This window comes from Pleurodeles waltl, chromosome 3_1 (assembly GCF_031143425.1).
Source record: "Pleurodeles waltl isolate 20211129_DDA chromosome 3_1, aPleWal1.hap1.20221129, whole genome shotgun sequence".
NCBI classification, from domain to species: domain Eukaryota; kingdom Metazoa; phylum Chordata; class Amphibia; order Caudata; family Salamandridae; genus Pleurodeles; species Pleurodeles waltl.
In genome coordinates this window covers 1675808344-1676954293 of record NC_090440.1, presented here as the reverse complement: position 1 = coordinate 1676954293, position 1145950 = coordinate 1675808344, and the positions used below count along the sequence as shown (strand labels likewise).

The following is a 1145950-nucleotide window of genomic DNA, read 5'->3' as shown; positions in this document are numbered from 1 at the left end:
GACAGGATCTGTACGGAATTACCACGGGGCAATTTCTGCCAGAGATGCAGTAGTGATAACATACAGTTGGATAAGGGATATCAACAGATATACACAAAAGGGGCAGGTGGGGAATACAACCAGACAACAACAGCCATTCACCTTCCTGACATAGATGCCAGCGTACAGAGGGGTCAGTAATTCGTCCGGGCTTCTTTGGTTCTATCACTCACTCGTCTTGGGCCGCTAAGAAATTATTCAGTGGGGTCCAAATATCTTTGGGTCTAGACCCTTCAGGCATCAGGCTCCAGAAGACTATAAGCTGATCATGACAAAAAGCAGCATCTCTTAGCCATTCAGAGCGGCGCGGCGCTCTCGTCCCGCCCCAGCACATGGCCACTCTACGCTTTGCTAACAGCAATAGTAGGCCCACTAAGCGTCTGTGTGTTGCCCTGATGTCCTCCACGCACCCAAGCAGCGCGATTCTATGAGTGGCAGGAATTTCTAGTTCGACCATTTCAGAGATTGCATTGAAAACTGCCACCCAGAAGGCGTGAACATCCGCACATTCCCACGCCAAATGTAAAAAAACTAGCCTCCGGCGCCCGGCAGCGTGCATCTTCGCGCAACCCCAAGGAGTGCATCCGCACTGGGGTATAGTATAGTCTGTGCAAAAATTTAAAATGCAGCATTCTAAACCTGTAATTTGGCGTCAACGCTCTCATATGCGCACAGCAGGTACGCCACAGAGCCTCCGAGATGGGTTCTCAGGATCCGCCTCCCACGCTAGTCTAGACGGCTCCCGGAGATTATTCCTCTGTTCCTGCATACAGTTATATAATTTGGTGACCAGCCTATTAGGCGACCGCGCGCAGCAGAGAGACTCCAGAGCGCGGAACTCCACCGGGGCCTCATCCGAACTCCACAAGCGGTTCCGCAAAAAAGAACGAACTCGGATCACATACATACGCTGAAGCGCCGTGCACTCGCGACCAGCCAGTATCTCAGATACATCAAGCAAGTGATCATCCATCATCCAATCTCTCAACTCAGTTAGGCCAGCGTCTCGGAGAAACCCACGTACTCCACCGTCACGATACAACTGCTCGTCAGCTATCGCCATTACCGGTAAGGAAGGAGCTAACAGGACCGAAACCCCGGACCGCCGCATCAACATACCCCACACCCGCATCGTACATGCCACCGTGTCAATCCCCCGCACCCGGGACGGTACACGTCCTCCGAATGCTCTCGCCAGGTCGTCCGGCCACACAGAGTCGCTCTCAGGCGCCAGGTGCGGCAGATAACAGATAGGATTCAGCCAGTAATACGCATAGTGCGCCTGAGCACATAGATAATACAGCTCCATATCCGGCGCAGCGAGCCCACCTAGTTCGAATGGCAATGTCAGCCTCTCCCATGAAATACACGCGCGTCGGCCCGCCCATACCAGGCAGATCAGTGCTGAGCGCAGACGCCTCAGGTAACTTCTCGGAAGAGGGAGATTCACAAATATGTACAAAAATTTTGGTAGAACTACCATCTTTGCAATAGCAATACGTCCTATCAATGACAGCGGGAGGGTTCGCCAGGACTCTACCTTCCCCTCCAGCCACGTCAGAGCAGTGCCATAGTTAGCCAGCCACAGCTCCTCCACATCACAACTCAGCTGTATACCCAAATACCGCACCGGTCCATCCGCCCACACCAGAGGGTATCGAGAGTCATACCGCTGCACCCTGGGGGTCAAAGGCAGCACCACTGATTTAGACCAATTAATATTAATACCTGAAAAGGTACCAAAACGCATGATCTCATCAAGTAGTGCATCCAGATTCTGGTCGGGATTCTGTACATATAATGCAATATCATCTGCATACAGAGATATCAATATTGGTCGCTGCCGGAATTGCAATCCTCTGTCGTTATAATTCTGTCGGAGCCGGGCCGCTAGGGGCTCCATTGCCGCAGCAAAAAGGAGAGGGGATAGCGGGCAACCCTGGCGTGTGCCGCGCGCAACAGGGAACGGGGCAGATACATTCCCATTAAGGCGCAATCTAGCAGTGGGCAATGTATACAGCAATCTAATCCAGCGGAGGAAGCGCGCACTAATTCCCACCCGACCCAACAGAGCGAACATATAGTCCCATGTCAAGGAATCAAATGCTTTAGCTGCATCCAGGAAAACAGCTGCCGCATTGTCATCTTCTACCAGTGTTCCCGCTACCGCGAAAAAGGTGCGCAAATTGTGGCCCGTAGACCTTCCCGGGACAAAACCCGACTGATCCGGGAGCACCAAACTGGGGAGAAGAGGCTGTAGCCTCGCTGCAATCATCTTCGCTAGGATTTTGTTGTCAATATTTATCATGGAAAGCGGACGGTACGAGTCGCATCGGGTCGGATCCTTTCCAGGCTTCAGGATTGTCACTATCAGTGCCTCCCGGAGCGAGGTCGGGAGCGACCCAGTCTCCAGGGCTTCTGCATAGACCTCCAATAGTCGAGGGGCTAATATATCCACATAGTCTTTATAAAACGCAGAGGTTAGGCCATCCAGTCCAGGTGACTTCTCTCCAGGTAAGCCGCGTATGGCCGCAGTCACCTCCTCCACTGTGAATGGTTCATCTAAGTATTTCCTATGCACCTCATCAAACCATATTAACGCAATATCCTCAAAGGGCATCTGTGCATCAGTCACACCAGCTCCCATCGGAGCTGCATAGAGCCCAGCGTAAAACTCAGTGAACACCTGCATAATTCCTCCCGATCCCGACACACTCTCACCCCCTCCATCCATGACCTCAGAGACATAGTCATTGGCCCAAGGTTTACGAAGTAAAGCTGCCAATGTACGTCCAGCCCTTTCACCCTCCCCATACTGACGAGCGCGAGCCTCCCTCCTGAGGAAGCTAATTTCCCTAAGAGAAACCTCCTCATACAGCGATATCTCTTGGCGGATCTCCGCAAGGACTTCATTAGACCAGTTAGATTCCAGTCGTCTTTCCAGCTCAGCAAGCCGTGACTCAATTTCAGCCATCTCTCGTCTCAGTGTTTTAACTATACCGTGTTGTTTCGAGATACAAACCCCTCTGATAACAACTTTAAATGCCTCCCAAAGGGTTCCTGGGGACTCCACCGATCCCTGATTCTCTGCAAAGTACATTTTAATCGCCTCCCCCAGTTCCTCACGGAAGGCCGCATCGCAAAGCGCCCCCCTAGGCAGCCGCCACATAATAGATCTACCTAGTTCAGTCGGTATCTCCAATTCCAGACACACCGGCGAGTGATCTGACAGCGTACGAGGAAGATGTTCAACCGCTCTAGTCCAGGCCAGCATGTCCCTGGAACCCAGCCAGCGGTCAATACGAGACCAGCTACCATGCACATAATTCAGACATGTACCCTCTCTCGCCACTCCATGCCGCTGCCGCCACAAGTCAACTAGCGCACCATCACGCATCACGGCCTCCAAGGCCCTAGCCGCCGCAACATGTTGCATCCTGGCCTTACTCTCCCTGTCCAGCTTGGCATCAAGTACGACATTAAAATCTCCCCCCCCAAAGCACCGCACCCGGCCCCAACGACTCCACCAGGCGCCACAGCTCCATGAAGAAACCTGGATCATCAACATTCGGCCCATACACAGCGACTAGGCGGCACGGCTTGTCCAGTAACACACCACTCATCAGTACATATCTGCCATTGGGATCTACTAGAACTTTTTTCGTTCGCCACTGCAGACCCTTGCGAATAAGGACTGCGACTCCACTGGAGTAACCCGAGTATGTTGAGCAATGCATCTCACCTACCCACCCAGATTTTAGTCTGTGTGTTGTGGACTTCACTAAGTGTGTCTCCTGAAGCATACATACATCAATTGCATGTCTCTTAACATATGCAGCCACAAGTCAAGCTTTCCTACTATCATTAAGCCCTCGTACATTCCAAGTCAAACATCTGATCCCAGATACTTCCTCACCTCTCGGCCCCATCCACAGTCAGCCAGTCTTGCACGCAAAGGCCAATCCCCACCTGCCATAAAGTTCGCAAGGAAACAAATAGAACATTCATACATAAATGAAGGGACAATACCCCACTAACATGTGAGAAACCCCCCCACCCACTCAGGCCCCCCATTCGGACCCAACTAATTACCCACCCATCTTGGCCCCAAAACCCTCCTCGAAAACAAGAACAGTGAATAATAGGACTCATCCCAGGGGCTATGACCGGCCTAGTATCTTTCCACCCAGATGGCATCGGGAGAGAGGGCCCATGGGCCAATCACCAGTCACTTAGCAGCCGGGACCAGGCAAGGAGCAGCCGGCGCGCCCCAGCAGTTCCAACAATGGGGGTCAGGTCGATCGGAGCATATTAGTCATTGTCACTTAGGGCAGCGCCGTCACTGCCGCGGCCACGGCGCTCTGCGGTCTCCCGCTCCCTCGGCAGCTGTCGAGCAAACTTGGTCGCTTGTTTCAAGTCCGTGAAATAGTGCATCTTACTCTCATGTCGCACCCTCAGCTTGGCAGGATATAACAGGGCAAAGCTCACACCCGCCTGAGATAGCAGTCGCTTAACCGGCAGAAAGGCACGTCTCTGGGACTGCACACCAAGTGTATAGTCTGGGAAGAAATTTATTTCGGAGTTCTTATAAAGTAACGGACGTCTCTCCCTTGCCAGACGGAGTACAGCGTCACGATCACGGTAGTTTAATAGACGTGCAATAATTGGACGTGGGGGAGTCCCCGGAGGGGGTCGGGGTCCCAAAGATCTGTGAGCTCTTTCAACCACCAGCATCCGAGAGAGCTCACCGGCGAACAACTCAGACAACATCTGTTCAATAAAGTCTTCCATTCGCCCCATATCGGTCGCCTCCGGCAGTCCCACAATTCAAATGTTATTGCGGCGTGATCTTGATTCCAAGTCCTCGTTCTTGTTACGTATGACCTCAAGGATTCGGTCCATACGTGCGATCTGTTCCCTGTCACCCCGGCGTGCATCCTCTATCTCAGATGTACGTGACTCCAAGGCCTCAAGCCTGGTGTCGTGATCGTCTACGCGCGCCCTAATGCGGTCAAGCCGTTCGGTGACATGATCCAGTTTGGTGTCAATGCCCGCCAGGCTGGCCTTAAGTTCCAAAAACATGGACTTCACCGATACCTCAGGGCTATCCTCTCCGTTCGGCTCCTCACAGGGCTGGGAGCTAGCAGCAGCGTTCTTTTTTTTCCCCCCTTCGAAGGTAAGTTTGGCCTGACGTTGATCAGCCTCACCCATAGTTACACCCTGCTTCAACACCTCCGACCGGGTCCAGGTAAGTAGAGCCAAGCAAAGGGAGGCCCAGACCCCAGCAACCTCTCCAGTTAACGCAGAGCTCACCGCGGGCTCCTGCTTCAGCAGCTGGGCTCGTCAAGTAACGGGATCTCAGAACATCGGCTTATCCTCACAGGCCCAATCAGCCCGCACTGCTCATCCGGGTAGTCGCCACTCGTACACCCTCCTTGGGCCACCGCAGTCACAGCCTTCACCGCCCTGCCTCACTTCGTATCCCTGAGTTAGAGGCCCGAGGGGCCCGCCCGAATGATCAGTCCGTTTTCCCAGATACCAAGTAAATGAAGCTACGAACCTCGAGGGCCCCCTCAAGGCTTTGCCTCGACGGCTTGTCTCCTTACGGGCCTCCTCCTCGCCCGTTTAAGCCGCTGGGCCCAGAGATAGCTTCAGGGCCCGTCAGAGCCTCTTCCGCGTTAGCGCCACCAGAGCCAAGCTTATTGCAGGGCCGCGACGCGACCACGTCGCCGAATGGCCCCCAGACGCAGTCTCGCGCCCGATCACATACCTCCGGGAGCAGTCGCGGGCCTCAAGTCCACCCGCACGCTATGCACCTTGCGTAGCTCCACGCACGGACACACTCCTCAGAAGCCGCCGCGGGCCTCCACGCTCGTCCGCTCGCACCACGTTCTATCCGTGCGAGCACAGCCGTCAGCAGGCCCGCCCGCGTTCCTTCACCGCTGCTCCGACCGCTCCGCTGCTCCTGAACCGCCGAAGGCAGCCCAGGGGCTTCTCAGAGCAGAGCGCGCCAGGCTCACGCCCGCCAGCACCGTCGGATATGATAATAGTCGGATAAACGGCCCCGGGCCAGGCAGAGCCTCACAAAGTGACGGCCATCTTGCCCGGCGGTCAGGCCACACCCCCTACCCCCGCCAAATTTGCGTCCTTTTTTTCCAACATCCTAGGGATTCCAGAGGTACCCAGACTTTGTGGGTTCCCCAGAAGGAGGCCAAGAAAATAGCCAAAATACAGTGAAAATTTCGTTTTTTTAAAAACAAAATGGGAAAAAGGGGCTGCAGAAGAAGGCTTGTGTTTTTTTCCCTGAAAATGGCATCAACAAAGGGTTTGCGGTGCTAAAATCACCAGCTTCCCAGCTTTCAGGAACAGGCAAGCTTGAATCAGAAAACCCAATTTTTCAACACAATTTTGGCATTTTACTGGGACATACCCCATTTTTACGATTTTTTGTGCTTTCAGCCTCCTTCCAGTCAGTGACAGAAATGGGCATGAAACCAATGCTGGATCCCAGAAACCGCAACATTTCTGAAAAGTAGACAAAATTCTGAATTCAGCAAGGGGTAATTTGTGTAGATCGTACAAGGGTTTCCTACAGAAAATAACAACTGAAAAGAAAATATATTGAAATTGAGGTGAAAGAAACATCAATTTTTCTCTACGTTTTACTCTGTAACTTTTTCCTGCAATGTCAGATTTTCGAAAGCAATATACCGTTACGTCTGCTGGACTCCTCTGGTTGCGGGGATATATAGGGCTTGTAGGTTCATCAAGAACCCTAGGTACCTAGAACCAATAAATGAGCTGCACCCTGCAGTGCGTTTTCATTCTATACCGGGTATACAGCAATTCATTTGCTGAAATATAAAGAGTGAAAAATAGCTATCAAGAAAACCTTTGTATTTACAAAAAGGGCACAAGATAAGGTGTTGAGGAGCAGTGGTTATTTGCACATCTCTAAATTCCGGGGTGACCATACTAGCATGTGAATTACAGGGCATTTCTCAAATAGATGTCTTTTTTACACACTCTCTTATATTTGGAAGGAAAAAATGTAGAGAAAGACAAAGGGCAATAACACTTGTTTTGCTAATCTATGTTCCCCCAAGTCTCCCGATAAAAATGATACCTCACTTGTGTGGGTAGGCCTAGCGCCCGTGACAGGAAAAGCCCCAAAACGCAACGTGGACACATCACATTTTTTGAAAGAAAACAGAGGTGTTTTTTGCAAAGTGCCTACCTATAGATTTTGGCCTCTTGCTCAGCCGGCACCTAGAGAAACCTACCAAACCTGTGCATTTTTGAAAACTAGAGACCTAGGGGAATCCAAGATGGAGTGACTTGTGGGGCTCTGACCAGGTTCTGTTACCCAGAATCCTTTGCAAACCTCAAAATGTGGCTAAAAAAACACGTTTTCCTCACATTTTGGTAACAGATAGTTCTGGAATCTGAGAGGAGCCACAAATTTCCTTCCACCCAGCGTTCCCTCAAGTCTCCCGATAAAAATGATACCTCACTTGTGTGGGTAGGCCTAGCGCCCGTGACAGGAAACGCCCTAAAACACAACGTGGACACAACACATTTTTTTAAAGAAGACAGAGGTTTTTTTTGCAAAGTGCCTACCTGTAGATTTTGGCCTCTAGCTCAGCCGGCACCTAGGGAAACCTACCAAACCTGTGCATTTTTGAAAACTAGTGACCTAGGGGAATCTAAGATGGGGTGACTTGTGGGGCTCTGATCAGGTTCTGTTACCCAGAATCCTTTGCAAACCTCAACATTTGGCTAAAAAAAACACGTTTTCCTCACATTTCGGTGACAGAAAGTTCTGGAATCTGAGAGGAGCCACAAATTTCCTTCCACCCAGCGTTCCCCCAAGTCTCCCAATAAAAATGATACCTCACTTGTGTGGGTAGGCCTAGCGCCCGTGACAGGAAATGCCCCAAAACACAACGTGGACACATCACATTTTTTCATAGAAAACAGTGCCTACCTGTGGATTTTGCCCTCTAGCTCAGCCGGCACCTGGGGAAACCTAGCAAACCAGCGCATTTCTGATAACTAGAAACCCAGGGGAATCCAAAGTGGGGTGACTTGTGGGGCTCTGACCAGGTTCTGTTACCCAGAATCCTTTGCAAACCTCAAAATTTGCCTAAAAAAACACGTTTTCCTCACATTTCGGTGACAGAAAGTTCTGGAATCTGAGAGGAGCCACAAATTTCCTTCCACCCAGCATTCCCCCAAGTCTCCCGATAAAAATGATACCTCACTTGTGTGGGTAGGCCTAGCGCCCGCGTCAGGAAATGGCCCAAAACACAACGTGGACACATCACTTTTTTTCATAGAAAACAGTGCCTACCTGTGGATTTTGGCCTCTAGCTCAGCCGGCCCTAGGGGGGGCAGAAATGGCCTAAAATAAATTTGCCCCCCCACACCCCTCCGGGGAGCGACCCTTGCCTACAAGGTCGCTCCCCTTGCGTGACGGCACAAAAGAAAGATCCCTGGTGCCTAGTGGTTTCTGCCCCCCTTGGGAGCAGATTGACCTAAAATCGGCCGATCTGCCCCCAAAGCAGGCAGAAACAGCCTAAATACAATTTGCCCCTCCAGGGGAGTGACCCTTGCCTAAGGGGTCGCTCCCCATCTCTAAAAAAAAAAAAAAAAATTGCCCTGGCGCCTAGAGGTTTCTGCCCCCCCTGGGGGCAGATCGGCCTAATAACAATAGGCCTAAAATAAATTTGTCCCCCACCCCCCTCGGGGAGCGACCCTTGCCTACAAGGTCACTCCCCTTGCGTGATGGTGCAAAAAAAAAGATACCTGATGCCTAGTGGTTTCTGCCCCCATTGGGGGCAGATTGACCTAAAATCGGCCGATCTGCCCCCAAAGCGAGCAGAAATGGCCTAAATACAATTTGCTCCTCCAGGGGAGCAACCCTTGCCTAAGGGGACGCTCCCTATCTGTAAAACACAACAACAACAAAAATCCCTGGTGCCTAGTGGTTTCTGCGCCCCGTGGGGGCAGAACGGCCTCATAAAAATAGGCTGCTCTGCCCCCATGGGGGGGCAGAAATGGCCTAAAATAAATTTGCCCCCCAGGGGAGCGACCCTTGCCTAAGGGGTCGCTCCCCTTACGTGAAAAACAAAAACTAATTTTTTTTTTTATTTTTTATCCCTGGTGCCTAAAGGTTTCTGCCCCGGGGGGGGGGGGGGGGGGCAGAAAAGGCCTTAAAAAAAAATGCCCCCCCTGGGAGCGACCCTTGCCCAAGGGGTCGCTCCCTTTTGTCAGTTACATAATAAAAAAAGACATCCCTAGTGTCTAGTGGGCGTTTTGACAGCCGTATTGCTTTACAATCCGGCTGCCAAAACGCAGAGAGAGACTTCAAAGGGAAGGAAATACATTTCCTTCCCTTTGAAGCCTCTCTGCCTCCTCCCCGTGATCGGAAGAGAAATGCTTTGCATTTCTCTTCCGATCATCGCGCTGGAAGCTGAGCTTCCAGCGTGATGGGAGGAGGCCCTGTGACAAACAGCGCGCACTTGCGCGCTGACGTCACAGAGGGGGGGGGGGGGGTCAGGGTGGAAGGGGAAGGGCTTCCCCTTCCATCCCTGACTTGGGGGGGTGGGAGGGGAACCCCACAGAGGGAGCGCTAACGCTCCCTCTGGGCTGGGTGCCCAGGACGTAATGGTTACGTCCTGGGCACAGCAGCACTGTGCCGCAGGACGTAACCATTACGTCCTCGGCACAGAAGGGGTTAACATTTTGTTTTTTCAGTACATACAGATGCATATGTACAATATATATGTAGGTTAAAGCTTTGATGGAAAGTTTATGTAACATGTTTAATTTTTTTTAATGTAACGTCATTTCTTTTGTTCTATATGGGCACGCTCTATAGTCTCCAATTCAATATATTTTTCTTCTTGAACTCCTGTAATAGCTACCAAGTGGTTCCATATCATTAGCCAAACTTCTACAAGTTGTGAGCTTTTAGTCAATAAATATCATGCTTTGCCCTCGTATCTGTGGTTTCACGTTTAACATTGGCAGAATACTACATTTTGTACCAAACAATCCTTCGACTCCACTGACTTTCATTGGAATAATTCTAAAATTAAATACTTAAGCATTTGGTTTACTAACTCTATTGCATTTTCAGTTAAAATTAATGTTAAATAATATTTAAATAGAGTTGATACATCGCTATCCTCTTGAAATCCACGTTTATCTGTCCTGGTGGGATCGTGTTGACTCTATAAATATTACTCCCATTTTATTATATATTCTATCCATGATTCCAGTTCATATATCCGTTATATACTTTAAAAAATTTGATTCACTTCTTTCCAAATTTCTTTGGAATTTGAAAAAATCTAAAATTTTCCTCTCACAACTTAAGAAACCCAAGGCGGGCAGAGGTGCAAATTTTCCAGACATTTGAGCATATCATGAAGCTTTTTGTCTGAAACAAGCTGCCAAATAGTTATCCTCTAACTATTCCACCTTTACACCGTTATGGCTTGATACTGAACTTTTTACTTGCACCTTTCTCTACTAAGGAAATTCTAACATTCTCTTAAAAAAGCCTCATGATCTCTTCGCCATTATTTAATCATACTTGTTTTTTTGTAACAGCCTTATCACAAAATACAATTTTTATCTAGAGGTTCTTTTTTACATTCCCCCCCTTTGGTAGAACTGTTTTTTACTATAAATAACATACCCTCATATTGGAAAACTTGGAGACAAAAGGGAATTATTTGTGTCCAAGAGTTATTTGAAGGTCTAAAGCCTCGTTCTTTCCCTTAATTTCAAGCAACTTTTGACTGTCCTCTACCATTTTGGCATACATTTTCAATTGTTACGGAAACTGTCTTGGATATGCTTTATTCACTTCCACCAAAGTCCACAACTCACCCACTCCCCCCAAATTCCCTTTTAAAATTACCTTCACTTAATCCTAAAGCTTCTCTTATATACAAATATTTTCTAGCTACAGACCCTTCTCAACCAAAAACCAAGGTAGAAATGACTTGGGAATTAGATTTGGTATGTTATTGGACTATTCTTCTCTGGAACAAAATATGGTCTAGAATATTTAAAATTTCAAGAAAGGCCTCTACAACGCAATCTATGTTCTTTCGCTATCACAGATTATATCATACGTCTTCATCCATGGCCAAATTTTCAAATACGGCTAGTGTCTTATCCAGGTGATTGATTGACACCTGATCTGTTCGATATAAGTCAATAAGGACGCTGAATGAAGGACCACATGCCAATAATGAACACAACTTAGCTTTAATAGAATTTTAGTAAAATATATACATTTGGCACATCAACGAAGTGTAATGAAAACCACCAATAAAGAGCATCTATCTATATATAAACACACGATGAAGAGCATCTATTTATATATGAGCAAAGAGTTAATCGACAGAAATATATGCATTGGTTAACTGTATACGAAACGCATATCTCAATTACTGCAGCATGTTCACATTAAGACGTTCAGGGAAAAAGCAAAATATAAATGAGCAGAATACTTCAGATTATAAACATAGTGCTATTATGATAATCAATCAGAATAAAGCAGAGAAACAAAGGCCTTTCATCCATGGGTGGAACTTAACTTTATCCACAAATGCTGGGAAGCCCTCTACCGCCTGCTCAGACCTCTCTCCCCCTCGAGCGTCACGGTCTAAGAACGGCACAGCCAGGGAGGCAGCGATGTGGGCTGGGCGACGGCAGCTTGCACAACTCCATCTGTGAGCTTCAATCCCCTCACCCGCGCTTCAGTCCCTTAAATAATCTGAAGCTTGGATTCTATCCCTTTCTCGCATCTTCTAGCTATGTTATCAGCACATGTCCCTTGGCTGCTCTGCTGTTCACTAGCCATTGTTTTTTCAGTCCTTTTCCTGTACTCCCTTTCTCAGGGTTAGAACGACCTTTGCGTCTCTCTCCTACACTTCCTGCTTCTTACACATGCAGCTGCGGATAAAATTATCTATGGAATGTTGGAAAACAAGCTTGAAAACGACATTGTGGACTTTTCCACGTTGTTTCAGGTTTCTGCAGGCATCACGCTCATCTACGCTGTTCAAACTAATTAACCCTTCGCGTCACAATGTCTTCCGCACCTTCCCCTACACTGATCACTTCACCCCTTAGATGAGCGCGATGCATGCGAAACAAAATCATTTGTTTTGGCGTTTCGCTAGCTAGGTTGCTATGAATACCTGTCAGCATTATTCTAAGCGCTTTCATTTTAGTATAAAGCTGTTTAGTACATACATATAGTCTACATAGTATAGTCATTAACATAACACAATCAATAACCAAATTAAAGAATGCAACATTACATTTAGCGTTTTTGTAGCTCCTGGTGCCCAGCCCAAGAAAATATCATACCAGTGGTGCCCAGTTACTTGCTGGATGCGTAAAGCAGTGTGCATAAGCTGTTTGGTCATATGTATGGCCGTATCCTTGGTGTATTTAGCTGCCATATCAAATTTAGCAAATGTGACTTGTGCGTAGTGCCTGATTGCCTCTAGTCTGGGTAGCTTAACAACAAGCGGGATGTTCCATTCTAACTGTTCTCGCATTTGCGTCTGTAATGTGGTTGAAGTGAACTTAGTCGGTCAGTATAGGATGTGAGTACTTATGTCAATAATGCTGGTAATATTCCACATACACATTACTTGCTCTCCGGTGGTTTGTACAAATCCGTTAATGAGTAAGGGATGATTAGTAACATAACATATACTCTCTGTCCCTATCTGATATAAGTCTGTGCCATTAATAGGACAGGGTAACCATTCACATTCTCCTGGTATTGGGTGAAGGCATGGATATAGCACCCATCCAGTGTGGGTACATACCCACCCCTTAGACCAATCTGCACATCTAGTGGGATCTACAGTGTGGTTTGTCTGATCAATCCACTTTTTGTCAGTATGAGGTATCCACCACTCTTTACCTATCACTACGGGGAGCAATATAAAGGGGCACCATATTTCAGGAGGAAGATCACTTCTTGCTATATCAAAATGAGCATAACACATTTCTCCTTCACAATGAAACTGTATGGGCTTTACCCATATCTCCTCGGGCAAATGCAATTGTTGTCTCCAATATTCACCCTGGAACTGTCCCCATTCCACTTTAAAGTCTGCATATTGTTGATTAACAATACTTTGCCATAGTATGCATTGGATGCCCTTGGACACTGTTTTTGTGTTTTGAAAGCTTTTTCCAAATTGCTCATAAGTGAAGTTATGCTATTGCCAATCATGATACAACCCTCGTAGGATCTTCAATACTTCTTGTGAGTGTGTGGGCCCCCATTGAGAAATTACTTTTATGGCCTCTCCTGTACTATATCCTGTAGATGATAACTTATTCCTAATGGCTTCAATATAAAAAGAATTCAGGGCCCCTACCCCTATCCCGGTGGCCCCAACTTATTCCTAATGGCTTCAATATAAAAAGAATTCAGGGCCCCTACCCCTATCCCGGTGGCCCCGGCTATCAAGGATCCTAGATCTCTTTTAATGCATAGCTTTGGCAAGGACTATAACTGTGGTGTCCATGGTGCGCATAATGGATCATACTTTGAGACATTTCCTTTAGCAATATTTATCTGTAACACAATACGGTTAATTATGCTTGCATGCACTTGTTCTTCAGTAACTGGAATTTGTCGTTGCTGTGCCCATGCATAAGTGTCATTTTCTACTAGATGTCCGGATGTTGCATGGGCCCAGTTTGCTAAGGCAGCTTCAGCTTCCTCATTGATGACCACTGTTCGTGTTTTGGCCATCTGATCTGCAGTATTGTTGAATAGAGATGCAAGCGAGGTGTCTGATGGGCAGTGGGCATCCATATGTCCCACATAGATTTGACATCTTTGCCCTTTCTCCCACATCTCTTCCCATAGCTGCTCGCCTCCCCAGATGGGGGTGCCTTTAATTTTCCATCCATCTTTGCGCCAAGTCGGGGCCCAGCTTACTAGTCCTTGGCAAGTGGCCCAGCTGTCAATGTACACAAATGTTTTCTCTCCGATGGGGGCCTGTTCGATTACTGCTGCTACCCCTGCAGTTCTGCAAGCTGGCTTGATCCATTATCTCCTCCTCTCAGCAACAGCATTTCTGTAGCAGGCTGGCATGCGACTGTTTGCCATTGTCTTTTTTCTTGATGGTACCGGGCAGTGCCATCCGTGAACCATGCATTTTGTCGTTCCTCTTCAGTAAGTTGCTCAAAAGGTGGGACTGTTTTAAACGGTGAAGGTTCCATTTCAGTAGGTTCTGGCGAGGGGGACATTGCCTGCAAGTCCACTGCCCGTAGCATATCTTTTTGTAACTTCGACACTCCTGCTGGCCCCGGCTTTGCCCTCTGCTGCAGGTACCATTTCCACTTTACGATAGTAGACTCCTGCGCCCTGCCTACTTTAGTGCCAGCCCCTCCTTCTCTTATCCAGCCTAGTAAGGGGGCCCGTGTTCTTAAAGTAACCGGCCGGTCACCAGTTATTCGTTCCGTTTCCACTAATGCCCAATATGTCCCTGCTAGTTCTTTCTGTAACTGGGTGTAACTGCTCATGGATGGTGTTAATCTCTTTGACCAGAATCCTTGTGGCGCCCTCTTTTTTCCTTGCCTCTGCCATAGGCTCCACATCACTACATCATCCTGTACTATCATTTCCAGCTCAAACGGGTCTCCTTCTGTGACGGGACCTAATGCAAAATAGTTCTGCAATGCATCTGTTGCCTCCCTTAAAGGCCTCTTGCTGTTCAGGTCCCCATTGGAAAGCGGGCTTTTTCCGTGTAACTTGATTTAATGGTCTCAGTATTAATCCTAAGTGAGGGATATGTTGTCTCCAGAATCCCATCAAACCACTAAATCGTTGTGCTTCTGCCTTATTTGTAGGAATCTTTAGCTGCTGTACCGTATCAATCACTTTCTGTGGTATTCTTTTTACTGGCCGTGACCAAATAACACCCAGGAATTTCACCTCTTGTGCAGGGCCTTGGACCTTTTTCGGGTTAATAGCCCATCCCCTCTGTTGTAAGTACTCATTAACCTTTCCAGTGTGTCTGAGACCTGTTCTTTGGTTTCCCCAGTAATCATGATGTCATCAATGTAATGTGCAAGTTGGGTGTTCCCTGCCGAGAAGTTGGCTAAATCTCTGGCTATTAGTCCATGACACAAAGTGGGGCTATGTACGTATCCCTGTAGCAATTTTCTGAATGTGAATTGTCTGTTCTGCCAGCTTATTGCAAATTGGTCTTGACTTGCCTCATCAATGTCAATCGAGAAAAAGGCATTTTCTAAATCAATTACAGCATGCTATTCCCCCACATCTTTGCTCAACTGTTCCACTAACGTGATGATGTCTGGGACTGTGGCTGCCAAGGGTGGAGCCACTTTATTCAGTTGTCGATAATCAACAGTCATTAGATGTGTATCATCTGGTTTCTTTACGGGCCATATAGGAGAGTTAAATGGGCTCACGACCGGCCTGAGCACACCTGCATCTAGTAGCCCTTGAATGGTTTCTGAAATCTCTTTGTGACCTCCAGGTATGCGGTACTGCTTAATGCACACTGGCTCCTTTGGAGGAGGCACATGTAATGGGCTCCACTTCGCATGCCCAATCAGAACTGTCATAGATTTCTTTATATATACGCCCCTCACACCAAAAGTAAATGTTCCCCATTGTGTGTCAATAGTTTTGCCTAGTGACAAATCCATGCCAGTAATGTATTCTGGTACTTCAGCTATAAATACCTCTGCCGAGAACGGGAGTCCTTTACCAATTGACAATTTGAGTTTAACGGGTTTAGCCTCTGTCTCAGCACCCTTGTAACCATTAATGATCACACTTTTTCCTGGCAGCCTCTTAGGGTTCCGATTTATCAGAGTTACTTCCGCACATGTATCGAGCAGTGCCATAACATGTTGTGTTCCTTTTTGCCAATAAATAATGAGGTACATATGGCCGCCTGTCCCCGGGGCTTACCTCTTGCACTGCTCTGACTCCCGGGGTTTGGCCTGACCTTCATAATAAAGGGTCTGGGACTTTCCCTGCCATTTCTGGACAAATCGGGATATAGAGTTGAGACAGGCACCTTCCTATTTTTCCCTGACTCTGCTTTTTCTTTCTCAAACTCTTCCATTGGTGGTGCTGAGGGCTGCTTTTCATCGAACGCCTCCTTTTCTTTCTGTCTACGCTGTAATGCTTTCCATTTATTAAGCAGATAAGGGGTAGGCTTCCCGTCTATCTCCTCTTTCTTCACCCCAGCATTCAATAAATCTATCCACATCTGTCGTCTGGTCACTTTTATTGTAGACTCTCCTCCCTTATATTTATTGTCCTGCCCCACAGCTCTTGCTGATTTTTGCCGGTCAAGCCCTTCCAATTGTGCCATTAATAATACCACATCCCCCACTGGTCTTCCCTGAGCGGGTCCTAGAAGAGCCAACAGGGCACCTTTCATATGCAGAGGGGCATTCCTGATCAGTCGTGCTCTGATCCCTGCTGTCACAGGTTCAACATCAGGCCCTAAAAACTGTTGGTAATACACTCCGTTCTGCATCCCCATTTCTCGTAGTTGTTCATTTGCCTCTGAAACTGTATGCCAAGGGCCCAAACTCTCTTACACATCTATAGCAGTTGGATACAATTGCTTCATTCCTTCCATCAACCAACCCATCAAAGAGAAAGCTTGTTGCCCCTGTGCACTCATAACCGTTGCCCTAACATCGCATGTGTAGTTACTGATCCCATTTTCAAAAGTTCAGTTGGTGATAAAAATCTACCATCTGCTCCAGTGTCCCACAATCTCACCAACCATTTAAACAAAGGCTCTGCAGGCATTTGCCTAAACATAGTTATCTCCAACAACTCACTCTGTATAATCTCTTACTAAACGAGAATTCTGTATTTGCCCACCATTCACTCCCTTTGATTTGTTTTGCAGGAGTGGGCGAACCGCCACTACACTTCCCGTTCTACCTTCAACTTCACCTACACTTTCCTTTCCACTTTCAACTTCACCTAGTTCTGCTACACGTACTTCCATCTCATCCTCCCAATTCCAATCATCATCATTATCCGAGACAGTTTTCTTTGCGTACCAATGCCCTCACTTGCACAGCTGAGGGTATTTTAGGCTTCTGCCTACTCTTCTGTTTTGCTACTCGTACTGCTAATGCAGTGCACCTTGCCTCCATTTGATCACCCCGAGTCACTGCACTTTCTATAGTCTCTTTCATGAGTAACTGCCTTTCCTGCAAGGCTGCAACCTTATCCCGAAGCTTCCTTATTTCTGCATCCTGGGTTAATGTTTTCCTGTACACCGTACGGAACGCAGACAGGAAAAGCCATCCCACTTGCCTGCTGCTTTCAGCTCCACCTTCGCCCCTCTTAGTTTCACACTCTCACCCGCATCTTCCACTAAGAGAGGAGTCACTTTCTCATCTAGTGCTTCCCATAAAACCGGCGCTGCCCACCGGTTCAGGAGTCCTGCCACACCAGAGAACGGGTCAGTTGCTAACCACCCCAGAATGGACCTGGCTTCTGCCCCATGCTGCCTTCCACTCCCTGCCCCACTCTTCCTATGTCCCCAAAGAGGCATTATTGACTTCTACCCCACTTCTGGTACCAAATGGTCTTATTCAGGTGATTGATTGACACCTGATCTGTTCGATATAAATCAATAAGGACGCTGAATGAAGGACCACACGCCAATAATAAACACAACTTAGCTTTAATAGAATTTTAGTAAAATATATGCATTTGGCACATCAACGAAGTGGAATGAAAACCAGCAATAAAGAGCATCTATCTATATATAAACACACGATGAAGAGCATCCATTAATATACGAGCAAAGAGTTCATCGACAGAAATATATGCATTGGTTAACTGTATACGAAATGCATATCTCAATTACTGCAGCATGTTCACATTAAGACGTTCAGGGAAAAAGCAAAATATAAATGAGCAGAATACTTCAGATTATAAACCTAGTGCAAGTATGATAATCAGTCAGAATAAAGCAGAGAAACAAAGGCCTTTCATCCCTGGGTGGAACGTAACTTTATCCACAAATGCTGGGAAGCCCTCTACCGCCTGCTCGGACCTCTCTCCCCCTCGAGCGTCACTGTCTAAGAACAGCACAGCCAGGGAGGCAGCGATGTGGGCTGGGCGATGGCAGCTTGCACAACTCCATCTGCGAGCGTCAATCCCCTCACCCGCGCTTCAGTGCAACCTGAAGCTTGGATTCTATCCCTTTCTCACATCTTCTAGCTATGTTATCAGCACATGTCCCTTGTCTGCTCTGCTGTTCACTAGCCATTGTTTTTTCTGTCCTTTTCCTGTACTCCCTTTCTCAGAGTTAGAACGGCCTTCGCGTCTCTCTCCTACACTTCCTGCTTCTTATACGTGCAGCTGCGGATAATTTTATCTATGGAATGTTGGAAAACAAGCTTGAAAACATCGTGGACTCTTCCACGTTGTTTCAGGTTTCTGCAGGCATCACGCTCATCTACACTGTTCAAACTAATTAACCCTTCGCATCACAATGTCTTCTGCACCTTCCCCTACACTGATCAGCCAGTATAGCTTGTTTGTCATGTAGATACCCTCATAGAGATTTACTTCATCTTCTTTTTTATTATGTCCCCCCCTACCGTTGCTTTTTGGAAGAAAATTTGGTCCCAACTTACAATAATTTTTAACATACATTGTCCTGTCGTTATCCCTCCTTTCTTTTTTAGGTTGTATAACAGGTATTATTACATTACACTCACATGAAAAAGGGTAATTTTATGACAAGACCGGAGGCTCTATTATGCGTTCTTTTCTAACTTTATTTTAAATAGCAGCAGTCAAGAAACTACAGCTCCCAAAAGGATTAGCAACAGGCTAGCCAATGGGAGTAAAACAGGAACTAAGGCTGGACCAATCAGCAGAAGCCATAAACCATAGAGAGTACCCTTGACTGCAAACAGCCCTCTTTTCTTGCTGCTCGCAGTCAAGATAAGTACACTCTTTTGGTCTTCCGTATACTTAAATGTTTATTTAAACGTTTTACTATGCAGTAATGCCTCCTTAGCGTTTTATATTGTCTTCATATTCAGCTGCCTACTTCTTTGACGCTACGCGTCATATTAGTACCCCTTTCCCCCCCCAACCCACCTTCGTGCAGCTGTTCGTCTTTGTACGCGCGCTAACCGCCGCACGTTCTAATTATCCCTCTCTCGCCGCATTCTGTCAGCGCGCTCCAAAACTATCACGCGTCTGACAGACGGGGCTGCCCAAACCTTCGTGTGTGCCGCAGCTCGTCCCGAAGTGGTTTTTCGGGATTCTGTCTCCGCGTCGGATTCAAACAGGCTCAGTCTGTTCCTTCCCACGTGCCTCTTCGCAGATTTATCTCCCGCCTGGCTCTTCCTTTCGTCCCCGCCCTCGGGGAGGAGCTATATCGTGCACCAGAGAGCGTGTTGCTCTCATTAACCCCTAACAACCCAAGAACTTCTTAGCCCCAAAGTACACTTATTTGCACTTTTGTGTTTATTATTCCGGTGTTACTGCCCACACCAAATTTTATTATGGATTCTGGCAGTTCACCCTTAAGGCCTGACTCTGAGGAGGATGAGGAATCCTTCAAACAGGATTTAAGCAAATTTATACAGTCCTCAGTGAAAAATGCTCTAAAAGCATCAATGGATAAAATGTCTAAAAACATTGAGAACTCAGTAATGTCCATGGTGTCCAATTCTATGGCCCATTCTGCGGGGTAAAGCAGAAAACGGAAAATAACTTCTTTTAAATCAAGTAAAGGTGCACAGAGAGTGAGCTTGCCTCACACCAGACTGAGGACTTGATTCCTCCCAGGCCTCCTACTAAGGAGGGGAATTCCGCCCAAAAACCGGCATCACAACTGAAATGTAAATCAAAAACAAAACACATCCCTGCGCCTAAAAAGATTGTTATTTCAGAAATATTGGACACAGATGATGAGGACATGGACGATTTATCTCAGTCAGATATTCCTGATGATACGTTTTCCCCATCCTCCCCTCCCCCCCAAATGTATCAAATTTTCTTCAGGTGGCCCCTCTACCAGCGTGGTTGATTCAGAGGGTGTTCCCATGTTTGATCCGTCCCTCATTCACCATCCTAATTCAACTGAGTGGTTCCCGTTGGACCACGTGGGTGAATATATTTCTTCCCGCTTACGTATACCTTTAGACAAACAGACACGTTCCAAACTAAAATCAGAATGTCCTAGACCATCGTTGGATTCCAACATTACAGTAACTCCAGCTATTGACGAGTCACTCATCACGTTCTTTACTAAATTCGGTAAAGATCCCCGTAAAGGGGTAGACAAAGCCTGGACCAAGTGCCAGGATAAACTCCTGGACATGGTTGGCCCCCTAGCAAGAATATTTGATTTAGCCGAATCAGCCAGATTAGAGGACTCCCCAATCGATCCCTTAGATCTTTCTCTTTGGACCCAAAGAGCCTTTTGCCTTTTGGGCAATGCAAATTCAGCTATCATTCACGAGAGACACAAGGGTCTCCTCCTCAGGATGGACCCTAAGCTGGCTAACCTGGCTACTCGGGATCCCGGCATTCAGACCAATGGTAAACTCTTTGGTGACTCATTCATCAAAGATCTTAGCCATTTCGTCTCGACCTTTTCGTCTCTGGACAAAGCCCAACAATCATTGAAAAAGGTCTTTAACCAACGTGTTATTTCCCGGGTCGGTACAGGTAGGAGCCGCTTTACCAGCCGCTCATATAGGAATCAAGGCTCAAGAGGATATTCCAACTCCTTCAGTTCCTACCCCCAAGAATTCAAACATCACTTTTACCCGCAAAGATCAAGGGGTTTCCGCAATCGTGGTCAACGCTTCTCCAGATCGTCCAATAACCAAGGTAAGCCAACTTTCTGGCCCTCCCGTGGGAGGTCGCCTTCACTTCTTCCTTCAAAAATGGAAGTCAATTTCTGCAGACCCATGGGTTCTTTCCACTATTCAGGGTTACCGTATCTAACTCCTTTCTCCTCCTTACCAATCCTATCTTCCTCCTCTTCCAAGGTTCTCTCTCGAAATGTCATCTCTAATTACTTTAGAAATTCAATCACTATTAAAAAAAAGATGCCATCCAATATTGCACCCCAGATTCTTCCGGCTTCATCAGCTCTATCTTCCTCGTCCACAAAAAGAACAAAAAACTAAGACCAGTAATCAACCTAAAATCCTTCAACCAGTTTGTCGTCTATCGACACTTCAAGATGGAGACTATCATCCATCTCAGGGATATTTTACTCCAATGCGATTGGCTAGTCAGACTAGATCTGCAGGACGCATATCTGACCATTCCTATTCATCCTTCTCACAAGAAATATTTACAATTTCATTGGAATTCAAAAACGTATCATTTTTCCTCCCTTCCTTTCGGCCTATCGTCGGCACCGTGGTGCTTCACAAAACTATTGAAACCGGTCGTAACCTACCTTCGATCCCTGGGCATCAGACTTATTATCTACCTCGACGATAAACTAATTATGCACCAGAGCAAATCTTCCCTACTGGCTCATCTACAGACAACATCCACTCTCCTCGTAGAGCTCGGTTTCCTTATAAATCACGAAAAATCCGTGGTGGTTCCCTCTCAACAAATAGAATTTCTGGGCTTCCAGATAGATTCGGTTTCGGCCTCCCTGCTCCTTCCCCGTTCCAAGGTTTCTGCAATCAAAAAAGAGTTGGTTCTAACTCTTCAAAAAGATTCTATTTCCCTCAGAGCTCTAGCAAGAGTCATCGGTCTTCTCTCTTCTTCCATCCAGGGCATCTTCCCAGGTCCCCTTCATTACCGTGCCCTTCAGCGTCTCAAAATTCTTCATCTCCGTCGAGGTTTGGCCTTCTCCGACCTCGTGTCTCTAGATCAAGAATCCCAAATGGAAATTCAATGGTGGATATCCCATTTAGAGGCTTGGAACGGCAGATCCATCTTCCCCTCTGTGCCCGATCTTGTGTTAGAATCAGATGCAAGTCTCACGGGTTGGGGCGCCCGCTGTGGTTCGATATCGACTGGCGGTATATGGTCCGCAGATGAGTCCAGATTGCACATAAATTGTTTAGAGCTTCTTGCAGGCTCCTTTGCGATCAGAAGCTTTACGAAAAACAGAGCACGATGCTCCATTCTGCTCCGCATGGACAATATATCTGCGGTCCGTTACATCAACCACCTAGGAGGCACCAGGTCCAGGCCTCTTGCTCTTCTGGCCAAGAGCCTCTGGGAATTTTGTCTGTCCCACAATTTTTCCCTCCTAGCCGAGTATCTCCCAGGCTCCTTGAATTCCAATGCAGACTGGCATTCGCGCCATCTCTCGGACTCCAGCGATTGGAAATTACACCACTCAGTCTTTTGTCAAAGAGAAAGAAAATGGGGCCCTTTCCAGATAGATCTCTTTGCGTCCAGACTCAACACTCAACTTCCTCATTTCTTCAGTTGGCGCCCGGATCCTCTGGCCATAGCTACAGACGCCTTTCTCCAAGATTGATCCAGAACTCTCAATTATGCTTTCCCTCCCTTTATTCTAATCAACAGAGTATTAAATAAGGTCAGACGTCAAAAGGAGTCCCTTGTCCTGTTAGTCCCCTTCTGGCAATCACAGGTTTGGTTTCTACCCCTCCTCGAACTTACGGTGGACTTTCCAATCTTACTCCCGACGTTTCCGTCTCTCCTTCTAGACCCTTTCGGGTGTCCCCACAATCTGATTCTCAACAAATCATTAACCCTTTCAGCCTGGCACATTTCCGGTCTGCCCAACAGCCCTTCCCTATTTCGTCAGAAGCTTCAGAGTTCATCAATAACGCATGGGCACCTGGCACAAGGCAAGCCTACAAATCAGCTTGGACTCTTTGGTCAAGCTGGTGTGTGGGAAAATGTGCCAATCCCTTTTCAGCTGATTTAAATTTAATTATCAACTTTCTAGCTGCCCAGGCGGGTTTGGGTAAGTCATATCGGACAATAAACCTTTACAGATCCGCTATTTCTATGAACCACTTGAATATTGATGGCAATCCTATCGGGACCCATCCCTTAATCTGTCGTCTCTTAAAAGGCATGAAACTCTCGAGACCCCGTACTGCCAAATATTCCCATGTCTGGGACGTTTCCCTAGTTCTGAATATACTCCTTTCTTGGCCGGACAATTCAAGTCTTTCTTTTAAAATGCTTTCTGCCAAGCTTACTATGTTGCTATGCTTAATTTCTATCAAAAGGGTTTCAGATGTTAAGTCTTTAGACGTGTCTGCTCGTCAGTTCTTACCCTCAGGTGTTTTACCCACAGTTCCAAACGCACCAAAACTAATTTACATTCGGTTTTCTATCCTTTCTTCCCCGATAAACCAAAACTATGTGTGGGTCTTTGTTTAAAAGAATATGAAAAAAGAACTGGTAACCTGAGAACGTCCTCTTCCAATCAATTGTTGATTTCCTTTCGCGAACCCCACAATCCGGTGACTTCTGCAACTCTGGCTCGCTGGGTTAAATGGATTATGTCCCTAGCGGGGATTGACATCTCCGTTTTTGGAGCCCATTCTTCCAGAGGGGCCATGGCCTCTAAGGCTTTCGCCCTGGGTTCTAGTTTAGAGGACATTCTCAGGTCAGCAGATTGGTCTAATGACAATGTTTTCAAAACCTTCTATTGTAAACCTGTTAGAACTGCTTCTTCATTAGTTATTGACAAGCTTTAAACTCGCATAATAGAGCCTTGTCATAAAATGTAGATTTTCCTAGTAATTTATGACGGAAAGTCTTAATTTTATTAAAGACACGGAGGCGAATATTATCCCACCACAGTACTTCTATTAATATGTACTTTCTTTCTCCCTCCCAGCGACTCCTGCATTGCCTCCAGCTTCCGGATAACGCTGCTGGCTCCATCCTCTCCGTCTTCGAGAAGAAACCTTTGGATGTCTCATCACAACCTTCTCAAGATCATCTCTCTACTTCATCGTACTCTCGGGTTATTGCTGTGGTTCAAGAATGTTGTTCCGTTTCCTTGGCTTTGGCAATTGTCGGACTTATTTACCCATTGTTTTACGATTCTATCTGACTTGTTCGTTCAAGAAAAGAGGGGTGTTTGCAGTCAAGGGTACTCTCTATGGTTTATGGCTTCTGCTGATTGGTCCAGCCTTAGTTCCTGTTTTACTCCCATTGACTAGCCTGTTGCTAATCCTTTTGGGAGCTGTAGTTTCTTGACTGCTGCTATTTAAAATAAAGTAAGAAAAGAACGCATAATATTCGCCTCCGTGTCTTTAATAAAATTAAGACTTTCCGTCATAAATTACTAGGAAAATCTACATTTTACCTCATGTTTGCCTTAACTTTTCAACAAGTTACAATAATTGGAAATCTTCCACTAGCCTATCATTTGCAGCATGGTGGAATAATGTTTGTCACTATCATCGGTTAGATACTACCTTTGTTTCTTCATGTAGACAACATGTTAAGAGAGATTTATATTGGTCTACACGAACACATTTTCTAAATAATACTGCTAAGCAATGTGTTCAACCTATATGTTCTGAAAATTTTAAGCCTCCGTAATTTGTAATTTCTCTGTTCTTTTTTTCAAATACATGGTACTTGTTTTCCCATTATATTTATTATTGTATCCTTCTACCTGCTCGCCAAATGTAGATTTATATTTCTTCCCTCTTTTGTTTTTCTCCCTTTATACTCCCCCTACTGAAATTATAAAATTGTAAACAGCTTTATTTTACAATTAACAGATCAGTATTTTTATTGTTCATGTTTGTTTATATTAAGTATTTTTCCATCATATTTATTCTTAAATAAAGCTGATTACATTTAAAAAAACAAACAAAAAAAAACACATTGGCAGAATGGGCTCAATAATATCTGCATGCAAAATCCTGCCTACTAAAAAGCCAAGACTGGGTTACCTATGCCACAAATTAAAAGGGGCCACTTAAGACCTACCAAAAGTTGCTTTCCTGCCAATCAAATAACAAATTAGTTTTTTTTTTAAAACAACATTGCCTGTTTATCTGTTTTCAAAATGACTACAGAAACAGCTTTCACAAAAATATTTTTTATTGATTTTACAAACATAAAACAAAAACTTTCTTCAGATCTACCTGAACATGGTTCCATTGAGTTTAGGTACATTAAATTACCACACTGTGAACGTAAATTCCTAATCAGGACTACTGGAATTTTACTTGCAAAAAGTGCACCTACAATGCAGAAATTACCTGAAGTATAGCAGATTTTCCACTTCCACAAACTTGGTGTAGGAGCAGGTTTATGGTAGCTTCTGGATGAGTCTGCCTGCAAAAGCAGAGAACACTCACAAAGTTGTAGGTTTGTGGATATTAACATACACCTTGCAGTTTCCCTCAATGGTAGCACAAATATTTGGACTCATGTTAAAGGCGAGAGTTCTAACATTTCAATAAGGAGCACACCCTCTTATTTAACAAGCAAAGGCAAAGCCAAGAGGTCTGGGATTAATGTGCTCAAGAATTTTATATATATATGATCGGATAGGAACAAATCATACAATAAATTACATTCAATGAAACTATCAATCAATCATTGTATCACATTTAATTTCTCAAATTAATTGTATCAATTTATTAATCAACAATAAGGTCTGGCCAAAAATTACACAAAAATATATACAGACATACAAATACTTTAATGAACATATATCAACACCCTAGTGAACATATATAAACATCTATGAACATGTATAAAGTGCTTCACAACTCTCCCTTATTTAAAAGAATGTGTTTCTGTACTGGTCGTCACATTAATCCACATTCCAGAGATGGTTGCCTAATTAATCACATCTCTAATGTTTTTTATTTTCTAATATTGCTTTAACAGAGATGTTGTCCAAACTCCTCAAAGGTTTACTCAATTTTACTGTCAACCTCTCATAAAAACAAGTCAACGCGTTTCGGGCCCTTCTCTTATAGGCCTCCTCAGGACTACTGGAGAGGTAAGTACCTGATGGATATAAACAGTATGAATTACTTTCACTCTATGTCGAACCTTCGGCTCCCTTCACCTTGAGCAAATGGGAAAGATAAAAAAAAAAAAAAAATACTATATACAAGCTCACCCCATTCCGTGATATCTATCACCTTCCACCGTCAAGCCATGCAAATTATCCCATGCACTAATTACAATTAAAATGCAAATTTAAAATTATAATTACAAATTTAAAGGCCCATTCACTATCGAGTGTGAACTGAAGGTGTAACAAATGTAATTAAGATACTCCGTGTTACCAGCACTACCTTATCTAGCTTCTGACAAAGCACAAGTCATTACCTTATCCAACGCATCTATTCGTGTCTTAAGATGTCACAATTCTCCTGTCTTCAATGAGAAAATAAATGAGGCAGGTTATTTATAGCGGCCTAACTTTTTTTTTGTTCTTCTTATCATTTAAAGGCCCCTATGTTTATTCATTAATTACTTGCTTCCTTAGTCTGAATAGGATCCGTAAAACTTTCCTCCGAACATTAGTGAACGCCGCTGTGTTACCGCAGGCGTTCGTCTTGTGTTGTTTATTCAATTACAGTGGCCATTTTTGACCGAAGGTTATGAGCTATCTTTATCGGCGGCCATCTTGAAACGTGTCTCAACCGCATAAGTCTATCGGTCGACTCTTCCCGGCCTTGATAACAAAAATTCTTATATTAATGCTAACATGCCGCCAATACATTTCTCGCTTCATTTCTTCTCTATACCCCATTTATTGTCTCAGAATGTTTGATTTCTATACAACCCAGATATTCTCTGATTACTCGATTTCAATAAGGGTCCTAAGAACAGTTGCCTCTTGTATGTTCCGAGCCAAATGGCCCTCTAAGAGTACAACTAACATCACTGTCAAATATTGGTCAACATTTTGTCTACTTTTACTGACTATCCGCTTTATCCTATTATATATTTTTTTATCTTTACAAAGCGCTTCAGTATTACCAGTTTGTTCTTATTAAATTGAAAGCTTGTATACCCTCACATTGACAGCTATGATTGTCCGCATAAATAATCATTGTATTTAAGACACATGTATCTTTAATTACCTTTCTACTAACTGTAACAGGTTTCATGTCCTTTCAACCCTAGAAGATTTAGATTGGCTTAGTAGGGTAGAGACAGAGACATGATTGCCCGCATAAATAATCATTTTTATTTAAGCCACATGTATCTTTAATGACCTTTCTACTAACTGTAACAGGTTCCATGTCCTTTCAACCCTAGAAGATTCAGATTGACTTAGTAGGGTAGAGACAGAGACACCTAACGAGAGGGTACCTGTAATAAACACAGAATGGGGGCAGATAAGGCAGGAAGAGCCATCTAGGATATCAACTTCTATAGCTTTTAGCAGTAAAGCCCCTCTAGTTATGAACAACTTACAGGAACAGACTTAACAGAACCCGGATATAGTTTTACTTTTTTGGAACGTGGCAGGTTTAAGTAATAAGCTTAACAATGAGGAATGGATGAACTTTATTGAAAATATTCCTTTTTTATGTCTCCAGGAAACGTGGCTTTTAAATCCTATTCATATAAATGGATATAAAACATACCATACACCAGCAGTACCCTCAGGACATGGTCGGTCAAAAGGGAGCGTATGCACATATATTTCAAATAAACTTCCCTTAACAAATTTAAACATGCAAATCTCCAATGTATACTATTCAAGTGATTGTGAGCGACTTGGATCAGAAGACCCAATTAGTGGTCATCAATTTTTATAACAATGTACCTACGGCCAAAGCCTCTATCATCTTAATATAATTGGGAGAGGAAATAGAGAAAGTCTGCACAAAATCCAGGAGAGAAAGTCTTATTTTGTGGGGCGGTGATTTTAATGTTCATCTCTGCAAGGAACCCTCTGAGAAGATATGCAGATTGTATGAGGAACATATTGGCTCGAGGGCTCATTTTACACATAATCTTGAAGGTGACACTATGAATATACTGGCACATAATTTTAATCTGTCTTTTATAAATTAACTTTATTTTGATGACCTGCAGTTTAACATCTACTAAGCAGCACCAGCAGGATAACAACGCTCTGGTAAATGATATAGTATTAGCCTCGCGCAATGGGTATTCACTTCGATGGTCTCAAATAGAGCCACAGGGCCTTTTGAAGCAGTTAATTTATGAACATATGCAAGACTTTGCGGTCTGCCTTACTGACGATGTAGACCCATTAAAATGTATCAGTGCCTTTTCCTCAATAGTGCGGGGTGTGAAAGAAGTCCTCTCTAACAAAAGGGGAAAGTCGGGGCAGAGGGACAAAATGGGCTGGTTTGACTCTGATTGTACTAAAGCACATAAGAGATTAAAAAAGGCGCTAAGCACTCCAACAAGATGTCAGACTGAGATACGTATGCAGAGGCAGGAATATAAGATGGCCATTAAGAAAAGAAAAAACAGCCTGAAAGAAACAACTTGGGAATCTTTCCACAGAGCTAGCCTTACGAAAGATAACATCCTTTTCTGGAAAATAATACATGTTGACCCAGGTCTTGAGGGCTTGTTGCACACTAGCACCTTTACCATCATGGTTAGAGTCCATCATTGTTCCCATATATAAAAAGGGAGACCGCCTTAATCCTGCCTGCTATAGACCCATTTCACTACTCAACTCATTAGCCAAAATTAGCCAAAATAGCTGGGAGAATTATTTTAAATAGGCTACAAGACTGGGCTGAGAAAAATAACATTTGATCTGAATTACAGTACGGATTGTGCACAGGAATAGGTACCATCGAACAGGGACTAAATTTAAGCATTATAATTGGGAAATACACAAAGATCAGGGAAGGCAATCTGTATTTGGCCTTCATAGATCTGTCCTCGGCGTTTGACTGTGTAGTCCATGATAAATTATGGGAAATCCTAAGCGATTTAGGGGTAGAACCGACAATAATTCTATTCATATGAGAACTGTATTCAGGAAGTAGGGCGAGGGTGAGATACGGGCTAGGAGGGGAATGTACTAGATCCTTTGGTACATATAGAGGCGTACGTCAAGGTTGCGTTTTAGCACCTTTTTTATTTTCAATATATAATTAAACAAGTTGGAACTAGAATTAATAATTAAATGTAAAGATCTCCCCCAAATGGGTCACTGCCCGATTCCGGCCTTACTTTATGCAGATGATGCCGTTCTCATGGGAAGGACCCCGTTTGCCCTCCAAAAACTTCTAACAACCTGTGTAACATATATGGCAAACTTGGGCCTTATTGTCAACCGCTCTAAAACTTTTATAATGAAATGTGGTAGAAAATCAATCAAGACATGTGATATTATCATGCAAGGTGGAAAGATTGACATCAGTACAACATTTTCTTATTTGGGAATAACGTTCGATAAAAATGGCTTTTGGCTCAGTGTGTAAAAGTCAAGAAATTACAGACCATAAAGATAACGACGGCCTGAAGATCTTGTCCAAGCAGTTAGAGACAATCACTCCACAGAGCATGTTAAAAGAGCTAAATGTATCCCAACTGCCACTTATGGTGCGGGTGTATGGGGATATATTAATTGTAACTTGATTCAAACTGTGGAAAATTATTTTTGGAGATATTTATTAATGGTACCAAATGGCACTTCATCATTTTTTAGTCATGCAGAATTTGGCTCCCCCCTACTTAGTGTACCTAATAAAGATACAGCCCATACTGCTATGGCAGAAAATTTGGACCTCAGAATATACTGGCCTAAATAGGGCAGTCTTACGAGACTGCATGGTATCAGCATTTTCTTTAAGAGTGCCATGGCTGAGGTACATCAGGAACTTTTTTGAAAACATGGGCCATAAAGAATATTATGTAAACCCAGAATTACTGGAGACACTAAGTAGGAAAGATTTGAGGTACCTGTCTTTGAAGCATTTAGAAGACCTGAGGTGGACACTAGAGACAAAAAAACAGTGTTATGTCCAATCAATTAATTTTGTCCACGGATGGTATGAAGCCTTATTTGATGCATGTAGTAAAACCTAGACATTGTTTTTTTCTTACTAGGCTAAGGCCAGACACGTTTCATCGTCTGGTAACCTTCCCGACAATGAATGATTGGAGCACAATACTAGGGGCTTGTCCTTATGATTCAGTGTCACCACAAAGTAAAATACATGTGTTCTTTTTTTTTGTAAATGTTATAAAAAACAGAGAAAGCATTTCTTAATCCCCTTCCTAAGATCTACGAATATGCGACAATGTCGTCCTGCGTATTTTTACCTTCAGATGTTGCCCTCTATTGAATTATGTGGAATTTTAGCAAATTTTTTAAAGTTCTAGAGTCATTGTAAAAAAGTCCTTAGAGAGGCTAGTAACATGATATTTGGGAAGATAAATTTGTTGTGATTCAATAACACGTCTGTGACGTATAATTTGTAGCAGGGCACATCCAAAAAAGATAAGTAATTCCCTCTGGTGTAGAAAAGGGGGGTGCTTTCGTTTAAAGTGATATCTATGTGAAATACTATGTATTTATATACAAGTATGTTTTAGATGGAGTTTTAGATGGACCTTTTGTTTTAACTATGGTGAAAATTGTATTTTAAAACATCTACTGACTAAATGAGGTTTTAACTAGGGATTACAATTATGTTCTTGTATTTATAAATGATTATATGAAGATTTTATACTGATTGTTATGGAAAATGTATACCTTTGGCTTTTATGGTCCTTTGAGACCGAATAAAGAACTTATGACATGACCTTTCTACTAGAAACATCCTAGTATATATATATATTTTTTAATATACAGCGAGGACTCCAGTGTGGTGAACTTGACCAACCTTCAATAAATCATTAATATACTAATCCACTCGATCTCCCCAGACAAAGCTTTTATCTCACATGAGGGTTCACATTTCATCCAGATCGTTCAAACCTTGTCTTGCCGTCCCATACTTCTCCATGAGTCTTGCTTCCATTCTGGTCAGGTTCGCAGAGATTGATGGTCCTTTAATTTTAGGCTGTACCACATGCACTACTGTCCACCAGATATCATCTGGTTTATGGTTCAGTTCAAGGTAATGTTCAACTAATGGTGCATTTCTAATTTCGCATTTGATTCTCGATCTGTGTTGCAGGATTCTCGTTTTTACTGGCTGTGATGTTTGTCCTATATATGTCAATCCACATTGGCACTAAATACAGTAAACCACATTCTTAGTATTACAATTAGAAAAATGTTTTGGACATGCACTAAGCCATTCACCTGCACCTCTTGAGTTTCACTAGTAAATTGACATGCTTTATAATTCTTACATTTGTAATGTCCCTGTAATGGGGGCAATTGAAGCATCGTTCTCAGATCTTTCTTTCTTTCTTTCTACAGGGAACGATACTTTGACCCAATGTTCACGTAGATTTTGTGCCTTTTTGAATGAAAATAAAAAGTTCACTCAACTTTCAATCGACTCAATATTCTCCAGTTTCTATCAATAATTGATCTTAATTTATTTGCTTTAGGACTGAAGGTAATAATGCATGTCAAAGGATTATCTGTTTTCTTATTTTAGGAGTCAGTAGAGAATCTCTTGGGGTGAACCATGCTCTTTTAGAGGCTGCCTTCACTAAGTTTTTTCGGGTAACCTCTGTTGATTAATTTATTTATTAACCCTCCCGCATTCTCAAAATAATCATCTTTGTTACTACAATTTCTTCTAATCCGTAAAAATTGACCATATGGTAGATTTTCTTTTAATGTTCTTGGATGACCGCTCGAGAAATGTAATAAAGTGTTGCGGTCCGTCGGTTTTTTGTATAGACTGACTTGTAGATGACCACCTTTGGATAAAATCCATAAGTCTAAAAAACGTATTTTTTTAGCATCCTAGTTCATTGTGAACTTAAAATCCACTGTATGTTGGTTAGGCCATTCATGGAAGTCTATTAAGGCTTCCTTCTTTCCTTCCCAAATCATTAATATATCATCTATGAATCTGTACCACTCACTAATGTTCTTTATAAAAGGATTTAAATTGTCATAAATCCACTTCTTCTCAAACCAGTCCATTACCAGATTAGCTATCTCTGGAGCGAAGCTACAACCCATAGCTACTCCTTTGACTTGTAAGTACATTATGTATTTGTACCTGAAGAAATTCTTTTTCAGGCAGAGCGCGGCTAAATTCGTAAGGAATTCTGTAGGGGTATCAGTTGGGGATAGTCATGTTTCTAATGTCTGTCTAATCACCTCAATGGCCTCATCTTGGGGAATATTTGTATAGGGAGCTTCAATATCAAAGGCCACCAAAATCTGATTATCTTCATCATATGGTAGATCCTCGATTTTGTTAATAATATCCGGCGAATCTCGAACCTATGGCCTTGTTTGGGCTACAAATGGTTTTAGGAAAATATCAACATACTTTGCCACAGGCTCCAAGATTGAGCCACATGCTGAAACGATGGGTCTCCCTGGTGGATTCTCCCAACTCTTATGAATGTTAGGCAGAATATAAAAATTAGGTATTCTACCATCACTTTGGTTAAAAAAATCTAACTCTTTTTTACATATCCAATTATTCTCCATGGCTTGCCTATTGATTAATTCTGTTCTATGCTGTACATCTCGGGTAAGATCTTCACTAATCACCTGGTAGTGCTCTGTATTATTTAACTGCCTCATTACTTCCTGATCATATTGTTCTTTATTCAAGCTCACTATTCCACCTCCTTTATCAGCTGGCTTTAAAATCATATCCTGATTGTTAGCCAAACTCTGAATAGCCTCCTTCTTTGCCTTTGTGCAATTCTGTTTAAAATAAATCTTTTTGGTATTAAGATTGTCTATTTCTTTCAAGACATCTTCAAAAACTATTAATTCTTTAGGCATAGCATTTTTTTCTGGACAAAAAGAGGATCTCGGTCTCAGACCCGTAGGATTCTCTAGCTCCTCTTTTTCGGAATCTGCGAAAAATACTTTTAATCTCAATTTACATAGGAATCTCAATACTTCTATCTTACTTTCCACCGGATCCTGATTTTTTAATGGTACAAATGATAGTCCTTTACTCATAACTTGGATCTCAGGTGTTGTAAGAGAGTATGTGGAGAGATTATATATAGGGATAGGATCTTTGTTGGAATTTAACGCCTGTATGTCCGCCTCATTGTCCGGAAGATCCCTTGCTCTTGGTATTGACCTCTCTGTAAAGTCCCTCCCCATCCTCGCTGGTTGCCTCTGCTGAAAAAAGGTTGCCCCCCTGGTATATTGTGGATTGGGGAGGGGTTGCTCTTGATTCTCTTGCTCGGAGTCTGAGGAAGTATCTGAAAATGTAATGAATCTCCTCCGTGATCTTGTCTGGAATTGAAGATTCAAAGTGCTTGGGTTGTTGTACTTATAGAAATCCTCTTTCAAATATGGGTAAGTACTTGTTGTATTAAAGTTTCTAATATCTTTCGCCACTTTAGTAATTTTTTGATTCACTGTGTGATTTTTAAATTCAATAATAGTTTTCTTCACACTCTCTAAAAGTTGTTTTGCATCCTGTATCGTCTTGTCACTAGCAATTTCCTGTTCCAGTTTTTCAATTTCTTTCAATTCAGCTTCACTGATTCTTAATGCCGTTTCTATCGAAAGCGCTAGCCAGTCTCTAGAACACTTAGCCCCTACTTCACTGAATTGGGACAAATACGTTTTATCAAAAATAAAAATCACTGGTATATTCTTTACTTGCAGTCCGACTGGTATTGTATTGTTTTTTAAGTGTTCTAATAATACCTGTGCATGTAATTGAGTTCAAACGTTCTTCTTTTTCAATTGTTTACGTTTTTCAATTTTGTCAATTTTTGATGGTTCAATCGAGATTTGGTCACCACTTAATAAAGAAGGATGTTCAAGTAGTTTAGTGAACTGAGCTTCTGAGTAACTGACCATATAAGGTTCCAGCATATTAAAAAATTCTTGATTTTATTGGCCCAAGAACCTCAATGTTGATTAATCACTAATCTATTGGTCTGTTAGAGACCCTAGGCTATTTCTTTTCTATTTCTACTGAACACACCCTCACCTCACCAGGCGCTATAACATACTACATAAACACAAGGGATCTACCCAAATGACCCTACTATACCTGGGTATAACGCAAAATTATTATTATATATATATATATATATATATATATATATATATATATATATATATATATATATATACACACACGTGGTCAGAGATAGTAGGAACAAATCATACAATAAATTACATTCAATGAAGAAACAATCAATCATTGGTATCACATTTAATTTCTCAAATTAATTGTATCAATTTTTTCATCAACAATAAGGTCTGGCCAAAAATTACACAAAAATATATACAGACATACAAATACTTTCATGAACATATATCAATACCCAGGTGAACATATATAAACATCTATGAACATGTATAAGGTGCTTCACAACTCTCTCATTCAAAATAATGTGGTTCTGTACTGGTTGTCACATTAATCCGCATGCCAGAGATGGTTGCCTAATTAATCACATCTCTAATGTTTTTTATTTTCTAACATTGCTTTAATAGAGATGTTGTCCAAACTCCTCAAAGGATTACTCAATTTTATTGGCAACCTCTCATAAAAACAAGTCGACGTGTTTCGGCCCCTTCTCTTATAGGCCTCTTCAGGACTACTGGAGAGGTAAGTACCTAATGGATATATATGGTATGAATTACTTTCACTCTATATTGAACCTTCGGCTCCCTTCACCGTGAGCAAATGGGAAAGATTTTAAAAAAGACTATATACAAGCTCTCCCCATTCCGTGATATCTATCACCTTCCACCGTCAAGCCATGCAAATTATTCCATGCACTAATTACAATTAAAATGCAGATTTAAAATTATAATTACAAATTTAAAGGCCCATTCACTATTGAGTGTGAACTGAAGGTGTAAAAATGTAACCGTGTAACCAGCACTACCTTATCTACTGTCTCACAAAGCACAAGTCACTACCTTATCCAAAGCATCTATTCGTGACTTAAGATGTCACAATTCTCTTGTCTTCAGTGAGAAAATAAATGAAGCAGGTTATTTATAGCGACCTAAAATTGTTTTTTTTGTTCTTATCATTTAAAGGCCCCCATGCTTATTCATTACTTACTTGCTTCCTTAGGCTCAATAGGATCCGTATAACTTTCCTCCGAACATTAGCGAACGCCGCCGTGTTGAATGCAAGGTTAGCACATTACAGCAAGATACACAAGAGTGAGCCAGTCTGAGCTGACAGACAGGGATATAGGTGCATAGTAAGTCCTAGGGCACAAGAATATATCCAGGCAGTCAAAAGCATTAGCTGAGAGATAAATATTCCACTGGGATGTGCCAATATGTGGCTGACAAAGTCTCAAGTAGTTGGGTGAAGAAGGCCAACAGTTGAAAGGATTGAATCCAAAGCCCACTCTACCTATTTTGTCAGCAAGAGGTCTGTGTGACAGCTCTGATGTCAAAACCCAGATCTAAAAAGGGTTTGCAGTGAAGGGGATTCTCTACAAAAGTTATTTTCCTGTGGAGAAACACAAAATAAAGTAAAATGTGCTAGTGTACATTTGCTTCACATTATATCTATATCTATATATCTATATATATATATATCTATATCTATATCTATATATATATATATCTAAAGAAAGAAAGAGGCAGTCTGGCATGCGACCCAAAGAATGAAGCAGGAATTAAAGTGTAGGCAGTTGTTACCGACGTGTAACTTGCGTCATCATGCATCTGTCGCTAATGCAATAGGGGAGGAAACTTTCTGAAAGAGGATTTCTTGGAGCATGTGAGCCTTCTTTGTTGAACAGGAGACAGCGATGGACAGTGCTTGTAGTCTGGCACTGGGAATAAAGAACGCTCACAAGGCCATGCTTGCTGCTTTCAAGCAATGTATCACTTAAACAGGATGTATTATCAATTTGGGAAAGTATCTAAAGACTCAGGAGCGGAGTCTGAGATGACTGGAAGGCCTGTTGAAGCACTAATGCTGGTTTACTTTCACCACCCACTTATCCAAGAACAGACAAATGAAGATGACCTCTTGTTTCACAGTTACCACTACCATACACACTGAGAACACTTGGTAGGCAGATTTATCCAGAGAGTTGTATTGATGATGTAAGTTCCCTGTTTGAAACCTTAGAAATATCCTGTGATCCTGAAATACTGAAATGTGAAAATATGAAACTTTGAATGAGGACACAGAAAGGAATAACGTAGAGCCAATCTCCTTAACAACTCTCTTAACTCACTGCTTGATGTAATTCAGGTCTTGAATTGGTCAATTCTAGGATGGGACTTCAAGAAGTAGAGGGAATAAGTGCTCCTGTACTTAGTTTTTGCTTGGACACCTGCCATGTTTTCCTGAAGGAGGGACAAGGGTCTTGATACCCTCAACAGTATGTTGGGTGGACAAAAAATTAATCTGTACCCATGCTTGACAATATCAAGCACCCAGTTAACTTTTGTTGTTCTCTGCAATAAAGGTAAATATTTTGAAAACTCGCAAACCCCTTGGGTGCTTTGTAGTGGTAGCTGTATGGAGAAGTCACTGCTTGGAGGAAGGAGAAACACCCATGGTAAGCTGTTTAGGACCTGCTGCTTGGCCTCTCGAATTGAATCTCACTAGGCACCAGACTAGACCCAGAAACTCTAGTATTAGCTTCTGTGTGCCGAAATAAGGCACCTTCGACCTCTAGTGCAACTCTTTCCTGCCTTGAAACTTAACAACACAGAGCTGCATAAAGAAACCACCCCTGCACCTGAATTTAGTTAATTCATTAGACCATTTGACCTCCAAGAACATGGACTGTAGCTAACAGAATTGATTTTCACTGGCAATTTAAGACAGCAAACTCAGGTCTGTTTCAGGATATCTTTTCCTTTCTTCACACCAGCCCCTTTGAATCCACCAATGGTACTCCTTATTCATAACAGAGTACAAACTAACAGCATGCTGTGGATGCAATCAATGTAGCTCCACCTCTTCTTTAAATGAATATGGTGGGGAAAAGAAAGTAGGAAATGTGATGGACTGCCCATGTGGAAAGGTTTAATTACATCTAGGAGAAAAGATGCAAGCATCCGAAGCACCAGTTTGTCAGAAAAATGTAGTACCCGAAGGCTGAGATGACAAGGCCTGCAGCTGGCTTACACACAGACGTGATGGAAATGAGAAACACAGTATTCAGAGTAAAGGGTTTTAGAGTACAACCGTGAAGAGACTAGAAAGGTCCTACATCAATACATCTTGTATCAAATAGAGACCCTATAACACAATAATGAAGGGGGCACAGGGAAACATGTGAAAGCTCTTTCAGGAAACATATTTCTATAGGTAGTGTGAATAAGGAACTAGTTACTTACCACTGGTAATGCTCCTTCTGGTGAACACTTATTTAACCACAGATTTCTATGCTTTTTAATAATCCAGAGGCATCAGACTGGACCGGGACATTTTCCAGCAGTACCCGTGTGTGCTGATAGTTGGCGCTGTGCAGCTCGAAGGCTAACAGCATTGTGGTCAGTGAGTAATGTGCAGAGCAGCATTTAAGTGCCACCAGTGTGCGCTGTCATTTGCTTTTAGGCTATCCATGCCTCCAGATGCAGAGCCATTCAGCAGGTTGGTCCTGACCAGCGTGAAGATCTTTAGACTGTGGACCCTTTTATATGGAAAAGAGTCAATTTGACTGAATGGGGAGGTAGGAGGGTCAGTTAGGAATCTGCAATTAGACAGAATTTCCACCAGAGAGTTACTGAAGTAACTTGTTCTCTTGATTGATACTTTTAACTGCAGAATTGTCACCATTTGCAAAGATGCCAAAGCAGTGCCTCTTACGTGGTGATCCTGTGAACTGGCTCAAACCAGAAACTCCTGCAGGATAGAGCAGGCAAAGTGTTCCTCTTGCCTGACCTGACTATCCAGACAATAGTGTTTTCTGAATGGGTCTAGTGACACTCATTTAGCGGCCTGGCAAATATCCAAAAGAGGCACTCTGCACACGGATGCAGTGGTAGCAGCCTTGGCTCTGGTGGAATGAGTCTCCAAGGCTTCTGGGGTCTGCTTTGTGTTGCAGATGTTGAACAATCCAGTGAGAAATGGTCCTTTTGTGCACTGCTACACCCTTCTTCGCTTCAGTGAATCCAACAAAGAATGTAACATCCACACAATGTTCCCTTGCATGATCAATGTAGAAACTGAGAGCTCTTTCAGGATTCAGCCAATTAAGTCTCTGCACCTCCTTAGTGAGATGAGTGGAGTGCAGAATGCCAGGAGGATGATGGTTTTCCTGATGCGAATAGGATTTATCACTTTCAGGAGAAAGGAGGCTTGGGTCCTTAACATAATCTTGTACAGAAAGAATGTTGTGTACAGTGGATTGACAGAGGGTTTGTAGCTCACCCTCATGCCTCATCAATGTTTTGGCACAAGGAAAACTTTGTCAAGAGTGAGAAGCCACAATGAACAGCTGTGCAGCGATTTTCTAGCGAGTACACATTATGAAAGAACAGACTAGGCTCATGTCCCACATAAAAGGTATATTCAGAAACATATGCTGCAAACATTTTAAAAAAATGCCTCAAAACAAGTGATTTAAATGAAGAGGGCTGATTCGGCAGCCACGAAAAAACCTGAAAGATCAGCTAAGTAATCTTTAACTTTACCTAAAGCAGTCTTTGCTAAGCTAAGGAAAACACAAAAAGGAACACTTTGGATAGTTTGACTTAAAGTGGTTCAATCTGCCGAGCACAACACCAAACTACAAACTTTGTCCCAGTTGCAAGATTATACTGATTTCGTGGTGGGGCTCTTGGCTGCCAGAATGACATCAATGAATTCAGGAGGGAGGTGAAATGCAGTCAGCTGTCATCGCTCAGTCTCCGAGTATGAAGACTGCCCAGGCCTTGTGAAGGACCCAGTCCCGCTCACTGACTACAAGCCCTGAAGTTGTGTTCCAAACCTAAACACCAAAGACAAACCTGATGTGGAGTTGCCACAGACATCAGTTTGCAACAGTCCCTGCATGGTTTAAACTCTGTAGTGTTTAGGAGTGACATTTCCCTTGCACACTGGTTTCAGTTATCTAATAATTTATATGATAAGCCTCTTCAGAGATAAGGGGTAGCTCTAGATCCACATCTTGTGGTGTGAAAAGAGAAGAATTGAGTTCAGCGCGCATGGGTAGCGCTTATATGTGGTTCCGCATATCACTTCTGTAGCAGAAATACATTGGTGCAGAGTGGCTCACATAGGTTCTGCTTGAAAATTTTCAGGATCCAGTCGGATGCCTGGGGAATGTTCAAAATGTGAGGAATCTGAGATTAGAAGTATCCATCAAAAGAGGATTGATCAGAAAAAGGGAAAGAGGTCAGAAAGTGCTGATGAACAATCCTTAACAGTACCCACTGGCTAAGTCTTGTTGGGCCAAAGAAAACGCACACAAAAGTAATATGTACAATCTAGCTTATAGAGGGCCAATCTGCTTCTTTTCGCACCATGGGACAATCATGGACTAGCGGCCTGAATAAAACAATTAGCTGGAAGGATGGCAAGTAGCAAAAATTACATAAGTCACCTCAGATGGTAGATCAGAGCCACTCAAGTGGTTTCTGTAGGCCTATACGGATTAAGGTATAGGTTGTCAAGGGTCTTGCTGCTGGGACAGAAGGTCCTTCTGAAGAGTAAGCGTAAGTAGTGGTCAGATGGTAGGGGCATGAGTGTGGAGTATTACAGCCTCTTAGCTCAGTTCTTCCTGACTTTTTTTACGACCAGCACCAGAAATGGAAATGCATACAAGAGGCCGGAGCCCCACAGCGCCAAATAGTGACTCCTAAAGACCCCCTGGAAGGAAGAAAAAAATGAGGTAGCTAATTGGACTACAGAGTGTATGCTCCACTAGGCAAAGACGCTCCCTGACCTCTCTGGCTGCAGATGTCACACATGAACGGGAAGATGATGTTTAACAAGTTAGTCTGCCTTAAGGTTAAGTAATTCCACTAGTCAAATGACTGTGATATGCCAGCCATCGCCAAAGTCTCCAAGCTTCCAGACAGAGGGCATGAGACCTCACTCTGTCCTGCTTGTTGAAATATCACATGGCTGTCGTACTGTCCATCAACATTTGGAAAGATCTGCTCCTGATGCAAGGCTGAAAGGCCTTTAGCCAGCTGGATAGCTCAAAGCCCAGACGTTTTGTGTGGTGCAGCCACTTCATCTGAGACAAGAGTCCTCTGGTCTCCACCTTGTCTGGATGATCTCCTCAGCTCAAATGTGATGCATCTGTCACTATGATGATCTCTGGAGAAGGCAAAGAAAACAACTGGTCACACATTAATTTAGAATCCATCATCCACCACCAAAGGTCTTGAGCCACCTCGTCGGTGAAGATTCTGTCTGAAAGGCATCCCGCAGTGCTGGAGATGCAGATTTCATGAGGGGCCCACATTTACCAATGGGCTCTTGGTACCTCAGGTTGCAGTATGCTAAGAGCGAAAGCAGCCTTATAACCTTCAAGACCGAACCAGAAGTTCTCACCAAAGACATCAGGATGACAGTCTGAATGCTCTGGGCTCACTGCGTCGGTGGAGAGTTCTTCAGGGCAAGTTCTTCCAGAAGGGCCTCTAAAAGGTATTCTGTGCACTGGATGAAAATGAGATTTCAGTGAAGTTGATGGAGAACCCTGGGGTTGATAACAATGAGACCACTGCCTGTAAGTGTGCCAAAACTAACAGCACTGAACTAGACAGTCATCAAGGTACAGGAGGGTTATTCATTGACCTGTGAAGATGTGCCATATGACCTTCATAAAGAACCAAGGATACGATGCAAGTCTGAATGGAAAAAGGATAAAATGTAAGTGGTCCACCACCACCGGCAGAAACCAGAGATACTTCCAGCGGGACTAGAGAACCGGTACATGAAAAAACACATCTGGCACCTTCACAGATGCCATTTTGTGTTCGGTGTCCAAAGCCTGCAGTCCATAAGGAAATATTTTGACCTTCTCCTTCCTAAGGAAGTTTAAGAGCTTAAGGTTTAGAACACCTCTAAGTCCCTTGCCCTTCTTAGGGACTATAAAGTACTAGTAGCAGTTCAATCCCTCTTTTGAAAACTCAGCATCACTTCTTTTGACAGACTCAAGGCATGATCCCCTGATGTCTGGGAGTAAACTGGGAGAATGTGGTGAGGTACATCCAGAAATACTAACCAACTTGGATAATTTGAAGGATCCACAGGTTCAACAAGATACAGCACCGTTAAGGTAGGCAACATTGGATTCTGTTATGCACTGATCTCAACATAAAATTGGAAAACAAAGTAAAGATGTTTGGCAATGGTGCCTGGCAAAGAGAAGGACGAAGTGCAATGCAGATGGGATCTTGTCCCTTTGAACCCAACCTACCCCCTGCCACCACAAAGTCTGTCGGTTGCTGGACATCCTGAGAGAGTTGTCGCTGATGATATGCAAGACCCCTTCAGTATAAATTCCTACATCGTCATCGGATCTGGTGGGCAGGGGAAAAAAACCCAGCATTTTCTGTTTTGCTATTAACTTTTGCCACGTTTGACGATTCTTCACAAAACTTTCCAAATGAGGTGCTCCTTTTTGACTAGTTTGTGCATAGGAAGTTTCAGGGTAATCTGTCAAGCAGGGGCCAAGTAAAATTGAGGGTCCCAAAATGCAAAATCCCCATGCATTTTCACTGACTTCTTTAGGCAGCACTACTGCAAAAACTGGTGCACGGAATCACATTCAATTTGTCAGGAAGCTAGATCTGGGTTCACAGATCGTGGTTTTTGTGATGTGATGCGAACCCATTCAGTAGTTTTGGAGATAGTAAACAAAAGAAATAGAGCATTCTGATTGGTATTGAGACCTGTTTTTTTCCCCTTGGGATCCCATGGTAGGCACGCTTCCATAGGAGAGAGTGCTCTGATTGGCTGCCAGCAACATGAGAAAAATGTTGCTGCCAACCATGGGATTGCGAAAAAAATAAAGGCACCAGATATATATATATATATATATATACATACATATATATATATATATATATATAACCTAAAGGTTAGTCGACACTAGGTAGTTATAGTTAGGACCTAGTTTCTATAGAAAAAGTGTTTTTTGAATTGCCTATATCTTTGGTGCCGGTTGATGAATCTTCACGAAATGTTCCAAAACAATTCAACGCTCACTTCAGCTGCTGTCTGGAAAGTTTCGGGGTGATCCGTCAAGCGGGGGTGAGAAAATGGTGGATGGTGGGGGGAGGGCATTGGGGAGAATGTGTTTTCTACATTTAATTCCAAAAGGGGTTTTGAACACAACTACAGCCCAAACGGTTGGACGGACTTAAACCAAATGTGGCAAAAAGGTAGCTCTTGGTCCAGAAAGAACCCTTTTGTTATTTGGTGTAAATAGGTTCAGTAGTTTTTAAGATATTAAAGAAATATCTAATTTATATATGGAGACGCAAAGGCTCTGCAAACCCTCCTGATCTCGTACTGAGATTTGATTGGCTCCCAGCACTTCAGCCAGGAAGTGTTGACAGCCATCTTGGGACTCTGCTTCAGCAGAGTCTCTAAAAAAAAAGTTTAAAAAAAAGGAGGCAGGGTAGGGACAGCCTGAACCCCTTAGGTCTGGTGCTGGGGTCATACCAGGGCAAAAAAGCATTTTTGAAAAAAACATTTCGCTGAAAACTACGTCAGAATCATGGATCTAGCAAAAAAAACTAACAAAAAACAAAAAAACATAGGCTTCCGTTGAATAGAGCCCTGGGGACCACCACCTCCACACGACTTTGTTTCAAATCACGGAGGATGAGCGTACTGTCCACCTCCCCGGCCTTTATGGCTCTGGGTACCACCACCTCCTTGGGTAGGCCCACACTCAGAGAAGGAGGGGGGACCCCACGGCCACCCTCCTGGAGCCAATTATGGCCCTGGGGACCGTCACCTCTCAGGGCTGGATACTGCTCTATCCCAGGGTGCCCACCCTGGAGACAGCTGTTTGCTCTGACTTGGCGGGAGCTTTTGACATCTCCCGTCACGTCAGGGCAAAACAAACTCCGCTCTCAGAAAGCGAGAGCCCCACCCCCTATTAAATGAATGCTGGGAAATGGGGGATGGGGTCCCCTGGGCCAAGATTGTCCCGGGGAGGGCAGCCGTGCGGCCTTCCCACCCTGTTGAATGAAGGCTGGGCCCAGAGGGATGGGGCCCCTGTGCGAGATGGGCCTGGGGAGGCTGGTTCTCCCTTCTCTATTAGCTTTGTTTACTTACTGGGTGAATATATATCGGAAAAACAATCCGAAATTCTTTGTGGAGGTGAATGCATTGCTGATCCTTTGGAGTACAATCTGCATGTGACTGTGACAAGTGGGTTCTTTCTTGTCCTCTCCTAGTGAGGACACAGCCCATGGTTCTCCCTTTAAATTGCTTTGAGTATGTGTCAAAATGAGATATAGTGTGCACAGAGTCCAGGGGTCCCCCAGAGGCTTAACAGAGGCTCAAGTAGATAATACTAATGCTCCCTTTTGTGGTAGTGTGGTCGAGCAGTTAGGCCTATCGGAGGGTAGTGCAAAGCATTTGTTGTTCACACACAGACAACAGAAGAAGCGCACACTCAATGACTTAACTCCAGACCAATAGTTTTTATATATCAAAAATATATTTTCTTAGTTTATTTTTAGAACCACGAGATTCAAGTTGCAGGTACGTACTTCAATAGATTCGTATTTCACACATGTATCAACAGTACTTTGTTTGAGATCGATAGGTCATACAGTTTTTCTAATATTGGCAATAATCGGTTTTAAAAATGGACAAAGTGCAATTTCAGAAACAGTTAGAGTGGGAAGAAATGTTAGTTCGATTTGCAGGTAAGTACAACATCTACAGTTTCAGTCTCAGGGTTTTAGGAAGTCCACCGGTTGGGGTTCAAGTTAACCCCAAACACCCACCACCAGCAACACAGGGCCGGCCGGGTGCAGAGGTAAAAGATGAGCAAACTTAACGTGGGCTCTTATGGAGACAGGGGTTACTTGGAATCTGGCCTGCCTGCAGGTAAGTACCCGCAGCTCGTAGGGCAGTCCAGGGGTACTGAAGGGGCACTGGAGGGCCCACAATTAGGCACCAAACACACACCCTCAGTGGCACAGTGGCGGCCGGGTGCAGGGTTCAAACAGGACGTCGGCCTTCCAATGTTGGTCTATGAAGGGTCTCTGGGGATCGAGGCTGTAGGCAAGGTCCAAGGGGGTGTCTCGGGCACACCACTGGCTGGACAGAGAGGAGGGCTGCCTGCTGAATGTGGCTGCACCGGGTGTCGGTTTCTCCAAGGCCTGGGGGCTGCAGGTGCAGTGTGGGTCGTTTGGCGTTGGATGTCTTCGTCCAGAGCTTTTGTGTTCAGGGGTCCACCGGATCCCTGTGCAGTCTTCGTCGTGGAGGGGTGGAGAGGTCAACCCAGGGTGGGCACTTGCTCGCAATCGCCTGGGGATCCTCTCTAGCTGGGTGGACCATCTGGACACGGGCCGTGGGCGTCACGTGCAGAGTGGTCAAGACTCGCGCATTCAGAGTGAGGCTGGAGTCCTTGGTTGTTGGTTTTTCTTTGACAGGGTCAATGTCCTCAGGAGTTCTTGGTCCTTTTCGGTGCAGGGTAGTCCTCTGGAGCTGGGTAGAGGTCACTGGTCCTGCTGGATGCATCGCTGTTCTTTAGCAGGTTCTTTGAAGCAGGATACAGGCCGGTAGGGCTGGGTCCAAAGAAGTTGTCATCTTCCTTCTCTGCTGGGGGGTTTCAGATAAGCAGTCCTTCTTCTTTTCAGGTCACCAGGAATCTGGCAAGCTGGCTTCAGGGAAGCCCTTAAATACGAGATTTGGGGTGTTACCAGAGTCAGGGGGCAGTGGCCAATGGTTACTGTCCCTGAAGGAGGCTACACCCTCCTTGTGTCCACTCCCTTTTGAGAGGGGGGCACATTCCTATCTCTATTGGTCCCTGTCCTCCAAACCAAGATGGAGGATTCCGCAGGGAGGGGGGGGGGGGGGGGTCACTTCAGCTCAGGACACCTTAAGGTGGTCCCAGCTAAAGTGGTCACTCCTCCTTGTTTTTCTTAATTTTCCCACCGAACTTGCCACCAAAAGTGAGGCTTTGTTTTGGGGGCTGGCATCTCCACTAGCTGGAGTGCCCTAGGGCACTGTAAGAGAAGGCCTGAGACATTGAGGCTCACCACCAGGTGTTACAGTTCCTGCAGGGGGGTGGTGTGAAGCACCTCCACCCAGAGCAGGCTTTGTTTCTGGCCTCAGAGAGCACAAAGACCCCCATCCCATGGTGTCAGAAACTAGTCTGCTAGTGGCAGGCTGGCACAGACCAGTCAGTCCTACACTATAGGAGTGGGTAAAATACAGGGTGCATCTATAAGATGCCCTGGGTGTGCTTTTTAGAATAAATCCAACACTGGCATCTGTGTGGGTTTATTATTCTGAGAAGTTTGATACCAAAATTCCCAGTGTTCAGTGAAGCCATTATGGAACTGTGGAGTTCATTTTGGCAAACTCCCAGACCATATACTTAATATGGCCACACTGTACTTACAATGTCTAAGAATGGACTTAGACACTGTAGGGGCCTAGTGCTCATGCAGCTATGCCCTCACCTGTGGTATAGTGCACCCTGTCTTAGGGCTGTAAGGCCTGCTAGAGGGGTGTCTTACCTATGCCACAGGCAGTGTTTTGTGGGCATGGCACCCTGAGGGGGATGCCATGTAAACTTTGCCTTTTTCTCCCTACCAACACACACAATCTGCAATGGCAGTGGGCGTGTGTTTGGTGAGGGGTCCACTGGTACCTTTTACAAGGGCCCTATCTGTGTGCCAGAGGCGTGCCAATTGTGGAAACAAAGTTACATTTTTAGGAAAACAACACTGGTGCTGGGGCCTGGCTAGCAGGATCCCAGCACTCACTCAAGTCACCATCAATATGAGGCAAAAAGTGGTGGGGTATCTGCAAAAAGTGCCAGTTTCCTACAGTATGCAAATGTGCAAATCACCTGGAAGCTCAGTCCGCTTGGCCCTGCATCGGCCTCCTTGGTAGTATGCAAAGGTCTTCCCACATTTTGCCAGGATAATGGACACCCCCCCAGTGTGTTTGCCGCCGATTTGGGTGGTGCGTTCTTTATGATGAGGAATAGGAGGACATCTTCACAAAACAAAGATGCACTTACCTTATATAGATAAAAGGAAGGACTCTGGTTTGGTGGAGATTTACGCCTGTCTCTATAGAAGGATTCATGTTATCATAGCAATCTAGAAAAAGACGTACCAGGAACAATCATGTTGCTAAAACACACACAAGGTCACCAGTGGCATTTCCTTGTGCTACATTACACAGCTGTAACGTAGAATATATACCGGACATTTACCCTTTTACCCAAAGAGGCATAAAGAAATCCACTAGGGTAGATATTTTGTGCATAGGTGGACTTGTTGTATAAAAGGGCAGGTGAGGTTCCTTTGTGGCCGAGTCACTCACACAGCAACTGACAGACACACACACACATGTGCGCTTAGACACTCATGCACTTACTCACAAACACACTCAGACACTTACACACCCACTCACAGACCCACATACTCACAGACCCACTTAGACACTTATGCATCAACTCACAGATTCACTCAGACATTCAGGCACCCACTCACAGACCCACTCAGACAGTCATGCATTCACTCACAGACTTACTCAGTCATGCATCCACTCACACATCCACTCAGAGATTTATGAACCCACTCATAGGCCTACTCAGAGACAATACACCCAATGAGGTCATCATAAACACACTCACAGACCCACTCAGATACTTATGCATGCGGGGGTGCGTGGTTATAGGGGGTTAAGCTGCAGTTCCTGGCCACAGGTCAGGCCCTGTGGCCAACCCCCTCTGCACAGGGCCAAAGGCCGTGCATGACACGGTATTGGGTGGCTATAGGTGGATGGCTGCAGGCCAGGCCCGCTGGCCAAATCCTGCCACGTACAGCCGAGGGCCGTGCATAGCACTGGGTTGGGTAGTATAACCACCCAACTCCATGCTGCTCACGGCCTTTTGGTTGTGCGAAATGGTGGTTGGCCGCAAGGCCTGGCCTGTGGCTAGGCCCTGCTGCCAACCTCTATAACCACCCAACTGTGCGCACAGCCTTCGGCCGTGTGCAGCCTGGGTTGGCTGTATGAGTGAGTCTGCAGATGAGTGCATAAGGGTGTAACTGGGTCTGCGAATGGGTGCGTCAGGGTGTGAGTGGATCTGTGAATGGGTGTATGAGTGTGTGACTGGGTCTGCAAATGGGTGCGTGAGAGTATGACTGGTTCTGTGATTGGGTGCGTGAAAGTGAGGCTGGGTCTACGAATGGGTGCGTGAGGGTGTGAATGGGTGTGTGAGTGGGTCTGTGAATGGATGCATCAGGGTGAGCCTAGGTCTGCGAATGGGTGCATCAGGGTGTGAGTAGATCTATAAATGGGTGCATGAGGGTGTGACTGTCTGCAAATGGGTGCTTGAGGTTGTTACTGGGTCTCTGAATGGGTTTGTCAGGGTCTGAATGTATTTGTGAATAGGTGCGTAAAGGTCTGAGTGGATATGTGCATGGGTGCATGAGGGTATGACTAGGTCTGCAAATGGTGCGTCAGGGTGTGAGTGGGTCTGCAAATGGGTGCGTGAGGGTGTTACTGGGTCTCTCAGTGGTTCTTTGAATGGGGTCTGGACTTTGAGTGCCCTGTAACTGAATGAATTAGTGTATGAATGAGTGTACATTTTTTTGTTATTGTTGCCGATATTCGCAAATTTTTTGCGACAATACACAGGGAGCAGTGCGGAGCGTTGCAACCTAGTCGCAAATATCGCTTAGAGTGGGGAAAAAATATTCTAAGGTCACAATTTGACCTACAAACACTTCTATATCATTGCCCTGGGGTCCGAGTAACCACACCTGTCCCCTTATGCCACTTTTGCAGTCAGTCTTCAGCCTGGGGACCGTGTCGTGTTATCTAAAATGGCAGCCCCAATTTACAACTCAGCTTGCAGCCATCCAATCACAGCATTCCTGTTGTCTCGTGCATTCGCGAATAGGTTGCGATTGCCACAAAAACGTTGCGATGGATCCGCGGCCCTAGATATACAAATTTGGTTTCCCTTTAATATCTTCAAAATTACTGGACAGATTTACACCAAATAAGTGAACGGGTAATCTGCATACTAAAAGCTAGCTTTCTGCCAAATTTGATGTAATCCCATCCAGCGGATCGGGCTGTACTCGTGTTCAAAGGGAATTAACCTGGGAAACACTTTTTTTTAACCTCCCTTTTTTTTTTTTTTCCTCGGCCCCCACCCCACTTGATGGATCATCCCAAAAGTTTCCATGCGCAACAAGAATCACCGGGGCACTTTTTTTTGGGAAAGTTTTGTGAAGATTCGTCAAACGGTGCCAAAGATATAGGAAATTCAAAAAAACGCTTTTTCTACAGAAACATGGCCCTAACTATAAAGTGGTGACTGCCACTAGGTAAAATAAATATATATATATATATATATATATATATATATATATATATATATATATATACATATACATATATATATATATATATATATATATCGCAAGTAGAGCCTCCAGCCCATTTTGGGCCCCAAGGACCAAATCCCCGGGGCAGAGTTTATAAAGTAGGGACACATAAAACATGGGCTCCCTGACCCTCTAAAGTTCTCACTTGACCCCCACCCCCTCCAGGCCAAGTAAAAAATAAAAATAAAGGGAGAGGGGTGGTCGGTACACCTCCCTGAGTTTACTTAGGCCCCTGGGACCCCATCTCCCAATTCCAAAATGTTAATAAAAAAAAGGGAAGTGGGGCTTTGTACCCCCCTCCCCGAGCTTTAAAAAGTTCCTGGGGACCATATCCTCCATGGCTGACTCTGTCTCGGGGACCCAACCCCTGGGACACAGTAGTTTCCCTGCCTGCATAAGCACAGGCAGGGAAACATGCGCTTGCTCCTGCCTGGCGGAAGCATTTTTAAATCTCCTGCAAACAGGAGCAAACACTAAGTTGGTCATTATGACTTATGAGTTTAACCTTTGGTTTTTCAGTGAAATTCTAAGGTTTCTGTAACATAAGCCAAGATCTTATTTTTTTAGTTTAATGCAAGAGTGATTATGTTCCCATAACCAACTATAATGTCACTTTAACCTTTGGTTTTTCAATGAAGACTTTGGCCATGAGCAGCAGGGGGGTCGGCTGTTAAATAAATAAAAAGTGTCCCACATTTGCAAATCAGGGTAGTTTTAAACTTGTAAAGGTGAGCTGTACAAGTGTTTTGCAAGGTTTGAGAAACCGCATGCATTTGTGCCTGCTGCACAAATGCTGTCCACTGAACCAAGAAACGGCCACATAAACGCTCACAAACTATCCCATAGAATGATCTGTGAGACCACCCCTTCGGACACTGAGAGATTGCCTTATATGCCAATCAGACACTGGTTTGCAAAAGCAGGTTTTACAGTACAACAATCACAGCTCAGAATATAAAACATTTCCATACTACTCATACAAATTGATCCTGACTGCAAATTTTTCAATACAGATGTGGAGAGAGCAGATCTGATTCTGCACAAGACCCATATGCCATTTTGAAGATCACAGAAAACAAGACAGGAAATTTCAGACTGCTGCATTTTCCAGTACTTTTGTTTAAAGCATCTGTATTTTCTGGAGTGATCTGAAAATGTGATCTGTTAACAGAAATCCCAGAAATCCCAAGTGTTTACCAATAGCGAAATATGAGGAAAAACCATATGCTCACAACCTTCTAAGACTGATTAAGACCTACTTTGAAAAATTAAATTAAATGACACATTGGAAAGAATACTAAATAAGTATCCTTCCTAAAACACTTGAGCAGTTCACCCATATTTTTCATTTTCAAGACTACATAATGGATTAGGCAATCGGTAAACTTTGACTTTTCACATCCGGAGAAAACCACAATCTTTTATCCTAACTAATTTATTGGCCAAGATCAAAGAACAGCAGAAAATTTAAAATGGGCATTGTTAGACCCATTAGTTTTAGGGTGGTCTTGCCCCAACTTTTTGCCTTAGCCCCTCCCGTTTTGCTGATTTTGCATTTGTTATCCTTAGGACTCTGTGCTCTCTACCACTGCTAACCAGTGCTAATGTCTTTTTGCTTACTCCCTAAAACATGGCAATACTGGTTTACAACTGATTGGCATATATAGCTTACTGATAAGTCCCTAGTAAAGTGGTATACCATATACCCAGGGCTAGTAAACTCAATGCTACTAGTGGGCCTGTTACACCCACTCAAATTGCCCCTTAAAATGAGTCTAAGGCCTGCCATTGCAGCCTGTATGCAGTTTTAAACTGCCAATTCACGTTGGCAAATTAATCCCTTTGCCAAGCCTAAAATTAACTTTTTTTTTTACATATAAGTCACCCCCTAAGGTAGGCCCTAGACAGCCCATAGGGCAGGATGCATTGTAATTAAAAAGTCAGACTTGTACTTTTAAGTTTTACATTTCTGCCTGAGAGAGCACATGCTCAGTAACTACTTTACAGAGCTACACCATCACCTGGTTGAGGGTAAGCTCACAGACCCCTGGGAGGCTGCTAAGGAGACAGACCTCTAGGTCAACACCAAAGTCTCCAAAAAGGCATCTGGGGGATTCCCGAAAGGGATCCTCACCAGAAGGTGAGGGGAGAGAAAAATAAAGGAGTTCCCTCAAGTCTTTTAAAACAGTTCAGTGGAAAGCTTCTGGGGTAAGAAGACAGGTAAGTCTGTCCTCAAAATGTCAAGAGTGCTACATGTTTGGGCATGTGAAAGGGGATGTCAAGTGTCCCAAGAGGGCACAACTCCCCCACTGGTGGCCGGCCCGAGGGTTTGCTAGTGTAGCACTCGGGGAGGAGACTGTCCCAGTTAGTGTGAGGGAGAGGACAGAGGTTACCCCAGTGCTGTTGTATAGCTATTTTAGGCATGGTTTAGACATGTTGTTTTAAGCTAACTAGACCTGCCGCTGTGCACTTTGACACGGTTACATTTTAACCAGCATTGCTTTATTTTTCTAGCAATACTCACATTTGAGGTGCTGTTTTATTTTCTTTAACTCACTGTACTTTCGCCTAGGACAGCATCACATACTTAGTAGGACATTTATTTCACTTTGTGCTTTTTCCAAGGCTACAGTCAGATAGGGTTGCCGACAAACGTGGAATGCTGTGTCTCCAACATTCTCAGAAAACACACACTTATACGTTGGGACTATTTCTTAGAATGTCAGCTGTTTTATTATAAAAACACTCCTTTGTCCTAGACACGTTAGAGGGAGATTCCAACCAAATGACCACGAGTGTATGCTGATTGTTTCTTGGCAGCTAATTGCTTAGACAGCCGGACCCCTGATCCACATGGGACGGTGTCTCTCTAGACTACAGGCTTCTTCCTCCAGGTATGAGGGATGATATACCCCCAGGGGGGAAACCTGAAGGGCAGTTTAGGCTTATTACGCAGTGCTCGAACATAGTGTAGGTAGGAGAAATATGTACATTACTCCTAGTGACAGTATGGTAGGACTATTCTCGTGTTTTACTCTGTTAGTCACCTGTTTGTTTTTATTGTGATTTATCATCCTAGTTATTGCAATACATGCCTTTTCTTCCAAGATGCAGTCATTTCAATAAACTTTTATTGAACTATATCCTGCCTCTCTTGTATTTGCCTGTATGAGACCCTTTGGTAACAGAGAAAGGGATGGGATCTGATCGACCACGATTCCCCTGAGGAGTCTTCTTGTCATGCGCCCGGTTGCCATAATCATCTCTGCTAGAGATGAGGCTCTGCTAGTTAGCCAGAGAACCCAAATTAGGCATACAGGCGTCATAGGACCCACCATCCATGTGATCCTATCTCCCAAATTCAGTAGCCTCATTACCATAATGAGAACCTACTTGATAGTGTCTCTGGGTGACAAGGAGATGGTGCTCAAAGCCCACATGCCTTCCAAAATGTACAAGTATAGGCAGTGGGTCACCATCAATGGATAGAGGTTGGATGCTCTGAGGGACAAAGAAGCCAGCATGACTACTGTAAGCTGTCATCTGTTGCCCTCACAGCAAGTGAAACCCAATACATTCCAGCAGGTTGGGGTAGTCACTATCCAGTGTCTCTGGTTCCCTTTGAGTGTGTGTACGGAGGGGTGGGGGATCTCGTGTTCTCTTATGGCAGCTTTGAGCCTCCACATGCCTATAGATTGTTTGTTAAGCAATGATCAGGATCCTACTGTCTGGAAGGCAGTGGAGCTCAAGTCACACCTAGAGATGTTAGGGCTGCCAGAAAGGGTCTCTGCATGACCACCAGACCCAAGGCTACCCAAGAGGGGGGGGGGGTCAAATGATGCCTGAAGCCTGCAAAAATGGCCCAGTCAGGTGCCAGTGAAGGGCACGGGGCATGGGAGGCCAGTCCCCAAAATTCCCATGGCCCAGGTTGATTGGGTGCCAGAGGCCATCCTGGAGGTTACCAGGGAGGACATTGCTGTCCTGGGGCACCGGCATGAGCTTGCTGGATGGCAGGTTGAGGGTGGGCACACCAGGGAGGAATTCTGCGGAGCACAGAAAGAGTGCCCAACTCTGGAGGTGACAAGTTGAGGACCAGGTTACACCTCCAGAGATGACCACATATATTGGGAGAATGATCTTCTATATAGTGAGTCTAAGGTTCCTGAGCATGAGACAATCGGAATATTGGTAGTCCCTCAGTGCAACAGAACGTTCCTACTGGGGATAGCTCACGATCTACCCCAGGAAGGACATCTAGGGTAGAACAAGACTTTGCCAGGCTTGTTATCTACATGTATTGGCCTCGGATGAAGAGAGGTACAGATGCATTCCGTAGTTCAAATTCCACCTCTCAGGCCAGTGGGAAAACAGGGAAAAGGCTTCCTTACCTGTCATTGGCACCCCGTTTGAAAGGGTGGGCACTGACAGTGTTCAGCCTTTGGATTCCAAAATAGCATTATCAACATGTTTATCCTGGCTTTGGTAGACCACCAGATACAACAGACACCCAGAGGCGAAACCTCGGAGATCTGCAACTTCTCCTGCAGTGCAGTGGCTAGGACCCTCATAGGGATTTTTGACCGAGAGGGGGTTCCCCAAGAAAGGGGTGTCTTAAGGGATCATAAACTTCAGTTTTGCTGACATGAAGTCTATGTGGGATGAATGTGGGGTAACCTACAAGTTTTACAAACCCTATGACCCTCAAATTAATGAGCTTGTTGAAAGGTTTAATGAGACCCTCAAGGGTATGATTATGGGCCTGCCTGAGCACATGAGATGGAAGCAGGACTTCCTCTTTCATTGCCTGCTCTTTTCCTACAGGGAGGAACCACAGAAAGATTAGAGTTTAGCCCCTTTGAGCCTCTCTATGGTCACACTGTTAGGGAACGTCTCAGTCTGGTGAAGGAGGGAGTAAGTTCCCAAGAAACCGCCCCAGGATACAGCTATATGCTAGCCCCCAGAAACCAGACACAGAAGTTCTGGGAGAAGGTTTCAGAGAACCTAGAAGCTAAACAGGAGATCCCAAAACTCTGATATTATCAGAAGGCCACTGTGGTAGTTTAATCCTGGCCAGAAAGTGTGGGTGATAGAGCCTGTGGAGTCAGGGTCCTTCAAAATCATGGCTATATGAGGTGAAGAAGAAGAGGAAGGGGGAGGTCACCTACTTGGTGGACCTCATGACCCCCAGAAACCCCATAACTGTTCTCCATGTCAATCACCTCAAACCACATTATGAGAGGTCATCATGCTCCAGGTGACAGATGAGGAGACAGAAGAGGAGACAGAAGAGGAGACAGAAGAGGAGAGTGAGCAACTTCCTGTCCTCCTATCCCCCAAGAAGAATGATGGGTCAGCAGATTGTATCAACATCTCTCCTACTCGGATTCCAGAACAGCAGAGAGACTGTCCAAAGTTGTTAGGGCAGTTTGGCTCTGTTTTTCCTCACCTGTGGGCTCACACACTGGTGTAAACATGACACAAACACGGGAGAGAGTATGCCTGCGAAGAATAAAATGCACAGGTTGTCAGATAAGGTGAGGGGAAGCATTAAGGAGGAAGTCTCCAAAATACTGACTTTAGGGGTAATTGAGCCCTCCAATAGTCTGTGTTCCAGCCCAGTAGTGCTGGTACCCAAAGCCACTCCACCAGGTGCCTCCCCAGAACTCCGGTTCCGTGTGGACCTCAAGGAACTAAATTTAGTCACAAAGATTGATCCTCTTCCCTGATGAGCTCATAGACAGACTGGGCACTGAGAAGTCTCTTAGTACTTTTGACCTTACATCAAGGTACTGGCACACTGCCTTGACTGAGGGAGCAAAAGAGAGATTAGAATTCTCAACCCCAAAGGGCCACTTCCAATTCAGGGTGATGCCCTTTGGCTTAAAGAATGCTCCTGCCTTCTTCCAGAGGTTGGTAAACAGGGTCCTGGCTGGGAAGGAGGCATTCTGTACTGTCTACCTGGATGACATAGCTGTCTACAGCTTGAGCTGGGAAGAGCAACTGTACCACCTTCAAAAGGTACTTCATGCTCTGCAACAAGCAGACCAGAGTATTAAGGCCAGCAAGTGCCAGACATGGCAGAGAACTGTGGTTTATGTGGGACACCTAGTGGGTGGGGGAAAAGGTGAAGCCCCTCTAGGCCAAGATTGAGACCATCCTGACATGGGAACCCCCACAACTCAGATGCGAGGGCCTTCCCGGGCTTCAATGGATATTAAAGAAGGTTTGCTAAGAGCCGTGGCACCATTGTTGACCTCTTAACTGAGCTGATTTCTAAGAAGCAGTTTAAGAAGGCGATTTGGACAGAGGCCCACCAGAAAGCCTCCGACACCTCCAACAGGGCCATGTGTACAGCTCATGTTTGGAAGTTCCCTAACTTCTCCAAAGAGTTCATCGCACAGACTGATACTTCAGACCATTACATAAAGCCTGTGTTATCATAGTTGAAAGAGGATGGTCTAGACCAACCAGTAGCCTTCATCAGTAAGAGACTACTTCCCAGGGAACAGAGGTGGAGTGCTAATAGAGAAAGGCCTTTGCTGTGGTCTTGACACTGAAGAAGCTGAGACCATGCCTGATTGGGTCTCACAAGTTCAGACCACAGATCCTTCAGATGGCTCATTCAAATGAGGGGTGAGAATCGCAAACTGTTGTGGTGGTACATCTCTCTACAGGGAATGGACTTCACAGTGGAACACTGCCCTAGGTCAGGCCATTCGAATGCTGATGTTCTGTCGAGGTTCTTTCACCTTAGTGTCCCTTCCTATTTTGCTAATTTCATTTTTGTTGGTCTTAGGACAATGTGCACTCTACCACTTCTAACCAGTGCTAAAGTGATTGTGCTCACTCTCTAAAACATGGTTATATAGGCTTACACCTGATTGGCATATTTAGCTTTCTTACCTCCAACCAGTCAAGGCCCTTTCGGACCCAGCCCTATGCCTCGATGCACTCCTCATGCACACTCTCCTTCCTCTCTTTTCTCTCATTTATGCTTTGTTGCCTATTTCTGACTTTTCTGCTCAATCTGTGCTGTTCTACCACTTCGGCTTTCTTGCCCATTTCTGATCATTCTGTGCCATTCACCCACTTCTACTTATTTTCCCATTTCTGACCTTTATGAATGATCTGAGCTGTTCTGCCACTTCTGCTTTCTTCCCCATTTCTGACTTTTCTGCTAGTTTTGTGCCGTTCTACTTTCTTACACCTTGGTAACTTTCCACTCTCTTTCTGCTTGGTCTGTGGCCTCTTTCTTTTGATCTCTCTGAAATCCCCTTTAGCCTCCCTCAGCTTCTGCCCCGTGCCTCCTGCCCCCTGCCTTATTTCTGCTACCGCTGTACTCCAGCACCCCTCCTACCCCCTTACCTGCTCTCTTTCTGCTCTCACACATCTTGCCTACCACCAAGAACACCTTCCACCTCCCAGGACCTACTTAATGGAGGCCGTAGCTTGACCGTGCAGCAGGTGCGACAAAGGCAAGCCCGTCTGCACCCGTCCACACCCAGCACCAAGAAGCCCGGCCCAGTGACACCTCCTACATGTACAACTCTGCCGCATTCAGTGCCCTAAATGCTGGACGCCACCACAACTATTGCTACTGAGCTGCGCCACGCATCACAGTAGACTCTTTCACCTTCACCCTCTGCCGCTCCACCTGCACTAGCACACACTCACCAACACTCTCCACCACCAAACCACACTGCACTCAATGCACCACACCCCGCAGATACTGCCCTCCCAACAGACGCGCATTCTCCTCAATTTGCACTCGCTGTGCAAACATGCCACCGAGGTATGGAACATCATCACTAACTTCATGCCTAATATCTGGTTATTCACAAAAATTTGGCTCAACCCCTCCTCTGCCCCCAACGTCACTACGCCATCCTGGAAGGATTCAAGAGGTCCCATTGAGAATACACCAACAGACCAGGCGGGGGACTACTGATCATCTACAAAGAAAGCATCCGCTACACCACCACAGCGGACGACGACACCCCAGCCATGGAACACCTGGACTTCCAACTGCAACTGAACGAAAGAGCCATCATCAAAGGAACCCTTGTCTACTGCCTACCAGCACCAATGACCAGCTTCAACAACTTCTTCACTGATTCCATAGCACCCCCCTTCACTGGCCATAGACACCTCAGCCTTCCTACTCTTCAGCAACCTCAGCTTCCACCTGGACGACCCCCACACTGACCGGAACTTGACCAATATCCTCAAAGGCCTGGAAGGCATCGGCCTCAACCAACTAGTCTGGACCCTACTCACGCCACAGGACACAGGCTCAACCCTATTTACATTCCCAGCAACAAGATCAAGTTCAGCCACACCACACAAATCAGTTGGTCCAACCACCACAGCTTCCACTTTAACGTCTCCTCACCAGAGTCACCCCCACTCACAATGCCCAGTTCCCCACGCCACAGCTGGAACAAGGACACAGAAACTGAATGGAACAGCGACCTGGCCTACAACCAGCCAATTTCATCCTGAAACATGGACCTTAACGTAAGAAACTTCAACACCTGGATCTCAGACTGCGCCAACACCCTAGTACCACTCAAGACCCCCAGTTGAGTGAAGCACCACCCAACAAGCCAGCCGGTACACAGAAGACCTGAGAATCACAAAGCACCACTGCAAACAGCTCAAAAGGATATGGCACACCAGCAACAATGGCACAGACAGAACCTCCTACAAAACGGCAGTCAACACATTTCATAAACAACTACATGAGACGAAGAGAAGAGCACTAGCGGCACAGACCAGCTCTATCAGCAGCAAAAAAAACTTTCACTATCATGCGAGGATTTGGGTGTACTAAATGATGTGGTTAGGTATCCTTATTGTACAATACACTCACAAATACAGTCTTGGTTCCAGTTAGGTACATTTACTTAACCTTAAGATCATCCCTGGGTAGCGGTGGCTGCGAGCAGCAAGGCTTAGCAAACGAACAATGTATAAAGCAATTAACAGCAACAAACAACAAAATGAGAAGGTCACACAACACGAAAGAAACAAGACACCAATGTATAAAAATAGAGCTTATTTTGATGAGTTTTTAGAGACCTTAATCATCGAAATCCACCGGAGGGTTCTGGCGATGCAAATATTAGAAGCAGTAAATAACTTTAAAATCAACCACAAACAAGCATTGCCCAACAAAAAGTTTGGAAACTTTTGGAAATGGTTAGTTCAACAACTCCAGCCTAAGTTGGGCAACCAAGTCAGGCAGGACAATATTCTAGGGAGCCAGAAAGGATACTTTGGACATTCACCTGGCTACCAGAGTGTTTAAAAAAACAAAATCCAAACTTTACAGGATGACTGCTGTTAGAAATAGGGTCTCTAGCTGGCAGTAGGTTTGCACCCAGTCCAAGTAGGGACCCTCACTCTAGTCAGGATAAGGGAGATTCCTGCTCAGATAACCCCTGCTCACCCCCTTGGTAGCTTGGCACGAGCAGACAGAAGCAATGTGTAAAGCATTTGCACATAACACACAGTGACAAAGTGAAAACACTACAAAAGGACACCGCACCAGTTTTAGAAAAATAGGCTATATGTATCTATATAAAACAAGACCAAATACGATACAAATCCAACATACAGTAATAAAAATATGAATTCTGCAAGATTTACTCAAAAATACAATTAATTGAAGTCAATAGCTCCACCTGGGGCTATCACGGTGTCGTGATCAACAAAAACAACAGTTCAGGCTGGCTGCGGTGTCGAGGGCCAGCTACGGTGTCGGGAAGACCCGCAAACAGTACCTTGGATTTGTAGGGCGTCGTGATCCTCGCGGTGAGCAGCGTCGCTGACGTCGTGGTGTTGGTTCCAGAGTCGGGGCAGGAGTCGTCAGGCCGTTGAAGTCGCACGCATTGCAGATCGAACGCCAGGCTGATGAAGTCAGGAGAGCTGGCGTGGATGGTGTCGGGGCTGCGGTGCGAAGCGATACAATGCGACGTACAGTGCCCACAGGTCACGGTGCAGGCAGCGGCTCGGTGACGGCGTCCAGTGGCATCGGTGAGACCAGGGCTGTGGTGTGAAGCAGGGCAGTGCAACGTGCAGTGTCCACAGGTCACGGTGCAGGCAGCGGCGTTGTTGTTGTTGAAGCGCTGTCGTCGGTAGGCCCAAGCCAGCAGGACGGGAGGGTGCTTCGTGCCCCTCACGAGTGGTGTCCACAGGCCATGGTGCAGGCAGGTATGCCCCGTGACGACAATGGAGTCGATGGGGCTGGCGTCGGTGGACCGGGGCTGCAGTGTGGGACGGGACGGTGCTTCATGCTCCTCACGAGCAGTGTCCACAGGCCACTGTGCAGGCAGCAGCGCCGGTGTCGGCAGGAGCGGCGGCGTGAGCGGGCGATGCCGGAGTGCGGGGCCCACAGGTCGCGGTGCGAGCAGCGGCTCGGTGAAGCAATCTAATGACGGCGTCGGTGAGACCAGGGTCGCGGTGCGAAGCGGGGCAATGCGGTTCCATGCGGTGGCGGCAGGTCACGGTGCAGGCCAGTGGTGTCGTTGGCGGCAGCGCAGTGGTTTCTCCTCTTGAACAGCACAAAACACAGTTCCCAGTGCTGTAGGTCGAGGAAACTTAAGTCTTTGGTGTCCCTGAGACTTCCAACAGGAGGCAAGCTCTAATCCAAGCCCTTGGAGAACTTTCTCAAGCAGGACACACAACAAAATTCACCCTTTGCACTCTTTTAAGGCAGAGGCAGCAATTGCAGGCCAGTCCAGCAAAGCAACACAACAAAGGGACAGTACTTCTCTTCCAGCTCTTCAGCTCTTTTCCTTGGCAGAGGTTCCTCTTGATTCCAGAAAGATTCTAACAGTCTGGGGTTTTGGGTCTTCTTCTTATACCCTGTTCTGTCCCAGACAGACAATCCACAAAAAGGCAGAGTCACAGAATGGTTACTTTTGGCATTTTCAAACAGACAGTTTAAAAACCAACGTCAATAAAAGATGTATTGTTAAATTATGAGTTCAGAGACCCCAAACTCCACATTTTTATCTGCTCTCAAAGGGAATCTATGCTATAAGGATATTTAAAGGCAGTCCCCATGTTAACCTATGAGAAGGATAGGCCTTGCACAGTGAAAACCGAATGTGGGAGTATTTCACTGTTAGGACATATAAAACCCACTGGTATATATCCTACCATAAACATATACTGAACCCTGCCCCTGGGGCTATCTAGGGCCTACCTTAGGCGTGCCTAACATGTAGTAAAAGGGAAGGTTTAGGTCTGGCAAGTGGGTACACTTGCCAAGTCGAATTGGCAGGTTAAAACTGCACACACAGACACTTCAGTGGCAGGTCTGAGCCATGTTTACCGGGCTACTAATGTGGGAGGCACAACCAGTGCTGCAGGTCCACTAGTAGCATTTTTACATTAATAGGCCTTGGGCACCTCTAGTGCACTTTACCAAGGACTTAGCAGTAAATCAAATATGCCAATCATGGATAAATCAATCAAGGGTACAATTAACACAGAGAGCATTTGCACTTTAGCACTGTTTAGCAGTGGTAAAATGTGCAGAGAATTAACAAGCAAAAACAGACTTGAAAAAAATAGGAGGAAGAAGGCAAAATGTTTAGGGATAACCCTGCAAAAAGGGACATTTCCAACAACTACTATAGACAACAATGGAGTTGTCCTGATGCTGAGGGATGCAGGCTTAAAGATGCTCAAGGATGCTCCTGCAGCGGTGCGGACCACAGGATATTGTCCAGTCTAGTCCTTGGTCCACAGGGGAGTAGGGAAGACTGTCCACAGATCTCAGGGTCTCACAAAGTGCTCTTTGTAGGGTTCAAAGGGCTGCTGATGCGGACCTTGTGCTTTTGCAATACAACGGTCATGGTGCAAATCTTCGGTGGAGGCTGGTGTCCTTCTTTGATGACAAATCCGGTCACAGCTAACACTCGCGGGTCCAGCAGACACAGCTGCACCTTTTAGCTTTCCCTCAATTGTCATTTGGGGTGCTCTGCGTCTGGAAGCGGCAAAACGTATGCAGTTTCCAGCTTTATGGTCCCCAGTGCCGTACTTGGAAGGGGGGGGAGGTGAGGTGGGGGAAAGCCAACTGACTTTTGGAGTCTGCTTTGGACTGAGAACCAACTTCTTCCCAAGCCAGGCATGCAGAACAGGTTCCAAACTCTGCTAACTAAAAGTGCATTAGCTGCAGTTGCTCCGGCATCCCAGCCTCTTTGTGTGCTTCCAACAGGTGCAAAGTGGTCTTCTTGTCCTTCTTCAAGTCCAGTGAGTTCTGAAGTCTCGGGTGCCAGGGGTACCCATTATACCCCATCAAAGTGCCCCAAGGGAACAACTCGGTCACTAGCCAGCAGGCTAGTTGGTCCCCTCCTTTCTGATGAACCAGTTCCGGCATCTGGTATCCCAGGGTGCAACATTCTTGCCACAAACAATATGGTGGAATTCTTCCTTGACTGTAAGGATCTTGGTAGCCCACCCTCAGTGGTATGGCTACCATGGGGCTTCACGCCCCTGGAAAACTAGTTTGTGAACTTGTTTTCCCTCCTCTGTCCCTGGCTTTACTCTGTCTTCAGGTAACAAAAGTCATCCTGCCGGAGAGTGTTATCAGAGCGGCCCTTCAAAGGCAGCTTCCACCTTTGAAACTCACCTTGTGGGCTACATTCCGGGCAGCCATCAAGTGGGAGGCAGTCACACCTTTCAGTGTGGCAACAGTCTTTGTTCTTGGCCTGGGAGTCATTTACGCCTTCCCCAGGTGGGCACAAAGCTGTCTGTGTGCCAGTGCCTTAGTGAGGCCAATGGACTAGCTGAGGCTCAGAGTGGCAACTTCGTAAAATCTTACATAACCCACTTTTGAAGCCCCAGTCAAAAGTTAGCCAGGTTGGGATGTCACCCGGTAATTCTGCATTAGCCAATGGGGCTACTAACTTTACCCACAGCAAAACGACAATTTGTAAGTGTCGTTGCTAAGACATATCGTAAAACATATGTCTTACTTAAAAAAAATACAGCTCCCTGACATAGGACTCCACAGTCCTTCCTTAAGGAAGACTTACATATATAATGTTAAGAGATAGGATGGCTTTGCCATAGATTTAAATGGCAAAGTCACAAAGGCAGTGAAAACACTTTCCTTAAAGTCTGCAGTGGCCGGCTGGGGCTCATTTTGTACCTTGCGACACAAAGGGTGGCACAAACAGTGCTGCAGCCCTGAGTGCACACTCTGTCTTACATGTCCTGGGTACCATATACTAGGGACTTATAAGTAAGTCAGGTCTTGACAATTGGGTGTATCCAGTTCGACATGCAATTAGTATGGGGTTAAAAACACTGCCACTGGGGTCAGGTTAGCAGGCCTCAGTGCACTCTGAGACGAAAACGAGCAGCTAATAGTTCAAATTGGGGCAAAATGGTGGAGGGAAAACTGCAAAAAAGACCATTTCCTTACATCGTCAAGGTGTTCACCAACCTCCTGCTGCATAGAAATCCTTCACCCGTCACAAGACCTATGCGAACGACTAGCCAATTTCTTTCATCTCAAGATCGATAAAATCTACAGAAACTTTGCCCCTCCCCCCATCCTAAACTGTCACACTTCACCAACCAACCAGACATCAGAGAACCCACACGGACAACCTGACTGATGGCCTGGATCATGTCTCAAACTAGGACACCGCCACCACCATGCAATAATAAGGGCTCCCACAGTCCCCTGTCCCACCACATCTTCAACACAGGAAGATCCACAATCAGCTTAGACATCACCACTAGCATTAACGCCTCCACCGAAACAGCAACCTACTCAAACAAGTGAAAACTCTCAGAATTGAATGCCCTTATTAAAAAAAAAAACTTCAGCTAATCCCCACAAACGGAGGCACTTGAGACCCATCCCTCTACTCCCCTTTCCTGTGAAAGTGATGGAGAAAGCGATTAACCTGCAGCTCTCCAAACACCTGGAACAGCACCAACTACAGGATCACTCCCAATTTGGATTCTGCAGCAACCACAGCACAGAAAGAGCCCTTGTGACAGCTACTAATGACATCTGGATTCTTCTCCACACAGGAGAGACAGCTGCTCTCATCCTACTAGTCCTCTCTGCAGCATTCAACACCTCATTGCACCACACCCTAAATCCCAACTACATAATATCAGTATCCAGGGCCCAGCCCTCAACACTAACAGTTCCATCCTTACAGGAAGAACCCAAATGGTATACCTGCCGCTTGTCAACTCCAATCACAAACACATCATCTGCAGTGTCCCTAAAGGCTCATGCCTTAACACATATATGACACCACTAGCCAACATCGTTAGGAACCACTGACTTATTTCCTATGAAGACACCTAAGTTATCCTCTCCTTCTTGGAAGACACCTACTTCACCAGAACCAAACTCCTGAACTGCCTAACATGCGTCGCCACCTGGATGAAGGAAAATTGTCTAAAAATGAACACTGACAAAACTGAGGTTTTAATCTTTGACAACAAATCCTCCCATGGAACGACTCTTGGTGGGCTTTGGAATCTGAACCCAAATCCCACTGACCACGCCAGAAACAGAGGCATTATCCTCGCCAGTAAGCTCACCATGAAAACCCAGATCAACACCTTCACCTCCTCCCGTTTCTACGTCCTTCACATGCTACGCAAGATACTGAAGTCGATACCCCTGGACTCCAAACACATTGGGCGTCATTATGATCCCTGCGGTGTGTAAACGTGGTGGTAGTACCACCAACAGGCTGGCGATACATACCGCCACATTATGAGAATGGCGGGTTAGCTGCAGCCAACCTGCCACTTCTCCACTTATACCGCCATGGCGGTATCAGCCTCCGGGCCGGAGATATCAATCTGCAGCCCAGCGGCCGGCACAGTACCGCCAGCTGCTTTATGAGCCTGCCTACCACCATGGTTTTCGTGAGCCCTACAGGGAATTCCTTCCCTGTCACCGGTAGGCAGCTCCCTCACCCCCCCTCCATCCAAAGCCCCACCTCCACCCCCCGTACACACTAACCCCCCACCCCTCATACACACACACACACACACACCCGCAGACATGTACCACGCATACACCCAATCACTCACTCTGGCATACACAGATTCATAAACACATTGGCATACATGCATACTTCCAGACATGCTCGCACACATTCTTACACACAATCACATCGACATGCACTCACTTCACCATTCTTACACGCCTTCACTCACGCATACAGCCACACACACAACACAACACACACAGAGCATTCACACAATCACTCACACATTCATGCATACACTCAGACACACACAAACAACACCCCCCACCCTGCCTCCCTGTGGGAAGCCCGACTTACCTTTGTCGAGGAGGTTTCCGGCAGGGAACGGGAAGGGGTGCTGCTACCGCCAGCAGAACACCGCTAGGCCGTATCACAGGTCATGATACGTCTGGCGGCGTTCTATTGGCGTGGCAGTGCTGGTAGTAGCAGCACCACCTTACCACCGTCCGGCACCCTAGACACTGCCGGATTTCCGCCCTTCTTGTGGTGGAAGGCCGGCAGTGCTGATAAGATGGCGGATGGATGGTAACTGAAGTGGCGGTATTTTGGTGACTGTCACCGCGGCGGTAGCTGGTTTTTACCGCCAAAGTCAATATGACCACCATTGTCACTCAAGCCCTTATCACCAGGCAAAAAAACTATGGCAACACACTTTACGTCTGGACCTCCACTCACCTTCTCCAAATCATCCAGAACGCGACAGCCAGACTAGTCTGACCTCCTGCACCGAACACACAACACCCTTCACCTAAGAAGTCTCCACTGACTCCCTGTCCAGAAAAGATGGAAAATCAAGATCCTCAAACCTGCTTTCAAAGCACTGCACAAATACAGCCCAGCATAAATCAATCACGAACTCCACTGCCACCAACCCGCCAGGAACCTACGTTCCACCTCTCTCTCCAAGGCAGACATCCCCCACTATACGCTGTTGAAGAACTGGAGGCCGCTCCTCCTACCTGGCAAATACACCCCCACTCTACCCCCCGACCAACATCCAGACCACTACCAACTTATCAGAATTCTAAAAGCAGCTGAAGACCTGGCTCTTTAAATAAAGCCCCGGCTCCCTGCCAGCGCCTGGATACACTCACATGTGATTAGCAACAATTTTCTAGTTGACTGATTGATTCATTATAGGTCCCTAGTGAAGTGGTATACCATACACCCAGGGGTGCTAAGCTAAATAATACTAATAGGCTTGCAGCACTCATTGTCCAACCTACTTATTTAGCGCTTTCAAACAATCTCAGGCCTGCTATGCAGCTTGTATAAAGTTTTAAATTACCAATTCAATTTGACCACAAATTCCCTTCCCAAACCTAAAGCCCCCGTTATTTCTTTACATGTACGTCACCCCTAAGTTAGGGCACAAGACAGCTTATAGGGAATGTTGCATTATAATTAAAAAGGTTGGACACATACTTTAAGTTTTACATGTACAGGTAGTGGTAAACTAACTAGTGTGAGGCCTACCTCTCTCATTGGGGTACCTTATTACATTTAATAAGTGAAAATGTTTGGGAGCAGGTAGAATGGTCATTTTTAGGGTCTAGGGAATTCTCATTTAAAATCCTCTTTAATGGTAGTCTGATTTTAAGTCACAATTCTGAAAATGCCAGTCTTAGGAAAGTTGGCATTCCCTTACCATTCAGTGCCTGCAGCCTGTTTCCTGGTTCACATGACTAGATGTAGCTGGCAAATGTGCATTCCTCAAAGACAGCCATATGGTAGAGTGGCTGGGTGTTGGCAGGATGGGTCATCCAAAGAAGCCCTACTTGTGCTTCAAAGACACCCACTCAGCTCACACACAAAGAACTTCACACTAGCCTATTTTGACCGCAGACAGACAGGGGCTAGGGCAGGGAGGTAGATAATTCCAGACACTTCAGTGGGGGGAAAACTCCAGCAGTTTCTTCTACTTCAAAGCTGGTATCAGGTAAAAAAACAGGATCCTCAGACCCACTTTTCAGTTTACTTCTGGACCTGCTGAAGAACTCTCAGAGAACTGTCCTGCTGCCTGTGGCCTGCTGTGTACTCCAGAACTGCCCTGCTGCCTGGAGCCTGCCCTGTGCCCCCAGAGGACCACCCTGCTGCCTGAGCCTGTCCTGTGCCCCTAGAAGACTGCCCTGCTTCTTGAGTCCTGCTTGACTCAAGACTGTCAGAGTGCCCCCAAGGCCTAGATGAATGGCCTCCTGATCGGGGGACTTATTGACAGAAAAGGCTCCAACCCTTTTGGAACTGCCACATGGCCAAACCTGAGTGAGTCCTGACCATCCAAATGGTGCCCCTCGAACCCAGGACCCTTGGAAGTGGTGTTGAAGGTGCCCAGAAAGCCAAAATTCAAAACATGGGAATTAGAAACATTTATAACAAAAAGTGCACTGAGAACCCAGGAAATTAGGACGTACCTGCTCACTGATCCACCCGAGGTAAATTGCTTGTTGGCCTGATGTATGTTCTTCTCTGCAGCATCAAATCCTCTTCAGCTGCACCGCACAGAAGGGAGATCGATCCTCGCAGGGCCCTCATCCGATACAACCTTCAGCTTCGTCCTGCTTGGATTTTTGTTCTCCATAAAAGAGACTAGGGGCCTTATTTAGAGTTTGGCAGGGGGGGGGGGGATTACTCTGTCACATATGTGACAGATATCCTGCCCACAGTATTACAATCCCTTTATAGCCCATGGGAATTGTAATACTGCAGACGGGATATCTGTCACGTTTGTGACGGAGTAACCCGTCCGCCAAACTCTAAATCAGATCTCAAATCCGAATATAGAAATCTTCAATGCGACCTCACACAGCAGCTCCCCAATGACGACACCCTCCTCGGACACTGCCACCTGCCTTGCTCTGTTGAACTTTACCTTCTCAGACATTTTTCTTTAACCCCTTGGGTGCCCCGGACGAGGTGGTCTCGTCCTCGGTAACGAACGAGACCACCTCGTCTGGCTATAAGCCCCCGGGGGGATCGCTAGCGCTCCCCCCGATGGCAGAGCACCCCCCACCCCTGGGCAGAGATGGAAGGGGAATTGCTTCCCCTTCCACACCCGCCCCCCGTGGCTTCTGACGACGACAGCACGCTTTCACGTGCTGACCTCAGAGGCCTTCCCCCCGGCGCTGGAAGCTCACCTTCCAGCGCCCAATTGAAGGAGAAATGCAAAAGCATTTCTCCTCTGATCACGTGGAGGGGGCAGAGAGGCATGAAAGGAGAGGAAAGACCTTTCCTCTCCTTTTATGTCTCTCTGAGCATTTTTGCTGCAATGCTACTAGACACCAGGGAATTTTTTTATTTTTACATTTACTGATAAGGGGAGCGGCCCCTTGGGCAAGGGCTGCTCCCCAGGGGGCAATTTATTTCTAGGCTATTTCTGCCCCCTCTGGGGGCAGAAATCAACTAGACACCAGGGATTTTTTTTTTGTACTTGCGCATGAGGGGAGTGGCCCTTTAAATTTATTAGGCCGATCTGCCCCCAGGGGGGGTAGAAAACCACTAGACACCAGGGATAATTTTTTTAAGTTTTTTAATTTTGTTATGTTTGGGGAGTGACCCCTTGGGCAAGGGTCGCTCCCGGCAGGGACAAATTATTATTAGGCCATTTCTGCCCCCCCTTGGGCAAGGGCCACTCCCCAGGGGGGCAAATGACTTTTAGGCCATTTCGCCACCCTCCCCCCGGGGGCAGATCGGCCTAAAATTATTAGGCCGATCTGCCCCCGGGGGGGCAGAAAACCACTAGACACCAGGGATAATTGTTTTTTTGTTTATTTTTATATGTTTGGGGAGCGACCGGGGGGAAGGGGGCAAATTATTATTAGGCCATTTCTGTCCCCCCCGGGGGAAGATCGGCCTATTTTTGTTATGCCAATCAGCCCCAAAAGGGGGCAGAAACCTCTAGACACCAAGGATTGGTGTGTGTGTGTATTTTGTTTTGTGGGGGCAGCCCCTTGGGCAAGGGTCGCTCCCCATAAGGGCACATTACTGTTGGCCATAAATGCCCCCCTTGGGGGCAGATTGGCCTATTTTTGGAAGGCCCATCAGCCCCCAAGGGGGGGCAGAAAGCCCACCAGAGACCAGGGAAGATTTTTTTTTCAAAATAAGAGGTTGGGGGTATGGCCATACCCCTACCCCAAATAAATGGGGCCAAAGTTGTTCTGCCCACCAGTGGGCAGATTGGGCAATTACCCCCGACCCACACCCCGGGGGGACAGAAAGTCTACTAGATGCCAGGGAATAAAAACAATAAAAGAAAATAGTGGGGTGGTAGCTACCAACCACTATGGGCCTGGTTATGCCCCCACCCGAACTGAAGGGGCTAACAGTCATTCGGCTCTCCACCGCACACTAAAACATCTTATCGCATGGCAAGCAAGAGGACATTTGATTATTTTTGGTTTTTGTTTTACATTTGGGCCATGAGAGCTTGGTAACTCTCAAAATCGTCCCACTTGGAATGGTGAGGGCTGCACTTTTTTATTTATTTGGGAAGCTGCCATGTAGAAAAATCCACAAGACCTAGACACATCTGAAAACTAAACATCTAGTTGATTCCAGGGTGGTATGCTTCACATGCACCCCGCACCATTTCCTTACCCACAATGGCCTGCAAACCTGCAACTTTGCTAGAAAGCACACATTTTTCCCACATTTTTGTGATGGAACCTTCCGGAATCTGCAGGAATCCACAAAATTCCTACCACCCAGCATTGTCTCATCAATACCGATAAACTTTCTGCTGCACTTGTCAGCCTAAACATTTTCTTTTTTTAAATTGCCCTTTTGGACCCACTTTGGTTCCCCCTCAATTTCGACGTGTTTTTGGCTCTTCCCTGTCACAAACACTCGGCCCACCCACACAAGTGAGGTACCATTTTTATCGGGAGACTTGGGGGAGCACTGGGTGGAAGGAAATTTGTGGCTCCTCTCAGATTCCAGAACTTTCTGTCACCGAAATGTGAGGAAAAAGTGTTTTTTTAGCCAGATTTTAAGGATTGCAAAGGATTCTGGGTAACAGAACCTGGTGAGAGCCCCACAAGTCACCCCATCTTGGATTCCCCTAGGTCTCTAGTTTTCACAAATGCACAGGTTTGGTAGGTTTCACTAGGTGGCGACTGAGCTAGAGGCCAAAATCCACAGGTAGGCACTTTGCAAAAAACACCTCTGTTTTCTTTGAGAAAATATGATGTGTCCACTTTGTGTTTTGGGGCATTTCCTGTCACGGCACTAGGCATACCCACACAAGTGAGGTACCATTTTTATCGGGAGACTTGGGGAAACGCTGGGTGGAAGGAAATTTGTGGCTCCTCTCAGATTCCAGAACTTTGACACCAAAATGTGAGGAAAAAGTGGTTTTTTTAGCCACATTGAGTTTTGCAAAGGATTCTGGGTAACAGAACCTGGTGAGAGCCCCACAGGTCACCCTGTCTTGGATTCCCCTAGGTCTCTAGTTTTCAAAAATGCACAGGTTTGGTAGGTTTCCCTAGGTGGCGGCTGAGCTAGAGGCCAAAATCCACAGGTAGGCACTTTGAAAAAAACACCTCTGTTTTCTTTGAGAAAATGTGATGTGTCCACATTGTGTTTTGGGGCATTTCCTGTCGCGGGCACTAGGCCTACCCCCACAAGTGAGGTACCATTTTTATCGGGAGACTTGGGGGAACATAGCATAGCAAAACAAGTGTTATTGCCCCTTGTCTTTCCCTACATTTTTTCCTTCCAAATATAAGACAGTGTGTAAAAAAGACGTCTATTTGAGAAATGCCCTGTAATTCACATGCTAGTATGGGCACCCCAGAATTCAGAGATGTGCAAATAACCGCTGCTCCTCAACACCTTATCTTGTGCCCATTTTGGAAATACAAAGGTTTTCTTTATACCTATTTTAGACTTTTTATATTTCAGCAAATGAATTGCTGTATACCCGGTATAGAATGAAAATCCACTGCAAGGTCCAGCTCATTTATTAGCTCTGGGTACCTAGGGTTCTTGATGAACCTACAAGCCCTATATATCTCCGCAACCAGAAGAGTCCAGCAGACATAACGGTATATTGCTTTAAAAAATCTGACATTGCAGGAAAAAGTTAGAGTAAAACGTAGAGAAAAATTGCTGTTTTTTTCATCTCAATTTCAATATTCTTTTATTTCAGTTGTTATTTTCTGTAGGAAACCCTTGTAGGATCTACACAAATTACCCATTGCTGAATTCAGAATTTTGTCTACTTTTCAGAAATGTTGCAGTTTCTGGGATCCAGCATTGGTTTCACACCCATTTCTGTCACTGACTGGAAGGAGACTGAAAGCACAACAAATCGTAAAAATGGGGTAGGTCCCAGTAAAATGCCAACATTGTGTTGAAAAATTGGGTTTTCTGATTCAAGTCTGCCTGTTCCTTAAAGCGGGGAAGCTGGTGATTTTATCACTGCAAACCCTTTCTTGATGCCTATTTCAGGGAAAAAAACACAAGCCTTCTTCTGCAGCCCTTTTTTCCAATTTAAAAAAAACAAAACGAAATTTTCACTGTATTTTGGCTAATTTCTTGGTCTCCTTCAGGGGAACCCACAAAGTCTGGGTACCTCTAGAATCCCTAGGATGTTGGAAAAAAAGGACGCAAATTTGGCGTGGGTAGCGTATGTGGACAAAAAGTTATGAGGGCCTAACCGAGCCCTGCCCCAAATAGCCAAAAAAATGCCTGGCACCTGAGGGGGAAAAGGCCGAAGGGGTTAAAATTTCACCCAAGTCCAAAAGGTAAGCACAGAATGGGCCCAAATCCACTTTGTGACTCTGACCTGTGCTCCATCGCAGTCGGCCATAACTTTTGACTTTGCCCCAGGCTTGCTTGACTACAGGTTATCGGCTGGATCTTTAATCTTTTAGGAGCCATTTCTCACTAAAAACTTTAAAAATTCATAACTCCAGTTATACTGATTGGAGTTTTATGGTTTTGGTGTCAAATAATTTATAAAATTTTAATCTATTCTTTAAATTGGTGTATGATTTTTCTTGTGCTCTGGTTTCACTTTATTATTGTTTACATGCCGCATAAATACTGACGCATTTACATATTGCCTGTAAGTGAAGCCTGCCTGCTTTTGTGCCACGCTTCCCAGAACGTTAAGCACTGGTTAATTTAGTGACTTTTTGTGGTTCACCCTTGCAAGGTTTCTGGCCGTTTCTTTAGGAGAGTATCAACCTCCTCAACCACTAGCCTAATTTCTCACAAGTTGGTTACCCCAAAACGAACAAGATACTAACTTCAGATTCCCCACCTTTAGAATACCTCTGGGTGCCAGACTGGATCCAGAAGAAGTAACAACCTTGATCCTTCATGCCGTAATGATGGCCCAAAAGTGACAAAGCATTTAGCACCACCCCTGCAAGCTAACGTTGGTTTATTTCTTGAGTCTGTCCACACCCCCAGATGCAGAGCCCAACAGCAATCAGCAATATCACTGTGAGGTAAGGAGTCCTATCCTGGATCCTTCCTTAGATTGAAGAGGGGATCATATGACAGAACAGGAGGAAGGTGGGTGGTTAGGAATCTGCAGCTAGAGTATCCACCAGAAAGAACACTGCCAAGGGCAAATAACTTTTTCTACTGAATGTAAAATATTTTGATAGTGCACCACTAGTTACAACTTTTTCTTCTGATACTTCTAACCACAGATTCTGCTTCCTTAAAATAGACACCAAAGCACTACGTCCCAAGGTAGTGGGTCTGTAGAATGGCTCAGATCAAAAAATCCTAGGGAAGCAAGTGAGCAAAATGCCCTTCCATAGGATCTAGCTTTCGATCAGAAGTGCCTCATGAACGTGTGTTTACTGATGCCCCTTTCAGAGCCTGGCAGACGTCAAATATAGGCACTCCATGTGCTAAAGCAGTTGTAGGAGTGTCACGTAGGCTCTCATTATTCTAATGAGACTACTGGATTTCGAGGGGCAGAATCGCCTGTGGTGTGGGAGACTGAGTCTAGCCCACTACAGGTGACACCTGTCACTCCAATCCAGGTTCTGCTCCGGCTAACTAGCAGTGCCTCATCTCTACCCAAGGGCTGGGATGATTGGGCAGCCAAGCGCATGACATAACTGGTTTCTCAGGGAAGCAGTGGTCACTCAGGTCTCATCCGTTTCTCTCAGTTACATTAGTCTCACATACACAATGACTAACAGAGGCAGTATATATTTCAATAATGCTTTAATAAAGCGACTGCATCTTAGATAGCAAAGCGTGGACTGCAATAATTAGGACGATACAGCATGACAAGATTAAAATTGTGACAAGGAGAGTAAAACATAAAAATAATGCTATCATATTGTCACTAGAGTCAACAGACTAATTCCTACCTAAGCTATGATAGAGCACAGCGTGTTAAGCTCTAATTCTGCCCTTCAGGTTCCCCTGGGAAGACATCATCCCCCATACCAGAGCATAGGCCTGAAGTCTGCAAAACAGCTGTAGCGAAGCATTCGGCAATCAGCATGCAGTTGTGGTTCTCTGGCTGGAATCTCCTTCTAACGTGTAAGGGACAGGGAAGTGTATTTAGAATAAAACAGCTGGTGTCCCTACGTAAGGATGTATATTTTCTATGAATGTCAGAGACTAAACTTGTACCACGTTCACCGGCAACCTATCTTGCTGTAGCCTTGAAAGAAGCACAGAGTGAGCAAGAAAGTCTTGTTTGAGAACAGAGTGTTGGCCTAGGCAAAAACAGTCAGATAGAGGGAAAATAAAACAAGACCGTAAAAGTGGCTACTGTAACAATAATAAAGCAAAGCCGAATAAAATACATCTAGGTTAAAGTGCACAGCGGCAGGCCTAGTATGTTACAACGTGCATGGAGCTATAACTAAAATGGATACACAACAGGAGCATATAAAAACTATGTAGAAGGACGCTTGTCTCTTAGGTTGACATCCACAACTTCAAAAGGAAGACCTAGTGTTGTTAACTGCCACTGTTCACTCTCCACACATGGAGGTGTATATTGTGCAGGATCAGGTGCAGGACCCTACTCTGCTGCTGCAATTCGAGGTCCTTCCAATGACGAAGACAATTGGATTACACATGTTAATACACAGAAGTTCTGATTACCAGACTCAAAGGCTCTATCCAAAGCCATTAGGAAGATTTGAACTTCGTTGTTTCCGCTCTTCTTCAGAACTCAGGGCAGGAGAAGTATTTGCAAAAAGGTATGCAGGAGTCCTGTGCCCCACTCTATGTGGAATGCATCTCCGAGAGAGACCCTTCTTAGAAATGTCAATGTGCAAAAGTTTTGACATTGCACATTCTCCTCAGTTACAAAAAGACTTAGCCAAGGGTCGCCACTTTCCTGGAAGATGTCCAGCTCCACACCTCTGAGTGTAGGTGCCAATGGTGATTCCCCCACACACCACTGGAGCTCTCCTGCCCAAATGTTTGAAATCCTACTAGGTGGTCCACAACCAGGGGAATACCCTGTTGCTCAAGCCAGGTCCAGATGGGCAGTGCCACCTGGGGCAGAACCACACCCCGCCCTGCTTTTTTTGGTAGACAGGGGTGTTGTCTGTGAGAAACTGAACCAGTCACCCTTTGACAGATAGCAGGTAGACCTTCAGCACAAGGCGAATGGCCCACAGCTCACCAGATTGATGCGAGGCAGGTGTTTTCCGTTCCCCACCTGTTCCAAATGAATCCACATCTCAGCAGTGACACATCTGTAACCCTCGACAGCCCTGTTTGGGGCAGAGAGATGGGCCTGTCGTCAGTCTAATTGCGGTTGAGTCACTCCTGCACGTCTTTTGCAGTCTCCTCTGAAACCTGGATGGAATGAGATAGGTTCCCCTGGAGCTCAGCGCACTGAAACTTCAGGTTCCATTGTAGAGCCTGCATATGCCAACTGGCATAAACAACTAGCAAGATAGAGGATGCTAAGAGACCCAGAAGTCTCAGAGCCACTCTCACTGAGACAGAGAACCCATCCTGCAACACCAGGATTATAGCGCAAATGTCCTGGGACTGTTGTAGTTGAAGGAAGGCCTGGAACTGCATCATATCCAGGACTGTTCCAATGCAGGGGAACCACTGGAGAGTCAGGTGTGACATTGACACATTGATTGTGAACCCAATGATGTCAAGAGGTTTGCTTTTGTCTGGAGGTGGTCTACGAATTACCATGGCAAACCCACTTTCAAAAGGCAGTCGAAAAGCTATTGAGAATGTGGGATACCCAACCTCCAAAGGTGTTCCGCAACCACCACCATCACTTTCGAGAACACCTGAGAGGCATTAGTCCGGTTGAAGAGAACCACAGCAAATCAAAGACACTCTTGGTCCATCCTGGATCGCAAGTAGTGCCTGTGGGACTGCATGACATATACATGAAAAAAGCGCCCTCCAGGTCCAAGGCCACCACTCTACCACCTGGACCCAGGATAGACAAAACCTGGGCCAGTATGAGCATCTTTAATTCGTCCTTCCGCAAGCAGACATTCAGAGGTTAAGGATCTAAAATGGGATGAAGGCCTCTGTACTCCTTCTGCATGAGGAAATAATCTGAGTAGCAGTCATTCCTTATTTAATGTTCTGAAAACCATCACTATGGCATCTTTGGCCAAAAGAGCCATCACCTCTTGAAGCAAGATGGACAAGTACTCCTCTAAGCGGTATTCAGATATGAGCAGGCGGTACAGTGGGTCTAAAATGAATGAACATATGCTTGTCGGAGGATTTGGAGAACTCATCTGTCAGATGTTATATTCTGCCATCCCTGGAGAAAGTATTTGATCCTGCCTCACAAAGGGTCGTTGTGTACCAAAAAGAGCAAACTATAGCAGCTTATAGGAAGATGCCGGAGGGTCTTGGGACTGGGAAATTCGCTGCCCCTAATGTTCTGCAAGTTGCTTGCTCCCAGGCGCTAACTGCAAAAGTACTGGAGTGCCTTTTGTGGGGCGATTGGCCTTGGCATGGGGAAGGAGTTGGTGCTCACCCTACTGGTGGACGCTTGAAACACCACACTCTCTGGCATAAGGCGCTGTGATTGAAAATCAGGGTCACCTGGTGCTGGCCTATGACAACAGGCAAGTTGGCCGTTTACCGGGAGACAGAAACATGGCTTAGACCAAGTATTCAAAAGGGTGTCACCTTCATCAAGGCCTCAATAAATGAGACCTGTTAGAACATTTGTCTTGATCTTCATAATGAGCAACTGCAAGTCCAGATCCTCAGCTACACATCTCACCACCACAGCAAATGAGGCACTCTCTTCTGCCACTATATGGAAAGAACGCCACCTAGTGATTGGCAAAGTGTCTAACCTGCAGACGTATTGTAATTCCAGGTATAAATTGTCATAATATTGAAGGAAATACTGCCCCCTCATCAAGATTATCATCCCTGAAGGCAGGTTGGCTCAGGTCAAAGTCTGAATGAAAGGCTTGGCATGGTTCTATCTGAACCTGAATGGACTGGGGCAGGGTTCGTCGGTAATTGTCACCTCCCAAGTTGGATGAATCCAGCTTGGCCTTTCTTTTCTTGGATTCAGATTCTGACATAATGGAAGACTTAGACCTCAAGATTGACATGTTGTGGTAAAATACTTCAGAGCCGGAGAGGATCTGCGCCTTCATCTTTACACTGGAGAGGGACTTCAGAGATTTCTTACTGTATTCAGTGACGTAGAGCTTGCATTCCTGGATTGCCTTCGAGATCATGAGGGTGTACTCCAAACAGGACTTCGATTTGTGAGCAAAACCTAAACATCAGAGGCAGACCTCGCAAGAATCTGTTACAGACATCTGTTTGCAAAGGTCCCTACAAGGCTAAACACTGTCGTTTCAGGATGGGACATAGCCCTTGCACAGTGGAAAAAGGAATTTGGAGTAATAAACTTTTTAAAAGGCAAAGACATGGGAGCAGGCTCCGGATCCATGTACGAATGTACATAAGGAAAGGTACTGACGTCAGCATGTAGGGGTGGTACTTCTACAGAGCTTAATTTGTCAGTTCTGGTGGAGAATGAAGTCAGCGCAGACCCACAAAAAGTTACCTACCGCTATGCAGGAATAATATTAGTAAAGACTTACAGTCTGGTGCTTGGGAATAGAGTAAAGGTGACGAATGTGCAGTAAGAAGTATCCATCAGAAAGAAAAAATACAGACAGGGCAGTCACAATGGGGAGCCAAAGAAGTGGGTATTCTCGTGTAAATCCAGGCTTGATACACTGTAGAGACGGGGCATACGGATCCACTTCCACTCGGATCATTGCCAAAAAATATTTGACAGAAAAGTCTTAGGACAATGTATTCATAAAGGCAGAAGTAACGCAACATGTTTAATATTGGTACGGTGGGAGGAATCAGTTGCTTAAAGATTCAGGAAAGGCATTATTTAGAGGTGTATTGTACCCGAGTCTGAAATAGCATTGTGAAACTGGGCCTTAAACCTGGCCATACTATTTCAGACTAAAGTAAAACTATGGCCATCAAACGAAAGTGAATGTACGTTTAAATGTGAAAGGATTGAGAAAAAATGTATCAGAAGCTATTACGCTGGGTTCACACACAGGTCATATCCCAAGCCCCAGAATAAACCAGCAAGTATTGTTTTCTAGAAATAGAAAACTGTAGGTGTTTTTCTCCCCTCCACGCCGAGTCGTGATCACATGGTCAGGAATGTTAGGAGTGGACAGACTTGTTAGATAAACTCTCGCCTGCTTGTGATATGATACAGCCCCCAACTTGACCCTTGAAATAAGTAAACATACAGCTATAGGTATTTCATACTTTAATTGTTTTACTCTATTTATTTACACAATGTGAATAAGAACTGTAACGGGTACAGCTCAGCAATTAACATACACATTAGACCTAATCATATTTCATCACATATTCCTCACAAATTAGTCTATTTCCTACCTAAGTTATCTATAAGATTAGTTGCATTAGTACAATTGTACAGGCCAAGTCATGTAAAGTGTAAAGCACTCCTCTGGCCTACCGGTATCCTTTCCATCCTGCGTGAAGTCTAAAGTCTGTATTTTAGTATCCATCTAGCAACTGTCATTTTGTCTTGCCTTGCCTCAAACATCGGTCACTGATGCACCTTTCTTATGCATGGTGCTCTGTCAAACAAGGGGTCAGCTTGCACTCGGCTCCTGCTCTGTTGCACCGGACAGTAAACAATAAACAACTTACCCTTGTGGTAAGGCCTTTCTGGTACAGACTATATATCTAGCCACAGATTCCTTACCTTAGAATTATTCCCAGACGTCAGACTGGATCCGGAAATATTTTCATGAGCAGTACCACTGTGCTCCAGGAGGTGGCGTTGTCTGGCTCCAAGTGGCGTTGCCCACGTCGTGATGTCCACGGCGCCAATAAAGGTGTCACCCAGGCGTGCTGGCATCAGTTTCATTTTGAGACATTCCTTGCCAGGAGTATGGAGCCACGAACAATACTAACCACTTGTGTGGAAAACTACAGCCCTGAAAGGTTAGTAGACCTGTCTCTAGAAATCTGTTTGCAGAGTGGGGAGGATCAGTACATTGGGAGGGAATCGCAGGCTAAATATAGTCTCTACCAGATAAAGTGTTACCAAAGTTAAGTAACTTGTTCATCTGGTAGAGACATCTAGGCACAGATTCCTTATCTTAGAATAGATACCCAAGCAATACCTTCCCCAGAGGTGGGTCTGCAGACCAATTTCAGAAGAGGAAGTTCTGCAGGACCGAACGAGCGAAGTGCCCATCTCAATGGACCGGACTGTCCAGGCAGAAGTGTTTTGTAAACATATGCAAGGAGGCCCATGTTGCTGCCCGACAGATGTCCAGGACTGGAACTTTGCGTGCTAATGCAGTGCTCAGTTTTAGCTATGGTAGAATGAGCTTACAATCCATCAGGGGGTTGCTTCCTGGCCAATGTGTAGCAGATCTTGATACAGAGCACATTCCATCTGGAGATGGTCCTCTGCATATCCCACAAAGAGTTGATTGTCCACCTGGAACTCGTGTGCAGTCAAGGTAGAATGACAAGGGTCCAATTGCTGAAGTCGTTCCTCTTTATTGGAGGGATGTGCCAAAGCCGAAATAGTAGGCAGGATGATGGATTGTCCTTCATGAAATGGAGTGAGCACTTTCGTGAGAAAGAAGACTTGTGTAAAGCACCAGTTTGTCAGGATCGACAGTGAGGTAAGGGGGCTTGGAGGATTAAGCCTGAAGCTCACTGACCCTCTGGGTAGATATTATCGCCACAAGGAAAGCTGTCTTGATGGTAAGTAGCCTGGGAGGGCAATTATGAAGCAGCTCAAGGAGAATGCACACTAGAAATGTCAAGAAAAGATTCAGCTCCCACTGAGGCATGATAAAGAGTGAAGAAGGGATCATAGGTTTAAGACCTTTCAAGAACCTTTATACAACAGGGGAGTTGAAGAGGGATAGCTGATCACACAACTGCAAACAAATAAAAAAAATAAAAATAAAAAAAAGAGAGATAGCAGAGAGATTGCCCTTGAGAGTGCCCAGAGCAGAACCCTGCTGGGCAAGAGAAAGAAGAAAAAGAAGAACTTCAGAAAGGGGATCAATTTGCTTTTCTGAACAACATGCCATAAATTTTTGCCAACAGCAGACGTACACTGTTTTGGTGGAGGAGTGCCTGGCTGCCAAGTTAACTTCACAGACTTTAGGACGAAGGTCAAAAGCTGTCAACTGCCACTGCTCAATCTCCACACCAAAAGGTGAAGAGTAGACAGGTTCAGATGGAGGACCCTCCCCTGCTGCCGCAACAGAAGATCCTCCTGAAGGAGCAGCCTGATTGGAGAGTCGATGGCCATGCTCAATAGCTCGGGATACCAAACTCTCCATGCTTAGCCCAAGGTCACAAGGGTAACTTGGGCCTGGTTGTTCCTGATCTTGCAAACTCTGGGCAGGAGTGGTATGGGTGGAAAGGCATACAGGAGGCCCGAGCTCCACTCAAGACAGTGTCTCCAAGCGAGAGCTGCCTTCAACCAAACTGCTCTGCCCAATGTGTCAGTCATGTCCAGCCCACATCTGATATTGAACTTCACTATGTCTCTTGTGGCGGCAAAAGCCTTGGAGAGGACAGCTTGGAAGAGGATGGCTTGGGCTTCCTCCTGGGCCAATGGCAGCACCTGTGCAACCGTGTCCCACAGTGCGTGGGAATAGCAGCCCAAAAGCCATGCGGTGGTCACAGACCGCAGTGGCAGGCTGGTGGAAGAAAACATTTGTTCTCTAAGGCGTCCAACTTTTTGGATTCCCTACCTGGGGATGCGGTAGGAAATGCACTAGGATTTACGTGGGACGTAGAGGCCTGGAGTACCACATCTTTGGGGTAGGGTGTTGAGTGAGGAATTTTGGGCCCCCTGAAGTGGGGCAGCGGTGGCGGGCAATCATCCTATTCACAGCAGCCCCTGTGCTGGGCTTGGACCAGGTGCCAGGCGGCACGTCTGTGAGGGCCTTGAACAAAAGTAGTGGTTCTGAGGGGGACACTCCCAGTTGTAGCACACCTGTCAAGACATTAGTCTTGGAGGGCAACTGAAGGTGGAGCACCTCAGCCACCCTCTGCACCACCATAGCGAAAGCCACACCCTCCTCCTAGCCATGGTAGGGGAAGAAAGCATTACAGTAGCTAGAGAAGTGTCAAGTCCACTGGCCCAACCCAGACCCTCCACCAGTCCATGTTGGGCTGGTATTCTTCAGGATGCAATGACCCTTCCCAATCCTCTCCGAGTCCTAGCCCATAAGAAAAGGGTTCAGACTACCGTCTGGAAAGCATGTCTCCAGTTGGCTTCGTAGGCAGTGTCGGTCAATGCCCTTCCGGTTCAGTGTCAGGGATGAGGATTGTTTCGGCACTGCAGGTAGGCGCCAGGAGTGTAGACCTTGTGACTGGCGCTGGTTGACATGGCATGACTGCTGTCAGTCCAGATCCTATATTGGAAGCTAGGGGCTTGACTCGAGCCGAGGCTGCAACTGTCTTTACAGAACCAGGAGGGGGCCCTTCCGAACCTATGGGCCCCGATGGTGTACCGGAGGTAAGGGCCCCCCAGATATGAGGCGCATGGCCTCACGGAACTGCTCAAGTTGGGCGGGGGTTGCTCCAGCTCTTAGAAACTCAGAAAGGCGCAGAGACGGCCAAGGCGCTGGCTCTATCATGGAGCAAGGCCTTGTTGAACAACATTCCCTCGTGCCATCGCCTGATAGACAAGGTGAAGAGAAAGATTTTTTTCAACAACTTATATTTTTTGTAGTGGTGGGACTTTCCTGAGTGACCCAACAACTTAGAGTGCGAGAAGACCTAGGGCTCCATCACCGCTCCCGGGATCTTCCTCTCAACTGGGATCTCGATCATCTTGGCATCACACATCGAGCCGCCAAGAGTTCGAAGGAGCGATTCTTCAAGGCCTTCGGGTTCATGGTGTGGCAATCGACACAGACCTACAGTTTGTGGTTGCGCTTGAGGCACCAGAGGCATACAAAGTGCGGGTCTCTCACAGACATCGAGCAGTGACAGGCGCCACAGGACTTGAAGCTAGCCTTTCAATATGACATCCTTGCCACTCCAGGATAAAAAACCTCAAAAAGAGTTTGCTAAGAAGTTTTAAAAAAAGTTAAATCGATAAATGACTAGTGGTAGTTTTTCTTCAGATTTGCGCTAACTGATACGGAAAGAAAATAACTGATATCAGCGCACCTGGGTGGTGCCTATGTAGGCACAGTGAACATCGCTTCTGGTGTGGACAGCGCCAAGAAGAGGCAAACACCACCACCTACCAGCTCACAGGGGTACTGCTCACGAAAATATTTCCGGTTCCAGTCTTACGCTTGGGGATAATTCTAAGGCAAGTAATCTGGAGCTAGATACTCTTGTTAAGCTCCTCTCCTTCCTTAAGTGTGTAGTCACATTTATGCTGTATTATTTATTAAAAGGTGAGACTGACTTTTTCTAGCAGGATTGAGGAGGGGGGGGTAATCTTCCCCTAGAATATTTTTTTTAATGAATTGGGTCAAATACTACAATTCAAACCACAATTTTCACACGTTACTGGAGCAGCAAGACAATGCAGTCTGATGCTCTTCACGATTCAACCCATATTTTTTCAGAATGCACAGTGGGTTCCCATTGTAAGTAAATAATTACTTCCACCATGCCAGGGCCAGCATTATGTAATGGGTACCTACTTATGCCAAGAATTTTACAGAATATGTCAGTGCCAGAATATTGTCAATTATGCCATCTATATATCATGAATGTTCTAGATGTCAAAAATTACCTCTACAAAGCCAGGGTTAGCATTTGGTCATGACTATTTTCTCTACTGTCAATGCAAAAGTTGTTCTCCCTTATGCCACCAATTACCTCGAATATAGCAGAGCCAATATGTTGTCAAAGGTACTCTATATGCCAAAAATTAACTCAAACATAGCAGCTCCGGCATTTTGTTGTGGGTATCCAATATGCTATGATTTCTTTACAACATGACAACTGCAGCATTTTGCCATGGGTACTCCATTTACCAAGAATTACCACCAATAATGAAGCACCAGCATTTTGCTGATGTCCCATGCACCAAAAAAAATCTCTAATGTAACAGCACCAGACTTTTGCCATGGATACCCCATAAGAATTATCTTGCACATACGAGGGCCAGCAGCACACTTGCTAGCGTGAAACACACACACACTCATGTACTCCCTCACACTTATTCAATCTCACTCACTTGCACTCTTAATCTCAATCAGTCTCATTCTTAGCCTCATTTATAGTCACACACTGTTTGACTCACTCATTCTCAGTCACCTTCTTTTAACTCACACTTGCTTTCACACACACTTTTACTACCCTGCATATATATATATATATATATATATATATATAAATATATATATATATGGAAAATGTCACTTACCCAGTGTACATCTGTTCGTGGCATGAGACGCTGCAGATTCACATGCTGTGCATTATCCTGCCATCTAGTGTTGGGCTCGGAGTGTTACAAGTTGTTTTTCCTTGAAGAAGTCTTTTCGAGTCACGAGACCGAGGGACTCCTCCTTTTCGGCTCCATTGCGCATGGGCGTCGACTCCATCTTAGATTGTTTTCCCCGCAGAGGGTGAGGTAGGAGTTGTGTATATAGTAAAGGTGCCCATGCAATGGAGTAAGTATGTATGTACATAATGTGTATAAGAATAGTATATATTTACAAATTTACAAGTTTCATTCAACTTATAACTGCTACAGGCTCCCGGGGAGGCGGGAGGGCGCATGTGAATCTGCAGCGGCTCATGCCACGAACAGATGTACACTGGGTAAGTGACATTTTCCGTTTGATGGCATGTGTAGCTGCAGATACACATGCTGTGCATAGACTAGTAAGCAGTAATCTTCCCAAAAGCAGTGGCTTAGCCTGTAGGAGTTGAAGTTGTTTGAAATAATGTTCGTAATACAGCCTGTCCTACTGTGGCTTGTTGTGCTGTTAACATATCTACACAGTAATGTTTTGTGAATGTATGAGGCGTAGACAATGTGGCTGCCTTACAAATTTCTGTCATAGGTATATTCCCTAAAAAAGCCATTGTGGCGCCTTTTTTCCTAGTGGAATGCGCCTTTGGTGTAATAGGTAGATCCCTTTTTGCTTTAATATAGCAGGTTTGAATACATTTCACTATCCATCTAGCAATGCCTTGCTTGGATATAGGATTCCCTGTATGAGGTTTTTGGAAGGCTACAAATAATTGTTTTGTTTTGCGAAACTGTTTTGTTCTGCCAATGTAATACATTAGTGCTCTTTTGATGTCTAACGTATGTAAGGCTCTTTCTTCTACTGAGTCTGGTTGTGGAAAAAAGACTGGGAGTTCCACTGTTTGGTTTAGGTGGAATGGTGATATAACTTTTGGTAAGAATTTTGGGTTTGTACGGAGAACCACTTTATGTTTATGTATTTGTATAAAGGGTTCTTGTATAGTAAATGCTTGTATTTCGCTTACTCTTCTAAGAGAAGTGATAGCTATCAGGAAGGCGATCTTCCAAGTTAAGTATTGTATTTCACAAGAGTGCATGGGTTCAAATGGTGGTCCCATGAGTCGTGTTAATACAATATTGAGGTTCCACGAAGGGACTGGTGGTGTTCTCGGGGGTATGATTCTTTTTAATCCTTCCATAAATGCTTTGATGACTGGGATTCAAAAGAACGATGTTGAATGTTTAATCTGCAGATAGGCAGATATTGCTGTGAGATGTATTTTAATAGAAGAGAATGCTAGGTTAGATTTTTGTAAGTGTAATAAGTAACTTACAATGTTTTTTGCGGAAGCATGTAGTCGTTGAATTTTATTATTGTGGCAGTAGTAAACAAATCTTTTCCATTTGTTTGCATAACAATGTCTTGTAGTAGGTTTCCTAGCTTGTTTAATGACCTCCATACATTCTTGTGTAAGGTCTAAGTGTCCAAATTCTAAGACTTCAGGAGCCAGATTGCTAGATTGAGCGATGCTGGATTCGGGTGTCTGATCTGTTGTTTGTGTTGAGTTAACAGATCTGGCCTGTTTGGTAATTTGACGTGAGGTACTACTGATAGGTCCAGCAGTGTTGTGTACCACGGTTGGCGAGCCCAAGTTGGTGCTATGAGTATTAGTTGGAGTCTGTTTTGACTCAGTTTGTTTACCAGATAAGGAATGAGTGGGAGCGGGGGGAAAAGCGTAAGCAAATATCCCTGACCAACTCATCCATAATGCATTGCCCTTGGACAGAGGGTGTGGGTACCTGGACGCAAAGTTTTGGCATTTTGCGGTTTCTTTTGTTGCGAATAGGTCGATTTTTGGTTTTCCCCAATGTAGAAAGTAATCTTGTAGGATCTGGGGATGAATTTCCCATTCGTGTCTGTTTGATCTCGACTGAGAATGTCGGCTAACTGGTTTTGAATCCCTGGGATGTATTGTGCTATTAGGCGAATGTGATTGTGAATCACCCAATGCCAAATCTTTTGTGCTAAGAGACACAGTTGTGACGAGTGAGTCCCTCCATGCTTGTTTAGGTAATACATTGTCGTCATGTTGTCTGTTTTGACAAGAATGTGTTTGTGGGCTATCAGTGGTTGAAATGCTTTCAATGCTAGAAACACTGCCAACAGTTCTAAATGATTTATATGCAGTTGCCTTTGTTGAACGTCCCATTGTCCCTGTATACTGTGCTGGTTGAGGTGTGCTCCCCACCCCATCATGGAAGCATCTGTTGTGATCACGTATTGAGGCACTGGGTCTTGGAATGGCCGCCCTTGGTTTAAATTTATAGGGTTCCACCATTGAAGCGAGAAGTGTGTCTGGCGGTCTATCAACACTAGATCTTGGAGTTGACCCTGTGCTTGTGTCCATTGTGTTGCTAGGCACTTTTGTAAGGGCCGCATGTGTAGTCTTGCGTTTGGGACAATGGCTATGCATGAAGACATCATGCCTAGAAGTTTCATTACAAACCTCACTTGGTAGTGTTGGTTTGGGTGCATGTTTAATATTATATTTTGGAAGGCTTGTACTCTTTTGTGGACTTGGAGTGGCAATCGCCTTTTGTGTGTTGCTCCCAAGTATTGTTGTATTTGGGACGGTTGTAGATGTGATTTTTGGTAATTTATAGAGAACCCTAGTTTGTGTAAAGTTTCTATAACGTATTGTGTGTGAAGCAGACACTGTTGTTGAGTGCTGGTTTTTATTAACCAGTCGTCTAAGTAGGGGAATACGTGCATGTGCTGTCTCCTTATATGAGCGGCTACTACTGCAAGGCATTTTGTGAATACCCTTGGGGCTGTTGTTATCCCGAATGGTAACACCTTGAATTGGTAATGCACTCCCTGTATTACAAACCTTAAGTATTTCCTGTGAGAAGGATGTATGGGTATATGGAAATATGCATCCTTTAGATCTAACGTTGACATGTAGTCCTGTTTTTTGAGTAAGGGAATCACGTCTTGAAGTGTTACCATGTGGAAGTGATCTGATTTGATGTAGAGATTCAGAGTTCTGAGGTCTAATATGGGTCTCAACGTTTTGTCTTTCTTTGGAATTAGGAAGTACAGGGAGTAGACACCTGTACCTTTTTGATGTTTGGGCACTAGTTCTATTGCTTGTTTTTGTAACAATGCTTGAACTTCTAGCTGTAACAGGTCTAAGTGTTGTTTGGACATATTGTGTGCTCTTGGCGGCACATCTGGTGGGAAATTTATGAATTCTATGCAATAACCATGTTGGATAATGGCTAGGACCCATGCGTCCGTAGTTATGTATGCCCAGTTGTGGTAGTATGCGGTAAGTCTCCCCCCCCACTGGTGTTGAGTGGGGGGGGGGTTTGTGATATTGAAGTCACTGTTTGGCTTGAGGGGTTTTAGGGCTTTGGAATTTCCCCCTTGCTTTTGGGAATTGTCCACCCCTGTATAATCCTCGAAAAACACCTCTTTGGTACTGGCCCTGATATGTGGGTCTGGCTTGTGAGGAGGAAGGCTCTGTGGTTGGGAACGAAACCCCCCTCTAAATTGTGGCCTTCTAAAAGTGCCTCTGTTTTGTGGGGAGTAGAGCGCACCCATGGCTTTGACCCTGCCCGTGTCCTTTTAGAGCTTTTCGATTGCCGTATCCACCTCTGGCCCAAACAATTGTACTTGGTTGAACAGCATATTTAGCACAGCTTGCTGGATTTCCGGTTTAAAACCTGAGCTCCGTAACCATGCGTGCCTGCGAATGGTTACCGCAGTGTTCACTGTCCGTGCTGCTGTGTCTGCCGAGTCCATTGCAGACCTTATTTGGTTGTTGGAAATCGCTTGTCCTTCCTCAACCTGTTGGGCAAGCTTTTGGTGTTCCTTGGGCAAGTGCTGTATTATATGTTGCATCTCGTCCCAGTGTGCCCTGTCGTAGCGAGCCAGTAGAGCCTGCGAATTGGCAATCCGCCATTGATTGGCTGCCTGTGCTGCCACCCGCTTGCCTGCAGCATCGAATTTCCGACTTTCCTTGTCGGGTGGTGGTGTGTCTCCTGACGATTGGGAGTTTGCCCTTTTTCTGGCTGCTCCCACGACCACCGAATCTGGTGTCAGTTGCTGTGTTATAAACACAGGGTCCGTTGGGGGAGGTTTATATTTCTTCTCCACCCTAGGCGTGATGGCTCTGCCTTTCACTGGGTCCTGGAACACCTGTTTGGCGTGCTTTAGCATGCCTGGGAGCATTGGCAAACTTTGGTAAGAGCTGTGAGTGGATGCCGAGGTATTAAATAAGAAGTCGTCTTCTATCGGCTCCGCATGCATTGCTACATTATGGAAAGTAGCTGCCCTTGATAACACCTGCTTATATGCAGTGCTGTCCTCTGATGGTGACGGCCTTGCCGGGTAGCAATCGGGACTGTTGTCTGAGACCGGTGCATCATATAAGTCCCATGCATCCGGGTCATCTTGTGTCATCCCCGTGTGTGTTGGCGACTGCATTGGGGGTGTTGCTACCGGGGGACAGATGTGGTGAGTGCAGTGGTGAAGGCTGTAGCGAGAACCTTGGTGGTGTTTTGTCTCTTGTCACTTTTGCTTTTGGCTGCATTTCCGCCTCCTGGAATGCTAGCTTTCTCTTTATTTTTATTGGTGGAAGAGTTTGAATTTTACCAGTCTCTTTCTGGATGTGCAGCCTCCTTTGAGTATGGTCTGGCTCTCCCATACCTAATTCCTGCAAAAAATCTGTGCCCTTGCATTTGGCTGGAAAGTCCGTGCTCTTCTGTGTAGGAGCCTGTTTTCGGCTCCGAGGCTGCATGTTTCGACACCAAAGGTTTCGGTACGCACTTTTTCGGCTCCGAGGAAACCTTTGGGGGTGTCGAACTCTCGGCGCCAAGTTGTTTCAGAGCCGGTATCTCGACCGGAGTCGGATGTCTTCGGCTCTTGGGGGGCCTTTTTTCTGTGCCGATGTTTGGTCACCGTGTTTTCGGGTTAAGCCATGGCCTGTTGGCGGTGGCATCCCCTTGGCCTTTATAATTTTGGAGTGAGTCTTGGCCGGGGCAGATTTACTCACAGTTTTTGGCTGCGCCTTCGGCTGCTCAGTTCCAGAGTCGTCCCAGTCCGATTCGTGAATGGAGAATTTCTCCTCTTCCTCGACGTCGATCTGTTCGGCCGGTGTCGACGCCATCTGAAGTCTTCTGGCTCTTCAATCGCGTAGTGTCTTCTTCGATCGAAATGCCCGGCAGGCCTCGCAAGTATCCTCCCTGTGCTCTGGTGATAGACACAGATTACAGCCCAAGTGTTGGTCTGTATAAGGATACTTTGCGTGGCAATTCGGGCAGAAGCGGAAGGGGGTCCGGTCCATGAGTTTCGACGTTGGATGCGGTCTGGCCGACCAGGCCCCGCTGAAGAGTGGAAGCTCCTAAGGACCGCCAGAGCGCTTCTTCTTTCGGTGTCGATGTACTAACACTAGACCAGTACCGAGCGCGAACAATACCGTCGAATTTTCCGATAAATAGCTAACTTTCCCGATTCGAAATACGGAGCGAAGAGGAACACGTCCAAACCCGATGGCGGAAAGAAAACAATCTAAGATGGAGTCGACGCCCATGCGCAATGGAGCCGAAAGGGAGGAGTCCCTCGGTCTCGTGACTCGAAAAGACTTCTTCGAAGAAAAACAACTTGTAACACTCCGAGCCCAACACTAGATGGCAGGATAATGCACAGCATGTGTATCTGCAGCTACACACGCCATAGAACATATAAATATATATATATATATATATATATATATATATATATATATATATACACAAACAATATTAATTCTTACTGTAACTCTCACTCTGCCTGATTCGCTTATTTTCACTCACTGTCACCAACTCAGTTTCTCTCTCTTACACACATATACACACACACACACACACACACACACACACACACACAGTCACACAACATTTAACAACATTTTTCACTTACCTGACTTTAGATTCCTTAACTGGCCCACTTCAGCTGCTCCGGTGGTGGTGCCTGATCTCCTCCTCAAACTGTTAAATACAAATTACAAGCTAAAATCTGCGTAGTAAATAAACTATTCTGTGTGCAGCCTTGATTTTAGGATTTTGCGTTTTTTTTTACCTCCCTGTTTACCATCTCATCACAGGGCATGGTGGTGTAAGTCAGACATACTCCACCCCACCCTTTTATGGGATGAGGAGATGAGATGATAGGGTGATTTCCTGACAACCCCTGGCAGTGTTAAGCCGAAAGAGCCTTGGGTTATGTATATTTGTGACACTGCATCAAATCACTAATGGAGGGGCACTGAGACAGGTCAAATCTCTGTGGCAAGGCTAGGATTTCACCAGCGCTGGAAACATCTTTGATGGCTCGTGCTGGTGTCTCCCATGAGTGTGCCAGCCATGAGACCAATGCACTACTGACCTGGTACTGCTACTTCACTCATGTAGCTAGGACTAGCAGTTGTCTTATTTCCCAATAGTAAATAGAAGGCTAACATTCAATATCGACATAATAAAATATGGGCAAAATCAATGAAGGCAGAGCTTTGATGCTCAAAAAAGCGAGCCACCACTTAAACCTACAAAGGCAGGGTCGTAAGCACAATGTCCCCCAATATCACATCATGGAAAATAACAGTTCTTGAGAACATATAGGCCCTCGTTATGAGATTGGCGGTAAAAACCACCTACTGCCACGGCGACAGCTGCCAAAACACCGTCACCGTGGCTACCAGCCAACCACAATATTATGACCGAAGCCGGAATTCCGCCAGAAGGATGGTGGAATTCCAGTGACGGCCATGGCGGAGGACGGCAGTAAGGTGGCGCTGCTGCCAACAGCAGCGCCATGCCAATAGACCACCGTAGAGTGTATCATGACCCATGATACGGCCTGACGGTGTTCTGTTGGTGGACGCTGCTGCTGGCAGCAGCGCCCCGTTCCGTCTCCTGCCGGCAGACCCCCTGAAATCAGGTAAGTTGGGTGCTCCGACAGGAGAGGGGGTGTGTGTGTGTATGTTTGTGTTTGCATAAATGTGGGTGTGCGTTGCGTGTGGTATGTGTGCATGTGTAGATGTGTGTGTATGTATGTATGTTGTGTGAATGTGTGGGTGCTTGTATGACTAAGTGTGTGTGGATGTGTGTATGAATGGATGTACGCATGCATGGATGAATGTGGGTATAAGTGTGTGTATGCGTGTGTATGACGGTGCATGCAAGTGCGTGTATGTTTGGGGGAGTGAAGGGTCAGGAGGGGGAGGGGAAGACCCCTATCCGTGACAGGGAAGGAATTTCCTGTCACTGATAGTGCCTACCGCCATGGTTTTCGTGGCGGTACAGAAGCCACAAATTCCATGGCAGTAGGTGGGGTCATAAACCTGTGGGTGGGGACAGTGATAGCCGCCTGGCTGGAGACTGAAGTCTCCAGCCCGGCGGCTGTTACCACCCTGGCGGACGGAGTGGTACATTTGCGGCTTGGCGTGAGCCAAACTGCCAATGTCATATTTTGGGGAAAGGTACCGCCAGCCTGTTGGCAGTACTTTTCTCCAAAATACCATCGTCCACCAGGGTCATAATGAGGGCCATAGTTCTCAAACATATTCAGTGAGTTTCCCCGAGTTTGGTAAATATGGAAAAAACAAGGAATGGTCAGTATACCCCTGTGGAATTCAACACCAGACAAGAACGTTGTTTTGGAACTGAAATTGAGTCTCCTCATGCAGAGGAATGGCGAATAGCACTTGGCATAAGTCAATGACTTAACTCCATTCTGAATCTGCAGGAAGCTGAAAGAATACTACAGCAGAATTTGGTACCACTGGACAGCAAGGAATAACTATCTGATTTATTCTTCTCAAATTTTGCACTGTTCTCCACTTACCACTCAGTGTTTTAATGCCCATTATCAGAGAGTTGCAAAGACTACCAAGCAAATCTAAGAGAATGCCTTTTTCTATCATGCCTTATTCTATCATTTTTCCGATAACAGGCTTCTTTTAGTCTTCTGATTTCTTTTGAAGTCTGTAATGCCTAATTCTAGGAAAAACTCCATTAGGTTCATAATTCATTCCAACAGGTTTAGCTCTTTTAATCAATTCTATATCTTTACCTGTGAAATCTCATATCTCTTCTTTGACTATATATCCTAAATGCAGAGTCAGTCACCTTTTGTAAGAACTGGTGACAACTGAGCTCTTGAATCCTTCGATTTGATTTTTTTCATTGTGAGTTTCTACTACAACTGCATCCAATGTGCAATAGATCATGCAGTTCATTTTAGAAAGCAAGCCTCTACCTAGTAGATTAACAGGACTTGACTTACTAAACCTAAACTGATGATTTTTGCCCTTTGAGCCTATTTTAATTAGAGTATCTGTTGAAACCTGATAAACAATGTGTTTACTGCTAATGCCTACAACTTAGACTTCTCTTCCAGAGAAGGGTAGCTTGGAACTTCCACAGAACGAACCATTGAACAGGTAGCACCAATGTCAATTAAAAATGACACCGGGTGGCCATTCACCTCACCATCTACATATGGGCCACTCTGATCGACTTCTAGGACTGCACCAAGTATGAAACCTTCCTCCCCTCTCAGGCACTGAATTAGTCTCTGCTGAAAACTCAGGAAAAGCATTATTCAGAATCAAATGATTTTGCTAGCACCCCTGCATCTTATTTCTAATGTTTTGCATTTTCTCTTACATCCCGAAGGCCTTCATACATCTGTTATCAAATTACCGGATCCTCAATGTCAATATGAGTTAGCCTTATTAAAAGGTTTGCTGTCAGGGAAAACTTTGGAATCCCCTGATGACAATAGCCAACAACTCCCAGGACATCCTCACCCACTGGAGCTACAGAGGCATATTCATACAGAACTGCCCCCAATTTAGCCCATTCTCTACAGGAGCTAGCAGTGCTACGGTAACTGTGTTTGACTTGCGTTTCGCTGCACCTGGGGAACAAAACGACTCTGGATTTGATCTGCATTCTGCCTACACTTGCACTTCCAGTGCCAAATTATACAGCAGAAATGACAAGCAGTGCTCTTCTTCAGCAAATTAGTATCTGCAGTCACTCCAAAATTAGTCATAACTCCTCTTCCACAATCTTGCATCTGCACCATCTAATTTCTCATTCTCAAACCATGTTTGGGGTGCATTCCATTCATTTTGGAATTATCAGGCGGGATAAAATCCAAATTAGAACTCTGAATCTGCTTTGTCAGTGCAATCACCATCTTCTCCTTAATCTTTATCTGCTTTACACACACACACACAACCAATCACTACAGAGTTTGGCATATTGCAGGACGCAAACCTGAACACCTTCCTTCTCAGGTTCTTCAACTCCATTGTGTTTTCTGTAAATATGCATAACCCTCTCATAGTAGGCTTGCACCAGCCCCCGTCAGCTCTTGTGTAACTCGCAGGAGAGTCACTTCCTTTTCTGAAGCCTTCTTTTTCAACTGTTGTTTCACTGCTCAATATTTGTCATCAACTATTTCAGCTGAACCTTTAGTTAGTGGAACTCTACCTTATCTGGAAAGAAAGGAGGATTTAGTGGAACTACTTACAGTGCCTGGATTTCACTCACTCGTGTGGCTGATGTTATGACACTTAGAAACGCTGTCTTGATGGAAGACAGGTCAAGAGGAAAACTGCTTTGGTTCAAAGGGCATGCACATTAGGTAAGTAAATACCCAATTAAGGTCAAACTGCAACATGACAAATGGTGTTGGCGGGAACACGTGGATGAGCCCCTCAGAAAATGCATGACCACTGGTGACTTGAAAAGGGACAACTGAGCAGGGTAAACATAAGAAGGCCAAAAGGTAACCGTTAACTGTTGCCACAGTGAGGCTTTGCTGAGTTAACCCCTTCGCTGCCAGGCCTTTTCCCCCCTCCTGTGCCGAGCCTTTTTTTGGCTATTTGGGGCAGTTCGCGCTTAGGCCCTCATAACTTTTTGTTCACATAAGCTACCCACGCCAAATTTGCGTCCTTTTTTTCCAACAATCCTAGGGATTCTAGAGGTACCCAGACTTTGTGGGTTCCCCAGAAGGAGGCCAAGAAATTAGCCAAAATACAGTGAAAATTTCGTTTAAAAAAAAAGAAGAAAAAAATTGGGAAAAAGGGGCTGCAGAAGAAGGCTTGTGGTTTTTTCCCTGAAAATGGCATCAACAAAGGGTTTGCAGTGCTAAAATCACCAGCTTCCCAGCTTTCAGGAACAGGCAGACTTGAATCAGAAAACCCAATTTTTCAACACAATTTTGGCATTTTACTGGGACATACCCCATTTTTACGATTTTTTGTGCTTTCAGCCTCCTTCCAGTCAGTGACAGAAATGGGCATGAAACCAATGCTGGATCCCAGAAACCGCAACATTTCTGAAAAGTAGACAAAATTCTGAATTCAGCAAGGGGTAATTTGTGTAGATCCTACAAGGGTTTCCTACAGAAAATAACAACTAAAAAAAAAAAAAGGAAATTGAGGTGAAAAAATCTGCAATTATTTCTCTACGTTTTACTCTGTAACTTTTTCCTGCAATGTCAGATTTTTGAAAGCAATATACTGTTACGTCTGCTGGACTCTTCTGGTTGCGGGGATATATAGGGCTTGTAGGTTCATCAAGAACTCTAGGCACCCAGAGCCAATAAATGACCTGCACCCTGCAGTGGGTTTTCATTCTATACCGGGTATACAGCAATTAATTTGCTGAAATATAAAGAGTAAAAAATAGCTATCAAGAAAACCTTTGTATTTCCAAAATGGGCACAAGATAAGGTGTTGAGGAGCAGTGGTTATTTGCACATCTCTGAATTCCGGGGTGCCCATACTAGCATGTGAATTACAGGGATTTTGGCCTCTAGCTCAGCCGGCACCTAGGGAAACCTACCAAACCTGTGCATTTTTGAAAACTAGAGACCTAGGGGAATCCAAGATGGGGTGACTTGTGGGGCTCTGACCAGGTTCTGTTACCCAGAATCCTTTGCAAACCTCAAAATTTGGCTAAAAAAACATTTTCCTCACATTTCGGTGACAGAAAGTTCTGGAATCTGAGAGGAGCCACAAATTTCCTTCCACCCAGCGTTCCTTCAAGTCTCCCGATAAAAATGTACCTCACTTGTGCGGGTAGGCCTAGCGCCCACGAAAGGAAATGGCCCAAAACACAACTTGGACACATCCCATTTTTTTCACAGAAAACAGTGCCTACCTGTGGATTTTGGCCTCTAGCTCAGCCGGCACCTGGGGAAACCTAGCAAACCAGCACATTTCTGAAAACTAGACACCTTGGGGAATCCAAGATGGGGTGAATTGTGGGGCTCTGACCAGGTTCTGTTACCCAGAATCCTTTGCAAACCTCAAAATTTGGCCAAAAAAACACTTTTTCCTCTCATTTCGGTGACAGAAAGTTCTGGAATCTGAGAGGAGCCACAAATGTCCTTCAACCAGCGTTCCCCCAAGTCTCCCGATAAAAATGGTACCTCACTTGTGTGGGTGGGCCTAGCGCCCACGAAAAGAAAGGGCCCAAAGCACAACGTGGACACATCACATTTTTTCACAGAAAACAGAGGTGTTTTTTGCAAAGTGCCTACCTGTGGATTTTGGCCTCTAGCTCAGCCGGCCTCAGGGGGGGCAGAAATTACCCTTGCCTACGGGGTCGCTCCCCTTGCGTGACGGCGCAAAAAAAAAAGATCCCTGGTGCCTAGTGGTTTCTAAAATCGGCCGATCTGCCCCCAAAGCGGGCAGAAATGGCCTATATACAATTTGCCTCCAGGGGAGCGACCCTTGCCTAAGGGGTCGCTCCCCATCTCTAAAAAAAAAAAAAAAAAAAAAAAGAAAAAATGGCCCTGGCGCCTAGAGGTTTCTGCCCACCCTTGGGGGCAGATCGGCCTAATAACAATAGGCCGATCTGCCCACAGGGGGGGCAGAAATGGCCTAAAATAAATTCCCCCCCACCCCCAGGGAGCGACCCTTGCCTAAAAGGTCGCTCCCCTTGCGTGACGGCGCAAAAAAAAAGATCCCTGGTGCCTAGTGGTTTCTGCCCCCCTTGGGGGCAGATTGACCTAAAATCGGCCGATCTGCCCCCAAAGTGGGCAGAAATGGCCTAAATACAATTTGCCCCTCCAGGGGAGCGACCCTTGCCTTAGGGGACGCTCCCCATCTGTAAAACAACAACAACAACAAAAAATCCCCGGTGCCTAGTGGTTTCTCCTAATTATAATAGGCTGATCTGTCCCCATGGGGGGCAGAAATGGCCTAAAATAAATTTGCCCCCCAGGGGAACGACCCTTGCCTAAGGGATCGCTCCCCTTACGTGAAAAACGAACAACAACAAAAACTCCCTGGTGTCTAGTGGTTTCTTCCCCCCTTGGGGGCAGATTGGCCTCATAAAAATAGGCCAATCTGCCCCCAAGGGGGCAGAAATGGCCTAAATATAATTGGCCCCTAGGGGAGCGACCCTTGCCTAAGGGGTCACTCCCCACCTCAAACAACAAAAAATAAAAAAATAAATAAAAAAAATATATATATATATCCCTGGTGCCTAGAGGTTTCTGCCCCCCCTGGGGGCAGATCGGCCTAAAAATAGGCCGATCTGCCCCCAGGGGGGGGGGCAGAAAAGGCCTTCAAAAACAATGCCCCCCCTGGGAGCGACCCTTGCCCAAGGGTTCGCTCCCTTTTGCCAGTTTCATTTTGCAAAAAGACATCCCTGGTGTCTAGTGGACGTTTTGACAGCCGGATTGCTTTACAATCCGGCTGCCAAAACGCAGAGAGAGACTTCAAAGGGAAGGAAATAAATTTCCTTCCCTTTGAAGCCTCTCTGCCTCCTCCACGTGATCGGAAGAGAAATGCTTCGCATTTCTCTTCAATCATCGCGCTGGAAGCTGAGCTTCCAGCGCGAAGGAGGAGGCATTGTGACAATCAGCGCGCGCTGACATCACAGGGGGGGTGGCGGAGGGAGGGGTGGCGGGGGGGGGGGGGGGGTCGGTAGTGGATGCCCTGACTTGGGGGGGTGGAGGGGAAACCCACAGAGGGAGTGCTAGCGCTCCCTCTGGGCTGGGTGCCAAGGACGTAATGGTTACGTCCTGGGCACAGCAGCACTGTGCCGCAAGACGGAACCATTACGTCCTCGGCACAGAACCGGTTACAGACAGGCAAAATAATAGAGCATCTTATAACTGTGCTTTCAAGGGCTGGATGTGTCAGGAGATAAACCAGACAAGACGCTTCAAGTACTCACAGTAAACCGATTTGGTAAATGGACGCCTGGCTGCAAAGATGACACCAACCACTCGACCCAGTAGCCAGGCCAGAAGGGCAGAAGTTCTGGATACCATACTCTCCTTGCCCAGACCAGAGTCACTAAGAAGAATTAGACCTGGTCTTTCCTGATCATTTTCAGCATTCTTGACAGAAGAGGAAGGGGTGAAAAAAGTGTGGAGTAGTCATGACCCCCAGTGTTGGCTGACGGAGTACCCAAGGAAGGACTCTCTTGGAAATGTCAACATGCAAAAGTCTGGATGTTGTGCATTACCCGAGGTGGCAAACAGATCGAACCAGGGATCTCCCCATTGGTGGAAGCTGGCCTGTGCCATCTTCAAGTGTTACTTCCATTCGTCTTCTGCTAGCCAATGGCAGCTGAGTTAAGTTGCCCTGGTGTTTAAAGATCCTGCAAGGTGCTGGGCAACAAGGGGAATGACATAAGCATTCAGCTACTTCAAGAGCCATTAGGCCTCCAGACACAGAACACACAATACCCTTGTTTGTTGCAATAACACATGGCAGTCATATTGTGGGTGAGAATCTGTACCTGTTCCTCCTTGATAGCTGGGAGCCATGCTTTTAGTGACAAGCAAATCACTTGCAACACCAAAAAGTTGATGTGGGCCTCCACTGGAGTCCTGTGTCCGCTGTTCTTCCCCTCTCCTGGATGACGTTACCAGTCCATCAACGATGAATCCGTTAATACAGTTAGCTCTGGGTGGGGTGGAGGAGTGGGCTGCTGCTGATCCAATTACATTTGAGCAGCTACTATCTTTTTCAGTCTCCTTCGACACCTGGATGGGACTCTTACAAGTCCCCTTACTGCAGAGCCCAATGAGATTTCAGATCTCACTGGACAGCCCTTATGTGCCATCTGCGAAGTCCACAAGGAGGATGCAAGAGGCTAAGCGGCCTAGAAGCCTCAGAGCTGCCCTCACTGAGATCCAGATCAAGAGTTAAACTATTGGGATCAGATCACGAATGTCCTGGACTCGTTGAGGAGGTTGAATGGCTCAGAAAAGAACCACATCCAGGATTTCTCCAATGAAGAGAAGTTGTTGTGAAGGAGTCAGGTGTGACTTTGGTGCATGGATGGCCCAACCATGTCAACAGATCGGTTTGTCACGGTATGGGAAGTTTGTATTCCCAACCTCTGCAGATGGGCTGTGACCACCATCATTCCCTTTATGGACACCAGAGTGTACTGGTAAGATCAAAGGGAAGCACTGAGAATTAAAAATGCTCCTGGCCTGCTTGAAAACTCAGGTAATGCATGTAAGACTGCAGGACAGGGATGTGAAAGTAACAAGCCCTGCAAGTCCAGGACTACCATCCTGTGTCCTGGATTCAGGGCAGACAGGATCTGGGTGAGTCTCTGCCCCCATCCTTTTTCGTAACCAGAAAATAAAATGAGTAGCAACTAGTTCCGTTTTCCGATACTGGTACCCTCTCTATTGCTTCCAGGTGTGGCATCTATGCACCACATGGGTACCAAATGACCTACCCAGACAATAGGTAGTGTCCTAACCAGATTAAAATGAGTATTTTGCAGCATCCTGCCCTTCCAAAATGAACCCCTGCAGGGTTGGATGCACTTCCTCTAGGACAGCTGGTAAGCTGCAAGATGTCTATTACTCTGTTATATAACGCATGCAAATACCTGCCCAGGAGGTATCTTGTGTTCACAAAGACATGTTGTTTTCACAAAGTGTAGGGTGACGCTAGTGGAGAAAAACATTAGTTTGCAAATGTTTCCATCCTTTTTGATTCCCTGTCGGGTGGAGTGGTATGAAAAAAATTATAGTTTAGCGAATGGTAGACATCTATAATAGCAAGCCTTTGAAGTAGGGTGATACAGAAGAAAGTCCGTGTCAAGGAGCCTTGCTGCTTGCCTATCGATGGGGAAGGAAATGTCCTGGATTTGCTCATGTGCCCGCGAGAACATCAGTAAGGTTTACTTGAAGAGAAGAGGTTCCTGATTTAATTACACAGGGTTCAATACATCTGATAATATATTAGTTCTGACCTCTTAGGGCAGAGTGAGGTCAAGGACTTCTGCTGCTCTTCAAATAACTGTTGCGAAGGAGGCAGGCTCCTCCACAGTCATAGTTAGATCAGGGGAAGAGAGGCCAATGTCCGGTGGGGTATCCAGAACCAGTGGCATCCAAGAGATCAAAGAGGTTGTCATCATCATATTGTTCACTCTCATCTTCATTGTCGACAGTGTTGTATCTTGGGGCACAGTCAGGCTCCGAATCGGTATAAGGTGTAGGCCTGGTTAATTGAGTATGGAACTCTGCGTCCCATAAAACTATGGGCTGAGTTTCTGGCATTGGTATCAGTATAGACACAACAGTTGGTGGCGTTTATAAAGCATTAATTTACCAACATATACATTAGGTAGGTGGAAATACTTTTAGTGACACGCATCTATCACATTTCACAGCTCGTGGGTCCTGAACCCATTAATCACAATACCCCTTCCCCCACCTACAGCAGATGCAACAGTACAATATAAAGGGGGCATCATTTTAAATAAGGCAGGCCTACTGGCTTTGTCAAGGGGCCACCAGATCTGTATCGTTATAGCAGACCAACTGGCTTTGTCAGGGTGCCACACAGAATCAGTGGGGACAATAAAGATATGATTGCCTTTGAATAAGTATAAGCATTGCAGTGTTTAACAAAATTAGCAATTAAGCATTTATATTCAAAGCAACCACAAGTATGTATGTCAGAGTCTTTCCATAACACTCAATCTACAGGATGAGCCATCAGGGGTCCAGCGTAATCCAGAGACCAGGAGCAAAAGTCCAAGCTCTGGGGTGCTTGTGCCAATGAGAACCTTTCCTCGGGGATATGAAATCCATACACCCGAAGACAAAGGGAACGTTTGGGGGGCGAGTGGGGGAGGAGGAGTTGGCGGCTGCACCCCCTGCACACCACACAAAACAACACACTGATGAAAACGTTGGTGCTACCCCTGCCCACAGAATCCAAAAACAAATGCAAATAAGGCCCTCACGTGGCAATATGGGATGCTCCTAAACCAGTTTTGATGCATATATGAGGAGATGCTGGTCTAGGTTTCTTCAGCAGCTGCCACCGAATGCTTCTTTTTAGGTATCCTCTTTCATTTCTTTTTTTGGAAGGGTTGGTTGCGGTCCTGCTGCCAGTGGGAGTAACGGTCTTTCCCTCACCCGCACTCCGGGGCTGAGCACAGCCTACTCCCACGCGGGTACGGCCTGCTGTCGGCCCTCCTCAGCATCAGGGTCTCAGCCAATCCTACACACAACCTGCTGCTACTCTTTAGTTGTCCCAAGGGTTGAGGTCCCCTGGACATTCCTGCGTATGGCCACAAGGGATTGGTTTCTAGAATACAGGGATCAGTATGTTTGTGAGCCTCTCATCGAAGGCGGAGGAGTGATATCAAGCTGGACATTATCCATTACTGCTCAGCACCAAAGCTACTCTTCGTATATAGTAAAACAATAATCAACATCAATAGACAGAACTGTAAATATTCATTAGTCATCAGACTAAAAGTCATACCATCATTTTAAGAATCAAAGTGTGACCCTCCCACAACCAGTTTCAGAACCCTCTCAGAGCACAAACTACTTTTTATTGCCCCTTATACTGCCTTATCAGTACGTCGGGGATAGTGATTTTCTAATCACCTTTGGCTTGTCTAGCGTGCAATGGCAATTTGCTGGGTCAGGGTCAAACCCTTCAGTCTAAAGAACTTACCTGCCAATGCTTTTAGTGTTCGCTAACATTGGGGAGACCATGAGTTGGTCTTCTTGGCCCACCGTCTTGAGGGAGTAACCCTCGTCATTTCCGATGTCCACGTTCTGGTTGGAGGCTCTATTTACAATCTTCTGTGGTGCAATAGCGCCACAAAGTGGTGGTAGGAAGCATCGATCTATCCGCTAAAATTAAATCCTGTGACTTGTGGGACACACACGTCTCTGTTTTGCAGCAAGTGGGGATGTTCAAGGACATTTTGTGCATTAGTTTTGCAACAATGACTGGAATGCATATGCATGGAGCAAATGCAATCACTACATGTCATTATGGCTGCTCTAGGTTGAGTGTGAACACTTTTGTGAGTGATAGAGGAAAACAGCTATTCACTGAAAACAACTTGGAAAGTCCATTATCTGCATTTTCCTCTCCTGCTTCCTTCCTCTTCAGAACCTGCCTTAGGGAAATACATACGGTCCCCTTTCAATGCAGGCTTCAGGTCACACAGCCATTAGACTTCAAGGCGCTACCTTGTGTGAGAACAATGGTAGCCTTTTGGACACAATAACTGAGGAGGGATATTAAACACAACTTGATTCCTTGGGATTTCGAAATAAAAAGATGCACTACCTCAAATGGCGGTGTGCTGCTGCTCAGCTCCCAAGGGATAGAAACACAGGCTGCAGGTCCTCTCTAAGTTACTGAAATGCAGCACTGACCCTTCTGTGCTATTTTAAACACAGTGCTTAGTGCTGCCCATTTCCTTGACTTTAGGCTAAAAAGCGTGTTCTTTGGTGGCTGTGGTTCACACCCCATACGGGCATGACAGACAACTGCCTGCTTTCATTCCCTAGTTAGTGAACCAAGTGTGGAGCTGCTGACTCAGAGTTGTTAAGAAGCCCACAAAGCAAGATATCTACATTGCAAGGAACTCACAAACACTAACCCTAAATAGAAAAGAAGCATATTTACCAGCCTCTTTATTAGGAACCCTGAATTCATAGATACTATTTATATAGCAATGTTGTTTGTGGTTTTCCACATACCACAGCTTTTGCTTTTATTTTTGTTTCTGAAGGGTACTGTTTGCGATCAGTAGGACTGCCAAATGATAAAGTGTCCCTCTCAATTTTATTGAGAAAAAAACATTCATAGCCATAAAGGAAATTTTAAATAATGGAACACGTCACATTTGCAGGAAGGTGAACATGAATATGTAGTAGGAAGACAGAAGGAAACAGCCTACATTAATGAACATTTCAGTGTAACACGATAATGCTTAAATGAATGTATAAATAACTTACCATCTGTAATGATCTTTCTGGTGGATGGTGTATTTACCTGCAGACTCTTCAATATCCTAGACACCAGGCTGGATCAGAAAACATCTGCCATAGCACACCTGCGCTGGAAGGCAGAGTTAGCTTCATTATATCTGGAACTGAAGTTGTGGTAACATCACAGGAGTCATATAGTGCCAACCCATCATTTACCCATCCATTTTTAGCCACGATCTTTAGAAGTGGATGTGAGGAAAGACGTCTAAAACACATGGCTGGGCAGAGCAAAAATCTAAATTTGGTACCATATTAATCGGGCCTAGGCCATCTTTCAGAATGGGGAAGTGTGTGGTGGGGGGGGGGGGGAGGAATCAGTGAGAAACCTGCACATACACTGAGTATTCGACCAAAAGATTGTTACCAAAGGCAATTAATTTTTTCTTATTCGGGGTATTTCTACCTCATTTCTTACCTCTTGAATAGGTTCAAAAGGCAGTACCCCTCCCTGGTGGAAGTTCTGAATGAACAGTAAGATGAGGAAATCCCGGAGGACCTAGTGTGTGAAACTGCAACCCTGCCATAACTCAATAAAACAGTAGTGCCTAGCAAAGGTGTGAAGGAGGCCCGTGTCACTGCCCCGTAAATCTCAGCCAAAGGGACTCGCCCGGATTAAGATTACAGTGGGAGACTTCACACTGGTGGAACAGGCCCAAATTCCTTCAGGTGATTCCTTCTTTTCAAATGCAGAGCATCTTGGTGTACATTAAAATCTCACAAGACAAAGATCACTTCTGGATCGCCTGCCCTTCTTGTTGCCTGGGTACCCTACGAAGAGCCAGTCGACAGACTAGTTCGGTTTTCAATGTTTGTTATAATAAAACAACAGCTAACCCACATGTCTTCAAATTCTGAGGTGCACCCCCACGGGGTGTCCGTGGTTGTTTTTCCCAAAAAGAACGTGAACGCCTCCACAAGTAATTTTAAGTGAAGATGGCCTGGAAGTGCAAACTTGCTCATTTAGTGTTTACAGACTGTCTTCATTTTCAAGCAGCCTTTCAAGTGCATAAAAAACTATGGGAACTGTTAACCTGGGTTCCGTGGGGTGGGGGTCAGTGAGTATGATGGCAAGATGAAAGGGGTGGCTAAAAGGACAAGTTATTTATCTTTGGCAACGACTTATCTGGTAAAGACTATCTAGCACCAGAGTTTTTATCCCTAGGTGCTAGACTGGATCTTGAAATGTTTTGTGAGCAGTACCCCAGCGCACATGTAGGTGATGTTGTTCAGCTCCTCGTGGCATTGTCAGCATCATCCGGGTCAGAAGTGATGTGCGCTGAGCCTATACTGGCACCACCCCATCACACTGACAGTTCTTTCCTTTTGAGCCAGTTAGAGCAGATCAGAAGAGCTACCCCCAGTCACTTTTTGATCTTTTGTCAAAGATGTTGTTTGAGACATTGTCTCCTAGGTGGCATGGATGTTCGCAAGGAAGGCACCCATTTGGCTTGTTTTAAGCCATATGGGTGCCTCTCACCTGTCAGTGATGGACCCATACCTCATCTACTTCTGGTGCCTCAAGCTTAACCACAATGCCGAGACCTGCATCAACTGCCGTGCCATGAACCCCAAGGCCTGCGACGTGCAGCGCCTCAACGATCTCCATCCTGGTTGAAAGGAAGGTCCCGGGGTCAAAGAGGTCTTTGATTTTGCCCTTTTCATCTAAGTCATCAAACAGGTAGCATCGGCATTTGAGGCTGGGCTCCTCAGCTGAGCCATCTCTATGCTTCCTCAAGTTTCCGGGAGCTGGAGTGACCACTGCCCAACTTAAGAGTTTTATGAGGCCATGTACCTCATATTTGCGGCCTTTTCCTGCTGGAGTGCCTTTGGGCCAGTGGGTTCGGGAGGCCCCTACTAGTCTTGCGCAAGTGGGTTCCCCCACCCCCCAGCGCCAGTTGGGTCCCTTGAAACCATGGATGGATCTAGACCAGCGCTGGTCAAGCCACCTCAAAGTTCCCCGGCCCGCTGCTGACGGCACTGGCACCCACCAGTGGCACCACCCCCATTCTCATCCCTCACTCTGACACAGAGCCCGAAGGGCATCACCTGATGCTGACTGGCACCAACGGCAGCCATGTCATCCAGGCTGGAGTCTATGCCCTATTCATATGTGCTAGGACTTGGGGGTGAATGGGAGGGACCACTGGACCCTGAGGAATACCAGCCCCTAGATCTCACGGAGGACACCTGGTGTGAGGATTTGGCGGATGCAACTGGACTAGAAACTTCCTCAGATACTGGCTTGGTCTTTCCTACTGTGGATAAGAAGAAGGAAGCCTCATTTGCAATAGTGGTGAGGAGGGTGGCCAAGGTCCTGGACCTTCAGCTGCCCCCGCCTCTGTGGCTGTCAAGAAAAACATATTGACGGAGGTGCTTCAGCTGGGAGTCACCCCTCCCAATCGCTTCTCCTATTTAATGAAGCCCTGATCAGGGGGCTCTTGTGAATAACCCAACTGCCCACCACCATCTCCCACTCCAGGGAACCCCAACTTTTTACCCAACAACCCTCCCCGGAGAGCTTGGGGGTGCACACCTCCATTTGCATAGTAAATCCTGGCACATTTCCTACCGCTCCATCGTACAGTGAATCCAAGAGCACCACGTGCCTTTTGGGATGAAAATCCACTTCACTCTGGCACTTGGTTGCGCAGGTGCTGCCTATAGTCTCTGAGGAGCCCTAGCCATCCTCTCCGCAGCTATGTCTGCCATACGGTGTGGGCTGAATACGACTGACTCATTAGGTAGAGTGGCTTCATCGCTGTGGCCCTTAGGCACCATACCTGGTTGAGAACCACTGGCTTTCTGGGGGATGTCCAGACCTCACTCATGGACATGCTTTTTGATGGCTGCCATCTCTTCAGGGACAGGGTGGACTTGGAGCTAGACCGCTTTAAGGACAGCAAAGCTCGGCCAGTTTATTGAGCCTTTCCATGGCCTCTTGCAAACCCCAGTCGGCCTTTCGCTCCTTCCATGGACAAGGCTTCCAGCCATGTCTCTACCCCACCCAGCCACCACGGCATACAAGCTTCCCAGCCCCTGCGTGGCTGAGGACATGGTACCCACAAACCTTGTGGGTGAGGTAGTCAAAGGTTGTGCCAGTACATCACCTCCCTCGGCACCCACAGCCTCCAAGCCTCCTTAGTTTGCCCTTTGGCCATCATCGGCACCCAGTGGGAGGCAGGATACACCATCACCTGCATCACTGGAGATCATTAACATCAGACCGCTAGGTTCTCCGGATTGTCCAAAGGGGCTACTCCCTCCCCTTTGTGACTAATCTTCCATCAATGCCACTCACTTGCGATAGGCTGACAGAGAATCACGTCTCAGCACTCCGCCAAAAAGTGTGCTCTCTTGGCCAAGGGAGTCATAGAGAAGCATCCGAAGTAGGTTATGGTTATTCCCACTACTTGCTGGTGTATAGGAAGGATGGAGGCCTCTGTCCCATCCTAGACCTGCACCCTTTCAATTTTTTCCTGAAAAAGGAGAAATTCATAACGCTCACACTTGCTCAAGTTCTGTCTGCCCTGGACCCAGGAGACTGGATGGCAGTGTTGGACTTGTAGGATGTATTCTTCCACATCTCCGTCCTGCCTGCCCACAGATGTTACCTGTGTTTCATGGAAGGGCACAAGCACTTTCAGTTCACCGTGCTCCCCACTGGACTTATCAGTGCCCCTTGGGTAGTCATCAAGATGAAGGCACGGATTCCAGCTCACCTGCAGAGATCAGAGGTGCAAGTCTTCCCTCATCATGACGATTGACTTTTATAAGGCGTGCTTGCCCAAGACTTCAGTTTCCTACTTTCAGACTACAGCGGACTTCCTGCACTTGTTGTGGGTCACAATAAATGTGCCAAAATCACACCTGACCCCTTCCCAAACACTTCCTTTTATCAGAGCTGTTCTGGACACAGTACAGTTTCAGGCTTATCTTCTGGAATGACAAATCTAAGATATTCAAGCTATCATAGCAATGTTTCAGCCTCTATCCTGGATTCGGATGAGACTGAGTAGGGTTGCTGGAACTCATGGCCTCCTGCATCCTGTAACGCAAATGCTAGTAAATTCAGGCTCTGCAGTGGTGAAGTGAGGACACTTTTAGGACCTGAGATGGTCACTTCTATTTCAGCTTAGTTTCACAACTTAGTGACATATTTTATCAGCTGCTTCATTCTAGGAAAGCAAGGATCACGCTGTACATTTAATTAGCCTTTGCACCACATATAATCTCTACTACGTGTCCAAGACTGTTACATGCAGTACATGATGTGCTAACTGAAGTTCCTGTGGAAGCCACATCAGGGGAATCTCTCAGGCCTGGTCCAGATCTCGAAGGGCAGTGCAAAACATCTGAAGTGGTGGTGGTTAACAAACATCAAGTTGGTCAGCAGTAGACCACGCTTCCTTCCCCAACCACACTGACAGTACTGTAAGATGTGTCACTCCTGGTCTGGGGCGGTCATCTGGGAGAGGTGGAAATCAGAGGCTCTGGTATCCGACGGAATCAGGGCTCCACATCAATCTACTGCTGCTCAGGGCAACTCGGCTGGTACTGAAAGCCTTTCAACTCCTCATAAAGGGAAGGCTAGTGCAGGTGTTCTGGTCATGGCTGGAACATCAGGGTATTGCCTACGTGCTTCAACACCCTGGTGGGATTCCTGAACGTTAGGGCAGACAAACTGAACCAAAGATGTCTAGAGGATCTCGAATGGTGCCTCCCTCTGGAGGTGGTGAAAGGTATCTTTCAGCAGTGAGGGAGAGCCTTGGTTAGATCTATTCACCACCACCACGAACGTGCAATGGCAGCACTTCTGCGCACTAGTGTTTCCAAGGCCGCTCTGACTCGAAGATGCTTTTTGTCTCAAGTGGAGCTTTGGCCTCCTGTACGCCTTTCCACCCATACTACTCCTGCCCAGTGTTTTCAAGACGATCAGGAACAACCAGGCCTAAGGCATCCTTTTGGCTCCAGAGTGTGCTCAGAGAGTCTGGTCTCTTGAGCAGTTGAGCATGGCCATCGGACCTCGATCAGGCCGCCCCTTCTGGAAGATCCTCTGTTGCAGCAGGGGGTGGGTTAGCCACCCCAACCGGTCACCCTCCACTTTCATGCGTGGAGAGTGAGCAGCAACAGTGGACATATCCGTCCCAGGTCTGTAATTTTATCTTGGCAGCCCAGCGTCGCTCCACCAAGATGGTATATACTGGCCGTTGGAGCAATTTTGTGGCATGGTGTACAGCCAAACAAGTTGATCCTTTGTCTGCCCTGCTTTCCCAAGTTTGTTTGTTCATCCTTACCCGGACCCAGCAGGGCTCTCCGTTGGGCATGTTAAAGGGTTACTTGTCTGTCATTTCTGCTTTCCTGCAATATCAGCCTTCTCCCTTCAAGTCTCTTATTGTAAATAGGTTCCTTAAAGAGTTGCAACACTTATTGTCTCTATCTTCCTTTGTTGCACTTCAATGTGACCTTAATTTGGTTCTTAGTTTTCTAATGTGTGCTCCTTTTGAGCCACTTCATACCAGACCTCTTAGGCTTCTTACCATCAAGATGGCCTTTCTGGTGGCAATTACATCTGCCCAGAGGGTCAGTGACCTGCAGGCATGGTCATCTCAGCCTCCATACGTTTCTTTCTTCCCAGACAAACTGGTCCTCCGGACTTGAGCATCCTTCTTGATGAAGGTAGTTACTCCATTTCACTAAGGCCAGTCTATCACTTTGGCTACTTTTTACGCTCCTTAAAGGTGGAGGAGATACTCCATCGTTTGGCCCCAATAAGGGAGTTGTTGTTGTACCTTGGCCACAAAAAAACATTCCAGGTGGAAGATGAGCTCTTCACTGTATATTCTGGAGCCAAAAACAGGGAAGACTGTGCTAAAGCGAACCATCTTCCGATGGACCATGTTCTCCAATATGATCTGCTCTGCACTGGCCAAGAAGCCATCATGGGGTTTGCATGCTCATTCCATCTGAGCAAAGGCTGTGACCTCTGCATTAGCACGCAGAGTTCCAGTCCTGGATATCTGGCAGGCAGCAACGTGGGCCTCACAGTACAAGTTCACCAACCACTACTGCCTAGACAGTCTGGTTCTTTGGACAAGCACTATGCCCGTTCGGTCCTGCAGAACTTCCTAATCCAACTTAAGTTTGTAGATCCACCCCCGGAGAGGTATTGCCTGGGTATCTATTCTAAGGTAAGGAATCTGCGGCTAGAAGTCTATCAGATGAACAAGTTAAAAAAGAAAAAGGGAGCACACTGCCTTGCATTCAAGCGGAAAATAGCCCCAAGGCATCATGGTAAATGCAGTCATTTAAATATAAATAGCGAGAATTTTTCAAACAATGATTCACCCTAAGTAGGTGCAGCAAGTGATGTATCGCTGTAGAAAGTCTTTCACCTAAGATAGGTGCAGCGAGTGCCGTATCTCTGGACACGTGTTTCTGGCTTTCGGCCGTCATCAGCAGAGAGCGTATGTAACTGAAGGGGTCGCTTGAAATGCTGCCAAACGTCTTCACAGGTTTTTGTACAAGTTACTTACCTTCCCACATTTGGTGCTGAATACAGCTATAGGAAAAGTAACCCTGCAATTATCTCAATAAGCATCAGTTCCTGCCCCACTCCTGCTCCCCAATGCTTGCTATAGAGGGAAGGGAGCCCCAACATCAGAACAGTTCGACCAGGGTAAGTTCAAAGAAAAAAAGTTTGAAGGCCTCCGAGCTAACTGCACACTATGGTGTCTCACCCCTCCTCTGCTTTGGTTAGGTGGCATGGCAGGTAAAAGCTGGGAAGAGTGGAAGACTGCCCTAGATGGAAAGGAGTAATCACCTCAGTTGAGGAAAGCTGTTTTTGTTCTGAGGACACGCTTGACGTGGAAGAAGCATGTGGGAAGATGCTAAGTGCCTGCAATACACTGACAACTCGCCAAAGTAATGCAACCAGAAACAAAAAAAAGTATTTAAAAGTTCATAAGCACAACTGACAATTGTGAAGGGGCTCAAAGAAAGCACATGAAAAATACCAAATTCAGATGGTACTCTGGCACGAAAAAAAGGAGTCCAAGGAAACATTTTCCAGTCCCTTCTGGAATCTCAGTACCACAGGTGAGAAAGAGGGATGGCTAATCAAGGAGGCACAGAAACTCCATCAAGGCCGCCATAAAGCCCTTGATGATGCCCACTGCACGGCCAGTGAGAGTGTAAATAGGAGGATATCAGTCTGGGGAGTATTTAAGTGGACAACATAATGCTCAGCACAGCAAGTGACAAATTTGTTTTGCTTCCCAGAAGAGCTAAACTTTGTCAAGAGACGAGAAGCAGATAGGATCATGTCCACCACCTCCGATGGTGGCTAGAACAAATTCAGGTGTAGGCTCTTGAGGTTAAGGTGGAGAACATGCTTCTCTGACTAAGAATGGAGCTCCGTTCTGAACTGCAGATAAAGATGGTAACACAGACCCAGGTGCAGGACATGTGTGTATCAACCTATTCCCAGCCTGCATGGGGTAATGACGAGAACTTGGGCCAGGTCTTGGCGGATCTTCCTCAGAACTCAAGGAATTAAGGATGTGGGAGAAAATCTGTAGCATGATTCTACTTCAACTGAAACTCATCCCTTAAGGCTCCCTGCAATGGGTACTAGAGGGCACAGAATGCTGACCAACAGGAATTATCATGAGTAGCAAAGAGTTTTATCTGAGGATAACACCACCAGACAAAAATGTCCTGAATTTTCTCTCGATGGGCACACCATTTGTGTTGGGCAAGATGACAAGGCTGTTGGGCGTAGTGTTGTGGGAGAAGGCAAAACATTTGACAACTACCAAATTTCCATGCTGGAGCAGCCAGGTCCTGCAACCTACTCACCCCAGCAATTGATATATCACATGGTAATTGTGTGAGCCATCAAGATCTGGACAGACTGGCCCTGAAGGGAAGGAGGGGGGGGGGGGGAGGCCTTGAGCACCACTGACCTGCTCTCCGCTCAAGCAGGTTGATGCGAAGTACCAGTTACTCTGGAGACCAGAGGCCTATGGTCTCCAGTTCACACAGATGTGCACTCTACCCAAAGGTGGTTACCACAAAGCCAGGGCTGTACGAGGGCAGAAGGACATCCATCGAATCACATTCTCCACTGTGATCCACTAAAGCCCACTGCAGTGTCCACCAGATTGCCCTCCTGCAAGGCCCCAGTGCCCGAGGAGGCCCCACTGGAGAACCCTCATGTGTTAGGACCATGAGGATGAAGGAAGCCAGCAGCACCCTCTTCCCCTCCCCCCCCCTTCCCTCCTCTCCCCTCCCCTCCATTCCATTCCATTCCATTCCATTCCCCTCTGCTCCCCCAGCAGATGCACCACTGCCAGGACTAGAACCCGAGGTTCAGTCCAAAACATCAGAATTGTATCTTGAAAATCCAGGATCCTCTGCTAAGGTAGGAAGGCTCAGAGTGAAGTCATATCCATTAATGGTCCTATGAACAGGAGGCTCTGAGAGGTCCCTATGTGGAGACTTGGGATTTTCTAACAACTTGCCCAAGTCGAACAGCATCAATGTGATGCTGCTGCTTGCAAGGGGTGCAACACCAACTGCAGGGACTCCGCTTTGAACAGACAGTTTTTTAGATAAGGGAACACAGGGTTCCCAGATATTTTGAGATAGGCCACAACCACTGCTACTAAGGATACTTACAGTTACATTTGGGCTGATGAAGCAACATTAAAACAACTGATTTGAAAAAAATCACATCAAGCTACTGTTATCCAAACACCTTGCAGAAGTGGAGCATGCTGGTTCTTTTTGGATTTTCGTTGTATATATTCTATTACTGAATTTGACATTATTATGCAACTCAGTTATCATGGCAAGGTTTTTAAGATGTCTACTTTAGGAGTGTGTTCAATCATAGTTGCAAGTTGACAGCCACCCTTAAATCGACAGACCACTTTTCTTTACTCTACTTCCATGTTCTCAAAAAGTGTATATTTTGAGATGCTGCTTTACATGAACAAGAGTTTATCAATATCTATAAAGCAGATTTAACAGAATCCACAAATTAATTTAAGTATTCTTTCTTTAACAGGCCTTTCCTTTCTTCATTTGCATGGGAAACATATGAACACAATCTTATCTCCACAGGACTTGCTGCCAAGATCAAAGCTCCAGCTATCATCTCTACTTTGTTTTTCACACTGGAGCCATACCTCCTTCTTGAGAGAGCAATAAAAGGGGCTGCTCTCTTAATTGTCAACTCACAATGGCATCATTAGTATGATCTGTATCCATAGCGACAAATTATCAGTTAGACGCGAAAGTACTAGCAGAATGCAAATCTGTTTACAGTTGTTACTCTACATGTGCCCATTTATGATGACCTGTGGTTTAGAAATTCCTATTTTGATTTTTACGGGCCTTAATACAATCTATTATCTTTACTGGCAACTATCATTCAGCTCTTAATGGATCTTAATCAGACATCCTCAAATAAAGTTTACATGCCGTTAGAAAGCAATTAGGAATTTTTTGTCAACAATGAATTTGGTTGGTGTGAGATTCCCATCTCCTGGCAGTTCTCCAACTACTCCAATTTCTGCTGAGTGTAGTACTAGACAGATCTATTTCTGGCATCTTAAGCACTTTTGGTGGGCTCCAATTCAACTATCTTGCATATCATTCATTGGGCCATCTCTGAGTTAGTATAAACTATGGAAAGGAGAGGGACATTTGATCTGGCACTCCTATTAGATAGTCCATTTTGTGCTTTAAATGAACTAAACAGGGGAGACTGCATGTCAGAACAGTTAACTGTTACAGAAGTATTATATACAGGTTGAAGAGTGCTAATTGCAAGGTACATTGATGTGATTAAGGAGATGAGAGAACAGGAAAATGTTCAAATGTTTGCATACTTTTAGGAGCATTTTTGTTGCCATGATTTTGGCTAAACTACTTATGGCTAGAGCCTAGTAGAATACTGACACCTCTCAAATATAAATATATAAAATGTCACTTACCCAGTGTACATCTGTTTGTGGCATCTTCCGCTGCAGATTCACATGCTGTGCATAGGTCCTGCCATCTAGTGTTGGGCTCGGAGTGTTACAAGTTGTTTTTCTTCGAAGAAGTGTTTTCGAGTCACGGGATCGAGTGACTCCTCCTCTTCGGCTCCATTCCGCATGGGCATAGACTCCATCTTAGATTGTTTTCCCGCAGAGGGTAAGGTAGAAGTGATAAGAGTATAAAGAAAAGAGATGTCCATGCAAATGGAAGTGAAATATATATATATATATATATATATATATATATATATATGTACAAATGTTTGTTGTAACTTAAACAGCTACAGGCTCCCGGGGAGGCGGATGTGAATCTGCAGCGGAACATGCCACAAACAGATGTACACTGGGTAAGTGACATTTTCCGTTCAATGGCATGTGTAGCTGCAGATACACATGCTGTGCATAGACTACAGAGCAGTTTTCCTCCCATAAGCGGTGGTCCGCCTGTAGGAGTTGAAGTTGTTTGAAAAAGTGTTCTTAGTACAACCTGTCCTACTGTGGCTTGTTGTGCTGCTAACACATCTACACAGTAATGCTTGGTAAATGTATGGGTTGTTGACCAAGTGGCTGCTTTACAAATCTGTCATTGGTATATTTCCTAAAAAGGCCATTGTTGCACCTTTTTTTCTTGTGGAATGTGCTTTTGGTGTTACTAACAGCTGTCTTTTGGCTTTTAAGTAACACGTTTGGATGCATTTTACTATCCATCTAGCTAGTCCTTGTTTTGAGATTGGATTTCCAGTATGTGGTTTTTTGGAACGCCACAAATAACTGTTTAGTTTTCCTAAATGATTTTGTTCTGTCAATGTAATACATTAAAGCTCTTTTAATGTTTAATGTATGCAGTGCTCTTTCTGCTACTGAGTCTGGCTGTGGGAAGAAGACTGGAAGTTCCACTGTTTGTTTGATATGAAACGATGAGATGACTTTAGGTAGGAATTTTGGGTTTGTGCGAAGTACTACTTTATGTTTGTGTACTTGTATAAAGGGTTGTTCAATAGTGAATGCTTGTATTTCACTAACTCTTCGTAACGAAGTGACTGCAACGAGAAATGCTACTTTCCACGTTAGATATTGAATCTGACACGAATGCATGGGTTCAAATGGTGGACCAATGAGCCGTGGGAGTACAATATTGAGATTCCATGAAGGCACTGGAGGTGTTCTTGGTGGTATGATACGTTTTAGCCCTTCCATGAAGGCTCTGATAACAGGGACTCTAAATAGAGATGTGTGGTGTATATTTTGTAAATACGCTGAAATAGCTGTGAGATGTATTTTAATGGATGAAAAAGCTACATTTGCTTTTTGTAGATGAAGTAAATAACCTACAAAGTCTTGTATTGATGCGGAAAGAGGTGTACTTTGTTTGGATTGACAGTAGAAAACAAATCTTTTCCATTTGTTTGCATAACACTGCCTGGTGGTAGGTCTTCTTGCTTGTTTAATCACTTCCATACATTCTGGTGGAAGATGTAGATATCCAAACTCTAAGATTTCAGGAGCCAGATTGAGCATTGCTGGATTGGGGTGTCTGATCTGTTTGTTTTGTGTCAACAGGTCTGGCCCGTTTGGAAGTTTGATGTGTGGTACTAGTGGCAGGTCTAGCAATGTGGTGTAACATGGTTGATGTGCCCACATTGGTGCTATAAGTATGAGTTTGTTTTGACGCAGTTTATTGACCAAAAATGGAATGAGTGGGAAAGGGGGAAAAGCGTAAGGAAATATCCCTGACCATTTGATCCATAGAGCATTGCCCTTGGACTGAGGGTGTGGGTACCTCGACGCAAAGTTTTGGCATTTTGCGATGTGGTTGGTGGCGAACAGATCTATGTTTGGTGTCCCCCACGGACGTATTTGTGAAGTACCTGGGGGTGAATTTCCCACTCGTGAGTTTGTTGGTGATCTCGACCGAGGTTGTCTGCTAACTGATTGTGAATCCCTGGAATGTATTGAGCTACCAGGTGAATGTTGTTGTGAATAGCCCAATGCCAAATTCTCTGTGCTTGAAGGCAAAGTTGTGATTAGTGGGTTCCTCCCTGTTTAAGTAGTACATTGTTATATTGTCTGTTCTGACAAGAATGTGTTTGTGAGCAAGAAGAGGTTGAAAGGCTCTTAGTGCTAGGGAGACTGCTAGCAGTTCTAAGTGATTTATGTGAAGCTGCTTCTGTTTGTTGTCCCATTGTCCCTGAATATTGTGATTGTTGAGGTGTGGCCCCCATCAAATCATTGATGCATCTGTTGTGAGAATGGCGTGAGGCACAGGGTCTTGAAATGGTCGCCTTTTGTTTAAATTTGTGGGATTCCACCACTGAAGCTAAATGTGTGTTTGGCGGTCTATCAACACTAGATCTTGGAGATGACCCTGTGCCTGCGACCATTGTTTTGCGAGGCACTGTTGTAAGGGTCACATGTGTAATCTTGCGTTTGTGACAATGGTGATGCACGATGCCATCATACCTAGCAGTTTCATGACAAAACTGACAGTGGACTGCTGATTTGGCTGATTTTTTGGCAATATGGCGTGGAACGATTGCACTCTTTGTGTGCTTGGACTTGCAAGCGCCTTTTGAGTGTTCAGTGTAGCTCCTAAGTACTGCTGAATTTGCAATGGTTGCAGGTGTGATTTTTGGTAATTTATTGAGAACCCTAGTGTGTGTAGGGTATCTATTACATTACGTGTATGATGTTGACACTGTGAGTGTTGGCTTTTATTAGCCAATCGTCGAGATATGGGAATACATGCATATGTTGTCTCCTTATGTATGCCGCTACTACGGCAAGGCATTTTGTAAAGACTCTGGGGGCTGTTGTTATCCCGAAAGGTAATACCTTGAATTGGTAATGTTTCACTTGTATAACAAACCTGAGGTATTTTCTGTGAGCTGGATGGATGGGTATGTGAAAATACGCATCTTTTAGATCCAGTATTGAAATAAACTCTCCCTGTTGTAGCAATGGGACTACATCTTGTAGTGTCACCATGTGAAAGTGTTCTGATCGGATGTAGAGATTGAGAGTCCTGAGATCTAATATTGGCCTTATTGTTTTGTCTTTCTTGGGAATAAGGAATTACAGGGAGTAAACCCCTATTCCTTTTTGATGATGTGGCACTAGTTCTATGGCTTGTTTGAGTGATAGTGCCTGCACTTCTGTTTGTAACATTGCAAGATGTTGCGATAAAAGTTTGTGTGCTTTTGGGGGAATGTCCGGAGGAAATTGTGTGAACTCTATGCAGTAACCATGTTGGATAATGGATAGTAACCATGTTTCTGTTGTGATGTGTAACCATTGGTTGTGGAACATTTTCAGTGTTCCTCCCACAGGGGAAGTGTGTCGAGGGAAGGTGATGACAAAGTCACTGTTTGTTGTTAGTGGCTTGTTTTGAGGATTGGAATTTTCCCCTAGACTTGGGAAATTGTCCTCTGTAGGATCCCCGAAATCCCCATCTGGGCCTGAAGCCTCCACTATATTGAGGCTTCCGAAATGTGCCTCTGTATTGGGATGAGTAAAGCGGTTCCATTGCTTTAGCAGTGTTGGCATCTTTTTTCATTTTATCTATGGCTGTGTCCACCTGTGAGCCAAATAATTGCTGTTGATTAAAAGGCATGTTGAGGACAGCCTGTTGGATTTCAGGTTTAAAACCTGATGACATGAGCCATGCATGTCGCCTAATGGCGACAGCTGTATTTATAGTTCTTGCGGCTGTATAGTTATAGTTACTGTATAGTTTCTTGCGGCTGTATCAGCTGAGTCTAGCGCCAATCTTATTTGGTTGTTTGTAATCGCCTGTCCCTCCTCTACTACCCGCTGAGCTCTCTTTTTGGTGTTCCTTGGGGAGATGCTGAATAATGTCCTTCATCTCATCCCAATGAGCCCTATCTTATCTAGCGAGGAGGGCCAGCGAATTAGCTATGCGCCACTGATTGGCTGCTTGCGACGCCACCCTTTTCCCTGCAGGATCACATTTTTTGCTTTCCTGATCTGGATGGGGTGCATCTCCAGAGGACTGCGAGTTAGCTCTTTTCCTCGCTGCACGGACCACTACTGAATCGGGGGGCAGCTGTTGTATGATATACACCGGGTCTGAGGGTGGTGGTTTGTATTTTTTTTCTACCCTTGGGGCTATAGCCCTTCCTTTAACCGGCTCCTGGAATATCTGCTGGGCATGTTTGAGCATACCGGGGAGCATGGGTAGGCTTTGGTGTAGGAAGTTGGCTCTGTATGTGCTATTTCAAAGTAAGGAATAGCATGCACAGAGTCCAAGGGTTCCCCTTAGAGGTAAAATAGTGGTAAAAAGAGATAATACTAATGCTCTATTTTGTGGTAGTGTGGTCGAGCAGTAGGCTTATCCAAGGAGTAGTGTTAAGCATTTGTTGTACATACACAGACAATAAATGAGGTACACACACTCAGAGACAAATCCAAAGCACCTTCACAGTGTCAGTACTGGGCCTACAATGTCCCTGGGCCCATTTGTAACCTCCAGGCAGCTGTTTTACACATTATGAGTGTTTCAGCTCCAAGGGGGCAAAGTCACTCCTTCTACCCAGGGCTACGGAGCTCCAAGTAGGGGAAGATTCCAGGTTTCCCCCCTGGATGGAAGTGGAAAAAAAAGAACACTTTACGTGGTTCAAAACGGTACACAAGCACCCTCACAGTGTCAGTACTGGGCCTGCAATGTCCCTGGACCCATTTGTTACCTCCAGGCAGGGGTCTTTCAGCTCAGCAGTCCTTCTTCTTGTAGTTGCAGGAATCTAATTTCTAGGTTCAGGGAGAGCCCTTAAATACTAAATTTAAGGGCGTGTTTAGGTCTGGGGGGTTAGTAGCCAATGGCTACTAGCCCGGAGGGTGAGTACACCCTCTTTGTGCCTCCTCCCAAGGGGAGGGGGTCACATCCCTAATCCTATTGGGGGAATCCTCCATCTGCAAGATGGAGGATTTCTAAAAGTTAGAGTCACTTCAGCTCAGGACACCTTAGGGGCTGTCCTGACTGACCAGTGACTCCTCCTTGTTGCTTTCTTTGTTTCCTCCAGCCTTGCCGCCAAAAGTGGGGGCCGTGGCCAGAGGGGGCGGGCAACTCCACTAAGCTGGAGTGTCCTGCGGTGCTGTGACAAAGGGGTGAGCCTTTGAGGCTCACCGCCAAGTGTTACAGCTCCTGCCTGGGGGAGGTGTTAGCATCTCCACCCAGTGCAGGCTTTGTTACTGGCCTCAGAGTGACAAAGGCACTCTCCCCATGGGGCCAGCAACATGTCTCTAGTGTGGCAGGCTGCTGGAACCAGTCAGCCTACACAGATAGTCGGTTAAGTTTCAGGGGGCACCTCTAAGGTGCCCTCTGTGGTGTATTTTACAATTAAATGTACACTGGCATCAGTGTGCATTTATTGTGCTGAGAAGTTTGATACCAAACTTCCCAGTTTTCAGTGTAGCCATTATGGTGCTGTGGAGTTCGTGTAAAACAGACTCCCAGACCATATACACTTATGGCTACCCTGCACTTACAATGTCTAAGGTTTTGCTTAGACACTGTAGGGGCACAGTGCTCATGCACTGGTACCCTCACCTATGGTATAGTGCACCCTGCCTTAGGGCTGTAAGGCCTGCTAGAGGGGTGTCTTACCTATACTGCATAGGCAGTGAGAGGCTGGCATGGCACCCTGAGGGGAGTGCCATGTCGACTTACTCATTTTGTTCTCACTAGCACACACAAGCTGGTAAGCAGTGTGTCTGTGCTGAGTGAGGGGTCTCCAGGGTGGCATAATACATGCTGCAGCCCTTATAGACTTCCCTGGCATCAGGGCCCTTGGTACCAGAGGTACCAGTTACAAGGGACTTATCTGGATGCCAGGGTGTGCCAATTGTGGAATCAAAAGTACAGGTTAGGGAAAGAACACTGGTGCTGGGGCCTGGTTAGCAGGCCTCAGCACACTTTCAATTCAAAACATAGCATCAGCAAAGGCAAAAAGTCAGGGGGTAACCATGCCAAGGAGGCATTTCCTTACACAACCCCCCCCCCCCCCCCCCAAACAAAAGAGGATGAGACTAACCTTTCCCAAGAGAGTCTTCATTTTCTAAGTGGAAGAACCTGGAAAGGCCATCTGCATTGGCATGGGCAGTCCCAGTTCTGTGTTCCACTATAAAGTCCATTCCCTGTAGGGAGATGGACCACCTCAACAGTTTTGGATTTTCACCTTTCATTTGCATCAGCCATCTGAGAGGTCTGTGGTCAGTCTGAACTAGGAAGTGAGTACCAAAGAGGTATGGTCTCAACTTCTTCAGAGACCAAACCACAGCAAAGGCCTCCCTCTCAATGGCACTCCAACGCTGCTCCCTGTGGAGTAACCTCCTGCTAATGAAAGCAACAGGCTGGTCAAGGCCATCATCATTTGTTTGGGACAAAACTGCCCCTATCCCATGTTCAGAGGCATCTGTTTGCACAATGAATTGCTTGGAGTAATCTGGAGCTTTTAGAACTGGTGCTGTGCACATAGCTTGCTTCAGGGTGTCAAAGGCCTGTTGGCATTCTACAGTCCAGTTTACCTTCTTGGGCATTTTCTTGGAGGTGAGTTCTGTGAGGGCTGTCACAATGGATCCATATCCCTTCACAAACCTCCTATAGTACCCAGTCAAGCCAAGGAATGCCCTGACTTGAGTCTGGGTTTTTGGAGCTACCCAGTCCAGAATAGTCTGGATCTTAGGCTGGAGTGGCTGAACTTGGCCTCCACCTACAAGGTGTCCCAAGTAAACCACAGTTCCCTGCCCTATCTGGCATTTGGATGCCTTGATAGAGAGGCCTGCAGATTGCAGGGCCTTCAAAACCTTCTTCAGGTGGACCAGGTGATCCTGCCAGGTGGAGCTGAAGACAGCAATATCATCAAGATAAGCTGCACTAAAGGATTCCAACCCAGCAAGGACTTGATTCACCAACATTTGGAAGGTGGCAGGGGCATTCTTTAAACCAAAGGGCATAACAGTGAACTGATAATGCCCATCAGGTGTGGAGAATGCTGTCTTTTCTTTTGCTCCAGGGGCCATTTTGATTTGCCAGTACCCTGCTGTTAAGTCAAAGGTACTTAAGAATTTGGCAGCCCCTAATTTGTCTATTAGCTCATCAGCTCTAGGAATGGGATGAGCATCTGTCTTGGTGACAGAGTTGAGACCTCTGTAGTCCACACAAAACCTCATCTCTCTCTTTCCTTCTTTGGTGTGAGGTTTGGGGACTAAGACCACTGGGCTAGCCCAGGGGCTGTCAGAGTACTCAATTACTCCCAATTCCAGCATCTTGTGGACTTCCACCTTGATGCTTTCCTTAACTTGGTCAGACTGTCTAAATATTTTGTTTTTGACAGGCATGCTGTCTCCTGTGTCCACATCATGGGTACACAGGTGTGTCTGACCAGGGGTTAGGGAAAATAGTTCAGCAAACTGCTACAGGACCTTCCTACAGTCAGACTGCTGTTGGCTAGAGAGGGTGTCCGAGTAGATCACTCCATCTACTGAGCCATCTTTAGGGTCTGATGAGAGGAGATCAGGGAGAGGTTCACTCTCAGCTTCCTGGTCCTCATCTGTCACCATCAACAGATTTACATCAGCCCTGTCATGGAAGAGCTTAAGGCGGTTCACATGGATCACCCTCTTGGGGCTCCTGCTTGTGCCCAGGTCCACCAGGTAGGTGACCTGACTCTTCCTCTCTAGAACTGGGTAAGGGCCACTCCATTTGTCCTGAAGTGCCCTGGGGGCCACAGGCTCCAGAACCCAGACTTCCTGCCCTGGTTGGAATTCAACCAGTGCAGCCTTTTGGTCATACCACAACTTCTGGAGTTGTTGGCTGGCCTCAAGGTTTTTACTTGCCTTTTCCATGTACTCTGCCATCCTTGAGCGAAGGCCAAGTACATAGTCCACTATGTCTTGTTTAGGCTCATGAAGAGGTCTCTCCCAGCCTTCTTTAACAAGAGCAAGTGGTCCCCTTACAGGGTGGCCAAACAGAAGTTCAAAGGGTGAGAATCCTACTCCCTTCTGAGGCACCTCTCTGTAAGCGAAAAGCAGACATGGCAAGAGGACATCCCATCTCCTTTTGAGTTTCTCTGGGAGCCCCATGATCATGCCCTTTAATGTCTTGTTGAATCTCTCAACAAGGCCATTAGTTTGTGGATGATATGGTGTAGTGAATTTATAAGTCACCCCACATGTGTTTTAGGTATGCGGACATGAAGTTGGTACCTCTGTCAGACACCACCTCCTTAGGGAAAGCCCACTCTGGTAAAGATACCAATGAGGGCCTTGGCTACTGCAGGGGCAGTAGTTGACCTAAGGGGAATAGCTTCAGGATACCTAGTAGCATGATCCACTACTACTAGGATGTACATATTTCCTGAGGCTGTGGGAGGTTCTAGTGGACCAACTATGTCCACACCCACTCTTTCAAATGGGACCCCCACCACTGGAAGTGGAATGAGGGGGGCCTTTGGATGCCCACCTGTCTTACCACTGGCTTGACAGGTGGGGCAGGAGTGGCAAAACTCCTTAACCTTCTGGGACATATTGGGCCAGTAGAAGTGGTTGACTAACCTCTCCCACGTCTTGGTTTGTCCCAAAAGCCCAGCAAGGGGAATATCATGGGCTAAGGTCAGAATAAACTCTCTGAAACCCTGAGGCACTACCACTCTCCTAGTGGCACCAGGTTTGGGATCTCTTGCCTCAGTGTACAGGAGTCCATCTTCCCAATAGACCCTATGTGTTCCATTTTTCTTGCCTTTGGACTCTTCAGCAGCTTGCTGCCTAAGGCCTTCAAGAGAGGGACAGGTTTCTTGTCCCTTACACAGCTCCTCCCTTGAGGGTCCCCCTGGGCCCAAGAGCTCAACCTGATAAGGTTCCAGCTCCATAGGCTCAGTTCCCTCAGGGGGCAGAACTTCTTCCTGAGAAGAGAGGTTCTCTTTTTGGTGTTGTGTTGCAGCGGGTTTCCCAGCTGACTTTCCTTTTCTCTTGGTAGGCTGGGCCATTTTTCCAGACTCCAGCTCTACTTTTTCACCCTGTGCCTTGCACTGTGCCCTAGTCTTGACACACACCAGTTCAGGGATACCCAGCATGGCTGCATGGGTTTTCAGTTCTACCTCAGCCCATGCTGAGGACTCCAGGTCGTTTCCAAGCAAACAGTCTACTGGGATATTTGAGGAGACCACCACCTGTTTCAGGCCATTGACCCCTCCCCACTCTAAAGTTACCATTGCCATGGGATGTACTTTAGTCTGATTGTCAGCATTGGTGACTGGATAGGTTTGTCCAGTCAGGTATTGGCCAGGGGAAACCAGTTTCTCTGTCACCATGGTGACACTGGCACCTGTATCCCTCAGGCCCTCTACACTTGTCCCATTAATTAAGAGCTGCTGCCTGTATTTTTGCATGTTAGGGGGCCAGGCAGCCAGTGTGGCTAAATCCACCCCACCCTCAGAGACTAATGTAGCTTCAGTGTGACACCTGATTTGCTCTGGGCACACTGTTGATCCCACTTGGAGACTGGCCATTCCAGTTTTAGCTGGATGGGAGTTAGAAGTGGTATCTTTCTTGGGACAGGCCGTGTCTCCAGTTTGGTGTCCAGACTGACTACAGTTACGACACCAGGCCTTTTTGGGATCAAAGTTTTTACCCTTGTACCCAGAATTGTTTTGTGAAGAGGCTCTGGGCCCACCCTCCTGTGCAGGTTTTTGGGGGCCTGTAGAAGACTCTACTATTTTTGTTTTTGGCTGTCTCACCACCTTTCCCCTGGGGAGGTTTTGTGACCCCTTTCTTTTGGTCACCCCCTGTGGAAGTTTTGGACACCCTAGTCTTGACCCAATGGTCCGCCTTCTTTCCCAATTCTTGGGGAGAAATTGGTCCTAGGTCCACCAGATGCTGATGCAGTTTATCATTGAAACAATTACTTAATAGGTGTTCTTTCACAAATAAATTGTACAGCCCATCATAATTATTTACACCATTGCCTTGAATCCAACCATCTAGTGTTTTTACTGAGTAGTCTACAAAGTCAACCCAGGTCTGGCTCGAGGATTTTTGAGCCCCCCTGAATCTAATCCTATACTCCTCAGTGGAGAATCCAAAGCCCTCAATCAGGGTACCCTTCATGAGGTCATAAGATTCTGCATCTTTTTTAGAGAGTGTGAGGAGTCTATCCCTACACTTTCCTGTGAACATTTCCCAAAGAAGAGCACCCCAGTGAGATTTGTTCACTTTTCTGGTTCCACAAGCCCTCTCAAAAGCTGTGAACCATTTGGTGATGTCATCACCATCTTCATATTTTGTTACAATCCCTTTGGGGATTTTCAACATGTCAGGAGAATCTCTGACCCTATTTATGTTGCTGCCACCATTGATGGGTCCTAGGCCCATCTCTTGTCTTTCCCTTTCTATGGCTAGGATCTGTTTTTCCAAAGCCAATCTTTTGGCCATCCTGGCTAACTGGATGTCCTCTTCACTGGAGTTATCCTCAGTGATTTCAGAGAGGCTGGACCCTCCTGTGAGGGAGCCAGCATCTCCGACTATTATTTTTGGAGTCAGGGCTTGAGAGGCCCTGTTCTCCCTGGATAGGACTGGTGGAGGGGATTCTTCCTCCAGTTCACTATCATCCTCCTCCTCTGTGTTATCCACAGAGGGGTTGGCTCTATCATACTCTGCCAACAGCTCCTGGAGCTGTACTTTGGTAGGTCTGGAGCCCATTGTTATTTTTCTTATGTTACAGAGTGACCTTAGCTCTTTCATCTGGAGATGAAGGTAAGGTGTGGTGTCGAGTTCCACCACATTCATATCTGTACTAGACATTATTCTTCTAAAAGTTGGAATGCTTTTAAGAATCTAAAACTAGTTCTAGAATCTAATTCAAACTTTTACAAACTTTTAAACTCTACAAGAAATGCTAACAGGGACTAACACAAGGCCCTAGCAGGACTTTAAAGAATTTAGAAAACTTTTTCAAATTGCAAAAATCAATTTCTAATGACAATTTTGGAATTTGTCGTGTGATCAGGTATTGGCTGAGTAGTCCAGCAAATGCAAAGTCTTGTACCCCACCGCTGATCCACCAATGTAGGAAGTTGGCTCTGTATGTGCTATTTCAAAGTAAGGAATAGCATGCACAGAGTCCAAGGGTTCCCCTTAGAGGTAAAATAGTGGTAAAAAGAGATAATACTAATGCTCTATTTTGTGGTAGTGTGGTCGAGCAGTAGGCTTATCCAAGGAGTAGTGTTAAGCATTTGTTGTACATACACATAGACAATAAATGAGGAACACACACTGAGACAAATCCAGCCAATAGGTTTTGTTATAGAAAAATATCTTTTCTTAGTTTATTTTAAGAACCACAGGTTCAAATTTTACATGTAATATCTCATTTGAAAGGTATTTCAGGTAAGTACTATAGGAACTTTGAATCATTACTTTAGCATGTATACTTTTCACATAAAACACAATAAGCTGTTTTAAAAGTGGACACTTAGTGCAATTTTCACAGTTCCTGGGGGAGGTAAGTTATGGTTAGTTTTAACAGGTAAATAAGTCACTTACAGGTTTCAGTTTTTGGTCCAAGGTAGCCCACCGTTGGGGGTTCAGAGCAACCCCAAATTTATCACACCAGCAGCTCAGGGCCGGTCAGGTGCAAAGGTCAAAGAGGTGCCCAAAACACATAGGCTATAATGGAGAGAGGGGGGTGCCCCGGTTCCAGTCTGCCAGCAGGTAAGTACCCGCGTCTTCGGAGGGCAGACCAGGGGGGTTTTGTAGGGCACCGGGGGGGGGGACACAAAGTAGCACAGAAAGTACACCCTCAGCAGCGCGGGGGCGGCCAGGTGCAGTGTGCAAACACGCGTCGGGTTTCCTTCAGTTTTCAATGGGAGACCAAGGGGTCTCTTCAGCGATGCAGGCAGGCAAGGGGGGGCTCCTCGGGGTAGCCACCACCTGGGCAAGGGAGAGGGCCTCCTGGGGGTCACTCCTGCACAGAAGTTCCGTTCCTTTAGGGGCTGGGGGCTGCGGGTGGAGGGTCTTTTCCAGCCGTCGGGAAATGGAGTTCAGACAGTCGCGGTCAGGGGGAGCCTGGGGATTCCCTCTGCAGGCGTCGCTGTGGGGGCTCAGGGGGGACAACTTTGGTTACTCACAGTCGTAGAGTCGCCGGAGGGTCCTCCCTGAGTTGGTTGTTCTCCATCAGTCGAGTCTGGGTCGCCGGGTGCAGTGTTGCAAGTCTCACGCTTCTTGCGGGGAGTTGCAGGGGTCTTTAAATCTGCTCCTTGTAACAAAGTTGCAGTTCTTTTGGAGCAGTGCCGCTGTCCTCTGGAGTTTCTTGTCTTTTTCGAAGTAGGGTAGTCCTCGGAGGATTCAGAGGTCGCTGGTCTCTTGGAAAGCGTCGCTGGAGCAGGGTTCTTTGGAAGGCAGGAGACAGGCCGGTAAGTCTGGGGCCAAGGCAGTTGGTGTCTTCTGGTCTTCCTCTGCAGGGGTCTTTCAGCTCAGCCGTCCTTCTTCTTGTAGTTGCAGGAATCTAATTTCTAGGTTCAGGGAGAGCCCTTAAATACTAAATTTAAGGGCGTGTTTAGGTCTGGGGGGTTAGTAGCCAATGGCTACTAGCCCCGAGGGTGAGTACACCCTCTTTGTGCCTCCTCCCAAGGGGAGGGGGTCACATCCCTAATCCTATTGGGGGAATCCTCCATCTGCAAGATGGAGGATTTCTAAAAGTTAGAGTCACTTCAGCTCAGGACACCTTAGGGGCTGTCCTGACTGGCCAGTGACTCCTCCTTGTTGCTTTCTTTGTTTCCTCCAGCCTTGCCGCCAAAAGTGGGGGCCGTGGCCGGAGGGGGCGGGCAACTCCACTAAGCTGGAGTGTCCTGCGGTGCTGTGACAAAGGGGTGAGCCTTTGAGGCTCACCGCCAGGTGTTACAGCTCCTGCCTGGGGGAGGTGTTAGCATCTCCACCCAGTGCAGGCTTTGTTACTGGCCTCAGAGTGACAAAGGCACTCTCCCCATGGGGCTAGCAACATGTCTCTAGTGTGGCAGGCTGCTGGAACCAGTCAGCCTACACAGATAGTCGGTTAAGTTTCAGGGGGCACCTCTAAGGTGCCCTCTGTGGTGTATTTTACAATAAAATGTACACTGGCATCAGTGTGCATTTATTGTGCTGAGAAGTTTGATACCAAACTTCCCAGTTTTCAGTGTAGCCATTATGGTGCTGTGGAGTTCGTGTAAAACAGACTCCCAGATCATATACTCTTATGGCTACCCTGCACTTACAATGTCTAAGGTTTTGTTTAGACACTGTAGGGGCACAGTGCTCATGCACTGGTACCCTCACCTATGGTATAGTGCACCCTGCCTTAGGGCTGTAAGGCCTGCTAGAGGGGTGTCTTACCTATACTGCATAGGCAGGGAGAGGCTGGCATGGCACCCTGAGGGGAGTGCCATGTCGACTTACTCATTTTGTTTTCACTAGCACACACAAGCTGGTAAGCAGTGTGTCTGTGCTGAGTGAGGGGTCTCCAGGGTGGCATAATACATGCTGCAGCCCTTAGAGACCTTCCCTGGCATCAGGGCCCTTGGTACCAGAGGTACCAGTTACAAGGGACTTATCTGGATGCCAGGGTGTGCCAATTGTGGAATCAAAAGTACAGGTTAGGGAAAGAACACTGGTGCTGGGGCCTGGTTAGCAGGCCTCAGCACACTTTCAATTCAAAACATAGCATCAGCAAAGGCAAAAAGTCAGGGGGTAAACATGCCAAGGAGGCATTTCCTTACATTTGGTATGTGGTGTGGGTTGAGGACAATGTATTGAATAAAAAGTCATCCTCTAGAGGTTCTGTGTGCATGCTTACGTTGTGGAAAGCTGCTGCCCTAGCTAGAACCTGTGTATACGAGGTGCTATCCTCAGGTGGAGAGGGCTTAGATGGGTAGCACTCTGGGTTGTCTGATACTGGGTCATCGTATAGATCCCATGGATCTGTGCCCTGATGTGACTACATACTGTGTGTTGGAGACTGTGCAGTGGGTGTAGCAGGTGGGGAGACAGTTCGTTGAGGAGACTGCTGAGGAGAATGAGTCCATGAGGCTTCGATGATACTTGCGGTCGGGCCGACTAGGCCCAAGTTTGCCACGGGTGCCCCTAAGGGCAGCCGAAGAAGTGTGTCCGCTGGTATCGAGGTGTCGATAATAGATTGGGCTGGTGTGAAGAGGAACACGTCCGAACCCAATGGCGGAAAGAAAACAATCTAAGATGGAGTCGATGCCCATGCGCAATGGAGCCGAAAAGGAGGAGTCACTCGGTCCCGTGACTCGAAAAGACTTCTTCGAAGAAAAATAACTTGTAAAACTCCGAGCTCAACTCTAAATGGCAGGACCTGTGCATAGCATGTGTATCTGCAGCTACACATGCCACCGAACATATATATAATATATATATATATATATATATATACACACACACACACACACACACACACACACACACACACACACACACACACCTAAACGTATTACACAGAAATCACTATTATACAGAAAATGTGGTATTAAACAGTAGACGCGGATGGTGGGGAAAGAGAAATAGCTCACCTTCATCTGAGTAAATGCCTAAGGACTGCTTGGCCAACCGCTGCATCCTGGGACGTTTCCGCATTCAAATAATAATGCTTTGTAAAAGCATGTGTCATTCTCCACGTTTCCGCACGGCAGATGTCAGGTAGGCACATGCCCGAGAACAGTGCACAAGACGTGGAAACTGCTCTAGTTGAATGTGCACTCTCACACGCCCAAAGGTCGACCAGCCTTTTGGTGGCAAAAGGCTATCGTGTTTGAGATCCATTTGGAAACGGTCTGCTTAGTTACAGGATGCCCTCTTCTGGGTGCACTGAAGGCTACGAAGAGTTGGTTTGATTTCCTGATTGACTTCGTTCTTTGTAAGTAGAACTTGAGACATCTTTTCAAGTCGAGAGAATGGAGCGATCTATCCAGCCCAGTTTGAGGTTGTGAAAAGAAAGACTTCAGCACCACTGGCTCATTACAGGGAGTGCAGAATTATTAGGCAAATGAGTATTTTGACCACATCATCCTCTTTATGCATGTTGTCTTACTCCAAGCTGTATAGGCTTGAAAGCCTACTACCAATTAAGCATATTAGGTGATGTGCATCTTTGTAATGAGAAGGGGTGTGGTCTAATGACATCAACACCCTATATCAGGTGTGCATAATTATTAGGCAATTTAACAAAAAACAAATATATACCCATTTCAATTATTTATTATTACCAGTGAAACCAATATAACATCTCAACATTCACAAATATACATTTTTGACATTCAAAAACAAAACAAAAACAAATCAGTGACCAATATAGCCACCTTTCTTTGCAAGGACACTCAAAAGCCTGCCATCCATGGATTCTGTCAGTGTTTTGATCTGTTCACCATCAACAGTGCGTGCAGCAGCAACCACAGCCTCCCAGACACTGTTCAGAGAGGTGTACTGTTTTCCCTCCTTGTAAATCTCACATTTGATGATGGACCACAGGTTCTCAATGGGGTTCAGATCAGGTGAACAAGGAGGCCATGTCATTAGATTTCCTTCTTTTATACCCTTTCTTGCCAGCCACGCTGTGGAGTACTTGGACGCGTGTGATGGAGCATTGTCCTGCATGAAAATCATGTTTTTCTTGAAGGATGCAGACTTCTTCCTGTACCACTGCTTGAAGAAGGTGTCTTCCAGGAACTGGCAGTAGGACTGGGAGTTGAGCTTGACTCCATCCTCAACCCGAAAAGGCCCCACAAGCTCATCTTTGATACCAGCCCAAACCAGTACTCCACCTCCACCTTGCTGGCGTATGAGTCAGACTGGAGCTCTCTGCCCTTTACCAATCCAGCCACGGGCCCATCCATCTGGCCCATCAAGACTCACTCTCATTTCATCAGTCCATAAAACCTTAGAAAAATCAGTCTTGAGATATTTCTTGGCCCAGTCTTGACGTTTCAGCTTGTGTGTCTTGTTCAGTGGTGGTCGTCTTTCAGCCTTTCTTACCTTGGCCATGTCTCTGAGTATTGCACACCTTGTGCTTTTGGGCACTCCAGTGATGTTGCAGCTCTGAAATATGGCCAAACTGGTGGCAAGTGGCATTGTGGCAGCTGCACGCTTGACTTTTCTCAGTTCATGGGCAGTTATTTTGCGCCTTGGTTTTTCCACACGCTTCTTGCGACCCTGTTGACTATTTTGAATGAAACGCTTGATTGTTCGATGATCACGCTTCAGAAGCTTTGCAATTTTAAGAGTGCTGCATCCCTCTGCAAGATATCTCACTATTTTTGACTTTTCTGAGCCTGTCAAGTCCTTCTTTTGACCCATTTTGCCAAAGGAAAGGAAGTTGCCTAATAATTATGCACACCTGATATAGGGTGTTGATGTCATTAGACCACACCCCTTCTCATTACAGAGATGCACATCACCTAATATGCTTAATTGGTAGTAGGCTTTCGAGCCTATACAGCTTGGAGTAAGACAACATGCATAAAGAGGATGATGTGGTCAAAATACTCATTTGCCTAATAATTCTGCACTCCCTGTAATTTGAAAGTCTGATGGAACCCTAGGGATAAACTTAGGGTTGGTACGGAGGGTAGCTCTATCCTCAGTAAATTGTAGAAAAAGCTCTTGGATGGTAAACGTTTGTATTTTGCTGACTCTGCGAGCAGATGTTAGAGCTAAGAGGAGCGCTACTTTCCATGTGAGGCATTTGAGGTCTGCTTTATGGATTGGTTTAAATGGTTCCTGTATTCCTTGTATTCAGTTGCCAAGCTAGAGGCAAGGCTTTAACTGGAGAAACCTGCGGAGTGGCAGGAGGAAGTTCCAGGAGCATCAGGGTACTTGGGGTCGTAACCACTGGCTTGGGAACTACTGCAGGCTGTGGACGGAAGCGTTCCTTATAATCTGCTAGCATGGCTTGCAGGTCAGAAACCAGACCAGAGGGTAAGCACACCATTCCCTGCTGCTGTTGATGAGGTATTGGATCATAGTAGTACTGATCATATTATGAATCATTGTCAGACGAGGATCCTGAGGCTACCGCCGCCGCCATTGAAATAGTGACTATAGTAGATGTCACTGATGATAGTCATCGATGAGAACACCGTCAACGAAGCCACAGATGGTGCAGATCCTGGCTTCTTGAATTTATGTTTGATTTTCAGAGGCAGGCGTAGATTTTTTTGAGGGAATCTGACCATTTTTGGATGCCAGTTTGCTTTTTCTCTGCAGGGCTGCGGATCTTTTGAAGAGCCCTCAGATGATTTTTTTTTTTTTTTTAAACCTTTTTAGGTGGTTCCTGAATATCTGAGCCCTCATTTTTCCTAATGACAGGTGTTTTTTTTAAACAGAGAGCGGGGAAGAAGCACTGTCCTCGTCAAAGGCTGAACGGCCAGTCTTACCTTTCTGAAGCCACCAAAGACGACGACCCTCTTTGTCCTATAAAGTCTTGGTAGAAAACTTTCTACATATTTTGCAGTCCTTGGTCGTATGACTTGGGTATAAGCAGTAAATGCAATTTTCATGTGGATCACCCACAGACAATATTTTCTTCAGACAGGAGGCACAAGATCTAAAAAGGCCTTTTCTCGGTGTCTTTGACATGGCAGCCAGTTTGAAGCACCAAAGAAGAAAAGAGACTTCAAATTGCAGGAAATAAGCTTCCGAGAGAAAACTTTTTGAGCAGAGCTCAAAAGGAGACTCCTCAGCACGACGTGCAGTGGAAAATCTGAGGGAAGGCAGTTACTCACAGGAGGTTCTCGGGGTGGGGCAATGTGATAGGTCCAAACTCAAAACTCAACCAATTTTACTAAATGACTGTGATAGGTTGCTAAACTAAGGCCTAAGGCACGTAATGTGGGTTGTATTTAGGCTTATCTTATACATTCCACTGGGGACTCCAATCTCAACAACGGGGAAGTATTAAGTTATGTGAATCTATAAAAGTTCCAATACTGGAGTAAGCAAGGAAATCGAACACCAACGTTTATAAGAGTTGTTCAAGAACAAACAATAGGCTGAGGTGTGCACCTTCTATTACAATAGGTTTAAATATGCTGGTTTCTGTTTTGATGAGTTCAATGTTGTATGTTTTAACCAAATTATTGTATTCAGACATGAGAATAGTGAAATGTGAAGAAAAAAAAATAATCACGACTAGTTAACATTTGCAATAATAACTGAAGAATGAATTTATTTTTCTTTCAAAGGAAACTTCAGCATTTGCAGAAGCATAAATATGCGGTATTAATAGACGTCGGCCAGAAAAGAAAAAAAAAGAAAGAAAAAAAATCACAATATTTGCAGAGCAATGGCACAGACTACAGCAGAATTAGTTTTCCAGTGTCACACAATAATTCAGTACTACATTCCCCAATAATAAGGTCCCAAGCCCTTCAGTATGCTTGAAAATGATCACAGTTTTCGATTCTCAAAACAGTTATGACATGTCAACTTCAGTTCACCTAAGTATAGGAATAAGTCACATTAGGCATTTGAATAGAACTATGTACATTTGCAGTCCGAGGTTCGTGAGGAAAAAAAAACCAGCTCTGAAGTGTTTCAGGTACATTTGTAAGTAGGTTTTTTTTTATTTGCATTCTGGGACCTGACATTCTGATTTTTTAAAGCTAAGAAGCATGATTAGAAATTCTCAGGATGCAAAGAAGCCTGAATGGATAACACCACAAGTGTGCACCTGTGACTTTAAAGATCTTCCAAACAAATCACGTGGAAGAGGATTACTAATCTTCCTGGAAATGTATGAAGGGACGTTATGTACTTATAACTTATGCTCCTATTTATGCAAAGTGTAGTATTAAATAGGTATTGAAATTTACTGTTGCAATACAAGAGCAAATTGAATGTTTGCGCAGTTGTCAATAAAAAGAAGTGCAATAACGATGGCATAAGTTAACAAGAGGGCACAATAATGTTTGCATTCACCTGGTGAAGGGACGCAGCTGAATAGAAGAGCAAACCAGTGTTCAAAAGTATTAAGATATGTACCTTTACTAACAACTTGAACGGATACTATTTCTCTCAATACATTCATCATCTCCGGTGCATCAGACTAGATGTAGTTGATTTTTGTAAGCAGGGCACCAATCGACGTTAGGTAACTTAACATCTTCTAAAGGCACCTTCCTTTAGCACATTCTCCTTGCCTGCAATAACAGGGTTGAAGGAGGCCACTGGCAAATATGAAGCTAGCTAGGAAACAATCCTTTGCCTATGAGGGGGACTCACATTGTAGATATAAACCCTGTAACCATAACTATATATATTTATTTTAAACTTAACTCTTCCTCCTTTTTCCACGGAGAACAAGAAGGTCAATTTCCCACAGGAAGCTTTCGTCTTCCTAATTACCTGTTGAGGCAGTCACGTTGAACAGGAGCTCCTACTGAGTCAACCATTTTCCAAATGAATGTGCAAAGTCAAGGTTTGAAAAGAGATCGCAACCAGTAATAAGTCAGGGACGAGAAAAGTCAAGGAGAGGTGTGGGGCTGTTAGGATGACAGCGAAGTAGTTAAGCAAGTTATAGGACATTATTTCTTTACTTTAGAGCAGATCAACCCACATGCAGTCATTAAAACTCAATAGAAGCAACGCAAGGAGGGCAAACAACTACACCCTTAAAATGAGGGGGAGAGGGGCAATCAACTTGTTTTCTTCTGATTATACACATCTTTTTATGATTTCTAAAAGTATTCTGTGGTATTTCCTACAGCATCGATCCATAGTTGTGTGAAAAGTTTATTTTGAATACAATGAGAACGCACCAATATTGCACTAAAAGTACTGAATATCTATGTCTGAATCATTCATAGCTATGCATGTCTAAAAATGTTGTGTACATGGTGCATTTGAACTTCGATTGAAGCTTAATTACAAGATGGCTTCCGTTCAGCTTCTTTGAGCTGCAGCACAGCAACTCAGAAAAAGGTTCCAAACATCAAGTCACTGCAAGCAGCATTTCCCTGGTCTTGAGTGACTCGTTAAATCATCTCGAATAGCAAACTCGTCACCAGATGCACATGTCCAAATATAGTTTTTACTAAAAGGCAGACTTTTCCTACCATAATTAGAAAAGCTTTCATGTAAAACAGCTTGCTCTCCATTACATTAGAAGTACTGATAGTGGTGAATATTTATAGCAAATTACATGAATAATTTACCCTCATGAAAATGGAGCACTTCGAGTGCATTTTATTAGGAGGCTTCTGTTGCAGACACTGAGGTGCAGCATAATTCCAAGGTCGCCAGTCTGCAGTTGAGGTCTTCCGGTAGATAAATTATGCTTTAAAATATGTGAAGACTTCTTTATGGAGAGGGAGTGCCTTTGCTGTCTTTCTAACTTCCTGGAAACGTTCATAGCTAAGTATCTACTGCTACAGTGAAGTGTCCGAAAACAAGCACACATAGAATTTACATTTGACCTAAAATGCATTTTCCTAAGTGTAATAATGCAGAACACCTCATAACAGGATAATCAATTAGGGTGCATGGGGAAATATGCATTCAAGGAACTGGTGCTCACAACTTTGTGGTACAGTGTTTACCGCTCTCCTTCAAATTGTACTGTTACATCATCTAACAGTTCAATAAATTTCATAGTCAAAACATGGTAAAACAAAAAGGATGTTTATTTTCTCAAAACACCAATACAATTAAAACCATAATCATAAATTGGTACAACAGGAAAAGACTGTTTGCCTATTTTGCATTGGTTATGTACTTTGTTGTCTTTTTTTTTGTTTTGTTTTTTTAATACATAAAAACGACCATCCGTTTGGTTGTCTTTATTATTTTTGTAGGAGAGAAGATTTCCACAAATGCCTTTTACTATCAACATTAAGGGGGAAAAGCTGTCACTGTCCACAGAGACTGTGTCCCGTCGACTGTGTCCTGTCACGTTTTCAGTCAGTCAGCTGAGGGTCATGTCATTATTTAGTCTGTTCTGCAGAAAGAACACAACACAAGTATGAAAATCATCTGAATGTCAAAACTCTAGACATTTGATTTATAATATGCAAGTAGATACAACAGTTGCATTTGAACTGGAATTTTTACCTGACGTAGCCCACTGTTTAACACTGAAAACGGCAGCTTTCCGGGAACGAGTGTGTGCATTTTAGGTGACTAAAAAAATGTTAACTACCACTGTATGCTGTATGACAGAACATCAAATAAATGAGAAATAATCTCTTACAGTCCACTTCTAGAAGAGTTTTTGATGTTAATTTACATCGCGTCTCAAGAATCCATAAATGTTCTGCCCCAAAATGCCCACAATGGTGATACATATATGGCACCACAGCCTAGCTGAACAATGTGCTCAGAAGGCGCATTGTAGCTTACACTGACGTTTGATCTAACAGCCCGGGTTCTGGACTGTATTCAAACGTGGATTTAAATACACAGTCAGCGCCTTAATGCCTTCAGATCTCAGGCTAAAGCAAACGTTGGATCTACTGGAATTCTGAGGGAGTTGTCTTAGGAAGTAATCAATGTTTCTCCTCTATTTCCCAACTGTTCGCTCTGGCCTAACATCCAGTTAAGCTTGAAAGTACCTCATTCATCCACCTACACAGAGTACAGAGGCCCTCAGAGGTTAACGTTTTCCTCCTCACCTGTCTTTTTTCAGCTTAAAATCAATGCTGCAGCTTCCCATCAAGCTAGTCCAGCCATCTCCACACAGCACCGTCAAATTCGTCAGTGATTGAGGTTAATTACATAGTTAGGATGTTTTTCATCTTCTGTTCAATCATACTTTGGAACGGCAGTCAAATGTAAATGCAGGACCCATAGTGTTCATAAAGCCTCCAATCTACTTTCTACGTATTTTCTCCTTTAAATGATTCTCACACTTCTTATATTTTAAATGATCAGCAATGCTTGCCTCAAGTTGAATTTCTAGCACAGATGATATATGTAAATTAGATCATGCACATATTCACCTCTATTTTGATTTTGGTAATCGTATCACTAAACCTTTTTGTTTGAGATTAAATGCAAAGATGCTTCAACATCAATAACATAGAAAAATAACATAGCAAACCATAGGTATCCCTTTGTAGAAAATAAAAACGAATTCCAATCAAGTACCTTACAATGGAATGTAAGGAAGGCCTTTGTAAAAATAAAAAAAATAAAAATAAATAAAAAAAAGTGCTTAAACAAGCAGGAAGGCCTGGGAAATAAATAAATGAAACTGGGGATAGAAAGTCTGAAAATCATTTTAGATACGAGTCTACTTTTCCAGAAACGATTTGTAAAAATCTGTCTGGGTGGACTCTCAAACACGGTTGTTTCTTAGTGAATTACTTCAATAAGAAGTTAAGCTAAAGTGGCAATGGGTACAAAGGACAAGGTTATTACAAAAATGTTATGCGAATTTTACAAAAAGCTCGCCTCACCGAGATTGACAGATAACCTCACTGACAATCTTGTGCACCTTCACCTACATGACAGACTGTCATACTAAGTCCAGCTGCAGAAATTGCAGAATCTTGCTATTAGTTATCTTTAATACCAGATGACACATTATACGGATTTACACAATTGAGCCCTCGATGCTGCACCAATTTCATATTTTTCCAATGTGGGGAGACCTAAAAGTCCGTGGTGGTGAGGCTAGTGTAGTGTTTTTTCATAGTCAAATGCGCAGAGCTCTGAGCAAATTATAGACTGATATTGCAATTAAATCTTGATTCTGGTATATCTGTCACATTACAAGTATAGTGATACTCAAATTGAATTATCCTACTTAATTAATTGGGTTGTTTAAAATTAAATGAAAACAGCGATTGTGCACAGTCGCTAGTCAATCAATTACTTGCACAAGTCAAACAACAGTAATGTACCTCAACTAAATGAGACTGCAAAGTGGCTAGAATTGCAACAATATTTATTTGTGTGAATGCGGTCAGGGAGAGAGTACTATAGCTTTGCTCAGTTCTTAAATGTAACTTTTGCTTCTACCGCTTCTGGCCTGAAAACCAGGGAGCACTACCACCATCATCGTCTGACTCTTCCAGATTCTCATATTTTTCTTCTGCAGCATGGCCCATACTGGTGGGTGACCACTAGAATGTAAGACATTTAAGAAATCAGAGTGGCTCGTCTACTAACCAGAAAAGAACAAGGCTGTGAGAGCGGAGACTGTTTTTCCAGTAGCACACCTTGCTCTCCCTGAAATTCACGTTTAGTACCCACGTGTCTACCAGCACTGTTATCTAACCTGCATACAGCCACGAATGACCAAAGTCAATGACGTGGCTAGTTAAGCAACAACAATTGTGGGCGGCGGGCTACCTTATTTTCAGCTCCAACGCAGAATTACTTCGATATTCTAGACGGCGTTGACTGACTGCCCAGGGTAGGGAATTAGGACCCTATTGGCTCCAGGGATGGTGGGGCAGTGGGGTCTGATTCCGTCTCATTGGGTTTGTGGGCTGGTGCTAGTAGTATTCCAATAGCTATGATGGGCAATTCCAGTCGGCAAGGTACAACCAATAGCTCCATCTTCAAGGCTGGTCACGCAGATAAAGGATGATGGACTAGTGCTTCAATACCAGCACTGGAGCTAACACCCAGGGATTTTTTGCCAGGGCGAAGTCCCTCAAGACGAAGTTAGGGCAAAGGGCGAACTTGATGCTCCCACATTACTGAATCTAGCTGTGGTGAGGTATTTGAGGAAGCATCAAAGTCTCAAGTTTTTGTCATGGACTGTAGCCGATATGAAGGAGAAACTGAAATATAGTTTCAAGGATATACCACCTATTCCAAAGTCGCTCAGAGCAGTGTCTGGGGAAGGGGAAGACCCCCTGGGGGCCTATCATCTTGGGTGGCTTCACATCAGTGCTGTTTGGTTAGGCAAGCAGAGACAACAAGTGATTACTTTTTATGGCTTTCTCTCCTATTTCCTGATGCCAGTGAATTGTATTTGGTCAATATATACTCTAGACCTGTTAGTACAGGTCGCGAGTCTTTGGTGATAGGCTATCTTGCTGACTTCCTCTCTACCCTGTTTGGGAGGGGGGGAGGGGGGGGAGGAAATATACAAAATACTTGGTGGGGACTTCTTTGAACCACTAAATGTTTTTTTTTTTTTTTTTTTTTAGGAAAATAGGTTATGGAGAATTCCCATGTAGATCATTGATCTGATCAAGAAACAGACACCACTGGCCCTCCAAAATAATGACCTTGTATTGAACCATTCCATTCGGGCATGCAAAAGGCGATCTAATTTGGATAGGTGTGGGTCTCATACATTGAATCGTCTAAGGCAGTATTCTACTATTGATTATATCTGCGTTGAAGTCAGGTTATTACCGTACGTCACCGACATGGAAGTCATAGTTAGGCACGATAGAGACCATAATGCACTGTCTCTTGAATTGGGGGCCTCCTGGATACGGGCCAATGGGGACGGGGGCCTTTCTGGACTGGAGCATAACAGGCGCAGTCAAATGGGAGGATTTTACTTGGTCCCCTGAATCTGTCCAGCAGTTTTATAGTTATAGGCCTGGCTCTAGAAAATATGGAGAAGTGTTTAGACTTAGCAGAGAAATCGAAACGTTGGTGTGGGATCATGGCCACACACTAAGAACTAGTGGAGGAATTGAAAAATCAATTCCAAAAAGCAGTTACTCGCCAGAGCCCAGGGAAAATTTCCACTGAGTGGTACACTAAAGAGTGCAGCGTGGCCAAAACTGAACTTTTAAAGGCCATTAAATCCAAGAATTCAGTGTGGGTTCAACCCTCCAAGAGTAATTACAAACAGTAACTTCTGCCAAGAAACAGTGGGAAACACATAAGTGGGAGGCCTTGAATGGGACTCTCAAACATAAGGATCTTAGGCTATTCTGGCACGTGGTTGCCTCAGTGTCTCCAGGGTCCTTGGGAGTAATAGAGAACATCTCGGCCGAACAGTGGTCCACTCATTCAAGTTCATTGTACGATTTACATACAGGGAACAAGGCTTTGGTGGGTCCTAGTTTTGTGAGTCTCCCAGCCCCCACGCAATGAAGTATACCCCAAGATCACTATGGATGAAGTGCCTAGTGCCATCAAACTGATAGCTCCTAGAAAGGCCCCAGGACTTGACAGAATCCCAAGAAACTTACACTGAGTGCTAGAAATTTGGATCCCCTACCTCACAGTTTTTTTTCCAATGCTATTCTGGAGATAATGCACTCTCCTGCATCCTGGGCAGGTGCTGAAATAATCCCCATCTACAAGAAAGGTTCCCCCCCTTCTCCCAGCAAATTACAGACCTATTAGTTTGATCCACACAATGCAAGAATTGTTTGCACGTGTGATTTTAGGGAGATTACAGTGAGGGATGGATGGATGACCGTAGTGTCCTTAGTCCCCTAAAGGCGGGCTTTAGGCTGTCTACTTCTACTGCAGACAAAGTTTTTCGCCTTGAGCCCTTATATAGGAAGATAGTAGTTCTGGAGGGCTCTAGCCTTTATTTAATATTAGTTAGCTTGCGGGCAGCCTTTGATTTGGTCCCCAGAGAATTTTTGTGGCAAGTTCTGGCAGACTTGGGGTTCCTGGATATCTTTCTATCCTCATCCAGAAACTACATGAGGAGAACTTTGTACAAGGTAGATTTGGCAAGTTAGGGAAACTCACAGACCCTTTCCCTGTAAAAAAGGGTGTGAGGCAGGGTTGCTTCTTTGCCCCCAAATTATTTTTATTGCACGTTAATGATCTTATTGATTCACTTAATAAAGTTACTAATGATGCGCTGAGACTAGCTTAAGATAAGATTACCGCATTAATGTTTGCGGGCCACACCCTCCTTTTGTCCTGGACAGTGATGGGCCTTCAAATGACTCCTGAATGTTTAACAATTTCTATAGACTTAGGGGATTGGAGATCAATGTGAGTAAAACCAAGTACACGGTCTTCAATCCTACTCCAATCACTCACCCAGGCCTGAAGCTGAATGGGGTTTCTTTGGAGAGGGTGAAGTCTTTTGAATACTAGGCGCATGGATTGGCCCCTACACCTGGACAGGCAAAAGCTTAGATTGCCACAGTTTACTGGCAGCTTGGCAAGGGCCTTTAAAGATTCCTTTTTCAAACTAGTAAGCCCAGTGGTGAAATATACATATTGCAAGCATTGGGGGTAGTTCTGTATGGGGCTGAACTTTAGGGACACAAAGCAGGGACCGGATTACAAAAGCTGGAGAATGGTTTTCTTAGGCAGCTATTAAGCCTACCATCAAGCACACCCTTTTTTACGTTGAGGTTTGATTTGGGAATAAGACCAATTACTGAAGATCTGGGGCTCAGACCTCTTCTATTCTGGGGGAGACCTTGTGTCACCCCGAAATCATAATTTTATAGGAGAGAACTGGAAGAAATTATGGGCCTTACGGGGGCAGGGAACCTGCCCTGGTTGTGTTATATTAGGGATATACCCTGGCCAAGTTGGGCAAATCCAGGTTGTGGGACGATCCCGCAGTGGGTTGTCAGTTATTGTCTAAGAGAGAACTAGCAGTCTCACACATGCGTTTTAGATTGTCTATGATCTCAGAGAACCGTTCTTCGGGTCCACTGAGCCAAAGATTCTTAGAGCTCCAGGATCACTATGGACATTAATCTTTTTTAGATGAGATTCACCCGCTGTTGGCAAGCAAAAAGTTTGTACAGTTCAGGCACAGTTCATTGCCCTTACATGTGTTTACCAGTAAGTGGAGGAATGGCAATTCTCAGGATTCGACCTGCCCTGTTTGTGGGACATGTGAGGAGTCCAAGGCTCATGTTTTATTCTTTTGTAAAACTTATGCCCACCTGGGTAAGAAGTGGTTGCTTCCGATTTGTAGGCTTCTGGGTATTAGACAATATATAGAGGCAATCAGAAATTTAAAAACTAATGCCTGGCAACCAAATGTTTTCTCAGCTGTGAGATTCTCATTCACTTCATGGTGTATTCGCAAAAGGTATTTGCAATCGGCCAACCCTGACCAGTGCCATGAGTCAAGAGCAGTGTTGCACTTCTTACCCAATGAAGCGCATTGTCGACTAATTGTATCTCAATTATGTTTTATATGTATGTGTACAGTATATTTTTTGACTGGCTGAATAGCAAAAACAGATAGTCCTCAGTGCTATGCCAAGTTTCTCAGAATTGGAATTTTCAAGCTTCTAAGTATACTAGCTCTGGAACAGAAGCAACACAAACTGAGCCAATGTTTAATTCATTTGATTAGGTAAAGATACATTATTTCAGAAACCATTTTAACTAAATTACATGGGTTTAGAATTGGGTTCTTCTCTCTTTTATTCAGTAAGTAAGGTAAGTGGTAACTTTAGCTGTACAGTATCATGTTTAGGCTAATGTTGAAGTACAGGTGTAATGCATGGTATCAGAGCAAATGTGCATTTTAATATTTTAGATAAGGAGGTTCAAGTGAAGGTGGCCTAGGTTGCGGCACACATAAAAAACACACTGCAGTGATTTTCTCTTAACTATGCTCCACTCTCGCATAACTATAATGAACATGAACATGCAGGACAAGCAATGTCAGCTGGCATATTTTAAGAATTGTTTATGAAGGATTTCCAATACAGTCGTATTGTGTGATGTTCCCTTCTGGAATAAAGAGGATGCTGCAGTCAGAAAGGGAGAGTGAGGAGAGGGAGAAGCAGTTTAATATCTATGCAGTCTGAATATTGCTCAAGTTGGAAAATGTTCAGCAAACCAATGAAATGAATCTGTAAAGGCAACTCATTTACTGAAAAAAATATCTATGTGCAACGGATGATCCCAGCCATGTCATTATATATTACCAGCAATCGGGGTTGCTTTGGTCTCTCTATCAGAAATTGTAAATGAGGCAACTTAAGTCCCCCAAAGCAATCTTCTGCCCTATATAAAGTTTCTGTTGGATAAAGGTTGACCTAGTTCTAATTTTCTACAGATTCAGCACAACTTTAGTATTCAACCTTGCTACTGTTTTCTTCTGACCTGCTTCCCAAGAAACCATGGAGCCTCGGACAAAAAGTTATCAGGTTTTATTTCATCGATGTGGTATATAGAAGCCCAGCGTTCAAATCTGCAATTCTCTTCACAGAATGCAGGACAAGAAAAGAGAAAGAAAGTGGATAGCTACCAGAAGAAGGCTACATCAACTACATGAACCTTGCGTACAGGTTCTATGTAGGTGGGGAAGCAATGTGAGATAGGTGGATCACCTGAAAACCTGAAAAAAAACATGGTTCTCCATAGCAGACTTAGGCATTTCACTGATCTGAGGTATAATGTGAATTCCCTGGTTGTGTACCCGTTTTCAGCGTTCTGTAATGTTTGGTCTGTAGCTGGAGGGTGAACATATGCTGGCTTTGCATCTTGTAGTAGTTGTGGAGAGATTACAGAGAAATGCCATGAAATCAGGATTTCCCAAGAGATTGCTTTGTTGAGGCCAAAATAATGTTTTAATTGCCAAGGAACTTCTGACCTTTTAAATGCTAAAGCTTTAGCAACCTTTTTTGCATTTTAATTGCAATGGCTTTTTCCGAAGGGCTGGACTGTCTTTTCAGGTTTAGTTATTCACACTTCTTAGACACAGACTATCCAGTGGGTTTCATGTGGTCTTTTCAAGTGGACCTTTTTTTTTTTTTTTTTTTTTTTTTTACACAATGTGCTTTGCCTCATATCAGCAATGAAATATATATTTTTTGTTTCAATTCTCAAGGCACCAAAGTAGTAGTGATATACATTTCTACCCGCATGGGTCTAACTAGTATTTTATTTGGAGTTTTTAGCCCCTGAAGGTTAGCTGCCTGGGACACTGTGGACTCAATGTCTTTCAGTAAATACAAATAACTCTAGGAACCACACTTTGCGAATTCACAACATGGACTCTGTATCGCTCCTCACTGGAATGTGACATCTGAGGAGCTGGTAGTAACACCTGGTCAGAGTCGAAGATTTCATTGTCAGTCCCAAAGCAGAGGTCCTAGAAAACCAGCAAACCAGAGTCCTGACCCGTAACATTATTCATCGAGCATACATGCATATATATATCCATCTATCCATCCATCCATCCATCATTACTGGCTTAGCCTGCCACTGGATGCTGTGTGGGCCCAGAGGGAGCTACAAACTTTATTGGCATTTACAGGACAGTAATACAGTAGCAGAGCCTACGAGGCGTTCTGTCCAGAACCAAACTCACGCAAGTACAATTCCAATACATTTTAGATTTAAAGCCATTTTATCCGATGTTAACAACCAACAATTAGGTCTGTAGCACACAAGAAAATGAAATTCACCAGTGTCAAAGCACTGCTTCTTCTGATGACACCACATCTTTGTTTTCTGAAGCCTTAAACCCTAGAAAAGGTCAATGTTTTGTGTTTTTACCCTGACTCTGCATGCTTCTAACCTCACGGGCAGGAATTAATCTTAAGATGGCAGATACTCAGTGAGCTTTGTGTGACTGTCTTTGTGAAGCATACAATCTTCCCATATTGATAATATTCAAAAACCTTCAGTCATAACGTAATGCTTTTCCAAACCTAACCACTAGATGGAAGCATAAGGCACAGCTAGTGAATTTAGAATGGATTCATGCTGCAAAACTGTTCTTGGCATGTCTAGGGCCAAGGACCAGGTTGGTTTAAAGTGGTGACCCAGTGCCCTCGCGGCAGCCCATAAAGTCATATAAGTACTTCTTTCCTCATATCAATAATCCAACAACTGAACAAGATGCGGCTGCAGGAGAGTGGCTCTCCTCTGGGACCATGAGCCAATGCTAGCTGGATCCCAGAGTCTCACAGGGCTGAAAAGAAGGAGAGCAAAATGGTGCAGCTGTCAGAGGAGTGCAGCAAGAGCTTTCAGTTACACCCCTCTCCCTTCAAGACGGGAGGCAGGTAATCTGTTTCTCCAAAGCTGCCTATTGTCTCAGAAAGGGGGAGAGATCAGTAAGAATTCACTAGCTTCACAGAGCTTTTTACTGACTGAGGGGTTGGCAGACGATATCAGCATTGGCAAATGTGAAAGAGAAAGAAGGAATGAAATAAAGAGTGGCAATGAAAGCTAGCCCTGTAGGTTAGGCTGAAAATCATAACTCTAAGGTCCTGAAAAAAGGATATAAGATATGACAGTGGGGGGCGGAAGAAGAGGTAGGGAAAACAGTGAAGCCCATACCCAAAATGGCCCACTTCCAACATTCTACATCAGGCCTAAGGGCACATGCTGATAGACTGGAAGAGATGGATAAGACAACAGACATCAGACTGCTGGGTTTCATGACTAATGACCATACACTGGAAATTAAGCACACATCACCGTGAAAATCCAGAATGACAGAAGGCTCACCACTGAAGCTGCTCAGGGCGTTCCATATACCTGCAGAAATTTAAAATTTAATATAGTGCATCAACGGGGTCTGTCCTACTGAAATTACAAGAGGGAAAGCATATTAAAAGAGGCTGCTGTGAAAAAAACAAAGTGCAATGTTCATATAATCTTGCCCGGATCTGCACTCAAATACTATACTTGAAAAAACATCACTCGTGGAGATGAGGTGTAGGCATTAGTCAGGCTGCAAAGCTTTAGGTCAAACATCTGGGCAAAATGTACATTTATTAAGTCTGAACTACCAAAGACTGCTGGGACATTCTACACTGCATATAGTTCTTTTGAGGTACTACCATTTCAGTTTGAAAGAGAACAGATGTCAATAAAGAGTGTGAGGCTAAATATGTTCAGTCATCGTTCCAGACGGGTACCACATTGAGTGATTCAGTCCTTACTCACTCATATTAGGAATCATCTCTACCACTTTCTGCTGAGCTAAGAAAGTGTGCTAATTTCATTTCAATTACATTTGGCACAGCTGGACGGCGACTATTGCCTGGCTTTTCTGTGCTTAGTGTACACATTGATGCATATTTTAAATAATGTCAAATGAGCCCTATGATGGCCACACAAAACCTTTCATAATATCTGAAATAAGGAAATGCCTCTTTTTGGATGAGCACCCCTAAAGTTGTGGACTGGTGCTGCTAGTTTTTCGACTCAGTGTGCACCGCCGCCTGCTAACCAGACCAGTGCTAGTGCTCTGACCCACAAAAGTGGGTGTTTGATTAATGTATGCCCAACAGGATTTAGTCATCTTACTCACAGGTCCCTGGTATGTTGCACCAGGGATACCTAGAGACTGTAGGTTAAAGTGTCCCTGATGGGCTGCAGCCCTTATAACGCCATGCTGAGTGAGACAATACAAAACATGTATCCAAGACTGCCACTGCAGACTGGTACTGCAGTGTTAAACTGGTGTAAGGAAATGCCTCCTTGGCATGGTTGCCCCCTGACTTTTTGCCTTTGCTGATGCTATGTTTACAATTGAAAGTGTGCTGAGGCCTGCTAACCAGGCCCCAGCACCAGTGTTCTTTCCCTAACCTGTACTTTTGTATCCACAATTGGCAGACCCTGGCATCCAGATAAGTCCCTTGTAACTGGTACTTCTAGTACCAAGGGCCCTGATGCCAAGGAAGGTCTCTAAGGGATGCAGCATGTCTTATGCCACCCTGGAGACCTCTCACTCAGCACAGACACACTGCTTGCCAGCTTGTGTGTGCTAGTGAGGACAAAACGAGTAAGTCGACATGGCACTCCCCTCAGGGTGCCATGCCAGCCTCTCACTGCCTATGCAGTATAGGTAAGACACCCCTCTAGCAGGCCTTACAGCCCTAAGGCAGGGTGCACTATACCATAGGTGAGGGTACCAGTGCATGAGCATGGTACCCCTACAGTGTCTAAACAAAACCTTAGACATTGTAAGTGCAGGGTAGCCATAAGAGTATATGGTCTGGGAGTCTGTCCAACACGAACTCCACAGCACCATAATGGCTACACTGAAAACTGGGAAGTTTGGTATCAAACTTCTCAGAACAATAAATGCACACTGATGCCAGTGTACATTTTATTGTAAAATACACCACAGAGGGCACCTTAGAGGTGCCCCCTGAAACTTAACCGACTGTCTGTGTAGGCTGACTAGTTCCAGCAGCCTGCCACACCAGAGACATGTTGCTGGCCCCATGGGGAGAGTGCCTTTGTCACTCTGAGGCCAGTAACAAAGCCTGCACTGGGTGGAGATGCTAACACCTCCCCCAGGCAGGAGCTGTGACACCTGGCGGTGAGCCTCAAAGGCTCACCCCTTTGTCACAGCCCAGCAGGGCACTCCAGCTTAGTGGAGTTGCCCGCCCCCTCCGGCCACGGCCCCCACTTTTGGCGGCAAGGCTGGAGGGAACAAAGAAAGCAACAAGGAGGAGTCACTGGCCAGTCAGGACAGCCCCTAAGGTGTCCTGAGCTGAGGTGACTCTGACTTTTAGAAATCCTCCATCTTGCAGATGGAGGATTCCCCCAATAGGGTTAGGATTGTGACCCCCTCCCCTTGGGAGGAGGCACAAAGAGGGTGTACCCACCCTCAGGGCTAGTAGCCATTGGCTACTAACCCCCCAGACCTAAACACGCCCTTAAATTTAGTATTTAAGGGCTACCCTGAACCCTAGAAAATTAGATTCCTGCAACTACAAGAAGAAGGACTGCCTAGCTGAAAAACCCCTGCAGAGGAAGACCAGAAGACGACAACTGCCTTGGCTCCAGAAACTCACCGGCCTGTCTCCTGCCTTCCAAAGATCCTGCCCCAGCGACGCCTTCCAAAGGGACCAGCGACCTCGACATCCTCTGAGGACTGCCCCTGCTTCGAAAAGACAAGAAACTCCCGAGGACAGCGGACCTGCTCCAAGAAAGGCTGCAACTTTGTTTCCAGCAGCTTTAAAGAACCCTGCAAGCTCCCCGCAAAAGGCGTGAGACTTGCAACACTGCACCCGGCGACCCCGACTCGGCTGGTGGCGATCCAACACCTCAGGAGGGACCCCAGGACTACTCTAAAACTGTGAGTACAAAAACCTGTCCCCCCTGAGCCCCCACAGCGCCGCCTGCAGAGGGAATCCCGAGGCTTCCCCTGACCGCGACTCTTTGAAACCAAAATCCCGACACCTGGGAGAGACCCTGCACCCGCAGCCCCCAGGACCTGAAGGACCGGACTTTCACTGGAGGAGTGACCCCCAGGAGTCCCTCTCCCTTGCCCAAGTGGAGGTTTCCCCGAGGAACCCCCCCCTTGCCTGCCTGCAGCGCTGAAGAGATCCCTAGATCTCCCATTGACTTCCATTACAAACCCGACGCTTGTTTCTACACTGCACCCGGCCGCCCCCGCGCTGCTGAGGGTGAAATTTCTGTGTGGGCTTGTGTCCCCCCCGGTGCCCTACAAAACCCCCCTGGTCTGCCCTCCGAAGACGCGGGTACTTACCTGCAAGCAGACCGGAACCGGGGCACCCCCTTCTCTCCATTCTAGCCTATGTGTTTTGGGCACCACTTTGAACTCTGCACCTGACCGGCCCTGAGCTGCTGGTGTGGTGACTTTGGGGTTGCTCTGAACCCCCAACGGTGGGCTACCTTGGACCAAGAACTGAACCCTGTAAGTGTCTTACTTACCTGGTAAAACTAACAAATACTTACCTCCCCTAGGAACTGTGAAAATTGCACTAAGTGTCCACTTTTAAAACAGCTATTTGTGAATAACTTGAAAAGTATACATGCAATTTTGATGATTTGAAGTTCCTAAAGTACTTACCTGCAATACCTTTCGAATGAGCTATTACATGTAGAATTTGAACCTGTGGTTCTTAAAATAAACTAAGAAAAGATATTTTTCTATACAAAAACCTATTGGCTGGATTTGTCTCTGAGTGTGTGTACCTCATTTATTGTCTATGTGTATGTACAACAAATGCTTAACACTACTCCTTGGATAAGCCTACTGCTCGACCACACTACCACAAAATAGAGCATTAGTATTATCTATTTTTACCACTATTTTACCTCTAAGGGGAACCCTTGGACTCTGTGCATGCTATTCCTTACTTTGAAATAGCACATACAGAGCCAACTTCCTACATTGGTGGATCAGCGGTGGGGTACAAGACTTTGCATTTGCTGGACTACTCAGCCAATACCTGATCACACGACAAATTCCAAAATTGTCATTAGAAATTGATTTTTGCAATTTGAAAAGTTTTCTAAATTCTTAAAAGACCTGCTAGGGCCTTGTGTTAGATCCTGTTTAGCATTTCTTTTAGAGTTTAAAAGTTTGGTAAAAGTTTGAATTAGATTCTAGAACCAGTTTTAGTTTCTTAAAAAGTATTCCAACTTTTAGAAGCATAATGTCTAGCACAGATGTGAATGTGGTGGAACTCGACACCACACCTTACCTCCATCTACAGATGAGAGAGCTAAGGTCACTCTGTAAACTAAAGAAAATAGCAATGGGCCCCAAACCTACCAAAGTACAGCTCCAGGAGCTTTTGGCAGAGTTTGAAAAGGCCAACCCCTCTGAGGATGGCAACTCAGAGGATGAAGATAGTGACTTGGAGGGAAATTCCCCCCCTCCAGTCCTACTTAGGGAGAGCAGGGCTTCTCAAGCCCTGACTCCACAAATAATAGTCAGAGATGCTGGTTCCCTCACAGGAGGGACCAACAACTCTGAAATCACTGAGGATAACTCCAGTGAAGAGGACATCCAGTTAGCCAGGATGGCCAAAAGATTGGCTTTGGAAAGACAGATCCTAGCCATAGAGAGGGAAAGACAAGAGATGGGCCTAGGACCCATCAATGGTGGCAGCAACATAAATAGGGTCAGAGATTCTCCTGACATGTTGAAAATCCCCAAAGGGATTGTAACTAAATATGAAGATGGTGATGACATCACCAAATGGTTCACAGCTTTTGAGAGGGCTTGTGTAACCAGAAAAGTGAACAGATCTCACTGGGGTGCTCTCCTTTGGGAAATGTTCACAGGAAAGTGTAGGGATAGACTCCTCACACTCTCTGGACAAGATGCAGAATCTTATGACCTCATGAAGGGTACCCTGATTGAGGGCTTTGGATTCTCCACTGAGGAGTACAGGATTAGGTTCAGGGGGGCTCAAAAATCCTCGAGCCAGACCTGGGTTGACTTTGTTGACTACTCAGTGAAAACACTAGATGGTTGGATTCAAGGCAGTGGTGTAAATAATTATGATGGGCTGTACAATTTATTTGTGAAAGAACACCTGTTAAGTAATTGTTTCAATGATAAACTGCATCAGCATCTGGTAGACCTAGGACCAATTTCTCCCCAAGAATTGGGAAAGAAGGCGGACCATTGGGTCAAGACAAGGGTGTCCAGGACTTCAACAGGGGGTGACCAAAAGAAAGGGGTCACAAAGACTCCCCAGCAGAAGGGTGATGAGACAACCAAAACTAAAAATAGTAAAGAGTCTTCTACAGGCCCCCAAAAACCTGCACAGGAGGGTGGGCCCAGAGCCTCTTCACAAAACAATGGGTACAAGGGTAAAAACTTTGATCCCAAAAAGGCCTGGTGTCATAGCTGTAAACAGCATGGACACCAAACTGGAGACAAGGCCTGTCCCAAGAAAAGTTCCACTCCAAACTCCAATCCAGGTAACACTGGAATGGCTAGTCTCCAAGTGGGATCAACAGTGTGCCCAGAGCAAATCAGGGTCCACACTGAAGCTACTCTAGTTTCTGAGGGTGGGGTGGATTTAGCCACACTAGCTGTCTGGCCGCCTAACATGCAAAAATACAGACAGCAACTCTTAATTAATGGGACTAGAATAGAGGGCCTGAGGGATACAGGTGCCAGTGTCACCATGGTGACAGAGAAACTGGTTTCCCCTGGCCAATACCTGACTGGAAAAACTTACACAGTCACCAACGCTGACAATCAGAGAAAAGTACATCCCATGGCAATGGTTACTTTAGAATGGGGAGGGGTCAATGGCCTGAAGCAGGTGGTGGTCTCCTCAAATATCCCAGTGGACTGTCTGCTTGGAAATGACCTGGAGTCCTCAGCATGGGCTGAGGTAGAGCTAAAAACCCATGCAGCAATGCTGGGTATCCCTGAACTGGTGTGTGTGAAAACAAGAGCACAATGCAAGGCACAGGGTGGAAAAGTAGAGCTGGAGTCTGGAAAAATGGCCCAGCCTACCAAGAGAACAGGAAAGTCAGTTGGGAAACCAACTGCAACACAGCAAAAGAAAGGGAACCTCTCTTCTCAGGAAGAAGTTCTGCCCTCTGAGGGAACTGAGCCTTTGGAGCTTGAACCTTATCAGGTTGAGCTCTTAGGCCCAGGGGGACCCTCAAGGGAGGAGCTGTGTAAGGGACAAGAAACCTGTCCCTCTCTTGAAGGCCTTAGGCAGCAAGCTGCTGAAGAGTCCAAAGGCAAGAAAAATGGAACACATAGGGTCTATTGGGAAGATGGGCTCCTGTACACTGAGGCCAGAGACCCCAAACCTGGTGCCACTAGGAGAGTGGTAGTGCCTCAGCTGTTCAGAGAGTTCATCCTAACATTGGCCCATGACATTCCCCTTGCTGGACATTTGGGACAAACCAAGACGTGGGAGAGGTTAGTCAACCACTTCTACTGGCCCAATATGTCCAACATGGTTAAGGAGTTTTGCCTCTCCTGCCCCACCTGTCAAGCCAGTGGTAAGACAGGTGGGCATCCAAAGGCCCCCCTCATTCCACTTCCTGTGGTGGGGGTGCCCTTTGAACGAGTGGGTGTGGACATAGTTGGTCCACTGGAACCTCCCACAGCCTCAGGAAATATGTATATCCTGGTAGTAGTGGATCATGCTACCAGGTATCCTGAAGCTATTCCCCTTAGGTCGACTACTGCCCCTGCAGTAGCCAAGGCCCTCATTGGTATCTTTACCAGAGTGGGTTTCCCTAAGGAGGTGGTGTCTGACAGAGGTACCAACTTCATGTCAGCATACCTAAAGCACATGTGGAATGAGTGTGGAGTGACTTATAAATTCACTACACCTTACCATCCACAAACTAATGGCTTAGTTGAGAGATTCAACAAGACATTAAAGGGCATGATCATGGGGCTCCCAGAAAAACTCAAAAGGAGATGGGATGTCCTCCTGCCATGTCTGCTTTTCGCTTACAGGGAGGTACCACAGAAGGGAGTGGGGTTCTCACCCTTTGAACTTCTGTTTGGTCATCCTGTAAGGGGACCACTTGCCCTTGTTAAGGAAGGCTGGGAGAGACCTCTCCATGAGCCTAAACAGGACATAGTGGACTATGTACTTGGCCTTCGCTCTAGAATGGCAGAGTACATGGAAAAGGCAACCAAAAACCTTGAGGCCAGCCAACAACTCCAGAAGTTTTGGTATGACCAAAAGGCTGCACTGGTTGAGTTCCAACCAGGGCAGAAAGTCTGGGTTCTGGAGCCTGTGGCTCCCAGGGCACTCCAGGACAAATGGAGTGGCCCTTACCCAGTGCTAGAGAGGAAGAGTCAGGTCACCTACCTGGTGGACCTGGGCACAAGCAGGAGCCCCAAGAGGGTGATCCATGTGAACCGCCTTAAGCTCTTCCATGACAGGGCTGATGTGAATCTGTTAATGGTAACAGATGAGGATCAGGAGGCAGAGAGTGAACCTCTCCCTGATCTTCTGTCATCAGACCCAAAAGATGGCACAGTAGATGGAGTGATCTACTCAGACACCCTCTCTGGCCAACAGCAGGCTGATTGTAGGAGAGTCCTACAACAGTTTCCTGAGCTTTTCTCCCTAACCCCTGGTCAGACACACCTGTGTACCCATGATGTGGACACAGGAGACAGCATGCCTGTCAAGAACAAAATCTTCAGACAGTCTGACCATGTTAAGGAAAGCATCAAGATGGAAGTCCACAAGATGCTGGAATTGGGAGTCATTGAGCGCTCTGACAGCCCCTGGGCTAGCCCAGTGGTCTTAGTCCCCAAACCTCACACCAAAGATGGAAAGAAAGAGATGAGGTTTTGTGTGGACTACAGAGGGCTCAATTCTGTCACCAAGACAGATGCCCATCCAATTCCAAGAGCTGATGAGCTCATTGATAAATTAGGTGCTGCCAAATTTCTAAGTACCTTTGACTTGACAGCAGGGTACTGGCAAATAAAAATGGCACCTGGAGCAAAAGAAAAGACAGCATTCTCCACACCTGATGGGCATTATCAGTTTACTGTTATGCCCTTTGGTTTAAAGAATGCCCCTGCCACCTTCCAAAGGTTGGTGAATCAAGTCCTTGCTGGCTTGGAGTCCTTTAGCACAGCTTATCTTGATGATATTGCTGTCTTTAGCTCCACCTGGCAGGATCACCTGGTCCACCTGAAGAAGGTTTTGAAGGCTCTGCAATCTGCAGGCCTCTCTATCAAGGCATCCAAATGCCAGATAGGGCAGGGAACTGTGGTTTACTTGGGCCACCTTGTAGGTGGAGGCCAAGTTCAGCCACTCCAACCCAAGATCCAGACCATTCTGGACTGGGTAGCTCCAAAAACCCAGACTCAAGTCAGGGCATTCCTTGGCTTGACTGGGTACTACAGGAGGTTTGTGAAGGGATATGGATCCATTGTGACAGCCCTCACTGAGCTCACCTCCAAGAAAATGCCCAAGAAAGTGAACTGGACTGTGGACTGCCAACAGGCCTTTGACACCCTGAAACAGGCAATGTGCTCAGCACCAGTTCTCAAAGCTCCAGATTATTCTAAGCAGTTCATTGTGCAGACTGATGCCTCTGAACATGGGATAGGGGCAGTTTTGTCCCAAACAAATGATGATGGCCTTGACCAGCCTGTTGCTTTCATTAGCAGGAGGTTACTCCCCAGGGAGCAGCGTTGGAGTGCCATTGAGAGGGAGGCCTTTGCTGTGGTTTGGTCCCTGAAGAAGCTGAGACCATACCTCTTTGGGACTCACTTCCTAGTTCAAACTGACCACAGACCTCTCAAATGGCTGATGCAAATGAAAGGTGAAAATCCTAAACTGTTGAGGTGGTCCATCTCCCTACAGGGAATGGACTTTATAGTGGAACACAGACCTGGGACTGCCCATGCCAATGCAGATGGCCTTTCCAGGTTCTTCCACTTAGAAAATGAAGACTCTCTTGGGAAAGGTTAGTCTCATCCTCTTTCGTTTGGGGGGGGGTTGTGTAAGGAAATGCCTCCTTGGCATGGTTGCCCCCTGACTTTTTGCCTTTGCTGATGCTATGTTTACAATTGAAAGTGTGCTGAGGCCTGCTAACCAGGCCCCAGCACCAGTGTTCTTTCCCTAACCTGTACTTTTGTATCCACAATTGGCAGACCCTGGCATCCAGATAAGTCCCTTGTAACTGGTACTTCTAGTACCAAGGGCCCTGATGCCAAGGAAGGTCTCTAAGGGATGCAGCATGTCTTATGCCACCCTGGAGACCTCTCACTCAGCACAGACACACTGCTTGCCAGCTTGTGTGTGCTAGTGAGGACAAAACGAGTAAGTCGACATGGCACTCCCCTCAGGGTGCCATGCCAGCCTCTCACTGCCTATGCAGTATAGGTAAGACACCCCTCTAGCAGGCCTTACAGCCCTAAGGCAGGGTGCACTATACCATAGGTGAGGGTACCAGTGCATGAGCATGGTACCCCTACAGTGTCTAAACAAAACCTTAGACATTGTAAGTGCAGGGTAGCCATAAGAGTATATGGTCTGGGAGTCTGTCCAACACGAACTCCACAGCACCATAATGGCTACACTGAAAACTGGGAAGTTTGGTATCAAACTTCTCAGAACAATAAATGCACACTGATGCCAGTGTACATTTTATTGTAAAATACACCACAGAGGGCACCTTAGAGGTGCCCCCTGAAACTTAACCGACTGTCTGTGTAGGCTGACTAGTTCCAGCAGCCTGCCACACCAGAGACATGTTGCTGGCCCCATGGGGAGAGTGCCTTTGTCACTCTGAGGCCAGTAACAAAGCCTGCACTGGGTGGAGATGCTAACACCTCCCCCAGGCAGGAGCTGTGACACCTGGCGGTGAGCCTCAAAGGCTCACCCCTTTGTCACAGCCCAGCAGGGCACTCCAGCTTAGTGGAGTTGCCCGCCCCCTCCGGCCACGGCCCCCACTTTTGGCGGCAAGGCTGGAGGGAACAAAGAAAGCAACAAGGAGGAGTCACTGGCCAGTCAGGACAGCCCCTAAGGTGTCCTGAGCTGAGGTGACTCTGACTTTTAGAAATCCTCCATCTTGCAGATGGAGGATTCCCCCAATAGGGTTAGGATTGTGACCCCCTCCCCTTGGGAGGAGGCACAAAGAGGGTGTACCCACCCTCAGGGCTAGTAGCCATTGGCTACTAACCCCCCAGACCTAAACACGCCCTTAAATTTAGTATTTAAGGGCTACCCTGAACCCTAGAAAATTAGATTCCTGCAACTACAAGAAGAAGGACTGCCTAGCTGAAAAACCCCTGCAGAGGAAGACCAGAAGACGACAACTGCCTTGGCTCCAGAAACTCACCGGCCTGTCTCCTGCCTTCCAAAGATCCTGCCCCAGCGACGCCTTCCAAAGGGACCAGCGACCTCGACATCCTCTGAGGACTGCCCCTGCTTCGAAAAGACAAGAAACTCCCGAGGACAGCGGACCTGCTCCAAGAAAGGCTGCAACTTTGTTTCCAGCAGCTTTAAAGAACCCTGCAAGCTCCCCGCAAAAGGCGTGAGACTTGCAACACTGCACCCGGCGACCCCGACTCGGCTGGTGGCGATCCAACACCTCAGGAGGGACCCCAGGACTACTCTAAAACTGTGAGTACAAAAACCTGTCCCCCCTGAGCCCCCACAGCGCCGCCTGCAGAGGGAATCCCGAGGCTTCCCCTGACCGCGACTCTTTGAAACCAAAATCCCGACACCTGGGAGAGACCCTGCACCCGCAGCCCCCAGGACCTGAAGGACCGGACTTTCACTGGAGGAGTGACCCCCAGGAGTCCCTCTCCCTTGCCCAAGTGGAGGTTTCCCCGAGGAACCCCCCCCTTGCCTGCCTGCAGCGCTGAAGAGATCCCTAGATCTCCCATTGACTTCCATTACAAACCCGACGCTTGTTTCTACACTGCACCCGGCCGCCCCCGCGCTGCTGAGGGTGAAATTTCTGTGTGGGCTTGTGTCCCCCCCGGTGCCCTACAAAACCCCCCTGGTCTGCCCTCCGAAGACGCGGGTACTTACCTGCAAGCAGACCGGAACCGGGGCACCCCCTTCTCTCCATTCTAGCCTATGTGTTTTGGGCACCACTTTGAACTCTGCACCTGACCGGCCCTGAGCTGCTGGTGTGGTGACTTTGGGGTTGCTCTGAACCCCCAACGGTGGGCTACCTTGGACCAAGAACTGAACCCTGTAAGTGTCTTACTTACCTGGTAAAACTAACAAATACTTACCTCCCCTAGGAACTGTGAAAATTGCACTAAGTGTCCACTTTTAAAACAGCTATTTGTGAATAACTTGAAAAGTATACATGCAATTTTGATGATTTGAAGTTCCTAAAGTACTTACCTGCAATACCTTTCGAATGAGCTATTACATGTAGAATTTGAACCTGTGGTTCTTAAAATAAACTAAGAAAAGATATTTTTCTATACAAAAACCTATTGGCTGGATTTGTCTCTGAGTGTGTGTACCTCATTTATTGTCTATGTGTATGTACAACAAATGCTTAACACTACTCCTTGGATAAGCCTACTGCTCGACCACACTACCACAAAATAGAGCATTAGTATTATCTATTTTTACCACTATTTTACCTCTAAGGGGAACCCTTGGACTCTGTGCATGCTATTCCTTACTTTGAAATAGCACATACAGAGCCAACTTCCTACAACTGGAAACAAGCCTTTGCCATTTAAACCAATGACAAAGTCCAGACTTCCCTTTTTACCATATACAACTCGCCCCTAAGGTAGGCCTATGGGTTCTAAGGCAGGGTAGTCCTAATTCCTGAATGGGATTACTGAAGTTGGTATTTCAAGGTATCAAAATCATTACATTAATCCCAAATTGATGTCCAAGATGCCAAAGTCAAACTGAATGTAGCTTTTTAGTAAAAGGCAACTTTAGAAAACTGCCAGCCACTCTGCTGCCCAAGTTTTGCAGTGGGCATTCACAGATGCTGGCCACAAGACATCCCTTAACCCTCCTTGGAATTAGTGTGAATGACTCCCAGGGAAGGAACAATGGAGGCCTGCAGTTGGAAGAGGTTACTTCTCCCTGGAAGGAAGCCACACAGAGTGTAAGCCCAACAGGCAAGCTTCAAAGGTGAAGCTGCCTATGAAAGGAAAAGGGTGGACACATGAGAGGGGCTGCTCTGTTGTCCTGGTAGACAGGTCAGGGACAGAGAAGAGCAAACAGCTGACAATCCGGTTTTCCCGTGGGAATGTAGCTACTAAGCTCCATACACAGAGAGAGCAGTGCTGATATCTTTATAAACTTGAACAACTTGATCCTGGAATAGGTAGGTCAGGAAGTCATCATCAAGTAGGAGGTGACCTGGTAGCCCATTGGCTAGTAGTTACTGCATCACCCAAGGGCAAGTTGTGGGCATAAAAGTGGCGCACTTGGCACCAAGACCTCAGCTCACATCTGGAATGGCTGAAGGATGACTGTGTTGCTGTTCCTTGGACGTGGGAGCAAGGCTGCGCTAAATATGGAATACACCTGCTACTCCTGAGTTAGCAGAGAGGTTGATGTTTGTGGAGCCCTGTTCATGGAGAAGTTGCGCTAGACAGAAGAGGTAAAACGCCAATAGTCAGTTGACTGACTTCTTGATACAGCTTCAGGGCCACAAAAGCTGAAGAAGCGAACTGGCAAAGTTGGTAGCCAGAAGTGCTTGTTCACCACTGACCACAGAAGCGCAACCCAGGAGACTAAACCCAAACACTCAAAAGTTGCACTCAAGTCTGATTGATCCGGGAGAGTCGCCAAAATGCAATTTTGTCACCGTAGATGGACAGTAGCTACAATTAAATGGGACCTCTGGTTTCACTGTGACTGGAGATAAGTAAACCACTGGCTTTTGGCTGGACTTTACCTGGGCTTCAAGTGACATGAACATAAGTGGCGAAAGTCGCCCCACCGTGTTTGTGGACCGAGGAGTTGCACTAGGAAGGCCCCCATTGACCGGATCATTATCGTCAGCATCTTCAGCATCATGTAACCTTTGCATCTGGACCACATTATTGATGTCTATGGTGGTTTACCAATAGAGCCTGAAACAGGGCTGGAGACTGCTTTGGCTGCAAGGTAACTGTTGTAAGCCTTGCTCGCCTCCTTGACTTGCTCTCTGACAAAGTTGGCTGCCCAAAGTGGGCCAGAGTAGACAACTTCATAAAAGGTTTTCAAAAGTTTTTTAAGTAACCGCCAATCACAGTAGTTGCCAATGCTTGCTTATATTTTGAGCGAAAAAGCAGTGATTTCAACTTTACTTAAAAATCTGTCTCTGGAACTCAGTGGATTTTGTTCATTCCCTAAAAAAATAAGGACTATTTTTTAGAAATTGGTGTCAGATTTCTTTTGTGTCGTGTTTCTTACTTATTCAGTGGTATTGGTACTTCTAAATGCTTTGCACTAGTTCCTTTCTTAAAAACCTGACTGCTCAAAGCCACAGATATCCAGGGATGAGCTAAGGTTTACAAACGTGCCTGACTGATCCCACAGCGAGGAGGCACAACCATACCAATCTCCCCGTTTGTATGAGAGTTATAATCCTTTCAACACAGGAGATATTCACCGAGCCAGTAGTGGTCTAAAATGGTACAAAGATAGATGTGTATCTCTACTATAAATAAACCATCATTTAACAGGAACATCGGCTCTACAGTGCCAAGTTCTAGTGGCTTTCTGGGATTTATGAAAACAGTTACTTACCTTTAACAAGAGATCACCAGCTTTGAAATTTTTGGTTGATTAACATGCTTGAATCATACAGGCAGTCGACCGGAGATTACCAGAGTAACACTACCATCACAGCTTTAAGTTAAACAGTCAAAGAGGCTATACACAAAGTTACTTAAGCAGACAACCCACCTCACCGAAGAACCGAACTTCAACCAATGAGGCGAGAGGACATGAAGACCAGACCCCCTTAGAGACCACCATTCCTAAGATTAGCACAAATGTGAATTACTGCAATGGCAGGTGAGACTCTTGTGGGAGGAGGGTGGGCCGCAGGTGACTATAGAAAAGATACCAAAGCTGGAGAATTATTGTTACAGGTAAGTAACTATATTCTTACACACTGGATCTTTCACTAATTCAAGTTCAATTTAGAACAATAAGCAATAAATTAACACAACATATAAAGACTAACAGTAGATGGTGGGAAAACAAAATTGGGCTCACCTAACTGAAAAAGACGACGGGAACCGCATGTCCCACTGTTGTGTCTCTATGTGTTGCTACTCCTCAACAGCTGTGCTGAATAAAGGTGACGCCCCAAAACTGGTCCCCGGATGCTTGTTTCTGGTCCAGGGAGGACCTGGCTTGGCAGTTCAGGCTGGACTGCTCCCATGTGGAACAGGGTCAAGACTGATTTGCATATGACTGGGTCCAAACTGGAATAGCGAGCAAAAAACGAATGGACTAAACCCAGATCTCTGACTGGCGGTGAATGTTTGATTTGTTTTTGCATTCTGTCTATCCTCTGTTCTTTTTGCATTTGTTGCCCTAAGTGGGATGGGTATGCCCAAACGTGGGCCCCCGTGCTCACTATGCCACAAGTTTCAAGCTTGCATGGCTGATGAGAGGTGATACCCTGAAACTGGTGCCAGGATGCTTGTTTCTGGTCCGGAAAGGACCTGGCCTGGCAGTTCAGGCTGGGCTGTTCCCATGGGGAGCAGGGTAAAAACTGATTTGCATATGGCTGGGTCCACATTGGAATGGCATGGTGGTCAATAAAACAAACTACAGGATTAAACCTAGATCTGTCACTGGGGGGTGAATGTTTGATTTGTTCTGCATTCTGGCCCTCATCTGTTCTTTTTTGCATAAATGTATATCAATTTGTCCACGCTACTCCCCACCTATGTCTATCAACAACACTCTGGTGATCAGAGCTGTAGGAGTAGACACTTCTTCTGGAGAGTGCTTTATCACAGCCGTAAACCGGTCTGCCTATTTTTGAATGACTGAACACTATTGCTGCTGCAACCCAGTGGGTTATAGCTAATTCTGTGATGGGGATGTCCTTTTGGAAGAATCCTTACTGCCAGTAATAACTGATCAGATCTTCAGTCAGATGTCCAGATGTAGGTCCCTTGCTCGCTGTGCCACTGGAACCAAGCTACACCCACCCAAAACAAGGTATAACCAGTCTTGGGTTGCTTGTGTTCCAAGTCAGAGAGGACTTGGCATTGTAGTACGGGCTGGCTATTGCTATTGGAGCAGGGTCAAAACGGATTTCCATATGGCTGGGTCCAAACAGAGAGGTCCTGGTGAGCAAAAGAACAATGGGTTTGAACGATACCTCGAGGTTAGAAATATTGCAAGAATTCCTCGCATCACCTTTTGTGTGTCTGAAGTAACGCCCTAATTAGTCAAGGGTATGCCTATACATGGGTCCCTTGCAAACTGTGCCACTGGAACAAGCTACACCTGACTGAAGAGCCTTAATCAATAACCTGCCGTGCGTTGCTTGTTTTCTGGTTCAGAGAGGAACTGGTGTGGCAGTTCGGGGTGGGATGATCCTATTGGAGCACCCTCAAGACGGATTTGCATACGGCTGGAGTCTAACTGGGTTGGCATGGTGGGCAAAAGAATAATGGGCTAGAATGCTATCCTGAGCGACAGCCAATAGTAGGACTTACTGCAAGCATTCCACCCATCACATCTACTTGTTTTATGCTTACCATTAGACTACAGTGGGAGTCCCAGTGGATGACAGTGATGGTACAAGCATGTGAATCTATAAAAGATCAAATGCTGGAGAATAAAATATTCTGGCATGCCCTGATGGTGGTATTTAGGGAAACAGGAAGAACGAAGCTGAAAGGCTTCAAGGTTCTAAGGTAACATCCTCCACTAAATACGGTGAAATAAAGCAATTGTCTTCTCATTTTTTAACCATTATCCTGAAGCTGTTAGAAAAACAATTATTTTTTCTAAAATCATGAAACACTTATGCTGCTTTTTGTATCAATGTGCATAATGATCATTTTTAAACAAACTGCCTAGCTGATGTTTCTGTAGACTGAAGGAAGAAGATCTTTGCATCACAACACCTCATCTGTTTTGCAAAGGTCATCACATCAAAGGGCTCTACCAAAAAACGGCTTGAATGGAAACTGCCACCTCCTGTTCGGGCTCCTCCTCTACGTGTTCCAGGGTTGTCTTCTGAGGATTAATGCACCATCTCCAACCGGCGCACTCTTCAGCCCCAACGGGTCTGCTTCGATCGGAATGATCGGCACGCATCGCAGGAGCCTCCTGGTGATCCTGTGATACACACCTGGTTATGGCCGGTGTGGGTGAACTTTGAGCGGCACCGATGGCAGAAACAGAATGGTGTCTGTTCAATCAGTTCAGCATTTTTCCATCGGTGCAGCATGGAGGTAGGCCCTAGGCCGGACGAGGCCCACCCTAAAGGGAGCACAGTTGGTACTGGACCCAACGAGCTACAAAGTACGAACGCAAGTTTGAAGACACAACTGAAATAACACTACCGTTGTATACGGGATAGAAGGTAAAAAAAAAAGTCTTGGACGGAGCAAGTCGAAGACAGAGTGAAAAAATACACACTCGAAGGTAGAGAGAAAACAATCTAACAAAGGACTCTATGCCCATGCGCAGTTTCACAGAGAAGGAGCCACTTTATCCAGTGACTTGAAATGATTCTCGAAGAAAAATAACTTGTAACATTCCAAACCAATGCCAGATGGCGGAAGTATGCAGAGCATGTGTGGCTACAGCCACACATGCCATCGAGCCATATGTTACAATGCTTTGACAGAGGTACACAACTCTGATAATAGTCATGAGACCTGAAATATGGATTCAACCCTTTGTGTACTTCTTTGTGCGTTCCCAGTTATCATGGGCCACAGATAACCAAAAAGAAGTACTCGGAATCCAGTGCCTTGGAATGTGTGCCTTAGTTCAACCTGTGTACAGATCTGAAAAGGTCAAAGCCCGGTGGCATCTAGAGAACAGAGTCATGTCTGTAATGTAAAAAGATGCCACTATGCATGCATCCATGTACATGGAAGGGCATTCTAAGGCCAAAAAGGGGAGGGTGCGGGGGAAGGTGGGGAGTAGGTCCTTGAGAAAAGGCCCTCGCCACCTGCAAAATACAGCCCAACAGGCCACCAGAGATACCTGTGAGGCTCTATGGGAGCACTGTAACCAATGTGGCTGATGCTAGGTGCCCAGTACTTCAATTGTGATGCCCACTATACCGTGGTGGTACAGGTTTAAACAGTAAAAAGATCCCCTAACGGTCCCTCTGGGCTACACGGCCTACTAGTGTGGCACAGGTTTGGGACACTAGAATGCAAACAATGTGATATTAAAGCACATCATCACTAGACTGGTAACGGCACGCCATGTAACTAAAATCACTAAAATGGTGCCAAGATGCAAAACAGTGTACTTTCATCTTTCTTCTGTTATATGGTGGAAACCCAACTGTCACATGTTCTATGTGGCTGGCTTTCTCCCCTTCATCTGTGCTGCAGGAGGTAATGGTCAGCTTTTTGGTTTTTGACAATGTAACTACCGTTGAACCCTATCCGTTACCAATAAAGCCCCAAACACGTGCTCCCCTTACTGACAGGAAACCAGCAGTCGTACTGTTGAGGATCTGGAGACAGTAACAGTAAATTGAAAGGCAGAGCCTGCTGTGTCTTAAAATCAGGCCCAGCAGCACCACATGTACTGAAGGCAAGAAAGCGTTGTAGAAGGATAAAGCAAGTTAGGGTGACATCCTCCAGAAAAAGTGTAAAAGAAAAACACTGGTTTGGCTGTTAAGATACCAGTAGTGGACTATATTTCACGTGTGTGGATAAAAGTAAATAAAGGTCATAAAAAATGAACACGTTTGGAATATGGATGGTCTAACACATGATGGAAGGTATGTGTGATCCACACAGACCACTCACTTCTTTCGTGTCAAATAGCATAATAGAAGGGGGGCCCCTCCCCCCTTTGCATGTTTACAAAAGAAATACAACAAAAAAAATACAATTCACATAACTGCTTTGAGTTAAAACTTGTCCAGATAGATCCTGTCCTGAAAAGAGATTCAAATTACACAACTTGTACAGAGATCAGTAACTCAGAAGAGTAGCATGAAGTCATGAAAATTGAAATATAAAATATTTTGAAGCATGCACCCAAAATGCCAAAATAGCAAATAGAATGTTGTGACATATGTTCATGTTTGAAAAGGCATCTTTCCCATTTTGCACAGACAACCAATAAAAGGGAGCCAAATTAAGCTACATATCTAACTGGATGGAAGGCATTCTTATTTTCAAAAAGATAGAAAATAGAATTCATGAACTAAGTTATTTGCGTAATTGTGCCAGAATCTTAAAATTATTAAACAATGAAAACCGAGAAAGAAAATAAATCACAGTGCAACATTTAAGAAGAACAGGGCTACATGTTGCAGTGAACAAAACTGACCCTTCATGTACGAGCAATGTATGCCTGGTTGTACATGAGGTCTGCTTTAATAATTTTCAATCATTTATCTTTTACTTTGGGTGAAAGAAAAGATTTTCACACGTCTATGTCTTTCCTAGTCAATAAGACACAGAATGATGCATACGGCTATCTTAACGATACAACAAAGGCGTATAAATACTACCCGCTCCTGCAGGAAACTTTGCCTAGTACTTACCCGTACTGAGAAATTTAGTATGTTCTTTGCCTTTTGTTAGACTCGTGGTTTGGAGAGTCCGCCAACATTACTTTGAGCTTAACACCGTTGACCATTTTACCATGTAAACTTGTAATAGCATCACTGGCGCTCATACGGTCAGAAAACTTTGCATAGCCCACATTTTTCCCTTGAACGATGTAAACCTCTATTAGGTGTCCAAATCGGCTGGAAAAAACACAATGAGAACATATTACATTTATACATCAAATAATGCAAAATATGTGCACATTAATTACTTAATCTACCAGATCTCGGTTTTAACCATGCTCCTGTAAGCAGTAGTGCAGAATGCTGCAACCACACACTCAATGTGCAAGAATTAGGAGTGGGTTCCTCGTCACACACCATCTACTGTAACCCACTGAACAGCTAATTACTGTTGGAAACTTCACTATAGAAGTTTTTAATAAAAAGATGTATAGCCTAATTGTGTTCGGTGTTGACTAATAAGTTAATTCAGTTAATAAATTCAAGTGTCTGTTATTATACATCCCCATTTTTAAAGCATGGTCAAGACTGATATGCATATGGCTGGGTCCAAACTGGGGTGGTACGGTGGGCACAAGACAATGGAATAAACCCACATCTCAGTGAATGTTTCATTGTTCATCAATACTCCTGAAGTAAGGAATCAGCAGCTAGAAGTTTCTATCAGATTTAGAATGCTCTGTTCAAAAGCACATGGCAAGCAGCCCCCAAAGACCAGGCTGCACTGTTAAGTTGTGTTATTGTTAGGTGAGCTACTGATGAAAGCACCTGCCCAGAAGTTTTCCACTGCTGGAACCATATGAATGGATACTTGACAGGCACACCCAAACACACAGAACAGGGTGAACTGTATTAATAAGTACATATCAACATTTAAATCTACAGTGCAAAATAAATTTTTAAAAAAATAGGAGTTTTTTAAAAAAACCATAATACAATAAAACTGACAGGAGAAAGACACTGTTTGCTGTCTCACAGACCGCATGTACAATTACTTTACAGAAGCAAACATCCCTCCTAATAGTGAGCAGGTCTTTTCAAATCGAGTTTTATTACTGAGCATAATTAAGCCTTGGCATTCTAGTTTTGGCTAAATAAGTTTGGTTAAATCAACTGTCCATTAAAAAAATGCCATGGCATAAACCATACATGCATATGCACAGTTTGTACACGTTAGCCAGGGTTTGTGAAAGTTCATAAGGAGGTTGCGCACAAGTCATGGACCACCCCCCTCAACAATGTAATAAATTGCAAAAAAAAATTCTTTTTTTTTTTAATTTTTTTTTTTTTAATGAAGCTGACAATGCAGTTACCTCTTTAGAACAGACCAAATAGATAATAAATCTTTTGCGTTTATAGTATTTGGAAGTCTGGCACCTTGGGAGCATCCTCTGCTCGAGAGGCGTGTGTATACGCTGAGATCAAGTGATTTTAAGAATCAACTGTAGGCAGCTTCAGCCGTCAGCCTTATAGTTTACAATATCCATAGAGTGGGTTTTGGGTCAGCTCTTTGCTCACGATTGCTCGTGGTTGGATGGTCTTGTTTATTTTAGTTGTCTCCTTTTGGTTTAATAGATTTCCTCCCTATTTTTGCGTTTGTCCCAGCCAGAAGCATTTCAGTCTTATAGTGTTCTTACTGAATAGTTTGTAGTCTTCCACTATGGACACTGCTTGCATTCACGGAAAGTTTTTCTTTTCCTTTAAAAACATTCAATGAAAGAACATGCTTATTCTTGCTCTCTCCACCTTTCCCTTTGCTACCATTGTCCCCCCTCGCTTTGTGTTGCTTTTCCTCCCCTCTCCCGAAAATAATCCGCTCCCCACCCAAGCTTTTCCCATGATCTCCTGGTCCGCCTTGTCTATCACCTCTTTGCCCCACCCTTTTTAAGCTTATTTTAAATTCTTTCCTTTTTTTCTTTGAAAGGAGAAAAAACAAAAAAAAAAAAAAAAAAAAAAAACAGTCCCTGTGCTTTTGGAGGGTTTGCCATCTTCAAATGTGCCATTACCCATAGGCAAGGGGGGGCATCAAAAGTGTGTTTGTTTTATCTGAACAAACCATTCAAAGCTGGCTGCCATGGATGTGCACACATCCACTGTAGCCATCTTTGAATCAATTTGTTCAAATAATACAAATACATCTAAAAAAAGACAACTGCAATGAATGTGCATGTATTCGTCTTTGAAAGCATTTACAATATTCTAACAAACATATTCAAAGATGACTGCCACGAAGGCACACCTGTAAATGGTAGCTATCTTACACAAAAAGGCATTTGCAAAGCCAACAGTTTTCACTGCCAAGATCTACTGGCTTGTGCAAAGAGCTTGTGATAAAAAGTGCCCCTCTTCAGACACCCAGTTGGTTTGCATTTTACCATGACAAATAATTTCTTCATGCAACCTAATCTTACCAGAACAAGTCCTCCAAAACATCCAATGGTAAAGGGTGAGGATTGAAAACTATGAAAAGTCTTTCCTTCACAGTAGAATCTGGGGAAGATTTCTTTTTGATGGATGGAAGTTGCACATCGGTCTGAAGCTGGGAGCTATGAGAAGAGCTGTACCCTCGATCATAAGCCTGTGTAGATAAATTAACATGTATTTTCCAGGAGTTAGCATCAGAGGCAAATCTGCATTTCAAACAATAACTTAAGAAAAAAGCTGCCAATACACAATCAATATAGTTGCTAAAAAATGCGACTAATTTAAATCCAGTGAACATGAATACATTCAGCTGAGAACTAATTCACCTGACCTACCAATGTAGACTTGGTATCTTCATGCAATTGTATTTCTTCTGTTTTGTTGCAGCCACATAATGGAATGGTTGCTCTATAGAGTGAAAAGAGCTGCAGGGAGTGTCACAAGGAAAGTCATAGAGATACATGTCTTGCATGTCAACCTCTGTCCCACAGAGTTCTGCCCTACAGCTCTGCAGCAATCCAAACCAAAAATCTTTAACCTTCTCCACCAACCCCACTGACAGTTTTATCTTTCCTTCTCCCTCCAACAAACCTAATTGCCTCTCCTACTCATCCATATTTTCCCCTGCCCCTTGTCAGACCAGTGCAGCCGAAATCACACTCAGTCCAATGTCATTAACTACTGCCTCAACTAAATACAAAACAGGGCGACTAACACATCAAATAAAATTGAATATGAATGAAACTGAATTCTTCATTATCAGTAAGGTCGTAGAGAAAAACAGCTATGTTATTATAGACAAATCTTTGGGAGGCAACGTTGTGTACTGAGACCATAAAATTGCAAATCTCTACTTCTCACATTAAAACCATGGTGTGCGGCACCCAACATCAACTGAGATATCAAAACATCACCTCCTAAAGGCAATCTAAAACAGGCATAAAGTCACTGGTAATCCCCTTATTTGAAACTGGGGGTACATTATCACTGGGCCTCCAGGTATTCAGTCAGCCCTTTTTTAAAGCAAACATCCCGCTACTGCCTGATTGATCCTGGGATCTAAGAAATTCAATCATATTATCCCCAATCTATTTGGTGCCAGAGGGTTGCCTCTCAAAGCCTGTAGCTGTTGTAGTTCAGCATGGATTACTTTGGAAGCCATGAAAATCAGCATGCTTACTTCACCTTGAGACTACGCTGCAAATCAGCTTCCACGTTGTTTTATGTCACTCACTCTCACTGTAGCACATTTCCAAGTGTCTCCAAGTATCTCCAAATGCCTCTGGTGCTAACTGCTGTCTGAAGTTGACTGCCCAGACCTCTGGGTTCAGACAGCTCCAGCGTCCTGGATCCTCCACACAACTGCCACTGCTTCACCCTCCAACAGAAAGTTCTGGAAGACTGAGAAAGACCTTGCACTGCTTACCAGGATTCCACCGGTTGTCAGCTGCTGGAAGTTAAAGCAGCTCCACAGGCTCTCTAAGCTCTTGATGCCTCAATAGTGAATAGGTAGACTACTGCAAGATCTGCATTTCTGACTGAAGGCAGCAAGAAGCTGTGTAACAGCTGAATGCAGACAGCAGTGACTGGCACCAGTCCATTTTTATGGTCTCCTGAACAATGTAGTATCTTAAAAGTAACTAAAATCTAACAACTCCACTTCCATTCCACTGGTTTTGTCAGGAAACTGACTTGATAAAGATACCCACGATGGAGATCTTCTGTCACAGGTAATGAAAATGTCATTCCCAACAACGGGACCTTCATTAATAGTCAAACACCAACTACACTACTACATATAGGGCTTGAGCAATATTTGCCCAGATTAATGGAAGAGTTTTGGCCAAACTGGATGAATGGTTTGACTGAGTGTTGTTGATGGGACAGAGGAGTGTTGTGGAGGTGGATGGTGGATTAATGCGTACTGGACAGACTAAGGGCTGTTCTGAGCTGGTTGGATAGTCCTTTTGTAGAACTTTCCAAAATATGTAATAAAATGTAACTTCTGATGCAAACAAATAACAGTAGGTTATCATAAAAGACATGCAGCATCAAGGGTAAATGTACATTTAAAGGTCCTACAGGGTAAAGATTCTGTTAAATGTTCAACTATTATACCTTTCAATTGGATGGATCTGCACCAGTCAGGCCTATGACATGATCAAAGCTCATTGTACAAATAATTGCGTGACTCGGAAGTTAACAAAGCAAGAGCAGCTGCAAAATTAATGTGAGAACTGTGTAGCTCACAAGCACACCGAAAAACATGTAAAAACTGCACCAACACTTTTAATGTTTAACTGCGATTAATAAATAGTAAGAAAACATTTAACGTTATCATTCAGCATGTTACATACATGAAAGCATATGCAGTCAGCATGTAACTACATATGGTGCACAATGGCAGACACCCAGGAAGCAATCTCCTACCAGTGGTCCCGAATGCAACCGCATGCTAAGATTATTACATGTTGTTCGGTCTGGCTTGATCCCATACTGCCAGATTACAATATGCTCACGTTCAGGTACACTCTTCATATCTGGAGTTACGAGGTGACATTTCACTAACAAATGGACTGACCTATACAGAATAAAGTTAACTAATATGGGGGATACTGTACAATATGTTGGATAAACATGCACACATTCCAGGTCTGTACAAGAAGAATCTGCCACCCTGAAAGGAGATCGCTCTTTTGCAGGAAAATAAATGTTTATTATTTAACCTATCTGCCGCATAGAAAGGACTCTGATAGACTGCTTAAGAAGCAAAACACAGTGGCATCTGGATTAGACTGTTGGTGTCAAATTGGACTGTTTACGCAATATCAATTTACACTATCAGCAAAATAAAAAATTGCATACCTTGGCACTTACCGGAGCTGATGGATACTGTTGACCCGAATTACTGTACACCATACCAGTCATCTGAGCAGTGACCACCTGCGCTGCCATTTTTCTTAGAGCACTGGAAGAAGGTTATAAAAACATTGCTGTTTTGCTGAGCCCGAGCAAGAATACTGGGTACAATACTTTGATACGCTCAGCGGCCGACTGTGTCTAGTGCTTTTTTAATTAGAATCCCACCATAAGGGTTTAACACTTCTAAAAGTGAACTTATCACAGTCACAGATCAAAGCATACTTATCCACTCAAAGTTACTTTTGCTACAGCCACTAGATCAAAAAGACAAAGCTAACACACTAAAATTAATAGCAACCTCAGAGAAAAGTGTATTTCATGACCATCAGTGAGCCATAACAAGTTCTATATAGAAATATAAAAACAAAAAATGCATAGAACAGCAACAATTCTAGGAGGAGTGGGGCCATCATAGACACAGTCACAGTCACAGCACCAAAAGAGGCAGAGCAAACAATGGAAGGCATTGCAGCAACCCACCAACTGGCCAAACACTTGGCAAGTATGAAGTTCCACTTCCAACGGTTTGTCTATTTGATTGATAAGACAGACAGATAGATAGATATATATAGATAGACGGAGACAAGGGGGAGCATACATAAACACTAACTGTGTAAAACGGTACAATATTGCATCTAAGGGTTCTGGGGAGATCGTAAACCACATAGCCTAATGCTTAGTGGTATGTAAATGTCACCAGAATCACAAGATGACAATACAAGACTAGATTACAAATGTTAACCCTTACAAATTGTCATATTACATACTTATTTTGGGATAGTCACCTTGAAAGTGACGACTCCTGGTGGCCCACCGCCCTAGGCCCCGCAACCCACCCCCGCAAACCACGCACGCAACCTCGGCATCATCCTGGACCCCTCCCTCTCCATGACACAACAAATCAATGCACTAATCTCCTCCTGCTTCCACGCACTCCGCACTCCTTCAAATGGATTCCCCCACAGACCAGGAAGACAGTCACCCATGCACTCATCAGCAGCAGACTTGACTACGGTAACGCCCTCTACACCGGCACCACACTCGAACTCAAACTCCAGAGAATCCAGAACACAGCCACACGCCTCGTCCTTGGCTCCCCCGCCACGAACGAATCTCACCACACCTCAAATCTCTTCACTGGCTCCCCACAGATAAGAGAATCACTTTCAAGATCCTCATCCACGCACACAAATCCCTCCACAACACCGGCCCGACTACCTCAACGAAAGAATGAACTTCCACACTCCCACCCGCAACCTCCGATCAGCCGGCCTCGCACTAGCAACAGTCCCCCGCATCCATCGAACCACCACATGAGGCAGGGCCTTCTCCTACCTCGCCCCCACAACCTGGAACTCCCTCCCCACCAACCTCTGTAAAACCAAGGACCTCCTACTCTTCAGAAAAAACCTCAAGACATGGCTGTTCGAACAGTAACTCCCCCTCACCCCCTCCCCCCACTAGCGCCTTGAGACCCTCACGGGTGAGTAGCGCGCTCTATACATTTTTTTGATTGATTGAAAGTGCTGTTTACTTCAACATGCAGCCAATGGACAATGACTGCAATTAGAATGTTTAGGTTTGGTTTCTTCTTCATTAACACAATGATGATAAATGAGGGGGCAATGGCAAGGGCCAATGAATTTATGTAACTGTGACAGGAGGGTTTACCTCATAAATACAGATTTAGTGCATTTGCCCCATAATTTACATATTTCAACAATAAATGTTGCGTAAATAAGTGAAAATACCACCAGATAATTTATTTTCTTGTTCTAAAATTTAGATAACCTTGCTTCATAATAATGTTCCTCCACTGAAGCAAGATAGTAATAGCGACACTGTTAAAGCACTGATTAAACCAATATTTCATGGGGAACCATAAAATATTTTACATGTCACAGTTATCTTCATTTGCAATACAACACCCAAAAATGTAAAACATATATTTGTATTAACCCAGTTGTAGTCACCACTGGGTAGTCCTAGTTAGGAGAGCGGTTCTATAGGAAATGCCTTGTTTGTTTCGCTAATAATTTTGGCACGGTTAGACAAATCTTCACTAAACCTTTTTAAAAGTGCTCTAAAGTTTAGGGATGATCTGTAAATAGGGGGCTGAGAAAAAGGGTGGGTCTCAAAATGCGAAATACCCAAGTATTTTCCATTGACCATTTAGTCAGTGCTACCACAAAAACTACTGAACAGAATTGAACCAAATTTGTCAGGAGGCTAGATCTTAGTCAAGTAAGCGCGCTTTTTGGGATTTGCTGTAAATCTGTCCAGTAGTTTTAGAAATATTAAAGATCAAAAATATTTGTATATCTAGTCGGTTTGGTTTGTGGGACTGTCACGAGAGTCCTTCAAACCCAATTAAAAAAAAATAGAGCATTCTGATAGGCCTGACGTAATCCCTTGTCCAGAGTGCAAAACAATAAAAACAAATATAAGGGGGCAGGGTGGGGATAGCCCCCCCTTTTTTTTTTGCTGCAATCTCACAAGGGTCCAGCGGGATCACAGCATTTAAAAAACAACAAACATACCCTCCAGCTTTCTTCTGTAAATAAATTATGCGACCCACCCAGGGTGGGCAAGGACCCAGGAGTCTTTTATAATTAAAATGTGGGGTGGGGAGGATCAGAGGCCATGCACAGCGGGAGAGGTTTAAAAAGAAAGAACTAGAAATTCATTGAAAAAGGAAAGGTTAAAGTGACATTATAGTTAGCAGGAAAATTTCAGTGACACCATAAGGTTTAAATCTAAACAAAAACAAAAAATCATCACCAGTTAAAGTTATCTCTAGCAACTATACATTGTCCCCTAAGGTAACAATAACTTGCACCCTCACCATGTACAGCTAATTATTCCTCATATTACATCACTAATGACATGTTCTATGACATAATTTATACCATCACTGCAACAGTTGAAATGACAAGGCTCTGCATAGCGGTGGTGCGAGTTATAGTTACCTTAGGGCTGGATGAGTTCCAGTACCTCAGGATGTATACTTTGGCCATGGCGAAAGAAACTGATATCCATCGTAGGTGGACTAATAAGATGTCAGCCATGTCTGCAAGGCTATTCCCCCAAACAGGTGATCAGAGGAAAAGAAAGCCGAAAAGGGGTGCTTATCCCTTATGAAACCAACAACAATAAACCTCTAAATCCTGAACCCCACGAGATGCACTATCATTCTACACCCTTCTATTAATTTAGCGTAAAAGAAAAAAAAAAGACCCATTTACATCTAGGGTCATAGGCTTTGTAACTCTTATTAGACCAAACAGGGATTGGTGCCGTTAAAGTAGGAGGCACCTCGCATAAGCATACTTTACATTGTGTAAAGAGTTACAAAGCAGGACGAACTGGTGGGGGTTTCTACATCTAACCCTATAGCATGTTATGGTATGTCTCTTGTAATGGAGCATTAGGCTCTCCACTTACTAGGTCTCATGACCACCAATTTAAAAATGTGTCTGAGGTAATCTTCATTCTTTGTTTACAGACCCTGGCCGCATGATTAAAACCAAAATTACATGCTCTGACCAATCAATCAATCAATCAATCAAGGCATTTATAGAGCACGTTACTCACCCGTGGGGAGTCTCAAGGCGCTGGAGGGAGGGGGGGGGGGGGGGAATTACTGCAGCTCAAAGAGCCAAGTCTTGAGGCGCCTCCTGAAGGCGAGGTGGTCCTGGGTAGTTCTAAGGTGAACAGGGAGGGAGTTCCAGGTCTTGCCCGCCAGGTAGGAGAAGGATTTGCCTCCAGCGGTGGTTCTGCGGATGCGAGGGATGGTGGCGAGAGAGAGGCTGGCGGAGCGGAGCTGGCGAGTGGGTGTGTAGAACGAGAGGCTGTTGAGGTATTCGGGGCCCTTATTGTGGAGGGCTTTGTGTGCGTGGGTGAGGAGCCTGAAGGTGATCCTCTTGTTGACGGGCAGCCATTGCAGGTGCTTCAGGTGGGCGGATATGTGGCTGTGGCGCGGTATGTCAAGGATGAGGCGTGCGGAGGCGTTCTGTATTCACTGGAGACTATTCTGTAGCTTGGTGGTGGTTCCTGCGTATAAGGTGTTTCCGTAATCCAGTCGGCCTGTGACGAGGGCGTGGGTAACAGTTTTCCTAGTATCGGTGGGGATCCAGTGGATGATCTTTCGGAGCATGTGGAGGGTGTAGAAGCCGGCGGACGAGACGGTGTTGACTTGCTTGGTCATTGTGAGGAGGGGGTCCAGGATGAATCCGAGGTTGCGAGCGTGGTCAGAGGGGGTAGATGCGGTGCCCAGAGCAATGGGCCACCATGAGTCGTTCCAGGCGAACGGGGAGTGCCCAAGGATGAGGACCTCCGTCTTGTCAGAGTTCAGCTTCACACGGCTGAGCTTCATCCATTCTGCGACGTCTTTCATTCCATCATGAAGGTTGGCTTTAGTGGTGGCTTGGTCTTTGGTGAGGGAGAGTATCAGCGGTGTGTCGTCGGCGTAGGAGATGATGTTGATGTTTGCGAGCGATGTTCGCAAGGGGGCTCATGTAGATATTGAAGAGTGTAGGGCTGAGCGAAGAGCCTTGTGGAACGCCGCAGATGATCTCGGAGGATTCTGAGCGGAAGGGCGGGAGGTAGACTCTTTGGGTTCGGTCAGAGAGGAACGAGATGATCCAGTCTAGGGCCTGGCCTTGGATTCCAGTGGAGCGGAGGCGGGTTATTAGGGTGCGATGGCATACGGTGTCGAATGCAGCCGAGAGGTCCAGGAGGATGAGGGTGGTAGTTTCTCAATTGTCCATCAGGGTTCTGATGTCGTTGGTGACTGCGATGAAGGCGGTTTGCGTGCTGTGGTTGGTGCGAAAACCAGATTGGGAGGGGTCGAGTAGGTTGTTGTCTTCGAGGAAGTTGGTCAGTTGCTTGTTGACGGCCTTCTCGATGACCTTGGCTGGGAAGGGGAGAAGAGAGATGGGGCGGAAGTTCTTCAGGTCGTTGGGGTCAGCCGTGGGTTTTTTCAGGAGAGCGTTGACTTCCGCGTGTTTCCAGCTTTCGGGGAAGGTGGCAGATGCGAACGAGTTGTTGATGATGCTTTGGAGATAGGGGGCGATGACGGCGTCAGCTTTGTTGAAGATGTGATGGGGGCATGGGTCCGATGGGGAGCAGGAGTGGATAGTGTTCATGGTGGTTCTGGTCTCTTCGGTGCTGACGGGGATCCAGGCGTTGAGGGTAGTGGCTGGAGCTGTAGGTTCAGTGGCGGGTGGTGGGGTTTGGGGTCCGAAGCTGTCGTGTAGGTCGGTGATCTTTCGATGGAAGAAAGTGGCGAGGGAGTTGCAGAGTTCTGGTGAGGGCGTGATGGTGTTGGAGCTGGCGCTGGGGTTGGAGAGCCCTTTGACAATGTTGAAGAGTTCCTTGCTGTTGTGGGTGTTGTTGTCAAGTCTCTCTTTGAAAGATGCCCTTTTGGAGGAACGAATTAGCTGGTGGTGTTCGCGGGTGGCGGCCTTGAGGGCTGACATGTTTTCTGCGGTGTGTTCTTTGCGCCAGGTTTTTTCAAGGGTACGGCAGGATTTTTTGGATTCTTTGAGGGCTTCAGTGAACCACGGGGGTTTCCTGATGTTGGTCTCTCTTGGGTGGCTCCTGAGAGAGGCGAGGTCGTCGGCACAGTTGGTGATCCACTGTGTGAGGCTGAGGGCTGCGTTGTTGGCGTCGGTGGTGATGGCTGGTTGGTTGTGGTTTAGAGTAGCGAGTAGCTTTTCTGTGGAAATTTTGTTCCAGGGTCTGCGGGGGGTTTGTTGTGTGCAGAGGTGGTGGGTCTCACGTTTGAAGGTGAAGTGGACGCATCTGTGGTCGGTCCAGAGTAGCTCAGAGGAGTAGCTGAAGGATATGTGGTTGCTGGCGGAGAAGATGGGGTCGAGCGCGTGGCCAGCGGGGTGGGTGGGGGTGTTCACCAGTTGCTTGAGTCCGATGTTGGCGAGGTTGTCGAGCAGGGTGGGGGTGTTGGTGTCGTTGTCGTTGTTCTTCTCCAGGTGGAAGTTTAGGTCCCCGAGGAGGATGTAGTCTGGTGAGGCTAGGGCGTGCGGGGTGATGAAGTCGGTGATGGATTTGCTGAAATGGGCGCAAGGGCCAGGGGGCCTGTAGACGAGAGTACCTCTGAGGGTGGTCCTGGGGTCAGTGTGGATCTGGAAGTGCATGTGTTCGGCGGCGAGGGGAGTGTCTTCGGTGGTGGTCGTGATGTTGATGTAGTTTTTGTAGATGATGGCTTTTCCTCCCCTGATTTGGTTGGCGCGGTCTTTCCGGGCGATCTTTAGCCGTCGGGGATGGCATTGGCGATGTCGGGAGCTGAGGAGGCGTTCATCCAGGTTTCTGTGATGAAGGCGACGTCAGGAGCCATAGTGTCCAGGAGGTCCCATAGCTCGATGGCGTGCCTGTGGATGGAGCGTGTGTTGAGAAGGATGCATTTGAGGTGGTGGTTGTTGCGCGGGCTGGTGGAGGGATTGCATGCTCGGTGGAAGGTACACTTGCAGGCTTGACAGGCGAAGGGTCCATGTGTGCGTTTGGGGCTGGCCTGCTAGCAGTTGGCGGCTTTCCCGGGGTTGAGTGCGTAGAGGGAGGCGGCGTCGTATCTGAGATGGGGGGTTTGGGAGCAGTGGGGGCCAGGGGTTCTGGCGCTGGGCGCAGACGGACTTGCATTTGGCGTGCCAGCGGCGCGGCCGCAGAGCGGCCGCCATAAGAATGTACGGGGGGAGGAGATGTCAGCTGGGGGGGGGGGGGGGGGGGGGGGGCAGCGGCGGGAGAGCGGGAGGCGGGAGAGCGGCAACTAGAGGGAAAAACGGCTTCAAGAAAAGAAATTAAGAAGGAAAGGCAAGAGGGGCGAAAAAGATTGAGAGGAGTCAAGAGAGAAAGGCAACAAGGTGAAGAGGAGTCAGGAGAGAAAGAAAAGCGATATGGAAGGAAGAATCACAAGGGTAAAGGCAACAAGGGGAAGAGGAGTCAGGAGAGAAAGAAAAGCGATATGGAAGGAGGAATCACGAGGGTAAAGGCAACAAGGTGAAGAGGAGTCAGGAGAGAAAGGCAACAGGATGAGAAAGGCAGCTAGATGGAGAGCAGCGACAGGAGAGAGAACGGCAGGCTGGAAGCAGGCGCAGAGAGGACCTACACACAGGTGGCAGGGGTCAGGGCAGGTGGAGCTGCAGCGGTGGGGGAGCGACCTACCCAAGGGTCGCTATCTCTGCCACGCAGCGGCCGCCATAAGAGGGAAGGGGGGGGGAGGCACGGGGGCAGCGGTGGGAAAGCGGCAACTAGAGGGAAAAACAGCTTCAAGAAAAGAAATGAAGAAGGAAAGGCAAGAGGGGCGAAAAAGATGGAGGAGTCAAGAGAGAAAGGCAACAAGGTGAAGACGAGTCAGGAGAGAAAGAAAAGCGATATGGAAGGAGGAATCACAAGGGTAAAGGCAACAAGGTGAAGAGGAGTCAGGAGAGAAAGGCAACAGGATGAGAAAGGCAGCTAGATGGAGAGCAGCGACGGGAGAGAGAACGGCAGGCTGGAAGCAGGCGCAGAGAGGACCTACACACAGGTGGCAGGGGTCAGGGCAGGTGGAGCTGCAGCGGTGGGGGAGCGACCTACCCAAGGGTCAAGGGTCTCAATGTGTTTAGGCTACACTTAACACACAAATTGATAGTGAAGCTTGTGGTGTGCGTTAGTTATGGGTTTATAGTGATTGTTCATGTCTGCAAAGCTAGTCTGCTAAAGATTACAGAGGGCATTTGTTAAAGCTAGGCAGCATAGCGGTACAGCTTACCACTACAGATCTAGATTTAGGCACAACAACAAGATGTAATATTTGCAGTAAAGTTGTGCACACCAACAGAGGAAGACCTCAGAAAGTTTCATTATATTTTTAAACTTTAGTAGGGGGTCAGTATCAGTTTTGAAGAATTTTGTAATTAATTCCCTGTGTCACAGTAATTTAGCATTTGTTAAGAGGTTTCTGTAGAAGATTTGTGTCCACTGACCTCGTCACAAGTGATAAAGATTTTCCTCTAGGGCAGTGGTTCCCAACCTTTTGACATCTGTGAACCCTCACTTTATTATTACTGGAACCCAGGGACCCACCCCCTCTGAGTCATTACTGAAAGCTGGGGACCTAATCTGTTAATATTATTTCATTTTCTACGCAGTCGCGGACCCCATAAGGAGGCATCGTGGACCCCCAGGGGTCCATGGACCACAGGTTGGGAACCACTGCTCTAGGGGGTTAAAGAGGAATTTAGCTATTGAGACCTTGTAGTCTAGACATCCATCTATGGACTTTCAGTACTTATTTATATACAAAAGTGCATAGTATTGCCTTTTTTGAGTAGTAGTAGTGCACCACAGAGGTTCGTTCTAGAAATCCACATTGCATGTTCCTCCCTTCCACAGGAGGCATATCACAACCTGAAGCTAACAATCCAAAACTAATACTTCTTAAAATATGTGTTAAGGCACCTGAACTTGCGTTTCCATTTGGCAAACTTTTTCCTGAACAGGACAAAAAAGGAGCCAAAATCTTTATTCTTCTGGGCCTAAGGGACAATTCTAGGTCCTCCTTCAGCAACATGGTCAGGATTTCCTGCAGTAATTCTGTGAGAAATTGATGCTTCTCTGGGGTTGGTGGCAATGAAGGGTAGGAGATTTATGGGCTGGGCAAATTCTGATGCATGGTCATATCACGCTATGTCTAATATTCTGTTTGTGGAGATGTTCTATGCCAGAAAAAAAGCAACACTTTACCACCCACCCTTGAGGTGGTGGATGAATCTTCCACCTTGGTTTGTAAGCTATCCATTCTTCAGGAAAGTTGGCAAGTTCAAGTTAATATTGGTTGTTTATTGGTTGTTCTTTCTGGTAAAATTATCCCTGCTGGGGTAATGATGTCATTAGGTCTGCTGCAGTGGTGGGTAAACCCCCCTTCTTAGATTAATTGTTCTGCCTCTGCATACTTGAATGGCAACTGCAGAAGGAGGCAGCAAAGCTCTAAGAGACCCAACTGCTATCAATGGTTATGCTTGTAGGGTTCTTCAAACTTTCCTAAATCAAGTGCGAATTCTGATCAATGAAAACCTTCCTGAGCTGCCTAACTTAGAAATTAGATCAGAGTACATAAAGGCCAAGCAGCTTCAAAGTTGCCCTTGGAGTACACACATCTGGAGTACAAATCAAATTAATGGGACAAGACCGGACCCTGTGAATGTTTTCCTGTGTTGTCCCCGTGGACCAGTACTGTCCCTATAGTCTTGTTTATGGATCATCTCTGTGAGGTATCCCCCCTGGGGCTTGTTTCTATGCCATACAAGGTGATGAAATTGTTCATTTTTAGAGCTAAAGCCTAATATACTTCCATTACCTAACTAATGAATGACTAAGTGCAACTGCAGCAAAGAGAATCATTGTTGCAGTACACAGTCCTTGGCAGTCAGACTACCATTTTCGTCTGAATAGGGTTCAGGGTACATGAATACCTCATTGCCCTCATGAACTTCCAAACAGGTGGGAGTTGAGCACATCTCTTTTCCAGTTTTACTGTCCTTCTATGTAAGTTGTGTGATGCTGAGGCTTCTTCAGAGCTACCAACACAAAAGCAACAGTGCTTCTCAGGAAAGAACGCTCTCTTATCTCCAGTGGCTTATTAATCAAATACATTTTGATGGGGTTTTCAGTTCCTCATCAGACAAATTTGGAGGAATCCCAAGGAAGCCGGATGGACAACTATTAACTCCAGCAATTTGCTTTGATACTTTTTTTCCCGCTTGTGAACTATGCCCAGGAGTTGACTGGTCACCCAAACAGTCTCCCCAAAATGCTAAAGATTCATCAATTAGGATTCTCGGACTCGGATAAGCTTTCTGGAATAAGACACAAGGCAAGATTCTCCAAAGAAACCAGGCTGGTATTTGAGAGCTATTTTGGTCCTTCAACTGCTCTTGTAATGACCACATGGGAAGCTTGGTGTTTAGGATATGAATATGCATTGAAGCTTAAAAAACAGAAGTTTCCCTGTTCACTGAACAAACATTTGGCTACTGATGTCAGTCTTCCAAAGGAAACACTTGCTAACTTCAGGTCCGAGACTGCTTGTATATAATAGATTACTTGAAGTAGCTTCAGAGTTGACTTTAATGTACTGATCTGAAGAACCAGGTCTCGACACTGAAGAATCAATACTCTGCCCAAGTCGAGCAGTATTGTGTTTGCAACATGGCTTGAGAAGCCAGTTTCCCATGTAGGGATCAGTAAATCACTCCGCGTTGCAATAAGGCGGCTAACACTAACATGAACTTTGAAAAGGCCTGGATGGCTGACTTGAAGAGGAGACACTATACTGGAAATTATCCTTTCCAATTGTCAATACCATATGGTGTAAGTTTCTTAAACAGTTTGGGATAGAAACTAGGAATCCTGTAGACCTACTGTATACTCTCAGTCCCCTTAACATAAATGGAGAAAGGTTGAAGTAGACATTCCTATGCACTTTGTGGGTGAAAGGTGCATTACTTTCTTTCTTCATTTCCCCGATACATCTCAAAGCCTGTCTCTTGGGAGTCCAGTTTATGTGCTTTGTGTCTCCATGAGGCACAGTACATTATATATTTGTGATGACAGTGATGTGCAATGTGATACCTGAAGAATCAATGCAAAAAGAACAAGTGATGGACGGGATGCTGAACAATATCAAACATTCACCCCCAATACAGAGATCTGGGCCTAAATCTATCGTTTTTTGCTACCCATGCCTTTACAGTTTGGACCCAGCCATATGCAAATCAGTCTTGACCCTGCTCCCCATGGGAACAGTCAGCCTGAACTGCCAAGCCAGGCCCTCCCTGGGCTGGAAACAAGCATCCTGGGACCGGTTTCAGGTTATCACCCAATATTCAGCCAGGCTAATTTGACTCCAATGGCATGGGGAGCAAGGGACCCACGCCTGGGAATACCTTTCCCACTTAGGGCGACAAATGCAAAAAGAACAAGTGATGGACGGAATGCTGAACAATGTCATACATTCACCCTCAGTACACAGATCTGGGCATTATTCCATTGTTGTTTTGCTACCCATGCCATTCCAGTTTGGACCCATTTGCTATGGCTGGGTCCAAACAGGGGTGGCGTGGTAAGCAAAAAAAAACAATGGATTAAACCCAAATCTTTGGTACTGAGGGTGAATGTCTGCATTGTTCAGCATTCCGTCCATTATCTGTTCTTTTTGCATTTGTTGCCGTAAGTGGGAAGGGTATGCCTAGACATGGGTCCCGTGCTCATGCACCACTGGATTCAAGCTAGCTTGGCAGATGAAGGGTGACCGTGAAACCGGTCCTAGGATTCTTGTTTCTGGTCCAGGGACGACCTGGCTTGGCAGTTCGGTCTGGACTGTTCCCAAGGGGAAGAGGGTCAAGACTGATTTACATATGGCTGGGTGTAAGGAAATGCCTCCTTGGCATGGTTGCCCCCTGACTTTTTGCCTTTGCTGATGCTATGTTTACAATTGAAAGTGTGCTGAGGCCTGCTAACCAGGCCCCAGCACCAGTGTTCTTTCCCTAACCTGTACTTTTGTATCCACAATTGGCAGAACCTGGCATCCAGATAAGTCCCTTGTAACTGGTACTTCTAGTACCATGGGCCCTGATGCCAAGGAAGGTCTCGAAGGACTGCAGCATGTCTTATGCCACCCTGGAGACCTCTCACTCAGCACAGACACCCTGCTTGCCAGCTTGTGTGTGCTAGTGAGAACAAAACGAGTAAGTCGACATGGCACTCCCCTCAGGGTGCCATGCCAGCCTCTCACTGCCTATGCAAGTATAGGTCAGTCACCCCTCTAGCAGGCCTTACAGCCCTAAGGCAGGGTGCACTATACCATAGGTGAGGGTACCAGTGCATGAGCATGGTACCCCTACAGTGTCTAAACAAAACCTTAGACATTGTAAGTGCAGGGTAGCCATAAGAGTATATGGTCTGGGAGTTTGTCAAACACGAACTCCACAGCACCATAATGGCTACACTGAAAACTGGGAAGTTTGGTATCAAACTTCTCAGCACAATAAATGCACACTGATGCCAGTGTACATTTTATTGCAAAATACACCCAAGAGGGCACCTTAGAGGTGCCCCCTGAAACTTAACCGACTGTCTGTGTAGGCTGACTAGTTCCAGCAGCCTGCCACACTAGAGACATGTTGCTGGCCCCATGGGGAGAGTGCCTTTGTCACTCTGAGGCCAGTAACAAAGCCTGCACTGGGTGGAGATGCTAACACCTCCCCCAGGCAGGAGCTGTAACACCTGGCGGTGAGCCTCAAAGGCTCACCCCTTTGTCACAGCACCGCAGGACACTCCAGCTAGTGGAGTTGCTCGCCCCCTCCGGCCCCGGCCCCCACTTTTGGCGGCAAGGCCGGAGGAAATAATGAGAACAACAAGGAGGAGTCACTGGCCAGTCAGGACAGCCCCTAAGGTGTCCTGAGCTGAGGTGACTAACTTTTAGAAATCCTCCATCTTGAAGATGGAGGATTCCCCCAATAGGGTTAGGATTGTGACCCCCTCCCCTTGGGAGGAGGCACAAAGAGGGTGTACCCACCCTCAGGGCTAGTAGCCATTGGCTACTAACCCCCCAGACCTAAACACGCCCTTAAATTTAGTATTTAAGGGCTACCCTGAACCCTAGAAAATTAGATTCCTGCAACAACAAGAAGAAGGACTGCCTAGCTGAAAACCCCTGCAGAGGAAGACCAGAAGACAACAACTGCCTTGGCTCCAGAAACTCACCGGCCTGTCTCCTGCCTTCCAAAGAACTCTGCTCCAGCGACGCCTTCCAAAGGGACCAGCGACCTCTGCATCCTCTGAGGACTGCCCTGCTTCGACGACGACAAGAAACTCCCGAGGACAGCGGACCTGCTCCAAAAAGACTGCAACTTTGTTTCAAGAAGCAGCTTTAAAGAACCCTGCAACTCCCCGCAAGAAGCGTGAGACTTGCAACACTGCACCCGGCGACCCCGACTCGGCTGGTGGAGAACCAACACCTCAGGGAGGACCCCCGGTCTACTCTACGACTGAGTACCAAAACCTGTCCCCCCTGAGCCCCCACAGCGCCGCCTGCAGAGGGAATCCCGAGGCTTCCCCTGACCGCGACTCTCTGAAACCTAAGTCCCGACGCCTGGAAAAGACCCGGACTTTCACTGCAGAAGTGACCCCCAGGAGTCCCTCTCCCTTGCCCAAGTGGAGGTTTCCCCGAGGAAGCCCCCCCTTGCCTGCCTGCAACGCTAAAGAGATCCCTTGATCTCTCATTGACTTACATTGCGAAATTGAGGAAGGGTGAAATTTCTGTGTGGGCTTGTGCCCCCCCCGGTGCCCTACAAAACCCCCCTGGTCTGCCCTCCGAAGACGCGGGTACTTACCTGCAAGCAGACCGGAACCGGGGCACCCCCTTCTCTCCATTGAAGCCTATGCGTTTTGGGCACCACTTTGAACTCTGCACCTGACCGGCCCTGAGCTGCTGGTGTGGTGACTTTGGGGTTGCTCTGAACCCCCAACGGTGGGCTACCTTGGACCAAGAACTGAACCCTGTAAGTGTCTTACTTACCTGGTAAAACTAACAAAAACTTACCTCCCCCAGGAACTGTGAAAATTGCACTAAGTGTCCACTTTTGAAATAGCTATTTGTGAATAACTTGAAAAGTATACATGCAATTGAAATGATTCAAAGTTCCTAATGTACTTACCTGCAATACCATTCAAACAAGATATTACATGTTAAATTTGAACCTGTGGTTCTTAAAATAAACTAAGAAAAGATATTTTTCTATAACAAAACCTATTGGCTGGATTTGTCTCAGTGTGTGTACCTCATTTATTGTCTATGTGTATGTACAACAAATGCTTAACACTACTCCTTGGATAAGCCTACTGCTCGACCACACTACCACAAAATAGAGCATTAGTATTATCTATTTTTACCACTATTTTACCTCTAAGGGGAACCCTTGGACTCTGTGCATGCTATTCCTTACTTTGAAATAGCACATACAGAGCCAACTTCCTACATTGGTGGATCAGCGGTGGGGTACAAGACTTTGCATTTGCTGGACTACTCAGCCAATACCTGATCACACGACAAATTCCAAAATTGTCATTAGAAATTGATTTTTGCAATTTGAGAAGTTTTCTAAATTCTTAAAAGACCTGCTAGGGCCTTGTGTTAGATCCTGTTTAGCATTTCTTTTAGAGTTTAAAAGTTTGTAAAAGTTTGAATTAGATTCTAGAACCAGTTTTAGATTCTTAAAAAGTATTCCAACTTTTAGAAGCAAAATGTCTAGCACAGATGTGAATGTGGTGGAACTCGACACCACACCTTACCTCCATCTACAGATGAGAGAGCTAAGGTCACTCTGTAAACTAAAGAAAATAGCAATGGGCTCCAAACCTACCAAAGTACAGCTCCAGGAGCTTTTGGCAGAGTTTGAAAAAGCCAACCCCTCTGAGGATGGCAACACAGAGGATGAAGATAGTGACTTGGAGGAAAATTCCCCCCTACCAGTCCTATTTAGGGAGAACAGGGTCTCTCAAACCCTGACTCCAAAAATAGTAGTCAGAAATGCTGGCTCCCTCACAGGAGGGTCCAGCCTCTCTGAAATCACTGAAGGTAACTCCAGTGAAGAGGACATCCAGTTAGCCAGGATGGCCAAAAGATTGGCTTTGGAAAAACAGATCCTAGCCATAGAAAGGGAAAGACAAGAGATGGGCCTAGGACCCATCAATGGTGGCAGCAACATAAATAGGGTCAGAGATTCTCCTGACATGTTGAAAATCCCTAAAGGGATTGTAACAAAATATGAAGATGGTGATGACATCACCAAATGGTTCACAGCTTTTGAGAGGGCTTGTGTAACCAGAAAAGTGAACAAATCTCACTGGGGTGCTCTCCTTTGGGAAATGTTCACAGGAAAGTGTAGGGATAGACTCCTCACACTCTCTGGAAAAGATGCAGAATCTTATGACCTCATGAAGGGTACCCTGATTGAGGGCTTTGGATTCTCCACTGAGGAGTATAGGATTAGATTCAGGGGGGCTCAAAAATCCTCGAGCCAGACCTGGGTTGATTATGTTGACTACTCAGTGAAAACACTGGATGGTTGGGTAACTGGAAATGAAGTGTATGACTATGTTGGGCTTTATAATTTGTTTATGAAAGAACACATTTTAAGTAACTGCTTCAATGAAAAGTTGCATCAGTATCTGGTAGACCTAGGTCCAATTTCTCCCCAAGAATTGGGAAAGAAGGCAGACCACTGGGTCAAGACTAGGGTAACCAAAACTTCCACTGGGGGTGACCAAAAGAAATGGGTTACAAAGCCTCCCCAGGAGAAAGTGGGTGACACTAGAAACAAAGAAAAAGAGTCCCCTGTAGGCCCCCAAAAACCAGACCAGGTGGGTGGGCCCAGAGACACAACCCAAAACAAAGGTGGGTACCAGGGTAAGAGCTGGGATGCCACTAAGGCATGGTGCCATAACTGTAAACAGACAGGGCACCACACCAAGGACACTTCTTGTCCCAAAAACAAACCCCCTAGCAAAATTCCAGGGGTGACCAGTGTAGCCATTGGGGATGACTCCTCAGATGAGGAGGTCTTCATAGCCTTCAACTGGAAAAAGGGCCCAACAGGTGAGTTGGAGATTCCAGAGGGAAGTAGACACTTCCACCACCTACTGGTGAATGGGATCCCAGCCACTGCCCTGAGAGACACTTGTGCCAGTCACACTATTGTGCATGACAGGCTGGTGTTCTCAAACCAGTACATCCCAGGTGAGATGGCCAGAGTAAGAGTTAGCCCAGACAGGGTCACTGATAGGCCTGTGGCTTTTGTGCCCATAGAAGTGGGTGGGACTTTTAGCTGGAGAAGGGTGGTAGTCAGTACAGACCTCCCCCTTGATTGTCTCCTTGGAAATGACTACCCAGAGGTTAGTCAGAGCCCAAGAGAGGAACTGGTCCAGTGCCAGTCCTCTCCCAAGGATTCTGGAGTGCCTGCCTCTGCAGTAAATGCAAGTAGGCCCCAGAAGAAAAAGAAAAGGAAACAGAGTAGGAAAGGTGGACAACCTTTAGCCAAGGTTCCAGCAAGCCAAGGAGATTCTGCTCCAGTAGGGGAGAACTCCAAAAGTGGCTCTGATAAAGTCCAACCTGACCCACAAGAAGTCCTGGCTAGTCAGGCAACTGTTAAGCCTGAGTGGGTGGCTCCTCAGCTAACAGAAGAAAGAGTGGAAGAAGGGTGTTTACTACAAGATGTGGTAACCCCCCACTCTAATACAGCAGACAGGCACCCTGAACCCAAAGAAGCCTGTAACTTAGCCCCTTCCCTTGTAGGTGAAGAGCTAAAGGTGTGGTTCTGGGCACTGACAGCTGTCAGTGGCCTCTGCTGGGTGTTAGCCTTTATGGCTGCACTATCCTTGGCATGGTGGTCTGACCCCATGCCAAATAGCAAGTTAGGCCCCCTGACCCTGTTGGTCATGGTGGGGTTACTCCAGCTCTGGGTAACCTCTTTGGGTAAGCTAGGGGTGACCCTGGCTAAGATAAGATTAGCAGAGGTGGATACCTCTAACCCCAAAATAGAGAGAATGGGTGAAGACATAAAAAGCACAGACAAGAGGCAGTTCAGACTAGGTCCTATCACTGTGGAAGTGGGTCAGTTCCCCAGAGGGAATGACCTGAACAGGAGGATGTAAGGCAGAGTAGGCCCTGCAACAAACCAGCCTATTTCCTCTACTCTTCCTCGCCTGACAGACTAGGAAGACTCTCCCAGCTTTGGCTGAGTCTCCTGGCCTGTGGGCTGGGGGGGGCTTGTGTAAAGAAATGGCTCCCTGTTGCAGTTACCCCCCACTTTTTGCCTGATACTGATGCTGACTTGACTGAGAAGTGTGCTGGGACCCTGCTAACCAGGCCCCAGCACCAGTGTTCTTTCACCTAAAATGTACCATTGTTTCCACAATTGGCACAACCCTGGCACCTAGGTAAGTCCCTTGTAACTGGTACCTCTGGTACCAAGGGCCCTGATGCCAGGGAAGATCTCTAAGGGCTGCAGCATGTCTTATGCCACCCTAGGGACCCCTCACTCAGCACAGACACACTGCTTGCCAGCTTGTGTGTGCTGATGGGAGAAAATGACTAAGTCGACATGGCACTCCCCTCAGGGTGCCATGCCAACCTCCCACTGCCTGTGGCATAGGTAAGTCACCCCTCTAGTAGGCCTTACAGCCCTAAGGCAGGGTGCACTATACCACAGGTGAGGGCATATGTGCATGAGCACTATGCCCCTACAGTGTCTAAGCAAAACCTTAGACATTGTAAGTACAGGGTAGCCATAAGAGTATATGGGCTGGGAGTCTGTCAAAAACGAACTCCACAGCTCCATAATGGCTACACTGAATACTGGGAAGTTTAGTATCAAACTTCTCAGAATAATAAACCCACACTGATGCCAGTGTTGGATTTATTAAAAAATGCACACAGAGGGCATCTTAGAGATACCCCCTGTATTTTACCCAATTGTTCAGTGCAGGACTGACTGGTCTGTGCCAGCCTGCTGCTGAGAGACGAGTGTCTGACCTCATGCAGTGAGAGCCTTTGTGCTCTCTGAGGACAGAAACAAAGCCTGCTCTGGGTGGAGGTGCTTCACACCTCCCCCCTGCAGGAACTGTAACACCTAGCAGTGAGCTTCAAAGGCTCAAGCTTCGTGTTACAATGCCCCAGGGCACTCCAGCTAGTGGAGATGCCCGCCTCCTGGACCCAGCCCCCACTTTTGGCGGCAAGTCCAGGAGAGATAATGAGAAAAACAAGGAGGAGTCACTGGCCAGTCAGGACAGCCCCTAAGGTGTCCTGAGCTGAGGTGACTCTGACTTTTAGAAATCCTCCATCTTGTAGAAGGAGGATTCCCCCAATAGGGATAGGAATGTGACCCCCTCCCCTTGGGAGGAGGCACAAAGAGGGTGTACCCACCCTCAGGGCTAGTAGCCATTGGCTACTAACCCCCCAGACCTAAACACACCCTTAAATTTAGTATTTAAGGGCTTCCCTGAACCTAAAGATTTAGATTCCTGCAACAACAAGAAGAAGGACTGCCTAGCTGAAAATCCCTGCAGAGGAAGACCAGAAGACAACTGCCTTGGCTCCAGAAACTCACCGGCCTGTCTCCTGCCTTCCAAAGAACTCTGCTCCAGCGACGCCTTCCAAAGGGACCAGCGACCTCTGACTCCTCGGAGGACTGCCCTGCTTCGACGACGACAAGAAACTCCTGAGGACAGCGGACCTGCTCCAAAAAGACTGCAACTTTGTTTCAAGAAGCAGCTTTAAAGAACCCTGCAACTCCCCGCAAGAAGCGTGAGACTTGCAACACTGCACCCGGCGACCCCGACTCGGCTGGTGGAGAACCAACACCTCAGGGAGGACCCCCGGACTACTCTACGACTGAGTACCAAAACCTGTCCCCCCTGAGCCCCCACAGCGGCGCCTGCAGAGGGAATCCCGAGGCTTCCCCTGACCGCGACTCTCTGAAACCTAAGTCCCGACACCTGGAAAAGACCCTGCACCCGCAGCCCCCAGGACCTGAAGGACCGGACTTTCACTGCAGAAGTGACCCCCAGGAGTCTCTCTCCCTTGCCCAAGTGGAGGTTTCCCCGAGGAAGCCCCCCCTTGCCTGCCTGCAGCTCTGAAGAGATCCCTTGATCTCTCATTGACTTCCATTGCGAACCCGACGCTTGTTCTAACACTGCACCCGGCCGCACCCGCGCCGCAGAGGGTGAAATTTCTGTGTCGGCTTGTGCCCCCCCCCGGTGCCCTACAAAACCCCCCTGGTCTGCCCTCCGAAGACGCGGGTACTTACCTGCAAGCAGACCGGAACCGGGGCACCCCCTTCTCTCCATTGAAGCCTATGCGTTTTGGGCACCACTTTGAACTCTGCACCTGACCGGCCCTGAGCTGCTGGTGTGGTGACTTTGGGGTTGCTCTGAACCCCCAACGGTGGGCTACCTTGGACCAAGAACTGAACCCTGTAAGTGTCTTACTTACCTGGTAAAACTAACAAAAACTTACCTCCCCCAGGAACTGTGAAAATTGCACTAAGTGTCCACTTTTGAAATAGCTATTTGTGAATAACTTGAAAAGTATACATGCAATTGAAATGATTCAAAGTTCCTAATGTACTTACCTGCAATACCTTTCAAACAAGATATTACATGTTAAATTTGAACCTGTGGTTCTTAAAATAAACTAAGAAAAGATATTTTTCTATAACAAAACCTATTGGCTGGATTTGTCTCTGAGTGTGTGTACCTCATTTATTGTCTATGTGTATGTACAACAAATGCTTAACACTACTCCTTGGATAAGCCTACTGCTCGACCACACTACCACAAAATAGAGCATTAGTATTATCTATTTTTACCACTATTTTACCTCTAAGGGGAACCCTTGGACTCTGTGCATGCTATTCCTTACTTTGAAATAGCACATACAGAGCCAACTTCCTACAGATGTCCTCTTGCCATGTCTGCTTTTTGCTTACAGAGAGGTGCCACAGAAGGGAGTAGGATTCTCACCCTTTGAACTTCTGTTTGGCCACCCTGTAAGGGGACCACTTGCTCTTGTTAAAGAAGGCTGGGAGAGACCTCTTCATGAGCCTAAACAAGACATAGTGGACTATGTACTTGGCCTTCGCTCTAGAATGGCAGAGTACATGGAAAAGGCAACCAAAAACCTTGAGGCCAGGCAACAGCTCCAGAAGTTTTGGTATGACCAAAAGGCTGCAATGGTTGAGTTCCAACCAGGGCAGAAAGTCTGGGTTCTGGAGCCTGTGGCTCCCAGGGCTCTCCAGGACAAATGGAGTGGCCCTTACCCAGTGCTAGAAAGGAAGAGTCAGGTCACCTACCTGGTGGACCTGGGCACAAGCAGGAGCCCCAAGAGGGTGATCCATGTGAACCGCCTTAAGCTCTTCCATGACAGGGCTGATGTAAATCTGTTGATGGTAACAGATGAGGATCAGGAGGCAGAGAGTGAACCTCTCCCTGATCTTCTGTCATCAGACCCAAAAGATGGCTCAGTAGATGGAGTGATCTACTCAGACACCCTCTCTGGCCAACAGCAAGCTGATTGTAGGAGAGTCCTACAACAGTTTCCTGAACTCTTCTCCCTAACCCCTGGTCAGACCCACCTGTGTACCCATGATGTGGACACAGGAGACAGCATGCCTGTCAAAAACAAAATTTTTAGACAGTCTGACCATGTTAAGGAAAGCATCAAGGTGGAAGTCCACAAGATGCTGGAATTGGGAGTAATTGAGCGCTCTGACAGCCCCTGGGCTAGCCCAGTGGTCTTAGTCCCCAAACCTCACACCAAAGATGGAAAGAAAGAGATGAGGTTTTGTGTGGACTACAGAGGGCTCAACTCTGTCACCAAGACAGACGCCCATCCAATTCCTAGAGCTGATGAGCTCATAGACAAATTAGGTGCTGCCAAATTCTTAAGTACCTTTGACTTGACAGCAGGGTACTGGCAAATAAAAATGGCACCTGGAGCAAAAGAGAAAACAGCATTCTCCACACCTGATGGGCATTATCAGTTTACTGTTATGCCCTTTGGTTTAAAGAATGCCCCTGCCACCTTCCAAAGGTTGGTGAATCAAGTCCTTGCTGGTTTGGAGTCCTTTAGCACAGCTTATCTTGATGATATTGCTGTCTTTAGCTCCACCTGGCAGGATCACCTGGTCCACCTGAAGAAGGTTTTGAAGGCTCTGCAATCTGCAGGCCTCTCTATCAAGGCATCCAAATGCCAGATAGGGCAGGGAACTGTGGTTTACTTGGGCCACCTTGTAGGTGGAGGCCAAGTTCAGCCACTCCAACCCAAGATCCAGACTATTCTGGACTGGGTAGCTCCAAAAACCCAGACTCAAGTCAGGGCATTCCTTGGCTTGACTGGGTACTACAGGAGGTTTGTGAAGGGATATGGATCCATTGTGACAGCCCTCACTGAACTCACCTCCAAGAAAATGCCCAAGAAAGTGAACTGGACTGTGGAATGCCAACAGGCCTTTGACACCCTGAAACAAGCAATGTGCTCAGCACCAGTTCTAAAAGCTCCAGATTATTCTAAGCAGTTCATCGTGCAGAAAGATGCCTCTGAAGATGGGATAGGGGCAGTTTTGTCCCAAACAAATGATGATGGCCTTGACCAGCCTGTTGCTTTCATTAGCAGGAGGTTACTCCCCAGGGAGCAGCGTTGGAGTGCCATTGAGAGGGAGGCCTTTGCTGTGGTTTGGTCCCTGAAGAAGCTGAGACCATACCTCTTTGGGACTCACTTCCTAGTTCAAACTGACCACAGACCTCTCAAATGGCTGATGCAAATGAAAGGTGAAAATCCTAAACTGTTGAGGTGGTCCATCTCCCTACAGGGAATGGACTTTATAGTGGAACACAGACCTGGGACTGCCCATGCCAATGCAGATGGCCTTTCCAGGTTCTTCCACTTAGAAAATGAAGACTCTCTTGGGAAAGGTTAGTCTCATTCTCTTTCGTTTGGGGGGGGGGTTGTGTAAGGAAATGCCTCCTTGGCATGGTTGCCCCCTGACTTTTTGCCTTTGCTGATGCTATGTTTACAATTGAAAGTGTGCTGAGGCCTGCTAACCAGGCCCCAGCACCAGTGTTCTTTCCCTAACCTGTACTTTTGTATCCACAATTGGCAGAACCTGGCATCCAGATAAGTCCCTTGTAACTGGTACTTCTAGTACCATGGGCCCTGATGCCAAGGAAGGTCTCGAAGGACTGCAGCATGTCTTATGCCACCCTGGAGACCTCTCACTCAGCACAGACACCCTGCTTGCCAGCTTGTGTGTGCTAGTGAGAACAAAACGAGTAAGTCGACATGGCACTCCCCTCAGGGTGCCATGCCAGCCTCTCACTGCCTATGCAAGTATAGGTCAGTCACCCCTCTAGCAGGCCTTACAGCCCTAAGGCAGGGTGCACTATACCATAGGTGAGGGTACCAGTGCATGAGCATGGTACCCCTACAGTGTCTAAACAAAACCTTAGACATTGTAAGTGCAGGGTAGCCATAAGAGTATATGGTCTGGGAGTTTGTCAAACACGAACTCCACAGCACCATAATGGCTACACTGAAAACTGGGAAGTTTAGTACCAAACTTCTCAGAATAATAAACCCACACTGATGCCAGTGTTGGATTTATTAAAAAATGCACACAGAGGGCATCTTCGAGCTGCCCCCTGTATTTTACCCAATTGTTCAGTGCAGGACTGACTGGTCTGTGCCAGCCTGCTGCTGAGAGACGAGTTTCTGACCTCATGCAGTGAGAGCCTTTGTGCTCTCTGAGGACAGAACAAAGCCTGCTCTGGGTGGAGGTGCTTCACACATCCCCCCTGCAGGAACTGTAACACCTAGCAGTGAGCTTTAAAGGCTCAAGCTTCGTGTTACAGTGCCCCAGGGCACTCCAGCTAGTGGAGATGCCCGCCCCCTGGACACAGCCCCCACTTTTGGCGGCAAGTCCAGGAGAGATAATGAGAAAAACAAGGAGGAGTCACTGGCCAGTCAGGACAGCCCCTAAGGTGTCCTGAGCTGAGGTGACTGACTTTTAGAAATCCTCCATCTTGCAGATGGAGGATTCCCCCAATAGGAATAGGGATGTGCCCCCCTCCCCTCAGGGAGGAGCCACAAAGAGGGTGTACCCACCCTCAGGGCTAGTAGCCATTGGCTACTAACCCACCAGACCTAAACACGCCCTTAAATTTAGTATTTAAGGGCTCCCCTGAAACTAAGAATTTAGATTCCTGAAACTACAAGAAGAAGAAGACTGCTGACCTGAAAAACCCCTGCAGAGGAAGAACAGAAGACACCAACTGCTTTGGCCCCAGACTTACCGGCCTGTCTCCTGCCTTCCAAAGAAACCTGCTCCAGCGACGCTTTCCAAGGGACCAGCGACCTCTGAATCCTCTGAGGACTGCCCTGCTTCAAGAAAGACAAGAAACTCCCGAGGACAGCGGCACTGCTCCAAAAGAACTGCAACTTTGTTTCAAGGAGCAGATTTAAAGACCCCTGCAACTCCCCGCAAGAAGCGTGAGACTTGCAACACTGCACCCGGCGACCCCGACTCGACTGGTGGAGAACCAACACCTCAGGGAGCACCCTCCGGCGACTCCGAGACTGTGAGTAACCAAAGTTGTCCCCCCTGAGCCCCCACAGCGACGCCTGCAGAGGGAATCCCGAGGCTCCCCCTGACCGCGACTGCCTGAACTCCATTTCCCGACGGCTGGAAAAGACCCTGCACCCGCAGCCCCCAGCACCTAAAGGAACGGAACTCCTGTGCAGGAGTGACTCCCAGGAGGCCCTCTCCCTTGTCCAGGTGGTGGCTACCCCGAGGAGCCCCCCCCTTGCCTGCCTGCAACGCTGAAGAGATCCCTTGATCTCTCATTGAAAACCATTGGAAACCCGACGCGTGTTTGCACACTGCACCCGGCCGCCCCCGCGCTGCTGAGGGTGTACTTTTTGTGCTGACTTGTGTCCCCCCCGGTGCCCTACAAAACCCCCCTGGTCTGCCCTCCGAAGACGCGGGTACTTACCTGCTGGCAGACCGGAACCGGGGCACCCCCTTCTCTCCATTGAAGCCTATGTGTTTTGGGCACCTCTTTGACCCCTGCACCTGACCGGCCCTGAGCTGCTGGTGTGGTAACTTTGGGGTTGCTCTGAACCCCCAACGGTGGGCTACCTTGGACCAAAAACTGAAACCTGTAAGTGACTTACTTACCTGTGAAACCTAACAATACTTTATCTCCCCCAGGAACTGTGAAAATTGCACTGCACTAAGTGTCCACTTTTAAAACAGCTTATTGTGTTTTATGTAAAAGGTATACATGCTAATGTAATGATTCAAAGTTCCTAAAGTACTTACCTGCAATACCTTTCAAATGAGATATTACATGTAGAATTTGAACCTGTGGTTCTTAAAATAAACTAAGAAAATATATTTTTCTATAACAAAACCTATTGGCTGGATTTGTCTCAGTGTGTGTTCCTCATTTATTGCCTGTGTGTATGTACAACAAATGCTTAACACTACTCCTTTGATAAGCCTACTGCTCGACCACACTACCACAAAATAAAGCATTAGTATTATCTCTTTTTGCCACTATCTTACCTCTAAGGGGAACCCTTGGACTCTGTGCATGCTATTCCTTACTTTGAAATAGCACATACAGAGCCAACTTCCTACATACTGCATAAGAAGGGAGTGCCCTGCAGGACCCCATGTTATGTGTAGTATTGTTTTCCTAGAAGCAATAAAATACATATGAACCATAAATTTGCATATTTAGCAGCAGGTGCCAATTTGTGTGTGAAATCTGCAACTGTGCAGAACAACGTGCTGCATCATGCAATTCCAGGGCCTGTGATTAAAGCATTCAATGTCACAGAAAACACTGAATAAATGTGGGGAAGTTTCCTGAATGAATTCCCTGGGAGATATTAACAAGTTACTTGGTACTTACTCTGTGCTATCACCCCCATCATCTACGAATGTAACACCAAGTCGATTTCCAGGGGGGTATTCAAAGCCATGCAGTTTGTATTTCGCATAAATGGCAGATGCTACATTCTGATACTGAATCACTGCATGTCCTGCAACAGAAAAGCAAATCTAAGTTAGATTTCTAGTTAAAAATCATGACAAATGGATTTAAGAAATAAATCCATCCAACTATCAAACACAGTTCAGTCCAAAATACAAATCTATGCAATGTATCGCACTGGTGCTTTTGCACATTTAGATTGGCAAGTCTGGCCCCCTATGATTAAGTTGTGGGAGCTAGGACTAGAGTAGATTTAGCTATTGTCAGAACATGAGGGGGTACATCTGTGAGCACAAGTTGAATGTATTAGGAAGTTAGAGAAATAATCTATAAGAACAAACTAAGCTGTGCCTTGAATGCAAAGCCTGCACAATCCTAGATAAGATCAGGTATACTCTCCTATATAAGATAGATAAGATGTCCTCTCATAGCAGCCAACTCGGTAATTGTCGTATGGGTTTATATTGTCAACAGAGAAGCCCCACAAGGTGAGAATACTGATTTTTTTTATTTTTTACTAAGACAGCCTGAAGAACCAGCCCTCCAAGCCTATGAAAAAGAACAGTAGGATAAATACTGTGTTGCATGGAAATATACTTGAATGAAAACATGATTAAGGAATGTCTAGCTGGTTCTCGAAGCAGAAAATTATTCAATGTGCAGCCATCAGTGTTGTCTATATATCTCTGCACGGCATAAATATTATTGGATCTTCACAATGACTTGCGGCCAGGGTGTAGTGACAGGGGTTTGTTTTATTTTGTGGTTGAAAGGAACTGGATTCTGGGCTCGATTTGAACTGCAATTGCCAAGCTTTTAGGACAGACATATGCTGGACGGATATTTAGATTCCCGACATATCTGACCTTTGACCTAAAAGTATCAGCTCTCACCTGTCCAAGGCGCACATTCATCTTCTTATTAAAACAGCCTAGCATTTCCTCAAAACATGGTTTAACAATTAAAAAGTAAAAAAAAATATATATATATATATATATATATATATATATATTTTATCTATACTCTGAATAGCTTAACTTTAATCATTTTCATTGAAGCCTTCCATATGTAACTGTCTGTTGTACTCGCTCAAAAGCTGGCTAGCACCCTCCAAAAATGATAAAACGTTGTATTCAACTGAACCCCGTGGTCCTGGAAGAATAGCTTCAGTGAATTCTACTGTAAAATTGAGATGTAGTGGTCAAAAGAACAGTAGGTGGCTTTTATATCTTCTCTGCTTTGTTGCAAGATAAACATCATTTTGGTGAAGCAATTGGACACCATTTACCAATCCCAAGATTATTCTACTAGGCAGGGAGTGCAGGAGAGGTGGACTTGGTTAATCAAGATATATTTCTCTATCCAAACTTAATTTGTGTTAAATAATTCAGTCATTATTATAACCTTCAACTTCACAGAATGAACGAGAAAGACAATCCAACTCTGCAGAGTCTGGTTATATTCTCTGGTTCTGTCCATATACTATTAGACCCACTTTAATCACTTAGGGCATTCTGCAAATAACCTAGAAGGATGAACTTCAAGGAGCTGTCGCACATCTTGTACCCCACTTTGGAAACCTGATGCACTGGTGCTTTACCACAGGTTTCCTAATACATCTGTGTCATGGATTGTTGAGTGGAGGGGCGTAGCACAGAGTGGAGTGTCGTGGCGTAGAGTGGAGTGGAGTATCATGGCACAAAGTAGAGTGGAGTGTTGAATGGAGGGGCATGTCGCAGAATGGAGCATCGTGGCGCAGAGTTGCGACAAGAGTCAAGGAGTGTTGAGTGGAGGGGCGTGGAGCATCATGGAGCAGAGTGGATTATCGTGGTGGGGAGTGTTGAGTGGAGGAGCGTAGAGTACAATAAAATGTTGTAAAGAGTCATGGAGTAAAGTCGTAGAGTGGGATAAAGTTGTGGAGTAGAGCAGTAGATAGGAGTGGCGCGGAGTGACATGGTGGTATAGAGTTTAGTAGAGTGTCAGAGTGTAGTGTAGTAGAGTGGCGTAATGTTTCACAGAGTGGAGAGGCGTGGCGTAAAGTGTCACGGAGGAGACTGGAATGCCGCAAAGTGGAGTAGCACAGAGTTGAGTGGTCTAGAGTGAAGTGGCATACCATGGAGTGGAGTAAAGTGTCACAGAGCCGAGTAGTGTAGCGTGGAGTAAAGTGGTATGGAGAGTTGTAGAGTAGCTTAAAGTGAAGAGGCATAGAGTGGCGTAGAGTAGAATGTCGTTGTAGTGAATCCTAGTTTGTTTTTAAATGGGATACAGCTTAGCCTGTGACTTGCAGACTTGTGCCCCCGTAACCCAGTGCCTTTTTCCCTACTTAGCTTGCTCTGTTTTAGCACATTTATTAAATTAATTCTGTTAAGATGGCTGCCTTGTTTTGATTTAGGCCCATGTTTTAATTTGCATCAGTGTCACCGCGCTAAGGCGTCAAGATCAGGCGACAAATACAAACTATAGGTGTTCACTTTCAGTACTTTCCCCTATTCATGCTTTCGAGGGAATTGTTTATATTAATTACCATCCCAAGCACGCCTTGTTATCTATTGTTTGGGAACAAACCTACGTCAGGGGTCCAAGTAGATCTGTATAAATACTCCTCACTTTATCAGACAGACAGAGGGATTCCGACCAAATGCCCTCGCTGCTATCGATGCTGCACGTCGCCTTGACGCTGACCCAGTCTTACGGAGTCTGAACTAGAGACCTTGTTCCAAGGTAACGAGAGTTGGGGGCTCTTCTCGTGGCCAGGCATTAGCAGATTGAGGTTTAACATACCTAGCTCTCTTCTAGGTTAGAGGTTAGGCCTACATGCTAGGTTATTAGGACATCTTTCACACTTCATGTTATTTCATGATACTACAAATGGTGGGGGTCTTTGTATTGGGAGAGCGTAGCTTATATAATCTATATTAACATGAAATGTTTATGAATTAATGTGTGATGATGCCGCATAGAAACTGTAGTAATAGCAATTTTGCTTAAACGTGCACTTGAATTGTGACCACGATGAGTGCCCACCAATATATACGCGCACTAATAATGATGACCAAAATGTTTATGTTACGTTTAAATGAGCTTATATTAACATTTGCGTTATTAAATCTGTATTGAAAACCTCATAGGCCTTAAGTTAGCATGAGCCGGAGTTTAGCTGCCTGGCTCTCATATTAAATGCATTTTTCTATTTTTCAGTGTGCTGACTCACTGGGGGCCATGACCCCGCTTGTTCTTTTCCTTCGAACTTGGACGATGAATGTAACCATGTAGATCCGTTTCTCACCCGCTCCCATCGTTTTTAAAACTAGAATGTTATAAATGAACTGAAACAGTATAGATTAATGTAATGTACAAGGTCATTCAAACTGAAGACGACAGTGGAATTGCTGACCAAAAGATGTGCAAAGAATTACAAGAGGATGAAGTCACCGGATGTGCCACCTCTGAAGACGTCAATTATGAAGACCAATCAAAAACTTGCAAATCAATATGGGGTGAAGATTAGGATTACTTAATGTACTTTCTGATAGGTTAAAGATAGTGGGGTGTATTAAATGTCCAATAGAATTTTAGGGGAATGTACTACTAAAAAAGGATAAAAACCCATGTCACAGAGAGGTCATGCGGGCGGGTTAGGGAATGCTATTGATTTTATCCAGAAACTCTGTCACTCTGCTTGGTGACTTGAGACTTTATTGAAACCATCCTTCCCCTTAGACTGCCCATTTTACACTTTTTCTCCTTTTGAGGGAAGTGCCACTTTTGCCCCCTTAGCTGAGTTCTTACTGATGGCGATTCGACTGATGTCCTGAAGACGAAGACTGAATCTGTGCGCTGACCCAATCCTTGGAGGGTAATTATGACAATGCATTTGTAATTTGTCTGTTTGCTTTTCCTTTCTAGGTACCAACTGCTTATTTTTGACAGAGACCTTAGCTAAATGTTTTCCAAATTGGTGTTCTAAATTGTTTTGCATGAAGCCCAACATGCTAATGCTAATCAGTGGTTAGGACAGGTGTTCACCTAAACGGACGCAAGTAGACAAACAACCGAGACTATGCTTGGTTAAATTGACGCAATGTTGACACTGCCAATCTTGATCTATGTTCACGCCGTGTTATGTTCTGATGTTTGTGATTCTCGCTTTAATGAAATCTTATCAAAGTTGCCACATCGTGACCATGCTATTATGTTTCTTGGTGTTGAGATTAACGGATATGCTTCTAGACTGTAATTAATAGGGAATAAAATTCATAACATTCTACTAAACTGGTGTGGTTATTCATGGCTGATAGGTCATGGTAGCGTTTTGAATTGATTAATGACGGACTAAAGTGAAATGCATTGTCGTGATAAATATTGATGACATTATTGATTGATATATTGATTAGCTATCTCGTGCTACGGTGTCTCTCAAATGAGTCAAAAGACTCATTGGCCTAAAACGAGTCCTGAAATAAATCATAAAGGGACGCGTTAACAGTTCTAATGACTCGTCTTTACCATTCTGTTTCTTGCACTGTTCATTATCCTAATCATTGCAGCCCATGCAACTTATCGTAGATTGCAGTTTTACTAAAATAAAACCTATTTGATACTTTACTGCATCTTCTTCACTTCCTGTGTGTGTGATTGAGACATGTTAACGTGAGAAAGGGGTAATCTCCGTTTAACTACGATGCTCCCTGAGATGTCAAACTCTTGAGTCCATGCGTAAACGCTGCCACAAATCACCTTGGACTGTTTTAGGTGAGGTAATGCTTGCAAACCGGAAGGGTTGGGACGACAGCTGCGTTTTGTTGTAGGATTGGCACAGTCGCCTACAAACATAAGTACTGTCCTCCTCAAACCAGCAGTCTTGCCTAGAGCAAGAGTCCAACTACGACATAGCAGAGTGGGTTAAGGTAATGATGAGTGGCAGGGTGTGGAGTATGCATAGTGTGGTAGTGCTCTGCTATTACAGACAACACATTTTCAATTGAAATCAATAAAATAGCACGTGCAGTTTTACTGATAAAACTATAGCGCACAAACGATAATATGTGGAAATGGAATCAGCTAATGTACTGACCTGTTTTGATTTTATTAACATTTTTGTTTCCACTACACTTCATAATTACAAGTGCTTCCTTTGTGCTTTCTTAATTCTGCTATATTCTCAAACATTTCCCAGTTCATATATAGAGGTTAAATGTTGGTGTGTTCTAGAAAAAAAAAAGCCTTTTGTCCCCAGTACAGGCAAGATTATAGATCCTCTCCCTTTGAAGTCAGAGAAAGAAAAGCAAACGCCAACCACCCTCCAAAGACGGAGGTCAAATGTCAGGCTCTGTCTTCAAACTTACAGCAAATGTGACAGGATAAGAACAAAATTTAAAGGCCTGTTTACAGAAAGTGAGAACTCGTGGAAGAATACAAGGAGCAATGGTTAACAACGTTTTGGACAGCCAAAAGAAAATAAAGCCAGGAAATAGAAAGCAAGCAAATGTGAGTTACAAAGCCAATAGTAAGCAATGGGCAGGGACTTCATTCCCAGGGAACTCTTTCAGGATGCCCACAATAATTGTTTTTTCAACCAGATAGCTGAGATGTCTGGTAGACTTTGACCTAAAAAGTAGCAGTGTTTTCATACAGCCTGGAATGCTATAGGCTCCAGCTATTAACAATTCCTCCATAAAAGCCATGCATACAATATATTTCCTGTGTGCACACAGACTATACTCAAATCATTTTTCATTAAATGAAAAGTCTTGTAAGCCTCCATGTAAGGTGAGGAAGGAAGGAGAAAATTGGAAGGCGAAGCTAAAAACAAACAAAAAAGGGAAGAGCTTTAAATTATCTATGTAGTAATTTGGGCAAACAGACATAACTGTCATTGTTCCAATGGGCAGCAAGATGAGGGGTTTGCACTTTCATGGATGGCTTCATTTTAAAAGTAAGTCCTGAAGTTTAAACAGGCCTTGCTTAACAGTCATGGCATCTTATTTATGCCTGGTAAATAAAAATACAGTAAACAGAAGTTGATTTGCCAAATGTTTTAGAACATGTTTTGCAACTGGGGCATTAAATGTAATTTTCTAGCAAATATAAAGTTCTTGTGATATACAATCTTGAAACAGAACAATTAAACCCCCTGACAAATCATTGCACAGGGTCTACATTTTGACATTCAAAAGATAAGCATGCACACATTACCATAGTTGGAATAAGGATCTCGCTGTACTTCACAGTACTCTAGCCCGGGGATTAAGTCAAACAAATTAAACAGCTGCTCCTGAATCAGTGAGACACGTGATGCAACAGTGAGGCGCTTCGAGACAGCATCCCGGGCTCTCTGCTCAACCTTTGGATATGTTGGAAAGTCCATTGGCTCTTCTCCATGAAGGAAAAAATATAAGCAATTACAAAGGCACACTTTAACTTTGATTGAGTTAAGTTTATCATTCAAGTCTATGAACATATACAACTTGCATGAGAAATTCATTTTACAACCAACTATAATACAGCCAGTTTGTCTTTTCTTTGTTTAGAGTAACTCTGCAGACAATATACACTAAAAATATAAAAATAAATTTGAAAGCAAATTAACGTTCCTACTGATGCATCAGTCCTGGGGTCTCCCTCTCTGGAAACCAGCCCACACACCACTGCAGTTGAGCAGCCAAATAAGAGGAATAGAAGTCTGGGGATTTCATCCCACCATCTGCCGTTGACCACTGTAACTTGACCACGGTAATTCGTTGCTACCCTATATTCCACATGAGATCAATGAGCATGGATTCATGGTCCCAGAAAATAGATTTCAGTATTATTAATGTAAGCACTGCAAAGAAGTATAGCAGACGGAGCAGCGCCACCATCTTGACCACAGCTATGTGGCCCGCCACCAATCGGGGTAGGGTCTTCCAAAATGACACTCTCGCACACAGCAGGTACTGCCATGCCTATATTACCCTCTAGAAGGTCAGGGATGGTTCGGTATATGTGGACACCGAGGTATTGTACCACTGTCTGGTTCCAAAGCATGTCTCCCAAACGCCACGGGAGGAGAATAGGCTAGTTTTCTGCCAAATCACCCAGAGGCCTCACCAAAGGCCGCAAGAAAGTCTGTGCGCAGGTCATACAAATATAACACCATGTCAGCCACGTACAGGGAAATAAAATGGGACACATCTCGAGCCCAGATACCATCATAAAATAGACGACTTCATGTTGCGCACACCAGTGGTTCCACTGCAATGGCAAAAAGTAGCAGGGAGAGTAGGCAACATGGCATTGCTCCGATATCGTACAACCAATGCGAATCCTGGTAACAGGGTCACTGTATAATAGTAAGGTCTAAGACACAAAGTGCGGTCCTAGAGCATGGAAGTGAGTAGGTAGTTACAGTCCAGTCTGTCAAGTGCCTTTTCAATGTCCACACACATGCATCCTGCCCATTCCAGTAATAGACGTTCCTCACCCATTAGTGCCAATAAACGGTGGACAATTAGAGCCATCCACTGGCCCAGAATATCCCGGACTGGTTATCGTGTATCAATTGGGGAATGTGTGTGTGGGGTGGGTGGGGGGGGGGGAATTCAGTGTGCTAATATGGTGCTGAGAATTTTGTGATCAACATTTAACATTGATAGGTATTGGTAAGCAGTCATATCTGAGGCAAGTTTACCCGGTTTGAGCAGGGGAACTATAAGTGCCTCATGCAGAGTAGGGTCAGAGCCTTGGCCCTCAGTGCACTTTGGTATAACATAACCAATCGTGGGGCAAGAAAATAAAGACAGGCAACATACAATTCCATGGGAAGACCATCGGTCCACGGGACCTTTCCATGAACCATAGGCCGAACCTCAGCACGGATCACCTCGTTATAACATCTTCCCCCCAAGGCATCAACGACATCACGAGTCATTTAATTGGGTGGCAAGGCATTCAGCCACTCACCAATAAGGGAGGCCACATGCGATTCTCAGGCTGCATACAGACGTGAATAGTAAGTTGCAAAGGATCGACTGATTTCCCCCTAGGTAAATTGTCAGGCCCTGTCCAGAGCAATCAATTCCAAAATCTGGGACCTCAACGGGGTGGGTTCGCACACCAAGCCAGCAGGGGGCCCGACTTGTCCACATCTGAATGCACCCTAACCATATAAGGTTAATGGTCGAAAAAGCGAAGATGAGCCACCTGTTCTGCCACCTTTTCCTTCACATCCAGCAATTCCTGCTGTAGATTCAGTCATTCTAAGCTTAAGCTTTCCAAGTCTTGGAGGGTGGGCTCCTGAGTGACAATATCTCGTAACAAAGTCCTTCGGACCCCTGCCAAATTCAAAACAGTATTGACCCTTAATCACCATTTTAGAAGCTTCCTACTCCACAAGCAGAGAGGAAGCTGAGCCTGTATTATCATCAAAATAATGATGGATACACTCCTGAATAGTATCACAGTACATGGGGTCTGCCCCCAATGAAGCGTCAGCCATAAGGGGTTATCAAAGAAACTGCAAGCTAAATATTCAAAAGAAGAGATGTCCACCAGGTCAGGAAAGCATAAAAAAGGTGACACATGCAGTGCATGCATGATTGAGTGGAAGGAGTAATCTTGGTGCAGGGGGTGGTGGTGACGCTAACCATCAATTAAACCCCAGTGCCCTTGCTACGATTCATACCTCAGAGCTAGGCGAACAGTAGGGGAGTCGCGGAGTAAAGGGTGGGAGCGGTCACGATAGACATCGGCCGCCCAATTAAAATCGCCTCAGATAGTAAGTGCCTGAGGTAGCAGAGGTGCCAGTATTTGGGAAAATGTATCCAAAATTAAGGATTAATCAGTTTTGGGGCGTAAACATTAACAAAGGTAATATCCCACCCATCGAACCGGCCTGTCAGAATATCTCCCCTCTGTATCAATCAGGTCGCTAGTAGGCTTAAACAGGATGGTCAGTTTCATCCATATAAAGGTTCCCCAAACCAAAACCCCCAGAAAGGGGGGGGGGGGGGAGGGGTGAGCCATGCCCAAAGAAGGGTGGAGAAGGACCAGACCGCCGTAGGACCCCAGTTAGTCCCAGCAAACGATAAAACAAACCAACACCTCTACCCCAGGACCCCCCCCAACCCAAGGAACTACTATAACTAGACACTGCAGATCAGAAATATACCCACAAACCAAGCAGGGGGGGGGAGAGTGTTATGAGCCATATGGAAAGGGGACGACCAGCTGACAGAGCAGGGGGTGGTGTTGGAGTGTGTGGGGTGCAGGAGTTCTATCCGTACCCAGTATAGGTCTCAGGAACCAAAGAGAGTGCTAAAGAGTATAAATCAACAGTTGCAGAGAATACAAACGGGGAGCAGACGCATAGCTGGCTCACTGAGTCCCTGATCAGTTAGTGCGTCGAGGGTCTGCACACAAACACCAAACAAGTGTCAAATATCCATAGAAGGGACCCTCCCCTCCACAGCAGGGGCCAAGGACAACAAAACAACAAAAAGCAAAGGGCAATGTCAGCAAAGGCCCATAAAAAGAGTCCAAGCCTTTAATGTAGAAGGAGGGGGCCTGCATACCTCACGCAGCTGGCCAGTTTTCGGAGCCCATGTGGAGAAAAGACCCAAGTTGTAGCACCGCAGCACAAGGGGCCTAATGCAGTCAAGGGCTCCTGCAGTTCACCTCCGGATTCAGAGCACCCTAGGCAATCAGGAGAGTTTGATGTACAGTACGTGTTGTGGGCAGGGTGCCGGCGGTCACAAGCGTCTTCAGTCTAGAGAGCAATGAAAAGTTAAAGACAGGGACACCAACCTGGATGGCGGTTCCCAACTTAAGTGTCTCACCGGCCATACCCAGCTCAGGCAGCCTTTGGCGCGGGTTAGAAAAACACCAGGGGGACCTCCTGGCTTTCCTTCTCACTGCAGCAGAGGCCACACACAGTGAGCTGCTCCTGTGCAGCTCGTGATGAGATGAAGCTGTTGTACGCTGGCTACCTCACGCAGGCAAATTCTCCACTGGTCCAAGGCAGTAACCTCTGCAGGCCTCCGCTATACTTCATAATGCGCCCCTAGTGACCTCTGGTCTCTGCGAGCTTCAGGGCTCTCCAGTCTTAGCTGCCATCTTGTGCAGGCGTGTACAGCACTGGCCAAGGAGATGGCAGCTGGAGCACAGGATAAGGCCCAAACCTGGGAGCTCACAATACCACGACTTATTCCATCAGCAGAAAGACCAAGCCCATCCTCCCTCACCCCCCCAAAAAACATACATTAATTCAACATGTGCTCCTGAGCCTCCTCTAAAATGTGCTTTAAAAGTGAATTTCTGCCAAAATGTTACATGGCTATGATGTGGTTTCCATTCTGAGCCCATCAAATTAATGTTCTTATATCTTAGCATGCTTTTAAACAGTCTTAAGTCTGATAATACAAGGACTGCACGCTTAGTGTATACAAAACCATCTAAAGATGTAACCTTTGGAGATATGGCTTGCATGATATATGGAGGACATATTCCAAAGTACGATTTGCAAAATACTTTAGCCATGTATAAGTATGACTTCAATATGCATTCGGTTTCTTGGCCATTTGCATACTAAAGGATATTTCCAAAATGGTTGAAATGTAATGGTAATGAGTGAGGCATGGTGTCAGAATCAGAATTTGAAGGCTAAAACTTTACCCTATTTCGGGCTTTCTAGGTTTCTTTGTGGCAGTAGCAAGCTAACCCGTAAATATACAACAGCCTGAAAGTTTATCATGGCAGTCTGTTCAGGAAAATACAGGCAGAAGATGCAAGTAGGCATGGAACAACTTCCACTGTTTTGACATTTTTATGTGATGCCATGAATCTATGTACTTGTGTCAAGGTATTCACGATAGCACTGTTCTTTTCTTTGGATAAGTATATTATGACCCTATGTGAAAACGATTCTTGGTGGACACCTCATGTTAGTCATTGAACTGAATACTAATAGACAAATAATATATATCCAATACTATTCTTCATTATTCATTGTAACCCCGGAAAATTCTTATTCCCTGCCACGAAAAGCAGGTGGTACGATTCCTGCAGACTTCTGCCCTATCCCTATATAGGAGTCGTTTGAAGATCAATATCTAGGGAACTTGCCTACTTTCAGGTCGAACATGGAGTGAAGCCATGAAGGTATTTCAATTTCAAGGGTGCCTCTAGGTTCAGGTCTGAAAAGTCACCAAACATTGATGACTTAGATAAAAGCATTTACATCTTGAAGCTTTGTTTAATTTGGTGGGCATTTATCTAAACATTGTAATTTTCATCTATAGTATCTGAAAGAAGTGCCAACTCTCTGGAGATATACAATCAATTATAATGTAAATGGTGAAATCAAAACATCTCACTGCAACCGTGGACGTGGCCCTCAACTTTCCCTATTTCTCCAAGACATTACCCATCCTTTCTGTACATACGTTTTCCTCCCTTCAACCTATCCTACAGTTTGCTGCCTTGCCAGAAAAAATATTCATTGACTCAGCAGGCCATTCTCCCCCTCCACTGGATTACCTGAAACATGTCTGTCTCGTAAACGCAAACTGTTGAATTCACTGCTCCTCGTTCCAAGGTCTGGAGGTAAAAACAAGAGCAAATTTGTAACAAAAAATAAACTGAACACGTTTAAAAGACTTCCAAGCCAGATAACAAATGCAACTACTCCCCCCCAAAAACAAAGGTTAACATTGTCAACATTTGCCAATTACATACATTTTAAAGAACTATTAATTACTTAAATTATTAATTAATGTACCTTACTGTGCTTCTATTTTCAGCTAAGAACAGCCTTGCATGTTAAGTACTTTGATAATTTATTTTCTATAGTCATTGATTAGTTTGTTCTTCTTGCATTGCCAGTGGTAAAACCCTGAAAGTTTAAGGAATGATCCAAGAGCACCAAGCCCCCTCTTAGGCCCTAGTCTGGAAGGCTCAAAAACATATGGACACTTGCCATAAGTCTAAATGTAGGACTAGAGACCATCAGGCCTAAATAAATAAAGTCACAACACTACAAACACAAGGCTGGCTAATATTGAGGACAGATTTTGCCTCAAGAAATGATCTAAACAGCTTGCAACTTTAAAGAAGAACAAATACTAGAAAACATGATACTCAAATCGTTCTTATAGAAAGAAAACCCCAGACATCTAAAATATCTCCAGATACCTTTACACACCATTAAATCCTAGACTCACTAAACAAGTGAAAACAACCAATAGGTGGTCTCTAAAAAGAATTAGGTTTTCTTCTTCAATGAAATCAGTTAACTAAAGGTGTAAACAAGGATGGCAAACTCCAGCTGCCCTGCGCCATACAATGGTGCTGAACTGTTCTACAAATGAGCCCAGAATTAGTCGTAACACTATGCATACCAAAATAGTTTCTGGATACTAAATAAAACAGCATAAAAAGGTAAAGAAATTATCACCAAAGAGAGTCTAATTCTTCACCCCAAAATCCTGTCCAAGTGATGGGTGATGGAGCAGTTTGTAGGTAAATTAGCATTATTAACTGCAGTTTAATGCTGCTCAAACAACAAAATGTGTTAAAAAAAAGTAACTGAAAATTCTACAACTGAGTTTTAGAAGATGTGGTCTATATCATCACAAGTAAGCCTGAATTACTTTCATCTCCTGAATTTTTGATTCCTTCCGAAAATAGGTAGGTTGACCATGGCATCTTCATAGACCATACAGCGGACTGAAATGAAATGACTAGGGTGGTTTAAAATAACAATTGTTACATACTGTTAAAAAGGCTTGAAGACAAGTTGGGGAGGAACCCCCAGTAAAGTTATCCAAAAGGATCCAATCTTTTCTTCAAAACCACTGATGAGAAAGGATCAGAGTAGCTGAATCACAAAGCCATAGGTTTCGAAGCAGTATATCATATACCTCCTCTGCATGAATATGCCAGACAGCAAGAAAATAGAATCACACAATGTACAATTCAAAATGTACACTGATGGCACTTAGATTAGAGCAGTGTTTCCCAAACTTTTTAGAACCACAATCCACTTTTTAGAAAGACAAAACTTTCACAACCCACCTAGTTTTAACGCACGAGGTGGGGATTTTTCATTCTAAATAAAGCATTGTGTGGACGTGAACTGTCATTTACAGACAGCACATTTTCCAGTGACATGGCCACTAAATTTCCACAGACATACAGTTTTACTGTTAAAACTATATTGCACACAAAGGAAAATATGTGAAAATCCGGTTCAGTGAATAGTTATCATTTGTGCAGTGTATTAATTTGTGTTGTTCATGCTTTTCTAATGCCTGAAAGTGTACATATTATTTTACAGGTATTTACATTTTGTTGTGCCTTTCCTTTTACACTCTGTGCCCTAATAGGATTGTCAAATAATTCACTTTACTTTCTCTGACTGCAAAATGAGGAGTTTGTAAAACACCAGTCCATGTTATAAAATAAGCAGTGATTTGTCAGAAGACCTAACCTGACATTTGAACTCTGTCCTTGAAACCCAGCAAATGTGACACAGATAGAAACAGAATATAAAGGCATCTTTATTTATTTCTTGGACTTTCACAACCCACCAAAAATCCGCTTGGCTGTGACCCACAGTTTGTGAAACACTGGATTAGATTATAACTGTAACATGTCAGGTTGTCAAGACAGGAACAATGCGCTTGGCTCTTGTAGAAATTCTGAATGTAGGTAAATTTCCAAACAGACATTTTAATCATGAGCAATAACAAGCATAGCCTGCTGTCTCTCAGTCTGCTAACAGAATGGACACTGTCCAGACACCCACTAACAGAATGAAAAAAATCTTGACATTTTTGACTGTTCAATTGTTGGTTAAAGGAAAGACTAAAATGTTCACAAACACCATCTTCCAACTTTCCACGTTTAGAAAGAATTTTCCTTTGGATGGGTAAGGGGTACAAATTAGAAGATCACTGGTAATGGCCCTTCTGGACTACTGTTAGTCTATGCTCAAATACTCACAAATTATACGCACCAACCACTCGCCTTACAAAAATAGCCTACCTAACTTCCTTCACTTTAGGAAACACTCAATACCATTTACTATTTTGGCAGGCACTCAAAAAGGGAGTACGAGTATCAACTCACAATAACCGTCACTCACCATCTAGGAGCTCCACTTAATGCTACAGACTGCAGAGTTCAAGAGATCTGAATTACCACTGAGCCAAACTGCTCCCCTCTGCTAACTGATCAGCCTCAACACGCCCCCCCCCAACCAATTATCTTAACACCTTTATCTACTACCTCCATGTCTTGTGCCTCAGCCTACATGTGGAGAAAACAGTTTAGTATCAGAGAACTTCTAGGTGCTTGACAGGTGAAACCTCAGTGCTACAGAAAACAAAAAAAATCTATCTTCAAGCTTTCACAATTGTTAAGAGGGAATAGGAGCGGATTCAAATTACTCATGTAAGGACAATCCACTTCTTTCAAAGAAATTATTAATTATCTCTAAATCTAATAATTAGGCGCACATGTCAAAGACAAAAACAATGCACTCTGAACAAAATTTGCTAACCAATGCTTGCTCTAATAAACTGGAAAACAAAAACAGAAAATAAATATCCTATATATTCCAACCACTTTACAACCCATAGCAATAGGGGCATTGATCATCTCCGAGCATTAATGTCATGAACATTTGAAAAGAGATATTTGAAAACCACAACAGATTCAAATGGTTGCAACTCAGCTGGATAGTAACGTGAGACCTTACAAAACATTGTAGACGCTATGATCAAACTATACTTGCTGGCAACTGGATATGAGTTCTTATGATCTTATGCCTGGCCAAACAAAAATCATTAAGAGAGTAAATAGCATATGCAAAAAAACATCTATCGGAGAACCCGAGACTAAATGTAATACAGAAGACACAGCAAATGCTCCCTTGTTCCAAAATACTGTAGATCATAATTCCAAGTTCAATAGCCTTAAAGCATTTTTCTTTTCAAAATAGCAAACCAAGACTAGAAATCGCTGTAAAGTTGATGACCCCCCTGCCTTTCATTTTAATTATCACAAAAAGAACAGAGGCTTCCAAAATTAAACTTTCAGAAACTCTTAGCAGAATTCCTCACTTTTAGTGGCTACAAATGTAATTTTAGGACCAGTTAGACAATGCCTCTATTCAAGCTAAGAGGCACTATTTCTGAAGTAATGTCCAATTATCACATGCATCTTGTCACTTACCATAAGGATAAAGGCTGGCTGTATGATCATGTAAAGAAGGATCAGGTCTTACGCTGCCATAATAATCATTCTCGGATGTTGTAGTTGTAGTCTTAGTCTTTGGTTCAGCCAAAATTGCCTTAAAACCTTTAATAAATAAAAAATAGACCATGAATACTTAAAAGTTGCAAGGCATACGTTATTCTTAAAGTATGACACTGACAAGGCTTAGAGAGGGAAAAACACATGCTTTCATCTTTAAAGCCATGGACACAATTACTCACACCTATTGCTGAAATGTTAGCAATCATCAAGCACAGAATTAGCCAGTTTAACATGACTGGTCTAGCTGGAGTAGTTTTGGTATTTCGCTCATTAACTTCAAACAATTTTCACATACAGATGATAAAACCCGACTTGACACAAAATGTTACCAATAGCACTCTGTAGTAGGTTTGAGATACAATTTTATCTGTTTGAGGCCACAAACTGTACCTTTGCAGCTAACACTTTGCTGTTAAATGAAAACAGCACCTTAACAGTTCGTTTTGCTAGAGAGCTGATCAGAAAGTAAAAAGTACAAAACAGAGTATCATATCCGAAAAAACAGTGACTCCCAATAAAATGGCTATTGTGCTGGGCAACTCCCCCAGACGGAAAAGCAAAGTCAAAAGGAAAGAAAAAATAATCTAAATGAACTCTACCCAAACTTGAGCTATGATTCTGAGGATACCACAGATAGAACACCACAGGGCATTATGGATACTGAATCAGGAAAGGTAAAGGAGGGATTAAGAAAGGAGGCTAAACACAGACATACGAAACATCTGACCATCAATTATCTTTTATTCCATTGGGACAGAGGTTTTGGAAATAATCATTTATTGTTTTAAGAGCAAAGAGGTCTCAGGTGGTCCTGTACCCACCCCATAAATAACACTTTTGCCAATATGGATTGCTCGTCTTTCAATTCGTTGTTATGACTATATGTGCACTCATAACAATTCCTAAGAGACAACAGAAGGCCATTAGTGGAAATTCTAATAACAAGGATATGGACAAGGCTTTACATCTGTCCTGTTCCAGAAACAAATATGCATTGCCAAGACACTTAGCCTTTTGGGAAAGTTCTAGTGGGGAGTCTCTGTCCCTCGCAACAATTTACATTATTTAGCTAGCTCCACTCAGTCTCCATTAACATAAATAAAGCTCAGATGGAGGATAATAGATGGAAAAATAGAATTTGCTGAGAAGGATAGCAATTAAGGTTATTTCCTGTATGTTAAAAACCCATTATATTAAGTGTAAATAAGGGAACGCTCTTTTAGATTTAGCATTTCATAGTAGGTCTTTCTTAATTATGATATTAAAATGTATTGTAAGATATTTATCTCAAAGTGTGACGAGATTTTGAGAGTTTCATTAGAAAGGGTTTGATGGATGTGCTCAGTTGGTTTTGCTGTTTTTCCAACTCATGTCATTTCTTTAATAGGGAGGACCTGCCTGCTCATCGAGAGACATGGCTGCATTGTCCCAACTGTTTGATTTTACTAACAGTAATTTTACAACTTTGGAGTCTCAAGTTTAATTTTACTACTAGTGATTTTACCACTGCAGAGAACTTTGACGTGAAAGACAGGCCTGTCCTATCGACTGTCCTCTCTCCGCACATAAAGACAGGCTTCTCCTATCTTTTTATGAGCAGTTCAAACCCCCCCCCCCCCCACCCCCAACTGCAGAGTCGCCAGAGTTGTTAAATTTCTATTAGGAAAATTAAACTTGTCAATACCAAAAATAGTAAACTTACACAAAAGTGTACACCTACCTTTGTGAAATCAGGTCAAGAGAGTAATACTTTTACCATAAACTTCGACTATTAACCCTACAAGTGCAAATCCATTTTCAAATTTGTTCTATAGTCAGTCTGCAAAATTATTTCCCTGAATTAACATAATTAATACAATTGATACATTTGTCTCAAGGAGGTGATTAAAGGATTGGCTTAAACTCTTGGGCAGATGAGACAAGCAGTGCTTTATTACAGTGATGCCTTTTCTACGTTTAAAATTCATATCTTTCTTTGGGTAATGAAAACAAACTATTACATTAGTAGGGAGACCAATTTTTCCAGTCGGTCTCCACCCAAGAATTCATAGATATATTACAGTTTTCGAAGAATGGAGCATTTACAACTGCATGGTTTTAGAATCCCTTCCCAGGGTCTCAAGGAACACAGGGGCTCTGGACCCTCTGTGCTGGTTGAGGCCTTTTACTCCTGATGTACCCCTTCTGAACTTGACTCTCAGTGGTAGCTAAGGACGAGCAGTCAAAGACTTCCGGGAGGGGGTGGGCGTGGAGCTTACTACAGGTAAGTGAATATAACTTGTAACTCAAAGTGCACACAGTAAGAAAAAAAAAGAAAAAAAATCAATGTCCAGTTCAATACTTTAATATACCCATGGGAAGAAGGGAGTTGAAACATCAAAAATTATTAAGTATGGAACAAAGAGAAAACCAGTAACATTTTGAAGATTCAATCAGTTTACTGCTTGCTGTTAATTTAACATTATACATCTAGTCCTCATGCATGGAGTCAATATCAGTCACACATTAAGTTACAAAGAACAATTTGAAATGTAAAAACTAAATCTGACGTTTCATCCAATTCTCTGCTGATACAAGTAAAGTTCCAACACTTGGTAGCAAGCCCAAAGGTCACCAGTCGCAAATCAATCCTGCATGCACCAACAACAAGTGTTTTGTGGTTGTTCTTCTACTTCCTTAGGCAAATCTAAGTTACATTTATTGTAGTGGTTTAATCTCAAGAAATCAAGTCATCATTTTCATGTTCATAACATCAAACGTATGCATCTTCCATATTCCAGTCATAAAAATGTGAATATCAGCTCTCTTCATACGAGGTCACTGCGGTGCAGCGGTGTAGGCCTGGTGCGCCCCACACAGTGCTGTTCACACAGTTTAGATCATGGCGGCCCTTTCCTGGCATATGGAGGTTGCTGTGCCATTCCTGCACAAGGTCAGTGCGAAGCAGTTCTCCTCACACCTCACTCAGGGAGCCCCCACTGGACCTCGCTCCCCCCAACACGCTCTTTTTACTCACAGAACAGCTAGTCTTGGCAAGAAGACAGGCACTGATGCTTCAGGCTCCAGGGCAGGTGCTCTTGGGTTTCCCTGGGTGATGCCCGCTCACCCAGCAGGGAGAATAGCAGGCCTTTGCCCTTAGTCCTGGTCACAGGCAGAAGTCTTGTAGAGCTTTCCCTTCTCACAGGCCATCTGGCTGCTTGGCAGATGACAAAGTTTGGGGTCTCGACCTCCCCTTCTAATAGTCTATTTCCAAATATCAAAATGAGATTTAGGGCCTCAGTGTTTTAGGTTTTATGCTGGGGTTCTGCTTCTTTTGAGGTGTCAACTTCTATTTTTCTTCTTTCCCCATAAAGAAAGGTCTGTCACAGCAGGCATGACTCCAAAGCTGATTGATTCACAACACAATTCATAAGAGTGACTAGAGCTCACACCTGGATGTCAGCCACTGTGATATGTGCACCAAAAGGTTAATTCCAGGCTCCCAGCCCTACTCCTTGTGATACCCTTATCAGCCCCATCACCTTTTCTGAGATTAATCCAGGCCCCTTCCTTGTGATCTATCACTGAATCAAACAGCAACTTTTTAAATTTTAAAGTTTAAAGGGTGGGTCCCTTCCTCCAGGATGTCCCACCCACTTCACAGGAATGATGCAGCATTACAAAAATCTGTCAGGGGGATTCCTCGACTCCTCCGGTCTTCACCATGCAGGCCTGAGCTTTCCAAAACAGTAAAGAGTCCTCCATGTAATGTACCAATGCAGCCACAATTTCCCAGTGTACATTCACAACACACTTACTGTCCAGCACTGTTCCCTCCCAGCACTGTACCATTACAAGTACACATACATGCAGTGCATCCATTCAGTCTGTGCAAACTTTTCAGCACTGAAGCTTTTCTATACTGTACCAAGGTGTGCTATTTGCAAGCCAACACACTGCCAACACACACCATGTGCACACTGCACAACACTTCACCCTTCATGTATTGTACATCACACAACCAACATACACCCAGCACAAGCTTTCATTGCACATCCACAACACAGCATGACATTTTTCATGTCATGTATTCCTCACATGCATACATACATACATACATACACTCGGCACATGCACTAATCCCACATGTACAAAAATACTTCCCTATCCCTCTACTGCACCCTTCCCAGGCATACATACATCGAGCGCTGAGTTATGCAGCATTCTAGATCTACCTGATATAGGCCAAAAGGTGAGTTAAGCACACAGCAGCAGAACTTTAAAAAAAGGTAAGTGAGCCTGCAGGTCCCACTTACTGACACAGGGTGAAAAAGGTCCTGTTAACTACTACCAATCACTACACGATATGCTGCCACCGCCCTGTCTGTGCTGCTTAATGCCTGCTGAAGGCAGCAGCCTTCCAACACTATGAGGGTAGCGCTTATGCCACCCCTACACGACCAATAAAATCAAACTCCATGAGACAAGTCTATATAATGGTGCACAAGTATGATCCATTTCATTGTTGTTAACTGGACAGTGAAAATGTGTGACCAAGCCCTACTCCATTCCTCCATGAATTCACTAACAACCTACAATTTACAAGTGCATAGGGTCACATATGGAAAGTGTCAACACTTTTTGCGGGAAAAACAGTACAACAGCAGATCTGATCCATCTCATCCATAACATTATTCTAAGAAGAAGCCGCAGTTGACGTTTATTATGCTATACATCAGTGCTGATTAGCAGAAGATGTGTTACCTTTTATTATACTTTAAGGTGCAAATACAAGGTAACATTTTTACATTTTGGAAGTTGGCTATCATTTTGAAAGGACTACTCAGAGGTCCATATAAATTCAATTCTTTCAGCGAGAGTCACTGATGCAATATTTATATAGGTGAAACACTTTACAAATAAATGCATTTTGTTTTACCAATTTTTATTAACATTTACCTACTTTTACAGCGGTACAATCTAAAAAATCTATGTGGGAGCCGGTAACTTTCATAGTTATTAATGCTAATGGAGAGAGAGACAGAGAAAGACAGAGAGAGAAAGACAGACAGAGAGAGAAAGACAGACAGAGAGAGAAAGACAGACAGAGAGAGAATGACAGACAGAGAGAGAATGACAGACAGAGAAAGACAGACAGAGAGAGACAGAGAGAGACAGAGAGAGACAGAGAGAGACAGAGAGAGAGACAGAGAGAGAGACACAGAGAGACAGACTCACGTCAACATCTCTTAGCATACTTTAATTCTATGCCTTGAACCACTTAGAGACAGGTTAGGTGCCAAACAATCTATATTACATTTTTGTCTGTTGCACTCTGAAGCATGCAGTAAGACCAGGACACATTAAAGCTTAAGATCTATCCCATATCACGACTATAACTAAACATTTTGCACCACCTCCTTAATTACATTAGAGACATCAAATCCTTTTCACCTGAATTGGAGGGTACCAGTATTGTTATGATCTACAAATTGCATGGTCTTGTGCAAAAATGACGATCTATTTGCTATAAATTTAGCTTAAGCATCAGGTGAAAAACTGGATGTTTCAAGAAATAAAAAAGCTACTTTACTGAAATGTATTTTCTTTTTTAGGTACAAAAATAAATTATAAAATAAGAAAATGATTTAATACGAAAGGGTAAATCTTTATTTTCATTTAGACATGTTTAGGCAGTCACTGATTCCTAAAGAAGATAAGCTATTTGTCTCAGGATACACGCATGGTCATGACCACTGAACCAGAAAGTGAAAATGGAGCAAGGGGTATGGCTTAGGTTTGCAAACAAGAATCTTAGCTAAATTACACTTTCAGAACACTTAAATCACACATCTTTAAAGTGCATCTCAAACTTGCGAACCAGTAACGGATACCAAAATACTGGTTTAAGTGATTGTGGTTTTCTCTACACACTTAAAGAGGTTATTGTTTTGCTATCTGACTACAGACATTTACCTATTATGACAACATACCATTTTAAACATATTATCAATAAATTAAAAGGCTCACTTCGATCGCAGTTCTCTATTGCTAAGGCAGCTTGAGATGGTTTCAAAAAACGCACATAGCCAAGGCCCTTGCTCTCTCCTGTATTCTTGTTCTTAATAATGCTGCAGTATTCTATGTCCCCGAACGCCTAGAAGAGGAAGAATTTGCATAATGGGTACATTTAAAAGTGATACAGAGCAATAAAGTTGATTAGTTCACATAGAATGCACACAGTTATCAGATAAGGAAACAGACACATTATCTAATATTTCTGCTTAAGGTTCTCCAGGTAAGGTGAATTAGTTCTTCAAAAACAAAGTGGACAAACAAAAAGTTTGAAAACAAAGCCAAATATTTAAAAACATTTTAGGACTTGCAAAGGGAAAAATGCAACCACACTGCAGTATTCTATAAAAATTTTTTTAAAGGTATTTGCATCCTCCATTTGATAAAGAACTTTAACAGTTATTCTTTTTCCTATATCTTTAAGACCATCTTTTTACTCCTTTACAAAGTTGGTCACATTGTGGAGCAATAAACATCCATACCTGTCAAAATAACCATACCTGCGAAAGAGAAAATATCTTGGCAGTACTGAATGAATCGCAGACTCTAAATAGGATTGCATCTGCCTTTGACAGTCCAATTATGGAAACCCGATAAGCAGTGTGAGAGGCTACCCTATCATTGAGCCAAAGGACTGCAATCATCCATCTACCACAACAGCCTGGTGATGATGCAGATGTGGGGCATTCTACCTAGGTTAACAGGAAAGCACAAGGTTAGCAAGAGCTCTCCGAGAACCAGCGTATGCTGTTATCTCTACCAGTTGGAGGGGCTTTCTGCTATAGTTATTTGTCGAAGGACGGACAAAGCTCTAGGATATAAGAAGGGTGTTAACATTAAGGCACAAAATGAGCTGCAGGGGTCAAAATAGAGTTTGCCCTCGGACTGTAAAAATTGTAATGCCCAGGCACTCTGAAGTACAGAATCATAAGCAGGTATTCCCCCACCTCTCTTTTCATGGGACACAGCGCATGGACCCACAAAACACGATATTCTGTTTTCTCTGTCAAAAGGCACCTACCGCAACAAGTGACAAATGGGGGGAAGACTGTAAGTGGCACAAAATAATCACACTTGGCACCAATAAAAAGGGCCTAGTATGTGCAATAAAAAAAAAGCAGATAAGTAAATTAGCAAGCATAGCAAGAGCAAGCTTTCCCAGAACACAAGGCAAAGTCATGCTTGGAAGGTCTCTCCCACTTACTGCACACAAGAGACCTACAGAATGAGATAGCCACCACTTGCAAAAATTGTGTAAATCCAGGTAAGGGGACTCCAGAGGGATCGCAGATCAATTGCCTATAACATTTAGCTGGCTTATTTTAGTCAAATGTCATGCCTAACAGATTGCAATGCTGCAATACTTTGGTGGCAAAATGTATCAATCAATTAGGTGTACAATATTCAAGCCCTCTGAAAATATGGAAAAAAGACTTTATTTACTATCAAGTGGAAATATGGCTTGAGGCAGAGAATCTGCTGGATGTCACAAATATGGTGGCAGTATGGTTTGTTTTTTGCCTAGATACAACAGTACCAAGACTCACTGACTTGTTAGCAGCCTACCTCAGTACCCAGAATTAAAGCTTCTTCAATCTGAGGCTTAGTTCAGGTGCTTATGACTGGGATGAGTTCATGCAGAATTGAGGCCCAGGGGTGAACTACTTCTTCCGGCCATAAGAACTTCTAGGGCCACAGTCTACGACCAGAAAAGAAAAGGAAATGGAAAAAAAAAAATAATAATAATAATAATTCCTTTGCAATCTTGATTACTTTGAACTGTTTGCAATACAGGTGAAGCACCTATTCCTCGATAAAACGTGGCCACCTTACCCGCATATGCAGGAGGCATTATGTCCCTGGTATCCTGGAGAATTCCTGGACACGCTGGGCCTTCCTGGGACTTTCACAAGAAGCTTAACTCTTCATTTATCAGTCAAGAAATGCTTGGCTGGGTGTCAACTTCCTTAGTCTACTAATGTAGTGTACATTTTATTGTTCTTACACATTAAACAGTGAAAAATTGTACAGGACGCATGTAGGTCGATATTTTTGAGGGACTATGAATCTGTCACGGCGGTGAGATAGTAAAGGACCCTCTGGTGTGGACACTGAGGGGGAAATCAGAGAGCTACTGACATCAACATCCAAGTTTTAATTGGTGGGATGCAAACATGACTACGGACTGGTTTAATGAATGTGAACACCACGAGAGCCTTGCCTTAAAGCCTTGTCAGATAAGCTTACTGTGTTACCCAGCCCAATTTACATATTGTGTTGTGTCCCACAAGAGTGGGCCTTCTCAAGAAGAACAATAATTATCCTAGACTATTACTATATTTTACTTTATCAGCTTAAGCTAGATTCATGTGGCTAGGTACTCACATTTGTATAACATTATATAAACCACAGCTATATTGTCCTCTCACATGAACCACCTTTCACAATCATCCACTATGCTTTAAAGTGGTCAGGAAAGTCATGTTGGTCAGACATTACACAATGCTATGATACATCGAAAGCTCTTTAAATCACAGCCAGACTAGAGGTAATCTTTAAAGTGACAGATTGGTTATTAGACACACTCCTTAAAATGTTCTTTCAAGCAACTGAGAACACGTCCTTGTTGGTGCTATGCAACTTTTCTACAGTCCAGGTACAAGTTGGATATGGTGTATCAGTGTTCCAATGCATTTACTTTTTGTGCTTGTGTTGCCCGGTAAGAGGTTTGAATCAGAGGATCCCCTTTACCTTTTATCCTTTCCAGGTTGATAAAATCTGAATCTTTGAAGATGGCAACAAGAAATATCCATTTTTTTTTCAATTGTGTCAAGAGGAATCTTCAGAGGTGAGCAAACAAGTACGCTGGTCATGTTATATCAAACATTCATAAGTTTCCGCTGTATATTCAAATACTAATCTTCCATACTAACGTGAAGAATATGGATGTTTTCACTACCCAACACATGTATAAAACCAACTGAAATCTCTCTAACATTCATGCTAAAATGTGGAAAAAAACAGATAAGATGAAGCAAACGTGTAAATGTTCATATATTGGATTTCTAAGTAGGTATGGTTTTACCTGGATAATTGTTTTAGGGTTAATACTTTGCCTGTAACTTAAAAAGCCACAGATCTGGCTTAATGTCTTCACGGGCAGACTGAGCAATTCACATACTACTGTCAAAGTGAGATTAAGTAAGGCACTACATAGCAAAAGGGGCCAACTTTTGCTGCAGCACTAAAAAGAAGTGCCAATGGAAGGCAATCTGTGAAGAAATTGTACAAAATCATTGATAGGGAACACCACTTTACTTCCCAGATCATTTGGGAAGTGTAGCTTATAAAAAGTGTGTTCTATACTGTTGATGCAGTTAAGTGCTGTGTTAGAGTTTGCAATGCAAGGAAAGCTGAAGCTGAAGCCGAGTCTTAGTCATGGGATCACTGGGCCGCGGACAGGAGCCAGCTGAAAGGAGTCGCGGGTGAGGCGCTGCTGAGTTGCTGCGAGGTGAGGCAAAAGCAAGCAAGGAGGGAGGGCTGTCACCTCCGGAGGGGGCAGCGGACAGAGGGCTTTCACCCCCCTTCTGGGGGCATTCTGCAGCACACCTTCAGCGCATCTCCAGCATGTGCTCAGTGTGTCTTGGGCACTCCCCTCCCCCTGCGGCTTGTCGGGACGCTCTCCATCTTCCACCGCCACCATCGCTGGAGATGGTATTATGCTACAGGACCGGGCCTGCCACACAGCAGCCAGGAGGTGTGCCTTGGTGATCCGAACTGCCCCTGTGTGGAGTGGGGTGGAGTGGAACCTTCAACAGGTTGGCAGTGAGCGCATCTGTCGTAGTGAACAGCTGCTGAGGGAGCGCACTGGGGCCTCAGGGAAGCAGGCCGGCTAAGTCTGGGTGCAGCTTGTGAGTCACCCCTGCGTGCCTCGCTCACTGTCTTGAGTACTCCGCTCACTCTACAAAAGTATTGTTGGTCAGTCGGCCAGGCTGCATGGTTGTGTAGTCTGCAGTATATAATCTGAAGCTTGTAGCCTGAAGCCCGAATCTTGAAGCTGAAGCTGTGCCTCTACTCCCTTAGCGCCATTACTGCAGAGGGAAGTAAGGGAAGCAGACTCCGTGTGCCCAGTGTAGCCCTCCCCCACCACCATTTGAAACATAGCAAGGACAAGGCTCTTGGCTACTGGGGGGTTGGTGGGGCAAGGTTGGAGCACAGCTTTCTACTCGCGGTGACCATCAACATTAATGCAGTGGGCCATTAGACTCACCAGGATATGGATTTGAAGATGCTTGAAATATCAGCGTAAAATTGATGTAACACTATCTAACTAGTGGCCGTTAACGAACATGAGGTCAGGCAGGGATAGACAGCAAACGGCACAAACTCTTGAACCGAAGGAAGGCGCAAAATAAATCTACGGTTACTGTAATGGAAGTCCATAGGGGCAAGTCTGACGTTGACCAAACTACGCAATTATTATCACCACTTCAAGCATTTGTTAGGAACTCAGGTTACACTGGCAAGTTCACTTTTCTAAAAGATCCATCTGCAGTTATATATTCAAGAACTGAAGGCATCGAGGGCCTTCTGACTCCTCTAAAACTGGTCTCTCCCACAGTTTAGTCGGCTCAATGCCCAGACTGATGACATTCAAGGGGTGTCCAGTAAAAGTCTGGAGCAAAATGTCCAACAGCAGGACAACACTGTCACGATGAAGGTCATGGTTCACACCTGGAATTCTCAGGATCCACGACTGTCCCAAAAACTAAATGATCAGACGACGTTGGCCAGGGCTTCACCACAGAATGCAACATCAATTTGTCAAGGTTGCTTCATATCCCGGTTTATCCTGTTTAAAACATGGGAAAACAGCATGCAATGGGGCACATATCGCCAATGGGAAGATGGAGGATTCTTGGCTTCACTCAATTTCCATAATGAACGATGAGGATCTCGTGCAGGCCCCAGAGGTGAAAACCTATATTATGATCAACATCACTGAAATGTGCACACCTTCACAAAAGCAGACTCCAACTCAACCGCCTTGGCAGTTGCAGGAAAATCAAGTTAGAGTTGAATTAACATAAAATGCAGCTCTTTCTTCAATAATAGAAATTTCAAGCTGTTCAAGTGGCATGCATCTGGATGCTGTTGATGTTGCAGATGGGAAGAGAAGTTACATTCCTAGGGCACATTTAAATATCCACAGTAGTGAACCACCCTTGAGTAGTCACGACAAGGCTAAGTCAGGTGACATCTCACGGTTTTACTTTTCTTCATTAAGCACTTTGCAAGCTTCCATTTTAGCACTGAATGTGCAATCAGATAAGCTGGATCTCCAGATCGATCTTATGAAGGTCATGGTGTTACACATCGCAGGCATTAACACCAAGTTGGACAAACTAACATACTGGTCGTCAACTGTTCAGCTTCCTACCCACCAGTTCCAAGATGCTTGCAAATGTGGTTCAATCATTGATAAATTGAGCATTTTACAGAAGCCTTGGAAGAGTTGAGAACTTGTGATAAGGAAACATCCCTGTCAACCGCAATGCGCAAACCGCACAGATCGCTTGCTGTAAAGTAAGAGCAAAGAATAATCTATCCGTAATCAACAGGGAACTCGCCAATTTTCACTGTATTCTGGCTCCCGAGTCACTGGCTGCAAACATTGTTGAGCAGCTGTAAGGAAATGCCTCCTTGGCATGGTTACCCCCTGACTTTTTGCCTTTGCTGATGCTATGTTTTGAATTGAAAGTGTGCTGAGGCCTGCTAACCAGGCCCCAGCACCAGTGTGCTTTCCCTAACCTGTACTTTTGATTCCACAATTGGCACACCCTGGGATCCAGATAAGTCCCTTGTAAGTGGTACCCCTGGTACCAAGGGCCCTGATGCCAAGGAAGGTCTCTAAGGGCTGCAGCATGTCTTATGCCACCCTGGAGACCCCTCACTCAGCACAGACACACTGCTTGCCAGCTTGTGTGTGCTGGTGAGAACAAAACGAGTAAGTCGACATGGCACTCCCCTCAGGGTGCCATGCCAGCCTCTCACTGCCTATGCAGGTATAGATAAGTCACCCCTCTAGTAGGCCTTACAGCCCTAAGGCAGGGTGCACTATACCATAGGTGAGGGCACCAGTGCATGAGCACTGTGCCCCTACAGTGTCTAAGCAATACCTTAGACATTGTAAGTGCAGGGTAGCCATAAGAATATATGGTCTGGGAGTCTGTTTTACACGAACTCCACAGCAACATAATGGCTACACTGAAAACTGGGAAGTATGGTATCAAACTTCTCAGCACAATAAATGCACACTGATGCCAGTGTACATTTTATTGTAAACTACACCCCAGAGGGCACCTTATTGGTGCCCCCTGAAACCTTAACCGACTATCTGTGTAGGCTGACTGGTTCCAGCAGCCTGCCACACTAGAGACATGTTGCTGGCCCCATGGGGAGAGTGCCTTTGTCACTCTGAGGCCAGTAACAAAGCCTGCACTGGGTGGAGATGCTAACACCTCCCCCAGACAGGAGCTGTAACACCTGGCGGTGAGCCTCAAAGGCTCACCCCTTTGTCACAGCACCGCAGGACACTCCAGCTAGTGGAGTTGCCCGCCCCCTCCGGCCACGGCCCCCACTTTTGGCGGCAAGGCCGGAGGAAACAAAGAAAACAACAAGGAGGAGTCACTGGCCAGTCAGGACAGCCCCTAAGGTGTCCTGAGCTGAGGTGACTAACTTTTAGAAATCCTCCATCTTGCAGATGGAGGATTCCCCCAATAGGATTAGGGATGTGACCCCCTCCCCTTGGGAGGAAGCACAAAGAGGGTGCACTCACCCTCAGGGCTAGTAGCCATTGGCTACTAACCCCCCAGACCTAAACACGCCCTTAAATTTAGTATTTAAGGGCTTCCCTGAACCTAGGAAAACAGATTCCTGAAACTACAAGAAGAAGAGGACTGCTGAGCTGAAAAACCCCTGCAGAGGAAGAACAGAAGACACCAACTGCTTTGGCTCCAGACTCACCGGCCTGTCTCCTGCCTTCCAAAGAACCCTGCTCCAGCGACGCTTTCCAAGGGACCAGCGACCTCTGAATCCTCTGAGGACTGCCCTGCTTCGAGAAAGACAAGAAACTCCTGAGGACAGCGGCACTGCTCCAAAAGAACTGCAACTTTGTTTCAAGTAGCAGATTTAAAGACCCCTGCAACTCCCCGCAAGAAGCGTGAGACTTGCAACACTGCACCCGGCGACCCCGACTCGACTGGTGGAGAACCAACTCCTCAGGGAGGACCCTCCGGCGACTCCAAGACTGTGAGTAACCAAAGTTGTCCCCCCTGAGCCCCCACAGCAACGCCTGCAGAGGGAATCCCGAGGCTCCCCCTGACCGCGACTGCCTGAAGTCCATTTCCCGACGGCTGGAAAAGACCCTGCACCCGCAGCCCCCAGCACCTAAAGGAACGGAACTCCTGTGCAGGAGTGACCCCCAGGAGGCCCTCTCCCTTGCCCAGGTGGTGGCTACCCAGAGGAGCCCCCCCCTTGCCTGCCTGCAACGCTGAAGAGATCCCTTGATCTCTCATAAGAAACCATTGAAAACCCGACGCGTGTTTGCACACTGCACCCGGCCGCCCCCACGCTGCTGAGGGTGTACTTTTTGTGCTGACTTGTGTCCCCCCTCCCGTGCCCTACAAAACCCCCCTGGTCTGCCCTCCGAAGACGTGGGTACTTACCTGCTGGCAGACTGGAAGCGGGGCACCCCCTTCTCTCCATTGAAGCCTATGTGTTTTGGGCACCTCTTTGACCTTTGCACCTGACCGGCCCTGAGCTGCTGGTGTGATAACTTTGGGGTTGCTCTAAACCCCCAACGGTGGGCTACCTTGGACCAAAAACTGAAACCTGTAAGTGACTTACTTACCTGTTAAAACTAACATTACTTTACCTCCCCCAGGAACTGTGAAAATTGCAGTGTCCACTTTTAAAACAGTTTATTGTGTTTTATGTAAAAAGTATACATGCTAATGAAATGATTCAAAGTTCCTAAAGTACTTACCTGCAATACCTTTCAAATGAGATATTACATGTAGAAATTGAACCTGTGGTTCTTAAAATAAACTAAGAAAAGATATTTTTCTATAACAAAACCTATTGGCTGGATTTGTCTCCGAGTGTGTGTTCCTCATTTATTGCCTGTGTGTCTGTACAACAAATGCTTAACACTACTCCTTTGATACGCCTACTGCTCGACCACACTACCACAAAATAGAGCATTAGTATTATCTCTTTTTGCCACTATCTTACCTCTAAGGGGAACCCTTGGACTCTGTGCATGCTATTCCTTACTTTGAAATAGCACATACAGAGCCAACTTCCTACAGCAGCCCATACTATCACCGGGGCAAGGAAAACCTAAAGTGCAAAGAAGCAAATCGGAAGTGACAGATTACCATAGCACTCCAGCGATCAGCATAGTAAATGAGCAGGCCCCGCAATCTGTAGCCCCATCTTTATCTCAGACGGCGGAATCTTGTGGGCACATGGCCCAAGCACTAATTAAAAGACAGAGGAAATGTGCCAGGAAGGCAAGGAAGAATCCCAGCCACTCAGAGAAGAATGGTGACCATTTTAGCAATTTCTACTCCATTTTTGCAGCCAAACCGAATCAACAGTATATCACATCACCAAAGCAACTTCAAAAGGCCGTGGACTCTGAAACTCTGTAGATAACACCAGCAAAAGAAACCGCACAGGTGATTGTCGATGATGGTGTCGTACAGGCGGCTTTGCCTCCTTTGGGCATTTAACCAAATCAGAAAGTTTGCTTGGCGGGCAAATCAAAATCACCAAGATCAGCAGAATTCAAACAAATAGTTGCGGTGCAGGCTAATCCCCCTTGTAAAGTGGATCAAGCTAGCCAGGAACTTTGTTTGTTCGGTCCCAACCCTGTTAAAATCTGTGGATAATTATACAACAAACATCTAAGCAGGGTTCCCAGGAAAGCACTTTTAGCAGCATCAATAGAACCTGCCATTTTAAACAAAGTGAAGCACAAACAAATAAGCCATGGCCACGGGGTCTGCTTGAAATCCTCCACTCAAGCTCTGCAAGACTAGAAAATCCTCAGTGGTCTCACATATAAGTCCATAATTCAACCGGACAAGGATGCCCAATCAGGGGCTAAATTAAATGAATGCCCTTTAAGGCAGAGTACTCCTGTAAGGTTAAGTGCCTGGTCCAGTTTTAAGTAAAGTGACGCTTCAATTTCTCCCACGCTGGGGCCCCTCCAACACGGAACAAACACTTACTACTTAGAGATCAGAGGAGATACCATTATTAATCCTTGATTCGAAACAGCAGTTTGAATCCTGGAGCATAGCCCTTTCCAAACCTGCTAAACAGCGATATCGGTTTCCTCTACTGGCCACCATGTAGTGGATAAAAAAAAAGGATTTACACACTCAACAGCACTTATTCACACAGGTCTCTCAAGCCCCAATAGCCACAGTCAAGTCGAGTCTCCGTCAAGGAAGCAAGTAAGGAACAAACTTATGTTGAAGCCTAACTTCAATCTGCTAACTCCTCTCGTGTATTCTGTGTTACAACAAGCTTGTGGCTCAGCGGCTACATGCTCACATTTGCACACCCAAGCCGTGAATAATTCCATTGAGGGACTGCAATGGACAGCAACTGCCTTAAATGCACTAAGGAAAAATGGACCTCATAATGATGATGCAAGAGATAAGGCACAGGCCACTGTTGTAAATATTGTTTTCTGGGATATCGGCTCACAAGACGTAATTATTGGTGGTTTCACGTTAGCAAATCAATGCAGATACAAACTGGTCATGCTGCAAGAAACGTGGTTGACTGACCCAATGCATTTAGTGGGCTATGTGCTTCAGCTATCAAGGCCGAGAAACCAAACAGACCAGGAAGACCGAGCGGTGGGCTAGCCACTTATGTCTCAATGGCATTACGTGTAACCTCAGAACAAATACCAATTTCTGCTGACGATTTGACGGTCATCAAGCTTAATTCCAATAACAATGATAAAGTACCTCTGGTTGTACTATTTAACGTTTACGCCCATCCTTTCAAATTAAAAAAGAATTTAATTTTCAAGAAATTACTTCACAAGATATCGGAAATCAGATTCATCCATCCAAGCTGAGATATCTTGGTGAGAGGCGATTTTAAAGACAATTCAATTTACACTCTGGATAATGATGAGCAACTGGCAGAAAAAAATAACCTACGGGCAGTTCAACCTCAGGCGAGTCATCTGCAAAACCAATCTGATCGTATTGGTGAGAAATTAGTTGAGTCACTGGAGCCCTTGGGCATGAGGGTCTTTAATAAGGGTCCTACTCTCACCTAGGTTCACCCATTATAGTTTGATCTCTGGATCAATAATTGATTACACCATCATGACCCCCACTGATATCGCATCTAAGGAAGTTAAAAAAAGTACGCTGCAAAGCGACCATTCCTACCAACATGCAAAAATGGTACTGCGTGCAAATAGGAATGCTCCAGCACCAGCTGTCTCTGGAAGCCTAGGATAAATCAACTTGAAGAGTCTAATCTGGACGCACCGCTTTTTGCCAAAGCTCACTGCTAAGGCAAAAACAGTATTGCAACTCACATCACCTGCATGTACAACTGTAGTAGAATCCTGGACTACTTTCTCAGCAAGAATAATGTAATTTGGTTCTACACCCTTGCCCATGCCGGCCCAGATGACTTGGCAACTGACTAGTTTGTCAGGCAAAATTCTAGTATTAAGAACGAAGAGAAGATCAGGAAACCAAATGTCAAAAACCGTACACGTGAGAGCATAAAAAGCTTGAGAAAGAAGTCTAAGGAACAGATATAGCTATTGCGGAATGAGAGGCATGATAACGTTCTGGGCAAGGCTGCTCTTTAATTCTAAACAATCTAACACCAGGGCTCTTGGGGCAACAGTTAATGGTATCAACCAGGAGGCAAGAGACATTAATTGCTCAAGTATCCCTGAAGAAAGCTGGGTGGTCTATCTGATGGAAATTTTGAGCAGGCAAGAATGCACCATGGGGCAAGCTCTTTGTAGAGCCGCTGGGGTAGAAAATCTTTGCTGCAACTTCATGCAAGAAATATGCAAGATTAGTTGCCCGCCCCCTCGCTATACAACAGCTGCTGTAATTCAAGTGATCAGGAAAGGGCAAACAGATGGAGCTCCTGGCCCCAGCGGCATTCCGCAGGCCATTTTTAAGTCAGATCCAGAATATTGGTCCAAGCCACTTACAGCCGGGTTAAATGTATATTAAACATACTAGCCATAATAACTATAGCTGATAAATCCAATGGCTCTAAGAAAATAATTGGACTTGTGTTTCATAGACTTTAGAAGTGCTTTCTATAGGGTGGATACAACCCTTTTATGGAGAAAGCTAAGATGGGGCCTGCATGAACATAACTCTACGAGCCATTGAATTGCTGTATGGAAAAAAAAAAAAAAAAAAGTTCAAATCAAGCTTGCAGATGGTTCGAGGTTGTATAGGAAAATCCCAACAACCATTGGCCTTAACCAAGAATGTGTTCTTGCTCTGAATTTGTTTATTCTTTTTATTGCATACTTGTCCCCTGGGTTAGATGAGATCAACTCACACCTGCTGAAACTGGGGTTTTGAACCATATCACACCTTTCATATGCAAATGACATTGTCCTTTTGAGCAACAAAATAGTGGGTCTACCGTGATCAGTCAACGCACTGGCCGAATTTGCTCCAGCTAATAAATTGGAAATTAACACAGTTTTTGATGTAACTATGTTCACCTGGCAAGCCTTTGGTCCTGCTGTTAACCTCAAGTTAGCTGATGCAACATTAGAAGAAGTTACCTACTATAAATATTTGGGTCTTTATGTAGACAATAACCTAAACTTCTTGGTGCACAAACAATATATGATAGGCACTGACCTTTGCCTTCTGTGCTAGCACCAAGAAGTTGAATGGCCCTTCATATAAACCATTGTTGTCTATTATGACAATAAATTCCTCCCAACAGTGGCTTATGGGACCACTGCATTATATGCAAAAGATGACCTATTCCTGGACCAGCACTAAAATTTACAAGCGTGTCTTTGGCCTTCCCCAGAGTGCATCACCAGCCCAGGTTAGAGTCGAATTTGGCCTTGTGCAGCAACGATTAGCAAGAAAGTATGTTTCCATCAAAACATGGGACGAAATCCGATCCAACCATTTGAGACAGTTAGTTAGCGCACGATGGCACTCCACGGATAATGAGGTAAACTCAGCATACAATCAATATCTAAAGTGCTCCCTCCAAGAAACGCATAAGTCATACTTATGGAATTCTAATCTATGATATCCTCTTCTGTTGTGCACTGAATTGACTAGCAAAAGTGGTTATGCACAATTCCAATAATTTGGAGCCAGCACTGCACTTGAGCATGACATATCCAGTATGCTTGAAACGTCAGCTGTTGGCTCTATGACTAGGGGCCTTGCCGTCACTGGCCGATCAACCTGTATGTATTCCGGTGTGAGATCACATAGACTGTGTGGTACTGGGAAGAAGGATATTATTCACTTGGTTTGTATTTGTCTGGCGCTAAAGAAAGCCTGCATTAAATCGCTGAAATCGGCTTTTATCAAGCGAGGGGTACGATCTTGACAGCCGGCCAGCCATAAGGAAAAGCCTTGACCCTGCTGACCCACTGATAAATTGTAAACTGCTATAATTCTTGGCAATACATGCTAAGCTTCGTCATGTTTACTCAGGCCTTTCCTAATGCATACACTGAACTCTTTCATGTTCTGTTATGCACTTTACTGACTGATACATTTGGTTGTTTTAATGGTTGTTACTAGGCATGCTTCATAATCCAGTGGCTCACACTTTCTGGTTTATTGTATTGTGTCCAGAGCGGAGCCTTTTTTTTTTTTTTTTCTCTGTAAGTCATTTGTTTAGGTTTTTTTGAGTGCCTGCCCCGCACATGGTTTATTGCAGACGTATAAGGGCCAATCAATTACCTTATTTTGGCTTTTGTTGTCTTATGATTTCTAGAATTTGAGCTATTATCAGATTTTGAAATCCATTTTGAGTTGCAGGTAATATACAGTTGGTAAAGCGCTTTTATGCATTTTCATATTTCCTTTGCTCTTTTACTATATCGCGCAGCGGCTATCGAAAATGCTTTTGTAGATACGCATAGGTGTTAATTAGTAACCGTACTTTTAATGGTTTGATTAAATGCAAAGTTTTCTGTGCTACAATGACTTGTGCTTTAGATGCGTTTTAAGAGGCAGCAGGCACCTTACAATGCAGTGGAAAATGATATTAGGTGCTTTAGGTACATTTATATATCTTTTGTTCTTGCTACATGTGTGTGTCAATATGCTACCGCTAGCATTTGAGGAGTCTTGTACTGAAATTTGTAAAAAGCCGTTGCACCCGTGTTTGGATCCAGTCGATTAAGAAGCAAAGAGCAAAGTTAGGAAGGGATCCGCTGCTTACACGCCAGAGGAAATTGATTCCAAGGACTGTTATGGCATGCAATTTATATCATACTTAAAACGATTGTGGAAATTAGTTTATTACTAGATGCAGCGTAAGATAACCTGCCGTACTTTTTAGACAGGATCACTATACATGTAATGGTTTTAATTAACTTCAAATGGTAAATAAGTTAATAAAGAAGATAAATTTCTGTTTAATTCAGGATTCTGTTACTTTAATCAAAATACTTGAATGCACATCACTGATTTTGTACAGGATAGCAGGTGATATCATTCACTTATTTCCTGTGGTGAACTAATACCCAAGCACACGCTACAGGTTGGGAAGACACTTCTTTTCAGAAATTTACACCTTAATTCAAGAAGTGCCAAGAGCTTCCCATTTAGATTTTTTTTTTTTTTTATTGTGTCACAATCCTTCGACTAGTCAATTTCCACAGTGCTCAATGATTTAATAAAATGAAGTAAATGAGGCTCAAGAGAGTTTTTTGTACTCCACCGCACATTTCTCATAAGAAATTGTATTTAAAAGCAACCTACAAAAAGTGGGAATAATACAACAAAAACCGCAAAGAGCAGTTTCACCTTGTGATAGCATGCATTACATAAAATCATCTAGTACCCTGAATCGATCCTTTACGTCTTCCTCCGAGTACGACTTTGGTATCATAACAAATATTCGTGTGAGGTGTTCATCTTCAACATCTCTGTGGCTGCCAGAAGATCGTGATTGGGCGATAAACACCTTAAAAACAAAAGAAAAAGAATTTGCTTTCACGGTTTGTAACCTGAATTATTCAAACAGGAGCATTCAAAAAGGTTATCACACACCACTGGGAGTGGGCTCTAGTGTGCAAAGCATCCAGGATCTCAAGACAATATCTACCTAGGGAGACTAAATTGAGCAGAATACTTTGTACCTTTATTATGCATCTGCAACCAAGCAGAAAAGCAGCAGTACAAAAACTAGATTAAGCTCTTCAATGAAGAGTTTAACAAAATCAATAAACAAGACAATCTGCTGTGTTCATGCTTCACACTCCATGCATGTCTGAAACAATGAAAAATGGTTACATTAAAATAGGATTGAAAAACAAATTAAAGTACACAGCACTATACACCTATGTTTGAGAAAGTGAACAACCTCCTAATTTTTCCACATGGCGAAGGATGGAGCAGGTGGGTTAACTTTGTCATGGCAACAATTGCAGACAAATAGGCATCAGGTTACACAAGGTCAAGTGTGTCTTAAATACCCGTTCATTTTGGTGGCTCTTGTATGTCACATAAGACAAACAGTTTTAGCTCTTCAGTACTCTTAACTTGCCACATTCCCTGCATTATGTTATTAAATTCATCCTAAGTGAAAATCTTGCCTTTACTAATTTTTTTAAAACAAATTTTATTGGATTTTTATTTCGACCGTTAATGATACACAGGAATGGTATAATGCTGGTATTCACACATCACGTGTTGATGATCCTAAATTTGCTGGATATTACATCATATTGATGGTCATCATACGTTTGTACAAAAATAGAAAGCAATCCAAAATTAACGTGCATCAACCCCTTCTCATCTTCTCTGGTTGTGATTAATCTCTATATACATATAAGTGAGGGAAGTGGTAGGGTTGGTATCTCTCTTGTCGGAATGCTGTGCTAAGGTAAGGAATAACACCATTCAACTCTTTAGCTCTCTCTTCCAACTTTGAGGATGGGGACCTGTTGGGCTTTTCCAGTTTTTTTCAATTCTCTTTTAGCTAGTATAAATGCGAGGTCCTGGAATCTGCTAGTTGCCCTATTCTTGGGAGTATGAGGAAACCAGTGTAGTAAACAATGGGCAGCTGTGCATGCAACGACACGCTCAATAATTTCCGCCACGTCTGTCACCACTGTGTCCCAGTAAGCCCTCATGCGGGGGCAGGACCACATCATATGCATAAAGTCTGCTGCCTCTACCCCACACTGGGGGCATTTCGCATCTAGCACATGGAGATGGTCTCGCAGTCTCTGTGGGGTAAGATAGGCTCTATGTAAGACGCAGATTGTATGAGCTGAAACCTAGCGTTTCTGGAGATCTTCGGCACCCTCTCCACTATTTGGCCCCAGTCTCCTTCCGATATCTGGGTCCCCAAGCATACCTCCCATTTACGCTGCAGATCTTCAATGGGGCTCTGTGCTCCTGTACGGATTGCTCTGTATAAACCTGTGACTGCTTTTTGTGTGCCGTCCGAGGTCAGTAGGTAGGCGCTCGAAGGAATAGGAGGGGGCTTTCGCATTACCCATCTTCCAATGTGCACTAATGGTGCGTATGAGCGCTCTGTGCATCAAAAAGTGGCCCTGCGGAAGGTCATGTTCCTGTTGGAAATCTTCGAATGGCAGGAGGCTACCTTCTCGATATAGGTCCCTCATCTGTATGGCCCCCTGCCTCCTCTCAGGCCGTCAGTCCCCTCCAATCCCCTGCTCGCGGTAGCCACTGAAGCCAGGCCATTGGTATCTCCAGTGTATAAGGCGTAGTTAAGCCTGTTCTTTGGAGACAGCGTCTCCAACACCAACGGAGGACGCCAATCTACGGAGCGAGACCCGGACCCAAGCCGGCATAGCTTAAGAATATTCCCGCCAGTACAGATAAGGGGTGGAGTCACAGAGGTACCGTTCTCCGCCCAGGCCCCGCGCTCCGTCACCCATCGGGTCAGCCATTGCAGCTGGGCCGCCAAATAGTAGGCCTCAAAGTCCGGAACCACCAGCCCCCTCCCCCAGGCTCGAGGTCGCTTCAAAGTGGTTACTGCCACTCTGCATCTCCCCCTTCCCATATAAACACCATGATTATAGAATCAAGTTCCCTGAACACCGCCACGGGAACCCAAACTGGCAAAACCGCAAAGTAATACAATAGCCGCGGCAGCGCCACCATCTTAATGAGCGCTCTCTGTCCAGCTACCGAGAGCGGAAGCGAGCTTCAGAAGCTTACGCTGGACCTCAGGGACCTGATGGCACCCCCTATACTGCCCTCTAATATATCTGACCTGGAGTGATACACTCTTACCCCCAAGTAAGGCACGCAGCGGGCTCCCATGTTACATTTCCCAGCTCGTCAGGTGGATCACAGTTCGCCGATAGTGGGAACAAGAATGACTTCTGCCAGTTTACCTTTAAGCCTGTCAATCGGCCGAATAGTGCCAATAGAGCTTGGGCTCCCTCTAGCTCTGGGCCAGTGTTTTGTAAGAATAGGAGCAGGTCGTCTGCATAGAGCGCTATCGCATGACGTCGGGTACCCTGCATCAGCCACTGATACCAAGTGGCAGCTTGAGCCTGGGCAGCTAAAGGCTCCATTGCCAAGGCGAACAATAACGGTGAAAGTGGACAGCACTGCCTGGTGCCCCTTTCCACTGAATATTGCTCTGATATGATGGTCTTAGTTCTAACCCTCACCTTTGGGTCCGTGTAGAACAGCTTCGTCCATTTGATAAAGCCCTCACCTAGACCTATGCGGGCGAGAACCGCATAGGAATAATCCTCATTCTAAACTGCTGAATGCCTTTTCAATATCTACCGCCGCAGCCATAAGTGGGGCAATGGAATCTTTAATATGGATAACTCGCCGTATATTCTGGGCGGTATTCCTAGTGGGAATGAAGCCCTCCTGGTCAGAATGTACTAATCGGGTCATATGTGGGAGTAATCTTGTCGCTTATATCCAGCTTAGGATCTTGTAGTCCGAGTTTAGCATGGATAGGGGTCTATAAACCCCGCTATTATCTGGCGCTTTACCTAGTTTAAGCAGTGCAATTATCAGGGCTTCTTTTGTGGAGTTTGGGAGGTGTTCCGTTTCGCGTGCCTCATTATACAATTGCGCTAACTTAGGGGTCAGTTCCTGTGCGAATGCGGCATAAAACTCAATTGGCCAACTGTTCCTGGGATTTTCCCCCAGCTAATCCTTCAATGGCTTCTCTAATTCCCGACGTCTCTATGTCGACCACAGGGCGTCTCTCTCCGCTTCACTGAGGTTTTGATGTGGCAGTGTTTCTAGAAAGGCCTGTATATCGTCTCCTTCCCCATGTGGTGCGCCGGTATAAAGGGTGGTATAGTATTCGAGGAAGTGATGATTGATTTCAGTCTGTTGGTAGAGCCTGGTTCCTGAGGGGGTATTACTCTCTATAATGGTGGACCCACGTTTAGCAGGGTTGGCTAGCCATGCCAGCAAAGCTCCCGCCTTATCTCGTTCCACGTGCACCCTCGCCATGTAATTTTTATAATCAAAGCAACGGAGCTTCTCTGTGTGTTCCGTGACCCTCCCCTGGCTTCCCACATCTTCCCCTGCAATTCAGGGCGTTCCGGAGTCAGTCTCTCTAATGATCGGAGGTCTTTCTCAGCTAAGTCTGTGTCACGTAGTAAGGTCTTCCTAATCCCCATTGACGCAGCAATACAGCGTCCTCGTATCACCACCTTGAATGCTTCCCATAATGTTTGAGGGGAGGTGTCCGTGGACTCATTATCCTCAAAGTAATGTGTGATATGCCCCCTTATTTGGTCGCGAAATGAAGGGTCTTAGAGGGAATCTTGTTTAAGGCGCCAGGTGGGTATGCATGAGGTAGCGTTTGTCCATGACAAGTACAGTAGTACGGGGTTGTGATCGGAAAGGGTTCTCCCCAAGTACTCTACTTCCCGTACCTGAGTGTGTACCTCTGGCATGCATAAGAAAGTGTCTAGTCGCACATGCAGATCATGCACAGCGGAAAAGTAAGAATAATCTCTGGTATGTGGATTGAGGGTTCTCCAGGAGTCTAACAACTGCCACTCAGACTGCCATTCTAGGAATTTTTTTGCTAGAGCATTCACTGATGAGTCCCTCAATGGTGGATGAGACCTATTGAGTCCAGGGTTGGTCACACAGTTAAAATCCCCCCTCCCAATCAGCTCCTCTTGTAGCAAGTGGGGAGCTAATGTGCTCGATATCTGATCTAGAAATGTACTTAGGTCTATATTAGGCGCGTATACATTTATCAGCGCTATGTCCCGCCCCCCTAGTCGTCCAGGGACTACCACAAATTGCCCATTAGGATCAATTAGTGTGTTGGTCATTTGAAACGGCACTCCCACCCTTATCCAAATTAGGGTACGACTTGCATATGCTGAGTAGGTTGTATAAAATACTTCACCCCTCCATCTCCTCTGCAGCGCCGCACCCTCCGCCGCCATCAGGTGGGTCACCTGTAGCATTAATATATGAGCGTCCCATCTACATAAATAGGAGTATACTTTGTAGCGTTTTACCTATTAACATATTATGCATGCCCCTTATGTTCCAAGAGACAACTTTGTATTCTTGTCGATCACCCATAAGGAATAATCAGCACTTTTGCATCTCTGCTCATCCACTCTTCGTGTGGTAGCCTCATGACATCAACAATTAGGGCCATAGTTCTCCTACAGGTGTGGCAATTGGCGGGTTTCCCAAAAACAAACAAAAACTTCTCCAACTCCCCTTTCCCAGGACAGGTGTCAAAACAGTTCCCCATCCAAACTATTACAAACCAAAGTCAGTACTTGATGGGTGGGTGAAGGTAATGCTCCAGCCGTGTGGAACTCATGGTTCCAGGGTGGTCCCCGTCAATGTTCTGCGAGCCTTACAACACATTTTCATGTCATATCGCGGAGGCATCGTTGCTCCGGGGCCCCATGTATTATCCTCAGTGCCTGGCCGTTATGTCATATTATATTATATTCTCTAAGGTTCCTGGTGTCACTACCGGTAGATCCATACCCTTTGCCGCCGAGCTCTCAGATTCTGCATCTGAGTCCGATCCTCACGTTACTTTCTGTGACTGTAGATCGTGGGCTGGCCTCCCCTCCGCTTAAAGATGCCACAGCCGCTGTGGCTCGTTGTCGTTCCTCCTGGGCCTCCTCAGAGGTAAGCGTCGCCCCCCCCCTCCCGCCCGGGTCCTCCAGACCGGTGTCGTCTGCTCCTGGATCTGGGTCCACGGGATGCTCCTGCGTCTGTGAGGCCCTCCCGCTCATCTAGCCAGGCCCTTGCCTCTTGTGGTGTACGAAAGAATCTTTCTCCTCGGCGGTCCGCCACTGTCAACGTGGAGGGGAACAACATAGCGTACAGGATATTTAATATTCGCAGCTGTTTCTTGACCTCCAAGCAAGTTGCTCTCTGTTTTTGTTCCTCACGGGAAAAGTCAGGGAATATTCGGACTAAATTGTTCTCCACTCTCAAATCCCCGGCTTTCCTGGCTTGTGCAAGGATGTGATCACGGTCCTTATAGTGCAGTAATCGGGCCACCACCGGTCTCGGAGGGGGCCCCCGGAAGGGGGAACCCGCGCAGGCACCCTATGCGCTCTCTCGAAAGCAAAGAAGCGCAACAAGCCCTCTGGTGCTACTGCCTCAAATATCCAACGCTCCAGGTACTCCGTTAAGTCTTGTTGTTCAACTTTTTCAGGAAGTGTCACAGTGCTCTTTCCTCGGGATCTGCACGCTGCCGAACAAAAGGCCCACCTCCCCGCGTCACCAACTCAGAAAGCTATTATAGTACAGAGTTATGATGAAGCCAGGCGGGGGGGAAGGGAATTAGGGTAGGGAACGGCAGGGAGAGAGATCTGAAAAGTAAAGGTTAGAACAAATATGCATATACTCATTCATAGCAGTATAACTCATCAATAGACTCTTGAAAACAAAGGCGTCTCCGTGAATATCAGATTGAGAACCTTTTGTGAAATGAGGGCGAAGCCCCTTCTTTGAATCATGGAACAAGAACGAACTACAACCACTGAACCAAGACATGGCAAGAGCTTTGGACTAAAGTCATACTCTGTATATCAATCCTGTAACTACTATGCATTCATAACAAACTTTGGATCATGGCCTAGAAATTCTCTAAGACTTAAATATGTATCTCACATATTATGCTTTCCAAAAAGAACAATGAAAACTATAATTTGCTTATCTCCAGAATGTTTTCACATTAACAACTATAGACCTGAAAGTTTTACTCATCGAACTTGAAGCGCTTTAATTATAATACCAGGAAGCGCTTTTACTTGTCTGAAGCGCAATACTCGTTATGCTAAGGGGGTGCTTTACTCATGTGGCCTGAATCACTTTGATTGTTGTGCCAAGGGCCTTTTACTCCTGTGGATTGAAGCGCTTTGATTGTTGTGCCAAGGGCCTTTTACTCCTGTGGATTGAAGCGCATTGATTGCCATGCCACGAGCGCTTTACACCTGTGGACTGAAGCGCTTGAATTGCCATGCCAAGAGCGCTTTACATGTATGGCCTGAAGCGCTTTGCTCGTCGTGCTAAGGGACGCTTTACTTCTGTGCTCTAAAGCGCCTTTGATCGCCGCGCCAAGGCCGCTTGACTCTGGAAACTGAAAACGCTTTGCTTGTTGTGCTAAGGGGCGCTTTTACTTTGGAAGTAACGACTTCCTCCAAAATTGGATTCATCAAGGCCTCACCGCTACGAGTACGAACTACTCATTTTTTAATTCACCATGGAAACATGGACACTCCGATTTGATGTCACTCTGCTCTTCTTCAGAGAAACCCACACGAGGTCTGACTGCATCGAAGTCTTCAAAATAGGGAGCAATGTGCTCGGGTGTGGCTGGGCTTTATAGGCCTGCCACACCCCAAGATGGCTGCTGCCTCTAAAAACACGGGAATTGTAGTCCCTTCACAGAATAACACTGATAAGTGCATCTTGTCTACCAATGTCCTGACCCTGCAGCTACGTGAGCTTTGTCACAGGGCAGACGACGCTGATGACCACTTTTAGAACAAGAGGGGGTGACAAGTGGTGCGCATGAAGCGTTGCAAATCCAAGCAGCGGAGTTTCGGGTGGGACCTGGACCGCGCATAGCCTTATTCCTGACAGGTAGGCCCACTACCCAGATATTGTTCCTCCTGGACCTGTTCTCAGCGTCTTCGGCGTGGTCTATTAGTGTCCCTACTTGTTTCTCAAGGGCAGTTTCCCGGTCCCCTGTTGCCACCACCTCAGGTTTGAGTTCCTCCATGGTTCTTTCAGTTGTCGCCACCCTTTCAGCTAGACATCGTTGGTCCTCCCAGCAGGAGGCCCAGGTTCACTGCGAGCGTGTCGATTTTGGACTCCAGGCTTTCCCTGGAGAACGTGATAGCCTGCATTATGTCTTTCAGCGAGGGCCCCCAGCCGGGTCCTCAGTAGTTGTGGATTGCGTTTAATTGGCATGGGGGGGGGGGTGCACAAGGAAGCTCTGTTGTGTGCTAGGATCGCCTGTCATGTCCTTTTTCCTACTAGTTTTGCCCATCATAAGGCGATGTTCTGGCGTTCCTCTCTCAGCCCGTGCAAAATTTTCCCACACCGAAGTTCGTGATCTCAGCTGTCCCTCGTCCACCTCCAGGTTGCACCAAAACTCGGTCCCATACTAGCAGTCTAGGGCCCTCTGGCGTGGCCGGATACACCACTGTCTCACCGCCTCTCGCACCCTCTCTTCCTTCAGGGGTGGGAGGGGCCTCTCCGTGGTCTCGGTTCGCTGCGCACCTCTGGTAGATGAAGCGCACTCAGTCTCCCATACTATGAGATGGGGTGGGGGGGGTCTCAACACCCCTCACGGCCGTCCTGGTTCTGTGTGGCCAGAGTATAATGATGCAGGTTCTCCCCGCTCACTCCCAGAGTCTCCGCTTAACGCTGTCAGGGGGAGGCGGTCTCACCAGTGTTCTCTCTGGGGGTCTGGCCACAGAACTGCTCACCCGGTGGTGGGGCTCGCGTTTTCTTAGGGGGATCCCTCTGTGACAAGCCCGCTTAGCGGTCTCTTTGGCCCATGCTCTGCCCATGCGTTGCCGGCACCGATGCACCTGCCATTATGAAGTCAGGCGGCCCGGTAAACTCCGTCGTCGTAAGCTGATATCAGGCCCCGAAATGATCTGTCCAGCCTCCTTCTTAGTGCAATTTCCTGGGTGATTAACAATATTTGGGAATACAGAGCTATGCCTTTCATGCATTTTGTCAAGGATGCAGTCCTCACTAATTTACAGTTGTAGGGTTATTTATGGTGGCAGGTATTTTTGCGATCGCTAGGGAAGGCTAATTTTGATGAACACAAGCTTGTGGCACAGTCTTGTATACAAAGCCATCTGGGAAGGTTGTGCCTTGCTTTAAGATATTGTGGACATGTTGCTGTCCACATATACGTCACAAACAGACACAGCCATCTGAAGAGACGTGCCATTTTTAAACTACATTGTGAATGTCCACAGCCCAAACATATCAGTCTTCGCAATGTGGTCATACAGAGTAGCCTTCTCTCTTACATTTGCTTTTACTGCAGTTACACTTCTGTCTTTTACCTTTCACCCATTTCTTCCTGGTGTCCTCTAATCCTCCCTCTCACTTCTTGATTTCCATTAAGACAAACTCATGCACCAATATTGATTTAGCTTTTCTCACTACACGGAGAGTAATCACTTCCAACAAGAATGTAGGTTTCACTTCTACTCGATTCTCTACTTGCATGGGAGCAGTTAGTACATAGATAATAAATTGCCTAAAAATGTGCCTTAATTCAAATGCCATGAAAAGGGGTATGTTATTGGGAGGCCCATCTGACCAGAGGACCTCGCAGGTCCATGGGCCTACTTTCCATACCTGGGATCATAAATAAGACATTCTTACATTTTAAAACCTAATTTATCATTTTCCCTTTAAATCACTATGTGCAATACAACAGCCTGTCTTTCTAAACATCATCAACAGGACATCTGTGGACAGTCTTGGAAAGTTATGGTTTTGACTTGTGGCTTTATTTGCGGTATTCTATGAGCAATCAAAAGGGATTACAGCTAATGCTCACATAACCTCTCCTATATCCTGAAAAAAAAAAATGTTGTAGGCCAAATGGGTGGTGGTTCAGAAGAGGACCCCAATTCTTCTTACCATCTCAACGTCTGCTACATTCTGTAAAATACCATCTCACAAATCTGTAAGGCAGGAGCAGAAGTGGGCTATTTTGGTCCTTGTTGTTTTCAAGTCGACACAACCTTGTGTGGCATGGAGAAAAGGCTGTCAGTGTGGCTCACATGCTATCTCTCAAATGTCCAACATTCTAGTCCAAGATCACCCAAGAGCACTTTTAAAACATCCTGTGGTTATAAGCTTATATAATGCCCTCCATGCTTCGAAAGAGGGCACTGCCTTTTGATAGCTTACCAATAAAAATCTTCAATTAGCAACGGTCAAACAAATTCTAAACAAGGTAATGGACTGCATTAGTTTTGATTTATGCCAATGTCTGATATCATCCCCAAAAGACGAAGAGAACCTGGCAATGTCTTCTTTGAACTGGGTAAGTTACAGCTAACATGCCAAGACCGGATAATCCTCCACCCAGATATGGGATGGATTCATGACATGTGTTACTAAGGTCTCACAGTACTTCTTGTGCTGTTTTCAGTACCTACATTGTGCCAAAAAAGACCAGTTAGGGGATTCAAGTAGCTACTTAAGGAGTGAATGGCCACCTATACTATAAATGTCTAATGAGATAGTAGTTTCACATTAAACAGAAATTCATTTGAAGCTCATTTATCAAAGATATATAATGGAGCAGGAAGTCCTGCTGTTGAATTAATCAAAAGACAAACATTAACACTGAGACAGTCTATAATTTGTCAGGCATAAACCCATAGTTAAAAATGCAGCCAGTACAAGTACTTTCATTCTTAAATACAACAAAAGGTTTTGTTGGTGACCAAACCAAGATAGTGAAAAAGTGCACCTCAAGTGAAACACACTATAATTTGAAAAAGGGAGTTTCTGTTATGTTAATGACAAACGGAGGTTCGGTACTTTTTATGTTAGATGTATTTATAGGGCCGCTATTCACCTGTGAATAGTTAAACAGGGTGGGTGGTGCGCGTGTGTGTTGGTAAGTACACAGGTTGAGAGTGAGTCTTGCTGCATAATTCTGGATGGCTTGGAACCTGTTCCAGAGCTTCTTGGTGATTCCATTGTACAGTGCATTGCCTTAGTTAATGTTTTACTTGTGTTTTCTGACAGACGTTAAAACAATTTTCGTTGCATTCTTAGGGTGTAGAAGCAAGGGGAGGTAACCGTGTTTACATGGGTTGTCATGTTGATTTGTGGTCCAAGATGATTCCTAGATTTCTTGTGTGGGTGGGTGTTGAGGTCTACAGGCTCCCTGCTGGAGTCCCATGACAAGGTTTTCCTTTCTTTCTGCCTGTGTTGAATTTCAGGCAGTTAGGCTTCGTCCAGGAAGGTAATTTGGATATGCAGGTGGAGAAACTGGTCTTCATTGTGAGGGACATGTCAGACAGGTAGAGTATTAGTTGGGTGACAGCGTAGGAAAGTATGTCAATGCTGTGAGATCTGATGAGGTGTGTTAGTGCAGTCATGGGGTTGGGCTGCCTTGGGGGACTCCACAGATTAAGTTCTTGTCTTTTGATGTGTAAGGTGGCAGACTCATGTTGTTTCGTTCCCAAAGGGAAAGATCAGATCCAGTTGGTTGCATGTCCTTTGATTCCCATTTTGTGTAGTCTTTTGACCAAGGTTAGGTGGGAGACACTGTCAAAGGCAGCTGAGCGGTCGTGCAGTATGAGGACCGCTGTTTCTCTCCAGTCCAAGATCATACTGAGGTCTGTGGCTGCGATGAGGGTGGCTCTGTGCTGTTGTTGGGCCACAAACCAAACTGAGTGGTGTCCAGGAGTTGGTGTGTGTTTCAGTACTTGATGGCTTTCTCCATGACCTTGGCTGGGATTGGTAGAAGGGAGGACAGGTGGTAACTTGATAGCTGAGAGGGGTCTGCCGAGGGTTGCTCTAGCAGTGCATCAATCATACCGTGCTTCCAGGCGTCAGATAATGTTAAGTTCCCAATAAATTTGAGAGGATACGGTGGAGAGTGTCAGAACCTGGCTGAGACTCTCTACCTCTTTAAAACGAGATGCTGAAATGAATAGAGGCAAAGACTGTGAAGCTTTAAGATCGGACTAGAAGCAACTTAAGTGGCAGGCCAGAGAGTACATGGAGATTCTGGTCTGAGAACAGAAACACTGTCCTCTGTCTTCTGGTGATGATTACAATAGTACAATCTGAGAAATCGTTCAATTAAAGAAGGGAATGTTAAATAAAAGTTAACATGAATTTGCTAGACAATAGTGATCATTCTGCATGGGTATCTACAGAATGAGAAACTGCGCAATTTTAAACTATTCAGTAACTAAGTTCAGGGGAATAAACTGCAAGACACATGTAAATCCTGCTTTAAAGACCAATGTTCAACAATTGAGCTATGTGGTCCATTCCTACACCATCTAATAAAGTAGGGACTATTTGAATGACCAAGTAAACCCACTAGATACGTAACTGCAGTACACATCGTACAGCAGATGGTAAACCAGACATGGATCATAATACATTAAAAAGCTCTAGCATAAAGCAGTCAGCACAGGTGATGCTGTGCATAATAGTTACATTTTTTAATTAACCGTTGTGCTTTGCCTTCTATGTTGGGAAGCACCGTTGAGTACGTTATTCTGTGCCTTTCTCTCACAATTACCATATGTGAGTTGCTTGATGTACTCTGCAGAGAAGCTTAAGATTGGATGAGTATGTAGTCTGACCATCTATATGCCAGACTGATGAGCACTGTAGGTGTCTAGAAATACCACCCAACAGCACCTGCATGAGAGCAGTTCAAACATGGATGGCAAAATATCCTCATTTGCAAATGTCTTCAACATCTATATGGCTCTGCCGTATTTGCCACATAATAAATCATCTGCTGCATAATCCTACGATTTTAATTGAAAACTGTTTGTAGCTCAAATAGATCAAAAGTTCCTAAAAATGTGACTTGTATTGCTGTGAAGGGGAGGGCCCTTTTCCAAAGCTTACTGGTCACTTTTCGCACTGCTGCATTTGTATGGTACACTGGTACTAATAAGGCAAAAGCTTTGCAGAGACTGTTAGTATGTGTAAATATGTCAAAATAATAAAGTATCAGCCACATTATGCTGCAGTCTTTTTTGCTGCATAAGTTAGTCAACACTGCAACATAATTTTATCCTCCATTGCTGAATAATGTAATGGCCCCAAAGCAGGCAGCACACATTAAAAGTGTTTGTGCGTGAAGCAGTGAGACTGTGAAGTCTGTGAACTTAGTTTTGTGTGCGTGCAAATCCTGCATTGCCGATCCCTGGTGTGTTGCACTACTACTGCTGGAACAAGGCAAATGGAGGCACCAATGCATGAAGTGGACTGGCCTGAAGGGTCCTGTAACCTTGGTGACAGTGACTGTTGCTCTAGGGTGCACTGCTTTGCTGGCCTGCCCACACGACTGGAGGTCAACTTTTGTATGGGTTGTGGTGAACAGGCCTTCAAGGTTAACCGACACTGACCACCACTAGGGCCCATCTGCTGTAGCTAAGAGATCAGGGTTTCTAAGGTCTAGCGGGTCTTTAGAAATAGGGGAATTTGCGCCCTCAGGAGATTGGTCTGGTGGACTGGCCATGAAGGCTGAATCTGGTTTCCCTTTTCCAAATTCGGCAGCTCTAGTCATAGTGCCACATCTTCTGACCTACTGAATACCTTTGTACCCCACTGAGAGAAACTCACACTGCCTTCAGCTACAACCCAATTGTGCGCAGTTATAATTACCTGGGCGTGAATCAATTCAGATTATGCACTAGACAAGAGTAATACAGTGAGATTTTAAGGATTTTGGGGGGCCCTTTTTAGAACAGGTCTGAATTTATGATCCAGTTTTAACTGTTTCATGCCCTCTTTGCTCAAGTCACTAACAATGCACAAGGACACTGGTCCAAATACGTGATGTGTTTTCATTCAATATTCAGGGAGAGTGCTATGTGCTTTCAATACTATAACAGCAGCAGCTCACTAATATTGCTACAAATAAACTCTAACACCCTCGCATGTCTTATATGTGAACTTTTTATGTATGTTGCATGAAACAAACATTTTTCGGCAAACTGTTTAATAGATTGCCACACATCACTCACAATAAAAAGAAATTAAGGGAAAACAATATTTAAAACAATCTGTTTAAGAATTATTCACGGTCATCAGGACAAGACTGCAGAACAGAGCTGGCTCTATCAGGATCCCCCAGAAAGGCTAGGGCTCTGGGCCATATCCTTTTTTTTCCATGCCTTAAAGTCTCGTGAGTAATATGCTGCAGAAATATAAGCAGGAACAACGTGGATTACCTTAACAATTTTACACTCATTCTTCAGAAATCAATGAGGAAGGGGTTATGCAGGACTCAAAAGTTAAAGGAGCTCTTCAGGAGAACCTGATTAGACTCATGCGAAACCTGCCAGGTCTCTTCCACGTTTCTGTCAGCCAGCTAACTGCTAAAAAAATCGTCATTATGTTGTGCACAAGATACCTTTTAAACTGTCCGGCTTGGCTAACTTTCTTACCCACAACAAACTTGAGATACGTCTTGAGAATAAAATGCAAAATTGTATTTTCTGAATACCTCAGACTGCCTATATCCTTTCAAAATGTAAGCACATTTAAAAACACGCATTTAAAAAGTGCAATGACCACCAATCTGAACATAGACAGCCACATTCACGTTACATTAACTAAAATAAACAAAACAGCTGATAAACATCACATTAAACGTTTTCCACAGTTAGCTCAGGTTTCTTCCATTTTCCCAACTTACTTGAGGTTTGTTTTATAGAGCACTGAGTTCAGCTCCTACCAGCCCAGGCTTCTCTTGCATGCCCCAGTGCTGAGAAAAGAGGAGAGCTGTGAAGGAGGAGCTGGGGACCTTTGGGCAGGTACAAGAATGGTTTCCAGGAGAGCCTCCTTTCCATTTATTTCCCAGGTCTAGCAGGGTGATGAGCGGGTGGGCACAGCCATGCGGAAATTCCACACTGAGCCACCCATCTTCTTTTCCTGGTGGCGTCCTCAGTCTGCGTGCGCCCGATATTAAAGGGCAGATTAGGTCAAGGGCGGGGACACCAATGCATCCTGATGTGACCACTGTATTGGTCACAATGGGGGCAGGCAGGTGGCGTCCTCACTAAATGAGGTGTAAGTGCCTACGGGGCCATCATAAATAGCAGTTTTCGGGTGCTTACCAAAGATTGACGGCCCCTACAGGGTTGCTGGGCAGGTCTCTACCCCCGCAGATACCGAGGGGGTGGGGGGAAAAGCCTTACTCTGAGGCCATACCCGAAGTGCACCGCACAGAGCTGGATTCTTATTTAATCCCTTTCAAGTGAGGACTACGTCTGCCGTCCTGTGACGCATTTTAAAAATAATAAAGTAGAGAAACCAAGTGCACTAAATTTAAAAAGTTGGGTCACGCCATGCCGACCCCGCCCACTTAGACCACTGGTGTGTCGATCTTTCACACTTATTCACCAATCACAACAGTGGCTGCACCCAATTAACACGGTAACCACAGTTCGGTGGTCATCACGCACGACGTGGAAAAACTTCTCACATGTGCACAATACTAAAACAACACCCTTCCATATAAATACTCTGTGTTCTTCCCATGTAAGTAAGAGCTTCAGCGCCCCACATCGGGGTAGTAAACGAACGCTATATAAATGTTATAAACACCCTCAAATAGCACTTAAAACAGTATTCTGGTCCTGTGGCAAGAGGGCCTTTTCTTACAAAGGGCACTTTACGACATGGGGACAGGGAGAATTGCGGGGTGGTTGTTTGCAGCCAGTTGTAACCCATGTCAATGCCCAATTTCCATCAACAATGCAGTGCAATCTACTCAGCGATTACCTGACCCCCCATCCCCCTCAACAATTTACATGCCGGGGAGACGTCTCTTTTTTTAAGGGAGGAGGGTGCAAATCTACACAAATATACCGGAAACTGAAATGGAGATACGGACCCGGGGGGGGGGGGCATACACTGTAGCAAAGTAGAAAAGCGGGTGGGACTGGGCATCTCAGAGCGAGGTACCTAACCAGGGCCGGTTCCTACCTTGATGGGCTTTGTATTGTCGGTGAGGCACTGACCGTGCATCTCCTCCATGGCCCGACAGGCCTGGGAAGACTTGGCGAACTTGACAAAGGCGATCCCCTTGGACTCTTTGGTGTGCTTGTCCTTCACCACCCATATATCCTGGATGTCACCGAACTCCGAAAAGCGGTGGCGGATCACATCCTCCGACGTCGACTTGCTGATTACAAGGAACACCCGGCTGTTGGGAGGATCGTCCAGACTGTCCGATGACAGTCGGAAACCGGAGCCGCCTTCGTCCATGGTTAAAGTCGTGCAGCGGCACTTACCTCTCCAGAAAAGTGCTTACTACAGCCCGGCTTCGACTGAGGGGGGGGAGCGGCGTCACGGTTGCTTCTCACAGGCCGGGCTATGTAGTCGATAAGCTCGCAAGCTACTCTGGCGCTTACTTGCTGAAATGGAAGACGGACTCTGAAACCAGTTTGCACTGAAGATGTAGAAAAAGGACGAGGTCCGTGATCGCTGGGCGAACCGCAAACGAGGCGGACATTTTGGAAGTTAGTGGTTTTGTGGCTTCGCAAAGTCTGCGAACAGCGAAATCATAGGTTTTACTCTAATCGAACCCTTAATATAATGCTGTATTTTTAAATTGTTTAGTAGGAAAATCTATTACTATGTGCTTTGTTTTCTCGTTTATTTTTGCAATCAAGTTATAACTGAAACTATTTGCAAACCCTATTTTACAGACTGTCCTATATTTTAAGTAAAGATAAACTTTCCCGATGTAGAAGGCATTTCGTAGTTCTGGTGGCAGAGCGTGTCAAGAAGGATCCACGCAGGTAAGTTCAACGTGAATTTATTCCAACAAAAGGAAATGACCCCGACTACTGAAAAGCGTCTCGTCGACCGTCCGCCTCACTACTTCCAAGACGCTATGCTCGAGCCCAGTGACAGCACAATGGAAGGAATGTCGACGTCACTGCGCACGAGCATCGCAACGCATCTTCCCCTTAACAGAGCGTGTCTAAAGGATACCAGAAATACATGTTACTGGTTATTAGGAAGCTGTCCCATTATTATTAAATCCATGCCTTTCTTTTCATCGGTACAAACGATGAACATTAAAGCCCCAGGCAGCGCTGGCGCACTAGCGACATCTGCAGGTAAATAAAGGAAACATGCTAATGATTTTTATGGGCAAGCGCAAGGCGCTCCATCCATTCTGTAATCTTTCTTTGGGCTTCAAACCAAGCCCATGTCACGTCAGTCACATTGGTTAGTGGACTTGCCTTTTAAAATCCGTTTGCTTTCATTTGTGAAAGGCATGCATACGTCATGCCTTTTCCGGTGTTTAGCCCCGGTAATCTACTAAAAATTTACGAGACTCGATGTTTTCAGCCTGGATTCCGGACTACTTTATATGTTTATTTTTCCACGCAGCGGGACCACGCTGCATATTACATAGTGCAATCGTGCTGCGTTTTTTTTTTCTTTACAATGCTAATAGCTCTAACTCAAGCAAATGCGAGACCCGTTGCATTGAAAATGCTTGTTAGGTCTTGTTGGCGATGCTGCGCTCTAACACGTATGTGGCAATGGGGTAACAAAAGAGGCGAAGTCCTCAGTAATATTTCCAGGAAGTTGGTTTATTGGATTAAATAAGTGTAAAACGCGGAGAGTCACGGCCAAGCGCCGGTCCAGGTGAGAGGTTCAGTATAACTGCCTCTCACCCGGTAAACAAAAGAATTACATTCCAAAAATAATTGGAACAAGACTGCATCAGAGAGAGAATCTCCTGATGCAACCTCATTCCATAGAGAACAACAAGCACACTACATCATCTCCCTCTTTTCACAAAATTAACTAAGCTCATAGTCCAACAACTTCTTTGGTAACTTAGAAACTCTCTTATTAGCAACAAAATCCTGTGAAGATAACACGAAGAGTTGTCAAGACACACATCACTACTGCTAAACTGCCTTTTGAATCAGTAGATGTATCTGGACTCATTTCGCCGGAAGAACCATCAGTAGTGGGAACCATACTTTGTGCAACATTCCCTTGCCTCTCTTCTTCGAACACTATGGAAACCTCTCTTGGCAAAACACACATATCATAATAAATATTTTTTTGTGCCTCAGAGATGTGTACCACCCTCTTTTTATTCCACCAGCCTTTACCTGTTAAAAGAACAGCACTGTTGGAGACGCGTTCAATCCTCAATGGAGGTGAGAACTGAGACAACCCTTTGGAGACCTTGTAGGGTTTTTTGATGAGAACCCATTGCCCCACATCAAACTTTTTCTCAGTGACACAGTTATGAGAATCAAAGTATTGTTTTTGTTGAGCCTGTTTAGACCGCACCTTTTCCTGAACATACGGTAGAACAAAGTCAGAGCTTTTGCGTTTGTATTCCACCCAATTAGGAAGCACTTTTGACGCACATCTCCTTCCCCTTAACAACTCAAAGGGAGAAACACTAGTTGTAGAATGAGGGGTGGTGTGATAGGCATTAAGTTTGTGCCTTAAGAAATTAAACACATCCGTGCCCGAAGAGAGAGCAGATTGAATGCCTTCCTTCAGAAAACGATTCACTCTCTCGACCAAACCATTTGCTGAAGGACTATACAAAGCTACTTGCAGGTGTTTTATGTCATACTGAGTGAGGAAATGATTCATTTAGCTGGAAACAAAATGTGTGCTGTTATCTGTCACAATTTCCTTAGGAATCCCTTCGATGGAAAAAACATTTTCAAGAAATAAATTGACAGATTTAGTATTTGCTGAACTCACAAAAGAGTAATAAACCCACTTGGAGAAGTAGTCAACAAGAACTATCAGGAACTTGTTACTCGGAGTAAGCATACTAAGAGGACCCATGAAGTCCAAAGCTAGTTTTTCCCATGGTCGATCAGGGAATGGAACAGGATGGAGGGGCTTTTCAACTGTCCTCCAATGTTTGTCAGAGACAATGCATTGGGGGCACAGATTGACAAAAGAAGCGACTTGGCTACTGATACCAGGCCACCAATAGTGGTCCTTTATTTTCCTGCAGGTGGCAGTGATTCCCAAATGGCCCTCTTGCGCCAAAGCAATACGTTTCTCTCTCAATCTAGTAGGAGGAACGAAACATCCACCTCTAGTGCAGATGCCATTTTCGCAAGATAGTTCAGAGGAGATTTGGGCAAAAGGTTTTTAAAACAACTGCAAGATTACGAATGGGTGGCCACCCATTTTTAGTGAATGCTAAAACTTTCAGTAAGATGTCATCCTGTGAAGTGGCTTCCAACCACTCTCTTTTAGATATGGCACCATGAGGCTCAGATACAGCATCAGTCGTAGCAACAACGCACTCATTATCCTCGCTGGCTTCACCAACAACCGGAAGGGACAACCGGGACAAACAATCAGCACTGAAGTTCTTCCCACCTTGAATGTAATGAATTGAAAAGTTGTACTCCTGCAGCTTGGAAAGTACAAGGCGAGCAGATGCTTTGCCCAACCCGTCTCCTTGAAGTAAATAGACAAGGGGTTTGTGATCAGTATACAGCTCAAAGGAATTACCCCATAAGTAGGTCTTGAACTTCTGGACAGCCCAGACGCAGGCTAGTGCCTCCCTTTCAATCGTGCTGTAGTTTCTTTCAGAGTCTGAAAGACTTCTTGAGGCAAAAGCAGTGGTGGTTTGTTTGCCATTCAACACTTGACCGAATACAGCTCCCAGACCTTTTAAACTGGCATCAACATTGATGAAGCACTTTTCGCCATGAAGAAAAGGACTCAAGGTGGGAGCCTTGAGTACTAAATTCTTGGCGTTGGTGAAGGCTTCATCCACATCAGTTGACCAAGTAAATTTGGCATCCTTTTTGAGTAAATCTCTCAATGGTTGAACAACGGAAGCATAATTGGGAACAAAACGAGCATAGTACTCACATAAGCCTAAAAATGATTTAAGAGCGTCTTTGTCAGTGGGTGCAGGGGCTTTAAGTATGACTTCCACATTGAAAAATTTTGGCTTGATGCCCTCCGGGGAAATAGAATGGCCTAGATAATCAATATGTTGTGTCAAAAATGTGCATTTCTCAGGTCTGATAGTAATCCCCCTATCATTCAAAATTTTGAGTACTTTCTCCAAAATAATAAAATGCTCATCTTTGGTTTCCGTGAAAATCAAGATGTCATCTTGAAATGCTTGCACATTACATAAATCCCTGATCAATATGTCCATTAGCCTCTGAAAAACACTAGCTGCCGATGCAAGCCCAAAAGGTAACCTCAAGTACTTATATGTTCCAAAAGGTGTAATAAATGTGGTGAGATCTTGCAATTCAGTACTTAAAGTTATCTGATGGTAGGCAGCATGTAGATCAATCACAAAAAAGTATTTGGATTTCCCTATATTGGTCAACATTTCATGTATGCAAGGCAAAGGATGACAATCCATGAGAATACTGTGGTTAAGGGATCTAAGGTCCACACATAAACGGAGCTCTCCAGATTTGTTTTTAGCTAGAACAATGGGAGGGACCCATTCAGATGATTCAGTAGGAGTTATAACACCTTCTCGTTCTAAATTTACCAGTAGCTTCTTTAAGTCTTCACGAACACTAATTGGTACTGGTCTTACCTTGTGAGAAATTGGCCTAGCATTGAGTTTCAATTTGATTTTGTGTTGGAAACCCAACACAGTTCCAATTTCAGACTTGAAAACACCTGGGAACTTGGAGACCATAGAGGATAAAACATCAGAGTGTGCCTCAATGAATAACACTGGTAAATCACCCAAAACAATTGGATCAACTTGACCAGGCTTTAGATGAACACCCAACCTAGCCAAATCCAACCAGCCCACAATGTTTCTACCCTTGACTGCAACATCGATTTTAGTCCAGATGCTTCTGCCAAGAACTTGTAAATGTGCGTAAAAATAACCCAATAATTCAATCTCTTTGTCACCAAACGCTTTAGGACTAATGTCTGGGTTTTCTAACTGAAATGTGGTTGGCCAATGAGAGTGAAAAGTGCTGTCAGCCAAAATGGTGATGGGAGCACCAGAGTCAGCCATGACTGACAGACTTTTGCCGTCAATAAGAGCTGCACACGTCGGCCCCTTAATGCTGCAAAGTGGTAGATCACTATCAACAGTAAGCAAAACATTAGCCAATCTGTCTGAACAATCATGAACTTGAGCAGTGAAATTATCCATGGCGCTTTGAGAAGCGCTAATATCAATGTTATGTATCCCAACATTTGCACTTGCAGGTAGAGGCCTGAAAGTGTCCAATCTTCCTGCACTTCAAGCATTTCTTGCCTTTCGCCTGACACGATGAAAAGTTCCCCAAGTGGTTACGTGAACCACATCTGTAGCAAACAGATTTCTTCCTCTCTTTGACACCTCTAATATTGGCAACTGTATGTTCATTTGAAATGTAGGAAATCTGCGAAGAACCACCTTGATTGCTAAGAGCTTGCGTGGAAATTATGGACCTCTCGATACTTTTAGCAATGTCCATAACCTCAGAAAGAGAAGGATTCCTGCAGGTAAGTAACCTTTCTTGCATCTTTTTTGAGAAATTGTTGAAAACAAATTGATCCCTGATGTATGTGTCAACATAGTTCTCAAACTCGCATGGTGCTGCTAAAATACGCAGAGCAGCAATATACTCCTCCACAGACTCATCACTGGACTGTTTACGCTTGAAAAAACTGTGTCTTTCTAACAAACCACTAGACTCCTCAGCAAATTGTTTTCTAAGTTTTTCAGTAGCTTCAGTATAGACATTCCAGACACAATCCCCACTGGGAGCGGGTACTTGAGGAAGATTGTCAAAAACATTTTGACCCGCCATGCCTAAATGATTGAATAACAAAGCAAACTTCCTGGGCGGATCATATAAAAGACCATCTATAGCTGCCAAATAATTTTCAAAATTGCGCACCCAACGTTTCCATGGTACTTCAGGTTTGCCAGGATTTGATAAAAATGGTGGTGGATTGATGACATTTTGTAACCCCGCCATGTAAAAATGTAGGTCACAGTATTCTTAGTTATTTATTATTCAAATTCCCCTTTATATGAGATCCAAAGACGAAATAGCGGTAGTTCGGGAGAAGTCAATGTCGTATTTGCATTGTAAGGAGGTCAAAACACCCCAAGCCTCCAAAATGGCCGCCCTAGCTTGAAGCGACGTAAGCGGTGCACCCGTTTTTTGAGGGAAGTAGGGCTTGTTGAGAAGAACGTCAGGACAGCGTGCTGCGCACGTGGAGAGAAGCGCGTGAGGAGGAAGTGGCACGAGAGGCAGCGCAAGCATGAACTTGAGGATGACAGCAGCAATGGTCGCAGAACAAAAATGGCAAACGGGCAGCAAACAAGAGCAACATTGTGGCAGTATGACGCACCTCTCCTGAGCGTTGTGGGAACACGAACAATGAGATGAAAAGGAGCAGAGCCAGTGACTCTTGGCGGTAAGAACAAAAGCTTTGACTTCTTTCGGAGCAACTGAGCAGAACAAAACGTTACCCCACTCCTGGTACCAAATGTGGCAATGGGGTAACAGAAGAGGCGAGGTCCTCGGTAATATTTCCAGGAAGTTGGTTTATTGGAATAAATAAGTGTAAAACGCGGAGACTCATGGCCAAGCGCCGGTCCAGGTGAGAGGTTCAGTATAACTGCCTCTCACCCGGTAACCAAAAGAACACATTCCAAAAAGAATTGGAACAAGACTGCATCAGAGAGAGAATCTCCTGATGCAACCTCATTCCATAGAGAACAACACGCACACTACAACGTAACAATTTATTTTTAAAATATACATGCCTTTGGCGCCACCCAGAGGAGTTTTACTTTCACACTTAGCAGCATTGATAATCGATCTAATTAGGAGTGACTCAGGTCGGATGCTATAATAATAACACCCACTGACCCAATGCTCTCCGACACAGAGGAGAATTTAACTGGTGCAAGAATTATTGCCAGTTCTGGGAATGACATATGGATTTTGGTGTTGATCTGCATGTCCCAGAAAATACTGCGCCTTACCCTCCTGTTAAATTCAGGAAGGTATGACCCAACAAAATGCATGGCTGCCAACTTTTAGATTGCTTATGAGTGACATTACTATGCTTTAAGAGCGCTTATGTGTGATATTCCAGGCTTTATGTGTGAAACGTAATTGCAATTAAAAACATGCAGAAAAAAACAATCCCTGTAAAGGTAAATATCAGAAATTACCCACACTTGGTGCTATATGAAGCCCTAGGAGTAAGTGCCACATATTGTTTAAAAGTATTTGCACTAAGGTAGTGCTACTCACTGGTGACATAAAGGTAGTGAATTTAAAGTTACCTCGTCTGCAGAGACCACCTACCATCAGCCTTGTAAAATAGTGCACACTGGCCCGAGGTTTAACCATAATAGCTGTGAAAGGATGGTCCCACTGCACAGGTTCGTAGGAATACGTTTTATTTTCTTCACACTAAGGATGCAGGGAACACGACTGACCAGGCAAGGGAGCTAATCTCAACTGCTGATCTCAACGTTACACATTTCAGTAATTGCATTCTAAGAACTCCCTATGACTCTGATGTCAGAATCAAACCCAACACATCTTTCCCCTTTATAATTTTAAATATATTTAAAAAAAACTAAAATCAAATCAAGTACAAATTGTGCTAAAATACACCGCTATTAATTTGAGATTATAAATAATTCTGAAACTTTGTGGGAGGCCTCCTCACACATGATGGCCTCAAAACATACTTATCACTAACACTAATAACAACACCACGACCATTCTCCATAAGCACATTGTTGCTCCAACATAACCACACGATCTTTGACTTTCACAACTTTTTTTGGTTGGGAAAATCTGGATCGACCTTTGACTCCAAAACCAGGAAGACCAACTCTGACCCGGTCTCCCGGTTTGATGGACTAAGTATGAACTCTTTCTGGTCTTACAGTGCTAGTATATTTCTTTTTTGATGGTTCGCGGCTCAACTTTACAGCATCTAAGTTCCTTCCTTTTACGGAACCCCCATCGATGGGCCAGCCAACTTAGTCACAGGTTTACAACCCTTAAGAAGTGTGAAAGGAGATGCTCCAGTGAGGGCATTGGGAGTGGTGTGAATTGCCCATAGTAATTCCTTTTTTTCCTTTCCCCATTCCAAACCATTGGCAATTGACAGCTGAATGCTATTTTTGATGACTCTATTATACGTCTCAATGAGGCCATTACTGTGAGGGTTGTATAAAGATGTTTTGGTTCCACAGGACTAGGTACAGTGACTTGGAATTTTTGACTAATGGCACATGCCATACATTCTCTCACAAATTACTCCACTTCCTTGTCTAAACCAAGCCACCAATATCTATCCCTGATTCTCCTTTTCATGGCTCTAATCCTTACATGACCTTCATCCTCCAGTTCCAGTACAATTGTAACAACCTCTCTGAGTTTGCCCATCTACCGCATTCACTTCAGAAAGGACATGCTTGTAAGCATCCACATGCATATAGGAGTTGTCCTTGAGCCAGTCCTTGCCTATGAGACTCCTGACATCCAGTAAGTCTTTATCCCCCTCCAATGCAGTTCTCCACTCATCCTCTGTAATGCACCCTTTAGCAATGTTAGATATCGCACAAACCATGCTAAAATCTTCAGCATCCATATCTTCAACTCCTTCAACCTCATTTAAGGGCAAATAGGATAAACAATCCACAAAAATATTTCTTGACCCCCATATATACTGCACTTGGTATTCAAACTCTGACAGTCTGAACTGCCATTTAGCATGTGTCGCATAGCTTTACCCGCACCCTTGGTAGTAAACAGGTTAACTAAGGGTTTGTGGTATACCCTAATAGTGAATTCTACACCCCATAGATATTGAATTCTACACCCCATAGATAGTTCCTGAAATGGCAGCCCCCCTCCAACAGGCTTGAGCTTCACATTCAATAACTGAATATGAACTCTCCACCACCCTCAAAGCAAGTGAAGTGAAGGCCACCAATTCATCCTTTTCCTCACATTTATGCAACAGCACTGCCCCAAATCCATATTGAATGGCATCAGTGACTATAATGATGGTTCACATGTGTCAAACAGTTTCAAAGGAATTGAACAAGCAACTTCCTTTTTGATCACTTCAAACTCATCCTCTGCTTCCTCAGTCCATATAAACTTCTCATTCTTCTTGTGTAATGTTCTCAGATTACTAGTTCTTTCTGCACACTAGGGATAACGTGAGGCTAGAATTCCAGCATGCCTTAAAATGAATAAACTTTATCCTTGTTTGTGAGAGCCAGAAATTCAGATTCTGCCCTCACTAATTTCTGTTTTGGTTCTACTCCTTTCTATGGCCCCCAAATAGGTCTCAAAACTCTCCTTCCATTATACCCCTTCAATTTGGGGAACCCCTGGAGTCAACATAAAATGAGGAGGAGGAATAATATTCTGCTGCAGATTGTCCAGACTGTCCCTTATAAGGGTATTAATAAAAGATGATTGTGAGTCTCTAAGTGTTGAAAGACTTGGTCATAGTAGGGTGTGCGAATCACCGTATGTTGCAGGATATGCACAAAAGAAATTATGGTGTGCGAATCACCGCAAATAGTATTTAGAGGCACTGTACATTTGATGTGAATACTTGTGCAGAATTGAAGAAATATCCAATGGTGTGTGAATCGCTGCGATCCGCTGTTCCCAACAATACACATGAATAAGCACACTTAAAAAATACAAATATCAGTAATAACGGTGTGCGAATCACCGCGACCTGCCGCCACACAAAATTACTGGCTATGAATGGTGTGCAAATTACCACGATCCGCCGAGCAGACACTTGCCTAAAAGATTCCAAGACACGCTGCTTAGCATAGAAGGTGCTAAGTAATGTCACAGAGGATTTATCACTTCCGTGAACATCTCCCAGGGACGCTGGCCAGCATAGAGGTCACTAGGGATGCACAGTGTCAAGTTGTTTGCAACTAGCATGCGCACATGTCATGCATATAGTGCGACAGCAGTGCAGCGATGACACGCACACAGGCTCACACATTCACTTGTGTCTCACCGGATGAGAAAATTTCCAAAATGCATGACAATCCCCCCAGGATCTCCAGCAGTGCTTGCAGGGGCAAGAACATCCCAGAGCACATAGCCCTTCGACCATATGCGTGTCTTGCCATGAAAGCCGGCCAACGACCGCCGTACTCCACACTCTGCAACTCCCAAAATGGCGCCTTGGTTAGTCATGGCATGGAACTCCCACTCATCGCCACTGAAAGGATGGTCCCACTGCCCAGTATGTAGGAATACGTTTTATTTTCTTCACACTGAAGATGCAGGGAACAAGACCAACCAGGCAATGGAGGGGCCCGCGGGGAGCAGGAGCACCGCTCTAGTCTTCCCGCTGGCTCTTTCGGGAAGGAAGTGACGGCGCGGGACCAGGATTGGGCAACAGGTAAGTGGGGGTGGGTCTACTGGGTGGGGATAAAAGGGGTGTGGGGTGGAGGGACCGGCCTCTTTCCGCGCAGCCCATCGCGCGGTTAGTTTGGCCGGTCCCAGGGGAATTTGTGTATACTGCAGGTAGCGTGCAGGCATTTAGGGCCGGGGGGTCGTTTAGCTTTTAGTAAGGGCCGGGTGCGCGCGTTACTCCCCGCGCGGGACTGTCTTTTTTCTGGGGGCGGCAGCGTTCTCTCTAGGGGAGCAGCCGGCCCTCAGGAACACGTGCGTGTTGCCAGGCCGCATCCGCGGCAACAGTTGTTGGCAGCAATCCAAACCGAAAGGCAGCACGCGGGGCCCCGCCTGCCGGACTCCAGCCCTAATTCGATAAAAAATTTACAACGGCGGTGCAGCTCAGACAACGGGCCACTGCGGGGGGAGTATAATCTAAAAAAAAAGATAAAATAATAATATAGGGGAAATTTATTAAAAATAAAAATATATATATAATAACCAACAATCAAAAAAAAAAAAAAGAAGAAATTCTTTTTTTTTCCCGGTAACGGGCCAAGGGGGGCTGAGAGTCAGCCACACCTAAGCGACGGCATGTTTGTGCGCACGCAGGCCGCAGGGTCCCTACAGAATCTCTTGTCAGGCCTTTCTTGGCCCACAGTAGGGGAGGCAGACAAGCAAGGTCAGCAGGAACTCCCGCCCCGGCGCCGTGGCAACCAGCCACGACGCGGAGGCGGTACAGGCCGCGCTCCGCATACTCGGCGAAGCTGGCTGGGCTGACCTCCTCAGACCTGGGGTTCTGGATCAGGCCTGGGTGGGGATGGTGCGGCCGACGCGCGTCGTAGCTGCCTGCACATCCCCGGAGAGGGCCATAAAGCCCAAAAAAGCAGCGGTGGGACGGGCGCGTGGCGCAACCGCCCCCTCTAGTCAGTTGGGAGACGGGGAGGGCCCCTTGAGCGAACCAGGGCCCTTAGAGGACGGGACAGCGCCAGATCAGCAGACAGGGGGCATTGAGTTACACCAGGAGCAGAATTTGGGGGAAGGGGCCACCGTGCAGGAAGTAGTGGTACAAGAGCTCCCGCTCCCATCATAGAGATGATGCCCATGGACCTGTCGCTACCCAGGGGCGGTGCCAACCCGGCTGGGGTCAACAATACAACAAAAAAGAAAGGCAAGGGACCCAGGCAAGCAGGTGGGCAGGGCAAAGGCAAGGCCAGCAAGGGGCAACCCAAGGAAGCCGGGGGGAGGAGGCCCTGAGTTTTTCACATGCTCAGGGCAGAGTGGCCCCAGGGCAGGCAGGCAGGCTAGACGCGGGCGAAGCATGGGACTTAGAGGCCAGGATCCAGGAGCAACGCCGCATAGTGGCAGAAACAGAGGACAGGTGGGCCCAATTGTGCATGGAGCGGGAGATGGCCGCGCCATACGGCCGGCAACTGAAGAGGCCAGCAGAAAGCACAGGGAACGTAGGAAACATACCACAAGAAGCCGGCAAAGGTAGCTGGGTATGGGTTCCGAGCGGTAGGGACCAGGAGGCTGGTGCTGCCTGTGGGTTAGGTAGCGCGATGGAAGTCAGTGGCGCACACGGCCACGTTGGGCGCGGAAGGTCAATGCCAACACAAGAGGTCGGCAAAAAGAAGGCGATGCCAACGGGGCGCAACACGGCCCCTGCACGTTGGTCTGAAGCGCTAGAGGGGCCTTCGGCGGCCTTCTCTACTCCGCAGGATCGGGGACAACACAGAGATGGTGGGCGCCATGAGGGTTACGATGATATCTCAGACAACTACACGATGATGAGTGGGAGTGTGGAAAGAAGGATGGATGTGTGCGAAGAAGAAGTTCTGGAACTTGACTATGAAGAGGAGCTGGATGGATGGGAAGAGGGGGAGATTAGGGAGACAGAGGAGCACAGCATGAGGGGGAGGGGAAGAGGACGCAGGCGCGGCGCAACCCCTCTTTCCGCTTCTATCTTTCAGGACCAGGATACCAGCGGTGGTCTACATGAAAGAAGGCAAGACCAAGCACGGGGCCGAGGGGCCAGGAAGGTTACGCGGCCTGTGGCAACACAAGGAAGAGGTAAAGGGCAATGGTGGTCGGTTTGGGGGGATGGCGCAAAAGGGGGTGACGCTCCGGTTGGTAGGTCCGTTGGGGTGGGTGACGGTTCTATACTTGACCCTTACCAACAAAAGACGCACAGGGCGGTGAGAAAGGTAAAGAGCTACAAGGCAGTGCTTCAACAGAGGGTGAGAGCGGGGACAAGTCAACTGGAGAGAAGTCAGGGACAGAGGAGAAGGAAGGGGGAGATCACAAGAAGAGGCTTCCCTATATGGGTTTGGCTATGCCATTGGGCTCACACGTAGCGGAGAAAACAAAGGCCAGAATATGGAGACACAAATATGTAGACGTTTTTAAACTCTTACATAGGGACATACAAGCCAAGGAAGGTTCTAAGGAAGAAGAGTGGGAGTTGGCCCGCAGGCCGAGGGTGCCAATTAATATGGATAATTGGACATCAGCGTTTTTGATTTTCGCAAGCATTTACTGCAAGAAATACCCAGACAGGGCTATAGCACTATTTAAATACATGGACATTATTAGAAAAGCGCAAATGCACTTTGAGGGTTTTGCCTGGTTGAGTAATGATGAGGAGTTCAGAGCCCGAGTGAGTATCAATCCAGACAAACCATGGGGTGATGTAGACCCAGAATTATGGATGCAATGGATGGTGTCGTCGCAATCCACGGCATCGACCCATACGGCCAGTGGTTTGCCGGTGGTTTATAAGCCGTTTCAGGCACGTCCCACCCCGGGAGGGGCGGGCGTGGGACAGAGAACAACACCTAACACAACGGGAGCTTGCTGGAACTTCAACAAGGGGTTCTGTTCCAGACATCCTTGCAAATTTAAACACGATTGCTCCAAATGCGGGGGCCGTCACCCGGTCACGCAATGTTTTTCGCTTTCCAGTCCAGCCGAGCAATGGAGAGCAACAAAAGGCAGAGGGACTCAGGGCACTCCTGCTCCAAAGGGGGCTTACTTCAGTTAGGTTAGACTTCATCCTGCATTGGCTGCACAGATACCCGGATAGGGCAACAGCGATTAAGTTAGCAGAAGGTTTTCAAGAGGGTTTCAGGGTCAGTTACCAAGGCCCACGGAGGAGGCGCTGGGCAGACAATTTGCAGTCTGCAAGGGATCTACCACAGGTGGTAAAGAAAAAGCTGGACAAGGAACTGTCATTGGGCAGAATTGCGGGGCCATTTTATGAGTGGCCGAGCCAGAATTTGATGATCTCCCCACTGGGAGTCGTGCCGAAGAAGGCCCCGGGAGAGTTCAGGTTGATCCATCACCTGTCATGGCCGGAGGGCACATCTGTTAACGATTTCATTGCGGCAGAAGACACCAGAGTAGTATATGCATCGGTGGATGATGCTATAAAATTGGTCAGGGTTTGTGGTTACGAGGCAGAAATTGCTAAATGCGATATACAATCAGCTTTCAGGCTATTGCCGATACACCCAGGAGATTTTGATTTGCTGGGGATGCAGTTTGAAGGGGCAATCTATGTGGACAGGGTCCTGCCCATGGGTTGCGCGATTTCATGTGCCCTGTTCGAAGCTTTTAGCACCTTCATGCAGTGGGTCTTTGTCAAGAGCAGCGGGCATTATGCGGTGACCCATTACTTGGATGATTTCCTGTTTGTAGGGAAAAGGGATTCCGGGGATTGCGGGAAGGCTTTGACAATTTTTCAGGACATGGCGCACCAGATGGGGGTGCCGGTGGCACCTGAGAAGACTGAAGGCCCCTCGTCGGTTCTCACCTTTCTGGGCATTGAGTTAGACTCCATTACCCTGACAGCCAGATTACCGGCACAAAAAGTAAAAGACATGCTGGATTTCTTGGGTAAAGTGAAAGAGGCACAGAAAATCGATTTGCGAACAGCTCAGAAGTTGTTGGGGTACCTTAATTTTGCTTGTAGGGCAGTCAGAGGGGGGAGGACTTTTTGCAGGAGATTGGGGTTGGCTATGTCAGGAGCGGTGATGCCACATCACAGAATAAGAGTTTCAACGGGCCTTAGAGAAGACGTTAGGGTGTGGGAAACATTCCTGAAACATTTCAATGGGGTATCCATGTTTTTCTGTGAAGAAGAGACAGTATGGCAGGTACAGATATTTTCAGATGCGGCAGGAGCAAATGGTTTTGGGATTTTTTGGGACGGCAGGTGGTGCGCAGAGGCGTGGCCAGCACTATGGTTTCAGCAAGGGAGGAGTATTGCCTTTTTGGAATTTTTTCCCCTTCTTGTAGCCATGGCAGTATGGGGTCAGGATTTAGCAAATAGGACAGTTTTATTCAGAATTGACAACATGGCAGTCGTGGAGCTGGTTAACAGACAGAAGGCTAGGGACCTGAGAGTTTTGCGCTTGTTTCGCCGTTTTATGTTGCAGTGTTTATCTTTGAATGGGATCTTTAAAGCTGTCCATATACCAGGAGTTTTCAATGAGATTGCGGATTCCCTGCCTCGTTCACAGTGGCAGCGTTTCCGCAACCTGGCGCCAGGAGCAGAACAGACCAAGGCAGCGGTCCCGGCAGACATTTGGGAGTGGGGGGCATGATGATCACGGGGCTGGTGGAGATGTCTTTAGCGGAATCCACTCGGCGAAGATACCGGCTGGCCTGGTTGGATTTTCAATCCTTTGAGCGGTTTGCAGGACATTTTTGGGAGCAGAGGGGAAAGCAGCTAGAGCATTGTGCTTTGCGCTTCGTGCTGTACATGATACTGAAAGGTTTATCAGCGGCAACTATCGGGGGGAAACTGGCAGGTGTATCATTTTACAGGAAATTGTTTTTTGACCACGAACCGGCTAGAAATGATTTGTTGGGGAGGATGTTAAAAGGTTGGGGTAGGATTAGAGCAGCAGAGGGTAGAACGGCCAGAGAACCCGTCGATTTTGAGTTGTTATTAGAATTGTTGCATGTACTGCCGGTGTGTTCCGCTTATGTATGGTGTGGGTGTTTTTTGGAGCATTTCGTATGTCGGAGTTGTTGGGTGTTGGGGCAGCAGTGGGGATACGCTACAGGGAGGTGTGCGTACATGGTGATCGATTGGGCATCTGGCTTAGACGATCTAAAACCGACCAGCTAGGCAGGGGAAAGTGGGTGTGGTTAGATAAAAGGGGCAACGTGTTGGCTTGCCCAGTGACGGAATGGAGGAATTTTCAATCCTCATGTATGTCGAGCAGGGACGCTGGGGTTTTTGTGCACAGGTCAGGGTCCAAGCTCACCAGTTTTCAGATTTTACGTGTGCTGAGGATGGCGCTGGGACGGACAGGCCGCCGGGCCATGGAATTTGGCACGCATTCGTTCAGAATTGGGGCAGCTACGGCCGCTGCGCATTTGGGCTGGGATTGGGCGAAGATCAGGGCGATAGGCCGCTGGAAATCAAGGTGTTGTGAACGATATGTGAGACCATAAGAGGCGAGGAATGACAGCTGAAGGGTTTGAAAGGGGGGTGGGGGGTTTACATAATAAAAACACATGTTACAGTTATTTTTCCATTGCAGGAGATGCGTTTGGTCCATCGCAGGGCAAGATGGTAACATGGCTGGTAGGCCATTCATTTATCCACTGGGCAGCGAAGTTCGCGGAGAAACAGATATATGGTCGGGCCCTGGGACTGTCCAGCAGGCGGCATGAGGTGTTATGGTGGGGAAAGAGCGGCATGCGGTGGGGTAACCTGCTTCCTTTCATCACATCTAATTTATTGAACTGGGGATGTCCGGACTTGTTAATCATCCACTTGGGGGAGAATGATCTGGTGAAATGATCAGGACTCACGCTACTGCAGCACATGCAGAGAGACTTGGAGATTATCAAACAAAAACTGCATGGTACATGCTTGGTGTGGACAGAATTTGTTCCCCGTAGAGTGTGGAGAGGGGTAGTCAAATATGGGGCCATGGAGCGGGCTCGCAGGAAGCTTAACAGAGCGATGAGGGTTTTTTGCTGGGCACAGGGGATAAAAATACTGAAACATGAGGTCATTACAGAACAGGATGTAGCATTATTCAGAGACGATGGTGTTCACCTGTCCACACTAGGGAATGCATACTATCTGACAGATCTGAGACTGTTGGTTGAGGAGTTGTGGGGAGAGAACTTGTGGATCAGGAATAAGGAATGAGCAGTCCTGGTTGCAGTAGTGTGGTTTTGGGGGGGGGGGGTGGAGCAGCAAAACGCCAAATGGGTTTGTGCTGGTTGGCAGTAGATGGGGGAGGGTGGTGAGTCAGATGCGGGCTTGGCCACCCTTCCAGGGAATAAACAAGCAGGTGAAGGCTCTGAGTGGGGGTACGCACGAACCAAATGGGGCATGAAAGGAAAAGGGGAGTGCGTAGGGGAATGGAAACGAAATAAGGGTTTGGAGGGGAAGGATGAGCGAGGAGATGTTAAAGGGAGGGCGGTATTAAAGTTGTGGTTTACGTTTAAAAGTTAAGGTTATGTTGCTTATGCAATCCTGTCCTAATAAATGACCTTTTACACTAAAACAGCTGTCACTGAATTATTTCCCGAGGGAGCTAATCCAACTGCGAATCTCAAAGTTACACATTCCAATAAATACATCCTGAGAATTCTCTATGATTCTGGTGCTAGAATAAAACCCAATAAGCTGTTAAACTGTCCTCGACCCCTGATCATCTGTCCTGGTTGCAGACAGTAGTAGCAGCTAAATGCTGAGTTTTAGAGTCTTTCTCAGCGCGCTGACAAATAGCTTTTTACACTTGAAGCACAAAATGAATAGCTTCTGCTGAGCACAGAACAACTCCCCAAATTTTGTGACAAAAAGCTCCAGAGCGGGAATGCGGGAATGACTAATGATTTATGTTAGTCTGCCCCGTGATGCAAACATATGTTGTCATTCCAGCTTCCAGAAGATGCTACAATTGTATTGCACGAGGGACTATTTCACATCTGAAAAGTATACTCCATCATCATCATGCTGTATATTGCTTTCAATTTGTTATCCACTACATGAACCAATCTTTTTTTGATAAATTTTCCCCAGCATTTGCAAAGGCAATAGTGCAGGTCATTATATGATAAACATAATTTGTATGTGCAACACATGTAAACAGCTTTTATGAATTCCTTGTTTACATTTATCGGCACATAAAACCAGTCCTATGAACATTCTAATACCTTTTGCTTTAATATTTTCAGTAAGACAAGGAGGCAACTTTTCTATGGCAGGGCCTGAGATGAGCCTGATGCCCTGAACTCCGTATTCACTTCAAATACCAGCCCATGTAACATAGAGTTTGGAGAGACTGCGTTACGATCTGTTCTTAGCCAGTATTCTGTGGATAGTTACTGTGAAGTCAGATTCAGAACTTGTGAGGCCATTCACTGAATTGCAAGTCAAGTTAACCTACATTAGTCTGGAATGTAGGGTATCTGACAGTCTGATCTGACTGTAAGCTTAACCTAAGTTTGTGGGTTATCATTAAGTTATTCTTACTTCTGCCTTATTTATGCAAGTGTGTCATCAGGGAAGTAAAAAAGGAAAGTTAATTTTGAGTGTGACGAGGGTTAATAGTCTGAAAGTGTGAAAGATTTATTTTTGGTTGTTAAGGTTACAGTGAGTGTATTGCTGACAATTGACCAACAACACTGCAGAGACCTGTTTGCTGAAATAAGTGTGAGGTAGAGTGAGATTAAACCTTCTGATTATGTCAGGAGTTGTGATTAATATTATAAAACATGTTCAAGATGTTCTGGATGGGGTGTTGTTGAAGGAACCTGAAGTGAAGTCAGAAGAACACGTGAGTTGAAAATAAATTAAAATTTAGTATTTTGACACAACATTTTATTTTACTTAAGATGTGATAGATAACAAGATGTACATGGCCAATAAAATACAGGATATCTTGGGTTGGTATCATTTAGTTAATCATGTGACTACAGAAAATGAAATATGTGTTGGTGAAGGTAGCCACATGTTGGTGAGGCAACTTTTCATCCAGGATGAAGAGAAGTATCTTTGATCTTGAAAGAACACAGCTTTGTGTTTGTTTATGGTAAGGAAGAAATGAATGACTTTCAGCATCATATAACATTTTTGGAAAATGTGCAACCTGTCAAGAGCAAGCTCAGAGGAGTGTCACTAACCACTAGGAAATAATTGATGTGCATTTTGGATAAGATGTGTGTGGAGTTGAGGCAAAATGAAGAGAGGTTATAGGCCGAGGAGAAAATAGATAAATTCTTTATTCTCAAAGGAGAAACTCCAGCTACCGCAGAGCTGGCAGAAGCACAACCCAGCAACTGTCTTCAAAGCTTCTCTTCAATAGCAAATATTTCATTTGGAACATACCACTATAGCATGAAGCGGGTACACATAAAGTAGAAACCATTACACTATTGAGAAGAAATAATAACACCACACAATCCCCTCCTACAGGACAACAAATAAGAGAAGAAATACAAAAAATAAACTGGAGTGAAAGAATTACAATTAAAACACAATATCAAAGAACATGACAACAATTCTATTAAAGTTCCATATTTGTCCATCATCCAATTCAGAAGCACCCTGAAAAACCTTGACGACTCTGTAGGGGTTGCTAAAATGGGACAAATTGTGCAAGCCCTAGGGCAAATTAACTTTCACGATAACTCCCACTTTAAGAGTCTATGATTTGACAGCTTTATTGAAATCATGCTGTTTTTTCATTTGTCTTGTAGTTGAAGCACCCTAGATATTTCCATTCTCTCCAACTCTTCCTTGTTGCACAAGCAAATACTTGGCAGAACTTCCAGCATTCAAAGGACCTACAAGGTCCAATGTCACAAACTTAATTAGTGATTTTATGACATAACATGGGTGTTGTCCGAAGTTTCTGAGTCTTGTCACTCAAGCTGCAAATACAACAATCACTCACAATCCTCTGAACTTGACGATCCATGCCAGGACCCCAATACATACATCTTAATCCCTCCTTAGTCTTGCAAATAACCTGATGGCCTTCATGAGCTATAAGTATCAGGTGACCTCTTACAGCTAGAGGGGTGACTTGCTTCACCCTCTAAATAAAAGGCAGTTGCTAACTAAAAGTTGATTCAATTTTTTTTCAGATCCCGACATCCTCTCCCCTCTAAGCATATCCTTCCTACCTCTGACAATGGTCTTATGTATACACTTTAATTAATATGTCATCCTTCTCCATTTCAGCTAAGCATTCTTCTTCAGAATCCACACAATCTCCCGTAATGACACACAGCTTAACTTCTCGTTGCACTGAGATTCAACTACCAACCTGGAGAGACAATCAACCGCTTTATTATCAACTCCAGGAATATACCTGAGCGCGAAATGATGGTCTTGTAGTGCCACCAGCCAATAACAAACTGAGAAGAAATGCAGTATAAACCTTTTTGACCTTTTGCAAGGCAGGCCATCCCAGAATTGCTGCAGTATTAGAGACTGTTAGGGAGGACTTGCTGCAAGGAGTACTCAAGAGGAAGGCAAGGAGGGTAATCCAGGGAAGGCCAGTAATCTAGGTGGTCAGTTAAAAATGTGAACCTAGCGCTCTCAAAAGCCCAAGAAATGTAGTAAACACAAGGCTCAAGAGAAGGCAAATCAATGGGGCACAATAAAACCAATAAAAAACCTAAGGTGTAAGCAGCTTAGCTGAAATCCATATAGGTGAAAAGGAACAGAGGCCAAAATATCAGTGAAAATGGTGTTTAAGTTTCTCCCAGCAGAGCCAGATCCTAAGAAGCCACTCTTTGCAAATTTGGAGTTGAGGCAAAATAAAAAGAGATCATAGGCCGAGGAGAAAATTGATAAATCCTTTATTCTTGAACAAGAAATTCCAGCCACCACAGAGAAGGCAGGAGCACAGCCTATCAACTGTCTTCATAGCTTCTCTTCAATAGTAAACACTCTGTTTGGAACCTACCACTATAATATGAAGCTGGTATACATAAAGGAGAAACCATTACAATAGTGGGAAGAAATAATAACAATACCACAATGTGCCACCAAGAAATAATCCAACCTATGGGTCTCCACTATGTTTGTTGCCAATTATAGTGCAAGAAAGAAGAATCAAGAAACTAGATTATGTACTGACTTGTGCAATCTGGACCTTGCTACCTGGAAGATGGATATCCTCTATCCAAGATAGATGAGATGATGAGGATGTTTGGGAATGCTAGGTGTTTTACTAAATTGTTCCTTAAATCAAGTCAACATCATGCAGTTGTGGCTGATTTATTATGTCACATCATTGCGTTAGGCCCTCTGGACAGTGTCTTCCAGTTCGAGAGGATGTTGTTCGAATTGGCACCCTTAGTTGCTGTGTTTCAGCATTTGATGCAAACTCTGTTCAAGGGTTTTGAGAGGATTTTAGCTTTTCAGAATGACCTCTGGTATTCCAAAAGCATTGGAAGGAGCACCATACAAGAGTGTGGAAAGTACTGGATATACTATAGGTTAAAGGCTTGATGCTGCACATGGATAAATGTGAATTCTATAAGAAGGAGCTGGAATATCCAGGACATTTTAGTACAGTATGATACATAAAACCCAGATCGTGTCTGAAGTCAATTAAATACAGGGAGTGCAGAATTATTAGGCAAGTTGTATTTTTGAGGATTAATTTTATTATTGAACAACAACCATGTTCTCAATGAACCCAAACTCCTTCTCAAGGTTCAGTTTTCTCAATCACAGTCTCTAGGAATTAGTCTGAGCATTGAGGTTTGTCTCTAAGACTGCCAAGCCTGCAAGGCGAAGAGTTTTTGAACATATATATATTTATTGGCAAGTCTAGAAATCATACAAAAGGATTCCTTACTGCAGTTGCTTGAAGTTCTGTTAAGCCAAAAGGAATTCTCTGCAGAAAGCCGATAGCCAGTTGTCGGAAGAAGGAAGAAATTCAGCTTCTCCAGAAGGGAAAAGTAGCTGGTGTGCACACCATAATAAGAAAAAAAAAACATTACTCAAAACTGGAAGAATGCTCTATGAAACGAAGCGCCTCAGGAACACCGCTCATTCTCCTCAAGATGACAGTTGAAGTGCACAGCTCCCAGAGAGAAACAGCTGGAGGGAAGCTTTAGCACGAGACTAAGGTAGAAACACTAGAGGGCTGACCTCACAAAGATTTGCAGCCATCATCCTGAGTGGCAGCTAAACCTGAAGAAGCTAGTTTTAAGAACAGCCTCCGCAAGAGCCACCGGGAGTGAGGACGCCGCTGCAACCAACGTGGATACAAAGAAAAGGGGAATCGTTTTTGCTGAGGGAAGAACACTGGCAATAGTTTTCCTGACAATACCCCCCACCAAAGTACTCCCTCCCACAGAAGGTTTGTGGGGAAAAGTGTCATGAAACTGCTTTATCAACCTTGGTGGGCATGCACATTTTGGAAGGCTTCCCAGGACCTTTCTTCTGGGCCAAAAGCTTTCCAATCAATGAGGTAATATAATGATCCTTTTTAAAACTTTGAGTCTAAAATTCTATTCACTTCATATTCTAAATGTGAATCTACTTGGATAGGATCTGGAGGGGTGGATGTCCTAACTTTGGGAAGGCTTCTTTTAAGTAGTGAGACATGGAATACTGAATGAACTTTAATCTGTGGAGGCAAGGTGAGTTTGACTGTTACTAGATTTACAATCTTCTTTATTTTAAAGGGTCCTACAAATCTAGGCTGGAATTGTTTGTTCCCTCTTAAATGTAAATGTCGAGTGGATAGCCAGACCTTCTCACCCTCACAATAACCAGGATTGTCTCTCCCTTTTTTGTCAGTATGCTTCTTGTAAGAGATCTTCGTCTTGGTCAAATGTTCTCTAGAGGATTGGTAGGTCTTTTGAATTTTCTTACTGAACTCATTCGCAAATGGGACCGAGCCTCCCGACCTTCCTAAGATAATGTTTGGGTGCTTACCAGAGTTCAAATAGAAAGGAGAATAACCTGTGGAGACATAAATAGCATTGTTGTACGCACATTCTGCTGTCCAAATGAAATCTGGCCAATCATTATATTGGTCCAGAAGATATAAGCGTAGGTACTGCGCTATCTCCTGGCTAGCTCTTTCTGTCTGTCCATCCGTTTCCGGATGATAACTAGTAGAATAACGTGAGCCTATTCCAAGTTGTTTCATAAAGGCCCTCCAGAATTGGGAAGGAAATTGGGGACCTCGATTTGAGATTGCAACCGCCGGAATGCCATGAGCTCTCACTATGTACTGTGAAAATAACTGTGCTAACTGAGAGGCTCTAGGAACCTTCTTCAGAGGGATGAAATTACTCATTTTAGAAAAGGTGTCCACAAAGACTAGGATTGTGTCAAAACCTTGACTTGAAGGTAAATCTACAATCAAATCCATAGTAATGGTGTGCCAGGGAAATGGTACAATGGGAAAAGGCTGAAGCTCACCTTAAGGAGCTAGTTGTGTTGTCTTTCCTCGAATGCATTTATTACAGCTTTGAACGTATTGTCTTATTTGATGGATCATGGCAGGCCACCAGAAATACCTCTTGATTATTTTGATAGTCTTCAAAATTCCTTTATGGCCAGCTAAAGGATCATTGTTAGAAATGGGGTCTTTGGTTGGCAATCAGGTTACCCCCTGTCCAAGCAAGGACCATCCCTCTAGTCAGGGTAGGTCACACACAGTCCAAATTATCCTGTGCCCACCCTCTGGTAGCTTGGCACTGGGCAGTCAGCTGAACTTAGAAGGCAATGTGTAAAGTATTTGTGCAATAAGTCATACAATACCACTATTTAGCACCACAAAAATACACCACACAGTGTTTAGAAAAATATGTAATATTTATCTGGATAAATGCAGGTCAAAACGATCAAAGATGCAATAAGTAAATGTAGAGATATCACTAAAAAGTGAGATAAAGTATCTTAAGTCTTTTTAAAGCAAACTAAGGCCCTCATTACAACCTTGGCGGGCGGCAACAAGTTTCTTAAAGAATATTTGGAAAAATATCTGGCAAACGGTTTTATTCATCCATCGCAATCCCTAGTCTCTTCCCCCCTTTTTTTCGTCCCAAAGAAGAAGAATGATGAGTTAAGAACTTCTGTCGATTATAGAGCATTAAATCAAGTTACAGTGAAGAATCAATATCCCCTGTCCTTGATTTTAGTACTGCTAGATCAGGTAAAAGACGCAAAAATCTACACCAAACTAGATCTTTGCGGAGCATACCATTTAATTTGAGTTGCTAAGGGAGATGAATGGAAAACGGCCTTCCGCACCCGGTTTCGTCTATACAAGTATCAAGGGATGCCTTATGGGCAATGTAACGTGCTGGCCACTTTCCAGCACTTTGTGAACGATGTTCTGAGAGAGTTTTTAGATCAATTTGTAGTAGTCTACATTGATGATATTTAAATCTTCTCCCAGAATTTTGATGTAGATCACGTGAGAGCAGTTCTGAACAAATTGTCGGATAATAACCTATATGTGAAGTTGGAAAAGTGCACCTTTCATGCAAAGGAAGTAGAATTCTTTGGATTCATCTTATCGGAAAATGGAGTGTCCATGGATCCTGCTAATATTCAATCAATCCTGTATTGGCCTTTTCCTAAAACGGTGAAGGCGGTGCAAAGTTTTATTGGCTTTGCCAATTTTTACTGCCGGTTTATAAAAGAGTTTTCTAAAAAGGTGGTCCCCATTACAAAACTTTTGAGAAAAAGAGTTACCCTTTCATTGGTCAACTGATGCTGATGAAACTTTTGAGTTCCTCAAAAGAACCTTTATGACAGCCCCAATCCTTCTCCATCCTAACCCTGAGGAGCCATTGTTTGTGGAAAGGAACGCCTCTGACCAAGCAATTGGTGGTGGATTGTCTCAGAGGCACAAGGAAACTGGTCAGCTTCACCCAGTGGCATTTCGATCCAGGAAATTAACTCCCCCTGAAAGAAAATATCCAATTGCTGACAAAGAGCTATTGGCAGTGAAGGATGCCTTTCAGGAATGCCAGCATTATTTATCAGGGGCTCGTCATGTAGTCACTGTGCTCACCGATCATAAAAATCTTCAGTTTTTAAAGACTGCTAACACATTAGCTCCAAGGCAATTGAGATGGCCCTTGTACTTTGCAGAGTTTAATTTTACCATTACCTATCGACCTGGTTCTGACAATGGTAAGGCAGATGGGTAATCAAGAATGAATAATATACCTGGAGCTGGAGAAGTTGAAAATATTCCAATTATTCCAGCAGACAAGTTAGTTTGTACCCTACAATTTTCTGAAATAAAAAGGAAGGTTCGAGAATCCATGTCTGACCAAGAAATTTCAGATTGGGCCAACAAAAAAGAAGGAAAAAAGGTTCTAGAAAATCTCCCTTTTGTTGAAAATGCTTTCTGTTTGCCGACCTGTGAGTCACAAGAACTAGCTCTATAAGGGTGTCATAATGATTGTTAGACCTGGCAGCCTTAGGGTGGTCACCCCTAACTTTTCGCCTGCCTCCCTCCACTTTTTGGCTACTGTTTTTGCTGGTTTTAAGACTCTGCGCACTTTACCACTGCTAACCAGTGCTAAAGTGCATTTGCTCTCTCCCTTTACACATGGTAACATTGGATCATACCCAATTGGACTATTTAATTCACTTATAAGTTCCTAATAAAGTGCACTATCTGTGCCCAGGCCTGTAGATTAAATGTTACTAGTGGGCCTGCAACACTGATTGTGCCACCCTCTTCAGTAGCCCATTAATCTTGTCTCAGGTCTGCCATTGCAAGGCCTGTGTGTGCAGTTAGTTTCACTGCCAATTCGACTTGGCATTTAAAAGTACTTGCCAAGCCTAAAACTCCCCTTTTTCTACATATAAGACACTCCTAAGGTAGGCGCTAGGTAACCCATAGGGCAGGGTGCTGGTAGTGCAAAACTCCTTAATTTGTTTATTACACTGCTGTGAGGCCTGCTCCCTTCATAGGTTAACATTGGGGCTGCCCTCATACATTGGTTGAGTGGTAACTGCTGATCTGAAAGGAGTAGGAAGGTCATATTTAGTATGGCCAGAATGGTGACATTAAATCTTGCTGACTGGTGAAGTTGGATTTAATATTTCTATTTTAGAAATGCCACTTTTAGAAAGTGACCTTTTCTCTGCACTTAAATCTTTCTGTGCCTTACAATCCACGTCTGGTTGGGTTTAGTTGACAGCTCCTTGCACATTCACTCAGACACACCCCAAACACAGGATACTCAGCCTCACTTGCATTCATCTGAATTTTGATGGGTCTTCCTGGGCTGGGAGGGTGGAGGGCCAGCTCTTACACAAGGGACTGCCACACCCCCTACTAGGACCCTGGCAGACAGGATTGAATTGAAAGGGGACCTGGTGCACTTCCAAGCCACTCTTTGAAGTCTCCCCCACTTCAAAGGCACATTTGGGTATAGAAACAGGGCCTCTGCCCCTTCCAACTCAGACACTTCCTGGAGAAGAAACTTGTAACCAGGACCTGCATCCTGCCAAGAAGAGCTGTCTGGCTGCCCAAAGGACTCACCTGACTGCTTTCTGTGAAGAACAGCTGACTTGCTGTTGCCCTGCTGCCTTGCTGCTCTCTGGCTGTGCTGAAGAAGTGCTCTCCAAGGGCTTGGATAGAGCTTGCCTCCTGTTCCCTGAAGTCTTAGGACCAAAAAGACTTCATTTCTACACGAAGGACTCCTTGTGTGGCGAAATTCAACGCACAGCCTGCCAGAAACGACGCACAGCCTGCTACGTGGTGAAAATTTCACTGCACGCTGAACCGGAACGACGCAGCCTGACTTTGCAATGAGAAGATCAGCACAGCGCCAGAGAAGCGACCGGGAATGCGATGCATGGCCCACTGGATTGACACACAGCCAACCCGGAAAGACGCAGCCCAACTTCCAGAGAAGAATCGACGCAGCGCCTGCTGTGCGGTAAAAAATTCAACGCAATGCCCACCGGATCAACGTAGCTCCTGTGACTTTGTCCTGCCAGTGCAGGAAATCCATGCATCGTCCCCGGGGCGTCTGAAAACCCTGCAACCCGAAGAGGATCCACGACCGAGCACCGGAAATCGACGCACAGCCGTCCTTGAGTGAAAACTAAACGAAGCATCACCATGTGTGACCTGAGAAATCGGCGCACACCCCCTTTGTTTCCATGCATCTCCTGCTCTGTGGTTCTTTGCAGAGATTTTTACACGTGAACCAGGTACTTTCTGCTTGAAAGAGACTTAGGGGGTCATTACAACCCCAGGGCTGTTTTGGAGGAAGCACCGCTAAAAAGCTGGCGGTGCTTCCAGGGGCATTACGACCACGGCAGAAGCTTTGCATTTCTCTTCCGATCACGTGGGGGAGGCCGAGAGAGGCTTCAAATGGAATGAAAGTTATTTACTTCTCTTTGAAGTCTCTCTTTGCGTTTTGGCAGCCGGATTGAAAGCAATCCGGCTGTCAAAACGCTCACTAGACATCAGGGATTTTCTTTTTTATTTTTGAAACTGGCATAAGGGAGCGACCCCTTGGGCAAGGGTCGCTCCCAGGGGAGGCATGTTTTGGAAGGCATTTTCTGCCCCCCCTGGGGGGGCAAAAACCTCTAGGGACCAGGGATAATTTTTTTTTTTTTCCTTTTTGTGTTGTTCTCTATTTTTGGAGGTGGGGAGCGACCCCTTAGGCAAGGGTCGTTTCCCTGGGGGGCAAATTTATTTTAGGCCATTTCCGCCCCCCCGGGGGGAAAATCAGCCTATTTTGATTAGGCCGATCTGCCCCCAAGGGGGGCAGAAACCACTAGGCACCGGAGATTTTTTTTTTGTTTTACAGGTGGGGAGTGACCCCTTGGACAAGGGTCGCTCCCCTGGAGGGGAAAATTGTATTTAAGCCGATTTGTGCTACGCCAATCTGCCCCCAAGGGGGGCAGAAACCACTAGGCACCTGGGATTTCTTTTTTTGCGCCAATGTCATGCAGGGGGAGTGACCCCGTAGGCAAGGGTCGCTCCCGGGGGGGGGAAATTTATTTTAGGCCATTTCTGCCCCCAGGGAGGGGGGGGCAGAAACCTCTAGGCACCAGGGCAATTTTTTTTTTGTTTGTTTGTTTTTTTAGAGATGGGGAGCGACCCATTAGGCAAGGGTCGCTCCCCTGAGGGGCAAATTGTATTTAGACCATTTCTGCCCCCCTTGGGGGCAGATCGGCTGATTTTAGGTCAATCTGCCCCCAAGGGGGCAGAATCCACTAGGCACCGGGGATTGTTTTTTTGGTGCTAATGTCACGCATGGGGAGCGACCCCGTAGGCAAGGGTCGCTCCCGGGGGAGGGTTGGGGGGGTGGGCGGGCAAATTTATTTTAGGCCATTTCTGCCCCCCTATTGTTATTAGGCCGATCTGCCCCAAGGGGGGGACAGAAACCTCTAGGTGCCAGGGCAATTTTTTTTGTGTGTTTTTTGTTTTTTTTTGTTTGTTTTTTAGAGATGGGGAGCGACCCATTAGGCAAGGGTCGCTCCCCTGAGGGTCAAATTGTATTTAGATCATTTCTGCCCCCCTTGGGGGCAGATCGGACGATTTTAGGTCAATCTGCCCCCAAGGGGGCAGAAACCACTAGGCACCGGGGATTTTTTTTTTTGCGCCAATGTCACACAAGGGGAGCGACCCCGTAGGAAAGGGTCGCTCCCGGAGGGGTTTGGGGGGGCAAATTTATTTTAGGCCATTTCTGCCCTCCCCCGGGGGCAGATCGGCCTATTATTATTTCAGCGAAAAATGTGATGTGTCCACGTTGTGTTTTAGGCCATTTCCGTTCGTGGGCGCTAGGCCTACCCACACAAGTGAGGTACCATTTTTATCGGGAGACTTTGGGGAACGCTGGGTGGAAGGAAATGGGTGGCTCCTCTCAGATTCCAGAACTTTCTGTCACCGAAATGAAAGGAAAAGGTGTTTTTTGGCCAAATTTTGAGGTTTGCAAAGGATTCTGGGTAACAGAACCTGGTCACAGCCCCACAAGTCACCCAATCTTGGTTTCACCTAGGTTTCTAGTTTTCATAAATGCACTGGTTTGCTAGGTTTCCCCAGGTGCCGGCTGAGCTAGAGTCCAAAATCCACAGGTAGGCACTGTTTTCTGTGAAAAAATGTGATGTGTCCACATTGTGTTTTGGGCCATTTCCTTTCGTGGGCGCTAGGCCTACCCACACAAGTGAGGTACCATTTTTATCAGGAGACTTGGGGGAACGCTGGGTGGGAGGAAATTTGTGGTTCCTCTCAGATTCCAGAACTTTCTGTCACCGAAATGAGTGGAAAACGTGTTTTTTTAGCCACATTTTGAGGTTTGCAAAGGATTCTGGGTAGCAGAACCTGGTCAGAGCCCCACAAGTCACCCCATCTTGGATTCCCCTAGGTCTCTAGTTTTACAAAATGCACAGGTTTGGTAGGTTTCCCTAGGTGCCTGCTGAGCTAGAGGCCAAAATCTACAGGTAGGCACTTTGCAAAAAACACCTCTGTTTACTGTAAAAAAATATGATGTGTCCACGTTGTGTTTTGGGGCATTTCCTGTCACGGGCGCTAGGCCTACCCACACATGTTAGGTATCATTTTTATCGGGAGACTTGGGGGAACATAGAATAGCAAAACAAGTGTTATTGCCCCTTGTCTTTCTCTACATTTTTTCCTTTCAAATATAAGAGAGTGTGTAAAAAAGATGTCTATTTGAGAAATGCCCTGTAATTCACATGCTAGTATGGTCACCCCGGAATTCAGAGATGTGCAAATAACCACTGCTCCTCAACACCTTATCTTGTGCCCATTTTGGAAATACAAAGGTTTTCTTGATAGTTATTTTTCACTCTTTATATTTCAGCAAATGAATTGCTGTATACAAGTTATAGAATGAAAACGCACTGCAGGGTGCAGCTCATTTATTGGCTCTGGGTACCTACGGTTCTTGATGAACCTACAAGCCCTATATATCCCCGCAACCAGAAGAGTCCAGCAGACGTCACGGTATATTGCTTTAAAAAATCTGACACTGCAGGAAAAAGTTACAGAGTAAAACGTAGAGAAAAATAGCTGTTTTTTTCACCTCAATTTCAATATTTTTCTTTTTCAGTTATTATGTTCTGTAGGAAACCCTGGTAGGATCTACACAAATTCCCCCTTGCTGAATTCAGAATTTTGTCTACTTTTCAGAAATGTTTAGGTTTCTGGGATCCAGCATTGGTTTCATACCCATTTCTGTCACTGACTGGAAGGAGGCTGAAAGCACACAAAATCGTAAAAATGGGGTATGTCCCAGTAAAATGCCAAATTTGTGTTGAAAAATTAGGTTTTCTGATTCAAGTCTGCCTGTTCCTGAAAGCCTGGAAGATGGTGATTTTAGCACCACAAACCCTTTGTTGATGCCATTTTCAGGGAAAAAAAACACAAGCCTTCTTCTGCAGCCACTTTTTCCCATTTTTTTTAAACAAAACGAAATTTTCACTGTATTTTGGCTAATTTCTTGGCCTCCTTCAGGGGAACCCACAAAGCCTGGGTACCTCTAGAATCCCTAGGATGTTGGTAAAAAAGGACGCAAAGTTGGCTTGGCTAGCTTATGTGGACAAAAAGTTATGAGGACCTAAGTGCCAACTGCCCCAAATAGCCAAAAAAAGGCCTGGCACAGGAGAGGGAAAAGGCCTGGCAGTGAAGGGGTTAAAGGAAGGACCTGCAGTCGGGTGATAAGAGCATTGATAAGCACATTCCTACCGTGCATTCAACTGTTCAGCCATTCACATTCACCCAATTCTATCGTTCTTCTAACCTGGATCTTTTGAGAGACTAGCCTCTCTCTAAGAGAACAATGTTAACTTAATATCTTCTTTTCTCCAGGAGTCAGAGGTATCCAAGGTTCTCTGGAGAACAGTTCAAAGGTTTACAAATATACAATTGACTAATGTCTTTTACAGGAAACGAAAGCTCCTTCTCAAGGTTCAGTTTTCTCAATCACAGTCTCTAAGAATTAGTCTGAGCATTAAGCTTTGTCTCTAAGACTGGCAAGTCTGCAAGGCAAAGATTTTTTTATATATGTGTACATATATATATTGGCAAGTCTGGAAATCATACAAAAGGATTCCTTATTGCAGTTGTTTTAAGTTCTGTTGAGCCAAAACAAATTCTCCTCAGAAAGCCGATAGCCAGTTGTTGGAAGAAGGAAGAAATACAGCTTCTCAAGAAGTGAAAAAGTAGCTGGTGTGCACACCGTAACAAGAAAAGGAATTCATTACTCAAAACTGGAAGAATTCTCTATGAAATTAAGCGCCTCAGGAACACTGCTCATTCTCCTCAGGATGACAGTTGAAGTGCACAGCTATCAGAGAGAAACAGCTGGAAGGAAGTTTCAGCACAAGACTAAGGTCAAAACACTATATCGCTGACCTCACAGAGAGTTGTGGCCACCATCTTGAGTGGCAGTTAAACTTGAAGAAGCTAGTTCTAAGAACAGACTCCGCAAGAGCCATCAGGAGTGAGGACGCTGCTGCAACCAATGTGGGTACAAGGGAAAGGGGAATCGTTTTTGCTGAGGGAAGAATTTAACAACACTGACAATAGTTTTCCTGACACCTCCAGCACATACATACATACACCCCCCCACTTCTGCCAGTGCATACATACATCCACAAACCCCTCCCCCTGCACCACATACACGCACTCACCCGCTCTCCCCGTCCACTAACACATGCACCTGCTCTTCCCGTTCACTCACACAAACACGCAACCCCCTCCCCGTACACTTATATACACATGGACACGCATACATGCACTCATCCACTCACCCCTTCCCCATCCACACTCGCACACCCCCACCCCAATCCACAAAAACTCACACCCCTCTCACACGATCCACAAACAATCACTCATGCACGCATACAACCACCCACAAACACCCCCCCACATTCATGCCATTCACACACGCACACACATACACTCCTCCCCTGTCGACGATCCACTTACCTTGTCCATCGAAGAAGTTGTCTGGAAGAGGATGGGTCGCCGCGTTTCCACCGCCAGGAAGCGCCCTGCTATCAGGACATTGCCACGCCATATTATGGGTCGTAATATGGCAAGCAGCGTTCTTTTGGTGTGGCGGTGCGGGCAGTGGAACCGCCTTTTCACCACCCACTGCCAGCACGACTGGTGTCGGAATTCCGCCCGACTTTGGGCATATTAGGGCGGTCTGAAGACCACCAAAACTGGTGCCCCTGGCTTCGGCGGTCTTACGAAAAGACGCCGAAGTCGTAATGAGGGTCATAGTGCTTCCGATAGTGAAAAACAAATTTAAGAGTTTTTCTTTATCTGGACATGTTAAACTTAAAAGTACATGTCCAACTTTTTAAATACACTGCACCTTTCCCTTCGGCCTAATCAGGGCCTACCTTAGGGGTGACTCATATGTAATAATAAGGAAGATTTGGACCTGGCAAGTGGATACCAGTAAATCAAATATGCCAGACATGGAGAGACCCAATGTATCACATTTTAGACACAGAACACCTGCACTTAACACTGGTCAGCAGTGAAAAGTGCACAGCGGCCTAAAGCCAGCAAAAACTAAACTCAACAAACAGTTAAAACAGGAGGTCAAACAGCAAAAAGTCAGGGGAAGCCAAGGGCAATGATGCCATGTCTAACAGCTGTGGTGTGTATAAACCTTCTCTTTTCCAATGTGAGGCACAACGAGCTCATCTTCAACTGTCAAATATGAGGGATAGCTGGAATATCTCTGGCTGTCAAATGGCAAGCACGGTTAGCTCATACACTGCTGCCCAATATTGAGCATGAGTAGCACACCTCACACTGCTCGACTTAAGGCATGGCGACCTGATCTTCGGCTGTCCAATTTCAGGCATGGTTGGCTCATTTGCTGCTGTCCAACGTAAGGCATGGCTAACTCATCCCGTAAACCATTGAACCCCCAAACCTGGGGACTGACAGAAAGACTTGGGCTGTTATTGTTTGCATCCTCCAAGACCGCAGTCTACAGTACCAAAAGGCAAATTAGACAAACCTATACAGGATGGACTAGGGCAGTGTTTCCCAAACTCTTTAGAACTGTAAACCAATTTTTGGAACAACAAAGTTTCATGATCCACCTACTTTTAATGGACATGAGGCGGGGTGATTTTTTTAATGTAACTAAAGCATCTTGTGGTATCACATTGTGATTCACAGACAGCACATTTTCCATTGAAATGGCCACTACATTTGAACAGACATAAAGTTTTATTGATAAAACCATATAGCAACCAAAAGATGATGAGTGGAAATTGGGGTTCTTTGAACATTCATCATTTGTGCATTACCAAGTAACATGTCATGATTTGGTTTGATACTATGAAAGCCTCTGTTTCCAGCCCCTTCAGAATTACAGAAAAATGTGCTTCGTTTTTTGCTTTCCTAATTGCTGAATGCATACAGTTCATCTACAGATATTTATATGTTGTTGTGTGTTGTACAAAAATATCATCCTAAAGCGTTTCTTTTCACACTCCCTATACTCCATCAAGATCGTCACTTAATTTTCTTTAAAATCTCTTCACAAATTGCAGTCAGATTAAGAATTCTAAACACTGGTCCACATGTTAAAAGAATAAGCAGCAATTTGTCAGAGGACTTTCCTGACTAACCAAAAATCAACTTGCGCCCCACAGTTAAGGAAACGCTAGACTAAGGCTTTCAATCAAGGAAATGATCGAAATATTGGATACTCTGATGTCCTATATGTCTCACTATGAACAGGAACACAGTATAACGCACAAGTGTAAGTTGAGGTTTCATACACCTCCCTGGGTGTCATGCTTCATCATCGGCCCACTCATTTCCATCTGTCCACTGTCGCACATAGCTAGATCATTTCCAGCTGACCAGTGCTAGGCATTGCTGGCTCATCTGTTGCTGTCCAATGTCAGGCATGACAAGCTCACCTCGTGCGGTCCAATGTCAGGAACGGCTAGCTCATGCAATGCTTTTTTTCACTTTGCATTCTAACAGTTATAGTCTTTTATTTTGTGGTGAACACATTACAACTTACTCAGTAGTAAAAAACAAACATGACTGAATCAGCTATTCATGCCTTATATGGGAAAACCTGAGAGTTCTGTTGAATGCTCTCTCACAGTATTCAAAGTAAATTTATTTAATGGTGCACACATTTGAATTCTGTCATTTCTGCACCAGTTGAGTGTAGGTGCTAGTGAAGTAAAAGTCATAGGGTGCTAGTATGATCATATTAGTGTATAATACAAATACCTTAGAATTTCTGAACACATGCTATTATCACATGTAACTAATAATGATTATGAATGCATTTGTGTACATTTAATTTGAAGTTGCAAACCTACTACCTTTGGTATGTCATGCAATATGATTGCTTGCATAGTGAGCTGTTGCAGCCCTTTGACCCAAACATCCTTGGCTGCAGCACACAGAGACACTCTACTGCTTCACGCAGATGAAAACAAATTAGAGGGAAAATTGTTCCAGTCCTTTATTTTTCCCACGATGTCACTCTAGTCTTTAACAGATTCCTTCCATCACTTTGTTTTCTTATGCTGGGAGGCTCAAGAGAGAAGCCATGATTAGCAAAGCTTGACTGATCTTACCCTTCTGAACAAGGCAGCTGGGTTTTCTGCTGTCAAAGTCTTGCTATGTTCCAGGGAAAACATCTAAGTTGTCCAGTACGATATGATTGTCACTAGTTCAGTGGGTGTGGTCACTCCATTGGGTAGACAGGCTCACTACTCCAAATCTCCAAGTGATTCTCTCATAGCAATGGGTCTCAGTGAACCTGCTGATATGGCTTAGGCACTTATAGTTTTGATTTTACCACTGCAAATCCTGTATAAGTCTGAGAATGGGCAATTGAAAGGAAACTGCTTAATCTGGGGGACCAGTATACACTGGTAAAACCTGGCTAAACCCCAGATAATAAACAATATCACACTTTGTTTCTTTACAACAACAGATGAAGCCTAGAACTGGGGCAAAAACAATGGGATCCAATAGGGAATAAAGAAAACATGAAGAGCAACAGAAGAAGAAAACACTGCTGGATGAACTGTGAACAGGATCACATACCTGGAAAACAAGATTCCCAAGAATCAGGAATGAATAGGTGGTAAGACAGAAAAGGAAGACGACTGTGACACTGGAGAAGTAGAATATTTCAGCTCATGCTGGAATGACCCCCCATTTTGGATGAAATAATTATTTCAGTGATCATGCAGAATGGCCCTAATGGCACAGGCCAGGGGTCTAGTCTAGTCTGAAATACCCAAGGGGGAGAAAGAGCACACTAATAATGGAGGTCAGAAGTGGAAAGTATCTGGGTGTGACTGACACACACTATACATGCTGAGATGCAGGTTGCAGATGATGATATATTCAGCATTTTCAAGAGATACCATGATCTGGATAGCACTGAGTATTCCCTACAACACTAAAAATACATATATAGACAAGAAAGGCAAGTACTCGATCTCAGAGGGAGGGGGTCCCACCTAATGGTGGCCAGAATATGTACACCAAACACCAATTAGGTCCAGTTCCTGGAATCTAACTCCGGGCATTAGGTGGTCTGGGCCCTACTGGCAGTTCTAAAAAGCAGGTGCTAAGGTGGGTTCCTATTGGGCTCTCCATTTTCACCCTCATTCTCAGGGTGAAAAAAATCTTAACCACCCTTCCTTTCCTTTGATGTAACTCCAAAGAAACTCATCATAGTTCTTTCACAGCCTCATCATTTCAGAAAATAAAGCATTTTCACTATTAAATACAACAAAGCAATTGTTGTTACTTATTTATCTTATACAACTAACAACCATTGTCAAAGCCAATAGCCCTGGCTCATTGTAGTTGTAATGTTATTTGTTGTATTTTACATCTGGGTGCAATGGTAGGAAGAAGCATAAAAATACCAGTTGGGCGGCAACTATGCTAAGCACAGATTTTTAGCTTATGTGTCTTCAAGCCATGCTGTTAATTACATAGGCCAAACCCCTATGAAAGATCCTCCAGTTTTTCCATCCCAGTTGAAACCCTGATCTAACTACTACATTATTGAGGAATTATGACAAACTGAGTATGTGGGGGCAAGACTACAATATACTTCTAGACCAGTGATAAACAAAGTACAGCCCGAGGCCGCTTGTGACCCCTCTGACCTTCACAGGAGGCCCCCTGCAAAAGAACAGCACTGATCTGCTGTTTACTTGTGATAGCACTAACAATCAGAGAAATGTTAAATAAGCGGGCAAGCATTTATTTACAGGATAGCCGAAGTAAAAGAAAAGAAGCAAAAAAGGTGAATTGCACCACTTAACATTAAGAAGCGTTCCTACCCTAACACAATGCCAAAAGTGAACTAAGGGGCAAGTGAGCTGCAGAATGGAAAACTGTGGGGGCATGAGTTTTTATGATTCATTGACAACCTTATAGTTTTTTTATTCAAACACAAGAAAATGTTTTTAAAAGTGTATATCTTGAACTCATGTATCTCAAAGCGCTCTTACATCTGATCATGAGGAAAAGGTAGGCAAAGTGTAATACAACAATTGAACAGGATCACACAATTTAGTCACGTATGTAGCTGGAACCAATTCCAGGTTTTCTGATTTCACATGGTGCAATCCAGTTCTATTCCAATTCAGTAATCAAGTTACTTCCTTTTTACATTTGACTCTCTCGAGATAGTTATAGCAAGCAGGGAAGTCTTACTTTAAGGTGAGGTATAGGTATGGCAATTCAGAAATAGCATACAACAGTATAGCCAAATGTATGACTCTTCTAGAGCCTAAGGGATAATTTAGAGGGCAGTATGGAATGAAACCCTCAAAATAACTCCATGACTCACTGACCACAGTATTTACATGCTTCCCTTCCCTCATGCCTGCTTTTACCTCCTTTACGCTCCCCTCTTCCAGCAAAGCCCAATTGCTGCCCAACGTCCGGAACACCACAGACCATACTTTGTGGCCCCTGGGGAAAATATTTGTGAGTACCCATGTTCTAGACTGTGATGTAGATCAATCTATTCCCCCTCAGCTAATGACTTATTGCAGAGGGAAAGCACACAATTTCAAAATGTAGGTACAATAGTGGCAACTGAAAGGCTTTCGTGGATGTTGTACCCCTAGGGACCAGGAGCACTCTTTTTATTCACTTATTTCTGGGAGGGACGGAAGTCTAAACAGTGGTTTACAGTGCAGAATATTTGGCCAATATAGAGTTGGATCATATGCATAACCCACTCATAGCAGTGCTAGATGGCTGGGACACTTCCACCAATGTCAACATGGCGAATACTGGTTGAGGCACTGCAGGATCTGCAGGATACACCTTTTAGAGCTACTATAGAAGAACAAATAGTCTATTATTTTTGGTAGAATGAGGTAATGACAACCAACATTGCTACTGAATGGGAAATATTTATGATGGTCGATGAGGGCATATGTCTCAGAACCACATATGGCATAAAGCTAAAACTTAACAGAGAAATTATTTCTTCAGAACAGAATATTTGAAGGCTGGAAGCAAGTGCGACCACATAGGCATGAGCTAGTAGAAGGTATTAGAAGCCATATCACCTTAACAAAGAGGATGAATGGCATTGACTACACATAAAATACATAGCCAGACTGCACATTGGAGAGACAGGGCAGGACAATTGCTGGCCTGGTGGCTAAAGGCAGAGGAAGTTGGAGCTCCATTATGTGTGATCAATGCTGAAGCGGGGAGACAATAAACCCACAGACTGAAATTAATGCCATACTTGGATGGTGCTACCAGTGACTGTATACACCCCCTCCAGTACTGACAGATCAAACCGCGGAATATCTGGAGACTATCCTCGTTACACGTTTCACAACAAAACAGGTTGCAACTACAGATGGACCAATTTCACTGAGAAAATCAAAATGCCATGGATCAATTAGCCATAGGTAAAACTCAGGGCCTAGCAGGCTGCCACCTGAATATTACACAAACCTCAAGATGAGCCCAGCCCCTAAACTACTAGGCATACATGCAGAGACTTATGGTTTTCCCCAAATAGACTAGAGAATCCACAATCGTAGTGCTACTAAAACCTGACAAAAGGCCCATTCCATGTACAGCCCTATAGGCTTTCAGCCCTATTGAATACGTAATATAAAGTTGTGGTGAAAATAATAGCGAACCGATTGGTGCCAATGACGAGAGGAGAGGTGCATGATGACTAAATAATTTTTGTACATGGTCATAATACCCTTATAAATGTTTGATTTTTCTTCTGTGATATTGACAAGGCGCCTTTAACGGACCGGCCTTCAGTGATGGCCTCCTTGGATTTGGAGAACACATTTGACACTCTGCCATGACCTCTATTGACTCTATTTGAGGTGTTAAATAAATTGAAAATGGGCAGAGGCATAAAAAAGTGGACCGAGCAACTGTATGTACAACTGCTGGCTGCCGCCCATGCTCCTGTTCTGAGAAACCCAAATGACAGTCTACCGGATTTTAATGACAATGTTGTCAGAGTTTGGCTGCATGGAAGGGCTACAGATCTACTGAGATACATATTCTTTGTATCTCGTATGGCCAAGGACATCTACAGAGTAGCCCCCAGATAACTGATGGCCCCCTGAATTGGGAAAATTAAACAAAGAAACCAGGTTTGAGGTCCGGGTCCGCTCCACAGCATGCCATTCTGGGCAAATCACTTAATCTCCCTGAAACTTAAAAAAAACAAACCGGACCTTGTGTAATGTCATAGGTGCTCATGTAAAGCACCTCAATGCCCTTGGGCTGGGTTTGTGCTATATAAAACTGCACCCAAAAATCCCTGGTGGTGCAGACTGCTGCTTTCCCTGCATCGTAGAGTTGCAATTGCAAAAATGATAGTACTCAGAGACCATTATACCATTTGGTGTTGCCCCCATTTTAGTATTCAGAATTAAATGGAATTTTCTCACAGAACAGAAACAATTTTTGTCAAAACTGATTTGGGGTAAAGTTAGAAGATGTGTATCCTTTGGAAAACCAATACATCCCCTTGACAAATGCAGACGTTTTAAGTCATGGGCACTTTCTTCTTTTTGACCTCTGTCTGTTCTATTTCTCTATCTAAACCTCTCTCCCTTCCTGCCTATGTTTACCTCTGACTCTCTCATGAGCCAGTGTCATCTTGAGGATTTTTGGGTTTCCTGGCAGGATATAGTCTATCTGTTTTTTTGACCAAGTTGAATTTCAGCATATAACGTAGTATTGATTGGCATCACACAGGCTTCAAGTTGCAGGAAATTGATGGTAACATTCAAATTTGCTCCGTACAAAGGCCCCAAAATAAGTATTGCCGGGGACCGCAAAAAAATTTAAGATGACACTGGATAAAGGAGGATCATGAGCAACCAACTTTAAAAATTATTATGTCCCCCAGGTATTATGATCAACAAGATGAATGGCCCTAGAGGAAGTGGAAATAAAAGATTTTTTAGGGAATAGAAGTGCACAAGAGGCACTAATGAGCAGTTTGAAGAAGATAAAGGTTGACCCAAGATTGCCACAAGTGTGGTCAAACGTGCTGGCGTCGGTACTTGAAACATAGCATTATTCATCAGAGTTTTCCCTTCGGTGCCTTTAAAAATTGGGTGAAGTATCGAAGGTAAATGATAACTGACCATGGTTGGAAGCTGGGATTGAAAAAGTGAGAGAGCTGTGTCCAATTAGAAATTACACCTATATGACTCAATAAGGGAGGCATATAAGAATGATGTAGGCCACTTTATAATTCAAAGCACTTTGGTAAGAGAGGCCAAACTCACAGGGGGGGGGGGGCACTATGAAACAGCCAAGTTAGTAGCACTGACTGTGTTGCTAATGTATCGAAGTGGTAGGCAAGCAGGTGCAATCTTGTATAATGCACTGGCATCTGCACTTTACACTGACATCATCACAGCATAGGTGGGGTGGAAAACAACGAAATAGAGAATGTAGTAGTTGGGGTGAAAGCACTGTTGTTTGTAGGTGACTAAGACACTCCTCCAACAAGTCACAACTTTCGGGTCAACCCTCCTGGCTCACAAGCAGTACCTCGCCAAATCTCAGAAAGCAAAGGTGATTTCTGGCAGCCACACGCATGGACTCTAGATTGAGACATCTAAGGGACGTCGTGGTGGAACGGAGGTTACCCTTTTCTCTTGTACGCAACAAGTCTCAGTCAAACACAGGCAATGAAGGAGATGCAGGAGAGTTTTCAGTATATTTATTGAAAAGACTGCAATCTATGATAAAAATGCATGTGCTGCAATGATTAGGATAATAAACAGTAAAAGAAGTATAATTGTGAAGACTAGAGTCCATCTTACAATAAGCATTAGATATGAAATTCCTAGCAAAGAGAACCTAATTTCTAACCTAATGAGAGCTAGGTATGATAAACCTAATCTGCCCATACCATGTCCATGAGAAGTGCCCCCCAACCCTTGTTACCTTGGAATAAGGTCTTTAGGTCAGACTTCGTGGTGAAACAAAGGCTGAGTTCTGCAGCAAGGTGATGTGCAGCCTAGATGGCATCTGGAAGGAATCTTTCTAATGACCTTGACCATGTGAGATGTGTATATACAGATCATGTGGGACCCCTGACGCAGGTATGCTCCCAAACAAATGATAAGGAGGCAGACTTGTGGCACAATTATATAAACAATCCCCAACAAGTGTACATCATGTTACTATCACACGTAAGTGGGAAAGGAACATGATGATAATACCTACGTACATCACTGATCATGGTGCCGATAATGACGCCCTCACACAGTGGCACCGATAATGCAAATCAAAACATCTTTATAACTATAAACAAAGGCAGCCATCTTAAAAGAAATAATAAAACAAAGAGCGAGCTAAGTAGGTTAAAAGTCACTAGGTGACGGGGGCACAGGCCTGAAACCAAAGGTTAAGATAAACTCCTAAGTCCCAATAAGAACTAAAATGGATTCACCACATGCTCCCCATTACCAAAAAAAGGAGGCTAACTTGCTAGTGAGGGTGCATGAGTCCAAGCTAAAATGCTCTGAGCTAAAAAGTCTAAAATCTAATTAAAAATTAAGCTAAAAACATACAAAGGGTTAAAATGTCAACAATGACAAGCACGGCAGGCCAAATGCAAGCCAAACTAATAAGGCACTTATTAGGCACTGGTGTTAAATGCAAAACTTTGAATAAGGCCAATGGTCAAATTGTTCAACAATAATCATGGTCCTGAAGAATGTCTCTGAAGTCATCAAATGGGAGTGCATCCAGGAAGGACTCCACAGCGTCTGAAGTCAGATCGATCATTGGATTGGCGGCGGATCCACAAAGGAGAAGTGTGCAGATGTCATAAACACAGGACACCTGCGTAGGCAGCACCATCCATAGTGCTAGATGTAATAGGAGCCAAATAGTTCATGAGCGGTGGCTCACAAGTGGTCTCGCGAATCAACCTGTCTCACGGGGCACGACCGTGAATGAACCCTCATCGGGACCATCAGCAGTTACTTGTCTGCAGGATGCACTGGCTGAACAGCAAGACATATCGAAAGTAGACACTTGAGGAGGCAGCAGGTTGCACCCACCACAGGACTGGTCTGAATGACTATGACCAATCATGCCCAAATTCTTCAAGCAACGGAGCACCAAAGAACTGTGCAATGCAATCACAACACAGTTGGGCTGGTGGTAGCTCCATCACTCCGCTTAGCTGAGAAAGCACAACCACTGCTTCTGAGGAATATCAGTAGCAGTATTCCGCCAATCAGTGCCAAAGTCACAGGAAATCCACCAAACACACTCAAAAAGAGTGAATGAATAGCTGAAGGAATGACTCTGAAGACAGTCTGGAAGGTGGAAACAAATCCAGACCCAACAGCCTTAAAGAGTGTACAATCCCTGCAGTGCTCGAGGCATTGAAAATTCTGCAGACCAGCTCTCCAAAGTGCTTGGGGAAGATGGTATTTAATAAGGATTATATCTCGGCTGATGACCTTGCTATCTGGAAAGCATACACCTCCTTGGCTGATGTCAATGCCACAGTAGTGCCTTTAGTCTGCTCAGCTTGTCAAAATTTACATTAATAGTATCAATGTGGGGCCACATTTCTACTACTCTTATCTCTTGTGTGGGGGGGGAATAGAAAACGTCCACAACAAGTTACAATTTGAGACACCAAAATTGCATAGGCAATTCCTAGTCTCATTCCAGAGCAGTTCTGATCGTACAGGACCACATAACTTCCATTCGAAAGTATATGAAATTCTGGATGAATTAAAGGGACAGGAGAACCCTTCAGAAAGCATGTAAAGTTTGCAACCCCCACATTGCAGCAACCGTGAAGTGACACCTGTTTGTAAATCATTGAATGACTAACAGTAGTCTCACATTCGCTTCCACTTAGAAAGACCTCTGTTTCGCCGTTCAGACATTTGAACTCGAAAGGCAACTCCCACTCTTCTTTTATATAGCCATCTCCTAGCCACTCATATCTGCCCAGAGCAAAATGTTTCAAATATTTTGTGAAACAAAAGGTGGAAATTGGCAGATTTATAACCCCATGTACTAACCATACGGTTGATGGGGTTTCTGCTATGGTAAAAATCAGCTTTTCTAACTTTTGTATGTTAAGGATGGTGTAACTTACTTCCTTTTTAGCCATTAACTGTTGCTCCCTGGACAAATTAAAAGCAGCAACCAAGTCACTACTGTTTATGTATTTCCAGGGGATGCAGCAATTTTTCAGAATCTGCACTGTCCAACCCAACTGCATGATGGAATGCTGCTGACTTTGCCCATGTTGTAAAAGGGACATGTCATTCTGAATGATTACCAATCGCAGAATGCACTATGTTATCAAGGGTGCATATTCTGTTGGACAGAATATTCATGTCATTATCGACAACAGCAAAATCCTTTTCCATATTTTCTTTATCTTTCTGCCTTAAATGTGCAGCCGCTTCCATTTGAGAAAGCGTCCATATTTCATTTTGTATGGCATACAGGAATCGTTTAGAGCGTGGTTTTCTTGGACCTAGAAAGAAATCTTGCAAGTCTACTTCCTCTGATAGGAGACTTAAATGTCCTTTACTGCTCCTAAGGTGTTATTGTGTAACCATTTTGGTACAGTTTACCCACACTGTGTGTAGTAACTATACAAGAGTGTTGACCCGAGACATGGCGAGGGTCCAGCCGGCTAATCTTGAAACCCCCTGAGGAATTACTAAAACATGCCTGACACCCATTTTTGTCCATTGGCCACAATAAGCACTCGCCGGGACTCAAAAGGGTGGCATTAAAGGTACCATTCTGAACCCAAGCATTTAGTTCTCCCCTGTGACATTTAGGAGTGATTGCCAGTTGGTGAATTTGGATGGTGTGGGGATACTGAGCACATTAATTTACTTTATTTTTGCTAACCCTAGACAGGATGTTTGTTGAACTGTGTCATTTAAAAATATAATTTGGACAAGAATAAGGCATGCTCTAAACAAAGCTTCCCTGCCCTGAATTTGCAAATCTTGTGTTCCCCATACACTTTTCACCTTGATAGTGCTCTTCCAGTATTCATAACCTACAACAGCAAGTTGGGAAACAAAGGAATCTGAATAGATTAATTTGATGTCGGTCAGGAAAATCTTCCACATTTTAGAAGGTGGTAATTTTAAATAATCCGACTCAGTTTTTGTAGTGTCATGCCCAGAAACGTATGCTAATTTATCTACATATGGTTTGGGGCTCCCCACAGGTGGAGTTGAACAAAGTTTCCACTGTTTGTAATTAAATACAGATCTATGTCTAGTTGCTCGGGGTAGAAAGTAATGTCCCCAATGACTAGTACAGAACATTTCCTCATAATTTGCTGTGTTCATATACACATCATCACTTTCAAATACAGTGTAATCCTGCAGCTCAGCAAGCGTAGAATCAACTGGTTTAACATCCCAGTCATGAGAAACAACCCCAGGTGTAATTACATCAGTCACTGAAATTTTGATTACATAACGAATTTGGATAACATCAGTAGGCCCATACATATCAAATGGAACTTTACCCCAAACAATACCATCCGGAATTGGTACTGCTGAAATGTTCACAAGGGACAAGTCTCTTTGGACCTTATGTAAGGAAAGGTATAGTGTTAAAACTTCACCCACTAGCTCCACAGAAGAGCGTTCAGGAAGATAATGACCAATTATCACGAGAAAGAAAACAGTGACAAACCCAATCCATAACAGAAAGGCAAGCAATGTCAATAATGTCCACAGATAATTCCATGAATAACCCAAATAGTTATTTTTAAGCCATATGTACAGCTTACATGTCTTTGAAACAGTTTCAGTTGCAGGTGCAGATTAAGTTGAAGAAAAGTCATCAAGGTCGATGAAATAACCAGAAGCAGTCTCTACGAACACAGGAGCCGGTGCATTACTGGTGGATGGATCCACTTCTCGTGGAGGCTCATAGTAGACAATGTCGTCAGTTTGTGTTGCATTGGAGTACAAAACAGCCACATCTTGGACAGTTCTTGTCGGTGAAGTGGTATTAGGCATCAGCAGAAGCTCATTCTCCCCCCTCCCCATACTCAAGGAGGTATTTGTAGCATTGTTGTACATGCTAGTATATTCAGAAGTGTTGTTGTTTCTTCTTTGAAGAGGTATGTCCTGTTGGGTAGTGAGAGGGGACCGGGAACTACCCAAGGGACCTCATGGTCTTCTGTGCAGGATTGGCCACATGATGCAATTTGATGTTGTCAATGGAGGCAAATCTGTTTCCCTTGGAACCTGGCAGAGGTGGTAGAGTGACAGTTCTGGTGCCTTGGATTCCCAGGACCGGAACCAGTGCTTTGTAAGATGGGCTGAATTCCTTCTTCACAGCAATCTTCTCACGAACCAGATCCCCAACTTTAGGAAACCAGCCTGTAGAAGTTGTTGGCAAATTCCTTATTCCTAAAGTGGCAGCACTGGCCGATGAATTTCCATCACAAAATGGTTGAAGCACCTGTAAGACAGTAAGACATTCATTTATGTCAAAAGCTGTTTCTGCTTCCACCATACCAGGGCCATCTAGATCTGGGACATACATAGGTATCTCAAAGAGGACCTCGTAAGGAGTGAGTCTCTCCAGGGACCATCTTGGCAGATTATTCAATGCTCTTTGGACTCCATGTAGGTGACGAAGCCAGCTGCGGCCTGAACCTAATACTCTACCTGATAAGGACTGCTTTAGAAAACGATTCCTTCTCTCCACAACAGGATTTCCCTCAGGATGATATGAGGAAGATTAATGGAGTTCAACACGCAGTGCCCTCATTGTGTCCCTGAATGCCCCAGAGGCAAAAGCAGAGCCCTGGTCCTAGTGGAATGCTACCGATAAAGACCAGCAAGTCTTTTATAACAGTTCGAGCATCAGCCAACCACTGTGGCCATACCTTTAGGAATCTAGAACAAGAATCAACAGCGACTAAGATGTATTTGTATGCACCATCAGGTTGAAAGGGGCCACAGAGGTCCAGGTACACACATTGTAGTGGCCTATTGCAATAGGGATGTCTGCAGTGGGCGTTTGATGTTGGATCCCTTTATTTGTTGGCAACTGTCACAGCAAAGGACATATTGCTTGGTCTGTTTGTATATACCCGGCCACCAGAAGCCTTTCTGTAAGAGTGAGATTGTGGCCGTGACACCAGCATGAGCAGATGCAACACCCTCGTGCACTGCTTTGATGTGATCTAATCTCTTGACTTGGTTGGGGATCACTCAATTTCCCATCCGAGGGATTTTCGCAAAAGGCAACATTCTGTGCACTGATATGGTAGGAATATTTTGTACTATATGCTTTTGGAAGAGGCTTGCCGTCAGCCGAAGCATTCACTGCAGGCTGAATTTCATTATCCAATCTCATGTGAGAACGAGTCACTGCAACAACAGAAACTGTAGCTATTGCGGATTTGGCCGCTTCATCAGCCAAAGTGTTTCCTATAACTTGTACTCTTATACATTGATTGCCCAGTGTATATACTATTTGAGCATCTGGTAGCTTATCCTTAAGATCAGCCACCCTCCCACACAGAGTTCTATGTTTTATAGTGTTCCCCTTTGAGTCTTTGAACCCGTCCAACTGCCAATGATTGAGAAAATCACTGTAGGACTGAACACAGTAGTACGAATCACACACAGTCAATGTGAACAGTTCTGGATCCGTATGTTTCAGTGGGAAAATAAGAGCTTTCAGCTCAGCCAACTGAGCGGTGCAGTTCCCCAGGGTCTGCATGCAGGTAGGTTGAGGGTGGAATACTCCATCCTTCATCACTCTGCTCACAGCTGCACAAGCCGCTGAATACTGATGTTTTCTACCTACAGCTGGTTGTGCTGAACAATCAGCGTAGATGACAGTTTGGTATCTGTCAAGAGGTAAGATGTTAGTAGGTGCGGGGTACTCCTGTTCGTATTGGAGAAATTCTTGTGTTTTAAGTTTTGGGTCAAAGATGTAGTCAACATCAGTGGCAGTCAGGGAGGTTCCCCATGAAAACCAACATGGATGTAATGCTGTATCATTCGGAACACTTACTTTTCTGACTACCTCTAAGTCAAGTACCGGGGTAAGACAATAATGTATATCCCTTGGGCAAATGGCCTCATCTTAAGGACAGCCATCAGTACAGCAGTCAGAATCTTTTGTGTGGGTGCAAAGTGTTGTTCTGCTTTGGAGTACAAATGTGATTTATATGCTATGGGCACTGTGTTGCCCTCATTAAAGGTGATATATGTGAACCTGATGGCACCAGCAATTATTCTGATGACCAAGTTTGTTATGTTGTCACATATGTGTAATTGTTTTGCTTCTATCATGTCTTGCTGCAATCCTCTAAGGATGTGCGTGCGTTCCACTGTCTGCTTCAGAAATCTAAGCAAGATAAATCATAAAGTGGTTTGATGAGTTGTGCATATTCTGGAGTGGGGGTTCTGTCAAAGTTAAAGAAACCAAGTAATGACTGCAATTTCTTGATCATGTTTGGTGGTTGGAGTTGAACACATTTTTCTAAAAAGTGCGGGGTCAGACTCTTGCCCTCGTATCCCAGGAACAATACACTGAGAAAGACTGTTTTAGTTTTCTGCAAACTGAATTTGAAGGCTGCAAACCCTAAAACAATCCTATCGACCCTGGCAAAATTAATGTTGAGGTTGTCATCTGGGAGCTAGATGTCATCCACATAGGACAATGCCTCTGGATCAATAACATACAATATTGATGTTACACGAGCTGAGAACAGCCCTGGGGCAAATGGTAGAAACTTTTTTGTGAACCAAATGAGAATGCAATCAGGTCCCAACTTTCATGTGCTAAGGTATGGGATAAAAAAACATTTGAAATATCCAAGGTTGTTTTGTATTTTTAACGCACTGTATTGTTAATTAGTGCAGTGCGGTATGCATTTTGTATTGCATATGTGCTTCTGTAATTGTTTAAGTGTCTGTAATCTAGGACTATTCTATATGAATGGTCTGGTTTTGAAACAAGGAAAAACGTGTTATTCATTGCAAAGACACAGGGCTCCATTACTCCCTGGTACTCGGGTTGAGTGAGAATCTGTTTCACTGGAGTTTTAGCCTCATGTTTAACAGGATATTGGAGCAGAGGCTGGGGTATGGACCTGGTAGGTATTACATGCTAGGGGGTATCCTTATCCCACCCTACGTGGTTGTGGTATAGCGTGGGTGCCTGCGCCAAAGCCCAGTCAACAGTGTAGGCTTCTTTTACCGCTTACAGATCAAGATCTGAGAAAGAAGGCAAACTTACATCTTCCCCATATGGGAGCTTACGGACATGTTCAGGTGGTCAGTCTCTTTCTGCCAAAAGGATATCACAATTAAGTTCTCCCCAAAATATTACACTTCTATGTCTCCCTCAATTTTGATATTTAAATCACAAACCCTGTCAAGTGGGAGAATGCGCCTGCCCGCAGTTTCGACTGCAAGAAAGTCATTAGTTGCCTTCACATCCAGATGATCGTTCAGACTCTGGCGACATATTGTGACTTCCGCGCTGTCCAGCAGGGTCACTCCTCACGTCTTGTTCCTCAGCAATATTCTCAAGTTTGCTGTCATGTTTTATTAAAATTGCTGCCACCTTTTTTTTTTTTTAATGATGGCTTTTTTGTGGGAATTTGACTTTTTTCTTGTCTGAAGAACGCTGTGAGTCTTTCTTCTGTTTCACGTGGTCAGTACGTTGCACTGACCGGGCCACTCTCTCACTCTGTGTATCCGGTGTGTTCTGAAAGGAACAAGAGGGACATGAATCAGTATGTCTGTTAGGAGACTTTAACATTTCTCTATTTCTGAGATTATATCTCCTTTAGGAGCTTTCCGGGTGTGGAAAATCTGTTCTCTGACTTCGTCTGTCTTTATTTTGGTTTTGTTTATCCCAAGGGTAGTACTCTAGATTTCAGGCTTCTTCGGCTTGACTCCCAAACTATCCTGTCCTATACTAGTATGGGTTTTGGAAATAATTTTCGGTAGTTGATGCTCCTATTCCAACTGTGGAGTTTCGCGGAGCCGCTGGCGTACAGCCAACATTATTGCTTCCCCTTTAATGTTACTGAGTATTATTGAGGAGACGGTGTCAAAGTTGCACATCAGTTTCATCCCCAAATCTAGGGCTGGAACAGCTACGTGCTCATTTTGAATGTGTTTTAACGCTCCTGGTAATTGGCAGGTCTCGGGGTACCATGCTTGGTAGTGTAAATGGCAGCGAAGACTGTGCCCCATGTGGTGCAGACGTCCACAGAAGGAACCATTCGGAATGGCAAGCACATTCTGAGAATTCTATGTTTATCTTGGGGTCCCGTAGTGGGAAATACTGCTTCCAGCTAGTTCGTTTTTTTGTGCTATCCAGAATGGAATGTTCTCACTTTCTGTGAACGCTTTGCCCATGATAGAATGTATTGTTTGTAGGTTAATCCCAGTAACGTAATTTGTGACCAGCTGGTGCAGCCCATGCTGGGGCGGTATTCGAGGTCCACCTAGTGAATTGTACGAATTATTCTATAAAGTTGTACTAGCTCATTATAAAGTGTTCGTATGTCAGCTATTGGCATTGCCTTTATGGCAGGATGTGGTGTGTGTGGCAAATATAGGCCATGTCGGCCCGTCATTACTTAAAGGACCTATTCTCACGGGTTGTATTACATGTGGTAGGGCACCATTGAACCAATTTTTATGTTCTTGATAGGAAAGCGGTATCTCTAGATACTGCTAAGCTTAGTACTGCTGCGGTACGTTTGCAATTTTATATGTGTGAAATTATGTGTTATGCCATCTTCCTCTGGAAAGTTTTGTTTCTGTTTGATAAGAATCATGAGCTTTGACTATAAATGTTACATCCTCAACCTCATTTGTTAAGCCATGGGCTTCGAAATGTTGTTTTAATGCATATCTGACATTTTCTGAAATGTCTATGGCATTAGCCATGTTGAATAATGTGTGCAGAGATGGAACACCAAATAGGGAGTAAGTCATTTTAAGAGTTCAAGCTTGAACAACCTGTTGACTACTTTGATGCTCCCTATGCATCTTAGAAGGATTATCCCTAAGACCACAGAAATCTCTGTATAATGGTACTTAGGGTACCTGCTGTGTGTGAGACAGAGATACTCAGGATATCCATAAATTAGTGCCAAAACACAATTGTTGGTGGCACCATGTTGTAGATGGACTCTCGCTTCTAGGCCAGACTGCTGGTTTACGGGAGACAGCACTTTAGTTTGTATGCGACTAAGCCATTCCTACAGCAAGTCACAACTGTCAGCTCAATCCTCCTGGTTCACAAGCAATACCTCACCAAAACTCAGAAAGAAAAGGTGATTTCTGGCAGCCTTACACATAGACTCTAAATTTAGGCATCTCAGGGAAGTCTTGGTGGAACGGAGGTTACCCTTTTTTCTCGTTAGCAACAAGTCTCAGTCACACACAGGCAATGAGGGAGATGCTGGAGAGTTCTAAATATATTTATTGAAAAGACTGCAATCGTCAATAAAATACATGTGCTCCAATGATTAGGATAATAAACAGAAAAAGAAGCATAATTGTGAAGATGAGAATTGTGAATATAAAAAACCCCACGATCTTACAATAAACATTAAATATAAAATTCCTATCAAAGAGAACCTAATCTCTAACCTAATGAGAGCTAGATATGATAAACCTAATCTGCCAGTACCATGTCCATGAGAAGCGCCCCCCAACCCTCGTTACCTTGGAATAAGGTCTTTAGGTCAGACTGCATGGTGAGACAAAGGCTGAGTTCTGCAGCAAGGGGACGTGCAGCATAGATGGCATATGGAAGGAATCCCTCTAATGACCTTGTCCATGTGAGATGTATTCATACAAATCATGCAGGACCCCTGACGCAGGTATGCTCCCAAACAAATGATAAGGAGGCAGACTTGTGGCAGCAATTATATAAACAATCCCCAACAAGTGTACATCATGTTACTATCACACGTAAGTGAGAAAGGAACATGATGATAATACCTACCTACATCACTGATCATGGTGCCGATAATGACGCCCTCACAGAGTGGCACTGATAATGCAAATCAAAACATCTTTATAACTATGAACAAAGGCACCCATCTTAAAAGAAATAATAAAACAAGCTAAGTAGGTTAAAAATCACTAGGTGACAGGGGCACAGGCCTGAAGCCAAAGGCTAAGCTAAACTCCTGAGCCCCAGTAAGAACTAAAATGGATTCACCACAAGAACTGTCTGAAAGAGAATGGTTGAACAATCTGGAATACATAAAGAAATTCACAGAGAATCCAAAATTTTAATTCATGCAGTTCTAGAACCTGCAGTAGCCATAACTATCTGCAGCGAAAATAGCTAGGATATACTGAGGGGCGTCTGATCAGTGTCTCCGGTGTCATAAACCGCAAGCAGATTTCCCTAAGGGGATGCACACATATAGTAAAATTCTAGATGGAGATACTAACTGTTCTCTCCAAAGGGATAACTGGCAGAATTTCGCAACCAAAAATAATGTGTGGATAGAACATAGTCTCAAAACTTTTGAAATATCAAGACAGTAAGTGCAAATATGTAAGTATAGGTTTACTATTCTTAATTCCACATCCATGGACCTTGAAGATATATATCTTGTCAAGATACATATACGTGAAGTAATATATGATAAAGCTTTTCTTACCTATAGATACTTACATTCATGACATTTTTTTCCTCAATATTCTTGACACAATTTGTTGTCCTATAATACTTCTGGTTCCGATATTCTGTCTAAACACCCTCTAAAAGTAATGGACAAACTGTTGGAGCAAAGCTTAGGGAAGATATAACACAAGGCCTGGGACACACTCAAACCCCCTAAAGGTATATATGATTAAGATGAGATATGGCAGCAAATTACAGGAACCTCATGCCAATTATATAGGAGACATTTGGAGATACCAGATTCAAGGTGCATGTAACACAAAATGGTATGGAAATGGTCCTCTACTGAATCACCAAGTGCACTTAGAATGTTGAAGATGGACCTGGAGTTTATTGGTTTCCACAACATGATAATATTGTTTATGACACAGAATGTGATTATACTAAAATATGCTTGCTTAACAAATTCTATTTGGAGCCTCATGTGACCAAGCAACGGCAAAAAAAGTGTCACAGATTTGTCACTGGAGGAAATGGAAATAAAGAGCAATGTTAAAAAGTAACTGAATGCAAACCCGAGTGCCTTGCTAATCTGGTGGTCACTTAAGGTGGCAGGCCAGGACAACGCTGGGCAGCACAGGAACAGCTGCCTAGCCACTAGTGTGCTGCATTAGCAGTGCCTTTTCATTTAAAGTGTGCAAGGGAAAGCACAGGGACATCTGGGGTAATTGTTTGATATCCCCCCCCCGGCAATGCAGGGGAGCTCCGCTCGCACAGGAAAAAACATGTCCAATGACATCCCCACGTGTAGTGCCTTTGGATGATAATAAAGCTCATGAGGTCGCTTTTCCATTTCTGAGTTTTCCTTTTTAAAGATACCGTTAAGTTGGATAGTTGAATTAAAACAAACCAAAACTTCAAATCTTAGTTTGCAGTGATTTAAAAAAAACAAAAAGGCCAGCGCCGTAGAAGGGTTCCAGCCATATATAATCTGGTAACTTTACCACAAGTGACCCTCATCAGGGCAGTTTGATAGGGCCCATGAAACAAAAAAGTAATGGACACAGTATGCAATTCCCTTGAATTATGTGCGAAGCTATTGACTGTTTGAAGCTACTACTAGTTCTAACATTTTATTAACAATAATAATACAAGTGTTTTATGTCGAACGTTATACAATCGTGCCCGTGTTTGTCCTTTCTAAGTACTGTAAACATGAAGTAATACTATTACCCCTTGTAATTATAGTCAATTTTAGTGACCTCGGAAGAAGAAAATGCTGAGTTAGAGCTAATAATATGAAAGTCACAACAGATGTCAGCAGCAAATGTTTAGCTCAAACTATTCAGTTGAAGCTTCCAGTGTAATTTAAGTATGTGTTTTTAATTGTCAGGATTTGATCTAATACTTAATGATAGTTGCAGGAGGATATGGAGCCTGCTGAATCCTGTCCAGCTATGTTCTAAATGAGAAAATAAATGAAGTATTTCCTTTAATATGGCTATCAGATACTAATACATTATTTGCTAAATATTTTAGCATAGTATTAGTACTGGCTAATACCCTGTTCCTCCATGAAATTCCACAGCTCATTTTTTAAAAAGTTCGCTGTCGTTACAAGCATCAGATATATTGACAGGTGTTCGCCTACCTCCATCTTCATTAAGAGAACCGCATTTCCAATCTTGGGCTATTGTAGTCATTGGTTTCTTCAGTTGAGCCAATTTAAGTGAGTACCTGCTAACCATGATTTCTAACAAACAAGTCCAGGACTGAAAAGGTGGCCGGCCATACAGAGTTAGATGGGCACTCTTTTAAAAGTTTATTTTAATTTTTGACAAGCCACAAATACCAATGCCTTTCTCAGCTCAATAACATCCCATCACAGAAATTCCTGGTTATGCACGCAGTTCGTTTTCGCGCTCTTTAACCACTGAGAATACATACAAATGTATAAAACACGAAACACAGTCATTGTAATTTCCTGTGTGAAGGGCTGACAACGCTTAAATTGTTCTTAAATGAAGAACATTGTCATTATTCATGATTGGCCACCAGGTGTCAGTCTTGCTCCACCTTAAAAGGGACAGCGCAGCATCGCATCAAAAAACGTAACTGAAAATCTTGCCTTCAGACATAACTCTTGCATTGAAATGAGGGTGACCAGACGTCCCGGATTTCCCCGGACAGTCCCGGTTTTTAGGGGACTGTCCAGGTGTCCCGACGCTTCTCTTAATTTTAAACTAATGTCCCGGTTTTTGGGACAAAGGTCAAATTATTACATAAATGTCCCGGTTTTTGGGACAAAGGTCAGATTATCTAGGGAAGCATAAATTAAAGGTATGCTCTCCTTTAACAGACGCCTATAAAGTATGCAATAATTAAGTAATTTATCTGTTACTGTCAGGCAACACAGTCCCCTGTCTGCTCCCAGCGGAGAGACAGAGTAGGGGGCAGAGAGAGGTGGGTGGGGGGCGGGTTGGGGTTACAGGGTGGGAGGTCAAGCCATAGCTAATTTTTTATGTATAGTCTTGTAAATGTGTGCGTGTAAATATATATATATATATATGTATATATATATATATATATATAAACGCACACATGTATAGGCACACATTCACAAAGCTACGCAAAAAAAACGAGACAGGCCAGATATAAAAGTGAGTGTAAAGTCGTTAGTCCTTCTTTTATGTCTGACCTGTACCGGTTTTTGCTCCTCACAATCTGGTCACCCTAATTGAAATGCAACATTTGTTTACGTAGCACTTACTGCCCCTATGTTGAGCACTGGACCGCGTTCTTACATAGGCAGCATGCTGCGTTGTGTAGTTTCTGTGGTTGGAAGGGTGTTGTATTTTCTTTCGAACCTATGTAAAATATGTTTCCATGTTGTGGTTATGGGCGCAGCGCTTAGCAGAGTGGTGGATGAAAAAGTATATATTTTAAAGTTTATGGTTCTGAGCTGGCTTGATTGGGAGGAGAAATGGAGGGGAGCCTGCTGAGATGGGACTTTGTTACTATCATCCCATTTCTGATTGTCATTGAGAGATGCCAAGAGGCGGTCATAGCATGAGGCCTATTTGGCACAGGAAATAGTGGCCTTTATTAGAGGCAACTGACTGGCCAGCACTGTATGGATGAAAGCGTTGAGACCAATCTGAGAAATGAAGTCCAATACCCCAAAGTCGCGGATGATGCTCCGAAATTAATGGAACAGAATCATTGGGTTCTCAAAACTGGTTCTGGGTAAAGGCGTTGGAGGGGGAATGCCCACTGCTGTACGTTAATTTTTGGGGGGTGAAGGGTGGAAAAAGACAATCCAACTCATTGAGAAGACTCCTAGGAGTGTCTAAAGGTATGGCTGACTTATCCCTGTTGGGGTGGAAAAGTAAACAGATGGACTGACTTGGGAGTTGGTGGGGGAGATTGGTGAAAAGTACAGCTCAAATAAAAAAAAAATCCACTGGCTGAAGTGTGGATTTAAAAGCAGTTTTATTTGTTGCCATAATACACTGACAATCATTTCTATAACTGTTAAAGGGCCTAGTTTGTGCATAAATTAACTCTACCAGGGCACATCTATGAAAGGAAAAAGCAGATTTGTAAGATATTATAGAGGTGAATGTGTTGTTACTTACTGGTAATCTTCATTTCCCCGATTAAGGTGCTCCTCGTCCCTTTCCTTACACAGTGAGGATCTCACAAGTCAAAGTCCAAGAGAAAGCATGTCACCAAAGAGACATGTTGGACACAATGTTTAATCAAAAAAGAAACATGAAGAGGCAGCTGCTTTCATAACACCAACAGCCAAGTTATCCACAGAAGCATGTAACACATCAAGACAATAAGGCCTGATAAAAGTCAGATGTGACTGCCAGGTAGCCACGCTACAAATCTCCGGGATAGACACACCCACCGCCTCAGCCCGGGAGGCAGACACAGACTGAGTGGAGGGCACCTGGATATGAGGTAGAGCAGCCAGGCTCTACAGACTTGTAAGACTGACAAACCGCCAGTTGCACCCAGCTACTGATGGTGGACGTAGAAACCTCCTTCCCCTTAGCCATACTCCCACATTACACAAACAGAGCAGGGGAAAGATGAAATCCCTAGGTCCGCTGCATGTAAATCTGAGGGGCTCTTAGAACATCCAACACAGAAGTAACCGGAGCATCCTCCGCCCGCGGGAAATCAGGAAAAACAATCTCCTGCTGCAAATGGAATTTAGAGGAGACCTTAGGAAGAAAGGCCAGATCAGGCTGCAAAACCACTTTGCCAGGCAGAAACTGTAAATAGGGAAAGGAGATAAGCAAGGCCCCCAATTCACCCAACTGGCAAGCCAAAGTAATTGCCAACATGAGTGCCAACTTAGCAGATAATCATGGCAAATTGGCCTCCAACAAAGGCTCAAAAGGGGACAATTGAAGACCCTGGAGGACATTCAGCAGAACCCAATAGGGAACAATCACCGGAGTGACGGGACGGAAAAGCCAAAAACTCCACAACAGCCGAACCACCAAAGGAGCAACACCCTCCAGTGTTACTCCCAGACGCCTTTAGGCTCGGATAGCTGCCCATTGAGCAGCCAAAGCAGAAGGTAAAGGTCCTTCAAAAACTTATCCCTGAGAAACTCAAGAATCTTTGTCGGCTCCCCAGCAACAGGATCTACCCCATGAGATGCACACCATCTGACAAAGGAGACCCAATTCTAATTATAAGATTTAAGGGTGGAAGCCCTGTAGGAATGTTGACTATCCAGTGCCACCAAGGAGGAACAAGCCAAAGACTTTCAGCTGACAGAGATGGGGCAAGGACAGGTTGGGAAATTGAAGGGGAGATGGGATCACCGGAAAGGCAGACAAACCTGTCTCCAGTGAACTTCAGCAGCAGGGGAAAGGCGACAATCAGGAGACACCGTCTCCACCTAAATCTTTAGCAGCTCCCTGAGGAGGAGGGGAAGAGGAGGGAAGACATACAGAAGCCCCAAGGGCCAAAGACTCAAAAGGGCATCCATAGCCGACACCTGGGGACACATCACGACGGAGCAGAACCGGAGACAGAGGGCATTGTGATGAGGAAGGAAAGAGGTCGAACCATCGCTCCTAGAAGTGGAGACAAATGTCCCTAACAGGAGTACTGACAGATGGTACAAAACTGAGGATGGCAGGTTACGGCTTAGGTTGTCCGCATGAAAATTCAATTGACCCTGAATTTAAACAGCCCGCAAAGCCCTGAGGTGAGACTCTGCCCATTAACAACTCAGGGAAGCCAGATGATTCAGAGAGGCCACCGTGTCTCCCATTAGCGATTATAATCACAGCTGGCCACCTGGTTGTCAGTGCAAACCTACAGGACTTCCTCATGCAGCTGAACCTGAAAGAACATTGTCTGCTAAATGCCTGTCAACTCCTGCCAATTAGAGCAGCAGGTGCTGTCCTCCTGAGAACACTGACCCTTGGCCTCCAGAGACCACAACGTGGCCATCCAACCCCAGAGGCTGACATTGGTTGTGAGCAACAGAACAAGAAGGTGCTGGAAGCTGATCCCCTTCTCCAGATTGGGGGTGTGGAGCCAAAAACCCAGGTCCCAGACCAGAGCAGGAGAGGGAGGAACCAGAGAATTGTAATCTGCATGGGAAGGATCCCAGTGGGACAACAGATGAGTCACCAGAGGCTTGAGGTGCAGAGGAGCCCAGGGCCCCACCGCCATGGTAGCAGCCATCAACCCCTGGACACTCAACCAATTCCAAGCGGGCTGACTGCTGAGTAAAGAGAGACAACAGGAGGTGCTGTAGTGTAGCAATGCGGGCAGGAGGGAGGAATATCACCCCTACCTGAGTGTCGAAAAGACTGCCAATAAACTGCAGCTGCTGAAAGGGTCCAGATGAGACTGCCAGGTTCAGTCTGAAGCCCAAGTGGTGGAACAAGTTGCTTCCATAGCCAACTGAGCCTTAGGAAGAGAGGAAGCAGAAATTAAACAATCATCAATAGAGGGGAAGACAGAAAAACCCTGAAGCTGTAAAACACTTACAGCCAGAGCCTGCACTTTGGTGAAAGTCCAGGGGGTGGTGGAGAGACCAAAAGGCAACACCTGAAATTGGCAATGAACCCCATTCACAGCAAACCTCAGAAACTGCTGGCTGTTGTGATGAATAGGCATGTTAATATATTTCAAATCCAGGGTTGCCAAAAAATTGCCTGGTTGAATGAGTGGAATGATGGCCTGAAAGATGGTCATGGGAAAAGGATCCAGCTTTACCTCCTTGGTCAAAGTCTTCACATTCAGAATGGGGCAGAAAGAACCATCTGGTTTTGGGACAAAGAAAAGAGTCGAGTAGAAACCCAGGACCCACTCTGCCTCTGGCACCTTGACAATAGGGCCCTTTACGATCAATGTCTTCATCTCTAACAACATAGCAGCCTTCTTTATGGCATCTCCTGACAACTGGGTAACCCAAAATGAAATCTGGGGAGGAGGGCCCAGGAATGGATCCAATAACCCTTACTGATAACAGACAGAGCCCACTGGTCAGAAATGAAGCTGGACCAATGATCCTGGAACAACCAAAGCCAGGCTCCCACCCTGGGGCTGCTAGGTCGGGACTTACTGGAGAAAGCAACCCCCGACCACGGGTCCGTCCACGAAATGGCTGAAAAGATGAGAGCACACCCTGAAAATTCTGCTTATGGGAAAAAGACTTCTTCTTTTCACAGATTGAAAAGGCTTCAGCAATTTCTTCTACTCTGCAGAACGCTGCACCCAAACAGCTTAGGACCGTCAAAGGGCAGTTTATGAATTAAGGCCTTCTGTGCCGCTTCCAGGTGCCAAGGTTTAGTCTACAGGGACCTTCAACCAGCCACCGTAGCCCCTGCCTAGAAGGGGAAAGCCTACAGCATATCAAAGGTGACAGAAATTGGGCCAACACCTCCACCTCAGCCAAGATAGGAGCGGGATCCCCCTGATCCTGAAGACAGTCAAACAATTTCTCCAAATCCTTAATAAGAACCTTGAAGCATATGCAAAATAAGTGCTTGCCTTGATCCCAAAATTAGAAGATGAATGTGCCTGCTTCAATGCATCTTCCACCTTCTTCTCAACAGGATCTGAAAATAAAACCTCCAACGAACAAAAGGAAGATGAAGAAGCCATAGAGGGCAAAACGGAATTGACCTTAGAGACCTGCAGAAATTAGTCATCAAACTCCACCAGGTGATACCTCTTGTGAAGAAAGCACAAAATCCCCTGCTTATCGATATCTTTCCATTCTTTCCTCAACATCTCCTTAATGATACCATGCAAAGGCAAATCATCCACGCCAAGCACTATACTGGGGATATAAGCTATCACTGAACAGAGGCTTAGGCTCAAACCCAAACACATCCCGAATATGGGCCAACATGTCAAAAACTGTTTACCGTGGACATATTTGCTCTTGGGGGAGTTGTCCAGCTCCTCATCCTCATCACCTTTCACAAAACTTTGGAAGCCAAAAGACAGCTCTGCCGCCTCCCCCGCAGCCACAGACACAGCCATGGGGGCCAATTGCTGCCAGAATGTTCCCAGCACCCGAACGGCCCACCCGCGATTGCACAGAACGCTCCCCACCCCAGCCCCTGCCACAGCCCATCCTGAGGAGCGCGGTCAGGAACAGAGCAGAAAGTGCGAACTACCAACCACACGGTAAGGACAGCGTGAGCAGTGTTTAACATAAACAAATCAACAAAAGTGAAACATAGCATGTCAAAACAACACACCAAATATGTTTATGAGAAAGAAATCACAAACTGTGTTCCAGGAACCCGCCGGACAGTAAAACAAACCAGCATGGCAGAGAGTGGGAGGGGTTTGTATGATAAAAAATAAAAAATGGACTAGTATTTTAGAGGTCTGTCAGAAGGTGGGACCACCTTCTTTGTAAGGACTGGGATGAGGAGGTCCTATTAGGGCTAATGCTGCCTTATACATTGTTCAACTAAAACCCTATGAACCCAAGGATTTAGATACTAGTAGGTAAGGGTAAAGTACCATTTCTAGAAATACAGCTTCAAGCAATCTCAGCTAAATTTCCCTTGAACAGGGAAGCACCTGACAATACGCAGGCTTTCCTGTTTTTTATTTGGACCAGCTTTCACATCATGACCAGATAAATCCTGCAAATTCGTCAGGAAGTAGGGTTACATCTCAGCGGAGTGTCCTCAAATTCTTATTGCTCTAAATATGAAGTGACTTCCTGCCTCTGTATTTCTGGGTGAGGGGGCTTTAATTCTAAGATGTATACGTTGTTGCATAGTGGGCAAGTAGTGAGCTATGAGGGTGTTTGTACTAAGTACAGAGATCACACACTTAGATATTTCAGTCTAGGAGTGGCAGGCCTATAAGTCATGAATGGATAGATTGGAGATGAGTGCTCATTTAAAGAGTGTCCAGTCATTTTGAATCGATTGCCGCTCTTGAACTCTACTTTCTTTAAACTAAAAAAGATTTTACGAAAATTGAAAATCTGTGGAATAGTAAAGTACATTTTTGCATAGTTTCTCCATTCCTTGACTGCATTTTCTGGTATGTGAAGACTGGTTGTTGGGAGGCTGCTACTTCATACAGCATCAATGTTTATTCACAGGAGAGAATTTTATAGAGTTCTGGTATTCTTAGGGTGGAGGAAAGGAGCAATCAGTCTTGCTTCATATAGAACTCTACATTGTGTTGCAAGCATGTGGTCATGGGCTGGGATGCATCTTTAAACGTATGTGTTATTACACAGAAAGACAACGAAATAAATGTAATCATCCCTGCATGACCACACTATCTTAAGGTGAACTGCCGGTCAGTTTCCTGGAAACTACATATCATTCTGGAACATGGAAATGCATCTAGTTTCCTTATCCGTGCACGCATGTTGTGGCAAAAAGCACATGTTTAACAATAGCTTGTCAGCCTAGGAAGAAAATAAAAATAAATATGTTTTAGGTTCAGCCTACCAAAGCAAAGCAGTGCCACTGCAACACTAATGATCTATATAGTTGCAACTTCCCCTAAACTCCTTTATATGCCCTTTAAATAACTGTACAGATGTGGGAAACTTGAAATAACTTGGTTTGGCAGAATAGAGTTTGACTTCGGATGGGTTAAATGTACTCTTCCAACTCCAGTATGTGCAACAGTATGTAAAACTTTGGATTTTGAAGGGGTTAAATTTACCTTTTTCCACTCCAATCTAAGCAACAGTAAGGGAAGTACTTCACTTCAAACACAGTACATATATGAATCACCCAATAAATGTAGAAAACGAAACAGACTCATTATAAAAAATAACTAACTTGCTATATATATATATGCATTAAAAAACAAAAACAAGGAATCAATTTACATAGTTACTAGTCAATAATTATCAACTAATAAATATTTTTGTGCAATTATTAATTAATTAACTCCCCACTCGATACCTCTACAAACCCAGCAGCCCCCAACTAAAGTACAATAAAGTACAATAAAAATAAATAAGTATTCCAAAATTTACATATTAAATCAACAATTTACAAATACTAACATGATTAAAACTTTATTAAATAATTAACAATTGATAATAAATTGTTAATTAAGTATTACTTAATTAACCTCCCATTCGTAATCCCTATATGCCACGCAGCCTTCAACTAAAATATAAGTAAAATAAATAAGTATTCCACAAATTACATAATTAAATATCAGTGAAATAATTAAATAACAATTGATAGTTAATTCATTAATATTTAACTTCCCACCTTATACCCTACAAACCTAAGAGGCCACAAATAACATATAACAAAATAAATCAGTATCACATAATACATACATAATACATTTCAATCATGTAATTAAACACAATGTATTAAATATTTCATAATTAATTATTACCTAATTAACTTCCCACCCTAACCCCCTACAAACACAGCAACACATCACAACACTATAAATTACTATTAAAAATTAATTAAAAAAATTTTAATCACATAAAATTACAAGCTATGCTTTAAAAAATGAATTAACATTTATATAAATAATAGTAAAACATTTAGTTCATACATCAACGAAAACACATCATAATAATTACAAAAACAATATTTGAAACACTATATTACTGAAAACAATAGTAAAAACATTGACATTATGTAAAAAAAAAACCCCAAAACGATGTTCTTGTTGATGATATTCTGGCATCACGATATTTCTGAATTACAAAATTGTATTTCCAATAGTTCTTTTTCCCGATATTTACAACTCAATAGTTTGTCCAAGCACCACAAACGTCTAATGTTTGAAATCAAAAATGCAAGATAAACAAACAGAATATGACAGATCCCATGCAGCAGAGAAATTCTATTGAAGAAAGCTCAATCTTAGCAGCATATAACAATACATTACTAACCTCTATATAACTGATAGTAGAATGAACAGGGCAGGAAGAAGGCTTAGGATGTACATAACCAGAATCAGCACCACAGACCCACAGGCAGGGGTACTAATCATGGATCTCCAGAGGTACCGCCGTACAGATCCAGAGCCAGTCTGGGCAATCTGCAATTCCAACACCTTAATCCAAAGAGTTCTGTCAGATTCCTTAGTTCAACAAATGAACCCTTGCTACTATTTCACTCATCCATGTTGCACAGAATGTAATCTTTAACCACCAGGATAATGATACTTCCACATGATCCATGTTTCAATTTTAAATGTAAGCAGTAGGGTTCTCCTACCCATATTAAAAGTTTATAAACCCTACCCTGCATCTGGATACCACTGCTAAGGACACTGCACCAAACAGTCATGTCAGCTAAACATAAATACTGTGAAACGCACCTATAAACACAGAATGCGTAGAAATAGGAATGGCTCATAAAGAGCTCCGCATGTTTACAAATCAGTGGGAGATCTTTATTGTATGGTAAGGGCAATACAAGATTTACAGGCTCACCTTAATCTGCTGAATGTTTCAGGATATGACCATTAAGTGACATGTCCTACTGCCAGTAAGGTCAAAGCACAATTGTAGGACCCTCAGGATGCCTATGACCTGCAGTACCCTGTTAATAGCAACATGAACAGGAGGCAGCATTGGAAATGTATCCATGTGCAGTTTCAGCTCCGTAAGGAAATGTATACAAGAGTGGAGGATGTATATCGAATATATAATATTGCTATTACATAACTCTAACATTCAAGCACCTTTTATCCAGGTTTTTACAGTCCTCAGTCCGTTTAGCATAGGTGCCACCGTCTGCGGACACCTACTGTGGTGCTGTGCACTAGCTAAACTACTTTAGAAAACTTGCTTGTGGTGGGCGACTATGAATCTGTTTCTAAAGATGGAGCAGTTTGATTGGTTGAAGCTGACATCCAATGGAATGTCTAACCAAATACTGATAATAAGAACTGGATACTGTCCCTTCAGGAAACATGTGATGTCTTACAAATGGCATAGAGGATTTTCTCAGCATCAAAATTGTTCAGAGAATGTACAGTCTTATTTGTAGATCAACATGGCGACAAAGTTACCGTCCTTATTTGGAATGAGGCATACTTTCCAGGTGTCTTTGCAGAGCTCTTAACGGTGAATCAGGATATAGGACAACCTCTGTTCAGTGAAATTAATTGGGATGTTTTTTGGTAGCTGGCCAAAGGATCGTATTATATCTAATTAATCATAATAATGTCAAATATACATGTCCAGGAGCCTATTTACAAAGGTATTTTGAAGTATTTAAAGGAGTTCTCCTGTAGCATTATTCCTTGCACTCTTGCATGCCTATATGAATTGGTTAGTAAACATTTAAAATGGGAATATTAAGGGAATAGTGATATGCAAGTTTACGATAAGAGAACTGAGCTCTCTTTGCACTTTTACTAAGAGGAAGATGGAGGTTTCTTGGACTGATTCACAAAGCAGGTAGGAGTACCCTTAACATTACTGTTATAGTACTACTTCCCATACTCATAAATGGTTTAGTGAATTGGCCCCTTGCGTTCTACACTTCAGGTGGTGGAGTGTGCGTCTTTGAGAGTTGGCGTGATGCCACATATGGAGGACATGCAATGTCCGGTGCACATTAGAGTTGCAAAGCCACACTGCTTGGGACTCCTTACACTTTCCCTAATAATACACAGCCTGATTTGCTCAGGTACATTTGAGCTAAACATGTGCCATGTTGACGGCAGCTGCAGAGCTTCTTGACATAGAAGCCATGGGGTCTGCACAAGTGGCCTGTGCTCTTTTAGACTGTGTTGGCTGTGGTGATGTGTATCCCCCACAGTGTCTCCCTCATTTGTGCATATTCATTCTTGTGACGCATGAATGATGATGTACATCAGTACTTGTTTATGATGTTTGTCAGTGTACCAATCAGTAGTATTTTATGTGTGCCAAACAAATACATGTGAAAGATACTTGTTTAAAAGGAGTGTTTGTTAGTTACATGTGTTCTGTTGATTTGTGTGTCTGATTGTTTGTGTTTTTGCATTTGCACAATTGGCATCTTACTCACTATGCCTGAGAATGTAATTGACACGAAGTAATCAACCACTTCAGTGCCCATATCATTAAACATGTGCCAGTGGGGAGAGCTCCATAGGCCTTTCCAGTGCTACATGTGCCCTTTGCTAGCACTGAAGCACCCCGTGGCCCCTCTGCAAAAAAAGAATGCATTTCCACTTCAGGGGCGAGAGCGCACAGACAATAGGACATTCCCTGATTTGTATGGCGGGGTGCCTCCGTGTAAATCAGTGCGTACTCCTTGCTTGTGCATATGTCGTCTGTGTGTTAGCAGACGCACAGTTGAAGGGCAGTAGCCACTGTGCATTCAGCAAGTGCACAGGTCAATGAGCATGTATTAACTGCCGCAGTGAATGTATTATATGAAGAAGACACCACAGATCTTTACAGTGTGAGTAAGGAGCCCATGGTGCTCCAGGGCCTACCCGGAGCCAGTGGCTCAGTGCACATAATGTGCCCTAGCACTCACTCAGTACTTCAGTCCAGATCCACTGTTAGAGTGAATTTAAGGGCAAAAGACTATTCCCAGAATGACTGAGAAAGTGACTGATTCATGCACTGAAATACAAGTGTGGTGAAATTGTTTGTGCTCGGCAAATACCTTCACCTATGTATTCTTGTGTGAAGTAGTATGGCTGGAGTAACATCAGTAAAATCTGCGGATCATTATCTGTCATGAGCAAGACCATGGAAATGATGTCGCAGTTGAGGACCAAATTATGCGGCATTGTTGACTAAATTATACAGCAAGGAAAGGGAAATTTTGCAACATAATGCAGCACATTTTGTGATAATATTACTTAATTATTTTGTCTTTGTAACACCCTATGTGCAAATGTTTCACCTAAGTAGTAGCAGTTTAATGCCTAAATATAGGAATAAGCAACTGAAAGGTGACCAGTAAACCTTCGCAGAGGTCCCTCTACTGCACAGCGTATGTGATGCTGTGTTTTTCATATAATTTGATCCTTTTCAGTAAGAAACTCATTTTTGGTGTTAAAAACTATCTGCAAATTAAGCTGCACATGGTGGGTTGTGTGGCAAGTGTGACAAATCCATAATTATGTGGAAAACGGCGGTGGAGGAGAATTGCATAATGATAATGGTCCTGGATGTGAGGCTGTTTAGAGGCTCTGCTTCAAGTATTATCAATTCACTCATCACATCAATAACAACACAACATTCAAAACTCATTTACCTATCATCACACAATTATTTCTGGCCTCTGTGCTGCTTTAGCTGTTTTGCTAGCCTGGTGTATTAAAAAACTCATTAAAAAAAACAGCATACATGCAGGCAAGTATTGCGGACTTGTACTCAGTTCTCGTCATCCACTGGTGTGTTCAACTGTTATTCACATTTTGCTTCTGCCTCCCACAGCATATGTGCAATGTGTCTACTTGACCACAGGACATACGAATGTTTGTAGTTTTTCGTAGATCACGTGTGTACCTCCGCCTAAAAAGAAGTGCACTTCAATGCCATGGCTGGTGAACTAATAATTTGCAAATGCTTTTTTCTTTCTACTTTTTAATCATCCTCGGATATTAAAGTATGTTTTCAAAATTAATAGTGCCTTTCAATGCACCACTGATTCAAATGTTACTGTGTTGCGCACCAAAAAAAAGCTCTCTATGCTTTCTTTGTCATCTTCTTTCTAGAAGCATCCTTACTGCGCTTATACAACTAGCGGGATGGTTAATTTCTTTTTAAATTTAAAATTGTTATTGCAAGCATATGGCCACTACATTTAGGCAGCATTTTTTTTCTTTTTTTTCGTTGTATTTTTTAGCCATATTCTTGTAATTTATTTAATGTACGGTCACAAAGCTTTTCAAGGCCATTCAAATGTTACATGAAAGAAGAGGAAGGCTGCTTACCAACTCACCAGGAGACTAAAGGAAACACATATACTTATACAAGGAAGAAATCTCCAGGGCAAAGGTCACCTGGGCATAGTAAGCAGCCGGAAGTGGCGCGGAAAAATTAGAAGTACAGAGGCAACAGGCTCATGGATTCCTGAACCGTGGGAGGATGCCTTGGAGACCTCCTTATTTTCCTTATGGTGCTGCCAGAATCTACTGGTGCACCCAGCAAATGATCAATAATCAATAACGTGGGAAAATATCGTTCTATCTTTGAGGCAGCCTAACATGGGGGCGGGTAAGAAAAGGATCAAAGGGTGAGTAGGTATAAATATAGTAGATTTGATACTAGACCCTCGGTGTTTTTTTTTCAATTGTTACTATTTTTGTTATGGTTCATTTCGAGTGTTATGTTCAGCGGTAAGGCGTTCGGGATCTTTGGATTCCATTATGGACCCCTCGGAAATCCTGAATCGGTTTTCCCCACCCCATATAACAACAAAAAAGACTGCAGGTTATCAGTCATCCTGAGATGCTTAGTCGATTCCCGCCGTAGTTTTCACTGTGAAACACAACATTTTCGAACATAACATTTTTATACGCCATAAAGAGGATCGGGTAAAGAACTGCAGGTGACTGGAATCCAGTGAGACAGTTTCTGGGGCGTTTATTCTGGTTCGCTGCCTCCCACTACCTATATTCACTCAACTGCATTTTTAATTTATTGTATTTGATGAATATGATTTTTACATCCATAATGTATGTTGGGCAGAGGCGTTAAACCTGCCAAAACTAACTTAAGTAAAACATACAAGGATATTGATCACCAAATTAGTGCTGAATATTAAAATATTATGATTATAACTGTCCTTTCCTTCTACATCAACATAATAGAGTAAAATTAAAGTGCAGGGACTATTTCATTTCAAGCAGATACTAAAATACGTTTTCATAGCCTTAGGGCTCTACTGGCGAGTAAAGCCCCGCTCACATGCTAAAGGCCCGAGCGAAAGGCCAGGGTCATTAACAAGGGAGCGGGCCTTTAACTGCTGGTAGAGCCCATTACGGCGGGCTCTAAGGAAGGCTATTAGAATATTCTTCCACTAGAGGGCAGAATGTTCTAATAAATAAAACAAAGTCCTCACGGAGCCCGAGGGTATTAAAATCTACTCAGGCTCCATGAAGCTTTTGCTTTTTTGAGTGAACAAAGAGAACATTGGAATGTTGACCCTTGGGCTATTACCGGCCAGAAAAAGCCTGGAGCATTCCATAGTCTGCAATGGAGCTCCCAACATTTCAATGTTCTAATACTGCTTAAAAAACATGCCTAGTCACATGAAAAGGTGAAAATGAATACCTTACAATGTCAGTTTAGGATTAATATTCTTATGCGTGGGTTATCATAAGAAAGTGCTTTTAAGGATAAGATGCTGTACCCTGAAATCGACAATTTATTCATGATCATTGGCTTGGGAAATAAGAAACAACATACTTCATTCATCACAGATTTATCATAAAGGTTTACTGTAAAGATTTTTTGTCATAGCTAAAATTGTCCAAAATATGAACATCAATCAGTTAGTTGGGACCCTTCGCATTACATTGGCACATCGGTTGCCAAAGCTCTCCTTTGGCTTCTCTGGCATTGCCTTTCAACTATGTATTTAATAGTGGCTCATTTGAAGTTGGGCCTTATTTAGAGTTTGGTGGACAAGATACCCCATCACAAACATGACTGATGTCCTGTCTGATGTATTACAAGTGCCTTATATCCTAAACCTCTTGCATTATAGCGAACAGGATAACCGTCAAGTTCTGACTGCTTAACCTGTCCGCCAAACTCTTAATATGGTTGTTAGTCATTTGTATTGATTTTTTTTAATTAATAAAGCTCTTTAAACTTCACTGTTTTAAGGCTATTCCCACAGATTTGCACAATCTGAATTAGAAATGTCACAAAACCGTCTAATAGATTTTCAGAATTTACTGCACCTTCGAATATTTGAGCAGCTCCCAAAGAAGGTTGTTTTAATTGTTCCAAGTCTAGAGGGGTGGAATATTTCAGGAGTAAGAAATTATTTGAGGGATTACTTTTTCATTCAGAAATACACAGTATGAGTATGATTCACAAAGGTAAACTTACACCTAGGTGTAAGTTTACGATTGTTTGCTATTCACAAAAGGATTTATGAGTAGTATCTTTATGAGTGCGGCATCCCCACGCTTAAAAAGATAGGTCTTTCTATAGGCAGAGACTCCACATTTGTAACAATACTACTCGTGAATCCCTTTGTGAATAGCAAACAATCATGAACTTACACAAAAATATAAGTTTACCTTTGTGAATCATACCCTATATTCATTTCCCGGACTTTGGCAGATGTGATGTTGTTTATGCCCTCTTCCTGGCGTCAAATGCACATTGAGCTCACCTGGTATGTAACACTACATGTCACAGTGGCAAAGGTGTTGTGTATTTGGGCCTAGCCATGCCTACCAGATATATATCAAAGGCACTCTTTCATTTTGGTGTGCTTTCTAGCAGTATTGTATAACAGAAGAGATGGCGTGATAACAATTCACACAAATGCTATGGGCAGTGTTAGGGATGTCACAAGCCCTTGGACACTGCCCCATTGTACAAAATATTAGAGCATGTAGTCTCAAATAACCTTGGACAAACCACTTTTATGCAAAAATTGCACTCAGGTGACGATAGTGATGACATCACATGAAGTAATTATGGATGGCAAAGAACAGTGGGGCATAATTACTAATTTTTCACACAACACAGCAAGGTAACTTGCTGCTCTGCTTCAGATGTAAGGGCAACAGCAGAAATGCGCCATATTTGGAAAGATATGGTGCATTTCCGCTGTCTACTACCGCTGGTGCTGTGTGTGCTGCCTAGCACCAATGTATGTATGCCGGCACCATGGTGTAAGGGTGGCTGAGTTACAGACAGGATTGGTTTTGTGCAGGAATGGACACCTTCCTTCACAAAAACAATTGTTAATAGTGTTTTCATTTTTCTGTGTGTGATGCAGAATGCAGCACATGTGAAAAGAGGAAATAACAATATTTCTCTTTGATATTCCGCACTGGGGAAGGCGTGGCATTTTGATGCATTCCCAGGTATACAAGCCTTTGTTAATCTGAAAATGCACCACATTCCATAGGTGGATGCATGGGAACGCTCATGCTTCACCCACGGAACACCTTCCCAATGCAAGGTAATGCAAGACAGTGCTATGTGCAGCTTTGCGTTACTTTCCACTTATTAAATCACACAAAGGGCTTTGTGTGGCTTAATAAAGCTCACAAAGTGAAGTGGTTGCCTTGACTCACACAAGAACAACACAAGTCCTTAGTAAATCTAGGCCAGTGTCTTTAGTATTCTATTGTTATGTTTGGGTGTATTTTAGTTGAGTGGGAGGACGATTGTTCCTGTAATTCATGTACAGAATTAGAGGTTGTTGCTAAACTGGACTAGCAGACTCTTTGAAACTAATGGTGTTATCCATGTGTTTTTTTTTCCTCTGGTACAAACACCCTCATAGTTTGCTTTTCCTCCTTCAGCGACTAAACAACTGAACATGCATTGGCTGTAAAATTATTTTGATGCAAGTAAAAATAAATAAGAGGATATGTGCATAAGTAATACATGATTCATAAAGGTGTAAATATAGACATTGCAGTGTAAAATTGGCACTTATATGCTGTTTGCATAATGTATTGTCTTTGACCCTCATTAGAAGAATACGGTGTGGGTATTCACCATACTTTGGAAATACCCCACCCGTAAGTACAGCACCCAATGGTAATTGTATTTATACATGTACATCACTGCCCCAGGCTGAAGTATTTACCGTAGGTGGTAAATAGCTCCTGTTCCAAGTTTCAACGTGGAAGTAAGGCAATACATGCAGCGTTGGTTTTTAACACACCAAATGCTGCATATTTTGCCTGTTTTTTTACCAGGTGCTGGTTTCACCTGTAGGAAGTTATCAGAAAAAAGTTCGAGGCTCTGATAATTCGGAATTTAAACGTTAACTTGTAACGAAGGCCTAACTGCCGACTCCTTTGAGCCTGTTGACCTACCACACTCACTAATATTGCTAGTATGATGTCCTTCGTGCTTTCTGTGATAGATTCCAGCCCTAACAGTTGGTGCTAGCAGACAAGGGATTACCACACACTGCTTGGGTGCTGAATAAACTACTTATTTGTAACCTCCAGTGGCTACTGCACATACCGTATGCACACACACTACAATAGATGTTTCACACTCGTGGGCGTTCCTCCCAGTGCTTAGGGAATAGCGGGAGAAGGTTTCTGCAAAGACAGACATCACCTACTCAGGTGTATGTAAATTTGTGTTCACAAACCTGTGTACATTCAGCTTCTACATTTGTCACCGCATGCACAGTGACGTAATAATACCCCCCCCCCACCCCCGACCCCCAGCAGCTCACAGTCACGCACCACGAACTGGTTGCCACTGTGGAAAAGCAGAGGGGCTGCTGGTGTGAGAGCTCCTGACTGTGTAAGGGGCAGGAGGGCCTCCTCCATGTGCCTTGCAGAGGGCCCCCCTCCATTTTCGTTACGCCACTGCACTTGTACGTTATGCCTGAAAGATCCCGGTTTAAGTGCTGCTGAATTTGTGGGAAAATGCACCAGGGGCCAGATGTATCAAAAAACCAAATTGCATTTCTTAAATATCGAATTTTAAGAAATCGCTATTTAAGAAATGCAAAATGGTATGTATGATTTTTGCGATTCGGTAATAGCGATTTCTTAAAATTCGCAAATGCTATTACTGAATCGCAAATAGAGAATCCAACTCCATTTGCACCTATGGGCCTGCTGCGAATGGTTTTGCATTTCCTAAATTGCAAATTCCAGTTAGGAATTTGCAATTCAGGAAATGCAAATCCCAGGGTGCTGGGGGCCTAAGGCCCCCTCAGCTTCACCCCAAAAATATTTTTACGGACATGTGAAGCACACACATGCCTTAGGGGCATGTGTGCGTTACATGTCAATTTTAAAAATGCATTTAAAATGCATTTTTAAAATTTGCACATGGTTACCACCAAACTTTTGTTGGTGGTAATTGCATTTCCTAAATGCCCAATTCGCATTTAGGAAATGCTTGATACATGTGCTTAAGAAATCGCAAATAAGGGTTCCTTATTTGCGATTTCCCATTTAGAGAAACGCAATTTGCGATTCTCTAAATGGGGTCGCAATTTTAAGGAATCGCTATTTTAGCGATTCCTTAAACTTGCACTGCGAATGCCTTTCATTCATTCTGAAAGGCATTTTTGCATTCGCAAATGGCCGAATTTAGCGATTCGCACCGTTTGTGAATGCAAAATCGCTTGATACATCTGACCCCAGTTACGTTAATTTTCACAGTCTGATGTAGGTAAGGAAAATTAGTTTAAACTCAAAGGAGTACTGATTTCAGAAAGGAAAATAAACATTGGAAGTGGCAAAGCTAATATGTTTGGAATGGACAGGCTGCACTGATTTTCTATTAATTTGTTATTTTTTGGGCAAACAAATACAATATGCAACCGTAGGCAAAACTATAATACTTAAAAATAAAGACATGGCACAGCAAGGCGGAACACCAGCTCTAATGGTGAAGTTTACTCCTTTTCAGACAGCTGTGCACTTGTGCTCAGGCAAGATGTGGTCACTCGCTGCGCAAGACAACCAATGGATAAAGATGGCGGATTCTTTGCTCAATATTTTATGCTGTGGTGGGAAGTGCTTGAAATGGAAAAATGAAAGTGCCGGTACTCTGTGCCAGTGTACCTGCTTGTTTCCGAGAAGTGCCGGTACTCTCCAATTAAAAGTATTACGCTTTTCTTGAGCTGCACCGGTACTCTCCCTCTCAAAATAAAAAAGTGCCGGTACTCCGTACCGGACTGTACCGGCCCATTTAAAGCACTGGTGGTGGGCAGAAAGACATTGGGAGTGACACTTGAACAGACCAAAGGATGAAGAGGGCCGAAAGCCCCTGCATGTACATAAGTATGCCTCTATATTATGATGTTTTATAACCATTAGGCAAGTGAGACAGCGAAAGCTGTCTATCCATCATGCCTCAAAATGTGATGTGCACATTTCCTTAGCCTAAATAGATGTATTTAAATCCATGCATAAAAATGCACCTGTGGGATTAGGTGAACAGGTGTAAACGTGCTTATTCATGAACCTCTGCCTGTTTCATCTGCGAGGAATAAGTTATGCCTGTGTTAGCAGAAGGATTTGTGAATTACGGAAATAGGTGTTTACCTATACCTCTGAAAGGATGTAGCATACTCATGGCATAGGCTGCATTTGTTTTTGTAAGTTGGGGTCAATATTAATTTTGATTTTAGTTTAAGACACCTGGTATGGTACAAAAGCGTTCTTTGAATGCACACGCAGATCTATTAGCACTGGGGTTTGTACTTTAGGAAGGAAATTGTCGTCTTATATTTATTTATTGTTTATTTCATAATATTATAAAGCATCAAATGGTGTGCGGATAAGAGGGGGAGAGGACTAGTGGTGGTTGTAATTTACAATAAAAAGATCACATAATTCAGAGAAAGAAACCCATTGGCATATATGAGTTGAAAAACAAAAAAGTCACCATAAGCATAGTTGTGGAATGCATAATTAATACAGATTGGAAAAAAGTCTCAAAAATGTGGAAACATCGGGTTTTATACTTCAACAAGGATGTTCTAGGGAAAGATGTTTAACATAGAGTCTGAGTCTGGACTAGAGCCAGAGTAACCAGTAATTTATATATCACCCTGGGTCCCTATGGAATATATTTCCTGTGCTAAAAGTGATTGACGAAATGTGGGTGAAGTCTGTTACAAATGATCGGTAATAGGTTACAATGATTGTGATAGCTGAGAGCAACATCGTCTACATCTGAAATTGCTATTTCTCACGAGTGAGAAACCAAACAAGATTGATTGCTTGATTTATGTATTTATTTAGTTACATATTTATATATTTAAGATTTTATTTTTTCAACAGCAGAGTTGACTGCGCTAGGTGTAGAAATAAATAAGCTTCATATATTTAACGCACGTCCTAAGAAGAAATATTGAAAATATATTTTTATCCGGAGCTCTAAATGTTTAGTCCCTACTGCTTGCAACATGCATACCACTCGAGACTCATGAGCTCTTTGGAAAGGTGACAAAGTGAGCCGACATGGATTTTTTATTTTAGCTTTGATTGACGTTTTGAAGGCTTTGATTGAAGTTTCAAAAAGTAACCAATCTTTCTAAAATTGGAAAGAAATAAGATGGTGTTATGTAAATCAGTTATTTAGCTAAATAAATATGAACGGCTAATTTTAATTTTCTTCTTCAAGGAAGTTTACTTCCTATATATACCCTAAACAAGATGTTAAACATTTTAAATAAGAATGATGATAGATGTTTCCAAGATACCATTAAAATGAAGTCTGTTTATTTATTTATTGTGATGCTGAGAAAGCAATTTTGAAGGCATGCCTGGCATCTATGTGGAACCACTTATCACCATGGTGATGCGGCCACGTTTGCAGATACCTGAGGTAAACTGAAATGTTTAATATTGCAGTCAGCTGATTGGGACAAGCCGACACTTGGGGCCAGTTGTAAGGAATGTGTTCTTATAATTTATCCTTGACATAATGAATATATAGCTTTCTACATGATGGTTTTGGATTTGAGCATCTTTAGCCATTTTCTCGATGAGAACATTTGAGGGCTGGTTGCTTTCACGTAGGTATCAATGGGACTAAGAAACTGAGGGCCATATTTATACTTTTTGCGCCCAAAATTTTAACGCCGGCTAACGCCATTTCGATGCGCCGTGCGGGCGTCAAATTTATACTTTGACGCACGGCGGCGCAACCAACAGGTGGGAGTCATTTTTTTTTGACGCACACAGCGGCGTCAAGTCGTAAAGCAAAACAACTTTAACGCGACGTAATGACTGTGGGTCGATTTACGACAGCGCAACGCGGAAAGCGCAGTTTTTTTTTACGCAATAGCGTCAAATTTACCCGCAAACACTGCCCTTTCAGCAGAGGAGAGCCAAAAAGGATCCCAGATGCCACTACAGACTCCAAGAAGATGACAGCAGACCAGGAACCAGCCAGGATGATCCATACAGGAACCAGGACATATATAGAAAAAAAAGAAAGTGTCGCTTCAGTGCAGAGGAGCAGGAAATCCTGGTTAAAGAGGTGACGGAACACCAGCACCAACTGTTCATCACCTCTAAGTTGCCAATCAGCAGGAGAGAGGCCATATGGCAACAAATTGTTGACAAAGATCAACAGTGTGGCTGAAGTACGCAGGACAGTCACCGAGTGTAAGAAACGCTGGCATGACTGCAAACGTAGGACAAAAGAAAAAATGGCCAGGAACAGGAAGGCAGCACTGCAGACTGGAGGTGGGAGTCCAGCACACCAGGAGGCCCTGGACCACATGGAGGAGATGGTCGCAGCCGTCATCTCTGAGGAGATCGTCACAGGGATTCAAGGACAGGACACCGCAGACTACCACGAGACAACGCATATGCAGGGTAAGTCGCATAGGGATTTAAAATGCAATAATATCAACTGTGAGCGGGGGGGAATACCTACTACACAATGCATGTAAGTCAGCATATATAAGGAGTGGCATGGGTAAAGGGGCACGGCAGGGGGGCATGCCCAGCACAGACAGAAGCTGGGGCACGACATAACACAGCACCAACAACAGTCCCATGGAGGCATGCTGTCATGACAACAATGGAGCTAAGGGAAAGCCTCGACAGGTGGGAAGGCCACTACGTCAAACTTACATCCTGACACTCGTCAGTCAAAATATATCCTACATCAACTAGGTCCCTATCAGTAATCCAGTAGCCAAAACAACAACTGCAATGTAACTGCGACAACAGTTGACACTATTACCTCTGATCTCTGTGCAGCTATAGTAGCCAATGGCAGTAACCTCCCCATGGAACATACATACGTAAATTAGGGGGTGAGGATGACATCAGCAACTATTTCCAGAAATAAGAAAAAGGCACCAGTACAGTCAAATGTCAATGCCCATAGTTGACACATACATCAGCCAAAGTAAACAGCAATAGGAGCCACACAGCACTAAGGACACACACATGCTGCATACGTCAGGGTCCCTCATGTGTCTGGCTAACAAGGCAACATCACTAATGTCATACTGCTTAGACAACAACATTGAGGAGGGGACACATGCAACTGGTCACTGAAACACACCTGCACAGTCTGAGAACCAAATAGGACATTGATACGATAAACAGGGCAATCCAATTAAACACACATTACCCAACATCAGCTGGAAACATTAACAATGTCAACATCCATATCACATCGTAACATTGCCATGCATAGGATATGCCACATAACAATTACAATTAGGTCAATGTGAAAAAAAAGATTTTTGGGCAGGTCCTGAGAGGCAAGTGTGCTGTCAGGGCAATCACAACACCCACAGCCAGTGAAAGGTCTCACCATAAGAATAGATATACACGGAGGGTCGAGTAGGACAAAAAGATGGCTATTCCCTATTTGGTACTAAGTAACACCTCGAGGCGATTAGGCAGACAAGTCTGATAACTCTATATCATACATGTGACACACAGGTGGGCCATAGGCCTATAACAATGCCCATATGAAGGACAGCAGATACCAATACCAAACAAGAGCACAAAGTAAAGTCATCAAAAGGCTTGCATGTTATGGCAAATTTGTCACAACACAGACACACTAATTGTACCCTGTTTCATTGCAGAGGAACATGGATCTCCTGTCGATATGCCTGTCCCTGATTTCCCTGATGACATGGATGACGACCCCATAAACATTCCCCAGGAGACCATCCAAAAGGTCCTTGAAACCCTCCAGACCCCACCTTCAGTCACAAGGAGGAGCACAGAACAAGCAGCCATCACAGAAGAACCACCCACCACCCCAATTGTAAGACCTGCCAGCTCCAATACAGCTGAGGACTCTGACGACACTGGCACCAGCTTTGAAAGAACTGTAGTTGGTGTACAGCGGGAGCTGGCCAAGGCGGTGCAGGTGGGGATGCAAACAATGGCAGCCAGCCTTGAGGGGGTGCGTTCGTGCATGATGTCATTTGCAGATCAGGCAGCTGCTTTGCAAGCCCTAACATCTATCTTGCAGGAACTGCAGAAAACACAGAAGGAAATCAGCACAGCTGTAATACAGTTGACCCAACACCTACAACTGCAATCCAGTCAACGGGTGCACAAATGCAACATTGAACCCCTCAGGGCCGACCTGGCTGCCTACCATCATGATGTGGCTGCTATTCTCAAAAACTAGCAGGCCCTCCTTGCAGCAGTACTGCCCTTAAGAACTTCACAGGGAGCAGCCCCCAGGATGTCTGACTCCACGTCTTCTAATACTGAGGTGTGTATTGCCCCTTCACAACCAACAACAACAAGGACAAACCAGGCAACACACACATCAGAAGAAGAAGACATGGAACAGATCACATTCTCACGGAAGAGTACCCGGAAGCACTAGTCCCTGCACCATGGCCTACTTTGACCAAGGTCCTACGTTTTGTCAAATGCCAGTCTCACTACAACTACACTCAATGACTGTTCTGCTAACCACTGTATGAATTGTCACCATTGCCAGTGAATGTCTCTCTCCTAATATTCGGCACATCCTGTCCCTCTGCACTGTCTGTTACATCACCCCAGCATGGCAGGAGCATCATCCACACCCCTTCTGTAGGATCACCATGTAAGAATGCACCAGAACGGACTCAGCAAACATGGACAATGGACATTTTGCACTACAGCACCTATCAATAAATAGCACTTGCACACCTAATATGTCTCTGTGTTATTTGACACATCAACTGTGCAGTAGATAACTCTAAAGTGCCTATGTGACAACCATGTAGCTTGTCAATACAACTGTCCTGACATCATGTAGTCTGATACATCTGTGCAGTGGCCAGGATTACATCATAGCTTTACCATCCTGAGGAGAATAACTGATGAAGGGACAAACCACACACAATCATGCTGTGTTGTACAGAATAATGCTCCATGTATAGGAATTCAAGTCAACTAATGGTGGCTGAGAAATGTAAGCACCATGCAATACTAAAACATGAAATTATGCAGCATAATCTAAGCAAACACAAATAAACACTGTATCAATCTCCCTTTCTGAGTATACTTCCATGAAGGGAAGTCATGCTGAATTTTTACACACTTGATCTATGTCAGCAATGAAGGCAACAAGACAAGAGTGTTAACAACACCTCATCTACAAAGATCTCCCTGAACATCACACTGCAGTCCCACCTAATAAATTAGCCACAATACCAAGTCTGGAAGCACACTTTGTGATGTAGAATACCTACTCATCAACACAAATCCTTGGTGATTGATGTAAACGACCAATGGTGGGTCTCCCAAATGGTGGGTACTTACCAAGTTAGCACAGGGGTAGCTGCCATGTTAAACCTCCATGTTCTGTGGTGTGTAGCATAGGACACAAATGTCATAGAAAAACATTCACCTACACTGATGTCAAGGCCATGATCAAGTAGCAGTTAACACATAATGCAAAGGGTTAACTATATGTTTATTCCTATGTATTCACACCAGAGGCAACTAAGGGAAAAGTCATACCTACACTAATCTAACCTGACTACTCCTAACCCACAACTGTCCCTAACTAACCTAAGCTAAACTTACTCTACACATATAACAAATCGATCTAAACATCAACCCCCCACCCACCATTATGAGACAGGACACATGCAGGACAACACATACTAACCTACACACATACTATACTATCCTAAACAATCATATATTTTTTTGGATTTTTTTTTAAATAATTTTTTTTATATATATTTTTATTTTATAAACAAACAGGAATCCCAACATTGACCCCCACCCACCCACACAAAAAAGAAAAATAGAAAGAATAAGGACCCCCCGCCCTCCTCCCTAACACTAACTAAGCAAACAACCTACACTAACCTAACACTAATCCCCAAAACCCAACTATCAGTACAAAAAGGAAAGAGGAGAGAGTGGAGGGGTAAATGTAAAACATGCAAAAAGTCCTAGAGGTTGGCCCTCCGTAGGGTCCGCCTGATGGACCGAACCCTTTTCTTAATATATGCCACATCCTGGCTTAGCTTGTCCACCTTTGAAATAACTTTGTCCATTTTACGGCTTAATGCCAGGAATGCCGCTGGGTCTACAGGAGGGGCTGCTGCAGTCTGTGTGCTGGCCGAGGTGGACAGTGTGGCAGTAGTTGTATGCCCACTGGACTGTCCTGTGTGTTGGAAATGGCTGGGTCCAGGTCGTGCTGACGAGGCAGGGTCAACTGTCCCCGCCGTTGCTGGGGCCACTTGGGGAGACCTGGTGGATGTGGCGGTGGTGGCTGCTGTGGGCAATGTAGGGCCACCCTGTGGTGAGGCCCACCATGCCCCGGAGGCCCGATCGGCTTGGTATTTGCGGGCCATCCTCCTGAACCCCGACTGCACCTGCAGGATGTGCCGGTATCGCATTGCACGCCGTTCAAACTGGTGTCTCTCTGCGGCACTCATGTTTGCAGCTGTGAAGAGATATGGCAACTATTTACCATAGGAAATGCATTGGGTGGAATAGCACAATGGGTCAATTGCACATTACTTGTACTGTATTTGTTACAGCGATTGTCACAACATAGTTCATTGAAAGTCTCAGAGGAAGTACATGTGAAGCCTGCATACAAAAGGGCATCTCACACCTAGCATATCCATGTCTCTACATGATGGGTGACATCTGCCTAAACTTCTCATCCTAATAATGGCCAATGCAGCTGACATTATGGCTGAACCTCTTCCGCATACTGACTTCACTACATATGTCACTCTATGTGATAACTATCACAACCCTCACTCAATGCCATTTGTAAATTTTTGTTTGCAAATATTGAACTCATGTGCCATAACCAAATGTGTACACTAGGTTCTAAACAAAGTTGCAAAAGGTCACAAGTATGTGTAACATACTGGTTGCTACAGTCCTAGGTACCCTATTCCCAATCACATGGCAGTCTTTGAGGGTGGGGTGGGAAGAACAACCAACAATCCCAGATTCAATGCACACCCAGGACTGTATAGAAAGGTCAACAAGTATTTGCCTCCACACACAACACCAATGAAGGGCTAGCAACAATTTGGAGTCAGCCAAACCTTGTCCTATCCAAAGTCCACACATGTCAAAATGCACTGACTTAGGCCAACATCACATACTACCAGTGAGGCATATTTTAACACACACACAGAGGAGCAAGAACACCCATGATCATGAGTAGAATGAACACCTAGGCCATTGCACTGTAGTCCCACACACTTGTAGTTCAACTTGTGGAAGTACATGCCCCCGGAAGATCCAACCTACAGTGTACTCAGTCCATCCTCAACTAGGGAAGCTGCATATTTAAGACAAGCGTTTTGCAGAAGCTATCTGGGAGAATGTCAGTCTGAAATGCAGACTCAGTCCAACCAAGTCCCAGAGCAACTCTTACATTAACCTGTGTATTCCACATGACTCATCCCACTCCCCATAGCGGGGTCGACTGGAATGACCTACAGCCCCTAAATCTGAGAGATGGATAAGCATTGGTCTACAGAAACTGAAGTGATATTTGAAATCCCACTAATGCAACAATACCAATGAACGGGCAGCGCATCAAACCTTGAATTCTGTTGAACACACAGTAGTCCATCATGCATCACTAGCAAACAATAAAAATAGCACTCATGCCACACTCACTGTAGGTGTTGGGGTCCTCAAAATGAGCCACCTCTCTCACGGTGTACGGTGCAGGTCCATCTGTAAAGCATGGAAGGAAGAATATACTCAGACTCCGTGCACTGACAAACAATTGCGGTTACAATGACAATGTGAGAATATGACATGCGTAATGAAACACTTTGACACATGCTCATACTGCATGGAAGATTTCTTAATCAACATTTACATTGGATGAGTCTCCTGCTACAGTTACACACCCTACTACACACATGCAGTGGCCAGGACAGTCATGTGGTGTCAAAGATACACCTCCATTAGTATGCCCCAACAATATCGGGGTGCATTCATCTCATCATGTGCATCCCAGAGAGACATCCAAAAGCTGGTTACTTGAGGACTGCATGACCCCTCAAACTCAAACAGGCTATGTGGTCATTTTCAACACACACCAACCAGACACACATGTGACATATGTGTGGACAACATAGCTAACTTCAATTGACGTGAAGGCACCACTCATTTATAGCATCATAATGGTTTTACAAATTTCTGTCTAGCTATGGCGTCTACATATGTAGGTATGATGTTTCAACATCCATTTTTCACTGGCAATTATGATCTGTAGAGTTCAAATAGAGGCATTAACGTGTCGCTTGTCTGACACAAAGGCAACGCTACATTACATACAGCTACAGGCATCCGGTATGTGTGGAAAACATGAGCTATCTGACTGCTAGCATTTGTCTTCCTACACATTGTGCAACAATTACCCAGTAGGTTTCCCTAGCATTACACACAGTCAGCTACTTATCTAGCAGATTGTGTAACAATCATCACATGTCCCCACACAGCTTTCAATTATTCACATGTCATTGATTTGTACTCACCAACATGGCCACCAATCCTGATTCCCAGGTGGTCCAATAGATCCTGCTTCCTGGATATCAGATCAGCCCAGCGGTGCTTGAGTTGATGGTCATTCCTCAGGCTACCGTAGACCCGGACCAAGTGATGGTGCACCTTCCCCCACCGGACTTTACGTGCCTCCGTGTGATACCCCTGTATCACACGGCCTCCAGCATGAGTGGGAGGAAATGGCAAACAAGCCAAATAAATCCCCCCAATTCCTCCTCACCCATCCTGGCAAGCCGTGGCCTACCTGACATCTTTACAATTACAAAGGTGAAAAATTTGGAACAAAAAGGAAAAGGGGGAAATGGGGAAAGGTAGAGTAGTGAAGAAAAAAGAAAACTTAAGAAAAATAGCCCAACTAACCCCTAATTTAAACTACCCAGAACAGACTCCGACAGACAAAAAAAGAAACACTGGATTTGACAAAAGTATACAAAACAGACTCAGACAATATTAGATAACAAGACAATGATCACAAAAGCACAATAGAGAAGGTACACTGGACACAAAAGCACTAAAACACAGGACAACACTTTTCACACAGCCACACAGTCTAGAATAATCTGAAACTGCAAAGTGAAAGTGAAAGTACACTCACAGTACAGATTCTGTAAACAGGATATCCTATTACATCACATCCTGCATAAAATGGCCGCCGTTTTTATTTTTCCGTTATGCGTCATATTTTCACGCATACATATTGTGCGTCATATTTTTTGACGAATAACAGTGCACACAATGCAGAGTCAAAAATAATTTCTACATTGTTCCCTTACATTTGTGTGAGGCTGATTTTACAGTTCTAGAGTTGAAATGTAATTCGCTGGCAAATATGAGAACCAAATATGAAAATTATTTTTGACTCTGCATTCTGTGCACTCCTGTACGGCAAAAAATTATGACGCCCATGCTGTATGCGTGGAAATATGACGCATCATAGAAAATATGGTGGCCATGTAATGCAGCTTATTAATCTATTATTTTTAATATGATATTTTTTGACTCTGCATTCTGTGCACTCCTGTACGTCAAAAAATTATGACGCCCACGCTGTATGCGTGGAAATATGACGCATCATAGAAAATATGGTGGCCATGTAATGCAGCTTATTAATCTATTATTTTTAATATGATATTTTTTGACTCTGCATTCTGTGCACTCCTGTACGTCAAAAAATTATGACGCCCACGCTGTATGCGTGGAAATATGACGCATCATAGAAAATATGGTGGCCATGTAATGCAGCTTATTAATCTATTATATTTAATATGATATTTTTTGACTCTGCATTCTGTGCACTCCTGTACGTCAAAAAATTATGACGCCCATGCTGTATGCGTGGAAATATGACGCATCATAGAAAATATGGTGGCCATGTAATGCAGCTTATTAATCTATTATTTTTAATAAGATATATGTTTTGACTCTGCATTCGGTGCACTCCTGTACGTCAAAAAATTATGACGCCCATGCTGTATGCGTGGAAATATGACGCATTTTGACAAATATGTCTTAATTTTGTCAAATTGTGAAAGGAATTTTGTCATGACCAAACGGTGCTAAGTGATACACATTTGGGGTTAGCTATGACACATGTCCCTTATTGGATGTATAGAAGGCATTCACAGTGTAATAGTAATTATTGCTCAAAATGGTTATTACCCATATTTGTACACATATTTTGGGTAATTGCTGATGGCTAATTTCAAATGATGAATGGGATACCAGGATGTATTCCTTAGCAACAATGTGTCCACATTTATCACGGTAATCCAATTATCTATAGTCCAAACAGGTAGTGCAATTGTCACTTACACTTTTTATGGGGCTAACCATGTCCTAATAATGGTTTGGTGTATGTTATATGTGTTTAACATTTGACATGTAGGCCACACATGCGCCTTATGCATGTGTGTACTTCACATGTACATAATTCTTGTATATTTGGGGTGTGGTAGAGGTGGACTTAGGCCCCCAGCACCCTAGGGTTTGCCCTTTGCTAATTTATCCACGGCTTTCATTTATTCTGTTATGCTAAACCTGCAGCAGCAGGCTCATGGAAGGCCATAGGGTATGATTCACTGTTAGCCATTCAAGAATCCCATTTGCCCATTTGTCGTTTGCCCTATTGATTATTTGGAGCAATCTGACATACCATTTTGCATTGAAATGTTTTGCTAAATCTCGGCGTTCCTCATGTGCTGATGACAAATAGGTTGTTGATGTATGTGGCCCTTTATGCATTACCTGGTTTAGTGGCATGTTTCATTCTTCCTGCTAGGTTAGAACTGGGACACTACTGTGATCGGCTGCTTGCAAATATTTGGTTGATTGGATGGCATATGTTTATGTGTGTGGTCCAATGTAGATCCACTATCAACTGTCTGGGTGTATGTTGTCACTGTATCTTCAAGGTCTCCTCATGAGTTAGTGGCAGCTAATCTTGTTCCAATCGGGCATTGTTTGTAGCAAAAATGGAGAGAGGCCATTGAGGACATGGTCACGTACACATGGATGGTCCCACCCTGTCACTGAACACGTGTCATGATACTTTCAAATGAGCTACATTTTTGTGCTGAGTGAGAGAATGTCTCAGGTGTCTGGATCAGGCATGTGTCATTGCCACATTTGTACTCCTGTTGGCCTCTGTGGATGGTAACGTATCATGAAACATCATAGCCTCTGTGCAGACATTTGTGGTCTATATTTATTGTGTGATGAGTGTTATGTCATTATTGCTCAATGAGACGACATTCTTCTTCAGCAATTTCAAACTAAAGGTGGGCAGAAATGAATAGGCCAAACCATGATGTGGTGTTTGTTATCTGTGTTTATTTACAATTGTGCATTAAGTGGTGATATAAGAAATTATGAAAATAAATTATTTACAATCTGTTGGCGCCTACGCACTCCAGCAGACGTGTTTGGTTGTTCCCCCTCCTGTTGCAGGCCAGCATCCTCCTCTTCGTCGTCTTCAGGCATGTCTGGGTCTGGTTCGAGGAGGGGAATGTTCCTTTTTACACAGATATGGTGCAATATGGCACAAGTGAGTATGATCCTGCAGACCATCTCTGGGGAATATAGCAGTCTACCGCCAGTGATGTCAAGGCAGCGGAACCTTGACTTGAGGATCCCAAAGGTCCGCTCAACAATGCTGCGTGTCCTCTTATGGGCGTCGTTGTATGCCCGCTCTGCAGCAGTAGTCGGGTTCCCAAATGGTGTCATTAGCCAAGGCTGGATGCCATACCCCTGATCAGCTGAAAGAAAAACACAGAATGGGATCATGTAGATGTAGGAGGCACTCTTGTACAGACCTTTGATGGCAGTAGTTGTCTTGTGTTGTCTGTGACTCTTTTGTGTACTAATGTGACAACCTATACTTGTAGGCTAAAACTTTTGCATTGAGTTTTTTCCTTGGCTGAGCAAGTGTTTGTTAGCTAACCGTTTGGCAGCGGTATGTTTTGGGATTTGCAGTACAGTGTGCCCTCCCTAGCATTGTGACTTGTGATACAGGTGTCCGTGTGTCTTCACTGGGGGTGAGATGATAGTTCCATGCAGAGTTAAAATTGAAAGTGTAGTTAACACGTTCATATGAAAGTACCCTGGACATCCCATACCTTAAGACTTATGCAATGTATTAATGTACAGGTTATTGTGACACTTACAATTTGCAAGGTGACATTTAGGCAACCACACTCATTAATGTCTTCACATTAAGCTGTACAGTAAATTCCAATGTGTGACAGGTTCAATGGTGACTTAAGAAACATGGCTAGTGATGTCAGGACCTCAGTGTGTTCCTGGCTAGGTGTTGCTATTGTGGTCTATGTGTTGTGTGTCCTAGAGGGTTTCTGTGCAGTGTGTATATAAGTAGGTTTTTGTACTTACCAACAAGTAGTCCATTGCCCTACCGTCCATCCTGGAAGTGTTGGTTGATGGTAGAGTGACGGAAGATGAATGCGTCATGTACACTCCCAGGATATTTAGCCACAATGTTGCTGATCAATCCTTGGTGATCGACTATGGCCTGCACGTTGATTGAATGTGTGTGCTTCCTGTTGCGGTAGAGGTGTTCTGTTGCAGCAGGTGGCACAAGGCGTACGTGTGTGCAGTCGATTGCACCAAGGACATGTGGGAAGCCACTGATAGCGTAGAACCCCTGTTTTGTTTCCTGCTGCTTCTGCAGTGTGTTAGGGAAGCAGATGTGGAGGGGTGTCAGGCGAATGATGGCATCCAGTACTTTTGGCAGAAATGCGGAGAATGATGGTTGTGATATTCCACCAACCAGGGCACCAGTTGTTTGAAACGAGCCACTTGCCAGCAGGTGAAGTACGGCAAGCAGCTTTGTTTCTGTTGGGATGGTGTGGGGTGTCACTAAAGTGGGGGCCAACTGCTGTTCAATGTTTCTCAGCAGCTGCTGAATGGCCTGCCAGTTCAACCGGTACCTCTGGATGATGTTGTGTTCCCTGAGGCCATGCAGGGTTGTTCTTGGGCGGAATATCCTCTCCTGCCTTCTGTGCTGCCTTTGGGGTCCCTGCTGTTGTTGTTGTAGCTGCTGTTGTTGCTGCAGGGCTCTGCGTCTACGTGCACGCTGGATAAAAATCACCTCCATGTCTCCCTGTTGCTGCTCTGCTGCTCTGCTGCTCTGTTGTTTGTTCTGATTAAATACAGGTGTGTTTGCCCCATTTTAACGCCTGCCGTGACTCAGGCGTTAAATTTTGACGCACATCGGGCTTTGCGTCATTTTTTTGCTCCGCCTCCCAGCCGAGAGTTATTTTTGCCCGGAAGCATAAATACGACGCACGGCCGTGTGTGTCGTTTTTTGGACGGGAACGCCTACCCTGCATATCATTAACGCAGGACGGGTTGCCGCTTCCAGAAAATGACGCACACTGCGGATTTTTATCGTCCGCGGGCATCAGGGTTTAAATATGGGGCAACGTTTGCGCTGATTGTGCGTCAAAAATTTTGACGCACATTCGGAGCAAACGGAGTATAAATATGCCCCCGAATACTCAAATGGGAGAGATATTGTTTGCTGCCATAACTGGCATTGTTTTCTAATTAGAAGGGGGAATCCAGAGCAGTAAATATGTATGTCGGTGGTTAATTTGAAGTGGTGTTACTAACTCCATTCTTGAATAGTGCTTAGACATGTTATTACATTCCTTATTTTTACATAGGTGCTCTGGGGGATGGGAGTATATTTCAATATGAAAGAGCATGTGGGAGAGGAGTGATCATTCAGACCTACACTGGAGCGCTCTACGGGGACAGTTTGGGATTATTTGATTTTATCAATTTGAGCCTGGTTGTTTTGAAAATGTCAGAAATTATTAACATTGCAGTTTGGGTCCATATCCTCTACCAACCCAACACAATTGTGAAATTATAATTAGCAGTAGACCAGAGGAAAGGGAAATGGGATAAGAGGGGAAAAAGAGAGATGTGGGAGATCCCCGCTCTGGCTCATCGGTTCTGCTGTTCACAGACTTCAACTGGTTACACTCTAAGAGAAAGGGGGGATCCTAAAATGCAAAATCTCAATGCATTTTTCATTGACTTTTTTAAACAGCACTACCACAAAAACTGCTGAATGGAATCACATCATATTTAGCAGGAAGCTAGCCCGTCCTGAAAGTGTGCTTTTTATGTAAACCGTTCAGTACTTTTTGAGATATGAAGGTTTTAAAATATTTGCTTATCTGGACAATTGATTTCAAGGGACTTTTGCGAGGGCCCCTCAAACCCAGTTTTAAAAAATAGTGTCCCCAGATTGGCCCAGTGAGTGTTTTTTTCCCTTGGTCCAATTCACTCTCACGGGAGCAGGTGTTCTGACTGGCTGACAGCACAATACAATTTTTAGCTGCCAACCATTATAGGACTCAGGATTAAGCCCCATGTCCTGAAATTAAAAAATAAGTATAAAAGGGTGCAGTGTAGGTATAGTCTGCCCCACTAGGCCCTGTGGGGGGGAGAACTCTTGAGAAAACCCTAATGTGCTAAGGTGAAATGCTTTTGCATGTTAAATAAAAACACTTTAGAAAAGAGACTTAATTATATTTTACATAATATTTGTTGCACGGTTTATATGCCAACAGTTTCATGGTTCGGCTCATCCTTGGGCAGTTAGAGCCAAACCAGATTAATTTACCAGCTCTTGTCAAACACAACTTTTAGGGGCTTTCAAAGGGTTTCGATGTAATCTGTCAATATTTATATCCGCTACAATGCTTGACTGTTCCATAGTTACAGGTTGACTGAGTTGCTTCTCCGTCCTTATCAATGCAACTGCCTATCAGAACCTCTATGTTTACATTATCACTGCCACTAAACCTGTTATGCTTCACACTCTAGCAGACTATACCCTTCGAGGTTTGAGAGATATTAAGGGGGTCATTCTGACCCTGGCGGCCGGTGGCCGCCAGGGCCACCGACCACGGGAGCACCGCCAACAGGCTGGCGGTGCTCCCACGAGCATTCTGACCGCGGCGGTTCAGCCGCGGTCAGAAGCGGCAAGTCGGCGGGCTCCCGCCGACTTACCGCTGCTCGGGGGAATCCTTCATGGCGGCGGAGCGCGCTCCGCCGCCATGAGGATTCTGACCCCCCCTACCGCCATCCTGTTCATGGCGGGAAAGCCGCCATGAACAGGATGGCGGTAGGGGGGGTCGCGGGGCCCCTGGGGGCCCCTGCCGTGCCCATGCCAATGGCATGGGCACGGCAGGGGCCCCCGTAAGAGGGCCCCGCAAAGTATTTCAGTGTCTGCCTTGCAGACACTGAAATACGCGACGGGTGCCACTGCACCCGTCGCACCTTCCCACTCCGCCGGCTCGATTACGAGCCGGCATCCTCGTGGGAAGGGAGTTTTTCCCTGGGCTGGCGGGCGGTCTTTTGGAGACCGCCCGCCAGCCCAGGGAAAAACTCATAATACCCTCCGCGGTCTTCTGACCGCGGAGCGGTATAATGGGGGCGGAATTCTGGCGGGCGGCCTCCGCCGCCCGCCAGAATCAGAATCACCCCCTAAGTCTTGCAGTGGCAAATACTACAACAGGCTTGTCAGAATACATCTCACTAGTTGTCTCACCCAGGTATGAACCCAGAGGTGACTGGAGAGACCCTCAAGGGTTAGCGCAGTGTCTGTGGGTGAAGCGGCAGGGGGTCCCCACAGTCAGAGAGTGGACGAATGTTCACCTCAGTCTGGAAGGGTTGGGGCACCACTACAGCAGCACCCAGGTCGACTGTCACTTCGATGGGGAGGGCAGCCTGACGTGCAGGTCAAGAGGACCCACATCATTGATGCCCAGGGCTACTTTTAGCAGCACAGAAAAGCCTTCCATCAGTTCAGGTGCTGGGCTGTTTCTTCCGTGGCATGATCAGGATACATGATGGGGTGGATGGGCAGTCAGCTTATCTACGTTCCAAAAGTGGCTTTCAGTAGCCACTCTCTTGTTCTCAGTGCCATGGCCAGTGACTCATCTCTCAGGCCAGAGATTAATCTGCTGAAATTAGCCTGATCCAGGTAAGGATGGCAGTAAATGGATCCACAGATGGCAGGAAAGTAAACATTCTTACTTCTTTGAAGGGCATTTGCACGAAAATCAGGCCCATAACTCGGTTTGCACCGCCTACAGAATGAATAGGTAGAGGAGAGAGCAGGGCAAGACACATTCACAGGATAGGAGCCAGCATACTTCTGGCTTTCACTGAACCCCTGAAGCTTCGTATATACCTGAAGAACCCCGAATGGAAGTAGCCCACCCCTCTTGTTCAAGCGCAAATTCACACCCACAATTACGCTCCAGAGGATTGCAGGGATCCATTCATGTCTTCATAGGTCTGTTTTGCTTTCACTAATGACCGAGCTGACAAAAATCTCTGGAATGCACTTCTTAGTTTAAAGAAGACATTTATTATTACTTCATCATGAGGTTCCTGAGAGAGGAGATTAGTAGGTTGGAGGCACACGTTTAAAAATAGTCACGGCAATGAAAGGAAAATATATCAAAGTGATTCTCAACTGCAATGTACACAGCAAATATATGGGATTATATTAAAGCATAACTGCCAAGCAAAGAATAAAGTCAAAATTCATCACCGTAGGGCCTATCATTGCTCTTCATCTTTCTCATGCCAGCAAGTTGATGACCCCTGTTCAACTGCGAGAAAGAGTTTTTCCACCCTCACTGAGGTCAGGCAGTTGACGTCCACTCCTGACTGAAGTCTCAGAAAATTCCCCTTGCTGCTGCCCAGGGACACCTTTTATAGATTAAATAATCATGGGAAAAAGCCTTCTAAAAGGCCTTCCCTCTCAGATGTGAATATTCAAAACATGCTGGCTACTGTAGGTCAGAGTTGGAAGAAAAAACATCGAAAGTTGGCCAAGTTTTCAAGGCTGTCTCTCCCAAGGCCGAGTTCTTCTCTGCACTAAAGAAAAACACAAAATATGCGCTTCCTTATCATGCTATCGTGTTCAGTAAGAGAAAATACGAAAAACACAAGCTTAGTTTACCATGTGGAAAAACACAGCTCATCTGTAATGTCTCAACTGAAATGTTTAACGCCACGATAAAGCCAGTAGGCAGCTAAACTCAATACAAAATGCAATGTGTAATGCTATGTTAAAGCCAATAGGCAGCTAAACTGAATACAAAATGTAATGTGCTACTGGTGAACATTGAACAACTAATATGCACAGTGGTGAAACACAAAGTCAGTGGTCAAACATACTTATTTTTACTATAAGGTCTTATCAGAGGAAGCCAGTGTAGACTTACTCATTTGGGGTGCATGTCAAAAAATATTGTGTCTGCCTACTATAGATCAGCTTTCCACCAAGATTGAGCTGCGTCATGACTTGCTCATGGGGGTGGTAGCTACCCATGATAAAATGAGTACCATTTTGAGTGTACTCTGCCATCCACTGAAGTGTAACCTAAATGTTACATACAGCCACTGTCAAGGGACTTGTAATACTGGTCATTTGGAGAATCAGTTATCATAAAATAAAGAGCAGGGTGGCACATAGAGATCATTTTGTGAAAACATGCATGACTTGTTGCTGCAGATAAATAGTACTTCTGGGTACTGTGCAGCTATTGAATGATTTTGATATTCCACTATTACTCTTCAGGAATATTTGTAAGCCTCAGTACTTCTAGCCACTTTATTGAGAAATTATCCTCAGAAAATTGCAAAATGGACTGTTCAACTCCAGCTTGTTTTCACCACTGATGAACACTGCAAAGTGAATTAGCTCTACTTTCATCAGAAATTAAGGTGTATACAAATAAATCAATCTGCCTTTAACCACACATTTTGGTCAAAAGGCAGCAGGGATTTGAAGCCAGGAATTCTGCTTGTGAAATGTAGAAATGATGTATTGGTTGACATCTGTTCCTTATAAAACTGAGATTGTTCAGCCTTAGCACCTGGGTGGTGCTACTCATAATTGTTTGAAATAATAAATACCCCACCCTTCCTTACTGTGTACAACCAAGAAGGGAAATACTGTTTTAATCATTAGGATGAAGTTAGTGAATGTAGTGATGAAACATTTTAGTTTTCACCTTTTAGTGAACTCCTGAAGGTCCTGATTTAGATTTTAGTGGAGGGGTTACTCCATCACAGCTGTGACGGATATCCTGTCTGCCAAAATATAAACCCAATAATTTCTAATGGGATTTATATTTCTCTCCATGCACCTTAATTTCTGACGAAAGTAGAGGTAATTCACTTTGCAGAGTTCACTAGTGGTGACGAGTGAACCATGAGACATTCAATTATCGCAGTTAGAGCAGCGAGAGAGCCTGATTTCTTCCATATGGTTTTGCAACAGAGGTGAATTCCTTCCAAGAGTTAAAAACAAGCTGGAGTTAAAAAGTGCATTTAACATTTTCTGAGACTACTTTCTCAAGACAAACAAAGACTGACAAAGTACATTGTGTCCTGGACGTCAAGATGTGAAGTTTTTGCATTGCATGTGTGGGCTGGCATTGAGGATTCATTGACAAGGAGCTGCAATGAGAGGTCCAGTGGCTAGATAAGTCACTCAGTAGCAGAGCAAATGAAGCCATTGACTGAGCTTTCGATGTGGGGTCCTGTACCATCATCAAGGAAGCTGCTAGGCCTGTGAAGACTTGCGCTTGGATGTGGTTGGCACAGAGGACAGAGGACGAGATGCGTTACTTTGGGTGGGTGTTGGCTTTGAGCTGCGTCTGCGTTAAAGGAGCCAATGAGGCATGCAAGGGCTTGTGCTGCTATTCGTCATCACCGAGGAAGAGATGGGCCACGCTGGGCCCATGTCGGTGGCGAGATCTGTGTAGTTGCATCAGTGGCGAAGAAGTCTATTATGTCCTGGCAGCCTGAATAGGGGCTCAACCGACTGACCACTGAAGAGTTCCTGGAGTCCTGGGCCCACACAGGCTGGCTGGAATCAGTAGTGCAGCTCACAACAGCAGACGAGTCCTGGTGGACCAACACCAGGCCTAGGGCAGCAAAGCAGTTTTTTGGCAGCAAAGCAGGGCTTGGGCAGCAGGGCAGACTTCATGGCTGGGCAGTCATTCCTTCTGGCCACAGGTCCAAACAAGATCTGAAGAGCTGGTCTGAAGGACCCTTTCTTATACCTGCCACCTTCTTTGAAGTAGGAGGAGTTTCTACAAGTCCCCTTTCAGAAGTGCTTGGAATTTCCTGCCTCCCTTCTCTGGCTTCTGCCTGGTTGCAGTCACAATAGCTTAGTGTGGGATCCTTTGTGTGCGGGCAGGCACAGCCTTTTAAATTACAACTGGGCTTTTGCCCAGCTTTGCCATCCCCATCCTGCCTGAGATTGCCCATCCAGGCACACCTAATTCCTCTATACTGTGGCTGTCTGGGAGGAATATACAAAGGCCAACTACTGCTCACACCTGGCCACACATCCTAGGAACAGGCTGCAGGAACCATGTAATTGAGGCAGGAAATGCCAACTTTCCAAAAGTGGAATTTTCAAAATTGTGACTTAAAATCTGACTTTTCTGTTAATGAGGATTTTAAATTACAATTTCTCAGACACTAAACATCAAGGGTTAGCACTTATTAACTTATTAAATGTATTAAAGTAACCCATTGTTATCCTATGGGACAGGCAGGCCTCATGGTGGTGAAAAACTAATTTAGGAGTTTGTAAATACAAGGACATGTAGAACTTAAAAGTATATGTCCAATTTTGTTATTACAATGCACTATGGCCATGGGGATGCTCAGAGGCTACCTTAGGGATGACTTAGATATATTACAAAGGGAGTTTTAGGCTCAGAAAGGGAGTTATTTTGCCAAGTCGATTGGCTGTTTAAAACTGCTAGCAGGCTGCAATGGTAGGCCTGAGTCATGTTTTTAAATGGCTACTTAAAAACGTAAGTGTTTGGTACACAACTGCTACAGCCCACTGGTAGCATTCAGTTAACAGGCCCAAAGTACATGTTATATCACTTTACTAGGCACTTATAAGAAAATTATATATACCAATCAGGTGTAAGACAATTTTACCACGTTATAGGGGGTGATCACAAGCACTTTAGCCATAGTTAGGATTGGTAAACTGCACAAAGACCTAAAGCTAACAAAAGCAGACTTAGCAAAACACAGGAGGGCTAAAGGTAACATTTTGGGGGAAGCCACCCTTGACAGATCCAACAGTCTCCAACCCTGCATTTGGATTCCAAACCAAGCAACAAGTTTTTAAAAGAGTTTATATCCATCAGAGGGAGAAATGCTGCTTTAAAGAATTCTATTTTTGGGAAAACAATGGGGGAAAGGGCACTAGTCCCCTGGACTACTATCTGTTCCCCAGTACGAATTCCTCTGGTAATTCATGGCACTATGGTTAGCAACCTAAGGATGCAGTGCTCTATTCTTCTCAGATGGTAAAGCACATAATGTGGGGTTAATAGTTTTCAGTGTATCAGTCCCATTGGCTCAGTGGAAACAAATACAAAGTACAGCTCTTCACATGCATGGGATTCGCAAAAGAAGGCTAAGGCCTGGAAACAATGTGCCTTCAGGTGTGAGAGAGAGGTGGCAAACCTGCATACAGGTAAGTAGGTTTAATAATTATAGGCCTGGATTCATTTAAACTTGGGTTGCCAAAATGAAATCCATGTTTTAGTTTGTGACAGGTGCAAGGTTTTTTCTAATAGGTGCAAGGTTTGATCTGTGGAGGCAATAGTTGTATAGTAATTATTATGGTTTATCATTGTAGAGGTTTACAGAGTGAAAGGGTGTCATATACAATTGTGGCATAGCTAGGGTGCTATGGGCCCAGTGCATGCAAAGGAACTGGGTATCCTCACCATGGTGACATCTCAATCTGTCAACTGCCCCTGACACTCATCAACCTCCTTCAACAGAATCTGCATCTGCCATATTAAAACATACTACCATTCTCAAGCAAACATTATTGAATTTCCACTCCTTGCATTGCCTTTCTGCTAGTCAAAGCCATAATCCTAAAAAGCATTACCAAAGCCAATAGGTTCGGCCTTTTCAAAGTGCACGCACACAAAGGATTAAAATGCATGGACCCAAACTCACATTGCTCCCCTCACACAGGCACATCCCTCATGCTGCACTCACACAGGCACAACCATCAACTAATAGACCACTTACACTGCACACATAAAAGAGAATATTAATCTTGCATTCACCTAAGCACATCCCTCATAATGCACTCACAAAACTTGGTGGCTATCCTACACTCACACAAGCACACTGCACACAGACAGGTACCCCACTCACTAGGAAAGAGTAGAGTTTGGACAAAAAGTGGTTCAGGAGACACAGGTTGAGTACTTGGTGCATCTGTGCACTAATGTAACTCAAAGCTCTTCAAATAAGCTTAACTGAAGCCTGAATGTCTACTGAGGTTATCTAATCACCCATAAGCCACACTTGGACCATCACTCAAGGCTATGTGAATCTGATCTTTATGGACTTTTATGGGGAAGAATCATGGCATCAAAAAAAAGTCCCACTTGACTTCGAAAAAACAAGTTGGTGGTTTTCTTTGTGGTGCAAACATATTCTAAAATAGGTAAAGAAAGAAAGAAATATATATTTTTTAAATATGACAACTAAATGTGGAGGGCATGTGCTTCACCACAAAAGTTAGAAACTAAAGCTTTGCACTGATGTACCATCTTGGAACAGCAAAAAAGTCAGAGTTGCAGCAGTATTGCATGGCGTTCTGCCTAAGAAAGGTGTGGTCCTGTAGCAAAGGCAGCAGAGCTCTAGGTACCCTTATTACTCAGTTATCACTAGTTGCATTTGAAGATCACCTGCTGTTGGATGAACTAAAGGAAATATAGCCTGATGTTGAACTTCTCTGGATTCACAGTAACATAGAGTAAGCTGGCAAAATACGGTTACTAACACTACCTAACATCATAAAGACCAGCAGTTGTCTACTAGCCAGAGCCAAACATTGGCAACAAAATCAATTGTGGAAGAGGGTTGATTCACTGCTCAGTTTTGTGTATGCTGCTCTTAAGAGATTATCTAGTATGGGAATGGAACTCTGTCTGGTGAATAGCTGAAGTAGGTTTACCTAAAGCCCATTTTCTCTATGCATTATTTTTGGGAAAACATTAGGCTGGTGAGACAGCTAAAATAGTTTTTTGGTCAGATTTAAAACACACAGAAATAGATAAAGAGCAGGGGCTTCTTCGCTCAAACGCTTAAGACATACAGCGCTGGTTACTGAGCATCACAATCTTCCCTGAAAGACATGAAACAAGGGTGGTACTGCAGGACCCGTGCACATTTCCTTTCAAGTCATGGAACAAATATAGTACTGCAGTGTCAGCCACTGCAAGCTTCCTTCAAAGACATGAAACAAACGTGGTAGTGCAGGGCCATGGCAAGCTTCCTTCAAAGACATAGAACAAGTGTGGCACTGAGCAGCATCATTTAACACCTCCATTAAATGCAATGCACAAACCGCATTTTAGATTTGGTACAAGTGTAAAGAACAGCACTGAGGTGTAAGAGCACAAGCTTGACTCATACATAGCAAGATTTCCACACACAAAACAGGAATACCAATCTAGTGGTTCAATTACACTCTGTGAGACCGGAAAACCTGGAATCAGTTTCAGCTTGGCCACCTGACCAAATTGTAAGATCCTAGGCAATTATTTTATTTCTTTTATTTTATTTTATTTTATCTTGCCTCCTATTTTTCATTTTGGCATATGAGAACTCCTTGAAATAAGTGAGGATGGGTGCTGTACAAACATCTTTCTTGTGTTTGACTTAAAGGACTATAACATTGCTCCATGTCAGATAGGAAGTTAGCCCACAACTGGCTTGCCTCTTACTTTTCTAATGGTATTGTTGTCAAAGTTGTGGGTGGGGGCCATTACTGTTTCTAAGTTAATCTTTAAAAACTATCACTTTTAATAAATGCCTGTCAATACAGTTAATTAATCTGATGTATTAAGGTGCAGCACTTATCAAAGAAATATAATGTTTGAAATTTTGAAGGTACTTTATCAGATTTTACATCATATTGGTTACATGATTTCCATTCTAAATGTTCCCGTAGCTCAGATCGTGCCTGAGCCTAGACAGGCTCTATGAGTCAAGACAGACACTTAACTCATCTTTTACTCTTAATGTGTTTGCTCTCTCATCTCTACTTTAATACTGTGTATAGCATGTACTCCAGTTCCCCTACTCGATATCTCGCTCTGTAGAACATCATCTAGTTTTCAGAGATTGTAGTCTGTTTCCAAGGATCTCAGAAGGATAACTATTCCTAGTGCTTGTTCATAGTGACACCAAGAGGTTACTTGAAGTTACCTGTGCATTTGTTTAACATAAAATGAAACGCCCAAATCATTATTTGCCCGGCTTGAGCACCCAGTTCCAAATAAGTCTACATTCCATTAATAACTGCCATCATCTGCCCGCCACCAGTCAAGCTGAACGCGGGGATTTACTGTGAATCTTGTCTTCAGAAGCCACCCAGCAGCATGGGCATAACTTCATCTTTGAACTGTGCTGGCATCACGCTGCCAGGGCTGGATGGTGCACTCCACATTTTACAAAAGTTAGCATACCCACTGCTTGGCCATTTAGAGCACATACAATGAGTCTTTGTCAGTGCCCCCACAGGTGTTTCAGTAGTTTCTGCTGCATGGAGTCTGACTTTTGCAGCTGAAGGAATAAGACAAGGCCAACAGCAAGCTCCCAGTGCTTTAACTCCTGTGATGCTACTAGACAGTGGTGCTAGGGATGCTACCATCAACGTCACATTACTAAACTCAAAGCGTTTCTGAAAAATCCAAGCATCACACAAATTACAAGTGTTGCAAATGAACCACGCCCCTTCAGCAGGAGAGTGGTGAGGGCATAGTATAAAGCTGGTGTTGCTTTCAGGAGCTCCAGGTCACAATATTTCACTAAAGCATTGTGTGGTAGCCATTTACAGACAGTACACTTTCCATTGACATGCCAACTAAATTTGGCATAATACAATTTTATGGATAAAACCACAGAGGGCACAAACAATAATGTGTGGAAGTTGGGTTTCAGTAATTATTTGTCATTTGCACATCACCAAGTAGTGTCTTGATTTGTTTGACCCATTTAAAATCTTTGTTTTCATCGCACATTTAAATTTGAAAAAAAAACCACTTCGGGCCATATTTATACTTTTTGACGCACAACTGCGCCAACGCAGTTGTGCGTCAAAAATTATAACGCCGCCTAACGCCATTCCAAAGCGCAATGCGGGCGCCTTATTTATGGAATGAAGTTAGCCGGCGGAGCTGACTGGTGTGCGTCAAAAAAAATGACCTACACCAGGCAGCGCCGGCGTAGGGGAAAATGGAGCTTGGGCGTCAAAAAATGGGGCAAGTCGGTCTGAGGCAAAAAATCTACCTCAACCCGATTTGCGCCATGTTTTTTTACTCCCACCCTCCATTGACATGACTCCTGTCTTAGCAAAGACAGGAGTCATGCCCCCTTGCCCAATGGCCATGCCCAGGGGACTTATGTCCCCTGGGCATGGTCATTGGGCATAGTGGCATGTAGGGGGGCACAAATCAGGCCCCCCTATGCCACAATTTTTTTTACAAAAAAATACTTACCTGCACTTACCTTAATGTCCCTGGGGTGGGTCCCTCCATCCTTGGGTGTCCTCCTGGGGTGGGCAAGGGTGGCAGGGGGTGTCCCTGGGGGAATGGTAGGGCACCTCTGGGCTCCTTCCGAGCCCACAGGTCCCTTAACGCCTGCCCTGAGCAGGCGTTAAAAAATGACACAAACGCAGCTGGACGTCATTTTTTTTGACCCGCCCACTCCCGTGCGTCATTTTTGCACGGGAGTTTAAATAAGGCGCACAGGCCTGAGAGTAATTTTTTAGACGGGAACCCCTACCTTGCATATAATTAACGCAAGGTAGGTGTCCACGCTAAAAAATGACGTAAACTCCAGTATAAATATGCCCCTTCATTTGTTCTTTCCTGTTTATTTTACAGTAGTTGTACGGTCCATATATAGGTATTTAAATTTTGTTTTCTGTTAGAAGAAAAATACACCCTACATTTTCCATCACACCGGCAAGATTTTCCCATAGTTACCTTAACAAAATCTTCACACTTTGCAGTAATCGAAACAAAAGTAAACACCAGTCTCCATTGTGAAAGAATAGACAGCAGTTTGTCAGAAGACTAGACTCACTTTTGATCTATGTCTTCGAACACACAGCTAAAGTGACAAGATAAAAACATCTTTAATGCTTGTTCGCCGTCAGAACTCCAGCATGGTTTTTTAGGTTCCCTCTCAGGGCTCACTGGTCGGTTACAGTTGTTCCTCCTTCCGCCACTGGGCCCCGGTGAATTACACCGTGTGCACCACTGAACATGTTTTGGCTGTGAGGCCGAAAGAGTCAAACAAATAGGCGTTTGGTGATTGGTGAAGGATATCCCTTGATGGGCGAAAGTTAAATAAATCCGCCTTAAGCACTAGACATCAATTTGTTGATTTTGTGCCCCTCTTATCCCGAGTAGTGCCTACTACCATGTCCTTCACAGAGATCCTTGAGTTACGAATAACTGCACCATGATTTTGTGACCGCTAGAGGGCAGTCGGTGCTGTACGAAGATTGAACTGGGTAAGCATTAAGGAATGCATGAAAGGAGCGCTTAATTGCACGTTGCATGCACACCAACACGTGATTTTTATGTCGTACATAATTCGTCTTTGTGTAAAAGACACACATTTGCATTTTAATACCGGTGCTAAACAGATTAACGAATACTTTGTTAGTGAAGCCATAAAAATATTTTTAAAAAACAGCATTTGCTATTGTTTCATTGTTAACTAAAGGCTCAACCATTGCAGCCCTTGTTAAGTGTTAGGAGGACAAGCATTAAAGTCTTTGCACAGTAACTCGGTAAACTGTTAGCAGTGAAACGCTGGTTCGTATTAAATGTTTTCATCAGAAAGCGTATATTGTAGTGTTACAGATATATAACATGTGTATAGGTTTATATATTAAAGAAACTATTGCTAGAAAGTCATGCATTACAACACACGTCTGGGTAACCAACATGAAAGGATTTTTTTTTCAGACGTGACAAAACATTCTTGAGGGGCACAAAATGAAGTGAAAGCAGCCCTTAAAACAGTTGTGAGTTCCCGTGCCAAAGGTAATTAAGTTTACAAAGTCAGCAAGTGATCGCATTTCATCCTGAAAGGTAATCGTAAAAATAGTGTGCATGTGTCATTCATTGCAAGCGGCCACAACAGGAGATGCTTAATTCGAATGTTATGATACACCTATAGATGTGGCTTAAAGGTTATTAAAAGAGGAAGTTGCAAGAAGAAATTTATGAAAACTTTCCTGTTGTGATAGGTCAGGAAATACATTAAAAAAAATTGCAGGCCAATCGTATGTCTTTCAGGAAGAGCGTGTTGTTCGTTCAAATAATAATGATTGTTTCATACAGTTGGGCTGGGCCATCACAAGGAGAGGGCAGCTGGGGCTCTATTTCCCCAGCCTCAGGCCGTGTGTATGTTGGGTTCTGTCTCTCCTTTTAGAGCATGTTTTTAGATATTGAAACTGAAGGCCCAATCTGTTCCTTCTTGACGATTGTAATGCAGCACCACCACTCGGTACTGCTAACACTGTGTTATCTCTTTCTCCAGGAAACACGTTTTTATAGGCGAGCACAAAATGCTCAGTCCATTCAGTAATCTCTTTGGGCTTGAAACCACCCCCAAGCCACGTCAGTCACTTACATTGGCCTTTTAAAATCCGTTTGCTTTCATTTGTGAAAGGCATGCATACATCATGCCTTTTCTGGTGTTTAGCACACCTACACAGCACCTGTAAAGTACCACAAACATACGAGGCTCCATGTTTTCAGCCTGGAGTCTGGACTACGTTATCTGTTTATTTTACATGCAGCGCGATCGCGCTGCATTTTACATAGCACGATCGCACTGCATTTTACATAGGGTGATCGTGCTGTTTTTTTTTTGCTTTACAACGCTAATAGCTCTAACTCGAGCAAATGTGAGACCCGTTGCATTGAAAATGCTTGTTCTAAATTATGACCTGTTCCTTCGATCAGACACCAGGGAGCCCAGAAAAAGCTTCTGACCTGCATGTCCTTGACATAACTGCACACAAGTAGGTGTGGGAGGACAAGCCACATTCAATAAATTTACACAAAAAACGCCATGGGGCACATCTATGAGAAGAATGCACTGCCGGAGTGTCACTTTTTTTACGTTCCTGCGTGGCAAGCCTCTCAACCATATCTACGAGGTCATGCAAAGCCACCTTGCATGGCTTTGTGCGGCCTCATAGATAGGGAGTAAGACAACACAGCGCAAGTTGCTGCATTGCCTTACTTTGCATAAGGGAGGTATTCCATAGGCATTGCGCTGGGTTTTCCCATGCAACCCCCATGGATTTTGACGTAGCTCTAGGTTTACTCAATCACATAAACCTGGGGCAGAGCCAAAACCTTACGCCTCCTCTTTTTTTCGTCTTTCCATGTATGCTGAATTTTGCAGCACACATAGAAAGAGGAAAACACCTCTCATGATTGTTTTTGTGCAGGAAGATGCCCCTTCCTGCACAAAACAATCCTGCATGCACTGCTGCTCCCTTGCATCATAGTGCAAGGGGGCCTGAGTTGGGGCTAGGCAGCCTGTTGTGTGCCAGTTCAGGGGGAAAGGACAGGAATGCACTGTATTTTACAAATACGGTGCATCCCTGCACTTTCACATTGGCGTAGGGCAGCACAACAAGAAGACTTGCGGGGCTGCCCTACACCAATTCCCCATAACTAATAGCCCATGTTGGTGTTTTATGCATAGCTGGCAAGTTTTTCAGGTGCTTGCGTGATGAGTCACTGCAGTTCAGGTTTCTTCTTTGAAGTCTGCGACTTGTAGTCCCATATTTATAATGGAAGAAACAAGGTTACAAGTCTCGGAATTGAAAAAAAAAGTCTTGACTGGGGCAGCTAGTCACACGTGAACCTAGGCAACTTGACCGTACTGTCCATCGGAGCCCCCTGAGCGAATCCATTGTATTTCAAGGGATTTCTATTTACATGTATGATCAGTCTATCTTTATCCCTTACAATTCCAGGATGTCCATTTGGCTAGAGTGGGCTATTAACGTTTAGTACAACTTGAGCTTTAACTGACTTTGGAGAAAACAACAGTTTAGTAATCATGCTCGCTGGTCAGGCCATGCAATAATGAAAGAGACAGAAGATTGTTTGATCAAAGTGAACACACTTGGAAATAGCCTTTACCGCCAAAGTGACAGCCTCTTAGCAATGAACCTCTATGAGACTCTATGCTAAGAAATGCTCTCCTATAGAATTGTTTGTCATAGAATTTTTCAAAACACGAAATAACATAAAGTAATGTTCTGGAGAAAATGATCTTGAAAAATAAACTACCATTGATGACATTACAGTAAATTATACAGTCCATACAAACAGTTCAGCAGTAGAACAACATCTTACTTTTATTTCAGGAGCTGCTCAAACACCTGTCTCATGCAGGTGGAATACAAGGTCCTTCTAAGAAAGCAGTTACAGTCATGATTCCCAGACCCCTAAAGTCAATACCTTAATGAAGTATTTAAAAAATGCAAGGATGGCTCACACTCCTGCACCTGAAATTGATGACTCTGTTACATGACACCTCTTGGACTTACTATTGTTTACCAAAACCTGGCCTTCCTCAACATCTTTTGACATTTTAGTCTCTGAAGGCTGCTCCATCATACACACAAACAGACCCATCGAGAATGGAGTTGGGTTAGCCATCATACACAAAAACAGTCTGCCTTACACTACTGAAAACTCCATTTCGTACACATCTTTTGTACTCCATTTGTCATTAGACCCTTGGTTTCCACATTATGTACTGCCCACCATTCACAACACAAAATTATCTTAACACTTCAATGATCTTGTGACCTCAATACTGACAAAACACCCTATCAGCATCTTCATTGGTGATGATTTTAATACACACTGGCACATCAATATGAAACCCCTCTCATTGAAATTATAAGAAACCTGCTCCCTAGACGATCTTTCCCACTTGATCTGAGATCCGACCCTTAGCAAAAGCAACACCCAATAATTTATAATCTAACCCCTAAAATAACAAAGCACAGGGATCCAGTCAAAATAGATTGTTTAGGCCACCAGGCAGTACTATTCCTCATTACTACTCCAGCTCCTCTAAACAAGGGCCAAACAAAACCATTCAACATCCTGCAGGACCTGCAAAGATCATCTCTGTACAGCAACTGTCTGAAGAATTCAAAAACATATCAACACCCACACCCACTGACATCTACAAAAAACTCCTAACTACTACACCCAGGCCAGATCAAATACAATCAATCATCAGTCTACCCCCATAATCCCCAAATCCATTAAAATAAAATGGAACGCTTCCTGGTGCAACTCAAAACTGAATACTAGCAAGAGTACAGCCAGGAAATTAGAAAACGCCTGAGGGGAAATCTCAGCCCCGGGATCTCTACAAATTCTCCAAAAACGAGGTAAATGAAGGCTTGAACTGACTAAAGTTGTTTTTTCAAACCATTAAAACACTGTTCTCGTCTTATAAAAGAAAAGAGAATACCAAGCTAATCGAAGACATCTGCCAACATTGCGAACATCATCACTGAAAAAGATCACAAAAAATTCAAAACAACATGAAGAATTCCCACAGAAAAATTAGGCCTACCTTACACAGTAGGGAGGAATACCTCAAAATGGTCCCCATTTAACTAATGGGACATGAAATTGATCTTACCCATCTCAATAGCAACCAAACCATCTTCTTATGCAGATGATCCCACCCCAGAAAAGCTCCTGAAACATATGCTAAAGACATTGCCTCCCTCTTTTTGGTGATTGTCAACTCATCTCTCATTGCCCCTCAAAACTGCCCAAATCACTCTTCTCCTTAAGAAACCTCATCTGACCCCACTGACTTTCAGAACCTGAGTCCAGTTTCCAGATGGCCCTTCCTCAGAAGAGTTTTGGAAAAAGATGTATCCTCTCAATTATTAATTACTTATCAGTCTGGGTTCTGCTCAAAATGAAGCACCGCAAATACCACCCATCAATTCATTGATGATGCACTAAGGATGATGGATGAAGGAAATGTCTGCCTGTGGGTGTTCCTTGTCTTGCCAGCAACATTCAACACAAACCACAGAACTCTTCTAAAATTATTTCCTCAAGAATGGGAATAGAGGATGTTGGGGCTCTCAGTAGCTAAGAGAAAAATTGCAAGGAGCTTGGGAATTCAAGACACATCTGATGTGAAAACTTGGGTGGAATTCATGGACTGGTGCATGCTGGCAGAGAAACAGGTCTACGAAGGAAGGGGATGCCTGAAATAATGGGGAAGGGTATGGAATCCCTGGCAATGATACAGGGGTATGAATGTACATCTGTTAACAGTAAAAGAAGAAAGTACTAATGGGAAAACGATGAGAGGGTGCGGCTGGGAGGAGGAGATAAGAGGGTCCAAGAAGGAGCAAGCAAACAATAATTGGTTGCATGGTGAAATTATATATGATCAAACCTTAAGGCTATAGTGCCTGTCTATGGTTTATTTGCTTGAAAAGTCAATAAAAACATAAAAAAAGAATAGTATTAGAGGGCACAGTTCTGAAATAATGCCAATCCCTCATCTCTTCCAGATCACATTTTATAAAAAGGGCAAATTATGGCCACATTTACTTCCACTTTCTTCTATTGAACACCAAGGCTCTAGTCTGGCACCTCTATTTTGTAACATCTACATGGATCCTTTTGATCCTTTAGTTAACATGGAAGCAATATCACCCAATTAGTACCCTCGAAGATACCCAAAATATACTTCAAAGTATACAAGGTATCTCCACCTTCAAATCGTTCATGGAAAACCTAATAGAATGGATGAGTACATTCTCCCTTAATCGTAACACATCTAAAACTGAATTCTTCTAGCTTCATTCACTCACAAAACCGACCTCCTCCAGTCCATCACTTGATATGTAATTTATCTGACCTGGGCTTCACACCATCAAAAGTACGTTGTGGTAAATAGTTAGGGTTCACCATCGCCCATGACATATCCATGTCAACCCACATCTCCAATCTAACCAAAATTGCATCTTTACTGTTCCACCTCCTTAAAAAAATCAAACCCTCCATTCCCACCCAAAGATTTCAGGACTGTGGTTCAAATCCTATACTTAAACAATGTCAATGCCTTACTTGCAGGCTTCACCAATGCCAATCCCACCCCTCTTATGTCCAAGGTACACATGGGCACTCATGTCATCAAAGGCACAAAAACAATTTGATCACATTACCCCCATTCAGAAAGGCTTCCCCTGGTTGTCCTTAGATGTAAGACTTTAAGTTAAAATTGCTTGCATCATTCATAAGGTCATACACGGAGGAGAAAGAAGGAAGCAATCTCATATGATTCTGGAAATTCTGAAAGTAAAAAAGTCCAAGACCCTGAAACTGGCATTGTCATGCTTGGTGTGGCCACAGGACTATGGAACAACCTGCCTAAAAACCTGAGGACGGACACCGACTTTTCCACTTTCTCCAGTTCAGAACTTATCTGTGAAACTTCTAGTCCCATAATTGCCATGTTATCCTCCCCTTTAACCTCTCATTTGTTAATTGTACTATTTTCTGGTTGGCTGTAAAGCGCTCCGCTGTCCACGTGGCAGATCTGTACTATCTGAATGCTAAACAAAAATATTCCCAAACTCCTTCGATCAAAGTAGATTGTAATATCTACGCTAAGAGTCTGGCCAATGGAAATAGTTGTCTACTCATGATATGCTTTGATACAAATGGCTTTCTCAGAGGCAGGATTAACAGGCCACATGACAGGATAGGCTATTATCCTGAGTACCCTTGCCAGACTCCTTGTACCAGATGCAGAGAAAGATTTTGATTGTTGTTTAATGAAAAATTAATTTACCACTATAGGCTCGGTTACGAGTCTCTGAAGGGATAGATGATTTTTATGTGGGAATGTTTGCAAAATTTGTATAGTGCGAACGGAGCTGAAAAGGCTGTGGAGAGGTGTACATGGTCAAGGGTAAGCAGACAGTCAGTGAAGGAAAGGAGAAGTAGCTGGTTTTTGGACTGTTGCTTCATTGTGACATAGTGTTCCTTAAAAAGGTGTCTCTTTAACTCGTTCCTAAATTGGAGCAGCGTTGGGCATGAACGTCAGTTCACCGAAATGTCAGGGGTAGCGGAAGTGACATCACACGATCTTTGACTTTTTAATTTCACTCACCTACACATGCTTACACATACACACACGCACACTTACGCAGACTCTCTCTTTCACGTAATCACTCACTCACCCAAAGCACGCACACAACAATATATTTAAAAGCATTTATTTTACTTACCTTAGCTGCCAGAGAAGGTCTTTCTCCAGTTAATTGTACTCCATTTGTATTACACTAATAGTGAATAATGAGGCATTATTCACTATTAGTGTAATTAAAAAATCAAGAGAAAACAAAGAGTGGAGCCACAGTCAGCATCCATAAGGACAAGCTGCCACTGTGTTCCTGTTACTAATTTTGTCACCTCCGAGGCTAGGGGTCACAAAGACAGTGACAGGGGTCGCAAAGGATAAGCCAGGGGTCTCAGTTGCGACCCCTAAATTACGTTCATTGCGTTGAGGGGGTAGATATTTGGATGCTGTTCCTGCATCTGGATGGAAAGATGGAAAAGGCTTGACTGCCCTAGGCTTTTCTCCTTTGCATACGGTGCCTCTGTGTGCACACATGGGCCCATATCAGGGAACCAAACCCGAAACCGGACGTGGCAATTCTGGATCTAACATGTTATTACCGATTTGGGGCCTGGTGAATCGGAGTGGTTGGTAATTGGCTGGAACTTGTATCTTCATTCCCGATATCTTGACGTCTCATTGCTGTCCTGCTCGTAACGGGTCCCTCAGTTTTCATTGAAAGTTATACTTAGTTCATGACAACACTCAGCACATGAGGTGATAATCATCATCATCATCAAAATACTTTATTCGATTGAATTTAACAATCATAAAAGTCATTGTACATAAAAACAATATTCAAGAAAAAGCGAATACTAAAATACATGTAGATATAAATATGAGTACAACCAGATAAGAGAATAAAAAAAGTTAATAAAGTTAATAAACAATTTAATTAAAACAGGTAAGGTGGTCTCAGATATAACGCTTAAAAATCTCACTCATTTGCCTCAAGGTATAATCTAGCCTTAATCACTGAACACAGGAATGAGGCTAATCCATTGCAAACCATGATAGACGGGAGGGACAGAAGATACAAGAAAGCTGGACGACATTGTTTAAAATGCATTCATTTTAAAAGTGGTGTCACAAACAATTTCCTAGAAGTTGAATAATATTTACAAAAGAGGAGTGTATGCATTGTATTTTGATCAGAGACATTATCGCAAGGGCATTTTTCCAGTTGTGGAGACCAGTCATTAATCAAGGGAAAACAGACAAGGCGATGAAAAGACTCTAATCTCAAGCGCGTAAGGACAAACCGATGTCTTGGGTTCAGAACATTAAGTATGGTTCCATACCATTCGTTTGCTGTATCATATGGTTTCTCCTGACACTATGTTTATTTGCCTCTACATCCCATCTCAAATCAGCCAGATAGGTGAGGCAAGTGTTTTTCAAGTCTTTCCTGGAGATAGTTTTAATTTTATCTGGAGTAGAATACAGCTCGGGGTGGCCCAGTTTAATAAAAAAGTTCTTTATGTAGTTTAGCCATGGGATTTTGAGTGAGTAAGTAAGTGCTAGGGCATCTACTATGATGCCCCTATTCAGCCTCGCAGGGTCAGAGGTCCATACTTTATGCCAAAGTAAAATTGGTTGAACAAGATCTGTAAGATATGTTACTCCCATTTCTGAGAGGCATACTAATGTTGAGGTTGATTGCGGGACGCTTAGGACTGTTTTCAGAAAAGCATTTTCAGTCAGCTGTAAGGTGGTGCAGTCCCGGTGACCCCAAAGTCCTGCCCCATACAGTGCTACAGAAACGCATTTCATGTTATAGAGAGTCATCATATCTTTAGGAGTTGCTCTACCCACCCTTTTAGAGAAGTTTTTTATCGCCGTAACGGTTTTTGTGAATAGCAGTTTTCTCGCTTTTATAGCTTGTGCCCATGTACCTTTGTCGTCGAACATAATGCCTAAATACGAGAATGTCCCTGTATCAGCTAGTTTCGCGCCTTTTAACTCAATATGACAATTCTTTGTACGACTTCTGGAGTATGTCATTGAAAAGGTTTTAGTGTGATTAATTTTAAGACCCAAGGCATCCATACAATTCTCAAAGGTTGTTACTAATCTTTGCAGAGCCACTGGGGTGCGGGCCATCAAAACAGCGTCATCCGCATACAGGAGCGCCGGGATCTTCCGAGTGCCTACTTGTGGGAGATCGCTACAGGCATCGGATAGAGTCCCCTCTAGGCTGTTAATATATAGGGCAAACAGTAGGGGGGCTAGCACACAGCCTTGACACACCCCTCGTTCAATGGGAAAAGGTGAGGTGCATTCCCCCTGACACCCATAGCGAACCTTGGCATTTGCTCCCGCGTACAGTTCCCTAATAAAGTGGGCTATGGTAGTGTCAACCCCCATATCCAGCAATATAGGCCACAATTTTGAATGGACCACACAGTCAAATGCGGAGGTCAGGTTGACAAATGCAAGGTATAGGGCTCCGGGCTTAGCACGAGGTGATAATCGCTAAAGGTAAACTAGCAATTGAAAGGTGGTCTCCATTGCATGTCTCTCGGGGACAGTGCAAACTCAATTAAGACGATGTTTGCCAACTGCCTTTTTGCCAACATGTTCCGGCAGTCATGGGGCGATGTTGGCATCCATCAAAAAATGACCTGATAAAAATGAAAAATGGATTCGCTCTTAACAGCTCTAACAGCGAAACTTAGGTTACCCCAACTGCAATATATACATTTTCCCTGTCTCGAGACCAGATTCCGTGGACTCTTTTGGAAACGTAATATGACCGTTGAAGGAATTCCAAGTACAAAACCGACTTTCTTCCCTCACAACCACTTCATGCTACACCTCAGCCCATGATCCACAGCTGCTTACAGGTACGCACTTTAATTCAAGATTTATGCAAAACTGTACAAACCATATAAAAATTGACAGAACACATTTTAAATATACCAGTAATTCCTTTCTTGAATTTCTATTCTCAAATTCCCAAATTAAATCTATCACATCAAATTGTAAGCATCATTCATGTTCGAATGGGCCTGGGAATGATTGTAGAAACATGTCTGTCACTGCCAACAAGAAACACAAAGCCCTCTCTAAACAGGAAAGACATGACGTGGTGGCTATTTTACAGTTTTGTCATGGAATAGTTCATTTCTCTAAAATCAGTCATTTGAGTTCCATGGGTAATCTAACCCATCACATGTTTCAGTGTTGCTAAGAGCTCCTGTGCTATGGCATCAATTGAGCAGGGATACCGAAGGGTCAAGTTTAGCAAGCATTAGCAAAGCCAATGGGTCTTGCCTTTGGCTATGGCAATTGTTTAAACAATGCTATAGAGCATCTACGATGCTGTGCAGCATCCCTGAAGAAGAATAGAAAAAAACCTTATGAGGTGGCCACAAGTGTCATTTTTTAGGTGCGTGCACCACATAGGTGTGCGTCTACAAAATTACATGAGTACATTTTCTTTGTTTATATTTACCTATCCCAGGTGGATCGGTAAATATAATGAACAAAATGCGCAAAATAGTTTTTTTTTTTAAGTGGGTCGGGGGAGAACATGGGAGAGCAGAGCTGAGTAAGCAACAGAAGGGCCCAAGAGGAGGTGGAAGCAAAAGATGAGTGTCAGTGGGGGAGGAAGCAACACAGAAGGCATGAGTGTAGAAGCACTCATGAAAGAGCACATGCTCAATGTTTGTTTTACAGAGTTGTGCCAGCACCTAGTTCACAGTAAGCTGACTGACTCCAGGAAGCTTGCTGAGGAGGCGGACCTCTAGGTCAGTACCAGAGTGTCAAAGTTGGTATCTGGGGGTAACTCCCACAAAGGTGGTCAGGGTTCCAAACAGAAGAAAGAGGGGGAGAAAAACTTCAAGGTAAGGTAATCTCAAAAGGCCCCCAAAATAAATTCCAAGGGAGTAGTGTTAACCAGTCTCAGTCTGAGTCTAAGAAGAAGGGGTTCTTTGATAATCAGACAGGGAGGTTTGTACCCTAGTGTAATGAGTACTATAAGTATGGGCACTCCGAGGGTGACTCCAAATGTCCCAAAAGGGCCCATCCCCCACTGGGGGCAGACACCTGGGTTGGCAAGTGGAGCACTAGAGGAGAAGGAAGTCCCAGTTAGCCTTGGTGAGCAGACAGAGGTGACCCTAGTTTCCCCGGGATAAGGAGATTGTGCCTAAAGCCCATATTCCTGCAAATGCTTCAAAGTATAGGCAGTGGGTCACTATTATTGTGCAACGGGTGGAGGCTCTGGAAGACACAGGAGCCAGCACGACTACTGTGAAGTGTCAGCTGGTGTCTGCAGAGCAGGTCCTACTGAACACGGTCCACCAAGTCATAGTCATTGACAATCAAGATAGCCATGTACTGGTGGCTCTGGTTTCCTTTGAGTGGGGGGTAGGAGGTATCAGGTTCTCTGAAAGTAGCTGTAAGCTCTGCCAGGCCTTTAGATTGTTTGCTGGGCATTGACCTTAAGCACACTGCCTGGAGGGAGGTAGAGCTCAGGCCTTAGTTGAAAACATTGGGATTGCCTGAGTGGGTCTGTATGACCATAAGGTCTACGGCTGCGAGGGAAGGGAGTCAAGGGCATCTGGAGCCTGGAACAATGGCTCAGACAAACAAGTCACCCACTAGCACACTTCTTGACCCATTGGAGTTTCTTAAGCTTATGTCAGTAGCTTTAGGTTTCTGAATATGTGCATTGTGTTTATGAGTATATTTTATATATTATTGGTTGTACTTGTTATAAAACTATAAGCAAATTTGTACTAAAGAAACATTTATTTTCATGTGTAAACAATCTACCCTGCTTTTTACATGTTTAGAATAGTTCACAGAAATATAAGATTCAACTGATTCTACTATTGATTTATTTAGAGGTCATATAGCGCTGTATTGCTACATGGACACTTAATAGCGCTGCGCTGTCTGGCACACAAGATCAGTGTATTGGGTAAGAGGTGTCCAACCAAATATGTTGCATTGCCCTTTTCTAACATTCCTCACTCCCCTTACGACTGATGCTACTTCTTTAGCCAAACGCTGCACAGAATAGTTGAGTTCTGATGAGTTTTTTGGAAAAAGAAGTGATTAGGTTCTGCTTTTTTAATCTTCTCCATAAAGTCTGATAACATAATCTCCAAGGTAAAAAAACAAAGGTGACCAAAATGAAGGACACGCTCTGAAATGTAAACTGAAAGGTCAAACAGATGGCATTTGAAACACAGAAAAAGTGACAAATATAGTGCAGCGTGAGAATAAGTAAACTTTTGAGTATTTGAGATAGCTTACATTCATCAACGGTGCTGCTTCAAATATGGAACGCATTTGGTGCTAATTCGAGCCTGTGATGCAGGGTATGAGTGACGTGTGTCATACATGAATAATATGATGCATCACCAATGGGGTGTACCCATGAACGATATCCTCACACGTGGCTGGGGTAACTGAACACTATCACAACCAACAAAGTGCCCCTCAAGTGTTAAATACGTCTATTAATTCATTTTGCATTTCATGTTATACGATTCACAAACAGAGGAAAGAAATATTTCAATTATTCAAAACTTCAATGTAGAACAAAGTCCTGACAAAGATGTTTCAATGGAAAACACAGGCTAGCATTCAGATAAAACCACACAAATCCACCAAGGTGGTGAGACACGAGAGGAGCATCGAACATCTGCAAGGGAAATTGTGGCACACCAGAACTAGATTGTGTGTGAGGGTGGAGTTCAGTAAGGGGCTGTTGCATGATACCCTGGGCCACATTAAAGAAGGCAGAATCCTGGAGGGTGGGGGGAGTCAATCGATAAAGGAAGAGGAGCACCGCAGATAGCAGTGTATAACAGCAAAACATTGACTGCTAAGAATATAACTTTAATTTACAAGTGAGTTAAAATACTAGTCAATATTAATATTTACACAGAAAAGCAGAAGGGGCTCCCGCTTCCTGCACACCGAGACACAACCGCAAATATCTATATAGCATTTGTACACTTTAGCTGCTGAGTTTTAAATCACATTGAGCTGTTTTGTAATGATATCCTCTGGGGTGGTGTTTCAGTGATCTTGACTATATTCTCCTGCATATGTTTTATAGATTTACATACTTGAACTATCTTCAGGGTGGGACTCCCTAGCTGTATAAAGCAGTAGTAATCTTTGTTACAATGGCTATAGGCACAAGAACAATGTTTAGTAGCACTCTGAAGTTACTGAAAAGCACCCAAACTTTAGCTAATCAGGTCAATGCATGAAGCACTCTCACTCCTACTTGAGGCCGCCAAGTATCAGATTTTCTACTGCTCTAATGCTCATCAAGTATCAGAGAGTCTCTAGCGAGAGCTCTGCACATTTACCTTAGAAAATCAGGCACCTAATACAGATTTACAGTCCATTTTTATGACTTCAGTGCCAGCACTGGTGGGTCTGCAGATCAATGTTTACAAGGGATAGCTTGTTGTTCCATGTCGGTAGGACACCATGTATCCAGTCACAGAGTCCAATTTATTTAGTAAGTACATTTCAAGGATTATGGACATCGATTGCTCCAACCAAGCCAACTGGATTAAGGTGTCCAATAACCGTGATTTGTGAAAGGGAAGGCCAAGACTTTTAGACATGGACCCTGACTATGAGTGGCCTGATAATTGTAGTATGTGTGGTAGGGTTGTATGACACAACCACACATGCCAGAACCACGCATGTCTTAACGCGGCCAGAACTGCGACCACACCTTTTCCACACATGCCTTTAACACACATGACTTTACAATGAATTTTGTTGTAAATGCATGCTTAGTAAAGGCATATGTAGACAAGGCATGCGTGGTTGTGTCATACAACCTGCCCTCTTAACCTAAAAATGAACCCAACCCCCCCACCTGTCCTGAGGCCCAGAACCACACCTACCCCTAAAAACATCCCCCCAAAAACTCTGCCCCCTGTTTACATAAAACAAACCTACCCGACGCAGCCCTAAAACCTCCCCATCCCTAAAACCAAAACTACCCCAACACCCCCACCTGCCCTGAGCTCTAAGACCTTCCCCCACCCCTAATAACTAAACTACCTCGACCTCCCTACCCACCATAAGCCCTAAAAAAAAAAATATCCCTCAGCTCCTATCCCTGCCCTTAAAAAATAAACTACCCTGACACCTCCCCACCCTGAGCCCTAAATCCTTCCCCCAAAAACTCGACCTTCCCACCCACCCTAAGCCCTAAAAAAAAACATCCTTGACCCCACACCCGCCCATAAAAAACAAACTACTCCCACATCCCCCACCTGCCCTGACCCCTAAAACTTCCCCCACCCCTAAAAAATAAACTAACCCTAAGCACTAAAAAATAAACTTCACCAACCCTCCCCTAACAAATAAAATACCAAGGCTCCTCAACCGCCCTAAGCCCTAAATCCACCACATCACTAAAATCTAGCCCCCCCCAAACCATGCCTCAGCCCCACTCACCTCAACGCATCCTCTCCCAATCCACTAGACCGTTCTCTGCCTTTTCTACACCTTAACCACACATGCGTGGCTAAGGCAGAGAAAAAGGCAGTCGTTGTTTAGGTATGTGTTGTTCCGATTGTGTTTCCTGTGCAGTAGCTAGGGTTAGCGCACCTGCTGGAATGAAGAGTTTAGTGGTTAAGATCAAACTCCCACATTGTTTCAGGCATACATTTCGACAGGTCTGTAATTACCGGGACATTCAGATTTTGGTGCAACAAGCACCAAAATGTCATGTTGGTCCCCATTATTGGGGATAAAGTCATAACTGGGTGTTCTTTATTGCACCTGATAAATATAAACTCAGTCAGTTTTTATCATCTCAGCTAAACATCGGGCCAAACGCCGCTCGTACTGTGAGCCACAGGGTCTGGCTATCAGGAAGCAATCTGGAAATCCTATGGGTAATGGTCAGCACTGGGCACATGCAGATAGCCCAGAAGATGGCCGTATTTGAAGAAAGGCTACTGTACCCAGTTGCACTGTAGCTTGCCCATTGTCCCCTGTCCTCTCTGTCCACCATTACCAGAGTACTGACTCAGTCATCGGTGCATGTTGGACTTTAGTTGTGTAGCTGTTTACATTCCTCAAGGCTGCTGGTAAAGCATTGCACATATACACTTGCCTCTGCTGTACTGACGTGGAAGAATATGCATAAACATGAGTCGCCATCTCCACGTAATATTGTCAATCATGTCAGTAACAAAGTCTTATAGCTGTGTCAACTTCTGTCAACTGATCACCCTGTCTTGCTTGATTATTGTAGTTAAGCATGACTTTTTAAAGGAAAACAGAAGATTATTAATGTGGTAATGTGAAGGACCTTCAGCACAGGTAGATGCTGGAGTATGAACTGATGCCTCGCTGTTTGCCATAGTAGTGTCGATATCTCTACAGAAGTAGGACATTATGCCTCAAAGATTTCTTTCAAGTGTATAGTGGTGAGCTTTATTACATCTGGAGTCACTAGGAGGCGGAGTTTATATTCTGAGTTTGTAAGTGTGCCCTTTTTTGTTCTTCTGTTTGCAAGGTGGTTTGTAAGGTGGGCCATATAGTAGGCACTCATTGCAGTCTTATACGGGATACATATGACCTGAGGCGGTTCCTATTAAACATTCACTTTTTTGTTTCATTTTGTAGAGATCTTCAGCTGGCTATTATTGTTTTTAGTATTTCAAAAAATATTAGAAAGAATCAAACGATCTTATGTAGTATTCACAGTGAACATACATGACTGAACATTTTAGAAATGATATAGTAGCTGTGAGCATCAATAAAACATAACTTGGGAGTGTGAGCACGGGGATGGACGGATATTAGAGGAAACGACAAGAAGCGGTAGTGGAAAATAACCAGCACTCTACACCATGAACCGGATGTGTATAATTAGTACAGGATCATCCCAGTGGGCGGCACCCGAACGCGGCCCAATTTTTGAGATCATAATCAGGTCAGCACTTACGCATGAACATAGAGAAGGCAAAGTGTGCAGGAGACAACTGATGTACCTTCTTCGTCCAGTGGGTGAATTGAGAGAAGAAACGGAAGAGGGCGTGCTCGTGGCATATCACTGCATTCATGAGTAAAACCAGCCATAGGTGAGGTGGGGGCCCGCACGTCGTCAGATATTCTATGGTGTAGGCATCTTAAACTAAAGTACAGAGGAACAAGGAAAAGACCAAAACTACCTACTGGTAGAATATACCCTTTATTTCCAACTCCACTGCGTGGATTTTAAACTGCAGGGGAATTATTCGGGCCTGTGAGGAGGTCGACGTGTGTCCCCAAGGAAATTGCCCACACGTGGGTGAAAGGGCATACATCAGGATCACTAACTCTAATTTACAGCAAAAAATGTGAAGTAATTCCAGCCATTTATTTTCTGTGGTACGTTTTAGTTTCACAGAGGCATGATGGCCCAGTAGGTAAAGGGCTAGTAAAACTTGACTGGTTCGGTGAGGAGTTTGATTTATTAATGTCGTTATGGGCCCGTGTGAAAAAGGTCTCGTGGATATTCTTTCAGTTCTTTTGTGGAAAGATCAAGAGGCGATTCGAGTTCGGACACAAGTTCATTCATTCTTTTAAAAGGGACAAAACATGATTGAAACAGGAAAGGCTGTTTAAGGGAAAGCCACCTGAGCAAGCAGTTGAAGATCAGACCGTCTATATCTTCTATGTTTCCTCTGCATGTATTCAGCACTCACTGTAGCCTAGTGGTTCCTATGATTTGACCAAAACCCTTTTATTTTGCACAGATCCTAATTTACCCAGCCTTTATCCGGAGTGTTATAGAGATGTGTTGTAAGTTAGGTAAGGGCTAGAAAGCATTGCCTGCCTAACTAGGAAGGGATTAAAGTGGCCCTTGTCAATGATGGGTCTCAGAACAGGTTGAGGAGGACACGGGGCAGGCAAGGGTTACTGGGCCACAACCGTGGGAGTTGAGGGCTTTTACCACTGATGTCCAGGGGCTGGCCCTACTGTGGCTTGAAAACTGGGATAATTAAAACACTTTCCGCAATTAACTCTCAGTAGTAGTGAAGGTGAGGAGTCACAGTCTCCTTCAGGATGATAGAGTGGGGATTACTTAGGCTCAAGAATCAATACCTCGCCCCCAGCACTGGAATTACATTATTGTCCAGCCCAGTGCTTCTCTTTAAAAAAAAAGACAAGTACTTTATTACACACAAAAAACACTGACTTCCACCATACAATAAACAATGCATGAATACCTGGTTCACAGGTGTGCATCTTTGTGCTCTCTGGGCTTCCGCCAACAAGTCCTCCACCTGCCCCTCGTGGGTCCCATTGTCTCTGGGCTCCCCTTCAGGTTCACCATTCAAGATAGACCAGTGGGTGCAGCTCACCTCTCCTCTTTTTTGATCTTGGCTCAGCCCTTAGTCTCTTGGGCCTGGATCCGTTCAATCTCACAAAATTTGTAGTAGATGTGCAGGACCCTTTCGGGAATCTCATTGGCAACAGGAGCCTGCAGGCGGCACATGGCAGTGTTCTCAGGAGCAATGTGGCAGCCTGCCATGGTTCACGGCAGGAGCAGAGGCTTATGACAAGGATCCTGTTGCAAGCAGCAGGCGGCAGATAGTAGCTCACTCTAGCGCTCTGGTGGGCACTTAATTCACATCATGGTGCACTCCAACACTCGAGTGAGGACTTGCCGCTTTTTCTTCAGTCGGGTGTTGGGCATATGCCCACAAATGATGAGTCTTCCATGCAGTGGACACATGGCACTATCTTCAGCACACTGTGCATCATGACGACCACCTCGTTTCTTCACAAGGCACCCCCAGGGCACCTCTCATATCACCTAATCATCAGGACTTACTCTAACCGAATGGCACACTTGCCAGCAGCATGGAAACACAGTTGACTTGTGGGACACATGGGCCACCAGCAGGCACTTATCCCATTCGAGCCTACCACACAGGCACACTGCTCCTGATGCCTGGAGGCTTCAGTGGGGATAAATGATGAAGGTGGCACTGCCCTATCCGGCAGTACCGCAAGTTATTCGGCACAGTTGCTTAGTGAGTCTCTGTTGGATGGACCTTACACCAGGGTCAATTACAACAGGCCATTCCACGATATTCTCCTGTCACAGGGTTTCTGCTTCCTTCTCTCTTTCACAGGCAAGTTATCTAGATACCCATGACAGTCCAGTAATTCCTCCATCAGATCGGACTCTAGGCTATGTTCCCTCACCTTTGGGGAGTTGGCTGTCAGTGCAACACCAACTATAGAACTATATAGAAGCACCTGCGTACTCTGTGGAGTATCCCCTTCTCAGTAGCAGAGACCATAACAATTAACCACAATGGGCTTTGAGCTCCTATCTCTAGACCGGTTTTGTAGACCTGTATTTCAGGTCTGCTTTGATGAACCAGTATGGGTTGGATCCCCTTTCATGTGTCCTGGCCAGGCCACCATTTAGGCCTGACCTCTGCAAAGACACTCTTCCCAGCAGGATAGTATCCAGGTAATGTGCCCACGACAGAAGTCCAAAGAGCTGAGAGAAGGCTGCACCCAGCTATTTACTCTCACAATTCAGGAAGAAAGACAAGAACCAGTGCCACTTCTTAATGCCTTTGTGGTGCGGTGAGCACTTCACGCGGTAGTGGTTCCCTAAACTCTGAACACCTTCGTATGGCACCTTTTAAAAAGATGCACACCCCTTATTGTCCTACTTTGGAAGCTATATAAAAGGTGTCCTGGGCTATCCAATCCTGGTAGACTACCACACAGTTATTTTGGGTATTCGCCCCAAGACGTTGGAAGCGATGACCCATGCAGAGTGGTGCCTAGCTCAGCATATGACAGATGCAGCGAAACAACTCATTGCCCTGGCCTGGAAATACTCCTTGACTCCACATTTAGCATCTTGGTTTATGATGTTATGGCACACCCTGGCTATGGAACAACTGACTAATAAACTGTTCTTTTTGGTAAAAAAATGTCTATGTCTTAGGTCATCTCTTATTGACTATATGTCCCGACTGGAATACCTATGCTTCCAACCACCTACACTTCGTGCACTCAGTTTCTTTGACTAGACTGAAGTGACCTGGACCCATCCTCACTTTCACCGATACGCAATGCCAATGAGGGCACTCTAGCTCCCAGGGCCGTTCCTTCCAACTCACCCCCTCTCTGGTTTTATTTTGCTATTAACGGTCCTCGGCTGGAGACTTGTCAACCAAGTTTAGTTCTTCCCCTCCCTTTCTTTCCATGTTTTCCAGTTTAATAATTTATCTTCTAGAGTCCGCAGTGAGGCACAGCGGTGACAGACCCTGCTTCCCTTTTGGTGGGATCCCTTGCCTATCACCCAGACATAGACTAGAACATAAGGGCCTTCATCCCATCCTGAAATGAAGGGGGTTTTGCTCCCTACTACCCACCTGAACACACCATATGACCCTTAAAGTTATGCTCTGGCATTGACAGTGGGCACCTGCCTTTTTTTTTTTTATAAACCATTTTTATTAGTTTTATGCAGAATGACATACAAACCCAACAGGTCACTAGTACAATCGGCACAGTTAGGAGAACGCACCATGTAAATCCAACGCATGACAAACTGATGTATACACAAGAACCATTGCCACACTCGCGGGACTGCACCCATACCCTCTATGATAAAACTAGGCTCCTTGCCCCGTCCCAGCTCCCCCACACCTTTGTAAACTTGGCTGGGCATCCTCGTGCTTGGTAGACCAATTTCTCCTGCTGAGCGCACCAGTCCACCCCGACGCCACTTTGCAATTGCATGGACGCTCCCGGCCTTCCAGTTCGCTGCAATGTCTCTCTTGGCCACCAAGCAGGCCACTCCCACGAATGTCCGGTGCGCTCTGCTGGAACCCATCCCTTCAAGCACCCCTAGGAGGATTAGTAATGGAGCAACCTTAATTTCCACCTGCATAACTCCTGAGATCTCTCTGACCACCGCCCACCAGTATTTGGTTATATGAGGACAGGTCCACACCATGTGAAGAAGTCTGCGTTGGGGCTTGCACACCGAGGGCATTCCCCCTGGGGCCTTAGGCCCATTCTATGCAACTTGTCAAGTGTGAGGTATGCCGTATGAAGAAAGTAGGTCTGCACCACTCAGAGCCGGGAGGTTATGGTCAGGGACCACAAGGCCATCAATGCCTCTCTCCAGTCTCCATCGTCTATCGGGCTCACCCACCGCTCCCATCGCTCTCGGAGCTTATCAAGCATTTGGGTTGTGTTAGTTACTAATGAGCGGTAGATGCGTGACACCCCTCCTTTACCCAGAGCGCCCATCATAATCTTGGCCTTTACAGGGCTGAGTTCTGGGAGCTCCGTCCCCACCCGAATATGTGCCTGCAGTGCGTGTCTGAGTTGAAGATACTTGTGAAATTGGGACTTATTAAGCTCAAATTGCTTCTGAAGCTCCTGAAAGGACCGCATGTGGGAGCCAGCCCAAACATCACCCAGCTGGGAGATACCTATGAGGTCACATTTGTGGAACCCCTGAAGTGCTGAGACCTCCCCCAGCCACAGTTCCTGCCACAGCAGTGTCTGCTGGGTGAGATAGCGCCACCACCCCATCATCCGCCGCGCGGTCTTCCACCCTGTCAACACCACTTGAGTCACTTCTGAAATGTTACGCGGCATGGGGTCACCATACAGCATCCCCAGTAGACCAGGAAAGCCCATCATCAAGAGTTCTAACTAATACACAGGATACGACCACCCCCCTCCCAATCAATCAATCAATCAATCAAAGTATTTATAAAGCGCTCTACATACCCTTGAGGGTTTCAAGGCGCTGAGGGGAGGGGGTGCTGCTACTGATCGAAGAGCCAGGTCTTGAGGAGTCTTCTGAAGGTGAGTAGGTCTAGGGTCTGCCGTAGGTTGGTCGGGAGGGTGTTCCAGGTCTTGGCGGCGAGGTAGGAGATAGATCTGCCACCGGAGGTCTTTCGCTGGATGCGGGGAATGACGGCGAGGGCAAGGTTTGCGGAGCAGAGCTGACAGGTGTGGGTGTAGAAGCTGAGTCTGTTGTTCAGGTAGGCTGGTCTGAAGTGCCTTGTGTGTGTGGGTGAGGAGCTTGAATGTGATCCTCTTGTCTACGGAGAGCCAGTGAAGGTCTCTCAGGTGGTTGGAGATGTGGCTGCGGTGGGGTACGTTGAGGATCAGCCGGGCGGAGGCGGTCTGAATGCGTTGGAGGCGTCGCAGGTTTTTGGCCGGGATACCTGTGTAGAGTGCATTACCGTAGTCTAGCCTGCTGCTGACGAGGGCCTGAGTCACCGTTCTTCTTGTTTCTGTCAGGATCCACTTGTAGATCCTTCGGAGTATGCGGAGGGTGTTGTAGCAGGAGGAGGAGACTGCGTTGACCTGTTTTGACATGGAGAGAGAGGAGTCAAGGATGAAGCCCAGGTTGGTTGCGTGGACAGTCGGCGTTGGTGGGGTTCCCAGTGAGGTTGGTCACCACGAGTCGTCCCAGGCGGACGGGGTGTGTCCGAGGATGAGGACCTCCGTCTTGTCCAAGTTCAGTTTCAGACGGCTGCTTCTCATCCATTCAGCGATGGCCTTCATTCCCTCATGAAGGTTGGTTTTGGCGGTGAGCAGGTCCTTGGTGAGGGAGAGTATGTCATGGATGATGCAGGAAAATAGCTCCCTGTTGCAGTTACCCCCCACTTTTTGCCTGATATTGATGCTGACTTGACTGAGAAGTGTGCTAGGACCCTGCTAACCAGGCCCCAGCACCAGTGTTCTTTCACTAAAAATGTACCATTGTTTCCACAATTGGCACACCCCTGGCACACAGATAAGTCCCTTGTAAAGGTACCAGTGGTACCAAGGGCCCTGTGACCAGGGAAGGTCCCTAAGGGCTGCAGCATATGTTGTACCACCCTAAGAGACCCCTCACCTAACACATGCACACTGCCATTGTAGATTGTGTGTGTTGGTGGGGAGAAAAAGGCAAAGTCAACATGGCATCCCCCTCAGGATGCCATGCCCACAAAATACTGCCTGTGGCATAGGTAAGTCACCCCTCTAGCAGGCCTTATAGCCTAAGGCAGGGTGCACTATACCACGGGTGAGGGCATAGCTGCATAAGCAATATGCTCCTACAGTGTCTAAGTCTATTCTTAGACATTGTAAGTACAGTGTGGCCATATTAAGTATATGGTCTGGGAGTTTGTCAAAACGAACTCCACAGCTCCATAATGGCTACACTGAATACTGGGAAGTTTGGTATCAAACTTCTCAGAACAATAAACACCACACTGATGGCAGTGTTGGATTTATTAAAAAATGCACACAGAGGGCATCTTAGAGATGCCCCCTGTATTTTACCCAATCCTTCAGTGCAGGACTGACCGGTCTGTGCCATCCTGCTGCTGAGAGATGAGTTTCTGACCCCCTGGGGTGAGGGCCTTTGTGCCCTCTGAGGCCAGAAACAAAGCCTGCTCTGGGTGGAGGTGCTTCACACCTCCCCCCTGCAGGAACTGTAACACCTAGCAGTGAGCCTCAACGGCTCAGGCTTCGTGTTACAATGCCCCAGGGCACTTCAGCTAGTGGAGATGCCTGCCCCCTGGACATAGCCCCCACCTTTGGCAGCAAGTCCAGAGGAGATAATGAGAAAAACAAGGAGTCACCCACTAGTCAGGACAGCCCCTAAGGTGCCCTGAGCTGAGGTGACCCCTGCCTTTAGAAATCCTCCATCTTGGTTTTGGAGGATTTCCCCCAATAGGAATAGGGATGTGCCCCCCTCCCCTCAGGGAGGAGGCACAAGGAGGGTGTAGCCACCCTCAAGGACAGTAGCCATTGGCTACTGCTCCCCAGACCTAAACTCACCCCTAAATTTAGTATTTAAGGGCGACCCTGAACCCAGGAAATCAGATTCCTGCAACCTGAACTAAGAAGGACTGCTGACCTACAAGCCTGCAGAGACGACGACAACTGCTTTAGCCCTAGCCCTACCGGCCTGTCTCCTGACTCGAAAACCTGCAACTAGCGACACATCCAAAAGGGACCAGCGACCTCTGAAGCCTCAGAGGACTGCCCCGATTCCCAGGACCAAGAAACTCCCCTGAGCAGCGGCTCTGCTCAACAACCAGCAACAGACTTGCAATTTTTCTACAACTTCAAAGACCTCACTCTTCCTGCATGAAGCGTGAGACTTCACACTCTGCACTCGACGCCCCTGGCTTGAGATCCTGTGAACCAACACATCAGGCAGGACTCCCCGGCGACTGCGACCCCGTTAGTAGCCCGAGATGACCCCCCTGGAACCCAACAGCAACGCCTGCAGAGAGAATCCAGAGGCTCCCCCTAACCGCGAGTGCCTGTAACAAGGGACCCGACGGCTGGACCTAGCCCTGCACCCGCAGCCCCCAGGACAAGAAGGAACCGAACCTCAGTGCAGTGTTGTCAAAATGGAGCCAGTCAACCAAGTGGGAGCCGCCACATATCCTTGCAGCAAGAGCGACTGCCCCAAGACGCCACAAACCACCAGATGCTGCAGATAGTGCAGAGGACCTACCCCACACACAGGAGACTGCCCAGCAAAAGGGAGGAAATACTCCATTGGTGGCAAAATGAACCACTATGCAAAGGTCTGTCCCTCATGAAAGGACCCAAGAAGAATGCAGCCAAATGGGTGGACACTAAATCCATGCCAGAGAAAGATGATGACATAGAAGATGATGAGTCAGAGGGGACTGTCCACTTTATGCACATCGCCAAGGCCACATCTGCCGTGCCCCCCCCAGTGCCAAGTCACCATTGATGCACAATCAATGGTGGCCCTCGTTGCCACAGGGGCATCAATTAACATCTTGCCCCTATTGCTGCACAAAGGAATGGCCTCTCCACCACCACCCAGGTGTGTGCCTATGGCATCTCAACATGTGTCATGCTGGCAGACATGTTCACCACCACAATCAGCCAGCAAGGACAGGCTACCAAAGCCAAGGTCTGTGTCAATAAAAGAAAGTCTGACATGCTACTCAGCTGCCACACAGCCAAGTAACTACAATTAGTCCAGTTTGCATTTGCAGTACGTCAGTGCCCTTGATTGCATGCTGGATGAGTTCAAATATCTCTTACAGGGCATAGGATATGTCAAAGACTGAGTAGTCCACCTGCACATAGACCAGTCTGTGCAGCCAGTAGTGCTGCAACACCACCTGGTGTGCCTTCCACCTTCGTCTAAAAGTAGAGGCAGAGTTGTTGAAGTTGGAGGTGGCCAACATTATTGAAAAGGTAGAAGAATCAATGCCCATATTAGTCGTCCGAAAGACAAACCATTCCGGAGACGTGTGGATATGTGTCGATATGCGGGTCCCGAACACGTCAATAAAGAGGAAGCGTCACACAACAGCAACCATGGACGATATCGTAGGAGAGCTTTCCGGCTCCCGGTGGTTCTAAAAAATGGACCTCCATCTGGATACCACCAGACGCTCCTAGCATCTGAGTCCTGGCATGTGACCACATTCTACACTTACCTTGGCCTGAGAAGATATAAACGCCTAATTTTCGGCACTGAGGTGTTTCAAGATACCATCCAGGGAGTGCTGGCGAGCCTCACTGGAGTTCTGAATGCCAGTGACAAAATTTTGGTCAATACACCTACCCTGGAAAAACACTTTCACAGACTAAGCTCAGTATTCCAGTGGCTACAAAGCTGCAGCCTCACATTACACAAAGAGAAGTGCAAGTTCCTGAAGGAAGAGATATGCTTCTTTGGGTAGTGTTCTTCATTTAGGGGTTCACCCCTGAACCAGCCAAAGCTTGTGACATCCAGGCCGCACTGGTACCCTCCACAGTCACCGGAGTTAGACGTTTTCTGGGAATGGTCACCTTCTGCAGCCATTTCATGCAAACCCTGCGTGACCTCACCAAAACATCAAACCCCTGGCATGGCAGTCCAGCTCAAGAAAAGTCCTTTCAAGACACAAAACAGGCCCTGTCTGAAGATACTACACTTTCCTACTTCAACCCCAGCCCCCAGCGGGGACACTGAGCTAGCAGTAGATACCAGTCCCACGGGTCTAGGAGCAGTCCTGTCTCAGAGGCAACAGTGCGGAGAGTGAACCTCCATCGCCTATGTCAGCTGTGCCCTGACTCCCACCGAGTGCAACACTCGCATATCAAGAAAAAAGTTATAGCAATTCAGTGGGACTGCAGACATTTTGATATCTACCTGTACGGATCACAAAGCTTTGATCCTACTATTCAAAGTGTCAGCATCAAAACCACCATCACGGACAGAAAAATGGATACTCCAGCTGCAGGAATAACGCTTCTTGGTGGGGTTTCAACCACAAGCCCACAACCCTGCAGACTACCTATCAAGACACCCCCGCCCAGCCACACCTCAGGAACAGCAAGAAGCAGAGAATGCAAAAGAGTATGTGAGGGTGATTGAGGAACGGTCATGGCCCTTTGCCCTCTTGCTGGTCAACATCATCAAAGCTACTCGGGCAGACACCTGTCTCCAACAGGCCTTGACAGCAACAAGATCAGGGAGGTGGGACTCCATTATGACAGCCCTGTCCCAGAAAACAGCAGAAGCCCAGAGCACACTCAGATCCTTGCACCATGTGAGAGATGAGCTCACCATTTAGACAGACGGATGTCTGCTAAGTGGATCCCGGTTCATTGTATCAGCCAGCTCCTGGGTCACACCAAGGTGTTGTCAAGACAAACAGTAGACTGAGGATCAAGGTGTGGTTTCCAGCCGGGATGAAATAGTCAAACAAGCAGTCCTCTGCAACCCCCCTACCCTAATCATCACCAAACCATTAGTAGATGCTCCATGGTTCTGCTCTGTGTTCCATAGTTCCTTGTCAGCACAGATTTTGGTAGCCTGCTGGATTGCAGCCAACTCTTAGTGGTCATTGGTGACTATTTGAAATACCCAGAGGTTGAGATCATGAAGATGAGGAGACAATTCCGAAGATGAAAAAATCATAGCTACCTAGGGATCCTACAGGAACTTCAAACAGAGACAACACACCGCCTTTCCGCAGCCAACATTTTGCCAACCACCTGGTGTCCAGAGGAACTAAGCACCACCGGGTTACCCCTCATTGGCCTCAAGCCAACGGGGAGGTTGGAAGGTTCATGAGGACCATCACAAAAACTATTTGGATAGCGCAGGCTGAACAGCAGTGCATAGAAAAAGATAGCTACACCTTTCTGAAAGACTATCGTTTGACTCCATGCACCACCACCGAAGTGGCTCCCAGCATCTTCTGTTTCAGGCGTAGAGTCAAGGATGTTATCCCATACTATCCAGCTTGGGAACAAACTCCTGGGCCACCCAGTCAAGCTAAGTCTCATCAAGAGGAACAGTACCACAAGGCATCTCAATGCAAGCAAGCCAAAGTCCCAAGACTCTGTTGGAGACTGGGTATTCATAAAAGACCAACATCCTGGAAGAAAATTTCAACTCCTGTTTGAGAGCCACCCATGGAAGATCACTAGAATCCAAGGGACTATGGTGTCTTTCTCCAGAGGCCATGAGACAGTTACTCGAAATATCTTCTATTACAAGTATTTCAGAGGAATCCCCAGAGATCCGGTCAGTCGAATGGATGTGTACAACCTGGAGAGCCCAGATGACCTGGAAATGGCTGATCTATCCATATCCCACCCAGAAATGCCAGCGTCACCGCATCTCCCTCAAACAACCCCTGAACCAGCTGTACTGCTGGCCCCAAAGGTGTGGGAAAAGCACAGAAAGACCCAGCGTCAAACCAGATGGACATGACCAAGGTCTTCTGAGAATCAATGACCGCCGGAATGCCACCCTGTCCCAACAATTCCAGGACTATGTTATGGACTAGAAGGATGGCAGAAAGCAGGCTGAGATGATTCCAGAAACTGAACTGCCTGTATCCTTTAGCCTGCAAGTTAATTTTGTTGGTTACAATAAAGATGGAATGTAGTGTTGCATGCTGAGGGGTGTTCTGTAACTCGCCCCGGCCTCAACTTATTGTTTATTTAGCCCTGCAGTCAATTGACCACAGGCTTGAAATAAACGGGCTGAAATGAGCGCATTCAGGTCCGCTCCAGACCCACATTGATGTGCATCCCTAATCACTGCCAGCAATGTGCGGCCTGCACAGAGTGTTCTGGGCCTGGCCAAGTCACCTGCCCCATCCCAGAACACAAAATTCTAAAACATTTTCCTTTATGCCCATCCATCTCATGAGGAAGAGGATAGTGACATCATTCATTGCTCCCAGTTCACTGGCACATTTTTTAATCAATCCCATTTTCCAGAAGCAGAAGGATATTTTTGTCTATTCATACTAATGCAGTGCTTGATTTCTAAACTAATGAGTGCCAATGCCCAAAGCTCCGCTCAGCAGCCCACAACCAGGGCAAAAAAAGTTGGTCCTCCCAATCCCAAGGCAAAAAGTCTTGAATTTAACTCATGCCTCCATAATCTGCTACCAGACACTCCATGCCCCTTTATCTCAGTCTTGCAGGTTCCTGCTTTCTCTCTTTATAATGGCTTCTCCATCTCTCTCTTCATCTTTAATTGTTTTCCCTGTCTTGCCCTCTGTAAATGTTAGATGAGGAAAAATAAGTGATGATCTCAAAAAAATGAGTGCCGGCAACCACCAGATCAAATTAAGCACAGCGCTAATCCACCATGTAACAATTCAGGGGCTCTTACTTCTCGACCTCCTCGCCCTGAGGCCTTCTTCATAGAAAAGGTTGCCACCAGCCTTGTGTCCCAGGACATTAGACACACCTACAGGTGCATGTTTGGTGATTTTAATATACACCTGGATAAAAAAATTACTTTTGATCAGCCTGCACATGTAGCAGGTCACACCATTGATTTTCTTGTTTTAACCCCTTAGCTGCTGGGTTTCCCCGCCCCATGCTGAGCCCTTTTTTGTCTATTTGGGGTAGTTCGCACTGAGGCCTTCGTAACTTTTTGTCCACATAAGCTATCCACGTCAAATTTGTGCCCTTTTTTCCAACATCCTAGGGATTCTAGAGGTACCCAGGGTTTGTGGATTCCCCTGGAGGAGACCAAGAAATTAGCCAAAATACAGTGAAAATTTCATTAAAAAAAAAATGGGAAAAAAGTGCTGCAGAAGAAGGCTTGTGGTTGTTTCCCTGAAATTGGCATCAACAAAGGGGTTGTGGTACTAAAATCACCATCTTCCCAGCTTTCAGGAAGGAACAGGCAGACTGGAATCTGAAAACCACATTTTTTAACATAATTTTGGCATTTTACTGGGACATACCCCATTTTTACTACTTTTAGCCTCCTTCCAGTTAGTGACAGAAATGGGTGTGAAACCAATGCTGGATCCCAGAAAAACTTTTCTGAAAAGTACACAACATTCTGAATTCAGCAAGGGGTCATTTGTGTAGATCCTACAAGGTTTTCCTATAGAAAATAACAGCTGAAATAAAAAAGATATCGAAATTGAGGTGGAAAAACAGCAATTTTTCTCCATATTTTACTCTGTAACTTTTTCCTGCAATGTCAGATGTTTTAAAGCAATATACTGTTACGACTGCTGGACTCTTCTGGTTGTAGGGATATATGGGGCTTGTAGGTTCATCAAGAACCCTAGGTACCCAGAGCCAATAAATGAGCTGCACCTTGTAATGGGTTTTCATTCTATACTGGGTATACAGCAATTTATTTGCTGAAATATAAAGAGTGAAAAATAGGTATCAAGAAAACCTTTGTATTTCCAAAATGGGCCCAAGATAAAGTCTTGAGAAGCAGTGGTTATTTGCACATCTCTGAATTCCGGGGTGCCCATACTAGCATGTGAATTACATGGCATTCCTCAAATAGATGTCTTTTTTGCACACTGTCTTACATTTGGAAGGAAAAAATGTAGAGAAAGACAAGGGGCAATAACACTTGTTCTGCTATTCAGTATTACCCCAAGTCTCCTGATAAAAAATGGTACCTCACTTACGTAGGTAGGCCTAATGCCTGCGGCAGGAAACGCAACATGGACACATCACATTTTATACATTGAAAACTGATGTGTTTTTTGGAAAGTGCCTACCTGTGGAGTTTGATCTCTAGCTCAGCCGGCACCTAGGAACACCTACCAAACCAGTGCATTTTTCAAAACTAGACACCTGGGAGAATTCAATATGGGATGACTTGTGGGGCTCTCACCAGGTTCTGTTACCCAGAATCCTTTGCAATCTTCAAAATTTGCCAAAAAAAAAACACTTTTTCCTCACATTTCGGTGACAGAAAGCTCTGGAAACTGAGAGGAGCCACAGATTTCCTTCCACCCAGAATTTCCCCAAGCCTCCCAATAAAAATGGTACCTCACTTGTGTGGGTAGGCCTAGTGCCCGTGACAGGAAATGCCCCAAAACACAACGTGGACACATCACATTTTCCCAAAGGAAACTAACCTGTTTTTTGCAAAGTGCCTAGCTGTGGATTTTGGCCTCTAGCTCAGCCGGCACCTAGGGAAACATAGCAAACCTATACATTTTTGAAAACTAGACATCTGGGGGAATTCAGAATGGGGTGACTTGTGTGTGGGGCTCTCATAAGGTTCTGTTACCCAAAATCCTTTACAAACCTCAATATTTGGCAAAAAAACACTTTTTCCTCATAGTTCGGTGATAGAAAGTTCTGGAATCTGAGAGGAGCCACAAATTTCCTTCCACTCAACATTCCCCCAAGTCTCCCAATAAAAATGGTACCTCACTTGTGTGGGTAGGCCTAGTGCCTGTGTCAGGAATAGATCACACAATGGTCAATGTTGGTCCTTACATGAGGGCAACTGTTGATCCTGGGGTGATCCATTCCTGACGCAGGCACTAGGTATAGGCACTCAAGTGGGGTAGCGTTTTTATCAGGACAGGTGGGAAAACACTGGGTGGCAGGAATTTTGTGGATACCAGCATATTCCTGTAGTTTGTGTGACATAAATGAAAGAAAAAATACATTTCAGCTTTGCAGGGTATTCTGGGTAAGAAAACTTTTGGGAATCCACACAAGTCACACTTATGTAGACTCCCCTGGATGTCTAGTTTCTAGAAATATCTGCGTTTGGCAGGTTTCCCTATATGGCCGCCGAGCCCAGGAGCAAAAACGCAGGTGCCTGCCTTACAAAACTTAGTTGTTTTGTGATAGATAATTTTGATGTCTCCACAGTACGATTTGGGTGGTGGAATTTGGGACTGAACTAAATTGGGGAGCTCCCAAGAGAGCACTCTCACTGTGCTTGCCGCCGCATGCGCCGCATGCACCTGCTCTCTGGGTTGGGCTAACCCACTATTGTCCCGCTGCACAGACTGTGCTTGCGAAGGGACAGCTGGACTGTTCTCATCACGTCCATAATAATCACTGGAAGAGGAGTTATCGAATGGGAAACCTCCGACTGAAAAATCACTCCAAGAGTCTGCGCCATTGCCCTATCCCTCAGATGCTGTCTCAGTATCTGCTGTCTCAGTCTCCCATCCTACGTCAGCGCTGTCCTCTATAACCTGAGTTAAGGCTTGAGCAGCAGTCATCCACAAGATGCCATCTCTACTACTGGCTAAACTGTCACTCTAAAACACTAGCCAATGTAGACAGTCACAAAATTGCTGGTGGGTGTGTGATACCTGCAACAGTAGAGGTCACCTTACCTTCGCTTCGTCCCTTAATTAGCATGTTCTCTCAAGACACTCAAAAAAACAAAAAAGAAACACTATTACATTACCTTGTCACATACCAATCGTCACAGTCTTTAGCGCCTCTAGCGCCCCCCCCAGTCCAACAATCATTATTGGTTCTCCCACTTCCATTACCTCCTCCTCCAATTCCCTCACTACCACCCAGTGCATTTCATCTCTCCATAGCCCACCTCGCACATACATTTCATTTGTACTATAGCGCAGGTAATGGATGGCTTTACTAATCCACTCAGCTATTCACATACAATACAGTTTTGATCCTTTCAGTAGGCATATAAACCTTCTGCACTACTTTATGGCATCAAAGCTGCCACTAGACAAAAGTCAGATCCTTTTCTAGCAGAAACATAATCACAAGAGTTACTTGACTTTTTTATTGCTGCCTAAAAGCTCCAGTTCAGTTGAAAAGCGTCACTTGAAGTATATGTATTGCTTTGACGATGCCAGCTGCAACTGCAGGAGAACTGGTTGTGATGCGACACTCTAGATTTGCTCACCTCAAATATCTACTTATCTAGCAAAGTTTTTAAGCATAGGATGACCACAGTGCTATCCATGCCAAGCTAGATAGAGACAAAGTATTTTTCCATTTGTACAGCAAAACCTTTAAGCATAGGATTGACACAGTGTCATTCTCGCCAAGCTGTAAAATGACAAAAGCCATTTACTACTCCAGGCACAGTATTACAGCTTTGAACTGGTCAAATACCGTCCAAACCAACATGGAATGAACGTCGGGAAGGCTGTTTGGGGCTGTTTTCCCCACTGGAGCAGGAAGCGGCCGGGGGGGGGACACACAAATGATTTTCTGTGTCTGCCGGGTTTTTTTTCCTCTGAGAATTATTTAACCCCCTCCCTGATGTCGGCCACTGGTCGTGACCAGCACCAGGGAGGTAGTGTGGGCGTCTCCCTGTTACATAGAATGACCTACACCCACACTGTAAAGGTTAAACTTTCCAGAAATTCAAAGCCATTTACCACTCCCTGTTACATAGAATGATCATGCAGCAATTCCTGCCTCCTTTTTTTTCAATGTCTCCAGCTCCGCTCACCACTATAAGTTATCAGGTCAGCCAGATCCACATGAAAGAACCTCTCAGCAAACGTACTCTTTTTTTTATATTTTCCTAAACCAAAACCCAACAGTGGATTTTTTGTTTTGGTAAATAAAAAAATCAATGCTCTCCTCACCATGGAAGTTTTCTTCCACAGCGAGTGCAGCATTTTGCAGTTTTCACCATTCATTGCTGCTAGGTTTTACCTAGTGATGACGGACAGTGAAAACTGGCCGTATCTTTGCCCACTCTAAATTGGGTCAGTGGACACATAGCCAAACCTCCAATGACCCTTACTCTGTTGGGCTGTTGGAAGTTTGAGTCAGTTGCAGAGATAGTGTAGTCCATCCTCCTTTTAATGAGCTTGGATTCCTCAGGTGAGCAAAGCTGTAAGGTGTAGCTGAACAGGGTTCCATGAGTCCAGATACCGTCTCCTTGATGTCCCGCAGCCCTGCTGTGGAAACACTCTGAGCGGAAGCAACCTGAATCTTTGGCCCAGCTGCAATGAACCTTCATCAAACTGATTTGGCAGGTTTGTCTATGTCCTCCAGGAGTCTTCGAAGCCACAAGGTTTCTAAGCCCTGGGTTTCTCAGGATCTTAGGAGGAGTACACTTTCACACAGTCCATGATCCCAGGAACAGCAATTGGTATCAAGACTCATGCCAGCAGAAGCCACCAACAGGGTCCAGGGTAGGTCCAGTTGGAACTAGTCAAATGGTGCCTTAAGGAGAAAGGGCTTCAAGTAGCTTGTTGTGCCCCTTAATTGGAGGTCAGCCACTTGGCCCTTGGCGCCGACTTCATCCTGGCTGCAAGTGAGAGCAGGTTCAGCCTTTCAGGTCTCCTCAAGGGTCTAAACAGCAGGTGCACTCCTTCTTCAGTCTTCCACAGGTCCAGCAGTATTCCGAAGGCATTGCTCATGGGTGCTACATCTATGCCTGGCATGAGCCTGTGGGTGCACATACAGGGCCTGATTCACAAATGTAAACTTACACTTTTGTGTAACTTTGCAATTGTTTGGTAATCAAAAAGGTATTTTACTTGCAGTGTCTTTACAAGTGAGAAGTCTCCACACATAATGTGTGGCCCTATGTGTGCTGTCCCTGTTCATGAAATCTGCACTGCACAGAGTATACTACTGGAGAGAGCATTCAGAGAAGGGATGTTTAACATAGGTTTTGTAGGATGATATGATTTCTAGATTTAGTGGACAAATATTGATTATGTTAATTAACTCCATTTGGGTCCATTGATATTGAATTGGACATTTATGTTATATGACCATCCTAAATATCTGGCAATGATCTATGATTTTGAAGTCTTGGAAGTATGTTGGACACCCTAAAATGGAATGAAATGCTGAGGATAACTGGCATGCAAAATTATTTTACGCTTAGTGTCTTTATGACTCACAAGTCACCACACATAAAAAGATTGGAAAGCCCTTTCTTTTTATGTGCAGAGACTGCATAGTTTTAAGGATACTACTAGCAAAATTACTTTGTGATTACAAACAATCGTAAACTTAAAAAAAAGTATACGTTTACCTTTGTGAATCAGGCCCACATTGCCTGGTAAATAGAGACACAAACACTGCCTACTATGCTTTATGCAAGAGGTGGGGGGTGAGGAATGTGTTAAACTGCTGCCAAAGAGGAATGCTACCAACCAGCACCACTATGCCACTTTATGCTGGCAGACGGAGTCAGCTTTTGATGGAAAGATTGAATTTCCTTGGACATAGATATTTCTTTGTCATGCAACAAGTAAGTGAAAGTTGATGAATCTTTAGTGCAGTAGTGCATCATTTTAAAATGAGTCAAATCCACCTAGTACTTAATTAACAGATTTTTCGTAATGACACATAAATCCCCCATCGTGGCTTGCTGTTTTGCTAAAACAAAAATTCAAAGCACCTGTTTTATTCACACTTTTAGATAACTCTTTGTGTACTTTTGGCAATTGATACCTTCCATTTATTACTACTTACTAATAGGAAAGGTAGATGACATGATCAGAGTACCACACTCACCTGCATATACTGCTTGTCACTGATGAAAAAGAATACTAATGTGTATTCATTATGCTCCAGTTGATGAATATGTCATTCAGAGTATAACCTTCATTTACGAATAAATGTGGGTGGAAATATAATTCCGCTTGTGGAGTTGGTGGAATTCAGCAACTCTGCGCTATGCATGTAAAGTAGAGTTCCAGCTAAATCCATCATCTGGCACGTGGGGGAGTTATATTTCTATTGGCATGTGCAAGGTTTGTTTTAGTGCGCACTGGCGGGTGCAACGAGATTTGCCGGGTGCTAGCGAGTACACGAGACCCGATTGTACAGCTTCAAGTCACCACAAAGCATTCTGTGCCATTTTACTGATGCTGGCGAGAGGCTACACTTTCTTCTTGAGCAGATTCCTTACTCGAGATGCAGCTAGATCTACTGGAAAATATGTTTTGAGTGATTATTCTACTCCATTGCATTTACAAAAGTGAAAACACTTTTTTATAAGGGTGTTTTCTGTTTGATAGAGGCCATGGACCAGTATTGATTTGTACTTTTATTCGATTTTTTATTTTGGTTGTGGTGAGGATTGTGGCCTGGAGTTTCAGTAGGGGCCTAGTTATTATTTTCCATATAATGTTTTATCTTTTGTAGGGGGAAAAGGTTGCACAGTTCAATACATTTTCTCCATGTTTGTTAAAGTTGCACCTTTCATTTATTTTACTAAATGGCCTAGTCTGCCCAGAGTGCCCCCGGTCAGTAAAGCCATGGGTACATGAAACACCTTTTTCTGTGGTACATGCTGTTTTAAAACATCATTTAGGCCAGTGATGGCATTGGATTGAATTAAAAATGTTTAGTTTTGTATTTTGTATTCACATTTGTTTCTGCAAAAAGTGTATTTGTTAGGGGTAATATTTGATGCCTTGGGAGGATGTGTGTTGTACAATTTTTATTGCCCACTTAGTTTTCATTTTTCACATGCTGAATTAATGGTAGTTTTTTTCATTGTTACCGGGCCTCCTTTGTCTGGCCAGGATGTGTGTATATTTGCCATTGGCCACTATTTGTCTTTGTTCTCCATGCCATGGGGCTGGTGTCCATTTTGTGTAGTCATGCAGACCTATGGACACTGTGTTCCTTGTTGTCCATGCTTCCTTGCTTGTTGTTTGACCAGGTGGCTGATGACCATTTTATGTAGACAGCCAGTGTGCTTTTGCCATAGGCCTGCATATGTTCTTCTTTGTTGTTATGCTTCCTTGATTGTTGTTTGACCATGTGGCCAGTGGCCATTTTGTGTAGCCAGCGAGTGTGCTTTTTCCAAATGCCTGCATGTTTTCTTTGTTGTCCATGCCTCCTTGCTTCAGGTTGTTGGTTGACCATGTGGCTGGAGACTGTTTTGTGTAGGCAGTCAGTGTGCTTTTGCCATGGGCCTGCATGTGTTCTTTGTTCTCCAGTGCCTCTTTGCTTGCTGCTATTGTTGTTTAACCATGTTGCCAGCAGCCAATTTGCGTAAGCAGTCAGTGTGCTTTTGCCATAAGCCTGGATGTGTTCTTTGTTGTGACCATGCCTCCTTGCTTGTTGTTGTTTGTTGACCATGTGACCAACGGCCACTTTGTGCAGCCAGCCATTGTGTAAATCATTTCTCTCCAGTATTAAAGCATTTTCTAGGGAGATTGATAGGAAAGGGCTATGCCTTTTTGCTTTTGTTCATTTTTTACTTTTCTCTGATATCAGTTTAATATGCTTGAGGATCATTTTAGTACAGTATATGTATGAACGGTGCTTAATATTATATGTATTTTTTCAATTTTCCCCAACAACTTCTTGCCTCACAATGGGTTCCTCATAGTCCTCTAGTACACCAGCAATTATTTTTTGTTATTTCTTTATTACCTTTTTTACATTTAAATATATATATATATATTATATTTTCCCTCATTCCACCCCCTGCTTGCTGTAGGATCCTGCCACACACCAGCACTGATTTTATAAGGATTGTCATTACTCATTTTACCCTGGATCCCCTGCCTGCCTTAGGTGCACAGCCACACACACACCAGCATTCATTTTTTAAGAATTATTCAATTTTTGTATTGACGCCCTGCCTCCCATAGGTGCACACCAGCATGTACTTTTTAAGGATTATTCCGTTTACCCCTGGGCCCCATGCCTGCCGTAGGCAGGATTATTCAATTTTCCCACCTAACATAGGAGCACACCAATATTAATTTTTAAGCGTTATTCCATTTTCCCCTGGACCCCCCTGCCTTCCACAGATGTCTCCTCTTAGATACACAAAATGCAAACAGTTACACCTTTATGTTATTATACTGATTGAAAATGAAATATTATGTTATGGTTGTGTGTTTTGACTTTGGAATGGATGCACTATTGTTGTTAATTATTGAGGATAATAATTAACCACACTAAATTACATTGTCTGTACTATGAATAATTCAAATTACAAAAATGCCACGTTTCACTAAATGTATTTCTTGCTTGTTTACTTTTAGGTGCACAAGAGGCATCACCCACAGTACTGCCAGGCAGAAGGCTAGCACAAAGTGGTGTGTCCACAAGATGTGAGTCATCCAGTCGCTTCTACTTGTGCAACTAAGTGCCACTGCCAACTGACAGAGCTTGAAGATGCTCCCAAAGAAAGGTGCATCCAAGAAAGTGGCCAGTGAGGAGGTGAAGAAGAAGCAGATTTCCACCACTACCGTGCCGCACCATAGCTTTTTCAGGAAATGTGTGCCTGCAGCATCATCCTCCAGGCTGCAGGCTTGGCGGAGTCCTCCAACATCAACGGCACAGCCTCAACCTAAGCCTAGTCCACGTCTCTCAGCAAGGCAGTGATTGCAATCATGGTGATGAGCACTGTCTCAGCCTCAAACTGATACCCAATCATCACAGGAAACTGAGAAAAGTGGACAACAGTAGCTGCAGCATGCAAAAGTAGATCTTCCGGAATTAGGAACAGAACAAGAGGTTGAGGTTCCTGCTGAGTAAGATTGACCTTCTCTTCAACCATTGGTTTCCTGATCTGCATCAAGAAAAAGGAAGGTTACTTTACCATCTTCTCCAAGCCCCTGTCTGATGATTTGGACATGGATCGGACCCCGGCTGAGTCCAAGACTCAACACGAGAGATGAAGGAAAAGGAAAGTTCCTGAAAGCCTTGCAATTTTGGAAGGGGCTGAAGAGGACAAGCAGTCATTGTCATGGAAGCTGGCTCACAGGACACCAACATTACCCCTGGTTTTCATCCTGCTCCGAGGGATGTGGCACTGGTACCACCACCAACATCAGCATCCATACTTGTAAGGCCTCTGCTGAGGCCTACATCCACCACTACCTCTTTCAAAGAGTGCACTGCAGAGAGGCAATTGTTTGGAACACCCATCTACCTCCAGTTCTCCAGGCATTGGCAACAGTGGCCCACTAAAAAAGTTCTCCTTCCAAGTATAGAACTTCTTTATGAATTGCCAGCAGGAGGATAACTTTGCAATATGCTCCATTTGCCATGTGAGAATTCATCCAGGTAAGCCTGGTATTGGAGGCCAAACGACCTGTATGAAAAAACTTCATGCTAACCGGTGGGAGGAGCACCTTTGCTGTAGGTGGTAATCAAAGAGGGGAATCAGCTCTGATCACAGTGGGAGATGAAAGTGGTGAGTAAGAAAAGGGTGACAGCTTTACACAAAGCAGCCCTGTCCCCAGCAGTGTGCCAGTATCACTCACCTCAGCAACCTCGAAATGGCACAAGAGTCAGGTGAAGACACCAGAGCATACAGTGACATTAGAAAGGAAAAATAAATCAAGGCTATTATTATGGGCATGTTTAGGCAGGAGGGGCCCTACAAACGCAACCACCCAATGGCATTTGTACAATGGGAAGCTGGCTAAAATATTAGTGCTGGACCTCTTCCCTTTTTCATTAGTGGAGGGAGTGGGATTTTTAAAATGTGTGGCGGCCATCTGCCTAAAGTGGGTTCCCAGTCTGACCTATTTTCCAAAGTTGCTGTTCCAGTGCTCCTTTGGGATGTGCTTCAATTTGCTGGACAAGTATTGCAGCAGAGTGCTGTTCACACTATCCACCTGATGACAGAACTGTGGACTGGCTCTCAAGCAATTGATTACATGTGTTTCACTGCACACTGGATCTCTTTTGTGGGGGGTTAGGCAACAGCTATCTAGAGGTCTCAGTGTTGAAGAAACCTTTAAGGGCGTTCAGTGGCATGAAACAGTAGCCATGTTTGCCATGGAGAAATCCCATAGAGCTGCAAACATCTTGGAAGACTTTAACAGCAAAGTGTTTGAATGGATGCAACTCAGAGGTCTCAGAACTGTATTTGTTGCCTTGGACAATGGCAGTAATATAGTTAAGGCCAGGACTGATGGTGGCTATTTCACAGTTGTGTGTTTGGCGCATTGCATCAACCTGATTTTCCAGGACTTAAAAAAAAAAAGCAGACATAGACAGCAACATATTGACCACCTGCAGTGGAATCTGCACTCATTTGAGACAGTCCTTTAAAGCACCGAAGCAGTTAAGAATCATTCATTGTACAAATAGAGTACCAGTCAAAGCTATCATACAGGCGGTCCCAACACATTGGAACTAGACCTATTAAGTATTGCAACATCTGTTTGAGGAGTACAAACCAATTAATGATATTCAAAGAGGAGTGGATGCAGTTGGGAAAAGCATGACCATGGAAGTGAACACATGGGGCCTAGTCAAATGCCTGACACAGATGCTACTTTCTTTTGAGGTTTTCACACAGGAAGTCAGGAGGACAGTACTATGACCCAATCTATCCCATTGTTGCAACTGCTACAGGACCAGTTAACAAAGGTGTCACAAAACTTTGCTGGTGTGAATGGCAACAGACAATTGCATGAGTTAGTTGAGAGCTTAATCCTTTGCTCGACTTATAATTCAAGGCTGCAAAGAGACATTGTGTTATCCAAAGAGTATATCTGTGCCCCAATACTTGATCCACAGTATATAAACATACGGGCCACTTTCATTTCTTTTTCAGAATGGGGTTTTTCATTGTAAAAGACATGAAGTGTTGTACAAGCAAGAGACTTGGAAAAGGAATGACTGGAAGTTAGAGTCCCAAGCAGAAGTTCTAGCATGCAGCCGTCAACCTCCACAGAGGGCAGTACTGTTGTCTCACAGCAGCCAACATCAACAACAAGAACACTGGCAACAGTGCCATACTGGGAAGGAAAACATTTTTAGTGGACCACTGGTGCCACTGCCAATGCCTGAAGAACTGGAAGTAGGTGGGTTATTAATATGGAAGCTAGTGGTGGTGGTGGTGGGAGAGGCAGGGCTTAAGTTAAGTGCAGAGGCGAAGACAAAAGAGGTTGTGAAAGGGGCAGCACCAGTGATCATTTAGAGGATGTTCCAGGGCTATCTGGATCACCCAAAAGAGGTTTACGTGGATCAAACCCCATTGTTCTTTTGGTATGGGAAGACGCACCAATGGCCAGAGCTTAGCAGGCTGGCTGGTAGTTAGTGTGTCTGCTGAGCGTGTCTTCAGTGCAGCTGGTGCAGTTGTCACAGTCAGAAGGACTAGTCTCTTGCCTCAAACTGTGGAGAGATTGAACATGATTAAAATGTACCAACACTTCATACCACACAAGTATACTGTTCCTGAAACAGCACAGGAGGAGGAGGGTGACTGGTCAGGCTCAAGTGTGTTAGCTGACCAACTTCTGGGTGAACCACCTGAAGTCTGAAGACAAACTCTTCTTCTCTGAGTACTGAGTAGACCACCATAGAACGTTTCAATTACCATTAAACAGCTTTGCCCAAAAAAATGGATATAGCTAGAGGAACATTATATATTTTGTTTTTGCCTGACTTATGCAGTCTCATCATTTTAGGCACATGTCTGCCGGATTGGAGTTGGAATAAGTGTGCAGTGAATAAGCCTCCCCATTCCCTTCAAGGGCATTGGAGACAATGCCTGCCTCCGACCCATGCCTATCATGCTTTTCATTCTCTCAAAGGGCTTCCCCAGCAAAGGTCATTTGTTTTACAAGACTGCCAATATGTTGCTTTAATCAAAAGAGGAGATACAATTGTGTACCACCTTGCTTGGATTGGAACAGGGAACTATTGCGCCAATGAGTGATACATTATTGAGTGAATGTGAGTGATGATTGATGATTCATGTGGTGGCAGATACTGAGGGAGGGTGTTCAACTAATTTGTAAATTAGATTTTGATCATTGGCAAAGTTTGGGGCCGGATGGGTGATTTTGCGTGAAGGTGATTGACCCTTTAACACTTAGCTAGATTTACTTGCAGGGTTCACACCTTGTTGCACTTTTTCTGGTTCTTGAGCGGCCAGACTAGTCAGTTTAGTTAACAAACACAAATCTACACAAAATTCTCAAATTATCTTTCTCTTCCTATTCATCAACCGCAGTGCCCTACAGGTTTATATCTCTCAATCTCATTTGGGTCTGGACAGAGTCAGACTGATTCATTACTCGGAGTCAGGACTCAGGGCAAGACTACCTCAACAGCCAAAAGAAGGAAGTTATCGACTTCAAGGGGAAACCAACATGATGATGACTCTAAAAGGCCTACACAGCTCTGTGGTGTGGACAGCAGTGCATTGATTTGCTGAAATGCTGCTGCGTAGTGTGTGTGCTAGCTTAAATGTGACTCTAATATGTGGTTGTGGTTAGGGGGCTATTGTAACTGGAAACAGGCATGTGATCTCACATCGTCACATGATGGGTGCACTCAGCTAAATTTTATGACTACAGTTGTGTAATTGCTCAGCCCAGTACATGCAGCTACTTGTCTGGGATTGGTTGCAAAACTGCTCTCACTTCGCAGCTAATCACACATGAGTCATAATGATTGCAACAGCCTATTCTCTTGATCTGCCTCTTGGTACACTCCTCATGAAGATTCCCTTCTGCCCTTCTCCTTGACTCTACAATATAGTTTCTGTTTTACGATCTGCAGTCCTTCTCCTGCCCGAAAGGCGAAAGCTCCATAACACTCCTGCTTACCTTACCAGACTGGTTCTGTCAGGTACCCAAGAAGACAGACATTTCGAGAAGAATGCAGATGCACTGCCCAGTTTGGCATTTTTATACAGTATCATTTTTCTTTTAACAATCATAATTTTCAGAACTGTGTGGGTTCATGCCTTCATAAATTTGTAGTTTTCAAACCTACATGACAGGACATTTAGATGTATAATACCTTGGGTTTCTGGGCTGAAAGACTGATTGCAATGCATTTAATTGAACTGTCCTTCCTTCATTTCTTTTCACAACAGATTTGATGATGATGTGCTGCTCCTCTACCTGATAAATATTGTTGAGGTCTAGTGTTTGTCACACCTTTCCTCAACTATCCATTCCCATCCATTCATGAAACCCCTAACCTTCTTCCCACAGGCTGTGTGATATATATTGAGGTGTGACTTATGAATTTACTGCATAAATTTAGCACACACTTTATATGGCAAATGTGTTGAAAGCGACACCAACTCACTGTGGGATCTTCTATTATCTGAGCAATAGCCCACACCAACTACACTTACCCACCTATGCATAAAAGGGATCCCTAATTTACATTTATAACATCATTCATCAACATCATCATTTAGGCCTTGTGTTGTCTAAGCGCTTAATCTTGTCCTCCTGGGTACACTTCTCCTGACTCGAGGATTTCATAAGTTTCAGTTTAATTGTTTTAATAAATTAAGTCAGAAGAAGTTACTACTGCAAGTTTGTGTTATAGCTTATAACATAAGGTCTTTATGTCATGGTGGTAGTCTGGTTTCAATCTTTGATAAATTATGATATAAATAAATAACCCACCTAACTCTGTGTTTTTTTTCTAGTTGCATGTGATGGATAATCCTACTGGTTAATCCTACAGCTGGAGTTCACCTAGGTGGGAATAGGACCTCACTTGTGATGTCTTCCCTATTAGCATGGTAGCCTGCTACTATTACCACTGCTATTAAGAATGCACCTTGGGGAACCCTTCTATAATGTTCTGGAAGACTGAGAGAGGTAGCAGCCATTCCTTCATTTTTTCAAGTAAGAGAACTATGGAGTGAAGTGAACTAGTTTATCTAGTAACTAAGTTCTACTGAAAATTAAGATTTTTGGAATAGGTTGTTGTAGGCAATATATGCACTGGCATATCCCCCTCGTGGTCAATAATAGTTACAGAGGGTAGTAGGACAAGGGTATAACAAACTGGCATACACTTTGATGGATTAAAAAATTAGACTGCACTAAAAGGCAGCAGTGCAAAGTAAAACACAAAAGACAGATTTATGCTATAAACAATGTCCCTTTATTTTTGTTTAACAGTAAAAACCCACCCTCTCTCAAAACAAATAAAAAAGTCATTCTAACCAATGACCAAAAAAAGAAGAAGAAAAGTCTGAAGTTCAGTGCCCTTCCCAATTCCCACACTCTCCACCCACAACAAAAGTCCCTCCCACCAAAGCAAATAATAAGAAAGGGCATTACAGAGCATCATCAATACGGGCGTGAAGGTATGCCACCTCTCGCCAAAACAGTTCCAGCTCGTTTAACACGCAGCATTGGAAACAGCTGGGAGCACCCTCGCTCACACTCCAGCATACTGTAACAAAAAATGTTTTGGTCCGTCTGGGGAAGGATATTTATTAGCCTCCACGACAGTGGTTGTACCATAAAAAACCTTCTGTACCGATGAGGTTTATGATTAATATTTCACATTTATTAGAAACTTAAATTCAACAATTTAAAGCAAAGTAATCGAGGTGCTCCTGTATAACGGCACAGTGTGAGTAAATTATGTGTTAGTATAAGTGTTGCAGTGCTATTTACATGAAAACTAAAACCAAACTGTGGTTAAAAGCATGAGGCCTCAAATAGGCACCTTTAACCATAGGTACTGTGAGCCTGCTGAATTTTTCGAGTCAATCCACAGCTTCTAATACAATGTTGACGTTTCGACCCCAATCAAAGAAATTAATTCAGGCAGGTCATCATCAGGACAGAATACTGAAATAGGAAGCATCATGCACAGAGAACAGAAAACAGGCCAAACAATATGACCGGGCACATACAGAACGCGTGGTGCCATCCATGTTGATTTCTCAGGGCGGAATGCGCTACAGGCCTGAAAAAGCAGTGCCAATGGGTGGGTGAGCATTCTTCCACCCGTTTGTAAAGTTCTGCAATATCTCGCTGAGTTTTTTAGAACTCCACGGAATTCCGCAGAGCAAAACTCAGCGAATTCCACCCAAGTCTCACAGAAGGTAGTTATCAACAAGGAAACTAGTGTTGTAGTTCAGGTATTTCCTTGCATCTGTTATAGAAGTTCCATTTGTAATTTAGCTCTCAGAAGTCCCAGATTTTCCACTATGTATACAGTCAGAAATACAGAGAATATACAGAGATCACACAAGGTATATTGTGTTATAGTAGGAAGAGAGACTTAGCATTTCAGTGGTGAAATACTAAATTTGTTATCTATTGCTATAGATATTGGTGTTTCTGCAGAGTATATTGTTCCCAACTCTAGGCGCGAGCACAGTGAAGATATCCAGTGTCTCTGTTTCTCTCTCTGGTCCTAGTTCCCTTCCACCAGGACTACTGCTGACCATCGCAATATCCTTTGCATGCATGTCAGTGAGTTTAGCGGAGTCAGTAAATTAGCATCACTCCTGTTGGATATGGCACGGAAGTGAAGGAGCAGCAGAACAACCGAAGACCACATAGCCTACAAAAACGCAGTCACCACGTACCACCAGCCCATCAGAGCCTCCAAGAAAGCTGACATTCAAGAATGCAGAAGCACTAATGCACACAACAGCAAGGAGCTCTTCACAATAGTCAAAGAATTCAGGAACCCTGGAACAGACACCTCAGACATCCCTCCTCTCAAGACCTCTGCGACGACCTTGCCACCTTCTTTCACAGGAAAATACAGGACATATATGAAGGATTCAAGAAGCAAAACCCACTCCCACCTTCCACCTGTACCACTATGGACCCCACGCTGCACCAGACTCTGAAAAAGTGGACCCCTTCCTCCACAGAAGACACTTGGAAACTCATGAATTCCATCCACTCAGGGACACTCTCAGCTCCGTGCCCACATCACATCTTCAACCTGGCCAGGCCACCATTGGACCAGAGCTCTGCTGGACTATCAGCCACTTCATTGAGACTGCCACCTTCCCACCAACTGAAAGCTCACAGAGATCAACCCGCTCCTAAAGAAAACCTCCGCTGACCCAAGGGAATTGAAGAACTACAGATCCATCTCTCTGCTCCCCTTCCTAGCCAAGGTAATGGAAAAGGCCATCAACTTGCAACTCACGGAGTACCTCAAGGCAAACCAAATCCTAGACCCCTATCAGTCTGGATTCATGAGCAATCACAGCACCAACACAGCCCTCCTAGCAGCCACCGATGATATTCGCACCATACTGGACCACAGATACACGGCTGCCCTCAGCCTCCTCTACCTCTCTGCTGCGTTCGAGACAGTCTCCCACTCCACCCTCTGCACAAGACTCCGCAACGCCGGCATCCATGGCAAAGCACTGGGATGGATCCAATCCCTCCTCACCTGAAGAACCCAGTGTGTCAGACTCCCGCCATTCACCTCAGCACCGATAAACTTGCTGTGGAGTATCCCAGGGATCCTCACTGAGCCCTACCCTCTTCAACATCTGCATGGCCCCGCTCGCTAAAATCATTAGACAACATGGTCTAAACATTGTTTCCTATGCTGACGATACCCAACTGATACTCTCCTTCTCCGATGACCCATCAAGAGCCAAGACAAACTTATGTAACGGAATGAGAGCAGTCGCCATCTGGATTGAAGCCAGCTGCCTCAAACTCAACTTGGACAAGACAGAGATCCTCATACTCTGCTCCACCCCCTCTGCCTGGGATGACTCCTGGTGGCCATCCACCCTAGGAAACATACCCACCAATCACGCACGCAACCTGGGCATCCATCTGGACTCCACATTTTCCATGACCCATCAAGTCAACGCCGACCCATCATCATGCTTCGCCTACCTCAGAGACCTGCACTGGCTTCCGGTCGACAAAAAAATCACTTACAAGCTACTAACACACACCTAAAACACACTGCACAACATCAGACCTGCCTTCCTCAACTACCACCTGACCTTCTACACCCTCACCAGGCAGCTCCGATCCTCCCTACTTGCCCTCGCTGCCATCCCCAGAATCAGGAAGAGCACTGTTGGGGCAGATCCTCCTCTTACCTCGCAGCCTGGATATGGAACACGCTCCCACTCAACCTCAAACAGGCCGCCTCGTTGAAGCACTGGCTCTTTGAGTGAGCAGCACTCAAGACCTGGCTCTTTGAGTGAGCAGCACTCCCGCAACAGGGCCTTGAGACCCCATGGGTGATAAGTCGCGCTTTATAAGTATTGATTGATGGATGGGGTGGAGCCAAGATGGCGGCCGGAGCGGACACGTAGCTCAGAGCTCCGCACCGGCCCCGGAACATTTCTCCTGGTATAACGGTACCGCTGCCCTGGGGCCCGAGGGAGCGCTATCTGTAGGTGGCCTGGAGGCTTCAGAGACAGCTGGCTGGTGTTTTTTGGGGTGCCGGGGAGCCCCGTGGTCCTGCACGCACCACCGCGGCCGGGGCCTTGACGGCACGGCCTGACACTGCGCTGAGGCGGCACCGGCGAAGGGGGGACCCATCAACGCGCCAGCACTGGCCAGGTGAGCGCTGAATGGGGCGGCACGAGGGACCCCTAACGTGGTACCCCAACCGGACCCGATACTACCTGAGTGGACCTGGGCGAGCGCTCGGCCTTCATTGTGGACGTCCCCCGCCTCCAGATCCGCGGAGCCTCCTGACCTGTTGGAGGGCCGCGGGCGTTGCACGTCTCTCCATCGTTCTTGCGGGTGCTCGTGCCGTGCCCCCACTGCCTGGGAGGTCTCCCCCACGTGGGACGGCGGCCCGCATGAACTACCCAGCTGGGCCTACTGTGGCCCCACATACTCACACTGTACGCCGGAGCTGCTAGTTGGCCCCTGCCCGGGGGGTCTCGGAGCATCTGGGACACATCTCTGGAGACTCTGAGACACGGGTGACCGTTGACTACCCGCAACAGGCTGCTCCAACACGGCAGCCGACCCTTCCTCTTGCCGGTGTCCCTACACATAATACTTACAGCGCACGTTCAGCAGACACCAAGAGGTATTTTCATCATCGGCTGCATCCAGCAAGGCGAGGGACTACTATGCAGAGGTGAGCAGAAATGTTAAAAGCGCCCCAACACTGGTGATTACTAGACCATCTGATATTGGCAGGGAGTGCTCCACTTCGAGCTGGTTGCGTCATAGTTGCGAGAAAGTACTGCCTCAACTGTTACCTACCTAGAAACTTTTGCGACTCCTCTGGGCCTTGGAGGTACCTAGTGACTTCCCTTCACTCCGGCACTGCCTTCTCTTGGTGTGGCATCTCGAGTTCACGGAACTCCACACCGCTGCCTCTGCTCATTGCTTTGATTCCTTCGGTGCTCTTCTCCATTGCCCTGCTATATCCCTCCCCGGGCGGCAATGATGGGCAAACCTAAGGCGCCCAGGGCTCCGGGGCCTGAGCTGGATCTCGCCTCAAAGGAAGGGGGAGTCCTGGAGACCCTGGCACAACTAGACACTACACTCAAATCCCACTCTGCCCAATTCGATAAGGTTCTTCAGGCTATTCTCGACATCAAAACATCCCTGGAAGCCCGAATCGCCACAGATGTTACCCTACTTCGGGCCGACCATCGTAAATTAGCTGAACACGTGGAAGAAACGGAATCCTCATTGGCAGCTATCTGCCCCACGGTGCAAGACCTGCACTCCCAACTGAAACAAATGCAATTGGATCTGACCACCCTACATAATCGCGCAGAGGACGCCGAGGACAGGTCTCGTCGGAACAACATTAGACTTGTGGGGTTTCCTGAATAGGTTGAGGCGCCCAATACTAAACTCTTTGTGGACGGCAAGCCTCCTAAATTTTTCTCTGTAGAGAGAGCACACAGAATCCCCAGCAGGGCCCCCCGCCCAGGGGCGCCGCCACAACCCATTATCGCCCGGTTATTGAATTTCCGCGATAGAGACTTAATTCTACAGCGCTCTCGCTCCCACGGCCCATGGCAGCACGAAAATGCCGCAATATCAGCATATCCTGACTTTACAGCCGAAGTACAGGTGAAGCGTAACTCCTTTACCAAAGTAAAACAACGCCTCCGAGAACTAAATTATAAATACGCGCTCTTATTCCCAGCTAAATTGCGGGTGATCGACGGTGAGGCCACTAGACTTTTTCAATCCCCGGAGGATGCATGGACCTGGTTACATGTGAAGGGATTGGTGCACTCAGCTTCAGATGCTCTGGAGGACACCACTTGGGTGACCCCACACTCCAAGCGACGCAAGCGGAAATCAAGTAAAGCTGGCCCCTCTCGCGCTCAAGCGGCCACTGAACAAGAAAAAGCGATACAGGAAGCAGCGCACTTCTCTCACAACTCCTTTTTGACCTTATCTGACAAGTTTCAGTTTCCATCCGATTCAGATACTGGGACCACATCGCCTTCCAAGACCTCTGCTGATGAACGCGCCCCCTAATAACTCCAAGACTGGCTGATGATCTTTGACACACTACAATCTATGGCTCCTAAATATTGGCGATATGTGTCTCGTACCTCTGTATTAGTAGCGCCTCCTATCTCTCTCGTGGCCCCAGGGCGCAATTGTATGAAGCTATTCCGGGGCCCCTGAGATGCTCTCTATTGTATTCCATGATACATACAAACCCCCCCCAACCACAGGGGATACTGCGTGTATACTATCTCTCAGTCAGAGCGGTTTCTTGTAAAGTGTTACGTGCTTTTGTTTCTTCTTTATGGGGTTATGGCATGCTATCTGGTACGATACAGGCCTGGGATCTGAGAGTTGTTCCAATGTTTTTTGTGGTTAGAGCTTGCTTGGTGTTGGACATGAGGGTGATCGCTTCCTTTTGGGGGTTCCGAGGGAGGGGGGAGGGAGTATTGCTATGCTTTCGCACTCCTACTGTCTATGACTACGGACTATAATATATTAACCTGGAACATCTGTGGATTGGGTAATCCCATAAAAAGATATAGAATATACACTTACCTCCGACGGCGCCATATCCATATCGCCTGCCTGCAAGAAACACACTTGACTCATGGTGAATTACTTTAATTGCAGAGGCGCTGGAAGGGTCAAGTTTTTGGCACCGGCTATTCCGCGTTTGCCAGAGGCGCCCTGATATGGCTCGCACCAGAAAGTACCATTCACTAAGACTAGATCTCATGTAGATAGGGAGGGCCAGTATGTCATATTGGACGGTCTCCTAAATGGGCGCCCTATTCTTTAGACATCCATATACGGCCCTAACACCCTACAAGGCACGTTTTTCGATGATTTAACTCCTACCCTATTGTTAGATCCCAATACTCCTAGTCTATGGGGTGGCGATTTCAACTGTATCCAACTTACTGCAATGGATCGCTCGACTCCTCCCATGCCAAACACCCCTGGTCTCCTAGCCACTAAACATTTTCAACGCTGGTCACACGCTATGCAACTATCCGACATATGGCGTTTACACCATCCAGACGATGGGAATATTCGTATTATGCCCCTAGCTACCATATACACACTAGACTAGATTATATTTTTTGTAACTCCCTATTGTGGCCACACATCCGTAGCTCTGAATATCTAGGTAGAACTTGGTCGGACCATAATCCCCTGAGGGTGTCGTTCCAATGGGGGCCAACCAGACCGCGAATCCCATTGTGGAGGCTGCAAGTGGCAGCTCTCCAAGACACGCCGTTTAAAACTCAACTTGGTACCGCCGTTACAGAGTATTTCAAACACAATGAAGGATCTGTTGGGGATCCTAGAACAGAATGGGATGCTATGAAGGTTGTGATTCGAGGCCATTGTATGGCCTCCTCCTGGGGAGCAAGATCAGCCCTTACCCACAGTATAGGGAAGCTTGAAAACGAAATACGGCAATTGGAAGTTGCAGCTGTTACTGACCCTTCCGTCCGTCAATGTCTATCCATGCGGCGCCGCCAACACCGGGAGGACTCCCACAGACTCGGCAAATTAGATTATAAGACATACTCTCTGCAACAACACAGAGAGGGTGACAAACCAGGACGTATATTAGCGTGGTTACTGCGTTCTGAGATTCCACGAACAGTACTAGGCGCAATCCGTAACGAACAGGGTACAGTGGTCAATACATAGGAAGCAATTAATGCAACCTTCGCTCATTATAATAAAAATGTATATACAGCACAGCCGACCCCCCCTGCGTTTGATCTTCACCCGTTATTAAAAGATCTTCGGGTGCCCTCCCTCACACAACAACAGAGACAGGACCTAGACCACCCACTGCAAATAGATGAGGTGAACCTCGCAATACAACAGATGGCTAGAGGGAAGACTCCAGGTCCAGATGGTCTCCCTGTAGAGTTCTATGCCTCCTATGGGACCACTCTTGCACCCAAATTATTGACTTTGTACGAGACATCATACCAACGGGGCGCACTCCCCTCCACATTGAACAAAGCACTCATTGTGGTCCTCCCAAAGCCTGGTAAGGATCCCCTCGAAGTGGGCTCCTATCATCCCCTCTCCATGCTCAAAATTGACTATAAGATCCTTAGTAAACTGTTGGCCAACAGGTTACTCCCCCTACTTCCTTCCTTGATTCATCCCGACCAAAATGGTTTTGTCCCTAATAGAACTACTCATGGTAACGTTCGACGTCTCTGACACCTCATTGATACACTGTCCGGGGGGACGGCTGTCCGTTGGCGGTATCTTGAGACTTTGAGAAGGCGTTTGATACTTTGGGATGGCCATACTTATTGTGGGTGATGGGGCGCTTTGGTGTTGGTCCCCAAATGTTGCGATGGATAAAACTTCTCTACGCGGCTCCTTGTGCTAGGGTTCGTACTGGACACTGCGTATCTGATTCCTTCCCCTTTCAAAGGGGGACCCGGCAGGGATGCTCCCTATCACCAATACTCTTCGCCCTGGCGATGGAACCCCTTGCTATACGATTACGGCAGGAGGAAACCGCATGGGGCTTGTGGGCTGATGGTAACTGGCACATTACTTCTTTATATGCTGATGACGTACTAATTTATCTACGCGATAGGACTACTGCCCTAGCCGATTTATTCCTCCTATTAGACCAGTTCAGCGAGTTGTCCGGCCTCCGAGTGAACTGGAGTAAGTCCTGTATGTTCCCCCTCTGCAAAGATAGCAACGCTGCACCCTGGGCGTCTCCTCAGGACAGACTTCCATGGGTGGCAGACAGCTTCTGCCATCTTGGTGTAAATATATACCACACTACCACAGATCTTGTGGAAGGCAATTATAATAGAGTGCTCTCCTCCATCCGTGGGTCCATGCCCTTCTGGCTGCGTTTGCCTCTCTCCCCAATGGGTAGAGCGGCTATCGCTAAAATGCTAATACTTCCCCGGTTGTTATATCTCTTCATGGCCCTTCCATTCTTTCCGGGGCAACCCTTTTTCGCAGTGGCACGCAGTTTATTGACCTCTCTCATCTGGGGCTCGGGTTGCAAACGGGTCTCCCTCGATATATTATACCACCCAACTCAGGAAGGGGGTATGGCGATTCCAGATTTATGCAGTTATTACGCTGACGCTCAGCTCCACTGGCTTATGACGTGGCTATCGGAGACCCCTTCCATAGAGGGGACCATGATTCGCCAGATGACAGGGGGCACGGGGTATTGCATTGGCTCTTTGACCGTCCTCAGCCCGACATACGCGTGGGCCTGCTCCTTCGCACGGCAAAAGCCACTTGGGTTAAGTTTATTCACAGACGTCGACAGCTGTTTCCCTACTCCCCGGAGCTCCCAATCTGGGAACTACCCCAGATTCATGACATCCAGCGACTATATGATTTTCGTGTGTGGCGTTAGGGAGGGTTGTCCCACATTGGTGAGTTGTTTCAAGATGGGAAACTACATACTTTCCAGACACTCAGTACCCTCTATCATCTAGATCCCGGACAATTCCTAGTCCATGCAGCTCTACAGGCTGTAGTTCGACAAATGTGGTGCCTTGGATCCTTGGAACCTCCAACCCATACCATACACCACCACTTATTGACTAGGACAGGGGAAAGGAAAGCAATTACTAATTTATATGCTTTATTGAGAGACACAACTGTAGTTCCCCACTCCCATGGCAGATCTAGATGGGACCAAAGCCTGGGAGTGACCCCCACAGACCCCCAATGGACAATGGCCTTACAACAAGTTAAATACGTATCGCGGAATGCCAGACTGAAATTTACACACTTCAATTACATCCATCAAACTTACCTGTCCCCCCATAGACTGCATCGAATATTTCCGGGAGCTCTCTCGGTATGCCCAAGATGCGGCCAAAACAATGCCACCTTCCTACATATGACATGGGAATGCGCTGACATATCTCCCACCTGGGCACACGTTGTGCAACATATTTCTGATATTGTGGACGTTCCCATCCCATTAGACCCACTGCTATGCCTCTTAGGGATAACTCGCAGATCTAAATTGTCCAAGTATTATTTAAAGTTTGTGGATCTCGCCCTAGTCCTCTTTAAACGCTTGATTGCCATGAATTGGAAGGCCCCGAAACCTCCTGATTTATCACAATGGCTTCGAGGGGTACTACACTGGGCTACGATTGAAGCACAAGCACTTGAACATGACAACCGCAAACGTGGGGGCGAAGGTGGGATTACACTATGGGACACGTACCTAGTGAAAGTAGAAGATAAATTGGCCGCCCCTGCCCCTACCGATTCACCTTGTGCGGACACCTCATCCAACCCTAGCTAAATTAATCGTATGTGTCTGCTCCATGGTCCCAACCCACCAGTAACCCTCGCGCTCTGAACTCGCTGCCCCCTCACATCGTTCCACCCCGACCTTACAATTACTGTATCGCATCGCTTATTGCTTCCTTCTCCCTCCCCTCCCTCCCACCCTCTCCGATTGTAATCATTGCACGTCAAACGATTGCACCCCACTCAATGATGTACCTATCCAAATTGTGCGCCAATGCGCCTCCTCTTCACCAAGTAGCTCTTTATTGTTGTTTTCTCTGTTTTGCTTAGACCTTATTGGTTCCTGAAGCTTACTGTATATCCTTCCTGTCTTGGACTGCATTACACCCTACAATGTCTCAAATTATAGAATTGTGTATACTCAATTATTAGCTCATGTATTTCTGACGTTCTCTATTATGTATGAATGTAATACAATATCTCTCAACATCTGATTCACGCACGATGCACCGCCCTACTTATACCCGACTATTGTTAATGGGTAATACCTGACTAGTGCAGATATGTTTTCTATCTCCACAAGTGTAATCTCTATCTGATGTGCGTGAGTGTATAACAGCCAAATGAAGATATGGAACAGATCGCTTACACAGAGATGTTTTATTATGTATGCTTTATCCAACTTAAAATACCAATAAACAGATTTAACAAAAAAGTATTGATTGATGGATTGCCAGGTTAGTGTCTTCTTTGGGATACCACCATGGCATTATCTCTTTTGGGACCTTTTTATGGGAGTAACATGCCCATAGCTTGTATCATTCATACTCAGTTATGTAACATTCAAAAGGTGATTAAGGCAAATAAAGGTATGTAAATATGTTTCGACACACAGAAGAACTTGCCTGCCATTGCAGCCAGAGTGTGTGGTTTATGTTTTCAAATAACTGGTGACCCAAACAATTAGATAAATTAATGGTTTTCTTGTGACGATCGTTAAAAAAAAATGACTGGATGAAAACAGTCACTTTATGTGAAGTGTAGGGTTATTCCGTCCACCATTTGTGTCTGTCTTTCAGCAAAAAACTTCTATTGTAATTTTAAATGGAAACAGAAGTTTAGGGAACCCACCTAACTTTCCACTTCCTTGTCTAATTGCACCTACATTTTTAAACATTTCTATTGAAATATGTTGCTTTACATTTCAACATTAGTAGTTGTAACAATTTTCCAACGTTTAGTGTTGTATCTTCGCATTTGGGCCCTATCCAATCTATTTACTAAACTTAAATACTATACAGTTAAAAAAGATGAACGTCTCAATAATGATCAGGGAGCTTTGATTAGAAAAATCGTTAGCTGTCTGACCAGTGTTGAGAAATCAAAAACGTCCTTAAAAAACATAAAAACATCAATATATACGTAAACATAGGGGCTTTAGGTCAGCCCTCTATCTCCATTGGTCTGTCCAACTGTCATACACACATTGCTTCTGCCTACCACAGCATACTGCATGGATGTCATTAGATAACATTAGTACGGAAACTGATGTCATTTTACCTTATCACATGTGCTCATTTGCCTAAAAAGAAGTGTTCTACAGTGCCAGGGGGGATGAGCCAGTACCCAATGCTTTAACTTTCCATTATTTATCATTTTAATATTTTTAGTCACCTGAAACAAAATTGTCAAGCTTGTGTTTTAAAGCATGTCTTCAAGTTACAGCAATTCAAAGCTAATAGTACATTCTCTATGTCCCAGTAATAATCATATTTTCAAGTGAAGTGCATTCATAATAAAAATGGTTTTCATACCTGTTCACCTGCCTTTCGTACTGTTGTTTTAAAATTGTATGTCATGGTTATTTTTTAAGTTTAAATTTGTATTTGAAACATATGAGTTTTCATTTTTTGTGGTATATAAAAAATAAAAAATCATCACACAAGATTTCTTTCCCACTGCTTGTTTTGTAACTTGTCTATACCACGTAGGTAGCTAAACACCCTACTTGTGGCAACGGGACAGGCAAAAAAATGCCCGCTTCTTTTGTACAGGGCTTGGAGGAACCTGATTGGCTGACATTCATCCCAGAAGAGGGCAAAGGGGAATTACCTATGCGTTAATAATTTGCCCACTTCCACACATGAATTCACATAATGTTAAGTGACCTTCTGTATGCTCAAATATTTATAGGAATAAAAAAATCATCACTAGTGCGGTCTCGGATGGTGGTCGATAAAAATGGATTAAAAAGCCAGCCTTCTTAATATGCCTAAAGTGACTTCAAACCTTATGAACCATATCATACACATCTCATAAACATCTACATTTTGTATGAACACTGCAAGTGGCTAAAATGGGCAGTCTCAATATATAACATACAGGAGGTCTTTTATGTGAAGAAAATAATTGAGATTTATAGCGCTTTGCATCCTAAACAGGAAATTATCTCGTGTTAATGTTTCAAAAGCAGGGGCGTGCTCTCTTTACCCCCAAAAGTGCAGTGATCAACGTGAACTCGCATGTTCCTACCTGTACTTCGTCGATGTGCAAAGAATTTGAATAATATTGAAATTAAATCTGAATCTCAGTCCATTTTAAACACAACTATCCACATTTATCACCATCAGCGGGATCAAGTCAATTGCAGCAATCACACGTACAAAACCAAAATGGTTTCCAGGCTAACTTTTCTCAATTTAGTTTTTGATAGGCACGATTTGTCAAATATTATTTACACAGGTGGCAGGTTTTTGTGGTATTTCTGTGTGCATGTGAGAGTATAATTGGATTTCACAGGACAGAAAATATGTGAAGGGCGTTTTTTCCATCTTGTCGCCATGAGCAGTAAGGATTTCCTCATGCTGAAAGTTAATGCACTTTGCTTTGGCAAATCCTCACTGCTGGTGCCATTTAAAGAAATGAGGGTCAATCAGTGTTTCTGTGCCTTTTCATTACTGCTTTTCCCAAGGTGGAATCCATGCATGATTGATGAACTACTTGGTAATTGCTGCAGTGGCTTGCTGTGTTCTCGCTCCCATTGTTTTGCCATCATTCTCAAAGCTTTTTGCTTTGACCCTGGCTCCTTCAGCTGATAAGATATTCTGCACACATTGAATTAAAGTGGGAATACATGACATTTTTCAAAGGTTTCTTACCTACAGCTATACTTTCACTGGATTAGTTTCAGAAAAGTCACCATATAGCAAAATGCGACCACGTGCTTCAAAATGTTGCACATGCTCTTCCATTTTGCACTGAGTGCTATTTTTAGGTCTCCACAAAATAAAATGAGGCAGGGAGTATTCAAGCCCCCAGTGACAGATCTAGGTTTAATCCATCGTTATATTGCTTGCCATCTCACCCCAGTTTGGACCCGGCTTATGCAAATCATTCTTGACCCTACTCCCCATGGGAACTCTTTTTAGGTCTCGCCAGAGGCAATGCACATGCTGTCGCTGGCAAGAGATTTTTGTTTACAAACAAGGGGTTTAGAGCCTGCCCACTGCTTACCATTTGTTGGCTTCATTGTCAGTCTTATTTGCTGGCTCCTGTTTTGTCAATGTGTGCTGGCTTTACTTTAGCTTCATTTTCTGTTCATGTTTTTCCCTGTCCCTGGAGCATGGACCAAGCACTGCTTCCTTTTTAGGAAATGTCCTTCCATTGACACATTCTGTTTCAGCATATATTTTTCTTCTACTTGCACCACTTTGTAAAAGTGAATGTGTTTTAGGAAGCCTTGCTTCTGGTATTGTTCTGTGCTGTTGCTTTCACTGCTCATTTCCCATGTTTGTTCCATTTTACTGCTCATACTCTCCCCTCATACACCTTGGTGCAGAAAAACAACACCAGCAGGCTACAGGTTTTCACTTTTAACAATGGTTTCAAAATACATTAATGGTTCCATGCTACCGTTATCAAGTAATCATTACTTTTGCTTGTAACAAAATGCTTTTTGGTACGTTTCATGATTTATAGGACATCTTGGGCACGATTAAAATGTTTTAAGCAAAAAAAAGAGGGTGTGTTATAAATTGGTTTATATTTGTACAATCACGGGTTGGCAGTCTAGTGTGAAAATAACATTATTTTGTACAGCAGATTTTTGCTTGTTTGGTCACTCCTCTTAAACTTGATCCCACAGCTTAACGTCTACATTGTAACAAAGATTACCATAGCATACTATACAGTCCCATACCCAGGAGCTCTCGGCCCATTGGACCCAGCTTAATGTGTACATTGTAACAGAAATTACCATACCATGCTATACAAACTCAGGGGGCACAAGTCTAGTAGCAGGCTACCTAGGGGGCACAGGACCAGGGCCAGACAGCTCAGGGAGCCCAGTTCCTGGTGCCCAGGGGACCCAGGCCCGGCAGCCAAGGGGCCCAGGCAGTCTGGGGGCCCATGAGGCCCAGGCTCCTATGCCATACCATACAGTGACAGGCCATACATACTATACAATGACTGGCCATATCATACTATAATATACAATAACAAACCATACCATACATTACAAGCACAGGCCAAACCATATCAAGCCATACAATGAAAGGCACAGTATAACATACGATACAATGACATAATCCATACCATACCATTTCGTAACATAACATGCAATGACAACCATACTATAACATACTATACAATGACAGGGCCATACTATACCATACTATACAATGACATGCCATGCCAGGCCATTTCACACCATACAATGAGAGGCCATACCATACATTACTATACAATAAAAGGCCATACCATACTATAAAATGACAGGTCATATGATACCATTCTATACTATACAATGACAAGCCATAAAATACTATACAAAGACATGCCATACAACACCATACCATACTATCTGATGGCAGGCCATGCAATACCATACCATACTATACCATGACATAACGTACAAAGAGAGGCCATACTATACCATACTATAGAATGACATGCCATACAATACCATACCATACAATGATATGTCATACCATACCATATCTTGACAGGCTATATCATACCCTACTACACCACACCATAAAACAGTTAACATACAATCACAGTATAAAGTGCCCCCCTCCCTGAGCCACATCGGGCAAAGAGGGCCACAACCCCAGGGGCCTTTAGGGGGAGGGACTTGGCCCCACTCCCCCAAGCCAATAGTAGCCCTGAAGACTCCATACACCAGGGGTCAAAACATATTTTAAGAAAAGGGAGGCACACTACACCCCCTCCTCGAGTCACTGTGGACCCTGGGACATCACCCCCTGGAACTTTTTTTTATTTTTTATGAAGCGGGTGCATAGCCCCCATCTCCGAACCTATGGTACCCCGGGGCCTAAGGGACTTCTGGGAAGGTGCCCTGGGGTGCCCACCCTGGAAACCGACTAAACAGTACATTCGTGGCCACAGGGGGAGTTCCAGTCCCCCTCAGCCCCAGTCAGCTCCCAGCATGCACCCATCTTGCGTGCTGTGGGAGCCAACATTACTCTCGCTGGTGGAAGCAGCTGTTTTGGTTTGCACCCGCCGGATGGGAGGAATCTAAGGACCTGATTTAGATCCTGGTGGCAGGATTACTCCGTCACAAACGTGACAGATCACCCGTCCGCCATAATACGATCTTGCTAGCATATTATGGGATTGTAATTCGGTGGACAGGATATCCATCATATTTGTGAAAGAGTATTCCCTGGCACGAAGATCTAAATCAGGCTCTCAGTTTCCCTGCCCACAAGCGAGCAGGCATGGAAACATAAGTCTGCTCCCACATGGCGGGAGCATTTTTAAAGCTCCTACCGAGTGGGAGCAGATATGCCTTTCCTCACTGTATTCCTGTGGGCAGGGAAAGCATGTCTGCTCCCACCTGGTGTGAGCTTAGAAAATGCTCCCTTGCAGGTGGGAGCACACAAATGTTTCTCTGCCAGCACTCTTGGGGCAGGGAAACTACTCCGTCCAAGGTGTAGGCCCCCTGGGCCAATCAGAATGCTCTATTGTTTAAAACTGGGTTCGAGGAACTCTCTGAAAGTCCCTCAAAACCAATCCACCAGATATACAAATATATTTGTACCTTAATTTCTTATAAACTACTGTGCAGACTTACATCAAATCAATAGCCAGTAGTTAGTTATAGTTAAGACCAACTTTTCCCATTTTTTGTTTTACTACTAACTTTGGTGCCGTTTGATGAATCTTCACAAAACTTTCAAAACTAGTACACAAGTTAGTTCAGCTGCTGTCTGGAAAAATTTGGGGTGATTCATCAAGTGGGGCTGCGAAAAAGAGGGGCTACTAAACAACTTTTTCCCATGCAATGCCTGTAGGGATTTTGCTATTTTCAGACACGGCTACAGCCCGAACCACTAAACGGAATTACACCAAATTTGGCAGAAAGCTATATCTTGGTCTAGAATGAGCCCTTTTTGTAATTTGGTGTAAATCTGTTCAAAAGCATCATTTTGTTTTTTAGCTGGTCCCCCATGGGGAAAACATAAATAAAAACACACATAATGGGTCAGGACAGAAGTATCCTGACCTGATAGGACACACGGATGGGTCTCTAAGGAACTCCTCATGGGCAAAAAATTGCCCAATTTCTTTTTTATCCGATCCATGGTTCAGCAGATCCACTGAGGCCCACAGCATGATCCCCCAGTGCAAATCTGCGATGGATCCACGGATCCAAAGGCCAGTGGAAAAAAAAATCACACACTATACCCGGCATGGGGTTGGGTGCATGCGGGGGTGGGTGGCTACAGGGCTTGAGTGGTTGTGTTTACGTATGATATTTATGTATTATTTTACGTCAAAAACCATAGAAATACACTGAAGAAAACAAAGGTTAGTAGAACGTTATAGTTAGGTTCGGGTTTTACCCACACCTACCATAGAAATTCAGCAGTTACAGTTATATTTACCTGAAGAACTTTAGGCCACAAGTTATAGTTTCTTATCATAAGTATAAATATAACTGCTGAATGTCTATTTTTTTGTGTGGGTAAAACATGAATCTCACTATAACGTTCCTGTAACCTTTGGTTTTTGCAGTTAATTTATATCTATATATATATTTATATATATTGCATGATATAATATAATATAATATAATATTTTGAACAAAAGTTGTATAACATGGCTAAAAACATTGAAACATTGGCATAGGTAATATATATCTCGGCAAGGGTGTCATGCTATTGATAATGTTTGACCAATGACTTTGTGTTTCACCACTGCGCATATTAGTTGCTCAATGTTCATCAGTAGCACATTATATGTTTTGCTCAGCCTAGCCGCCTATTGGCTTTGACATTGCATTAGCCATTAAATTCTGTATTCTGCCTATTGGCTTTGACATGATATTAGACATTGCATTCTGTATTCAGTTAAGCTGCCTATTGGCTTTGACATGCTATTAGACATTGCATTTTGTATTCAGCTCAGCTGCCTATTGGCTTTGACATGATATTAGACATCACATTTTGTATTCAGCTCAGCTGCCTATTGGCTTTGACATGACATTTGATATTGCATTTGATATTTAGGTTAGCTGCCTATTGCCTTTAACGTGGAGTTAGACATTGCAGTTGAGAATCCAAGCTGTATTTTTCCAAGCTGTGTTTTTGCACAAGATGAACCAAGCTGTTTTCTTCTCACAGTAGACTAGACCTGATAAGAGAGGGTACATTGGGTGTTTTTCTCTCTGCTCGAGCTTGGGAAGAGGAGCAGTCTAGGAGATCTGGCCAGTCTCCAAAGGCTTGCGTAGTTTTCCCGAGTCTGAGAGGAGGGGGCACACCTTTGTAACGGATGTCTCAGGGCTTCAGAGAATTAGATTTGAATCTGCCTGACTTCGGACTGGAACTTGGAGCCAGTTGCCAGTATCCCGTGTGGGTAGATTATCTCTTTCTCGCAGTTGACTGGAGTCATCAACTTGCAGACCCTAGAAAGATGAAGCTGTAAATAGTTTCTCACACGGTGAAGTATTTGTTTTGCTTTGCATTCAATATCTTATATATATAACCTGCTGTGTACATTGCAAATATATTTTGTTTTCATTGAACGTGTGCTTGAAATCTATTAATTCGTCTCTCACGAACTTGTGGTTTTAGAAGAATTAACAACAATAAAAGCCTTCTTTGAACTCAGAAGTGCATTCTTAACATGTTCTGTAAGCTCTGATTACGAGATAAGAAGGAAAGCAGAACATTTTGGTACCAGAAGTGGGGTGTCAGAGGCGAATTATAGATTTCTACGTGCACAATTTAAAAGTGTAATTGTTTTTTGTTGTTTGGAGAATTACAGAAGCACGGCAGACCATGTTTGAAAATGCATGTGTAGCTAAACTGCCTGATGGTGCTTTGAGAAACATGTTTTGTGGTGATAAAGCATATTTAGAAAATGTGCCTTTTGGAAGTGATGTTCGTTTTGTTTTTGACAGAAGGGTTTGGATACCTTTATCTGCTTACAGAGAAATGCAGGAGAAATGTAGGCAGTTGGAACATGAAAATGAGAATTTACGTGAGCAAATTAGCCAGAATACATTCATTCAAGATAATGCTGAAAGTTATAAAAATGCTGTTTTAGAAGAATCTTTCTTTTCCCATTCCAGTAATGAGGGGGTTAAGACAGCTTCAAGCTGCTCTGAGCCTTAGTGTGAGCCAGGTTTTTTGGCAGTCAAAGTGCATTCCTTAACTGATAACACGGACGAGAACGAGAGAGCTCAGAATGTGATTTACGAGTTACCGTTGCAAAATGAAGTAAAACGAAAGATTTTAGAGTTTCTTACTGTTTGCACTAAGCAAGAGACACCGAGTTTCATTAGCTTGTTTGATTTTTGGAAACAGAATAGCCCTCATTTGAGTGAAATCCTAACACTTTGGTATATGGTCACTGTGAAAAATAATATGCAGCTGCGCGCTTGTGATTTGGCAAATGAAATAATGCAGACTTTAGGTTTCTGCGCAGTGCAAGAGGTAAAAATTGATGTACATGTAACTCGAGAACAAGGAAAGAAAAGAGTGCCCCTAGCTAGGATCATACACTGGATCTGGTACATGCAAGACAGGGCTAGAGTACCACAGGTAAAAGAGTCACTAGTGAAATTGTGTGCACCATTTGAATTCGTGTCCACTGAAGATAAAAAGCATGTTTGTTTTACTAATGATTCATTAACTGAAATGTTGTTTTCTGGCACAGGAGAAGGAACAGCGTTGTACAATGTGTGTCAGATTTTAAAGCAAGAGCTACATGAGATGTGTCATTTTTACACTGATTCTTGGTTCATTGCCAATGGTTTCGCCGTTTGGTTTTCCACATGGCTTGCACCTAACTGGTTCAATTCCCTTTCAGATGTTAAAGAGAAAAATTCAGAGAGAGAAGTGTACACCCAGAATTCTGCCTTAGTGGGGATGGCTAAGTGGGTGCCCCAGAAATGTGAACAGCTGGGAGAAAAAGCCACTTACAGGTGGGCAGAGATGAGAGGGATGCACATTCCCCTAGATTTGATAAAAACTGTGCAGCACGCACAAAAGCAATCTGTCATGCAAGCAGTCACAGAGCAGTTGGGGAGAGGAAAGTTACCAGGACAGAAATGGCAAATTGATCAGGTTTTAGGGAGAGTGATTGCTGCAAATTACCAAGGAGAAATCGAAATTATGCTGATAACTAGAAAAGAATCTGATTCATTCATACAAATTGGAGACAGAATGGCCCAACTTTTCAAAAGTGCAGTGAATGGAGGTTTGGTAAAGAATGAGTCTGCCCCAGCCCTTCTGACAGTGCAAGAAAAGGGAAGCTGTGGTGCAGCAGATAAAAACCTCAGTGCTGAGGTGTGGGTTGAAGCCCCAAATGACCCTCCAGAACCTGCAGAAATTATAATAAAGGGCCCCAAAAACGTCCTGTCCTGCTGATTATAAAACAGGGAAAGGAAGAGGAATGGTACATTTTAAATGACAAATGTTATTTGCAAGAAAAGTCATACTTGTTTCTTTTGCAGATCCTACCACGTTTCGCCACTGTCCCTGAGTGTGCTGTGTGGTCCCCCTTCGGGTGTGTGCGTGTGGGGTCGGGGAAGGGACCGAACCCCCAACCTGAACCTGGCTGAGTAAAGTGCCAGCACCATGGATCCATTTTGCGCAAATGGCGCCTTCAGTTCAAGTTCAACTTGTTTGATTGCATTCTTCCACTGGAACTAAGCAGTTAACTGTCTGTGTTTTTTCGTATGGAACTCTGACTTTCGCTTATCTTCCAGCAAACCTTTCAGGTGGACCGTGCACCTTTACATGAGTAGTACTCATGCTACATCAAATTGCAGAGTATAAAAGTTTCAGTCTTTTCTGTGTAGATGTATCTGATGTGAAAGGTTATGAGATCTATATGTTAATCCACTTTCATTGCTTTACAGGGATTGCTTTTATCATTCAGATCTGACTTGCTGATAATGTTTTTTTTTGTGCTGATGTTTTTGTTTTTTTGTTTTGTTTGAAACAAGAGATATGTGAAACAAAAATTCATTGGTCAAAGGGTGGAATGTCATGCTATTGATAATGTTTGACCAATTACTTTGTGTTTCACCACTGCGCATATTAGTTGCTCAATGTTCATCAGTAGCACATTATATGTTTTGCTCAGCCTAGCCGCCTATTGGCTTTGACATGGCATTAGCCATTACTTTCTGTATCCAGTTTAGCCGTCCTATTGGCTTTGACATTGCATTAGCCATTAAATTCTGTATTCTGCCTATTGGCTTTGACATGATATTAGACATTGCATTCTGTATTCAGTTAAGCTGCCTATTGGCTTTGACATGCTATGAGACATTGCATTTTGTATTCAGCTCAGCTGCCTATTGGCTTTGACATGATATTAGACATCACATTTTGTATTCAGCTCAGCTGCCTATTGGCTTTGACATGACATTTGATATTGCATTTGATATTTAGGTTAGCTGCCTATTGCCTTTAACGTGGAGTTAGACATTGCAGTTGAGAATCCAAGCTGTATTTTTCCAAGCTGTGTTTTTGCACAAGATGAACCAAGCTGTTTTCTTCTCACAGTAGACTAGACCTGATAAGAGAGGGTACATTGGGTGTTTTTCTCTCTGCTCGAGCTTGGGAAGAGGAGCAGTCTAGGAGATCTGGCCAGTCTCCAAAGGCTTGCGTAGTTTTCCCGAGTCTGAGAGGAGGGGGCACACCTTTGTAACGGATGTCTCAGGGCTTCAGAGAATTAGATTCGAATCTGCCTGACTTCGGACTGGAACTTGGCGCCAGTTGCCAGTATCCCGTGTGGGTAGATTATCTCTTTCTCGCAGTTGACTGGAGTCATCAACTTGCAGACCCTAGAAAGATGAAGCTGTAAATAGTTTCTCACACGGTGAAGTATTTGTTTTGCTTTGCATTCAATATCTTATATATATAACCTGCTGTGTACATTGCAAATATATTTTGTTTTCATTGAACGTGTGCTTGAAATCTATTAATTCGTCTCTCACAAACTTGTGGTTTTAGAAGAATTAACAACAATAAAAGTCTTCTTTGAACTCAGAAGTGCATTCTTGACATGTTCTGTAAGCTCTGATTACGAGATAAGAAGGAAAGCAGAACAAAGGGCTTTTGGCTTGCCAATGCTTGTGAATCCTCACTGTGCTTTTTTTTCAAGCATGTTAAAATCCCATTATATCAGCATAACAGAAGAAAATCTTGTACATTACCTTTGCAGTAGCAATTTATCAGTAATGTTTGGGTGTCTTGAGAAACATAGTGCGTGTTTGTTTAAAGGTATTTTACCAATGTGTAGCTCAGCAAGAGAAATGTTATTCAACTGAAACTAGAAACAAAAATAGATATTCTCCATAACTCTTTTCAATCCTTATAAGCTTGCCTCTTACAAAACAGTTAATGGATTTCCCTTTTCCATTTTGATTTGTTTCTAGCCTGTTTTTGGAAACAGGAAGCACGGTGGTCTGCTTCTGGCAACCAATCCTCCCACAATCTCTCCCACCATCTTGTGAACCAATATGAAGCAGCTGCGATATAGAATCAGCGTTAGCAAAAAGCCTGAATAAACTACACTTTGGTGTGCATTTTTTACTGTGTGCTCAAGTGTTAATGGTCTCTAAATGATTCTTTTTCTGCACGGTTTCTTCTTTGATCATCTTTTTCATTGTGATTGTGTATATGAACTATTATATGGTAAAGTTCATTGTTCTTTTCATCGCTTTCATGCCGCTTCTTGTTATTGTTTAATAATGTTAGTAATGACCAGTTTACGTTTAATCTTGGGGTCCAGGTTAGCGTACTACTCGCCACAAAGCTCTTCAACACCTGTGGGGAAGTAAGCATCATTTTTTAACACAAACGTTATTGTATTTCTGTTACCCTTGTATACAAAGCAATTTGCCTGCACAATTTTACGCATTACTCGCAAAACCATCAACAGCGCTGTAAATGTGTTATCATTTGACAAATTTGACAGGGTATCCCCGCCCCTTACTAACATTTACACTGTAACTGCATCACCCAACAACATGATAAAGAGCAAGTTAGCATTGCAGCCACGTCTTACCCACACAGTATTGCACGTTGTCTTTTCCTTGTGCTACTCAATAGCACATTCCCAGCTGTATAGATGGCTTGGCTCGGGCAGAATTGTGTCCCATTTGGGTGATAACTGGGCGTGTGTGACTAGATTAGATATATATCATGGAATAGGAACCAAAAGGTTGCACCTCTAGGGAGTGTTTATCTGCTCAAATTTCCAGCCTCAGGGGTACATTCTGGTCTTCGCCATCAACACCCGCCTATCCTTTAAAGTTCTCTAAACGGATATCCCATTCTAGTGAGATTTGTGACTAACACAGTCCCCTACACTCTTCTCTCCACAGGGCATCACTCTCTGCCAATCCCCAACCAGCAACTTCCTCCAGACAATGAACTATTTGTGGAGGTTTCAGGGACTTCCATTGCCTTGTTATTAGGCACTTGGGCAACAGAAGCGCCAAATCGGTAAAACGAGCTGTCACCCTGGCTTTCTGAGAACGTGGGAAGAGGCCCAGGAGACAGGCATCTCCCAGTATGAGTGGCCTGTCAGAGCCAACAGTGATTGTGTTATCTCCGCCTAATACTGAGTCAATACTAGACATTGCCATAGCATATGTAGGAGATCTGCTCCCACGTGGTGACACCTTGGGCATTCTGCTACTGCTCCAGAATAATTTTGCTTATATGGTGAGGTGTAAGGTATGCTCTGTGTAGGATTGAGAAATGAATGAATTTGAATCTGGCATTGCGTGATGCTGTCTTGGGGGATGCTAGCAAAAAGTCCCACTCTTTTCTAGTAGAAGTACGGGAAAGGTCTGCCTCCCACTTCACACGTAATTGCTCTAGGGAGATCCCTAAATGTGCTCTAAGGACTTGATACAGCCAATGGACCAAGTGATGACCTTGTCCCATAGTATGTAATGCCTGAAAAAGTGAAAAGCTGCACAGCTCTGTTACTTCCGGTGCCTAATGCTGCCTGATGTAACATAGGATACTAGCATGTAAAAGTAATAGATTATCAGGTAGACCATGGAGGTGTGACGTCAGAGAGCCATCAGAAAAGAGTGAAGCAAGCGTCAGTGGCCTGACTGCTCCCAGGGCTTCAGCCACGTGTTGTCAATGTGCCCAGTGCTATTGGTAGACCACACAGTGGAATATTTGGAACATAGGGGGAGGATATATGTGTGTATTTCAGGGCCATCTGCCAGTATTGCAAAGCAACCTGCAACAATAGTGGGAAGGGGCGAGGGCAGCAGACCCGGGACATAGCAGTTTGTGCAAATGTCCGAGCTGAAACCGGGCAGGTGTATAGCCGATTACCCACAAATTGTGTCCGGCGAGCCAGTAAGCCAGCCACTGCAGCTGCCCCGCTATGCAGTATGCCTTAAAATCAGGAGCGCCCAGAACCAACCCCCCCACCCCAGCACCGGCAGCTGTAGCTTAGCGAAGCTGACCCTGCCGCACCCGCAGCCCCACACCAAAGTGTGGAAGTAAGCATCATATAAATAAAAATTATAGTGACAATTACAATTAGTGTACATTGCAGATCTTCAATGAGACCCATGATCTGTCACTTTAAAAATTGGAACAAATTTGTGTAGAGAAAAGATAAAGTTACATACTGTGATATGAAAGCCAGCTTGTGTACTGCAGAACAAAACCAACTTTTAGAAACACTTTCAAAATTCACGCATGTTCACACTGCCCCTGTATTTCCTAGAGTCTACCTTTCAGGCTGCCATCAGTAGGAATCTCATAGCTCCTTTTTTGCCATCTTATTGGATAGCACCCGTGTTACTGCAGAAAGTTCAAGAATGAGATGAGGAGTATAGGGCTCCTCCTTGTTATATAAACTGAGTATCTGGCTCAGCTCTGTAAGGTTTCCTTTCCCACCCACGGGTAAAACACAGGAGCTTAATTCAATGCACCAACAGTTGAATCTGAAAGACAGGTTTTTCTAGCCCTACAGAACTCCATCCAATGCATAGTTCGAGTGGCATCTATTCTTTTGGGTTATTAACAGTCTCTATACAGGTATCCAGTGATACTGTGGTGATCAGAAACCTTTTTTGTTCTCTTCAATAACACACACACACCAGGTGTGCTAAGAAAAATACGCTTTCCCAAAAAAGCACATTTATTTCAACAGAGGCACCCTATTCTTCAACACATCTAAAATAACCACACAAAATGCAATTAAAGCAGCACAAACGAACATTGTGAACAATGAAAATAGAATGAATGTTTCCACAATGGTTAAACTGACATCTAAAAAAACAGATACCCTAAAACCTACGTCTATGCTATGAGTGCATGGACAGTGGAATACCTTGCATCTAGATTTTCTTAAGGAGAATGAGAGTATTGCATAAAGGTTTACAGCAAAACACTGTATCAAGAGTCAAGGAGGCAATGTTCCTTGTGAAAGGCAAACACAGGTTACATCAGCTCCTCCTTGACTTGGGCCCAGAATCAGCTTTTTGTAGAAAGAGCAATATAGTACCTTCTCTGGCAGAAAGAATCGAATCTGGGAATATCTTGCTCACAAAAATCTGGTGTGAAGGACCTCTCCTGACAAGTAGTCAAGTGACAGTCCTTTTAAACTATATCTTATCTAAGATGAAATTTCCAACATCATCTTGGGGATGTTTGGTATAAACAATGAGCATTAAGGTATTAGTCTAAGATGCATTCTTCTAAACAAAGTAAAAACACAACAATTCATAATAGACTATTCTGGGCATGATTCTTGTTCGACTTTGAAATTGAGATAACAAGGCACTTATTACATCAGGTGTTTTGTTGATATCTATATATCCAAATAAATTCACACTTTCACAGTTCTTGGAAAGATAAGGACAGATGACAAAGCGTCAAAGGCTGACAAGTTGATGATTCTGCCGAACTACAGACAATTGGAGCCTTGGCCTACTGAAAATGGAGTCAGGCCTTAAGTCTTTACATCATCCTCTGCTTTCAGCACAATTCTAGACTATTAACAGACAGATGTGTCCACAGACTGTGGACTGTGTCCACTCCTCCAAATGTTATGGTTTTATTTAAAAATAGAAGGTGGTGTACTTCTCAGGGAGACAGCACTACTGAATGTTTGCACACCTAAGTTTTAAATGTTCCATTTTTATGGTCTGGCTTGACAGCTCAGCAGTTGCCAGACAAGTATGTGAGCATCACCAGATATCCACCCACATCTTGGGTTGGGAGCCAGGAGTACATGTTTTGATTGAGCAGAGGTTGTGTGCTTTCACAAATAAGTGCTTGGACTCCATGCAGCTGTGACTATTTTGTTTATTTATCCAGCTGCCTGAGCTTGAGTGTTCTAGAGCACACACATGACATTGTAATGGCATAAAAGTGCCCTGGATAACGAGATAATTTATGGTGTTTGCCTTTCTCCAGCAGCAGCACAAATGGGAGGAGGGCAGCCATGAGGAGCTTATTTCAGTCCTAGCACACTCCCCTTTCCTTATTAGCTTTAGACTTCAAAGGTCAGGTTGGTGTTTGGGAGTAGTATGGGATGACAGTGTTATACTAATTTGCGTGGAATTTTTAGGTCAGGCTTTACAGTGTAACTGTCCCATGAAATTATGTGGTCAATAAAAAATAACTTTCAGAGTACTACTGGGAGAGTAACTTAGGCTCCATCCACATGTTGGTTGACCTGAGTAAAGGATTTGATTGGGTCAAATTTGTGGGCTTTTACTAAAAAGACTGCTTGCCTTGCACTTGTGGCTTGCTGTAAAGCTTATACTGTCTGCAGGACTGAGTTGGTTATGGATGTAAGCTAATGATTATGGCTATAGGCTCTTAAAAGTGAGCACTGGAAGAACACAAATAAATTGTCAATGCTTTGTGGGAGGGAAGGACAGAAGATGGACAATGTAAGCCATTGAATATGAAGCAGGCATATAGGATTGACAGTAAAGCGAACCAATGATAAGCAATGGCTAGTTTGCAAGCACTGTGTGTTCTTTGTAGGGCCATGAGTCTGTTTCGTAGAATTGACCTAAAAAAGTAGATTTCTCACTCTCAGACCTGGTAAAAAAACTGATTAAGCACGATGTTCTAGTGTCATATTTTGTAAGTTTTTGTCCTGCAATTCTGTGTATATATGATTCTTTGTCGCATCAGTTTTATACAGAGATTTGATCCAGTGTCCCCCTAGCTTGAGATTTGTATATTTCGAGGGCAGGAGACATTGCAAATTTGGGCGATCTAGAAGCAAATCTGACAATGCCACCCGCCCTTTGCTTCAAGCACAGTAAGGATTTCTGGCGCTGAGCGTGCCAAAGATGCGAATCTTCCAATTTAATGCCCAAGTAATCGAAGGTGCCCACTCTTTCCAGGGGAACACCTTCTAAGTACACTGGCCTCTTCATTCTGCACCTATTGTCCCCAAAGACCATATATTTAGTTTTTACTGAGTTAATTTCCAACCCGTGGTCCTTGCAGAAATCCATAAAACGGGAGAGCAGTCTTGAGAGGCCCATTGCAGTTCGTGAAAGTAGCAGGGTGTCATCCGCAAACAAAAGGCAAGGGAACTTTTGCCCACCCAGACTTGGAGCGTCACCATAAGGATCTAAGAGATATGGGATACATGCGTTGATGAACAGTAAGAATAAAGTAGGCTCCAAAACGCACCCCTGTCTCACACCGCGGGCTGTAGGAAAAGCTGAGGACAAATCACCAGCCGAACCCCAACGAACTCTGGCATAGTTATCAGAGCAAAGATCTTTGATAATGTTAATCATAGAGCCCGGGATTCCAGTAGAGCTCAGAACCTCCCAGAGCTTAGCGCGCGGGACAAGGTCAAACGCAGATTTCAAATCAACAAAGGCCACGAATAAGTGGCCTCGGTCAGCGTCTACGATCTTCCATTTGATGGTAGTAAATCGGAAGACCTGGTCGATGGTGCTGTAGATGGCTTAAAACCTGATTTTTCGATATCCAGTACTTTAGTCTGGCTAGAAGCTGGAAAGAGAGAATTTTTTGCAGGTTATCTAATAGACTAATAGGTCTGTAGTTCCCTGGGGAGCTCTTGTCTCCTTTTTTATGGATGGGAACAATAATTGCCACCTTCACGAATCTGGATAAGAACGAGTTGTTAAGACGCTATTCGAAACCCTGTTGATGTACCGGGTCCATACGGATGAGTCTGATTTATACAAATCCGAAGGGATGCCGTCTAGACCAGGAGCCTTCCCTCTTTTTTGGGCACAAATAGCCAGCTCTGTTTCTTTTAATGTAAGGGGCGGAACAGCAGAAAGGCACGATAAAAGATTAGGGGGAGTGTTGTCCAGATCCGGGCAGGACCCATACAGATCCCCAAAATGAGAGAGCCAGGTTTCTGCATCAATGTGACACTCAGGAGTAGATAAAAGGGCAGGATCTCTACGGGAAACCAGAGACCAGAAAAGTTTGGTATCACGAGCAGTGGCCGCCTCCGCAAAGCATTTCCATAGATTTTCCTCATGTTTAAGTTTAGATAACTTACATGTGGAAACATAGTTGCGTCTCGCATGTACAATGGCACCCCTGTTCTTTAACTTTAAAGCTTTGGACAGAAGGCTCTTTGCCTCCCGACACTCCTTATCAAACCAATTGCAATGTGATGCAAGAGGTTTCTTATGTATTAAAGGAGATTTAGTAAAAACCTTCTTAAGGCCCGCAAAAAGAGCCTCATGGGAAGACATGACTTCTAAGGGAGAGAATACAGTAAAATCATCGAAAAGCTGATGGCAAGAAACTAGGGTGCGAAGCTTATCGCTAAGCTGATTGGATTTCGAAAACAAAGCCCATCTCACCGCACGCCTGTTACTGGATAATTCCAGTGGAACTTTGGAAGCGACCAAGGCAGGAAGAGGAGCGTGCCCTTTAAAAAGCGTTGCGTTGTAAACAATTTGTATGGCGGCGTGATCACTGGTACACCTCAAACCAACCTCCACATCGATTATGGAATGCCAGACTCGTAGATCAAGGATAACGTAATCAAGAGTACTGGTATAAGAGCCTCTGAAGAAGGTAGGTTTGGAGGGGTTATCATTTGGGAATCGACCATTCCCAAAACGGAGGCCATATGTGACTGCAAGGTCTATTATCTGCAGCACCCTAGGAGGGGGGATACAAGAAACTGAATGGGATGAAAGAGAGGGAACGTTCCACACTTCATCCTCATCCTGGATAGACTCAGAAAAAGCTGAGTCCAATTCAATTTGGGCGCTAAAATCACCTGCAATGATGACATGATATCTCAAATGGAATTCAGATAAAAGGTTGTGCAGAAGATGGATGGTATCAGACTGAAGATTAGAAGGACCTTGTCTATTATAAATGTTGATACATACTACAGGAACACCTGGAATTGGCCATATTACTGTTGCTAAGATATCACAGGAATCAACAGCAATTTCCTTAACCCTGCCCACCTCAGTCAACTTGACCCAGGTACATAGACCCCCAATCGCCCTTCCCCTAGTAGATTGAGTTGCCTTTTTAGTAAAACAGCAATAGCCTTGCCTATACACACAGTCCTTGGACCAGGTTTCCTGGAACATGCACATGGAAAAAGAATCAACATAAGACCCCCACTCTGGGTCGGATAATTTTCTCTTAATACCCGCTACGTTCCAAGACAGTAGTTTCCCAGGTGCAGTACTGCAACCCAGCTTACACGAGTCAACATTAAAAGGTGGATTGGGGAGCGCATTAGTAGTACAAAGTGGGGCCCCTAAGGTATTGACCCCCGTGTCCAGTTGAGATCCTAGGGGAGGCACTTGTTGATTATGTGGAGCGCAAGGTTTGCCAGAAGAATAATGGCGTAGTCAATCCACATCAGATGTATCCCCTGGACAAATAGGGTCTCGGCTATTAAGAGCTTTAATGTTGCAAACCATAGCAGCCCCATCACTAGAAAAAGGCAACAAACCAGGGGGGGCAACAGAAGCAGGAACATTACAAGGAACGGTCATAGCCCTAGAGGGTCAAGAGAACAAGGTCTTGTCATCCATAACGGGCAAGCTTTCTCTAAAAAAAATATCTAGATCCGTTCTTGGTGGATTGCGAGCTTCCATCAGCAAAAGTCCCTTAACTGAAGCGGGATTAGCCAGATTGAGTTTGATGGTATCCCGCCCCCCAGGGCAACCTCGAACACGTGAAGCAAAGACAATGTCGGCATGAATAATAGAGCCGCAGCCCCTGTTGTGGCGAATCCAATACGACACCTTGTTAATAAGAGAGGAAGTATCTTCTCTCTTATGAGGTGTAAGTTGGGGTACGTTGCACATGTCAATACAATTTTGGTCAGACACAAATGTAGGGCGAGCCCTAGGATAATCAGAACTAAGAGGGGCTGGAGCTAAGAACAAATGGTTTCTGTGATAAGGTCTACAACTAAGACCCTTGTCAACTTCTCGTGGAAGTGGCAAAACTACTGGCAGAGGAGCAGGAGCCAAAGAAGGGGCAGCATGTGCTGAAACAGGGGGCGAGGTACACTGGGGAGTTGATTCGGGTTTTTTGAGAAGTTTTAGAACTTCAAACAGTAGGCTCTTCAGTTCCCCAACTTCACGTTTCAGACTGGACACCAATGTTGTAACGTCTTCACTAGGAGGATCACGGTTGGAGTTGGAAACTGAAGAAGACAAAGGCTGGATGACATCCTCCAATTCTGGGGGAGCCAGAACAGAAAATCAGTTTACACAGGAAACCCATTGGGGAAGGAGACAGGAGGAGCAACCTCCAAATTGGAACGCGATCGAGGATGAGGAGAGGGGCAGGCCAAACAAGGCAAGGAGGAGGTAGCGGGCCGGAGGCCAAAGTTGACAAAGACTGAGCATCGGAGGGATTATTTGGGCCTGTTGTCAAAAAAGGGAGCAAAGATCCAGATTTCAATCTCTTTCCGGCGTTGCACTCTTTTTCTTTAAGAATAGATTCCACTTCCTCGATTAAGTTATCGATTTCTCTAGAGACACAATTAGAGTGGATTTGCATTTCTCTATTGGATTTAGAAGATTTGGACTTAATTGAGGCTGGATCGGGGCTAGAGCGTACCTTACGCTTCCCCATGTTGAGGAAAAAAGGAAAGGCTCACTCAATACCACTGGCAGCACAAAAAACAAAAATTAAGAGGAGTGGCCCAGCCCAGCCTCATTCGGTCTCAGACGGGCACAGGACGGGCCTACCCTTGGCCCGGGCTTTGCCCGGGAGCGCTGTTAAGTTTTTAAAGGGCTCCTGCCCTTTCCGGCTTGCGTCTCCTCCCAGGCCCCCAGGTGAGGGAAAGCAGAAGGTGCGTCCCGCGAGCCCACAAGCGGGAGCGCTGTTAAGTTTTTAAAGGGCTCCTGCCCTTTCCGGCTTGCGTCTTCTCACAGGCCCCCAGGTGAGGGAAAGCAGAAGGCGCGTATATATCAATAGCCTGCTACATGACTTGCAGTGCACAGTTGTTTGATCACCTGCTCTAGTGGCAAGTCCTTCCTTTACATGAATCCGATCCAGGAGGGCAAATAAAATATGGTGTATTGTAGGCGCTCTTGCACTGTGTAATCTTGTTTTACCAAGGGATGTAAGTTGCATGTTTCCAAATGATTCTCAAAACTTATCGTATTTTCATCTAGTGTTTTAAAACTCTCAAAACCCGAATAATATTGTTTTACAAGGCTTTCACTGCACGCATCATATGCAGTTTAACTTATCATTTGTCATTTCCCTTGAAGGCTTCATTAAATCATGACTGTAAGATATGGGTCTCTAGAAGCTGGTAAAATGTTGCCCACCTGCTACTTCGTGTAATCTGCTGCTCGCGCTGAGATCTCCGACCACCGATCCTACCCTGGTGACTGTAACCTACTGAGAGTTCTGGAACATGTTGAATGGCGTAGACCAAAGTTCAATCATGGGTTAAATGACCAACGAAAGGTTTTTTTAATAAAAAATGTGGTTTCCTTTGCTTTACTAACTTTATTGGATCTTTTGCTTTTCACCAAACAATGACACTTTACCAGTCCAAGGGTTTCTATTGCAATCAGTAGCCAGGAGTAGTAATTGGGAAGCACGTTGAATTCCAACAGGCTTCACTTCAGTCACGGCTCGTGGTGCGCAGAAGGGGCGGGCGGCATGCGGAGGGGGTGGTGGAATAAACATTAACTTAATTTAAAAAACACTTACCTTCACTCGCTGCCGCTCCACTCCTCTGTCGCAGGCTGAAAGCACATGCTCCCAGCAGGGTCAGGATTGGCTGGGAGCGCCCAGCCAGGGTGCTCCTAGGCAGACTGGGAGCCTGTGCAAGCTCTCTCCAGTCTGGCAACTGCGCTCTGAGGGGGTGTACTGCAATGTAAGAATTAAGACTTGTTGCTCAAGATGTCGGTGATAGACGTGCCCTCTGCCAACAAGATTACATCTGCCCTGGCCACTCTGGGTGCTGCAGTCAACCTCTAGTTTGGCAGGCAGCATAGGTGCATGTACCCACCACCCCACCACCAGGGCCCTTTGAATTGTTTTTGAGCACCGAGGGGCTCCAAGTTGGCAGCACAGAGCGGCTTCAGGTGGAGTTTCGGCCGCAATTTTGGGGTCGCTGATATCACCCCACAGAAGTCAAAGGGAGGAAATCCCAGTGCCCCATAGTTACATGGATGGAGGCATTGAAATAAACATAGCCCAAGGAGGGCAGCGCGTCCTTCTATCAGAATCATTGCATTTCTAAAAGACAAAGGTGAGGTGGACACACCACCCCCTAGGGCAGAGGGTGTAAGCAAAATGTGGTGGATGAAGGTCCCATTAAGAGCTAGTTTGTAGAGGAAAACAAGCTGGTGGGAGAAGCTAGATGAGAGAAGGACTTGTATCTGAGAGAGCTGCAGCAGTCTTTGGATGATGTATATCCGACTACAGTCATTGGTTTTGTTAGCCAAGAGGACATTTCACCAGGATCAGAACAGGCAGGAGGCTGGGCACTTCTACTGCATCGTCACAAACATACGCACCAACTCAGACAGTGACCTTGCCCGCAGAACAGTCAGGAGAAGTATCCAGGGACATCCAAAGTGTGGCCTATGGTTCTCAAAGCAACCAGATGACTTGTCATTCAAAGATTCAAATTTTGATGAGAGGTTGCAGAGCGACCTCAGGTGTGAAGGAGACACTTCAAGAACAACATGTGAACATGAAAGGAACAGGGACCTTCAGGATGGAGGATGAAGAAGAGGCGAATATTTTGGCCGTAGTCCTCAGGGAGCAACACAGATGTTGCAGGACATAAAATAGAAGGAGAGCAAGGGTGGGAGTTCGACGTGAAATAAGATCAGCGGTGGTGGTGGCTCGCAATCAAGGAGATAGAGGGAGACATAGAATGAGGGGAGTGATTTCAGAGAGGGGCAAGTGTGGCATGTGGGCAGGTTTGTGGGATATTGCAGAAGTGGAAGAGGAGCTAGATGAGAGTTTGTCACTTAGTGAGAGGAAGGAACAAAGTAAACAGGAAATCAAATCCCCATCGGATCGGGAGGAGGATGCGAGGAGAGAAAAGGCAAAAAAAAAGGGAAAGATCTGTAGAAAAACGAGAAGGGGAGGCCCAGCAGACAGGAGGATGCAGAATGATAGTTCAGGAAAGGCAAAAGAGACCAGAAAACAAAGATAAGAAACACGTGACAGGGAACAGCAAAGGGAGGCAGCAAATAAGTAGCCAGAAACAGCCCAGGAAGTCAATGGCAGACAGAGGACATGCCCACCATTTCGGTATTGGTGACGAGTGGTGGACTGGGTAAGGTATGGGGACTGGGATAATGAAGGAGCACCAAGTAAGGGAGAAAAATTATAGAGATTGGCGCAAGGGGAGAGAATTGTTAACATTTCAGAAAATAATATTTGAGTCATGGGAAAAATATATAAAATACAAAAGCTGAGTGAGGTTTAAACAGCTGAGGCTCCAACTAGGGGTGGTAGGGAAGAGGAAAAGAACCCGGAGGGACTGGGAACAGAGAATACAAAGGACAAGGAGAGGAGGTCCAGGATTTAGGAGGGGAGAAGGCTGAGACAGGGGCTTCTGGTATGCCAGGAGTCCAGGCAAGAGGGGACAAGGATAAAGGCAATAAAACAAGGACAAAGGAGGGGAGGAAATCAACATTGCCATATATGGGAGTGTAGGGTGCTTTGGGTACCCATTTGTTGTCAAGTACTAAACAGAAGATATATAAATTATTACACAGAGATACAAAATGCAAGGAATGGTCAAAGGTGGAGAAGAAACAGTTGTCAAATTTAAACGAGAGTTCCTATAAATATATATATATATATGGACAGCAGCATTCACTATTTTTTGGAGAACTGGATGCGAAAAACTACAGAATAAAGTGTTGGGCTGTTGAAATATTTAAATATAATTAAGACCGCCAGAGTCAGCTTTGGTGGCTTGACATGACTTCGCTGTGACCAAGTGATTCGTTCATGAAAAAGTCTTAACCAGGCAAAAGCATGGGGGAATTGGATAGGGAACTATGGCTAAAACAGATGATACCTACTGGACTGCTACCTACACAGCGAGTGCTTTATCCCTCCTTATACAAGAGTTTTCAAGGGTGTTCCACTTCGGGAAGTGGGGGCATACAGGGATAATGGAACCAGTTTGGACTTGTTGGAACTACAATAAGGGGGCATGTTACAGATACCGTTGTAAGTTCAGGCACAAATGCCAGAAATGTAATGGGCGTCACCTGCTTGTACAGTGCAATGGTGAACAAGGATTGCAGCTAGGGGCAGAGGTAATGTTCTACTTGTAAAAGGCAGTTACACTAATTAAGGTTGGAATATTGAAGCAGTGGTTGCAGCAACATCCTGATCACAGAAGATATGGAGAGGGGTTTCATGGAAGGTTTCAGAATCTCATACATGGGCCAAGATACAAAAGATGACCAGACAATTTAAAATCTTGCCCGGGGAAGGAGAGGAGTTGCAAGAAAAGCTTGACAAAGAGATTGCACGGGGCAGGATGGCGGGACCATTTGTGTCACGCCAATTGTGAATTTGATTATCGCGCCGATTGGTTATGTTTCTAAAAAGGTTTGGTTATGTTTCTAAAAAGGTAGAGGGTGAATATAGGTTGATTCATCGCTTATTGTGGCCAGAGCGCAGATCAATTAATGATTGCATTGATCAAGGGAATTGTTTAGTAGTATACACTTGCATTGGTGAGGCAGTACGAATGATCAGGTATCTACTTTGGGGATTCTACCATTCATTGCCACTGACATGCCGCTGTTGGCTATATCATTTTATGGTCAGTACTATATTGATGAAGAAAGAAATATTTTCTGATGTATCTGGAAAAGTGGGGCTTGGGCATGGTGGAAAAGAGGTGGTGTGATGTAAAACGACCAGAGAACTGAAGAGGAAAGAGGTATAGCATTGCTCTTCTGGAACTTTTTCCAGTACTGGTGGCGGTAAGATTATGGGGCAAAGAGCTGATAGGGAAAAGGTTAAGTTTCAAATAGACAATGAGTCAATAGTGTATGTCATAAATAGACAAACTACAAAGGATCGGTATGTTACCTGTTTATTACAGAAATGTGTTTGACTGTGTTGGCACTGGACAATTGAGTCAAAGCAAAACATATTTGAGAGTTACAAAATCAGATAGCTGATTCTTTGTCTCATTCACAGTGAGAAAGGTTCCTTTGGCCCCGGAAGTGAATACCAAGGCAACCGCAGTCCCAGAAGAGATATGGGAGCTTAGTTAAGATAAAGAATTCAGTTGGAGTGTTTGTTGGCTGAGTCAACCCAGAGGACATATAGATGTGCATGGCATGAGTGTATGCAATCTGATGCACAACCATGGGATGGAGATCGAATATGCCTTAGGTTGAGGCAAGAACATGCAGTTTGCTGTGTGGTAGCTATGATAGACAATTGGTGCTCTCCAGTCACTATAACTGGGAAAATGGCAGGTATTGTCTTTTATTGAAAATGCTTTTGGGGTTATGAACCTGTGAAAAGAGAATTGGTTAGGAGAATTTTAGAAGGTTGGGCAAGAGAGCAAGGAAGAGCAAAAGTTAAGAGAAGATGTATAACAGATGGTGAATTGGAGGCAGTGGTGATTCAGGCAAGTCACAAGTGTGCACCCTCTTGGGTATTCGTTCTGTTCCACTCAGTTTTTACATTGATGTTTTTTGTGTCCGGTTAGTTTTGTTAGGTCACAGGCCTTTGGGGGAATTCAAAGGGAAGATGTATAGATACAGTGGCTACTCTTAAGGAAGAGTGAAAAAAAGATCAAAGATGGAAGGGCACATGGGTGCCAATAGGTAAAACAAAAAGGTTTGTAACATGTTCTGTGTGGGCACTGAAAAAATGGTTGAAGAAAATAGGACATAAAAAGGGACCATTATAGGTACATGAGGATGGGAGTATGGTGATGAGTAGGCAAGTACTTTCTGTTTTATGTCTTTGCATAAAGACTGGAGGTTTAGTAGACACTGATTTTGGAACTCACTGTTATTAAATAGGTGCAGCAACAATGGGATTTCAGAAAGGAATGGACCAGGAAGAGTGAAAACGTTTGGGTAGGTATAAGAGTGAATGTATGTGGGCCTTTTTGGAGATAAAGATGATGGGTAAATGATTTCCCTAACTCAGCAGTTGGGCAATGGATAGGAGATCATGAGGAGGAAATATGGATATGAGGGAACTCCATGATTCATTGGGCTGGAATGTAAGCAAAACATCTACAGTAAGGAATACAATTGGGACTGAACTGGGACAAGGCTATAGCAAGATTGTTTGCAATCAAGGTGGATGAGATGGTAGCAGTTGATGTCAGGATTACGGGAAATCAAGTTTTTTTGGGGAAAACTGGATGTGTTGAGGATACATTTGGGAGAGAAACATTTTGTGACGATTGCTGACCAATAACTTTCAAAAATGATAAAACGTGATTTGGGAACAGTGGAGTGGTGACCAGAAGTTCAGTTTTGGGGGACCCAAGTGCTTCCAAGAAGGGTTGGTTTGGGGGGGAAGGGTTTAAAAACTCAGCAGCAATTAGAAGAGCCAAGAAGGAAGTAAATAGGAAACTTTAGGATTGTTGCAGTGTGCAAGGATTTGAGGTTTTAAAGCACCCAGACATAGTGTATGAGAAGTAAGAGTTGTTTTGGGAGGATGTGGCGCACTTGTTGCCACTAGGGAAAGAACAACTCTGCTTGCCAGGGTCGAGGGGGGCAGAAGCATTACCCGGAGCAAGAGATACTTCTGAGGCCCATTTGACACTTAAAAGGGTGCCTACAATTGCTTTCTCTTCCAACCAGGGCCCTGGGCAGAAGGAGCATGTGCCATCCTCTCCACTTGGGGATTATTAGAGGAGGGCAGAAGCGGGTGCAGAGACTAGGTGACTGAATGACTGCATACGATGATGTTATTGCACGTTTACTGAGGTGAACCACTTTGCCTTAGGAGACAATGTAGTAGGACACCACCTGCCTTGATACAGCATTCCTTGGAAGCAAGCTAGGGGAGTATGTGAGGGTTTATTGTGCTAGGGCTTTATTGTGCAAAGGGTTTAAAAACAGTTAAGGTGGTTTTGTTGCTTGGGAGCAGGTGGTCAGAAGGGGGCTCAGGGCGGGATATGGGATACCAGAGAAGAGTCCAAGAAAAGATTAGGAGGCAAGGAGTAAACAGAAGGATGGTAATCTTCGTTTGTAAGTGGGCAAGCCTGCTAGGTGGGAAAAGTAGAGGGGGACAGGAGAAAGGACAGAGGAGCTTCAGTGAGGCATAAGGATGGATATAGTGCACAGAAGTTGAAACAAGGAACCTTAAAGGGGGGGCGGGAACTGTTCAGAGGAGGCAGGATGGGTTAGTTTGTTATTGTTTAGTTCATTGTTTAGGGCATTTTACTCTGTACAGCAAGAGCTTTCTCCCAATAAAGCGGCCTTTTACATCTATAGGAGCACCTAGATTGCTTTCTCCTCCAATATTCGTCTTTTGACAAACGCAGGTGAAGATGTTACGTAAAAGTTGTGTTTCTTCAAGCCAGAAGAGACTTGGTACGACCAGTTCTTCCGTAGTCTATCTAACGTAAAGATATCTCTTCCAGCCATCAAACGCTGGATTTAGATAAGCACTTTGAAGAGCTCCTCATAAGAACAGGGATCACAGACACGATGATTCCTGGCAACTGAAACAATGTACATTTTGCAAATTCCCTTATATTCTGATAACAAAACAAAACCATGGAGACAGTCTAGACAGTAAGCACTCGTGCATGTCCAAAGAACCTCTCTTTTGCAAGAACCAATGCTATTTTAGATGCTTCAGCGGGTGCCTTTCTAGCGAGAGAATGTGTTTAGTGGGAAGGTGACCATAATTCCTCAGCACATTCCATTACACACAACAGTCTCTTCTAAACATGATCTGTGTTTCATATAGTACTCACCAAACGATCTCCAGTTGGGTTCTGCAGAAGATTAATAACAGTTATATCCACACTAACAACAAACCACACAAAAAAACAGGCCCATGGCAAATCATGTATGTTCACCCCTTAGCTGCTCGCGTTTGCTTGAGAGTGCTGAGCCCCTTTTTAAGACTCCCTTGACAGAACAACTATTGTCAAGACCTCAAGAGAACTAACTGAAATAATAGCTTTAATGAGTACTACAGAGAAAGGCTCTGACTCCACCCACATGTTGATGGACAGGAGCACGTTTTGATTGGGCAGAAGTTGGTGTTTCTGCGACAATAGTGCTTAACCGCCATGTAGCTGTAATTATTTTTCTTGTTTATCCGACTGCCTGAGCCAGCAGCAGTATAGCTCCCTAGAGAAGGCTCACTAATATGCATAAAGCATCAAGCTTATAATAGGATCGAGCATGGCTGTTCAAGACACACGAAACGCACTCTACTGTCATGCTTTTCCTGGGCAGAAGCACAGAAGGGAGGAGAGCAGTCATGAAGAATGTATTGCTATTTTCTAGTCCCAATCAATCAATCAATCACTGCATTTGTAAAGCGCGCTACATACCCGCGAGGGTCTCAAGGCGCTGGGGAGGGGGGGGTGCTACTGGTCGAAGAGCCAGGTCTTGAGGAGTCTTCTGAAGGCCAGCAGGTCCTGGGTCTGTCGTAGGATGGTGGGGAGAGTGTTCCAGGTCTTGGTGGCTAGGTAGGAGAAGGATCTGCCGCCGCCGGTGGTTTTTCGGATGCGGGGGACTGTGGCGAGGGCGAGGTTGGCTGAGCGGAGGCTTCGGGTGGGGGTGTAGAAGCTGAGTCGGTTGTTGAGGTAGGTGGGTCCGGTATTGTGCAGTGCTTTGTGTGCGTGGATCAGGAGCTTGAAGGTGATCCTTTTGTTGACGGGGAGCCAGTGCAGGCCTCTCAGGTGGAGTGTGATGTGGCTGCGGCGGGGGACATCGAGGATGAGTCGGGCCGAGGCGTTCTGGATGCGTTGGAGTCGTCTCAGGTGCTTGTTTGTAATTCCTGAGTAGAGGGCGTTCCCGTAGTCGAGTCTGTTGGTGATGAGGGCCTGGGTAACGTTTTTTCTCGTGTCGAGGGGGATCCATTTGAAGATCCTGCGGAGCATACAGAGGGTGTTGAAGCAGGAAGCGGAGACGGCGTTGACTTGCCTGGTCATGGAGAGAGTGGAGTCGAGGATGACCCCCAGGTTGCGTGCGTGGTCCGTGGGTTCCGGTGCTGTGCCTAGTGACGTGGGCCACCAAGAGTCGTCCCAGGCTGATGTGGTGGGTCCGAGAATGAGGACCTCCGTCTTGTCTGAGTTCAGCTTCAGTCTGCTGTCCTTCATCCAGTCGGCTACGGCCTTCATTCCTCGGTGGAGGTTAGCTTTGGCGGTGTGGGGATCTTCGGTGAGGGATATGATCAGCTGGGTGTGGTCGGCGTAGGAGATGATGTTGAGGTTGTGTTGTTGTGCGACGTGGGCGAGGGGGGCCATGTAGATATTGAACAGTGTCGGGCTGAGGGAGGATCCCTGTGGGACGCCGCAGATGATCTCGGTGGTTTTGGAGCAGAAGGGTGGGAGGCGGACGCTCTGGGTTCTGCCGGAGAGGAAGGATGTGGTCCAGGCCAGGGCCTTCTCTTGGATACCGACGTCATGGAGGCATGCTAATAGGGTGCAGTGGCAGACCGTGTCAAAGGCTGCTGATAGGTCCAGGAGGATGAGGGCGGCTGTTTCTCCTTTGTCCATCAGGGTCCCCATGTCGTCAGTGGCGGTGATGAGGGCGGTCTCGGTGCTGTGGTTACTGCGAAAACCCGATTGGGAAGGGTCCAGGATGTTGTTGACTTCGAGGTAGCGGGTCAGCTGTTTGTTGACAATCTTCTCTGTCACTTTTGCCAGGAAAGGGAGCAGGGAGATGGGCCGGAAGTTCTTGAGGTCCTTGGGGTCTGCCTTGGGCTTCTTCAGAAGGGCGTTGATCTCGGCGTGCTTCCAGCTTTCTGGGAAGGTTGCTGTCTCGAAGGAACAGTTGATTGTTTTCCGGAGGTGGGGCGCGATGGCTGCGCATGCTTTGTTGAAGACGTGGTGAGGGCAGGGGTCCGATGGGGATCCGGAGTGGATGGAGTTCATGGTTTTGATGGTGTCTTTGTCGCTGATGCTGGACCAGACGGTCAGGCGACTGGTGGTCCCAACACCCTTCCCTTCCCTTTCCATCACTAACTTTAGGCTTCAGAGTCCAGATGTGTGTTTGAGAAGTATGGGATGTCCAAGGTTAAACTAATCTAGAAGCATTGTTGCATTCTCTAATGTGTACTTCCTTGAAAGAATTGTGCTTTTCTTTTTAATTGCTGCAATGCATGTATTTGATTTGGCAGATCAGAAAAAAACAATTTGTCTAGCCCCATTGTTCAAAAATGCATATAGTGCAAATTTTTTTTACTAAGTGTGTGCATAACACCTAGCATCTCTGAAACTGTTTAAAAATATGGATAATTAAATATTTTTCTGTTATTGCCATAGTACCTGCATTTCTATAACAGACCTATTGAAAATGGTTTCCTTGAAAGCACTTTTTCATAGGTGCACATTACTATCCAGCGCACGTTCATGGTGTCTCCACAACATGCAGAAAACAGTTTTTGCATGATTATTAAGGAGGAGTCATGCAGGAAAATGCACGATGGTTGTCTAAAAAGCATAGTTCAGCATCATCTTAAACATCTCCTGTGGAACTAACACATGAATAAACTGCAGAAATATGTGTAACTTCTGTTTCCAGGTGTCAAGATAAGTAGAATAACAAGCGCTTACAATGCAATAGGTCTAGCATTTGCAAGAGTTAGAGCTATTGGCATTGTAAATTACAATGTCTTTTATCTATGTATTTTCCTTTGGATTGCAGGGGATGTATGTGGTGTGAAGTGGAAATTTGTGGTTTGAATTTTAATTGTTACTTGTGGAATTGTGCAGTGTGGAATTGTGTGGTATGGAGTGTATTTGTGTAGTGGAATTATGTGGCATGGTGAATATATATATATATATATATATATATATATATATATATATATATATATATATATATATATATATATATATATATATATATATATATTCTGATATTTGCCTGATAAATTATGTGGCACTGGGGGAGACTTTTTACAGTTGGTGCTCTTTTGGTACTAGAGGTATTGCAATTATGGCTGATATGTATTACCAATGAGAAATGATTCCTTATTGACAATTCCACAATTGTCCCTGTCCCTTAAGAGGGATCATTCTCATCTTTCAGGTGAGATATGCATTTGCTTGTAGATAAGCAGGCACGGAGATGACAAACATGAATACCACCCCAAAGCAACCAAAAAACTCTTTACCAAATTGTTCGGAGCACCACAAACTGCATGCAGTGTTATATGGTGTCCAGGGTGTCCCAGAGAGGACTGTTATGTCACTTCACAATTATGCTGCAGTGCAGAGCCGGCTTTTGGACTGGTGGAGCCCTGTGTGACAGTTTATTGTGGCGCCCCCAACTCCATGACCCCCTCCTCGGTTTCACTCACTACCACCGGCAAATGTGCCCCTCCTTTCTCTATCGCTCCCCTTTTACATACATTCATGTGTTTTAAAGCACTTGCAAAGACTGGCTTGACTAATCCACTCAGCTAGCCACATAAAATATAGGGGCATAAATGAGCCCCTAGCGCCATCCTAACGCCACATTAGCGTAATTTTTTCTACATTAATGTGGTGTTATATGGCCAAAAGCGCAGTGCCATATTTACAAAGTGGCGCAATGCATGCATTGCGCCACTTTGTTTCCCTTTGCACTACATTATGCTTGTGCCAGGCACAATGTATGCAAAGGTGGCATTCCCCCGTTAGGAGGGGCCAAAAAATGGCACAAAGAAATCTGACAGATTTCTTTGTGTCATTTATTTCTGGTACTTTTAATGCCTGCTCAGAGCAGGCATTAAAAGAAGCCGTCTATTGGTTATAATAGGCCTATGGGTGCTTTGCAGGATTAGCATCAGTTTTTTTACGCTAATCCTGCAAAGCGCTGGACTAGCATAAACAATTCTGACACTAGTCCCCTAACTACCGCCATGTTGCGCTGTTATTTAAATACGGTGCACACATGGTGGCGTTGGGGGAGAGCTAAGGGGCGCAAGAAAAGTGGTGCTGCACTGTGTGCGGTGCCACTTTTTTCAAATATGCCCCATAGAGGCATATTTAAGAGCCCCTAGTGCCATTCTAACGCCACATTAGTGTAATTTTTTTTAAGCTAATGTGGCGTTAGGAAGACAAAAACGCTGCGCCATTTTTACAAAGTGGCGCAATGCATGCATTGTGCCACTTTGTAACCCTTTGCGCTACATTATGCCTGTGCCAGGCATAATGTATGCAAAGGGGGCATTCCTCCCGTTAGGGGGGGGCAAAAGAATGGTGCAAAGAAATCTGACAGATTTCTTTGCATCATTTTTTTCTGCCACTTTTAACGCCTGCTCAAAGCAAGCTTCCATTGATCTCAATGGGCCTCTGGGTGCTTTGCCGGATTAGCATCAACTTTTTTGATGCTAATCCTGTAAAGCGCCGGACTAGCATATAAAATTCTGAAGCTAGTCCTCTAACTAACACCATGGTGCGCCGTATTTTAAATATGACGCACACATGGTGGTGTTAGGGGGGTGCTAAGGGGCGCAAGAAAAGTGGTGGAGCACTGTGTGCAGCACCACTTTTTTTTAAATATGCCCCTTAGGGCAGTGCTTAATTTGTAAATAAAAATGTGCCGATGCCCAAGGTCCTCCTCTTAAACACGCGGCTCCTGCAATTAAATGTGTGAACACGTAATGCAGAGACAGCGTAATCCTGAAGCCATCTTGGGCCTCTTCAATCCATTTACAGGCACTCCCTGCTCCTGCAGCTCACTCTTGCGGATTTCTGCTTTTTCCCCATTGTGACGCTTTTTCGTTTTTCTCTTCCTCAGTCTTTCCTATATGTGTCTTTTTCTCACAGTAAATGCTTGAGGCAGAAAAATAAGCGCAGGCCCTCAAAAATAAGTGCCAGAAACAACAAGCACAAATTAAGCACTGCCATAGGGGAATATTTAAGAGCCCCTAGTGCCATTGTAACGCCACATTATTGTCATTTTTTACACTAATGTGGCATTAGAAGGCCAAAAATGCTGCGCCATATTTACAGAGGTGCAATGCATGCATTGTGCCACTTTGTAACCCTTCACGCTATATCATGCCTGCACCAGGCAGAAAATCGGTCAGATTTCTTTGCATCATTTTTCCCCGCCACTTTTAACGCCTGCTTAGAGCAGGCATTAAAAAGGAGGCTTCCATTGGTTACAATGGGCCTCTGGGTGCTTTGCAAGATTAGAGTAAAAAAATGTTTGCAAAGCGCTGGACTAGCGTAAAGATATTCTGACGCTAGTCCCCTAACTACCGCCATGGTGCGCCATATTTTAAATAGGACGCACACATGGTGGCGTTAGGGGGTGCTAAGGGGTGCAAGAAAGTGGTGCTGCACTGTATGCAGTGCCACTTTTCTTAAAAATGCCCCATAGTTCTGTTTTTTGCAGCAGGCATATTAACCCTCTATGCTACATTATGTTGTGTCAAAGCTGTAACTAGGCAAAACTCCGATCTCTCTCTCTAGCAGGAACATTAATCACAAGAGGTATCTTGACATTTTAATTGTTTCTTGAAGGCTAAACGCACAAGGACCTTTTCAGCAGGTGCTTTTAAAGAGCAGATTTCATAAGTAATTGCTAAACACAGCGCCCCCCTGAGGGCAGCGCCCGGTGCGGTCGCACCGCTCGCACCGCCCAAAAGTCGGCCCTGCTGCAGTGTGTTTATTTTTAGGATGGCAGACAACTTTAGCACAGGAGTCTTATTTCTACAATGTGCTCTGAAACAATTATGTGGTTCGACTACTTCAATATGTAACTGCAAATTTCAAAAATCAAAATTCAGATGCCTAAAAAACCTTCTAAAAATACGTTCTCTGCTGTTGAAAGTAGCATGAAAGATTAAAGGAAATAACACCAGCAAGCACGCAGTCATATGGTTAGGAGATGCTGCATACTTTCGACCCTTTGTCATCAGTTGTGGTCTATTTTATATACCCATGCTGGGCTGAGAGAGTTTAACTTTGCAAAAGAGGCGAGCATTAACCAAGTGCAGGAAAGAAACAGTCGGGAGCGAGGGTCCGAGAAGCCGTATTTGGCAAGGAAACCATTTCCATGTGTGTGGGTGCCAGTGTGGAGATTCCAGGGTTTGTCTCCAGCCCGAGGAGGGAGTGGGTTTTTTTGAGGAATGCAGGGAATCAGATCAGGCTGAGGAGGGGGAGGGGTATTGCCTTAGGATAACTTTCATCCTGCTGTTGCATAAACTTGTATAAACCTCATGTGTGGTGAAGTTGGCGTTGAGCTGTTTGCTCTGGAGGAGGCCAGGTCTGTGCCTCCTCTCCAAAATCAAATAAAACAGAAAACAGAATCAGAGGGGTGACATTTCTAGAGGTGTTGGTTAACCGGAGTCCTTGTAGCACCCGGAGAGCTTCAGAACAAGACAAGAAAAAGGCAAAATATGAGTATAATGCACATTTTGCAATAGCATCATGCATTATGTTATTTATATACATTACAAATTCACTGGGCAAATGTTTTCATCCCCACTACTACCAGTGTAGCACCCAAATACAGCAGTAAGCAACTAAAAGGTGACCAGTCCATCTTTGTCAAGGGCCTTCCACTGCCTGACAACAAGTTGTTATGTTTTGGTAAAGTTTGATCTAAGCTTGAGCTTGAAGCAAGCTTTTTATTTTGTTAAAATCTGCAAATTAGGAAGCTAATGATGGATTATGTGGCAAATCCATATATATGCGGAAAACACTAAAGTTGCAGAATCACATAATTAAAGAAGATGATGATACTACAAGAGACTTAAAAGAGACCTCCTTGTAGTCATGGAAATATTCACCACTTTGCAATGTCGTACGATTAACAAAATTACATTAATGATAATAATAACAACATTAATAGGAATAATAACTATTATTGTCAGCATCAATTACATTGTTGTAGATACTTCCAGTGAAGTATTTAGACCACGCCACGAGGTTGGGAGATGGTTTCATAACGCACAGTAAAGGGGGGGGAGTCTACAAAGTGAGTTCGGGCTCACTGCCATTAATATGGCTCAGCGGGTCCAATGCCCGCTGCAGAATTGTATGAAGTTTTCCACATTATCCTGGCTGGTGCGTGCTAAAATAAAACATGTAATCAGTATAGTATAAATAATCTGGCTCGATGGAGTAATGGAGGACCAAATTATGTTGCAGCGTTTACTGATTAACTGTAATGAGAAAACGAGTGAAAAGCATGTTCCCTGGAACAGGATGGGGACCACATGGCATAGCTAAGCGCAGTTTGCAGCAATATTTACTGCAAATGCGCCATTCAGGGTACGCCCTAGAACAGTGTGAACGGCAGAGCCTGGGTGGCTGTTAACAACTAGTAGGAAGCTTGTTTCCTTTGTGTATTATGAGGACTAGATAACCACAAGGAAATTAATCATAGTACAGAAGAACTAACTTGGCTGCTGCATGCATGCTGGCTGACAGTTAATGGTACTCAATTTAAAAACTGAAACCTACCCATCAAAATTAGAGCAAATAACATTGAATGGCAAAAGCATAAAGACAGCTGTTGTAAACTCCACTGAGAAAACGGTTCAAGTTATCAGCGACACACATGATAACAGTTGTAGCTGATGCCGGCTGTACAATGAGTGGAGCGTGATGAATGCCACACGCAAGCTGCTCTTAAAGAGTTAAATAATCTGCTCACATACAGTTTAGATACCAACGAGCGTAAGCGTGGTGGCTCTTGTCACGACAAAAAGCCCTGATAAAACGTGTAAAAGGCAGCATAGTCACTGAAATAACAAGTGCGTATCTCATAAAGTTAAACATGCCTGGAGCAGATTCTCCTATTCAAAAGGATCTTTTCTGAACTCGGGTATCTGAAGTGGAAAATGTGATGGCCATATTAGCATGCTTAGAGTGCACAGAATGAAAAATGGTGAGTGCGCTTACAAATGAAAGTGAATGGTGGTTGTACTTTTCCTCATGCTACCCATGCCCATATTTGAAATCATTGTTGTATTTCCGATGGGATCATCTAATTCCCACTTGAAACGATGTCAAACGCGTTCCCCATTTTAATCACCATCCCGCTAAGGTGCTCACAGTGACTGTAATTACCATGTTTGCGTGCACATAATAAAGAATGCTGAATGCTCTCAGAAGTAAAAGTGAATGTTAACCGAGGTTTTTGTTTTTGGAAGTCCGCCATCCCGCAGAGGTATTCACAATGACTGTTATTGCCATATTTGGGGAAGAAGGGCACCACCACTGCACCTTGTTGTGTGTGTAAAAGGCTGCTTTATTGGAAAAAGGTGCACTTAGAAACCGTAATAACCCTTGGCCTAATGCCTCACAAAACTAAAACCTCTCTATACATCGAGTTAACCTATCCCCTCGCCCTTCCCTACTCTACCCCCTCCCTTTCCCTTAACCACATGACCTCTGATTACCCTTTACATTGTAAAGCTTCTTTTGTGAAACCAATTGTCACATTAATAGTCTCCTGCTGCTCCCTACCCCTTGATGTGTAACTCCCCAAAACCCCTAATGGCCACCTATACCTGTCTGAGTTGTCCTGCTGTCGTACGGTCCTTTTCTCACTTGATCATGTCTTATCGACTCTGCCGTCCCTCCCTGTACTCCTAGTTGTGCGAACTGTCTCAGTTCCCGCTTGCACCTGTTCCCAGCGACAATTACAGTATATGCGCCCCGTGCACCCATTTCCAAAAAAACGCCTAACCAAGGGGACCCAACTTGAAACTATACCGAAACCCTCCCCCCGTCAAGCCTTATGGGAGGGCGGGTGGGCATAATTGATGATCCGACTGGTCACCGTGTCCATTCAAAATGATGACCGGTACTTAAAATGGACGGGTTAAATACCCGACTACGTAGCCCAAAGAATGCCCAAGCGGCTCCCGTGGGCTGCACCACTTCCCCAAAATCCAGGGGGGGTTGGTGGGGGGGGGAAACCTCGAGGCTCGGCTATCCCCCTCCGGGACCGCCTTGGGGAAGAAGGACACCACCACTGCACCTTGTTGTGTGTGTAAAAGGCTGCTTTATTGGAAACAGGTGCACTTACAAACCATAATAACCCTTGGCCTAATGCCTCACAAAACGAAAACCTCTCTATACATCGAGTTAACCTATCCCCTCCCCCTCACCTACCCTCCCCCTCCCTTTCCCTTAACCACATGGCCTCTCATTACCCTTTACATTGTAAAGCTTCTTTCGTGAAACCAATTGTCACGTTAATAGTCTCTTGCTGCTCCCTACCCCTTGACGTGTAACTCCCCAAAACCCCTAATGGCCACCTATACCTGTCTGAGTTGTCCTGCTGTCGTCCAGTCCTTTTCTCACTTGATAATGTCTTGTTGTCTCTGCCGTCCCTCCCTGTTCTACTAGTTGTGCGAACTGTCTCAGTTCCCTCCACCAGAAAAAAGGGGAAAAGAAGAGGGGAACCATCTCTCTCCCCTTTTCTCTGCCCCCGTGGACGCAACTTCAATTGTCATACTCATCTCTCGCCCAACAGGGTTTTCAAGACCTCTTTCAGCTGGAGCAGGTACAATTCCATGCCCATAAAGGACAGGTGTACTCCGCCGCCCCTAAAGAATTCCCAGTCCTTATATCTAAGGTCTACGTGCTCCAAAAACGTAATCCCGTGTAAACCGCAAAAATCCTTCATCTCCTTATTAAGTTTCCGTCTCGCTTTCTCGATGGCCCCCGGTTTGCGTGCCCCTCTCCATGATCTACGTGGTACAAAAGCTGTCTATACTAAGTGGCAACCATACCATTGCCGAATAATGTCCCGCAAATCCGCCCTCATGTCTTTTAGCACATCTAACCCGTCCACCTAACCAAATCGTTCTCACCTAAATGTATCAACAGTACGTCAGGGCAGGGCCCCGTCCTCTTTGCCTCTGCAAGGTCCTCAGCAGCTCATCCCAATGCATGCCCCCTTTCCCGAGCCAATGCACTTTATATCTCTCCCTGTCCAATCCCAGGTTATCGCCAATTGCAGTCTGTCCCGCTTGCTTGTATGCCCACTTGACAAAGGAGTGTCCGATGACCCATATGGAGAGGAACTGCGTCTCGGGGCTAGGCCCCGAAACTGCAGCAGGAGAAAAACATGTCAATACTTTATTCTGCGGCTCCTGAACCCCCTCTCCTGACATAGCGCTTGTAAGCTTCTGACTTCCACCTCTCCAACTGCATTATCCTCTTGACTCCCCAACCCTGCGAACTTGCCTCTGTTGCCATGCCTATACGAAATGAATGAGTACCAAAACGAGCCGGGTTCTGCCCCACTGACCCGAGACCTGCTCGGAACACCACCAAGAACTGATGTGACGATACCCTTGATCCACCTTTATGCTGAAAAACTGCCTCCTCAGGCCCTGAACCTTCCCCTTGCAGAGCCCTACCCAAATGCATGGGGCAGATGTCCTTTACTGGATATGTCTTCATAACCACTTGTACCCCCAAACCTTTTTGATCTGTCTTGGAACTACTAATCCGCAGTGTCACCGCCCTGTCCCTGAACTGTACGTCACCCCACTTCACTCCCGGTCTCGTCCCTGACCCCAATAATTCCGATACCCTGAAAGCCCCGAAGAACATCCATGACATCAACGCCTTGAAAAGGCGGCACTCCGCTGCATCATAGCAGACGCTTCCCATGGCATGCCTAAGCTCCTCCAGCAACCCCAAGGACACAGGCTGTCTCAATAAGCCTCTCTTCCCTTCTACCTTCGCCCACCCCTCTAGCAACCGCTGACCCAGCTCCCTGGCTGACAGTGCGTAACCCCAGAAAAACTTTCCCCAAAAGGCAATGCCCGCCAGTTTGCCCGGATGATACGAGACTGCAGCTTCTGCACCAACGCCATAATGAAACACACAGCGTCCTCTATACTCCCTCGTGCATCATGACGCCAACAAGCACCTGAATGTGCAAACTCCCGCCAAGCCTGAACATAAGTTTTATGTGTAGATGGGGCCAGGGAATTCATCACCAAGGGGAGCATCCTTTTTCTCCTGCCATCCACAGGGTGACAGGCATCCGCGTCCTGGATAATGGCTCTCCCGCAACTATCCCATGGAATCTCTCCCACTGCGAATGAGACAACGCATCCGCAATGTCATTGTCCGCCCGGGCACATGCCTGGCCCTAAATAAAATGTCACGCTGCAAACATTGAAGCACAAACACTCGCAGCAACTTTAGCACCTGCGTGTCCCGCACCGACTGTCTATTGATCACCTGAACCACTGCTAGGTTGTCAACCCTAAAGAGAATTTTTTGGTGTTCTAACAGATGTCCCCAAATAAACACTGCAACCACCAAGGGTAACAACTCCAAAAACGCAATGCTCCTGCCCCCCGGTCAACGACGCCGGCCAAGTTTCGGCACAATATGTGCCTTGCCAGTATATTCCAAAGCCTGACCCACCAGCCGCGTCTGAGAAGATCTGCACGTCCCATTCATATACCTGCCATGACCGTATGGGAATCCCGTTAAATTGTTCCAGAAACACACACCACATCTGCAAGTCCTCACGGACTCCTACTCTCAACCGTACATAATGGTGCAGCAAACCCCATCCCACCAGAGCGAGTCCTAACCATCGGCAGAAGGTCCGTCCCGCCTGAACTACCCGACAAACAAAATTGAGATGTCCAAGAAGCACCTGAACATCCCGTACTGTGACTTTAGGTCTCCGCACCATGTCTGTAATCTTGTCAATCATAGTCCTCTTTTTGTCCTATGGCAGCCGTACCACCATCCTTACTGTGTCTAGCTCAATACCCAAAAAAGTCAAAGACGTGGAGGGCTCTACCGTCTTTTCGGGGGCCAGGGGCACACCCAGGTCCCCCATGATACACTGAAACTGCCACAGGATTACCGCACAATGGTCAGATCCAGGTGGCGCCACAAAGAAAAATTAATCCAAGTAATGCGTTACTGCTTTGTGTCCCGTCTGGCAGGTAAAGATCCACTGCAAAAAAGTGCTGAATTGCTCAAACAGAGAGCAAGAAATAGAGCAGCCCATGGGCAAAGCTTTGTACACATACCATAGTCCTTGGAATTGGATACCCAGCAACTCAAAGTCATCAGGGGACACCGGAAGAAGGCGAAAAACCGACTTTATGTCCATCTTTGCCATCAGCGCCCCTTCCCCGAACGCGTCAACCATGTCAATCGCGGCATCCACAGACACATATGACACCTTGGTCAATGCTTCTGGTATAAAGTCATTAACACATGATCCTGCCGGCCATGACAGATGGTGGATAAGGCGAAACTCCCCCGGTTCTTTTTTTGGTACAACCCCAATGGGAGACACAATGAGGTTGTCCAAAGGCCAATCTGTAAAGGGGCCCTCCATCCTACCCTCTGCCACTTCCTTATCAAGCTTCTGTTGTACTACTGTCTCCCATCCTCTCACAGATTTCAAGTTGTCTGCCCACCGATGCACCCGCAGGCCCCGGTACTAAAGCCAGAAACCCCCCGCAGTAAGGTCTGCGCTGCCGTCCGGTCAACGTACTTGTCAAGCCAGAAATGCAAATTATCCAGCCTAACAGGAGTATGAGCCTTTTCCCAAAGAACCCTGCCCATTCCTATATTTTGCGGCACCTTGGTTCCCTGAATTATTTCCACCGGAAGCCTGAGTCTGTCCAGATCCTGTCACCCCTGTCGACGCTGATGCATAGCAGTGTATAACTGCGTGCCTCCCCACACAGCGGAAGCACTCATGCCAGAACTTGCAATATTCCCGGGTGCACAAACCCTTGTTGTAATACCAGCATGCTCCTGACTTAACTGTCCCTGTTCCACCTGCCCCGGTGGAACCCTTTGTGTTTGCTCCCGCCCCACCCGTGGTGGGGCGATCCCGAAAGGGCTGATACGTAATCGCTAGCTGTGAATACCGTTTTGCCAAATTTTGCAGGGCCCTTGGTGTGCTGCCATAAATCAGCATCGATTTTGTCCCATAAGACTGATTCATCCGCTGCTAATCGTGCCTGAAACTCTTCATCGTATTGAACCCAGGCGTATCCGCCGTAGTTCAACTGCGCTTTCCTTATAACATCCATGTATTTTAGGAGCACCACCGCCTTCTCTGGGAAGCGCTCACAATATACACTGGCGTAAATCAAAAAGGCTGCCATCCAGTTTTCAATAGTAACAGGCACCTTAGGCCTCTTGGCCAACTCATACTCCTCCTCTTTAGAGCCCTCTTTTGACCGCACCTCTCTATGCAACAATTTCAGCATTTCCACATATTCGCCTTTCCATATCTTTTCTTTTCCAGTGGTTTTGCTGTACACATGTAGGGAAGTTTTTTACCTTTTTCCCCTCGCAGCGCACCAGTTTCTGCCTTCTTCTCCTCCTGCTCCCGTGACCCCGTGCCCTGCACCCCCGTCCGGTCCGACCCCTACATCCGTCGCATATACCCCTTTGTGCAGGCACTCGGTCAACACATCCTTCGCTTCCACAGCCACTGACACCGCTGAGTGTGCCCTCTTACCTGGCGTCAAGGACCGGGGCTGCTCCTGAGCCACTCGCCTTTGAACTCCGCCAGACATCCGTTCCGTCTAATGACTTAAAGACATCATTAGACTCCCCACCCCTTGATGCCCCACCACTCCTCCTCCGCCCCCTCCCGAAGCTCCCCTTCCTCCATGCTATCCTCCTCATAGTCAAGTTCCTCCATCTGGTGCTCCATACCCCCAGGCAGGGCGCTCCCCTTATCCCTGTCCTGGGCGTCCCATATCCTACCTCCGGGGTGCTCCATCCTCCAACCCTGTGATGGCCCAGCTCCTTCCATTCTCGCCAGGGTGGTCGCCGCTCCAGGGGTGCCTCCACAGCAGGGGGCGCAACACCCACTCCACTACGCAACCCCTGCAGCCTAACCCTGGGCTCAACCTCCTCCGAGCCCGTCCTCGCCACCATCCAGCTTGCCTTCTCTTCTTCCCGTGGTACACAAGCCGCTCGTTCCCGTCCCGGGTCCCGCTGTCCCGACGTCACACCCTGCCACAACACGGCCGGAGCACTGGTTGGACCTGCCCCTACTGCACCTGTTCTCCCCAGCCCTTGCTGGCCCCTTATCTCCCCACACCCCCCTTTCCCCTCCCCCATCACGATCTCTTACCTGCCAGCCCAAACTTACCCCTTTTTCATAAGTCCTGCTAGGGGGCCGAACCTTCAAAGTAATCCCATCCTCCTCCACCTCGCCCCACCGTCTCCCCCTCATCGCTCCAATCCCACATAAAATGTGGGTGAGGGTTTGTCCCTCCCAAAGTGACATCTGCCTCCGTGGAGTCCCCTGAGCTAACCCAGGGCCCTTCATCCTGTTCCTCCTCCCAGAAAAGCCCCCCCCAGCCCTCCAGTACCTTCTTGGAACAACGCAGGCCCAGCTGCTTGGGCCGCGCTGTCGCTTTTCTCCTTGTCGCTGCCGCTTTTGAACTGCTGACCCCAGGGCTTTCCTGTCTCTGGAGCTCCGATTCCCAAGAGGGGCGGAGTCCCAGGCAGCACCCTGAGCTCTTCACCCTCCCTCCCCGTCGGCGTGTTGCTGGAAGGCCCGAGCCTTCCACTTTTGCCCGGAGGCCTGCCCTGCGCAATGTTCTCCTCCCCCACCCCTCCTTTCCCACGCACGACGAGACGCAAGGCCCGAGTCGTTCCCTTTTGCTCTGGGGCCCACCCTCAGAACAATCCCCGTTGCTTTCCGCACGCGGCGGGTAGGGATTCCCCTTCCCCCGCCCAGGCCCATTTCACCACGACCCTTCCCCCTGCGCCGCACACTCACCTCCAGCTCCTTCAATGACACGTGACGGAGAACAGGCCAAGACAGCCGCTGCCACCCCGCTCGCCGCTCCCCGTGCTGGACGCGACGCATAAAGCGCTTCCTCCCTCACCATGTCCAGGCTGCCAAAAGCCGACAAAAAATTTACGACCCGACCGGTCACCGTGTCCATTCAAAATGGTGACCGGTACTTAAAATGGACGGGTTAAACACCCGACTACGTAGCCCAAAGAGCGCCTAAGCGGCACCTGTGGGCTGCACCAATTCCCCAAACTCCCCGGTGGAGGGGAGACCTCGAGGCTCGGCTATTCCTCCCCCCGTGCCTCCTTGCGTGCACGTAATAAAGAGTGCTGAGTGCTCTTGGAAATTAAAGTGAATGTTAACCAACCATGCTACACTTCTTATATAGTAAGTCCGTGCCCATGTTCAAGTCATTTAAGAGTCACTTAGCGATTGTGTTTTTATCCTCAATTTAGACATCGCCGAACGTATCCGCCATACTAATCGCCGTCCAGCGAAGGTGTTTACCAAAGTGTTTAGGTTTGTATTTACCACGTAGTAATCAAAGTAAATGTAGCAGGGCTAGGAGGAGCGTAGAATAGGCAGTAACAAAACGAGCAGGAAAGTAAAAGATAAAGCGCGGCGCTTGTGAAATGGGCACCACGCTGAGTGTTAAGGTATGTTCCAAGTAATTAAAAAATGGAGGTGGGTGAGCCATGCAAAACGAAAGAAAGGAATGCCTCCATACGTAAAGATAAAGCGTGGTGTGCCATGCTGCAACAATTACAAAAAAAATTGTTCACCCCAACAACAGATGAAGAATGCAAGCAGAAGGCAACTGCAGTTGGGGCAGTGCTCCTCTGTGAAAAACGGAAGTGACGTATTGGTAAGTGAACCACTTGGGAGGCAGCAGAGAAGAGCGACACTGGACTAAACCAATGGTAAGCAGCAGGTGTGAGCAAAGTCCTTTATTTAATACAACAGGTCTTCCAGACTGCGCATGCCTGCTGCCTAGGCTCGACCTAATGAGCTGTTATTAAGGCACAAGATAAACGTGTTTTTGTTTACTGTGAACAACATGAACAGTAGCAGAACATAGGTGCACTTGCAGGATAGAGATCCATTAGGCACATGATGTGCGAGTCCAAACACAGAAAACTCAAGGGTTGCTACTGAAAAGGTCTCAAGAGCACTGGTAGGCCATGAATGGGTTAAGCACTGTGAAATCAAGTGTTGCCGCAGATTTGAGGTACATCATCTGAGCTGTTTCTGTATGGAAGAAGTGGCAGAGTTGAGCATGGGTTTTTGTGCTCTAGAGGTCTTTGTGAGATATATTATCAGAGATGTGTGAATAGGTGACTATGAACAGTTTAGTATCAGTGCTGACAGGTACTGTTTGTTTAGCCTCTTACTGAGGTTTATCTAATTCATTGTCTAATCTCTTGTGGAAAATGAATGGGAGAGGGGCCGAAGGAGGGCTTAGATTGCTACACAGCTCTCAAGCACAAGATGCTCCGCTGTGCTGTACACATGCACAACAGCCAGCAGACAACCTTATTACTGATTTAGTTCGTTTTTAGATAGCAAACCTCAAACCCTACTAGAATTTCAGAGAGGTTCGCATAAAAAGAAAATACAGCATACTGGGAACTAGCAAGGTATATACAGTAAGGTCATTAGGTCAGAAAGTATGTTAACCATCAACACATGCAGGAAAGAAATAATCACAAAGTCCTTTTTGCTTTATTTAAATTTCAGACACACTTCATAAGTAGTCTGCCCTCAGAAGGCTGAGCAACACCCCTGTTTGAACATCAGGGGCCTTAATATGAATAGGGCGCTCTTTCTCTTGGTGCGGCGTGGTGCACCTTTCAGAAGGGGTGCCGGGTGCAAACAGGGAAAGTTCACGCTGTTATAGAGAACGGGACGCCCTCGGGCCTGCACATCCTGCGAAATACAGAGCGGCTGCTTCAAAGCCGCTCCATGTTCTAAAGTACAGGTGGCAACTTGCTTGCACTTTGAAGATGGGAAAAGGATCCCTGTGCAGGCAGATGCAGTGAGTGAATGCACGACCTGCAGGAGGATATCTGGGGGGTCCATGGGACCCCTATTCACCCCTTGAGAGGGCTGCCTTCAGGAGGTGCTCTGACAGAGCACCACCTTGTGCCTGTGCCTACATCTATAATACAGCACAGGTGCAGGGGCAAAGAAAATCCCCTCATTTGTATGGGGCCATGCCCCTGTGCAAATGAGGGAAGCCCTCTCATGACAGCGCTGGCGCTATGTGTGCAAGCGCTTTCAGAGTGTGTGCTGCCCCTTCTGTAATACCATTGCGAACAGGAGGTGCACAAAATGGGCCCATGCACTTGTTGCACCCCAGGGCACAATGTATGAAAATAGCCCCAGATGTCCACAATTGCTTTACCTCAAGAGTTAAGACCTGTTTAAAAGAAAAGGGCTCGGATAGATTCTAACTGATCTGAGAACTGTTGAGGCACTTCCCTTCCCAGGGGAGCAAGACATGCACTCGCATGCTCATCTGTATTTAGAACCATAGATTAAAGCTGTGATGGGCGTTGAAGGAATGACTCTTCACACCACATAGTCCTTGCACAGTCGAAGGACGGGCACACAGAAAAAACTGTTTGGGAATGAAGGTTAGGGTTGCGGAGGGGGCTTAAGGTTTTCTATGATATAGCCATTTAATACTGAAGTCTCGGCAGGTAGGGCACAAGCTAATTGGGGTTTGCCTCTCTATAGTGAAGTCAGTAGTGCTTGACAGGCTGTTTCAACACCTCTTTAAAGGTAGTAAGCAGTATAAAAATGCAATTAAAGTAAAATACAATGTACCTTTGTAACTCATGAGATAATTAAAGAGAAAGGATTAATCTTTGATGTAAAACAGGATAAAGAAGAGGTTGACAGAATATCAAGAACAAAAATATTGTGTGGCAAAAATATGGAGAACAAGAATATCAGGAAGGTAAGTGCAAATAGGTACATGTATATATATGGAGTTATGCAGAGCAAAGCTTTGCTTAACCACAGAAACTTACCTTCACTATTTTCTTGTCTTGAACGTTCGCACCACAATATTTTAGCCACATAATATTTTATCTTCGATATTTTGCTCAATTGTCGATAAAAAGATACCCACCTAGATGCTGAACTGTGCAACCAGGAAACCTAAACCTGGAACGAACCCCAATTTTCATACTTGACCAAACTGTGTGATACAAGGAAATTAGCTTATTACACAATGCCTCCTCTTCCTTTAACATCATATTTAAGAGCTCCTGAAAAACATCCCTTCAGGATACGTAATGTACCAACAATTCTGCTGGCTATAACTATTCCTCCCTCTATTTTACAAATAAAGGCCACATCTAGGGTGCATGAGACAAGTGACTTGTCTTTTGGTTCACTATTGGCATTGTGTTAGGGTGGAAGGAGAGGTGCATCTGCAGTCAATGGTAAGTATTCATTACTTTGGATGCTGTGTGCTACTATTTTATTGCTTACATGTTGGGTTACAGTTAATTATTTTCTTGGCAATCACTGTGTTCTAGGTTTGTTCATGACAAAGAGGCTGTGCTGACTCTGCTTCATTCTTTTCAGGGGCTTGATAGATACAACACACTTCCAACTATGTACACAACAATGGCATGGTTTACAAAAGAGGCTCAGCCAAGCTGGCATATACAGCATTTTCGAAAGCATGTGTAGGGGTTTACGCCAGCCCACTCTTTAGGCCTCGCTGCTGGTGAGAAGTCTTTACCCCTTTCACCTGGAGATGGCCATCTTAAAGGTGACAGTGAATGAGGCGGCAACAAGACGTGACACCGTGATCCTAAGCCATGCACACCTCTCGGGGCAAGCTGCTGAGGCCACTTCATAGAGTACCCAGTTCAACTTGCTTGAAAAGATGTACCTGGTCACAGAGACAAGCAGCGATTTCACAAGTTCAAAACAGGCAAGGCAGATTTAGCCATCCATCCTTCAAAGGGTGGCACAAACTAGCTTACATTGTCATGTTTTTACAATATTGACACTAATGTGCTGCACTGAGTGCACTTTGAATGTTAATAAAGTCAGAAATTAGCAAACATTTTGAATGTTATTAAAGTCGGATATTAGGAAACATTTTGCTTGCAATGATGTAGTGCCGAATCTGTGTGCACCAGCCATGAAGAAGGTTTAATATCATATGTGGACACTCACAGGTGGTTATATGTGACTTCATATAAAAAATAATTTAATTGAATACCATTACTGAGATACCATTTCACCCAAACTGTTTAAAGAAATTTCCAAGATGGATGGCACTTACCATTTCATAGAAACCAATTCATAGAACGTTTTTTTTTTTTTTAAATGGACGTGCATGCTTGTTTTTTAAGGTGTGAATGTAATGGTTGCACATCTTACGTTTTTGTCAGAGCTATTTATTTCAGTTTGGACCTCAGGGGATATTATTTCAGATTTATATGTGTTACATTGCCAAACAATTGTTTTGGATGCTTTTAATTAATTTAACCCTCACAACCCCTAACACCTGCATAAGTGCTCCTAAACCTTTAAGTATGCCAAAACTACACACATCCCAGGCCCCTTCACCCCAAGCTTTCCTGATTCTAAAAACCCATTCTACCCCTAAATTCCATTCACCCATGAACCCTGAACTCTTCATCACCCCTACATTCCACCCATTCCTGACACCCAAAAATCACCACCACTGCTAAATTCCACCGTCCATGAACCCTAAAAAACCCTTTCTAAACCACAATTCGCCCAACCTTTACCCCTAAGAACCCTCATCACCCCTAAAGATCACCCACCCTGGAACCCAATAACCTCTCTCTACCCTAAAACACCACCCCAATTTTAGTGTAATTTTGGATTCTCCCTTAAAATGATCTTTCCTTTAAAATGTTTCCTTTAATTTTCGATTTTGTTGTATTTCAATTTTCTATTAATTCACATACATCAGCTTCCGACATCCATTCCATTCTTTGTATTTACATTACAACTACAACAGCCCAAGCCACAACCTATACTTCCTGCAGTTATGTGGTGCTGATGGCTCATGCACTTGTTTTGTTAGTATTTCTCTTTTTCTTCATTATTTTGCTACATTTTGGTCAGAAATAGCATTTGTTTAATAATCTTGCTTTACATTTTAGGCCATAAGTATTGGTAGCATGATATAATGCTATACTTGTGCCATGTAATGTTTGGAGTCATTCGTTTGGTACTGCATGCGTGAGCCGTCGCCTCAGAAGGCAATACCTGGAAGCACTGGCTGCTCAAGAAACATTTTCTTAGTAATTTTGATATGTTTCTGTATCTGACATTAGGTGGAAACGTTTGGTTAATAAGCACAAACATAATACGAAATATTGTATGTGTGATACATTTGCATTAAAACAGCATAACCAATTAAGCATTATGTGTGGCTTTAATATTAATAATAAATCTAACTAAGACAAAATAATATGTTTGTAATATTGCTGAGCTATGTTGTCTGCGCTGAATCTCTCCCTGCTATGGAAGTGATTTTTTGAAGCTGATTCATAAAAGTATATCGAGATTTGTAGATTCACTTGTTACTATTCACCATTTCTGATTGTAGATTTATAAATAAGTGCAGACTTACATGTCTTCATCCCCTGAAGCCAGGTGTTACAAACATCTAAGGCAGAATTTACACTTTTACAATTGCAAAGCTACTAGTAGTTAGTTTTCACATGTAGGTAGGAATCTCTGCACTGGGGCAGAGGTCTCTGTGGGAAAAGTAGAGGAAAAAATGCTAAAGTTTATTAATTCTTAAAAAAAATTACACATATTTTAATGTAAAAGAAAAATGCAAATGAACTTAAAATAATAATTATTAACCTAGAACCTATAAAGTAAATGTTACAGCTCATTAGCCAACCAAATCAAATTAAAGTTTAATTAAAGTATATTAAAGTAATTGCTAAAAATATTTTTAGTCAACCTTAATGTAATTAAAAATATTTTTAAATGTGTATTTAAAGTGTTTTGTAAATATTTCAAAAATAATTGATTTTTAAACTTATCATATTTTTAATTTTCACTTTTAGCCATCTTTTTAACACTAACATAATTACATGTATTTGTTCTTAAAGACAGAAAAATGTAATTTGTGTGATATTACTCATAAAGGGTGTTATATTAATCTCCTGCCTCCATTATATTCTGTGAGAATGAGGTGTCTATTAAAAAAAAACATAAGCATGGAAAAGCCAATTTCTAAAAATAAGACATTCTCTGAATTGTTTCTTTATGAACGGGTAAATCCCATTCATCCTACAAACTGCCATTAACAGTTTAGATAAAATGGTTTTCTATGAAATCACATACAGCCGTCAGAGGCAGGAAAAGTGCTTAGAGCATTTTTACTAAACTCAGGTAGGAAATAGCAATGAGAACCCGATTCACAACGCCACCCACCTGCCTTATGAATTTTCTTCCAGGATCAGAACTCTTTTGCTCCAAGCCCTTTCCTTGATGTCAAGTCCCAGTCCTCCACATGGCACCTGTGCCTGCATTCTGCATTAACCTCCACACATGCGCATGCTTCATCACAAACCCACAGACATGAAGGTGCACGACTTCTGGTTCAATGCAGCTCTAAAGCAGGGCTCAACACATAAAGGAGACTGTGTGTGGACTTCCTCCACTCCCCTACACCCAAACACTGATAATTAAAAATTTATGCCATTGTTTTTCTATGCACAAGAACAAAGCACTTCATTATTAACTCCAGGGTATGAAACAACAAGGAGAGTCATTACATTTAGAGCACATGTACATCTGTGAAATTCCATAGACTGATCCAAATCACAGTAAACAACCCATTCAGCCAGTAACTGAATGGGGCACATCCAACTAGCCAATGGCTGAAGAAGGCTGAACCAAACCCCATTTCTTTTAGTTATTTGTGTATGTGTTTTATTTCATGTTAGACCTGTGAGCCTTAGGGCGGTCTTCTCCAAAACTTGTTGCCTTCCTCTGCCATTTTTGGATATCTTGTTGTTGCTGGCCTTAGGACTCGGCACACTTTCCCACTGCTAACTAGTGCTAAAGTGCATGTGCTTACTCCTTAAAACATTGTAACATTGACTTATTCCCAACCGGCACATTAAACTTACTTGTAAGTCCCTAGTAAAGTGGTACCACATGGGCCCAGGGCCTCTAAATTAATTGCTACTAGTGGGCCAGCAGTACTGATTGTGCCACCCACTTATGTAGCCCCTGGTCTGCCAATGCAGTTGGTGTGGGGAGTTTCTAAACTGCCATTTCAACTTGGCACAATAAACCTTTTGCCGGCCCAACACTTCCCTTGTAATACATGTCAGAGCTAGGGTAGGCCATGGATAGCCCAAAGGGCAGTGTACAGTGTATTTAAAAAGTAGGACGTCATTTTACACCTTAAATGTGTACTTTGTGTAATTCTCCTAGACAGTCACACACAATTGAGAGCTTAGGTGTGCCTAGATGAGCAATCACTGGCAGGATGGGAGGGCAGAGCTGGGCACAGCCCTACTTACACTTGAATAGGCTGCGTCCTCCCTCCACACAAGGGGCTGTAGAGCCCCTGTAGTTCATCTGGAGCCAGGACAGGCAAGGTAGAATGCCTGTGGACTTCAAAGGGAAATCTCTAGAAGCTTCTCCCACCTTCCAGAGGAATGGCACCAAGTATAAATATGGGATCTCAGACACCAGCTCTTCAGTACACTTCTGGACCTGTAGATACTCTACCAGGAAGAAGGAATGCTGTGCTGCTGAAAGTACTGCCATTCTGCTGGACTACCACTCTGAAGGAACTGCTCCCATGCTGTCCTCCTGCCTGGGTGAGAAGGATTGGACCTGCACCTGTTGAACCTAGGATCCGAAAGGAACACCAGTGGGTAATTGGCTGGCTACCTGACTAGAGCCTCAGGGATAAAAGGCTCCAACAACCTTGAACCCAGCATTCTGCCATCTGTAAGTCTACCCTGCCAAGTGGTGCCACTCAGACCTGGACTCTTGGAAGAGGGCCTAAGACGCTCTGCCAGCCTCGGTGGATCCTGCGGAAAAAACACATCGCCTCTGCTGCACAGTGCAACCACACTGCTCTGTGCATCAGTTCCATCCCAAAGACCTGCATTGCAGTCCGTTGCCTTATCAGAACAGCCGCTGTGCACCACATTGTTGGTGCAGGCCCCTACATCATTCTCATTGATGACACCAGACTCCACAATGCAGCCTTGCATCTCCTCTGAACCAATGCTTTGCCCCGACTATGCGCCACATCCTTGACACCAGACTTTGCATCAAAAGCCCTTCATGGGATCCACGATGACAATGCAGGACCTCGCATTGCAGCCTTGCTGCATCTTGGAACTGATTCATCGATTTGGCTGCGCAACGCATCTTCGATGTGGACCCTTGCAAAGCTCTGCAAACCAGGATTTTCAGTACTCTGCTCAGTGGATGTAACTGGCTCGCTGTAGGTGGCCCGAGCCCCATTGATGTCAGCCTGAACTTTTGACTTTCTCCTGGTCAGGTGCAACCACATATCCATAGTTGGAGCTTTGTGCTTTTTGGCGCTATTCTTATTAAATCTTTAAAATTGCATATCTCATGTTCTACTGATTAGATTTTTGTTGTTTTGGTCTTGTTTTATTTAATTTAAATAATGTTTCTAAACTGGTGTGGGATCCATTTGTGGTGTCTTTTCACAGTGTGACTGTTTGAATTGTTGCGTAAATACTTTACCCATTGCTTCTGACTTAAGCCTGACTGTTCTGTGCCAAGCTACCCTAAGGCTGAGAATAGATCAATTTGGGGCTTATTGGTGACTTCACCCTGACGTACAAGTTACTTACCTTTGGTAACGAAATATCTGGTAGAGACATATTCTGGTTGCAGATTCCTTACCTTAGAATTTCTCCCCAGGCGTCAGACTGGATCCGGAGATTTTTTCTTCGAGCAATACCCTTGCACTTCAGTAGGTGGAGTTGGTCGACTCTACGGGCGTCGTTGGCGTCATAGTCGCCGTGATGACATCGGGAGTAGTATATAGATGCCGCCCTCGCACAGTGACGTTAGATTCTTTTAACAACTTTCCACGCCAAAGCGCAGAGCTACTAAGAACACTGAGATTGGGGCGCCAGAGCTAAGGACCTGAAAGGGGGAATCCCTGTCCCTAGAAATCAGTTCACAAGCGGGGAGGCTGGGTGGGCAGTAAGGAATCTGCACCTAGAATATGTCTCTACCAGATATTTTGTTGCCGAAGGTAAGTAACTTGTACATCTGATAGAGACTTTTAGTTGCAGATTCCTTACCTTAGAATAGATACCCAAGCAATGCCATCCTCGGTGGTGGGCTGCAAACTAAGATCATACTAGGAAGTCCTGCAGGGCCGAACGACCAAAGTAGCCGTCCCTACGGACCTGACTGTCCAGACAGTAGTGTTTAGCAAACGTGTGCAGGGACGCCCACGTAGCTGCCTGGCAGATGTCCAGGACAGGAACTCTGAGTGCTAACGCAGTGGAAGCAGCAGTTGCTCTGGTGGAATGAGCATGCAAGACCTCAGGCGGTTGCTTCTTGGCCAAAGCGTAGCACATTTTGATGCAAAGAAGCACCCATTGAGAGATGGTACGCTTTTGCACTGCCTTCCCTTTTTTCACACCCACATAACCAACGAAGAGTTGATCGTCCACCCGTAAATCTTTAGTACGATTGAGATAGAACGCCAACGCTCTTTGTGGGTCTAGACGTTGGAGTCTCTCCTCCTCATGGGAAGGATGTGGGTGTGTGTAGAAAGTAGGCAGAGTGATGGACTGACCTACATGAAAGGGTGTAACCACCTTTGTAAGGAAGGAAGCCTTAGTGCGCAACACTACTTTGAAAGGGTGCACAGACAAGTATGGAGGTTTTGAGGAAAGGTCCTGAAGCTCACTCACCCTGCGAGCAGAGGTGATTGCAAAAAGAAAGATAGTTTTGAAGGTGAAGAGCCGCAAGGGACAATTATGCATTGGCATCAAATAAATAAGTGCAAGATTGAGGTCCCACTGAGGCACAATAAATGGAGTGGGAGTAAATAAATGGGTGAGTCCTTTTAGGAATCTACTCACAATAGGAGATTTAAAGAGTGAGGGCTGATCAGGTAGCCGAAGAAAGGCAGAAATGGCAGATAAACACCCTTTAAAGGTGCCCAAAGCAGAGCCCTGCTGGGCTAAAGGAGGAATAACAGAAGAACCTCGGATAGAGGGGCAGAAAGGGGATCAACAGATTTGTTGGTACACCAGGCCACAAATTTATTCAAACAACAGGCCTATACAGTTTTAGTTGATGGACGCCTCGCTGCCAAGATAACATTGCAGACTTCGGGTGGAAGTGCAAAAGCCGTCAACTGTCGCCGCTCAATCTCCACGCATTAAGGCGGAGGTTGGACAGGTTCGGGTGAAGAATCATCCCCTGTTGCTACGACAGAAGATTCGACCGAAGAGGCAGTCTGAGTGGAGGATCGATGGATATGCTCAATAGCTCTTGATACCATAGTCTCTCTGTGCCCAGTCCGGAGCCACCAAGATGACTTGGGCCTGGTCGTTCCTGATTTTCTTGAGAACTCTGGGCAGAAAAGGTATAGGCAGAAAGGAGGTTGGAGTTCCACTCGAGACGAAAAGCGTCTCCAAGCGAGTGCCACCTTGGAAACTCTAATGCGCAAAACAGCTGACAATGCGTGTTCTCTGCGGAGGCGAACAGATCTAACCAAGGCTCTCCCCACTGCTGAAAGAGACTTTGCGCCACCTCCGGATGGAGACACCATTCGTGATCAGCTGTGCATCGACGGCTGAGTTTGTCCGCTCTGGTGTTGAGGGAACCCGCCAGATGTTGAACCATCAAGGCAATGCTCTGATGATCCAGCCATGTCCAGAGGCGTAGTGCCTCCTGACAAAGGGTCCAGGATCCTACTCCGCCCTGTTTGTTGCAGTACCACATGACGGTAGTATTGTCCATGGATACCTGCACCACTTTCCCTTTGAGAGAGGGAAGCGATGCTTTCAACGCAAACCTGATCGCCCAGAGCACCAGAAGATTGATAGGGATCCCAGACACCGCTGGAGACCAGAGCTCTATGATCTCCGCCTCTCCCATGTGGCCGCCCCAACCCAGAAGTGACGCATCTGTCACTATAGAGAGATCTGGTTGGGGAAGGGAGAGGGATCTGCAGTGGACCCAATGCGGATTCGAAAGCCACCACTGCAGGTCTTTCGCAGTCCCCTCCGAGATCTGGAACATGTCGGAGAGATTCCCCTGATGCTGCGCCCACTGGAACTTCAGATCCCACTGCAGAGCCTGCATATGCCATCTGGCATGTGTTACTAGCAGGATGAAGGAGGCCATGAGGCCCAGCAGCCTCAGAGTGACTCTCACTGAAACCCAAGACCAAGGCTGAAAGATCAGAATCATAGCCTGAATGTCTTGGACTCGCTTTTTGGGAGGATAAGCCCGAAACTGCACAGTGTCCAGAACAGCTGTGATGAACAGGAGCGTCTGAGAGCGAGTCAGGTGTGACTTCGGCACGTTTATAGTGAACCCCAGCATGTGAAGGAGGTTCGCCGTAGTCTGAAGGTGGGAGATGACTTTCTGGGGCGAGTCCACCTTCAACAGCCGGTCGTCAAAGTAGGGGGAAGACTGAGACCCCTAACCTGCACAGATGAGCTGCAACCAACGTCATCACTTTCATGAACACCCGAGGGGCACTGGTATGGCGGAAGGGGAGCATGGTAAACTGAAAGTGCTCATGACCTACCACGAATCGTAGGTAACATCTGTGGGAAGGCAGGATGGGGATGTGGAAATAAGCGTCCTGCAAGTCCAACGCTACCATCCAGTATTCTAGGTCCAAGGCAGTCAGAACCTGAGCCAGGGTGAGCATTTTGAATTTCTCCTTCTTGACGAAGTAGTTTAGGTCCTGAAGGTCTAGGACAGGACGTAAGCTCTTGTCCTTTTTTGGTATCAGCAAGTAGCGGGAATAACAACCACAACCTACTTTGGGCACAAAGACCTTTTCTATAGCTCCATTGGCCAAGAGAGCTGCGACTTCCTGGAGGAGAAGTGCCAAATGATCCGCTGGAAGGTGACTGAATGAGGGAGGCATGATTGGTGGAGCAGATTTGAAAGGGAGGGAGTAGCCCTTTCGAACTATCTGCAAAGCCCTCCTGTCCGTGGTGATGTTTTCCCAGTGGGGCAGGTGATGGCGAATCCTGCCACCAACAGGACGTGAGTGAGGGGAAGGCCTAGGAGAGTTTGGAGGCTCCAGCGGGGGCAGAGGTGGACTGGGCGGACCTCTGGTTCCCTGTCCCATGGCCACGTGGGATTCCGCGTCCCCGGCCATGCAGAGGCTGAACAGCATGGGTGGCAGGGTGGCGGATGCGACAGGAAACCCCTTCCGTGGCCACGAAAGGGGTGAAAAGCAGACAGTGGGGGGTGAGGGGCAGGGGAAAGACCGAGGGACCGAGCCATAGCCCAGGAATCCATGCATCTCTCCAAGGACCGCTTTTTCTCTGAGGAGACGTGAGTCATCAAAGGGCATGTCCATGAGTGACAGTTGGACATCCCCAGAAAAACCAGAAGTACGCAACCAGGTGTGGCGTCGTAAGGCCACCATCGTAGCAACTGATCTGCCCAGAGAGTCGGTTGTGTCCAGCCCACAACGGATTGTGAAGTTTGCCGCATCTCTTCCATCGTTCACAGCTTGGGAGACGATAGCACGGGCCTCCTCCGGTATCTGAGGCAGGAGATGCGCAACCGTATCCCACAACGAGTGGGTATAGCAGCCCAAAAGGAATGCAGTGTTCACAGACCGCAGCGCGAGACTGGAGGAAGAAAATAACTTCTTGCCAAACTGTTTCTGCCTTTTGGATTCCCTGTCCGGAGGTGCAGAAGGGAATGCGCCTGAAAAAGAGGAAGCCTGGATAACAAGACTCTGAGGCATGGGGTGTTGGGATAGGAATTTAGGGTCGTTCGGAGAAGGTCAATGGCGGCGTGCGATAGTCCTATTCACAGGAGCCCCTGTGTTGAGTTTGGACCAGGTACCCAAAAGGACATCGGTGAGGGCTTCATTAAATGGCAAAAGGGGTTCTGAAGTAGAAGCCCCAGGCTGAAACACCTCCGTCAGGAGATTAGACCTGACCTCAACAGTGGGAAGCTCAAGACCAAGGACCTCAACTGCCCTACTGACCACCATACCATAAGTCGCTCCCTCTGCCGTAGCCACGGTAGGAGGAGACAGCATGCCAGCGTCAGGAGAAGTATACAGACCACTGGCGTCACCCAATTCCTGAGCCCAGTCCATAGAAGGGTCACCCTGGTATTCATAAGGGTCCAGAGACCCCTCCAATCCCTCCCCATATTTGTACCCCTAAGAAAAAGGGTCTGAATCTGAGCCGGGCGAATAGGCCCCATCAAAGTCAAAGGCAGCGTCAGCTGACTCTGAGTCGTCGGGATAAGAATTGGGTCAATGCCGACATCTGGAGCGTTGACAATCGACCCAGCGCTGGGGAAGGTCTCAAGGGTGTGACCGGCACCGGTGCGGATCCGGAGGTGACCTCGGTGGCTGGAGCTGAAGCTGCCGGCGCGGAACCTAAAGACCCCTTGGGCCCAAAGCGATGGGATCTCTTTGACTTCTTCTTCTTACCTTGACCTGAGGATTTGGAAGAAGATGAGTGGTGATGGCTCCGTGACCTGTCTCGAGACCTTCCTCTCGATTAAGACCGGGACCAACAAGGAGTCGAGTGCCGGGCCCGCATGAGCTTTAGGGACCGCTCCCTCAAAGCCTTCGGGTGCATGGCCCGGCACTCGGAGCATGACTTTGGGTCGTGGTCGCGCTCGAGACTCCACAGACAAACCCGATGAGGATCAGTCACCGGCATCGTACGATGACAGTCCTCGCACAGCTTGAAACCGTTCTTCGGGGACATCCTCGACGCACCAAAGTTCAAACAAAAACTCAACAAAACAGTTGAAGTCGGTCAAAAAAAAAAAAAAGACCAGGGTAACTCTTCTCCGGATCAGCACGTGGCGCAGAAAGAAAAGAACTGATGTCACTGCGCAAGGGTGGCATCTATATACTACTCCCGATGTCATCACAGCGACTACGACGCCCGCGGAGTCGACCGACCCCACCTACCGACATGCAAGGATATTGCTCAAAGAAAAATCTCCGGATCCAGTCTGACGCCTGGGGGGAAATTCTAAGGTAAGGAATCTGCAACTAGAAGTCTCTATCAGATAAAGATTGTGGTAGCTGCTTCACCAGGACTCACACCCTAGTAAACGAACAGCTCAATGTCTCACATTTGGTATATGATGACATGAACTCTCACCGAACATTTAAATCTTTCTACAGGCAAGACCTAAAAAGAGGACACTCCTTTGTACATGAAGGCTTCACACAACCTGCATTAGTACATGCTCATGTCATGTGCGCGGCAAGAACTGTAACTTTATCCTGATTTCCTGTGGTATAGTCCTGTGAGCTTTCCTCCCTATAATTATAAAACTGACCTCATTGCATAGGTTTGATTAATTTGAATCTCTCTTTCAATTTTATGAATTCAGTCCCTCAACTTATCCCATCCACTATGCCCCTTCAGCATGATCATCTCCTTCTTTATGCCTTTCTAATGGCTTTGTATCCCTACACTATTATCCTTACTTTGCATTAGGACCTTCGTCCTAGTACCTTAGCAGACTCTTATTAGGTGATGCCCTCACTGCTTGGGAGGTTCCTCCTGTGTCTGAGGTCACAACCGAGTTAAATAATTTACCCCAGTCCACGCACAGAGCTTTCTATTTTTTTCAAGGTCCATTAAATTTATGTATCTGTGTTTTTTTTCTTGACAGCAGACCAGTCCCATAGGCATGTCAGGAAAACAATGAGAATTTCAAATGCCAAAGAAATGTTTCCATGTGTAGCAAAACCATTAATAACATGATATGTTTGGAGAACATAGAAAACACATTTACCAGAAATTAAATGCAGGGAAATTCGGCATACGAGACCACAAAATTGTAACATTCAGGAGAGCAAGCAAGGTAAATGAATTGTCTCCTCTTCTGACCTACTTTGTAGACTTTAACTCTTAAATGTAATCTCTATTGTTTGTCTTCTGTAAACACAAATTTGTCTAGGAGCAATGTTATGTTACCCTCTACACTACGGTGAAGCAATATGAAACACTATCCGGCTTAGATGGAAACTCAGGTATAGTTAATTTTTTATGAAGCACTTCTTTTCCCTAATTTTGTGGTTGGTAAATTAAGAGCCTTATTAGAGTCTGGCAGATGGATACTCTATCACATATGTGGCAGATGTATCGTCTGGCATATTACAAGTACATCATAGCCCATGGCACTTTTAATATGGCAGGCAGGATATCCGTCACATTTTGACAGAGTATCCCTTCCACCAAACTCTGAATAAGGACCTTAGTGCCTGATTTAGAGTATGGGTTGTATTCTGTTGGGGTAACGTAGTAAAATACCCCACTACCCTGATGGAGCACCCATCCTCTGAATTGAGAGTTGCATGCCAGCCCACTGGACAACTCTAGTCATTGACAGAAGAGACAGCGATACTGTCAATGAGTTAAAAGGTAGACACCCATCAAACTTTTAACAGGTTTTTGTTTCTTCAAAAACAAAATTCCAAAGCTGGATTTTGTTTTAAGAAAACCCCAAACTAATGTCCCCTATACCATGGGAGTTTTCTCCCATTGTGTGGGGTCTTTTATTCGTTCTTACTGTCCCTTACCGCCACGTTTTTCACAATAGTATGGAGAATAAAATCTGACCATTCGACCGCTCACTCTAAATCTTTATGACCAATGCCTAACTACATATCCAGCATTTTTTCTGCAAAGTGTCCATATTTTACAAATTCCAGTGCGGTGAATAGTTTTGCTAGGCAAAGCTGTTGGGATGCACATGCATGGCCGAGAAGCCGGAAGCAGCCTACCCCACAGTGTTTTAACAGACAAAAAGCGATTTAGGAAACTGAAATTGGAACTCACATAAATGTACTGAAAAATGAACGATCAAAGAATCTTTGAAATGTGGGCTCTACTTCGCATGACTGGACAGTGTATTAAATGGCCGTTCCTATGTAGACCTATGTAATCAAGTAAGTGCAAACCCTGTAGGATCAACCCTTAAAAAAGCAGACAAGCTGCCTCAGATAATATTTAACACGTTCCACCAGTTCTGGTTTATTTCGAAATAGCTTGTGCCATTCTGGGGTATGTCTGAACATGCAACAAGTTAATGTGTGACTTCTACAGTTGGCACTTGTGGCTGAATAGGACCAGGCAGCAACTTTCGGGATAAAACTGGGGGTCAAACGTTTCCCATCTACATATGTAAATCATCTGGCTTTATCGCTGGTGCCCAATGCGACAATGATTTTTGTACCACCCAATTTTGAAGAAAAAAGAAAAGTTCTAACCTATATACCATGCAGTTTGCATGTAGGTCTTTGATGTAAGCTGATATGTTACTATGCTATATTATGATTGAAACTTAATAAATGCAGGTAACTAAAGGTTCAATGACAAAAGCAGGAACCTGCTGAGCTAGCCACATAAAAGAGAGTTCTGTGATCTGCACGGTACAGGTTCTTTGCAGAAGACATATTAACCCTCTGTGATACCTTATGATGAGTCAAAATTGCCACTAGACAAAGCTCCAGGTACATTAATCACCAGAGTTATCTTGAAATTTTTATTGCTGCCTGAAAACTGCTAGACACCCACAGATCTCTGCAGCAGGTGCCTTTAACCCATAAGCCTTTTCCCCCGAGGTTAGAGCCAGGTACGACTGCATCGGTCGCACCGTCCTCAAGTCAGCTCTGGTGTCAGGTAAAAAGGCTGTTCATGACCATTCCGGACTTCTGTGGTCCTGAATCCAATGGTGGAACACGATCTGAGACTGTCATTCCCATAGCATTATCTGCCAATGTGGCACAACGCGGTAAAGAAAATGGATTTGTAACATGTCTATATTACAACATTTTGGTGACCGCCCTTGGACTCCTCCTGTCAACAGATGAAAGAAGTTTCAAGGGTGCTGGGCGGGAACTGTAAATCTTGGGAAACTCATTTTTAATAAGTCATAGCGGTTGGGGTCACAAGCACATACCAAACTAATCTCTCTGTGGAAAAATTAGATCTGGACTAAGGCAGGGTTAAAATCTGTCAAAAGAAAGAATGATTAGTATATAAAAGTTCCCAGATCAAAAGGAAAGTCAATGAAAGGACAGTTGAAGATAAAGAGAATAACAGATGCACAGGTGCTGCCCCACCTCCAATGGAATCTGAATATGCATCATCACAAGAAAGTCTTTGCTATAATGGACGTTAGGGCAGCTGGGGGGAGGGTAGTGTGAAGACTACAATGGCTCAAAATGCAGGCTTATTAGTGCGAAGTCAAAGTGAAGAGTAAGGTCATGCATTCCCCTGTGACCTGTCACTGAGATGTCCCTGCATGCCTATTTTTACACTATGTGATGACCATAGTCACGAGGAGCATGTGCACAACATGGCACCTGCAGATTAAGAATGGGACAAAGATGAGAGTAATGTGCAAATATTACAGGTTACTATGCCACAGGCTTGCAAACAAGCACAAAAAACATTATTCAGTGGAATCAAAGCTGCCATCAAAAGGCGTACTTTGTGCCCTTTCAATGTTGGCTAGAAGATGGCTAAAATCCTACCAGGGTAGGATTCAAAATCATCAGTGTTCTCCAGTCTGTTTCACTGCCAATTAATTATGAATATATAATTTTTCTATAGATGGTGATGTTAAAGAGTGGTACTATTGATAGCACACCAGGGCTACATGAAATGGATGGACTATTGGCAAAGTTTTGCTGTTAGGACAACTAAAATGTGTCTGATTAATAGCAAGTAAGTACCTGTTCAAATTTGTTTAGTTTCCAAATTAAGTAGGTACATTTTGTTATCTCTGATGAGGTTGATTAATTGTCACATAAGGAAGTAGTGACCTCATGTCAAATATGAATTTGATCATATAATATGTTGTACTGTTGAATTAACAGATGCTGACCAGATGGAGGGCAAAGGACTGATACATTCTTTCCATATTGTATTTTAGGTGCTTCCAATTTCAGTATTCTGTCCTGATGATGACCCGCCTGAATTAATTTCATTGTTTTGGGGTTGAAACGTCGACATTGAATTTGAAAATGTGGATTGACTTTTGAAAAATTCAGTAGGATCACAACATCTGTTAGAAGTTTTTGTCAGAGACCTCAAGCTTTTAACCACAGTTTGATTTTAGTTTTCATGGAAATAGCACTGTAGCACTTATTCTAACACATAATTCACTACACTGTGCTCTTATACAGGAGCACTTCGATTACTTTAAGTTTCCAATAAATGTGATATATTATTTACAAACGTCATTGTTACAGAAAGTTCTTTATGGTACAACCATTGTCGTGGAAGTTAATTCATATTCTTCAACCGGGGGGACCAAAAATATTTCTGTTATATTACTGCACACCGGCATGTGAAAAAACTCAGTGATTATCTTTCAGTTACTTCTGAAAGTGAAGTAGCCAACATCAGTGCTTCTTTTTACTCTTCTCTTCCCGATTAAGGTGTATGAACCACAGTTGACATTCAATCCTCACCCCTTTGTCTTCTAGACTCCTTCACTGCCTTTCCCTCGAGTTCAGCACCTCACAGTTTAAGTCCATTAAACCAGGCTTCCCCAAGGATTCCTGTATTATCCCACCATTAGGTACATCCCTGAAGTTATATATTGTACGGATGAATATATGCAACATGTTCTTGGACTCCTCCTTGGTCCTTTCCATGGTGAGACATGCTATTAAAAATAATCCAACTGCAATGTGTCTATATTCAAGCACTACTGTCCTACTTATCAAATGCATTTGCAGCTAACTTAGTGAAATGTTTTGTGAATCAGGATTTTTCCCTAATTCTTGAGCGACATAGCCGTCTCAACTTAGCACATGTTGGGATTTTGATTATTTCACTGTAGCAATCGTTTTTAGTAGCAGCCGATGAAAATCTCTAACAAGAGTGTTCATCCACTTTTGTCTTGAAGAATCTCGCTGCTGCCTTTGGTACTGGATCTAACCTCATCCTGTTATCACAGAATGCCAAACGTGGGGAGAAAGGTAGTGCTCTAGCCTTCTAAGCCTCTTTCTTTTGAACCCACTCTCAAGCAACTGTTGTGCCGCCCTTACATTCCAGTTTGTCCTTAGAGCTCTTCCCCGTTGTCTTCCTCTGGGATATATTTTGGCTCTATGCCTTTTAATTTATACAGTTATCACCTGGCTAAACTTATACAATGCTTTGGTATTATCTTTTTCTGCTATGTCAATGAGACCCAACTGCAATACTTCTAATGGGCAACACCAATTCCCTTGGTTACACTAGGTGGCTTCCCCACCAGAGGGTAACCACATCAAATAATTAATCCACTGTCTGTTTCTTTTACCTTAGGATCGTGCATAAAATTCACTACTTTACTTCCCATTCATGGTATTAAATTAAACATATAAACCAGTCATACCAGGCCTCTTCACTTCATGTCTCGATAATGGAAAATAATTTTTTTTTTGGTGTGGACAAAAATTGTATTTTGCATAGCCCAACCCTTGAAATGTCTGCAGCGCTGTCAGCTTAGACTTTCTTCTGTAACTTAGTTAGCTGAGCTCCACTACTTATTAGCACACAATCAAATCATATATGATTTATTTTCACTGCTGAGTGTAGGGAGAGGACATGACTGACTGATTCACAATACCCCTCCCTCAACAATGATAGTAAATAGCATATCTTATTTTGTACATCTGCATGTAGGGTTTAAGCCATGTTATTTTTCCACATGTACTTGTTTTAACAAAAATTGTTTAATCAAACCACGATGCAAGGGGTAAAATTTGTGCAGTAAGGCAAAATCTTACTGAGGAGACTGTGGCCAGGATTTGGACAGTTGGTTAAGATTGCCTCTGGAGGGGACCGCGGGGGTAACCAGACATATCGACTAGTGTACTAGTTGCTGTTCAGGCCACTCCCCCTCATTCCCATGCGCCAACTAAAGGGAGGCTGTGATGACAAAGGGTGCACACGAAGAAGGAAGACAAAAGGAAGCAGCACAGAGGCGAGCAGGATGGACAACAGCACTGAGACGGAGGAGGTAGAGCTGGCGCTGGAGAGAAGCAGGACTGCTTCCGCAGCAAAGGCTGGAGGCGACAGAAGGAAACCCAAGCAGCGGACATCTCGCCCTCATGGAGACGGGAGTTGGCGGCAATGCAGAAGGATGACAAATGCATGCAGAAAGGAGACGGTGGCGTCTTGAGCATCCTGAGGAAAGGCGAGAGGGACAAGGCCGCCTCTGCTCTTTTTAAGAGTTGCTGCCTCATGCAATTAACCAAGATGGGGGTGCAAGCACTGCTTCGGTGGGTGGTGACAATGTGTTACTTGGTGGGGTTGTAACAGGCTTTGTGAGGAGCATCTAACAGCCGTGTAAGAGACCCGAGCGTTCTCTTCTCTGTGATATCACTGGGTAAAACCTTTTCTGACTATATTATGAGCCTTTATCTACAATTCTGCATTCGTGATTTGTTCTGAATTCACTTCACTACTTGTAGCTCTCGGTGGTGAACCTTGTTTGGCCATAATTGGTGAGGGCTGTCTCCTTCTTCAAGTAGGCCCTAATGTTCACAGTTCTGTGGCATTGGGTTTAGGCCACTGACCCTTATAGTTGGTGACTGGATCCAATGTGTAGCCGGACCAGTACTTAAGGCCCCCTGTTCTCCCCAAAGGTGAAGTGTAACCGTCTTTGAGGAAACCCAAGAGAAGGAGACTGGAGGAAGGCGGAAACCATGTACAAAGGGATCCAAAGGAAGACGTTGCACACTTTATACCAGTTGTAGGTAACCACCAAAAAACCTTATACTTAAATACCATGCTGGTTTGGGTAGTGCTCACTCCTGTCAGAGACCTCATGAGCAATAGGAGAGTAGTTCCTATGTGTAAAGTAACTTATGTGCAATCTGTGAGGCAGTGAAAAGTGTTTTTCTAAATTCAGTTTTTCAGTTCTTTCTTGAAATGGCCAAATGCCCTTCCATTGGTTCTGATGAGACTCAGATGCACTCCTGATCAGAAAACTACACTTTCCCCTCACAAAATACTGACGGGGAGAGCAAGGAGACCTCCTTTGGTGCCTCTGTGTGTGTGAATAAAACAGATGATCTGATTCTTCGCTACTTCAAGGGATTGGCTGACGTAATCTGTTCAGACTCTCACCAGACTGACTTAGTATACCCACTTCGAAGGCAAGAACAGTGCCAAAATGTTAGCCTAGGAGACCAGATCCTAGTGAAGAAACATGCCAGGAAGCTCTGTTTGGAAATGCGTTAACGAGGCCCTATCTAGGCCATTCTTATAATGACCACCACTGTGAAATGTGGGGGCCTGCTAAATTGGATCCATAGCTCCCACACAAAAGATGTAAAATAAGCCGGTTAGGAAGCGGTTAGGAAGTGGTGACGACAACCACTAATTCACAGAGTCAATCTCAAGCACAGAACGGACACTCAGAGAGAGAAGATATTACTCTTTCACACAAGAATCTCACAGTTAAATTGAGACAAGTGCACAGCCTGTGGTAAATGAATCAAGAGTAACAGCAGTGAAACAAGAAGTTGAATTTGAGAGTGGGCACCCCAAGCTGGAAAAAGGTTGTTGGAACTGACCCTTTTCGCAATGTTACCCCCTGATTTTGCCTTCTGTTGTTGAACCCATTTTTGTTGGCTTTTAGGACTCTGTACACTTTTCCCCTGCTAACCAGTGGTAACGTGCTTGTGCTTTACCTTGAAAACATGGTAACATTGGCCTACACCTCATAAGTTTATTTAATACTTTTAAGTCCCTAGTAAATGGCACTTTCTGCTCTCAATGCATATAAATTAAATGGTACTATAGGGCCGTAGTACTCATTGTGCCACCCACTAAAGTAGCACTGTAAAACATGTCTCAGGCCTGCCACTGCACCTGTAGTGAAGTTTTAAACTGCCATTTCGACCTGGCAAAGTGAACCTTTTTGCTGGCTTAAACCTGCTTTTAAAATGTATGTCACCCTAAGGTGGGCCCTAAACAAATCACCTCTGGGGCAGAGTGCCTTTTATTTCAAACGTAGGATTTGCGTGTTATAGTGTTACATGTTGTGACAGTGAAAAACTCCTAAAGTCTCTTCCATAGTTTAACACTGGGTTACCTTATTACATTTAGCAAGCGCTAACTTCAGATGGGGAGCAGATCGGTATATGCTGTTTACACTCAAATTAATTGCAATTTAAAATCGTCGTTAGTGGTGAAGACGGATTTTAAATTACAATTTTGACGAAAACACTTTTCTTGTCCCAACCTCATGTGCCTTTCTGCCAGTGTCCCGAGTCTCATGACTGTGAATGGCTCTACTGTTGGGGTTTGTGTATTGCTTCCAGACAGTGAGACATAGGAAACCTGAGTGTGAGGGGAAAGGGTCTTTATAGGCTGGCTGTGGAGGCACTCCCTCTGCCTTGATTACATTTCAAAAGCCTCTCCATGAACCACACACAAAGGAACCTGACTCCAGGCCTGCCTTGCCTTTGGTAAAGTTTTGAGTCAGGACCAGTGTAAGAGAGGAAACTGACCAGAACCAGTTTGGAGGTAGGTCAGGGGATCCCCCAAAAGCCCAGCACCATCTATAAAAATAGAACCTTAAGACCATCTCATGAGAACACTCCTGGACCTGTGAATGAAGCAGAAGAAGGACTGACCTGAGGTCAAAAGGATTACCCTGCTGCTGGAAGGACAGCCTCTCTGAAGAAGTAAGATTGGACCTGCTTGCCTTGAACCCAGGCTACACCTGAGAGAGACTCCAGTGGTCAGGTAGCTGACCTCCTGGGTGAGCTACAAGGATACAACAAGCTTTCAGAGGCCTCCCTGAAACTGTCAGCTGACTAGTACCTGCCTCAACCCTGCTGCTACCCTCTACTAGAGGGAGTTCTGATCCCGAACAGGTGGCCCCCAGATTCTGGACCATTGACTGGCATCAGTGAGAGCTCCTCCTGAGGTAAAAGGAGAAAAGCCTTAAGTCTGGGCTTTTTGCTACCATGAACAGGGCCATTCACACTAAGCCTTTGCTGCCCATGTTGCCTTCCAAAGAGAAGTTCCAGCAGGACCTTCTCTTTGCACTGACAGTGACAATCCACAATGAGAGACCTGCACTTCATGAACAGTGACAATCCAAGCTGATTCACCAAAGCTCTAGTGATGTCCTACTTGTCGCGCAACAGCAACATTCGGCTGTGATACTTCACCTTCTCTGAGTTGAAAACCTCTTACTTGTGGACCCCTCCAATGTGAACAGAACTCCTTGCACCAGCCTTGACAAGGAAATTGTTCAGCGGACTAATATGATCCTTGTACCCGCCTGTGCTCAATCATGATCAGCCTGAATTTGAGAATTTGCCCTGTCCTTCAAGTGGCGGTGTTTCTTGGTGCTACTTTCACAAAAACTTTTTTTTTAAAGTGTTGCTTTCTTTTGCTTGGTGTTATGTTCACTAAAACCTTTAAAAATCAATATCTTTGGCTCTACTGATTGGATTTTGTACCTTTTGGTGTAATTATTGTTAATTAAAATATACTCTTTTTCTAAATTGTTTTGGGGTTTTTCTTGTGTTGTGTTTTAACGTTATGACTGTTTGAGTGCTGCATAAATGCTATACACGTTCCCTCTACGTTAAGCCTAACTAATTTTGTACCAGTCTACCAAAGGGTTAAGCACAGGTTAGTTTGGTGACTTTTGTGGTTCATCCTGATAAGGATAGTGGCTGTTGTACGACTGGGAATGCCATCCCTCTCAAATAACAACCTAATTCTTTACAAAGGTGCAAACACTATTAAGGGGAGCAGTGTACATTAAACATGACATTTTTACACAAAGATGACTCTGAGGGAAACTATTTCAACAATGTCTTTTTAGGTTGCTGCATACATATTCTAAAGTTAGGGAAGCCAGATATTGGTATGTGTGTACTTATTTACCTCTTTTGACTGCAGGTGGTGTAACGTACCACTACTAACCCTTAACCTCTGACCTGAAGTACAGCATATACATGAGTCTGTTTTTATCAACAAGGTCATATTGAATATTACTTTTCTGACTTTGAAGTGCTTTCAGATGATGTGCCTATGCATAAAAATTGAAATCTGGATTCTGGAGCCAAGTCTTTGAGAGAATGGGTCATTATTAATGGCTTATCACACCAGTTAATTTCAGAAATCTGCTTAATGCTAGGACTACATGCAAACTGAGTAGGACAGAGAAGAATTTTATAGAGGATTTGGATGAACAGTGAGCTGAGACAGAAAGCAAACTAAGGAAATGAGTTTAAATGGGTTGAGAAAAGGAAGAAGAAATGTTGAAAGAGTTGGGAATATATCCAAAATTACATTTGAATTTATATAAGACGACGAGCAGGTTTCATAAGCAGCAGGTGGTAGGCTGGAGTTCACATGTACCAAGTGTAGAAGTTACGAGTGAGCACATATTTTGCAGGAAAAGATCCTATTATTACAGGGGTCTATTATGTGTGTGGAAAAAATGCTTATTTTAAATTTCTGCCTAGATTGGCAGGTGTTATTTAACTTTAGTGTTCTCTAAAATGTATCGTGTAGGTGACATAGAAGAGCTAAACGTTGTGCTGACAATTTTGGCACTATGATTCCTTCTGCAGGTATAGTTTTAAATGATATGGAGATCAGAAAGCTGTCTACCCTGGTAGATCGTGTAGCTACTAACAGAGCTGGAGCCTTAACTGCTACTAATTCTGAGCTTGTAGCCATAAGGGCAACGGTTTTGCAAAACAAGTTAGCTTTAGATATATTACTTGCAAAAGAGTGTGTAATCTGTTTCATGCTATGTGTGCTACATGTCCAGCAGTGATGCACGTACATCACTGACACAAGTAAGAAAATTATAACATGTCAGACATTTCTTGTGAGGAGAAGGATCTGGAGAAGACAGGTGCCTGGGAAGCAATAGAGAAATAATTTTCCAACCCTGGTGGTAGGTTATTAATATTGGTAATGGACTACTGAATAAAATACTAGCCTGATACTAATCATTACAATTTATGTAAAATGATTACTGAAAAGGGTGGATCAAAATGCAATGGAGGAACGCCAGTGTCTGAATTAAGAGGGAGAAAAAGGGAACAAGCCAATGTGGAACTTGAAGAACTGAAGAGTATCATACACAATGAGTTGCAGGATCTAGAAGAGTCAAGATGCAAGTTGCGAAAGTCGACAACAGTTGTATAAGGGGAGAGTTGATAACAAGAGTGTGGACAGATTAAGTTATTTTACAAAGTAAACTTTCTCAATACATATCAACATTAACATGTGTACACGCAAATGTATGAACTGTGTATTATTTACACTTAGATTGACCATAGCTAGCGAGGCCTGCATTTTAAAATGGCTAACATTTAGTCACCATCTTCTTTCATATCACATGCATTTCTTTATTTCTAGGACAAGCTCACTCCACATTTACAAATGCAATATGTGTCATTGTTTTCTTTCTTATGTGAAATGTTTTCTTTGATGTAATAACCGTAGAAGGTTTTAAAGAGCTGTTGCAGTGCATCTGCAGAGTACAGGCTGATCCAATAAATTTCATTACGTTGCAGACAGCTGTAAGTTTGAAGGTTGCTTAGAGAAGCTTGATTGTGTAGGAAGTTGAGAAAATAATGAACTTAGATTATTTCTGTGTGCCTAAACCTGACTGTAGTGTTTAATGGAAACCATGTGTAGGTGAATCAAATGTCAGATTTGCGTGATAGGAGTTACTGCAGTGTAGGCAAGAGTTCAGAACTTTCTCCCGACTTAGCAGAGTAGGGTGCTCTCTTTATGGGAGAAATGATTTTCCTTTTCGAGACAACTTTATATGACTTTAGTTGTTTTGAACTTCATACTGATTAGTGCATTCATTCATTAAATACTGACTGATGCTAATTTGACAAATTTGAATTTCTAACCTTTTAATAAAGCTTTATGGTTTGAAAACGTAACCACTGTCTTCCTTGTGTAGTTTAATATGCTTTGTGCTATTTAAAATGTATTGATGTGATCACTAACCTCAGTTGTGAATTTTGGTTTATCAGATAGCGCCTTATGGGCCCCGAATTCGCACTGAGGACCCCCCCACCCTACCCTAACAACTACCAACACCTTACCAACCACCAACTAACTACCACAACCCTAACCACTCTCATCCCCCCACTAACCATCGCCACAACTATCCCACCACCATGTAACCCAAACCACCACCACCACCACCACTCTCAATTCCTGTAGAAGATATCCTTTGTTTTTAACGACCATTTTCAACTCATTACCTGACTATTGTTTTCAGGGAACATTGTGGCCTACGTGCGTTTTGTTTGCTCTCCAGGAACTTGTTCTCGCCTAAAACTATGCATCTAGTCAAGCAAAGTCATATCAAACAATAAGAAATATGTACATGTCCTCTACAGCTATCTATTGTTGGCCTTATCCATGGAAATAAATATGTAAACATTGAGAAGGAACTCTAGGGTAGGATGTTGCTGCGCTTACAGTGCAGATTCACATTGCTGTGAAAAAGAAAACATAGTGTTCACTACATTACATGGAATGAATGTAATCAAACAACCTTCATGCACAATCAATCCTGCTGAAAAGACTGGTTGTGTGGGCTTTCATTCCTCTTCTGTGCTTGTCCCTCCCCTGGAGCATGGCCTCATTACTTGTGTCCTTTCACTGCTTACTTCCAAGACACAAATCTTTTTCTTTTTGGTTAACCACTCCATGAGTCTATGAGTTTTCCAACTGTCTCCATAACTTACTTTTCTTTGTCCGTCTACCGCGTTCCAAGTAGCACTCACTTTTGTGCTTCCCTCCATGTTGTGCTTGCCCTTTTATGCTTCTCCCCCCACATTACTGTGTGCTTCTCCTGGTTACACATTGTGCTTTCTCTCATCCATGTGCTTCTGCCCCTCCCCTCCATGTTGCTTTCTCTCACCCATATTGGGTACTCCTCCCACCGCCATCTCTGCTGTTTCTGACTTCATGCTCTGTGAACCTTCAGACTACCTGCATCCTCCATGTTGCTTTCACCCCTGCTCTCCTTGTTGTTTCCTGCAGTTTTATTTAATTTAAAAAACTAACGCTCTGTTAATTTATTTATTTTTTAACACCAGCACACGCACCAGATGCTGTAAAAACAGGGGATAATCGGTTAGCCCTCGGAGGTCACTCAACGTCTCCGGGTGGATGACAATCAAATTCTATAGGTGAGCCACACATCAGTCCTCCTGCAGCCCAAGCGCTATGAATAACACTCACCAAGATAAGGCAGAGAGAGCAAATTGTAGAAGGAATAATCTATGCACCTGGATTGTTGATAGAGGAAGGTAGGTGATGAGGAGCATGGATTTTCACACACTGTTGTCCCGGGCTGTAGGAGCCATGTCTTGAGGCACCAAACTCTATGTCCAACTGACTTCTTTCCCTGGGCCGCCAGTACTTGCTGCAAGCTCTTGTTGATCCACGTTTAGCGTAGATGTGATCTCTCCTCCCTTGGGAAATATCTGCAGACAAATGTGGTGCTTGGACATTGAGGGCAGCCGTCCATCTCCTCCAAAAGCCAGAAAGTGAATAAAAAGTGAACCTATGTGTAGGAAGTTGGCTCTGTATATACTATTTCAAAGTATGAAATAGTGTGCACAGAGTCCAACGGTTCCTCTTAGAGGTAAGATAGTGGCAAAAAGAGATAATTCTAATGCTCGCTCTATTTTGTGGTAGTGTGGTCGAGCAGTAGCCTTATTAGAGGGTAGTGTTAAGCATTTGTTGTACATACACAGGCAATAACTGAGGAACACACACTCAAAGACAAATTCCAGGCCAATAGATTTTTAAATAGAAAAATATATTTTCTTAGTTTATTTTAAGAACCACAGGTTCAAGATTTACAAACAATACTTTACATGAAAGGTATTTCACTCAGGTATTCTAGGAACTTTAAATAATCGCAATAGCATGTACAGTTTTGACAAAATTGGCAATAAGCTATTTTAAAAGTGGACACAATGAAAAAATCATCAGTTCCTGGGGGAGGTAAGTAAATGTTAAGTTCACAGGTAAGTAAAACACTTACAGGGTTCAAAGTTGGGTCCAAGGTAGCCCACTGTTGGGGGTTCAAGGCAACCCCAAAGTTACCACACCAGCAGCTCAGGGCGGTCAGATGCAGAGGTCAAAGTGGTGCCCAAAACACATAGGCTTCAATGGAAATAGGGGTGCCCAGGTTCCAGTCTGCCAGCAGGTAAGTACCCATGTCTTCAGAGGGCAGACCAGGGGGGTTTTGTAGGGCACCGGCTGGGGGGGACACAAGCAGGCACAGAAAGTACACCCTCAGTGGCACAGGGGTGGCCGGGTGCAGAGTGCAAACAGGTGTCGGGTTTCTAATAGGAATCAATGGGGAGACCGGGAGGTCTCTTCAACGATGCAGGCAGGCACAGGGGGGGCTCCTCGGGGTAGCCACCACCTGGGCTAGGCAGAGGGTCGCCTGGGGGTCGCTCCTGCACTGGAGTTCGGTTCCTTCAGGTCCTGAGGGCTGCGGGTGAGTGTGGTTTCCAGGCGTCGGGTTCCTTGAAGCAGGCAGTCGCGGTCAGGGGGAGCCTCTGGATTTCCTCTGCAGGCGTCGCTGTGGGGGTTCAGGGGGGTCAATTCTGGCTACTCACGGGCTCGCAGTCGCCTGGGAGTCTTCCCTGTAGTGTTAGTTTTCCGCAGGTCGACCCGGGGGCGTCGGGTGCAGAGTGGAAAGTCTCACGCTTCCGGCGGGAAATGTGTGGTCTTTAAAAGTTGCTTCTTTGTTCCAAAGAGTTGCAGTTTCTTGAACAGGGCCACTGTTCTCTGGAGTTTCTTGGTCCTTTAGATGCAGGGTAGTCCTCTGAGGTTTCAGAGGTCGCTGGACCCTGTTGGATGCGTCGCTGTTGCAGTTTTCTTCAAAGTAGGGAGACAGGCCGGTGGGGCTGGGGCCAAATCAGTTGTCACCTCCGTCTTCACTGCAGGGCTTCAGGTCCTTCTTCTTCTTTAGGTTGCAGGAATCTATCTTCCTCGGTTCTGGGAGCCCATCTCTAAGATGCCCTCTGGGTGTATTTTTACAATAAAGTGCACACTGGCATCAGTGTGCATTTATTGTGCTGAGAAGTTTGATGCCAAACTTCCCAGTTTTCAGTGTAGCCATTATGGTGCTGTGGAGTTCATGTTTGACAGACTCCCAGACCATATACTCTTATGGATACCCTGCACTTACAATGTCTAAGGTTTTGCTTAGACACTGTAGGGGCATAGTGCTCATGCACCTATGCCCTCACCTGTGGTATAGTGCACCCTGCCTTAGGGCTGTAAGGCCTGCTAGAGGGGTGACTTACCTATGCCACAGGTAGTGTGAGGTTGGCATGGCACTCTGAGGGGAGTGCCATGTCAACTTAGTCATATGTGCTGAGTGAGGGGTCCCCAGGGTGCCATAAGACATGCTGCAGCCCTTAGAGACCATCCCTGGCATCAGGGCCCTTGGTACCAGGGGTACCAGTTACAAGGGACTTACCTGGGTGCCAGGGTTTTGCCAATTGTGGAGACAAAGGTACAGTTTAGGGAAAGAATACTGGTGCTGGGGCCTGGTTAGCAGGGTCCCAGCACACTTTCAAATCATAACTTAGCATTAGCAAAGGCAAAAAGTCAGGGGGTAACCATGCCAAAGGAGGCATTTCCTTACACTATGTTTATTTCTTCTCTGGAAAGCCAACAGGGAAATTTCATTTAATTTTTCCAATGCTTTTTAATCTTCAAATATGTTGAAAAAATAAGTATAAATGTACAGGCTACTTACCTTCGGTAACAAAATATCTGGTAGAGACATATTCTAGTGGCAGATTCCTTACCTTAGAATTCCTTACCTTAGAATTTCCCCCAGGCGTCAGACTGGATCCGGAAATTCTTTTTAGACCAATACCCTTGCGCGGCGGTAGGTGGAGCTGGTCGACTCCGCGGGCATCGTAGTTGCCGTGATGATGCTGAGATTAGTATATAGACGCCGCCTTCACGCAGTGATGTCTGTTTCTTTTAACGACTTTCCACGCCAAAACGCAGAGCTGCTAAGAACACTGAGGTTGGTGGAATCTGCAACTAGAATATATCTCTACCAGATATTTTGTTACCGAAGGTAAGTAACTTGTACATCTGAGAGAGACTTCTAGTTGCAGATTCCTTACCTTAGAATAGATACCCAAGCAATACCATCCTCGGTGGTGGGCTGCGAACCAAGATCATACTAGGAAGCCCTGCAGGACTGAACAACCAAAGTAGCCGTCCCGACGAACCTGACTGTCCAGGCAGTAATGTTGGCAACCGTGTGCAGGGACGCCCACATAGCTGCCTGGCAGATATCCAGGACAAGAACTCCGCGTGCTAACGCAGTGGAAGCAGCAGTTGCTCTGGTGGAATGAGCAGGCAAGGCCTCAGGAGGTTGCTTCTTGGCCAAAGCGTAGCACATTTTGATGCAAAGAAGCACCCATTGAGAGATGGTACGCTTTTGCACCGCCTTCCCTCTTTTCGCACCCACAAACCCAATAAATAGTTTCGATGAAAGGGCTTGAAGCTCACTCACCCTGCAAGCAGAGGTGACAGCAACAAGAAAGACAGTTTTGAAGGTGAGGAGTTGCAATGGACAATTATGCATAGGCTCAAAGGGAGTACACACCAATAAGTAAGGAAAAGATTGAGGTCCCATTGAGGCATGATAAATGGAGTGGGATGAAATAAATGGGTGAGTCCTTTTAGGAATCTACTCACAATAGAAGATTTAAAAAGTGAGGGCTGATCAGGTGAGCTAAGGAAGGCAAAAATGGCAGATAAATACCTTTTAAGGGTGCCCAAAGCAGAGCCCTGCTGGGCCAAAGAAAGAAAGAACAGAAGAACCTCGAATAGAGGGGCAGAGAGGGAACCAACAGATTTGTTGTTAAACCATGCCACAAATTTATTCCAACGACAGGCGTATACAGTTTTGGTTGAGGGACGCCTGGATGCCAAGATAACATCTTAGACTTCGGGTGGAAAATCAAAAGTCATCAACTGTCGCCGCTCAATGTCCACGCATGAAGGCGGAGGTTGGACAGGTTCGAGTGAAGAACCTTCCCCGGTTGCTGCTACAGAAGATCCACCCAAAGAGGCAGTCTGAGTGGAGGATCGATGGACATGCTCAATAGCTCTGGATACCAGCCTCTCCATGCCCAGTCCGGAGCCACCAAGACGACTTGGACCCGGTTGTTTCTGATCTTCCTGAGAACTCGGGGAAGAAGTGGTATAGGCGTAAAGGCGCAAAGGAGGCCGGACTTCCACTAGAGACGAAAGTGCCACCTTGGAAACTCCAACGCACAAAACAGCTGACATTGCGCGTTCTCTGCGGAGGCGAACAGATCTAACCAAGGCTCTCCACACTGCTGAAAGAGAACTTGCGCCACATCCGGATGGAGACGCCATTCGTGATTGGCTGTGCATCGATGGCTGAGTTCATCCGCTCTGGCGCTGAGGGAACCCACCAGATGTTGAACCATCAGGTTAATATCCTGATGTTCCAACCATGTCCAGAGGCGTAGTGCTTCCTGACAAAGGGTCCAGGACCCTACTCTGCCCTGTTTGTTGCAGTGCCACATGGCAGTAGTATTGTCCGTGAACACCTGCACTACTTTCCCTTTGGGAGAGGGAAGAAATGCTTTCAATGCAAGCCTAATCACCCGGAGCTCCAGAAGATTCATATGAAGCCCAGACTCCGCGGAGACCAGAGCTCTCTGATCTCCGCCTCTCCCATGTGGCCGCTCCAACCCAGAAGTGACGCCTCTGTCACTATAGAGAGATCTGGTTGGTGAAGGAAGAGGGATCTGCTGTGGACCCAATGCGGATTCGAAAGCCACCACTGCAGGTCTTTCGCAGTCCCCTCCGAGATCTGGACAATGTCGGAGAGATTCCCCTGATGCTGTGCCTACTGGAACTTCAGGTTCCACTGCAGAGTTTGCATATGCCATCTGGTGTGTGTTGCTAGCAGGATGTAGGGGGCCATGAGGCCCAGCAGCCTCAGAGTCACTCTCACTGAAACCCAAGACCAAGGCTGAAAGATCAGAATCATAGCCTGAATGTCTTGGACTTGCGTTTTGGGAGGATAAGCCCGAAACTGCACTGTGTCCAGAACAGCTCCGATGAAAGGGAGCGTCTGATAGGGAGTCAGGTGTGACTTTGGCAAGTTTATAGTGAACCCCAGCGTGTGCACGAGAGTCGCCATAGTCTTAAGGTGGGAAACGACTTTCTGGGGCGAGTCCGCCTTCAATGGCCAGTCATCGAGGTAGAGGAAGACTGACACTCCTAACCTGCGCAGATGAGGTGCAACTACCGCCATCACTTTTGTGAACACCCAAGGGGTGCTGGTAAGGCAGAAGGGGAGCATGGTAAACTGAAAGTGCTTGTGACCTACCACGAATCATAGGTAACGGCTGTGGGCAGGCAGGATGGGGATGTGGAAATGCTCAAAAACAACAACAGGAGGGGCAGTGAGAGGGATATTTGGAGGATAGACTCCTGGTCCAGTGTGTGGAGCTCCCAATATTGTATAAACCAAAAAATTGCACACACAGTTCCAAAAGGCGAGAAATAATATCTACCGGTTCTGCAAATCAGGGAAACCAAAAGGTTGTAAGCACGTGCCCTCACTCACCTTTCGGTGACATGCTTCATCATAGGGCAGTGCTCCTCATCAGGCCGGCGCTGCAATGCCTGACGGGCCCCACCCGGGGCTCTTTGCCGGAGGTCTTTTTAGAGTGAAAATGCGTGCCGGTCAAGAATAGAACACGAGGATTGGAATAGGAAAGGTTAAAAATGTCTAGAGGTAAAAACTGTTGAATTCTTTAATTGAATGTTAGTACCTCTGGCATGATTAAAAACAAAAGACTAGGGATATAGTAAAATAATGTCTACACTCCCCATAAAACGTAAAAAATGCTAATTATAGCTACCGCCTCTCATACTAGGGGGTGGTATAAGTGAAATGAGGTAAACACAGGGTCCCCTGTGTTACTCTACATCACTGGTCAACATGTTTCTCGCTATGCGATTCGTCAGGACCTCAAAAAAACATACCTAATCCTTCAAATACTTGGGCTGCCCATACTAGGGAAAGCAGAACCTAAAAAAGTAGAAAGAAACGAACATCACAACATGAAAAACCAAAATTGGACAAAAGTGACATAAACTCAATGCTTTTACAAAAATGCAAACTCCACTCGTGATAAAACCCAAAGGTGATGTGTTGTCAACAAACAAAGGTTACGAAGGGGAAGTACAGATTAGTGTAACTTCCTAGATGCTTACCCTTCAAAACTAGATGCAGGGCCTCTTCGGGGAACAAACATCGTGTTGAAAGAAACCTCTATGGTCTAAATATGCATGAAAAAAATACACAGGCCGTATGTTGAATAAACAAATTGTTTGATAATCATCACATAGTATGTAAGTAGGACCTCAATATACAAAAATAATTAGCAGGTCTACTCAGGGGTCCTCTACTATAATCTCGCCTCCCCAGCTAGCAAGGAGGGGGAAAGTAAAGATGATAAAAATACATACAATTGTGAAAAACAGTAATAAACATTTAGAAAACCCATAAGACAGGGTATACGTGCGAGCACATGGGTGTGATGGTTACTGAATTACAGTATAGTTAGATATCAGGTAGAGTAGGCATAACAAACAATACTATCAAAAATGGGGTTAACTGGGGCCCACACACCGCAACTTAAGCGGTATGCCAATTAAGCGGTAAGGTCAAGAAAAGACGACGGAAGGACTCAGAAAGTCCATGACACAGAGCAAAGCCGGTTAAATAATGCCGGCAGCCGTCGGGAGTAGAGCGCGTCAATTAACGCGTATCTTAGTTACCCCTAAAATATCGCTGTCATCAACACTCGCGTCCCTCTCATTGCGAGTACCTATCCCTGACACTAAAGGACGCGTCCCAATCCCAGCAATCAAAGGGCTAGGTGTGGAATCCGAGGTGCTTCCAAAGCGGAAAGCGCATCTCGGAACATACAAAAGAAACCGAATGCAATCTTGCTCACTACTGGGCAAAAGAGGCTAAAAAGAAGGTAAAAAGTAAAAAGCCCGTGCCCAGTACACTTACTAGTGTAGAGTCGTGGTTACAACTGCAAACCTACGATCGATGTGGTTCCCCGGAACTGGGAACAGCAATCAGCCTAGAGCCTTTTAGAGACGAGGGGAAACAGTAGAAATAGAGAGAGGACTAGCGAGGACGCATAAAAAGAGACCAGATCATGTCGGCCATCTTAAGAGAGGGAATGAGTAACCTAATCTCTAGTAATCGAGTCGGAAGGAAACAGATGGCAGAAAATAACACCACAGAACCAGCAAAAATTGAAAATTATGCGAGCTGGTACGTGACATCAGGTTGAAGTACGGGTCAAATTAATAAATTGGTACAAGGTACTGGGAAGTGATCTGTCACTAATGAGGAAGTATGTATGTCTGCCTCAAAATTTTATAAATATCAAAGAGTAGAGGTCAGTCTATTATTAAACATAAAAGTAATCAGTGGATAAAGTTACTCCACTGAATGTCATCATTAAGACCAATTATGTGTGTCTGTAATCTGAACACCCATCGTTGTTCTTTCTCAAAGAGTCTAGTGATGCAATCATTGTTATCTCTGATAGTCTCTAACACAAACCATTTCATGTCATCAGGAGTGTGTCGTTGTTCGATGTAGTGATTAGTCAGTTTTGTGGAAGATCTCTTGCATCTAATCGTGCTGCGGTGCTCATTGATCCGGATTTTAACCATTCTGGTTGTCATGCCTATATATCTCAGATTGCAGGGGCAGGTAATCATATAAATGCAATCCTTAGTGCGACAGTTAGTGTGGGATCTCAATTGCCAGGTGTTAGGTTCGCCTAGGTCGACCTCTTGCATACAGTTAGTCAAAGTACAGACATTGCAGCCACCACAAGGGTAATGTCCCTTAACTCTCAACCATTGACTGGGGCCCGTGTCAACTATATGTCGAGACGTATTCGGTCTTGTATGGATTAGCAGATCTCGAATATTGTGGGTTCTTTTAAATGCAAAGAGAGGGCACTCTAGTGTTTTGCCAGCACTAGTCAAAATAGGCCAGAGTCTCCGCACCACCCCTTTGATCCGGTTACTCAGGGGAGTGAACGTAGTAACGCAAGTCAGTCTAGATTGACGTAAGCGGGTATTGTTGGCCAGTAGAGTTTCTCTAGGGATGTTGCTGACTCGTTTTTTTAGCTCGTCTAACAATCTTTGGTGGGTAGTTGCGTTCGCAAAGTTTCTGGCACAAGGTGTCCGCTTGGGTATGGAAGTCACTAGTGTCAGAACAATTACGTTGTATCCTCAGGAACTGGCCGAAAGGTAAGTTCTCACGTAAAGCCTTAGGGTGGTGGCTGTTAAAGAGTAGAAGACTGTTCCTATCCGTGGGTTTGTGGAACACGGATGAATGGAGGTACCCATCCTTAAGGGTGACTCGTAAATCTAGAAAGGATACCTCACTATCAGAAATAGTGGATGTGAAGCGCAGATGCGTATCCAAAGTATTAACCCATTGTACGAAGGCTCTGGCTTGGTCCGAATTACCCTGCCAAACCACTAAAATATCATCTATGTAGCGTCGCCACAATCTGATGTTGGTAAAAAATGGTTGATCAGGGGTGAGGATATGGTGTTTTTCAAAAGCAAACATATATAAGCACGCCAGACTAGGCGCGAAAGTACTTCCCATGGAAGTGCCCTGTATCTGATGAAAAATAAATTTTTCAAATTGAAAAAAGTTTTCTTTGAGGGCCACACTCGCACATTGCATAATGAAGCTTACAGGGGTGTTATAAGGCCAAGTCTCAGCCAAGAGTATGTCTTCCACTGCAGCTAGAGTCGCGTCTTGCGGGATGTTAGTATAAAGTGCCTCTACATCTAGACATATTAATATATCGGTAGTGCCTGAATTGTTGATATCATCAAGTAGGACCAGAGTGTCCTTTGTATCCTTTAAAAAGGTAGGTGTCCTTTGCACAATAGGTTGTAGAAAAAAATCCCAAAATTTGGAGAGGGGTTCCAAAAGGGAACCGATGCCTGAAACTATCGGACGACCCGGTGGAGGTATACCTTTGTGAATTTTCGGGAGGCAGTAGAAGTAAGGAATCTTAGGATTCTTAGCGTCCAGGAACTCAGCTTCTTGGTGAGTCACCCAACCAGCTGACTCTGCTTCTGATATCATTCCCCGGATTTGCCGTTGTAACCATGGGGTCGGATCACTTGGAATGCGATGGTAATGTACATTTCAATCCTTTTTTAGGAAGAGGCCGGGGCAGAGGCAGAAACAGAAGGAGAGGCAGAAATGTACACTGGGCACAGGAAGAACCCCAGATGATCACCAGGAGTCGCGGTCTAATGTTACAAAAGAAACCCTACTCGTGAATATCTCTAAATCTGTCCTTACATCCCCAGAAATGGCAGTTCTCGAGAAAGGCCTTGGATTTGTACCCACTCCTAAGGAAGATCCATTTAGACTTCACTGCGAGATGGCAGCACTATTTCGGAAAATCAAATTACACTTTTTCTTCAAAGATAGCCCGACGCCGGATCTAAGAGGAGACACCAACTTAAGAAATCCTTCAACTTTTACTCCTCCCTCTAATAAGGTCCCATTAGAGGTTCTGACCTTTGAAAGAGCTGTTCGTCACGAAATACAACGTCTCGAGCCTCCCTCTCCTTTTCAGAACATCTCCAAAGTGGAACGAGCCGCTATACATTCTTTATCACATAACCCTGACATCACCTTGAAACCTGCAGATAAAGGCGGTGCAATAGTAGTGATGGACACAATTGATTATAGACAGGAATGTCTTAGACTATTGAGCGATGAATCCTATTACCATCGCATTCCAAGTGATCCGACCCCACGGTTACAACGGCAAATCCGGGGAATGATATCAGAAGCAGAGTCAGCTGGTTGGGTGACTCACCAAGAAGCTGAGTTCCTGGACGCTAAGAATCCTAAGATTCCTTACTTCTACTGCCTCCCGAAAATTCACAAAGGTATACCTCCACCGGGTCGTCCGATAGTTTCAGGCATCGGTTCCCTTTTGGAACCCCTCTCCAAATTTTGTGATTTTTTTCTACAACCTATTGTGCAAAGGACACCTACCTTTTTAAAGGATACAAAGGACACTCTGGTCCTACTTGATGATTTCAACAATTCAGGCACTAACGATATATTAATATGTCTAGATGTAGAGGCACTTTATACTAACATCCCGCAAGACGCAACTCTAGCTGCAGTGGAAGACATACTCTTGGCTGAGACTTGGCCTTATAACACCCCTGTAAGCTTCATTATGCAATGTGCGAGTGTGGCCCTCAAAGAAAACTTTTTTCAATTTGAAAATTTTATTTTTCATCAGATACAGGGCACTTCCATGGGAAGTACTTTCGCGCCTAGTCTGGCGTGCTTATATATGTTTGCTTTTGAAAAACACCATATCCTCACCCCTGATCAACCATTTTTTACCAACATCAGATTGTGGCGACGCTACATAGATGATATTTTAGTGGTTTGGCAGGGTAATTCGGACCAAGCCAGAGCCTTCGTACAATGGGTTAATACTTTGGATACGCATCTGCGCTTCACATCCACTATTTCTGATAGTGAGGTATCCTTTCTAGATTTACGAGTCACCCTTAGGGATGGGTACCTCCATTCATCCGTGTTCCACAAACCCACGGATAGGAACAGTCTTCTACTCTTTAACAGCCACCACCCTAAGGCTTTACGTGAGAACTTACCTTTCGGCCAGTTCCTGAGGATACAACGTAATTGTTCTGACACTAGTGACTTCCATACCCAAGCGGACACCTTGTGCCAGAAACTTTGCGAACGCAACTACCCACCAAAGATTGTTAGACGAGCTAAAAAACGAGTCAGCAACATCCCTAGAGAAACTCTACTGGCCAACAATACCCGCTTACGTCAATCTAGACTGACTTGCGTTACTACGTTCACTCCCCTGAGTAACCGGATCAAAGGGGTGGTGCGGAGACTCTGGCCTATTTTGACTAGTGCTGGCAAAACACTAGAGTGCCCTCTCTTTGCATTTAAAAGAACCCACAATATTCGAGATCTGCTAATCCATACAAGACCGAATACGTCTCGAAATATAGTTGACACGGGCCCCAGTCAATGGTTGAGAGTTAAGGGACATTACCCTTGTGGTGGCTGCAATGTCTGTACTTTGACTAACTGTATGCAAGAGGTCGACCTAGGCGAACCTAACACCTGGCAATTGAGATCCCACACTAACTGTCGCACTAAGGATTGCATTTATATGATTACCTGCCCCTGCAATCTGAGATATATAGGCATGACAACCAGAATGGTTAGAATCCGGATCAATGAGCACCGCAGCACGATTAGATGCAAGAGATCTTCCACAAAACTGACTAATCACTACATCGAACAACGACACACTCCTGATGACATGAAATGGTTTGTGTTAGAGACTATCAGAGATAACAATGATTGCATCACTAGTCTCTCTGAGAAAGAACAACGATGGGTGTTCAGATTACAGACACACATAATTGGTCTTAATGATGACATTCAGTGGAGTAACTTTATCCACTGATTACTTTTATATTTAATAATAGACTGACCTCTGCTCTTTGATATTTATACAATTTTGAGGCAGACATACATACTTCCTCATTAGTGACAGATCACTTCCCAGTACCTTGTACCAATTTATTAATTTGACCCGTACTTCAACCTGATGTCACGTACCAGCTCGCATAATTTTCAATTTTTGCTGGTTCTGTGGTGTTATTTTCTGCCATCTGTTTCCTTCCGACTCGATTACTAGAGAATAGGTTACTCATTCCCTCTCTTAAGATGGCCGACATGATCTGGTCTCTTTTTATGCATCCTCGCTGGTCCTCTCTCTATTTCTACTGTTTCCCCTCGTCTCTAAAAGGCTCAAGGCTGATTGCTGTTCCCAGTTCCGGGGAACCACATCGATCGTAGGTTTGCAGTTGTAACCACGACTCTACACTAGTAAGTGTACTGGGCACGGGCTTTTTACTTTTTACCTTCTTTTTAGCCTCTTTTGCCCAGTAGTGAGCAAGATTGCATTCGGTTTCTTTTGTATGTTCCGAGATGAGCTTTCCGCTTTGGAAGCACCTCGGATTCCACACCTAGCCCTTTGATGGCTGGGATTGGGACGCGTCCTTTAGCGTCAGGGATAGGTACTCGCAATGAGAGGGACGCGAGTGTTGATGACAGCGATATTTTAGGGGTAACTAAGATACGCGTTAATTGACCCGCTCTACTCCCGACGGCTGCCGGCATTATTTAACCGGCTTTGCTCTGTGTCATGGACTTTCTGAGTCCTTCCGTCGTCTTTTCTTGACCTTACCGCTTAATTGGCATACCGCTTAAGTTGCGGTGTGTGGGCCCCAGTTAACCCCATTTTTGATAGTATTGTTTGTTATGCCTACTCTACCTGATATCTAACTATACTGTAATTCAGTAACCATCACACCCATGTGCTCGCACGTATACCGTCTTATGGGTTTTCTAAATTTTTATTACTGTTTTTCGCAATTGTATGTATTTTTATCATCTTTACTTTCCCCCTCCTTGCTAGCTGGGGAGGCGAGATTATAGTAGAGGACCCCTGAGTAGACCTGCTAATTATTTTTGTATATTGAGGTCCTACTTACATACTATGTGATGATTATCAAACGATTTGTTTATTCAACATACGGCCTGTGTATTTTTTCATGCATATTTAGACCATAGAGGTTTCTTTCAACACGATGTTTGTTCCCCGAAGAGGCCCTGCATCTAGTTTTTGAAGGGTAAGCATCTAGGAAGTTACACTAATCTGTACTTCACCTTCGTAACCTTTGTTTGTTGACAACACATCACCTTTGGGTTTTATCACGAGTGGAGTTTGCATTTTTGTAAAAGCATTGAGTTTATGTCACTTTTGTCCAATTTTGGTTTTTCATGTTGTGATGTTCGTTTCTTTCTACTTTTTTAGGTTCTGCTTTCCCTAGTATGGGCAGCCCAAGTATTTGAAGAATTAGGTACGTTTTTTTGAGGTCCTGACGAATCGCATAGCGAGAAACATGTTGACCAGTGATGTAGAGTAACACAGGGGACCCTGTGTTTACCTCATTTCACTTATACCACCCCCTAGTATGAGAGGCGGTAGCTATAATTAGCATTTTTTACGTTTTATGGGGAGTGTAGACATTATTTTACTATATCCCTAGTCTTTTGTTTTTAATCATGCCAGAGGTACTAACATTCAATTAAAGAATTCAACAGTTTTTACCTCTAGACATTTTTAACCTTTCCTATTCCAATCCTCGTGTTCTATTCTTGACCGGCACGCATTTTCACTCTAAAAAGACCTCCGGCAAAGAGCCCCCGTGTGGGGCCCGTCAGGCATTGCAGCGCCAGCCTGATGAGGAGCACTGCCCTATGATGAAGCATGTCAACGAAAGGTGAGTGAGGGCACGTGCTTACAACCTTTTGGTTTCCCTGATTTGCAGAACCAGTAGATATTATTTCTCGCCTTTTGGAACTGTGTGTGCAATTTTTGGGTTTATACGATGTGGAAATGCTACCATCCAGTCTTCTGGGTCCAAGGCAGACAGAACCTGAGCCAGGGTGAGCATTCTGAATTTCTCCTTCTTGAGGAAGTAGTTCAGGTCCCAAAGGTCTAGGATAGGACGTAAGCCCTTGTCCTTTTACGGCACCAGCAAGTAGCGGGAATAACAACCATGACCTACTCCGGGCACTGGGACCTTTTCTATAGCTCCATTGGCCAAGAGAGCTGCGACGTCCAGGCAGAGAAGTGCCAAATGATCCTCTGGAAGGTGACTGAAGGATGGAGGCATGGCTGGTGGAGCAGATTCGAAAGGGAGGGAGTACCCCTTTCGAACGATCTGCAAAACCCACCTGTCCGTAGTGATGGATTCCCAGTGGGGCAGGTGATGGTGAATCCTGCTGCCAACTGGATGGGAGTGAGGGGATGGTCTAGGAGGGTTTGGAGGCTGCAGCGGCGGCAGAGGTGGACTGGGCAGACCTCTGTCCCCTGTCCCACGCGGGATTCTGCATTCCTGGCCATGCAGAGGTTGGAAAGCATGGGTGGCTTGGTGGAGGACCGACAGGGAGCCCCGTCCGTGGCCACAAAAGGGGTGAAAAGCAGACCTTGGGGGGCAAGGGGCAGAGGAAAGGCCAAGGGACCAAGCCTGAGTGAGCCCGGGAATCCCTGAATCTCTCCAAGGCCGAGTCTGCTTTGTCTCCAAAGAGACGGGAGCAATCAAAGGGCATGTCCATGAGTGACTGTTTGACATCCCAAGAAAAAACCAGAAGTACGCAACCAGGCATGGCGTTGTAAGGTCACCGTCGTAGCAACCGATCTGCCCAGAGAGTCAGTCGTGTCCAGCCCACAACGGATCGTGAACTTTCCTGCATCTCTCCCATCGTTCACAGCTTGGGAGACAATAGCACAGGTCTCCTTCTATTTCTGCGGCAGGACTTGAGCAACCATATCCCACAAAGAGTGGGTATAGCGGCCCAAAAGGCATGCTATGTTCACAGACTGCAGCACGAGAAAGGAGGAAGAAAACAACTTCTTACCAAACTGTTCCAGTCTTTTTGATTCCCTATCCGGGGGTGCGGAAGGGAAGGCACCTAAAGTAGAGGAGGCCTGGATGACAAGACTCTCAGGCGTGGAGTGTTGGGACAAGAATTTAGGGTCGTTCGGAATGGAAGGATGGCAGCGTGCGAGTCCTATTCACAGGAGCCCCTGTGTTGGGTTGGACCACGTACCCAAAAGGACATCGGTGAGGGCTTCATTGAATGGCAAAAGGGGTTCTGAAGTAGAAGCCCCAGGCTGAAACACCTCAGTCAGGAGATTAGACCTGACCTCTACAGTAGGAAGCTCAAGGCCAAGGACCTCAGCTGCCCTACTGACCACCATGCCATAAGTCGCTCCCTCCGCCATAGCCACGGTAGGAGGAGACAGCATGCCAGCATCAGGAGAACTATCCAGACCACTTGTCTCGCCCAATTCCTGAGCCCAGTCCAAAGATGGGTCATCCTGGTATTCAGAAGGGTCCATGGACCCCTCCAGTCCCTCCCCAAATTGGTGCCCATAGGAAAAAGGGTCTGAATCCAACCTGGGGTGAATAGAACCCCTCGAAGACAAATGCAGAGTTGTCCGATGCCGCTCAGACTCTAAGTCGTCAGGGATAAGGATTGGGTCGATGTCGATAGTGGGCACTACAGACGTTGCGAGCATCGACAATCGACCTGGCGCCGGAGAAGGTCTCAAGAGTGCGACCAGCGCAGGTGCGGATCCACAAGCCGATACGGAGGTGACCTTAATGGCCGGAGCCGAAGCCACCGGCGCAGAACCTGTAGGCCCCTCAACAAAACCCCTTGGGCCCAAAGGTGCCGCATCGGGGGCGGTAAGCCCAAAGATGAGGCGTATGGCCTCATAAATATTTTTAAGCTGGGCGGGGGTCGCTCTGGCAAACTTGGGGAAGCGCAGAGACGACTCAGACGCAGGCTCCGTGGTCGGAGGCCTTGAGCGTCGACGCTCTTTTCGCGTCACGTCAGCCGAGCGTCGGGGTGAAGTTGGAGAGCAATGGGATCTCTTTGACTTCTTCTTACCTTGACCCGAGGATTTAGAAGACGATGAGTGGTGATGGCTCCAAGAACGGTCTTGAGCCCTTCCGCTCGATCGAGACTGTGACTTACGCGGAGTCGAGTGCTGGGCTGCCATTAGCTTTAGAGCCGCTCCCTCAAAGCCTTCGGGTGCATGGCCTGGCACTCTGAGCACGACTTTGGGTCGTGGTCGCGCTTGAGACACCACAGACAAACCTGATGAGGATCCGTCACCGACATCATGCAGTGACAGTCCTCGCATGGCTTGAAATCAGTCTTCGGGGACATCCTCGATGCACCAAATATCTCACTCGAAAACTTGACAAAACGGTCAAAGTCAGTCAAAAACAGACCAGGGTAGCTTTTCTCTAGCTCAGCGCGTGGCGCGGAAAGAAAAGAACTGACGTCACTGCACGAAGGCGGAGTTTATATACTACTCCTAACGTCATCACTGCGACTATGGCGCCAACGACGTCCGCAGAGTCGACCGACGCCACCTACAAGGATATTGCTCGAAGAAAAATATTCGGATATAGTCTGACGCCTGGGGGAAATTCTAAGGTAAAGAATCTGCAACTAGAAGTCTCTATCAGATACTCTTGGAAATGAATGTCACAACTTCCTTCATCACAATTTAGCTTAAATATTGATGAGACTGTTTGCAATGAGTCAAAGAATGCAATAACATAGCTGCACGTCGTACATTTTCAACCAAGTCTAAACTGGCACCTGAGGGTTTCTCATTCTGGTACTCGCAGAAGAAGGTAATTATTTTCACATTGATAGTTTCATGGCATTCCTGCCTTCCTCCGGCAAAGAGTTACACTCTCTAGGAGCCTCAAACGTAAATATTTGTTACTGATTGCCTTACTTGCTCCAGAGTTGGTCGCAAGTGGCCCGAAATTCCATCTTTCGTTTGAGTGGTGCTACTGCTTTTTATCCTTCTTTTCTGTAGTCTGCAGTGCGCAGGCTTTTTGCCTGCCAGCATATATATTGGGGCTGTAGAAGTAGAGGTATGGCTCGTGCAGCAACATCCCCAGATTTCAGCAGGAAAAGGGACAATAAAAGGGGCTTCACTTGCAGATTTTTGGCCCTGTACATACCAACAGTCTAAGGTTCAGTGAATTGAATCCTGGGACGCCCTCAATTACAATTACTGCTGATTTTTAATTCATGCACATCTGTGCTTAGACGTGTTTGATTTGGTTTGAGCCATTTAATGATGAATTTTAGGGACAAGTGCTTGGAGGCACGAGAAAAAGTGGTATAATTATGGAGCAGGACGTACACCACCAGGCAACAAGCCTGTTGTGCTGCCACTAGGTGCGACACTCATAGCGTGTGCGCAGCAGTGCGAGCGCAGCACTAACCACTAAGACACGTTTTATGTTTCGAACATGTGCACATTAGACAGACCCCCCTTCTTATCCGCCTGACCACGCTTACCAGACACACTTTTATTAACTCACACCACGTGATTGGGACACAGGGAATTGCCTCTGGAATCCCCCCGTGGGTACGTCTGGGATAGTAGCATCCGAGGTCCCAGTTACGTCACTGGGCTGCAGCGCTACATTCCTCCTTCTATTTAGAAGGAAACAACAACAAAGTCTGAAAACATTGTTAGGTCCTGGGATTATGAGGCTGTTCAATTATGGCCAAAAGTATAGTTGAGCAATGTTAGGATATATAGTCCTTCAGCCGGGTGGACAGAGTGGGATTTAGTCATAGGGTATACTTTGTGCTGGTTGCTCGATCCAACTGTGGCAGTGGTTGTAAAGGCACGATGCGCGGTTGTCCCGGGGAATCATCCTGCACTAGTGTTGCTGCGTCTCTTTGACTAGAGGCATCATTCTGACTGGGTTGTGTCCCAGGGGTCTCCACAGATTAGGGCGCGCTGTCGGGAGGTGTAGACTCTGTCAACTCAGCTGCAGGTGGGACATCCGTACAGTGTTACCGCTTAAAAGCTGACATGTTTCTGGCGACGTCTTTGGCTCCACGTCGTGCCACCACAAGGGTCCCTTGACATCGCACTATGTCCAGGAATGACAGTCAAATGACAACTGTAACTTACTCCCCAGGGCTCGATCTTTAATGAGAACCAAATCTCCGGCCTGGAGGTCTGAGTTCTTTGCTCTTCGCTTCAGACTAGCCATGCTATTGGCAGATTTTCATTTCTTATAGGTTTTGTCCTCATCAATAGGATGGGGCATCCAAGTTGGGTGATGTGGGATGGACTCTCTGACTACTCGCTCCATTGACAGGCGCGGGGGCACGCCACGTGATGGCGTGGGGGGTGAGTTGATAGTTCCGGAGAAAGGAATAGATGGCTAGCTCTGGAATCTGATGGCAGGCAGTCACAATCAGTATGACTTTGTTGAAGGTCCTCATGAACCATTCAACCTCCACGTTGGCCTGAGGTAAGCTGGGGGAGGAGGTGGGGGGCGAGGGTTGTGTTATTTTCTTGTGGGTGATTCCCATCCACGTTAGATAGGAGGCCAGATCTTAGCTCTGGATCAGAGGTATACTGTCCATTTTCATCTCCTTCATGGCAACACCGGCAGCAGAGAAAACATGAGCAAATAAAAGTAGCTTTTCTTTCAGAAACTCACACTTGTTGCAGTGTAGAGTGAGGCCTGATTCCTGTATTTGTTAATTGACTTGTCTCAAATGAGTGCGGCGCTCTGGCACAGTACAGGCGTGGACAAGGATATCATCACTGACGTTCACAACACCTGGGAGATTGGCAAGGAGCTTGTGAATGGTATCCTGTAAGACCTCTGCAGCACTGGATATCCCCAAAGTTCAGCGGGCGGTAACATCTGAGCCCCAAGTGCGTCGAGAACGTAGTTATGTATTGTCATTCTTCAGCAAGCACTAGTCAGTGGTATCCTGATTGGAGCTCTAGCATGGAGAACCAGCGGGCTTCACTTAGTTCGCCAATCAAATCATTTATGGTGGGGGTGAAGTGCCTTTCCTTTTTCATGGGGGTGTTAGGCAGCCTCTTGTCAACACGAATGTGCACCTCCCCACGCTGCTTAGGCTCCCAGGGCAACTACGATTGGCGACACCCACGGTGTGGGCCCTGTTACCTTCTTGATGATTCCGGCAGCATCCAATTTGTCGAGTTCCTTCTCCACTTGTGGCCCTAGAGGGAACGCTGTGCGGCGATGCCGGATGGCCACTGGTTGAACTGTTTTATCTGTGTGCAGCTTGATCCCTTTGTTCTTTAGGCAGCCAATGCCGTTGAAGATGTCCTGAAAGTCCTTTAGCATTATCATTATCAATTCCTCACGGACTCCGAATGCAAACAATACGATGCCAAGGGACTCCGTGGCTCTGCACCCTAGTAGCATGCCAAGGCCCCCTTCTGTGACGTATACCTGGTGCTCAATAGATCGCGGTCCGTATGTCAGCGTGGTCTTGAACTTTCCACACAGGGCCAGCGGAGCCGATTGTCCATATGCAAATACTTCAACTTTAACTGTAGTGGGGGTCAGATCTGGAACATTTCTTTGTAGGTGTCCCAGGACATTATGTTTATGGAGGCCCCTGTGTCCATTACTGCTGGGGTGGAGTATTCTCCCACTTGTATGACATTTTGGTAGTCTGTGCGCTGTGTGGAAAGCTGTGCCTACGGCAAAAATGGAGTGTATGACATGCTCTCCATCGCCACCTATATCATTATGGTGTGACTGGCGTTCAAAAGCAGTGTTGATGGTCGACTTTGGGGTGTGGCCTTTTGCAGATCTGCACACCTTTACGAAGTGATTCAGCTTTCGACACACGGTCCATTTCTTCCCCCTTGCCAGGCAGTCTGCAGGACGGTGAGCGGGCCCTTCACAGAAGCCACGTTTTGGATGCAGCAAAGTTTCTCTTGGGTCTGGCCTTGCTGGGCGCTGGGGTGATAGCATTCACTGACTCCACTTTTATTGGTCCATGCAATGCCACTTCCATATGGGAAGCCCAGGCTTTGGACAGTTCTTTTGTTCTTTCCATTGTTAATATGTCAGCTAGCGACCTTCCGACTTCTCCAGAACTCTTCCTCGCAGTTTCGCAGAAGCACATCCTTGTATGATGTGCCGTCTGATTTCCTCGTTTTTATCTCTGAATCACCACATGCTGGCTAGTTCTTTCAGCCTTATGTAGAAGGTGTTGATCGATTGCTGCCGGGCTTGGCGAAACACAAACCTTTCGTAGTCGATGTTGGTCATGGACTCTTCATTGATAGCTTTGGATATGCGATGAATGTCTTTTCCTCCTAGGAGTAAACATTGCTCTCTTCTGTGCATTCTCTACTTTAGTAGCTTCAAAGAACAGCAGGACCCTCCCCACCCAATCCTTCCACCTTGAGGCCTGAGCTGATGGCGCGCCTTTTAGCACGAAAGGTTCAACTGCTGGTATGGTGGCCATCGCGTTGTGATGTCAGTCCACCAGGGTGTGGTTTCATTACGCGCTGGCACCTTTGCGCGTGCGTGGCAGGCCGTGCGGGGTGTGCTGCGCTGGTGCAGCGAGTGTGGAGCTTGCGTAGGTGTGTGTGGGTAATTTAATCTGTAGGGTTGGGGCTATGCCTTTTATTGTCTCTTTTTTTCTTGAAGACTCTATTCCCTTTCAATCGTGCACAATTAATTTTTTTTTGATTGTCTGTTTTTTTGTATTGTTGAGTTCATCACTGTCTCTCACAGCAAGTGTGGTACTGCTTCTGCAGCTGGGCTCACTGACCTGGAGTGTGAGGGGCTACAGCACAGCTCTGTATTCGTTCATGCAGGAAGGGACGAGAACCACAGGAATGCGGTGAGACAGTCCTTGCTGGGTGGGGCCTCCGATCACTCACTGGTGCCTGGAGCTAAGGAGGGTTCAGTGTGCGGTGTGGGCACGAGTGAAAACCTCTATAGCACGTCACTCTAGGCAGGTCGGCCACACCTCTTCCAAACTTTGGGACCACATTGGGCGTGTGCAGCAGGCAGGCAGGGTGGCCGGAGGCAAGGCAGTCGGCTCAACAACTGTGGCTCCACAGATGCAGGAACTGGGTTCGTCCGAGAGTCTGGGTCCTGCGGGAGTCCCTCTTCGCCAGTGTTGAGTCGCCACTAGGTGTGACACTCAAAGCGTGCGAGCAGCAGTGGAAGTAAGGCAATAACCACTCTGACACGTTTTATGTTTCGAACGTGTGCACGTTAGACGGACCCGCTTCTCATCTGCCAGACTGCACCTACCAGACACACTTTTATTAACTCACACCATGGATCACGGTGTCTCACTGGGCTGTGGAACAAAGGGAATCGCCGAGGTCTCAGTTCCATGTTTTCAGTATATGGTTTGGGCTCCCCTTAGGGTCACTATTGTTTATTTGCATTTGCACTGTTTTTTATCACTTTCTATGTCTATTGCTAATAACTAGTATACATATTTAGTGTGTTTACTTACCTCGTATTGGAGGGTTGCCTATCTAGTGTTTTAGTATTGTGTTACTGTAATAAAGACCCTTTATTTTCGTTCCAGATTTTTTTTTCATGTGTGTAAGTGCTGTGTGACTACAGTGGTATTGCATGAGCTTTGCATGTCTCTTAGATAAGTCTTGACTGCTCATCTATAGCTACCTCTAGAGAGCCTGGATTCTAGACACTGCCTACAATACACTAATGTGTAAATACCTGGACCTGGTGTAAGTACTTTAGGTACCCACCACACACCAGGCCAGCTTCCTACAGAGAAGAGGCCTTGGGTATCTTCCTGATCTGCCCCTACATCTTGGAGACTGGTAAGATCCTTTTTTACAGCAACAAAATGCAAACGGATGGGAAGTCATTCTCTCTGGCATTCCTGGACTCTACCCAACATTGTAATTTTAGTTTCTTTGCTTGGTCATATAAGAGTTGTTATCCTCGATCTGCCATAATGTATCCTCATTTGGAGGTTGTCTCTGGATGCCAGAAATGAAAAATTGGAAACTTGGTGGGTAGTCTATCTTTCAGTGACAAGGCAGGTAACCCTCTGCCAAATTACTTCAAATGCAATTTCATCTCCCCATGAGATACAAATTTAAACAAGCATTTGCAATGCAATGAGTCTCGCGTTTGCTCGAGTTAGAGCTATTAGTGTTGTAAACTGCTAACCGGACTTTTCTTGCCACATAAACTGGAAATGAAAAGTAAAACAGTTTCACATAGGCGAGCCGACAGTTGCCATGAGCGCAAAGCAGACACACAAAAGGAAACAGAAGTTCGCTCACAGTCAAACCTATTGGCAAAAGTGCAATTATCCATGTTACCGTCAAAATTGAAATTATCCATGTAACCGGCAAAAGTGCGATAATTCATGTAACAGGGTCGATGTCATGCAAAGGTCTTGACTACTGCCCAGCAAGATAGGGCTGCCTAAAAAACAAAGAGGAAAAAGTAGTCCAGAAACCATACAGCAATCATGGAGCCTCGTATGTTTTCAGTAGTTGGCCGGTTTGTTTGAGGAGGGCCTAACACTAGAAAAGGCAGGAGGTATGCATGCCTTTCACAAATTAAGTCAAGCAAATTTTAAAAGGCAATCCCACGAACCAACCAAACTGATGGACGTGACATGAGACACGAGATTACAACACGGACAGAGCGCATTGCGAGCTTGACCCTAAAAAGAACTGTAGAGTTTGGTGAACAAGGGTGGCAGTGTTTTTTTTTCCACCAACACTGCGGATGTGGAGGGTGCACATATAATGAGCTGCTTATAAGTAAGCATGTTTTAATTCAATAATGCCAATCTTGTAAAAGAAGAAATGTCATGTAACTGAAGAGCAGACCAGGCTTGACACCTTTACCTTGAAGAATGTTTGCCACTAATGAGCGGGACCCTTGGAGATCCAGCTGGCGCCTCACCAGATTTCTGGCCATAGATTCCTGGTACGCTTTCAACATCCTCCTAGGATCTTCAGAGGTTATGGGTGAGACTATGTGAACATCTGAAATTAAAGTAGGCTTAATATAGGGAAACCTCAGGGCTTCTGCTGCCTGCATTCATTTTGATTCAGCACCACAACTAGGTCTTCACATAATCCCTGAAAGAACTGCAAGTACTCTTTTTATGATAACATAATTTATGCTTTCCACATTCAAGTTGAAGGCCCAGTTAGTGATCGTTGTTTTTTTGGAAAGCACTAAAGAGAATCTGGGCGTAAAGCAAAAGGTGAAATCAGTCCTAGAGATCAACTTCTGCCAGGTGCTGTGCCAGTTGCTCATTTATAACCATGTTAGTAATCTGACAAATTTCGAGTACAAGAAAAAATACTCCCATTTAACATATGAATGTATTGTTTATTAATTAGCATTGGAAGATATATTTGTATGCTTCCCACATACTGGGAAGAGTGAAAACGTAGTAAGGAGCCATGAAAGAAGGGTATAATAATTCAGATTTACTCTATACTTCCTGATAAATTACAAATATGTCTAATTTCAGTTACATTTGGAGGAAGGTAGGATTTATTGATTTACAAGTGTTTGTTGTAAACTACTACTATGAATACAATTCAACATGACATAAAAATACTCTATCTGAAAATGAGATTACATTTTAGGACTTCATTACCCATTAGCAGTATGGGTAGGCAAAAGAAAGGCTACTTGGGTCTTGATTGCATAAACTGTTTTTTTTCTGCACACAGATGATAATGGAATGACCCTGAAAGACTTAAGACTGCTGGTGGGCAGTAGTAATCGGCTTCAATCATATTGCACCAGGTTTCGACGTTACTAGGCCCACTCAAGTGACTCCTGCTGTTTCTCCTACAGAGTAGAAGGTAAGGAAACTCCATCGCTCTACCTATTTAAGGATTGCGTTCATCCACCCCCATATCATTCTGCATCCACCAGGTCTCCAGTGGCACCTGCCTATGGGATTCTGGCCACCTTCTTTTGTATAGTCCTTCTGCATCACCATTTCCCATATATACCTCTCTCTTCTAATGAGGGTGTGAGCTCATTTCCCTATAGGTTCCCCGTCTGGTAAACACACTTTAGTCTCTCCACTTGTCCTGCACCAACTCTTCCCCTTTATTTCCTAAGGCCTCATCCCCATCATGGCCATCTCCTTTCTTCTTCCTCCTGTCACGAATGTCCGTTTACCCTGTGACATGACTTATATATCTTCTTTTGCCTCTGCAGTCCTAAGATGCATTTCTTTCCCTGCCCTTACCCAGCTAACATACAGCAAGCCGAGTAGTCGATTCCAGCACGGCTTTGCTAATGCACATTTACAGCCAGCTGAATGCCTTACACACTGATATGCCAACAGAAACAGTATTCTCTAAATCATCTGATATCTTCGGCATTGCTTGCAGCTACAACACGCCCCTCCCTACTCTGCCCTGTAGCCCACTCTTTGCAAGGTCCGATACGTAGACTTGTATCCCTAAACTCTCTTGAAACACTTTTTCTTCTAAAATTAGGCAGGGGTTGGTGTCTGCATGAACATTTTATCTGTTGCCAAGGGGCTAAAGAGTTCAGAAGTTACCACAACAGTTAATATCACAATATTAAATCCAGCAGATGTGACAGAAAACATGAAGACTCTGAAGCATTGCAAATCTAAACTAAATTCAGCTTAATTCTTTGGACTGGTATCCTAGGAACAGACATAAGGAAGGTCTAACGTCTACTTTGGCGGTCAGAATGATGTACTTATATCTGACTATATACCTCAGGAGTGGAAATAAAACAGCTGTTTAACAGGGTAGAACTGATGCTCTCGAGAAGGGCAGTTACACTTAGTTATTGAGAAGTTGTGCATAGCGCTACATGTCAGCTGGGCCAAACCAGAGTGCAAGATCAAAGAAGAAATATACCAGGCAGAGTCCGATCAGATGCTTAGATTGATCCTAGATAGGGAAATTTTGTATCTCGTTGTGAACCGTGGATTTAGTTGAATCTGTTTGAAAGGTTTGCTTTACAGGATTGTCCTTACCCAAAGCTAACCAGTTTCTATTCGGATACATGGGCTAAGACTGCTCCATAACTTCAAACAGTGGACCTCCAAAGAGGTTCCTCCATACTTAAATCTCTTAAAGTAGCACTGTTTGATCAGGTGGGCATAGGAAAACAGCAGACAAATAGTTGGAGAGTACTACCAGCTTTTGAAGGTAGCCATGGCCTTTACCTCCATATACTTTGTTAATAATGCATAAGGTCTTGCACTTGATCCTGAAATAATCTACAAGCCAAAGGAGGGCTTTCAGGAGTGGCTTACTGTAGATCCAATTTTGTAATGGTAGACACTTTCTACCTGCCTCTGTCCTCTTTGAAAATTAGCAATGTGTTTTTTTCGTGAGACAGACCAGACCTCATTAATTCAGTGAACAGGGCTGTGGCAGAGCATTTGTATGTGTAAATAGATGTTTGGGGGATTCAGCGGAGAAAAGAAAGTTGACTGTTGTGTTGATTTGCGAGGCAAAATTGAGGTCTGAATCAAAACGAATCCCCACATTTCTGACCTGTTGGGACAAGGTAGAAGGGGCACCGAGGTTAGAAGGGGACAGTGACTTTGAGCAGAACTCTTCTAAGAGTATGAATTTAGTCTTTGATCTGCTCCAAGAAAACGTTCTTTCATCCACAAGCATACATGCTCTATGCACTTCATAAAGCTAGCATGCTACTCTCAGCTATTCTCGAGGTGGACACAAATGGGAGTCATTTATGTAAATCTGAAATTCTACCTAATGATGGCCTAATACTTTAGCCTGGAGGAGTATTACTAAAGTGTACTTTACAGTGTGATGAAACAGATGACTGGAGTAGCATATAACAAAGAAGGGCACTACCAGCAACAATGGCAATGAAGGTTGATAAAAAACCTTCATGCATAGAGCATCCACCTTTAGCAAGAAAATGCATGGGCATATTGTTGGTGTGCTCTCCTCAATCTCAATCAACCTTCCGAACTCTGTTGCCTCTGGGCACATTCTTGAGCTGTACAAGAACGAACCTGTCAGGAACATAGTGAATAGGAAGGGGTTTCTAAACTAATGGTGACATAAAGAACAAGTTGCTTACTTTGGGTAAATCCTTTTCTGGGTAAGAGTAACTACAGATTCTTTCTCTTGTGAATCGACCCAGGTGCTAGACTAGATCCAGCAACTTTTGTTAGGTGGTGTCATATGCTTCCACGTTGGATCTGTCCCATTTCGGATGTAACGTCAGGCCCCTTCTATTATGCGCTGCGTCTGAGCGCTGACATCAGTTTTTTTTCTTCTCTCTGCCCACGCCCTCTGACAGAGAGTTGTGGATCTTTAGACTTGCCATTTATTAACAAACTATTTCAAACCATTCCACAGAATGGGGAGGAGGGAGAGCCACTGAGGAGTCTACAGTGAGATAGAGTCTCTACCAGAAAAGGCATTAGCAAAGATAAGTAACTTGAGACTTTGAAAGTAGATTCCTCACCTTGTGGATACCACATAAGCACACCTCCTCTGGCTGTGGGTCTGTGGAATGGCTCAGACCAGGAAATTCTGCAGGACAGATCAGGTGAAGTGCCTGGCTTGACTGACCCGGCTATCCAGGCAGTAATGCTTCGCAAACGTATGGAGAGACACCCACGTTGCAGCCTGGGAAATGTCCATGACTGGACACTGCGTACCAGTGTGGTGGTAGCAGACGTTTATGTGGTGAAATGAGTATGCAAGGCTTCTGGGGGCTGTTTCTTTGCCAGCACATAGCAGACCTTGGTGCATAACACAATCCATCTAGAAATGGTACTCTTTTGCACTGCTTTGTCAGAGAAACCAATGGTAATTTTGTCATCCTGTCAGTTGTCTCTGGTTCAGTCTATGCAGAAGCTAAGTGCCTTCTTAGGTCAAAGCAGAGGAGCCATCTTTCCACTTTACAGGGATGAGGCTTCCAGCAAAGTATTGGATTGCCCTATGTGGAAGGGTGTGACTACCTTGAACAGGAATGTTGCTTTAGTTCTTAGGACTAATTTGTCTGGGAAAAAGATGCATAAGGTGGAAATAATGACAAAGACTGAAGTTCACTTACTTGCCTAGCCAATGCTACGGCAATGAGTAAAGGCATCTTGATAGTAAGGAGGTGAAGAGGACAACTGTGCATGGATTCGAAGGGAATGAACATCATATAAGTTAGCACTAAAGTAAGGCTCCACTGTGGCATCACTAATGGTGGTGGTGGGAACATATCGATCAGCCTTTTCAAAAAGTGCATAACAACAGGTTACTTGAAAAGAAAAACAGGAAGGCTGAAATATAACATTTAACTATTACCACAGCAAGGGCATACTGTGGTAGTGACAAACAAAACAGAAGACATCTAACAGCTGTGCATTTAGGGGTTGGATGTTTCGGGAAGAACACTAAGCAACAAAACATCTTCCAGCATCCTGCACAGAACGGTTTCATGGAGGGACATTTGCTTGCCAAGATGACACCAACTACTTCAGGAGGAGGACTGAAAGACTTTAGCTGTCACCACTTAATCCCCATGCCTGTAAGCGTACATTGTGCAGCCTCGGATGCAAGATTCAGCCCTGCTGCAATGACAGGAGGACGTTCGAAAGGGACAGCCGGATCAGAGGACAAATACTCATGGCCAGCAGTTCCAGGTACCACACTCCCCACTCCCAGTCCACAGTCACTAGGATGATTTGGGTTCTGTCTCTCTTGATCTTTTTCAGTACTTTGGTAAGAGAAGGAGGGGAGGAAAGGCGTAGAGGAGTCCCAAACCCAGTGCTGACGGAAAGAGTCTCTGAGACAGAACTGCCTTGGCAACTTCAGCACACAAAGGTTTGAACACTGCAGTGTCTCTGCAGTGAAACAGATTGAGACAGGGTTCACCACATGGCTCCTAGATATGGGTCTCCCCATTGCTGGAAGGTGCCCTATTCCACCTCCTAGTGTAGCTGCCATGTGTGATCCACTAGGCAACGCCAGCTGAGATTGTCTGCTCTGGCATTTAAAGAACCTTCAAGTAAGATGCCTTAGGAGTTCAGCCACTTCCAGAGCCTCCTGGCACAGAAACCATGAATCGCGCTCAGCCCTGTTGCAATACCACATGGCGGTCATGTTGCCTGTGAAAACCCGTACTCGCTCCCCTGATGGTTGGGGTAGCACCTTCAGGGCCGAATGAATTGCTGGTAATATCCATCAAATTGATGTAGAGGTGAGTTTCACCCAGACACCAGAGATCTCTGATAACCACCTCCCCCAAATGACCTCTACAACTTAGCAATACTACATTTTCGACACCTGTATGGAGTCTCACAAGCCCCTTTGGTGCTGGGACCACTGAGACTTCAAACCTTCAAACCACTGCAGAGCCCACATGTGCCAGAATGTCCTGGAATCATCAGGCCAAAGGACAACTTGGTAAAGTGCTGTATCCAGGATGACTCCAATAAAAAGGTGCCATTGTGAAGGAGTCAGGTGTGACTTCGGCAGATTGCTGAAAAAGCCTGATGTCAACAGGGCAGCTGTTGTTTGGAGGTGGTTTACAACTCTTTGGGGGAACCCACCTTGAGTAGCCATCATCGAGGTATGTGAACATTGGTATTCCCAACCACCACTAACACTTTTGGGAACACATGAGGTGTGTAGGTTAGACCAAAGAGGAGCACTGAAAATTCAAATTGCTTTTGGCCCATCTGAAACCGCAGGTTACGTCTGTAGGGCAGGAATGTGCAATATGTGTCCTGCAAGTGTAGTGTTACCACCCTGTTGCCTGCATTCAGGTAAGACAGAATTTGTACCACAGACTGCGTCTTGGACTTGTCCTTCCAGACTTTAGATGGCATAGATCTAGGATAGTTGGGAGGCCTCCATCTATTGGCACCAGAAAATAATAGGAGTAAAAGGCAGTCCTAATCTCCTAAGCTGGCACCCTCTCTTTAACTCCCTTGGCCAAGAGAATCTGAACTTCTCCTTGGAGTATGAACAAGTAGTCCAAACGGTCTTGCTGTGTGGGTGGCATGCCCAGAGGATAGGACGGGTAATGAACAGCCACGTTCTGTGATCTACGGTAACCCTTAATCTGTGGTAATACTCCATCATACAGAAAGGTGAAAGGTGACTGGACGTCATAGAGTGATTGTGTTGAGTCAAGGACAAATTAACGTGGCTTTGCAGCGGCTGGAGGAAGGACAGGCTGGGGTTTGGGTACTATGTTATCCCTGCAAGTGTGGGCACTGCTGGCCCGCTACGCAGCCTCTACTGAAAAGGACTGGAAAGACTGCTGGTGCCGAGGCACGTATTGACGTTACCTCTGTTCCCCTGCTGAAGTATTGAAAAGGGCGTTGTTGCTAGGGAAACTGCCGAACAGGCTGAGCTAGGTCCAGAGAGTGGGTGGTGGCCTTGCTCTCTTTAAATTTCTTTGAGGTCAAGTCAGCCTTCGCTCCCAACAATTTAAAGCCATTAAAGGGCAAGTCCATGAGGGACAACCAATGGAAAGCTTCTGGAGCGAATCCAAGCGTGGCACTGAAGCACCATGCTGGTTCATACTGCCCTACCCATACAGTTGGCCGTGTCCAGATCTGGGAGCATGGTATACTTTGTCGAGTCTTGGACATCTAAGATTAGACATTGTAGGGTCGACCTAATCTCTTCTAGGACAGCTTATAATACATCCGCCACCATGTCCCACAAAGTATTTACCTGCCAAGGCGGAATGGCTAGTGCTGTCAAATAGACTGATTGTAAGCTCTGGAGTTGTGTAAGAAGGCGCAGTAAGAAAGGAAATGTTGTCAGTGTGCGACGGTGGCTCATGTATGGGGGCAAGACATCGCATTCAGGGTGCGAAAGAACCGATTTGGACCTGCATGTAGCCACCTAACAGTGCTCGAGGGAATTGCTACAAAAGTTTACGGATCCGGTCTTGCACCTGGGGAAATTCACAGGGTGAGGAATCTGTTGTTAGAAGTCTCCATCAGAAACCCGATTTTATCTATATAGACAGAGCCTTAAAGCAGGACGGAGTAACAGTGTGCGATGAGGCACTCAAGTTTGAGAGAGCTAACTGTTCAGTAAAAGGGTGCGCGCACACGCACACACTCTCTCTCAAAGAGTCAATGCATCATTAAAAGGAAAATATATATCATTATAGTTAAATGGCTAGGTCAGTTGGCTTGAAATATGAAAAAGTGTTAATTGGGGGATTTTTATAATAGTTGCTGCTTTTTTTGACAAATATTAATTTAGTACAATGTTGACGATACTGCTGCAAGGGAAGTCATAGAGGTACTACCAAGCTCAATTATATTCATCAAAGAACATGAATTACAGAGATTTCATTAATTACTGCCAGACGTAGGGCAATGTCATAAGTATCTTGTTCTTTAAATCGATGATCCAAATTTCAGCTACTTCACTTTTTCATAAGAATATCAAACCAATGTCATGCCTGTCTTCCAAGGAAGAAACCAATTAGCAAAACTAAGTAGACGAGGCTAGAATATTCAAGCAGTCTTTGCATTGACCATACTGTCTACGCCTTTGCTAACATAAAGGAATTGCAAAATGTTTTCCTTCTGACTGTTGCCTAGGTAATAAATGTATGCATATAGCAAGTGGCTATAGAGCTGTCCATTGGTTACTGATGAATTAATCTTGTTCACAGGCTCGTGCTTTTTGGACATTGTTCTGTGGAGCATTCTTTTTCATTACAAGACAACTGGGCGACACCTTTGTTCTGGCCTTCAATTTTATCTTCACTGTGAGGATGCTATGTTGGTGCAAGTCACTCCTCACAATTCTCAAGATCAAACCAAATCTCCAAGTCAAATGAAGAGAAGAGTGCTGAACGAGGCATGGGTAACTGAAAATCATCACTTTGGAATGGAGACTGAGCCCCTAAAAAGCAATCATGCGGAGGCCAGGTTTGAAGACCCCTTACGATATCCATATTAGAGTCTTACTCATCCTTTGATCTAGAACTTGTTTCTTTGGACCAGACCAGTTTATGGCCAAGGGGGTCACAGTAAGTATAAAGAAGGGGGATACCGGCAGTAAGAGAATCAACAGTACAACAGGAGGAACTTCCAAAAGGGTCACACTGAGGCACATTACTATTTGATGTTGAGCCAAAGCCAATTATGCTCCGCTGTTTAGATCACTATTGCAAGACAATGGAACATTCAATGTAGGTCAATGGAGACTATCAAGATTGTGATCCAAATCATACGAACGATCTAAAGTCACCTAGAAGAGATGTTAACTGAACCATGGTCTGAAAAGGGATTCTTAGAAAGAACCTTTGTTGTAACAGCATTTCTTGAAGGTGGTTAGATCTTGGAAGCACTGCAATGTTTTTCTTAGTATTTAATTCCTTGAATAACAGCTGTATTGTTCCTTATGTTCTTGTGGGTAGTAGGCTTGAACGGTCCATTGTTAAACTCACGGTGTTAAGGGTCTCTACTGTGTAATTGTAATTTAGCCCTTTGTTTCCTTTTTGCCACTTATTTTTGATCAGTATGTTCTAGAATGCTTTCTCAGCTAAAGTGCCTCTCTCAAGCTAGGTGTGGATGTTCATGTTGTGTCTACTGGCTCAGTGGACTAATGCTTCCACTCTATAAAAACCTGTTTGACCTCATGGCCACAATCTAATAAACCGGCATGTACACATAGCTTTTTATCTTTCCAGTGTTGATATAATAAGTATCATTGAGCTGGGGAACAACAAACACCTGAAATTCAGCACCAAGATGCCACAAGGGGTGAAGGGGTGAATAGGCATTTAAACATAGGTGCTATGCCATGTCATGTCATCTCTGGGATTCTAAAGAAGTCCAAGGGCAACAGTTTGCTAACATCTCCAATTCTCCTAGTGGCATGTACCAAGCTCTTACTGGTTTTGACACATTCTTCAAAATGTTATCCTCTGAATTCACCACGTATTGGCCTTTTTGATAAATGACTTGAATCCTACAGAGTTAAAAGAACTCCTCGGAGCTCAGTCAACATGGCCATCATTTCCTCGTATTTGCTGGTGATACCGATCGAGTCCTCATATTTTTTTTTTAGTTATAGAGGCCCAACTGCTCTCCACAAGGTCAGCGCAGACAGCTCAGCTTGAGTGTGGAGGGAGAACCAGAGCCTGTAATGGCAATCTTATATGAGGCCCAGGCGGGACACTGGATCCTTTCGAGACCTGAGGAAGGAGTAGATGTAGTGATGCTAGAGAGGTAGGCGCAGCAGTTGTATCAGACTGTGTTTCATTACCAAGCAACTAGTGAAAAGGTAGGTGGAGGTGACGCCAGCCATGGATAAACTTCCTACTCCAGAAGGCAGTTTGCACTTTCATGACACAGGAGTAATGGCTGCTGTGTCTAATTGTCCATTGTGCATACCATGGCAACAATCCTCATAAAGTATCACTGCAACTATGAAGATTGAAGTTCTGGAGGACTGACCGCTGGAGGATCGATGCCCTCTCTTTAGTTTATTTTACCAGACAGGACCACCATATGTTAGCAAGAAAAAAAGTGAATAACTGTTTCTTTGCCTAGAGAAATGCAGTGTTGAAGAGGGGCTTGAGGGAACAGCCACCAGGGACCCCCTAGAGGAGGAAGGGCTAACAAGGGGGAGGGGTACGTATTTTGCTGTGCTTCATTGCAGTTCTCCGCACTAAACTGCTGGAATAAACATGCACCATACAAGCAGCAGTGACAAACGTTCATAATAATAGAGAATTTGTGTTTGGGTAAAGGTAGAACAGAGGATGGAGACCAAAACCAGAGCACAAACTCTGGATATAGCAGTGACTGAGGGAGAGATGAGGGAGATGTCTTTCGTCAACACTGTGCAACTGAATCTGTATTTAATGTATATCTGTAAACTAAAACACTAGAGAACATAAGGAAGAGCATTACTATCAGGGTGCCAGGTGTTACAGATGGGGTCTTGGTTGAAGCTCTACATAAGGGAATAGGGGACATGCTTCAGGTATCGCTGTCTACAAAAGTGGCAGATGGGAACACAGTCAGAGGGACTGTCAAAGCACTGATGTAATCACAAGACTGAAGGGGCCAGATCCTACACACAGCGATTCAAAAGAAGGTGGCGATGGTGGGTGAATCCAGACTGATATTTGTCTCAATCGGAGAGGCATCAACCTGGCTAGAGAAAGGGCCTTCTTGGAAGTAAAGAGAGATATTGCTTTAAAGGGGTCATAGCATGAGCTTCCCAGTAAGCTATAAAGTGCAATCCAAGGCAGAAGGTAAGTTTTTTGCAGCAGCAGACTCAGTAAGGGCTTTCTTTGAAGGGTTCCATCTTGATACGGAATGAGCTATGTGTAAAGTAATTTAATTTTTAATGAGGAGAGTGCTGGAGACAAGTAGTGACGGTAGGATTGGAGGGGAAGAGCTGAGTTGGGGAAGGTGGTCATTAGTAGGAGAGGTGAGGTGATGTTTGAATTATTTCGTCTGTGATCGTGCACCTTCTGTTTTCCTATCTATAAGATCCTAGGGAACCGCAAGGCTTACGATAAAGGGATTTATTTGTATATTGTTAGTTATTTGATTCTTTGGTATACAATACTTTAGAGGTGCATGGACACTGTGTTTCCTGTGGTTAACATTTTTTATGTGGTTAATTATCTGGTGACTGAGACATTGCCTTTTGTGGAGATATAACAATAAAAAATGTAAACCTAAAAGAGCTGCATGTCTCCCAAAATTATTGCATAAAGGCATAATTGTTTGAATATGGCACTCTCACCTACAAAACTGAGGAGGCACTAGAAAGAATAACAAACAGGTAAAGTTCCGCCCAAAATCAATACTGAGGGGAATGCGGCAGGCCTACCTGCCAAGGATTCCTCTCAAAAAAGTATCAGAGGACAATATTGAGTAGTTATAGTTAAACCCAAGGTAGGCTAAAATGCAGAGGGCAGAGAATAAGAAATTCTTAATGAGGTGTATAGTATGATGCGATCCAAGCTAAACTATTAAAGTACCATTCTAGAAGTACATGGAACACAGCTGGTAAAGAAACTGATATGACGGAAAGACAAACATGAACCAAAGGGCATACAGAATACATTAAACGTGGCTGTTAAGAAGAAAGACAGTACCAGAACAAAACCTTGACATAGCTGCCCTTAGCCTTATGTGGAGGGCCGGGGAGGAAGAGCAGAAGTCAATGAAAGAGTAATTGATACTCTGAAAGTAGTGACGCCACCCTAAAGGGATTGACACTCAACAGTAGCAGCTAATGCCACGAAGGAAAGCATAGGTATGGGATGCTTAAAGAACAGGCTACTTACCTTGGTTATTGTTCTTTCTGGTTTACACTCCATATCACTGCAGATTTCTCACCTTTAGAATAACTCCTGCTGCCAGACTAGATCTGAAGATTTTCCAGAATACACAATTCGTGGCACTGTGCGACTGCATCAACTTTGCTCTGCCCCAAGCGCAGCATCTGGAGCTGCATACAGGCCCCACCCTAGTGCACTTACTTCGGTTTCTTTCTGGACACTGTCTGCGCCATTGAATCAAGAGCACAAAAAACGACTGTTCATGCCAGTCTGCTAACCTTTTAATTTGAGACCTTTTTAGATGGAAACAAGTCGATTCAACGGAACAGGGAGGTGGGAGGGTGGTGAAGAATCTGCGCTGAGATGAAACAGCCACTAGAAAAAGCGTTACTGAAGGTGAATAAATGGTTCGTCTGATGAATACTTTAAACCACAGATTCCTTACCTTTGGTCTCTAGTCTAAAGCAGTACCTCCCCTGGTGGAGGTTCTGATAAATGACTCAAACCAAAATGCCCTGCAGGACTGAACGGCCAGAAAGCCCTTTCCATCATACCTGGCTTCAAGCCAGTAGTGCTTCGTGAACATGTGCACCAACACCCACACTGCAGACTGAAAAATATCCAAAACAGGCTCTCCAAGTGCCAACATAGCAGTGGCAGCCTTGGCCATGGAGGAATGGGCCCACAACTCTTTTGGAGGCTGCTTCTGGGCCACTTCGTACCAGACGTTATTGCAGCCATCCACCCACCTGGATATCCTCCATTTCTGCACTGCCGTGCCTGTCTTAGCTGCAGGAAACCCCACAAAAATCTGATGGGCTTTGATATGATCAATGTAAAATCCAAGTGCTCTTTTGAGGTCCAAACAATGAAGTCTGTCTTCCTCTTTAGATGTGAGAGGTGGGGCAAAAAGTATCAGAAGAGTGATAGACTGACCGATATGGTAGAAAGTCACAACTTTTGGTAGAAAGGTTGCTGAAGTTCTTAACACCAGTTTGTCTGGAAAGAAGATGGTGTAAGGTGGCTAGACGGGGAGTCTGAAGCTTACTCATGTGACGAGCTGCGGTGATCAAAATGAATAAAACAGTCTTCAGAGTCAGGAGGAATTGTGCAATGGCTCAAAAAGAATACACGTAAGGAAAGTAAGAACCAAATTGAGGTCCCACTGTGACAACATAAAAGGTTTAAGAGGAAACACATAGGCTAAACCTTTGTGAAAACACATCACAACTGGTGATTTGAACAAGGACAGTTGGTCAGATAAAAACAAAAATGCCAATAATAACCTGTAACAGTGCCCATTGCAAGTCCTTGCTGGGCCAGAGGCAGAAAAGCAGTACCAATTCTGACAGTTTAGGCTGCCACAGGTCGGTGTTATTAATGCCGCACCAAGCAACAAATTTGTCTCAGCATCTGGCGTAACCAGCTTTTGTAAAAGGATGCCTGCTTGCCAGAATGACTTGTACAACTTGGGGAGGTAGAATGCAGTGAACTGTTGCAGCTCAATCTTTATGCATGGAAGTGTAGAATGCACAGTCCCAGTTGGAGGACCCTGCCCTGCTGCTGCGACAGGAGATCCTCTTGAAGTAGGAGTCTGATCAGAGGAAAAATACTTGTGCTCAGAATTTCCAGGTACTACACTCTCCTGGCCCAATATGGAGCCAATATGATAACCGTATTGTGTTGTTCCTGATCTTTTTCAGAACTCCAGGCAGGAAGGTTAGCAGTGGAAAGGCACACAAGAGTCCTGTGCTCCACTTTAGATGGAATGCACCTCAGAGAGAGAGAGCCTTCTTGGGAACTCCAATGCCAAATCCGTTTACACAGAAAATTCTCAGTTGTGGCGAAGAAATCGAGCAGGAGTTCTCCCCACTGCTGGAAGATGCCCTGCACCACCAATTGTAGCTACCAACCACGATCTGCTAGGCATCGTAGGCTGAGCTTGTTCATCCTGGCATTTAAAGATCCCACCAAGTGGAATATGACCGGAGAGATGCACTGACTAGTCAGCCAGGTCCAGAGGCACAGAGGCTCTTGGCATACAACATGGTGGTAGAGTTGTCTGTGAGTACCTGAACCAGCCTCCCCTTGATGGATGCCAGGCAGAAAGGCTTTTAATAGCAAGAGAGTGGCACGCAACTTGAGCAAGTTGATGTGAAGGTGGGTCTCTGGGTCCACTGATCTCCACCTCTGTCAGATGACCTCCCCAACCCAGCAGTGACATGCTTGTCATCATCTTCAGCTGGTAGGGGGTGTAGGAAGAGGGGTTTACGCTGGTCTAATTGCAGTTCAACAGTGACAACTGCAGACTTCTCTGAAACTTGGATGGAATCCAACAGGTTCGGTTGGAGCTTAGCCCACTGATACTTCATATCCCACTGCAGATCCTGCATGTGCCATCTGATTTGGTCAACCAGCAGAATGCATGAGGCTAGCAGGTCAGGAAGCTTCACAGCCATCCTCTGTGAGAACCATGACTAAGGCTGAAACACTGGGATCATAGCTCAAATGTCCTGCTCGCGTTTACTCGTGACTGGAGGATCGAGGGCCCGGAAGTGCACCATATCCAGGATGGCCCTGAATAAAGGAAGTCCAGTCGAAGGAATCATGTATGACTTTGGCACGTTGATTATGAACCCCAGCAATATAAGGTTTGGCTTCGTCTGGAGGTGGTCCAGGACTGACTTTAGTGAGAAAGTCTTCAACAGCCTGTTGTCAAGGTAGGGCAAGACTGGAACTCCCAATCTCTGAAAGCACGGTGCGATCACTGACATCCCATTTGAGAACATCCAAGGGAAAATGGTGAGGCTGAAAGGGTGCATGGCAAACTGAATGTGCTTGTAACTCACCTTGAACTGCAGGTAACACCTGTGGGCCTGCAGGTCAGGTATATAGAAATAGATGTTCTGCATGTCCAGTGTTACCAATCAGTCTCCTGGATACAAGGTAGCAAAATACTGGGCCAGCCAGAGGATCCTGAATCTGTCCTACCGCAGTAAGAGTTTGATGACTCAAAGATTTAAAATAGGGAAAGGCCTCTGTCCTTTTTCAGAACTAGGAAATAATGGGAGTACCACTAAGTTCCAACCTTCAAAGCTGTGATTCTCTCTATGGTTCCTTTTTTCTAAAAGAGCTTGAACTTCCTGCAGGAAGTTGGACAAATGGCCCTCTGAAAGCCACAGTGGTATGGAAAAGACGGACAGAGTCTTGCTGGACTATCTGCAGGAACCACCTGCTAGATGTCATGGCTTGCCATCTGTGGAAACAGATGACTGATTCCGCACCCCACTCATAGTTGTGTGCAGCTAGGGGCAAATTTAAGCAGCTTGGAATCTGCTGCTCAGGGGATCTGGGGAGAGCAAGTTCGCTGTCACTTATGGGCTGGATGATATCTGTTGGCTCTCTCCCATAACAATGAAAGGATAGGAGTGCCTGTTTTTTTGGGTGGTGGGCTAAAGGTCAAACCCCTGGTGATGCCTCGAAAGGGGTGAAAGTGTTGGGGATATTGCCTTGCAAGTGTGGAATGACCGGGGATGGAGTTGACCTTCTTGTCAAAGATTCAAGACTCATCAAAAAGCATATCCACAACTGACTCCTGAATGTCACTCGAGATGCAGGTGGATCTCATTCACACGTGGAATTGGGACACCCCACTAGTGCCTACTGCCCTGCGTAAACACATGGTCATGTCCATGACTCAATGGATAATGTTCTTGGTTGCATCCTGGCCATCATGAATGGTTTAATACAAAATGGCATAAAACTCCTCTGGGACTGCTGGCAAGATCTCAGCAAACGAGTCCCATACTACATGGGAGTACTTTCCTAGCAAACAACTGGCATTGACAGATCTGAGGGACGAGGCTTGTGGAAGTACATATCCTTTTCCCAAATGCCTCAATACTTTTCGACTCAGTCCTCAGGGATAGTAGAAATTGAATTAGGATTAAACTTGCTAAAGGAGGACTGTGCTATCAGGCTCTCAGGAGTAGGGTGCTTCATTAGAAAGGCAGATTCACCTGGGGTGGATCCCTGATGTTGTGTCATCTGGTGTTTACAGGTGGGCAAGAGCAGGGTTTGGTCCAAGTGCCTATGAGGGGGTCTCTCAGGGCCTAGCTGAATGGCAGCAGTGGTTCAGATGAGGACTGTTGAGGTTGTGAGGACTATTGAGGTTGTAAAACTTCTGGGAGGAAGGTGTTTTTACCTTAACGGAAGGCAATGGCATATTAAGACTTTGGACCACTGTCTTATGACTATGAGGAATGATGCTGACTCTTCAGCGAAAGGACTGTAGAAGTTGAGAGGGAAAAACAACTTAATTGGACCGAGACGGTAATCTGTCACAGGACCTCCTCTGAGATTAGGAATGGACTTGTATTCTTGACTTCAAGCAGAAGCGACCCTTATTCAGTTCAAGCAGTGCTCAGCGATGTACAGCATGGCTTTACATTCTCAGATCGTCTTTGGGTGCATCAGGGCACACTCCATGCGACTTGGAGGTGTAGCCTGACCCCAAACACCAGACACACACCTTGTGGAGATCTGCCACCGATATTTGTCTGTGACAGTCCATACAGGGCTTGCACTCTGTTCTTTTCAGAAGGGGCCTAATCTCTTTCACACTGAAAGACATTTTAAAGAGAAAAACCTTGTCAACTGAGCAGAAAACGTAGGAGCTAGCTCCGAGCCAAAGTACAAAGTTGCAAAAAGAAAGGAACTGATGTCAGCCACTTGGTTGCCACTTATATGCAGATCCTGCCTTCACTTCTGGGGTGGAGCAGAGCTGACACAGAGCTGCACAACACCACCTACTGATCTTCTGGATCCAGGATGGAGCCTTGGAATACTCAGGTGAGAAAGATGTGGTTAGAAGTATTCATTAGAAACAAGCTTTCCAATTTATAGGAAAACAACTGACAGTAGATACCTAAAGTGGAATGTCATCCACGTCAGTGGCTGACAAGACTGTTGCTATGCCATGGGACTTGCTCACACATTACCCATAACTTGGAAAGCCTTAATATGTTATTTTCCGGGAGAGAAATTCTTTGTAATGCCAGTGTTACTGAGGAATCCTGTTTCAGGCCATCGTAGTTTTACGTTGTCGTCTGGGCTTTCCTCTGGCTAAGTTCTGCAAATTCTACAACCCAGATTTCAAGTACTGGTATAAGGATTGTGCATGGGCAACCAGCGTCTACACCGCAGAGAAACCTGGAGGAACAGGACTGGGAAAATCGAAAGAGGGACATATGTAAGAGAAAATGCCTTCTTGGTTTTTAAGTCTAAAGACATATATTTCTACCTTAAAAACCTTATTTGAAGCAATTAATGTAAACGTTTTAAGGAACTGGAACGCCATGAGCTATGCAACTGAACCATGCCATCTCGGGATTCTATTTACAGAAACATGATGCTACATGAAGACAGATATGTTAGAACAGTTGGCATAAGCACGAGGCGTGTTAAAATAACAACATGGCATTAGTTTGTTTGGCAGGTTAGTCCACAGTTTAGCATAAATAAGAAAAGCAACAGGCTCATTAAGAAAGCGATGTGCATGAAGGCATTATTTTATGTCACAAATTTATACTCAACATACAATGTGATGAAAATGTTAGCTTTTCTGTACATAATATGTAGTAACAATGTAGTAACAGACAATAGTGAGACTACCTCAGAACAACAAAAGTAACCTGGCCTGTTTCCCGCCTCTTTCCAATCATTCCCTACCTCGTTAGTTATTCGTTATTACTACAACCGTAATTCAACTGCACTCAAACATTAGACACAATACATATATGTCCGATTATAAAACAGAAATCGTGCCTGTGTCCAAACTTTTTGTGAGCACCCCAGCCTAACAACATCATTTAGAAATGTCTGGACTTGTTTTTTTCCCAAATTACTCAATACAATAATTTCCTATGAATGTGGAAAAGTATTGCAATTATTGACCTTGCAGAAAAATTGTTAGACAATGAGCAAACTGCTTCCACTGATGAGGAATTTCCTGCTTTAGCCAAACTCTTAATTAAACATTTACGGATTAAACTTTAGGAGCGCAGGCATAACTAGGTGAAAGTTCATCGTTTTACCTTTGAATGCTGCTATTATGGATCAAAAGACTTGAAAATGTCCCATACAGCCTTAAAATCATTTACCATATTTTGATGGGAAAACTTAAGTGAAAATGGTCTTTCTGTTCCTTTCGCTTTGTAGCCTTCACCACATCAGAGGGTTTGTTCTAAAATGTTTACAGGCTGAGATTCATTTCCCCCATTTCAAATAAGACAACAACAATATATAAAACGTTGCCCCCCACAAAGGAGTTAAAAACAGCAAGGCAATTGCAGGGATTGGCAAAGGCATCGTCTAATAATCTGGTTAGAGGGGCCGTGGAGAAAACCCAATCAAATCGCCCCTTTCGCAAAAATGCGATGACCTTGTAGCATTACAAAATTGTAGTTCAGATGACAATAATAATTCGATGCCAACAAATAACAGGAAGCTGCGTTTAAAAGAATCAATCTTCGTGGAAAGAAATGGGTTAACGGCTAGATAAACAGCCCGTGCTTCATTGAAAAAAAAATGCTTCATTTTTCTCAGACGTGTTCAGAATGTTGCCTTGTGCATAAGTCATCAATGCCTCGGTACTTCTCAGAAGCGGTTTCCAAGCAGAAGGATGGGAAACAGCTGCCTTTACCGACAGCTTCAACCTAGGCGTTTTTCCCGCCACATGGGATCGTTTTTCAGAGAGCAGCTGGCAGGTTTCTCGTGTGCCCTACACGAGCCAGCTCTGCCGTGCCTACTGAGGGCCTTTTCGCAGCATTGGCAATGCGGAAGGCTGCCTAAGCGCCCCTGCAATTGAGCGGACTTTATTGGCTGTCTGGTGTTCATTACTGGTACGGAGGCACAGTTAATAGCACAAACGTTACAATTAATCTGACGGGATAAAAAACAGAAATGCACCGTTCGAGACAACACACAATGCTGTCAGAAATTACTGAACCTCAGACTATTAATATACCCGGACTCCCACTGCAGCCCCGCACCCACAAACACCCACAGCCATCAACGAGAAGGTACTAGGCCAAGACACATTTGCTTGCTGGGGTAACCACACAATATTACTCTGAAAGAAAAGTGTTCAATAGAGCTGCCGATATGCGTCTATAAAAGGTTTCCATTTCCGAAGATGTTATTGGGGTCCACGTAATTCTTGACAGATGCCAGCATTCCTATGCCCACGTCCGAGATGCTCTCCTTCAGCCAATGCTTCCGTAACTTGCCGACTACAAACCAAAACAAAAAAAAATGCTTCAATATACACACGATGATGCAGGGAGGCCAATCAATCTTGTGACCATGAATGAATAAACACTGCATGATGAATGCTTTTATTCAAAAATGAGAAATGTTTTGCTTTATTTGATTTATGGAGCTCGCCAGACTATCAAGCTCATTAAGCTCCGTTTATTCCCCAAGGAAGGCTGTTTTCCACGCTGCCTATTTTCCTTTCTAACTATAAAATGTAGATGAAGGCTTGCCAGAGATTAAATGACATTTTACAAATAATTACAATTTCAGACGTGCGCGTTTCAACGAACTAATCCCCATTCTAGAAGATTCTATATGAAAATATATAAACACACAGGCTCATAGAGCGGTGGGCATTCATGAATAATGTAGACGTTTATGAGCTAAAGCGCTGCCTCCTCGCTCGTTAAGGACGGCACCCCTAACAAAACACAGAAGGCTTTGCTGAATTCCCATTCTCCATGGCCTATCGTTTGCCGAAAAAGAACCAATCTTCTGCAAAGCTGGCACTCACGCAATTAGGATATTCAAAAGATAAACGGCCTATGTCATAAAGCTTGGAGCTTTGAAAGTCGTAAATTTGGTGCCTTGGGGATTTCAGTACATTTCCAACTTTCATGCCATTTACAAAGGATCTTGCAAGTACTCACTGATATCTACAATATTGACAGGATTCTTGAATAGTTAAGAGCATACATTGTAGAATGCATTTTTCCACACATATATCTGAAACATATGAGCATATGTGCATATAGCTAGAATTTAATTTTTTAGCTATTTCTTCTTCCTCCACTGTGAGAATAATTAGCCTTGCTCCTGGACAAACACCTTCTTCTACGTCCCTTTATTTATGGCTGTTTTCACTTCCTGTTCTGAAACTGGCAATACTGCATACATTTTAAAGCAAAGCACAGACGCTTAAAATCTGTGTAATGTCTCTCACCGGCAGCAAAAAAAATGTAAAAAGAACAGTCGCTCAGAAAACAGATAAGAACGCATCCATAAGAAATAAAAACCTGCTTAAGAACCCTTGCACTATTTCTTCACACTTGCACTCGTAGCCAATTCGGATTCTGTGAATTTAGGGGCACAGCAGATTCTTATTGTGCACCTACATTCAACTTAGGTGCGCAAAATTCATTGTGAACCTGGTCAACAAACAGAAACAGGGTCGGACAAGTTCCATTTCTTTAAGTCATATTACAATATTGCTTTCTTGTATCCCAAAAGACCAGGATAACTCCATACCTAACGTGCTGCTAAGAATTCCAAGAAGAAAATACATGTACAAAGAAAAATAACTCTCTGCAGCTTTATTGAAAATGATGTCAGTCCTTTTAAGATAATAATGTACAACAATCTGAAAGCCTTTGCCACTGTAGCCCACTGCAATGCGTCTCCTTTGCAGTACAGTTCACCACTCATTTGTAGTAACTTGCTGTAATGTGCCCGCTTTATAAAGCCACATTGTACATATTTTAGCTCAACGGGAAGAAGACCGAGAGTGCTGTAACCGGTTTTAAAATATCAGTTCTGCTCCATTAAGGACTGGCTGGCTTCATTCTTAAATGCCGAGAAAATACCAAGTTAATAGAAGCTTAATCTACCAAAGGCTTGGGGGTTAACCTATGACAATTTGTACTTACAAACAGCAAAAAACACAAACCTCTCCTGGGTGGTCTACTCACGCAATGCACCCCATTATCTAAATAACAGTTTAATAGCAGTGATGACGTGTCAAGCTAAAAAGGTGCCAGCCCTTTCGTTCCGGATTCCTTCACATACCCGACACAATTCACTATAAATTTTGCTTCTTTAAAAATTCAAGTATCCACACATATAGTGCTCAATAATATGTAACGAGAGCGACGTGTCTATTTGAGAAAGCACAGTGGGGAAGTGTAGAACTCAGACGCAAGCCGCTCTTCCAATTTAGTGGCGCAGAGAAGCATGTGAGAGGACAAGGAGAAGGACTGGGACTGGGACTGGGACGGGCCACAATAATCTACTGTGCAGAAAAGGTTTGAATGTTAATTTAGAAAAGACTGCATGTCGACTTAATTTCCGGATGACTTGAATAATTCATTCTCTTTTTAGCTCCCTTCCCTTACATTGATCGTAACAGTCCCTGCCCCTTCCACCCGGCATTTCAGTTGCCATTTGGCCTCGAAGCACTACATCTAAACGAAACATTAATAATAATAATAATAATATGCTTCTAAAATGCTGCACTATTTATTTTTAGCTCAAATGTCAAAAGTAGAAGAATTCCAATTCCACATTTTCAGCAATATGTTAAGTTAATTATATGTCCATTTGCATAGCACAGTAATCACCCATGAGAGTATCTAGGCACTTGAACAGTTGTGTATGTGAATATGTGGTCCCCGTGGAGTTATTCAAACAGTAAGGTCTTCAGCTTCGTGCAGAACTCCAGAAGTGAGAAGGAGGCTCTGATGTGTTGTGGGAGATCCATGCAGGGTTTGGCTGCAATGTAGGAGCAACCTCCTGCTCTGCTTTTGCAAATGCAGTGGATGTGTGAGAGTGAGAGAGACTGGGCGTAGGTGTTTTGCAGGCTAGTGAAAGTGTATGCGGCTGTCCATGTATGCTGGCCCAGTGTTGTGCAAGCCTTTTTTTTGCCTGTGTGAGGAGTTTGAATTGGCTGTATTTGTGAATGCAGAGCCAGTGGAGCTCTCAGAGGTGGGTTGAGATGTTGGGACGGCTTGAGAAGTTAAGTATGAGTCTTGCAGTGGTCTTCTGGATGGTCTGAAGTTTGTGTAGGAGTTGCTTGAAGATTCAGGAGTAGAGAGTGTTGCCATAGTTCAGTCTGCTTGTGATGAGTACTTTTGTGATTGAGTGTCTGGTGTTCTGTGGCAGCCACTTGAACATCTTTTGCAGCAAACGTAAGATGTTGAAGCAGGCAGGGCTCACTGCACCGACTTGTGCCATCATGTTGAGCTAGTTGTCCAGGATGATTGCTAGATATCTGGCATGGTTGGTGGGTGTTGGTCCTAGCTCTGTCAGCCACCCGGTAATGTCCAATGGGGAGGGCCTGACTCTTGAGGCCAGTACTTCCATTTTGTCGGAGTGAGCTTCAATCAGTTGGTTCCCATCATTCTGCCACCACAGTCATGCAATAAGTGAGGTTGTCTCTGGTGGTGGTTTGCTTGTCTGTCAAGCAGAGGATGAGCTGGGTGTCATCAGGGTAGGAGATGAGGGAGATACATTGGGATCGGTTGATGTTGGTGAAAGTGGAGTCATACAGAAGCTGAACAGGGTAAGGCTGAGATACAATCTCTTGGGGACTCTGCAGATCAGGCTCCTGGTATCTGATGTGAAGAAGGGCAGCCTGAGTTTTTGACTTTTTCCCACAAAGGAGTAGCAGATCCAGTTGAGGGCAGATCCTTGGAGCCAGAGCTCGTGGTGTCTTCTGATGAGTATGTCGTGGGAGACCATAGCAGAAAGGTCGAGCAGGATGAGGGCCGCTGCTTCTCGTAGGTCCTTGATGGTCCAGATGTTGTTGGTGGCTGCGATGAGTGCTGTGGTATTTTCTGGATCCTGATCAAGTGTTGTCCGGTAGGTGGTGGTGTTCAAGGTGGTTTGTTAGTTGCTTGTTGATTGCCTTCTCTATCACTTTGGCTGGGTAGGCGAGGAGGGAGATAGAACGGATATTGTTCAGTTGGCTTGGGTCAGCCAATGGCCTCTTGAAGAGGGTGTTGACTGCTGTATGCTTTAGTCTTCCAGGAATGTGGCGGATGTGATCAAGGTGATGATGTTGAGGGTGAGCGTGGTGCTGAAATGTGATGAGCCAAGGTTGTAGATATGGTGGGGGCATGCATCTATTGGGGCTCCTGAATGGATGGTCTGCATTAACAACGCTGAGTCTTCTTTGGTGAGAGTTTTCCATTCGGTCAGGTGGCTGTCTTAGTTGGTGATAGGCAGGCTGGCGATGAGGTGGGATCTGGTTAGTTTGCAAAGTTGCTGTAGATGTGTGCGTTTTTGTTGTGGAAGACGTTCAATAGATTGTCAGAGTTCGTTGGAGGGGTAATGCAGCTGACGAAGGCAGAGGGTGTGGTGAAGTATTTTGATGATATGCAAACAACCAGAGCTTGAGCAAAAAAAACTAAAAACGGTTTCAATGTTTGTTGAATTAACATATTCGAAAAATAAACTTAATTAATTTAATTTTCATTTTTTGCGGTAAAAAACATTCAATCTGTCCACCCTAGACACATCAAAACACAAAATGCAATCCTATAGTTATGTTGAAACTAGCAAGTGATGAAGGAGCTGCAGGGTTGGGTGTGTGTGACATATGTATTGGGCATAACTCAAAAATAGGCACAAAGGAATACAAGCCTCATGCAGAAAAATCTGTGCATTCCCTATGTCACTCAGTGGTGAACTTTATGAAGGCCCCTTGCTACTTGAACCATACTCGAAGCCAACTAACAAAGCTATTGTGTACTGATGTGCTCCAAAGTACTCTAAAATGTCTAAAGCTACATGGCTGGCATTACACCAACACTGCACACACTCAAAGGCACTGCAGAAAAGGAATCTGTAACAGACATTTTGATAACGTACTATTATGTTTTCGAATGTTGCAAGACAATTACCCATATTGTTGGGAATTTACAAGTAATATCCATCTTCAAAATGCTTAATGGCAGACACTACTATGTCTACACCTGTCCACAAAGGATTTGACAAGGTCCTAAATAGTAGCATTTATTCTCTCTGCAAGATGTCATTTTGTGAAAACTGACTCATTTGAATACCCCACACTCAGGCTCTACTGTCGTGTTCCAAGGCTCTGTTCTGTCAACTAATACATGCAACGCCTTATGGTTATACTGCAGGGCAGACAAAAACATCTCTCTCCATCAATATATGGATGATACCGAACTGTATTTGAAAGTCTCTAACCCAGCCAGCCCATGGAATCTAAAATAACTACTTGACAAAATGTTTGGATGAATACATTCTTCTTAAAAGCAACCCCTACTGAAGCTGAATTTCTACTTCTCTTCTCAGATGACACTCACCCAGTACGAAAATTACTTCAGACTTTATCCCCAGATATCTCATGGGTTCACCATTGAGAAAAATCTTAATACATTTCCAAATTAACCTCATGTCAAAGATTAGAGTCCCAGTGCAATCTCATATGGATGTAGGAAATAATAATTTGAGCTGTTGGTGCCCACCAGCACTCGTTTTTGGCGATCAGCACTTATATTTCCTTTCCTCATCAGACATCCACTCAAATCAGGAGTGCTTAAAACACAAAACAGAAAAAGAAAGATTTAAAAAAACAGTGACAAAGGGAAAAGCAAAGATAAAAAAAGAGAATGCACGAGGGAGGTAAAGGGGGGGGAGGCTGTCCTGTCGTGGATGAAAGAAGTATGAGGTGGATTCAAGACCATGAAGCTTTCGTTTTCGGCACCCCCAATAATTGTAGTGCTGAAAGCGAGCTTCTGATCTAATCTTTGGGACCAACATTTATTATTTTACAAATGAACCACTGGAGAAATTCAGCACAAGGGGTTGGGGGGGGGTGATCCCTAAATACACCATTGCTCTTCTCAGGGTTATCTGTCATGTAAGAGACACTTTAGTCACCAGAGTCAAGAAATCAAATCAAATTACTTCCATCTTTAGATAAATACTCTGGCTTTCTCTGGAGGATTGAACTAATTTTGAAATAGCTTGCTAAATCCACAAAGCTCTTTATGCTGTTTTCTCTTCTAAGCTAACAGATAAATTACATACCAAGAAAGCCTAAGAAATTGAATAATTTAATACTGGAGAAAATCTCAACCAAGAAAACTAAAACCACACATCCAGAGTTCTCATGCCTAGCTGATTGTGGCACTTCATGCGGCAACATATTACACTGAATCTGAAAATCTTTGCATTTGGAAGGAAGTTAAAGGGCTATTTTTTCAGATTTTACCTCTCCGACTTACTATTATTTCCCTTTATCGTTGTCTATAACATGACATTCTATGTTTGTTGTTGCTCTGATGCTACCTGATGTTAAATGTAGCAATTGCTCTTAGATATTGTTAAGTGCTCTGCTGACCCTGTGGCTAGGTCAGTGCTATATAAATTCTATGAGCAAATAAATAAACGATTACTAAAAGTAATGCAAAATGCGTAATCTTTGATGGATTTCAATTGTCCATAATAATGAAATAACATAGGAACATGTAAAACCGAGTTAAGAGACAAATGCACGGGCGCTGAACTATGGTTCTATGAAACTTCAACTTCCTATTTTCAATTTCTTATCTTTAACACGAGTCTCAAGGTCATTATTCTTTATTCTATCATATACAAGATATTATGACTTTGGTGAACTCCTGGATATCTTGTGCAATTAAGTCCCAAAAGTGAAGGAACGCTACTGATGTGTGAACTCAACCCTTTTCATATTGTTTGGGGAGTTAAATGTTCTAACAGGTCAATGGAAGATACAGTTCAGAAGATATATATATATATTTTGGTATAGCCTCTGCTTTAGATATTACGTCGAAGTCTGCTAACACCGTCAATCTTTGTCAACACTCTGTGGGCCAAAGAAAAGCTTAACAGAGGAGCCTGAAGGTAGTTCCTGTCAATAGAAAAGTCCATCTGGGCAAATGGCCATTGTTTTACTTTTTTAACCTCTAAGGTATGGTGTGAGCGCCACTAAACGAGCTATTGTATGCGGTATATAAACGCCACTGCTCCAGTTCCTTCAGTGCAGCTTTGCTACATTGTGGGACTGGCCTGAACTGAGGCAGATCACTAAGGAGGCACAGACCGGTTTAAAAACATTGATAATTAGCATATTTTAAATGAACTGTAGAAGTGCACAAGGCCCACCCATTTAAAAACAGGCTTAGCTGTGAGACTGTCAGGTAGAATTTCTTTTATTCTGTCTATTTCTTGTACTCAGCCTGTAGAAGGTCGTTGTGACTAAGAAAACTGCATTGTGCTATCAAATAGATTACACAACAGCTTTCTTTTTACCCAAGTACCTTATGGGATTTCATTATTTTCTCTCGTATGTTGGTATTCACCCTACAACCTAAGAGTAGTTTGCTTGAAACACTCAAATCCAAAATCAATTCTGATTTCTCCTTTGTATTAAAGAGTTGTGCCAAATAATACTCAAAGTATTGGCTAGCCAGTCCCATTCTTAATCAAATCCCCTGTCTTGTGGGTGACAATTTAATTAGCCTGTAGCTAACGGTCCATATATGAGTTGATCCACCAACTGACTACTGTTTTAGCTGCACTAATGCCAGGAAAAGAGGCTGGAATGGTTAGGGATTACATTCTCGCTGTCTGGAAGATGAATACCATGTTGCTTCGGTTTCATTCACTAAAAGTCTTTTCGAACTATCTGACCACATAAATAAGTAGCAGAGCAGTTTACTTTCATTCACAAACAAATGAGAATGCCTGAATGACAGGTCTCCTGTGTGAAATTTGATCTGCCATAAAATAAATCTAATAACATACTACACCACATTCTTTCCTATAGACATAGGTGTGCTATAATTGGAAATTATTTAAGAATAACTTCATACTTTCCTTCCTATGGCACAGGTGATTTATCCTTAAGTAGTCCAGCGCACCTGCTTTAAGAGTGTTTAGGACTTAAAGAGGGGAAGCTCAGCTGAAGGAATGCATTTGGAGGAAAAACCATTGGAAGCTGTCTAGAAATGTCTACCTTTATTCCCCTGCTGAAAAGGACTTGCTGGAGGGCAGTAACCACTGAAGGTGTAGAACCAGGCCTTCAGGGTCACTGAAACCTGTATCTGCATGGAACAATAGGTTTTCCCGGTGCAAACCCTTTTGCTCTTGGAAGCTGTCACATGGAGAGGGGCCTGTGATTTCAAAAGAAGTGGATACCCAGTGTGGGATCAACTGGAGTAGTTGCAGCCTATGTGGACTGAAACAAGCTATATGTTTTAGCATGATCCTATGTGAACTGAGTAGTTGTACTGGAAACCCTATGCAACATTTTTGCCTAAGTAGAAGATTTCAGAAAAGGGAGAAAAAAATGAACTTACATGGCTTTCAATTCGTCAGCCTAACCACACTTCGATGCAAGATGCAGCTCTAAATTACAGATATACACTGACAACAGTTTTCTCTTAAAACTGTTTCAGACCTCTATGAACCTATACTGAGATAAATACTCCATGTCTGGCCGGGTCACATTTTGTCTCATGGAAATTGGGTTTTAATTGAACCCTTGTATCCTACCTATCTAACCTAAAATCAGATATAGACTTCAGGGTGCAAGATGTATTAGTTTCAATAATTTTTATTACATTTTCTCCAGGGGAGGCAGAAAAAAAGGTGAACCAACCAATCTGCTTGCGGAAGCAGCCATCAAAGAACAAATCCCACACAAATACTCAGCTCCCACTGCAACCGGTCTTCCCTGTACATAAGAAAATAATTATAAGGCACCAGTCCTCCAAGGGCAGGAAAGAGTCAAATCGTGGAATAAGTGAAGGATTGATCAGACCAAGGGTTTGCAGTGTCTGGGCTCTAAAGTCTGTGCTCAGAAAATAGATAACTGGGTGCTACAATTTGAGGAAATATGTGGAATTATCGCCATGATCATAGGCCAGCTTCTCCTGACCTGAAGGGCACGAGGAGCTAGAGATCATAGGTTGGTGTGACAGGATGACCTGATAAGGAGCGGATTGTATGTTTAACTGCCAATAGGAGGTGAGAAATTTGCAAGTCGGCTGTCGAGTGGAGCGGAGAGGAACCCTTGGATGGTCCACTAAGCAGGGCCAGCTCAGGAAGCTTGTCAAGTTCTAACTGAAGCACAACTCACCAATGCTCTCAACCACGCCCCCCTACAGATGCAGAGGATGCTAATGAAGCCACAAGCAATCTACACTGCTGGTTATCGGAATGCGCCAACAACGCAGCCCCCCCTAGAGAAACCAACATTTCAAAACACCTAAATGATTTATGGCAGACCTACAAGAATCCAAACGCTCCTGCAGATGACTGGAACGGAAATGGAGGAACAGCAAATCAACTGAAAACCGCACAGCCTAAAAGAAGGCAGTCACCACGCACCACCAAACATTACATCCGGCTAAAAAGCCGCCATTCAAGAATGCCTCAGCACCAGCGCTCACAACAGCACAGAACGTTTCGTCATCATCAAAGAGTTCACAAACCCTGGGACAGACCCCTCACTCATCCCTCCTTCCCAAGACCTCTGCCACGACTTTGCCATCTTTTTTCACTGAACAATCCAGGACATTTGTGAAGGCTTCAGAAACCAAAACCCACCCGCACCACCCACAAACACCACCATGGACCCAGCACCACATCAGATTTTGAACTCCTGGATCCCAATCACCAAAGAGGACGCCCAAAGACTCATGAACTCAATCCACTTGGGAGCACCCTAGGATCCATGCCCTCATCATATCTTCAACCGGGCCACTGCCACCATAGCACCTGAGCTCTGCCGAACTATCACTGATCCTACTCGATCTCTCCCCGGAGTTTGACACCGTCTCCCACTCCACCCTCTGTGCCAGACTACACAACGTCAGCATCTGAGATAAAGTACTGGATTGGATCAGGTCCTTTCTCACCGGAAGAACACAGAGTGTCAGACTATTGCTGTTCAAGTCAGAACCCAAAGACACAAGCTGAGGAGTGCCCCAAGGATCATCACTCAGCCCGATGCTTTTCAACATCTACCTGGCCCGCTAGCCAAGATCATCAAACAACATGGGTTAAACATATTCTCCTACGCCGACGATACCCAACTGATCCTCTCCCAGTCCGATGACTCTGCAAAGGCCAAGACAAACTTGCACAATGGGATGAGAGCAGTCTCCCCCTGGATGGAATCCAGCTGCCTCAAACTTAACTAGGACAAGACCAAGATCCTCGTAATCGGCTCTACCCCTTCCACCTAGAATGACTCCTGGTGGTCCACTGCACTGGGAAACGCCCCCGCTCCCACGGACCACTCACGCAATCTGGACACTATCATGGACTCTTCTCTATGCCTGACCTCCCAAGTCAACGCAGTCTCATCATCATGCTTTCACACCCTCCGAATTCTGCGAAAGATTTTCAAGTGGATCCCCTCCGACACGAGGAAGAAAGTCACCCATGCACTCGTCACTAGAAAACTGGACTACGGCAAAGCATTTTATGCTGGCATCCCCAATAAACTACAATCAAGACTACAAAGAATCCAGAATGTAGCAGCAAGACTCATCCTGGACATCCCCCGACACAGCCACATCTCCTCTCACCTCAGAGACCTACACTGGCTCTCAGTCAACAAGCGCATCACATACAAACTCCTGATCCACACCTGCAAGGCACTACACAATATAGGACTGGCATACCTCAACCACTGCCACGCCTTCTATGTATCCAACAGATATCTCTGTTTTTCCCAGCTCACCCTTGCAGCCGTTCCCAAGATCCAGAAAAGCACAGCAGAAGGAAGATCCTTCTCCTAACTCGTGGCCAGGACATGGAACACGCTACCTCTCAAGCTCAGGCAGACCTCATCATTGAAGCAATTCAGGAAGGACCTCAAGACCTGGCTCTTTGATTGAGCAGCACACCCACAAACAGTGCCTTGTGACCCTATGGGTGATTAGCTGCAGTTTAAAAATCACTGATTGATTGAGTTCTTGACCTTGGACCTGAGAGATGACATAAAATATTTTATCTCAGAAGCTTCCCAAGAGAGGGCAAGACCACAGAATGTGTAGGAGGGTAAATGAATCCACACAGCCCCGCTAGCAAGAGTCTGAGTGACAGGGATCAATGGCATGAAGCCAGTCTTGGATAAGGTGCCAGAGGAAGAGTAATTTGTACAGAATCTCTCTGCTTTGAGAGTGTGGGCAAAGTTATTAGTGTGAAAGAAAATTTTTCTACTATTGTTTGGGATCCAACAAGATATTCAGTTCTCTTTCCCACCACTTTTGAAAATCAATCATGAATCAGTTTTTATAAAGCGCTAGACTATCGCCCTGAGGTTATCCGGGCGCTGCTCGTCTCAGTCGAACAGCCATGTCTAGCGTCTTTTTCTGAAGTTTGCCAGTGAGGGTGCTTGCTGCTCGAAGGTGGAGGGGCAAGCTGTTCCAGGTCTTAGTGGCAATGTAGAAGAAATGCCCCCCAGTGCGGCTGTGACAGATGCCGGGGGTGAGCAAGGGCCAGGGAGAAGGAGCGCAGGTTTCTGGAAGGTCCGTGGAAGTTAACGCGCTGGTTGATGTATGCCCATCCTCGGACGTGTCTGATTGTGGAGCCAGTGAATGTTCCTTAGGTGGGGGGGATGATGTGGGTACATTTGGGCAGTTTGAGAATTTATCTGGCAGCTGCGTTCTGTATGATCTGGATTATTTTGAGGAGCTAAGATACCAGAATAGAGTGCATTTCCGTAGTCCAGTCTATTGTGAAGAGCGTGCTGATGGGAATCCATTGGAAGATTTTTCAAAGCATGCGACGGGTGTGGAAACAGGAGGAGGCGACTGTATTGGTGAGTTTGCTGTTGAGAAAAATGCAGAGGTTGCGGGCGTGATATGTGGGTGTCTTTCCAAACTCGGAGGGCTACCCTGTCGTCCCTTGGGGAGGTGTTTTTCCTGAAGATCAGTACTTTGGACTTGAGCTTAAGGCAGTTGGCCTTCACCCAGTCAGCGACACAGGTCATGGCGTTGCGGATGTTTGTTCAGGTGGTGGCAGGATCTTTGGTAAGTGAGTGGATGAGCTGTGTGTCATCTGTGTAATATATGATGTTGAGTCTGTGGGTTCTGAGGATGTCTGCGAGGGGCAGCATGTAGGTGTGAGACAGTGTGGGGCTTAGGGACGATTCTTGGGGTACGCCTTAAATAATGCTCTTGGGTGCTGATGTGAAGGGTGTCAGGCGGATTTTGTGCCTTCGTCCCGTGAAGAATGAGGCGATCCACCTGAGGGCGTTTTTCTGGATAGTGATGTGTTAGGTCTGTTGATGAAGGTGTATCTGGATAAGGTGCTGAATGCCTCAGAGAGGTCGGGAGGATCAAGGCTGCTTATTTCTCTGTGGTCGAGGAGGGATCTGATGTCATTTGTGGGGGCAATCAGGGCGGTCTCCATGCCGTGGTTAGCTTGGAAATCTGATTGGGAGGTGCTGAGCAGGTTGTATTTTTCCAGGTGTATTGCAAGCTGCTGGTTTATGACCTTCTCGATGACTTAAGTGGGGAACGGAAGCAGCAAGATGGGGTGAACGTTTTTGGGTTCGCTGGGGTCAGCAGAGGGTTTCTTCAGGACAGGTCTGACCTCTGCGTTTTTCCATTTGTCTGGGAAGTCTGTGGTGGGAATGGATGCGTTGAGGACATTGGTGAGTTGCATGCTGAGTTCCTTGGTTCTGAAGTTGAATAAGTGGTGGGGGCTGAGGGGGTTCTAGAGTGGATGGAGGACATGATGGCTGTAGTGGTCTGTGTGGTGAGCAGAGTGTGGTATGCGGTTATCGAGTGGCTCGTGTCAGCTGGGGGGGGCAGAGGGTGAATTTGTGGACTGGGGGTTGAATTTGTATATAGTGGCAATTTTACTGTGGAAATAGTCGGGCAGGGCATTGCAAAGTTCTTGGGAAGGGCGAACGCTGTTCTTGGGGGCTGCCGGGCACTATGTTGAACATGTCCTTGGTGTGGTTGGTACTAGTTTTGATGCAGTTCGCGAGGGCCTCTCTACTAGCGTCCTTGATTTGCTGGTGATACTTGGTAAGGGCTGATTTGTAGGTGGTTCGGTCAGTGGGATCTTTGATGGTGCGTCAATGGTTTTGAGTTAAGGTGTGTACCAGCTGGCTTGTCTATGGGTTTTGTAGGTTTTGACTGGTTTGATAGGGCCAACTCTATTGGTGATTTTGTGATCCAGGCGGAGAAGTTCTGGAGGGCTTGCGCCCTAGATCTGACGCGGCTTTGGGCTGTGTGGTGTTGAAGGCCTGCACCCACTCGGTCTCAATTACTCTTTTCTAGCTGTGGCGAGAGGATGAGGGGGGCACGGTAGTGGCGTCCTGGGAAAGGGTTATGGAGAAATAAACAATGGTATGGTAGGTTCAGGTGAATTTGGTGGTGTGGCTGTATTTGATTCTGTCACTGGATGTGAAGTTTGGGTCCAGAGTGTGTCCTGTGCTGTGTGTGAGGTCAGAGACCAGTTGGGGGAGGCTGATGTTGCTCATGCTTTCCAGGAGATTGGTGGAGTTGGCATCGTTGGGGTCACCAAGGAGGAAGTTGAGGTCTCCAAGTAGGATGTAGTGCTTGGAGTCAATGAGAATAGGGGTGATGAAGTCAGAGATGGCATTCCATAATGTGGGTCTGTGTCTAGGGGGTCTGTATGCGAGGGTGCCTCTGACAGTTGCCCTGGCGTTGATATGGAGTTAGAAATTGAGGTGTCCCATGATAGATGTTGCGTCGTCTTCGGTAGAGGTGCAGCCAACATTTTCTTTGTGGCTGATGGTGATGCCTCCTCGGTGTTTAAGTGGTCACGGTGAATCATTTTGTAGCCATCTGATGTTGCTTTACATGTAAATGCTGGGGTGTGGAGGATGTTCTTTATTAGGGAGGCCAGGCGTTCAGTCGAGGTAAGTCTAATGAGGAATAAAAAACAAAAATTGAGAGCCCCAGTGGCACCAGTCTCACTGTGGGGTTGCGTAACCCAGTGGCCTATTTAGAGACAGTGGAGGTTTTCGGATTCTGGGATCCTGTATTTGAGCTTAATATTTTCAAAGGACTTCAAAGTACTAATGCATAAAAATATTGGAAGGGAAAACAGTCACTGGTTCTCCATATATGAAAATCACAGGTGGACATACCAAGTGTAAAATCAGCATTGTACACAATCGGTATGAGTGTTGGAAAAAACAATAAGTGAGGCCTTTTTTGTGTTCAACAGAAACACACAAAGCAAACGTGTACTCTGAGACATACAGGAGCTTACCTTTCATATTTTTGGCGACCCATCGTGCTTCACCGATAGTTCTAGCATTCAGGTTTTGGTCAACATAGCAAAACTGTTTATCTGTTTCTCCCCTCACACATTCAATTAGGTATCATTGTTGTGAGGCTTGATAATAGAGAGTAAGCCCTGGAACTCCCAACCCGCCCTCCCTGGGATGTTGCATGCATATCTTGATGGCAAGGCGTGACCGGCAACCCACCCATATGCAGTTCATACAGATCACCTGCAGACGAGAGATGTCTTCTCCCTGAAGTGGAAGAGGCATGGCCTGAAATAAATACAGGATGTGGGGGAGAATGGTCATTTTAAGTGCAGTGATGTGTCCCATCGAGAAAAGAGAGTAGTTCATCCTTCCGCTGAAGATTCAAGTTCAAAATATATTCAAGTGTGTATTTAAGAGCAGATGTAGTATTCTGCACTTGTTCAAACCTTTGTATAATTTCCGGCCACTTCAAATTTTGTTTTTTTTACCTTTCCACTATTTATTTGGTCTTAAGATTATATTTTTTGTAACATTTTATACCATGTACCATTTTTATTGGAGATCTTCTTTTTTAATTGTTGGCTTTCTTTTGAGTTTGTATTTAAGATTGTATCAATAATTGCCATTATTTTTAATAATTTTGGATTTTCATTAAAAACACTTTTTACTGATTACCTCTTCTCTTATTATTGATTGATCTGAATTTAGCATCTATTACCACACAATGTGTATCGGTGACATTTTAACTTTCCTGTTAAGATTTGAATCCCTTTTAACATTTTCTTCCTTTTGGCTTTATTTCTGTTATTCCATTTTTATCTTTTTATTTAAACTTCGTGTAATCTGTGAACTCCTTATTTCTTACTATATTGTTTACTATGTTAAGCTCAACACCAACAAGCACTTTTTCTAAGGACTGTCTCTTTGTTTAGGCTAGGCTACCAAAAGTGAACCATGGTTGCAATCATAGAAACTGTCTACGCCTGTAGGCTGGAGTTTTAGGCACATGCGGGTTGGCAAACTTCTTCCATCAAAGTTGCCAATGGTGAGGTAAACAGTAGGTAAATGTTGACAAATCTTTTTGCAGATTGAGAGAAAACAAAATTGACTTAGCCTAACAAGACTGTATTAACTGATTCACAAGTATGCATGGGGGAAATGTTGCTAAGGATTACACGTACAAGGCCCTTAATGTCATTCTATTTGGGCATGAAATTTACACCTCTGTTAATATTTCCACTATGTGCGCTCAGAGTTGACAATTTACAGTATGTTTGAGTTCCTCTTCATAATTAATTCTAGAATACTGTATTCTGTATAACAGGCTACAGTCCTACATTTACTCTCCACTCTAACCTTAGTGTTCACAAGACTGCTTTAAAACCACTATTGAAAAAGCCCCCTTCACTACCCCATTGTGCAAATTGGCATGTCTGACCTCTAGGAGAATCAAGATTTACTAACACCTGAAAAAGGTCACACTATATACCTATTGTTTTGCGTTAATATCAGAATTTAGTGCAGAGCAGAATTAAGAAGTAAGGCTTATTGCACAAACTGTGCCAGTAATACATTCCGCTTCCTGAGGCTTAGTACCCTCAAGCATTATTGGCCAGGCAGGTCAGTACATTCTTGATCAAGTACTGGATGGGTAAAACTCCTATTCACCTTGCTTTGTATTTGAAAAGTTCCATAAGGGTATGGTGGATAAGCTTGTGTTTATCCACCACACCATCTTGCAGATGATTGATTTACTGATAAAAATGTACACAGCGGTTTGGTCCATTTGAACCAAGGTTGCATTGATGTGAGTGATAAATAAATGTTTACTACTATTTTGCCCATTTTTACATTTTCTTGTATTTTGAGGCGTGCACTCAGAAGTGTGGGAAAACAGGTCAACAGAATAATTTAACTTAAATGTAGTGATGCCACTCTTCTTCACATACAAGGCAATTTACAGTAGAAATCAAGAAGGATTTTGACCCCTCTAGTTTATATTGCTTACTTTTACAAATAAAAACATAATTGGCAGTCAAATCCATGCCCTGTGGAATGAATGAACTCAAGAAGTATACAATCACATAAATAAAGGTACAGCAATTACGTAAAAAATGGTTATAAAACGCACAATATTAAGAATAGACCAGAACCTCCAAGATTTATTTTTTAAAAGTCAGTTGCAATGTAAATAAGTTAATTTCTTAATCCACTGAGATAACAACATGCACCATATATTTACCAAAATTAGCAGTGCCAGTCTGAAAGCAGAAATCTTTATAGGCTTTAGAAGTTCTTTAATTTATTTGGTTATCATTTCTGGACAAATTCACGGAGAGATTAGTTAAATCCTTTCTTTACAAAGTGAAATCAACCATGCCACAGCCTATTTAGAGGTTCATGCTTTCACCAAAGCCCTCAATCAGATAAGAAATCATATCATTGTTGAAGTTAATGCTCACCTTATCTACAAAGACAATTACATCAAACTGAAATGGATGGTAATCTCAATAGATGCATGGTGGGCTTGGATCAACTATACATGTAAATGTGACAAACTCACCTTGTGGAACGAATAATTAATTAACAGATTTAGACTTCTGTCACTCATGTCAAACATCTTTAGCTAGGCAACACTTCATAAATCAATATAATCAATATCACAATACAATAAAGGCAATACACTATGTGAGTCATATGAAATACATGGCGGTACTACTCCAATCCGACAACAAACAACCCATTGCATTGTAGCGTGTTACAGTAAAAATAAATGCGTTTTATTATTTTTGTCATACATCCTCTTTCTTCCAGGCTATAAGAAACTGGAATATTATTTGATGTGGATGAGGAGTAATCACAACCCTGGTCAGGATGAACCCTCGAAGTCTCTAAATTAACCTGGGATCAATCCCCTGGTGGCTATGGAGCAGAGCAGACAGGCTTAACTTATGGCAATGTGTAAAGTATGTTTTCAGTACCAACACAGTAATAAAATCAATGTGCAAAACAATAACAATTCCAAACCAAATGAGAAAAATAAATTAAAATTCAATTAACATAATTACACCAAAATGACAAAAATCCAATGAGGGAATTTGAGATATGAGTTGTTTAAGATTTAAGGTAAAATAGCACCAAAAAACACCACCAACAGTCTATAGTTATAGTAGACTGGGACACAGGTGCAATCTAAAGCTGATCACAATAGAGGACAGCTCAGGTATACCAACTAGGTTTCTTCCTTACTTAGGGCCTGATTTAGAGTTTGGCAGAGGGGGTTACTAAATCAAAAACATGACGGATAGCCCATCTGCCGTATTACAATTCCATTATAGCATATGGCGGTCAGGACATCTGACACGTGTGACGGAGTAACCGTCACAAAACTCTAAATCAGGCCCTTAGTCTTTTAAGTCTCAAACAACCACAACAGTGTACTTGGAAATCCCCCACCAGGGCCTGAAGGGAGGCACTTAAAGACCCATAAGGTGTCAGGCAGAGGCCAACAGCAGGGTACAGGTCCAGCTACTAGTCAGCTGGGTACTTTGAGGAAAATGCTGCTTCCAACTTGCTGTCTCCCTATTTCTACAGAGGTCAGCTTACTAACACCCAGAGTTCACTTCTTTGTTCTGGGTTACAAGAGAGAGCAGATCTAGTCCTTTCGGGCTCCTCTCAGTTCACAGACAGCAGGTCTTCTCATCTGCTGAACTTCAACAGGCTCCCGAAAGTGTTCTGTAACAGGTGCCGTGAGATGCCACATTTATGGCTAGAACCAGATAGGTTGGGTGGGGTTTTGCTAATCAATGGGATACCCTCTTTTTCAGTAGTTTGTGAATGCATTACTTCAAACAGGTCCAAAATGCCAATTGTCGGGCATTTTCGAGATGGCAAAAGTCTCTGCCCACACTAAACTTGGGCTAATAGAACTGGTGGTGTGTGTGCGCGGGGAGTTTATGAGAGTAATCCTAGTGTCCACCCAGATCTAACACTAAAATCAAGTTTGAAGCAGGTACTGTACCCACAACAAACTCAGAGACAGAATTCTGGAAGGACAAAAGCAAGGTCCTTCAGCAAACAGATATGGAATCCCCAAGAATGTGGCTTAAGTGTCACATGCGGCTCAACAAAAGTACAAGCAGGATTTGGCACTGTGCTGTCAAAAGAAGGCACAGAGCCCAACGTCCTACATATTCTGTGGTGTTCATAGGAATCATCTTTGTCCATTAAGTCTACTCTATTTGCTCCTGGGAGGGTCTTTATACTTATTTCACACACATTCAAGGCTGGGCGCAGGCTGAGAGCTGACAGAGATGTGTGCTAGTTACTCTTCTAGACGTTCAGGCAGCTAAAGGGTAAATTTCCCACAACTTATTTTTCCTTAATATGTACTCAAACCCAACTTCATCACTGAATTGGATTTTTCATAACTAATAAAAAATAGCTGTTTGTTTTCTTGCTAGTACCATTCTTGAGACTACGTATTAATATTTGAAATTGTACTTTGGTTTTCTAAATAAGACAGCCAAGTCTGCCATGGTGAAAATAGTATTTTGGGCCGTGTCAAAAGCAACATTAATTATCTACTTCCCACATTAGAATACCATGCACCCTGCCTTGTAGGCTAGAAGACCAATATAGGGATGACTTACAAATCGTTAAAACTTTTTTTTCAGTGTCAAAAGGATTATTTTAACAGGTCACACTGCAGATTTACACGGAGTCAGTCAGACTGTACAGGGTAGACCTGAAGCCATGTTTTCATTGTCATCTAGTGTATGGTATAATGCGTGCTGCATTCCACAAATGGATTTTACTTTCAAGACTCGGGGTACACTTTTCACACCATTTACTAGAAAAATTTAAGTAAGATAAATGTGTCAATCAGGAATGATCCTATTTACCCGTTGTTAAAGGGGGTAGGGCAAATGTAGCTTACTACTGGTTAGCAAAGTAAAGTGTTCAAAGTTCAAAAAGCCAGACAAACTATAGGGTGCAGAGAAAGGCCAAATATCCAGAGTGACCATGCAGAAAAGACAAATTTCTTACATACATAAATTTCCACAATTCATTAATGTATTAATGTTTGTAATTCTAATCAACACCTGCTGTGTAATTTCTTCTCCAGCTACTGCTTTCATAATATAATTTTATAATTTTTTGCCTTGTTTATTTCTGAATAATTAATAAACAAACCATTCTCAAGGTGGTTTTGACATGCCGAAAGCTGTTTGTGGTTAGATCATATACTTTGACATTGTCATACTCAAGATTATTTGAATCCACCCTTTTCATGTCACTTGCAGAAAAGCTCAATCTTTACGTATCACCTGTTAAATCTGCTACACACACATGTATAACACAAATGATACTGTTTTGACTGGCCACTCTCTGATAAACGCTGATCTGGGCCCATAAGATTAGTGTGGATTTCAATTACTAACTTTAATAACCCATTGTGTATTTCCACCCTCCTGGTTTAATAACTTCTATTTACACGTTTTTCTTTATAAACGTACAATTTGATCGACCATGTTAAAAAAAATTCAGCTAAAACTGTTGAAGAAATCTGACAGTCAAATTATTGGCCTTTCACACCCAGGAGAATGAAGTATTTGGGGGTTGGAAGGACAGTGCCAAGCACTAATTGAGGAATCTTTTTGATGTCCTTGGTGACAAGGCTTGACAAATCAGCACAAGAGACAGTTAAAACAGTTAAAACAGTTAAAACAGTTGTCTAAGAACTGTTTCTTGTGCGTTTGTGGTATACGCAGAACATGTCTTGAAGCTGGAATTACTACTGCAGCTTTCTGCTATGTGTGTTCACGCGTTAACAACTGATACCACATGCATGGGTCATCCCGTCCATGGGGGTAGACTGAAAACCCATACATATGTGCAGAACACAGAGTACAAAGCCTATTGCTACATAAGAATTATTTCTCTCTGAGCTTCACAAAGTGCATGATCTCCAGCTGTGCACCGTTTGTGTACAACACCCACTCATTCTAAGGGCCACATAAAAAAAAAACGAAGTCAGGCTGCAGCTTTTGGATGCAGACTATATTTGGTGCATCTCTGTGGTAGACTGGGTTCACATGCTAAGGCTTATGAACTACAGGCCATTTTGATGGCATACACAGTTCGTCAATGATTTCAGCAGGATTACAACATACAATCGAATATGCAGGATTGCAAAAACACTAAAAGAATTGACAAATATAGAAATATTTGCCACACCAACTACTGAAAATAAACCAAGGGCTAAATGTACTAATGATTTGCAACAGTTGCAACATTTGTTAAATCAGCGGGTTCACAGCCGCTAAAACATGTTTGACTCCACTAAACCATTTTTAAGTTTCAGAAAAGTTTAGATATATACTAAATACCAATCAGCAAGGGGCGTATTGTGGGCGTGCCTTTCAAACTGTGATTTGGAACACCATTCATCAATGGCGTGGGACCAAAATTCCTGTTGCAAACCACTGAAAAGTTAAATCACTCCCATGCAACTCATTTGCAAAAAGGAAGGGGAGATCCTTAGACTCCTTCCCCTTTGCAAATATGGGCGATAGTTCAGGGGACCACTGCCAATTGTCACTAAGTTTTTCAAACTGGAAAACGTTTTAATTTAAAAGAAACCCCATTTACTTTAAGGAAATCAAACTGCTTTAAAAGTAAAAATGTTTCTGTTTTGAAAAACACTCATAAGGATGGTCGCCTGCTGACCCTTGTAAGCCCCTTCCTATGTGACTGTCGCAAATTGTAGTGTGATGCAAACAGAGACCTTTCTATTTAATACTCATGAAGCAAGTCGGTGTGTGACCCACTAAGCTTCGTTGTTTTGTGAACCAACCTTTTGGTACGTAGGTCTGCTTGCAAAATAAATTAACTGTCACAACAAGTTAGTGTGCAATATGAGACTGCTTTTTGCTATCATGTTTTAAGTACTTCTTGCCCGTAGTTTTCTGGCAGATGAGCTGGTCTCAACTGCATAACAGGTCTTATAACTATGGGTATGCTGTTATGTCCCTAACAATTGCAGAGACTGCCATAATGAATGGCTAACAAGCATATAACTCTTTATGACACCTATAAACAGCTTTAAAAAATCTATAACTTCTGATTAAAAAACGTGAGATGCATATCAGGATGTGCAAATGTACTTTGCTTAACTAGAAGTTACTTGTGATATGCAAAATGAGAAGATGAGATCAAATTGCTTCTTTTAAATTACTTTCGTTTACATAGCTGTTAAACGATTAGAGTTCAAGTCTACAAAAGTCACGTATCTGGCTGATTTGTAGAGCAGTGCAGTAGTGACGTCTTGGTCTGCTCTCTTAAAAAAACGAGAGAATATTAGATTAGAACAATAAGCCGGCATTTTTAATCTATTTTTCCCCAATATACAAAACTTAGGGACAGGAGAAACAGGAGTTCTATTTTACTAAAACCTAAAAATATATACAAAAAAACTTGAATCTTCTCCCCTTCCTAGCCACGACCCACTACTTTTTTTTCCCCTATCTGAGAACTGTTGAGACCTCGGTTGTACTGTCAAAAGCAGTTTATGAGCAAGATATAGAACACCTAGCATGCAATTACTACAAACTATCACAAGTAATCATTAGTACAACTGCACACAATCGGAAAATGAAATGTTCCTCAACACAGTCTTCGATAAACAAATCCTGCGAGACTGTGAGATCTTAGCAAAGGACAAAACAACATATTCCATAAGGGAATACCACACTGGAACCCATTCTGGGATTATATGGGAAGACACTGTAAATAAAGATTTTAACCTTAAACACTAACAAAATGTACAAAAATCGCAGAAAGAGGTAACTTTAGAAGAATGGGAATCTGAAACAGCAAAGTACCCGGGGAATGATATCAAAATGTGCTTTAATTAAAAGAGAACTCCCCAAACAGACATTGCCAACAGCTTTACCTCTGTCAATAAATGCTGCTTCCAATGGTTTCCCATTCTTCCAACACTTGTGCGTCAAACTGCACTCACAACGCCCATTTGCATGCCAGTTTGTCCACACTGAGTTAGCCCAAATCGCAAAAAGCCTACTCTAAGAATATCATAGAACCTATGAGATCAATGAGGACCAGTATATGAGGGGGCAAGAGATTCCATCCAGTACTGCACAATCCAAAACACTAAAACAATCAGTCAATGAATAAATATCAAGGATTCAATTAAATGAAAGGAACAGAAAACCTTAAAATAAAAGTTCTGGGGGTGAGATAGGTTTGATGGAAGATCTTAGGACATTATGTGGGCAAAAGATCTATTTTTACAAGACAATTTCTTAAAACATTCCAGAAAGGGAGGAAATGTCAATATTACACCTGCAAACCATGTAATCATATTCTATACATATTTTAATTGTGCAAGTAAGAAATATGGGAGCTGTCACGTTCTCTTAAATCCAATGAAAAATTGCAATCTGCATTACATATAAAACGTACCTATATATTTAGTAAGAAGAATATGGTAGTCCACCTTAATATCAACTCCATAATATCATGGACAAAATATCAATCAGGTAAGTATATGTAGGGAAGTATAGGTTTACTTTATTTAACTCCAGACACAGGTTCCTTGGCGATTGTATGTATTGTTAACATATGTAGATGTGGAATTAACAATACAAAAGGTATTTGTACCTATGTCTCCTTACTTTCTCAATATTTTGACAACTATATTTCGGTTGCTTAGTGTTTCTACAGTCGATATTTCGACATAGAACCAAGAACATGATGTCTGGTTAATCAATATGAAAGTAAATCCTTGTTTATTATTTCACCGAGAACCCTGTATCAGTACATTTACTGACCATAAAGTTAGTATTCCTTTTTATAATACAAATTCATGCTTAGGGAGATTACATCAAGAGCATAGCAGGTACCGGGAGATTTCAACCAAGAGCATAGTAGGACAGACCAGATCTTCATGTTCAAGAGTTATCAACTTAGCCACTAAACCAAATCATGTCCAGGTTACCACAGAACTGGTTAAAATGCAACTACTAGACGAGCCAAAACAAGAGGCACAATCATTAGATTACAACTTGCATTATGGAAAATAAACCAAATGAAGAGGCAAAGATGCATTCTAGTGTGAGCAGATAAATGCTAATTTGACACTACTATATGAGACAAGGCCACCCAAGGTCACTTGAATCAGAACCATAATACGACAAAAATAAGGATAATATGACAATACTGTTAAGTGCAGCATACAACTTACACCAGCTAAACCATCCTCTACATGATTACGTTTTTGAAGAATTGAGCAAAAACTAGATGTAATGTTGACGCTATTGATGCTATACAAACCATCCCTATTTTACTATGATGTTTTCCTTTCCCAAGTATGCATCTTTTTTTTGGCTCAGTATAATTAATAATAAAATAACCCTTCAAGAACTATGGAGTTGGCTTTGCCCTTTACCATTACAGACCACCCATGCAGTAGTGGGTAGACAGATGTGAAGAATGGAGTCAATGCCATCTTTAACTGTTATCTGTAATATAATTTCAGTAAATGCGCCCTGTGGTTATGTATGTAATTGTGCTGAAAAGGCTGCAAACAACTGCTCCGACAAGATGGGGCACATTACAGCCGCAGCAGGATGCCCAGCAGCTAGCATGCCTGCCAGGGCCTCCACCCCCAGTAACACTGCAACTCCAGAAGGAACCGAACTAATGTCTGATCAGCCACCAAACCGCCACTGCATTTTTAATGAAGTCACTCACCAAGTGCTGGAAAACAGAAGGTGCTTGGAGTGCATCATTAGGTCTGTCAGAGTGATAATTTACACATCTATCTTGTCAAATTTTCTATGCTTTATTTTTTTGACAATAATAAATCTAGTGTACAATTGAGTAGTGAACTGGAAAGTGCTAAAAAAAAAATGTTACAGCCGGTACATCTACAGTCCATCTCTAAAACACCATGCTAACAATTGCTGGAATAAGGTCTGATTTCGTGATTACAAAACAATTTCACGAAAGTATACAGAACTCCGAAATAAAAAATTGTATCAAAACACCATAAAGACAAAGTTACGCGTACTGCTATACAATATGGTCTTTGTTATAGAAATCAATATTTTTATTCAAGCATTATTTACACTTTCTGGATCTGTTCGTCGTTTGATGTATTTGTTCATATGATTACTCACCAGAGAACAGTAGCCAATTAGTGCATCCGATTAACGAAGGAAACTACTATCCGTAGGGGGCTCAATCCCAGAGCCCCTGTCTAAACCCACTAAAGGAGCATGAACTGAACAAGGCTATCCAAAGAAGACTTGAGCGCTGCTTGTGGGGGAGGGAGTCCCTGCGTGGGGGAGGACAGCAGGGAGTTAGTGGGAGGGAGAAGAACGGGGTTGCCTCAAACACCAGCAAAACAACTGCGCCGGTTCCGTGAGCACTCATGTGGGACTATTCAGTGAACAATTTAAATATTAAATGTTATTAGCTTGTGAGGCATTCTAATGGCACAAATTAATATAAATAATCCCACTGCATTCCTAACTGACATTAATGCCCGGTTCCCATGAAAGAATAACAATAATCACAAAATAACTGCCAGATATAAATGGGATTATTTTAAATTAGAAGTATTAAACTTAATTCTGTTTTAAATGCTATAATTTGTCCTTTCGGGTGGAACATCGTTTTTGGCACAGTAGCAATGCGAGTGATTTAGGTTCAGAGCGCATTCAAGCAGTCTAGTTACAGTGCGGCAGAGCTAGTTTGGCCATACGTGTAGTCTTTTTTTTCCTGAACGAAGCCTACGACTACTGAAATGTGCGTATTAGTTTGACATAGTAAATTAATAGTTTTATATTTTTGTACACAACTTTCCTTTAAGTGCTTCAGTTTTTTTTTTGTCGGGTGGGTGGTAGTAGTTATTTGAAAAGCATTAGCTTAAAAAAATGGTCGGAGAGAAAGCCTACTAAAAACAAATGACACAAAGAATTCTATTAGCTTGTGTAAAGCAAAAAGTGTGGGACCAGAAATGTCGCGAAGAAACCGTACCAGGATAAACCATTTTTCCAAACAGAATAAATATCATGCGTTACTTATTTCCTCAAAGAGTGCAGGTTACTCCATTCCTAGGCGAGAACCCGATATTAATTGCGCTATTAAATCAAGAACGTTTTGAACAGCTTTTAAAGGAGGTCAAGTTACTGTCAAAGTGATATAATGCATTATTCTACTTATTGGTGCCACCAACATGCGACGTTTGAGTGGAATATTTTCACTGCCTAAACGCACCCGATTCCACAATGAGATTATTCCCCAAGCAGTGTCCTAGACGGGTTGCTCGGCTAAACTAGGTAGGTGACACACGTCAGTGGTATGGCTCGTGCCTCTTCACGCTCCTGTAGTTTGCACCCTCGTGCCACTAATGTGCAATATTGTAAATTCGGCAAAGGACTGCCATAGTCGGGGTTTGCCTATATAACTGCTAGACGTACGTGAAGATATTTGCATTGCTGTGAAACCACTATCGCAATTAAATTGAGTTGCATACAGAATACGGTAATTGAAGCTCCTGGCCCCTTCTAACACAAACGGAGGGGGCGGGTTTTGGGGGGCGCACCAATCACACCTGGCCAGGAGAAAAGCAGACATGCAAGTGTCTCTTTACCACCTTATGGTTAGAACTTGTTACCAAAAAAGAATTAACTATGGAATAATTGTCTCCTAATCTATTTACAACCATCTAAGAAATCAAAAGTTGGTAAACAGGAATAATTACCAACAAATATAAAGTTACAGAAATCACTGTTCGTGTTCAAGACTGGCATGGATTTGAAACAAAATGACATTTCATCCATGTGAGAAAACCGCCACAAGTGTGTGGAGTGCTGGTATCATTCAGACAATACACTTGTAACCCGTGCAGTCGCCTGATTAACAATGAGTACCCATAAATTCTCGAATCAATTAACCTCGCACTTGTGAAGAACAAGTTACTTACCTTTGGTAATGCCTTATCTGGTAGAGACAGGATCTAGATGCAGATTCCTTACCTTAAAATTGTCCACCAGGCGCCAGCCTGGATCCGGAAATTTGTCCTAGCAGTACCTCTGAGCATCGCGAGGGCGTTGTGCGACTCCATAGTGACATTGTCCACCAGATGTGATGTCGACTGAGTCCATATAATCCCTTCTCTGACCCTCAGACATCAGTTTCTTCTGTGACTGTTTTCCGCGTTAAAAATGTTGAGCTCCAATAGATACTGTCTATGGAAACAGTGTGCCAAAAAAAAGAGACACCTCTGTCAATTACTTACAAACTCATAATGAAGGAATCTTGCCAGACGTCAGTTACTGTATCGCGACTTCCCATGCCAGGTGTCCAAACTAGGGCCCTGGAAGGGAGTATCCTTAGCCCTAGAAATCTGTCCGAAGAGTGGGGAGGATCAGTAAGGAATCTGCAGCTAGATCCTGTCTCTATCAGATAAGGCGTTACCAAAGAAAATCAACTTGTTTACCTGATACAGACATCTAGCTGCAGATTCCTTACCTTAGAATTAGATACTAAAGTAATACCATCCCGGACGTGGGTCTGCAACCAACTGTAGACAATAAAATATTGCAGGACTGAAAGGGCGAAATGTCCATCACAACATGCCTGACTGTCCAGACGGTAACGTTGGAGAAAACGTGTGCAGGGAAGCCCATGTTTCTGCCCTGCAGATATCCAGGACCAGAACTCCACATTCGAATGCAGTGGTTACATATCTGGTTGTAGATTGAGCATGGAAAACTCTAGGGGGTTGCTTCTTGGCCAATGCGTAGGAGATTTTAATGCAGATCACAACTGACCCTACTAAAAGTCACAGACTTGAACAAGCCTGTTTAGAAAAAGAGAAAAGAGACTGGATAACCTCAGGAATTAAGGTGAGGACATATGCCATACCATAAGAACGGTAGGAAGGATCACAGGCAAATTAAGTCATAAAGCATTGGAAAGCATGTGAGAGCGTTACCATGGCAGTGGGACAAAAATGTGACGAAAGATAACAGACAATATGAACATAAAAACTACTTGCTCCCAAGGTAGGATTGAACCCATGTATGGCCAGTACGAGGGGCGGGGGGCGCAGGGAGAAAAAGGCAACATCAGTGAGCTATAGCTCTGTGCCACAGAAAGAACCCATCTGTGACGGAGAAAGCATCAAACAATGCTTTAATAGAAATATGGCAAAGACAACAACGGTCACTATAGGTATAGAAACAACATCTGACCTAAGAAAAAACTGCAAGAGATAATGTTAACACCTCTGGGACCATTTATAACGTATAGCGCACATAGGAGGAAAAGAAAATGTATTGCCTATGTAATGACAAAAGAAATACATTGTGTATATACATGTATATATATATATATATATATATATATATATATATATATATATATATATATATAAATAAAAAAATCTGCCATAGACAGAAGCCATCACTACGATGATGTAGAACAAGTTACTTACCTTTGGTAACTAATTATCTGGTAGAGACATTCTAGTTGCAGATCCCTTACCTTAGAATTTTCCCAGGCGTCAGTCTGGTTCCAGAGATTTTTTTTCTTCAAGCAGTAACCCTGTACGCCGTCAGGAGGGTCGGTCGACTCCGCGTCCATCGTTGGCATCATGTTCAGTGGATATGATGTCACAGGTCGTATATAGACGCCACCATGATGCGCTGACATCAGTTTCTTTTCACGACTTTCCACACCACAAGAGTGGAGACATAAAGAACACTGACCCTGGTTCGAAGGACCTAGGGCCCTGAAAGGGACATCGCTGTCCCTAGAAACCAGTTCGCATAGCAGGGAGGATGGGTGGGTCAGTAAGGAATCTTCAACTAGAATATGTCTCTACTAGATAATTTGTTACCAAAGGTAAGTAACTTGTTACTCTGATAGAGACTTCTAGTTGCAGATTCCTTACCTTAGAATAGATACCATCTTCGGAGGAGGTTCTGCAAACCAAGATCATACTACTAAGTCCTCAAGGACCGAACGGGCAAGTACCCATCCCTTCGGACCTGACTGCCAGGCATTAGTGTTTGGCAAACATGTGCAACGACACTCACGTTGCTGTCTGGCAGATGTCCTGGACTGGAACTCTGCATGCTAATGCAGTGGTTGAGGTGCTGCTCTGGCAGAGTGAGCGTGCAAGCTCTCTGGGGGTTGCTTTTTAGCAATGGGTAGCACATTTTAATGCAGAGAACAACCCATCTAGAGATAGTTCTCTTCTGCACTGCCCGACCACAAAGTGTTGATCAACCACCAGGAATTCAATGGTATGATCAAAATAGAAAACACGCTCTTTATGGGTTCAGGCAGTGAAGTCTCTCCTCTTCCCTAGAAAGATGTGGGAGCACATAAAAAGTAGACAAAGTGATGGACTAGCCTACATGAAAGGGCGTGATCACTTTAGGTAGAAAGGAAGACCTGGTACGAAGCACTACCTTGTCAGGATGGATGGCAATGAAAGGTGGCTTTGAGGAAAGAGCCTGCAGTTCATTCACTCTGCAGGCAGAAGTGAAGGCTGTCTTCAGAGGAAGACTCTAAAGTGGGCAGTTGTGAAGTGGCTCAAAAGGAGCACACCTCAGAAAAGACAGAAATAAGATGAAATCCCACTGGGGCAATATGAACGGAGGAGGAAGAAACAGATGGGTTAGAAATCTTCTAACAATGGGAGATTTAAACAAGAAGGTTTGGCCTGGCAATCTGAGGAAAGCCGAATGGCAGACAAATAACAGTTGAGGGTGCCTAGAGCAGAGCCCTGCTGGGCCAGAAAAAGAACAAAGGAACCTCAGAAAGAGGGGCAGAGAGCGGGTCAACAGACTTGTTTGTACACCATGCCACAAATTTGTTCCAATGACAGGAGTATAACATTTTGGTGGAGGGATGCCTGACTGCCAGGAAAACATTACAGATTTCGGGGAAAAAAAATCAAAAGCTGTCAACTGCTGCCGCTCAATCTACACGCAAGAAGACAGAGACTGGACAGGTTTGGGTGGAGAACCATCCCCTGCTGCTGCAACAGAAGATCCTCCCCAAGAGACAGTCTGAATGGAGGATCGATGGCCATGCTCAAGAGCTCGGGATACCAGTACCTTCATGCCCAGGCTGGAGCCACAAGAATGATTTTGGCCCGTCATTCTTGATTTACTTGAGTACTCTGAAAAGGAGTGGTATTGGCAGAAAGGCAGAAAACAGGCCAGAGTTCCTACTTGAGACAAAAAGCTTTGCTGAGCGAGTGCCGCCTTGGAAACTCCAGAGTGCAAAACATTTGATATTGCACGTTCTCTCTGGTGGCTAACAGATCTAACCAAGGTTCTCCCCACTACTGAAAGAGACCTTGAGCCACCTCTGGATGGATATGCTATTCATGATCAACCAGGCATTGACAGTGGAGTTTGTCCGCACTGGAGTTCAAAGAGCCAGCCAGATGTTGAACCACCGGGGATATGCCCTGATGTTCCAGCCATGTCTAGAGGCGCAAAGCCTTCTGGCAAAGGGTCCATAACACCACCCCGACCCACCCTGCTTGTTGCAGTACCACATGCCGGTGGTGGTGTCTGTGAACACATGCACCACTTTCTCTTTGAGAGAGGGAAGGAATGCTTTCAGTGCTAGCCTGATCGCTCTGAGTTCCAAAAGATTGATATGGAGCTCGGACTCCGCTGGAGACAAGACGCCTCTGATCTCTGCCTCTCCCATGTGGCCGCCCCATCCCAGGGTTGCCGTATCTGTCACTACTGTTAGATCTGGTTTCGGAATGGAGAGGGATCTGCCCTTGACCTAATCACGGTTTAAAAACCACCACTGCAGATCTTGAGCAGTCTCCTCAAGGATCTGAACAATGTCAGAGAGATCGCCCGTGAAGCTGAGCCCACTGGAACTTCAGGTCCCACTTCAGAGGCCGCGTATGCCATCTAGCAAGTGTCACCTGCAGGAATATTGAAATATGCATCCTACAAGTCCAACGATCCCATCTAGTCTCCTGGGTCCAGGGCAGAGAGGACCTGAGCCAGAGTGAGCATTTTGAACTTCTACTTTTTGAGGAAGAGATTGAGGGATGGAAGGTCTTGGATAGGGCAAGGCCCTTGTCGTTTGTGGGCACCAGAAAACTGACGGGAATAACATCCACAGCCTACTTCTGGCACAGGGACCCTCTCTATGGCTCCATTGTCCGAGAGAGCCGTAACCAGCTCACGGAGAAGTGCCAGGTGATCCTCCGTCATCCGATCGTAGGATGGTAGCATGGACGGAGGGGTTTTCTCAAAGGTGAGGGAGTAGCCCCTTCAGACTATTTGCAAAATCCACCTGTCTGACGTGATGGTGTGCCAGCGGGGCAGGTTATGACGAATCCTGCTGGTGACTGGTCCCTGGTGGGAAGCGTCACACAGGAAGGTTTGGAGGCCTGTGGCTGGGGGAGAATAAAGGCGGGGTGCAGTGGACTGGCTAGACTGCTGGCTCAATGATTCACATGGACTTCAGATCCCTCGTCCCCTGCCACGCTAGGCAGCATGCACTGCACAGTGACTGGTGGGGAACAGACATAGCTGGGCTGGGCACCCCTTCGGTAGCCACAAAAGGGGCAAAAAGCAGACTGATTGGGGTGGTGGGGGGGAGGGGGTAGGGGGGGCAACTGCAAGGCCCAGCGACTGGGCCATAGCCCAGGACTCATTAAAGCACTCGAGCACCGAGACTGCTTTGTCTCCAAAGAGATGGGTGCCATCAAAGGACATGTCCATCAGTGTGAACTGGACATCTTTTGAAAAGCCAGATGTCCTTAATCAGGCATAGTGCCCCAAGGCCACCGTCGAAGCAACCGATCTGCGTAGAGAGTCGGTCGTATCTAGTCCACATCTGACTGTGAACTGAGCTGCGTCTCTTCCAACAGCAACATCTTTGGAGAGAATGCCCTGGGCCAACTCCAGGTCCTGTAGCAGCACTCACACAACAGTGTCCCATAAAGTATGGGTGTAATGGGCCACAATGCCAGACTGGAGGAAGAAAACAACTGCTTCCCAAGGTGATCCAGCCTTTTGGATTCCCTATCCGGGGGATCGGAAGGGAACACGCCATGTGATGTTGAGGCTTGGATGACCAAGCTTTCGAGGGTAGGGTTTTGGGTTAGAAATGCCGGGTGGCTAGACGCAAGCCTATGGCAGCCGGATATTGTCCTGTTCACAGGAGCCCCTGTGCTGGGTTTGGACCAGGTCTCCAGCAGGATATCAGTGAGGGCTTCATTGAAGGGCAAAAGCGTTCTGATGTGGAAGCACCAGGCTGAAGAACCTCAGTCAGGAGGTTAGTCCTGACAGCCACCGAAGGCAGCTCGAGGCCGAAGACCTCGGCCGCTCTCCTCACTACCATGGAATAAGATGCCCCCTCTTCCGTAGCCACGGTAGGGGGAGAAAGCATGCTAGTGTCAGAGGAGGTGTCCAAACCGCTGGCTTTACCCAGTTCCTGAGCTCAGTCCATAGGGTCTTTGAGCTGGTATTCTAAAGGGTCCAGCGACTCCTCCATACTTTCACTGAACTCATACCCATAAGAATAAGGGTCCATATCCACCCAAGGGGGCAGGGTCCCCGACAAAGTAAGAATCGGCATTGAGCGATGCTGCTCCGGCTCTGTGTCAGAGTCGGCAATGAGTAAGGGATCTATGCTACTCAAGGGCTCGGGCAGCGTCAGAAGCACCTACACTGGAACTGTTGTTGGGGAACACTGCAAAGGTACGACCAACGCCGGCTCAGATCCGGAAGCGGATTCCTCAGTGCACCCTAGAGCAGGGTCCAAAGGCGCTCCGACAGCGCAGGGGCACACTGCCCAAAGACTAGGCGCATGGCCTTGTAAAATTCCTTCAATTGGGCAGGAGTGGCTCTGGCTCCTTGAAACTTGGGGAGGTGCGGAGCCAACCTAGAAGTAGACTCTGAGGACAGAGGTCTAAAGTAATGATGCTCCTTCTCCTGCATTGTGTTGGGCAACCGACGGGGTGAAGACGAAGAACTCTCGTGCTTCTTCAACTTCTTCTTATGCTTCCCTAAGTGTCCCAACAATTTTGAATGGGATGACGACGAGTGGTGAGGGCCCTGCGAGCGGTCTCGGGGCCTTTCTCTCGACTGAGACCGGGAGCGATGCGAAGCTGGGTGCTGGGTTATGAGTAGCTTTAGGGACAGCTCCCTCACAGCCTTCGGGTTCATGGCCCGACACTCAGAGCACCACTTTGGGTCGTGGTCACTCTCCAAACACCACAGACACACGAGGTACTGATCAGTTACAGACATCATCCAGTGAGAGGAGTTGCACGGCTTGAAGCCAGTTTTCCGTGACAACATCCTCAACGCACCAAGAAGTAAAAAAAACTTCAACAAAAGGTGAGTCAAAAAGCGACTGTAGAGGTAGCTCACTTTGGATCTGCATGTAGGCTGGCTTGGAAAGAAAAGAACTGACATCAGCGCACCAGGGTGGCACCTATATACGACCCGCAACGTCATATCTGGCGAACATGATACCGACAACAGATGCAGTTTCAACCAATGCCACCGGATGGCGCGTAGGGGTACAGCTTGAAGAAAAATCTTTGGATCCAGACGGACACCTGGGGGAAATTCTAAAGTAAGGAATCTGCAGCTAGAAGTCTATCGGATGTAAATATATATGAGGACCGAGCTCAGTAATCAGCAAGCTAGAACTAATATAAGAGGATGGAAAGTGTGGAGAACATCACACCCTAGTAAAGACTGCTACAGAAGTTAGACTGAGTAGACCACAATCAGGTCGCTAATATCAAAAGCCTAAAAGAAGAGAGCAGGTGTGAAAAACTAGGCTGAATTACGGAGCCAAAGGTAAAAACACATAGGTCCTCATTACAGCCCTGGCAGTCGGTGGAGAAGTGGTGGTAATACCGCAAACAGGCCGGCGGTAAAATAAAATGAAATTACAAGCATTTGGTTGACCGCCATGCCAAACCGCCACTTACACCGCCGGCGGCATCATGACCCCACATACCGCGATGGATTTTGTGGGGTTCTGTACCACCACGAAATCCATGGTGGTAGGCACCATCAGTGCCAGGGAATTCTATCCCTGGCACTGATAGGGGTCTACCCCACCCCCTCCCCAGAGTCCTCCACTCAAACCCACGACCCCCTTACCATCCCCCAAAGGTGGTAGGGCCCCCCTCCCGACACCCCCCCAAACATTGACACACACCCCCCCACACGCACACAACTACTACACATACACACAGACATAAACACACACATTTCCCATACATACAACACCCGCTGCATGCATACACGCACTCAAACACCTCCTCTACACACTCACCTGCACACCCCCATGCACGCACACAACACCCCCCACCCTCCTCCCCTAACGGACGATCACCTTACCTGGTCCGGTGATCATCCAGGAGGGAACAGAATCCATGGAGACTGCTCCGCCGCCATCACCAGAACACCGCCACGCTGAATCCTGGGTTGTGATTCGGTGGGCGGTGTTCTGATGACGTGGCAGTGGAGCAGCCTCCACTTCACCGCCGACCGCCAGTATGGCTGCAGGCGGCTCTCCATCCGGAAAAGGGTAGAGGGCTGCCAGCAGTCATGATATGCTGTGCGGAAACCCGCCTGCACTGGCGGTCTTCAGCACGACGGTACCTCGGCGGTCTTGAAAAAGGACCGCAGAGGTCCAAATGAGGCCCATAGTCCCCTAGGGACAAAACCCCACAATTGTGGATTATATCAAATAATGTTCTAATGTGAAACAGGAGACATTAAAATCACCAGAAAATACAAGACAAAGCACACTTACTGCCTTCATTTTACTAACGTATATGGGCATCTTCTGAAGGAAGTAAGGTATACAGCAAGAGGAAAAAATTCCCTTATGGAGTAAGGAACCCAAAAAAGAATGCATGCAGAAGCATTGTAACTAAACCAGAGGGCTAGGAATATTATGACGCCATATAGAATAGAGTGAAATGAACTGACCAAGGAGTCTGTGTCCACAGGGAGAAACCAATCCCTATTACAATTTAATCCCAAGAAAGACAGAACCATAATTTACAAGGAATATTGTAAACTACCAGATATCCACCAAAAGATGGAAGATATCCATCAACACAAAAGATGGCTAATTGGCAGCGCCCAAGAATACATATGTAAACATCTGGAGGCCCTGCACGGTGTGTGACCTCTTGCTTAACAGGGGCCTGTAGCAGCCAAGGCATGGGACCTATCACATATCTCCTTGCGGTGAAGAGGCAACCAGACCAGCCGCACAAGAGAAAGTGCCATGAGCATGACCCGCACAGACACAAAAAGGAATTTGCACCCATGTACAGCGCCGGACATACCATTGGCAAGAGCCCATGCTGCTCATGTATAGCTAGAGTAGCTCACTAAAGAAGTGCAAGAACGCACGGATGTGGAATGGCAGTACTACTTACCCACAACTCCACAAAGGAATTTAAGATTCTTTAATGAGAAAAAAAAAACAGTAGAAAGAGAAGCATAAGTAATTCTTCAAGATTAATGCAAGGAGAAACAAGATACTTATCATAAATAGGAAGTTATAATTATAAGTTCCTTATAAGAGATACCAAAAGTATCACAAATATGCATAGCAACACCTATAAGGCATACAGAAGAAGCTCTACACAGAGTAGGGAATAGACCATACTGGTAACTATCTCCTGGGCATGTAGCTTGTCTTCAGAGAAAGCATTAATAAATACTAGCAATACCTGCAAAAGGCAGGAACACTACAACTGGTTCCACCAAGAGGTGGAATGGTTCAGTTCTGAAGCGAAAAGAGGGAGCTGAACCTTGGACCCCACAGGAAGTATAGGACTCCAATCTGGAATGGGTCCATCTTTAAGTATAGAGATAGGTAATTTAATAGTGTTTTCCACCTGGAATCAGTTAGGCGTCTTGGAGAAGATGATCAGCTCCGCATCCATCGGTGCCACAGACATTTGCTGATTTAACTCCAGCGTCGCAGGTAGGAATCCCGAAGGAGTGTGTACAGAGCTGAGAATAAATCCAGAGGGCCTATCTGACACCGGAGTCAAACCCACCGGTGTGGAGTCTGGAATGATACCTCTCACCTCCTTGGGGCTCCAAAGGCACCAGACTGAGTTAGGGGTGCAAAGATGGCATAGTCTCCTTTGACATCGATGGTGATGTGCACTCTCTGGAACGGACTCACTACCATTTCTAAGACCTAGAACGAGGCGTACGATGAAGCAGGGCCTCTGCCAGACGCACTGCCAGGCTCTTCATACACCATTCCAGCAATGCCTTTGGGCGCAAGGCGACTACAGCAGCTGCACTCCTTGGAGTTGTGGTGTTCCCCGAGGCACCACATACAAACAGTATGAGAGTCTGTTGCTGACATCTGCTTGCCACAGGATCCACAAGGTTTGAACACAGAGGGAATGAGAGAAAAAGGGGGCACATTTTTCCTTTGACAAGAAATTGTCGAGATAGGCCAAAACGGCCGGAGGAACTGGTCCGGATCCACAGTGTAAGCATGGAAAAGAAGGAACTCACATCAGCGTGTTAGAGAGGGGACTATATGGACTCCGTCGATGTCACATCCGGTGGACAGCGTCGCTACGGAGTCCCACAACGTGCCCTCTTCCGACGCGCAGAGGTACTGCTAGGAAACAATTCCAGATCCAGTCTGGCGTCTGGGGGAGAATTTGAAGGTAAGGAATCTGCAGCTAGATGCCTCCATTACATACAAACAGCAGAGAAGGTTATTTACTTCATAATCTGCCCCTGCGATCTTGATGATAACAAATAAGTACCTAAAAGGTAGTAGATAAGAGTATGAGTATCAACCAGAACAAGCATTACTGAAGCCAAATAACTTCTACTGATGAATATTTCCACCTGCAGATTCCTTCCGTTATACCCAAGTAGAACCTCCTCTGGTGGCGGGTCTGAGGAATGTCTCTAACCAAAATGTCTTGAAGGACTCATTATCAAGGGAATAGTGCATTACGAACGAGTGCACTGATGCTCATGCAGCTGCCTGACAGAGATTCAGGACATGCACACTTGGTAGCAGCCTGGGCTCAAGTAGAATGAGCCTTCAATCCTTTAGGTGGCTGCATCTTAGCTAACACATTACAGATTGTTATGCAGAGGACTATCCACCTAAACAATGTTCTTTTCTGCACTGCGTTGCCCTTCTTTGCTGCAGAGAAACCCATAAGGAGTTGATCGTCCATCTGAAGGCCTTGGTAAGGCCAATGTAAAATGTGACAGCTCTTGGGCTCCAAACAATGTAGTCTCTTCTCTTTTGAGAGGTGAGGCAAAGAAAGTCAGAAGAGTGATAGCATGCCCTACATGGAAAGGTGTTACTACCTTCAGCAGAAATGCAGCTCGAGCTGTCAACACCAGTTTGCCTGGGTAGAATGTTGTTTAAGGCAGCTTGTCCAAGCAGGCCTGTGGCTCACTTATGTGACAAGCAGACATGACAGCGACAAAAAAACATTTTCAGGGGCAAGAAATGTAGTGGACAGCTATCACTGGTTTAAATGAGGTGAACATTAGAAAAGTGAGAGTCAAAGCAAAGGCCCACTGTGGCATCACAAAGGGCTTCAGTAGAAACATGTTGTAAACCTTTAAGGAATCTCATCACAGCAGATGATTTTAAATAAAGAAGTTTGATCAATCATCCTAAAAAAAGATCAACAAGCTTGAAAATAGCCTTTAACAGTGCCCAACACAAGTCCTTGCTGGTCAACAAAAAAACACATAGCACTTCAGACAACATAGCTTTCAATGAGTTAATTCAATGGGTGCCACACCAAGCCATAAACCTGTCCCGGCACTCAGCATACACTTCCTTCATAGATGGATACCTGGCTGCCAGAATCACACCAACAGGAATGAAGATCAATGGACATTAACTGCGCCCACTCAAACTCCCTGCATGGAGATTCTGAGTGAGGAGGCCCGGGGACAGGACCTTGCCCTACTGCTGCAATAGTAGACCCTCCAAAGTGGTAGCTGGATGGAAGGACATATGCTCATTCTCAGGAATTGTAGATACCACACCTTCCTGGCTCAATCTGGAGCCACCAGGATGACTTGGGCTTGGTCAGTCCTGATCTTCAAAACTCAAACCAAGAGAGGTAGAGGCAGAAAGGCACGGAGAAGCCCTGAGGGCCTTTCAAAGTGGAATGCTTCTCCAAGATTGAGCTGTCTTCAAACTGTATGTTGCAGTCGCCTTTGAAACCTGGGTGGGACCTGATAGGTTCCCCAGGTGCTGTGCTCACAAGCACTTCAGATCCCAGTGAAGAGCCTGTATGTACCATCTGCTTCTTAAACAACGAGGATGCAGGTGGACCAAGTGTCTCAGGAGGCTCGATTCCATCCTCAATAGAGGCTGAAACATTGGGATATAAGCCCTAATGTCCTGAACTCTCTGTTCCAGGGGGAATGCAAGAAACTGAACCGTTTCCAGGATGACTGATGAATGGAAGTCTGTGAAGGAGTCAGATATGACTTTGGCATATTGATACTGAGCCCCAACAATATTACAAGATTTTTCATTGTCTGGCGGTGGTCCACTACTGTATAGATGAGCTCCCCTTCGAAAGCCAATCATTGAGGTTCAGGAAGACTGGTACACCCAGATCTCCGAAGATGTGCTAGAACCATAGTCATTAATTTTGTGAACACCCAGGGGGCACTGGTAAAGAGGAACATTGCAAACTAGAAATGCTCCTGACCCGTTGTGAGCCACAGCTAACACCTGTAGGCCTGTAAGTCAGGAATATGGAAAAACGTGTCCTGCAGATTCAATGCTAACAATCCAATAGCAGGACCCAGGGCAGACAAGATCTGGGCCACTTTGAGCATCCTTAACTTGTCATTCCGCAGGAAGGTATTAAAAGGGGGAAGATATAAAAAAGGACGAAGGCCCATGTCCTTCTATGGTACAATAAGTAGCGAGAGTAACACCAAGTTCCTGCCTCTGAGGCTACAACCCTCTGTATGGCTGCTTGGCCAAAAGAGCTGCCACATCCTGCTGAAAAATTGATGTGTTACTCCATCAGGCGTATTAATGAGGTTGGCAAGTGCCACAGAGTGGAAGGGCATAACCATAGTCATATTTATGTCTTGCCACCCTTCATCTGATCCTGCCTCCCACATGGTGGGTGGGTGTTGAAAAGGGCACAATAAAGTGATCTTGCGGTTGTGTTGTTGTGAGGTAGGGCTGAGCTGCATGTTGTATCTGATGCCCTGAATGTATCTGGACTCCATGGCCTCGGCCACAAAAAGGCTTAGGAGACAGTTTTGTGCTTTTGGCTGGGTCTGACTTTGGCAGTATTGAAAATCCCTAGAACAGCCACAAAGGAAGTGAAATGCCCCTGCGCACGTCTCTCCTTAAAGTGTTCTAGGGCTGGGATTGATTTTTCACCAAAAAGGTGAGAGCCATGAAATGGCATGCTCATCAAAGATGCCCGGCATCCCCAGAAAAGCCTGTAGCCCTCATCCAGGCATGGCACTGAAGCACCACACTCGTGTCCACTGCACAAGCCAAGCAGTCAGTTGTGTTAAAGCCAGACTATATAACAACTATTGCAGCATCCTGGTATTTCTGTAAGGGTTGGGCTAAAGAGGTCGTTAGGCCCTCAGGAACTGCTGGCAAGATTTGGACAACTGCATCCCATAGAGCATGACTCTAGCAGCCTAGAAGCCAGAAGGCACTGACTAATCACAAAGCAAGACTAGCCAATGAAAACGTGTATGCAAAAAGCTTACATGTACTTAAACTCACAGTCAGGAGAAGGCGTGGAAAGGGTGTTAGGGTTGACTCTTCTGGTGAATGCCTGGACCACAGGGCTCTCAGGCGTAGGGGTCCACAACACAGCTTTGGCCAAGTGTCTAAGAGGGTATCAGGTTGGACTTTTAGATTTATAGACAGTCCACTGCCGGGATGAGCCAGCTCTGGATAAACGTCTGAAGGCATAGACAAATAGGAACTGATGTCAGTGAGCCCAGGTGGCACTTATATGCAGCCCCATTCGTCATTTCCAGAGCAGAACAAAGTCCACGTGGAGCCACAGAACACACCTACCTGTGCGCAGTAGGGCTTTAGAGTTTCTGGATCCAGTCTGATGCCTAGTGGAATATTCACAAGGTGAGGAACATGCGGCTAGGAGTGTCGATCAGAACAAAATATTTAAATAGTGGAAAGGGGTACAAAACTCGGACTGAAAAACGTAGACTCAAAATTGGCAAATTAAAACAAAGCTGAAATAAATAAAAATGGGATAAAAAATAAAATTACATAAGATGTCCAATTTAGGTCATATTCGCAAGCACAAAACTGCAATGATATATATATATAAATATATCATAAAAGGAAATACATTTTTTACAATAAATCGTTTGTAAGTCGATAATAATCATCTGCAAATAAGTTAGGAAATGTTAGTGCCTACAGTTAAGCCTTCAACTCAACATTTCAGGAACATGCCCAAACGGATGATGGAATTCAGTAAGTTTACAATATGACGTTGCCAACTTACACAGCATGGCATTTGAAACGTTTTGCGTCATTAACGAATGCAAACAGGGAGCAACTGGTTATATTTATTTTCTAGTATAAAAGACATAATAAAAATTAGACAGTTCTTAATTTACAATAACAAGCACTGTGAGGATGGAGTTAAACAGGGTTTAGAATTCTTACTGCCTTAAGACGCAGACTACATCTGTTTGCTTTGATACGCAAAACCGGTGTTAAAATAGCTCAATTTATCACAGCATGATTGTAGGCAGGCAAACCAGCCTGTCTGTTTCCAGATAGAGAAAACAACCGTTATTAATCACAATTACAGGCCCAACACCACTAGAGAAATTGCATCAATAACCTCTCTTTTTCTTCACTACACTTCTCAGGTTCAACTAAAGAAATCATCACCATGCCTGAAGGTCAGTAAACAAAGATTATGTTGTTAGGTTAACTCTGAGAAAAATGTTCAAGCATTCCTGATAGCATAATTTCTCCGAGCAAACATTCCGAGAACACACAGGAATGTAGAATTCATCTGGAGTAATGACAAAATAACACAGGAAGGCATGAAGAACTAAGATTTTTTTTACTGCAGCTTTTCTGATAATTAAAGTTTTCTTATTAGCTTTACTTATACTCCTTTAAATAAGTAAATTTACAAAGAAGACATCGAAAAGCTCACCTTTAATCAATAATTAGAATATGAAATAGTTTTGCATATAAAAGAAATCGTGTGTATTCTACTATACTTATAGCTTTTAATAATAAGACATTAAATTTCAGGACAGATTTTACTTTTGTGATCTATATTTTTTAAAGGTTTTGTAGAGCGCTCAAACCATTAACTATTGTCTTCACATGGGGGATGGGACAATAGAATAGCATGGAACTTAAAGTAACAAAATAAGTCAGTAAGGTAACAACACGTGGAAGTAAAGGACAACAACAGATCAGTATGAGGCATTCTGACTAGCAAGTAAAGATAGAAGGTTATTTTGTACATTAGTGGAAGTGGCAAAGTCTTTGGCCGATAATGATGTGGAAGCATGCACTTGATACATTTAGCAAAAAAACATAAAAATACCACTCTATAGGAGCTACTCCTCCATTATGAACATTCTGAAGTGCATTGTTACAGAAAAATATGTTTCCCTCAAATGACCTCATTACAAGGTCCCTTTCCTCTGTAATTAGGATGGAAAATGGAGATAACGACCCCATCGGAATTATGAGATACACATGAACACCGCATGTCTTCGCCATAAGGACTTCACCAAAAAGCAGTTGAAATCTCTTAGAAAAATAAATGGAACATAATAAGGTTTTAGTGGAGGAATCAGACCTAGAATTATAGATTAGCCCAACAAATTCTAATTTCTCAGGGAAACTAATGGTTGCAACTATAATCCCAGTTAACTCCACCCCTTAGTTATTGGTACTTTAGTATCAGTAATATTTTTTTGGGATAAACTGACCATCTTAGAAGTTGCCCTCTTTCAACCTGTAACATTTTTCTTTTTCACTAGAGTAGCTCGTCTGAAAAACAATCACTGCCCTCCCCTCAGGCTGTTTTCCCAACTGCAGAGGAACTGCTGCAGCTTTTCCCAGTTTTACCGACTCAAATCTCATAAAAATTCAGGTCGTCCAGATGGATCTGTCTATGGCTTCTAAGGATATGGATACATTATTTTGGGCAACAATAATGGTGAAGTCCAAACTGTGGTTTAGGGCCCTTCTTTTGACACATTGATGAAAAGCTTAGTAATCATGATTTGAAGCCATAAAGGTCACTTGCAAATCCACAATTCCACGGCTGAAATTGAAAGAGGAGAAAGGCTCTAGCATAGATTAGTGCCCCAAACATATGCACACCAAATTAAGAAAATAAAATGGGACTTTAAAACATTATAGAGTAAGAAAACTATTGTGTATCATAATGTCAGTAAATCAAAGAATAAACTGGATTTCAGCATTCCACACATCCGTCTAACAATTGCAAGGTATAAAGAAAGATTCACCTGATTTTCACATGTTTAAAGCGCCCCACAGGGTACCTAGAAGGAAAAAGCAGAAGCAGAATACTTTTGAACAATCCACCAGATGTACAAAGCACTGATTGGACACCAATTTACGACCAGTATTTTCCTATGTGCTATCTTACAAACAAACATCTGTCAATAGGACAGTTCGTAAGATACCAATTCGTAGTGGGTCGCAATTTGACTTTCTTCATGAATATTAATTCGGTAGGTTACAAACTGAGACCCACTGTGACTCACAGCTATCACAGGGATGGTGGCCTGCTCAGGTCAGCAGAAGAATCACGTCTGATTGCTTTTAAACAAAGAAATTGTTTTTAAATGCAACCTGTTTTCCCTAAAAGAAAACAGGATGCATTTTAAAACAATAAGTTAAAGTAATTTTATTTTTTAAAGTAGGCAGGACTCCATGGGACCACTGCCTACTCTTAAAAATGTTTTTCTCAACATTCAGAAAGCGGAAGGGGCTCTTCCCATTTGCAAATGGATTACCACCAAAAGTTTGGAGTCGGTCAAACATTAATGCTTTGCAACAGAATTTCGGTTGCAAAACATTAATACATACTCTTCTGTTACAGTATTTAGAAGGGAAGCCTTAAACAGGCCCCTTCCAAATACCGATTTGGTATTTGACCACAAACCAAATTCAAGTTTCAGTGATATGTTACAGAATCACAATTTGAGTTTTGCACATATCAAAGGCATATTTGCAGTTGCAAATGGACTGATTCTGTGAATCAGACCCTTTGTGAATGCAGTACATCTGGCCCAATATTCTCTGTTCAAGCGTTATTGAAGTCTACTGAAAGGTACTTTATTTGGTGACTCATTCATGTTGAATGAGATCACGGAAATGATAAGCAAGGGTTCGCTTCTGGCCACAAAAATCTCAGAGCCTTCTTCCTACAGTGCATGTTTGAGAACCTAAGTTAGCAAAGAAATTTGATGAGGATAATGGCCAACGCTAAGACCAATGTGATCCCAAAATCAAACAAAATGTTCTTCATATTGCTAATAACTATTGCCATATATAAAGTTAATCACACATAAAAAACGGACGACAAACGGATTGCAAAGAGACTGATCATCAGTACCCTTAAGGCTGTAATAAATTATCACTCTCCTCTATGCTGCATTCCACTATATTCATATCATTCTTTAGGCTATGCAACTACACCACTGTTGACACTATATACCCCATCTCTTCTAAACGGAACCATACAACCGATGAGACCCCTTTCAACTATGTACAATGCTCCATTTAAACCACACTCCTCTTCTTCACTGATGCTTGTTCCTCCTAACACAGGTTCCTATATAAAATAATAAGCGGCAATATGTTTAAGCACATGATTATGCCACTTTACCACTCACCAACTGCTTGTGCTTTTATCACTGGGAGGATCTCAAGAATCTAACCTCTTTCGAAGGTATCTATCAAGGATGCTGGCTCTCAAACACCATGGTTTATTCTGGTGCTTGAACCATTACATTGAGTTATAATCGATTGTGAAAATTCAACTTTCTGGATACAACACTTGAAACAACAGCATATGCATTTATGCAGCTGACACAATAATCACATATATGAACAACTCCGAACAATAAACATGTACCTTAATGATAAGTACTAAAATGTATACTGTCAGTGTACAAGTTAAATGTATATTGGAATATATGGCCAATGATAGGCTATGGAAAAAAGCTAACAAACAACCCCATTGGCTTAAGTGGCAGAAAGGCCGCCCAAAGTTTAACCAAGTCCAGGAAGAAGCAAAGGTTATAATTGTATGAATGCTTCTACAGAACGTCAAAGAGACTGTAGGTAAGTGGCCACTAACAGATGCTTACAGGGTAAGTAACATATTCCATTTGAGGCATGTGTGGCTGTAGATACACATGCTTTGCATAGACTGTTGAGTAGTACCCTCCAAAAATAAGCTGTCTGGCCCGTGGGTGTTGCAGTTGATTGGAAAATTGTATGTAGCACTGCCTGGCCTACATTTTCTTGTTGGCATGCTAAAACATCCACACAATAATGTTTAGTGAAAGTGTGTGGTGTAAACAATGTAGCTGCATTACAAATGTGAGTTACTGGGCTATTGCTTAGGAAAGCCACAGAAGCCCCTTATTAAATGAGAAGAGTGTGCCTTAGGGGTGTAGGTTAAGTCCTTTTAGCTTTAGCGTAACATGTCTGCATTTAATTATCCCTACACAAATGCCTGATTTAGATATGGGCTTTTCTTTGTGAGGTGGCAAAAAAGCAACAACAGTTGTTTGGTTTTATAGAAGTCTTTGGTTCTATCAATGTAATACAGTAAAGCTCTTTTCACATCTCGGGTCTGAAGGGCCCATTCCGCAACTGAATCTGGTTGAGGAAAGAAAACAGGTCATTCAACTGACCAGTTGAGGTGGAAAGAAGAAACCACTTTTGGAAAGAATTTTGCGTTGGTGCGAAGCACTACCCTATCTCTGTATAGCTGGACGAAAGGTTCTTCCAATGTTAATGCCTGTAGCTCACTGACAAGTCTAAGTGAAGTAATGACCACCAAAAAAAGCGACCTTCAAAGATAGAAATTGGATGGGGCAGTTATGCAGTGGTTCAAATGGTGGACCCATAAGTCTGGTGAGGACAATATTGAGACTCCATGTGAGTGCAGGTGGAACTCTGGGTGGAAATGCTCTTAAGGATCTCCATAAATGCCTTAACAACTGGTACCTTGAACAAAGATGAGTGCTGCCTGTTTCATAGATAGGCAGCCACTGCAGCTAAATGTAAGCATATGGAAGTGTAGACAAGGCCAGTTAGCTGTAAATGGAGATGGTAGCAAAAAATGTTTTGCACACTTGCATCAAATGGATCAATGTGTTTACTGCAGCAGTAGAAGACAAATCATTTCTATTTAGCTGCATAACATGCTCTAATTGTAGGACTTCGAGGTTCTTTGAGAATGGTCATGCATTCAGATGGGAGATTGAGGTAACCAATTTCGATGGCCTCTGGAGTAAAATCACAAGACTGAGTTTCTTTGGATTTGGATGCCTGATTTTTCCATGGTTCAGTGCGAGAAGGTTCGGATTGAGGTGAAGCTTCTCGTGGGAAGCTACAGAGAGCTTCAGTAGTGTGGCGAACCACAGTTGATGAGTCCAAGTGGGAGCTACTAGAATGCGGGTGAGAGATGTTTGCTGAACTTCCAAACCACAAATGGAAGATGAGGGAGAGGTGGAAAAGCATAGGCAAATATCTCTGACCAGTTCATCCATAGAGCATTGGCCCCTGGATAGTGGGTGTGGGAACATGGAGGCGAAGTCTGGGTATGTCACATCATCTGCAGCTGCGAACAGGTCTATCTGTGGAAACCCCAACTTGTGGAAGTATGGGAGGAGGACTTGGGGGTGGAGTACCCACTCGTGGACTTGTTGCCGCATTCTGCTGAGGAGGTTGGCAAAATCATTGTCCATCCCTGGGAGAAGTTCCGCTAACAGGTGGATGTTGTAACGTATTGACCAATATCAAATGGTCTGAGATAGGCGTGATAATTGTAGAGAGTGCCCCTCCCCCCTGTTTTAGTAGGTAGTACATGACTGTCATATTGTTCGTCCAGACTAAGACAACCTTGCCTATTAGATGAATGAAAAATGCATTCAATGGCAGGTGAACAGCTTGAAGCTTGAGGCAGTTGAAGTGGGGATCCGGGTGATTAGTGTCCCAGAAATCCCTAACTGTGAGATCCTGTGGAACTGGGTCAAAGAACGGCTGCCCCTTTAGCAGACTTTGTGTTCCACCACTGCAAAGAGTTATGACTGAAGCTGTTCAACACTAGATCTTTTAACTGGCCCTGTGACTGAGACCACGGATGTGCTAGACATTCCCGCAGTGGATGCATGTGTAATTGTGCATGATGCCATCATACCCAGCTGACTCATGACTGTTCTGACTGTGAGGTGTTGATTAGGTTGAAATTGTGATAGCAGTGTTTGGAAGTTTTAAATCCTGGCTTCAGTGGGATAGGTCAATCCCACTTGTGTGTTGAGAACAGCTCCCAGATACAGATGAGCCTGTAAAGGTTGAAGGTGTGATTTTTGTATACTGATGGTAAACCCTAACTGATGGAGCAGATCTAAAGTGATCTGAGTGTATTGGTGACACAAACGAAGCATACTGGCTTTGATAGGCCAGTCGTCCAGATACGGAAATACATGAATGTTCAGTCCTGATTGAAGGTCGTGCATCTGGAGGTCGATCTATAGATTGGAGTCGTAATCTACGATGGAGAACACCTCTTCTTTGGCCTCAGAGGGGTCGTGAAGCTCTTCCTCCTCGACATCCTATTGTCTGAAGATGTTGGGTGTTTCCTCTACCTCATTGCGCTGCATCTCCTTGCTAAGTGCCCTTTGGTACCATAAGGTTTCTTCGATCTGAATGATCAGCAGGTCTAACAATCTTCTTCGCTGTGTTCGGGAGACAAGCACAGGTTGCAGACCTGATGAAGGTTGGTCCTCGGTTACTTAATGTGGCACCTGGGACAGGAGTGAAATGAAGTCTATTCCATTAGCAGCGCATTCTCAGTAAAAACCAAAGAGACCAAAGACAGGCCCAGACGGGCTAAGCTTGAAAGCTGTGGTTAGAGCATGTCGACCTAACAGGCGATAGTTTTCTAGCTGTTCGATCTGCAACGGTGTAAACGCGATCGAGAACAATACCGACAAGTGTAAGGGTGGATTATGAACTGAAGGGAGCCTGAAACGGTCTCCAACCAGAGGGCAGTAATACACATCCAAATCAGACGGCGGAAATAAAACAATCTAACAATAAGTCAATGCCCAGGGCGCATATCACTAAGAGGAGGAGTCTCTTTTCCCTGTGACTCAAAAGACTTCTTTTAAGAAAAACAACTTCCACATATATGGACCCAATACTAGATGGCAGGAGTATGCAAAGCACATGTATCTACACAGCCACACATCCCTGAAACTGAGTTGTTTTCTAGCACAACAACATTTAAATGAGTTATTTAAGTATTTCAGAGTATATCAGACTTAAGAACACAAATGAAGCACATTTTTTGTTATTTCTGAAGTGTGTTGTAAAGAAATTCTTTGATATGATCGAAACAAATCATTACACTAGGTGATGCAATTTCCACACAATTTTGTCTGTGCTCTGTATAGTTTTATAAGTAAAACAGTAGGTCTGTGCAAATGTAATGGTCATTTCAGTTGAAAATGTGTTCTCTGTAATGGCAGTGTGCTACACACCATGAATACTCCACTCTACGCCACTCCATTCTACTCTGCACCACAATACCTTACTCTGCACCACTCCACTTTACACCATTCCACACCACTGCACTTTTTGCCACTTCATCCAAAATCTCTCTATTCTACCATGAAGCACTCTACTCTATGCCAATACACTCTTCGCCACTCTACTCTACACCACTGCACTCTTCACCACTTAAGTCTAGGCCACACGAATCTACTCTGCACAACTCTGTGACACTGTACTCTAGGGCACTTTGCAACACTGCACTCAATGCCATTGCACTCTACACCACCACTTTACTGTACGCCATTGCACTCTATGAAACTACACTCTACCCTGCACCACTCCACTCTACGCCACTTCAATATACTATGAAGCAATCTACTCTATGCCACTGCACTCTACGCCACTCTATTTTTGACATTCTACTCTGCAACACTGCACTCTCCGCCACTCTACTCTGCACTACTCCACTGTACGCTAATGCCACTGCACTCTACGGCACTATACTCTACACCACTCTATAACACTGAATGCTATACCACTCGACTCTTCTCTGCACTATGCCACTCGACTCTACTCTGTGCCACTGTCCTCTGCATTACTTTACGCCACTCCACTCTGAACCACTTTACGCCACTGCGCTCTATGCCTCTGTACCACTCTACTCTACCATGCCCCATTCTAATCTACGCCACTGCTTTCTATGATGCCAGTCCATGCTACTCTTGGCCACTCCAGTGTATGCCATTCTACGTGACCCCACACTATGTCACTCCAATACACAGCACTCTCTGCCACTCCACGACACTCTACTCCACTCTTTAGCATTCCACTCTATGGCACTCCACACTACTCTCCTCTATGCCACTAACTTTTAGCCATGCTAAACAGGAGCAAAAAATGATAACTTCCTGCAAAACACAAAAAAACATAAGACCGACTGTAGGTAGCAATGTTGCTAGTCCCGTGGAGGTGACCTCCCGCTACTGATAAACATGCGCCAAACCATTCTCCCTTTACATGCCTCTGTATTTCTTTCCGGAGTTACTGCATCTAGTACTAAGCCGTTTTGTCTCGCTCAAATCTTCCTCACTCAACTCTTCATTCAATTTTATATAGAGGGGGTATTTTATAGTGTAGACGTTGACTTTATGAGATTTATTGTGGTATATCACTACTGATGCTAATTACATTTTCTATTATTGGTATATGCACGTCTTTGCTTTGCACATTCTGTTTAAAATACAAGAAATATTATGGCTAGAAATATGACAGGGAAACACATATGAGCTATGAGTTCTGTAATACAGATGTTACAACCAAACAAGCTTGGTACTTCCTTTGTGGACTTTGGAATGACGAGAGGTTGAGTGAACCTAATTGGATTTGAACTGGTAAGCTGGTGGTTGAAAATAAATATGTAAAACAGACTGGAGTGGGAAATTTAGCTTTCTGTCCATGATGTGGAGAAGTGATTAACCTGAAAATGTTTAGCCAGAAAATGATCTTTGCAGGGAAAACAAGGGTAGACGACGTACGTCCACGTGGATCAGAGCTATGCCACATTTTGAGGTTATCCACATAAAATAAATGTACATACAATTAATATGATCACAGTTACATAGTGGTTATCCTAAAAATCAGCCATGGATCCGGCCTTCCTGCGCTTGTACATTGAAAACCAAACTCTGTTTTCCGACCGATCGTTTCATACAGACAAATTTGGTTCACAATGCAAAAAATGTAAGCGCAGGACCTTTCATGGGAAGTCAGTGCTGTGTAAGAATGCCAGGGTTGGTGAATGCTAAGGCTGCTTAGGACCTGATTTATAGTTTGCGGGATGGGATTCTCAGTCACAAATGTGACCGATATCCCGTCTTTCATATCACAAGTGCTATAGGCTATACAATGCACTTGTAATACGGTGAATGGGATTTCCGTCACATTTGTGATGGAGTATCCCATCTGATAAACTCTAAAATCTGGTCCTTAGTTTCAATTCTAGCTCAAATCTCTTTTTTTCTATGAACCCACACTAAGTGTTTAACTCACTCTTGCAGGTTCTTATTCATCTCTGCTTTCTCCCTTTCTCACTATTCTCGTCCTTTCTTCTCCATTTTCTATATTCTTTCTCTTGTTCTCCGTCAGTGTGATAATGAAACGTAAGTCCAGGCCTCCAAAAATTTGTGCCGGTGAACACCATCTGCAACCACTGGCATATATTAAGTACAGCTTCCTATTTGAAGATCCATTATCATTATTCGAATTCTGCACGCACATGAGGGAGGGCGTCTTTGGCCTCTTCCAACCTTCTCACAATTCAGCCCAACACTTCCATCTACCTCACGCCAGGAGGCCTGCAAGCTGACTCTGCATTGACCCCTATCGTGAAAACACTGCCTGACAAGCATTAGTCGCGAGACGCCCTGTTGTGTTCCTGCCGAGCCCTGAGGCCCGAGCCTCCATGCTGGGAGCAGTGAAGGACACAGCCACGCGACTCCTATGGATGACAGCTCCCAGGGTGGAATGCATTTGTCGTTCCCATCCAATCGAACAGCGCTCTCCTTAATGCAAAGATTATGCTCATTAACCCTTTTACACGACATCCTTCTGGGGACAGAAATCAAATCTTGTCTGCTGCTGCCTACTGTGTAAGATAAAACGCTTACCTCCTACGGCCTTTCCAAAAGTCCCACTATCATAACATATTAAGTACACGATGACTATTTTGGTCATTGTGAAATATTTTACAATGTGGGAGAAAACACCGTTTCAACTCGTTTACAAACAACCATTTTTTCCACACTGATGAGGTTACTACCAAGACAAATGGAATTATGGAACAGGACTATGCGGCAGGGTTGACTAAACTGTGCAGTAAGAAAGGTAAATTGTATGGCTTAATGTGCCACATTTTGTGTTAGTGTTACTTCCTTATTTTGGCATTTTTACATGTTAACACCTTCTGTGCAAAAGGTTCACCTCAATAGTACTATGTTGAACACCCAAATACAGAAATAAGCAACAGAAAGGTGACCAGTCAACCTTTGCTAAGCGTCTTCCACTGAGTGGCAACACATGAACTTTCATTCCATTTGAGGAAGAATCACATTTTTAGGCTGCTACGGACTACGCAGCAGTTGATGGATTAGGTACCAAATGTGGCAAATCCATAATCATGTGCAAAACGCCACAGCTGCAAAATCACATAATTCCTGTGGATCTGGTAACCACCACTGATATGAAATATAAATTTTTTATATTTCTCAGTTGGTATCATCAGTGCTTTAAGTGGAACAAAAGAAAAGCGTGGGATCTCTAAAAGGGATGTGGCCTAAGTAGTCTAAATATGAATTTTTCCATGAGGCATGAGCTATACAATTGAGTGCGTTGACGAAAACACAAACTGAAATTTAGTGCTACCCATAGTGTACTACCAATCAGTATTCTGGTGCCTTCCTGTGAGCTTTTTGCTACTACAGACAGACATATTACGTTGCAATGGATATGCACGTAAAACAAGAAAAAACATATTCAATTTGCATAAGTTCGTTTGCAGTATCAGATAAATAAGTAACAATTATTTTGCTGTGAATAATTATAATAAAAAATATTTCAATTTTGAAAATATGGGACTGAATTAAACATTACTGAAGTCTGTGGAAGGGGAAGTACACTTCATAGTATCTCAATCACTCCCATTCTCCCCTATCCACCACTTTCCTCTTCAGTTGACACCCTTTATCTCCCCACATCATGCTGATATTTTGAATCTGCATATCTCATACCTGATCTCTTAGCTGTTTAGCACCCTCTTTTCACTGGATTGTGCATGTACTTTCTTGAATCTCTTTCACTTCACCAGAGCCCCTTGCACATACAAGGTACCCACTCTCTGGAATGTACTACATTTTCTTTTACCTTCGCCCTGCCTATATTTTACCAGCAGAGTAACTTCTTCAGACACTTTCGCATAGAATGACAGGTACAACTGGCACACTTGAACATTTCAATGTGCAATCTGCAGCAATGAGTGCTGTGGATCCATTTTAGTTTGCTCCGGTGCAGGAGTTTAGCTTAGCCTCGGCTTGCAGGCCTGTGCCCTTTTACCTAGATAAGCATGCTCTGTTTTATTATTCATTTGTTAATTCATTTTAGCAGTACTTGCAGTTCTGGCACTTTATAAGAAATGTTTTAATGTTATAATCAGTAGCCATTCCGTGGAAGCGCCATTATCAGTAATGTACGTATTGGACTGTCATCATACCCCTTTGCAGGCATTTTGTTATGATACTGATGATCCAAGTTTGTACACGCAATCTAACGTGTAGGCACATACACACGTCAGGATGTCTACTTGGACAATAATATGGGCCTTATAAAAACACTTTGTGAGACCAAGTTCATTAGAGGGGGTTCCACCCATGATATTCCATGAATACTGCACGTCACTTTGGAACAGACCACAGCCTGATTTGGGGAACTGGAGGCTGAGCTTGTTCTAAGGTAACGGGGGTTGGGGTGCTTCATATGGACATGGCTTAAGCAGATTAGGTTTATTACACCGTAGTCTCTCTAGGGTAGACAATACGCTTTAGGGAGGAATTTGTATATTCATGTTTATTGCAAAATGCTGGGATTGCTCATATTCACATCACTTATTCTCACAATCATGTCTTTGTCTCTTGTCATTATCCTGATTGTTGCAGCTCATGTATTTTATTGTAGATTGCAGTCTTTTCAATAAATGTATTGAAAACTATCCTGCATCTTCTTTCTTACCTGTGTGGGTAAGAGACTCATTTCTAATGAGAGAAAAGTGTAAGACTTGTTGCACCGCGATTTCTTTCAAAGGATTTCAGAGTCCATGCGCTAGGCTGCCAGAAATCACCTTTACTATTTGTGTTTTGGTGAGGTGGTGCTAGAAAGCCAGAAGGGTTGGGCAGACAGATGCCAACTGGTGTGGGAATAACTCAGTCGCCTACAATCAGAAATGCTGCCACCCCTAGTCCTGCATTCTTAAAGAGATACAAGGGTCCTTCCGACATGAGCATGTATTCTGCACACTTTCATGTCGTACTGTCACATACAGTGAGAAACTTGCGCTGCCTTATGCCTCAAATCCATAGGTCTCAATCGGGTGAATGACGCAAATATTGGAGTAAAAAAAAGTCCTGATTTATCATCATCAAAAAATATTGTGACTACAAAAATATTGTGGAGCAGAATATCAATAGTAAGAACACAGTTTTTGTCCGGTACATAATATAGTTTTTAATAATATTGTCGCATTTAATATTGTTTACTTAAATATAGTTGTAATACTGTTTTAAATTGATTTAAAATGTGTAATATTAATTAATAATTTTAGGTTTTAGGTTTAGGCAAGAGTGCATGGATTCAAATGGTGGACCTATAAGCCTTGTAAGCACAATGTTAAGATCCCATGCAGGTGCTGCTGGTGGAGCTGTAGGTGGAATACCTCTTTTAAGGCCTTCCATAAAAGCTTTAATAAAAGGAATTTTAAACAGACAGGTATGTTGTCTGTTTTGAAGGTAGGCTGATATTGCTGTTAAATGAATTTTAATAGATGAATATGCAGGATTTGCTTTCTGTAAATGAAGCAAATAACACACAATATCCTGTACTGATGCTTTAAGTGGATCAATGTTTTTAGGTTTGCAGCAATATACAAAACGTTTTCATTTATTTGTGTAGCACTACCTGGTTGTAAGTTTTCATGTTTGTTTTAGAATGGCCATACATTCTGATGGAAGCTGTAGGTATCCAGATTCTATGACCTCAGAAGCCAAATCGCCAGATTGGGTATACTGGGATACCTGATCTGACCCTTGTTTAGAGTCAATAGGTCTGGTCTGTTTGGGAGCTTGTGATGTGGTACTACCGACAGATCAAATAGTGTTGTGTACCAGTGTTGAAGTGCCCACGTGGGAGCCATGAGTATCATAGTGAGGGAAGTGTGACGGATTTTGTTGACCAGAAACAAAATTAACGGGAGAGGGGGAAAAGCATAAGCAAATATCCCTCACCAATTGATCCATAGAGCATTGCCCTTGGATTGAGGATGTGGGTATTTTGACACAAAGTTTTGGCATTTTGCATTTTCGCTTGTTGCGAAAAGGTCTATGTTTGTTGTTCCCAGAAGGTGAAAGTAATTTTGAATGACTTGTGGATGAGTCTCCCATTTGTGTATTTGTTGCTGCGTCCTTCTTAAGAGGTCCGCTAGCTGGTTGTGTATCTCTGGGAAGTATTCCGCTAACAGGTGAATGTGATTGTGAATTGCCCACTTCCAAATTGTTTGTGCTAGAAGGGACAATTGGGATGAGTGTCCACTCCCCTGTTATTTCAGATAAAACATCGCTGTCATGTTGTGTGTCCTTATTAAGACTGTTTTGTGTCTGATTTGTGGTTGGAATTCTTTGATCACTAAGAATACTGCCAGCAATTCCAACTGGTTTATATGGTAAGTTTGCTGGATTGAATACCATTCCCCCTGTACTGTAAGTTTTTTAGATGCGCTCCCCAACCTGTCATTGATGCATCTGTTGTGATTATGGTCTGTGGCACAGGGTCTTAAAAATGGCCGCCCCCGTTTGATAAGTTGGTTTGATTCCACCATTGCAGAGATTTGTAGGTTTGGCCGTCCAGCAACACTAGATCTTGTAGTTGACCCTGTGCCTGAGACAACTGTTACGAGAGACAGTGTTACAGAGGTCTCATGTTTAGACGTGCATTGGGCACTATTGCTATGCATGATGCCATCATTCCCAATAGCCTCATGACAAACCTTACTGTGAAGATTTGATTGACTTGTAATTGGGATATGAGAGTGTGAAACGCTTGGATTCGCTGATGATTTGTGTAGGCGAATGCTGAATGTGTGTTCAGAATTGCTCCTAGATATGGTTGAATTTGTGCTGGCGGAAGGTGAGATTTCTGATAATTGATTGTGAACCCTCATTTATGTAGGGTATCTATTGTGTACTATGTGTGCTGTTGACAGTTTCGAATGGTGTTGGCTTTTATTAGCCAGTCGTCCAGATAGAGGAAGACATGTATGTACTGTCTTCTGAGGTATGCCGCAAATAATGCTAGACATTTTGTGAATACCCTTGGTGCTGTTGTTACTCCAAAGGGTATTACTTTAAATTGATAGTGCTTGCCTGCTATCACAAACCTTAAGTACTTGCGATGTGCTAGATGTATAGGAATGTGGAAGTAAGCATCTGTTAGATCTAATGCTGTCATGTAGTCTTGTTTTTGTAACAAGGGGATGACATCCTGTAGAGTGACCATCTGGAAATGCTCTGACACGATATATTAATTTAAAGGTCTAAGATCAAGAATTGGTCTGAGAGTGCCATCCTTTTTTGGTATGAGGAAGTACAGAGAATATACCCCTGTCTCCTGTTGACTGATGGGAACCATCTCTATTGCGCCTTTGAGTAGAAGAGATTCAACCTCTTGTTTTAACAGAGCAATGTATTCAAGAGAATGCCTGTGTGAACAGGGAGGAATGTTTGGAGTGGAGATAACTTCTAGGCAAAAACCATTGCGGATAATTGACTTTACCAATTGATCTGTTGTAATGTGTTGCCAGTGAGAATGGAAATATTGCAGTCTTCCTCCCACAGGAGATGTATGCTGTGTGGAGATGTAGGGAAAGTCACTGCTTTGATTCGGCTGCGGATTTACCTCTAGATCTGAAAGTGTGTCCTAGATAAGAGCCCCTGAAAGATCCCCTGGGGTAGTATTGTTATCCCTGTTTTTGCTGGGATGTAGAGGCCTCTGAAGTTTGTGGCTTAATCCCTCCTCTAAAGTGAGGTTTACGAAATGAGCCCGAGAAGGTGTTGTATAAAGGGCTCCCGTGGCCTTTGCTGTTTCAGAGTCCTTTTTAAATTTGTCAATGGTTGTATCCACCTCCGGTCCAAAAAGTTGCAGTTTATTAAAAGGCATATTAAGGACTGCTTGTTGTATTTCAGGCTTAAAGCCTGAGGACCTCAAACAAGAATGTCTTATGGTGACGTTAGAGTTTATTCCCCTAGCTGCCGTATCAGCCGTGTCTAGTGCTGATGGGATCCGATTATTAGCAATGCTTGCCCCTCTTCCACTACTTGTTGTGTTCTTTTCTGATGTTCCTTTGAGAGGTATTGAAGGTAATGCTGCATCTCGTCCCAATGTGCCCTATCATACCTGGCTAAAAGGGCTTGGGAGTTAGCAATTCTCCAATGATTTGCAGCCTGAGTTGCTACGCTTTTGCCTGCTGCACCGAATTTGCGGCTCTCTTTATCAGAGGGAGGAGCATCCCCTCTGGACTGGCTATTTGCCCGTTTCCTGGCTGCACTGACCACAATGGAATCTGGTGGCAATTGCTGTGAAATAAAGGCTGGATCAGATGATGTTGCTTTATATTTTTTGTCTATCATAGGATTTAATACCCTAGCCTTTAGTGGTTCATTGAAAATGTCATTGGTATGTTTTAACATACCCAGTAACATTGGCAAACACTGATATTGTGAGTTAGGAAAGAGTGTTAAATAGAAAACCCTCTTCTATCGGCTCAGAGTGCATCTTTACATTGTGATAGGTGGCTGCTCTGGAAATGACCTGATTATAGGCTGTGGCATCCTCAGGTGGTGACGGTATTGTGGGATACAAATCAGGATCATTGGATAGGATTGAATCAGAGTCATACATATCCCATTGATCCATGTTATAAATACTATCACCTGTATAGCCCCCATGTGAAGAAGGATGAGATTGTGTGAGTGAAGTTGGTGGAGGTGGAGTATGAGGTGATGGAGAAGAGGGAAGATAAGGCGAATGCGATGGAGAAAGCGGTAAGTCTTTGGTTTCCCTTTGTGTTTAAAGATCTTCGCCGGTGAAGGGCCAGTTTCTGAGCTTTCTTGGCATGCTAGTTTCCTCTTTGTAATTACAGAAAGAGAGGCAATACTCTTTCTAGTTTCTTTCTGGATTTGAATCCTCCTTTGTTTTTGGTCCATGACCTCAAGAATGGGTCTAATGTCTGTTTCATCTGCTTCTTGTTCTGAAGATAAAACCTGTTTGCTGCCCACTAATGAATGGTCTGAAAACTTGGTGGCAGCATGCTTTGTACGGGCCGAAAAAGTGGTCTGATCAGTAGGGGATTCTTTATTTGGCTCCAAAGAGGGGCTTTGATGTTTCGACTCCGAAGAGGAGCGTGAATGTTTCGGCTCCGATGTGGTATGCAGCCATCTCGGTTCTGAAGTGGAAGCCTCCATCTTTCGACTCAATGCCGAAATAGGCGTGACAGTCTGTTCTTGGGAGTGAGTCGGTCGATGATTTGTTGTTTTCGGGTTGATCCATGGCCAGCATGTAGTGGTAGACCCAAGTCCTTTTGGGATGTTTTAGTTTGTTTCTGATGGGAAGGGGCTGGTGTGCTCACGTACCGCGTCACAGGGAGTATCTGGCTGTCCTCATCTGAATCTCAGTTGGAGTCAGAGCCTCGGATAGAGACTGCTGTCTTGCCTGTTCCTCACCGAAGATGTCAGGTGTTTGTTCCGTGGACTTCGATGCCATCTCTAACCGCTTGCTCTTCGATCCCGTAAGTTCTTCTTTAATTGAAAGCCGACACACCTCACAGGTTTCTTCTTTGTGGTCGGAAGAATGGCTGAGGTTGCACACCGAATGCTGATCGGTGTAGGGGAACTTGGCGTGGCACAGAGGACAGAATCGAAATGGAGTCCGATCCATGAGCCTTTGACGCAGTAGGCTCAAGAAGGGAGGGGCGCCCAAAAGGGCATTTAATCAATCCCAATGCTACAATCGGATCAAGTGTAGTCAGAAATGCGTTCGAAAACGATACAGATGTGGAGAAAAACGAAAGAGAAGTTCAGATAGCGACGAACTGAAAACTAACCGGAGCAAGAGGGAACACGTCAGACCCCGACGGTGGAAAGAAAACAATCTAACAAAGGACCCGATGCCCATGCGCACTATCACCGAGAGGAGGAGTCACTCGATCTCATAACTCGAAAAAAGCTTCTTGAAAAAAATTATTTGTAACACTCCGAGCCCAACACTAGATGGCGATATATGCACAGCATGTGTATCTGCAGTTACACATGTCATCGAACATATATGTGTGTGTGTGTGTGTGTGTGTATATATATATATATATATATATATATATATATATATATTGAAAATGTCACTTACCCAGTGTACATCTGTTCGTGGCATGAGACGCTGCAGATTCACATGCTGTGCATATCCCGCCATCTAGTGTTGGGCTCGGAGTGTTACAAGTTGTTTTTCTTCGAAGAAGTCTTTTCGAGTCACGAGATCGAGGGACTCCTCCCCTTTCGGCTCCATTGCGCATGGGCGTCGACTCCATCTTAGATTGTTTTCCCCGCAGAGGGTGAGGTAGGAGTTGTGTATATAGTAATAGTGCCCATGCAATGGAGTAAGTATGTATGTACATAATCGAAAAGCCCTGTGGGAACAGGCTGCTACTACCTTGTTTGACAGTGCCCCTGGAACATCAATGGCTTCGAATTTATCAACACGTACAGCAGCCACCATCATTTCTGAATTAGAAAAGGCAAGAATCTTAGAATTGAAAAAATGGTGGGAAATGACCTCGTTGACCAAATATATACAAAATGGTCAAGTGCCACGAGGTCTAAGAATTTTAATATTGCCCACCCTTGGTGACATAGATCCTGATCTCTTAGAACAATGGAGAGTACACACATCTGAATGTTCAGTCAAATTAATGGATACTTTGATCATTCAATCAAAACGACGCATGGAAGAACAAACCCATAAAATTGAACTTCTAACTAAAGAACTAGAAAAAATGGGCAATTCCTCAGAGATACAACAACTACTGATGAAGATGGAAGAACGCATCGTTAAAAAAGAGGATGAAATCAAACTCCGTAAGGCCTCCAAATTCAATAGAGATAAAAAGGACTATGAAGTAGGTAGAATCTACACATTTGCTCGCAAATATAATACACTCAGAGCACAAGATAAAATCGCGATGACGGACAGTCCCAATGTAACAACTAATTTAGTAGAAGACAGTTCTGACTTAAGCTCATCAGCTGATGAAGCTTCTGCAAATAAACTGGATTTTCATGGGGAAATGAGACTATTGCAATCAATCACGCCACAACCAAACAGGGGCAGAGGACGAAGTCGAGGAGGTTCAAGACGCGGAGGGGGAAGAGGCAGAAATCACAAATATCAAGACTAGAGGGGACTTTTCGATCGGACAATCCCAATATCATTGTGAATATTTCCAAAGTACAACTAACCTTGAATCAAGAACGTATTTTAAATTTAGGTTTAAGTTTTTGTCCTGATAATCATTGGGATTATGTTGATACCAGAATAGAACTGTATAAATATACACGCAAGTTGCGGTTGTTGAAACATTTTTCTAAGAAAACAAAGGTTATTACATCTGGTTCCAACACAAGTGTAGACGCTCCTTCTGGGTTTCATATTAATGAAGTGCCTGATTTAGTAGAAATTGGGAAGTTGAGTTGTCCAGATGATGTTAGTAACGATACAGGTGAAGACTATAACATTTTAACTGATATGGGATTTGTTACAAATCAGACTATTGCCAGTATGTTAAAACCCTCCAGTAGATTCAATACTCAATTACCGACGGGTAATATGATTGATATGTTCTATGAATTGGTTGTTGATGATATTGATCATTTTCGGAATAATTGGAAAAGTATGAAAACAAAAAAAGCTAAGAGAGTTAATTTCTTAGCCTCAGATTGGAAAGATCTAAATGAGCTCAAATCCAATAATACAATTGTCATCAAACCCTCCGATAAAGGAGGGAATATTGTAATTATGGATATTAATAGCTATATGAAGGAGGCTAACCATCAACTGTCCAACAAACCGCATTATCAAAAACTAACTACAAATCCTACCAATGAATATCAAACCATCTACTGGGAGATGCTTGATAGCTGGCACACTGATGATTTAATTGACCAAAGTGAATACCTTTATCTCAAAGTCATGTTTCCTAGAACTCCCTGTATTTATTTTCTACCAAAAATTCATAAAAATGTAAAACATCCCCCTGGTCGACCTATAGTTAGCATGAATTCATCTCTATTAGAAAATACTTCCCGCTTTTTGGACCTCTTCCTATGTCCTTTTGTCACTGAATTACCCTCTTATCTTCGAGACACCAATGATTTTTTAGCTAAGATTCACAATGTTCCATGGCAATCCAATTATTTATTGGTAACCATGGATGTGACTGCACTCTATACCTCCATCAAACATGAGTATGGTATTCAAGCATGTTGTCATTTTTTGGGTACTCGTAAAATTGAATTCCTTCAACACACCAACATGCTAGTTAGCATGTTAAGATTCTGTCTCACCCACAATGCCTTTTTATTTGATAATCAATATTATCTGCAAAAACAAGGGACTGCAATGGGAGCTTCATTTGCTCCCACGTACGCTAACCTTTATATGGGCTGGTGGGAGAAGGAGATAGCTTGGTCTGACTCCAATAGTAAATATATGGAACAAGTGATACTATGGGTCAGATATATTGATGATCTTTTTCTTATTTGGGATGGTGATGAAGGTTCCCTCAAACAATATGTCAGCATTTTGAACAACAATGAGTTTAACATCCATTTAGATTTAAAACATAGTGCCCAAACTATAGAATTTCTTGATGTCCAGATTTCTGTACAAAAGGATGGTTTACAGACAACCATCTTCCGCAAGCCAACAGCCTGCAACTCCATCCTGCATGGTAATAGCGGCCATCCAAAAGCTTTGAAATGGAGCATTCCATATAGTCAATTCCTACGGGCTCGTAGAATTTGTTCTAACGATGAATGCTTCAATACTGAAATTGTCACTATGACTCAGAGATTTCTGGAGAGAGGGTACCCCTTGAAGATTCTCAAAGATGCCCATTTGAGGGTCTTGAGTATGTCCAGAGAAAAAATGCTCTTTAAATCTGGTAGTATCAATAATCAAGATCAAAATGAGGGATCGTCACCTAGATTGTTTCTGGAATTCAATTCCCAACATTCACATTTAAATAACATCATACAGAAAAATTGGCATATTTTGAGACATGATTCTGCCATAAAGGACAGTATAGGTCCTCATCCACATATTACATATCGTAAAACTCAATCATTGGGTGACCATCTCACCAGAAGCTTATTTCAGAGTCCCAAAGCTAATGTGTCTTGGCTAGCTAAGAAAAGTCTGGGCTTTTGGAAATGTGGACATTGTAAATCCTGTTTACATGCACAAAACACCCACACATATACTACCTTTGAAGGGAAAATCTGTGATATAATAGATCGTATCACATGCGAAACTGAATACGTTGTATATGTCATTGAATGTGGTTGTCACAAAAAATATGTAGGCAGTACCATTCACAAATTGAAAGTCAGGTTCTTACAACATCTTAGAGCTATTAAGAATCACGATCCATCTTACCCCTTAGCTAAACATTTTTGGGATGTACATGAAGGTAATTGCAGCTCTTTAATATTCTATGGTGTTAAAACCATTGCTGCCCATCCCCGGGGAGGGAACAGAACTGCGCATTTGAGACAAATTGAGTCGAAAATGATTTTACTTCTAGGTACAGAACACCCCTGGGGTCACAATTTGGATGCAGAGCTTCATGTCCATCTGTGAGACTTTTGATCTCTTTTTATATATATATATTTTTATATATATATTTTTTCAAGTAGAAAATATGAAATTCATTTGATTTTTAAAATATTACTTTTTAGGATCCTTTATTGGTCTATGACATTTCCGGACTGTAATTTAGTTTATTTTGTTATTTTAATTTTTATATTTTAATTCACTTTAGGGTGTTACACTCATCTAATTTATCTTTATACTGTAATATATGCCCCTGGGGGAGGCTAGCGGTGTGTATATATATTTTCCTGTTGCTGAATTTGTTGGGTTTGTTTGCAATTTTCTAATTAATGATAGGTTTGCCTATGATATGGATATATTAACTTTTTTCCATTTTACAATATATTAATATTCAGAGGATTAGGATTAATCTAATGAATTGTATTATGATCTATTTAAAATGAAATGTGATATTGTTATTAATAGTAATGGAGATATTTATATAAATTGTACAGAATTTTGGTTATTAATATCTATCTATATATTTATCCGTCCTGGACATGATTTTTATTGGTATCTCCCTCTTAGAATTGATTGAATGTATTATATCTGTTTAGTCACCTATTTATAGCTTGTATATAGATTGAATATATTGTAATTAATTGACAATATATATATTTATATATTTATTTATTTATATATCAGGCTTTTAAAACTATTAGGTAAAAAATGGATAATATGTTGATATTAAGAGTAAAAAGGAAAAAGGAAGAGAAAAAGAGAAAAAACCTCATATATAGGATATTCCTTTCCTTGTATTTAACAATCATCAATTGTGATTATAATTACTTTTTATATATTTATAGGCGACCAGACCATATATGTGATATTGCAGTACAATATGAAAGAAATATATAATGTCATATTTGAAGTCTTTATCCCAATCAGAGCACAGGATTAGCAGTCTCTTATTTTCAAACTTAGAACTGCCACGTTACAAAATGGCCGCTCTGTTTGTACTTCTCTTGAGTCATGCAGTTAACAACAAAGAAGGACCATATGGTTTAAATAGTTGAGTGTAAAAATGGTTGCCAATGTCCTGTTGAAGGCTTCGGCCGAAACGCGTAGACATTTGGTTGGGACAGCGTGTGTTTGTTTGTTTATGGTGGGCACATTATTGATTTTCTTTTTGTGCCTATGTACCACTTTTTGCGGGTCGACTTTACCTGCATTTAAATTCTTTTCAATAAATAGCAGCCGATGAAATTACTCGTTAGTGGTCTTTCACTATTTTTACGAGCCTGTCTTTGGATGATGTGCAGCCCTTGGTGTGCGATTATAATGCACCAGTTCTCTTGAATACATATATATATATATATATATATATAAATATATATATATATGGAAAATGTCACTTACCCAGTGTACATCTGTTCGTGGCATGAGACGCTGCAGATTCACATGCTGTGCATATCCCGCCATCTAGTGTTGGGCTCGGAGTGTTACAAGTTGTTTTTCTTTCCAAGAAGTCTTTTCGAGTCACGAGATCGAGGGACTCCTCCCCTTTCGGCTCCATTGGGCATGGGCGTCGACTCCATCTTAGATTGTTTTCCCCGCAGAGGGTGAGTTAGGAGTTGTGTATATAGTAATAGTGCCCATGCAATGGAGTAAGTATGTATGTACATAATGTGATTAAAAGTGTTATATTTACAAGTTTACAAATGTACAAGTTTATTTTTATCAACTTATAACGGCTACAGGCTCCCGGGGAGGTGGGAGGGCGCATGTGAATCTGCAGCGTCTCATGCCACGAACAGATGTACACTGGGTAAGTGACATTTTCCGTTCGATGGCACGTGTAGCTGCAGATACACATGCTGTGCATAGACTAGTAAGCAGTTATCTCCCCAAAAGCGGTGGTTTAGCCTGTAGGAGTTGAAGTTGTTTGAAATAATGTTCGTAATACTGCCTGTCCTACTGTGGCTTGTTGTGTTGTTAACACATCCACACAGTAATGTTTAGTGAATGTATGAGGTGTAGACCATGTGGCTGCCTTACAGATTTCTGTCATTGGTATATTTCCTAGAAAGGCCATGGTGCACCTTTTTTCCTAGTGGAGTGTGCCTTTGGTGTAATAGGCAGTTGTCTCTTTGCTTTAACATAACAGGTTTGAATACATTTAACTATCCATCTGGCAATGCCTTGTTTGGATACTGGACTCCCTGCATGAGGTTTTTGGAAAGCTACAAACAATTGTTTTGTTTTGCGAATTTGTTTGGTTCTATCAATGTAATACATTAATGCTCTTTTTATGTCTAATGTATGTAATGCTCTTTCAGCTACAGAGTCTGGTTCTGGAAAGAACACTGGGAGTTCCACTGTTTGATTTAAGTGGAACGGTGATATAACGTTTGGCAAAAATTTGGGATTTGTGCGTAGAACCACTTTATGTTTGTGTATTTGTATAAAGGGTTCCTGTATGGTAAAGGCTTGTATTTCACTTACTCTTCTGAGAGATGTGATAGCTATTAGGAAGGCTACTTTCCAGGTTAAGTATTGAATCTCACAAGAGTGCATGGGTTCAAATGGTGGACCCATGAGTCGTGTTAATACAATATTGAGGTTCCACGAAGCAACTGGTGGTGTTCTTGGTGGAATGATCCTTTTTAGACCCTCCATAAATGCTTTTATGACTGGGATTCTAAATAGTGAAGTTGAATGTGTAATTTGCAGATAGGCAGAAATTGCTGTGAGATGTATTTTAATGGATGAAAAAGCTAACTTAGACTTTTGTAAGTGTAGTAAGTAGCTTACAATGTTTTTCGCGGACGCGTGTAATGGTTGAATTTGATTATTATGACAGTAATAAACAGATAGTTTTTATTTATTTGCGTAGCAATGTCTTGTAGTAGGTTTTCTAGCCTGTTTGATGACCTCCATACATTCTTGTGTAAGGTGTAGATGTCCGAATTCTAAGACTTCAGGAGCCAGATTGCTAGATTGAGCGATGCTGGATTCGGGTGTCTGATCTGTTGTTTGTGTTGAGTTAACAGATCTGGTCTGTTTGGTAGTTTGATATGAGGCACTACTGACAGGTCTAGTAGTGTTGTGTACCAAGGTGGTCGTGCCCAAGTTGGTGCTATTAGTATTAGTTTGAGTTTGTTTTGACTCAATTTGTTAACTAGATACGGAAGGAGTGGGAGAGGGGGAAAAGCATAAGCAAATATCCCTGACCAACTCATCCATAACGCATTGCCCTTGGAGTGAGGCTGTGGGTACCTGGATGCGAAGTTTTGGCATTTTGCGTTTTCTTTTGTTGCGAATAGGTCTATTTGCGGTGTTCTCCAGTTTTGGAAGTAGGTTTGTAGTATCTGGGGATGAATTTCCCATTCGTGGATCGGTTGGTGATCTCGACTGAGATTGTCGGCTAACTGGTTTTGAATTACTGGTATGTATTGCGCTATTAGTCGAATGTGATTGTGAATCGCCCAATGCCAAATCTTCTGTGCTAAGAGACACAACTGTGTTGAGTGTGTGCCTCCCTGTTTGTTTAGGTAATACATTGTTGTCATGTTGTCTGTTTTGTCAAGCATGTGTTTGTGGGCTATTAGTGGTTGAAATGCTTTTAATGCTAGAAACACTGCTAGTAGTTCTAGTTGATTTATATGAAGTTGTTTTTGCTGAGTGTCCCATTGTCCCTGGATGCTGTGTTGGTTGAGGTGTGCTCCCCACCCTACCATGGAAGCATCTGTTGTGATCACGTATTGAGGCACTGGGTCTTGGAAGGGCCGCCCTTGGTTTAAATTTATAGGATTCCACCATTGAAGCGAGGTGTGTGTTTGGCGGTCTATCAACACTAGATCCTGAAGTTGACCCTGTGCTTGTGTCCATTGTGTAGCTAGGCACTGTTTTAAGGGCCGCATGTGCAATCTCGCGTTTGGGACAATGGCTATGCATGAAGACATCATGCCTAAAAGTTTCATCACTAATTTTACTTGATATTGTTGGTTTGGGTGCATGCTTTGTATTACATTTTGGAATGCTTGTACCCTTTGTGGACTTGGAGTGGCAATCCCTTTTTTTGTGTTGATTGTTGCTCCTAAGTATTGTTGTATTTGACACGGTTGTAAGTGTGATTTTAGGTAGTTTATTGAGAACCCTAATTTGTGAAGGGTTTCTATGACTTATTTTGTGTGTTGAAGACACTGTTTCTGAGTGATGGTTTTTATTAACCAATCGTCCAGATACGGGAATACGTGTATGTGCTGTCTTCTGATATGTGCTGCTACTACTGCAAGGCATTTTGTAAATACCCTTGGTGCTGTTGTTATACCGAATGGTAGCACTTTGAATTGGTAATGTACTCCTTGGATTACAAACCTCAAGTATTTCCTGTGTGAAGGATGTATGGGTATATGGAAGTAAGCATCCTTTAGATCTAATGTTGACATGTAGTTTTGTTGTTTGAGCAAGGGGATCACGTCTTGAAGTGTTACCATGTGAAAGTGATCTGATTTGATGTAAAGATTTAGTGTTCTGAGATCTAAGATGGGTCTCAGAGTTTTGTCCTTTTTGGGTATTAGAAAATACAGGGAATAAACACCTGTTCCTTTCTGATGGTTGGGTACGAGTTCTATTGCCTCTTTTTGTAACAACGCTTGGACTTCTAGTTGTAATAGATCCAAGTGCTGTTTGGACATGTTGTGTGTTCTTGGAGGCACATTTGGTGGTAATTGTAGGAATTCTATGCAATAACCATGTTGGATAATGGCTAGGACCCAACAGTCTGTAGTTATTTCTTCCCAATTTTTGTAATAATCTGTGAGTCTCCCCCCCACTGGTGTTATGTGTTGGGGATTTGTGACATTGAAGTCACTGTTTAGTTTGTGGGGCCTTTGAGCTTTGGAATTTCCCTCTGGTTTTAGGGAACTGTCCACCTCTATATTGTCCCCGAAAGCCTCCTCTTTGATACTGGCCCTGGTATGTGGGTCTGGCTTGTGAAGTTGAGGGTTCTGTGCTTTGGGCTCGAAACCCCCCTCTAAAGTGTGGCTTTCTAAAGGTGCCTCTGCTCTGTGGGGAGAGGAGCGCGCCCATGGCTTTGGCCGTGTCAGTGTCCTTCTTTAGCTTCTCTATAGCTGTATCCACCTCCGGCCCAAACAACTGTTGTCCATTAAAAGGCATATTAAGCACAGCCTGTTGGATCTATGGCTTAAATCCGGAGGTGCGGAGCCATGCGTGTCTTCGAATAGTGACCGCTGTATTCACAGTCCTGGCGGCTGTGTCCGCTGCGTCCATTGCCGATCGTATCTGGTTGTTGGAGATACTTTGGCCCTCCTCCACCACTTGCTGTGCAAGCTTTTGAAACTCCTTGGGAAGATGTTCAATAAAATGCTGCATTTCATCCCAATGAGCCCTGTCATATCTTGCCAATAAAGCCTTTGAATTGGCAATGCGCCATTGATTGGCTGCCTGTGCTGCAACTCTTTTCCCCGCTGCATCAAACTTTCGACTTTCTTTGTCGGGTGGTGGTGCATCCCCAGAAGTCTGTGAGTTTGCCCTTTTGCGTGCTGCGCCTACCACCACTGAGTCAGGTGTTAGTTGTTGCGTGATGTACACAGGGTCCGTAGTGGGAGGCTTGTACTTTTTTTTTCCACCCTAGGTGTAATGGCTCTGCATTTGACAGGGTCTTGAAACACTTGTTTTGCGTGTTTTAACATCCCTAGTAACATCGGCAGACTCTGGTACTGGCTGTGTGTTGACGACAAAGTATAAATAAAAAGTAATCCTCAATAGGTTCAGCATGCAGTGCTACATTGTGAAAAGTAGCTGCTCTGGACACCACCTGCATGTAAGCAGTACTGTCTTCAGGTGGTGACGGTCTTGCCGGGTAGCAGTCTGGGCTATTGTCAGATACTGGTGCATCATATAGATCCCATGCATCTGGGTCATCCTGGGTTATCCCTGTGTGCGTTGGAGATTGCATCATAGGGGGTGTTGCAATTGGTGATAGTTGCGGTGAGTGCTGTGGCGATGGTTGTGGCGAAAAACGTGGTGTAGTTTTTTCTTTCGCCACCTTTGCTTTTGGCTGTTTCTCTGTGTCTTGGAAAGCAAGTTTCCTTTTCATTTTAATACGGGGAAGAGTTCTTATTTTCCCTGTTTCTTTTTTAATATGGAGCCTTCTTTGTGTATAGTCTGGTCCCCCCATCTCTAATTCTTGTCCAAATTTATGGCCTTGTAGTTGTGCTGAAAGGCTTTGTTCTTTGGAATAAGAACTTTGTTTCGGCTCCGATGCTGGGTGTTTCGGCACCGAAACTTTTTCCACAGTCTTTTTCGGCTCCGAAGCCACCTTTTTCGGTTTCGGGGTGCCGATCTCTCGGTGCCGACTTTGCTCGGAGCCGGTATCTCGGTGTCGAGTGTGGTCGGAGTCAGTATCTCGGTGCTGAGTATACTCTGTGCCGGTATCTCGACCGGAGTCGGATGTCTTCGACACGTGTGTGCCCTTTTTCGGTGCCGATGGTTGGTCACCGAGTTTACGGGTTAAGCCATGGCCTGCCGGCGGTGGCGTCCTCTGGGCCTTCATGATTTTGGCGTGAGTTTTGGCCGGGGCAGGTTTACTCACGGTTTTCGCCGGCTGCTTACAATGGAGAAAGTCTCCTCTTCTTCGACGTCGTGGTGTCCTGATGGCGTTGATACCATTTGAAGCCTTCGAGCTCTCCGGTCCCGTAGCGTCTTCTTCGAGCGAAATGCCCGACAGGCCTCGCAAGTATCCTCTTTGTGTTCGGGGGACAAACACAAATTACAGACCAAATGCTGATCTGTGTAAGGATACTTATTGTGGCATTCGGGGCAGAAGCGGAATGGGGTCCGTTCCATGAGCCTTGAAGACGCACGCGGTCAGGCCGACCAGGCCCCGCCGGGGGATAGAAGCCCCGAAGGGATACCGGAGCTCTTCTTTTATTCGGTGTCGATCTGCTATAACTAACCCGATACCGAAAGCAAACTATACCGTCAAATTTTCAGAGATTTAACTAACTTTCCGAACCGAAACACGGAGCGAAGAGGAACACGTCCGAACCCGATGGCGGAAAGAAAACAATCTAAGATGGAGTCTACGCCCATGCGCAATGGAGCCGAAAGGGGAGGAGTCCCTCGATCTCGTGACTCGAAAAGACTTCTTCGAAGAAAAACAACTTGTAACACTCCGAGCCCAACACTAGATGGCAGGATATGCACAGCATGTGTATCTGCAGCTACACATGCCATCAAACATATATATATATATATATATATATACATATGTATATATAGATACATACACATATATACACAAACACACACATTATTGATTAAACCTACTTTATGTTGACTTAATGCTAACAAATTTAAATAAACTACTTTACATTTAATATTTATAAAAGATTCTTCTTGGTAAAAAATTAAGCTGGGCCATTACTCATGTCATTTTTATTTTTAATATAGGAACAGAAGAGTTGCTAATGATATTCTTGACATATTTTGTCATAAAACTCTCAATTGTGGCCCATTACAAACACATCCACAAGCTGAACTCACACAGACACCTAGAGGTTCCTCGATTCACAGTATGCACTACAGAATTGTGATATCTTGTTGAAAAAGATGAAAGAAAAGCTACTGAAATGCAGCGTTCTGGAAAAAGCAAACACTTAGGGAAGGAAAGATTAAATATGACATGGAAATGTAAACAGGAACTACATCCCTGACATTGATAACCGTTACACATTTCACAATCGTTGAGACCTGGAGGGTATCTTACTTTGAAAATGGAAATTTCAGCACAGCCAACTGAAATAAAACTCAATAGATGGGTGTGTTAAGCTTCTGCCACATCACTTCCTTGCTTCAAGTCAAAACTGAACAATCCATGCACCATATGCACAGGTTCAATTTAAACTAATACATTCACGTATGATCACCATCTTTTAAAGGGCCACTGGGACATATGGATTATATTTTGCTCTGAACCACAAAAACGCAGATAAGATCAGGAATGTCACTAAAATAAGCAGTGACAAAGTCAACAGGTCTGCTTTGTGGATTTATTAAAAAGATCTTCAGTGCTAGGCACAAACAAATGTTTTGCGTAATTTCTTGAACAGCATATGCAAGAGACATTTCTAAACAGTGGTGTGCAACAGTACTGTTTTTTGTGCACAGTTACAAAAGGAGAAAACTATAACACTTGTACATTACTGTTATTACAACATGCTGTAGCAGAAAGAGGATTATAAATGCACAATGTGTGTGCTTGTGCATTTTATTGCCATTAACCTATATCTGCTGTCTTCTGTCCCTGAAAAATTTTCACTCCTAAAAGTACCTTCCCCTCTTCTGGTAAAGGCACAGACAGATCAGCCAGCATACACAGTCTCACAATTTCTGCTCCCTTCACACGGTCACCCAGTGAGGAGCTGGCATCACATGTTAGAACACAAGGTGGGCAGGAAACCTCTGTAGAGAAGGGGTTTCCAGCTCGTGCTTCAATGATTTTCACAGTCAATGTCTATTACGGGCTTTCAAATCTCATCAGGACCTCAGCGGCAAGCTGACATTTTTTATAGTTTTTTATTTGGAGGTGGAGGGTAAAAGTACCTCGCAGTCCGTGCTTGTCATAAAGCCCCCGCCAAAGCCACACTTCCTCCTCACAAAAGTGAAGAACAAGTTACTTTTGGTAAAAGCTTTTTCTGATGGATTCTCTAGTCTAAAGGTTAGATACAAAAGTAGTAATTACCCAAGGGGGAGGTTTAGTCTAGTGAACGTGGACCAAACAATCTTGAAGGACTGATTGGGCAAAATGTATTTTTTTCGGACCTGGTTAGCAAGCCAGTAGAACTCTAAACATATTGCAGCCTAGAAGATGACAAGAACAGGTATCAAGCGTGCCAAAACCATGGTAGCAGCCTTGTCCCTGATGAAATGGCCTTTCAGTTCTTCTAAAGACTGCTTTTTGGCCAGTACATAGCTGATGCCGAGGGCTAACCTCCTTGACAAAGAACGCTTCTGCATAGCCTTACCTTTTATCACCCCAGAAAAACGCATACAAATCTGATTGTCTACCCGATGATCCTTGGTAAGGTCAATGTAAATAGCTGAAGCACTTTTGTGATCCCAACAATTGGGACTCTTCTGCTCTTTTTGGGGGGGGGGGATGGGGGGTGAGAGGCAAAGAATGTTGGAAGAGTGATGGATTGACCACTGTAGAATGGAGTCATCATACTTTAAGCACAGAGTCATCAGCACCCGTTTGCCTGGGAAAAAGGTGGTGTAGGGCGGATGCACCAACAGTGCCTGAAGTTCAGTTATGCGAAAAACTGAGCTGATCACAGCAAGAAAGACAGTGTCTTTAAGGTCAGAAGACACAATGAGCAGCTGTGCAGTAGCTAAAACGGCATACACATGAGAAACGTGAAGACCACATTAAGGTTCCAATGCAGGATCGCAAACGGTTTGGGTAGGGACATGTGTCAAACCTTTTATAAACCTCATCACAAATGCTAATTCAAACAAAGACTGTTAGTACGTCAAAAGCAAAAAAATCAAAAGTGCTGATAAATACCATTTTATTTGTGCCCACAGCAAGTCTTTGCTGGCTAAAGACAGCCAAATAATAAAACATCAAAGAGTTTTGCCTTTAACAGGTCCAAGCTGTAGACTTCACACCTGGACACAAATTTGTCCCACAACACAGCACAAATGGGACTTTGTGGAGACAGCGCAGCAAGGATAACATCCATAACCCTTGGAGATAAGGCAAAGTTTAAATCTTGTAGTTTTGGGAGCGGCAGTGTCTTCAGGTGAACTGGTTAAAATTGTAGGAGAAGAAAACTCATCATTCAGAAGAGGTTAAAAGAAAGGAGGGGCTCTGGATTTGCATCTGAAGGCACAGAAAGAAACAAACTGACATCAGCACCAAGGGCTGGAGCTTACATGCGACTTTGCTTTGTCACTGCAAAGCCCAACAGCGCCTCCTATCAGCACGAGGGAGCACAGCTGTAAAAGATTTCCGGATCAAGTCTTACATCTGCCTGATATTCTAAAGGTAAGGAATCTGAGGTTATAAGTATTCATCAGAAATTTCGGCTAACACACTTTCCTGACCCAATCGGAACCACTAGGATGACTTGCACCCAGAAGGTGCTCATCTTCTTCAGAACTTAGGGCAAGTGAGGGAAGGCAGACAGTAGTTACATGTTCCACTTCAGCTGGAGTATGTCTCCTAGCAACAGTTTTTGCAGGAACTTCAACGTGCAAAATTTATGTGCTTTCTCAGCAGTGGCAGACAGATTTAGCCAGTCTTACTTCCACTGTTGGACGATACCCTGTGCCACCTCAGGATGCAGATGCAGTTTGTGATCAGCCAGGTGCCGCTCCCTGAACTTGCCGGGTGTTTCACAATCAATAACATGCCCTGATGCTCCAGCTAAATTTAGAGGTACAGAACCTTTTGGTACCGGACCCAGGTCGATCCTGACTGTTGCAGTACCACAAGGCAGTGGTGTTTGTGAGGACCTGTACCAGCCTCCTCTTTGCCTGCGTGACTCTCAGCCCTAGCCTTGAAAGAACTGAGATAATTGTTGCAGACACTGAGGAGGCTGACACTGCCTAAATACCAGCCCCCTAGAATAGGCTCTGAATTTCAAGAACTAGCGAGGACATTGTTTGGTAAGTGTCAAGAGAGCCACAGAGCGTGTTGTGGCCCTACTTTACTTAAAGCAATATAAAGCAGAGTCAGTTTTGTCGCTGAACAGGCATGCACAATTGAAAGGCATATCCTGGAGAGAGGCCTGTAGGTTTCCAGAGAACCCTGTGGAGTGCATCCATGCATGCTGCAGAGCAACTGCACTTTCCATACAATCAATAATATCAGGGACATAACAAATCACTTATTTGGCTGCATCTTGGCCATCCTGAATGGTTTGAGCCAGTAATCCCCTAAGGTGTTCAGGGACACCCAGTAAGATCTTGCTGGCCATGTCTTTAATTTCGAATAACCATGTGATACTTAGTGCGTGAACCAGACACACATAAGTAGGGGACACAATTTGATTAAATCATCTAAATACTTAATCCCCAACACATCATGGCAAATACAAGTAAAGCAGTTTTGTGGAATAGGAAATAACTTGTGTAATGATTTTCCAACTTCTGAAGGCTACATGACTCTCAGTGCCCCCTACAGAATTACTCCGAAGGTTGCCACAGAGACACATTTACTTTTCTGAACATTAATCAGTTCCCTAATTGACTTCACCTCTAAATTGCTGGCGAACCTAAAATCAGCCTGTATAGTTCTGTTGAATTGTTGTCACATAACAGTGCATAAATTTACCCAATGTAAAAGTGAAGCAAGAGGAATCTTCAAATAAATAGATGCTTGCACACTTCCAACCAAAGTTTAGTCAGTATTATGCAGTAGTGTTTTGTGTTTCTTTTGGACTGCATATGATTGTATGTGATTTGGTTATTTTGGTCTGTAAAGCTAACTGTGCCATAAAATTAGTGAATGCATCAAGTAATCTCTGGAGGCCATTGGCCGTTCTGGCCTTCAGAGCTGCGCTATCTGCAAATAATACTGGAATTGGGCACCTGTTCACCTGTTCATTTGCCAATCATGGACCTGTCCAGAGTCTTTGACTGGTTAATTGGTCCAAAATGTGGGCTATAATGACAGCAATCGATCAATGGAGGTGTGGTGGGATAATTTTTTGAAACCGTTCATCAGGGAGTGTCGGCAGGGTATGTTTTGGACCAAATGGCAAATGTACTGACCCATTTACAATAGGGCTGTGCATCAGGATTGTGTGCTAGCACCTTTCCTATACCTGCATATTAACAGTGTAGAGAGGTTCTTATTAGTAAAGGGCCAGGATATGCCACCGGTGATATTTTCTCGTAGTCTGAACGTTCCGTTACACCTTCCCCAGCTCCATAATTGATTGGACCACTGAAGCTCGTCGCCATCCCTATGGGGTCCATCCTTTAATAAGAGGAGGATTCCTGTAACATACAGTTACTTTAGTTTATTAGAAGAGTGAGGATTAGTTAGGTTATTTAAGGTCCTGACGAATCGCACCTGATCTTTGTTGACTACTTGAGCTAGAAACATGTAGACCTACTTTGGGGCAGTATAGGGATTTCCGATCCTGCCCTTACCATATCCCCAGATTATAGGGTTTGTGGTCATAAGACATCATATGTGAACAGGGTAAAATAGACATTAATCTGATTTTCCCCTTACCTATTGTTTTCAATCATGACAGAGGCTCATTTTTTCAATAAATGTTTCTATTGTTATTTCCCCTCTAGTCATTTTTAACAGCATCTTTTTACCAATCCCACATAACTGCACTCAACCACCGGCAAATATCCTTAATAAAAGATCTCAGGCAAAGAGCCCCCTTGACGGGCCCATCAGACATGGCAGTGCCGGCCTAACGAGGAGCAAAGCCCGATGATGAAGCATGCCACCACTTGGTGAGTAAGGGCTCTTGTTCCTGATTTAGGATATTCACAGGCACCTGCTCTTTTCTACCAGAATGGGATTAGTTTTCACTATCTTTATTTTGGAACTGTGCATTCAGTGTTTTGTGATTTAGATGGGAATATCATGCACAGGACCACCTTTTCTCTTTCTTAAAAATCTTCCACCATATAGGCCCACCTTTTGTTTTTGTCGATGATTTGCATGAACCTGTTGGGTGCTTTCCAGAGTATGGACGTGTATGGTGCCCACTCCCCTCCAGATGACAGCAAACTGGATTAGCTATTCCTGTGTAATCTGAGCAGCCTGCCCCGGCTGAAATACCTTATCACCTGTGAAACATTCCACTGTTGAAATGAAGAGACAGCTTCAAGGCACAGCCAACCTCTGCCATTCAGAGACTTTGAAGAGGCGGTATAATAACGACCGGCCAAGTCACAGAGGAAAGCAACAAGTAGGAGCAGCAGCACTGACAACTAATACTGGTGAAACACTTGAGTAATAAGCTAGAATGTCATGCATAAAATATTAACTATCACAAAGGAAATATATTAAAAAGTGTTAAAATTCAAAATGAAAATCATGGTTGCCTCGATAGGAGATCAAATTCAATTTATAAGGTACCAGCTAAGCCAATATGCCCCTAATTCATGGAGCTCAGAATCATTAAATACATGTTGTAGTCATCTAATATCTATTATAATCTCTGCAATATAACTGTTATTCGGATGAGTACAGGTTTTGTTTTAGTAATTGAAGGCACAGGAAGAGTATGGCAGATTTTTTTGTGGTTGAGATTCACAAAGAGTCAGTAATATTTGGTCAACTTAAAACTTTTCAAAACTATGACTGCATAATAGGCACTTTATGCAATTCAAATACATTTCATTATGTTATGCAAACAAATTTCCTATGGCAAAATATGAACTGAAAAATAAATATGATTCAAAGAAACAAACAGCATTTTGATCACAAGTTCTGAGCAGGAAACATGCACATGGCACAGGGAAAAATACTTCTTCCATTGCCATTTCAAAAGCTAGGTTTTTCACAATAGGGAAAAAGAAAATCCACAACTGGTCCTTTTCATTTTTTTTTTTTTTTACAAAGTTCCTTACTAACAACAAAACAAAAAAGTATTTTACTACAAGGCAAAAAGATGCAGATCTTGGGTTTTTGTTTTCAAAACCATCAAAAGTGCTGGTTGATTTACTCTTTTTTGAGTACTGAACAACATCACAAATGCCTACCCTTGTCCACTCTATAGACTTTGACCTGGGTACACCCATTTTTCAACCACAATGGTAATTTAGTTGTGTGTGTAACTTAACGCATGTTAGTGTGCATTACCGAAAGAGGCTCATCATATGGAGTTTACACTTATCCATTTCTTCTGAAAAGATAGCACATTTCACTCATGTCAATGGCATACAATTCTATTAGGAATTTCTATTAAGAATTTACTCAAGCTGTTCTAATGTATACTACTGTCTCTCATGCACCAACATGCTTTTTCACACTCTACCAAGAAGCCATAAAACAGAAGACGTAAACTTGTTTTTCCTGAGAGCAGCATCATTACTAAAGAGCTTTAGGATCAAGTCATCACAGGACTTAGAGCTATCAAGCTGCATTATATAAGCTAGTCAGCCGGTCTATACTCTGATGAATAGTAGATTAGGTACTAATTCAACCCAGAAGTTAAACAGAAGGTACTGTCAGGGCAATTTAAAAGAGAGCCTTAAAATACATATAAAGAGAATCACAGACAACTGTTCTCACATCCCTGTGTCCATTAGTGAAGAAAACAAAGTGTGCATTATGAAGGCGATGTGCGCTGCCTCATCACTTTCAGTGGAATCTCCAACATGGAAAAAGCAATGGACCAGTAAGAAGAACAACAAACGTATGTGTCAAGGGGATGCCCCAAGAAACAGGGGAAAGTATATGGGACGTGATAGGTATACTGGGGCTTGGACTAAAGTCTGATAGATCTGTACCAAAAGGTGAGATGTACAAGATCCTTTCTTCCTATGACACTGATGAGTACTAAGGTTGTGGTATTGTTTAAAAAGCAAAGTTTGATTCATAATTTAAAAAAAATAAAAAAATCACAAGCTTCACATTGGTGCCTCCTGTCATTCATACCATTAGGAATGAACACTACCACTGCAACCGTTCAAAAACCCTGGAAGGAATAAAACAACTAACTTGGTACATCCATCCTGGGTGACTTAAATCATAAGGACAACATGACTAGATTGGGATATCAGGGAGACAGTCAGAGACAGATAGAAATACTTCTCAAGGAATTCAGAGGAGCACAAAGTCAAATAATTCAAGGCCAGTGTGACACACTTTACTAGAACAGGCCAGATGCAACATTAAAGACAATAATGGCATCAAGAGACTGAACCTTCATTCAATTAAGTATAGAAGATGAAGGCACTACATAGGGAAAAGCAATTATTGGCAGGAATTTACTCAACAGTGACCACGTATATAGACATAGACGTCATTATTATATACTAAAACACACCTAGTAGAGTGACTCAACACAGGGTGGGGGGGGGGGGTGTTTTTATTCACAAGGTTGCTGCAATGAAAGCTCAAATGAGGGACAGTTAATAGTGAGTAATCATTTAGTAAATAAGAAAGAATTAGAGGAAAGGTACATCACAGTTTATCAGCAATGAGTTTTGACAACTCACATATATAAACGTAAGGTAAAAAAAAATTCAAATTAAAAAGCAAGTTTGTAAAAGCGACAGCTAGAAGTAAAATACCTCCATGATGATGGGACAGACTTCCACCATTGGCAAGAATTTCCTCTCTTGCAGCAACCTGTATGAGATGAGAACAAAATTCATTGAAAACTGATTTTACTGCTCCACTTCATCATGCGTCTTTCACGTTGCACTTACATATATACATGCGTTCGGCTTTAGATCTGGTATTACATTCAATAGTGCTTATTTTGTAAAAAAAAAAAAAAATGAATGTTGGTGCTTAAAGCTCTACTCAGAAACCTGGGGCTGGTTCTACTGTATGTCGACATGCACATACCAAGGATCTATATCCCTAAATCCAACTCATGCCTCTTTAATTAACTAACTGACTGACACTCCCTGCCCCTTTGCTCTTGCAGGTCCCTGCTTTCTTCCTTTGTGACAGTCTTTCCATCTTGCTCTTCCCTCCATCTTTCTGCTGTGTGTGTTTTCCCCTTGCTTGCTCTTAATAAATGTCTGATGCAGAAAAATAAGAGACAGACCCCAAAAATGAGTTTGGGTACCCCAACGGTAACCACTGGATCAAATGAAGTACTGACATACAAATTATATCAGTCAGATAAAAGGTTAGCAGCAAACCAAATCTACCAATTCCGGTCACACATGCACAAATAGAAAGTGAAATCTAATTTTTGCATTAGAAGACACACAGACCAATCAGTAAAGAGTAACTGCCTCGAGAAGTAACCACCCACTCAAGTAGCTCTGAAAGTCTTACTTCACAATGGTATCTTCAGAAACAAACAATAGTGGCTAGGACCAGAAACTATTCCAAGTAGTTACATACGAGAGGCCAAAAGACTGTGCCCATCTACCCAACAACATGTCTCCAACTTCAACTCCATTTTCATGTGTGTTCCTATCCCTCAGTTCTAAAGTTAATCTGCCAGAAAGAAAAAAATTGGGCTTAAGGGTGGAAACAGACACAGGACTGACAGACAATGAGGAAAGCTTCTTCCAGGCAGCGAACGTGTAATGTGTACATCCCTGTGTCTGGAGGGTAGAGATCCAGGCATTGAAGCAAAGAGGATGGAGACAGGGCTACCTTTAGAATTTCCATTAGGTCCTTGTTAGCAAGGGACCACTGATAGTTCTTCCTGAGCATTACAGTTTGGTGGATGGTAGGGTTGAGGGGTGAAACTGCAGTTTCAGTTTTTCATGGTGAGATATCCCTTTTGTCTGTTTCTGATTAATATTTCTGGAAGACAACTGACAGGTAGCTGCAGATAATTCACACTTCAATGTGCTCTGTTTTGAGTACTCCTGTCTGGATCCGACCCCATTGCTACCTGCTGTGTGAGTCATCACTTTGCACAAAGGTTTTGTCTGGAGAACAGCCAGGAAATTACATGTGAAAAATAACCAACACAAACTGGTTCTTTAGCCTTAGTCTGTTGCTCCACATGCCCTGTCTGGGGAAATATGTTTAAAAGTCAGATCCAAATAGCACCCACTTTATTCCGATGCTAAGTTCTTCTTGATCGAGGCAGGGAGTGCTTCACAGAGTACTCAAAGAGCCACTGTGCAATCAGGATTGATAGTCTGCCCGACTGACATATAGCCTGGTTTAGATGTTAGCGGATTTGGAGGGCGAGAATGGGGGAAAGGTGGTGAAAACTCACCCTTACTCTTCATCCTCCTTTCGTTTCTGGCTGCATATGACTAAACAGAACACTCTGTCGCTGCTGCCACGAGACCACGAAGACAACACAACCCCCCTGTCGCTGGACACAAAGGTAGGAAACCCGCATTGACAGTGTACAGGTTCGGGTGGGGGGTTGTCACTGCACATGGGCAGGTAACGAGTGCACATACAAGTTACAGTAATTTTTGTTAAACTACTGTGACATGCATTTGTTGGGGACACGGGTGGGGGCACACTGGTAAACAACACATATTGCACACAGAAAACTGCCATTATGGTGTCAGTATTCACTGCCAAATTAATTTTGGCACCAGAATGACAGTACATTCACACTTGTCAACTGTGCCGATGTGTGCACATTTACCTGTCATGTTGTGCTTGAGGTTTGTGTATGAGCCAGAATGTATATATGAGTGTGTGATACGATTGGCTGGGTGAGGTGGAGGGAGGTGTAGTGGGTGATGTGGTTGTGTCCGTACGTGTGCCTCTTGCGTATGGCATGAATGTGGTTGTGTATGTTGTGTTGTGTTGCTGAGTGCAGAACTCAGGTGCATGCTGTGTGGTGGTCGCTGTTGTGATGTATGTAGTTGTGCTTGTGTGTGAGTGTTTGTGTAGATAAGTATGTTGGGGTTGTGTCATGTGTGGGTGTAGTGTCACTAGTGTGTACATTGTGTGATGGATGTACGTATGTGTGTTTGTAAGTGTTGTGGTGTAATGGTGTGTATGTGGTGAGCTGTGTCGTGTGAAATGCAGGGGAATGCATATGTGAAGGGTAGAGAGTGTGTGTGACTTACCTCTATTCCATGGCCACTGGCATTGTCGGATGTCCATTGGGTCATCTATGTCCTCCCTCTGTCAGCAAAGCGCCGCTAGTACACTGCCTGTCCAACATAACATCTAAATACGGCCGAAGGGAACTAGCCTGCCTGATGGCTAGATAGAGCACTCCGTTGTGGCGGCCTTCGGCTCAGTTGTAACACATGTAAATACAGCGGATGGAAGACCACCGACTTGGCAGTCTTCTCAGGTCTGCTGCGACTTGGCGGTGAGGCCACTAAGATCTAAATCAGGCCCTCAGTCTTTCAGAATGGAGGAAACATTGCAAGAATGCAGTATTTTCTGCTGAAGGAGCTTAGAGTCTGCCTAAAGAAGCTAGAAACTTGCCTGCCTTCTGAGGTCAGAAAGAAGTGTAACTGGCCGAGCTGGAAGAGAGACTGTCAACGTAGAGACCCCAAATGTGATCCCGGCATGAGAAGAACCCAGAGAAAGCTCCAACCCAAACTGCTGTGAGGAGATTCCCTATCTCTCTGTGCAGTTCATGAGTGATCTGTATCAATGTTACACCTTTGTCATCTGGCAGTCTGCCACGGGCTTGAGACACTACTGTTGCTGCTGTTGACGAAGAGAGGAAAGGAGCATTGTTGCTGAACACCAGAGTCTTTTTTTTGTATTGTAATTTTTTACTGAAGAGACAAGAAGTACATGTGTACTGTTAGACTTTTCATCCTTGGTGTGGTCTCCCTTAACTGTTTGCCTTTGTTTCCCAGGTTGTTGATGTGTGCTGTACTCTGTTTTGCTGTTTTTGTTACTCTGGGCACTTTACCACTGCTAACCAGTGCTCCTATACAATGTGTGCATGTAATTGGTTCATCCATGATTGGCATATTTGATTTACTAGTAAGTCCCTAGTACAGTGCACTAGAGGTGCCCAGGGCTTGTAAATCAAATGCTACTAGTCGGCCTGCAGCACTGGTTGTGCCATCCACATTAGTAGCTCGGTAAACATGGCTCAGACCTGCCACTGCAGTGTCTGGGTGTGCAGTTTTAAACTGTAATTTCTAAACCTTTCCTTTTCTTACATGTAAGGCACCCCTCAGGTAGATCCTAGTTAGCCCCAAGGGCAGGGTGCAGTGTATGGTTAAGGTAGGACATATAGGTGGTCATTACAACACTGATGGTAAAAGCCGCCTACCGCCGTGCAGAAGACCGCCAACACACCGCCGCAACTGCAGAATTCCGCCACGGTCATTATGACCCAAAGGCCGGAATCCGCCAAAATCTAGACACCCACACAAGTCCGCCACACCAAAGGTCAGTGATAAACTGGCGATAAGAAATCCTCCACCGTCACGCCAACAGGAATACGCCTACACTATCACGACCCATGAATCCACGCGGCGGTCTTTCAACCGCGGTATTTTATTGGCGGTACACACCGCCGTGCTCAAAATACACACACATTTACAAAACACATCCACATTGGAAAAAATCGAAATACACACCTGATACACATACACACACCACTCCCACAAACCCACAACACTATAAAACATACACCCACATTACCCACAAACCCCTACAACAACAATTGCGACAGAAGGCCAGAGAGACAGCACCATCTACAAACAAGCATCCACAGGCACTCAACACCATCACCCACATTACATCCACGCACCTCACACAACACACCACTAAATACCACCCCACACATCACAACACACATCACCCACACCACCCCATGGCACCGCAGACACCCCAGGTTCTCTGAGGAGGAGCTCAGGGTCATGGTGGAGGAAATCATCCGGGTAGAGCCACATCTATTCGGATCACAGGTGCAGCACACCTCCATAGCTAGGAAGATGGAGCTATCGCGCATAATCGTGGACAGGGTCAATGCAGTGGGACAGCACCCAAGAACTAGGGATGACATCAGGAAGAGGTGGAACGACCTATGGGGGAAGGTGCGTTCCGTGGTTTCAAGACACCACATCGCGATACAGAGGACTGGCGGCGGACCCCCACATCCTCCCCCACAACTAACATGGGAGAAGCAGGTCTTGGCTATTCTGCATCCCGAGGCCTCGCAGGAGTAGCTGGAGGAATGGACTCTGGTAAGCCAAATCTTAACTATTACATCCCCCACCCTACCTGCATGCTATCACATACCCCCACCCTCACCCTCACACTCACCCCCATCACTCCAACTCCTCACACATGTCCCAATATCACAACCCACCCATCCCAAACCCAAGCCCTGCATACAACACCAAAGCATGGACACCCATCACCAAAGCATGGCCACTGCACATACCCATACACCCCCCTTAACCATCATCACACAAGGTCCCACACAAGAATGGAAGCACTGGAGTACACGGTCACCCACCCATTGCACACCATGGCACACACAGATGCAATAAGCATGCCTTTAACCCCTTGCAGGACCACTACCCAACGTCACAGGACAGGAGGGTCCAGACATGTCCACTCCACCCACAGAAAAGGCCCACAGTGATGACAGCAGCTCGGTCCAACTGGATCTAGGCAACCATCCCGGCCCATCTGGGACCTCGGGACAGTCGGTTCCCCTCACACTGGCACAAGCCACTACAGGGCTTCCCCCCTCTGGAAACACCACCACAGCACCCACCCAGCGGGCCCATACCTCTGTCCCCAGGACACGTCAATCAGCAGTGTGTCCACCGCTACAGGGAACCCAGGCTAACACACCACCCCAACAACAACAGGGACCTGGGGGCAGTGGTAGTGGGCACACGGTTCAGGGGACAGAGGCCCAGGAACACAGGGGAACTGGGAGGGCTGCTGTGCGACAGGGGGAGGACGGGCCCAGGGAACAGACTCTCCACGAGGCCCTCTCCAACATCATGGGAGCCTACCACCATTCCCAGGAGACAATGGCAACGGTATTGGCCAAGTTTCAGGAGACCCAGCGGCTGCAGGAGGAACAGTATTTGGGCTTCAGCGAGGAACTCAAATCCATCAATTCCACCCTGGGCACCATTGTAGGGGTGCTGAAGGAACTCGTCAACACCAGGAGGGACACTGTGGCACAACAAGGGGCCCCTGACACTAGCCTGGACGATGAACTGCCCACCAGCTCCGCCAGCGCTAGTGGATAGGAGGCACCGCCACAGGACCACCACACCAGCACCCCACCCCCTGCAGAGGGAGAACCACCCCGCAAACGGTCCCTGAGATCCAGGACAAAGACAGAGAACGATGCCAAGACCCCTGCCAAGAAATGAGACCACCCTGATTGTCATCCTTTTGTCGCACTTTGTCACCCTGTCCATACTTAAACTGCCCCAGCTTCACTTCCTATGCCCCTTTGGACAATGCACCTGTGAGACTTATAGACTGGACTCTGCCATGGACATTCCTCCACCATCCCCCCTCACCATTTTACAACCCCCTCCAATATTGAGCACTTAAATAAACACCCTTACAGCACAAAACAATCTGGAGTCTGCCTGTGATTTCGAAATAGTGTATTGGCAATTACAGTGCCAAAATGCTCTTTCATATGTAATGTCAACGTACCTATATCACACAGCTCTAGTCCATGAGGAAACAAAGCAGATGTCACACAGTGGGACCCACATCTGTGAAATCGTAAGGGAAAGTGACAACTCAGTGACCATACACTGGGTGAAAATGACAGACAGTAGAGAGGTAGTAGATTTTAATTAGATGTAGCAGGCAGGTTTGTCTTCTTACCTGTGTCTCACTGGAAGTATTGCAGGATCACTGTGTTCCTGTTGTCGATGTCCTCTTCTCCTGCTTCCTCGTCTTCACTGTCCACAGGCTCCACAGCTGCCACAACACCTCTATCTGGACCATCCTCCTGCAGAAAAGGCACCTGTCGTTGCAAAGCCAAGTTGTGAAGCATACAGCAGGCCACGATGATCTGGCATACCTTCTTTAGTGAGTAGAATAGGGAACCACCTGTCATATGGAGGCACCTGAACCTGGCCTTCAGGAGGTCGAAGGTCCGATCTATAATCCTCCTAGTTCGCCCATGGGCCTCATTGTAGCGTTCCTCTGCCCTTGTCCTGGGATTCCTCACTGGGGTCAGTAGCCATGATAGGTTGGGTAACCAGAGTCACCTGCAAATGGCGAGGGACAGCTGCTAAACACACACCAACTCATAGGGACATCCACAGACCCAGACAACTATTCTCACTGATTTGGGTCCATGTGCTCCCCTAATAGCCACACCCGGTGCCTCAGGAGTTGACCCATCACATAAGTGATGCTGCTATTCCGCAGGATGTAAGCGTCATGCACTGAGCCAGGAAATTTGGCATCAACATGGGAGATGTACTGGTCTGCCAAACACACCATCTGCACATTCATGGAATGGTAACTCTTCCAGTTTCTGTACACCTGTTCACTCCTGCAGGGGGAGGGGGGGGTGGGGGGGGGGGGGGGGTAACAAGGCCACATGTGTCCGATCAATGGCACCTATGATGTTGGGGATATGTCCCAGGGCATAAAAAAATCACCTTTCACTGTAGACAAATCCTCCACCTGAGGGAAAACGATGTAGCTCTGCATGTGTTTCAGCAGGGCAGACAACACTCTGGACAACACGTTGGAAAACATAGGCTGGGACATCCCTGATGCTATGGCCACTGTAGTTTGAAAAGACCCACTTGCAAGGAAATGGAGTACTGACAGCACCTGCACTTGAGGGGGGATTCCTGTGGGATGGCGGATAGCTGACATCAGGTCTGGCTCCATCTGGGCACACAGTTCCTGGATTGTGGCACAATAAAGCCTGTAGGTGATGATCACATGTCTTTCTACCATTGTCAACAGGTCCACCAGCGGTCTGTACACCGAAGGATGCCGCCATCTCCTCACATGCCCCAGCGGACTGTGCCTATGGAGGAGAACAGCGAGCAGAGAGTCAACTAACTCTGAGGTACGTAAACACAGCTTACTCCGAAAATATTCAGAAATCGATTTGGCCTGTAATAGTGTTGCAGCAAGGCCTAGGTATGTGTGACGCAGTCAAAAATAAAGCCTTGTGGCCCCCTGAAATGGCAGCTGCCTGACCTGTAAGATGGGACAAGGGGATATGAGGTAACTGTGCTGGCGTTGTACACCGTCACGGTAGGCGGTCGAAGACAGCGGCGTAATTCTGCATTGGTTAACATTGGACCCTATGGGTCCCAGGAGCCAATGACGATGTACGCCGGCGGTGACGGTACCACCGCCGCGGACATGACTGCCATTTTCTCTCTGTTCATTCACTCGATACCTGATCTTCGACAGGAGAGGACTTACACTACAAGTGCTGCTGTGACCTCAGTCTGGAAGAGACAATGGCTCATGTGTCTGGGGAAAGGGCCCCTGCCTTCAGCACGGAGGAGTTGGAGAAACTCGTGGATGGGGTCCTTCCCCAGTACACGCTACTCTACGGTCCTCCAGACAAGCAGGTGAGTACACTGTGAGCATGCTGTATGGGCAATGCCTGTGTGGAGTGGGGTGGATGTAAGATTGGGGGGGGGGGGGGTGAGAATGAGGCGTGCATGAACCGACGGTGAGTGCATGTGCGTCATGGCAAGGGTAGGGATGCGGACCAATGACTGACGGTGCAGTTGTTCATTACTACTCTTTTTCCCCTGTACAATTCCTGGAGGTCAGCGCGCACCAGAAGAAGGACATCTGGCGTGCCATCGCCAAGGAGTCCGGACCCTGGTGATCTACCACAGACGGCGCACCGACTGCCGGAAAAGATGGGAGGACATTCGCCGCTGGAGCAAGAAGACGGCAGAGGCCCAGCTGGGGATGGCCTCCCAACGTGGGAGAGGTGCCTGTCGCACCATGACCCCCCCCGATGTTCAGGATCCTGGCGGTGGCGTATCCGGAGTTGGATGGGCACTTGAGGGCATCACAGCAGCCACAAGGGGGTGAGTACACTCTCATTCTGCTGATTCAGCGCGCATTGTAGGTGTCTGGGTGAGGGAGGTGGGCTGTGGGTTCCCTTAGGCCAGGGCGAGTTTGGTAGTTAAGTTCCCTTCTTCAGGCAATCCCTATGGCACCCCACCCCACCTGTGTACAGTGCCAACTACACCTAGTCAGGCTCCTGTGACATCTACGTGTGCAGAAATCGGCCATAGCCTTGTAAGCCATGTCCCAGGGATTGAATAGTGGACCCCAAGTGCGCGGCGTAGTGCAGGGGGCTTCTGTGTCTGTTGTGTCCGCCAACGGTAGCGGTATTGCATGCACTGAACATGCCTTTCTTCTGTTCCCCCCCCCCCCTTTTTGTGGTCTCCCTGTTCTTGTGTGCATTAGCATCATCAGGCGGAGGAGCAGTGGCACCGGAGCAGGAGGGAGCTGCATCCCACATGGCCCTGGAGGGCGAGACTACAGACTCCAAATTCACCAGTGGGACGGAGGGCGAAGGGAGCTCCACAGCGTGGACAGGAGCTGACACCAGCGAGACGGACTCCTCCTCTGATGGGAGCTCCCTTGCGGTGGCGGCACCATCTGTACCCCCGCATCTACAGGTACAGCCGCCACCCCCCCTACCAGCACCGCCCTCCCAGCAGCCCCTCAGCTTTTGCCCCGTGCCCGCTCACCCAGGAGGGTGGGCATCACCTTCGCCCCAGGCACCTCCGGCCCTGCCCCAGTCACCCCTGCTGCCCTCAGTGAGGAGGCCATTGACCTCCTCAGGTCCCTCACTGTTGGGAAGTCTACCATTTTGAATGCCATCCAGGGTGTAGAGAGGCAGCTGCAACAAACCAATGCATTCCTGGAGGGCATTCACGCTGGTCAGACAGCCCTTCAGCAAGCTTTTCAGACTCTGGCCTAAGCACTGAGGGCAGCCATTGTCCCTGTCTCTAGCCTCCCCCCTCCAACTTCCTCCACCCAGACCCACACCCCTGTACCTCAACCTATCCCAAGCACACCATCAGACCAGCATGCACACACCTCAACACACAAGGGAAGCTCTGGCAAACATAAGCACCACACATCCCACAGGCACTCACGCAAGCATCACACACATGCAGACACACCAACATCCACTGCCTCCACTGTGTCCCCCTCTTCCTCGTCTCCCTCCTCCCTCCCTCTGTCTCGTCTCCACTCACACCTGCATGCATTACATCCTCAGCCACTACGTCCATTACCAGCACACACACCACCACACCCCGCTCACGTGCAGTCACCACCCCCACTACCATTCACACATCCCCTGTGTCCTTTCCCAGTGTGTCCGTGAGGCCACCTCTCAAGGTACACAAACGCAGCCACACACCCACCCAACAGCCATCCACCTCACGACAGCCTCCAGCCCATGCACCTTCACCCAAAGTCACCAAACGTACACCTCCTACAACCACTACCTCTTCCTCCACTCCCAAACCCCCTCCAGCTACCCGTCCCAGTGTGTCCCAAAAACTTTTCCTGTCCAACCTTGACCTCTTTCCCTCACCTCCCCCAACCCTTCAGTCTCCTAGGGCCCGACTCTCCAGGTCCCAACCTAGCACTTCAGCCACAACATCGGCGGGACCAGTGGTGCCAGTAGTCACCGGATTATGGAGTGCACCAGGCAGCAGGGCAGCCAGTGTGGCAAGGAGCCACAGCACGGACAGTCCCCCACATGTCAAGCATCAAAAGTTGGCCAGTGCCCGGCAGGAGAGGGGAAAGAAATCAGCCACCAAAGCCACTCCCAGGGGTCCAGTTGGGAGTGTGGAGACAGCTGCGACACCATCCAAGGTGGGGAAGGGGCACAGTAAAACCGGCAAGTCTGGGAAGATCAGCACGGCGGATAAGACCGCCAGCAGCCCCGCTGCCACAGACAGGACCGCCAGCAGCAGCCCCGCTGCCCAGGAGAAGACCGCCAGCAGCCCCGCTGCCACAGGCAGGACCGCCAGCAGCAGCCCGCTGCCCCAGACAGGACCGCCAGCAGCAGCCCCGCTGCCCCAGACAGGACCGCCAGCAGCAGCCCCGCTGCCCAGGAGGCGACCGCCAGCAGCAGCCCCGCTGCCACAGACAGGACCGCCAGCAGCAGCCCCGCTGCCCCAGACAGGACCACCAGCAGCAGCCACACTGACCAGGAGGCGACCGCCAGCAGCAGCTCCGCTGCCCAGGAGGCGACCGCCAGCAGCCCCGCTGCCACAGACAGGACCGCCAGCAGCAGCCCCACTGCCCACGAGGGGACCGCCAGCAGCAGCCCCGCAGGCCAGGACAAGACCGCCACCAGCTGAACCGCTGCCAAGGACACCGCCGCCACCAGCACCGCTGAACAGGACAAAACCGCCACCAGCTGAACCGCTGCCAAGGACACCGCCGCCACAAGCACCGCTGAACAGGACAAGACCACCACAAGCACCGCTGAACAGGACACCGCCGCCACCAGCACCGCAGGCCAATGAGTGCCAAAAGCTCTGATGCTACTGAGACCACCACGAGCAGGATGAAGCACTCTGGGTACAAAGCCCCCTCCAGAACCAGTGGAGATTTACATCCATTACCTCGGTCCTTGGCAGGATGAAGCACTCTCGGCACAAAGCCCCTCCAGAACCAGTGGAGATTTACATCCACTACCTCTGTCCTTGGCAGAATGAAGCACTCTGGGCACAAAGCCCCCTCCAGAACCAGTGGAGATTTACATCCACTTCCTCAGTCCTTGGCAGGATGAAGCACTCTGGGCACAAAGCCCCCTCCAGAACCAGTGGAGAGCTACATCCACTTCCTCAGTCCTTGGCAGGATTAAGCACTCTGGGCACAAAGCCCCCTCCAGAACCAGTGGAGAGATACATCCACTACCTCTGTCCTTGGCAGGATGAAGCACTCTTGGCACAAAGCCCCCTCCAGAACCAGTGGAGAATGTTATCCACTTGAGAGACTGTGGCTTTGCACTCCCCAGGATTGAACAGTCGGCAACCCACCCACTGTAGAGACTTGTGAGACTGTGGCTTTGCACTCCCCAGGATTGAACTGTGAGCATGGAGCCCCCTCGTGGATCTGGTGTCGTGCACTCAACCGGCTGAGGTGCCCCCCCTTCCCTTCCCCCTGAGGTGCCTGTTTTATCTCCAACTGTTGCCCCTGCAGTGTTCTCTCCGTCTTGTTCGGGTATCTTGTGTGGGCCTCGCCCATGTCTTTTGGGCCCAGTGATCCACGGACTATGATGGTGGAATCCCTTGGACTTGTGTTCTTGGTGTATATAATTGTATATAGTATAAATGTATATATTTGTAAATATTTTTGATGTAGGTAATTGAATATATCACAATTATTCGACTCATTTCCTTTTGTCCATGCATTCTTCCAGGGGAGCTTGGGGGTTGTAACTGTTATGTGTCAATATGTATTAGCGTGTGTGTTGTAGTGAGTGAGGGTGGGGGTGTGGCATGCTGCGTGTGTGTGTCACTGTTTTTTCCCCTCCACCCCGTGTCGTAGGTGCAGTACTCACCGTTGTCTTCGCCGCTGGCGTTCGTGCTCCTGGTAGAGGAGAAGGAAGATAAAGGCTGGCAGAATCTGGAGCTCGGGTTCCATGGCGTCCTCATTCCTCATGGGGTTTGTAGAGGTGAGCGTTTTCCCTTCGAAGTCCTGTTTCCGCTGTATTTTTGTGGGCGGTACATTGTCATCTGCCTGTCTGTTGCCGGTTACAGCCGCGGTGTTTGTTTGTACCGCCGTGGCTGTCGGAGTGTTAAAGTGGCTGTCTATGTTGGCGTTTTCCGCCACGGTCGTAATTCCATTTTTTTTTTTTTTTTTACTGTCGGCCTGTTGGCGGTTTTACCGCCGCTTTAACACCGACCGCCAGGGTTGTAATGATCCCCATAGTAATGTGTTTTATATGTATTGACAGTGAAATACTGCTAAATTAGTTTTTCACTGTTGCAAGGCCTGCCCCTCTCATTGGTTAACAGGGGGGCTACCTTTAAGCTTGATTGAAGTGTAGATTCCCTTTGAGAGCAGATAGACATGTGGAGTTTGGGTTCTCTGAGCTCACAATTTAAAAATACATCTTTTAGTAAAGTTGATTTTAAAATTGTGTGTTTGAAAATGCCACTTTTAGAAAGTGAGCATTTTCTTGCTTAATTCATTTCTGTGGCTGCCTGTTTGTGGATTCCCTGTCTGGGTCAGTTTAACAGTTGGGCTGGTTGCACCTCTCACTAGACAGTGACACAAAGGAAGCTGGGGTGTAGCCTGCATATCCTGATGAGCCATCTGTGCTAGGAGGGAGGGGAGGGGAGGAGTGGTCACTCACATCTGAAAGGGCTGTGCCTGCCCTCACACAATGCAGTCTCCAACCCCCTGGTGTGTGTCTGGGGCCTGGCCTGTGGAAAGCAGGATTTCACAAACAACAGAGACTTTTCTTTGAAGTAGGCCTACTTCAAAGGGCAAAATGGGTATAAGAAGGGCACTCAAAACCACAGACTTTATAACACTATTGGAAACCAAGAGGAACCACTGCCTGGAGAAGCACTGAAGAGGTGAGGAAAAAGAGCTGCCCTGCCTGTGCTTTGTGGAGCTGTCCTGCAGTTGTTGCTTCTGCCTGTGCTGGAGGACAAAGACTGAACTTTGTGTTGCCTTCCTTCTTGTGAAGAACTCTCCAAGGGCTTGATTTAGAGCTTACACTTCTCTCTGCCAGCACCTGGAGACTCTGCTGAGACTCCTACTCTGCCCAGTGGTGCCCCATCCAGTTCCTGGGACCCTGAAAGGAGAAGCTGGCAGCCCAAGAGTGAGAAATCTACGCACCGACCACCGTGTGGGGAAAGATCGATGCAACTCCAATCTGCGGCTGAAAAATCGACGCACCACCAGCTTCGTGGCTGAAAATAGGCGCTCGCCTGCAACGCGACCGGAAGATCAACGCCTGCAGCTGGAGAAAGGACGTGCAGCATCACTGACGGAGGCTGGCGAGTTCGCAACCCACGCTGTGTGGTTTTTGGATCATCATGCGGCAGGATTTCTGACGCAAACATCGCTGGGCGTGTAAAAATGATGCAAGGCCGGCCCAGTCCCGAGAGTGCAGTTCGAATAGACGCATTGCTCTCCAGCAGAGAGAAGAAACGACGCACGCTGACTCGACTGAAGGAGAAGCGACGCAGTCTTGCTCATGAGTGAAATTGACGCATCACAAGACCTTTTTGACGCACACTCGCCCGAGCGGGGTTATTTTTGACGCACCCAGGTACATTTTCAAGCTAACCACATTAGCGGTGTGTTTAGACTCTTTTTGATTTTTAATTGATAATCTGACTTCTGTATTGTGGATTTTTGTCGTTTTGGTCTTGTTTTGTTTAGATAAATATTTTCTATTTTTCTAAACCTGTGTAGTGTCATTTTGTAGTGTTTTCATTAAGTTACTGTGTGTGTTGGTACAAATACTTTACACCTAGCACTCTGAACTTAAGCCTACTGCTCGTGCCAAGCTACCAAGGGGGTAAGCAGAGGTTAGCTGAGGGTGATTCTCTTTTACCCTGACTAGAGTGAGGGTCCTTGTTTGGACAGGGGTTAACCAGACTGCCAACCAAAGACCCCATTTCTAACGTACATTATGCAGAGTATACTTCCATATACAGTCGTGAGCAACAACCTGAACAGGGCATCAACAGGATCCATCAACATTTGGGTAGTCTGGAAGGGGAAGAGGGAAGAGAAGGCGGAAGAAGGGGAGAGAAGGAGAGGGAGGGGGAAGATGAACAACGGAATAGTGGCCTCTGGGTAGGGGGGGAAGGTGAGGGAGTGACGAGCTAGGGGTAGAGCCACCTCAAAAAAAGGGGGGGGGGGAGGGTATGTAGATGCCGGAGTATGTAGAGGTAGAATGTTGTGTAGTAGTGATTGCAGCCTGTTTAGCCAGGATTAGTGCCTAACCTAAGCAGCACAAGGGCAACAGTACTAGTAGCCAGAAAAGGGGGGGGGGGGTGAGAGGGAAGCTTGAGTCTCCAAATAGTACTTGGAAACCTCTATGCCGGTGGCCCGCCTAGATATCTCAGTGTTTCTCTAGTTTATTTAAAGGTTGAATACGTATATAGAAAAAGAAAAAAACAAGTGGACAAGATTGGGGAGGTAGGAGAGAGCAGCCGGGGATATAGCGGATAGGTAGAAGTGCAAGATCTCGAAAAAATGGTGAAGGATGTGAGATGCAGGGGGAGCAGAGGGAAAGGTAGTGAGAAAGTGGAAAGGAAGGTCAGCTAGAAGGGCAGAAGGGCCTAAGGGCCTAAGAGCACCCAGCACCCCCCCATCTTAGATTGGAAGGGAAAGGGGGGGGGGGAGAGGAATAAGGGAAGGGATTTGCAGTAGTGCTAGCGGAGAGATGGGGAAATACATAGCTAGAAAGATGGAGATGGAGGGGGTGGTGTTGAGAAACAGCCCAATGTGGAGGGCATTGGTCTAAAATAGAGGGAAGGTAGACGCTGGGGTGCAGGTTTGTTCCCCAAGGGTATTAATGCAGTGTCTGTAGCTTTGCCACTGACAGGTCGTACCGTATTCATGATTGTGTTGCAAATAAGGAGATTATCGCTGATTTCGATGCTTCGGGGAGGAATGGTTCCCATGTCTGGGTGAATAAGGCGGCTTGGTCCTGTAGACTGTAAATCACATGTTCATGCGTTGCAGTCTGGATCATTGCCACCAGCCACTCTTCCAGTGTAGGCGGGTTGAGTGATCACCAATGGCGAAGGATGCATAGATTGGCTAGTGTGAGAGCAGTGTGTAAAAGGCGACGTTGCGGTCTGGACAAATCAGGGAGGATACCCATGTCCTGTAGAAGGATAAGGGAAGAAGGAAGTGGTTGACGGAGAGAGATAGAGACTTCAAGAATGGGCCTCACGGATTCGCAAGAGAGGCATATCGAGGGGCAGTCACAGAGAATATGGATGGCATTACAGTATGTCTCATTGCACCTCCAGCAATGGGCTTGCGGCAGCAGGCCCATTTTGCACAGTTTAGCTGGGGTCCTGTACCAGTCATTTAGTATTTTAAAGAGGCAGAATTTCATTCGGGCCTCTTGCATGCCCCTGTCCAGGGCATTCAGAATGTCTGCCCAGTCTTCATCCTCAAAGACGGTATGAAGATGGCGCTGCCATCTTGTCCGTAGGTTGGTAAGAATGGGTTGCGACTAGAGATGTTGAGTGAGCACTCCATAAAGGCACAACATCACCCCTTTGGAACGTCCCCAGGTGTTTAAGTAAGATAGTACAGGAGAGAATTGGAGGGACCAAGGGGAGGGGCCCAGAGCACTGCAAAGGCACTGTTGAAGTTGCAGGTATCGCCATACTTGATCGGGGTGAAGGCCGAATTCCTCCCGTAATGTCGCAAAGGGTTTAAGTTTTCTGTTCACTATAAGGTGGTCCAAAGAGGTAATACCCACCATGCTCCATTGGGGCCAGGAAATAGAGGCTCCCCCTAAAAATAACCGGTCATTACCCCATAGAGGGGCTCCCGAGTGCCCGCCAAGAAGTTGGTGCATTCGTCGCCAAGCTGTTAGGGTCGAATCTAGCATTGGGTTTTTGGGAGGAGTTTGCAGTCTCTGTATAGGATGCTGAAGCCACTGGTATTTTAGAGCAATTGGCGCTCAATCTGGACCCAGGCAGGGGCTCTGAAGCACCTGGTAACATGTATGCCAGCTGAGATAGGTGGAGGGCCAAAGCGTATAGTCCGACCAACGGAAGTCTCATACAGCCACTAGAAAGGTTGGCCATAAGTTTGACAGATGATAAGTGGGGGCGGGCCGTACCACACACAAAGACTCTGTGTAGGAAAATGGGTCCCTGTCGCAGTTACCCCCCACTTTTTGCCTGATATTGATGCTGACTTGACTGAAAAGTGTGCTGGGACCCTGTTAACCAAGCCTCAGCACGAGCGTTCTTTGACTAAAAATGTATCATTGTTTCCCCAATTGGCACACAGATAAGTCCCTTGTAAAAGGTACCAGTGGTACCAGGGGCCCTGTGACCAGGGAAGGTCCCTAAGGGCTGCAGCATGTGTTGTGCTACCCTAAGGGACCCCTCACCTAACACATGCACACTGCCATTGCAGATTATGTGTGTTGGTGGGGAGAAAAAAGGCAAAGTCGACATGGCATTCCCCTCAGGATGTCATGCACACAAAATACTGCCTGTGGCATAGGTAAGTCACCCCTCTAGCAGGCCTTACAGCCATAGGGAGGGTGCACTATATCACAGTTGAGGGCATAACTGCATGCAAATATGCCCCTACAGTGTCTAAGTCTATTCTTAGACATTGTAAGTACAGTGTGGCCATATTAAAAATATGGTCTGGGAGTTTGTCAAAACGAACTCCACAGCTCCATAAACCCACACTAATGCCAGTGCTGGATTTATTAAAAAATGCACACAGGGGGCATCTTAGAGATGCTCCCTGTATTTTACCCAATCCTTCAGTGCAGGACTGACTTGTCTGTGCCAGCCTGCCACTGAGATGAGTTTCTGACCCCCTGGGGTGAAAGCCTTTGTGCGCTCTGAGGCCAGAAACAAAACTTGCACTGGGTGGCGGCGCTTAACACCTGCCCTCTGCAGGAACTGTAACACCTAGCAGTGAGCCTCAAAGGCTCAGGCTTCATATTACAATGCCCTAGGGCACTGCAGCTAGTGGAGATGCCCGTCCCCTGGACCCCCCCCACTTTTGGCGGAAAGTCCAGAAGAGATAATAAGAAAAACAAGGAGGAGTCACCTACCAGTCAGGACAGCCCCTAAGGTCCCTTGAGCTGAGGTGACCCCTGCCTTTAGAAATCCTCCATCTTGGTTTTGGAAGATTACCCCAATAGGAATAGAGATGTGTCCCCCTCCCCTCAGGGAGGAAGCACAAAGAAAGTGTAGCCACCCTCAAGGACAGTAGCCATTGGCTACTGTCCCCCCAGACCTAAACACACCCCTAAATTGAGTATTTAGGGGCAACCCTGAACCCAGAAAATCAGATTCCTGCAACCTGAAGAAAGAAGAAAGACTGCTGACCTGAAAACGACAGACACCAACTGACTTGGCCCCAGCCCTACCGGCCTGTCTCCAGACTCAAAGAACCTGCACAGTGACGCATCCGACAGGACTAGCGACCTCTGAGGACTCAGAGGACTGCCCTGCACCTAAAGGACCAAGAAACTCCTGAGAACAAAGGCACTGTTCAGAAACTGCAACAACTTTACAACTTTAAAGCAACTTCAAAGAACTCTCACTTCCCGCCGGAAGCGTGAGACTTCACACTCTGCACCCAACTCCCCCGGCTCGAGTTCACTAGAATCAACACTGCAGAGAGGACCACCAGGCGACTCCAACGACGTGGACACCCTGAGTTGACCTCCCTGCACCCCCACAGCAACGCCTGCAGAGAGGATCCGGAGGCTCCCCCTGACCGCAAATGCCTGGTAACAAAGGAACCCGACGTCTGGACCAAGCACTGCACCCGCAGCCCCCAGGACCGAGAGCAACCACCTACCAGTGCAGGAGTGACCAGCAGGCGGGCCTCATCCTAGCCCAGTCGGTGGCTGGCACGAGTAGCCCCCCTGTGCCCTGCCTGCGTCGCCTAAGTGACCCCCCAGGTCCCTCCATTGCTTTCAATAGCAAACCTGACGCTACTTTGTCCACTGCACCCGGCCACCCCTTTGCTGCTGAGGGTGTGTTTTGTGGGATTGTGTCCCCCCCATCCCAGTGCTCTACAAAACCCCCCTGGTCTGCTCCCAGAGGACGCAGGTACTTAACTGTAAGCAGACTAGGACCAGAGCACCCCTGTTCTTCATAGGCGCCTATGTGTTTTGGGCCCTCCTTTGACCTCTGCACCTGACCAGCCCTGTGTTGCTGGTGTTGTGGCTTTGGGGTTGCCTTGAAACCCCAGCGGTGGGCTGCCTATGCCCAGGAGACTGACTGTGTAAGTGCTTTACTTACCTGAGAAACCTAACCAAACTTACCTCCCCCAGGAACTGTTGATTTTTGCAGTGTCCACTTTTAAAATAGATTATTGCCATTATAACCTAAACTATGTGTACTACTGTTTTAAATCAAAGTTCTATACTTATCTGTGTGAAGTACCTTGCATTTTATGTACTTACCTCAAATGTTGAATCTTGTGGCTCTAAAATAAATTAAGAAAATATATTTTTCTATATAAAGACTATTGGCCTGGAGTTAAGTCTTTGAGTGTGTGTTCCTCATTTATTGCCTGTATGTGTACAACAAATGCTTAACACTACCCTCTGATAAGCCTGCTGCACGACCACACTACCACAAAATAGAGCATTAGTATTATCTAATTTTGCCACTATCATCCTCTAAGGGGAACCCTTGGACACTGTGCACACTATCTCTCACCTTGAGATAGTATATACAGAGCCAACTTCCTACACTCTGATTAGCGCGTCAATTCTTCTGAGGGCCGTGAGGGAAATTTGCATGGGCAACATACCGAGGACATAGGAGAAACAGGGCAAGGTGACCATACTCACTGCCTGCCCCCTTCCCCACATGGTGAGCCCCAGGTGTGTCCATTTGTCAAAATCCTGGGACATATGAGACATTAGGGGAGCCATATTATCTGCCACCGTATGGTCTAGGCCTCTATTTACCAGAATTCCCGAATATTTAATGTCAGATGGTGTCAATCGGAAAAGAAAACCACGAATCGCCGCTCGGGTAGTAATAATGGATATGGGTAGGGCTTCGCTCTTATCCCAATTCACCAGATAACCGGATAGGAGGGCAAAACCATCTATGATCTCCAACAAGGCTGGGATGGAGCGATCTAGATCTGTTAGGGTGAGCAGATGTAGTCTGCATATAGGTAGAGTTTAGAGATTCCCCCCTGTATTGACAGTCCAGTGAGAAGAGGAGATCGGCGGAAAGGGTAGGAGATAAACCCGCTGCAAATGACCTGTGCTGAAGGGTTATCATAAAGCAGGAGCACTTGGGAGATGAAGTGATCAGCAAGGTCAAATTTCTTGATGTTGGCAAATAGGTTGTCCGATTCAATACGATCGAACGCCTTTTCAGGGAAAGGGCGAGTGCCTCCATCGGGAGGTCTTTTCCAAACCATAGAGCATAGGAGAGAGAGAATGAAGGTGGTTCCTAGAAGTGTGGCCTGGGACGAATCCCACTTGTGTAGGATGGATTAGGGCCGGGATAACTTTACGTAGGCGAGATGCTAGGACGCTGGCCAGTATTTTAATATCTCCATTCAGAAGAGCTATGGGGCGACAGCTACCACATAAGAAAGGGTCCCGTCCAGGCTTGGGAAGGACTGCTATCACTGCTCTGTTAGAGATGGAGGCTAGAGATCCCTCATGACTAGCTTCAAAGAAAGCTTCGTACAGTAGTTCAACAGAGTCATTACTAGACCATTTATAGAAGTCTGCAGGAAACCCTACTCACCTGGCGGCTTATGATATGGGAGGTTGGCTACAGCCTGTGCTATTCTGGTTTTACTGATTTCCCCGTCCAGCAGGGCGCGTCCCTCAGGAGTCAATTGAGGAAGGTGGGCTTAATCTAAAAAGGATTCCAACTGAGTAGGGCTAGCCGATGTTTCAGGAGTTTACATCAACTGTATCTTGAGATCGAGTAAGGAGTTCACTGGTAGAGGAGGACAGCGCGGGAATGGCTTGTGCCGCCTCTCGTTGGCGAAGTTGGGCCGCCAGGTGCCTGCCTGCTTTCTCGCCTTGTTCATAGTGCCATCCTCGCAGGCGCTGTAAAGCATACTCTGCCTGGGAGGTGTATAATTCATTAAAGACCATCCTATCCTGTTCAAGATGTCGGTGAGTTGCTAGCAAGGGTCGTTTCGTGTATGACTGAGTAAGAGTTGCAATATTACGTTCTAATTCAGTTTGCAGAGTCTTCTTCTGCCGGTTTGAGATCACAGCGTCTCTCATCATCTGCCCCCCGCAAGGTAGCTTTCGCGGCTGACGACAGTACTCTCTGGGAGAGGACTGAGCACTGATTATCCTGTAGGTGAGTGGAAATGTGCGACCGCAGTTGGGTTTTGCCTTGGGGCGTTCTATAGCGGTTTACTGGGAAGCGCCACGGTTTACGTCCAGGGGAGGGAAGATCAATGTCGACCGAGCTTAGGATCGGAGAATGACCAAAAAGGGTGCATTCCAGAATCCGCGCGTCGCAGGACAGGGGCACTATTGATTGCTACACGAGGAAATAATTCAGCATTGATTGGGTACCGTGTACCGGTGAGAGAAAGGTATACTCCTGTCTGCCGGGAGTGTGAGTCTCCAGAGGTCCACAAGCCTCCGAAAGTATATCTGCCAGAAGGGTTCTGTCGGGGTTGTTACCAATGTCTACGGGCCGGTTCGGTCTAGCACTACGTCCCTGGTGAGATTCCAATCACCCCCAATGACACAGCGTGAAGCTCTAATTTCTGTAAGTAGGCGGTTTAGACGAAGGAAAAAAGATCACTTGGGGCCTGTTGGCATAGGCAGATCTGATACATATCGGTTGATTACTGATCTGGAGTTTAGTAAAGACGCATCTCCCGTCGGGATCAGACCATGATTTAACCACCTGTGTAGGAAGGGTTTTTCACAACAGAATCGCTACGCCACACTTTATAGGCGTCCCTCCCTCCGATGATGGCGGGGCAGCACAACTACTGAATAATGCTCTCCCAACCCAGTCCTGGCGTAATTTGCTGGATTCTATAGCACTGAGATGTGTCTCCTGTAGGAGGGCTATGTCTGTGTGCTTAGAACGCAGATAGGAGAGTACTTTTTGGCGTTTCACATAGTGGGTCATACCATGGACATTCCAGGATAGGATTTGCAGCGGACGATGAGGGGTAGTGGTCCCAGCAGACATATTGGCAGCGTGCGGTGCAGCAAGGGGAGGGGATGAAGAGAAAAGAGGTAGGGAAGGAGGGGGGGGGGGGACGTGTTGAAGGAGAACAATGGAAGATTGTGAAGATAGAAGTGAGGGGAGGGGATGGGGGTTACAATCAGTAAGAAGATATGAGAGAGAGGTGAGGAGAAGAGAGGGGGGGGAAGGAAGAATGAAAGTACAGGTAAGGAGGGTGGGGATTGGGGTGGTACTGGGTGTATCATCAGCAACGGACCACAGGGAGGGAAGGAACTAGGGAGGAAAAAGTGAGGAGCAGAGGGGAGGGAAATGGAAGTGGGTAGGAGGAGGATATCAGAAGTGAGAGGTGGAGTAGGAGAAAGAGAGAAATAGGTGAGGTGAGGTCAAGGTCTTCAGACATCACAGTACAGGGATTAAGGGGCGCTATAGGAGCCCTTTACAGATATAAAATAGTAGGCAGCAGTAATTTATTTATTAGAACTATACCATCCAAAAAAGACGATATAATATGGATCACTTATAAGTAGCCACTCAATAACAATCCATAGTATCTCATGCAGATTCCGGAAACCTGTTAACATTTCCTATGGAAGCTCTTTGCATCATAATTTCATTTCCAGCAAGTATGCACCAGTCAGCGAGACAGTTTGATTTCTCAGGCTCCAATAATTTTGAATCCAACAACATCCAATCTCCTGGTCACATCTCAAAGTGCCACCACCAGGACCCAACCACAGAGCAGTTGAACAAGTTACTTACTTTCGGTAATGCTCTTTCTGGTAGAGACACTATCTAATGGCTGGTTTCTCACCTTGAAAGGCCAGGTGTCCGACTGGATCCAGAAACATTTTCAGCAGTACCGCAGCAAGATGATAGTTGGGTCTGTGCAGCTCCACACTGACACCATTCCGTTCTGGGAAAGACATGTGAAGTATATAAAAGCACTACTCATGCGCGCTGACATCAGCTGCTTTCAAAACTGTCTGCGCCCACAGACGCAGAGCCCCAAAAGCAAAGTAGTTGGGACCAGGGTGCTGATTCCTAGACTTGGGATCTAAATGTTTTTGGAGTCCAGTCCACAGGAAGGGGAGGAATCTGTCCGGAATCTGCAGTTACATACAGTCTCTAGTAGAAAGACAATTACTGAAGGTAAGAAACTTGTTGTTCTGACAGAGACTTCTAACTGCAGATTCCTCAACTTTTGAATAGATATCTGAATAGTACCTATTAGTTCTGAGAATTGGCTCCAATGAAAAAGTCATGCAGGGCCGAGCGGGCAAAATGCCCCTCTTGTTGAACGTCGTTGTCCAGACAGAAGTGCTTCATGAATGTATGGAGTGATGCCCACATAGCTCCTTGGTAGATATCCAGGAACTGTGTGTGCCAATGCAGTGGTAGCAGCCTTGGCCCTGGTGGAATGAGTTGCAGCCCTTATGGAGGCTGCTCTTTGACCAATGTGTAGAAGATCTTGATGCACAGCACGATACAGTGTGAGATGGTCCATTTCTCCGTGGCCTTGCCTTTTTCACTCCAGCAAACCCCACAAAGAGATGATTGTCCTGCCGATGTTCTCTAGTATGATCAACGTAAAAGCTCAGTGCACTTTTGGTGGTTAAGTTGATGGAGTCTCTCCTCCTCCATAGAGGAGTGAGGTGGAGCATAAAACGCCAGCAGAGTGGTGGTTTGCTCAGGTTTCGGCAAGGAGGAAGCTCACGTCCACAGAACCAGTTTGTCTGGGAAGAAGGTAGTGTATGGCAGGTTAACACCGACAGCCTGAAGCTCTTTCACTCAGTCTGCTGAGGTGATGGTGACATGGACAAGAAGCCACAAAGGATAGATGTAAGGCTCAAAAGGAGTGCACCTCAAATATGTGAAGACTAAGTTGAGGTTCCACTGCGGCATAAGAAAAGGATAGGGAGGAAACAAGTATTGCAGGCCTGTCAAACAAACGCATCACAACCTGTGATTTAAACAATGAGGTCCTGTCCAGAAACTGTAAAAAGGCCGAAAGAGTCATAAGGTACCCTTTAACTGTGCCCAAAGCAAAGCCCCGCCAGGTGACAGCAAAACAAACACAATGTCAGATAACTTGGCCTGTAGGGAGTCAACCTGTCTTGTGTCGCACCACATCACAAATTTGTCCCAACAATAGGCATATCGTTTTTGGCAAGTGATGCCTGATGAAATCAACCACCTCCACAGGAATCTCAAAGGTGTTTAGCTGGCGCTGCTCAATCTCCAAGCATGAAGGTGTTGACTGTGAAGAACCCTGCCCTGTTGCTCTGACAGCTGGTCCTCCAGAAGGGCAGTCCGATCCGACAAATGCTCAAGCCCAGGAGCTCTGGATACCATACTCTCTGTGTCCAATCAGGGATCTATAGGATGATTTGGACCTGATCTTCAGAACTCTGGGCAGAAGACTTAACAGCCGGAAGGCATAAAGGAGCCTCGAGTTCCATTCCAGAATGAATTAGTCTCCTAGTGAGACATGCCTTTAAAACTCCAATGCGTAGAACTGCTGACATTGTGCGTTCTCAGTGATGGTGAACAGATCAAGCCAAGCTTCTCCCCAATCGAGGAAGCGACCTTGCAGCACCTACAGTGTTACTACCACTCATGACCTGCTAGGTATCGCCAGCTGAGTTTATCTGTCCTGCAATTCAAAGATCCAGCCAGGTGGTTCACCAACAGGAGAATCCCTTGATGGGCTTCGTGTTTTCAGAGGCATACTGCCTCCTGACACAGGGCCCATAATCCCCCCTCCACCCCACCTGTTTGCTCAACACCACATTGCGACCTGTACCAGCCTTCCCTTAATGGATAGAAGGAAGGCTTTCAACACCAAGTGGATGGCCCAGAGCTTCAGTGGGTTGATAAAGAGCCGTGCCCTGCCAGAGACACGAGACCTCTGATCTCCACCTCTCCCAGATGGTTGCCCCAACCCAGAAGCTCGGGTGGAGAAAGGAGAGGGGTCTGCCGCTGACCGAGTCACAGTCTACTAATCACCACTGCTGATCTTTTGCAGTCTCCTATGAAATGGATGTGGCTGGAGGGGTCCCATTGATGTTGGGCTGACAGATCCCACTACAGAGTCCACATATGCCACCTGGTGGGCTTGATCAACAGGGTGTAGAAGGCAATCAGTCCCAACACCACCCAAGTGGACCTCACTGAGAACTAGGGCAGAGGCTGAAAGATCGGGCTCACAGCCTGAATGTCCTGGACTCTACTTTCCAGGGGAAAGGCCCAAAACTGAACTGTGTCCAGAATGGCTCAGATAACGAAGAGTGTCTGAAAAAGAGCCAGGTGTGACTTCAGCATGTTGACAGTGAACTCCAAAGATGACAGGAGGTTTGTTGTAATCTGGAGGTGGTTGACAATTGCCTAAGGCGAGCTCTCTTTCATCAACCAGTCATCAAGGTAGGGAAAACTGGGACCAACGCCCTCCCAAGGTGTGCTTTGACCACCACCAACACTTTCCTGAACACCCTAGTTCTCAGCCGATGGAATTGATGAAGTCCAATACGGCATGAATTGTGAACTCGTCTGCATCACAACAGCTTGAGTTAAAACCAGTGTACAATCTTCTGGGACCCCGGGGCGGACTTGACTCACAGATTCGCAAGGAGTGTGGGAATAATAGTCCAGCAGGTAACTGGCATTCAGGGTTCTGAGAACCAAGCTGGAGGGGAAAAAAGACCCTGTTCTCAAATGTCTCCACTTGTTTGGACTCTCCATCAGGGAGAAAGAGGAGTTGTCAGAAAGGTATTCAGATTTGTCTGACTGGTAGACGCCTACACCACCAAGTTTTCCGTGGATGCATGATGAAACAAAATGCAATGTTGCCTGTGGCAGGAGCGTGGCACCTCACTATTTGGCAACTGACTGGGATATGGGCGGGTCAGAGCCGGTTTGGGTCAGGCCCCTAAGAGCCTCATCTGCAAGTGCCTCCTTGAAGGAGAGGAGGGACCCAGTACATGTTAGCCCTGGCTGGTCACTGGCTGTCCTACACAGGTACCATTCAGTAAGAAGCACTCTCCTCAGTGGCAGGGCATTGGGGTGAGCGGAGTCACAATTCAGAGATAGTGTCTTTTTGAAGGTCATCATACCAATTTTCTTCATGGTATTTTTTGTCCCTTTTCATCACATGCATCATAATTGCTATCTGAATCCATCCGTACTAAATAAGGAATGCAACATATGTGTTCTTCCTCTTTCGAATGGAAAGTCAGCGAGGCCTTGCTCGAGGTCACAGCAGTGGTGACTGAGTCAGAGAGCACAATAGGCACCTCGTCCTCCAGTATAGATGGAGTCGGCAGTGGCATTGAAGCTCCGGGGACCGGTGTGGAATGTGCAGGAGCTGGTGAGGTCCAGTGGTGGATTTGGATAGTCCAACTGCTACAGAGGGAGAACCTGCCAGTGGTACCCTAGATGGAGGCCCTCTCAGCTTCCTGTGACCGGTAGACACGCCGGAAGGAGTCAGTAAGGATCTGAAGAGCCGGAGCTTGGCCTTGCAGAACTCTTCGATCTGCCTAGGTGTCACAGACAGCCCTGGTAACTCGGACTGCACCAGGACAAATTGTGATTCATTAGAGCAGTGCAAGTGCATCAAACAGGATATAGTATGGATGATGAGTTGCCTCAATTGACTTTAGAAACATTTCCATTAAAACTAAAAATGTGATTTTTTAATATATTTGGTTGTGAATTAAATAACACTCAATCATTTGTGTATTTGTTTAATGTATGCTTGTTTCGGTATTTTTTTGTGTATTGTTTACTGGCTCAAATGATTGAAAATGCTTAGGCAGCTTCCAGGAATGACTCAGTGGGGGTCCTCAGATTCTAATAATGATTAGGTGGGGATCCACAGAAGTCAAAAGGTTAAGAACCACTGCCACAGGACATGAATGTAAATCAGCAGGCATGCACCCCTTCAGAAATCTCTGCTATAAAGGCCAACTCTTCGCATCTTCCCTGATGTTCCATGTACGCCTCCCCTCTGCCAGAACAAGGCATGTCTAGTGGGTATCATGAATCTGTTTTATCAGCAGACCTCCAGGGGCTCCCATATTTTTTTCATCTTGTTTGGGACATTCCCTGGCCTGATATACCAGTTTTTCGGCCCTCTTGCAGAGTCCACACAAGAATCCCATTCCTGCACCACTGGACTGCGGCACATCCCCACTTCGGTATCAGATCTTGCTGCACCACCACCAGGGCTATGTTACAGAAGAGGAGCATGTATCGATCAAATGTCTGGTCTTACCAAATTCCCAAGGCAACTGGTTGTGGGGTGAGTTTGACTGTTATGTCTAGCCCTGATGAGATCCTGCATCACACCCTGTCTACAACTCTGCCATAATGGCTCTTTTGATATGGGTGAAAACAGGGTGGGGGGGCGTGGTGGGCTGGGAGGCCTGGGGAGAATGAAAAACAGGGTGCAGTCTTTCCAACACTAATCTTCCTGACTCAATGGCTCTCCAGTTGGGGAGGAAATGTCATATCCTGCCTTTTATTGGCTAAGTATTGGCCTGAGAGTGCAAATTAAAGTGGGCTAGCATCTGCTGCAGCACGAAAGAATAAGTTAAAGAGCTTTCCCTGCTGCCACAACCTCTGCCCCGAAAAGACTGGGTCTGCTGTTGCTGCACAGGTTGTGAGGGTGGATTTACGCTAGTGCTAGGGAAAATCCTTAAACTTCCTGTTCTGCCTGTGGAATTGCTTTGCAGTAGGTAAGAGTCCCATGGATTGTGCTGTGGCTCGAATGTTCTTAACTTGTTGCAGCGCTGAATCAGCTTTCTATTCAGGCAATCTAGAGTCAAAGAACATGCCCATCTAAGACACACAACTGCATGCTTGCCATGAAGTATCTTTTGAGCCGGCGAGGGTCTGAGGTCTACTGTGGCGAAAGGCAAGACCTCGCTGTCCATGTTCCAAAGAACATGGGTCTACCTGCCCAGAAGGCACACTGCATTAATGAATCTTAAGGTCTAAACCAGCAGAAGGGAGCATACTCTTTCTGAACAGATCAATACATTTGGACTCTCTAAACTGTAGATTTGGAAAGGCATTAGGATTGACTTTACTTGTTGATGTCTGTACCACCAGGCTTTCAGGTGTAGAATGTCTGGGAAACAATTGGGATCACTGGAGCCCAGACTATGTCACCTGGCCAAAGGTTGGGTTGGGGTAAGACGGGAACAGGAGGAGTGAGGGGGGTTTACGCCGGAGCACAGCTTGGACCAGATGGGCATAAGAATGTCGCTGAGGGCTTAGTTGAATGGCAATAGCAGCTTGGAAGCAGTAGAACCTGGTTGCAGGAGCTCAGTTAACAAATGTGACCTAGTTCAAATGTAACTTTAACACTTCTGCTGCCCTAAGCAAAACAAGTCACTTCCTTCTGCTGGTGGCAAGTCTAGTTCAGTCTCTGGTGATATAGCTAGCCCACTGGCATTTTTTAAATCCAGGTATAGCCCCTCATCCAGATGAGAGAGGGTAAAGTAGGATGGCCCCCTCCTTGTTCTGACCATCATCACTAGTGTTATTGAAACAACAATTTGCACACCCTCAACCACATCAGATTTGTATCTGAATAAGGCCTCAAACCTCTAATACTGCTGCTTTGGACTCACAGGTTGAGGAGTAAAGCCTGCTTTTGCTTTGTAATCTCAAAGCACAACATACACCTGAAGCAGGCTGATGAAGGTTTGTGGGTTGAGGGTGGCCTCAGAGATGGGTCTGGAGCTGGCACTGATGGAGTAGGCATCACTGCTGGAATGGAAGAGTCTGCTGTGGAGCCAAGGGCCAGAGTGGAAGCATGCATCGTTGTCAGCATGGGCCCAGTAATGGGCTTCAAGGGGTTAGTTAGTGTCAAGGGACTGCATACTGGAAGTCCTGCTAGAGCCAATTGTAGCTTTGTGGGGCTCGAAGGCATGCAAGAGGGAAATGAAAGCATCTGAAAGAGTTGCAGCATCACCTCCATTAAAGCCCCCATTTGCTGCAAGGTCAATGACAGCCTGAGGAAGTCACACAACGCGGGTTACAGTTGTGGAAGCAGATTCAAGACAATCGACTTTTGCAGGGACTGGTCTTTCAACTGATGCCCTCACTCATTCTCGTCCGATTTTAAGTGGCAGGATGAGGTTGAGCCACCCTTTTGTGCGCTTCAGGTGCATCTTCGGCTTACCGGAAGACTTTGCTCTGGAAAGGGTCTTCATGCGGGACAGGCTCCTTGAAAATGATTGCTAGCGGCTCTGTGACTTGGGACAGGAATGGGACTTATATTACAACCTTTATCTCCTATTTTCAGTGAACTGGAGTGTCACCTCAGTCACTTTTAGGTGCATAAGGGCACATTTATTGAAAGGCATCAAGTCTTGACCGGAGCCCAAGCACCAGGTAAACATGCTGTATTGGGCAGTGACTGTGACTGGCATCTGCTTCCTGCATTACCGGCAGGTGTTTTCGATGTAGACAAAGTCCCTAGCACACTGTATGGAGTAAATTTTGGTAGACCAAAAAAGTTGGAACAAGAGCTCTGCATCCATGTCAAACCAAGGAACTGATGTCAGTGCACAGTAGCGACGCTTATATGCATTTCAACTCATATTCAGGTTATTATGGAGTTACTGCACAGCCACACTGCACCACCTTTCGGCATGGAGGTGCACTGATGTGACGTTACCCGGATCTAGTCTTGCGCCTGGGCAAATCATAAAGGAAGATGGAACTGTGCTTAAAAGAATCCACCAGAAACGACTTAACATAACTATTACTACTTCTAGTAATAACTCTTCATGAAGGTTCCTCAGTTTGAACAACTGACATGCCAGAATTACATAAGGATGAGGAACCAAGCTCCCTTGATTTTTTTTAATGTACATTTAGCAAGAAATTCTAATAAATTGAACCTCACCACAATTAAGACAGTAATTTTTACAGAACATACAAATTGCAACTAGATAGATATATGGAACCAGTCCCTGTTTAAGAAAAACACAGTTAGCTGCATTACCACTTCTAAAATGGTACCTGTTTGGTTCCATGGTGCCTTTGTATACTTCCTCAAAGCATTCAGAAATACGTAACATTACCCACTTGGAGATAATCTACCTACAAATGGCCTTCTGAGGTTTTAGCTCCAAGCTCTGTATACATATTTGGTCATTAAGTCTGTACTCATAACCTTTCAACCAGTAACCAAGGGAGGCTTCCTCATCTAAGACGTGGAAACACTCCTTCACTTTTATATGGGGAGGTGGACAGAATGATAATTAAATCTTCTATGATAAAGGTAAATCCAAAAGCACAATGGGAATAAAAAAAGTTTATGTTCAATACCACTTTTTCAGGGGAAAAAATGGTGACTGCATTTATTTATTTTTAATTGGATAGAATAGGACTTTGCATGCTTGTATGAAGCTCATATCACAAGGATTCTTCCCATAAGGGAGAATAATGCCACTGGCAGGAACCATTGAGTTGATTTAGACAGCTCTGCGGGCATGAGGCCTTGCAAAATGAGCCTCCATGTCACTGATAGCCTTAAAATGCATGATGGTACAGACTGTGTGCATGCTCACCTAGTGATCAGGTTCTATACACTTGACTGTATTCATCAGAGCACCATTTGAGCCAGGAATATTTCAGAAGCAAGATGTGTGGAAACATGGCTAAAATATACATTTTCAAAGAAGAAAATGGTACAACATTTCTAAATGATCTTAAAAACTCTAGATTGATGATGAGCAGAAAAAAACTAATAGATGTCACATATGCTGGTAATGACTAAATGAACTAACATTACCATGTCTGGAAAAGACAGCACAAGAGTCTGTGGTTGTGCCACAAGAGCCACCTAGCACTAGAAAGTATTACTGAAACTTTCTAGAGTCCTGCAAGCAGCCTGATAAAGAGTATTCTAGATGGAGAATTTTATTTTCAGGAAGGAGCCTGCTTCGGTGAAAGAGACTACTCTCTGTAAATAGAACATTTTTATTACTGCTCATTATGAAAGATAACCAGACAGAGAAACTCTATTACCTCAATTTGCTCATAAACATGAACAGGTTCACCAATTCCTCTGTAGTTAAAAGCAAAATAGAAATAGACACAAGCACCAGCATCATAGGTTTGTGTGACCCTGAAAAAAACACAAATTGGACACAGTTAAACAAAAAGGAAACACAGTGGTTTGAGTGGCTTTCAAAAGAATATAGGATCTTTAGTTTGTAGAACACAATCTCAAATTATATTTTCTAAAATAGTTAAAAATACATTAATTATATTTATTTTGGTTCATTTTAGTTAACCCGTGGATCAAGGCTGACAGCATGAATAATCTACATGACAGTTTTAAAATGGGTGCTTACCAGCAACAATGGTCCTTTTTGGATACACAGTTGCTTTATTTTCACAGCTTCTAAATAATAGTCTAACGTCAGATAGGTACCCAGACCTTAAGTCACATACCAGGAACATTTGTAAAAGAAGGCAATGCATGGCATGTGGTTGTCAAACACAGAAAAAAAGTTACAGAAGAGTAAAAGGTGATATTTTGTGTCTTGGAGAAGAAATTAAATACTAAAAAGGAGATAAATTGTTTTTATAATGTATTTTCTTTTGTGAATTAATTAAATATTTGCTGGTATTAGCATTGCTGCTATGTTTTTTTCCAAAAGGATAGTTAAGATGTAACTTTCAAATATCTAGAAAGGAGAAACAGGCTTACCCAGTAGAACAAAAGGCAATGAGGATGAAAAAAGACTAGAAAACATAATCCTCCATCTTCTTTTTAGAAACTATTTTTACATTTTTCTTCACAAAAGACAATGAATGACTCTTTGCACCCAACCCAGGCACTCTTTAAATACTGTTTCCACTTACACCTTTTATTTTTTAAGATCACATTTTAATTTGAGGTTTGTATTTTATAATATAAGGTATCATAATAATAAAATGAAACAGCACACTATGTCTGGACCATCCTCAAAAATATTCGGGAATCTAGATATATCAAAGGCAGCATTGACACCCAGTTGGGGCAATTTTCAAATCTTTCTGAGGAGAAAAACAAAAGGCAAACATTTTTCAATTAAATTGCTGAGGCCCTTTCTACTAAAACCAAAAATATCCTCAATGCAATAAATTCTGCAACCTCTTTAGTATTGTAGGTTTCCAATTCTATATGGAAAATGGATTGTGACAATGGTACGCAGTATGATGTAATTTCCTTAAGACTAATTTTTTGCACATTTTCCTCTGTAACATTCTGAAAGTGGTGGCTCAACTTTTTCTTCTTGTATGCTTAACAAACACTGCAACTACAGGACTTAAAAAAATATATTAAGGAATGGTCAAGTGATGTACAGTGGAATACCTAAATTGAAAAATGTAAATTCAGCGTGTTATTTAGAGCTAAAAATGCTTTCTGCAGTGTTCCTATTGACTTCAAATCTGATTGTAGCTATTTCTGTGAAAAAATAAGGCTTGAATAATTGTCTTAGTCTTTACAACTTCTCTATCATTTGGGTCCAGAAGTAGGTATATTTCAATTCGCGACTTGCAAATTGCGAGTCAGAGCGACTAGCAATTTGAGAGCCACAAATTGGAATGTAGGATGGTGTCCCTGATACCATATGCGACTCGCAAGGGGGTCGCAAAGGCCCACCTCATTAGGACCACTGCCTGCTCTGGAAAAATGTTTTTAATGCCATTCACAAAGCGAATGGGTTAGCACCCATTTGAAATGGGTGCTAACTGCGATTGCTTTTCGACCGCGTTCGCAAAGCAATCTGGCATTGCACTGCGACTCGCAATGAGGAAGGGAACTCCCCTTCCCAATTCCGACTCGCAAACCCGTTCTGTGATTCGGTAACCAGGTTACTGAATCGCAAAATGGGTTCTGTGCATTGCATAGTGCAGTTTGCACGTCGCAAACACCGAAAATCGCTGTTACCTACATGTGGCCCTTTCTTTCTTGTTAGAGTCTCATAGTACTAATTGTTTTATATCAGTATCCAAATTGTTAAAGAAGTTTGCTTTTTGTACAAGAAGCCAGTGAATAGAGTGTATCATAAGACCCTGTAGAAAAGGGAGGAGGGGAGAATGCATGTGAATCAAGAAAAGATCCCAATAGTGGAGAATGTTTGTTACAAGTATTTCACTGGTTCACATGCTTGAATTAAGACCAACAAGCATTAAACTAATAGGGGGAAGGCAGAAAGGAGCTAATCTTATTGAAAGATGTTGTGGCACCACTCATGCTACAGTAGGCTCATTTATGGCTTAAAAGTTCAGGCAGTAATTCTTGGAGAGTGTGACTGGATCCACCACATTGCAAGACTGCTGTTGACTCTGTTGCTCTTACTGAGTGAGTCAACTCTTGTTTTGAAAAGGGCCTGACAGCTTTACCCTCATATGTCTTCATGCTGGCATCCTACTATTTAGCGATGCACTGAGACTGCATTCTCCTTGGTGGAAAAGTTAAAAGTCAGAAGAAGATGGACTGTTATTCTCAAAGATTTTGTTCTAGCTACATACAAGGTCAGGCATCTCCTGATGTAAAGGGACTGCAAAAACTGTTTTCATGGAATGCATTCAGAAATTGATAAAATATTGTCAGAAAAATGGGCTCACTTAAGATGGAAGCCATTTGGGTCTTTTGGGATAATCTAATAAGACTGCCCTATATTAAAAATGTATTAACCAAATTTACAGCTATTTTTACAGCAGCGGAAAGTTAAAATTACTATGGGAAATTGAATGGAAAAAAATATCCTGATCCCATCTCACCCCATCAAATGTAACTTTCCCCAGGTCAGATCTGCACAAAAGCAATGGTTTCTTACCTGCAATCCAAGTTCTCTCTTAGGGGAATCTCCATTGAAGTCATATGCACTCAATAGTCCTGCTCACATGCGGAGATCTGGGAGCACTTTTCCCTAGTATATTTTCTTAATTGTAGATGTTCACCTTTTTTCAGGAAGACACGCAGAATCACTGAAGAGAAGAAAAAATAAATATGCAGCCTATAGGAACAGGCTACAGTGGCCAAATTCATGAGATGGTACTTAGAAAAGGCCAAGAAAGCCATAAATATATATCATTGAAGGCTAATAAGCAGCTTACATCTCTTTCACAAACCCTTTTCTGTAAAGTAGAGAGATAAAGGATAGCAAGACAGTGTAGCCCTATAGGCTGTCATTATGTGAGTATAAAACAGCGTCTGCGCCTTTACAGACCCAACGACCACCAGTATCCCAACATGTCCAACAGGTGGCAGTTGCTTCTGTTCTTTTTGTTGAGATGTGTCAGTGAGAGGTAGGTCCCATAATCACCTCTGTGATCTCCACCGTGGAGGGTTGCTTATGACTACAATGGCTATTCCTCTAAGAGAGAACTACAATTACAGGTTAAAAAAAAACATTCCTTTTCTCTGAGACGGATCTCCATTGATAGTCATAAGCACTGAATAGAATAGAATCCCATCCCTACCAACAGTGGTGAAAAAGACAGAGGAATGACTATGCCTGCCATTTAAGCAAATACATTTCTAAGGGAGGCCTGTAATACTTGAGCACCTGTCCTAGCATCAGAGTCCAAGCAATAGTGCTTGGTAAATGTGTGAACAGATGTCCATGTAGCTGCTTTGCAAATTTCAGCTATAGGGACATTTGGCATTACCACGGCAGTAGCCGCTTTGCCCCTAGCAGAATGTGCCTTAGGTCTAGCTGATAAGGTCTTGCTGGCTTTCTAGTAGCATAAAAGAATGCAGAACAATATCCATCGGGAGATGGATTACTTGGAAGTAGCTAGGCCTATGCAGATTGGACCGCAGTTTAAAAACAGTTGGTCCGAATTTCTAAAGTATTGTGTTTTGTCCAAATAAAACTTTAAAGACTTGCCTCACATCTAGTGGACGCCTTATGAGAGGAAAAAAACCCTTCTTCAACCCCTCTAAGAAGTCTTTTATGACTGTAATTTTGACAAAAGAGGTTTGTGAAGGACATTTTCTATAGGAAGTAAGAGCTGCTAGATGGACCTTTATGGAAGAAACTTTAGGCCAGATTTTGCCAAAGGGAGTAAGTAATGAAGAATGACATCTTCCGAGAAGGTTGTTAGGTCCATGTTCATGTTAGAACATAAAATGTAGAATCTCTTCCATTTGAATGAGTGGGCTGAACGAGTTGAGGGCCGTTTAGCCACCTTGAAAATGTCCATAGAGTCTTGTGGCAAATTTAAGTGTCCATACTGAACTAGCTCAAGACCATTACTGCAAATTCAAGGAGAATAGATTGGGGTGAACCATCTTTCCTTAGAACTTCATTAGAAGATCCGGTCTGCATGGCAGCTTGAGATGTGGACGCTCTGACCAGTGAGGAAGGTCCATGAACTACCATTGACTTCCCCTCCCAACTTCCCGTGAGTTGGTTCCATTGATCCATGAGACATTCCTTAAGAGGATGCATATTGAGACAGGCATTTGGGGTTAGGAAGATGCATGAAGCCATTGAGCCAAGGAGAGAGGACACTGTTCTCACTGAGAGGCTTTTATGAGAGAGTGTAGCTTCCGATGGATTGATAACACTCTCTCCTCCGAAGTACACACTCTTGCTTGACTGGTGTCAATGGAGGCCCCCAAAAAATGTAGCATATGAACATGAGTAAACATTGACTTGGCGTGGTTGATATGGAGCCCTAAGTTTTGAAGGAGATCGCTTATCCATTAGTAATGAAGATGGGCTTCCTGAGGATTTGGTGCCTTCATGGGCCAATCGTCTAGGTAGGGGGTAGGCAAAGACTTAATGCTTTCTTAGGTGCGCAGCTACAATTGCTATGCACATTGAGAATGTACTGGGTGCTGAGCTGAGGCCAAATGGAAGCACTTTGTATTGCTACTGTTCTTGACCCACCATAAACCTCAAGAACTTGTGATGCTTGACTACTGGTATACGAAAGTACACTTCCTAAAGGTCTATGGAGCAGAGCCAAACTCCCTGGTATAACTGGGGTAGATCTGACGTGGTGCAGCATTCAAAACTTCTCTCGCCGAATCCACTTGCTGGCCAATTTCAAGTCAAGAGTCAGCCTGAACTCCTTTTTGGGGCCTTTCTTCTTTATTAGAATGTATCAAGAGTAAATGCCTGTTCCTTGTTATTTGAGAGGAGCAGTCTCCACTGCCTGCTTCTGGCGAATTATGTTGACTTCAGATTGCAGCATTAGCAGATGTTGATTGGATGGCTTTGGTGGTATATTTGGTGGAGGACTTCAAAACCTGAGGCAATACAATTTAGAACAATATTTAGTAGCCAGGCGTCTTTTATCATGTTTTGCCACTCTGCTAAAAAATGTGAAATACTTCCTCCAACCAAAGTGGCCAACGTAAGAGTGGGAAAGAAAGATTCACAGTTTTGAACCTTTGTGGGCTTACCCCCTTGGGTGGGCTGTTGGGCGTTTCTCCCTCTGGGTTATTTGCGCGGCTATTGTTGGCAAGGCCTCTGCTGTTAGGATTGCTGGTGACCTTGATACCAATGAAGGATCTGAACCTTCTAGGAGTATAAAAATGGCACTAGTAGGGCTTGCAAGGCCTCTTCGTTTTTTTTTTTTTTGCCTTCTGAGGCCCATCGTCTGGATTGGTTCCATTTCGGATTTCATCCAAGCCATTTCATCATCTGTGTGGCTGCCAAAGCATGTTTATGTCCTGAGAATGGCAGATTCAGGATTCTTTGTTGTGACTCATTTTGGAGGACCGTGAGTCTAAGTCAGAAGTGCTAGCGCAAACCCATCCCACGACAGCATTCATGTGCCGCGGGCAAGGAGCAATAAGCTGCAGCACTGATGATCTGATTGGAGACCATCATTCCTTCATTGACGACCCCTAAGAAATCCTCCTGTCTTTCCCTGGGAAGAACATCAGCAAACTTCTACATGAAGTCCCATAAGGCCCTATCGTAACTTCCCAGAAGAGCAAATGCACTCGCTGCCTTCATAGATGTCACAGACGATGAAGGAGTAATAGCACACTACCACGACCACCAGATCTGGTGGTGGGTAGGAGTGGAGAAAAAGAAGATGCTGCTTAGGAGCGGGGGCTGATGTTTTTTCTGTAGTCTGGATGGAACAGACCGAGCTGAGGCTGGAATCAGGAATACTTCCATTAGTGGTACTAACAGGCCTTGGATGAAGAGCAACAGAAAAGCTATCTAAATCTTGTGTGCGATCCTGATCATGATCTACAAGAATGATGGTGAAAGTGCCTTGAAGACGGAAGGGGTGGAGGATCCCGGGATCTGTGGCTTCTGGAATGGTATGCATTATTTAACAAGATCTACGTGGAGAGACTGTAGACGTCGGGAGAGGAGCCTCCACAGGTGGAACTGGTGCGCCGATGGAAGAGGTGCCGAAGGAGGTAGAAAAGGTGATGTTGGTGGAGGAGCAGGAGAATCTAGCAACAGTACTGGTGAAGGAGGAGATTAGACTGAGTATTCTGTGTCAGGCGATGTAAAAATGCATATGCTCTTTCTTCTTTCCTCTATTAGCGATGTCCTTGACTTCCTCCTATTCCTCAACGTCAACAGACTCCTCGACGTCGACCCAGCTCTCTGCCTCGACCTTCTTCACAACAGTGGAAATGTCTTCGACATCGACCTACCCGGTCTCAATGTCGACCTTTGCCTCTTTCTCGACGTCGACCCAGCCCTCGATGGAGAACAAGTAGGTGCAGTACCTTGTCTTAACATCGATCCTCTCGACGTCGACCTAGAATGATGTCATTTTTAGGCTGAACTCTCACGCCTGAAGTCCTTGAAGGCAGATGGAAAAGTCCTGACAGCGAACTTACCCACTCCCAGCTCTGATGTCCCACCTTCAAACTGCACCTGTTGCCTGCGTTGCTCTTCTGTACCATGGAGGCAAACCTTTTCTCTCGCCCTGAGAGTAAGCTTTGAAAACTTCCTGTAGTGGTGGCGTTTGTCAGGTACATGGCTCTGTGGAAGGCAAATAACACAGACGTCGTGAGGGTCTGACTTGGTTTTCTTCTCCCAAAGGCAGGACACTTGTCAAATGAAGAAGGCATTCTATTTGACAAAATACCACAATTTTCTGTCAGAAAAAAACAGAAAATTTAAAAGAAAGATAAAAAATGTTGCATAAAGTTGTCACAAAAATCCACTGATTTTTTAAGACAAAAAGCCTAAAAGGCCTAGTGCTCAAAGATCGTGTCACCAGGAGCTGGAATAACGAACTGAAGCAACTGCCTCCTGCTGGGCATTAAAAGATACTGGTGGTCCCAGGGTCCTTAAAGGCGCAGTTGTGGTTTTAAACTCACATAATGACAGCCTATGGGGCTACACTGTCCTGCTATCCTTCATCTCTCTACTTTTACAAAAAAGGTTTGTGAAGGAGATTTACACTGTTTTACTAAGTATTAGCCTTAAATTATATATATAATAATAATGAGTTTCTTGGCCATTTTTAAAGTACAATCTGAAAAATTTGACCATTGTAGCCTGTCCTATAGGATGCATATTGTTTTTTTTTTTCTCTCAAGTGATTCTGCAGGCTTTCCTGAAGAAAGACAAACATCTACACTTAAGAAGATATACTATGGAAAACGGCTCAGGGATCTCCACACAGGACTATTAAGCGCTTATGACTATCAATGGAGATCCCTCAAGAGAGAACTATAAATACTGAAATGTAGTGCTTAACTAACTGTCAGTCATCAATGTGATCGGGGACAGCATAAACCACAAAGCTGAAAGCGGAGTGGTTTTCAATTGCCACCAGAACGGTGAGATAGCAACAGACATATTACACGAATTACTGTTTTGTATTTTTTATATTGCTTGTTTATTCTTGGTGCAATCAGCAGGAAAACAATGTAGCAAAGTTATTTTTCAAGTAGCGAAAGATTTATTGAAAGTAGTGGGCAAAATAAGGGCTACACTCTTGATTATAGTAAGAAATGAAAAATATTTAATTATACAGTTAATAAAAGGTTTCAGGGGAAACAGGTTCTGCATTCTTAAAAACTAAACTTTGGTTATAAAAGCCACAGATTGCTGATGCTTCATTCGGCATGGCATGGCAGAGCTAATAATGGACCCCGATTGCAATTCGAATGTTAAGCTTTCATTAATATACTGGTGATTAAACAATAGGAGGTGGTTATGCTTACACAATTGTTGAATCCAATACTGGGTTCTGACCACATTTAAAATGTTCAGATTTGCCTGCATTGATAGCAATTTGAATGTTGCAGTTTTGTGTTATTGTTCATGAAGAAGTTACAAATTAAACAATAGGTAATGGTGAAACATTGCATAGCTGGTAAAGTGATACGAATTCTGCGAAATATACAATATATTTCATGGGTCACAGTGAACTATGGAGTTTTCTACCACAATACTTTGTACAATAAAAGCACTTCAAATATTTCATGTAATATACATACACAGGCATATACATTTCTGTATGTGTATCTCTACCTGTGTGTATGTGGTGTGAGCATATGTGTATGTATATACACATATAAACACACTCACACACACAGTGGTATGAAAAGGATTTTTTTTGCGCAGTGGAGATATGAGAAAAAACATTAGATTAATAATTTGTATAGTATTTGTTTTAGGTAATTTCAGCAAAACTCTAATGGGGAGATTGAGAAAACTCGTGCAGTTTATTTCAGTTTGTCTCTGCACGGGACATGACTGATGCGTATTTCTTTCACTCTCTTTGCCAATCGATGCTTTGACTTTTGGAGAGGTTAAATGTTCAAATCAATCTTATTATACTTGACTGCCTAGTGGGTACACAGGAAATAAATGCCAGAACACTAACCGGGCCCAGTGTAATCTCACCGCCGGAGGGATCACGTTTCAATGGCCCTGCAGCAAGCAGCCCACTGGCAGGAAAGAAAGGTCAACATCAACATTCATCCCACTATAAACTTCTCTTTTTTAAGCGAGTGCACGTCAAGGAAAATTAACTACACCTTGCTGACAGCAATGAAAAGGGTGAAGCAGCCTCTCTGTGCCCATGCTGCCAGTAACCGTGATGAGAGCAATGACAGTCCGAGACGAAACAGCAAACACATACCTGCATGTAGAAAAAGGAGGGAACTGAACGCCCCTTTCCTTGCATTCTCTAGCTATCCTTTCTTTTACGTTCCTGCAAAGGTCCAAGACCCTGGAAAAGAATTAAATGTATAAAACGAATCATGCTTTCATGCATTAGTAAAACCGAAAACTGCATAGAGCACTCAGATACTTATGAAATGAGCGAGATTTACAAATAAAAAGACAAGCTATATTGCTCATTAGAAATTCTCCACATACACCCAAGACATCAGAACTGACCCATAAAGAAAATGTGTTGCTTGTTTATTAGCAGTTGAAAATCAAAAAGTTTAAAAAATAATCAGAATTGACTCCCCTTCGGGAAGATCCTAAAAAACATTTTCTATGGCGATTAACCCCTTCGCTGCCAGGCCTTTCCCCCTCCTGTGCCAGGCCTTTTTTTGCCTATTTGGGGCAGTTCGCGCTTAAGCCCTTATAACTTTTTGTCCACATAAGCTAACCAAGCCAAATTTGCGTACTTTTTTTCCAACATCCTAGGGATTCTAGAGGTACCCAGACTTTGTGGGTTCCCCTGAAGGAGGCCAAGAAATTAGCCAAAAAACAGTGAAAATTTCGTTTTTTTAAAAAAAAAATGGGAAAAAGTGGCTGCAGAAGAAGGCTTTTGGTTTTCCCCCTGAAAATGGCATCAACAAAGGGTTTGCGGTGCTAAACTCAGCAGCTTCCCAGCTTTCAGGAACAGGCAGACTTGAATCAGAAAACCCAATTTTTCAACACAATTTTGGCATTTTACTGGGACATACCCCATTTTTGCTATTTTTTGTGCTTTCAGCCTCCTTCCAGTCAGTGACAGAAATGGGCATGAAACCAATGCTGGATCCCAGACACCTAAACATTTCTGGAAAGTAGACAAAATTCTGAAAACAGCTAGGGGTCATTTGTGTAGACCCTACAAGGGTTTCCTACAGAAAATAACAACTGAAAAAGAAAAATATTGAAATTGAGGTAAAAAAACATCAATTTTTCTCTACGTTTTACTCTGTGACTTTTCCCTGCAATATCAGATTATCGAAAGCAATATACCGTTACATCTGCTGGACTCCTCTGGTTGCGGGGATATATAGGGCTTGTAGGTTCATCAAGAACCCTAGGTACCCAGAGCCAATAAATGAGCTGCACCCTGCAGTGCGTTTTCATTCTATACCGGGTATACAGCAATTCATTTGCTGAAATATAAAGAGTAAAAAATAGCTATCAAGAAAACCTTTGTATTTCCAAAAAGGGCACAAGATAAGGTGTTGAGGAGCAGTGGTTATTTGCACATCTCTGAATTCCAAGGTGACCATACTAGCATGTGAATTACAGGGCATTTCTCAAATAGATGTCTTTTTTACACACTCTCCTATATTTGGAAGGAAAAAATGTAGAGAAAGACAAGGGGTAACAACACTTGTTTTGCTAATCTATGTTCCCCCAAGTCTCCCGATAAAAATGATACCTCACTTGTGTGGGTAGGCCTAGCGCCCGCGACAGGAAACGCCCCAAAATGCAACGAGGACACATCACAGTTTTTGAAAGAAAACAGAGGTGTTTTTTGCAAAGTGCCTACCTGTAGATTTTGGCCTCTAGCTCAGCCGGCACCTAGGGAAACCTACCAAACCTGTGCATTTTTGAAAACTAGAGACCTAGGGGAATCCAAGATGGGGTGACTTGTGGGGCTCTGACCAGGTTCTGTTACCCAGAATCCTTTGCAAACCTCAAAATTTGGCTAAAAAAACACATGTTCCTCACATTTTTGTGGCAGAAAGTTCTGGAATCTATGAGGAGCCACAAATTTCCTTCCACGCAGCGTTCCCCCAAGCCTCCCGATAAAAATGATACCTCACTTGTGTGGGTAGGCCTAGCGCCCGCGACAGGAAATGCCCCAAAGCACAACGTGGACACATCCAATTTTTTGAAAGAAAACAGAGGTGTTTTTTGCAAAGTGCCTACCTGTAGATTTTGGCCTCTCGCTCAGCCAGCACCTACGGAAACCTACCAAACCTGTGCATTTCTAAAAACTAGAGACCTAGGAGAATCCAAGATGGGGTGACTTGTGGGGCTCTGACCAGGTTCTGTTACCCAGAATCCTTTGCAAACCTCAAAATTTGGCTAAAAAAAAACACATGTTCCTCACATTTCTGTGGCAGAAAGTTCTGGAATCTGAGAGGAGCCACAAATTTCCTTCCACCCAGCGTTCCCCTAAGTCTCCCGATAAAAATGATACCTCACTTGTGTGGGTAGGACTAGCGCCCACGAAAGGAAATGGCCCAAAACACAACGTGGACACATCACATTTTTTCATAGAAAACAGTGCCTACCTGTGGATTTTGGCCTGTAGCTCAGCCGGCACCTGGGGAAACCTAGAAAACCAGCGCATTTTTAAAAACTAGAAACCCAGGGGAATCCAAGATGGGGTGACTTGCGGGGCTCTGACCAGGTTATGTTACGCAGAATCCTTTGCAAACATCAAAATTTGGCCAAAAAAAACCACTTTTTCCTCCCATTTCGGTGACCGAAAGTTCTGGAATCTGAGAGGAACCAAATTTCCTACCACCCAGCGTTCCCCTAAGTCTCTCGATAAAAATGGTACCTCACTTCTGTGGGTAGGCCTAGCGCCCACGAAAGGAAATGGCCCAAAACACAACGTGGACACAACATATTTTTTCACAGAAAACAGAGGTGTTTTTTGCAAAGTGCCTACCTGTGGATTTTGGCCTCTAGCTCAGCCGGCCCCAGGGGGGGCAGAAATGCCCTAAAATAAATTTGACCCCCCATCCCTCCCCCCAAAACCCCCCTGCCCGGGAGCGACCCTTGCCTACGGGGTCGCTCCCCCTGCGTGACATTGGTGCCAAAAAACAAATCCCCGGTGCCTAGTTGTTTCTGCCCCCTTGGGGGCAGATTGACCTCAAATCGGCCAATCTGCCCCCAAGGGTGGCAGAAATGGTCTAAATACAATTTGCCCCCCAGGGCAGCGACACTTGCCTGATGGGTCGCTCCCCATCTCTAAAAAAAACAAACAAACAAAAAAAAAGAAACACAAAAAAAAAAATTGCCCTGACGCCTAGAGGTTTCTGCGCCCCCTGGGGGCAGATCGGCCTAATAATAGAGCGATCTGCCCCCAGGGGGGGCAGAAATGGGCTAAAATAAATTTGCCCCGCCAACCCCCACCCCCGCCTCCGGGAGCGACCCTTGCCTACGGGGTCGCTCCCCCTGCGTGACATTGGCGCCAAAAAACAAATCCCCGGTGCCTAGTGGTTTCTGCCCCCTTGGGGGCAGATTGACCTCAAATCGGCCAATCTGCCCCCAAGCGGGGCAGACATGGTCTAAATACAATTTGCCCCCCAGGGGAGCGACCCTTGCCTAATGGGTCACTCCCCACCTCTAAAAAAAGAAACAAACAAAAAAAAAAAAAAAAAATTTTTTTTTTTTACCCTGGCGCCTAGAGGTTTCTGCCCCCCCGGGGGCACATCGGCCTAATAATAGGCCGATCTGTCCCCGGGGGGGCAGAAATGGCCTAAAATAAATTTGCCCCCCCAACCCAGGGAGCGACCCTTGCGTGAAATTCACGCAAAGAAAAAAAACTCCCTGGTGTCTAGTGGTTTCAGCCCATGGCCTAAATATAATTTGCCCCCTAGGGGAGCAACCCGTGCCTAAGGGGTCGCTCCCCACCTAAAAAAACAAAAACAAACACATAACAAAAAAAAAATGATCCCTGGTGCCTAGAGGTAGGCCGATCAAAAGGCCTTCACGAAAAATGCCCCCCCCTGGGAGCGACCCTTGCCCAAGGGGTCGCTCCCTTTTGTCACTTTATGAAAAAAATAAAATCCCTGCGGTCTAGTGGGGTTTCAAAAGCCGGATTGCAAGCAATCCGGCTTTTGAAACCCTGGGAGAGACTTCAAAGGGAAGGAAATACATTTCCTTCCCTTTGAAGCTCCTCCGGGCCTCCCCCACGTGATTGAAAGAGAAATGCTTTGCATTTCTCTTTCAATCGCGCTAGAAGCAGAGCTTCCAGCGCGATGGGGGAGGCCCCTCTGACAAATCAGCGCTCGCTGACGTCACAGGGGGATGGTGGGTGGGGGGGGGCGCTAGCGCTCCCCCAAGTTCCCGTGTGACCTCGTCCAAGGCACACGGAAACTGTAGCCTTGGACGAGGTGACCTCGTCCAAGGCACAGAAGGGGTTAAACAAAAACAAGATAATGTTATGTGGGGGCACATCGTGTAAACCCTCAGGTCATGTAAAAGATACCATCAAACTTCATGTGTTCTCATTTACAGGAGTGGTCAATGTAAGCTGACCATCTGGCTTCTGCTGCAGTTGAGATGAGAAGCTGTTGTAAGACTGCTTGTTCTAACTGCCCGCCCCGCCTGCTCCAATTTTTCAATTCTCTATCTCACTACAATACAGTGAGGAAAAGTGACATGGCTTGAGGCAAAGTAGAGGATGGGATCAGAAGTTGCGGATAAGGCCATAGGTGGGTGGCCTTAAGCAATGGCATTGTCACTGGTGCTAGTTGGTCACCAAAATATGGAGTGACCATGTTGAGGTCGGTTACAAGCTTTTCAGATTCATCTTGTTGAGGTTGTGCCAGTTCACCAGATTTGTCATAGTCATAATGAGGCCCTTGGTCTTTAGGTTTGCCTGACGTCCACTGGACACAGTCTCACCACACAGATATCAAGTGCTCCTTCATTTTCCTCCAAAACCTGTAAAATTAGACTGAGTTGTGACCACCCAGTGAGATCAAACTTAATTTCAACTGCTGTCTTACACTACCTCAATTGATGCTTAAAAAAACGTTGTAAGGGTGGGATTTAAAAGAAGGAGCCTCAATTCGGGCAAGAAAGTAAAAAATGTATTCAAACTGGAAAACGCTGACAAGTTGGTAAACCCTAAACTGCAACTTCGACTTCAATAGTTAATGAGGAGCTAAGAAACTGCAGCATCAGCATTACCGCGTTACAGATCAAGAAGGACAGTAAATGCTAGAAGAGCAGCTTATTGATTTGAAGCCCATTACTAAGTCTAAACAACTCAAGGGAATCATTACAAATTGTTCCAAAACTGATGAGACTGATGGGACAGGTACTGTGCTTTACTCGGCCTACTGGGATTATGAACAATGCAGTAAACCTTCAGGCCCTGACAGATTCCCTAATCTATAAACCGAAATCGCTGGATAAAAATACTGCCAAGCTTGAGGAGTTAAAGGGTGAACAGCATGCAATAAATCAAATTCCATCTGTATTGTCCCATTTCTTTGTCAATATTCAGGTTCTAACAAGCAATGGTGAAGTTTTCCCAACATCTGGATTTACCGAACTGGCAGCTAATGGTAACTCAAGTGTTTAGAATTACCACGTACATTAACTAGCCACTCGTAATCAGGGATTGGGTGTTCAACCCATTACACCATGTAGATCGTGTATTCCAAATAAAGACTGAGATGGATTTTGCACAGAATGACAGTTTGTCACTCTCCTTGCACCCCTGAGAGGTCACAAACCTGGGAGCCTTGGGTTGGAACTACTCTTGCCATTCAATTTTTTAAGGCTAGCAGGACCCAAGAAGTCTATTGGTACCGAATCCTTGGCTGGGAAGCTTGTGCGCCATGGTGCCTGGGCGGGTAGAGATGAGGTTGGAAGCCCCTTCCTTGGCCACAAAAGAAGTGAAAGCGGATTGCGGTTGACAGAGGCCATGGAAAGGACAAAGGACCTGGCTGGAGCTTTGCTGTCCTTGAAGCACTCTAGCCCTGAGTCCGCCTTGTCCACAAAGAGACAGGAGCCATCAAAGGTCATGTCCATGAGCAAGGCTTGGAAATCCCCAGAAAAGCCAGTGGTTCTCAACCAGGCGTGGCACCTAAGGGCCACCGATGATAAAACCATTCTACCTAATGAGTTGGTCATATCCAGTCCACAGCGTATGGCGAAGTTAGCTGCGCCTCTCCTGTCAGCAATAACTTGGGAGAGTAAGGCTTGGGCCTCCTCCGAGACCATAGGCAGCATCTGCACAACTGAATCCCAGACTAAATGGGAGTATTGTCCAAAAAAGCAAGCGTTATTAACCGATCGCAATGCCAGGCGGAAGAAAATATCTTCTTTTATAAAGTATGCAGCCTTGCATGGTAGAGAATGCGCCAGGATTTAGTTTGGAAGTGGAGGCTTGGGGCCACCAAGCTCTCCGAGATGGGGTCTTGTGTGAGGAAATTGGGATCTCCTGGAGCATGGCAATGGTGGCGGGTTATTGTCCTATCTACAGGAGCCCCTGTGCAGGGCTTGAACCAAGACCTGAGGAGGATGTCCGTGAGGGCTTCATCAAACAAGAGAAATTATTTTGGATGGGAAGACTCCTGGCTAAAGCACCTCCGTTAAGACAGTGGTTTTGACAGCCACAGTGGGCAGCTAACGGGCCAGGACGTCAGCCGCCCTCCTCACCATCACTGCAAATGAGGCACCCTCCCCCATAGTCACAGTAGGAGGAGGACCACCCAATATCTGAGGAGGTGTCCAGTCCTCTGTATTCCCCCAAATCCTCACAGCAGCTGTCCTCATAAAGGTCTAGGGGCTGGTATTCATAAGGGGCAACTGGCCCATCCTAATCTTCTTCAAGTCCTAGCTCATAGGAATAGGGCTCAGGCTCCAGCCTGGAGAGGATAGGTTGGTATCAGATGATGCCCATCCAGCTCTGTGTTGGAGTCGGGGATAAGAATGGGGACGGATCCGGTGGCACCATGAACATTAGCAGAGGGACTGTAACTGGGGAATGCCGAGGTGGGTCGACAGGCATCGGTCCGGATCCATATATGATCGAACCAAGGGGCCCAACTAGCATCGGGGGCGAACCTGCCAACGGTAAACCAGTAGGGTCCCGAAGGCTCATCAGCAGGACAGGCCATCCAAATATGAAGTGCATGGCCCCATAAAACTTACAGATTTGGGCAGGGGTCAGATGCCGGCTCAACTGCACAGCCAGGCCTTGAATGCTGATGTTCCCTTGTCTCGTCAGATGACTTTGACAGATGGGACGAAGTCGAAGACCTCTTTGAATTCTTTTTGTTTTTCTTTTTGCGTGACTTACCTGAATGCCCAGATGCCTTCCACCTCAACAATGATCGATGGCTCTGTGGCCCATCCCGGGACCTTCCCCATGGCCGGGTTTGAGACCTTTTGCAGTGTAGCACATCAAGCGGCAAGGAGCTTGAGGGACCTCTCCTTCAACACCTTGGGGTGCATGGCGTGACAATCGACCCAAGTCTTGGCATCATAGTCACACTAGAGACACAAGAGGAAGAAGAGGTGTGGATCCATCACCAACATATGTCAGTGACAGGCGCCAGAGGGCTTTAAACCAGTGTTCCTTGCGGAGATCCCAGCCACACCATGACACAATGTCTCAAAAAGACTTAGGTCAGTCAAAATGTGACTGGAGGTAGCTTTTCTACGGATCTGCACTAACTGGTGACGGAAAGAAAAGGACTTTCGTCAGCGAGCTGGCGGGTGCCTATAGAGCAGGGGTCTTCGAACTGGGGGGCCTCAAGTTGTCGGGGGAGGGGGGGGGGGGAGGCACCAGGCTCTGGCTAAAAGAAAGATTATGCCGATAATAGTGCTTTGTTTTAAGCAGAATAATGTGTATTGCATTTGTAAAAAGGTAAGAGAGCTTAAATGCAATGTTTAAATAAGTCTAGACTTATTTAAACAGTGCCAACTTAATAGAATAGTTAGAAAAAATCTGAAGGGGGGGCGATGATTTATTTTTCCCCACTGGGGGGGGGGCGCGGAATTAACAAGTTTGAAAACCACTGCTATAGAGGCACCAGATTCAGTCTGACATCTGGAGATAATTCTAAGGTAAGGAATCTGTGACTAGAGCTCTTTATCAGATACTTTAAAATGCATCTGTAAGGTCAACTAGACTTTCCAGCTTTTTGAAAACTGGGAAGAGGGCATGCAAACAGATGTACTTAACAGAACATGCTGGTAGATTCAGATAAAAGTAAGGGCATTAACTTTCTTTGCATGATTAATGATCATAGCCACTTACATGATGCTAACTCCATACAATATGAATACTCTAACACAAACTACAACAAGGTAAAACCCTATATATACCCGCAACCAGAAGAGTCCAGCAGACATAATGGTATATTGCTTTCAAAAATATGACATGGCAGAAAAATGTCACAGAGTAAAACGTGGAGAAAAATGGCTGTTTTTTTCACCTCAATTTCAATATTTTTTTTATTTCAGCTGTTATTATGTTCTGTAGGAAAACCTTGTAGGATCTACACAATGTATCCCTTGCTGAATTCAGGATTTTGTCTACTTTTCAGAAACGTTTAGCTTTCTGGGATCCAGCATTGGTTTCACACCCATTTCTGTCACTAACTGGAAGGAGGCTGAAAGCACAAAAATAGTAAAAATGGGGTATGTCCCAGTAAAATGCCACAATTGTGTGGAAAAATTGGGTTTTCTGATTCAAGTCTGCCTGTTCCTGAAAGCTGGGAAGCTGGTGATGCCATTTTCAGGGAAATAAACCACAAACCTTTTTCTGCAGCCTTTTTCCCATTTTTTGTTTTTAAAAACAAAATGTTCGCTGTATTTTGGCTAATCTCTTGGTCTTGCGGGAACCCACAAACTCTGGTTACCTCTAGAATCCCTAGGATGTTGGAAAAAAAGGACACAAGTTTAGCGTGGGTAGCTTATGTGGATCAAAAGTTATGAGGGCCTAAGAGCGAACTGCCCCAAATAGCCCAAAAAAAGGCCTGGCACCTGAGGGGGGAAAAGGCCTGGCAGCGAAGGGGTTAACAATACGTGGCATTCTAAATAAACATTTTTATAAACAGGTCGGTAAATTTCACACATTGACAATTCAACTGTGACTGTTGTCCATTCAAGCTTTGAAATGAAACTTGCATGCATGTTCTAATATGCAAATGATTCAAATGTGACTGTAGATATGTCCTTCTAAGATCTTTCAATACTTGGCAAACACACAGTATATGTAAGATAGATTAATTCTGATAGCCATGTAGTCTGCCGTTTTGCTTGGGCCAAGTTGATTTCCATGTAGACATTAGATCTATGGTAGGAAAAGAGCCCATTTCATTTTATGAGAAATGTATTTTTAAGTATTGCTGTGGACGTAAGTGTTTATATGATTTTTTTTTTAAATATATTTTTATTAACACTTTGTTGTCTTACATTTGTATGTCTGTTCATGGTAACATCTTGTACTCATTATACATATCCATTAGATAATCTGCATTTGCGATACATATTACTTGTGATCTGTTGCACATCTCCTTGGTACTATTAACTTTCCTTATGCGTTCATTGATCACTAATTCTAATATGTTGATCCCATTGCCTTACTATGCTATGTTCCTCGCTGTTCTGCGTTATCATTTTGAATCACGTGAATACACAACAATCTTAAATCAGTTCTGAACTATAACTTGAAGGAAGAAAAAAAAAAAAGTAAAAAAAAAAAAAAAAACCAAGGAGTCAACGTAACGGCTTTGTGTGGGTGGGTCTTGTAGCTGATGATATAAGAGGCACAAAAACATAGGGAAAGGGGTCATGCCCAGGGTGCACCAATGTACAGGGGGACGGCCAACCACTCACTCCACCCCTCGCCACCGATAGTGGTGTAGCAATTTACGTCTTGTCCGTCTCTATACTATGTCACTCGGTGCAGTCTATTTAAGAATTCGGCCATTTTTCGGCCCCTATTTGTGAACCTTCCCCAAACCTCGTAAAATGTGCTGATCGTCTCCTACTTCTACTTCGCGGCCTTCTGGTCTCTTCATTAGACCATCCCAGCTCGTCACCAGGTCTTCCCACTCCGGGGCAATGGGAACCTGACGGATGCCCCCGGCCTCCTCAGCCTTCAGGACCTGCAGCTCAGCCCTAGACCATCTCGAAACATCACCTTTCCATTCAGTCAGCGAGGGGTGGCCAGAGGCCTTCCAGCCCTTTGAGATCAGTCTTTTGTAAAGGGCCAGGGTCAGGTCCAGGAAACGTCCTCTCACCTTCCCTCGTAGCGCAGCCTCCCTGAGGCCCAGTAAGCACAGATCAGGGGTGGGCTGCAGCTCCGTCCCAAATAGCTCAGATAGGATAGTCATGATCTCCCTCCAACCAGACTGAAGCACCGGGCATCCCCACACCATGTGTTCGATGTCCGCATCTCCACCCCAACATCTTGAGCATGTCCTAGGGGTCCCCCCGTAGATGCGGAATAGTCGGTGAGGTGTAAGGTACGTCCTATGTAGATAATTGTATTGAATGTATCTTAACCACGTGTTACGCGAAATCATCCGAGGGTAAGCTAGTGTTTTGTTCCACTCTGACTCAGACAAGTCCCGCCTGATCGTGTTCCCCCATCTTTCTCTCAAGGAATGTAGAGGATCTAGTGCGACCTCAATCTGGGCCCGGTATATTTTGGCTATCAAATGAGGTTCCTCTCCTAATGTCAGCAGTAGGTGTAGCACCCCGAGTAGTGGGCTCCGCGTTTATCGTGTCCCAGTGGTTCTTCAGAGTATGCACTAGCCTCCCGAAGAGCAAAAAATGACCCCAGGGAACACCCCCACCCGATAGGTCAGTGAATCCCTTCAGCACACCCTCCTTAAAGAGCCCCCCAACTGTCTCCATCCCGCTCTAGTCCAAGGACCAAGCCCCCGATTCCCCGATCCTTTCCCCCGGGCTCTAGAGCCAGTACGGACAGCGGCAAAGCCGGGGAATATGGCGGGCCCACTCCAACCCTTCTCGCGCACCTTTTCCAGCATGCCATCGCGACACTAATCATTATGTTGTTCCCAGGTGGGGTAATCTTCCTGCCTGACATGCGCGCTGCAATCCAGGCCATATCCGTTACCCCAGGGGCAGTACACAAGTCCAGGTGTCCTCTTACCACCAGCTAACCAGACACCCAATGTAGTTGGGGTGCCAGATAATATGCCTCAAAGTCAGGGCACCCAGCCCACCCATGCGCGTCGGTCTGCAGATGGTCGTCAGTGCCGTGCGTCTGCGTCCATCGTCCTATATTAGCTCCCTGAGCAACACGTTCAATTCGCGAAACCATGACGGGGGGGATCAGTAAAGGTAGGTTAGCGAAGTAATAGAGGAGTCGGGGAAGCATAATCATTTTGGACAATGCCACACTAGCCATTATTGTTAGTTTCAGTGAGCGCCAGAACCCAACCGAGGACCGCAATGATCAGAGCGCTTTGCCAAGATTACCATCCCTGAGATCGCTCAACTCATGGAATATTTGAATGCCCAGGTATTTGAAGGTCCGTGGGGCCCAGTTCACGTCTATTGGGCATACTCCTGGGCGCGCGCAGCCGGGTAGCATGGGAAACACGTATGTTTTGCAGCGGTTAAGACGTAGCCCCGATACCTCCCCGAAGTCCTCCAAGACCCTTAGAGCCTAGGGGAGACCACCAGCTCCGTCCCTAAGATAAATTAGTATATCGTCTGCGTACAGAGAAACAACGTGCTCGGTTGGCCTCCATCCAATCCCCTTATCCACACCCTCCCTCCGCAACTGGGCCACCAGAGGCTCAATCGCCAGGGCAAACAGTAACGGGGGCACCCCTGCCTGGTTCCACGAAACACCGGGTATGCGCTGGAAATTATTCTGCCCGTCTTCACTCTCGCCAGTGGGGACGAGTACAGCAGGTCCACCCATCTAACCCAGCTCTCCCCGAGACCCATTCTTAACATCACTGCCCTTAGATAGTCCCACCTAATCGAGTCGAAAGCCTTCTCGAAGTCCACCGCCAGCAAGATCCCCGCTGGCGGTTTCAATTCGTTAAGCATGTGCAAGATAGTGAAGACTCGCCTAAGGTTCAGGGAGGTGCTGCGACCAGGGACAAAACCATTCTGGTCAGAGTGTATCAGTGTGGTCATGAGGGGGAGCAGTCGGCCGGCCATAATCTTACTAAGGATCTTAAAGTCACTGTTTAGCATCGATAATGGACGGAAGTCGGTCACCGATGCTTTCCTATTGTTTGTCTTGGGGAGTGGCACCACCAAAGCCTCACACAGCGTGCATGGCAGCTCTCCACGATGTATTGCCTCCGCGTACATCTCCGCCAACCTGGGAACCAGTAAAGGTTTATATTTTTTGTAAAAATCCATGGGAAGACCGTCCGTACCAGGGGTCCTCCCAGGGGCCAGCTGCGCTATGGCCTCATTTATCTCCTCTGCAGTCACCGGCTGTCCCTCCCTTCTGAACTCAGCATCGGAAGGGGGATCTGCATTAAAAAGTTGTCAAAGGCCTCTGTCTCCAAATTGCTATGTCTCCTATACAGGTGCATGTAATAATCCCTAAATGCGTCATTAATGGGGCCTGGACTAAGTCTACGATGTCCCCCTCTGTCCAGTACACTCGTGATGGGCTCGCTATCTCCACTCGGGCGCATCAGCCACGCCAGTAGTTTACCCGATCTGCCCTCCTCTGACTGTAGGGATGCCAGATATTTTTGCGTGCTGTGACACCTGAGCCGTTCCTCAACTTGGGAGTGTTCTCTGCGGGCGCGATCGTATTCCTCATCTCCTTGTGCTACCAGACCCTGTCTCAGTTCCCCCTCATGCATGACCTTCTTGAGGGCAGCCAGTTCCCTCTCAAGCGTGCACCTCACCCCCACCGACTGCCCAAGACAGAAGCCCCTCGTCACCACTTTGAGTGTCTCCCATTCCACGGCCCTGGAAGGAGTGGATCCCTTGTTGGTCTCAATGTATTCTGCCAGATGGCAGCGCAGTGCCTCTCTGTACGCCTGATCCTCGAGCGCCGCGGGGGCCAGTCTCCACGATGGTATTGGGGGGGGGGGGGTCTGTCCTGCGATACCCTCAACGATAACAATAGTGGCTTATGATCCGATATAGTGCGGGCAAGGTATTCAGAGTGAGTCACACTACGAGCCAGCCCCGCAGTGCAGACCATCCTATCAATTCTGGTGTGCACCCGGTGGAGGCCCGAATAAAACGAGTAGTCCCTAACGACCGGATGCTGCACCCGCCAAATATCCACTAACCCCCAAGTGCCCAGCCACTCAACCAGTCTTTGAGCTATCTTAATTGACATTGCCCCTTGTAGTGGCGGGGTGGACATGTCCATGTTTATATCTAATACTGCGTTGAAGTCCCCTCCTATTAGTACTTCCCCAGTGCGTTGGCGGGTAAGGTGTCTTGATAAGCCTGTCATGAATGAGACCTGGTCTTGATTGGGGGCATAAATGCAACTCAAAACCATTGGTGTCCCATGTAACTTCCCCTCCAGTATCACGAACCTGCCCTCTCTGTCTATGTTGGAAGAATCATTCGTTAGGGGGACCCCCGCCCTGACCCAAATCAATACACCTCTTGCATAAGCTGAGTATTCCGTGGCAAACACCTGCCCCCTCCACCTGCGTCTCAGTTTCTCTCCCTCCCCCGGTGCCAGGTGGGTCTCTTGTAGCATTGCTACCTGCACTCCCCGACTCTTTAGATAGGAAAGAATTCTATGTCTTTTGGCCGGAGTGCCCATCCCCCTGACATTCCAGGTTATGAAATTGTAGTCTGCCATCTTGTTCTCACAGTCTGGTAAAACTGGGCCTGGCGCGCCCGGGATTTTGGTTGACTCCCCGCATGCTCGTACCTTTACTGTGGTTAGTCTTCTCCACCCACACTGCTGATTTAACTCGTAACTGCAAACCCCAACTCCCCATCCCCAGGGCGCCTCCGGAACTGTAGGTTGCCCAGAAAACTGTGCAACAGTGCAACTTGTTCAAACACATAACTGCAGTACTCGCCAGCCTAGTTGGACAGGCGAGAATCTAGTCGGGGGGGTGGCCAGGTCCGGAGGGGCCACTCGCTCACTCAGCGTGCCATGTCTCCGGGAACCTCTGCAGGCCTGGATTATCTGCGTTCGTCGGCCGTTTGCGGGGTCACCTTCGGGGCGCGAGACAAGCACCCCAAGTCCCCGGCGGAGGACACCATTGTGTCATCGGACTCTTCTTCAGAACCCTCCTGGGGGGACACCTCCCCACCCACTCGGGCCGCCGCCTCCAGGGCCGCCCTCCTGCCCGTCTCTCTCTGTGTTTGCGTTGGCGCCATTCGCGGGCGATCTCTGGGCCTCTTCCCCCTCGGGCCCGGCGAGTCCCACTCACCCCCGGGCCCTCACGCGCGGGCCGCACCGGTTGGGACCCATGTCTCTCGAGCCATTCCCATGCCTCCTCCGGAGACTGGAAGAACGTGGTCTTCCCCTCCACTATCACTCTTAGCCTTGCTGGATATAGCAGCGAGTACTGGATCCCTTTGTCGCGTAAGGCCCTTTTAACTGCTAGGAATGAGGCTCGCTTGTTCCGAACGTCTAGAGTGAAGTCCGGGAATAGTGTCACTTCCCCATTTGCCACTTTAAACTGGCCCATCTCTCTGGCCTTCTGTAAAAGGATGTCTCTGTCCCTGTAGTGCAGGAGTTTGGCAATTACAGCACGGGGAGGTCTGCCGGGGCAAGAGGTCTCGACGGCACCATATGCGCCCGCTCTAGCATGTAGAAGGGGGTCAGGCACCCCGGTGCGACCACCGTGCTCAACCATTTCTCCAGGAATTCCACCATGTTCGTCCCCTCGGTCCCTTCGGGGAGGCCCACCACGCGCACATTGTTCCTCCTGCTTCTTCCCTCCGCATCTTCGGCTCATTGTTCAAGCCGTGCCACTGTGCCGGCCAGGGAGGTTACCTCCGCCACCACGTCCTTCTGCCTCGGAACGATGTCCGCCAACGTGGATTCCGTTTCTTTAACTCTGTCAACCAGTTTATGGTGATCAGCTCTCAGGAGACCCACCTCAATCGCAACTTGGTTGATGTCGCGTTGCAATGTTGACTTTGTGTCCTCTATCGCCCCAAGTAACTTGTCCAGGGTGTCTTGGACTTTGACTTGTGACTGGTTCTGTGAGTCCGCTTCTCTGTCCCCGGGCAGCGCTGAGGGGTCCATGGTTCTGTTCTTGTGTAGGCCCTTGGGGGGTATCGGTCAAGCAAGGGGACGTACCCCGGGGAGCGGCCCGAATGTTGTCGTATGCTCTTCTCCTGTCTTGTCCCCCCGTTTTGGTCTCCACTGATCTCACCTCTGCCCCCGGGTAGCCCTGGGCCGGGCTCCAGGCACCCCGCCGGCCGTCCCCGGCTTCCAGTTGCAAGGCCAAGGGGCTCTACGCTAACAGACCGTGGCTGATTGCCACCCGCTTCAGTTCTAGCTCCTCCACTCGTTACTTGTACCCGGCCCCTCCCCGCCTACTGGGATCAGGAATGCGGGCATTCACCACCTCTCCAGCGCTTCCTCCGTGACTATATCGTCACACTTGGTCGTGCCCAGCGTCCACACTCAGACGTCGATGGTGCCCCAGGGCGGCCAGCAGTTCGACAGTCCTCCCCCCACCAGGCAGCCAGTCACCATTCCCCTGTGGGGTGAGCCTCCTCCGCTGCGAGCTCCAGTGGGCCTTTCCTTTCTGCTTCAGGTCATACTCTTCATGGGGGTGTGCCCCCCCCCCACTCCCAGAAAAGGCCCCAGGTGATCCTACACAGTTTGATCCCGAAGTGTTTATATGATGTTATTACCTATTAGGCATGTGGTTTCTTTACGAGGTCACCCATGCCTTGCTGTTGCTGAAGGGAGTGTTTTTTACATAACTGTTTACGTGAATTTAAAAAGCAGCCTTGGTAGTTGGTGTGGTATATGTCTCTGTTGAAAGGTTTTAAAGTGCAAACCTCTCATATATGAGAGTTTGAATCACAAAGCGGAAGGGAAAGGCCTTTTCACGCCTCTACTCTTTGTGCTTCAAAATGGGCTGCAAAAGGCACTTTCCAAATTAGGAACAAGTTTTAGATCCACAAAAATCTTTAGTACATTTCAAATCATTTTTATGGTCGTCTAGCTTTTGATATTGTGAATCACAGGCTTTGTGACCTCAAAATTGTTAGCTTGTTGCTAGTTGTTGCCCCTCAATTCTCTGATCCCTTTCATCTTAATAATAAAGATGTTCTAGACGTTGACAAGTCAAGGCATACACCTACAGTACCACCCTATTTGCAAGAGGACTTATGACAGACAAGGTATTGTGGTACGTACATCAAGTACTTCGTAAACTGAGAACATTTATGCTAAACTACTGCAAGGATTCTCTACAACTAAATAAACAAAAGCACAACTGCAGATACTTGTCTTTTATTGGAGGTTCTGAGGTCTTTGTATATTGTGGCCCTGTAAAGGTAAACTAAATGTATGCTGATGAGACAGCATCCAAAAACATCACTGTTATCACAATAGGGAAAATAACAACATTGGTAAATGCCTGGGTACCTCCAGCAAGCAATCTGCACTGCGATTTTTAGATGAGGATTGGTGACTTGAAGGTACCAACTCGCCAAAAAAAAGAGAACATCAACACAAAATTTTATTGTTATCAAATTGAAAAATGTGTAAGGATCATCACCTAATATTAATAGGTAAAACAACTGAGGATAATACTTTTATTTCACATAGGCTGAATTCTTCTCACTCAATATTTGTTTGAAGAGCTCATCACAAAATGCCACTGACTGGGAGCTCTATTTGTACTGCACTACGCGGTCACAATAATGTTTTCATCACTGTGTCCACTTCTGCAATGTTCTTGTAACACACAATGCTATGAGAATAGATGAAGCTCTATGGCAGTGAACTATATTTTACAATGGAGGAAGCAGTACAAGAAACGACAAAGTGTGAGTGTCTTACCTGTCCCAAGGAACAGACGTCTCAAATGATTCTCCTATTAAATAGTACTCCAAGCCCAGGTCCTAATATGAAAAATAAACAAACAAGTAACTATAGTTTAATGATGAACTAACACAATTCGTAGGAAAGTGCAGTATTATGCAGTGAAGCCAGTTAGGCTTCACTGTATAATACTCTCACAATACCCCAAAGATGGTCCTTTGGATTCACAGTAATAGATCCTTAGCTCAGTCATGGCAGTGTGGCAAAGAGCAGTCAGGTTTTACTAGTGGAACATGTGTAAAACATTTCAGAGTACCAACATGGGCGATAAGTAATTGACATGACTCAAAAGAAATCCAAATCCAATTTATTAAAATAAAGCAGAATTTTATCTTAATTAAGACTCCAAAACAAAGTAAATCAGATAGTTATAACCAGAATTATGGATGTTCAAAGGAAAAATAATTAAATGCAATTCAAGCTGTACAAATGTTACCATTGCAATCAATGGGGTAAATCACTAGTGACAATCAGTCACTTGCAGAGTGAGTTCAGAGGGACCCACTCATAGTTAAGTTTGTGCGTGTCTTAGGACCAAGCTGTGAGAGTCAATCCAATTTTACCTTTCTTACAGGGTTCGGGTGCAGAGTTGGCTTGACTGTCTTTGGTGCTGAAATACAGGAGCCGGGGGTGTAGAAAAAAGCTACTTGTAACACTCAGCCATTTGCAGGTCTAGTTGGCAACAACCCTCTGGAGGTTAAGGTCGTGTGGGTCCCTGGACCAGGATTCACCAGGCAGAACAACTCTGCCGAGTTTGTTGGACTCTGGTGTAGAGGTGAGCTTGGCTATCTGTGGTGCTGAACGAGAGCTGCATTGCTGGTTTTACCACTGTGATGGTGCAGGCGAGGAAACCAAAGCAAAAACTCAACAGCAGAGTGACTGGTAACCTCGGATAACGGTGTTGCAGTGTGCCCTCGGGTTGCAGCGTTGAGTAAAGGTGGTGATGACTAGACCGCCCACCTACAAGCCTTGGTAGCGGTAACATGGAGGAGAAGCTATTTCCCCTTCCAGAGGTCCTGGGAAACACTTGGTGGAGAGCTGGACTACACTTCCCACAATGCACTGGACCAACTATTTTTGAGGGAATCCCTGATGGCCAGCGAGTCTTCAGTTTCACTAGGTACTTCTTACCTTTGGAATTAAGGGACGAGTGCCATTAGTCCAAGGGAGTCTGGTCTTTCCTTTTGCTCACAAAGCGTTCCCTCTTGCTAGAGGAAATGTGGTCTTTGGTCCAGGACGAGCCTCAGTCCAGCAGTTCCACGAAGGCTGTCATAGGTTCAAGGTATCACACCTTTGGTTTTTGTGGGTTACTGTTGTTGTAGCTGCGGGCCTTTTCTTTTTTGCAAGGTGTAGCAGATCTGAGGTACTGGTGCCAGGTGTGCCCCTTAAATCCTAATTTTAGGAGTATTGGGGTGTGGGTACAAATAGCCAATGGACTAATCGACCCCTCATGTGGCACCTTTTCTATCTAGAACCCTCTATTCTGCCACTTTTCAAGATGGCAGAAGTCCTACTTGGTGGTACAGATCAGGCTGCCTACCCCAGAAGTGCAGCTAGACCTCTGAGGGTGTATGCCTCATAACTCATTTTTTCGCCTGCCTGGGTGAAAATGTGCTTGCGGGCAGGGTGAGGGCTTTGTCCTCTGTTGAGGGGCAGCCTGCTTGCACATCAGAGGTATTGTGCACTTTGAAGCTCACCGCCTTGATGTGCCACATCACTAGCCTTCCTGGGAGGGAGGAAAGGAGGTGTGACCTCCTTCCCGTCCAGACCTCTGTCCTGATGCTGGGAGCATTCACACCTCTGCCCAGGGAGTCAGAAACGTGTCTTAGTAGGTGCGAGCTGGCAACCAGAGCACAGGGAAAATGGAGTAACTCGGTGGGCAACTTCTGCAATTGCTCTCAGGGTCCATGTCACAGCACCCTTGAAAAAAGATTTGTGTCAGGGGTGAGAAGGCACATTGTTTGATACCCAACATGATCCACTTTGCTTCAATGGTACCATAATGGAGCCTCAGGTTTGAAGGGGTGCCAGCACATATTATCCTATGGACTGTTGGTCACTTATAGTAGCCTTTAGTGGAAAAGTCCACTATAGGGACATATAAGTGTGCACTTATATGGCCACAACTTTAATATAATGCACCCTACCTTCTGGGCTTAGGAGGCTTTCCTTAAGGGTGACTGACATATATTAAATACAGTGCTTTGGCTGTGGTGTGGGCACAGTCAAGTTTGATCAGTTTGCACTGCTCCTGCAGTCTGCAATGGCAGGCTTACTGTCAGTAGTTTACTTGAGTCACTCAGTGTGGTACAAACAGTGCTTTAGGCACTGTGACCCCTTTAACATTTATCCACTGGTACCATATGCTAGGGACCTATAAGGGGGTTGAAGTCCTTGCCAATTGGGGACCAAGCAACATTTACCAATTTATGGAGAGTGCGTGCTCCAGTGCACTTTCAGAGCCATAACCAAAAACATCTAAAGCAAAAAGTGTGGGGTTGACCATCAAAAAAGGACACTTTCCTGTACAGTTTATATTGGTCTTCATTTGAAAGGTGGGCATAAGAGGGGGGCACAAAGTAAGGTAAAACGCTCACGCATTTAAACAAGTTTTTGAAGTTTACTGACAGTTTATCCAGTTTTTACATGTCTAGTGCAAGATATCTTTAAAACTAAATGTGTTCCTAAAGACAAGTTGTCTAGGCCACTTAGTTAATGCGTAAATAAAGTATGCCCATTTCACAGCTTTCTGAATTTTTCTGCTTTGTCAAGTGAACAGCAGCCCAGTCCTGCTGTTCACGAGGGGTGCCGCAATTAAAAGGTCAGGAGGGCTGCATGTGGCCCCCGGCCCGTACTTTGAGTATCCCTGCTCTAAATAATCATCCCGTCCAACCAACAGATTGGGCTGTACAGTATATGGCCTGACAGATGTTCTGAAATTGACATTTTCTTTGTTTACAAACTTGGACTTTATAGAGTGAATACAGTATTTGGCTTACTGTACTCCAAAACTGATATGCTAATATCTACTAGACTTGAGCTCCTGCTTGAAGACCCTTTGTTTATTTTTCAATATTAAACATGTATTTTCTCAATGAACAGTTTGTCCAGTTCTGACCTTTCATATATAAATGTCCTCATTTGCTTTGTTCCTCTTACCTAGTGCACTGGCTCCACACTCAGCCTTCAAACAAGGTCAGCACCCTCTGTCAAAAATAATGTCATCTGCCAACAGTATTTGTCTTAGTTGAAACCTCTGCAACCTGCAGAAGGACCCCACTGGGCACTTCCAGATGATCTCTATTCTGAGTGAAAATAACCCGCCCCCATCCCCACCAACCAACTCTTAATTTTTCAAATTTGGAACAACCTGATGTACCTTGAATGGGAAGTTTCTATGCAATAGTAGTATCATGCTAATGGTTTCACTCCTTCCATAAGCAAAGACATGCGCTTTAGTCTTGTCTGGACATATGTTTTATGAGACTAGCTACATGTTGAGTGTTACATACTTCAGAATCTTGCCTTCATGATCTGGTGGTTCAGTTCACTAACACTGAGGGGCTTACTCACAAATAGAAATTCAGCTGGAACTTTATGTATATGACACTTCCTTATGCCTGTGAGTAATTCACAAAGGGATCCCTGCTTTTCTTAAGTCCATTTAACTGGTCCACTCAAAGGCCAAGAAGGGGAGAACCATGTAGAGCAGGATTAGGATAAAGGTAGGAATGTCACATGATGTACCCAGGAATATGCTAGGAGACCTGTACCTGATACAGTCACGCATATTCCTGGGAACCTGGGTATAGATCAGAGTACAGATTTGCAGCTTTCTTTGTGAACTGGGCCTTAATCAAGGGGAGTAAAAACTATGATGATCCTTACTATATTCTATCTAGAGAATCCCAAATGAGGTTGTTTATCTACTGAATACAACTGTGATGTTGTAAAGAAAAAGGGATTTTTCTTCCCCAACATTCTCCACTCAACTATACCCCACACACCATCATTAAAAACATCACCTCTCTAAAGCCTTATTGTTAAATATTTTAAAATGGTCAATCAGCAAGTACCAGAGATCACAAACTCAAATTTTTAAAAAATGTGAAAACTGAAACTGGTAACTAAACCTCACAGAATGAAACAGTAAGTCACTAACATGGTCTCCTCAATGGTACAACCGTTCAGTATTACAGATACACACAACCAGTCATCAGAGCAACACAGAGGTCAATGAGCGAGTCTATCCCAGATATGACAATCTTCATATAATCAAAACAGTACACTTCATATAATCCACAGAGTACACACAAGTGCCCCAGGAGCCCCAAACTCCCCACTACCTATAGTCAGGCATTCCTGCCACTTCTTCTCCTCAGACCGTCTCACAGGTGGCTGCCTTACGAGGGATACATGAACTCTAACAGTATTCAACTGCAACCCTTCTGGGTGTTCACCTTGTATGCTATCTCTTCCTAAAAACCTAATTTCTCTTAATAGAGTACCATATCCATTTTATTATCAATCACTGCGAAGGCAACTCCTTGCAGGTGAACTCAGCTGAAATAAATGAACACATTTCTTAACTTAATCACTTCAACATTTTTATCTCACAGTCTATAACCATGAAGAAATTATTTCAGCATGCATCCAGAGAATGTAGTCTATTCCTTAAATAACATTTGCTTAGCACACTTTAAAGTCATCTAACTCACGATTCTGCTGGAGCATTTTTTGCCTTTAGGCCTCCTCTCACTCTTACTTATAGGTTGCCACTCAGCCTGTTTGTATATGACCATTTTATGTGCTTTCTAGATACACTCAGAGAAGTCTCCCTCTCCTTCAATACATTTAGGCCTAGAATCAGTGCAACCTCTTCATTTAAAGGTGATTTATATCATTATGTACCAAGTAGAGCCCAATGTCAAAGTCCATTTGAATGTATTTGTTTCATTCTTATCCTTGCTTGTAATGGACGGAAGTGGGACATTTTCTGCAGTGTCCAATGAGATGCTACGGAACACAAGGTGTCAAACACACAATGCAGAGCCATTTGTAGCTCATAGTGAGTGCCTTGGAAAAAAGAAATGGAATTACTTCCTATCCTGCAGATGTTTGGGACAATCTCGCTGGACAAGACTTTTGAGAGTGGTAGAAAATTGAGAGACAAGAAGGAATCGCATTTCTAGGCATGAAGTACTGCTGTCAGTTTAGGGTACACACATTCCTCTTTAACGACAGACAGATGAAGCTTACTCACAAAACGTTTCAAGATCAAGAAGGCTGATCAAGACAACAGCATCTTGCAAACAGGAGAAATAAATAAACACAAACTTTCCAAAAGACACAGCATTTCTAAATCCATGCAGCACTAGACCCGTAGCAAGTGCTTCTTGCCACCAACAAATGGACTCTCTAGACAAGTTACTTACCTTCAGTAATGCTCTTTTGATGGATAATCTTTTAAACCGCAGATTCCTCACCTTCATAAGTCGGGTGTCAAACTGGATCTGGAAGATTTTTCAGCATAGCCCCTAAAAGCAGGTAGGTGGTGTGTGATTCTGGGTCAACTTTCACTACACTCCCAAAGTGATAGGTGGGGCTGCATGTAAGCCCAGCCTAAGAGCACCCACATCTGTTTCTTTCTTGACACCGTCCACGCCTTCGGACGTGGAGCTCAAAAATCAACTATTTATGTCAAGTGATCTCTAATTTAAAACCTTTCTAGATGGAAAATAATCCATTCCACTAGGGGCGGAGGTGGAAGTGCAGTGGCGAATCAGCAATTAGAGAAAGTACCCACCAGAAAGAGTGTTACTGAAATTAAGTAACTTATTCTTCTGATGGATACTTCTAATTGTATATTCGTCACCTATACAATAAATACCAAAGGAGTAAGACTCCCAGTGATGGGCAGAAGAAAGACTCTGCAGCATTTTACAGCCAAAATGTCATTCCTGGCTGTCAAGGCAATATTGGTTGGTGCATGTGTACAGTGATACCCGCTTTACAGCCTGACAAATATCTAGGAAAGGCACTCTGTGTGCTATTACAGTGCTGGAATGGGCCCTCAATCCATCTGGAGCCTGCTTCTTGGCTACTGTGTAGAAGATCATATTGCAGAGGTCTATCCGCCTGGATAAAGTTCTCTTTTGCACAGCCTTGCATTTCTTTGTCCCAGAGAGCCCCACGAAGAGATGAACGTCCATGTCGTAGTTATAACCAATGTAAAAACTCAGTGATCTTCTGGGTTCCAAACAATGCAATCTCCCCTGCTCTTTCAAGGGTTGAGATGAAGCAAAGAATGTCAGTACTGTAACCGACTGTTCAACAATAAAGGGACCAATAACCTTTGGCAGAAAGGCCGCTCTAGTCCTCAGCACCACCTTGCCCAGAAAGAAAGCAGTGTAGGTTGGCTGAAATGACATAGCTTGAAGCTCACTCATGTGATACGCTGGAGTCAGTGCAATAAGAAAGACTGTCTTCAGGGTCAGGAGATTTAGCGGACAGCTGTGCAGTGGCTCAAAAGGGGTGCAAATAGGAAAAGTAAGGACTAAATTAGGGTTCCAAAGTTGAATCACACAGGACTTAGGGGGAAACATGATCTAAACCGAAATTGCACCAAGCAGGTGATCCGAAAAAGGACTGTTTGTCAAGTCAATGCAAAAAATGCTGAAAAGGCTGACTAAATTTTTGATTGTGCCCCGGCAAGTCCTTTCTGAGGCAAAGATAAAACAAATAACACATCCAAAATGGCCAACACTGTATTTGGATTACAGGTGCCACACCAAGGCACAAACTTATCACAAATTCCGGATTAAGAGTCTCTATCAGAAACAGCATTCCCAAAGGTAAGTAACTTGTTTCAACTCATATTCCTCACCTTTGGAATAGACATCAAGCAGTACCTAAGTGCAGGTGGGCTGTGAATGGAACCAGAAAGTCCTGCAGGACTGAGTGGTCAAAGAGCCCCTCTTGGTAGAATTGGCTGTCGAGGCAATAGTGCTTCAGGAACGTATAGAGGGACACCAATGTACCAGCTTTGCATATGTCTAGGACAGAGACTCAGATGCTAGCACTGTATTAGCATCTTTTGCCCTGGTAAAATAAGCATGCAGTCCTTTCAGAGGCTGCTTTTTAGTCAGTGTGTACCAGATCTAAATGCAGAACATAATTCAGCACGCAATGATATGCTTCTGTCTTTTTTCCCTCTGGTGAACTCACAAACAGCTGATCAAATTTGATGTAGAAACCCAGTACTCTTTTGGGGTCCAAGTAGTGGAGTCTATCTTCCTCCATAGAGGGGAGAGGGGAGCACAGAACATCGGCAGGGTGATGGTATAACTCATGTGGAACTGTATCACAACTTTCGTCTAAAATTGAGCTCTGGTTCAGAAAACCAGCCTATTGGGAAGCAGGAGATGCATGCTGGATGAACACAAAGAGCATGAGGTGAAGGCAACTAGGAACATGGTTTTGCTGGTGAAGAGCTGTAGGGAGCAGCTGTTGAATGGTTCTAATGGAGTACACATCAAATGAGTAAGGACAGTATTGAGGTTCCATTGGGCCATCACAAAAGAAGAGGGGAGAAACAGAGGCTGCAACCCTTTTAGAAACCTAATCACAACTGGTGACTGATACAAAGAAGGCTGATCAGGCAATCGCAGGAAGTCCAAAAGGTTAGAAGGATAACCTTTAGCTGTGCCCAAAGCAAGGACTTGGCAGGCAAGGGACAGAAGAAACAACAGGACATCAGACAACTGGGTCTGGAGGGGGTTCATTTGGTGCGTTCAAACCAAACTACAAACTTGTCCTGGCAACAAAGTCTCTGTTGCGTTAAGCCTGGCTGCCAAAATACATCTAGAAATGTAGAAAAGGTAGACTGCACACTCCAAGCTGTAAATCCAAAAGTTCACTTAAACAAACATTGCTCGATAGCCAAATTGTGGTATGCAACCCCGGTTGATGTACTGCCCCAGTAACACAAGTGAAATCTGTATAAACAAGCAGGGGTACCTAAGTGCCCAATCTTGGATGCACAACCAGCAAGACAAAAATCAATGCAATCAGCAGTCTTGAATCCAGGGTTGTCCATGTAAACCTTTTTTAATCAATCTTTACTTGCTTCAATGCTTACATACTCATACAAAAGCTTCATGATTTCAGTTTTTAAATGTATGACACTGCCAATCCAGGCTTCATTCTGCAACATGTCAAAAGTCACAATTCTTCATGTGTAACAAGATGATAAAAACCCAATGCATTTCAGGAAAATAGCCCTTTCTCAGGGGTAGCTATAACATAAAAGCAGTCACATCAGTAACCAACTGTCACCCCAAGTGGAACTGACCTTAGACCAGCTCTGGGTGTAGTCGCCAATCGTTCTGGGTGTAACTGCACTCGTAATCTGCTAATGGCTGTGTTTGTCTGCTCTGGTTTTCAATAAGCTTGTCAGCTGGTTCACCACCAGGAAGATCCCTTGGAAGTCCAGCCGGCCCTGTTTGATGTGGTACCATATGGTGGTGGTGTACTCTGTGAAAACCTGTACAAGCTTCCCCTTGATGGACAGAAGGAAGGCTGTCATCACAAAGGGACAGTCCTTAGCTCCAAAAGGTTACTAGAGAGCAAGGAATTTGTCAGAGAGCAGGTGCCTCATCCCTTCCGCTATTCCAGCCATGTTCAGAATGGTTCTGATTAAGGGGAGCGTCTGTGAAGGAGTCAAGTGTGACTTCTGCAAGTAAACCCCAAAGATGACAGAAGGTTTGCTGTAGTCTGGAGATGGTTGACGACTGCCTAGGGCAAGCCCACCTTCAACAGCCAGTCATCTAGGAAGGGAAGGACTGGAACCCCCTGACCTCCAAAGATCTGATGCCACCACTGCCATCATTTTTGGGATACCACCCGAGGGGCGCAGGTGAGACCAAACGGGAGCACAACGAACTGAAAGTGCTCGTCTCACCCTGAACTGCGGGTACCACTGATGAGCCAGCGGAATGGGTATGTGGAAATAGGTGTCTTGTAGGACCAACTCCACTATCCAGGATCAACAGCAGACAAGAGCTAAGCGAGGGTGAGCATTTTGAATTTCCTCTTTCAGAAGAATGTGTTGAGAAGTCAGATCTACAACAGAAGAAATACCTTTGTCCTTCTTGGGCCCCAGAAAGTGATGAGAGTAACAACCAAGTCCTACTTCTGGAGCAGGCACCCTCTTGACAGGCCGTATGACCAAAAGGACTTGCACTTCATGCTGCAAAATGGACGGGTGGTCCTCGGTCAGTTGCTGGATGGATGTTGGAATGTGTGGAATGGACGAAAAGAAGCATAAAGCACAACCTTGCAGACAATCCAAAGGACCATCCTCCTGGCCAACGCGATTGCTTGCCAAACTGGATAGAATCAGTTGATTTGCCTCCTACCAGGTGGTTGTGATGCTCTGAGGGGTGTGAAGGTTGGTGGATTGGGCGACACACTGACCTTGGCATCAGGGGTGGTGGGCACCTCTGCCTCTCCCACCAAACTGCAGGGTTCTCTCCTTAGGCAGAACAGGCTGGCAGTAAGGGATGTCTTGACCAAAGTCACGAAAAGGAACGGAGGAATTGTTGCAGTTGTTGAGTCTAGCAATAGAGTCCCACAGAGCGAGCAGAAGGCCTACTCTCCTTGAAACGTTCATGGGCAAAGTCAGTCTTGTCCACAAAAAGGGGAGTCCCATCGAATGGCATGTCCATCAGGAAATACTGAACATCGCCCATAAACACAAGAACCCAATTGATTGCAGTCACTTATGGTGACAAAAGGAAACGCTGGTGACTATAGGTCACCCAAATGGAGTCGGTGGTGTCCACCCCACAAAGGATTTAGAAATTGCTTGCATCACAACCATCTTTTCAATCACCTGCGAAAGGACCGGGCAAGGGTATTCCGGTACACAAAGGAGGACATATGACACCATGTCCAAAAGGGACAACATACAGGAGGTGTTGATCGATCACAGGACCAACCTGGGTGATGAGAAGAGGCGTTTATCAGTCAGGGCCCCATTGAATGTGAGGAGGGGGTAAGAAGTAGTCTGGCCCGCTTTCAGGATCTCTGTCAGCATGTTCCGTTTTCCCTCCATGGTTGTGAGCTGGAGATGAAGAACTTCTGCTGCCCTATACCTAACAATAATGTAGGAAGCAGATTCTTTTGTGGTAGGGGATGTGGGGCAGAGAAAAGAGCAGTCTCCGGTGAGGTATCTACTCCACTAGTCCCCTTCAAGTCCTATACCAATTGTCTTCAGCATAGGGCTGAGTGAACTCATCACCATGGTCATGGTCATTGTCAGAATCAGTGCTGAAGAGGGAATACCATGAATGTTGCTTGCCACATGGAAGTTCAAGTGCAGGGGCTGGCTCTTTGCATGGATTCTGGCATGCATCGGTTGGAGTTGGACCAATGTCGATTCGGCATAAGAGTGGACAATCGGAACTGCCTCTTTGGGAGGCAATCTCCAGATTCACTTCAAATGCCTGAAAAAAACATGGAAATGACATCTGGACGCTGGGGAAGGTGCTTTATGGCTCCAGTGATATCACAATGGAATTTTTTTGCAGTGACTGTGTGAAGCTGGGACCCTCTACTGGTGTGGTTAAGCTGGTAAAAGTTTCAGGATCCAGTCTGATGCCTGGGATATTCAAGAGGTATGGTATCTGCAGGTAGAAGTATCCACAAGAAAAGATGCAGTTTTTCTCCAGCCAGAAGTCTCTTGATACATAAATATGTGTCTTGGAGTGATAGAGAAATCTAAGAGGTGGAACTGAATAACCCTACTCCTGCTGCTTTGGCATTGCTAGGTTTGAATTCACATGTAAGGCTTGGCACCATCAATAAGATTCCATCTTAGCCATTGTCTGAACATTCTTTATACTGGAATGTGAAATTATGTTTCTCAAAAGGTCAACTGCACCAATCAAGCTGTCTTCTTCAGGAGACTGTGTTCTCAGGACAGGAGCTTTGGGAGCAATGAGGACTCCTTGAATCGTACCTTACCTTGCCCAAGGTAAGAGGGACTCTTTCTGGTAGCCACTGTGTGCTTTACACAAAATTAGCAACATGTATATTAGACAGGTGTTTGCAGAGAATGGCCACCAGACAAGAGGAAAAATGATAAAGAAGAATTGGAAGACCTCAGAACCACAACAGCATTTAAAAAAAACCAAACGGGGCTGAAGAAACTAAATTCAAAGATTGTGCTATCTTGATATCTGAAGATGTCCACAAAACAAAAGGGGTGATGAACCTGCAGAACAATACTACGACTGCACTACAACGCAGTAAATGCTGGCACCCTCAGTCATTTTATGCTGTAAAGGACAGGAACAGAAGAAAGGAAATAGAAACAAAAAATAAAGGCTGCATCTCCAGTTAGGATCTCTTCATGCAGGCGTAAGCGAATGTAGCATCTTGTTTTAATCATCCACATCCAAGAACAAAGGTACCTGTGGACAGAATGCCGCCATGCTAGTGCAGCAGAACTTAAATGCACAAAACTTGGTTCACCACCTATCCAGAGCATTTCTAAACTGCAGCCAGACTCATGCCTCCAAGGTACTGGTGAGCGTGCATTTAAAAGAACCAACATGATGAACGGTACAGTCCAGCTGTAAGTAGGGAGAAGGAATTACATCTAACCCCTGAAAAGTGAGCCTTGGCAATCACCAGCTACATGCCTTAGGGCTCCCCAAAGGTAAGCAGAGTGGATGTTGACAAGCAAGATCTTTGAGAAATGAAGAGTGCTTGCCTCTGCACCTTTGAGGGTGCCACAGAGTAAAGACATCTTGGCATACAGTACTTTTGCATTTGTTTATACGTAGTGGGGTAGAGAATGTTGGTCCAGAGTTTTTGCACTGTGACAGATTCCTTTAATTTTATAAACAGTAAACTCCTTGCCTTTTGTATCAGTACTTCTCAATACACTTGTTTTAGAAGAAAGAAACTCAGCAGAGGAGTATGCTTTTGAAGAACTGGTAACTCAAGTCATATTTATAGATCATCTTTACTAACTGATTAGTTCAAATTCCTCTGATTTGGTAAGGAGTAATGTACCTCATTTTAAGTATGCGGGAGACACCCCATTCCTAAATATGGTGTTGTAAAATGTTGCAGGTATTTCGGAATCTCAGTTATTACAAATTTCATGAAGTGTACATTATTACACGACAGTATTTGCATGAATTTTCTAAGAGACCTGGCCCTTGTGTCCTGTAGTTAACCTAAGCTATCAAACTTTACCATTGAGCTATAAAAAGGCCTCAAGCATGGCCAATTTGGAGAGCTGTTTGTTTGAGTCACAATAAACCTTGGCAGTACTGTGACAGCAGAACATAACATTTCACATTTCAGTGTTTTTGCACTTGCCATTTTACTGACATGTTCAATAACCATTACAGAGGAGAGAAACCAAACCTTGACAAAATTGCCATTGTTTCTTTGGCCAAAAGCATTTCAACCTGCATACAAAAGGAGTAAGCCACCTCAAATGGTACTGAGTATGGGAAATTTTGATTTGTAAACTGAATCATCTAATACATCCGTGTTGGTAGCTCTGGATAAAGATGAAGCATTGAACATACCATACATAAGCGGCCACAGCTGATGAGAGTGACAAGTTCCTGCCAAATTACTTCTTTAACATTTGAGCTCGGATTGAAACATGCAATAGTAAAACAATTTCAGATACCACTGTTAAACACATCTATAAAGAATAAGCTTTATAGAATACATTATTAATGACAAAGAGCACTGGCACTCAGTTAATGATCTGTCAACTGATAAATGCACAGAGCGTGTGACCAGCTGAGCTTAGTGTTGGTTCCCAATTTATTCAGTGAGACATCCCCAAGTTTAACTATACCAATAACCTCAAGTATAATCATTTTAAATAACCACAAAATGTAAAAGTGGGAGAAAATTAAACTTGAACAGATTATCTCAACTCTTTTTCTCTCAATATTTAAAAATGTGGAGGGCAAAATAACGAATGTTGCTTTCTCAAAGAAAAGGTATTGTGGCCATAGATGAAAATCAGCCTAATACTCTACATACTAAGCAGCACATGACTGGGCAGTTGAGGGGATGTTCTAACTGGAAAGATCTTCAATAGATAGTTAGTATCAATGATGAGCTCTCTTTTTCTGGTAAACTATATGATAAGAGTAAAGATAATTTTGTTATTCCAGACATCCGTATACCTCATAAATTATGGCGTTGTGTGGTTCCACATTCACGGTTAGAAGAAGAAATTACTACTTTGTTTAAGAATGGCTTCTATACAAATAAAGGCAATTTCATCCAATCAATTTGATAGATCTGTACAAAAGATTTATTTAACGTCCTAAATGGAAGGATGGAGACACAGACTAGGTCCTATAATGTTATCTTTCAGTTTCAGGCTGGTTTCCGGTGGAATCTCACAACCAGACCAAGTCTCTGACTTGAACCTCCCAATTACAAAAATGTTACTCTTATCCATATATTATTATATTATATATATATATATATATATATATATATATATATATATATATATATATATGGAAAATGTCACTTACCCCGTGTACATCTGTTCGTGGCATGAGTCGCTGCAGATTCACATGCTTTGCACATCCCGCCATCTAGTGTTGGGCTCAGAGTGTTACAAGTTGTTTTTCTTCGAAGAAGTCTTTTCGAGTCACGAGATCGAGGGACTCCTCCCATTTCAGCTCCATGCGCATGGGCGTCGACTCCATCTTAGGTTGTTTTACCCGCAGAGGGTGAGGTAGGAGTTGTGTATTATAGTAATAGTGCCCATGCAATGGAGTGAATATGTATGTACATAATGTAGTTTAAAGTGATATATTTATAAAGTTACAAATGTTGCAGATCAACTTCGAAACGGCTACAGGCTCCCGGGGAGGCGGGTGGGCGCATGTGAATCTGCAGCGACTCATGCCACGAACAGATGTACACTGGGTAAGTGACATTTTCCGTTAGATGGCATGTGAAGCTGCAGACACACAAGCTTTGCATAGACTAGTAAGCAGTTATCTTCCCAAAAGCGGTGGTTCAGCCTGTAGGAGTTGAAGTTGTTTGAAACAATGTCCGTAGTACTGCTTGGCCTACTGTGGCTTGTGTGCCGTTAACACATCCACGCAGTAGTGTTTGGTAAACGTATGAGGCGTAGACCATGTGGCTGCCTTACATATTTCAGTCATTGGAATATTTCCTAGAAAGGCCATGGTAGCACCTTTCTTTCTAGTCGAGTGTGCCTTTGGTGTAATAGGCAGTTCTCTTTTTGCTTTGAGATAACAAGTTTGAATGCATTTAACTATCCATCTAGCAATGCCTTGTTTTGAAATTCGATTTCCTATATGAGGTTTTTGGAAAGCAAAAAATAATTGTTTTGTTTTCCGAATTTGTTTTGTTCTGCCCATGTAGTACATTAACGCTCTTTTGATGTCTAATGTATGTAGTGCTCTTTCAGCTACAGAATCTGGCTCTGGGAAGAACACTGGTAGTTCTACTGTTTGATTCAAGTGAAATGGTGATATGACTTTTGGTAAGAATTTAGGATTTGTTCGTAATACTACTTTATGCTTGTGTATCTGAATAAATGGTTCTTGTATGGTAAATGCCTGTATCTCACTTACTCTTCTTAGAGATGTGATAGCAATTAGAAATGCAACTTTCCATGTTAAGTATTGCATTTCACATGAATGCATAGGTTCGAAAGGTGGACCCATGAGTCGTGTTAAGACAATGTTGAGGTTCCACGAAGGAACTGGTGGTGTTCTTGGTGGTATAATTCTCTTTAGGCCTCCCATAAACGCTTTTATGACTGGTATCCTAAATAATGAAGTTGAGTGCGTAATTTGCAGATAAGCTGAAATTGCGGTAAGATGTATTTTAATGGATGAAAAAGCTAGCTTTGACTTTTGCAAATGTAGTAAGTAGCTTACAATGTATTTAGCAGATGCGTGTAATGGCTGGATTTTATTATTAAAAATAATAATAAACAAATCTTTTCCACTTATTTGCATAGCAATGTCTAGTGGTTGGTTTCCTAGCTTGTTTTATGACCTCCATACATTCCTGTGTAAGGTCTAAGTGTCCGAATTCTAAGACTTCAGGAGCCAAATTGCTAGATTCAGCGATGCTGGATTTGGGTGTCTGATCTGTTGTTTGTGTTGAGTTAACAGATCTGGTCTGTTTGGTAGTTTGACATGAGGCACTACTGAGAGGTCTAGTAGTGTTGTGTACCAAGGTTGTCTTGCCCAAGTTGGTGCTATTAGTATGAGTTTGAGTTTGTTTTGACTTAATTTGTTTACCAGATATGGAAGGAGTGGGAGAGGGGGAAAAGCGTATGCAAATATCCCTGACCAACTCATCCATAACGCATTGCCCTGAGATTGATCCTGTGGGTATCTGGATGCGAAGTTTTGGCATTTTGCGTTTTCTTTTGTTGCAAATAGGTCCATTTGTGGTGTTCCCCATCTTTGGAAGTAAGTGTTTAGTATTTGGGGGTGAATCTCCCATTCGTGGATCTGTTGGTGATCCCGAGAGAGATTGTCTGCTAACTGATTCTGAATCCCTGGAATAAACTGTGCTATTAGGCGAATGTGGTTGTGAATCGCCCAATGCCATATTCTCTGTGCCAGGAGACACAACTGTGTTGAGTGTGTGCCTCCCTGTTTGTTCAGATAATACATCGTTGTCATGTTGTCTGTTTTGACAAGAATGTGCTTGTGGATTATTATGGGTTGAAATGCTTTCAACGCTAGAAATACTGCCAGTAGTTCTAAGTGATTTATGTGAAACTGTCTTTGGTAAGTGTCCCATTGTCCCTGGATGTTGTGTTGATTGAGGTGTGCTCCCCACCCTATCATGGAGGCATCTGTAGTTATTACGTATTGAGGCACTGGGTCTGGGAAAGGTCGCCCTTAGTTTAAATTTATATTGTTCCACCATAGAAGCGAGGTGTATGTTTGGCGGTCTATCAACACTAGATCTAGAAGTTGACCCTGTGCCTGTGACCATTGTGATGCTAGGCACGGTTGTAAGGGCCGCATGTGTAATCTGGCGTTTGGGACAATGGCTATGCATGAGGACATCATGCCTAGTAGTTTCATCACCATCTTGACCTGAATCTTTTGTTTTGGATACATGGCCTGTATTACATTGTGAAATGCTTGTACCCTTTGTGGGCTTGGAGTGGCAATCCCTTTTTTTGTGTTGATTGTCGCCCCTAAGTATTGCTGTGTCTGACACGGCTGAAGGTGTGACTTTGTGTAGTTGATTGAGAAACCTAGTTTGTGGAGGGTTTCTATGATGTACCTTGTGAACACTGTTCTAGCGTGTTGGTTTTGATTAACCAATCGTCTAGGTACGGGAACACAGGTATTTGCTGCCTTCTGATATGTGCAGCTACCACTGCCAGGCATTTTGTGAAATCTCTTGGCGCAGTTGTTATTCTGAATGGCAACACCTTGAATTGGTAATGTACCCCTTGGAATACAAACCTTAAGTACTTTCTGTGTGAAGGATGTATCGGTATATAGAAATATCCTTTAGGTCTAGTGTTGCCATGTAGTCTTGTTGTTTGAGCAGTGGGATTACGTCCTGTAATGTCACCATGTGAAAGTGATCTGATTTGATGTAGGTATTTAATGTTCTGAGATCTAATATAGGTCTTAGAGTCTTGTCTTTTTTGGGTATGAGAAAGTACAGAGTAAACCCCTGTTCCTTTCTGTTGAATTGGTACTAATTCTATTGCTCCTTTTTGTAGCAGCGCTTGGACCTCTAGTCCTAGAAGGTCCATGTGTTGTTTTGACATATTGTGTGTTTTCGGTGGGACGTTTGGAGGGAATTTGAGAAATTCTATGCAATAACCATGCTGGATAATTGCTAGGATAATTGCTAGGACCCAAGTGTCTGTTGTTATTTCCTCCCAATGTTTGTAAAATTTGGTTAGTCTCCCCCCCACAGGTGTTATGTGTTGGGGATTTGTGACGTGGAAGTCACTGCTTGTTTTGAGGAGTTTTGGGACTTTGGTACTTCCCTCTACTCTTTTGAAATTGTCCCCCTCTATATTGTCCCCGAAAGCTTCCACGCTGATACTGGCTCTGATAAGTGGGCCTGGTTTGTGAGGTTGTGGGTTCTGTAGTTTGTCCTCGAAACCCCCCTCTAAACTGTGTTTTGCGAAATGTGCCTCTGCTCTGTGGGGAGTAGAGTGCGCCTATGGCTTTGGACGTATCAGTGTCCTTTTTTAGTTTTTCTATAGCAGTGTCCACCTCCGGCCCAAACAACTGCTGTCCGTTAAAAGGCATATTCAGCACGGCTTGTTGTATTTCCGGCTTGAATCCTGACGTACGCAACCATGCGTGTCTCCTTATGGTTACTGCTGTATTTACTGTCCTAGCAGCTGTATCTGCTGCATCCATTGCTGACCGTATCTGATTATTTGAGATACTTTGTCCTTCCTCCACCACTTGTTGTGCCCTTTTTTGAAACTCTTTGGGTAAGTGTTCAATGAAATGCTGCATTTCGTCCCAATGAGCCCTGTCATATCTTGCCAACAGTGCTTGTGAATTGGCAATGCGCCATTGATTGGCCGCTTGTGCTGCAACCCTTTTCCCTGCAGCGTCGAACTTGTGACTCTCATTGTCTGGAGGTGGTGCATCTCCCGAGGTGTGAGAGTTTGCTCTCTTGCGAGCTGCCCCTACTACCACAGAGTCCGGTGTTAATTGCTGCGTAATATATACAGGGTCTGTTGCGGTGGCTTGTACTTTTTCTCCACCCTTGGAGTAATGGCCCTGCCCTTCACGGGCTCCTGAAACACCTGTTTTAAGTGTTTTAGCATTCCAGGTAGCATAGGTAAGCTTTGGTATTGACTATGAGTGGAGGACAGTGTGTTAAACAAAAAGTCATCCTCAATAGGTTCTGCGTGCAAGGTGACATTATGAAATGCTGCTGCTCTCGACACCACCTGTGTGTAGGCTGTACTGTCCTCAGGTGGCGACGGCCTTGCTGGGTAACAGTCTGGGCTGTTATCTGACACCGGCGCATCATAAAGATCCCATGCGTCGGGATCATCCTGACTCATTCCAGTATGAGTTGGGGATTGCATCAGTGGTGGAGTGGCTACCGGTGATGTGTGGGTTGATGGTGGTGGGGACGGTGGCGGAGTTGTTTGACTTGCCACCTTTGCCTGCGGCTGCTTGTCCTTTTCTTGAAAGGCAAGTCTTCTTTTCATCCTAATTGGTGGAAGAGTATTCATCTTCCCTGTGTCCTTTTGGATGTGGAGCCTTCTCTGAGTGTAGTCTGGCTCCATTGACTCTAGTTCTTGTCCGAACTTATCTCCTTGCATTTGGGAGGACAGTCCCTGTTCCTCTGTGTAGGAACCTGATTTCGGTTCCGAGGCTGGATGTTTCGGAATGGAAACCTTTTCGGTAGGCTTTTTCGGCTCCGACAACACTTTCTTTACTTTCGGCGTCCCGGTCTCTCGATGCCGACTTGATTTGGTGCCGAACTTGCTCGGACCCGCTGTCTCGGGGTCGAGGTTGCAGTGTGCCGGTATCTCGACCGGAGTCGGATGACTTCGACACATGCGTGCCCTTTTTCGGTGCCGATGATCGGTCACCTATTTTTCGGGTTAAGCCATGGCCTGTTGGCGGTGGCGTCCCCTGGGCTTTTGTGGTCTTCTCGTGAGTTTTGTGTGTCGACGTCTTATTCACGGTTTTAGCCGTCTCTTCGGGATCGAGCTCGTCCGAGTCCGACTCCTGGATGGAGAAGGTTTCTTCTTCCTCCTCGAAGTGTCTTTGTCCTGTCGGCGCCAACGCAATTTGCAATCTTCTTGCTCTTCGGTCTCTTAAAGTCTTCCTCGACCGAAACGCTTGACAGGCTTCACAAGTATCTTCTCTATGTTCTGGAGACAAACACAAGTTAAAGACCAGATGCTGATCTGTATAAGGATACTTGTTGTGACATTTGGGGCAGAAGCGGAATGGGGTCCGTTCCATCAGCCTTGAAGAGACACGTGGTCGGGCCGACCAGGCCCCGACGGGGGATCGAAAAAACCCTGAAGGGCCACCGGAGCTCTTCCAAATATCGGTGTTGATCTGTTGTAACTAACCCGATACCGAACGCAAACAATACCGTCAAATTTTCCAAAATTCTAACTATCTTTCCGAACCGAAACGCGGAGTGAAAAGGAACACGTCCGAACCCGATGGCGGAAAGAAAACAATCTAAGATGGAGTCGACGCCCATGCGCAATGGAGCCGAAATGGGAGGAGTCCCTCGATCTCGTGACTCAAAAGACTTCTTCGAAGAAAAACAACTTGTAACACTCCGAGCCCAACACTAGATGGCGGGATGTGCAAAGCATGTGTATCTGCAGCTACACATGCCATCAAACATATATATATATATATATATATATATATATATATATATATATATGCACATTATCCATAGATCACATTTTTTATCTTAAAACTTAAAAATAAGTTTAACAGCATACTAAGACCAAAACCTTGAGCTGTGTTAAGTGATAAAGGGGCACCATGCAATCACTGAAGGGCCTCTACTGCGATAATTTTGCCGGATTTGAGTACCTGAAGGGGCACAATTTGGTAATTTTATTGCAGTTACATAAGGATGCAGATCCTACTTTATTTTGTTCATATATCTTTAGATATATCTCAAGCAGATTCTCCATCCCTGGATAGAGTACTGGTCACTATACTCCTCTTTGCAGATGATGCAACTCTCCCAAAGTGATCTATTCCTTTTTTAAAGGTTTCCTGACTTCTGTACGGAAAGGCATCTAATGATCAATAAGAGTTAAAGGATATTGCATTGAAACTTCACAAATCCTATATTTCTAGTATTGTGTTACAAAATGGGCAGCTAGGAAAGGTACACTGCATGGTACTACCTTGCAGCATGAGTGAGGGTCGAAGAGAAATTGCAAAGTTAAATTGCTAAGTGCATGACCTGCTCTCTCGCACTGTCGGTGCACTTAATAGATTTTCTTTGAGATCTATTCTGCCAACCTTAAAATTGTTTAATGAAAAGTTATTACTGCTTCTGCCTATAGATCAGACCTGCAGGGACAAGCCAGCTGCATTAAAATTCCTTTTATAAATAGCTACTTAGAGTTTCCTCAAGTGCTCCTTTATGGATGCTATATTTTGATACTGGGCATGATACCACTGTCCAGGGGATCGGTAGAAAACTACTTATATTTTGGATCAAAGTTTGAGTCTTACCAGCACATGGACCATACACAGCATCTCTCGTGGAGATAGAAATCTAACCAGACTCACTCCCTTGGTTATCTAATGTTTATTCATTGCTATCAAATTTGAGGTGGTATAACTTCTGGTCTGAGCCCAGAACTATTAATTAAAATAGGTTACCCACGTATAAAGGACAACATTCCTACTGCTTTACTTTAAATGCTTCCAACGAAAGACAGTGCTAATTTTGCTTCATGCGGATGATGCCATACTCAGTAGAACAGTAAACCGACTCCAATTAATCTTATTGCCACCTCAGAAACGTTTATTGAAAGTGCAGGGTCAACAAATCTAGACCAAAAGTAATGGTGTGGGGTGCATGTAGAAGAACCCTCCCAAGCTCCAACATTCCTGGAAGCCACAAGTTGGAAATCTAACAACAAAACCGTGTGTAAAAAAGCTGAAGCAACCACAGGTAGTACAGGCAGGTCAACCATCAAAACTGGGCACAATTGGCAGACTCAATCCCTGAAATGTCGAATATCTAATGTGTTTCCGCAACTCTTTACTGCTCTAAAATACAAAGTCTGCTGGATGACAGCAAAGTAGTCATCCAGCAGACTCAAGTGCATACATATCTCTTAAAGAAGCAAGTCTTAGCTGGAAGCACACTGTAGAGTTAAAGCTCATATAGTAAAACAACACCATCAGAAATGCAGCAAAAATGAGTGCCTCGAGTTCGTCGAATCTCAGACAAATGTTGATTAAGTATGTATGTAGGAATGGTATTTCTGTAGCACAAACCAAGCAAAGTGCAATACATAGTCAAACACAAGCATATATTCAGTGAGTAAGATGATAGCCTTGGTTGTATATGCCTAATGCATTGTGATGTGGTTTTCTCTAAAGAAGCCAGTGTCCCGCTCTTCCATAAACTGGTGTACAGTTGGGGTGGTCCAGATAGATACTGGGATATTATTCCAGTACCTGGGTGCATTGATGGGAAAAGGCTTGCGGTCTTGTTTTTTTTCTTATGTACACTTTTTAGCCTGCAGTCTGATGTTGTCCTGGCTGCAGGGGTCAATATAAATCTTGCTCGTAGGGAGCTGATACAAAAAGCATCAATGCCACAAATAGACGTCTAATTTCCACAAGTTGTGTTTCATTGCAATTTATTCTCCAAATAAATTTTTACATCACGTTCCTATTTCATATCACTGGCTGCAGGGGAGCTAAGATCCACCAGAGACGGCGAGCTTGTCTGCAAGTTCCAAGGTGGGTGGGTGGTAGTGGAGGGGTTGGGGAGTGGTCGGGCTGCAGAGTGTTGTGATGACTTTGTAAACGATGCAGCTGGTTTTGAAGATGGGGCAAGCCAGCAAGAGGAGCCAAAGGAGTTGCATCCATTTTTGGGGGGTGGAGAGGGGTAGGGTGATGTGATTATATTTCTTTATGCCTTGGACTAGACATGCTATAGCGTGTAAGATGCCTCGAAGAGGTGAAAGTGAGGAGTCTTGAAGGCCATGGAGTAGAGTATTACCACCAGTTTTCTTTAAGAAATGCTTGACTTTCTTCAGAACAGAGAGCTGGCAGCATTTGGTTTTCGGTAATGTGTTCCCTAAGGGTGAGGACAGTAACCAGGGTGAATCCAAGTTACTTGGCATTTGGTGAAAGTTTGGGTTTGAAGCTGTCAAGGTTCATGTCACTGAGGCAGGTTTGTACAGTAACTTGTATACGGAGATAGAATTAACTTGTATACGGAGATAGAATTAACTTCCCCTCTTCAGGTACAGTAAATTATATAAAAATCATACAGAACATGAGAAAAAAGCTGCCAAATCTTTCACAACCAAGTTTCAACCTACAAATGCTCTACTATGTTAAGTACAATTAAACTCTAATATGGTTTGTGGAAGTGGATTATGTGAGCAGAAAATTAAAACTCTTCTTTCAAATGACATTTCTGAATGTCCTGGCTTCTTTTAACTGTGCACACCACTGCCTAAATCAAAAAACAAACCATGGACAGACACACTATTCTAGAATTGAAACAACGATTGAAACAGGTCAAACAGCCACATGCTCTTGTGACAGATATCAAATAGAACATTTCTCTCAGCTTTTGACACTTCGGCAAAAAATGTCAACTCCTTTCAATAAATGGGATTATAAGAGCTTACTGATGTCACATCAATACAAGTAGATTTCTTGTTTTGGTAGAAAATGATTGCTTATAGAGGATCACCTTTGTGGAGAAGAGAGCCATTGATTAGGACCAAACAGGCGATTAGGATCAAAATGCAGCAAGTGAAAATCTTTTTTTAAACAATTCAGTTCTTAAAGTGTTCTAATGCTGTGAGGTCATTATAACACCAAGAAAGACCAAATAGTAAATAACACAGACAAGTGACCTACCCGCAAGTAAGCAATAACAAACGTCAGCATGTATCCACGCTGTCCATTATCTTCTCCTGCTGCCAGGCCTCTGAAATTGAGACAGTGAGTTGTTAAACGACCAACACAACCATAGTTACTTAACTATTATCGACATTAAATAATATGACTTTAATTGCTGGAGAAAAAATTCAACATTGGCAGTTGCGAATTATCTGCAATCTGAAATGCTCAAAAACAGATAATCAATATGGCAGTTAGGAATTCTCGGCAAACTGAATTACTCAAACACAGACATGCAATTACAAAGAAAAGGGTTCTTCCATCCACAAATTATGGTATTCGAGTTCCATTTAATTTCAGAGGCTTTCATTGCGAGTTGAGTGAGATCGGGTGGGGGTATTTACCACTCCTGGTAAATACCATTACCCCAGGGTAACGTATTTACACGGTGTGGCAAATACCTCATATTCAGAGTTATAAACTTGAAAATAAGCCAAAACATTAAACTGAACATATTTTATCTTTTTTCCAGGCCTTTTCCAAGGGTAAACTTTGGCATGTTCGAGTTGCTTGAATGTATCAATAGAAAAATCAGAGGGTGTGAAATTGTAACACAACTCTGTTTGCAGTGGGATTGGAATTTAACTCACACTCAGAGGGTGTGAACTTGTAACAAGTGCCTATGACTTCAAATTTAATTTTGGTGCTATACACCTTAAACTCTGGCATTGTTTAGAGCTGTGATTTTATAATGTTCTTGTTTGTGATATATTAGATAACATTCCCTACATTGGTAATAGTCATTAGCACTACTTTAAACATCACAAGTACTTTTCATATTTAACAGCCAGAATCAGACTTGGAAATGGGGTAAAAAAAAAAAAAAACCAAAAAAAAAAAAAGAAGTAATCAAAATATTACATATTTATACATTGAATTTTAAAGTATACTGTACAATAGGATTTGCTGAAATACTCAACTTTGCTTATGGGTCAACATGCAAAAGGGCACAAATGTTCGAAAATGCTAGACCGAACTGCATTATCATATGAATTTGTGTATTCAAAGAGAAACTCAACCTTTTTCAAATATCTTGCCTTCATATATACAGCAACCTTATAACCTGGGCTACCTACTATCTACACTCTTAGCGGGACTTATAGTCCAATGTTTTTACTGTAAAAACCTCCAACCTTGGTACAGGTGACAAAAGAGAAATAAAGAAAAAGGAGTTCTAGATAGCAAGGAGACATAACCTGGACAGCAAGGCTAACTTTTTCCAAATTTATAAATTGTCGGATGGTCTGTGGGTACCATAGCCCTTTAGAGCTAATACATAAAACTCAACTATGAAAAGGAACTACAATGGTAAGGGAAGGCTAGATGGGTGAAAAAGGAGTCTTCATGGGATTAAAATGGAGAGTCTGGAGAAGGACAAGTTACTTACCTTCGGTAATCCCTTATCTGGTAGAGACTATGGCCCCCATTACAACCCTGGCGGTCAAAGACCACCAGGGCTGTTTCATCGGTTGCACCGCCAACAGGCTGGCGGTGCAATCCTGTGTATTACGACTGCGGTGGAAGCGCTGCGGTCGCACCGCCGGGACCACGCCGGTCCTAGCGGATTTAATCCTCCAGGGCAGCACTGCTTGCAGCGCTGACCAGGGGATTACGAGTCCCCCTTCCGCTAGCCTTTTCATGGCACAGACCCATGGAGCTTTTCACTGTCTGCATAGCAGACAGTGAAAAGCGCGACGGGTGCAATTGCACCTGTCACAACATTTCACAACTTTCCACACCAGAAGCGCAGAGCAATGAAGAACACTAACAAAACAAAACAAAACTAAGGCCCTGAAAATTTTTATGACTACTGGTGCATCTAGAATTCAGTTCGCAGACCAGAGACGATGGGTGGGTCGGAAAGGAATCTGCAGCTTGATGTAGTCTCTACTAGATAAGGAGCTTGCGAAGGTAAGTAACTTGTCCATCTGATAGAAACTTCAAAAGTTCAGACTAGAAAGTCCTACAGGACTGAATAGGCAAAGTGCCCGTTCCTATGGCGCTGACTGTCTGGGCAGTAATGTCTGGTAAACTTGTGCAAAGAAGCCTACATTGCTGCCTGACAGATGTAAAGGACTGGAACTCCTCGTGCTAATGCAGTGTTCGCAGCTTTCCGTCAGGTAGGATGAGCACAAAACCCTCAGGGAGCTGCTTTTTGGCCAGTGTGTAGCAGATCTTAATGCAGAGTACAACCCATCTGGAGATGGTCCGATTCTACAATGCTTGACCTTTCTGTGCACCCACATACTCTACAAAGATTTGACCATCCACCCGAAACTCTTGTATAATCAAGGTAGAATGTCATTGCTCTTTTTGGGTCTAGGCAGTGGACTCTCTCCTCTTCCTTAGAAGGATGTGGGGGTGCATAAAAAGCAGGCAAGGTGATGAAATGGCACACAGGAACGTGATCACTTTTAGTAGAAAAGAGGCCCAAGTGCAAAACACCACTTTTTCAGGATAGATGGAAAGATAGGGCGGCTAAGATGATAAGGCCTGCAGCTCATTTACTCTGCAGGCATATGTAATTGGCACAAGGAAGGCAGTTTACAAGGTGATACACCTGAGAGGACAATTGTGGAGAGGTTCAAAAGGAACACCCATCAGAAAGGTAAGAACCAAATTCAGATATCATTGGGGCATAATAAATAGCGATGGAGGAAAAAGATGTTTAAGACCTTTAAGGAACCTATGTACAATAGGAGACTTAAAGAAGGAAGGTTTATGGGGCAGCTTCAAAATAGCAGAAATAGCAGACAAATATCCTTCAAGAGTGCTCAGAGCAGAGCCCTGCTGTGCAAAGGACAGTATAAACAACCGGATCCTCAGGGAGAGGGGCAGAAAGGAGGTAAAAAAAAAAAAAACGTGTGTGCACAATGCCATAACTCTGTGCCAATGAAAGCAGTATACCATTTTCGTGGAGAGGCTCCCTAGCTGCCACGATTATGTTACAGACTTCAGGAGGAAGGCCGAAAGCTGTCAACTGCTGCCGCTCATTCTCCATGCAAGAAGGCAGAGTGGACAGGTTTGGGTGCAGAGCCCTCCCTTGCTGCTGTAATAGAAGATCATCGGAAGCGGCAGTCTGATCCGAGGATCGATGGACATGCTCAGCCGCTTGGAATACAGGCTCTCCATGCCCAGTCCGGAGCCACAAGGATTTCTTGGGCCCAGCTGTTCCTGATCTTCTTGAAAACTTTGGGTAGGAGTGGTCGGAAAGGCTACTGAAGGATTGAATGCCACTCAAGATGAAAAGTGTTTCCGAGTAATTGCCGCCTTGGACACTCCAATGTGCAAAACTGCAGATATTGAGAGTTCTTGTTGGAGATGAACAGATCTAACCAAGGCCATTCTCACTGCTGAAAAGAGACTTTATGAAACCTCGGGATGGAGATGCCATTTGTGATCTGCTAGGCATTTTCGTCTGAGTTTGTATGCTCTGGCGTTCAGAGAGCCTGCCAGATGATGAACCACCAGGGATATGCCCTGCTGTTCCAGCCACATCCAGAGGTGCAGTCTTTTGACAAAGGGTCACTGAGTCCATTCCGCCCCGCTAACAACAGTACCACCTGGCGGTAGTGTTGTCCATTAACACCTGCACCATTTTTTCCTTGATAGAGGGAAGAAGGGCTTTCAATGCGAGCTGGATCGCACAGAGCTGCAAAAAGTTGATGTGGAGGCCTGTGTCCGCTGGAGACCAGATGCATTTGATCGCTACCTCTCCTATGTGTCCGCCTCATCCCAGGAGCGACGCATCTGTCACTACTGCGAGATCTGGTTTGATGAGGAAGAGGGATCTGCCTCTGACCCAATTGCGGTTCTTAATAACACCACTGCAGATCTGACGCAGATCCCGCCAAGATCTGTCGGAGGGATTCCCCCGATTCTGCACCCACTGGAACTTCAGGTCCCACTGCAGAGTTTGCAAGTGCCATCTAGCATGTGTCACCAGCAGGATACAGGAGGCCATGAGGCCCCGCAGCCTCAGAGTCATTCTCATCGAAATTCAAGACAGAGGCTGAAACATCGATATCATAGCCTGAATATCCTGGACTCAATCAGGAAGAAAGGCACAAAACTGCACTGTATTCAGAACAGCTCCAATGAAAGGGAGCGTCTGAGAGGGAGGCAGGTGTAACTTCAGTACGTATATTATGAACCACATTGAATTCTGGAGGTCCATCGTAGTCTGGAGGAGGGAGACGACAGCCCGAGGTGAGCCTGTATTCAACAGCCAGTCATCGAGATTGAGCAAGACCGAAATCTCTGATCTCCGCAGATGAGCTGCAACCACAGCCATCACCTTGGTGAATACCCGAGCAGTGCTGGTAAGGCCAAAGGGGAGCATGGTGAACTGAAAGTGCTCATGTCCCACCATGAACCGCAGGTAACGTCTGTAGGTAAGAAGGACAGGGATATGAAAATATGCGTCCTGAAAGTCCAACACTACCATCCAGTCTCCTGGGCCCAGGGCAGTTAGAACCTAAGCCAAAGTTAACATCTTGAACTTCTTCTTGAGGAAGAAATTAAGAGATCAGAGGTTAATGACAGGGTGAAGACCCTTTCCTTTTTGGGAACCTGAAAATAGCAGGACTAGCATCCACTGCCTACTTCTGGCACAGGAAATCTCTATATGGTTCCCTTGGCCAAAAGAGCCATAACTTCCTCACAGAGAAGGGACAAATGATCCTCCACCTTCTGATCGTCGGATGGTGGCATGCACAGTGGGGTAGTCCCAAAGGGGAGGGAGTAGTTCCTTTAGACTTTCTGCAAAACCCACTTTTCTGATATAATGGATTGCAAGTAGAGCAGGTGATGGCGAATCCTGCCACCAACTGGCCCATGGTGGGGGTGAGTCAGACTAGAAAGGTTTAGAGGCTGCTGGAATGCGGGTTGAGGTGTGGACTGTCCAGACTGCTGGCTACCTAACCCACGAGTTCGGTGGGTCCAGCGCCCTCTGCCGTCCAGAGGCTGGGCAGCCTTCGTGGCACAGTGGCTGGCTGGGAATGAGTGCCGTTGGAGGCCCCTTCAGTAGCCATGAAAGGGGCGAAAAGCAGATAGGGGGTGGGGCACGAGGGGGCCACCATGAGGCCCAAGGACCTGGCCTAAACCTGGGAATCCTTGAAGCACTCAAGCACAGAGTCTGCCTTGTCTCCATAGTGACAGGTGCCATCCAAGGGCATGTCCATCAAAGAAGCTTGGACATCCCCTGAAAAGCCAGATGTCCTCAGCCAGGCCCTTAGGGTCACTGTCAAAGAAACCACTCTGCCTAGTGAGTCAGTCGTGTCCAGTCTGCAAATAACTGTGAACTTTTAGGCGTCTCTCCCATGGGCAACAGCCTGAGAGAGCACAGCCCGGGCTTCCTCTGGGACATGTGGCAACCCTTTCAAAACCATACCCCATACTGTGTGGTAATAAGGGCCCAAAAGGCATGCAGTGTTCACAGACCGCAGTGCAAGGCTGGCGGAAGAAAACATCTTCTCAAGTGAGTCCAACCTTTTGGATTCCATATCTGGGGGAATGGAAGGAAAGCATCTTTGGAGGTAGAGGCTTGGACTACCAAGCTCTTGGCAGTGTGGTGTTGTGTCAAGAAACGTGGGTCCCCAGGTGCGGGGCAATGGTCGGAGGTAATCGTCCTGTTCACAGCAGCCGCAGTGCTGGGTTTGGACAAGGTACCCACTCGGACGACAGTGAGGGCCTCATTGAACAGAAGTAGGAGCTCTTAGGTAGAAGCTCCTGGTTGCAGCACCTCTGTCAAGAGATTAGCTTTGATGGCCACCGAGGGCAGATGAAGGTCCAGGACCTTAGCTGCCCTCCTCACCGCCATAGCAAAAGAAGCTCCTTCCTCTGTAGCCACAGTAGAGGGAGAAAGCATGTCAGTACCTGGAGATGTACCCACTTTACGTTAGTCCAATTGTTCATGGAACTGGTATTCTACAGGGTCCAGTGACCTCTCCCATTCATCATCGAAGATTAGCCACCAGGAAAAGAGCACTGGATCTGAGCAAGGGAACAAAGCTCCTGCCGGCGCTGGAGTTGTATGATGCCCATCCGGCCCTGTGTCGGCGATTACAATGGGGGATGGTGCTGCTGGTGGGTGCAGATGGCACGGGTGTCAGAGAAGATTGGGGTGGCATGACTGCCACTGTTCCAGGTACAGGACTGGATTCCTGGGAGCCCCAGAGAGCCTCTCTGTGCATTGGCCAAAGGTACCGGTGCAGAACCCGAAGGGGTATCCTCTGACTTCACAGGGCCCGAAGGTGCTCTACGGGGTTAGACTACACAAAAAAGAGGCACTGGCCTCACAGAACACTGGGAGTTGGGCCAGGTGTTGCTCTGGCTCCCAGAAATTGTAGTCGGCCCAGGGACAGAACCTGCAGAATGAGGCCTAGAGTGTCGGCTGATGGACGAGGAAACATCGAAGTGCGCTTCGACTTCTTAAATTCCTTCGTATGCCTAGACTTTGATCATCCAGAGGACTTGGAGTGGGATCACTTCAAACTCCACAACTGATCTCGGAACCTTCCTCTCGACCGGGACCTCGACTTACAGAGTTGAGCACTAGGGCGCCATCAGCTTCAGGGACCGCTCCCTCATAGCATTCGGATGCATGGCCTGGAATTTGGAGCATGACTTCGGGTGAAGGTTGCGCTCCAAACACCAAAGGGACATAATGTGTGGATCCGTCATGGATATCACCCGATGACAGGACCCGCAGGTATTAAGTCCCATATACTTAGAAGATATCCCGCGATGCAGCAGGATTAAACTAAAAAAAAACACTCAACAAAAAGTAAAATAAAGACCTTCAAAAATTGACTGAGGGATAGCTCTCTACAGATCAGCGCTAGCTGGTGCAGAAGAAAAGAACTGATGTCAGCGCGCCAGGGTTGTGCCAATATAGGACCCCGGAACCTTATATCCAGCACAGACAATGCCGATCACGGACGCGGAGCCAATCAATGCCACCTAACGGCGCTCAGGGGTACTGCTTAGTACAGTCTTCTGGATCCACTGTGATGCCTGTGGAGAATTTAAAGGTAAGGAATCTGCAGCTTCAAGTCTCTATCAGATAGGAGTATTTGACAACTTCTTAAGAGCCCAATGGTCATGGAGTAATATTAGCCAAGAAAGGCGCAGGAGCATGGCCTAAACAAGTATGTTAATAAATATCTAAACAAGAAAGAACCCAGGCACATGTTAAATCTCTGAAATGTTTGGGACAAGGTTAGAACAACTAATCTTAGATGTCAGGTGGTGTTTGAAGGCAGGGAGAGGTGTTTTTGTAGCTGCAACACTTTGGAATGATGCAGGTAATTTTGAAGGTAATGCACACAGAGGCAAGACTGAAGAGGTGGGGGCTTGTTTGGGAAGAAGAAGTTCCTTGCATGGTGATGGATATGTACTGTTGCCCTGAGTGCCCCCTGCTGCAATGATGTCTGGATGTACTTGACGCCTCCCAGTCTGGATTCCGCAAGAACCACAGCACTAAGACCGCCCTCATCGCCTGCACAGACAACATCAGGACCAGAGTGGACAAGGGTGAGACCGTCGCCCTCATCCTCCTAGACCTCTCCGCAGCTTTCGACACTGTATGCCACCAGACCCTCTGTGCACGCCTTTTTGATGCCGGAATTCAACACAGGGCCCTGGACTGGCTCACCTTATTGCTCACCGAAAGAACCCAAAGAGTTTGCCTCCCTCCCTTCCGGTCTCCAGCCATCAATATCATCTGCGGGGTCCCCCAAGGATCCTCCCTCAGCCCCACCCTCTTCAACATCTACATGGCCACACTCGCCAACATCCTCCGCCCCCACGGAATCACCATCATCTCTTACGCAGATGACACCCAGCTCATCATCTCCCTCACCAGGAACCCAGCCACCGCCAAGATAAACCTGCATACCGGACTCCTCGACATCGCCAAATGGATGACAGCAAGCCACCTCAAACTTAACTCAAACAAAACAGAAATCATCATCTTCGGCCCCAACAAGACAGCATGGGATGACTCCTGGTGGCCCACCACCCTCAGACCACCCCCAACACCCACCACCCCCACAAACACACAACCTTCGTTCTAGACTCATCTCCATCCATGGCCCAGCAAATCAACACCATATTGCCCACCTGCTTCAACATCCTTTGCATGCTACGGAAGACTTTCAAATGGATTCCTTTAGAAACAAGAATAACGGTCACCCATGCCCTCATCAGCAGCAGACTGGACTACGACAACGCCCTCTACGCAGGGACCACAGCCAAACTTCAAAGAAAACTCCACCGACACTGGACCGGCCTACCTCAATGAATGAGTAAATTTCCACATACCAACTCAACAGCTCTGCTCCACTGACCTCACCCTCGCTACAGTCCCCCGCATCCACCGCACCACCTCCAGCAGCCGATCCTTCTCCCACCTCCCTACCAACCTACGCAAGACCCAGGACTTCCTAACTTTCAGAAAGCTCCTCAAAACATGGCTTTTTGAGCAGTAACTGGCAACACCCCCTCCACCCTCCCCAGCACCTTGAGACCCTAACAGGTGAGTAGTGCGCTTAAGTAGGTTTTTGATTGATTGATCCCTGGTGCCGATTTTTATTGTCATGGGAGAGCACGGACCATGCATGTGTGCCATGACATAGGCAGGTCTCACAGATAACTGGATTTTTCGACTGCATGTGCTACCCACATAGTGGTGAAAGGTGCTAAGCAGCACAAGCACAGTGATGGCAGCATACTGTGTAGTGATCAGCAGAAGTGAACTGGCCTTTTTACCTGTGTCACTGGAGTGAAGTCTACAGACTCACCCACGTAAAGTTCAGCTGCTGTGTGCTTAACTCACCTCTGGCCTACATGAGGTTAGCAGGTAATGCTGTGCATGAGTGTGTGTTGTATGACTGTGCTGGGTATATGTGTGCCTGTGAATGGTTTTATGCAGTGTTGTGCAGTGCATGTGTGTTATATGCATGCACTAGGTGTATGAGCGTCTATGAATGGCTTTATGTAGTGTTGTGCAGTGCATGTGTGTTATATGCATGCACTGGGTGTATGAGTGTCTGTGAATGGCTTTATGTAGTGTTGTGCAGTGCATGTGTGTTATATGCAAGTACTGGGTATATGAGTGTCTGTGAATGGTACAATACATGGAAGATTCTGCGTTCCATTTTAGGAGGCCCAGGGCTGACTGGCGGACCATGATGAGGTAGAGAAATCCCCCCAGACAGATGTGTGGATTGCTGCGTTCCTGTGAGTTGGGTGTGACACACTGGAGGAAGGGAGAGCCAGGCTATTTATTATCCTTTCAAAGGTGCTCTTATATTGAAAGAAAGGGCACTGGAGAGGAGATGGGTCTGTGCACATCTCAGGAAGGAGATAGGGCTGATAAGAGAATCATAAACAGTAGTGTTGAGGCCCTGGGGTAATCTTTTGATTAACAAGTTACTTACCTTTGGTAACGCTGTATCTGGTTGAGACTACCTAGCCACAGATTCCTTACCTTAGAATGTTCCCCAGGCATCAGGCTGCCTCTAGAAAAAGCAACCACGCCAAAAGTGACATGTGCTGTGCCTAAATAGGTGCCAGCCCAGCACGCTGACACCAGTTTCTTCTCATTTCATTTCCGTGCCAGAAGCACAGAGTCATATTAGAAAGCGATGAACCAGTGTGCAGACACTAACGACCAACGATGGACTTTTAAATAGAAATAATCCTTTCACAGAGACGATGGGTTGGTCGGTCAGTAAGGAATCTGAGGCTAGAGTCTCTACCAGATAAAGTGTTACCAAAGGTAAGTAACTCTCCATCTGATAAGGACTTCCAGCCTCAGATTTCTTACCTTAAAATAGATATCCAAGCAATACCTCCCTGGAGGAGTGTCTGTAAAGAGGTTAGACCAAGAAGTCTTGGAGGACACAATGGCCAAAATGCCCATTGCAACGGACCTGACTGTCGAGGCCGTAGTGTTTGGCAAACCTGTGCAGAGATGCCTATGTATTAGCCTGACTGATGTCAAGAATGGCAACAGCGTGAGTTAATGCAGTGGTTGTAGCCTTGGAATGAGCCCGCAAACACTCAGTGTATTTCTTCTTGGCCAATATGCAGCAGATCTTAATGCAGAGCACAATCCATCTCGAGTGTGTCCGTTTCTTCAAAACTTTTCCTTTTTTTGCTGCACCAAACCGAATAAGGAGCTTATTGTTCACCCAGTTTTTATCAGTGCGATAAATGTAGAATAAGAATGCTTTTTTTAGGGTCCAGTCGATGAGGTCTTTTCTCCTCTTTGGAAGGGTGAGAATGAGCATAGAAGGTTAGCAGTGTGATACTCTGGCCAATGCCTCACCAACTTTGGTAGGGAAGAGGCACAGATCTGTAGAACCAATTTCTCTGGGAAGAAGTTGCTGTACGGAGGATGCATAGAGAGCCTCTTAAGTTCACTAACCCTCCTGGCCAATGTAATGGCCAATAAGAAGACTGTTTTAATGGTCAAAAGGTGCAAAGAGCACCTGTGCATGGACTGGAAGGGCAAACACATCAAAAAGGTTAAAACCAAATTAAAGTCCCATCAGGGCATAATGAAGGGTTTTTGGGGAAACCTATTTTGGAGTCCTTTAGGAGACAGGTCACAACTGGTGACTTGAACAGGGAGAGCTGATCTGGAAAGTGTAAGAAGGCCTATATTGCCAAAATATATCTTTAAACTGTGCACAAAGCAAAATCTTGCTGGGCTAACACTAAAACAAACAACTTGGTGAAAGGTGCAAAGAGACGATCAACGTAACTTGCAGTGCACCAACCCACAAACAGGTCCGAACGGCAGTCACTTATGGCCTTAGGTGAGGGAGGCCTGGCTGACACAATGACTTTGCAGACTTCTGAAAGGAGGTCAAAAACTGTCAGCGGCTGCCACTAAGTCACCATGAATGAAGAAGAAGAGGGCACAGGTTCAGGACAGGAGATACTGCCAAATGGAGGACAGATGCTTAGGAGTCCGGGATACTATATTCTCCGTGCCCAATCTGGAGCTACAAGAATGACTTGGGCCCAGTTGTTCCTTATCTTCTTGAGAACTCTGGGAAGGAGAGATATCAGAGGACTGAATTCCACTCAAGATGAAATGCGTCGCAGAAGGAGAGTCACAGTTGGAACTTCAGCGAACAGAAGTTCTGACATTGCACGTCCTCAGGGGTGGCGAAAAGATTCAGATTCAAACAAGGTTCTACCCAGTCCAGAAGAAACCTTGCACAACTTAGAGACACCATTTGTGACCCACAAGGCATTGATGGCTGAGTTCATCCATCTTGGCGCTCAGAGAGCCGGCTGAACGCCTTGCCCCACTGCAGAAGCTGCATGTCAGCGGGCATGTGTTACCAGCAGGATAAAGCAAACCATGAGGCCCAGCAGACTCAGGGTAAGCCCCACCAAAATATAGGATAGAGGTAGAAGCATAGGAATCATTGCCTAAATATCCTGAACTCACAACTTTAGAGGATGTGCCTGAAACTGCACTGTGTTGAAAAGAACAAGCTACTTACCTTTGGTAAAGCCTTATATGGTAAAGACAATATCCAGTTGGAGATTCCTTACCTTTGAAGTTCTCAGCCATCAGACAGGATCTGGAAGATTTTTTGTGAGCAGTCCCCTGCTCGCCAGTAGGCAGTGTTGATTGACTCTGCGTAGTTAACATTGTCCACACCGGAAGTGATGTTGCGGTCACCTATATAGACACCACTTCAGCGCGCTGACGTCAGTAACTTTATCACTACTTTCCATGCCAGGAGCCCAGAGCCATGAAGTGCACTGACATTGGTGTGCCCAATCTAGGACCCTGAAAGGGGTTTATTCTTAACCCTAGAAATCTGTCCACAGAGAGGGGAGGATGGGTGGGTCGGTAAGGAATCTGGGGCTTGCTATTGTCTCTACAAGATAAGGCACTACCAAAGGTAAGTAACTTGTTCATCTGAGAGACTTCTAGCCATAGATTTCTTACCTTTGAATAGATACCCAAGCAATACCATCCCCGTTGGTGGGCTGCGGACAATATATCTAAACTAGGATGTCCTGCAGGACCAAACGGTTGAAATGCCCATCCCAGTGGATCTGACTGTCCAGGCAGTAGTGTGCAGTGATGCCCACGTTGCTGCCTGACAGATGTCCAGGACTGGGACTCTATGTGCTAATGCAATGGTTGCAGCTTTGGTTCTGGCAGAGTGAGCCCACAAGCCCTCAGGAGGTTGCTTCTTGGCCACTTCGAAGTAGATTGTGAAGGACAGAATGACGACCCATTGGAAGACAGTTCCTTTCTGCACCGCCCGAACTTTCTTCACACCAACGAAGAGTCGACACGTTCGGGAGAAGGACCCTGGTGGTAGGGGACAACAGCCTGGGGCCAGGCCACCTTCAACAGCCAGTCAGCATGATAGTGTAAGACTGGTACCCCTGATCTCTACCAATAAGCCATGACCACCGCCATCACCTTGTGAACACCCAAGGGGCGCTGGTAAGGACGAAGATGAGCAAGGTGAATTGAATGCGCTCGTGATCTACCGTAAACCGCAGGTAACATCTGTGGGCAAGCAGGATGAGAATATGGAAATATGCGTCCTGAATGTCCAACACCACCATCCAGTCTCCTTGGTCTAGGGCGGACAAGACCTGACAATGTGAGCATCCTGAATTTCTCCTTTTTGGGGAAGAGACTGAGGGTTCACAGGCCTAGGATAGGTCAGAGAACTTTGTTATTTTTGTGTATTAGAAAGTAGTGGAAATAGCAACCACTGCCTACTTCTGATATAGTAACCCTCTCCATGAATCCCTTGACCAAGAGAGCTGTGACTTCCTTGCAGAGCAAGGACAGATGATTCTCCATCAGTCAACTGTGGGCTGGAGGAAGAGGAGTAGCCTCTCTGAATCATCTCTAAGACCCACCTGATGTAATGCACTGCCAGTGGTGGAGATGATGGCGTATTCTGCCACTAAGTGGGGCCTCACGATCTTGTAGGGCAAGATCAGGAGGGCTTAGGGGCTGCAGCTGCCAGAGGGGTGGTGGTTGTAGCAGACGACTCGCTACCTGAACCATTGGGTCAGTATGAACAGTGTCTGCACCCAAGCATAGCTGGAAAGCTTGGCAGGACAGTGGGCTGGCATAGGCAGTTGAAGGCCCCTTCCGTATCCACGAAAGGGTCGAAAGGCAGGCTGGGGATGACGCAAGGTAGCTAAGAGGCCGAAGGACTTGGCTGTAGCCCAGGAGTCCTTAAAGCACTCCTGCACTGAGTCTGCCTTGTCTTCGAAGGGACAGGTGCCATCCGAAGGCATGTTCGTAAGGGTAGCCTGGACATCCCCCGAAAAGCCAAATATTCTCAGCCAGGTGTGGTGCTGAAAAGCCACAATCGAGGAAACCACTCTGCCCAGTGAGTCCGTTGTGTCTAAACCACACCTAATGGTGAACTTAGCTGCATCTCTCCTGTTCATGACCGCTTGTGAGAGAATGACCCGGGCCTCACCTGGGGCCTGTGGCAGCACCTGCACCACCTTGTTGCACAGAGTGTGGGAATAGCGTCCCAATAAGCATGCAGTGTTCACCACATGCAAGGCTGCTGGAAGAAAACATCTTCTTTCCTAAGCTATCCAGCCTCTTGGAATCCCTGTCTGGGCGAGCGGCAGGGAACGCGCCATGGGAGGTAAAGGCTTGGATGACCAAGCTCTCAGGGATGGGGTGTTGTGTGAGGAAAGTTGGGTCCCTAGGAGCAGGGTGATAGCAGTGGACAATTGTCCTGTTCATAGGAGCACCTGTGCTGGGTTTGGACTAGGTTGCCAGTAGGATATCAGTCAGTGCTTCATTAAAAGGGGGCAGGGGTTCGGAAGAGGAAGCTCCACGTTGAAGAACTTCCATCAAGATGTTCGTCTTGACTGCCACCCAGAGCAGTTTGAGTTCCAGGACCTCAGCCATCCTCTTCACCACCACAGCGTATGTTACTCCCTCCTCCATAGCCACGGTAGGAGGAATAAGCAAGCCAGTATTTGGAGAGGTATCCAGTCCAATGGCATCACCCAGTTTCTCACACCCATCCGTGTTTTTCTGGCCTTCCAACTGGTATTCGAATGGGTCCAGTGACCCCTCCCATTCTTCCCTGAAGCCTACCCTTTCAGAATAGGGCTCAGGCACTGACCTAGGACAAGGGGGTTCTGTTGCTGCTGGAATCAGCGTACCTCAACATCGCTCCAGCACTGTGTCAGATATGGGGATCCAAATGGGGCTGGTGCTTACAGTGGGCAACAGGGGCATCGGCACCAGTGTGGGGGAAGGTTGCCTTGGCACGACTGGCACCAGTCTGGAACTGCAAATGGAATTGGAATCAAAGTGGTCCACTGGAGCCAAGGTCAAAACCACTGTTGCAGAACCTGAAGGGGTACCCCCTCTTACCCTGCAGGGCCCAAAGGCACTCCAGAGGGGTCAACCTGCTCAAATACGTAGTGCATGGGCATGCAAAATTCTTTCACCTGAACGGGGGTTGCTCAAGCTCCCAGAGAAGTGGAAGTCAAACCTGGCAACGGCTCCTTAGATCCTTGCCTCGATCGCCAATGTTCCTTCATTGTGTCGGCAGACGCACTGGAGAAGTTGAAGCATGCTTTGACTTCTTGTGCTCCCTATACCTCTTTCCTGAATACCCTGCAGACTTGGAGTGGGAAGAAAAGGACTTGGAGCTCCTGTAGTGGTCCCTTAATCAGGACCGACACCTACTAGGAGTCGTGTGATGCAGTGTCAGCAGTGTCACCTGCTGGGCCTTTAGCAGCTTCAGGAACAGCACTCACAAGCATGACTTGGAGTTGTGGTTGTGCTCAAGACCCCACAAGCACACCAAACTGGGGCTTCGTAAATGACATAGGGCCAGATGTACAAAAGTTTTGTGAGTCGCAAATCGGTCGGTATGTTCCAATGCCATTTAGGAGTTCCAAATAGCGATGCAACCCATTACCGACTCGCAAAAATTGGCACTTGAAATTGCGACTCACAAATAAGAAGTCGCAAATTGCGAGTCTCAAATCGAATGCACAAGGCAGTCGCAAATTGCGACTAGTCGCAAAAAGCCCGTTTTGCGCACCCAGATTAGCACTGATTCCAAACAGGTGGTAACCAGAACCAAAGTATAAAAGAAGACCCAGAATGCATCAGGGTTTCCCAAAATGGCTGCACTATACGTGATTGCATGGAGGAGGAGAGTCCAGGCTGCCCAGCAGAGGAGGAGGACGCAGAGACTGGAGAGGATACACCGAACCAGGCAGACCCTATTTCAACAAACTGAGGATGAGATTTATGATAAATACAGACTGAACAGCACAGTTATCCTAGAGATCATTGAGCTGCTGACACCTCAGCTAGAACGCCAGACAATGCGTGGCTCCTCCATTCCCACACATGTGCAAGTGCTCTGCTCACTGCACCTCTTGGCCTCGGGTAGCTATCAGGGGGTGATTGCTGTTGCTGGTGGGACGTCCCAAAGTGCCCTCTCACAATTCTTCAGACGGCTCCTAGATACCATACTCGCACACATGTCCAGATATATATACCTTCCCAGGAATGAAACGGAAATTAACAGCACCAAGTTGGACTTCTACAGAATTGCCAACTTCCCCCATGTAATAGGGTGTGTGGACGGGACACATATACCAATTTGCCCACCAGAAAATCTGGAATGTGTTCCGCAATAGGAAATGTACCCACTCACTAAACATCCAGGTGGTATGTGATACCCATAATGTCATTACTGAGTGGCTACATTTTCCAGGGAGTACACATGATGCATACATATTCAGGCACAGTGGGATACACCGACGCCTAGAACGTGGGGAGTTTGGCGAAGGATATTTATTAGGTACCGTGTAGTACACTCTGAAGTCTTAAATACATGTCACTGCATAACCATGTGATGCCACGCTAATTTTGCCTCTTTTGTCACACAGGTGACAGTGCATATGCTCTGAGACCATGGATACTCACCCCATACCTAACACCTGGCAATCAGAATGAGAGGCGATACAACATAGGAGGACCAGAGCTGTCATTGAGAGGATCTTTGGCTTGTTGAAGTCACGTTTCCGATGCCTGCACAAAAGTGGAGGGGCACTCCAGTGTGCCCCGAGACTGCATGCAAGATCGTTGCAACATGTGCCATCCTCCATTGCCACCATACGTGGGCTACATCTCACCCTTGACGACACCGATTCGGAGGTTGAGGAGCAAGAGCTACCATACTGACAGCCTGGGGATGGTAGCATCGCATTGGAGGGCAGACAGAGACGGGACCACATTGCAACTCACTACTTTGGCAGGTACGTGGCAACAGTGACAACACCCACAAATGTAAGACACACAAAGCCAGGTTGTGTAGTACAAAAAATAATCCCTTTCATGTCAGGAATGTAATGATCAACTTTTGACATCTCGACAGAAAGAAAAAAGCAAAATGTAATGTCTGACACATTAACATCATGTGTCTCAGGCAAAACTTAGAATAGGTAGCTCACACTCTCCTGCGACTACGGCCACCATGGCCCAATCCTGGTTGGTCCCCTGATCCTTGGCGGGTACTGCTACTCTGCAGGATGCGTGCATCTGAGGCAGAAACACTGCTAACGCTGGAGATGTCCACACTATCCTGAGGGGTATTACCAATGCCCCTTGCTGCCTGGGTGGTCTCTATTGCGTCCACGGCATGGCTGATGCGCTCTAGTCCCCTTGCTAAATCACAAGCAAAATGGCCAAGTTCTACCTGCAGCTTTACGGTGCGCCTTGCCAGGCAGGTAGTAGTGGTTGCAAGGAGCCCAATTGACTGACTCAGTCGCGCCTTGCATGGGCCCTATCTGCCACCATTTCCCTGACCAAGTAATTGATGGAGCCAGGGGGGGGGGGACTGTTTCAGTCTGTGCAGGTTCCTGTTCATAACCTGCATGTGTTTATTTTGCAGCCGGTGACTGCTCAGTAAGGATGCCTCCAGTCCTAGGAATTGTTCACCGGTGACATCCTCCTCACTGGCTGACCTGTTTGCCAAGACCAGTGTGCTCTGTGAGGAAGAGGACAGCACTGGAGAGAACGAGGTCCAGTGAGAAATCCTGTTAACTGGATCTCTGAAGGCGAGGTGTAAGGAGACGGCTTCTGCACTTATCGGGTCATAGCCTTTCTGTGGAGTCGGCAACACCATTTGCCAGGTGGGGCCACCATGAATACTACTGCTGTGCCAATTGGGCCATGGCTTGTTAACAGACAAAAATTGGTGACCCTGTATGCCAGGAAGGGCCGCCGTGTACATTGCTGGTTTGCCGATCGGGCCATAGAGCTGGGTGCAGCATGAGGTCAGCAACCCTCCTAAGCTAGGTGGTGCCACTGTGAAGATGACCACAATGTTGATCGGGCCATAGTCCATGTGTAGAGTGAAGTCAGAGACCTCTGTATACCAGATGAGGCCACCATGAAGATTCTTGCCATACCGAACCTAGGGTGTCCATGTATGAAGTGAGGATGGTGACCTTGTAAGCCAGGTCGGGCCACCGGAAAAAGGCAAGCAACATGCTTTCGTCAAGACCATTGTCGAGAGTAAGATGCTGCCATGGCAATCGAAGAGGACCCAAACCCCGACTGAGGAGTTGCACCAGGAATGTTGAATTCATACCCCCTCCCCCACCTGTGCGGAGGATCCAAGGAAACTTACAAGCACTGAAGAAATGTTGAGGACCCTAGGCTGCTGTCCTAATAGGACCACATGGGAGGAACTAAAGGGCAACCGATGGCTGCCCCACGCAGGACTGTGTGTGCACTACTCACCAGAGACATCCACTGCAGTGTCATCACCCATGAGAGAGGGTTTCTTGGAGACTCATGTTGTGCAGGTCTTGCTGGTGTGGGTAGGACTAACAGACCAGAAGGCCCCAGGGAAACCTGCTGGCCATAAAGCGCTTTGGGACTGAACACTTTTGACTTGAATTGGAAGCTAAAGTGGGACTCCAGAGACTCGGAGCAAAAGTAGGGCTTAACCTGATTGTCTCCTATAGTGAATGGGTAATACCCACTACTAGTAGCGAGAGGGGAGCGAGACTCAGGAACTGCCTAACCAAATACTAGAGCCCTGACTTCGGGGGACTGTGTTTATTGTTTGTGAATGCCATATTTTAATTTTAGTATATAAATATTCCTTTTTTCATAAAAGGAAGCATTTGACTGGATAACCATTTATTGCTTTAATTGAATGCATTTTGAGTTGTGAGTCTGTGTACCCCTTTCCCCCATGTCTTTCTCCTCCCCAAGAAGCCTTAGACTGCTGGACCCCCACTACCACTGAGAATCAAGTGCTGAAGGGGTAATTGGCCTTGCTGCTCAGGATCCATAGTAGGCCAGGCCACAGGACATTGGGAGTAAAAGGCCTCAACTGCCACGGTTGGGCCCAGTATCTCCTGCTAGCCCTGTGGCCTTCTGAAGAGGGTTCTGACAGCACCTATTCACAAAGTGCATTCTGAAATACGTTAAGTTGAACTACAATTGTACTAGTAAATACCATTAACAAATGTAACTGCAAAGATCTCGGCCACTTCTATCTTTTCTATGGGGTGGTCTCTGCGACATGTATAGAGCTCTCTGCATATGTACATGTTGAAGCAGTTAATGTGGAAAGGACAGGGGAAGTGGCTGAAAAATAGAAAATAATTACTACTACATCAGAGGGGATTAGGATGGATTAAGGAGGGGGTAGGGAAGGAATGGCAGATATCAACACCAACCCACAAAAGAGTGAGTCTGTTGTTATTCACAAAATAGACTACAAAGTTACTGCCAAAAAGGACTAAAACAGGCAAAAATGTTCTCTAGCCCAGTCTCAGAGTAAGCCCATCGTCACAAATATACATAATATTTTTCACGTTTTTAAGAGTTCTATTCCATTTAAAATTATTTTTAAATTAACTAATTTCATATTCAACTTTTTGTTGAAATTAAATTGAATAAAACATTTCAACATTTAAGAAAAATAATATATGAATTAAAATTAAACATGTTTTTTAATAAAATTTAGTAAATAACGAAATGGTGAGAGTATTTACATTATTTTAAAAATTACAAATTATTTTTTTTAAATGTATTTATTAGACATTTATCTGGCAAGCTAATGTGCTGAACCAATTTATTGTTTTTAGTTCCAGGTTAACAATCATTTTAATTTCCAATGATATTTTACATTAAACGATTTTTAAGATTTCTTTTAAAAATGTTTAAGCTTTATTATTTTACCCTATATCTTACCATGGGGAGGCCTCTGTCCTGGTGGTGGAGACCTTCACCCAAAGCAGAAACGGTTACTATTTGTAACTTCGGTCCAGTAAATCCTGTTAACGCAGGTTTCACTGTCGTTTGAAGTGGTGGAGACATGTAAGTCTGTACCAAGTACTAAATTTACACTCAGAAATAGTGAATACCAAAAGAAATAATTGTAAAGTTCCTTCTAGATGCTGTACTAAGTTTACACATGCCTACGTTTAAACATGCAAATTTACCCTTGTGACTAGGTGCAGGATGTAATCTTAACCTCCGATTTCGACAGGAAGAACCATTCATATTGTAATAAGAGACTAAAAACTACCGAGTCAAATGGAGAAAACCCTTTTTTCCCCGCAGACCCTGCGGCTGCAGAATCACAGAATCTGCAACTATAAAAATGTTTTCCTTAATGTACAAAATCTAGTGCACGAGTCAGAAAATTCTTTCCGATTAGAAGGACATTTGCGATCCTTTCCAACTCATAAATAGGAGGGAGAATGAATGGGGTTTCTACATCTTATTTCTATTTCAGAAAGGAACGTATCAATGGTCGATAACAACAATGGTGGTTGAAAACAACTGATGAGTTACTGACCCCCCAGTTGGGGAAGTAACCGATTCACAAAGGTGACGGTATTGCTGTCCCCCTTGGGACATCTTCCCCTTTGTGAATTATCGTGGCAGCCTCTGGGTAGAAGGCAGTGATCCTGCCCCCACCCAAAGCCCCCAGAGGCTTTCCAAATGGGAAATATGTTTTTAAAAGCAGCACTGGTGCTTATACTGGACACAGGGTGCTTACAAAATATTTTCCAATTTGGAAAGGCCTGCTGTACCTTGCATTCATTGCTAATCTCAGTGAGTCGCGAATTGTAACCCACTGCTTCCAAATTTTGTGAGCTAATGTCGGGCACCTCAGTTTTTCCCTGGTTAGAACAATTAATTTATGTATAGTTGTAAATACCTCTGAAGCTGCCTTAATGATTCTAATGCCAAGACCAAAAAAATCAGTACCAGCAAATTTCCCACCCTTCAGTGCATGTCTACTTAACTCTGGAACGAACACTGTTTTCTATGCATATTTGCAAACACTCTCTAACACAATATGAGAAGAGAAACCAAATGTGGGAGTACAGTATTGCTCCTTATATTAGGTCTCTCTGCTCCGAGGACAACCTTCAACAGATTTTGAATGTTACTTATCACATAATCTTGAAAACAACTCTTGCCGGGTCTATGGACGGACTGTCTAACACAGCATTATATCATTAGGGGCGAGGTATCATGCTGTTTTCGGACACCTAGGCAGAGGGGAGAATGTTAGAACGCGTGATCCAGGTGATCATGGGCAATGATTCCCATGCACTCTATTTTACACACAGAGCTTTTTCCAAATTTTACGCTCTAAAATTGGGCAGGTTTTTTTTTTTACATTACTTTAAAACAAAAACAAAAATAGCTGTTAAAAATTCAGGAAGAACAAATTTACATGTTGGAACCATAACAACAAGCATAAAAAGCTGCATAATGTTTTTTCACCGTTATTTCAAGTCATCCATGAGCAATAATAGACTATAGGACACAGGAAAAAATGTGCATCTAAAGTATACGCAACAACAAAAGTGTAGCTAGCTTTATATTAACGAGGTCAAAGGGTAAGCTTTCGAGGAAAAATTAGAAATGTTACCAGCCTTAATTAAAATCAAACATGGTGGATATACAGCTAATAAACTGTGCACTTGTATTTAAGAGAATGAAATCCTGACAAATTACATTTTCCCTGTTGTTCTCATCGATCAGCGTTGTAATCAATCAAAAGCAGACAGATAGAAAACTCCCTATCATTACTCAGCCAGTTACTGGAGTGAAATGTTTTCTGTTCATTCGTACGGCACAAAACACTCGGTGACAAGGGGTGGGCTGCAGACAATGCATTCAGCTTCTGTGATCGAACATATTTTTTCACAAGATACTGATCGTTTGCCTCAGTTCATTCTCTAGAAAATTGAGGGACCTTGGATATTTGTCTTTCGGGGAAATGCTTTCTTCGCTCCACAGGGAGAAGATAACATAAGCCTAAAATATAAGTACATCAATATAATAAGACCCTCACCGCGGATCATCTGGAGCGGTACACCCAGAAATGGGAAGTGTGCTGGGAGGGGGGGGGGGGGGGACTCAAATTAAAGTGTATGATACTGAAGGAGTGTTTTCTGAACATCATTACTCTGACCTAGAATAACCTCTAAACACCCTGTGCTGTTGAAAGAAGTGATTGGTGGAGGACAATAATCTCTATTATAGTGTTGATGCTCAGTTGTCCTAAAGTAGTTTGAGAGCCGAATCACCCTTCTCCCCAAACAATCTAGAGACATGTCCATAAGGGACGCATTGGTAACTCCTGAAAACCTAGATGATTACATCCAGGGATGACTTCTAAGCAACACACTGGGTTCAATAGGTCTGCCAATACTGTATGTCATTTCGAAGCAAGCATGTAAGCCATACTTTACAAGGTCTTGGTCATCATATATCTTTGGAACCAGTTAGGCTCTGAGGTCTTCCATGATGACTCGTAAAAGTTCGATAACCATGTTCTGTATAGCATGGGTGTACCTGTCCAGAAGGTACACAGTGTGCAAGGATCTTGAGACTAAAGCAGCCAAAGAGAAGTCTCTTTCTGAAGGCACCAATATGTTTTGACTGTCTATTTGGAGTATGGGTCAGAAAGGAAGTAAGGTGAGTTTACTCATCGATGTCAGTCTCGATGTTTGTCAAAGAAATCTAGACCACTGGAGGGGCAGACTATGTTATCTGGCCACCAGATGCCCGACTGCCCGAGCACAGCTTAGACCAGTTGGCCTTGAGTGTACAAGTAAAAACCTTGTACAATGTAGCAGAGGAAGGGACCAAGTTAATACATTTACCTTAGGTTCAAGCGTTGGCAACAGTAAATTATTATTATTATTATTATTATTAGATATGCTTATATAGCGCAAACTGTTGCCGATTAAGGCATCCTGGCGCTAGTTATCAAAAATAAAATTCAGACATATGAAGAAACCTAAAGTTTATAAGACTAGGTTTTCAAGGATTACATAAAAGTGTAAATGTTACTGATAGAATGGAGCGTGATTGGCAGACTATTCCAAAGCCTGGCTGCCTCTAGGAATGATGCCAGCCACTGCAAAGCTCTTCCCTTGACACCTATACCGACCGGCCTTGCAATAAAGGGGTCAAGGTTGACAGTGTCAAAAGTTGTGGACAGGTCAAGTGATACTAAGACCCAGACCCCTTTTATACTGTGAAAGGGGCCGGAACCCCAATTGGGTCTCGTTCAGTAAGGTATGCTCCCCAGAAGCCCTGAATGTCTTTTATTTACATGATTCTCCAGTAATGTACTGGGGAAGGGCAAAGGGAAATAGATCTATAATTGCTGTGCACTGATGGGTCAGCAGAAGGCTTCTTTAAGAGAGGAAGCATTAATACATTTCCCCAACCTGGGAGCACTGTGGCCGCCTCCAGAGAATGACTGCAGCTAGAGGAGAAGCAAGGTAATCTGAAATGCGCTTCCATAGTCTGGGAGGTAACGAGTGCAGCAGTGAGTCAGACCTAATGGAATTTGTAATATTACGAAGCTCATTTACTGATAGCTGACCTAGATCATCTAGAGTGCTGGGCTGGAGCATGCACTCCGATAGATCGAGACATCTTCTGCTCTAGGGAAAGGGTCATCGGTAAATGTGGCAAGCTTGACTGAGAGGCAGGGCACAAGTCGGGTACACGTTTTACATCACATATACCCATTATACATTGACAATAAATCATGAAAGTGTAAATCTATGTATAGTATGTGTTATCTAGGATAATGAGGGTTACAAGTTGTAGGAGTTGCATATCCTTCATAGCTCACTGTACTATATTAGGCTTACAATTTTTGGACTTCAAGTAACAAAAGGTTCTCCGTGTTAAAAGCAGTAGCCCACTTAACTTAGATAATATAAAAATCAGTCATGGTGTGCTTTGCAGGAAAAACGTTAACCCTCTATGCCACTTTGGTTCAAAACTGGGACTAGAAACAACACACATCTGTCCAGCAAATATGTTAACCACCACCGTTATCTTAACATTCTTGTTATAGCCTGAGATTTACGGGGCATACAAAGCTTTCTGCAGCAGGTGCCTTAACACCATAAGAATTTTTTAAATGCGGTCTTTGCAACCAATTAAGCAGAACAAATGTATAGCCAAGTTTCTCCTTGTGTCAATTTCTTTGTGGCAGAGAACTTAAAAATGTAATGCTGAATTTGAGTCCCATTTATCTAATTTGATAAATCTGGTAATTCGCTCAAATGTACTCCTTATAGGCCTGCTAAACATATTTGTGAGATCTTAAGCTCAGATGCCACTTCCTGTAATGTTACTTGCAGTCTTGCGCAACGATGTCATATGCTGTGATATTACGCACCATGATGTCACTTGTATACTGTCTAACTTGGTTAGTCACCCACTCTGAAAATAAACTGCCAAATTCACATAAACCAATTGAGTAGGGAGGGATGTGATGTAGAACGCACAAAGCATTAGACAGAGTGCGTGTAATAGATAAGATAGTCCTGGTGGCATTAGAAACTGACAGGTTTTTCTCTGCACACTATTCTGCCTTTACTAAATTTAACACTTCTACTGTCCTTCACATAACCACAGCAAAAGAGGCACTTCCATTAGTGACCCAGGCTCAGAATACGTTTGACTGCAAACTAATGGGAAACAGCCACTACAACGTGGCTGTTTCCCTGACTAGCCTTTACCATGCATGCGTTCCAATGCATGAGTCATTACCACGAATAGCCTCTACCACACATACCATTACAACAAATTATCTTGTAATGGTATGCACTGTACGGGCTATGCGTGGTAATGAAGGCAAAGGCTATCTGCGTAGTTAGAGGAAATGGAAGGATCGTTCCATTTCCCCAAACGACCTGCGCCGCACATCAGAGAAACTGACTCTTCATTTCAAGAGTGAGGTAAGGGTGACAGGGGGTGGGGGGAAGGAGGCTGTTTTAGGGCTTGGACACTGGGGAATACTGTTTTGGTGCAGGGGTGGTTTTCAGGCATGGTGCGGAAGGAGTGATTTTAGGGCTTAGGGAGAGGGGTAGGGGGTACTAGTTTAGGGTGGGGGATGGGCAGGTTTAGGTGCGGGGGTATACTGTCTTGGGGTGGGGGATGGTTTTCGTGCTTGGTACAGGAGAGGTGGAGGGATGATTTTAGGGCTCAGGGTGGGGGGTACTGGTTTAGGGTTTAGGGCTCAGGGTGGGGGCAGGTTTAGGGCTTGGAGCAGCAGGGGGAAATACTGTTTTGGGGTAGTGGGACGGTTTTCGGGCTTGGTGTGGGAGGACGATTTTAGGGCTCAGAGCAGGGGTTAGGAGGGTGCTGGTTTATGGTTCAGGACGGAGGTGAGTACTTTTTTTAATTTTTTTTAAAGAAGAGTTGGGGGCCAGTGTGGGGGGAGTGGAGGGAGAAGTGGGGAAGGGGGGGAAATCACGCTGGGGTCTGGTTTTAGGGGGCAGGTGTCAGGTAGTTTTTAGAAGCCTGGGACTGGTTTTAGTACTTAGGGCAAGGATAGAGTGGTTTCTAGAAGGGTGGGAGAGGGGTGGGGGTTAGCATGCATGGGTCTGGGTTTAGGGCAGGGGTTTGGTAGTTTTCAGAAGGGTGGGGGCTGAGGGGGGTTGCACTGGGGTCAGTTTTTAGGGCTTAGGGCAGGGCCGTTTCTAGAAGGGTGCGGAGGGTTGCATTGGGAACCTCATTTAGGAGTCTTGGGACGGGTCGCGGGCAAGTATTATGCCTCTAACATAGATGCTTTTACAGCGTAATTAGTTGTAAATGCATGCCTGGGAAAGGTTATGCGTGGTTTAGGCATTCTTGTTGTAACGCACGTGTGGTAAGGGCATGCGTTGCAACGGAATTTGCTGTTCCAACATACAACCCAAGCTAACTGGTTCAGTTTTTTCTAATCTTGCAGTGTGAAATCGGTTTAACACTTACACTTCTAACACTGTAGGATAATAATTTAATTCCCATCAATGCAGCTCTTTAACAAAGTGTGTATACCTGGGTGGTTTATGCCTTTGACTATCCACAAGGCACCAGCAGGTTAACTTACCCCGTCCAACTCCCCCCAGAACAATAGCTAATTTACAAATAAAGCTCATTTGAGCATGTAAATGTATCACAACTGGTGCATATATACATTCTCGGACTTACCTAGATGTTACAACCTGTTGGACAAGTAACCTACTTTTGGAAACAGTAGGGAGAGTCAATCTCTCACTGCAAATTCTTTACCTTATAATTTTCCACAGTTGCCAGTCTGGATCCAGAGGATTTTTTTCAAGCAGTATTCCTGCATGCCGCTATGTGGCGTCAATGGGCTGTGCATCCGTAGTCTGCATCGTCCACGCCAAATATGACATTGCGGATCCTATATAGGCACTACTCTAGCACGCTGATGTCGGTTTCTTTTCATGACTTTCAACACCAGAAGTGCAGAGCATAAAGGGGAGTTCCTGCTCCTAGAGGTCAGTTCCCAGAGCAGAGAGGAATGGTGGATTGGTAAGGGATCTGCAATTAGATATTGTCTCTACCCGATAAGGCGTTACCGAAGGTAAGTAACTTGTCCATCTGATAGAGACATCTAGTTGCAGATTCATTACCCTAGAATAGATACCCAAGCAATACCATCTCCAGAGACAGGTCTGTAGACTAGGATCATACTAGAAAGTCCTGCAGGACTGAACGGGCAAAGTACCCGTCCCTACAGACCTGACTGTCTAGGTGGTAGTGTTTGGTAAATGCATGCAGCGATGCCCACATTGCTGCCTGACAGATGTTGAGGACTGAAACTCCGCCTGTTAACGCAGAGGTCGCAACTGCAGCTCTGGTAGAATGAGCACTCAAACCTTCAGGTGATTGCATCTTGGCCAGTGCATAGCAGATTTTAATGTAGAGTACGACCCATTGGGAGATGGTCTGCTTCTGCACTGCCCAACCTTTCTTTGCACCCACATAACCGACAGAGTTGATCATCCACCCGGAACTCTTTTGTATGATCAAGGTAGAACGCCAATGCTCTTTTTGGGTCCAGGCGGTGGAGTCCCTCCTCTTCCCTGGAAGGATGTGGGGGTGCATAAAAAGTAGGCAAGGTGATGGATTTGCCCACGTGAAAGGGCGTAACCACTTTTGGCAGAACGGAGGCCCTAGTGCGAAGCACTACTTTGTCAGGATAGATGGAAAGGCAGCGTTGTTTACATGACAATGCCTGTAGCGTGCTCACCCTGCGGGCAGATGTAATGGTCACAAGGAAGGCAGTCTTCAACGTTAGAAGCCTGAGAAGACAATTGTGTAGAGGCTAAAAAGGAGTGCACATTACGAATGTCATTAGGAATGTCTGAGCCAAATTCAAATCCCATTGGGGCCTAATGAATGGAAATAGATGAAACATAAGAGTAAGACCTTTAAAGAACCTATAAACAATAGGAGACTTAGAAAAGAAGGTTTATCAGGCAACCTCAAAAACGCAGAGCAGAGGTAGCAGATAGATAACTTATTAGAGTGCCCATAGCAAAGCCCTGCTGGGCCAAAGAAAGGAGAAACTATAGGGCCTCACAGAGAGGAGCAGAGGGTATGTCAACAGACTTGTTGGTACACCAATCCACAAATTTACTCCAACGACCAGTGTATACCGATTTGGTGGAGGGATGCCTGGCTATCAAGATTATGTTATAGACTTCGAGGGTCGAAGGTCAAAAGCTGTCAACTGTCACTGCTCAATTTCCATGCAGGAAGGCGGAGGCTGGACAGGTTCAGGTGGAGAACCCTCCCCGCTGCTGCGACAGAAGATCCTCCCAAAGGGGCAGTCTGATCGAACAATCGATGGCCATGCTCAGTACCTCAGGATACCAGGCTCTCCGTGCCCAGTCTGGTGCCACAAGACTGACTTGGATCCGGCCATTCTTGATGTTCTTGAGAACTCTGGGTAGAAGTGGTATGGGCGCAAAGCCGTACAGGAGGCCTAAGTTCCACTTGAGATGAAAAGCATCACAGAACCAGTGACGCCTTGGAAACTCCAACGCACAATATTGCAGACATTGTACATTCTATGCGGAGGTGAGCAGATGTAACCAAAGCTCTCCACACTGCTGAAAGAGACCTTGTGCCACCTCCAGATGGAGATGCTATTTGTGATTGGCTAACCTTTCCCATCTGAGTGTGTCCGCTTTAGCATTTAGAGAGGCAGCCAGATGTTGAACCACCAGGGATATGCCCTGCTGTCCCAGCCATGTCTAGAGGTGCATAGCCTCCTGACAAAGGGTCCACAACCCTACTCCACCCTACTTGTTGCAGCACCACATGACTGTGGTGTTGTCCGTGATCAACTGCACTACCTTCCCTTGAGAGAGGGAAGAAATGCTTTCACTGCTAGTCTGATCATACAGAGCTCCAACAGGTTATTGTGGAGTCTGGACTCAGCCGGAGACAAGATGCCTCTGATCTCCGCCTCTCCCAGATGGCCGCCGCAGCCCAGAGGGACACATCTGTCACTACTGTCAGCTCTGGTTGGGGAAGGAATCTGCACCTCTGTCCCCAACTGCGGTTTGTAACCCACCACTGCAGATCTCATGCAGTTCCCTCCGAGATATGGACCATGTCAGTGAGATTCCCCCAATGCTGTGCCCACTGGAGATTCAAGTCCTACTGCAGAGCCCACATATGCCACCTGGCATGTGTCGCCAGCAGGATGCAGGAGGTCATGAGGCCCAGCATCCTTTAAGTCATTCTCACCGAAATCCAGGACAGAGGCTGAAACATCGGTATCACAGCTTGAATATCCTGGACTCACCGTTCGGGGGGATAAGCCTGAAACTGCACTACGTTCAGAACAGCTACAATGAAAGGGAGTGTCTACAAAGGGGGGTCAGGTGTGGCTTTGGCAGGTTTATAGTGAACCACAGCGAAAGCAGGAGGCCTACCGTAGTCAGCTAGGGGTGTCGTCTCACTTCAACAGCCGGTCGTCGAGGTAGGGGAAGACTGAACCCCCTGACCTGCATAGATAAGCTGTGACCACCACCATCAACTTAGTGAACACCAGAGGGATGCTGGTATGGCCAAAGGGGAGCACGGTGGACTGAAATTGTTTGTGGCCCACAATGAACCACAAGTAACGTCTATGGGCAGGTCGGACGGAATATGGAAATAAGCATCCTACAAGTCCAACGCTACTGTTCAGTCTCCTTGATCCAGTGCAGTTAAAACTTGAGTCAGAGTGAGCATTTTGAACTTCACCTTCTTGAGGAAGAGATTGAGAGCCCGAAGATTTAGGATAGGGCAGAGGCCGTAGTCCTTTCTGGGTACCAGAAAGTAGCGGGAATAGCAACCACGTCTTATTTCTGGCACAGGAACCCTCTCTATGGCTTCATTGGCCAAGAGAGCTGTAACATCCTCTTGGAGAAGTGTCAAGTGATCCTCCATCATCTGATTGTAAGATGGTGGCATGGATGGAGGGGTAGTCTTGAAGGGGAGAGAGTAGTACTCCAACATAGAATATGAAGCACTATGAAGCACCCTCCTTCGTAGCCATAGTAGCAGGTGAAAGCATGCCAGTATCTGGAGATGTGTACAGTTCACTGGTTCACCCAAGTCCATATGCTAGTCCACAGGGTCTTTGAGATGGTATTTTGAAGGGTCCAGCGACCACTTCCATTCCTCACTGTACTCTTGCCCATACGTAACAGACTCCGGATCAGACATAGGAGGCACGACCCCTGTCAGCGCCTAAGTCGGCATCGTACGATGCCCATCTGGCTCCATGTCGGAGTTGGCAATGAGGATGGGGACAGCACCGCACGGGGGTATGGTGCTGTCACACACAGGGGCACGGGCAGCACCTGGAGTGTCGAGCCCGGCATCGGGGAAGGTTAAGAAGGTACGACTGACGCCGTCCCAGTTCCAAGCATGGATCCCTGGGAGCTCCTCAGAGCCAAGGCCGAAGCCGCTGGCGCAGAACCCAAAGAGGCCACTTCTGGCTAAGCAAGGCCCAAAGGCACTCCAATAGGGGTTGGAGTGCCCAGAAATTAGATGCATGGCCTCATAAAACTCTTTTAGCTGGACAGGGGCCGCTCTGGCTTCTGCAAACTCAGGGAGGCCTAGAGTTGGGCCAGATGCACGTTGGCCGACAGACAAGATGAAGTTTATGAAATTTTTGCTTTCTTCGACTTCTTCTTATGCCTCGACTTACCTGATTGTCCCGAGGAATAGAATAGGACAACAATGACGGAGGACTGTGACCTCTCCCGGGACCGTCCCCTCGACCAAGACCTCGGCTTACGCAGAGCTAAAAGTCGGGCCGCCATCAGCTTCAGGACTGCTCCCTCAAAGCCTTCAGATGCATTGCTCGGCACACGGAGTACGACTTCAGGTCGTGGTCATGCTCCAAACAGCAAAGGTACATGAGGTGTGGATTTGTCACCGACATCGCCCGATAACAGGCTCGGCAGGGCTTGAACCCGGCCTTCCTAGATGAATCCCACAACGCACTATGAGTTAACAACTCAAAAAACTTCGACAGTCGAAACAAAAAAGCCAATCAAAAATGACTGAGGTGTAGCTCTCTTCAGATGAGCACTGGCTGGTGCGGAAAGAAAAGAAGAACTGACGTCAGCGCACCATGGTGGCGCCTATAGAGGACCCGCAGCGTCATATCTGGTGTAGATGGTGTCGACAACGGACGCAGAGCCGTTCAATACCACCTAACAGCACCAGGGATACTGCTCGAGAAAGATCTTCAGATCGAGGGATGCCTGGGAGAAATTCTACGGTAAGGAACCTGCAACTAGATTTCTCTATCAGATGAACTGAGTTGCTTCCACTCTACCCACTACGGCCCGTTTAGCCGTTAAGTGTCTACTGCCAAGTTAGAGAGGGTTCTTGGGTCAAACAGCTGTTTAATTGAGGGCTATTGCTAGGTTCAGCTTGGTGTAGTTCTACCTCAGACATGTAAGCGTGTTCTTTCTCTCCAGTGGACTTCAATGTGCCAGGGCTAGTGCGGGCTCTTGAGGGAGCTTTCAAGCACTCTTTGATCCACACCATCTACCATATCTCTTTTGTCGATCTTTTTGGTGAGGGTGCATCTGCTTACCTCGCTCTAATTTGGGCTGTCGGGATCTGCACTTGCAGAGTTTGCGTTCCTTCATGCGCAGCTGTTACATGGTGGTTTTCTCCAACAAGCTGGAATTGAATGCCACATGGAACGGTCCATCGAAACCACAGCTGTCGACTGAACATTTCTTCCACAGCTTGCCAACGTTTTTTTTTCCTTTTCTGCAATATCTTTACGGCCAAGTCTTGTAGTAGTAGGGTTTTCCCTCACTGGTTGTTCAATAGTGTTAATTCTGGCCTCCCTATTTAGCTGTTCTTTTTGCTGGGTGGAGGTCAGATTTAATTCTGTCTGTCTCATGGCCAGCTGTTGGGAGTTTCGGTGTTACGATATGGGAATTTTCCATACCTATTTTCTTGAATTGTGTGAGATCCAAATCCTGCACAAAGCGTGTTTTTTCATATAGTCTATGACGTTTGAGCCCTCTCTATCTTTCGTGATGACCCTGATGCATATTGTGTCTCTTCTGGGTAAATGTTTACGTTGTTGGCATTTTTCTTGTATAGTTAGCTCATGTTTCATCTCAGTTAGCTTTTTCTTTCTGACCTGATCAGCGGTATCTATGTGGTCTACTCTGTTTTCCCAGTCATACACTCTCCAACCAATTTGTTCTACATCCACTTCTAGGGCATGTAGCAATTCTTTACTAATTTAAAATAACACCAGGGGTAGAGAGCAGACCATGTGGGTAAATCCACTCACCTTCCCTAGGCATGCACTAATGAAAGCAAGAGTGGGACCTGATAAAAAACATCTGTAGTCACAGACTCAGAAAGAAAGAGACCCTCTTCCACTAGTGTCTGCTGGTGACACCACCAATGTTCAGTAGTGGTATGCTTCATCATTGGGTCATTTTTCCAGATGCCTAATGTACCAGAATGCGCTCAACCTTCATGAGGATGGAGCATTCGTTACTATTTCTATGTTTTATTCTGTGTAATTAAAATTACTTTGCACTAAAGAAAACATAGAAATTCACTGAAAAAACAAAGCTTACTTGGGATGTTATAGTTAGGAAATAGAATGAAAATAACCATGGAAATTCACTTAAATAAAAACAAAGGTTATAAGGACATATAATTAGGCTCACATTTTAAACTAAAAAAAACACAGAAATTCAGCTGTTATAGTTAGAGCTATTAGAAGTATCTATAACTTGTGGCCTACGGTAACTATGGCAACACAAAAGGATGATGGACGGAGTGCTGAACAATGCAAACACTCACCCCCAGTCACAGATCTGGGTTTAATCCATCGTTCTTTTTCACACCATGCCTCCCCAGGTTGGACCCAGCCATATACAAATCAGTCTTGACCCTGTTCCTCATGGGAACAGTCCAGCCCGAACTGCCAAGCCAGGTCCTCCCCGAATACCCAGAATCCTTTGCAAACCTCAAAATTTGGCCAAAAAAAACACTTTTTCCTCACATTTCGGTGACAGAAAGTTCTGGAATCTGAGAGGAGCCACAAGTTTCCTTCCACCCAGCGTTACCTCAAGTCTCCCAATAAAAATGGTACCTCACTTGTGTGGGTAGGCCTAGCGCCCCCAAAACACTATGTGAACACATCAAAATCTTCAAAACTTCAAAACTATGTGTTTTTGCGGGGAGGGCATCTGCGTTTTTGGTCCTGGGCTCAGCAGCCATACAGAGAAACCTACCAAATCCAAACATTTCTGAAAACTAGACACACAAGGGAATCCATTTCTGTGTGGAATCACCGCACCGGGACCAATTTCCTACCACCCAACGTTCCCCTAAGTCTCCCGGTAAAAATGATACCTCACTTGTGGTAGGTGGGCCAAGTGCCTGTGACAGGGAAGAGCCAAAACAATGTCAAAATTGAGGGGGAACCAAAGCAGGTCCAAAAGGGCAGTTTAAAAAAAAACATTTTCAGGCTGACAAGTGGGGCAAAATTTTTATCGGTATAGATGAGACAATGCTGGGTGGTAGGAATTTTGTGGATTTCTGCAGATTCCGGAAGGTTCCATCACAAAAATATTTGAAAAAATGTATGATTTCCAGCAAAGTTGGAGGTTTGCAGGGCATTGTGGGTAAGAAAATGGTGCGGGGTCCATGTGAAGCACACCACCCTGGATTCACCCAGATGTTTCGTTTTCAGATGTGTCTAGGTCTTGTGAATTTTTCTACATGGCAGCATCCCAAAGTCCAGAAAGTGCAACCATCACCATTCCAAGTGGGACGATTTTGAGAGCTAGCCAAGCTCTCATGGCCCAAATGTAAAACCAAAACTCAAAATAATCACATGTCCTCTTGCTTGCCGTGGGATAAGATGTTTTTGTGTGCAGGGGGAGATCTGATAGACTGTTACCCCCTTCAGTTGGGGTGGGGGCATACCCATGCCATACTGGTTGGTAGCCACCACCACACTATTTTCTTTTTTTTAATGCCCTGGCATCTAGTAGACTTTCTGCCCTCCCCCCACCCCCCCAGGGTGTGGATCGGGGTAACTGCCCCATCTGCCCACTGGTGGGCAGAACAACTTTGGCCCCATTTATTTGGGGGAAGGGTATGGCCATACCCGCATCCTCTTATTTTGACAAATAAATCTTCCCAGGCCTCTGGTGGGCCTTCCGATAATAGGCTGATCTGGGCAGATATGGCCAACAGTAATGTGCCCCCATGGGGAGCAACCCTTGCCCAAGGGGCTTGTCCCCCCCCCCCCCAAACAATACACACTCATATACACACACCAATCCTTGGTGCCTAAGTGGTTTCTTACCCCCCCCCCCCCCCCAAACTCAGGGGCAGATCGGCCTAATAGAAATAGATGGGCCTTACAATAATAGGCCTATCTGGGCAGATATGGCCAACAGTAATGTGCCCCCCCCGGGGAGTGACCGTTGTCTAAGGGGGTGTTCCCCACATATAAAAAAATAAAATAAACAAAAAACAAAATTATCCCTGGTGTTTAGCGGGGGCTGCGTGGACCTCCCTCCTGGGCCTATTAGGGCACCAGGGACCACCACCTCTCTGGAGTCAGGCCGATTTGGTCAATGGAGGAAGGGGGACTGCACGGCCACCCTTGGCGGCCACTTTCGGCCCCCGGGGCCCACAACCTCCCCAGGGCAGGCCCTGGGAAAGCAAAGAAGGGGTGCTATATGTGAGCCCCTCCTGGAGCCATTAATGGCCACAGTGACCGCCAACCTCCAAAGGAGGAGGCGGGCATGGCACTCCTTTCACTAACTGGCCGAGTCATGGGGGATGGGGTTCCCGGGCTGATGGTGTGTGGCCCCACTCCTCTTTCACTAATTGGCTGGGCCCTGGGGGATGGGGTCTCTGGGGCCAATATCGACCTTGGGAGGGCCCCCCCTATAATAATTGGGTGGCCCTAGGGGATGGGGTCCTCGGGCACTGTCATAGTGATGCAATATGTGATGTCATACGCAGTGCATTACAAGGGCGCAAGTTCTAGTTAGCTGAGGTAACTAGAACTGCTGAATTTTTCTGGTTTTGTGAAAGATAATTCAGGACTTATCTATAATGTTACCAGTGAATTTCTAGGTTTTTTTAAATTCTATTTCCTAACTATAATGTCCCTGTAGCCTTTGTTTTTTCAGTGAATGTCTATGATTTTTTAAATTCTATTTCCTAACTATAACCTTTGGTTTGTTCAGCGAATTTCTAGTTTTTTTAAAAATGTATTGTAATTTTCATTACTATACATTAATCCAACCACCTCCACGCATGGTGTAGGGGAGTTGACCGCAGCCTATATCTTAGGTGTGAGAATAGCTGTAAGAGGGTGTATCTGGGGCGGGAGTGGCTGTGAGAGTATCTGTCTGGGTGTGCGAGTGAGTGCATCAGTGTCTTAGTGGGTGTGTGAGTCGGCGCAAGAGGCTCTGAGCGGTCTTTGAGTTGGTGTATGAGTGTCTCAGTGAGTCTATGTGTGGGTTCATCAGTGTCTTATTGAATGTGAGTGAGTGCATCAGTGTGTGAGTGGGTGCATGAGGTCTCACTGTGCTTGTGAGTGGGTGCCTGAGGGTGTTAATGGGTCTGTGAATGGGTCTATCAATGGATATGACAGTGACTGTCTGGGTCTGTGAATGGGTGTGTGAGGTCTGAGTGGGTGCAAAAGTGTGAGTGGACGCATGAGGGTCTAAGTGGATCTGTGAGTGGGTGTGTGAGGGTCTGAGAGGTGGTGAGTGGGTGGGTGCGTCAGTGTCTCAGTGGGTCGGTGTGTGGGTGCATCAGTGTCTCACTGGGTCTGAGTGGGCGCATGAGTCCCTGAGTACATGTATAAGTGAATAAATTAGTATATTAGTATATGAATGTGTCTGTGGGTTCTCTTCCAAATATTTTCATAATCGTGAATATTTTGTGAATAATTCGTGAAAAGTCCCGAATATCACACATGGCAATGCAAAATTAATTTAAACCCATAATTTGCCCCTAAAACATACCTATATCACACCCCTGGGGTCAGGGTGTCCCCACTCTGATCCCTTATGCCACTTTCAATTAGGACTTTCAACCGTGAGCACTGTGTCCCATGAAATAAAATGGGGCCCCGAACTTTCTAGTCAGGTTGGGGTCAGCCAATTACAGCGCTTCTTTTCGCACACACATTCGCAGAAATTCATGAATATTCGCGAGACCACATATACACATTTGTTTTCCCTTTAATATCTCCTAAAGTACTGGATAGATTTTCATCAAATAAGTGAAAGCATAATCTGTGTACCAAAAGCTAGCTTTCTGCCAAATTGCATGTAATTCTGTCCAGTAGTTTGGGCTGCAGTCGTGTCTAAAGGTCCTATGGGAATTAACATGGGAAACGCTACTTTTTTGACCCCCTTCCATTTTCTCAACCCCCACTTGAGGAATCACCCAAAATCTTTCCGTGAGCAACAAGAATCACCAGGGCCCTTTTTGTTTGGAAATTTCATGAAGATTTGTCAAATGGTGCCAAAGATATAGGCAAGTCAAAAAATGCTTTTTCTATGCGAACTAGTTCCTAACTAGAACTACCTACTGACGACCGCCAGTAGGTTTTTATATATATATATATATGGAAAATGTCACTTACCCAGTGTACATCTGTTCGTGGCATTAGTCGCTGCAGATTCACATGCTGTGCACATCCCGCCATCTGGTGCTGGGCTCGGAGTGTTACAAGTTGTTTTTCTTCGAAGAAGTCTTTTCGAGTCACGAGACCGAGGGACTCCTCCCATTTCGACTCCATTGCGCATGGGCGTCGACTCCATCTTAGATTGTTTTCCCCGCAGAGGGTGAGGTAGGAGTTGTGTATGCTAGTAATAGTGCCCATGCAATGGAGTGAATACGTATGTATATAATGAATTTTAAAGTAATATATTTACAAATGTACAAATGTTCAAGATCTACTTCTAAACGGCTACAGGCTCCCGGGGAGGCGGGTGGGCGCATGTGAATCTGCAGCGACTAATGCCACGAACAGATGTACACTGGGTAAGTGACATTTTCCGTTCGATGGCATGTGTAGCTGCAGATACACATGCTGTGCATAGACTAGTAAGCAGTTATCTCCCCAAAAGCGGTGGTTCAGCCTGTAAGAGTTGAAGTAGTTTGAAATAATGTTCTTAGTACAGCTTGACCTACTGTTGCCTGTTGTGCAGTTAACACATCTACACAGTAGTGCTTGGTAAACGTATGAGGAGTAGACCATGTTGCTGCCTTACATATTTCGTTCATTGGAATATTTCCTAGAAAGGCCATGGTAGCACCTTTCTTTCTGGTTGAGTGTGCCTTTGGTGTAATAGGCAGCTCTCTTTTAGCTTTAAGATAGCAGGTTTGAATGCACTTGACTATCCATCTAGCAATGCCTTGTTTTGAAATTGGATTTCCTGTATGAGGTTTTTGAAAGGCAATAAATAGTTGTTTTGTTTTTCGAATTAGTTTTGTTCTGTCAATGTAGTACATTAGTGCTCTTTTGATGTCTAATGTATGTAGTGCTCTTTCAGCTACAGAATCTGGCTGTGGGAAGAACACTGGTAATTCTACCGTTTGATTCAAGTGGAACGGTGAGATTACTTTTGGTAAAGATTTAGGATTTGTCCGTAGAACTACTTTATTTTTGTGTATTTGAATAAATGGTTCTTGTATGGTAAATGCTTGAATTTCACTCACTCTTCTTAGAGATGTGATGGCAATTAAAAATGCAACTTTCCACGTTAAGTATTGCATTTCACAAGAGTGCATGGGCTCAAAAGGTGGACCCATAAGTCGTGTTAAGACAATGTTGAGGTTCCATGAAGGAACTGGTGGTGTTCTTGGTGGTATAATTCTCTTTAGGCCTTCCATGAACGCTTTTATGACTGGTATCCTAAATAATGAAGTTGAATGCGTAATTTGCAGGTAAGCTGAAATTGCGGTAAGATGTATCTTTATGGAAGAGAAGGCTAGCTTTGACTTTTGTAAATGTAGTAAATATCCTACTATATCTTTTGGAGATGCGTGTAAGGGCTGAATTTGCTTATTATGGCAGTAACAAACAAATCTTTTCCACTTATTTGCATAGCAGTGTCTAGTGGTAGGTTTCCTAGCTTGTTTTATGACCTCCATACATTCTTGTGTGAGGTGTAGGTGCCCGAATTCTAGGATTTCAGGAGCCAAATTGCTAGATTCAGCGATGCTGGATTTGGATGTCTGATCTGTTGTTTGTGTTGTGTTAACAGATCTGGTCTGTTTGGTAGTTTGACATGAGGTACTACTGAAAGGTCTAGTAGTGTTGTGTACCAAGGTTGCCTTGCCCATGTTGGTGCTATTAGTAGGAGTTTGAGTTTGTTTTGACTCAACTTGTTTGCTAGATATGGAAGGAGCGGGAGAGGGGGAAAAGCGTACGCAAATATCCCTGACCAGTTCATCCATAGCGCATTGCCCTGAGACTGATGTTGTGGGTATCTGGATGCGAAGTTTTGGCATTTTGAGTTGTTTTTTGTTGCAAATAGATCTATTTGTGGTGTACCCCAAATTTTGAAGTAAGTGTTTATTATTTGGGGGTGAATCTCCCATTCGTGGATTTGTTGGTGATCCCGAGAAAGATTGTCTGGTAGTGGATTCTGAATCCCTGGAATAAATTGTGCTATTAGGCGAATGTGGTTGTGAATCGCCCAATGCCATATTTTTTGTGTGAGGAGGCACAACTGTGTTGAGTGTGTCCCTCCCTGTTTGTTTAGGTAATACATTGTTGTCATGTTGTCTGTTTTGACAAGAATGTATTTGTGGGTTATTATGGGTTGAAATGCTTTTAGCGCTAGAAATACTGCTAACAGTTCTAAGTGGTTTATGTGAAACTGTCTTTGCTGTATGTCCCATTGTCCTTGGATGCTGTGTTGATTGAGGTGTGCCCCCCACCCTGTCATGAAAGCATCTGTCGTTATCACGTATTGTGGCACTGGGTCTTGAAAAGGTCGCCCTTGGTTTAAATTTATACTGTTCCACCATTGAAGCGAGATGTATGTTTGGCGGTCTATCAACACCAGATCTAGAAGTTGACCCTGTGCTTGTGACCATTGTGATGCTAGGCACTGTTGTAAGGGCTACATGTGCAGCCTTGCATTTGGGACAATGGCTATGCATGAAGACATCATGCCTAGTAGTTTCATTACCATTTTGACCTGTATCTTTTGTTTTGGATACATGGCTTGTATTACATTGTGAAATGTTTGAACTCTTTGTGGACTTGGAGTGGCAATCCCTTTTGCTGTGTTGATTGTCGCCCCTAAGTATTGCTGTGTTTGACACAGCAGAAGGTGTGACTTTGCGTAGTTGATTGAGAAACCTAGTTTGGGTAGGGTTTCTATGACATATTTTGTGTGTTGTGAACACTGTATTTGCGTGTTGGTTTTGATTAACCAATCGTCTAGGTACGGGAACACATGTATTTGCTGCCTTCTAATATGTGCAGCTACTACTGCCAGGCATTTTGTAAAAACTCTTGGCGCAGTTGTTATTCCGAATGGCAACACTTTGAATTGGTAATGTATCCCTTGGAATACAAACCTTAGGTACTTTCTGTGTGAAGGATGTATTGGTATATGGAAATATGCATCCTTTAGATCCAGTGTTGTCATGTAGTCTTGTTGTTTGAGCAGTGGGATTACGTCTTGTAATGTAACCATGTGAAAGTGGTCTGATTTGATGTATGTATTTAATGTTCTGAGATCTAGTATAGGTCTTAGACTCTTGTCTTTTTTGGGTATTAGAAAGTACAGTGAGTAAACTCCTGTGTTTAATTGTTGTTTTGGTACTAATTCTATTGCTTCTTTTTGTAGCAATGCTTGAACTTCTAATCCTAGAAGAACTATGGCCCTCATTCTGACCTTGGCGGGCGGCGGAGGCCGCCCGCCAAAGTCCCGCCGTCAGGTTACCGTTCCGCGGTCGAAAGACCGCGGCGGTAATTCTGACTTTCCCGCTGGGCTGGCGGGCGGTCTCGTTCAGACCGCCAGCCAGCCCAGCGGGAAAGAGGCTTCCACGATGAAGCCGGCTCGGAATCGAGCCGGCGGAGTGGAAGCTGTGCGACGGGTGCAGTTGCACCCGTCGCGTATTTCACTGTCTGCGCAGCAGACAGTGAAATACATGTAGGGGCCCTCTTACGGGGGCCCCTGCAATGCCCATGCCAGTGGCATGGGCACTGCAGGGGCCCCCAGGGGCCCCGCGACCCCCCCTACCGCCATCCGGATCTCGGCGGTCCGACCGCCGGGATCTGGATGGCGGTAGGGGGGGTCAGAATCCCCGCGGCGGTGCAGCAAGCTGCGCCGCCGCGGAGGATTCAATGGGGCCGCGGTACACTGGCGGGACCCCGCCAGTGGTGCCGGTCCGACCGCGGCTTTACCGCCGCGGTCGGAATCCCCATTGAAGCACCGCCGGCTTGTCGGCGGTGCTCCCGCGGTCCTCCGCCCTGGCGGTCAAAGACCGCCAGGGTCAGAATGAGGGCCTATATGTTGTTTTGACATACTGTGTGTTTTCGGTGGGACTTTTGGAGGGAATTTGAGAAATTCTATGCAATAACCATGCTGGATAATTGCCAGTACCCAAGTATCTGTTGTTATCTCCTCCCAATGTTTGTAAAATTGGTTTGGTCTCCCCCCCACAGGTGTTGTGTGATGGGGATGTGTGACTAGTAAGTCACTGCTTATTTTGAGGAGTTTTGGGGCTTTGGAACTTTCCTCTATTTTTCTGGAATTGTCCCCCTCTATATTGCCCCCGAAAACCTCCCCGCTGATATTGGCTTTGGTAAGTGGGCCTTGTTTGTGATGTTGTGGTTTCTGTAGGTTGCCCTCGAAACCCTCCCCTAAAAGGTGTTTTGCGAAATGTGCCTCTGCTCTGCGGGGAGTAGAGTGCGCCCATGGCTTTTGCTGTATCAGTGTCTTTCTTGAGTTTATCAATAGCAGTGTCGACTTCCGGCCCAAACAACTGCTGTTCATTAAATGGCATATTTAGCACGGCTTGTTGAATTTCCGGCTTGAACCCTGAGTGTCTCTGTGCCGAACTTCTTCGGTGCCGCTGTCCCGGTGCCGAAATTTCTCGAGCCGATGTCTCGGGTCCGAGATTGCTGTGTGGTGGTATCTCGACCGGAGTCGGATGACTTCAACACAAGCGTGCCCTTTTTCGGTGCCTTGGATCGGTCACCTATTTTTTGGGTTAAGCCATGGCCTGTTGGCGGTGGCGCCCCCTGGGCTTTTGTTGTCTTCTCGTGAATCTTATGTTTCGACGTCTTACTCACGGTTTTCGCATTTCTTCGGCCTCAAGCTCTTCCGAGTCCGACTCGTGGATGGAGAAAGCTTCTTCTTCCTCCTCGAAACACTCTTGTCCTGTCGGCGTTGACGCCATCTGCAGTCTTCTAGCTCTTCGGTCTCTTAATGTCTTCCTCGACCGAAACGCTCGACAGGCTTCACAAGTATCTTCCTTGTGCTCTGGAGACAAGCACAAGTTACAGACCAGATGCTGATCCGTATACGGATACTTGTTATGGCATTTTGGACAGAAGCGGAATGGGGTCCGTTCCATCAGCCTTGAAGTCACACATGGCCGGGCCGACCAGGCCCGACGGGGGATCAAAAAAAAACCCGAAGGGCCACCGGAGCTCTTCAAAATTCGGTGTCGATCTGTTGTAACTAACCCGATACTGAACGCAAACAATACCAACGTTTTTTCCGAGATTCTAACTAACTTTCCGACCCGAAACACAGAGCGAAAAGGAACACGTCCGAACCCGATGGCGGAAAAAAAACAATCTAAGATGGAGTCGACGCCCATGCGCAATGGAGTCGAAATGGGAGGAGTCCCTCGGTCTCGTGACTCGAAAAGACTTCTTCAAAGAAAAACAACTTGTAACACTCCGAGCCCAACACCAGATGGCGGGATGTGCACAGCATGTGTATCTGCAGCTACACATGCCATCGAACATATAATAGGGAGTTGCATTTTTCAGATGTAAACATCCTACTTTCCTGACATTACATCCACAAATCTAGACATTCACCGCTGAGTACCTCCCAAACATTTACCTGTGGTGGCACACTGTAATCCGTGGGTACACACTGGCACTCAACGAGCTCTAAAGATGGTGACTGTCTCCTGAAACTACCTAACTGCGGATACTAGCCTCAGTGTCAATCCCAATATCGCTAGCTTGACAGGGGTAGAAGACTGCAGATCCCATGACTTAGTATGGACCATGGTCAACAGTACCACCCGAGGAAGGCAAATACATACCACTCGCACCGTGAATTTAGATCCACAATCTTTATGGACCTGCCACAATACACTCCAAAACAGGATGCAAACCTTCAGAATCACATACGCCAGCACTTATCTTAAAACTGGTAATCCTACATTCACTCAGGGCGAAAGTTCCGGCCCATGAATGACTTTCCGTTTTGCTCTAATGACCATTTAAGGGGTGCTATATGATCAATCGCCCTAGAACTGGTTACCCAGTATTACATTTCAGGGAATACGTGACATTCCTGTACACCACTGCCATGTCTGAATATAGATACTCTTTAGACACTCTTCAAACTGAGATGCTGTGCCTAAGACATGGCACAAAGGTAACGGCAGGCAGAACTGAAGAGATGGAATCATGGATCAGTAAAATAGAAGACAGGCAACCATCCCTGATACGTAACACAGCACCAGCAACTAAAAAGACTGAATCCATGGTAAGAGAAATCTCTGAGGCAGAACTAGGAAGGGGATTTTAAGAACATCTGGCCTTCCTGAAAACTCTGAGTAAGATGCCCTTTCCTTTGTGACTTGTCTTGAAACCTGGATCTCGTTTCCTTGGCATCTCATTTGGGTAAGCCTTTAAAATTTAAAGAGCCCATAGGATACCAATCCTCTTGGTTCCAGTCTTCAGATTCCTCAGACAAATTATCTTTCAGCCTCTCAGGTATCAAAATACAGAATTAAACTTTGAACATACTAAAAAAGTTAAAACTATTGACTGTAATAGAGCTTAAGTCAGTATCGCACAGGATTATTCTAAAGCTACCATTATCTGAAGAACATTTTTTCTTGCTCTTAGACCATCTTTGAAATCCCTGAGCAAAACCTTTTCTTCTGTGGGTCCCTCAAAAATGTGAATCATTCTGAATGAAGCTGAACTGTTTTCCAGGACTCAGAGGGCTTGGACAAATATATTAAAAGATTGCTTTTCCACAAAAGGTGTCCCATTGAGCTTTTCGTGCAATGAATCCTGTCTGTATTATCTATGTCTGACTAGATGGTTGGACTCTAGGTTGCACAGCTACGTTTACCCTGTGCAATGACTTCCCAGTGATACTAATTCTTTCTCCTGCCCATGACAATCCTCTTCCTTGATGCATGACCAACGACATCCATCTTCACAGTTTTCCTTTTGGTTCTCACAATACTTAGCCAGTTAGCCTCCAAATATAACCAATAATAGATGCTCTATGTGTAACACCATACATGATTCTCAATCCTGCACGCTAATTTCCATGTCACATTTACTACCCAACACTGGATGTAACTGACTTATATTCTGTGCAACTTCCTCACCTGTATGAAGTGTACTATTTGTTTGGTTTCATGAGGTTCAACACTTCTTTAAGATCTCCTGCTTTGTAGTTGGGTAATCTAAATTCCAATATTTTATCTTATATAATTTGTCATCTTTATTTGATAACTCCTAACTAGTATATTGTCGCATGCTGATCATTTTGCTGTTTAGCCTTTGTGTTTATTCTTAAGACTAGGGCACTTACCCGGTGAATTTACTGCCCTCCTAAAACGTTCCAGGATTTGATACTTCTTGTTCTTCAGTTTGTCGATACTGACCTTTTCTTTTGTTTTTGCTTGACCAGTGGATACTTTTCTACTGACACCTTGCTTGTTCAGAATCACAGTATGAGTTCTCCACTTATCATATGACACAATTACGGTATGAACTTGACTTATCTAAAGCCTTGTTCATCATTTGCTCTAGATTTACGCACTATGTTTTAACCAATATTAATGTCCACAGACTATTACCTTCCAATCATTCATTTATGCTATATGAATATTTGTCAAAGGCTATTGCCGCTGCTCCTTATGCTTTAGTTGTGCTCTGCCCTCTTGGTCTATTGAGGACTCCACTGCTCTCTTTTTCTTTAGGGAGGATGAACGGAGTCGGGCAAGCTTTGGAGGGCTCAGGCCTTCCCGACTGACTTTTCTCTTTTACCTATCTGTTTCTAGCTCTTATACCCTTTTCTTTCTTAAGTTTCACTACCCCTCCCTCTCACCACACTACTCCCGGAACCAACTTTTTACACCCTCTTCCTCCCTCCACTCTATACCTCTTCTCCGTTAGGGCGGGGACCACAAGCGTTCCTGTCTCTCTCAGATGTACCTCAAGGGAGACTCTATTTATGGAATGTTACATCATGCAACCTACATCTTATGGCGAAAATACTTTCTTTTAACATCAAAGATTTCAACCAACCAATTACAAAACAAATCCTAGATTATTGCTACAAATTTGAGGGGAGCATTTTCTGAAGGAGGATAACTAGAATAGGTATGAAACAGGCCCCTTCAAAGCAAAACTCTTGGGTCTAGAAGGTGGTTTACTCCCCACCCAAAAAAATAAAAAAATAGTCCTTACTTTAATCTCTAAGCACTCTAACATTGCTATTAAAAACTTCATCCATGACACAGAAGGTAGATGATTTATCTCTTAAGTTAAAAGGGATAATACTAGTCTTTTCATAATAAATATTTATGCCCCAAACTCTGAAGACCCTAAATGTTAGACCTTCCTACAAAAATCCCTAACACTGCGGAAATCTTACTAGGAGGAGACTTCAACTTAGCCATAGATCTGACATTAGCTAGAGTGTCCTCTTGCACTTAACAGAACAGATCACACAAGCAACCATACAACTTAATTAAAACACATAGCCTTGTGGATATATAGCAACTCCATAACCCATTTAGTAGCAAGTTTACCTTCTTTTCCATCCATAGAACACTTTTACAAGAATTGATAACCTCCTAACCAACCTGCCTCTTACCCTTAATCCCTCAAACCCAGGGACTGAACCCATTATAATCTCTGACTATGGCTGCATATCCTTGGGTTCGAATCTCAACCCAACCCTCCTCACAGACAAAATCTGGAGAATGAATGATATTCTACAAAATTCTGGTACAGGAGAACTTATCAAAACCTCCCTATTGACATATTTTTAAGAATATGACTCCAAAGTATCCCCAGCAACACCATGGGACGCTATGAATACAATGATTGACCTTATGGCCTAAAAAAAACAAAAAGACCTAAATTACACATTTAATGAGCTAGATAAGAAAATCAAATACTTTGGTTATGACGCTAAAACCATATGGGACACTTCTATTTAATCCTTAGGGACAGGGCACATAAACACCTCCAAATTTCCAAAGCTAAAAAACGTTATTGATCTATGGCACCACTGACCCTCAAGGTAAACCACACATATTTACAAATAACATTGCTAAAGCCTTCCACAAATTTAACAGATATCTCTATAACTCAAATGTTGTCTTAGATTCTGTGGACTGTCAAAACTGCCCAGTAAAGCTGACACTCCCTTCTCTTCGTGCTGACCTTGGACAAGTAGTCAATCAAGATATTCAAAATTTTGAAATTACTAAAATGATTCATTCCTTACAAATAGTAAAACCCAGGGCCGGATGCTCTACCCGTCACCTTTCACAAAACATTTCAGTACCTCAACTACACGATCTTTTCTCCCCCTTCGCCTCTTCTGGGTCAATTAATGGCACAGCTTCGGAGGCAACCATTGTTGTGAAAGGATCTCACTTGTATGAAGAACTACAGTCATATATCACTTATCAATGTAGCCTGCAAAATGTACACATAGGTCCAAGCCAATCATTTGGAAAAACTACTCCCTATTTTAATCCATCTGTCCCAAACAGGGTTCATTAAAGAAAGATTTGCCTCAGATAACATCAGACTGTTCAGTCTTGTTATTAAAAAAGCAGCTCTACTTCAGACACCGACCATGGCTGTAGTGTTTGACACAGAAAAGGCCTTCCATAAAGTCTGTTGAACTTCTTTTGCACACTAAGATAGGAAATGCAATCTACGCCCCACGTTTCCACACATGGAGATGGCCCTATATACAAATTAATCAGCCAGTATACACAAATAAATTTTATTAGGTCTGATAACATCCTGTTAGCTTAGAGTACCAGACAAGGTTGCCCTCTCTCCCCGCTGGTCATCTTAGAAGCCATTGAACCCTTGCTTACCGATATTGATCCCAATTTACTCAAAGGGATTCCCTTCCATTCAGGTCCACAAAAGATTGAGGCATATGCGGATAATGGTTTGATCTTCTCCAAAGACGCAGTCACAGCCATTCCTGAGATACTTAAAATCATCACTAGTTACGCCAAAGTAACTGGTTACTATCTCCATCTGCATAAAACTGAACTGTTTCCTCTGTAGAATGCCTGCCTTCCACTGATTGCCAAAAAGACTCACCTCAAATGGCAAAACACACAAGTTAGATGTCTCAGAATTGAATTTAGGAAAAGTCTGAGTCTAAAGGACATATAAAATCTACTCTCTATAACAAAAATTAAAGAACTAACAAAATCATTGACTCGAAAATTCAGGACCTGGTAGGACAAGCTGAAAGTGTTAAAATGATGAAATGCACACAAAGTGACTTCATTACCTGCATGTTCCCTTTGTATCTTTCAGAGAATTGTTTTACATATATAGACAAACTCCTCCCTGAATTTTTATGGAAAAAGAAGAAAGTTCTTAATTTCTTAACTACACTCAAATTGAACAAAGCGAGAGGTGGTCCTAAACTTCTACATTTTGTAACTATCAAATTGTCTTCTTGACTAGCCAAACCTGTTGCTGGTTCTCATCTTATAATATCCACTTGGGTGAGTATTGAAACAGGTTTAACAGGTGTCATTTCTTTTCTAAACACACCAAAAACAATAACACCTAATGTGGCCCACTCACAAATAATGAAAGACTCGATTAAGGCCCTTAAAGCCCTAGACAAATGCTTTACACAACTCTTTCTGGGTTCAGACACATTTCTCTTTGGCTAAACCTTAACATAAGAATAAATGGGAATACTGGTCAAAACACGGATTAGACTGGTGAAAGACCTTGGATATGCACTTAATAACCGGTTTTTATTTGCAATGCTACAGGAGAAATATGAACTCCCAAATGTGGACTTCTATAGATTTCTCAGACGCAAAGCTGCCCTCACAAAAATTAACATAACTCATCGATCTGACACTACCGATTTCCTCATCAAAATTGCTTCCCAAATACATACAGTTGTAAAAATTCAATAATACAAAAAACTCAGAGACTTCAAATATCCAAAAAGAAATTGCAAAATTCCCTTGTTACTTCAATTGACACTTCCTTGTCAGACAAAGACTGGTACAATATTCGTGACCGCTTGCTGAAACATAAGCTCTTCCCCTTGCTTTACCAATTTAAACTTTGGGATCTTCATGATCTGTTTTGGACTCCAGAGAAACTTAATAAACATGGCCTTGCAGATTCCTGTAAATGCTGGAACTGGCTGATCTTGGACACATTTTTTTTATTGTGCTAACATTAAAACTCTACGAAACCAAATTGAGCACACCATTTGAAACATTGTTTCAGATTGACTGCAATTTAGGGCTTCCAATGATCATCCTGGGCCCATTACATTCAAACCTTCCTGCTGTCCGAAACAATTATGACCCATCTCGACTAGACTTTGACTAACAATTTAGTTTAAAACGATCCACAGTGAGCGGAAGTGCACCACAAATCTCTCCTTGCACACATGGAGGGCTTGTTTTATTACAGGGGCGGATTGCATACAAGCCAACAATAATTTTAATTACAGAACGTTTGTAACATTATGGAATAAACTAAATCTATAACTCCAAGTAATAAATCCCCATTAGATACCACCACAATCTCCTGTAAAATCTACTTCTGTATTCCCATAATGACATTACGTAACATCTGAGCTACGTAACATCTAAGGATGTATATTACTCTTAGATCGGGCTCCCCCCAACCCTTCCCTTATTACTCATCCCTCCTTCCCCTTTCATTCTACCCCTGTTATAGTCTTCTTCTTCCTCTTTTCTTTTCATCTTATTCTGAACTACTCTGTCTCTTTCTCCTCTCTTTTCTCTTGCCACTCCAGTCTCCATCTCTTAACAACATCAACGCAAATTATATACCACATAATTTATTCTAGCTCTTTTGTAATATCATTCCCTCCCAGATTTTCTACTCTGCAATCTTATGATAAACCTAATACTGAAAAAATATTTGAATGTACTGGAAAGAATCAAATTTCTCTATACTCAATTCATGCTCCAATTACTTATTGTTGCTACATTGCCTTTTTTTTTTAAAACAATTTTTAAAAAAGATTAAAGATTGTTTTGAACACAAAAAAGGGATGTCTGTCTTTAATAGATGCCCAATATTTGCATCTGTTAGTTGACTGGAACTAACTGGCAAGATAAAGTGGCAAAGCAGGGCATTTTTGCAATCATAAAAAAGCTTTAGGGGTATTGCTCAGTTTGCCTAAAATCAGACTGATGGACATACATAAAACACCTTAAGACTTTACACTCCTGTCAAGCTTTCAGAGTTAAATAATCAGAAGTTGCTAATCCAAGGGCTTATGAGCTCAACACAGGGACATTAAATATTGCCAGTGTTAAACAGCTGAACATGCTAATGTTAAGGGGATTAATTTAGATAGAAGTATACAATACATTAAAGTTATTCCACATCATTTTGGACCTTTTGACTTTCGCCACACGATAAAGATAACCATAATATTAAGTGTTATATGCCTAAAATTAATTTAATGTAACAAAACGGCCAAAAGGAAACAAAAAAAACCTGAAAAATTCACCCGTAACCACAGGAAAAAGGAACTAAAAGGGGGGGGGGGCACATTTTGTGAAGTTGTTTAAAAAGATTTACTCTGCCATTTGATCACTCATCAGTATGAAGATCGAGGAAGAATTATGTGAATGCTTCCATAGGTACAGGTGGCATATTAATCTGGCTTTAGTTGAAGAAATTCTGAAATTCTCTCTGGAACTTACTAATATTTTAAAGGCCTGATTCTACAGAAAATAGATCTGTGATATAAAGCAATGTATTCGTATACAAGAGTAACAGGTCATTGACATTGTCTTTGTGGAATGAGATGTATTGGGCTAGTGTAAATCATTTTATAACAAATATTTAATACATAAGGATTAATTTTTCTGGATATCATACCCAAATTTGGCAGCAATATCATAAACTTGTTTTTCATGTTGCAGGACCTTCTCTCTGTCTCCTTCAAACAGTAATGTAGCAACACACAATTGATTGGGATCAAATCCTTTAAACTGAAAAAGGAAAAAAAAAGAAATTTACAACAAAATGAACCGACATAACTAAAGTAACAAAAAGTTGAATATACATTTCAACGTATTAACACTATCTCGGCTATGTTCGAAACAAGAACTACAGCTATAACCTATGAAAATGTTATTGCTTACAAAATCCTTTGTCTACAAAAAGAGAGACAACGTTTATTTAAGGAGATAATGTTATTTAAGCTAGCAATTCGATAACAGATCTTGTTGCATCTTCTTTGGCTCAATTAGAAATTTGTTTAGCAACCAATGACCATAGCTCACAAAAAACAATAACAGTCTATAGACAATTAAAATTTGTACATTTCAAACACTTAATGTGGAAAATGAGAAATAGATTTTCAAGACGTCTTAATGCAAAGCATAATTATTATCATCATGAATTATCATCCTGACCCTGAAGAGATCAGATCAAAAACCTTCAAATGTGACGACTTTTCGTTATTTTGACAGCTTGTTAGATTTGTTAAGTGTGGGAATAGTGTATGTTGAAACCTTGGTGTCTGGGATGTGAAACGAAATTCTAACAAAAAGGTATGCCTGTTTCTATACACAGACCACAGATATGGTTTCTAGCCTGTTGTTGGTGGGTGCCTGTTGCTGGTGTACCACCAACATCTCGCTATTTATGCTTTTGCGGCATGCATAAGAAAACTGAAAAAAAAACAGCTATAAGGCTGTGGGCCAACATACACTGAAAGAGTTTTGCGGAAAGTGTCTGTAGGGCTTTCCGCCCTACATTTGAGGCAAAATCTTCTCTATTAACGAATGCTTACTTTCCTATTCACAATAATAGAATAAATAGGAAGAAAGCTGTGAAATGTGTAAGGTCAATGTAATGTACAAACAATCCATACTTTTTTTTAAACACTTCCGATGCAGACACCCAAAAAGGGGTCAAACATTATCCAGAGGAACATTAAGATGCAAAGTTGAGACAGTAACAAAAGGGTCGACTGTTTAAATATGATCACCCCATTTCTCGTCTAGCATAGCATCACACCATTCTCCAATTCAGCAAGATGACTGGATAGACCTGCATTTTGTAAAGCAGGATAAAAGATGTATCAAAATGAAAACAAAAAATACAACACCTAAGAACCAGACTAGAACTTAATACCCTCCAACAAAGAGAGAAATTAGCATCAAATCATCACAAAATTGATGGGGGATTTGAACACTCTACTTTTCGTAATGAAGGAAGACTTTGACCGTTCCTTTGTGTAAGCCTAGCTGTCATAATACTTCAAGGTCATCATCATCAGCCCACAACCTTTACAGAGGTTAATGAAAATCATATAAGTAACAAAACAATATAATAACCAGCTTACAACTAATAAGACAGTTCAAACAAATGGAAAAATCTTAATTCACAAGCCCTAGACCTGGTTCTCAATATAGAAGCTAAAAATAAATAAATATGTAGACCTCAGATGTAAGCTGCATGCCTTTTAAAAAACAGATCAGTTACTCATTTCGGGAGATTGTAATCTACATGTATATGATTTGTCTGATGTTGAAGTTGAAAACCTAGTAAAGATCTGCACAGCAATCAACTCAGAATTACTTGTTCTTTTGTATAATAAACATTATTGTATTTCTTACGGGGTAATTTGGTATTATTCCAAAACATCAAACGTACACTATTGACTCCTGTGATTACTAACACATTATCATGGAAAACCAGGAAACATAAATCCCCAAAACACCATCCTGCTCTTCCCACCTCCCTTCTACCCAATTAGTGGAACATCAACCTACAAAAAAACAGAAATCACTGCAATTGAGGTAACCCCTCCCACCTTCATTCTAAGAACACTTTCTATTATTTTTCATGTTCAAGATAATTCTATAGTACCTATAGACAGAAGAAAAACAGCCGCCAGAGATATGTGATGATCTGGGATCAAATCCTACTGATTTTTTTTGTCTGCGTTCACTATAGTGTATGTTATTTGTTCTACAACCAGTGTAAGCCGCAGACTTCGTACTCCTGGACCCAGAGAGGAAGGTTCTGGTTTCTTCAAAAGTAGTGGTATAAGGCATTTGGTCACACACAATAGGCGGTTGCGAGTTGCTTCACTTGCCTTTCAATCCCCATTCAACATGATCCCCCTCCTCAATATTTAATTATGTTTTTCTTCTCACAATATTATCAATGTGGCAAGGTATCGCTTTAAAAACTACATTCCTTTTCACACTCCCACCATATGTATAAATATGAGACCCCCTCAGGGTGAGAACGTCAGTGCTTGTTTGATGTCCCAGGAAAATAATTCCTAAGTCTTCTGGAGGTTATGTGTAGGTTTTTTAAATTCAGCCTCTCTGTGCTGAACAAATCTAAGTCCATTTGTCCTACTTAGCCAATATGGGACCACTCTTTCGCAATGAATTCTTCACCGAGTTCTGCCTCTCTACTTTTTTGGTAAGTTCATCCAGAGGGCTAGGGACTCTCTAGTAGTATCTGATACAGTTTCACAATCAAACTTTTGGAAGTTTAATATGTAAGCAGCAGCTTCTCAAAGGGGAGGGCGGGTAGGATACAGCTTGTTTAATACTGGGCTGCAGAACCCAAGGCTTGATCTGGTTATACTACATACAGCCTAGATTGGTCAAATGGAACTCTGTTTTTGCAGTCCAAACAGGGCTTAACCTGTCCTTTATCAAGCATGTCCCATATTATTAGGGAAAACCGCCACCACCCTCCCACCGCCATCTCTCCAATCTAGCACTCTCTAAGCTCAGTTTAAATAATGGATTGGAGAGGATTGGTATGCATAGATCCAGGAGTGTTGTGATGCCCAGTTGAATTGCACATTGATGCCAATCTATAAAAACAGTTTTAGTTACCTCCAAGATGTAGACTGATTCAGGTTGAAGCGCATGACTACTACGGCACATCCCAGAGGAACTGGCAGGCCACTGCCTTATCAATGGAGAGTCATTTTCTTTCAGATTATCTCGCTGACTAGTCATCAATACTCCTTAACTGTGTGAGTTTATATTGTATAATATTTGGACATAACATTTGGACAGGCGAACTCACCTGTGCGTACAGGGGGCATTAAGAGATGCTTGTTTAATTGGGCTCCTCCCCACACAGCCAAGCATTTGCTTTTTAACACCTTTAGTTCTGCCCTTGAAATGAGTGTAGGAAGTGTCAGGAACATGTAACGCAGGTCGGGTAAAATATTCATTTTTGTAACATTAATTCTCCCACATCAAGAGGTAATTTGGCAACACCATTTGTGACGATCTGCTGTTTTATGCATTTTGACACTTCTCAAATATTATGGAGCCTACATTTTTCAGTTGGGGTGCCACTGATTTAAATTTGAAATTCAGGGTGAGTGTAATTAGCAAATATCTAATTTTTCATAGCTGGTCCTAGCCCTATCCTGTTCATTATTGTCCTAAGGAAGTCCCATCTGACCCGATCGAATGCTTTTTCAGCACCTAAGGTGATCAGGAGAGGAGGGACCCTCCTCTTCCATTTCTCAACAATATGGGCTATTTTGTCTGCTCCCTGATGTTTCTTAGGAAACCCAAATTGGTCTGGATCCAATGGAGCAGTCAACACTTTATTTAGGCATCCCTCTACGGCTTTTGCAAAAATCTTCATGTCTGTAATTAAGAGGGCGATTGGTCTATATGATTTATGTTCTTCGACTGGTTTACCAGACTTAGGTATCACCACAACAATGGCCTAGCTAATGGTCAGAGAAACCCCTTTAACTTCTTGGAATTAATTAAATAGTTCACCAAGGTGGCTTAACACTACAGGCACAAAGTGTTGATTGAATGCCCCGGTGAGAATATCTAGGCTTGTGGCTTTGCAGTGTTTTGTGGTTTGGTTTCCTGGTTTGTGAAGGGTTTAATTTAGCTATCCATTATGCTGGAAACTTTAAAATCTGTACTTTATCTAGAAAGGTAACAATAGCTTTCTGTTTTTCTTGTCCCCCAGAGTATGGTGCTTTGTAGGGTTGAGAAAAAGATCTCTCTTCCTATTTCTCTAGTGATAGCATCCCCGATCTGGAATATAAGTGTGCTCGCTTACTCTCTGGATTCTACATTTGCTCAAAAGCAGCTTTTCTGCTTTAATGAGTTTTTCCCTGAATTTTTGCTTCAACCTTAACAAGGTGTCCTCTGCTCTACTGATTCTCAAGACTCTTAGTTGTTCATGAATGTGCGTCTTTTCCCTTTCCTTCCCTAGATATGGGTTTTGTTTATAATCCTTCTGTGATTTCTTCTAATCTCTCAAATGTGCGTTTTCCCTGGCATGTGCCTCTCCTCGTATTTTAGCGATCATGGAAATGGCAAACCCCACAAATGAAGCTGTGAAAGCGGCCCAGTTTTCTCAGGGATGTATCGCTGGGGTTATTGTTGAAATACTTTCTAATCTGTTGACAGAGATACTCCCTCTGTTCACCTGGTCCCTAGTGAGTTGTGGCTGATATTTCCAGGTTCTTCTCACCCCATTTGGGATAGCTCTATGCCAGTGGTTCCCAACCTTTTGACTTCTGTGGACCCCCACTTTGTCAGTACTGGACCCAGGAACCCCCACAGAATCATTATTGGAATCCGGGGACCCCCCCATTGAGCCATTACTGAAAGCTGAGGACCTAATCTGTTAATATTATAACATTTTCTAAGTAGTCACTGACCTCCTGAGGAGGCTTTGCGGACCCACAGGGGTCCCCAGGCCACAGGTTGGGAACCACTGCTCTATGCAGTTCCAAGTTGACCTGAATGATTTGATATAGTGCACCCAGTCATCCCAGTGTCCAACACCCAATTTGCTAAGTCTTTTGAGGTGAAGAGCATATCTGTTCTGCTGGATCACTTATGAAGACGGGAGAAGAATGAAAATTTGCTCACTCCTGAATTATAATATCTCCCTACATCGCGCAGACCCAAATTGTGACCTCAGCCACTTGGAGAGGACTCGAGAGGAGTGAGTGAGTTTTAAAGTTTTACTGTGTTCAGTGTTCCACACCATGTTAAGTCAGGTTCTCACAGGGGACCACCACCAGATGAACCAAATCTGACAAGAACTAGTTTGAAAATTACAGGTATAGATTCAAATCAACCTGAGCTCTGTGGTTTGAATGAAAAGAAATGTTTCTTTGGGGTCCCCTCTAGGTCTTTAATATTTGAATGTTTATGTCTCTCTTAAACATAACAGCAACCCCAGCTGTCTTCGTCTTCACCGAGGCCCACAACTCTCTGGGTAGCCCCTATTTTTCATACTGAATTAGTCTTGAGTCAGAAGATGTGCCTCTTGAAGGATATTATATCTGCTTTCTGAAATCTAAGGTACCTCAATAATTCATAGTGTTTCACACTGGAAGTGAGCCCTCCCACATTAAGGTAACCAAGCTTGGCTAAGACTGCGTTCTTGTGTGCACTGTCGAAGCTTCCTTTTGCGCAACATACCTTGAGGGTCAGGAATGCCCATATATAATTACTTTTAAAAGGACTGATACACAAAACAGGACACACCACTGATTTGATCTTTTTATTTCCTTGTTAATTCAACTTCGAAATATAGAATTTTTGTTTTGGCCTGACCATAAATTGATCGCCTTTGTTCTAAGTCCAATCTTTCCCCACTAGTTCCAAGTCATCAGTTTCATACCGCCCCTGGGTTGAATACATTTAGAGCATTAGTCCACATTTTTTGACAGCCCGTCCCCTATTTTATCCACTATTGGCCCTGTAGGCTACAAGGTTAACAAGCAGATAACACCTTTCTTAGATTTCCCAATTCCATCAAAAAATTTCACATAGGTGCCCTTCCCTCTGAGCAGCCAAACTGGTATGTACAAAAATTAGAAAGGAAAAGGAGAAAACATTATGACTTTTCAGATCTGGGGTCCTACAAAAAAAAAAAAAAAAAAAAACTCATCACTACAAGAAAATAGGCAAGTCAGCAAAAGTAAAATACTTCCAGGAAAAAAAATCCCACTGGAGAAGTGTTTATCAATTATAGAAATCTAGCTTCACCTTTGGAGGACATATAGTGAATATTGAGCTCACTTAAGAACCCTCTACTAATCAATCCAATTTTGTTTTCACCAGTTATAGACGGCTTTTGAGTTCCCCAAACACTTTGTTTCCACCCGATATTATTAGTCCATTCTGGTCATCTTTTTAACTAGCTTCCACTGATCAGGTAATGAAGAAATTGTTTTTAATTATTTCTGCTTTGGTAATTATGTGCAATGCAACAACTGAAGAAAGTGACCAGACATACTGCAGGCCTTCCTGAAGTAAGTCGAACATGAACACTTAAGAAGTTATATTGGAAAAAGTGCTCCTGGGTCCCTGAAGGCGGGCGGAACTATTCAACGCTTATGACTACTGCTTTAGTAGCTTTATTTCAAGTCACACAACTGTCAGCTTCCAAGTCCTGGCAGCAACTGTCAGAGCACAGACTCCTCCCACCCAAACCTATGCCCACATTCTAGAATACAAAAAGACCGCAGTGCTGAGGTCCGAACCTCGCACATCTCACTCTCTTGCTGAATACACAAAATAAATAAAATCATGTGCCACCTCTGAAAGTATGAGGCCAGAGGTCAGAAATAGTTCAAAAGTTCTATTTCATCTCCCAACTCTCAGTTTCCAAGTCCTGGCAGTAATTACAAGAGGAGAGAATCCTCTTGCACAAACCAATTCCCACATTCTAGAATACATGACGTCCATACTACTGAGGTTAGAACCTCATACTGTGCAATCAGAGTTTCGCACAAATGTATGTACTGAGTACACCCTTATAATGGCTACACATGATATCCATCGAATTACAGATGACAGTGGTGTGGCGGCCTTGATTCTACTTGGCTTGTCAGCTGCCTTTGAAACCATTTCCCATCACATCTTTCTTGCTTGTCTCTTTTTGTTGAGCGGGAGTTATTTAAACCTGTAGAATACCCTTTAACTAGAACTGATGTAATGTCTTTGGCCAGTTACAAAGGGAGAATCATACTGTCTCAAGGTTCTCTTTGGCACTCTCAAATGACACTGCAACTGGAGATGCTGGACAGCAAAACTATGATACATGCCGACATACGGATCGTGTTACAGAGGTATGAAGATTGTAAGTAGTTGAGACAATAGCAGAAGGATAGAAGTTTCATCAAACACAAGCAAGAAAGCAGCATGAGTTCTGAGGTGGGCCTCAGTGAGGAAAGGAAATCAAACAGCCCTATTTTACCGAAGTATACTCATTCCATAGAAAGTAAGCCAGTAAAGGAAAGTAGCAGAAAACAAAAAAGATAAAGGTCTCAAAGTCAATCCATGTCTGAAAAATGATTAATCAGACTCACAACCACAGGTTTTGTTCTAATTTAACCACAAAAAAAACAACTCAGAAAAGGAAAGAGGTCTCTTCCAAGCAGTATTAAGTGGACATCTTAAAGCAAATACTTTAAAATATTTGTGACTGGTGGAAACCTAAGCCTTTTCTCCCTTTTAAAGCTACAAGTTGTGGGAAACAGAAAGAATAAATTAGAGTTGGGATCAGAGAATCGCAAACCATTTAAATGCCTGGTGACAAAGTTAGGTAAACCAGCATCAACAAAAAGGTTCAAGCATCATCATGAAGTTTAGATTAAACAACATGAGGCAAATAAATATAATTCTGATCAAACAGAATTTGGCAAAACATGAACTTGATCAATTGCTATAAAATTTAAATAGGCTTAAATAAACAATCAGCAACAAAGAGTTAAAGTTAAAAATATTTAAGAACGTGTAGCTAGAAGGGTGACAGAAAAGGAACACTGTATGCGGAAATTAAAGATTTGGACCCTGTCAGCATAAGGGAGAATTGTTTGAAACAAATAAGACTATGAAAGAAAAGGAAATATGTAGATTAGAAGCACTGGCAAAAATAATGGAAAACTTGATGCCCATACTAGTGAAGCTCTATACCTTGAAAGTGAAGAAGGAAAGTAAGAACAGTTTTACAGGATAACTGATAAGCTAACTTTGCAAGTCCAACCACAATCGATGCTAGATTACTACATGAGAGAAGTAAGGCAGAAAGTAAAAATCATTTTGCTGACATGCACAAGAAAGCAAATTATAGGACGCAAGAGGTCAATACAAACAATCAAGAAAACAACAATCAGGGAGCATAAAGAAAAAACAAAAAACAAAGTTAGAGACTAGTGAGAAGTGGTCCTTTACTACTTAGCATACACTGTAAAAAGGATAGTGCTGAGAACAGAGAAAATGTTATAGATGGTAAATAAAACGTAGTGGGTAAAACTAGCAAAAACCTAAGCAAACAAAATTCAAAATTAAAATATGCTCAAGGAAAGATGGATGCTCGTGGAAGATCAAACTGGTCACTGCTAATAGGGTATGGCAGACTGCAACAGAAATATTAAGTCACTCAAAAGTCACTTTGTAATGTTAATCAGTTTCATTGCATACTCCAATTCGTTGGTGTCCCAGAACGCAATGAGGCAGAGATGGATATGAAGAACTTAAATGGCAAGTGTATTACAACTTAAAGATGCAGATCTAGCCAAAAACATTTTGCTCAGAATATACAAAAAGTCTTGTAAATCTCTGTTTCTGCTAATGGAGAAGATCTTGTAAACTGAAAATGCATAGTCCTGGGACAGAAATAGAGAAGATATATGTAATACAACTGGAGGATTCACAGCAGATGGGTACACGCAAAAAGTAGCTTCGACCATGTAAATACATTTCAAAAAGTTATATATTGAGTCAAACCTACGTTCTGCAGCAAAACAATAAAATTGAAGGAAATAAATTATAACACACAAAAAGGTGCGAATGCTCGTGAATATCATTTCTCCAAATCATAATTTAGCCTTGATATAAATAAATGAAAACTAAATAGTCAAAACCAAACTGGTTCAAGACGCTCACTTACTCCCCTGCACAGAATGGTGTGTAGTAGTGGAACACACAGGTCATTCAATTCGCTTCAAAGCGAGGACAGACTGACAAAGAATTTGACTGAATCAGTAAGATGGTGGGGCACTGTGCAACTAAAGATGAAAGCAAGCACTGGCAAGGCTAAAGGATTTTACCTTTTTGGTCCTGCCAGTGTTTTTTGCCAATGCTATTCTGCAAAAGAAAAAAAGATTAAGTGTGATGATGTGTGTGCGCATGCATCATCAGACAAGCGCACATGTGTTATGATGCTATGGTGACCCCAGCTTGATGACATACCTGCTCCTTGCACACCACATATGGGCACGTCATAATACTGTGCAACCCTTATTTTCTTTTCAATTTATCGTTCCAAGAGGATGGATTTCCATATTGAAACAGTACATTAAAAACATTTATAAAAAGTATGGGAAATTGCAATATTTAAAATAGGGCAGCCAGATAGTAAATTGTAGCGGAAGACCCTTCTCAAACCTAAATAAATAAAGAATGTGATGGGGAGGGACAGTGAAGCAATACTGAAGCAGGACGAGGTATGGGGGACTAAGTAAACACCCCTGGAGTGGTGAAAGGGAAGCAGTGAAACTTGTATTTTTAGTTTTAGGGGCGGGGTGGGGAGTTGGGGTATTTTTAATTTTAGGGGTGGGGGAGGGGGTCAGGGTTTAGGTTTTAGGAGTGGGGTGCTTTAGGTTTTAGGGGAGGGTGTTGGGGTTGCAGTAATTTTGGGGATGGGGGTTGGGGTGATTGTGGGGGTTGGGGGGGCGTGGTAATTTTTAGGGGTGGGGGCCAGGGGGGACGCATGCTGGAACCATGCACGCTGTTCACTAATGTCTTTACAATGAAAAATCATTGTTAAGGCATTCGTGGTAAAGGCATTAGTGGTAACAACAAGGTCGTTCTTCCGACCTCGTTGTTCAGGCATGGGTGGTTGGAGCATTCATTGTTCCCACATACAACCTTACCTGCAGATTCCTTACCTTAGAATTATCCCAGGTGTCAGACTGGCTCTGGAAGATCTTTTGTGAGCAGTACCCCTGCACAACGGTAGGTGGAGTCATTCGGCTCTGCGTGCGTCATCCGCTCCGGAACCGATGTCCGCAGCACCTATTTAGGCTCCACCCAGGTGCTTTTCATGACTTTCAACGCCAGAAGCGCAGAGCCATGAAGAACACGGACTACTGGTGTGGATAACTAGGGCCCTGAAAGGAATACAGCCCTGTCCCTAGACATCTGTTCGCAGAGCAGGGAGACTGGGTAGGCCGGTAAGCAATCCACAGCCAGATATTGTCTCTACCAGATAAGGCATTATTGAAGGTAAGTAACTTGTCCATCTGATAGAGACTTCTAGTTGAAGATTCTTTACCTTAGAACAGACACACAACCAATACCATCCCAGGGAGACTAATTTCAGAGGAAGTCCTGCAGGAAAGGACAGTCCTGAAGGACAGAACAGAAAATGCAGGTCACAATGGACTCGATTGCCCAGGCAGTAATGTTTAGTACACAAGTGCAGGGAAGCCCACGTTGCTGCCTGGCAGATATCCAGGACCAGAACACTGTGTGATAACCCGGTGGTTGAAGCTTAGGCTCTGTTAGAATCAGAGCGCAAGCTCTCAGGGGGTTGCCTCCTAGCCAATACATAGAAGATTTTAATGCAGAGCTTGACCTATCTGGAGCTGGTACTTTTCTGCAAAGCACAACCCTTTTTAGCTCTGGCAAACCCCACGAAGATTTGATCGCCCACCTGGAATTCCCATGTGCGGTCAAGGTAGAATGACAACACTCATTTGGGGTATAAACGATGGAGATGCTCTTCATCCTTGGAAGGGAGAGAGTAGAAGGTAGGCAAGGTGATGCACTGACCTGCAACAAAGGGCGCAAAGAAAGGAGGCCCATATGTAAAGCAGCACTTTTTCAGACTGAATGGATAAATAGAGCGACTTAGATTGTAAGGGCTGCAGCTCACTAACTCATCGGGCAGATGTTATAGCCACAAGGGAAACCGTTTTGATGGTGAATAACCGGAGGGGACAGTTGTGAAGTGGCACAAACAGAGCGCACATTAAGAATGTAAGCTCTAGATTCAAGACCTACTGAGGTATGATAAAAGGAGATGAGGAGAAAAAGATGAACTAAACCGGTAAAGAATCTATGCACAATAGGGTATTTGAAAAGAGAGGGTTGATCAGGCAATCTGAGGAATGCAAAGATAGTGGAAAGATAACCTTTAAGAGTACTCAGAGCAGAGGCCTGCTGAGCAAGAGATAGAATGAACAGAAGAGACTGAGAATGAGGGGCAGAAAGGGGATCAACATTTCTGTCGGAACACCAAGCCACAAATTTCTTCCAATGACGGGCGTTAACAGTCTTGATGGAGGAGCACCTGGGGCCAAGATAACATTATAAACTTCAGGAGAAAGGTCGAAGGTTGTCAACTGCTTTCACTCAAACTCTGCACAAGAAGGTGGAGACTGGATAGGTTTGGGAGAAGAACCTCCCCTGCTGCTGCGCCAGAGGATCCTTCTGAATGGGCAGCCTGATCGGAGGATCGTTTGCCATGCTCAGTAGCTCGGTATATCTGACTCTTCGTGCCTAATCCGATGCCACAAGGATGAGTCGCCCTGGTCGTTCATCTTCTTGAAAACTCTGGGCAGGAGTGACATTGGCGGAAAGAAGTACAGAAGGCCTGAATTCCACTCTTGATGGAAAACATCGTTGAGCAAGAGCCACCTTAGAAACTCCAAAGCCCAAAAAGACTGACATTCTATGTTCTTGGTGGATCTAACCAAAGCTCTCCCCACCGCTGCAAGAGACCTTGCTTCACCTTCCGATAGAGATACCATTCATATACGCTAAGCATCTGCAGCTGAATTTGTCCGCCCGGACGTTCAAAGAAACCACCAGGTGTTGAACAACCAGGAAAATGTTCCAGCCATGTCCAGAGACAAAGGGCCTCCTAACATAGGGTCGCCTACCCCATTCCGCCCTGTTTGCTGCAGTACGGTGGTGTTGTCCGTGAACACCTGCACCACCCTCCCCTTGATGAAAGGTCAAAAGATCTTCACTGTCAGTAGGACTGCCTACAACTCTAGCAAATTGATGTGGAGTCCGGATTCCGCTAGAGACTCTGATCCTCACCTTTCCAAAATGGCTGCACCATCCCAGGAGTGATGCATCTGTCATTACTATGAGATGTGGTTGGGGAAGGTAGCAGGGTCCGCCACTGACCCAATCGTGGTTAGTCGGCCACCACTGCAAACATTTTGCAGTTCCCGCCAAGATCTGGATCATGTTGGAGAGATTCCCCTGATGATGTGCCCATTGTAATTTCAGGTCCCTCTGCAGAGCAACCATATGCCAGCGTGCATTTGATACCAGCAGGATGCAGGAGGCCATAAGTCCCAGCAGCCACAGATTCAGTCTCACCGAAATCCAGGACAAAGGCTGAAACAGCAGTATTATAGCCTGAGTGTCCAGAACAGCTCGAATGAAAGGGAGCTTGTAGGAGGGAGTCAGGTGTGACTTCCACACATTTATAATGAACACAAGCAAATGCAGGAGGTTTGCCATAGTCTGGAGGTGGGAGATGACAGCCTGGGGCGAGCCTGCCTTCAACAGCCGGTCATCGAAATAAGGAAAAACTGACACCTTTAAACTCTGCAGATGAGTTGCAACCACCTCCATCACCTTGGTGAACACCCGAACGGAACTGGTAAGGCCAAAGAGGAGCACAGTGAACTGAAAGTGCTGGTGGCCGTCCATGAACCATAGGTAACGTCTGTGGCCAAGAAGGATGTAAATATGAAAATATGTGTCACGCAAGTCCAAAGCTAAAATATGTCTAACACACGTCCAACGCTATCATCCAGTCTCCTGGGTCCAGGGCAGACAGATCCTGAGCCAAGGCGAGCATTTTGAATTCCTCCTTGAGTAAGTAGTTGAGGTGTCGCAGGTCTGGGATTGGATGAAGCCCTCCAGCGTTCTTTGGCACTAGAAAGTAACAGGAATAGCAACAACGGCCTACTTCTGGTCTCTGGACCCTCTCTATGGCTTTCTTGGCCAAGAGAGGTGCAACCTTCCTGCAGAGCAGAGAAATTTGATCCTTTATCTGCCTGTCTTGAGATGGTGGAACGGGGTGTGGAGTAGTCAAGAAGGGGAAGGAGTAGCCCTTTCAGACCAAATGTAAAACCTACCTGATCAATGTTATGGACTGCCAGTGGCCCGGGTGATGACGGATCCTGCCATCAACTGGGTGACTGTGATGTAAATGGGCAGATTAGGAAGGTTTGGAGGCTGCAGCTGCAAGAGGGTTGGTGGACTGATCTAACATCGGCCTGTTTGATCTAAGAGGCTTGTTGACTCCTCGTCCGGTGCTTTTAACATTTGAGTCATCCATTACGACGGCAGTCAGGAGCTGACAGTGATCACGACACGGATATCGCAGATTAACACTGGCTAGCTCAACAAACGTGACCAACTACGTAGATAGTACCCCTCCCCAAAGATGTACTGATAAACCTTTTTTGTGAAGGTTATCCCACCTTCCCTTACTGTCCCGAGGAAGCCCAAAGGAAGTAGGAGCAGAAACACGTCAACATCTATATCTTGGAGGAGTCAGATTATTATTTATGAAAAGTACGAAGATCTGCCAGATGGTTACAGTCAACGTTAACTTCGGGCAGAGTGCCCCATGATACGTAGCCACCTTTTGACTACGAAAATGGACTGGCCTACAAAATGAAAACACAGCCATGAATGAATGGAGGACAGGAGGTAATTTCAAGGTTGTGTATTGTATTGTTACATTTATGTATTATTTGACTTGGGGATTAAAATGAGTATGGCGCTGTCTGTGCCAGCAGCATCGAATCGAAACAGGCACCGGAGGAGGTCAAAGTGGATCTTTGGAGCCCCACTGGTGCCGGATTCGCAGATCCTGGAAGGGCCCCAAGGTGCGCCAGAGTAGTTAGGCCGCCACAGTAAGGCACACATGGTGTTATAAAATTCTTTTAGTTGGGTGGGGGTCGCTGCGACATCTGGAAACTTGGAAAGCACAGAGTTGGCCCAGACACAACTGTGATCAATCGCAAGACCATCCTCTCACCCGGAACCTCGACTGGTGCAGAGTCACACGACAGCCCATCATGAGCTTAGGGAGCACTTCCTCAAAGCCTTCAGATTGATGACAAGACATTCAGAGCACGACTTTGGGTCATGGGCGTGCCCGAGGCACCACAGTGAATGCGCGGGCCCATCATGGACATAGGCTGGTGACAGGTGCCGCATAGCTTTAAGCTGGACTTCCTAAATAACATCCTGCAACACCAAGAGATAAACCTCTAAAAAGCTTCCTCAAAAAAGCTTCAACAAAATGCTGAAAAAGCTCAATCAAAAAATGACTGAAGGGGTAGGTCTTCCTGGATCAGCTCTGGCTGGCGCGGGTAGAAAATAAGTGACGTAAGCACGCCTGGATGGCACCTAAATGGGTGCCTAAGGACGTCACTTCCAGTGCAGACGTCAACAGCGAACGTGGAGCCAAACAATGCCACCTACCGGTGCACAGGGGTACTGCTGAAGAAAAATATGCCATATACACTCTGACGTCTGGGATAATTCTAAAGTAAGGAATCTGCAGCCTGAAGTCTCAAGTAATTGCCAATGCATGGACAGGATCTGAGAAAGGAGTCAGTCGCTGTAGAGGAAGAGTTTGTGGATACTATGGATGAATTGCTACAAAAGACTGTCATAAGCCTTGGAACCTGAGAAGGTAAAGCCTGCTTCAGCAATTAACCCTTATTTGGGGACGATTCTGGGTCCCTCCAGCCATCTAAAGCTCAGTGTACTCCAAGAAGCAGAGGTAAGGCAGTTTCAAAATCCTAAAACACCTTTCCTTCCAATTAACCCTCTAAATGCCTTCCGTAGGATTTTCCCAAAAGCATGGTAACTCAAAGGATTGATTGGATGTAGAAAACCCTAGGAGTACCTCAGGACAAGAGGCTTACAGCCCAGCTCAAACACCTTTATGACGGGGATGGTTAGATGACCATGTACTGGAGTAAGACTGTTCAGAAACCTATCAACAGTAAATATAAATTGCCTATGGTTCTCAGAATGGATCCTGGTGGACAAGGTAGCTACGTATGTGAGAAGCAGGCTTATAAAACAGCTGGAAATGGAGATTAGGATTGTCTTAAAGCTGAATACCTGAGACCATCTCTGAAGGGCAATGTGGCACTAACCTCAGAGAAAGGAATGTAAGATCCTAAACAAAAATGGTATCATTCTTGGCAGGCATGCCAGGATAAGTTGTTGGATATTATGGGGCCACTGACAAAATTTCTAGACATGGCAGAGGAGGCTAAGGATACTAGCAACCTAATATCACTGCATACCTTATCTGGATGAGCCCAATACGCATTTTGTTTCTTAAGAAACGCTACTTGTGCCCTGTCCACAGAGAGGTGGTAGTCCCTTCTCATAAAAATCGAGTCTAAGATGGGTGAACTAAGCACTACAGGTTCAGTGGTGACTGGAGGTCTCTTAGGAGAACCCTTCATCAAAGAACTTAAGATACTTACAACTTTTCACTCTTGGACAAGGTACGCTAGTCCATTAAACATGTCTTTGGTCAAAAGGTTTTTGGTGGAGCTGGTAGAGGGAGGCAGCACTCTATCAGTCACTTTATGGTCAACTTTTTACCCCAGCCTCCACAACACTGTAGAACAGTAAGCCTGTCCAGTGGCAGAATCAAAAGATGTCCAGGTTTTTTTTCACCCAATAGGCCGGGGCAGAGGTTGACGGCCCCAAGAAACATTCCATGGGGTACTAACATACTCAGAGGAGCAATAGGTAATGGCTACCTCTATTTCCCAACCAGAGGTGGGGAGGGGTAATGTTGGTATTTTTGTGCACAAATGGAAAGCAATCTCTGGAGATGCATGGGTTATACAGACGGCAAAAGGGCTCTGATTAGAGTTCTTTGGAACATCAAAACATAATTCAAAACTGGTCCCACTTGTTTTTTCAAAGGAAGACACAATCTATGTGGACCAGGAGATGTAGTACCTTGTGAACAAGGAAACAATAATCTCTGCATTCTTACACTCAGAAGGTTTTCTTGCAATATCTTCTTGGTGGCATAGAAAGAACAGGGCCAATCTGCTGATATTCAGGTTGAAGGAGATCAATCAATGGTTAGTCTACTACCATTTCCAAATTAAGGCTATACATCTTCTTAGGGATCTTCTGTTGTTAAATGATTGGATGATCAGGCTGGACCTGAAATACGCATATCTTACGATACCTATTTTTGCACGACACAAAGTTTAACCAATTTTGGTGGAAGCAGGTCTGATGGAAGCATTAGGTTTAACAGTTTCAAACTTTACCTTTTAGTCTCTCCTCTGTACCATGGTTCTTCACAAAGGTTTTGAGACTGAAAGAAGAACGACTAAGGGCCAAGGGTATCAGATCTTATTGTCTATCACCATAACATTCTGTAGATGAATCAGGAACCAACACATCTTAGAAAGGAGTGGGATGTCACTTTACGATTGTTGCAAGACTTGGGTTCATCATCAATACATAAAAGTCACAACTGACACCACCCCAAAAGATTATTTTTGGGGGGTTTGCCACAGATTCAGTACAACAACTGAAATTTCCCACAGGAAAGAGAAGAGTCTATCTGAGGCAGCAATCCAGGTTGGCGGGGCTGTTAGCATCCTCAAGTGATCTTGTCTCGACCCCTGTATTACAGGGCACTGCCAAGATTGAAGGTCTCCCATCTGCAGAAAGGTCTGGCATTTGTGTCAGAGGTACCACTGACAGAAGAAGTTGCATGATGGAAATCCAGTGGTTGTTGGATCAAACAGAGGCCTGGAATGGGAATGCTATCTTTGGCACTGTGCAAGACAGGGTTACAGAGTAAGATGCAGAACAGTTGTTTTGTTTTGCTGAAAGATTCAGTTCTATCAATGCAGAACATAAGGGTCCTTTTTACATCTAATGTGTACAGAGCCCTCTCCCCCATTAAATCTGGTTGTAGGAAAAAACTGGTAACTCGATTGATTGAGGTAAATGTGGGAAACCAAGTTGGGAAGACATATTGGGTTGGTCAGGAGAACCACCCTGTCCCTGTGTAGCTGGAAAATAAATTCTTCCAAGGTTAAAGCCTGGAGCTCACTAACACATCTAAATGAGGTGATAATGACTAAAAATGCCACTTTCTAAGAAAGGAACTTAAGAGGGCATATGTGTAGAGGTTCAATGGAGGGCCAATAAGTTGTATACGAACAACGTTAAGATTCCATGAAGGACGGATGTGGAACAAGTGGGGAAAGTACTTTTGAACGCTTCCATGAAAGCTTTGATGACTGGTATTTTTAATAAAGAAACATGTTGCCTGTTCTGTAGACAGGCCGCCACTGCAGCAAGATGTAATCTTATGGAAGTGAACGCCAACACAGCTTTTTGTAAGTGGAGCAAGTGCCAGGCAATGTCTTGTACATTGGCTTTGAAAGGGTCATTGTTTTTACATGAAAATAGCAGATTAACCTTTTCCATTTTGGTACACAGCAAGCTCTAGAGGTAGGTCTATGGGCTTCTTTAGGAATGTTCATAAATTCTGGTGGCAGATTAAGGTACCCAAACTCTATGACCTCAGGAGCCAAATCGCTAAGTTGAGAGTTTTAGGAACTGGGTGCCTGATTTCTCCATAGTTCTGTGTGAGAAGGTCCGGACCTTTACGTGGGGAACCACAGATCGGTCTAGTAGGGTGTGAACCAGGGTTTACAAGCCCAGGTGGGAGCTACTAGAATCATTGTGAGAGATGTTTGCCTGAGCTCCTGAATCAGAAATGGAAGAAGAGAGTGAGAGGAGTAAAGGTTTAGGCAAATATCTCTGACCAACTCATCCATAGTGCATGCCCTTGGATAGTAGGTATGGGAACCTGGAGGTGAGGTTTGGACATTTTGCAGTTTCTGTGGTTGCAAAAAGGTCTACCTATGAGAACCACCTCAACTCTGGAAGTATGGGAGGAAGACTTGTAGGTGGAGTTCCCATTCTTGGGCTTGTTTCTACATCTGAGCAGGTCAGCAAAATTGTTGTCTGCGCCTAGGAGATATTCTGCTAGCAGATGAATGTTGTGATGTAATGGCCATCCAAATGGTCTGTTATAGTTAAGACAGTTGTAGACTGTGGTCGCCCCCACTATTGTTTTAGTAGATAGTACATAGCGGTCATGAAAATTCTGAAATCTTGCAGAAATGGGTAAGCTAGCCCTGTTTGTGTGTTTAGAATGGTCCCAAGATATGGCTGTATCTGTAGAGGTTCTAAGTGAAAATTGGGAACGTTGACAGTGAACCCCAAGCAGTGAAGCATATCTATTGTAATCTGAGTGTACTGTTGACACTGAAGGAGAGTGTTGGCTTTGATAAGCCAATCATCCAAGTAGGGCAAAACATGTATATTTTGTCTGCATAGATGGGCCCGCCACCAAAGGAAAGTACTTTGAATTGATATTGTTTCTCACCCACCACAAACTTCAGGTATTTGCGATGAGCTGGGTATATCTGTATGTGAAAATATGCATCTCTTAAATCTAGTGTAGTCAAAGTCGCCTTGTTGGAGGAGCGGAATCACATCTTGCAAGGTAACCATGTGGAAGTACTCTAACAGGACGTATTCGTTTAGTGGCCTTAGATCTAGGAAGTATAGGGATTTGACCCCTCAGCCTTGGGGTTGAATAGGGTTGGGTTCTATAGCTCCTTTGAGGAGAAGAGCTTGGATTTGCTGTTTGAGCAATGCTTCTTCCAGTGATAGCCGGTAACTGTGAGGTGGAATGTTGTGCGGTCTACGCTCCAGACAATAACTATGTCGGATAATGCCCAACATCCCCTGAGCTGATGTCTTTATTTGGCATGTGGGTAGAAAATCCTGTAATCGACCCCGACAGGTGTGTATGGTCGGAGGAGAGGAGAGGGAAATCATTGTTTAGTGGTGGATGTTCCGCTGTGTGGGGAAGCACCCTTGACTCTACTTTGGCATTATTGCCCCTCCATGAGCCTCTAAAGTAACCTCTTGGAGAAGAGTGTTGACTCTGGCTGCGTTGGTACAAAGCGTAAGCCTCGGAAGTGGTGGCTCTGGAACATCCATGAAAACTAGAGCAGCAAAAAGATCAACAGGAAGGAGATGTAGGAAAGGCCCCCAATGATTTCGCTTTCTCAATGTCTTTTTTTTATTTTTTTTTATTTTCCCTGTTCTGTTAGACCTGGGGAATGAAGAGAGAGTCCTTGCCAAACGGGACATTAAGTAGGCTTTGTTGCACTTCTGGTTTGAAACCAGTAATATACAGCCATGAATGGTGTTTAAGTAGGTTGCTAATGTTGATACCTCTCGTGTGACAGAGAGGGAAGAACCTGAGAGGTGTTCGTTTCATCACCAGCATGGCATTCTCTGGAGAGGCTAGGGAAGACTGATTAAGATGCCCGGGCAGCAGGCGAGGCGTGTCAACTCGATCGGTTTAGCTACTCCTCAATACGCAAAGTAAGAAAGCAAGATTGAAAGCAATACCAACTGGGGTAAAGCACAAGTCGAAAGAGTACCATAATGGTCTGGGAATCAGAGAGTTAGCACACACATCCGAACCGGATGGTGGAAAGAAAACACTCTAAGAATGGAGTTGATGCCCAGGCGCAGTATTGCAGAGAAGGAGTCACTCTACCTCGTGACTCGAAAGATGTCTGAAGAAAAACAACATGCATACATCCGGACCCAACACTAGATGGCTGGAGTATGCAAAGCATGTGTATATCCAGCCACACGTGTTGAACAATGGTTCATGTCAGAAGAGCAATGAAAATAGACGCTCTTCAGCAATACAATATATTCAGCTACAATATTTATAGAAAAATTTATTAAAATGTTACCCCCACACAATCAACTCAATGAAAAAAGGAATTGGAAATGAGTTGCCAATGCTATGAAAATCATATCTCAATTATATAAATCCAGCACAAATGTCAACTCAATTAGACTCCCGGTGCACTATAAAAACAGGGTAGCACCTGAGAATGATAAACAAATTTCCACTTCAACATCTGTCACAAACAAGGATATGGGCTAAAACATTACAGAGTGTGTTTCTCAAGTTATATCCAGCCAGATTCCCAGAAAAGACTTTAGAACTGGGCTATGGCCAATCTATTAAGAGGATTGGCATGAATGAGTTAGTCTGGAAATATAAAGACTTAAAATGTGTAATTGCTTTAACAAATCAGCACAATTAGTAAATAACAGAAGTAAAAACACATAAATAGAAAACTGAGTACAGATATCATGATTAGACTTTGGTGAGGCAACTCCCACACTACCGCTCCTGAATCTTTCGCTAAGTCAAATAGGCATAGTCATCATATTGTTTTGCCAGCTTAGCAAACACCTACTTGGGAAACGAAGGTTTACAAATTACTTAGTTGATGTATAATAGAGTACTTATTAAAAAGGAAGCACTGACAAACTGAGACCAAACTCTCTAAAATAAAACAGGACCATAAAATTTAATTCGCTACAAATGGACAGGTTATAAGGTCGGGCAGTAGAAGCACAGGGAGGGAACTGGCCTTGAAAAAAATCAACCCCTTCTTTGCCAGGCCTTTTCCCCCCTCAGGTGCCAGGCCTTTTTTTGGCTATTTGAGGCAGGTCACCCTTAGACCCTCATACCTTTTTGTCCACATAAACTACCCATGCCAATTTGCATCCTTTTTTTCAACATCATAGGGATTCTAGAGGTACCCAGAGTTTGATGGTTCTCCTAAAGGAGACCAAGAAATTAGCCAAAATACAGAGAAATTGTCATATTTAAAAAAAGAAAAATTGTGAAAAATGGCTGCAGAAGAAGGCTTGTGGTTTTTTCCCTGAAAATGGCATCAACAAAGGGTTTGCGGTGCTAAAATCACCATCTTTCCAGCTTTCAGGAACAGGCACACTTGAATCGCAAAACCACATTTTTCAACACAATTTTGGCATTTTACTGGGACATACCCCATTTTTACTATTTCTTGTGCTTTTAGCCTCCTTCTGGTTAGTGACAGAAATGGGTGTGAAACCAATACTGGATCCTGGAAAGCTAACCATTTCTGAAAAGGTAGACAAAATTCTGAATTCACGACGGGGTCATTTGTGTAGATCCTACAAGGTTTTCCTACAGAAAATAAAGCTGAAATAAAAACAATATTGAAATTGAGGTGAAAAAAAACAGCCATTTTTCTACACGGGTTACTCTGTAACCTTTTCCTGCGACGTCAGATTTTTTAAAGCAATACAACATTACATCTTCTAGACTCTGCGGGGATATATAGGGCTTGTAGAACCATCAAGATCCCTAGGTACCCAGAGCCAGTAAATGAGCTGCACCTTACAATGGGTTTTCATTGTACACCGGGTATACAGCAATTCATTTGGTGAAATTTGAAGACTGAAAAATAGGTATCAAGGAAACCTTAGTGTTTCCAAAATGGGCACAAGATAAGGTGTTGAGAAGCAGTGGTTATTCGCACATCTCTGAATTCCAGGGTGTCCATACTAGCATGTGAATTGAAGGGCATTTCTCAAATAGATGTCTTTTTTTACACTTAGTCTTACATTTGGAAGGAAAAAATGCAGGGAAAGACAAGGGGCAATAACACTTGTTCTGCTATTCTGTGTTCCCCTAAGTCTTCCGATAAAAATAGTACCTCACTTGCATGGGTAGGCTTATTGCCTGTGACAGGAAACACAACATGGACACATCACATTTTTAAATTGAAAACTAACGTGTTTTTTGGAAAGTGCCTAGCCGTGGATTTTGGCCTCTAGCTCAGCCGGCACTTAGGAACACCTACCAAACCTGTGAATTTGGGGCGTGGCTTCGGGCGTCAAGATGGCGGTCGCACTCTGAGAGTGCTCTGGACCCCTCCGTCATCCGCCCATAGTTAGCGCGGTCCAAGGGAGCTGAAAGACGCCGTTTCGGACACCCCTGTGACCCTGGGTCTCGCGGGGGTCGCGCACGGCAAAAAAAAAACGGAGATCCTGCATTTTATGCCCGCGCGGAGATCGGGCCGATCCCGGGAAGGGAAAACAAGATGGCGACCGCGACGCGCCCGGCTGGGCCGAGGCCAGGCCGATAGCTGAGCTGATGGCGTGCGCAGCAGGCTGAAAGAACGGAGAGAGTCCCTGGGGGGGCCTGGACCGGGCCCCGGCGGCGGATCCCTGTGGCCGGGCGGCCGAGGAAGAAGGCACCAGGTGAGCGGCCCCGCTCTATGCATTGACCTGCGGGTGCAGGCCGGGAGGCCTGGACCCCCCATCCATCCTGCCTGGCCCGCGAGACGGAAGTGAAGCGGCCGGGCGAGGACGGGAAGACCGCCGCCGCTGCCTGTTCCCCCCGCGGCCCCCTCCTGGTACGTAATAGGGGCTGGGGCCACGCGGGGGGTCGGGACTCGACTGGAGGTCGGGCGGGTCCGCCCGGGAGGACGAAGACACTACCCGGGGCCCAGGAGTGGAGGAGGAGGAAGGAGAGGGGGTCGACGAGTCGTGAAACCCCCCCCTCCCCTGTCATTGCTACGGTGGAGGGGACAGGCAGTGGCCCACCTCCGGACCCCATTCAGATCTCCGTCCGGAGGGGGTTTGCCAAGGCCCACACCAGGAGCTGGTAGCAGACCAGGATCCGAGAAGTGGAGACACACACCCCAAAACAGTCTGAACTTTAAGGCCTCGAACTATAGACAATTGATCCTTGTCGAGACAGATCTGAGAAGTAGAGGCCAGCGTGTGGCGAAACGGGGCCCTTTACGGAAACACCAGATCCTGGGTGTGGTGAGACTTGAGCCCGGGTCTGTGGTGAGTCGCTTTCGCCTAGGCAGAGGGTGAGAGGAGGGGAGCTACCGGATGGGAGCCAACGACCAGGTCTTTCAACGGTACCGGCAAAAGATGCTTCCACAGGGCCCAAGAGAGAGTAAATTAGTCCAGACGACGCCCCTGAGACAGTGACACCCCACCGTCCCTGCGCGGAGCGGCACAGCGATACCTTCCCTCGTCCAAGACACCGGAAAACAAATTGAAAACCTGGGCTTGAAAATATAAATACGGGGAGTGTGACACACCCGGCCCCCGCCCCGGGCACCACGATGGGAAAAGACAAGGCGAACAAACAGCCTCCACCCTCCCAACAAAAAATCGATCAGTTCACCACGACGATGGGCCAGCGGGGAGGGGGAGACACAGCCAGCGGGGGTCCGACCCTGGACGGAGTGAGCGCCATTCTCCAAGCTATTCAATCATCGCAGGCAGCCGTAGAAACCAAGATCGGAGAAGTACGAGTGGATATGGGCCTCATCAGACAAGACCTTAGAAATGCAGTAAACTGAATCACTGAGGTGGAATCCCGAGTTTCCCAGAATGATACTGATTTGTCTGACCTCAAAATCAAAGTGGCCCAACTGCAGACCCGAACCAACGAGCTTCACCGCCGTGCAGAGGATGCTGAAAACCGGGCAAGACGCAACAACTTACGCTTTATCGGCTTCCCCGAGGGTATAGAAGATGACAAGGCCTCCGAGTTCCTAGAGAGATGGATCAAAACGTGGATGCCGGACCAATCCCTCTCGCCCCTGTTCGCAGTTGAACGAGCCCACAGGGCACTCGCACCTCGCCCCCCTCCGGGCGGCCCGAAGCGCCCAATGATCGCACGATTTCTTAATTTTAAAGACAGAGACAACATCCTTAAAGAAGCGAGGAGGTTGGAAGATCTTCAATGGGAAAATCACAAAATCCTAATTTTTCCGGACTACACCAGAGAGGTCCAAACCCGCCGCAGGTCGTATGAGCAGGTTTAGCAAAAACTCAGGGCAATGCAACTTTCGTACATGCTCCTCTTCCCTGCTCGCCTCAAAGTTCTCATGGCTGGGAAAGAATACTTCTTCGAATCACCTGAGGAGGCGTGGGACTGGCTGACGGAGGAGGGTATCGGGGCCCGGAGGGGTCCCCCGGGGGCTGCCGGGAAAACCCCTTGTATCGTACCCCCCTCTTCAGAAGGGCCCCGGAGGAGCAGGCGACGCACCAGATCTCGGAGAGGTAGGCGGAAAGACCTGAACACTCCTGCGGACGGCGAGACGGCCCAAGACTCAGGCTCACAGACTGAGATCACAGCAGACGCTCTTCCGGGGCCTCAGACACCGGCCCTAGTGACAGAAGATGGTCGCCTAAGTCAATCTCCGGTGCTCGGCTGACAAGTCGTGTGCGGCCCCCTCGTTGGACGCGGGAAGAGACTGGCCGCGCCTGATGTGCTCGGGCAGGCCCCGGTGGGACTGCCGTTGACGACACCGGAGACCTTCTAAAATATGGTGTTGAATGCTTGTTTTGCGACCGCTAATTGCAATTGATCCGAAAGAAAGGAGGGGTCCACCACTCCACCCCAACGACAGCAATGCTGGCTGTCTGGTTTTGGTTGGGTTTTTGGGCGACAGATGCTTCCGGGGTGGGAGTATGGGGAGGGGGGGAGTTTCAGGTGGGGGGGGAGTTTGAGTTGGGTTTAAAGGGCTACGAGTTAGTCAGCCTGGTTTGTAACTTTAAGATTTCGCCAAATTGTTTGAAATGGTCGTCCCTGGGTTTACACCCGCACACTAAATCTTGCGTAACACCTACACACCTCACGCTTGGCCCTCGATGACCCAAGTCCTTTCCTGGAATGTAAATGGCCTATTAGACAAGATCAAGAGATCAGCAGTATTCCACACTCTCCGTAGATATTCCCCCTCCGTGGTCCTCCTCCAGGAGACCCACCTCCTAGGATCCAGATGCCCTATGCTCGCGCGAAGGAGGATATGATAGAGTATACCACGCAGGGTTCTCCAGAGGCTCTAGAGGGGTGGCTATCCTACTACACCGATCTTTACCCATGGTGATCACAGCCACGCAGTCCGACCCACAGGGTAGATTCGTAGTAGTCACAGGGACTCTTCAGGGGCACCCGTTAAACCTTGTATGTGCCTACGCCCCTCCAGCGGGGCTTGACACCTTCCTACTTTCGCTCCACCGAGTGACCTCAGGACTTCCCCAAGGGACCACCCTACTGGGAGGCGACTTCAATGCAGTCCTTGACCCAACTCTGGACATATCTGGGGAAATCACCACCAATAGATCTCAGAGGGCTTCAGCCCTAAGCAATTGGGCGGAAAGCCTCGGCCTGTGCGAGGTGTGGCGCACCTGGCACCCCAGAGAGCGCCAGTACACGCACACGTCCGCGGCCCACCAGACGCAATCCAGAATAGACCTTGTGTTTATGCCCGCTCTGGACTTCTTAAACATCACCGGGGCAGAGATTCTCCCCCGAGGGGTCTCGGACCATGCGCCAATACGTATCCGACTAGGCGGAGAAGACCCCACCAAGCGGCCTATGTGGCGCCTGAACGCTTGGCACCTGCAGGATAAAGATTACACGCAGGAGCTCAGGAATCACCTCAGTCAATATTTTGAACTTAACGTAGGCTCGGTTCAATCCCCGGGAATAATATGGGCCGCTTGTAAGGCTACTCTTAGAGGGCACGCCAAATACATTCTTCGGTCCCGTGAGCGAGACCAGAACTCCCAGATCTCTGTAATGGAAACCGAGGCCCTAAGACTGGAACGCCAGCATGTAAACTCGGCTTCGGCCTCTACCATGAGGCGACTGACTAGGGTGAGAGAGGATATCAAACATATGATGCTGGAGTCGGCCAAACACATGTGGAGAGCCTCAGCAGCCCGAATATATGGATGGGGGGATAAAAACGGGAAGCTGCTGCACTGGCTAGCCACCCGCCCCATGGCTGACAGAATTATACCCGAGATCCTAGAGGACTCGGGCTCCCTTGTTAAAACATCTGCAGAAATTGCACATAGTTTTGCCTCCTACTATACGCGTCTATATGCCAAGCACCCACGCCCCCCCATTGAGAGAGAGACCCCACTACTAAACGATATTACCCTTCCGAGGGTGTCCCCAGAGGCGAGAAATAGATTGGAGGAGGCCATTACCCTTGCAGAGATTGGCAGTGCAATATCCAGCCTGGCAACGGGCAAATCCCCAGGCCCGGACGGCTTCCCAGCAGAACTATATAGTAAATGCAGGGACATCCTGGGTGCCCACCTACTTAACATGTACCACGAAGCTGAAAACCAAGGCCGCTTCCCCACTGAGATTGACCAAGCGACAATTGTGGTGATCCCCAAAACCCAGCCCCCTTCACGACACTGCTCAGCGTACCGGCCCATCTCGCTCCTAAATGTCGAAATTAAGGTACTCTCCTCGATCCTTGCCTCCAGACTAAAAGAGGTAATGCCCACACTGGTTCACCCTGACCAATGTGGCTTCATGCCTACCCGTAGTACCAGGCACTGCATCAGGCGGTTACATCTGGCTTTGGTGCACCGCAAAACTCTGTCACACAAATACTTGGCACTACTTCTACTTGATTTTGAAAAGGCCTTTGATACGGTGGATTGGTCTTACCTCGAACAGGTCCTGCATAAAAATGGGCTCGGACCGAAATTCAGAGGATTAGTGAAACTCCTATACTCTAATCCGACTGCCCGAGTCTGGGTGAACGGAGTAGTCTCCGACCCGTTCCCCATTGGACATGGAACGCGACAGGGATGCCCGCTATCCCCCCTACTTTTTGCGCTAGTAATAGAACCCTTGGCGATACTACTGAGAAGCGACCCATTGATTGAGGGCTGGCACTGGCCCATCGGTTCGGAAGACCGAGTGGCATTATACGCAGACGATGTTCTCCTGTACATCTCCAACCCATCCAAAAGCGGCCCACGCGTCCTAGAAATCCTGAGACTTTTCGCAGAAGCCTCAGGACTGATCCTGAACCCAGCCAAGTCCCTGCTAGTCCCCCTACACCGCTCTCGCGACTGTATAGACTGGCAACGAAACATCCCAGTTCGGAGAAACAGCTTCAAATACCTAGGAATACATATCTCACTTCTTCCCGAGTTAGCGTGGGAACTTAATATCACGCCACTAACAAAGAAAATCAAGCTCGACCTCCTGCGCTGGAAGGTGCTCCCCCTGAATCTACTTGGCAGAATAGCGCTGTACAAGATGATGATCCTCCCCAGGCTCCTATACCTCCTACAGAACTTCCCACTTCCCGTCCCCACGAAATGGTTCAGAGAGATGGATTCCTTAGCGCGCCAATTCATATGGGGCGGAACTCGCGCACGATTGTCACTTAAAACATGTCAGAGGGACATATACGAGGGGGGCTTAGGCATGTCTAATATCCAATACTATCTAGCGATGCATACACTTGTAATTAATGACTGGGTGGTAGGTGGTTGGTCAGACCCCGCATACAAACTAGAACTACAAACAATGGGCTACCCACAGATCTTCGGCACCCTTTATGGGAATCCGATCCCTCGAGATACCTCAGATGTAACCAAAGTGGTACTACAGGGATGGCGGACGGCTCAGAAAGTGACGGGGTGGTGGGGACGCCTTACCCAACAGACCCCGCTATGGCACGGGAGGCAGCTGGAACATGTGGCAGGCCTGGAGGGCCTTCAGACCTGGGACAACATAGGTATCTCCACTCTGGGTGATATCTGGGAAGGGTCACATATGCGGTCCTTTCAGGACCTCCAGAAACAATACGCCTTGAACAAGACACAGTTCTACCGATATCTTCAGTTGCGCCATGCCCTACTAGTCCAAGTACAGGCTGGGGACATCATCCCCGAGCATAGCCCCATGGAAGCCAAGGCTCTGATGGGAAACCTGGGCAGAGGAGGGGTTTCCCAGATATATCGCACCCTAACTACCGTCGCGGCGGGCCCCCTGAGAGGACTTCGCAAGAGGTGGGAGGATTGGGTGGGTCCCATGGAGGACATGGATTTGACAGAAGCACTGATGGCCCTGCGCTCTCTTACAATGGCCACTCGCCTCCGATTAATACAAACCTACTTTCTGCATGCCGCATATCTCACGCCCGACAAACTGCACAGAGCGGGCCTCCGCTCCTCGGCGGAATGCACACGTTGTGGGAGCCCCACAGCTGACTTCTTCCACATGGTATGGGCATGCCCGATAATAGCGGCCTACTGGGGTGCGGTTGTGCAGGAGATTTCTGGGGTCTTACGGGAGGCGGTGGAGGGGTTGCCAGTGCCCCTCCTCCTGGGGGTCATGGGTGACATTGGGCTGCGAAGATCAGACCGGACCTTTTTAGGGGTGGCATGCCTGGTGGCCAAGAGGGATATGACAGAATGGAAGGCAAAGAATGCGCCGACACTGATTAAGTGGAGACGGGGGGGTGGATTGGTGTGCGCAGCGTGAGAAACTTATATATGAGGCCAGAGGTTGCTTAAATAAGCATAACAAGATATGGGGGAGGTGGGAGGGCACGGCAGGCTTTTAGGTTTAAAGATTGTATATTGTATGTATCAACAAGGTGTGGGGGGGGACCTAGGACTCGACCATCATTGTTTAAATGCCCGTTGGCATCACGTTGATTTGTATTTATTACTGTTTTCATGCAAAATCAATAAAAATTTCTTTATCAAAAAAAACCTGTGAATTTTTTAAAACTAGACACCGAGGGGGATTCGAGATGGGGTGGCTTGTGGGGCTCTCACCAGGTTCTGTTACCCAGAATCCTGAGCCAACCTCAAAATTTGGCCAAAAAATAACTTTTTCCTCACATTTCGGTGACAGAAAGTTCTGGAATATGAGAAGAGCCACAAATTTCCTTCCACCCAGCGTTTTCCCAAGTCTCCCGATAAAAATGGTACCTAACTTGTGTGGGTAGATCTAGTGCCCGTGACAGGAAATGCCCCAAAACACAACGTGGACACATCACATTTTCCCAAAGAAAACAGAGCTGTTTTTTGCAAAATGCCTAGCTGTGGATTTGGCCTGTAGGTCAGCCGGGACCTAAGAAAGCCTACCAATCGTGCATTTTTTAAAACTAGACACCTATGAGAATCCGAGATGGGGTGATTTGTGGGGCTCTCACTAGGTTCTGTTACCCAGAATCCTTTGCAAACCTCAAAATTTGGCCTCAAAAACACTTTTTCCTCACTTTTCGGTGACAGAAAGTTTTGGAATCTAAGTGGAGCCACAAATTTCCTTCCACCCAGCGTTCCCCCACGTCTCCCGATAAAAATGATACCTCATTTGTGTGGGTAGGCCTAGTGCCCGCAAAAGGAAATGCCCCAAAACACTATGTGGACACATTAAAATGATCAAATTCAAAACTATCTGTTTTTGCGGGGGCGCACCTGCGTTTTTGGTCCTGGGCTCAGCAGCCATATAGGGAAACCTACCAAACCCAAACATTTCTGAAAACTAGACACCCGAGGGAATCCAGGGAGGTGTGACTTGCGTGGATCCCACAGTGTTTTCTTACCCAGAATCTTCACCAAACCTCAAATTTAGCTAAAAAGAAAAAACAACAAAAAACACATTTTTCCTACATTTCTGTATGAGATCACCGCACTGGGAAAAAGTTCCAACCACCCAACATTCCCCTCAGCCTCCCAGTAAAAATGATGCCTCACTTGTGCAGATGGGCCAAGTGCCTGTAACAGGGAAGAGCCAAAAACATGTCGAAATTGAGGGGGAACGAAAGCGGGTCCAAAAGGGCAGTTTGAAAAAAAACATATTTAGGCTGACAAGTGGGGCAGAATTTTGAGGGGGGAACCAAAGCAGGGCCAAAACATAGGCCGAAATGTCCTAAAATAAATTAGCCCCCAGGGGAACAACCCTTGCCTAAGGTGTCGCTACCCTCACCTAAAAACAAAAAATGTCTGGTGTCTAGTGGTTTCTGCCCCCCTTGGGGGCAGACTGGCCTAATAAAAACCACCAACTTTGTTGGAAATAACACGTTTTTCCCCACATTTTTGTGATGGAACCTTCCGGAATCTGCAGGAATCCACAAAATTCCTACCACCCAGCATTGTCTCACCTATACCGATAAAAATGTTGCCCCACTTGTCAGCCGAAATTTTTTTTTTTTTCAAACTGCCCTTTTGGTCCCGCTTTGGTTCCCGCTCAATTTCAACATGTTTTTGGCTCTTAACTGTCACAGGCACCTAGCCCGCCTACACAAGTGAGGTATCATTTTTACCAGGAGACTGAGGGGAACTGTGTCCCGGTGCGGTGATCCCATGCAGAAATGTGGGAAATTTTTGATTTTTATTCAGTTAAATTTGAGGTTTGCTGAGGATTCTGGGCAAGAAAACACTGGGGGATCCATGCAAGTCATACCTCCCTGGACACCCTCAGGTGTCTAGTTTTCAGAAATGTTTGGGTTTGGAAGGTTTCCCTATATGGCTGCTGAGCCCAGGACCACAAACGCAAGGCCCTCCCCTGCAAAAACAGGTAGTTTTGTACTTGATAATTTTAATGTGTCCACATAGTGTTTTGGGGCATTTCCTTTCGCGGACAATAGGCCTACCCACACAAGTGAGGTACCATTTTTTTTAGGAGACTTGTAGGAACGCTGGGTGGTAGGAAATTTGTGGCTCCTCTCAGACTCCAGAACTTTCTGTCACCGAAATGTGAGCACAAAGCATTTTTTTGCCAAATGTTGAGGTTTACAAAGCATTCTGGGTAACAGAACCTGGTGACAGCCCCACAAGTCACCCCATCTTGAATTCCCCTAGGTGTCTAGTTTTCAAAAATGTGCTGGTTTGTTAGGTTTCCATAGGTGCCAGCTAAGCTAGACGCCAAAATCCACAGCTAGGCAATTTGCAAAAAATCTGTCAGATTTCAATGTAAAAATGTGATGTGTCCATGTTGCGTTTCCTGTCGCGGGCATTGGGCCTACCCATGCAAGAGAGGTACCATTTTTATCGGGAGACATGGGGGAACACAGAAGAGATGAACAAGTGTTATTGCACCTTTTCTTTCTCTACATTTTTTCCTTCCAAATGTAAGATAGTGTGTAAAAAAATAGGTCTATTTGAGAAATGCACTGTAGTTCACATGTGTGGGGACCCCGGAATTCAGAGATGTGCGAATAACCACTGTTTCTCAACACCTTGTATTCTGCCCATTTTGGACATACAAAGGTTTTCTTGATACCTATTTTTCACTCTTTATATTTCAGCAAATTAATTGCTGTATACCCGGTATAAAATGAAAACCAATTGCAAGGTGTAGCTCATTTGTTGTCTCTGGGTACCTAGGGTTCTTGATGAACCTACAAGCCCTATATATCCCCGCAACCAGAAGCGTCCAGCAGACTTAACATCATATTGCTTATAAAAATGACATCGCAGGAAAAAGTTACAGAGTAAAACGTGGAGAGAAATGGCTCTTTCTTTCAGCTCAATTTCAATATTTTTGTTTATTTTAGCTGTTATTTTCTGTAGGAAAACCTTGTTGGATCTGCAGAAATGACCCCTTGGTGAATTCAGAAATGCTGTCTGCTCTTCAGAAATGTTTAGCTCTCTGGGATCCAGCATTGGTTTCACACCCATTTCTGTCACTAACTGGAAGGAGGCTAAAAGCACAAAAAATAGTACAAATGGGCTATGTCCCAGTAAAATGCCAAAATTGTGTTGAAAAATGTGGTTTTCTGATTCAAGTCTGCCTGTTCCTGAAAGCTGGGAATATGGTTATTTTAGCACCGCAAACCCTTTGTTGATGCCATTTTCAGGGGGAAAAACAAGCCGCCTTCTGCAGCCCTTTTTCCCGTTTTTTTTTTTTTGTTTTTAACAACGTTTGTATTGTATTTTGGTTAATTTCTTGGTCTCCTTCAGGGGAACCCACAAACTCTGGGCACCTCTAGAATCCCTGGGATTTGGAAAAAAAGGATGCAAATTTGGCATGGGTAGCTTTTGTGGGCAAAAAGTTATGAGAGACTAAGCACGAGCTGCCCCAAGTAGCCAAAAAAAGGCCTGGCACCTGAGGGGGGAAAGGCCTGGCTGCAAAGGGGTTAATATTAAGTCATTGTGTGTGTTTTGATTGTGGCATTCTGAGTAGGTCTGCAAATTTTGTGTCCCTGGGTCATGTTTTACCAGAAGAATAATGGTGTGTTGGGAGCCCATTGCTACATTTTCTGTGCAATCTCAGACAGAAGTAAGGAGTGTGCGCCTTCCTGTTTCGAAACATAATACTTTGTTTTCATGTCGTCTTCGTGAATCAGGACGTTTTTCCCCAGTTAATTAGTCTGGGAGACCGTAAGTGCTAGAAACACTGCTTTCAATCCCAAAGAATAGTGATGAAGTACTTGTTCAACACTGTTCCACTTTCTTTGATTTGTTGAAAGGGCCATATGTACTCCACATCCATGAACTGTGTCATCCTATTGAGAATATGTCTCACTATCGCACTTTGTGCTTGACTTAGTCACTACAAAACTAGATTTTTCAAATCCCCTGCCCACTATGATGCCAAACACTCCTGCAGCAGACACATTTGCACATGTGCCCCTGGAACTAAGTTTTTGCATGCACAAAGCCACCATGCCCAACAACGTGTCACCGTTCTAACATTCATAGACTGAGCCGTTTGAAAAACTGGAATCAGTCTCTGAAATGCCAAGACTCTCTGAATTGGTGGGAAAGATTGAGCCAACTGGGTATTCAGTGTTGCTTCCAGAACATTCTGCAGTGGTTCCAGACGTGATTTTGATTTTTACATTATTGGTACTGATCCGGGAGGGCTGCCATTGTTTGTGTACAGAATTGTCACGACCGAGCTGTCTTCTGCTTTACTTGCAGATAAGGGTGTAAGAGTAAACAACTTCCTGCCAGCAGAGGTGAGCTTCCGAAGAGACAACAAAATTGATGAACACTCAGTAAAAATTCTAATGATTCACACCTACAGTAAAGCGAAGACAGTTTCAACTGTTTGTCAGTATAGGAATGTGGGTATCCTAAAGGTCATGTGCAAATAAGTAGTCACGTTCTTTTAGAAGCCAAATCACCTCCTGTAACAAGGTCGAGTTATAAATATAATTGGTATTGTTGTACTGCAACTTGGAAACCAGATGAGGTGATATAAAAGTTCAATGGTGTGATACAGAATCTACTGCATCTAACGAACAGCACATGTCTGAGTTTTAAATGATTTTCCCTTCAGCTCCAATTTCTTCGCCTCTAGTCCAATATTTTTCAGGAAGATGCTGGGGGGGGGGGGGGGGGGGGTTGCTTCCTTTACTAGCACTGGAAACAATCGTACCGGTCAGTGAGCACCTAGAGTGCAATGCACACTCTTCTTGGCCCAATAACTGAGGCCGGAGGAATTGGGACCCCCCTTTACTGTCCACACTGGTGGCAAGGGATGTAGGTGCTAAATTCATCCTCTCGTTTAGTCATCAGATCTTTGCTGTGGCAGGATCCCGTTTTGCCACATTAAAGGCACTAAAAAACAACTGGAATATGTGCCCTCAGTTGTTTGGAAAAACAATCGTACATGCCGCCATAACTCCAAGACTTGATTACGCAAATGGTCTCTATTTTGGGTCTCCCCACGTACCTTCTTAATCGGTAACAGTTGGTCAAACTGCAGCTGGAAGGCTGATTTTGGGACAGCCTACATATTGTTCGGTCTGGTCTCATCCGAAAGGACTTCACTGACTCCTGGTGTATAAACATAATTTTTTGAGCATTAGTTATCACATTTTAGGCCTTTCACCAGCTGGCACCCACATATCTGTGCAAGAGACAAACATTGTTTGCCAAGTCGCACTCTGCGTTCAGAGAATGCTCTTTTTCTAAAATGCCCTGTGTTCTGCTTGAAAAGCAGAGGAGGAAGCTAATTTTCGTTGTTAGCTGCGAAGGCCTGGAACAAGCTTCCTTTAACGCTTCGTCGCACTGAGAAGGAATGCCCGTTTAGGTCACAATGCAAGACCTGACTCTTTCACCAGGAGTAGTCCATCAGTCTCAGGGTCCTTTCTTTGCCTTAGCGCCAGGACGCCGAATGGCAGCTATGCGCTCTATAAATACGATGACTGATTGATTGCCATCTTCTGTCCAGTGATCAGTCGGTAAATGAATAAGTGCTGGCTCAAGGTCGGACTGGCCTGGACTGTAGGGCAATCGGGCAGTGCCCAAGAGGCTGGACTGACAGGTCATTTTATGGGCTGATTTTTTGGCTGTCACTCAGCTTGTTGAATGATCTACTGGGACAGTTTTTTTTTTTACTGTTGATGCTCCTGATATTAAAAGAAATATTGCCTGCAGCAAACTCAAATCCATTCAATCTCCCATACTTTGCTAAAGACTTGTACATTGTGCCTTTGCAAGATCAAAACTGCCCCAATCTGCAAACATGGGACACCTTTTCAGTTTAATTCTCGAATGGGAGCCTTTTCTGCCCCAGTCAGACAGTTCCATGCCCAAAGTTTTGCAAACAAGGTCGTAACCGGCACTACTGAATGTTAGTTTGAAGAGTGCCAAGGCTGCATAGCTTTCATTCCACCTCAGGCTCTTTAATCCATCGCTAGACACTCCCCACCTCCTTTATTTAACTCTTGAAACTTCTTTTTCATGTTTTCTCCCTTTCTCACAGTTTGCCTGTGTATTTCTACTTCCTTCTTTCCTACTTCTGTGTTTTTTCCCTCTTTCTTTTTCTGGATCAAACTCTAATGAGGAAAAAAAAGTGCCAGTCCCAAAAATTAAGTGCCAGTGGACCCCATCTGCAACCACCGGCTCTAATAAACCACATCATAGCATTTGATTTCTTTGTCTGGGAGTGACCCTCCAATTGCACTATTCTTAACAGACTTTTTTCAAGCAGTGTGGACTACCATTAAGACTGGAGGAACAGGACTTCTAATATAAAGCGGATAATGTGGTTCAGCTTTAAATTTACGATCTACTCTAATTGAATACTATGCAGTTAGAAAATGTTTCAGTGAGAAAATTGCCTCTCCTCTTGCTCTGTGGGTAAAGCAACACCATGTTGTAGTGCAGCCCATTGGATTACTGTTTGATAAGCAGAAGTTCATCCAAAGTTGAAGCCCTAATGGGGAACAGCTCTTGAGGATCTTCATTATCTGACTCCACCAAGTATTTGTTCCATGTGTCCTAAGATCGTAGGAAAAGCTCTTCATATCAATCAATAAGGAATTTGTAAAGCGCACTACTCACCCGTGAGGGTCTCAATGCGCTGGGGTGGAGGGGGAGGAGGGAGAAGGGGGGGAGGTGCTGCTACTGCTCGAACAGCCAGGTCTTGGTTAGATATGGTTAGCGCTGATACGCCTCTTCATTTGTGTTGTCTTGGAAGTGGTGGCATAGGTGCAGCACATGTAGTAGTATCCTGTGATGTGAATATTTGCTGGATCAAAAGATGTTTGTCTGTTTCAGTGACCTTAGTACATTTAGGAATGGGATAATGATGTATAACTGGGTGAACTAGCCTCCTCAAATATAATTTTACATTTAATACATTGTAGTCTGAAGGTGGTACTCTTTAATAAAAGAGTGGCTGACTTTATTGGGACTGTTGGCCTTAACATTTTTCTGAGACTGCCACAATGTACTATGTTTCAATATAAAGTCTTGTTTGTCTCGAATGCTATCAGCTGCATCCTTGTGTGTCAGTGTTGAAGTAAGATCTATTTTTCACATTAACTCGTTTTGGTGCTGAGGATGTTTTTATTGTTAATGCTCTTGGCTCTGATGTGGCATCTGGAAAGGTCATGCCTTTGGCTATGGCTTCTCATAGCCAAACATTTCGTAACAAATCTATTTTTTGAGGTAGTATCTCCTCATGTTTTGAGAAAGGCTTTCAGGAATTCTCATGTGACCGAAATCGAGATTTGGATCGAATCTCTTCAGTACCTTTCGGTTGTGCATGTGTTCTAAGCGCATCTCTTCCAATTTCTCTGGTAATGTAATCTGAGGTGGAGTATCAGGATCTCTGCAGTGTTTTTTCAATCTCTACTCTAGCTCAGACCGCTTGTCATTTGACTAATGTGCTTCCTCCTCCAGGTCTGTTACCCTTGAAGGACTATTTTTATTTTTTTTTAAATGTATTTTATTAGCATTTTGTTGTTTTACATTTGTGTGGTTGTTCATGATATAATCTTGCCTTTATTACACGTCTTTTTAACAATTCGCTTTTGTGATATACATTACTTTTGGTTCGTTGTTTATTGCTTTAATGCTGCTGACATGGTTGCTTCTTGTTTTAATAAATTGTGCTCTTTTACATGTTATAATGCGTTCCTTGTTTCATTTCACTATTGTTGTAGAACTAATAACCGAACAGTAAACTTAAGTCCCTTCTCAACTATAACTTGGGAGGGAAGAAGAGGAATGGAAAGGGAAGAGACAAGGAGAGAGAAGAAAGAGAAAAAAAAAAGAGAAAAAAAAAGGGAAAAAAAAGAGGGGGGTGTAAAAATCAGATGGACGTTGATTTTGGAAGGAGTGAAAAGAGGGAAAGGAGGAAGGGAGATAAAGACCACAAGAGGTCAACTTTATGGCTTTGCGTGGGTGGAGCTTGTAGTTGTTGGTATTTAAGGTACGATAGCATATCAACTTTTGGGGAGGGGTCCAGCCCGGGGCGCACCAGTGCGCAGAGGGGGCGGTAGGTCACTCACGCCTTTCGCTGTTTCTAATGGTGGAGTGGGAGCCAGCGGATCAATTGTCTTCATATCGCTACTCCCGGTGTGATCGATTTGTGATTTGGACCAATTCTGGGCGTCTGTTTATGAATTTTCCCCACTTGGTTCATTTCCTAGTGTGAGTTAGACTTCGCCTGTTGTTCCTACGGGGTTTGTTAGTCTCTTGATTATACCATCCCAACTCGTCACTAAGTCTTCCCATCCCGGGGCAATGGGAACCCGGCGGATGTCCTTGGCTTCTTCTGCTTTTAGGACCTGTAGTTCAGCCCTGGACCATGCTGAAATATCCCTTTTCCAGTCAGTTAGCATAGGGTGGCCTGAGGCCTTCCAGCCCTTCGAGATTAGTCTCTTGTAAAGGGTCAGGGATAGGTCCAGGAAGCGTCCCCTCACCTTTCCGCATAGCGCAGCCGGTCTGAGGCCCAGCAAGCACAGCTCAGGGGTGAGTCGCAACTCCGTCCCAAATAATGCAGAAAGAATGGGCAATATTTCCCTCCAACCAGATTGGATCACTAGACATCCCCACACCAGGTGGTCAAAATCCGCCTCTCCTCCTCCGCATCTCGGGCATGTCCTAGGGGGCCCCCCCCGTATATACGGAACAATCTGTGGGGTGTGAGGTACGTCCTATGTAGATAATTGTATTGGATGTATCTTAACCGCGTGTTACGCAAGATCACCCCGGGGTAAGCCAGTATTTTGTTCCACTCTGAGTCAGACAGTTCCCGCCCAATCGAGTTCTCCCACCGACCTCTCAAAGACTGTAAAGGGTCTAAGGCTGCCTCAACTTGGGCCCGGTATATTTTGGCGATCAGATGTGGTTCCTCCCCTGATGTCAACAGTAAGTGCAGGACCCCCTGGGCAGCGGGTTCCGCATTTATTGTGTCCCAGTGAACTTTAAGAGTGTGTAGTAGCTTCCCATTTGGCAAATAATTGACCCCGGGGAACACCCTCTTCCGTTAGTTCAGCAAATCCCCTCAGTACACCTTCCTTGAAGAGCCCGCCCATTGTTTCTATTCCAGCTGTCGACCAAGGGCTAAGCCCCATACTTCCCGGTCCCTTCCCCCCGGATTCCAGGGCAAGCACCGACAGTGGTAAAGCTAGAGAGTATGGAGGGCCCACTCCCACCCTTTTCGTGCATCTTTTCCAGCATGTCATCGCGACTTTTATCATTATATTATTCCCAGGGGGGGTTATTTTCCTGTTTGCCATGCATGCCGCAATCCATGCCGTGTCAGTCACTCCTTGGGCAGTACATAAATCAAGTTGGCCCCTACCCGCGAGCCAGCCGGATACCCACTGCAGTTGGGATGCCAGGTAGTATGCCTCAAAGTCAGGGGTTCCCAGTCCTCCCATACAGGGTGGCCTACAGATAGTCGTGAGTGTAGTTCGTCTACGTCCATCGTCCCATATCAGTTCTCTGAGCAACGCATTCAGGTCGCGGAACCATGCCTGGGGGATCAGCAGTGGCAAGTTGGCAAAATAGTAAAGAAGTCGGGGAAGCATGATCATCTTGGACAGTGCCACTCTGGCCATCACTGGCAATTACAGAGAGCGCCAAAACCCCACCGAGGACCGCAGGGATCGGAGCGCTTTGCCAAGGTTACCCTCTCTTAGGTCTCCCAGTTCGTGGAAAATTTGAATCCCCAGGTACCTAAAGGTCCGTGGGGCCCATTTCAAGTCCATTGGGCATACTGCAGGGCGTCTGTAACCAGGCGTCAAGCGAAACACATATGTTTTGCCGCGGTTAAGACGTAATCCCGATACCTCTCCGAAGTCCTCTAGGACCTCCAGGGCCCAAGGGAGACCGCTCGTTCCGTCTCTGAGATAGATCAGTATATCATCTGCATATAGCGAGATAATGTGCTCAGTTGGTCCCCACTCAATCCCCTTGCCCGCTCCTTCACCTCGTACCCAGGCCGCTAGGGGTTCTATCGGCAGGGCGAACAACAATGGGGATAGGGGGCACCTCTGTCTGGTTCCACAGTGCACCGGGTATGCACTGGAGATTGTCCTACCCGTCTTTACCCTTGCTAGTGGGGATGAGTATAACAGGTCCACCCATACTCTTGTCCTGTAATACCCTCAATGTCAGTAATAGTGGATTATGATCCGATATTGTACAGGCAAGGTATTCAGAGTGGGTCACACCTCGAGCCAATCCCGCAGTGCAGACCATCCTATCGTTTCTAGTGTGCACCTGGTGGAGGCCCAAGTAAAACGAGTAGTCCCTGACAGTCGGGTGCCGCAACCGCCAGACATCCACCAGTCCCCAGGTGCCTAGCCACTCAACTAGTCTTTGTGCTGTCTTGGCTGATGTTGCCCCCTGCAGTGGGGGGGTGGACCTGTCCATGTCTATGTCTAGTACTGCGTTAAAGTCTCCTCCTATTAGTACTTCCCCTATGTGTTGACGAGTAAGGTGTCTAGATAGGCCCATCATAAATGAGGTTTGGTCCTGATTGGGGGGCGTAGATGCAACTCAGAATCAACGGGAACCCATGTAATTTCCCCTCCAATGTGACAAACCTTCCCTCTTTATCTATGTTGGAGGAGTCAATCGTCAGGGGGACCCCTGCCCTAATCCAAATCAGAACGCCTCTTGCATAAGCTGAATATTCTGTGGCAAACACCTGTCCCCTCCATCTCCGTCTTAGCTTTTCTCCCTCTCCTGGCGCCAGGTGGGTCTCTTGTAACATAGCTACCTGACCCCCCTTCTCTTTAGGAAGGAAAGAATTCTATGTCTCTTGGCTGGAGTACCCATCCCCCTGACTTTCCAGGTTATGATATTGTGGTCTGCCATCTTATTCTTAAAGCCTGTTGAATGTGAGCCTGGCGCGCCCGGACCCTGATTGACCCCCCCCGCAAGCTCGTACCTTCATTGTGGTCGATCCATTTCACACATATAGCCGATGTAACTGCAAACCCCAACTCCCCATCCCCAGGGCACCTCCGGAACTGTAGGTTGCCCAGCAAATTGTGCAATAGTGCAACTTGTTCAAACACATCACTGCAATACTCGCCAGCCGAATCTGACAGGCGAGAGTCAAGTCAGGGGGGGGCGGCTGGGTCCGGAGGGGCCATTCTTCCACTCAGTTCGTCTTGTCGCTCGGCGCCAGCACAGGCCAAATCTATGCGAGTTCGTCAGCAGTTTGCGGGGTCACCCTCGGTGTGTAAGTCAAGCTTCCGGAGCCATCGGCAGAGGATACCATTGTGTCATCCGATTCTTCTTCAGAGCCCTCCCGGGGCGACGTTTCTCCACCCACTCGGGCTGCTGTCTCCAGGGCCTCCCTCTTGCCCGTTTCCCTCTGTGTCTGCGTTGGCGTCAGTCGTGGGCGATCCCTGGGCCTCTTTCCCCTCGGGGCCCGGCGGGTCCCGCCCGCTCCATGGTTTTCGTGCATGGGCCGCGCCGACTGTGACCCATGCCTCTCGAGCCATTCCCATGCTTCCTCTGGGGTTTGGAAGAACGTGGTCTTTCCCTCCGCAACCACTCGTAGTCTTGCTGGATAGATCAGCAAGTACAGGTATCCCCTCATCTCGCAAGGCTCTTTTAATCGCCAGGAAAGAGGCGCGCTTGTTCTGGACTTCCAAAGTGAAGTCAGGGAACAGTGTCACTTTCCCATTGGCTACTTTAAACGGGCCCGTTTCCCTGGCTTTCTGTAGGAGGATGTCTCTGTCTCTATAATGCAGAAGTTTAGCAATTACAGCCCGCGGGGGCCTACCAGGAGCCAGTGGTCTAGACGGCACACAATGCGCTCGCTCCAGTGTGTAGAAGGGGGTCAGGCACCCCGCCGCGACAACCGTGCTTAGCCATTTCTCCAGGAATTCCACCATGTTCGTCCCCTCGGTCCTCTCGGGGAGGCCCAATACGCGCACATTGTTCCTCCTGTTTCTACCCTCTGCATCCTCAGCCTGTTGTTCAAGCTTTGCCACTCTGCCAGATAAAGAGGTCACCTCTGCTGTCACGTCTTTTTGTTTCGGCACGACATCAGCCAGTATTGTTTCCGTTTCTTTAACTCTGGCGGCTAATTTATGGTGATCAGCTCTCAGGAGGCCCACCTCTATATCGCCACTTGATTGATGTCGCGTTGCAATGTTGTTTTGGTGTCCTCAACGGCTCCCAGTATCTTGTCTAGGGTGTCTTGCACTTTGACTTGTGACTGGTTCTGTAAGGTCGTCTCATTGTCCCCCGGTGGTGTCAGGGGGTCCATGGCTTTGTTCTTATGTCGGCCCTTGGGGGGCATCGGTCAGGCAGAGGGATGTGCCCCAGGGGGCCCGGCACGTGGTCCAAGCGCTTGTGCTGCCTGCTTCTGATTTGTCCACTCACTTAGGCCTCAGCTGTCTTAGCCACTGATCCCGGGTGTTCCAGGACGAGCCCTAGGAGTTCCGCCGGCCGTTTCCAGCGCCCAGTCCCCGTGGGGGGGGGGGGGGGGGGGGGGGGTTACATTAGCCAACCATGAGCGACCGCCACCTGCTCCCACCCTAGGCCATCCGTGCACTCTTCTCTTTCACTGGGCCCCACTTCGTCGACCGGAGCCAAGCACACACTACCACTGTAGCTTGATTATCACCCCACTCGATGCACTCACCCTCTCTTGGGTACCACTTCTATGTCTGTGGTGCTTCTTATGATTGCGCCCGGTATCTCCAGTCAGGAGTCAATGGTGTCCTCGGGTCTCCAGTAGCTCCCTCGTTCTACCACGTCCGGTAGCCAGTCGCGATCTCTTTGCTAGGCGCGCTCCCTCTGAGGGGGACTACCGGGGGTCAATACTCCCCTCAGCGGTTCCTTGGGTGGCCTCCGTACCGTCGCCTCGGGTCTTTCGCTTGCCGCCAGGGCCCCATTCCATATGTCTGGGCCGGGTCCAAAGGGATCTGGGCCACGCCCACTCTACCGGCCCCGAGAGACCAGAAATCCTTATTGGTATTGGGATCCACCAGGGCCCACCGCATCCATCAGGCTCCCCGGCACTTCAAAATGGTGGCAGCGCCCGGGCGCTACCGCCGCCGCACGCGGGCCGCCCACCCGGTCCTGAGCGCGGTCCGTGTCTCTACTTGGGGCCGCGGCGTCAATCGGGAGGAAGGGCCGCAGGTCTCCACCCACGCCGGGCGGCTCGACGCAGTCAAAAGCCCGCGCCGCGGCCAAGGCTCAGCGGCTCCGCTCGTTAGTCCGGACTGCCGTGCCCGCACTCTGGTGAGGGACGGCCCGGGCTGGTGCGCCTATTAAGCAGTTTGCTGTCGGCCCCTCCGGAGCCGGACGATTAAGCGAGCGCCATGTTCCAAACCCACCCTTGAAGGACTATATGAGTCATCATGTTCATCAATGGCCTCATACACCCAAGAAGTAATGATATTTCAGCTCCACAATGGTGTATTAAGCACACCTATGATCACAATGGTCAATTTACACATGAAATGTATGGTTGTTGTTACAATCTTTGTGGTTATGACCTTATTTCCAAGATAGAATACCCAATTTCAGCTCCAAATAGAATGATTGAAAATATAATCTAAAGATGAACCTGCATTCTGATGCATTGTGGGTTTCAGTCACGTGATCATGAGTTTTTTTGAAAAATGAAACATACATCTTGAAATACGCAACTTATAATATTCTGAAAACAAATCCAAATGGAAGATAACACTACACAGCATGTCATCTACAGCAACACATGCTACTGATATAATATTCTAGTAGCTAACAAGTAGGGCTGAGTGTGAAGAAATAGTGTGCTTCATTATATGGGCATCTATGTCATATTTAAGGTATTGTTTCTAAGTAGGGGTACTAGTTAATTATGTATGGAACTGTCTTTGAATCTGTGGCACTATGCAGAATGACTGCATACCTGAACAAAGTGGATAAATGGGTGACAGATATTTGAGGGAAGTGTAGGTTTGTGAGTGATGTGAGAATCTGCTTGAGAATGTTGTTGTGTGTGTTTGCCGTATTTTTGTACTCCTTGTAAACCACACTAGGGTCTATGGATCTCTATGCCTGCTTCAAGTGTTGGACAGGAATCTATATGTGCAGATTGATTTCTATATATTACTTTATACAATACGGTTTTCATCATTCCAAACCAAGTGCTGCATATGTAGAAGGAATGCTATACATCTGTTTCTGCAAGAGGATGTTGATGCACATGTTCTTACCCTCATATGTTTTTAGCATTTGTGTATGCATGTAGGAAAGTACCTCTTTCTGGCATGGTTACCCCACCTTAGTGCCTGTTGTCAGTGTGCTTAGACTGTTTTCGGTGGGCTCCTGCTAACCAGGACCCCGGTGACTGTGTTCTCTCCTTTAAATTTGGTTGTCTTGGTACTCTTTACACTCCACAGTTGGCAAACTGGTGTACCCCTGTTAGTCCCTGGTACATGGTACATAGGTACCCAGGGCACTGGTACACCAGGGGTCCCCCCATGGGCTGCAGGATGTATTATACCACCCATGGGAGCCCATGTAAACTGTCTGTAGGCCTGCCATTTGCAGCCTGCGTGAAAAAGTGCATGCACCCTTTCACTGCTGGTCACTACACCAGGTCACTGTAAGTCACCCCTATGGTAGCCCCTTCCTGTCCTAAGGGCAGGGTGCAAGCCCCTGTGTGTGTGGGGGCACCACTGACGGAGCAGATGTGCCCCTACGAACTCCAGTTCTATAGTCACTGGACTTCGTAAGTACAGGAAAGCCATTTTAGCTATGTTCTGGCCATAGGTACAGCTGCATAATGGTAACTCCGAACCTAGGCATGGTTGGTATCAAACATGTGGGAATCAATCCCCAATACTGATGCCAGTATTGATGGCATGATCCCATGCACTCTGGGCGCTGTGATGCCAGTATTGATGGCATTATCCCATGCACTCTGGGGGCTCCTTAGAGGAACCCCCAATATTGCTCCTACCAGTCTTTCAGGGTTTGCGAGCAGCCCAAGCTGCTGCAGACCAGCTCAAACAGGGGAAGGCAGAACAATGGATTTCCTGTGGGAGAGGGGTGCAATCTCCTCTCCTTTGGAAATAGGTGTTAGAAGGCTGGGGAGAGGTAGCCTCCTCATGCCACTGGTTTGCTTTGAAGGGTACATTTGGTGCCCTCCTTGCATAATCCGGTTTGGACCAGTCCAGGGACCCCTGGTCTCTGCTTTGGCACAAAACTGCACAAAGGAAAGGGGAGTGACCACTCCACTGTCCATCTCCACCTCAGGGGTGGTGCCCAGAGCTCCACCAGGTAGGCCACTTGATTCTGCCATCTTGAAAACAAGAAGGGCAGAAGCCCCTGGGAGCATCTGACTGATCAAGTTAGGCAGATGATGTCAATGAGCCTGTCTGATTGGTGGTCACCTTGCAGAGAATCCAAGCCCCTTTTTGGGCTATTTAGGGACTCTGTTGAGGGTGGGTATCCAGATTTGGTGTGCAAGACCCCACCAGGACTCTTCTGCAACAACCCCTTCTGCTACTGGCCACCAAAACTGCTGCTGGACTTCACAGAAATCAAACAAGACTGCACCATCGAGACAACCTCTCCTTGCAACATTATTTATGCGGCTCCTGTTAGCAACTTGCAACATTTCCACTGAGGTGCATCTTCTAGGGTCAGCAAGACTTTGGGCTGCACCCAAGAAGCAAGAAGGAATCTCCCTTGGAGTAAAGCAGTCACCCCTCTGCATCTAAGGCAACGACATCCGGCTTCTGGGATCTGCTATACTCTGGACCTGCAAAGATTCTCCAACACAGGTAGTAGTTTTGAGAGGTCTCCTGGGCCCTCTCTGCCTTCTGTCCAACTTGGGAGACGGTGCGTCCTTGCCTTTTGCTCCAAGAAAGAATCCCTGTGCACTGCTACTGTTGCAGCAACCAGGGCTTGTTGACTCATGCTTTAAGGGACCTTCAGGCTCCAAGTAGTCCCAGCCCCCAGCACTCTACTTCTGCATGACAGTCTCCTCTCTGTTGCTCCAGTGACCTGGAACTCCTCTTCAGGTGTGCTGTGGGGGCCTCACTGTGACTTACTGGGCCTGCTGCCAATGGGTTGCTAGTGGGGGCTCCAACAGCTTCCGCTGGCTCTCCTGTCTTCCGAGGGTCAACCCGGACTTCGCCCATCCCCCCAAGGGTCGAGTCCCCAGGACCTTGCTGGTCCTCTTCAGCACTGCAAATCTCCAGCAGCTATAGATGCATTTGTTTGTGCTTGTTGGTGGTCTTCCTGACCACTGACCCATCTGCAATCTGGTGAGGGACAGCTCCTAGGTGACTTCAGCGACTCCTCTGCAGCTCCTGACTCCGCATCTGGACTTGATAACCACCGTCGACCCAGAACTTCACCCACAGAATGGTGGGCTTTTCCTCTTGCCCCACCTGGACACTCCCGAGTTGACTGGCCTCTGTCCCCTCGGTTTGCAGGTCCTCTTCACCCAGAATACACCATTGGGTTCAACCAGCCCGTCCTGTTTTTGCAATATTTATGAGTCCCCATGTTAGCCTATGGGACAACCAGATAACCTACCTCTGCTCTCTTGGTCGCTGGGGGTCTTCTAGATACTAATTTCATGGGGTTCCACTCTCTCCCATCCCTTGGCTAACTACTCCATATCCTCTGGCGGGGAACCAAGTCTCGCACTGCACTTTCTTTTAGTATATGGTTTGCCCCTCCCCTCCCCTTCCCCCAATAGGGCTATTTTATACTATTTTCTAATGCTTACCTGTGTATATTTTGTGTGTACTTACCTCCAGAAAAGGGTTTGCCTATAGTAATCTAGTTTGGTGTTCCTGTAATAAAGTACCTTTATTTTTGCAACACTGTGTGGTTACTTTCATGTGTGATAAGTTATTTTGTGATTACTGCGGGACTACAAGTGCTTCACACTCCTACATAAGTCTTGGCTGCTCACCACAGCTACCACTAGAGAGTCCTGGCTACCTAGACACTGTAACACTATCTAATAAGGGTTGCCTGGACCCAGTATAAGATGTAATACCATAGGTTTCCACCACACACTGTGCCAGCCTCCTACAATGCATGTATGAGTATGTGTTTGTGAGAGAGGATGTGATACACAGAAATCGTTTTTAGGTGGTGTCTGTGTGAGAGAGAAAGAGAGAGATAGATATGGTGATTGTGGGTTGGGAGGATGTCTGACAAGAGTGTTTATGTGCACAATTTCCTTTTTGCATAGACATTAATACTCCAGATCTCATACTTCCATATTAGCATCACTACGAGTCCTGGTTTTCCGTGCGCATGTGTGGCAAGAACAATTAGATAGCTGTAACAACAATGGTTGGTTCCAAGCAAAATAAATTGATTAATTGCCACTGAACCCGATAGCTAAGTTTCAAACGACCTTACTGAAAGGTGGAAGTAACAGAGCTGCAACCCGTTACATGACATTTAAGGAACAACAGTAAAAGCAGGGAATTAAATAGATGTATATTGTAATTCAAATGGTCACACAAATGGTTGAAAATAAAGAGGGAATGAGTGGATTTAAAAGCTATGATACATATTTAATTGTTATAAATGAGCAATGCATACCCATAGTCAGACAATTTGTTTTATTGTTTGGCTCGCGTCTATTTATAGTTTAGACTTGCAATGTATGCACACTGATATTAAATGTATACTATATTTATTTCTTCCTGTCACCTGGTTTGTTTAGGGTAGAAATGGCACTGTTTAGTGAGTGGAAACTAAAGGACATTAGATACAAAAGACACATTAAAGTTACCTTTGTGATGTAGAATTTTTTCAAACCGTCCAGAAAGGAAGTGAAAATGGAGGACACTTGGGGTTTAAGTGCATGTCCTGTTGAGAAAGAGAGCAAGTTGACTAAACAAAGCAGTCAAAACGATTCATCTTTCACGTAATGAGTTATCTAAAAGAAACACATACAAAAAAAGACCACAAACCGAACTCTTTCAACAGCATATAGCATTACGAAAGGGTAGGTGTTAGGAAGGGCATTGTTCCCGGGGGAGTAGTCTCAAATGATAATCATAGACAACGGGAGCAAAGAAGTCACTTGATTCCTTCGATGGGGAAAACTCACAATTATTAACACCAATCCACAGTTTTATGTTGGCTCCTCATGAGCACCTTCGCTGTAAACTGTTCTGAAAATTCAGCTATGCATAGTAAGAGAAGTTATGGGGAGCTATATACATTACAGTATTATACCCCCACCCCCAACTAAACTGCCTTCCGGCCTTCGTCTCTTCTCATATTAAAGAAAAGCATTCAACAAAGTCAATGGCTTTGCCAAAGTGTCTTAGCCATGCTGTACACCAGTGTGGCTGCATTAATCATGTCTAAAAATTAGAGGCAGTAGGATAGTGGCATTGAATGTTGTAAAGTGGAATGGTGGACAGTGGAGTTAAGTGTTGTAGAGTAGAGTGGCGTGTAGTGGCATGGCAGAGAGTGTTGTGTATTGGAGTGGCATAGTGTGAAGTCATGTAGAGTGGCATACAGTGGAGTGGCATAGAGTACAGTGGACTGGTGAAGAGTTTATTGGCGTAGAGTGTTGCAGAGCGTAGGGGCAAATAGTGGAGTGGCAAAGAGTGAAGTAGCAGTGAAGTCAGCAGTATACAATGCAATGGTCTAGTGGGGCAGAGTGGTGCAGAGTGGAGTGGCATATAGTGCAGTGGTGTAGAGTGCAAAGTAGAGTTGAGTGGCATAGAATTAAGTGGCATAGAGTGCAGAGTGGTGCCGAGTGGCATAGGTGCAGTGGTACAGGGTGGTGTAGAGTAGAGTTGCATAGAGTGGTGCCGAGTAGAGTTGCATAGAGTGGTGCCGAGTAGAGTTGCATAGAGTGGTGCCGAGTAGAGTTGCATAGAGTGGTGCAGAGTGGAGTAGCACAGAGTGGTGCAGAGTAGCATAGAGTGGTGCCGAGTAGAGTAGCATAGAGTGGTGCCGAGTAGAGTAGCATAGAGTGGTGCCGAGTAGAGTAGCATAGAGTGGTGCCGAGTAGAGTAGCACAGAGTGGTGCCGAGTAGAGTAGCACAGAGTGGTGCCGAGTAGAGTAGCACAGAGTGGTGCCGAGTAGAGTAGCACAGAGTGGTGCCGAGTAGAGTAGCACAGAGTGGTGCCGAGTAGAGTAGCACAGAGTGGTGCCGAGTAGAGTAGCACAGAGTGGTGCCGAGTAGAGTAGCACAGAGTGGTGCCGAGTAGAGTAGCACAGAGTGGTGCCGAGTAGAGTAGCACAGAGTGGTGCCGAGTAGAGTAGCACAGAGTGGTGCCGAGTAGAGTAGCACAGAGTGGTGCCGAGTAGAGTAGCACAGAGTGGTGCCGAGTAGAGTAGCACAGGGTGGTGCAGAGTAGAGTAGCACAGAGTGGTGCTGAGTAGAGTAGAATGGCACAGAGTGCAGTGGCGTAGAGCAGAATGGCGTACAGTGGTGTAGAGTTGAGTGAAGCAGAGGGCATTAGTGTAGAGTGAAATACAGTGCAGTGGTGTAGAGTAGCACAGAGTGGTGTAGAGTAGAGTATGGTGCTGTGGAGTGCAGTGGAGTGGAGCAGCATAGTGTGGCAGAGAGTGTCAATGTGCATTGATGTAGAGTGAAGTAGAGTGGTACCGAGAGCAGTGGCGTAAAGTGCAGTGACAGAGTGCATTGGCGTAGAGTGGAGTGGTGCAGGGTGGAGTAGAGTTGTGCAGACTGTATTAGAGTGACATACAGCGGATTGGGGTAGACAGCAAGGACATAGTTGAGTTGCTACATAGGAAAGTGCACTGGCTTACAGTGTACTGGTATAGAGTGTAGTGGTGTTGGGTGCTGTGTTGCAGAGTGGCGTAGAGTGCAGTGTTGCAGAGTGGTGTACAGTATAGTGACAGAGTGGAGATGTGCAGACTAGACTGGTGTCACCTAGACGGGAGTGATGTAGAGGGCAGTGGTGATGAGTGCAATTGTGTGGAGTGGCAAAGAGTGCACTGGCATAGAGTACAGTGGTACAGGATAGAGTAGAGAGGTGTAGTGTGAAGTGGAGTAGGGTGCAGTGGCATACAGTGGAGTGGTGCAGAGTGCAGTAGAGTGGTGTAAAGTGGAAGGGTGCAGAGTATTCATGGTGTGGTATCACACTGCCACTACAGACACACATTTTCAATTGAGATTATCATTACATTTGCACAGTTTTACTAATTAAACTATCCAGCGCACAGACATAAATGTGTAGAAATTGCATCACCTAATGAAATGATTTGTTTTGACCATATTAAAGTACTTGTTTCCAACACTCTTCAAAAATAACAAAAAATGTGCTTCATTTGTATTCCTTATTCTGATATATTCTGAAATACTTACACAGTTCATTTAAATGTTGACGTGTGAGAAAAAAATTATTTCCTACCCCCAGTGTCCAGCAAGATTGTCTTATAAATCCTCTCACTTTGAAGTCAAAGAAAGAAAAGTAAACAAGCGCACACAGAAGACAGTACCTGACATTTGACCTTGGTGTCTGAATGCACAGCAAAGGTGACGAGATAAGAACAAGACTTACAGGCCTGTTTACAAAAAGAGAGCACTCAGAAGGTTACTGTAAATAAGGTTTGGGCAGGGAAACTATGAACTTAAGCTGGACAGCCTAAAACAAAAAAACAGTAAAAGGAAAGCGAGAAAATGTGAATTACAAAATACAAAGCTAATGGCAAGCAATGGGCAGAATGCATTTCTAGGTGAGCTTTCTGAACGTCCCTAAGAGGTGCTGGGCTGTCTGGTAGGCTGCAAACTAAAAATATGCACCTAGCTCCTGCCACCCTCCTTCACCTACCTCAGAAGCCATTTGCTACCTTACTCTGGCTTTCACTCCAAGGACCGTGCTCCGTGCTTCCTATGAGAAAACAGTTAGCTGATTGTGTGCTGACAGTGGTTCTGTCAGAGCCACAAATGTACTCAGCAAGAAGATGTCCCCTCTCACTGGTGTGTAAAAGGTTGTTGGAGGCCAGAGGGAGGATCAGAAATGGTGAGACAACAGTACCCATGATTCCTTTTTGCCTCACGTTTGTGAAGACACAACGGTCGGGGTGGAGAGGTGTTCACAACTCTATTCATTCACCATTCTATTTGTCTAGGGAGGGGGGTTAGAAATCTATTCATTCACCATTCTACTGTTCACTGGACACCCACTTCTCGAGTCTGAGGAGTATAGAGCAAAGTAGGGGAAAATCTGGAAATAGCTTCTTCCCTATGATTAGGCCACAAAAGATTCTGGTTTTCACTACACCTATGACAACAGAGCGAGTATAATCACTTGTTTATGCTAGTGGTTTTCTTTAAAGTCAATGCTAAATATTTAAATTTTTTCATAGTTTGTGCACAAATCTGACTTGCTGTAACTAGATGTTTCAACTAGAATATTGCCCTAGTCTAATTAATTACGCTGCAGAGCCTTATTCCAGACCTTCTGCCTGAAAAAAGACAGGAGGACGCTGAGAAAATTCAATTTTGTCTCGACCAACAACAATCTTGGCCTTCACTTAAGCTGAGCCTTATTATCAGATCTAAAGCTGTACCTCAAAGTCAGCGAAAATCATGTAGCTAGAGAGTGAATTGCGTAATAGACGTTTAAGTATGATATGACGTTACATAAAAGAGAACTACTCATAGTACATGAATAATTCAGCTAAAGAAAAATAAAACAATCATATAAATAACTGGGACTGAGGGATACTTGAAACAAAAGGAGTGAATTCCAGGTAGCTACTAGCATGTGGGAATTTCTAAGCATCAGGGAACTAAGAGCTTGATGCCAGCACTTTATCAAAGTACACTGCGTGATTAGTCCCAGGTTTCCTTCTTCTGCAATATTTTATAGCGCCAGAACCGGACGCGCCACATTTTTCCCCGTTTAGGCTCAGATAGATATAGTGATTCGCTCATAATCACAGGATATTGAGCTGAGGTAAGAATTCGGCCTGATTCTGTAGTACAAAAACCGGAAACTCGAACCACTAGGCCGCATCTCTTCCTGAGCTCCGCACCTTTGCGGTGGGTTTCTGTTTAGCAGAAGGCAGGTTCTGCAAGCTTGCTCTGGAGGGGAAATCCTATCAGGCGATCCTTAAATCGATGGGAACACAGAGTTAGACGTGCCTGTATCGGCTACTGAAACCTGTTACTCCTATTGGTTTAACTCCTTTACTGATTCCCTGGCCCCCTTGTTTTCCTTTAAGAAAGCGAAGTGCGTGTGGATTTATCATCACAAAAATGCAATAATGTAATACAAAACCCAATAAAGTTAGAAAAAAAACTGCGTAGTTACCTTTACATGTTTCTTCTATAAAGGTAGGAAATGGCATGGGTGGCCAAGCTTACTCTAGAACAGAGGTCTTCAAACTGGGGGGGCGGGCCCCCCTTGGGGGGCCTCAAGTGATCCCAGGGGGGGCGCCAAACTCTGGCCAAAAGAAATATTATACAGATAACATGCCTTTGTTTTAAGCAAAAGCATGTTATTGCAGTTTTAAAAAGGTAACAGTACTTAACTGCAATGTTTAAATAGGTTTAAATAGGTTTAAACCTATTTAAACATTGCCATCTTTCTAAAATAATTGTGAAAAATTCTGAGGGGGGGCCCAATGATTTTTATTTTTCAACTGGGGCGGCGCGGCATTAAAAAGTTTGAAGACCACTGCTCTAGAACTATGTTACTACATGCCACCCTATCCAAGAGATGATAAAATAAGAATCAAGGTTAAAATTAATTCTCCGAAATCCCGGTTTACTTAAGAACAAATTAATACTCTCTACTGCAACCAAAACGAGTGCGCACAGATGTACAGAGCACGTAATGGGCGGAAGAGAAAAACGGACACAGAAAGGATACCATATTTTCTTCCGCAGACAAAGGTCTTATTCAGACTACAATGTTGCATGTATAACAGCAATGTACTTACATAATTCAGTACTTAATTTGCGCTGGTGGTTGCCCGTGGGGAGTACCGGCAATTAATTTTAGTGTCCGGTACTTATTTTTCCTGGATCAGATATTAACCAGTTGCAAGAGAAGGAGAAAAAACTCACAGATTGGAAAGACGGTGGAAGAAAAAGACGGTTAAACCCGTCACAAACAGGGGTCAGGAACCAGCAAGTGCGAGAAAAAGGGGCAGGGAATGTCTGGTAGTGGATTGATGACTACCGGTCTTGGTATTCGGCGTGCCATTTTACTACAGCAGCCGTAGGTTTCTGGGGAGAGCTTCTGGCACCGGCAGTCTTTGTTTCACAAATTAACCACAGCTTAAATTGAACTATTTACACGACGCAAAAATGGCAATTTCACTAGACCATATCGCACGTTTGCTGGCATACTCTAAATGTTTTCGCACACAGCATGTCCCCTAGAGTAGTGGCACTCATCTTAATTTCGGGGTCTTCATTTCCTAGGACTGAAGGGGCATACTCGGAGCAGACTCTCACCTCCCTTTGTCTCGAGGCTATGTACAGTAACAGACATGCCCTGTGTCCCGCAGAGGAAACTGGAATGTAAATCCGTGACAGTGCAGGAATTGAGTAACACCTTCCATTAATTTAGCAAAATGTAACACAAAGCGCTTGCTCGCCATCTCATGCCACCGTCGGTCGCTTTCCCATAGCATGAGTTTCCCACTTCCGGTGTGTCAGCGAATCATGCTGATATGCTGGGAATTCCAGTGGAAAAAGAAAGTCCTAGGGCTAAGAAATACATCTTATTTCAACAAAACAAACAGCACACTTAGCGCCATCGTACTGCTTTCCCAGGGTCAATGTTTTGCTTCGTTAGAAAGAAATAAGCCTCTTTTGTATCTTGTTCAGTGTAAAAAGAAATCCTTTTTGCAAAATGTTTTTACACAATCAGAAAAGTATTTCACAAGATATTAGCATTTCTTCCAACTTATTAGGCCCATTCTTATGGTTTCCTGTCACCCCTAACCACATGTATAAGGGGATTTTTTATATATGTTATAAATAACTAAGCATAGTAGAACAAACACTATAACTGAGTGAAGGAATAGGAGGTTATTCTCCATATCTACTGACATGAACTGTGCACTACTGTAGGACTGAGCTCACCACCTTCCGATGATTGCACCCAACCCCATGTGTCATAAGGTGCACCCCTGATATTGTGGGCCTTCTGAGAGGTGAATTTAAGTACTCATTTTAATCAATCTTCTATACACAGCATGGAAAACGAGCTTTCTAGAATTCACAAAACAATCTATTAAATACACTACGATTTCATAGCCAGTTTTCACCAATTTCTTAAAATGCTCCAAGGGATTTAAGAAAACCCTCCTTGACAGGGACAAACTCGACATAACCTGCAGATTTTTTAAATGCAATGTTTGGCTTTATGACTTCTATAAAGTGTACCGTTTGTATCAAATGTGGATAAAAGATTGATTAAAAAAGTGCACCCTACGACACGCCAGGTTGGAATCATGAAACTGCTCGACTGGAAGAAGGTGCTGTGGTTGCATGGCACTAACACAATACACACATCAAAAACAATATTGAGGTAGGGTGCACATTTACAGGGATTTCTAGTAGTCTTGTGTATTCATCCTCTGCCAATAAAATATATTTACCTCTTTGCAATTACTCAGGGTGAAAACGATCACGTCACACATGAAGGATTATTAAGTTAAAAAGTACAAAATGATTCGAAAGTTGGCAGAGGATACCATTCCCAAGGGAAATGATAGAAAACAGTGAAACCTAAGAGAAACAGAATAGCATGGGTTTCAAAACCTTCAGAACTTGGTGTACCTATCATAACCTGGAAATTGCGCAGGTCCCTCATGACCGTGTGCTGCTTTGAAGGGGGAAGCATCTGTGTGGTTATTCGGACAATGGATGGAGGTGAAACAGGGCTGCACTGACAGCAAGATAAGCAAGGAAATGCTTTTAAATGGTGTGTGTCTGGGAAAGAGTGTGTGTGTGAGCATCTCTGTGTGAATGTGTGCTAATGAAAATGAGAATGAAGGAATGAGTGAGTGACAGTATCGGTGAGTCACACTGAGTAAAAGTGAGTGTAAGTGAGAATAAATGAGCAAGAGCAAGAGAACAAATCAGTGAAAATTAGTAATAGTGAGAATGAATGTGAAAGAGTGTGTCAAAGTGAGAGAGAATGAGTAAGGGGCGAGTGCAATTATTGAGAGTGGACGAGACTGAATGACAGTAAGTGCGAGTAAAAAAGAATGTGAGTAAAATTGAGTGAGTGAATGACACGGAGTGTAACTGAGTGAAAATGAATGAGCCAGTGTGTGTGTGAGAATATTCAAGACTGAGTGAGAACGAGTGATCAGACAACTGTAATTATGAAGAAGACTGAGTTCAAGTGACTAAGTGAGAAAGAGTGGGATTAAAAGTGAGAGCAAGCGTGAATGAGACTAAATTAATGTGAATGAATCTGAGTGAGAATGGACGAGAGAAAGAGTGAGTACAAGCAAGTGTGAACGTGAGTAAGTGTAATTATATGGCAGTTAATGGGAGAAGACTAAAAGATCGTGAGATGTGTGCAAATGAGGGAATGTAAAGGAGCATGAGTGAGTGAGAATGTGGTGGTTTGCTTGAGAGTCTGCAGTTGTCCTTGGCATAGTGAACATCATTCTTGGCCTACATAGACAACAATTTGCAATATTCTGTCAAAGTCAAAATAAGCTTTATTTGATTTCACTTGAAAAAATCATAAAAGCTCAAAATAGAAAAACATTAAATGTGTTAAAAACAAAAAATAAAAATACAAATACATTTAGATTAAAAAGTAAAGTACTCCATGGAGACCTAGCCCCCTCTCCCCCCACCAAGGGTATAAGATATTTCTGCAATTGATCACAGCCCATAAGAACCTTTACATAATGTTGCAAATGTAAACAGTCGGTAGAGATTGAAAGAACACATATTCAGTCTGACATTGTATGAAATTTTGGGACCTCGACAAGGGTAAGATCGAACACTTCATCTGTACGTTTTAAAATTTACAAATAAGACAATGTGCATTGAACTTTGGGTCCAAACAGTCACAGGGACAGTTGACTAAAACTGGAGACCAACCATTTATATTAGAAACGCTAGTCAAGCGAGGAAGTATATCCAATCTAAAATGAATTAAAACCTGTGTTGGGCACATGAACCAATTTTAAATAGGGTTGCATATCATCTGTAACCAGCATCATTTCATTTTTAGGTTTGCCGTGCTTAAACAGTTTGGTAGACAACCTTTGATCCTCAAATAATGACAAACAATCCACTTTTAATTTCTTTCTACTAATACACTCCAGGGTTTCAGGGTGATCAAAATATCCTGGGTGCCACAGATCACCCACAACAATTTTAATGTATTTCAACCACAGTATTTAGAAGGCAGAAAGAGATTTAAGACACTTCACAACGATTTCACGATTCAGTCTAGTGTGCTCAGGTGACCAAATCTTATGCCAGAGTAGAAATGGCTGAATCTTTGCTATGTCTGTTAAAAAACATAACCCGAACATAGTGTGGCATTTCTACGAGGAGCTACTATTGAGAACAGAAAGGAGATACCTTAGGAAAACATTTCCCACCATTGCCAAGGCATTACAGTTGATATGCTCCCACACACCCGCCCCTTATAAGGCAGTAGGCAGAATGTGCTTTATAAATGATTAGCATTTCATTGGGGGGGGGGGGGGGGGGGGGGGGCAGCTTCTTACCAAGCTTCCACGAAAAATTATGCAAGGTTGTGATAGTTTTCATAATTTCATAAACCAGATCCTCCTAGTGTTGGTAGCCTGTATCTAAGAACCCTCCCGATCAAACAAAATGCCAAGGTAGGCAAAGGTTTTAGTAAAACAGTTGTTTGTACCACTGATCATTATACTGCAGCACTTCAGGGACCCTTTCCTACACTTCATGACAAAGGGTTTACTTATATTAACTAGCAATCCTAGTTCCTTCATATAGGGAACAAAGCAGGTAAGGAGACGTTTCAATCCCACTGGGGTATGGGCCATGAATACGGCATCGTCAGCATAGAGAACAGCATAAATCAGGAGATGTACAATTTGGGGAAGATCTCTACATTGATCAACCAGCGCACTTTCAAAGCTGTTTATATATAAAAAAAAAAAAGAAAAAAAAAACGAAAAAAACGAAGGGAGTGAGTACACAGCCCTGCCTTACCCCACTCTATGATGAATGATCAGGTACACTCCCCTTTAAAACGGTAACGCAATCTGGCCCTACTCCACGAGTATAGATGCCTAAGAAACTATACTATAGGTAGATCAACTCCAAATGTCTCATTATGTTCCAAAAGCTATCATGCTTAACGCAGTCAAATACAGACGATAAGTCTACCAAAGCTTGACCCGAGTATGATTCCCAATCAAAACTTTAAGATTTAGTCCCTGCTCAGTTGTCCTAGGCCTGTGCAAAATCCATATTGTATGTCCGATAGGATTTCGTTTTTTCTGCAAAATCCATATTGTATGTCCGATAGGATTTCGTTTTTTCTGCCAAGTCCTGTAATCTGTTTAAAACAATACATCTGGCAACCTTTGCCAATGAGTCTAAAAATGAATCGGCAGGTAGCAGGCAGGATTATGTCAGTCTCCCTTCTTGTAAATGGGGACAATAAGTGACTCTGACCAATTTTTCTTTTAAAGCGTACACTACAGCAAGGTCCTAGGACCAGTGTCAATAAGGGGCCACACAAGGGGCTATTAACTTTAAAAAGATCCACAGGGATGCCATTGTGACACGGTGTTCTTCCTCCCCCGCCCCCCCCCTAATTAAAGGCCTTGTTAACCTCCTCTAATGTAAATGAGAGGCTAATAGGACTGTAAGATGGAACATCAGTATGGATGATGGGTCCAGGGGGCCCAGGGCCTCAAGGGGGTTCATATAGAAATTAGAAAATGGGCTACCCATTCGGTTTCACTAATTGCAATCTCCAAATGGGGACCATCTACTGCTCTCAAAAAGTGAGAATTAATCAAATGCCAGAAAGCAGTATTATCTTTGCTAAGGCTCGCTTTATGACGGGACTCCTCGGCTTCGTCCCTCGGACCATGTCTCCACCACTTCAAAGCTAACTTGTAGTCCCCTCCTACATGCATAAATTGTCTGCTTACATCTGGGCGATATGTGCAAGGCATCCTTTAATCTCCTGTGGGCTCTTGAGCATACCAAGTAAAACCATCCTTTCCTGTCATGTATTGGGCACCTCCTGGTAGCAGATAGACCTTCCTTAGGCCTCTATAACTCTATTAGGCATACTCGAAATGCCTCTTTTTGCGTACTGATTAGCTGTTCTAAAAACATATAAGGCTCAACTTGAGACCATTGCAGGGAGTATCCATATACAGTGGCAATGTTATCAGTAACACATGGGGATATGGTATATGGTCGGATTAATAATTTCATTAATAATGATATGACACTGCAGAAAATGATCACTTATTGAAATGCTGCATATAATGAAATTAGAAGCCCTATCAAAGTATCGATTAGAGAATAAAATGTAATCTATGACGTATTCTCACCTCTGCCATTAAAAGTAAATCTAAATGGGACAGATGGCATACATAATTCATTGCAATAAGCCAAATCATATTTAAACAGCAAGTCATTAACTTTTTCTCTGTGGCAGTTATGTGAGAAATGAGTTTGATCAAAGTAGTCAGAATGTATTAAACTACATATCTTTTTAGATGGGTTTGAACACAAATTGATGTTAAAAATCACCACCCTAAAGTATAATCAGATCTTTTCTGGTACCATTACAAATGGAATCAAAATCATTATCAAGTTACCAGAGAGCAGTGGTTATTGCAGCCATTGAAGCGTTGTGATAGAAATTAACCACCACTAGCAGAAACATGATAGAATTTCAATAGTAATAATCTGATAAAACATTTCGCACACCATCATAGTTATTTTAGAAAAGGTCGTGTGACCTGAAACATAGATACAAAGTCCCCCCTCTTGTCTCCTGGAGCTGGACGGCACAGCTGGTGCACGATAAGTCTTATAAACATTAACATGTAAAGGGTCCACCGCCCAAGTCTCCTGGAGGCAAATGATATGGAACTTGATTATAAATTCCACCCATTCTACAGCAATGCTCTTTTTGCGTGAACCTGCTACGTCCCAGTATAAGTCCCCAGTAGAATTGTGTTCAGGGGTTCCAATGAAACCAATAAGTGGATTTAAGGATACATATGAATTTTATATAGATATAAAATTTGAGAATGGAGATATATTAGGGGTAGCACTCAGTGGATGGGGGAACAACCCCTCTGTGGTCATCGGGCTCATCTCCAGTGAGCCAGATGGGGTTCCACCGCAAGTCAATGTACTCCGTCTAACAGTGCCAATCTATTAAAACATTTATTAGTCGGGATGGCATAGAGCACCTGAGGAGGGCGCCCAGGAATGTATCGTGCCAGCATTATAGGTCCTCAAACGTATTTGATGGTTGATAAAAGTAACCATGGGGTAATAGTGTTATATGATGAGGGGAAAACATGAGAGGACACTCAGAATAGTGTCCACCAAACGCTGTGTTTTAAAAGACAATACCACTCAGTCTCCCTGTAGTGCTCTATGGCCCCTTCTGACCCATTTTACTTTTCTGACCATCGTTATGTCTGCAAAGAGAGCTCAGGTTAACCCTGTTTTACTGCCCACCAATGCAAGGATTCATTTCTCAATGAGTCCCATGATTCATTTTCTGTAGGATGTAAAGTTAGAACATTAGTCAGAATCACCACTTAGGGTGTCCCTGCAGGAGGTAGGTCAACGAAATCAGGTATCTTGCTTGACGAGCCAGCCATTGACACTTTTTGAAGAAATATGAGAAGACAGAGGAGGAATTGTTTCACCAAGAGTGGATGAAGTGCGGTACCCGCAGTACATTTTAAAACTCTATTATGGACGGGTCCTTGAGCATACCAACAGGGGGAGACAGTGCAGCAGGAGAACCCCTTTGATTCCCAGTAGGTACAGTATCTACCTGGGCAAGACCCGTGGGTGCATCAGGCAAGTTCTGTGTAGCAGGCAAGGCATGCTTAGCCTACAGTAGATCTAGGCAGGTAGGTGTGAGACATTCCATCTGTTTTAGTCTACTAGTCAAGGAACCTAACATGGACTTCACAAAGGTTTCCAGTGATTGCACCATGGTAAATAAGCTTTTGAAGTAGGACAGGAGACACCTTGACAGGAGTCAATTTAGGTGTTTAGAAGGGGCTGCTTTAAGGGATGGCTTAGTCTTAGTAGTTAATGCCTGCTCTTTCGCAGCCTTTACATCTATGATTTTAGAGCAGTTCCCTGGGCTCCTAGGGCCTTTTGAAGATGGTTGTGGGTCAGGGTCACATATGGTAATGCAGTCGGAAATATCTGGGCACATCCATTGCTACTCTTTTCTATTAAATTCACTGCTATAACTCTGGGGGATCTAGCGGAATCGGGTTCAAACACCTGCATTGAGGATACTATCACTACAGTTAGACAAAGTCTCATCAACACGCAAAATTTGTTTTTCAGTCACCCTCACAGCACCCGTGATATAATTCATTAAAGTTGTGCATGTTTTACTTGGGGATCTGTCCTTGGCTACAGAAGTGGGGTGCTTTCTATTACCCATTCTCTATGCTAGATAGCTGCAAAGATATTCTTCGAAAGCCAAGGGCGGAAACTAGGGCAATAACAACCTCCTACATACAAAACCTAAGCATGTAATGATACACAGGTAACTAAAATGGCGGCGTTAACCCCCAAACCATGACAAAGCAGTGCCCCCAATATCAAGGAAGTAGCACCTCCTAACAAACAACTCTCTCGTCTGTATAAATGTTGAAGTCGAGCAGATTTAGAACCCGGTTATAAATCTCAGTGAATGGACAAAACACATCACAACCCTTTCAAGTTTGTGAAAACAGCTTAAAAGTCAATACAACGGGCCAAACGACCCGATGAGCCAAGGGATTCACAAACAGAGAGGAAGGCTGACCCCAGTGGGAATATTAGCAAGGATGGGTTGGTAGAGTAAAAAAAAAAAAAAAAAAAGTCAAAAGTCCGCAGACCTTATTTTATACAATATCCACCCATAAGTGCCTAACAGACAGTCAAGGAGGCCTTGAACAGAACCAAGGGGGCTGGCCCTGCCCTGCCACTTTCTAGGCATGATGGGCGCAGGACAGGCCCGTCCTTGGCCCGGGCACGTCCCGTGCCACAAGGAGAGAGGCAGCGCTTTAAGCGTGTTCAGAGCACCTCTCGCTCTATAGAGCTGTGGTGATGCAGAGCACCTTGGGACAGCGAGTCCCACCAGGGTTTGCAGAACATGCAGCCAAAAGCTGCCCCAGTCAAAGTGTCAAATTCTTAGCATAACAGCACAACAGAAAAATGATTGCCACTGACATAGTAGAGATACTTTTTGGTACAGGCATACAAGGTGTATAATAGTTGGCACTGTCATACTAAAGACAGTACTAAGTAGCGGCAGAATAGACTTAATACTTGGCACTGGCCCACGAGGTGACACTTGTCTGGGAACAGATCTTTCAAGGTTCTTTGAGAGGAGGGATTGCCTGTGATATATATGACTGTAGCTTTCAGAAATATCCGAGGTTGCAGTTCAATGTTTTGAGCAGGGGACAAATATATTGTATCTTGAAAGAATAGGGGATAAAACACTGGTTCACAGAAGAGCTGAGGGTTTGCAGCTGTTCAGCCAGAAGGCATCAGGGTGACTTGTCTAGAGAAGGTGGCATGGTATCTGAAACAGTTTGACGGGTTCATGTTTGTGATGACAGTTTTCATGATATCCAGGAAAAGGAGGTTAAAACATCAGAGGGGACCGCGGGATTTTTCTTGTTAAAATTAAGAGTGTCTGGCTAGGTCTCCCTAATTTTCATTAATTTCATGGGCTTTCTATTGGGTTATAACTCCGTGAACACGTACAGAGTTACGTTGGCATCACAAAGGGATATGCATGAAATCAGATGTGAGCAGGAGAAGAAAAAAGGGTCAAAATGTTAGTTTTTAAATGAAATTTCCATAAACAACAAATACGTCATAATGAAGCTGTTATGGCTAACACAGGTTTTGATTTGGAATAATTTGTAAAGCAACAAGTATGTGAAATTTTCTCATATGTACTAAGCAAAATATTTCTGATAAATACAGATGAAAGTAAGGAAACAGCTGGTACTACTTTTAAATAATGACACATAGATGCATATCAGTTTGGCTAATACACTGAACTTTTCTTTAATTGTGTTTAGTCTGCAGCATAAAACACCACAGGCGTTTTTGTTTGCAGATGGAAACTTTCAAGCTCCTGAAGCATACCAACACCACTCGCATTACTGGTATATTTAATTGCAAACAGAATGAATAAAAATGACCTTTTTCCGTTTGACATACAATTATAAGCAATCTCTACTTTCGTCTTGTAAACTTCAATTGCCTGATTTTGAAACTAAACACTTATCAAATTAAATTGTAAATGGCAATGTGACAATCAGTTGCTTTATATATTTTATGTATTTTTATGTTGCCCTGTGCATGTTGTATTGCAGCCACCAGACTCCTATTAGCTAGAAACACTACCACTAAAGCGAAACACTGCTCGTAGCTAAGAGCCCCAGAAAAGCCGCACTTTGAACGCCCTTGTGGCTCCATTTAGAAGGAACAAATAAAGCATAGTTTTCGAACTGGAGGTGGGTGCACTATCCTCCCTGGGGAGCAGCGTGTCTGCAATGCCTTCTGGTGTTATCCGGGCTGTCCCGGGCACCCCTGTGACCTCTTCCAAAGGGAGCCCTCAGGTGCATTGTGATACTAGCCCGCCTCCTGGTGCCCTGTTTGCTCTTGTATCTGTAATACAGCACAGGCTCAAAGATGAGAGTTCATTTGCATGGGGCATGAACCCCATGAATGAGTAAATATTCCTTTGGAATCACACTGGTGCAAAATATGTGCCAGCGTAGTCCTGATTACAGAAGGGGGGCCACAAAAGTGTCTGCTGTCACTTCTATAATACCAAATTGCACGGGGGCATAAAAGAAACCGGAGTAAACGCCTGATGTACCCACAGCTCACTGTCTGTAATAATGCCCTTGATGTCCTTAGTTCAGTCCAGACAGAACAACGTCTACCATTTGTTAACTTACCTCCAAAGCAGCAAAGATCATTAATGGTAGATGCACAAAATACCTCTTACCTGATATGGAATTCTGCAAAGGCTGAGACCAAAAATAACAGACTGGCCCTAATCCAACCTTGTCCTTGTGATTATGCAAAGTTCACAATGGAAGAGCGCATGTCTTTACGCTAATCAGGTCAGAGGTAACTACAATTGGAAAGAAATGTCTTCTATTACACCATTGTAACATCACTGGTTTCCCTGGGTTCAGAAGAATAAGCAGCAACACAAAAAACATAGTTCTAAGAAAGAAATAGATTTTTACACACCTAGAAGGTCAAATGTCACCTTCAGCGTGCCACAGTACCCTTAGTTCATAGGTTCTTTCTTATTATTCAAAGGTCAGTGATCCTGTACTTAACAGTAAGCCCAGAAACTGCTTCTACAGATTAAATACAGAGCTCTGCGGGCTGGTAACACTCACAAGAGTAGGTCATATGTGGCACTTCAACATCCATATAGGTGTGTAAGCATGCTGCTTCAGTTTGGAAAAGGAGCCAATGAGCATGCATTTTTTGTAGATGGATCAGCGGGAGGACATTGATAATGAGAAAAAAAGCCTTTAAGAAGTCACCAAGTCACCAATAAGTAACTGGCACAGCCTTTGGCTTTCACAAATTGATGATGAAGCCTTGAAATTGACAACCCTGCACATCAGAGGAACATGCCATACTGCCTCCCAGAAAGAACGACAGCAATCAGCCACTCATCTAAAAAAAAAAAAGGGAACCTGTATATTCCCTGTTTTGAGGGAAGGCCACCAAAGATACTAACACTTTTTAAGTAACCGTACTTCAGAGATCAATCCGAAAGGCAGAACATTGAAATGAAAAAGCTAACCGCTGACGGCAAATGAAAGGAAGTACTGAGGGTATGCCCGAACCTGTATGTACGTGTAGGTTCTCATCATGTAACTCCTACTAAGAGATCAAATACACTGGCTGGATTAACAGAAGTTCTACTTTGATTGTCATCTGCGTAGAAAGTGGAGAGTGAATTTGTATTTTCATATCCTACAAATCCTTTACTTGACAGAACTTTCACAACGCCTAGAGGACCAGAAACAAATGAACTCGTCCACATGGATTCTTTTATCGATGGCTTTTACTATCTGGGGAACTAGAATGATTGTGTATTTTTATACTTATGGTCAAAAACGTCTTTTACGTGCAGGAAATCCTGGAGTGAACCCAATTTTGCAATCAAACTGCATGACATCTGCTGATAGTCCTGGAGCAAGGAGCCATGCGTTTGTTTTTTATGAGAAAGCGGAAGACAACACCTGCAATCGGAATCTGAGGAAACAAGGCCCCAAATACAGATGTGTTCTCCAAAGGGAATTCTACACTTCTGAGCAGTAAGGGATGATCTGAATATCTTTAAACAGCTACTTGTCTTCTCTTCACTTTTCATTACGTTCTCCGTCTAAGCCCCCACCAGTTTGGATCATAGAAATAAGAGACCTTTATCGGGGACAATCCAGTTTCCTTTATCTGATGTCGAAAGTTCACTAAATGTGAGAAAGTAAGCAAATTTACTGTTTTATCATTTCGAACAGGTGGCAGCCGCTTCCCTTTTTTCTCTGCAAGCAGCTCAATATCTTCATTCATGATGGAAATTGATTCGAAATATTGCTCCAGTTAGAAATGAAATGCTGACTGCAGAGGTTCACAGTCACCCATCCTTTCAGTCCATTTGGTCAGATGGATACACGTCTTCCAAAGCCACAGCAAACTGGGATTATTAGCTGGTCAACAAAGGGCCCAATATAGAGCTGTGCGGAATGCTAAGCAGAGATTCCTGGTTGCTGCAATTACCAATACCCTCCCACAGTCACCATATAGAATATCTGCATTTATAAGTATGCTGCTCTTGTAACGGGGAACAACTGTGTGGGCCCTGATACACTGGGTAGACTTCTGCACAGATCTGATGCTTCCAAGGTGACTCGCGCAAACATTTACCACCTGCAGGATTCCTGTACAGGCTGTAGCAGCCTGGTCAGGTTGGGGAAGGAAGGGCAGAATGTTGGCTGGCAGGAGGGGCATTACATGACTCCCTCGTATTTTGGCTAAAAGTCGGAGGAAACTGAGAACGGATCAGAGCCCAAAATACAGTCTTTTCCAATGCAATTTTGCCAGCTACTTTTTCCAGCCAACTTATAATTGTGCAGAGCAGAATTCCTCACACCTCTTGCTAGGGCCCACCGAGCCCAGCAAGACCAGAGGAGCAGCTCAGCCTCAATCCATTGAAGAGGTAAAGCTTGGCCATGAAACACTAACTTTTCAATCCTTCTATTTTTTCTTAAGGATGATAATAGGCGCTGCATAGCATAAATTGAAAGAATTTGATTTGGGGTATAAAGTTGAGACTAGTCCAGAATTGCTGGAGCGCTTCTTTCAACAAGGCACCCTGAATAAATACTCTTCATGCTCCAGTCTCAAGATTCATCTACTGAGAACTGTAATCTAGTAGAAGGCTCGCCGTTCTGGACCTGGGCCGGCCAACAGAATACCAATGCGTTGCCAAGTGACAGATTCATATTGTCTTGAAATTACTAAGAAGACAAGAAAAAGACTAGGGTGGATTGTAAGAATACTAGACTGCAAGTTCCGTATTTTTGTTGTAATGTTTTCCTTAAATATGTTCCATATCTGACCATGGTGAGTATATCCATTATGAAATCTTGAATTAAAAATAAGAAAAACTGTTTCTGTGGGCTTTCCATCAGCTGAGTGGCTGGTATGGTAACCGTCAAAGCCAACCGGCTGCTGAACCCAACAATTCAAAAGTCCAGCATCTTCTACAGGTGAGACATGCTTTGCCTTATAATTAAGTACTAAGAAAGCATCATTTTTGCCACAATACCCAAGGCCCTAGAAGCATCCAATCCATACTCCTCTCTCAGGAGGGAGGCTATAACCCGCCGAGTATGACTATTTTCAAACAAATCTGTCTCATTTTAAAGAAAAACTAAAAGGCACATCAGCCTGGGTGCCTGAGGCTTAGGAAACTTAACTTTGGTGAATTTCCAAAGTAATCTATTTTCATTGAAAAATCTCAGCAAATTTGACAACGCACCAGAGAAGGAGTCAAGAAAAGAGCATACAACAGGGGAAAATAAATAGTGGCAGAGTTGAGAGTAGAAAGAGAAAAGTCACTGTGTGTATAGAAGAGTTAGGTCAGGGTATTAGCAAGGATAGAGGACTGTAGGAAATCAATGTAATGAGAAGGGGGTTGGGGGATACCGACTTTGTGTCTAGGGAAAGAGGTGAGGGATGTGGAAGAAACACAGGGTAGAAATGGGGTAAGGAGAGGATATGGAAATATCCTGAAGTAAAAGGGAAACAAACATGGGGTCCGTGATCATGAAAATAAAAGACTGCATGCAATTTTGTCCAGGTAAAGGGCATTCACCATTACCATCAAGGGAAAGCCACTCATCTCAAAATTTGAGAAAATGTGTTTGTATAGAACACTCAAAGTATGGCCCAGGGGCCACATGTGGCTCTCCTGACCTTTACATGTGGCCCCCAGGTCTAGAGCAGCACAGGGATGCTGTTATCTCGATTCTTCACCAACATTGAATAAGAAGCTAAATAAATAGGCAATCCTTTATTTAAAGCTTAATTGAAGTTCATGAAAGGGAATAACTAGGTTATCCTGTCCCGCATACCTTTAAAAAGCACTTTATTTTTCAACACATCTTGCAGCAGAAGTGTAAAAATATGATAGGGTCTTTTCAAAATTCATAGTGTGTAGTTCATAACCATGAAGAACCGTTTCCCCTTAGAACATCACATTATATCAGTGCACTGAGAAGTGTATGTTTTTAAAGCAATAGTTTTCAAACATGAATTTACAAACATTCATTCTCCCTCCCCCACACCCTCAAAATAATGTAAGTCAGTTGTTAAGTGCACATTTTGGGCTGGGATCCCATAATACATGAAAAACATTACAGTTTATTAAATCAAACACAGGAGAAGGGCTTGTACAATGCACATCCAGGAGTCTTGTGTTTTAATGTCCTTTTATATATGATATTGAAGAATAAAGAAGGAAAGTGAAATTAAACAATTGGGGAAGCCGGGATTAATCCCAGGCTTTCTGGTTTCACATTACGCAGTTCAGCCACTGGATGTATATGCTTTGCTTCCACACACCCCCTCCGCTCCCCGCCCCCCCCCTCCCACCCTCCCCCCACAACACCGCTACCCTGCGGCCCTCGGTCACATCTCAGACCAAACCTTTTGGCCCCTGGGAAAGTGTTGGTGAGTACCCATGGTATAGAAAGTCTGTCATTAACAGCTTTTGTTATGTATTTTTTCTCCAGAATTTCACAAAACCATTTCTAACACGCCCATGCAGACATGCCCTTAGGTATGGCATGTACCGTGTTAGGAGAGAAGAGTCTCATACTTTAAGTTAAATCATGGTTCACGTGGATGCTATGAATTGTATTGTGGCTGTCAACTGCAGACTAACCAAATTCATGGGTTGAAATCACACTTGATGCACACGGAAAAATAAGCAGTAAAGTATCAGATTTAATTCGAGCTGAGAATACGTCTGCAGCAAAGGCTGAAAACAATATATCCTGTTGGAGTCAGTCCTGGGTCATTTTATACAGGAAGCGATGATTCAGTTAAAATAAAAGGGATGAATAAGAAAAAATGCTGTAGAGAAGAAGAGGTTGTGTATTTAGCAGAGAAAGTTAACACATTTGGAAGATACTTCAGGCCACTGAGGCCAGATCGGAAAATATTTTAGTTTTCTTGAACTTCAACATTTCCAGCAGCAGAGTCCTATCTCTTGGGAGTTCACACACCAGCAGGAATGGTAATCTTTCATGCCAAGGAAACAGAGGCTTTCAGAACAATCGCCTTCACGGAAAGGAAGGCACTACAAGTACCAGTTTACCAAATACCGTCCATTCAGGGTCAGAATAATATGGCAGCATTTGCTACCACCAGAGATTGGATGTTCTGCAGCATGAAGTAGTGCCATTAAAGTAGGAAGAGGGCCCTTGCAAAGGCTGTTGATGATAGCAGTTCTCGAGTTTACCATGGAAAGACCAGAACTTTTTACTATGGTCCAAAAATCAGCCTAGGAAAACAAGTGTTTTATTTTAAAAGCTATAAAGATATTGTTGAGATTGAGATCAACTAAACTGCCAAGACAGAACCATGCCAAGGAAACCATGGATACTTCACCTCAAAGTGCGGCGCAATAAATATTTTAAAAACAGCTGACACACTTACCAAACTGAAACTGGGCATTATCCACAAGGCGGATTGAAGCAGGTGCACATCTCTGAAAGAAGAAAATATTTCATTTTATTTGAATCCTTCATAAATTCTGAATTAATTTGTTTTCATTTCTACATCAGAAACCACGTTATGAGAAATTGCTCATCGGCAGCTGATTACAGTTCGTAAACATGCCAAAACAGATACGAACCACGTTTTAAACCCTAAAACATGTAAAGGCTTTCAAAATAAAGGCAAGTGTTCTATATTACAACAGATTCTGACTTTTTGGAGTACAATGGTGTTAAGATAAATATTATATTGCATGGAATTTCTACTTGCATGCTGTATCTAAAAGAATAGATTCGGTCTTCTTCTTTAGCATCACATTTTATGAATTCATATTACAATAAATCATATTTACCAACCTTCTCTCTTTCTGTAAAAGTCACAAAAAGACACACAAAAAATCACAAGAACTAGATAATTTATTTATGTACTTCCACTGTCGACTTGTTGGAATTCCTTTTATTTAGCATGCATACAGCTCCGTGGGAGTGCATGTATTTCTTGCTCCCTCGACCTCCGTGCTCTCTTTTCACTCTCCATATCTTGCTTCTGTTCTTCCTGGTCCTGCTCCTTATATCGCTTTCAGTTTTCAATCTTTTTTAATTATGTTAAGGAGGGCCTGACAGACCCATTTTCCACTGGCCAGCTCATTTCCTTTGTTTGCACTTCCATGTAACATTGTTTTCTTTCTTTATTTTTACTATTACTTTACTATTCTAACATGGATGCATCTGCCAGGTCAGAATGGGAAATTAAAAATGGCCTCCATGCAACACAAGGCGCATGCGTTGGTGCACACAAGAGCCATGACGCATGCAACTGCTTAGGAGGACATCTTGGTTTGTGTTTTCTTTAACAGAAATCCCTATGGGAAATTGATCCCTCAGCAGGTGCACGTATCATGATGCATGCAACCAATAAAAAATCATTTGCTAAGCCAATATGCCGGCCTTTTCAATACCAGGCCGATTGGTTTTGCCAATCTTTGCTGTAGATGCTCTTGTATTTAAAGCTTGCTGCTTAGCTAAAATGTTAATTTAATCTAACAACAAAAAAATGGGCCACTAAACACCCTCAATAAAATTTTAGAACACGTTTTTTGCCCGGTATCAGACAGACTGGCCAAGCAGTAAAGGGAAGATTGACCTGGCAAAGCAAAACGAATAAAAATCATCTTGTGAATGACCGGTACATTTAAATTGCAAAGGAATATAGCTATTATTCCACCAGGCAAGAACCATCAACTTGATGCTCTTATCTGACCAAATGATGGTTTGCTTAAGGAAAGTGCTGAATATGAGATATGACTTATTTTCTTAGTAACTAGTTTGGCTGTGTACGGAAGCAGAGATATCAGCCTAAAATTAGCCTGGTCCATTGTCTGAGGGAATATTTTACATCAGTATAAACAACCAACATACAATAAATTATCTATTTCATTAAGGCACTGTGTAGCAAAAACAGTCATTTTTTGTTTATTTTCACCACCAGAGATTTTTTTAATATTTAGCCAGTTTTCAAAGTGACAGCCAGATAGATATACTGGTTTTGCCGATGTTACTTAAACATGTTTCTAGGTTTATAGTTTTTTTTTGTCCGAACCATGTCATCCGAAAAGGTAGTAAAGCTAGATGAGTTTGTCTTGCTCTTTAAATGTATAAGGCTACATTTTATTCCTACTGGGCCCTGCCCTGAAAGCAATGATCGCTACTACTTGTGACATGTAATAGAAAAAGTAGCAGCAATGGCAACAGGCCACACACTAAGAAGCTCATTCCCATCGGATGATGATACTGCCGCAATGGAGGAACACATAAGTGCAAAAGGACCAGAGCTAATTAGCACAGCTCAATGCATTTTCTAAGCTAAACATCTCTATTTCTGCATGACACTTACCACAGAAAGTGGTGTAATAGTGCCTAACTCGAAATTATTCAGGCCCCTTCACCTATTTCTGAAGCAGCAACACTGCTGAGCTAGGTCTCTTTCACTCATGGCAAATACCAGCAACCCATTTTCCTGCTCTCCTCTAAGGTCTTTCTGATTAGGCTCCAAACATCCCATCACTGGAGACTACACTGGTGAATAAGTGGCATGCTGCCAGACAAGTGCTGCTGCTTGAAGAAATCTCAGAGCAAGACCAGTTAAGTGATTGTGATGTAACACACCGAGTGAGGCAGGTTTGGTGATCAGGCATATGCTTCTCTCTCTTAGAATGGCTCCAGGGGCACCAGGATGCTCATGAACTTTCTTCATGGGATGGCTTGGTGGCCTCAGCAGTTGTGCCAGTGTCTATTTGAGGTGTCCAGTGTTCAAGGCACTACACAAAATCTCAGACAATGGATCAGACTCAGTGTTTTGTTATCCCATTCACCAAGGCACAGGGAGCCGATGCCTCCTAAAACATTGCCCCAAACAGGGGACCTCTACAGGTAATAGGAAAGCAGTTTGAGAGCTGCAGTGTGGCACACGTACTAGATTATGGTAATATCTGGGGCACTTCAGTGTACCCACATTCCTCTGTCATCCACATCTGCGCTTGTACTAAGCAGACCTTCCTTGGAGGTTCTAAAGTAAATGCACTAAAAGGGTCTGAAATAGGACTTTAAGGTCTTCCATAGAAGGAGCACCTTAAGATAACCCAAAAGCCACCCATGTTCTTGGCCCCATCTCCCCTTAGGAGTCTCCCCGCGTTTGCACTAAGGAGGGGTTTGGCCTTTCCAGCATCAGGTACTCTTTGGAGGGCTGGTGGACGAATGATGTAGGCCAAGGTAACTCGCTCACTGCCTTTAAGCATGTTTTACGTGATGTGTGGTCCCTTAAGAGTAATATGTAGTGCCCCATTCACAGGTGATGGATGTGGGTCGGCTAAGTCTAGGCAGACACTCATGCAATGATGGAAATCTTAATAGATTAGTGGGCTCTGGCTCTATGGGAACTGGTGGGTTCCAAGAGTACATATATTCATGTGACATTAATTTATTAATTCCTTTGAATTGACATGAGATAATATTTCAATTATAAAAGAATGTAATAAATCAAAAAGGATGCAACCACTCACCCACACTGGGTGGCATGCTACATTATTGGGGTTACTCCTTTGCCATCACCCTCATGATGGTAAGTGTGTTGGGTTCATCCAGAGGTCTTGGATTCTTTTGCAGAGTGAAAAAGGTGTTTACATTGTATTAGCACAGTTGTGACAAACTCATTTTTTTGGTATTAAGATCCATTCTATGCAAGTTTAAAACCACAAAGACGTGGTTGTATTAGCACAGTTGTGACAAACTCATGTTTTTAGTATTTAGATCCATTCTATGCAAGTTTAAAACAACAAAGACGTGGTTAGGGAAGAATAGGGAAAGTCACATTTATGGATACTAAAAGAAGCTTTTTATCAAGAATTTACAATCTCGGTACCTATCTATTTAGCTCTGAGTGTTTTTGTCTCCATATTTTTGATTCGAGGGACTGGTTACCTGCTCTTGTATTTATGAAGTGTATGAAAGATATTTTGTACCATACCAAGGTCAGCTCATTCTACAGGCATGTTATATGGAATCCTATATGGTGAGAGGTAAAGTATAGCATTTCGACATTTTGAGTCATATTTTAGTTCACTGTGGATATGGTACTTACTGGTATCTCACATACTATGGGCTCTATGTACTAAAGCATTTTCCCCATAGACACAGAATGGGTAAAACCCTTTGATACACCTGGCCCTATGTTCGATGGTGCACGTGGTTGTCCTAATGAAGACTCCCATTTTAAGCACCTGAGTTGGCTAAATGTTGATGCATTAGAAACTTTAGGTCTGGATACAATTTGTTTTTACTAGATAGACATTAAGCCTAACAAGAACTATGATTAGTTTTGTTGTTCAAGCTAAATGCAATCTAAATTAGTTATTTTCAACTATATTGTTACTGCTTTCACAGGTCATGCAAGTACGTGGAATTTGCTTAATTTGTATTGAATGAGCCCGAAGTAACCACTGTTGCTTTATACTGTACTATATATATAGGTGTTTAGGAGTACAGGTGCCCTTGTTACATCACAACTCACTCATACTTTTGGCACAAGTCCACAATCACCCAAGATATTATAGTAGTTTGTTACGAATAGTGACAACTAGCCATCCCTTGCTCTATCCTCCTTTTTCTAAATCTAAAAAAACGAACTGCTACTTCACTCCTACGCAGTGTGTGCTGCTCCGCTGTTTGTATGCAGTAAAAGAAAAGTAAATTAAACCACATAGAACCCAGTGCACTATACACTCACCAATGACACAACAAACGTCTTCACAGGGCAGCTGGACTGGTCGGAACAGTGCAAGTTAAAGAGAAAGTGTGGCCCCTGATCCAGGGGAGCGCGTAATTTAAGGTAATCAGCATGGTACGCAAGCTAAGGTACGCTCCCACCCAAGAGCTGCACTCTACCCCACACCTAAGTCTTACTCCCCAACTCAAGAAGGCTAGGCAGGGTGGGTATTCTCTAAGAGCACGGTGCGGCTCTTTGTGGATGAAAATATCACCACTAGACAAAAATAGTTTCGACAAACACTTTGAAGAACAAATTAAATAGCAGTCTCTTCTATTAACTGTTTTTGATATTCATTTATGATTTTCATTTCATTTAACTAGACCAGAGTTTCCCTTCATAAAATCAACCCTAGAAAGCATTTTTGGCAGCAAAGCTCTTCTTAAATTACTTTAATTTCAGTTACATTCTGCCACGTAAGTAGGTGCCTTATAAGTGAATACTTATGTATCAATCTCATGACCATAAAACTGTAGTTTTTGCATACTGCTAAATGTTTTTTATTGTGAATTTGAATGGGTACTGGATTTGATTTATTTTTAGGTAGCGTGTAACATGCAAAACCACGTTTTCGGTAACTCTTCTCAGCACAGTTGCCAGTGGTGAGGTGCAGGGGAGTTGAAGTTGTAGGAATCGAAACTGCAGTGTCCAGAACCACGGATGTGGAATGTACTCATTCGTTCCTTGCACAGCGCTGTGTAATTTTTCTGACCAGAAGTTGATATAACACAGCCCAGGGACTTGTCACACCCACTGCCGCAGGATTCCCCGTTTCTAGACGGGTTTCTGCGTGTAGATGCCTCGACGCTTCCAGAAACAAAAACACTGAAGGAGTCAGAGGGTAAGCATGCGCACCCCGTACAACTCCTAACGTTGCTGTATTTACCACTGACATACCTGCATTGCAATTCGTGGGTTGTGTTCCTCGGTCTCTCTGAAAAGTACCGCACATTCTGTAGCTTGCGAGCAAGCCGTGATGGACTCCAGGCTGGGCTGGACTCCAGGCTGACGAGGCCTACTCCCCACCAATACTGGTCAGAGATGCTGGAACAGTCCATTCGTACGAAACAGCACTTTACTATTTCAAGTTTAATTTTACCAGATATTACTCTGTATTCTGAAGAGGCAATAACTCTAATATGAACGAAACCCTTTCAACAATCATCTTACCAGACATGACTCCGTATTTTGGAGAGACAATAAATCTAATCGAAGTGATACCCTTTCAAGATTCATTTTACCAGACTAGATTCTGTAATTTGGAGGGGCAATAACTCGATTGTTTCGGTTTGCCCTCAAGCATCAAAATGTAGCTAGATAGCCGCTTACTGCGGCATGAAATTGAAGGACCACGTACCCACACATGACAACAGACTAAACCAGCTTTGGGAATGTCGCCAACCACAAGGGAAATAAACAGTGTGTACTTAGTGTACTTGGCTTACATTTAATTGTCGTGATAAGTGCTTATTTTCTGATGGCAGTCCTTGATACTGTACACTCCACATTGCCAGCAGCGGCTGTGCAAACAGATTTAGAAATGCAAATGCGGTGCCACAGAAAACAAGGCGATAGCTTGGCCAAGATTCACTCCTTGTTTCCCAGCTCAGAACAGGCGGGATGTTAGGACACAGGGGCAGCTCCCATACACGGCATGTGCTCACCTCCTTCAGAAGGGACATTCTCGGCTCCAGTGGAGGGCACGATGGTACTCCACAGGTTTTCACCAACACACATGGGCCGTTTTTTTCAACATGCACCCCCTCACTCATTAGAATTGCCATGTTTAGTTTTGTGTAAAACGATCAATTCTTTAATAATAAAAGGGACATAGATAAATGGCAAAAAATAAACATTTAAACTAAGGTCTTGAGCGAATGTTCTAAAACACGAGGGCAAAGGCGCCCAAGAATGTATGCATTCGCATAATGTTTACTTATGCTTGTTTGAGAGGCGCAGGCGATGCGAAGAGGTGAGGGGGGTCCCAGACATTCAGAACCCTTATTGATATTTCATAACCTATACAAATATTCCTATTTAAAAGACGCACATTAGATGTATGGGATGCAAACTTGCGCTTCAAACATTAGCCCATCAGACCATGGCGCTGTGATAACAACGACCACTATCTCCCTGCGTGGACGATGCGCACGCAGCACCTGCTTCCTGTTGGAGACGTCGCTCATTTCACTCGGGGTCGGATTTCATAGCCTAGAGCAGTTTCACACTTCTCCAGTTGCCATGGTTTCAGTGATTTTAATGCTTAGGCATCTTTGAATCTTGCCGCCTGACAGGGTCAGAGTGCCAGGCTCCAGTCAGGCCAGTCCAACACTGCGTGCAAATACCACGTTCACGTAGAACGCTCCGTGAATAAGGTGCTCTCGAATAATGGGTGCAAACTAACAGCGTCAGGTACAGCACATCGGTTCTGTACAATCTGCATGGGGTAACAGGGCTGGTGTGTAATACGTCGCCCAATTTCAGAGGCAAGACAACCCACTGTCCATGGCTGCTGAATTCGCAATGAAAAATATTTTAACAAGTCTCTTTTTCACACCTACGGTAACCCAAATTGCCATCTGAATTCACGTTTGGATGAAACGAGTACGTCTCGGAGAGTGAAACGCTCAACATTGCCTTTTGCTGGGATCTGGGAGTCAAGATTCGTTTACTTAATCTTGCTTGGCCTTTTACATGTACAACAATTCTACAACAATATGTAGTGGATTAATGATCATTCTCCCAGAACCAGCTTGGTTCGTATTCATTGAAGATAGGAACCCAGCCAATTTCACTTAATAATCTGACCATGTTGAAAGACTAACAAATGAGCATAACACGTTGCCTACACTAATTCCAGTATGCTTTTTAAGCGCTGCGCTTCATGCACTTAATAAGGGCTCTACCTATTATACAGCAAACATCAGGATCAGAGTTTAGACCCCACATTACATCCAACACCGTGACTACTCAGCCATGTGTTCGGCAATCTTACGCCCATTAATCACAAGCATCAGGATCCCAGCGGCAAAGGCCACAGATACGGGACTGCTCTTTGCGTCCTGGGCAGCGGGCCAGGCGGAGTATGTGGTACAGAGGGATGGAACACCTGGAGATGATCTCCCAGGAATATTTCACGAAGAAAAAAAAGAATAACAAAATCCACTGAAAGCAATGAAATTACACTCCCCGTAAAGATACGTTATTTTGTTTAAAAAAACGCAAGAAAGGACTTAAAGGCTAGCAATGATCAGCTAGCCAGCAACACATTTGGTTCGATCCAATCCGTTGACAAGGCCAGACACGAGAGACGACTGGCTTAGGGTAAAGCATGCAACAATGAAGATAAGGTAGGAAAGTGCTGTGCTGGTTAAGATGGAAGGAATGTTCAGGATTAGTGCCCCAGACAAGCCAACAAGTGGACAGTACTCCTGCATCCAAAGGGAAAGCAGCTGAAAATGTGCATCCTGGTACAAACCGCTCCAAAGCGTAAGAGATCAAGGCGACACCAGTTTGGATGTTTTTATGATCGACTTTTCAGTGCATATACTGTCTAGCAATATAAAACCGCTATATGGGGCCTGCTTAACATGCATATATTAACTTTATAAGAAAACATACTGTAGTGAGCAAGACACTGTGCTTAAGTGGCTTTGTGACCGAACACTGGAGGATGGAAGAAGGCACGCAGGAAGACATGTATCGACATACACATGACGTATTTTGAGGATGTAGAGAACGCACAGGAGAGAGGTCACCGTCCAGTGCTATAAACCATACCAGCAAACACTTAAAAGAAATAAGCCACGTCTCTACTAAACACCTGTTTACGTAACACTGAATCATATATTGTGACCAAACCCCGGTTTAGGTCTGGCCACACCAGAGAGTGATAAAGCCTTCACTCTCTCACACTAACAGGACTACATGTCACACGGTGTACTTTAAATAACTGAGCACAAGATGATGCACTGAATGACGTCCAAGAAAGCACTGAAAGGCCTCTCCACCGCTTGTGTAAGAGAATCCTCTCAGACCACATACAGCCAGGGGGTTCTTATCTATAGAATATGGCACAGTGAAGCAGCTGAAACCGCAGTCCGGCACAGGAGAGTATTAGGTACTGAGGTGATGGTTAAGCTCTGACTGTCTGGTATTACTTGTGCAGGCAAAGCATTTTGTAGTTTACAGGTAAAGTCAGGATAGACTGCTGCACGATATTATATTGCAAGGTAATTAGTTGCTGAAGTAAATTAATTCGCTATCAGAAATACATCTACACCAAAAAATGCCACCTACAACACAAAAAATGTAGTTTTTGCTGCTATAAGACTCAGAAAGGATCAAATCATGGTCTATCACCTCACTGTGTACAAAGTGTGTAGTGTATAAAAAAAGTATACTCAAAATTATGCTTACAGTGTAAAACCCACAAGTAGTACATTCAGCACCAAAATCAGTGTTATTTCATTAAGAAGTGAAATAAAGATGTTTTTTCCTACAAAACAACTTTTACGTGAAAACGTCATTAGTGATGAAGTTGTTTATTTCACTTTGTGCAGAAGATGCAAGGCTACATCATTAATCTGGCAAGTAAGGCATTTCAAGGAGACAACATCTCATGTTCAAATCTGAACTTAAAGTTCATTAAAGTACCTATCATGAAAATGATATGCACATGTCAGCGGTTAGTATGGGATTTGGGACAAGCTTTGCTGCCAAGGGTGCCGCCAGGGGTAGGTCTGACCTCCAACTGAAAGTAAATTAGTCTTATCCAAGGAGCTTACCAGTCCAGGTTGATAAGACTGTGCATTTTTGCCTGCGATTGGTCCCAGTCTGTAATGGCACGCTGAGCAAAATGAGGGTAGTATGGAATGCGTCCAAGGGTAACTACTGTCAGATCATATTAATGTAAGCATTTCATTTGTCCCTTTCTGTTCTCAGTAAGGAAGTCTAACTGGTAATGGTATGAATACACATGGATCAAAAGTTTGACTGAGCCACAGGAACTCAAGGTGCACCTCACAGCTGAAGCCAAATAAGGTCAAAACATGTCTTTGCTGTCTGTGTTCTCATTAGGGTGATGTGGACTTTCCCTTTTGTTGCATGCCCAGGCCAATTTGCAAACAGTTTCCCCCCATCTTTAATAGCTAAGAGAGTGAAACACCATAGCATGAAATGCTGCCCAGTGTTATGGACGTGCATCACAGTAATGCTGTATGAGGAAAAAAAAGCACAGCCACTGCAAGCATTGTTTGGGCAAACAGCTCTGTGGTACCAGCATTGCTTGATTGCTTTGGTCTCCAGGATGTGCAGTACAGAAGCCACGTCATCCAAACTGACCACAAGCTGCTCCCAAGCAGACGCCATCCGAAGAACAGTTGGACCCTCCTCTCATCGGTCACAGTTAGTCTTTGTCACAGCTGATTCACGTCCGTCACAGCTAAACTACCCTCGATCTCGGTCTGGCTCATACTCTGTCACAGTTAACCTCCATAAATCACAGTTGGGTCTCATTCATATAAGGAAGATTTAGATTTTACATTGAAATACTATCATCACAAAAGAGAAAGGTGCAGCATTTTCCTATTAAACATTACATTCTTAGTCTAGCCACATCAATTTCAAAGGATTTGTTTGCTTCAGTCTATTTTATCCTAAGTACTTGCTCTTCTTTTGAAGGCTGGACCTAATACTTGAGCCAGAGTAAGAAGAGTGTGAAATTAACAAGGAGTGGAGGCATGGATGCTGCAGTTAAACCAAGGCTATCGCACCATTTGTTTCTTCACAATCGTCAACATCCTACATCCCTTCCTAGGTCAAAGTTACCTTTTACAGTGTACACTGAGGTACGTAGCAAATCACCACAGGGAGGGTCTTTGGATATGTCATCACTTTCCGGGGGGTGCAATTCTGGGGAATGGGATAACAAAGACAATAGACCCGATCTACCTAATCAGTTTTACATTACAGGGAGCACTGCCACCTGCGAATTATTAGTTACTCTAACATTTTTTACATTTCTTCTTACGGTGGTCAGATCCAGATCCTACTTGGTGTCTTGAATTCTGCCTCGCAATGTTTTTTAAAAGGGCACAATCCCCTCATTCACACATTGGTGGCATGCTTCATAACTGGGCATACCTCGCCAGTCACAGATGTTGCTAGGTGGGCTCTCCATTACCTCTTATTACGTTAGTTTTTGTGTGTGTGATCCTAAGTTCATCAGATGCTCTTGTTCCATCTAATACTTTTAACAATGTGTATATCATGGATTTAAGTAGTATTTGCTTTAATTCTTCCATTTCAAATGGATAAAAACAACGTGGACAGGCTCGGGTAAAAAGTCTCTCCTTGCCTATGTTTGTAAATTAGACACCATGTTTCTGCTACCATCTCAGTTTCTATTTGACTGTGGGCATCATTCAGGATCACTAGACCCCAATTAGTTTCCTAACTTACGCTAGTAGGTGAAAACGTGAAAAAACAACCTGATCTTTATTCCAGGTTGGCCGATATAGCATATATTGATCAGTAATATTTCCAAACATAGTTTAGGTAACAGCAATATCAGATTTTGTAAAAGAAAAAAAAGTGTTGAAATATAAAAGCAGAGCTATTTTCAGTACTCCGCATGCTTTCCTCACAGTCAGCCACCAGCACTTTCTGACACACATGCAAATACACTTTGTGGTCAGCATACATGTGCTGCTATCTGCTGCTGGGAAGCAAGGTCACTGTCATGAAGCATGCCACAAATGAATGGACGATGGGACTGCATCCTGTTAAACAGAAAGGCCTAAATGTGAGGCAGAATTGAGAACACTGAGTAAGGCCAGAGCACTACAAGAAGATTTAAAAATGTTAAAGTAACTAACAGTATTTATCAGGTGTGATGTCCGGTCTCTGGATACACATAATTAGGAAAAACATTTGACTTCATATTTTTGCGTTGATATGCACTGAAAGCTGCGTCTTAAACATTCACAGAGTTCAAAGCAATTAAGACCCTAGGATCTGACATGAGACTAAGCCTTACCTGTCGTGCTACTTCTCTTAAACAGGCAACGCCTCGCTCAAAGTTGGGGAACACCACAGAGCCATATTTCTGATATTCAGGGACTGGTCGTATTTTTATCGTAACTTCAGTGACCACGCCAAGAGTTCCTTGCGGAAGAAAAACAAGATACAGTACATGATTAAATGATTGTTTAAAGATAAAGTATAACAAGTTGTATGATATACATTCATTACAACTAAATAAGCATGCATACAATCTACAACAAAAGTACATGTAATAGAGATATTCTGGTGAGCGGTTATATATTTCCTAAGACCTCATAAGATTGCCTTTCCACACAGAGGACTCGTTTCTTTGTATGGGTCTGATGTAAAGCATGCAGATATAGTGAGGATATTTCATATTATTCGGTTCCTTATGACAACAAAGAGCATACTGTTGGTAAATTCATGACCTGTAAATCAGATGATACGATTTTTTGTCAAGTCTAACCATGCACAAACAAATAATTGGGAGTACCAGATTCTAATTTAAAACTGCATATTGCAACACATGCAACCAATTTTTCGATGCTAGACATTTCAAGAGATTTCATCAGGCAGACTGGACAAAATAACATTATTTTGCATTGGACATTGTAGAAAGGCATCGTATAGGTGGGGACAGTGAAGGTCCTTTAAGAAATTAAAAACTCTATATATATTGGATCAGAACATTAGTTAACCAGATGGTCTGAATGTAACTGAGAAACTAATTGTGCATCTCCTCGGATTGTCTCAGACTGAATGGTTTGCCCTTTTAATTACTGGGTGGTTTCCTTCAAGGTAGAAAAAGATTGAACGGTCGCCGTCGTCTTTGACGGCAGTCCACCAAACTTTTAGCATTTTCCATTTTTCAGAAATAACCTTTGAAAGTGGGTTTTCCAGAAACAAAAAAAAAAATACCAAACAGCTCCCTATGCCCTGGAAGTTTTTTCCCCAGGGTGAGTGGGCCATTTTTAATTTTTTGGTTTTCTTTGGGCAGGTGAGTGGCAGACCCTGGGCGACATTGGGGGCACCCTCCATTCCGGAAGCGGAGCCTCGGAGGCCCCAGCCAAAAGGCTGTCTTTCCAAACTATAAAGGTGGCCTTCTTACAGGTGACAAGCCCTGCCTGGACACCGTGCAACCAGGGACTCAATTTGCTGCGTCTCCCACCACTCAGTGACACCCAGGAGAAAGGGCCAGAGTACCTTACGCTGTCCATTTCCATTGTCCGTTTCCTTCCACTGGCCTCATCTCAGGGCAGGGCTTTTTATTCCTGCATCCCCGGTTCCAGGGTGGATGATCAACTGAGTTCCGAGACCCATTCAGGAGTACTGACTTGCCGCCAAAAGAGGCCTAATTACACTCCTTACACCGCAATATCTGGAAGCCTGAAGGGGTAAGTTGTACAGGGCCTGTAAACATTCCCCTCCCGCATGCCTGAGTTCCAGATGACAGAGGCACCCCCATATGGTCAACTACGATTCTTTAATGAAAGAGGGTGCTCTCTTCCCCTGGACTGGTCCTCCAACGCTCGCCTCTTCCTCACAGGGCACACTGGTCTTGGCAAGAAGGCAGGCACTGGTGCTCCAGCGCAGGTGGTCTTAGTTTCCCTGGGTGATATCGCTTCACCCAGCAGGGAGACTAAAGGGTCTTAGCCCCCAGTTCTGGTCACAGGCAGAAGTCTTGCAGAGATTCTCCTCCTCCCATAGCTCGTCTGACTGCTTGGCAGATGACCATTTTTGGCATATCAACCTCTCCCTTCTTATACTCCAATACCAGGCACCAAAAGTGATTTAAGGTCTGGGTCTTTTAAGTGGTATTGAAGTGCACACTTCTCTTCTCCTTCTTCCTCTTGAAAGGCCATTTGTCACAGCAGGACAGACTCTGAAGCTGTTAGTCTCACAACACAAGTTACGGGAGTGACAAGAGTTCACACGTGGGTGTCAGCCACAGTTATAAATTCATCAAAAGGTTAATCACAAGCTCACAGCCCTACTCTTAGGATTCCCTTATCAGCCCCATCTCATTCCCGAGATGTGGCCAAGCCCTTTCCTTATGATCTCTCAATGAATCAAAGAGCCCCCCCTTAAAGTGCACAGGGGGAGCCTTTCTCCAGTGTGTCCCACACAGCTCAGAGGAACGCAGCTATAATCTGTCTGGAGACATTCCTCTACCTCCTCATGAATCACTGTGCTGGCATGGGCCTCCCAAATTGGACCCGGTCCTCAATGTAATATACCATTGCAGGCACACTTGCCCTCAGCGTACTTACACAACACAGTTACTGTCCAGTACTGACACCTCAATGTATTGTGCCACCAAAGACACACATACTTTCAGCACTCACATTCAATCTGCACGCCCTGCCCAGGTAAAGTAGCCTTTCTGAGTTGCACAAATCTACACTCCTCATGCACTGTACTAATGCAGATACACATACACCCAGCACATGCATTCAGCATGCACTCACTGTACAGCACTACGTCCTTTGTGTACTATACCATGCATACACTGCACACCACTGATCTATCCCTGCACTGTATCCTTCCCAGGCACACGTACGACTCGTGCAGAGTGAGCAGAACTGCTCTTCACAGTACTCATTTTCTTACTGATATAGGCCAAGGGTGAGTGACGCACACAGCAGTGGAACTTTAAAGTGAGTGAGCCTGTGGGCTGGTTGTATGACACAACCATGCATGCCAGAACCATGCAAACCTTAACAACGCAGTTGGAACCCCAACCAAGTCTTTACCACACATGCCTTCAAAACAAATTTTGTTGTAAAAGCATGCTTGGTAAAAGAATATCTGGTAACGGCATGCATAGTTGTGTTATACAACCCCCCGTAACAAAAAAACTACCCCAACCAAAGAAATTACTCCCTACCTCTAAAAACCTCCAAGAGCCCTAAAACCCTGCCACTGTAAAAAAAAAAAAAAAAAAATACCCCGACCCCCCACCCACCATAAGCCCTAAACGTATGCATGGCTTAGCCTGCGTTGTTTAGGCCGTTCCCCTGTAGGCCTAACTCCAGTGACACAGGATAAAAATGACCTGTCTACTACCAGTAATCACTACACGGCATGCTGCCACCACCACTGCCATCAGTGCGTCATATTGGCTCACTCACTCTTTTTTTTTTTTTTCAAAGTCCTACTGCTGTGTGCTTAGCACACCCTTGTCATACACCAGGTAGATGCAGAGTGCTGCACAAGGGTAGTGACTTTGCACTTGATGTATGTGAGCATGGGAATGGTACAATACAGGGATAGAGTAGTACTAACAGTACATGTATTGTTAGTGCATGTAGTGAGAGTATGTATGCTTGCCAGGAATAAATTATGTAATAGATGGAGTGCTATGCAGTGTGTGCACAATGAAAAGCATGTACTGACTGCAAGTGTGCGAGAACTACAATACATGAAGGGTGAAGTGTGTGTGCTGACAGCTTGTGTATTTGCAAATAGCACCAACTGGTACAATACAGAAAGGCTACAGTACTGAACAGTGCAAGCAGACTGAATGTGTGTGCTGAATGTATGTGTGTCTGTGTTGGTACAGTACAGTACATGGAGGTGACTACTGGACTGTATGTGTGTTATGTGTGTACACTGAGTGCAAGTGTGCCTGAGGGGGATTCACTGGTGAAGATGCTGCTGCACCATAAATACTTTTGACTGAGATCCTGAGGGAGTCAAATGGGAACTTCTGAGTGTGGCCTAATAGTTTGTATTCCCTGATGAGGTCACCAGTGAAAGGGGAAATTACCCTGAATATGTACAAGAAGGAAGGTGGTCCAGAGATTTGCCTGACAACTACTAGAGCCCAGAACTCATGAAGGGGGATTGTGTTATTGCATTTCAATGTCATATCTCTTTGCATATGTAGAGTTAGAAACACAATTCTACTTTTAAGGTCGAAGCCTACCAGACAGCAGAGATGTCCAGTTTGCTAAAGACATCTTGGGGACATTCAGAAAGCATTCACCTGTTGCTTACCATTGGCTTTGTGGTTTGTAACTCACATTTTCTGGCTTTCTATTTGCTGGATTTATTTGTTTTAGGTTCTCCAGCTTTGGGTTATTGCCCAAACCTTTTTTTTTTTAAAATGTATTCTTCCACAAACTCACTATCTGTAAACAGGCCTTTAAATCGCGTTCTTATCTTGCCACATGTGCTGTGCATTCAAAGTTAGAGGTCAGATGTCAAGCTCTCTTCCAAGGGAGCTTGGAGTTTACATTTCTTTCTTTGACTTCAAAGTGAGAGAATTTATATGACAATCCTGCTGAGTATCCATGTAGGAGGAGACGGAGAAGGATGTTTTCTTTTTTAGCACACAACAACAAAAATGAACTGTGCTGCTGTTTTCGAATATGTCAGAATTAGTACACATGAAGCACTTTTTTTGTAATTCTGACTTGTGGCAGAAACAAAAATTTGAATACGATCAAAACACATCAATACATTAGGTGATGACATTTGCAGTATAACTGGATTTTGGCACAAATGAAATGGCCATTTCAATTGAAAATGTGTTGTCTGTAATGGCAGTGCACCTCCATACCATGTATACTCCGCTCCACTCCATACCCTTCGACCCTATGCCACAGCTCTTCATTCTACAACACTCCACTCTACAACATACCACTCAAGTCTATGCCCTTCCACTCTAAGATACGCAAAGTCACTCAACTCCACGCTTCTCAAATCTACGCCACTTCATGACAACACACCACTCCACTCCACAGTCCTCTACTTCACACCACTTACCCACACTCCACTTTACCTCAGTCCAGTCTATCCCCACTCCACTCTAACGTACTCCAATCTAGCCCACCCCACTTTGCTACAATCTACTCCACACAATCTACCCCACTCCAATCTACCCCCTCCAATCTAATCCACCCTACCTCACTTCAGAGGTACTTGGCCCAGTTGCTCACGATCCATGGTAGCCACAGTCACGTGGCCTGGCACATCAGGAGCAAACTGCTTCAACCACCAAAGTTGGGCCCAGTAACCCCTGAATGCACTTTGGCCAGCTGAAAGGGACTCTGGCAACACTTCTCTAAGATTACTTGGACCCAGTTGGTCCTGATCTTCTTTAGGACTCGGGCACGAGTAGTATCAGCAGAAAGGATGCAGCAGTCCAGAGTTTGACTCCAAATGGAACATATCTTTGAGCGAGAGCCACTTTGGAAACTCCAAAGCACAAAAGTGCTGACATTGCGTGTTCTCTGTGGTGGTAAACAGATCAAGCCAGGGTCCTCCCGATTCCTGGAAGAGATCTTGCACCATCTCCGGATGCAGATGCCATTTGTGATCTGCACAACACGGACAGCTGAATTTGTCTGCCCAGGAGTTCAGAGACCCCTCTAGGCGTTGCATGACCAGGAAGATATCCTGATGTTCCAGCCAGATCCAGAGGTACAGGTCCTCCTGGCACAGGATTCACAACTGACTCCAGCTCGTTTGTGGCAATATCACATGTTAGTGATGTTGTTCATGAGCACCTGTAGTAAGTAGCCTTCCCCTAATGGATGGGTGGAAATATTCAAAGTCAAGCAGATGCCCTCATTCCAGCAAAATAATGTGGAGCAATGTCTCTGCCTGCATATGCTATCTGGTGTGCTTCACCAGCAGGATGCAGGAGGCCATCAGACCCAGCACTCTCAAAGTTGGTCTTACTGAGATCCAGGAATTAGGATGAAAAATTGAGATCACAGCCAGAATGTCCCGGACTCTCCACTCCGGAGGGTAAACATGAAACTGCAAAGTGTACAGAATGGCTCTGATAAAGGGGAGAGTCTGAGACGGAGTCAGGTGGGACTTTAGCATGATGATCATGATTGCCAGTGAATGCAGGAGGTCTGCCATAGCCTAGAGTTGTATGACAATTGCCTGTGGCGAGCCTGCCTTCAGCAGCCAGTCATCAAGGTAAGGGAAGATGTAATAGCTAACCTCTGAAGATATATTGCAACTACCGCCATCACTTCTGTGAACACCCGGTAGAGCACTGGTGAGGCCAAAAGAGAGCACAGTAAACTGAAAGTGCTCCTGATCCACAGTGTATTGCAGGTGTTGTCTGCTGGCCTACAAGATGGGAATGTAAAAACACACCTCCTGCAGGTCCAACACTACCATCCAGTCTCTGAGATCCAAGGCAGATAGGACCTGGGCCAGGGTGAGCATCTTAATTTTCTCCTTTCGTAGGAGGGCACTGAAGGAGTGAAGATCTAGGTTAGGACGGAGCCCTCTATCCTTTTTTGACACCAGAAAGTAGCAGGAATAGCAACCATCCCATGCTTCTGGTGCCGACAGCTTCTCGATGGCTCCTGTACCTCCTGGAACAACGAGAAGTGGTCCTCTGCCAGATTTGAGGACAGTGGCAAGGGTGGTAGGCTTTCCAGAAACGGAGGGCATAACCCCGTTGCACAATTTGACACGCGTATTTGTTGGGGGTTATCACTTGCCATTGGGGCAGGTAATGCCTGATCCTGCCTCCAACAGGATTGTTGTGATGTGTTAAGGGTATGTGTTAGACTTTTCAACCTTGGCGTGGTCTCCCTTAACTTTTTGCCTCTGCTTCCCAGGTTGTTGATGTGTGCTGGACTCTGTGTTTGCTGTTTTTGTTACTCTGGACACCAGTGCTAAAGTGCAAGTGCTCCTATACAAAATGTGTATGTAATTGGCTTATCCACGATTGGCATATTTGATGTACTAGTAAGTCCTTAGTAAAGTGCACTAGAGGTGCCCAGGGGCCTGTAAATCAAATGCTACTAGTGGGCATGCAGTACTGGTTGTGCCACCCACATTAGTAGCCCTGTAATCATGTCTCAGACCTGCCACTGCTGTGTCTGTGTGTGCAGTTTTAAACTGTAAATTCGACTTGGCAAGTGTACCCACTTGACAGGCCTAAATCTTCACTTTTCTTACATGTAAGGCACCCCTAAGGTAGGCCCTAGGTAGCCCCAAGGGCAGGGTGCAGTGTATGGTTAAGGTAGGACAGATAGTAATGTGCTTTATATGTCCGGACAGTGAAATATTGATAAATTCGTTTTTCACTGTTGCAAAGCCTGTCCCTCTCATAGGTTAATCTGGGGGGTACTTTTAAATCTGATTAAAGTGTAGATTCTCTTTGGGATCGGATAGACGTGGGGTTTGGGGTCTCTGAGCTCACAATTTAAAAATAAATCTTTTAGTAAAGTTGATTTTAAGATTGTGTGTTTAAAATGCCACTTTTAGAAAGTGAGCATTTTCTTGCTTAAACCATTTCTGTGACTCTGCCTGTTTGTGGATTCCCTGTCTGGGTCAGTTTGACAGTTGAGCTGGTTGCGCCTCTCGGTAGACAGTGACACAAAGAGAGCTGGGGGTGTAGCCTGCATATCCTGATGAGCCATCTGTGCTTGGGGGGAGGGGAGGAGTGGTCACTTACACCTGAAAGGGCTGTGCCTACCCTCACACAATGCAGTCTCCAACCCCCTGGTGAGTGTCTGGGGCCTGGCCTGGGCAAGGCAGGATTTAACAATCAAGAGAGACTTTGCTTTGAAGTAGGCCTACTTCAAATGAGAAAATGGGTAAAAGAAGGATGCCCAAAACCACAGACTTTAGAACACTTCTGGAAACCAAGAGGAACCTCTGCCTGGAGAAGAGCAGAAGAGTTGAGGAAGAAGAGCTGCCCTGCCTGTGACTGTGCTTTTTGGAGCTATCCTGCAGTTGCTGCTTCTGCCTGTGCTAGGGGACAAAGACTGGACTTGGTGTTGCCTTCCTTCTTGTGAAGATCTCTAAAGGCTTGATTTAGAGCTTGCCTCCTGTTGGTTGAAGTCTCAGGGGCAGCAAAGACATCTCTCTGCCAGCACCTGGAGTCTCTGGAGAGACATCCTACCCTGCCAAGTGGTGCCCATCCAGTTCCTGGGACCCTAAAGGAGAAGCCTGCAGCCCAAGAGTGAGAAATCCACACACTGAACGCTGTGCGGGGAAAAGATCGACGCGACTCCGATCTGTGGTTGAAAAATCGACGCGCTGCCGGCTTCGCGGCTGAAAATCGACGCTCGCCTTCAACGCGACCCAAAGATCGACATCAGGGGCTGGAGAAACGACGCACAGCATTGCTGATGGAGGCTAGTGAGATCGCTGCGTAGTTTTCAGATCATCGTGCGGCTGGATTTCCGACGCAAACACCGATGGGTGTGTAAAAACCGACACAAGGCCTGCCCAGACCCGAGAGTGCTGACCAGATCGACACATCGCTCTCCTGCAGAGAGAAGAAACGACACACGCCGACCCGACTGAAAGAGAAACGTAGCAAGGTCTCGCTCGTGAGTGATATTGACGTATCGCAAGCCCTTTTTAACGCACACTCACCTGTGCGTGGTTATTTTTGATGCACCCAAGGTAAATTTTCACGCTAACAGCGTTAGTGTGTGTTTGAAATTACATGAAGACTCTTTTTGCATTTTTAGTGATAACTTGACTTGTGTATTGTGGATTTTTTGTCGTTTTGATCTTGTTTTATTTAGATAAATATGTTCTATTTTTCTAAACCTGTGTTGTGTCATTTTGTAGTGTTTTAATTAAGTTACTGTGTGTGTTGGTACAAATACTTTACACCTAGCACTGTGACGTTAAGCTTACTGCTCGTGCCAAGATACCAAGGGGGTAAGCAGGGGTTAGCTGTTGGGGATTCTCTATTACCCTGACTAGAGTGAGGGTCCTTGCTTGGACAGGTGGTAACCTGACTGCCAACCAAAGACCCCATTTCTAACAGTATGCAAAAGGGGTTTGATGGCTATGGCAGCTGGAGGGAAGGGGGACAGGACAGGTCATTTGCGGGAGCTGTGTCCAAGGCCATGAAAAGGGTGGCAAATCTATGGTTGGTATCGCAAATGCGGCTGGTAGCCCCTACTGAAGCTACAGAAGGGGCCAAAGAAGGAGTACTGTAGGCATGGAGCCCGGGAAAGGCCCGACAACCTATTGCTGACATGACTTTCCTTGCAGTGCTTGAGTGCTGTTTAAGCTTTGTCGCCAAACAAGCATGGCAGGACAAGCCCCTGGTGACTGGGCATGCCATAAGAAAGCAGCTGATCTTTGCCAGGTGTGGCGACAGAGTGCCACCGTGGAGGCAACAGCCCTGCCCAGCAAGTCAGTGGTGTCTAGTACACACTGAATGGTGACCTTCACTCCATCATGGTTGTTCATCATAGCCTGGTTCAGTATTGCCCTGGCCTCTTCTGGGACCATCGGCAGCACTTGCATCAGTGAGTCCCACAAGGTGTGGGAGAACAGGCTCAAGAGGCGTGGGGTGGTCACCAACCACAATGCTAGGCTGATGGAAGAAAAACATTTGTTCCCCAAACATTCCAGCCTTTTGGATTTCCTGTACGGTGGAGTGGCAGGGAACAAGGTAGGGTTGACTTTGGTGCCTGAGGCCTGCAGCTCCAGACTTTCTAGTGTAGGGTGCTGGGTGAGGAAGGCTGGCATCACCATGTGTCAGGCGGTGGCAGCAGGCAGTCATCCAGTGCACTGGTACCCCTATGCAGGTGCAGGATTTGGTCCAGGCCCCCAGGAGAGTGTGTGTGAGGGATTAATAAAAGGGGAAAGAGGGGGCTCTACAGAGCTTAGACCTGGTTGAAGCACTTCAGTCAGGACATTTGTTTTGACCAGAACAGAGGGAACCTGCAGATGAAAGACCTCCACTGCCCTCCTTACCACCATTGCGAAGGATACATCATACTCAGTGGCCAGGCCAGGAGGAGACACCAAGACAAATTCTGGAGATGGGTACAGTTCATTGACATCTTCCAGCTCCTCGTATTAATCTTCCTCATGGTAGGTCTGGGCTAGCTTGTCGGCTGAGTCACAAAACCCACAGTCATCACCCCCTCCAAAATTGTGTCTGTCAAACGGCAGAGACCCATGTCTGAACCAGACGGCTGTCACAGTCCGGTAGGCACTGGTGTTGACATTAAATGGCATTGTGGCAGTGCAGACTGAGACAGACATGCTTGATGGTTTCTGCATTGCCAGTGACATCAGGAGTGGTGCCAGGGGAACTGGGTCCAGCGGAGGCCATCTGGATCCAAGAAATGGATACAGAGGGCCCAGCTGGTGTGGGGGGTGGGCCTTAAGGCAGTAAACCAGCTAGGGTACGTCTCTGCTCCACGGGGCCCAAAGGCACACGAGAGGGAGTCGGTGGCCTAAAGATGTAATCTATGCTTGTGTGACCCTCACCAAGTTTGGCTGGGGTCGCTCCAGATTCGGGGAATTCAGGGAGGCACAAAGCAGAACAGGTGGGGTGCTCTGCAGGTGAGGTGCGGGAGCGGGGCCTTGAAGCACGGGGTCCATCAGGAGAAGCAGATAAATGCTTTGACTTCTTCTTGTGCTTCTTTGACTTACCTGACAATGAGGGCTAAGGCTTTGAAGACGACCATCCATAACACCAGCCCAGTGACTGGGCCAGGGATTTCCCCTGGGATTGGGACCATGAATGACACAGAGTTTTCTTATGCAGTGCTGAAAGGAGTTTCACTGCACACTTCTGGATCGCCTTTTGGTTCATTGACCAACAGTCAATACAGGCCCTGGTCGTGGTCTGACCCCAGTCCCCAAAGAGAGACCAAGTGAGGATCAGTCACAGACATCTGCCTGTAATATTTCGCAAGGTTTAAAATCTGCAAGTTTGTTAGGAAACATGTCCATAGCACACTGGGAGCAACTGCTCCAAAAAGGGTGGCGTAAGGACTCCCATGTATTGTGCCCCATGATAGAACCGAACATAACAGGCTAGTGGCCATAGCAGCAGACAACAGATGGAATCTGTTAGTGTTCACAGGAGATAAGGGGCAAAACGGAACATAGGGGGAGAAGAATGAACAGGGGGAGCAGAGATATTAGAGGAAGAGTACAGAATGGAAGGCAGACCTGAGAAGGAGGAGATTGGAGAAAACAGCAGGACCCGAGTGAGGGCTGCCCAGCTGGAAACCAAAGACAAGACATTGCAGGAAACTACAGCTACACTAGACATAAGAGGCATCCATATTCACGACCACGGGAAGGGCGAGAGCAGTAATAAGGAAAGTGGAGAGCTACAGAAGACATCCCCAAACCCTTCCAGACTGGGCGGCCAGGAGAGGAAGGAGGTCGCAGTGGGCAACACTGTCACGACCCTGGTGGAGAGTCGTACCCATAGGCAAGTGTCAGGTTTTCAATTTCTACACTGGGGGAGGTGGTGGCATAAGGGAGAAAACCCACAAGGAGATACTAAGTGATGTGTGGAAAGGAAGCAGTTTTTATTCAAGGAATTCACTAATGGGGGGAAGGGGGTGGTGGCACAGTGAAAGCTAAGTCTAGGTAGAAACAGACTAATAATTAGATGTATGTTGTTTGTTCCTAGGGAATCCTACCTCCTGGGTGAACCGGGAGTACTCCAGTAAGGGACAGAAGTATTAAAGTCAAGGACCTGTAATTGGGACAAAACTCAAATGGGAAAGAATACTTAGAACCCTAGGAAAAAGTTGGGAAAATCCCAAACCATTTAATAAATCTTATTAACGCTCTCACAAGTGGTTGTGTGGTCCTCGCAAGTGCACTAACCATTGCCAAAACGGTCAAAACTTTATTAAAAAAATGTCTGAGGTAGCTCTCCAGACCGAAGAAAGAACTGTTGTCAGAGCTCTGGGGCGGCACCCGTATGGGCACTGCGCATATGACCTTCAGACGGGTTGACGTAGAGCAGGCGATGCCACCTAATGGCGCACAGAGGTGCTAAGATTAGCTGAATACAGTCTGATGCCTGTGGAATACTCTAAGGTGAAGGAATCTGCAATCAGAAGTCTCTATCAGAAAGGGGCAATATATTGGTGGGCAATGTAATGGTATAATTAGCCGCCTGAATAATTTAGTTGTAAGCTGATGTATTGGAGCTAGACTGTACTTAATTAATCCTAGCATGTTTTAATACACAAAACTCAGCAACATTTCCTATACAAACAGCGATAACATTAAACGTCTCGGTTTTTTTCACATGATCGGCACTTCAGTGCATTCCAAAACATCAGTAAAACAACAACTTGCACCAGAGGGCTCCATTCTATAGATCAAAACTAAGCAGTGACCTAGGTGAACAAGGGAGTACATCATCATACAGTAACCTTCCTAAGAAATACACAATATCAAACTAAATGGAGGACAAAAAGGGGAAGTATCACATGGAACCTCACCCACAACATCACACCTGAAGAAGACACCTACACAGACACCAAAATAAGGGACCATGGGATCATATTCCTGATGAATATCACGCTCAAACCAAAAGGTCCACAACAGAGGTTGAAAATTGTTGCGTTTCATAACCAACCCTGGGTGGTGATTGGAACTTGAAGTGGACAATGAGAGCCACAGCACTCTCAGTGGAGTAGAACATTTGTTATACAAAGGTTTGAAAGAGAATGAAGCATAAATTACAGTATTATCCCGGCAACCTGTTGACTCAAACTTCTGTATTGTTAGAAATTGTTGATTGTGTGATTTATTATGCACCTATTCCTTTGCAGATGTTTTGGCACACAGTGAGAGTTAGGCATTGTTAGAAATGCGGTCTCTAGTTGGCTGTGGGATGCACCCTGTCCAAGTAGGAACCCTCACTCTAGTCTGGGTAAGGAAGTCACACAGCTAAGATAACCCCTGCTCGCCCCCTTGGTAGCTTGGCTCAAGCAGTTAGGCTTATCTCAGAGGCAATGAGTAAATTATTTGTACACACACAGCAACACAGTGAAAACACCACAAAAGTACTTCACACCAGTGTAGAAAAACAGGCAGTATTTACCAGAGTAAAACAAAACCAAAGCGACACAAAACCAAAATATACAAGTAAAGGTATGGATTTTCAAAGATTAAATCTTAGTAAAGTGCTTCTAAACACAATTACTCCAACTGGGGTATCATGGCGTCTTGACCAAGTTATTCCCAACAGCCAGACACCACTCGTGAGGGAGTCCGGTCATGGAGTCTCACAGACCCCATGTACAGTACCTTGGAAAACAATGAGGAAACAAAGACGTTGCATGGAGTCTGGGAGTTGAGGCATCACTGGAGCCGGTGCGGCATTGGTTCCTTACTGCCACCTGAGAGGTGAGGGGTTGGTTCCTTTCTGCTGGGCAGGGTAGGTGAGGTGTAGATTTATTACAACCTGGTGGGGTGGATGAATCCAATAGGTGAAGATGCAAGGCGTCGACTTTGCGGTGTCGTGAACACACCACGGGCCACAGGTGCTGCGGCGGAGTGTCCCGGATGTTGGGGTCACGGCACTTTGGACTCATGCTGTGACTGGACTTCGGAGGCACTGCGGCGGCATTGGGCCTATGTTGCAGCTCGTGGTTGTTCTACTCAGTGAGGACCGTGGCTCCGGTGCAGGGGATGGTGTGCAGTCAGAGGGTCGATGTGTTTAGTTTCTTCTTGTTTGCACCAGAGCTCACTTTCAAGGGCCCAAGAACTTTATTTGGCACCACTTGGTAAGTCAGGACTCTCAGCAAGAGAGCCCAGATGCTGGCAGGTGAAATCTTTGATGGTCCCGAGACTTCTTAACAGGAGACAAGATCAGTTGAAGCCCTTGGAGAACCCTGGAAAGCAGGATGTAGAAAACAAAAGTCCAGTCTTTTCACTCTCAGGACAGAAGCAGCCAGCATCAGGCTAGCACAACAAAGCAACAGGCAGAGTAGCAGTCCCTCCTTCAGCATCCAACTCTTGTTCCTGGCAGAATGTCCTCAGTCCAGAAGTGTTCTAACTATGTTGGGTCAGAAGTCCCTATTTCTGTCTTTGAAGCAGGGCACACCTCAGCTCCCTTTGTGTGACTGCCTAGAGTGAATGAATTAACAGCCCAAATGTCATCCTGACCCAGACGTGTATTCAGCAGACAGGCAGAGGCACATAATGGTAAAGCAAGAAAATGGCCACTTCCTATAAGTCAAACTAACAGATCAAAAACCAACTTCACCAAAAGATGTATTTTTAAGTTGTGAGTCCAGAGACCCCAAACTCCACACCTCAATCTGCTCCCCATGGGAAATCACACTTAAAAGACATTTTAAGGCAATCCCCATGTTACCACATGGGAGAGATTGGCCTTGCAATAGTGAAAACCGAAATTAGCAGTATTTCACTATCGGACATATAAAACACACCAGTACATTTGCTACCTTTTAAATACACTGTAACCTGCCCCTGGGGCTACCGAGGGCCTACCTTAGCGGTGCCTTAGATGTACTAAAAGGGAAGGTTTGGGCCAGGCAAGTGGGTGTATTTGCTAGGTGGACATGGCAGTTTAAAACAGCACATACACTACAGTGGCAGGACTGAGACATGTTTGCAGGGCTACTCATGTAGGTGGCACAATCATTGCTGCAGGCCCACTAGTAGCATTTGATTTACAGGCCATGGGCACACATAGTGCACTTTACTAGGGACTTACCCATAAATCAAATATGCCAATCATGGATAAACCAATCACCAATACAATGTAGACAGTGAGCACTAGCATTTTAGCACTGGTCAGCAGTGGTAAAAGTGCCCAGAGTCCTAGAGGCCAGCAAAAACTAAATTCAGTACAGAATCAAAAACAGGAGGTCAGAAGCAAAAAGACAAGGGAAACCATGCGAAGAGCTGGCAGGTCTAACAGGCATTATCACTAGGGATTTAAAAAAAAAAAAAAGCAGTTAAAGAAAAACAAGAAGTTTAACAGCACTACTGTTTTTAGAGGACATGCTTTGGTTGTGGCGTTCTGAATATTGTTATATACAACACGCTAAAATGAATCAAATACAGTCTAACCATAAAAGTAGAAAAAAGCCATTTTAGTTGGTTTTTGAAGGTCCAGGGCCTCTGCTGGCACTTCAGTCACTGATGGCTTTAGGCCAGTGCGACCTGGAAGGATGGCACTGACTTCAAGAAGGGGGGGGGGTGGAAGACGCTGTGTTGAGCAATAAATTACGATTTAACATAACTCTTTTTATTAACCCCTTCTGTGTGCTGAGGATGTAATCATTATGTCTTTTGCACACAACAACCAAATCCCTCTGCAGTGCTTTCCCAGCTCCCCAGGCTGTTTTAGTTTTCACTGATATGCGCTGATGTCTTTTCAGTGAAAACTAAAGTGAAAAGAGACGATCGGCTCATTTCACTTTCACTGCCTCAGTGCTCAGGGGGCTATATCAGCCACAAAAGCACTGAGGCAGGTGGAAGAGGCATCGTTGGAAATCTCCCCTTTCAATGGTACCTCTCCCTAGTGGATCCCTGCTTGATCCCAGGAAGCCAGCTGAGATAATTCAAGTAATGTGTGGCAGCTGGATTTTGCTCAATCAGGTGGTGACAGGCCAGATAGATGAGCCAAGGAAGATTGTATTCCTAAAGCCCAAACAGGATGAGATAGGTGCCTGTATCAGCAAACTTCTCACTTCAACTCAGAGGCAATGAATAAATGTAATTAAGCTCCTCAAAAGAGAGCAAAATACCAGCGATTTTGTTGCTACTGAGGAAAAAGGTAAAGATCAGCATTGATGATAACATCAAACTTTATGATAAAAGTAGCAAGGGCTGGATGTCTAAGAGCCAATAACTAGCAAACGGCGGTACAAGTCTAAAGATGATGCTGTTGACCCAACATCTCCATTTTATCAACATTCAACTTCAAAAGAGTATTGGTAATCAAACGAGAATAAAGCAAGACATTATAGAAGTTTAACCGGAAATTTAGAGTTAGTACCACACTGTTGTTTTTGAAACAGAGTATCAACATTCGTAGTTCAAAACATATAGCCAAAAGAACAAATCAAAGCAAATAAAGTGCCTAAATAAGCTTTAAGAGACTACACAAAGCGCACAATAATTATTTAAAAAAAACAAAAAAAAAACAGTGTTCAGTATTTTTACTTTTAAAAAGACTAAATTGTTTAAGTCGCAAACAACTGAATAATAACAATTAAAAGATACACAATGAAAATAAGACTTAACTAGCATCATCTTAACTAGGGAACTGTGTCAGAGTTCTCTTAATGTGTTAAACATCGTGCATCCCCTCCTTAGGGCGTTCGTTAGGGAGTTCAGAATGGAATGTACTTCCTCTTGCTTTTGTCAGTGAGTTCACAATGTGCATTCCAGTCCAAGTAAATCCGTCAAACAGTTCACCAGGTAAAACTTCTGTCTATTGCGTTTGGCAAAAAGGTCGCAATGTAAAACCTCTACCTATTTTATTTGTCAAATTTGTCCCAGCGCAAAGCCACTCAGTACGGTTTTAGGCCAGCAGTTTAATACAGAACCATTTCCCATAGTATTTGTTCCAGAGTTTACAACTTGAAATTTCTTCCTACTGTACTGGGTATGGTGTCCCACTATGCAAAGTCCCACCTGACTGTGTTTGACTTGGGGGTTTGTATTAACAATATCCATTTCAGTAATGAACAACAAACCTACTTGATAAGGACGATTACCACTACTATTTTTCAACCAAATGCTTGTGGAAAGGATCAACATGTGGGTGGAGCCACAGCCCCTCTTTCAATACAACATCTTACTGCTATTAATCTGGTGAAAACGCTAGCCCTCACAGAGAGCTGTACTTTCAAACCAGGCCTAAAATCCAATGAAATTCCAAAAACAAGAGAGGGTAACCAAAACTCTTGCCGGCTACAGTGATATACTGGAATGCACGTTAAAACACCGACCTACAGGCTTTAACACAGTAATAACAATCCAATCCAATATGCCATATATTCATACCTTCAGAACCCATAATGAAATGATGGATATCTGGCCCGGTTGACATCCGAGGACCTTGACTGCTTTTTTCTATTACTCCTCTGGGCGTAACCATTTTTATGTGAACAACCTGTTAAAGAGAAGTTGTAGAATACAGATGAGGAAGCAGGTGGAAATCATCTTTCGGAATCAAGCATAGTTTCAGGGTGGTAATAAAGCATGTTATCCATCGTGTCGCTTCAGTTCCACTGAAAATTACAGGAAAATGCAGGGTCTCATCTCTAAGATACGTGGTTGTGCCCTGCACGCTGTAACTCAATTCCTCTAGTTGTGCCACAGGGGAGACAGTGAGAAATACTGCAACTTATTTCGATTAGCAGATACCGTGCCCTCTGCAACACGAAAATACCACAATACTGTAATCAGCGATCTCAAATGTCACTTAGTGAATGTGTCCATCACAGGTCCCAAATACAGAGTAGAAGCTAGTGTAGTGACTGGGTCACACGAAGCTGAAGAGAAAATACTGATGTGTGCATTTTGTCTGCTCAGTTTACATATACTTTACGTTTCCTCTGCTTGTTCTTTGCCCCTTCCTCGTCCTGCCCTAGTCTCACCCTGGCCAATGGCTCCCTCCTTTCCCTTCCAGGTCTCACCTTTGAAGCCTGGTGGGCTTCCAACATCTTTTTCTAGGAAGATGAGCAGGAATCCGAAGCCGGCTGCCCGCCCCCTCCACCCCCCCCCCCCCCCCCTACGTGCCTACTTGGATCGAGGCAGCAGTGACCCCAGACAAGAGGAACACAAGGGCCCAATCACAGTGCACCTATTAGAGGAAAGAGCCAACAGTTCTAAGCCCCTCTGTGGTGTGGCCCTCAAGGCTGCATCGTGTCCCATACGGCATCCATGCACAGTCGATGAGGAGGCCACGCGCTCTTTTTCAAAGCCGTGTGCACTTCGTTGCATTATCCAAATCACCCACCCACATCAGCAACCCGCCAGTGAAAACGGCTTCTCTGGATGAATCGCAACTCCAATCTAAAATCAGCATTAGGCTAATTAATTGGCCAACCCTGTGCTGCAAACATATTCAGAAACTTAACAAAATATACACAAACTCAGCAACTCTGAGTTAGTGAAAAAGGAAGCAAAGATCACAGCTGTGCAATATAGAACAGAGGTTGCCACTCCGAGCTCCTGAGCTAATCTATCTGCTGCTGGTTCACTAAATGGTGGAGCTTGTTTATGCCCTGCTGACAGTGCTATTACATAGAGAACGGGCACGTGGCTCTCTCCTGCACTTGCTATGCCCTAAACCCAGCTGAATAAGGCTCAAGTTGATGGCTTAAGCCCCTAGCACAGAGAAGCATAGCTGCCAAGGTTTCAAATTACTTATGTGTGACATTTCCATGGTTTCAGTGCACTTATGAGTGACATTAAACAGCCAAAATGTGTGACACTTTCTCGCAAGTTAATCCAAGCAATGAGGTGCATGGAAAAGGACAGATACCAGAAATTACACCCTACTGAGCTATGAGAAGCTCTAAAAGATCTTGAAATTGCTGAAAACCTCTGAAACTAAAGGCTCACCCTTGCTTTACAATGAACACTAAGGGCTTGATTACGACCTTGGCGGAGGGGATTACTCCGTCCCAAATGTGACGGATATCCTGCCCGCTGTATTACAGGTTCCATTATAACCTATGGAACTTGTAATATGGAGGACGGGATATCTTTCAAATTTTCACTGTGTGATTGTTCAGTTTACTAATTGGTCCCCACACTAGCCACCTTTTCTTCTTTTCTTTACAATCTGCAAACATGGGCAATTTTTTTTTTTTTTAAACAGACCTATTCACTAATATGGACCACTTTTATTTTGGTGGCTGCACCTATCTGTCCAAGTGCGACATGGGTCTGAGCTGACGAAGAATTACAGGCAGCATCTCTCCTTGCTATGAAGTGTTAATTATCTGTCTGGCAAAATCCTGTTTCTGCAGGAGTCAGTACAGAGTAGTGGCACTGGCATCCTCAGGCTCAAGTGTGCCTCCCAAAAAACACACCCTCAACAGCAACACAACAAGTGGTGGCTCCTCAGCTATGGCAGAGGAGCGTCCCCCCGCCAGCAGCAAGCGCTGCAAATCCTGTAACAACAAAAAGATAATAAACCCATTGTTATAGGGGTGGGACACTGGGGATGACGAGCACTGAGGGGAATGCACTATGCACTCCCCTCAGAGCACATGTGTGTTTGGCCAGCCATCTCAGGCCTACCAAACACACATGCACAGTGTGCTCTATCCAGCCCGGCACTGTGTTGCCAGCCTGAATAGAGCAGGCAGACTGCCAGTCTTCCTGGTAGTGCCCTGGCTGGGCGCTCCTGACCAATCCTGACGCTGCTCTGTGCAGCGTCAGGATTAGCTGCAGGCCAGGCTGGGAGCCTGTGCCTGCAGCGTGAGAAGACAGAGGAGGGGTGGCACGGGAGACGAGGTAAGTTTTTTTTTTTTTAATTAATTTATTAATCTCCGCCTCGCCCCCTGCAGCCCCCGCAAGCAGCGACTGAACAAAACCTCACCTGGACAATGGAAGAAACAAAAAAACATATTCAACGGAACAAGTGAGTATTTTTCTCCAGCTCAAGTCTGCATTGTGTGTGAAGATAAGAGGGAAACGGCCCAGTAGTCTTGCAGAGAGCGTCAGGTGGCTGCAGGTCTGAAAGAGAAGCAGCAACGACTCTGCTTGTAACTCCGAATGCAATGGGCTCTCCAGGTGCCAGAAAATCATGTCCCCTCCAGGGCTGTTTTCCCCGACTACTAGTGCATCACCAGCCAGTCTGATTTACTCATTGCTGCGGTCGCACAATCCCCGTAGCAGCATGGCACCTTTTTTAAGGGTTGCACAGCATGTCTGTGGAGAAAAACAATTTCATGAAAAGAGTGTATCACTGCTGCCTTCATCTGCAACATGCAGTGGCAAGCTTGGTCCGGAAAATAGTAGAAGGCACGTGAGGCTGAACCCAGCATTGGCTGTCTGCTTAATTAAAAAAAAACACGTTTGTTCCTGTGACCTAATCTCCTGTAGAAGGATCCCGGCAGACCACATCCGTGTGTCTCCCCAAGAGACCGGACCCCATCAGAGAGCACATCAGGGGCAGCTCCTCCACTATGGCAGAGGAAGGTTTCCCTCCCACCAGCAGCAGCAGCTGCAAAACTTTTACAAGAAAACGATAATAAATGATGTTTATTATCGTTTTCTTGTAAAAGAGTCAGGGCCACAGGCTACAACGAGCACAGAGGGGGAATGCACAGCACTCCCCCCTCAGTGCGCATGTTTGTTTGGCCGGCCGTCTCGGGCCGGCCAAACACACATGCGCACTAGGCTCTCTCCAACCCGGCACTGCGTTGCCGGGTTGGAAACAGGCAGAGACTCTCACTCTGCCTTGTAGCACCCTGGCTGGGCACTCCGTCCAATCCTAATGCTGCCAGCAGCATGAAAGCAGCATTAGGATTGGATACTGGACAGGCGGGGAGCCTGTGGCTGCAGCGGAGGACTGAGGAGCAGACGGGAGCAGCGTGGCGAGAAAGGTAAGTTAAAAAATAAATAAATTATACATATATATATATTTTTATTTTTTAATTTTATTTATTTTTCATCATCCTGCCCCCGCACCTCCCTTTTTCCCTTCCGCAAGCTGCCATTGGAAACCAGGCACCCATTCTAACATTACGCCAGGTCACCATAGCAAAGAGCAAGTCCCCAGATCAGATGTAAGTTTAAGTTGACTGGGCAGACATAGCGCCATGGTAGTTAATAACAAACAATGCGCACAGGCTGCTTTTATTTAGTGAAGCGCATCATGATCCCCACAGTGTGCAGGAGCTCTATAAATGCATGACTAATGGGCCAATAGCACTAAAATGAGTTAGTATAACCTCTGATACGTGGCACCTGGCAGGGCTGTAGAAGTGGGCGACACCAGTTGCTCCAATGTGGGGAGTTGCAGGATGGGGCAACATGCAGGCCGGGTGCTAAGAAGCAGGAGGGGTTCACCACCTCGCCTTTTGACTGAAAGTGATCATTAGACAAGTGACTGGACAGAGGTGGTTCTGAACAAGCTCAGCTGCATGCCTCTCCCCCTTTCCTGAGATTCAATACCATGTGCTCCCAGTTAAAGCATCTCAGCAACATGCCACCCCTAAAGGCAAATGCAAGTCCAACTGCTTCGACTGCTAAGTCAGGCCACTACATGAACAACAGCACCCTCTCCCAATCTGTACTCCATATCACACTGCAGTAGAAGTTTGGTTAAGCTGCTCTCGGTTGCAGATGTGCAAATGGTTATTTATCTTTTTCCCTCTTCACAGGCAGGTTAGGATATGATGGTGCAAGCACTCTCATTCGTAGAGCTCAAAATGTTTTTGTGGTTCCAGTATGAAGGCGGCACAAAGAGCAATGGAAGAATCGGCATTACTGCCTTCATGCTGAGGAGACTCAGGCTTGTACACCTCCTTGTGATATTTGAAAAAGCACTTGGGCTAGAGGGGATGCCGATTTCGATGCTGTGCAGCATGGTTAAAATTAAAAACGGCCTTTGGGGTAGCCGTTTGCATCATTACATAGGGGCGTCCCTACAAAATGGTGTAGGTGCTTTTTCTTCTTATTAATTACGACCAACATAAAGTACCGAAAATTCTTCTCAACTACTATGGCGGATGCCTTATGCCCCAGGGAGACAGAAAGACTGATGGGCCTGTTCTGGAGTGGCAGCATGGCCACATACCTTGCCTGACTAGCAGCCAACCTCCATTTCTGCGCAGTGTCCCTTTTGGCAGCTATCATTCCCAATGATTCCCTACACTTCCACGATTGCATGTGGTGCCATTTTGGGGTCTTCAATTAACAGCCTGACTGTAACCTGTGTTAAAGTCTGGTTTATCTTAGACCAAAGGTCAGTGATGACCGGGCAATCGCATGCCATGTGTAACAAGCTTTGGCAAAGACAAAAGGTCTAGCCTTGGCAGCCAGCCTTTTGGCAATTCTTTTTCTGTTTGGTTATGGTTTTTGCAAAACTTTATTGTTTAGGAAGTTGCTGGGCCCTCATTAAATCTAAAGAAAAAAAAAAACACTGACTAAAGGCAAAAGTGTTTTTCTGGTCTAAAAAAAAATAACCTGGCACTGAAGCTACCGTGTTTGTAGATGTCCTCCTTGTAAAATGCCAGAACTCATAGTACAGTCAGTCACTGACTGAAATAGGCTAACATTGCCCCTTGACGCACACAGGAGTGGGTGGAAGAACACTATGAATGACACAATCACAGACTAATGGATACGTCTGGCTGAAAACCCCTATAAGTATTTATGCCACACATAATTTTTGAAAAATCAAAAGATTTTGGCTATTACAAACTTAAAAAAGCCATCGGTCTGGCACTGGATACAAGCATCGCCTTTGAAAAAGAAGCCAAGAAAAAAGGGAAGAAAGGAAAGAAGGAAGGAAAAGTAAAAACGTAAGGAATTAAAAGAAGAAGGCAGACAAAAAAGGCAGGAATAAAGGCAAAAAATGAATAATTAAGGAAGGCAAAAAGGAAGGGTGGTAGGCAAAAAGGGAAGGCAAAAAGGAAGACAGGCTGGAAAAAGGCAAAAAGTAAGAAACAAAAAATAAAATGAAAGAAAACTAGAATGACAGGAAAAAATGAAATGAAAGAAAGAAAAAGGGAAGAAAGAAAGATTAAGTAGCAGGAAGGAAAAAAGAAAAGGAAAGTAGTCAAAAAAGAAAGAAGGAAAGAAGGCAAAAAAGAAAGAAGGAATAAAGAAGGAAAGAAAGGAAGAATGAATGCAAAAATAAAGAAGGAAAGAAAGAAAAACAAAAAAGGAAAGAAAGAAAAACAAAAAAGGAAAGAAGACAGGAGGAAAAATGAATTAAAGAATGAAAGAAGGGAAAACAGAAATAAAGGAGGAAAGAAATAAGGAAAGAAGGCAAAAAGAAAGAACAAAGGCAAAAAAGTAAGAAGGAAAGAAAAAAGGTGAAAGAAAGAAGACAAAAAGGAAGAAAGGAGCAAATAGGGTAAAAATAAAAAGCAAGAAGGAAAGAAGGCAAAAATAGAAGAAGGAAAAAGGAGAAAAGGTGCAAAATAAAGATGCAAAAAGAAAAGAAAATGAGAGAAAAGGGAAAGAAGGGAAGAAAAATGAAAGAAGGCAAAAAAAGAAGAAAAAAATTAATTTCTGCCACTGTGGATAACTGACCTTTGTGGTCTTCAAGAGCGTGTGCAGTCTTAGGAATTGGCAAAATTGGGCCTTGTGCAATAAGACTTTGGATGTCAACCACTCAAATATCCCCTAATTTGGATATGCTAATCCGGTAGCAGAATCCCGTTTGGGCAGTCACCTGCCTCAGCCATTTACCATGCCACAAAGCGTTCTCAACTGAGCGGATCACCTCTCAGTTAAACCACCCAAGTACCCAATGGCTGCATTGTCGCATAGGTTCTCATTATCCTAATAAGACTACTGGATTTGGCGGGCAGAATCACCTGGACTGCGGCACCATGTGACAGCTGTCGGCCTAACCGGGTTTGTTCCGGCTAACTAGCAGTGCCTCATCTCCACCCAAGAGCAGGGATGATTGGGGCAACTGGGCGCATGATATACATGACTCCTCAGGGGAATCGTGGTCACTCAGATCTCATCCGTTTCTCTCAGTTACATTAGTCTCACATATGCGAGGACAATCAGAGGCAGAGTAAAGTTCAATAAGGTTTTATTGAAGTAACTGTATCTTAGATAATAAAGCATGTGTTGCAATAACTAGGACGATGAAGCACAATAAGATTAAAATTATGACAAGGAGAGTAAAACGCAAGACAAATGCTACCATACTGTCACTAAGGTTTGTAGGGATAGTTCCTACCTAAGCTATGTTAGAGCACAGCATGTTACGCTCTAATTCTGCCTTTTAGGTTCCCCTAGGGAAGACATCATCCCTCATACCTGAGTAAAAGGCATGCAGTCTACATAAGCAGCTGTAGCAAAGCAATCGGTAATCAGCATACAGTTGTAGTCATCTGGCTGGAATCTCCCTCTAACGTACATGGGTCAAAGTAGTGCTTTTAAATAAAACATCTGATGCTCCAAGAAAGGATCCTCACGTAAGTGTGAATGTTTCTGTGAACACTGGAAACAAAGCGTACCACTTTTGCTGGCAACCTATTTTACTGCAGCCTTGAGAAAACCAGAGTGAAAGAAATGTCTTGTTTAAGAACACAGTGCTGACCTAGGCGAAGAACAGCTAGATAGAAAAAATAAAACAAGACTGCAAATGTGGCTAATGTTAAAATAATAAAAACAAAGCCGAATAAAATATCTAGATTAAAGTGCACAGCGGCAGGCCTGGTTTGCTAAAATAACGTGTATATTTATAACTAAAATGGCTACACAACAGCATATTCTTGTGGGCTTTGTTATCAAGGACCGGTGCGTTCTGGGGTAAGTAAAGAGTTTTAGGAGGTGCAAAAGTACTATTTTCTCTATGACTTGTAGTTCGAGTCGAATACTGGGATTGCTGAACTCCCGGAAAAAAGCAATCATTAATCAGTAGCATTTGACAGGCCCAGCAGTACAGCTGGAAGTCAGCCCAGACGAGACCAGTTCCCCCCTCAGAAGGTGATCACATACATTTTGTAATAGCAATCCTTGGTAGCCCTTCAACCCAGAGGAAGTTACATATCGAGGCCTACAGAGAGAGATCTGTAGAGAGTGCAGTGAGATACTAAATGTGTAATTTTGGAAAACATACAGGAGTCATGGGAGAAAAATAGATATAATGCTCCTCAGCCCATTATAGAGAGTTGGATGTATGTCATGAGTCCATTTCCTGACGCACTCTTCGGAACAGGGGGGCTGGAGGGCTACTTGCGCTCTGAGCTCGTCTTTCAGTCTCTGTGTATGTGCATATCAGCACATTTTAAGTTAACCTAAGCCTAGCCCCTTTAAGGAATTGTTAAGGGATCTGATGTGGGTGCGGGGATGGGGATATATAGGGATATGTTTCCGTTCATTTTAAGGCTTGACATGTCTCCGTTTATCTGAACCATGCACATTAGCCTATTTGTAGATAGGTATTAGCCTATCTGGTTGCTGGACAAAGGGAAGCATATCACTCGCATATAAGGAGACATGATTCTCCTCTGCCTTCAGCCCCCCAAAAAAGTCTGGAAATTCTGCACCTTATCTGATCCACTCTGCCAGAGGTACAATGAACAGAGCAACGAGATGCAGTGGCAGGGGACAGTCCAGTCATGTACTTCGCTCATAGGGAAGGAGATGGAGAGGAAACCATTAAACATCACTTGTGCCCACAGGTTAGTGTATAGAACTTTCACATATCTGAGTAAGAAAGAGTAATTGTTCCTTTTCTACAGAAAATGAGTGTGAAGGGCAAGTGAACTGAATTAAATGCCTCCTCAAAGTCCACTAGGACTTAGCCTCTGCCGCAATTAAGAGCCAGCCGCAAGGTCACCTTGATTCGTTTGAGGCACTATTAAGTAATCTTCTTGGGCATAAAGCCATTTTGATCTTTATGGATTAAGGAATTGATTCACTCTATTTCAGCGTCTTTCAAACTGTGGGTCCCGACTCATTGGTGTGTTGCATGCCTATTTTGGTGGGTTGCGAAAGTCCTAGCGAAAAATAAAGATGTTTTAGATTCTGTAGTTATCCCGTCACAAAGCAAAGTGAATTATGTGACAATCTTCCTGGGGTATAGGGAGTGTCAAAGAAAAGGCTGTAGAGTGAAATTTTTTGTGATTCACTGCTAAATGTACATACCTGTAAATGAACTGTACATATTCAGCAGTTAGCAAAGCAAAAATGAAGCACATTTTTTGTAATTCTGAAGTGTGATACAAATAAAGATTTTAATTGAATCAAAACAAGTCAAGACATTTTACTTGGGGATGCCCACACGATAAATATTCACTAATATCCAATTTCCACACATTGGGCCTGATTCTAACTTTGGAGGACGGTGTTAAACCGTCCCAAAAGTGGCGGATATACCACCTACCGTATTACGAGTCCATTATATCCTATGGAACTCGTAATACGGTAGGTGGTATATCCGCCACTTTTGGGACGGTTTAACACCGTCCTCCAAAGTTAGAATCAGGCCCATTATCATTTGTGCGAAATGGAAAATGTTACTCACACAGTACGCCTCAGTTCAGGGCATGTAATGCTGTAGATTCACATGCTTAGCATAATCATGCCATCTAGTGTTGGGCTCTGATTTGTGCAAGTTGTTTTTCTCCAAAGAAAGTCTTCCAAGTTATGAGGTATGGTGACTCTTTCTCTTGCTGGTAATGGGCTCCATTGTTAGACTGTTTTCCCGCAAGGCGGGTGAGGATGGAATGTGAAGCACCATGCAGTGGAGTGAGATGGCCAGGCTGGTCAAGTTGTGATAACGTATAAAAATATCTGTAACCAGCACCGGTGTCCGTGGAGAAAGGGGACGCATGTGAATCTATGGCACTACATGCCACAAACAGATGCTTACTGGGTAACATTTTCATTTGAGGCATGTGTGGCTGTAGATACACATGCTTAGCATAGACTGCAAAGCAGTCCTCCTCCATAAGCCGTGGCTAACACGTGGGGATCACAGTCGTTTGAGATAATGTACGTAAAACCTCTTGGCCCACATTGGCTTGTTGACGGGTCAGCGCCCCTATAAAGTAATGTTTTGTAAATGTATGTGATGTATACCATGTAGCTGCTTTACATATGTCAGCTACAGGTATATTACCTAGAAAGGCCACTGAAGCTCTTTTTTTTTTTTTTTTTTTTAAACAAGAGGCACGAGCTCTTGGAGGGACAGGTAAAGTTCTTTTAGCTGTTTGGATACATTTAACAATTCAACATTTAACAATTCAACATGCAATGTCTGATTTAGAAATGGCCCTTAATTTGTGTGGTTTTGGAAAGGCAACAAATAATTGTTGTGGTTTCCTAAATGATTTGGCTCTATCAATATAATACATGAGGCTCGTTTTAGGTCTAAGATATGTAGTGCCCTTTCAGCAACTGAGTGAGGTTGGGGAAAAAGACTGGCAATTCAATAGATTAAGGTGGAACTGAGACACCACCTTCGGAAGAAGTTTAGGATTGGTACGCAGTACCGCCCTATCTCTATGTAGCGGGAAGGGGGGTTCTTCTAAATTTAATGCCTGAAGCTCACTGACACATCTCAGTGAAGTGATAGCAACTAGGAATGACACCTTCAAGGACAAAAACTTAAGGGGGCAGGAGTGAAGGGGTTCAAGTGGAGGGCCCATTAACCTTGTTAATATAATATTGACAATCCAAGTCGGGGGCTGGTGGTACGCTAGGAGGCTTTACTCTTTTAATGTCTTTATGACTGGGATCCTGAATAAGGAAGTGTGTTGTCTGTTTTGTAGATGTGCTGCCACTAGGTGTAGCCTTACAGATGTAAAAGCTAAACCAGAGGTGTGTAAATGAAACAAATAACAATGTCTTGAACCTAGGATCAATGTGTTTGGAATGGAAATAGTGAACAAATTGTTTCCACTTTGCAACATAACAGGCACGAGTAGTGGGCCTGCATGCTTCTTTAAGAATATCTACACAGGGTTATGGCAGATAAAAATAGCCAAATTTAAAGACTTTAGGAGCCAGATCACAAGGATGAGTGACCTGGGATACGGGTGCCTGAATTCTCCATGGCTCGGCGTGAGAAGGTCCTGCCTGTTCAGCAGTATTTCGTGGGGAACCAGAGAGAGTTCTAAAAGAGAGGACAGCCACATTGCCGAGCCCATGTGGAGCCACCAGGATGAGAGTGAAAGATGTCTTCCGAAGTTTCTGCTGAGGAGATCTGCAAAGCTGTTGGCTGCTCCCAGGATGTACTCTGCTACCAGGTGACTGTTGTACAGGGGGCCCACCTCCAAATGGTCTGTGCTAGATGAGAAAGCTGAGGGGAATTGGTGCCCCCATTCTTTTGGACATAATACATGGCAGTCATGTTGTCTGTTTTGATCATTACTACCTTGCCAATCAGGTGGGGAACGAAGGGTTTGAGCACCAGGTGAACCGCTAGCAACTCTAGGTGATTTATATGGAGATGTCTCTGGCTGGGTGTCCAGCGTCCCTGGACAGTTAGCTCTTGACAATGTGCTCCCCAATCCATGAGGGAAGTGTCCTTAGTTATGGTTCTCTGTGGAACTGGGCCCAGGAAAGGCAGCCCTTGGAGGAGATTGTTGGTGTTCCACCATTGCAAAGAGTGATAAGCTTTACAACCAACCAACACTAGATCTTCCTATTGATCCTCCACTTCAGTCGATTAGTGCGCTAAGCACTCTTGCAACAGATGCATGTTCAGTCTGGCATGAGGTACTATGGCTATGCATGAAGCCATCATACCCAGGAGACACGACTGGCTTCACTGTTATTTGCGGATGAGGATGGAACTGGGGAATGAGCGCCTAGAAGGATTGAATCTGGGAGGTATTTGGGTAAGCTATCCCCTGTTCTAAGTCATGGATGGCTCCCAGGAATGGTTGTATTTGAGGGAATGGAGGTCAGATTTGACTGCAGTAATAGTAAAGCCTAGTTGATAAAGTAGATTTATGGTGGCCTGGAAGCACTTCTGTTGAGTTTCACTTCTAATGAGCGAGTCATCTAGATATGGAAAGACGTGCATGTTTTGTCTGTGCAGGCAAACAGCTATTACTGCAAGACATTTGGTGAAGACCCTGGGGGTAGTTGTGACCGCAAAGGGAAGCACTTTGAATTGGAAATGCTCTCCTTATATTAAAAACCTGCGGTATCGGCGATGTGCCGGGTGAATAGGAATGTGGAAATAGGCGTCTTTGAGGTTGAGTGTGGCCATGAAGTTGCCTTGTTGCAATAACGAGATGACATCCTGATGAGTGACGTCAAAATTACTCGAGGAGAATGTACTGGCTTAGGGGTCTGAGATCGAAGATTGGTCTCAGGGACCCTTTTTGTGAGGTGGTTTGTGCCTGGAGATATGTTTAGGAGGTGGAGGTGTCTGTAGCGATGAATTTTGTTCCTCCACGATAAGAGTAATGGCAAAAGGAACCGCGTTGTTGCAACGCTCCCAAGGCTTTGGCAGTTTTGTTGTCTTTTTCAATTTTTTCAAGTAGAAAGTCCACCTGAGGACCAAAAAGGTGTTCCCTGTCGAAGGGAAATGCAAGAATGTTTTGCTGCACATCAGTGTTGAAACCTGAGACTCTAAGCTGAGCATATCGTCTAAGGAGGATGGTAGAGTTCATGCCTCTTGCTGCAGTGTCAGCCTCATCAAGGGCACAGGGAATAGAAGTATTTACAACTAATGTGCCCTCAGAGGCTACCTCATATGCCTGCTTCTTATATTAGTCTGTGAGATGCTGGAGGAGCCCCTCCATCTCAACCCGGTGGCATCTGTCATAGCAGGAGATGGGGCCAAAAGGGGCCAAAGAAATAGGCAATCCTTCACTGGTTAGCGGACAGTGCAGCCACTGTCTTAACTGCAGCATCTATCTTTTTACTTTCTTTGTTTGGTGGGGCGCCTCACCAGATGTTTGTGAATTTGCCCATTTCTTTGCTGTGGCGACCACTGATGAGTCTGCTGGTAGTTGTACCTTTATGTATGTGGGGTCGGGTAGGGGTAGGTTTGTATTTTTTATCCACTCTTGCTGTGATGACACGAGTCTTGATCAAGTCCTTGATAATATCAGGTGTGTGTCTGAGCATGCCTTTAGGCACTGGCAAGTATCCTCCAGTGGTTTGGTGTGGAGCTGGACCTTGTGGTAAGTGGCAGCCCTACCGATGATAGGTGGTGGTGTCATCAGGAGGAGAAGCATGTCTGGATACAAATCAGGGTCTGTGTCATACGAGTCCCAGGGGCCATCATGTTTTGGAATGGAGAAATGCTCTCCATCATCCCCATTTCCCCTAAACGAATAGATGGAACCCTCTGGAGAACATGGTGCTGGTACAGGAGGTGAAGCCAGTGGGGAGTGTGCACGTGGTGCATCAGGCGGTGGTGGTGGGCTGAGGGACTTTTTCTGTGCTTTGGTGGGATTGGTGTCTCCAAAGTCTCCTTGAGCGATAACGGTCTCTTGGCTGGTTGTATACCGTTATAAGTAGGACTTGCTAGAATCCGACCATGGTCTGGATGTATGACTAGGTGTTTCTTCCTAGAATCTATTTCTTACTGCACAGGTTCCACAGTCAGGGATCTAAGCGCCTGCTTGCTAAAGAGGTATGATTTCAGCTTCAATGCAGACTTTAGCACCAATGCCCAGGGTTTTGGATCTGACCAAGTCATTTCGGTGCTGAGGTGGAGTGGTGTTTTGGCACCAATGCTTTCCACTCAGAATGTCAGCTCGACTCAGAGAGTGTGAGAGTCTGGTTGGGAGCCCAAGTCTTTTGCTGTTCTTTCAGTACCGAGCCGGTGCTGGGCATATCCGATGCAGTTGTTCATGCTGACCTTGGCCTGAGGGTAGTGGTCATGGGAGTGAAGACTTTGGTCGGTTTTAACAGGATAGGTAAGAATTTGGGATCGGGATGAAGGGGGCAGAGTACTCACTGTCGGACTATAGTAAAGTACCCTCTTTCTTGGCATGGTTACCCCCATTTTCTGCCTGTTGTCAGTGTGTTTGACTGTGTTCACTGGGATCCTGCTGACCAGGACCCCAGTGATTATGCTCTCTCCCTTGAAACGTGGTAACGTGAACCACATACAACCCACATTTGGCATACTGGTGTCCCAATGTAAATCACTAGCATATGGTACCAAGGTACGCAGGGCATTGGGGTACCAGGGGATCTTCATGGACTCTAGGATGTATTATGCTACCCATGGGGAGCCTATGCAAAGTGCATCTGCAGGCCTGCCATTGCAGCCTGTGTGAAATAGTGCATGCACTCTTTTCACGACAGGTCACTGCACCAGGTCACCCCTATGGTACGCCCTCCTAGCCCAGAGAGCAGGGTGCAAGTACCTGTGTGCGAGGGCACTCCTGCACTAGCAGTGGTGCCCCATGATCTCCAGTTCCATTTTCCTGGACTTCGTGAGAGCATGGGATGCCATTTTATGTGTGTACGGGACATAGGTCACTACACCTATGTCCAGCTACATAATGGTAACTTCAAACCTAGGCAAATTTGGTATCAAACATGTCGGAATCCCCAAGCTACTGGAATACTTTGAAGGGCGCATTTGGTGCCCTCTGTGCATAAACCAGTCTACATAGGTTCAGGGACCCCCAGTCCCTGCTCTGGCACGAAACAGGACAATGGAAAGGGGAGTGACCCCTCCCCTATCCATCACCACCCCAGGGGTGGTGTCCAGAGCTCTTCCAGTGGGTCCCTTGATTCTGCCATCTTAAATCCAAGGTGGGCAGAGGCCTCTGGGGGCATCTAAGTGGCCAGGTCAGGCAGGTGATGTCAGAGCCCCCTCCTGATAGGTGGTCACCTGGCTAGGTGACCAATTCCCCTTTCAGGGCTATTTAGGGTCTTCCTCTGGGGTGGGTCCTCAGAGTCGGCTTGCAAGATTCCAGCAGGACTCTTCTGCACATCTACTTCGACTTATAGCCACTGGAACTGCAACTGGACCCTCCAGCAACAGATAATCTGCATCCATGACGAAGACTATGCTTGCAACTTTGTTTTCACGGCTCCTTACAGCTTATGCAACATTTCCCCAGCTGCGCATCCTCTGAGGACAGCAAGTCTTGAGCCTGCACTAGAAGAAAGAAGGAATCTCCCTTGGAGTGAAGGAGTCGCACCCCTCCATCCGCAGGCACCAACTGCAACGACGACCAGCTGTGTGGACCTCCTCTCATCCTGAGCTGCGTGGATCCTGCATCACAGGTAGTGGTATGGAGTAGTCCTCTTGGTCCCCTCTGCCAGCTGTCCAACTTTGGTGGAGGTAAGCCCTTGACTTCCCATGCAGGACAGTACCCCTTGTACTGTGACTCTTGCAGCTACCAAGGACTGTTGGCATCTCCTCCAAGGAATCTTCAATTTCAGTGTAACCCCAACCCCCAGCACTCCTTCCTGCGACGCACAGCCCTCTGGTTGCTTCTCCTGTGGTGTGGGACCCTTCTCCAGTTGTGCTGCGTGGGCTCCTCTGCGACTCCTGGTTCCTCGTCCAGTGGGTCTCCTGTGGGGGCTGTCTTTTCTTCTGTGGGCTCTCTGCGTTGCTGAGGGTCCCTCCAGGACTTCCCCATGGGCTGAGTCCTCCTGGACCTTGCAGGTCCCCCGCAGCTTCACTTTTTGCTTCACAAAGACCTCTAGCTTTGCCAAGGCTTGTTGGTGGCCTTTCCACGGCACTCACTGACTGGAATCTTCTATCTGGCATGGGACTTCGACTGCATCCTCCAGGAACTCTTCTCCGGCTCAAGGGCTGCATTGCTGACCATCTTTGTCCTACCGTAGACCAACTCCTGCAACCACAGATGGGTGGCTAGAGGCTCCTACCGCCACTGGACACTCCTGTGACTTCTGGATTTGGTCCCCTTCTTCCACAGGTCTTCCTCTTTAGGAATCCACTGCTGGTTTCTTGCAGTCTTGTCTAGCTGTTACAATATCTTCTTTTTAGTCCTTTTGGGTGTTTTGGGTAAAATCCAGTAACTTACTCCTTTCTTCCTGGTCGCTGGGGGGCACTGTGGCACTTACCTTTGGGGTTTCCTAGTTCCCTTAGCTCCCCTCTACACATTCCACTTACCTAGGTGGGGTCCTGCATTCAACATTCCATTTTTCTAGTATATGGTTTGGGCTCCCCCTATGGTCCCTATTGCCTATTTGCTATTGCACTGTTTTCAATCACTTTTTATGCCTATTACGGATTACTAGCATACTTATTTGGTGTGTTTATTTACCTCCTATTGGAGTATTGCCTATTTAGTGTTTTGGTACTGTGTTACTGTAATAAACAGCCTTTATTTTCGTAACACTGAGTGTTTTCTTTCATGTGTGTAAGTGCTGTGTGACTATAGAAGTATTGCATGAGCTTTGCATGTCCCCTAGATAAGCCTCGGCTGTACATCCACAGCTACATCTAGAGAGCCTGGCTTCTAGACACCGCCTACACTACACTAACACGGGATACCTGGAATAAGGTATAAGTACCTAAGGTACCCACTACACCAGGACAGCTTCCTACACTGACCTGGTGTGAGGTCCTGCATCTCAAACTTGGAGTATGAGCTGTCTTCAGGTGAAAAGGGGCCCCCATGTGCCGCCAACACATGTGGAAGAGTCTCCTGTTGAAGGTCCACACATCCGAAGAGGTCCGGTGAGTCTTCGGCGCTGCAGTGGGACATCTCGAGTCATCGTGATCATCGGTCATGCAGCGTCTTCTTAGACCGAAAGGACTTGCAGGGCATGCAAGTAACTTCTTGATAATCCAGAGAGAAGCACAAGATATACACTTGATGTAGATCGGTGAATGGAAACTTCGTGTGGTGATGAGGGCAGAAACAGAAAGGCGTCCGTTCCATCACTATATGAACATGGTGTGAATAGAACATTGAAAATAGAGAACTGCTCTGAAGGGCAAAGGCCCGATGAGATTGGCGTCGATGAACGACCAATGGAAATCAACCACACTGGAATTTTTAATCGCTGGTCTGGGTAGCAAGGAAAAGGACAGTTTGTGGCTTAATTAACATTGGTTCTTTTCAGTAGACACAGTTTATAATTCTTTCTTTGTGGAAGGTTACAGATCGTTTTTTTACTCTGTTATTCCTGCTACATCAAGTAGAGGTAAAGGTGGTTTAATTACATTGGCCTCTGTTAAAATTTATTTTATATTAACCATGGTTGACACAGGTTCGCCCTATTTAATAGCTGTGTTATTCTGTTTTTCTAAGTCTGTCAAACTATTGCTGCTCAATTTTCACAAATCTACCTCTACCCAGAAGATCTATGAACTTTTGTAAGCATTGAGGGCCTTCTTGGAGCAATTTAGAGATCACTCTAGCTTATTTACCCCTTTGGTTCTCCTGGGTGATTTTAATTTACATCTTTGTGAGGAGAGGGGATGTGTACATAGTTCATGGTGTAACACAGAATTGGGTGGTTCTTGTCACATGGAACACACTGTCCAAGGGAATCTGCTTAGTACAATTTTGAATTATTTTAATGTGGGATTTTCTTTAGATGAGGTTGTTTTTGTTTGCCCTCAACCTGGAAGTCCTACCTTTATTGAGAGAGCGTCAGCAGCTGTCATTAATTATATATTTATATAAGCCACACTTGTCCTTTTCTTAGCCCTTAAGGTTATTTGGAGAGGTTTCATTGATCAAAATTTCCAAAGTGTCTCATTGTGCTTGGGCCACAGGGCCAAGGGAAAAACAACTGGCACTAAGGGCCTGATTTAGATTTTGTCAGATGGAATACTCTTTCACAAAAGTGACAGATATCCCGTCCACTGTATTACGATCGCCATAGGATATAATGGGACCGTAATAGGAGGGACAGAATATCGATCACATTTGTGATGGAGTATTCCCCTCTGCCAAGACCTAAATCATACCCCAAGACTTCTGTAAAGCATAGCACTCACTAATCAAGGGCATATTCTAAAGTGTTCTAATGTAATTCCAGCGATCTTACATAACAATCTGATTGCTATTTGTGCTCAGGAGTTAAAGGTATGCTTTTCTGAGGCTTCAGCCAATGACTCAATACTAGCAACTTTTAATACGGTCTGTAACAAGGTTATATTTGTTGTGGTTCTAACTCTTCTGTCCTTAAGTGCAGACAGTTTGATAATAAGCACTCAAGGGTGCATAGGGATCTTTCTAAAGTGCTGATGGAAAAACTTAAGTTAAGAGATGGTTTTCTGGTCTGTCATCGGAAGTACAAAGCAGCTGTAAAGCAGAGAAAAAAGCACTTGAGAGAGGAATCCTGGAACTAACGTACTCAAGCTTCCACACTCACTCACAGTTCCCTATTTTGGGGAATAGTGAATCACACAATTTCTACTCAGCCACACATGTTCTGATGTTTCCCCGGAGAGTTGGATAAAACATTTTGAATGTGTTTATGACTCAGTAGACCTAACCCCCTCAGAAGTTAGATGCAGTTCTTAACCAGGTCACTTCGAACATCATTTTTCAGATGGATGAGGTTGCTGACGCTCTTACATGGTAAACTAAGAATAAAGCCCCTAGCCCTGATGGGGTCCCGTCTGACTTGTATAAAGTGGATTTTAATCTGTGGACCCTTTTACTGATCCAGATTTGAAATGCTTCTGTTAGTGAAGACATATCCATTTCCTAATCCCGCTCAATCATTCCAGTTTTTAAAAAAGGGGACAAGAATGAGCCTTGCTGCTACAGGCCTATCTTGCTTATTGATTTTATAGTAAAGGTAGTTGGGTGCGTGGCTCTAAATAGGCTTAGTGCACAGGCAGAAAATAATCATGTAATTACTGATCTGTAGTGTGGATTTAGGTCCAGTCGCACACAGGCTCGACCAGTGTTTAAAGTTACACTTGCTTATAAATAAGTATGTTGTAGCCAAGCGGGATAGTTTACACTTGGCTTTTTTTTTTTTTTAACTTTTGATAGGGTCAATATGGATAAACTCTGGTTATTAAGGATTTCCACGAGGGTAGACTTGGATGTTTAATTTTTTTAAGAGATTTGCATAAAGACATGTCTGCCTCTGAGATATGATCTGGATGGCCAATGCACCAAGAGTTTTGGGACCAAGAAAAGAGTCTTGACAGGAGTGCACACTGTCCCCATTCCTATTTTCTCCGATTATTAACCAACTCTGCCCTTCTCAGAGATGGCAAGAATTTGCCTTGTGTGGATGCCAGACCCATTTCTGCAGTTCTTTATGCAGATGAAGCTCTCCTTATAGTAAGACCATCACTTGGACTCACGCTCTTACTTGAACCTTACTTACTTACCTTCATGAACGCCCTGGACCTCTGTACCAACATTAAAAAATCACATATAATGGTAGCCAGCCCTAAATCAACAAAATCAAGAAGACATTTTGTTCAAAGACATGAAATTAGTAGGGTCTCGGACTTCCCTTATTTGGGTGAGCAATTTGGCATTAAAGGGTCATGGCCCACGCTCTTGAAGTCCAAGAACAACTATTAGTAAGATCTGTTTCTGCCATTTTTTACTTCACCTCTAGACTGTGGAACACACAATTAAAAACTATGTTACAGATCAATCAAGATAATTATTTCAGCAGTTTCATATGGTACTGATATTTGGGGCTATGTGGATACCTTTCCATTACAATCTGCTGAGAATAATTTTGCAAGGCGTTTGCTTCCTCTTCCTCAGAGCATCTTTCAATATATAGCTCATGAGGAATTAGGTTTGCACTATATTTCTAACGTCCTTGTCCTTTGGCCCTTACTCAGATGGCTCTCTGCCTAGCTTAACAGTGAAACTGAGCTTAATAGAGCTATTTTGAGAGATTGTATGAGCCTTGATGGGGAGCATAGGATGCCTTGGATGAATTACACTAGAAGTGTTTATAGAGTGTTTGGGCATCCAGACTTTTTTGACAACCCAGACACTAACAGGAAATCAAATCTGAGAGGGGCTAAAAATAACTTCTTCTCACAGACTAGATAAGAAAGATCAATGAACTAAATAAACCTGTATGCAAGCTCATGGTCATTTGAAATATAATGTGTTCATGGAACTATTTTTGGCCTTTGTGCCAAGCACAAATCATTGTTATCATTTAAGGAGCTCAGATTACGTTTGGTACACTATTTAGTTCCTCTGCCAACGGTCTGACACCAGTTTAAAAGTCTGGGCCCTTGTGGTAGTGACTCATTTTAATCCAGCACACGTTGGTCTTTATTTGGTTCTGCAGGTTTTATGCATAACTGAGGTAAAGTTATATTTTACCCTTCTTAAGAGGTCTGAATTTTACTCGAACTAAACCAGTCATGCTGCACTTACAACTATCTTCAACTGACCAAATTTGTCTTTCTGAACCTTGTTTTCTATGAGATGCTAAAAAATTAAGATCTTTGATGGAATTCTAATTCTATGTCAGGACCGCAGGAGTGGATTATGCTAGCGTTTGTTCCTCTTATTTAACAGCAGCCATTTTGAAACAACCAATAAACTTAATTCCCCATGAACCATTGGGAAAAGAAAAGTAAATTCAGTACAACCAATTCCCATGTGGGGTCTGTGCTTGTATTCACCTGTTGATTCTCCTCCCTCGTCTTTCTTTGTTGCTCCAGCAGACCACAGTTAAGTGTTTAGACCCTTGAGCTTTATCCAACTTAACACCCTGTATTGCTAAGCATTACATTGCACATATTGTCCAATGGTGCTGTTTCCCCAACAGCTTTCATAGCACGCCCGCAGTAACCTTCCGACGCTCCTTTGCAGCTGCTTTATAATTGCGCTTCCTGCCTCAGGTGAGGCATTGGGGCTGACGTATAGCAGTCTTCTGGCCGCTCGAGGGTGCACGCTGCCTAGAATACTGCGTCTCTTGACACACACGTTTTCTTGGCTCCTACGGCTGGAGTATGACTCAGGGCTTCCTGTAAAATGTGCAAAAGCACACCTGGCCATGAAGTGCAGAATTCATCAGCCCTGACCTGCCTAGAATCTGAAGCCCCTTTATAGGGTCTGTATTGCACTACTGGGCTTGTCTTGTGGCAGAGCGCCACCACACTGCATAGGACACAGACCAAGGCAATCAATCTAGTGAGCCCTGTGTAATATAACCAGGAGCGTGGTGTCACAGGCTTTGCCCTGACTGACCGGGGTGAATACTTGGCGCTACAGTATCCCTGCACACCCCCATAATTACTGGGCACTCCCCAGCTTGAAATCATCCTCTCAGAAAATGCAGGAGTCTGAAGACTCATATATAGAAGATGAGTCCATCTCCTATTTTCCTATCACGGAGGAGTTCTGTGAGGCAATGGATGTCTCCATCCATAGAGCAGTGTTGGACGCAGTGGCGTCCTTATAGCAGAAGATCTTGCAGATGGTGGAACACTGCTTTAAACCCCTCTGTGGGATGGAAGACCTTCCCTGACCACTGGTTCCCTCTACCTCTAGGTCAGCTGTGCAGACCCCCAAAAACTCGCACATGACCCCTGGATGGACCTGGACGCCTTTACCAAGCTTAAGAAAGATTTCGTGGGTCATACTAAACCACTTGCCCCCTCCCCTCACCCACCTCCTCCATCGGGGCCCTGATGGAGCCAGACCCACAAAAGACCGAACTCTCCTAGCCCCTCCCCCGATGGGGATGATTCCCTCCCAGGGTCGGACTGGGATATGGAGCTTGAGATCCTGGCATCTGTCTTTGGATGCACATGGCAGAGTACCACCAAGCCAGTCGGAGGCCCATGACAAGCAGTCCGACATACTGGATCGCAAGGATTTACTGCACCTCCTGTCCTCCGAATTGTTTCGAGCTGATAAGGTGCCCACTTATGTGGCTGGCAGTTTGCAAAACCATTGGATAAAGAGATCCACAATAGACTACAGGTGGAAGGCCCCAGTCCATTGCTGGACGGCAAAGTGGTGCTGATGCCTGAGACAGACCCCAGGATGGCCACTTTGTTGGCCAAGTATGTCAGAGACCCTAAGGGAGGAATTGACTGCTCTTGGCAGTCGTGCGAGGATAAACTACCTGACATGACGGGCTCTCTGACAAAGATTCTTGACATGGCCTAAGACGCCAAGGCGTTGGGCACGCTCATCGTCCCAGACATACTTTCAAGATGGACCCAAAACATAATTTTCCTGGAAAATGCCAACTGCATCCTCTCAGACTGGCATAGGTCCTTCCAAAAAAAAAAAAAAACTAAATTAGAGAATCTGGCAACCTCCGATATAGGTCATGTCGTCCAAGCAAGACTTTTTGGAGATTTATTCTTTTATAAAAGAGCTCACTAAATTCGTCTCTACTTTTAACTCCCTGGACAAAGCCCAATCCTCCATTAAGCACATCTTTACCCCGTGGGTTTTTACAGTGGTTGACCATGGCAGGGGGTGCTCGGCCAACCGCCCCCCCATACCAAGCACCCTCTAGGGGTCATGGCTCAAGGCGGGGCCAATGGCAGGATGCATCCAAATTTAGGAACTTCTATCCTACAAGAGGCTACCCTTGTCACCAATGCTCCAGAGGTGGCTCCGCAGGTGGCAATATCTCCACCCTCATCCACGGTGAGTGTACACTTTTTCGCATGACAAGCTGGAGGGCAGACTTGCATGCTTTGTTCACAACTGGAGGATGATGACCTCTGATTCGTGGGTCATCCAAACAAATCAAAGGCTTCCATACAGAGTTTTACAGCTCCCCTTTTAAGCCCTCCACTCTCTGACCCCTATTCTTCTCTGAACCATAGGCTGGAGGTTGCAGACTTGCTCTCAAAAGTGGCTATCACTGTATCAACAGTTCACCCCACAGGCTTCCTCAACAATATTTTCCTGGTTGAAATGCCAACATCCCGCAATCAACCTAGAGGAGTTCAATGAATGGTTGGCCTTCTATCCCTTCAAAATGGAGGGATTTATTTCCTCCAAGACCTTCTAAAACCCAATGATATGGTTGGTGCATCTGGATCTCAAGGATGCCTACTTCATGATCCCAATATATCCGCTGCATCGTTGGTTCTTGCAGTTCCAGTGGAGACTCCAGACCTTTGAGTTCATGACCCTCCCTTTCAGCCTCTTCTCTGCCCATTGGTGCTTTACTATGGTTCTGAAACCAGTGATGGAACACCTCAGGGCCAGGGCATCCGCATGATTGTGTATATGGATGACAATCTCCTCATGGACCCATGCATGAGGACACTGTCGGCCCACCTGCGGACAGCAGTCAACCTTTTCCAGTCCCTTACGTTCATTATCAATGGAGTAAAATCCATCATCACCCTGACAAAGACTTTCACGTTCTAGGGCTTTATAGTGGGCTCGATCTACGTTACACTAAGCCTCCCCTCCAGGAAGATCACCAAGATTCGCAGGACACTGGCTAAGCCAGCCACATCTCTCAGACAGATTGCAAGGATAGTGGGGCTCTTCTCTTTCTTAAGGCAAGCCATATTTTCAGGACCCTTGCATTATCGGCCCTTCAAACATCTGAAGACTTCTCACCTCCGCAAGGGCCTCATGAACTTTCAGCGGGTTCACCTGTCAGACGACGCCAAAGGCAAACTCCCTTAGTGGCTCACCCATTTGGAAACCTGGAATGGGCGCACTATTTTTTGGTTCATAACCGGATTTAGTGACAGAATCATACGCCAGCGGCATGGACTGGGGGCACGATGGTCCGCCTCAGAACAATCCTTGCACATCATTTGACTCAATCTGATGACCTCCTCCTTCTCAGTGTGTTGTTGTACCAAGGGTAGGGCGCACTGTTTTGTCCTCAACGATGGACAACGTGGCAGCCATCTGGTACATCAATCATCTAGGCGGAACTAAATCCAAGGCACTCTCTGACCTGGCTCAGAACCTCTGCCTCAAGAGCCATGTCTCTGTGGTGGCGGAACACCTCCCAGGCACTGCGTATTGGCAGTCATGTTACCTGAGGGATGCTAGCCTTTGAAAATTAGATCCGGTTGTTTTCCAAGCCATATCGATGTGGAGGAGACGGTTTACTATGGATCTCTTCATGTCTCGCTTGGGCCACCAATTTCCTTGGTACTTGTGGAGACCGGACCCCAATGCAGTGGAAACAGATGATTCCTGCAGGAATGGGCAGCGGAGACGGGTTATGCGTTTCCCCTTTCTCCATGATAATGTGGCTCGCGGCCCAAATTCTGAGAAGAGAGGAGCTGGTGATGGTGCCCCTGATTTGAGGTCTCAAGTTTAGTGCTGGTTCTGAAGGAACTTTCTTGGTATTTTCCAGTCTGTCTACCTCGGTTTCCAGGTCTCCTCCAGGAATCTGCTTCTGGAGGGCACCCTACAACTTATGGCATGGGGGATTACAGGACACAATGGCATGTCCCAGGCCTTTCACGAGATGGCGCAGACCTCACCAAAGCCTTGACAGATAGCACAATCCAGCGGTACCGATTGGCCTGTCTCGCTGTCTGGGTTGGTGTCAGCAAATGCACTTGGATCCGGTGGGGAAGAATGATGTCCATATCCTGAACTTTCTAGCTTCTCTTGACTCAGAAGGCATGGTCTACAGGTCGGTCAATACTTTCCTTCGGCGATATCGAAAGGGTACTTCTACTTTGGTGGCCACCAGATAGGAGAACATCTGCTGGTATGGAAATTTCTCAGAGGAAGCTAGTTGTCCCAGCCACCGGAACCGAGTCATTCAGTTCATTGCGCTGTCGATAAGGTGTTGAACTTATTCTTATCTTAGCCTAGTAGTCGCTATTTCTCCAGGTAGAAGATATCCGGGAAACTATGTCTGCTGTCTTGCAAGCGAATCTCTGATGTCAGAGTCTTAAACATTACGGGGCAACACTTAACCCCAAATGGGGTCATCTTCCATATATCCAGATGAACTAAGTGTAATTCTTGGGTAGTTTCATACACTGCTTTCCCAGAAACTCAAAAGCTCTATGTGGTTTGTTGCATTAAGTCAGCTATGACAGAGGACATCCGTTCTCCAGGGGAGCCACAGTTCCTTATTATTATCAGGAAACCGCACAAGACAGTATCTTCTCATACAATTACACGATGGTTGAGTTGGGCCACGGAGGAGCCTGGCACTGACATGAAACTCTGAACTGGTGCATTTTACCAGAGGAGCGATTGCCTCAAGGGCATTCGCCCGTGGGGTACATCTGGAGGATATCCTCAACGCCGCAGACTGGACTTCCAAATCGGCTTTTTAAACAATTCTTCTTTTATGCAGCTCTTGTGAGGATAACCTTTAAACTACAATAATCCTAGCCTCTGTTCCGGACATAGAATGAAAAATGTCCTTGCTGTCGTAACAGAAAGTTTCAATTCTATTAAGGACATTGGGGTGAGGATTAGCCCACCCAATGCGTGGTTATCTTTATCCCACCCGATTGAAGAAGGGGACTTTCCAAGGTTCCACATAGGTATTTCATTCCTTGCATATAAATATTTGTTCTTTGTTCTGTACAGTGCTGTATGTGTATTGCTAATGTTAACGCATTTGCCCTATTGTTCATATGGGGATTTGTCTCCTATAAAGGTTTGTTCTGACTTGGATTCAGGACCATAAACATACATCTGTCATTTTCGTAGAGTTAGAGTCAGCTAAACAGAAATAAACACCATAATTACCGGCTTTGGTCGCAGGAAGAAAGAAGAGGGAGGAGAGACAACAGGGGAATATAAAAATAGACCCCGCGTGGGGATTGGTTGGACTTAATTTACCTTTCTTTTCTCAACGGTTCATGGGAAATTAAGTTTATTGGTTGTTGTTTCAAAATGGCTGCTGTTAAATAAAGTGAAGCAAGGATATCATAATCCTCGCCTCTGTGTCATTAATAGAATTGAAACTTTATATTACAAAAGCTAGGAAATGTTTCATTAATTTAACTATTTATTGTACATGCCTTAGTTTCTTTTTCCCCCCGTTTTACAAAGAACACCATAAAAGAATACATGACCGTCTGGCAAAACATACTGACAGATTTGTTGCGGACATTCAGGATTCAAGCCAAGTTGTCTGACATTTCTATGTACACAGGGGTTCCATTTGATAAGGGATGCCCGAGATTCTGAGGTGGTTTTGCAGGATCTACTCTTGGCATCTTCTGCCTTCCTTTTAAGGCGTGTTGTGGTTTCTTGAAATCAGATTACTTTAGTTTCAAGGGTTCTAATCTTCTCTTCTGTTTTTGGAGATTATCCTCTCTGCCTCCACCATGTAATCTGCTACATTTTGAAGGCCTTGGAGCAGAACAGATACCTTGGTTCCCACAGTTCCAACATGCCCCTCAAAGGCCTTGTGTGAGTCTGTTATTGCCTGAAGAAGTTGCACAGAGGTGAAAGTGGTTTTGTCAGTCTCTGCCATACCACCTCTTGTGATGCTGGACCCTTCCTGCAGGTCGGGCACATATGTCTGTTTTCCCCTGCTGGAATAGCATGTGAGGCCGATGCTTCCCCATGCCTGCTGTAATCAGGCAGCGTCTTACCCACGGGGTTCAGGGGCACCTGTGCTAAGTATACATTCAGTAAGTAAGAGGGTGATGGAGGAAGAGAGCTGGGCCATCAAAAACATTTCCGCTCTGAAGTTGTTCTAGTTCACTGCTACTAATATTGGGTAGTCCATGCCAGGTGGCTGCCATTTGATTACAAAGTCCATGCTAGGCTGTCACACCTGCATTACCCGGTCACCCAGGCCTGTCACTGTCAAATATTCAGCCACCAGGTGAGGTGGAGACTCGAGGAAGCTGGAGATAGGGTCCTGAAGTTTCTTCAGCTCTGTAGTTTGCCATAGTCCAAATGTGTATGAGAGTAATAGAGTCCATGAGACCACCAAGGTGATTAATACGCCCCCCTGAAACACCTGGGTGTGAGGGGGCGATGATAGGCCTGAAGTATCGAGTCTCCACAGCTGCCACCAGAGATGCAGTCTGACTACAGCCCATGCTTGTGAGTCTGGCACAGCAGATCAGGAACAACCTCAATGCCACTCACTCCTTCTACGCACCCACAGAACACTTCGTCTCTGGGGACGTGGATCCAGAGGATGGTGATTGCCAGACCGTTCTAGTCAGGATAGTAGTCAGTGCAAATGTGCCTGGGCAGAGCAGTCACTTATGCGCCATTTTGGAGCTACAGGCAATGCCGACACCTGCCATTTATCAACGCTTAGATCTTTTTGCAATTATACAGGTTTCACTTTCCATCATTTTATTAGGACTTACATTTGTCCTTGGTCTTTCTGTTCTTCCAAAAAGACACCTTGTGGTCAAGCCAACTATCAGGAAGTAAGAGGCATAATGACTTTAAGAGATGCATAACCTGTCTAAAACAGGCTTTGAAGACCGTTTGGAAATTGAAGCTTTCTCAAAATGCAGCATCAACAGAATGGAGGAAGAGGACCAGGATGAGGAAAAGGAGGAAGGCCAAATCACTATCTTGAAGGGCTGTGTTGACTGATGGAGAAAGTATGGTATCAACAGTCAGTGCTGACACCTCCACTACTTCTACACTGGGAGCCCTTCTAGGTTGTATAGATTGGTAAGCCTCGCTTGTCCTAGCCTACCCTGTACGACCAGCGTGTACTTCTGGGACTGAAGACCTTGTAAACACATTTGGACCTAAGGAATTAACCTAGATCAGGGAATGGTTTCAGTCATAATAATAAAACCTAGAATTTGTAAAGTGCTGCAAATCACCAATGAGGGTCTCAAGCTGCTGATTTTCAGGCATGGGGAGATTAGGGGCCACATGTATCATACAACCGATTTGCGATTCTCAAATAGCGATTTATAAGAAATCGCTATTTCAGAAATGCAAAAAGGTATGTATGATTTTTGCGATTCGGTAATAGCGATTTCATAAAAATCGCAAATGCTATTACCGAATCGCAAATAGAGAATCTGTCCCCATTCGCACCTATGGGCCTGTTGGCCCATATCTGCTAATTTTTTGCATTTCCAAATTTTGATTTCTTAACCAGAATACGCAATTTTGGAAATGCAAAACCCCAGGGTGCTGGGGGCTAAGGCCCCCTCTGATGCACCCCAAATTCTTTTTCTGGGACATGTAAGGTGCACACATGCCAAAAGGGCATGTGTGCTTTACATGTACATTTTAAAAATTCATCTTAAATGCATTTTTAAATTTTGCACATGGTTACCACCAGGTTCAGCCTGGTGGTAAATAGCGATTCCTAAATGCTCAAATCGCATTTAGGAATGGCTTCATACATGTGCTAAGAAATCGCAAATAAGGAATCCTTATTTGCGATTTCTTATTTAGAGGGTCGCAATTTTAAGGAATCGCTATTTTTGAGATTCCTTAAAATTGCGTTCAGAATGTCTTTCATACATTCTGAACTGGCTTTTTGCATTGGCAAACGGGCATTTGCACCGTTTGCGAATGCAAAAAGCCTTGATACATCTGGCCCTAAGTAATTTGCCCAGCTTCACAGGATGTTGACCCGACGCCGAGAGTTGAACCTGGTTCTCCCAGCTCCGGAGTCGGCAGCTCAGGCCGTTACGCCACTTCCTCTCCATCACAGAATGAACATAGCAAACCAACTCTTTTCTTGTCCCACACTTCCCAGAACAGATTTTGACCTTTCAGAATGAAATTGACTTGTACAATAACATCTCATATCCATTAATAATTTTGTCTTTGGATAAAAGCACTACAAAGCAGAAAAATGGCATGGGTTGCTGGCCTACCCAGTTGGTGTGAAAGGTGGTATTGGAGGGGTAAAGCATGCAGGGACATATAAGCAGTACCCACTTTCGTCACAAAGACTTCTAAAAATGTTGAGGCATCGTTTCAAGTCCTAAGTTCCCAAATGCCACAGACAACGGCACAAAGTTGGAGCAGTAAACCATTTTAGGAGTGATATCAATTGTATCTTTTATTTTCTGGTTCATATTAGTTATCACAGACATATTGTCTAATTTCGTGTAGAAAACTTTTTTTTTTTACCAGATCTTCAATGTTGCCATAAATATTCTTTTTCATGCCAGATGCTCTTGTAGCAACCCAGCCTCCGAGGGTGCTGAACTCCATAGAATCCGGTTCATGCCCTGTACAGTAACCACTTTCACCAAGCTGCAAATACAATTTATGGAAATGTTGTTTAAAAGGATTGCAACAGTTGTTATGTTACACATTTTAGTATAGAGGGTGGCCACAATTACTGTTCCTTTATTGCTTTTCTTCAATATGCATGCAGCAATTTTAGATGAAAAATGTATGACAATAAATTATAGGTTCAAATGTTTGTATCAGGAAATAATGCTGCTTTCCCCAACCTATTTTGTGATCACTATAATGTGAGCGAATTAAAAAAAAAAAATTCAAGCTAGAAAGAAATTTGTTTAAACTTACCATTAGGGAACAGACAACATTTCTTCCATTGTATAATAGCCAACAAAATGGCCCTTAAGTGCTAATGTAATGCTCTGGTGGTGATCCACTAATTTATAGTGCCATGTGCCAAGGTCAACATTTCGTGGAAATTTCAAGCTTACTTTGTTTAGACAAAAAATCATAATGTACAATGGGTGTCCTCCGACAGTATGGCGAGCCCGTTGCAATTTGCTCTGATCACTGGTATCTCTCCAATACTCCTGATTTAATACTGTACAACATGCCAAAGACCATATTTGGAGCAAGGCAACTGACACAACTAGTGTCCCTGCAGAACACAATATCTGATGCAAGGCCTCAAAAAAACTGCCAGCGAATCCGCAAGCCCAAGGAGGAAACCTGTTGAATATGATTGACAGAAACGCAATTAAAGACTGCACAAGGCTAGACTTTACTCATTTTCACCACACTGCACATTTTGCTGAGCTGGTATATTAGAGTTTTCTTTGACCACTCGCCCCATCTGAGGAATATAAATGAGACAATGTTTTATTGACTACTGCCAACTAGAGTTTAGGGTAGAGGCCTTTTCATAGAATTATTTCAGAGTGAAATTATAGGATGCCACAAAGCACAGTGTTTTAAAAAAAAAATGAGGGTGTGGTCATCTCCGGAAGGATGGAGAGGGAAGACATCAAGGCACTGGTGATTAGGGCCTGCATTAATGAAACATTTGCAGTTAAACGAGGTGGGAAAAGACCCTGAATAAAGGAGAGGCCAAAAAAAGCAAACCTTGAGAGTGAGCTCTCCTTGAAAAAACTATCGGTGAGGCTGTAAACGAAAAGAGGACACTCAGACAGCCCTTGTAAGGCATGGGCAAATTTGGATATTGGAGATAAAAATAAAAATGAAAAGAGAAGGTTATATGGCCAGATGATTGCTGGGCAAAAGGTTTCAGGCTAGTGGACATGTTCTTCATAAAACACAAGAGCTAGGCAATAAATAGCAGAACGACAGCAGCACCCCCATTAGATTTTACTTTCAGGAGCTATATTTGCAATGCCCTAACCCACTTGTGGAGTGGGTGGACACGTTATTGAATGAGGCAGACTTTGACAAACTCCAGCACCTTCGTGGTCCACAGAGACTACACTGGAGCTGGCTCATACGAGAGCTAAATAAACTAATGAACAAACTAAACTTTAATGATTAAGGATTTTTCGAGTTCATCGCTATTATTGGAGCGCACCAACGGATATTGCAATAGGCTTCTTTAAGTTTTCAGCCTTGACAAAGCCCAAGGCTTGCGTGTCAAATAGGGGGTGAAATACGTGCTGGTTTTACTACAAGCCATCTATCTGCAGTGACTACATAATGGAACACTCATTTTCAGCAAATTATGTATTTGGAACTATTGACACATACTGGGATAAGAAAAGGATTTATATATGGAGCCTCAATATAAGAGTGACCAAAAAGAAAAAGAAAATATTGGTTTTTTTTTCCACCTTATTTATGGTAAGACTCATTTGTTTTAATTTATTTCCGACCAATGGGAACTTGCTAATAATGTATTGGGAATAATATACTCAATAAAATTCTATTAAACTAATAGTGAGTGGTGTTAGGCCTTCCCCATAACGAGTGTGGCTATTCCCCCCAACAAGGACACTAAGATACAACAAGGGCATTACCAAGTGGATTGGGTCTTTGTTGCCCAATAGTATAGACTTTGACAAGCTGACTGCGGGCAAAAAGGGGAATTTGAGCAGCCTCTGGCAAGGGAGATGGTACCTGTCGCATCAACAGAATGCCAACAGTAAGACTCTTGGAAGTGGTGCCTCCCAGTGAAGAATTTCAAACACCTAAAGAAACATTAACAGACAAATTCTTGAAGATTCTTGAGGGAAAAAAGAGCACAATTGTCTATTGCCAATGTCTGTGTTCGAGATGGAGGTAGTGACCCTTCCTCTACGGTTCAATATAGACCTTAAATAAAACTGTCCCTTGTAAATGAGTATGAGTGGCAGAAACATGGTGTCTTCTGACGATGGTCTGCAAGGGCCTTTGAGAGCGGACACGGCCCTCAGAGTAGGCGACTTGTGTGGCGCAATTTAGTGCAATCAGTGCACTCTCTTCAGTACTGAAGCAGGCAGTAATTTAAGCTGTACCCCAGCAGAGTACATACATGGGCTGCTTGGAGGTGTAAGGTCAGACAGCATATGCGTCGTGATGAGACCCATTTGAATTATTACATGGATCGAAAGGTCAACTGTTTTATTGGGATTGTCTGATTACTCATATTGTACATAATAACCAGTAATTGTATTGCGTAAAATTCACTTACTGAGAATCCTCGGACATCCCTTTGCTGTATATGGATCATTGTAAATAATGCACCTCTGCACTTTTTGAGCACTGCACCGTCTCCACTTCACTTGATTACGTTAACATTCTCATGGAAGTTCAAAAATAAACAGGGCATGATGGATGAGGCAGAGACTGGAGTTTGGTTTGGATTATACATAAGTGGAACGAGACCCACACAACCATAGTTATGTCTTCTGTATAATGACTGGAGCGGCAGGACCGAGACAATCCTCCGTGGCCACGGAATTAGTGGGTGACCTGAACTTGTCCTCTTAAGCTTATTGCAGCACCGGCTATTATACGACGCTACATTTTTTTCTTGTTTTCTCACACTTTCACAAACACTAATGAATAAGGGAAGGGCCGCCGATCAATCCTTATGACCCAGTATTTTGCAACTCTGTGCATGTTTGTGTTACGGATTGCATGGCAGATGCCCAGATGATAGTGACTCTGCTGCTATGTTTTTTTTTTTTTATTTGCCAACTTTGACGATGTTTGGTCAGTTTCTTTGTTTCAAAATGTATGCAGGTAGTCAATGGGGCAGGGGAGTATTTAGATGGTTTAAAAGGGTGGAGTTATAGTTACGTATTATAACTTTCAAATCACAGTGCGTTTAGGTTTTGCATTACAACTACAATTGTACATTTTGAGGGGATTTTCCCTCTCTGTGACAAACTTTATTTTTCTTCTGAGTAAACAACCGTAACTTCCCGATAAGAACGTTTTTGGAACGTGCGCGCACCTTCTCACAAAAACACACACTTCACTTAAATGTTAAGTAATAGCCTGTTTGTAAAAAAGCAAGGTCTGCACATATGGGGAACAGACTAGGCCTTCAGATCTGCCAACTTCTTATAAACACTTGCAATAAATAAAACACTTAATCTCTCATTCCCTTTCCCCTAATGTGATATGCAGCAGGCCTGCAGAAAATTTGAGCAAATGGCCTATACTTAATTCTCTCAAGGAGCGATGTGTTTTAACGTACAGCCATCTGGCTGGGCTTCCTGTATGCAATCGCATCACCTACTTGCCATGCAGAACATGCATTCCTTACATTAAATAGTCACTTGTTTCTCATTTTTCCATATTAACTCAGTTCTGCCATCTGTGCAGCACCTGAGTGTGAATGGATGCCCTTAAACTGCAACAAACCCGAAGCAGTCCCAGAGAAATAATTTGAAAAACTCCACCATCTCACATCAAATGATACACCAGACAGCACCATCTGCAGAAAACTGCTTTTGCAACACCCGAGACAATTAATCTTTGTTGATCAATTTGTTAAGTCTGGTTAACCAAGTGGTTTCGTTTTTCAAACAAGTCAAGCAGCGATGTAAAATATGCCAACGATTGTACACACATACCCACTAATCTGTCTGATGAGCAATGTAATGCTTATCTTGTGTACAGACAATTTATCAGCCTGAGGGGGGAGCAGAAGACCAGCAACTAAAAATGTTTCTACAAGGGGTATGCAAACATAATATATGTGGGACATCATCTGTTAAATGTAAAAGGAAAGCATGCTGCTTTCTACGCTACAAAACATGCGTTTAAGGCACAAGGGCTTTTTGAAACGGTACTTATACCTTCTGTACTCAATGAGACAAAAGAGAGGAACAGAAACCAGGGCCTGAAGCGCTGTTAACTGCCTATTTCTTTTTATTAAAAAAGTCAAACATTTATGGCATGAGAGTATTTTATCCACACTAGAGAAAGCAAATTTGTGTGTCCGACTATCCCACTGTGAAAATAACACCACCACGACTAGGCAAAAAAGAAAACATGCCTATATAATGCAACACATGATGGGAAAAGAGAGACATTAGTACACAATGACACTAATGTAGTGGCGTTTGACATGATGTTTCTCGCTTTTCAGTAAACCTGGCTGTTGTGAGCCGGTGATTTCACCTGATGTTGCTTATGATGGGTTTTCCAAAATAAAGCACCTGTTTTCTGAACGGCATTTTGTTTTCGGTTTAAATACAACAAACATGCGTGGTTTGATCAGCCCAGGAAGTTCACAACAAACACTACAATACTTTAGCTGTGGATTTTCACGCGAGTCCAGGAACTGGCCGAATTACCACTGGAGATTTGTGTTAAAAGGCACTGTTTCAGTCTTTGCACCACTACCAGACTTTGCATTTCACACACTCATCGGGCCTTGCAGCATTTGTTCCACTGACATTGTTTCAACGCGATGATGTACACAAGCATAAATGCGTGAAGGGTTGCCATACTGGGATGGACCAGTCAAAGTGAAGAAGCGATTGGCGTGCAGTGGACAGATACGAAAGAAATCTAAATTATATTTCCAACATGAGGCGCACACCTGCCTTCAAGTTTACAGGAGTTAAAACCAAGAGATTTGTGTTGATTCACATCCACTGCTCCGAGTTGCCGATATTTTCACAACTTTTGGTGGAGGAAAGTGTTTTAGTCAAATAGACCTGGTTTCAGCTTTCCATCCGGTGGAACCTGATCCAAGACACTACAATGTTTTTTTGTTTTTTCTATTGGAATGGTTCATTTCCACACAATTCCATTTGAATTGATGTCTGCTGCTTTAGTATTTCAAAGACTATTGTATAAAATATTGGGGGAGGGATGAGTTGAAGGAGCAGCCGCCTTCTAGGAGGATATTCCACAGACAAGAAAAACAATGATGATCATGAGAAGGTGTTATCTGTGGTGCTGAATAGTATACAAAAAACAGAAATCACAGTAAATATAGAGAAATGTGAATATGTGAAGAACGAGGTCAACTATCTGGGACGTGTTATCTGACCAGGGAATAGAACTACGTCGGGCTCTAGCAGATGCCACTGTAGAGTCTCCAAGTCTAAAATAAAAAAACAAAGGCACAATTAGATTCTTTTTGGGCTTGCAAGAGATCTAGTCCAACTTTACTCAAAGGACAATCATCAAAGCAGAGAACACGAGGAGTGTATTAAGGAAAAGGAAGACTTTCATTTGTCATCCTAAAGATGAAGATGGATTCAAACCACTTAGAAATAGATAGCATCAAGATAAGTGTTGAACGCATTTGGCCCAAACGCTGTGTGCCATAAAAAGGAGGTTGCTCGCAATTACAGGACTGGGGCAATATTATCACAAAAAGATGGTGAGAAAAGAAAAAAAATGTGGGTTTGCTTCAAGAACGATAAGCTACCCAGGAATACAACGTTAAGTCATACAGAAGGAGTTGCTAGTATGTTGACGGACTGTGGAAAATGTTAAGAGTTCTGTATGGGGGTGATAAACGTGCATCAGCAACTAGCCACAAATCTCTCAGTGGGGGTGCAGTACATGATTGTACACCTAGAATCACTCGGTTAGCGTCAAAATAGCTGCAATACAATTTTGAGATAATTCACATTCCAGGAGGAAAAACATAAGAGTGGATCAACTGTCAAGATCTCCTGTGTCAAGGGATAAAACTCTGAAGAACAAGACAAAAATGCTTTACTGCAGCTGATGGTGTAAGATATTGGGTGTAGGTAAGTCCTTTGAAAGTTTTAAGATGCAGGGCACCAAAATGCAAGTTATGCAAATTGTGTAAAATGTGTAAAATAATTTTGAACAGCAGAACGACCAGATCTTTCCAACAGCGAGCATATTCAGGGGAAGGCTTAAAAGTATTATGAATTTAACAGATCTACTCCTAAAGACGTTGGGGGGATATCGGGATTGAAGAGTGGGTTTGTGTAAAAGATTTTCGTAAGCAAAGTAAAGGGGTTTCAAGATCTAGATCCACTGCATGATTGGAGGTAGTGAGTGTGAACGTAGTAAGGACTTTAACCGAGGAATGGTTAAACCTAAAGAGCATTATTGAAGTACAGGAGGACCAAAGTAAAATATCAAGGAATGGAGAAGTGGAAATGAGGGTAATTTACACACAATTCATCGAAGTTTACAGATGTACAACATTTCTAGGAGGGTGTGAGAATCCCTCCACCTAAACTAACACTTGTTTATATATTTTTTAATTTACAGATACGTTCTCTTTCTTTATGTTTTTATAGTAAGTCTTTTAGATTTGTAGGTTTCGAGATAGATTAATTTTGTTAATAAGGAAACAGATATCGTAGTGGACTTCTGCCATTCTGCTTCTACCTTGCTAGTGGAGCTTCTTCATCATGAGATTCAATGTTGCAGGGTGTTGGATCCACTACAGAGTGATTGTGCTGTTAAGAGCTGGCAAACTAACCCAATCCAGCATATGATGGGTTGTCTCACAAGAAAGCCTGCACTACTGTTTTCTGAACTGTGGTATGTCTACAGGTGAGCCACGCCCATTGACCTGAAAGGGCATTAACCCCCCCCTCCCACCTCTCGCCAAGCTGCACTGGTGCTGCAGGCCAGATTGCTGAATTAGGCACCTTGATGGGTCTGAAAGCCGTGTACAGTCATAGGTGCCCTTGTTCACAGAGAGCAGGCACTAATTACTGATATTGTGATTGCTGTAGTTTTGTTTCCTTTCTAATCGTCCCCCCTTTTTTAAAGCTGAGTGTCTGGGGTTAGGTGTGAAAGATGGTGTTTTCACAGTCCATCCTAGTCCCAGACACAAAAAAAACCAGCAGGATAATTACAAATACACCATCTGCAAAAAAGACTGACTGCTCACCTCACGTTAGGCAAACAAGGGACCCACACAGTGATATGGAACTAACTATTTGACAAGGACTTTATATTCCAAAACAAATGTAAATAAAGGCAGGCATTAAATAAAAAATGTGAACAAACAAAATGTTGCATTCTGAAATTGGATTAAAATACTTTTTGCTGTTTTTTTTTCTTCTATTCAGAGCTTCACACTCCACTTCTGGCGTTACTAAGTGCTGGAACTTTCAGGTGTTGCTATTGCACAGTGTGATAGTTATCAATTTACTCAAGTCAGAAAAATGGAAGGCTGCCTTGCCCGATTCAAACTTGTGACCTACAACTCACATGTTTCAGCAGCAAAGCATTTTACTAACAGTTATCCATCATAGTACATAATGCTTCGGCACGTGCTCCATGTGTGAGTCTATGTACTCATGCAGCAGTACTGCACCTTCTGCAGGGACCTATGTTCAAACTGCAGGCCACAGCTTAAATGTCAGCAGGGGCATCTCAGCCTTTCATCCTTTTGGCAATGACAAAATTAGTACCGCTGAGAGAGCAATAGGGCATTTGGTAAATTACAGTTTTAAACAATTATCTTAATTTATTTTCAACAATGCATTTATGGTGTGTTGTGACGTTTTTGTGATCATTCATATATTAGTCAATGGTGTAAGCATAATTATTTTTTATCGAAACACATCCTGACTGATATACAGCTGCCTTACTGCTTCATCAGCAATGGGCACAAACTAATGCCATATTGCACATGGAAGCAACACATTTGGCCCTGTTCCTGGGGTGGTGGAATGTAATGGAGGAAGCATCATCAAAAATACATGTTTTGCGTGATGCGCTAATAATCTTTGCACTGTTTCTTTCTGTACCCACTGCACTACTAAGCTCCCCTTGAACCTTCAAATTATGTCAGTGATAGTGACTGAGTTATGTGGCACACCATAAATTGTTATACTGTTGGACATGTGCACTTTCTCTATTTTTAGCAGAGTGAATATGCATGCAATATTGCATTTTTCCTGTATGAATATATATTTTTTTATTATATGGTCACTTTCAACATGTTTAGTTGACTCCTATAAACGTAAAGTTGTGCATGCATACTACAAATATAACATTTAGGTCTCTAAATGTACACTAATTGGTAAAAATGTACATACATTGCTGCATTTGTACATCTACGGCTTTAAATTTACTTCGCTGGTACAAATTTCCATTGGTTAGACTGTATCTCAATTAGTAAGTAGGGGATGAGGCTTGCTGTGAGGACCAATGTCTGCTTACCAAGTTTCACATGATGCTCCCACTGTGGGACCAAATATGGCAAAAGCAGGCCTTAGATTACTTGGCCAAGGTTGAGAATGAGTGCAGGAATAAAGGGTAGCACGAACAAATAATTTATGACCATGGATTCTGCCGACCAGGGCCTGGATTAGAGAGAAACTGGGCGCCGGCCCACTGAAGAGCAATCAAAATGGTGCAGAGGAGGTGAACAAGTAAACAGCAGCACCCTAGTGGGGTGTCCAACTGCGGCGCTGATCCAGAAGAAGCTGGGGAAGCTTATCAACCAAATTACAGACCTGAGCGAGTGCAGCTGGTTCCAGGCCTGTGCACCCAGAGTCCCTTCAATATACCAGTCTGACTGGCTTCCGTCACTCCATCGACCAGTATGGGAACAGAAACTGATACATGCAGCACCCAGGGGGAGGCTTTAGTGGTACAGTCTGAGACAAGCTAAGAGGTCCAAAGCTCAGGGTTTTCTGCCTACTGAAATATATTGGTGAAGCGGTCATTTGAGGCCACATATTAAACCAGGTGCCTGCTTGGCCCAGAACTATCATTTGGGCCACTTCTAAGACTGTTGTCATTCCTAGCAACATCATATTTTGCACCCCAACGAGCAAATATCTAAAATTATTTGGGACAGGCATGATTTCTGTCAGTAGAAATCCTCATTGCCAAAGGCCTCACATGACATGCCAGAGGACTAGGGCAGCACAAGGGCTGTCCAACTGACCCAAAGTGAGGGACTTACCATTAACAATATGAAATGCCTGGAACATTGCCTCAAGGTTTGCAGGCTCCAAAACCAGAGTTGGAACCCTTGAAAAGAGAGTGACTGCAATGGAGTGCCTTGGACACTTGCTCTATTAAGAATCTCAACTAAATGGCACTCTCCTAGACAACGTTGTGTGGTCAAGACACATAAGGATTCCAAGACTGAGAGCCTAGAAAACAGACTGAGCGCTAATAGGAGGAGAGAGTTGGGCTTTGTATCCCTGAATGAAGTTGAAGATATGGCAGCCACTCTGCACATTTTCATACAATAGGGGGTCCACAAAATAGGCGTTCCCGAGCTAGTATAAACATAAAGCTACTAGAATTCCTATGAAAGGGCTAAAGAAGGAAATGATAGGGCTGGAACCATCACTGTAGGGTTGGGTTCTTGTTCGTATACTAGAAAAAGCCAGATAGAGCCCTTCAGAGACAGAAGTCTGCCCTCTCTTTACACTGTCTACAGTCTGATCTTTCATGAGTCTTTTGTTAGTATTTTAATTTAGCATGTAACAGTAGCTGAAAATGGTTAGCATAAGAAGGAGAACCAATAGGATGAAAAGTACCATCAAGTTTAATAATGTAAGGTACTTAACCATTGTTTAATGAAGTGGGAGGTGGATGTTCAGTTAGCAGGAAGGGCACGGGTTGTCATGGAAAATATCATGTGCAGGTTTTTACTCTCTTGGAATATCTATTTCCTGCTAAGCAAATTGTGTACTCTGCCTCTGAATATCAACTGAATTCGAATTAGGATTGCCAAGACTATACACTGTGCCTTCACCCCTGCCTGCTACAACATGGTAAACCAATTTACTAATATAGCAATCTCTCTTTCTCACTTGATAAATACTCATATTAGTCCAAAACTTTTTTTAAAATTATTTTTCTATTTAGCTCAACCACTCCTACTAATAGTCACATTAATGAATTTAAACATTCTTTAAGCAAGAACCTCGTTATGCTTGTAACTCACCTCACACATAAATTCCTCTGAAATTCTCTTAGTATGGCATTTGTAAAATGTGCAAATAATATAAAGGTGTTGTATGCTAGTAAATGTCGTATGAATAGAATAATAATTTAAGAACTGCGGATAACCAGCAGTTTTTCCAAAATCTGATTTGGGGTAAGGCACCCACACATCTTCTAAAATATTTTCTATTGTCCCAGCGTGCCTTATAATTCACTATTTGCCAATGTCTGCCACAAAACAAGAACACAAAAGTTCACCTCCAACCAGGTCTATAGAATCAACGTGCCTTAGAATTCAACATTTGTAATTCATTCTGTGAAAATGTTTTGGGAAAGAATCCTAAACCCATTGTAAACGCTATTTTTTGTGATGTGGAGACTAATCTTATTGGTCTTATGCACCTTTAAATTAAATAAACGCTCTATATTGTATTGAAACATCCAATTCATTTGACATATTGTATGAGAACAGCGAAGGGATACCGACAAATAATTTTGACTCGGCCTCAGATGATGGCTCCACCCCCATTATGCAAAGTGTTAGCCCCGAACCCCGAAAGTACTGAGCTTTTTGTCCCCCTGTATGTCATCAAGTTAAATTCCACAGCCAAACATTCCATTCCATTGTAGTAAACAATAAGAAACCCACAATGTTGATATTATGCATAAACAGAGGCGTTTTACAATGCAGAAAGCAAACAAGCAAGTACCATCCAACACAAGTGAAGATTCAATACGAGGCTGTCCATTGTGCTGTGGGTAGGTCGGTCAGCTGAGAAAGAAAGGGATGAACAGATATCATCAATAAAGTGGACAATGGTAACACCACAGAGGGCATGGGAGACACTGCAATTAGAGTGGGAAGGGACATGGGATGGATCCTGTACTATGCAAATTTTGGGGTCACCAAAAGAGGGATGCACTATACTAGATTTGCTTTGTGATTTTTCCAATGTGGGTATTTTACACTTTAGAAGGTGCTCTGCCCAAATCAACCACCCACATTAAAATATACACGTGTTAATTTTCCATAGTTGGGAGATGAGGTATAGGATAACCCACAGCTGTCCTTCATGGCTTCTTGTTCTCTTTGTTCAAAACACTATACATTGATATGATAATCGAAATAATATAGTTTTTGCCTTAGATATACACCCAGAAATAGGGATGAAGTGAGTTTATCAAGAAAATAAAAACTCTACCAGGTGACTGTCCTAGGTGGCCTTCAGCTCAGCCTGCTATAGCAAAAAATAAATTAAATTATGCACCTAGGCTACTTAGAACCAGTCCAAGCTCTACATTATGGAAGACAGCCTTATCCAAGTTGAGACTCCTATACAAAAAAAGCAACCTAAAACTCAGCCAAGACGGAAACAGATCAATATTGGCAGGAGACTGGTGAACCAAGCTAAAGGTCATAGGCCTACTCCTGCTTCCTCCAACATTTCAGAAGAAGCAGGATATGTTTATCTGCAGGAAAAGGTCAGAGGTAGCAAGACTGTGTCTGCAAACCCTGAAAGAGACATCAAATAAGACGGCCAAACAACCATATAAAGTCATCACTCCGGATGATGTAAAAAAAATAAATCTCTTCAGGGTACCACGAAGAAGCCCCTCGCCCCAATGGCCTCCAACAGACCATCTTTAAAGAAAATCTCCAATAATGGGCCGAACAACTATGTCACCTTGATAACTACGTCCTTCTCCACCAGGTCATACCTGGCAGCTGGAGGGGGGTGTTTGATCATAACCCCGATCCATAATATAAAGCTGTAAAGAAGACACTACTCACTACTGTCAAACTACAGGCTGATCACTCTGTTAGGTGGGGAGACAAAATACTTTGCCAAAATGTTGTTGGCAGAAGTGACCGAATGGGAAGCAGAAAACTCACTAGTTCCAGTGAATCAAATGGGGTTTATTAAAACACAGGAACAAATACAAATATAACATCTTAACACTCACTTTATTAATTGATAAAGCAAGATAGCGCTCTTAGAACCTCCACCTCTGTTTTGTAGACTTTCGCTCTGCATTTAACGTGTACAGCGCAACACTTTCTGGTGCAAACTTCTGAACTGGGGTATCTCTCCAACGCTCCTCAAAGCTAACCAACCATTATAACACTTGGGCACAGATAAAACTGGGCTCTGGTACAACTGTTTCAAGGAAAATACAAATGATTAATGGCCTGAAACAAAGATGTGCTCTTGTCCCGTTCCTGTTCAATTTGCACTTAGCATACCTATCAACAATTCTTAATGAAGTTGTCAACACCAGGACAGTGCCCGCTCTACGGGCAACATAATGCAAAGAGACAAACCTTATGCAATGTAATAATTCATGCATTGTGTACTGATATTGCATATTAACTTTTTGCATTGCAGGTATTTATCTTGAAATGTCTTTAATACTGTTTGCAATGTATTTTTCATTTTCAAGCCTTTCCTGCAGCCTGGCTGGGTGTGGCAGGTGGGCGGGGCTTGGGTCTATTTAAGGAACCCAGCCCAGCTCCACGTGCTCACTATTCAGAGGTCCCAGTGCAGAGCAGCAGCATTTTCCAGGGCTCCTGTTCCGGAGGCCTACTTGGACATTTCCAGGCCCTGTCCTCATTACCGTGGTGATCCCTCAAGCAGGGTGGTAAGGCGGAGGTCGGGGTAGGCCCCCCAACTCCGTTTCCAGAGATTTTCGAGTTTTGGTCTTTTGATTAAATCGCATGTGCAATTGTTTCTTGGCAATTGGCGCTTGCAGTTCAGATCTGCAGAGTGCGCGATCATTTGCTGCCATTTGAATCTTGATGGTTGAATGGCAGCAGTGTGCGCGATTCGTTCTTGGCAATTAACCCATGCAGTTCAGATCGGCAGAGTGCGTGATCGTTTCCTGACATTTGAATCTTGATGGCTGAATCGGCAGCAGTGTGCACAGTTCATTCTAGGCAATTAACCCTTGCAGTTTAGATCGGCAGAGTGCACGATCATTTCCTGGCATTTGAATCTTGATGGTTGAATCGGCAGCAGTGTGTGCGATTCATTCTTGGCAATTAACCCTTGCAGTTCAGATCAGCAGAGTGCGCGATCATTTCAGGTATTGGAATCTTGATGTACAGTTTGGCAATAAGATGCATAGTAATTTCTGGGCAATTGAATCCTGAAACTCAAATCAAAACAGAGTGTGACTTTATAGTATCATTCATGAGTCTTTTGCAGTTCATGTTTGGGGAATTAATATGTTAATTGATTCTTGTTATGACATAGTTGCTATTCCAAGAACTAACTTGAGAGAGTTCCATGTTCAGTGCATAAGATGTTATTCTGGAAACGCTTATATAAAAGTCTGCGTAATCCTTCTTTTACTTCCAGGTATCCAGAACTAAAAAGTCATGTTATTGAAAAGCTTTTGATCTCTCATGTTATCAAAGTATAGATATTTATAACAAAGTTCATGAAGATTAATGTGAATAACTTTGCTATTGTGTTCTTAACTCTTGTTTCCACAGGTCTCCTTCCCCGCTGATCCCAACCTAAACCCCATCCCCCGCTTGGCCATTCTTTAACTCTGTGCTGTAACGGCTAGTAGAGTTTGGAGCTGCCAAGAGGTGGACATATTGGGATCAGGCGCAAACCCCGAGGATCCGGTCACGCTGACAGAAGTTAACTTGCATGCCCCAACATTGTCTGGTTTACATGTCTCCCACATGTTGTATGCCGACAACATAGTACTGATCAATTACACAACGGTTAGCCTACAGAAGCTAATAAATGTCACAGCAACTTATGCGGCAGAGCATGGACTCCAAGTCAAACTAAAACAATGCTAGTCAGCACAAGAAGAAGCCCACCAACAAAGTTCCACCTGGAAGGCCCAACCCTGGAATCAGTGAAAAAATACAAGTATCTGGGGGTTTCTTTGATTCAAGAGGCTCCTGCACAATGCACAGTCATTCAATACTAAGAAAAAGTAATACCCTAACGCCTGCCTTTTGCTCCTTAAGAAACACGCTAAAAGCTTTGTCTCTCCAACCACTACTACTACTAGTTATGGCCGAAACATTCCCTCCCTCATCAGCATACCGAGCAGAAGCTCCCAGGCGGACAGCAGAAAAAGTAATTGCTAATGCTCCTACTGGCACTTACTGGCGGGTGTTCAGCATTCCACAACATACCTCTCTGGCCCATATAAGATTAGAATTTGGGCTGCGGAGGCAGAACCTTTCCAGTTTTCGTGCCTACTTAAAAACCTGCTACAAACTTAAAAAAGAGCCAGGAGACACGCTAAGTAATGTTTTGTGGAGAGCCATATCTGAAACAGGTAATGCCCGGGCACATAAATATTTAAATTTGCCTCTAAATACAGTGCAAACTGAGCAACTTTGGGCTGTAATCCTCACCCAAGCTGCTTTTGCTAGAGTAATAATTCAGCAGCGAAGAAGCTCTCTTCCCTCACTGCCAAAGCAACAGTGACTTAAAGATCACACTCTTGGATGGCAATTGACCCATGCGGTCTCCTGAAGCCACAACCGTACTTAGGAGAACCGTTTGGGTTGAGGACAAAGCTCAAGTTGCTGAGATAACAACTGGGCAATTTAATACTTTCTGTAACTCCCCTGCCTGGTTGAGACAAACCACTGTGACCTCATGCCGATTGTGCCACTACATAAGAGAGGACATCAGCCACATTGTTGGCACATGCCCTGTATTGATAACAGAGAGAAAAAGACCTTTGAAATCCCACTATCTAAAGAAAGGAACCCGCACATGCCGACAGGAAGTGATGATCTGTCTTCAAGGAGAGGACCTTGGGCTCTGTGGGAAATGTTTGAAATATATGTCACTGGCAGAAAGAAAGCTGGCTAAGTAAAATCTGCAGTGACAGGACACAACGCTTACGGTCCACAATCCGATTGTATTTTACCAACTTTAACCTAGCACCTTGTAACCTGCTATTGCATTTAGAGCTTTAACTCTCTTGAGACCCTAAAACCAGGGATACAATTCTCATCAACAATGCTCTCTGAATGCACTTTGTCCTCTTTAATCCAGTACTGTAACCTGCTAATGCACTAAGCATTTAAACTTAGTGAGCCTTTAAGATCATGGATGAAACTGGTATGAACAATGCACTATGAGTGCGCCTTGCTCACTTTAGCTTAGCACTATAACTTGCTAATGCCCTAAGCACCTTCATTTGGTGAATCTTTAAGATCATGGCTATAACCGTATCGACTATGCTCTTGAATTGCACTTCATCCACTTTAAGCTAGCGCTGTACCCTGCTAATGCACAAACGACTCATACTTAGAAAGCTTTTAAGATCATGGACGCAATCATTATCGACAACGCTCTTTTTGAACTGGTTTCCTCTAGCCTTGTATTGTAATGTAATGTACCTGCTAAAGCAATGCACTAAGCATGCATACTCAGTCAGCCTTTAAGATCATGGGTGCAATTGTTATCGACAACACTCTTTTGATTACACTTTTTTATTCTAGCTTAGTATTGTAATGTGATGTAGAACGGAATAAAATAACTTGTGGTAACTGCCATAGATGTAGACATGGTCACCGGATTTGAGGAGTTAAAAACGTAAGGGCAGTTGGATTTGAACTGTGGTCTTAACTAATGAAGTGTTTCACTTTACGTGTTTTTAATTGTAAAATGTATTTAACTGAACAATAAATTTGTCATTCATTCATTCAACCTTAGATATACGGCCAGAAATTAACAGAGGGATTTTAAAAGTGAATTGTTTGGGGCATGCCAAAAATACGTATACATAGCTTTTCTGAATAAACTTCAGTTCAAAGAATAACCTTATATTAACAAGGGAAGTATGCAAACCCATCTGACTTGAAGCATAATTTCAGGGCCGTAAGAAGCAGTGCATTTCATGCACATGAACCAGTAGCATCATCCAATATGTACAAAATTAAACACAGGATGTAAGTTTTATCAATAATTTTTAACATTAATGTTTTAATTGTTCAATTGAGACTTCAGGGACACAAAGGTCATCAAGGAGTGTGACGTCAAGTGTGTTTTAGATTTAGCTAACGTCTACATGGACAACCCAAAGCAAACTCAACTCCCTCCCCAAAAGGTGGGTCCACTTCCATGTAACATTCCCATAAGAGATCTTCCCACCATAAGGTGAGGAAACAGAAGGAAGATGTATCGATCGGAAATCGTTCTACCCAGAGCTATCCCGATTTTTAATTAGCTTGCTTTATGGTGCACTTGAGAAACACTTTTGTTTAGACCTGGCAGAGAATCCACTACGACCTCTTGATTCCTAAGAGAACCTGCTAACTTAGGGGCCATATAAGACTTTCTATTAGCCTGCCCATGGAGTAGGCTGTCAAATACTGTTGCTCACCATACCAAAAAGGCCCTCTGTTAATTGGCCTGATTGAGCAAATATCTCAGTGATCAACTTGGCTTTCTTCTATGTGGAAGGTAAAGGGGGCTGCTGTTTTCAGAAAAAACATCCTAAGGAATTATACATTTCTTAATGACCTTCTTGGAAATCCCCCTCTGGTATGTATGAAAACTGCTTGCATTTTACAAATCTTCCACTAAGGCCACATCTGAGTTGTTGGATTAATCATTTTTCTCAGTTCTAGGGCATGGTTCAGAGAATTTAAGATCACCAGCGTCCAAATAGTCCAAAGCCGCAATCATAGTAAATCTTTGGGTAGTTGAGCCTTGTTTGCGGATGTCTTCATCTGAATGAAACTGAACCACTCTGTTCCCAAATGTACTTAATATAAGATCTGCAACAGAAATCAGATGATGTCAAGGACCTGCTATTGCTGCCATCAGACAGACACTATAGCATCACAGCCCGCGCTCTACATAGTGCTGATGCATCTAGACCAGGTAGCCTAGAAAGCGGATAGTGATGAAACTGCTTCAAACACAAAACCACTAAAAATTGCGTGGTCAGCAAATGTGTCAATGACGCTTGCAGGGATACTTAAGGAGCTTCCCCACTTCTAACAGCTTCTAGGGGTTTGCAAGATGTCACAAACAGCTACAACACATCAGCTTGCTGTGCTACAACAATTAACTTTGTGATGCTGCATCACCGACATTGGCTTGAAGTCAGATACCTCTATCAGTATAATAGCTGTGTAATCTGATTTTCTATGGGAAAGGAAGAACAATGCAGAAGAATTTTTAATTTCTTCTTAATTTGAATTGTGAGACTGTTCTCCTTGACAGAGACAAACACAGGGAAAACTCTGGCACCACCAGAACAATGAGCATGATTCTGAATTTCTCTTCGAGCACTAAAATGGCAAAAATGGTTTTGCCTCCTCCATCAATTCATTTGGGTACGGAGATCACAGGCCTTTGTGTCGGGTTGAGACCCAGACACCGCATGTGGGCAGTTCCGGACAATGTCTCTTACAGGGCTCACATGGCGGCTGGTGACATTTGAAAGTGGTGGGGCATAAAAGTACTGGATGAGTGACCAGTCATGAGTGAGCCCGACTATCATAAAGGGGATGGTGGGGGGAGTCTCCCTTGAAATTTTTTTGAAAAAAGAATAGACAAATGGTGCATTTTTAAGTAAAGAGAAAGGACGAAGGTTAAAAAAGCAATTATGAAAGTGAAGTTATGACATCCATAAATAAAATTCATATGATAAGGATGTAGGTAGCTGCTTATACACTATAACCACAGAACGTTATAACGGATGTTGAGACAAGAGAGTCAGTAATTAAATTGCATTGCAACATCAAAATCCCACAAAACATACTGGCAGTGGTTCTTTACAGGAAGATGTGACCTGGACATGGCAACAATGCATGTCACTTTCTGCGTCAATAAAGCAGCCTCTGTGTTGACACAAATCAGGACAGCATAGCTCAGCAAGGAGTAATGAAATCGCCCTATGACATACGGTGAAACCACAGCAAAGAAGATATTTCAAAGGCACCCAGACTGGCTGACAGACCTTTTAGTGCCAGTTGTTGCCCATCAACAATCACGCACGTAGCGCCTATAACGGCCAAGGTGCACGTAAATTAGGGGGCATAACAATTCAATAGGAAGGCCAAAGGCTGCAGCGCTTTCAGGGGCGGAGCTAATGCTTCATGCAGCAAGTGGGCCTCCTGAGCTTGCAGCGACGATGCTTGGTAGATTTGGACATTTTGAACAGGTCACCCGGTGGAATTTTTGGGCATAAAGCTGAGGCAGGTCTCGGAGTGTGTCAAAATTACACACAGCCCGCATTGCCTTTATGCAGTTCCTCAAAAAAAGTAGTACATCAAATAAATAACTCATGGCGCAGGGGGCACGGCAGCAACATTTACATGGAAATCCAGCCTCGCAGGTTGATGACTACAAATAAACGGGGCTCAGAAACAACTAAAATCCACTGGGATAGCCTAGAATTGAGGATAAATGGCATGCTGTAGGATAATTCGCAACAACCACGCCCCGGCTCCTACAGGCACTAGGCACGCTCATAAAAAACCTTCAAAAGAAAGCAAAGGCGGCACCGGCCTTGAAGAGCCAGGGAAAGGTTCCTTCCAGTTGTTTCTGTGCTAGGTGCTGCGCTGCACTGGAGCAGTCATTTATACATTCACTCCAACCAATTCATAAGCAAACAGCTTAATAATATGTGTAATATTTTTGTCCAAGCTGTATTACAGTATGGAAACCAGAACCAATGCTTATTTTCGGGGCCTATAAAGTTAACAGTCCATCGGGCCTTGGTGCTAGACAGGCCTCACACATACAAGCTGCAGAGAACCACCAGACGTTCCCTGCTGCCAGTGCCGGGTGAGTATATTGATTAACCATTCACTCGCTATAATGTGCAGAATTTTCATTTATTTAAAAAATAAATGTAAGACAACGTTTCTTTCACCACTCCTACCAAGGCAGGTTTCAAGGCGCACTCGTGTAGCTGCAATGGCCGACATTGGTTACCACCAGTGCCGCTAACCCTGCTCCTTCCCTTCAAGGGGGACATGAAACAGCGCTCCACGGTCATAGCAGGGTTCAAACCTGGAACCCGGAGGATTCAGCTTTAGTGAGTATTTCATGTGTTTTTTTTTTTTAACACTTTTGCTGTCTCACAGCACACGTGATGAATCTGAAAGGGCACAGCGGGACAAGTCTGTATTCTATTTAGCAGAGGAAATTACAAGGAGGAAAAGTGAAAACCCTACACTTGGCATCGCTGGAGAACAACAAAAACATACTGTTAATGACAATCTACTAACCAAACCTACACAAAGCACGCATTCAGCTGTGGGCCCTTTGGTCTCCTTCTGACCTAACTTCTAGAGTTTGCTGTGTGTCACGACACTGGTTGTGGAAAGGAACTTCTGAGCGCGCGTGGGCAGTTAACCCTTTCTGCTAAATAATTAAGACTCCGGTTAAACGTGTCTCGTCCCCATTCCATCGAAGCGCCGCTTAACTTTAGGAAGCAGATGATAACATTTGCGAGGCGTGTACTTGGGGATTTAGCGAAGTCCTCTAATGCCTACTCAATTCCCTGCTTTATGCACATAATTTAAATGCAACTCACACATGCTTTGAAGCGTCCCCTTAGCCACATGCCGGTGTGTTTTGGCACTGTGTATTTTCCACTGCCAACTCAACTGTTAAACTTGCTTACCTGAAGTGCTGAGGAATCTCAAATGCAAGCAACAAGCTTTTCGTGCCACACCGCGCTGTCTCACCCTGTAGCAGAGACAAGTCTAGCAGAGGCCCTGCCTTGTAACCAAAATACTGCACCTCTAAGCCAATCCAGATGCTGCTCCTGCTGCTACAGCGCACCTGGACTGGCCAGGGCAGGCAATCTCTACGCTCATACGGACACTGGGGACTGCGGCTTTGAGTCACCCTGGCTCTCTGTTGCACAGGTGGAGAGACTGAGAGCATGCCTTGAGTGCGCATGTCAGGATGGCTAGGGAAAGGCAGTTGTCCAATCCGACATGCGCACATGGGCCCAGGTGCGCTTGCTGATGAGTGTCTAATGACTGAAGATACTTAAGCCCGACCTCCCTCAGTGCACTGGCTTAGGACCCGCCTCAGACACTCATGATTATTCATGCAACCGGCTCATGGTGAAGGCTGACGGCCGCAGGCACAATTAAATTAATTAAAAACACTAAAATGATAGTAGTTTGTTGCTCAGAGGAGGGGCTAAAATATGAGTGGGGCAACGCCCCAAGGGAGGCACCACCCCTGTTTGAAACTACAGGTCTTAGGCAACAACAACTTTCTGTGACTAAACTAGTTACAAAAATACAGGAAACGAGCAGAAGGAGCAGGTTGCAGGGTCTCAGGGAAAAAAAAGAACCAATGTCACCAGTGCAGACAGTGCCTTTACAGTAAACACAGTATCTATCATTCCAGGTGGCAAAACGGCCAATGGAGCCACCTGAATGCACCCAGCACGACTTCTGGCACTGATAAAAGCTCTGAGCTCCACCATTTTTTATTTTATTTTAGATCTGGCTTGACAGTGGAGCGCTGATGCTAGGCCTTATGTGATCAATTTATCAATACTGAGAAGGGCTTTGGTTCAGTCAGCATGTAGAGTCACTTAACTCTAGCATCTAAAGGAGCAAAAGATATGTGCTTCCATACAAATGAATGATTGTATTGATCTTTATGCCTTTCTGGACAGCTTATGCTCAATATAGAATGACAGAATTGTTTATAGTGATAAGCCAATAATGCCAACCTAATATGCCATAGGCCTGATCTGATTTTTATGAAAAGTTACGGCAAAGACATTCGGTCTGACTTATTCACTGTGAAAACCTCATGTTACAGATGCATATTAGGGTGGTTTGTTATTGCACTGTAGTAAAGACCTATACAATGTATTTTAACATGGAATCTCACACATTATTCAGAGTCAAGATAAACTAATGGTTGATAGTGCACTCTACAAATCTGCTTAACATAATGAATAACATTATTCCATGTCAGCAAGACCTAGCAGTGGTTTGACAGGAACTGAGCAGGGGGCTTGGGTTGGGGAAAGAGGGCGTGGCCAGCAGCTGATGGGGTGAGAAGATTTCCCAGGTGCTCCTTGATGGCTGCCCAGAGCAGAAAGCATCTTCCATTCAGAAAACTGTCCTTTTTGATATTGCATAAAAGCTAATGAGTCCATAAACTACGTGAGGCACATTGGGCCCCAGAGGAAGTGATATGGCAGAACACATTGGCCAAATCACACCCTTGAGACTTGCCACTACAGCATTCAGGAAGGCAGCACCAAGGAGACTCTGACAAGTGTCCCCACGTGACTTGTGGCCCGGAGCCCAAGAGTACAACCGTCCCACATATGGACGTGCAGAACCTGCTATCGCTGCGGTGTAGGTGGGAGACCCACACCATCTGAAAGGTAAGATCCAGTGCCTCTAGTTGACACAGTAGAGAGGTGAATCCAGCATCGTTCCTGATGGCCCCTAGCAAGGGACACTACTACAAGACAGCAGTGGGCTGCCACGCGGCCTGAAAGCTTTTATTGAGGATGGATTTGATGCTATAGGCAGAAGAGATTGTCCTGGCTTCCTGCAGACGATGGTGGAAGGGGTGGAATGATACAGACTTACAGGCTGCATGGGCTCTGACATGGACTATGCTCCTAATAGAAAAAAGACACGCCAGGGGTCTGTCAAGAATCCTAAGCTTAACTCCACCATCAACTGTATGTGACTTTTAGAAAGAATGCCCCGAGATAATGGAATAAACTAAACCCTTGGAGATTTGAGGGGAATCTCACGCCCAAGTCTGGACACAATGGTTGGATGGGACAGAAGGTGAATGAGGTGAGAAGAGTCTGACTAATGTTCTTTTTCTCTTGCAATAGCAGGCTGGCTTTGTGCACTGAACTGCATTTTACTTTAGTGTGGTGCTTGAAGTAGTAAGAAGGTGTCCATAGTGAGAACAAGGAAGATGGTGAAAACATAACCTGCAACCAATAAAAAAAAACAGATCAACCGAAGGTCTGAGAACTATCCAAGGGCCCTATTTAGCACACCAACCAAGACACATATTGAAGGAGGAAGGAGATGATGGGCTGCCACAAAGGAAGCACCTGAAAATAAGATTGAGTCAGTGGCGGTGGACATTGGTCTGCCGGACAAGGCTAACAGAAACAACAGGACAGAGTAAAAATAAAGAAGGCATACTGGGCGATTTGAAGCAGTACTCTGACAGGTGACAGGAATAAGTGAAAGATCTAACCAAGCGTGTTGGCTTACTAGGATACAGGGCAGAAGGTTCAGTCTGATACTGATGCAACAATATAATGGGTGCTTGGACAGATCTGACATGGTTGCCCTTGTTGTAGAGTGACTGGAACAGCAAGCTGTACCACAGGGACTGTCCAACCTATACATGGAAAGAAAAAGGGGTGGGGTAACTGCATGTCACCTGGAGTAGCCCCAATGCCAGTTGTAGCATGCCTTTTGAATGACATGTTTGCAGTGCAACTGCAATACTCTACCTTTCTGGCACTCCAATGCAGGAGGAGAGCCTTGGGAGAGCACTTCATGCTCTTGTTCTTTGTGTGCCTTAAAGAACTGATGAACAGCAAACCACTGTTCTTTGACAACCCTAAAAAACCCTAGGATTGAGCTGAGCAGTATGCCACTGGTTGAGAAGGTCAGGCCTCATCAGGAGAACAATAACCCAAAAGAAGTTAAAAAACAGCAAGACCCAGGACAACAGGAAGGCTAACCCCGAACCAAGCATGAATGGAGATGGAAGCTGCGATATAAATTGTAGGCACACAATTTAACAGAAGGTCGACTGGAAAAACCCTCTGACTCAAAGGAGAACTCAAAGAGTCAAAGGAATAGAACTCTGAAAATTAAAATATTATAAAGAGGGATGTCGACGAGAGGGGCATCAACCATCATCAACCTTTTTGATGTAGGAAACATGTTTCTTACAATAGGCAGGAACCCACTGCTCCTCTCGCTGCCTTGGGGGTGGGGGTGTTTTTCAGGGCAATTTCAGGTGGGTCTGTTATTAGTCTAGGATACTGGGTTAAAGAAACGTCATTACACTGCTAATGCTAAGCTTGGCAGTACTAACAAAATATAACTGGTCACAAAAGGTGGAGGAGAGGAGCATTTTAAAGGTGACAAATCAGAGAGCTTTAGTTTCCACTCATGGCTTATTTAAACAAATACTCAATACTGATATGGATAGTGTGAGGATTGAATAATGCTACCAAGCAACATACATTTTACAGAGTTCGAGCTGGGATGCTCATATGCTCTTACAGGAGACACATGTAAATCCTAAAGTATTAAATTGAAAAAAGAAATGAGGGGCCTACTACTTTGATTTAGGTGGTGGCCAGGGTACCTATCATTGCTCCAAGACACAAATAGATCACAATGGGTGATATATCTATAGGTTTAATAATGCCTTATGTGATTTACTAATGATAAGAATACTTGCATCAAAAATTGATCATTCCTTGTCTGTTCCTATGGAAAACCCTGCTCACTTACTGACGTATGTTGGAAGGAGATTACAACAGTGTTAAGCACTCCCCTTTGCCCACCTCACCAGTGGTACCATTTTAAGGACTATCATGGGGCACTTCCGACATGTCTGCAGAACGGATGGTTATAAAGGGACACTGAAATAGGGCAGAGTATGGAATTCAAAAGACATTTGGCCCTGAGAAGTGATCCTTGGAAAACGTGTTTTTGCACCCCCATGAGTTGACTATAGATATAAACCAAATAAATTAGATCCACTGGATAAGATTTACAGCTCTGAACCCATTGGTCACCTATGCTATATACCTTTTTAGGACCCTATAAGACCATAACATTTCACAATTACCATTACACTGGGGTGTTTGTAAAACAGTGACCCTCCATTCTGAAAACTCCAAGCTGAAGCATTACGGGACTCAGTCTTTAAACACAAAATAGAGGAAAAGACCAGGCACCATTTTAAGGACTATCATGGGGCACTTCCGACATGTCTGCAGAACGGATGGTTATAAAGGGACACTGAAGTAGGGCAGAATATGGAATTCAAAAGACATTTGGCCCGGAGAAGTGATCCTTGGAAAACGTGTTTTTGCACCCCCATGAGTTGACTATAGATATAAACCATGGAGCTGGGCAAAGATGCCTAACTATTAAAAATGATTTGATGGCCAGACTACAAACACTATTGGGGTAAAAGTATGTAGCAATGGAGACAGGACTATTGGCCTAACTAATTAAATCTGAACAAAAAGAACGCAGATAACAAATGTCCTTGACAGCACAGGTTTAGAGATGAACACACAACTGAACATGAATCAGGTGTTCTTCAAATATTATTCAAAACTGAATACCAAAAGAGGGGCAGAGAGCACTTTTACGAGCGCATTATAGCCTAGGTCACTCATAATCCAAAGGGTGGGAGATCCTGCCTGACATATTTTAAATAAAGCCTTAAAAAAGCAATGACTGATTTTATGAAAGGGGGGACACCTACAGGTGATGGACTAGAAAACATAATTTTATGACTAACTAAGATGTTGTACCACTTAAGATTCATGATGTGTATGTACAGAGATCTGCACCAGGAGGGGGAACTTTCAGTTACAGCAATGGAGGCCTTGATAGTATCCGTCTTCAAACCTCGGTGAGACACAAGCAAAATAACTTTCCACAGTTGGCTTTCAATGTTCAACACTGGATAGAAAATTCTTAATAAAGTCAGTGCAAACTGTACACTTAAGGTGGTGCCAACCTTCACCCACCGAAATGAATGTGGATTTGTACCAAGACCACCACAACTCCCCAAATATCAGATACCTTTTCCATAAGGTGAAGGTGATGCCATTTCAGCCACAAACCTGGTAGTACTTGTTGTGGGTGCAAAGAAGGCTTTTGAACAGTCAATAGGGAATGCGTTGTCAGAATGCTACCAAGAATGTGGTTAGGAAACACAACAGAGAAATAGATTTTCTGCTATATACTATGCTGACTGCAAGGGCCCAGACTGGCCAAGGGACTTCCAATTAATTTCACATCGGAAGAGGAACCCTATGTGGGTGTCGCTATTCTCACTGATTTTGGCCGTGGGAGCATTGTGAATAGCGTGTGTGTTTGGTGGGGGGGAAACATATGCATCTTAAGAACAGGGAGACTCGTATGTTTGCCATACGAGGACGAAAGTTTATTGTATGGAAGCAAGCTTCTCTAATGACTACCTTATGAGCTACTGGTAGCTCACCACCCACCTATAGGTAGCTGTTCAGTGTGCCCTGCAGCCTAATAAAGTAGAAGCTTTAGCTTGGTTAAACTGCTATATGCCCATTAAATCTGAAACATGTATTCAAGAAGAAAATGTATGCATTTTCAAAACTCAGATTCCAAAACATATTTAAAGCTGATACTTTAATGATCAATCTTGCAGCGTTGGGGAGACTTAATACGAATTGTGTTACCTTGGTACCGTCAGCATTGTAGTTCTGGCTGTTATGTAGAAACATTCCAAATTGCCAAGGACTTTTTACATTACTGCTGGTAACCTTGCACTGCAGTGATATCTAATGAATTCTTTTGTTATGTGGTCGCTATTAGAACACTAGTAATATTAGTACCACAGGATGATTTTAATTGAACATAAGTAGCCCCTATTACTGAAAAGATTGGAGACCCCCGTATTACAGTGATGCCAATATAGGATCACACTAAACCATAGACAGTTTGGACTACTTTTAGGCTTAAATATGAAATGTTATAAATCCTACATATTCCCTATACGATGTGTAGAAATGGCCATGAAGAGAACTAGGCCCATGCATTAAAACAATGGCTTAAAGGAGTTCTACATAGGGCCGTGGCTGAGGGAACAGTACTTGGTCAGAGAATGCAGAGAGAAAGGCAATGCATCTGACATCCTAGCACTGAAGTAGCTGGTACAATCATTTATGAGAGACTCTCATCCTCATTTTCAGATACTGCCCTAAGTTTCAAATTGAAAGAGAATTAGAATTGATAGCGAGTCAACACAGCTCCCCCTCCCATTCTACTAATTGACCGGGCCCCACAGGAAGGGGTCCCCAGGGCTGAAATCAGTCCCGGGGAGGCAGCTTGGCCTCCTCCCGTATTAGTTATTGTATGGCCCCAGGAGATGGGGTCCCAGCGCCATAATAGGGCCAGGGAGGGAGAGCTGCATGGCCCTCTCCCAGGTTGCCTAATATGTGGGTGAGCCACCCTCACCAATTATGGCCGAAGGCCGTGAGAGGTGGGTGCATTATAGGGGGTTTGGTGCCGGGCTAGCCAGAGGCCGTGTGTGGCGCTGGGTTAGGTGTATTGGGGATTGGCCACTGCGCACGGCCAAAGGCTGTGCGTGACACAGGTTAGGGTGTCTACGGGGCGTTGGCCACAGGGCCTGGCCTGAGGCTGATGCATTCCCACAAACGAGGGGAGTGGGGAAATGGAGATCACCTGAAATACCTGCCCCAACCCAGTCAGTCATTCAGAGCAGGAGAACATATAATGTATGTTGTCAGAAGATAACTTGGTAAACAGCCTCTGTAATGTGCAAATAGCACACCAAATTGCAAAATCCAAAAGTAACCCAGTGGGAGGACTGCACTTTTTGTTTTTTAACACATTGCTCAAACAATTTCCTGTGTTACTGTTACCTATTACACAACTAAAATGTACTCAATACACAGGTCTCTGAAGAATGACAAGCCAGAGTGCCCTGTCAAGATGTCAGCCGCAAGCGTAATTAGTTAAGTTAGGCACGTAATACCATCACATCTGGTAGATGAATAAAAACTGTTGACTCCGGAAAAAAAGCTGTGTGAAATGCACATGGTGATTTGATATGCAGATGTGGCAAACATTTTCAGAAATGTACAGGTTTTTGAAAACGCTATTTAGAACACAGTATAGGTACCTGTTTCTCTAAATCTTGACCAATAATCCCAGATTCCACGTGAGCAGTTAAATTTTTGTCATCTATCCACAGTATCCGATTCTGTTTGAAAAAAATTGATGTCAGAAAAATCAAAGTAAAAAAACACAAAAAAATAAAGCAGCTCTTTAAAAATACATCAAACAAACGGAACGTGCAAGAAAATCCATTACAGAGCCAACTAAGGGCTACTTCGAAGGAATGTCGCTGACTAGATAAGCACTTCAATTTTAACATATAGCTCGGTTCAAACCATTTTCTTATTTCATGCTGAAATACATAAAAATCAATAACAAAAAAACGAAAACGTTTACACTCGATAAAATAATAAAATGGCAACCATAAGTATTGTTTTGTATTGTAATAGTATTTATATAGTGCTTACTACCCCTGACGAGGTGTCGAAACGCTTTTCAGCGAGTAGCATGCTACTCTGGAACCCAAAAGGAATTAGTGGTAGATTAGTATAGGGATATAGGAGTACAGTTTTGAGCCGTGGATATGTGAGTGTTAGTTGGATTGACTGGGGTAAAGGAGGGGTGGAGGAGGGAAGACTCCAGAAGCGTTAATTGGGAGTTTATGGTAATAGCATTTAGGCTTGGGATGAGTAAAGGGGGTGATGGAGGAGGGAAGAGTATGTGGAAAGGGTTAGGGAGATCACAGTAGCAGGATGGGTTTTGGATGAGTTAAAGGTGAGATAAATGAGGGAGAACTTAGTAGGGCTGTTTGGGAGATCATGGTAGTAAAGTGAGGTTTGGGTGATTTAGATGTGGAAGAGGAGGGAAGAGCTTAGGCAGGGTTATTTAGGAGATGAAAGTAGTAGAATGGATTTGGGTTGAGTCAGAGTGGGAATGAAGGATAGATTGACAGAGACAAGACATATGGTGACTACACAGAACCCTTTAGAACTAAAACATTTGTTGCAAGATTTTGCAATGAAAGGGATGAAGATTGAAAATGTCACTTACCCAGTGTACATCTGTTCGTGGCATCAGTCGCAGTAGATTCGCATGTTCTGCAATAGCTCGCCATCTGGTGTTGGGCCGGAGTGTTACAAGTTGTTTTTCTTCGAAGAAGTCTTTCGAGTCACGGGACCGAGTGACTCCTCCTTTTGTCTCCATTGCGCATAGGCGTCGACTCCATCTTCGATTGTTTTTCCCCCGCAGAGGGTGAGGTAGGAGTTGAATTGTAGTAATAGTGCCCATGCAATGGAGTGACTAAGTATGCACCTATTTAAGGTTGAGATGATACATATATAAATAATTGAAGGTAACTTCCAAACTGCTACAGGCTCCCGGGGAGGCGGGTGGGCACATGCGAATCTACTGCGACTGATGCCACGAACAGATGTACACTGGGTAAGTGACATTTTCAGTTCGATGGCATCTGTCGCTGTAGATACGCATGTTCTGCATAGACTAGTAAGCAGTTATTTCCCCCAAAGCGGTGGATCAGCCTGTAGGAGTGGAAGTAGTCTGAAATAATGTCCTTAATACGGCTTGACCTACTGTGGCTTGTTGTGCGGATAACACGTCTACACAGTAGTGCTTGGTGAATGTGTGAGGCGTAGACCATGTGGCTGCCTTACATATTTCTTGCATTGGGATGTTTCCTAGAAAGGCCATGGTAGCACCTTTCTTTCTGGTTGAGTGTGCCCTTGGTGTAATGGGCAGCTGTCGTTTAGCTTTAAGGTAGCAGATTTGGATGCATTTAACTATCCATCTGGCTATACCTTGTTTTGAAATTGGGTTTCCTGCGTGAGGTTTTTGAAATGCAATAAAGAGTTGTTTAGTCTTTCTGATGTTTTTTGTTCTGTCAATGTAATACATTAATGCTCTTTTGACATCTAATGTATGTAGTGCCCTTTCAGCTACGGTATCTGGCTGTGGAAAGAACACTGGAAGTTCCACTGTTTGATTTAGATGGAACGGTGAAATAACCTTTGGCAAAAATTTAGGATTGGTCCTTAGGACGACTTTATTTTTGTGTAGTTGTATAAAAGGTTCCTGTATAGTAAACGCCTGAATCTCGCTTACTCTTCTTAGGGAAGTAATGGCGATGAGAAATGCCACCTTCCAGGTTAGGAACTGTATGTCGCAGGAGTGCATGGGTTCAAAAGGTGGACCCATAAGTCTAGTTAGGACAACATTTAGGTTCCATGAAGGAACAGGTAGTGTTCTTGGTGGTATAATTCTCCTAAGGCCCTCCATGAATGCTTTAATGACTGGTATTTTATATAGGGAAGTTGAATAGGTAGTTTGCAGGTATGCAGATATTGCTGCAAGGTGAATCTTAATGGAAGAGAAAGCTAGGTTAGATTTTTGTAAGTGAAGCAAGTAACCCACTACTTGTTCTGGAGTTGTGTGTAATGGTTGTATTTGATTAATATGGCAGTAGCAAACAAACCTCTTCCATTTACTTGCATAGCAGTGCCTGGTGGATGGCCTTCTTGCTTGTTTTATGACTTCCATACATTCTTGGGTAAGTTGTAAGTGCCCGAATTCTAGGATTTCAGGAGCCAGATTGCTAGATTCAGCGATGCTGGATCTGGGTGTCTGATCTTTTGGTTGTGCTGTGTCAACAGATCTGGCCTGTTGGGCAATTTGATGCAGGGTACCACTGATAGGTCTAGCAGCGTTGTGTACCAGGGTTGCCTTGCCCAAGTTGGTGCTATCAATATGAGTTTGAGTTTGCTTTGACTGAGTTTGTTTACCAGGTAAGGAAGGAGAGGGAGAGGAGGAAAAGCATAAGCAAATATCCCTGACCAGTTCATCCATAGGGCATTGCCTTGGGATTGTTTGTGTGGGTATCTGGATGCGAAGTTTTGGCATTTTGCGTTCTCCCTTGTCGCAAACAAGTCTATCTGAGGTGTTCCCCAGAGTTTGAAATAAGTGTTCAGAATTTGGGGGTGAATTTCCCATTCGTGGACCTGTTGGTGATCTCGAGAGAGATTGTCTGCGAGTTGGTTTTGTATCCCTGGTATAAACTGTGCAATTAGGCGAATTTGGTTGTGAATTGCCCAATGCCAAATTTTTTGTGCTAGCAGGCTTAACTGCGTGGAGTGCGTCCCCCCCTGCTTGTTTAGATAATACATTGTTGTCATGTTGTCTGTTTTGACGAGAATGTATTTGTGAACTATTATTGGTTGGAAAGCTTTTAGTGCTTGAAAAACTGCTAGAAGTTCTAGGTGATTGATATGCAGTTTTGTTTGATGTACGTTCCATTGTCCTTGTATGCTGTGTTGATCGAGGTGTGCTCCCCACCCTGTCATGGAAGCATCTGTTGTTATTACGTATTGTGGCACTGGGTCTTGGAAAGGCCGCCCCTTGTTTAAATTTATGTTGTTCCACCACAGAAGCGAGAGGTAAGTTTGGCGGTCTATTAACACCAGATCTAGAAGGTGACCCTGTGCTTGAGACCACTGTGATGCTAGGCATTGTTGTAAGGGCCTCATGTGCAGTCTTGCGTTTGGGACAATGGCTATGCATGATGACATCATGCCTTGGAGTTGTAATACCATCTTTGCTTGTATGTTTTGTGTTGGATACATGCGTTGTATGATGGTGTTGAAATTTTGAATTCTTTGTGGACTTGTTGTACCTTGCGTGGCAGAATTTGGGATTTTGTGAAATTGACGGTGAACCCTAGTTTGAAGAGGGTTTGTATGATATGATTTGTGTGATTTGAGCACTCTATTAACGAATGGGCCTTGATTAGCCAGTCGTCTAGATATGGGAACACATGTATTTGCTGCCTTCTTATGTGTGCTGCGACTACCGCTAGACATTTGGTAAAGACTCTTGGTGCGGTTGTTAATCCGAAAGGCAGTACCTTGAATTGGTAATGTATTCCTTTGAATACAAACCTTAGGTATTTCCTGTGCGATGGGTGTATTGGTATATGGAAATAAGCATCCTTGAGGTCTAAAGTTGCCATGTAGTTGTGCAGCTTTAGCAATGGCAATACTTCTTGTAGTGTGACCATGTGGAAGTGGTCTGATTTGATGAAAGTGTTCACTACTCTGAGGTCTAGGATTGGTCTCAGTGTTTTGTCCTTCTTTGGTATCAGAAAGTACAGTGAGTAAACTCCTGTGTTTATTTGTGTGTTTGGCACTAATTCGATTGCATTCTTTTGCAATAATGCCTGCACTTCTATCTCCAGGAGATTGGAATGGTGTGTTGTTAAATTTTGTGCTTTTGGTGGTATGTTTGGAGGGAATTGTAGAAATTCTATGCAATAACCATGTTGGATAATTGCTAGAACCCAAGTGTCTGTAGTGATTTCCTCCCATGCTTTGTAATAATGACCTATTCTTCCCCCCACTGGTGTTGTGTGGAGGGGGTGAGTGACCTGTGAGTCACTGTTTAGTAGTAGGGGCTTTGGGGCTTTGAAATCTTCCTCTATTTCTAGGGAATTGCCCTCCTCTATATTGTCCCCGAAAACCTCCTCTATACTGTCCCTGGTAACTGGACGGTGTGGCTTGTGAGGTGCTGGCTTGTGTGCTTTGACCTCGAAACCCCCCTCGAAAGGGCGTTTTACGGAATGTGCTGTAATTCCCTCTGCTCTGCGGGGAGTAGAGTGCGCCCATGGCTTTGGCAGTGTCCGTATCTTTTTTGAGTTTCTCAATCGCTGTGTCCACTTCTGGACCGAACAGTTCTTTTTCATTAAAAGGCATATTGAGAACTGCTTGTTGAATCTCTGGTTTAAATCCAGACGTTCGGAGCCATGCATGCCTTCTGATAGTTACAGATGTATTAATTGTCCGTGCAGCTGTATCTGCAGCGTCCATGGAGGAGCGGATCTGGTTGTTGGAAATGGTCTGTCCTTCCTCGACCACTTGCTTTGCCCTATTTTGTAAGTCCTTGGGCAGATGTTCAATGAGATGTTGCATCTCGTCCCAGTGGGCTCTGTCATAGCGCGCAAGTAGTGCCTGGGAGTTCGCGATGCGCCACTGGTTTGCAGCTTGTGCTGCGACTCTCTTACCAGCTGCATCGAACTTGCGGCTTTCTTTATCTGGGGGTGGTGCATCTCCAGATGTGTGGGAGTTGGCCCTTTTCCTAGCTGCTCCTACAACAACAGAGTCTGGTGGCAGCTGTGTAGTGATGAAAACCGGGTCCGTAGGAGGCGGCTTATACTTTTTTTCCACCCTTGGTGTGATTGCCCTACTTTTGACCGGCTCCTTAAATATGTCTTTTGCGTGCCGGAGCATACCAGGGAGCATAGGCAGGCTTTGGTATGAGCTGTGGGTGGAGGAGAGTGTGTTGAACAAGAAATCATCCTCGACCTGTTCTGAGTGGAGGCTTACATTGTGATATTGTGCTGCTCTAGCCACCACCTGAGAGTACGCGGTGCTGTCTTCTGGTGGAGATGGCTTTGTAGGGTATGCCTCCGGGCTGTTATCTGACACTGGGGCGTCGTATAGGTCCCATGCGTCCTGATCTTGGTCACCCTGGCTCATGGTGGTGTGAGCTGGGGAGTGTGATGGAGTTTGTGCTGGTGAAACGTCAATCACGGGCGGAGGAGAGGGTGGTGGTGTAACTCTTTTCACCACTTTTGGTTGTGGTGTTTGATCCGTCTGGAACTCCAACCTCCTCTTTCTCCTAATGGGGGGAAGGGTGCTTATTTTTCCTGTCCCCTGCTGAATGAAGATACGCTTTTGCGTATGGTCCACATCAGTTGCTTGTAGCTCTTCCTCAAATCTATGCTTCTGCATTTGGGAGGTTAGCGAGTGCTCTTCTGTATAAGAGCCTGAAGCTGGGTCGCTTGCAGTTTGTTTCGGCATCGAAACTTTGTCTGCGTGTTTTTTCGGCTCCGAGGTGACTTTTTTCCTTTTCGGGGCCGAAACCTCTCGGCGTCGATCTGTTTCGGTGCCGCTGTCTCGGCGTCGAGCCGTGTCCACACCGGCATCACGGTGTCGAGGCTTGTCTCCAGCACTTTCTCGGTCCCGAGAAGGCTGCGTGCCGGTGTCTCGACCGGAGTCGGACGATCTCGGCACTGTTTGGGCCTTTTTCGGTGCCGACGGTCGGTCACCGAATTTATGGGTCGAGCCATGGCCTGGTGGCAGTGGCGTCCCCTGGGCCTTGTAAATGTTTCTCTGTGTGGTTTTCGACGTCTTACTCACGGTTTGTGTATCGTCGAATCCTTCGGAGTCTGAGTCTTGGATCGAGAAGGTACCTTCCTCTTCCTGTTCCTCGAACTCCCGTTGGGCTGTCGGTGCGGACGCCATCTGAAGTCTTCTGGCTCGACGGTCTCGGAGTGTTTTTCGGGACCGGAACGCACGACAGGCCTCGCAGGTGTCTTCGCTGTGCTCAGGTGACAGGCACAGGTTGCAGACCAAGTGTTGGTCTGTGTAGGGGTATTTATTGTGGCATTTGGGGCAGAAACGAAACGGGGTCCGTTCCATCGGCGTTCTTCAGCACGCGGTCGGGCCGACCAGGCCCTGACGGAGGATCGAAAAACTACCCCGAAGGGCACCGGAGCTCTTCGATCTTCGATGCGGTGTTGAATGTAAGTACGCCGATCCCGAACGCAACAATACCGACGAAAATCTTCCGAAATTAGCTAATTTTCCGTTCCGAAACTCGGAGCGACAGGAACACGTCCGAACCCGATGGCGGAAAAAAAACAATCGAAGATGGAGTCGATGCCCATGCGCAATGGAGACAAAAGGAGGAGTCACTCGGTCCCGTGACTCGAAAGACTTCTTCGAAGAAAAACAACTTGTAACACTCCGGCCCAACACCAGATGGCGAGCTATTGCAGAACATGCGTATCTACAGCGACAGATGCCATCGAACACATATTTTACTGACTTGTTTCTTTAAAGTAGGTGTTTAATATAGCCCCCGTGTTTAAGGTGATTATTGCCTTCTGGCTAGCAACCAAAGGGCACATACAGACACCCCCTCCTCGGAGACACGAAAAGAGACAAACACACAGAAAGAGAATGAGATGCACTTAGAGACAACAGAATAGAAAGCCTGAGCGAGAACAAGAGAGATAAGAGGAAGATGTAACCTAGGCCTCCATCTGTGGTTGAACTGGAAACATTTGCCTTCTGAACTATCCTATTTTATACAGCAATTCTTACTAACCTATTAAACAGGAATTTGTTAGAAACCTTTAAAACTAGCCGAGACACTTTTAAACAAGCCATTAGAACAAAGTATTGATCTTACGATTTCTTCCTGTGACAGTAGTGTGCAATAAACCTTTGTAGAATTCTTGGAAAAGGGGCAGATATAGAAGGCATTGGCTGCAAAAATGTACTTGGGGGCCAAGGTACAGTGAAGCCTTTCTTTGATGCACTTGGAGAAAAGCAACTACTTGGGTTTAAGACAATGATTGGCATACACTGTTCTTATGTTTCGTGAAAATTCCAATATTTGAATAGCATCAGTACAAAAAGGGTATTGAACGGTAAAACTTCTTTATTATACAAGCGTCTCAAATAGCAATTAAAAAAACAAAAAACAAATTAAAATACACACATGCCAAGCTTGTGTAAGCAATCACCTACGGGCTCCTTCCCCTTCATTTTGTTTTTTAAAGGCTTGTTTTTTTAGTTTGTTTTTTTGGGTAGATGCGAGAAGCGGTTCCATGGCTTTCTAAGTGCTCAGCAACACCAGGGACCCACCCCCTTAAATACGTTAGTATTTACTTCATTAAAAACAAATTCACAGTTGTCATTTTTTTTTTACTAGCACGGGCATACCCATTTATAGTGTATATTTGACTGTCACTTGCACTCCGATGTGTTATCCGCAACACTAATTGGATGTAACCTAAGAGTTGAGTACATTTTATTTTAGCGTTTTTCATGGTTCGTGTAAACGATTACCTACAAACATATGGTGCTATCCTCATTGCTAATTGTATTGGTAAAGTGGGCCTATATTTCTATTTCTACAATTTATCTTATTTTGTCTTCAGCCAGATTTTCGTTTATCAACTCATTCTGTTTCCTACCACTAGATAGCAGCAGGGCGCTTGTTTCTCTGGTATTGCGCAACGCCAACATTTCATTACATATGTATAGGGGGGCACGATATAGACCTCATTCGCACTAGGATTTCAGCAACGCAGGCACTCAGGATCCGTCCACTAAAAGCCCTGGGCGAGAAGACGTTCAAAAACAATAAACTAAAGCTAGCAGTACTGGGGGTCGACCACGTAGCAGCAAAACAGCAGAGGTAGACATGATGCCCTCAGATCTAAAACTCTTTTGATAACATTGCAAGTCATATGGTAGCTACACCTCTGTGCTTAAGGACTTGCAACTTCATGAAAAGTGGTTCAGTTCTATCAGTGCTCACTTCGAAACTCTGACTTATTAGCTGCATGGCGCAAATTTAAGTTCCTAGGGGAGGATGGATTTGGCGGGGGTCGGTGAGCAAGAAGCTAAGCACGAGGGCAAGAGGAAGGTAACGAGGGAACACCTGCTGAAAGATGTAGAAGCAGTGATTAAGGGCAGACGCAGTAAAGACGGAGGAAAGCGTCACCCAGTTGGAAGGGTGGGACGGGATCAAACAGATATCGATGTTTAAGGGGAAACAATAAGGGCCATGCCTTCCGCTTTAGAACACTGCTTATCAAACTTTTTAAAACCACAACCCAATTTTTAGAACACCAAACATTTGTGTTCCACCTACCTTTAATGAACATGAGACCAGACGATTTTAGAAAGTAACTTGAGCATTGTGCAGTAGTGCATTATCATTTACAGACAGTACGTTTTCCATTGCAATGTCCAATAAACTTGTACAGACAGTTTTACTGGTAAAACTATATAGCACATAGAAAATAATGGGTGGAAATAGGGTTTCTGTGAATATTTATCATTTGAGCATCACCAAATAAAGTGTCTTGATTTGTTTTGATTCTATTACAATTTCTGTTTCCAGCACACGTCCGAATTACAAAAAAAATACTTTTTTGCTTTCCTAATTGCTGAATACATACAATTTACTTATATTTACACTTTGTGTTGCAAACAAATGACATCCTGCAGCATTTCCTTTTACACTCCCTGTACTCAAGCATGATTGTCAAATAATTCATCTTAAAAACGACTCTCACTTGGCAGTGAGTGAAAGAAATGTAAACACCAATTCCCATGTTAAAAGAATTAGCAGCAATTTGTCAGAAGACATAACCTGACATTTGACCACTGTCATTTTCACACTGCGCATTTGACAAGGTAAACACAAAGTATAAAGGCATCTTAATGTATTGCTCAGACTTTCCTAACGCACCGAAGATCGGCTTGTGCAGTTTGAGAAACTCTGCTGTAGAAGCATGCAAAACAAAAAATAGTTACTTGAGAAAAGTAAACTACTCATCCAAAAAAATACACAGAGACTGAAATGCAATCAGAAGTATAGGAGGAAAAGCCACTGTGTCAGTAGGAGGCGATAGACAAAAAACAAAACTTCCAATCATGAGACAGAGGCTAAGCCAAAGTCCACTCTAAGCATATGTTATGTATAGGAAACATTTTTGCATGCAGTTAAAGTGGCCTCTACTCAAGACCTACAAATGAAGACACTGCTGCAAAGAAAATATTATTCATGCTCTATAAAAGATCTGCAGACCCGATGCAGCAATGTTAGACCTAGAGTGCTGGCTGGGGATAGAGTTGGCAGAGGAACAGCATCCCAAGAGCTGCAACTTAACATAGCAGAAGTTCCCTCTGCACCCTTGAACCACACTACTTCTTGGAATTAGGGCGCATGGGGTTGTCATCGGAATGCCAGCGAGAGGAAGAATGACCTCCAGAGAGCAGCAAGCGTGGGCTGTCGGCTGTGGGGTGGCCTGATGCGGGTGGCGGACGTACCATGCAGGAAGATGTATGAGATTTCCCTGGGTGCTGGTGTGAGAAACCCAGTCTCTGCTTGTTGATTTTTCATATGTGGCTCACACATGCACAGAAAAAGCAGGGCAGATTAGTGTGCAGATGAGAGATATGGTGGTGGCACTGAGATGCCTGAGGAGGTGACGTCTCATAGGGACAACTAAGCAGAGATAACTGCGATATTCAATGAGTGGTCTGCACAATACTACAATGTAATCTCATGGAGGGGCCACCCTGTGTACAGGAAAATATGTTAAAGACAAATCCAAATCACCATATGGCCTTGCACATAAAACAGCAACCACAGCAAATAACAAAACTCTACAAGTGGTAATCCTACACTAGTGTCAAGATGGTAAAAGAAGCACCAGAAGGACCTTGGCAAATATTGAAAAACTTGCAAGAGCTGTGGCATCTTCAATGGCTCCCATCGCTTTTGGTACTGACGATTCTACAATGGCCAGGCAACTAAAGAGACCAGACACTCCCTAGAAGCTAAAATTGATATATCCCTGGTCAGGCATAACTTCTGTAATGTGGCTGATCAGGTCCAGGAGCCAAAGGGGAGAAGCTCAATTACAGAAAATGTAACCCACTCTGCAAATGACAGCGACCAAGCACTCTTCTAGAGTCAGTCAACTATAGGGCAGGATGGAAGATGATGAGGGGAGAGACAATAGGAATAACTTGTGAATAGTGGGAATCTCAGAAGGCCTAGAGGGCTCAGAGGGCAATTAATCTCTGACTGGCTAACATCCTGAGCCCCACTTGATGAGCTCTCTCGGTCTTTTAGCATGATGCTAGCACATTGGGCCCTGATGATGAAACTCCCTGCTAGGGTCCCAGAATATCCAATTATAATCCATCTCCTAAAGTATGCAGAGAGTATTTATAAATAAATATGCACTCCACATACAATGTAAAAAGTAAGCTAATTTCCAGATTACACAAGCACGACAGCAAAAACATACTTTACTGGCAGCAAACAAAAGCTGAAAGCTTTACAGCTGGACTATACTCTAATGTGCCATGCTAATCTGAAGGTTAACTTTCAAGGGGATTAATTTCATTCAGCATACCATAGGAGAGATGGGACAGGGCTGGAAAGAGGAAGTCCTCAAAGATAGTTCCTCTCACTCCAGGTCACAACTCCTCACAGCTAAATGCCCCCAAAAGCAGTACAGTTTTGGGACAGCGGAAAAGAAATCATTGACGAGTCTAGATGGCTAATCCACTCCAAGGTAGTTTGGAACAAGAAGATGACATCTACTGATAATCAGCCAACACAAACAGCATCACTGAATAGACCACTACATATGAAAGAAAGAAGACAACTCACTGCAGCTCGTCTCCCGATCCATAAAGGTCATCTTTGGGGCAGGTTATTTCGATTGGGCCACTTTGAACAACTGAAATAGTATATGTAATCTTTGAGCAACTATTAACAAGTAATCCTTTTGTCTCTAAATGCGATGCAGAGGTTGTCAATGGTTTATGCAAATATGGGAAACTAGGCCGGAGCCATAGTTGTAGTTAGGGTATAAGAGTTACGGGGAACAGACACTTCCAGGGCAGAAGTGTGGGATGAGTAAGTTGTTGGGTTTTACTTTGAGTTTAAGTTGGTATATTCCTTTCTTTAGCACCATCCTAGAAATACAACTAGTTTTGAATGGTCCCGAAGTATCATGGGACACTTTCAGACACATGATGCTATATTTTCAACAAAGGGAGATGAAATGCAAGACAAAGTAACCATGGATCACTGTTCAATCTGAATTATGTCAAGGAGTGTAAACAATCCGAATGACAGTCCAATGGAGGACTGTCCTACAATATGCAAAACAAAAGTGTCAAATGGGACTAATGCTTCAAAACATATATCTCATGGGGGAAAATGTGAGTTTTTGGGGTAGATTTGGCTATAACAGGGTGTTTCACATGGAGTTTACGAAAGGCTCAAGGAGTGCAGCTATTCTCCTCCATAAATCCCTACCAATGTGAGTCACTCAAACCACCTCTGTTCGTAGAGGACAGTTTGCTCCTCAAAGAGCCAACTGCAGAAGTAGTTTCCAAAGCAATCACATAAAATCAAATTAAGTGGAGAAAACACGGGGACCCAACAGATTGCCAGGGGATTTTTTCATGAAGCAGGCATTCCTGCTGACACCACACCTGTTATACAAGTAACTTACCTTCAGTAACAACATCTGGTAGAGACATATTCTAGTTGCAGATTCCTTACCTTAGAATTTCCCCCAGGCGTCAGACTGGACCCAGAGATTTGTTTTCGAGCAATACCCTTGCGTGTCATTAAGTGGCATCAGTCGACCCCGTGATTACATCTGGAGTAGCACATAGACGCCACCTCAGCGCAGTGACGTCAGTTTCTTTTCATGACTTTCCACGCCAAAGTGCAGAGCCGCGAAGAACACTGAAATTGGTGCGCCAGAGCTAAGGTTCTGAATGGGGAAGCCCTGTCCCTAGAAATCAGTTTGCAAGCAGGGAGGATGGGTGGGTCGGTAAGGAATCTGCAACTAGAGGATATGTCTCTACCAGATATATCATTACCGAGGGTAAGTAACTTGTACATCTGATAGAGACTTCTAGTTGAAGATTCCTTACCTTGGAATAAATACCCAAGCAATGCCATCCTCGGAGGTGGGCTGTGAACCACGATCATACTAGAAAGTCCTGCAGGACCGAACGACCAAAGTAGCCGTCCCTACGGATCTGACTGTCCAGGCAGTAATGTTTAGTAAATGTGTGCAGGAATGCTCACGTTGCTGCCTGGCAGATATCCAGAACAGGAACTCTGCGTGCTAACGCGTTGGAAGCAGCAGTTGCTCTAGTGTAAGGAGCGCGCAAGCCCTCAGGGGGTTGCTTCTTTGCCAAAGCATAGTACGTCTTGATGCATAGAAGGACCCATCGTGAAACGGTACGTTTTTGCACCGCCTTCCCTTTCTTCGCACCCACATAACCAACAAAGAGTTGATTGCCCACCCAGAAAGCTTTAGTACAATTGAGATAAAAATGCTCTTTTTGGATCCAGGTGGTGGAGTCTCTCCAACTCATGAGAAGGATGTTGAGGTGCGTAAAAAGTAGGCAAAGTGATGGACTGGCCTACATGAAAAGGTGTAACGACTTTGGGAAAGAAGGAAGCCTTAGTGTGTAACACCACTTTGTCAGGGTGCGCGGACAAAAAAGGTGGCTTAGAAGATAGAGCCTGAAGCTCACTCACTCTGCGAGTAGAAGTGATGGCAACAAGAAAAACCGTTTTGAAAGTAAGGAGCCGTAAGGGATAATTGTGCATCTGCTCAAAAGGAGCACACATTAAGTAAGTAAGGACAAGATTGAGGTCCCACTGAGCCATGATAAATGGAGTGGGAGGAAACAAATGGGTGGGGCCCTTAAGGAATCTACTAACAATAGGAGACTTAAAGAGAGAAGGCTGATCAGGCAACCTAAGATAGGCTGAGATAGCCAATAAATGGCACTTAAGGGTGTCCAAAGCAGACCCTGCTGGCCAAAGAAAGAATGAACAAAAGAACCTCAGAAAGAGGAGCAGAGAGGGGCTCAACAGATTTGTTGGTACACCATGCCACTTATTTATGGCAACGACAGGCATATACCGTTCTGGTGGAGGGACGCCTGGCTGCCAAGATTACATCACAGACTTCGGGTGGATAATCAAAAGCTGTCAACTGCCGCTGCTCAATCTCCACGCATGAAGGCGGAGATTGGACAGGTTTAAGTGGAGAACCCTCCCCTGTTGCTGGACAGAAGATCCTCCCGAAGAGGCAGTCTGAGTGGAGGATCGGTGGCCATGCTCTGTAGCTCTGGATACCATACTCTCCGTGCCCAGTCCGGGGCCACCAAGATTACTTGGACCAGGTCGTTCTTGATCTTAAGAACTCTGGATAGAAGTGGTATAGGCAGGAAGGCGTAATGGAGGATAGAGGTCCACTTGAGACAAAAAGCATCGCTGAGCAAGTGCCGCCTTGGAAACTCCAACGCGCAAAACAGCGGACGTTGCACGTTCTCTGCAGAGGCAAACAAATCTAACCAAGGCTCTCCACACTGCTGAAAGACACCTTGCGCCACCTCCGGATGGAGACGTCATTCGTGATGGGCTATGCATCGATGGCTGAGTTCATCTGCTCTGGCGTTCAGAGAGCCTGCCAGATGTTGAACCACCAAGGTGATGTCCTGATGTGCCAGCCATGTCCAGAGGTGAAGCACCTCATGATAAAGGTTACAGGACCCCACTCCACCCTGTTTGTTGCAGTACCACATGGCGGTAGTGTTGCCCATGAACACTTGCACCACTTTCCCTTTGAGAGAGGGAAGAAATGCTTTCAAAGCAAGCCTGATCACCCGGAGCTCCAGAAGATTGATATGGAGTCCAGACTCCGCCGGAGACCAGAGGCCTCTGATCTCCCCATCCCAGAAGTGACACGTCCGTCATTATGGATAGATCTGGTTGGGGACGAGAGAGGGATCTGCTGTTGACCCAATGCCGATTTGAAAGCCACCACTGCAGGTCTGTCGCAGTCTCCTCTGAGGTCTGGACCATGTCGGAGAGATTTCCCTGATGCTGCGCTCACTGGAACTTCAAGTTCCACAGCAGAGCCCGCATATGCCATCTGGCATGTGTCACTAGCAGGATGCAGGAGGCCATGAGGCCCAGCAGCCTCAGAGTCAGTCTCACCAAAACCCTAGATAGAGGCTGAAAGATCAGAATCATAGCCTGAATATCCTGAACTCGCTCTTCAGGAGGATAGGCCCGAAACTACACTGTGTCTAGAACAGCCCTGATGAAAGGGAGCATCTGAGAAGGAGTCAGGTGTGACTCTGGCAAGTTTATAGTGAACCCCAGTGTGTGGAGGAGGTTTATAGTAGTCTGTAAGGGAGACAACTTTCTGGGGCGAGTCCGCCTTCAACAGCCAGTCGCCGAGTTAGGGGAAGACTGAAACCCCCAACCTGCGCAAATGAGCTGCAACCACTGCCATCACTTTTGTGAACACCGGTGGGGCGCTGGTAAGGCCAAAGGGGAGTAGGGTAAATTGAAAGTGCTTGTGACCGACCACTAATCGTAGGTAACGTTTGTGGGCAGGCAGGATGGGAATATGGAAATAAGTGTCCTGCAAGTCCAACGCTACCATCCAGTCTCCTGATCCAAGGCAGACAGGACCTGAGCCAGGGTGAGCATATTGAATTTCTCCTTCTTGAGGAAGAGACTGAGGTCCCGAAGGTCTAGGACGTAAACCCTTGTCTTTTTTGGATGCCAGAAAGTAGCAGGAATAACAACCACGACCTACTTCTGGCGCAAGGACCCTCTCTATGGCTCCCTTGGCCAAGAGAGCCACGACTTCCTGGTGGAGAAGTGCCAAATGATCCTCCGGTATACAGCTGCATGATGAAGGCATGGCGGAGGGAGCAGCCCCACCAAACAATCTGCAAAACCCACTTGTCTGTAGTGATGGATTCCCAGTGGGGCAGGTGATGGAGAATCCTGCTGCCAACCGAACCAGAATGAGGGGATGGACGAGGAGGGTTTGGAGGCTGCAGCAGGGGTAGAGGTGGACTGGGCAAACCTCTGGTTACCTGTCCCACAACGACGTAGGATTCCGCGTCCCCGGCCACGCAGCGGCTGGACAGCATGGGTAGCACGGTGTCTGGGAAAGGTATGTGACAGGTAGCCCCTTCAGTGGCCACGAAAGGGGCAAAAGGCGGACTGTTGGTGACGAGGGGTAGTGGAAAGGCTGAGGGACGTGGCCGTAGCCCGGGGGTCACTGAACCTCTCCAGCGCAGAAACCGCCTTGTCTCTGAAGAGATGGGAGCCATCAAAGGGCATGTCCATAAGGGTCTGTTGGACATCCTATGAAAAACCAGATGGTCGCAACCAGGCGTGGTGCCTCAAGCCCACCATCATCGCAGCTGATCTACCCAGAGAGTCGGTCATGTCCAGCCCACATCGGATATTGAACTTTGCCACGTCTCTCCCATCTGTGACAGCTTGGGAGACGATAGCACGGGCCCCCTCCGGTATCTGCGTTAAAACTTGTGTGACAGTATCCAACATAGAGTGAGTATAGCAGCCGAAAGGCATGTGGTGTTCACTGACTGCAGCGCTAGACTGGAGGAAGAAAAATCTTCTTCCCAAATTGTTCCAACCTTTTTGATTTCCTATCCGGAGGTGCGGAAGGGAATGCACCAGAGGATGAGGATGCTTGAATAACAAAGATCTCGGGCGTGGGGTGTTGGGACAGGAATTTCAGGGCTGGTCCATGGCAGCATGTGATTGTCCTGTTCACAGGAGCCCCTGTGTTGGGTCCGGACCAAGTACCCAAAAGGACATCGGTGAGGGCTTCACTGAATGAAAGAGGCTCAGAGGTAGAAGCCCCTGGTTGAAGCACCTCCGTCAGGAGATTAGACCTGACCTGAACAGTAGGCACCTCAAGGCCGAGGACCTCAGCCGCCCAACTAACCGCCATTAAATAAGTAGCTCCCTCTGCCATGGCCACAGTAGGAGGAGACAGAATGCCAGCATATGGAGAGGTATGCAGACCACTGGCCTTGCCCAACTTCTGTGTCCATGTTAGGATCATCCTGGTATTCATGTGGTCCCAGGGACCCCTCTAATCCTTCCCAGAATTCAAACCCATAAGAATAAGGGTAAGAATCCAACCTTAGGTGAATAGCCCCCATCAAAGAAGGAGGCGGCGGCGACGCCGTTCCGACTCCGAGTCGTCAGACATCAGGAATGGGTCGATATTGATATGGGCACCAACCGAAGTCGGGGGTGTTGACATTCGAGCTGGGGAAGGTCTTCATGGTGCGACAGACATTGGTACGGATCCAGGAGCAGATCTGGAGGGCCAGAGCGGAAGCCGAAGGCCCTCCAACTGAAACCCTTGGTCCAAAGGCACAGTAGCTGGGTGGAACTGCCCAAAAATGAGACGCATGGCCTCATACAATTCCTTTAATTGGGCAGGGGTCACCCCGGCTCTCGGAAACTAAGGGAGGCGCTGAGCGGACCAAAAAGCAGGCTCCAAGGACGGAGGCCTAGAGCGTCCACGCTCCTCCCATGTCGCATCAGCGGAGCGACGGGCTTAAGCCAAAGGATGACGAGATTTCTTCGACTTCTTCTTACCTTGACGCAAAGACTTCAAGGAGGACGAGTGGTGGTGGCTCCGCGAATGGTCTCTAGACCTTCCTCTTGAGCAAGACCGAGGAGGAGTCAAGCGCCGAGCCGCCATAAGCTTGAGGAACCGCTCCCTCAAGGCCTTCGGGTACACGGTAAAGAATAAGAGTAAAACTTACAAAAATGTAAAATTGTGGTTCCTGTCAACCGATAGTTGCGACTATCTATGGCAAAATACAGAATGCAGCTATCCTTCCTCCCCAGATGGAGAAGTGACGAGCAAGGAACCACTCCCCAGCGTCTGCCTATGCATTCCCAGCACTATGGAGGACTTCATTTTGTGTTGCATACTGAGAAAAGTTACTAAGCAATATGCCCTAAAGGGTAATGATAAACTGGAAAACAGAAATGGCATTCATATAAACCTTTGTTAACAGGAGACAACTAATTTATAACCCACCATTTGAGAAGTGTCTAGTGAAACAATGGTTCTTCTCTCGTCTTCGGGGCACGTCAAACCGTTAGAAACACTGGTTCCTCCTGTTAAAAAAATGAAAAATATGAACTTGCTGTTTCAAGTGGACTCACATGGTTCCTTGCAGTTAGATGAGGATGTATTTTTCAGTGTTTATGATTTAGACAACAAGCACATCTAAATGTTGTTAGCTTTGGAAAGGGAGTGCTATCCAGTTGAGTACATTAATCGGAGGGGGAGTGATTCTGCGGATTCATTTGTCTTCCAAAATGATATCTGGAACAATTCAAGCTTTCCTCGCAACAGGTCTCAAAACTAACTTTACTCTTCACGGGATTAGCTGAAACTGCAATTATTGTAAAACTCTTGACAGGGCTATACCAAACTACAAGTAAGGGAAAAGTTACAGGCTTAGAAATTATTTATTACATTTGTTTCAACTCACGTTCTGCACACTGAAAATGAATTCAAGCAACTTACCACCAAACGGTATTATGCAGACATTATGTTTACAGGCCAGTTCCACGACCTTGCATACGTCTTCATGGCAGTCTGTTGAAGAGGAAACCGAAATTAAAAACAATGGCAGAATCATTTGTTTTATATCACCACAAATACAGGCAACATTTTATTTAAATTTTTTCCAGAGTGATAAATACTCAATATTATAAGCTTTCTGGAACGCACTGAGAAGGATGACAGGCCCTGTTTTCTGGGTAACGAAGACAGTATTGTTGGACTGAATCCAATTACAACCCCGAGGTCTTATTATGATCCGCTCCCATTCTGGTTCCCCTTTTTGCACATTATTTCCAAACCAGTGGATTAAATGTGTTTCATTTATTGGTGGGCGGCCCACTCCCTTTAGTATCTGTCCCTTCTCTCGCAACAAATTTACTGGTTCTATTTCAAGGTCTATCAGAGTCCTTCGTGGCTCTGAGATCTATTCCTGCCCTCGACGCCGCTTTTCCACTGAGTGACCCTATAGTATTTTTTCTCCATCCACCTCACCCGCCACATGCACCTGCCCTTTTTCTCACACCGCTTCAAGAGCTGCTCATTTTCTCAACCAATCTTTATCTCCATCATTTGGGAACTCCCCCCCGCCCTTTTGCAGACCAACTGATTTCACCCCTCGGGACTTGCCACTGCAACCAAATAGTACACGCTGGTCTCAGGGCTTGTCCCCTGCACCAAAGATCATTGAAGGCATTTTTCCACAACGTACAAGGTTTGACACATTTAATCAAAGAAAAGAAAATTCTCATCTTCCTAGGCCATCATAAATCAGACATCGCCCTCCTTCAAGAACCCACTTGTCCCCAGTAGAGAGAGAAAGGTTACGGAAATTCTGGGTGGGTTGGGTCCTTCCCGCTAGCATCCACAACAAGGGGTCAGGTTTAGACAGGTGGTCCACTTAGAAGTCTGAGAAGGATAGCAACACCACATTTCCTATGTTCTTTCTCATATCAGCAGGATATTGACATCAATTATGAGTCAATTATGGAGGAGACTGGAATGTGGCACTTGATCCTTTTTTGGATAGATCAGTCAGGCCGGACATATACCATGATGGGGATAAATATGCAATGTGTGACCTAATAAAGGACTGTGCTCTCTATGACCCTTGGAGAATCCAGAGTCAAGTAGAGAAGCTACATTCACCTTTTGCTCCCACAACATTCAGACTCACATTGATTGCTTCCTTTGCACTCCCTTAGTGACCCAACACTTAGTAGATGAAACATCCACCCCTGCAGGGTCTCTGATATACATTTATAGATCTACATTTGGACCTGGGTGTCCATGCACCTCGTTGAGGACCTTGGCGCCTCAATACCTTCCATTATAAGGACCGGGAGGCAAAACGTTGCTTTACAGAGAACTGAATGTACAATACTCTTTGCTTTTTCCAGCAAAACTCAAGATTATTCATGAAAGACAAACCCACTTTTTCACTGTGCAGGACTCTGCCTGGGATTGGACTGAAACACACTTCGAGGGCTGCTGCCGACACCTAGTGAAGAGCAACAACACCTCCCGTCCCAGAAAACGCAGTGACAGGAGGAACCGGCCGAGGAGCAAGACTGGAGGGATTTCCAGAGTGCCCTCCCTGCGAGAACTGTGTCAAAGCCAACAATCAGCCATCGAAGCAGATTTTGCCCTCCCATAGTCCTCATCTATTCAGCACACTTACACCAGCACACTGTGAGCGAGGACGACATGATCCAGAGTGAGCTGAGACAAAGGGTCTACTGTTTGGTCTGCCGATTATGCTTGACAGTGAACGTTCTAATCTAATAGCATTCATCCACGCCACAAAAGCAATTATACCACAATTATACCACAAACAAACTCTGGCTTCCATTGGCTCACATCTGTTATACAAACAGGATCATGTACCACCCTTCTTTAAGGGCCTCACCCTCGGTTATCTCACCCCCCCTCAATATTGGATATTCCCCGCTGGTGGCCAGCCCTCTTGATGCCTGTGGATGGACTGTCTGCCCACCTACGCCATGACCTGGATTGCACATATGCAGTCGTCCACCCCCTTACCTCTTGACACCAAGCAGTACTCTGTCAACACCTCTGTTCCAAGGATTGGCTCTTGGAGCAACAGTTTGGGAGTGTAGCCTCTGGCTGCAGACTCTGGTTCCAGCTACTGTATTGTTATTATTTACTAGCTGGTTTCCCTCTCTCTGCATGAGCGACACATGACCCATCTCCTTGCGGGCTGATGCGAACACACAAGATGGGGGTTCATTTTCTACCCCCTCCTCTCTCCTCACTTACACCTGACATCACCATATGGCCACTAAATACACCGCCAGATTTCTCACACTAAACGTATGGAGATGCATTCTGCACGCCACCATTCCTTGGTATATGCTTACACCAAAAGGCAGCAAGCTCACATTAGTTCTTTGCAGGAGACACACCTCACCAGTAGCGAAGACCAGCACCTCAGCTGGCAATGGAAGAGGCACGGTCCATCATAGAGCATATTCTGCATACGTCCAGGGTGCACCGTTTTGGATATGCCCTGCCATTCCCTTCAAAGCCCAAAACACAGCTATTGACAATTAGGGGAAATATGTCTCTGTAGCAGGCTGGCTCGACTGTGATCCCGTCCTACTGGGTTGTATTTATGCCCCAAATTCAGAGCAACTGACGTTCTGGGCCACTTTGCCTGGGACCCTGTCCCAATGGGTGGGTATTACATGGATACTGGGTAGAGATTACAATAATATCCTGGACATTTCTCTTGATCGCTCCCACCCCCCACCCCCCACTCCTCCATGCCCCAGCCTGTCACCACTCCCAGCAATTTTCTTGATGGGTGCAACAATGCTCCCTTCAAGACGAGTGAAGGGCTTACAACCCAAGACTGCGCCTATACTCTCACTACTCAGCCACACACGATCTCTATATGTTTGATTAGATTGCTTTCTGTAGCCACAGGACTTGATCCCATGACTTTCACATCAGATTACCTGGGCCAGGTAATCTCCGATCATCCTGCGCACATAGCAGACAGAGTGGAGTACTCCACAATTACCTAAAGAAACGCTAGATGACCCAATATTCTGTGATGCTCATCTGACCCACACAGCTCAGTACGTTGTCAAAAACCACAACACTGCTGCTACCCGTGCCACGGAGTGGGACTCCTTTAAAATGGTCACCAGGGCTTTCTGTATATGAATGAGAACTTGGGTTTCTAGGGAGCTAGCTAAGGCCCTCCAGGATGCCGATGAGGCAGTTACCCTTACCAGTGGACAATCATTTACCAGTTACCATTGGACAATTGTCCCCTCCTGAGTAACACAGCACGCTGCGCCCTGGCAGATGCTAAGAAGCACCAGGCCACCGATGCTATAACTTCACAGAATATACAGCCCGGCTGCATGCTACAGGGGACAAACCCAGTCACCTGTTAACATGGTTAGCCAGTCAGGAGACATATACCCCACCAAACACTGAAATTACCCTAGACGCATGACCAACCCTGAGGTCACAATCTGCCATACTGCAGGCATTTAGTTCGTACTATGCCGAGCTGTACAGGGCACACCCCTGCTCCATCCCTGGACATAATTTGATGCTTTCTAACACCCCTCACCCGCCATCCGTTAATGCCTTGGAACGTGGGAAACTGGATGAACTAATTACAGTGGCAGAGGTAAAGAAGGCAATAGCTGACCTAGCCCATATTAAGATCCCAGGGCTGGGCGAGCTTCCACTAGAATATTACGATCACTTTGCGACTAGTCTCGCCCCGAGATTAGTCAAACGAGATGTACAATAAGACCTTCACTACAGACGTGCTCCCAGCAGGAAGCTCTCCTGGTCTCTCTGCTGAAGCCAGACAGGGATTCCACTCGCCTCTCCTATCCCCCAATAGCAATACTGGTCGCCGATTATAAAATACTTGGCAAGATCCTTGTGGGCTGGTACTTGCAGGAGTTTCCTGTCTTAGTCTATCCTGATCAGAGTGGATTAGTACCAGGTCCTGGCACGTCTTAACAACATCAGGAAACTCTTCCTTGTGATGGATCAGGCCTGGCTACGGTATCCACTGGCTGCGTGTTTAATACTGGACCTCAAAAAGGCCTTTGATTCCCTGTCCTGGGATGTTTTCGCAGCCCTTCTGGTGGCAGGCTTAGGTCAGCACCTTCTGGCATACACGAAGTTGCTATATAGGACCCCGTGATCTAGAGTACATATCGCCACCTGATCTCACCCTCTTTTTTCCTAGAAGTCAGGGAACGTGTTAGGGATGCCACCTCTCCCCTATTCTTTCTCCATCACCATGGAGCCGTTAACCCACCACCTTCGCCTGGAGGGCCAAAATGGGGGATCCCCTTGGATGGTATCACATGCGCTGTGTCTCTCTACGTGGATGACTTACTACTTTACATTTCAGACACCTCTGTGGACACAGCCTCAATACTGTCGACCGGAGGCAGCGTCAGGCCTTCGCGTGAATTGGGGGAAATCATGTGCTTTCCTGTTTCGATGCGATGCCCCCCTCCACAGGCAATCCACATGAACAATGCTCCACTAACCTGGAGGACAGCAGCAGTTCGTTACGTGGGGGGTGAAACTATATCATTCCCAGTAGGACCTGTTTGAGGGCAACCTAAAAAGCAGGACAGTGCTCTCCAAAATGATTGTCCTCCCCTGCTTTCTATATTACTTCGTAAACGTATCAGTGTTCCTCCGTTGGCGCTTCTTCCAGAATCTGGATCAAATGCTGGGGATTTGCTATGGGATAGTAAGTCAATCAATCAATCAATCAGTGAATTTATAAAGCGCGCTATGTACCCGACAGGGTTTCGAGGTGCTGGGGAGGGGGGCTGGGGGTGCTGCTAGCGTTCGAAGAGCCATGTCTTGAGGAGTCTCCTGAAGGTGAGGAGGTCCTGGGTCTGGCGTAGTGAGGTGGGGAGAGAGTTCCAGGTCTTGGCGGCGAGGAAGGAGAAGGATCTGCCGCCAGAGGTCTTGTGCTGGATTCGGGGGACGATGACGAGGGCGAGGTTGGCAGAGCGGAGTTGACGTGTGGGGACGTAGAAGTTGAGTCTGGTGTTCAGGAAGGTGGGTCCGGTGTTGTGTAGTGCCTTGTGTGCGTGGGTGAGGAATTTGAAGGTGATCCTTTTTTCCACAGGGAGCCAGTGGAGGTCCTTCAGGTGGGGGGAGATGTGACATTGGCGGGGTATGTCGAGGATCAGGCGGGCGGATGCGTTCTGGATGCGTTGGAGTCGTTTGATGTCTTTCTTTGGGATGCCTGTGTAGAGTGCATTGCCGTAGTCAAGTCTGCTACTGACGAGGGCTTGAGTCACCGTCTTCCTGGTTCCTGTTGGAATCCACTTGAAGATCCTGCGGAGCATGCGGAGGGTGTTGAAACAAGAAGAGGAGACGGCGTTGATCTGTTTGGACATGGTGAGAGCAGAGTCGAGGACGAAGCCGAGGTTTCGTGCGTGGCTGGCTGGGGTGGGTGGGGGTCCGAGGGCGGTGGGCCACCAGGAGTCGTTCCAGGCCGAGGGGGTGCGTCCGAGGATGAGGACTTCCGAGTTGAGCTTCAGGCGGCTGTTGCTCATCCACTCGCGATGGATTTTAGTCCCTCGTGGAGGTTGGTTTTGGCGGTGAGCGGATCTTTGGTCAGGGAGAGGACGAGCTGGGTGTCGTCGGCGTAGGAGATGACGCTAAGGTTGTGTTGACGGGCCAGTTGTGCGAGGGGGGCCATGTAGACGTTGAACAACGTTGGGCTAAGAGAGGAGCCTTGGGGGAAGCCGCAGATGAGGTTGGTGGCTTTGGAGCGGAAGGGTGAGAGTCGGACTCTCTGGGTTCTGTCGGAGAGGAAGGATGAGATGCAGTTGAGGGCTTTGTCTTGGATGCCGGCTTCGTGGAGACGGGTTAGAAGGGTGCGGTGGCAGACTGTGTCGAAAGCGGCTGATAGGTCGAGGAGGATGAGGGCTGAGGTTTCGCCGTTGTCCATTTGTTGTCTGATGTCATCTGTGGCGGCGAGGAGTGCGGTCTCAGTGCTGTGGTTTTGTCTGAATCCAGATTGTGAGGGGTCTAGGATGGAGTTGTTTTCTAGGAAGTGGGCGAGCTGTGCGTTGACGATCTTCTCGATGACTTTCGCTGGAAAAGGGAGGAGAGAGATCGGTCGGAAGTTTTTGAGATCGTTGGGGTCAGCCTTGGGTTTCTTGAGGAGGGGTTGGATTTCTGCGTGCTTCCAGCTGTCCGGGAAGGTGGCGGTGTTGAAGGAGAGGTTGATGATCTTGCGGAGTTTGGGGGCGATGGTGGCGTCGGCTTTGTTGAATACGTGATGTGGGCACGGGTCCGTGCGAGAGCCTGAGTGGATGGAATTCATGGTTTTTAGGGTTTCGGCGTCGTCTACTTGGGTCCAGGTGATGAGGCGGCAGGCGTGGGAGGAGTCGTCGGGGGTGGGGTCTGGCGGAGGTGCAGTGTTGAAGCTGTCGTGGATGGCTGCGATTTTCTGGTGGAAGAATGTGGAGAGATCGTCGCAGAGTTTCTGGGAGGGAGGGACGTCGTTGACGTTGGCGTTAGGGTTGGAGAGTTCCTTCACGATGCAGAAGAGTTCTTTGCAGTCGTGGGCGTTGTTGTTGAGGCGTTCTGTGAAGTGGGCGCGCTTGGCGAGTCGGATCCGTTGGTGGTGTTCACGGTTGGCGTCCTTGAGGGTAGCAAGGTTGTCGGGTGTGCGCTCGAGGATCCATTTCTTCTTGAGTTTCTGGCAGGTGCGTTTGGAGGTGGTCAGTTCATCTGTGAACCAGGCTGTTTTTTTCTTTTCTTGGTTGGCGGTGGGTTTCTTGAGTGGGGCTAAGGTGTTGGCGCAGTTGAGGATCCATTGATGGAGGTTGATGGCGGCGGTGCTCGGGTCGGTGGGTTCGGGTGGTGGGTATTTGGCGAGTGTGCTGGTTAGTTGGTCTTCGGTGACTTTTCCCCAGCGGCGGTGAGGCGGTAGAGGGATGCGGTGGTGTTCGGTGTTTTTCTTGAAGGTGAAGTGGACGCAGTTATGGTCGGTCCAGTGGAGTTCGGTGGTGTGGCTGAAAGAGATGTGGTTGCTTGAGGTGAAGAGTGGGTCAAGCGTGTGTCCGGCGATGTGGGTGGGAGTGTTGACCAGTTGACGGAGTCCGAGGTTGAGGAGGTTGGTGGTCAGTGATGCGGTGTTGGCGTCGTTGTTGTTTTCCAGGTGGAAGTTTAGATCTCCCAGGAGGATGTAGTCTGGAGAGGCGAGGGCGTGGGTGCTTGCGAGGTCGGAGACGGTGTCGCTGAAGGGGGCTCTTGGTCCTGGAGGGCGGTATATGAGGGTTCCTCTGAGGGTAGTGTTGGGGTCCGTGTGAATCTGGAAGTGGAGGTGTTCGGCTGTCTTGAGGGTGTCATCCGTGTGGGTGTGGATCTTGAGGGTAGATTTGTGGGCGATGGCTATCCCTCCGCCGATTCCGTTGGTGCGATCTTTTCTGGTGATCTTGTATCCGTCAGGTATGGCGATGGCGATGTCAGGGGCCGAAGAGTCGTTCCACCAGGTTTCGGTCAGGAAGGCCACGTCTGGGGCGATGGTGTCGAGCAAGTCCCAGAGCTCGATGCCGTGTTTTCGTGCGGAGCGTGTGTTGAGGAGGATGCAGTGCAGGTGGTTTGTGTTGGTTGTTGCTGGCTTCGTTGTTCTGTTGCAGGAGAAGTTGCAGGTGCGGCAGGAAAAAGGTCCGTTGGTGTGCTTCAGGGTGGCCAGGAAGCACTCTGTGGAGGGGCCAGGGTTGAGGGCGAGGAGTTCGCGGGCCGAGTATCGGAAGCAGGGGGCGCGGGGGCGTGAGGACCAGGGGGGGGGTGGCGCTGGGCTCGGTCCAGGCGCGGACGGGCGCAGACGGGCTTGACTCTGGCGCGCCTCCCGCGCGGACGCGCAGCGCCAGCCATTAAGAAGGGAGGGGGGAGGGAGGAGCAGCTGGGAGGCGGGAGGGAGCGGCGAATGGGGGCGCGAGGGGGGCGGGCCGCAGGGAGGCAGCGGCAGGGAGCGGTGAGCAAGGGGGAGCGCACAAGGGGCGAAAACACGAAAAACAAGGCACAAAAAAGTCGGGCACAATTTTAAAAACAGTCACAATTTGAAAACCGTCACAGAAATACACTAATGGCACAGTATACAATCGGGGAAACAGCAATCAGAGGGGCACAACGGGGGCAGATGCGCAGGAGGCGAGGCGCTTGAAAACAGTAAAAACGCACTTACAGGATGGCGAAAAGTGGCACAAACAGAAGGGGCACGACGGGGGCAGAAGCGCAAGGAGGCAAGGCGCTGGAAAATGAGAAAAACACTTACAGGACGGCGGAAAGCGGCACACGGGTCAAGTGAAGCTTACTAGAGCCCACTAGACACCAGGGATAAGGCGCAGGAGGATGTCTGCGGGTGGAGGAGGGCCTCAAACACGCTAGCAGCAGCGTGGGCGGGGGTCAGAGGCAGGAGACAGCAGGTTGGTGCTGCGGACGTGGGGGGCGAGCTCTAGACCTAAAACAGGTCAGAGGTCGCTCACTCGCGACGCGCAGCACCAGCCATTAAGAAGGGAGGGGGGGAGGGAGGAGCAGCTGGGAGGCGGGAGGGAGCGGCGAATGGGGGCGCGAGGGGGGCGGGGCCGCAGGGAGGCAGCGGCAGGGAGCGGAGAGCAAGGGGGAGCGCACAAGGGGCGAAAACACGAAAAACAAGGCACAAAAAAGTCGGGCACAATTTTAAAAACAGTCACAATTTGAAAACAGTCACAGAAATACACAATTTGAAAACAGTCACAGAAATACACTAATGGCACAGTATACAATTATAGTATAATAATAATAGTATATAAGTGGCACTTCATAAACATCAGTTGTTGGTGGGACAGGGAGGGCTAGGGGTGCCAACCTTCTAAACTTATTACCTACCGACTTGGCTCCAATGGGAAGCCCGATGGCTGGCAGGTACAAACTTTTACGAGACAAGCGCAGGAGATGGCCATCCCCCCTTACACGTTATATGCCAGCTCCGGCTATTTAGACACACTGCTCCTGGTATCTTCACACGTGGGTCCGCTGGAAATGCATGGCCAGGGGTTTCCAGTTAATGAGAAAGGCAAACCTCTACTCCACCAAAATCCCCCTTCAGGTCCTGCCAGGATCCTTTGGTCCATTTACAGCTGACCAATTGTCTGAGTGTTACTCATGCTCCTTGGACACCGTGGGAGATCTCTTCCAAGGCGCCCCGATGCTTACGTTCCATCAACTCTGTCAAGCCTGAAATATCTCCCCAGGTAAATTTTTAACACACAGGCAGCTACTGGTGGCACTTTGCTCATTATGGGGGAGCGTTAGCAGAAGAACCACCCACCTATGCAGTGATACATACCCTATTCCTCATGGGAGGTGGTCTGCATTACATCACATGGTTATACAAAGCTATCAGGGAGCATATGGGATCTCATTGGCACATCTCCAACACCTTTTGGAGAAAGGCCTGGCGAGACCATTACGACGCCAAGTAGTCCAGAGCTCTGGAGTCCCCACAGAATGTCTCCAGGAAGGCTCATTTTAAAAACATCAAATTCATGCTCTTCCATAGGGCTTATCTTACACCTTCTCAGCTAAACTGCATGTTCCCCACAGTTCACCTTATTGTACAGATGTGCTGCCCAGGTGGTTGATGTCCAACACATGATTTAGTCCTGCCCCAGCATAATTAGCTACTGGCACACTATACACTTCTCACTGGTCACTGTCACAGAGCTTACAATACTAAATTCCCGGGAGGCTACAGCCCTAGGTATTATCCCCAGGCAGAAAAGTCCCAAGGCACGGGTGCGCTTTGCCAACCTCGCCATCCTTCTGGCTAAATTTCTTCTTAACATGCACTGAAGAGTCTAACATACCCCGCCTCCCCCCCCCAGTGGCGTGAGACGTTAATTCACTGGGGAGCGGCTGAAACCTCCAGACTACACTGGGAAGAAGCCAGACGCTTACACTGACGCCCTATAGATATAGCCTGGGACACTATGCTTATACAATTTAAGGAACTGATCAATGAAGATCCCCCCTCACCTTCCTAGAAACTCTACCGCCTCCAGGGCCCCTCCCAACCACCCTGCCGCCAGGTAGTATTGAAACACACCAACTGTCATACCATCATAGAGACTGTTCCTATGATCTCTCCCCCTTCTCGCACATGGTCCCCCGACCCGCAACTCCCCTAATTTCTATTAATATCATCTCCACAACACTGCTCGTACCCCTCCTGAGTTACCCTCTCCTTCTTACGAGACCCATTCCTAGCCTTCCATGTTCACCGCCTGAGGCCTCATATGTTACCTTCGATTGGGTCCCTTCGATCCTAGAAAGACATGCAGGGCAACATTAAGTTATGATGCCATACTACACTGAAGCACGTAGCTCAATGGTTTATTAATCACTTCTTACACCTAACCAATACACTCATTCTCAGCCTGCATACCTACACACAAACTGAAAATGTACGCTGGATATTAGCCATTTTCTCTTTCGTATTGTCTGAAAAGTTACTGAATCTAATATTCTTTCATTTCTGCTACTGACATAGTAATGTATCTGAAAGATGCGGCTTGTTTACTTTTGCAATCTGATCTACTTGCAGATGTCAAATAAAAATGTTTTTTTTTTTAAATCAATAAAAATTGTTTAAAAAAAAAAAAAAAAAAAGAGAGGCCCAGTGACCTTGGTACAGAAGTTGTGAAGGGCAGAAAACACTGTCCTTCACGTCTTGCTGATGAGGGAGTCAGCGCTGATCAAACAAAGGCTTTTAGAGACTACACGGCAACTGGAAACAAGAGTTGGGCCCTTACTACTACCTACCCCTCCTCTCCAAACCCATCACTTCTTCATGAGCTTCTAGTGGCTAAATATCAGTGGAACACACTCTGCACTGCGAAGGTGGTGAAATGTCTCTTCCGCATACAACAGAGACAGTACAAAAGGGGTGAAAAGGCGTGTAGGCTTTTGGCTTATCAACTCCATCAATAAGGAGGATCCCTCCCATCCGAGACTCAGTCTCGCTCTTCACCCTTTCAACAGAAATAGTGGCAGAGTTTCAGAAATATTATGAACGCATTTATACACCCAGTACACCCAGATCCCAAACGCAGATTTTTTTTTTTTTTTTTTAACTCCCTCCAAATACCAAAGCTAACCACCACACAATCTGTGCAGCTGGAAGGCACAATCACAGTGGAGAAAATCATCTCAGGGATCAACACCATGCCATCTGAGAAGGGTCCGGTGAAGGACAGTTTTTGGCTTAATTTTATAAAGCCACCAAAGCCCAGATTGTCCCCATCTTAGTCTTGGCTTATCAAGAGGTTCTCCATGATGGTCACCTCTCTGCATAGTTCCTTAGAGCACAAATCTTGGTGCTCCTGAAACTGGGGAAGGACCCCCTGGAATGTTCTAGCTATTGACGGATTTCTTTGATAAACGTGGATGTTAAGATTTTGGCTAAGGTTTTGGTGACATGCTTGAATAAATGTATCACAACTCTTATTCATCTCTCTCAGGTGGGCTTTGTTCCAGGATTCTTGTTGTCCAATCAGTTACACACTGTCTTTCGCATTATTTGGCATGTGAGGGACAAGTTGGAAGAGAAGGTCCTCCTCTCTTTTGATGCCGAAATGGCTTTCGACCATGTTGTTTGGGGTTACCTCTTTCGACCATGGAGAGGATGGGTAAATGTCACATTAACCAGGGGCATGTACTGTGAACCCAATGCATCAGTCCATTGAGACACAAGACAGGATTGCTTCTTGTACCAGTTGTTGTTTTTATTGCTATTAGAGCCTCTAGCGATTGCAATTCAACATAAGAACAATAAGGATATTCTCATGACATCAGATGAGGTTAAGGCCTTCTACTATGCGGATGACATTCTTTTGACATTATCAAACCCTTTCGCCTTGGCTGCTCCTCCGATTTTTAACTGGACTCTTTTGCCTAGTTTTTGGGCTATAACATAAATTGGTCGAAATGTGAGGCCCTGCCCTTTTCGCCTACCACTACAAGAGCCTCTCTGGGTAGCCTGCCATTCAAATGGCTTCAGTCCCGGTTGAAATACCTTGGGTGTATACTAATCGGGGCCTGGAAAACATGGTGCAAAACCATGTGCAACCCATCATGATCGTTATTTTAAAAGGTGGCCTTCCCTGAGAACCTATCCCTGTTGGGTAGGGTCCAAGTTGTTAAGGTGAATGTCCTCCCCAAATGTAACTACATCTTTGGAATGTTGCCCCTGGTTATACCGGTCTCCTGTTTGCAAAGCATCCAGATCTCCATCTGGGGCTCAGAAAGACCGAGATTACAGGGTGCTAAGCTATACTCCAAATCATAAAAGGGTGGCTTACGTGTTCCACATTTGGAAGGTTGTTGGCTGGCCCAGCAGCCGCCCCATGCTGTGTACTGGTTGCCTACCTCTAGGGCCACACCCTTATGGGTGTTGCTGGAGAATCATATATTGCAGCCTTCCAGAGATCTGGCTGTTTATACACTTCAAGACCTTCAATTACTCCCCTTATTAATCTTATCATTCACATTTCCCAGTACGTGTGGCATCGGCCCATAGGCTTTGCAAGTCCCAAGCCATATTCATGCTACAGCCCAGCCCCATTGTGGCACAATGCGCCCATTACGGTCAGTGGGGAGGACGTTCACTGATCTATCTGGAACACTCATAGTATCTATCAGACCATGTCTCTAATGGCTTTATCTAGTTGTTCCCAACTTGAGACAAGAATTTGCAAGTCCACCCTCCCAACAATGCGGATACAATCAATTGTCCCATACCCTAGCATATGTCCGGGGGAACGTGCACTCACACCTGCCTAGCTCACCTTTTACTTAATATAACTATAGCTGGAAAAACTTTGAGGGGGATTACTTCAGGACTGAATGCCACATTACCAGACCCCTGTTTCCTTGTTCCTACATCCATAGCTCTGAGTGTCTGGTGGGTAACTCATGATAACACACAATTCTTGGATGATGATTGGGATACTCTACTGGAGGATTATAATAAAGTATTACAGGAAGTGCGCCTTAAGTACAGTTTTTTTTAAGATACTCCACCACTGGCACTGGTCCCCAGCAAGGACACACAATGTCCTCTTAGTGTGGATTCATGTTGCTGGAAATGTGGCTTACCGGACTGTGATGAAGTCCATATTTTATGAGAATATGACCAACTGAAGGCCTTCTGGTCGCAGGTTTGGGACCATAGCAGAAAGGGTCTTGGGGTAGACAGACCTTCATGTGGTGCTGCTACATGAATCTTCAGACCTCCCTTCATTGACCCAACATGGCGCTACACCGCTATAGGGGTTGCTAAATGGTGTTTCTGCATCATTAGCGATATTTACAGACCCATTTGGATATCATGCATGATATGGTATGCTTTGATGCCTAATTTTATAAGCTAAATTACAAATAGAAGATATTTGGTGAGATCTGGGCTCTTTTCTTAAAGACTGAAGTGCCGAACCCAACCATTCATTTAAGGTGTCTGCAGTGAATGCCGTCCTGCTTCAGGTTTCATGCAGACCCCCATGCTCTGTTCCCAGGCCCCTTCGTCTTGAGGTTCCCCAGACTTTGACCCCTGTTTTTGTAATTGGCTTTTGTTAAAGGAAGGAGATGGGGACAAAAATATATCTTATTTTATTTTCCCCGTATGTGTGTTAACCCCTCCCCCATCCCTGCCCCTCACTCAGAGTGCACATTTCCTTTTCCTCCTTGATTGTTGTATTTTTCTTTTCCCCTTGTCGGAGTTATTAATTAGTGTCTGTTGTAATGAGGGCACAGTTTACAGATGGATTTTGGAGTAGCGCTTTACTCTGCTGAATTTCTCACTCTGCGTGGCAATTGGTCTGCGTATTTCTAATACTCCACCTAATTATCCCTAATTGGATTTCTATCCCTAATTACTTTAATGGCTTATATTGTGTAAGCAACTTGAAAGTACTTCAACTGACCACAGCTACAATGCACTTCTCCCTCAGACCTTATTTGACTACTTACTTTGATGCAAGTTACATAGCCAAAGGGACGTGTCCCTTACACGTTGAACTCTACTAGCCATCACTCTGAAAAGCCCAACATTATTTTTTATAGAACTCCATAATACCATTGTACAGTGTCACTTACTGTTATCCCTTTTAGCTTTTAATTGACCCCATTTTATAACTGACGCAAGTAGCTGTCTATACATCGTGTCCTGATGATGACTACAAAGTTATATGAGGGTTGAAAGGTCAGTTAGTTAAAGGGAAGGCCCGAATGTGACAGATGATGAGACAATGTCCCTTAACTGGATCGGTGTCACATGTGTCACCATCAAAAGCACTAAGAACATGTAAAGTAAATATTATTACATTTTAACAGACTACCTTATAAAATTATACAGTAAATTGAACATACTTTTTTCTTGACTACTGTTTATCTGAATATTTCAATGAAGAATAGTTTTGTGCACTTGTTAAACACACAAATATTCTCCTATTCGGAAAATCATTTTAGCTGCATTTCCTACTGAAAGGAAGAAATTCAAAATCAATGCAGGCTAAATGCCAACAATCTTTAGAAGCAATGGAGCTTTGTTGCTAGACTGCGAGCCACAAAAGGCAATTACCACATAATATATTTAAATAGGAAATTACAACGTGAAAGTGATGCCATAGTAACAATAAGGTCTAACAAAAGAAGCTTCGTGTTACCTGTAAAAGCAAACAGACAACATTTTCTCCAGATCGGAATAAAAAAATCAGATGCCCCCTGATTCCATAAATTGAGCGCAAAAAAGCCCTCATGTTTTGGTGATTCACCTAGTGAATGTTGAAGCAGGTAGTCAGACAAGTCAATGTCACGTTAACCAGATAAAATTATCCCAAAGGCTTCCTTAATGATTTCTGACAACGTACATTCCAATATCTGGGGATCAACAGTGGAAGCAGTGTATAAAAGATATTCTTGATCTTTACGCGTACCCAGAATGCAAAGAGTAGCCTCCGTAACCTTATCCCATATACAAAGACAGCGGAGAGAGAGATTGAGAAAAATTAGCCAATTATGAAATCACTCTACAGAAAAGAGCATTAGAGCTCATTACCAAGGCACCACGCCATTAATCTCTAATCCAGTCACTTTTCACTACTTTCCTTGGAGAGGCTTTTATTGCAGCTTGTATATTGATTACTTTAGCAGATAAACATATATCCTTATTCAGGCACTTCGGAAATTAACCCATTCAGTTTGGCGACTGTAGTTTAAGATGCATTGGACATCACCCATGTGGTAACAACGGTATGCAAAAGGCAAAAAGAAATGGTGAGGACATTTCACTATCGCCTCCGTCTAGGTACAAAGGAGAAGATCTCCCTCAACAGCTGAAAAAGGTTGAATAGTAAAAGTATGCCATAAATAACTGTAATTGAAAGAGAATATGAGCAAAAGATCAGTTTGTGTAAAACAGGAGATGAACATACAGTCTTTGATCTGACCAAACAATATAGTTCACACGAGCTCTCTATTTGTTCTACTAGTGAACTGAGCAAACATTCATCTGGTCAATAAATAGCTGTGAAAAGGATCAATATTAGCACCCTCCTTACACCATTCTGAAAACGCTGTCAGTGCCTAACACAAATCTTCCATGCATGTGGACATAATATGCTTTCTCTGGATCTTTCTTGACAAAAACATTCAGACAAAGAATATCTACTTTAGCTTCTTCAGTCTAAACACGTCTGTAGTGTTGTCTGTTCTAACTAGTACTCTGTCATAGGTGTGAAAGGAATTATAAATGTTACCTACAGAACCTACCTTGATCAAGCTGATGGATCTGTGCATTTAATCTATAAATTTACACAAAAGGACATCAAACTTTGGCTTCAGTGGAGAGATCAGCTCATATCAAGTATGCTTTGCAGGAGCATGGCAAAAGAAAACCTTCTGCCACTACTAAAACACTTCTTTCACAGTTAAGCATGTTATATCAAATTGTCAATAAAAAATAGCGTGCAAATGGTGTGTGTGCAGTTGGGGAAGTACATGGGCTGAGGTGTTGTACATGGGAAGAGTTGGTGTGCTACACAAGAGAGATGAACTCCAGTCAAACTGCAGTTAATCTGTAGCGGAAGCTAACCATGAATATGTCAGAGATGATACGGATAGTTGGCGAATATGTATATTTTGAATGTACTTTGGGACGAACCCACAGCTAAGACCACCCAAATGTAAGATGTGAAGCCAAATGATAATTACGTAAGAGTCAACTTCTCTGTTAATGTCCTCTCAGATGAGACGGACTGCTGAAGAGAGATCATCAAGAAGAAGGCACAAAAGTCCAAGTTTACTCATATGTAAGATGTTGAGGCGGTATGAAATTACTCAGGAGTTAAATATCCCAAGTTGTTCATCTAAATGCAAATAAGGAGGCAGATGAGAATTACTCTGGTTTCAACTAGGACAATAGCATCCACCCAGGGACCTGATGCTGAGGCTTCAAAGAATTACTTAGGCTTCAAATACCCCTATCAGATTTATATAGCAATAAGAAAACCCAGTCAGGTTTAATCAGATTACATTTGACAACTGTGCTGAGATTTTTTCAGGTGTTGAATAACCCTAATACTGACACTGTGTCATGGAGAAGTCAGGCATTTGAACGAGGTCCTCCCTGATGTGAAATGCAGGGACAGCTGACGATTAACTAGATCTCAGATAAATATCAGGCCAATCCAGATGTATCTTCAAATTAGTTAGGTTTCTGATTATGATGTCTAGCCCACCTACGTGTGAGATGCCGAAGTTGCTAAGGATAGATCTCAAATACATCTGTCAAATTCAAATAGGTCGATGCTGATGCAAGATATCAAGGTGGCTCAGTAACAAAAGCCTTTAATATCTGGTCAGGATCATCAATGAATAAGATATATCCCAGCCTATTTCATCCAGGAGTGGGGTGCCAAAGAGCATTACAGAAATACCAATGTTTAGTCAGCTTTCAGATGATGAGAATGTAGAGAACTACTCAGACCTCAAGTGTCACTATCAGGTGCAACCAGATGTGAGATCACAAAATATGGATGAGAATTATTCAGGCCTTATGTACCTCTGTCAGGTTCCTCAAGGAGTAAGGTACATCACCAGGACTAACCACATGTAAGATGCAAAATCTTATGAGAATTGCTCAGGCCTCACATAACTCTGACAGGTACAACCAAGAAGTAAAAAATTATGGTCAAGGCCATATAGGTTTTAGATGCTCCGGGCATCTGCAATTTTACTCAGGGCTCAAAGACCATGTTAATGTCATCAGAAAACAGGATACCCTACCCAGATCTGCCCACATTAGAGATGACGACATGTGTAGAAACTCCTTAGTTCACAGACAGTCTTGCTAGCTACACACAATGACTACTGTGTGCTTAGGTCGACATTAGATGGGTTCCTTTATATGATTCTGGGCTGCACACACCCATGTCAATCGATCCAGACAAGCACAAGCAGAGCAGGACACTGTGCCACGATTAAGGAAGAGAGATAGACGTGTGTTTAATTTAGCCTATGAGAATAGCATAGCGGATGCTATGGTAGTTCAGAAGGGGCATTAAAAGAATAAGTGAACAAAGGAAACACACAACCAGCCCAGAAATGCAAATATCAGATACGGCTGGGTAGGGTGTCTGCATTGGAGCCAGAGGTGAAATATTTAGCAATGGAGTTGCGTGGTTTGTATGGTATCATCTGGAGTATGACATAATTTGGGAGAAAGTGGTGCATTGAGCTTTTCTTCAGGTGTAGTCAGAGCCTAATTTGTGCCTCAAGCATTTGCTGCGAGCAAAAGACACATTTGGGAAAAGCGTCAGAGTGAGAAAGTAGAAAGTTGCAGGATGAGCTGAAAGGGTGAGGGGGCCGTAAATGGATTGAAGAGGCCCGAGATGGCTTCAGGATTACGCGGTCTCAGTATTCAGTGCTGGCAGATTTAATTACAGCAGCCTCGTGTTTAAGAAAAGGGCTTTGAGCACCGGCACCTCTTTATTTACAAATTAAGCACTGGGTGAAGTACTTTGCAATGGTGTGTGACGTGTACAGCGAGTTGTGTGTTTTTTGGGTGTTGTGTGACAAGTTAGGTCTTCTTGGGAGTTATCTTGTATAATGTGGAGTCGTTTGATTTAGTGTAAAACTAAGTGGTCATTCTCGGGCGTTTGGAGAGGTTTGCATGGTATCACCTGGGGTATGGCTTTATTTGGTAGAAAGTGGTGCATAGAGCTTTTCATCAAGTGTAGTACTTTGCAACGGTGGGTGATGTGTGAAGAGAGCGGCGTGAGTTTTGGGTGTTGTGTAGTGAGTTAGGTCTTCTTGGGAGTCAGCTGGTATAACGTGAAGTTAAATGATTTGGCATGAAAGTAAGTGGTAATGCTCTGAGGTTTAGAGAGATACACAGTGCTAATTAATGTATTGTTTTGGAGATGTCTTGTGGTTTGGTGGCACAGAGGTGTGCTAATACTGTGAAAGGGTGTGATGTGTGAGGGTGAAGCAGTGGGTTGATAATTGAATGGTGAAATCAGTGGTAATACCTAGGGGAAAAGAAAAGGCATAGTTGGATATGATTAGGGTGGGGCATAGTGGTCCTTGTGCAGTGTGCACCGAACCATGGGATTTGATGGGATGTGATATATTTTGTGCCAATGTGTAGTGAAAAATCCAGTAGCGTCGCTTCTACATGTTAAGGTGATTGGATCTGGAATGATGGAGTATGCTGGGTTGTTTTGGGGTTGACCAGTGGGAGGAAACTGAAGAAACCTAGTGGGAGAATCCTATTTGAAATGTTGACTTTGTTTGGTTGTGCATGGATGTGTTGTGAGGATGTGGGATGGTTGGTGTGAGTTACTGGCAGAGACAGTAAGGTGCCATGCAGATTAGTCTTCTTAAGTTAGGACAGGCTAATGATGAGGATAAAGAGACAGGAGAACAAACGAAGGGGAAGGGAAACAAACACGAGGAAGGAGTAGACAAGATAAAGAAAGGGGAATGAGGAGGACAATTGAAAAAGAGAACAGAGGAGGGGGAGAGGCGAGTAGATATAAGAGGAGAGGTAGGAAGATGAGAAAGAGGAGAAAAGGTTGGGAGGGGATGAAAGTGGGATATAGATAGAGAGAAAAAAGAGAAAAGTGGCAAGAAGACAAGGTGAGAGTGAACTGAGAAAGAGAAACAAAGTAGGAAACAAAAGATCGTGAGTGAAAGCGGACAGGAGAAGATAAAGATGGAGGGTCTGTAAATAGGCTGCAAATTAATTGTATATATTACCAAGGCAACCAAGAATACCACTAATGAACAGAACATGGAGAACAAACCAAAGGCGGAAAGAGGAAGAGGGTTTGCCTGGAGTGTAATGTACAGCAAAGCCCAAGTTTCTTTAGATTGAAGGAAACCCGTATGCTTCTGGAGAGGATTCCTCAGGGAGCATCTAGCCATCCGTGGCCATGAGTTCCGTGGGTTCTTAGGCGTGAGTGCCCCAGAGACGCTGTTGCATAGGCTGTAGGCACATAAGTCGCAAACATAAAACACTGCCCTGCCATGTCGCAGAATAAAAAAAAAAAAAAAAACACAGTGAAGACAAAAAGACAAACAACACGTTAGTGATAGGGAATTGATGGCTTTTTAAACAAAAACGACAGTTCCTTGCTTTGCATTTCTGAGGCACAGGACTTCCATAAATTGGTAATGGAAAAGTACAAAATGGACGCTCAGCCACCTTTTATCTTTCTGCTGGGAAGCTGGGCTCCGCTCTCTGTTTAAACTGTACAGCCCAATTAGTTTTATGAGAACTTACTTTTAATTAGATCGCCGGCACTAAATAGGTAATAGTCCACATATTTTTTTAATCTTTATGCAGCCTTCGGGTTGTTCTTTAATGAAGCGGTGCGGCTTCAGCCACAACGGTGTTTTCATTTAATCACGGCCCCATGCTAATTACCTCCATTTGAGCTCAGTACCTACTGCTTGCCAGCTGTGTCTCTTTCCGACTGCAGTGGGTTTTTTGTGGCAGACAGTGTGTTCTGATGCCGACCACCGTATTCCCAAAATAGGGCATTAAGCAGAGGTACCGCAAGGGGGCGATGCGAACGAGAGATACAAGACTGTTCAGAGCCAATCCAAATGTCGGAAAACGGAAAGGGTTGATTGAGAAAGAAAATTAATTGCACTAAATAGAAAACGGACAATAAAGGCTAATAAAAGAAAATGTTTTATAATCCAATGTTTCCCTGTAACGCACCTAACTACGAATGACGATCTATAACTTAACGCCCATTATGTACTGTGAAGGAATTTAAAATTAAAAACAAATAATTTTCAAAAATTATTATTTTCAAAAATGATCTCACTGCAGAAACACCACGCTGTTTGACATTTAAAATACAAAGTCAAGCAGATGACATTAACATTTTTATTCTACGTCAGGACCAGATGCGAGGATTATGCATCATCTTTCTTCACTTTTATTTAACAGCAGGTTCAAAGTTCAACAAAAATAAACTACAACACCCATGGGACCCATCCCCATAGTAACCAATGTCCAATCAGACTGCCATTCGACTGTCCATATAAATATCCATGACTCTGACGTCCTTCCTCTTTCTTCACTGCTCTCTGATACAGATAAGTCCCCCTTCTCTGTCTCTGAGTTCTAGAGTTGGAAAGTCTGTTATTAATACTGGATTGCTTTATTCTACTTAATCGCTTTATTATACTTGAACGCTTTATTATTGGAATCAACTTTCTTACCGCGCGCACGCTACTGTGTATCGTTGCATAGCAACGAGACGCGCGGTAGGCTTTTGTTTGCCCGAGCGCGGTATTCATTTTAATCCTGGTCGGGTCCACCAGAGGGCGCTCTTACGCCCGCTCTGGTATTCAGAGCGTTTTCTTCAGCGATTCGAGTCGCGTTCGCGCTCGAGCGCCTTAGACAACGCTTTTGGGTCTCAAGTGAGTTCCCTGATCACTTTTGACCCTTCCAACCCCTGCATGCAGTCCTCTCAGGACCACGAGAATTTCCCAACCCTGTCCCCGGGGGAGGGCTCCTCTCAGCAGACCCTGGACCCGGAGGTGGACCTCCTTTTGACGCAGGCCATCAGCAGGGCTCTGGGCCCATTAAAAGACAGCATGGACAGATTATCGGAGCGTGTATTCAAGGGGACAGGCACGTTTGGGGCAACGGAGACTGACCTGAAGGGAAGGGCAGTCCCCAAGAAATTTCGCAAGCGTGACGTGGGGCACCTGGAAGGCTTTGGTATTCTGGCTGAAGCCTTCCGTAAGAGTGCTCGCACGCTAAAGCGCCCACCCTTACGGGAGGGTTTTGAACCCAGAGAGACCTGTGAAGTAGTTCACACTATACCGGATCCTGATCAGGGTTCCCCCAAGCGGGTCGAGGGGGACACAGACGGGGATACCTCCTCAGAGGAGGACCAGGAGGCGGGGCGTCCTTGGCGTCCGACTTCTAGCCTGTCAGACCCACCAGGAGCTGAAGACTCCGAATCGGAGATGTTTCAGCCGGATGATTAATATCACCCTTGTTCCTCCGAGTGGCACCCGGACAAGAAAGTGGCAGATTACGTGGGCAGCAAAATCCGCCAACCACTTGAGAAAGAGGTTCGGCCAGGTTGCGTGCGGAATGCCCTTCGCCCTACACTAATAGATAGAGTAGCGGCAACCCCAGAGTTGGACCCAAAAATGTGCACTTTCTCTGGGAAATACGTTAAAGATCCCAAGAAGGGCATTGACCGTTCCTGGAGGGGGTGCCAGGATAAATTATTGGATGTCCTGGATCCCCTCACGTAGATAATCCAGCTTGCCGAACAGGCCAAGCGGACAAACTCTCCCATGCCCATGGATATTGTGGCTGGGTGGGCCCAGAGGGTGGTCTGCTGGTTAGGGAACGCTAATTGTGTTCTCTCGTCGGAGAAGAGAAGATCTCTCCTTATAAAAATCGACCCTAAGTTAGGAGAACTCTCCAACTCAGAGGCTTGGGCTGTGGCCCATGGGAACTTGTTTGGTGATCCTTTTGTAAAGGAATTGAGCAAGTTTGTTGCTACTTTTTCTGCGCTCGATAAGGCGCAGAGCTCGATTAAGAAAATCTTCCCGGGGAAGGTTTTTGGCGGGGCCGGAAGAGGCAGGGGCTGCTCCTCCGGCTGTGCGTTCCAGCAAGGCCCCAGTCCCTACCCACCGCGAAACAATGGATGGAGAGATGGCCGGCAGGGTGCCTTCTTCCCCCAATTGGGGTAGGGGGAAGGCCAGAAGGGCCGCCCGAGGTGGAGCTAACGCCCCCGGAGGCGCCAACGGTGAGTGTTACCCTTTCTTCCTCTCGCATTCTCGGAGGGAGGCTGCAGCTCTTTGCGCACAAGTGGGCCCAACTAACGTCAGACGCTTGGGTACTGCAGATGGTGTCGGGATTCCACATAGAGTTCTGGGGGACTCCGGTTCAGGAGTCCCCTCCAAAGCCCTTAGTCTTTTCAGAGTCAGACTCAGCATTGATAGACACAGAGGCCCAGGGGCTTCTACAAAAGGAAGCAATTTGCCCTTCGACCATTCACCCCAGAGGTTTCATGAGCAATCTTTTCCTCGTGGAGAAGAAAGACAAGGGCTTTCGGCCTGTCATCAATTTAAAAGCCTTCAACGATTGGGTGGTCTATCACCACTTCAAAATGGAGGGCATCCACATGCTCAGGGATCTCCTATTACATGGAGATTGGATGGTTCGTCTGGACCTCAAGGACGCCTACCTTAAGGTCCCAATCTTTCACCCTCACCGCCAGTTCCTGCAGTTCGTTTGGAGGGATCAGGTGTTCGAATTCGCGTCCCTACCGTTCGGACTGTTGTCAGCACTGTGGTGCTTCACGAAGCTTCTCAAACCAGTAGTGGAGTACCTACGGTCTCAGGGGATCCATCTGATTATTTACCGCGACGACATCCTCATGATGGACCAGTCGCGCATTCGACCGATATCCAACGCGAACATAACCATTCAGCTCCTGCAGGACTTTGGGTTCGTGGTAAACTCCCAGAAGTCGGAACTGCTTCCCTCGCAGTCCATGACCTTTCTGGGGTTCCTCATCGACTCCCAGGCGGCCTCCCTCAGTCTCCCAGGCTCGAAGATTACGAAGATCAAGAAGGAATTGTCCAAGGTCCTGAGACTGGACAGAATCTCCCTGCAGCAGTTAGCCAGAGTGGTGGCTCCTCTCATTCTCGATTCAGGCCATCTTCCCGGGGCCGCTCCACTACAGGGCCCTTCAGCGCCTCAAGGCCCATCACCTGCGACGCGGCCTCTCTTACTCCGAGCGGATAGCTCTTCCCCAGGAGGTGCGGACAGAGATCCAGTGGTGGCTGGATCATATGGAGACGTGGAACGGAAGGGCGATCTTCGGGGCCTCGCCGGATCTTGTGATAGAGTCAGACGCCAGTCGTTACGGCTGGGGAGCTCACTGCGGGAATGTCTCTTTCAGGGGACGCTGGACCCAATGGGAACTCAGCCTCCACATCAACTGTCTGGAACTCCTAGCAGGTTCTTTCGCGATCAGATCCCTGACACAGGACAAGGTCTCTTGTTGCATCCTCCTGAGAATGGACAACGTCTCGGCGGTTCAGTACATAAACCGTTTGGGGGGGTACCCGCTCAAAAGCTCTGCTGGAATTGGCGAAGGACTTCTGCCTCCAACGCCAAACCTCGGTGACAGCGGAATATCTTCCGGGATCCCAGAATGCCCTGGCGGACTCGAACTCCAGATATCTGGAGGATCCCAGCGATTGGCGCCTGAACAAAGCGGTGTTCCTAGCTCTTCTGGACCGGTGGGGCCCCTGTTCTGTGGGCCTGTTTGCATCCAGGTGGAACGCGCAGTTACCCCGATACTTCAGCTGGCGTCCGGATCCCGGGGCGGCTGCAGTGGATGCTTTTCTTCAGGATTGGGGTCGGGATCAGGCTTATGCGTCTCCCCCTTTCCTGTTGATCCAGAGAGTGACGGCACAGATTTGTCGCCAAGGGGCAACGGTGATCTTGATCACCCCGCTCTGGCGGTCTCAGGTATGGTTCCCCTCCCTTCTGGAGCTCTACTGCGACCTTCCGATTCCTCTTCCGATCAGCCCGACCATGCTGTTGAACCCAGAGGGTCAGGCTCATCTATTGGTCCTTCAGGGTCACCTCTCGCTGGTGGCCTTGAAGATTTCCGGGAACGTTGGACGGACCATAGACTTTCACAGGAGGCTGAAAGATTCATCAGACAAGCATGGGCTCCAAGTACCTGCAAGAGGTACAGATCGGCCTGGAACTGCTGGGCTCGTTGGTGTGTGGGAAGGCACATCAATCCCATGGGGGCCCAGATTACCGATGTCTTAAATTTCTTAGCCGGTCTAGCGGCTTCCGGCCAGTCCTATTGCTCGATTAACTCGAGCCGATCGCAATATCAGCGGGTCATCCCCCGGTTAATAATTGCCCGGTTGGGGAACATCCGTGGGTGTGCAAACTCCTAAAGGGCATTCGATTGACCAGACCTCCGGAGCCCAGGTATTCGTCCCCGTGTGATGTTAACCAGGTTTTGCGTCTTTTGTGCTCCTGGCCGGATAATCAGTACCTGTCACGTAAGCAGCTATCGGTTAAATTGGCGACTCTGTTGTGCCTCATCTCGTGTAAACGAGTTTGAGCATTCTCCCAAATTGTGCGTGGTCAGGTGTCCAAAGACATATGAGGAGGTGACGGCAGAACTCCGCCCAGAGGGGGAGAGACAATTGCTATTTTCGATTAAGAAACCCTTCAGGGCGGTTTCCTACCCCTCCATTGCCCAGTGGGTCAAATGGATTTTGGGCGGAAGCAGGCATCAACGTTCAGTCTTTGGAGCGCACTCCACTCGGGGTGTGATGGCGTCTAAAGCCGTCCAGTTAGGGGGAAGGCTGGAAGACATTATGAATGCGGCTGACTGGTCGTCAGAGTCGACTTTTAAAAAGTTTTATTTTAAACAGATTCATGAAGCCGCTTCTTTGGTGGTAAGTAAGCTTTGAACCTGCATAATCCTCGCTTCCGGTCCTGACATAGAATGAGAAATTTCCTAGCTATCGAGAAGGAAAGTTTAAATTCTATGAAGGACACGGAGGCGAGGATTATCCAACCCGACATTACAGGAATGCCCTTACACAGTACGGCAGCGTTATCAAGCGCTGTCTCTCTTCATTTATCGCACATCTTCCCAGGCTCTCGGATTCTGGATGAGCACAGGCTGGGTCTCATTGGACCGTCATATCATTGGTTTTGTTGGAAACTTATCTTTTCCTGTATCACAAGGGACTACGCTATAATCTTTGCCTTGAAAAAGTCCGTGAGGACGAAACACGTGTTGGCTGTTTCTGAACTCTCACATGCCTTCAGATGGGTATGTAATACTCTTGAACATTATTTCATCTTCTCCAACACAAGGAATTAAAATATTCTATGCAACTTTATGCATCTTGGACCTATTACTTGTGGAGTGCCCTGGTTGCTCTTTTGTTTGATTACAGGAATGTCATCCACCCAGAATGAATTTGTCGGATATGGAGGTGGTATTCTCAGTTTTCTTGACTGGAGACTGTGGTCTTTACTGCTTTGGAGGTTATCTAAGAGATGTGTAATGTGGCATTTTTTCTGTGCTTCTTGTTATGCATGGGAGTGGGATCTTCGACTTTTGTTGCTTTCTCTGCTACATTGCAAGTATGAATGCTTATCTTTGCTCGCATTTGTTTGCAGGAACGGAGTCTATGTAGCCTACTTAGCGACAGCCTATCTTCAGCTCGCAGTGAAGTCGAGGAAGGACGTCAGAGTCATTGATATTTATATGGACAGTCGGATGGCAGTCTGATTGTACATTAGTAACCATGGGGATGGGTCCCATGGGTGTTGTAGTTTATTTTTGTTGAACTTTGAACCTGCTGTTAAATAAAAGTGAAGAAAGAGGATGCATAATCCTCGCCTCCGTGTCCTTAATAGGATTGAAACTTTCCTTCTCGATAGCTAGGAAATTTCTCATTCTACTTCATTGTGCCTCGGCCAATCAAGGAGGAAGACTGTGCCAGCCTCCCTATTCACGTGGTACAAGTGAATATTTTTACTGCACAGGAAATAAGATGCTTGAAAAAAACGCCATTGAACACCAGTTCAAAATAAATCAGATCACTTCACATGAAACAGAACGGGCTATCTTTTTAAATATCTAAGTGTATGTGAGATTCTGGGCAGGAGTGTTATTTTTCTCATGTATGCAAAAGTTCGCATCAACTTCTTGTGCTGCTACTTTATCCGAATAAGTGAAATTATACTTTTCTTCAGTGCTTAATTTGCAAATAAAAACGTGCCGGTTGTAGAGAGCCACTCTGGCTCTCCTATACTTTGTTGTCGGCTCAGTGACGACATACGGTGTCCGGGGTGCCGGCTATATAATAAACAGGTGAGAGACCCTGGTGGTCTTTTGGCACGTTACTCTAGATAAGAACAGTGTCAATGTGCTGCCATCCCTACTTCTGCAAGTGAGTCAGAGACACTCCTAGGGGGCACATCTTCACAATGCAATCCCCCAGCACAGGGGTGAGAATGCCAGTTTGACTCCAGCACACACATAAAAAAAAGGAAAAAAAAAAAACAAAAAAAAAAAAAAGGAAAGGGATATATCTAAAGAACATAAGGAAAGAGTAAAGAAAAAAAAAAACTCTGTGCCAAAGAAAGCGCTGCCTAACTAAAGAGGGGCGGAAAGCCAGTTTCCACACAGCACAAGGAGTTCACCGGCAGACACTGATCACCAACGCCCATAGCATCATCAAGGGTCGCATTCATCTGTTACTGTGCTACCTCCGTTTAGCCAGTTGGCAGATCCTGCCACGGCTGCGCCCTGGTGGCGCCATTGGCTCGGCAGGCTGAGACACTACTTCAGAGCCACACAAGAGACTGACGGAGCAGTACAAAGGTCCCTGATGCTGCACTTTAGGGGCAATGAGCTCTATGATTTGTTTGAGACACTGCAAAACACGGGCAATGACGACAACTGCAACGCTGCGGTGGAAGCTCTAAATAGGTATTTTGACCCGCAGCTTAACCCAGACTATGAAAAGTTCAAACTGCGGCAGGCCCAGCAAACCGACACGGAGTCGGTGGACATGTTTTACGCGCGCCTGCACAAGCTGGCGAGCATCAGCACAGGTATCAACCACCATGAAGAAATAAGAGCGCAGATAATACAGGGATGCCACTCCAAGGTGCTGCGCAAGCTGAAACTGCAGCAACCTGGCATAGCGCTTGACAAAATACTTATCCTGGCAAGATCGTATGTCCAATAGCCGCGCCAAGGCATGGCCGCTGCCCTCGCGCAGTCATCCCTTGCACCAGGGCCAGCAAAATTAAGCCATATAAAGGAGGGACAGGTCGACGCCACCCATGGATGCCAAAACCCACCGTGCATGGCTCGACCACCGAGAATGGAGGAAAAAGGGTGGGGAAACTGTGGCCTTTAACACCGTACAAGCGGTGTGTGCCCCCTGAAGGGCAAGAACTGCTCCAAATGTGTTAAGCCTAACCACTTTGCCAAGGTCTGCAGAAGAGGACGGCCCAGGACAGGAACTACATCTGTTAGAAGAGCACCAGTGAAGCAGGTGATGCCAGCGGAAGAAGCGGGGACAGCAGCAGTAGGCACGTACCCATGTGCTACCCCGTACAAAGACGATGAAGATGAAGAGATATTTGTTGTCTCATTTGCCGACAGACTGGATCAGAGGCGGCAGCCTCTGCCCATATGTACCATAACGATCAACGGCACACCAGTGTCTGCTCACATAGAAACAGGGGCATCGGTAAACATAAAACATAGAACAATAGAGCAAGATATCTCCCTCACTGGAGCTTAAACCGTGCAGTACCAAGGTATCGGCTTACGGAGGCGTAGACCCGCTACCACACAGAGGGGAGATAGAGGTTACCGTTGGCAGTAACCGACATTCTACACACGCCAAGTTCAATGTGGTGGAAGGAAAGAAAGGAACCCTCCTAGGGTGCCACACGGCGGAGGATCTGGAGCTGGTATTCTTCACCTTACAAGTACACAACTCCCACGCAGAAGCGGTGCTGGTGCAAATCCCGGAGCTCTTCCGCGGGCTGGGGAAGATAAAAGAGAAGCAGTTCCACCTTCATGTCGACCCTGCGGTATGTCCCACAGGGTTAAGACACCGCCTGTGCCTTTCCACCTGAGGCCCCAGGTAGAGCAAGAACTATAGACTCTTGAGGAGCAAGGGGTCATACAGAAAGTGACTGGGCCGACACCCTTGGTCTCGCCTCTCGTTATCGCCCCAAAGCCCAAACAGCCCGGCACCATCCGTGTGTGGACATGCGCCTTCCCAACAGTGCCATAAAGCGGGAGAGCCACATTACACCCACCATGGACGATATAATTGCAGACCTTAATGGGGCTCAATGGTTCTCCAAGTTGGACTTTAACTCGGGGTATCACCAGCTGGAACTAACCCCTAAGAGCCACAACGTCACCACGTTCTCGACCCATGTGGGACTGCGTCACTACAAACAACTTAGCTTCGGGGTCTTCTCGGCTGCAGAGATTTTCTAAAACGCTAAATGGGAAACACTGTTGGGGTTGGCTGATGTCATCAATCTCAGGGACGATATTTTGATCTTCTCAAACACCTTAGAAGAGCATCACAAACACCTGCGAGCCACCCTTCAGCGGCTATCAGAGGCTGGACTAACGTTGCCCCGGAAGAAATGCGCTTTCTATCGCAACTCTATCGATTTCTTTGGCTACATCTTCTTGAGGGAAGGGCTGAAGGTTGACCCCAAAAAAGTAGAGGCCATCAAGGGGGCATCAGTGCCTCTTAAAGCCACTGAGGTCAGAAGCTGTCTCGGGATGGCGACGTACTGCGGGAGGTTCATACCTAATCTTGCCACGCTCGCCGACCCTCTCAGACGGCTCACGAAAGTCAATACTCCCTGGGAGAGGGCACAGAGGTGGACAAGGCATTCCTGGCAGTTGAAAGCGCCCTCTTGGACACAGCGGTCCTGGCCTATTTCCACCCACGCAAAAGAACGTAAGTTGTGGTGGACGCCAGCCCCGTTGGGCTAGGAGCGGTGTTACTGCAGTAACAGAGTCACCAGCAGTGGACGCCTGTGGCCTACGCCAGCAGAGCTCTCTCTGCAACAGTAGGTACGCACAAATTGAGCAGGAAGCACTGGTCATCAGGTAGGCCTGTCAGCATTTCCACTTATATCTGTGCAGGAACTAATTCAGGATGGTTACCGACCACAAACCATTGGTGTCCCTCTTTGCAGGCACCGCCAGAGTTGCCCCTCCGAGGATCGAAAGGTGGGCAGTGCTCTTCCAGCCTTACCGATTCCAGGTCCTCTTCCGGCCAGGGATCAACAATCCGGCAGACTATTTGTCACGTCATCCCCTACAGCCACGCTCGGAAGAAGAAGCAGAGGAGGAGGATGGACGGATGGATGGAGAGCTTTGTGAGCATGATCGTGAACATGGTGTGTCCGACGGCTCTCACAGTGTCAGAAATCGCTGACGCCTCGAGCAGAGATCCTGTCATCGGCCGAGCAAAAGAGGCATTACAACACAGGTCCTGGAAATGTTTTCTTGATAGGACACCAGGATTTGACTTCGAAGAGCGCCGGGCCATGCAGCAAATATGGAGGGTGAGGTTGGAACTCTTGGTGAGTCCTGAAGGCCCCCTTCTACGGGGACAGCGTTTGGTGATACCACGAAGTCTGCAGGGCTGAGTGGTGGAGTTAGCGCACCAGGGTCATCAAGGAACTGCGAAAACGAAAGCACGCCTACGTGTAAAGGTATGATTCTCCGGGATGGGCGCCATGGTAGATGACCTGGTGCATAGATGCCACCTGTGTGCCATCACCGCCCGAGATCCGGTCCCCGCTCCTGTGGTGACTGAACCACCCAGCACTAGACCTTGGTCTCCGATAAGCCTGGACTTCGGTACTTTCCCGGATGGCAGGCTGACAGCAGCGATGATCGACTCCTGCACTCGGTTTCCTGTGGTGGAATTGGTGGGGTCCATGGCCTTTGAGCATGTCTGTCCCGTTCTGGAGAAGATATTTGCCCTCCTGGGTTTGCCTGATGAGATAAAGACAGACGATGGTCCCCCATTCCACGGCCAGGAGTTTCAAGACTATCTGCGTTCGTTAGCCACTGCCCATCGGCGAATCACCCCTCAATGGCCCCAGGCGAACGGGGACATGGAGTGATTCATGCGAACTTTGAACCGTGCCCTGCGTATTGGGGTGAGTCAACAAGGAGATGCTGAGTCATGCCTTCTTGAGGGCCTATCGGCAGATGCCGCATAGCACTACTGGGTGTGCCCCAGCTGCTTTGATGTTCAGTTCACCGCTCAGAGACTGTATACCAGCGGGTAGTCACTGGCAACATGTTGCCCTGGAAATGTCCAAGGAGGGACAGATGTGTGAAGGCTACAGAGAATCTCTCTCTATCTCGCTGGTGTACATTACATGTTCATAATGGTTGTAACGGTTCACTAAATCCTGGGGGGGGGGGGGGAATGTAGAGAGCCACTATACTTTGTGGTCAGCTCCGTGACAACATATGGTGTCCGGGGTGCCGGCTACATAATAAACAGGTGCAAGACCCTCGTGGTCTATTGGCACAGGTTACTCCAGATAGGAAGTGTCGCTATTTCATTATCGCACGCAAGCGAAAGCCTCCCTAATCACTGCCTTGGCAGAGCGCCTGGCCCCTCTACACTGGTGCCCAAAGCTCTCCGCTGAAGCACGCTGCTGCTGCAATTAAATGTGCGAGCACAGAACACTGGGGCAGCGTAATCCTGAACCCATCTCGGCCTCTTTAATCTATTTTCAGGCATCCTGTGCATCTTCAGATCACTCTTGCAGCTTTCTGCCTTTTCCCTTTGGGACGCTTTTTCGTTTCTCTCTTCCTCCGCCTTTCCCATGTGTATCTTCTAGTAGTAAATCGGCTACAGAAAAATAATTGCCGGCCCTCAAAAATAAGTGCCTGTGCCCCCCCATCGGAAAACACCGACTCAAATTAAGCGCTGTTTTTCTTACAACTAATAATTTATGTGTACACACCCCGACAATAAAGAAGCAAAAAACAGGTCAACTTGACGCCAAGAGAACGAATATGTTTGTAATGAGCAATGGAAACTCTAGAAAATGGCAGACCATACGGTCCACTTTTAACGAAGGGGCTTGCACACGATACAAATGAACCTGTTGTCTTTCATTGGCTGACTAGAGAAACAGCTCAAGTTTTAGGGAGAGTAGGAGAAATAAGAGAGTGTGGAAACGAGCGTTCTACATAAGTATTCATGTAATTTTTCAGTTAATAGTTCGAATCCAGGCAAATTTGAGTCTGTTTTGTATGTCTCTGAAGCTGATAAAACAAACACAAATTGAGTTAGCTGGCCATAATATCATTTGCTATTCCCGGGCACTCAGCCCACCATACCTCAAGGCTCTATGATATCTAAACAAACAGGATTTCAAATAGTTTTGAAAACCCAAACGCGACACAAAGATGAAACCTTTTGAGTGATATATTATGGTAAGTATAATAAAAAAAAACATCTTTGTAAACAATGAGTTGCGTCGAAAGCATGTTCGTTTTTCTTATAGCCTGAAAGATTTACTAGCAGGAACTGGAACCCTTTTCACACTATTAACAAAAGAACGGAGCCACAGCAGCTCGAATCAAGAGAGCTGGTCTTGGCTAACCGATTTAGTAAACACTTCCTGATTAGTTCGGAAGCTGCACAACCCTCGCACTTCTTAAAGAAAGCAAGACGTGCCTACTGATGTGGAAAAGTCAGGTTTTAAGAGCTTCCAAGTTTTTAAATACGGGGACCAGAGTTTCAAGTACTGGCTTGCGTCATGCCCCATTCTGCCAGCTATGAAGGCAGAAATAGGACTTAAGTCTCCTGATTCCAACATTGAAGAGTTACAACTAAATCTGACCTTATACCAAAATCGTTTCATTTCTGGCTTTCCTGAGATAGTTATCTTTACTTGAGGCTGCCTGATCGAAGATGCGTTCAAAGAGCTTAATTACTTTTGGAGTTTAGTGCCATGGCAATTCTCAATGTAGTCACTGGAGCTCTGAAAATAATAATTAACGTGAAAAAATACCATCTCGCATTCTATGAAAGCATTTCAGATACACTTATGTCATTTTGCTGTGTGCGAATAACAATGAATAAAACCCGGGAAAAATATAAAGGAACCCCATGAGGCAGAACCATGCTCTCTTGATTTGTCACTATTATAAATCTGCTGCAAGGCCTGCATCATGAAGAGACTCTTCTAAACAACTTCACTGCTTTTCTAATAACATTGTGAAAACACATGCACCAACTAAAACAGACAAGTGCAAACACTTCATCCTTAGACAAGAATAAAAATGGAAAACTACTGAACACACCGATAACTCGAGAATCAAACTCCCTGCAAAGCATCAATACCATCACATCAGCCAAAGCCAAGAATACCAACGCTGTCAATTAAGCTATTAACAGACTCTTTAAGGAGTACGATACTGCACCAACACACTGTCTGTCCCACGCTCCCCAGATAAGCCTAATGCCATTCACTTCTCCCGAAGTGAACAAACAGAGGACCTGACAGCACACTGAGAACTCTAAGTTTGCTTATTCACTTACTCACCCCTTCTCAAAGCGCACTGCAAGGGTCACTCTTCAAAGCCATACTTCTAGCAGATCTCACCAACTTAATAAACTCTGCAAAGCCATCTTATATGAAGGTGATGTCCTTGGCTGGTCATTTTTTAAACCCCTTTCCGGAGAAGCTCTCCAACTAATATTTGCCATTCTCAATGCCTGCCTCACTCTATGCATTCTCCCAGTAACGTTCAAGATAGGTCAGATCCTCATGCTCCTTATGAATCCCACACCAGGCCATGATTATCTTGCTAGTTACTGGCCCATCACCGACCTAACTTGTTACAGTAAGGTCACTTAAAAAGCACTCTTCACTTAACTCTAGAACTACATCAACCATAACAATCTCCTCACAACTACCAATATGTCTTCAGATCATGCTTCAGCACAGAGACAGCTGACATACAAATCACAGAAGATGCCAGTGATACATACCTCTACTTGAAAGTTTTCTCCACACCAGAAATGCTATGCCTCAAACATTGCCTGCACCTCTTCCAGACCTAAATGTCTTGCACCTATCTGAAGCTCAAATCAACCAAGGCAGATTTTATGTAATTTGCTAAAAACAACAAGCAACACATAGAAAGTGACTCAGTTACATTAATCTGGATAGATTCAAAAGCAAAATTCCACCCAAGACAGGTCACTTAGATTCAACCTGGACACTAACCTCTCCCTGAGGAAAACTGTGCCAGCTCTCTATACTAAAGAAAGTGAAGCTGTTACTACCAGAAAGCGACTTCAGAATTGCTTTCAAACCCTCTTTCCAGAATGAAAGGAATTCCCGGCCTACGGAGACTCCACAGTCACCACACTTAAGGGCATCTTAGAAGCTTTAGCACATCATTCACTTCCATTGGCTCCACGTGCTGGTCCAAGCCATCCTCAAAACCAGCAAGGAGTGGGTTTCTCCCACTAACCTCAGTGAGTCTGGGAGTTTAACATTAATCTAAAACAAACAGTGCTTCACAATCATTTACAGCAATATCCCAAAGCAATAAAAACAGTCATTAGACCATATATTTACCCCTAGAGTACTGCTTATCCTTTCCCTTATAAGATTTGTGATAATTTCTTTCACACTCACACGGATGTTGTTGTAAATAATTGTGAATTTATCCCCAGAGAGTACTATTTGTTGCAAATTGATCTTCACAACCAGCTGCATCATTCACAAAGCCATCACAACCAGCACCTCAGCATTATCTCACTCACAGGCTCACTATCTTAGGTGGCTCTTGGCACACCCAGAGCCAAAACACCATAAAAAAAGCAAAACAAGGGAACAGGCCTTCTCCACATGTGCTCCAGGATCAGGAACAATACCAGAGTCGCCCAACCCTGCTCCAGTTGAGGAAACTGCTCAGGACAAGTCTTTTTAAAGAACACTACATCAAGATGCAGTAATATTTGTTCTTCAAGAACCCAGCTACCCTTAGAATCACTTGTTGACTGCATCTTTCGCTTTGATCCTGCAGATGCAGTAACATTTGTTCTCCAAGAACCAAGCTACCCTTCGAATCACTTGTTGACTGCATCTTTCGTTTTGATCCTGCAGATGCAGTAACATTTGTTCTTCAAGAACCAAGCTACTCTTCGAATCACTTGTTGACTGCATCTTTCGCTTTGATCCTGCAGGGCGCCCAGAAGCCTTTTGGTTTTGTTTGCGCTATACAAATACCGCATACATGCATACAACAGAAAAGGCAGCAGCTGATTACCACATTCAGTGCATTAGCTAAAGACGCGAAAAGCAAGTTATTTTGGACCTTATTATGTGGTGGATGTCTCATTTACCATAAGCGCATCATAGTCAAACGTACTTGTAATATTACAAATGGGACATTCCCCACCATTGTGACAAGAATCTGTCTATAAATCTCAAAATCAGACCCTTACTCACCAAGGTCTAGGCATGGAGAACGCTTGAGTAAACCTTGCAGACATTTATAGTTACAGTTACGATTTAGGTGAGTGTGCAGTGCAAGAAACCTCTCAACGGATTCAAAAGCAAAGTTCTAGAAAATATAACTTGAGTGAACCCCATAAAATTTGCCTGATGTTATGTAGACTGTAACAGAACCATTTCCCCATCAAGTCCACATACTATTCAACACATATTGCTTCATCTTCAAAGCCTTCACTGGAAAGAAAAGAGGATACATTATAACTGCTTGTTACTTCAAGCCATGTCTTCAAGAAATAGAGAACTGAAGAAGAAGAATTTCAAACAACCTACACCATGTATACACACACAGTCTGCTACAAGCTTCTCCTGTCACTCTGACCTAAAGTCCTAGTCACCAACAAACCTGCTAGCTGGCTATACAGCAATGCTCTACTGTTCCTTCCTTCACAGCTTGCCATCTTGTAGCTAAGCCATCATTATCACTCAACTGTGTTATGAGTACTGCACCTATAAAGTGAACTTTATAGCACTACGTTGCTCCTTAGAGCTAGGTCTCTGAAACCTAAGTGCCTCAAATACAATAATTGGTGCCCATTTTTTTTATACCTTAAGAGCTGCTAGTATCACCACTGCCACACATGAGCGCCTTTATTGATGGTTTCATCTGAGATGACAAAATGGACAGAGACCTAAACCATACCCACCTTGCCCATAAATGGCACATCGTCGTTTTAGCATGGACCAGGCCCAGGAATTGTATCAGAGTGCCGTTCATGGGATAGCATTCATAACTTTAAAACAAAGTGCAGAAATTTATGTTGTATATGTATACACCCATCAACAGATCTCATGAATCCGTTTTAGAACAATGCTTACATGTAGCAGACATAGTCAAGTTTTTCAAAAAAATATGTCTTACATATACAATGGTACTTTATGGTTTAATGATCTAATCACTATTCAGTAATACATATTCAAATATACTTGTAAGGTAAATTTTCATTAGTGGTTGTGGAGTGAGTAGCCTTTATAAATATGAGCATTAACTTTCCAAATCAACACATATTTAGAGAAAATCAAGAGGCTCCTGAAAAATAACTGATGAATTGTAGAGCATTCGGTTTCTCCAGTACTGGATCTTTCATAGACTCACATGCTTGAATATTCCCAGTTGTCGAAATGGGAGTCCCATGGTACCTTAATAAAGCAGTATATATCAATATCATAGACCATAATGGGAATGACAAGTTAATTCAATAGCCTACCTACATCCTTTTTAGGTAGAGCATTCAAGACCTCTGGTATATACTTCTTTGTGGGATCTTTGCTTTTTCATTTGTTTGTTTGTGTCCTTAAAAAAAATCCTTGCTTGCTAGTGGTCTGATCTTCCTCTTTGTCCCTCCTTTTCGTCAGTTGTACACTCCCAGAGCATGGCCTCAGTACTTGAACCCTTCCACATGTCTCAATGTAGCATTTGTTTAGGAACTACTTTTCCTTTTCTCTAAAAACATTTGACCAGAGCGCTGAGTGTTTTCAGTCCCTCCAGGTCTGTTGCAGTAAACACAGTCGTAAATTATGTTCTTCTCTCGTTACATTTGCTGTGCATTCAAAGACCAAGGTCAAATGTTAGAGGCTGTTTTCCGAGGGTGCCTGTTTCTGCCCCTGTAGCAAAGAGAATGGCGTCAGGACCACAACTGTTTACATCCAGTAACGAGCTGACAATAACAGAGAAAATCGCCACCATTATGATTTTAAATGTGTATTTATCCCATTTTAAGATAGCGGCCGCACGTCATGTGTGATGACATCATTATGATCATTATGATGTCATGATTTGCCGTCTCATTTCTATCACCGTTGCTTGTGTTTTTTAAATTACTACTGGGTATGTGACACAGAGGGGCAGCAGACAAAGGGGGTTATTAGAACTTTGGAGGAGGTGTTAATCCGTCCGAAAAGTGACGGTAAAGTGACGTATATACCACCAGCCGTATTACGAGTTCCATAGAATATAATGGACTCGTAATACGGCTGGTGGTATATCCGTCACTTTACCGTCACTTTTGGGATGGATTAACACCTCCTCCAAAGTTGTAATAACCCCCTAAGTCCTGATTACAACTATTCAAAACTATTTCTGACCTTAGCGGCCTCTACATTTCTTTCCATCTTCCTTTTGCTGGGTTTACTGCATTCATAGATATAAGCGCCAACTGTCGTCTTGCTTCGGTCAAATTAATTGTAGCTCTGATAGCTGTTGGTGCTTTACAAGTACACCAACAACCTATAAACCCAAGCTGACACTTGGCCTCAACACTAAAGACTTATGTAGTCCCATCGATGGTTATGACATGTCACTGCCTCCTGAGGCATAAAGTTCAACTGCTGTTAAATTAGAAAGCTCAACACAAGCTGTAAACCTAACAGTCCCAGAAGTTACAGCATTCACAGCAACCAAAAGTTGTTTTCAGTCATTGATGGTGGCGTTATTAGCCACTGTCTGCACAAACTGAAAAGGACTGCATCAACCAGCCACCTTCTAGATACTGAATCCACGCTGGTGCCCTGTGTGCATCATTTACTTCATATTTTGTGCGTGGCAGCCTTGTTGGACGCAGGTAAGTGGATGTCAGTACATCTGGGGAACTCGCACCTCACAGGGCAGGTGGCTTACTCCTGGTCCCTGTGATTTTCCCTCCCTGCTTCCTAGCCATGTGTGGCCTTTCCAAGCTTGCTTTGATATACTGAGTTGCACTGCATCTCAGTTAGGGACAAATAGTGCTGCGTGTGAGTCTGAGATGCTTCTGTTAATTTTTAGAAGGGATATGGCTGAGGTTTGGGCAGGATTGTTTCTTCTGGTTGTTTTGAGGGTGATTTCTTTGGTTACTGTCTGTAAAAATGCAGCAAGAAAAAAATGTAATGAACACAGCCACCGTTTAAGATTGATTCCAGCATAGCAATCACATTTTCATCTTTAACAGTTGAGGCACTTCAGAGTGTTGCATTTTTGCTAGTTTTTGTTTTGCTGTCTACTTGAAGGAGACAGCTGTGCAGTGTTGAATGGTGTTGTGTGTAAAGGTGCTGCACTGCACTGAAAGACTGCAGGCAGGAAAGGCAGAGCATTGATTGTGCTATTACTATGTACTGATAGAAGGTATCGGGAGACTTGCTTTTCTATATCTGCTACACTAAGCTTGTGAAAAAATGGCTCAACACTTCTTGTTTAAACCGATCTTCTGCTATATTTTTGGTATTGGATAAATCATGAAACATCATCTCTAATGATACATAATAGGCATGGCCACTGGAATTATGTGGAAGAAGAGGGACATATTATGCTGCAGCTTTAAAACACATGGGTAAAAGACATAGGGGGTCATTACAACCCTGGCGGACGGTGTTAAAGTGGCGGTAAGACCGGCAACAGGCTGGCGGTCTTTTTTTTTTTTTTTTTTAGTATTATGACCATGGCGGTTACCACCATAGTCATCCGCCGCTTCCCGGTTCCGCCCGCCAGGGTGCAGACGACCGCTGGGCTGGAGACCTGGGTCTCCAGCCCGGCGGCCGTGACAATACCGCCGCCGGTATTGTGACCCGGCTTACCGCCGTGGATTTCCAGCGGTAGGAACCGCCATGAAATCCATGGCGGTAAGCACTATCAGTGCCAGGGAATTCCTTCCCTGGCACTGAAAGGGGTCTCCCCCACCCCAACTCCCTCCCCCACACCCCCCACCACCCCTGCCAGCCCCCACCCCGACCCCGACATTACCTTACACATACACACCTGACACGCACGCAGGCACCACCAACACACATACATGCACACACACCAACATACATGCCAACTGCCACCCACACACTCAGACACGTACACCCACAATCACACATTCATGCACACATCCGTACAGACACACACACATTTCCGAAACACGCAACACCCCCGCAAGCATACACGCACTCACACGCCCCCCTACATACACAGACGCACACCCCCATGCACCCACACAACACACAACAACCCCCCTCCCCTAACGGACGATCGACTTACCTGTTCCGTCGATCCTCTGGGAGAGGACGGGAGCCATGGGGGCAGCTACGCCAACACCACACCGCCAACAGAACACCGCCGCGCAGAATCACAGGACGTGATTAGCTCGGCGGTGTTCTGTTGGCGTGGGGGTGGAGCAACCTCCACTTCCCCGCCGCCCGCAAGTATGGCTGTTGGCGGCTCTCCGTCGGAAAAACGACAGAGGGCAGCCAACATTCATAATATGCCGAGCGGCAAACCGCCACTACTGGCGGTCTTCCGCACGGCGGTCCCTCGGCGGTCTTCTTAAAAGACCACCGAGGTTGTAATGACCCCCATAGTCATTTATAACGCCAATAGGTCAAACTCTTGCAAATGCGAGACCTATTGGCATTGCCAATGCTTGTTTTAAAAAACAAAAGGCCAAACATTACCTATGACCAATCAGACAACAGCACCCTCTAGAACACTCCTAAAAGAAGCTGGTTCCCTCAGATTTTCTACTGCACGTCCTGTGAAGGGAGTCTCCTTGAGCTCTTCTCAAACTACCTCTTTTCCTCACAGTTTTTCCAAAGGAATTTACTTCTAGGAAAGCATTATTTCTTCGACCTACCAATTTTGACCGGACAATATGTCCAATATTTCTAAAGAATGACTTTTCAGAGAATGTGACAAGAAAAGACTCTATTCAGAGGATCCAGACAAACAATGTATATATTGCCTCTATCCAGAGCATAAGGTGGAGGAGTGCAAGATCTGTCAAACCTTTTCTCAAAAGCCATTGAAGAAAAGAGAAGGCAGACTTCTATTATGGCTCCAAAAACTGAAAACCAGAGAATGTTCATTATCAGAGAAGGAGAATGATGATTCCTCCCAAACCACGACTTCTAATGAGAGACAAAAAACTGAAGAAAAACTTGCCCCAGAACCACAGGCAAAGGTCAGTAAAAAATCTAAACATACTGACGTTGGGCATTGCAGGAGGCATAAAGACCACCCTTCAACCGCCAGACAGGAAAAGCCTGCCTCAAAGATTAGGTCTGAGCCCACCACTCCTTCTCTGAAGGAATCAATACCAAAGCGTGCTTCCCAGCCTGTACTGCTGACGATGAAAACCGAGAAATCTGAAACATCATCGACAAGGACACCGTCGCACTCATCAACAGCGACGATGGCAACATCAACTTTTACGACGGCAAGTTCACAGATCATCATCTCATCATTGCTGCTTTCATTGACGATGATCGTCACCACCAGAATCTTCAAGCACTACTCAACTGAGGCACAGTCAACTACAGCTTTTATGAATTTTTCATCACTGTTGCAGACCCCGTCCCTGACACAGGACTCACCGGCAATGGGCTCGATGACACTGTCAACGAAGACACCGTCGACGATGAAGAGCTTGTCAACAACACTACAGTCAACGACCATACAGTTGACGGCAACAGGCTTGACAACGTGGCTTCCGTCGATGTCCCCGTCAATGAGAATTTCAATGACAGAACTAACAGCGTTACCGTAGTCGACACAGTCAACGACGAGCTTACCATTGACGGAAGAAGAGAATACAACATTACCATCAACAAAGAAGCAGACAGTGACAGAAGACACAGAAACACTATCTAAACAGTCAAAGAAGACATTTCCACCGCTATCCTTAGCACCCTTAAAAAGGAAAGTCATTAGGATAGACCATTCTGCCAATTCCCACATCCCCAAGTAAAGTGTTGCCTTACCCACCAGCACGCCTCTTAGATGAGGAGGACAGATCTGAAGATGAAGGGCCGGTTGGCGTGGCAAGCAGCCCATCTCAACTGTGGGTTAAATGTCAAGATTCTGAAGAGGACGAAGATGACAATTATTATGAATACTACACTGGGGGAAGAACAGACAGAACCATTCCAGCAGGAATATTCAACACTCCAAAGGGAACAGTCTATCCCCATGCCTGTGTCACTAGTAACAAACTTGCAGGGTATGCTGCAGGACTACTACTGTAGATTCCCACCGTCAACTCCTACCACACCTATGACTCAGAGGGCACGTCTAGTGAAGCTCTTTCAGACACCTACTCCTTTGCCAGAACTCACTCCACTGGTTAAAACACCGGTTGCCCCTCTACCAGCATTGTCAACTGAATCATCAAAATCCCCTGTTGACGATGCGCCATTGTCAGATAATGATAGATAAGAGTGTGAGATAAGAGACATGACAACTGAAAAAGATGAGTGGGACGACTACCTCATTCCACCCCTGGCAGCACCAGTAGATTCTCCACCACAAGACATTGGTGGATTTCATATATTGATGGAAAGAGCAGCCAAATGATTTGAACTGCCACTGTTAACAAACGAAACAGACTGTCTTCTATATGACTTCAAAGAACCTACGAAGAAGCCAGTAAGAGCTATTCCAATAATTGATTTTATCTGGCAGGAAGGACTGAAAGCCATGAAAACCCCAGCTACAGTGTCTCCAATCATCCCACGATTGTATAAAAAATATAAGGCACTAGATAATTCTCCGATGTGCCTTACTGGTCAGCCAAAACCTGATTCTGTGGTATCACAAGCAGCGCATCGTCACTCAAAGAACCCCTCCACAGTGATATCCTCTCCTCTGGAAAGAGTTGGCCGTAGGCTTGATAACATCTGCAAAAGATTCTCTACCATGGCAGGCACTACAATAAGAGCTATGAACTTACTAGCTATATTGGCCCGTTATGACCGCCAGATGAGGTCGGACATGTCACCATACATCGACCTATTACCGGATGAGGCAAAATTATAAGCATGTAGGATCCTCCAGGAGGGTGAGCGCGTGTCAGCAGAAATGAACAACTGCGCCATCGATGACTCGACTACGGGCTTCAGATAGCTAGCAGGTGCTACTCCGCGGACAGGGATGGTTGAAAACCACCTCCTTCCACCCAGAAATCTAGACAAAAACACTGGATATGCCGTTTGACAGAGTGGTTATTCGGCAAACATGTGGATGGTGCTCTACAATCTATAAAGGCTGACACAGAGACAGCTAAATCCCTCGGCATGCTCCAATTCCGGAAACAGCCCTTTCGAGGAACTAGGGGAAGAGGAAATTACAGCCCTACAGACAGACAGTACCTGTCTGGTAAGATGCAATACCGTCAACAGCAGCAATACAAACAACCTCCAACAGCTGCGTATAAACACACTACTAGAGGAAAGTTACCTGCACAAGGCAGAAATACAAGAAAACAATGACCTAACAACGATACCGAATACCTCACTAACATCCCGGATTGGAGGTCGAATTACAAATCATTTCCAACAATGGTCCGCAATTGCTTCAGACAGGTGGGTTCCCAAGAGGACATTCTCTGGAATTTCTCCAAAAACCTCCAAACACCCCACCATCAGGCCCACCACCGCCTTGATTAAAAAAAACAAAAAACTCTTAATTGAGATATCCAGCATGATGCGAAAGGTGTGATAGAGATAGTTCCAAAAATCAAAAGGTGCATAGGATTCTACTGCCGCTTCTTTCTCATCATGAAACCCTCAGGAGATTGGCATCCTACACTAGACTTTCGAAGGCTGAACACATTTGTAAAGAAACTGTCTTTTCGCATGGTGACACTAAAGGACATATTACAACTCTTGAACAACTGAGATAACATCACATCACTCGATCTTCAGGACGCATACGTTCATATCCCAATACACCCAAGACATTGCAAATTCCTCCGCTTCCGGGTAGGTGGTATCTATTTTCAATTCAGGGTATTACTATTCGGACTAAAATCTGCCACCAGCATCTTCACAAAGATGTTTGCCCCAGTAGCAGCTCACCTCAAGGAACAGGGAATCCATGTATTTCCATACTTGAACAACTGGCTCATAAAAGCTCCTACATCATAGCAAACAGCAGCAGCCAAAGCCAGCTGCCTATCGTTATTCAACCAATTAGGCCTCACAACCAATTACCACAAGTCTCATCTAAACCCAACAAGATTAACGTTCTTGAGGGCCATTCTGGACACAGTAAAGAACAGAGCCTTTCCCTCCAAGGAAAGACAAACAAAAATTAGTCAACTGGCAAGCAGACAGGAATGATCTTGTCTTGCATTCTGCTGGCCCTAAACTGTCAATTACATCTGCGTCAACAACACAAAAAGCAATCGCTCCAGACACAAGGCTCCTTCGAACACCAGCAATGAGGACAGCAATGTATTGGTGAACACAGTCATCAAACCTATCCAAAGGACTCCGATACCTACAGAAGATCCCCAGATTCATCATAACAAGAGATGCGTCACAGGACGTCTGGAGGGGCCCAGCTGCAGGACTTGCAGATAAGTAAGAAGTGGTCCACTGAGGAAAATAAACTTCATATCAATCAGCTAGAGCTTGAAGCTATCGCCTTAGAATGAAAAGCTTTTCTCCCTAAAATAACATGCTAATCGGTCCTCATACAAATAGACAATACCACTACTATGTTCTATCCAAACAAGCAAGGAGAAACCTGCTCTCAAATGCTCTCTGGTTAGGCACAGGAAATCTGGAACTGGGCACAGCAAAATCACATATTCATCAAGGCAGAGCATGTACCAGGAGTATCTAATCTCCTTGCAGACTCATTGAGCAGGACCACTATTTCGTACCACAAACGGGAACTAATTCAACAGGTGCTAAGCGATCTATTCCATCAGTGCATTACATTAAACTTGGATCGGTTTGCAGCAAAAAAAAGCAATGCCCATTCTTTGCAAGCTGGCATCACCAAAAGGGATATTCCTGACTATCACATTTTCGATGCAATGGTCAGGAATACATGCCTACGCCTTCCGCCAATGCCATCGATCCCAAAGGTAATCAACAAGATAAAGAGGGAACCCTGCAGACTTCTCCTCATAGCCCCAAGGTGGCCCAGATAACTTTGGTTTACCGAGCTCTTACTCCTCTCGGAGCAACCTCATCTACAACTCAGAATAACTTCAGACTTCTTAACGATGAACCAAGGACAGATACAGCACCCAGACCCAACATCACTGCACTTATCGGCCTGGATCCTGAATTCAACAAATCCTCTTCATTAGTCATTCCATCGGATTGCAGGGAAATACTGGTCAAGTCAAGCGACGACACAATAAGCAAAACCTATAAATTAAAATGTAAACACTTCTGCCTTTAGTGCGTATCTTCTGGCATCCATCCAGTCACAGCATCACCAGAACAATTTCTCCCGTATTCGTTATACCTAGTCAAATGTGGATTGTCTCATTCCTCAATAAAGGTACATCTTGTGGAAATTTCAAGATTGAGATGCACCAATAATTCTCTTTCCTTGTGGTCTACTTGTATTATTAAACAATTCTTTAAGGGCCTCTTCAGGACTTTTCCACCTGTTCAAAACCCTCCACCACTGTGGTATCTCAACACAGTCCTGGGGCAACTTATGAAGCTGCCATTTGAACCAATTCATAAATTAGATCTAAAACATCTTACCTGGAAAACAGCGATCCTAATCACTCTCACTTCTGCTAAGAGGGTAGGCAACATACAAGCTTTTACCATCAAGCAACCTTTTCTAAAGTTTACAACAGTGTTATCCTGCGAACAAACCCTAAGCTTATTCTGAAAGTACAATTGGACATCCACTTCAATGAACCAGTGGTTCTCAGAACTATTTTCCCAAATCCACAGATGCCAACACAGAAATCACTGCATTCTCTAGACGTCAAACAATGCCTCAAGTTCTACTTGCACAGGACCTATCACATAAGGAAATCAGGCCAGTTATTTCTAACATACAGAGGTATCAGGAAAGGTCACTCAGTAACCAAACAAACTATTGCTAGATGGATAGCTACCACTAAACAATTATGCCATTCACAAGATGGAAAACCTTTGCAGGGTAGAATAAGAGGCCACTTCACCAAAGCTGTGGCCACATCGACGGCTCTTTTTGAGGGAGTCATAATTAACCACATTTTCAGAGCGGCAACATGGTCCAGTAGGCACACATTCACAAAGTATTACTGCATGGACGAATGCCATAAAACTGATGCGGCTGTGGGACAGGCAGCATTACAACATCTCATTAATTAAAGTGAGCCTCTTTCTTTTTTCCCCTCCATACACTAGTTGTGTTTTAAGATGACGACGATCATATGTTTTCTTTGCGGTATTGCTTGTTACTCTGATTCAGGCATGTGAATCTATGAAAGATCTAATACTGGAGAAGAAAATAAGTTACTTACCTGTAACTGTAGTTCTCCAGTATTTGTATCTTTCATAGATTCACATGCGACCCACCCTTCTCCTCTTAGAGGCTCCCCTCACTCATAAGAAATATTAAGACCACACTAGTGTTTGAGAATCTGAGGGAAGTGGGCCTCTGTTGGGAGTGTTCTATATGGTGCTGTCGTCTGATTGGTCATAGGTAAAGTTTGGTCTTTTTTTTTTTTATTTTTTTTTTAAAAAGGACATACATAGGCTATAAAACGGACTAGGCATTCCCATTATAGCCTATGATACTATACTGCTTTATTAAGGTACTGTGGGACTCCCACTTCGCCGACAGAGAATATTCAAGCATGTGAATCTATGAAAGATGCCAATACTGGAGGACTACAGTTCTAGGTAAGTAACGTATTTTCTTCTTAGAAGTGGACACCTAGCAGCAAGTCACAGGAAATGAGTTCCAGACTTTAACGGCAGAACCAGAGAAAGACTGTTCAAGGAATTTCCCGAGAAATGGTCAGCATGAAGGGTGTAAATCTGGACTATAGGTCTTCTTTGCAGACCAAGCAAGCAGTTATTAAGAAGCATTTACATTAAGCTGGGGTGCAGTGTGTTTTATGGTGCTTATTAGCAAAGCACAGGGCTCTGCTGACCTGGACAGCATCGAAATTGCTCCGAACCACTGAAGAAGAAGACTACTGCCTCTCACTAGGCAGTTTATGACTGACTATTGACAGCAACAGACGTCCAAGTAAACGGCTTAGGCTTTTTTCACCAATATCCCAAGGAAACAGGACTTTTTCAGATCCAACCAGCATATAACAGGGTCGTTTTCTTCCTGTTAACATGTGCAGTGGTTTAAATAAGGCATGAGTGCAGACTAACCATTGTAGGATGGGTTTCCTGTAAAAGGAACTGCAAATAGCACAAGATGGTGCTTTAGTGCACACAGAAATGCCATTTTTGTTCACCTGTACTTGGAGCCACCACTAGAACTGCACCTCAGAAATTTAAAAGCCGTTTTGCCCTGGTTTTTGGCAGCAGACCATATCCCTACTTGAACACACACACAAAGTGGACACTGGGTGCATAGCTTCCAGGAGGTTAACAGTCACAAGTTCAGGATGTCTGATTTGATGAGGCTCAAACCATATTCTGCGACCATCTGCAGCCCCCACTTGGATGTATGCCACAGACTGCCTGGAACATGAAGAGACCTCAATCAAAGTCTACATTGCCATCGGGGGACTTCACATTTTCTAAACTACTTACCGCGCCTCAGTCTATTGCTTTGTAAGATTGCATGAAGGAAGCTCACAAAGGTATTTTGCTTGGCTGGAAAGGTGATTTTTAAACCTGGCATCCCAGCATAACTGGCCCGACTTAAAAAACAGTGCTCTCAGTTTTAGGTAAACACTGGAACTCCTATGCATGTTTGCGGAGGTCTGTGCAGCTATACAAACTCTGCCACACCTGCACAGAGAAACATTTGACAAGAACAGGACTGCAGATTTTTCCCCTTAGTTTCACCTCTCCCCAACTAAAAAGGGGAAGAACTCTATGACTCGAAAGGAAGTTCTGATGTTATGACCAACTATGGAAGGAGGGCAGACTGTAGACAACGATGCATGGCAAAGAACTGACCCAACACCAAGCGATCAAAACCCAAGTGACCGAAGCTTCACAAAGGTCACCTTAAGGAAGTGACCACATATCATTTCCTAACTTTGAGAGAGCCCATTTCACATCTTTCCCAACCTGAAATAGAAGATGGTTTTTAGCTGTTGACCTCGGCAGATCAGACTCGTGCCTGAGCTTTTTTAACCATCTTTCTTGCTCATATGGGGCTCAAAGAATCCCTCCTTCTGTAATCTCCAGCATTCAAGTAAGGATTTTATGCGAAACAGAACTTCTCTGGCAGTGAAACACAGATTTAGAACTCCCTGCCTCCAGCTCTAGGCACAACATCGAGTCTTGCCACCTTGACAAAGGAACTCAAAATTTGTTTATTTCAGAGACACTTTAAATAAGCATCCCCTTTGTTGACTTGACATATCTGCTCTGATATGATCAGTCTTCTGTGACTGTTTGTTTATAATTAAGTCTTATTTTCTGAAGATTGTTATCCTTATTTGATTACTGGTTCTCTAGTAAAGCACTCTAATTTAATTGGACTAAGATCACACCAAAGAAAACCACAAGTAAATAAATGTGGCTCTTGAGATACTGCACTTTTAGACTCAACTGGAATTTAATGCAATTCCAGTTCCTTGGCTGCTACAGACAAGTAGTTTGTCCAGTGGGAGTCAGGTGTCCTCTAGGTCATTGGTTCTTAACCTTTTGACATCTGTGGTGCCCCACTTTGTCATTACTGGAACCGGGGGACCCCCACTGGATCATTTTTTATTTTTTTTAAGATCTCTTTTATTGCTTTATACTTGCATGGAAACGCATACAGAACAAAATAACTTCCCATCTTATTGTGACCCCCCGCCCCCCTCCTCCCTCTTCCCTTCTGCACATTCCATCAATTACATAAAGGTGTTTGTTCAGTTCACAAATGAATTACATATTTGGTCTCTTGTGCAATCTTCAATAGGAATATCTTAGTCAGCTATACATGGTCTGGTTCTGATATATTAGCCTCTGCATCAGAGTTAGAAGTGTCGGGTGTTCTAAAATTGTCCAGTATCGTGTTCCAATGCTGAGCATTGTCTCTAGTTCCTAGGCCCCTGAGTGCCTCTCTAAGTAGTACTGTCCCTTCACTTTCCGCCCATTTAATTAATGCATTTCTCCAACGATTTATCTGTGGGCCCTTCGGGTCTTTCCAGTGCAAGGTTATTTCTCTCCTTGCCAGTATCAGGGCCAGGTCTATGAATCGGTTTGTAATTTTATGCTGGTTAGGACGAGGGAAATCTCCCAAAACCACCACCATGGCTGATCGGGGTAATGTTCTGCCCATGCAGGTGTAGAGTGCCTTAAATATCCCGGTCCAGTATTCTCCGATTAGTGGGCAACTCAAGAGCATGTGCAGCAACTCTGCTGCTAGTTCTGCACATCGAGGTCAGCTGGCATTTTCTACACCATAAATCTTTGATATCACATAGGGGGTTAGGTAGGCCCTATGAAAGATATATAAGTTTGTTAATTTAAACCTGGCATTTCTGGAAACCGTATATATGTGTGAGGTTATTCTGGACCACTGTGCGTCGTCTATTGTAACATCCAGCTCCCTCTGCCATTTGGTCCTAAGTTTATTTAAGGGAAGACATGTGCTGGTTAGTAGAGATGTATATATCCCTGAAATCAACCTCCCTTGGTCTCCTATAGTGAATATTTGGTCGCAGGTAGTATTTCTGGGGGGTTCCTCCAGCCCTGTGCCACATTGTCTTCGAAGAGTTCTGGCAATCGCGTTGAAGGTTAGGAACAGCCCTGGCGGTAGCTGTAAACTTTCCTGCAGTTCCGCATAGGAGCACAGTTTCCCATTATTATATAGAGCCCCTATGGTGTCGATCTGAAATGCCATGAATCGGATGATACCCCCTATCACATGATTTCCTGCAACAGCTCCCACACAGATCAGGGGGGGCCTCTGGTGAGTACGGTGTTCTAGTGTGTGTTCGTTTTAGGTATTGTTCCCAGCAGTGACGCGATGCCTCCCATTCCATCGGAAGCGGTTTATTCTGTTTCTTGGGGTTTAGTAGAATGCCCAGTATTCTATCTCGGCAGCAATGGAGAGGGGCTCTCAGTGCTTCCCCCACTGTGGGTGCTCTGATAAATCGCGTCAGCCATTGGAGTTGGCTCGCCAAATAGTATAATTCGAAGTTGGGAACAGCCAAACCACCCTCTGCTGTTGTTCTCTGGAGGGTGCGCAATGCTACCATTTGTCTGTTGGTTCCCCATATAAATCCTGTAATCAAGGACGAGATTGTTTTAAATACCACCCTCGGTATTATGAGTGGGATGGTTGTGAAGTAATATAACACTCTAGGTAATACTATCATCTTAATCAGTGCAACTCTCCCAGTAACCGCTAGTGGAAGTGTCTGCCAGAATACCATGCTGTTTTTAATACTCCTAATCGTGCTCTGTATGTTCCCTTCTAGTAGATCCTCAGCGGAGTGATAGATATTAACCCCTAGGTATTTGAATGTGGACGGGGACCACGGGAAGCCCCGATTGTCCATTAGTTCTTCGATACCCCTAGTAGCTGGAAAAATGACCCCCACTGGATCATTATTTGAATCTGGGGACCTACCACTGAGTCACTACTGGAAGCCTACTATCTACCTACTATGATATTGGGAATCAGCCTGGACTCCTCCATCTGGTTTCAGCTACAGAAAGAAAGCAAAGCATATTAATCAACTAACTGGAGTCCACAAGTATGCAAAGCCGTGGGACATCAGTAGCTGACAGCAGTACAGAAACGGCTCCCTCCCCCTAGGATAATGCCCCTGCAACCACTGGCTACCCCTGGACACAGAACAATGGCTTCAGAAACAGACAAAGTTCTAAATTTAGAATCTAAACTTTGGACAAAAAGACAAAGTATTATTTTCTCTAGCCCTTAATAACAAGTTCCAAAATCACACCTTACACAATACAGAAACATCAGCAACTTAATGTTTTGCAGCACATAAAGACATTAACACCCATCTAGTTGACCATTTCTACGCCTATTCCTGCCACAGACCCTAGATGGCCCGTAGTTCTAATCTTACTCGATTACTTATTATTGTATTCACCTTTGTCTGTTAGCTAACCCTCTGTGCATTTAGGTAATATTCCTGTTCTCATGATGATGCTAGGACTTTGTTCAATAAAATAACTAAAAACTTTCCATTACAAAATGTATATGTTTAATGTTATTCCTCAGCTTCTTAGAACCCCACCTCCCCCTTTGGTTTCACATTGTTGCCTCGAATGCTAGTACTGAATTGACTGCTGGTACTGCATTTCTACAGAAGAAGGTGCATGCAGTAGCACACACTGCAGGTGGAAGTACCCACCTTGGTAAGTAGTTCTTTAAAGAACTCATTTATCAGAGTTCTCCATCCAGGTTATAAACATTTGCCCCCAAAGGTGGGAGCGATAACCTCTGTATCCACGGAAGCCTTAATCCCAAGTCAATAGACTTGCTTCATGCGAATGGAAAACCCAGGAGCAGTATTTCTGAGACCCTAAATATGTCTTTGGGTAATCAACGGCAGAGGACAGGGTGATTGATCTTTTCTAAGCCACTCTCCCAGGTTTTCTGTTTGCACCCAGTCTTCTTCCTGTTCCAGCTGGGATTCACTGAAATCAAGAACCAATAAAATATAGCTTGCATCTAGGATGCTGGATGCAGTGACTGACATTTTAGGAACTAAACAAATATAGCATCTCCAGAAGACACTCCTGATGCTCTGGTACAAAGGTTGCACCACCACAGCTGTAAAGTGTGTATGCTGGGCGGGTTGTCTAGACACTTGCACCTTAGTGCCCTACTCTGGTACGGAAGCCCTTGTATTCTAAATAAAAAATCTAATGCCTACACAGGAACAGGGTCCTCTAAAATGCTCCAAACGAGATCATCAGAGTCTATCAGATTGAAACTACTCGTCCACTACAAGAAAGTAAGCTTCATTTCATGGAAGTGTGAAAAAACATTAAAATTAACTTAGGCCATAAATATAAAACTTACTTGGCCATACAACTATATCTGGAATTCGCTTAAACACTCCTTCTCTGAGTGCAAAGATTTCATGCAAGCAGTGACCTAGGAAAAAAAAGAAAACACAAATCGCATTTATGAGTAAGTCACACCAGCATGTAAATAAATGTACATTATTAAATAAGGAACTTTATATTATCTGATCAAATTAGTGTAGAGTGTAAATTGTAAATTATATATGTAGAGATTACCGTGAGCTCTGAAGACTCGGTCTTCCGCTTCCTGTGAATATGCAATGCCGCAGGCTTTAAGACACTGGACAAACTCTTCATTTGTAATGGGTGGAGGTACTTCACTAGCATTTACAGATGCCTGACAAAACAGCAATTTAGAACACATTATAGTTGCATTTTTTCAGCTTTATCACAATTCAGCACTGCATATTTCCAATCTGATCGAATTTAAGGAAAGGCTTTGAGCAAATTCCATAGCCCTCCCAGACAAGCCCACAAATTGCAGTTTCAAAAACAGATGAAACTTGTGGTATAACACACTCTTATGATTAAAGAAGGACCATCACTGGTGAGTTACTAATTATGCCAACCATTCCGGATTAGCTTTCCTTTTTGCATGGTTTTGATTATTTGACTGTACATTTTTTTTATACCATTCTATACTTCTTCAAAGATTTTCCTTATGATTCAATGAGCGCACTTTATTTTCTTTTCCATTCTCCCAACTGATCGGGTAGTGTATCGCTGCCTTTTGGTAAGCTATTTTGCTATAACGTATAGAAATAAACACCTTAAAACACAGCAAAGAATTTGCAAATCGGAAAAAGACTGCAGATTCTACTTAAATCGATCAGCGTAGTGGGTGACAGTTAAGGGGGACATTTTAATGATTTTTTTTAATGACCTTAAAAAGGCATGTCCTGATTTGTAGATGAGAATCATTTGCTTGAAAAGTGAGACAGAAGCAAACAATATTGTTCTGTTACTTACTTACCACAGAAGTAGTTTTGTGTTCCAGATTTGTACCAAAGGTCTTTTCCACCCATTCTCTCAAAGTTGGCAACACCATGCCACTCAACCGATATCTGAAAAGGAAAGATTGCATTAATGTTATGTTTTTTTCCCCAAAATATTCTTTTTAGCTTTCCTAGCTTCTAAAAAGAATGAGTAACTAACTTTAGATTTCTGTAATGTATACATTTATTGAACTCTACATTTGTTTTGTAACTTCTAGTTTATATTTTTAAGAAAATAAAAAATGTTTTACATACATAATAACCGTCATGCTCAAATTAAAATAATAAATCCTGTATATTTTAGAATTACAACACATAGCTCGACTGTGATATGTAAAAACAAACAAGAAATATATAGGTTAAAGCAAAGCGTATATGAGATGTATTCTTTTATGCAGTGCTCGATTACCAACTGAAACTAAAAGGGGGCAGAAGACGAATGTAGGTGAGCACACAAGGAAGCAAAGGAAAAGGGGATAGGGCTAGACAAGTGCAAATCATAGCAAGCATTGAATAATGTTTGCATAATGTGCAATTCCTTATGTATACCGTTTAAAGAGCTGTTTCAAGTTGTTCTCAATTGTAGGTTTCACCTGCATACGTGCTGCTTGCAAAATTTGTTTGATAATAATAATAATAATAATAATAATAATAATAATAATGAAAAACCTTACCAGGGGCTTAGAACTAGCCCCTTACTTAAACTTCCCATTGACTTACTCCCAACGTCGTTCTGATTTACATGCTTCTGACCAGCACGTCATCTACACGTCACTTCCCGTTTGTCTTCTTTGCCGATCTTGCTGTCGAGTTGCCTCTGGACCAAGTACTCCTTCTGGTCACTTCTTACTGGACACTGGCCTGTGTCTTTCCTCTGGCTTTTTTCATGCCGTATTCTTTCTTCGCTGAAATCTATGTTTTCTTTCTTTGATGTCTTCTTTACCGCATGCTGTCTTGTCTTCTTTCTTCACCGGCTTCTTTCTTCTTCACTGCATGCCGTCTTCTTTCTTCGCTGCCTTCTTTCTTTATTATCGGATGCCGTCTTCTGTCTTCTTTCTTTGCTGCCTTCTTGCTTCTTTACTGAATGCCGTATTCTGTCTTCTTCCTTCCCTGTCTTCTTTCTTCTTCATCTCATGCCATCTTCTGTCTTCTTTGTTTGCTGTCGTTCTTCTTCTTTACTGCATGCAGTCTTCTGTCTTCTTTCTTCCCGTCTTCTTTCTTCACTGCTGTATTCTTTCTTTGCTGTCTTCTTCGCCACATGCCCTCATGCTAATAGATTTCGCCATTGTTTCTTTTTTCTATCGAACTGGACTCTAAAATATTAGAAACATTTTATAATAATATTCGTTTTAAATTTGAGAAACCATTAACAATTTATCAAATTTAAAACAAACATTATTATAACATTTTCTAATATTTTAGAATCCAGTTAGATAGAAAGGAAAAAAAAACCACACATATATATATATATATATATATATATATATATGGAAAATGTCACTTACCCAGTGTACATCTGTTCGTGGCATGAGTCGCTGCAGATTCACATGCTGTGCACAGTCCGCCGTCTGGTGTTGGGCTCGGAGTGTTACAAGTTGTTTTTCTTCAAAGAAGTCTTTTCGAGTCACAAGACCGAGGGACTCCTCCCCTTTCGGTTCCATTGCGCATGGGCGTCGACTCCATCTTAGATTGTTTTCCCCGCAGAGGGTGAGGTAGGAGTTGTGTATGTTAGTCATAGTGCCCATGCAATGGAACGAATACGTATGTACATAATAAAGGTTAAAGTAATATATTTACAAATGTACAATTGTTGAAGATCTACTTCTAAACGGCTACAGGCTCCCGGGGAGGCGGGTGGGCGCATGTGAATCTGCAGCGACTCATGCCACGAACAGATGTACACTGGGTAAGTGACATTTTCCGTTCGATGGCATGTGTAGCTGCAGATACACATGCTGTGCATAGACTAGTAAGCAGTTATCTCCCCAAAAGCGGTGGTTCAGCCTGTAGGAGTTGAAGTAGTTTGAAATAATGTTCTTAGTACAGCCTGACCTACTGTGGCTTGTTGTGCAGTTAACACATCTACACAGTAGTGCTTGGTAAATGTATGAGGCGTAGACCATGTTGCTGCCTTACATATTTCGTTCATTGGAATATTTCCTAGAAAGGCCATGGTAGCCCCTTTCTTTCTGGTTGAGTGTGCCTTTGGTGTAATAGGCAGCTCTCTCTTTGCTTTAAGATAGCAGGTTTGAATACACTTAACTATCCACCTGGCAATGCCTTGTTTTGAAATTGGATTTCCTGTATGAGGTTTTTGAAAGGCAATAAATAGTTGTTTTGTTTTTCTAATTAGTTTTGTTCGGTCAATGTAGTACATTAGTGCTCTCTTGATGTCTAATGTATGTAGTGCTCTTTCAGCTACAGAATCTGGTTGTGGGAAGAACACTGGTAATTCTACCGTTTGATTTAAGTGGAACGGTGAGACAACTTTTGGTAAAAATCTAGGATTTGTTCTTAGAACCACTTTATTTTTATGTATCTGAATAAATGGTTCTTGTATGGTAAATGCCTGAATCCCGCTCACTCGTCTTAGATATGTGATGGCAATCAAAAATGCAACTTTCCACGTTAAGTATTGCATTTCACAAGAATGCATGGGCTCAAAAGGTGGACCCATGAGTCTTGTTAAGGCAATGTTGAGGTTCCATGAAGGAACAGGTGGTGTTCTTGGTGGTATGATTCTTTTTAAGCCTTCCATAAACGCTTTAATGACTGGTATTTTAAATAGTGAAGTTGAATGAGTAATTTGCAGGTAAGCTGATATTGCTGTGAGATGTATCTTTATGGAAGAGAAGGCTAGATTTGATTTTTGCAAATGTAGTAAATATCCTACTATATCTTTTGAAGATGCGTGTAATGGCCGAATTTGATTATTCTGGCAGTAATACACAAATCTTTTCCACTTGTTTGCATAGCAGTGTCTAGTGGTAGGTTTTCTAGCTTGTTTTATGACCTCCATACATTCTTGTGTGAGGTGCAAGTGTCCGAATTCTAGGATTTCAGGAGCCAAATTGCTAGATTCAAGGATGCTGGATTTGGATGTCTGATTTGTTGTTTGTGTTGCGTCAACAGATCTGGTTTGTTGGGTAGTTTGACGTGAGGTACTACTGACAGGTCTAGTAGTGTCGTGTACCAAGGTTGCCTTGCCCATGTTGGTGCTATTAGTAGGAGTTTGAGTTTGTTTTGACTCAACCTGTTTACTACATATGGAAGGAGAGGGAGAGGGGGAGGGGGAAAAAGCGTATGCAAAGATCCCTGACCAGTTCATCCATAGAGCATTCCCTTGGGATTGATCTTGTGGGTACCGGGATGCGAAGTTTTGGCATTTTGAGTTTTCCTTTGTTGCAAATATATCTATTTGAGGTGTCCCCCAAATCTGAAAGTAATTGTTTATTATTTGGGGGTGAATTTCCCATTTGTGGGTTTGTTGGTGATCTCGAGAGAGATTGTCTGCCAACTGGTTCTGAATCCCTGGAATAAATTGTGCTATTAGGCGAATATGGTTGTGAATCGCCCAATGCCATATTTTCTGTGTTAGGAGGCACAACTGTGTCGAGTGTGTCCCTCCTTGTTTGTTTAGATAATACATTGTTGTCATGTTGTCTGTTTTGACAAGAATGTATTTCTGGGTTATTATGGGTTGAAATGCTTTCAGCGCTAGAAATACTGCTAACATTTCCAAATGATTTATGTGAAACTGTCTCTGATGTATGTCCCATTGTCCTTGGATGCTGTGTTGATTGAGGTGTGCTCCCCACCCTGTCATGGAAGCATCTGTTGTTATGACGTATTGTGGCACTGGGTCTTGGAAAGGCCGCCCTTGGTTTAAATTTGTACTGTTCCACCATAGAAGCGAGATGTATGTTTGGCGGTCTATCAACACCAGATCTAGAAGTTGACCCTGTGCTTGTGACCATTGTGATGCTAGGCACTGTTGTAAGGGCTGCATGTGTAACCTTGCGTTTAGGACAATGGCTATGCATGAAGACATCATGCCTAGTAGTTTCATTACCATTCTGACTTGTATCTTCTGTGTTGGATACATGGCTTGTATTACTTTGTGAAATGTTTGAACCCGTTGTGGACTTGGAGTGGCAATCCCTTTTGCTGTGTTGATTGTCGCTCCTAAGTATTGCTGCGTTTGACACGGCAGAAGGTGTGACTTCGCGTAGTTGATGGAGAAACCTAGCTTGTGAAGGGTTTGTATGACATATTTTGTGTGCTGTGAACACTGTTTTAGCGTGTTGGTTTTGATTAGCCAGTCGTCTAAGTACGGGAACACATGTATTTGCTGCCTTCTGATATGGGCAGCTACTACTGCCAGGCATTTTGTAAAAACTCTTGGCGCAGTTGTTATTCAGAATGGTAACACTTTGAATTGGTAATGTATTCCTTGAAATACAAACCTTAGGTATTTCCTGTGTGAAGGATGTATTGGTATATGAAAATACGCATCCTTTAGATCTAATGTTGTCATGTAGTCTTGCTGTTTGAGCAGTGGGATTACGTCTTGTAGCGTGACCATGTGGAAGTGGTCTGATTTTATGTAGGTATTTAGTGTTCTGAGATCTAGTATTGGTCTCAGAGTTTTGTCCTTTTTGGGTATTAGAAAGTACAGTGAGTAAACTCCTGTGTTCTTTTGTTGAAGTGGTACTAGTTCTATTGCGTCCTTTTGTAGCAGTGCTTGAACTTCTAGTCCTAGAAGATCTATATGTTGTTTTTACATGTTGTGTGTTTTCGGTGGGACGTTTGGAGGGAATTGGTGAAATTCTATGCAATTACCATGCTGGATAATTGCTAGTACCCAAGTATCTGTTGTTATTTCCTCCCAAAGTTTGTAAAACTGGCTTAGTCTTCCCCCCACAGGTGTTATGTGATGGGGGTGTGTGACTTGTGAGTCACTGTTTAGTTTGAGGGGTTTTGGCGCCTTGAAATTTCCCTCTATTTTTTGGGAATTGGCCCCCTCTAAATTGTCCGCGAAAACCTCCCCTCTGATATTGTCCCTGGTAGGTAGGTCTTGTTTGAGAGGTTGTGGCTTCTGTGGGTTGACCTCGAAACCCTCCCCTAAAAGGTGTTTTCCTAAATGTGCCTCTGCTCTGCGGGGAGTAGAGTGCGCCCATGGCTTTGGCTGTATCGGTGTCCTTTTTGAGTTTCTCAATGGCAGTGTCTACCTCCGGCCCAAACAATTGCTGTTCATTAAACGGCATATTGAGCACAGCTTGTTGGATTTCCGGTTTGAACCCAGAAGTGCGTAGACATGCGTGCCTTCTTATTGTAACTGCGGTGTTTATTGTCCTTGCAGCTGTGTCTGCTGCATCCATGGAAGACCGTATCTGATTGTTGGAGATACTTTGCCCCTCTTCCACCACTTGTTGCGCTCTTTTTTGGAACTCCTTGGGTAGGTGTTCGATGAAATGTTGCATTTCATCCCAATGAGCCCTGTCGTATCTTGCCAAAAGTGCCTGAGAGTTGGCAATACGCCACTGGTTTGCTGCTTGTGCCGCAACCCTTTTACCCGCAGCATCAAACTTGCGGCTCTCTTTGTCCGGAGGTGGTGCGTCGCCTGAGGTATGAGAGTTGGCTCTCTTACGAGCTGCCCCCACAACTACTGAGTCCGGTGTCAGTTGGGTTGTAATATATATAGGATCCGTGGGTGGTGGCTTGTATTTTTTCTCCACCCTTGGAGTTATGGCCCTGCCTTTAACAGGATCCTGAAATATTTGTTTTGAATGTCTTAGCATTCCTGGGAGCATGGGAAGACTTTGGTACTGGCTATGGGTTGCGGGTAGGGTATTAAAGAGAAAGTCATCCTCAATTGGTTCCGAATGTAATGATACATTGTGAAACTCGGCTGCTCTTGCGACCACCTGTGTATAAGATGTACTGTCCTCAGGTGGCGAAGGCTTTGTGGGATAAGAGTCTGGGCTGTTGTCAGACACTGGAGCGTCGTAGAGATCCCATGCATCGGGGTCATCCTGACTCATTGTAGGAGCTGGTGAGTGCATTAGTGGTGGAGTGGTTGCTGGTGATGCATGTGTTGATGGTGGTGGAGAAGGTGGTGGGGTTGTTCTCTTTGCCACCTTTGCCTGTGGTTGCTTGTCCCCTTGTTGAAAGGTAAGTTTCCTTTTGATCTTGATTGGGGGAAGAGTGGTTATCTTCCCTGTATCTTCATGGATATGAAGCCTTCTCTGTGTGTGGTCATGTTCCACAGTTTGAAGGTCCTCCCCAAAGCTATGTAATTGGGTGGTTAGCCCTTGTTCCTCTGTATAGGAACCACTTTTCGGTTCCGAGGCTGGGTGTTTTGGGACCGAAATCTTTTCGGAAGTTCTTTTCGGCTCCGAAGAAATTTTCTTTTGCTTCGGCTCGGTGTCTCTGTGCCGAACCTTTTCGGCGCCGTCTTTGTGCCGAGGTTTCTCGGAGCCGCTGTCTCGGCTCTGAGGTTGCTGTGTGGCGGTATCACGACCGGAGTCGGATGACTTCGACACCAGCATGCCCGTTTTCGGTGCCTTGGCTCGGTCACCTTGTTTTTGGGTTAAGCCATGGCCTGTCGGCGGTGGCGTCCCCTGGGCTTTTGTGGACTTTTCGTGAGTCCAAGTTTTCGACGTCTTACTCACGGTTGACGTTTCTTCGGCGTCAAGTTCTTCGGAATCAGACTCGTGGATGGAGAAAGTTTCTTCTTCTTCTTCCTCGAACCGATGTGGACCTGTGGGCGTGGACGCCATTTGTAGTCTTCTGGCTCTTCGGTCTCTCAGCGTCTTCCGGGACCGAAACGCTCGACAGGCCTCACACGTATCCTCCTTGTGCTCGGGGGACAAGCACAAGTTACAGACCAGATGCTGATCCGTATACGGATATTTGCTATGGCATTTAGGACAGAAGCGGAACGGGGTCCGTTCCATCAGTCTTGAAGTCGCACGCGGTCGGGCCGACCAGGCCCCGACGGGGGATCGAAATTACCCCGAAGGGCCACTGGAGCTCTTCAAGATTCGGTGTCGATTTGTGCTAACTAACCCGATACCGAACGAAACAATACCGACGATTTTTTCCGAGATTCTAACTAACTTTCCGACCCGAAACACGGAGCGAAAAGGAACACGTCCGAACCCGATGGCGGAAAAAAACCAATCTAAGATGGAGTCGACGCCCATGCGCAATGGAACCGAAAGGGGAGGAGTCCCTCGGTCTCGTGACTCGAAAAGACTTCTTCGAAGAAAAACAACTTGTAACACTCCGAGCCCAACACCAGACGGCGGACTGTGCACAGCATGTGTATCTGCAGCTACACATGCCATCGAACATATATATATATGTAGGAGATGGTTGAAGAATATAGGAAAAAAACTACACTAGGACGCAGCCAATGTTGTCAGCGTTTTTTTTTTTTTTTTTCAAAATATCTATTATTTGGCTTTGTCGAAAAAAAAAAGGCACTACGGTGCAAGCAGCATTGACCATGTCATAGCACTTTTTAAAATGTACTTTCAAGCCCGCTGCAGTACAACAAGGCTAAAGAAATTGACAAAGAAAATAGATCTTGCATATGCAAGACCTATTGGCTTTAGCAATGCTTCTACTCTACAGGAAGCCTAAAGTGATGTGCTTTGTCTGAGAGTGAGATTTACTTTAACGGCTCATGCCTATGTTGCTGTGTTCCTTGTGAACAAGGGAGGCATATGCCTCATGTTACAGCCTACTGCTATGTGTTGCAACATAAAGCACATTTGTAATGTTGCTTTGACTCACAGTTGTGTGCTAGGTTGCAGAGAAGCTGTATCCCCCCCCCCACAAGCTCTACAATGAGCTGAAAATTATGTACAACATTGCACCAAGGGATGCTGCAATGTACTGCTATTGCCTTGTCTGCTTCTTTCCCAGCTACACTGCATGTCCTTTTGTTAAAAGACCAAACTTTGAGCAGCGTGTTGTGGTCTGAGCAGCTGTGCACTGTAACTGCAACAGAGGCATTCGTGTATGAATTTAAATGTTTCAGTCTGTATCAACAAGTATTTCTAAAGTAGCTAAGCAAGTGGTCGAGAAATGTATTTCTGATTAAATTTTACACCCCACGACGTCTCAATTCATAATGCGCTGGCAGGATAGAGGAAGGAAGCAATATAACTGAAAACAAGTACCTGAATCCGAGCGCAAGCTGTGGAAGGACACTAATAAAGACATTAATCATTACTTGGTCCATGCTCCATCAAAAAGACATACACAGAAAGCGAACCTGGAACTGGCATGCACAGACCAATAAGAACCATGAAATGAGTGACAACCAATTGTAAGTAATTGGCGGGCTTTAAGGCTTTTTTAGGCTTTTTGTTTATGTAACAAAAGATCTTGCAAGAGAAAACGCATGCACTGGCTGCAACAAGATCTCCAAAAATGCTCAAAAACAAAAAAATATATATCTCTTATGTCTCGTGAGCTTTTTTCCCCCCATTAATGTGAGGAATTGCTATTACTCACCCACCCATGGCCCAAGGGTGGATAGGCCGAAGCCTAGGACAGGCAGACCCACGCCCACAAACAGTAGACCTGGTGTTCAGTTGAGTGGATGACTGCTTGGGGATCGCTGCCTCCCCAGCACTGCTAGGTGCTCGACCCAACACAAATAGCATAGTATGATCTCAGTTTTGCTTTGTTGTGATGTCAGCATGCTGCGTGTGCAATCCCTCAGAGGAAGACAAAAACAAAATAATGTCTGCACGTTAATTTCAGAAAAGAGAATGTTGCTGGTGGTTTCACCAGAAACACTTTTTTTTCCCAATGCCGTGGACGACCGGTTGGCATCCACAGCACTGTGAAGTTAATGTGGTGGATGTCAATGGGTCGTTCACTGCACTGAAGAAGTTAATGTTTGGGGATGCACATTATCACAGCCAAGAGGGGCAAAAACTGATCCTCTAACTTTTTAACTTCCTAGGACACCAACTAACATAAAACCACGGTACAAACTACATGTTACATTAGCACTTTTCATGCTCCCTTTCCATGATTTAGGACAAGCGCTCAGATCACAGAACACATTTAAAGTCAAGTCAAATTGCCAAGACTTTGGGGATAAATAGTGCAGTGCTTAGTGCAAAAGCCTTCTATCACTGTACCATAATTTCTGGATTTATAAAGCTAACAGCATGACAAGAATGTGATACAACACAAAATATCAACACCAAATTACAAAAGCACAGGACCACAAAACACAAAGACGATTAAACAACATTAGACCTGCACAGCACATTATTGCAACAAACACCAGCACACCAAATCGACAGCGCAACAATACAACATACCTGCACAATACAATATACACAAGAACAGTGGAAACAAGAGACAGGTACAGAAATGCAGTAGTAGCACAATACATCAACAGTATACAACAGCACAACACACAACAGCACAATACAATAGTATGTCAATGCAAAACTATAAAACAATTAACAAAAAAACAGAGCAGCACAATAATCCCATTATGTTTTGTTTGTTATCTTTTTGTTTTCCGCTAAAGCCTGAAGTGTACTGTGTTGCTTTTTACTGGATTGCGAATTTGCTGCAGTGGCATTCCCATGTGTTGATATTACGGCGTTTTGTTTTACAGTGCACTGTAGTGTTGTTCAGCGCTGTCCTGTTATGGCAATGGTTTGGTATCTCTAATCTGTTATGTTGGGTTGGAGCCGTTGTGTTGTATTGCATGGTGGTTGTTTTGCTATGTTCTATTGTCACACATCTTGTATGAGTGTTTTGCTATTATGCTTTATGCTGTCCAGTTGTGTTTCTATGGTGCACTTGTACTGTGTTTTTGTTGAACTGTCATGTTAGGTTGTGTGATGGTGCTTTGGTGTTGCTTTTGTGGTTATAGACCGCACTGTTCTGTGCTGTGTTGGCAGTGTGTATCGTAACGTTTGTACAATTTGCATAGCATTGTAGATTGTCATATAAAGGAGATGTTGGCTGGAGTGATGAAGTGAATTAGGTTGGAGATGTGTTCTATTTAGAGAGGAGTAAACGTGTTGAAGAATAGTGCCGTGATTAGAGACAGTTCCCTATGAAGATAATCTTAGGGTTAATTATAATTCATTATAACTTAGTTATTATGAGTGGGAAGAGCCATCAATTATTTCTCATAGTAACTGAAGATGATTGTACATTGTTCTTGTGATGAGTGAGCTCCATATACTAGCCATTTGACCTGAGAAGACATTTGCTCCAGTGAGAGATTTACTGAAGGAAGGCACAGATAGGAGCAGAGACAACCTTGACTGAAGATCCCAAGACTGATGTAGGTGCAGCTTTTGTTGAAGGAAGAGATATCCCGAACTGAGAGTGAGAATGACACAATATGCTATGCAAATAATGTTTAAAGAGCCACAGGTAGCAAGTGTGGAGACTGGGGTACGAGTAAAATGTGAGGCACAATATTCATGTTAAGGAGTTGTCTTGCAGCTGTGTTCTGGATTCTCCATAGGTTCTATATCACTTGGTGGCGTCATATAGATTGGAATAGTACTGGGATGGGGATGATTTTCACCCTTTTGTGGAATCCTACGAAATACATGACTTATGTAATTCATCATGTAAAAGGATTAGGCTTTATCCAGGAACACACCTAGATTCTTTACTTGGAGTGAAGAATTAGGAAATGGGCCGCAATCTTTTGGCCAGATAGTGTATAAGGTAAAGTGTTGCAGATTTTGATGTGTTTAGTTTGAGGTGATTCATTTACTTCCAATGTTCAAATGCTAGGAATCACTGTCCGTCAAGACATGAGCGTGGTCTGGCCATGGGCATAGATGGCCGTGTGAACTGGGAGCTCCGAGAGGCGGTGGGCCCTGATCGGGAGCAAGGGGCCCTGCATCCTCCTACCTGAGCCAGAAGAGCTCCCCTGACAACACACTATGATCGGGGTGCCGGGAGAGGGGTGCATTCCGCAGCGCTAAGGAGAGGCGTGGAAGTGAGGCCTATCAGCCTGCACGGAGCCGTGGTCTGTAGTGGCGGCGGTGCGTGGCAGCGGGAGCAAGGCGGCAACACCAGGGTGCCGATCTCAGCGCCACCCCCCATCAGACCCATGGTGCCATAGGAGGAGGGGATCCCAGCCCTCCACATCTACATAGGGGACCCCTCCATCCTCTAGTCCTCCCCCCGCTGCCTAGCTGCTGATACCGCACAGCGTAGTCACTGGGCTCTCTCCATGCAGCGCCGCTCTGGGCTATAGCCCAGCGGGGAGGACGCAGCCATACAGGGGGGAGTCAACACTGCTGCAACATCGCCAAGGGGGACGGTAGGACGTCTTATTGTACCCCTTCCTCCTCCTGAGCTTCGTGAGGCCCTGCAACGACGTCTCGCATAGAAGACCCGAAGAGGAGAAGGAGGCTCATTTGGATCCTAGCACCAGGTACTTAATCGCCCCATGCTTCGCCTCGCTTTATATCTCACCCTCATCACCAGATTCCCCCCTCAACTCTGCCCTCACCTGCACAGATAGGCTACTGCTACGGAGACCTGGTGGGAGGATCTTTGGGGTCACGATCGCCACTGCGGACACAGAGCAGCCTGGACATACACTGCTAAACACAGCAAGGTCATAGGAGCAGGGCAATACGTAAAATACTACAGCAGAAGTCTAATGATGCTCGTTCCCCAACCCCCCTCCCGCACCGTCCCCAAATAGACTTTGTGCCAGGTGAAGGAACCCCCCCCTCCCCCCAACAGTGCAGCCCAGGCAGAAGTGACGTCCAAGGGAGGGAACCCCTCCCACCCCCCACAGGGGTCAGAGACTCAGTGCCATTTGTACTACTCAACTACCTCTTCTCTCTCCCAAGAAACCTACCTTACCATTGGCATTGTCGTGATATAAGAGGCCCATGCGCCATGCACCGCTCTATCACCAGAACCATCCCAATCTACAAGAAAGTAATCTGAGCCACCATTGAGCGCTACCATTGCTCCAGACAGCCGTGCCGGAATCGCCACTGGGATGACAAGAGGATCATCTCCCTCCTCCCTCTCCTCACCTTTTCATCTCCTCCTCGTTGATACTGCAACACGGGAAAGTAATGGTAGACTGGTTTCCAGACCTCAGACCTGTGGGCTATATCCACGCCAATAATCCTGCAATGCCCGGCGGCAAGACGGCAGGTAAATCCTCAGGCAAACCGGCAAGACAATTATTTTTTTCTGAAGCCCTCCAACATTTACGACTTATGTCTTCCGCCACAGGATCGCAGCTGACCGCTCAGTCTCACACCATGACTGACCCGGTGCAGGAAGCAACCATGGAACGAATACTTCAGGAGATCACAGTGGTGGGACGTAGACTTGAGGGAATGGACTCTGCTATAACCTCGTTTTACAACAGAAACAAAATCCATGCGCTTAGACATAGCAGGCTTCCTGTCTAGAGTGATTAACAATGTACAAGACAGAGATCAGGAACTTTTGTACCTCCGCAGTAAGCTAATAGACTTGGACGACAGGAGCCACAGGTACATCTGTTTTTTTATTTTTATTTGTGGAACACATAGAAGGTACAGACACCCAATCCTTTTTAAGGGCTGTCCTTCCCAAACTGACCGACTTAACCTTTGACTCGCCATTGGAGTTTCAGACGGCGCACCAATTGGGTACAAAATAACAGGATGGAGCCCCCAGGCCTTGCCCGATTATTGCTTGTCTTCTACGACACGGGCAGACCCACCAACTCCTCCTAGCAGCCCGGGGACACAGACCATATTGGGGGGAGGGATACGAGGTCCATATAACAGCTGACTTCTCAAAGGAGACCAACAACTGCCTGAAAGCATTCTTGGCCATCAGACCCCGGCTGCGCCAACTGGAAGTGAAGTATGGTCTGCTAGCGAGAATGTAGGTCACCAAAATGGCGTATCCAAGGACTTCTATGAACCAGAGGACCTGCAACTTTTCCTGGATGGCCTACTGCCCCAGTCTATGGATACAACTACTCCGGCCCGGCCTCAGGAACTACCTAGTGACATTTGGAGTGCACCACCCCCCAACAGTCACTCTAGGGGGAACAGGCCGCCATGAAGCAGACTATCATCTCAGAGGCTTAGAGAGACTCGCAAGGACACACAACAATAGGGGGCAAGTACTACAAGCGGTGGCGCTCCACACCCAGATATCAGACAGGGACAAGTCTCGCTCCCCCCTGAAACCCATCTCGACTACCACCTGAAATCACAGCTGCGATACGAGACGCATGCAAGTCCGGAGTTCTGTTCGAGGATCCGAGAACTCGCCACCGAATCAGCAGACGGATGAGTATCTAACCGCATGTTGATGTTATTATGTTCTCAGTTATGTTCTAGATTTGTGATAACCAGGTTTCCGCTGTGCCTTATTTGTTGGCCATGCCTAGTATACCACTGTTTGGTGCTTTATACATAACACTGCCCCATTCTCACTGTCTCCAGACATATCTTCTCATCCCACCACCTTCCCCCCCCCGTTGATGAGCTCACCGCCTTGTTTATCTATCAGGCCCCCACTGATGTAGGAGAGGAGTACTGAGGCCTAAACATGGTACCAAAATACATGAGAATAGCAGGTTCCTAGGCATGACGATAGGGCCACAGGAATAATGAAGAACAAAAACAAAGCCCAGTGTGCTCTAGAGCACAAAGGCTATAATATGACGCAACTCCATTGGCATGCCGCTTGCTCATATTACCACCAGCCCTAGGGAGGCCAAGCCCTCCCCAGTCCCATCACAGCCACTGCAACCACACGACTAAGTATCGTCATTGTCGCCAGTGTCTATTAGGGACTCTCATGCAAACAGGTGTACTGCTGCTACTCTTCCTACCCCCACCCTCCGATCCTGTCCTAGCAGTAACTGACACAGGGGTTACGCCCCTACCCCCTCCCCCTCTCGTCAGCCCATCCCTCTCTCACCCTCCACCAATGCACTCAGCCCCGTATACTATTCGTACTTGATATACATACGGTGGAAGGCGGTGCACACCCTGCCCCCGTTCGGGGCCCATTTAACCGAGCGTGTGGGCTTCACAGGTTTGGACCTGCAGTCCACATATCCGGACCCGTGGGGCTTTGCTCCTCCCTCTGATCCAACAACACTTTTCTCTTATCGGTTAGGGTTTAGTCTTCTCCTTCCCTAACCTTTTCTTTCCTCCCCCCTTTCTCTCTTCCTCTTTTCTTCCCTCTTTCTCTATCTCAGCCACTCCATTCCCCTCCTCTTCCTTCCCTTCTCCCTTTCTAGTATCACAAACCCCGCACCCTCATTTGACTCTGCTTCCTCCCACGCCCCTCCCCTGACTCCCGACAGCTTCCCCCCCACACCACCTTGTCCCTACCTGCATCATTCCACACAGTGCCCCCCCCTCTACCCATACAGCTTATCTCAACCCGCTTGCCCCCCTCCACCCTTCCGGTTCCATCATGGCTGGTGCTGTCCCCAAGGCAGCCAACCCACTACAGATCATATCCTGGATTGTTAATGGCCTTATGCATTTCGTGAAACGAAAGAACATACTCCCCTACCTCCAATCTAAATGGGCTGACATAGCTCTTCTCCAAGAAACATCTTGACAGTGTTGAATCCAATAAATTGCATTGGGACTGGTTGGGAAAGGTGCTCTTTAGTTGCTGCCCTGCACAACAGGTGTCGGGGAGTGGTGTCTCAAGGAAATGTGGGGTTGCGATATTGCTCCGTAAGACACTGCCCATAACTGTCATAAAATCATGGGCTGACCCAGAGGCGAGACATGCGCTTGCCAAATTAAAGATGGGAGACTCCTTGCTATGTGTGGGCTCAGTATACACACCAACTGGTCCTAAACTATTGTTTTTCTTCCAAATCAACCTCCTCTTCGCTGAAATAGGAGCAACCCGCTATGTAATAGGGGGAGACTGGAATCTGTCCAGAGATGCGGTGTTAGATAGGACCGGTCCCCTCTATGTTAGTAGCAACAATGACAGAGCTATTCTGACTGATGTGTGGGCAGATACTGGGTTGGTGGACTACTGGAGGCTTACACACCAAACCAACAGGGAATACACTTTCCTGTCACCTGTACACGGAACCCAATCCAGATTGGATTATTTCCTTGTATCACACAGTATAGCGGCCCGAATTAAAGATACCCAAATACTGGAATGTGGTCTCTCTGACCACTCCCCAATCCACCTATCTGTCCACACGGACCTAACATCCCGGGCCGCAAACCCTGGCGCTTTGCCGTTCACCGCTTCCGTTCTCCCAGGGCAAGGTACAACTGCAGGCCCACATGTTTATCTACATGCGTGACAATGCCGGCACTGTTGACTCCAAAAGGCTTCTATGGGCTGCAGCTAAAGCGACCCTGTGAGGACGACTATTGGCAGCATAGCTCCATCAGAGAGAGGCTACCCAAGACATCCCAGCTTTCACAACAACGGGGAGATACTTACACATCTGCAGGAAATTGTTAATCAATCAATCAATCAACAAATTTATTAAGCGCACTACTCACCCGGTAGGGTTTCAAGGCGCTGGAGGGGGGGAAGGAGTCGGGGGATGCCGATTTACTGTTCAAAAAGCCATGTCTTGAGGTGTTTTCTGAACGTCAGGAGGTCCTGGGTCTTGCGTAGGTTGTTGGGGAGGGAGTTCCAGGTCTTGGAAGCAAGGTAGGAGAAGGATCTACCTCCAGAGGTGGTGTAAACGATGCGGGGGACTGTGGCGAGGGTGAGGTCAGCCGATCGGAGGAGACGAGTGGGTGTGTTGAAGTTCACTCTTTCGTTGAGGTCTGGACAAGACTGGTCCAGTGTTGTGGAGGGATTTGTGGGCGTGGCTGAGGATTTTGAAAGAGATCCTTTTGCTGATGGGTAGCCAGTGAAGGAGTCTGAGGTGGGCGGAGATGTGCTCGTGGTGTGGGAGGTTCAGGTTGAGCCGTGCAGCTGCGTTCTGGATCCGCTGGAGTTTCTGTTGAAGCTTGACTGTGGTACCAGCGTAGAGGGCGTTTCCGTAGTCTAGTCTGCTGCTAATGAGTGCATGGGTGACGGTTTTCCTGGTTTCTATGGGGATCCATTTGAAGGTCTTACGCAGCATGCAGAGGGTGTTGAAACATGAGGAAATTATAGAGTTGATTTGCTGGGTCATGGAGAGAGAGGAGTCTAAGATACAGTTAATGAATTCAGTTAATGAATTTGCGACCATCTATCAACATCTATATACCCCAAAATCGGTGTCTAGCCCCTCCCAAATAGAGGCCTTTTTAAATAACACTAGCATGCCCTACCTCTCGGCTGACGGCTGCGAGAGATAAGCAGGGTAGAAATAGCACAAGCCATCTCCAACCTTCCTTACCATAAATCACCAGGGGAAGATGGTTTTCCTGCGGAATTTTATAAGTGGGCTTGCGAGAAGGCAGTTGGCGCCATACACGAGGCGCTCAGTGAGGCATGTCGAGAGGGCTCTCTAGGTGCAATATCCAACAGAGCAATGAAAGCGGTCATACCAAAACCAGGACGGAACCCCTACTCTGCGGAAGTTACCGGCCCATATCTCCCCAGAATGGAGACATCAAGATCCTGGCCAGTGTCCTGGCAGCCCGCTTGCGCAAAGTTATCCAGTCCTTGATTCAACATACTCAAGTGGGGTTTGCACTGGGACATACCTCTAGGAACCACCTGCACTCTCTCTGCCAGGCTCTGTGGGAATCCAGGAATATACTGGACGAAACCGTCTCCTTGTCCCTAGACGCTGAAAAGGCGTTCAATCACATTGAATGGCCTATCAATTTGCAACTCTGGAAAAATTCGGACTGGGAGAATAATTCATTTGCAAAGTCCGCCTGCTCTATTATCACCTCATGGCGCAAGTCAACTTCGTGGGATTTCTATCGGACCCTTTCCCAATTCGTAGAGGGACACGGCAGGGTTGTCCTCGTTCGCCACTTTTGTTCCAGCTGGCTATGGAGCCGCTTGCGGCCACTATCTGTCACTCTCAGTTGCTTACACGAATACCTTGGGGGGTGGGGGCTCAAAAATTGACCTATACGCCAATGGCGTTCTACTCACCCTAACTGACTTGGAGCAATCCCTGCCAGCCTTACTAGAGATCATTGATGGATTTGTGATCCTATCTGGCTACCGGATGAACTGGGACAAGAGCAAATCGCTGACCCTCTCACTGGTGACAACGAGGGTTGCAATACATGGATTTCCGTTATGATGGACCCCAAAGCGCCTCAAATACCTGGGGATACTTGTCAACTGGGGTTTAGAACGTAGAGTGACAGATAACCTGGACCCTCTCATTGCTCGTAGGAAACTGGACTTCGTGAAGTGGTCACACTTGGGCCTCTCCATGTGGGGCAGAGTACAGGCATTGAGAATGGTCACACTCCCCCGTTTTACCTACATTTGGAGTAGGATTCCCCTACCGGTGCCCCTCTCGAACCCGAGTCCAATAGATGCAGCGATCAGAACCTTTGTGTGAGGTACCACACATCCACAACTGGCATCGGCTAAGGTAACGGCACGCCGCTCATGCGGGGGTCTGGGGCTTCCTTCGGTGGGACACTATGCCCTTGCCCTCCACCTGTCCCAACTGGCATACATGCTATCAGGACCCCGAGAACAACCACAATGGGTGGCCACAGTGAAACTGCCATCGAGGCGATCTTAGCGGACTGTACTGTAACGGCTCTTCTCAAACCACCCCAGCTAACCCGATTCCAAAGGAGATGCGTGCAGCATGGTGCAGAGTTCATCACTTACTCCGAAAACATCCTTTTCTACATGTCCAGGCCCCCATATGGGGAAATGACAGTCTGCGTGTAGGGGGAGCTGCCCTCAGCTGGCCACAATGGAGCATGGCTGGTATCGACAGCATAGCCCAGGTTATTGAAGAAGGAGTACCCAAACCATTTGATAAATTACGGGAGGAGTACAATCTCCACTCAAGGCAAGAATGGCGGTATCTGCAACTCAAGCACTGTCTTCAACAGAATATAAGTGCCGCCCCTTGAGACTTCAGTCCTCGCCAGTAGTTGCCTATCTTAAGACATGGGGTCCCATAAAGGTGTAATGGCAGGCCTCTACGAGGTAATTACATGACACCTATACTCGCAGCCCCTCCTTGAAATGCTACGCTCTAAATGGCAGACCCGCCTACAGATGGACTATGCCGAGGAAGACTGGTCTGACATTTCTAGACACCCTGGACAGGGGCACTCGAGAAGCCCGACTGAAATTCTGTCTCTTTAAGATAATCCATAACTGGTACTGGACACAGGCGAAATTGCACAGAACAGAACTTCTACCACATGTGAATTGCTGGCGCTTCTCGGAGATCCGATGCGACTTGCTCCACATCAGTCCAGCCTTTGTGGGAAGCGGAGAGTTCCACCCTAGATGAATCTTTACTGCTCCGACCACCATTCTCCCACTCCTTCATACTCCTACATGATACAGGACCTCTCCCCGCCCTGTCACGACTGCAACTGAGGCTGCTGCACACGGCGCTAGCAACAGCAAAGACATGCATCCTCTGCCATTGGAGGTCGACCATTTCCCCTACCCCGGAAGAGTGGATTGCGGCAATGGCTCGGATAGACGCACATGAACCAGTCATTTATAACTTACAGGACGAGGCAGTCCTATCTAATCAGGTATGGGCCTCCTTCCTCGCAGGGGGACCATAGCCCGTTCACCATCGACCATCCTCACTCTTTGTCCTTCTCCATCACTGTTGCCATAGCTGTGACATCAGCTTTCCTCTCCTCCTTTCGATCCTCTAATAAAAAAAACTAAAAACTAAAACATGAGCCTTGCTCAGATGCTTCCTGCAATTTTAGATGAGTTGTGTGTTGTCAGCGCAAGTGTAGCACCTGAAGTTGAAAGAGGTGATCAACTCCAGTAGTTGGTGACTGAATGGGAGGAGTCCCTCGATCTCGTGACTCGAAAAGACTTCTTCGAAGAAAAACAACTTGTAACACTCCGAGCCCAACACCAGATGGCGGGATGTGCACAGCATGTGTATCTGCAGCTACACATGCCATCGAACATATATATACACATATATATATATATATATATACACACACATGTTTGTAAAATCAAGGTAAGGGCCACCCAGAATGTTGCTCCGTTTCAACTATCTACCCATAATGGATGGTGTGGAAGATCAGTGAATTAGGAGGTGTCAGGCAATCAAGGGAGCACGTAAAGAAGAGACCTGCAGAGAAGCTACATTACCCTGACAGAAGTATACAATCAAAAGAGCGGAGTAAAGGGGGAAATTGCTTCTCTTGAAGTGGTAAAAGCATTATCCATTAGGTGAATGGTGCTATAACAGTAATGACATCATGAAAAGAGGTTCACAGGCAAAATAACCAACACAGCGAGAACAGCAAATGAAAAACAAAGCATTTTCGAAAAACATTGTGCCAGATTTAGCTAGTTCATTCTTTGCCAATTCAAAATTGGAATGCTAGCAAGGATGTTGTGCAGCAGTTAAGATCACACAAACAAAGGGTAAATATGAGCACATCATCTCAACAGTGACCACTAGTTTAAGACTTCGATGAGGTAGATATATCAGTGTGTTTTTAAAAAGGTGTGTTTTTTTGTAGTTTTTCTGTCAGTTCTGCTTCAACTGCATGGGTAGTGTGTTGGAACCCTCGAGCAGAACTGGTAGCTTTACTAGACTGCTCTACAGATGGGTTGGTGCTGCTGTCGGCCATGGGGCCGAAGAATGACAGAACATATCGACAGGTTGTGTGGCACCCATTCTGTTGATGATGGTAAGCTCACTCTAATGGGTGCCATATTAAGTGTCAGTGACACAGGTGGTGGTGCCTGGGAGAGTTTGGGAATCGGACAGGATTTCAGGGTTTGTCCATTGAACCCAGTGGTCATCAAGGAATGGGATTTGGCAGTGTTGTGAAATTTCATAGTGCTTTTTAGCTTGCCTTACATTCCTTTAGGTTTTCTGAGCTTTGTGAGTCAACAAGACATAGTAGTGTATTTGTGCGTGTACTGAAAGGATTACCTACAAATCTGAAAAGGGCATGGGTGACATGGGGTTGTCCAACATGGTCCTATTCTCGGTAGCCAGCTGCCAAAGGTGGCATCGTGCTAGAGTCTTGTCATGCAAACATACAAAACAGATTGGTGTCAACATATCTTCAAAAGCACTTACTGATTAACACTAAATTAAAACACAGGTGGCTAGAGTAGCATTTTCTGAAACCATAAACACAAACCACTAAACAACAGAACATGTTTAAACTGAACTTAGCACAGACGACTCTACTAACTTCAGAATCATCTATGTATTCTCCATGTAAACAAACTTACCCCCATTTCTACTTCTTGTCTGACAAACTGCGCAGTGCAAGGTACATCTCTATAATGGATGACATCATTTTTGAGGAACAGGTTAGGATGTGCAGTTTGTGTCATTCATTTCCGAATTTTAATTCTAAAGGTGTGGAGTTCCATCTTAACCCAGTGTCAAGCATCAATGACTTTTCACAGAAGCAGACTGACTAAAAGCTCCTATGGCCTCTTCACCAACCAACCAATAATACCTTACATGGACTAGTTGCCAATGAATTGGGGACAAGGGGAATGGGACTGAGAAGAGGCTACTCTTGGCCTTCGATTGTGTTTGCCCTCTTCTTTTTGAGTCTGTTTATAGTCCTGGTCTAGTCTACCTACGTTCTCTCATTCTTACTTCTTCTGTAGCAAAACTGTCATTTAACTTCGGTATATTGCAATTAATTTAGAAGCACAATTCCAGATAATGACTTTAACACATATTAATAAATCTAGATTATACTCGTCAGATCTCCTTTGAAATGAAGACCGACACATACCCTATGACCTAGCAACATTTGGCTCTCTTCATATTTTGAATAAGCACATTGTTCTTTTTTTGGACATTTGTTTTACCATTCTTAGTCTTATTTCATAGAAACAATTCTCAGAGTAACAACTGGAATCCACCATAAATAACATCTAAGTCCTAGTGGAACAAACTCCAAAAAACGAACTAAAACTCAGGCCATTCATCAAATTATCACCAAAAGTCTCCACGCTTTTCTCTCTGAAGAAGCTTATCATAGGTTGCTGACTGAATCAAGGACGCTAGTGGGCAAAAGGGGGGGAGGGAAGAGAAAATGAGAAATGACCCGACAAAAAGTAAGAATAACTGTTGAGCGCTGACTGGAGTTGGCACAAACACAAAACACTGCTCTCCTCGGAGATCGGGTCACCTGAAGTGCCCTGTAATTGGCTTGCCCAACGAGGATATCCAAAGCAAATCTCGTAAGATGCAGCTGAACCTCTAGAGTGTCTTTAAGCAGCAACTGGTGAACATTTTAGAAAGTCATTTGAGACCTTCTCTGCCATAGACATTTATTGTTGCACACATCACACAGACGAGCACACACAAACATGCACACTCACAAACACACACACACACCCACAATTCTGCTGACAAGATATGTGCCTTTCACGTAGGCTAGTGTTTTAGAGGGATAGTTTAGCGAGTAGCAGAGATGGCGTCTCGTTGAATGGCTGCTGCTGAAGCCGTAACTCGGGTTATGGCAGACAGCTCTGAGGCAGGATCAGAGACTGAGACAGTGGATACTGAGACAGCATCTGAGGAAGATGACAATGGAGCAGCATCTGGGAGTGATTTTTCAGTCGGCAGAGTCCCATCCGACGACACCTCTTCCAGTGATTCTGAAGGAGACGATGAGGACAGTCATGCTGTCCCTTCGCAAGCACAGACTTTGCAGCGGGACAACAGCATGTTAACCCAAACCAGAGAGCAGGTGCGTGCAGCGGCAAGCACCCGCAGAGTGCCCTCTTGGCAGCCCCCCAATTTGGTTCAGTCCCAAATTCCACCTTTTACTGGCGAAGCTAGATGTAAAGTCAATACGGCCAACTTTTTCCCAAGTCGACTATGTCCATCTCTTTTTGGATGTTGACTTCCTTCAGCAAATTGTGTGGCAAACAAATTTGCGTGCAGAACAATTGCTGAGGGAGCATGAAGGCACCCTAGGGCCCCGTTATAGGGCATGCTAGTTGTCTCCCACTTCACTGGCAGAGTTGAAGATATTTTTGGGTCTTACGCTCAAAATGTGGTTAGTGCAGAAACCCACCATGCAGTCCTACTGGACGACTCGCACAATTTGGGTAACCCCCAACTTCGCACAGTACATAAGCAGAGATTGTTTTTAGCTATTGCATTGCATGCTGCATTTCAATGACCATTCTGCTGCATTGCCCTGGGATCATCCAGACCATGACAGGCTGTTCAAAATGTGGTCTGTCATGGATCCAGAGATCTATGCTCCTGGAAAGAAAATAGCAGTTGATGAGTCCTCGATCCTGTGCAAAGGGAGGCTGCTGTTCAGACAGTACATTGCGGGCAAAAGAGCTCTCTATTGCATCAAGCTGTACATACTGTGGGAGAGTTCTTCTGTCTATGTGTACAACATGAGAGAGTATACAGGGAAAGACTCCACACTAAACCCAGTAGGTTGTCCTTCCATGTTAGGGGTCAAACAGATATTGTATGGCAGCTTGTCCAGCCACTCCTTCACAAAGGTTATAAACTTTATGTGGACAATTTCTCTACAGGAGTAGAGCTGTTTAGTGAGCTCTACAAAATTGGCACGGTGTCCTGTGGTACAGTTCGTTGTAACTGCAAAGGATTCTTGCAGGAGCTTGTTTGCAAGAAGCTCCAGGAATCCCAGAGTACTGCATTGCATTCCAATGAACTGCTCGCAGTCACGTTTTCAAATAGGTGTGATGTATATGTGCTCACTACAATTCATGATGAGATTACTTCCCCCCATCACTGTTTGGGGTCAGATGGACGAAGTCCAAAAGCCCACCTGTATACTTGATTACAATACGTACATGGGTAGAGTGGACAAGAAGGACCAGGCTCTTCAACTATACACTGTGTGCTGTAAAACTTGTACTTGGCACAAGAAACTGTTTACCCACCTGATTCAGATGGCAACATACAATGTGTATGTTGTTTATTTCCAGGCAACCACAGGAAGAGTCATGTCTTTCCTAGACTTCCAGTTGTCTATAATTGAAAGAAGCAGCAGCCTCCACTTCATATGTTCTGGAGGATGCGGCAAGGCTGCAGGATGATCGCACTCCCAAAACACCCAAAAAGGATTGTTCATGTCGCTGCTGTAAAGTGTGCTCGAAGCATGGAAAGTGGCAGGAGACTCGTTATTACTGCCCCCAGTGCCCATCTCAGCCAGGCCTCTGTTTTCCTACTTGCTTTACGTTGTATCATACTAAAGAAAAGTTCTGGAAAATCGACTGAGGTGGAGCTGCCATTGGGTAAACCTTTCAGTGGCTGTGCTCGGATACCGAACATCCATGGGCCACTGCTTCATTGGGCAAGTAGTCACATAATTTTAGTTCATCTACTTCAGTAAATCATGGACTTCCTTGCGTCTTACGGTCTGCTCGACACCTTTATCCACTGTCAGAACATGGTAGATGTTCTGTTAGATTAATGTGCATTATAGTCCCCACACTGCACATACTAGTGGACAGAACATATGCCACATAGCCACGGACTACCCTGTGTGGCAAAATGTTAAAGGCGTGACTGAATTTTGAAGTGCTTGTTAGGGAACTTATGTATATGCTACACAAGGACCAACATGATTGCCAACGAGAACCGAAGTAAATGTAATAAGTCAAACAAATGTCCTGTGGGACATATTAACCAACATTTCTACTTGTTGGAAAGTGTGCAAACTCAATTTGTAGCTTCACTTTCAAAGCAAAAGTAGAAGTGTTGGTGAATGAGTCCCACAGGATATTTTTTTGACTATTTACTTTAGAGACCTTAGGATGTACTAACCACCATGTCTGCCTTAGTTTCAACTGTAGATATGCTCACTCGGTTCGAGGAATAGACCAACCAAGGTATACTCTGATCCCCCCCCCCCACCAAACTGCATCCACAAACTAGAAGGAGTTGGATTTGGCACAGTAAGTGCACTGATGGTGCACGAAAAACATGTTTTCATGAGCTTCGAGAAGCTAATGTCACATGGTATTAGTATATGTTCACTTAGCAATTATACAGTATTAGTCAGGACTCTGATGAGGACAGAGACATGAACGGGTGAGAAAAGCTTAAGGTAGGCTGGCTTTCCCAGGGAAATTACACAGACAGAAGGCAGATAGTAAAGGTAGTATAGATACACATCATCTACACCTATGGATACAAATCTATTGGTGCCACTTTGGCACTGAAGGACAATGACACGTATGGGTCAGTTTTTGACCTGCTTTCGGCGTTTATCCTCCATCAGAATTTGGTAGATGTTCAATTTGCTGTATGATGTATGATAAGGGCATTACAGTCACAGCACTGCACATAACGGTGGCTGGGACATATGCTACATTCTCACGGACTACCCTGTGTGCCATACACAACCCTTCTTCATAGTTTGACATTCTCTTTAGGGAACTTCACTAAAAATTCCCCAGCCTGTCGGTATTAGTTTTAAAGGTAGATATGCTCGCTCAGTGCGAGGCATAGGCCTCACAAGGCATACCCGGAAGCCCCCAACTTGCATCCACAAACTGGAAGGAGTTGGAAATAGCACATTGAGTGTGCTGAAGGTGCATGAAAAACATGTTTTCCTGAGCCTCATGTGGCTGTAATGGAAGTCATTAGTTAAGGTTCGTTACGCATGCCTTTCGAAATGTTCAGGAAGGAGGCGGTAACTTGACAGGTGGTAAAATGCAGTCTAACCTATTCCGTCCTGTGGCGTATGAATGTGATGGCCCCTGTCTAGTAGTAGCGAGCGATAAGTTAATGTGAGTGCAGTGATTGGTTGGATTGGGCTCGTGGCTGGCAGTATGAAAATCGTATGTGTTGTGCGTGAATAGCGTGTGAATGGACCATAAAGTGGTTGGTGCCTTGAAGTGGCTTTATGGCTCTCCTTCAGAAGGCTTGGTTTCAATATTCAGATACTTTGATAAGTATTAATGCTTTGAAACCATAATTTATGGAGGTGCTAAAACCAACCAGCGTGAGTGTTGGATTAACTTTAACATACTAGTACTAGGGGAGTCCAAGGGTGCAGGACTTGCGTGGCTTTCACCAGTTTTCCTTTGCCAAGAATCCCCTTGAAATCACAAACTTTGCTTAAAAACACATTTTTCTTCCATTTCTATGAGGGAAAGTCCTGGAATCTGCAGGCAGCGACAAATTTTCTAAATACCCAGCGTTCCCCTAAGACTCCAGAGAAAAATGTTGCCTCGCTTGTGTGGGTGGGCAAGTGACCACGACAGGGAAGTGCCCAAAATGTATTGTGTAGACATCAAAATTACCTATCATAAAACAGTCTGGTTTTGTAAGCCAGTCACCTGTGTATTTGGTCCTGGGCTCCGCGGCCATATAGGGAAACCTACCAAACCCAGACATTTCTGAAAATTAGACAGCTGAGGCAGTCAATGGAAGCATGGCCTGTGTGGATTCCACAAAGTTGTCTTCCTCAGAATACCCTGCAAATGTAAAACATTGATTAAAAACACTATTTTTCCTTGTTTTTCCATCACGTAAACTACAGGAATGTGCAGAGATCCACAAAATTCCTACCACCGAGTGTTTCCCCACTTGTCCTGAAAAAAAAACAATCCCACTTGTGTGCATGTGCCTAGTGACTGCATCAGGAATGGATCACTCCAGGGTCAATAGTAGCCCTCATGCAAGGACTCCCATTGAACCTTGTGTGATCCATTCCCGTCACGGGCACTAGGCCCAGGCACACCAGTGGGGTAGCATTTTTATCGTGATAATTCGGGGAACGCTAGGTGGTAAGATGTTTGAGGATCCATGCATGTTCCTGAGGTTTACTTCACAGAAATGCAAGGAAAAATACTGATTTTATTTAACTTTTCAAAGGTGCAGGGTGTTCTGGGTAACAAAACTTTGTGGAATCCATACAAGCCACACCTCCGTGGACTCCCATGGGTGTCAATTTTTGTTTAGAAATGACTGGGTTTGTTTTGTTTCCCTAAATGGTTCCAGATCCCAGGACTAATTAGTACATTCACCACAGTTATCAATGTCGCCACAGTATATTTTGGGCCCTTCCCTGTTGCAGGCACTTGGCCTACCCACACAAATGAGGTACCATTTTATTGGGTGATGTGGGGGAGTGCTGGATGGAAGGAAGTTTGTGGCTCCCCTCAGGTTCCAGAATGTTGCATTGCTGAAATGTGAGGAAAATGTGTTTTTTTAGACAAATGTTGAAGTTTCAAAGGATTCTAAGTGTCAGAACCTGGTGAGAGCCGCATACGTCATCACATTCTGAATTCCCTTGGGTGTCTAGTTTTCAAAGACACATAGGTTTGCTAGGTTTCCTTAAGTCCAGCTGAGCCGCAGGCCGAAATCCACAGCGTGTCCGTTTTCATTGGAAAAATGTGGTGTCCACGTTGTGTTGTGGGGCGTTTCCTGTCGCGCGCACTAGGCCTACCCACACAAATGAGGTACCTTTTGTTTTAATCGGGAGACTTGGGGGAATGCTGGGTAGAAGGAAGTTTGTGGCTCCCCTCAGATTCCAGAACTTTGCATCAATGAAATGAGAGGAAAGTGTGTTTAAGTCAAATTTTGAGGTCTACAAAGGATTCTGGGTGAAAGAATCTGCTGTGACCCCCACTAGTCACCCCATTCTGGGTTTCCCTAGGTGTCTAGTTTTCAAAAATATATGTTTGCTAGGTTTACGTAGGTGCTGGCTGAGCTAGAGCTCAAAATCCACAGCCAGGCACCTTGGAAAAAACCTGTCATTTTTCAGTATAAAAATGTGCTGTGTCCACGTTGCCTTTTGGGGTGTTTCTTGTCATAGGCACAAGGCCTACCCACACAAGTAAGGTACCATTTTTATCGGGAGACTTGGAGGAACAAAGAATGGAAGAACAAGTGCTACTGCCAGTTGTCTTTCTCTACATTTGTGCCTTCCAAATGTAAGACAGTGTGTAAGAAATAAGTCATTTTGAGAAGTGCCCTTTAATTCACATGCTAGTATGGGTACCCCCAAATTCAGAGATGTGCAAATAGCCACTTCTTCTAAACTCCATATCGTGAGCCCATTTCAGAAATACATACGTTTCCTTGATACAGATTGTTCACTCTTTATATTTTACCAAATGAATTGCTGTGTACCTAGTATACAATAAAAACCCATTGCAAGGTGCTGCTCATTTTTTTGGCTCTGGGTAACTTGGGTTCTTGATGAATCTACAAGCCCTAAATACCCCCAAAACCAGAATGGTTCAACAGATGTAACAGTAGATTGCTTTAAAAAAAAATCTGCCATAGCTGAAAAAAGTAACAGAAGTAAAGAGACAGAAATGCCTGTTTTTGTCAACTCAATTTCAATCTTTTTTTTTTTATTTCAACTGTTACTTTAAATAGGAAACCCTTGAAGGATCTACACAAATGACCCCTTTCTGAATTCAGAATTTTAGCTACTTTCTAGAGGTTTTTCACTGTCCGGGATCCACTACTGGTTTCACACCCATTTGGGCCACTAACTGGAAGGAGGCTGAAAGCACAAAACATAATACAAGTGGGATATGTCCCAGTATAATCCCAAAACTCTGCTGAAAAATGTGGTTTTCTGATTAAAGTCTGCCTGTTCCCAAAAGCTGGAAGGATTTTGATTTTAGCACTACACACCCTTCGTTGATTCCATTTGCACAGGAAAAACTAGAGGCTTTCCTCTAAGGCACTTTTTTTTTTTGCATTTTTCCCCCTAAAACACAATTTTTTGCTGTATTTTGCCTAGGTTCTCAGTCTCCTCCAGGGGACCCCACAAACACTGGGTACCTTTAAAATCCCCAGGATGCTGGGAAAAGAACGATGCAAATTTGACGTGGATAAAATGTTATGGGGCCCTAAGCGCAAACTACCCCAAATAGCCAAAAAAGGGCTCAGCACTGAGGGGGGAAAGATCCAGGGTTAAGGAAAACGGACTGCATTTTGGGGAAAAAAAAAAAGATTGCTTTATTTAAAAGTAATCACAGACATGGTGGTCTGCTAAGCCCAGCAGACCACCATCCCCGTTATTTTTGCAATTCCCAATGGGCCGCAAGGTGAGACCTACCTCATTAATATTCATGGAATAGGTCTATTTGCGACCCAGAGAGTTTCATACATTTGAAATAGCGATTTCCTAATTGAAATCCTCGGGGAATCACAGTTAGGAAATTGCTACTTCAAACTTTTGTGCAGGTGGCCCTAGGTCTTTGTTCAATGTTTTGATCCTTCGTCGTGGCAGACTTGTCATCTCTAAGGTGCATTTGAATAGCACCAAGAGATTGCATTAGCACTTTTTTGCTTAACACCCACCCAAAACAATCCAGCTAAGCCAGCAGATAGCTATCAGGGCTCCGCAACATTATCCAGTACTACAATTAGTTCACATAATAACAAGCGGGCCAAGAAATATACAAGCCAAGTAACCTAGATGGAACAACAGCACTCTGGCCAGACCTTTAACTACACCCAAAGTTACAAAACTTCTAAATATCAACAACAGCATAACAAATACCCCTTTAAGCCTACTACTAACTACCATCCACAAGCTACTCCAGGATCCAAGATGCAAAGGAATCCTAGAGACTTGAGCGAGAAGGCACTAAACCTGAATTTAACTGTAAGACCAGACCAAGACAGTACATCACACAACACATTGCTACCATAAGGCAAAGAAAAAGGGCAATCTATGTACAAGACTTCCAAATAGACTTTATCACTACCCTTTTTTTGCAGCTTGCACCTCTTCTCACAAAATTCATTACGGACTAAAATAACTTTTCTGAGTCTCGCTCAGCTACAACCTGCATCTTTTCATGCTCAATCTTTCACAAACCATGTGCTCATTTAACTAATTCTTTATGTGGATGGCGATTGAGTGAGCTTTACATTAAACGGCTACAGGCAAAAGGCAGCGCTGCAGCAGATAGTGCAAGCAGGATAAGCACACTGTTCATTCACATCAATTATTTTCTCAAAGAGATAGCGGTGATGCAATGGCATATCAGGTCTGTGCACAAACTCTTCACTAGCAGAGCTCGTCCCCTTCATGACACTGAGTATTGAGAAATTTAGAAAAAGGCTTGACGCTCGCCAGAAAATAACGTTTTTGCTTCACACAACATATACGACTTCGCGCTTCTTCCTCATCTGGGTATGCTTTAAAAACGTGTTTGTCCTGATCTATATAAATGATTTAAGACACAGACAGATTCAAGAATATTGATTAATATGTGAGATTTTCTGCAAAATAATACCTTCAGGTTTGAGCTGGACCAATTGCATGATGGCAGCAGGTCGGAAAAGGAACTGCTTGCTGATTTACTGTTCGGTAAAACCAAAACTGCAGCGTGTTTCCCATTCTGGCCTGTGAAACTCAGAAACAGAAGCTCAAACCACAGTAATATTATTGTTGCAATACGTGCAGTAATGGTACTTCCCAGTAGCTCTCCAAATGAGCCCCTAGGTGGTAATTACACAGTAGAGTGTTTGTGTACCGACTTGTACATCTTTGCATCTTTTGTACTTATCTCTAGGGCTTTGTTTGGTAGTCAGGTACCATCGGGCTGCCAGTACATGCACATACTTTGGGGGTCATTACGACCCTGGCGGCCGGCGGTATGTTGGCGGTAACACCGCCAACAGGCTGGCGGTGTTCCGCCAGCAATTATGACCGTGGCGGAATTGCCACGGCCATACCGCCGGCCCCTCCATTTTCCCGCCAGGATTCCGCCTGGCGGTCATAATCCCCAGGGCAGCGGTGCAAGCACCGCTGCCCTGGGGATTATGAGTCCCCGACCTCCGGCCTGTCCGTGGCGGTACACACCGCCATTGAAAGGCCGGCGGTAAGGGGACTTGGGGTGCCCCTGGGGGCCCCTGCACTTGGCATGGGCAGTGCAGGGGCCCCCAGGCATAGCCCCGTCGCGCATTTCACTGCCTGAATTTCGGGCAGTGAAATGCACGACGGGTGCTACTGCACCCGCTGCACATCAGCATTGCCGCCGGCTCTATTACGAGCCGGCTGCAATGTGTCACAATAGGGAGACAGGAATACCGCCGGCAATGGCGGTATTCGGTCTCCCGCGGCCTCGGCGGTCTTCTCAAAAGACCACCGAGGTCGTAATGACCCCCTTTATGTCAAAGTCCGAGTACCTGCTATTCTCTCAAAGGCTCTTCTAGCAAGAAAAATTGTGCTGTTGCATATAATACCAGGCTGATTGTTTCTGGTTTCAATCCCTGTTAATTCTCTCCATTATGAAGCTTTGTAATTATAAACGAAGAGTGCCTTGAACCTTAGTGACATAAAGCTCGACAAACAGAATGAGGTCAGTGCCATACCCTTAGCTAATTACAGGAAATCGCATCAGCTCATAAAGTAACACAATAACAGGGGGGAAATGAAATTAACAAATAAGACAAAGATTAGTAAAGTAGATGATCATGTGAGTAGGTGCATCTTCAGGTAGTACAATGTTGTCGGATTTCCATGCAGCTCAGACAGTTCTCGAGTAAAATATCGCTTTCAGTGCAACCAAGAACAACTGAAGAAACCTCTCTAAGACGACATTGCTAGAGTCAAGTTGAGAAATGCTGAGACCACGAGCTGCCAACTTTGACTATGTTTTTGGCATGAAGCGGTTCATCTTTTACAGGCAGATGAGGTAGAAGTTAGCTGATGTAGTTATCTTACTTATCTGAGGGAATAAGCTGTTATCCTGGGTGATCCCAAGTGACTTAACTTCAGGGGCTGATGTTGAGACTAAATGCCCAACATTTAATTTATTCAGGAGAGCGGTGTTTAACCAGTTTTGAAATCTGGGGAGCAATGAGCAGGAATTATTTTTTTCTGTGTGTTGTCCACCATCAATTGTTGGATGTCACGCAGGAGACACACCCCCTCTGATATCTTTATCAGCTGGATGAAGACATCCTCGGGGTCATAATAGATTTTTTGTCAGTCTAAGTTCTTCCTTCAGCTCAATCATACAACGGTGGGCTGCCTTGTAAGCTATGTCGAAACAAAGGATCATAATCATCCATCACTACTGTGGCTGTCAAGGCTCTCACTTAATAACGAGTATTGCTCTACTCATAAGCTCCATTTTATAGATGTTCTGTCTGTCAGACAGGAGAAAAGACACAGACAACAGACTCAATCTTTCTCTAGAAGCAATACAACGAATCCACAGGACATACATGGAATGCTTCACGTTGGAAGTCTATAGATCTTTTCAACAAGCTTTTGGAACTTTCTCCCAGCTCATCTAAAAAATCTCACATAGCCACACCGTCTCTACTTCAGAAAGAGCCTGAATTTTTTTTTTTTTTTTAGAGAATATTTAAACTAATCTTCCAAAAACTAATATGTGACTGTTTACAATCCGGAGTTTATTTTTCCCCTCTTTTTTTTACTCTCACTGGTCAGCCCACACAAACCCCACTCAAAATAGATTCCTACGGCATTATATACCAAGAATGTGCCTTGTGCACAGTTGTTCAACTGTAAAGCACTCTATAATGTGGACAAGCGCAGCTGCGCTATTCAAGTAGGTAAAATGTTAACGATGATGATAATAATAATAAACCCTCTAGTAAGTAGTACATTTGTGAAATGCTCCTCTAATATTTTTTAAACTAATTTGGGGACTGTACTTCTACTGGTAAGCTAAGTTTCTGCAGGGACTCAATGCCTAAAATCAGAGCAAAAGAAATTTATTCATGGCTTTCGCCAAATGTCTTTTTCCAGGGAAACTTACAATTCTTTGCCAGAAATCACCAGGAAAAAATACTTAGTTCATTTAAATGTTGTCATGTGGCTAGGAAAAAAAAAAAAAAAAAACCTTCCTACCCCTAATATCCAGCAAGATTGTCACACAAATGCTCTCACTTTGAAGTCAGAGAAAGAAAAGTACACAAGCACCCTTGGAAGACGGCACCTGATATTAGACCTCGGTCTTTGAATGCACAGAAAATGTTTCACGATAAGAACAAGATTTAATTAAAGGCCTATTAACAGAAAAAAAGTTTGTGGAAGAATACAGAAAACATGGTTTAGGCAAAGGAAGGGACAAACTGAACCTCGAGTGCCTAAAAGAAATAAACCCAACAAATAGAAAGCCAGAAAGAGTGAGTTACAAACCACAAAGTCAATAGTAATCAATGAGCGGAATACATTCCTAGGTCAACTTTCAGAAACTCCCAAAAATGTCTTTAGCAAACTAGACAGCTGCGCTGTCTGGTAGGCTGCAAACTAACAAGAAGAACAATATGGCCTTACTAGGAATATGCAAAATCATTGAATAGGTGTATGTAATTTACACTGGTACAGACGGTGCACTGCTCATAGGTGCAGGCAGTTTCGTGAACAGTAAAATATTAAATATGTCCCAGATTTATAAACGTAGACAGTTCAGCATAGATTTTGTTTTCTGTGTTAGATTGAATTAACATTGGGCAATACCTGACACAGGGTCGACTCCCTAATTTCAGTGAGTCTTAACAGGACAAAACATGCCATCTGGAAAAATACTCACAGGATAATAGGTAGAGAAGGCAATCCCTGCAACTAACAGGCAAAATAAACAAGCATTCACAAAAGCCAACATGTCTCACCTATGCAAGCCTTATGGCTTTGTCATGATTTTTTTAACCATTTTGGACAGCAGTGCAGCTGCTATGCAGCATGGCTAAAAGAAAATAAAGGTGTTAGGACGCGGCTGTGTCATACTGCTATTTTTCTCTTTACTTTCAGACATGTTTCACAGCAGACAAGCTGTGCAACATGACTATTCAAACATTGACAAAGTCAACAGATCTCAAATAGATGAGACCTACTGGCTTTACCAAAGCTTTTTTTTTTTTTTGCAGGGCAGGAGGCAAACAAGGGAGGAAGGGTGAGTCACGGAGGGGTAGACGGAACACAGAGGGTAGGGGAGGGTGTTGGCAGGCAATAACAATGGAGGGAAGTACAGTGAGGGAGACATGCAACAACACAATGAGGGAGGGAGCGACACAGAGGAGGAAGAGGTATACAACAGAGACTCAGGTGGGGGTGCCTAACAAGTGGGGTGTGTGGTGGTGGAGGATATCAATATGATTTTATGAACCGGGCAGCACTGGCTGCTTCACATCACTTTTCAGGTCAAAATTGAAGAGACAGGACAGGGAAGCGTGGGAGAAGAAGGAGGGATGGGATGAGAAGAAACAGTAGGGGTGGGATGAGTTAAATAAACAAGAAAAAAGCACAAGCGCTTTGTGGGGAGAAGCAGGCAGGCAGAGTGGGGGGGTGAATAGTACCTCAATCACGTCTGGAGCAGCGGACAGGCGTGAATTAACTTGAATCAATCTGCTCCACAGAAATGATCAGAAATGACGCTGTGGCTGCACTGGCCAAATAAAGAGGCTGAAAAGAAGAGTGACGGTGCAGCCAACAAATGGTAAAGCAATGGGCGGGCTCCGAGACCTTTTTTGTATACAATAGTGTCTTACAAGCAAGGCACATGATCTCGCAGGACCTTCTCTTAAAATAAAAAAAAAACACTGAACATAGAAAAAAAGATTGTGGGACATTTTCACAATGACTTTTCCCTCTGACAAGAGACAATTGCACAGGTTCGGCTCTGCGACTGTAACTGAAGTAAATAGAGGTAAAAACACTTGGGCCATTGCAAGACAAACTGCACTGTGATTTGAGGAACCAACTTCCTGGAGTGGCACATCAAAGCTACTCTACCTCTGCATTACAAAGATGTACATACATACCAGGACAAAGTCATCCAGCAGCCCTGCCACGCACCACGCATCAGGGGATATACTAATGCATTTTAGTGCTATTTTCTGCATCACCACACTAAAATGCATATGTCACGCATTAATAAAGCTTCTCAGGGACCATGTGCTAACAAAAAGCAGTCTATGTTGGGAACTTTCTGTGCAGTGCTTTGTCTGCCCATGTAATTTAACAGTTAACATCCTCCTGCTGCAGGCTTTAGGCTTATGTGATACTAGCGAGTCATTGCTGTGGTCACCCAGCTGTCTTAAACTGCAGTTTGATACACTTGTTTCTGCACAAAAAAAACTCAACAAATAAAAAGAAGCGTTGGATTCTAGAATGACTCGTGTGGATCAGGTGTCTTCTGTTGTTTTCTCGGGCTGGCTAGCGCTGCAAAGCATTGCTCCTGCCCACCAACGATGTGCACCAGTGGGATTGTTTCAAAAGAGGGTGTGAAGAGGAAAGTGGTGAGGTATAGGATATGCAGATTGCCAAGAGATGTTGTGTAGAGGGTCAGTGTTACATTGGTGTAAGAAGACCCCAGAATGTCTTGAAATATGTGTGTCCCTGAAAGGCTAATCTGTCTGAAGTAAAATTTTTGGCATGTGACCTCATAAGCAGCCCCACCACACTGTCAGATACGCCCCTCTTTCCTGGTTAGTGACCTTCCTTTTCAGGGGTTTCTCAGCAGTTATAATTACTTTTGAGAACTTCTCTTTGCTCAAAAACAAGTAAAATCTGATACTCCTCACTGTATAGGGACTTAATTGCTTCATTTTACTCACAAGAAAGTGCTACTCGAAGTGTCACGCATTTGGCACTACAATGTCACTCATAAGTACATTGAAAGCATAGAAATGTCACACATAAGCATTTTTAGAACTTGCAGCTATGGCCCTGGACTGAACAAACTGCTGTATGCATAAGAAGAATATCCGCCTTCAAAAAAGGGGAGTTAACCATCCCCAACAAACTTTTCCACACGTTTATCTTAGAAACAATTTGGTGTAAGCGAAGTGAAGCAATACACGTGGCGGTTATCCCCTGCCTGACGATCAGCCCAAGCGCAGTGACAGATTGATGCATCGGCGCTGCCTCATTTCCACCCCCCCCCCCCCCCCCCCCCCGGCACAGCAATCATGCTCACTACGTCAGGGCAGGAATGGAAATCAGCAGCAACTCTACCCTCAAGTGGATTGCTTCCTTAATGGTCGAGTTCGCAGTGGGTCAATTTATAGACTCAGTGCCAAAAACAGAACAATGTGAGGTAAAAAAAAAAAAGAATAGCAAACTAAAATTATACAAAATTTTTACACGTTACATAGACCCTGGCGCATGTATCCTATCTGTGAATTCCGAGACAGCCATGAACCCATACAAATTACATTTCTTTCAAGGCGAAGGATTATAATGTGGATATTTTCGACTCATTACACAGGGAAGCAACCCAAGCATGCACACTAGACCAATGAAATACACAAAGACTGCTTCAATTACTCAAACGAGATGCTGCCAGTTAATTCTACAGGAAATTACTGATATCTACAAAAAACTGCTTGTAGGAAGAGAAGATAATTACATGACACCGTAGGTCGGAGAAAATTGCACATTCAAGTTGAGACTTTGGCTCCACCTAGTGGTTGGAGATAGACATCATGTTCTTAAAGGCAAATGTCTATAGGTTTATGGCACGACCGGAGTCTTCCGTTTTAGTTCCTGACTTTCTTTTGAATTAATAATAGCCAGATCCAATAGAAACAAGATTTTGGCAATGCCGCCATTAGGTGTGGATTATAAATGGAAATGCATCTTCAGTCACTTATGAGTTCAGGTACTCAATAAGTCATCATACAAGCACTCGTCACTCATACACTCATTCATCCACCAACTAATTATTTCATGCATCTGCTTACACATCCACAATCAAACAGACACAAACTCAACAAGCATCTGCAAGATAGTTTAAAAGAATAAAAGTAAAGTGAGCGCCCTGATAAAACTGACTGGACAGCTGCAGCACATTTACAGGTAAAGAATAAGGAGAGAAATGAAAAGGGACCTATTACATTTGAAAATGGGCCTGAGTTCTTGGTCAATGGCACTCTATTCCAAGCCTCTTCCATTCGCTAGGGGACACGTCAAGGTTGCCCCCTCACTCCCATCTTGTTCACTCTGGCAGTGGAACCGCTGGCGCAATTAGTCAGTAGCGACAAAGGGATTAAGATGGGACAGCGACCATGAGGACCGCATAGCACTCTATGCAGATTATGTTCTCCTTTACCTGGCCAACCTGGCAGTCAGTGGCACATGTAGCCTTCATCTACTGAGATGTTTCGAAGATGTCTCTGGGCTCTGAATGAACCCTCTAAAGTCCGTGCTAGTGCCTTTGTCCTTATCTCGTGCCCGCTTTGATTAGCAAGACACAGTACCCATCAGGTGACTAAGCTTCAAATACCTGGGTATCTTGATGGGGCTTCTGCCCAACCTGGCCTGGTCCCTAAATTTGAGCCTGCTGACACAACCAGTGACTGTAGACATGTTGAAATGGCGCTCCCTTCCCCTGAATGTACTAGGTCGCATAGGTCTTTTTAAAATTATGGTCCTCCCAAGGTTTTTGTATATTTTTCAGAAGTTATCATTTCCATTGCCACGCTCCTGGTTACACACTTTGGATAATACTATCACAGGTTTCCTCTGGCAGGGCACTAGACATTGCATAGCACTGCAGTGTTCCCAGAGAGGGTCTCTATGATGGGGGTTTGGGCATGGCAAATCTCTGTATTATTTGGTGACCCAGTTGCTGCCTATATATGACTGGTTATCAAGAGGGTGGTCGGATCCAGCGTATGTATTAGAATTGAACATGTTGACCTTCTCTCCAATACTTGACATACTCTATGGCTCGCTGATTCCCCTGGACATTGCCCCGGGGACGAGGATGGTGTTCTTGGCCTGGAGAGCGGCCTTGTGACACACTCGATGAATGGTTCGCCTGACCAAACAGACTCCCCTTTGGAGGGGTACATAGCTGCGAGAAGCAGCAGCCCTCCGGAGATTCACAAAATGGGATAAGTTGGGAATATCGCAACTAGGTGACATCTGGGAGGGCACACATATGTGTTCCATTCAAGAGCTGCAAGGAGCCTACCACCTTCCACACACACAATTTTATAAGTATCTCCAGCTTCGCCATGCTCTCCAGGCACATATTACTGACATTAATCCAATACCGGAACATAGCCTGCTGGAGGCTAAACTATTGATGGGGGGGATGGGCAAAGGAGGAGTGTCCAAAATATATAAAATGCTGATTAACAACGCACCACGGGAACTGAACCAGGTTAAAGTAAGGTGGGAACAATGGCTATGCCCGCTGGAGGAAGAAGACTGGTGGGGTGCGCATTGATGGCTCCGAGGACTATTACTATGTCATCCCGCCTAAGAATAATACAATCATATCCCTGACCCACCGGGCTATACTGAGTCGGGATTCTCCCAACCCTGCCTGTCCTAGATGTGAAACAGCCCCTGCTGACTTTGATATGAACATGTCCATCTATCCAGCGCTACTGGGTCACTGCACTGTAGGAACTTACCGAGATTCTGGACTGGGAGGTCCCACTGTCTGAGTTGATGGTGCTTTTGGGTGTCATGGAAGGTGTGGGGGGCACGAGAATGGAGCGTACCATTCTGGGTACTACATTCATGGTGGCCAAAAGAGGCATTGCAGCGGGCTGGAAAATGCTATGCCCCCAACACTCAATGGAGGAAGGGGGTGGACTGGTGTGCGCGGCAGGAGAAACCAGTTTACAAAGTGAGGAGCTGCCCTCGGAAGCATGCCAACATGTGGGGGAAATGGTTGGCAGCATATTGTAAATTTAAAAGGGGTGAGCCCCAGCCGCCACCACTGTCACATGTATATGACTCTGCTGGATATGGTTGTTGGAATCTTAATGTGGTTTACGCGACTGTTGATACTCTTGATATCCGTGTGTCGTTATTCTGCTGTGTACATTGACGTAAATCAATAAAAACAGTTTATCATAAATTTTAAAATGGACAACTAAATGACTGGCTTGCTGGCCTAGGCACTTTAGCACACTCACTTGATCAGCCAATCATACAAGCAATCCTACAAAATTCAGTAGCAGAAATGGGCTAATCCATTGCCCCATACAATGTGTCGTTATGGAGAGAGGCAGAGTGTGAAACTCAAGCCTAAAAGAGCATACTGACCCAAATACCCTTTTGAAATCTTGCTTTCATGCTCCTCCATGTAATGGATTATAAAAAGCCTTAAATTGTTACATTTTACAAACTTGTCCACACTCTCTGTAATGCAAGTTGTGCTTGCAGCATTTCCCTAGACTGCCCTTCCCAACAGTAAATGTTTTACATTATTAAATCATATATACAAGTTTCGACAACGTATACTTACGGATCTAAACCTTGCCACAGCGGCTGATAATCCTCTTTCATAAAAAGGCAGCCAAACAGTGGTGCTTCTGAGGGTCGGACGTACTTATCCAGTGTACAAAATAAATATGAAAACTTGTTGTGGTTGACGCCAAACAATAGACCTGGGCGTCGGGTAACAGAAATACTGCACCCCCAGAACCTAAGGAACACGGTGCTTTGTGTGCATAATCAAATACAACAGTACAAGAAAGGCCCTTTGGTCCATTTCGGCCTCTGTCCAGCACTTGTCCATTTTACATCTCCAACAGTGATGTCTGAGGCACAGGACTGTGATCAGCATGTACACACACTCCGTCTCTGGCACAGAGGCGGGAGACCACGGACAGTGGAGTATCTGCCGTCAGGATCATGGCTGCTGAGCAGCCTGCTCATTGACTTGTCAGCAGTCAGTCTTTGGGCCACCACAGGCGGACGTTTTTCTTCAGCAGTTGCAGCCCTTTGACCGGTGCAGATGGATGCTTTTCTCCAGCATTTGAGGCCTTGAGAACTGATTAAGGCATATGTTCATTTTCTGCAGTTGCAGCCCTGGAGGCCAAAGCAGCAACTACTCTCGGGTGGGTGCCTCAGGTAGCAGCGGCAGCCCTACTGGGTCCTTGTGGCTGATGGCAGGAATGCCGTGATACACAATAAGTGAATACTTCTTAACATGGTTCATGTTGACAGCTGCAACAGAAGGCCGAGGTCCAGCAGACTTTGGGCCAGGATCCGCATTGCTCCCTCTTCAGCAGTCAGGTATTTCTGGGTGTCCCAAAGCCCGGGAACATGTTGGGCATCTCTTCCTGGATTATCTCTCCCACTTCAGACATCTAGACGTTAAGGCAGAGCTCACCTTGTCTAGGAAATTGCAGACCTCAGGTGCACTCCCCACACCAATGGGAGACTTGCGGCCATAAAAACACCAGCCCTGGCCACACTGCAGTTCTCCAAGTACTCTAGGGAGTACTCCCTCTCTTGGGCATGAAGGCCGTGGAACTAGAACAAAGTTGGGTGGTTTGGATCCCACTTTTATACACATGTTCCAAACAGAGATGGGTCTCAGGATTTAGAAAAGGTTTGGTTGGTGCTTTTTCAAATAATTACTAAGTTGCTCTCCCTACTTAGCCTTGGTGTATAGTGACTGTTCTCGTAGCAGAACATAACGGGGTTGGCTCCAAGCAGACGTGTCCATATATGTGCTACACCCAGAAACACAAACTCAACAGCCACATGGAATGTCAGTACAAGGTTCCGGGTTTTAAGTCACAGTGGAACTTACATGAGAGGTGTCGGTCTACCACAGTCTCACTGACAGAAAAAAAGGTCTGTTCCACTTAATTCACAAAATATGTTTTTGCTGCCACCACAACTTTATGTGATATACCCAGGGCAAAGACATCAAGGACAGTAGTTTACTGTCTAATCTGAGGGCGCACTTGGTGTGCCACTCCATGACACAGGACAGGCCCTGGACCGCCCATTGTCCGGGACAGGCCTGGGCCTCAGCACACATCAGATTAGGGTGACACACATACCTGTTTACCATGCTGCGGACATTCCAGTCCCAACAAATGTTATGTTCTATGAAACTGTCAAAACTTTAGCAAACCAGCCATTCCTAAAATGGTAGGTATGTGATGCTGCCTCGATTCTTACACTCTCTGCAACACCTCATGAACAATGACATTGCAACATCACGTTTAAAGCACATCTTTACACCTTACATACCTAACCTCCTATATAGGCCACATTACACCCAACACCTTCATAACCTCTCACTCAAAAGGGAGCCACAGACCTAAATTTAACTGTGGCACTTCATGACCTCGTCAAGGGTACTGAAGCCTTATATAAATGTTACAATACAAACCAATGCAGGCAGACTACAACTATTTCTGACAACTTCTTTTAGTTCCATACTTCTGAGGAATTTAGAGTGCAAATCTAAACTTTAACCTCACAAATTCATTTAATAAAGACATTTCACTAACAAACAATACACGTGTTAGCAGATGAGGAGCAGAGTTACAGAGCTAATATCCATTTATTTATCAACAATTTAGTCTGAATATGTTTACATGGCAATGCCTTTTGAAACAAAGCGCATCACTGGCCATGTAATTCTGATCCATTCCTCCTACATTCACTAGAGGAACGGGGGCAAGAAAGTATTAATCTCCCAGGTTTAACAAGAAAGATTTTAGAACCTGGTTCTCAAGGAGACATTGTAGAACTAACATTCAGTACAGTTCCCCGCAAAGGTCGCTGAGAAGATAGTTAACGCTCAACTGTTTAGAAGAAAACAACATTCTCAACGCCTCCCAGTCTGGATTCCGCAAGAACCACAGCACTGAGACCGCCCTCATCGCCTGCACAGATGACATCAGGACCAGAGTGGACAAGGGCGAGACCTCTTAACCTTCAGAAAGCACCTTAAAACATGGCTTTTTAAGCAGTAACCGGCAGGCCCCCGTCCCTCTCCCCCCACAGCGCCTTGAGACCCTAACGGGTGAGTAGTGCACTTAAGAAATTATTTCATTGATTGATTGATTGATTGATTGAATTAACTGAAGACATATACAATATGCCCTTGTTTCAATTTTTATCCTGTTGATAGCAATGCACAAACACACGCAGAGACTGTGCAGAGACATCTAAGGATGAATAAAGAGACTACTATCTCTTCCCACAGAAAAATAGAACCAACAAGATATTCACAGCTCATTAAAGATAAAGATCTACATTTCTCAGCCTGACAAATACCTTGCCTCAAAGACATAAAATGCATTCCCCATGGGGCTCAAAAGTGGACACAGCATTCGGAAAATCACAAGCACCAAAAGTGGGACTGGATTCAAAAACTTTAACCATACAAACAACTAAATTAGAACAACTTGCTGAAACTCCTCCCCATACTTGCGCGATGTCAATAAAACCTAGTCTATTGTCAACAATGCATCATACAACAGAACAGGTCTACACTTCTTCCAATCAATACCCAATGCAATACAGAGATCCCTGTTCAATATGAACTAGGCCAACAGAGTGCTAAAATGGCTGTGCGCTTGTGTTAATCACTTACCTACTCTATGGTTGTGTTCATCATCATTTCTATACATTATCTAAGCAGGACATTAATTCTCAATTTTACACAATTATTCATTATTAAGAGGTTATTATAAACCAGTTATATCCCTGTTGTAAACTGGAAGCACTGGGCCATAAAACGTGCCTCGAGGCATGGTTCTGACAACTCAAGACCTCCAATTATTTGATCCCAATGCACATAATCATACAGCAGTAACACTCTAAAGCTCAGTATCAAACAAATTGCAGCTCAGTATCCCACATTAATAAAGCAGCAATGTCACTACGGATGGTAGTATCATTTTGAAATGTGTAAGTATAATCTGTTATGATAAACTTACACTGTTCACAAGTTGGCAATCTACTCTGTGTAACCATTTATATCCTTTCACGGGGAGTGTTCACTAAAGCCAAATACACAAAACATTATAAATTAAGATTATTAACGCTGTTCTACATCATGGATTTACGACTAAAATAAATCTGCTATATATTTGCTGATTTGTTGAGGCATTTTAAAGATTACTTTAGATATTATAATGTCACAAATTTGACTTTAGAAATCTAGATGGAAAAGGAAAGAGGGTGCTTACTAATATGCATTTTGCTGTTTAATATATTATAGCCTTAAAAATCTATAACTGTAGAGCCCAACATAGATAATGAACATGGTCATATATTTCTAAATTAGGATTCAATTACAATGTAATTTAAATACAAAATACAACAGTATAAAGGATCAGGTTAGATAAATAAATTAAATATATTCACAAATATATTTAAAGGTTGGAGTTCAGTTTTCATTTTAATTATAAAGTAACAATATATTTAAACGTTTGTGTCACAGCAGTAAATAAAATGATTTATAAATGACATTTTAAGGTTGCAGTTAATTTATGGATAGTAAAAAAAAAAATACACTAAAAGGAAAGGGGTTACATTCACAATTATCCAAAAATAATTAGGAATAAAGATAGATGTATTGTAGGGAGGAGGTTGTTGTAATAGTGAGTGAGATTGAGGTAAAATGAATGCAAAACGTAACACATTACTGTAGTAGTGGTAGATTTAGTTGTAGGAGAATGTAGCGGTGGTCATCTTAATAACATATGGCTCTGGATTGAGCAGTAAAGACAACCTGACTATAATCCACACCTACAGGGAGTTTTGACTTGTAGTACAGAACGAGGTGTAAAGATTTGGGACTGGATCTTACATGAATGATGGTTAAATCTCTTGGGAGTACTGTCAAATTCCAGACATGTGGTGCACTTGGTACCTGGCAAGGGCAGAGACCACTGGGTAGTGTGGTTTTTTCCACTCTAGCATCTGGTGCCTTTAGAGGTTAAGCTGATACCATCTTATTGTAATGAACTTTAAAAATACACTCTCACTGACTGCTGTCAAACAACGAGGAACATTATAATATTATAGCACAAAGATAAATGTTTTCAAATTTTTATGGATTTCCTTGTGATTAAAATTTACAGCTACCGTCTTAGATTAATCCCTAATGTGATTACTTGGACTCCAAGTCAACTTAACAACTACACTCATTTTCTTGTAGAAGGCTGGCTGAACTAATCTATCTGCGGAAACCCATGGTGTTTTCATTGGTTGAAGACTTTTCATATTTTTCATGCTAAGTGGGAGTTTCTGATCCATGAAAAATGTGTGTGTGATACACAGTCCCATGAATGTAATTCTCCTATGAACGAGATACCAATGCAGCGTAGCCAAAGCTGTGGTCTTAAACAGGACTGCAAGCCACAGATTAGCTTGCAACATAAGCTGTGAATTGCACAAAAATCATTTACAGTGCACAGTAAACCTGAACAAGAACACCGCTTTTACTTTCCTGTTAACATGAGTGCCCATCAATCAGTCACAGATGAAGGACGTTGTCAAAACTTTTCTAGCTATAGATCTAAGATACATAAGTTTAGACTTTTACCTACCATTAAAATCTCAGAGTTTAGAAGGAGAACATTATCAGTAAGTACAATTCCTCTAATGTAGGCTTATTAAAATATGGTTTTGTTGTAACAAAATGTGTGCATCTCAGCCTGAAGGAGCAGATCAATCTAGCTGAACGACAAAGATGTATATTGAAAAATAAGAGTAGAGCAGCGCGCCTTGAGGAATGCAGCATTTCGGTGCAGTCACCAAAGACTGATATTGTTTTTTTATAACAATGTTCTGCTCTTTCTATTAAGTCAGGTCATCCAGTAAATCAATTGCTTTAGATTTCTTGGCTATTGTGAAGGACACTAAAGTCCTTGCAAATTTACCCTCTGTGCCTCTACTTTTTTTCAAAGCTACAGCATCACTTCATTAAAAAGAGACGCTGACCATGACCCTAATTAAAAACATCTGATAACCATAACCCAATATCTCTGCTGCCATTATCTTCGTAATTCTTAGAAAAGAAAACCAACAGTGATTTTTTTTCTTTATTACCTGAAATCAATTTGTTTGTCCAAGTAAAATCGGAGTTTCATCTACTATAAAGGATGAAAATTACTCTTTCGGCAGATGATCTCAGGCAGATCACTGACTAGTGCAGCAGAGCCATAATGTTCATTTTAGATCTTAACAGAGCCTTTGATACTGTCCCTCAGGGCGTCATCATTAACTGTCTTAATCAAGTCAGCATTTGTGCCAACACTTTCATCAGGTTCACTTTCTGTCTTCTGGCGTGGGCCCAGAATCTTCCACCATTTCATGCTTTTAAACCTTCTCCTTGAGCTCTTCCACAAAGAACCTCTTTTAGTCCTTCACTTTTCAATCTCTATATTTCTCCGCTTGCATCTTTGATTGGTTCAGTCAGCTTTTTCTACCAACTCTTATGCAAACCCTAGTCGCTTTCAAAGCTTAACTGCATGCAGTCCATCTTGTTGTTGTGCTTGGCCCTCACAAGTTGCTTTTTTAAAGAAATCAAACTGCCTTAAAATCAATGGTGATAAAACTGACACTAACTTGTGGTGTCCAAACATATCATTTTCAAGACCTTACATGTGTGTCATTGTGCTTTATCACACAGAGGCCACTGGCATCTTTAACAGCATGTTAGCTTTCATTGTCCACATTGGCTTCTGCATTCAGTCAATGCAAGTCTTCTGACAGTTCTTATGATCAGGAGGACCGTTCCTAAAAGTCTCTTCTTTCCCTTCTTAGAGCCTGCACTTTGGAACGTGCTTTCAATGCTTTCTCAGCCAGGAAAGTAATGAAGACCTGGTTGTTTCCCATTCTTCATTAGGATTTTTGGTTCTGGCTATCCTGGTGCAGCGCTAGGCTAACAGTGCACTTTACATAGCTCATTCCTTCATTCATTCACCTTGAGTTTGGAGATATATCAGGAACCGGATTAGACCCTGTCCTGGATCACAACATTGCACTCATGTTGCAGAAGACGGTCATGAGACAGCCTGCCAATATTTGTAAGTTCCTTTTATTCCGTTTCTGTGTTTAGCAATTGGCCTTTGCATTCTGATGTAGGAAGAATAGGAATACATCACATACAAACAAACATAAGTTCCCAAATCCCAATACAAACATTTTAGGCTAGATAGTTGTAAACCAATGTAAGTAGTGAAAGGCTTAATACATGACATGTTAAAAAAGACAGACTGTGGGATCAATAGAAAAGGCAGGTCATATTTAGGACAAACAAACACTTATTATTTAGGAAACTTATACACATGCTGCATTGTTAAGTTAGCTGTGCTGAAACACATAAGAGGCCCAAGCCACATTAGAATGAGAGTTTTTCTTTAAAGCTGCACCAACTGTTGCTTTCAAAATGTTCACTTAACATGAACAGGGTGGAACAGAAGGGTGTATCCTTCCTTAGCACAGGTGTCCTAAAAACCACAAGTCATTCATATCGTGTTAAGGGGAACTGTGTAAAGGGTCAGATAAGTATTTGCAAGGGAGGGCTACCATGAGCAGCACGCAACATATAATCTCTTGTTGTGCAGAAAGATAGATATGGTGAATGACGTCAGTGTAACTTGCCCACCCATGAGGCCAACAAGTTCAAGTGCTTCTTTCCAGAGGCACCTCATTACCTTATCTGTACTGCTTGTAGTTGCTTATGTAAATGCTGAACTCTTGACCACAGTTTTTTGTGGTTTTTACAGTATAAATGCTACTGGTGTTTGAACCAGAACTTGGAACTTCAGTCATGGCCTCTATGTGAGACTGCCTGTTGTTCCCAGCTGAAAATCGATTAAACTTATATTATTGTGTCAAAATGATTTGTTTTATTTTATTAACAGATTTCCCTCTAACATATTGGCGAGCCAGATAGGAGCTCTACTTTGATCTCACCAACTGCTGGACTGGGGGCCCTGCCTGTCTCCACGAGGTGATTTGTGCACATTTTAAAGAGGTAAGGGAGATGCCTACATTTATGTAAAAATCTCTGATTTCGTGGGGACAGATGGGTCTCGGTGGAAGGTAGTGAGGTGGACAAAGTACGAGGTCTGTTCCTTTTATTTTATAAAGACATTTACAATTTTGACACTGTAATATATGTAATTTTTGTGTTTGCATGCAAGATTGTGTATGAATTGAGATAATATTAAGGGATCCCGGTGGTAAGTCCGGAAGATACAAGGAGCTTGACTAAGTAAGTCAAAAGTGGTCAGGAGTAGTGTTGGACTTGGGGGCTGAGCAATCAGTGTATGTTTTAAAGAACACTCATGTCAACCTAACCCAGATATTAAATCTGGAAGTCACTTTTTTGTTGAAAATAGTGAAAAGTTGTCCCCTCTATGAATCCAGAGGGAAGTGACCAGTAGTATTTTGTTTGCCCTAGTATGAAATTAAGAATTACTGTGTATGTATATTAAAATTTACTGTGTATGTTTATGCATGTATAGACAGAAATGTGGCCACATAATAATGTCAATATATAAGTTTGTTATTTAGTGTATAATTTAGGAATAAGTATCAGACCTCCTATTCTTATGAAGGTTAAGTTATAATAGTATACTCAAAAGTAAAGTAATTGACTGGATTGGGCAGGTCCCAAAAAGTCAACTAATTAATTCCAGATCCCTGAATTAATTATAAATGTTTATAACAGTCAGGCTGTCGCCCTCTGCAACAGAACTGACCTTAGTAGATCAGCAATATCAATACCATAGAATCATTTTTTAAGTCAGAAGTTTATGAATGCCTAGGTATTTATAGTATATCACCTCTAGGCCTAAAAACAACCTACATTGACATAAGAGAAATGCCTATTAGACAATTATAAAAACATATTCAAAGAACTAATACAAGGACATTATCCTCCAAGTTAAAAGTAGTGTACTAGCCTCATGAACCCCATAACAAATATTGACACTACTATTATCCCCATTATGAAACTATAGAGCCTTAATATTGGAGGCTAGATGAATTATCAAATAGTATAGACTGGGACATACACATATATATTGAAGGTATACAAATAGAAGGAGAAATATCAGCTACTATACATACAAATATATTTAACTACCTTTCATATAGATGTGAACAGGATCTTCACATAATTAGAATAAAAGAGTTTATTTTGAAATATACAAAACCTGTTGCAGTTGTCTTTCCAAGAGAAAGGCACTCATTTGAAGGCCTCTAAAAATAAATACATTTTGTTTTAAGTTTTTCATGTGTGACACTGGAGCTACCTTGTGACCAGAAAGTGAATATATTGAAGTTACTGCAATTTTTCAGTGGAACCATGGGCAACAGTCATGTGAATTCCCTGCAATAATAACAGACTCATATTTAGCATTAGACCTCCCACTGTATGCATTTATTGGGGACCTCCCAGTGTGGAATTTAGGATATGAGTAATTAATAAACATGTATATAGATCACAATAACATTATTGTTTGTTGTGTCAGGCAAACAAACCACTTAGGCCACACATAAATGCACCTACCCTATTTATCTATATATAAATGAACAAAGTCTTTCAGAGATTAGGGATATATATATATATATCTGATGTTCACCTTCACAGCCTAATAATAGTTTATGTGAAGTCTGGAAATACCATAGGAAGTAAATAGAAGCCCATTTAGAGTGTAAAACATATAGTACAAAATATTAAGTTCACTAAACAGACATGGGGTCTCCTTTAGAACACATGGTTAAAGTGTTCTCTTGAGACAAGGACAGGATAGGAAAATACTGTAAGGAATGGCACAAAGCAACATTAAAACTTGCACATGTATGGCCCAAAGTGGGCACATCTGATAATACAATAATAGAACACATGGCCACCTTCCTAGAGAGATTTAAAGGGAAATAAACTAGAGAAAAGGAAGATCACACTAGACCTATGGAGGGTCTTTTGTGAAACAAATATGAATGAGTCAAATACAAAGCCTCAGACCCTCCCATCGGCTCCTCCACCCCCCCATCAAGATGTGCAATTAAGGTTAGCAGTGCAAAGGTACAGGGCATGTATACGTTGCAACCTGGTGCCCCACATTCATTACCCACCTCTTCACATCCCCCTGCTGTGGGATATACAGACCCAGAGTATAGCCCACCATTAGAATCTTTTTCTAAACAGAGAATATGTTCACCCATCTCCATGTCCTCAAATGGCCAGTACACCACAGGAAATGTCAGGTGGGGACAGTACTAAGTACATAGGGACTGTAGATGCTACATTTACACTTAATTTAGAGGACGAGATGTCCCCCACTGGAAAAAATAAAGGTATACCTAATGAGGGATCAAGAGAGGCACAGAGAATGGATGGGGCTAGAAAAAAGGAAGGTGTTTTGAAAAAAAAAAAAAACGAGTACCAATATTAAAAATAAGACAAGAAGGTTAGCTTTCACACCAGAAAGTTCTCCCACAGAGTACTGGAGGTTCATGTACCCAGGAGCAGAAGAGAATAGTGTAGGCAAGGGGATCACAGAGCAGGAAGATGGACGGGTAGACAAAAGAGCGACTTTGGAAAAGGAGGAAGGGCCCCTGAGGCAGTCAAGGGCCCTCACTAGGGCACAAATGATTGAACAAGAAGGACTAGATGACACAGTCTCCACACACAGCAGCTTAGGTGAAAAAGATCTGGATTTAGAAAAATCTTACAAAGGATCAGAGGGGGCATTAGATGACATCACTGAACATGTTAAAAGAATGTCCCTTTTTGAGGACCATAACAAGGAACAGTCACAATATGCCTGTGAGGGAGAAGAAAACAATAAGACAGGACAGACTTTACAAAAGGAGCCCAGAGAATTACAGATTAGTATTTGATGGGGTGAATGCACGCCCATATGAGAGAAAGGGAACATTTGATAAGGCAGCAAAAATGACACTGAGGAAAGACATGGCACATGCATTCCCTGTATGCCCTGGCAATAATTTGACACCCAATTAAATAGTAGCTCAGTATGAAAATAGTTGGTATAATGTTGTCCCTTTTACTGACAACCTAGCAGGTTGGACAGAAGGATTGGCATCACAGATGACACCATGGCTGCGAGAGGGTTCCTTTAAACCCCGAGACATGGCTAATGCAGAAATGTGCATTTTTCAGGGTGCAGGGGATCCTTATTGGGATTATCCCTATATGCAGAAAAGTTTAAGGGTGTGGCAGAGATATGCTTGTAAGTATGACTCTTGTCACCATACTGGCAATAGGACTACAGTCCTGTCACAACTGCCCTTGATATTCAAGGGCCCAGGGGCGCCTCAATATATACCATGGCCCCAGATGGACAAAGAAAATCTTTAAAACAATTGCCACAACTTGCTGAGGGTGCTGGGAAATGGATAGAATCTCTGGAGAAACATACTGCAGGGATTACTCTTGCAATAGGGGACATTAAGAGTTTACTAAGTTCCCTTATAGGAGATGACACAGACACACTGTTCACAAAGGCAGGAGTAAAGGATGTGACATTGACCAACCCAAAATGTGATGGGGAACCCTTTAATAGAGTAAGGGGAATTGTTTGGAAACAACTGAGGAAAATGTATCCAGACAGGCCAGACATTGGGTCCCTTATGGCACAAGCAATGCAGCCAAATGAGGACCCACACCAATTCCTTAGCAGAATGAAGGAAAAATGGATACAGGAAGTGGGGGAGAGTTGGGATGTCACTGGACAGAATGCAATACTATTTTTCAATGTAGTGAAAAAGCGTCTGCCAGCTGAAGTGCAGGATCAATTAGATAATATAGTTGCCTTAGAGGCCAAACCATGGACAGAGATACAAGCACACATAATACATTTTTGTAAGAAGAGACAAGAAAAGGAAAAGAGAGAGAAAGATAAAATAGAGAAAGCAGCAGCTAAATTGGTCCAGCAGAAACTAGCCAAGAAAACAGAGGAAGGAATTGCCACTGTAATGGCCAGGTGATGACGGCTGTCCTCACCCAAAAGTATCCTTTAGGCCACAAACCAGTTGCATATTTTAGTGGCCTACTTGATTCTGTCATGAAAAGTAATTACCCTTGTGAACAAGCACTAGCCACAGCAGCCTTTGTAGTAGAGAAAAGTGCTCCCATTGTCATGGGTGCACCCTTGACCCTGTATGCTGAACCTGCTGTGTTTGCAATAATTCAGAAAGCTAAAACAACATTAACAACAAGGAGAGTATCAGGCTATGAGATAATATTATCACTAACATCCTTAAAGGTGGTTAAATGCCACACAGTCAATCCTGCTACCTTCTTTGCACACCCCATTTCAGACACTGATGATGATGCCCATGATTGTGCCACATATTCTCCAGATGAGTGTAGCCAAGCAACAGAAGACCCCATTCCAGGTAGTGTTGTATATTTTGTGGATGAAACTTCCACAATAGATCAGGACACAGGAGTAAGACATACAAGTGCTGCAGTGGTCAGAGCGATGCAGCACAACTCTTCAGACACACTGCAGATAACTGAACAGATAACTTTACCATCTCAATATTCAGCCCAGGCTTCTGAATTAGTAGCTTTAGGGGCAGCCCTCAAACAAGGGCAAGGAGAAACAATAACAGCATACTCTGATTCAGCCTATGTCACTACAACAGTGCATTCCAGCATTATGTGGTGGAATAGATGGGGATTTCTCAAGTATGATGGAAGCACTGTCATGCACCGAACCCTTTTAGAGGACTTGATACAAGCTTTAACACTGCCACATGCAGTTGCAGTAGTGAAATGCGCAGTCCACACTAATGCTCAGATTTTGTGTCCCATGGAAATGTCCTGGCTGATTGGGCAGCCAAAGATGCAGCAACACACCCTCTTAGTGACACACATACCACAGTTTTGTTAGATAGTGAAACATTGACATCTTCAGACCCTTTGAATGCATCCAGACATTACACAGAGACAGCTCATCTGCATATAAGAGAGATACAAGAAAATGCACCAGAACATGAGAAACAGTTGTGGGAAGCCAGAGGATGCACACAGACAGGAACAGATTTAATATACAGACAAATATCAACAGGGAAGCCTGTCATGCCCCAAGCATTGCTACTGATAGCTCTAAACCAGCTACATCTTCCTTCACATACTGCTAAAGACAATATGTCCCTCCAAATACGTCAGGATTGGTTTGTCACTTACTTACATGAGATTATTATAATGTACACACACACCTGCACAGTGTGCCAGCAGTATTCACCAAATCCAACCTCTAAGGTAATAGCTTCTACAATACCTCGCCCACAAGGTCCCTTTAAGGAACTGCACATTGACTACATTGATATGATTGACAGATGCAATCATTATCGCTATCTTATAGTTGTAGTCTGCCCATTCTCAAGGTGGATTGAAGCAGGACCTTGTGTTCACAATAATGCCAAGTCTGCTAACCCTCTTTGCTTTGAGAAATACCCCAGGATCAGAGCACTATTTGACTCCTCATCAAATAGTGACAGGTAGAACAATGAGCACATTTGTGCCACCAACCAGACATAAATTGGAGACTGAGAGTGCACCTGAGGTTGTACAAACTGAAATGAATGAATACATGTCTGAGCTAACCAAAGTTGCAAAGTTCTTTTCTAAACAGGTTACACGTGCAGCCAAGAAGCGCGCCAACGCATCTCCTGCAAAGGATCATCAAACACCATTACCTTTGGGAACTTTAGTATATATTTGCAATTTTGTCAGAAAATGGAAGAACTGCAAATTTAATGGACCCTTCCCAGTGCCATCCATCCCTTTGGACAACGAGCAGGAAAAAGAGGGGGGAGAACAGGAGAAGCAACCGGAGTAATGCCTCCCTCTAAAGCCTCAATTTTAGACAATTCTTCTTTTAAGTTATGTATTTTATGTTTGTTTTTCCTCCTCGTTGCACTGATTTTGCTGCGTTTAGCCCTTGGATATTTTAATTTTTTTTGATCCTATATCAATTATTACACGCATGCGTAGAACTGTTGATAATGATACTGACCATCACCCTCGCCATATTGCTTTGTTTGACAATGTGTGGTATCAGCACATGCACAGTATAGGCACATCCACATCCAACACCAGTTGTTATGTATGCTCTCTCATCCCCCATGCTGCTGGAGTAGATAAATTGCATCTCCCTAAAAAGGTATCCCCAAACATTACACATTGTCTCCTGCACCTATTTTTATGCAGAATGAGAGCACAGCTACAGCCAACTCACGTTAGTCCTGTTACTGCACGAGCTAAACCCCTGCTTCCTGATTGCGCAGGCAGGCCAGTTCTTAGTATCACAAGATCAGTATTTGCCCATGACAAATGGTACCAAGACAAAAGGTCCACTAAGCTTTAATAAGATAATAGGCCAGTGTCAGGAAATATGGGATGCGAACATACAGAGATATACATGGACAGGGACTACCATACAACCTAGAATAGCAATGAAATTAACACCGTTTTCTCTTTGTTTCAGAGGGAATGGGACAATAAAGGTGGGGAGTAACCTCAACTGCAACATCACCACCTACAACGCTGATATGCAGGGCGGCACCTCCAGCCTGATGGATCACTACTGGATGTGTGGGGCCCGGCTCCACATGCAACTACCCCCGAACTGGAATGGCCTCTGCTCCCTAGTGACTTTGCACATCCCCTCCCTGGTGATACCAGGTGTGGACATCTCTCAGTTACATGACCATCCCATGAGCCATCCAACAACCTTGCTTCACCATTATCGGACAAAACGAGCTGCTGAGTTTCTTGGTACTGAAGTGTGGAAAGACGTTCCACAGGAACTTAGACTATTTAATGATGCCCAAATCTTTTTTGGTAGCATCCTACTATTTATTCAGGTGAAGGCAACTGCACGCTGGCTGCAGATCACGCACTTTGAATTGATGAAGACCATAAATGCAATTGAAGATGGGTTCAATGCTATCAAGGAAGAACTTCGAGCCCTTAGGCTGATGTTAACGCAACACAGATATGTATTTGATTTAATGACGGCAATGGATGGAGGGGTGTGTAAGAAGATTGGATCTTTATGTGCCGGCCAATGATGCGGACAATGGGACATTAACTCAGGCCATTCAGACATTGCATGATCTACAAAAGAAAATGATCGATGAGGGGGGTGCCCCTGATGGGGGGTTCGAGGGCTGGATCGAATGGGTGCCGTCCTGGATGTCGGGGTTGTTCAAGGCCTTGTTGCCTTTGATTGTTCTGTTGCTTTTGATGTGTCTTATTTTTCAGGTAATAATAGCATGTTGCAAAAGGTTGACAGCTAAATTGGGAGGGACAGAGTAGTGGGTATGTGACGATTCCCCTAGTTTCATTAGTAGATGGGAAGGTAGGAAAAGTAGTTGAATAATCAACTAGAGGGAGGAATGATGTAGGAAGAATAGGAATACATCACATACAAACAAACATAAGTTCCCAAATCCCAATACAAACATTTTAGGCTAGATAGTTGTAAACCAATGTAAGTAGTGAAAGGCTTAATACATGACATGTTAAAAAAGACAGACTGTGGGATCAATAGAAAAGGCAGGTCATATTTAGGACAAACAAACACTTATTATTTAGGAAACTTATACACATGCTGCATTGTTAAGTTAGCTGTGCTGAAACACATAAGAGGCCCAAGCCACATTAGAATGAGAGTTTTTCTTTAAAGCTGCACCAACTGTTGCTTTCAAAATGTTCACTTAACATGAACAGGGTGGAACAGAAGGGTGTATCCTTCCTTAGCACAGGTGTCCTAAAAACCACAAGTCATTCATATCGTGTTAAGGGGAACTGTGTAAAGGGTCAGATAAGTATTTGCAAGGGAGGGCTACCATGAGCAGCACGCAACATATAATCTCTTGTTGTGCAGAAAGATAGATATGGTGAATGACGTCAGTGTAACTTGCCCACCCATGAGGCCAACAAGTTCAAGTGCTTCTTTCCAGAGGCACCTCATTACCTTATCTGTACTGCTTGTAGTTGCTTATGTAAATGCTGAACTCTTGACCACAGTTTTTTGTGGTTTTTACAGTATAAATGCTACTGGTGTTTGAACCAGAACTTGGAACTTCAGTCATGGCCTCTATGTGAGCCTGCCTGTTGTTCCCAGCTGAAAATCGATTAAACTTATATTATTGTGTCAAAATGATTTGTTTTATTTTATTAACAGATTTCCCTCTAACAATTCAAAGGTTAAAATAAAAGGGAACAGCGCATCAACAATGAGCTAATGCAAAAAGGTGATTAAAATAATTTCCTTCATTAACCAATGAAGTGATTTGTGGCACATATAGCAAAAGGAAATGTTAATCTGAAAAGTCCATAGATTACAACATAGCTAAGGGCCTCGGAATGTGTAATGCATTTCAAGTTTTCATGTTTTTTTTTTTTTATGAATGCGCGTTTGTGAAAACATTTTTCATTTTATCCCACTTCAAATAAAGAGATAAAATATGAGGTGTCAAAAAGGTCACAAATAGAGAACAAAAAGGAAAATAAAAGGCCAAATCGATCGATAGGGCCCGAGGACAAAATGAACAGTGGATACCTTGGAGAAGATATTGCTGCCACTACTTTTATAATAATCTATATCGTGCCAAAACTGCAACGGCGTAGTCAGAAATTGGATATTTGCCTTGTCGAGCTGCAAGTCCACTGTACTACTGTACGGAAAGGTTTTCCTGTCTGGCTTCCAGGCAAACACCAGATAGATTCTTAGGCCCCCATCACGATTTTGTCGTTGCCTGGTGCAATATTTATAGCACCCAACAAAATTTGACTCTGCTGAGCTTGAATATCGGGTGTGATAAATACCACCCAAATACAAATGTTCCCAGAAAATGGGGAATAGCACGCAGATTTTGGTGAGTACTGCACTAAAATCTGCAGTCCCAGTAGTTACCGGGCAGTTCTCCCCAATACACATCGTTTGGTTTGGTTTTACCTGCCTAAATTTATCCAGGATGCATTTTTAGGGCCGAGAGCACAACACTCCATCCCTGTTGTAATGTCTCTTTGGGCTTTTAACCACGCCAATGCCACGCCTGTCACGTTCATTGGATCGTGGGCTTACCTTTTAGAATCCGCTTGCTTCTATTAGTGAAAGGCATTCATACGTCATGCCTTTTACGGTGTTTAGCCCACCCACACAGCACCGGTAAACTACTGAAAACATACGAGCCTCCATGTTTTCAGCCTGGTTTCTGCACTACTTTATCTTTTTATTTTCCATGCAGTGCGTAATAGCTCTAACTCGAGCAAATGCGAGACTCATTGCATTAAAAATGCTTGTTTTATTATGATACCAGTAACCTGGCCAGATGAAACCTAGGAACCACCACCAGCTTACGACTGGCAGAACAAAGGGTCCTGGTGGGGACATACCAGTGAAATTTGAATCTGATTGGACCTCGATTATAAAGGGCCTTGTGTGCAATGCACAAGGACTTAAAAATAATTATTTTTCTCACAGAAAGCCAGTGCAAATTCGACAGTTCTGCTTAAACAGACTGGTGTTTGGGATCATCAAGGATAAGCCGGGAAGCTGCATTTTATATCATTCGAAGTTTAATCAAGGAGGTTTTCTTGATGTTAAGATAGAGAGCATTACAGTAGTCAAGCCGTGATGAGATCAAGCCCAAGACTGTTTTATGGACTGAGATTGGGATGCATAGAAATATTTCCTTAAACACCTAATGAAGTTCACACAAGGAGACTGTACTACCGACCTGTAGGTCAAAAGAATGATGATGATCAAATATCACCCTGAGAATTTTTGCAAAGATGACAGGAGCAGGGGGAGAGTTCAACACCTCTGGCCACCAATTGTCGTTCCAAACAGAAGTATAGCAGTCAACTATGATACCCTCTGTCTTATCAGTATTTAGCTTTAAGCAATTGTCCTTCATCCAACTACAAATCGCCCCCATACAGTGTTTAAAATTAATGGCTACCGAATGCACACCCTCCGTGATGCTGGAAAAGAGAGTCTTACAAGTGATTACCTGTGATGTAACCATAGGGATACAAGTCTGGATGATGGATGAATGCATGGGTATGAGCGAACAGATGAAAGCATCACTACGAGTGGATGGCTAAATGCATGGGCTTTGTGAATGGATGACAGAATGGATGTGAGACATGAGTGTGGATGAGTGAAGTAATGCATGTGTGGGTAGATGGAGTTTGTGTGTTGGAGATCAAGGGATTTGTGTGTCAATGGGTAGATGGATTCATGTTTGTCTGGGTCATGTCCAAGGATAGACCTGTGTCTCTCATTCTTTCCGCTCTCCCACACTCAGGGACAGTGACAGATATCCTTTTAGGCCACTGTGACTATAGTTCCATTACTTTTCAGAGTCATTACTTTGACAATAACAACAGATGACGACCTGAACATAGTGTACACCATCACCTTCAGTACTAATCCTTACATGCAGATTGTGCAGATGTGACTGGTGAGCAGAAAGACAAGTTTCCTTCACATGCAGCATGCAAGTCAGTTGTGGGAAATGACAAGGAAAGGGTTTCAATGTACTGTCTCAGTGAACAAAACAACCCTCCTACCAGTTTAGGCAAGCACGCACCAGATGCTAGTCTCTTTCTCTCAAGTACCAATTTCTAACAGCCAGTCAGTCAGCCTCAGTCAATGAAGAAAGGTGGTGAATACCTAGGTAAGTTAAATGTTGCCCGGTTACTCTCCATGTCTAGCCTAAACCCAGCTCTCTTCTGCTGCTTTCATGTCCACTCCAGTACCGACTTGTCAATGAGGCTTTTGGCAGCCATTCTGCACCATAGATGAGTTGCATCATGCAGCTCTCCTCCTCCTTCAGGGCGTATTAAGGTCATGTGGAACAATGTCATGTGGCTGGGCTTCACTCAAATCCTCCCACCCCCAATGGGAAAATGTCTTGGAGAGTGGAGCTACTGCAGAAGCAGGCCCATGCCAGGACCAGGAAAGGAGGGAGAGGTATACAGATTGAGAGTGGGAAAGGGAAGGATAAAGAGAGATTGCGAGAAGGAAAGTGAGTGAGAGGAAGGGCAGGGAGTGTATGTATGTTCAATCTGTCTGTCTGGTATACGGAGGGTTACGGGCCTGAGAACACTGACGCGCATGTGAGAATAAATAGTGGCACATCACAGGGGTAAGAAGGAAAGAGGAAAATCATGTAATGGCTGACATATGGGGAGCAGAGGCACACCATAGAAAAACAGATAAGAGGGAATGTGGCTATAATGGAATGACTTGCAGGAGAAAAGGAGCACATATTTGTGTTTCGATTGTTATCTGTAGAACACATGTTCACCTCAAACAGAGCATTGACACAAAAGACATCAAAATATGTGAATTAGTAGGCGTTTGAATGTTTTGGTCAAGTGTGGGGCGAGTGTAGGGATTGATGGAGAAGTGTGAAAGGATGGAGAGAGGAAATATTTGGATGGATGCGTCAATGTGTAAAAGTAGGTGGATGAATGAATGCACACATATACAGACACAAGACATAGATGGCAAGTGGGGGAAATGGGGATATAATGGCCTGGCTGGCTGACATATGGGATAACACAGACGAGTAGTGTGGCATGGCTAACTGCATGTAAGGAAACAGGCACATTGTAGCATTATTTTTTGATGGTAAAACACCTAAAATATTGTTTGATTAGCAGTCGCTGAAATTGGCATTTAATGGCATGCACTGTCAAAGGGAAAAGGGTACATAAAGCCAAGGCTGGAAGGTGGGAATTGTCTTTTGAAACCATCAGGGATGCCACTTGAGGATGAACTATGCTACAGAAGTGTTGCCTGAGGCACCTGCCACAAGAAGGCTTATCTAAAAGCAGTATGGTAATGACTGGTACAAACATGATTAAACAATATTTGGAAGCAAATTGAACGTATTTTCAGAAAATACAAGGCAGCTGTTTGCATACAAACCCGTAGTGTTTTTTTAAGAAAATGAGAAGTTTATCTAAAAGGACAACATTTTCCCTAAACATTTAAGCTCATGCCAGAAGGTACAATTAATCCATTTCCTATAAGCTGGCTGTTTTGAGGAAAACTAAGCATTCACAAAGTATTTCAATGTAATGTGCGAGTGATAAGTCACAATCTTGGTCACTTCGGTTACTGAACACTCATTACTTATTTAGTGGCATAATTCCTTTGGTCGAAAAAGCCGCTATATATATATATGGAGTGGCATTTGTTTCATGACTCTTAAGTGGGACATTTTATGACACATCGTTCCTTTTACAACCTAATTATCACTATGTATAACTGTTATCTGAGGTCAGACCCCGTAAGATCGGTGTAAACCAGTTCTTTAGTGTGAACCTGTAAAATTGGTACAAGCTAAGGGATAGCTCTACTTTCAAACTGTGAAATCTGTGATATTTATCAACTCTACACATTCACTTTCAAGTAGATTCTCAATCCTAACATATGACACATTACCTTCTTATAACCGGCCGAATGGGGAAATAGAAGTGGAGGACATAGCTGAAGGTAAATGTGTTCTACAACAGGAATCCTATCAAAAAGGCACAACTATATTATCTGGAGTTCGCCTTCTATCAAACTTCTTTGGAAAGCTGCCTGTAAAATGCACTGTTTGGTGCTATTTCTCCCCAAATGTCCCAGTGATCAATACACCCCTTTCCCAAGGTCTGGTTCACACTATATATCATGATACAGTGGCATATTTCAAAGGTGCATCTTCAGATTACATAGGTTATTAGCTACTCCATTTGGAAAATTGTGCAGAAAATGGACAGTTTTGTCTATTTTTTAAAGCTCACTTACTCCACTTGGTACAATTTGGGCCTGGTATTTACAGACACCTTTTTGAAAGTCAAATAGTCTCCATGGATTTCCCTCATGTTGCACATCTACTTTCTTCTTGCACTAACTGACGTTACAAAGCAGAAATATAGTATAAAAGTGCATCTGATTACTGATACATCAGACTTAACTTGGGATCACCCATAATACGTGGACAGCAGTATTAGCAAAATTCCTGCACTGGCACATTGTTTCTAGTATTTGGGCAAAAGGGTTGTCCATGGCAATATTCTGTCCAAGCAATGAAGGTAATTTTTGACATAAGGGGCGCCCATAGGACACTTAAAAAAACAGAATTGGGTTAACTCCTGGGTACAGTCATGTTTCTTTATTCTGGTACACCATGAAAGCACTTGAATAGTTAGTGAGTGTTTTTTCAGAGCCTATGGCTTTTTCAGCAAATTTATGTGAAAACTGCACATTAAAAAGCACTATGGAGCTCATGTTTTTTTTCAAAATGTTCTCAGGGGAGAGAAATCCCCACCCTAAGACCTCCCCTAAAAGACAACAGACTCACTTCACTTGTCTGCTAGAACTCAGGAAACTATTACCTTGACATATCATGTCCACACTTTCATGTAGATTATATCTACAATAAACATTTGTTTGCGCTGTTACATTAATTATGCGATTTTTATGTAACTTCAGCAATGTAATTTTGATGGTATCAGGATTACAGTCATGTGACATCACTTCCTGAAAAGATTCAGGGAGAAAGGTCATATGTGACATCATTAAGGTCAAAGGGTATATGATGTCACATCTGCTACCCCTGTCATTTTGGAGAATCGAGGTTCATGATTGATCGATGCCTGAAAGAACACACGTTGTGTCCTTTACAGCGTGAACATTTAGAAAAGATAAGAGAAATAAAAACTGATGTCTTTCAGTCAGACAATACTGCAGTCAGAGCAGCGCTGCTTGTGACAATAAAATACCGTGAAATGAACTGCCCAGACCAGTATATAACATTGCAACAAAACATGCAAAAGTAATTTACCTTTTCCCAGTAAACTCAGCTTGGCCCTTTTTATTGAACATGAATTTGGAATCGTTGTAACCCCAGCCATTCCACTTCAGAAGCTCTTGCCTGTCAAAAGGAAAATGTGAAAATGTGACTCGAGCCAGCAGTTTCAATTTAGATAAATGTACATATCGCATTCACACCCAGGCACAATTCACAAACTATGCTTGAAATACAACCAGTACTGTCTTTCTAAAAAATGTATTCTAAAAACAAAAGCAACAAGGTTCAGAAGACATACGAATTAGTCATAGCACTTGCCTAATGCCCTACAGTAAAAAATGTAAAAAGCACTGGCAAAACAACCGGTCAGGCTTTTCGACGAAAATTCACTGATTGGTTATTTTATGTTATGGTTCCATTAGTCAGTCAATTAATACATGAATAAGTCAGTCTGGATGAACGAAGGGATGAGTACATGACAGAATCAACAGCTAAATGAATATGTGCATAGATGGACAGGTGAGTGACAGTGAATTGACAGATGGATAAAGAGGTGAGTGACTGGAGCATCGATAAATGTCTTGACTTTGAGAAAGCTAGTTCCATTTTTTGTAAGTACAATTGTAACCATGAATAGTTTGGTAAATCGTGTCTGAAAAGGTTTTGTGAACAAATCACCATGGAAAACATCTCTAGTGTGCACTACTTAAATACACACTAAGCAGAGTACGAAATAATCAGAACCTCGCAAAAACAAGCAAAGTCACCGATAAAACCTGAGCTTTTTTGGATCACAATCTTGAGTTCATCTGACCTACTCATCTTGTTTGTCCTAAACGACTGAGTAAGATATGCAAGAACATTTCTGTGGCCATTCAGTATTAAGAAGGAATTAAGCTGATAAATTAAAAAAAGAAATACGGATGGAGAGAATGTAATCTTCACACCACCACTAAACTCACTGGTTTTGTGAATTGAGCCCCATCCTATTGTAAGTAGATATTTTATATAAATAGCACATATACACAAAATGGGCCGAACTAACCAGCCGTCAATATAATTTTATGCCGGGAGATTTAATGGATTTCAATCACTGAAATTCCTGAGAAACAGTAGGACAGAGCCAGAGCATCTTCACCTTAACTGTACCTAGAGAATAGTGTAGTGACACCCGTACATAAAAAAGCTTACTATTCGAATAACACCTTTATATGTAAAAATGCCTATGTCCATCAGTAATACTTTGCCAAATAAACATGCAAGCTGACCATTGTGCAAAAGAATACCTGTTCATGAATTACTGTGCTACAAAACGCTTGCCCGTCACGTGCTTGCCGCATAATGCTTAATAATATTTCACGGTGCAGACTCCTTGCGCAAAATGTACTTTGCCGCATAAGGCCTTTTGTTTAGTTACAGTACCACTGTGTACTGACACGTCAGTTCCCTGCTGGTTCTTTTCGAAGGGGTGGTTCACCCCAACAGATGTTCTTTTTGAAGGCTCTGAGCGGTAGTTTTCAGGTGAGAAGTGTGGCGATGTTGTACTGTAAGAGGAAATGTTACAAGCAGGGAGCGGCTGTAGTCCAGGAGGCAATGGAGTCAGTGGGTAGAATTCAGAGGTTTCCAAACTTTTTAATGCCACGCCCCCACAGTTGAAAAATAAAAATCATTGGGCCCCCCTCAGAATTTTTCACAATTATTTTATAAACATGGCAATGTTTAAATATGTCTAAACCTATTTCAACATTGTAGTTAAGGACTGTTACCTTTTTAAAACTGGAATAACATGCTTCTGCTAAAAACAAAGGCCTGTTATCTGTATAATATTTATTTTGGCCAGAGTCTGCCCCTTCCCCCCTCCCCCGGGATCACTTGAGGCCCCTCTAGGTGGGTCCGCCCCCCAGTTTGAAGACCCCTGGGGTAGATTATAGCAGCGGTAATGTGTACCCCTGCTGCCCTCAAAATGAAGTGCCTTGCTGCACAGTTCATGATACAGAAACTGCTCTTGACTCAACGACGAAATATCCACAGCACAAGTTACGGTGTGCAGCCACATATATCACTTGCTATTTCTGGGTAAAACGTGAATTAGATAACAGGAAACTATAGGCATTGGCAATGCCAAAAGGTCTGGCTTTAAAGGAATTTTGTACGTTAACATGAAGCATTTACAAGTAAAAAGCATGAGATTGATATGTATTAGCATTGAAGCAAATACATTGTATGAAAATACTGGTGTAGGTTAAAAGGTCTGGTGGCAGTTGCACAATTAAGCCAGACCTAAAATCCATATAAGTTCATGACTACCCTCCTCCCATCTGTGCTGCTGCCAGAGAAAACACCATAAATTAGCAATCCAAGACACATTAATAGCATTACAGTTCCATGTGTGTGTTCAAGCTCAGGCATCCTGATACATAAATAAAATTAGCACAATTGTGTGGAGGCCAAGCACTCTTTTTATGGAAGCACACAAATTCTGCCTAAAATTAACATGTACTCATGGCTCCCAACATGTGGGTGGAGCCAAACCCTCTCTCCAGGTGATTCTCACATAACTGTCTAGTGACAGCTGTGCTGTCAAGCCAGACCATAAAGAGGAGAAGTGTAATAAAAGAGGACCACACACTGAGCATAACACAGCTGAAGCAGTGTAGACAATGAATGACTGAAAGAGCAAGGCCAGGCAGGCGCATGTTTGGGTTAACAGGCAATGCAAGTAAAGTAATATTAGGAGACACATGCAAATTGGCAGCTTGTTCACAGTGGAACATTAAAAATGGCAAGCAAAGAACAAGGGAAAGGGAGAAACAGTCAGACAAACGACAAATACAGTCATACACTAAACATGTGAAAAGGCTAAAAAAATATTTCTAACAGAAAGAAGTAAAATTCAGCAGCTGAATGAATGACCAACCGGCGATGCAACTACAAGTTTGTTAATGACTTTACACAATATCCACAACATGATTAATTATGTGATTTTAAGGCAGTGCCACAATGCAACATCCAAAACAGTTCCGCAGACTGAGCTAAAATCCAACAAATGGATGCCTCTGAAATGCTCATTGGCACACTGTAAAGAAGTCCTACTAATCTATATCTCATGCTGAGCTACAAAATGCCTTTAACGTTGTTCCAGACTGGCTAATGTCGGCAGTTGGGCCAAAGGATACGCTGCCCACCCTTGTGGCATCAATGAGCTCCGAGGGCCCCAAACAAAATAGTGCGACATGAACGTACTGCATGCAGGCCGGACCCCTACTGAAATAAAAAAAAAGGGTCCAGGGCCATTGCAGAGAGATGGGCATGTACTGGCCAGTGTGGAGAGATCAGTGTAAGATCTGTGGTGAGTTATGGAATCGGCCTGGGCCTGCGCTGTGAACCGGGGAAGGACTAGAAGACTTGGGGCCTACACTGGATAAGGTTGAAGCCTGACATCAGAAGGGATTCCTGTCTTCCCGTAAAGGAGAGGAACAAAGTGGTGTTATGTATACCTCCAGTGCAGGTTGTATGAGGTGGCAGATGTGAACACTGGAGGTGAAGGAAAACTGAAACCCCTAAAAGAGCACTTGGAAGAGAAATAAAGAGAGTGGGAGGCTTGCATCTTAACAGCATTGACGCATCAATAGCCCCACAGGCCTGCCAGCCCAGCACTGTGTACAAAGGTAAAGTTAACTAAAGGTATGCCCTACCATACTGCACCTAAATGTGATCCATTCCATGCGTCTCTAGGAGAATATAGGGCTGTGGGTGCTTCATCTCAAGATAGATACAGACAGAAGAGATGTTAAACAACCCTGACTAAATATTTAATCTAAAAAGTATACCCATACCCTGGAGCTCCCAAGCAAGCATGAAAATGACATGAATAGCGAGCAGGATGACAAAACTTTGGCTGAACAAGATATCAAAATCTTACTAAAGGAAATGAAAGGCAGACTGGCCTCAAATTTTTTTAAGACTGGCGACCTGATCAAGTGACTTCACAATATGAAAGACTGCCTGGATGTGTGTCTGGTGCCATAGCAGGGAATGGCAGAGTCTTATGCAGTACAAGGACTTCTCTTTGAAGTTTGCCTACTTCAAATATAGAAATGGGTATAAGTACTGGACCTCTGACACCACATAGTCAGAATCCTTCTGGACTGAGGAAATTCGGCCAGGAAGAAGAGCTGGATGCTGTAGAAGGGACTGCCACTCTGCCTGTTACTTTGTTGTGCTGGCCTGCTGCTTCAGTACTGGACTTGGCTTCCTACATCCGGTCTCTAAAGATTCTCCAAGGGCTTGGACTGAGCTTGCGTCCTGTTAATAAGTCTCAGGGACATCAAAGACTTTATCTGCCAGTGCCTTGGCTCTTCTGCTGAGAGTCTTGACTTACCAACTGGTGCCAACTCCAGTCCCTGGGAAGTGCAAGCTGGTGATCTGAAGGAGAAAATTCATGCATCAATGTGCCACGCCAGCAGAATCAATACAGTGCCTGTCTCGCAGCTGAAGAATCTGTGCAGCACCTGCCCCAGGGCTAAAGAATCAACGCAGCGCCTATTTCACTGCAGTCCCATCAACCCAGTGCATCTTGATTTTCCATGCATGGCTCCTGGGTGCCACTTTTTCATCCTATCCGGCACCGCAGTAAGGAACCAAAGCTGTGTGTCCGGAAATCAATGCATAACCTTTCCTGCAAGGAAAGAATCATCGCATCACCTCCCCTGCCAGTAAGGAATCTACACACTGTCTCACCTGCGAGGAAAGAATCGGCACATCACCTCCCCTGTGCCATAAGGAATCAAAGCATCATTTTGCTTTTCCGGCGCCTCACCTCTGGCCAGCACAGTCTTTGTTTTAGACACATCCAAGGTACTTTGCGATAAACAGATGCATCCATTGGCACCTATGGATTAAGACTTGCTTAAACATTTAAAAAGAGATATTTTGACTTGTGTATGGTGGATTTTTGTTGTTTTACTCAGATAAATACTGGCTATTTTTCTAAACTGTTGTGGAGTCTGTTTGTAATGTTGTCACTTAACACATTGCCTCTGAGATAAGCCAAACTGCTCATGCCAAGCTACCAAGGGGGTGGGCAGGGGTTATCTTAGCTGTGTGACCTTACCCTAACTAGAGTGAGGGCCCCTACTTCAACAGGGTGCAAACCACCGCCAACTAGAGACCCCCATATCTAAAATGGGTATTATCAACATGAGGAACAAGCAGTGAAAATGACAAAGTAACACTGTAAAAAAGTTACAATGTGGATATCATGTGTTCTATACGTAATTCTACGTCTGTAGAATATGTATCTAAAAATTAGCAGGTGGTTATAAAATGATGCCATGTGCCATACATGTAAATTTGAGCAATAATGATAAAAAGTAAAAATATAATTGTAGGTATCTGTACATAAATATGTTTCCTTTGAAATTGTAAGTGTATTGATAAAGCACACATCCTACTCCGGGGCTCAAATACATATATTCGCTAAGCAGACTTATAAGAATATCTACATATTTTACTTACCTAAAATTCCAATGGACAGAGAAAAACAAGTAAGCCAGATATAACAAATTATGCAATAGTTACCTGGCCATAATTAAGACAATTGGGTAAACCTCCAATAAGCAGCTTGCGTTCAGAGTCTGGCACCAAAGAAGATACAATACCTGGCACATATCCTTTACGTCTTATTTCAATCTTGCTTTTATTTTGCTAGCTTTTTAGCATAGTGGTATTCCCAGCATTTGGAATATCTGTGTTCGTTGCTACCCTGAGCAGGGTCTAACAAACTATATTAATAAATAAAGTACCAAGTCACTTAAACCCACACTCTGATATGCTTATACATAAATAATCATGCACGGATGGAGAAAGCCGCTTACTGAACATGGGCAAAACTGGTTAATGCGCAAAGGCCGGCAAATAAGTAGTCCTAAAAAGAGGGCGCATGTCCCTGAGTTTCTATAATATTGCTTGCAAAAATGGCCATCTGTAGAAGTATGTGTTTGTCATCATTCCGGTTATAGATATTGCCACGAATTTAATCGAAACAAGTTTTATTTATCAGATAGAAACAATACATTTTGTCCTAAAATGCTCGTTAACATGAGGGGCACACATTTATATACTGTTAATATTTCAAAGCTGTGCTAAAAAATGGATCCCAAAGATGCGTATGGAATGTAGAAAGACGCCACAGCTAGGGGTGGCTATAGCAGGCCAGCAGGGTCACAGAGGATGGACACGCGACGAGTTCGACGTCTGATGCTAAGGAAACCATGCAGCAGCGGTGCCCGCAGCCAAAGCTGAAAAAATCCTGAGTTTAGCGCTGCTCACCCTGTGACCTGTTCACCACAATAAACAAGCACGAAAGCAGGCAGCACCCACAATTCGTTTAGACTCCTTTGCCTGCCCCTTCCGCAAGGAATGCGGAAACTGACGAGAAGTAGGCAATATCCCATCACTCACAAAGCTGAATAAACCAATCACCAAATGTTTGCCCAGTGGGAAGACCTAAAATGTGAGTGATGCTGGCTACATAACCAACTGAAGGGGCTGCCCAAATGCCCCATGCAATGTACACTGCAGGAGGCTGAGATAGCCGACGTTGGCTGGCCTAAAGCCCCTGTAGATCAGATGTGTATCATACACAAACGTTACACAAGATGCACAGTTGATGGTCATCTTCCAGGGATACGGGCAGCTGATTGAGCGTTTATGGGCTGTAAACTGACTTTTAATGAGCATGTGCAGTCGCGCTTCAAAGCAGGTCATTCGTGTCGCGTCACGGTGCCCCGGCCCTGTCGTCCAAATCTGTTCCCGAGCAGACCATGCTTGAAAGCACTTCGTTAGGAGCGTCGGGGTCAGGAGGCACAGATTTAGAACTGCTTCTAGAACAGCGATAGTGCAATGCATGTCATGTCTATGAAATAAACCGTGAACTTTGACTAGTCTTCCATCCTCGTGTTAGGTAGGTTCCATTGGAAAGGGAAGTTGGTGGATAAACTGCAGACGGCAGACGAACGTGCTCCCCGAATGCATTTCCCCTGTCACAAGGCAAGTATGTCCACAAGCCCAACACGCTATGCCAGAAGGAATGATTTCTTACTGATAAAGTGCATTTGTACTCTAAGATCTGAAGCGGATACCTGAAACACACGCACGGGCACTCTCACCCTCTGTCTGTGTCTCTCTCTCTCTACTCCTTCTCTTCTTCAACACCACCATAAAACACCTCTAGCAACACTTCCACCCATGGGTGTGGGGGACAAAAAGATATATCACCTCAAATTTTGGAGGGATGGTGTCATTGGAGAAAATGTGGGACAACAAAAAAGGGCTAAAAAAATCTCCTCGGTTAGTAGGGCCGTAAGCGCTTAGCAGGGCCTTTAGCACACTTAAGTGCTACCTATGATGGTCCTTCTTTTGACCTTCTGACTTGCCCCTTAGTACTTGTGACCATCCTGCAGTTTATGAAATGAGGCAAAGTTTTATGCTTCTGAGAACAAGAGGAGGAAGCAGTTTGCTGCCTGCAGCCTGCCCTGGATGACAACCAGACCCTTCACACGTCACCCACTGGCTGGCAAGCTTAGGCTGTGGGTACTCTAGTGCTCCAGGCCCTCCATTACCTCAGCCCTACCAAGTTTCCCAGGTCCAACATTATGAACTGCTCCATTCCGTTTTTTTTAATTATAATGTTATTTGTAGAGCGTGAAACTGCCACCTAAAAAAAGACATCCCGGCGCTAATCTAAACAGAGCCATCCAGATAGGACATGTAAAAGCTTTTGAGCTTACAAAGCCCGGTCTTCAAGGCATTCCTAAAGGCACAGAGTTTGCTAACAGAATTAAAGTAGCCCAGCATACTGTTCCTTAGGCAAGCCTCTTGTACAGAAAATGATCTACCACCAAGGTGAGCGTTCATAAATATAGTAACTTTGAGCAAATTGCCATTTGCAGACTAATGATCTAGTGAGAACACAGCATTGCAGCTTATGTTGAAGTGGAAGGGGACCAGTGTGATGAAAAGCTCTATGTGCTATGCACAGTGCTTTAAACCTTCAAAGCTTGAACACAGGGAGCTAGAGAAGAGAATCCAGAGCAGCTGTCAGAGTAAAGGCGTGGCTGGAATTAAGCCAGTTTTGCAGCAGATGTTTGTATGCAATGGAGACGATATACAGGATATCTAGGTCCACCTAAAAATAAGGCATTGCCATAGTTAACTCTGCTTCAGATAATACTTTGCAGTACAAGTAGGCGGAGATACATTGGCAGCAGAGGTATCATTTTACAGAGTAGCCTATTAGCCCAAAAGAAATGGAGGATAGTTTATTAACCTGAGGGGAGAGAGAGAGATAATTATCCATATAAACTCCCAGATTTCAAATGGCCATTATTGACCTATCCTCCAATGGCCAAAAGGTTTCTGCAAAAGGTTTCAAAATAGACACTGACAGACAATTCATTACCTCAATTTTGTCTCCATTAAACTTCAGGGATTTTAGTCTACACCATTGTGAGACATCTCACATGCATTCATGGAACGATTCCATTGGAGAATGTGAGGTAAAATCTAAAGTGAGAATTAGTTGAGTGTTGTCAGCATAATTCACAAATTATAGAGCATGAGATCAAATAAGACATTGCAGCGCCAGTCTGACGAGGAGCTTGTCCGATGATGAAGCATGACACCCATTTGGGTGTGTGAGGACTCTTGCTCCTATTGAATAGGATTCTCTATTTAATAGGTTAACCTTACACTCGCCCTGTGTGTTTTCTTTTCTTCTATCAGTATTTAGGAACAGTGCATTTCATTATTAGGAACTGATATGGGAGGGTATGCACTGGACCTTTAACTCCTCCCCATCCCCCCATTTTTTGATATATTCAAATAAGATTAGCCAGTGGCCTCGAAATTACATTAAATAATGTTGGGCTTAGTGAGGAGTCCTGGGGCACTCCCTGTTTAACGTTTCTAAAAGCAGAGTACAAGGGAAGCAAACAAACTGCCTATGTTCTTCCTTCCAAGAAAGAAGCAAGCCCTTGCAGAGCTTTTTACTTTACTGCTGTTCCTGGCAGCCTGGTAAGTAACACACGATGACTGATAGTGTCAAACGCGACAGACCGGTCAAGTAGTACCAAAATTACCCAAAAGCCTTTGTCTGACGCCATACATAGATCATGTAATACAATGAGCAAGGTTCCTTCCATTCTACGGAGAGGACAAAACCTGAACTGAGCCCCATCTACTAAGTTGTGTTCTTCAGGGAAGCTAGAGAGTATATTGTTGACATCGTTTTCCAGTACTTTACTGGGAAACGGAAGAAGAGAAGTAGGCCTCAAAGTACTGAGCGCTGCCAGATCAGCCGGCGGCTTTTTCAGTAAAGTGAGCACTAATGCCTTTTTCCACAGTGGCTCTCGTCACGCACCAATTACATATGGCAGCTAATGGTCCTGGCACATAGGCGGGTAACAACTTCCAGATTCCAGGGGGTAGAGGATCCAATGGAGAGCTAGATGAAAATGAGTTGCCAATGTTAAGAAATTCACTTTCTGATAGTCTTCTAGTGTTACTGACACAGTGTCTGCCTTAGAAGAGCACATATTTGTTTCCGTTGCCAGAACAGAGATAGATGAGGGGTTTGAGGCAGAAGAGAAATCTGTCAAGATGTGTTCAATCGTATTCTCAAAATAGTTTGGAGTAGCTTGATGTTGAACACAGAGGGTTAGACGGGTTAGCGCTTGGGCAGGATTGGAGGTATGTAAAATGTAATTTGCAAAATAGTCTGCTTTGACGGCCTAGTCTGTTTCTTGTACTTTCTAAGTGCCTCCTTATAGTCTGATCTTGAGCCTGTGGAAAAGCTCGAGCCCCACACACTTGAGTTTCGTACAATGGATTATGGCTGCTCACAGAGCATCATTAAACCAAGGCATCGGAGGGCGATGATGTGGAGGTCTGTTTAAGGGTAATGAGGTATCTAGAGCTCTGGTGATCCAGGCATGGGAATTATCATATGCCTCTGTAACCGAGTTGGTGCAGGTGGGAGAGAGAGAAGACCGATGTTCCCCCAATTCCTCTGTCAATGATATAAACCAAGAACATGTAGGGCCCAGATGGAGCTGTTTTTTATTTGGGTCCCCGGATCCAATGTTATCAGGTGGATGCAAATAAAATGTAACTAATGAGTGATCAGTCCAAACTAGAGGACATACCTCGGTTAAGTTAATCATGCCTTAAGTGGAAAAAATTAGATCCAAAGTGTGTCCATGAAGTTGTGCAGGGCCCGTGACCAAAGGATGGAGGCCCTCAGCTGCCAAGGAACTCGGCAGACCGATACCGAAATGTTGAAAATTTCTGCCCATATATTAAAGTCCCCAAGTACAAAAAAAGACGTGTGAGAAATAATAAGATATGACACAACATCAGCAAATGCTTGTGAAAGTCCATGCAAGACTCCGGACAGCAATAAACGAATCCAGCCACCGAGCAGGAAGCTGAAATGTTCAGAGAGAACCCCATTATTTCAGCCTGGTGGAAGTCCTTCAGTCATAATTTTTTTAGTTTGAGATGAGATTTATAAACAATAGCCAACCCATTACCGTCTGTAGAGGTCACCGAAGGTACACTATCTTGTAGTCTTCCAGACAGGCTTTCTCCAAATCCTGAGATAAAGAGCATGTTGAATCCAGAGGTAGAGATTAAAAGATGTATTTCTACGGCATGCTTCACCAGTGAGCAGGAATAAATAAGCCCACGTTTCAATGCGATGTACGACAAAACCGTCAGAAAGAGGTTATTCATGCACTGAGAGGGGTCTCATATGTTTATACGATTATCATTTGGCCTGCCTATCTAAAGCCCTTATGAAAGGAGCAAAAATGAATGTATTCAGACCTGATTTGGAAGAGATGGTCTTTTGTGTAAGTAATACCAGGGGAAGTCACTTCCTCACGTGTCCTTACATCGTCTGTGGCAAAATAGGCACCGTGACGGGCACTGTGCGGGGCTGGTGCATGGACGGGAACAGATGGGCTTGCCTTTGGCGTGACCACACTGCAGGCAGACAAATACTGCCAAATCAAAAAAAAAAATCTGGAGACAAAACCAAAATGGCTTCCCAGTTCGGGGAGACAGCAAAGAGGTACAAGCATTTGCAATGCAATAGGTCTCGCATTTATGAGAGTTGGAGCTATTGGCGCATGTAATGACAATGTCTTTTACCACAGTGTTTTGATTTGGAGTGGATGTATGTGGTGTGGAATTACGGGAGTTTAATTGGAATTGTATGTGGTGGAATTGTATGTGGTAAAATTGTGTGGGGAGGCGTGGATTTGTTTACTGGAATTATGTGGCATGATGTGAAGTGGAATTATGTGGATAGTATTTATGTGGTATTGAGTGTACTGGAGTTTTGTGGATGAGCTATTGAGGTAGTAAGTAAACCCTTAGCCAACTGTGTGGCTTGAAGCAGTGTTGAGTGCCTGACTGAATAAGGGTGCTGTGTTTAATGAATATTGATCGTGTAGGGCCAAGTTGTTTGTAAAGTTGTGGGGGTTTGTTAAAAGAGTATTATTGAGGTATGTCCAGGGCAGTCTGCATATAACCCATAAAATCTAATATTCCTCTTGCACTAGAACGTGTAAGCCATTTAAGACAAACATATGCTGCAATTTAAAGACATAAATCACTGACTTATTGAAACAATCCATGGGAGGCAAATGGGCCAAAGGTAAAAACTTTGGAAGTTCTGAAGAATTGGCCACCTATTTGATAGGATTTTTCTCTCCCATAATCACTAGTGTGAGCTCATGTTTGAATCTTAGGGCCCGATTTATACTTTTTTAGTGCCACATTTGTGTCATTTTTTTACGTAAAAGTGGCGCAAACTTATGCAGTGCTAAAAAAGTATAAAATCAGGCCTTTAGAGGTTAGCAAGATTACAACTGGTGAGAGAAATTTACACAGTATATATTTTGAAAAATGCCAGAAGCTCGATGGGGTTGCTGGTCAATAAATATTGTGTGCGACTTCTAGTATTTCAAATGCTCCTGCAACTAGACATGTGCATATTGTGTGTTCCTACTAACAACATTTTATCATGATTTAGAAGACATTTGCCCAAACTGAATGTGCAGGTCTTAAATTACTCTCTGTAGAGCAAAATGGCATACTGTAAAGGTCACCGTGTCAGGACATTGTACCTGGCCAATATTAACCATTTACTGTCGTAGAAAATTACCCCAAAGTGAAACAGTTGTGTATAGAATGAAATGCACACTTGAGAAGATGTAAATGGCCTGTCTAGTCAATAGCGTTGCCAGGTCGGATTCCCCAAAAAAAAAAAAATCGTCTGAAACAATTATTCTCTGGGTCACTTATCACAGCGTTTGATTGAGGGTGCGTGTGTATCAATCTCAGAGACTGAACATGCAATAAAGGCAAGCGCTCTGAAAACCAATGAATACAATGTGAGTTTTGAAACATGATAACTAGGCTTATAATAAATTATATGAATGACTCATTTGTTTTGGTTTTATGCGAGGCAGATGAAAGGAATAGTTCAGTTTTAAGAATTCTGCACCTACCTGTATATGTGATCGACAGGGCACGAATTTATGTGTACTTTATTAATACAAAACTATTGAAACACAATAGTAATTCAATAAAATGCAAAACACACAACATTGGGCAATACTCTAATAGCGCTAGCTAAATCATAGAGTGCACAATAGACAGCTATTTCAATATCGAAACACATTTTAATCTATGCTAAAAATGTGAATATGTCTTTCCTCTGTTTGTCAATGTTATAGCATCTGCACTGCTGTGAATAATTATGTAATTAGAAGAAATATTAAGTTCCCGACACTGATACACCTGGCCAAAACAAACAAAAAAAGCAAACGCCGGCTTTCAAATCCTAAAATGGTCGACTTTGCCTTCAATGTTTCTGAGGTCAGTAAAATGAGCCAAGGTGAGGTGGGCAAACACAAGGACTATGCTGTGGGCACCAAGAAACAATAGAAACTTACGTAGGTGTTTGAAATAGCACACAGCCAGAGTCAATAGCACAATTTGCACAGGCGCCTAACACAATGGTGATATAGACTGCAGCAGCATGAACATAATACAGGGAGTGCAGAATTATTAGGCAAGTTGTATTTTTGATGATTAATTTTATTATTGAACAACAACCATGTTCTCAATGAACCCAAAAAACTCATTAATATCAAAGCTGAATATTTTTGGAAGTAGTTTTTAGTTTGTTTTTAGTTTTAGCTATGTTAGGGGGATATCTGTGTGTGCAGGTGACTATTACTGTGCATAATTATTAGGCAACTTAACAAAAAAAAAATATATACCCATTTCAATTATTTATTATTACCAGTGAAACCAATATAACATCTCAACATTCACAAATATACATTTCTGACATTCAAAAACAAAACAAAAACAAATCAGTGACCAATATAGCCACCTTTCTTTGCAAGGACACTCAAAAGCCTGCCATCCATGGATTCTGTCAGTGTTTTGATCTGTTCAACATCAACATTGCGTGCAGCAGCAACCACAGCCTCCCAGACACTGTTCAGAGAGGTGTACTGTTTTCCCTCCTTGTAAATCTCACATTTGATGATGGACCACAGGTTCTCAATGGGGTTCAGATCAGGTGAACAAGGAGGCCATGTCATTAGATTTCCTTATTTTATACCCTTTCTTGCCAGCCACGCTGTGGAGTACTTGGACGCGTGTGATGGAGCATTGTCCTGCATGAAAATCATGTTTTTCTTGAAGGATGCAGACTTCTTCCTGTACCACTGCTTGAAGAAGGTGTCTTCCAGGAACTGGCAGTAGGACTGGGAGTTGAGCTTGACTCCATCCTCAACCCGAAAAGGCCCCACAAGCTCATCTTTGATGATACCAGCCCAAACCAGTACTCCACCTCCACCTTGCTGGCGTCTGAGTCGGACTGGAGCTCTCTGCCCTTTACCAATCCAGCCACGGGCCCATCCATCTGGCCCATCAAGACTCACTCTCATTTCATCAGTCCATAAAACCTTAGAAAAATCAGTCTTGAGATATTTATTGGCCCAGTCTTGACGTTTCAGCTTGTGTGTCTTGTTCAGTGGTGGTCGTCTTTCAGCCTTTCTTACCTTGGCCATGTCTCTGAGTATTGCACACCTTGTGCTTTTGGGCACTCCAGTGATGTTGCAGCTCTGAAATATGGCCAAACTGGTGGCAAGTGGCATCGTGGCAGCTGCACGCTTGACTTTTCTCAGTTCATGGGCAGTTATTTTGCGCCTTGGTTTTTCCACACGCTTCTTGCGACCCTGTTGACTATTTTGAATGAAACGCTTGATTGTTCGATGATCACGCTTCAGAAGCTTTGCAATTTTAAGAGTGCTGCATCCCTCTGCAAGATATCTCACTATTTTTGACTTTTCTGAGCCTGTCAAGTCCTTCTTTTGACCCATTTTGCCAAAGGAAAGGAAGTTGCCTAATAATTATGCACACCTGATATAGGGTGTTGATGTCATTAGACCACACCCCTTCTCATTACAGAGATGCACATCACCTAATATGCTTAATTGGTAGTAGGCTTTCGAGCCTATACAGCTTGGAGTAAGACAACATGCATAAAGAGGATGATGTGGTCAAAATACTCATTTGCCTAATAATTCTGCACTCCCTGTATGTACAGAGTGGCATGGAGCTTTGGGGGGCGCTCTTGAGGCAGGATTACTGTAACCACAGTGTTATGGGATTGGGTCGAACTAAACACAAAACTGTGCTGATGGTTTTAATATTAAGCATGGGGACAGAACTTGACAGAGGTTTCGAAGAGTAGGTTTCCTTGTACTATTCAGGAATACGTAATTACAAAATCATTGTAGTGTAAACGAAAACAGTTGAAAAATAAAAGTGTACTCCTGCAACAGATTGTATGGAAGGTAATCAGCTCAGAGCAAAGAAACCTGCATTCCTTGTGCTGAGAAGTGCAGCAAAGAAACCGGGCACGCCAGCAGATACCAACAACGAGCTCAGGCTCTGGGTCTTAAAATCACAAGCTTCAATTTTATACTCTCAAGATACTTTTATTTATTTATTATGATCAACAAGAGCAGCTGGATAAGAAATGCTGCGCATGGCAACAGTAAGAAGGCGCTCGAGGTCATCCATCTTTTTCAAACTTTTAAGTTGTAAACGTGCAGAGCACGACGGCTAGATACTGCGCCTGACGTTTGGGAAACCACGGATACTTGCAAAACATTTATGGTATAGGCCCACTGACATCAGGGCCATTTAAGAGAGATTTGGGGCAGGGGGGCGGGGGTGAACGAGTCCAGATAAGGCACTGGGGTGGAGGTTCCTTCATGTTTCATTGCTTCTTATCAGAGGAGGTTTGACACAGCGCCCAGCCTATGTTTGAGTCCGAGGTGTGCTCAGAGTTTTATGGCCGGTTCAGGCGCCTGCTCACTCCTGTTCGTTAATCTCTTTCCACTCAGACTCCGAATCTGGTTTTGTTTGTTGGAAATTGTTTCACCCTAATGCCAAGGTGGGAGTTTGTATAGCGCTCAAAGCACTGCGAGGAGCAGGAGAGGGAAGGGGGTGACTGAGAAGTAATAAGGGGGCTGTAGAGGGAATGGAGGGGTTGGGGGGTGTTTACAGAAGCGAAGGAACAGAATGCCCTGTCGTGCACGTCTGTGCGTTTACTGCATACTTAGGCAGCCTCAAAGTGCTGCACGGAACAGTAAAGGCATGAGAGGGAGGGAGAGGAACGAGAGATCAACTGGGATAGAAGTAGCGTGCACTGGGCCTCAGAGCCCTTGTCAGCATGAACTTAGAGGATGAGGGATCTGCTTTTTAAGTGTCTGGAAGGAAGCCATGTTAGGCCTTTCTGTGACTTCTCTGAGGAGCCTCCCGAACCGGGCACAAGGCGCCAGCAGCATAGGGTACTCCAACACTTCCATGCAGTCCAGTGGCGACGAAACACAAAAAGCATTTGGAATGCAATAGTCTTGTGTTTGCTCGAGGTAGAGCTCATAGCGTTGTAAATTACTGACTGGACTTTTATTGCCAAACAGACTGAAAATAACAAAAGGAAGAGAGGGAGGGTGAACTGGCCCTGGAAAAGCCCCCCTCTGCTGTTGGTTTATGTTTACAGAGGAAGGTGGTGGGGAGGAGTAACTGAACAAGAACCCAACACTGTTGAGGTGAAACAGGCAAATGCCAAACAAAAGTCCCTTACAGAAGAGATAAACAGGACATAGCGTAATTACACAGTACTTTGTGCTGCTCCCAAAGTGAAAAAAGGCAGGACAAAGAGGCAGAACTGACCACTAGCAAGCAAGGATTTTTGAAGGACACTTCAACTAACAAATCAGAACGCTGGAACTCACTCTATTGTATACTTTAGTATACAGCAGGCCGAACGCTAACGCTCGACCTAAAAAAGGGTGTCTGCCCTGTACAAAATTGTGAAAGCAGTCGGGGGAAAACATTTATATCACAGTCATTTTCAGTTTTGCGTACTTTTTCTTTTAGAATTTAAAACGTCTAATCCTTCCTTCTAAAAGTCAAACTGTTTGTAACCATAAAGTGCTTTGTACCTAAATGGTGTATAATAGTTTTTTTTTTTTTTTAAATATTCTAGGACGTGTAGTCCTGTTTATTCCATTATAAACCCAAGATTACAAGACCCAGAATTCAAAGAAAATAAAATCTCAACTGTAGCAGCTCACTGCGCATGAAACTTACAGATAACTCATGAAATCGGGTTTATTCATAGGCCCAGCCAACATTTTACCCCAATGTCATAGTTGTTTATTTTTCTGAAATATTTAGTATATTCTGATATAAAGATTGAGAAGCACGAGCCAAAAAATATATAATTAAAATAAATAAAAATTAACCATGTTCATCCCTGACAAATTCAGAATGGTTCTTTCCATTAAGTGGGCGAGAGACCCTTCTTAGCAGGAGCCTTGATATTTGTACTACTCCATAATATGCCCGGATCTCACGACCAGAGGTGGAATTGCTTGTGTAAATTAACATAGTTTTTGAAGCACCACGCATTTAAATTCTGTAAATTATGTACTTGGTGCAATTGCACGCAATCCATCCGCTTCATAATCTTCTGAGTTTCACAAGAAAATTGATCTAACTCAAATGGATCAAAAGTTTTAAAAAAGACTGAACATGTACTGCCACGCAGTGGAATACCATTCGCAAAAAGTTGACAGGTCACCTTTCTGTTGCTTATTCCTGTATTTGGCTGTTAAACTGATACTACTGAGGTTAAATCTTTGCCCAGTGTTAATAGTTGTAAAAATGTCACAATGATGAAGTAATACAACCATAAAATAAACCCCTTTATGCTGCATATTTTGTGATTTATTGCTGCATAATTTAATCCTGCTATATAATGTGGTCCTTCCTGCCACATAGTTCCAGTAGCCCTGACTGTGTGTGATACCTGAATGTAAAATATAACGCAGTTATTAAATGAAAAATAAATGAAAGATAAACTAATCGGCAGGAAATGCGTAGGAAAGCTCAGTTACATAAAATGCTTCTGTGTGTATAACTGGTTGGTACCCTGGGGACTAGTGACTTGTGTGTTTATAGTCCTACAAGGTTCCAGCCTGGGAGGCCAAGCTCTGTGAAATTGTAGGTCAGTTTAAACAAGTGCATGTTTTGTGTTATACAGCATAACACAGGCTGCCATAAAATGTGCAAAAAGACATAGCGGGAACATGCCAGCCCTTTCCAATAGATGTTTCCATCAGAAAAGTGACTCAACCCAAGGACAAAGTGTTGTGTTGGGATTTACAAATGTTGGATTTCCATTGAAAAGTTGTCTAATGTAAAGCAAAGTAGAACTAATTTGCAGCAAGAGGGTGTTCCATGGGTTGTACATGGGGATTCAAGTGCAACCCCCATGGATTTGGATGCAAAGCCCAACTTAATAAAACCTAGAAAGGATTTTTGTGTTAAAATGTGCATCCGCTCGAGGCAGGCCTAAAGTTTGAGAAAGCTTTTTGTTTTCCTCTCAACTTTTCAAGTTTTGTATGTATGCCGTAAAGTGTAGTATGCATGTAAAGTGTTAAAGCATGGTAGACTGGAAGGGTTCCCTTCCAATGCAAAACCTATGTGTGGCATCACATGTCCACACTTACATCACTCCAGAATGTAAATAACAATAAAGCAAACTTTCAAACTGTGACTACGTCTTTCTATATCTCTTCAGTCCTTTGAGATTGTATACGTTTATTGGAGCCAGTGGCTCGTCGACCAAGAGTATGTTGTATACGGACTCACAGGCTCTTCCTGTCTCCTGCAGAAGTGTAGTATCTCCTACGCTCTTAGCATCAACCACCACACTAGCATGCACCGCCACTAGCAACCCACCCTCTTAGAAAAGGGCGAACTAACTGATAACCTGAAAATTAGGTTACTTGCCACCAGTTAACTCTAACCTCCTTTCAGCGATTAATCGAAGACGGTCTCTAGCAACAACCCGAACATTACAAAATTAATCTTGATCAAACTACGGGAGTAATATGCATATTCTCACAATAAATATGCGTGGCTTCAGAAGCTCAGTTTCTTTTTACAAGCCATTTATTTAGTCGTACCGCACGGACATACTACTACAACATGTGTTTTCCGTAAAGGTTCAATAATTGCATTTTGTATACAAAATGTGATTCCATTTTAATTATTCGTATGTTCTTGATTTGTATTTTTGTTTTATGGGATGTATCACCTATTGTAATATAGAATGCAAAACAACATCCCAAATAACTTGACCTAAACATGAAAATGTAAAGTTTTAAAGAAAAATGTTGATATGGTTTTTCAATATTGTTTTTTTCTGTAAAAATGTATCCTCCAGTGTAGCGCATGAGCCAATTTACAAAGAAATGCAAAGCTGTGTTATGTACCGATTACGTAAAATACTTGACCCACTTAAAAAAAACGGGTCCTACGCCGTCATTTTATTTTTAAACAGATATCCACATGGGACGCAATTATTCTGTCAGCAATGTGTGTTGGTAGGCAATGGTCTCAAGCCTTCGTAAAATCATTAACCAAGTTGTCCACAGGATGGCAGCGTTCACCTATCAAACATACATATAGCTAATAGAACTGCACAATCAACTACAAGAGTACCAATAATAAATATTGTAGCTCTCTTCTCGTGCAGGTGGTATCTTGAACTGGGGTTATTTTCTAATGCTAAGCACATGCAAATAGACTCGGTTCCGACGGGAGACTACCGATTTTTCATGCCAAAAACGGCTTACACTGTCACCCGCCCGAAAACTGCTTCTACTTCCAAATAAATCAATGGAGAAATTTATCCTGTGGACTTTTTTTTTATTTATTTTTTATTTTTTATTTCCTACCTTCGTCCTCTAAAATGTTGGCATGAATGTAAACGTTACCTACCATTCATACGTTCTGAGGTCTGGCTGGGATGGCACAACTAGAGGAGGTTGTGGGGATGACACGTTTTGGTGGATTTCAGTATAACTGCACTGGGGGGATTGGCAATTTTGGAGGCGATTACTGATGAGAGTAACGGGAGTGACATGTCGAGCGTTGGCCCGGGGGTATTGGGAGTGTGAGTGTGTGGGGGGGATTATGGGGTAGGCTGTACGGGTTGAGATAGTGAAAGCTGGGATGAGTGGCACTGGTCAATGGTCCGTTTGGTCGCCATTCCTACGGCCCTGCTAATTTACTTTCTCACACTATTTTTTGTATGGGCTTTTTCGTTAGTTAAATTAAGTTAAGGGGCAAAGTTTCATAACAAATAAACAAGAGAAACGGACATAACACAAAAGTAGGTTTCGGCGGAAAACGCGTGTAATGCTCAAGAGAGAGGTCCATGAGGTCGATTGTGGTTTGAAATGTAGCTTGACAGAAACATACACAATAAAAAAAATTCTAGCTAACGCGTCAAGAATTTTCAATTCTATTAAGGACACGGAGGCGAGGATTATGCTTCTCTTTCTATGCTTTATTACTCACAGCAGCCAATCAAAAGAGAGTATCACAAAACAAAACGTATCCCAACATTCAATGTATTACGTCATAATCATAGATACTGTACATGTATATAACCAAACGAGGATAATGAACTTCCTCTTTCTTTGCAAATGCCGAACCAATAAAGTCAACAAGAAAAGTTTATAAAGGGAAGGATCCAAAAGGCAATCCAAAAGACCACGAGGCTAACAAAAACCAAGAATCCAGGAGAGAAACGTCTAAGGAATCCAGCGAGGGTCCAACACATCATTGTTTCTGGTCAAAACCTAAGAAAAAAGAAACATATCCAGTCATAGACTACGGCAATATCATAGCAATCAATATCACAGCCAACATATGCAATGGGAGGGAATGCAATAAACAGAACTATAAATATAAAAAGATTGAAATACTCAACTCTTAAATTATAGTTATTCCTGTAATCCGGGTGGGATAATCCTCGCTTCCGTGTCCTTAATAGAATTGAAAATTCTTGACGCGTTAGCTAGAATTTTTTAAATTCTATTTCAGGACCAGAGGCTTCGGATTATGCTAGTTCAAAGCTGACTTATCACCACTGATGCTATATCTGAAATGGGTTTGTAATAGAAGGTCTTGAATGTCGACTCAGCAGACCAGTCCGCTGCTCTCAAAATATCTTCTAACCTAACTCCCAAGGAGAAAGATTTCGAAGCCATAGCTCCGCAAACAGAATGAGCTCTAAAGATGGAGACGTCAATACCAGCGTCCGCCAGAATCCATCTCGCTAAAGTAGCAGATGAGACAGGGTTGAAAGGCTTTTGAAGAGCAATCAAAAGTTGGCCTCCATAGTCACTCCTGATCTCTTCTGTAGCCGCCTCATAAGCTTTTAAGCACTGAACTACACAAAGTTTGGGGTCATGAGGAAAGGCAGGATAGGAAACTGAGGAGGTACCGGTCTTAGTACCTCTGAAAATAGCAAAGGAAACTCCGGAAGGAGAAAACATCCTTCCAGCTAGATCCAGAGCTCTAACATCCGATACTCTTTTACAAGATATTAGACACCGAAGTAATGCAAGCTTGGCCGAAAGTTGTTTCCGTGACAAAAATCTATTATCGGGCCAAGAGGAAACAAACGACAGAACTATGTTAACATCCCAAAGAGACGAGTAATGAGGAAGAGGAGGTTTGGCAAGACGAATACCTCTCATAGATTTACAAACTATAAAGTGTTCACCAATCGGTTTACCTGAGACTGGAATGTGACCAGCCGAAATAGAAGATCTATAATTATTAACAGATCTGTAAACTAGGCCTGAAGCTGCAAGTGAAGCTAGAAAATTAACTACGAGATTGACATCCGCCTTAAAGGGATCTGAATCCCGTTCCGCACACCAATGAACCCATCGCTTCCAGGCGATAGAATAACGTTTATGTGTGCTAGATGACCATGCCTGATGGATGAAGTTTGAAGCTTGCTCAGAAATGCCTGGCATAAACCATTGTGTCCGGAAATTGTCCACACTACCAGTTGTAGCTAGCCCAACACAATCAGAGGGTGAGGATGCCCGAGGGGGTCCAGCAACAGATTGTAATGCAGTGGAATCAGAAGGGGAAAAAAAATAATTGCGCAACAACTCCAGTGCTAGGGGAAACCAGGCCTGAGCTCTCCAAAAGGGAGTCACCAGGGAGATTACCACTCTCTGACGGCAAACCTGGGACAGGACTCAAGGGGTCATGCTGAATGGGGAAAAGGCATATCCCCGATGGAGGGACCAGTCCTGCAGGAAGGTATCCGTGGCCGCTGCTTCCGGATCTGGTCTCCAACTGAAAAATAAGGAGAGATGACGGTTCAGTCTCGAGGCAAACAGGTCTATGGAAAACGGACCCCACAACTGGTGGAGATGAAGAAACACCTCTGAGAGGAGTCTCCAGTCGCTGCCGTCCCCAAGGAGTTCCAGTCTGCCACTGTGTTGTTCAATCCCGGAAGGTGTTCCACAATCACTGAGATGCGGTGCTGAAGACAGAATTGCCAAAACTCTTTGGCAATCTGAGCAAGAATCTGAGATCTCGTACCACCCAGTTTGTTGACATATATGACCGCAGATATATTGTCCATTCTCAAAAGAATGCAACAATTCGACTTTGGGGGCGACAGACTTCGTATCGCAAAGAAACCAGCAAGCAGTTCCAGACAGTTGATGTGGAGATGAAGTTCCTCCTCCGACCAACGACCTCCCGTGGTCAGAGAACCGCAACGAGCTCCCCAAACCCATCTGCTGGCGTCCGACTCCAGAATCACATCCGGCGAGGAGCTGAATATTGCCTGGCCATTCCAGGCTTCCATATGATTCAGCCACCACAATATCTCTGATTGAGCCTCCACCGATAGAGGAACCTTGTCTGAGTAAGAAAGGCCCTTCTGAAGGTGTGAAACCTTGAGACGCTGCAGGGCCCTGTAGTGAAGGGGACCCGGGAAAATAGCCTGAATCGAGGAGGATAAAAGATCTACATCCTGGCTAAGTTCCTCAAGGACACTCTCTGTTTGGACAGAAGAAGACGCAACTCTTTCTTTATATTGCGAATCTTCTGGGGAGGAAGAATCAAAAGGGTTTTCACTGAGTCTATTTGGAATCCCAAGAATTCCATCTGTTGAGAGGGAAGGAGGCAAAATTTGGGTTGATTGATCACGAAACCCAGATTCTGAAGAAGGTTGATTGTCCAAGTCAAGTGGTCTTGAAGGACTATCGGCTCTTGGGCCATAATTATCAGATCGTCGAGATAGACAATCAGGCGAACTCCCCGGCTGCGCAGGGCTTCCACTACTGGTCTCATCACCTTGGTAAAGCACCAAGGAGAGGATGAAAGACCAAAGGGGAGAACCTGAAACTCGAAACATTGGTTCATCCAAAAAATTGAAGAAAACGTTGATGGGGAGGAAAAATAGGAATGTTTAGGTATGCGTCTTTTAAATCTAGACAAACCATCCAATCTCCTTCTTGTAGAAGGACTCTTAGGAGATGGATTCCCTCCATTTTGAAATGCCTGTATACTATCTAGGCATTGAAGTCCTTGAGATTTAGAACCAATCTTGAACGGCCGCCTTTCTTGTCTACCAGGAAGATGGGGCTGATGAACCCTCTTGGGTGGGGATCTGAAAGGCAAATAGCTCCTTTCTGGAGAAGAGAAAGAATCTCTGAATTTATTACCTCTTGGTCGAGATGGGAAAAATGGGGAGGGGGGAGGGTGAAAACGTTGGACAGGGGATTGATAAAACTCCAGCTTGAAACCCTGGATGGTCTCTAATACCTAAGGGTCCCTGGTTATTTTCTTCCATTCCAAAAGACATGTCTGGACCCTGCCACCAAGAATTACTTCTGAGAAAGGAATAATTCTCACCTGAAGTGGAGGCATCTTGGGAGGATTCTTGTTGTCCCTTATAGAAGTTCTTGCGGAAGCAGGCTCTCTCTCCACCGGGGCATGAGGGGTAGAAGGTGGCATCTGCTTGTTGGTCTCTGTAGTACCCCCGGCCACGGACGAAGGATTCGCGTCTGGGGCCTTGATAGTAGGAACGGCCTGACGAGCGACCCCGCATACGTCAGCCCTACGAAAAAGAGTCTCTCTGAAAACCTTTTTTAGAGATAACTGTGCCTTGTCCACAGAATTAAAGGTAGCTGAAAATTTAGGTAAATCTTTAATGAAAGGAGCACCGAAGAGGAGACCTTGGGCTACCTGACCTGCTTCAGAGGATGCCAGTTCATTGAGCTGGGGATCAATGCGCATCAAGATAGAGCGTCTTCTTTCTGTCGAGATCGCAACGTTAGCATTACCCAGGAGGCAAATAGATCGTTGAGCCCAACCCACGAGAATATCAGGGTCAATGGGGGTGTTCGATTCTTTAGATATGTATGCTAGTTCCAAAATCTTTGCTAGCGGGCCTGCGAGGTCAAGAAGTTTGTCTTGACAAGATCTCCACGCTCGGTCTAGACCCTTCTTGGGGTCCTTTGCCCACTTTTTAATGAACGTAACCATAGTGGGGTCAATATCAGGAGTGTCAGTGACCTTACCATCCAGATCCGGTCTAGGGCATTCCGCTTGAAGTCTTGCCCTGACTTCCTTGTCGAAGCTAGCTCTAATGTGTTCCTGCATGTAAAGAGCTACTTCAGGGGGAGGGGTACAGCTGGAGGATCGAGGGTGGACAATGTCTTCTGGATTAAAGTTAAGAACTTGGGGAGCCTTGGGAGCAGGGTTCTTAGCCTTGTCAGACCTCTTGCGCTTACTAGGGCCAGGGTGCTCGCTCCGAGCAGAGTCAGATTCGGAGTCTGAAGAGATCTTCGAGGAGGATTGATCAGATGACTGGTCTGAATCCTGAGCCTCCTGTAGCTTGGCAGAGCTATAGCCATGTTCGTTCTGGATGGAGGCAGTTAATTTATCAAAAAGTTCTGAATGAGCCCATTTTTTTGGTTTAGATTTGCCCTTGGAGGTAGAGGGTTGGTCTTTATGGGCATCTTCAGCAGGTGAAATGGGAGGAAACCATCCCTTCTGGCGAGCAAAGCTCTCAAAGTGTTGTGTAAGGGGTCCCAAGGCTTTTGCCAGAGCCTTATTCACCGATAGCTGAACGCTATTGTCTAGGGCACCCCCCAAATTTTCTTCAAAAGATGGGGCGTCTTCGTCAAAGTATTCCTCCTCCTCCTATGAAAATGAGTGGGCCATATTATAATAGTCAGTCTGAGTAACTGAAATCAGGGGTAGTCCAAGACTACAGTCAGGGGGAGTGCGAAACCCCAGCAGGCTATAGGGCACCAATATGAATGTAAAATGTGGAGGGAGCAGCCTGCAGCACTCTAGGCAGAGCCTATGCAATTTTTTTCAACCCTGGGCCGATCAGATGGTCCCAGGGCGTCAGGGAGCTCAAATATCTTGAAGGAATTTAATTAGGGCGAGTACACGGCTCAGGGCTTCAAACGCTGCACAGGTGAACGAGGGGGAGGCAGAATGCCTCTAGCGCGCGATCGTTCTGCTCGTAAAACCGCCAAAACCTTTGAAAGGAAAGGTAATGGGCGGAAACAAGCAGGAGCGCGTGTGTGCGTGCACGTGAGTAAAATTCAGCCGGTACTCTGGGTCCCAAAGGACCAAAATTATCTACGGGCAAAGCCTCGTAGAAAGCTCCCGCTCCCACTCCACAACGAGGTGCCAGAATAAAACGCCGAACGCGTGTTAAATCGCAAAGCCTGTAAATATAGTAAAGAGGGAAAGCAGTTAACTGGCTGCGGCAGCAGCAAAGAAAGAGGAAGTTCATTATCCTCGTTTGGTTATATACATGTACAGTATCTATGATTATGACATAATACATTGAATGTTGGGATATGTTTTGTTTTGTGATACTCTCTTTTGATTGGCTGCTGTAAGTAATAAAGCATAGAAAGAGAAGCATAATCCAAAGCCTCCAGTCCTGAAATAGAATCTCCAAACCCCACGAATATACAACATTGTAAAATTCACACAGCTCTGCTGCATAATTTAAATTACGGTCAACCCTCGTTCTGAATGTGGGGAAGAGGCACTGTGATGAGGCCTACATACAGTCTACTGCTGTTTCAGCAATAAACGGAGCATGCACAATTCTCAATCACTCGCCCTGGATGATAAACTCAGCGAGAACTGCTAGAGGCGTGTTATGAACGCCTGCCAACACAGCCTAAAAGCAAACTTTTCTCTCAAACATTTAAGTCCCTAAACATACAGCTGAGCAAAATGCACCAAATTGAACTGTAAATATAATGTACCTAGGGCGCGTACCTTTTTCGAAATAAAACAGAGAAACGTTTCACTGGCACCATGATTATCAGAAACAAGTAAATTATTTTCCTTTTTTAACTGTTTTTTTCATAGCAAATGGCACACTTTGGGACCAGACATAAATAAGAAAATACAAAATTAGCAATAGCACATAAAAAAAAAAAAAAAAAAAAATCACAGGTTGCATAATCTCTGCAATAATTAAATTCGAAACCAACATGAAGAATTTCGAGCAGCACCCTATCCCTAGCCTCGACCTTGATCAGATACATAGAGGAAAATATCTTATACCTATGACTACATATGCCGAAAGAGTAAAACACAAGCACGAGAATGGATGGCAGCCTATGCTTATAAAATGGAAAACAAAGACATTGATATACCAAAGATTACAATATAAAGGGCTACCGGCCTCATTAACCTTCGGTTTATAACATCATCACCATTGATCCTTTGAGGATCAAAGACAAAGTGCAAGGGCATTCATGTCACATAATTTTAAGAAAGTTAGATAAACGTTCACACATTACCATTAAGCAAGTCCTATAACACAAGTATGGCTTTGCAAAGTACAATAACATCCTGAGGTGTCAGGAGCCCAGCACTACAATCCCCCAAAACCTTACTGATCCCTCTAACCAAGCAGTAACCGGAGCCCAAATCCTAAAGTCGCTTTTTCTGGCACCCTTTAAATTTATATAAGGGAACCTCAATATTATAGATTGCCAACAACCTTGCCCTCCAGATTAAAAAAGTAGGGGGATCCGGGCTTAACCACTGGGAGGTAATACACAAGCAAGTGACTTCCATAGTTACAAATAGCAGGTTTGCCGCACGTCTCAGACAATCATTAACTTCCCTGTGATCATTCACCCCCCAGGATCATCAGTACTGGAGTAATTTGAAGTGAACCCCCTATAATCGATCCCAGAAACCTCCCAATCTCCTGCAGGAATCCATCTAATTTGGAGTATGAGAAAAACATGTGATGACAATCCGCCAGCTGGGTGCCACATCTGCTGCATTTACCCCCAAAGCTGGCACCCCACTTTGCTACCTTTGCCAGGGTATAATAGAGATTGATAAAATATTGGCTTTTTAAGCTAGCAGGTAAAAGAACCTTATATTACCTACTTCCAAGGACTCCTGAATATAAGGCCCCTTCGCCCCTAACTTAATTTCCCATTTAGAGTTTTGGAGTTCAAGATTATCTGGGAACTCCTGAATCAATAGATCATGATTATCCTAATTGTGGCTTTTCGTTTCACTGCTTTCACCAGAGGGATCCTAGTTACCGCCTTTGGGACCTTCCTTCTTGTTTTTATAAAGAAAGGCCCAAAGCTGAAGAAATTTAAGAAATTCTTGCCTGTGTAAACCAAAGTGTTCCTACAATTTGACAAAGGAACAGAGTTGCCCATTGATATAACTCCTGCAGGGATGTCACATCTCTCTGAGCCCATTTAGCAGTCACATGATCCTGAAAAAACGCTGGGAGAATAGATGAGGCCGATACGGAAGTATATATTCAATTTGGGAACGCCAAATGAACGTTTCACCTGGAGCCAAACCCTACATGCAGCTTTTAAACTCTTAAACCTATTTTTTTTCTTCATAATAGCTGGGTTCTAGATTGACACCCAGATGGCCTTTAACTTGATTCCCCAGAGTCAATTCATGAAAAGTTGGGGTTTAAGCAGAGCTAGTCCCAATCGTGTCGTGAGAAAGCAAAATGCCCATATGTTGCAACATACATGCCCAATAATCTGTGTACAATATCTGTATCTTAGTTTCATTGAACTTATAACAAGAGCCCAGCCCAAACTGCCCAGCTAAAGTCTTTATCTCAGGGAGTACGGTGGCTGGATCCCAGATAAGAACCTCAAAAAAGTCTGCATATGCCAGGGCCCTATACATAACCTGATTAGCAATAACAGGGTTAATACGCATGCTCCCCTCTAGCTTTTGTAAGAAAGGAGCCATATATAATGCAAATAATAGCGGGGCGCACGGACAGCCTTGTCTGATGCCCCTTGAGATATAAAAACTTTCAGATTATTTTCCCCTTATTCGAATCCTGGCTCTGGGTTTGCTATATAGAGCTCTGATAGCCTGAATAAACCTTTTCTCCAAATCCCTTCCATAACAATACTGCCCACAGGAACTGACATGAGACCCGGTCAAACGCCTTCTAGGCATCTAATAAGGCGAGGCCAAGGGGCAACCAATGTAGCTTGTGCAATATTAAGTAGCATAATAACTCTGCAAACATGATCTGTTGTACTTCTTCCTGGGATAAAACTGTGTTGGCAGAGTGACACTAAGGGGGCAATAACCCTATTCAACCAGTTAGCCAGTACCTTGGCAGTAATGTTGCCATCACAGTTAATTAGGGAAATTGGCCTGTATTGCAGCACTGCTGATTTTTCTCTTTTCTCACAGACAACAATATTATTGACTTCCCAACGAACTAGGAAGCATCCCAGCTTGGACCAGCAGAAACGTTGATAGCATGTCTTGTAAAAGTTCTAGAAAAAAGAGCCTTTAGAATTCAATTGGAATATCATCGAGCCCAGCAGCTTTACCTACTGCCAAGGAACACATTGCTTCATAAATCTTCAATCATTATTGGAGCTTCTAGCAAGGCATCCTCTTCTTTATCAATTTTAGGCATGAATATATCTTTGAGAAACTCTCCATAACCAGCCTCTGGGGAAGCTAGCTCTCCAGTATACAGTGCTGCATAAAATTCCCTTAAAATCCTTAGAGTGGAGACTCACATAACCGCCCTTCCTGATTCTCTATAGCTGATATCTGATTTGAAATCTCTTTTTGTCTAATACGTTTTGCCAGCCGCCACCCCATAGTTTCGCCCAACTCATAGCATTCTGAATTATAATGGTAAAATTTGGCTGCCACCTCAGTGCCAAAATACCTGCTAATTTCAGATTTTAATATTGTTAGTTCCTGCTGCTATTCCTGAGCATCCAACCCACTACCAATACGTCTAGTAAGTTTGCCTTCTAACAAAAGCATCTGATCAAGTAATTTATGGATCACAATTTGCTTTACATTTTGTTGATAAAGAGAAAAGCTAAGGGTTTCCCCCCTGACCGCAGCCTTAAAAGAGACCCAGACCGAGCCTACGGATGCAGTCCCCCTGATAATCCCTAGAAACTCTCTGATCCACTTAGACATGTGATCCCTACATGCTGGGTCTAAGAGAAGTATCCTATCAAAAGTCAGCAACTTCTTGCTTCTCACAGCACCCTCAACCGGGATTTCCAGCAAAAGAGGGTTATGGTCTGACATAACACTTGCAGAACTCTCAAACCCCACCCGACCCGCAAGTGCAGTGGACGCAGAAAAATAATTTAATGGAACTTGGTGGGGCAGAGTAAAAGGTAAAACTTGGATCTGGGGTCCTATGCTTAACCCAGACATCCACCAAGCTTTGATATTTCACCACCCATTGAAGGGCCTTATAAACACCCGGTTTCCTCAATGAATAGGGGCGATTCCCACTGAGGTTCTTATATATCCCAACATGGATAATTAGATCCCTACACAAAACAAGGAGGTAAGGCCAGAGAGCCAGCTCAGTTTAAAAAAAAAAAACAGAGTACCCCTGCTTCATCAGTGTTGGAGCCATGTATCGAGCATATCATGAGTTTGACACCCCTCACAGTCAGCGATGGCCCACTGACCAAATTTGTCTTCCTATACCCGAAATAGATTTGTTTGCCAATATCGCCACACCCCTTGATGTTAGCTCTTGATGAGTACATGCCAGTAATGACAGCCCCAGATCTTCCAACCAATAACAACGTTTGTTCCATGGAATACGAGTATCTGGTTGACAGACTAGGTCTGCCTTCATAAATCGCAAGTCGAGGGCCATCCTGGCTCTCTTATTCCTATCATTACGGCCACAGATATTGATGGTGCTGATGAGTACTTTACCCTTGGACATATTTTGTGAAGTAATACCCTTGGCAACTACTGGTGCTGCTAAGGCTGTTGCTTAATACCAATTTATCCTTTAGTAGTCAGAGTTTCCTACCTGTCAAGACTTGTCTGGTGTGATATTGCACATAAACACAAGTATACTCTTCCCACTTTTCCCCCCATAGCCTTCTTGCGGCCTCCCACCCCTCCCAAAAACCTATTCTCCCACTCTCCCTCCCCAACCCCCATTTTCCCTGCCACCTCATGAAAGCCATTGGACCTCCCAGACCCGGTGACGGAATGCTACCCCTCATAGGCCAAGCCCTACTAATTAAGATCATTCATTCTCATGTTGTTCGTCATGTAGAAAAAAAGAGAGGCCCCCAAAGTGATCGAAATGCCTACTCCCATAACAATACCCCTCTACTGACACATAAGAAAAGAAAAGCTCACACTATAGGCCCATCTAGAATTAAATTATCAATATTCCATTGGAAAATAACCTGATCTTGCTCAGCTTCTATTCTGATACTGTACCAAGAAGGAACTCTTCTGCTTTTATCTCAAACGTGAAAAAAATAGAATTTATCACACCAGACCACCTTCAATTTGGCCAGATTCATTAGGTAGGCCTAAGAACCCTTTGCTTTAAATGGTTGAATTAACTGACACAAACTCTAGTGTCGCTCTACTGTAAAGTGGCAATAATCAGGCCTAACAAAAAACACACAGCTCTTCAATGAAAGTTTACAATCTGGACGAGACAGATCGAATAGGGCCTGATGCAGCAAGAAGTTTCCTAGATAAATCAATATTGCTCTAGGTTTGGATCCTTCCTGAGATGACCCTGCAGTCTGTCTAAAGGGGAACCTATGGGCCCGTTGTATTTCCTGATCCTAGTCCCAGTTAGCCAACTCTGGGAATGCACCTTTGAAATGCCCAACAATATATTTGCGAACGTCCTCTTCCCTCTGGAATACCCAACACTCTCAAATTGTTTCACCTTAGCCTGTTCTCAAAATCTTCCAATTTCCATTGGGCATTAACCATTTAGGCTTCCAGGGTCTCAGTTTTTTTTTTTTGAGTCAGCGTCTCACTTTCCACTGTCATAATCCTATCTTCAACTTTCCCATATTCTTATTGAAAATTCAGAGCAAGTTTTAGCAAGCCTTAGATTGGTCCCTTGTAGCTTCTGACAGGCTGACTAGGTTTTGTGACTTTCAGTACAAGTCTCTTCCCAAAGTGTCATTATACTTTGGTATATTACTTTCAGCGAGACTGGCTTCTGGACATCTGGTGCCAAACTTCCGCTCCCCCGAACGCCCCCTTCTAAGCATGGAGAGACAGAATAATCCCACAGAAGTTTCTTTGCCTCACTTTTAGATTTTTCCATTTGAGATTGTGGAGACAGGGCCACTCACCTGAAAAGCAGGATGTCTGCAGGGGCAATGGTATGCCCCGACCTCCTAGAACACCTCTCAGCACTTCCTGGTAGACAGCGAAACCCCGGCACGTGTCCCAAAAGGAATGGGGGAGTGGAAGAGAAAGAGGCAAAACACTGCCACATCTTGCCGGTCCAGCCAGGCACCCTGTATCTTTGGGGGGGCAGGTCGTTCTTGACAGAGTGATAGTAAAGTTAGTGCACTCAACTTCCTTGAAACTGAATCTCTCTTTCTGATATGGGCAAGGGAGCGGTAGAAGAACACCGCGATGCTCCAGCACTTTTCTTGGATAATAATAACTGTTGGCACAATTACTAACACTGCATTACCAAAAACCCAAACTGAGTACCATAACAATAAGTACTGTGACACTAGAGCTGGCTTCAGAGAGATTCACTGTTGCACACTACAATTAGAACAGCAGTTGCACTTATCATGCACAAGAAAGACAAACAGGGACATTAATCATATCACATATAACTTTCCTGCATGCATAGGGTTAAACAAAAAGGAACAAAAACAATCCAAGAAATACAAATGTCCACTCTGGGTTTAAACAGTTAGGGTGGCACAGTTTGGTTTGGTTTCAGTGTGTGTGTAAGAAAACAACCCTTTGTTAGACCTGACATGCCTTAGGGTGGTCACCATGAACTTTTTGCCTGCCTCCCTCCACTTTTTGGACTCTGTTTTTGTTGGCTTTTAGACTCTGCGCTCTTTACCACTGCTAACCAGTGCTAAAGTGCATATGCTCTCTCCCTTTAAACATGGTAACTTTGGATCATACCCAATTGGACTATTTAATCTAATTATAAGTCCCTAGTAATGTGCACTGTATGTGTCTAGGGCTTGTAGATTAAATGCTACTAGTGGGCCTGCAGCACTGGTTGTGCCACCCACTCAAGTAGCCCCTTTACCTTGTCCCAGGCCTGCCATTGCAAGGCCTGTGTGTGCAGTTTCACTGCCAATTCGACTTGGCATTTAAAAGTACTTGCCAAGCCTAAAACTCCCCTTTTTCTACACATAAGTCACCTCTAATGTGTGCCCTAGGTAACCCCTAGAGCAGGGTGCTGTGTGGGTAAAAGGCAGGACATGTACCTGTGAAGTTTACATGTTCTGGTAGTGTAAAACTCGTAAATTCGTTTTTACACTGTTGTGAGGCCTGATCCCTTCATAGGCTAACATTGGGGATGCCCCATACATTATTGAAGTGGTAGCTGCTGATCTGCAAGGAGCAGGAAGGTCATATTTAGTATGGCCAGAATGGTAATACAAAATCCTGCGGACTGGTGAAGTTGGATTTAATATCACTATTCTAAAAATGCCACTATTAGAAAGTGAGCATTTCTTTGCACTTAAATCTTTCGGTGCCTTACAATCCACGTCTGGCTAGGTTTAGTTGAAAGCTCCTTGTGCATTCACTCAGACACACCCCAAACACAGGGTACTCAGCCTCACTTGCATACATCTGCAATTTGAATGGGTCTTCCTGGGCTGGGAGGGTGGAGGGCCTGCTCTGACACAAAGGACTGCCACACCCCTACTGGGACCCTGGCAGACAGGATTGAACTGAAAGGGGACCTGGTGCACTTCTAAGCCACTCTTTGAAGTCTCCCCCACTTCAAAGGCACATTTGGGTATAAAACAGGACCTCTGCCCTACCACCTCAGACACTTGCTGGAGAAAAAACCTGAACCAGAACCTGCATCCTGCCAAGAAGAACTGCCTGGCTGCTCAAAGGACTCACCTGACTGCTTTCTACAAAGGACTGCTGCCTTGCTGTTGGCCTGCTGCCTTGCTGAACTTTTGTCTGGCTGTGAAAGTGCTCTCCAAGGGCTTGGATAGAGCTTCCCTCCTGTTTTCTGAAGTCTCAGGACCAAAAAGACTTCCATCTTTCAACTGGACTCCTTGTGCGCCGAAAAATTCGACGCACAGCTTGCTCCGCGGTGAAAAAGTCCCAGCACGCCGATCCGGGAAGACGCCGCTCGACCCCGCAAGGAAAAGATTGATGCGACGCCTGCGGTGCGACCGGAACTTCAACGCACGGCCCGCCTGGACAACGCCGCCCGACTTCCAGAGAGGAAATCGACGCAACGCCTGCCGTGAGGGAGAAAATTCCACGCACAGCCCACCGGAACGACGTGCAGCCGGATAACAAGCCCAGGATTCCACGCACAGACCCCGGGACATCTGGGAATCCCCCGACCCACAGAAGGAGACTGTCCTCGCGCCGGAAAACAACGCACGTCTTCCCCGTGTGAAAAATAACGACGCAAGTCCGTGTGTGAAGGGGCGAAACCGATGCACACACCATTTTTCCACACATCTCCTCCTTTGCGGCCCTTTGCGGAGATTTTCCACTCCAAACCAGGTACTTTGTGTTTGAACGAGACTTTGTTTGCTTTTAAAGACTTAAGATACTTTATATCACTTTTCAGTGATATCTCTACAATTTTATATTGCATCTTTTATCGTTTTCACCTGCAAATACCCAATACAATGTTATTGTATGATTTATTGCACAAATACTTTACACATTGCCTTCTAAGTTAAGCCTGACTGCTCAGTGCCAAGCTACCAGAGGGTGGGCACAGGATAATTTGGATTGTGTGTGACTTACCCTGACTAGAGTGAGGGTCCTTCCTTGGACAGGGGATAACCTGACTGCCAACCAAAGACCCCATTTCTAACACCCTTCAAAAGCAAATTCCTCAAACCTGAAACACAGGCATGAATGACACAATTTAAATCCAAGAGTTATGCTATTAGAGAAAGAAAAGTCACATAAATGCTCTTTTAAAATTGCTCTGTCACTTTTTGTAGTACTTGAGCTCAAGCAGATTTCCTAAAGCACATTTAGACAAGTAACTACAATAATAATGTAGAATGTTCAGAAATGTATTTGTCTCTTCAAGATAAGCACTCTGCCAAAATACGAGGTCTGAAATACACCAGCTGTTCTAGGAAAGAGCAGCGCTCAAAGAACAAACTCCCTGGAGAATACTAGTCACTTAGCTGCAGTCTTTTCCGGAGTGCTGGGGGAATGCCTGGTGTCTGCTGGTACAGGAACAAAGAAAGGAATTGCCTTAGAAGTCCTAAATACGAGGATGACAGCAGGGGCTGGACTGCCAAATCAGATGCTGAGATCAGGAAGCAAAACAAAGCCAAGGAGGGAGGCATGCTTCACTCTGCTATTTATAGCCAATCAGGAAAGCAGTTGAGTTTCCACATGTGGAAGAGTCCCCACACCCAATAAGAAGCACATGTCTACACCTGCTAACATTAGAAAACAAACATTGGTAAAACAAGCACTGATAAAACCAATTGTGTAACAGCACATTATGTTTACTTAGAAACATGAAGGTTTAACCAAGAACGGAGATATGATTTAACCCTAAACTCTGGGGATGCTGACAGATAACGCAGGAGGCACCTTCGGGATTCTTGACAGAGATACTTTCTTCTTCTTGACCACAGAGATACCATTGCTGGGAGCCCTAGAATGCAAAGCCCCCTGTCCCTCATCCTTACTACTTAAATTGCTTAATGCACGTGACACACTGTCTCTGTCATGACTCTTGGCACACCGAGCAGTGAGAATGATCTGATAGTGAGGAAAATGTGTCCCCTGAATCAATGTCAAAACAAGACTTAGTAGAGGTGATAGCAGGGTGATGCAGGGGCTTAAGGTGATGTGCAATGTTCTCTCTTACTTCACTCTCCACCACTGATCCCGCTGTCAGATCTAACAAAGTACCTATAGCTGTAGCTTTCCCCTTAACCACCTGAGAAAATACCCCCTCAATCACTGTCAATGTATCAGAGATCATACCTCTTGTGGTGAGGGGAACCATTTCTCCCCAACCCACTGGCCAACGCTATTTGTCTCCCTAGCAGAAGGACTTCTGCTCCTCCCTCAGGGTAGGCTTGCTCCACCACACTGGCTCCTTCAAAGAGCCCGCCCTCCACAGGGGCTACATCCACCATGGCTTTGGAGGCTTCAGAGGTATTTTCCTTCTTCAAGTCCATTTTCGGGGCGCGAGATTGTGTGGTTTTTTTAAAATATATTTGCCCATGATCCTGCTGCGTCTGCCACTGCAGATGCTGCCATGTTAGGCTCCGGAGCTCCTCTTCTCACCAGTTTTCTTCACCCCAGGAGGAACGTATTTCCCCAGAGATGACTTGGATCATGTTGTGCTGCCACCGCGGCTCCTTGAGCCCCTGGCTTTTTTTTTTTTTTAGCAGCGGTATCTCCGGCCTTTGCTCCATCTGACCAGGGTCTGCTGTGGCCGCGACCAACCAGCAAGCTGTTCAGGAGGCGGTATGCCACCAGTATGTCCCTCGAAGTGCAAAACCAAACCAATGCCAATGACCTGATACCACCGCTCTCAGATCTCATCCCTTGTCAGTACACCCTGGAAAACAATCGGGCCTCTGGGCTGAGCATACAGGAGGGGTGAGACGGCCCGTCCTCACTCTGCGCTATCTTGTTTACCCTCTATGGCAGTACATTATTTTGTGAAGAAGTTATTCTTGCGATAGCCAACAGGAGAAGCAAAGTAAACAGATTTAAAATAAAACCGTTAAAAACACATCTCTCGAAAGTATCAAAAACTACCAGGTGGTCGGCCGTCTGTGATGCAGGCTATGTATTCCATATAGCGAGGGACCATTCTGGATGAGTTACTTAATAACAAGATATCACTGATGCTGAGAGACAAACAAAAGTGGACGACACAAAACAGGAAAACATATGTCCAAGAATAGCTTTAAATGGAAATATAGAAATGCAGGTACTCACTAACACAGGGTGCCCTTTTGCTTCTGAGAAGTGACCATGAAAGGTATTGCATTAGTGCTGAGAAGTGCAGGTACTCTGCCTCTAAAATTTAAGAATTGCAGGTACTGAGTACCGGGCAGCACCTGCACATTTAAAACACTGCATCTAAGGCAGAAGCTTTGTCCTGCCGGAAATGTGTTCACTGACCAAATAGAAAGATATTACAGAACCACTTTTACCAGTGTATGAACCACCCATAAATACACTGTGGAAGGAAGAACACCGGCAGAAATGCTCACTGAGATAGATTATTCCAAAGAAAACTGAAGTCTTAAATTCTAATGGAGAACATAACCACTGTAAAAGAAATGCCTCCTTAACTGCCCTTCAACTTTAATAACCACAGTCAGAACTTACTACAAAGTTCCCAAGTCCTGGCTCCACAAGAGTAGCCACGACAGTTCAATTTCTCTATTCAAATGCCTATTTGTCCACAAGAACTAGAATATCATCCCATAGGTCCTGTCTCTGCAGAGCACACAACACACGACTCCTGTCATGAATGGACTTATTCCTGGGCAGGATGAAATTGTATTACCCAAGAATTACAAACCACTGCACAAAACTAGCCCCATAATATTTCGTGCAGAACAAAAATAGCCATGCAGTCACAACTAGGGCTGCAAATAAAAGCTACTGTAGAATGTAGTGCTGGTAACTCCCCATGCATTTTTACTGATGATATTGTAACCACATACATTTTTGGCTACTTGTGACATGGGATGGTTGCTTGATGAATCCACCTGGATGATTGACCTTGTCAGATCGGGCTCCTGCTCATTCGAGTTTGGAAAGTAGTCCAAAACCAAAGTAACACTACTAAAGCGAGCACCAACAGAATAAAGAAACAGATTCCAAGTCTACCACACTAATTACAAATACAAAGCCAAAAGCACAAATACATGAGGAAAGGTCACATAGTGAACTAACTGTGGCACCCACCCAGCTCAGTCAAGCCAACAAAAAACCAGTGATGGAAGCGACCAGCAGAATCTACCAAAGCTCGTTCAGCTGAGAACCACCCGGAGTTCTTATGGTTTGGTTCTTCACAGTTTTTCTAGAGGGTAAAGGAACAGTGATGCACAGAACTGGATCCTCAAATTCCAGGGTGTGCTTTGTAGTGGAGTCATGCATCTCCTGAGTTCTTCTGCAGCTGCCACCGTTCTGTGAGCTGCAGGAAAAATGCATGATGAAGCAGAAAAGGGAGGTTGATGTGAATTTGTAACGCAAGCTTCTCTTCCTCTGGACAAATTTTTTAAAGCACAATAAAGAAATACTATGTCTTGTGGTCAGGTGGAACATTGTTACTGGGCAGAAACATTGTACTCTGGGACAGCAGCACTGAGTGTTTCTGGAGGAAGTTCAGGAGTACGTATCACCAAAACAGACACTTTCAATCGTTAGGGAGAACAGAGATCCAACTGCAGTTTGTCTCGTTGGGTTTCTAAGTACCAAGACCACTAGAGGCTAAGGCCTACTGTGAATCTCAGAGGACTGGAAAATAAAGACCATTCTCAATAAAAACCTGCTGGAACCTAACATAACCTTATGCAACGGATATCTGACATTTTAAGTTGTGTGCATCATCGCCGGCAGCCCTGTGATATCAGTCAAGCATACTTCTCCACTGAGGTATCAATGACCTTGAAAAATGCCCTTACACCCACATAATTATAGACTGCGGTCTGTAAGATACAAATAACTTCTTTCTAGAAGCACTTTGGGTCCTTCATGCAGTATTAATAGAAACACCACTGTCTCAATCAGTCGTTTGTTTGTGAATTCTAGGTGCATAAGCCTCTGGAAAAGCATGAAGTGTGCATTTCAGTGGGAGCACGTCTCATCCTGAGGTGGTCCCAATTAAACAAGTTAGTAAAAATAAAATACAAAGAAGGTGATTTTGAACATATTGCCAACCGTGAAAATATAGTTTCTGAAATTAAATATAACTGAGCCGACATAAGACATGCAGTGCCAACAGGAAATCTACAATTAGGCGAACTGTAGACTTTAAAGCCCTTTGGTACCAACACACAAGACATGATTTCAATCCTATCTGCCATCACAATGATTTGTTTTTGCAAATTCTGTCTGTAAATGAAGGTTGGCTTTTAAGTATATCCAGAAAGTATTTTAAAGACGTCAAACTCATAAGAAATATGACTATTATCATTAACAAACACAACTTAAGCAGAACTTACTAGACCATGCAGTGCAAGAGTGCAGTCAGTAGAATACGTGCTTGATGGTTGCAGTTTGCAATGGGCGAGTGGATCATGGCTCAAATTTGAGGGTGGAAACAAGCGGATGCAGTATTTGCACACATTGAAACAGAACAGCCAGGAAGGCCAAGTGGCGAAGTCCCAATCGCCCCAGGAAGCAATGCTGCACCTGGTATACAACAGTAAAGTAAACGTGTATTCAGATTGGGACACTCCAACTGTTGGATAAAACACACCTAGTCACCTATATTCCAGAAAATGAGAAAGCAAATGCGCAGAAGGAAGAAAGAGCAAAGTTGTCAAGCAAAAAGCAAAGTACAGTGTCAGACAGAGCTGTGTGAAAGGAAATTCAACAGAAAGAGTTGCAAAGCCGATAAGAGCTGCAGAGCGCGGATGTCATGAATCAGCCGATCCAATCAACTGAAACAGAATCACGTTAGTGGCTTCCCCTGCCATCATCCAACTCTGACTCTGGTCACAGAAGCAGGGTAATTAGGTAATAATGAAACATCTAATGTTGCCTGGTAAAGAAAAACCGGGAAAGGGGAGCACACATTCACATCTAAGCACCACTCTTGTAAAGCACGTGTTATGTTCTTTGTATTGAAATTCCTTTAAAATGACTGTGAAGGCACACAACTAGGGACACTGCACTGCACTGTGTGTGAGGAAGTGTTGTGCACACTGATCACAGCAGAAGTTTACAAGCAAGAGTTCTAATAAGCAATATACATCAGCCATGCCCTTCTCACACCCTCATAGAAAGGGCTTACTGAAGAGAAGGTGGTTCACCATTTCTGAAAGAATAAAACAAATAACTCAAACAAGTCAAACAATGTCTTTGGATATAACATTAGGTAACGCTAGGGGAGAAGTTGATCTTTACTATTGCACCTAACCCGAATGAGCTTTCTGTGAAAATATACATTCTACATTTTTTAAAGTGAATCTGATATATAGATGTCAATTATGTTTAGCAATTACGTTTGAATCTATTCAGAAGAAATATATGTATATATCATGTCTGGTGTATTACCACTACAGCACTGAGTGGGATACATTGTTGACAAAGTTCCATAATAAAGAAAATAAAGTTTCTGAGACCACTGAACAAATATCTCAAGAGAATGAAACTATGTCTTGGACTAGAGCGTTAGGTAACTGAAAGGGCTTCAATTCCTTTTATAGCACCTCTTCTAAATTATAATTTTTCTACAACATAAAATTCAGATTTTTCTAAATTCACTGTGATATACAAATGTCAGTAGTGTTTTACCAATTAAGTCTGAATTAATTCAGAAGCAACATTTATGTTAGTTAAGTCTGATGTGTATCTGAGTTTGTAGCATATATCTGGCAAGAGATGTTACATCTTTCTATTTGCAGATTTGAGTATAGAGTATCAGGGAGACAGAGTCCATATGTCCCATGTATTGCATTAGAACAACATGGGAGATGCCATCTTAGAACTGTAGGCATACATATGGTGGCCATTTTAGGCATGGGTGCGTTTGATACCACCAAGATTTGGGGCAGGATACTATGCTTCTGACATTTGAGAGCTATATTGAGACAGTATATACACCAACATACATTCACTGAAAAAAACCAAAGGTTACAGGGACGTTATAGTTAGGAAATAGAATAAAAAAATAAAACACAGAAATTCACTTAAGAAAACCAAAGGTTACAGGAACGTTATAGTTAGGCTCACATTTTATCCGCACCAAACCATAGAAATTCATTTGTCAGACCTATCTCAAATAATTTTAACTCGTCCCCTAAGGAAACTCTAACTCGTGCCCCCGCCATGCATCGTTCTTGGCTAAATAATTTTACTACAAATGTTACACTGATATTATCAATGATGTTATCAAAGATGTCATGAGTGATGCATTATGTGGGGTAATTAGCAGTGCATGGCGAGGGTGCAAGTTATAGTTACCTTAGGGCAGGAGTTCTAGTTACTTGAGATAACACTAACTATAATAGGTGAATTTCTATGGTTTGGTATTTGTAAAATGTGAGCCTAACTATAACGTCCCTGTCACTTTTGTTTTTTCCTTGAATGTCTACTTTTGTTTTTCCTACCGTGAAGTAATTTTCATTTCTATAAGTTAATCCAACCACCACCACGCACAGTGATGGTTGGCTACCTATAACAACCCATCTCAGTGCTACACACAGCCGTCGGCATGTACAGCAAGGGTTTGATGCAGTGCCTGGCTGCCTCACACAGCCTCACCTGCCCTGGCCGATCTTAGCCCCGGGGACCCCATTCCCCAGGGCCCAGCCTAAATATTTAATCTTTTTTTTTGGGGGGGGGGGCATGCCCCCCAGGCCTATATTAGCCCCAGGGACCCCATCTCCCGGGGCCCACCCTAAACATTTAGGTTTTTGGTGGGGGATGAAGGCTACATGGCCTCCTCCCCAGGCCAATATTCGTCCCGAGACTCCATACCCCAAGGCCAGGCCTAATTTTTTTTTGTTTTTTCAAACTGATTTTGGAGGGGAGGGGGGTATCGTGGGGACCCCCTCCCAGGGCCGATCACAGCCATGTGACCTGGGTGCCTCCCAGTCACAATGTTGGGGAACAAACAGGGGGGAGAGAGAGCCTGAAAGCCACTGTGGTGCTAGCTGGCTCCCCGCCTGCAGGGTAAGCCAGCATTGCTGTCACAGAGAGAGAGCTGCTAAACATGCAGCTCCCTCTCTGTGAGATCAATGTTTCCTCTGTTGCCCTGCCAGACAGGGAAACAGAGGAAACATCTGCTTCCACCAAGTGAGAGCTGTTTGACAGCCACCCTGGATTTTTATAAAACATTAGCCCGGGGTGGTGGTGGTCCACGTGGCTGCTGGGAGACGGGATGGCCACCTCACGTTGATAATTCCAGTGCCCCTGGGACGTAGTCCACCCAGAGGTGTCACAGAAACAAGCACGGGAACCAGCAAGTTTTTTTAAATTTTCAGCAGATCCGCTGCATCTCCCGCCCAAAAAAATTATATATATATATATATATATATATATATATATATATATTTTTTTTTTTTTTTTTTTGCTCGTGGGATCCTCTGGGACCCCAGCACCAGAGCTAACGGGTCAGGGTGTCCTTAGCCTGGCCCCTTTTCTTATTTTTACATGTTTCTCTGAGTCAGAGTCCCAAGATGGCTGCCAACACTTCCTTGTTGAAGTGTTGGCAGCCAATCACATCTCAGCACAAGCTCAGGAGGGTTCATGGAGCCTGCGCGTTCCTATACATATACATTTGGATTTTCTTCAATTTCTCAAAAACTAATGAACGGATTTACACAAGATAACAAAGAGGGTGCTTTCTGGACCAAGTGCTACCTTCCTGCCACATTTGGTTATTTACGCCCAGTGGTTCGGGCACCATCGGTGTTAAAAATCCCTATGAAAAAATGAATGAGTTTTGGGACTCCACCCCCCCCCCCCCCCCTTTTATCCCAGTCCCTGCGTGACGGATCACCCCAAAACTTTCCAGACAGCAGCTGAAGTGAGTGTCATATTTCACTGTCAGCGTTTGTGAGGATTCATCAAACTGCACCAAAATTATTAGAAAAACAAAAACACTTTTTCTATTGAAACGAGGTACTAACTATAACTACTTACTTTCGATTGCCTGTAGGTAATATATATATGTGGTGGGCTGCTAGATACAGATATCTAGCAGCCCACCCCTGCATTTCAAGCTAATCAAAGGGATTCGCAGAATAAATCCTACCTCATGAATATTAACAGACAGGATTTCTTTGAATCCTTGTGAACAGCTCATTTGCCGGATTAGTTATTAAAACGCAGCACAAAACCTGGCATGTTCACAGACACTGCCAACAGTTTGTGACCCGGCCAGCAAATCTGCTCCATAGTGTGCTGCGAAAGGCAGTTGGCACTTTGTATTCGTGGGTCTACTGTCTCTACCAAGCACCTGCCATGTGGCATTGCACTGCCCTCGGCTGCTACCAAAATACCCAATAAACTGTATGAGCTCTTCGCAGCCGTCTGGCCAATTACGAGACAATGTTAAACATGGAAACACAACACTTGTAACCAGTGGCGTAGCGTGGGGGGTGCAGGGGGGGCCGGCCGCACCGGGCGCAACATCTGGGGGTGGGGGGGGGCGCGCTCGCACTCGCGAGTGCTAAAATCCACGGGTTAGGGGGCGCAAATTACTTGCCTTGCCCCGGGTGCTGACAACCCACGCTACGCCACTGCTTGTAACAGAGTTACACAAGATTTCAGTCACCGACTGCTTCCAGACAAAGCAGGCCTTCGAACGTTACGTTACCTGTGGCACAGAAAACGGAGCATTTCAAATGAAAGACAAGAAACATGGGCATACGTTACTGTGAGATTAATTGCCTGACTGGTCGTGCCCACGCACTACTTGGTACTGTACTGCATCCACATTTCTCACGCTGAGATCCCTTTTTTCACTGCGTTGTCCTTAAATCCGTATGTATTTTATTTATTAGCATTTTTGTTTTATTGTCTTATAAAGAAGGGAAATGGACCCTAGCAGGCTGCAGAGCTCTGGCAAATAAGTTAAAAAAGCAAGTAAAATGTGTACACGAGAAAGTAACAGTGAAGGTGCAGCACAAAACGTGCATATAAAGAACATAATTGTGCAGGTATAATACAACATATTACTTTAATCTGTATTAATTCGGACGGCAAATCCCTTCATATTCTTTACAGAACGGTAGCCGTCTCGTGACACATGTAAGGAATGTGAGCAGAGGAAGTCAATTTTTTTAGGATCCAGGTATTTTTCAATGGGCACATTTTTAGAGATTTGTTGAAAATTAAGAAAGGGGAGTGTATCGCGCTCGGCTGCCCTAATGACGCTGGGTCCCGCAACACAAATACCTTCAATAAAATAAAAAATACATGAAATAAATAGGTGCGGAATAGTTACTGTATCTGTTAGTAGCAGCGAAGAGAGCGGGGATTGTAACACAGACGTCAGTGGACTGGATAGGAAGAAAAATAGGGACGGCAGAAGGCTAACGTGAGACGAATAACGGACTGTTTTGGGGTCGCCAGCGCACCAACATCGCCAGGGCGAGCAGGAGTGGACTCACTGCGGGCGGGGGCAGGAGGCGGGGAATGATGAATACCACAAGGACTCCGGTTTAGAACCACAGATATATCTGGATTGGGGTGGTTTTGGGGAGGAGTTTAAATAGGACACCAGCCCTGAACAAAAGGCCAGGTCTCCACTGGTAACAGAGTTCGGAGATAAGATATATTTGGGCTCGGAGGGGGCGTCAGGAAGCGTGCACTAAAAGAAACAAAGTTATGTACACCCAAGCATCTTCGAGTTCCTTGCCCCTAGAGAGAAGCAGTCACGTAACCCTCACAATTAAGTAAACTCTGGTGCTGGAGGGCACCCTATTACATATTATTCGTTTTATTACAGAAAGGCCAGAGTATTGTAAATCTGGAAGGCTCCATCCCTTTCTCTTTCAATCGTCACGTGGCTCTCTTGGTTCAACCCCCGCCCCCCACCCCCGCCCTGGTTCAACCCCCGCCCCACCTCCGTTACATTGTTCTTTATTCTTCTTTGGATCTAGACAAACGTGCCAACTGTCACCGCTCCGAATGGCTCTTTGTCACTACAAGACCCACGAATTCAGCAATGCAGGCATTTACTCGAGTTGTCTTTCTCTTGCATCTCACTTACAAAGCAGACGGTGGGGGCGCCGAGGTGAGAGCTACCAGTAAGGTCGCTTAATGCACAGACAGACCCCGCAGGGAATGTGACCTTCACACAAGGGGTTGGTGAGGATTCTTGACTTTGATGACGCGGCCGAACATACGACACAAATGTGCTGTCCACCCTTCAGCCTTCTAGGCACTTCTGTCGTTTACTCTCTTTCTCCTACGGTTTCTTTTATTTTGGGCTGTGCAATACCATACCGTAAAACACACAGATGCAGAGAAAACACAAATATTTTCTCCTGAAATATCCCTAGCCACTGAGGGGTCTGTTCAGCAGCAAGGCTCCTACACACAGGCGTGGAAGGCCCGTGGGCACCTCTACGAGACCACTAGCAGTTACCCGAGGCCTCCAATACCGTCTTCTTGTACAACCGAGGGCGCACCTTGGAAGGTCAATATTTCTTTTTTTTCCAAGAGCACGCTTACTCCCTTACAAACCGTTTATTGCACTTTAACTGAGCATTAAGTAAGACAACAGGAGAGACCACGTTCCACAGACCACAACTATGCATCACAACATTCCAGACCAAGATACCACGGCTTGAGGTACGGTACCAGAAAAGCAAGTATTTAAAAAAAAAAAAAAATCAAGCTACAAAATATCATAGCAAAGTTATTGCCAAAATAAATATGTATAGATAAGTATAGGTTTGCCATACTTAACTCCACATATATGCCTATCTTGAAGACACATAAATCTTCAAGGTACACAGATGTGAAATTAGGGGTACTAAATCTATACAGATCAATATATACAAACCTCCACAATGCTTGGATTTCAACATTTTGCTACAATAGTTTTGTAGCACGCTATTTCTGTTCCGTATTTTAACATATAACCCCACTTGAAATTTAAGTTGTAAATTTAACGTTTTCTACAAAAACAATGCTTCTCTCTATAAACATGGAGAAAATCTCTCTGGTTACGCTATCAAGGACTAAATTTTAAATAAAGTTCGATCATCGATGTATGGTTGAATATTTTACAAGAATGCAACATGGGGTACAGTCGTCCTCACAAATGTACTGCAAATCGAAGTAATAATAAATTAAGTCTGAGGCCCTTCCAAATGGCAATTTATCTTTATTTGACGTTAATACCCTGCATTGGTTTGAATATTATATGTTCCTTAATACGACCTACTCAAAAATCTGAATACATTGCTATTACTAGATGGTAATTTTTACCTTTCAGTCGCATTTTATTTATTTACAGTGATGACGCAGAAATGAAGGTTTTACATTTATTAGCGCATAAACGTAGTGCTGCAATAATCAAGTGTGACTTTAACCGAACTAATAAAGATTGTACGGGGACAAATGTGCCCTCAGAGTAGTTTGCCAACATTTATAAGCGTGCTTTATATAACGTGATGTATTAGAATTGTACTAATCTGACATAACCGTAAACGTGTGCTATGATTTGCTTGTTTGAAATGTTTTAACTTAGCATAACTTTAGTGGAGGCTTTGGCCTAGTTGTCTTGTCTCACGGTTTAGATGCTCGTGTTTTTCCAACGTGCTAATAAACGTGTATTCTTGCTTGAAGCTGTACTTTTCCAGTGAGATCGGTTCACATGCTTATCTTTAAGGTTTCGTGCCAGCCTGGCATCTTCTTCTTTGCTCCAAGGTCAATCTGCAGGTGCAGACAATGGACGCTCTGAAAGTGAGTTAATTGGTAAAATATGTTGCAACTTACGTTCCCGACTCCAAGGATAATGTATGCCTAGGTAGAAGCTTGTGAACTGTTGTTTTTGATTGGACAATTTGAAGCCAACCTATGAACCCTCCAATGGAAGACCCTACTGGATTTGAACTGTTGATTATTTAAACCTGGTGCACAAGAAGAAAGCGGCCATTACCCGGACATTATTGCCATTAGCCATTACCCGCCATTTGCAGGACATTGCAGACATTATGGCCCATCTTGCCGACCTCGTCATTTTGCCATCTTCTACGATGCCAATTGATGTTCGATGAGACTTTGATGCTTTCTCTAATCGAGAGAAAGAGACTTTAAGTAATTCTCGCCCTAGAGACTTTAACTTTGATTTGCCCCTTTGCATAAAGTAGTAGTTTTGTCCTTTTATCTTGCCGCTGTGAGGCAATTGCCCCGTCCACCCTGCCCCTTTGCCCCCGTCCCATGCTGAACGAAACCGGTACCTGTGAGACGAAGACTTCCTTGAATGCTGATTGAATTTGGTAAATATGAAAGGAAAATGTACAATTGCATTGTGTTTCTTTTTAGGTAACCAACTGCTGATTTTTGATAAGAGCCCTAGTTAGGAGTTTTCCAAATTAATGTTGCTAAATTGTTTTTTGCATGAAGTCCCACATGCAGATGCTAATTTGATGTTAGATGAGGATTCATTTGTTGCACGATGCAATTTGAGACCTTGTTATGCTGACTAATGCATGCAATTAGCCCATTACAGATTATAGTTTTAGTGGTTTGCGTTGCTATTATCGAATGCATTGTTATTCAAATGCTGCATAGATTGCATCTTTTTCGCCGTTATGGACAGCTATTAATGTTCATTTACATATATCATTTGGTGTTGAGACACATTTATATCGTGCTAGCTTTGTTAATATAGGGAAATAAATGCATTAACTTTGAATAAACTGGTGTGGTTATTCATGGCCGAAAGGTCATGGTTCGCCGAAATGTTTTCTGGATTAATTGTGAAGTGTTATGTTGATCAGGGTATTGCTTATGTTCGTTATTGATTATTGATTTGATTAAATTGATTACTCTCGGGTGAAGAGAGCCCCACTTGGTCAAAAGATTCATCGACCTAAGAGCGTCCAGATACAAGTAATTTATTAGGTTGGAACGCTCTATCGGTAGATGGTAGCAGAGGATGGTTTCGACTTTTGGGACCCCACTCGAGAGGTAACGGTTTCGCCCTTTTGGGACCCCGCTCGAGAGGTATATGGTGTTGAATTAGATTTTTCTTGGGTAAAACAGATTGAGAGAATGATGATGCCCTAAGTCCCCCGCGGCTTTCCCGGGATCTCGGAGCTTGCGAATGGAGAGAATGGAGGTGTGAAATCGGCGTTGGCGGTACTAGTGACGGTATGAGTGAAGTTAGGATTTAGCGCTTGCACAGCTTATTGCCGCAGATTGTTTGAAAAGGTTGCGAGGATTTTAGAGAATAGCGGAGGTGCGACTCCGAGTGTGAGAGTAGGGAAGTCGTCGAACTTCATGTGCATGTGGCGCTTTGTGCAGAAAAAGGTCCACGTGGTTGTTGTTGTTGAGACGGGCCCTGCGAGGTCAAGAGACTCCGGAGTATGTTGAAAAGTGTATGAGACACTTGTTTTATGTTGTGGTCTGGTCGGGTTAATAGGTTGACCGGGCGTGGTCAACGAGTCGGTACGTGTGTTAAGGGAGTGAAAGAAAACTTCGACTTCGGGCTTTGACAAATTCTAAGTGCACTAGAATAGATCATTGACAAGTTGAGAGCAGAGTCTGCGGGTCAGAATTTGCTTGCGAAAGTGGGGACCGAGAAAGATGGAATAACTGCTGAGGCTAGTGAAAAATCCCTAAGGTCCTGAAGCGATTGCGTTACCCTTCCTGTAGTAAACCGACAGATCTGTTTTATTATTATTTGGTTGCTCGCGATACATGCTAGAAGTTGTTACGAGAGGAGCTGAGTGAAGGAGGACAAGCCGCGAGGCTTTGTCAGCCACAGTGTGTGTGAGTGTGACGTCACTAGGAGCCGCGCTGGGATAGGTTGGTTGCAGAGAAGGGTCGCGCACGGATTGGACGCAGTCCGTGGGGCTCGATTGGAAGGGGAAAGGCAAGCGAAGAGTATTCCGGGAATTAAAGTCACTTATTGATTACAAACTTTGTGAAATAAAAGACGAGAAAATGAAATTTTTTAAAGCATTAAAGAGTGCGATGAAGGGGGAGTCTTACATTAAAGCGAGCGTAGGAGAGGAGACGCCACCCGAAGGTACACCAGCTTACATTGTAATGGAGGAAAGGGGGGTAGCTCCGTGCCTTTGGCTAAAGCAATGGCACAAGCTGACAGAGAAACATGGGAGCGTAGCGTTCCCGATCCATGGGACATTCAATATAAGGATCCTAGAGAATTTGAGATTCGCGATGTACGACATGAAGGTACCTCCAAGGCCAGCACAGTTTGAGGCTCTAGCGGTTTGGGAACTAATGGCTAGACAGCAACAGCAAAAGAAGTTCGAGGCCAGGATAAGAAAGGTAGAAAAGACACTAGCGGACGCTAGGTGGGATAATGCACAGAAGGTGTGGAGGTCAGATATATTGCAGGGGATAAAATTGTTTCCCGCAATTGCTAAGGAAGAAGAGGCGACAGACAAGAAAGCTACCTGTAAGACAAACAGGAGGTGTTCCAAAGATAGAGAAGACGAGTCAGAGGATGAGGAGTTCATCATGCAATTGCTGAACGACCGTCCACCACCTTATGCAGAGAGTGAACAAGGTCCAAGTACCAGTTCTGCCCCTCTGGCACCGGTACAGAATAATGAAACTCCGAATTCAGAAACGCCATCGGGATCTAAGGACCTGAGTTTACTGTTCACCCCGCAGATACCGCAGGTTAGGAGAATATATCCAGATGTGCCTATATTGAAAACAGCAGAAAATTATCAGCCGCAGGTCCCAAGGTACTACAGCAGTGACAACAGTACGGGAATGACTCTAGATCCAACCGTAATGGGAGTACAGAATGGTCGCAACCCAACATTGGCACAAGCTGAGTCAACCCAGTTTTTGATGCCTCAAAAGCAGATGCAGGGGGGAACCGCACATGCTCAGATGACGGGGAGTCAGACGGGCATGCCGGCAATGATGACCCATAGTGTGGGAATGAACATGCCTCAGAACCTGGGGAATGGACAGAACCCAGATGCGATATCCCTACCCATTACTGTAGGTCCACCGGTACCTTTGTACGTTCAGCCTAACTCAGGTATGAGCGGTCAAGGATCAATGGTGCAGAATGGGACGGAAAGGAGGTGCATAGAAAACACTCCAGAGACAACTCCGATAGCGGCTCTGCCAACTGGATCTGGGTCCTTGATGGAGTTTAGTCCCATATGTGCTCAGTCAACAGTGGTGAGGTCGAGTCCCCCACTGATGATACCGCTATCATCGAACACTGAAAAGTTGCCGCAACCATCAATGGCAGTCGATGTGAATGCTACACTGATGGGGTTGAATGCGCAACAGCTGACACAGTGGTTCAACAGTCTGAATTCCACACAAAGCTCAGCCAGTGGGAAGGGAGAAGACTATCTGAATAGGGTAAGGTTGAACATGGAAGCAGAAGAATTGGTGGAAGGGACTATGGGATTGAATAGGTTAGAGTCCTACTCGGAAGAAGAGCTGCGGTATCTATGTCCCAGGATTACGAGAGAAGTGAACAAGGTACATAGAAGGTTGCAAGAAATAGCTGACAAAAACGGGGTTGAGATAGACAAGACAAAACACTTGAGCAGGAGCTATAGATTGGATTTCGGGACCACAGACTTTGAACACATGAGGTCAGCAGGCATGAAAGCGCACCTTAGAGAATTGCTGCAGAGTGCACAAGTGTGGAGGTGCTTAGACAAATGGGAAAGCAGATGGGCAAAGAAAAAGGAAAAGAAGAAAGACAGTGTCCCAGAGCACAAGGAGAAAAGACCACAGAGTAGTGATGCAATAACCATGTTACCAATGAGGGAGACAGCAGGGGGAAAATTAATACATGTACCGTGGCACAGAAGCGACATTCAGTCCTTTACGGATGATTTTCCCAAACTGAGAGAGAAACCGATTGAATGGTATCAACAGACTGATAGGTTTGTGAAGCTTGCAAAATGTCTTTGGGAAGACCTGAACACCCTCTTTGAGATTGTGGTTCCGGCAGATTTGTGGGAAGACTGCAAAAGGGCTGTAGGTTGGCCGACAAGTGAACCAGAGAGAGACAGGGATACGGGTGCACCATCACCTATGGTAATGAGCTTGTATTATAAGGTGATTGAGCATTTGAAGACGAAGGTTGCCGCGAAAAATGTGGATTGGCAGAAGATTGATCGAACTGCCCAAGAGGCTAAAGAGTCGATTCATGGTTACTATGAGAGGTTGTTGAAGGCGTTCAAGAACTACAGTGGCACGGAAACAATAGAGGCGAAGGACATGCTTCATTTTGTGTTTAGATTTGTGGAAGGGCTGAGACCAGAGATAAGTCAGATGATAAAGACGCATTTGATTTGTTGGCAGTCGAAACCGATTGATGAGGTGTTGAATTATGCGAAATACTGTAGCGATGAAATTGAAGTGAAACAGAAAAGGTTGAAAGAGAAAGTGATGATGATGCAACTTAAAGCAGCTCAGACAGGTTTGCAAGGGTTGCAAGGGTTCCAACAGCAGATACCGCAGCCGCAGCCGCAGGGAAATATGGTGTTTCAGCCACAGGCGAGAGGCAGAGGCAGAGGAGGCTTTGGGAGTAATGGTCCGGATTGGAACACTGTTGCGATTCCGAATGGTGTGCAGGCAATGAAAAGGGTGATGCCGTGTCACGTGTGCGGAATCGTCGGACATTGGAAACGTCAGTGCCCAATGATGGTGCAGGAAGGTGCAGGTGTTGGTCAGCAAAACAATGATGTCAATGCATTTCAGACAATGAAGGGACCGAAATTGAGAGGTCCAAACCCAAATTTTCAGACCATAAATCAGCTGCAGGGATTACAGCCCATGCAGCCGCAGCAGATGCAGATGCCCCGTATGCAGATGACGCAAATGCAGCCAATGCAACAGCAGTTTCCCATGGTACCTAATCAGCAAATGCAAATACCTTTGGCACCAGTGAGTCAGCAGCAAGTGATGGTTCCTCCACAGGTCTCGAGTCAGGTGATGAATACAAATGGCACAGTACAACAGTTCCCATTACACAGTGAGAATGGAATAAACAATGTATGGGAGAGTGAAAGTTCAGATGAGGAGGGAAATTGTGTGCTTGCAGCATCCTTGGAAGTTGATCAAAAGGGTCCATATGTGGAGGGAAGAGTTATGGGTCATCGTGTTTCATTCTTGGTTGACACAGGAGCCACACGTTCAACTGTTAGGAGCATTGAAGTACCAAATTTGCCACTCTCAGGGAGAACAGTTCAAGTAGTGGGAGTAGCAAACAGGTACCTGACGAACCCAATCACAGATCCAGTACAAGTCAGAATTGGCAACTATCAAGGGTCACATAAATTTGTGGTATGTGACTCAAGCCCGATAGCACTGTTAGGGAGAGACCTATTGTGCAAATTGGGATGTTCGATTATGTGTTCGAACAATGGAATTAGAATTCAGACGAGCAGTGATGGGGAAGAAGAGGACAGTGTAGAAGGGGATGAGATGGAAACTGTCGATGAAGAATATCCTCTGATTAACCTTTTTCCGATGATAACTGAAGAAGATATTCCAGCTGAATTACGGGAAACAGTCGGAAAGGAAGTGTGGGATATGCCAGGAAAAGAGGTGGGATTGGTGAAAGGAGTGGAACCAGTGAAAGTGACCGTAAAACCCAATGTAACCTTTCCCCAGACCCCACAATACCACATGGCACAAGACACCCTCATGAAAGTCGCCCAACTCATTGACGAGTTTGTAAAACAGGGAGTACTGAAAGAAGTGTTAAGCAGTCCATGTAATTCACCAATCATGGGACTAATAAAGCCGAGTGGAAAGGTCCGAATTGTGCAGGACTTGAGGAAAATAAATGATATCATAATTAAATGCTGCCCTGTAGTACCGAATCCAGCTGTGATAATGTTTCAAGTCCCTTGCGATGCCGAGTGGTTCTCAGTCATCGACTTGTCACAAGCATTCTTTTCGGTGCCTCTTCATGAGGACAGACAATTTCTCTTTTGTTTCAAATTCTTAGACAGAGTTTACAGTTGGTGTCGAATTCCTCAAGGGTTTTCTGAGTCACCGTCAATTTTCAATCAGATTCTAAAGAAAGACTTGGAAGCGTTAGAATTGCCATTCGAGTCAACCTTAGTACAGTACATTGATGACTTACTGATTGCATCTAAGACAGAAAGTGGCTGCACAGCCGACACCATTGCTCTACTGAACCATTTGGGAAGGAATGGACACAAGGTGTCTCCTTCAAAGTTGCAGTTCTGTCAGAAGAAAGTGAAATACTTGGGTCATCAAATAGAGAAAGGGTCACGGAGAATAATGAAGGAAAGAATAACAAGTGTACTTCAAATGAGTCCACCAAAGACAAGGAGGGAGGTGAGGAAGTTTTTGGGGATGGTGAGCTACTGTCGCCAGTGGATTCCCAACTTCTCAACTCTAGCAAAGCCTTTACTGAAACTGACCCAGAAGGATGCATTGGATGAAATTGAGCTGAAAGGAGATGAGATGGATGCTTTTATTGAATTGAAAGAATGCATGTGTAGGGCTCCAGCTTTAGGTATGCCTGATTACACAAAGCCTTTCACATTGTTTTGTCATGAACGTGATGCATGTTCTTTGTCTGTCTTGACCCAAGCCCATGGTGGCATAAACAGACCAGTAGCATATTTTTCAGCTACTCTGGATCCGGTCGCAGCAGCACTGCCAGGGTGTTTGCGCGCCGTAGCAGCAGTTGGTATCAGCCTCACTCAGAGTGAAGGAATAGTGATGGGACACCCATTAACAGTCATGGTCCCTCACTCAGTTGAGATACTTTTGACCCGCTCCCGAACACAACACATGACTGGAGCAAGACTCACAAGGTATGAAACAATAATTCTGGGCTCACCGAATGTGCAGCTGAAAAGGTGCACTACGTTGAATCCAGCAACCTTGCTTCCCGGTGAAAATGCTGAAATTGAGAACGCTGAAGACGTCGAGCATGACTGCCTTCAGGTGACTGAACTTTGCACAAAACCCCAACCTGACATTAAGGATACTAAGCTTGATGAAAATGACCAAATTGTTTTTGTTGATGGGTCATGTTTAAGAGATGCATTGGGAATATTGAAAGCAGGATGTACTGTAACAGGTGTCTTGGAAGCGTCCTGGCTTCAAGGAGTCTATTCCGCACAAGTAGCAGAGCTTGTAGCCCTTACAAGAGCATGCCAACTGTCTACATTGATGAAGGTTACAATTTACACTGATAGTCAGTACGGGTTTGGAATTGTGCACGACTTTGGGCAACTATGGTCACAGAGAGGTTTCCTGACCTCTTCAGGGTCCCCAGTGAAAAACGGGGAGAGAATAAGGGAATTGTTACACGCCATTCAGATGCCAGCCGAAATTGCAGTGGTAAAGTGTAGTGCTCATACAAAAGGACAGGACTATGTTTCTCTGGGAAATGCATATGCGTATCAAGTCGCAAGATTTTGTGCCTTGAACTGTATATTGCTCAGGGATGAATGGAAAGTGAGCCAGAGCTCGAACCAGCTGAAGCATTTGCCTTGAAGGTCGTGGATACAATGGATGAACTAAAAGCATTACAGAATAGCGTCAGGGAGGATGAAAGAGCTTCCTGGATTAAGTCACAATGTACAAGGAGACCAGATGAGTTATGGGTTTCAAATGAAGGAAAATATGTTTTACCAAATTGTCTCTTATCGCAGCTAGCGCGGTTCTATCATGGGCAGGCTCACCTAGGGAGAGATGCCATGATAAGATTGTTCAAAACTGATTGGTTTAACCCCAGATTCCGTCAAGCTGCAGAAGCAGTTTGCCATCGTTGTGTCATTTGTCAGCAGATGAACCCAGGAAAGGGAACAGTTGTGAACATGAGCCACATTGGCAGGGCGAGTGGCCCGTTCAGCAGAATGCAGATGGACTTTATTGAGATGCCTGTGCATGGAGGTCTGAAGTATGTGTTGGTGATTGTGTGCATTTTTAGTCACTGGATTGAAGCATACCCCACACGTAGAAATGACAGCCTTACAGTTGCAAAACTATTGTTGAGGGAGTTGATACCACGTTTCGGATTCCCGATCTCTTTAGAATCAGATAGAGGAAGTCACTTCAATAACGAGGTGATAAAGTTACTTTGCGCAGCGCTGAACATTGAGCAAAAACTGCATTGTAGCTATCGCCCTGAAGCCTCAGGACTGGTGGAGCAAATGAATGGTACACTGAAATCAAGAATGGCGAAAATATGTGCATCGACAAATTTGAAATGGCCTGACGCATTGCCTTTGGTGTTAATGTCAATGAGAAACACCCCTGACAGAAAGACTGGATTGTCCCCGCACGAAATTCTCATGGGCAGGGCCATGAGACTTCCTGCAGTTCCCGCAAACGCGCTTTTGAATATTACAGATGATATGGTGTTAGACTACTGCAAAGGTCTGGCTGACGTGGTTCGCTCTTTTTCTCACCAGGTGGAAGCAACCACCTTGCCACCGATCCAAGGTCCAGGACACACACTGAAAGCAGGTGACTGGGTCGTGATAAAGAAGCACGTAAGGAAGTCGTATCTGGAACCCCGTTGGAAAGGCCCTTTCCAAGTGATCCTGACGACCACTACCGCTGTGAAGTGTGCGGGAGTTCCCAACTGGATTCACGCCAGTCATACAAAGAAAGTGTTGTGTCCCACAGATGAGGAAGTTGAAGCGCTGAAACTGCCAGTACCTGATAACAAAGTGCCGAGCGCTGAGACAGAGCAAAACAGAACTAGAAGCGAACAGGCAGAAATAGAGGAGAGAGAAATATTCTCTGAGGACGAAACAACCGATTCACTTGGGGAAGACCAAGGAGAAACCTCAGACAGCGACGAAGCAGCTGAAGGTAACAAAGAGCCTGAAGCAGCTGAAGGTAACAAAGAGCCTGAAGCAGCTGAAGGTAACAAAGAGCCTGAAGAAAGTAACTGTGACAAAGGGCTCGAAAGAGGTGAAGAAGCAGGAGAGCCTGATCAGAGGAGGGCTTTCCCAGAAGCAGACGGTACAGAAAAAGAAAAGGAAAACCCGATTGACTCCCCAGAAGGAGGGGATAAGGCAGAACAGAACGAAACTGTTCAAACTTCTTCAGAAGAGATCGCAGGTCCATCAAGTGGACACAGTGCAAAGAGAAGACCAAGTATATCACCAGTAAAACTAAGAACTAGAGAAACGTTGAATGACAGTGAAGGGCCAAGAGTGAAAGAGAAAAGAAAGGAAGTGTCTGTCGTGGTACCAACCTCAAGTGAAGAAAAAGACTTGGCCAAAGAGGAAAGTACCAGTGAGACAGAATCAAAGAGAGATGCAAAATTGAAAAGGAAAAGGATACCAAACAGGAGATATTCTGGTCCTGAATGGGCATATGTAGTCAATGACGATTGGACCGACGAATTTGTATCTCTTAGCCTCGAGAACGAAGAAGAAGAGATACCAATAGAAAAGAAAAGTTTTATGGACACTATTGACTGAGAAAGAAAAAAAAAACAAAAAAAAAACTGATAAATGACATTGCTTGCTATAATCTAAAACGTGATACAACCAGTTGAGACATTGCTAAACCGGATGAGACATTTGCTAACTTGATAAGACTTTGATAACCTGATTGACTCTTAAACCCGATTTGAGACAACGTTGCTAACTGATAAAAGACTGAGTTATTGCCGAATTGAGACAAATGCCGAATTGAGACAAATGCTGCTAACCGATAAGTGACTGAGCCTGAAGAAAACTGTGTGAACATTGCGCTCGTTCAGCTTTGTAACTAATTGCTAAACCATTTCTTTTATAGGTGCTTCTAGCTCTCTGATTCTATACAGATCATGACTAGGTACGCTACACAAAACAGTAGAGTGAAATATTGTAAATATGCGTGTATAGGCTTGATCACTGCATGTGTACTAATAATAATGGCAATAGTGCTTGCAACACGTGGTAAGGGTGAGAATGAGAAAATTGATGCTTCTACTTCTGCTCCTGTTACTGTCACTGAACTAACCGCATTGAAAAGACTAGAATTAGATGAGAGACACTTGCATGATAAGAAGGAACTTTCGTATAATGTTTTCTATCGCCTACTAACAGAGTATGTTGAGACTATGGATGCGAAAGATTGTTATGTGTGTACACAGATACCGACATCGGTAACGGAAGGGGTGACTTATCACCACATGCCTCTTACATATGGGATTACATGTAGTATAGTAACTTCTAGATTTTATGGTCAAACTAACATACAGTATTTTTACTCAAATTATGATGTTACCTTTGCATATGTTCCTATAATAACGCAACTAAGCCAGATTGCTAAAGATTGGGATGCTAAAATAATGAGGGAATTTTTCGAGCCAATGCAACCTTTTGAAACAGCTCACGCTCATAGGGAAAATCTTACCTGCTCGCTCTCAGCAGTAGAAATAAGCTTTTTAGATCACACAGATGATAGAAGGGCACAAATGAATGCGAAATTAGAAAAAGAGCTAAGTAAGAGGACTTCAGTAGATAATTATGCCTTTGCCGCAATAAAAACACAAGGAAGAATAGCTTTAGACGCTTGGCATGTAGGGAAATTTTGTATATATCGTGGTGAATCTTATTATGATAACATTTTCGTGGGAGCGAGTGAATGTAAACATACGTTTATCTTTAAGGCCAAATGGACATTCATGCTGAACGGACTTGATCCTGTCATACCTGGTGTATATTACATTTGTGGGCATAATGCCTATTATCGTCTCCCAAAGGGATGGTGGGGGAGATGTTATTTGGGTATAGTGTTCCCAAAGGTTTATCAACTGGATGACCTATCAGTGATTCCAAAGACGTCTGGATCTCATCGTATCCAGAAAAGAGAGACCGCAGCTGCTGTGGTAGGAGATATATTTTGAGCCATGATTCCTTCATTGGGAGTTGTGTTGAATTCCATCAAAATAAGAAAGTTGTCTACTATAGTGGATAACATGTTGACAAAGTTTTCAGGTGCTATAATCCTGATGGATGCTGAACTTGCAGCAGAAAGAGCTATGACTCTTCAAAACAGGCTTGCCCTAGACATTAGCAAAGGATGGCGGCGTTTGCAAAATGCTTGGTGCGCGTCACTGTTGCACGTATATACCAGACAACAGTGTGAAGATTAACACAATGCTTGCAAATCTAACAAAAGAGAGTGCAGACTTGAAGGAATTGAAAGAACCAGGAGTTTGGGAGAAGGTTGGAAAGGGAATTGCTTCAGTGGGAAATTGGCTTGGTGGCATTTGGAATGGAATATTACTAAAAATATTACAGGGAATACTAATAGTACTAATTTGCATTTTTGGGATTTGGGGAATAAAGAGGGGAATACTAATGATCATGGCAAGAATTAAGAGAAGGAAGGAAGAGAAAATGATGAAAAGAATGGCAGAAGAATACAAAGCCAGAACAAGGGGAACTAAAAGGCAAAGAGAACTGACAGAATTTTAATGGAATAAAATTTGTGGGAATAGTTTTGTGTGATGACAAGTAGTCATCAGAGGAGGGATTGATGACGCAGAAATAAAGGTTTTACATTTATTAGCGCATAAACGTAGTGCTGCAATAATCAAGTGTGACTTTAACCGAACTAATAAAGATTGTACGGGGACAAATGTGCCCTCAGAGTAGTTTGCCAACATTTATAAGCGTGCTTTATATAACGTGATGTATTAGAATTGTACTAATCTGACATAACCGTAAACGTGTGCTATGATTTGCTTGTTTGAAATGTTTTAACTTAGCATAACTTTAGTGGAGGCTTTGGCCTAGTTGCCTTGTCTCACGGTTGAGATGCTCGTGTTTTTCCAACGTGCTAATAAACGTGTATTCTTGCTTGAAGCTGTACTTTTCCAGTGAGATCGGTTCACATGCTTATCTTTAAGGTTTCGTGCCAGCCTGGCATCTTCTTCTTTGCTCCAAGGTCAATCTGCAGGTGCAGACAATGGACGCTCTGAAAGTGAGTTAATTGGTAAAATATGTTGCAACTTACGTTCCCGACTCCAAGGATAATGTATGCCTAGGTAGAAGCTTGTGAACTGTTGTTTTTGGTTGGACAATTTGAAGCCAACCTATGAACCCTCCAATGGAAGACCCTACTGGATTTGAACTGTTGATTATTTAAACCTGGTGCACAAGAAGAAAGCGGCCATTACCCGGACATTATTGCCATTAGCCATTACCCGCCATTTGCAGGACATTGCAGACATTATGGCCCATCTTGCCGACCTCGTCATTTTGCCATCTTCTACGATGCCAATTGATGTTCGATGAGACTTTGATGCTTTCTCTAATCGAGAGAAAGAGACTTTAAGTAATTCTCGCCCTAGAGACTTTAACTTTGATTTGCCCCTTTGCATAAAGTAGTAGTTTTGTCCTTTTATCTTGCCGCTGTGAGGCAATTGCCCCGTCCACCCTGCCCCTTTGCCCCCGTCCCATGCTGATCGAAACCGGTACCTGTGAGACGAAGACTTCCTTGAATGCTGATTGAATTTGGTAAATATGAAAGGAAAATGTACAATTGCATTGTGTTTCTTTTTAGGTAACCAACTGCTGATTTTTGATAAGAGCCCTAGTTAGGAGTTTTCCAAATTAATGTTGCTAAATTGTTTTTGCATGAAGTCCCACATGCAGATGCTAATTTGATGTTAGATGAGGATTCATTTGTTGCACGATGCAATTTGAGACCTTGTTATGCTGACTAATGTATGCAATTAGCCCATTACAGATTATAGTTTTAGTGGTTTGCGTTGCTATTATCGAATGCATTGTTATTCAAATGCTGCATAGATTGCATCTTTTTCGCCGTTATGGACAGCTATTAATGTTCATTTACATATATCATTTGGTGTTGAGACACATTTATATCGTGCTAGCTTTGTTAATATAGGGAAATAAATGCATTAACTTTGAATAAACTGGTGTGGTTATTCATGGCCGAAAGGTCATGGTTCGCCGAAATGTTTTCTGGATTAATTGTGAAGTGTTATGTTGATCAGGGTATTGCTTATGTTCGTTATTGATTTGATTAAATTGATTACTCTCGGGTGAAGAGAGCCCCACTTGGTCAAAAGATTCATCGCCCTAAGAGCGTCCAGATACAGATAATTTATTAGGTTGGAACGCTCTATCAACAGTGTACGTGTCTTAGTCTGCAACATGGTGGCACAATCCTGAGTCGCATAAACTGAATCCAGGCCAGCTTTGCACCTTCTTGAAAGAATGTGGTGAAGACCATAGATACAGCCCGTAGATCGGGAAGGCAGCTAGGACTTGATGGGTGTAGTGAGAACGCTGGACGGTGCCCTGCCGCCTTAACAAATGAGAACTGAATGCTGCTCAACTTGCCTGTTGCTAGGATGGAGTTAGGATGACACTGAGGAGTAGTGCTAAGAGGCGCTAAAGTTGGAGAGTGCTCCTCGCTCTCTTCCTGAGCACCCCTAATTGGCGATGCAGTGCCCATGAGGCCTGCAGCAGGTAAGGAGAAGGTAGGGCGGCAAAAACGAGGCCATAACGAGACTGTGGCAGACAGAAAGTCAATGCACAGCTGTAACAACCTCAGAGGAGACAACAGAAGTACGGAGATGAGATGAGAAGGATTGGCTGAGGAACTATGTTTTGGTGAATTAAGGGGGTGGAAGCGACCCGGATAAACAAAGATGCAAGAGAAATTGTGGGGGCGTGGGGAGCACATAAACTCACACTCCTTCTTTGTTAATCAGAAGTATGCTCTTATGTAGGTAAGGACCGACTGGCACCATACACTTAATAGCACAACCACTGAAACACACTACTGTTACAATATACAACGCAGGCAAGAAAATGAAGAATTCTTTAGGTGCCAGAGACAGATGGATTCACCACAGATGGGGCAGAAGCACAACTGGGTAGCTACTTTGGGACTCTCAGAGTGCACCAATTAAGTATCAGTTGGGGTTCAAAACCTTGGAGTTGTACCAACAAGACATCAATATTTCCCCAAACAACCTCATTGTAGCCACTTCAAGGTATGCACAGATTCCTCTTTTCCTTGATACTACTAAGGACATCGACTTAAACCTAGTGAATTAAAAAAGCAATTAGCACAGACCTTTAGTCATCAAGGGTGATCGGCCAAATACTAAAGTGAATCACAGCTGGTTATGCCTATGTATCTTCTGACTCCATACATCGAAAGCTGTGCTGGCATACCATTACCTCTGTAAGGGCTGCACATGTGTGGATGGAGGGGGGAGGGAACTCTGTATAAGTAATAAGCAGCAATAGGGCCTATCAAACAGTGCTACACTACTTGAATGAAGCAAGCAGCACCGAAAAAGAGGGGCAAGATCACTTACTGGAAGACCAAACAAACCACTTCCGGGACACAACTTGGAAAGGAGCTCCCACGAACAGAAACAACTAAGGCAACCAAAGAAGATGAAGGTGGACTCATGAAAGAAGTTTTAAAATCCTACTGATCAGCGACAAGAAATGGAAGAAATTAAGGAATGGTGGATGGATGATGTCACATCAGTACGCCATGATGTCCATCTACCCGGACCTAGATAACAGAAATAGAGGGGGGAACAAAAGACATGGCTGCAACAACACAATGCAATACAAAATGTTTGTAGCACTAGAAGCCCCAGTAGAAACCGTCCACTTGAAGTGTGAAGAATTGGAAAATAGGTCAACAAGGGATAACATAGGAATTGGCAACATATCTGAAGTGGTTGAGGGCAGTTATAAATGAAATCTGTGACCGCGCAATCCTTGTCTGGCTAGTGACCACGCAATCCTTGTCTGGCTACATATTATAAACACAAGGAAGAAGAAATGGTGAGCACAGAGAGAACACAGTGACTAGGTACCAGAAAAAAAGGGACTGCTATTGCCGAGTTTCCACTGGTCTCTGGGATGCCCAGAGGACCCCTTTTTCCTGGTGGCTTCTCAGTTTGAGCTGGCGCATAGCATCCTTGACCTTGTATACTCTGCTGTACATTTATTTAGCAGTATTCATGAGAACACAATGCTTGTGTTTTCAAGAATACTGCCACTAGCGCAGGTCAATCCTCTTGGTTTTCCTAAGCTCTGCTACAAATGACAGGAGAAAAAACACTTCTTAGGGGCTGAACCACAATCCATCCACAGAGTGCTGTTTAGGAACAAGGCCCTGTTCAGCGAAGCAAGGTATTCAAAAAGCATTCCACTACTCCTCTGTGCGTACGTGAGAGTTAAGTGAGAACGAGGGTGTAATCAGGAATGAGTGAGAGTGAATGACCAGAGTGAGAGAGTACTAAATGAATGAGTAGGCATGAGTAAGAATGAGTGAGGATTGAGTGAGCAGAGGAAAATGAAGTGTGTGTGAGTAAAAGTGACAGACACTGAGCAGACTAAGAGAGAAAGAATGGATTAAGAAGGCACAGAGGGCAACAAGCTGGCAATGGAATATTGGATGTTATTGTTGGCAAAAGGGAGGGAACTCGAGGCAAAATAAAGGCCCTGGCATACTGGAGATAAGTTTTGGCATATGACGGCAGCTGGAGCAAAATATAAGCCCAGGCGAAACATAGTTGCTGCTTGGAATAAGGCAGGACAACTCTGGCACATGGGGGTGCTGGAAACCATGACAAAAAGCTGGTCCTGAAAAACTGCAGGAAATTTTTGACATACGAGTTGTCCACTGTATATGCACTGCGTCAATAGTAAACTATTGGCACTGCTATATTGCAGGTAATCATTGGCTTACTGTGACATCCCTGACAACATGCTGGCCTCGTCATATTACACCGGATTCCTGACATAGGGGGGGACACTAACAGGACATTTGGGAAAAATGAGGCAAATTCAAAGTGAATGTCAGGGGTCACTGGCGCACCACAACATTACTCAAATATCTTGAGAATGCTAAAAGAACTTCTCCGAAAGAGAAGTCAGGGTAACTAGTTTCACTCCCTAGAATGTGGCACACGGATTATGTCTCACCACTTTCTAAGATCACCGGTCGATAGTGCCAGAGATATCCGGGCAATGATTTTTATTGTCATGCCAAAATGCATAGTGAGAGAAATTACTACCAACATACAAGGGGCCGAGAAGTTGGGTCTCAAGTGCATACAAGATACGTAATGCACTCTTCTAGCTGGAGGAGTGGAATTACATCTTAAAGTGGAGTAGAGGTCAGAAATGGGAGACGTTATTGAGAGAAGTGCATAAAAATAGCTCATCAGAGCATCTTACAGACTCAGCTCTGACACTCGTGAAGTGGTGGGTGCCAACAACAGACAAGCTGTATAAAACAAACGTTGAAACATAAGGCAAATGTTGGCGGGGTTGTGGAAGTATAGGTAAGAATCTCCATATATAGTACATGTGTCTACTCTTGAGCACATGCATGAAAGAAGTGCCAGTCACCATTAAAGGCATGAAAGGCTTCTAGATGAGAAAGGGCACATCTATCAATATCTTGGGCCTCCGTCTGGTGGAATAGGAAGAGGTTAAGGTCCAGTCCTGGAAATGAATACAGCAGCTGTTAGCTGTTGTCAGTGGCAAAGAAGACTACAGCATGGCGCTGAAAACAATGGACCAGGCCATCTTGGCAGACATGGTGCTGGAGGACCTGGGAAACAGTACCAGCTGAGGCTAATTACCTACCATCAAGGAAAGAGGCAGTTATATGGTTGTCTTGCAATACATGGAGGAATACAACCTAGAAGCAACGTGTCCATGTATGACACAATTTGGCTTCACAAAACAGGTTTCTAGTCATGACTATGGAGACTGGTGAATGCATTGTGACTTTGATGTTGGCACATGGGTCAATCGTCCCTTCAGGAGGGGGTTGGGGAGGAAGCTGTTCATTAGGTTATTGTGTTTATTCTTTTTCATGCACTATGAAGTACAAAAAGGAGGCGATTAAATGTTCATATATAAAATATGTCAAATGCATCTTTACCTGGAAAATAACCAATAAAAATAACTTTCCATTAAAAAAAAAAAAAAAAAAAAAAAAACAGATCCAAAGTCTCCTGATGGCAAACATAGGTTTATCAGCAAAATTAGAAAATACATGGACGAAACGCTTACTGAACTAGTGGTGTGGAAAATGTGTAATGTTGTTAAATCTCTAACTTAACGTACACATCCTCTACCAGAACCTTGTGCATCTAAAGTGTCATGTCATCTTGAAAAGTACGGTATCAAGGAGTGGCACAAGCATGGCTCCAGCTCCTGTCAGCCATTGTGTACAGACAAACCACACATCAGCTGGCACTGCTAGCGCACTGTGCTCATCTCATGGAACACACTTGCCGGGGAGGGACTACTGAAAAACACTTTCAAGTAATGGACGTACACTGATTTATGTAAACATCACGAACTGAAATCTACTGGAAGCAATACAATTGGTACTTGGGTCCGTAATAATGAACGTAGGCAGATACAATCTTGACAGTTAACACATGAAAAACTGTCTGGATTAGCATATCTTTCTAGTGGGCTGACACAAAGGGGGCTTGGAGGGTGGGGGCGGAGAAAGGGCTTGCCCCGTCTCCCCCCAGGCATATCGGGCGTGGATGGTGCAGTCCACCACACTGGAAAATTGGATTGGCTATTGGGCTGGGTTAGGGCGTAGTTTGGGGAGGGGGGAATTATATATATATATATATATATATATATATATATATATATATATATATATATATATATACACACACACACGTTGGGGTTGGGGTGGCCTCTTTGGCTGTGTCACACCCCAAGGAGTCAGGGCGTGGTTGGCTTTTCGTGCCCCTCCCACCCTTCCTTGTTTTAGTGGCCCTTTTTTTTTTTTTTTTTTTTTTTATTTTGTAGTTTGTGCTGGATAGTTTTGCTTTTGTCCTTCTAAAGTTAGTTTGGATTATATTTTTTAGAATAATGTTGCTGCATTTATCAGATTTGCCTAATAAGGCTTTGATAGGGCAGGTAGGTCTCATGGACCATTGCCGCTGGTAGAATGGTCTGGTAGGTAGGCGGAGAGGAGAGACTTTTCAGTGGTTGGGAGGGCATATGGAAACACCATGATGAGGGCAAGGTCCAAAGGGATGGACGGGAAGGGGAACAACATGAAGGTGATACTAGGGCACAGGGGTACTGGTTTTGGGTGAAGGTGATATGGGAAAGGACTATCGAATTTATTAAAGGGTGGGGTTGAGGTGGTTTTGTTATGTATTAGTGAGGTCATGAATTCGTTTTGTTAGGCTTTATGCCAAGGTTGTTTTTAGTGTTACCAGACCGGTTCTATTAAAGTGGCCTTTTACCCCTTATTCAGTTGCAGCGTGTTCTATTGTGCCGTTTTCGCCCGATGTTAGTGAGCAGGTAGAGAAATGCGATCTAATAATTCAGGGAAGATAGTTCCGAACTTCTAGGTGGAGAACAAATTTAGAAGTATGTTATGCAAGACAAATCATTTCTTCCACTCCTGAGGCAAATTGTTTGTTTTAATACTAGCCTGCGAACAATCTCACAGTGACCAAAGCGCACTAGGATATAATTTAATTACCACAAAGCTAAACAGATAGGTCTCAGCTTGGAATCAAAAGGGGAGTGGTTCTAGCACAATACTGTGCTTTTCAATATCATCCCGAAAAATACTGTATACGTGATAACGACTACCAACGTGCCATAATTGTATGTGGATGTGGAGTACAGAATAGCAAGTATACACATCCCTACGTATACTCACCCGAACGATATGGTCATAGTCGATAACATAGATGCAATATTTTGGCGGGTTGATGTTACATTCACGATATTGAGATATGTAACCAACTGAAACTGTCCCAACCTTTGAATAGAACACATTTTCCAGTTCTGTCTTCAAACCTTCAGTGAGGCCTATATGCCCAAAGTCACTGTCCTACCTTCTATGCACCGAGGGTGTGCAGTTTGGGAAAAAACACTGCATGTGCACACAGTGCAGTTCTTGCACTATGGGGAGAGCCTGTCGTGTGGAAGGAGCATCTCTCTCTCTGTACATCCCTTATTCACAAAAGGATGCGTAAAGATGTGCCCATGCTGCTTCCACCATACCTCTAAGGCTGTTCAGCTTGAGGAAAAGGTGCCACAAAGAAAGAAGAATTCCTGACAGGGGGTTGAAGTGTCCCTCGATGACACTGAAAACCCATATACTTCCCTGCTTGCACAGGTGAGCCATGCATCCAAGCAAACACAAAGGCACCCAACCACACAGACCAAGAGTGTATGTTCTAATACCCATAGTACACATTATGCAGGTAATAATACATACAGTAGGGGGTACAAGTAGCAACTGAGAGACCAGTAGAGAACGGGTGTACTTCCACATGGAATGCACAATGCACAAGCAGACAACACGCAGACACACATGGATGGTTAAATAGAAGGGTGCTGGATGGATGACAGGGGCGTAACACAGGCCCCTGCAGCCTCTGTTGTGCAGGTGGCCTGCCAACCCTTCAAAGGTGCCCCTTTCAGCCCAAAGTCAATGAATACTTATTTCTGAGATAAGGGAGACTTAGGGGCCCCTCATCACATTCTGCAGGGGTACCCTATCATTTTGTGTTACAGCACTGATGGATGAATGAAAACTTAAATGATGGGGCACAGTGAAGTAGACCTTCATATAAAGCCTCTCATTGGATGAAACCACAACTGAAATGGATAAAAGAATGGACTGTTAAGATCAATAAAATCCTTGCCTTCTCTTTGGAGATATCACCTGCTGGGCGATAGAAAACTTTGCTCTCATGCCATTCAATATGTGCCCTCACAAATAGATGACTTTCAGTACACTCTGAATGTCAATTCCACCCATGGCCTCTGATGCAATGATATGTATGTAGAATTGCTATTCAGAACTCTGCATACTGGCAGCTGAAGCCAGAGGCACCTCCAGAGACACCTGAAAATGGAACAGCATTGGCAGCAAAGCTAGTGGGAGGGATACGGGCAAATGGTGCACAGGTCAATTCACAGGTAGTGGAAAGCTGAAGCAAGACAGGTGGCGAAATGCTAGAGGATGGTGCTGCATGTGCAAGACAAGATGCTGATTTCATGGGCTCACACCCCTCTTTTAGCATTCATTCTCACGCAACACTCTACCGCGCCGATGCTCGACATCGACCTGGTGGGATGCATAGCCACTCTATAACACCAGAAAGTCTGAGGCGAACAATTAGCAGGAGAGAAATTGAGAGAACCCCCTGAAATGATCAGTTCCCCTCATTAAGTGATATAGATAGACGATGCCACATTAAGCCCATCGGATGTACTTTTACTTATCCAGGGGTAAGAGGTCAATTTACCATTCATGTCCTTTGGTTACTTGCAGACCTAAATAACATTAAGAAACTGTTTTCTAATGTTCATGAAAATCCACCAAAATTCCAAGAGGCGCAACAAACCGTTTCATCCAGGTTAAAAACATAACTGGGCAGATATGAGTCAGCTGCTGCATCTTAGTTTACAGAGGGAAGTTGGGGATCGTTTAGCAGAAGAAAAAAAATTGGCCTCAACAGGCATCTGATGATGCAGCTGCTGTTGTGGCTGTGAAGGAGGCATAGGTAATTAGAGGTGTGTCTGATAACTATCAACTGGACTGAAATTTCTAACTGTAAACAGAAAAAAAAGACTTGTTACATAATTCTAGTATTGCTCAATCTGCCAAACGTAGTGTGGAAGCTATGGATGTTGCTGTTGATTAAGATCTGCTAGTAAAGGTACAAGAACAACTGTATACCTTCTGTATTAGTGGCAGACCAAGGTATTAGCATTGCTAGTGTCTGTCGCTAACCAATGGATGGCATTATAAACAAAGAAAAGAAAATCAAAATATTCTAGATTGATGACTTTACAAATACAATAAATTCAACAGACTGTGGAAGCAGGGGGTGAGGTGGAATGGGCAGATCAAACTAGAAGTATGGGCAAGAGGGAGAAAGAACGCAATGGATGGGGGCTGGGAAGACTGAACCACTGGGTGGTTCTTTGTGTTGAAGTTGTAGGGAATTTGGTCAGTGGAAATGGGAGTGCCCCAACCTAATCTCTAATGGTTCCTTTCACACTAAACAACCTGAGTTTTCCCAACTGCCTCAGAACCAATTCCCAGACTGTATGTGAAATGTGGTATGAATGGGATGCCTTACTGATATTGGTGTAGCCAATCTACCAGTCTTTTTGTTTGAGTTTGGTGCAGGCTTGCCTTCGCCAGTTGACAAGCTACATTACACATTACTTTAATATACTGAGTAATGCACAGGGTTGCTGAACTTACATTTTCTTAAACAGGCCAATGAGGTTCCGGTGTTCTCTAGTCATTTTCCCAATTTATGCAAACCTTTAAGTACTGGAATATAATCAGAACTTTGGAGTAAGGCAGAAAGGGAAATCTAAGAACTTGTTCTGCAGTATGACAAGTACACCCTTTCACCAGTCCTGACAGCTGCTAAACCACACTGAGAATAATGACTTGTTACTCAGTCAGCCAAAAAGCTTTATTAGACTACTAAAATCCATATAAAGCACACAACTGACACACATTAAAACATAAGAATTACATAATCACATTAAATTAAGAATAGATAAAAAAAAATTTTTTTTAAAACAAGAGGTATATAAAAACTGATGCAAAACTCATGGCCATGGCACATGGCATAAAATCATCATCCGGGCAATCTCTTCCTAATCCTATGAGCCCCTGTCAAAAAGCTTGCTACATTAAAGCAGACAAACAGCCTAGTTAACATTTGTAAAAACAAAAGTGCTGGTCTAACTTGCTCAAAAGGGTGCTCCCTCAATACAGGCAAAATTTACTTGTGCCGTAACACTCTGTAGTGATCACAAAGGTAAATAAAGTTCACAGTGTCTTGTGGGGAGAAATCATCATACGAACAGGGACCTCTTTCTTCCACCTTATGTTTTCCCTGGGGGAAGCAAGGGACAAGTGTAGAAGACCGACACTAAATCTTGTCTGCAGGGATCGGTTTTGGGACTCCAGTGCAATGGTCAAATAGGGCTCCACCCACGGACCAGTATTTAGGGTAACATATGTTTGAACTGTAGGTTTAGTGAGTTCATGTGCCTCCCTTTCAGAGCTCATCATATGGGCAAAATGCTTCTTTGACCAAGTCAGGTCCAGTTTTGAAATAGCCAGCGGGTTCTCAAATAGTTCAAAAAGGACTTCCAAATAAGAGAATGTCACAACCCTTGCCAATTCTTTACCCCCCACCAAAATAATTTTTTTCTGAGGTTTACTAGTACCAACAACCCTAGTGTGTGATTTAAGTTGGTTGGTACTCAAATTGGGCACACTCATAAAAGGTCACAAATGAGTCCACCAACTGTTTCAGACCTATTGGGGTTCTAGAAATTAGTACTGCATCATCTGCGTAAAGAAGGGCAGGAATAGACTGTGAACCAACCCTTGGGATATCTTTACCTGCTGCACATAAGGCAGGGCCCCAGGTTGTTGATATAGAGAATGAATAAAAAAGGGGCCAGGATTTAGCGTAGCCTGACTCCCTGTGAAGTCTAACAGACTCTGACAAGTACCCTTCCTGATCATATCTTATTGAGGCAACAAGATCCAGATGTAAATCACATAAGAAATACACTTTGTTTTGATCCACGCCAAGGTCAATCAATATCCTTCACAATTTTGCTCTGTTTACACTTTCTAATGTGGAGGTGAGATCCATGAATGCCACATGCGATGAGGCCTTCTTTGCCACTGTATATTTTCCTATAATCAATTGCAAATTCAAACATTGATCGAAAGTCCCTTTATCAGGCCTAGCTCTATACTGGAGTACGGAAATCACATTATTTTGCTTGGACCACACCATTAACCTAAATAGAATGGCTTTCTCTAGTACCTTAACGGTCGTGTCAAAGAGGGAAATGGGTTGATAACATTTTGGGTCTGATATTAACCCTTTTTAGGGTCCAGCCCGCAAAGCGCTCTGTCCCATTGTAATCGCTCTATGGGCTTGTAACCATGCCCATTTCACGCCCATCAGTTTGGCTGGTTCATGGGCTTGCCTTATAAAATTTACTTGATTCAATTAGTGAAAGGCATACATACGTCATGCCGTTTCTGGTGTTTAGCCTGCCACAAGCGCACCAGCCAACTACTGAAAACATACGAGGTTCCATGTTTTCCGTATGGTTTCTGGACGACTTTTTCCTCATTATTTCGTAGGCAGCACGATCTCTCTGGGCAGTAGTCGAGCGCTCTGCATGACATCGGGCCTGTTACATGGATAGTTGCACTTTTGCCGGTTACATGGATAACTGCACTTTTGCCGGTTGCATGGATAATTGCACTTTTGCCCATATGTTTCACTGCTAGAGAACTTCTGTTTCCTTTTGTGTGTCTGCTTTGCGCTCATGGCGGCCGTTGGCTCACTTACGTGAAACTGTTTTACTTTTCATTTTCAGTTTATGTGGCAAGAAAAGTCCTGTTAGGAGTTTACAACGCTAATAGCTCTAACTCGAGCAAACACAAGACCCACTGTATTGCAAATGCTTGTTTAAATAGTTTGGACCAGGATGGTGGGATGCCTTCCCTGCTAACAGCATTTCCAACATGGGTTAAAAGTTTTGCCAAAACTTGTGGTTCAGATGTAAACAAATCAGCAGGTACTCCATCAGGACCTGGTGCTTTCCCATTGGGCATAGTAACAATTAGATCAACTATTTTGTCCTTGCTTAACCCAAGGTTGTATTCCCCCCACCCCACACACACACCGTCCACACTCTGCAACTCCGCCACACAATTGACAAACATACCTTGATAGTGGGAAACACAAATATCCGGAGCAATGATACAATCCACAACATCGTTCCTGGATTCCTTGAAAAAAGGCCTGTTAATCACCGCCCAAAACCTTGCACTGTCATTCAGTGTACTAACCTGCTGGAGATCGTCCAAGGCTTTTTTTTTATCTCTAATTTCCTCTGAAACAAACTTTGTTTACATATTTTCCTCATCTTTGCAATCTCATTCCTATCCCTGGGGGCTGTCTCAATGTTCGCATCAATTCCTAGTGATCTAGTGAGCACACTTGATTGAACCACCTGTCCCTATCTATAGCCCTTTTACCTTGGGCTTACTACACTCTTTAGCCACATACCCATAGATTAATTAGAATGCAGTTAGGACCTCCTCGTCAGTTTGAGCCATGCCAAGGAAAGTATTAATGTTGGGATCACAAAAGCTAAAAAGATTTTTAACAAAATTCTCTGATATAAATTTTATCCCATTTTATTCGCCATCACGGATCTTTAGGGAGTATCTTCCTGCCTCCACCTCCTGCACATTCCTGACAACAACCCTGACGTTCCCATCTAGCCTAAACATGAAGGAGTTGTTACTCAGTCAGTGTCCTGGTACTCAGACTGAAAGTCACACAGATTGCCGTAGGTCATGCCCGATTTCATCAATCTGTGTGATAACAAGATTTTTATGAAAAAAGCAAATCCTACAGTAGCATGGTGAAATACTTAAACTCCATATTTCAACGTCGACTCTTGCATTCCCCCTTTTACTCTACCAATCAGAAATACTCTTATTGCACCTTAGCCACTTCTGATTCATACATCTCTAAGATGATTTGGCATGACTGCTGCTAGAAGCTTTCGTAAAGCCAAACATTAAAAAAACACCCCATTAGGGGCACCCAGGAACGTGAATGGAATGCAGTTAATTTTAGCTGTCACTGTTCATTTTCACTATGGGGTTTTGAGTGTAAGGATTGAGTGTTGCACTATGTATGCATTACCCTCATAGAAGCAGTCTACATCTGAGGCACTATCTTACATGGCCTATAATTTTGTGCTTCTTTCTTCAGGAAAGAACCCTTATTGAACAGTTTTCACTTAAACCTAATTTACTCACATGAGGGTCCAATATATGCTCCTTGAAGGCGAGTAGATCGATCTTTAACTAGCGATACACTTTCCTTGGAACTATTGCACATTTACTCTTTCTGGACATAGTAACAGAGAACATTGTCACCATGGAGGACAGTTTCTATGCAAAAGTGACAGGGTAACCATTGACAACACAAATCAGTTTCTTTTAGATCAAATGTACCTAAATTTATTTTATTTGAATACCCTGAAAATGTAAACTAGATCTGGCACTCCTTGATATATGGAGGCCACTTCTTAATTAGAAGTTAGGCAAATACATGATTTGCTCAGCATTTTGAAGAGGGCATTTATTAAAGGCAGCCATGCCTTGGTTGTGAGAGAGTTTGTGTTAATGTTCACCTGGAGGTATAATATGGGTCCAAAGCAGTTTAGTCTAATCCCATTGTTTAATACCAAGAACAACAAAGTTATACAGGACACGGTGAGGGCGTGCAGGGGTTGCACTAGAGTTAACTTTTTCTTGATGGATCTCATACATGCAGCTACCTTTTTACAACTGCCTCATCCCACGCGATGACGCAGTGAGTGTTACACCACGAGGGTCACCTTTCTATCCAATGTTTGGAAACGTTTGTCATGAGTTGTTGGCATGTTCTATCAAACACAGTATTGTTAGAGTCATTTTTCTAAGAATCGCTCTCCAATTACCCTGGGTGTGCTCTTTATTTCCCGGATCAGACAGAAAAGCCATCAGAGTCCATTACAGAGTTTCAAACCATGATGGCAATGAACAACTGTGGGGTCCTCGAAAAAAAAAAATTATTTGACGTAAGCATAAAAGCTTCTTCAGCCAAATACAACAATAACTCTTCCTTAACGAAAGATTTTGAAAATTCCTCCAAAAAGAAAAATATGCATTCTACTTTAAGTTAACTTAAAGCCATTAACTTTTGCAATACCACCACTTCACTAAAGCAACGTTTAAAAATCTGTATTTTCAGCATGCTTCTAGATATAATTCTGGAGGGTGTTGGAAACCTTTACCAGTAAGTTTGCTGAGGGGGTAATATAGGTACCTCTTTCGAGAGCTCCTAAAATGTCCCTTAAATTACTTGTACCGAGTGATTTTACCAAGCTTCGAATGTGCCCTGCAAATGAATTCAAACATTTTAAGCTTTCCCGGACCAGCAGGCAACTGCGATCTGATAATAAAATATGATCGCAGCACCATGTATCCCCCACAAAAATCAATAAATCAGCGGGTGTGCAGAAAGCGAACAACAGGAAAGCATTGCAAGACAACAACCGCCAACCAACACTATTTCACGGGTAACTGAAGGCCTCCAATTTTTTTCATACAATTTTCATTTTTCGGACCAGCTAAGAAGAGATAAGCAGCTGATATTTGATAATAACGCTGCATGAAAAGGCAGGTTTACTTTCAAACTCTTTACACAAACACTGTTATATAAACATTGAATATCTTACATACTTAGTGCACAAGACCATCATGGTGAAACTTTGCAGTACATATAGTGATCATGCAAAGTAATTCCTATGATTTATTACCACACGACAAAAATGCTTTACCTCTCCCCAACTACAGGTGATCTCTCACTGCTTGTGGTCTGAGAAAAAGAACAATAGGTTATTACAACACAAGTTATCTGTCCTGTTTTCACAGTTCCTTCTAGATGTCATAAGTAATTCCAAAGAGTGGTTAGTCAAAAACCGAGATGGACAGGTGTACAATTAACAGACGTAAAGGGAATCTGACCCTCAGAATCAAAGAGTAATACAGGGCCCTAAAGGCAAACTGTCAACATGTGCTGAAAGTAAGGGATATAATCTTCCGAAGTATACAGTGTGGCAAAATCAAGAAGAAAATACCCACTTAGTTTAAACACCCATGTAAGTCTAAGAATCCCAATTTTTTCTCTTTTTTCATACAAAAAATTACCTCAACTCAGGCCTTGGAGGTGTAAAATCCAGTACTAAACTACATTTGTGAAAGCACTCTTCATCCGTCTGAAATATATGAACATTATGTGGTCAGAGAGAAGTCTACTGAGAGGTGCGCCTGCCACACCACAAATCTGTGGTTTAGGTGTCAACCTCTCAAATCTGAACGGAGTGCAGTAATCACAATTAATGAAAATTACTCCTAACTATCGAGTAGAAAAGTTTCAAATCTAATAAGGACACAGTGGCGAGGATTACGCTTAACATCCTTCGCTTTATTTTCACAGCAGCCATTTCATTAACTTAGAGAAATCACAAGTGAAAACTACCAGTCACAAGAAGCCCTGGGAATGGTCCAACAGTAATAACAAAATCAACAACAGTCAGGTCCAGTCATTGTGCAATCAGACGTGACCAGTTCCAAGGTATCCCATTAGTCCTCTCGTAACCAACCCCCCATCCTGCTTCATAGCGCAAGTCCAGCCTCAGTTCTGTCCTCATCGATCCCGTTTAGGAAATTAACAACCTCTGAATAGATAGAGCCATCAGTACAGGTCTCTGGAGAGTATAAGAAAACACACCCGAAAACGTATTTTTCATAATGAAGATCAGCCACAAAGCACTGTGAAAACAACCAATAAACCAATCCAACAAAACACCATCGTAAACTCTGCAATTACAAGTAAACCAGGGGAGGGTTCCGTTGAGGAACAACTCGTCGGTGTATAATCCTCACCTGCGTGCCCTTAAAAGAACTGAAACTTTTCTGCACAATAGTTAGGAACAATTTTCAATCTACGTCAGGGTCAGGACCGGAGGCAAGGATCACCACAAAATGAGCCATATCCAGCACCGGCTTGAAACAGAACCTCTTGAAGGTAGAATCCAAAGATCAATCTTCCCATTCATGATGTCCTCCAGGTGTGCTCCACACGCAAAGGCCTTAGAGGCCATAGCTCTTCTAGCAGAGTGAGCACCAAAGACAGACAGATCAATACCTTCCTCTGGCATCACCCAAAAAAACCACCAATCGATGATAGAGGAAGTAACTGTCCCATGAGGTTTACACAGGGCAATAAGAAGTTGCCTCTCTCTAGGAGGCATAAACTCAGACATTTTGTCATACACCTTAAGGCATTGGACCACACACAGTTTAGAGGATTCCTGGAAAGGCAGGTAGGATATAGACCTGGTGTGTGACTTAATTCGTCTAGTAACGGAAAATTTAACCCCTGAAGGAGAACAAATCCTGGCCGTTATATCCAAGGACCGAATATCGGGCAGGATACGAGACACAACAGTACGGCCAGCTTTGCTGAAAGCTCTTTACAAGACAGAAACCAGTAATGTTGCCAGGACAAAAAACACTCAATTGACATCCCAGAGCACCGATCATGGCGCTGGTGAAGTGATAATCAAATTCCTCTAAGAAGACAATACACAAAAAGGATGTTCACCCACCAGAGAACGCTCCACCGGAACATGGCTCTTTGAGATGGCAGAACAGAAGATGCTGATTGAAAGATAGGCTAAACCATCCGTCGCCAGACTAGCCAAGGAATTAAGAATCTGCACTGTTTTGGCAAACATGGGATCCATATTCCGTCACAGACACCAACATGTCCACTGAGGCTAGTGACGGTAATGTCCACCCATGCCCTAGACAAGAGGTCTTCTGCCTATCTCAAAAGGTTCGGGATTGACCAGCATTCCCTATAATCCGCTAGGCCATCAAGCTTAGCGAACCCCCACCAACACCTTCCGGTGAGGGAGCTGATCTGGACTGCGAAGAAGGTGTGGAAGCAGGGGGAGGAGGACTGGAGAATACCAGGAAAGTTCCAGACGAACTGGGAACAGAGCTTAAGATCTCCAAATCGGGGATATCAGAACCACTTCCGCCTGCTGTCACCTGACCTGGGCCAACACCCAAGTGATCATAGCAAACGGGCCAAAGGTGTAAGTAACCCTCTTCCGAAGCCCACTACTGAAGAAAGGCATATGTTGCTGTTGCACGTGGGTCTAGTCTAAAGCTGAAGAACCAGGGTAGTTGATGGTCCAGGCAGGATGCAAAGAGGTCCCATGAAAAGGACCCCCCATCTGTCCTGGAGCTCATCGAAAACTTCTAGGTGGAGTTTTCACAGGCAGGAGCCCTGAAGGTATCGGGAGTGCCAATCCACAACTTGATTTGCCTGACCTGGGAGGTACTCCGGTATGACCGAGATTTGACATTCCAGGCAATACTGCCAAAATTGGTTGCCCCGCCTGAAAGGAATTTGGATAGGATGCCCCCCCATGCAATTGATGTATCAGACTGCTGATACATTGTCTATCTTGAGAAGGACACAAGATTGTATTTTATCTCTCGCCCAACACTGGAAAAGAAAAGGAACCCGAGAAGAGCTCCAAACAACTGATGTACTATGTCTGGTCCTGAGGAGACCAAGAACCCCCGGTGGAAAAATTGCCACAACAAGCACTCTAGCCTGACCTGCTTGTATCTGACTCTATGACAAGATCCAGGGCTGACCCAGAGATCCGATTCCAAACTTTCATGTGAGAAAGCCACCATGAAATCTCCTCTCGCGCCTCGTCCGAAAGGGACACCATCTGGGAGTACCAGAGTCCCCTCAGCAGATGGAAAGCCTTGAGACATTGAAGGGCCAAGTATCGTAGCAGTCATGGGAAGATCGCTTGGATGGAAGATGAAAGGAGCCCCACGAGGCGAGCGATCATCCGCAGTGACATTCAAGGAATTGCCAGGTTTCTTCTCAGCTCGTGGCTGATTTGGGCAATCTTCTGGCATGGAAGACATAGAGAGGTTGAGGTGGAGTCGACCACAAACTCTAGGAAGGTTGTCTTCTGAGATGGAGGGAGGAGGGACTTGGCCTGTTGCTCAAAAACCCCAGGCTTTCCAGGAGATCCACCGCAGTCTGCACCTGAAGTAACAGTTGCCAGGGACATTGGGCCATGAATATTATGTCATCCAGGTAAACAATGAGGTGCATCACCTCCACCTGAAAGTGTACCACCACTGATTTGAGAACCTTGGTAAAACACCAGAGAAAGGAGGAGAACCTGAGAGGGAGACTGGCAAACTCGAACACCTGACGGTGCTAAAAAGAACTGGAGGAACCTTCAATGAGGAGGGAAAAATGGTACCAACAGATAGGCATCCTTCCAGTAGGCTGGCCGCAGCATACCTCACAGAAGGTGGATACCTTTCATTTTGAAATGCGGTACACCAGCCATTTGTTGAATTCCCGAAGTTCTGATGATGGGGCATATGCCCCCATCAGGTTTGTCCACTAAAAAGAGGTTGCTGATAAACCTGTGAGGGTGCACGGTTCCTGGTCAAATAGCACATTTCTCCAAGAGGGACTGAACTTCTGCGTCTATGAAAGTGGCCTCCTGGGAAGAGAACTATATAGAGCAAGGAATGGAAGATTGAACCAGGGTACCAGAAAACTATTTGAAAACCCTGCACCGTCTGCAGAACCCAGGCGCCTTGCGTGATAGACCTCCACATATGAAGGAACAGCACCAGCATACCCCCTACTTTTATTTAAGGAGTAGGGTGTACACTCACCGGAATTGTAAAGGTTGGACTACCCTTTGATGCCTCTGCCTTGAAACAGTTGATCCCTGGTGGGGTAGAAGTTGGAGAAGCGTGTGTGATCCTGGTAGTAGCCCTTCTGGGATACAACCTGACCGGCCAAGCAGCCCCTACCATGGCCTGCCCCTTGGAAAACCCGAGAGGGGAAAACTTGCTTAATGGAGGAGTGGGCTTTGTCTAATGAGGGGTTTACAAATTTGCTCAGCTCTTTATTAAAAGGTTCCCCAAAGAGACCTCCGTGAGCCATTTCATCTTCCTCTGAAGTGGCGAGGTCTCCAAGTTTAAGGTCTACGTTGATGAGTGCCGCCACTACATGGACAGCGCGCAGTTTGCATTACCTTAAAAGACACCTGCTCTCCGCGCCCATCCCGAAAGGACTTCAGGGGAGATCAAAGCACCAGAGGACTTAGCATCCTATGCCAAGTCTAAGATCTTAGCGGGCCAAGGCGTCCCTGAACTTGTCTTGGCAAGCTCTCCAGGACCAGTCTATACCTTTTTTTAGGGTCCTTAATGAACTTAGATAGGAAGGTGGCCATTCTAGGGGCGATGTCGGGTGTAAATGTGACTTTGGCCTCCAATGTCAGTAGTGGACATTCTGCTCTCAGGCGGCTACGTGCCTCTTTTTCTACTGGCTCGTGGGGGCAGCTTGCAACATATTGTGCCACTCTCTCCCCAGGAACCAATTCTGAGGAGCAAGGGTGAAGAACGTCAGCGGGGTCAAACATATCAGACCTCTTTGCTGCAGCAGAGGAAGACAGACATGACGGTTTGGAAGACCCACCCCCCTCCTCTGACCTCAAGTCTTCATTTTGGCGGTACGGGGACATGGAGGTCTATCGGTCTGGTGAAACTGGCTCTGTTGGGTCTGGCAGGAGTAAACAAGGGAGAATCTTAGACAGGAAAGCTTTCTTGAGGTGAGCAAAGGCATCGAGATCTACGCTGTCTTCGCCAGGACACCGTCCGCATCCTGTGGAGTCAAAGGCACTTGGGAGAGTGGCCAAAGGGGCCAGGAGTGACACGAGCCAATGGGTCCTTTTGGCACATTCACGCGTAATAAAATGAAACAGGCATTGTTCCATGGGGCCCATGGCCTCTTTAACTGCTCTATAAATGGGGGCCTCATAAAACTCATACTACTCTGGCAGGTATGGCAAGGCCTCCTCCGGCGTGCTTCAAGCCTTAGAAACTTACATAAGGTAAATGCTAGCACAAAGCAGGGGAATATATACACAGGAAGGAATTTGAGTAAATGAAATTGGCAACAGAATGTAGCCAAGGAATGTGGGCAGTCAGAGGGCTGCAGTTTTAGGGACTGGGGAGGACCCAGTGAAGGTTTTAGCATGGGCAGGGTCTCACAGTTTGAAGGGCAGGGCACTCTCCCCTGGTGCTAGACGTTTACTACGGAATGAAGGCCTGGAAGCGTGCTCCCATGAGACCCCAGCGGGGCAACACAATACAGACCCCAGCAGGGTTTTCTTAGCAGAGACAGTACCGAACAACACAGAGCTTCACCAGACAGACTGCTGCGAAGGAGTGCAAAGTGATCCCGCAACTGTTAAGCCACACTCATGCGCACTGGTAGTAAAAGAAAAGTTTGACATGCACAAATATATTTTACCACACAGTAAAAGAAGCAACGACAGAGAGTAACTTATCTGGGTTGCGAGCTGCAAAGAAAGAGGAGTAAGGCAATACCTTGGAACTGGTCACGCCTGATTGAACAATGACTGTGATTGATTGTTTTTGATTGGTTATTACTGTTGAACCATTGCCAGAGCTTCTTGTGACTGGTAGTTTTCGCTTGTGTTTTTTTTTTTTTTTTTAAGTTAAAGAAATGGCTGCTGAGAAAAATAAAGCGAAAGAAGTTAAGCATAACCCGCACCTCCAGTCCCGACATAGAATTGAGACCAGGTTTGTTTTCACTAGAAAAGGGAAGGAACGCAGAGAATACTAAACAGTTCTGTGTACCTTGCCGAAGCCTAAAATAACTTAAAAAATCAAACTAGTAGGTCTAATTTTTAGAATTAATTTAATGCTTCATTTGCCTTGCCAGTTAAATTCATCTTATGGAGATCTTGGAGGGATCCAATGAGGCACATCTTTTCGAGCATGGCTAAATGTCCACTTACCAGGTAAGAGATGGAGTCAAAACTAGCAAATATAAATCTGATCTGCTTCTCACTGCAAGGAGGTGAGGTCCCTTATTTTGCAGACTGCATAAAACAGTAGGAAAAAAAGAAAACTGGAGGGAATCAGACTAAAGTGAAATGCTTAGCCAAAAATCCGATAATATGGTGCAAAGTGGAAGCCAGGATAAGAACCCAGGTCACCAGCGACCACGGTCACCAACTTAACACAAAACCACATCTCCCTACATGTAGTGGCTAGCAGTGCAGTGCTAGAGCCAGTCTGTCACAAGTACTTTACTGATCTGTCACTAAACATGCCCTAGGCCTTCAACACAGCCCAGACAAGCTCTGACTAGGAGTCTAGAAACCAGTATTTGGAAGCAAGAGAGAAAGCTACTTTGGTTTCATGTAGTTCTAGCATACACCACACCAGTTTTATATGAAAACACAAGAAAGTGTCTAGATTATACTTGTATCACACAACCATTAACTTACAGGATTGGTATAGGTATTTTAGTATTGTCCTCCTGTTTTCTATGTAACAGATGTTATTTGTTCAATTGTTCATGACATTTTTGCTTGACAGATCCAGAAATTGCAATAACTACCTAGAGGTAACAAAGCTAGCATTACACATGTTCCCTTCTCCAAGGGGTGATGAGTATTCCTGCTGAGACAGAAGCTTAGACTCCCAAGCACACATTATAAACATTCAACAAACTAAGCAGCTCCAAATTAGTCAATGGTGAGGAACCATCAGGATAATATTTGGCTCAAACGAACAGCATACTTTGAACAGCTCAGTGAAACACTAAAGCTAGTTCTGAACATCTTTAGAGTAGTTCAGCTAGAGACGTATTGCCATTATTGCTAAATTTCAGATGCGAGAAATCTAAGTTTTGAATGAAATTTATCTAAATCTTTTTCAAGTAATAACCTTGAAGAGAGAGAATGAGAGAAGGTACAGAATGGGAGGTCAAGAGAGTAAGAGAGAGGGAAGGACAGAAATATAAGAGAAAAGAAATATAGAAAAGAGAGTGAGAACGAGAGAGAAATGTTATCTGTTGTTTACGGACATAAAGTGGCCAATTGAGCGAGCACTGTTGCAGTGCAACATAGCTGAATTTACTGCTCTTTGCCGGCCATCTCAGTATCAACTGAAATGGCATTACATAATATAATCCTAACGCAACATTAAGACAGATCCTTACAGAACAAAAAAGTGCATTGTGTATCAGCAGGCTTTGAAATAGTCACCAAGCTGAGCATTGTGGCTCCTACTTCCCATACATATTATAATGACCTGTGAATATACAACATACAGAAAGTATGCAACATGATATACCAGGACATTGTGGTGTTTTAGCAGGTATGAATATGGACAAACTAGGTTTGAATTGGTAGCAGTTTGTCACAGTCAACCTGTAGTCAAACAGCAGTCTGGGAGGGATATAGAGTCGGTAAGCAGCTATGGCAGGGTCAATGATGGGAGGGGATTTCAGTAAAAACAAGAATACCTTCAGGAATATGGGTCGAAGTACATACATGCAGGGAATGAGATATGAGCAGGACAAGAGAGAGATAGATACGTCTGGTAGGAGAAAGGGCAAACAAGGGCAGTGAGACAATTGTTTTGAAAGGACACGATAGGATTACACCACACATTATCACCATATGTCCACTGTATATGGGCTTGTTGTAAGTCACCAAGTAGTTCAGCACTACCCAATGGTGCTGAAACAGTTTTGAGAGTACTGGTGCTGGCTAGCAACATTCACTGACTAATGGCATGGGTGGGAAAAATCCAAATGCTTCCTAAAGAGCAAGTATATCTAGTATGGGATGCCCGTTTAATGCAAGGATGGACTAGTATGAGGTCCAATAATGCATTTTGAAGCACGATATCAAATCCAAGTCAATAATGTGGCATCTATCTCATAGTCCTGGAAAGTGCACTTGGATCAGGATTTCAACTTGTGCAAAAAAACACTCTTTTTCCAAGCACACATTTTGTCAGGTAAAATCTGGCAGAATGTTTATGAGCACATTCCACAATATTCTAAGTGTGCACCTAGGAATGGGAAAACGTGTTCTTAACAAGTCATCTCTCATTTTGAGGTGTAAAAGCTGCAATGGTCAGGTAATAACAAAGATGGTACATGCTGCACCACAGTTGTATTTACTGGGTGCTGTATTACCTTCTGACATACTTTGATGAGAAACAGGCACCACTTTGGTTAAATATTTCTGATATTTTGAAAATACTTAAAGTTTAGTTTACAAACTAAGCACAATATTTTACATTTAAGCCTGTTATAACATATTGACATAGGCACCCTTCTCCTTTCACATTCTCTTGTATCCCACCAAGTGTCACTAGGGTCAAGTTACAAAAAGCCTTGAACCTTGACTCAGACTAAGGAAAAGTAAATGCTGAATTAAAAGAATTATCAGCTAGTCAGAACAATCCATCTAATATTTGACGGCATGTCTGAAAACATACTGCTTGTTGCAAACTTGCAAAGTCTTCTATGGTTAATTTTCAAAGTGAGCCCCTTCAAGGTTATCTTGGGTTCCTGCAGCAACCCTACTTCCAGCGCAACTGGGAATAAGCCAGAGGGCACCCCGTTCCTCCTCAGGACGCAGACAGAAAAACACTCAAACACCGTTGTACGGGTTACTGAGTTGAACATTCCAACTTGTGCTGTGCAGGTGTCATTGACAAGTCCCTACTGTTAATTGGTGGTCCTGGAGCTCGGCATATGGTACACAACAATAACCCTTTATATTTTCCACCCTCGGAAGCACTAAGTCTAGCTCCTCAGAGCAGTGAAGAAACAAAGGGTCTCTCAGAATACAGAAGTAACCACCATGGTTCCCCACACTTTGCCACACTTCTCCACGGTAACAAGCATTGGCAAAGCCAATAGGTCTCACCTATGTAAGAGCTATCTGCTTTGCTAATATGTTTTAGCTGTGTTGTACACCAGCTTGGCTGCTGTTCATCATGGCTAAAAGTTAGTGATGTAAAGGAGAGAGGATTGGAGCGTCGTCAACTGGTGTTTTGGAGTACAGTGGAGTGCTATGGAGTGGCGTAGGGAGTTGTGGAGTGATGTAGAGTACAGCTGCGTAGCATGGAGTGAAGTGGAGTGTCAGAGAATGGCGTAGAGTGGAAAGGCATATAGTATTGTAGAGGGCCATGGACGGAATAGAGCATCGTAGAGTGAAAGAGCGTAGAGTGGAGCTGAGTGTCGTGGAGTGGTATAGAGTGTTGCGTAGTGGTGTAGAGTGGAGTGGCGTAGAGGATGTTGCATAGAGTAGAGTGTTGTAGAGTAGAGTGGCATGAAGGAGAAATGTAGAGTGAAGTGGCACAGAGTGGAGTAGAGTAGTAGAGTGGACTGGTGGAGTGGAGTAGTGTGTCGTGAAGTGACAATGTGAGTGTCTTGGAGTGGAGTATTATAGTAGAGTGGAGTAGTGTGACAAAGAATAGAGTGGAGTAGAGGGAGTTGCGTAGAGCATTCTAAAGCAGAATAGTGTTGAAGAGTGGCATAGAGTGGAGTAGAGTACTGTAGAGTGCCAGAGTGTAGACTGTAAAGGCATGTTTACAGAAAGGGAGCACTCAGAAGGATATTGTAAATAAGGTTTGGGAAACAGAAGGGACAAACTCAAGCTGGATGTGAGGTACGAAGCACAAAACCAATAGTAAGCAACGGGTAGAATGCATTCCCAGGGAATCTTTTGGAATGTCCCCAAGATGCTGTTAGCAAACCAGACAGCTGCGCAGTCTAGTAGGCTTCACCAAAAAGGAGATTGGGACAAGGATAAAGTTGCTCCTAAATCCAAATTAACCTCTCAGAGTAAGATACATAATCCAACAGACGAGGCATACACCAGGGTAATGAATCCTCTTAGGAGGAGGACCCAAAAGGTGATAATTACACAGTGGAAGCACTATATAAAGAACATAGCCCTGTCAGTTTACAAGAAGCCGATGGATATCATGCAAGGTTTTGACCACCCCTTCCCTTCCACAGGATGGGAGTCAAACTCTACAATACGTGAAGGAGAAAACCTGCTTCCAAGTCATCCTTCTATTCAAAACTGTAGAAGGTGACACAGAAAGCTCATCCTCTTTTTTTACCTGGAAACTCTTGCTTTATAAACTGCTGTGTGCAATGTTGGGAAAATGTCTAGCTTTAATACAGGCAGTAGAGTCCTTCTGTCATTGTAAGGAGGCCACTTCACAACTTTATATGGATGATGCTCCTTTGAGCTAGTTGACTTCCCATAATAATTCCAATCACAGGGTGCTGCAGTGGCTCCTTGTGTTGCAACCTTTCTCATTTATGGTGGTGCACAAATCTGTGTTTTCTTAGAGTAATGTAGATTGTTTTGTTTCTATCTTTGGTCTTAATACTGCCTCATTGACAGGGCTTTTTGGGGGTTATTTAAAAGAAATGTCACAGGTGGCATGTTTAACAGGCAGGTCTAGGAGTCTGGCCGATGTACACTGTGCGAACATACTTCTCCTCTATTGCCCAAGTAATGCCATAGCTCCCAGGCTACAAAAAGGGGCAAAAACTCATCGTGCATTTTACTAACCTCTTGGTAATAGAAACAAGGATGAGCCATACCCAAGGGTTACAAACCATCATAAGGCTGGATCCAAAGGGTCAGAGCTTCACTCAGGCCACCATTTATAAAGAGCACAACACTGTCAGTTTAGGAGATGCTGTTGCAGTCAGCAAGTTATCTCACCAAGCTCTAGTTTTTAGGTCTCGGCTTGACAGCATATGCGCGGACTCTTCAAGACATGTTGTTTACAATCAGTGGGCTAAAGCCCGCCCATAGGCTTACCATTTGTTCATTCAACGCCGCTATCCTATCCTTCCTTCCCGTTTGTCAGTGGCATGCATGCGTCATGCTTCTTGTGATCAGCCCGCCCCTAGAGCATGAACCAATTACTTGTGTCCATACACTGCTCTGTTTTAGGAATTAGTTTTCGTCTTCAAGCACTCCATTTGAGTGCTCGTGTTTTCACCCACCCTCCACTCATGTTGCTTATTTCGCTTTCTCACCCGGCCCCATTCCTGTTGAGTTTTCCCTCCGCTGATCTGCACTATGATGTGTCTTTCTTTAACCTCCTCATCACTCGTCCTTTTTTGCATTACCTTATTACCCCCCACCCACCCATTGTTCATGTTTCTTATTTCCTACCCTCATGTCGTTTCTGGACAAGAAATTGAAAACATCTACAGACAAACCATTATGTTTCTTGTCATGTCTTTTAGGAACATTGTCCGTGATGCACTTTTTACATTTTTCTTATTTTCTCTCTGGAGAAACACAGATACAAAATGAAATTATTTTATTTATTTATTGATGACTCGTGTGTATAAAATATAAATAAAAAGATCCAGTGTCTAAATGCACTATATATATATATATATATATATATATATATACACACACACATATACACACATATACACACACACACACACACACACATACATATATTTTAATAGGAACACTTTTATTGATTTTCAAAGCAACAACTGCACCCATATGCCTGCCTCCCTAATTAATCCACGGAGCTAATTTCCCCCACCCTTCTCAGCCAAGTCCCTCCAGACCACAGTAAGCCCACTATTTGCTCCAGTTGTTATTGTACTTGCGGGGGCACCAGCTTGCAGTGCAAATTGTATCTTTTAGCTTTGCGCACCAGTCCATACCCTTCCTCCTGGCTGCCAGCGGGGGAGCATTAGGGGACCTCCAGTGTTTTGTTATGTCCCTTTAGGCCAGCAGTGTACCCATCCCCACTAGTGTCCTGTACCACCGGGGTCCTCCCATGTCCTTGAGAATATCCAATATAGCAAGCCTAGAGCATGCTTTGAATTGCAGTCCCACCACCCTCGATAGTATGGAGAGTATACATGAACAGTATTGCTGTATGACAGGGCAGGCCCATACCATGTGAAATGAATCCCTTCTGGGCAGCATAGGCACACTGGAGAAGGGAACAGATGAGCATACCAGAAGAGATAACATGTGAGATATGCCTGTGGTGATACTGTAAATGAATGGTCTAGAAATTGCCAAAGTGCAGGGTGGGCCATAGAGACGTCCCTCCAGTTTGCCTCATCCAGGGGAACTTGCACCTCAGGGTGTCCAACTGGACAGGAGTGTGTAACCTGGGTCTTATATATTTGTGAAATCCCTCCCCTTCCCAAGGGACCAAGTAGCTTATGCAGGCTTTGCTCTGAGACATCTTTAAGGCTGTATTGATATGGTGAGAGGGAATGCCTCAACTGAAGACAGTGGAAGAACTGGGATTTATGCAAGCGGAATTCAGTCTGTGACTTCTGAAAAGAGGGAATATGATCCTTGTTTCACACATCTCCCAGATGCCAACCCACTCCCATCCACAGACCCAGAATACCTCCTTGGTTGACTCCAGGAAACGTTCTGGGACTGGTGCCTCATATAAAATATGTATTATGTTCTGTAGCTCAATTAGAGCTATTTCCCCCTGGTATTCCGGATCCTCCCAGCTACTGTGTAGCCAATCGTTTGCATCTTGATATGTGCTGCCCAGTCATATAGATGGATCTCCACCTTGGCAAGTCTCCCATCACTAGCGTCCCGGACGCATTTGTCAAAGGCAACCATAGGGGGCCTTATTAGCCCACAAGAACCTTCTCACTAGAGATGCCAGGATTGTTAAACCAAGTCTGAGGAATATTAAGGGGGAAGTTTTGAAGCACCTAAAGCAACCTAGGAAATATCATCATGATCTTAAATAGGGCATTCCTGCACATGAGGTTAAGGGGCAGCTTGCCCCACCGGGCCATGTCTTCCTAGGCCCTACGTTCAAATTGAGCTCTAGTTCCCACAACATATGTATTGCCAGGGGTCAGTCAGCCCTTTCAGTGGTAAAATATGAGGCCGGGAACCCAACAAATCGAAAATGATTACTGCGAGCCCTGTTTTCTGCATCTTATGCATGATCATGAAGAGTTTTAGTGGGCTGAGTTAGGCGGCCACTGTGTGCTTCAGCTCAGAGATTCTGCCTTCAGCTTCCATCACTTGGTCTACAGCTATGCAGAGATTGTGGAGCAGAGCCACATCAACACTGACCTCTCCAATCTTGGTCTCCAGTGCCACCTTGGAGTCCTGAATGGCCTGCCTTGTAAAAGAGGTGTTGTCCACACCGGGTGGACCTGAATCGCACTGGCTTCTTTCGCACCCTCCAGGGGGACAGGAGATTTCGGTTTGAACGTGAAAGCCCTTTTCGTGGCCCATATCTCTTAGCATTGCAGACCAGCTCCCACTCCATGCTACTGGCCCCCAGCCCACAACGTCAATGATGATTGGGGATCTAACCCATTTGCCTCAAGTAGTTGTCATCTGGGGCAGCACAAGCAGTCAGACCCAGGAGGCTGGACGGATGGCGGGTGTCGTCACTATATCTCAAGTTCAGAATCTGGATCCTCTGCAACACTGGACAGCCACCATGGTAACTTGGGGGTCACCCACGGGTCGACACTCTGGAATGCAGGCAGGGGAAATGCAAGCAAGGGCCCCAGGGAGCATGGGGGCCTGTTAAGCCTTGCACCAGAGCCGACCCCCCCCCCCCCAGTGGCCCAGGGGGAGGCCCATAAACACTCATAGCCCCTCCACTGGTCACTGGTCGGGCCCACACGGTCCCCACAAAGTGCAATGGTAAGTCACTGCCAGCGGATCCCCCCCCCCCCTTGGCCCCTGAGCCTACCCTGGTCCCTTTGTGCTATATCACGTAGGAAGGCAGGCCAAAGCGCACCGCAGAGTCCCAGAAACCAGGGAGCGCACAGAATACTGCATTCAATATTTTTTCTGTTTGTTTTTTAAATAGCTTTGCACATTATTTGTCTGCCATAAATATGTTTGAAACTTGAAGAGCCCACAGTTTTATTTCCCAACCTAGAGGATCTGTGCAGAAGTAAATAAAACAAATACAGGCTTGTTTAGTCAGAGGCCACGTGAGAGGGTGGATAAACATGCGACATCAAAGAAGTCAAATAAACCATCTACTTAATAGACAAATATTTACAGAGATAGATTTACTGCCTGGTTTTCTACTCTGCTTTTTATCGGGGTGCTTTCTGTTGTGTGTATATTCTGTGTGTGCCTGAGGAAAGCCTGCACTTCTTCAAACTGGATACCTGTTATATGATTGCAGGGAAAACGAACTGTCAGACCCATATACATTTGGAGCCTGTTAAGAAGATTTGTGAAGGCCCACTCCTTTGTGGTTGGTAGTGGAGAAGGACCACCATTCATTGTCTACGAAGAGAGGATTGTACCTTAACTCTCCCTTGTTCACTGTGCTCCCTCTCTCTTGTATCCTGCTTCTCCTGAATCATTTAATTTTATAAAGCAGCACTAGCTTTTCTAACACAAATAACAGTTACAAAATAAGTGACAGCAGTTTGTGTTTCTCCGTGCACACACTCTTTTTCATATTGATAAGTGCCTTGTGTGGATTTGGGTGTACTATATGAAATAGCTCTGGGGCCTTATCGTGCAGTACACTTGCAAATATCATCTTGGGTCCAGTCATGCTTAAGTTGAACCCTGGGTAGCTGTGGCTGCGAGCAGTACAGCTTGGCAAAGAAACTATTTGTAAAGCATTTAACAGCACCAAACAATGAAATAAGAAAGTCAAAACACATAAAATAAAGAAGACACCAATTTATAAAAATAGTTTACATTTTAATGAATTTTTAGAGACCCTGAGGAGCAAAATCCAACAGAGTGTTCCAGCGATACAGATTTTAAAAAGGTATTGTCACTTTTAAATGCAACTGCAACAACCACTGATCAACAAAAACTTTGGAAACTTAAAAAGTTTGAAACAGTTGCTTAAACTACTCTGGCCCAAGTTGGGCAACCAATTCCAGCATGACAGAGGCCTAGAGGGCCAAATTGAACACTTTGGACAGTTCCCTGGCCACCAAAGCGTTATTAAAGCAAGATCCAAACTTTACAGGACAACCGCCAAATACATCAACGGAGTGGTCCTGATGCTGAGGGATGCAGGCACAAGATGCTCAAAGGATGCTCTGGTTGTGGTGCGGTTGACGGGGGTGTATTTGTGGGTGCTCATCAGTCCATGTGTGAAGTGGAGTGAACTGGGCCACAGATATCGCGGTCACTTGAAGTCCTCTACGTTGCAGTAGCAGGCCAGCCGATGCTGGGCTACTGGTCAGTCTGCACTGTGGTTGGGGTGAAACTCTTAGGTGGGGGCTAGTGTCCCTTGGATGCGACGAATCCAGACTTGGATAGCACTCCTGGGTCAGGCAGACTCGGGTGCAACTTTTGGCTATCTTGGATTTGTCCTCTTGGGTGCCCGGTGACTGGTAAAACTTCTGCAGTGGCTACCAACTGGTCAGTTTGGATTTCTTCAACTCTTGTGTCCCTGGAGCTGGTTCCAGGAGATCAACCAAATGATCCTTAGAGTCACTGCTGTAGGTTGGGGCTGGGAATTAACTTTTCCCCCCAGCCAGAAATGGCAGGCACAGTTCAAACTTTGGTAGCCCAAATTGCAGCAGGTGCAGTCCCTCCAACAGCGCAGCCTCTCTTTGTGCACATCGAGGGGCAGCAGGGAATTCCTTTCTTCGGTCCTCTCTCCAATTCCAGTGTGATATGAGGGTCAGGGTGCCAAGGGCACCATATTTATCCCAGGAAACTGCGCTGAGGTGACCACACTGTCATTAGCCAATGGGCTACTGGATCCCCTCCTACCTAGTGACAAATTTTTCTATGATGCGTGGCATCTGGCTATCCCAGAGTGCCATATTCTTGCTCCTTTCAAGATGGTGCCACACCGCCTCACCTGTCAAGAGCATGGTAGCCTGTCCTAGAGGTGTGGCTACAGAGGGCTACATGAAAATGGTAAAACTGTTTTGGGGGCGAGTTTTCCGTCCTTGGCCCGTCTCCACTTTGTCTGCAGGAACAAAAGGCATCCAGCTCAGGGGTCTTGTTGCTACTTCCCCCCCAAAGGTGGCTTCACCATGGAAGCTCACATTTTGGGCTAACACTCTGAGGGGCCATCCTGGGAGAGGAGGTAACACCTCGCTCTACAGCAACTGCCTTTATTCCTGGGCCTGGAAGTCATTCACACATCTTCCAAGTCTGTCAGGAAGCTGTCTGTGGGTCAGAGCGTTTGTGAGGCCACTGGACTAACTAGAGTAATTACGGTATTAATATTTCGACCTGGGCATCAGGTCGGGTTTAGTGTCATGAATAATTTGACACCATACATGACCGAGTTGGGTAGTCCCATTCAGGCGTCAGCCAGATTGGGGTGTCAATCAGTAACCCTGTGGTAACCAATGGGACTACTAACTTTATCCACATCAGAACAACGATTTGGAAGTGTTGCTGTTAAGACATAATACAACTATATGTACTACTTAACAAAATACAGCTCCCTGCCATAGGGCTATATAGGCCTTCCCTAGGGGAGACATGTATATTGTTAAGGGATAGGGTGGCTTTGCCATTGGTGTGAATGGCACAGTCGAACTGGCAGTGTGAACACTGTCCTTCCAGTCTGCAGTGGCAGGCTGGGAGCCATTTTGTACCTTGTCACACACAGGGTGGCACAAACCGAGCTGCATCCCTGGGTGGATACTCAGCCTTACATGCTCTGGGTAGCATTTACTAGGGACTTATAAGTAAGTCAGTCCTTGCCAATTGGAAGTATCCGATACAACATGCAATTTGTATAAGTTCAGAAAACTGGCACTAAGGTCTGGTTAGCAGGTCTTAGTGCATTCTCAGAGGTGAAGAACCAGCAGGATCAGCCCAAAAGGTGGGAGTTTACAATTAAAAAGAGGTGTTTCCTTACATTGTCCCCCTCCAGATGAAAGGTGACGAGCAACTAACCCTTATCCTGGTAATTCTCATCAGCTAAGTGGAGGAACCTGGAAAGGCCATCTGCATTGGCATGGTCAGTCTCAGGTCTGTGTTTCACTGTAAAGCCCATACCCTGTAGGGAAATGGACCATTTCACCAACTTAGGGTTCTCTCCTCACCTGCATCAACCAATCAACCATCCGAGAGGGCTGTGGTCAGTTTGAAGAGTGCAGTGAAACCCAAACAAGTAGAGTCTTAGCTTCTTCAGAGACCAAATCAGAGAAAAAGACTTCCCTCTCAATGGCACTCCAACGTTGCTCTCTGGGGAGGACTTGCCTGTTGATGAAACGCGACTAGTTGATCTTGACTCTGGTCATTCAGCTATGACATGACTGCCTCAATCCCATGTTCTAACACAACAGTTTGGACAACAAACTCTTTACTTTTAGGACAGGTGCTCAGCACAGAGCTTCTTTAAGGCTGTCAAAGACCTTTTGACACGAGTCAGTCCATATGACTTTCATTGGAGGTTAACTCTGTTAAAAGGTGCCATTGTAGTACCATGTCATTTAACAAACATTCTATATAACCCAGTCAGGCCTAAAAATGCTATCACTTGGGTCAAAGTCTTTGGAACTTACCAGGCCACAACTGTCTGGATTTTGGGTAGGAGAGGTCGTATATGGCCTCCACCTACTTGGTGGCCCAAGTACACTACAGACCCTTGCCCTATCTGGCACTTACTTGCCTTGATGATCAGCCCTGCCTGTTGAAGGACTTGAAGCACTTCCTTTAAGTGGACTAGGTGATCCTCTGAGGTAGAACTAAAGACAGCAATATCATCCTGATATGCTGCACTAAAATGTTTCAAGTCTGAAAGTGCTCTATTCACCAACCTCTGGGAGGTGACAGGTGCATTTGTAACCCAAAGGCCATCCCTTTGAACTAAAAGTGGCCTTTGGGGCTGAAAAGGCAGACCTCTCCTTGGCTCCTGGTGTGAGGGTTATATGCCAGTTACCTGAAGTCAGGTCAAAGGTAGGTAGTCGGTTATTTTACAGCATGTCTATAAGTTCATAAGCTCTGGTTATGGGGTAAGCATCAGTCTTGGTGACTGCATTTAGACCTCTGTAGTCAACACTAAATCTCATTTCCGGCTTTCCTTCTTTTAGAGTTGGTTTAGGCACCAGAATAACCAGGCTAGCCCATGGACTATTAGAGGGCTCAATCACCCCAACTTTAGCATCTTGGCAGATGCAGCTTTAATGCTAGCCTTGACTTACTCTGACAACTTTACTTTTGACAGGTAAACTGACACCAGTGTCCACACCATGGGGAAACCACGTTGTCAAACCTGGAATCAAGGAAAACTGCCCAGCAAACTCTCCAAGCAAGCTGTAACAGTCTTTCTGTTGCTGGGGTTTTAAAGTGGAAGAAAAAACTACTCTCTCCACTAAACCATCTTTGACATTGGTTGACAGAAGGTCTGAGAGAGGTTCACTGTCTTTCTCTTCTCCACCATCTGTCACCATGAGCACTGTGATATCTGCTCTGTCATATTGTAGCTTGAGTCTATTCACATGTATCACCCTTTGGATATCAAAGTCCACCAAGTATGCAACTTACCCCCTCCTTTCTCACCTTTCTAAAATGGGTTTAGGCCCGGTCCAACTGTCTTGGAGGGGTTCGTGTGCCACAGGCTCTACTACTCATACCAACGGTCCAGGATGGTATTCCCCCATAAGAGACATTTGGTCATACCAGTGTTTGAAAAGCTCCTGGCTGACCTCCAAGATTCTGTTTGCCTCCATGTGTTCTGCCATCCGGGAGCAGGGGCCTAATCCATAATATAGGATAACCTGTTTGGGCTCCTTGAGAGGTCTCTCCCAACCATCTCTGACTAAAATTAAGGGACCCCTGACAGAGTGTCCAAATAGTAGTTCAAAAAGACTGAAACTTACTCCCTTCTGAGTAACCTCCCTGTAGGCAGATAACAGGCATTAACGAAGAACAGCACATCTTCTCCTGAGTTTCTCAGGTAAACCCATAACCAAGCCCTTAATGGCCGTGCTACATGTTTCAACATGGCAATTTCCTTGGGATGCTAAGGTGTGGTGAACATAAAAGTCACCCCACACTCACCCACATTGCTTTCAGTTAGGCAGACATTAGGTTTGTGCCTCTATCTAAAATAAATTCCTAAGGAAAACCCACTCTGGTAAAAAAAAAAAAATACCAGGTAGGGCTCTAGCTACTGCAGGAGCAGTAACTGTTCTAAAGGGAATGGCTTCAGGATATCTGGTGACATGGTCTACAACCATCAGGATAAATCTATGCCTAGAGGTAGTAGGTGGATCTAGGGACCAAAAATATAAATCCCTACCCTTCCAAAAGGAGTCACCCCCACAGGAAGTGGTATCAAGGGAGCCTTTCCACTGGGTGAGCAGATGGGGGCCTCAAGACTAACTTGAGAGACGCTCCTTCCGTTGGGCGATGATTATTTCTCTGTCATCATGTGATGTTTTATTTTTGTTAGTATTATCAGTTATAATACATTGTTTGGTTTTTATCTTATCAACATTGTTCTACACCCCATGTTGTTTTCCAGGGTGCAGGTGCTCCTTTCGAGTTGATCTGACGGGGTTGTGGAGTGCTAGTGGAGGGTGGTCTGTTGATGTTAGCAACAACAAGGCAATGGCCCTTTCATTAAACATTGCAGCACCTCAAAATAGCTTCACTAAATGTACAGGGGCTGAACTCCCCAATGGAAAGGAAGCCACTATTAAAATGGCTGTACACTAAAGATATAGACATAGTCATGATCCAGAAGACTCGCCTCCTTCAATCTGACACGAAAATGTTTTATTCTTATTGGTACCCACTTCAATTGCATACCCCTGGTCGCACTAAAACAGAGGACTAGCCCTCTTACTTTAATGGAACCTGTCCATTGAACTAGATCGCCCACATGTAGACAATTAGGGCACACTGGTGGGTGCAAATAACCTTACTCTCTTCTCCATATATGACCCTTATGATCGTAAGAAATTAGTTCTACGATTCACTATACCCATAGATAGCACATTTTCATTTTTCTACAGTTGATCTAATTGCTGGGGGATATTTTAAATTGGTTTTAAATCCAGAGGGCAACCGCACTGTTGCACATTATAACACGTACAAAACATACACTTATTGGACATTTGGAGGGAAACCCATGGAGAGGTTGTTCGGGGTCAGAGGATGGGGGGGTGGGATGGGGTACTACACCTTTTATTCACATGTGCCTAAGACACCTATGCAGACTGACCAATTCTTGGTTACGCAGCCCCTCCAATTCTGCATCCCTTCAGTTTCCATTGGCACTCAGACTCTGTCTGATCATGGTCTGGTGTTTCTATTGCTTGACAAGGGTGTTCTCCCCCAACAGTTGGACTCCACTTGATACATCAATGAAACCACTTTTTGAGACTTAGCACTGGAGGACTCGATATGGGAGGCTGTTGAAAACTATTTCAAAGATAATGATGCTGGAGATGTGCAACCATGTGAGATGCAGCTAAATCAGTATTACAGAGGGAGCCAATAAAACACATCCACCTTTGTTAATCTGGATATGGTGAAAAAGGGAGATATGGAGGCTCTTTTCTCCCAGCTTGAGGCCCAGCATAAGTCCATGGGTCCATAGGGACCTGTGCTGTGTCCATGGGTAACTGGAGCAGGTATATATGACAGATGCAGCTCAGAAATTGCTTTACATCAACCAACAATACTATAAGTGAGACAAAGCCACTAGGCTATTGGCCTATAAGTTAGGGCAGAAACAAATGAGGAACCATGTCTCCTCCTAAAGATAACAACAGTAAAACCTAAGTCAACAATGCTGAAATCCGTGATTTATGGCATACTATTCTGCATTGTACCAATTCCAACCAATATCTGTGGATGCTGGGACCACTATCTGGAGGACTTCACCTTCCCTCACATAGACATTACACTCCTTCAAGAGCTGGGGGACCCAATCACACCAGACAAAGGGAGAGCTGCTATATCACAATTGAAAGCAAATAAGGCTCTCGGTCCAGATGGGTTCTCAGTGTCATTTTACAAAGCATACTTCGAATTATTAGTGGAACCATTGTCCAAGGTCTAGGACTCTTTCTTACAAAATCAAAATGGCGACATCCACCATGATGGAATCCACTGTTACTTTATTATTGAAACCAGGCAAGGATTCTCCTACCAGCCCCTTACATCACTTAATTCTGACGTTAAAATCTTTACTTCTATCTTGGTCTCCCATCTCCACACGATTTAGCCACTGCTGCTGTATAGTTGCCAGTCAGGATTCATATGAAATAGACAGGCCAGGGACAATGTACGACTGGCAGTAAATGTCATTGATGTGGCAGAGCACACTCACACTACAACTACTCCTTCTCTCGCTAGATGCGGAGAAGGCTTTTGATCGGGTAGACTGTCAGTTTCTCTGGACGGTTCCTGCAAAAACCAAGCTAAACCCAAATATGCTTACCTACACATTGGTAAATTATATTGCTCAGAGGTCCTGCCTTGAGGTCAATGGTGCCCTCTCTGCCCCCATACCGCTGCACAGAGGTCCCAGAAAGGGGTGCCCTTGTTGCCAGTTATACTTGCACTCACCATGGAGCCCCATATCTATCACACTGAGTCCAATTCTAGGATTAGAGGGTTGGAAGTGGACGGCAATCAGCACAAACTAGCGCTCTTCGCCGTTGATATCCTGCGTTTCCTCACTTGCCCATCACATCTCTCCAGCTCCTATTAGATGATTTACAGCAGTTTGATGCAGAATCCAAAATCCAGGGGTGTGGGGGGCAGTGAGGTGGGAGTGGCAGACCCTATCAAAGTGTCCAGACATTTGCTCCCAACTCATGGCTTACTGTGGGACACCTCTTCTCTTGGTCACTTAGGAATTTCCCTCACAATTTCAATCAACACCATACACCAGCAATATCAAGCCAGTGCTAGAGGCGTACCACAAAGACCTGTACCACTGGGGTAGGCTGGAGATCTCACCATCCTTCACACTCAAAAACAGTTGTTGCAATTTGTATGGCATAATGCTATACCGCAGATGCTGAGACTAACCTTGTACAAGCGTACCATGGACAGAGGCTTAGGGTTTACCAATCAAGAGCAGTACATCTGGGTCACCTAACTCCAATCCGCCCTGAACGGCACCACCTTCTGTACACTAAGCCCTGGGTCCTTCTCGAACAGTGTTGCTCCACCTATCCCTTAAAAACACATTATGTGGTCAACGGCTTGGATCCACTTCCCAGTCCTGTGTCTACCCCTGTTGGCCACAGCCACCTATCTGAAACAATGGGACGAAATGAAGAGCTATTGGACAGCCACCACATATCCTTCTCCTCTCTCTCCTCCATCAGCGAAAATGCAAACTCCGGATCCCCACCTGGCACAATGGACCCCGACTTTGAAGACTAGAGAAGGGAGCACCCCCGACTGGGTGATTTTTTTTAAAGATGGGAATAGGCTAGATAGGCACACATGCAGACAACTCTTCCAGCTGCCAGTGGCAGAGTTCTGCCTCAACCAACTCCAACACTGGGCTAAGTCAAGCATGGTAAAAGAACAGGGTAGTAGGGCTAAGACACCTCAAACAATTATTTTCATGGGGGGAGGAGAGAAAAAAAAGGCATTACTTGCCTATATTGGGCCCTCTGTAGTCTTTCTCAGCCTTGGAGGCACACCTATCAATCACGTTGAGAGCAGGACCTTGGTGCACCAATAACAGTTGAGGTTTGGCAGCGACTGTGGACGAAGGCGGCAGGGACATTAATCTAACTACAGCACAAAACCAACTCCTTCAAAATATTCACTAGGTGGTACTTCACCCCAACACAAATACATGCTGTGACGGGGCTCCTGACATTTGGTGGAAGGGTTGTAGAAACTGGGGCACATATTTCCATACGTGGTGCCAGTGTTCTTTGGTGAAACCGTTCTGGGGTGAGGTGCTTCAGCAGATCTGATTGATCTTGCCAATAGACCCACTGATCCTCTTGCTGGGTGGGGCTGGGGAGAATTTAGTTTATCCCTACACAACTACCAGGGGCAGGTTACTTACCTTTTCCTTTTACCAACATGACTCACAATTGCCCATATTTGGAAGAACCTGCTCCCAGAAAGCCTCACACTGTGGTGGACCAAGGGGTGGCACATTTATGCAGTGGAACGATTGACCACATTAATCGATGATAGAATGTGTAAGTTGAAGTGGATTTGCCTAATGTGTAAAACCCAAGTTAAAAGGGACAGGAACCAACTGACCCCGGTCACCGCCATACAATATATCCTGAAACATACTCCGGTCTTTCATCTTCGGACAGTGTGTCTGACAAAGGGACCGGTGAACTCTGCTGACTTGTGCTTGATAGCATACCTACACAACAAGTTGATCTGTTTGATTGTGATTATGACACTCATGTTTGGAGATGACATATTTGAAGTATGCCAATAAAGTATCTATCCTGTCACCCCTAAAAGGTTGTAACCTCCCTAGAACACCCCCATAAAACTGCAAAAATAAAGTGATAAAAAAAAGAAACTCTCCTTTATTCAATGGGAGCCACACAAGCATGATATACTGTTGGTTGTGTTCTATGTGGAATTATAGCTGTGAGTTATCAGGTTAAATTAGGAAATTTGCCTGGTTCTGCTTAAAAGGGGTGCAAGTGGGTTTTATGTATATGATCAACAGAAGGCACATGGGGTAATCACAAAGGAATAACACAGTTCACTAAGTCTGTGGACAAGTCGGTTGATCCAATGCTCCGGTTTTATCAATGGTTGTTGAGCAGTGATTGGTCTCATTTCAGCACAGGCCCGGAGATAATGTCCACAGAAAGAAGAAGGGCTTCCCTCATAGCGGCTAATGCAGTATCTGGTGCTGCTCGCAGGTCTTAATTCAGATTGGTGATCGTGGAGAAGTTTCCATGATTGTGCTGAGGAAAGGAAAGTTCAAGATAAGGCATTAGCTGTTGAGTATCTTTGCATCTGCAGAAAACTATTTTCTGGGTAAATTGTGATGATGGCATGTTTCAGAGGGCAGACAGCACTTACTCAAAAGGATAGACACACTGATCATAACAATTGTTTCTCCCACAAGATGGTAAAGAGTTGAAGGAGGCACGCAGTAGGCTATCAGTTTGCAGATACACTGGATGATTCTGTTTTGTGTGTTAGGTTTAGAACTACGTTTTCCAAATTACTGCAGACACTTGCACAAAAAATAAGGATTTGGTTGAAAAGAAGCATTTTTTTCCTCAAACGTGGGTTGAAAGGAGCAAGGACAGGTACAAGGCATGATAATTACATTTTTGCTACTGCCATTCTCCATCTTATACAAACGCTTTAATTAATGGGGTACACCTTCTTTCTAAACTAACAATGAAAGAGGATTTTTTGGGAGAATATTTACTTCAGTTAATATTTTAAGCTCTGTAAGTTTGGGTTTTCAGTGTGTGGCAGTAGGAGCTTCAAAAAAGCAACCGAGTGCATATAAGCAGATGGTGCTCAGTGCCAGGTGCTCTATCTGCGATATTAGGTGCACAATTTTCCAGAGGCAAGAAGTGCAGCATGGTTGAACTAAAACGAGTGGATTGCTTAGGGGATCTGAAGTGAGCCACAGTGGAACAGGTGGTGGATATTTGGACAAAAATACTGCTTCCAATCATGTTTTTTGTTTTGAAGCGCTACTTTACTTGTTACTTGCGTTTGGTAAGCCATCACATTAAAGACATCCTGCGTCCCAGGTGAGAGAAAGGTCATTCTAAATACAAGTGATGCAGTCAAAATGAAAGCTGTGTAAGCACCAGACAAAATGGCAGGGGCTAGAAGAAAAAACTTGTTCTCCTTTTCTTATCTATTTTTACAAGAACTTAGTTCAAAATCTGAGAGATCCTAAACATGCATTTTAGAGGGGTCTTTCGCTCCGATTTTGCAAAATGTCCAATTTGATTTTTTGGGTTATTTCCCTTATTATAGAATGGCTACAGTGGTATTGAGCACTGGAAAGGGGTTATTTGGGCCTTTATAACAACCTGCAGGTTACTAAATTAGACCTTTAATGAGATACTACTTTAGGGGCTCTTGGCATGGATGCCTAGAATAGATGTATTTTCAGGTCTTATTTTATTGAAGAAAAGTGGGCATTTTGCCAAATACTGCTGGGTAAGGAATCAAAAGCTTGCCCCTAGAATAATAAGGACCTTACACATTTAGACACAACTGGTGGGATGGAAAAGTCCTTAGCATGGTAATGGACGTTCACCCCTGCCATGAGTGCCCCAAATGTACTCATGTCTAGATCCCTAATGCCGATTTTTGCTGTCATAGGTAAACACAGATCATGTGTGTCTGCCACGACACAGGACTGTCTCACGGATTGCGGTATTGTAGGAATGGGAGGGGTGCCCAAAGTGCTACTCTCATAGGGGTGAAAGGCCACTGCCCCTACCAAGATTTAAGCAGCACTGGTGCAGTGGTGGCAGCATGCCGTATAGTGATCAGTAGGAGTGAACAGATTATTTTTACCTGTGTCACTGAAGGTCTGCTTCCTGTTGAAGTGCCCACTCCTATACCCTGCCCTACCTTCAGAATGCAGCATGTCTCAGCAGGAGCGAATCCAAAGCTGACAGACCATGGGAGTGGGGTGTCTGCTTCTAGGATAAACACAGTTCACCTGGCTGGCCCTCTCTTTCCGTCTCGCCCAACAACTGGATACCATGAAGAAACAAGCATTTGCAATGCAATGGGTCTCGCGTTTTCTCCAGTTAGAGCTATTAGCGCTGTAAATTCCTAACTGGACTTTTCTTGCCACATAAATGGAAAATGAAAAACAGTTGACATAAGCAAGTCAATTCAAAGCGCCGCGATGAGCGTGAGCACAAGAGTTATCGGGTCCCTGCGTGGGAATGTGTAGAAAGGATCACGGCAGGGATGAAAGGCAAACCAAAACCAGAGGAGGGGCCATCACACACTGTAACAGGAGAAAGCGTGACAGTGTGATGGCCAACAAAAATGATCACTTAGTGAAATCGCATGGGAGGGAACTCAGCACACAAAGGAGGGACATTTCACAAACTGCACCAATAAAAATGAAGCATTTAAGACGAGCACAACAAAAAATGAATAGCAGTAGTGGGAGTGGTTAAAAGCCCACAGAGAGATTACAACAGGCCAGAGTGTATGCGCACTCGACCCTAAAAATGCCATTGGCAGTTAAGTAATAAAGTTACACTGATATTAGGACCAGACTCTGGCCCTATCTCGGCAACAATGAAAATTTATTCTAAATGAGTGCGTAACCCTTAATGCTTTAGATGTTCCTCCATGCAGCTGTGGATTGGAATACGGGACAGAGAGAGAGAGTGTCTCCAAAGTGACATCAGGTGTGGAGTATGAATGTGGACACAAAAGGGAGCTTTGTCCAGCCAGTGGAATGACGGTAAAAGGTGAGGAGTGTGTATAAGGGAAAAGGCAATGCAGGAGGAAAAGCGGCCAGAGGAGCACATGCTGAACGTGGTAAACAACAATGAAAATCATTCACCTCTTACCTAGTTCAATAACCACTGCTCCTCTCTTATTTTGCTAAGAAACATTCGTGGGAAGTTCTCCAATGAGCTCCTTTTGGAATAATAAGGAGTGGCAAGGAGGGACCAGCAGGGCTATAATCTGACATGGGTGAGATTTATGCCTTTCAGGAATTCAAAAAGGTTTCCAGAGGTACACATGGAAGTCTGCGATTATTGCATTCCATTTTTGAATGAGCAAACATACAAGGGTACATCTGCCAATGCAAAAATACTAGCGAGCAAGTGCACCTACTAAATTTCTTTTCAGTTTCTCCATGTGGAAAATATTTCTCTCTGTGGAGAAACCTCTTCTTCTGCACCCCTACCATTTTCAGGAAAGCTCAACACCGAAGAAGCCCCATTTCCTATGTGCCAACCATCTTGAACATCTTCTCATCACTCAACTGTCTCCTTGACCTTTACAACTACACCACATCCATGTTCCTCTCAATGCCACAGAAGTGCCACCACTCCGTTTTTAGCATTAAAGAGGCTATATATTTCTGTACAGAAATTCAGGACAGGGAGGCAAAGCTCCTAGTGAAACAAAGTAAAACAGAAAATAAAAACCAGATGAATGGGTTCAAAGAAGACTATATTACAGTATGTGGTGTGAGGCTATATATGTATAGGAAAAAACCTTGGTATTTTCATAAAGCAAGGTTAATTAACAAATATTTAGAAAAATCTAAAATAGGAACCATACCATGATCAAAGATGCCTGTATATAAAAAAAATATAAAAAAAAGGAAAACTCAAATACAAATTGTAGCCAATTTGGGTAGTTTTATTGCTTTCAGATCAAACGTATCAACGTGCCTCGCTTGCCAAAATAATGTTATTACAGTGCGATTGGGAGTCTCTGATTAATAGAACATTTTTAAATGTGATACCTATAAAAGCAAAAAACGAAAACAATACCGTTATTCTAGAAAATTAGACAATCAAGACAAATGTTTTTCTGACTATGTAACAATTAAGAAGATATTCTACATCTGCAAACAGCTTTTGTGCCCATACGAAATAAAAAAAACAAAGTAAATTACTATGCAAAGAAGCAAGATCCAAAAAAGACAAAAGCATCTCTCTCATCCGAGACATATTCGAAGATACAAATCTCAGATTACATAATACATTGCTTTCTTGCACACACTCATTGCTAGAAAGCAAGCATGCACAACTTTAAAAAAAATATAACACTCAAGACCCGGTATGGATTAATTTAACTAGATACTAAAGTGTCAAACATGCAACCGATTATGGATGGAGGCAGAATTACGCAGCTTTTGGTTAGCCGTTACTGCCACCAGCCAGCTCTTTAAACAGGAAAGCAGTCGGTTGCAAAAGATTGGACTCCTAGCACCATTATGTCCCAATATAACCCATGCAATCATGTGAGAAAGGCAAGATTGCACCAGCAACCTCAGCAGCAAACAGACATCACAAGCCTTCGCAGTGACTGCTCCGTCTGTCAAGTCTTGCTCCTACAGTTTCAGTGAGTTATTGCATCAACCATCTAACAGAAATTATGCCCCCAGCTATTACAATCAAAAGAGAGGTGTGCCAAGTGTTGAGCCACACATACATGAAAGTTGTCCGCTCGTGCGCCTTCCATAAAAACTGGTAGTCAGCTTATGCACCAGCAAGTGCACTCAGCAGTCACTCATCCCAGTCAATATGCCAGAATGTAGGTGGTATTTATATAGTGTGACAAACACACAAAAAGGTGATGGAAAGAATGCTTGCAATTTGTCTAACTACTAGCAATCACGTGAGGTAGCATTCCAATCCATCTGCTAAGTTTGGGTCCAGTCTCATGCAAATCAGTCTTGCCTCTGCTCCAACAGGATGAGTCGAGCTCCGACAGCCAGGAAAAGTCACCCCTGAACTAGAACACAAGCAGCTCAAGACCGGTTTCACCCTTATTAGGCCTCCTCAGTAGAGTATAGTTTGGGTCCTGTGGCACAGTGAGCACAGGACCCACATTTGGGCATAGCCTTGCCACTTAGGGCAGCACATCAAACACACAAATATACAGTGTGTACTGAGCAGAAAGGCAGCAGAGCATTGTAAAGGGTCAAAGGGAATGTGACAGTCAATATGGGATAGGAGGGTAAATGGTTTTTGGATTCTTAATGCATCATGTGTAGTGGTCTTTAAAGAGGTGAGTCTTTGGCTCTTTCTTATGCTGACGAATTATTTAGGCCGTCCTGATAGATACAGGGAAAATGGTAAAGATACTCGGTGCAGAGATGGAGAAGTCCGGTTTCGTTTATTTTTTTGCACCAGTATGATGCCTGTGTGCTGAGGCTACTGGTGATGGTGAGCTGATCAGCCACGGGCAGGTGTGCTGGTTATGATTGCTTTGAAGATAATAGAGGGTGCAGCTGTTTTTATTTTTTTTTAAACTGTGTGGGATGGCAAGGGGAGCCAGCTAGTCCTCACAGCAAACAGTTCTTGCATCAACCATTCCACCCAGCAGTCCCGCCATACCTTGCAGCAGTCATTTATCTTGGACCTGTATTTCAGTTACAAGGCAGCCAGTTGTGGCATCTGAAACACATTTCAGCAGTCTGTTGTTGTACACAACACTTATGTCAGCAGTGAGCTGTGGCACTTCCCATTTATGTCAGCTGAGGCATCCACCAGTCCATTTAGCAGTGTCACATCCCAACATTGCCTGCAATCAGGTGCAGCACCTTCTAACATTGTCAAATCCTAGCTGACCTCCCATAACTTACTGTAATTGTATTGTATTGTAATAGTATTTATATAGTGCTTATTACCCCTCATGAGGCGTAGAAGCGCTTTTTGGCCAGTAGCACGCTACTCTGGAACCCAAAAGAAATTAGTGGTGGATTAGTATAGGGATATAGGAGTACAGTTTTAGTATTATTATGAGTTAATTTGAGCCGTGGATATGTGTGTTTGTTAGTTGGATTGACTGGAGTAATGGAGGGGTGGAGGGGTGGACGAGGGAAGAATCCAGAAGTGTTAATTGGGAGTTTCTGGTAATAGGATTTATTCTGGGGATGAGTAAAGGGGGGATGGAGGAGGGAAGAGTCTGTGGAAAGGGTTAGAAAGATCATAGTAGCAGGGTGAGATAAATGAGGGAGAATTTAGTAGGGTTGTTTCGGAGATCATGGTAGTAAAGTGAGGTTTTGGGTGAGTTAGATGTGGAAGAGGAGGGAAGAGCTTAGGCAGGGTTATTTAGGAGATGAAAGTAGTAGAATGGATTTGGGATGCGAGAGAGTGGGAATGGAGGATAGATTGATAGAGACATGACATATGGTGATGGGTAGACAAAGTGTGATAAAATGAGAGCAGGGATTCATAAGTATCTAATATAACAACTTATCTAGGAGTTATGCAATGACCTATGAACATGTTAAGCATAGAATAACATATTTTATATATATATACACATACATATTTAAACCATGAGTAAATATACATTAGTTAAACAGGTTTAAAGAGTACGTGTGTAGTTTATTGTTATGACATAGTAGCAATACATATTTTCTAGAGAACTATATATAACTAGAACATACACAAACAGATAAAAAATATTTATCAACTTAGGCCTATGCAGTCCATAACTGTTTGAATATGGTGGTTATGAAGGAAAGAGCCAACTCAAGTAGTTTTCTGAAGACAAGATAGTTATTAATTCCATAGTTTGGCTGCTTGAACAGAGAAGGCTGTACCACCTATAGTCTTTCTTGTATGGTGGTGTACTAAGGCAGGGTGCCAATCTTGAGTGGAGGTTTCTTTGTTGAATGTATTTGGTTATTTTGTTTCTGATAGAAGTGGTCCTGTTCCATGTATAGCTTTGTGGGTGATACAAAGCAGCTTCAAGGTGCATCTTCTGGCAACGGGTAACCAGTGTAGTACATGTAATAGTATGTTCTAGAAATAAAACAAAAACTATTTTTGCTATCTAAAAACCATTGGTCTGGAGTCAAGTCATTGAGTGTGTGTGCTTCTTCTATTGTCTGTGTGTGTGTACAACAAATGCTTTGCACTACCCTCTGATTAGCCTAACTGCTCAACCACACTATCACAAAAGAGCATTAGTATTATCTACCTTAGCCTCTGGGGAACCCCTGGACTCTGTGCACACTATCATTTTGATACAGTATATACAGAGCCAGCTTCCTACATTATGTATAGTTTAGTCAGAGCCAGCTTTGTACATAAGCCAGTGGGCTGACAACCTTTAGGGTGACTACACCTTTTTATGACCACTTCCTAACCCTAGGGGCTAAATTACTTCCAAAGATGAAAGAATTTAAAGGTGGTATCCACTTCAGCTCCCCATGGTCATTCTCAGTCTGTCAAGGTAGAGAAAATAAATATCCGTTTGCTGTTTCTTCCTTTATGTCCACTTAGCGATGTAGTTCTCACTTGATAAGGTTTTAGCAAAGTTTTTCGGCAATGTTTTTAAAAGTTCTTCTCTGAGTTGGAGACGTCTCTACAAAAACATCCTGACCCAACAGTTGAAAACAAATTGAAGATGGTGAACCAAGGTGGGAACATCTGGAGGAAGTACTTCAATACCATTCCATACAGACAGTCCTTCAGGAGTTCCACCTACTATTACCATCTGTTCTTCACCCTACCCAAAACAGCTGTTGCATGATTATCTTTTCTTTATATCATTGAAGGTGAGGTCATGAGGGAAGGGGCACTTTGTGGAGTTCAGGACAGTCTGGATTGGAAATTGCTAATGTAAAAATAAACAAAAATATCGATTGTGACCCAGGTGAGGCCAAATTCTCAAGAACCTGATTTGTTGATTTGTGGAACAAAACAAATGTTATCAAGGCACTTCAAAAGAGAATGTTCCTGTTGACTCCTTCCTGCTTCTGTGCCACCTCCCTAGCACCCCTCGGACACATCCATTAATATATCTGAGGGGCAAAGAGAAATAAACTGGCCCCAAGACATCTGACTCCTGCGCTTCCCTGCACAGAGGTTGGAAGATGAATGGGACTCCTGTTCTTTATCTCAACCAAGGAAGTGGGCCACAAAGCCATTAGCAAGGTGGTAACCTGAAGTGTAGGTTAATCATATTTCAAGGGATGTTTCTCCTCCCCAGGACTACAAACACATTTACAGAAAAGTCCTCTTTGTTTGAGAGGAACAGCTATAAAATAGCCCCATGAGACTGTCCCGTTAAACCATACCACTCTTATGAAGTGAGAAACTAGTTAACTAAAAATACCAGTCAAATAAAAAACATTAGCAGTGAAGAAACTGGAAAACTACAAAAATCGTTCCATTTAGAGACTCAATAGTTTTTAACTGAGTAATAATAACAATAAACAATTGGAGGTACTGTTGAGAGAAGTTACTTTTTTAGGGTGCAAAAAGGTCTTTGTTTCAAGGTGTTCGTTAAAATCCTTCAAAAATGCACAACCTAATCAATATATCTGTGGAGAGTAAACATTAAATGTAAAAAGAAAAAAAAAAAAAAGCTTGGGCACAAATAAAATGTCAGTCTAAAAAAAAAAAAAAAAAATGTTCCTTAAAAACAATCTTCCCAGCATTGAGGAATAAAGAGATGCAACTGTTAGCTGGACTACACATATGCCTCAAATGAGCTTTTATTTAAATTAAAGGGCACTCTGGCTCGAGTTTCGCCATCTGGACTCAGTTTAGTTTATTCTAACATACAAAAAACCAGCCTGCATTCCTCTACACTTGCCAAAAAAAAACAACAGACAACCAGTGTATAATAAGGCATGAGATTCATTGGGGAGAGGAAATCACAGTAAGGAAGGACTTCGGTTTGGTAAAAGGAAGTTATCAGTCATAGAACGAATGGTGTTTTATCACCTCGTCCCTCAACAGGGCCCCAAATGTTATCCAAAAGGTCTTGCTACGGACGGACGGAAAATGTAAGCAACCAGCTTTCACTGTGTTCTCCTTTTGTATATTAAAATCATAGTAAGAAACACAACAATAGTGACCTTCTGGCAAGTTACTGACACATTACCTGAACACCACCAGTAAAAACAAGACTGCACACCAGTCGTTCATAGTTTTTTTATTTGCCAACATTACTAAACTTCAGTCCAAACTCCTCTAGGAGCAGCGCAAACATGGACTTGGGCCAAGTGAGGAACAGGATAAAGGGAAATGGGAAAAACCCACCCTAGGGAGATACTGAAACTGAACTGGTCCCTAGAATAAATAAAAACATGACCACTAGATGTCAAATAAAATAATACAACTCCAGTTCATAATGCTATTAAGTTGGCAGGTCAAAACTCTTCAGAAAGTCGAGGCAGAAACTTGGATTGTGGGTGCAATGTGCAAAGTCCCTGCATGGTTAAAGGAGACTCTTTTTGCTGCGTCCTGTTCAGGCCTGCTGCATAAGTGTGCATGTGGGAGCCCGGCAAGGTGCATGGTCTAGGCAAGCTACAGACTACTAAGGAATGGTGAGCTACACCGCTAATGACAGCTTAGGAAATCACCAGAAATTCATGATACTTTGCTGGGGGAGGGCAGTGGGGGTGTGTGTGTGTTTGTGTGTGTTTTTTTTTTTGCTGTGCCCTTGCATGGGTGGTGGGAGCTAATATGATGTACAGACTCTTCCATGAGTAAGAGGGTAAGAGCTGGGTTGTGGCTTTACCTAACTAAAGGGAACTTGTAGTGGTGCGATGAAGCCTAATTTAGTGATTCAGGACCTTGGTCTAATATGTGAGAGGTGGAAGGCTGGCATATGACAGTCTGCACTCCACCTGGGTTTCAGCAATAAGCGGACAAACATATTCTTTCTGCAGGAAGCATGGTCAAATGAAACAGATGAGCTCTAAAGTATACATTGGTCTACAATAAAAGTGAGAAAAGGGAAACAGTGCAATCAGAAGTGAGTATAGGAAGCGTGATCACCTCAACAAATGTAAAATAAGAAATGTTATTGCTTGAACTACAGTTACAGAGAGAGTGAGGGAAAGGGGAGAGAGTTTATGAAGAGGAGTTACAACTGGTGATGAATGTATAATTGACCAAGTATAAGTGATCCAGGTTGGATTACATAAGGCAAAATGGACGGCAAAGCCAACAATATAGTCTGGCTATAATATGCCAACACATGTGATAGAGGCATTCACACATGCCGTTTGCTGTTTATATGCATACACGCTATCAAATTAAAGCCCACACTGTTTGATTTGCTAATGCTGGGGGGGGGGGGGAAAGAGGGCAAAGCAGGAAATAAGAACTGCTTTCTGTACGTAAAGCATATAGGACATGAAGAGAGGAAGAGTTGAATGTTTCAAACACCGTGATATTTGAGTATATTTTTCAGATGTAAAATAGCCACTCGTTCGTTTCAATGAAACACCTCCTGGAAGGCAGTCTGACACACAATAACATGAAGTAGAGAGCAGCACTCCTCTAGGTGCTAAAGTCAATATTTTGAAGAAGGCTTAGATACAGTTGCACTAGCAAGCCATACCTACTGAACAAATGAATCTGAATTTCGAGCTAAAGAAAGAGAAGGCTAAGCGCGGGGAATACATAAAATATAATTCTTGCTGATTGAGACCCCGAAAGTAAACACCACAGACAATTATACAGGCATTACTTTCACAGCGGATGTGAAATGAGCTGTGCATTGTTAAAGTGGGTGTGAAGGGGATAGGGAGGTTCAGTCAGCATAGAGTAATCAGAAGCATTTCACTGGCATTCAAGGAGAAATACAAAATAAAGGATATTCTTACAAATTCCAAAACTAGAAAATTATAAAAGGTCTACCTTAGTTGGCATGGATAGCTAGGGAGACAGGCGATCTCTGGAGTTAGCCCTGCTTGAAAATATGTTTGGAAGGTATGTTCATGGTGCAAAAGGGATCAACAAGCTCTGCAATTGGCTTAGAGCAAGAAGAACATACTTTACAATAAGGCAGAAATAATTCCTCCAAACTTTTGTAAAAAAAAAAAAAATTTAATGAAAAACTAATTTGTAAGTGAATCTGAGTAGTGTATAAGAGTGTTTCAAGTTGTGGAACAGAAAGTCCCCTTGTTTATTACACATTAACTAGATCTTTGGTGCACGGATATATCAATATGACATGCTGAAAATAAAAACAAACATCGACGTGGCCAGCACGGACCACGTTACATCGTTTTTTATTTTTTAAAGAGTACCTGAATCACAGCGTGAGCAGCGCATGGGCAGCAGAGGGACAGTAATTACATGTATTTAATCTGTGCTTGATCCATGCAGGAAGTGATGCATGGTAATCATTGCTCAATTACAAGGCAGCAAAGAATAGTGAAAACACTGCACATAAATGGTAAGTAATGGGGTGTTTCCAAGCCAATTATAATACACAAGAGTCTTGCAAGCAAGAGCACATGCACTAGTGCATGCTCATGCAGGCAAGACCTAAAAATCGTCCCTCTGTGCCCGCTGTGTGTTGGTGCCAAGAGTGTGCTATATCAGATAGCAGAAATAGACATATATTAGAACACTGGAATGTTGGGAGCACCATTGCAGACAATGGAGTGCTCCGGGCTTTTACTGGCTGGTAAAAGCCAGAGTGTTCAATGTTTTCATTGTTAAAAGACCTCATGGAGCAGGAGGGGATTTTAATCCCCTTGGGTTCCGTGAGGACTTTGTTTTATTTATTAGAACATTCTATCCTCTAGTGGCAGAATGTTCTAATAGCCTTAGAGGCCCGCTCCCTTGTTAAATGCTGGAGCGGGTCTTTAATGGCCGGTAGAGCCCGCTACGGCGGGCTCTAAGGCTATATTAGAACACTGTAATGTTAGGAGCTCCATTGGCTTTTACTGGCTGGTAAAAGCCCGATGCGTCAACATTCCAATGTTCTTTGTTCACAGCAACAGCTATGAACAAAGGCCTCAAAGAGCCTGAGGGGATTTAATACCCTCGGGCTCCGTGAGGACTTTGTTTTATTTATTAGAACATTCTGCCCTGTAGTAGCAGAATATTCTAATAGCCGTATAGCCCTTCCAAGCTGGGCTATACCAGCAATTAAAGTCCTGCTCCTTGTTAATGCTGGAGCGGGCCTTTAATGGCCGGTATAGTCCGCTACGGTGGGCTCTTTGGCTATAACAGTTTCAAAGACATTTTGGGTTGGCTCAGGAGAGAAGTAGGGTATGGCCAATCCTCTTTTCCAGTAATGTACAAACGAAATAAACAACAGAGGGGGGGGGATTGAAATTCATTTTGAATCATTCTGTCTCCTGAATACCTATGTTCTACTATAGTCTTAGAACTTCAGCTCGGGCCTTTAACGCGGGAGCGGGCCTTTAATAGCCGGTAGAGCCCGCTACGGCGGGTTCTAAGGCTATTAGAACATTCTGCCACTCAGGGCAGAATGTTCTATTAAATAAAACAAATTTCTCACGGAGCCCGAGGGGATTAAAATCCCCTTGGGCTCCGTGAGGCTTTGTTCACAGCTGTTGCTGTGAACAAAGCGAACATTGGAATGTTGGCGCTGCGGGCTTTTACCGACCAGTAAAAGCCCGGAGCACTCCATTGTTTTCAATGGAGCTGCCAACTTTCCAATGTTCTAATTAAAAATGGATAACCTGATATGCTTCAAATCTGAAGTAAAGAGATATGTGGTGAATGTGTTATTTGTCCAACTGTGGCTTGGCACACACACATATATACACACACACACATAATGTGTTGTATTTCACCTATTTTTATATGATGGATATTTGATAATGTATAGTTGTATACATTTTTATGATATTATAATTGTTTCTATAGTTGTGGTCAACCATGTACTATTTAAAAACATGCCTTTTTGAAAAGCTAAAAAGAGAAAAGATGAAATGGCAAGACTGAAGAAGAGACTGAAAACATGGTATTAGGGAGCACATGGACAGTATTCACTGAAAAATTACACTCAACTATTTTAAACCGATGAGTGTGAAATCTAAAGCATCTGACCAATATTAAATTAATTCTTTTTTACAGGAAAACATACGTAGACAGCAAGCCATAAAAAGGAATTGTGATAACAAAAAAAAAAAAAAAAAAAAAAAAAAAAAAAAAGAGTATTACATATTTTAACTACAAAAGCACTACGTAGAGTTTTATGTTTATCTTTAGGTAAGAGAGAAATAGTAGCAAAAACACTTAAAAAATGACAGTGCCCCACAGCCAGTTCATTGAACATGAGAACATGTTTACCATAATGTGAACTTTCTAAAGATGGCTGTTATACCCGCCCTCAGGAAGACATTCAGAAATTGCAACCTGTTCTCTGGAAATTCATTCCAGATAAATTCCAGTACTCAGTATATTATTTGTTTTCAATTAAATGTTTTACGAAACAAACGTTTGGTCAACAACAACAACAATGGGGCCTGTTTTACAACTCTGTGTATATATGTTTGTGGGACTGGTATAGTGCAAACCTAGGTGAATGGCAAGAGAATGAATCTGGGCAGGTCAAAGACAAAGACGCAATCAATGAGAGATTGCAGCATTAACTGGGTTCCCACAAGGAAAGTAAGCTTTTACTTCATCGTGATGTAGTGTTGTTATAAGAGGGGTGTCACCAGATGTTTCCTAATTTGGAGCAAGGCTGGGGTAGTCCTAACTTCATCATGACTGGTCCCAAGCCCGGCTGTGAAAGGAGGAGGATTATGCAGGGGCTAACTACCCAACCATGTAAAAAAAATCCTCGCTACAGCATCAACCAAAAGACATCCCAGTTTGGGGAGAAATGAATCTCCTTCAAAGAGATGTATGACACAGTGTTCTGAGAGCCAGAGATCCCGGGAAGCCACAAAGTCGATCCACCTTATTTCGCCAGTACCACCACCATCGGGACATGGAACATTAACACTATGCATGAGACAGGGAAGGCAGCCCAAGGTGTAGCTGAGGTGCAAAACTACAACCTTGCCCTGCTTGACATCAGAAAGACCAGATGGACAGAGACTGGACAGGAAAGACTGGCTCCAGCAGGACTTTTGTATTCTGGACATTAGGAAAATACTTCTCCACACACTCAGGGAGTGGCAGTGATGCTGTTGACAGCAGCCAACAGAACTCTGATTGGATGAGAAGCCAGCAGTTACAGAATCACCACAGTGACCTTCCGCACAAAGAAAAAGAGGATCAACATATATGTTATCCAGTGCTATGCACCTTTGACAGTGAAGAAGAGAAAAAAAGTAAAGTTTCACAGCAGACTCCAGTCTATTCTCGAGAAATGCCCTGAAGGAGCCATCCCCATTTTGATAAGAGACCTCAATGCCAAGACTGGAGGCAACAACACGGAGTACAAGAAGTCATGGGCAACCATGGCCTTGGTGACATGAACAAGAAGGGTGAAAGGCTCACAGATTTCAGCACCCTGAACAATCTGGTGATAGGCTGCAGAGTATTCCCAGATAGAAAATACAGAAGGCAACATGGGTGTCACCAGACCATTCAACAGAGAATTAGATCAACCACCCAGGTCTGCATTGCCAAGCAGTTCTGGAGATCCCTGAAGGATATGACAGTGATGAGAAAAGCAGAAGTGGCTAAAGTTGAAGAAAGCATGGATGGAACTGACAAACCTGCCCCAACGATACGACACCGCTCACCTTAAAGATGCACAGAAAAAGGAGTGAATACTTAGTCACTCTCAGCAACAATAGAGAGCTAGTAGAACATGGGAGAAGATCAAAGACTAAGCAACATCAACCTGCTAGGAGGTGCTATGTCCAAAGAAACACCAGCATAAAAATGGATCTCCACTTAGACTCTCTGCAAAATCCGAGATAGAAAGGGAAAAAAAAGCTGCAGTCAACACAGGTCGAACAAGAGCAGAAAAAGCGAAAGCCCAGGGCGAGTACACCAAAACAAAAAAGAAGCAAAGAGAAGCTTAAGAGCAGGCAAGTGAAGATTCACCAATGGTCTTTCCACAGAAGACTAGGTAACAGCCATCTATGGAAACTTGAAAGACCTCCACAACATAACAAGGAAACTCTCCAGCAGATACAAGCCAGAAAGACCTGTTAAAGAAAACGCAGGGAAGATAATCGTGGGTAACAAAGGCCAACAATGAAGATTGGTGGAGCACTTTGAAGAACTGTTGAACAAGCCCGTGCTGCAGTCTTCGCCAGACATTCAGCCAGCCACCACGGACTTGCCAATCAACTGCATCAAACCAACTAAGAAATAAATATGGCAAGCCATCAAACATCTGAGTAATGGGAAGGCAGCAGCACCTGACAACAATCCTGCTGAGGCACTGAAACATCAGTAAACATGCTCTACCCATTGTTTGGAAGGATCTGGGAACAGGAAAAGGTGTATCAGACTTGAGGAATAACTCTTCTATCAACCGCAGCTAAAGTGTTGAACTAAGTCATCCTGAACAGAATGAAGATGTTAACGCTGAGCTGTGAGACCAGCAAGCTGGTTTCCACAAACACAGATCCTCCACAAACCTGACTGCAACACTGCACATAATCATTCAGCAGCCGATGGAATGGAACTCCCCCCTTTATGTCAATTACATTGACTATGAGAAGGCATTTGGCAGCATACATAGAGAGACCCTTTGGAAACTTCTCCGCCACTACGGTGTGCCAGATAAACTCATAAGTCAGGAACTCATAGAAGGTAATGACCTGCAAGATAGGCCATTAAGGACAACTCACAGAAGCCTTTAAGTGAGAACTGAGACCACCAGCATTGTTTAGTCTCGCCTTTTCTATTCCTGCTGGCTGTAGACTAGACCATAAACATCCATAGTAGGGAGATGAAATAAGATCAAGTGGAAACCTTGCAAGCAGCTCCACAACCTGGACTTTGCAGAGGGCCTGGCCCTACTCTCCCATACCAGTCAGCAGATACAGGAAAAGGGCGACAATGTGGAAGCCGCACCAACACAACTTGGTCTCAACACCCACAGGGGTCCTGAAGGCTAAGACAGCCAGCAGAGCTAGAGTCACTCTTGCAGGCGATGCACTGGAAGAGGCTGAGATCTTCACCTACATGGGCAGAGTCACAGAAAAGCAGGGCAGCACAGACGCCGATGTCAAGGCAAGAGTCGTCAAAGCAAGGGCTGCCTTCACTCAGCTAAAGAAGATCTGGAGCTCCAAATACCTAATGTGACAAACCAAGATCAGGCATTTTAACACCAATGTAAAATCGGTCTTTCTGTATGGAGGAGAAACTTGGAGGACAACAGTGACCACCACCAAGAAAGTGCAGACCTTCATCCACACCTGTCTGAGGAAAATCCTCTAGCCCACGGGCCAAACATGATCACAAACAACGACCTATGGCAGCAGACTTCTCAACTCGCTGCTCATGAAGAAATCATGAAAAGAACCTTGTGCTAGATAGGTCACACCATCACGTCAAACATCACCAGGCAAGCCCTGACCTGGAACCCTTAAGGGAAAAGGAAAAGAGGAAAGCCAAGAAATATCTGGTGCTGAGGCCTCAAGACTGACTGCAAGGAGATGGGCTACACCTGGAGCCAGATAGAAAGAAATGCCCATGACAGAGATGGCTGAAGAGTTCTGGTTGATGGCCAATACCCCTGGAGGGGTAGCAGACATAAGTAAGTTGGGATGGCCCTGTTGATTAACTGGTTGCCATTCCAGATGAGTGCCTAAAAGGATCTAGTAGGCACCCTTGGGTTTTCATTTTTTAATTACTCACGTCCAGTCTAATGGTATCCAGACTATGGATATGCTGAAAGCCATCATTGGTGCTGAGCTTAATCATACAGGTGGGAGTGGCATTTATAAAGATTTGTTGAAGATGCAGAGGATTTTGAAGACGGTGCAGGACACCAACGCTGGCCTCTCAAGTTCCATCAGAGCGAGGGTGAGGTGGATATTTTTTCAGGGCCTTGATGAGGCGTGCTGTGGTGTGAAGGATTCCATTACAGGGGAAGACTAGGTAGAAGGCTGTGGAGCAGGGCACGGCTTCCATCCAAATACCAGAATACAAATGCTTGAACAGCAGTTCTGAAGTCACTTTATGAGAGGACCGGTTTAACCTTCTTCTGAAGATACCCTGGCCATCTTGGTTTTCTCTGTGATGTGTTCCTTGAGGGTGGGGTTGGTCTCCATGCTGAATCCAAGTAATTTGGCACTGGTTGAAAGCTGGGGTACAAATCATTCCAGGTTCATGTTGTTAAGCCATGTTTGTTAGGCGTTGCTTATTATGAACAGTAGGGACTTTGTATTAGTTGGGCTAAGCTTCAGATAGGTGCTGGGCATCAAGGACTAGGTGAGGTGCAGGCAGTGTTTCAGGCCTTGGATGTAGGCTTATGAATTGTGATGTCATTATCAGTGAGTAGAGTCCCACAAGGCTCCTTGTAGAAGTTGAAGATGATGGGGATAGCATAGAACCTTGGGTGGAGGGGGGGGTCTCTGTGACATCTTTTTATCTGAATGAATGAGAATGGAAGGGGGCTTTGGAATATTAAACGGTCTTATGGTAGTGGAAGGGAATAGGAGATTGGAAGGTAGACAGTTGATGGTTGGCTTTGAAGCCAGGTGGATCTATTCCTGTATTGTTGGTTCTGCTCCTGTTCTGCGTACGTATTTACCTAAATCATTTAAATTATATTTTTACTTGGTAACTTCTTGTGTGAGGAGTTCTCTTGTGTAAGGTGCATCCCAACAGTGGAAACGAGAATAGGATATAAGCAGTGAGCAGGCGAGGCACCAGAGGTACATTAGCACAGCAGCAGAGGTCCATAGATTATCACCGGACTCAACAGTATAGCAGCTGAGGATCCATGGGACTAAGGCGGAGGTACTTACTGTCATGGAAACACCAACCATTGAGCTGACTGTTAAGCATGAATCAAAGGTTTGGTATGCAGCTACTGTGGGCAATAAATTGAGCAGCCAAGAAGTTGCACCCATCAACCACTGTGATTATATAAGACTTGTGTTACATTATCGCATGACTAAGCTGTGTCTTCAGCAGACATACTGAGCAACCAGTCCAATTACGCGAAACGCTGCCCCATAGATCCATGATCACTACGTCACAAACTGTAGTGTTTACACTGCCGGAACCATAGTGAATGCAAACCCACAGCTTGTTACTGCTATTTATTTCTTCCACAATAATTATTATTGCTGTTTATTGTCATAAGGTCAATTGGATCCCCAAAAACATTTTTGTATAGTTAAGGAAAAAATGATGTTTAATTATCATATCTTGTGGAATTCTATCACACTCTCAACAGCGACTTCTTTATTTGTATTAATTTTTTGTATTATCAAGTCTTGGTCAAAATGCTAAATGACTGTTTACCAAGCATAGACAACAGAGACTACTTTATTTGTGTTGAACTCTTTTGCATTGCTAATTCACATGATGTCAAATGTCCAATCTTCATCAATACCAGGGAGTATCAAACAGAATGGGACATGTAGTCTGATTTATTTCATGCTTATGTGGATTCATTGGTGGGGTGAGGTAGGGCCTATCTATGTTTCAGAGGAATTTTAGAACACCGTTTTAAGACAAGTTGACTTCCAAAGCTGAATTCATACTCATTCTCCATCTTCCAAACTATCATGCAGCCCATCTACCCTATCTAATCTCTATGTGACCAACCACTTGTCCTATAAACAAGATTTATTTTACGCTTCACTTCATCTCACCATTTAACCTCTATTTCTCCTTGCAAACTACTGAATATTTAAAAGCAGTAGTCATCTCCTTAACAAAACAAAAAAAACAAAGAAAAAAAAAAAAACACGACGTAACAAACCCTACACACAACTTCTGTTCTGACCTATCATCCACATTTAACCTCCACCCAGTATCTCAAATAGTATAAATCCACTACAATCCAGCCTTTGTCATTTTCAATACACTGTAATAGCACTCACACACATCTCCAACTTCCTCAGTCCTTCTCATCAGAACATTGCCCCCTCTATATTAATTTGACTTAACTTATTTGTCTTCATCTACCTGAAACTTTGACAGTGCATCAGTCTACTATAGTCCAAAGTCCTACCTCTCTAGGAATCCTTCAAAAAGCTGGAGAGATTCCCTTCCGATGTTTCCAACCACTCTTTTCGGTCTCCTGCCACGCCCTTGCCCTTTTCACATACTCCTCTACTACTCTGCGTGACCTATGGGTCGGTCCTATACTCCCTTTAAAACATTGTTTGGCGTGATCATATCATATTATGTCTTCTCTTATCTTCCACTGACAATACGCAAATCTTATTTTCTTTGTCAGCAGCCATATCCCAGCAACAATCCAAACTCTCTAAGGGCCATATGTACGAACACATTTTCCCATTTACACAGAATGGGGAAAACCCTTTGCTACATCTGTCCCTAACTGTCTTATGGCTATCAGGCAGTGGATGATGACTCTTCACTGTCTAATGATACTCTTCAAAAACTGAAACCACCTCCTATGCACCCAACATACTCTAATGTTCTCCTGACAGCCATTCCAACTCCAGGATATTAAGAGTATTTTTAAACTGCAAGGTAAACGATAATGCTGAAGTAATGTATTCACCCCTAAACCCAAGAAAAGTTTGATATCATATGCCCTCTATAAAAACAAAATCGGCCAACACCTCCTCTTCAAAGCTGGAAAATCCATACTTAATGGATACATTTTCAAGAAGCTGGAGTACTGCTAGGGTCTGCGGAGGAGTTCATTCAAATAAGCATTGGATCCTAGAGTAAAATGATTAATGTTGCCAGAAGGACACTTTATAGTAGCTCACATTTTCTTGCTTTCTATTTGCTGGCTTTATTTGTTTTAGGCTATCCAGCTTGAGTTTGTCCCTTTCGTGGCAAAACCCCTATTTACTTTATCCTTCCTAGTGTTCCTTTACTGTGAAGAGGCCTTAATTATTGATCTTATCTTGTCACATTTGCTGTGCATTCAAAGAGAGAGGCTAAATGTCAGGCTCGGTTTTCTGAGGGAGCTTAGAGTTTACTTACTTTCTCTTACTTCAAATTGAGAGGATTTATCGGACAATCATGCTAGCTACTGGGAGTAATTCTGAAGTGAGAGAAACAAGTAGTTCAATACAATCAAACACTAGGTGATGACATTTCCACACACTGTTTGTGAGCTGTATACTTTTAACAGCAAAAATGTATGTCTGTGAAAATGTAATGGTCATTTAAATTTAGGAGTTGCTGTCTGTAAGGGCAGTGTGCTATCGTACATACTCCACTTAACCCCACTCCACTCTACACCACGTCACTGCACTCTAACGCCCCCACACGGCATCACTGCAGTCTACTTTGCACCACTCCATGCCTCTCTACTCTGCTATGCATTACTACACTCTTCGCCACTTCACTCTACACCACTCCAGTATATACCACTCCACTCTCACACTCCACTTCAGTGCTCTCTGTGCCAATACACTCTAATTTACTCTGCTTCACTGCACTCTATGCCACTCTTCCCTACCCCACTGAACTCTACCCTATACCACTCCATTCTACCATACACCAACCCACTCTATGCCACTTCACCGTGCTCTGAATAATCTACTATGCACCACCCACTCTACGCCATTCTTCTCTACACCACACGACTCTCTGCCAACTCTACACCACTGCACTCCATGCAAATGCACTCTTCACCAATCTACCCTGCACGGCTACACCCCACGCCACTATACTCTACAACACTATGCCACTGCACCGTACCCCATTGTACTCTGTCACTGCACTCTACACCACTCAACTCTGAACCATTCTATTCTACACCAATCTACATCACTGCACTCTGCAATACCGCACTTTCTGCCACTGAACTCTATGCCACTACACTCTACACCACTCTATTCTGCATCACTCTATGCCACTGCTCTCAACCCTCCACCACTCCAATCTAGCCTGCACCACTTCGCTCTAGCCTGCAGCACTCCGCTCTACGGCACTGCATTCTATGACTCTGTACTCTACACCACTGTACGCTACACTCCTGTACGCTAGGCCACTCAACACCACTGCACTTTATAACACTACATCACTGCACTCTACTGTTCACCACTACACTCTGCATCACTGCGTTCTACACCACAGCCCTCTATGGCACTTTAATATACACTGCACAACTGTAATCTACCCCACTGCACTCCACCCTATGCCACTGCAATCTACGCTGCACCACTCTACACACTACACTACTTTACTCAAAAACAATGGACTGTATGCCACCGCACTCCGATGTCACTATTCCAATGCACTCTACACCATCCTAATCTACTATGCACCACTGCACTCTTCGCCACTGCATTCTACACTCCTCTAGCATTGGCGGCTCCCTTGGGTGGACGAGCGTTGCCCGCCACCAGCAGCAACCGCTGCAAATCCTTTAACAAGGAAAGGATAATAAACCATGTTTATTATCCTTTCATTGTTAAAGGGTGGGGCATATCGGGTGATGAGTAGTGAGGGGAGTGCAATGTGCACTCCCCTCACTGCGTATGTATGTTTACCGGCACAAACACACATGTGCACAGGGTTCTCTCCAGCCCAGCAATACAGTTGCCGGCATTGAGGAGAGCCTGCACAGGCTCCCAGACTGCCTGGGAGCACCGAGCCAGGGCGCTTCCAGGCGATCCTGGCGCTGCTCTGAACAGCGTCAGGATTGGCTGCAGGGCAGGCTGGGAGCCTGTGCCTGCAGCAGTGACGGAGACGGAGGAGAGGGGAGGCGTGCGGACCGAGGTACTTTTTTTTTTCTTCACATTTTATTGTTTTTAATATTTTTAATGTCCCTCAACCCCCTCCCCCGCGCGTCACCCCACCCCCTGTGACTTCAGCGAGCTGTGACTGCCCTCTAGTCTAGGCCAATCCAGTCCATGCCATCCCACTCTACCTTGCACCACTCATCTCTACCCTGCACCACTCCATGCCACTGCACTCTTCTATGAAACAATCTACCTACTCTACACAACTGCGCTCTATGCTACTGTACTCTAAATCACTGCACTCTACAACAATGTTCTCTACACCACTTTACTCAAAACCAATGCACTCTACGCCACTGCACTCTAGGCCATTAGACAACACTCCACAACTATGTACTCTGACGCGCTACAACATTCTACTCCACGGCACTACTCTAACGTGAACAATAAAAATGGAACCTCTAGTGCAACATGAAACGCATCAAAAAACTGTTAAATATTTGTAGCAATCAGATATTAGAAACGGTTCAAAAAAATTCAGGTTAAAAAAAGCCATAGTAGCTCAGAAAATGTAGCAACATGCAGAAAGATTCCAGCTTTTCTCCATCTAAGGCGTGCAAAAAATAAACATATTCTCTCCGTTTGTCACTCTAACCTATAAAAATAGAGCACAAGAAAGAAAAGCAACATTCTGTTGTTGCTTTAAAAAGCTGCTGTAATTATGCTCCAAGACCTGACTTGCCTTTCACCTCAGCTGCTGGCTCTGCCAGCAGGGATTGTCATGTCAGAGTTCAACTGTAATAACCTTATAATAGTCAAATTCTGACGTCTTTTATTTATAATTGGCGACATAGTGAGTCACAAATCGCAGATTATAAAGAAATTAGTGACTGACGTTTATACAGAGAATACAGAATCCAATGTATCATATATTCCTAACCTCAACAGTAAAGTACTATTATAAATACATGGGGCTCCCCGTGCAGGGGAAAGGACTAAGTGGATTCGATGCCGCTATAAATCTCTGTTCAGTGTCCTATCATGATTGCTTAGACTTTATAGACATTGGTGTATGTAAGGTAATATAAACTCAATGTACACTCGCTATGCCATTTCCTCTAATAGGTGATTCCATAAACTTTATCTGTTCCCCCTTATGGCCCCACTTAAAAATAACTTCTTTGAAACGTCAAGAATCTGGAGGAAAAAGGCAGATGAACATAAGTAAAATAGATTTTTTTACTCTAGTGGCCTTACAAGAACTCACCAGTTCCACGGGCATTCATGGTGACACCCATCCCTCGCTACAACCACGCTTCCCATAAATGCCTCCCTGTCGTGCTGCCCTTCCCTTTCTGTCTCCCTATGAAGATGCCCTTCTGTCCTTCCATGCCTCGCTCTCGTCCACCCCGATACCAGTGGTTCCCAACCTGCGGTCCAAGGACCCCTGGGGGTCCGCGAAGCCTTCTCTGGGGTCCATGACTGCTTGGAAAATTAACTAATTTTAACAGAATGATAAAGTGATTAGAAATAAAGAGTCTAAATATACAACTGAAAATTTTAACACGTACTGTAAGTGTCAAGGAATCTGAAATTGGGGGCTAAAAATTTAATTAATATCAGGCTGAAGTGTGGAAGCAGTGCAAGCGCATCAAACAGAATATAGTATGGACGATGTGAGGCTTCAGTTGAATTTAGAAAAGCTCCAACCTTCCCATTAAAAAAATTTTTTTTATTTGTTTGCAAATTACATAAAATGTGTTGTCATCTGTGTATGTATTTGATAGAATGCTTGTTTCTGTATTGTTTGTGTATTGTTTTGCGGGTCAAATCATCAACAATGTTGAAGCCAGGCTCCCCAGTAATGAGAAAGTGGGGGTCCACAGAAGTCAAAAGTTTGGGATCCATTGCCCTACACCAAGTATTTCAACAACTTACTCTCTTTCCCAGATAACTGTGCAGCTTTTGGCCCCACCCACCGGTCATATATTCTAATGATGCTACCTTAAAGGCTTGTCATGAAAGGTGCCACCCTCTACCATGTTACATTGTTGCCATCCCACTTCTTTACTATCACATTACTGTCGCTCTCCTTTCCCGACTAAATGCCTCATTACATATTGCATTTACATGATGCATTCCTGCCAGTCTCCTCATTATTAAATTGTGTCTATCACTCCTCCTCTGCGCTGCTGGCCTCCGCCCACTTCTGGTGTGCGGCTATCTCCCAACACACCCCACCCCTTTTACCTCCTTCTGGGTACGCTGCTGACCGCTGGCGGGGCAGGTGCCTTGCACAAACCGGGACTAGGCGATCCCCATTCTGCCGGCTTCAGGTGCCCGCCGATGATCCTAAGCCGGCGCTGAGCCTGTGCAGCTCCAGAAGCCTCCATGCTTCCGTATTGTACAGAGCCTGGAAGGTGAAAGGTCACAGCGAGACAGGGGCGTCCCAGCATGCACTTCACTGCATTCCTAGGCAACCGGCCCAGCGCAGCGGCCTCTTGTGATTGGAAGATAATTATTGCATCTGGCCAGTCACCAGAACCATGGGTGGGTGAGAGACAGCGACCAGGCGCGTGTGACTGTCGTTGACATCCCACGCCCCCCCTCCCCCCCGAGGGAGCCGAGGCAAGGGCGGTCCATCCCTCCGATACTGGGAAACGAAGAGGGTTCCTAAGTGACCACATGTTACCGGGCCACTGAATTTCAAGTCATGGGTGTTCCTTGACGTGCTCCCACGAATTCATGGGAATCGTAGTCCTGGGTAAACAAGCGCGGCTGAAGACCACGCGACTCTTACTACTGGAGGGATATTTATTCTGGTGATTAGCACGAATAATGTGGTAACCGTAACCCCGCAGGACGTAAATACACCAGGAGTGTGTAAGCTCGCACTTATTGCTCACTCTGTTCTTGGTGTTCTGTGGAACGGCTCGCCATTTGACAGAAGGACCAGGCGTGCGAGAGCAGCAGTCGCTAGCTTCTGAATCTGATGCTCGCTTCTTCAGTTAAATCATTTATTTCTTCTCTACCTTCTTCGCGTGTATGTAGTTCCTCACACTACAAGCCCACATTTTATTTACTAGCTGCGGAAGCGAGCACAAGGCAATGAGGTAAACCCGGGATGTACGGATACATGTGGTAAACTAGGAGTGCAGGATGTAGTGACTCGCCCAGAAGAGGGTCAATGCCGACCAGGATAAACAGACTGCATTGGCGCAATTGCTAAATAACGAGACACACGTTTGCAGTGTGGGTGGAAAACCACGTACACTCTTCCCCCTCGTTTGTTTACAGCCTCCGGCCAGAGGATGTACAATTGCGCATTCAGGGAGAAAACAAAAGCAAGAGGTCATGCCGCCAAGAGATGGGCAGCTCATTACATCCCTCCCCAATGTTCAATCAGTCGTGTGACACACAAAGTCTCTGACGTGGTGGTGGATTTGGCCGAAGACCATACTGCTGGTAACCAGAGCAACTTGTGTCTCCCTGGGTACCAGCGTGGCTGTCAGGTCTTTGTTCCCCTTGCCATGTTCATGGACAGGGCCACGGGGTGCTGGCTCATTGGTTTCTTGTTCATCACATGGTATTTCCTAGGTGGTGTCACTGAGTTCAAAGTGGATGTGGGGGGCTTAATGAAGGTTACCTTGCGTAACAAAACGTTCCAGGACACTTGCTCGATCCCTTTCTTGACTGTTACCCTGGTGCCAGCTATGGCAATGATTGTCCGTACAGCGTCTGGAATTTCGATTGTCTCCTGTCCCTGATGATCACATGGTCTCTGGGATTTAGGTGTCCTGTCAGTGCACGTCTCCTCTTTCTCTCTTGAGCATTTGTTTCCAACCTTCTCGCCTGGCTAGCGTTAGGTCTGTAAGGGGGTGTCAGCCATCCTGGTCAGGCTGGGATAGTGTCATGTCTTTTTCCAATCATAATGAGCGACCAGTGGTTCTATTGCATGGTACAGTGTGGGGTTTCTCAGTACTCTCTCAGAAAATGCGGGAGACTGAGCACTAGGTCAGCCGCCTCAAACGTGGCAATCCGGATAGCCTTGTTCAATGTGCGCATGAAGTGCTTCACTTCACTGTCTGCCTGTGGCCACTGGGGGGTGATTTGTCTGTGTTGTATGCCTAACCGCCTTAGCAGGTCTTGGAACTCTGTCCCTTGGAAGGGCGGCCCATTGTTGGTCTTGATCTCTTCGGGGAGTCCGAACATTGCGAATATCTTCTTCAAGACAGGTGCCACTTTGATAAATGCACTGGAGTCAATGACTTCAATGAACGGATTCTTCGAGTACCCATCTGCTAGAACCATGGTGGTCCTTCCATCTGGGAAGTTCCCAAAATACAAACCACCTCAACAGTAGTCTCGCTCACCTCTGTGGGTTGTGGATGGTATGCCACTGCCATGTGGTAATGTTGAAGTTGAATGGCCCAGTTTTCTATCTGTGGCAGGGGATGTGGTGCATTGCCCTTGAATAAAGAAACAAGAGGTTGGTGGTCAGTGACCACACTTAATGGCCTCCTTTAGAGGTAGTGGTAAAAATGTCAACAGGCTCATTTTACCCCCAGGGCTTCTCTCTCTATCTGCACAAAGCACTTCCCCGTTTGTGTGAGAGCCTTGTTTGCAAAGGCCAGTGGTGCCCATCTGCCTGATTCTACTTCTTCGGTAAGGATGTCTTCCAGGCCTACCAAGCTGGCATCCACTATGAGCTCCATTTTCTTTTTGGGGTCAAAATATGCCATTGTTGTTTTTATCAGCAGCGCTTCCTTGATGGCTTGGAAGGCCTCCTCCTTTCTTTGACCCTATGACCAGGGGGTGTCAGCCTTGGTGAGGGCCCAGTTTGGCTCAGCAAGTGTGGCTAGGTTTTGTGTGAACTGGCCACAGCTTGTCGAGTTCTTGCTCCACTAGTGGATGAAGGTGAAAAGGGATGCGCTGGTGTCATAGGGCAGTGGGCTTCATTGACTTGTTAATGTGCAGTTTGATTAGTTGGAGCCTTCAGACACCCTAGTCCAATTAATAGTTCAGGGAATTGCATTAGCAGTTTGTCTATTGGAAATGCTTTCACACATTTGGCAAATTACTCTAAATATTCAGCTGAGTGTCTGCAGAGAAGGGATTCTGCTTCCCTGTTGATATGGAAAGTGATTTGGATCTCCTTGTCATCAGACATAACTCTTACAGTCATACCTCCTTTCAGTGGCAGAGGCATGAGGTTCCCATATATTTGAAAACATTTGTGTCGGAGGGTACCGGTTGGAGGTTCTGGTATTACTGCACACCCATCATGTTAACTGAGGCACCAGTGTCTCTAAGAGGGTTTTTCCTTAGTACCCCGCCACTTCGATCACACAGGTTGGCTGAGGTCTTCGATCTCACTTCAGGTAACTTGTAAATAAAATCCGGAAGACATCTTCTTCACCGCGTGATGAGTCCTCTGGGGTGTACTTTTTGCCTTGACGCATGATGGGTTATCTCTGGTGATTCTTGTTCTTCCAGCGACAGTTGTTTCACTGCTCTGATGGTGGTGAGTCTTCTTCTCACCCTCCTTCCTCGGGTGCCTCCTCAGCAGACAGTCGCAAACTGGTTCATCTTCCTACAGTGCAGCACACCCATCCTTGTGCTGGGCAGTCTTTCGGGGCATGTTCTTCTTGCCCACAGTATGGGCAGTACGGCCCTTGGTTCGCCAGGGTGTATGTCTTGGGTCTTCTTTTGTATTTGGTATCTGTATCGTGTCATCGCATTCTGCCTTCTCAGATGCTTGCATTATCGGTATCTACATCTTGATGGCCCTGGCTGCTGAGAGGTCATGTCATGTGACGTTGCCATTATAAGGATGTCATCCAAGTTAATGTTTAACTGCCTCAGGATGAGGCCTCTGAGCATTTTGTTACAAAACCCATGAATGATCTGCACTCTTATTTCTTCGGGCTGGTCATCTGTTGTGCATGGGCTGGCAAGTTCTCTGAGTCGTGCATAGAACTGATCAATTGATTCTCCTTCTCTTTGGAGCGCTTGGCGGAGCTTGACACGCTCAAAGTCTGGATTCAATTGTGGGTCGAAATGAGCGTTAAGCGACCTCACAGGAGCAGCATATTCAGCTTTTGCACCGGTGTTTGGGCGGTGTCTGTAAAGTTTGTATCTCTTGTCTCCACCAAAGTGCAAGAGAAGTGACCTTCTCACAGCTCCGTCTTGCTCACAAGTGGCAATGACATAGTTCTCCAGCCTTCCTACCCATATTATCAAGCAAGGGGACGATGTTGCGGGGTCCGCAAGTTCGCTGAATGGCTGAAGTGCTCCTACAATGGTATGCTGTTGTGGAAAATCCATAGGGAGTGCCACTGTTGCTTGGTCATCCACCATGGTCGACGGGGCATGGGACACTTCTTTGGAACACCAGTGATATGATCTGTTATTCTAGGATGTTCACTTGGCCGCTATGGTGGTCTATGTGCACTTTCTCAGTTGTCCCCTTGTCACTTTTCCTAATTCTTGGGGCAACCGCAAGCAAATCACTAAGGTTACGCTGTCACTTTGCATGTGTTGCAGAATACTCATGGAGCTCTACCCAGGATAGCGTCAAAATGTTCACCAGGGTTGCACCGGGCAGTAGCAGGTCTCAATGATGCGGTCAGGTCCAGAATGAGTGCCTCCCACTGCATATTCAACGTGCAGGGTGGCCCGGTGAGGGTGGGTATCTGGGGCTGGCTCCATGTGTCCCAGCCTAGCACGCAGCAACTCTGACAGGCTGTGGGGGCAGGGCGTCAGGGCTGACCACAAAGGCAGTCTGTAGGCTGCAGGTGAGGCAGGCAAGAAGTCACGCTCATATAACTGGCTCGCCGGCTACATAGCAAGATAGCAGCGATGCCAGAGATGGGCTGGACAGCAGGTAGGCACTGCTGAGAGTTCTTGCGTACTCTGGCCTTGCAGCCTTCTCTCCGGTTGGTGCGGTCAGCGTGCAAGGTCATGATCATCCGCAGAGGAAAGGTGTGTTGGCAGGGGACCCTCGACAACAATGTAATGACCTGGCCAGAAGAGGGTCACTGCCGACCAGGATAAACATACAGCGCCGGCAGCGCTGCTAAATAACGAGACACTCATAGGTATGCAGTGTGGGTGGAATACCACATGCAGTCTCTCCCCTGTTTATTTATAGCCTCTGGCCAGAGGATGTACAATATGTGCATCCAGGAAAATAAAAAGACAAGAGGTCATTCCGCCAAGAGCTGGGCGGCTAAACTGGAGAATCACAGTGGAATTCCAGGGGATCACACAAGATGGATATAGCAAGGAGGCACAGGACGACGATTCATTAATTCAGTAAAAAGTAGATGTGGCACGTCTGCATATTTATTGCATTGTATTGTAATATTTATAGAAAAGGTCAAACAAGGCGCTTGCCTTGACCAGGGGGCGCAACTCCTGTTGGAGTGAAAAAGCCTTTAGCCACCCCCACCAATCATGTGTCTTAGCCCGATCTAATGTAGCGTCCAGGACATACACCATTATTCAGCTGATGTGTGCAGGGCTGCGCTGGAAATGGGGCTCACTGACAGCCTTGTGAGAACTGTGGGAACAGGCCAGAGCATAACTAAAAAAAGGATTCACTACTTTGTTGGCATTTCTCTTTCAGGTAAATAAATCTAAAGTATACCACACACTGGGAGCGCAACTAGTTCCAAACTTCGAGGGTGGCTAACACTTTGAACTGTGGGGGCAGAGCCATCTTCATAAAGAGTGAAAATGATTTGTGGTGGCTCCTTTGACTCTTCTGGGGTTCTGCATAATAAGAGAGAGCCTCTTCTGGTCAGTGTGTAGTGCATTTTCTCCAACAACAGGTCTCAGAGATACGTTTCATTTATTTATTGCAGGAGAGCAAGCAGCAAAGTTACCTCCTCACCAAGTAGTACAGCAACTGTCATTTCCCAAAGCTTTGTAGAACACCTGACACCATGGTTACTGTTCTCATGGTACCTTTATTGTATCAGGCTAATCCTGATACCACACATCCTTCCCCTATAATAACTATAACAACATTTTCCTTGTACAATATATTTCCTTTACACTGAACAAGGTACAACAATTTAACACAAACTAAACAAAACGTATGACTTATTTTATTATATTTTATGCATTATACTATATGATGACGGAATAATATTCTATCTTTACTAGTCATAATGGATGCATCTGGAAAAAACATTCCATAATTATCCTACAACAAAGTTCTTAATCTTCTTATGACATGGGACTATCCTCCCTCTGTGAGTAGTGTTGCATACCTCCTTCTGATCAGTTGTTCTCTCCTCTTCACCACATGCTCTACTAATACCCAGGCCATTCCGGTTGTTATCCCTAGTCTCCACTTCACAGCTCTTCCCCCTTGCTGTAATTTCCTCTTCACTCTCTCCGCTCACAACACTCCCACCCCTATTCTCTACAAATTCATGACAGTTTGTCTCCTTTATATCCAGATCCGCCCATAACCAGTTTTCATTTCCATTTTCACAAATTATTTTTTCAACACCTTTTTTACAAGATGATGCTTTACTGCATTGAGACAGCTTGCTAAAATGCCAGATTTTACCATCCGACAACTTGGCAGAGCAAGCAAACACTTCTAGAACTTGAAGAGGCTGAGAAAACATGCTACAGCCCTTCTTGACTTTGCTGTCCAGTTTGACACACACCTATTTATCCTTCTGCAACAGAACGTCCTTCACACCCTTCTTTTTATCATAGTATTCCTGATTAGATTTTTGGGCCATAACCACCATGGTAGATGATTTTCTTCCCATTTCCACAGATATCCAAGCCTTGTTATCCTTGTAAAGAGATTGATCCTCACAAGATTTTAAAAGGATTATGACCAGCCACTGAGGGAGTGATTCTGTAAGCCCAGATTAATTTGTTCACTTCCATTTCCCAATTTTGTCCAGCGTTAATTGCAGCTTGCACATTGCCCATAATCATTGTATTGATTCTTTCCACACACCTATTCCCTTCAGAATGTTACACTGCTGTGTGCACAGCCTGAATTACATTTCTAAAGAGACAAGTGTTTAACTTATCAGCCTTAAATTGTGGTCCATTAACACTTAATAACATTTTAGGAATGCCTTCCCTCAGGCATAGCCCCACCAAAAATGAAACAATTACGTCTGCATCCATTTTGGAATGGACCTCCAATTCCAGCCATTTTTACCACAAGTCCATGAGCACAATTATATACATTGACACCCCCTCCTTATCCAGGATGGACCCAATATATCAACCGCCAAAGCCCTTCATGGACCATCAGGTATTTCTTTTAAACCTCAAAGAAGGTCTCATTAGTTTCTTGTGATTTGTCAGCATTCATGAAACTCTCATGCTAACTTTTCTATCTCTAAATTAATACCCGGCCACAAGTATGAGTCCTTTACTCTTTTCTTTGATTTGACCATCCCTAAACGTCATTCATGCATTATCTCTAGTATTCTTCCCCTTAGCTGACGAGGAGGCACCACTTTATGTCCTCTCAACAAAAATACTTTGTCAGAAACAGATAACTCCTCCTGGAGCTCCCACAATTTCTTTGTTTCTTCACTTAGTTTGCTTTTAATAGACCACCTTTAAAAACATATTTCTTACTCTTCACCATATCATTGTCTTCTTCATAACACTTCTCCCATTCACTTTCCAAAATGGCTTTAACTTCTTCATCAGTCACAGCCACACTATACTCATCCTAGTCATCATGTAACAGAACTTGACTTCGCACAGGAGACCTGCTAAAAAATCTGCTACTTTATTTTTCTGACCAGGAATATATTCCACTTTATAAGTGTAGACCAGTAATTTAAATGTCATTCCTCCCTTGTGGGGAGTAGCATTAGCACACCCTTCAGTAGTTAACATTTTCACTAATGGTTTGTGTTCTATCCTCACTAAGAATTCTGAACCCCACAAATACTGTCTGAACTTCCCCATAGCCCAGACACAAGCCATCATCTCCTTTTCAATCACAGAGTATTTTTCATCCATAGAAGATAAGGATTGGAAAGGGAACGTCACAGTATCCTCTACCTGCTTCTCACCTTTGGTCAATACCTGACTTAAAACTGTTCCTAAACCTTTACCACTTGCATCCGTGGTGACAATAGTATGTGCTTTCTTATCAAAGCCATTTAAAGGTAGCACTATACAAATGTCATTCTTCATACTTTGAGACTCATTACTTAATTCTTCATTGTAATCAAAGACCTTTTGTTCTTTCAGTAATTGCCTCAACCCAAAAGTTTTTCTTGCACAATTAATCAAAAATTTGGAAAAAATTCAGATAATCCTACGAAGAACCTGACTTCATCTCTGCATGTAGGCACAGGCGCATTACGTATTGCATCTCTAATTTCTTTTTTTTGGAAAAATACATCCCTCACTGACTTCTTGTCCTATGTAAGTCACTGGATTCATACAAAATTTACAATTGTTCCATTCTGCTGTGAATCCATTCTTTCTTAAATTATCCAAAACCTCCCTCAGATTACCATCATGCTCTTCCTTATTCCTGCCCATTACAAAAATATCCTCCTAGAAATATATAACACTACTTTGGCCCTTGAATAATGTATGCATTAACCTCTGGAAAACTGCAGCCGATGAGGTTAGTCCAAATAGCATGCATAAAAATCTGTAACAGGGTGTGATAAATGTTGTAAGATTCCTACTGGCATGATGAAGAGGAATTTGCTGGTAAAATGAGGACAAATCTATGGTTGAAAACCATTTTACTCCTTTAGTTTCAGCTAACAACTCATTAATCTTTGGAGGAGAAAACTTCTCCAGAACTGCTCTTATTTAGGTCACATAAATCTAGACATAACTTTATAGAACCTCTGACCTGTCTTCACACTTAATTTGTTCTATTATACCCTTTTGTTCTAGTTTATTCATTTCATTTGCCACTTTATCCTTTACTCTCAAAGGTATATTCCTTACTTTGTGACTCACAGGTGTAACACCTTCTTTGATCACAGTCTTATGCACACCCCCCTTAAGTTTTCTCACTTTTCCTGGAAAAAAATCTCTAAATTCTCTCTTTCGTGTTCCATCCACTTAAGGTGTCTCCAGTATTAATACTTGATCTGTTCAATTAGGGTCTAAAATAATGCCCAATGCTTTTTGATCTTTCTAACCCAGCACCAAGGGTCCTGCTTCCAACACATATAACTTTCCCCAAATAGATCTATTTTTAAATTCAAACTCTAGTACCTTGTGTCTTTTGACCTGCAAATGTTACAGGGTGAATGTCGGACGCAACCAGACCATTACCCCACGTATTTACACATTTATCACACCACACCTCTTTATGATAGTGAAAGGGCAACCGGTGTCCGGTACTATTGAGATTTCTAGTCCACAGCTCAACATTTCACATTTAGGTTTTTTTTCTGACACATTGTCAAAATGTAACACTGAGCATTCAATGCATAGTACTGGTTCATTATCACCCAGTTCACTGTTTTTTGATTTATCTGACTCAGTTTTCTCCTACACTTACTTTAGAGCTTGTTTGGATTTTTTGTTTTTCCTGCTGCAAACTTTGGCAAAAAAGGCCAATTACTCCACTTGGTCATCCACCATGGTCGACGGGGCATGGGACACTTACATGATCTGTTACATTTAGCTCTAATGGCAGGACAAATCTTTTCCCTTGCTAAATGCTCCTTACTACCACACCCGAAGCAAGCAAGAACTTTATCTCTGACTTCAGATTTAATTGTCCTTGCCTTGTTAAATACTTTATTTTTTCACATTCCTAACTTTACAAACCACATCCTTCCCCTTATTATTAGTAGAAGCAGTTGCAGCCATAGTACATCTTTTAGACAATCCTCCCCCTTTATTTTTTTTTTTTTACGATGGAAGAATCACCACTAATACACAACCTTTCTTGCAAATTGTGATTTGTGTGCATTATTATTTGGTCACATATACGTTCATCATGTAGTCCCCCGAATATACAGGATATATCAATTTTTTTGAGTGCAAACATATTGGCCCTCATTACGACCCTGGCCGTGGGTGATAAAGTGCCAGTAATACCTCCAACAGGCTGACGGTAAGTACTGCCAAATTATGACCATGGCAGTGATATCTCCGATAGACCGCCAATGTACCACACCAACCGCCAGGGCAGAAACGACAGCCACCACGGCGGTAGCCGCCAACCCCCAGGCAGAAGTCAAAGTTCTGCCCACCATATTAAGACCCTGCAAACTGCCACCTTTTCCGGGGCGGTACCAATGCCAACAAAAGCCTGGCAGAAACAGAGCACAGAAGTGAAAGGACTCACCATTGGAGACACAGGGAAGAACCACGCTGCCTTGGAACCCGAACTGCAAGTTTTCCCAATGGTCGTCTATGTTATGCTCCACCTGGAACACCAACGCTGACGAAGACGGTGAGTACAGTGTAGGAGGCTGGCCTGGCTTGTAGTGGGTACCAGAGGTACTGACACCTTGTGCCAGGTCCAGTTATCCCTTATTAGTGTATAAGAGGTGTTTCTAGCAGCTTAGGCTGATAGAAGGTAGCTATGGCAAAGCAGCTTAGGCTGAACTAGGAGACATGTAAAGCACCTACTATACCACTGGTGTCATATGCACAATATCATAAGAAAACACAATACACAGAGTTACTAAAAATAAAGGTACTTTATTTTTATGACAATATGCCAAAAGTATCTCAGTGAGTACCCTCAGTATGAGGATAAGTTATATACACAAGATATATGTACACAAACCAAAATTAGGTAAGTAATAGCAAGAAAAGTAATGCAAACAGTGTAGAATTGCAATAGGAGCACATAGGTATAGGGGCAAAACAAACCATATACTCCAAAAGTGGAATGCAAACCACAAATGGACCCCAAACCTATGTGAGCTTGTAGAGGGTCGCTGGGACTGTAAGACAACAGTGAGGGTTAGAAAAATAGCCCACCCGAGACCCTGAAAGGTAGGTGTAAAGTGCACCTACTACCCCCAGAGAGCACAGAAGTCGTGATGGGGGATTCTGCAGGAAGAACAAACACCAGCAATGCAACAACAGTGGATTTCCGGATCTGAGTACCTGTAAGACAAGGGGACCAAGTCCAATAGTCGCGACAGTGTCGAGAGTGGGCAGGAGCCCAGGAAATGCCAGCTGAGGGTGCAAGGAAGCTGCCACCTGTTGGAAGAAGCTTGGAGTTCTGCAAGAAAGAAGAGGACTAGGAACTTCTCCTTTGGAGGATGGATGTCCCACGTCGCGATGAAGCTTGCAGAGGTGTTCCCACACAGAAAGACCGCAAACAAGCCTTGCTAGCTGGAAGGGTCGTGCTAGAGGTTTTTGGGTGCTGCTGTGGCCCAGGAGGGACCAGGATGTCGACACTTGGAGGAGGAGACTGAGGGGGCGGCAAGCAACTCAGGGAGCCCTCACATAAGCAAGCAGCACCCGCAAAAGTACATGAACGGGCACTTGGAAGAAAAGTGAACTGGAGTCCCACAACGCCGGAGGACAACTCAGAAGGTTGTGCACTGCAGGAAGGAGTGTCGGGGACAGAGGCTCGGCTGTGCACGAAGGAAATCCTGGAAGAGTGCACAAGAGCTGGAGCAGCTGCAAATCACGCGGTACCCAGCAATAAGGTCTAGCGTGGGGAGGCAAGGACTTAACTCCACCAAACTTGGACTGAAGAGTCACTGGACTGTGGGAGTCACTTGGACAGAGTTGCTGAGTTCCAGGGACCATGCTCGTCAGAATGAGAGGGGACCCAGAGGACCAGTGTTGCAGTCTTCTGGTGAATGCGTTAGCAGGTTAGCAGGGGGAAGATTCAGTTGACCCACGGGAGATTTCTTCCGAGCTTCTGGTGCAGGGTGAAGGCAGGCTACCCCCAGAGCATGCACTACCTGGAAACAGTCGAGAAAGCCGGCAGGATGAGGCGCTACAATGTTGCTGGTAGTCGTCTTGCTACTTTGTTGCGGTTTTGCAGGCGTCCTGAGCAGTCAGCGGTCGATCCTTTGGTAGAAGGCGAAGAGGGAGATGCAGAGGAACTCTGGTGAGCTCTTGCATTCGTTATCTGAAGAATTCCCCAAAGCAGAGACTCTAAATAGCCAGAAAAGGAGCTTTGGCTACCAAGGAAGGAGGATTGACTACCAAGAGAGGTAAGAGCCTATCAGAAGGAGTCTCTGACATCACCTGCTGGCACTGGCCACTCAGAGCAGTCCAGTGTGCCCCAACACCTCTGTTTCCAAGATGGCAGAGGTCTGGGACACACTGGAGGAGCTCCGGGCACCTCCCCTGGGAGGTGCTGGTCAGGGGAGTGGTCACTCCCCTTTCCTTTGTCCAGTTTCGTGCCAGAGCAGGGCTGGGGGATCCCTAAACCGGTGTAGACTGGCTTATGCAGAGATGGGCACCATCTGTGCCCATCAAAGCATTTCCAGAGGCTGGGGGAGGCTACTCCTCCCCAGCCCTCACACCTATTTCCAAAGGGAGAGGGTGCTACACTCTCTCTCAGAGGAAGTCCTTTGTTCTACCTTCCTGGGCCAGGGCTGCCTGGACCCCAGGAGGGCAGAAACCTGTCTGAGGGGTTGGCAGCAGCTGCAGTGGAGACCCCGGAAAGGCAATTTGGCAGTACCCGGGTACTATGCTAGAGACTCGGGGGATCATGGAATTGTCCCCCCAATGCCAGAATGGCATTGGGGGGACAATTCCATGATCTTAGACATGTTACATGGCCATGTTCGGAGTTACCATTGTGACGCCATACATAGGTAGTGACCTATGTACAGGGAGTGCAGAATTATTAGGCAAGTTGTATTTTTGAGGATTAATTTTATTATTGAACAACAACCATGTTCTCAATGAACCCAAAAAACTCATTAATATCAAAGCTGAATATTTTTGGAAGTAGTTTTTAGTTTGTTTTTAGTTTTAGCTATGTTAGGGGGATATCTGTGTGTGCAGGTGACTATTACTGTGCATAATTATTAGGCAACTTAACAAAAAACAAATATATACCCATTTCAATTATTTATTATTACCAGTGAAACCAATATAACATCTCAACATTCACAAATATACATTTCTGACATTCAAAAACAAAACAAAAACAAATCAGTGACCAATATAGCCACCTTTCTTTGCAAGGACACTCAAAAGCCTGCCATCCATGGATTCTGTCAGTGTTTTGATCTGTTCACCATCAACATTGCGTGCAGCAGCAACCACAGCCTCCCAGACACTGTTCAGAGAGGTGTACTGTTTTCCCTCCTTGTAAATCTCACATTTGATGATGGACCACAGGTTCTCCATGGGGTTCAGATCAGGTGAACAAGGAGGCCATGTCATTAGATTTCCTTCTTTTATACCCTTTCTTGCCAGCCACGCTGTGGAGTACTTGGACGCGTGTGATGGAGCATTGTCCTGCATGAAAATCATGTTTTTCTTGAAGGATGCAGACTTCTTCCTGTACCACTGCTTGAAGAAGGTGTCTTCCAGGAACTGGCAGTAGGACTGGGAGTTGAGCTTGACTCCATCCTCAACCCGAAAAGGCCCCACAAGCTCATCTTTGATGATACCAGCCCAAACCAGTACTCCACCTCCACCTTGCTGGCGTCTGAGTCGGACTGGAGCTCTCTGCCCTTTACCAATCCAGCCACGGGCCCATCCATCTGGCCCATCAAGACTCACTCTCATTTCATCAGTCCATAAAACCTTAGAAAAATCAGTCTTGAGATATTTCTTGGCCCAGTCTTGACGTTTCAGCTTGTGTGTCTTGTTCAGTGGTGGTCGTCTTTCAGCCTTTCTTACCTTGGCCATGTCTCTGAGTATTGCACACCTTGTGCTTTTGGGCACTCCAGTGATGTTGCAGCTCTGAAATATGGCCAAACTGGTGGCAAGTGGCATCGTGGCAGCTGCACGCTTGACTTTTCTCAGTTCATGGGCAGTTATTTTGCGCCTTGGTTTTTCCACACGCTTCTTGCGACCCTGTTGACTATTTTGAATGAAACGCTTGATTGTTCGATGATCACGCTTCAGAAGCTTTGCAATTTTAAGAGTGCTGCATCCCTCTGCAAGATATCTCACTATTTTTGACTTTTCTGAGCCTGTCAAGTCCTTCTTTTGACCCATTTTGCCAAAGGAAAGGAAGTTGCCTAATAATTATGCACACCTGATATAGGGTGTTGATGTCATTAGACCACACCCCTTCTCATTACAGAGATGCACATCACCTAATATGCTTAATTGGTAGTAGGCTTTCGAGCCTATATAGCTTGGAGTAAGACAACATGCATAAAGAGGATGATGTGGTCAAAATACTCATTTGCCTAATAATTCTGCACTCCCTGTATAGTGCACGCGTGTAATGGTGTCCCCGCACTCACAAAGTCCGGGCAATTTGCCTTGAACGATGTGGGGTCACCTTGGCTAGTGCTAGGGTGCCCACACACTAAGTAACTTTACACCCAACCTTCACCATGTGAAGGTTAGACACATAGGTGACTTATAAGTTACTTAAGTGCAGTGGTAAATGGCTGTGAAATATCGTGGACGTCATTTCCCTCAGGCTGCACTGGCAGGCCTGTGTAAGAATTGTCGGAGCTCCCTATGGGTGATAAAAGAAATGCTGCAGCCCATAGGGATCTCCTGGAACCCCAATACCCTGGGTACCTCTGTACCATATACTAGGGAATTATATGGGTGTACCAGTATGCCAATGTGAATAGGCAAATTTAGTCACTAGCCTGTTAGTGACAAATTTGGAAAGCAGAGAGAGCATAACCACTGAGGTTCTGGTTAGCAGAGCCTCAGTGAGACAGTTAGGCATCACACAGGGAACACATACAGGGCACATACTTATGAGCACTGGGGCCCTGCCTGGCAAGGTCCCAGTGACACATAGACTAAAACAACATATATACAGTGAAATATGGGGGTAACATGCCAGGCAAGATGGTACTTTCCTACATACAACCACCTAGCACACAAGGGAGGGAGAGAGGAAAACGACAGTGACACACACACGCACCTGACACACACACCATACACACATCCAGCTGCACAAGAAAAACAATTTGACCCTGAAAATCGGCAGAATAATGCAAGGACAACAGCAATTGACGAAAGTGGTTATAATCAAATCAACATCAAAATTAATAATCCGATTTGGCTATGAAATAGATATGTACACTTGTATAAAAAAAGGGACACTGCCCAGCCCAAAGTTCAAAGGACCCACATGGCAACAGGGCACAGTTGAAGGCCCAACTCGAGTCCTGAGCACATCCGGATAGAACACTGCAGGGGCATCAGTTTGCAAATAGGCAGGTACCTCAGCCGGATGCGGGAACAAGCCCACTGGTTCTGGAGGGGGCAACATGCCCATTGCATTGACTGTGAAGTGCAAGGCCACAGTCTCTGGAGTGGGTGTCTTGCCCACTGGTTCTGGAGGGGGCAACATGCCCATTGCGCTTTGTCCTGGGGAGTGCAAGGCCACAGTATCTAGAGTGGGTGTCTTGCCCACTGGTTCTGGAGGGGGCAACATGCCCATTGCGCTTTGTCCTGGGGAGTGCAAGGCCACAGTATCTAGAGTGGGTGTTTTGCCCACTGGTTCTGGAGGGGGCAACACACCCATTGCTCTTTGTCCTAGGAGTGCAAGGCCACAGTCCCTGGAGTGGGTGTCTTGCCCACTGGTTCTGAAGAGGGCAACATGCCCATTGCTCTTTGTCCTGGGGAGTGCAGGCCACAGTCTCTCAAGTGGGTGTCTTGCCCACTGGTTCTGGAGGGGGCAGCATGCCGATTGCTTTGTCCTGGAGAGTGCAAGGCCACAGTCTCACAAGTGGGTGACTTGCCCACTGGTTCTAGAGGGGGCAGCCAGCACAGTAGCCTCTGGAGGGTTGACTACATGGCATCCGCCGGTGGTGATGGCTGCCTGCTGGTGGTAGTTGGGGGAGGCTCCTGGGCAGCCCCTGCACTCAGTGATGGCTGCATGCTGATGGTGGTAGGGAGAGGCTCCTGAGCAGACCCTGTACTCACCGATGGCTGCATGCTGGTGGTTGGGGGAGGCTCCTGGGCAGCTCCTGCACTCACTGATGGCTGCATGCTGGTGGTGGTTGGGGGAGGTTCCTGGGCAGCCCCTGCACTCACTGATGGCTGCATGCTGGTGGTGGTTGGGGGAGGCTCCTGGGCAGCCCCTGCACTCCGTGATGGCAGCACATCCACAGCAGTGGGCGCCCTGTGACAGCTGCTGGTGGCGGTGTTTGCCTGACAGCTTCCGCTGGCGTAGAGTGTCTCTTGTCCTCCTGGTGATGGGTTTGGGATCTCTTACCCTTCCTGGCAGGGGTAGATGGGCTCTTCCCTTCTCAGTCTGGTGGTGCAGGCTCCTTCCCCTTCCTCACGGCTCGTGCAGGCTCCTTCCCCTTCTTCACAGCTAGTGCAGGCTCCTTCCTGTTCCTCATAGCTAGTTCAGGCTCCTTCCCCTTCCTCGCAGCTGGTGCCGGACTCTTCCCTTTCATCCCAGGTGGTGCTGGCCTGGTATCCCTACCACCATGAGTAGATGGTGCTATCACTGTCCCTGTGGACTGTTTGGCTGAGTTGCTGGGCTGTGTCCTCGGTACCCTGCTCATACGTGTGGGGGGGAGGGGTAGGGAAGAGGTCAAGTTGGGAAAGGAAAGCTTTTTAGGGACATTAGGGTGGGAGGAGGGAGGAGTAATGGGAGTGGAGGAAGAGGGAGTGGTTGTCGGAGGTGTATGTCTGCTAGATTTGGGTGTAGGTGCATGGGCTGTATGCTGTTGTGAGGTGGATGGCTGTTGGGTGTCGGAGTGATTGCATTTGTGTCCTTTAGGAGGGGGGACTGACACAGTGGGAGAGGACACAGGGGACACGTGCGTGGATGTTGTGGTGGTGCCTGCCAGTGAGGTGTGTGTTTTGCTTGGTGTGGTGATGATGCTGGTAGTGGATATTGATGTAGTGCATGCAGGTGTGAGTGTGGAAGTAACTGGGAGGGAGGTGGAGGAGAAGGAGGAGACAGTGGTGGCTGTGGATGTTGTCGTGTCTACAACTGTATGGTATTTGTGTGAGTGCCTGTGGGATGAAGTGTGGTGCTTGTTTGCCTGTGCCACTCTTGTGTGTTGTCTTGTGTGTATGCTCGTCTGCCTGTGTGCTTGGGATGGGTTGGGTTGTGGAGAATGGGACTGGGAAGTGGAAGTTGGAGGGGGTACGGTAGAAACAAGGACAATGGCTGCCATCAGAGAGGAGGCCAGAGCCTGAATCGATCTCTGTTGAGCCGCCTATCCACCGGGAATGCCCTCCAGGAATGCATTGCATTGCTGCATCTGGGATGCCAGTCCCTGGACGGCATTCACAATGGTTGATTGCCCTACAGAGATGGATCTCAGGAGGTCAATAGTCTCCTCACTCAGGGCAGCAGGGCTCACTGGGGCAAGGCCTGAGGTGCCTGGGGTGAAGGAGATGCCCACCCTCCTGGGTGAGCGGGCACAGGCAACTCACTGAGGTGCAACTGGGAGGGCGGTGCTAGTAGGGGAGGGGGGTGGCACCTGTACCTGCAGCTGTGGTGTTCAAAGAGGTGTCCACCACCACTAGGGAGGTCCCATTGGAGGAGGTGTCAGAGTCTGTGTTGTCCCCTCCAGTCTCCGCTGTGGTCCTCTCCTCGCCCTCCGTCCCGCTGGTTCCCTCAGCGTCTGTGGACTCTGCCTCCAGGGTCTTGTGGGATGCAGCTCCCTCTTTCACTGGTGCCTTTACTCCTCCGCCACATGATGCTAATGCACATAAGGACAGGATGACAAAACAAGAAAGGGGGGAGAGAGAGAGACAAAGGATACACTGGGGCAATGACTGTACCAACACCACTGTTGGTGTACACAGCACCCTCACACACAGGGAACAGGGCTACGCACTATGCATTGCACTACCAGTTAAATGGCTAGTCACCAAGACATGACGAGGGGCACACACCGCCAACTGCAGCACACTTGTGATCCACGCAGCCCTGCCTAGAAGTGAATACTAACAAGCTAGGTAACCAGTATTTTCCATTCAACCTTTAGCCTCCTGAGGACCTACGCTGCTATGTCTGGCCAGGCCTAGGGGCACCCACTAACACACAACCACCACCCGGATACCACCCCACGAGCCGTAAGTTGTCATGATAGCCACTGTACTCACCCCCTTGTGGCTGCTGTGATGCCCTCAAGCTCCCATCCAGCTCAGGGTAGGCCACTGCCAGTATGTGGGCCATCAGGGGGCATCAGAGTCCAACGGGCACCCCTTCCTTGTTGGGAGGCCATCCCCAGCGGAGTCTCCGCAGTCTTCCGTGCCCAGCATCAGGTCCTCCCACCGTTTCCGACAGTGAGTGCTCTGCCTGCCACCTTGGCGATGGCACGCCATATTCCCTTCTTTTGATGGGCACTGACCTGCAGAGGCAATACAGACAGGAGAACACCATTAGACAAACAGTCCAGTCTGTCACAAAAATGGCCCACCATACCCGTTTGCATCACCATTGGCACATGTAGCCCAGCGCACAACATGCACACCGCCAAGGGGACATCCACCCCACCCTTACACAATGCCTTCACACACAACTCCATGCATTCATGCCACATGTATCGTGCCCTCAGTGTACTCACCTGTTGGTCTGGAGGCCCATACAGCAGTCCGTACTGGGGTAGGACCCCATCCACCAGTCGCTCCAGCTCCTCAGAAGTGAAGGTTGGGGCCCTTTCCCCAGTCACACGTGCCATGGTAGGTTCCAGACACAGGTCACTGCAGCACATGCAGTGTAGGTCCTCTCCTATGGAAGGTCAGGAAACAAGTGAGGAATGTGAAATAAAATAGTGGTCACATCGGCGGCGGTGCAAACCATCACCGCCGGCGTAGATCCCCATTGGCCACTGTACCCCATAGGGCCCAATATAAACCAATGAGGATTTGCACGGCGGTTCACGACCGCCTACTGCCACGGCGCACAACGTCAGTGGCATTACCTCACTTCCACCTGTCCCTCCACACAGGACATGCAGTCGCCATTTCAGGGTGGCTGAACAGGCCTATTGATAATTTCTGCGCCACAGGATATATGGGCAGATACTCTTAAATTACACTGTCCCAACACATGATTGCACGATATGGACTGCTGTGGTGGTATAGTTGTTCAAATTGTGACAGCCTACTAACTCTTGTGTCCCTTAGATACCAACTACTGCGGATGAATAGGAGAAGGAGACATACCCCCGTGTACAGACCCTGGTGGGCTTGGCTTCACTGGAGGACTGGCACCTTATACTCACCTATAGACTGGACAGAGCCACAATCACAGGGCTGTGTGCCCAGTTGGAACCTGACCTGATCCCTGCTATCCGTCATCCCACTGGGATCCCCCCCTTGTGCAAGTTCTATAAGTGCTCCATTTCCTGGCAACTGTTTCTTTCCAAGTGGCAGTGGGCTTGGCAGCAGGAATGTCACAGCCAGCGTTCTCAATAGTGCTGGCAAGAGTCTTGTCTGCCCTGATAAAACACATGTGCAGCACATTGCTTTCCCCCACGTGGAGGATTTGGCCACTGTGAAGGCAGGGTTTTATGCAACTGGACATATCCCCAATATAATTGGGGCAGTTGACGGAACACATATTGCGTTTGTCTCCCCCCCGGCAAAATGAACAGGTGATCAGGAATCGTAAGAGTTTCCACTCCATGAATGTGCAGATGGTGGGTGTGCCTGGTGGACCAGTACATCTCCCACGTCAGTGCTAAGTATCCTGGGTCGGTGCATGATGCCTTTGTCCTGAGGAATAGCAACATCCCAAATGTGATGGCTTAACTACAGAGCCACAGGGTGTGGCTAATAGGTGAGCCTTGGTCCCCACCCAATATATGTTGGTGTATGCCTATGCTGTTGGCCATATGGGATAGTGTGTGGCTAAATGTTGTCCCTCAATATTTGCAGGTGACTCTGGTTTCCCAAACCTATCATGGCTGATGACCCCTGTGAGGAATGCCAGGACAAGGGCAGAAGAACGTCATAATGAGGCACATGGGCGAACCAGAAGGATTATTGAAGGCCAGGTTCAGGTGCCTCCATCTGACAGGTGGATCCCTGTGCTACTCACCCAAGAAGGTCTGCCAGATAGTAGTGGCATGCTGCATGTTGCACAACCTGGCCCTCAGATGACATGTACCTTTTCTGCAGGAGGAGGAGACTCGAAATGCCCCTGTAGCAGCAGTGGACCCTGAGGACAGTGAGGATGAGGAGGCAGAAGATGAGGATGTGGAAAACAGAACATTGGCGATAGGTCAGTACTTCCAATGACACACAGGTGAGACAGTGCAACTTCACATTTCTATGAATATTGGTGTATTCTGTGTGGCATTGGCATGCTGGCATTACCCACTTCTTTCCCCTACTTACTGTTACCTATGGATATTCATTTTACTGATGTTGGTGATATGACAACAGTGTCATGATGTGATCACAACAGCCAGCAACAGGTCATTCATTCTGTGCTCATACTATGTACAGTTCATTTGCAATGGTTGTAGCTGTTTCAGTCAATACAGATTTGCAATACATGAAATACTAGTAGTCGAGTTTTATCCAAGGGTGTTTATTGTAGTGCTAAACCATAGAGGGGAAAGTGCAATGGAATGGGGTGATAATGCAGGAAAGTCCAGGGTATTGTTCCAGTCTGTTTGTAGCACAGGTTCAATGCCCATGGGGCCATAGGAAGGGGAGCAATGGCAGTTCAAGGTGGATAAGGTGACAGTGTGGGACACAAGGAGGACAATCAGGAGAGTTCCATTTCCTGGAGGTGGTCTTGGCAAGTGTCTCTGGCTTCCAGCTGATTCACAGGGAATGTTTGCGGGGTGGTTCACCTTCTGCAGAGGGAGGGTTGCTGGTGACCTGTGGGTCCTGTGGCGGGGCCTCCTGGCCAATAGTGTCAGCGGAAGTGGAGGGCTGTTCAGATGCCTGGCTAGTGGTAGGGGCCTGCTGGTGTGCTGTTCCCTCCCTCATGATGTTGGCATGTCTGCCAGCACCCCTGCTATGGAGATCAGGGTTGTGTTGATGGCCTGTAAGTCCTCCCTGATCCCCTGATACTGTCCCTCCTGCAGCCGCCTTTTCTCCTGCACGTTGTCTAGGATCTGGCCCATCGTGTCCTGGGAATGTTGGTAGGCTCCCAGGATCTCGGTGAGTGCCTCCTGGAGAGTCGGTTCCCTAGGCCTCTCCCCCCCCCCGGCGCACAGCAGTCCTCCCAGTGCCCATGATGGTCTGTGCCTCTGTCCTCTGAACGGTGTGCCCACTGACCCCAGGTCCCTGATTGTCTTATGTGTGAGGTGTGGCCTGGGGTCCCTGTACAGGTGGGCACACTGCTGATTGACGTGTCCTGGGGACAGAGGCGTGTGGATGATGTGGTGTTGGGTCCTGATAGGGGAGGCTCTGTTGTGGTCTGTGAGTGGGCTTGGGTGACCGGCTGTCCAGTAGTCCCTGATGGGCCAGGTAGGTCGTCCAGATCCAGAAGTCCAGAGTTACTGTCATCACCGGGGGCCTCTTCTGTTGGGGGACTGGATTGTGGTGGCACCTCCTCTCCACTGACATTGGCTGGGGTACCTGTGGGGATGTAAATGATGTATTATGCTTCAAGTGTATGACATTTGTGCTTCTGTAGCTTCCTCTCTATAGTTGTTGTTGTTTCCCTGCCAGCTTTTGCTTGTGTATGTTGGTGTATTGTGGGATTGTTAGTTTCCCTATGCTGTGCATGCTTTAGTGCTGAGTGTCCATGCAGGGCTGGGAGGGGTGTCCATTGCTGAAATATAAAGAGTAAAAAATAGCTATCAAGAAAACCTTTGTATTTCCAAAATGGGCACAAGATAAGGTGTTGAGAAGCAGTGGTTATTTGCACATCTCTGAATTCCGGGGTGCCCATACTAGCATGTGAATTACAGGGCATTTCTCAAATAGACGTCTTTTTTACACACTGTCTTACATTTGGAAGGGAAAAATGTAGAGAAAGACAAGGGGCAATAACACTTGTTTTGCTATTCTATGTTCCCCCAAGTCTCCCGATAAAAATGGTACCTCACTTGTGTGGGTAGGCCTAGCGCCCGCGACAGGATATGCCCCAAAACACAACGTGGACACATCACAGAAAACAGAGCTGTTTTTTGCAAAGTGCCTACCTGTAGATTTTGGCCTCTAGCTCAGCCGGCACCTAGGAAAACCTGCCAAACCTGTGCATTTCTGAAAACTAGAGACCTAGGGGAATCCAAGATGGGGTGACTTGTGGGGCTCTGACCAGGTTCTGTTACCCAGAATCCTTTGCAAACCTCAAAATTTGGCTAAAAAAACACATTTTCTTCACATTTCGGTGACAGAAAGTTCTGGAATCTGAGAGGAGCCACAAATTTCCTTCCACCCAGCGCTCCCCCAAGTCTCCCAATAAAAATGGTACCTCACTTGTGTGGGTAGGCCTAGCGCCCGCGACAGGATATACCCCAAAACACAATGTGGACACATCACAGAAAACAGAGCTGTTTTTAGCAAAGTGCCTACCTGTAGATTTTGGCCTCTAGCTCAGCCGGCACGTAGGGAAACCTACCAAACCTGTGCATTTTTGAAAACTAGAGACTTTGGGGAATCCAAGATGGGGTGACTTGTGGGGCTCTGACCAGGTTCTGTTACCCAGAATCCTTTGCAAACCTCAAATTCTGGCTAAAAAAACACATTTTCCTCACATTTCGGTGACAGAAAGTTCTGGAATCTGAGAGGAGCCACAAATTTCCTTCCACACACTGTTCCCCCAAGTCTCCCGATAAAAATGATACCTCACTTGTGTGGGTAGGCCTAGCGGCCGCGACAGGAGACGCCCCAAGACACAACGTGGACACATCCCATTTTTTGAAAGAAAACAGAGCTGTTTTTGGCAAAGTGCCTACCTGTAGATTTTGGCCTCTAGCTCAGCCGGCACCTAGGGAAACCTACCAAACCTGTGCATTTCTGGAAACTAGATACCTAGGGGAATTCAAGATGGGGTGACTTGTGGGGCTCTGACCAGGTTCTGTTACCCAGAGTACTTTGCAAACCTCAAATTTTGGCTAAAAAAATGCATTTTCCTCACATTTCGGTGACAGAAAGTTCTGAAATCTGAGAGGAGCCACTAATTTGCTTCCACCCAGCGTTCCCCCAAGTCTCCCGATAAAAATGATACCTCACTTGTGTGGGTAGGCCTAGCGGCCGCGACAGGAGATGCCCCAAAACACAACGTGGACACATCCCATTTTTTGAAAGAAAACAGAGCTGTTTTTGGCAAAGTGCCTACCTGTAGATTGTGGCCTCTAGCTCAGCCGGCACCTAGGGAAACCTACCAAACCTGTACATTTTTTAAAACTAGAGACCTAGGGGAATCTAGGATGGGGTGACTTGTGGGGCTCTGACTAGGTTCTGTTACCCAGAATCCTTTGCAAACCTCAAATTTTGGCTAAAAAAACACATTTTCCTCACATTTCAGTGAAGGAAAGTTCTGGAATCTGAGAGGAGCCACAAATTTCCTTCCACCTAGCGTTCTCCCAAGTCTCCCGATAAAAATGATACCTCACTTGTGTGGGTAGGCCTAGCGCCCGCGACAGGTAATGGCCCAAAACACAACGTGGACACATCACATTTTTTCATAGAAAACAGTGCCTACCTGTGGATTTTGGCCTCTAGCTCAGCCGGCACCGGGGGAAACCTAGCAAACCAGCGCATTTTTGAAAACTAGAAACCCAGGGGAATCTAAGATGGGGTGAATTGTGGGGCTCTGACCAGGTTCTGTTACCCAGAATCCTTTGCAAACCTCAAAATTTGGCTAAAAAAACACGTTTTCCTCACATTTCGGTGACAGAAAGTTCTGGAATCTGAGAGGAGCCACAAATTTCCTTCCACCTAGCGTTCCCACAAGTCTCCCGATAACAATTATACCTCACTTGTGTGGGTAGGCCTAGCGCCCGCGACAGGAAATGGCCCAAAACACAACGTGGACACATCAAATTTTTTCATAGAAAACAGTGCCTACCTGTGGATTTTGGCCTCTAGCTCAGCTGGCCCCAGGGGTGCAGAAATGCCCAAAAATAAATTTGTCCCCCAACCCCCCAAACCCCCCCCCCCGGGGAGCGACCCTTGCCTACAAGGTCGCTCCCCTTGTGTGACGGTGCAAAAAAAAGATCGCTGGTACCTAGTGGTTTCAGATTGACCTACAATCGGCCAATCTGCCCCCCAGGGGAGCGACCCTTGCCTAATGGGTCGCTCCCCATCTAAAAAAAAAAATAAAAAAAAAAAAAACACAAAATAACTATTTGCCCTGACGCCTAGAGGTTTCTGCCCCCCCTGGGGGCAGATCGGCCTAATACCAATAGGCCGATCTGCCCCCGGGGGGACAGAAATGGCCATAAATAAATTTGCCCCCCCCCCCGGGGAGAGACCCTTGCCTACAAGGTCGCTCCCCTTGCGTGACGGCGCAAAAAAAAGATCCCAGGTGCCTGACCTACAATCGGCCAATCTGCCCCCAAGGGGGGCAGAAATGGTCTAAATACAATTTTACCCCCAGGGGAGCGACCCTTGCCTAATGGGTCGCTCCCAATCTCTAAAAAAACAAACAAACAAACAAAAAAAACACAAAAAAACAATTTGCCCTGGCGTCTAGAGGTTTCTGCCCCCCCTGGGGGCAGATCGGCCTGATACCAATAGGCCGATCTGCCCCCAGGGGGGGCAGAAATGGCCTAAAATAAATTTGCCCCCCACCCCCAGGGAGCGACCCTTGCCTACAAGGTCGCTCCCCTTGCGTGACGGCGCATAAAAAAGATCCCTGGTGCCTAGTGGTTACCGCCCCCCTTGTGGGCAGATTGACCTAAAATCGGCCGATCTGCCCCCAAGGCGGGCAGAAATGGCCTAAATACAATTTGCCCCTCCAGGGGAGCGACCCTTGTCCAAGGGGTCGCTCCCCATCTGTAAAACAAACAAAAAAACAAAAAATCCCTGGTGCCTAGTGCTTTCGGCAGATCAGCCTAATCAAAATAGGCTGATCTACCCCCGAGGGGGGCAGAAATGGCCTAAAATAATTCCCCCCCCCAGGGAGCGACCCTTGCCTAAGGGGTCGCTCCCCTTGCGTAAAATTCACGCAAAAAAAAAAAATCCCGGGTGTCTAATGGTTTCTGCCCCCCTTGGGGGCAGATTGGCCTCATCAAAATAGGCCAATCTGCCCCCAAGGGGGGCAGAAATGGCCTAAATATAATTTGGCCCCTAGGGGAGCGACCCTTGCCTAAGTGGTCGCTCCCCACCTAAAAAAAAAAGAAAACATAAAAAGAAAAAAAAATATGATCCCTGGTGCCTAGAGGTTTCTGCCCCCAGGGGGGGCAGAAAAGGCCTTCCCAAAAAAATGCCCCCCCTGGGACGACCCTTGCCCAAGGGGTCGCTCCCCTTGTGTGAAATTCACGCAAAAAAAAAAAACTCCCTGGTGTCTAATGGTTTCTGCCCCCCTTGGGGGCAGATTGGCCTCATCAAAATAGGCCAATCTGCCCCCAAGGGGGGCAGAAATGGCCTAAATATAATTTGGCCCCTAGGGGAGCGACCCTTGCCTAAGTGGTCGCTCCCCACCTAAAAAAAAAAGAAAACATAACAAAAAGAAAAAAAAATATGATCCTTGGTGCCTAGAGGTTTCTGCCCCCAGGGGGGGCAGAAAAGGCCTTCCCAAAAAAATGCCCCCCCTGGGACGACCCTTGCCCAAGGGGTCGCTCCCCGTGCGTGAAATTCACGCAAAAAAAACCTCCCTGGTGTCTAATGGTTTCTGCCCCCCTTGGGGGCAGATTGGCCTCATCAAAATAGGCTAATCTGCCCCCAAGGGGGGCAGAAATGGCCTAAATACAATTTGCCCCTCCAGGGGAGCGACCCTTGTCCAAGGGGTCGCTCCCCATCTGTAAAACAAACAAAAAATCAAAAAATCCCTGGTGCCTAGTGCTTTCGGCAGATCAGCCTAATCAAAATAGGCTGATCTACCCCCGAGGGGGGCAGAAATGGCCTAAAATAATTCCCCCCCCCAGGGAGCGACCCTTGCCTAAGGGGTCGCTCCCCTTGCGTGAAATTCAGGCAAAAAAAACAAACTCCCTGGTGTCTAATGGTTTCTGCCCCCCTTGGGGGCAGATTGGCCTCATCAAAATAGGCTAATCTGCCCCCAAGGGGGGCAGAAATGGCCTAAATACAATTTGCCCCTCCAGGGGAGCGACCCTTGTCCAAGGGGTCGCTCCCCATCTGTAAAACAAACAAAAAATCAAAAAATCCCTGGTGCCTAGTGCTTTCGGCAGATCAGCCTAATCAAAATAGGCTGATCTACCCCCGAGGGGGGCAGAAATGGCCTAAAATAATTCCCCCCCCCAGGGAGCGACCCTTGCCTAAGGGGTCGCTCCCCTTGCGTGAAATTCAGGCAAAAAAACCAAACTCCCTGGTGTCTAATGGTTTCTGCCCCCCTTGGGGGCAGATTGGCCTCATCAAAATAGGCCAATCTGCCCCCAAGGGGGGCAGAAATGGCCTAAATATAATTTGGCCCCTAGTGGAGCGACCCTTGCCTAAGTGGTCGCTCCCCACCTAAAAAAAAAAGAAAACATAACAAAAAGAAAAAAAAATATGATCCCTGGTGCCTAGAGGTATCTGCACCCGGGGGGGGCAGAAAAGGCCTTCCCCAAAAAATGCCCCCCCTGGGACGACCCTTGCCCAAGGGGTCGCTCCCCTTGCGTGAAATTCACGCAAAAAAAAAAACTCCCTGGTGTCTAATGGTTTCTGCCCCCCTTGGGGGCAGATTGGCCTCATCAAAATAGGCCAATCTGCCCCCAAGGGGGGCAGAAATGGCCTAAATATAATTTGCCCCCTAGGGGAGCGACCCTTGCCTAAGGGGTCGCTCCCCACCTAAAAAAAAAAGAAACATAACAAAAATAAAAATAAAATAAAAAATGATCCCTGGTGCCTAGAGGTTTCTGCCCCCAGGGGGGGGCAGAAAAGGCCTTCCCCAAAAAATGCCCCCCCTGGGAGCGACCGTTGCCCAAGGGGTCGCTCCCTTTTGTCAGTTTCACACAAAAAAAAAAAATCCCTGGTGTCTAGTGTGGTTTCAAAAGCCGGATTGCAAGCAATCTGGCTTTTGAAACCATGGGAGAGACTTCAAAGGGAAGGAAATACATTTCCTTCCCTTTGAAGCCCCTCCGGGCCTCCCCCATGGGATTGAAAGTTTGCGCTGGAAGCAGAGCTTCCAGCACGATGGGGGAGACCCTGTGACTAATCAGCTCGCGCTCCCGCGCTGACGTCACAGGGGGGATTGGGGGGGTCGGGGGTGGAAGGGGAAGGGCTTCCCCTTCCATCCCTGACTTGAGGGGTGTGGGGGGAAACCCCACAGAGGGAGCGCTAGTGCTCACTCTGGGCTCTGTGACCAGGACGTAATGGTTACGTCCTGGGCACAGCAGCACTGTGCCTCAGGAAGTACCCATTACGTCCTGGGCACAGAACAGGTTAATAACATCATCATCTGTTGTCAATGTTACTTTCATCTTCATTTGACCATATATTTTTAGACCTTCCAGTTCCAGACTATGAAGTGAAATGTTCTTTTTTCTTGAAGCTGAAAATTCTTGCAAACCTTCCTCTTCTATAGCAGATATATAGTTAATAAAGTACTCCTTCCACTCCATCCATTTCATTTGGGGTTTACCCAGTAGTGGTAAAAATGGCAGGGGTAGAACAAGAAAAAAGGTTTGAGCACACATGACTAATTTGTAACATGCTGTAGTGGCCTATGAAAATGTAAGGATGAAACACTCAGTAACAGAGTGTGTATTATTAAATGCGATAAAAACAATATATTCAGCAACAGTAGTACACTATCAATATTGCAGTACTAGCTACACAGCAAGTTCCATTGGTTCTCGATATGAACTCATGACAAGGCGAACTAGAGTGCAATTTGTGCTCATCCAACTGGTAACTAATCACCCTAAAGGTGCGTGATTCATCACGCTTTACCACAGAGCGATAATGCACAAGGAGGATAAATTAAGGTGTGTGCATCACCATCTCGTACAGATGACCACAGTTAAACTATTTACTGACCTCCATAAATGCTCAAAGCATGGTGCATCAATGCAGCTACTAGAGCACCACAAAATTAGAGTACCACAATAGTTGTTAGAGGTGTGCGCATCACCACTGTAGTGGGGATGCTGAACAACACAAGAGCACTCATATAATTATTTAAGGTGTTTGCATCACCCCTGCAAATGGGACACAAACCAAGTTCCTGACTGAGGGGTGTGCAATTACTGCTGTTACATTTAAGGTGTGTGCATGACCGATGTAATTGTAGCGCTGTAGGGTGTGTGACAAAATACAGTAAAGCACCACTGTTGTTATGTAAGGCATGCACATCACCATTGTAATCTGAGCGCACACTTGCTTAAAACAGTTGAGCATCTCTGTTGTTCTTTTAAGGTGTGCGCATCAATATTGTAATCGGAGCGCACACTTCCTTATGACACTCCACATGTGCATGCCTGGCAAAATAGCCACCAGAGGTTCACAGTCTAGTTGATACCCAGAGCCATGCGTACAACTTCAGTGCTTCCGATGACATAAGCACAAGCAGTCAAAGGAGCGCTCGCTGGTAAGCTCTTGCGCACCCTTATGCATAACTTTGCTCAACTCACAGCCCAAATATTGATTAATGTTACAGTTACGAATCCTTGCCACTTGCTCTTCTTGGACTCTGTACCTACACCAAAGCACAGCACAGTCAGGAAAATGTGTTATTGTACCGTTCCGTCTTCCTTTGGATACCTCCCTTGATCTTCCTGTGTCATCAGGATGAAATACCCAAAGTGGCACAATGGATGAATCATCCCCAAATCTGTACTGTATTCTATCCCAGCGCAGCGAAGCCCCCGCCGGCCCTAAAATGATGTTCCTGCTGGGCCGGCGGGCAGAAACAGTGTTCCCGCCGGCCCAGCGGGAAACAAGGCCTTTACATTGATGTCGGCTCCAAATAGAGCCAGCGCCAATGTGGCAGTGTGGCAGGTGCAGCAGCACCCGTTGCGCAAATAATTCGAGCAGTGAAATGCACGACGGGGCTGTGCATGGGGGCCCCTGCACTGCCTATGCCAGGTGCACGGGTAGTGCAGGGGCCCCCATGGGGGCCCGAGTCACCCATTTCGCCATCCTTTCCCTGGTGGTGTAACCACCAGGAAAAGGTTGGCAGATGGGATTCATAATCCGCAGGGTCGGATCTGAAACACCTCCACCTCCAGGCTGCCTGGTGGCGGGAGCCTGGTGCTGCCTGGTGGCGGGAGCCTGGTGGTGGTGGCGTTTTCGCCACAGTCATAATAGAGCGGGTGGACCGCCACTACCACGGTGGTCCGCCCACCACCGTAAGTCTGACGGTCCATGGACCGCCAGATTCATAATGAGGCCCATAATCTTTACAGAGGTTAGGAGTTTTCCTTAAGGATTTGTAAAAGAATGAATCGAAAATGCTGCATGTTATACACATTGATATTAATATATTTTGTATAGCAAGAGGATGCCTGGAGCCGTCTTGGCACTGGCGTCTGCTAAATACGGTACTGAGCTAGAGGAATGTTTAAAATAGCAAATCATAGGGGAAATGAAAACAGCCAACTTTTAAGATGTTTTCTAAAACAGGCTAAGTTTGACTGACATTTGAGATGAACCAGCAAATTGTTCCAGAGTTGATAGGTGGTGTAAATATAGCTTCTACTACCCCATGTCATTTTCTTTATTTCAGGAACATTGACGGTTTGAAGGCTGCAGAATGTGAAGATCTTCTCGGCATGAACTAGGAGAATTTCTTCTTCAGGTACGCAGGGCCTATAACATGCAAAGATTAATGTGTGAGCCAGAGTGCCTTAAACAGCACTTGTGTTTTTGACTGGGAGCCAGTGGAACTCAATGAATGTCTCTGAGACAGACTTGAACTCGAGGATTCTCTTGAGGAGGTGGGCTGCTGTATTCTGCAGTATCTGAAGCTTCTTGAGAGACCATTGTTGAATGCCCAAATACAGGGCATTATAATAATACAGCCTGCACAGTGGCTACTGATTTCTGTAAGTCGAATGGTAAAAAATGGAGGATTTTTCTCAGTGTTTTCAGCAGAAAACAACTAGATGAAATACATTCATTAATCTAGTCGATAAAGGATTGTATGGAGTCCAAAATTGAGCCAGCAGACCGAGCATGATATGAAATTTCAGGTTCTTGTGTCAGAGACAATCAGTGGTGTATTCTTAAATACACCAAGCATGTTGCATTGGTCTCAACCTCCCAAAAACAACTTTTATAAGATACTTAGGCCCTCATTACAGCCCTCATGGTCGGTGATAAAGCGGCGGTAATACCGCCAACAGGCCGGCAGTAAAAAAAAAATTTTATTTTGACCATGGCGGAAACTGCCAACACAGACAGCCACTTTAACACACCAACCGCCACGGCGGTAGCAAAAAGCACCGCTGTGGTAACCGCCATCAGCCAGGTGGAAGAAAATGTACCGCCCACAATATTACAACCTTTTCTGGGGCAGTACCAATGACATCAAAAGCACGCCGTAAACAGGACACAGAAGGCAAAGGACTCACCTATGAAGACCCAGGAAAGAACCACAACGCCATGGTGCCCTAACTGCAGGTGTTCCCCATGCTGGTCTACCTCCTCCTACACCAGGAATACCAACGCCGGCGACGACGACCACGGTGAGTACTGCCGCCTAGCACACAGGGGAGGGGGGATGAAAAAGAGAGTGACACACACCCACGTAACACGCAACGCCCCCAACACCATACATACAAACAGATGCAGTAACATTACATATTCACCCTGTACCCCTCAGGAATAATGCAAGGACAAAATGATTTGAAGAATGTGAGTGTAATAAGATAAAATGCAAGAAATACGTCCTCAAAAATCAAAACAGTATTTACAGATATACAAATGAAGGGACACTGCCTAGTCCATAATGTCCGTGGGCCACAGGGACATATTACATAGGCCAAGGCCCCACTTGACTCCTGCCTCAATACGGAGAGAACACTGCTGGGGCATCAGGTCTAAAATACACAGGCACCTCAGGGGGAAGGGGAGGGCACCTCAGCCAGAAGATGGTACAACGCCAATGCACCTGGAGGGGGCTACATGCCCTCTGCATTGTCCTGGGGAATGCAAAGCCACAGTCTCTCAAGTGGGTGGTTTGCCCACTGTTTGGTCCTGGGGAGTGCAAGGTCACAGTCTCTCAAGTGGGTGGTTGTCCCACTGCTTGGTACTGGGGAGTGCAAGGCCACAGTCTCTCAAGTGGGTGGTTTTCCCACTGCTTAGTCCTGGGGAGTGCAAAGCCATAGTCTCTCAAGTGGATGGCTTCTCCACTGGTTCTGGAGGGGGCCTTGTGCCCAGTGTACTTCATCCTGGCAGGGAGGGGGTGAGTGGATGCCTTCTTCCACTGGTTCTGGAGGGGGCATTGTGCCCAGTGTGCTTCATCCTGGCAAGGAGGGGTTAGGTGGATGCCTTCTTCCACTGGTTCTGGAGGGGGCCTTGTACCCTGTGATGTAGCACATCGGGAGTGCAAGGTCACAGTCTCTCACCTGGGTATCATACCCATGAGATTTGCAGTGAGCAGGATGCTGACACTCCATGGAGGAAGGACTACAGTCCATCCGGCGGCGACGGCTGCACAGTGGTTACAGTGCCAGTGCTGGCGGCGGTGCTGCCAGTGATGGGGGGAGGCTCCAGCCCTTCCCCTGCAGCCTCGGACGGCTGCCCACTGGGGCTGCTGCTGCCAGTGGTGCTGGTGGTGGTGCTGCCAGTGGTGGGGGAAGGCTCCAGCCCTTCCCCTGCAGCCTCGGATGGCTGCTCACTGGGGCTGCTGCTGCCAGTGGTGGGGGGAGGCTCCAGCCCTTCCCCTGCAGCCTCGGACGGCTGAAGCACCATGGTAGGTGGTGGGGGCTCAGATCCTGTCACAGCACAAGGCCTCCTGTCCCTCCTGCCTGCAGGGGCAGACCCTTTGCCCTTGCCCTTGGCAGCTGGTGGTGCCTCCTTGGCCTTGGCAGCTGGTGGTGCATCCTTGCCCTTGGCAGCTGGTGGTGCCTTCTTGCCCTTGGCAGCTGGTGGTGCCTCCTTGCCCCTGGCAGCTGGTGGTCCCTTCTTGCCCTTGGCAGCTGGTGGTTGTTCCTTGCCCTTGCCCTTGGCAGCTGGTGCAGGCACACTGCCAGTGCTGATGGGTGTCTCCTTGGAGCCTCTCACACCTGCAGTAGCTGCTGAAACTACAGTGGCCGTGGACTGGGTGGCTGAGGTGCTGGCCTGGGTTCTGCCCACCCTCCCCCAATGTGAAGGACAGGTGTGGAGGGGTAGGGAAGACGTTAAGGGTGGAGAGGAAAAGGTTCTAAGGGACACTGGGGTGGGAAGAAGGGGAAGGTTTGGGAGTGGAGGAAGAGAGAGTGGTTGTAGGAGGTGTCTCTGCTGTGTTTGGGTGCAGGTGCATGGGCTGGATGCTGTTGTGAGGTGGATGGCTGTTGGGTGTCTGAGTGCTTGCGTTTGTGTACTTTGGGAGGAGGAGGCACAGACACAGTGGGAGAGGACACAGGGGACGTGTGCATGGATGTGGGGGTGGTGACTGCCAGTGGGGGGGGTGTACTGATGGGCGTGATGGTGGTAGTGGATGAGGATGTAGTGCATGCAGGTGTGAGTGGAGACACTACTGGGAGTGAGGTGGAGGACGAGGAGGAGGGGGACACAGTGGAGGCAGTGGATGGTATGTCTGCTTCTGGATGGTGTTTGTGTGAGTGCCTGTGTGAGAATGTGTGGTGATTGTGTTTGCCGGAGCCACTCCTGTGTGTTGTTTTGGGTGCATGCTGGTCTGATTGTGTGCTTGGGATAGGTTGGGGTTCAGGGGAATGGGACTGGTTAGAGGAAGTTGAAAGGGGGAGGCTAGAGACAGGGACAATGGGTGCCATCAGGGAGGAGGCCAGAGCCTGGAATGATCTCTATTGGGCCGCCACGCCAGAGTGAATGCCCTCCAGGAATGCATTTGTATGTGGCAAATGCCCTGCCAGCCCCTGGATGGCATTCACTATGGTTGACTGCCCAACAGAGATGGATCGCAGGAGGTCAATAGCCTCCTCACTCAGGGCAGCAGGGCTAACTGGGGCAAAGCCTGAGGTGCCTGGGGCGAAGAAGATGCCCACCCTCCTGAGTGAACGGGCACAGGCAACTCGCTGAGGGGGTGCTGGTATAGGGGTGGCGGCTGTACCTGTAGTTGGGGTGGCCACAGAGGTGTCCACCACCAGCAGGGAGCTTCCATCGTAGGAGGTATCACTGTCCGAACTGTACCCTCCTGTCTCTGCCGTGGTGCTCCCCTCGCCCTCTGTCCCACTGGTACCCTCATGGTCGGTGGATTCGACCTCCAGGGCCTGTGGGATGCAGCTCTCTCTGTCTCCGGTGCCTCTGCTTCTCCGCCAGATGATGCTAATGCACATAAGGACAGGATGACAAAACAAAAAAGGGAGGAAAGAGACAGAGGATACACTTGGTCAATGCCAGCAACAACACCACCGTTGGCGTACACAACACACAGAGGACAGCCCTACGCACTTGGCGATGCACTACCACTCACAATGCTAGTCACCAGGCCATGGACAGTAATAACTAACACCAATAGCAGCAAACCTGAGACCCACAGATCCCATCCCAGTAGTAGGTGCCCACTAGCATGTTTGGGGGTGGAGTGCATCAGCCCCTGCCCAACATGGAACCTACACTGCAATGTCCGGCCTGGCCTAGGGGCACCCACAGGCACACATCCTCCACCCAAAGACCAACCCCAGCACGTGCAGTTTGCAGATTTGGAAATTGTACTCACCCCCCTGTGGCTGCTGTGATGCCCTCAAGCGCCCACCCAGCTCCGGCTAGGCCACTGCCAGTATGCAGAACATCAGGGGGGTCAGGGTTTGACGGGCACCCCTTCCTCGTTGGGAGGCCATCCCCAGCTGGGCCTCCACTGTCTTCCTTGCCCAGCGTCTCAGGTCTTCCCACCGTTTGCGACAGTGGGTGCCCCATCTGCCGTACACCCCAAGGGTCTGCACACCCTTGGCGATGGTACGCCATATACCCTTTTTTTGATGGACGCTGACCTGCAGAAAAATTGTAATAGAAAAAGGGATCAGTCATACCGTCCGGCCTGTTACACCCAAGTCCCACCATATCCCTCCCATCCCCTTATACACATTCATTGCCCACCATACATGCAGCACACTGCCCAGGACCCCTCCACCCCTCCACCCCTTACACAAGGCCTTCACACACAGCACTCCATGCATTCATGCCCCATGCCTCGTGCACACAGTGTACTCACCTGTTGGTCTGGAGGCCCATAAAGCAATCGGTACTGGAGTAGGACCCCATCCACCAGTTTCTCCAACTCTGCAGCAGCGAAGGCAAGGGCCCTTTCCCCAGTGACTCGAACCATGGTCGCTTCCAGACACAGTTCACAGCAGCACTTGCAGTGTAGGTCCTCTCCTGTTGAAGGTCAGGTAGCTAGTGAGTGAACAGATAGAAAATGGTGGTCACGTTCACAGCGATGCATACCGTCACCGCCAGCGTACATCACCATTGGCTACTGTAACCCATAGGGCCAAATGATAACCAATGAGGAGTTGCACAGCGGTCCTCAACTGCCTCCCGCAACGGCGCACAATGTCAGCGGCATTACCTCATTTCCACCTGCCCCTCAACACAGGACAGGTTTCCGCCATTTCAGGGGTGGGACAGGCCATGGCACCTAACTGCATTACAGCAGACATAAGCACATTTTGGGACTAAGCATCAACATACTGTTTCTGTCACAACATGCATTGCATTGTACATTGAGGAAATGTTGAAAACTGACCAGATGCTCATCGTTTTGCCCCCTAAATTATATCCGCTGAGAATGATTAGGAGATGGAGACATCCCCCGTGTAAAGGGCCCCTGGTGGACTTGTCAACAATGGAGAACAGGCACATTGTCCTCACTTACAGACTTGATAGGGCCACAATCCAAGAGCTGTGTGCCCAATTGGAGCCAGACCTGATCTCAGCTATCCGTCAGCCCACAGGGATCCCTCCTCTTGTGCAAGTCCTATCTGTGCTCCATTTCTTGGCAAGTGGCTCCTTCCAAGTGCAAGTGGCCAATGCAGCAGGAATGTTGCAACCAATGTTCTCAATAGTGCTGACCAGAGAGTTGCCTGCTCTGATGAAACACATGCACAGCTACATCGTATTCCCCCAGGTGGAGGATTTGGCCACAGTGAAAGCTGACTTCTATGCAGTGGGACATATCCCCAACATTGTTGGGGCAATTGATGGTACACATATTGCCTTTGTCCCCTCCAGGAGAAATGTACAGGTGTTCGGAAATCGAAAGAGCTTTCACTTGATGTATGTTCAGATAGTGTTCCTGGCAGACCAGTACATCTCCCATGTGAATGCAAAGTATCCTGTGTCTGTGCATGATGCCTATATCCTGAGGAATACCAGCATCCCATATGTGATGGCTCAAGTCCAGAGGCACAGGGTGTGGCTACTAGGTGAGCCCATAGTCCCCAACCAGTGTATGTTGGTATATGGGTGTAGGGTTGGCCCTAAGGATGAGTGTCTGGCTAACAGGTATCCCTCAATATTTGCAGGTGACTCTGGTTACCCCAACCCAGGACAAGGGCAGAGGAACGTTACAAAGAGGCACATGGGCGAACAAGACGAATTATAGAGCGAACCTTTGGCCTCCTGAAGGCCAGGTTTCGGTGCCTCCATCTAACAGGTGGTTCCTTGTGCTACTCACCCAAGAAGGTGTGCCAGATCATCGTGGCATGTTGCATGTTGCACAGCATTGCCTTGAGACGCCAGGTGACTTTTCTCCAGGAGGATGATGCTGGAGATGGGTGTGTGGCAGCGTTGGAGCCTGTGGACAGTGACGAAGAGGAGGCAGAGGATGAGGATGTGGACAACAGAACATCTATCATTCGACAGTACTTCCAGTGACACACAGGTAAGACACTGTAACTTCACCTTCCATTGCAGTTTTGTGTTGTAAATTTTCACTGGCAGGCTGCTGTTCCCACTACTATGGCCACTTACTGTAACCTTTGACATGTCTGCTCACAGATATTTGTGCCCTACTCTGGCTCCTGGTGTATTGACTGCAGCACAATACAGGTCATACCTATGTATACATTACTGTACAGTCTACTTGCAATGTCTACAGATTGTTAAAGGAAAACATACTTAAATCATTTGACATACTACATACTTGTATTTTTTCAAAGGGTGTTTAATTGCTGTAAATTTAATGGGGATGTGCAGTGGGCTTGGGTGATGGTGGAGGAGAGTCCAGGATAGAGTCCAGTCTATTTGTATCACAGGTGCATTGTCCAAGGGGGCATAGGAAGTGGAGCAATGGCAGTTCAAGGTGGACAGGGTGACAGAGTGGGACACAAGAGTGACAATCAGGAGAGTGTTGTTTCCTGGCGGGGTCTTGGCAATGTTCCTGGCTTCTGCCTGGATCGCAGGGACCGTTTGCGGGGTTGTACTTCTTCTGCAGGGGGAGGGGTGCTGGTGGCCTGTTGTTCCTGTGGCGGGGCCTCCTGTCCACTAGCGGCAGCGGAGGTGGAGGGCTTTTCATCGGTGTGGCTAGTGTCAGGGGCCCATTGGTGTGCCACTGCCTCCCTCATAGTGTTGGCCATGCCTGCCAGCACCCCTGCAATGGTGACCAGGATGGTGTTGATGTTCGTCAAGTCCTCTCTGATCCCCAGGTACTGTCCCTCCTGCAGCCGCTGGGTCTCCTGCAACTTGGACAGTATGTGGCCCATCGTCTCCTAGGAACAGTGGTATGCTCCCAGGATGTTGGTGAGTGCCTCGTGGAGAGTCGGTTCCCTGGGCCTGTCCTCCCCTTGTCCCACAGCAGTCCTCCCAGCTTCCCTGTTGTCCTGTGCCTCTGTCACCTGAAACGTGTGCCCACTGCCTCTGGCCCCAGGTCCCTAATCGTCCTGTGTTTGTGGGGTTGCCTGGGGTCCCTGTAGTGGTGGATACACTGCTGATTGACGTGTCCTGGGGACAGAGGTATGGGCCCGCTGGGTGGGTGCTGTGCTGGTGTTTCCTGAGGGGGGAGGCTCTGTGGTGGTATGGGACTGTGGCTGGGTAACCGACTGTCCGGAGGTCCCTGATGGGCTAGGTTGGTCAACCAGATCCAGGCGAGCAGAGCTGCTGCTGTCATCACTGTGGACCTGTTCGGGGGGGGCTGGTTGTTGCTGGCACCTGCTCTCCGGTGACGTTGGGTGTGGGACCTGTGGGGATGTAAATGCAATGTTAATGTTTCTGCGTGTGACATCTTGTGCATGGGTGTGTTGCCCTGCATGTTTGTGAGTGCCCTGCCAGCTTTGCCTTGTGTGAGTAGTTATTTTGTGGGCTAGGTGGCTCTCTCTAGTGTGCATGCTGTGGTGATGGGTGTCCATGCAGGGCTGTGACTGATGTCAATGCATTGGTGGTGCATGTAGTGCTGGGTACTGGGTTGGGGTAGGTTGTGATGGTGGGGTGCATTTGAGGTGGTGGGGGTGGGGGTATGTGATGGCATTCAGATAGGTGGGTGAAAGTAGTAAAGAGTTGACTTACCAGAGTCCAGTCCTCCTGCTACTCCGACCAGGCCCTCAGGATGCATGATTGCCAAGACTTGCTCCTCCCATGTTGTTAGTTGTGGGGGAGGGGATAGGGGTCCACCACCAGTCCTCTGTACAGCTATCTGGTGTCTTGCAACCACGGAACACACCTTCCCCCGAAGGTCGTTCCACCTCTTCCTGATGTCATCCCTTGTTCTGGGGTGCTGTCCCACGGCGTTGATCCTGTCCACGATTCTCCGACATAGCTCCATCTTCAATGCAATGGATGTCTGCTGCACCTGTGATCAGAATAGCTGTGGCTCTACCCGGATGATTTCCTCCCCCAGGACCCTTAGCTCCTCCTCTGAGAACTTGGGTTGTCTTTGTGGTGCCATGGGTGTAATGTGTGTGGTGTGTGTGAGGGTGTGTGGGTTGATGTGTTGGGGTGTGTGCTGTGAGGTGCGTGGATGGTGTATGGGTGATGGTGTTCTGTGGCTCTGGTTCTGTGGGTGCTCTTGGTGTGTCTCTCTCTCAGTTGTCAATTTCTTTGTGTCATAAAGGGTTGTGGGTAGTGTGGGTGTGTGTTTTATAGTGGTGTGGGTGTGGTGTATGTATGAGTGTCAGGTGTGTGTAGTTTGAATTGTCCAATGCAGTGTTCATTTGTATGTGTGTGTGTATTTTGAGCGCGGCGGTATGTACCACCAATGGTTAACAGCGGCTGAATGTCTGCCGTGGTGATGCTGTGGGTGTAGTTCTGTTGGCGTAACGGTGTGGGTTTTGCTACTGCCATTTTATCACTGACCTTTGGGGTGGCGGACTTGTGTTTGTGTCCGTATAGTGACAGATTGCTATGTGTGGGTCATAATATGGGTAGCGGTATACCGCCGCGGTCGCTGTATGTTGGTGGCAGTCAGCTTGGCGGTAAGCGGGACTTTCCACCAATGTCATAATGGTGACGTTAGTTATCTTTTTGGAAAATCATGGCAAATAATGCAGTACCTGCACATTCCTTTAAGTACTGTTTGGTTCATATTGCATTTCACAGCAGAGAATACCTTTACAATGTTTTCAGGACCAGCTGTTAGTACGGGTGACAGCTCTCTTGCTGTTAGGAGGAATGATCCTTCATGTTGATGCTGTATTCCACATAGACTGATGTTGTGCTCTTTGGTACTGCATGACAGTCCTTAGTTCAGTTTTCCATCAATTGTTCATTGTTTTGTTTCGCTTGGTCACTATTACAGCCTGAAATGCAACCCAAATTTGGAAAGGTTTAGGTACTAGTGACACAAAAATCACAGAAACTGGCCAGGCGTGAATATCCGTGGTGCCCTCAAAGCACACATTGGCCTTGATCAGAGGCAACCAGTATTAGGAGCTGCTACAACTGGCCATTTAATACCCTTGGCACTGCCATTGCTACCACTAGTCTCGGTTTACAAACACATTTGCAGGATAGAAGAAAGTAAACACAGTTCTATAAGGTCAGTTTTCTTTCTTTGTTTACACTTTGGTACCTCCAGCTAGAGTCTGGGTAATAAACAGGAGGTTCTTGAATGGTTGAAGTGGATCATTGAGTCACCCATGTGATGAAATCCATGGTCGAATTGTGTGTGATGTAATTTTTGGTCAAATGATATGGTGTCATTCCTGCTCCGGTTGGCTTTTTACTGAAGTACAGTCCAGACCAATACCCAAACGTGCACCTTACTCTTCAACACTAGCAACAGAAGATTATTAAATAGTAATAACCTTTGCTGCACTATTTGGGAACTGAATATGAAGATCAACTGGTGCAACGTATACATGTGAAATTTATATATGTATGTAGTAGAGATGCTGTGTATAGCAAAGTAATCATTAATTAAGATTTTTTGGGGGGAATGCTCAGCAATAGTATAGCAAAGTACTTTCTGAAAAAAAGGTAAATATACAAAACTGACTTTTACGAGGAGCAATGGGTCTAAACCAGAAAAATGAAAAAGAACAGCTGTGGAAAATTGATAGTGTGAGAAAAAGACTGAGTTGCCAGCATACTGGTGTTTGCCCAAGGATAAATGTGATTACATCATGTCAAGTGCCACAATGGAGGTTTTTCTTTTGGGTTCTTAACATGTAATTTCACCTGCACACTGCCCATAAATGCCAGCTATATCGGGAATCCCACCAAACAAAAGGGGGGTATTTAAAACTTAAGTTTGAAACTCAGACCTTAGCCAACTGCACACAACACTACAAATTCAACATGAAAGCAATCATGAGCCATGGGGTGAACACAATAAAGATTAGTAAAGATTATGGCAACACCCTTTCTACGGGTTTCAATGATTTTCCAATGCAACAGCCACAAGCTGCCATAACTCTTCTGTTCAACTAATTTTTGCACTGGAGGGTGAGCAAATTCTGCCAGATGAAAACACAGGAGGTCTATCACTAAACTAGATGGTACTACAAAGTCAAGGTGTTAAAGTCAGTCCTGGGCGCTGAAAGCAGCAGGGCTCAGATTGAGCAACACAACAGGAGCAGAAACGTTCTGGTGATAGCATTTGGTAAGTGCTCCATAGTCAGCACACTGTGATAAAGCAGAAAAATACAAAAAGAAAACAACAGAAATGGAGCACAGAAGAAGAAAGAAAGTGAGGACAGAAGGGAAGGATGGAGGAAAGAAACATCAGTGGTGAGAATAGAAACAAGAAAGGAGGTAAAGAAAGAATAGTTGGAGAGAAAATGTGTAATGAGAGAAAAGATTGAGAGAAAGAGAGGAACGAGCGAGGATAGAAAGGAATGAAAGAAGCAAGAATACACAGTGAAAGAATGAATCAAAGGTGATAAGAAAAGTAAAGAAGGGATGAAACAAAGAAAAGAAATAATGAAAATGAGAAAGTGGGAATGAAGCAAAGGAAGCAAAAAGGAACAAAGGAGAGAAAAAAGCTTTGAAGGAGAAAATGAAGAAGCACAGAAACAAACTGTGAAAGGAGCAGGAGAGTCAGAAAGGAGACCTATAAATGAGAAGTGAGAAAGAAACAAACAAAGGAAAAGAATGAGAAAGAAAACATGGAAACAAAGAAAAAAGAAAGAAATAGAGACAGAACGGAAGAGAGAAAGAAAGAATGAAATAAAGAAGGTGTTAGAAATGTGGTATCTAGTGAGCAGTCAGTTTGCAACCTGTACAAGTAGGGACCCTCACTCTAGTAACGATAAGGGAGATACCCAGCTCAGATAACCCCTGCTCACCCCCTTGGTAGCTTGGCACGAGCAGTCAGGCTTATCTCAGAAGCAATGTGTAAAGCATTTGCACATATAACACAGAGTAGTACAGTGAAAACACTACAAAAGAACACCAAACCAGTTTCAGAAAAATAGCCAATATTTATCTGTGTAAAACATTACCAAAATTAGAAAAGTCCAACAGACAGTATAAAGATATGAATTTTGCAAGAATTACTTAAAAATACAGTTCCTTGAAATCAATAGGTCTGTCTGGGGCTATCACGGCATCGTGAACAACAAATCCAGCAGTTCAGGCCGGTCGTGGTGTCGCGGGCCAGGTATAGTTTCGGGAAGACCCGCAAACAGTACCTTGGAAATGTAGGGAGTTATGATACTCGCGATGAGATCTGGAGTGTAGCGTCATTGGCAACAGTGGGCATCAATTCCGGAGGTCCGTGCAGGGTTGTCGGGCCCTTGAAGTCACATGCATTGCAGATGGAACTCTGGGCTTATGACGAACACAGGAGCGCTGGCGTTTATGGCGATGCGACTTATGGTGCCCACAGATCATGGTGCAGGCAGCTGCTCGGTGACATCATCCTGCAGCGTGGGTGAGACCAGGGCTGCGTTGTGAAGCAGGACAGTACAACGTGTGGTGTCTCTAGGTCATGGTGCAGGCAGTGGCGGCATTGCTGAAGTGCTATAGTCGGTAGGCCCAAAGCGGTGGTACAATGCGGGGCAGGCTCTGTGCAGCGCCACTGGTCACTTTGCAAACAGGAGCATCTATTGTCAATGCTGGAGTTGGTGTCAGCATAGAGCAGCATCATCGGGGAAGGCTGTGGTGTGAGCAAGGCGATGCGGAGTGCAGAGCCCACAGGTCACGGTGCAAGCAGCAGCTCAGTGACGTTTCAGGTGCTGGCGTCGGTGGGACCAGGGTTGCGGTGCGAAGCAGGGCCACTTTCTGTGACGTCATCATGTCACGGTGCAGGCAGCGGCATCGTTGACGGCGGCGTGGTTTTTCTTCTGTTGCAGCACAAAACACACAGTTCCCAGTACTGTAGGCAGGTGAACCTGAAGTCTTTGATATCCCTGAGACTTCCAACAGGAGGCAAGCTCTACTTTAAGCCCTTGGAGAAACTTCACAAGCAGCATAAACAGCAAAGTCCGGTCTTTGCCCTCTTTGAGGCAGAAGCATCACCTGCAGACCAACCCAGCAAAGCACACACAGCAAAAAGACAGTAGTCCTCCTCCAGTTCTTCAGCTCTTCTCCTTGGCAGAGGTTGCTCTTGATTCAGAAGTCTTCAAAAAGTCTGGGGTTTTGGGTCCACTACTAATACTCATTTGTTCCGTTGAAGTAGGCAAAGTTGCAGTAGAAAGTCTCTATTGTTCACAAGATCCTGCTTTGCCCAGGCCTGGCCCCAGACACACTCCAGGTGGTTGGAGACTGCATTGTGTGAAGTCTGGCACAGCCCTTTCAGGTGCAGGTATCAGCACCTCCCACCCAACTCTAGCCCAAGAGACTCATCAGGATATGTAGGGCACACCTCAGCTCCCTTTGTGTTACTGTCTAGAGGGAATTCACAAACGGCCCAACTCTCAGTCTGACCCAGACACGGATTCCACATGCAGGCAGAGGCACAGAATGGTTAAGCAAAAAATACCCACTTTCTAAAAGTGGCATTTTCAAACAGATAATCTAAAAACTCCATATCTCTATCTGCTCCCAATGGGAAATTACACTTAAGAGGAATTTAAATGCAATCCCCATGTTAACCTATGGGAGTGATAAGCCCTGCAATAGTGAAAACCGAATGTGGTAGTATTCTACTATAAGGACATGTAAATCACCCCAGTACATGTCCTATTTTTTAAATACATTGTACACTGCCTATGGGGCTACCTAGGGCCTACCTTATGGGTGCCTTCCATGTACAAAATGGGAAGGTTTGGCACTTGGGGGGTCGAATTGGCAGTGCAAGACTGCATACACAGACACTGCAGTGGCAGGTCTGAGACAGGACTACTCACATGGGTGGCACAATCAGTGCTGCAGGCCCACAAGTAGCATGTGATTTAGGCCCTGGGCTCCTCTGGTGCACTTTAATTAGGGACTTACCAGTAAATCAAATATACCTATCATGGATTAACCAATTACTAATACAATTTACACAGGGAACACTTGCACTTTAGCACTGATCAGCAGTGGTAAAGTGTGCAGAAACAATAAACCAGCAAAAACAGAGTCCAGCATACCATAAAAATATGAGGTCAGAAGGCAAAAAGACGGGGAAACAAGCCAAAAGATGCCAGGTCTAACACATGTCCCCTCTAGCTGAGAGTAGGGAGAATTACCCAACCCCTTGGGGGTTCTCCTCCCTAAGGCGGAAGAACCTGGACAGACCATCAGCATTGGCTTGTTCTGTGCCAGAATGGTGTTCCACCATAAAGTCCA

The 1145950-nt window shown here is 44.8% G+C and overlaps 2 protein-coding genes across 4 annotated transcripts; both read right to left on the bottom strand.

The window, feature by feature from the left end:
• Positions 1 to 130762: 130762 nt before the first annotated feature.
• On the bottom strand, positions 130763 to 240194 carry RBM45 (RNA binding motif protein 45). Of its 3 annotated transcripts, none has more exons than XM_069225422.1 (11): positions 239735 to 240194; positions 224376 to 224498; positions 210195 to 210321; positions 204102 to 204227; positions 200403 to 200462; positions 195084 to 195263; positions 188808 to 188937; positions 164226 to 164328; positions 161348 to 161514; positions 158907 to 159113; positions 130763 to 131097 (listed from the first exon to the last, which is right to left on the bottom strand). In XM_069225422.1, the coding sequence occupies exons 1-10, from the start codon at positions 240014 to 240016 to the stop codon at positions 158921 to 158923; spliced, it is 1491 nt and encodes a 496-aa protein (XP_069081523.1). In that variant the 5' UTR covers positions 240017 to 240194; the 3' UTR covers positions 130763 to 131097; positions 158907 to 158920. The 3 variants fall into 3 exon arrangements, with proteins under 3 accessions (XP_069081523.1, XP_069081524.1, XP_069081525.1); XM_069225423.1 differs by having other exon boundaries at positions 195084 to 195260; XM_069225424.1 differs by having other exon boundaries at positions 164238 to 164328; positions 239735 to 240192.
• A 257442-nt stretch (positions 240195 to 497636) lies between these two features.
• AGPS (alkylglycerone phosphate synthase) lies at positions 497637 to 1103172 on the bottom strand. The gene is made up of 20 exons (XM_069225421.1): positions 1102826 to 1103172; positions 982931 to 983020; positions 923210 to 923300; positions 922453 to 922573; positions 922232 to 922306; positions 871566 to 871637; positions 871071 to 871150; positions 853596 to 853676; positions 826261 to 826386; positions 797690 to 797798; positions 780915 to 781042; positions 769496 to 769547; positions 748813 to 748889; positions 702427 to 702539; positions 654068 to 654137; positions 631356 to 631417; positions 614589 to 614678; positions 605529 to 605628; positions 575271 to 575328; positions 497637 to 499374 (listed from the first exon to the last, which is right to left on the bottom strand). Exons 1-20 carry the CDS (start codon positions 1103029 to 1103031, stop codon positions 499253 to 499255), a joined length of 1923 nt encoding a protein of 640 aa, XP_069081522.1. The 5' UTR covers positions 1103032 to 1103172; the 3' UTR covers positions 497637 to 499252.
• Between the last annotated feature and the right edge of the window lie 42778 nt (positions 1103173 to 1145950).

Excerpts from the sequence above, each read along its gene's own strand:
- RBM45 (XM_069225422.1), bottom strand. The coding sequence starts at position 240,016 with ATGGACGAAGGCGGCTCCGGTTTCCGACTGTCATCGGACAGTCTGGAC. Across the intron at positions 210,322-224,375 it reads ACGTAAAGGATCGATTCAGG|GCGTTCGGGGACATAGAATA; the intron begins GTACTAGATGAT and ends TTCCTCTTCTAG. Across the intron at positions 195,264-200,402 it reads ACGAGACAGACATGTTTCAG|AAGAGCCAATGGACTTTCCA; the intron begins GTAATCCAGTGG and ends TCCTTCATGGAG.
- AGPS (XM_069225421.1), bottom strand. The coding sequence starts at position 1,103,031 with ATGCTGGGACGCCCCTGTCTCGCTGTGACCTTTCACCTTCCAGGCTCT. Across the intron at positions 923,301-982,930 it reads GCTGAGTTTACTGGGAAAAG|ATATCGGTTGAGTGGCATGG; the intron begins GTAAATTACTTT and ends TTTCCTTTTCAG. Across the intron at positions 853,677-871,070 it reads CACTAGACACTTCTCAAATG|AATCGGATACTGTGGATAGA; the intron begins GTGGGTTATAAA and ends TTTTTCAAACAG.